General features: G+C 34.7%; 6 protein-coding genes, 1 long non-coding RNA gene and 2 pseudogenes across 9 annotated transcripts; 4 read left to right on the forward strand and 5 right to left on the reverse strand.

Annotated features, from left to right (window-relative positions):
• Positions 1-76,156: 76,156 nt before the first annotated feature.
• On the forward strand, positions 76,157-806,655 carry nompB (intraflagellar transport protein 88-like protein nompB). Its single transcript, XM_089596148.1, has 15 exons — positions 76,157-76,377; positions 76,594-76,647; positions 246,940-247,100; positions 412,627-412,822; positions 540,317-540,546; positions 547,301-547,532; positions 547,605-547,762; positions 621,727-621,913; positions 622,026-622,212; positions 681,144-681,291; positions 709,265-709,376; positions 805,295-805,363; positions 805,443-805,743; positions 805,945-806,112; positions 806,184-806,655. Exons 1-15 carry the CDS (start codon positions 76,228-76,230, stop codon positions 806,297-806,299), a joined length of 2,469 nt encoding a protein of 822 aa, XP_089452274.1. The 5' UTR covers positions 76,157-76,227; the 3' UTR covers positions 806,300-806,655.
• On the forward strand, positions 125,721-128,584 carry LOC149373571 (uncharacterized; annotated as a pseudogene).
• On the reverse strand, positions 558,572-601,978 carry LOC149373572 (uncharacterized; annotated as a pseudogene).
• Positions 806,656-942,429: 135,774 nt separating the features above from the next.
• Xpc (DNA repair protein complementing XP-C cells homolog) lies at positions 942,430-946,619 on the reverse strand. The gene is made up of 5 exons (XM_014356247.2): positions 944,171-946,619; positions 943,885-944,090; positions 943,556-943,820; positions 943,304-943,472; positions 942,430-943,211 (listed from the first exon to the last, which is right to left on the reverse strand). Exons 1-5 carry the CDS (start codon positions 946,445-946,447, stop codon positions 942,775-942,777), a joined length of 3,354 nt encoding a protein of 1,117 aa, XP_014211733.2. The 5' UTR covers positions 946,448-946,619; the 3' UTR covers positions 942,430-942,774.
• Positions 946,620-1,048,106: 101,487 nt separating this feature from the next.
• Hel25E (ATP-dependent RNA helicase 25E) lies at positions 1,048,107-1,053,241 on the reverse strand. 3 transcript variants are annotated; one of them, XM_014360961.3, is made up of 10 exons: positions 1,053,096-1,053,241; positions 1,051,946-1,052,162; positions 1,051,489-1,051,709; positions 1,051,122-1,051,305; positions 1,050,922-1,051,040; positions 1,049,256-1,049,387; positions 1,049,031-1,049,177; positions 1,048,707-1,048,844; positions 1,048,519-1,048,636; positions 1,048,107-1,048,446 (listed from the first exon to the last, which is right to left on the reverse strand). In XM_014360961.3, the coding sequence occupies exons 2-10, from the start codon at positions 1,052,139-1,052,141 to the stop codon at positions 1,048,433-1,048,435; spliced, it is 1,269 nt and encodes a 422-aa protein (XP_014216447.1). In that variant the 5' UTR covers positions 1,052,142-1,052,162; positions 1,053,096-1,053,241; the 3' UTR covers positions 1,048,107-1,048,432. The 3 variants fall into 3 exon arrangements, with proteins under 3 accessions (XP_014216447.1, XP_089453325.1, XP_089453324.1); XM_089597199.1 differs by lacking the exon at positions 1,053,096-1,053,241 and adding an exon at positions 1,052,774-1,052,808; XM_089597198.1 differs by lacking the exon at positions 1,053,096-1,053,241 and adding an exon at positions 1,052,263-1,052,345.
• Positions 1,053,242-1,080,695: 27,454 nt separating this feature from the next.
• On the forward strand, positions 1,080,696-1,093,812 carry LOC106642594 (maternal effect protein oskar). The gene is made up of 8 exons (XM_014357424.2): positions 1,080,696-1,081,005; positions 1,085,264-1,085,369; positions 1,085,482-1,085,684; positions 1,085,940-1,086,128; positions 1,090,688-1,090,793; positions 1,090,887-1,091,017; positions 1,091,199-1,091,470; positions 1,092,016-1,093,812. Exons 1-8 carry the CDS (start codon positions 1,080,931-1,080,933, stop codon positions 1,092,107-1,092,109), a joined length of 1,176 nt encoding a protein of 391 aa, XP_014212910.2. The 5' UTR covers positions 1,080,696-1,080,930; the 3' UTR covers positions 1,092,110-1,093,812.
• Positions 1,093,813-1,105,270: 11,458 nt separating this feature from the next.
• LOC111643107 (uncharacterized) lies at positions 1,105,271-1,105,620 on the reverse strand. The gene is made up of 3 exons (XR_016293387.1): positions 1,105,552-1,105,620; positions 1,105,411-1,105,469; positions 1,105,271-1,105,329 (listed from the first exon to the last, which is right to left on the reverse strand). It is a non-coding gene; the product is annotated as an uncharacterized LOC111643107 (long non-coding RNA).
• Positions 1,105,621-1,127,403: 21,783 nt separating this feature from the next.
• Positions 1,127,404-1,128,737, reverse strand: LOC149373573 (uncharacterized). Its single transcript, XM_089596906.1, has 4 exons — positions 1,128,633-1,128,737; positions 1,128,197-1,128,329; positions 1,127,674-1,128,076; positions 1,127,404-1,127,605 (listed from the first exon to the last, which is right to left on the reverse strand). The coding sequence occupies exons 1-4, from the start codon at positions 1,128,735-1,128,737 to the stop codon at positions 1,127,404-1,127,406; spliced, it is 843 nt and encodes a 280-aa protein (XP_089453032.1).
• A 9,946-nt stretch (positions 1,128,738-1,138,683) lies between these two features.
• Positions 1,138,684-1,145,156, forward strand: Nurf-38 (Inorganic pyrophosphatase Nurf-38). Its single transcript, XM_014357422.3, has 8 exons — positions 1,138,684-1,139,254; positions 1,140,752-1,140,987; positions 1,141,163-1,141,249; positions 1,141,310-1,141,373; positions 1,142,433-1,142,495; positions 1,144,014-1,144,227; positions 1,144,291-1,144,400; positions 1,144,638-1,145,156. The coding sequence occupies exons 1-8, from the start codon at positions 1,138,951-1,138,953 to the stop codon at positions 1,144,667-1,144,669; spliced, it is 1,110 nt and encodes a 369-aa protein (XP_014212908.2). The 5' UTR covers positions 1,138,684-1,138,950; the 3' UTR covers positions 1,144,670-1,145,156.
• Positions 1,145,157-1,153,433: the final 8,277 nt, after the last annotated feature.

Genomic DNA, 1,153,433 nt, shown 5'->3' on the forward strand with positions numbered 1-1,153,433 from the left:
CAAGTAAACATTGAAGGAGGTTTGATACAATCTTATAACGGGGTGATGAAGCAAAATCAAGGATGTGGGAAGCTTACAACACTACTGACAGAACGTAATACAGTTTATTCCTATACTTTTTTATGCGTTGATCTTGTAAACCTAACCGAAGTATTTATTTTTATGTTAAAAATCAGAATTTTCTTTTTAATTAGTATAGATACAAATAAAAACGAGAGGATCATTTCATTCCGCAATATTTAAAGTATCGAAATATTTTTTTTGTCAATTTTTCCACCATTACTAAGGTATGTTATTGTTAGGTTACAAAAATTTTCCCATAACAGCCCGTGTTGGGTTGTTAATTTTTTATTTTCAAATATCTCAATAACTACATGGCTAAAATTACCTAAAAGACGTACATTTATTTTTATAAAACATAAAATGATTCAAAAACTTAGTTAGAGCTCTCAACCATTGTCGATGATATGTATCAAACCTCGTTAAAATCAGGAGACAGTGACTACTAAGGTACCCAACTATGAAGTTACACTTTTAGAGCAGAAAATATAGAAATGTAGATACTTTTTAAAACGATGAAATAAAAATTAAGATTTTTATAAAACGATATTCAAAAAAATCTCAGCCCACTGTGATGTATCGAATGTAGTGGAATTATTCTTGGAACTAGAGTATTCGTAAATAAGGTGTGGTTTTAACAATTATTTTAATTTTAAATAATCAATCAAAAAATGTATCATGTAGATTAGAAAAGTTTGGAATATAGCCATAGTACGACGTTCTGCCAGGTAGGACAATACGAGACTGACAGCCATCATCTAATTTTTCGATGATTTTAAAACAATCTTCTACGCCGATAAAATTTCTAACATCGCGCACGCACCTGTTACATATACTCACATATATTAATTCATAGTTGCGTATTTAATGACTACAATACATATCTAAAAGATGGCTGAGACAAAGCAAGAAAAAGTTTGTAAGGGATGAGATCAAATAAAAATTGAAAAACCTCTCCATAGAATCTCGTATAATTCAACCAATAATGAATAAAAGGATTCCAAACAGAAAGATTACATTGAATAAAAATTGTTTATATATTAACTTTAAAGTTAATAAATTAATAAGAATTAGGAATTTTTTAACGTATGGTAAAACTGCTACCAAAAAATATTGTTTTTAGGTTTTGTAAAATTTGTGATAAAACACATAATTCATTGATGTATGTTATTAATCTAACACTCATAGACAAACTATTCAAATGTTTATAAATAAATATTAAATTTCGAAAATAAGTTACGAACCACAAAATAAATACAGTGAAAGGTGGGCTCCTATTAGAGATCGCTTGTGGCACGAGGGCGTGAGTCGTTATTTATTAATAAGTGTTTAATTTTCTTATTTTCAAGAACTTGAGTAGGAGTTAGTCAAACCTGACTTCTGGGGCTTTTTTGTCTGTCCCCAAACTAAAAAAAAGTAAAAACTCCCTTTCGTCATGTATTTTTTGAGACATAGTATTTCGACTTGATTGATCTTCTTCTGTGCATATACAAGTATAACTTGAACAAATTATGTAAGTATCTCCTTAATTAAGGCTATTGTAAGGTATGATATGCCCTTGCCCGGATATTTTAGCTAAATTTAATAGTTAAGTAACTTTATTCAAAAACTATAGATAAGGCTAGCTTTATCTGATTAAAGCTAGCAAATATTACTTGGTAATAAATTTTTATTTATCTAAATGAATAACAATTAGATACTTATTCTTAAAATATTTCACTTGTTATTTTAAACTGTGTTAAGAAACCTTCATTGACTGCTGAAGAGTTAATGATTTTCAAATGTTAAGAATTTTACTTGTATACTCCCTTAAGAACTTTAACAACTTTTTGCGCATTTTTAGCTTTCAAAACTGTTTATAAGTTGATAAACACTGGAAAAAATCTAAAAATCAGTTAGTAGGAAATTTTATTCTTATATTGCGTCTAATTATAAAATTTGTAAATTGAAATTTTATAATTACGAGAAAAATCATAATAATTATCCTACAACTAATAAAAATGAATAATTTAGAGTAAAACAATATCACTGAGGATACACCATACTATTCCAATAACGAAAAATAAAAAAAATTTTCCATGGAAATCATTGATTTTAATAAAAAATTATTCTACTCTCAAAGACAAAAAAAAATGAATCAACAGCTTGGACTATCATTGTTTTAACGGTGGTTTCATTAATAATACTTGATCATAAAAATTTTTTTCAAATTTTGTGTTTCAACAGTATCAAAATCGTATTATCAGAATTAGAATTAGAATTTAATGAAACTTAGCCATAGGTTATTTGTTGTATAAAAAATCAAAGACATGATTAATTAAGCATGAGTTGTTAATAATTATTCTAACGTACTAGGCTAAATACTACAGCAGTCTGATCATTTTTCGTAAAATGATCTTCGACAAATTTTTGTTTTATCTTTTAATAAAAGTGGAAGAAAATTTGTGAGCAACGTTTTCATTCTTTGTTTTCTTAGAACATGGCATGTAATTAGCCACTTTCTATACATTAGCATTTTTCAGAAATCAGGTGAGTGAACATAAGATTTTCAAATTAATGTTAGTAGAATATTACAAATTTTTGAAGTTAGAAACATTCAACGTACGCATAAAAACTTATGTTATTGAAATGAGAGTAAATTTTTTTTCCATGTAACACAATACCCAATTTTCCACTCTGGCCAATGCAGACAGCCTTGTTCTCTTTGTCTTTACATCTCCACGGTTATGTAGCTATGATTGTTAAAAAAAATTCAAATATAAATAAAACTCTTTTAGCACACTACAAATGAACTGTTTACAGCTTATGCTTCGCTTTCCTGCATCTATCTCTCCATATCATATCCTACAATCTTAAGCCGATCACAGGGCTTAATTAGGAAAAGATTGTTACGTCGTAGCCTTGGGCTGCAACTTCAATGCGCAAAAATTTGAAATTGTTAAGTAACGCGTAGATAGTTAGTATGTTTGTGTAAAGCAAAATCAAGTTAAATATAATGACTAGAAGTAATTTTCTAATACCTTTCCGTATAATAGACAATCCAATATGGACAACTCTCCTACAGTGGTTCCAGGAAGTCGTTTTATTATTACTGTTATTATTGTAATTTTAATCTTACGTCGTCCAAAATGCCCTTAGACACGATAGAAGGGAGTACGAACCCCTACCTTGTATGAGACTTGCAGTCTATTAGAAAATCTTATTTCACATCTGAGTTTCGTAAAGATACAGAATAAATACCCACTAAAGTGACAAAACTTATCTCCTGGGACGCCTGGCTCGAGATACGTTTTTGCATTGAAACTTCAAGCCTGGGCCACGAAGTCAGAGATTAGTAGAATCATTGCTAAAGATTGTTAAGATTCTTTGCATGTGAGTGAGGATGCTGACTGCTCATATTTGTTGAGCTGTGTAGCGAGAAGTCCTTACGCGCCCATAAATAGAATATTAAGAGACTTAGTCATTAGTGTAGCATACTTAACGTTTTCCAAACGTTTTACTTAAAAAAACTGTTAAAAAATTTTGTTCTTGTTAACTTAAAAAATAGTCTCTCTTTTAAGGTAGCTCCTCACTATAAATCCGACAAGAAGAGTAAGCATACTGCAGCACAGCTTTTCATTGGCTCTGAAGGTTCTTGACTAAAAATAAATAGGTACCTCTATAGTCCCTTCAAAAAAAGTTTAGTCACATCTACACCGTTGATATATATCGTACAATACAGTGACCCGAGCAGACGTATGCATGTATACAAATCTGACAACATAACCCTTCTATTAGTCAAAAAAGTACATAAGTCAGCCCAGCATTAAATTATTTCCTTAGTTTAGCGTCTCATTTATTTTTATTATAATTACGATTCCCCACAACTCCTATTCATTTTACGTACAACTTTCTGACCAATTCAAACTACGCGGGCTACCACTCTTCGGTGTAGCAGACGCCCCACACTTTTCATCTGTTCCGTGACTTGCACTTATTACGTTAAAGACCTTTATTCAAGATATCGCTTTTGTAAGGCAAAATCATGCTTGTGTTTTATTTTAAGGCTTGTCGTATACTCCCTTAAAAGCCTCTTCTCTTGCTCTCTTTCCTCCTCCAGGCCCAAAGGCCCCTTGTTACGAGAGGCAAGGAGAGATAGCCTTTTGTGTGTGTGTGTGTGTGTGTGTATGTGTGTGTGTGTAGGTGTGGGTGTGTACTGAATTGAATTTTTTTGTCTTTATTGTTTGTGTAGTTTGATATTTGTGACACTACGAAAGTCACTATACTTTTTACCGTAGATTAGGGGTAATTCTTATCCCAGTAAAGTTTGTCTTGAAAAGATCATAATTTTTTACCGTGAAGCAACTGTAATTTTTACTATTTTTACTCAGCTGTTAAGGTAAAGCTAGGGTTACGTGATGTGAATAATTGCGAATAATTACAGTGTGAATGTTTAATCTAAAAAGAAAAGCAATTTTGTCTGCTCATAAACGTCCTTTGCATCCTGCTTCAGCTATAAAAGCCTTTAAGGTCTTAATAAAGCTTATTTTCAAAAGTAAAAACTAAACTTTGCATCCTGCTCAATAAAAATCAAACCCGCACGCAATTATTCTTATCAGCGTGGTTTGAACTGCCACCAACTCTCGCGTTTTCTTTAATTCCTTTGCTTTCCTGACGTCATTCTGTAATACATTAATGGCAGAGCTCTCCAATGGAGAAGGCACTTGTTCCTGAGAAAAAGAAGTCCCATTTCTTAAATTATTGAGCCTGCCATAAGATAGTCAAGCCTCAAAAAATTTGTTCGTATGTCTTTTCACATTTTGTAAGTTATCACGATCACGAGGGCCTTTTTAATAGTTTTCTCTGAGGGTGTCTCACCAGCTAGTAAGTTGGATTCTAAGTGTTCATAATAATTGATTAACTCAAGTTCCCCGTTTTATAAGAGTGCGTTGATAACGACTGTCATCCTCTTGTCTTTCAATCGTTTGAATTTTCCAAGTTCTCATTAATATTTATTCTATATTTTCCTTCTTTTTTATTTTAAGTTCAGCTTTGAGCTATGAGTGTGGCTTTCTTCTTACAATTAAAGTATATCATCATACACGTATCCTAAATTATCTTTCCTTTCCTTTTTGGAATAGTTATTATAATTTATTTTAGTATTTTTATCGTTATCATCCTTACCATCTTTTTTCTACGCTTCCAATTTAGAATTTTTCTATCCAACATCTGTTTTATTATGGTGGCTCCTATTTTGCATCAGCTTCAGTGTAAATATGAGTCTATTATTTTGTAAGTGTATAGTCGATTCTAATATTGTGCGCTCCATCGTGCCTGTTTTACGTGTGGGGTCATAATAAAACGTTCTTCAAGAATACGGTGGAGCTTCGAAGAATCGAAGGAGAATCGAAGCTTACAGCACGCTCAAACTCAACAACACATTGCTGACTAGCTCTGAAATTTAGAGATTATGTAATTAAATTGTGTTAGACTTAAAAAAAAAGGTAGGTCAACACATTGATTTTCAAGAAAATTAACTGTGAAAATTTGTCATTTCAACACATAACCTTACGTAATCTGAAATTCGATTGATCACCATACAGTAATAAAAAACAAGGTATGGGTCTCAGGACGCACGATAGATGTGAAACATTAAAAAATATTTTATTTAATTTAGTAGTATTTGATTGTACATAATAAAAAAAGTAATTTTCGTCAAATAAGTGCCGTTGTCTTCATATAGGGGCTATTTTGTTGCCCGAGGAACCTGTGACACAGGACCCGAGGGACGTGAGGCAGCCCCGGAGCAATGTCACGTATGTGGTGAATCCTATTTTTTCTACCAAGCGCTCACCAGTCCTTAAAAACGTATGAGATAGGAAAAGTATATACTTTTTTGACCCTAAATAATCTTTATTTCATATTTTTATATTAAAAAGACAGTTTATTTATAAATATGTATTTTTATCAGTGAATATTATAGATTAGGAAAAAATAAATTACGTTTGTACTTTTTTTTATTCATTAATATACAAACAACCAAAACAAAAAAGAACAATAATACACGGCAAAGAGTACACGGAAAGACCTTTTTCGTTGAAAATCCCCAACCATGATTTTTTTACATCAAATAATTAACTAACTACATTGTAAAAAAAGCACATACATAATGTTCTTACCTACAAAAGTATATCAACAAAGCAAGAACGCACATATATATATACTTACACTAATTTAGCACAAGAACTGAAAGACTCTTCTGCGCATGCGCCAATTTGCATTGCTGAAAGAAAATTGGTAGGCGTAAAACACCTACCCGGCACTGACATAATTTTGACTCGTGATCATAGTACGGGTAATATCCTTACCACGTACTGAAAAACTCATAACTGCTTGTGATAGGAGATTTTCAACGAAAAAGATCTTTTCGTGTATATTTATACTACCCATCTACACATAGGTACATACATTAGTTTAGCAAACGATCAGGTGTTCTGCTTTCTCTATCTCTCTTTCTCTTTTTGGATACCTGTTTACTTCGTAGTTCCGCACGTTCGCAAATTTCGTTGGCTTTTTATTGAAAATGGGTTAAAATAGAGTTTGAATAAACACAACTGGAGAACCCCCGGAAAACTTTGCAGTATGGTCAAATATTAATATTTAAAAATAATCCTGTCCACAGAGAAGAAATTTTTATTTAATGATGAAAAAATGATACTATTTCAAATATTAATTTCTCATTTTCTAGATGCGCGAAATACTAAAAAAAAGCCTTGAAAAAGGCTTACCCCTAAGTACAATAGAGCAAGAGAGATTTGATTTGATTTGAAAGCTATTTATTTATGCCAAGGGCATTACACCCGAATGGCAAAAGAGAGAGAGAGAGAGAGAGGGAGAGAGAGCAAGCACGACAGCACACGATCAATGGCTTTCTCTATCTCACTTGCTTTTACAGGTACTGCTAAAATGCCTTTTTCAGTTTATTCTGAACATTTTGCGGTAGTCGAAACAAAATAAAAAGTGCTTGTTGATAGAAAACTTTTCGCCCTACACGCTGGTATTTTTATTTTTTTTGTATATCAAACCGTGCAAAGATGTAAGCAAAATGAACTTTAAAACACAATTTTACATAATTTTGATACTATTAGACCACTCAAGAATAATCACTTCTATTTCTTTAGAAATCGGCAGGCTCAATTATACATAATATAAAAACGCCCTATTATATATATTAATTTTCTGATTCAGAAGTTTCTCGGTTGGTATCTATAAGTAATAAGAACAGACATCAGATCGGCATACTGAGTGGCACAATCAATAAAGTCCCTGGCTACCCATCCACACGATTTGGGTTCAATTCTCGGAGTCCGTAAAATTTGAAAAATTTATTTACACATATATACTCATAATATATGTGTGTATGCATGTATACTACATTTTATATGTACTATACACATATGAAATTTACTTATTATATACTGTTCTATATAGCTATGTATACGGGTAGTACACGTTACAAACGAAAGAGGTGCAGCAGTAAACGCGTGGACGAAGAGATAGAGAGCTGAGCCGAGCCAAGCCGAGCCAAGTTAAGCTGGAGATCGTACCATCACATGGGTCGCTTTATTGCGTCAGCCAAATCCCCAAGCGTGCCAGAAGATGTTTTACATCAAAAAGCTGTAGGCCCACACATTAAGTTGGTACATGTAGCTTAGATTATAGCGAATCTATAATTTCAAAAAAATTATAGGATTAACACGTTAAATTTTGAGAAAGTAAGTAGGAAATCATTGAACGTGAGAATTATTTTGTTCAAGTACTATAAGTAAGCATATAAGTACCAGGAAAGTTGCAAGAAAGTTGCAACAGTGCATCAATAAGACGATGCGCTATTTAAATAGACAACATATGTGAGCGCAAATGATGGTAGATTCTGTATTTTAATTATTAAAAAAAATTTTAATAAACTAAACTTAAAATAATGTACTTATTAAATTATAACTAATTAAATATAATGAACTTTGTTACAAGCATTTATTGGCTGTTCTACAGCCTTTATAAAAAACAACGTATACGCTATATTCTTTTATCCAGCTGATCAAAAATACCTTAGGTAATTCTTTTGTTGATGGTAAATCGTGATTTTTTGTTCACATTTTTCTCTAATAGGGATGTCAAATTGTCTAATCTTCCAGTTTCACTTACTTTGAGAAGCCCCGAGCAGAAATCTATGGAAGCTACTTCCTTAGTTTGTGAGAGCCTCCATCGGCTACCTACATAAGACCTACGAAGGCAGTGTGAGAGGACAAAAAGTAGGTCATACATAGGCATGCTCCTTAACCTAACTATATTTCAGACGTACACATGTCATGTTTTGATTTTGTATGCATGTTTGGATAGTGACGAAAAGCAACGAAGTACAGTTAAAACGTACTGTGCTGAATGACAGAAGAAAATGAGTATGAACCTTGTTACGTATTTAAAAATTTTAGACATAATTATTTATTCTGGTAGACTTAAGATGGTGCGTATTTTGAGATGTATAACACACACTGCGTAAAAATAATAGTATCGACGAAAAAGCTTCAAGTTTCAATAAGAAAAAAAAATTTGACTTTCATGTCATGCATTGCGAATTTACCGAAATTATTTATGTATTCACTGCATATTAGCTGCGATATAAGCATCTTTTTTACGGTATAATGATATAACGTAGTGTTCAATGACAACATGATTCTGTCTATTTCGCTCTCCTACGATGACTTGTCTCAACTATGGTTAAGTACTTACTAATGTACGTTTGATCGAATCGCTTCATTGTTTTGTACGCCTTTTTTTGTCATTCACAAATTGTAACTTATCTTTTGAAATTTCACTATATACTACATTCATCACCTTCAAGCCTTTTTTGAGTCACTCTTTTTATATCAATTATTCTATTATATATTTTATTCTATTACTCACTTATCGGCCCTTTAACTTGAACCTGTATTTGTTGATTCTCACGGGCTGCCGAAGCATCATATAAACTTTACAAAAGAGCAAAATTAACCACATAATCTTCTACCATGTTAAATAAAGATACTAGGAAGTAGTGGATCAATAATATTACACTAAATAGCATTCGAATAATGTTATTCAACAACAGAAATAAAGATTACCCAAGTTGAAAAATTTCTCTCTTTTGATACTCAGAGAGACTTGACGAGATCATGCATGCGTGGCAACGGCCATGTTATGTCTGCTCTATTTGTATCTCTGTTCAAAGTACATATACATATCATTTTGCACTCATAGTATTTATGCCACATAAAAGATATCAATAGTTATACATCTTATAAAAATTAACTTATATTTTAACAAGAATAATCATCAATTGAAAAAATAATAAATGTAACAGTATAATTTGGGTGGCGGTAATATTAACTCCAATTCACTTAGGTACCTCGATAATCCTAAAGTAACCGAGTTATATGAGCCAAGCAAGTTAACTTTAAAATCAATAAGTCTTGAACTCGTAAGTAACCTACTTAATTTGCATATTAAAGTACTTGTACTCTGAGATCAGGTTGTAAATTATTTTTTATTTATTATTTATTTATTTTACTGACATACCCTACTGGGGTTGGTAAGAAAGAACGGGTTGACAAATCAACTACCTGTACTCCTTTTACAATTTTTCTGACTTTTACTTACTCTAATTACTTCTATTTTCAAGTTATTCTATTTTTATTTTAATTTTTGGTTTCGTAGACCATGTTTAACCTTAACCTATCTTTTGACTGTCACTAATCACAAATTGTTCTCTTTACCTATACTTCTACTTTATTTTGCTTTATTTTATCTATTCTCACTTTACTTTACTCAAATCTGGTCTTAACGCCGATACAAAAACTCAGATGTTCTAAAATTAAAAATTGACAAACAAAATTAAAAAAAAAAAAAAAAAAAAAAAAAAAAAAAAAAAAAAAAAAAAAAAAAAGGAATTTCAACAATTCAGAAATTCAGAAAAATGTAAATATAAAAAATACTTAAAATATTAAAATTACTTGATATTTAAAATTAAAGAATTCAAAACTTACAACTAAATTACTGTCAAATTATCACAAAAATTCTAAACTTACATAGCACTTATTAAAATAATCAAAATTTTTTTCTCGGTCCATTATATTCTAACTAAATTCTGTTAACACTTTTTGACTAGCCTCTGCATGACTGACCACTGACTTAAGCACTACTGACTATCACTTTTTTCTCACGCCCTTAGCCACTTCCTACCACTTCAGACTTCACTTTCACTCTCCTCTGTCGTGTATGTCTCTGCTCCCTTTAGGACACCTCTCATCACTGGCCCTATATTGTCCTGTTCAGCCTGTTGCCACTGCCTTCCTTTCTGTTTTCTCTTCTCGCTCCTTGCTTCCCCAGCTCCTCTCTTCTTGGGCGAGCCTCTTCCGTTTGTCTCCCAGTTATGCCTTTGAGCTTTCCTTTTGCACTTCCCGCTTCTTGCTTCTTTACTATCTCCTTGATATCTTTCTCCACATCCTATGCCCAGGTCTTCCAAAATTTCTCTCCCTTTTCGAGCCCTTCTAACCTTTCTTTAATTCCTGATAGATTCTTGTTTATTTCAACTACATCCGTCTCTCTCTTTTTCTTCAATCTCTGCAGCCTTTCCTCGACGATCTTCCTCTTCCTTTCTCTCTCTTTTCCTATGTTCGCAGCAAATGCTTTGACTCGAAGCAGCTCTCTTTCCACCTCTCTCATCCACTCGCCTAGATCGCTTTTCTCATCTTTCTCCAGCATCTTCTTGATCTCCTTCTTTCTCTCTCCCTCCCAGCTTGCTTGCCCGTCCATCCTTTCCTGTCTACTTTACTCTCGTTCTGCACACCTGCTTGACCTCTTACTCTGTGGTTCTCTTAACACGTGCTTATGCTGGTCGGCTCGTGACTTTTTCCCGCTCTCTTCTCCTTTCTATATAGGTCTGTTCCGCTCTGCTTCTTGCTGTACCGAATCACTGCTCATTTCTTTACCCCTGTGGTTGGAATACCCTCCTTACTTTACTCACTGGGCTGAACCTCCCTATTCTGCGTAGTACTTCCTAGCACCTGTCTTCTCCTCCTCTCAATCTCTTTAAGAACCAGAAGTCCTCTTCCCTCCTCATCTAGTGCTTCTTTAGCTGTATAGCCAGACTTGTATTTTTCACAGTACTGTACTACGTGCTGTATTGACTCTGCCTCCTTGTTACATAGCCTGCATTGTTTTTCTCTCTCTCCCCCGAATGCTGTCTGTTTTTTACCGCATTACCACATCTGAACCTTGCAATCATTATTTTATCCTTTGCCTCTAGGTGCAACCTTGCATATTCGAGCATGTCTTTTGATTCCGTTAGTAATTCTTTATAGAATGTATTGTATCTCGGCTACTCTATCTTTTCCCTCCTCTGTATATTTTCTTCAGCTTTGAGATTTTTTTCTACCTGTATGCACAGTCTGCCTTCTCTTCTAAACTCTTTTACATCTTTTTTGCCTCTCAGAGTCCTCTCCAGCGTTTCTCTCCTTAGTTTTGCTCAGTATCCTGCTTGCGTGTGGGACCCTACTCTCTCCTTCTCTTTGATACATTCTTTTACTAGTTGTTTTTCTGAATTTCTCGCTTTCTCTTCGTACCTTACTGCTCTCACTGTTGTTTTGCCTCTGCAGCTCTTTTGTTTGGTCTCCTCCTGTAATATGTAATTGGGCTTATTCCTATCCAACCTTAAAATCCACTTTGCATATTTCCTTCTAGGCCCCTCCATACCGTCTTCCTCTTTGTATCCCCATATCTCTGCTCCAAATAGTTCTATACTCTCCACCAATGAATCATACATTCTGTATCTTCTCCCTCGGTCTTCTCTGAAGATTCTCTCTCCAATGCTCCAGGTCTTTTTCATAGCTACCATTGCCTTTTTCTTTCTCTCTCTCAGATGTTTGACTGCCTTGCCATTCTTTTGTAAGACATAGCCTAAGTATTTAAATTCTCCTACTTCCTCTATCTGTTCATCATTCTACTTCCATATTCTACTCGCTTTTCTCTTGGATTTCTAAAACACCATTATTTTAGTCTTTTCAATGCTTTCTGTTAGGGCCTTAATCTTTGTATTTATTCTGAACTGCTTCAGCATATCTCTCATGTTCTCCTCGTCTTCTGCCAGTAGCACTATGTCATCTGCGTATATTATCGTTGTAACCTTTTTCTTACCTATGACTATACCTCCTACTCTGTTGCTTTCTAAAAACTCTTCTAGGTGTGCTATATATATATATATATATATATATATATATATATATATTTAACAGAGTTGGGATCATTGGGCATCCTTATCTAACACCCTTTACTGTCTAGAACTCTTCTGAGATCTCCTTTCCCACTTTAACTTTGCAGCATGTTTCTTCATATATTTCCAGAACTCTCTTGTTCAGCACCTTGTTGTTGCTTAATCTTTCTAGACTTTCTTTTAATTTGCTCCTGTTTAGGCTATCAAACGCTTCTTTTAAGTCTACAAAGCAGGCGTCCATCTTGCCTCCTTTCTTGCTTAGTCTCACGTCTGCTGCGTGGTTGAGTAAGTAAATCACACCCATGACTCCTCTTCCTTTTCTAAAGCCAAACTGGCTCTCTTGCAGCTTATGATCTACTTCTTTTATCAACCTGTCGTTGAGCAGCCCTGCGTATATTTTTTAGGCTGTGTCTAGCAGCGTGATCCCTCTGTAGTTTTCTACTCTCTCATTCTCTCCTTTATTAAATATCGGGAATATGAGACCTGTCTTCCATCGTGCTGGTATGTTTCCTTCCTTACATATGTTTTGTAACAACTCAAAGAAATCCTCCCCTATTGACACTGGCATCTTGCTCCACACCTCATTTTCTGTTTCGTCTTCCCCTGGTGCCTTTCTATTCTTCAAATTTTTTATCGTCTTAATTACTTCTTCCCTCGTAAAAGGTTTCTCTGTCGCAGGTCCTCCAATTTCTGCTTCTCCCTCATCTGCTAGTTTCTCTGTCGTTATTTTCTCTTTGCCTCCCAACCTTCTGGTGAAGTGCTCCTTCCAAGTATTTAAATCAATCTCTCTGCATACCTCCTGTCTCTTCTGTATTTTTTTACGTACTGCCATGCCTCCTTTTCTGTCTTTATCTGTCTGATCTTGTTCAACTCTTCTGCCTTATATATTTCTTTCTTTTCTGCGCACCAACTTCTATATTTTCTCTTTCTAGTCCTGTATTCTTCTTGGTTCAGCTCACCTTTTCTCAAGTCCCTCAAGGTTTTTCTCAGCATTCTCTTCTGTTGGTCCCACTTTTTTCATGCCATGGTCTCTTCCCTAATGTTACCTGTTTCACCACCTTCTCTACTTTGGGTATGGCTTGTTCAACCCTGTCCAATATTTTTTGGATCCTGTTGTCATTGTTACTTTCTTGTGCCTTCTAGTTTTCACACTTCTTATGATAGGTCTCTGTAAGCTCTTCATTCCATAACCTCTCCTTCACACCCCTACCTGACGTTGAGACCCCTTCCTTTGCCACCTCCTCCATTGGCTGACCTGTCCTTATTTCTGCAACCAGTGGAAGGTGATCAGAGTGAGCTCTTATTCCTACTGTAAACTTCTCAAGTTTCTTTCCCCCATCTGGGTTAGTTATAATGTAGTCAGTAGTGCTGCGGCCACTCTTTCCTATATATGTATGTTTTCCAGTCTCTTCTCCTGTCCCATTCATTATTGCCCATCCTCTCTCTTCCAATTCATTCACCAGGGTCTTTCCCTCACTATTCACTACACTATCTTTTGCTTTCCTGATTATTGTCTCACCTTCTGGATCCAGTGGGCCCTCCAGGCTGTCTATCCTCGCGTTCCAGTTACTTCCGATCAGAAGCTTCCGTCCTGGTTCCCATTTATTCTACTTTTAGTATTCTCATCAATTCTTTCACCCCCTGGCTGTACACTAATACTATTTTCCACTTTTTACTGTCCACTGACCCTGTCCAACTTAGCACTTTACTTCCCACCAGTTTACAGATTTCACTTTTCACCAAACTCATTTTCCTTACCCCGTAAAACATGCCACCGCTCGTTCTCTCTTTCTTATGCTCTCTGACTACTTTTGTATGCCACCATTCAAAGTTCCTGCTTAGCTTGCTCTTCAGTTTGCTCCACTCTTTTGCTTCCGTCCAAGTTTCTGTTAGCCCCACCACGTAAAACTCCTCCATATATCTCCAAAAATCATTGTCTTTATTTGCTAAGCCAGCCACATTTCAGAAACACACCCTGACCCTTCTTCCGTCTCCTCTCTCTCTCCCTAATTCCTATGTTCTCTTCTCTGACTCTCTTTCTTCTGCTCTCAGACAACTGGCTCCTTCATCTCATCTGAACCACTTGTCTCCTAAACAGCACTTTATGTAACCAACCTTTGTCTTAAGACCTTCGTCTCTCTTCTCTCTTGCTACATCTCTTATGTGTTTCTGAATCTCTCTCTCTCTCTCTCTCTCTCTCTCTTTATGTTAGATCATCGTCTATGTATACTCCTTTGTCTAGATTCCTCTTGTTCTTCATGATTTCTATTTTGTCTTCCATGCTGTTCAGTTTCACTAGGACTCTGTCTCCTGTCTTCTGACCTTTTCTACCCCTGAGTATGAACGCTGCTGGTGAACTACCACCTTGCGCCTCGCTGTGCGATCTAAGAAGTCACCCACTTCTTCTGTCAAATTCTTCTCCTCAAACTGCTGTCCCTTAATGATGACATTCAACTTCTTCTTCTTCTCTCTCACTTGTCACTGTCTATCTCCAAAGTCCTGATTCTTTTCACCAATTCCCCTTTTTCTGCCCTCCACTTTTCTTTCTCTTTCTCCCATGCTCCTTCCTTCTCCTTTCATTCTGCTCTGATCCCTTCTAGTGTGTCATCTAGTTTCAGCGTCATCGTCCTTTCTAACTTTTCCAATCTTTCTCCAATGCTCTTCTCTAGTCTCTCCACCCAGCGTGGTTGTGACTCCTCCTCCAGACTTTTCTCATGCTCCTTCTCTTTGTCTTTCTTTGTTTTGCTGAAACCTGCCTCGAGAATCGTCTCTTGCCCCGCTGGTGTTTTAACGATTGTCTTGGTCTTGCTGGGCACGTTGCCTGTACGTGTGTTAGTCGTGCTCCTTATGTTCTTCTTCTCGTCGTCTTTCATATCTGTTGTGGAGAAATCTAACCTCTTTGTTGTAGGTTAACTTGTTCTGTGACTTCAAGTCTCTTTATTCTGATATCTTTCCTGTTGCTGTGCCTCCCACTTCTCTCTTACTCGTATTTTATGTTGGTCCTTTTTCCTTTATGTCCTAGACCTTTTGTTCTGCGGTTCTTTTTACTATCTTCTGTACAATTGCTCCACAGCTTGTACTCACGTGCGCCTCCAACCAGTACTTAATCCAAACTCGATCAGGTTGTAAAGTATATATTCTGAAACATAGATAAATCTAATTAAATAAAACATAAAATAAAGTGTTTGAAAATGAAGCAGAATACAATTTTTAACGGGCCATGGGCTTTCAAATTCTGAACAAATGCGTATTTTGTAAGAAAATTTTTGTTCCGAAAAAAGTTGGGAATAGATGTTAAACTTTAAACTGAAAATGTTTTACTTTACCTGTCAACACACTGCGGTGTTCCATTAACTGAGTCTCGGGCAAAGCTGTGACGGAAATGGGGGACGCTAGTTGATGAAATTTATAATCAATCAAAATTAACTAATAAACAGTAAATAAATATTTACGTTGAAAATAAGTTATAAAGCGTAGCATACCAAGACGTAACTGAATTCTCTATATTGGGTCCACTCATAGCACAGTTAGTAAGGGCTTCAGTTAGTGTAAAAGTGATCGTGTGTTTAAATTTTTTAACAAGAGTTCTTTTTTCTTTTTCTTATCGCTTTTTTTTTTTAATTAATTTATTTATTACTTTTTTTTTAAGAATCAGTAAAACAAAAGGAAATAAATTTAATGAAATCTAAAATATCTGTGCAGTGCTGAGTTGGCGGGGCGTCGTAACCTGTAGCGTGGAGAGGAAAAGGCGGAGGTTGGTATCGCGAGACGAAGGGGGAGTAACATGCAAAGCTCACTTCCGTCACACTTTTTCTCAAGCTTAAGAATCTGAAATCGTTGATTCACTGTCTTGCATAAGGAGCCTATAGAAGTTTAACTTAAAAAATGTACGATTCAATCCTTTGCTAAAGGCAAAAAGATTAACACAAAAACTTTTTTTACATGCTTATATTATACTTCAAAGTAGTCACATACTTTTCGGTAAATAATCAGAAAATTAACTTATAGAATGTTATCAAGGTTTATTAGATAACGTTATGAACAGCGCATTTAAGGTAACATAAAATTTTAATAAAAAAGATAAGGTAAGAAACCTTTTCATTTTACATTTTACTTACATAACTGGACAACGGTATATGTAAGAGCATTACCAAGATGCAATGGAAATTGTGAGGAAATGCGGTACAGCAGACTCATTTATAACTGTTACATGCAATCTGAAATGAAAAGAAAATCAAAAATGTATTTAAAAAAATTTTTTTTTAAACTTTACCAAACGATATTCTAAATAAAACAGAACAATTGTTTCGTATAAATTTACAAACTATTCTTGATGATAAAACGAAAAATAACTTATTTAGTACAATAATATCATACGTATAATACAATATAAAAAATAATATAGTATGTACTATTAAATTTTATAAAACAGGTGTATCACATGCTTATATATCAACAACGTTTAATTCTAATAACAAAATTAAAGTACTTGATGATATTGATAGTATAAAATTTGCAGAAATTTCATTGAATGATGAAAAACTTTAAAAAATTAGATATTAGGACATTATCATACGTTGCATCGTCCTTATAATATTTATAGTCCATGTTTAAATAAAGAAAAAAGAATTTGTGAAAAAAATTTTCCAAAAGTATTTTATAATAATGCTTTTATAAAAAAGAAAATCAGTTATCTAGAACTTAAAAGAAGACATAAAATTTCAGATAAAAACATATGTAGAACTAAAAATAGTGATTAAAAACATTTTAACTCAGAACTTCATTGTTGTACCGTACAATAATAAATGTCATACAAACGTTGAATCCTCTGCATCTATACAAATCATTTGAAATATGTACAATTACTTTTATAGAGGAAATGATGCATTTTATACAATGCAAAAAAACTCCAACGTAGAAAATAAAATGTATGATAAAATTATACAGTACATTGATGCTCGATATTTAAGTCTAATGGAAGCAGCATGGAGATAACAAGAGTGTCCTATATGTGGCTGGAGCCGTTGTGTAGTGAATGTGCCAATACATATTGAAAATAAACAAAAAATAATTTTTAATAAAAATAAGATTTTTAAATTATTCCAGAATTATAAAACAGAACTTTCACAATGGTTTGAATTGAATGAAAGAGATAATTTGGCAAAAAATTTAAAATACTTCAACGTTCCTGAACATTACATTCTTAGTAAATCAGAGAAAAAATGAATCCAATGACAACGTTATAGAAAACATAATATAATAGGTTGATTGAATGTCATCTTCCTAGAAGATGAAGAAAAATTTCTTCTAAAATTATTATTACACAAAAAAAAGTTCTATTTGTTTTGAAGATTTGAAAATCACGAAAAAAAATTGTATAATACTTCTAAAGTTACTGCAATAAGTATGGGTCTTATTGAACATGGTTCACAAATTTTTAATATTTTTGAAGAAGGTAGCACTGTTACGCTAGCAAATCAGTTAGTAAAATTTTTTGCATGGTTTTTACTTGCTGAAAATATTTAAGGTAATGATATATAGAAAAAATATGTGTGAAAGTCTTCTAAAAATTTGTTTGTCCCTAAAAAAGTCAAGTACTTCTACATTTAGAGAATTTATGAATCAAAAAATAAATATTGTACAAACCTTAATTTACCTATGTCAAAAAATATGATATTAAATAAAATAATCAATGATGAAGAAAACGAATACAGTAAAAAACTATTTAATGATTTTTCTGCTAAACTAAATAAATTACAGAAATACATTTTTGAACATATGCGTGATGAAAGTAATAAGATTTTTTCTATAGATAATCTAGGAAGATCTGGAAAACCATTTTTGTATAAATGTTTGTTTATCATCATATTTAAAAATAAAGTAATTATATCAATGGCATGGACAGGCATCATGTCAGTTCTACTTCCGTAGTGTATGACAAGCCATAAAACTTTTATATTACCGTTAGAATTGAATAATATTTTAAGTTTTTTTTTTAAATGTAAATGAAATTTCAAAAGATTAACACAAGTAGATTTAATCGTGTGACAAAGCTTCCACGATTTCAAAAAAAGCATTAGAAATAGTTAATAAATTTTTAAAAGATTTCTAAAACGGTGACATACCTTTTGGAAACCAATTTATTGTTTTGGATCTACGTTTCCATGAAATATTACAAGTCATTTAAAACAGTAATAAAAGTATTATAATCAATAAAATAATAAAATTATCAAATTTATGGAGGTTATCAAAAATTCTTAAATTACTCACTAATATTCAACTAACTGATGACAATTCCTCGAATTTGTTGTTCCATATTGGTAACGGAATAACCAAAACGTTTAATGTTCCTAAAAATTCAATAACAACTAACAATTGTTTAGAAACATTTGAAAAAATTTTAATACAGATGTAAATAAACAAATATTAACCACTTATAATGGGAACACTGTTTTTTTAAATAATAATGTTTTTTCACCATACTGCGCAGGAAGAAGGAACTTTCGTCCCACTTTGTGGAACGAAAATTTCTTCTCCCAGCGCAGAATCGGTAAAAAATCGTGTACAACCCACGGAAGGAAACAAAGAAACCCTCCGATCGCATGCTTATCAATCAATTTCCTGCGATCTGAGACATTCTTTATTTTCCCTCCCTAGGTGCGTAACATACTATTTATTATATGGAACGAAATGCAGGAACTCATTACAGTGTGACAAGGTTACATATAAAGAAGTTGATAAATCTGATGATGATATTTATATAAATGTTCTAATGGAAGTTTTAAACAACATTAGAAAAGCTTTTCATCTACACGAACTAAATTTAAAAGAACGAGCAATCGTTGTTTTCATTAGAAATTAAAATATTAGTGATGGACTTTGTAACATTACATGATTAAAAATAATAAAATTATATAAATTAAACATTAAAGTTTAAACTCTTACTGGTAAAAAATTGAAACTGAAGTTTTCATACCCTAAATTACATTTTCTTTTTTGAATAATTATTCTAAGCTGTTTGATTTACATAGAAATCAGTTTTCCATTGTATAAGTATTTTAATGATCATAAATAAATTTCGAAGATGAAGCTTTGATAAAACTGGTATTTACTGTAGTAAACCGTTATTTTCTCATGGAGAGCTATATGTAGCATTATCTAGATGCCAAAGTCCCAATAATATATTTATTCAATTACAGTCAAATGATAAAACTACTATTAAAAGTTTTGTTTAGAGAAAAATTGTCACAGATGATAACTAATTATTTATTTTATTGAACAGAAAATCTTATTCAAAACAATTAAGTCAATGAAAAAACATTTTTTTTTTTTTTTTTATGTATTAGCAGTAGAAAGAGGAGTAGGTCTCTTTTTCTTGGTATCAATAAGGTAGTATGAACATAGCAAATCTAATTACTTTTGTTATTAGATAACTAAAAATACTTTTAGCTCAAATATTGCTTAAGTTACGATGAAAATACAGGGACCACTATAAAAAAAAAGTTTCTCAATGATTACCTCAAGGTGGAGTAAAAAAATCGTTGAAATGATACATTTTATTCGTGATTTTTTTTGTAAATAAATAAATGAAATTGTCAAAACACTTATCTAAAATTAAAGTTTTTACAGATTACTTGATTTGCTTCTTATATAATATTTAAAAAGAAGTTGCTGCTCAAAATGTCAAAAATTTACAAGTATTTAAATATGGGAGAAAAAGGAAAAAAGAAAGTAAGATTAAAAAAAAATTTTATTGATAAAGAATAAATATAAAATTTAATGTAAAATTAAGAAAAATTTTAATTTAAATAGAAACAGTATAACATCACATACTATAAAAAATAAATTACTGTATTTGCTATGTTAATTTGTTTTGAGGGAATGTGAATGCTTGAGGGGATGACGTATATTTTTCTTTCAAAATGGAAAACAATAAATGATTGTTAATATCTTATTTACACATATAGATCGTCCAGGAAAATAGAATACCAGGGGCGAGTCGCTCTCCTAATTTTTCGCTTTACAGCTAAACTTGTACGTAATCGACAATTTTTATAAAATAAGGAATAGACCTTGATGAAAAAATAGAAATTTCGCGCATGCAAGTTCATTTTATTAAAATTAGTTAACAAAACGTGTAGTACATAGAACGAATATTAAAACTTAAGTTACAATTTGAGAAAAAATGTGTTATGTGTACATAAATAAATAAGTCATACTTGCGTACGCGTCGATGAACGGTGAAGAAAGTAATTGAACAGAATGACACGTCACAAGTAATCTTGCTAGTCTTTGAAGACGATGGATGTCCTATGAGTAGGCTGGCCAAGCCAATCGCGTCCTCATTGGCACTAGTTAAAAGTTATGCTCGTAGTCACGAGCGAAAAAAAGAAGACAACCAAAGTTTAGTTACCATCGTCAATCCAAGAATTATTTTAGCAAGTGAAAGAGACAGCGAGAGTGAGAGCTCAAAAACAAAATGGAACGGTTGTCTGGCTTGGAGGGGAAACAAGTGAGGCCGAAAGCAAACGATGTGCAACCACCCAATAACAAAAATCAATCAAATCGTCGATGGTGGAAAAAATATTGTTAGCCCTTGAAACACAAAAGACTTAAATCTAAGTACGATTAACCTTCTTTGCCTAGATTTTTAAATTAGGTATTAATGAGACCTATTACATACGTAAGGTTCTGGATTGAAAAATATAAAATCCATATTACTGTATTCGATATAATGAATTTTTGCAATAATAGTAATGCTATGAGTGATCATGATATATGTAGTAAAACGAGTAAAAAAACACCTGTATTCTATTCGCCATCTGCTGCGCAAGGGAAGTGTATGAAAGTGTTAAGTCCTGAAGGCACTTTTGTAGTTATAGGAATTATCATGTATAAAATTAAAAGTACTAAATACATCCTCGCCAAATATAACCGTATAAACTCTTTTTTGCTTATTCACAAAATTTACCAATATTGTTAAAAAAAATTATACTTTGACTTGCATTAGGCACCCAATCAAAACTTAGAAAAGTCTTTACGAGAAATGAGGCTCTAGATAAAATGGAATAAACCAGGTGTGGGTCTTGGAACCTACTACAGATGTGAAACATTAAAGAATATATTATTATATATAATTATATATTATTATATATTATTGAACTTGGTAGTATTTGGTTGTCTATGATAAAAACAGTAGTTTTCGCACGATAAGTGCTGTTGTCTTCAGGGCTATTTTGTAGTCCAAGGGACCTACAAAACAGGGCCTGAAAGACGTAAGGCAGTCACAAAGCAATGTCGCGTATGTAGAGAATCCTATTTTTTCTACCGAGCGCACACCTGCCTCTCAAAAACGCGTGAAATAAAAATAGTATCTCCTTTTTTTACTCTAAATAATCTTCCTTTCATATTTTTATATTAAAAAGACAGTTTACTTACAAATGTGTATTTTTATCAGTGAATATTATGAATTAGAAAGCAGCAAATTATGATCGTTTATCTGACGTCTCGTATTTTGCAACGTCGTAAGCAACGTCATATCAACATCAATTTAACGTTAAAAACGACGTTCCTTACGACGTCGCAAATAACGTCATAAATAACGGCGTAGCTCGAAGTAGGGGTAAGACAAAGCATCCTCGGTCCCAACCTAACGCTCTCCACCACCGCTTGTGACGGTAACTACGGTGTATTACCCCCTCCGATCCCTACACCTACGTACCTCTCTCCGGGCCTCTTGGATTTTCAAATCTACCGTGCACTATTCGCATAAGAATTCCTAATTATCTTCAGAGTAAGGGAATACTGACAGTTTACATAAATAGGGCTAGAAAATATATGTCTATAATCCGTCGACGTAACTTTTAAATGTGGGGTATGGAAGGGAATATTTCGGAAATATAAGAGCTAAAATAATACTGGGTCCACAGTTTTATTAATTTGTGACTACAATTACAAAGACTACTTTTTACTTGATCATTAGAGCGTGTGATAATAGAAGTGGTAGGGACAAAAAGAAAGAGAAAAATTTTTTAAAGTACTTTTTTTTAAATATAAATTGGTATAACATTGAGTCTTTACTTTCCTTCATACAACTGTGACTCAGTTTGGTCATTTTTAGTAGTAACATTCAATGTGAGTAGAAAAAATGGTTAAGATAGAAAGGACACGGAGAAACTTGTCATTATTTGTGCTCACTATGACGGATTTTTAGTTTATCAACATGATTCATGTAAACTTACATTGATGCATTATCACATGTACCAATCGATGGGAGAAGGGTACATGTCGTATAAGTGCAAGAGCCGTTATACATCAATATTGTACAAGAAACTTGTTCAAGTCATATACATCTGTTAATGACTTAAATAAAACAAGAATTTTCGATATAAAACTGTACAGCTTCCGTTGGCTATACCCTACTCTAACTCTGGATTTCTAAGTTCAAGAGGTTTTCCTCGCAAAATCAATAACGCAGAAATATTTGGCATTCACAGTCCGATGTGAAATATTCTTCAAAAACTTATATTCATCCACTTCATAATTCTCACACATAGGCGAGTACTATAATACGCTGCAAAAATGTCAATGTGTGCGTGTGTACTTATGCTTTATTTGCATTAGCAAGGAAGAAAGTCTTGGTGTCTAGCAAAAAATTCAAACTTTTTTGCAAATTGCTTTTGCCACATTCGTATGCATAACACATCATGCCTGTTATATACATATAACTATACTACAACGTCACATTTTCACAAAAAAAAGCCAGGCACTTGCATGTTTAAAAAAACATAAAAGAAATGTATACTCCAGTGCGTAGGCTTTGCAAGAGGCAAAAAAGAGTGTGTGAATGCTCATAACCTATTAATATAATATTAATTAAGTGGACAGTACGAAATTTTAAATAATTATTACCTTTCCAAGGGTACAACTCAACACTAAATTTGTGTACACTCGTATTAATATTTTTTAATTGTATTCGTTATCCTGAAAGTAAATTTTTTCATGCGTGAATCTGTAAAAATAGTACGTCAATAAATTATTATTTAAGGTATTTTTTATTTATAAGAGTCCTTAAGACTCGCATACATCCTTTTTATTCCCTAACAATAGAAATATTATCATAAGGCTATTGAATAATTAAATAACCATGCGTATTGTGAGAGAATCTTTCTGTTGACTGACTAACAAGAATACATTATTACACATAGTGAATCATAACTTGAATAAAAGTGTAAGTTACCAAGATTTCAAGATAAAACTAACCACTTTTCATCAATATAATAGTTAAGTTACTGAGCTATTACAGGCTTGCATATTTCAAAACCGGAGAGAAATATATACACAATCACTTAAGCTTTGAAGAAGTCAAAACACATTTGACATATACGTTGTACAGGAGGGTTCAACATTCAGAGTCTAATCTAAGGCATTCAAAAAAAAAAAAATTTGGCTTTGGACTATTTTCGACCATTGATGAGAGTTAAATGTATCTTGCTTATACATAAGTATTCAACATTCAAAGTCCTATACAAATTAAAAATTTTAATTTGTCCTATAAAGCACGCATCACATCTACACGCCGATGGACAATTAGTGAGGCAGATGTTGCAGCTATTGGTGGTAAATGTTTTCACTTATTTTGAAAGAGAAATAATTTTTTAATTTAAAAAAATTAAAATTTCTCAAAAGCGTTTCCAAATAAAACGTTTGGAGAACTGCTAGTGTGATACTCTAATAACTCAGTTTCTTAATCCTTTGGTTACTGGGGCGTAGGGACTGTTCGCTGCACAGCCCGTCAAACAGGAGCAGTCAGTATTCCGACTCACATGGTAAGAAAAATACGATTTTCTAAGTAAAGAAAAAAATATTGAGATTTGTCTTCTTTATATACATATATTTTCTTTTTGCCCTGTATGTCTTGAACTATGAAGTAAATGACAGTGCTGCCTCTTTTCGTTTAACTGAAAACTGAAAAAGGTGTAAGCCAGCACAGTCAACTACTTTCCTGTAACTAAAAATTGTAACGCATTGTATACAACTGTATACAACAGCGTTTCATAAAAGGTGTATGTGCACTGCAAAATCATGGTGGATCATAACGATTGCCACAATTGGAGGCCGAGCACACGAACTCCCAGCCAGCCCCTAAGTCCGACAGCCTGACTGACGCATCACTATCTAGTCTCCTTAGTCGAAGTAAGCTCTAATAATTTAGCCCATAACGTCTTTTTATAAAAGAAATACAAAGCCCCATCAGATGCAGTTACCTTGTATTACCCTGGTCCGATCATCCGGTTCGACCGTTCCACTTAGAGCTCCGTAGTGTGGAGGAAGAATGTATGTGGCTAATGTCAGCAGATAGCCTGTGAATTATTCTTTGTCAGTGTAGTGTAAGTGTAGTTGGTGCTCTGAAGATAATGTTGTGACTATCGCTTACCCTAATACACAACGTGATAGTGTGTATCTTGGTTTAAAACTCTCTCTTTTGTTCTGAGCTGCAAATGTGTGATCTTTGTCAAGGTCTTGCATATCTTAGAGAAAGACTATTAGTATAACTATTAATTGTATCATTGTTATTATGATTATTATTATTATTATTATTATTATTATTATTGTTATTATTATTATTATTATCAGTATAATTATCAGTTTTGATACTATGGTTATTCATATTATTATTATTAATACCATTATTACTATTATCATTATTAGAAATATGATTTGTTAGTATATATCAGTGCCCTCCGGTGAATTTGGAAATTCAAAGTGATCAGTGATCCGTTGGGGGCGAAATGTAAGAAAATAAATAAATACAAGTAAAGTGTATTTAAATTTTCCTGCGTTGATTTATTGATGCGCAACGTTTCGCTGACAATATGCGTCAGCCTCATCAGGCTACAAAATTAAAATTAAAAACACACAATGAGTGATCTGGAAGGCTCAAACACAAAAATACAATAAATTTTTTTGTAAATTGTTACCGCAGGTACGCGAAAATTCGTATGTTTGGTTGACTTACTCGTCACCTGTCGTGCTGTCGACTGACATTAAATTACAACCACAAGCCAGCGCTTATATAGGCGGAGCCGCAAAGGTAGACGGTAAAGGGCGATGAACTCGATCGGGACATTTAAACTTTCGTAGTAAAGGAAGGTATGCTCTATTAAAGGAAAGCACATCCTCCTTTCTATTGATGTTGTGTTTGTCGAGTTTTATATAAAGCATTTCGGAAATAATTCTTTTTTTATAATTGGATTCTTTGTCAAGGATTTTAAAGTTATCCCAATCGAATTCATGGTCAAAATTAATTTGGTGTGCACAAACAACGGAATCGGAGTTTTTACTTTTCATATGTTCACTGATGCGGACCTCCGCCGCTCGCTTTGTTTCACCCACATATGACGCAGGACAATTTTTACAATAAAACTTATATACTACATTTGTCTGTTTATGTTTATTCGTTGTATATTTTCCTAAGCGGACGATATGCTGCAGTTTATTGTTAATAAGAGGGTAAGTGTGAATATTGTAGGGTTTTAACATGGTTGAAATTTTTTCAAAATTATTGTCAATATATGGTATGCCAATTTTGCAGAGAGGGTAGGTGTTTGTAGTGTTTTTGTTATGATTACTATATTTGTGTCTTTTTAATCTGACCTTTATGTTTTTATTAATAAAGTTAAAAGGGTAATTGTTTTTTATCAACAGGTTTTTCACCCTAGCAATATTCACACCGTAAAAACGTGTACTGGCAAGTAAGATCGCCCTATCAACCAAATTAAAAACAATATTTCTCTTATAGCTAACTGGATGACCAGAAAAATAATTTAAGATTCGTCCGGAAGAAGTAGGTTTTTCAAACCAGTCAAAATTAAAATAATTAGAATTTCTTATTATCGTCAAGTCTAAAAAGTTGAGTTTCTTGTCAATCTCCATTTCATATGTGAATTGTAGTTTGGGATGATATGAATTAAAAATATTTAAGATTTGGTCAATATGGTCAACATTAATAAAAAGTAATACATCATCCACGTAACGAAAATAAAAAGATGGAATAATATTATAATTATTTTTTAAGATGGAGAGACAATCATTTTCCAGGTCGTCCATTACAAGGTCAGCAAACAAAGGTGAAATAGGAGAACCCATTGGCGTGCCGAAAATTTGTTGATAAAAAATGTTGTCAAAAGTAAAAAAAGTATTATTGAACAAAAATTCTGTACATTGTCGAATTTCATCAACCGGGATTCGACATTTATTCATTATGGTCACAATACGTCGATCGATGCTCCGTAGTACCAACTCTAGAGGAATATTAGTAAATAGGGAGCTGACATCTAAAGACATTAGTCTATAATTAGTAGTGGGTTTTATATTTTTTAGTTTGTTTTTCAATTCAAAGCCATTATTAATGTGTGATATTGGAACGTTGACTGACTTCTTGAGTTCATCGTAAATTACTTTTGCTAGAAAATATGTAGGGCTATTGATAAGAGAAACGATACGACGTAAAGGGGCATCGACCTTGTGAATTTTCGGCAAGCCATAACATTTAGCTAGAGTTGTATCTGTGAGCGACAAAGCGTTGGGATGGTATGTTCTAGAAAGGAAGCCGTTAGAGTTGAGATTCTTTAAAATGTTAGAGGTTCTCTTTTGTAGAGAGTTTAATGGGTTTTTTGAAATAATTTTATACGTCGATTTATTAGACAGTAAATTATGCATTTTTTCCGTATAGTCACTTTTTTTTTTGAGACAAACCGTAACGTTGCCTTTGTCAGCAGAGGTGAAAAATATATCGGGATTTTTGTTTAGAAAATTTTTTGTTGATTTTAAATTTTTTGAATATTGGCGGTCCTTTCTAGAAATAGCTGGCTTTTGTTTACAAGTATTAACTAAATATTGAGATAATTTGTCACGGATTTCGGTCTTTACTCGATCGTTCGTATCGAGGTGTGAGAGACCAACTTCTAGGTTTTTGATAATACATAAAAAATCGCGTTCACGAAAAGATGTTGGGAGATTGAAATTCGGTCCAAGTGATGCAATTTCGGCGACATCTTTAGGAATGGCTATATTCGTTAAATTGTGTATTGAATCATTATTACTGGTTGTGGTGTTTGTTTCCGGTAAGATTTTTTTAAATTTTTTATGTAACGTATGATTAGATCTTCTGTAGATGGTGTTTTGTTTGATGTTGACAAATTTATAATGTCGTTCACGAATATTGTAGTCTAATTTTAATGACGCGATGTGATCTTTTAAACGGGAAATTGAGTTTTGCAAAAATCTAATATGTGTGTTAATGTCGCTAATTTCGAAGTTCAGAAGTTTCTGACAGAAATGTAAGGTACTTTTGTTGAAATCGGCATGTATCGGTTTGCAACGGAAATTGACACTTAAACACTTATTGTAGAGGTCTTTTATGTGGTTAGGAAGTACTCTCGCGTACCTGCATTTGAGTAAAAATCTTCGTTGTGCCATACTGGTTGATAGTTGTATGTGCAGGTCCTTCCAGCGTTTTAAAGCATTGGAGGTATGAGCCCCAAATCTCCCCGTGATGTTTTGGTAGATGTGTGGGTTGGTGTCCGAGTCTTCCTTTGATCCAAGACTCATGTTAATGATTTGTTAGTATATATCAGTGCCCTCCGGTGAATTTGGAAATTCAAAGTGATCAGTGATCCGTTGGGGGCAAAATGTAAGAAAATAAATAAATACAAGTAAAGTGTATTTAAATTTTCCTGCGTTGATTTATTGATGCGCAACGTTTCGCTGACAAAATGCGTCAGCCTCATCAGGCTACAAAATTAAAATTCACACACTTCCCACCATCCCACACTTCTACCAAAACATCACGGGGAGATTTGGGGCTCATACCTCCAATGCTTTAAAACGCTGGAAGGACCTGCACATACAACTATCAACCAGTATGGCACAACGAAGATTTTTACTCAAATGCAGGTACGCGAGGGTACTTCCTAACCACATAAAAGACCTCTACAATAAGTGTTTAAGTGTCAATTTCCGTTGCAAACCGATACATGCCGATTTCAACAAAAGTACCTTACATTTCTGTCAGAAACTTCTGAACTTCGAAATTAGCGACATTAACACACATATTAGATTTTTGCAAAACTCAATTTCCCGTTTAAAAGATCACATCGCGTCATTAAAATTAGACTACAATATTCGTGAACGACATTATAAATTTGTCAACATCAAACAAAACACCATCTACAGAAGATCTAATCATACGTTACATAAAAAATTTAAAAAAATCTTACCGGAAACAAACACCACAACCAGTAATAATGATTCAATACACAATTTAACGAATATAGCCATTCCTAAAGATGTCGCCGAAATTGCATCACTTGGACCGAATTTCAATCTCCCAACATCTTTTCGTGAACGCGATTTTTTATGTATTATCAAAAACCTAGAAGTTGGTCTCTCACACCTCGATACGAACGATCGAGTAAAGACCGAAATCCGTGACAAATTATCTCAATATTTAGTTAATACTTGTAAACAAAAGCCAGCTATTTCTAGAAAGGACCGCCAATATTCAAAAAATTTAAAATCAACAAAAAATTTTCTAAACAAAAATCCCGATATATTTTTCACCTCTGCTGACAAAGGCAACGTTACGGTTTGTCTCAAAAAAAAAAGTGACTATACGGAAAAAATGCATAATTTACTGTCTAATAAATCGACGTATAAAATTATTTCAAAAAACCCATTAAACTCTCTACAAAAGAGAACCTCTAACATTTTAAAGAATCTCAACTCTAACGGCTTCCTTTCTAGAACATACCATCCCAACGCTTTGTCGCTCACAGATACAACTCTAGCTAAATGTTATGGCTTGCCGAAAATTCACAAGGTCGATGCCCCTTTACGTCCTATCGTTTCTCTTATCAATAGCCCTACATATTTTCTAGCAAAAGTAATTTACGATGAACTCAAGAAGTCAGTCAACGTTCCAATATCACACATTAATAATAGCTTTGAATTGAAAAACAAACTAAAAAATATAAAACCCACTACTAATTATAGACTAATGTCTTTAGATGTCAGCTCCCTATTTACTAATATTCCTCTAGAGTTGGTACTACGGAGCATCGATCGACGTATTGTGACCATAATGAATAAATGTCGAATCCCGGTTGATGAAATTCGACAATGTACAGAATTTTTGTTCAATAATACTTTTTTTACTTTTGACAACATTTTTTGTCAACAAATTTTCGGCACGCCAATGGGTTCTCCTATTTCACCTTTGTTTGCTGACCTTGTAATGGACGACCTGGAAAATGATTGTCTCTCCATCTTAAAAAATAATTATAATATTATTCCATCTTTTTATTTTCGTTACGTGGATAATGTATTACTTTTTATTAATGTTGACCATATTGACCAAATCTTAAATATTTTTAATTCATATCATCCCAAACTACAATTCACATATGAAATGGAGATTGACAAGAAACTCAACTTTTTAGACTTGACGATAATAAGAAATTCTAATTATTTTAATTTTGACTGGTTTGAAAAACCTACTTCTTCCGGACGAATCTTAAATTATTTTTCTGGTCATCCAGTTAGCTATAAGAGAAATATTGTTTTTAATTTGGTTGATAGGGCGATCTTACTTGCCAGTACACGTTTTTACGGTGTGAATATTGCTAGGGTGAAAAACCTGTTGATAAAAAACAATTACCCTTTTAACTTTATTAATAAAAACATAAAGGTCAGATTAAAAAGACACAAATATAGTAATCATAACAAAAACACTACAAACACCTACCCTCTCTGCAAAATTGGCATACCATATATTGACAATAATTTTGAAAAAATTTCAACCATGTTAAAACCCTACAATATTCACACTTACCCTCTTATTAACAATAAACTGCAGCATATCGTCCGCTTAGGAAAATATACAACGAATAAACATAAACAGACAAATGTAGTATATAAGTTTTATTGTAAAAATTGTCCTGCGTCATATGTGGGTGAAACAAAGCGAGCGGCGGAGGTCCGCATCAGTGAACATATGAAAAGTAAAAACTCCGATTCCGTTGTTTGTGCACACCAAATTAATTTTGACCATGAATTCGATTGGGATAACTTTAAAATCCTTGACAAAGAATCCAATTATAAAAAAAGAATTATTTCCGAAATGCTTTATATAAAACTCGACAAACACAACATCAATAGAAAGGAGGATGTGCTTTCCTTTAATAGAGCATACCTTCCTTTACTACGAAAGTTTAAATGTCCCGATCGAGTTCATCGCCCTTTACCGTCTACCTTTGCGGCTCCGCCTATATAAGCGCTGGCTTGTGGTTGTAATTTAATGTCAGTCGACAGCACGACAGGTGACGAGTAAGTCAACCAAACATACGAATTTTCGCGTACCTGCGGTAACAATTTACAAAAAAATTTATTGTATTTTTGTGTTTGAGCCTTCCAGATCACTCATTGTGTGTTTTTAATTTTAATTTTGTAGCCTGATGAGGCTGACGCATATTGTCAGCGAAACGTTGCGCATCAATAAATCAACGCAGGAAAATTTAAATACACTTTACTTGTATTTATTTATTTTCTTACATTTCGCCCCCAACGGATCACTGATCACTTTGAATTTCCATATTATAAATATGATTATATAGTTACGTAGTAACGACGGCGGTTTAAAGATATTGTTCGACAGTAAACAATGGATTCGTTTAATTTTCCAAAATATACTGATACTCTGCCATAAATGCTTTTGTCACTTTCTCAACGATATTTTCATAGTGAACTGTAGGGCTGCTTGGTTTCTAGAGTATTGAAGTATTAAAGATGGCATTTAAGTGAAATGGCAGGAAAAGAGAAAGATAATTACCGTTGGGTTACGATACTAAAGCTAAATTTGTGTGTAGTTCATTTGCAGTAGCAACAAATATCACTTAACTTGGTTTGATGATGCACCGTATTATGTTACTTAAGCTGGCAATTTGCGTTGGTGTTGTCCCCATTACCTTGAAAATAATGGTGCGTTCCCCGCTATTATTAAGGGTTGAATATCTAGCGGGATAAAATTTGCATCGCTTTGGAATTACGTAACGTTCGTAACCTTTTCTTTCTAAAATTGTTCTAAAAGGCTGGCGTCTGTTTAGCCCACTGTGCTGATGAAGGCTCGCTTTTGTTTGCATATCTCGGTCACAGTAGTGGTTGCAAGTGGTTAATGAGCTAAAGGCAACAGTAAATCACCCCATCTACTTAAAAAAGTCGTCTTAACTTTTTACATTATTTTAACGATCATTTTAGAGTATCTTCTTCGTAAATACCTGGTGTTTAAAGTTAGTATTACAGTGCATATATCTATTCATGTAAGACTAGATGAATTAGAAAAAAGATTATGTTTGGGGTTAATGTGCAAATGGAGAATTTAAAAAAAATGTACATGTTTTTGATAAAAGAAAGAAGGTTTTAGTAATAGGGACTGTTACGAGGTACCACTGATGCGGATAAACGAGATGAAAACTTCGTCCTCGACCAGGCCTGTATTCCCCGGATACCCTCGGTGACGCTTCCTACAATATGAATGCGTGGGTCTCGTTCACCAAGACACCACAGAAGCCAAGTATCGCGTTGACATTGGATATCGTTGCCTCTCGCGACGACTTCAATACAACACAAGGGAAAGAAATCGGGCACACAAGAAATAAGCTCTCGCGAGTCTTATTTTAAATGAGTAAACATATTCAAAAATAAGTATTAAATACAATAAAATACGCTCGCAGGTGTATGCGTATGTGTCTATGTTTGATTGCAAATTACTCAACGTGTTCGTGGCGCAAACTTGCGAACCAGGCAGACAATGCGGGCTATTCGAGAGCCACTGCCCTTTACAATCAGCTGCCTGTTGGTAGGTACTTACGGGCACTGCTAAGCTCTTAGGCGATGCCTCTGCTAGGCCGGATCTCGAGTAGCGGTCGAGTAAGAACGCTGAGGCCAGTAGGCATCCCTACTGGCAGCGTTCGAAGGATGAAGTCGTCAAGGTTGACCCTGGTGAGCTTGAGTCCGGCGTCGCCTGATATCTCATTAGGGCCAGGACACTTCTTATCAAGCACTGAACCGGGGGCACTCAAGCGCAACCACAGTTGCAACGATCGTCATGATCGCTAAAAATGGAGAAAATTCCAACCGACGCTTCTCGCGTGAAAACCAATAAATCGCTTCTCGCGTAATAGCCTAGAGAAAATTACTTCTCGAATTCTATTTCCCTATTGGTCCTTGCCTATTGATGATGGCTTGATAGCATCTCACCGTCACGAGACATAGGTCCCGTAAATCGTTGGTGTTATTCACACTAGCATTCTCAAACGTCATAATACGTATGTGCATACTTGTCGTTGAAAAGTTGTAATAATTTTTTTTTTAAAGAAATATTGTCTCTAGAAAGTGCTTATACCGTAACAGAGTTTGTACGCTTTGTTTGTTACAGCCAAATTGTACTGAAATTGTATATTCAGCCAGGCATCAGGAATAAATATTTTTTCCTGAATCGTTGATGAAGTAATTACAAGACACTTTGTGCAGCTTGTCAATATGATTATTGTTGTGTTATTGAAAGTTCAATGATCAACCAGACTATGTTTCCGGAAGCTAGTGTATACATAATTTTTTTTTATTTAAAAAAAGTATAACATACATGTAGCCATATACAAAGTTAGTTTTCAGTTGCCATAGAAAACTTTGATGAGTGCTGCATAGTCAGATTTCTTGACATTTATAGAAGTTGCTATATGTTTTCAGATCGTTTTTAAATTCATCAAGTTCGTTTATTGTCAGAATTACATAGCATCTTCTCTGTAACAATCTACGCAGCAAAGATAGCTTTTTTGTCCAGTTTATGGTAATATATTACTAACTTTTAGGAGAAAACTACTATAAAAGCGGTTCGATTTATAATTTTACCGCCTGCTAATACTTTTATTTTAAATTCTCATTTTTTAGTGTAACGATAAAGAATAACAGAAATTGCTTGACGGATGTAAAACGATCGTCTGTTAAAAGTATTTTGTGTATCATAATAGACGTACAGAGGAGCTGGGTTGCCTGAAAAGTTAGATAAGTAAGTATAGCTTTTTACAATTTTCTTTATTTGTAATACACTAGCCTGTGAGGGATTATTCTTTCAATTACTTCTTCTGCAATTTATTCTTTTGATAGTTTTGCAATGAATATTTGATAGAATGAATTGATTTATTGATTACAATTTTTAAAGTGCTAAATATTATTAGGATCTTAGAATAAACGCGCAATTAATCATTCGGTTGAGTCGAAAACGAGTAAAACGTACAGGCTGCCACGCGAGTGGTGGAGAAGAAAGCTTTGCAGCACGGACATGTATCGTAGCATGTCAAGCGCGCAGTCAAGAATATGGTTTCGTGCTCGTTTTCCTTAGTGTTTAGGCGGTATTGTTTTACACCATTGTCCTGTACCATCGCGCTACTTGGTGGACTTTACCCGAGAGACGCAAGGTAAATCGAGGGTAGAGGGATTTGGAGCCGACAGTCAAGACAAGAAAAATTGAGAAGAGGTGGCTGGGGCAAGTACATTTTAAGGCTACAGTTGCTATAGAGCGGTCCATAGTTTTCACTGTGATCTCAAGTAGTTACTGGTTTGATCGGATCTTCTTTGTTTCATCATGCAAAGTGAGTCTTTACATAATTTGCAAATGGGTCTCACGTGTTTAGTACGACGCGCTCAAATCCTTTATTCATTACTGTCGGTATCCGTTTTATTCTTATCAACGTGCTGCGAGTGAGCACGTTGAAAATCTGCGTCAGCTTAACCGTGTCACGGTGATCGAGAGCGGAAACAGTGCGAACGCACACTTCACACCTACTTCATACACACAGCCTTGTTCACACTAAAGTAAAACAGCCATTACTGGGACACTTAAGAAATTATAGCCAAATCTGGGACAGTTATAGAAATATTATATTTTTATAAATTAAATGCAATTAATGTTACAATATAAAAATTCTTAAGTATTCTTAACCTTCTTCTTTGAATAGTAGTATAAAATGTTTTTTTATTAAATTTGTTTTGATTTAACTAAAAAATGTTTAATCTTGGCTTTCAAGACTGTAATGTAAATGTATCATTTGGATGAAGTCACCTGTATTGAAACGTAAATTTGTCTGACGTACCGTAACAAAAATAATAAATGAAATCAAAAAATTCTTTTTCCCAACGATTGGTGTGTTTGTTATAAGTAAATTTTCAGCTTCTTATAACATAAAAATAAATATTCATTTTATTATTACGTGTCTCACATTTGGACTTTATTTTTCATGCTAGTCCTAAAGCGGGACTAGACGAAATACGCACGTCTCAGTATAAGACCACGTCTTATATTCCTTGCTAGTAGTGGGACAAGAGGTTGCATTGTGTTTCATTCTTTGTTAAAAATTCTAGTTTAAACAAAATAAGCGTTTATGGCAACACACGTTGTCTTAGTTTTGTGAAAGTTATAAATTATCCACATTTTAAACATAAATGGTTACATTTAACCATCAAGTTATACTGTTTGAAAAATTTTAACCTATCTTCACTTTAAAAAGGTAAACAACACCAAACATATCACATAGACATAATGTTTTTATTGACTTTTTTTTTTATTTTTTTTTACAAATTAAATTAAAATTGTTTTAGTGAAACAAAAATGTCGAAAGAAAAGAAAAAAAAATTAAACACTAATAAGAATGAAGTTGTCAACAAGAAAATCAAAGATAAGTCAACTGTTCATAAGAAATCTAAAAATATAAGAAAGAAAAACGTTGAAAAAGTGCATGACGTTGAAAATATCAGAAAAGCTTTGGATTTTATTGGAAATGGGAATACACTACGTCATGCTGCTGTAACTTTTGGAGTACCTAAAAGTACTTTATGGAGAAAAATCACAGGTAAAACACCAATTGATAGCAGGAAAGGAGCTCATTCAGTACTATCAACTGAAAATGAAAAAGAGATCGTCTCTTGGATTATATATAGAGCAGAACATGGCTTTCCAGTCAATAAAAAAGAACTCCTGGACACAGTACAAAAATACATGGTTGAAATCGGTACCAAGAATGTATTTAAAGACAATCGTCCAGGTGAAAAATGGTACAAACTATTTATGAAACGACATAAACATCTTAGTATAAGAACAGCCCAAAATTTAACTACTACCAGAGCACAAGTGTGTGAAGAAGATCTGAAGGATTGGTTTCATCAATTGCAAAATTATCTGGAACAAAAAGAGCTTATTAATATAGATCCATCACGTGTATTTAATCTTGATGAGTCTGCTTTCATTATGGTTCCTCCAAATACAAACACCGTTCTTGCAAAAAAAGGTTCAAAATCGGTTTATAAAATTGTAAGTAGTGGTGATAAAACTTGTCTTACTGTACTTTTTACTGCTAATGCAGCTGGTTACTTATTACCACCAATGGTATTATTTGACGTTAAGACAATTCCAAGAAAAGAAGTCTTGGAAAAGATGCCAAAAGATTGGGCAGTAGGAAATACAGATAGTGGCTGGATGACAGCTGAGAGTTTTTTTAAATATATTAAACATGTGTTTTATAACTGGTTAATTGAAAATAACTATACGTTTCCTGTTATTCTCTATGTTGACAATCATTCTTCTCATCTTACAATGCCACTCGTACAGTTCTGCAAAGAAAAACAAATAGAAATAATTGGTTTGTATCCCAATTCCACACACATTTGTCAACCTCTTGATGTTTCATTGTTTCACGTTTTAAAAGAAAAGTATAAAATTGCCAATGAACAATACAGAGCTGATAATAAACTTATCAACATAAAAAAGTGCATGTTTTCTGAAATTTTAAAATTGGCATTGGACTCTCATGATTATGCACCTTGTCTTATAAATGGTTTTAAGGGGGCTCCAGCGAGCACTGGTACCAACCCGAAAATAATTGGGTTAGTTGGTATTACTGCTGTAAATATATATGTATGCGAGCAGGCGAGCACCATAATCTATATATATGTGTGTAACTGTATGGTAAACAAACAGCAGCTGCTGTCACGTACAGAACGTATTATTTAGAATTAGTTTTTTTTGTTATAACAAATGAAAGAAAGTGCCAATGAAAATGAAAAAACGTGGAGGAATACTTCTCGAATTTCGATTGGGCTTCGCAAAGGCCAGTTTAAGAAGGAATCCATCGCAAAAAAAAAACAGAGAGGTTAAAAAAAGACTATGCGAGGTATATACTTTTATTAATTAGTCTAAAAAAGAAAAAGAGAAAAATGATTTTTATATAAGTGCTTTACATTGTTTATTATAGGAAAAGGGTAGAGAGAGAGACAAGAATGATTTTTTGACTGGAAGAGAGTTGCACGAGCCGAGTGTTTTAGCTGATGAAATGTGGTGTCCAGATTGTTGTATTCCTCTGTCTTTTCAATTCACAAAAATGAAAAAACAGCAAGGCTTGGGCTTCATTTACGACATTCAGTGCTGCAAGTGCCCAAGAATTATGACTGTTAGAACTGGTAAACTTTTCCGACAACAGAACAAAGGTTTAACCTTTGCAATGAATGCAAAAGCAGCTGTTGGTAAATATTGAAAGCAGTGAATTAGTCTTAACAAAAATGCATTAATTAATAATGATAAATGAATATATTTCATAGGTATTATTGACTCTGGCATAGGTGAAACTCAGTTCAATATCTTGTTATTAGCAATGAATGTCCCTCCAGTTTCAGACACTTTGCTGAAACGTAATGAAAGGACAGTAGGAGCTCTGATTGAAGAAGTTGCGATGGAATCCTGTAGTAGCAGTTTGGAAGAGGAAAAACGTTTGACCCTGCAGGCTAATGACATAATACCGGATGAGTACGTTGTAGGAGGATCTTTGTAACTATTGGCTTTTATTATACAGCTTCCCTCCTTGTATTTACTATACGTATGATACGTATTAGTAACAAATATGTACCACGTCATTCGACAAATTATCAGGAAAAGACGGATGAAAAATTCTCCCTTTTTTTATACAAATATATTTTTATAGAGTTGATCATATGAGTTGCATACACATGGTGGTCGCTATTTACAATTTTTACTTAATTTTTTTTTTTACTAAATTTTTTATACTCTTTTGAGTTGATGTATTGTGTGTTGTCGAAATGAACCCTCTACATTCATCAATCGATATTTAGGACAAGTACTTTTTTTTACATACCAGTAATTTATAATGAAGTTTAATTTTTTATTTATACACCAAAATATTATTTTTAAATCCAAATCATCAATTTATTTCTTTGTAGCATTGCAAATAATTTCTCAATCTGTACCTAATGACGTTTGTAAGCTTTGTACTTCTTCGCAAAGTTTTAATAACAATAATATTGAAGAGTGGCATAGAATTATTGACAGACTGTATGTGTATGTAAAAAGTATCATTAATAAAGATTGTATCACAGATAAATTATTGTCGATCTATTTATTACCCACTGCAGTGTAAATCTAAATGTGTATTTACAGATTGGGACAAGGCAAAGATGGACTGACCTTCAGTTTTGACGTCGGGTGGCAAAAACGAGGAACGGGTAGAGCGTATAACAGTTTGTCAGGTAATAATGAGTGATAAAAATGTTAGAGTCTAGGCATTAATTATTTTCAACTAATAAAAGAACTGTACTGCCCGTGGGTTCACAGTGATGTCAAAATGCAAAGGGCTTGCCGCACTGTGCGCCCTTGCCTAAAAAAATTTCTTTACAAATACTAACAACATGGATCATGACTATTCCCATTTGTTATTGTTGTTTGTATAGGGCATGGGGTTTTGATGGGCCATTATTCCAAAAAAATCTATTCTTATGGAATTCGATGCAAGAGCTGTCGAAAATGTATGTCTGGCGACGGTAAAACTCTCCATGATTGCAGATTAAACTACGAAGGCTCTGCAAAGGGGATGGAAGCTGACATAGCAATTGAGTTGTACACCAAAAATAAGTTGTTTGACGAGCAAAATGTTTTTGGCGCTAGATTGATAATGGACAACGATTCTAGTACCATTGCAGGATTGCGTCGAGTGTCTCCACGTAGCATTCAATTATGGGCTGACAAAAATCACTCCATCAAAGCATTTTCTAATGCACTGTATGGATTATCTTTACCGAAAGCTACTATCGAGTATTTCACAAGTACTCTTAGTAGCGTTATTGCTGAAAGTAAAGGTCAACCCACTGTTTTGAAAGCAAAGATGGAAGAAATAATCCCCCATGCTTTTGGGGATCATAGTCTTTGTACTTTTCACGATGACAAAGAGAATTACGTGTACACAAGAATACCGGGTAAAAAACCGCTAGAAAATCAAAGTCTTATAATACCTTTGAAAGAAATTATGGGTCGTTATTTGAATAACGTCGAAAAAATAGCTCCAGCAGCCTCTACACAAGCAAATGAATCGTTCAACCACGTCGTTGCCTTGAAATGCCCTAAATCTAAGCACTTGTCTGGATCAGAATCTCTATGTTATCGCGTTGCAGCAGCAGTTAGTCAAAAAAACATAGGGCATAATTACATACAAAAGGTTTATAAGAAAATAGATTTAAGTCCAGTTACAGTGGGATCTCGATTCCGAGAAGTAAAACATGAGAAGATGTTGAAAAAAAAATTATTTGCTACTAGTCATGCAGGAAAAATTCGTAAAAAAAAGCTAAAAATGGCTCGGTCTTCTAAAACAAACAACATTCAAAGGAGAGAGGGAGTAACTTATGCTAGTGACATAGGTCTTAGCGGAATCTTGGATATTCCAATTAATTGTGTTGAACCTTTGAGTATTCCATCGGTAGTGAGTAACACAAGTACAAGTAAGCCTACTAGCGTCAAAATTATATTCGTAGATACAGAAACCACAGGCTTCAGTATTGAGAACGATCAAATATGCCAGGTACAATCACATTTACTCACCCGAATCAGTTTTTTGTTCAAATTTATAATTTTCCTGACTAGATTGCAGCTTTCGACGGAGAAACTTTTTTCAACGCTCATATAGTTCCAACGGTTCCAATAAAACCAGCAGCATCAATGATAACTGGGTTGACCGTGAAAAAAGGCGAATTATTTCATAGGGGAAAAAAATTAGTAACAGTATCGAGAGAATCAGCGATATTAGGTTTTGTGGAATATATCGAAAATTATTCGAAACAAAATGTGACTAATGTAGTTTTAGTGGGACATAATGTTATAAAGTAATTAATGTTTAATTTAATAACTCATGCGCACGTGTACGTACATATGTAGATACAACTTAATCCATTTTTTTTTCTTGTAGATTCGACGCTGTGCGGATAAAAAAATTGACTAATCAATTTCAGTTGCATGATAGATTTATGAAATCAGTCTTTGGGTATTCAGACACGTTAGCAATTTTCAAGAAAAAATTACCAGAGAGGGTGACAGCTAAGCTGTCTTTTTCTGCAGAAGCTTTAGCCAAAGATTATTTACATGCAGAAAGCGCAGAAAATTTACACGATGCTTTGCAAGATGTAAAAACTTTGAAAGCTCTAGTCGATGTCTTACGCGTCTCTGAAGAAGAAATCATACATCACTGCAAGAGTCACCAAGACTTGCAGGATGCTGACATGATTTTACAACAACAAAAAAAAAATAAAAAAATAATTAATGATAACAAACAAAAATTAAGTGTATTAAAAGGTGTTATTAATGATAAGATAATTTATAAAATGGCCAAAGAATCGATATCAACAGAAGTATTAGTAGATGCATATAAAAAAGATCCTACAAATGGTATCAACTTATTATTGTCAATGAGTGTAAATAATAAAGTTAGAGTTACTTCGAATGTTAAAATTATTGACGCAATTTGTGATAAAATAAAAAATAATTGCAGTTAATATTTTTCAATCTTTTCTTTTATTTCCCAAAAAATCAAGTGCAAGTAATCCATATGAAAACACGATTAAAAAAAAGTTACAGATAACATACGATTCCTATGTAAGTACTTGCAGTGTTACTCTGAAATATTCAAAAGCGCGCGCCTTACGTCTCTACAAAACAAAAATGGCGTCTCGCCATGACCCTGCTAAAACAATGACTTGATCAATACTTTTCGAAATATCTCAACTGTTTCCACGGTTACACATATTTTTTAAGGTGCCATCTGAAAGCTGCGATTATTGTCTATAAAATGCTTACTGTCCCGATTCTTAACTCCTCGGTTACGGTTAGAAATTGGCGATGTTTTCACGTGACTCCATAAGAGGTTGTGTATAATGTGCGAACTTTGAGAGCAAATATCTCCAAATTTTCCACGGTTAGAGGGGTAAATGAGGACACCGTTGGAATCAGCGGGTTTTAATTTATCAAAAAAATTACTTATGACCTCTGAACTCCTCCCGCTGGAGCCCCCTTAAAGCATGTGGATTAGTACCATTTAACCCAGAGGCTGTGAATTATAATGTACTTAATAAAAAAAAAAAGAAAATTACAAACAATCAGATTTGTGACCCAGTCTCTGTAACACCAACATTATCAGTAAAAGATAATTTATTATTTTTTGAAGAAAATATTATGTCAAATGAAGTACTGGCTTTGTTCAGAGAAAAAGAGACGGATGTTAATTGGACTGGAGATGTTAAATATGAAGCACTATTTGAAGCTTGGAAGAAATTAAAAAAAAATTGTAATTATTACAATTTTTTATCTTTTTTGATATTAAAATAATAAATATGATCAGCATTTTTTTTAAACAGCTCAAGAATCACCGATTCAAGAGAAAGCGTCAATAGATTTTCCAGTTAATGAGTCATTCACAGGTGAGTCAGCAGCTGGCCCAATTGAAGAATCGCTCATAAGTGAACTAACAGCTTCTCCAATTGAAGAATCGCTTATAAGTGAACTAACAGCCTCTCCAATCGAAGAATCACCAACAAATGAGCAATTAGCTTTTGTAGTTCAAGCGTCAAATATGGATGAGTCAGTTGATACACCAGATGAAGAGTTCATGGAGCAACAACTGACAGTTTCCTCGATCGAAGAATTCATCACGAATGAGTCCACAATGGAACATACTTTTCCTGATACTCCAGTAGTTATAGAAATCGTAGATAATATTTCTACTTTGATTGATGATGAGGAATCTGTTGTCAAACTCACTGACTTATCTTTGTCGAACACAATTGTACATGAAAATTGTATACAGTCCATATCATGTAACGTAACTGGTAAATTACACTCACTACCAGACAGTGTATCAAGTAATTTACAACTAATAACTCCTAGAACAGTAATTTATCATTTCAAGATATTCAGGATAGAAATAAGTCATGGGGCTGTCAGAATTTTGCTTCTACTAGTACGTCTTGTCTCCAAGGTACAGATTTTTCTAATTTAATTTAATACTTTTAAATATCAGTATTCACCTTATAATTTTGTATTTTGTAAGATCATGCACTTGATTTATCTACGTTATCTACTGAATCTGAAAAAGAAAGTACCCACCCACCTTTTATAACTGTTGAAAATTCCATTCAAAAAATTAATAGTGAAATTTGTACAACTGGTATTTCTGGTAGTTCATTAAAAGAGAATGAACGTTTCACAGTTCAAAATTCTGCAATTAATATCGGTTTGTATATTCTGATTGAGCTACTGAATAATATATCAACGTATGTAATACAATAAATTTACTGTAGGACAACAGCCCAACGATGTGAAAAATAATTTTGAAATGTTCAAATCAAAGCTTAAAATACCAGAATTTAAAAAAAAAACAAAAAAGCAAGAAGTTGTCGTTAACACTGTAGATCATGTATTAAAAGTCCTTAGCAATAAGGAAATAGAAAAGGTTGAAAGAGAAAAAGAGATACTACTGAATAAAAAAAAGAAAGAAGAAAACAAAATAAAAAAAGAAAAAGAAGCACTCATCAATCGATCTTATCAAGAAAAAAAGAAACAAATTAAAGCAAAAAAAATGAAATTAACTCTAATGTTCATTATCTTAAAAAGAAAATCAAAGATGAAAATAATGCTGATAATAAAAACTCACTTATCATAGAAGTAACAAAAAAAATACAAGAGTTGAAAGATCTCGATCAAGAACTCACAAACATTGAAGTTGAAAATCTTCAAAAGAAAATTAAAATCAAACAAGAAAAAATGAAATAAAATACTCAACTTCTCTAAATAACTATAAGTGACGTAACTAAGTATTAATAATTGTACTGTGATAAAAACATTGAAAAGTCTGAATAAGAGTTAAGTGTATCCAATACATTATAATATGTAAGCTTTACGTCTATTTAATTGACTACTTTGCTACGAATAAATTAATTTTGTTTATTTGATTTATGTTTCCTTACCTATATTTTTACTTTTTGTTTATAAAAATCTTCATTCAATTCTGTTCATACAGTTATTTATTTAAAATAAGAGTTATTGTTATTTGTCCCACTATTAGCATATGTTGTCCCACTTAAAGAACAACTCATAAAAATCTTGTCCCACTTCGGGTCCATTGACTTCCTCTAAATAAACATTATTTTTAATTATTTGGGAAGAGTTATTAAATAAATTGTTTATTTTATTAAAAAAAATAACCTTCGGCTAACGTTATCATACAATAATTATTTCAAAAACATGCACTTTTCAATTATAATAAGGATCTTGGTAGTAAGGTTTCTGTAAGTGTCCCAGTAATGGCTGTTTTACCTTAGGAAATTGTTTGTTCCTCAAATTTAACATTCTTTCTTGTATCGGTTATTTGTTATTGCCAGGGGTTTTCTCTTCAGAGTTCTTTCTTTGAATCACAAATATATCTTTGTTGTAGCTCATAAACAACGTCTTCTGTATTTCACCTGATACTATCCCTTCCTTCATCATACGTTGAAGTCAGTAAGTTGTACAAATTTCAAGTTCAGTCAATTTAGTAATTCTTTTTTAAAACCCACGTGAGAATAAGGTTTTTCTTAGTGTTTAAACAGTTCATTTCTAAATCTGTGTATTGGTCCTAGTTAAAGTTAATTTTTGGTTTTAACGTAACATCTTGGTTTTTATTAAGTTGCTCATTTTTATCCTGGTTTCCCATTTATTTAATAAAAAAACAAGTTGGCAGAGGGCTGTAGTCTGCTAAGCACATTCACACATGGAACACAGTTTTTGCATAACTACGCACAGATAATGTAACATTTTTATACACACATGCATTCTAAAAACGAGGCTGACCGCGTTATACGTCAGTATGTTTTTAGGTTATAAAAGACACACCTAAGAGCTTATACACGCCCACACACAAATATAAATATGGGTCATTGTAAAAAAACTTGGGCGATTAAAAAGTTATTTTTACCCCAGACAAAGTGAGTCTTATCATCACTTATTCTCGCTCTATTATAATTTGTTAAGTAAAAACTAAGAGAAACAAGTAGTGGCACCTCCTACATACGTAAGCATCTCTGAATACGTACAAATCTTAGATTTTTGCTGGTTACGGGAATAACGCACTTTTTTAGAATTACGATAAGTTTAATGTTTTTGACAATTTTCTTTAAGTGTATCAAGCTATTTGTCTACTTTTTCTCTATTTTCAGGTTATTTTACATTTTTTTCTGTAAAACATTTTTTTATTTTTTCTATCAATTGAATGTTTCACTATTTTCATTTTTCATTTTCTTTCTTCATTAACTTTGAAATTTTTGAATGTTGAAGAACTTTACATTATTTTTTCTCAAAACTGGGGCCATTCTCAATACTTAAATCTGCTACCTACGCGAAAAAATATATCTGTTTAAATAAATAACAGTAAAATTTATTTTTTGGGGTTGTGGAAATGGCAGTTACGGTAATGACAAATCGTCTTAAAAAATGGATTACTAAACTAAATAATTATTTTAAAATATTTTCCGCATATTTATAACTTGTATTTACCATCTCATTCAAGTTCTCACCACTTAAAATATGTACATACACCTTGACAATAAGATGCAGCCAGTTACGGTAATGACCGGTTTCATTATTTTTCAAGTGCAGGAGAAGAAAGACTGACACAAAAAAGAGTTTTTCAATTTCTCAACCACCTTGTGGGTTTGCCACAACTTGCCAGAGTTTGTCGCAATCAATTCTAAGACCTCAACCTCAAGATTAGTAGCCAGCATGAATCTCATGACCCACACTAACTCCTGCTGTACGAGATCTCCTCTCGATGCAGCAATTTACATACTGTTTACAGCTTCCACAGCGTATATCATCTTTCGACAAAACATTTGGTAGCAGAGCGTACGGAGCTTTCTTGCTGAGCAAAATTCTCGAGGCATTTGGTCAGCCATTTTGTTTTTTGCAATAGGATTGCGGTTGGTGACGTCACAGCTTCTTCAGACTCAGCTTACAGCAGCTACCACCAAGGTTCCTGGTGTCGTCCCACTCTAGTCGTCGCCCACCGTCTCCTTCGCTACTCGAGATAGCTAACATTTATCGACAGCGCTCAAGTCCAGCGAGTGGAGGAGGAGTAAGGAAATTACCACGGCGTAAAGCAGGTTGTACCGTATGCCATTCCTTCTTTCTCTCTCTACCTCATTAAACTTACATCGCCTATTTCGTGCTCGGAGTCTTCGTAGCTCTTCCACACACCTGTAAGTGTTAAATCATTCAGCTATAGGCCATTTCCAGCGTTTTTTACGTGCACCCTTTGTGAATACAAATTCTCGTTGTAGTACGAGCCTGTTCGCTCTCTCGCTCGCTTGCTTATAACGGTTCATACAATTTAGATAGCCTCAAAATTTCTAACAAAAAATTTCGTTAAAAAAAAAAAATTGTAATATCTCTTGTTTCTGGTAAGAATAGAGAAACTTCAGGAACTCTTAAGCACTCAAAAGGCGCTCGCCTCAGTTATCCAAAAGTTTAAAACGACGATGCTCAAAACTCCCTTAGATAAGAGGTCAAATAGTTGGTTTAAGACTCAACACGAATTACTACAAGGATATTGGAAGTGTTTTTTTGACACACATTTGCAGCTCGTTGCAAACCAGGAGTCAATCGGGGACGATGAGTATTTCAAAGAAGAGATGTTCGACAATATATCCAATTATTTCTCTCAAATCAAGACCCTTATTTTAAACTCTCTCAATCCTGGTCAAAGTGAAACATCCATCGCAGCTAATACTGACTTTCTTGATGTCCAGTCTGACTTTCCTCATTATCGAAACCCATTGCTGCCTATAGATCTTTCGCAATTCTCAGGCAAGCAGCTTAAATGGAAGACGTATAAAGGAATGTCTTTAGCTCTCGTACATGATGCTCCCACTATTCCACCAAGTTTAAATTTACAATATTTAATTCGTTCATTAACTGGTGAAGCAGCTAATCATTTGAAAAATCTGCAGGTTACTGCTGATAACTATATGAGTGCGTGGTAATCGATACAGGAAAGATATGATAGCAAAAATGTCTTGCTTTCGACTCACATGACGAATGTTATAGCTTGCATCGTCAATTGCACCACAACTCTTAGATGTCGTAGGTGCAAGAATTCGCATCATTCCCTACTTCATTTTGATATACCACCTAGTGATAAAGACAAAGCCCCCAAGTCTAGTGTTCAGTCTTCAGAACGACAAGGCTCATTGATGGGTGTCCCCCCATTCGTTGGTACTACACAATCGTCAATGATGCACAAACAATCGGATAAGAAAGTCACCCTTTTATGCACCGCTAGAATTTTGCAGTCTGACTCTAATGGTAAAACGATATCAGTTCGTGCTTTAATTGATCCAGGAGCTGAAGTTTCGTTCGTCTCCACTCGGGATGTTTAACAGCTCAACGCTATTACCAAGCGCTACTTAGGAAGGTGATAGGCTTGGGTGCAAAGGAGTCAGCAAAATCACATGGCACGGCTCATCTAGTGCTCTTACCACCTCGAGACAAAGATTTTCGAACCGAGTTTTCAGTTCTAATCCTCGATGAGCTTACTCGACCTCTGCCTAGTAGACAAATTCACATGCAGGACTGGCCTCACCTTCGTAACCTTGAACTCGCTGATCCCTTCTACTTTCAGCTGGATACGGTTGACTGCGTGCTGCGTATGGATACTTTCCCACTTATTGTTAAGCATGGCATACGCAAAGGATCTACCGGTACCCCTATAGGACAGTCGTCAGTCTTCGGATGGCTGATTTCAGGCAAACTTTTGCCTCAGCCTGATACTGTTGATACCCAAGTCCAAACTTTTCATGCGTATGCTGAAAAGTCATTGTCGGATACAATCCAACTTTTTTGGGAGTCGGAGGAGGTCCCCTCGCAGGAGTTACTAACTCCAAAAGAAAAATTTTGTGAAGAACTCTTCGAAACTACTTACACTCGAGACTCTACAGGTCGCTTTGAAGTTCGTTTACCACTATCGTCTACACCCAAATTCTCAAACTCTCGTGAAATAGCAAAAGCGTGCCTACTGCGCTCAGAGCGTTGCTTAAAATTGAATGCTACTCATCCTCAAGCATACTCTGAATTTATGCTTGAGTATGTAAAACTCAAACACATGGATCCAGTGCCTTCGAAAATACTATCTCGTGATAGTTATTACTTATCTCATCACTCGGTAATTCGTTTCGATAAAATACAAGTAGTTTTCAATGCGTCTCAAAAAGACGCTACTGGACAGTCCTTGAATGACTACTCGTTACCTGGTCCCAAGCTGCAGTCTGATATAACATTGATTACAACTAATTGGAGATTTTTCAAGTGTGTTTTCACATCAGATGTAGTTAAAATGTTTCGTCATATATCGGTGCACCCTGAAGATCGAGATTGGCAGAGGATCCTCTGGCGTCCAAACGACACCTAGCCAGTTTAAGAGTACAGAGAGTACAAGAACTACTGGTATGGAACATCATCATCCATATATCTATGCGTATATCACCTTTTGACAAAACAGACATATTATGTGAATTTCACAACTAAATTTTGTTTGTGCTTGTAATACAATTCGTCTGTATTAACTTCGAGATTGTAACACCCCCCATCTTAGATCGCTGCCAACCTCAGCAACTATACTTTGAACGAGAATTTATGTTAGGTAACTAGGCGAATGAATACGGTATTAATTCTTATAAAATTTTTTAACTGATAACGTTTGGATACATATTGTATTGTGGTTGAAAAACTTTTTTTTTGTTAATATTGAGAAAAAAATAAATCCATGATTTCTTACTCCTGTTTTCACCCTAAATCAGAATAGTTGAGAAATAATATATAGCTATGCAGCTGCTTAGTAAGAATACGTGCATTAGGTATTAATGATGTTATATGTTTTGCTCTATTAGTTTTTTTTATTTATTTTTTTTAAGTTTTCAGCTCATAGTGCAACTAGAATCTCAATGGTGGCATGCAGTAAATAAAGCGGTGATGACTTTTGTTGATACTTCAAAATTGTAGTTTATGTACTACTAAAGAACTGGTGAAGAAAGAATAGAATTAATGCGAATAGGTTTTTATCTGCATAAAGAGAAAGAAAAAGAAGAGATAAATGAGAATATTAGAAATGAATCTAACTTTATCGATGGGTAAGTATTAATGCGAGTGAATAAATTTATGGACATTTTTCATCTATTACGAGATTTCCAAGGCAACTCCATTTTTTCAGTTAAAATTACGATTTGAAGAAAAATTTTCATACGTATAAATTAAAAAAAAGTACCACCTTAACCAGAATTTGAACCTGGAACTCATTTCTTGCCAGAAAAGTGTGTTATCAATTCACCATCGAGGTCTTAGCGACTCCTCTTCTCAATTGCTACATTTTTTCTACAAATCATAGTTTTAATTGAAAAAAATCTAAAAAATTAATTACTCGCACTAATACTAACCTATTAAAATTAGATTAATTTCTAATATTCTTATATACCATATGAGCAGGCATGGACTGAACAAGCGCTAAAAATGTAAAATGTAGCAATTGAGAAGAGGAGTCGCCAAGACCTCAATAGCGAAATTGGTAGCGCGTTTCCCTGGCAAGAAAGCAGTTCCAGGTTCAAATCCTGGTCAAGGTGGCACTTTTTTTCAATTGCTACGTACGACAATTTTTTGACAAATCGTAGTTTTAACTGAAAAAATCGAGTTGAATTGACAATCTCGTAATGGATGGGAAATGTTGATAAATTCAAGTACCCGCAAAAAAAAGATATGTTGAAGATTATTGTCGATCTCCTTGTAGAATATTCTGGCAGTAAATCAAACATGTAAGACCGTCTTGAAAAGTGAATGTAACACTTACAATATAAATTTTCTGAATCTAAAAGTGATTTTTATCTGCAGCACAAATAAATTTTTAGTTACGTTATTTTTTTAGCTTGAGTTGAACGTGAAGTAACTTTTAATTATATCAGTACGAGAGGCCCCTCCCCGTCATGGCTTTGCCCGAGACTTACTAAATGGAGCACCGTAGTGTATGGATATGTAATGTGAAATGTTTTCAGTAAAAATTTTGACGTATATTTCTGACACTTCTTAAAGCATAAATCTTCTCATTAAAAATATATGTGCTCCGAATCCATACAGTTAATTTGGTTATGTAAAAAGCTGTAAAAAGTAAAAAAATATGTATTTATGCTAAAAAGTACCGTGCATTTCTTATGCCATAAGATAATCGGTGACCCTAAAAAGCCGTTCATTTGCAGTTTCTCCCGTATAACCTATAAACAGGTGTATTTTTTTAAGATGTACCCATTTAAAACTTACAAAAAATAAATATAATTAAGAAAAAATGTTTTCTCTTATCTTATAACTGTATTACCACAGCAACAAAATCTTGGAGTTTAATATCAACATTTTTTTATCGCCACAAAAGTACAAATACGTATTCTACCTATTAAAAAATGGGGAAGATTCGAGAAATCACTATTAGAGTTATAATGAAAAGCTGATCTCTCATTTAATAAATTCTTTATTTATCGATTTTTATGTTGCTTTCATCTCCATAAATGTTCAGCGTGATTTTCTTGATGCCTAAAGTGTATTCATTAGATGCATTTAAAGATTTCATTTAAATTCGCCCTCGTACAACTTTTGGCATGGTTAGGACTTTTGTGACCCCTAAAGACTGTTTTTTGTCAACTTTGGTATGTTCTAAAATATTTGTTAGCAAGACAGTTCAACGTCTGATGGCCCTAAAAAGGACCAGTGAACTTCTTAAGTAAACTCTTTTTTGACTGAAGTTTCCAGCAAACGTAATTGCCTCTATACCTCAGGGTAATTATCTCTGATTGGTTATCGTAGCACTACACTGATCAAGAGGTAGACATCAACGTTTGAAGTTTTCGAACTAGTTGTGAAATTCCTTTCCAACGTCTCCTGGTGTAACGTTGAAAACGTTGGTGTCTAAAGCACTTTTTTTTGTGGACTCAGTTGTTTTAGTGATCTAAGGTGAAAATATTGGCTTATGATGCTTGCCCGTTGGAGACTATCCCATTGGCTCAAGTTTATTTATTCTTTATAGCTGTTAGGTTTTCCCAGCGCAGACCTCAAAGAGGATGGGTAATTCCTGGTTGAATAGAATCGAGAGGGTAATATAGCGTCATCAGTCACCGGAGTCTCCAGCCTTGCAACGAACAACTCCACTCGTAACGTCTGCCACTGAATGACTGACTTGGTTTAATAGTGGCCGACTTTACATGGTCTTTCAGTCAACGAATCGTTTTCAGAAATGGTTGTAAAAGTGCATTTCTTGGCAAGGTAGCTTAAACTTAGGTGGCCCTTAAAAGAACCGATGAGATTGATGGTTAAGTAGGGAACGTAAATACTTATAATGGCCCTGAAAAGGGCCAGTGGTGAAATTTCGAGTTATTCCTTATTATTATTCTTGATTATAGAGAGCCAGCTACGGGTAGCTTGACTCTTATCCTTGGAGTCTCTTTATATGGAGTCCGTACATGAGGGAGGTATGCCGCTTACCAAAGAATATCTCGTCTGCAGGTCGTTCCCCAGATAACCAACCGTTCATCGTTAGTCGGGAAAGTGGGCCTAGAAAATACCTTCTCTGTAGGTATGCTGTTGGGACGACGAGTAATAAGGAAGCTGTTGTGGCTGCCCATACTCTTAAGGGCTGTCTTCCCTGGCTTGCATTTGAAGTAGAAAATTCTCTGATGGCACCAGGCTGGATGGATGAACGGCCACAAAACTCTGAGATCTTGAAGCAGGTTTTGCTCAGTTTATGAATATCTGGAGACCCACGAACAACATTTTAATGAAACGGTTAAGACCATACTCTAAAAAAGTCTGAGAGTAACATAAGTTAAACTGAATAATCTCTGAGGTCAAGAAAAAACACATGGAAACAAAAATAATATTTTTAGATTGTATTTAAAATTATTGAATTTACAGCATAACGTCTTATTGGAAAACGACTGAACCACTTGTTCCCTTAAACCTTCTTCGTTACACTTTGTTTATTTTTAAATAAATAGTTGTTGTCAAAGTAATCATGTTTGTTTCTGAAGTAAAAGGAAAGAAACCTTTTTCTCTTGCTCGCCTCTCTAACTCTGCTTTGCGTGTGACTACCGTCGTTTTTCGTGTGAAAATGCCTTTCCACTCATTTCTGCGATAGAAAAAGACCTTCTACCTCTTTTTTCCGTTATCCCTGTGCTTTCGATATAAGAGCCGCACTTTAAGTCAACACACAACTTGAGTGATACGTCCTCTTTTTAACACCAACTTATGAGCACCAGCACAACTATAGATCTACAACCTGTTGTGTTCGAAGGCTTCCATGCATCTTATTCTTTTAGGCATATTTTAAGGAGTTTAAATAAGAAAAGAACCTGTTATCGTTGAGATAATCCTCCCCACCGTTGAAATCTTCCATAATTAGTACTTTCAAAATACATATGAGTTTTCTCGTTGGCCTAAAAAAAAGTTCACTAGATAATCGCACTTCTGCTACTCGAACCTGCTTATCATTATCAGGTAATTCACGAGTAGTAACAGCCTTTTTCATTGACTTTGTTTCAAACCATTCTCAGGAATCAAATCGATATCTTTTTTTTTCAAAGAACTTTGTTCTTGAAAACATTTTTTTTGCAGAATTTTAATTGGTAAATACTCGCGTAGCTACCTGTGCCAAAAGAAATCAGCAAAATGTTGCGCTATTCGCCAATTTTTGTGCGTACATAGCGATCGGTTTTCACATTTTTCGAAACTAATTTTACTTGATTATTTACTAATCAAAAAGTAATTGAAAGTGAGCATCCCGTGGGTCAACAGATACACGTATAAGTGCACGCTAATTAGTACAATGCTCAATTTCGACTGGAGGGGTTATAAGTACCTCCTCTTCAGAAGACTGGCATTTAAATATAATGTTTAATGCTGTTTTAACTAAATAAATGAGGCTCTCCCAAGAGCCTTCTGTATGCGATGCACCTGGAAAATTTAATTTCTATGTAATCTTCTTTTGGTAAAAAAATTTAGTGACTTTATTAAATTCTATTTCTTTAATCGCATGTTTTAATTTCATATTAATGCCTTCAAAATTTGTTTCAGTATCGCTGTAAATGATCGATGACTTTCCTCTTCGTGCCATAAATTTTTTGACAGCCATAATGGTAAAAACTTTTTTAATAGAATAAAACAGTTTGCTATTTATATACGAGTACTTCTAGTAAAACCTTTGTTATACTTGTGTATATGATCATGACGTATATAAGTCACTAGTTGTATGAGCGAATCTAGCACTCCAAGGAAATACAAGTACGTATCGGAACGAGTTTATAAGCTACACTTGCCATATGAGCTTGCGTACATACACATTATGGTCTTGTGTGTATATGATGAATGAAATTTGCGTGTTCTTATAGTACGATTCGTAAGTATTAGCTTGGGATGTATCTTTAAAATCCAAGTCAAGCCTAATCGGTAGTGAACTTTTGACGGTAGTTGATGTACAGGTCTTGGTAGATACATACATATATTTTTATAACTTGATGGATACCAAGATTATTAGGTTGTTATGTTCAAAACAAAATATGAATAAAATTTAAGGTTAAACCTTTCATAATTTTCTTAGTAACATTTTGTGTTTTTTATAATCATACATCCATAAGTAAACTTAAAAAATACTATTTGAAACAATTTTTTTTTTTTTTGAGGATTATTTTAAGTAGATCTTAAAATTGACAGTACTTTTCTCAAATACTTTTTATAGAACATTTACTTTGTATCATATAAAAAAAATTTTATTAGGTACTTTTTATTAAATGTTTTTCCTTAAAATGTAGAAAAGAATGAAACTTTGAAGATAATACAACATTTGGCAAATTAAACAAAGTGTTTCCTTAATACTAAAAGAACTTTTTTATACAATTATAACATAAATAACATTCAGCAACATTAGTCGAATATTTTTATACTTATAACAATAATTAATTATTATAAAATATTCAAAGGTACTATAGTTGCTGTGGTTGTAATGGATCATGATACTTAAATCAATAAAATTTTTTTAAAACTGTACAATGGTGCTTGTTTACTGATTACGAAGATTCTTCGAAAGGTTTTTAGTTTTGGAAAACATGCACAGTATTAAAAAATGAAAATTATGTAACAATCATTACACAGGAAATTTCTTTTTGTGTAAAAATGCAAAAAAAGGCTTCCAAGTCTAAAATACTGTCTCTGACGCAACGTACATACAGAGAGCACTATTAACATGCTTCTCTAAATTATATTGATAGGAGAAGAAGGGAACGCCAATGAACAATCAGCTAGGCAACAGGAGTACAGCAGCATATGCGGGAAAGTACTAAAGTATATAAAGGGGACTACCTGCATATCCATTGGTTGCATAAGATTGAAGGGAAGGGCTTGCCCCACTAGTCACTGACACATTGTGTCTTATGGGCTGCGGAGGTCGATTCACGAATGACGGCTACTTGAATTATTTTTGTTTCGTAAGACTTAGCATGGGTTTCGGGGGTGAAATGAGGGCAGCACCGGTCATGCACCTGGCCTATACACAGTAGCAGTTATGTCAAGTATAACTGTAACAGGGAACATGTAGTAACAATGGGAGTGGTGGCCATTGCTAAAAGCTAGAGCTTGCCTTAAGGAGTTAGTCTTGAACTGGACGCCAAAGTGTTAACAGCGAGAATATTGGTTACCTTTGCAATTGCTTTGCAGCAAGTAGTAGAAAAGATAGAGTTGAGAGAGTTTCCAAGACGGTGTGGAGAGTGTTAAGAGAGAGACAAAAAGAGACAAGTGTCGTACCAGTCTGCCAGGTGCTGTGTTCTCCTACGACGACGATTTCCCTGGGTCAAATGTACCTGAGTCAGTTAGATTTTGCTGAGAAATCGTGAATCCCCGAGCCTTAGTACTTGGACAGAAACGTTTATTGGCCCAATACCCAAGCTGGTCACACAAAGCATCCGTATCTCGCCGCTGGACTGTGAGACTGTAATAAGATCGAAAATGAATGGAGATGCTCAAGTGGTACATCGCTTAGTCAAAGAATGTTTTAAAACTGGATCCCAAAAACGAGAACATACCATACACTTGGACGACCTTATCAGCTCTATGTAGCAGATTGTTAATGCTGAGACGGAATAGAATTTTAAGTATAAAGTATTTGGACATATCAAAGGAATGGATCAATCAGTTTAAACATGTAGAGTACGTTAGTTTTTATATGTTGCAATTCTGCACCTGTCTCTATAATACATTGGAATATAACGACGTCTAACAAAGCTGAGCGTATCAGGAGGTGAGGCAGCAATGCAAGACTGTTTACTCTTGCAGTGTGTTGTTGAATTTCAGGGCCATAATGACAACACTCTTTTCCACCCTATAGTCCCTATCAGCTTACCTCTTTAAGACATAAGTGATAAATACAGGGATCAGGAGAAACAGATAATTGATGTACGAGTGGACATCTTAACAAGGACAGAGATAAAGGCTAGCCTTACAAAGAATAGGAAATGTTCTGAAGAGCTCACTAATATTTACTTGCCGCTAAGAGAAGTCACCTCAGAAACAATGACGTTAACAACAGGAAAGGGACAGAAAAGAAGTGATAGCAAGAAAGACAGCGTGAAGACAGTACCTCAGTTTCACTTGATGCCAGAAAGGCTGTCTTAGTTGATAAAAACTCTAAGAATCTTAAGACTTACATTACGAAACAAACACTTCCCACAAGAAATTTCTTACTACAAGACCATGGAAAATTTTTTGATAGAAATGATGAGGCAGTAAAATCATGACGACAGGAAATATGGAACTGTAAGCTACCAATAGCCCGTTTTAACTACACAAACGAAATTTTGGACAAAAGGACAGAAATCTCACTTAAGCTGAGAGCAAATGTTGATAGTAGTCCTCCTATAACTGGTACAGTACCGAAAAGTACCGAGAACAGACCATTAGATAAGTCACTTGTAATACCCAAGAAACCAATTAACTCATATGTCTATATACCGTGCCATAAGTGTGGATTTAAACAATACTATTCACATAAATATGAATCAAGGTAGCAAGACCCGACGAAACAAGCAAAGAAGAACTCGTCGTTTATGTTGACGCAGGCACAAACACAAGAAAAAAAACAGAGTGTAAGCAGGAAAATAATTAACGGGACGATACGTCAGAAGCCACTGGTATAAACTAGTCTTTTTCTGAATCAGAAGTTTATTATTCTGGAGATAATGGTACGCTCGTATCAAGAATACTAAATTTTTCTAACTGAAAACAGTGGACAGTGGAAGCTTGGGTATCCAAGTGAGAAATTGAACTTCTATGAAATTAAATGTCAAAACAATATAATTATGAGTATAAAAGTACCTTCTATAAAACAATATTGTATGCAAAGGTGCTGTAATTACCAAGGAAATGAGTATATGTACGTTAATCGGCTATGACTTCAATTATTATTTAAAAAGTTAATGATTATAAACAGTACTTGACAGCACAATACAATAAAAATAAGTATATGTATTCTGGCCAGTACAAGAGCTTTCATCGAATCTTTCGATGGTTTCAAAGCAACTTTCTACTGCCTATACGCTGATTACATCTGTAACGTCACGCTTATATTTATTACATATGCTTTCACACTTATTCCTAGTCCATATTCAATACTCAAAATGTAATTCTATCTAGAAAATTAAGAAAAATCTTCCTGTAGTATCGCTTTCTTCAATAGAGTAGTAGTAGTAGTAGTAGTAGTAGTAGTAGTAGTAGTACATGCTAATGAATATCCCTTTAGGACGTTCATTACACATGGGTTTTTTTGACACATATTATTTAAATATCAAATGTATATGGAAATAACATTAAAAAATACCTACAAAAATTGCAGCTAGTTTGAGTGTACCATTATTTTGTACACGTTTTATTTTTTAAAAATCGATGTTTAATATGTAACCTTACTTAAAAATTACGTCAAATGGTAATTGTATGATTTGTAGAAATCTCCTAATTTTTTGGGTACAAAAGATTACTTTCTGATAAAAGTATCAAACTTTTAAATAGATCCAAAATTGTTGTTCAAATGAATTTAGAAAGAAGGGATAAAGTGTGTGTAAATGCATGTATGTGGGTATATCCACATAAAAAAAACAATTGCTAGCTTTACTGTACACATTAGCGTTCCTCTCACTTCTCTGAAATTTTCTCCCATTAACTATGTGAAAAATGTTCTTAAGTCAAAAAATCACTTTAATTGTGAATGAATAAATTGTAAATGAATAAAACACCATAAAAATTAATTATTGTATTTGTACAGCACAAAACATTTTTTTCTTAATTTTTAAAAACTTTGAAAAAATATAAAAAATTGTATAAACGTTTACTTATTGCAAGAGTAACAAATTAATTATAAAGAAATAAATATTTATCATTACATTAAGAAGCTGCTGAGCTAAAATACACTAATTTCCAAGCTTCTGAAAAAACGTTTTAAAAAAAAGGTGTTTTATTAAATAAATTATTTATTTATTTAATTTATAACTATACCAAATAAATAAGGTTATATTAAATAAAAATTTACACCAAAAATAAGTTACAAACTACACTAAAACATGCAGTAATCGAATTTCTAATATTGGGACCGTTCGTAGCTGAGTGAGTTAGGACCTTAGTCAGTGTGTAGGAGGTCAGGGATTTAAACATATTCAGAAACGTTTCTTTTTTTTTCTTTTCTTTTTTTTTTTATTGGTTAATAGAAAAAGGAAAAAAAATTTTAAATGTGTGCTGTTGTGTGATGCTGTAACGTTGTGCGGTGTGGTGTGATGGCATGCAATGTCCCCTGAGTACTGCGCACGTTAAAATTATCCGTAGGCTTATCTGTCACCTAAAATTTAAAAGAGCAGTACATTCAAGGCGTCATTTATTTTACTAACATATAAAGCAAAGTCGCTAAAACCGTTGTAATCGCTAACCATGAGACCTACTGAACCGATTTTGCTGAAATTTTGGATACCGATTCTTGACATTTCCTAAATGGTTATAGTACATTTTTTATCGTGAAAAATTTAATAACAATAGCAATAAATAAGCTCGGAATTGCAAAAATACGCCAGCTTTTTACTTTAGTTCAGTAAAATCTGATAGGTGGCGTCGACATAAAATCAAGGCTACCGGCAACAGAATTAAATAAGTGTGGTTATAATACGCCAAAGCGTCTCAACAATTTTTGTAGTCGTCTGTCGGCAGCTCATCAAGCTGCATCGAGGATGTAGATAATAGTCATGCAGCTAGGTATCCCAGTTACCGACGACACTCTTTTCCAATGGGCTGGTAACCTAGGTCCACATCTACCCTGAATTTTCAGGGTTGACCAGTCCCACCAATAAACAATTATTCGAACCGATAACGTCTTCGCAGGCATACCAGAAGACTTATCTAGCTGGAGCACAACCTGCTTAAACACTTCACAGTTGAGTGGCCGTTCCATTATCTCACCTGGTGCCGTCAAAGAATTTTTGGCTACAAAAGTAAGCCAGAAAAAACAGCCCTGAGGGGCACGGGCAGCCACAATGGCTTCCTTCTCAGTGGTCATGTCCCCAACGACATACCTTCATTTTTTCTGACTAACAATGAGCGGTTAGTTATCTGGGAAACGACCCGAAGACGATATATTCTTTGGTCAGCGGCGTACCTCCCTCCATCACGATAGTCTCCGTAATAGAGAATTCAAGGGTAAGAGTCAAGCTACCCGCAGCCAGCTCTTTATCATCAAGAATAATATTAAGGAATAGCTAGAAGTTTTACTACTGGCCCTTTTCAGGGCCATTAAAAGTATTTACTTTCCCTACTTAACCATCAATCTCATCGGTTTTTTTAAGGGCTACCTAAGTTTAGACTACCTTGCCAACAAATACATTTTTAATGCAATTTTCGGAAGCGATTCGTTGACTAAAAGATTATGACTAAAGACGGCCACTACTAAACCAAGTCAGTCATTCACTGGCAATCGTTACGAGCGGAGTTGTCCTACGTAAGGCTGGAAACCTCAGTGAACGACGACCCTATATAACCCTTTTGACTCTAAGCACTTAACCAGGAATCACCGATCCTCTCCAAGGGCTGCGCTGAGCGAGCCTAATAGCTATGAAGGGAAAAAAACCTGAGCCAACGGGACAGTCTCCAACGAGCAAGCATCACAAACTAATCTCCCTACCTTAGTCACCAAAACAACTGAGTCTGCAAAAAAAAAAGGTGCTTTAGACACCAACGTCTTTGACGTTATACCAGGAGACGTTGGCAAAGATCCCTACATCTAGCTCCAAAGTTTCGGACTTTGTAATTTTTCTTCCGATCAGCCTGGTGCTTCAACAGCAGACCAGAGAAGATCTCCCTGAGATATCCAGGCAGTCACGTTTGCTGGAAACTTTAGTCAAAAAAGAGTCTACTTAAAAAACTCACCGGTCTTTTTTAGGGCCATCAGATGTCGAACAACTTTGCCAACAAATATATTAGAACTTAACAAAGTTCACAGAAATTTAGGGGTCACAAAAGTCTTAAGCATGCCAAAAGTCACAACAGGGTGGTTTGAAAAAAGTACTTTAAATGTATATAATAAATACAATCTTAGGCGTCAAGAAACTGACGCAGAAAATTTATCGAGTTTGAAACAGCAGCGTCAAAATCGACAAATTAAGAATCCATTTTGTAAGAGATCAGCTTTTAATTGTATTCTCACAGTAGTCGATTAAATTGTTCAGTTTCTTAAACAAGTAGAAAATGTATTTGTATTTTTGTGGCAATAAAAAATGTAGAGATTAAGCTCTAGCTCTGGTAATAAAGTTGTAAGATAAAAGAAAAAAAAATTTTTTTTTAGTGTATATTTTTTAGGTATTTGAAATCTTAACAGCTTCAAAAAATAGCCCTTTTTGTAAATTATACGAAAGAAACTGCAAATTAATGGTCCCTTATGGCCAACGATTAATTTATGGAATAAAGAAATTTTTATTTTTTTATTTTTACAGCTTTTTATTTGACGGAACCGATGCAGTTATTTCAGCTGAATTTCTTCTGGTAATACAAAACTTACAAAATTAGTGATAAAACATATGCTTTATGGACCGTATACAGAACAAAGTCTTTCTATGATTAATAAAAAATGTAAAAAAAATTTTCCGAAATCTTTTACAAACGTTACTTCCTTTAAAACAAATGATGACCCTGAATATAGAATTATTAATAATATTTTCGAACAAGATTTTTATGAACTTTGGAGAAAAAAAGAAATTTTAGTAGAGAATACAATGGTTTTACCGTTGAATGAATTTTCGTTTATAAAATATAAATAACACATCAACGTCGAATTTTGGCCATCTATTTAAAGCATAAAATATTTTTTCACTACATACATAAAGGTAATGACACAGAATACATCAAAATTCACAATTTAAAAGACCAAGACGAAGAAACATCTATTGAAATTAACAGTTACCTTGATGCTAGATATGTAGGTCCAATGGAAGCAGCTTGGAGATTGCAAGAATTTTCAATTTATGGTAGAAGCCATACAGCTATAAATTTAGCTGTTCATCTTTAAAACAAATAAAAACTTGTATTCGAAGAAAATAATGCTGCAAGTGTTATAAAAAAACTGTGATGCACAGTTAATGGCTTGGTTTGAACTAAATAAGCAGGATAACTTTGTAAAATATGTAAAGTATGTGACCATTCCAAAAAACTACATTTTTTATACCAAATTAAAAGTATAAGAAAGGAAAAAAAATGTAATAAAGAATGCTACAACAGATAGATTAAACGTTGTATCTTAAAAAAATTATGAAAGATTTTCATTCAAACTTGTATTAAATAATGTAACTGGTTCGATATCTTCCAAAGATGTTAGAACATATAAAAAAATGACACATGGAACTTTTAAAGATACTGCAATCGCAGTGAGTTTAATAGACAATAATGAAAAAAAGGATAACATTTATAAAGACGCTATTGCTGTTATCTTTCTACATCAAATAATAAAATTTTTTGCTTGGTTTTTAAATTCAAACAATATTCAAGGTGTTGAAATATAGATTTAATACAAATAATTTTTTACGGAGGATTTGCCTGGAAAAATAGATAATTTAGATCTTTTATATATTAAGCACATTTTAGAATTAGAAGATAAATCATATAAATGCTGTAACTTACCTCCATTAACATCAGATGCATCTAATATAGCTATTAAGGCAGTATCAATCAGGAGAAGCAAGAAAAGACTGCCTGATTGCGTATATATCAAAAATTCTTAATAAAGCTGAAAGAAATCATTCTTCAACGGAAAAAGAGTGCTTAGCAGTAGTTGTAGCAGTCCAATATTTTCGACATTACTTATACGGCAAAAAAATTTACGGTTTACAGAGATCATAAACCACTATCCTGGATCGAGTCTATCAAAGATCCTATGAGTAGGCTAAATAGATGGAGAGCAAGACTTTGAGTTTATAGCTATACTTATCAGTACAAATCTGGTAAAATAAATACAAACGCAGACGCCTCATCAAGAAATCCAATAGAATGAAATGAAGACGAAAGTGACAGATAATTCTTTGGACGAAGAAATATTAAAAGCTTGTTTGTTACCTATAAAACCTAAACAAACTAAAAATTCGATAGCTCGCCAAAATATGTCAAAAACCGATCAATCTTATTCTGATACTATTGAAAGCATACAATTAGCACCTAAAGTAAGAAAAAATAAACCTACAGATATACTATTAAAAGTACCTCGGGGTATGAAAGGCGGACAAGGTGAATTAAATGCACCTACAATAGTGGGAAGATTAAAAGTGAGACAAAGAAAAGTAACACCAAGAGCTGAAATAAAAGACTCGTCATCTGAACCTGACACCGCATCTACTTCACAGTTTAGTGACCCATAATCCAACGCACCAATACTTTTACAAGAACAATTATATATGCCAAGCTTAATAAGTGCTCTTGCAGAAGAGACTCCTCAGAATATAATGGAAAACTCAAGTGACGAAAATTTGGAAATTAATGATATTGAAGAAATAATAGAAAAATATGTAAGTTTTTCACCAAGACGAACTAATATTCCAATTAAACCCAGTACATCCCGAGCCAATGACGTTAATCAAAAATATGTTATATTTTAACAAGATAAGGCCTCTTCTTTTTCCGATGAAGAAACATTAAATTTAACTAAAATAAAACCAAAATTTCAATCTACTTTTCGACTCTCTGTACAAGATCAGGTAAACTATAAAAATAAAAGTAACGAGCAGTTATCCGATTAAAAAAATAATACTTATAGTTATAAAGATTGTGACAAAGAAATATTTATTGAAGAATGGAATCAAAACTTATTATGGTGGGATAGTAACGATAAGAAAAATGAAATACCAAGTAACACCGTTCTTGGAAAAATAAAATCTTTACTTACATCTCCTATCGAAGGTCATTACGGCGGTAACTTAAATCAAGAACAAATAAATTTACTTTCATCGTCATCTTAAAATTTAATCTCTTATACTATAGTAAATGAATAGATCGATGAAACAATGAACGAATTTATTGCAAATGGAAATCCCATAAGAGCAAAGTCTCTAATCAAATCACACAGAAATGGTACCATAAAAAATTAATTACAAAACTCTAATGACGAACTATACAGAACAGTTTTATTCCCTATAGAACAAAATAGTAATAAGGAAAGAGACGACAACCCTTTTCAATCGGAAGACATAGAAAATAAAATTGATAGTGATACCAAGAAAACTTCCAATCAAAATATTTTACTGCAAGCAAGTCATACAGCAGTGTTAGAACCCATACAGCAAAATTGGAACTTGGCTCGTAGCGAAAAACTAACAAGAAATATAAGTCCCGTGGGAAATCCATCTAATACAACTTATAAAACAAATAAATTAACTATTTTAAGTACTCGTGAAAATTTAACTTACACCAAGGATAATTACATCCATTTTATTTTTTGGAACTATAGATTTAAAATTAATAAACAATAAACTACTATTAAATATATGAGTTATATCAAAAGAAGAATTATTCGATGTTCAACCAAAATTAGGAGACGTTGTTACTACGAAAAACTGAAATGGCTACATATGTTCACTAGTCGTGAACAAAAACTTTACTGATAAAATAAAACCTAGCATTTTACATACGTGCTTTAAGAATCTTGCACATGCAATATCAGTAAAGGAAGTTAACACTGCTCGTACGTCTAGGAAACTTAAACTCACCGATAATTTTCCTAGAGGAGGAATGCCATAAATTTTATACGAAGAATTAAGTCACCTTCCCCTTACAGTAAAAATTTGTTTTGGCACATGTTCTTATCCAACCCTAGAAGATAGAAAGGAAAAATTAGTTAAATGTCATATTACATACTAGCTTATTTCGAGGTCATAGAGGAATATTAAAAACTTAAAGACGTATAAAAGAAGATTATTATTGGAAAGAAATGCGCAATGACATTGCTGAATACATCAAAAAATGTAAAATTTGCCAGGAACAAAAATTAGTCTACACAAAAACCAGAAACCTATGGTAATTACAGACACACCATCAGAAGTATTTTACAAAGGTGCCATGGGAACAGTAGGCCCTTTTCCACAAAGTACATCTGGAAATAAGGACATTTAAACAAAGCAATGCTTACTTACACAATTTTTTATTGCAGCTCCTGTCTCTAAAATACAGGCATTAACTATTGCCGATGTTTTGTCAAGATATTTTTTTTCAACTTTCTTCATTCCTAGAATTATTCTTAGTAAAGGATCTAAAAATTCCATTAATCAAGTATTGACAGAAGTATCAAACATTTATGGATTTATTTATGGTTTAGCTCTCACTAGTACGTATTATCCACAATCAAATGGCTCGTTAAAAAGAAGTCACGCTGTATTATACGATTTTTTGAGAACTAATGCTAAAAACAAAAATGACTGGGATAAAATGGTTTCCTTTACAATGCATGAGTCCAACACTTCAGTTCATTGAGCAGAAGGTCTTACACCTTTCGAACTTGTCTTTAGTAGAAAGGCACGTTCTCCCAATCTGATTCCAGATGAGTTCCAACTAGAAACATACAGCTCATAAACTGGTGACCTTATCCGCTGTTTACGTACACTTCAAGAAGTAGCTCGTGATAGACTTAAAATATCAAAGCAAAATACAAAATCACATCGAAGTCATTTACGAAGTCAGACTAATTCGTACCGAATGGTACGTTACTATTACGTTATATTTCCGTAGCATTGAAGACTAAACTGAACTATACCATGAACAGCCAGATACTGTAATTGAACAGTGTACTAGAGTACTTAAAAATTAAGAATGCAAAAATTTAATACCTAGATACACGTTAAATACTATGATTTGCTTAACAAAATCAACATGCGAATATTTAAAACTATTTGTTGCACCTGAAATACAAATACATAGTAAAGAAACGAACTCCAACAACATAGTAAAAGTTATCCCTAGCCACATTATGATGAGACGAGCACCACTAGAATTCGTGGGGTGGATTTCAAAAAAATTATTTGGATCCATGGTTGTGGATGATTGAGATAAAATAAATACGAACATAAATAGTCTTTAATTATACACAAACAATATTAAATTTAGAAGCAAAACAGACTCATATTGCACGCTCAAATCTCGAAAAAATGTATATAGAATTAGAAAAAAATGTAAGACATAATGAAAAAGTTACAAAAAATTTGGAAAGTCACCCGAAGAAGCATCCCGATTAGATAATGATGATAGAAAAATTGAGTATAAAATAGAAGTATTAGAATGGACTCTCTCTTTCGAAAAATCCCTATTTTGTATTCTATATTCTTACAAAACGCTTATCAGTGCAGTGGAAAGTACGTCACAAGGACACTTACATCCGCTTATGATATAAAATGAACAACTATCAAAAATTTTTAATGAAATTAATTCATACAAAAAAGAGCATACGCTACCATGGGACGATTCAACCGTAACACTTGAACGCCTGCACGCACTGTCCACAACCAACGCAGTAATAATAGAAGATAGATTAGCAGTTAAACTTATTTCCCGCTGATAGGTAAAGAAAAATTCAGTAATCATGCCATGCTCTCGGTTCCAGTTCCAAGAAATTTACACTCAGATTTAAAAGGATATGTCAGCATTGAGTCCCAACATAGTAACCTGATCGTAAGCAATAATCTTCAAAATTAATTCCTTACTGATGAAAAATTTTTAAACGATTGCATAAAAGATAAGAAGATTTCATATTACCGACCAGATATGCATTTTTATGAAGATAACATCAATAATCCTTGCGAATTTTCTTTATTTATAAACCTATTAACAGAAGCATTAAGAACTTGTCAAATAGCATTATATAAGTCAACCGAAATTTATTGGATAAGACTAAAAACCACTCAACAATGGTATTATTTTGCACAAAATACTACTACAACACAAGTATAGCGTGGAAATAATCCCTAACAACTGAAATGAAAATACAAGGTACAGGAATACAAACGATCAGCAGTTACTGTATTGCTCATGCTCCCGGCTACATCCTGTACAGAGTCACAACAGTAGAACTGACAGAGACTTACTACTGTACATCAGAGCTTCCTTACAGTTTATCAAATTTATTGAATCTCCCTGAATATACAAATACAGCTATAATTTTTGGAAGCCTACTAGTAAATTTAATTGTTACAATAGTCATTGCTTTAACTTCATTAAGATGCATTTTAAAATTCAAAATGAAATCTACTAATTTACCACAATTTGTAAACAAAGCTCAACCAAGTAGATAAAATGAGCCTCAAATTTTTTTAACACATTGTAATACTCCAAAAAGAGTAAAAAAAATTATGAAAAATCTAGCATCACCGATTCCCGACGGACTTGTATGACTTGTACCCTCGAACTTGTATTTGGCGTTCTTTTATTGCTGATGCGAGCTTTCATCATCACTGACCCAAAAAACTCAATCGCACTTGTCAAAAAAATGCGATTGGTACTGTTGTATTGTTATTTCCTAATATATGAAATCATAACATGTAACATCATCGTGCAAACCTACTTTTTTGCTATCAACGCAATCTGCAAGAGCATCGCTCATTGGTTGACCTAATTCAACCAAAGGCTTCTTTTACTCGCTCTTACGCTATAAAAACTCACCATCAAGAGAAAAATTGATCTTTTTATGTCTGCCACCTGTCCTCTAAAGTTTTAGTCTACTTTTAACTCCTGCAACTCGCGACTACCTTATACACGTAAGGCATAACGTATTTGCTGAGGCAACTCGGGTGCAGTTTGAGAGTATCAATAATATCAGACTATGCTAAGGAGCGAGGTACAACGAAAGAGGCCCACCGAAAATGGTTTCATCGATAGCAGAGAAAACAGAAACCGCAACCCATTACAGGCCACGAACTCATTCGTGTAGTATAAGTAATCACTGGGAATTACTGCACGAAGCATTAGGGAACTTGGAAGTTGCAGTAACAATAGTAAGTGATAGATGGAAGTTTTTTATCAGTAATATAATAAATATCAAAATCTGTGAAGTGATCTGAATGGACTGTATCTAAAAGAATACCTGTTTTAAATTATTTTCATAAAAAAATTAAAAATTAAATATTGATTAAAATCATCCATATTATTTAAATAATTATTTTTACATGATTCAAACGAACGAATAAAGCTCAGGAGTTGAATTCTAAGAGACCCACGAATAACATTAAAATAAAACGGTTAAGGCCATACTTTAAACAAGTCCGGTCATAACACCTGTGCTGGTTAGCTGGCTCTCTTTGTCTCTCTCTCTCTCTCTCTGTGTCGCCACTACTGCTCTTTCTCCCCACCACCCCTAAGAGTGCACGCTTTTTTCTGACATTTTCTGGCTAATGGGTCCCTGTTTCTAACCGTTCTTATACACAAGAAATACACTGGGAGCATATGTCCTATCGTAACCCACAAACAAAAATTTCGGTCTAAAAACAAATCTAATTTGACTGGAAGTCATTCAAGTACCTTCGATACAAAATTTAGGTATATCTATCAACATACATCTCATCTGCAACTCCTCTATATCTACTGAAGAGTGCCAAGTATCCATAAATATGCTGGTCTTCAAAATTTGGCAGAGGACTTGCAGCATTGATATCCTTACAAATATATACGTATATCGCCCCCTCCCGTCTTGAATGGAACACCGTAGTGTGTTGACGTGTAATGTGAAACGTTTTCAGTTAGAAATTCAACATCGATTCCTGACATTTCTCAGAATAAAAATCTTCTTATTAAAAACACATTTGTTTGAAATACATACAGTTTATTTGGTCAAATAATAGGCTGTAAAAATTAAAAAAATACAATAATGATGAAAAGTACCGTGCGATCCTTATACCATAAAATAATCGTTGGACATAAGGGGCCGTTAATTTGCAGTTTCTCCAGTATGATTTACGAAAAGGGCTATTTTTTTGAGCTTTTAAGATTTAAAACTTCCAAAAAATATGTATTCAAAAAAAATTCGTTCTCTTATCTCAGCTTTATGACCAGAGCAAAAAAGTCCTAAAGCTTAATCTCAACATTTTCCATCGCCACAAAAATACAAATACATTTTATACTTATTTAAAGTCTGAAAGATTTAAGAGATTACTGTCAGGATACAATAAAAAGCTGATCTCTCACGTATTGGATTCTTGATTTGTCGACTTTGACGCTGCTGTTCTAAACTTGATAAATTTTCTGCATTAGTTTCTTGACGCCTAAAATTATATTTATAAGATACATTTAAAGTTTTTTTTCCAATTCACCCTCTTTCGGTTTTTGGCATGCTTAAAACTTTTATGACTCCTGAACACTGTTTTCTGTCAACTTCGTTTGATTGTTATATATTTGATGGCAACGTAGTTTGACGTCCAATGGCCCTAAAAAAAAACGGTGAGCTTCTTAAGTAAACTCTTTCTTTACTGAAGTTTAAAGCAATTGTAACTATCTAGATACCTCAGGGTGATGTTCTCTGGCCTGCTGTTGAAGCCCCAGACTGATCGGGAGAAAAATTACAAGGTCAGAAGCTACGAAACTAGTTGTACAGATCTTTTCCAACATCTCCTGGTATAACGTCAAAGACGTTGGTGTTTAAAGCACCTTTTTTTGCAGACTCAGATGTTTTGGTGATCTAAGATGAGAAGATTGGTTCATGATGCTTGCCCGTTGGAGACTGTCTCGTTGGCTTAAGTTTTTTTTTCCTTCATAGCTGTTAGGTTTGCCTATTGCAGACCTTAGAGAGGATTGGTGATTCCTGGTTAGAGTCCTAAATGCTTATAGTTAAAGAGGTTATAACGGGTCGTCGGTCACTGGGGTTCCCAGCCTTGCGAAGAATAACTCCGCTTGTGACGACTGCCAATGAATGACTGACTTGGTTTAGTAGTGGCCGTCTTTAATTAAACATAGTGTTTTAGTCGACGAATCACTTCCGGAAATGGCAGTAAAAATCGTTGGAAAGGTAGTTTAAACGTAGGTGGCCCTTAAAGGAACTGATGAGATTGATGGTTTAGTAGGGAACGTAAATACTTATAATGGCCCTGAAAAAAGGCTTATGGTGAAATTTCTTGTCATTCCTTGTTATCATCCTTGATTATGGAGAGCCAGCTGCGGGTTGCTTGACTCTTATCCTTAGAGTCTCTGTGTATAGATACCGTACAGGAGGAAGGAACACTGCTGACCAAAGAATATCTCGTCTTCAGGTCGTTTCCCGGATAACCAACCGCTCATCTTTAGTAGAGAAAGTGGGTATGCTGTTGAAACGACCACTGAGAAGAAGGCCGTTGGGGCCGCCCGTGCTCCTCAGGGCTGCCTGCCCTGGCTTACATTGATAGTAAAAAATTCTCTGACAGCACCAGGCTGGATGATGGAACAGCCACATAATTTTTAGCGTTGGAGCAGGGACTTAATCGGTTTGAATAATTTTTTATTGGTAGCACTCGTCAATTCTGGAGGATCAGGGTAGAAGTAGATCTAGGTAACTTGCCCATTGGAGAAGAGTGTCGTCGGTAACCAGGATACCCAGCTGCACGACTATTATCTATATTTTCGATGCAGCTCGATGAACTGCCTGTAGACATCTGCAGAAATTCTCTTTTTTTTTTTTTTTTTTTTTTTTTTTTTTTTTTTTTTTTCTAGAGTTGATAAAGAAAATCTTACATAGACACTCTAAAGAGAGAGGGTAGTGCCGAATTTTTACTGGCTAAAAACTTCATCAGGGGACCAATCCGAAGATTTTGCACCCAAGAAAAAAGAAGAAATTTAGAAGCAGAAAAAAAGATGAAAGATTTGATGGTTACACTGTGGAAAGAAAAGACTGGTCTGGGACCTACAGGAGTGGTATTCTTTAATTTCGAGTTTCTTAAAATTTACACTTCTCGCATTCCAGGTCACTATAATCAAGCTGTTTAGTTCAGGTATGTTACCGAAGAGAGGCTAGGACTTCAAGGATGATTCTGATGATGACAGGAGTGAGAGCTGCTTCAGATGGAAGAGTAGTTGCGAGAGGTATCTGTGGACCTTTAACGACTCTGGTGACGTTAAGGTTTGTGCTTGACTTGAAGGCATCTTTAGCAGAATATTTCGGCAGTGGCGAGATGGACGCACCGTTTGCATCCAGGGGCTCCCTTAGAACAGATGACTTGGATGGCGATTCAGGACAGCCTCTGAAACTGGCTGTGTGGTCTTTTCCGCAGTTAGTGCAAGTGAGTTTTTTTTTGTTTTTTTGTTTTTTGCAGTGCAGGTGGCGCGTGGCGGTGGCGTTGTTTTCAGCACAGAAAGCACAGACCCAGACAGTGTGACAGTAGTTGGAGGTGTGGTTAAATTTTTGACAGCGCTTACACTGGGGAACGACTTTTGACGTTCTTTTTACTTCTAGCCAGATGCTTAGTCCACCCACTGAAGAAATCTTGAAGATGTTTTTGGCTTCAGGAACAGAAGAATCAAGGTGCACCACTACCAAGGGCCAAACCTTGTCGTTTTTGCGAATACGATGCACACGTCGTACTGCTGAAACTTTAGATTTAAGTTCTTCTAAAACTTCGGCGTTAGTGAGATTCTCCAGGACCCGTCTTATGACTACTATTAGTTCACGATCCTGTTTTAATTGATGAGTGGAGTATTCGATTTTATTTTTGTCGAGTTCTGCAGTGATAAAACGAAAGTCGTCAACTGTGCTGGTGAAAACCTTTATTTCGTCAGAGACGTTGACGGCTTTGTGGACTTCAATGTTTTCAGATGCCAGCGCTGTGTTAATCTTGCGTTAACTTTCTGGTTCTCTAAGGAGAATCGGGGGTGGTGTTGGACCAGCTTTGGGCTCAGTGTCTGATTCAGGCTTCTCAGAGGAGTCAGAGTACTGTTCAGAGGCGGATTCGTCAAAGAGTCCTGTCTCAACCGGGCATTTTAGCTGTTTAGTAGCCTTACGTTTGTTGTTGCGCTGTTCGGTAATAGTATGGCTTTTTGATTGCAGTGGGTTTATAGAGGTTGCACTGCCAGCGAGACTTGCGTTTGGAGCACTGATGGTTTCACAGAGCTCGGCTATGATGGAATATGATTGTTGTTGCTGCTCTTGAAGTGAAGCAATAGTGGCACAAAGTTCAGCTATGAAGGCTAGGAGTTAAGAGCTGCTTGAAGTTTTGCCTTCTTCCATTGAAGAGGTTGTACGATCGTTTTGAAATAAGGTAGACATTGAATCTTCGATGTGCTTTTTCTGCTTATATCAGTACCCACAGATTACTCTGGGGATCGGCTTGAATTTTGGTGTTTTGCTAGGCAGGTCCAATTTGGTGCCCGATTTGGGCCCTGAATTATACAGGAGCTGATCGGAAGTCACAATTTTAGGAAGCTCGAACAGGGTCGGCGGGTCAGATTGGCCCTGAAAAGGGCCGTTTGATAACTTATCTTGTCGACGTTTGACCGTATTCCACAGAATGACAAGGAGCCTTTTAGCAGCTAGCAGTGCTAGCAAGTTGTTAAAGAAGAGCCCTGAAAAGGGCTTGTAGATACTGATGCGCACGCGCGTCGGATCTCTGGTAGAGAGGGGCGAGCTAGCACGTCCGTCTAACTCCAACGCTCGAACAGGAATGCAGAAATTCTCGAGAAATTCTCGAGACGCTCTGGCATATTATAACCACAAATATTTAATCATGTTGCAGGTAGCTTTGATTTTATGTTAACGCCACCTAGCGTATCCTACTGAACTAACGTGAAATGCTGGAATATTTTAAAGAAACTTTGAGCTTATTTATTGCTATTGTTATTTAATTTTTCATGATAAAAACTATACTAAAATCATCTAAGAATTGGTCTGCAAAATTTCAGCAAAATCGGTTCAGTAGTTTTCGCGGTTAGTGATTACAACGGTTTTAGCGACTTTGTTTTGCATATTAGTAAGACTGCTAGAGCTTGTATGGTCTAATCTTCGGCACTCTATTCTTCTTTAACATCATTTTCAAAGTTATCGTTTTTGTCATAATACAATAGTCGGTCGATTGGATCTTTTTTTTTTCTTTCCTTGAATGAGACACTTTTTTTCATAATTAATATATTAGTTTTGCCACTGTAATTGATTAATATACTTTTTCCATTATAGCTGACCACAAAAACTTTCACACGCAATATGCATATTTGCTTACAGTAGTGAGCTTCAATAAAGCTCACTAGTATACATCTGACGCCGTCTTGGCTGTAGTGAGCTTTAAGAGAATGAGCGGACAAAGCCATTATATATATATATATATATATATATATATATATATATATATATATATATATCTACACTAGTGGGGCTAACGCCCCCTGCGCGCTCCGTGCGCCAACTTCCCACTAACAGATTGAGTAGACAAAATAACGATATTACTTAATGCAGGCTGATAATTAGTTCACAACAGCAGAATACGTGACTCACAAAGGAGTTGATAAGACATATGATAACATAAGTACTAATTTTTCAATAGAATTTTTTAATAATATCAGAGAAGGTCTTCCACCACATGAATTAAAATTTTAAAAAATGCTATAGTAGTGTTAATAAGAACTTTAAGTAAATCAGACGGTCTCTGTAGAGGCACAAGATTTGAAATAACAAGATTATTTACGAATCATATAGAAGCAAAAATGAAAACGGAAGAAAAAAAAGAAAGAAAAGTTTATATTCCTTGAATAACATTGAAAACTGGCACCTCATCATCATTACCTTTTGTCTTCTTTAGAAAACAATTTCTATGTTTATTAACAAATCAGAAAAACAGAGTTTTGATTCCTTAGGATTGTATATTAAAAAACCTTTATTCTCTTCCGGACAATTATACGTTGCTTTATTAAGATGTAAGAATCTAAAATGAATTTTTATTCAGATTGAATCCGAGAATAAATTAGAAATAAAAAATATTGTTTGGCAAGAAATTTTTTAGTAATTCAAAAGTATGTAATTTTGAAGATCGTCACTTTTAAACAGACGTATGTTAATTTATGAAAACCATGAAAAATAAATATGTTAAAATTGTGGTAAGGGTTTTAAAAGAACAGATGAGTTAAAACGACAAATAAAATGTCACAACATTAAGCTAACAGAATGAATTATTGTTTCAAAAGCTTAATTGTGTTTGTACATTTAATTATACCTTTTCCTGAATTCTGTCTTTTTGTTAATAAAGTCCTCAGGTAATCAAGAATTTTATATTTGGGTAAAGTAAACATGGACCAGAAAAAGATTTGAAATGTAAAAGTTCAATCAAGTTAAACCAATAATGGTACTTCAGAGACATATAGTGAGTGAGGGGGAGCTAACAGACAGAGGGAGACCTATGATCAGTGACTTAAAAATTTTAAAAACGAGCTATGACTTGGGTACTAAATTACGTATATTTTTTAACATTTATGATGGTAAAACATTCTATAAATAAGTATTTTTGGGGGGAGATGGAGGGGGAGCGGGGGGAGCTTACTCAAATATAATTTGATCAAAAATGATGTAAGAACAACCAAATAACTACGTTTATTGTGGGGGAGCTGAGGGAGAGTTGAAGGGGAGCGGGGGGAGCGGGAGGCTGAGAGTCACTTTCGTCAATACAACTATATAATATAGGGAGATATATATATCTCAAGTAGTCACAAATGGTGAATGAAAGTCTGTGTTGATCTTATGGGATGAGGCAACCAATCAGCAGCAGTCCCATCGGTGTCTTCTCATTTCCTTAAAACTCAGTACTTGGCTGTAGTAAGCTTCGAGGAAGTGAGGAGACAATGTCCGCCATTTGAGGCTCATAGGGAAAGACGTGAGCTTGAAAACGCAGCATTTAGCATATATATACGTCACTATATACTTATATATATATGGATATATACATACGTATGAGTATAACACTAAAGTCTCCGTGAGCCTTAAATGGCAGCTGACCAATTGCAGCAGTCCCATCGGTGTCTTCTCACTCCCTCGAAGCTCACTACTTGGCTGTGATTACCAGCGCCTCTACAGGCCAAAGCTCGTCTGCGATACTACTTCAAAATTTTTAACTGCTTTGGCTTATGCGTTTGTTTTGTTATGATGTGAAACTAGAAAAGTGATCATTATTCGCTTTGTGCAAGCCTCTGGAGGGGGTAAAAAACAGCGATCACAGAGCCCATGATGAGAGAACTGTGCAAAATTTTAGGACTCTTGAGGACTCATACTATTGTTGATTGCGTGTCATTGAGTTTTTCAATATTTTGAATCACCGAAAGTAAATATAATTATTTACATGATAAACTCATGGTTCACAACTTTTGTATTTAAAAGATATTGAATGTAATCTCCAATCATGCGAATGGTAACTAATAAAACAAAGCAGGTGGAGATGTCACTTACTGTAGTTTACATCATACCTGCGTTACTTTACGGTCGAGATGAGTTTGTTCTGCTTCGATACTACAATTTGAGGTTATGTTACTGGTTTAGGTGGTTTTTTTGTTTCAATAATTTAAATGTCAGTCTAACTTTTAGTTTTTACATTGTACATAACAGACAACTAGGATATTTAGAATTGTTGAAATTGTTGTTACTTTCACGTTTGCTGTCGTAAAAAATGTGTGAACTTGTAATTTTTGCTATTTATAATATACTGGATCCTCTTAAATCCTAAAATTACACACCGTTTCACCATTGGATGGTGCTAATACACTTGCACACAGCGAATTCGGTGTCACGGAATGCAATAGTGTGGTTTTCAAAGTGATATCTGCTGTAACCGACATTTCAGTTCATATCGTGGGACATTTAGGCTCTGTTCAAAAATGATGCGTTGGTTAAGTATGAAGTTGGTACCCACTCCCACCCTGGCTTAACTAACCGACCGTGTGTTTGCACATGTAAACAATAGTTAATCAGCTGATCACGTTTTGGCGCACTTTGAGCGCTTTCAAGTCCTCTCTTTAACCACAAAAGCGCTCAAAATACGCCAAAATGTGATCAGCTGATTAACTATTGTTTACATGTGCAAACACACGGTCGGTTAGTTAAGCCAGGGTGGGAGTGGGTACCAACTTCATACTTAACCAACGCATTATTTTCGAACAGAGCCTTAGTATTTAGTTAAAATTCTTGCTTGCAGATTAAAAGTTAATGTTATTATGGCATTAATGTAACATTCGACGTATATACTTGACAATGTATGTACAAGTATATGTCAGAAGAGCTTATTTTTTTCCAAGTAGGATGAGCTTTTACGTGTGAAATTACGATTGGGACAGGATACGGTTATGTGACATTTCGACTATATTTTCTTAACTATCTTATAGAGGAATCAATACATCAGCTTGAAAGTTTTTTTCTAAAAAAAAATAAACATTTTCAACATTACTTTACGCAGTTTGAACATTTAATTTTAGTTTTGTATAGTAGCATGAGCTCTGCCAGTATATCAATAAACTTCAGTTTTTGAGAAAACTCTAATAGTGGGAGATTATTTTAGGTAATTTCAGTATCCTTTTTCTCACTCTTGAAATTTAAAAAACACATTTGTTATGACTGAAGCACTTTGATTTTTAAATTAATCTCAACACATCTTTCTTTTAACTTTTAACATAACTAATTTTTCACACAAATAGAAAAGTACTTGACAATTAATACAACAATCATTCATAGTAAATGATATATGTTCTGTTTTTCTTTCAAGACCCTTAAAATCATGTACAATCATATACAAAAAACAGGAGAACCAAAGCGCTCTGCCCTGTATCGTGATCTGAAGTCCTGCGACAAAAAATAACAAAGTAAAGGTCGCCTGGCAACGGCGTAACGATGCAACTACTTGTTATATTTTCAAATGGCAAAACGCCCATAATGACTGTCATTATGTCGTGGCTCTTCATAGTGTTTCAAATCACCGAAGAGAGGTAAAACGGCCCCAAATACGGCATCCGTATTCGTGCACGTAGCCTAGGTCTCGAGGTCCTGTATACCCTTTGACCAGTGAAAATAGAACACTAGCAATTAAAAGGCAAAATAAATACGTTTTAATATTGAAAAACGAACAGTGCAGAGTTAACAAAGAAAAAAGGTAATATTGACAAATATACGTTGGTAACACTAAAAGTATATAATATAAAAATACAATAGTCATAAATAATGTAGAGATATTAGACTTTTCTCTAAATTTAATTTCTAGTAGCATTGTTATAGCATTAATTTGTGGATAAAAATTCACTCTTTTATTAAAACCCTAATTCAAACTACACTGCTTTACAGGTTATATAAAGAAGTAAAATGAAATGTGAATGTAACCTTTTAAGTACCTGACTATTGTGGGCCAAAAGTAGAACGGCCATTACGTGAAATTAAAAAAGAAAGCTAATTAACTGTGTTTAATTGCAATCGATGCTGTAGTATTTTTTAATAAACACTGAATGGAAATTGAGTGATGATTATCGACATAGCTCATGCCATAGTATCTTCTATGGCTTTATATAAGCTGTGTCGATAAACGTTGGCAAATTTACGTAAATTGTTAACTATGAGAAACTACAGTACAGATTTCGATCAAACCAAGCTCGTTAGCTTCTTTTTTAATTTTGCGTAATGCCTGACCTTTTTGGCCCACAAGAGAGCTACTTCAAAGGTTACGTATTTTTTCATCCTATTTCATAGTTGGGTTCTATTAAAAGAGAAAATTTTCATCCACAAGGGTATGAAACATGGTGCTGCTAAAAAGCACCTTTTGCTACAGCAGCAAGGCAAGAAAAAAAAATTTTAAAAAATCGGACAACCACATCTGTTACAAACATCAGCCTCTGACTGAAAGTGTGTCATAAAATCTTTACGTTCACTAAACCACCATCAATCGCATCGGTCCTTTTGAAGGACATCCAACGTTAAATTACCTTGCCATGAAATATTTTTTCGCAACTATTTCTGACAAATATTTGAAAGTAAATTCTGACAACAATTAGTTCATTAATCGACTATTATAATATAAAGCTGGCCACTTTTAAACTAAGTCAGTCATTTCCGTTATTGTGTTACAATTGTATGAAAATATGTTTTATTTTAACTTTTGTAGAGAGGTTTGAATCAAAAAGAACACATTTTTAAAAATTTCGAGAATTATTATGTAAAAGTTGTAGGGAACCGATCCCAATTAGTTTTTTGTTCCAACTGTACCAAAGAACTCAAAAATATTTTTTGTAGATCAAAAATAAAAATTTGACTAATTAGTTAAAAAACAATTTGCTTAAACAATACCTGACTACATTTTTGCCTGACGAAGTGTATACTATTTCATACAGTAGCACACATTAAACTGGATGGTATAAAACATTTCAGGGGAACTAATTTTCCCGGCCTATTGTCAATTGCGCCGTACCTAATCTATAAAAAGGTACTATTAAGAACCATGCAAAGTCAGAAGTGTAATACCCTTCACTTGTTTAATGTTGGGAAGGCGTTATAACTCTAGATCAATGCGCAAGCGCTTTTCACGCGTAACCATGAAAACGGCATTCACAACAGAGCAAAAAGTATCTAATTTATAGCTTACAAAGTTTCTCTTCTCAACAAGAGGAATTACTGGATATATTGTAAGAGAGATTATACCGGTTCTATGCACACTTATAGATTTTAGAAGCAGAGTTATATAACGGATCAAGGATAACGAGGATAGAAAAAGGATACAGTAAGTGTTTATGTACATAATACGATACTTTTTATCGGTGCAAGCAGTAAGTGGTTGTTTATAGTATTTTTTTTTGTTTCGTTAAAACCAGTACTCAATTAAGCGCACTAAGAGAGAACAAGAAAATACAAACCATTTCACTGTGCTATCAAAATACCAGTAGTAACATCATGACGATGGCAAATAGTAACAGCATACATTCAGGTCACAGCAAGCTAAATCGAGCTGGATCATTTTCTATAGCTGATTTGGATCAAGAAGAATATTTCCGTGAAACTTTAAAGTCAAGCTACGGGAGCAGCTGTGGTAGCACGGTTATCGTAAGATTCACCTTAATATTCTTTAATTGTGTTTTCAGTTTATTAATCATAAGCAAACAATAGTTAAAAGAAACATATTAATGAGTACCTTTTCCATTGAATTATGAATTAAAATCACAGTGTTACAGTTTATTTACATTTGTCTTTGCAATACACATTTTAAATTTTATATACATATTGATAAATATAAATCTTAGCCATTTTTTAATTCAACAGGTAACTCCAAAATTTCTTTCCGCAACGGGTACGCGTCTTAGCACATCATCAGGGGTAAGTGCTCTCATAAATCTTAATGTATTAATATTGCATCAAAAGTAAAGTTGATGCCAGTTTGAGGTTATTGTTTGTATACATAAATTATATGTCAGTCTAATCGCATCAAATATTTTTAAATTGAAAATAATGTCTGCATCATTTTTCAACTAATTTTATTATGAATACTCAATAACCATATTTCCTCAATCTATTTACATCACATTAGAGCATCACAAATAAGTGAGATCAATAGTTACTATTTATATTAAAAAGTTAAACAAAATTTATTGTGTAATTATATAAATAGGTTGAATACTATAAAAAAAGTTTTTAATAACAAGATCAAAAAAGACTAAAAGTAGGTACATACATACAATATAATTGTAAATTTACAATCAACATTATTTATACATAAACAACTCAAACAATTTTTACTCTTCCAAAATTGTAATATGAATAAAAAGTGTTCGAATTTTTTAAAAGTTTATCTACTATGAATCCAAACTAAGTATAGAAAAACTAATTTTTACGGAAATACAGAGTTTGGCAAAGGTATCCATTATTAGACCACATATCACGTAGGTAAATGTTTTATTTTTAATTTAGTAATGTCTATATAAACTAAAGCGTTAAAGGTCTATTGAATAAAATACATAATTCATGACAAACGTTTTTTAGCTAATATTTAAATAAAAGAATACAATATTAAACTAAGTAAGACGTATCACATAACTTGCCGGGCCTACTTTCAAGTTTTTTTTTAATCACAAAAAAATCTTCCCAAGAAACTAGGACACACAAATCACATGATCGAATACTTCTGCTAATCAACGTTTTAGCTGCAATAATAGCACCTTAAATAGGAACTTGTCAATCTAAGTATAATATCAAGCTATCGCTTAAGTGCGCTCCCAAGTTATGTGATACGTCTTATATAATTCAATTTCAGAATCTTAAATTATAACGTGATTAAAAAACATTTAACATCAATTGTATATACTATTCAATGAACTTGTAATGCTTTATTTAACGTGGATATAAGTCAAGTTGGACTAATAATAAATACCTTTGCTAAACTCCACATGTTCTTAAAAAGTGGTTTTCTGATACTTCGCATGGATTCTCAGAGCATAAATAAATTAATATTAATACTTTCATTTATCTCATAATTTAAAAAAAAATGAGAATTAGTTAAGTAGTTTGTGTATAAATAATAACTTTCTTTCCAAGCAAAAAAGTTTCATGAGTTTAATGTGTTTGATATCTATATATCCAAAAAAAAATTAAGACTTCAAAATTAATAAGCTAATACAGTGGTGTATGACACAATAGTCATTTCAATAGCAAATACTATGATCATGTCAAGTCTTTTTTAAGATGCAAAATTATGAGAAAGTATTCAACAAAATGGAAGATTTCTAAAGTAATGAGATCAACAAAAAATAGCCCAGTATGTTGCTACATTAAAGAGTTCTTACTCATTAAAAACAATTTAATACTGAAAAAAAAAGACTTAATCGGGATATCTGAGAATAAAAAATTTTCCAATACGAAATGGAGTATTTACAAAGTAATGAGATCAACAAAAAACATTCAAATTTTTACATTATCTTGAATCTTGATTACAATTATTGCAATACTCGAACGGGGTATATCAAGTATCATGGGAGCTTGACCAAGTAAATTTCAGAAAGCAGACGAAGCCTCGACGATCGTGCTACTTTTTACTTCAGATTTGCATACTTGAGTTTTCAAATACCGGAAAAATAAGTATTTTTGCCGGTATGCCTAATGTATTTTCGTTTAATTCAGTCTTTTCACTCCTATTTCACAGTTTTAACAATAAATATAGGCCAGAAATTTATTAAAATAACGAAAATGAGGCACGTGTATCTTAAAATGTTTAAAACAAGATTTTTTCAAGGCTCATGCAGTGTTCGAGAAATGTTCCTATGATTAAGTTAGCTGCAAGCCAAATTTTACCTGTGTATGATTGGAATAGGCGTGTTCTTAAAATCAAGCAGAGCTGTCAACAGTGTGATGTCCGCTACAGATACTTTCTAATTTCACAGTAGATAGCACGCAGCATTGGGAGTCTCAGTGGCTAAGATGGTAGAGAACTTTCTTCCCACCTACGGAAGGCTTGGGTACGAGACTCCGTTCCATCACTTTCTCCCGCGCAATTAGGTGGTGTTTTTTATATGACCTAATCACTAAGATATCATGTATAAAGTATACAACTGGAATAATGCTTTTTACTGTAGCATTCAAATTTGCTGATGGTAGTAAGGAACAACTATGCCTGAGAAGAAGGGGGTGGGAGTGGATGACTCTTTCACAGTAAAACCGTCTCATAATTAATCAATAATACAAATAATTTTTAATATATTAGGCGAATGAAAATCACATTTGTATTTATATGAGGAAATCCACAAAAATATCCTGTTTTTGTCCCCCAGTTCCATTAAAAAAAAATTTTTTGAGGCACACCCTTGAAACCAGGCTTATTTTACTCGTACACTGAGAAAAGTTGTGTTAAAAAAAGTATTATAAGTATACTAAAAATTACTATATTTTTCAGGAAATAATTATCATACTCACCTGATGACGTAAATTATTACGTTTAAAATAATTTTTATTATGTTTTGAACAATTTTTATTATGTAGTAGCTCTACAAAAATTATTCCACAGTATAATAAAAATTACTAGGCCTAACATAGAAAAATTGTGATAGTATAATTTTTGCTATAAAACATTGTAAATTTTATTTTAATCGTTTTAAAATGTCCCGCATTCAGAAGTAGAATTTGTTACGTGACATAGTAAAATTTCTCATTCCATTGAATTGCTATTCAGTATCGTAAAAATTACTATGTTCGAAAGTAATGTTGTATGATGTCTATAGGTATACACACCTATTGAGTGGTTCAAATTTGAGGTTATACGAGTGAAAATATTTAGAAAATCAAATTTTTTGATTTATAAGGTTAAAAAATTGATACGTGCAGACAATCAATATAGAATCGACAAATTATCCGTTGTCAACACTGTGGTCCACAGGCAACCTTTTAATTTTTAACTTTATTGTGTGTATGATAAACAGTACACGTTCCCACATGTACTTTTTCTAATACCACTTTTCTCAGTGTAGTGTGATGTACTATGAGGAAAAAATTTTGAACACGAGGTTTAGTGAGGGTAACACCCTTTTTTCGCAATTTACATGTTAAAACTATATCTATATATGTGATAGCTATAGATATATTTTTAATATGTAAATCGCAGAGAAAGGGTGTTACCCTCACTAAAACTCTTGTTCAAAAATTTTTTCTCACAGTACATAGCATTACGAGTAAAATGAGCCCAGTTTGAAGGGTGTGCCTCAAAAACATTTTTATTAATAATATGGGGGACAAAAACGAGATATTTTTCATGGATTTTCTCATTCTGACTCATGAATCAATTTCATATCTTTCCATAAAATGTAATACATATTTTTATCATGTTTCATAATTAATATTTGGAATTTACGTTCATTTATAAATCTTGCAACAACCCATATTTGTATTAATTTTTGTTAACAATCTTATTAAAAATGATCAAAGTACACATAAAATTTAGTTTTTATTCAATAAAATTTTATTAGAAGTAAAAAAAAATAATAATTTTAATCTGCGTGTCAAATTTTATGTAAGCATATAAGGGTAAGTGTACCTATCTCCGTGGCACGTACTGAAAATTCCAACTTAAATGCACCATAAAAAATGGTATACTAAAATTTTTTGGAATATTTTTTTTTTTAAATCTTACATAATCTCTTACGGAATATTAAAAAAAATTTTATAAAGCTAAAACTGCAGTAGAATACTTTTAAAGCGAATAAAAACGGTATGCTGGTATTACCGTGGTTGTGTACCTATTACCGTGTACGTATTACCGCAGATGTCCCAATCACCGTGTCCGTATTACCGTGGGTGACGAAAGTTGTATTTGCGGAATATAAAAAAAAATGCAAATTTCACCTACATTTTCTACATGACTTATTTATTGTTTTAAAAAAATATTACTTTTTTTTGTACTTGCTTATTCATTTAGTAGGAATCTTATACATTTTTGAGCACTCAGCAATAGATTTTCCAGAATAGATACTTTTCAAAGCTAATTTTAATGTCTCTGGACAGTAACACTTTTTGTTTTTCTTTATTTCGATCGATTTCTTGCCTTTCTTGCCTTTTTTAGTTTTCTTCATCTTGGTTACGTTAGATCGACGTGCTTACCTGCTAATTGTTTATGCGTTAACTGTCGTGCGTTCTGTAAGTATAGGGTTATGTTTACGTACGCTCACCGCGGAAATACGTACAAAATCAGTTAATGAGCGCGTTGTACCGAATACCGTGGAAAATAATTATTTACTCAAAATATACACAAATATTTCTGTTTGAATTGCATCTACATTAACGTCATTTTAGATTATTAAAATTGAAAAATTATTTTATATGAAACATTTCTTATTTTGAGCAAGTAATCATCAGTTTTTCAAAATCCACGGTAACAGGGCAGAGCACGGAGATACGTACACTTACCCCTATTAAATATTTAGTAAAATGACAAGAATTTTTTTATGATCATTACCAGAAAATTATCCTTCTGTAAGCAAGTTTTATTTAATTTTCTGGAATTTAAGTCATGTTTTCATCACTTACACAATAGATAATTGCAATAAATTTTATGCAAATTGGATGAAAAGTGTATTAAATATTTTATAATTCCTCTCAGTATACGCTTTTAATGCTATATAAAATAATACAATTTATTTACTAAGACTAAATTTTATTTCAATTAATAGCTTCTGAAAAAAATTTAATGCATTTCATGTAATTAGAATTCAATTTGATTCGTAACAAAATATTACAGAAATATTAAAAAATTTCCTTGTTAATACATTGAAAATAATATAAACGTTAGTAGAATCACGATAAAGAGAACACAAAATATTATGTTTGACATCTAGTTTTATAAATCAAGGATACGTATATAAAAATTATACTTACAGTATCTTAAATAAATAAAAAATCAAACCACGAAGTACGTGTTTCATATGTGCATTGAATGAATAGCATACCACTTCATGGCATCAAAATAAATTTAATGTAAGAAATCGGGAAATACTGATCACATCAAATATTGAATTCATAAAAAATAAAATTGTATCTGCACATGGCAAACATGTCATATAAGTGTTATTTAAATTCTTTCGCTTTTTAAAAATTAACACTAAAGTCAATATGTTTTGTAACCTTTATTTGTAACCAGAATGGGCCCATTTTAGCTAAAGTACTGGATAATGAGATCACGTGATACGTACACACACAACTATATTGGCTAACTGGCTGCCTTACAAATAATATATATATATATATATATATATATATATATTCTTGCATGCACAATTAATGTATGAAACCATGACTTAAGTTATAAATTAACCATTAAAAATGTCACCCCGTTAACGCACTACAGTTGACACTGTTCATGTTAAGTATCGTCGGAAAGTCTAAACAATAAAAATCCTGTGATTGTTAATAAAAGTAATAAGGTTATGTTACCTGGCAAGTTGAGTAAAAATAGCAAAAACCAAGCTGGCTGTATGTATTCAATGATTGAAGTTTTGGAGTGTACAAAATTAACTATTTGTTTAACCAGGATTTACTGTCTATAAAATTTGATTAGTACTGAAAATAACATTGACAAGTCGATAATTGAAAGCAAATTTTTTTTTAATACAGATATTCTTATATTAACTTTTAAATATGTAAAGAGTAAAATAATTTATTATTTATTTGTTTATATTAATCCGTTCAATAAGTTCTATTTTTACGTACAGTTTCAAATTACAATGATTGTCAATTAGTTATTTTATGACATAATTTCTACAATATGAACGACAAAATTAGTTATTCTACGATATAAATGACAATACTTTTTTTCACAATAAATAACACGCTGAATAATACAGCATCTGGATCAAGGCTTGATCCATTTTTTATCAATTATCTGTAAGTCCAGCTGCCTAGATCCATTATTGATCTAAAACTGCGAACACAATTGATTTAGCCTTCATCCATTTAATGGATCCAAAGCTACAGTAGATGGATCCAGACTGGATCCAAACTGTAGGTTAATTTTTACTCGGGCAATAGCACAACACGGTAAGGGCCTTGGGTATATTGCACTACAAAAAAAAGTTCCGAATATGATACCATGGATTTTTTATACAGGCATCGAAACGATTCAATGAGAAGTTATAAAACTTGTTTCCGGTATGCATTAAATTTCATGTAAAATTTAATAGAAAATCATAGTGTGTGATATTCATCTTTATGAAATTTAGTACATAAAAAAAGATTTTAGTCCACAAGCATAAAAAAAATTTAATTTACGATTATAAAAGTTGTTTCCAGTGCATTTTTTTAAAATTTAATGTAAATATTTTTATTAGTGCAAGAATTCGTCCACATTAAATTGATTATTTTGCATTAAATATTAATGAGGTATGCATTGAATAAATTTAATGTGCGTTCCTGAAAGATGTTTCTAGTACATTTACATGATATTTCTTGTGAAAAATTTTTACAGTGGTAATCAATTTTTGAAGTAGTAGTAAAATAAGACATTGTTTCATAAAACCAATTGTTCACGTAACTTGTACATCACTTTTACGATTTTCGTACATATTATCATAATAAATAATTTATTGTGAGAGCTACTTAATTATTATAAATAACTGAAACTGGGAATAATTTAACTGTATCAATACATAAAGAAGACACAACAATGATAAAAGCTAGTTGAATAAATAACAAATTTAAGATTATTGATGCGTATAACTACTAAGTATTTCATCGACAAATTTCGTTGGGAAGAGTAATTTAAATTGTGTAATTAACGTGAAGAAAAACTAAAAGAAAAAATTGGTGAGAGTTATATCTTAAAGTAATTGAATATAAGAAAGAGAAAGAAAAAGCATCATAGAAAAAAATGTTGAAATTGTATTTCTTAACAAAATTTATTTCGTTGAGTAAATTTAAAACTATTTGTACGAATTAACCTCTGAACATATTCATATATTCAATACATCTTTATATAAGCAACTTTATGTAGAAATTTAGTAAGACCATTGCAGATCACCGTAGCTATGTTGTTTAGGCTTCGTTTCTATCCAGTATTTTCTTATATGAGCCGTATCTAATGCAAGTTAAGTTTTTTGTAATATAAATTTAGAAAATGATATTTTTCTGAAGAACTATGATATCCTTATGAAAAAAACATTTCAACAAAATTAAAACGTCAATTAAGTTTGATGTGTTGAATTCATACTCTGTAAGAAATTTCTGAGGCCTTTATACACTGGCAATGAATATAGTTTTCTTTCTAATAAACCTGCAGACTTGAAAAGTTCTGAAATCAAAATGTAAAAAAACTAAAAACGGTAGTTTTTTTTGTGCAATATACTTTTTGTATGACGCTCGTAGTATAATACTGTTTAGTACTCGTACTGTAACAAAATCAAACTAAGTAATATTGACCTTAGCCCTAACATTTTTATATACTTTTTATATAGCAAATCATTCATTTATTTCATGCGAGGTTTACATGAAGTACCAGTCAAAAGTCAATATTACTTAGTTTGATTTTGTTACAGTACGAGTACTGTAAAGATTTTGTTAAATTGTAAGTACTAAATTAAAGAATACCATTCATTGGCAGAGTGTACAAAAGGCTTCAGAAAGTCCTTACAAAATATAAACTTAACTCATCAAACTTACCTAACCCTCTAGTTTTGTGGAAACCTATTTTTATGGGATATTTTATTACAGAGAAAAAAAAGTCAGTATTTTGCAAAATTATCAAATCTGTGTAACTTGCCGAGTTAGTTTTGTACTGTTTTTAACGTGTAGTACAAATTGTGAACAATTCCGTAGACTTTCTGAGAAATTTTATAAATTGTTTAACTGTACAAGCTGAAATGTTTAAAATGTTTGCATTGTGAAAAAATAACACTTGCATCAGCTACAATATATGTCATAATTTTAATTTTGTAGGTTAGTTATAAGCGTTGAAGTTTGAAACAACTTGTTTTAATAATCTGTAGTGACAATTGTATGTATTTATAAAATAACTGTTGATGATAATGATAATAATGATAATGATAATTATAGTAATTGTAGAGGCAGATGATTATACTGTCAAACTTTTTATTTGTTGAACAACGTTTTGGCCCAAACAGAATGAGTTCAAGGCCTTATAAAGTTCAAGCTATGTTATTACAATACAACATTTATGAAAGAAAAGCTTTTTACAAAGAACAATAGCATTAGAAACACCTTTTATTAACAACTGGTCTTACAACAGGTGACGCTGGCACCACCTAAGATATTTAATCAGTGACTAAAAATATAACGTTTTCGAATCACGCTTTTATAGTATTGAATACTCAAGTATTGGTGCGTGAGTATGCAGTATGCACCAGTGCTCTCGACAGTGGCACCCAAAGAAGCGCGAAGTTCAAATTAGCTATATAGAGCAAGACGTGAAAACCGAGATATCACGACAGTATTTCATACACAAAAAATTAATAAATAAACCCTAAGCTATTTAACCCAATTACCCAGTGAGCCTACTGGTCGCTTTGTTCATAAATAAATTTAATAACACAAGCGCCAATCCCCACACAACCCGGGGCGCTTACAGGACGCTTTGTTATCAGAAAAATTAATTTAATAACACAAGCGCAAATCCCTAAACAAGCCGGGGCGATTACTGGTCACTTTGTTCATAAATAAATTTAATAACACAAGCGCCAATCACCACACAACCCGGGGCACTTACTAGTCGCTTTGTTAATAAATGAATTTAATAACACAATCGCCAATCACCACACAACCCGGGGCGCTTACTGGTCGCTTTGTTATCAAATAAATTAATTAAATAACACAAGCGCCAATCACCACACAACCCGGGGCGCTTACTGGTCGCTTTGTTATCAAATAAATTAATTTAATAACACAAGCGCAAATCCCTAAACAAGCCGGGGCGATTACTGGTCGCTTTGTTCATAAATAAATTTAATAACACAAGCGCCAATCCCCACACAACCCGGGGCGCTTACAGGACGCTTTGTTATCAGAAAAATTAATTTAATAACACAAGCGCAAATCCCTAAACAAGCCGGGGCGATTACTGGTCACTTTGTTCATAAATAAATTTAATGACACAAGCGCCAATCACCACACAACCCGGGGCGCTTACTGGTCGCTTTGTTATCAAATAAATTAATTTAATAACACAAGCGCAAATCCCTAAACAAGCCGGGGCGATTACTGGTCGCTTTGTTATCAGAAAAATTAATTTAATAACACAAGCGCAAATCCCTAAACAAGCCGGGGCGATTACTGGTCGCTTTGTTCATAAATAAATTTAATAACACAAGCGCCAATCCCGACACAACCCGGGGCGCTTACAGGACGCTTTGTTATCAGAAAAATTAATTTAATAACACAAGCGCAAATCCCTAAACAAGCCGGGGCGATTACTGGTCACTTTGTTCATAAATAAATTTAATAACACAAGCGCCAATCACCACACAACCCGGGGCGCTTACTAGTCGCTTTGTTAATAAATGAATTTAATAACACAATCGCCAATCACCACACAACCCGGGGCGCTCACTGGTCGCTTTGTTATCAAATAAATTAATTAAATAACACAAGCGCCAATCACCACACAACCCGGGGCGCTTACTGGTCGCTTTGTTATCAAATAAATTAATTTAATAACACAAGCGCAAATCCCTAAACAAGCCGGGGCGATTACTGGTCGCTTTGTTCATAAATAAATTTAATAACACAAGCGCCAATCCCCACACAACCCGGGGCGCTTACAGGACGCTTTGTTATCAGAAAAATTAATTTAATAACACAAGCGCAAATCCCTAAACAAGCCGGGGCGATTACTGGTCACTTTGTTCATAAATAAATTTAATGACACAAGCGCCAATCACCACACAACCCGGGGCACTTACTAGTCGCTTTGTTAATAAATGAATTTAATAACACAATCGCCAATCACCACACAACCCGGGGCGCTTACTGGTCGCTTTGTTATCAAATAAATTAATTAAATAACACAAGCGCCAATCACCACACAACCCGGGGCGCTTACTGGTCGCTTTGTTATCAAATAAATGAATTTAATAACACAAGCGCCAATCACCACACAACCCGGGGCGCTTACTGGTCGCTTTGTTAGCAGAAAAATTAATTTAATAACACAAGCGCAAATCCCTAAACAAGCCGGGGCGATTACTGGTCACTTTGTTCATAAACAAATTTAATAACACAAGCGCCAATCACCACACAACCCGGGGCGCTTACAGGACGCTTTGTTATCAGAAAAATTAATTTAATAACACAAGCGCAAATCCCTAAACAAGCCGGGGCGATAACTGGTCGCTTTATTATTAAATCAATTAATTTAATAACACAAGCGCCAATCACCACACAACCCGGGGCGCTTACTGGTCGCTTTATTAGTAAATAAATAAATTTAATAACACAAGCACGAATCACCACACAATCTGGGGCGCTTACTGGTCGCTTTGTTATTAAATAAATAAATTTAATAACACAAGCGCCAATCCCCACACAACCCGGAGCGCTTACTGGTTGACTTATTAATAAATAAATTAATTTAATAACACAAACGCCAATCCCCACACGTCCTGGGGCGTTTACTGGTCGCTTTGTTATTAAATAAATTTCATAACACAAGCACCAATCACCACACAATCTGGGGCGCTTACTGGTCGCTTTATTAATAAGTAAATTAATTTAATACCACAAGCGCAAATCCCCAAACAGGCCAGGGTGATGACTGGTCACTATCGTAATTATTAAAGCTATAAATAACAGTGAAAACAGTAATGTTTACATGGTAATAGAACTTGCATCATTGACTGGCGCTCTTGTTATTAAATTTATTTATTCAATAATAAAGCGACCAGTAATCGCCCCGGCTTGTTTAGTGATTTGCGCTTGTGTTATTAAATTAATTTATTTGATAACAAAGCGACCTGTCAGCGCCCCGGGTTGTGTGGTGATTAGCGCTTGTGTTGTTAAATTCATTTATTAACAAAGCGACTAGTAAGTGCCCCGGGTTGTGTGGTGATTGGCGCTTGTGTTATTAAATTTATTTATGAACAAAGTGACCAGTAATCGCCCCGGCTTGTTTAGGGATTTGCGCGTGTGTTATTAAATTAATTTATTTGATAACAAAGCGTCCTGTAAGCGCCCCGGGTTGTGTGGTGTTTGGCGCTTGTGTTATTAAATTCATTTAATGACAAAGCGACCAGTAAGCGCCCCGGGTTGTGTGGTGATTGGCGCTTGTGTTATTAAATTTATTTATTTGATAACAAAGCGACCGGTAAGCGCCCCAGGTTGTGTGGTGATTGGCGATTGTGTTATTAAATTCATTTATTAACAAAGCGACTAGTAAGTGCCCCGGGTTGTGTGGTGATTGGCGCTTGTGTTATTAAATTTATTTATGAACAAAGTGACCAGTAATCGCCCCGGCTTGTTTAGGGATTTGCGCGTTTGTTATTAAATTAATTTATTTGATAACAAAGCGTCCTGTAAGCGCCCCGGGTTGTGTGGTGATTGGCGCTTGTGTTATTAAATTAATTTTTCTGATAACAAAGCGTCCTGTAAGTGCCCCGGGTTGTGTGGGGATTGGCGCTTGTGTTATTAAATTTATTTATGAACAAAGCGACCAGTAATCGCCCCGGCTTGTTTAGGGATTTGCGCGTGTGTTATTAAATTAATTTATTTGATAACAAAGCGTCCTGTAAGCGCCCCGGGTTGTGTGGTGATTGGCGCTTGTGTTATTAAATTAATTTTTCTGATAACAAAGCGTCCTGTAAGTGCCCCGGGTTGTGTGGGGATTGGCGCTTGTGTTATTAAATTTATTTATGAACAAAGCGACCAGTAGGCTCACTGGGTAATTGGGTTAAATAGCTTAGGGTTTATTTATTAATTTTTTGTGTATGAAATACTGTCGTGATATCTGGGTTTTCACGTCTTGCTCCATATAGCTAATTTGAACTTCGCGCTTCTTTGGGTGCCACTGTCGAGAGCACTGGTATGCACTCCAACGAGTAACACACACGACTGTCTAAAAGTAGGAGTCAATGACCTTACAGCAAGTTAGAAGAAAACACTGTATCCTTTGCCCAAAAGAGTATATTAGCAATTTGGAGTTATTGTAAATCTACAATTTATAACAATTTAGAAGAAATAGTCTCTTGAACTTATTATTCTCTACGTCCAAAATTCTCATTTTGACAAAGTCAAAGGTTTGTACGAATATTGTTTATGTACTACACTAATGAGGCTCTTTTACAGTCAAGCTTAAATCAGATGGCGCCAGGGTACGTAGTGGCTGTCATGGCCGTCTCACTCACACAATATTACTTTTCAGTATTGTATGTATACAGGAAATTAAAGAGTAGTGGTAAAGCGCAATATTTAAAATTTTGAAATGAATAAGTAAGACAAGAAAGAATATTATGGGAGATTAAAAGTTTCAGAATTGAGAAAGCTTTTAAAAGGGAAAGGAGCAAGAGTCAATGGAAGAAAAGCAGAACTCGTGAACAGGTAAGTGTACATTTTAGGTTATATTTATAAGGCTATTTATGTATTTGTTTACGAATGATTGGTCTCCCAATTGCTTCGAGCCACTTTTTTTTATCACACTATCAGAAGAAAATTTAAATTTCACTTTCTTATCGCAGGATATTACACTGCACTTCATTTTTCCTACTATCTTTAAACGTAAATGCAAACAAAAATTGTCTGCAAACAACAGCAATCATTTACAAAGGTTATGTCTTCTGCTTTGCTTATCACACAGATAGGGTCACGGACACAATACGAAACTGTAAATTTGACGGTGTGTAAGTGCGATGGCAATGACAGCCACGACGTGCCCTAGCGCCATCTGATTCAAGCTTGACTGTAAAAGAGCCTCATACTGACTTATCTCTTTTAAGGTATTTTCACTTGTGACGTCATTCCAAGATGGCGCGATCACTGGGTTTTTTTTCAAATTTGCAGCAAATGAGCAAAACCAGCTGTGAAATTCACGAGGACGTCCCAACTAATGATAATTCGTTTAAAAACTTTAGGTTTTAATAAGCTATCGAATGAACACTAAATTTTTTACATCTTCACTTGCTAAGCAATGCAAAAAAATGAATGAAATTATCGTGGGCATAACGTTGATAAGAAAAACATTTTATTTTTTGTGCTTACCATGATCTAGTTAAAACGAATTTGAAATATAGTCAATAGCGATTCCCGATGCATTAGAGGAAATTTTTCGTTTGTTTGCCAAAAGTGTAGTTTTAATGAAAATCAGTACAGAAAAAAAAGTACTGCAATCAGGTGGATTGTACCCGTCTACTATACATATATATATATAAATGGTTGCAAGCTTCCTCGCCTCCACGATCATAACAAAGTCCCATAACCTCTGACGAGCTGTCAAAATTGAAGCAGTGTGTGGCAAAAACATGAATAAAAGTTGTGATATAAGTGGTTGTCACGATGAATCTGCGAAATCTTTTTTTTGTATTCCATCTGTGATTTCTCCGGAAAATAAAAAATACAAAAGTATCAGTGCAGAGGAACGAAATGAAATTATTTCTTTATCTATAAAAAGACAACAACATTTCGCAGATTTATCTTGACAACCACTTATACAACAACTTTTATTCATGTTTTTGCCACACACTGCTTCAATTTTGACAGCTCGTCAGAGTTTATGGGACTTTGTTATGATCGCGGACAGAGATTAGTAGAGAGATTGCTGACTGCCATGCTACGGAGTGTGCCCACTTTTTTCTAGTGATTCGAGCGCTCCGCCGTGGCCAAGCGGCCGAACCAGGCGCACATTTTTTTTTTATTTGAGAAGCATGGTAGGGGTGTGTGCGTACGAGGAGAGGAGTGGATTCGCGTGGAAATGGGCATATAGGCGCACATTTTGGAGACGCATGGAAGGGGCTGAAGGGGTATACCGAATGTGCGCATACGAGGAGAGAAGTAAGGTGGATAATATGTCGACTATAGCTACAGCTGAGCGTATAGCGAAGCGAAAGCAAGCGACGACCCAAGAATCTTTTCCGCTCAACCTTCTCTGTAGGTATTTAGAAATGGATGCTGGATTAATTATTCTCCAGATTTTGTGTACTTGTAAGTACTCGTCATACGACCCGAGCAGGAAATGAACTAGGGATCTGATCAGTCCCTGATCACGCTATCCTTTTTAGTGATTAGGTCCTGATCACGCTTGTAACGCTTATCTGACCAGGTACTGGTCAGACAGCATGAATTTATCCTTACTTATTCTGACCGCACATGCGCATTGCTTGATCTATGAATCTTTGTCATCTAAGTTATAACCATCTAATGTGAATATATGATTTTTATTTTCTTATTTTTATTATAAATATAAGTATTTGTAGCAAAAAATTTAATTATAAGTATTAGTTTTTAGCAAAAAATTAATTTCTGTTATAAACTGATCTAAATACTTTTCTACTGAAAATGGTTTCCCTTTCCCACGATAAGTTGCAATATTAAAAGGTTTATAAATGTTTGATTCACACTGAACTCTGCATAAAATTGGCCAAAACTCAACTGAACTAGACTTGTACAAAGGAAGACCATCGACATTAAATTGCAGCATCAGAACTTTCTCTTTATGTAAGTCTACGTTTATAATTTTTTTCAGTTGGTTTTCTATCGCGAAGTATACAAATTCAGATTTGTCACGTTCATTTTCCTCATTAAATTTTTCAATATTATAAAAAGAAGCACCAGCAGTTTGCAGCAATGTTTTTGAAGTTTTAGGTAAGCCAGTCAACCAGTCAGCATAATTTTATCTGGTTTGTTTGTTTTGATGTTATTTTCAAAATTATCACTGTCGCTGCTATCACTACAAGAACCAACTTTTTGATTTAACCTATACTTACGGACTCTATATTTGGTAAGCAAAGCCTTTTTTTTTTTGCTGTCCATTTTTTAGTAATTGTAGTCAACTTAATAATCCTTTTTTTATTTATATTATAGTTATCTTAGTTTGCTTTTACTCATATATTTATAAAAATTTGACTTATTTTGGAGCAGTACCTTGGCTTTCTGCTAGACATATGTGAGTATGCATATATATATATATATATATATATATATATATATATATATATATACCAGACGCTCTAAGGATGAAATGATGCTGGCTGACCAGTACCTGATTAGATAAGCGTTACAAGCGTGACCAGGACCTGATCACGATGACTGATCAGGCCCTGATTTGAAATAAGGATGTCCTCATTTCATTTCTGCTCGGGGAGTTATCAGCAGCTGTAGGTTAAGCTCCGAAGGTCTCCGATGAACATATGTTACCTTCATGTCAAGTAGGGGTATGCTCGTAGTAGCCGAGTGGGCTAACGCTCATCTCATGACTTTTGTTTTGGAAGTTGTAGGTTCGAACCAGCATTTTGATTTTTTTTTTTTTTTTCTTCAATAAAAGTTTTTTGATTTCTAAGCCAATATTATTTGATTTGATAATCAATTTCATTTTTTTGTTATTGTCGAATAAAATATTTTTGTTATTATTCCTATTGCAAGAATTTTGCAGTTAATTTTATTTTCGTTGTTACTTCTGTTGTTATTATTAGTACTGTTCCTGTTTTAACTATTATAACGTTATTAATATTGTTATTCTTATTATAATTATTGTTATTAATATTAGTACTCAAAACTGATTGAGCTGCTGAAAAAAAAAAATTACAACATCATGACACTGCCAATAAGTTGATTATAATTTGTAATAAACGATGTTATATTCAGTAATTGAATAATTCCCAAAAGCTAATACAATAATTGCGCCACGGCGTTTGCTCAGCTTCTGCGACAGGTTAGGTCGTCTGCTGCATACCGGTGACAGCTACAGCCTATCGTTTGCTGAAAGCGAATGAAGACATATATTTTTAGCCTAGTTAATTCCCGCGTTGAGATCACTTGTTTCAGTGAAACCTTTTGCTGATGTGACTGCTCTTTGAGTGAATTAACAGTCTTTTATCGAGAAAATATTTGGATTTTTCACAAATTTGCATTGCTTTTAGATAATGTGATTTATCTAGTGTAGCCAGTTTACATGTTCTGTGACTTTTTTTGTGTAGTTTAATGTTTCTATATGCACACATGATGTAAGTGTTAATTAGTGGTGCAGTTGAAATATTACACAGTGAACTACCAAGGGAAACAACGAAGTCAGGCCATTTGTGGTAAGAGGATATTTATTGACAATTATCTCAACTTGGCAGGTTTTAAAATAAATGGACATAATCGCGTAAGAATGAAAACAATCTCATCTTCCAATAACAAAGTATGTTACATCATTATCACTTGCTCCTTCGAAATTTCTTTGTAATTATACATATTAATGTCTATTTTTAACCTAGAGGGAACATTCTATAGTTCATTGCATTACTTATAATACAAGTTCATACACACACACATACACACATGCATATATAAGCTTGAAACGGACCGGGTGGCCGGCTGACAACTTATTTCTTTCCTTTTTAACATTTCGTTACCTTGGTAATTAAAGAAATGAAATTGATTTGTGTCATAGATTAAAATACTGATTTCTTTCTTAGTAAAAAAAATTTCACTAATGACTACACTGAGAATAGTAGTGTTAAAAAAATTATTGCTATATTTTTAGGAAAGCTGTGGCATACTCACCTGATGATGCAAATAATTTAATTTTTATTATATTTTTAATAATTTTTATTATGCTGTAGCCCTACAAAGATTTTTACACCACATAATAAAAATTACCATGTCTACCATAGAAACAGTTGTGATAATATAATTTTTGCTATACAAGATAGTAAATTTCATTGTAATCGTTTTAAAATGTCCCACATTCGAAAGTAGAATTTGCTATGTAACATAGTAAAATTTATTATTCCAGTGATTTGCTATTCAGTATAGTGAAAATTACTAAGTATGTTCGAAAGTAATTTTAGACGATGTCTACAGGTATACACGCTTATTGAGTTTTAAATTTGAAGTTATACTAATGTGATCATGGCGAAAAACATATTTTTTGATTTATCAGGGTTAAAAATTGATACGTGCTGACAATTAATTTTGAATTGACTAATTCTCCGTTCTTAACACGGTGGTCTACAGGAAATCCTTTGATTTTCAACTTGATTGTGTGTATGATAAACAGTACACGTTCCCATATATACTTTATCCATACTTGTACGGACATTATGTCCCGTGGTCTAGTGGTCACGGAGCTTGATTAGGAAGCCGAAGGATGGAGGTTCAAATCCCAGTCGCTGTAGATCTTTTTTAAAATAATGTTTTGAATACATAAATATATACATCGACGTGTGCGACGAAGACCATCCCAGCGTGAAGTCAGACCATGTTATATCAAATGGGGTAACGTCACGCTGGGATAGTATCCGTCACACATGACTATATGTGTACGTATATATACACTATATCAAAAAATATCTGTGTACATTCAAATCTATATGTATTAATCATCTGTTTAAGACATATATTTTCTGGCCAATATAAAATATAATATATTTTTCTCCTCTTACTTTAATATAAAAATTATTTCTGAGTAAAGTACAAATTACTTTGTCGAATAGCAAGTTTTAATATGATCTGGGCTTACTATGTAACACATTAATTTTTATAATAGTTGTAACACTTTTTCTAACACCACTTTTCTCAGTGTAATCTTGTTTATTTATTTAATTACATTTACGGGGAACGATTCTTTATACATGAACTTCAAAAATAATTTAAAGTGTAAAAAAATATAAAAACAAACTAATAAACTTAATTATTAGATAAGTTTTTGTATAGATCTCGCTTTAAAGAATGTAATGGTTCTAAATTATTAGAAATATTAGTTGCATTAGATAATGAATAAAATTATTTAAAATTATTCCATGTATTAAAGCTTAATAAACAAAAAACCTTCTGTAAAAGATTCGACACCATCTGTAAACAATTTTGTCTACAATTAAAAAAAAAAAAAATTTAGTTTTATATTGTGTAAGGAAAAGTATATCATTCAAGTGGACTATCAGTAGTATCGAAACATCGTTTATTAAATTGTCTTACAATTTGTTTTTATTATTATGGTAGCTTGGGCAGTAACTACCGTATCTAGGGTAGGGTGCCATAAAGGCCCTTAACATTTTTCAATAAATATAGTTATTTCAATCAAACCAAAGTGAAAGATAAAGAAATTGCCATAAATGTACCGTGAAATTATAATTGTGAAAATGTTGTGAGGCAAGCCAGATTAATATTTCATACTTTTTTTCCGATTTTCTTTTAAGTTAAGTCGTTGACTCTATATTTTTAAGACTAATAGATTCTTTATAAAAAAAAATACTTAAGGACTATGATAAATTTTTGAGGTTAATCTAAGTTTTCCAAACATATATTCAATTTTGTTACCACTGTCCATGAGAGTAAGTGTTGAATTGGTGAATTTTCAAGAGCAATTTGTGAAAAAATTAAGTCGTTGACCTTAGTATTTTCTTCTCGCAAATGAATTTGGCATACTTTATTTACACAATTCCAGAATGTCAGAGGTTTTGATCAAGACAATAAAAATCGCCCAAGCCACCTCAATAATATGTGAAGCATGTGCAAGTAGTTACCTAGTTTCAGGCACCTTTGTTCATATCTATTCCTTTTTTTATGTATCACAAGGCAAGTAATGACCCTGAGTTACAGTGAAAGGTGCTTAAGTTACTAATTATAGCTCTATTTATAAAAAAATTAGTAAATTACAACGTTGAATTTTTTCATAATCAATAAATTCGAAAGTAAGTGAAATGTTACTTGGTAAAAAATGCATGTGTTATTATTTAATAATTTACTTATTATCGAGGTTACATGAAAACTTACGTAGTTGTATAGTTACAAGATTGTTTTAAAAAAAATAATAGTGTGTTAAGAAAATATCGTGGTTATTTAAATAATTATTGTGATTATTAATGATTTGTACTGGGTGATTTGCATTAAAAAAAAAAAAAAATGGTCTGAACGAAGTCAATTGAGATCGTATTCGTCGAAACCTGGCAAGTTGGGCTTGTTTTCGTTAGGATTGCCAAATTTCACTGTCCAATATACTATGCGTGTATTAAATTTTCGTATGCCTATAAATAGAAATGGTGGTGACTAGAACTTATGATTTCTGTCAATACCGAGGCTGTACAGAGTCAAAGCTGTCTGGTGCTCAGCTTTTCCGATTTCCGAATAGAAACACACAAAAATAATGTCATGATGTATGGATCACACGCTCAGGTAGGTTGCAAACATTTAATTATGAAGTTGTAGGGTGAGTGGAGAAATGTGAAAATTAAATTTAAAAAATTTCATGGTCACTTTACAGTAACTAAAAGGAAAAATGTTGTGAACGAAGTATAATAAAATTTTTTTTGGACTATCTTAAAAAAACAGTGTACTGTATTTTGTCTGTTTCGCCATTAATTATAATAGTGGAGAATACGAGTATACATTCTTATTGATTTTTAAAATCTCAACACTTAGTACGTTCCATTACAATACTGAAGAATGTCTTCTTCAGTAATCGTATTTTCACTAAATAATGTAAAGCATCGAATAATATAAATTTTTTGCATACCATTCGTTCTTTAAAAATAAAGTTATTAAACAATGGTTTTGTGTGTAGGCAATATCAATCTTCGACTATGGACGGTATCTTCTATACGAACTGCTGGTCTTTGTGCAAAACATTTTGTCATGGGTGACATACTAAAATCAACGAATGGAAAATTGCGCTTAAAGACCAACGCCGTGCCAATTGATTGGCGAGCAATTGAACCTGAAGCTGCATAACAAGCACCTCCGGAAATCCCTCAACTTTGCGAAGGTCATGTAGCAGACCATCAACTACAGTCAGACCAAAATCAAGAAAGGTTGCGTGAAGCAGATGTGCCTAAAGAACATATGGAAATCAATGGTGAAGAACAGCAAGAAATTCCAGGTAGTAGTATACCATTATTAATGCATATAAAACAAAATGTTAGCGAAAACGATAATACGCTTAATGTTATAAAAGGCTTCAATGACTCATTATATCCTTCTGGAAAAAAATGTTTTTCGATATTGATGAAGTTGAAACCAATGAAGTTTACTTAGATTATCAAATAGATCAGAATCAAAATAACATGAGAGATATAATGACCAATGAAGTTGGGCAAACAAAAGTGTATGCATGCAATTCTAGTAATAATGCGCAAGTGCCCAAAAAAGACATTTCGAATAGGAAATTTTGTTCAGTCCCGTGTGAACAGTATACGAGATCTTTGGAGCGTCGGATAAAATTACTGCAAAAAAAGTTAGAATCATTCAAAAAAACTAGAAAAAATTTCAAACAGCAAAATTTTAGATTGAAACAACGTAATGATTCCAAAAAACTCAAGTTAACAGAAACGATTACATATTTAATGAAAGATACGGATTTCAGTGAATCGCGAAAAACTTTAATATTAATGCAATTCAAACCAAAGAATCGACAAAAGTTCACACTCGTAGAGCAAAATTTATGTAAAATTATGTATTATCATTCGGCTGCGGGGTACAATCAATTGGTAAAATTAGGGGTTAGACTAGCTGGGGAATCTACTGTTAGAAGTTGGATAGCCCAATTAGATGTTAAGCCAGGGTTAAATCAAAATGTTCTTGAAAAAATCAGACAAAATGTAAGTAAATTGTCTATGAATGAGCGTATATGTGCACTGAAATTTGATGAGATGAGTATCAAAAGCATGGAAGAATACTCTACAAAATATGATGAAATTGAAGGTCTTGAAGATATGGGTATTAGTTTTAGAAATTCTAATATTGCAAAACATGCTCTTTTATTTTGTGTAGATAGCATTAATGCCAAAAATCCCTGGCGTCAACTTCTTTGTTTTGGATTTAAAGAAAATGGAGCTAGTGCAGGACAATTGCACCAAATTTTACGTGAAATATTAACTGCTTTATTTAATATAGGGGCAATGGTTAAAATTATTGTTTGTGACCAAGGATCTAATAATCAGACGTTATTTAATAAATTTTTGAAAGTTAGCATTGACAGTCCATTTTTTGAGCATGAAGGTAAAAAAATTTTTGCCGCGTTTGATTGGCCTCATCTCATCAAACGATTGCTTTATCAGTTGAGAATGCATAGATATATTTTTATACACAACAAAGTTATAATGTCTTACGGTGACTTATTACAAACCTATCAAGTCGATAATACTAATCATGCATCAAATTTATTAACGTTTTTAAGCGATACTCACTTTAATCCGAATAACTTTGAATGTATCAAAGTAAGTTTAGCTTTACAACTTTTGAAACAGTGAATGGCTGCGGCTATTGAAATGGCTGGCGAAGCTGCTAAAAAAGGAGATGAAAATGGTTTGATATCTGATATGTGGGAGCAATCAGCTGAGTTTGTTTGAAAAATGGACACAATAATTGATGCTTGTAATTCATACAGACTACATCATGTTAAAAAACAAAAGCGACCACTATCACGATGCAATCGAAAAATTCGAGAATGCATGGAAAGTTTTGTGGAATGGTCCAGAAAATAGATTGTTTGTTACAACTATTTGCTGACATAAAAAACGATTTAAATGATCCGGATTTTGAATTAGCCACTGGTCTTTGCAACCAAGACAGTGTCGAGCATACTAATTCGAGATGTCGAGAAAGGGGTGGCTTCAATCCAAATCCAACTTGTCGAATGTACCGTCTTACTTTCAGACACATTATTTCTACTGATTTTATTGATACGCGTCAACGAGGTAACGTTAAAATAGAAGAAGCCCATTCCTTAGTCAATTCAAATAAGAATGCCTCACATAATGAAAATGCGGATTCATTGGCTGACACTGCAAACAATTTACCTGATGCATTTCAATCAGCGAAAATGCAAGAAATAGAAAAGCTTTTACAGGCAGCTGAAATGATGGAAACATTTTCACCTATAGATTCAGCGGAAATAGTAGACTTTGAAAGAAAAGGCTTATATGAGAGAAATGCTATAACCTACTTAAGTGGTTACACAGCTAAAAATTTTGTTGAGATTAAAAGTATTTAAAACTACTAGAGATAATAATCAAAAACGCAGAGCAGAAGCTAAGAAAAATATTAAAACTAATAACCGTAAAATGCTTATCGTGAAAAACGTTTGAATTTTTTATTAGTATAAAAGATTCGGTACTTCGATTGTTTTTGTAATAATAATTTGAATATTAATTTTCGTTCGAAATCGTGTAGCACAAATGTAGTAAGCATAAAATATAATTCCGTAAAAATCTGATCATTTGATAAACATCTAATTTTGTAACATCATAGTATGTTTGTAAAAGCTTTTTCATTTCAGTTTTCCATATAGCAATTAAAACTGTTGTATGTATTGTGATACGTTATAGTTGTATGTAAATGCGAACATTTTGTACACTACAGTCAATATTGTAAAACTTTTGAGATGACAGTGTGCATCTAATGAATGCATTACTCTTTAAAAATGATCCCTTATAATTTTTACACCTTAATATCAATTAACCTGAGAATTTGTACATGTTTCTACTGCCTAAGTATTATATTTACTACTTTCAGAAACGTAAAATCTAAATTTCGCTATTTTAACAAAATTAGTGTTAACGAATTAAACTTTAAATAAATGCATTGCTTGTGATTTCTTTTTTTCCAAAAACACTAAAAGTGAAATTGTATTTTTTAAAGTGGTGCCAAAGAAGCTACACTTTGTAAAAAAAAATTTGTTTTTTCTTTGACAATGTGTAAAATATACAATGCACGTTTGCCAAAAAAATATGAATATAACCTTTTCATTACATTTTATTATTATAATTTTTTTTTTCTGTGAGTGCTCCATCTTCGAATAAGTCAAGTGCTCAACGCACTTTTGTAAAAATACATTGGCATACATTAGTTTCTACTACAACAGCTTATAATTTTTTATATGAACAATAATCTGATTTTTATCACAGATGTCCCAAGTGTAAATGTAAAACATTTTTCACTTTATCAAAGAAAATACCGAAAATATTTTTTTGCAAAGTGTAGTTTCTTTATTGTCATCACTTTAAAAAAGTAAATTTAATTTTTAGTGTTTTGGGGAAAAAGGACAATAAGCAATGCATTTATTAATAGTTTAATTCGTCAACTTTACTTATGTCAAAAAAGTGAAATTTGGTTTTTACATTACTGACAGTAGTAAATATTCTACTTTAGCAGTAGTGAAATAAAAAAATTCTCAAATTTATTAATATGAGCGGGTACAAATCATAAGTGATTATTTTGGAAGAAGTAAATCATTAAGTAGATAAGCACTGTTTTCTCCTAATTCTTATAATTTTAACTTGAGAGTGAAATCATCTCCTCTTTGTATGCGAAACCTAGCAGCTTAATATTGTTGAATAAAAAAAAAGGTTTTTAACATTGTATTGATTATAATAATGTAAATATTAGTATTATAACATCTAAATTACGACTTAATAAGTATATGGGTATGTATATAAATATAAAAATGTGTAAATAATAATGTTAATATGTAAATTATATTTGTGTATTATAGTTGTGAAATATTATTTTAATAAAGTGAGTTTTTTTGCCTTTGGCTTTTTTCTAACGTAATTTTTGGTGGCTTTATTTCTTTCCACATTTCATTCAGCCCAAAAAACTTTTCAATTTTTTATGACGACTACATAGTAGAAGATACACGAACTGCCATTTTTCTTTTTATTATTGTTAAGAAATAATTGCCAAGATGAACCATTTTTACAAGACATGAGAAATGCATCCTAATAGAATATTATACACAGTAAGCAAATACGTAAATGTATGTATAAAGTGAAAATAATTAGACAGTGTCATAATGTTGTAATTTTTTTTTCAGCTGCTCAATCAATTTTGAATACTAATATTAATAACAATAATTATAATAAGAATAACAATATTAATAACGTTATAATAGTTACAACAGTAACAATAGTAATAATAACAGCAGAAATAAGAATGAAAATAAATGTAACTGCAAAATTCTTGCAATAGGAATAATAACAATAATATTTTATTCGACAATAACAAAAAAATGAAATTGATTATCAAATCAAATAACATTGGCTTAAAAATCAAAAAACTTTTATTGAAGAAAAAAAAAAAAAAAACAAAATGCTGGTTCAAACCTACAACTTAAACAAAAGTCATGAGATGAGCGTTAGCCCACTTGGCTACTACGAGCATACCCCTACTTGACATGAAGGTAAATTAGTTCATCGGAGCCCTTCGGAGCTTAATCTACAGCTGCTGATAACTCGTATGACGAGTACTTACAAGTACACAAAATCTGGAGAATAATTAATCCAGCATCCATTTCTGAATACCTACAGAAAAGGTTGAGCAGAAAAGATTCTTGGGTCGTCGCTTGCTTTCGCTTCGCTATACGCTCAGCTGTAGCTATAGTCGACATATTATCCACCTCACTTCTCTCCTCGTAGGCGCACATTCGGTATACCCCTTCGGCCCCTTCCACGCGTCTCCAAAATGTGCGCCTATGTGCCCATTTCCACGCGAATCCACTCCTCTCCTCGTACGCACACACCCCTACCATGCTTCTCAAATGAAAAAAAAAATGTGCCCCTGGTTCGGCCGCTTAACCGCGGCGGGGCGCTCGAACTACTGGAAAAAAGTGGGCACACTCCGTAGCATGGCAGTCAGCAATCTCTCTACTAATCTCTGTCCGCGATCATAACAAAGTTTCATAAACTCTGACAAACTGTCAAAATTGAAGCAGTGTGTGGCAAAAACATGAATAAAAGTTGTTGTATAAGTGGTTGTCAAGATAAATCTGCGAAATGTTGTTGTCTTTTTATAGATAAAGAAATAATTTCATTTCGTTCCTCTGCACTGATACTTTTGTATTTTTTATTGTCCGGAGAAATCACAGATGGAATACAAAAAAAAGATTTCGCAGATTCATCGTGACAACCACTTATATCACAACTTTTATTCATGTTTTTGCCACACACTGCTTCAATTTTGACAGCTCGTCAGAGGTTATGGAACTTTGTTATGATCGCGGAGGCGAGGAAGCTTGCAACCATATATATATATGTATAGTAAACGGGTACAATCTGCCTGATTGCAGTACTTTTTTTATGTACTGATTTTCATTAACACTACACTTTTGGCAAACAAACGAAAAATTTTCTTTAATGCATCGGGAATCGCTATTGACTATATTTCAAATTCGTTATAACTGGATCATGGTAAGCACAAAAAATAAAATGTTTTTCTAATCAACTTTATGCCCGCGATAATTTCATTCATTTTTCCGCATTGCTTACCAAGTGAAGATGTAAAAAATTTAGTGTTCATTCGATAGCTTATTAAAACCTAAAGTTTTTAAACGAATTATCATTAGTTGGGACGTCCTCGTGAATTTCACAGCTGGTTTTGCTCATTTGCTGCAAATTTGAAAAAAAACCCAGTGATCGCGCCATCTTGGAATGACGTCACAAGTGAAAATACCTTAAAAGAGATAAGTCAGTATGAGGCTCTTTTACAGTCAAGCTTGAATCAGATGGCGCTAGGGCACGTCGTGGCTGTCATGGCCATCGCACTTACACACCGTCAAATTTACAGTTTCGTATTGTGTCCGTGACCCTATCTGTGTGATAAGCAAAGCAGAAGACATAACCTTTGTAAATGATTGCTGTTGTTTGCAGACAATTTTTGTTTGCATTTACGTTTAAAGATAGTAGGAAAAATGAAGTGCAGTGTAATATCCTGCGATAAGAAAGTGAAATTTAAATTTTCTTCTGATAGTGTGATAAAAAAAAGTGGCTCGAAGCAATTGGGAGACCAATCATTCGTAAACAAATACATAAATAGCCTTGTAAATATAACCTAAAATGTACACTTACCTGTTCACGAGTTCTGCTTTTCTTCCATTGACTCTTGCTTCTTTCCCTTTTAAAAGCTTTCTCAATTCTGAAACTTTTAAGCTCCCATAATATTCTTTCTTGTCTTACTTATTCATTTTAAAATTTTAAATATTGCGCTTTACCACTACTCTTTAATTTCCTGTATACATACAATACTGAAAAGTAATGTTGTATTCATTAATTCTTGTTCTCAGACTCCTAGGAAACTGTCCTATGTAACAAGCTTTGTTATCTTTAGAACTTATTTTGTAAACTATTTTATTTTCTTATTATCATTTAATGGGACATTTCGTTATTTCATGAATTTTGACAATTAGTTCAAACCTTCAAAAACAACAACCAGTTTGTTATAGAAAAATAATTTTAATAACTGGAACATTTACCACAATTTTATAGTTAACTCAGAAATATTGATACAGATGATTCTTTTAGTATTGAATCATGTTTGATGAGTAAGAACTCTTTGATGTAGCTATGATCTCATTACTTTTAAATCTTTCATTTCGCTTAAATACTTTAAAGTAAGTAACATTAGAAATATTACACATCTTTAAGAAGACCCTTTATATAATTATGGTTTCTGCTATTAAAATGACTACGTACTGTATCATATATTACAGTATTACACTCTTATTGAGGTTTTTTTTTTTTTTTGTTTCATGAATACCAAATGCATTAAACTTGCAAAACATTCATGTTGAAAAAAAATAGCTTTTTTGTAAAGATTTAACGTATTTTTCGAAAACTTCTTAAATTAATTTGTTGTTATTGATAAAAGTTAACCATAAATGGTTACTCATAAATTGTTGTCTTATTTTTAAAAAATATTCAGCTTATAATAGGATATGTTTAAGTCAATTTTTTTTGTTGAACTCCTTCAAATACTTTTAATTTGCTTTAAAATTAAAATATAAAAGTTTTTAGCGCCTTATGGCTATGGTTTTTTTGACGATATCCTTGTACATTGACATGAAACCACTGTTTCCGTAGACGTAAAATGTTTGTATGATGACATTTTGCTATAGTACGTTACTAATGTTCCTACGATATTATTTAAAATTTTTTGTTAAAAAAATGAGTGTATTCATTGTGAGATGTTAATGTAGCTTTACTTATAAAAGAATCATCATCATTATTAAAAATTTTAGAACATACATCTTTTGTTTTCCATGTCTGAGGAATTATAAAAGTTTTAATTTTGCCTTCTCGAATATCCAGTAGCAATGAAGAAAATTTTTTATCAATTGAACGTATATTATTTTGTAAATAAAAAATATTAAATAAAGGCCAAAAATTGGAAAATTTTATGGTTTCTTGAACAATAGTAATTTTGCTTCCGTTTTTTACTACTGGTAGAATTTGATGAAAGTCTCCACCTAAAATTGTTATTTTATTTCCAAAAGGTTTATTACTACTAGATAAATCTTTTAAAGTCCTATCAACGATTTCTAACGCTTTTTTTGGTATCATAGAAGCTTCATACCAAATAATTACTTCTACATTATGTTATTTTTGCTTATCTGGCTCAAACTGGAAAAAAGCACTTTCTATAGTGCTTAAGTCTAAAGGAAGTCTGAAAGTTCTGTCAGTGGTCATTACCTTTGAGAGCAGAATAGAAGTAATACCTGTCCAAGCCATTGTAAGAATTTTTTTTCAATTGATACAAAATAATAAATTAATGTTTTGTATAGAAAAGTTTTTCCTGATCCACCAGGACCAATAATGAAAAAAATTTTTTTTTCAAATTTTATTATTTTTTGAAAAATTCAACGTTGATCATGACTGAGTTGTGAAAACATTTCATGGAATTTATGTTTACAAAATATTCTTTCATCATTGTCAGTATCGATATTTTTTTTTATCGTTTCTGTTGGTTCTGGTAAACTGAAATCTTTACAAGACATATTTTTAGAATCCAAAATTTCGCTTGAATGTAAAAGAGCTTTATTTTGATCATCTTTACAATCTTCAATAAAAATTTTTTTGTATTTGTTCCAAATAATATTACCAAAAAAATTTTCAGACATAATAAACCATGCGATAAATTTTCGTAGTTGAAAAGGCAGCATAACGTTACATGCTTCTTCAAAAATTATATCGTTTTGAAAATCGTGTTCTACTAATCCCATAGAAATAGCTGTTTCCTTATACGTACTGTAAGAGATATCATTAACAGTTCTTAAATCTATAGAAGTTTTTCCTGCTACTTTATTCAATATCAATTTTAAATAAAATCTTTCCTGATCTTTTGGAAAAACTACATTTAATCTGCCGATTGTAATATTTTTTTTAACACGTTTCCGTTTATTTCATTGTTTTGTTTCATTGTTGAATGTATAACATTCAGGAATATTTACGTATTTTATTGATTTTGCACTTTCATCAATGTTATTCAGTTCAAACCATGCTATTAGAGGGGTTTTCCAATTCTTAAGTGATTCTAAAAGTGAGTCTTAAGTGATTTGAAAAAAAATATGAATGATAACAGCAGGATAGTAGTAGTAGTAATAGTAGTAGTCATAGTATTAATAGTATTAATAATAGTAATAATAGTAGAAAGTAGTAGTAGTAGTTTATAATTTTTTTACACAGATCCATCTCCAACTTTAAATTTAGACTTCAAGTTCTCTGTAGATGTTAAAGGAAGAATTTTTTTTTTTCATTGCAATTTGAGAATCTAATTCGCTGTGAAATTTTCGTTTAGACATTTCATAACTTTTCAAAACGAATTTACGAAGTAAAAGTAAGCGAAGAAAAAAATACCAATGGGCCAAAATTTTGGTTGTAAAAATTTACCAATGGGCCAAAATTTTGGTTATAAAAAATTAATAGAAAAAAAACAATCAACTAACGATACTGTTAAAACAAAATCAATTTGTGCTTCTAACAATATCGTTATTTTGTAATTTTTGACGATATTTGAAATCTTTCAATACGTTGTCGTTTTAAATATATAAAAATTAGGCATTAGTCAGGGAAAATAAAAAGTGATTGTTAAAAATTTATGTAATTAATTATGATCAATATACATTTATTACATATATAAATTTTAAGTAACAATTAATATACTTCGGTTTTTTTTCCATACTTCGTAAATCTAGTTTGCAATTATGGGGGTTGGTGCGCAGAGCGCGCAGGGGGCATATATAGTTTTAAAAACTTAGAAATATCTATTGACACATACATGATGGACAGCTCATTTAAAAAAGGGAGCCACTAGATGAAATAATAAAGCTCACCAACAAAAAGTCAAGGGCACATCTCTCTGTCTATATAAACCTTATCACTTTTATTTGAAATTAGCAGCTTGTTCTTCATATTTCCTTAAAAGCAGACCAGTAATCATTCCCCAGCGTAGAAAATTTATTCCCAAGTTTTTTCAAAAAATGCCATAGTCTTTCAAATTCTGTAAAATATACTTCAACATATTTTTATACTAACAATTAATTTTATCATTTTTTAAGGCTTTAAAAAATATTAATACAAACCTTATTTTGGAAAAATTACACTTATAACACAATAAAAGGGAGGGTTGGCGCACGGAGCGCGCAGGGGGGCGGAGCATGTATATATATATATATATATATATATATATATATATATATATATATATATATATATATATTGAAGTATAGTCAGCCAACTCGCAGCAATTTGCTAGATATCGAAAGACCTGGATTAGACCCCAGATAGGCAAGAAAACAAAAAATTAGTACTTAAAGTAATGCGTTGGTGACTGGCGTTACTGCGCAATGTTTTATTTTTCGTCGGCTGTTTATAGACATACCAATAGCATTTTGTTGAAACTTTTCATTTAAGTATTTCTCAAACCGTGACAGCAAGCTTTTTTCAATTTGTAACTGTTATTCAAATTGTTATTTACAATAAGATACCAATTTTTTAGAAAGATTTTTAAAAATATTTTCCAAATTATTGGTGAAAATGTAAGTTTCGCGACGACGTTCTCATAAGAGCCTGTGTATAAGATTCCAAGTTTGCTATTTTTTCTTTAAAAAACTGTGATACTATGGCTTGTGAAATTTTAATATGATGTTAATATAATGAAAACAAGCAGATTATAATTTTTAGAAGAGTGCCGTAAGAAATTTGTTTTTCGCTCTACCCCCTTTAACTGCACCGTAGTAGCAATTCAGAAACCTTAGTTACTCACTCCTATTACAAGGGCTGTCATTTTTTTTGAATATGCATATCTACTTTTCCCAGTTTTCAATACATGTTTTTAATCATATAACATTTTGATAGATAATACTTTTCACTATACTATATCCTACTTATGTTGACAGTGGTGACAAAACCTCCTTTTGGTAACACGTATATTTCTTAGGCCTGTTTATTATTCATTTATTGTTAAATAACATTTTATTATTACTTTGGTAAAACAAACAATTTTTAAATAATAGTTACTCAAATAAATAGCGCACTTTATGAAAGGCTCCTCTAGTAGCTTGGTACGTTGTTGTCAAGGGTACATATTGCGAGAGTTCCAATCCTAATAATAACTGACTATTCATTGTACGCAAGCTGTTGAAGGGGGTTTAAGGAAGTTGGGTTGCAATTCACTTAACGATAAAAATGTTGCAAAAAAATTATATGTTGTAAAAAAACATTGCATGGATATTGTCACCACATTTAAATACAATCGCATCTACAGATTTTAAGAAAAAAATTCATGAAGTTTTCCTACTGCGTTATCTTTAACACGGGCTCAACTGTAAGTTATTTAAAAAGTTGTAGAAAAATACACTTAACATAGCGATGAGAATGTTTTGAAAAACTGATTTATTATTTATGACAACTTCATTGATTCACGTGCAAAGTTTCAATAAAATTGCGTCTCCAGTTATGGAAATATTTTCAAAAACATAAACAAATTTGTTTTCAGCTCGTATGCTACATTTATGCGTGAAACAAAGACGCACTGAGTATACTGTCTGCTGTCAGCTTGACTTTTGACGTGGCATGATGTCTTTTCACAAAATCACTTCTAGAAGCCGTTCTACTCAAAATTATGATCTAAAACTTGGTATAGGCCTTAATGAGACTTCGTACTCCAATGCTACATCATTCAAATCTCTAATTTTAAAAATTTATATCACATTTTTATCAAAAGACGATCATATTAACTATACCGTTTACTTCTTATTTTTTATCTTCCATACAAAAAGTATTTAGGCTATTTGATTAATACTATAAGAAACAAGATACCTTAAAGAATATTCTGTAATTTTTTAAAAGTATATTATTTAGACATTAACGAGTACTGGTGAATTGAACACAAATGCATTTTTCGTAATCAAGAGAGTCGATATTTGTAGGCTAGGTTAGTACAGCAGACTTTATCACGGCGCTTTATGCACATACACGTGCTCGCTTTCACCTCCCCGCAGGAGCGACCCAATTCCCATCGTGATATTTCATTTTTTATAGAATTTTCTCAAAAACAAAAGAAACCCTTATCTAATCATTACATGCAATATCTATTAAGATTTCAGAAGAACTAGCTTCGTAAGTTTTGACAGAAAAAATCCCGAAATTTTTCTGTTATACACGGGTTTTTATGGAGAGACCGTTACGAACTCACCACCAAAGATACATATTCGCATGTAACTTGTTAAATTTTTTTTAGATATTCGTAAAAAACTAGTATGTTGAAGCTGACTACATCAAGAAGCACTGTCCCACATTTTCTAAGGCCTAGCTTGATAGTTTATGAGATGTTATAATGTTAAATAGTATGTTTTACTAAAAATTTAACGAAAACGAAGCAAACAGATGACTGGATCTAAACTGCGTATGCGCGAGTACGGTCAGTGATGAAAATACATCGTTACGGGAGGAGTGGGACGTACAGTCAAATTGCATCTTGGTGGACAAAACTTTTAATGCGTATTATAGAGGAGGGGAGGGCAGATGTGGCACCCTAACTTTAGTTGCACATTTCATTAAGAGTCTGTAAATATGCAACTATTAAGAAATAGAAATGAACAGAAGCAACTGTTTAAAATTAGTAGACGTAGAAAAAATTTTTATTTTATTTATTATTAACGACAAAAAATTTCTCAAAATAAGTTTAAAAATTGCTCCACTTACCCCACCGGAGGGCATGAGGTGGCATAGGGTAGGGCATGCGTAGCACGGTGGTTACGAAGTGCTAAATGTATACTAGTTTAGTTGTAAGTATTTTCATGATAAAACTATTGGTTTTTTTAACAAAATAAAACAACTGAAAATTTTCCGATTAGGCAACTTTACATTTTTCTGTTAGTGAACCATTCCACAGAATAAAGTTCACATACATTTTCTTAATTTTTACGCACAAACAAATATAATGACGTCATGTATTGAATGTATGTATACGAAATGCTATTAAATAATTATAAAACGAATTTTTATATATATATATATATATATATTTATATATATATGCACACATACATACATATATACATTAAACACAACAATGGTGTGAAAAATAAAACAAGGTATGTAAATATGTATGTATGTATGTATGTATGTATGTATGTATGTATGTATATATTCATGTATGTATATATATTATAAAACTGTCATGTATTAACATATTATAATTTTTATAGTCACACTTGATACAATTAACCAAATGTAATCAACTACGTAAATCACTTAACATTGCAAGGCACGCAAAGCATCTTGTATTATTTACATACGGATGAGGTTAGGTATAAAATCAGCAGACGATCTACGCAGCTAACTTACGAGCTTTATGGCTGTTCACCGTGCTACGCCTGCCCTACCCAAGGTGCCACGCCTGCCCCATTATAATACAATTGTATATTGTTTATTTTTAAAATCTTATTTTTAAAATACATGAATATTATTAATATTGAGGTGCCACGCATTGCAGCTGCGCTCAACGTGCCCTCCCCTACCACGACAATCCTTTAAAAAAAAAAAAGAACGACAACAGAGCACATGGTGAGAGTAAATTTCAGACTTGCCGAATACTTGAGGACTCAATGCACTATTGCGATCATGCATTATTCAGCTTTTTAACTACTTTAAGCTGTCAAACATAGAGATAATGCTAACTATTACAAACGTAAACTTTACTCTATGATCGATGATTACGTATAATCTTAAATACGCTTGCGTTGTTTGATTGCAGTAAACAAAATCTTTCAACTCTTTGTCTATTGTGAAAAGAAACTGTAATGATGACTTTTTTCTTGTTATCACAAAAATGCAATTAAAAAAAATTGAGTTTATCACATGTGACACACCGTAGAAGTAAGAACTTCGAATATTATTGAAATATTTGCAAATTAACAAAAAAATGAGACTTTGTAAATGAAAAAGGAAAAGTTTGAAGGTTATGGGTATTTATAAACATGTTAATTAATTTATGTTTCAAAAAATGTATAGTATTTCAACTGTAGCCATTAAGGTGCAGTATTGTTCAGTGCAGTGACACAATTATTATTATAAATAAAATTACTTATTTAAATTGCAGACATGTTAGTTCACATAAAAGTTTTTATTTTTAATCCATCTATTAACTTTTCCGTTAGCGATTTTGCATTTTTTGAATAATTTTAAAAGCAAGGTTTGGGCAGAAGAACAAAGAATATCATTTAAATGCTTGTAATGATTCGACGGCTCCGAAGAAAAAAAGCATTAAATAAATTTCAGCGAAAACTAATAGTGAAGACTTCTGACTAAAACTATCAACAATCACTTAGCTTCGACGAATACTAACGTTCACTGCTCCTTTTTGACCAAGACTATCAATATGCACAGGTTTTTGAGAAAGACTAACAAAACTCGAGGCTTTTGATCAAAACTATTAATACTCGCTGCACTTCGACAAAGAGTAGCAAGAGTAGCGAGTCCTCCAAGCAAGACTATCAAAACTCACTGCTTTTTCAAGAAGATCAACAACAATAGCTGCACCTCGATAAAGAATAGCAAAAGTCCTAAATCCTACGAGCAAGACCATAAGAACTCGTTACTTTTTCAAAAAGATCAACAATACTCGCTGAGTTCAACTAACAAGAGCCGCGAGTCTTCCGATCAAAGCTATCATTACTCTTCGATTAAGATCATCAATAATTATTTTTCCAGGAAAGTAAGTAGCATAAATAATATTTGTCAGATCCACAAATATTAGCTACACTACTTGTGCTTTAATTGAAATACTGATAACAGCTCAAAAGTCAAATAAACTTTTTAAAAATATCATGTGTTTGTTGTTTAATTCAGAAAAGTAAATTATAATTTAAAAACTTATTAATGACAAACAAGCAATTTTTTACACACACACACAGAGAGAGAGAGAGAGAGAAAGGCAGACATTTAAAAAAAATAATACCTTATTTCTTATTTCATATAAAATATTTCTATCCTTAATTTACGATATATTTATTTTTTGCTGATACAAAACTTTCTCTCTTTAAATGCAAAAAAAAGCATAAAATTATTCGTATGATTCTTGTCTCATTACTATTTTATAAAACTACAATAACGTAAGTGCACAGTTTTTATAAGAATATTTATTTATAAGAAAAAAAAGTGTTTCTTCAGATTTGCATTTTTGTAGTGTGATACAAAAAAACACAATAACATAACTAAAGAATTTTTACAAAAATATTTGCTTATAATATTTATATTATTAGGTCATCAAAACTTGTACACTTACGTATTTAAAATTGAATTAAAATCTGCAAAGACTCATGTGGTACAAGACCTTTTTTCACCATGCTCTGTAGGTCTTTTTTCTTTTTATCTCCGAGTGGAATTCTTTTGGTGTACGCTTGATTAATGGGACACTCAATCAATAATTCCTAAAGTATTACTTTTCAAAATATTAACTTTCCGTGGTTGCTCGAAATGATTATATTTAACAAATACCGCAGTACTTTTTGGTATCACTCTGATCTCACAAATGCTCGCTATTTTTAGAATTCTCCAACTGCATTTATCTGCCGCAGTGTCGAATTCAAAAATCTCGTTTTGCTCTATTTGCATCACGCTGTACGGTTTTCCATCTTTTTTACAAGATGAAATGTGAGTTGCCCATTCATTTTGCGTAAAAATAGTTTTTTTTCCAAGCGACTTTTCGATCAGGGCATGCATGCTGTCACCTTCTGCTTGAGTATGCCCGACTTCCATACACCTATTAAACACAAAAGATTTATCGCAAATGACAAATAATTAACACTGAATATCAATGCTTACGACAAAAGAAATTAATAACCGATTGTTGAAATAATTATACGGGCTTACAATGAACGTTGCAATTTTCAATAATATTTTAGTATTTTGCTCGTAAACAAGAGACACAAGAGGCATATCAGTGAGGCGAAGTTAGCTGCTAGGGCTAATAGCCGCTATGCTGTAAGGAAGGGTCCGTAAAAAGCCGTTTTCAAGATTGAATTTAAGAGGCTTCCGCACGCATTAGACCTTTCCATTAGTACTTATGTCGAACTATTAAACAAGTTATTAGATTGCATCACAGTAGTTACCGAAGACTAATTTATAAGAAAATGTGCGTGCAATGTATTTATTTAAATAAAGCCTCTAAATAATAATTAAAAGGTCCTAAAAAGATAATTTTTTTTGAGGCCTAACATTACGAAACTATTTTTTTTTGAGGCACAAAAATTATTAACAATGCTCTGTTTATAGTAAAGCTGCTGCAATTATGAGAAAGTAAGACTCTCAAAAAAACTTTAGAAAAAATCTACAAGTATATATTAGTGACGAGTAAATACAACCGTGTCCTAACTTTATCGTGATATATTCTATTAATTTTATCTATTAGTCAAAAAAGTACATAAGTCAGCCCCGCATTAAATTATTTTCTTAGTTCAGCGTCTCATTTATTTTTATTATAATTACGATTCCCCACAACTCCTATTCATTTTACGTACAACTTTCTGACCAATTCAAACTACGCGGGCTACCGCTCTTCGATGTAGCAGACGCCCCACACTTTTCATATGTTCCGTGACTTGCACAGTTATCTACTATTTTCACAAAATATCCTATAAAACCCATGGTAATGTCCAAGTACCTGAATGTCGTTGGAAAGATTCTGATTTCTTCTATCTGCTACATAGTTTTCTATTAAGAATCACAGTATCTTTGCTGAGATATCATACAACCTGCGCCACCAATTTGACGACCCTCCGTAAGAGGCTATGTTACAGAGTCTATTTTCCAGTTAGTTTTTTTTAACAATTTTGGTGGTGACAAGGTCTAAAATTTTGGGAAAAGACTCCTTGCACCTTTAAGAATCATCCTTTAAAATATCATTTAATACTCCAGTGTTTTGATTTAGTGAGGAGCCACCTTAAGGCATGACAGGTAAGAACAATGTTTCGTTTTTAATAAAGCTAGTTCAATGACGAGAAACTAACATTTATTCGAAGAAAATCACTTTTACGAAGCCTCAAAATGACAATGAGCTCTTAACTATTTTTTTTTTAAACACAAAAATTATAAATAAAGACATGTTTGCAATAAAGCTGCTTAAATCACGCGAAACTTAAAATTTCTTGAAGAAAATTATTTTTACAAAGCCTCAAAATAATAATTAAGAGGCTTTACGGGGCTTCATGTTCCTCTTTTATAATGGTTGATGATGTCTTATTATTTTATTCAAAACACGAAACTCATAAACAATGTTTTGGTCATGTTATTAACAAAGCATTGTTCATCTTAGAAAATTTTAGTTTCTTGTTATTGTAGAAGCTGTATTATAAACAAAGCATTGTTTATAAATTATGGACATATAGGACATCTTAATTATTTTGGGCTTCACAAAAATATCTTGCTACCAAAAATCTCTTTTCTTTGACTATGTATCAGCTTTCTTATGAACATAGCATTGTTTACATTTTTTGTGCCAAAAAACAATTTTTTTTTTTACAACGTGGTGCATTAAAAAAAAAATGTCTTAGGCCCTTTTATTTATTTTCTTGAGGCTCTGTAAAAATGATTTTCTCGATATAATCTTAGTTTCTCATCACTGCAGCAGCTTTATTATAATTTTAAGACTTAAAAATATAAAGATATAGTATTATACAATAAAAGAAATAAGCCAGTAGGCTTAAAAAAACATTTCAATTATTTTTTCGTGGCTTTGTAAAATTAATTTGTTTTGGAAAATCTCAGTTTCTCGTCATAGCAGTAACTATATTATCAACAAAGCATTGTTCATAATATTTGTGCCTTAAATAAAATAACTGAATAATGGTGTGCATTAAAATTAAAAAAAAATTAGCACTCTAGGACCCCCTAATTATTATCTTAGGCTTTGTAAAAATGATTTTCTACGAGAAAATTTTAGTTTCTCGTCATTGCATATTAATGGAAAGGCCTGAAGCGTTTTAAAGTCCCTTAAATTTAATCTTGAAAACGGCTTTTTATAGACCCTTTCATGTAGCACAATGGCTAGCTTCAGCTTCATAAGGCATCATAATAATTTAAAAGGGAAAACGATGCTTTATTCGTGATACTTCATGAATTTCATCTACGTTTGATGTCAGATTGGAAATCCTTATCCTCTACATCATAAAAAACTCATTTCTATAAATTTAAAAATTGCCATAACAACCTTAATGAGATATAAAAGTTAAATTTTTTCCACATCGCGGTAAGAAACACGAAATTATAATTTAAAGCCGTATATTATTAGACCGACAGCTTTTGAGGTGTGACGTGTAACTCAAACACAAGCGCACACACACATACACACTGAAATTTAAACAACTGAAGATCATTTCTTTTTACTATAAATGAATTATGTATTTGGTTTGTGTATAAATAGTTATTAATATTTGATTTACCTGTGTATTATTTAAATGTCGAGCTCGTTAGCTATTTTTAAATACATAGTATAGATGTTTCTATTTCGGTTCTGTCCCGCGCAATTATCTGTGTAGAAAACGAATTCTTTTCTTCCTGTTTCTGCCTTTTTTCGAATGAAGTAGTAAACAAAAGAAGCAATCTCCTTCGACCCTCGTTTACCGATCGTCTCATTCCAGAGAAACGAGTTGCCAATGCCTGCTCCCATTTCAAAAATTGTAAAATTCCACACGCATAACTTGGTCATGCAGTACATTGTTGACACTTGTGAGCATGGAGTTGTTAAAATTTTTTGCAAGTCATAGTGACAGCAGCACAAACTTTCGTCGGTGGTAGCTCGCTGTTTATCCGCAATCATAAGTTTTCTCACTTTAGTTTTAGCTCGTATGTGGTGATTATGATTTTTTTCTTGCTTCATCTGCTCTTCTTTCGGCAATTTTTAAAAAATATCATAGCTTTCACACCTAATAAATAGTTTTGTATTGTAATTAAGATATTTTAGTTTCCTTTGGTGTTATACCTGTTCTCAATTTCAAGAACGTATACTCTCTCCTCCCTCTTTTTGCTATAGCTCCCAATTTAAATAGATACACTGATAATTAAAAAAATTTTAGAGCTTACACGTGCTGCCACGTGCTAATTCATTTTAAGGCTTCTAAGGCAAAAATCCAAATGAAGTATGTTAATATGTACTTTTGTTGTATTATTAATGTGCACTGTATTACTTTTCAAAAAAATCTTAGTATTCTGCTTTTAAAACTGAAATTTTATAAGATATTACGGTGATTTGCAATAGAAATAAGATTTTATTAATGCCTCATAAGCAAAATCTACTGATAAAATAGCATTGGAATTGCAATGTTCTCCAAATTGCAGAAATATTGTTTTTAAAATGCGAAAATCGGTATAATAACCGTGGATCATTAAAATTGGTCGATGGATTTTTTATTTATAACTGATCACACACACACATACACACACGCACACACACATGCACGCACGCGCGCGAAAGATACTATAAAAAAAAAAAAGTAAATTACTTACTGATCTTTCTTTGGTTGGAAAAATCCAATGTTGAACTCATTATTAAAAATTGCATAGTACATTGACTCGTGAGCTATTGTACTTGAATCTTCTGATTCCTTTTCGACTTTCTCTGCTTTATAGAGCCTGTACATTTCAGGAATAGTTAGTCCCTCTTCTAAGTATACTCTTTCTTTGTGTTTTCACGACAGTAACGGCTTTCAACCGTCGGAAACTTTTTGATGTGGTCCCTTACTTCATTTTTTAACTCCTCAGGATACTTATATGGGCGATTTTGATGGGTCCCTCTTAGATCTTTGGTTATAACCCCAGTGACACCTGCATTTCTTTTTTTTTCTTGGGCTGTTCTGACCACTTCATATGATATATCTACGTCATGCAAAAATTTATTATGTATACTATTCTGTATTTTTGTAACTCTTCAATTTCTGAGCTACTTACTAATTTATTAAAAAACGTGATGAATACATGGATTAAAATCATGATTAATCAAATGACATTATTTTTTGACATAAATAAATATATTTATAATGATATTAACTTATCAAAATAACGTAATGGTCAAATTTTTACCAAAAAATCAATTGTTTTTTAAAGTTACTCGCGATACTGATAAATATTAAGAGCGGTCCAAATATACTTTAAATTTTCTATCTTATCACGACTCAACTTTATTTTATAAATAAAAATTTTTTAGACAAAAGTTTGTGGCCTTTTTACGTGAACTATTGAGAGGTACGAAATACGCATTCTCTTAAAGTGTAAATGTTGGGGCTAACAGTCGTGAATGTGCGTGTGTGTGTGTGTAGAAAATAACTAGTATTGCAGTAACTGATCTTTTAAGCTCAAAATGTATGATACGTCCATATCTTTTTGATCCAACTTAATAATCAGACTAGATATTTTTAACTCTTTAGGGCAATGGAACTTCATCAAACTGTTTTTCAAGCATTGTTGCATAAGCTGGAATTACATAAAACTGTGTGGTACGAAAGGGACATTACAATTAATTGTTGAAACTATTATCTAATTACACTCGATAAATATCTCAAGAGAATTTATGCGTGCGACAATGATGAACCCAAGTTTTTTTGTTAAATCTAAGTAAGTGAGTATTAGGATGTAGCACAGACAGTCCACTGTGTCACTACAAATGACTTTAAAGCCATGGCATTACTTCAAAATTAGAAATTTTTTGCTAATGATAGTGCCCAAACTATAAACGCCCGTACCTCTGCAAACAAAGGAGATATTACGAAATAAGCAATAATTTTGAGCCATTAAAATTCAAAGAAATATTTTTTTTCAATTCACGTAGATAAGGGCTTGGCCATTGTTTTAGAAATCATTTTAACAACCAAAATAAAAATAGTGTAAAATAATAGTTATAAAAAAAAGCTGAAATATAGCAGATTTACGTATTTTTAAATTTGTGTCAAATATAACTTACACAAACCGTGTGTAGCCTGTTCAAATTTAAACAGAACTTTTTTGTTTAAAATTAAACAGATTTTGAAAAGAAAGCTATTTCAGTCGTAGAAAAGGTTTTAAAAGTCTTGGCTAGGGCTTCGTATACGCAATAAAATAGATATTTAAAAAAAAATTTTTATGTAAATCTATAGCTTATTTTGCAATGTCTTCATTATTTACGGAGATACGGGCGTTTAAAGCTTGGACTAATTTTATAATTAAAAATTTTGAATTTTAAGTGATGCAATGGCTTTGTAGTGGATCGTAGTAATACAGTGGACTTCCTAGAAGGTAATTGAAGTTGTTAAAATGATTTTAGCGTCGGCTAGGGCCTCGTATACGCAAATTTAATAAAATTATTTTTCGAATTTTAATGATTTAAAATTATCGCTAATTTTGCAACATCTCCATTATTTACGAAGATTTGGGTTTTCATTGTTTTTCTTTTTCTTTAACTGAAAATTCCGAAATTTAGGTGTTGCCATGGCTTCGAAGTTGCTCGAAGTGATGGGATAAAAAATGAGACACGTGTCTCAATGTTTGGTCCAATTGGATCTTTTTGGCGAGGTATATGCGCAAATAAAAGATAAAACGAAATTTTGTAGATAATCCAGATTTGTTAAATTTTTAGCCATCAATCAATAGTCTCATTTATTAGTTATTTTTTTCACTCTTCTTAAAACATCTGTAACTTTCAATACACAAACTCCGACACAAACAATGGCACTTTCAAGAAAAAAGTAAAAGACGAGAATTTTTTTCGCGTTCTATGTTGCTGATGCTGAGGTTGGTGGGCTTCTGCTTTTCCTGTAGATAATTACACACATGTGAGATATTTTACTATCCGTGAGACAGAGACAAGGAGGGGGATGCGTTATTACTAGTGGTTGAGTTGGCGGTAACCAGTGAGTACCAACTACAGAATACAAATTTAATAGATAATTGCTTTAAGTACCTTAAATGCCTATTCTATTTGGTTTCAAAAAAAATTAAAAAAAAAAAAAAAAATTTATTTGTGAAGTGCTTTATTAAACATATTACTCTAAATTGATATAAATTTTATTTGGAACTTCAGAATTTTTGATATTTCGAAACAAGATAAACCACAGTCCACCAAGGTGCAAGAACTGAACGTAATCAGCAGATGATGTTTAGTGGTACGAATACTATCATAACTTTTTACGAAAAATTGACGGTTAGTAAGTATTATTTATTAATAGCAAAAAATTTATTTAATACCAAAAATCGATTATTATTAAAGAACTGGGTTAAAATTAAAAAAAAAATTTTTCCATAGCATTAAAGTTCTTTGTATTGTTGACAAAATGCCGTTAGAATTTTAGGTCTGACTATTTTTGTCGCTTTGAGTGAGCAAATAAATTTTCAAATTTCAAAAAGGTACTTGTAATAGATACTTTTAATATGTCCTTAATCTCAATTTGAAATTTTTTTTTAATAATAAATGAAGAAACTAGAATTTCTAGAACTAGAACTTATATTTTTACGTAACTCAACACCTCTCTACTTGCGCACTGCAATATTACAGTTTCCTCTGAGTAAGCCGTAAAAGCTCTTCTTAAAACATCTGTAACTTTCAATAAGGAGCATGTACTTAATGAAGCAAAAATTTTATCGATTTATGGCTCTATTTAAGTAGCTTAGTTACACATGCCAGTAACAGACGTACTTTTTCGGAAAATAATTTAAAACTTAATTTTATACAATGTTTATATTTCTAGTTCAATCACTTCGAATATTTCTTATCAATACGTTATAATGAAGAAATAATTTTTTTTAACCAACATTTCTAGAAACCATTTTTAAAGCCGTTTTGAGTCAGTTACGGTGGCATTAACCAAGTAAGACCGAAATGTGAGTTACTTATAAATAAATCGGAAAGTTAGTAACAACGCATTTCACGTTACTTACCTAACGTTTCAAGAAACATCTTCTGACAGACTGGAGTAAGTCCAGTTGTGGAAGGAAGCATAAATTGACTGTATTCTTTTCTAATATTTCTATCAAACAGTTCTGCTATCTCTATTGACACTTCGTCCGATTTGGTAGGTCTTACTGTCATCCAATTATTTATGCAGTCCCACTGTTTGACTTTGTCCTTTCACTCCCAATAACTGTTAAAGGCTTTCTCCCTGTCCTCGGTCGATATCTTCTCACTACACTTGGATCTGAATTTGACATCATCTTCACTACATCCTGATTTCATAAGTCTTGCAATAATTGCACATTTATTACGGCCAACGCCTTCTTTTCCTTCATTACGAGCTTTTTTTGGATTTTACATCAAGCCATTCAGATGATTTTGACTTTCTTTTCCTAGTTGCCGATTTCGTAGCACTCCTAGATGGCAACCACAAATCATAGAGAATTCTTTATGAATTCACCAAGAAACTTGTTTTTGTATTCGCAAAGTGTTCCTGAAGTATTCTTAGAGTATTCCTATAATATTCAACTTATTTCACCTCTTTTGAATTCCTTACAAGTTCGCCAAGAGTTCTTTTTTTTTCAATCTTAATCCATTAAGAGTTCTTAAAGTATTCATTTTGATCCCACGGTACTTAAAAATTAAACTTGAATAAAAAATTATTTCGTTAACAAGTCGGTTTTCTTCTGTACACACTTACTCACTCCGGCTTCGGATATACATTAATATCCGAAAAAAAGTCTGCAGACAAGTGGAATTGAACCCAGGTAGCTCGAGCCCGCGTGTGACACTAACACGCTTCACCACTCGGCTATCGAGAATTCGGAAATTCCCTAACATTAAACGCCTACATTAACTATTTACAAAAGCTGTGATTCTTTGTTATTTTAATTCCCTCTTATAATTAAAAATTGTGTGAAAAATCTCTCTGCTCTTCTCGCATATGGACAACGCCATCTTATAACTTTTTATTACACGCGCACTTATCTCTACATATTATAGCAACGTCGCACGATCTGGATTATGTATTATTGTAAGTACATGATCTTATAATGCAAATTATAAAATAAAGTCTTCGGACGTGAAATAAAAATTATTTTCAACACAAATAAATACCAAATTGAGATTGCAAAATAAATCGCATAATCATAGCGAGCTTCCATATTTAGGACAAGCTTCGGAGCTTCACCATAAACATGATTAACTTTCGACCTTAAGACTCCCAGTGCTTTCGTAGCACAGGTGGCTCGCACGCGTGTCAATCGTTTCGTTTTTGTATTCTCGGGTTCGAATCTCAGTATGGAAGATGACTTTTTTTTTGTTTCAGTGGTCTTACTGGTTATTCTGTATTTTTTACTTAACAAACTCTTTTATTATTAATACTTATGCAGACATTTTAATTTAAATTAAATAATAAATACCTTAAATAATTTTATTTTCATTGTCCAATAAGCTTCAGATTGTATTTTTGTATCTTATACATATTTCTTCATTTAATTTTTATTCAATCCATATAAATAAGTTTTTTGCTATTTTGAGAAAGAAATAATAAATAGGATGTCGTATAAAAATTTTTCTTATAACTTAATAATAATTCTTCAGATTTATTTTGAATTTTAGCGATAGCTTATTTCGTGTCGTTTTAGTTGTTAAAAAGTATAGCAGTGTTGAAAAACAATAAAAAATTCATGCACAAACAAAAAAAGTCTCAAAATGATATTTAATTTAAGTTTAATTTATTTTTTGTAGCAACAGGCAAAAATCAATTAAGTAGTGCACCATAATAAACTCTTACTATCTTATTAAATATTTAATTTTTACTCACGTGTTTACCTAATTAATAGTAATAGAAGACTTCAAGTAAAAAAAGTTAATAAATAATTAATAAGGCCTTCAAAGTGATTAAAAAAAAAAACAGATCACATGGACGAAGAGTCGAGTCCAAGAATACAAAAACGAAACGACGAACTTGCACGCGAGCCATCTGCGTTAAGGGGAAGCTGTGTAAGCTACAGTCAAAAGTCACATGTATTTATAACAAAGCTGCAGAGCTTGTCCTAAACATCGCTGGGGCTCGCTGAAATTATTATATTTATTTTGCAATATCAACTTATTGGTATGTGTTCGTATTGATAATAATTGCGATTACACGTGCAAAAACTTTAAATAATAATTTTTATCGTCACAAGAAAACTCTGTGAAATTACATCACCGTTACTGCAACCTTTCTCCAGTACACACCTTAAATTTTTTTCTACCCTGACAGGAACTAATTAAATTATATATCACAGATCAGTGGAAAGATTTATTAATTTTACTCATCATAAGCTGTAGGCCAAGCTCCGGAGGTTGTCGATAAACATATGTGACTTCCAAACTATCATGACACAATGTCTCGATAGCTTAGACGGTTAAGGCTTATACCTATGGAGAGATTATTTTGCAATGCTGGGTTCGATCCTCATTGTCACCATCATTTTTTTTTTTTTTTTTTTAATGTGATGGATTATTCTGTTTCAATTTTTTAGTATAACTTTTATTTAAATTCATGTACGTTGTCAACTCTTTGTGTCGAATACATCAAAATAAATAATTTTTCAATGCTGTGTTACGTGAGATTGAGAAGCTGGTAAGGAGGTGCGTCACAAAAAGAACTTAACTTGTTGGTCAATTATTTATTAGCTTCTTGAAGGCAAAGGCATGTGTGTGTCTCGCGCGACGTTCCGTACTTATCTACTGTTTAAATCACTACACCATATTTAAAAATTCTAAAAGTCGAGCTACTTGCTGTAAAGCTACTCGAGCGTCTTTTAGGCAAGAGGCCGGGCGATAAGTAGGGAATGAGCATTACGTACGATTAATATCAATGTCAATAAATTATAACAACTAAAAAATTCGTTGTCATTTTTTTATTATTTGCTTTGACAACATCCCTAAAAAAGTTGGATAAGCACAAAAACAATTAATTTGCTTAACTCTAACATCAATAATTCACATTTAAAAATATTTATTGTTTCAAAGCTAAAAACTAATTTTTAAATTTTTTAAAAATAATTTTGTTTACTATCTCAATAACTTTATCATTAAAAATTGTATTAAAATCCTTTATAACGTCACGCACTATTCGGTGCACTAGGTCACCAAATTCTAAACATTTGAACAACGCGCACCTTTACGGCCAATCGCGATTACAAAGTACGGTATCGGCTAGCGCCGTATATGTGCCGCTCAGACCCGACACGTAAACGTAAACATGCATCTAACCTATAAAGTAGATTTTTTTTTCGAATTTAATGTGAAAGCGCTATAAGTGGGAATTTTTTTAGTTTTAAAAAAATAAGAATTATGATACGATACGGGCTTACATGCCAAATAAACACATAAGAGTGCCAACTTATGAAATATAAGACTATACAATACTTTTATGTTCGATTGCAACGTTTTTTACGAAAAATTTACTCGCAGATTCCATGCCCATGAAATAAAAGAACGAGAAAAAGTTTATTCAAATTTCAATATTCGTATCACTTAGCTGCACATCTGACGAACGTGTGGTAACACAGATTTTTGAGAATGCACACTACACAAAAAATACTATAAAATTTTTTTTGTTTTACATAGTCGGCAATTATATACGAATTTACTCTACACGAGTATTAAATTTATGAACGATACAATGAATGAACGAGCTAATCCTTGAGAGTAATTATATGAAACTGTTTAGGTACCACTATAATCAAAACATGTTATGTACTTACCATATTGCCCGTTTTTATCCATCGTGATTCTCGGAATCCAATAAAGTTAAAAATTAATATATTATACTCTACACAAACTCCGACACAAACAATGGCACTTTCAAGAAAAAAGTAAAAGACGAGAATTTTTTTCGCGTTCTATGTTGCTGATGCTGAGGTTGGTGGGCTTCTGCTTTTCCTGTAGATAATTACACACATGTGAGATATTTTACTATCCGTGAGACAGAGACAAGGAGGGGGATGCGTTATTACTAGTGGTTGAGTTGGCGGTAACCAGTGAGTACCAACTACAGAATACAAATTTAATAGATAATTGCTTTAAGTACCTTAAATGCCTATTCTATTTGGTTTCAAAAAAAATCAAAAAAAAAAAAAATTTATTTGTGAAGTGCTTTATTAAACATATTACTCTAAATTGATATAAATTTTATTTGGAACTTCAGAATTTTTGATATTTCGAAACAAGATAAACCACAGTCCACCAAGGTGCAAGAACTGAACGTAATCAGCAGATGATGTTTAGTGGTACGAATACTATCATAACTTTCTACGAAAAATTGACGGTTAGTAAGTATTATTTATTAATAGCAAAAAATTTATTTAATACCAAAAATCGATTATTATTAAAAAACTGGGTTAAAATTAAGAAAAAAATTTTTCCATAGCATTAAAGTTCTTTGTATTGTTGACAAAATGCCGTTAGAATTTTAGGTCTGACTATTTTTGTCGCTTTGAGTGAGCAAATAAATTTTCAAATTTCAAAAAGGTACTTGTAATAGATACTTTTAATATGTCCTTAATCTCAATTTGAAATTTTTTTTTAATAATAAATGAAGAAACTAGAATTTCTAGAACTAGAACTTATATTTTTACGTAACTCAACACCTCTCTACTTGCGCACTGCAATATTACAGTTTCCTCTGAGTAAGCCGTAAAACTCATTGTTTCTGGTCTATCTTGCTTCCTTCTAAAAATATAGCGTATTTTCTTTATATTTGGAAGTTATGTGATGCATGCATGACCACAGAAAATAACTTTTGCTTAGTTGGTAAAAATTAAGGTTATTTTTAACATTACTTAACAATTGTCTATTTCTGTGTTGTAATGCTATATTTTTCTTCAGGAAAAACCTAGAAATCCGTAAAAATTGTTACTTTTGGTCTATCTTTCTTACTTTTTAAGATATTGTGTACTTTTTAATATGTAAAGGTTACGTCACATTATAAAAACCCGTCAAATTTTAATATCGGCCATCTGTCTCAATCAATCTGACATGCGTGTAAAATCAGAGAACATAGAATGTATCTCATTTTTAACTAGTGTATATGTATTATATACATACCTACTAGACCAACCGAGAAACTTCTGAATTAGAAAGTTGTTGGAGAAGTAGGCGTTTTTGATATTTTATGTAATTTGACCTGCTGATTACGATAAACATAAATATAAATTTTTCGAGTGGTGGATCAATGTTAGAATCCCATTTAAAATTTTATTTAGCTCATATCTCAGTAACGGTAAGAGCTATAGTAAAAATATAAATAACAGCGTATGAAGCGGAAAATTTTCTATCGATTTGGTCTGTTTGAGTTATTTAGACAAGCGGGAAATTTCGGGAAAAAAAAATTGTAAAGAAGATTTTGTACTTAACTTGTAAGAGTAAGTGAGACAGAGAGAGAGCGACCGAGTCCCCTCAGTCCCCTGCACCCAGCAGTGTCCCCCACTATTCCACCGACAGTAGCAGCGAAGGAGAGAAAGAACCAGAGATAATGTAAGTGTTTGTAAGTATGGCTGCTGCACACGTACACGCACGACAACACGGCTTATCTAACGGTGAAGCACCAACTCAGTCAATCCACTGAAATATCGTTTGAAGCTTCTTGTATGCTTATACAGATTTTTTAGACGACCGGCTCAGACGTTTTTAAAGTAGCCACAAAAAATTTATAATAGAAACTGTTTTTTTCCTTTACATATGGATTTTTTTCACGATTTTGATAATTTCCTGTCGATTAAGCATAAGCTTAGTATGAAATTTTTTTAATGAAAATCCGTTTTTTTCATCATTTACTATTTTTAGTGACCACATATTATTTCGAAAATTGTACATAAGATAAAGTTTGAATGGACAATAGTATCTTTTTATGAAATAAACTCATGAAAAGTAACTGAAAATCAAAATAATTTTAAACAGGTAAAATTGGAATATTTATATAGAATTTTAAAAGATGCACAGCTTGATGTATTTCGGAATTTTGAATACTCTATGCTCAACATTATATAAAAATGCAACGATACAATAAATTATAACGCGTACAACAACTATTATTTTGTTTTTCAACAATCAAAACTTGAGATTTCAGCATAATCCAGGTTAAATTGTGTATATTTATGGAACCATTATGAATAAACAGTATTTTTTCCCTTGCTCTGCCCTGTCAATAATTTCTGCTCGTCGTTGGCTGGCTGCACGGGTGCGATTTTGAAAACGGCAAGACTTGATGCTTTTAAATATCCTGTAGACAAAAAAAAAAAAGATTCTTACTCGTCCGTATTATTTTGTAGAATTGTACATTTTCGGTTAAGAAAATGGAAAAACGTTTCAACGAATGCTCAAATATTGATTATTTATACATAAGTGTACTGGCTAATAAACTACAATTCTTAATTATTTTTAAAATGCATGGCATGTCTAAATTCTAAATTGTGTAAACGAAGAATTAAATGTTGACTTAAATGATAAAAAGATTGGTTACGTAACCAATAATGCATGTTTAAAACAACAATTTAATAATAACTTTAAGACTGCATGATAAAGAAGGTTTTCTTAATTTTTTCCGAATGACGCCAAAAGTATTTGATAATCTTTTGTCTATAGTAGGCCCTAAGATATCAAAAAAAATTGTTGTTCGGAATCCAATATCTGCTACAATCCATTTACAATTGACTTTGCGACATCTTGCAACGGGTGATAACTTAAAGACTTTGTCTTTGATGTTCAGAGTTCATCCAATTGAAGGGCCGGATCGAAGAATGGAATGTGCGCGTGAACTCTCGTGTACTAGCCCCTAAAGTATGCAACCAGATACACTTCCTCACTGATGCCGATTTTTCAACTTTGCAATAAAAAAAAATACATAAAACGCCTCATCTCAGAATACTTTCAGCGAGAAAGTTTCTTCTATGTAAAAAAAGAATACATTCCCGCAAGCAGATTAATGTTTTTTTTTTTCAATCAAAAGTTATGGCGAGTTGAAAGAAGCTCGATCGAGTTTACACTATACGCTGCACTACTAGCTATATATAGATGCAGAGCAGACGCCGCGCAATGGTATATAGATAATATCCTTTTTAGAGTGTGTTAATATTTTGCAGTAACGTCTTTTTCTTGCTAATCATTGTTACGATTTAACGTATAATAAATTACCGTAAACGTATAATACAGTAGCAGAAAGTATTCGATAGTGTGAAAAAATATACATTGTTCAGTACATCGTAAACAGCTTTTGTAGGTATTAATCTATATGTACTTACTTCGTATGTATTAAAAAATATCAATATCCTAACCTAAGTGTACGATAGGTATGGCTGGACTTGAATCAAAAAAAGGACGGAAGTGGTTAAGAAATGAACACCGTTGGCAATCAAATGTTGCAAAGGCTGCTCGTATCAGTGTAAATAATATTTTCACGTAACTAACGAATTTTAGTATGATTTAAAAAATCTCTGCTTCTGTTTTTTTCGTGATGTTATTTATTTAGTTACTTCGTGATACATACATACTTTTCCATCTCTGTTAATGTTTATTAGCATTTCTTTGAATAAATAGTTAAAAAAATTTTTAATAACATTATATGATGAAATAAGGCAAAGCGTACACATCATCGTCTCAAAACGACAAGACAAGCTCCTAAAAAGACAGTAAAAAAAAAACAAATAAAATAAAAACGTAACAGTGAATAATATGGTTTCGTAAATATTATAATAATGCATTCAATATTTCTTCTCGTCGTGTAAATGTTGAATAAAACTTATTTCTATTCTGTTTCAATTATCTTTGTTACTTTTTTGTAAATTCTTATTTACTTATAAGTTCACTATTACCAAATACATCTTTCAAGCATACTAAACAACAGAAATTTATAAATATATTGATTACATTTAGTATCAATGCATGTATAGTGCGTTTGGTATCTTATTAAATTATGGTAATTAATAATAACGTTATACTTGTCTTATTAATTTATAATATAATATAATACTTATTCACATAAACAAAAGAAGTTGTCGCTACCCAATACATTATAATAATAATTTTTGTTATATTTATCAATTTCATTATTATTGCCACTAATGTAATTTCTATTATTATTATACAGCCAGATGGAATAACTACGTACCGACAGAATTAGACGTACAACACTGCGCGGCGTCTGCTCTGCATCTATATATAGCTAGTAGTGCAGCGTATAGTGTAAACTCAATCGAGCTTCTTTCAACTCGCCATAACTTTTGATTGAAAAAAAAAAACAATAATCTGCTTGCGGGAATGTATTCGTTTTTTACATAGAAGAAACTTTCTCGCTGAAAGTATTCTGAGATTTGGCGTTTTATGTATTTTTTTTTAATGCAAAGTTGAAAAATCGGCATCAAATAGGAAGTGTATCTGGTTGCATACTTTAGGGGCTAGTACACGAGAGTTCACGCGCACATCCCATTCTTCGATCCGGCCCTTCAATTACATCGTCTAAAATTGTAGAAGAAACTTGCCGAGAACTGTGGAATACTTTGAAACCCATTGTTTTTGTAAGTAATTTTACCAAAAATGTGTGGAGAAACATTACAGCAGGATTCGAGGCAGAGTGGAACTTTCCCAACTGCTTAGGCTGCGTGGACAGTAAACTGATTACAATGCAGGTAAATATATAACTTGGTGGTTAAATAAATAAAATTTATCTATCAGTATAGAAATGTATTGAAAAATAAACATTTTATTGTGTTTTTTTTGGGCTCCTCCAAACAGTTGTTCTTCCTTTTATGATTACAAGGGGCATCACAGTGTTTACCTCCAAGCCTACGTAGATGCGTACAAAAAGTTTATTTTTGTTGAAATTAGAGCTGCTGGGCGTCAAAGTGATGGAGGAGTTTTTCATAATAGTAAGATAGATAACATGATCAAAAACGCCCAATTAAATATTCCACCACCAAGATCTTTGGTACCAGGAGGTATGAAGCTACCGCATGTGTTCTTAGGAGATGAAGCTTTTGGCTTGAGCAAATTTATGTTGACTCCTTATCCCAGAAGTTCAAATTTAAGTTTGGAAAAAAAAGTGTTTAACTACCGACAGTCTAGAGCAAGACGTATAGTATAGTGTAGTTTTGGAGAGCTAACAAGTACGTGGCGACTCTTTAGAAATAGTGTTAAAATTTCGTTACCAAGCTTATTAGAAGCAGTAAAAGCTTGTGTTTGCTTGCAAAACTTTTTATTAATGCAGAGACCGGAACATTCTGATTATTCTGATTCATTTGGAAACATGCAAGTAAATGAAGAATATCAGAGTTTGCAAAACATTAATGAGGAATCGGGCAGTGAGAGGGCTAGACGAATTTTAGCAGTAAATATAAGAAATGAGTTTGCAAATTTTTTTGTCAACGAGGGAGCAGGGCCGTTTCAGTGCAACAAAGCTTTTAATAATGATTTTTGAGAAATAGTATACACAAACAATCATAATTAATTGTATGCAAACAACTTTTAAAAAACCATGGGCATGTATGACGAGAAATATTATTAAAAAAGAATCATTAAATTATTGAAAATAGTTTTTATTCATTTATTTATGTACTACGTTTATTATTTTGCAAACACTCAATTATTTTTTAAATTCATAATAAGTACAGAATGCAATCTATGTACAGCTGTTCTTGTAAGATATTCACAACCTTTTTTGATGTTTTGTGATCACAATGGGAATCTTACATTTAGTCTTCCTACATTTAAAATATACTATATGATCCTTCTTAATACATTTATATCATTGTAACGTGACAGGTACTTAAGTATTTTTAGTATTTTTATACTTAATAATAATAGTACGTACAATCTCTATAACGCAGTCTTCTATGTATTTAATCACAATCTTCTTTGATTTTTTATAATTATCTGTAATGCACACAACTTTAAGAAAAAATAAATTATGAACTTAACTCTTTTTTTTCGTTTAAAAACACTAAAACTTCAATCTGCAATTGCAGCCTTGATTCTTCGGGTACCTGGCGAATAATTTCTCCGACTTGAATTAAGAAATCATCAACACCGTCTAAAGTTGTATTGTCTTTAAGACATGACAAAATTTGGGTATCGAAATCATTAACCTTAGCCATTTGACCTGCAATGATTTTAGTAAGCCATAAAAATACCTTTTCGAGGTATTGTTAAGGTATTTTAATTATATACTAGTACGTACGTTTTCTAGACTTTTTTTTGTAAAAATCTGGAATGATTGGTTCTTCAGGACCAGCTTCTTCATTATCAGTTAAGTCAAACATCATTGTGTTTGCTGTTGAATCGATTGATGAAATCGTACTATATTCAAGACAAATATTTTATAGACTAATATGCCTCTTATGTATCATTATGTACATAATAGTTATTACTTACGGAACAGGATCTGTAGAATCATTCAAAAACTGTATAAGTGCATAAAACTGAAATGTTTCGGATGGGTGCTTTTTGCCCGAAGCAGCTGCTCCACTTGGCTTACATGAGAGTACTACTTTTCTTGTCTTCATATATTTGCCTCTTAAGTACTCTCATCGTTTCTTAGCATGTTCCACATTTGTTGTTGAGATCATTTTGCAAACTGCTAGCCAATGTATGTTTTTCTTTAAATGGGTTCTTTCCTCTGGAGGAATATTTTTGTGATCCCACAGGGGTCGTCTTTTTTGAGCTGCTACAATCAATGACTCATCAAATGAGTCTTGATTATTTTGGCTGATTTTATCACTTCCTTTGTTACTTGAATCATTATTTACAGGAGAGTCCGATAACTCGTCTGTTTTATTGGTCTCAGCATCTTCAGCAGCTTTCAGATTTGACGTTAAGGCTTAAATCGTTATAAAACATATACTTCAAGAAGTAGCATAAGTAGTCCTTTAATTGTTTTAATATACTACAACTTACTTGGAAAAACTTCATTTTCATCATTTGATACCAAGACATATTCACTTGATGATAATTTCTTGAAACACCTGTGATTCCAATTATTGTTTGCAATGTTTAGAGATTCATTGCAGTATTTACAGGTTAGTGACTAAAATAAAACATTAATATTTTCAATTTACAATAAATAACTTAAAAAACTTTTTGATGGAAAGGTTATGTTGTTATGACTTTATATTTAACATAATTTTAGTTAATTCAATTGACTTAACTACATTACTGTACTTACTGTTATGATACTATTGCTCATTTTTATTCAAGGTGTGTAACACAATAATTTTACTTAAACTGTTATTGCGCTTCAAACTTATTACAAGAAACTTTTTACAAGGAACAGCTCGTTATGTATACAATCAGGGAATGAGATCAAAGAGGCACCTTATACTTTTTACATTTTACCGCCAACGTGATTTCTCGAGCTTTAGTCTGTCAGTCTCGGGACTTCGGGACTCCCATGTATTACGCACCCTTAGATAAGCCGTGTTACCAAGTGTGCACGTGTGCAGCAGCCACACTTACAAACATTCACATTGTCTCTGGTTCTTTCTCTCCTTCGCTGCTACTGTCGGTGGAATAGTAGGGGACACTGCTGGGTACAGGGGACTCGGTCGCTCTCTCTCTGTCTCACTTACTCTTACAAGTTAAGTACAAAATCTTCTTTAAAATTTTTTTTCTTGAAATTTTGTGCTTGTCTAAATAATTTGAATAGACCAAATCGATAGAAAATTTTCCGCTCTATACGCTGTTATTTATATTTTTACTATAGCTCTTACCGTTACTGAGATATAAGCAAAATAAAATTTTAAATGCGATTTTAACATTGATCTACCTTTCGAAAAATTTATATTTATTTTTATCGTGATCAGCAGGTCAAATTACATAAAATATTAAAAACGCCTTCTTTTCCAACAACTTTCTAATTCAGAAGTTTCTCGGTTGGTCTACTACTGCACAATACAGTCTGTCTGTACTCTGTACCCACAATATGGTTGCGTGAGTTCACAGAATAACATTGACTGACTGCAGCTTTGGCATTCACACAAGTCATACGACATACAACCTAGTCTCGAGAGGACCATACTTTTGATGAGTATTGCTGGTGCCATCAAATCATCAGCGGAACTTTTTTACCAACTTTTGGGGAGTCTAGGAGACTGTTTATGTTAAATCAATATAAAGAATGAATCTAGAAGGTACTCAGGGCCATGAAACCCACAACTTTACTTTTCGGGGATAGTATAAAGACCGTCATAGAAAATTCTAGAGCCATGGACAGGGTGGCGAAGGAACTGCAGCCTAGCCCCAAACCACCGTTAAGGCAAGCAGATCAGAACCAACAAAGTCCTGGAAGATTTCATGCCAGGGGAGAGTCAAGAAAGGAGCTTTCTGACCATAGCCGGCTGAAAATCGATAATGTCACGTTAATTATTACGTGATGAATAGCGTGATTTCTGCATATCACGTGATTATTTGCGTGATTTATAACGTGATTTGTTACAATTCGATAACGTCACGTAATAAATAACGTGATTTTTTTTGGCCGGAAGAGGTATAAGAATACAGAGGAAAAACGCTATACTAGCTAAGACAGCATAATTAAGTGTAACGGGGCATCTATCTTTGTTGCCAAAGCCACGCTGTTGGCTACTTCTTCGTCCTGAATCCTACAGTTGATTCAATCTCATGTAGAACTCGACCAATAACACAACTGCCAGACAAAGACAGATGCCCCGTTATGTAGCAAATTCTGCTGTCTCATATCACGCCCCCTTTTCTCCTCTATTCTTATACCTCTATGCTTTTGACACAAGGACAAGGAGCTCGTTCAGACCAGGCTCACGCAGTTCAAGTCCCAGATACAGACCGTATCCAGCGAAAGATCACTACCATCAGTCGCAGTCTCATAGATACAGGAGACAGAGAGCAAGCGCCAGAGTTATATTTAAATGTATTTAAATTAATTTTTATCTTTATTCCTTTATTTAGGTTTACTAACCTCAATGATTAGGAAATACCAGAATATACATTAATGTGTATCTATTGGTGGTAGCTAGTTTTAAGTTTCTCTTATGATTATGTCATGATCATGCAAATAGGTGTTACGGGAACCATACTCTCCGGTATGGAAAAAAAAAAAAAAAAAAAAAATTAATACGTTGCCTTCCTTCAGAAACTCTGAAACGAGCTTAAGTGAAGTTCAATCATAATTATACAAATGAACTTGTTCAAGGATTTTAAATTCCCACCCTAAAATATTGTTTTTAATATTCCCCACCCTCCTACTTTGACCAGTTTATTCTCTCTAAACTACATGAAGCATATCGATAAGGAGGTTGGCGGCAGAGCTCGCTCCTTGTCCTTTGTCGCTCTTTCTTTTTTGAAATCTATGAACTGTGGCCTCATCTGGGGGGCAAAATGGGGTACTAGATACAATGAATATTCTCGAACAAGTTCATTCGTATAATTACGATTGAACTTCACTAAAGCTCGTTTAATCATAAATAATCCATGGGTAGCATACACTCTAGATGGAATAATCGTCAAGGGAAGACTTACTGTAGGTATTCTTGAAATAAAATGCCCTTTTATTAAAAAAACTGAGGGAAAACAATACATGCTTGAGCAACAGGTTGGCAAATGCTTGGAGAAAAATGTAAAAAATTTTAATTTAAAAACAAAATATCCATACTATGGACAAGTTCAATTAGTAATGTCTGTAATCAATTTCCCAATGACAAAATTTTTTTATATCCTAACCATGATACAGATATATACACTTTATCAGTTGACTTTTTGATATTCACTTTGCTCAAGTTATGCTTACTTTTTTAAAACAATTAGTCTTTTTTGACAATTAAGATATTGCACTTTCTTTGTCTAAAAAATAAAAATGGTATTAATGAAAGTGACACAAATGATATTGAACCTTGAAAGATTTTAACAAATTGAGTAAATTATTTAACGGAAATTTAATCTGAAAATAAGAATTTATTAAAAGTTTATTCGTACATAAATTAAAAAAGAAAAATTGTATTAATGTATAAAAAGTAAAATGACTGTGATTTCATATTTTGAAGTTAATTGTGATATTATAAATAAAAATCACTGCAAATTTACATGAATCCTCGTACATTACACACAAACGTATAAATTACTAATCCTTCTCGTAACAAAATTTCTGCGTGATATCGTGCAACATATCCTGCACGATATCTTACAAGATATCCTACACGAAATGTTATAGCATATCGTGTAAGACTGCTTGCACGATAGTCTACATGATATATCCTTCACGATATTAAGCAAGATTTTCGGCAGCAAAAAAATAAAAAAGTATAAACTGTAACCCATGTAATTTTAAATTTTTTCGCTCAAAAGCTGATAAAAAAGCTAATGTAAGTAGTAAAAAAATAAGCATCTGTTTGCTACAGTTAGGGGATTTAAACCTGGTCCGCAGATATCGTAGTCGAGTGTCTTACCCACTTGGCCAGAGTGGATGAGATACTCGGAAAAAAATTTACTTTCGAATGAGGTACATATAAAACTTATGTTTATTATTTCATCATTTCGTGAATAATATTTACCCCCTTGGTTATCTAATTGATACTTAACACCTTACAAATGTAATTTTATACTGTTTCGTGTCTTTTAACACGTTCGTCAACACTAAATCTAGTAATTGATCTTACAACTACTTTTCGTTCACGGAATTTACTTATACTTTTCATATACTTTCCATTCCAAGGGAAAATTAGTTAATATTTAAAAGTGTAATAAATTTATTGTTACTGTCACAACAAATTAGTAGATTACCTTTCCCTCTTTAATACTTTTATCTGGGTATCGAATACCATCAGAATAAGCAATTTTTCACTTATTTATACAGTATTCAGATAAATTATATTAATTTTTATAACATACGATGATACGTAAATAAAGTATTCTTAAAAAATATTAGATTTCAACAAAAATTAGGAAAATTGTTTCTCAACTAGAATGAGAGACTGTAAAAAAGCAATATCCTTAACACATAATAACATTATTAAATTGTTGGTCAAGCTTACAATTTTCATCTTACAATTTATTAACAACCATCTAACACACTAATGAATATAAATATAGTATACTTGTGACATCCCATGCCATATACTTAACATGTATTACTTCAGAACACAGAGTTTCGTTTTTAAATTATAAAAAGCAAAAGCTCAGTGATCTCGAACCATCGAGCGGTATACCTGCTTACGCAATCGCGTGACATATAACTTACTTTTTTTGAAACAAGCTACCGTCGCAAAACTCCAACTACGCGTGCAATCTTAAACAATCTTACAGAACGCTTATCTTACATCATCAATTCGTAGTGGTACATCTAAGAATGTGAATACTTAATAATTTCAATATTCTTTGCTGCGTAGGTCCACAAGAAACATCATACACAATTTCGACAGCAACTTGTACTTAATGTAAAATCTGAGGGATCAGCAGTTTTAACCATTAATTGCTGTAAAATTATTGCACCGCGACTGCTCATGCCAGTCGAGGGTAATTAGGTGAAGCTCTAATTGGTCGTTCGGATCCCCAACCTGACGCGTCCTCCTTAAACGCAAGAGGATAAAAACTCCCCGCACATAACAATATTCACTTTTTCTCTTTTATTAAGTGTTCCAAAGTAACTATAAAAGTTGGAGAGTCAGTTCTGTTGCGTCTTTTAAGCGGATGTCAGACTTAGTTCGGTGATTAAGCTACATGTTAAAAGCGTTCATTTCAAGTAAATGTAGGACTAAGTTCGGTGACTAATCTGTGTGAGAAAAGCTCGAGCAAACCAGGCCACTGTAAATTCGCCTAAAAAGTGAATCAACCAGAAACAAGAAAGAAAAGACAGTCGACATGGGTTTCGACGTTTAAAGCAAAATCCTAATTATTGTCATCGCCACGAGTGCTCTCGTGTAGGATTAGGAACATCCTTGCGGTCAACCTTGTAAGATCTTGCGACTGCCTGCGCGTAGACGCAGAAGCTAACCAACGATCATAGAAGTAAGTTAAGTTAAGGAAACTATAAGTTGTATAACATTATAAATGCGAGTCTGAAACTTTATTATTTACACTATTCGTAAAATTAACTATTTCTGGCTTTTCTAAATTTATTACATCGTCAGATGAGACATAACTTGGTTGTTGATTAAATTTATTTTCTTAATTCAAGAACATTCCGATTACTGAATCATTTGGAACATTTCAATGTCTAATAACTGTAATTGATAGACACATAATTCTTAGCTTTAAGAAAAAATTGAATATCGAAGAAAAAACACCACAACGCCAAGTCAACGATTTCAAAGAAAAGTATACTGTTAGCAAAAGCAAATAAGGCCTTCAGGCCGATGGCTGGTTCCTGATAAACAAAAATTAAATTTATTTGTTTGTAGAACGAATCTACAAGTTCCGCCCTTCACTTATAGAAGTTTGGACGCAACACACTGCTCATCATTAGCCTATCTTTGGCCTATTGTTCTTTCTTTTACCAATATCAGAAAATATATAGTGTATGTCTATTCTATATATATTCTCTGCCAATATACGAAGCATTAAAGGAGCAATTAATAGAATTAAAAAACAACAAAATTTCTTAAAATTTTTAACATTTAAGACCTTGTCGATCGTTTATTAACTTTAAAAGTTCTAGAGAACCCAGCGTTGCCAGAGTAAAAATATAAGGCTTCAAAGTTGTACTACTATACATGAAAAAATAAAAATTTTATTCAATTGGAAAATAATCATACAATAAAGTTATTTTAAATATTTTGTATGGCTATAAAAATATAATATTGAAAAAAAAAATCACCCGTGCCTATAAAAAATATTGCAATCCTTTATACAAAACGAAAGTGCGAGTTCTTATCATTTTCCGTTTTTGAACATCAAAATTTCGTGAAATATTAAGCGTTGTATCAAATATCTCATTTTCACAGCGTTGGCTGCGATAGTCAAAAGTGAACTGCCGACCGCAACCTTTCGAGCGCTTCTTTATCAGCGCCATCGCTGGCCAAGCTGTGGACTATCGCTAATGAATACATATGTATATACATATAATGTATATACATTTAAAAAATTTTTTTTTTAAGATTCTGACCTCAAGAGAGGCATGAACACAACTTTTATTCAACAAATTTACATTACACAGAATATTACATACTCTAAGAAACGTAGAAAATACATTACTGAACATAGAATACAGAATGACAGGACAATGCGCCAATACAAAACGCGCTATTACAATTTTGGATAGAAATATGAGAAAAGGCACTCAACATAAACACGTCGATTCCAAGTAATAGAATGGATACACTTACAAAACCATACCTTCAACGATCCTACAAACCAGACACATATACCAACACTGCTTATTTTATACATATATATACACATATATTTAAATATATTTTTTTTTTCCCAACAATACACACAGATGTTTCATACGTTAAGAAACTCAGTAATAAGGCACGCAGGAATATTTGGTTCCGCTATGAGACTTTCTACATTGAGCGGAGGACGGATGTTGATCACTTTAAGGTCTCTTATCATATATAGTCTTTAGTTAGAATATAGATCACAGTTCCATAAAACATGGTTAAGGGATTGTTCCTTATAACCGTACTTACACCTAGGATCACTGATAATACATTTACGAAATAGACTCTCAGCTAGGCTATGATGAATTGATCGCATTCTATTGATCTATTAATAGTTATGCACTATCGTGGCAAACCTTTACCGTGGAACCATGGCTTTTTCCAGGGAGAGTGATAAAACTTAAAATATGGTTTACCCTTGTGCCGGCTCTCGTAAATGTTATTGTTTGTGGAAATGTTTTAACAGGACTGTTCAAAGTGATGGAATAAGTCCGTGTAGTTTATAAGTAATATTGCAGGAGAAATTACAGAGGTTGCAGATTTGGCTAAGGAATCTACAAATTCATTGTTTGAAATGCGTGAGTGGGAGGGAATCTATACAAGTTTTACAAAACTGTTAGAATATTTAGTTGTACATTACAGATATTAACATTTAATGTTAAAAATATTATAATTGGTCGAGATGTTATAAGATGGAAAAAAAAGGCTACAAATTGCACTAAGGGAATCGCTAAAGATGACAAAGTTACGATAAGAAAATGATAATATTAGATCAAAGGCTGCTGAAATAGCCACAATTTCTGCCGAAAAAATGGAAGCATAATGAGGTAGGCTTGTTGAAAATTGGCACTTCAAGGTAGGGCAGAATACAGCTGAGCCTACAGCGGTGGCCCCAGAGATCTTGCTGCCATCGGTGAAAATTGGGATAGCATCTAGCTCATTGGTCAAGTCGGAGATTAAAAGATCTGGGGAATTACAGGAGTAAAGACGTTTACTAAAGTAAATATCTGCAGGTATACTGGAATGAATATATTGGAAATCATAATTATATATACTGAAGTGCTGTTGCGAATAGATAGGATAATTATGAGTGGAAAAGGAGTTGATGCGAGATATAAAAAGTCTCTTAGAACGAAAATTACTGTAATTGGTACCATAATGCACAAGCAGAGTAAACTTTTGAAGAAGAGTTGCTAGAGATCTTCGCTAGATAGCATTTACATAGAAATTCAGTGCGAGATTTAAGAGACATTATCTTGGATTCTTCAAGAAGAATATTTGTAGGGGTACTAGCTCGAAATCCTAAGGCAAGTCTAATTGCCGAATATTGGATTTTGTCCAACTTATTTCTTAGGTTAATATTATTAGGATAATAAATAAAGCATGCGTATTCTATAATAGAACGGATAAAGCTTTTATAAATAATAATTAGCGTTTCGGGGTTGGCACCCCACCAGACACCGCGAAGAAACCGGATGATGTTTAGCGCGGCGCAACATCTCCCTTGAACCTGAGGAATATGCTTCTTGAAAAGAAATTGGTAATCCAAAATGATGCCTAAAAATTTAACATTGTAACAAGAGGAGATGTCGAGATTGTTAAGCCAGATAGACGTGGAACCTGGTTTAACATTTCTTTTGTTTGTATGCAAGAATTTAGTTTTAGGAAGAGATAAATTGAGACCAATTTGAAGAGCGTTGTAATCAATGGTTATCAGAGCATCTTGGAGAAGAGTTAAATTATTATTGTTTCTAGACGACTTGACATAAAAAGCGACGTCATCAGCAAAAATAGAAATTTTTATTTGAGGGGGTATGCTCGTTAACAAGACGCAAGAATATAACGAGTACAGCAAGGGACTAAAGACGGAACCTTGAGGTACACCTTTGTGAGCAATAAGAAAGGAGTCACAAAGGTCTGTGAAAATTAAGCGTTCAAAGGTAATAAATGTAACAAAATGAAGAACCTGTAGGAAACATCCCAGATGCGCCAGTTTATCTAATAGAATATTCACGTTGAGGTTGTCAAAAGCGTCCTCAAGACGCTTTTCTTGGTATTCTTTTAAAGAAGAGCGACATTGAGTTCTGCAAAAGAGACATGTGCGTCAAGGAACTCGTTAGCGTGACAAGGAGGAAAAACAGCTGGGTCAGTAGGAGCCCAAGGTGGGCAGATTTTTTTAAGGGCTGTCAAATCTGAGCCATTGAAGCACGGGTTCTCAGGAACATACAAGGGTTTGGGTTTCACCCACGCATTTTTAAAAATACGGCACTTATTCCAAACATATGAAATACTAGAGCGAAAGTTGAGAGATTCTGCAAAATTAATAAAAGAAGCTTTCTTTTTGCCTCTTAATAACTTTTTAGCTTCAGCGCAGCGTTTTTTATAAAGAATCATATCATTGGGGTCGCAAGAAAAAAAAAAATTTTTTGTAAGCTGCAGTACGTACGTAATCTTCTCACCTGGTCACAGTCTTGGTCCCACCATGGAACGGAGTTGGAATGATTATGTTCAGAGATCCTTTTCCCAGATGGGGTACACCGTTTAATAGTACTTGAGAAAAATTCATTAAAAAAAACGAATTTATCAACTGGGGACATACTATAAAAACTGTCTGCATAGAACTGGAGAATTTCATTCTCCATAGAGATTCCAACCTGATTTCAATCTGTACGAACATAATTGATCTTAAATGATCTTTTTACATGGACGTATTTAGCCGTTTTAACTTCGAAGCAAACAGGAAAGTGGTCAGATCCAAACTTATCCTCACTAACTTGATAACTAATAGAAGATCTCAAGTTCTTTGATGATAATATAAGGTCTGAATTAGAAAAATAGTCTCTACTTTCATCAGTATAAGTTTAAGTATCAAAATTGTGCAAAACAAGATCATGAGATTTGGAGGCATTTTCAAAATATATACCATTGCTATCTGTATCCTCACAGTTCTAAAAAACATTGTGTGTGTTAAAATCGCTGACTAAGATAGAATGATGAGAGGAATCAATATTTTGCTCAATTTTATCCCAAAAAATCTGTAGGAGAGTGTTTCCCAGAGCTCTATAACAAAAGAAAATATCAAGTGGTGGAAATAGATTAGTTACATTGATACCACACAGTTCAACAGTATCCTCTGTAGAGAAAGTAATTATTTCTTTGTATTTAATACTGCTGAGAATAAAGACAACAATGCCTTCACCCGCAGATTGAGTACGGTCGCATCTGTATGTACAATATCCTGGAAGGTGAAAGACATTGTTATCCTTAAGAAAAGATTCCACAAAGATGATAATGTCAAATCCATTAGAGATTTTTTTGAACTCTAATAATTTAGTTAAAAGACTTCTGATGTTCCAATGTAATATTTTAATATTTTTAAAGAGTATTCTGTAGAATGCGGATTATTAATCGCGGTATTATCCATAATGAGCTTGAATAGTATAAATAAAGTTATCGAGATAATAGACTTTTTTTTTTTTTTTTGTTTACATTTACAAGAACTAAAATTTATAAAAACCAGAATTTACGACTTCATCTTCATCTTCACTGGGGCTAGCCTGAATATGAGAGAGATCCAAGTAATTGACAGTATTGAACCTTGATGCAAGTAACTTAGCCACATGTATGTCATAGCTGGAGTTGTAATCTTCGGGAGCATGTGCCTGGTGTCCTGATGAAGGCTGAAAGTAGGATGTACTAGTAGAGCTGTTACGCTGAGGGCTATACTGCAAGTTATAACTAGGCAGATTGCGATGATTAGTAAACGAGGCTGATAAGTTATCGTTAAACGACCCAGAACGATGATTGAAACTCTTGTTATTAGGCACCAATGAGCCTTTCACGCGAGCGTCTGCAGCTCTAGTTTTGAATTGAGCGTTTGTTGCATAGTCCCTACCTTGGGCCATAAAATTATTGTATGAAGACTGGCGATTATTCTGTTGACTAAGGTGATTGTAGGACGCTATGGTTTAAGTAATGCCTGAGAAAAAGAATAGGGGGCCTCGTCGGAGTCCACGAAATTGCTTTTGAACCAGTGGTTGAAAACGGTTCTGTAAAGAGAAAGGCTGTTCTTTATTTAGACTATGAAAAGCTTTTTTAGAGGTAATAACATTGTTAGACCGATTAATTCCAAAAACTATCTTCCTCGCGTCCTTACGAGGTTTATTTTTTAGAGCCATAACCCTGACAATGGCACGTTTTTTTATCATGGTTGGACATGATGCGTCCAAGGTACGATGAGGGCCACCACAAGTAGCACATTTAAACACTTTAAGTTTACACACGTCGTCATGCTTATTTTCACCACCTTTTTCACACATCGGTGAGGATTTATAAAATTTAGACATATGCCCAGGCAAAAAACAGGAGTAACATGTTCTAGGTGTAGAGATGAATAGTTGAACCTCATGAGCAATATGGTACATGAACACATATTGAGGAAGCTCTTGCCCATGAAATGACACAATTATGGACTTCGTTGGAATATACTTAGAAAGAGTAGGGTCACTGTCAGCTTTAGGTTTTTTTTTTTTGTTACTCTTCTGACACTATGTATTTTAATACTAAACTTTAAGTCTTGTAATATGTCTTTTTCTTCAACATCCAGCTCGACACCTCTAATAATGCCCTTCCTTACAAGCCGATGAAATGGAATAAATATAACACAGTCCTTATCCAGAATTTCCTGATCCGTAAGTACATTGTTAGCGTCTTCCTAAGAGTTGAAAATAACCTCGATTTTACAAGAGGACTTAAGAAAAATCTGATTGACACTAAACTTTTTCGAAATAGATTTACTGATAGAGTACCTGTTCAAACTTTTGAAGACACGTTGACCTTGAAATTTCTTGCTCTGGATAATGACTCCAAATGGACCTTTATCATCAGAAGCGTAGGTTGAGATGACTGCTGAACGAGCATGTTTGTTAAAGTTCACTTCCCGAGCTTCTTGAGATGTCACTAAATTAACTTGCTCAACAGTTTGATAATTGTTGCTCAAGTTATTTAGCAGATCGGCACGAGATGATTTGGGTTGTTCTCGGCATCACGAGCATCATCCATACTAGAGACTGACAGAATTCTCTTCCTGTCTTTCTTGTTTTGCACTGGCTGATTAATAAGATCATTTGTTTCCATTGGGACTACCTCTAATACATTAGAGGCCATAGTTATTAACAAGTGCTACCCAGATAACCGGGAGAACGTGAAGAACGAACAACACCAATCAAACTGACACCACGGCACCGTTAACCTAAACATGCTGCGGTACACGAGAACAAACGAGAAGCAGCGAAAAACGACCAGTGGGTAACACTTTCAGTACGAAGGACTTCAAATTGCTACAAGACTAATCTTGGAGGCCTATGACTCAAATAAATATGAGTTTTTGCACCTAAAACAATTTGATAAATTGAAGAGAAAAAAGAGCAAGCGTGCGCTACTTGAGAGAGTCAGCCATCTTTTTCTCAATGTATATACATTATAAGATCCTGACCATCAGCAAACTCAGCATAAATGGCGTACTATAGCTAAGAGTAAAATTTCGTCACTGACACACTGTTACTATACGTGACGACAGTATATGGTAATGTGGACTTACTTATGAGACAGCATATCCGTTATGCTGATGTCAGAAGATCATGGATAGTAAATTTTTGTCAATGAAACGCTTTTTTTCTCTTAGCTACAGAGCGCCATCTATGCTGAATTTGCGAACCGTAGGGGCCTCGTACAAGTGCATAACACGTCATGACCTGGGGGGCTTACTGGCCACTCTATTAGTAAAAATGTTCATAATTAATAACACAAGCGCCTATCACCCAATGATTCGGGGTGCTTACTGGTCACATTCTAAAATAGTGAAATGTTAACTCATAACACAAGCGCCTCTATCACCCGATGACCCGTGGCGCTTACTGGCCACTCAATAGATTAATAAAATGTTAATTAATAACACTTGCATTTATCACCCATTGAATTGACCCAGCGCATTTGCTGTCCACGCTATTAATTAATAGATAGTTAATTAATAACACAAGTGTCTATAACCTAATGACCCGAGGCAATGACTGGCCACTCTATTAATAAATAGATCGTTAATTAATAACACAAGTGCCAATTGACCAGTGACTAGGAGTGCTTACTGGCCACTCTATTAATGAATAGATTGTTAACTATTAACATGAGCATCTATCACCTGATGACCCAGAGTGCTGACTGGCCACTCTATTAATTAATGGATTGTTAATTAATAACACAAGCATCACCTATTACCCGATGACCCATGGCACTTCCTGGCTATTTTATAAATCGATAAAATGTTAACTCATGACACTAGTTCCTATTACCTGATGACACAGGGCGCCTACTGCCCACTCTATAAATTAATAAAATGTTAATTAATAATGCTAATGTCTGTCACCTGATGACCTTGGGCGCCTACTGCCCACTCTATAAACTAATAAAATGTTAATTAATAACACTAGTGCCTATCACCCGATGATCTGGAGTGCTTACTAGTCACTCTATTGATTATTAGGTTGTTATTTAACAATACAAGCACCTATTGGAAAGAGTAACTCTTTCGGAACTTCCACTTGCTCGTTCCACAAGTACCTATTGTCTGATAACCCGGGGTGCTTACTGGCCACTCTATGAATTAATATAATGTTTTTAATAACACTAGTGTCTATTACCTGATGACCCAAGGCACTGACTAGCCACTCTATTAATTAATAGATTGTAAATTCATAACACTAGTGCGTATCACCTGATAACCTAGGGAGCTTATAAGCCACTCTATAAGTGGGCACTCTATCAATTATAAGATTGTTAATTAATAAACTAGGGCCATTTATACCCAATGACACAGGGTGATCACTGGCCACACTATTAGGGGAGACCGGGGAATGACAAGCTTACTAGGGAACTCTAGCACCTGAGTTTCTCCCAAATGATAAAATATTTTCAATTTAAACCTTGTAAATAACAATTCCTAATGCGATTACTTTTTCCCTCTCCAAGTAAAATACTAAACAATGCAGCATAAGTTTAACAAAAAAGATGTAAAATTTTATCTAATAGAGTGCCTGGTCTCGCACTATTGATCGCACACACTCGATACAAACGAACCAGTTTTAAACTATCTTATGATGTCTAGTTTTTGGATTAAACCTTGAGCTTCAACATGCTTTTTTAAATTTACTCTAGGAAGCATGCAAAAAAAAGTTATTTAAAAAATAATAACGTATTCTATATAGGGAATGACTGGCACCTTAGGGCGGGGCGCTACTAGCACGGAAGTTCTCTATATTATCGGTGAGCTCCAACTGTAAACAGATTTCCTATCCTTACCCAGACATGTAAATATTGTGATACACAGTGATACAAAAAGCAATTAAGTTTTTAAGATTTTTATTGTTTACGTAAATTTTACAAATGGTGCGTCACTACAAAAAACAACTAACCGAGGGAACTGGGATGAGAACCAAATGTCACTAAAAAATCAAAACTATAATTCCAAAGGAACAACTTCAATGTAATTTAAAATATTTATAATATGTATAAATAAATACGTGCTCTCGTCATTTTTTTATTTTAATTTTATGTGCACTCAATAAAAAAAAAAACTTCTTTTTCATAATTCATTTTACGAGCTACCCTAACAAATCATCGTGATTTATCAGACTAGTGGTACATCACCCCCTGCTAGAAGTACCTCACTATGAGGCACTACTAGCAGTTTTCAGAGGTTTGATTTGTGCTGTTCTTAAACAAAAAGTTTTATTGTTTTTATAAAATTTTCTTGTATTGTGATAACTACATTCTCTTTTCTTTAAAAATCGATTTTTTTAGTTAACCGTAGTTTTTTAAAATTAAAGCTGTAATTAGCTGTTGAAGAAAAGGTGTTCGTCATTCCTTGGTCTCCCTTACATAATAAAATGTTAATATATAAACCAAGCACCCACCACTTGATGACCTGCGGCTATATATACTAATTATAAGAAAAATGATTTTAGGAGTTAGGAGAGTATGTATTTAAATAAATTAAATGATAAACTGTAAATCAACATGAAAGCTCTTATTAATTCACTCTATAGAGCGACACTAGTAATGGTAATAGTCAATTTATTAGTAATATTAATAATTAGAAACGCAATGACTGATGATGCAAGGTGTACTTACACGAAAGAAGCCTTAAAAAGATTCTTAAACTGGTCTTTTCGATTCTTGACCAGGTCACTGGTCAATAGGAGCTTGTGTTATTAATTAACAATATATTAATTAATAGAGTGGCCAGTAAGCACTACAGGTCCTTAGGTAATAGGAGCTTGTGTTATTATTTAACATTTTATTTATTCACAAAGTGGCCAGTAAGCGCCACGGCTTATTGGGTGATAGGTGCTTGTATTATTAGTTAACATTTTATTACTTCGTAATGTGGCTAGGAAGCATCCCGGAAGGCACTAGTATTATTACTTAACAATCTTATAATTAATAGAGTGGACAGTAAGTGCCCTAGGTCATTGGATGAGAAGTGCTTGTGTTGTTAATTAACAACCTATTAATCAGTAGTGCCAGTAAGGGCCCCAGGTCACTGGTCAATAGGCGTTTGTGTTATTAATTAATGATCTGTTAATTAATAGCGTGGCCAGTAAGCGCCCTGGGTCATTAGGTGATAGGCGCTTGTGTTATCAATTAATGATCTAATAATTGATATCTTGATCACTAATTGATAGGCACTAATGTTGTTATTTAACATTTTATTAATTTGTAGAGTGGCCATTAAGCGCCACGGGTCATTGGGTGATAGGCGCTTGTATTGTGTGTTAACATTTCGCATCGTTAGTGAATAGAAAGTAGATGGGATGATTGGCTGTTGAAGTTGATGGGTGGGAATGGTGTGTATCAGTGTGTATATAGATTCTTTTGACCCATAGTACACGAATGGCACTTTTGTAGGAATATCATTACGCAAGTATATCTTTTTTTTCATATTATAGTGTACTGCAGATTTACTGTAAGTACGTACACTTTATATTGATATATATAATAAATATATTGTATTATCATTTAATTCGCACATCTAATCTTTCTTTTTTTTCCAGTCACGCACAATTGGTTATCGAGAATTTATCACAAATTAGTATTTGTTTCAATCGCTGTATAAATTTTTCATATTAAATTTTAAGTTTTGCCCTAAATTGGTTTCACGAATTTAGTACACGGCCAGCACTATCAGAAAAAATCTGAGTGTCCTGACTCAGAATTGAGCCCACGACTCCTTGAGCTGTGTGGTTTTAATGGCTAGGACGCTAACTGACTAAGCCAACGACGAGTTCTGGAAGCGTTTCTATCATAGACTTTATTAAATCTCTGTAATATCTAAAGCAATGGCACACACTGAAAAAATGTGAATCTTTACGTGTGCTTTTTTACTGCACAATTTTTCTCGTAAGGGTGCGCTCTTTTCAAAGTAAAATTGCCTAATTATCTCCCTTACTCTGTCTTCAACGGATAGACTCCCATCTCTTTCCTTCATGTATTACAAGTTCTCAGTGCCCAGAGTAGTGCCCATATATATATATGTATATATATATGAATTAAAAGAAAACTATAGCGATAAAGCATATTATAAGATATTGTATATCGAATAATCTAATTTATCTTGCAACTCTCTATATAAAATAACACATTTATATAGAAATACAGGAACATTGTACGTAGATGAGTGGGGTGTTCAAACGTGAAGTCGTTTTATCGATTTATAAAAGTACTTTATTCCTTTAATTTGTTTTATGAAATTATGTTGTAACATCTTTGAAGACCTTTAAATTTTGTAAAAAAAATTTTTTTCGATAGAAAGTTAACAAATTAAACAAAGTGTTGAGGGTCTCTATTCAATTATAATTGTTTGTATATCTAAAGATTTTTTTTATCGACTTTGATTTATCATTTTATTTTTGTATCAGAAAATTACCTACCACTTCTTAAAAAAAAAGTCTTTTATTTAGATTATTCGATTTATTAAGAAAACTATATTTACAAATTCTATTCGTTTACAATATAAAATGTTAAGAAACGTGGAAAATGTTAAACTTATAGTTTGAATAAAAATAAATAACAGTATGTTAATAAGTGTGAGTGCATGAGTAGTGGAAGGTTTTGTTCAAAACTTCGAATATTATTTATGGCTTAAAAAAATTTAATTATTAAAACAAAGAAAAATCATAATTGAAGATTTAACACTAATAATTTTGTAAAAAATTTTCTTCAAATAAATACAATGATGAAAATGATGTTGTCAAAATTTAAAGGCTCAAGAGTGCCTAGGAGCCAAGTAATTAATACTAATTCTCAGCCAATTTTTATAAGTAGGTTTATGAGCTGTCATCTTTTTAAGCCATTTTCTTGTGTTTAACTTGTACTAACAATTAACTCTTTATAAAAAAACTTTACCGACAAAAAAATACATCATCGTATTCAACTGTATACTTAGTATCTTGAGGGTACTGTAACGAGAAGAAATGATTCAATAAATAAAATAAAACCCATATCTATAAGCTCCTTTTACTTGCTCCTTTGTCACCCAATTAAAATTTAGACTTAAACTTGGCAATGTTAAGCATGACTACTAATTAATAATTTATTTACACCAACCAATATTTCGCTCCCTTGCTGACAGCCTCTTAAAGATTAAAAATCATGTACTTACTTATTAAAATAGTATTACAAGTTTAAAAAAAAAACACAGCCTTGGAAAACGAAAAGTTGGGTTGGAAAAACGTAAACAGTCGACACTATAGTCGCCACTTGTCGGTGATGTCCACCCCGCCCCCTTCATCTAACTTTTTAATTTCAACATAACTTTTATTCTGCATGTAGTACGATAATAATTCGAGTAGCTGATAAAAGTTCTTGATTCACACTTTTTACTGCAACAAATTTTAAAACCATTAATTACTCAATTTCACTCTAAATAATGCTTACAAATTTTCGATGGCACGTGTATTTCAAGTTCAAATTTGTTAATAGTTGTAATTGAATAATCATTAGTTCTCCAGTCAAAAAAGTTTTTCAGGATAAAAGCTATACTATTAATTAATAAGAAAAAAAAAATCTACAGACTGAAAGTTATTTCTTTAATTCTAATACAGGGTGACAAATTCACCCATCAAACCTGCTCTGCCCTCCTTTCTCTTATGTGTATATATATATATATATAAATATAAATGCAATAGTTTTTGAATTTAATTAGATTTTTAATCGTAAAATATTAATACTAAAAATAATTACTTCTGCTTATTCTTTGCTGCACAGCTTCCTCATTCATATAGTTAATTATTTTTATTTTCTCATGATACGTGTAGGTACATGATACACTAAAATTTTTTTAACTAAAAATTAAAAGAGAGAATAATTTTCTTTAAGAAGGTTCTATCCCTCGCTATAGTCGATGCAATACTCTCCATATATATAGTTTCGTATGTCAAGCATGTCTCTCACTCTCCAGGGGCTCTATCACGACTTTCGATATCTCGCAAAAGTCAGTATTTTTTTTTGATAAATCTTATACTGCGCATGCGCACAACCATAATTTTATGTAAATTATCCAAAAAAATACTGACTTTTGCGAGATATCAAAGGTCGTGATAGAGCCCCTGATATATAAAGCAAAGTCGCTTACCGTTGTAATCGCTAGCAGCGAAAACCACTGAACTGATTTTGCTGAGATTTTGCATACTGATTCTTGATGATTCCAAGATGGTTTTCGCATAATTTTTTTCTTGAAAAAGTTAATATCAATAGTGATAAATAAGCTTAAAGTTTTACTAAAATAAGCTTGCTTTGCGCTTTCGTTCAGTTATAGGATCCGCTAAGTAGAGTCGAGGTAAAATTAAAGCCACTCGCAATCAAAAATAGTAAAAAGTGGTTATAAGATGCCCCATCAAGTTATCGATTATCGTAGTCGTTCATTGGCACTACACTAAGAACAGAGTTGTTAGTCGTGCAGCTGAGTATCCCCGCTACAAATAACACTCTTTTTTCATGAGCAAGCGAAATAAATCAGTTTTTACGCCAGATCGCCAAGTTAACCAAGTGCCACGGAAAAATAGGCGTTAGGAACGTCAACGTCTCCAGTGGAATACCAGGAGACGTGTCTAGCCAGAGCACAACCTGCTCCAACACTTTGGCCATTTTGTGGCCATTCATCCATCTGACCTGGTGCTGTCAGAGAATTTTCTACTTCAAATGCAAGCCATGGAAGACAGTCTTGAAGAGTACGGGCAGCCACAACGACCTCCTTCTTAGTAGTCGTCCCAACGGCATACCTACAGAGAAGGCATTCTCCAGGCTCACTTTCCCAACTAGTGATTAGCGGTTGGCTATCCGGGGAACGATCTAAAAACGAGATATTCTTCGGTCAGCAGAGTACTTCTCTCCTGTATGGTCTCCGTACATAAAGACTCCAAGGATAAGAGTCAAGCAACCCACAGCTGGCTCTCTATCATCAAGAATAGTCATAAGGAATAACTGGACATTGTACCACTGGCCCTTTTCAAGGCCATTGTGGCTAGGCGTTTTCTGGCTCTTCGGCGTGGAGGCATATAGTACAGAGCCGTCCTAATCACCTTGCACAAAGAAAATGACACGTACACTATCCATCTACTTGCTACCTTGGTGCTACTTAACACAGCTCGGCTCTACTGTCCCTACACCTGAAATTCACATGCAAAAGGGGGTTCCGTCGCAAGCACCAACCAGCCGCTCCTGGGGAAAGGAGAAAAATTGCGAAATAATATTTCAACACACACAAATTTCTCAGTACAACGTATGGTTTATTCCGTGAACACAATACTGGTAAATACACTGGAGACTGCTGGGCCCCATCAGATGCTACGCACGCTTGATTCTCCAGCCCCCGCACAAGTCGAAAGCTTACGAAATTCCCAGCCCTGGTGAATTTCTCCCCTTGAAAAAGAAATAAATCCTCGTGGACTACGCAGCTCTCTCACTCCTTCTATACAGGGAAATCCTTACACAAACACTCTCTTTCTCTCTCTCTCTCTCATTGACTTCCTCGCTACGGCGCGGCGCTATAATAAACTACTGGATACCTTTCCCACGAATCACTCAAATATTTTCTCTCTCTAGGCTTCGGCCTCGCGGTTCACTCTCTTTCACTCTTTCTCTCGCTCTCTTACACAACTTAGGGCGCTACTTACGTCATGCTACACGCTTCGCGATTTTCTTCTCAGAGCAATTCTTCTTGGAGTTTGTTATTTTTTCATTTCAAACAATTTCTAATCGCTTAATCTATACGTTTGAAATAATTTTTTTTTTAATTTTTCAACCATATATTCATCAGGATTTCGAAAATTTTCGAAAACGAAAAAAACGTCATCTCTTAATCAGTTTTGTTATAGTTACGGGGATTTTGTCAAATCTATTGCAACTACCGCTTTACAGATATTATCTGGAGCTGTTTTGTTCCTACAATAAAATCTGTGACGTCATTAGTGGTTGGTACAATATGGCAAACGAGCTTCTTCTTCACGCACTCTCGAATAATATGTGTTAAATAAATGGGTTTAATATATATTATGTTTTATAAAGATAATAAGCAAAATGCCGATTTCCATTCAATGTGGTGGTCAATACGAAATGGCAAATTACATATGTTTTTGCAGCTTCCATGATATGGGTGTCAAATAATAGGGCTTAAAAAATAGAGTACACATAACTAAGTTGCTCTACGCTAACTACAGTATTGCGAAACTAAGAAATGGCGAATATATTCAGATAGTTGCGTTCACTGTAGATCATGAAAGACATTTAGAAGTAATGTTGTGCAATAAAGTACATACAAAAAATTTCAATAACTTGTATGAAGATATGAAATAAGTACAACAAATTGAAGAAACAGATGCAATAGTTCTTTTAGAAAACATTGACAAGATCTGCGTACTCATTAAAGTGTTAGATGTTATGTATTTATGTCTCGTACCAAACATTTAAAATTATTGATTATCAAAAAAACTGTATAAATCAAACAAACCATGTGATCTTACCTCATAAGCCAAGTGGTTTTGACTTACATTACCGCACGATTCTTCAAAACATACCATTATAGTTAAATCACGTGGTTTTTATAAGGTATTTTATTGCACAACAAAGATGTAAAAAACTATCTTATAACTTACGACAAATCCTTACACTTTAAGAGATACAACTACTTTTTTTCACTCAGCTTGTAACACTAACGAAATCAGTATTAGTGTTATGATACATCATAAGTAATACACAATATGTGAAAAAATTAGGGTACGGAACATAATGACCGTTCGTTATTATTTATTTGAGAACAAAGTAATAAATTTATTTATGAGTTATATGTAATATCAAACCGTATTTGCAAGCTCCTCTTTCAACGTTCCAGAAAAATTTTTTTTATGTGATTAAGGTGGCTTAGGCTATTTTATCGGCTTGATCAAAACCTCTGAAATTCTGGAATTATGTAAGCAAAGTATGCCAAATTCATTTGCGATAAAAAAATACTGGGGTCAACAATTTCATTTTTCCGCTAATCGCTTCCAATTTGACATGCAGTCTTATGGGAATTGTCACTAAAACGGCTATAACTCTAGAAGTACTTGATTAACCTCAAAACTTTAAAATAGTTCTCGTGTATTTTTTTTTTACAAAGAATCTATTAAATTTTTGAAAATATAGGGTCAACGACTTAACTTAAGAGAAAATCAGAAAAAAAATGTGAAATGTTCATATAGCTTGCCTCTGACATTTCCCAATTTTTACAGTTATAATTTCACGGTACTTTTCTGGCAATCACTTGATCTTATACCTTAGTTTTATTGAAATAACTATATTTTTTGAAAATTTTAATGTCAAAAAGTGTTGATTTCTTAGGGGCCCTTATAGCACCCTACTCTAGATACGGTACTAACCGCCCAAGCCGCCTTAAACGTATATTTAAGGTAAAAGCCCTATTTCTGAATAAGCATTAATAACAGTCATCAAGTCCTGAACACAGTATCCTAAAAATACAAGTAATGTGACGACTGAGTCTCACTGATTCTTCCTATACTTCCTATTTGATTTAAGACGATTAAAAAATTAATCATACGGCAACGCTCTCTTGATCCTTTAATCATGCATTGACTAATAAAATCTTGATTAATATTTATTTACTATGGTAATATTTAAAACTAGTCGCGTGGTGTTATATTTCTGTTGTGGCCGCCATACTGTAGTTAGCGTAGAGCAACTTAGTTATGTGTACTCCATTTTTTAAGCCCTATTATTTGACACCCATATCATGGGAGCTGCAAAAACATATGTCATTCGCCATTTCGTATTGACCACCACATTGAACGGGAATCGGCGTTTCGCTTATTTGAGATCTCACCTGATCATTGAAGACAGGTCTTGGGTCCTGAAAAGTACTCTGGAAAGGTGGAAGATGAGACGAAGCCTGATGAAGACGTTGGCCTGGAGAAGACAACTCCCACTCTCTCTGAAAATCGCGTATCTCAAAACACGCGCGTATGTACTACTCTTTCCTGCTCGGGAACCAGTGAAAAAGTGACCCACTGCAGGAATACTGGCTCGCGTAGATTTTCGTTAACTGCCTTGGTCTCACTCACTCTCATTTACACCTTTATACATTGCCCTCGTACATTCTGACGCTTACAATTTAATGCTGGTTACATTGGCACCTTTCCTTCAACGCTAAACACAATACAATGTTATTATTCCTAATTAACGTCGGTGGTTACTAACTTCACTCGTTACACTTTTCGCGTTTTGTATCATGTATTCACATGTATAAATATAGGTTTATTTAGAGACTATAAGTCGTTGCGCCTCTTCGCATGTCCTTATTTTATACGATTTTCTTTCCTGTTTCTCGGTAACCGGCGTCCTCTGCTGCTTAGTCGCTGTCTCCTTTCCTCTCGAGTAAAGCCAAAAATTTAATCAAACACACACAACGACAATAGAAAAAATCGTTATCACTTATTTTAATTGACTCGAGTTCTGGTGCTTAAAGCTCTGAGGAGAAAAAGTGACTCCGTCACACCATTATAAGTATTTCCGTTCCCTATTAAACCATCACTCTCATCGGTTCTTTTAAGGGCCGCCTAAGTTTAAACTACCTTGCCAACAAATACATTTTTACTACCATTTTTGGAAACGATTCGTGGACGAAAAGACTATACAATGCCTGCTACTATTAAACCAAGTCAGTCATTCACTGGCAGATGTCACGAGCGGAGTTTCCAAAGGACTGCGAGCATCACGAACCAATCTTTTCACCTTAGTTCACCAAAAAACTGAGTCTAAAAAAAGAAGATGCTTTAGACAAAAATATCTTCAACGTTATACCAGGGGACATGGGGAAAGAGCTCTACAACTAGCTCTAAAGCTTTAAACGTTGTAGTTTTCCTCCTGATCAGTGTGGTGCTATAATTACAGGCCAGAAAAGATCACCCTCAGGTATAGGGCTAATTACGTTTGCTGGAAACTTCAGTCAAGAAAGAGTTTACTTAAGCTCACCAGTCCTCTTCGGATCATTGGACGTCGAACTGCCTTGCCAACAAATATATTACAACCTAATAAAGTTGAAAAAAATAGCCTCAAGGACTCACAAATGTCTTAACTATGCCAAAAGTCGCAAAAAGTCGAATTAGAAGGAAAACTTTGAATGCATCTAATGAATACAATTTTAGGGGTAAAAACATTAATAATACAGATGTGCGCAAAGAAATTTAAAGTGTTTTCATGACACCATTACCACATAAAATAAGAAAAATCGTCATATCTCAACGGAGAAAAAAAATACGCCAAAAATTTCAATTTCTTACGGGTATCCTAAAGGGGAAATAAAATATTGAGACGCACAAATTGAGGTGTCATTTTTTATGATTACATAACCTCAAATTCGTATTTGCGGTCTATTTTTATGAAATTGGAGTTATAAATTACGAAAAAATTGTAGTATTCTTTAAACATTAATGCAGATGTGTGCGAAGAAATTTAAAGTGTTTTCATTACAACATGACCTCAAAAAATTAGAAAAAACACTCTATCTTGAAGGAGAAGCAACATCAGTCGAAAATACCAATTTTTATGGGTTTACTAAAGGGGAAAAAACAATCGAAGCATACAATTCGGTTTGATGAAAACATAGTTTTCAGCCATTTTAAATACGAAATTTTATTTACTTGTTTAATGTTATTGAAATTAATTGACTTATTTAACTCGTAGCAATAACACATATGATTGCTTCTCATATAATTTTCTGTATAAAATGAGTTCAATATTTGATACTTGAAGTTTCACTTCTATTGTGGGTCCCACGACCCATTTTTTTTATCTTATGACAGTTTTTTAAATTATATAATTATCTTGTCTTTGTCTTCTCTCTCGCTGAGCCAACTTATTTAGTTTTTTCATCCTCTTGTCTCTGATGTAAACAGAGAGGTATTTGGTTGAGTTTTTTAACATAATTCTTTTTTTCTCTGTTGTTTTCTTTTTATGGTACCTATTTGTATTCAAATATTTTTTATATAAACCTGAAAAAGATGATAATTATAAGTTTTGCTTACAGTAGATTTTCTACATTTCTTCGATGTTAGTGATCGCTTGAATAATTATAAAAGAATTCATGATTTCATATAATACTGACATAAAAATTGATTGAGTCTTAGAAAACAGCACATTTTTTTTTGTCACCAACATCTTTTCTTTTTAATTCGTTAAGGTCAAGGAAAACATATGGAAGCTCTCTTTTCCAGATGTAGTATGATACTTCTCTTAGAAACTTACAACTGCTTTTTTTAAGAAATGAATTCCAAGATATTTGGCCCACAAAAATTTTTTTACCCAAGTATACTTACGATTAGAATTATTATGCAAATCATAAGATGAACTTCCAAAGATAAACCATAAATACATGAATCACCATAGATTGCCATACCTTACCTCGAACGAGTGCATAAAGTATGTGTTTATCTGGCTTCTCTGAAAGAAAATAACAAGCTTATAACCTACAAAATTATTTACTTTATTTTGTAATTTAATGTAGTTAACCAACAAATGTACTTTTGTATATTAATGTACATATTTTATATTATTTATGTATTCTAACTATATTTTTTAATACACATTAAGTTATAAATACTAATTATTTTTTATCAGCTCAATGCAAGGTATTCCAAAAATTTGCAAAATCTTACATATCCCATGAACAATAAAATTTATTAGTATCTTTATTATTATTCCAAAAAATTTACAGATAATAAACTGTTTGAAGAAAAAAATCTGAAATTTTTCATTATTTGATTATAAATGATTCAATTTAAAAAATGAGAAAGAAAACTTAATAGCTTTAGTATTTAACAAAAACGTAAAGTTTACTCAACATAAGATCAACATTGTAATTTACACCAAATTTTTATGTTGTTATTCTTTGAGACAATCATTCTTTTCATTCAGCGTGAAATTAGAGCTGATTTAAAATGTCCTCAGCGCAGAAATTGGCGTTGATTCCTAATTAAAAAATTAAAAACAGTCATCACAAATTATTAAAATTAATAGTCGGTATTATATACTACCTGGAATAACGAGCAGTCCCGCTTTTTTATATTTCTTATATAATTTTGGTTTGTATTTTTGTAGAAACTCACAGTAATTGTGATATATAAATCGAGATTTCACCTGATGCTCAAAAGCAGGGACTATATATACGGTTCGCAAGATAAGTTAAGGTAGGTTATGTAGGCTGCCTAATGAATACCTCACGCATGCCCCCTGACGCATCTACGAGTACCCTTAGTGTACCAATGGCTGCCTAAGTAGGGCCTCACGAACTAGAGAGGCAACCAACTTTTATTTTTGCTCAGGTGCATATATATAAGTATATAACGAAGTCATATGTAAAGTCAACAAGAGATCAGAGGCCTACAAGATTGCAAAATTCTACCACTTCCGAGCTCGTACGATCGACTCTGAATACAGTAGCAGCGCAGCAGCAGCCGCCCAGCAGATATATATGTATTCACACGTTCTGCTGCTGCGGTAACTGAGTGGAGTGGGGGAAGCATGTCAAACTGTCGATTGTTACCAGTTCACTTTCGGCTTAAAAGCAGCATGAGGAAAACTTCGTTAAAAAAAGAAAGCTGGAAGAAGTGACCCAAGAACTTTGGGTTTGAAAGCTAAATACATAAATTTAATTACTCCATCCAACAAAATTTCCAGATAAAATACTTAGTAATGATACGCATCAAAAATCTTAAATTTTTTATTTATTCAAAAAGCTTTTATCATTATGTCTTTTGTATGTATTGATAATACCGAAAAAATTCTAACAATAAATAATTATTTATTACGATTATATGTACGAAAATCGTAAAAACGATGTACAAGTTAATAAAATAATTGTTTTTATAAAATGATTTCTCATTTAACTACTACTAAAAAAATTTATTATTAATGTATGACTATTAAGTACCCAAATCACCGAGTTAAACGAGGCTTAGGTTTACAGCTTGTTCTTCAGGGCACTTCAGGAAATAGTTAGAGTTTTCCATCGAATCTGTCAGATTATGTTGATACTGTTACAACTGTGTTACGTGGAAAATTTTAAATAGCTAATGAAAGTGTACCAAAAAAAGTAATAAAATTTATTGCTCGGTATTGATTAATTTATTATAAATTTTAATTTCGATACAAACATTAAGGTGTTTACATTTAAGGCACACGAAATTTAGGGTTAGAATAATAAGATATTAAAGTATTCTAGACATTAAAATTTTTATTCATATTTAAAATTTGCCGCCGAGTAGGTTCCAACCTTAGCAACACTACGTCTTACCTGTCGTTGTTTGGATGGCTAGGTACATCTTACATGCCTTTAAGCTAGTGCGTACATACACATTCGACTTCGATTTACCACATATATTTCATTGTTTGTATTATTAATCATTTAGGGGACGATTTTACAATGAGAGAGTCATATCTACCACCCTCCTTTTTTGAGGCGTCGTTGTTTCTTGTTATTAACGACATATCTGCTTGCCATGGCAAAATGCTATGTCCTAGTAGCCTATTTATATGATATCTTAGTGGTTAGGTCATATTAAAAACACCACCTAGGTACCCAGTAGGAAGTGACGGAAAAAAGGCTTAAACCCAAGCCCTCCAGGTGGGAAACAAGCACTCGACCATCTTAGCTACTGAGAACTCTCAACGCTAGATGCTGTCTACTGTCAAATTAGAAAGTACCTGTAGCCAATATCACACTGTTGGCAGTTCTGCTTGATCTTAAGAAAACGCCTATCTTAATTATACACAGAAAAAATTTGGCTTGCAGCTTACTTACCGATAAAACTATTACTCGGAGACTAGGCCTAAGAAAATTTTGTCTTGAGCATTTTGAGATACACATGTTTTCGTTGTTCTAACGACTTTTTGACCTATATTTCTTTGTAAAGCTGTGAAGTAGGATCAAATAGACTGAATCAAATTAAAGTGCACAAGGCATACCAGCGAAAAAACTTATTTTTCGGTATTTGAGAATTCGAGTATGCAAATCTGAAGTAAATAGTAGCACAGTTGTTGAAGCTTCGTCTGCTTTCTGTAACTTACCTCATCGCGCTTTTACGCGACTTGATTATGATGTGTAATAATTTTTGTTGGGCTGCTACATAATAATAATTAGTTAAAATATAATAAAATTATGGTAAACGTGACAATTTGCGTCATTAGGTAAGTACATCGCAGCTTTTTTAAGAATTAAAGTCATTTTTAATATAGTAACAATAATTTTTTTAACACCACTTTTCTCAATGTGAAGTCAAAACTTTTTAATACAGTAACCCTATAAACTGAAAACTTTGATCCAGTAACCCTGTACTTATCTTTGCACATGTTGGTAATAGATAATAACAAAATTATATTCAACCACACTCAGTCAAATATATAAAGCCATCATTATAGTTGTAACAAAAAGCTGTAATCATAACAGCGATCATAACGCATGTAAAACGGCCGTGCATCAGATGCCACGCACAAGAGGCTGTGCATGAGCGGCCGAGCGCGCCCGAGTGAGTCTGACAAAAATTCGTGATTTACTAGAATTCCTGCTTCAAAAAATTTTTTAATAGCTAATTTTGTTCCTTTTGTCATGCTCTATAAAATGTTAAGTCCCTTGCCTGCGTTTATAAATGCTATATATCTATGTAAAAAATGTCAACATCCAAATTACTAATAAAATTTCAGTTGTTCCTAAATATTTTCGCGAATTTTCAATGAGATCAAATAATTTTAAACGAAAGTTAAATATAACAAAAAGTATCATTATTGTAAATTTTTTAAAAGTTTTTAGTGCTAAATGAGAATAATAAGCTGCTGACTATCACGATTTTCCGAACAAAAGACGTTCTTTTCGAAATATCCCAGCAAATTTTTAATAAATGATAATAGTTCTTGATGGAGGTTGACGATAGTATCAAGTAAAATCACTGTAAATTTTAAAAAAAATTTTTGGAACCAATTTCTTATTTTGAACTGCTGATTATATAGTTTTATCGAAGAAAAGACGTTTTTTCGAGATAATATAGCCAATTTAATGTTATTCTAGTCTAAGCTTGATCTCAATAACTCGGGATTCGCACTGGGCGCGTAGGTGGGACGTGGGGCGAGTAGTTAGTAAAGTCGCTTGACAAAGTATTCGAAAAGGGGGAGCACAACTGTCTTCAACGATTCGAAGCTGTTGTCATGCAGTATCCCGATGCAGTCATTTACGACGCGCCTTTAGTATTTTAATGTTACCTAGAGTGACGTATCAAATGGTGTCGTGTTCGTGATCTAGAGGTTACCAGTACCGTAAAAAGTAAAGGTAGGTGGTCTAGAGGTTATGCAAAGGGTAAGTTACAGCTTATTTTCGCGACCGGTTAAGGAGACGTTGGAGAAGACGTCGGCTCTTGGTGCCCTTGGAATTTAAAAACTCCGTTACTTAACTTAAAGCGGCCGTACAGACTCTCTTTCAATATATCTGATTCAGAAAGACAGTAATCAGCTATTGTTGATGATTGACTTGACTTTCCCGTTTTTTTTACGTATAAAACGAGTAGCAACATTTGTCATGATTATAAAAACTAGGCTATTGTGGGTAATATAAAAATTTCTTATAGAGCATAGCAAAAGGAACAAAATAAGCTACGAAACGATTTTTTCAAGCTTCATTTCCAGTGAAGAACAAGTTTTTTTACTTTTTTCTTTATTTGACAACACTGTGCGATGTGTGGACGATTTGCACGTGTTTGCAAGTTGTTTTTGACGAATAAGTACACGATTCGTACTTATATTCGTGAACTCGAAAATCCAACGCTAATCGAGTTAAGTCGTTAAGGGCCACTGCACGCTCAAAGAAATAAGAGGGGTGGCTAGGTTACGAACGTGGAACGGAAATCCTCTTTGCCGACCTCGCATCACCGTTGCAAGGTAAGTATCACTATTTAATTGTGCTGTGGATTCTATACATTACAAAGTCTTACTATACATTACAAGGTTGGCAAGGCAAAGGTAGCAGACGAGCAGTTGTCATATAGTGCAGTCGCAAATAAATTTTGTTTACGTTTTAGTTGATGGTGCCAAGCTTGAGTAATGCATAAAAACACGAAACGTTAATTAGCATGGTAAATAATATTTTATATGAGCTGTTACAATAACGTTTCTGTAAATTTTTTCTTTTGTAGCTCGTTCTCTATTATTATCTACATCTTGTTTTGTTCGTCAGCTGTGGTTGTGGATAAGCAGTGGTAATAATGCATTTTTTTATAACTTGTCATATTTCTTCAAATGCAATTAAATCTTTCTCGTTTCGGATGCTTATAAGTTCTCGAATAATTTCATTGTGACGTGCAAATTTATATACATTAAAAGTTAGGATAACAATGTATTAAATAACGTTAAAAGTTTTTCTGAGATTTGATATTCTCGTTCACATCATTTGGACAGTCATTTTTGTATATTTTTCATTTAACACCTCAGTGAATTTTGTCTTTTGTGGTGGTATATTTGCACATCTACAAGTCTCCTTAAGAACTCAATAGATCTAGCAAGGAGGTTTGTCTTATTTTAAATATTTATCTAATTGACGGCTCCGGTGAAGCCTTGTTCACTATTTGTGTAATTTTTTGCAGGCATACGCTCACCAGCCCACGAGTACTCTTTAAGCCACGATAGATTTGTTCAAGCAACGTGATCAGATTCTGTTAGAGAGACCTGGAGACATATGCGTAGGTGTAATCTGGTTAAATCTCCATAAACAAAGTGTATCCATGTGTAAAACTCCAAGTCTCTCCCAAAGATTCTAAATACGTCCCTTAAACAAAACTAACAGATCCATTGGGGTGGTTTTTCTTATTTTAAATATTTTTTTAATTGACTGCTCCAGCAAAGCCTCGTTTAATATTTGTGTAACTTTTTGCAAGCATACGCTCACCAGCCTAAGAGTACTCTTGAAAATACAATGACCGATCTTGAAGTATCCTTCAGCGACATACTTCTAATTGTTCAGGAACAAATGGGGATGAAGACCTTCCTTGCGTATCGACTACGAACATTTAGGTTTACATTGTAAAATGGCGATACTGAATATTTATAGGAATGGGACGATCATCGAAACAAATTTCACTGCAAGTTTTACCTTAATACTTATGCTTTACACCAGTGTTGAATGTACTGAAACTTTCTCGACAATATACATTTGCATCTAGGTTACTGTTCCTGGTGTTGTAATAGTATATTAATAATTAATATTTATTGTATCTTTTTTTTATTTTATTATAAGAATAATAAAATATGTTGAGTTTATGTACAGATACATGCATGATAATAGAAATTCCTCACTTTTTTTAGCAATATAAAAAATACACGTAGTTAATTACATTTAGATTTTCTTTGCACGATTATTTACTTGTCTTAGAACTTGGCATTAAGATGAGCGGAATAATTTTACCTTAATAGCTTGTATGTTCACCATTGTTCTGTATAACTTGACGCCAACGTGTTGGCATAGAAATGTTTAAATTTTTAAAGTAGTTAGGCACATTTATTAAATTAAGCCAAGAGTTTCTTATTCTCTCGTATTTGATATGTATATACACTGATGTAGCATGAAGAGAAGAATGTGTCCTATATCGTTCCACCACTTACTTTGATGGAAGTGGCTAGCGATAATTTAATACTACCTCACGGACATTTACTTAGTATAACATGATTATGAAGAGTCACAAACTTAGCTGGAGTAAGATAATTATTATTAAATTACGTTTTTCATTACCCACGGACTGTTGGACCAGATCCCTTGGTGCAAAACATGATTGCGTAAGAAATCCATTATCTGAATAATAAGTTGATGCCTACGTAGAAGAGTTTGACGTTGCCATGCCCCGCTTCGCAGTTTCCTCTGAATTAATCCATAAATCTATCTCAACTATTCATACATATCTTTAACTGCTTTTCAAGTAGCTGCGACAAATACCTGAAAAGCTTAGTATATATCTTTTTTTATATCGTTTTGTATGATAAATAAATCTCACAACTTACTTCTATTAGGATTCAGGAAAAGTAGAGATTAAAGCACAACAGCCCTGATTTCCATTCATGCCTGTCTTGAGTCACGACAACGATAGATAGGGTGATTCGCGTTAAATAAAAAGCTTCTAACGCTTACTTCCAGGGAAATAATATGTTCAATGGCATTTATTTTTGATTGATAATTAAACAACTCACAAAAATTATTAAAGCATTCAACAAAATAAATTCTTCTGACTTGTGACAGCAGTATCTTCTATCTACGTACCTGCCAACTATACAAAACCATGCTGCGCAATAATCACAAGTTGAAACAAGCTTACACAAATGTATAGTCCAAGTGAGTCTAAAAAAAATAGTTCAAGCTTCTTTTGCCTTACGATCAACTAATAACTTTCACGAAATTTATAGAAAATATCTTACAAATCGTACTTTTTGCAAAATGCCTTTTCCGCCAACAACGAAAAATCTTGCCAAGCTCAAAGCTTTAATAGATGCACGTCTGCCGACAGAAAGAATTTTTGACCAATTCGGTATCCCCAATTAAAAACGACTTACAAAATCTTGTAAGACCCTATTAAATATAAGCTTATTAAATCAGCCAAAAAAAATGATTAATAAGGTTGAACACGTAAATCCGATTCCTTAATTTATTTAATAAGTTTGTGATTAAAAATACTAGTTACTTTTACAAGGAACTTATTTAATGAGTATTTTACAAGGCAATGACATCACGGCTTTTTATGTATTAAATGTGTTTTGAATTAATTAAGATTAATATTGTAATGTCTGATAATTTATGAAAAATCATTTAATTAGGTTTAATCTTTGGTGTTCAATGTTGATTCTTATTTTCGCTTTATTGAATTATATGTGGTAATCTCACATACTTTAAGATATTTTGATACAATTTTTTTAATGGAATGGCTAGTTCAATGGTAACTTGTATCAATATGAATAACTATAAACATAAACGCTTACGAACTCTTTTTGGATATTCAAATAATTAAGATAAATAGTTTTGTTTATGGATTTTTGGGAGCAAATGCGCACTATTATGCAAGTTTATTAACTCGTTATTCCACTAAAAATAACCAACATACATTAGTGTACTTTATAAGGTAATACGTATTAAATATTTCCGTTAAATTCTACATCTAACCTAATGTTATTAATTTAATTGAAATAGTCAATTACTAAGGGCACTTTTTATACTCATAATCAAACACTCATTTTTAAATAAAACATGTATATTACAGAATTTTTTAAATTTAATACTTAAAATATTTCAATCGATTATAACATGTATATGTATTTCCACATTGATGTAAATTAAACTTACTGTCAGTGTTGTCCGTTAATGACAGTATTGACAAGGCATAAGGTTCGGACCGTCATCCAACTCATAAAATGCTACTGCGCAGTGTGGTCAGTGTTGACTCTGATATCGAAGCCCTGGAGGGCTAGCGCACCATTGTGCTATTTTGCCTGTGGCTTTCGCACAACTCACATCTCGAGGCTCGATTCATTGGTATTTGACAAATAGTAACAGAAGCAAAAAACCGCTATTTCAAATATCTAATAGACCTTTACGTATAAACTACTGTTACATTCTATGTGATACTTCAGGTGCCATTTTCGATTATAATCTTATAAAAAGGGCTTGTTAATGAAATTTAACATATATTTCAACACTTGTTTATCAATATCAATAAATTAAAAAAATAATTACTCATAAATCCTTACGTATTCTATTTTATTGTGATTTTTCCTGGAGATAGGAGAAATTGGTCTTGAGAAGTTTACATATTAAAGTTGTGAATTAACACGAACAACATTGAAACAGACATTTTTTAAAATCATGAAAGTTACAGGAAGTTACTTGTATTGCTTCACCCTAATACAACTTTATTAATATTTGTGGGATGTAATTCCTCAAATAATCTTATAAAATTTTTGATATTATTTTTCCTAATAAAAACGCATAGCGTAACGTACATTTTCTTTTTAACGTGTCAGTCGCTAAAGAATCTTAATAAACTTACTTTGTATAAGGTTGTTTATGGGACTATTTATTAGAATTCAAGTATTTTGTAGGTTTTTTTCTGTAAACCATTAATATGTTGATATGCGGACATTCGGGAGCAAATGTACATTATAAACCTTATTAAATTTTTTTTTTTATAAGATCTTGTAAGTCATTTTTAATCGGGTCAAGAAAGGGACAAAGGGGCACTGTATGAATGAAAAATTGGTTTGCTGCTAAAAATATTGGTGGAGAAAAGGATTGCGATAAAAAGCAGTTCAATTCGTGCCCGTACGCGATCTCAAATAATGACTTAGACCAAGTAGTTGGGTTATTGCGAGACAATCCGTTTTGAAGTGCTCGTCAACTACTAAATGTGCTCGATCTCAATGTTCATGAAAAAAAAACTTGTTTTTCATAAAAGAAACAAACGTAATTGCGATTCAGAAAAGCTGTACGAGAGCCCGCAATAAATAACATTCGCATGCAAGCAAGACTACAGCATGCCAGGAATTTCGTCAATAGGCCAGTCGAAGAGTGGAGTTGGACTGTTTTCATGGATGAAAAAGTATTTTTAACTGCCAAAGATAAAAAATGTATTAAAATGTAATACGAAGTGTCTATTGTAAAGTGTACAAAAAGAACACGTCTTTTCATGCATTTAATTTTATAATATTCATTCACAACAGGAAGGAGTGTGCTTTGGCAAGAATTCAAAACCAGGTATAATATTGGAAAAGTAATCGCAACAACCAGCAGCGGCTGACGACCAACTTCTTTATTCAGGTGGGTGTCAGCTCAAGGGCCAGATGATCTGGTGAAAATCGATAGAAGACTAAATGCTGAATAATGTGTTGCCATTTTGCAAGACCACTTTCTTCTATCCGTCACAAAAAGATTCCCCAATGGTCCGATTTTTCTTGTGGAAGACAGTCGTGCGTTACATACTGCAAGGAAGGTCCGAAACTGGTATCAACAGCAGCCACGTCTGGCAATATTGCCTCACCCACATAAAACACCAGACCTTAACTACATCGAGAATGTATGGGTAAGAATCACGCAGAAGTGGCAGCCATCGCGAATTCACAATAACAATAAATTCATCGAGAGAATAAGAAACTCTTAGCTTAATTTAATGAATGTGCCTAACTACTTCACAAATTTTAACATTTCTATGCCAACACGTTTGCGTCAAATTATACAGAACAATGGTGAACATACAAGCTATTAAGGTAAAATTATTCCGCTCATCTTAATGCCAAGTTCTAAGACAAGTAAATAATCGTGCAAAGAAAATCTAAATGTAATTAACTACGTGTATTTTTTATATTGCTAAAAAAAGTGAGGAATTTCTATTATCATGCATGTATCTGTACATAAACTCAACATATTTTATTATTTTTGTATTAAAATAAAAAAGAAATACAATAATTATTAATTAATAATATACGATTACAACACCAGAAACAGTAACCTAAATGCAAATGTATATTGTCGAGAAAGTTTCAGTACATTCAACACTGGTGTAAAGCATAAGTAGTAATGTAAAACTTGCAGTGAAATTTGTTCCGATGATCGTCCCATTCCTATAAATATTCAGTATCGCCATTTTACAATGTAAACCTAAATGTTCGTAGTCGATACGCAAGGAAGGTCTTCATCCCCATTTGTTCCTGAACAATTAGAAGTATGTCGCTGAAGGATATTTCAAGATCGGTCATTGTATTTTCAAGAGTACTCTTAGGCTGGTGAGCGTATGCTTGCAAAAAGTTACACAAATATTAATCGAGGCTTTGCTGGAGCAGTCAATTAAAAAAATATTTAAAATAAGAAAAACCACCCCAATGGATCTGTTAGTTTTGTTTAAGGGACGTATTTAGAATCTTTGGGAGAGACTTGGAGTTTTACACATGGATACACTTTGTTTATGGAGATTTAACCAGATTACACCTACGCATATGTCTCCAGGTCTCTCTAACAGAATCTGATCACGTTGCTTGAACAAATCTATCGTGGCTTAAAGAGTACTCGTGGGCTGGTGAGCGTATGCCTGCAAAAAATTACACAAATAGTGAACAAGGCTTCACCGGAGCCATCAATTAGATAAATATTTAAAATAAGACAAACCTCCTTGCTAGATCTATTGAGTTCTTAAGGAGACTTGTAGATGTGCAAATATACCACCACAAAAGACAAAATTCACTGAGGTGTTAAATGAAAAATATACAAAAATGACTGTCCAAATGATGTGAACGAGAATATCAAATCTCAGAAAAACTTTTAACGTTATTTAATACATTGTTATCCTAACTTTTAATGTATATAAATTTGCACGTCACAATGAAATTATTCGAGAACTTATAAGCATCCGAAACGAGAAAGATTTAATTGCATTTGAAGAAATATGACAAGTTATAAAAAAATGCATTATTACCACTGCTTATCCACAACCACAGCTGACGAACAAAACAAGATGTAGATAATAATAGAGAACGAGCTACAAAAGAAAAAATTTACAGAAACGTTATTGTAACAGCTCATATAAAATATTATTTACCATGCTAATTAACGTTTCGTGTTTTTATGCATTACTCAAGCTTGGCACCATCAACTAAAACGTAAACAAAATTTATTTGCAACTGCACTATATGACAACTGCTTGTCTGCTACCTTTGCCTTGCCAACCTTGTAATGTATAGTAAGACTTTGTAATGTATAGAATTCACAGCACAATTAAATAGTGATACTTACCTTGCAACGGTCATGCGAGGTCGGCAAAGAGGATTTCCGTTCCACGTTCGTAACCTAGCCACCCCTCTTATTTCTTTGAGCGTGCAGTGGCCCTTAACGACTTAACTCGATTAGCGTTGGATTTTCGAGTTCATGAATATCAGTTCGCATATTTATATGCATAGTGTACATGCGCTACGGTATCAAATGTGAATTTTTTTTAAGTTAGCTTCGAATGAATAAGTCAGCGTTATTTACATCTCACAAAAGGTTGTGTCAACAAACACCTTTTTTAATTTGTGTCAATTTGAATTTTCAATAAACAGTGATTTGTGTACAACTAAAATTAGTCTATTTTCAGTGTACCTTTATTGACTTAATTTACAAAATAAAAAATGTTAAGTGCGGGATGACTTCATGTTATGGAATTCTCAACCAAACAGTATAGCTGTAAGGACCTACAAATGTCAGCTATTATGTATAAAATACGTACTTATGGCTATTATCGTAACTGTAAAGAGCACGACTTATAGGGTGCCTACTAAGTCACTTCATTACTTATAAGAGCATTAACTGGTATTGCTATGGTAGATTTAGCGCACTCACTAGCCACCTACGTTAAATTAAAATAAGTCGAACGTATCATAGGACAGGGGTTCCAACTAAGTCCTTTTCATACGTAGGATTGTAATAGTTCATCTTCAACGTGTCTGACTCTGCTTCTCTCTACCCATTTCTATTTTTAATGATGTAACGTCAACCAAGACCTATTTTTTGTTTACCTTGACGACCTTGCTTCTATTTGTAAACTCGTAAAAATTGTTAACTTTGGTATATCTTGCTTTCCCTCAGAGGTGGTGAATGAGGTCGTTGGCCTATGTGAAATTTTTCAGAGTTGAGATAGGGGAGGGTGGTTCATAATTTGTCTGTCCATAACAAAAAAAAAAAAAAGAAAAAAGGAAAACGTTCCAATTTCAGATGAAACCCCAAGCTCTCTGAACTTACATAAACTAAGTTGTCTCTAATTCTGAAATCGTGGAATTGAAATTCCCATGTATTTCAGTAGATAAACTAGGCCAGTACCAGCACAAGCTGAATACAGCATACGTCCACCTCCTGCTTACAGTGGCGACCGTTCACAGAAAGCCATGACTACACGAAGCGCTATGGGTTGTGACAGCTTCCTTCTCTCCGATGAGCTTGTAGGAACGAGTGTTGTTTTGTATGTATGGATGAGAATCTTAACCATATGCTCATATCTGTGAGGTATGACGAATAAGTGTTACTTTTCCAAAGTAATATATGCTCATATCTACATGCTAATCTACATATTACGTACGATGCGCGTATGTATTTATTTTTTTCAGTCTTTAAATTAGAGATAAAAGAGTTTAAGATAAAGGCTTCAACTATACGCTCTTACAAATTAGGTACAATAGTTATTAATTAATTATTGATCACTTTTGCAAAATATTAAATCATATGTTTAAACAGATTTTCTATAAAATTTCTTAATAACATAAGGAGTGGCTTTTTTTTAGAAAAATAGTAAATCTTAAAACTTTTTTCTTCTTATTATTCTCAAAATATTTACTCAAAACTAAAATTTGAAAATCATATTTAAAACGTACGGGTTTCATTACTTGTAGATTATTTATACATTATTCATAAATTGATATGCGTGTAGCTCCTTATTATTATCACTATCATCTTTCTATCCCGTATGTTAGTAGAAATTTTTCGTGCGTTTGACATTATGAAGAGCGCCCATGAATTTGTAAGTATCATTATGATAAGGCAAATGCATGGTAATCTGTCTTGAGAGCTCAAATGAAGGATAGCCCGTCATATCAGTGACTTTAAATCCAAATCTTTCAAGACACTTTTGTTTTACATCTTCATTTACAAAAACTTTGGCAGAATATTTCCAATCTCAGTACACTTTATATTTCCTGAATTCCAGGCTAGTCCATGATAGCTAAGTTTAAGATACAAGTTTTGATGTTTATACTTCTGTGATAATTAATACCAAGCAAAGGGTGCTTTGAAAAGATGTATTTGTGCTTCAGCATGGTTTGGATGAATCGAAAGAATAGCTGATTCCTTAATCACGTAATCTTTGCCAGCGTTTTAAAAGCCTTGCATATTTGCCACGTATTTCATTAGTAGTAAATTTGATAATCATAGGCTTATAAGACATGTTGATTAATAAATATCTTTTTTAGCAAGTTGATTCTTTTAGTTTAGAGGACTTCACAATATTTATGATGTTTTGTACTGTACTGTACAATATTACCGTCTAAAATTAAGCAGTTAGCTGATGTATCATCAGAAAAATTGTCGTAAGATTTAAATTCTAATCACACATCTACGGGAGCATTCTTTAACAACTCGTTTTGTTTGGAGCAGTCAAGGACAATCAAAGGTACAGCATGATGGAATTGATATTTGCTTAACAAAGGTGCACGATATTTATTATAATATGAATTCTGAAAGTTTGCTTACATGTAATATGACAATACAAAATGATTGTTTCTTATATTAATATTGAGATCTCCATAAGGATAATATTGTGAATTTAAATACAGTTTAACATTTCTTATACTGCAGTGATCAAACTGACTAGCATTTACACCTCTCTGATTTTTAGAATTCATCTGATAGGCTAATAAAACATAGCACGGTTTTTCCAACTGATAAGACGTCTTAACCATCCAAATACATTTTGATATAGTAGGTCAAAGTGTACATTTATAAGGTTTCTAATTTCGATAGTTCATAGATACAAGTTTATCTTTCTGCAAATAATTAAGTAGACAAATTTTATGCGTATCTGACATTACAACGTAGGGCATGAGCCATTCTAGTTTTAATATTAATACCTTGAAGTCTTCCCAAGTTATCAGTATATTAGGTTCTGTAGTAGGAATTTAGGTTTGTAAAACTGCATTCAAATAATTTCTAGATCTTGTGAGTATAAGTTCATGCTTTAAATAAACAACTATTTTACGTTACGATAGTCCTTAGCAAAACCAAAAATCATACTGAAAGGAATCAAGAGATCAAAGTAGCCATTATTATTTATTAGATTAAGTTTATTTAAAGTACTTAGCCAACCAGCTTGTTGAGTTAATACGTCTTGATCAGAATTGAGAGTCAGTCAGTTTTAAATAAGAGTTGTCAAACCTTAATTTTCACACTTATCTATCTCCATAGCGTTTATCTTGCATCTTATTATTTTGAATAAAGGAAGGATAGCATGGTTTACTAATTCAGTATTTGCAACTTTTGCATTATCATCTGCGTTGACTCATATTCCATAAATATGTAAATAAGTGCGGAATGGTAGCAGGCATAGGTCTTGATGTTGAATTGATACACGAATTTCATCACTATCATTATACTTTGATGATGCACATGGTTAATGAGCATGAATGTCATAGTGCGTGATAGACGTAACAAATGTTGTGGGATACCGAATGCTTAAAATGTCATCCATCTTTTAGGTAAAAAATTTAAACGTTAGTTCACACTTTTTATTTTCAAGCCAAGACTTTTAAATAACTGTATATTTTGATTTGTCAATTTTTGACTCTTCCGTTGTCCTTTCTGACGTCTCAACGATTTGAAAGTTTGCCGCTGACTGAGCGCATAAGTACATGATAAGCTGTTTATATGCTTTTTCTGATTATAAATGATATCCATTACGATGAAGGTTTAATGTGTTATTTTATCGTTATGACTTTTCCACAAAAATTAATTTAATTACTATTTTGATCAACTACGCGTATTTGTAAGTGATCTATGACTCTTCCAATGACAGGTAAGTAGATTACCGTAGAGTAGTTAAATTAGAAGTGATGGAACTTCAATAATTTTATACCCTGGTGGTACCGCAGGAAAAAATTTATGAATTGTATGAACTTTTTTTCCATTTATATAAACTCCACTAGTGATACTGCACTTAACTCGTAATACATTAATCTTGAGAATGGATACAAATAAGTCAGAATCATGAGTCAAATTATCTTGCAGTACTTGTTCAATAAAACCCAGCCGTTGCCGTATAGAATTTTTTGATCTGAAATTAATAGTATGACCACACCTAACAACATTATGAAACGTAGTATTATTTGGCTTGATACTGCTACTTATATCTTTGGGTGGTAAATTATTGACTAAAAATGACTCAGTATCTTGAATTTTCTAACAGCCAGCTGTAATAACTACCACTTGATCACCTACGTAAAATTTATTATTATTTATGTCAGTATTAGAAGTTGAATTGAACATTAGGAGTTCTACTAAGCCAAGAACATATTTGTGTTTTGGTGATAATTCAAAAGGTGGAAAATATTGTGTCTCTAGGGTAGAAGGAGTACCAGACAAGCTAAGTGTTAAAGCTTCTTCCGTGACTGTCAATGTAAAACTGAGCTTTTTTAATTATTTTTAATGCTTATATATGTTTTGACAAAAACTTTAAGTACAAATGATTACAGTTGCACGAGTTCAATTTTTTATATTATTTGTAATAATACTGAACTGTATTAACACCCGAATATAACGTTAAGTCAAAAGATGACTGTAAATCTCCAAAACTGTCATAATAAACAACATTCTAGCCATATTTTTGATATGTCATCTAATGAGTTTAAGGTCCATTCTTATCGTTAAGATTTACTATTGCAGTTTCATGATACCATGGCTCATCACTTGGTAAATCATTTTGCACAAATACTCCGCGAAAAAAATTTTTTTTTTTAAATCTTAGAAAATTTTATTAAATCTACATTTGTTAGGGCTCATTGAGGTAATTCTATTTTATTAGACATTTTTTTTGAGACTCCCATAGTATTATTGTGTTTTTGATTTTCTTCTAGTTGTTTTTTCACAGACTTAGCCGCGTTAACGCTTTTGTATTCTATTATAATTCCTGTAATACTGTTTACCAAAGCGCCAGTTGCATTCAAGCTGAGAAATACAGCAATTAGAGGTAAAGCTTCACAAATTCGAGCAGGAAGGCGTAAAATACGAGAAATTTTAGTACTCTTTTTACCACTTCACTTTTCAACTGCATTGCGATCCCCTTTTAAAGCACTATACTGGTCACTTAACGAGCATTTTTGCTTTTAGTACTCATTTGATGCGAGGCAACCTTAATAACTGCGTTCATAGTAGTTCTTAGTTTCTTATTTATACTGTTCATCATTTTTTAACCTTTTTTCTTTTTCTGTTTTAAAGCAATACCTAATTTACTTTTAAGCCTAATTGTACCTGTTATCAGAATAGCAGCTGTTTTTTTACCAGTACTTAAATTTGAAACCTTAACTTTTTGTCAAGCTCTCTCAGCTAAAATTTTGTCTGCTTTATTTCTAGTCTCAAGATCGTATTGATTTCTCGAGTAAGTAACATTATGCTTTTTTTACATTACATCCAGAGGACTAACTCCAAGATCACCTCTAGTAAGGCGTTTCATAAGTTTAGTACCTAGATCACCTCTAGTGAGGCGTTTCATAAGTTTAGTACCTAGATCACAGGCTTAGATGAGACTTTGCAAGCAGATCTTGTTGCGATAAAACCTTACGCTAGTAAAAATGAAGGTTATAGGTACATACTTACTCTAATAGATATTTTTGGAACTGCAAAAAATAAAAAATCCTGATATTTACCTATTGGAAAAATTTTTTAAAGACGTGGACAGCAAGTTTTTGTCAAGCGGTTAGGTTTTAATGACACTCGCAACAGTTGGATTGATAAGAGTTAATTATAAAAGAATTTTTTTCAATTTTTTTATAATAATTAAAAAATATCTTCTTATGTGATGCATCAAATAAGCTATTGGAATAAAACTTCTTTCAATGAAAAAAAAATGAGTTAACGATGATTTTTTAATGTAGTGTATTCAATTGAATATTATGTTTAAAAAAAAAAACCTTACTAAATATAATAGGAACTGTATTCGAGAAGTAAATGCTTCAAATTTAAAATTTTATTTACTTGTTCTCAGTCATAAGAAATACTATATGTTTTTCATTGTTCATTAAAAATAATCTTAACTTATTAACAGCATCCAACAATTCGTTATAAAAGTCATCATTATCATACATAGCTACGCATATTTTATACAGTAAAAATATTCAAAAATCATCAGTCAATTCAGCTACTACCTTTTACGCAAATCTAGTGTTGATATTTAGTTTAGTCACTATATATTTTTTATACGGAATTATATCAGAAATTACGTAATAACTGTATAGCCACCAACTGCTCGTAGAATATGCCACAGCTGTAGAAATTTGGTCAAGTGATATAACTCTTGGTACCGTAAAGCCCTTCACATTTATTAATAAGTTTGACATCTATATGTTTACGCTCATTCTCCATCATTTTCCCATTTACAGCATTATAAAATAACTAACACAACATTTTCTTAAAGTAATTTTTTGTGTTTATACGCTTTTCACTGTTAAAGTCTATAAATTCCTTTAACCATGGACTTTAATTAAACTGTAATTAAAACACACAAGAAGAAACTTCAGAAATTGAAAATCAAGAAATTTATTTAATAAAACTGATTACTTAAATTAAATAGACAAACGATACTGTTGTTTCAAAGTACAATAGCGAAGTTGAGCTTGCTTCTTTCTTCATCAGGTTTTTATAAAGCAAGCTGTTTATAACAAAAAATGAATAATGGCATGGCAACGTATTTGAATCCAAACATTTGAACGTCTCACGATTTCCGTCCGTGAGAGAGAAGATCACTCCCCTCTCACCCCGTAAGTTCTCCTCAATCTTTGTATAGACGAGAGACAAGCGGCCTCGAACGATACCTCCTTCACTAATCGTCGAGCTCGAACAATCTACTCAGTGATTTTAAGTATCACCGAGCTTGAGACGCTCTTACATCCTTACTCAAAATATAAGAAGGAAGCAAATTTACATTTTTATTTACAATTCATTGATTTAATCGGGAACATTCTCCCCTTTGTACAAAACGTCCGAGTTTTGTACGCTTGCAAACCGTATTAGCTTTCTAGTTGGCCTTAGGTATAAACCATGTGCTGTTCGAACTTCCACTACTCTCACCTGTCCGTCTGTGCCCGGTAAAACACGAGTAATTATGCCTTTCCGCCATTGATTTCGCTCAAGATTATTATCAATAACTAAAACAATATCACCTTCTTTCATCGCTTTGTCATTTTCAAGCCACTTTTTTCGAGGAGTTAGAGTAGGTAAATACTCGCACATCCATCGTTTCCAAAATTTATCGGCTAATTGTTGTGCTATACACCATTGTTTTCTAGTACATAAGGTTTGTTTTAAATACGCACCGAATCTGATTCTTCCTGATGAACAGCTGATAAGAAAGTGATTAGGCGTGATCTTGTGGATCTACAGAAACATGTGTTACATCGGCGCAACGCACTGTTCGAGCCTAAGCTTTCGCTTAATAGCTTGGGACTCACACTGGGCGTGTAGGTGGGACGCGGGGTTAAAGGGGTAGTTCAACTTAACGACACGGTACTCGAAAAATGGCTACGACTGCTTTCACGCGACCAAGACCGACTACTGTGCAATATTCCGATGCACTTGCTCGCGGCTCTCTTTAACGAGGGGCGGTGTATATCTCGTTCGCGATCTAAAAACTGTTAACATCGTCACGAGTAAGGGTATCGTACGTAAAAGAGGCGTGTTTACTCGCAATCTGACTTTGACACACTAATATCGTGGTGAGTATTTGCTTTAATCCGATCGGTCCTTGTTATTCTGATGGTATTACTACCGTGGAGAGCAATGGTCTGTGCGTGGCTAATTTGATATTCCCGGTGACCGATGGGTGCCAATACTATGGCGAGTAATGGCGTTCGCAAAAAACACTTTATATGTCCCGGTGATCCACGGGTTCCAATACTAGACGAGTAATGGCGTTCGCACAAAAAAAAACGCTTTATATTTCCCGGGGATCCACGGGTACCAATACTATGGCGAGTAATAGCATTCACGCAAAAACACTTGATTTTTCCCGGTGTCCACGGGTTCTAATATTATAGCGAGTAATGACGTTTGCGCCAAAAAACCACTTTATATTTCCCAGTGATCCATGGGTACTAATATTATAGCGAGTAATAGCGTTCGCGCAGACAAAAACACTTTATATTTCCCGGTGATTCACGGGTACTAATATTATTGCGAGTAATAGCGTTCGCACAGACAAAAACACTTTATATTTCCTGGTGATTCACGGGTACTAATATTATAGCGAGTAATGGCGTTCGCGCAAACAAAAATACTTTATATTTCCCGGTGATCCACGGGTACCAATACTATGGCGAGTAATGGCGTTTGCGCAAGAAGAAACACTTGATAGGAAGAAAGAATCTTTAGAAATCTGATACCTTGTCACTTACTTTTATTTAAAAGGGGAACTTGATACAGGCGTTGAACCAGCGTAGACAGAAACCGCGCTCGAAGAAGATCAAGTGGCAGTAGAGGCGGACTCTGGTTACCAGTTGATCATTCGAGCGTGACAACGAGATTCGACTGTGTCCTCGCTTCGCAGTAGACTGGGTTGTAGCAGAGGCGAACTCTTACTACTCAGTTCACTTTGAAGGGCTATCATCGAGCCGAGTCGAGTTGAGTTGGACTCTAAAGTGAACTGTGACTGTACCTCGCTTCGCAGTAGACTGGGTTGTAGCAGAGGTGGACTCTTACTACTCAGTCCACTTTAAAGGGCTATCGTCGAGCCGAGTCGAGTCGAGTTGAACTCTGAACTGAATTGATTTTTCTCTGGGCCTACAAGCCTTTTTATTGCGAGAAGTGGACCTCGGTCACGCGCTGGCTCGAAAAACGCAGAAAAACTTGCCGGGGGAAAATTTTGAAAAAAAGACAATAGCCGAAGATCTAATTGGCTAGAACTGCTCTAGTTTAGCCATTCAGAAATTGGCACATCCCACATCCGGCTTGTTCTCCTCCATGCGTCAAGAGAAGGGAAGGTGATTCACTTACTCATGCCCTTCCTTTCCCTTTGACATCAAAATTTACAAGATTTTATCATAAATTAAAATTAATGTTAAGATGTAGTATTATTAAGTATTAACAAATAGTAACCGTTGTTGACCCATTCAATCGAACCCAATGCAAAAAGAGCGGGGAGAATCGCTTAATATTCAGGTTTGATTGAATAAGTGTTCGGTACTTTATGGTATTAATAATAGTCTTAGTAGTAGTAAATAACTGTAAAAATTGCTAGCTTTTCCGCTGTACACGTGAGCATTGATCGGACTGATAAATTATCATGAATGATTATTTAACAACAGCGGTTTCTTTGGTTGAAAAACGTACATGTATAGAAACAGTAGTGGGGGCTCGTCGCGAACTATTATATTGTTAACTTACTTAGATTTACCGATAGTTTTTATTCATTGTTAGTTGTAAATGTATTTCAAAATGTTAGCAGCATTTGGTCAACTATGGATTTTTCTGCTTGTCGTAGGAGAGGAAGTCAGCTCGGGGTGCCCTGGGGAATCGGAAATTCCGTTACCCGTGTTGGGGCAAGAGTGCGGACTCTCTCTCGACATCTCTGCGTCAGGAAAAGGGGGAAGTGCCTTTACTTTCCCGTTTTCCTTTACATTTGAAACCATGACAGTTTTTTAACAAGATTACAATTTAGGCTATTGCAGTATGTTTATGAAATTGTTAACGCGATACAAAAGGGTTATACAGTAAACTATGAGCCTGCGAACATGAATGGTCAAAATCAAATACTTCTTTGATAGTCAACAAGATTGCTTTCGTAGGTTTATATATTATTGTTGCTGGCTAATGGTGTGCAGATGTAATGGTGTAGCGTGTACAGGTTGTATTAGCAATATGTAATAATTTTAACTTTTGCTACTATTCTTTCTTAGCCTATGGGTCTTAACTCTAAGTTATTCTAGTTTTTAACATTAAACTCGATTTATATATACTCATATCTAATATTAAACCTCAGCGGAGCTGTTCCCCGTTAACCTTTTGCATCTGTTAGTTCCTTAAAGTTACTTTATTATTTTACGCTTTGAAAAGTATTTCGTTTGATTACTTTTCCAGTTAGCATGGGCCAGCGTGCATGTATGTGAGTCATGCATGGTCGTAATACCTTAGCTACGAGCAATCTTGTAGGTGATTCACTTCTTTGCAGATGCACATTGGCCCCTGCGTTTTGTATTCTAAAATCGGCACGGAAAGTTTTGAAGCAAGAAAAAAAACATTAATGTGGATACACCGATGTTACACATGAACTAACGGTCGTGAATTTAAGCAATGCTGAATTTCAGCCAGAGCTGTGTCTAAGCTTTCTTTTTTCATAACATGACCCCTAAAAATCGTATTAAGCGCAGATCTTACTGAACGAATCAATTGCTCCCATGCACCGCCCATGTGAGATGCGCTCGGAGGGTTAAAGTGCCAAGAGATTTCTTCTTTCATAGCAAAAACATTTACTTTCTTAAAATCTTTTTCTTTTATTAGTCAACTTAGTTCGTTACTCATTCCGCAAAAGTTAGTCCCATCATCACAGTAAATATTTTCTGGACGTCCTCTACAGTCAAGAAACCTTTTTAAACACATGATAGCCGAGTCAGTAGATAAGCTGTAAGACATTTCAAGATGAGCCGCCTGAGTCGACATACAGGTAAACATAACCCCGTACCTTTTCTCTCGCCGTCTTTTAATCATTACCTCAATCAGACCAAAGTAATCAAGGCCGCAATGAGTGAATGGTCGTAGTCAGTATCCTAATCTTGCTGACGGGAGATCTGCCATCTTTGGGTTTGCAGGCTTTGCACGATGCAACCGACATATTGTAGAATTATTTGCTACCCGACGCAAATATTGTCTTAGACCAATTATCCAATACTTTTGCCTAATTTCATTAATTACGCTTTCGTGATTTGCGTGATAGAACTTCTCATGGTAATATTTTGCTAATAATCGGGTTAAATAGTCTTTTGTTTTTAAAATAATTGATTAAGTTAAGTGATCACTTTCGGTGAAATTTTGTAAACGACCTTGGGCTCGGAAAATACTGGACTTATCTATGTAGGGACTTAGACTTAAGATATGACTATTTTTGGGATATTTTTGACCTCTTTTAAAGCACCGATTTCTTCGAAAAAAAAATTATTTTGACTTATCTTGATACAATACATTTTTGCCCTGTTATGAAGCTCTAAGGGCGTATTATTTTACTTTTTTAAACAATTTATAAAATAAAAAATGTGCATCACTGTTAAGATAAACTTATTCCAAGAAGAAAATCTTAGAAATCGACAACCAGCTCAAAACTTATAGTAAACGCAACAACTTTTTTAATTTCGGACGTGTTAATTTCGTTATTCTTAAGATTACAATTGATAACGGTCTTTGACCATTGCGATTCGCTTTCGCGTACAAATTCCGGCCTGATATACTACCGACTTTTATTTTCCAAAGCATCAAATTTTTAATTAGACCTGCTAGTTAGATTTTAAATGAATTTAGAAAGAGAGGATGAAGTGTGCGTAAAAGCATGTGTGTTAATACATCTGCACGAGTAAAACTATTGCTAGCTTTACTGCATACATTAGCGTTCCTCTCACTTCTCTGAACTTTTTCCCCTGTAACTATGGAAAGAACGTCCTGATCAAGAATGGATGAATTGTAAAAGAATAAAACACAATGAAAATCAATTATTGTATAAGTACAGTACAAAAAATTTTTTCTAATTTTTGAAAATTTTGAAAAATATGAGGTTGTACAACAATTACTTATTTACTGTAAAAGTAACAAGTTAAATATGTAGGAATAAATGTTTATTAATACACTGGAAAGGTGCTCTGCTAAAATGTACTTTTTTTTAAGTTTTTTGAAAAAACATTTGAAAAAAAAGATTATTCTATTAAGTAAATTATTCATTAATTTAGAAGTTAATACAACCAATAGTATACAAGCAAATGTTGATACATCTACACCATTGTATCAAGAGGCGCATCTGCATAGATGGTTTTCAATGCAAGTACTCTATATCCTTTATGCACGCCCTTTTCTCAATATCCAATATATTTAAGACTCATAATACTAACTACATAGTTTTCTTTTTTAAGAAAATTTCTTAAGAAATAAATAAGAATGAGAAAAATATCCTCCCCGGGTGCGGATCGAACACACAACCTCCTGTTTACTAGACAGTTGCTCCACCACTTGAGCTATTGAGGAGCTGTTTATTCACTCGCACCGTAAGTTAAGATAAGTTTCTCATTCTTAATTTTTAGAGCTGTCTTTCACCTAAGCTCGATACAGTAAAAATGTTTCTCTCATGGTTGTCAGTAAATTAGAAATTAATACGACCACTAGTATACAAGCGAATGTTGATACACCTTAATCATTTTATCAAGAGTAGCATATGCATAGATGGCGGCACTTTCAATACAAGCACCCCGATTAGAAAAAGTCTACGGCCTGCCGGAGACTACCATACGGCCTGTTGATGGTACGGCGGACATATTACTCGTGGCCCATGTAACGCATGTGATCAGGTACGAGTACGGACAGTACACGGGAGCCGAAAGAGACAGTACACAAAATGTTAACTTCAATTCTTTTTATATCTTTTTAAATTCTTCCCAGAATACCTGGTCCCATTATCAGCCGGGTTTTGTTTGGAAGGAACTCATTGCCTTTTAAATTTTCTTGAATATTCATGTATTATCCCACTCGATGTGCCACGAATACTTTGAATTCATACGCCTCTTTGCGAATCCAATGTAAAACTATATCCGAATCAGTCCAAAATACACGACGGGATACTATGAAATTATGCTCTTCACAAATTACTTTTGCCATCTTAGTTTCTAAAACTCCTCCTTGTAATTCAAGCTTTGGAACTAGCGTCAGAAAATATATGGAGCTCAGCCGTGTCTCGTTGAAAATCTTTAAATTGATAACCACGATCGATTCTTACTGATTTTATTTTTACTAAGTCTTGCAGCCATTTTTTCCAAAGAACAAACTCAGTTTCGCGTAACTCTTCGTCCCAACTGATATTACTTTTCCACATTTCTTGTAATAAAATCCGGGAATAAATTGTGAAAGGCGTGAGAAAACCTAACGGATCGAAGATTGACATAATTACCCTTAAAAATAAACGCTTTATAGAAATTTTCTTACCTTCAATTATTTTAGAAGAAATTTTGTTATTGTTAATTTTAAAAGTCAATTTGTCTGATAGATTTAACCACTGAAACCCTAAAATATTTTCAATCGCATCTTCTTTTTCCAAATTGATCAATTTTGTCGGAGTTTCCGTTGACAGAATTTTAGTCAAAACCTCAGGATAGTTGCTTGCCCAGTTGTGAGTTTTCCAATTCACGTATGCATTTATTTCTTTAACCTGCGAAACTCTATTTACTGCTTCTGTTATCGACTTACTAAATAATCATCCATGTAACAATTTTTGATGATACTATTAGTGGCTTCAAGATAAGGTGATAGAAATAAGCTAGTATTCTTATTTTTAATGTACAAGGCAGTGCATGGAGAAGACTTTGCACCAAACAACATCGATGAGATTCTAAATTCGCTATATTGGGCCGATCTTTCCTTTTTTCTCCAAAGAAAACGTTGGGTATCTCCGTCCTCTTTTCTAATTTTGTTTTTTAGAAACATGTCCTTTGAATCGGCCTTTATCGGGTAATCGAACTGTCTGAATTACATCAGTACCCCGAGTAAAGATTTTAATAGATCCGGTCCTGATAATAACAAATCATTAAAACTAATCTTTTTTGTTTTTGTGGCCACGTCATAAGCTAATCGTACTTTTCCGGGCTTATTAATATTTTGCACACTGAAATGAGGTGAATACCAAAGTTTTTCATTGATTGAATTTTCGAGGACTTCTTCTGCGTAATTATTTTCGAATAATCAATCCATTTCTCTGTAATACTGTAATATTTACTCGTATTTTCCAAAATTTTAATCGCGCGTCCATCCTCCTTCGTAACTTTTACAAAATTTCTCTCCCACTAAGGATCTAAATCGAAGTAATCTCTTACTTCTTTGTCCATATTTTCAAACTTTTTTTCCCATTTTAATTTTTTTGTATTTTCAAAATTTCGAGTGGTTAATGTGTTCACCTGTATATCTGTACTCGAGTCGACCATTCCATGTATTGCCCATCCCAAAGTACGTCGCGAAACCCCTAAATTGCGTTCATTTAGAATAAAAAATTGACGTGTGATAATCAAATCGATATTATTTTGGCCTATTATTGTATCTGGTTTACCTCGGAAAGGACGAACAAAAATACTAGTTTTATCTTTACAAAATTCCGATAATTCCAAGCTTAGGTATCCAATGGGCAGCATAAGATTTTTAACAATTTAAATGTTCTTAAGGGTATATGTTTCACAATCAACCTCTATTCCCAAATCAGTTTTTCTATTTGATACAATTAGAGCATCGCTTTCTCCTATTCCTTTTAAAAATATATCCGTCTTTGAACAATGAATATTTAATTTATCTTTAATACGATCGTTAATAACAGTGACAGTAGAGCTCTCATCAAAAACTGCATATATATTTTTAGATAATTTTGAGTTATGTAACACTGCTTCTTGACCTGAAACGAAAAGAGGCACCAACGTAGCGTTAGCAAATCTCGATTGCTTTCTTCACCGTTGTCCTTCTCACCTCTTGGGTTTCTGCTCCTGAAAAAGGGGGATTGGTGCGGGAGTTCTCCCGTTCTATGGGAAGAACTATTAATTTACACACAACAAATACCTTTCACTATTTCTTTTATTAAACACTTAATACTAATACACAGTCTCCCTCTCTTTACAATACACGACACAATGCTTCACCTCGTCTTCTGGACGGCGCTACAGCGACTCCGCCTCGTATCCCACGAGCCGCGAGCGCTCGTCCACCACGTCCAGCTGGTCCGAGACCAGAAGGGGCTCCTGCTCGTCCTTGACCCACACTACTACGCACACTCTCACACTTTGTCTCCAATCTCTCACACTGCAATACACTCTCTCCCTCTCTCTCTCTCTCTCTAATCGACTACACACCCTCTCTCTCTCTCTCTCAATATGTCTCTCTCTTTCTCTCTCTAGTCTCACCTCCTGGTCCAACGTCCGCGAGTCCAACCTGGCGTGATGTCGTCCGGCGTCCTCGAGCGGGTCGTTCGTCCTGTGGCTTCACCCTTTCTCTTCTCTCTCTCTCTCTCAACTCTTCTCTCTCTGCTTCTTCTCTCAGTGGCTGTAGTCCTCGACCTGGAGACCTCGTCGTCCTGGGAGAATACAGCAGCTTCTCGTCTCGCACGCACACTCCTATTTCTTCTCTCAACACTCATGCACCTTCTTGAAAACTGTCTCACTCAACTCTCGCCACGACAATCCCGCAAACCACCGAAGCTCTTGCTGCTCGCGCTTAAGCGTGCAGCTCGAGGCTCGACTCCAGACTGCCTCACGATCTCTTGCTCGAGCAATGGCCGCCGCCACTGTTGCCGCCACGTATCTCCTCTCGCAGTCACTCTCATACTTAGCAGCTGCTGTGTCTCGGTAGTCGCATTCGCACTTTCCTTGTCCTTTTCTGCTGGCACTGCTGTGTCCCTGCATCTCAACTGTTTGTCTGTTGGCGTCCTCATTTCCTCCTCTCAGCGTGTATACAGCTCCCGAAAAACAAACAGTTTGGAGAAGCGTCAAATTAATGCTCTTTGTGTACACGTTGAATCAGCGATAGCATTTTGAAATATAGAGGCTATTTTGCCTTGTTACAATCCCCACAAAGAATGCCATTTTGTCACACTGCCTTTGTACCTGGAAATAAAAAGGGGGGGGTATGCAGGAAGTGGATGCCTCATCTCGTACGTCCTCCGGGTCCCTCGTCCTCTTGGATTCTGCTCCTGAAAAGGGGAGTTGTACGAGATTTCTCCTCTCGTTCTACCGAGAGAAAATAATTTTGGGAAGTGCTACTGCGTCAAATAAGGAAATCATTTATTGCACTCTCCACACTGATCTACACAACTCCTCAACGGCGCTACAGCAGTTCCGTCTCGCCACGCGAACCACGAGCGCAAGTTCGGAGGGGCCACTGCCCTAACGCTCCTAGCCACGTCACGCACGCACACATACGCGCACCCTCACTTGCAACCTCTCGTCCCTGTCCTTTTCCCGACCAGCTACACACCTGCTCTCTGCTATCGCGCCCTTTTCTTCTCGTCCCGTGTTAACCTTTCTCACCCTGCCTATCTCTCTCTCTTTTGTTTTACATTTTATTTTTGTTTTGTTTTTACTTTTATTTGTCTTAATATTATATCATTTATTTTATTTTATTGACTCCAGTTGTCGTGCCGTCCCCTATACACATGTACATATACATTTGTCTATTTATTTGCATTCGTCCCTACTTTATTGTTGTAATCACGACGAGAAAATTGTGCATATGCGCGTACCTCTGAGTGTCAAATGAGTCCAGGCTCCGTGTATTGCTATGATTTTGTTTTATTTATTTATTTTTTTTTTTTGTACTTATCTTTACTTCCTTGACTTTACTATTCAATTTTTATTGTATTTTATAACTTGACTGATAGATAAGTCTAGCGCACAAGTATTATATTATTATTATCATTATTATTATCATTATCTTTGTATTAAAACATACGCCGTTGCATTGCGAGATATCACTATAGACTGCATACCGCACCAGTATTCCATGTAATTAGAATTAAGTTGACACGCTGTGATAAGCGAAGGAATCTGACTGTGATATTTCACCAGATAAATTTGTGACCATTTGTACTGTGTTGCGTTTAAATTATTGTATTGTTATATATTATATTGTTGTTACACTTGCCACGCAAAACAAGCGTGGTAATTATCTTTTGTACATGAGTATAAATAAAGGCATCTATCTTTCTATCTATCTATCTCTCTCTCACACTATCACTGTCTCTCGATAACCTGCTCTTTATCCCCTCTAGTCCATAGTCGCGGTCCTCTCTCTCTCTCTCTCTCTCTCTTCCTACACACCTGGAGCGAAAATGCGCAAACACCCCCAAGATTTGGCACTCCCGAGCATGCCTCCACAACTTCCGGTAACCTGGTTCTTTTTCTCTCTGTCTCGCACTCTCTCTGTCTCTCTCTCTCTCTCTCTCTCTCTCTCTCCGTTCTCTGTATACTCCGGGACTTCGTCTCGGAGATCTACCAGCGCTCACGAGCCCTAGCACGACGCACAAAAAAAAACGGAGGGAAAACACGCTACCTCTCGGCTCTCTGACTCGTGGCAATGGCGTATGGCGTCCTGCTGGGCCTTGGGCTGCTGGTGAGTCCGTGGAGCTGACGGCGGTGGTCCTACTCTCTCTCTCTCGTCCTGCGGTCGCTCTCCTTCTCGTCCTGGGTCTCCTCCTCGCGGTGATGGTCTCCGACGACGGGGACACAGCAGCTTTCTTCTCTCTCTCTCTCTTTCTCGTGTTCGGCCAACAACTTTCTCTCGCACTTTCTCTCTCTTGCTCACAAATCTCTGACTACTACGCGCACGAAGGCTCTTGACTTAAGACTAACTCAGCCCGTCTCGCTGCAACCACAGCGCGTACCTCTCGACTTTCACTTCTTCTCCCTCTCTCTCTCTCTCTTTCTCTCTCTTTCATACCTGAGGGCCGCCACCGCGACCCGAACAGTGGTGCACGCGCTCATGCGTATATTTTCGCCGCTGTTGCTGCTGTGTCCCGCGTCGCGTCGTCCTCTTTCCCCTTTTTCCGGGAGCCAAAACAAAGATAATCCCGGGAAGGTAAGCCTATGCCGGTGTCGTCATACGCGTTGCGTCAGCGAGAGCGACATGAGCCGGGAGGCTCAATTTTCCTTGTTACAGTTAATTAACGTTATCGGAACAATTTTCAAAATTGCACTTGACATCAGTCAACTGGACGTGTTTACATTTTTGATAGGAGTTGCTTTTTGAAAATTGTTGCCTTTATTGAGATGCAGCAGCGTATGATGATGCCCCTTATAAATTTTACATTTATCTCCTTTGCATTTTTCTCGACGATGACCTTCTTTAAGGCAATTATAACATAGAAGCAGTTTTCGAATGACTCTCCAACGCTGGAAAGAAAGAAATTTTGCTAGGTCTTTACAATCTTGGATCGGATGATTATCACGACCACAGTAAGCGCAAGATTTGTTTGAATCATCCTCTTTAATCGGACCTAAATTATTTTCAGCATTAACGATGTTTGTTGTAAGAACAGAGTTTTTTCGCGTGGATTGTTCCATTGTTTTCCACCATGGGCCACTCGAAAGCACATCTATTACACCCACTTCTAAATTCATTTTAGCTTCTTTACACAAAAATATAGATAATTTTTCTAAATCAGACATCTCCGCACTTTGATTAGTAGCGAATCGTACATAATTACTGATTGTAGACCCAGAAAGCGTTCTCATTACATCTCTTGATAAATCAGCGCTAAAAAGATAACTTTTGTCATTAAGTTTTTTCATTGCTTCAACTGAATTTCTCAGATTACTCGCAAATTTAATAAAATTGGGCCTGTAAAGTTCAATACGTGGTAATTCTTTAATTTGGCTGATAATTTTTTGCAATATACTCCGCAAAGCTCCAAAACGCATTTCTAAAGTATCCATTATCTCTTTAGCACTGCTACCACTTGCAAATAAACTTTTTACCACCCTGCGAGCTTTTCCGTTTAAGCAATCATAAAGTCGTGTTACATTCTCACGATTGCTGAAATCACTAAGTTTGGTTGAATGCTTGAAAGCTTCTTTGAATCGAATTAATCAAGAGGACCTCTTGAAAATGATGGTAAATGCTTTATATAAGACATACAATTCAACAGTCCAGCTTCGGTTGAATTCATAGAATTATTTTTAATTACGGACAAAGTATTTTCCATGATATTTAAAAATCTCGTTGCAGGATCCTCGCTTGACTGAATAGTTGTACGGTTCTCATTTTCACCTTCATGGTTTTTGAAAGTGTTCGTACCTTGTAACAAATTTGGGTCGTTGTTTGATAAATTTCGATGTAAATTATTCAAGGCATTAGGTACCCTAACGCGTGATTGAGATGCTTCCTGGGATTGATAAGACTGTGGTACTTCACCAGAATTTGTCGCAAAATGATGAGATGATGAATGAGGAGGCACAAACGTCCTCAGAAACGGCGGTAACGTGTCATCAGATCCATTTGCGATAACGTCAGGAGCGAAAGTAGCAGATCGTCAAAAAAATTCAGGGTGCAGCAGGAGTACGATCTGATAGATAATGAAACAGACGAGGATATGTCAGCACTGGAGCGGGTCGTGCGAGTGCTGGGACTGGCCGTGGTGGTAGTGGCGGCTCGACGTCAGAGCCGTCCGTAAAGACAAGAACAGGAGCCGCTGTTGGATGGCATGGCACAAAAGCTGCTGGACGGCGCTGCGCACGGGGTCGTATGGGCGCTGGAACTGGCACTGGTGGTAGCGGCGGCTCATCTTCAGAGCCATCTGCTAGGACAGGAACAAGAACCACTGCTGGATGTCGCGGTGCACGGGGTCGTACGGGCGCTGGGACTGGCGGTGGAGGTAGCGGTGGCTCAGCGTCAGAGCCATCCACTAGGACAGGAACAGGAGCCGCTGCTGGACGGCGTGCAGCATGAGCTGCTGGACGGTTCTGCTCACGGGGTTGTGCGGGCACTGGGTCTGGCAGAGGTGGTAGCGATGGCTCGTCATCAGAGCCGTCCGTGAGGTTAGATGCAGGAGCTGCTGCTGGACGGCGCTGCGCACGGGGTCGTGTGGGCGCTGGAACTGGCACTGGTGGTAGCGGCGGCTCATCTTCAGAGCCATCTGCTAGGATAGGAACAGGAGCCGCTGCTGGACGGTGCGGAGCACGAGCTGCTGGACAGCGCTGCGCACGGAGTCTTATGGACGCTGGTCCTCAAACTCTACGACGTTTTGCTAGAGGCCTGCTTGTGCTGACCGGTCCTTCTTTCTCCATGGTTTCTTCTCGCACGAGTTATCCAAAAAACGTTTAAATTCCCGGGTTTTGGCACTCAAATGTTAAAACGCACAAGAAGAAACTTTAGAAATTCGAAATCAAAAAATTTATTGCTTAAATTAAATAGACAAATGATGCTGTTGTCTCAAAGTACAATAGCGAAGTTGAGATTGCTTCTTTCTTCATCAGGTTTTTATAAAGCAAGCTGTTTATGACAAAAAATGAATAATGGCATGGCAACGTATTTAAATCCAAACATTTAAGCGTCTTATGACTTCCGTCCGTGAGAGAGAAGATCACTCCCCTCTCACCCCGTAAGTTCTCTTCAACCTTTGTATAGACGAGAGGCAAGCAGCCTCGAACGATACCTCCTTCACTAATCGTCGAGCTCGAACAATCTACTCAGTGATTTTAAGTATCACCAAATTGAGATGCTCTTACCTCCTTACTCAAAATATAAGAAGGAAGCAAGTTCTAATTTTCATTTACAATTCATTGATTTAATCGGGAACATGAACATGAAAACTCTATAAACTTTTTTTTTTTGAAGACCATGGCCAACAGCTTGGTTGAGTACACGACAGTGGATCCCATATCGTTGTTTATCATATAGTGTAGTCACTATGCTTGGACGCTAGAGGTGCATTGGGCTCAGCAGAGAAAGGTGAAGCCTTATGGTCGTTATAAAAAGTCTTAGGATAGTCAAGATCTACTTTAAGTATGTAACCTATTTTTGCATCATCTGCTACGTTCAAAATACCAACTGACCAATTTCTTGAGTCCATTTAAAGCCTGCATAAGGCAATAGTTTGACAATAGCCTATCCATATAAATTGCAAACATCCAATTACATACAATGTTTGTCACTTTTATCAGCTTTATAATTTTAATTTTAATTCTGAAAATATGTCTTGTAAAGATTTCAGTTTACCAGAACCAACAGAAAAGATGAAAAAAAATATTGATACTGATAATGATGGAAGAATATTTTGTAAGCATAAATTTCATGAAATGTTTTCACAACTCAGTCATGATTAACGTCGAATTTTTCAAGAAATAATAAAATTTAAAAAAAAATGTTTTTCATCGATGGTCCTCGTGGATCAGGAGAAACCTTTCTATACAAAAGATTAATTTATAATTTTATATTAATTAAAAAAAAATTCTTACGATGGCTTGGACAAGTATTGCTTCTATTCTGCTTGCAAAGGAAATGACCACTTACAGAACTTTCAGACTTCCTTTAGACTTAAGCACTATAGAAAGTGCATTCTTTCAGTTTGAGCCAGATAAACAAAAATTACGTAATGTACAAGTAATTATTTGGGATGAAGCTTCTATGGTACCGAAAAAAGCGTTAGAAATCATTGATAGGACTTTAAAAGATTTATCTTGTAGTGATAAACTTTTTGGAAATAAAATAATAATTTTAGGTGGAGACTTTCGTCAAATTCTTGCTGTAGTAAAAAACGGAAGCAAAATTACTATTGTTCAAGAAACCATAAAATTTTCTAATTTTTGGCCTTGATTTAATATTTTTTATTTAAAAAATAATAAATGTTCAATTAATAAAAAATTTTCTTCATTGCTACTGGATATAGGAGAAGGCAAAATTAAAACTCTTATAACTCCTCAGACATGGAAAACAAATGATACATGTTCTTAAATTTTAAATAATGATGATGTTTCTTTTATAAGTAAAGCTATATTAACATCTCACAATGAATACACTCACTTTTTTAACAAAAAAATTTTTAATAATATGGTAGGAACATTAGTAACGTACTATTGTATTGATAAAGCAACTCACAAAGAAGTAGATGAATTAGACGATGATATTTATACTAATTTCTCTACAGAATATTTAAATAGTAGTGAAGAAGGTCTTTTCTCACACGAATTAGATTTAAACATCAACGCTATTGCTATGTTAATACGAAACTTAAACATATGTAAAGGACTTTGCAATGATACTAGATTACGAATTACAAAATTGTTTGAGTACAACATCGAAGCTAGAATAATCTCAGGTAAAAAAAAGGAAAAAAAGTCTTTAGTGTAAGAATAACACTCAACATAAACAATTCTTCTTTACTACCATTTATATCGTACAGAAAACGATTTCCATTTATCTTAACTCTTTCTATGGCTATCAATAAATCTTAAGGTCAAAGTTTTGATGCCTTAGGGTTATACTTAAAAAAACCATTATTTTCTAATGGGCAATTATATGTTGCACTGTGTAGATGTTAAAACCAAAAAAAAATTTGTATCCCAATTGATTTAGAAAACAAATATGAAATTAAAAATTTTGTTTGGAATAAAATTTTAGAGTAACAAAAAAACTATTCTATAGTTCATTACTATTTTTATACTTTCTTGCAAACTTCATCTTTCATCAAAAAAGTAAATTTCAGTACCGTCTAGTACCCAGATTTCTACAATCATAAACAATCCGTTTTTTGTAATATGTTTTCAGATACACCATCATGGATGCAAAATTTTATCAGTGTGACAAATGTAACTCAAAATTTTCAAATGAAGAGTGTCTATCATCGCACAAAAAAATTCACAAAAAAAATTTTTGTATGTGATCTGTGTAGCATTATAATATTAGACAAGAAAAACTATTTGCGTCACACAAAGGAATTTTAAAACATTGAAAAAATTTTTAAGTGTATTCAATGCGAAAAAAGTTTAAAAAGAAATTATCACTTACAGAGACATTTGAAAAGTCATGAAAAAAACGTTCAAAAAAATATTTGTCAAAATTGTATAAAGGTTATGCAAGAGCAGAGCACCTAAAAAGACATTTTAGAGTATGGAATCGAAATAAACATCGTAAGTAAGATAATTGTAACAAAATTTCTTGTTATGGTCAAATAAAATTATATGTGAAGATTAGACCACTTGTAACAGTTAATATATATAAGGCTTTACGAATACATTTACATTATGTATGAGGAAGCTGGGGGGGAGCTGGTGGGTGTCAGGAGGAGAGCTGGGGGAGCGGGAGGGGGAGCAAGGGGAGCTAGCAAAAAAGTAGGATTACTCGAAAAATGCAAGAAAATGAAAGAATAACTACCTGATTTGGGGGGAAGCTGAGGGGATGCTGGGGGGGTGGTGGGGGGGGGGAGCAAAACCTTGCTCTTACTCTTACGACTATATAATATTAGAAGATATATGCAATCTTGCACACATGTATGGGATTGTCATTATTATTTTGGCTCAATATGTTAATTGTTCTTTGCGAGTGGAAACCAATTATTATACGCAACAGGAAAGTGACTGCAAGTGCCAACTGCACTTATCATTATATCTTGTTAGATTCGTATCAATGTATTGAACTTTATATTGTGTTGTGGTGGATGGACTGAAATCCTAACCTCTTGAACTTTTAAAGCTACGTATGTATATATACTGACATTCTGAATGCTCCCACTGGCCGACTAACTTTCTGTACTGGTACATGAAAAACCCGTACCACGTATCGAATTTTGACGTACTAAGTATAAGGTTTATCTATACTTAATAAGGTACTTCACAGCATACTACCGTACCAAACATACCTGTACCAGTACACATTTTTCTTGTACAGAGTATTGAAAATACTTGTACTAACATATAGAACCTGTTTTTCTGGTTACAACAATTTTCCGTGTGTAGCATATTTAAAAAGTGTATTTACTTCTCAGTGAGATGACAATGAGTTCTAACTTTTATACCATCTTAGTTGAATGGATGGTTACATATGTAACACAGAGAAGCTTTGTTGTATTAAAATTATTTCTAAAGGGTCAAATTTACTATTTTTATAGGATTTTCGTACAATTCTTCTAGTTTTAGAGCAGAAAGTAAAGGTTACAAACAAACCATTAAGCAGATGTTTCTTCATTATTTTAGTTACTTCTCCTATAACTTTTATATTCTGGTTTGCTATCATTGTAAGAGCACTTAACAAAATAACCGATACTGAATGCTCTGTGACTTTGATAGGTATGATTGCTCTTCGTAGGTTCTAGCAAACACTCAATATAACGAAAGGTATTCTATTTTCATACTTAAAACTTTTTAATTGTAGTATATCATCTTTCTGATTTCTATTGGACAATGATCACATATATGTACTGCATATCCATGTTTCGATAATCGTTTACATAGAAAGCGAGATAAATTTTTTATCCAAACGTAATGATATTTGTATCCTTCGTTTAGATGATTATTACTTTCATTTGTATTATCATCCTCTTCATAATCTACATAGAAGTTTTCAAGAAGTAGAAAATTCACGTGGACTTTTTTTTTTATTAATTGTCGCGTGACTGGGAAAAACATTGTGCACATAATTTCTCTTCTTTAAGAAATATTAATTCATTGATACTTCGTTTTAGTTTTTAAATTTTTCAATTTACTTTGGGTTAACAGGAATAGAACTGCCTCGCATAGTATTTGGTTTACTAATATTTACAACTAAATTTGAAATTGAGTGCAAAGACCAGCCTGATTCTTTGTCATTAAAATCATTCATATTTTTTTCTATTGGCTGTTGTATATTCACTTTAAACCACTTATTTAAGTCTTTTGTCTGGAAATCAGCTTGTAATTTTGTATAAAAGTATTTTAAATCTATATTTTCAACATTATCTTCAAGTATAATACATTTTGCTGCCAACACTGTATTTACTTTTAATGCTTCATATTCATTCAGAGACTGATGAATCCGTTTTAGAAACTGATTAGCGTCTTTAAAAAATTTTTTTACAAATAGAGGCTTTAAATTACGATCAAAGCTGTTTTAATGCACTATTAACGTCATCTGAATGAACCAATTTATCACTCAGAGTAACTTGAGCTCCAATCACTTTTGTTTAGTCTTGAACACTTGTTGCATGGCTCACTTCTGTCAAACCTTTACCTTGAACGCTTATTGCGAGGCCTGGTTTTCGCTTAGTTTCTGATGTAAAAATTGTTGGTTCATCTTCGAATATCTTTACTGCTGCTGTTACTTCTTGATAACTGTCTGAGACAAAAACTTGAGGTTCATTCATAAATATTTTTGCTGCCTCTACTATTTCCAAATGATCATAAAGAAATTGTTTGGTAGTTTTGAGTAGAGCCCACAATTTTTGAATTTTGGCAGCATTCACTTTACTTTTAACAACTTGTTGGTATCATTGCCATAAGCAGGTCACTAAATCCTTGAAATACCCTACAGTAGCCATGACTTACAGGAGGAAGAAGCTGAGTAATCAAATAAGTCGGTTAAAATGAGCTACTTTATCGACGTAAACTCCCTTACATATCGTCAGAACGCATAAAAAGAGCACACTTAAATAGTGAAGGGGATGAACGTGTGAGCGCGCGCTAATGGGATGTTTGCGTGTAAAAGAGAGTGACTTGAATATTTATCTTGTTGGAAAATGTAAGCTTAGTAATAGCTTGGGCGTATTTTGGCAGCCGAGGTAACCTACCTTGGTCCAAGCTCGGTTTTTGTTAGTATACGACCCTTGAAATAATCAACAGAATATTAGCACAGGCAAAACGGCGAGACTCGAACGGTTACTCATCCAAGTACTAACCGCACCAGATGTTGCTTAATCTTGGAGATGGAGGGTAGTGTGTCAGCGTGACCAGTGATATAATTATATTTGGTACAATTATAATCGTACGTATGTAAACATATTCCAACCAACCGTCCACCCTGGCCAAATCTTGCTAGCTTGGTAGCCATGATTGAGTTCCGATCAGGATGAGACGCATCGATAAAGAGAAACCATGCTCACGTCAATGTATATGTGTATGTGCGTGTGTGTGGAGAAGGGGAATAAAAGTTTTTTCTTGCAAAGATATAAGTTATACGTTGTGTCAAAGTATAAGATCTGGGGTTATAAAAATAAAAAATATTTATTACATTGCCTAATAGGCACATTCTTACCGTATATTTGCACTTTACTTACAAAATGAAAATACTTATGCACATTAACAATTTACCTTTTTTTTTTTTTTTAATTTTTTAAATAATTTTTAATCAGGCGTTTGTCATTTTAACAATTTTGCCGGCTCTTATTCTCTGGATTCTTGTTCATTTTTATCTTCTTTTGGCCATTCCTCGATCCTTTTAGGCAATGGTCAAATAAAAAAAAGTGGCTGCTGTTGCTGTGATGATAAGGCTAAATCTACTTATAATGTTGGTGATAATAATTCCTTTTTTCTTAATAGTGATGACAGTGTTGGGACTGGTGGTAATAATGGTAATGGCACTATTACGGGTAGTTGTAATAATGGTGGTGTTAACGATAGAGGAGGTGGTAGTAATTGCTTAAATAGCTCCATCCACTTGCAAACACTATCTCAGTGGATTTTTGATCTGATTGAATTGGATTCTGGTGAGTTGCTTCATCTTTCTCTTCATGTTTTTTTTCATCGAAGATCTACCATAAAGAACCGTCTGATTCAAACGGTGATACTGGTCACGGTACTGGGATAATATTCTTGCAGACATAGTCAAAGACATTCAAATAAACCTGCCATCTGCTCTGTAAAAAAACTTTTGAGTTCAAAATTGATTTTACATCATGAGCCAATTAAATTGGAAAAACTGAAAAATATCAAAAAATACCTTCTTCTAACAGCGATACTGGTCACGGTACTGAAATAAAATTCTTTCAGGCTTGGTCGAAGACATCTTTGAATAAACTTGGTATCTGCTCTGTAAAAAAAGTTTTGAGTTAAAAATTGATTTCACGTCATGAGCCAATTAAATTGGAAAAACTAAAAAATATCAAGAAACACCTTTTTCTAACGGTGATACTGATCGCGGTACTGGGTGTCACGTACAGTATAGAATATACTACGTGGGGTGGGCTTCATATAAGCATTAGGAAGGAGCACAAGTGAGGGAAGAGAGAGCATAAAAAGGCTCGCAGCAGTGGCTACAGGGCTCTTGAACGTCGGGTCTAGAAGGAGGATAGTCGCAATAAGTCACCCAGAACCGCAAAGCTCCTTCCCTCAAGGAATATAGCAATAAAGTGATTGATTGAGTTTAACTGCCACGTTGTTATTAAGCACCCCAAACCTTTAAAATCCTACGTAACAGTTTTGGTGCAAAGTGTGGGGTAGGTTTAGTCACGAAATAAAAATTTTTTTTTACGCGTGATATTTTGGTATTTTCGGGCAACAATCGGGAAGCACACATAGTGCAGTGCAACAACAGGCGCAGAAAATTCAAGGCAGTCACCTGCAGCTGCTATAGAGTAAGAAAGAACAAGAGTCAACATCCAGTTTCAAAAGAAACCATCGTAAAGAGGATGACTTGGACTATATTGGTGCTCATCGTCTAGTGCCTTCTGTCAAAGTAAGTAATAATTCTTTTTATCCTTCCAAATATATATACTTATTGTCCCTTAGGGTTGTTTAGCTAAAAAAACGACATACAAAATATAATACTTAACCTGAATACGGCTAGTTCAGCTCGTTTTACATGCCAGTAAAATAGAAATACAAAATCAGAAATAAAATAGGAATCCTTTTTTCTCTATTATTTCTTCGTGCGTGGACTGGAATTAACTAATATAATTAAGCTCACATCACTCTATTATAAAAAAAATAGGGGGATAGAAATAATAATGTCCGACTACGGGAAAGAGATTGATAACGGTAGGGATGGTTTAAACAAAACTTTTTCCATGACACAGGAAGATTCAGATACAATAACGGTTATGCTTAAAAACGACCCCGAATCGTATGCACTCTATGAGAAGATGGATAAGAAAAATCAAGTTCTTATGTTAAAGAGATTTCAAATTATTAAACCAAAAATTTCATTTAAGAAAAATCCTAATACAAAATTAGCAGAACCAACGAATGAAACAGCAGAAATAGAGATGTTGGAAATTGCACCAAAAAAATCAGAATTAAATGAGAATGCGATTAAGGAGAACATAGGGGTGGACAGGGAACGTAATCAATTAGGCGTGAAAGGGCTAGGCAAAACGAGTTAACAGGAAAAGTATACCAAACGGCGGGAACAAGAAAATACAAACAGTAAACAACCTTTTATACCATTCTGCGATTGGCCACCTGTGCATTCAAATGACAAAAATTATAACTACTATACATCAAACAATAGGACAGATAGGCTGAGGTTTGGATACGAAGAAAATCATAATGACGTGTATACAAATACAGAATACCCTTTCCCTGCATGTGACCGACCAACCGAGCTGCCGATAAATAATCAGGCAGAATATTTTCAAAGGACACAAAGTAACATACTCGATAACCATCAGCATCAAACCATACAAATTTTCCCTAGTAATAGGCAACAAACAGGGGTACTGTTAGCCTTAGGCTTGAATCTTAATATATTCGGCTACCTAAACGACGCAGTAAATGGTATACCACTGTATAATGGAGACCCCGTGCAGTTCCCCTTATTTAAGCAAATGGTAAGGATGATAAAGGGGACAATACCTGCCCAGTATGAAAAATATTTCATAGGACTTTTGGGAAATAAATTGCGAGGCAAAGTGGACGATCAATTCTGCACGTGATTATCGTTACTTAATTTAATAAACAAGCTTCTGGCAGCTCTATCACGAAGATTCAATAAAATAGGAGGAATAGAGACACTTGCAGCGAAGCTTTAAACTGTCACGCAATGGAATAACGAATTAATTATGGAATATTGCAGGCAAGTCCAGCGACTACACAATGGGATCATGATGGCACATGAGGCGAACCCATACTTGACGCGGGCCGAGGTAGACGCGTCGAAAAAAAAATTAGACGGTGAAGCAGTGAGGCAGTTTCTGTACGGATTGAAGGCACCGTATAACTGGAACGTTGCAGGGTTCCAACCAAAAACCCTAGAGGAGGCTATTTAAGCTGCCATTACTGTAGATAATGAATTAAGCCTCCGCCGCTCAATGATAGTGCAAAAGAGCAGATTCAGAGCAAATAACGCTGAGAGACGGTATGACGCCATGGTGGGCCTTATCGGTAGCAACGCACCCGTGGGGAAGTCAGATACAGATGAGTGGGACGGTGTGGCTGATGTAAGGTACTGTTCGTATTGTCGAGAGCACGGCGCCCATTCTACAAGTGGATGTGAAAAATTGTGGCAAGATGCAAAAAAAGCAATAATAAAAAATCCTTACGTTGATGAAGAACCAATAAAAGAAACAATAAAAGAAGAAGGATGGTATGATAGGAAGGTGGCGTATAATGATTATCACCGTCGGTATGGAAACGAAAGTATTTTTGATAAACAACAAGAGAATAATGGTAAAAGGCCTAACAACCAAGGAAATCGCTACCAGGGAAGAAAATATAATTATCATAGTATTAATTACTATAACAATAATAGTAACAGTAATAATTATGACGGAAATAGTTACAATGACAGAAAAGTAGGTCATAATTATAATAGATATGACCACAGGAAGGACGATTATTGGGACAGGCAAAATAACCAATACTCCAATCAGGATAATTGCAGGGATGATTATAGGAGAGATAATCTTAATAGTCAAAGTGCGAGGGTAAACAGCTCGAAAACCGGGCATTTAGACTCGCAGGATGTTCGACGCGATCCCCAATCGTCGGGTATGACAAAGCAATCAATGAAGGAATTTATGAGAGGAAGTTAGGAGTGTTAGAGGAGGGTATGGATAATGACAAGCATAAGGTATCGGAGACTTATGCCACGACGCGTGAAGATCATAAGGCTGAAGGAAAAGATGAGCAGCAGCTATCTCGCACAGTGAAAATAAATTTATCGAAAATAGGATACACACCACCCACAGTAATTCTAAAAAGCCCTTATATAAACAAAGGTACAAGATTTTATGCTGATACAGGCGCGAAAATTTCAATGATTAAAGAGAAGTGTCTCAATATTGGAGTAGCGGTAAATGGTAGGACAAGATAATAAATAAAAGGCGTAACGCACGGAGCTTGCCAAACTTTGGGATCTATAAGATTACCCCTGGAAAACTTTATGTGTACCTTACACGTAGTCCCCCATGACTTTTCCGTAGAGGTGGACGAAATTATAGGATTAGATATTTTTAAGTTGTATAACGGTCAGATAAATGCCGGAAACAACACATATAAGTTGAATAGAAGAAAAATTCCGCTACGAGAATCAGAAAGTTTAGAAATTGTGCCAAAAACGAGGCAAGTTATGTATGCGTATATAAAAAAGTCACACAGGAAAATTGAAGTGGGCTGGGTCCCACTACAAAAGCTTACAGAGGGTATTTTGATCAGTAATTTAATTGCAACGAACAATAATGGTAGGGTGTATGCCGAATGTCTAAATATATCAAATGTAATAATAAATGTACCAGTCCCAGTGGTGGACCTTTTAGAGTGTGAGACGACGAAAAAAGCTGACTCATCGGACGTCAATGGGGATGACGTAGAAGCATTAGAAAGAGCCTTCGTACGGATGTTTAGAAAAACTGAAAACCCTGAAGAGAATGAAAAACTAGGCAATGAGATAAGAAACGACGCCAGCTGCACATGTTCGAAGAAAAATATCGTGGAAAACGTGGGTTGTGATAAGGACGTCCGTGACAACAAAAATACTCAAATACTTAAGGAAAACATTAAAACAGACATCCTAAGTTGCAGAAAAGAGCGAGTCAACAAAATAATGGAGTAAGTCGACATATTAGGGTGCAACGAAGAAGAGAAAAAATATGTGTGACGGCTTATAGAGATTGACCCGTGCATTTTTATACTCGACGGGGAAAAACTGAAAGCGACAAATCTTTTAAAACATTAAATAAACACGACTACGGATAAGCTGATAGTAATGAAACGGTATAGATATCCGCCAGCAGTGAAAGAGCAAATGGAAGTTGCAATTGAGAAATTACTCGAACAAGGTACAATAGAGCCTTCAGAGTCACCGTACAGCTCAAAAATTTGTATCGTACCGAAAAACGCAGGACCCGATGGCAAAAAGCGCTGGCGGGTGGTAACGGATTTCAGGCAACTTAACGAGATAACAATGGGCAGTTGTCATCCACTTCCCTTCTAGAGCGATGTACTGGAACATCTGGCGACAGCACGCTATATTACAGTGGTAGACTTGAAGCAGGGATTTTTTTATGTCGAAATAAATGAAGACGATGCTCATAAAACAGTGTTTTCGGGACCAGATGGGCATAACCAGTACAAAAGAATGCCAATGCCCATTTCATTATCTAGATAACCTAGTATTCGGGACTATAACAGAAGGCGTGCCTGATACGAAAACAATAGACGCCCTATATGAGCGCGGATACATAGATCCAATAGCCCTAAATAATGAAAAAAAGACGGTTGGTGACGTCATGAGAGCGAATGTGAAAAAGGTCGCGGTAATGCGAATGTATATTAAATCGCATTTTGAAGATACGGCGCTAAAATTGGACATCAAGAAATGCATTACGTCACTCGAGAAACTAGTAATGATAAATAAAATGAAGTCTATAGGCGTGGTACGTGACTTGGCAATACTCAACATGAGCCAATGGATCTACTTCGGGGAACAATTTAAGGAAACTTTCAAGAACCTCAAGGTCACAGCGACCTTTTACATGAACACCTTAGTTATACCACCAGTGGATCAAAGATATAAGGTCATTAAGGAGTATCACGAATTTATGCGATTATTTAAAATTAAAAAACTTGGGAGCACGGCATTTCATCCTCAGATTAACGGGGTAATTGAACGGATGCACCACGTTCTTACAGAATACTTAAAAGCCTACATTAGCGAGACCGAAAAATAAGACGAACTATTGCCGTTGTCTATGCTTGCTTACAATATGTCGAAACACAAGAGTACAGGCTACACACCCTACGAGCTTATATTTGGTTGACAGGTAAAACTCCCGTCAAGCTTCAAGAGGCCAGAGGTGGGTCAAACATATACAGAGTTACTGCTGCAAATAACAGGGACATTCGCGCAATTACGATCATTGGCAGCAATGACCCAAACACAGAACAAATACAGATCAAAGTACTATTGTGATTGGGCGCTGAACACGAATTTTTTTATGGAAGGTGAGATGGTGTATGTACTAAAAGAGCCATCTAAAGGAAAATTTGATGACCAATACGAGGGCCCTTACGAAATAGTCGGCATAGATTACAGGAACCGTAATGTAAAGTTACAGAGAAATAAAGAAATACGGGTCTCACATGTGGACAAAATAAAAAAAGCTTGTGTATTGAAATCTCCGTGTCCGAGAGATGAGATAATAAGAAGAGGAGGAGAAAAAAAGTGAAAGGGACCAAGCGGCAACTTGCTCCCCACCCCAATAGTTACTTCCGAATAATAGCATTATAGACGAATAGGGGGTAGAAATAGACGTGAAAATAAATACCACTTTTCTCGGAAACTCCTTTTTTTTTCGCGGCCCCCAGACGCGCCGCGAAGATTCATTAAATACAGGCATACAGGAGAAGACACGTAACGAAGGAAAATATATTACGTTCAAAATTAGCACAGACTGAGGAATGAAAGAGAAGAGAGAAACATGCAATATAAGAATAATAATAACAATCATAATAATCAGAGAGAATAAATAAATAACGTGTATAATAAAGTGATATTCTATTTTTATTTTCTTTGTTACTCTTAACATGAACGATGTATGAGAGGTGGGTAAAAAGTGCGCGTGGCTCTATCTAACGAGCGTTAAAACCATGTTAATACAATTAACACAGAAGTGTACACTTAGAACACATACGCAGAACACGAAAGACACGAAAATTGAACGGCATTAGATAAAGCTCAGCGAGGGAAAGTCTTACCCGAACATATGCATGAGCAAACGTAGTAGCATGTATATATACGTACTGATATATTGCAAGGGGGCACTTCTATCACCTAGAATTTATAATACATGCTTTACATTTATATTTATATTCTTCCATTTATTATATATTCTTGTAATAAAAAATCCGTCTACTAGATACTTCAACAGTACACATTTTTTTATACATATATTTCATTTCTTTTTGAAACAGAAAAATTCAAATTTGAACGCCGCGCCCGGGAAATGTGCATCTAGTACGTTAAGGAAACGCTAGAGCACGTTCACCCAAAGAAGGGAAAACCTGCTACTCAAAAGGAAAAAACGTAAGCATAAAAGGCACCAGCGCGCAATGTAAAAGTTAAGTCCTCTTCCAGCGAGCCTGGGACGCGTAAACTCCGTTGCTCACCTAGACCTGGGATTTTCCCGTGCACCGGTATAATACCGCGACGAGCACCAAGAGAGAAAAAGAGACAAAGTACGAAGGCTGATATCTGAAAAGTAAGTTGGTACACCACCAACAGGTAACATTTCCACTAACCGATATCTACTTGGACTTTCAGTGCTCGACCGCTTTAAGCGTGGAGACGACGCATCCCCAAGTAGTCGAGGCACTAGGGTTGGCGACCACGTTCTTAGGCAAAGTTCCTGGGTCGACGACTGGAGCAGTGCTCAAGACACCCAAGGGTCCTGAGAACGACCTAACCTTACGTGACTTGGTAGGATAGGTAGTTACCTAACACTATCTTTCCGTGGTTGTAAAAAAATTTGTATTAGTCTAACCTAACGTGTTTAAGCAGAGATATTCAGGAGAGAGAATTCAAATTGTCATTTGTGTAAAATTCTCTATTAAAAAGGCAGATAAATTTGAAGTAAATTATCGAGTATATTATATATTTCCTTTTTTTATTCTTAACGTAAATAATCGCGATTACTCAAATATAATTAATACATGTAAAAATTGAAGATACAATTTCCTTAGAATTATATAATTGAATAAATATAAGATAATTATAAATAAATTGATTGTTTTCATTTAAGCAAACCACCTCCTCCATGTATGATTGCGAGTTCCTTTTATAGTTTAAGATAAAAACTAGAAAAATAGCTGTCAAGATTTAGAATCGTTTATATAAACTGAGAATATTATCTGTACCCCAAAAAGGGGCAGGAATAAATTAAAAAAAAGATATTAAATTAGAAAAATATTAAATAAGTTAAAAAAGATATTAAATTAACAAATTATTTAAATTAAGGGAATATTCAGGATAATTAAATAAGGTAATAATCAATAAACAATTGCTGTATATTGTGCAGGAATTAATTGATTATTCAACAGATAAATTTTAAAACTTGATAATAATTATTTTAAATATTTTATATAATCGGCAATCTGAGCAATTTTGCCCTTTTACACAGGGCAACGAGCCCACCCTTCGACATATAAACACTAACATTGTTTGTATGTCGGTTCCTAATCTTAGAGTTTCCTCGGTACAGATAATATTTTTAGCCGATTGTTACCACCACCAATTAACCGGAGTTATACTTAAAGAAAGGAAAGTCGTAATATAAATTAAGTTAACATTTCAGAGTGCATAGGGAAATCCACATGTAAAGGGAAATACAAAACTCTAACGACAACGGGAGAGTTACGCGTGTTGTTTTCTCTCAAAGCGCGTTATATATATATATATATGTGTGTGTATATGTGTGTATTTACATATATATATTTGGATGCGTGTGTACGCGATGCAAAAAAATCACAATTGTGGAATATGGAAGGGAAATAATAAAAGGATGAAAACACTGTATTTGAAAAATTATATTTTCTTATTTTTCCTCATTTAAACTAATTAGAGCCACAGCCCTCACAACAACAACACGAGTGGCTCACCCGCTCCTTTTTTCGCCGCCGGCCACAACCCAAACCACTTTTTCGAAAAGTCCCGTTAGAACCCTCCCCCAGCTGCAGCGTTTGCAACCACTAAAGGCAGTCGGCGACGCTGGGCTGAGAATCAGTGGTAGCAGCGATCAGCTCGGAAAAGACGAAGCATCCGCTGGCAGAAAGTTGCACCTTATAGCAAAAAAAAGAAGAAAAAAAAGAATTAAATAAAGAAATAAATAAACAAATCGAAATAAGAAACAAGAAATAAAAAAATAAAAAATTATCTGGATATTTGGTCAGTGATCGAGAGAATAGTTGGCAGCGCTTTCCAGGAGGACGTCCACCACTAGCATCAGGATGGTACCGTGACAGCTACAGCTGACGGCCAGAGAGTAGGAAGCCCCCCCTACCAAGGTGGAGCAGTGCAGCCACAACTTCTTCCTAGTAAAATAGGGGACGGGCGCCTTCTCCTCCTCCCGCATAACTACGAAAAATGGAGACCCCGAAGGGCATCGCACCTCGCAGGACCCTACCCCTTCTTGATAGGGATAACGCAAGGTTGGCAGTGGCAACGCGCTGGAAGGCCACCCTAGTAACAGTAACGGAACCGGGACACCAAAGAAGGCGTAGGGATCGACTATCAGTCGCACCTCAAGCTAAATAAAAAAAAAAAAAAAAAAGAGAATTGCTTTAGGAAAAATAAAGAAGCCATCAGAATAAAAAATATGACGAAGGCCAAGAGCACTTACTGAACCATGCTGCCCACAATATATTGGTGCTAGCGCGGTGGTCCCACTGAGCACAATAATTCTTTGCCCAGGGGGCGGTCCTACAGCGGGGACATCCCGGCACGCATACAGTCGCGTAACATACAACCCAATAAATAAGACACTTAAAAAAAAAAAAAGAAATAAAAAAAAAGAAAAAAACTTCGCTTTCATACTTACGCTTTGGCAATCTAGCACGGTGCACGCGGCTTTCTCGTGGAGAACAGCCCCCAACAGTAACCCATACGCACCGCCACTGGCAACAACGAAGCGCGTGGATCGCGTGGAGGCGTGTCACACCTGCCGGAAGCAGCGCTAGATGTGATAGCAGAAGCAGAAATATTAGCAGAACAATTTAGACCGGACCTTAGATTTCCGGGAGAAAGAAACACGATGGGGGAAGAAATAGCAGAAATATCAAAGATAGCAACGATAGCGCTTGATAGAAAAATTATCTATTATATCGAAATACCGCTGGTAACAAGAGAGAGTCTAGACCTTCTAAGAATATCACCGTTGCCAGTAAAACAGGAGGGATTAAATATGACGAACGTCGTCACTTATTTCCAACCAATATATGAGTACATTGCGGGTAGCACGAGCAAAAAAAGATCTGCACCAGTAGCGCGGGAGACAGTGGAACAATGCAAGAAGTTGAAAAAGGTAAGTGTGTGTACACGAATGGAGCCGACACAGGAAGTAGAGGAGGACCACCCTTGTGAGATACGGCTGATTCTAGAAGAAACTGTGAAGAATCCAGAAGAGTGCCCGATAGTACTAGCAAAATTAAAGGGCACATATTGGACACGTCTTCACGCAAAGAATCAACATGCGTTCAGCACCATGGAAGAGAAAAAGATACACGTACAATGCGATCGCACCAAGCACAAGACATTTAAAGTAATGAAGGCAGGAGTAATAGACCTAGCGAAAGATTGCATAGCCCAAACATCGGAGACGAGATTGGACCCGAGTCAGGAGGAGGGTGAGAACCAGATAATTAAGTTTAAGAGCTCAAATTTGAATCTGAAAGAAATAGCGCGGAAAATCAAAGGGGTAAAAGTAGATGAGATATTGGAACAAATAAAGATGGTAGTAGAGAGGGATGGGTTACAGGAGCTCGGTAAGCAAGAACATGGACTGGAGGATAGGTTGAGGACAGGTACTAAACTGATAGACGTAGTACAACGTACACATGAATTAGTACAGGCAAAAGAGGAATTTTTTAACTGGAAGGAATACGCATGGTTAGCAGCTGAAATAGCGTTGGGGGCGGCTGCAGGATCGGTTAGGATTTTAAAATGGAGGGCCCCACTTATACTAAACTTACCTAGAATGTTTGCAGGAACAAGAACCAGAAACAACGTTGCAGGAAATGAAAATCCGGGGAATTCTATGGCACTACAGCCAATACTTATCCAAGTACGGGGTGAGCGGCGACAAGAAGACCAACCGACGGGCAGTAACAAACAGTTACCATAAGAAACAAACAAACTTTAGCTAAGTTAAAAGTAGAGCCTTAATACCTAAGCATTGACGATGTCTAGTAAAAAAAAAAAAAAAAAAAAAAAAAAGAATACGTATGTAATAATGATGATAATAAAATAAAAAAATAAAAAGATTTTTGTCATGTTGTGTGAAAGACGCTGCGTGAAATGTAATGAATATAGTATAACACAAAAAAAATGTAAATAAAAAAAAAAGAAAATGAATACACAAAACAAAAGTTGTAAGTAAAACGAAACTAAAAGAAGGAAAACAATAATCATAATGAGGAAAATGAATATGTATGAAACAACTCAGAAAAAAAAAATATGTAAGTACATAAGTAAATATTAAATTAAATAATAAGCAATAAATGGTAATTGAATAATCATCAATGAAAGTAAGACCCACAAGGGCATATTTATCAAATTATTATGTAAGAGGGAAGAGCGCAAACACGAACAATATGTGTAATAACACAATTAAAAACTTGCGGAAAACTAATCAAAGCCTGTAAAAGAAAAATTAACGAGTATATTCATAGAAACACCTCATTAATTTTTCTTATCTGCTGCTTTCTTTTGTCAGACTTGTTAGTTTCTTGAATGCTATTGTAGAAGTGAGCAAATTTATTTTGCCACTCGAAGAAATTCAAGGACATGACTAACTTGCGTACATACATATATATGTATTAGGTGGGGGTATTTTGGATGTGATGTGCGATTTCTCCTATTTATGAATTTCCACACAAGGATGGCCCAATGGATAAAAAATGCAGTTTTCTCCTTCTCATAAATTTTTACATCTGTAATAATATTTGCATTTAAAGAAAAGAGATAGTAGCAGTCATAATTTAATCCTTTTCTCATACTACGATTTTTTAGCCTAGCTGTTTAACTGCCTATCTATACGAGGTGCCAGTTCTTCAGAAATTTGTTTATCTATACATTGCCATGGATTTACGCCAAGTACCTCTTACGTTAATTGAGATATTAGAAATGGAAGCCTGCAAGCAGCTCTTCGAATTTTCACAAACCACCAATTCTCAGGATGCAGGACAATTCGTCGCTGACCATCTATTATCATCATCACAAGATAACTCTAAGAATATGGAACCACTAATCTCTGACTGACGTTTACCATCCCTACCAATGGTAGAAGTGTTGGATGAAATCGTAAAATATTTACGAGGTGATGACAATAACGACGATAATTTGTTTTGGGAGAAATTAGCCTCTCAACCTATATCACCGTTGTTATGGGGTAGACCTTTTCCAGCAACAACAAGTCCTACTCTTTGGTTTACGGAAGAGTTTAACCAGCAGCATAAAATAGCTCAATGATAGCCATCACCGTTACCCACAGCATCACAACCCATAATTAACCTCACGTTATAAAGCTTCAAGTTAAAAATTTAAAGCTAAGTAATATATTTTCTTGACGTAGGATGAGGCTTTTCAAATGGTAGGGTTCTATTACTGGGTTTATTTTTACTACTGTTGACTTTCTTCTGTAAGTAAAAGTTGGCCTTGTTTCTAAAGTCCGTAGACATCGTTGTCTTTTGCATGTAGTGGCACGCCTTCAATATGTCATTAACTCAACTAGTGGTTTACAAAAATAATGAGTTAATTTTGTGTTTAGTTTGTATTTTGTGCCCCTTTTAATGGGTTTAGGATATTTCGTGTGATATTTTGGTTTATCGTTCTGCAATGCTACAATACCATTTTCAGGATCCATACTTCTTGTATATTCTTGGGATAGTCTTCTTTGATTATCTCTAACGGCATAATAATACTCTAGGGTTCTTAATCAAGAGAAATAATTGAAGAAGTCTCCTTCCCTTTCTTTTTCTTTTATACTGCATGGTAAAAAACATGAGACTCTTCACACCAATATTCGGTATATTATTCTTTTCACTTTTTTGTGATGGTATTGAAGAAATCTTCACTGCTTGATCAACGATTGATTTTACCTTAAAAGTAGAGGGTGTCTGAATTTCTTTTACCTCATTTAGTGCTTCGTCAGGTTCTTTAATACATGAGGTTATACATATAGTTTAATACATATAGTTGGTTGTGTATAACTGCGTGAATTAGAAAGTATGTTTATTTTGTTAATGTTTCTTTTGTTTTCTAATGGTTTAATAACTTTATGCAAACGGTAATCTCCACTAATTTGGTCTTTATTGTTATTTTTATGTCACAGTTAAAGTTTATTATAAAGCCTATAAGATAATATTATCAAATTACTTTTAACCTAAACGTCTATTCCAACTTTTGTGGTGTATGGCGTGGAAGTTTCAAACTCAGTGATGTCATTACAGATCAAATTTTGTATGATTTATATTAGTTAGGTTTCCCCGCAATTTTGACATTAAGTTTATTGGTTCATGTTTTTTTAGTTCTTGTTTTATAGTTACTCGGGGTTCTGAGTTCAGTGAATTGACAGTATGTTTTATAAATTTTTCCGAGACACTACGTTTCGTAGTCTTCTTATAACAACTTCTAACTTTGGTAATCAATAATTATTTTTATTATTATTATAATGATAATAGTTGTAATGAAATAATATATTAAAGTAAAAAGAGAAGCTGGTTTTTATTTAATTTGTGAGTTCGTCTTTTCTTTATTTCGTTTACTTGTATTATGTCTTGTAAATATATTTTTTTTATGCTTGTTCATCACAATTTAGTTCTCGAATCAATTTATCAGTGTCCTGAAAAGCACTAGTATCCTTGAAGGGCTTATGTCATACTGTAAACTTCAAGTTCTCTTCTAATTGTTAGGTAAATTGCGTCTACGTGATGATTGTATGTTCACTGGTTAAAGTTAATTTATGTGTTTTTGCGTGCACTCATCGTACATTTTTAAAAGACCTATGCCTTTTACTATTTCTTGTGCCAATCCATTTTATTAGGACAGATAATGCTTAATTTATCTTTATTAGGTGTCGAGAATAACATAAATCATCAGCTGATGAGAAAATCTATGGAATTTCCATTTTCGGTGTAAATATAATACCAAAGTGTTTTTATACTTCTGATTGAGGTCTTAATAGCATAAGAGATTCACATTTGTTTACAGAATAAGGTTTTTTTTATGGTTCCATAGCTGATCCTATATTATCATATACCGTTTTATCACAGTAATCAAACTTAACTTTATTTGATCTTAAATATGAATAAATAATGGTCTGCTGTTACTGCTAAGAAAGGGTACGATCCCTAGATATTGAGTTCATGTTTTGTAAGGAATTTCTGAAGTCTTTATACACTAGCAATGAATAGTATTCTTCCAAATGAATCCATAGCCTTGAAAAGTTCTGGAATCAAAATGTAAAAACGGGAAATTTTTTTTTTCGTTTGGTCAACATACATTTTATATGATACTTGTAGTATAATACTGTTTATTATTTGTGCTTTAATAGAATCAAACTAAGTAATATTGACTTTTGACTGGATCTTTATGCAAACCCCCTATCAAATATATTAATGCCCTACTATCTTGAAAGTTTATAAAAATGCTTGGGCAAAAGTCAATATGACTTAGTTTGATTTTGTTAAAGTACGAGTACTAAACAATATTACAATACAAGTGTCATACAAAATGTTTGTTGCAGAAAAAAAAATGCTGTTTCTACATTTTAATTTTAGAACTTTTCAAGGCTATGGATTCATTAGAAAGAATACTATTCACTGCCATTGTATAAGAGCTTCAGAAATTGCTTACAAAATATTTACTTAACACATCCAACTAATGTACCCTTTTTGCTTTCTTGTGAGGTATTTTTATGGGGATATCATAACTTTTCAGAAAATACCATTTTAAAAATGTTTATTTCACAAATCTTATTACATTAGATATCTTGTGTCGTTTATTCAACTAGCTTTCACTCTTACATCTTTTTACATATGATGGAATCCAAATATTCTAAATTACATTTTTTCACTGAGAAATTCTCACAATCAATTAATATTATGAAAATATTTACGAAAACCGTAAAAGCAATAAACAAGTAACTTAAAAATTTGTGTTTATTAAATGATTTCTCATTTCACTACTGTTTTAAGCATTTATTAGTGATGTATGATAACTAACTACCCAAATTGCTGCGTTAAATTAGGCTTAGGTTTACAGCTTGTTATTCACGGCACTATAAGAAAAAATTAGAGTTTCCTGTCTCATTGATCAGATTATGTTAATACTATTACAGCTGTGTTACGCGATTTATTGTAAGCAGCCATTTCATTGAACAATGCGTAAATAGGTTAATTTCTTACTTGCCTTTTTGACTTATGGCACACGGTTAAAATCAATGAAAAATAAATTTATATTTTTATTGTCAATCGTTTTATTTTTTCCAAGAGCTTCACATTATGTCGCTGAGTGTGGGCTTTATTAATTACAAGAAACGGTAAAGTTAAGGGACAATACTCCTTTTTTCAGTAAAACAGTTGTTTTTTAAATAAATTAAATTAATTAACTACACGCATAAAAGTTACTAAATAATAAAATAGAGAATTTCAATTTTTTTTCTATCATGCGTTATTTATCATTCATAACTTATATTTATCGTTATCAATCAACTCTTTGTAAAGTTAATGCGTGCTTACAAATTATGAAAACCGGAGGTACGGTACGAGTAATAACTTATCACTATTACTAAAACATTATTTAGTTTATTGCTGACAATGTATTAATTACAAGTTTCTTTTTAGATACTAAAATTAGGGTATTAACATCGAAGGCGCACGAAATGCAGCGTCAGGATACTAGAACATTAACGTATGCGAGATATTAAAATTTTTATGCATTATTCAAAATTTGCCGACAAGTAAATATAATACTTTAACAATGCCACGACTTGTCAGACTTTGTAAATAGCTTTGGATACACACATACATTTACACGACTTTGATTTGCCACGCGTATTTTATTATTTGTATTTTTTATCATTTATGGGACGATTTAACGATGAGAGAGTCATTCACCTGCCACCTGGAAAGCAAGCGTGCTACCACTTCAGATACTGAGAACTCCTAACGCTACATAGTATCTACAGTAGCATTATAGAAAATACCTGTAGCCAATATCACACTGTAAGTTGCTTTGCTTAATTTTAATAACATGCCTATCCCTATTATATACATAAAAAGTTTGGCTTATATTAACTTAACGATAAGATCACTTTTGGTAAAAGCAGAGCTTGGAAAAATTTGGAAACTGAATTTAAGCTATTTATGATAAACGAAATCTCAAGCAGCCAATCCCCAATGACCCAGTGCGCTTATTTGTCAACACTTTCGTTTATTCATATAATAAACGAAATCCCAAGTAGCCAATTCCCAATGACTCAGTAAGCTTACGTTTACTTATATAATAAATTAAATCTTAAGTGGCCAATCCCCAATGACTTAGTGCGCTAACTAGTCCGCACTTTCGCTTACTTCTATGATAAATTAAATCTCAAGCAGCCAATCCCCAATGACCCAGTGTGCTTACTTGTCCACACTTTCGTTTATTTATATAATAAACGAAATCCCAAGTGGCCAATCCCCAATGACTCAGTGCGCTTACTTGTCCGCACTTTCGTTTACTTATGAAATAAATTAAATCTCAAGGGGGCAATCCCCAATGACCCACAGCGCTTACTTGTCTTGACTTTCGTTTATTTATATAATAATAGAAATCCCAAGCGTAAAATCCTCAATGACCCAGAGCACTTACTTGTTCGCATTTTCGTTCATTTATATAATAAAGGAAATCCCAAGCAGCCAGTTCGCAATGACCCAGTTAATAAAATGAAAAAACAAAAGCATACTTATGTAAAAGTTAAGCTATGGTACATACTATGAGCGTATGTAAGTTTTTTGTGGTTTACATCGTTAAGTATGCTAGGTCAGTTGGGAGCAATAATTGTTTTGGATCCAGAAATCATGAGTTTGAGACTCAAAGACGTATTTTTTTTTATTTATTGTTGTTTTTTTATTTGTTATGATATCTTCTTTTTAGAACGAAGTTCTTTATGTCGCGTTACTCGGGGGGCTGGAATTTTAAAACCGACAGATTTTTTTTTTTTGAAACGAAAGTGGTTTCCTTTTCCTCTCAAGTTTCCCCCCCTTACCCCGTCCCCCTCACCAACTATTTTCTATACACTTCCCCTCTCCCCACTATATATGTATATCGGCCAACCGTGCCGTGTTACTCTTCTACACACCTTTGCCCACCATTCTCCCTTACACTCCCAATTTTATAATAATTTTTATTTCACTTTGAATTTCTTTCTTTTACAATTCTAAAAAAAAAAAAAAAAAAAAAAAAACATTTTCCAATAAAGAGTTTTGAACCCTCGACCTTCTCCATGTGAGTCCAGTACCTTACCCACTCTGCTACGAGCGCTGCCGTTTATAGAAACTTGATTTCTTGTACTTATGGTGTGGTTCGTAACTGAAATATTCCATTTTTACATGCATTCACTGATAATACATTCAATTTATGATAAATTGTTTTTGTATTTGTTTTCTAAATACTTGGAATAGAGTTAAAGAATGTATCAATGGTTTTTAGAGGCGCTTATTTCGAATTCGATAAACAAATTATGTTACATTATCACATAATTTTATAAATAAAGTAATTCAAAGTAAATCAATTATAAATGAATTATGTAAGATCATTATATAAATATAATTCGAGTTTCATATCATTTTAATGGTTTTTAAGGGTACTTATTTTAAATTTGATAAACAAATAATGGCACAATGTCATTGAGTAATTATATGAAAATAAAATAAAAATTACATTAATAAGCTATAAAATCGCAAAAAAAAAAGTGGAAAAAAAAATTTAAAAAAAAATTAATGAAATGAAATATGAAAATAAAATGAAATAAAATTACAAAAGACATGAATAAATACAACGGAATAAAAAAAAATAAAATAAAAAAGGGAATGAAAAAAAAAGATTAAATATAAAAATAAAAAAAGGAATTAAATAAAGGAAATACAAAAAAATAAAAAAAATGTATTAAAATGAAATATCAAAAAAAAATAAAACAAGAAATAAAAAAAAAAAATTAAAACAAGAAACAAAAAAAAAATAATACAAGAAATTAAAAACAAACCAGGGGGTATAAATGGGTCATGGGACCCACGGTAAGAACGAAGTTCTTTAAACATGACATGAGTATAAAAACACAATTTCTCAGGTAACAAGGGGGTCGCCAGACCCGTAGAAAGAACGAAGCTCTATAAACGTTAGTACTGCATTCATGTAGTTCACTAAACAAAAACTTAAAAAACAAATTAAAGAAAAAATTTAAAAAAATAGTTCAGTACTCACGATGGTTAAACTTCGTGAGTACTGTATTTATGCACGCCGTTCTCACGAAGTTTAACCATCGTGAGTACTGAACTATTTTTTTAAATTTTTTCTTTAATTTGTTTTTTAAGTTTTTGTTTAGTGAACTACATGAATGCAGTACTAACGTTTATAGAGCTTCGTTCTTTCTACGGGTCTGGCGACCCCCTTGTTACCTGAGAAATTGTGTTTTTATACTCATGTCATGTTTAAAGAACTTCGTTCTTACCGTGGGTCCCATGACCCATTTATACCCCCTGGTTTGTTTTTAATTTCTTGTATTATTTTTTTTTTGTTTCTTGTTTTAATTTTTTTTTTTTATTTCTTGTTTTATTTTTTTTTGATATTTCATTTTAATACATTTTTTTTATTTTTTTGTATTTCCTTTATTTAATTCCTTTTTTTATTTTTATATTTAATTTTTTTTTTTCATTCCCTTTTTTTTTTATTTTTTTTTATTCCGTTGTATTTATTCATGTCTTTTGTAATTTTATTTCATTTTATTTTCATATTTCATTTCATTAATTTTTTTTAAAATTTTTTTTTCCACTTTTTTTTTTTAAATACATGTATATATTTATTACTTACAAACATTACTTACGAATTATTAACGACAGGGGGGGGTTCGCGAATAAAAAGCCAACTCCAGTAATCTAATAACTTCTGTCCACACATTATTAAAAATATTATTTTCTATAAATTAGAAGTAATTTGATTATGGCGGGCTACCCAATACATCTACTGCCTGTTTTTTTACGTGAATTTTTGTGTGCTGCGCATATAAGTTACGATAGTTCTTGTACTCAACCTTAATTGTTTGTTGTTGTTAGCAGAAAGACTATCACTATGAATCTCTTGATAATTCAATTTTTTTCTTTTTTTACAGTTGTACTTATCATCGGGATTTTTTGTAGTGCTTTTGTTTCTAATCTTAATGACATCACTAACAACAACAAGCGTTAAAAAAATAGCGCAAGTGGAACAACAAAAAAATATGGTTGGCTATTTCGTTTCAGGAAGACTGGTGACGCGATCCGGTATTAAAAGATTGGCTAGTAAAACATGGGACTGACAGGCAAAAGGCTTACTGTAAAGCTTGTTAAAAAGATTTGAAGTTTTTTAGCAAAAAAGACTTGATTGCTCATAGTACAACTTCTACTCACGTAGATAATTTAAACGCCACGATCGATTCAGGTACTATCGTAACAGTTGATAATGAAGACTATCATTTCAAGATAGAATCCGTGCCGTGGAAATGCGCGTATCAATGTTTATTGCACAAAACCTCGTCAGTGGTCGAATAGTTAATAATTAGATTCCATTTATTAAAAATCTTGTAGAGGATTTTCAAGCCGTAAAAAATATTCGTATGAAGAAAGATAAATGTGCAAAAGTCATCAATAACGTTTTGTATGAAAATGAATATAAAAATTTGAAAAATATCTTGAATAATTCGTATAACTTGGTTCTTATTGACGAAAACACTGACATAAGTAATAAAAAATTGCTTTGCGTTTGTGTTCAATACTTTTCTTCGCAAAAAAATTCTGTAGCTCAACAACTTTCGCAGTCAATTGAAATTAACGCTCAGAAAGGTAGTGCACAAGAGTTTTTTCGCGTATTTAAAAAATTCTCTGACGATAATTCAATTAATATTAAAAATGTAGTTGCTGTCTCGTGTGATAACGCTAGTGTTATGGTCTGTAAACAAAAAAGTTTTCAAAAATATCTTCGTGAATGTAGTCCTCATTTAATTGTCTGGAATTGTATCTGTCACTCGGCCGCAATTATGGCTAAAAATTGTTGTTATATACTTCCTAAAGAAATACAAGAACTTTTTTGTTTGATGTACTCTTATTTATCTTGTAGTCTAAAGCACACCGCATGATTGTCTAAAAATTTAGAATATTTTAATTAGCCGGATAACAAAGCTCTCTAATTTTCGGGAACTGGATGGCTTGAAGCTTATCAATGTTACTATCGTCTTTTTTCAATGTGGCCAGCCTTCATTGCTTTTTTTTGGTAGAAGTTTTTGAAAAATCATGCCTGTTGCGTACCAAAAATCAACCTGAATCAAACAAAGAGAAAATATTTAATTTACTGCAAAATAGTACTGTTAAAACCTACATTACTTTTTAACACCTTAACTTAAATTTTTTTAATTCTTTTAATGCAGCTTTTCAATCTAAGGCTTATAAAACACATCAGATTTATGAATCCATAAAAAAATTATTAACGCAACTTGCAAAGAATTTCATAAATTCAAACGTAGTAGATGTCTTTTTACCAAATTTTGATCTGACGGCAAATCTGGTATCCTTGAAAAATATGTATTTAGGACCCTTGTACTCAGAAATAGATGAAAAATTAACGAAAGAGGAGGTTGAAAATTGATGGAGTATCTGCTAAAATTCTTACATGCATGGCTTCAACGAGATAAAAAGGCGTTCTCTTCAAAACAATGATATTTTCAAATATTCAGATTTTCTTAACCCACAAGTAGTGTTAAATGAAACGGAACGATAACGATATCAAAATTTATATATTATTTTAACGTATTTATAATTAGCAATCAGAGTTTAATATAACTCTTCGTTATTGAATCTATTCTAACCGTAGGTATAAAAATCTGTTTTAAATATTAGCTCTATAATAAATAATGATATAACTGTATATAACATAATGTAATATAATAAAGTATGCGACGTTTAATGTATAATATTATTACATTTATTTTGGGTAGTGCAAAAGGAAATGGAGTATAACAAAAAGGCAAATGTCGATGTGATACATGATATGTAAGGTGAATTTAAAATGTAAGTAATAATAATCATATGTTTATCCTATGCGTTGATTCAAGAGGAATTAGGTTTTAAGGGTGGTGGTTAGTTCCACACTCGAATCTCATGTTCCACATCAAGCAATGTCAAATCTATTGTTGTTTTTTGAACTATGGTAATTGATGATGTCCATTTAAATACACCTTTGTTGGTGTTTATCATATTTTGTCATTGGAATGTGACCACTGCATTTTTTACAAGTGATCAAGGTTTTACGTTGTATGTTACAAAGTGTACTAGATTTTTGTAAATCACTTTTGTAAATTTTATTGCCACATTTATCATGTATTATCATATTGCTTTTTATTTGTGTTGGAGTGGCAGAGTTATGGGTGTATCTCACACCATATTGTTGTAATCCTTCTAAAGTTCTTCGTGTTGACGGCTCATTGCAGTGTGCGTGAAACGTCATATACATGATTTTATTATCTGCCCTTTGTATTTGTAGACTTATATAAATTATGTCGTGTAGAGAGCCAAAGTTCATTAGACATTCGTTCCATTCATCTATTGTTTTGCTCACTGACATTTTTGACATCAATCGTGGTTGTAAAGCACGATCGACATTCTCTTTGGTTTTTTAACAACACGTGTATTGTCTTACCATCACGGTTAACTCTGATGAACTGTGGTGAAAAGGTGTCTGAGTCTTTCTTGGTAGTTTCGTTACTGGGGTGGCTGGGTTTTATAAATGATGGCATTCCTACAATTTCACGCATGGAAGTCGATAGGTCTTTCAAAGGCGTGTATTCACTTTTATGGGCTATTTCCACTGATTTAAGGGCCGTAGCTGCTGCTTAGGTTATCGGTACCATATTGGAGTCCTCAATTATTTTATTTGGATTCTTTGCATAGATGGTCATGTCACGTTCCGGCCTTGGTAATAATGGTCGGTTACCCCCTTCTGTTTCTATGATTGAGGTTTCATTTAGGGTCGCTGCTGCAACTGCAGAATCACACAGTTGGTGATACACGACCTTATACCCAGTATAGGATGTAATATATGGCTGTTCTTTCAAAAATTCCAAAGGCCCAAAATTATTTAGGATTGTCTCTAATTGGTGTGTAGTTATGGGTCCTTCGATCATTATATCCATTCGTCTTCCATTTTCCGAAATATCATGTACTCGGGTTATTTTGATGTTTGTCAGATAAATGGCTGCCGTTGCAGCCTCTGAAAGTTGATAGTATATGGCTTCATAGCTTGTGTATGGAACAACACAGGGTTGCTCTTGTAAGGCTTGAGCTGTGCCATGTTGTTGTAATAACTGTTTTAGTTCTAGCTTGGTTACAGGGCTCTTGATCATAAGGCTCAGGCAACGTCCTCTGATGATGGTATTAATTATCTTTGGCATTTTATATAATCTGTAAGCGTAAATATGATGGGTGTTATGGGGATTATTGGTTAATACTGTAGATGTATGAGTGCTGTTATAAGTTGTAAGGATTTTGAGGTTGTATGTGCAATGTAAGTGTGAAAATAAGATTAGGCTTATAAAACTATTAAATAATGGGTAGGGAATACATGGATAGATACAATCATTACTTGTCATGCTATGCCGAAATATTTGTGGATTTACAATGCAATGGAGGAAGTAGTTTTAATACATGCTTAAGCTTAATATTAGAGGGAGAAAAAATTTTACAATAGAGTAACATGCAACTGTGATAAAATACAGCATGCTCTTTCTTAAATTTTAAGCCTAGTAATAATTATTTTTATTATTATTATACTTAGTTATTTGTACTTTCCTTTTTTTTCTTATATATGTATACATATTTTTTTTTTTTTAATATGCCAAAAATAAAAACAAACGTACTTCATACAAAACTTAAAGATAAAACTAAGCAATAAAGTACAATAAGAAAAAGGATTACGTGATATCTGTGCTTAGTAATATAGTTTGCATATGAGATGGTAATAATTATCTGAATGTAATTCGCTCATTGATTTTACAAAGCTTAACATTAAAATCTAAAAACTAAGTGATGTGTTTTTTGACGTCTAATGTAGCTCGTTGAAGGATAGGGTTCAATTATTGGGTTCATTTTCTGCTACTTTTGATCCTTTCTCGTAGATCGCTGATTTTGGCACGAGTTGACTTTGTTTCTGAAGTTTGTGTACAGCGTTGTCTTCTGCATGTAATTACATGCCTTTGGTAAGTCATTAACTCAACTTGTTGTTGACATGATAAGTGAGTCAATTTTTTGATCATTTTGTATTTTTCTCTCTTTTTAATTGGTTCAGCGTATTTCGTTTAATACTAAGGTTCATCGTTCTGCAATGCTAAAATAGCGCTTTCAGGATCCATGTATTTTACATATCCTTGGGATAATCTTCCTCGCTGATCTCTAACGGCATAACAATATTCTAGGGTACCAAATTGAGAGAAACGGTTAAAGAAATCTTTTTTCCTTTTCGTTCCTCCTATATCCCATGTCATTCCTCTTATATTTTTAGTGTTTCATCGGACTTTTTGCTCATGGCGTTTCGTAGTATTTTATAGTTGTTTTAATGCAGCCTCTAAAATATGGCTATTTTGTTCGTAACATAATATCGTTTTTTGTGACTAAGCCGAAAAATCCTTTAGAAACACTTCCAATAATTCCAAAAGGTATCAGTCTTTTTGTTCGTATGCTGAGTGGTAGAATAATATTATCTTCCATATGAGTTCCCACAGTATTAATTATGTTTAATAATGTTGCTTTCAGATTTGTCAGTCGCTTTATCTTTATATTTAACAGGTTCATTTCCATATTATTGGTACAATTAGGATAACCAAACTGTGCAATACAATATTGAAAGGTTTCATTTAATCCTTGAGTAGGTGTGTGCTCCAATATCAATTTATTGATTTCAAGCCATATCACTATCTTCCAATCAGCTCTTTTAATTTTTGTAATATCAATCCATTCATAGTATATTCCAGGGTTCGTTTCAAGTGGTTCTATGCTATAGTTACCATGGCTAGCACAGTTTAGATCTGCACAACCTTCAAGCTTTATTGCCATTAAGATGGCCAATAGAGTCCGCATAGCTGTGTTCTTTTCTTTCTAGAAGACATGTAGAATATACTTCTCACAAGAATACTGTTATTGGGGAACTAGTTTCAATTTATCTGTATGTTTTCGTATAATTTCACCATTGGTTTTTTCAAATAACACATTATTTCTATCTAAAACTGTTTTAACCTTTAGGGCTTCATTACAATAGCGATAGAATTTATGGGAACGTATTTCTTTCTTTACCCAAACGTAATCTCTTGGTTTAACATTGAGAGGCTTTAACTTCTTATCATATCTTGTTTTTGCTTGTAATTTCATCTTTATTTGTTGATTTCCTGCCGCAATTTGCATTTCTTAAAGTCGCCTTATAAGATCTTGTAAATATAATGGGTATGTTTGTAATCTTTTATGTTTAGGTATCTTCAAGGGCAACCTTGCTACTCTCCCAAATATTAATTCATAGGGAGTAAAATTTGTTGTTGCATGTACCCTCGTGTTGTACGTGAAGGTTGCAAATTTGGCTAAACTTTCCCAGTCTCTATAAGTTTCAGAGTAAGTACTTATAAAGTCAGCTAGGGCAGCATGACTTCGCTCTAGTGATCCGTTTGTTTAAGGATGATATGCTGATGTAGTTAGATGATTGATTAGGGTTCTCATGAGTTGTTTGAATAAATGAGACATAAATGTAGCATGTTTGTCTGATAGAGTTGCTCTAGGCGCACCGTAAACTAATATTAGATTTTGTACGAGTGCATCGGCAAGCGTGCTTGATCTTAAGTCTGGTACAGGGACTTATGTGATGTTTTTAGTCAAATTACACTGTATAGTTAGCAAATGGCAGTTACCATTTGGTATTATTCTTTATTTACCAACAGTATCAGTGTTAACTTAATTAAAAGCTTTAATAGGTGTATCTGTAAGCAGCAAGGGTTCTCTTGTTTTTATTTGCTCAACTTTTTTCTCTTAACATTTGCTGTATTTACGGACATAATTGAGAGTATCATTTCTCATTTCAGGCCAATATAATCATTCTCTTATTTTCCGTTAAGTTTGGTTTATTCCCTTATTTCCTCTAACAGGGCTGTCATGTAGGGTTTGTATTATTTTATTACGTTTTTGAATTTTCGGAGGATCAACTTTACCGTAACAGACAGTAATATGTATAAGTGTTTTATTAAAAGTTGTTAATAACATTTCTGTTATCAATCCAGGTTCTAATTTGTCTGTAAGATCTCCCCTTCTTAAAATTTGAAACGTTTCAAGATTTCGTCTTGAAAATATTTTTTTAAGTGATTTAAAAGCTTTTGTAAGACTTTTTGAAGTAACTGAATCGGTAGATGTTTCATTGATAACGATTGACAGTATATTATGTCCATCATTAAGTGTTACTAATATTTGGCCAACTTTTGGATTCATCGATTCTAAATAGATAAAGTCTAGTGCACCTATCGATCTCAACAGTTTTAAGACAGATGTGACTGGTTGACAATCTTTGCTAATAAAATAAACTATATCGTCCCTTTTGTATGTAAAACAATACCTGGTAGTCGTAACGTTGTTTATTAGCTTGGCTCTATTCATGTTCTTATAGTTGTCAGTACTACTGCTATTATCACTCAGACTTACATACATCTTTCCGTACTATTGTTTGTATCGATTGACTGGTGAGAAAGGGTATAAATCCGATAGTAGCATGAAATAAGGTGCAATACTTCAGTTTATTGATTGTTTGTATTGCAGTTTATTTGTTTGTTGTTTTTATTTAAATTATCTGGGGTTTCTTCTGTTATTCGTTCCACGTCCAGTGCTTTAAACTGTCTGTTCTGTGCAATAATAGAAGTACTTGTGTGCGTCGGTGTGCTGGATCTAAAGGGTGTATTTTCTTGAATACGAGAAGTGATTGATAGTTGTCATATATTTTCTTAAAATTTCATCTTCATATAATAGGGGTTCAAAGTCCACAGTACGTCTGTACAGATCTGCAATTTTTTAATTTAATACAAAATCATCAAAATAAGTGAAATAATAGGTGTCTATTTCGATTAATATGTCCTGAATTTTAGGATCCGGCTTATCTCCATCAGAAAATCTAGTAACTGATAAAAAAATCCGTATTAGCTTGCTCGGGTTCATCATTGTTATTAGACTTGTCTAAGTATTTTTGAAGACTTTTGTTAACTTTTGTATTTCTTGATGGGTAACCTCATTAATATTACAAGTCATAGTTTTAGATTGGTATTCAAAGCTGTCGTCATTTGAACCTTCACTGAGTGAAATGGGTGTAACGGAGATTTCAGTGTTTGTTGCATCTGAGTCTGAGTCAGTATCTATATTTAAGTCTGCTTCCGTTTCAGTTAACTCTTGCCGTAATACACTTCGTCTAGGGTTATATACTGGTGGTTGTGTATCTTACTCTGACGATTCTTTAGTGTCACTTGGATCGTTCTTGGAAAACATGCTTGTCCTTGACGATGCACGAAATTTAACTATATCTCTGACTGGTAACTGTAGCATTTCCTCATCTGTAGAACTACTAGAATTTATTCCTGTGATTTCTGTATTCGTATTACTAGCATGTGATGTTGAGGCTATGAATTTCAAAAAACTCACTTTTAATGAACTAGAATCTTTTAGTGTATTTTTAGTGACATTTCTTAATATACTTGGTCGACATGCAAATGATTTATGTGGTTGTGGTTTCGTTCGGGTCCTTTGAGTAATCACACTATGATCTAATTTTGGCCGTTCCTTGCTTGATTTTGAACCAAGAGGTCGTCAAGGACCTCTGGCCAAATTAGGTACATCTGTTTCTAATTTCGTCACTCTCCCAGGTTTGGTCATTTCCACTGTCTCTTATAAGGTTGTTGGTAGTATTTTAGGTTTGATAGTCGTTAAATTGAATGTTCTTACTATTCCTTTCCTCTGATTTTGTAATTCTGTTTTCTTTTTTCCTCTATTTTCTTTCGACCTATCATCATAACTTTTAGTCATGGTAATCCATTGTTTACATTATTTTCCGCATGAAGAAATGGTCCTACTGAGTTTCTAGATAGTGCAGCAGCATTGGTATTGAGTTTTACTGGCTTGTATTTGGAAGTATATTCAGATTCGGTAAATTTAAACACCCAGCACATCAAACGATGACTCAGATTTTTCTTGTATGTATCTAATTTAAGGGCTCATGATCAGCCACAAAAAGGAATCTTTTTCCTAATAAATACGAACAAAAATTATGCATTGCGTATAGTGCAGCTAAGCATTCCTTTTCAGTCGTAGAATAATTTATTTCAGCTTTATTCATAGTTCTTGAAAGATAGGTGATAGGATGGTCAAACCCATCTTTCTCTTGACTTAATACCGCTTCAATAGCGTAGTTAAATTCATCTGTTGTCAACTTAAATGATTTACTAAAGTCGGAAAATTGTAAAATAGGCTCTTGACATAGATGGTCTTTTAGTATTTGAAAACTCTTTTCTTTCACTTTAGTCCATTCAAACTTTCCTCCTTTTTCTATTAAATTCAATAATGGCTTAGCTATTTCTAAAAAAACTTTAATGAAACATCTATAGTATCCTGATAGTCCTAAAAATTGTGTAATATTTTTCATAGTTTTTGGTTGGGGAAATTCTCTAACAGCCTGTATTTTTTAGGGTCTGGTTCAATTCCTCCTTGAATTACTATATGCCCAAGAAATATTACTTCTTTCCGTAAAAACTCAACTTTATCTGGCTAAAGTATCATATTCACTGATCTTAAACGGTTGACAAGTAACCTTATTTTACGATCATGATCTACTAAATCTTTTGTGTGAATAATATCATCTTAATACACTAACATTTCAACGTTTAATAAATCTCTCAATATGAGATCCATTAGTCGTTGGAACGTGGCAGGTGCATTTTTCAAACCTTTGGGCGTCCGTCTGCATTGGAAATGTCCATGAGGTGTCGTAAACACTGTTTTATACTTATCATGTTCAGCCATAGGAATTTGTTGAAATTCACTTGCTAAATCAAAAACTGAAAAATATACGGATCCTCCGAACTGGTCCATAATATCTGCGATATTGGGCAATGGATATGCATCACCAATGGTCATTTTATTAAGTTCTCGGAAATCAATCACTACCCTCCATCTTGGATTTTCATGGCTATCAGGTTTTTTTGAAACAATCCAGAGGGATGAATTATACGTTGATGACGATATTGTTTAGTGTTAATAGGAATATTATTTCCCGTCAGGATTTCATGTGCAACAAAATTAGTACAGGGTAATAGATCTCCTGGTAACAAAAAAATTTCTAAAAATTCAGAAATTAGTCGATAAATTCGGTATTGTTCTTCCAAGTTTAAATAACGGGTATGCACAAGTTTTTTTATATTTTTTATTCTGTCTTGTTTATTTTTGATAAGTGGTCTCTCATATTCGCTACTAACTTTGGGATTAAATTCAGGTGCAATATATTTGAAGGGTAGAATTTCTCTTGGATCTATTTCAATCGTAATGTCATCTTTATAAGTTTTTATTACCCTAATATTACATTGACCGTTTTCATTTTTTACTATTCTTTCTCCTAAATATACGTCATCACGCCCTACGTTGACTCGTGGTAAGTATCCTTCAGTTTAATTAGTTTTAGTTAAATAAATCCTTACTACTTGACGTGTTCGAGCCTTGATCGTATATTTAGTTGATTTATTAGTGATTTTTTCTCCCTCATTGAGGCAATGTTGTTCTATACTAGGTGCATTTTTACTCTGTTTAATGGCATGGGATTTGTATCTTGGTAATTTAATTCGTTATTTTTACTTTGTATCTCACTCTCATCACTTTGATTATTAGTGGGCTTAATAAAATTATCACAAATTTCTGATAAAATAAATTTATGAAATTCATCTTGAAAATGAAAATCAGCTTTTATGTCTCCAAATTTTTCGTATTTAGGTATACTTGACCTTTTGGGTGGACCTACGATATATTCATCATAGAATTTTGGTTAGTCAATTTTATCCCTAAGGCTCTTTGTCTCTTTGTTGGTAGTAAGAGTGGTAGCTAGAATTTGATTTTCCTGTGCTTGTTTCTTAAGTTTTAACGCTTTTTGTTCTTTTCCATCCCTTTCTCATCACTCTATTTCTTCAAGAGTTTTAAAAAAAAGAATGAGGCTCATTACATCATCATTTAATACTGTAACATTGCGATAATACGATAATGTGGCTCGTAGTTCTTTACAAAAGTTTCGACCCAATAAACCACCATCTTTGATCGGAAAATCGTTAGGGATCACATAGAAAATTATAGATTTTCCTTGTATAGTCATATACGTTGTTCCTTTAGTTAAAACTAGGTGGGGTGTAACTCTGGTAAGGTGAATAATTTCACTAGCCTCTACACGTGAATATGGGTTTAACTGATATAATTTAATCAGATTTGTGGCAACACCATTATCGAGCATAAGTGTGATAAAGTGATTTTTCCCTTCTGGGATTGACAACCTTATGCTTGTAGGCTCGTCGTCTACGCAAAGTCTCTGGCATGTACTGATGTGGATGGTTTCGATTTGATTACTATGTTAATTACTTGTGCTGAAACATTCGGTGTAGGGGTTGAATTCTGTCTTTGGGGGTTCACCTTCAAACGACGATCGGAGTGACCAGCCTGGAAGTTTAAATGATGCGGCAAACGGTCATCTCCTGATTGGTACTGATTTTTAAAATTCTGATTCTTATTATTAGGATTAAAACTTCGTTGGTTATAACCATTATAATTACTATTCTGGGGGTGTCTGTTATAACTCTGACCTCTGCCTCGGTATCCTTGATTATTCCTAGGATAAAAATTAGCATTTCATTGAGCGTAATAATCGTTAGGATTTTCGTTACTATATTGTCTAAAATTATTCTGATAACAATTAGAGTTTCTCAGCTGATTTTAAAAATTCTGATCTCTCCCCTGATTCTGATAGTTTCCACGGTAATTTTGTCCATTACTTCATTGTTTATATTGTCTATTTTCATTTTGATAATTATTATACTGCCTATTAGCGTGATGATTCTGATTGTCGATCTGTTGTTCATTAACTTGTGTTAGTTGATGTAATTTTTTTTTCTTTGTCTTTTTATTTATTTTTATCCTATATTCTATCGGAAAAGCCGAGTTGGGTCCCAGCCGATAAGATCCCTTAATCTTGTAACCGAGTTGGGTCACGGTCATTAAATGTCGGTACCGAGTTGGGTCCCGGTCATTAAATGTTGGTACCAAGTTGGGTCTCGATCATTAAATATCGGTACCGAGTTGGGTCCCAACACTTGTGGATAGTGATTTTTGCCTAGTTACTTGTTTATTTTTCCGATAACAGCAATTATACAGTATGCTATCAAACAAAATCTATTTTCTTACATATTGAACAGTGTTAGTCACTATCATGGCAACAACAAACCAACACTACCTTACATAGTAAACACTACAATTATACTACGATTATCAGCTGAATGCCGTTAGTCGTCAACGTTGCTTTAAAGTATTACTTTAATCAAATGATGGTCTCAGTGCACATTATAAAGACGTACAATCTGAAATAGGCAAGTTTTTGAAAACTTTGTTTGGTTTGCCTTTTCTTGAGCCAAATGATGTAAGTGACTGTTTCACCGACAATTTGATAGCTCTTATGCCAGAAAATAGTAAAGTGGAAAAATTCTGTGACTATGTGCTTGATAACTACATCAAACCTGATGCTCCGTCGAACAACTAAAGGTTGTGAGGCATTCCATTCAAGATTTAATAGTATGTTTTACACTCCAAGGCCAAATATATACATCTTTGTAGAAGCACTACAATCAGTTCAAGCTGAAGCTTATGTTAAAATGCGAAGTGCTAAAACTAAATCAACAGTGACTCATGACAAAGAAATTTTTTTATATAAGAAGATGCAACAGTTTCAAAGTGGATCTATAACTCGACTACAATTTCTTCAGGACGTTTCTATGAAGTTTTTACCTATCTAGTACACCATGACTATACTATACTTGGCATTTTTATTCATGACAAGGAGTCTCCGCATACAGACAAATTTAAGTAAGCCAGTATATGCATATTTAAGAACACAAACACATTTTTAAACACGCTAGTGTATATATATATATAAGTCACCATTAATCAAGATATATATATATGCTGCCAGTCCAAAGCCTGGATTAAGTGTGACGGAAAAAAAAGCGTTTGTTTGAAATTAAGATTAAATATGGAATTAAAAAAAGGAATTAAATAAAAGAAATACAAAAAAATGAAAAAATGTAATAAAATGAAATATGAAAAAAAACAAAAAAAAAAACGAAAAAAAAAGAATACAACAAGAAATAAAGAAAAAAATTAAACAAGAAATTAAAAGAAAAAAAAACAAATAAAAAAATTATAAAGAAAATTAAAACAACAAACCAGGGGGTATAAATGGGTCATGGGACCCACGGTAAGAACGAAGTTTTCTAAACATGAGATGGGTATCGACACAATTTCTCAGGTAACAAGGGGGTCACCAGACCCACAGGAAGAACGAAGCTCTGTAAACGTTAGTACTGCATTCATGTTGTTTACTAAAACAAAAACTTGAAAAACGAACGAAAAAAAAAAAAGAAAATAAGTAGTTTAGTACCCCCTGGTTTGTTGTTTTAATTTTTTTTATAATTTTTTCATTTGTTTTTTTTTCTTTTAATTTCTTGTTGTATTTTTCACTTTAGTTCTTGTTGTATATTTTTTCTTTTTCTACTGTTATTAAAAACACAATATTATTATTTTATTTTATAACAATAACATTTTTTTGTTTATTTTACCATTAATTCATTAATGTATTATTATTTATAATTTTTTTTGTTCACTTCTGTTTTTTAAAATATAACCAAATATTGCATGTACCCAGCTCTCTGCACAGGCATAGCATATACGCGTCCGCGCATACCTCACTATATGGGGTGTTACACATCATTCAATAACATGCTTCTTTGAATGGTGTTTATTGTTTCTTAAAAAATAACACTAAGTGAACTTGCAATAAACAAAGATAGCTAAAGACCATTCAACCTCGCTCTGCTACCATTTTTGTTAAGTGATAATTAATATCATTTAATTTTGCCTTTGGTTTAAAACCAACGATTGAGGACTACAGTCTCACGCTGCTTCACAGGCTGCGGGATAGCAGAAAGTCCAACTATTGTTCGTTTGTACATTGGGAAAAGGAAAAGCAGAAAATATAAATAAAGAGAGAGAGAGCATTAAGTTTCGTACAATTTAAATGTCCACATGCCTTTTCTTGTTTGTTTTATTCAATTTTATATGATTCCTCAGTTCTGCTTCTTTTGAGATTATTAACTTTATGGAATTTCAACAAATAAAATATTCCGCACAGTCAGGTTAGCTTTTTCTTTTAATTTTATTTACCTTTACAATAAATTACGACAGTAACTATGAATTTGTCAAGCAATATAACTATGAGTTTATTGAGCAATATAACAAGTTGGATTGAAATATTGAACTAATATTTAGGAACCACACTCGATGAGCGGTGGAAAGCTAATAACTAAAACACAGCGAAAAGAAATGCACCTTGCACAAAGTTTTAGTTTAAATATCTTTGTTTTACTTGCTATTGGGCCGGCACTTGCTGACCTCATGTATTTAGGCTTAGTGGTTTGCTTCGGTTGTTACTTGACACTTCCGAGAGCCACGAAGTACACAGTCAGCTTTGTTAAGCGACGACTTTCGTGACGTGCGACTCTTTTAAGAGTCTTAAAGTTTTATCATGGCAAAAAATATAATATGAAACGGAATAAAAATATAAAATTTATTTATATACACAAGTCATCACTTAACTTAAATTTTTAATTTCATTCACTTATTAAAAATTTTATTTTATTTTCTGTAACTAATTGTAAAAGAAAGTAAAAAAAAATAGTTTCTGAATAGATTTGGACCTTTGACCTGTACACTAGTGGAAACTTCTTATTATGGAGTGTTTTATAACTTATTTTTAATGTAAACATTGTTTTTATTTTTTATTAATTAATTTGGTTGTATTATCAATTACACAAATTATCTAATAAGCGATTTTTTAAATAAAATATTTTTATTTGAAAGCTGAGAAATAAGTTTATTTAAGCAGAGCAGCTTTACTATAAAATAATAAATCTTATACTGAAAATACTTAAAATTAACGCATAAAATAAAAGCATATATACACATTTACACACATACACTAATATAAAAGATGAATACAAGATACATAAGCAAACGTGTGCATATGGAACGTCACGATCAGATCAGTAAGATAAGATCAGTTCAAGCTTGCCAGATATTGTTTTACAGCTTGCTTTAATCATACCAGGCTAGAGGGGTTTCAAATCTCAAGAGGAAGAGAGTCCCAGAATCTGGCCCCAGCAACACCAAACGATCCCCGTCCCTGCTCTGTCCTTGCAAACGGGACGTTCAGCTCCCGTCTCCTCTTACCTCTTACAGATCTTCGATAGGTATGGTTTTTGAAGAGACTCACGAGGTAGCCTGGGTTGTTCAGACGCAAAATTTTGTAAATAATCAAACTCATGAAGTAGTCTATGCGCGTGTCAACCCAGAGCCAGCCCAGCTCTCTCCTGTGAGTGGTGATTTGCTCATTCTTCCCAGCACCCACAACGTATCTAACACATGCGTCTTCAGTCTCTTCCTCTGCTTCAAAAAGGTGTCAAGACACACGGCCACAGAATAGTCAAGGAGAGGAAAGATCAAAACAGAAGCGAGCCTCTCACGCAGTACTCTAGTGGTGTACTGCCAAAAAAACTGGAGGGTGTAAAGTGTATGGTTAACCATTTAAGTCATGGCAGTGGCATATGGCTGCCACGTGAGTATCGAGTCAAGAATGACACCAAGGATCGTAACGATCTCTGAAAGAGGGACAGACACCCCTCCCCCTCCAAGACCAATACTGGGAAGACCCTGAGCTGTAACCTCCTTGATGTTACGATTACTGCCAAATAAAATAGCTTAGGTCTTCCTAGCATTGTGTAGAAAAAATACCCACGCCACTCACTCAAGCCTCCACACTCCTTCCTCCAGTGCCTCCCTGGGTACTGCGGTGTAAGCCTACAGGTCGTTGGCGTACATTATGTAATCGACGACAATCGGAAAAAGTACGTCTCGTATGTTGTTGACGTAAAGGCAGAATAATAAGGGATCCAGAACTGAGCACTATGAGACACTAAGATTCGTGTCGATCTACGAAGAGCTTCCCTGGCCCACCCGAGACTGACATCTTCCTGATCGCGCCGTCACCAGAGTAAAAGCATGCGTTACGCCATCATACTAAATATTAGGTGTCACCACGCTTAGCACCACATGAGTAGCCTCGCGAAGATCAACGTTATCGATGGCATTGTAATTCATGAAACCTGATATAATAACTTCATGACTGCCAGCACCGGCGCGCTCCATCGCGGAGCGCTCCACAGGATTTGACTCCAGTACAAGATCTCACGCAGGAGGCCTTACCTTCCGTACTGAGTGCGCAGATGTTGGCTAATCTGCATCACGCGCACCGAGCCCGAAAGCATCAGCGATCACCCGTCTCAATTTCACGTTTTCTTCTGTTAGCGCCATGGTGCTAAATAATTGCTTATCGAGAAGCAAACGGACTTGCATCGACTGACTCTCGAGAAACGTGAATTTATTATTAAGACACGATTAGCTTTTAAGATTACGTCAAGCTTGTCTAGCTCTTGGGTAATGAGATCGAGCTTAATACCGATGTCAATCGCGGGGCCCATCAGCAATTTAGATCTTCTACGCATAATATTTTCGCGGTCTGACTCACCAATCACTCCGTCCACGCTCGCACCATCATCGGCACGCAGAGACGATGCTGTACGCTTGTAGACAGGCGATAATAATGCCTGTGTATGTGTATTATTATTACTGTTTCCATATTTGTTATAGACCTGTAATATAGCTAAAAGACAGTTGGGCTAAAGATTAGCTGTCACGCAGTTGTAGCAGACAACATACCTGTCGCAAATAGCGCACACGGCTGCCAATTCCAGGAAACAAAGTGCGGTAACTTAATGCCTTCAGCAGCCAGACTTACACCGCCAAGCAGCAGCTGATAGGTCCTAATTTGCTGGTTAGATTCGAGAGCAAAGAAAATTATGCCGTAAGTCAGAAGTATGCAACTTCCACCGGAGATAACACTCACAGAGGTAGTTGCGTAGTAGAGCAAATAACTTGACTGCAAGGAAAAGTGCAAGCAGAGATCGGCAGAAATGTGCCACAAAACAGAGTGACAGTAAAAGCGTGTGATCATTAATTACGCGCAAACAGCTGCAGTACATGTGTAGGTGTGTACACCACGCAAGATAATGAGCGTGATCGAAGGCTTGTAAGTTTGTTCAAGAAAAACGTATTGCAGTTCTTTTTTGTTTTACGGATTGATCTCGCGTGCTTCAAGCTGGACTATAGAGTACAGTCCACTCATGAAAAAAGAGTCAACTACATGGTGGAACTGCGTCTGACTGAAGAATCTTTTTTTTTTTCACTGTTAAAAAAACATTAAGAATCAACGTGCTTTATGTGCTTTCTTCTAAAGCATTTTGCCTGCAGTCTTACTTTTCGTCAAGCGAGTATGATAAATAAACTTCTTCTTTTTTTTATACGTACAACAAAATATTTTATCAGTTATGCGACTCTGATGCTTGTTGGTAAACTAGAAACTAATACGACCAATAGTATAAATGCGAATGTTGATACATCTTTAATTATTGTATCATGAGGCGCATTTGCATAGATGGCGGCGTTTTCAATACAAGCACTCTATATTCTCTGTACATGCCCTTTTTTCAATATCCAATATACTTAAGACTCATGATATTAAGCCACATAGTTTCTTTTTTCAGAAAATTTTTTAAGAAATAAATAAAAATGAGAAAAATATCCTCCCTGGGTGTGAATCTAAAACACAACCTCCTGTTTACTAGACAGTTGCTTTACCACTTGAGCTACCGAGGAGCTGTATATTCACTCGCACCGTTAGTTTAGATAAGTTTCTCATTCTTAATTTTGTGGAGCTGTGTTTTACCTAAGCTCGATATAGTAGTTTTGTGACTCTAATACTTGTCAGTAAATTAGAAATTAATACGACCAATAGTATACAAGCAAATGTTGATACATCTAAATCTTTTTCTTGAAATTTTCTTGAAAAAGAAACTATGTGGTTTAGTATTAAGAGTCTCAAGTATATTGGACATTGAGAAAAGGGCATGTACAGAGGATATAGAGTGCTTGTATTAAAAGTGCCGCTATCTATGCATATGCACCTCTCGATACAATGATTAAGATGTATTAACATTTGCTTGTATGCTATTGGTCGTAATAATTTTTAATATATTTCATTCTTGTTTTGATCGAGTCTAAAAAAAATGTGATTATTTTTGTGAGGATAAAGCAAGGGTGCATTAAGTTGGGCTACCTTATGCCATTCATCAGATAAAAAATTGCTGAATGCATGGCCATTCAGCGTTCTTCCAAAGAAATATTTCTTGTTATGTTTTTAAAACATCATCAAAGTTCGATCGAGATTCTATTTTTTTTTTAACACATTTTTTTGGTCTCATAAGTATCTAGTTAGAACCACCTTTGGAATTTTTTTTTGTTTTCCTTTTTTTTTTCTTTTTTTTAAGCCATTTTAATGACATAGAAGTCGTGACTCCGTTATGCAAACTATCATTTTAATCTTTTGTGTGCAGCTCTTTTCGCTGCTATGACATAGGTAGGTATGTTTGCCACGCAAGATTATGAGCAATCGAAGGCTTATAAGTTTGTTAAAGAAAAACATATCACAGTTTTTTTTTTATTTTACGGATTGATCTCGCACGTTTTATGCTGGACTACAGAGTGCAGTCAACTCGTGAAAAAAAAGTCGACTACATGGCGGAATTGCGTCTGATCGGAGAATCTTTTTTGTTCCGATGTTAAAAAAACAATAAGAATTAACGTGCTTTATGTGCTTTCTTCTGAAGAATTTTGCCTGCATTCTTACTTTTCATCAAGCGAGTACGATAAATGAACTTCCCTTTTTTTTATCCTTACAACAATATATTTTATTGTTGTTTTGTTCGAGTCTAAAAAAATGTTTTTATGTTGTTATCTTCTTCGCTTCGTTGTTTTTACTGTTTGCTTAGCTGCTGCTTCAGGTACATACACGACCCACCATCATGCGCACGATCAATGAATCCTCATTTCGTTCGTGAATAACAGAATTTTTTCTTTGCGGATCAAGGACGCGAGCATTAAGCAAGGTAGCTTAAACTTGGAAAAATAGCATTGGACCATAGGATCTTTTTTTTTTATTAAAAAAAAAAAAAAATGAAGATTCGAGGCACTTTCTTGCATTTAGACCAAAATTTCTTTCAAGTATTGAGTGATTATGGCAAAATAAGCTCTTTTTTTGGAAAAGTAAAATAAAAATACGTGAGTACGAGACGACTGCGTGACTAAAGCTCATTGGTTTGGCGTGAGCTTTTGAGTCCCATGAACGCTGAACTCTATTTTGATAAACTATTTTGAGAGAATAAAACATTTCTATTAAGCAGCTTGAGCTTTAAGGGCTTTCTCTAAACATATGTGAAATCTGAACCACTACATAACACTGATGTGATAACGCAGTGGACTTTTAACTGTAGTCTTTTGATTCCATAGGTACCAAGTTCGGACTACCGTAGGAAATGTTTTTTAATTATAAAAAAAATTTTTTTTATTCAAAATCCATTCTAATTACATAGAATATAATACCTATTCAAGCGGGTGAACTGTCATTTTATTTTCTTGTTTGCTACTTTTTTCGCTACTACAGCATGGGTATGTACGTCACACGTGATAATGAGCGTGATCTAAGGCTTTTAAGTTTAAAAAAAAAAACATACTGTAGCTCTTTTTTGTGTTACGGATTGATTGCGCGCGTATTCAGCTGAACTACAGAATAAAGTCAACTTGTGGCAAAAGACTTTTCTACACAGCGCGGGCGGAACGGCGTCCAACCCCAACATTTAATTGTTGTTTTCAACGTTAAAAAATATCTTTATTTTTTATCAAGCGAGTATAATAAATAAACGTCCCTCTTTTTTTATTCTTACAAATTAACAATATCTGAAAGTTAAGGCAGACACTTGATTCGATTCCTTTGATGAATGTTTTACTGCTACTCGAAGTAGGTATGTACGCGCGCATGCAGTAGAGCTACTAAGTGACAATTTACAGTGGCAAAATAAAAAATACGTGCTAGAATATCATTCACTTAGAGGATTAATTTTTTTTTTTTTCTGAATCTACTGAAAACGTTGAGATTTGATACGCTCTTGCATTTTTTTTTCTTATAATCTTTGATTTTTATGCGATTAAACGCACGATCACTACATTTATATTTAGTTAAAAAAAATCATTATCACATTTTTTTGCGGTTCGAGCACACGCACATGAAGCTGGGTTACTAAGTAGTAAATAATCGTAACGAAGGAAGAAATACTTGGTGAATTAACATTCGCTTAAAGGATTTAATTCTTTTTTAAATTGACAAGAAACATTGAGATTCAATGTGTTCTTGACTTTTTTTTAGAAGCTTCGATTTTTATTATTCTAGAATTGTGAGTGGAGCAGTTCTTACTGCTTATACTTTAGTTAAAAGAAATAAAAACAAAAAAGTATCGAAGCTGACAGTATCTTTATTATTTTCCCAATGCATATTTTGCTAATGCTGGGGAGTCAGATATATGACGTGTGGTTGACGATCAGATTTATTCTTGATGGATTTATAAATCAATCCATGCTATTTTTACTGGCGCTTACTGAATTAGAATAAGTATGTAGATGAATAACTTTTGAGTATGTTATAACTTATTGTAGCTCAATTGGAAGTAACTAATTTTTTGATACTGTGGTTACTCAGTTCAACCCATCCTGTGAGCTTCCTTTCGATGCTTGTGCTCAATTCCATGAGTGGTTGCAACATTACCGAATACTACTCTTTTCGGCAGTTCTGAAGCTAGAACTTGTCATGGCTCGATTAATCTTTGTTTTTCATGAGTGTCAAAATCACATATTTCAACGTTTTCTTCCTTACGAGTGATTAGATCTACTCACAGACTCAGGCTTTACGTCATGACGTGCACAATAAATCGCGTTCAAGCTCGCATGCAATACAGTGTGGAAGAGTACACGCAGATGATCCATTCTTTTTTTATTGGCAACGGGAATTTGCAAGCAGCTTCGCGCTTCTGATCCAGACACTATCAGACGAGTTCACCAAAGATTTATAAAGACGGGTAGTGTTTTAACAGTTCAAGCAGAATGCAGGACGCCCACGCGATGTTTTGGTTCCCGAAATGGAGGAGAAAATTAAAAATATGTTTGAGGATGATCTGACCACCTTGATTCGTGAGGTTGCACGACAAATTGGCGTTTTCGTTGGCTGCGTCAAACAGTGATCTGAGAAACGGGTAAACACCCGTATCACTACTGTTGCGTCCAGGAGTTGTTATTTTGTGATTGACAGCGGCAAGTAAACTTTTGTGGTGGTTTGTTAGCGCAAATGCGCACTGATCCCAATTTCATGAATACCATTCTGTGGTTGGACGAGCGTTTGTTTACGAAAAATCGAATGCTCAACCAGCATGACCACCACTATTCAGATCATAAAAATCCTCATTTGATACGCTCAATATCGCTTGAACGTCAACGTTTAGACTGGAATTATTGGCGATTTGATTGTAAGAAACTTGATTTTTTATGTAATAGCAGTAGTTTATGTTCAAAATGTGCATCTTCCTATTGTGGTCCGTGGGCGTGAGAGCAGTTGTAAAGCCATGCCTGAGAGACTATTGAGTCAACCCTGGTCCGGTACGCATTTTTGGAAAATCCTTTTTTTCCTATCAAGGGCAAACCATCACTTTCAAAAACCTGAGGTAGAGAAAATAATTAATTATCCATGACACAGAAATAATGGCTATTTTTCAAATTTTTTTACTGTTTATTCTGGATTTTTTAAATCACTCGCCTCAATAAGTAATTTAATTTCGCATGTGGTAGTCAACAAAATCTTACATTTCTAGTCCAAAGCGCTTATTTTAGACATTTATCACGTCAAATTAAGATAAAATTCAAAATTGTAAAATAAAATTTGATTTTCGATCGGCTTTTATGTGTAAGAAAATCATTGTTTTCGCGTGGTCAATTATACATCACGTTATCAAAATACAAAAATGAGAATTTATATTTAAACAAAAGGAGATAATCATTTGGAAATAAAAAACATTATTTTAAAAGAAAGTTTTGATGTTAATTATTGTAGGTAGTGTTACGTACGATATGCTAGGCATATATCATACTAACTCCCCCTGGTGACCACGAAGCTACCTTATCAAGAGGGTACCGACGCGAGGGGAACGAGGTAATATAAGGCCCGGCAAGCTTCAAAATCGAGAGAACGAAGAGAAGACTTGGACAGACAGGCAGATCGAAGAGAAGTCTCGGACAGACAGAAAGAACAGAGAGAAAAAGCGGATTAGACAGACACTCGAGTCAGAGATCGGGCAATTAGTCGGGAACACACACGCGTCTTTGCCTTATAAATAAGTATCTTAAATAAAAGTCTTTAAGGTTCCAAGTTTTTGATCGTTCTCGCGAAGCACCTCCTTACCTTTCGGTTTTCCCACGTAACAGTTTTGGTGCTAAGTGTGGGGTTTGGTAAGAGTCAAAATTTTTTTCTGCACGCCGAAAAGCACACATAGTGCAGTGCCGCGAAAATACAACGATTAAAAATCGAGGAGCCGAGAAGCCGATCAAAAAGGACAGGAGCAGTCATATTCTGCAAGCGACGGTGACATCAACCTGCAGGAAAACAGGACTAGGACACCAACTGCCGATAATCACAGGATCAAGGATCAAGGAGACAAGCGGCGAACGCTGAAAAGAGATGATTTTCAAAATCTTATTTCTACTGGTGTGCATATCAACGAGAACGTAAGTCCATTTATAATAAAATCAATTTTATACCTTACTTCCAAGGCAAAAGAGGGAAGGCACTTATTAGGCGGAAGAAGGTCGTAGAAAAATTTTTTCTGGATTCATATTTATTATTACGTCCACTCCCCGTGTTTGGCGTTTTTTTTACTCTTAGAACCCGAAGAGGAATCGTGCGAGACAACAGACTTAAATAAACAGCAGATTAGGAAAATTTGGGCATATCAAACATAAAACAAAGGGAATTTATAAGTAGGCTTCCACAGATATAGGAAATATTCAAAAATAAAAATATACTAATAATAACCCGCACCCATATATACCACTAATTTCATTATTATAATTCTTATTAACAAAAACAGACTACAGATATTCCCAAAATAATATTTCTCCCTATTTATTACTAAACAAAGATAGGGCACAAAATTAAAGAGAGCTAGTGAAAGACGAACGCTGCTATTTTATCTTCTTATCTCGCCTGTCACTACTCTTTCCACCCGATTATTGTCAAGCTGCGACACAGGTAATTAAATGCAGCCCCGTTGCTAGGAGAATAAATACACCTTATCAGAACCAAAAAGGAGGATACGACACTTAGAAATACATATATAAAAGAGGAAAAAAAAAAAATAAAATAAAAGGGAAAAAATAATTCATCTACGCGACATTATCCATGAGTCAGAGAGTGATAGCGAAGGCCCAAGTAATAATATGACGGCAGACTTGTACAGACCCAATAGTAAACAATAAAAGGAAAATATGACGGAACGAATGTTGGAATTGGAGCTGGAACCCGAGGAGTGCGAAAAACTAGACGCTCTGGACGAAAAAACAAAAGCCCAAGTAATAATATGACGGCAGACTTGTACAGGCCCAATAGTAAACAATAAAAGGAAAATATGACGAAACGAATGTTGGAATTGGAGCTGGAACCCAAGGAGTGCGAAAAACTAGACGCCCTGGACGAGAAAACAAAAGCGATAGTCATGAGTTTATTTTCAAAGATAAAAGCAAAACTAAAAAGAGCAGAGGAAGTGAACGCGCCACATGAGGCAAACACAGAGACCAGCCGAAATCCGTCACTGACAATAAGGGATCAAAGGGATATATTTTGTAACACAAACGAAAACACAGGACGTATAAATAAAGAAATGGACCCACTCTCTGGCGAACGAGTCATCGAGCGAAGCTTGAGAAAAACTGAAGAAATACGTGGAACTCGAAAAAACAAAACAAATATGTTATCAACACAATGGAGCATGCCAGAGAAACAAGAGCGGCCGATTCACGTTACACCCCGTTACGAATATCAAGGCACAAGAAACTCCGGGACGAGAGACTTACATGCTCAACAGCTGTGGGATGGATTAAGAGATATGAACAAAGAACCTGGAAAAATAAAGGAATTCGCGTCTATGGTAGCAGAACCACCGTTGACTAATAATTACACAAACTGGACTGATTTTAATGAACATACGGATAGGAACAATATAGCACCAACCATGGGCTTATATACAGAAAATATGCAAGCTACAGGTAATCATAACCATCCACGCAGACCACAGAATTCTGCCCACGCTCAGCCACATGGCAAATAGCATCCCGTTCTTCGACGGCGACCCAATCAATCTGCCGCTATTCGAAAGAATGGTAAGAATGACTGCTCAAATGATCGGTCCAGAATATGATTTATTTTTTTTTGGAACCATTGCAAGCAGACTAAAGGGAAAAGCAGCTGAGCATTTCGCGCCTAGGTTGGCTCTATTTGGCACAGTTCAGGAATTTCTTCGGGAACTTTCGAACAGATATGGGAGTATAAATAATTCGGATACTTTAATGGCACAATTGAAGATAATCAGACAGCAAAATCATGAATCGATAGAAGATTACGGCGGAAGGGTTCAACGATTATATAACAGGCTCACGATGCTGCACGATTCGAATCCAAGCTTACTGCCGATTCAAAAGCAGGTCCTAAAGGAAAGCGTGGAGGCAGAAGCAGTCAAACATTTTACATATGGGTTGCACCTAACATACAGGTGAAAAATCACAAGCTTAAATCCGAGGACTCTCTGTGAAGCAATCATAGAGGCATTAAAAATAGAGAGTGACCTTAATCTACGGCACGCAATACCAGTAAGTGCACTGCCTGCATACAATAAGGCAACAACCAAGCGAGGGCCACTAGTAAACCTAGCAAGTAAAAAAGATAACACAACAGAAACCACTAACGGGGCACAAGGGACGGCAACAAACGTAAAAAGCTGTATATATTGCGACGGCCAAACCGGGCATTCAGTCGAGGAATACCGAAAATTACTAGCAGTAATCAATGACAGAAAAACTTCGCGAGACAACGGAAGAGAGTTTAAAGGAAATTGCAATTATTGTCAGAGTGACATTTTAGAGAATCTAGCATCAGCACGTTACATCACGGTAGTAGACCTCAAATCAGGATTTTTTCAGGTAGAAATACACGAAGATGATGCACATAAAACTGCATTTTCGGGCCCAGACGCGCACTACCAATACAAAAGGATGCCTATGGAGTGCAAGGACTCACCAAACATATTTCTAAGGGATATCGCACTAGCACTTATCTCGACGACATAATGGTATTTGCCCCTGACCTTGAGGAACATGGGAAACGATTTACAAAACTGTTGAAACGGCTAGCAGCTGCAAATCTCACGATCGAACCAAAAAAATGTAAATTCTTGAAAAAAGAAGCGAAAGTGCTCGGTCACATCATAGGCAACGGACAGATAATGACTGACCCAAAGAAACTTGAGGCAGCTAGAAACTACCCTCAACCAACAAATGCAAAAAAAGATAAAACAATTTCTAGGATTCGTAGGCTATTACAGACGATTCATCAAAAATTATGCACGAATTGCTCAACCCCTATCAAATCTCTTAAAAACGGGCACGAAATTCGAATGGGGCGATCAGCAGGAGCAGGCATTTAAAACTCTTGTGGATACATTTTTTCAGCGGACCTGTACTCATCGCCCCGGATTTAGAAAAACCTTTTATTGTTACGACGGATGCATCAGATTACGCAATCGGAGCGATCCTTAGTCAGGGAGAAATCAGAAAACATAGACCGTGCGAGTACGCATCCCGCTGCCTTAAAGGGAGCGAACTACGCTACCCGACATACGATAAGGAATTATTGGCGATCGTATTTGCAAAAGAGCAATTCAGACCATATCTATATGGACGCAAGTTTACGGTGGTCACAGACCACGAGCCGCATAAACACTTTCACTCGTCTAAGAAACCAAACATTCGTTTCAACAGGCTCAAAGCGGAACTGAGAGGATATGAGTTTGAAGTTATATACCGTCTGGGCATAAATAACAGACCACCCGACGCATTATCGCGTAACCCAATACTACAGGAGGGAGAAGAGAATCCTGAACGGCCACGCCAAGAGCTATATCAACTGGCAGACGAACAAGAGAAAGGACTGGCTGATAGCGATGGGCCTCCGGCGCGCATCTTTAAGACACGGGCGACCCGTAATAGGCGCATTCAAGGGAACACAAAAAAAGGAAAAATTACCTATCCGGATTTAGAAGATTCAGATGAAAAAGTACAGAAAAAGAAACAAAATTTCGGTGGATGGGATAGAAATATGCGCAATATAAGAACAGACGGCCAAGCCGACGGCAACGGAGACTCCGAGTCTAAGGGAAAAGTAGAAATAAGCGAAAAATTAAGCAAGATGAGGAAAACCGTGAAAAAACGAGGTCGCCCAAGAAAGAACATTATATTTAGCGATTTAAAAACGGAAACAGACATGGAAGGAACATACGAAATTATTTTGCAAGGGCCGATAAACGACAAATTAGCCCATATGCGAAGGGAGAACCGAATGCAACAAGGAATAAAATCGACGAGCACACCAGCAATCGAGAAAAACGAAATTGGACCAAAAAAACGGAAAACTCGTAAGCGTCAATTAGACACACTTACGAGGAAGCAAGCACCATTCTCTATTACAGAACACAACGAAAGTCCGTCAGGAGATATTATAATTGCAAACTGTGGGACACTAATAATAACAAATGATGATTCAGAAAACCATAGTCCAAAACTTGATGATTGGGGTCGACAGCTGATACAAGCAAGCCTAGCAGCCGAAACGGCGGAGAAAAAAAGAGCCAAAGAAGATGCAAGCGATATCCGAAAGCTGACGGAAACAGACGAAACAGCAGAAAAGACCGAGATCACGGAGAAAGGCGTTTTTGAAAGCAGGGAGGTTGAAGTGATGGAGAGAGCCGACCAAGCACGAAGCGAACCAAAGGAAAAAGAGAGCAAAGAGGAGCTAGCACGGGACGAGCATACGATGAATAGGCCACTCACCGACGCGACGGCACCAACATATATAATAATACTGAACGAGTAAACAGCGCGATCCGACATGACACACACCTTTACGACCTAATAGACAGCCTTGGTGACGGATTTCGGGCAAAAGTCCTAATTGACGTTAAAAAACAAGCGGTTAAAGGTAAACAAGGATTAAGAATAGACCTATGGAAAGATGAAAATGACAGAGTAGAAAAATTAGAAAGTTTAATGGACAGTAAGAACCAAAAAGGAAATGAGAACACGAAAATTAGGGGTGATTCGCCACCAGCAAATGAGTTAAGGGAAAATTATGCAACATCGGTCGAAATGAGCGAAGGAGAAGATACGGAGACTCGTGAATGTGGAGATTCTTGCGCAGAGCCAAATAAGAGGCTCACGTTAGTTGATGTACCCCGGGACAGAAGCTGTCTCTTTCATTACCTCATACTTTTATACGGATTGGAAATATCACAGGACAAACTGAGAAAAACGCTCCTTAGCTCGGAATGGATAAATAAATGTAAAGACCCAGAGGGCACAAAAAATATCTTAAAGGAGAGCCACGCGTTTGGGGACGGAGAATGCGCCTTTGTATTTTCTCAATTACATAAAGTAAACATATGCATCCACTTTCAATTATCAAGAGAAAGAACAATCTTTCAACATTTTATAGGGAAAAAAGGGGAAACATTTAAACACATACGCCTCAAGAATGATCATTATCAGGCTTTGATAGAATACGATGGAGGCAGCCATCTGACAACAGACCATGAAGAAAATAGTGAAAAGGGCTCAGCTGGTGGGAAAGATTTGAACGATGCTAGAGTCAGCACTAGTGAGCAGGGCAATAGCGAAGAAGGGCACGAAACAGGAGATAGTGATGTAAGACATATGAGCAATGGGGAGAGCTCCAGTGATGAGTCAGGAAAAGGAGAGAGACAGAAGAGCAGTGAAAATTTCGCACAAAAAGAGGGAGAGAGCGCAACAGAGAAGGTGCACGAGGACAGGGATACACCACCACCCGACCCTCCACCACCACCTGATTCCGATATCACATCGACAATAGCCTTGGGAAACGAAGAAGAGAGCAGGGGACTTAACCAAGCTCAAGTCGAAGAAAGCGAAAGCGATCAAAAGGAGGGGAGTGATCTCAAGAACTTCAGCGCGCTAGATAAATATAGGGTATGCAGAACCCGACTACCACGTGATAAGCCACCATGGGTCCCAGGCGATGGATCAAACCCCTCTCCATTTCAAAAAGTAAAGAAAGTAGAAGATCACCCCTTCAGATACCTAGACAATCTAGCCTTCTGTACAGTGGTGGAAAACGTCCTGGATACAGAGACAATTGACGCGCTCTACGAGCGGGGATACATTGATCCAATAATAATGAATCACGAAGTAAGGGTGGTCGAAAATGCCATGCTTTTTAGAAAAAGGAAAGTATCGGTCATGCGTATGTACGTGAAAAAACACTTCGATGACAGGGCGTTACGGACAGACATCAAGATATGCTTAAAATCACTCCAGGGATTAGTGAAAAGCAATAGTTTAAAAAACTTTGGAATAATAAGGGACCTCGTGATTCTAGACATAAACCAATGGATGTATTTGATCAAGCAGCTAGAGGAAATTTTCAAGGAAATGAATATTATAATTAATTTGTACACAAACACGCTTGTTGTGCCACCGGTAGATCAACGATTCAAAGTTATTAAAGAGTACCATGAGTCAACGGTGGGAGGACAAAGAGGGATCAACAAAACTTATAATAGGATAGCAAAGGATTTTTACTGGAGAAACATGAGACCCGAAGTTAGGCAATTTGTGGTGGGATGTGAATCGTGCCAAACAAAAAAACTGGTAAGAGTAAAACCAAATAGGTGATGCTTATTACTGACACACCGAGCAGACCATTTGACAAAATTTGAATAGATTTTTATGGACCAATAAATAAGCCTTCAGACCATGGTAATACGCATACATTGTCAATCCAGGACTGGCTGACAAAATACATAGTATTAGCGCCGGTACAGCTAGCAACGGCGCAAGAGATGGTAAAAGCTCTATTAAACTACTTTATGGCATATTTTGGAGCCCCAGAAAAATTATTATCAGGCAGGGGGACACACTTTATGAACAGAACAATGGAAGAGTTCGCAAGATTGTTCAAAATCAATAAAATCGGCAGCACAGCATTCCACTCACTGAGTAATGGAGCAATAGAAAGGATGCACCATGTGCTATGCGAGTATCTCAAGGCATACGTCGACAAAAACGAAAAATGGGATGAATTAATACCTTTATGCATGCTCACATATAATACATCCGAGCATGAGAGCACGGGGTACACTCCGTACGAGTTACTCTTCAGACAGAGAGCACGTATCCCCTCGAGCTTTAAATGGGTGGAAACAAATCAAACGTATAGCAAATACTTTGAGCAAATCACAGATACCCTCACACAAATGCGAACAATAGCAGCGCTGAAACAGGTACAAAGCAAATATAGATCCAAATATTACTACGACAGGAAACTTAACACCAAATTTTTTATGGAAGGAGAAATGGCGTACATATCAAAAGAGCCGTGGAAAGGGAAATATGATTGCCAGTACAAAGGCCCATACGAAATAACAGGGATTAAGTATAAGAGTCATGATGTAAAGTTGCAGAATGACGAAGTAAGAGTGGTGCATGTCGACAAAATCAAGAAAGCATGCGTCTTAAAAATTCAACACGAAGACAATAAGGAGAGAGTCTGAATCGGAGAGATATGGTGCGAGAAAAGAAGGAAGCAAAGAAAACCAAGCCGACTCAACAGTAAGCGTGACTCACGCAGTCGCCGAAGCCCATACGCATGTTTAACACAGGAAAATAGCTTCAGGGTCAGGACTCAAGCGATGCAGGCTCAAATGGGTACCTACAGGCAAATACACAATTTTAGGGTTAGGACATCAGCATGTATAAAATAGTTAGTGGAAATCAACAGTCAAAATAATTAGGGTTCGCCAAAATTTTCGCAGCCCCCGGACGCGCCACAAACTAGATATTCACATACGATAGACTTAGATTTGAAAAAAAAAAAAAAACTTTAATGGAAAGGTACACATGAACAAAGCATTAATAATATTAATTAATTGTAATTTGATGTAACGTGAATGAAAAAAAGCAAAGCGAATGAGGGGCGCGTGTGGCACTCTCTAGTGAGTAGACGTACTCAATAGGAGTAGAATTAACTCACAGGCCAAATGTAAAAATTATGGATGGTAAAGACAAATAAAGAGGACAAAACAGACCTATAAGCTAACATATACTTGTAAATTAAAATAATTTTATTTTTGATTACCCGATTGACTTCGTTATTGTAAAAAAAAAAGAATATAAATAAAAAAATAAAAATTGTAGCAATCATTGTTAGGTAGAGAAAAGCATGGAGGAATGATGAAAAATAAATAAAACAATTTCAGGAAAAATAAAACTACATTTTGAAAAGGCCCACGAGCCCACGTCGAGTATGAGAGATTAAACCTCCTCTTCTTACTTCCTGCTATCGTTCTCCATTAGAAACAATCCCACTCCTACCATCATGATATACTGATAACCACAACACCTGAAACGCCACACATAATCGTCACGGGATATAGAATTGACTACCATGTCTAAATTATTGAATAACCCGTTCGTCAAACTGTCCACCTCAAAGTTAGCATAATTTTGCAAAAACTACATGGACCAGTACTTAATCGTTCATATAAGGGAGACTAAAAATAATGCACCCAGATCACCGCTCGACGATCGAGAGGAATAATCGACCACACCCAGTGTGCGGCAGTGTTTCTGAGAACTTGGCCATCGAAGGACAACGTTACTAGGCCACCCTTATTCAAACAGGGTCGTCGATATTAAAGAGAAGGCATACGAATCTACAACCGACATGCTTAACAGAAAAAAAATAAAAGACGCTTGCAACCACATAAGCTGTCACTTACATAACGACATTGCGAAGCAGTGTACACGAGCTGCTCCTGCTTTTGCAAGAAAGAAAAAAATTAACTTGCATCCATAAGGACCACACACGGAGATTCTACTGGCACAAAAGAATAAAAAAAAAAAATCACGCTGTGACGCAAGTAGAGTTGAAGCTCAGCTTTGAGAACTTAGTCGCCACGCAAACATCTTAAAAAGTACACTTTCTCTAGACATTAGAGAGAAAAAATGAAAGCTTTGTTGTTGTAAGAAAAAAAAAAAAAAAAAAAAAAAAAATATCGAAAAAGCAGCGAACTTACTCAGCAAATACGTCTACGGCGTCAAGAGTGGTTGTTGACAAAAAAAAAATACCCTTATAAATCCTTTTATAAATCTGACCACACAAGAAAAGAGATTAAAGGAGTATGAGGGAAACATTATATAAAAAAAATGTATGGGTGAAAAGTATTAGAAATATGTACGATATGGGTCAAAACTTCACTGCCAGAAAATAATTTTTTTTTAATTCATACCTCCAAGCTTGTCTCGACCAAAAAAAAATACTAGTGAAATGTAAGGCAACCAATTGTCAAACTATTTGACTCTACAGTGTTCTTGAATATGTTATATGATCCCTCAGGCAAAATGGAGCGCACAATATTATATCCGACTATTCGCAAACTCAATAAGCGACTTATATGCGTACGTAGAGCCGATGCAAAATAAAAGATAACGTAATAAAACATATTTACGATGGAAAATTTTTTTAAACTAAGAGAAAAATATCCACATTGACAAAGACACTAAAATCAATTACAATAATTATACAAAAAAAAATAATGAAAGAGAATTAAAAGATATACGTTTATTATTATATACTGTATACGTGAGAAGAGAGCCACACTCGCAGCTCAACGCTAACCAAATAAAGGGGAAACATAAGAAAAAGGGTAAGGTACATACGGTAAAACATTTAAATAAATACCTATCGATGAAGTATAAGTAGTGTTAGGACAAGTATTTACCACAGAAATTAGGGTTGGTAACTAATAGCTAACAGCTTTATGTATTACAGGATTAATGAATTCGGCATGGGGCTTCTTTTTCTTATGTATAAGTGCCTTCTCCATCGGGGGGGCCCTACATCTGATATGTTATAGAATGTTCACAGGAAAACAAAAGGTTCAAGAAGAAGCACGAGAATTGGCAGTAATTCAAACCACACCGACAATAAAACTCAGAGCAGGAAGGCTACAGCAATCCTCTAGACGGATACTAGAATTGTCGGTGACCGTGATACAAAATTATAATTCGTGAGCCTCGGGGATGAGCGCCGGGAGTTGCTCGATTGCATCGGGGGGTGCAGTCCGAAGGATGAGACTAAGAAAGAATTTTCTTTTCTTTAAAATATGTAATAACAAGAAAGATGTATTAAGTTCAATTATGTATGAAAAAAAAAAAAAAAATTTTGTCGTTGATCATAATCTACAGTAATTGAAAGAATAATAATTATGATAATCATGATAAGAATAATAATAACAATCATAATAATAAGAGAACGAGAATGAGCGCCGGTAGGCGCTCGGCTATACCGAGGGGCGCAGTCCGTAGGACAATAAAATTTTTGTCTCTTGATGATAAGGTTGTATGGAATTTTTTTTCTCTCTTTTCTGATAAATAAGCGCAAGTGAAAGTATGAAAAAAAAAAAAAAAAAAAAAAAAAAAAAAAAAAAACACATTGTAAAACCACACTTAATGTAAAGTAGCCGTAAACAGAAGCCCGCTTCGCGGCAATTTCATATATAATTGTAATGTAAGGCAAAGCGCATACAAAAACAATATTTTTATACACTCAGCACATGATGAGAGGAGACTGATTGATTGTGAGAGCAAAAATATTAATATAAAAGAAACAGCGGTTCTCTAAAAAAATGGAAGAATGAGTGTAGGATACTAAACTACATAAACAACACAAACAACAGAATACAATACAGCACACACACGCACACTCACAACAAATCCACAGGCTCAGTACCGTAAACATCACAAAGCCAGCGTCGTCGAGGGCGACGACGTCGCGGCCTTGGACGTATTACGTACGTTCTGCTCGGCATATCATACTAACTCCCCCTGGTGACCACGAAGCTACCTTATCAAGAGGGTACTGATGGGAGGGAAACGAGGTAATATAAGGCGCGGCAAGCTTCAAAATCGAGAGAACGAAGAGAAGACTCGGACAGACAGGCAGATCGAAGAGAAGACTTGGACAGACAGAATGAACGGAGAGAAGAAGCGGATTAGAGAGATACTCGAGTCAGAGATCGGGTAGTTAATCGGGAACACACACGCGTCTTTTCCTTATAAATAAGTATCTTAAATAAAAGTCTTTAAGGTTCCAAGTTTTTGATCGTTCTCGTGAAGCACCTCCTTACCTTTTGGTTTTTCCACGTAACAGTAGATAAAAATATTTTATCTTCATACATTTGCAAAAGTATAAAATTCCATGTTAAACTATTGCACAGTACATTTAAGCTATAAATGAGTAAATAAAATTCATATAATTACTATTTAAATATTGTTTTATCACGTTACAAGGTAAATTGTAATAATAATCTTATACTACGTACTTTCTTAAAAAAAAAAAAAAAAAAAAAAAAAAAACTGTATTTGGATAATATTTTTACGTTTACTTTTTTGTTTTATAATATATCTCCATTAAAAAAAAAATTTCTCTTGAATGACTAACTTATTTTTTAAAATTTAATTTGTAACATGTAATCATTGAATTGGAAGATTAATGCATATGTATTACAATAATATGTCCATCAAGTTGTCAAATAACATGGAGTCCTTGTTGCACATACATTTTTTCTATTAAGTTTTGTGGATTATCTGGGTTGTCTTATGCTTTTCTATACACATTCAATAATGCAACTGTTAAACGTATTGAGATTTAAAGAAAAAAGTACCATTGTGGTATATTACTACGTGAAGGGTGGTATGGAAATGAGTTAACAAGTTATACAGATAAAACAATTATTAAGAGAGTACTAAAAAATATCTAAAGAGAGTTAAAACAAACATTGGAGCATTTCTCAGACCATGCTATTATTTAATTATAATTCTTAACATAGGCTTTGAAGTAACAAGTAAATGGTTTTACTTAAAACTCAATACTCTATCTTAAAACAATATTTGTGTGATTTAACAGAACAACTTCATTTTTAGTCCTAAATTATGAGTAACTTGATTTTATACTTAAAAAAGATATAACTAATTTTATATTGTATGAACGGAGGAGAATCTTTTGAAATATTAAGACCAGTTAACGAAATAACTTATAGCACATTTAGAGATGCTGTTTTTGCTTAAGACTAAGTTGAGCACAGTTTTTAAATTCATAGTATTTTTGAAGAAGCATGTAACGTTACGTTGCCATGTTAATTAAGAAATATTTTTGCATGGTTCCTAATGTCTAAAGATATTTAAGGCAAAAAATTTTTGCGAAAATTTCAATCAAGTTTTATTAAAAATTACATGATAACCGACATACTTTTACCTCGTTAAGAGACGCAGCTAAAGGTTGACTGGAGGAAGATCTTTAAAATAGTAAGAAAAGCTTTTCGGGTTATTGGGTTATAAGGTTATATAATATATTTTGTATATTATACCCCATAGCAAGGGGGGTGAGAGGGGTTGGCGATAGGGTGAGGGTAGGGATGAGGTAAAAACTAATAGAAGTTAACCTAATTTAGAGGAGAGCCAAGGGGGGCCAAGGGTGGTGGGGAGTTATGTTTAATTAACCATTAAAATCACTGTATAAAGACAAGTAGGGCCCCAATTTCCTGCGCGCTGCACACGACTTTCCCCTATTACTCTAACTTGAACATAAAGTTTTCCCATTCAATAAATGACATAGAAACATTTGTGAAATTGAAATTTAGGATTTTTGAAATTTACGATTTTAGATAGATAACCTTAAGATAATGTGTAACTAACGCTGATTTTTCATTTTATTCTTTTAACCCCACCATGCTACACCACACCACCATAGCTCATATGTAGAAAAACTTTATTCCATACCTATACTCCAAATTAAGAAAAATAGAAAATGCATTTTTCAAGAAGTGAACTAGTAATCTTCTGAACACTAACAGGTTACCCGAACCACTCAGCTATGAGTGATCCCTACAATAGATTAACATCTTTCTCCTTGTTTTAGTATGGCTTGTAACTAATCTTTCATTTTGATAACTATTCACTAATCATTAATTCCGGAGATCTGATTATACATTATATTGATTAAAAAATTACTCATTTGATTGAATACTTTTGTTAATATTATTAAATACATTTTTTCAAAACTCAGAAATAAATATTTTCTACGGTACTTGATAATTCGACGTATAAATGTTGTAAATTAATTATGGATGAATAAATTCATGGTAAAATCAAATTTAGTTTTATACTATTCGAATTTTTTACACTTTAAATTTTGAAACAATATAATAACATGATAAAATTGGTATATTATAATTTTTTATAAATAATTTTTTTTATAACATGAATACAAAGTTATGAGATTGCAGATATTCTATAATAGTTTGAAAAAACTTTTATATGCAGCCAAATCAAAAAGCTTAAAAGGGCTTCATGATGGGTCTACATTGGTTACCCAGTTATCTACGTAAGTCCAACCAGGGCAATTACAAAGATGTAGATGGGACAGGATGAGAAAAATGAAGAGAGATTTAAAAATAACATTTAATAATTTAGGATGAAAATATTTTATAAAATTACATAATTTAATGTTGACTTTTCACAACAAAATACTTGATACAAATAGTTTAATAAATAATTCATATTGATTAAGTGGCTGCTCTCATAAAGTTTTCTAAACTCTTTTCAAACGTAGTAACAATACACGCTCTACTTTTTACCCACAATAATTTATTTAGATAATTTAACTTGAGTAATACTTCGTATATGATAATTTATATAAACAGTAATTACTCCTACAATTTCTTAACGAACACATGCAATCTGCCATATACGGAGCTGCTTCCAAATATATATACCTCTCCACTCTCCCGATGCGTACTGTGCATACAAGGAAAAGCTAGGTAGACAATAACTTTCTTAGCCCCAGTTAGCGCCCACTCAGAGCCCCATTACAATCATAGCTTGGTACCATCGAGGCAACTCACATAGGCCCCAGCTAACTAGCTTGGGAGCCCTGCTAACTTTCCGATCAGGAGGGTATCTAGGGGCGCTAGTAGTAGGTCTCTTCCTCCAATCAACCATCAATCGTAAAATCAATAGGTAATACTGTTAAATGAGTTTCTATTTTCCAAATTTATACATTTTCAAGCATTAGGTTCTCCATTAAGTAAGGTCTTCCTATTTTTCTTTTTATAGAAAATTTATTATTATACTTGATTTGAGGTCAAACAAAAAAAAAAACTTACTGTATTTCCCAAAGAAAGCTTGCATAAAGATAAAAATGAAAAAACAGTTTTACAGGGGTGGTACTACGGCAGGAAGACCTGGCACAGAAGCCCTCAGACCCATGACAGCTGTGCGTGGTGCTGGTTACACAAGTGCTCGTTCGTTTGACCCCCTCAACATTGGAAGTGCCAAGAGAAATCTCACTGGAGAGGCTGACAAAGATGAAACGTAAGTAACGTGACCATAAAGTACTTTTAATAGTATCCATCGTATAGTATTGTTATATATAAAAATGCATATACTTATCCCTCCCTTTATTGTATATTTTTTTTGTGGGTCAGGTCAAAATCTCCTTACCCACCCCTGTACATAATAGCCACTTTACAAAATAATAAAAATTTTGATTTATTTCTCTGATGTTTCAACTTAACACTTTTTCAGTGTGATCCACACTCCTCCCTCCTCCACATAACTTTAAAAAAAAATATAAACAGATCACCTACATAAAATCTTGCCCTATATCTGTGCTACGTCGTGGCTCTTTGACGTAACTGTAGGCGTGAGTATTTGAATGCATCGTGTGGTGCATAGACAGCAAATGCGTTTGTGTTCAGCAGCGTTTTCAAGGTGATTAAAATATTAAAAGTAATTTACCAGTACCTTTATGACTAATGGACGATTAGCAGCTGACAGCTCTTCTGCTTATCTGGTGAAGTAGATTGCATGTTAAGCCGATAATATATTAGAAGAAATGAGAAGCTCAATTGAATAGTTAGCAAAAGTTGATTTATTGATTCACAAATATTATAACGACAGTTTAAACAATCAGATGGACGTTTGATAATACAACTCGCCTTAGTCAATACTGGCTACTTGCATGTTGATCAGCGGTATCTCCAGGAAAGAGGACGAGCTCGCAAGGCATGGTTCTATTTAAACCCTTAATCGGATCGATGATAGGGGGTATGACCGGTGGAGAGTCAAGGAGTGGAGGTAAATATGATTGACATATTCTTGAAAAAAAAGTGCAGCTGCAGGCGTAAGCCTAATGTTGAATTTGACAGGGGTGGAGTTAGGGAGCAGGAATGGTTGGTGAGAACGCGATTGACTGAGCATACGTTGATATCGCTTTGTGGGTGCGACTGCCGGGTGACAAACACAATATGGTATTTGTTACCGACTGTGGGTGGACATCACTAGATGTGACAGGCCCCCCCTAATTTCTTACTCGCCAAGCAAGTTCGTGCCTGGTAAAGTTGTCTCGCGTTTTACAGATATATGTTTTACATAATTTGAATATACCTTGGGTGACATTCGCATAAAAAGTTGTCTTTACATATTTGTATTTTATATTACAATGTAAGTTAATAGCTAACAATTATCTTATTTTATAAGGATACAGTAAGTAATGTGCGGTGTTTTTTATAAATTGTTTTATATATTTAATTATTTATTATTGTTATTATTATTATTATTATTAATATTATTATTATTATTATCATGTACTAGCTACAACTGTATTTAAAACTAACATCCAAGCAATCAATTTTGTTAGTTATTGGGAGGGCGCTTAGCTCCTGTTCTCGGTACTATTTTTAAAAATATTTTTACAGTAGATTACGATGGTATTAGGTTAATGGAGTAAAAAGGCAGTAATGATGATATTGAGACGGAAAAGTAGGGGGAAAGAAAGGTGATTATTACTGGACCACAATGTTAAGTTGAATTAGTTCAAATTGGACTCACAGTAACGGCAAACATTACTATGTGTGTTCCGGTGGTGTCCTGGGTTGGGGCACTCGAGCTGGCACCTTGCAAAGGTGTCGTCTCCATTACCTTAGAAATAATACGTGGTGCATGCACAGCAATCTTTCCAGGGTTTAATGTCTAGGAGACAAATTTTGCATCGCTGAGGGGTTACATGCGGCTTGTCATCCTTTCCTCTTAATAAAAACCACTCTCAAAGACCAGCGTATGTTATACCAGCTGTACTGATCGCGGCTTGCTCTCGTTCACGGGTTTCAACTCGATCCCATTCAGGGTGTTCTATAAACTTCGTTACTTTATGATACTGAAGTCCGTTATTTAATTTTCTAATGGCTACCTTAGATGCTCGCGTTGCTTAGTGTTGTATAGTAATTTCGGAAATTAATTCGGAATTGTCTAGTAATATCTTTATTACCATATCTTCGATGAAGCTATCCAAGTGTCGTTTGCAAGTGTTGTCCAAAGAACGTATTTGTCTCACATCATAGATGTAGAGAGCTGCTTCAAATGAGATTTTTTCTGCTTGTAGCTTTTGTGCAACGGTCGGTTTCCATCTTGCATGTGTGCGAGGCTGTCTGCGTATGGATTGGTATGCGACGAGTAAAAATGAGTCATCCCTTGTAGTTGGAAAAGTCGTCCCGACTTTTCTCATTTTATTAGCGATGGTTTTCGCGTATCTTCCCAACAGAAATCCAGCGCTTAGTATTAGTATCATATTCCATGGGTCCATTGATGGGATACTAAGTGAATTAAAAAAGAATAAATTAGGAGTTTATGTGTGGATGGTGGGATTTGGAAGTGGTGTACATATTATTACGAAGCAGGAAAGGTTTCAGTGATTGGGGAATGGGCTGCATACATTATTATGCATATATTATAATCCTTGTGTGCTTAACTTGTAATATATGTATGTGCAAATTGTCGTCGAAAAGTGATAATAGTGCTACATTATGTCTGTTTTTTTTTGTTAATAGTGTTCTGTGTTTTCTGTGTGTCACTTAAAGTTTTTATTGTTTTCGTGTTTTTTTTTTTTTTTTTTAAGGCAAATCGTCTATCTTTTCGTTTTTTTTTGTTTTTTTCTTTTTATTAAGTCAAACTGATTATCTTTGCGTTTCGTTTGTTTTTTTTTTTTTTTTTTTTTTTTTGCGTTTTTTCAATTTCCCTTTTTTATGTGTGTTTAATGTTGAAGATTTGTGAATTTTGATGTTTGTGTTTTTTTTTTTTTTATGTATTTGCGTTATTTTTTTTTGTTTGGTTACTCTGTGTTTTTTTAATGTGATGGTTTTGATCTTTTTTTGTATGTACTTTTTGTTAGTGTTGGTTTTTTGTGTTTGTGATTGTTTTTTTTAATAATGTGTATTCATTGATTTATTTGTTTATTTTTCTTTATACACACTTTTATATATACATACATATAAACGTACGTATAAATACACTCATAAAAAAAGCAACACCAATAAAAAACACACAGAAAATAATGAAAACCATAGCACAAAAAAAACACAGAATAAACAAACAAATCATTTATCTAGATCTTCTAATTCGGGTATACCAATGACAGCTGCTTAGCTCTGGGGGTCCTCCACAGCTCAAACAATATTGTTGGTTCGCCAGTTCCCTTACGTGATCTTCTTTGATGCATTCAAAGATGCAACTTGTTTGAATATCTTCAAACCTGTAATTGATGTGGTGGTGGTAGCACTGATTACACGATCGCTAGACTGACGATCTGGTTTCACAATCTTGGCAATTGCCAAAATTAGGTAAATTGGCTACGCTGGCTTTTCCTCCAAGATTCGTCATTTCGAGAAGTCCAGCGTAAGTAATTCTACGATCGTCAGTGGCCGCTTGTTGTTGGCAAAGGAGCTTGTAAGCATCATTCCTCGGGTGTCTGGATAGCGGTAATATCTCACGATGCATGAGCCTGAAGTTCAGTCTGTGCCGCATTTCATTGGCTTATGCGAGGTCTCGGCTAATTTTCTTGATGATGTCACAGAAAAACTCTCTTTTCCACAGGATTTTGTTCATGCTAAGATGAATTTTGTTTTTAAAGCTTTCCTGCAGCAGCTTTTGTTGTTTGCGATGATAGTTGGTCAAACCGTATTTTAGTGCCCACAAGATCTCTTCACCCTGATGTTTTTCCTTCCTCGATTTTTTTGAATGAACGTGTTTTGTTTTTGTTGCACGAACTTTCTTGAGCTGGTTGAGATTGATATTCTTGGTTCTTGATTGCGTCAAGCGGGTGACTATCCAATAGGCTATCAGCCCCAGGCAGATTAATACCATGACTCCTGGAGTCGCAGTAAATTTTCCATGTTCAGTTGGCGCCATTTTTGTACCGTTCTTTTCTCGGGGGTAGTTAGGATGAAAATATTAGTGGAGAGGCTCGAGAATAAAGTAAATAAAATTCGCTGTGCTTGAGCTTATTAACTGTTTCTAACACCCATCTTTAAGTGCGGCACGCATAAACCGGGCGTGACTATCTATGCTTTCTTTACTTTGATTAGAGCTGAGAAAAGGAAAACAGTCTTGAGTACGGAAAATTCGCGACCAATTGCTAGATGGACCAATAGCCAAAATCCAACTGATAGTGGGTGATATTTATTTTCTCCGCAGAGAACGGTTATGTTGTGTTTATTTTCTGGTAAAAAGAGCTACTAAGACGGGTCGTATGTTCTAATAATAAGAGATAGCCTGGCATTAAATACTTGTATACTGCACCTGTAGAGGTCGATATTCTTAGGATGACGGAATATTACTATTTCGCAAGAGTTCAGTTTTATGTCACGTAATAGTAATTGGCATAAGTACACGTTGATGAAAAGACATTTCCTTAGTTCTGACTGTTTAACAAAATAGTATTCACAGTGTCTATCTGTTAGCGCTAAATAATCCGCTGTGGGTATCATGCGAGCCGCTATTGCGGCTATTTGTTTTTTGAAATACTGGCCATAATATGCATTTGTTTAGTTTAAAAGTTATTATTTATACGAGTGAAAATATTGATTGTATAATGATTTTGTTGTCGATTACCTGAAATCAAAGTTGACTGTATTTATACAAAGATTTAGTATTTATTGCTTTAACTGTAATCAGCATTTATTGTTGAGAAATGATATTTGTGAAATAACTATCATACTCTATTAGATTGACTAATAATATCAACTTATTTTGCTGCATTAAGTTGGTAATTTTTTCTATGAGATTTTCGAAGATGACAAAGATGTGATAGGTTCCAAGTAACAAAATATCTTTTTGCGCTTCTGGCTTAGTGGGTGTGCTCGTGCTGTTTTTAAATTTAGTAAGGTTCACCTTATAATAGATTTATTTTTTTCTTGATCCATGTTAACGGGGTTTTCAAACTTGTGTTTCTGCGTTTTTAGTATGGATGGCTAGAGATGAAATTTAGGATTCGTGTATTACAGGATGTAAGTGTGTGTCAGTTTTTGGAGGTACGGTGGTTGTAATGGAGTCTATAAACATTGTTTCAGTGAGTTGTTTCACTAGTATTGGCTGGTTACTTGTTGGGTTTTATGCAGTAGGATTTTCTCCGTTTCCTGAGTTTTTACCGTTAGGCGGCGATCTGGCCAGATGCAGCAGCAGGTTCGTGAGTGATTTCCAGATTGCTCCTAGAATGTGAATTGACTATTTATAAATGCTGTGTAGAGCGCAACCGTAAATAATTGTGTCTAGAGTAAATTTAATGGTTCGACAAAGTATTATTACAGTGATAAAAGCAGCAGTTATTAAGCCGAAAGACATGAATTTTTGCCACATTTTATTCCAGGTATTTTTCGCGAATGTTTGTAAAGTGTTTTCGTCAAAGATGTGTAAGAGTGAAAATTGTTGTGCAAGTTTTGTTTTTTCTGTTATACTTGCTGCTACTTAATTAAGTACTGCTGAGCGTTCGGAAGGAAATATAGTGTAGTTTTTTAATTTTTTTATGTCATTGTAAGAATAAATACCACTATTTGCTAAGTCGAGGAGACTGGAGTATTTTCAAGTTTGTTTAGTGTCTGGCCTTAGTAACTGTGCATCATCTTGGGTTGTAACTTGTGGTGATATTATGTACTATCGTCATTCAAAGTTAAACATTACAGGGAATACTGTATCGCATCCTGTTTTCGTACCATATTCTTTAAGTATGTGAGTGCGTGGCACCAAAAAATACGGTTTTCCGTTCCAGAAAACTGGCACTTCTTGGTAGCATGCGTCAGTTTCTCTTGTGCGCACTTCTACTTGTACACACTTAACACTATGCGCTACCTTCCTGGCCCAAAAGCTGATGTGACCTAGGCCAGACATAAGTTGATAAGCGAAATTATCTGGTAAAATGGTGGCACTATTAAGTGCGTTTTCGATTACTTTTCTCTTCAATTCATATTGTTTCAACAGTACGTCTCTGTAAAGTTCCTTCATTTGTTTTCTCAAGTTTTTTTATATAAAGATAATTTTAAAAATTGACGTATGGAAACATATCCATCTTGTTTATATCTACATTTTTTTCTTTCTGCTGGAAAATTCTGCTTTCCGAAATCTGTCAGTACAAATATTTTTGGGTGCTCTGCTTTAATGAGCGAGTAAAAGCATGTGTTTACAGTACCCATGTGGTTAAGTGCGTACCACACATGATCTGATTCGACTACATACAGCGATTTGAACTCATTTTCTCTTTCACGTACCCTGTTTACGTATTCTGTAAAAAGATTTGTGTAGTAATTATGGTTGCATGAGTCAATAGAGATGACGTTCCAAAATGCATATTCGTGAACACTGTCAATTCAGTGATCGTCTGCAAAGATAAATGACGTTCCAGATTCAAGTCATATTTTATTATTATTCTAATTTATGGCATTATAACGCTCTTCTAAAGTGATAGTGGCATAACCCTGTACAAATACTGTTTTATAATTCCCGTATATGTCTTTGTATAATTCTGCGTTTTCACAGGCACCGTTAGGGACTATGGAGCCTGCGTATTGTACGAAAAAGTTTATCGTATTGTCGATGAGAATGTCTAGTATTATGTTGTCGTACAGACTTATACTTCTGTGTTAATGCATTTTATTGAATTTACCTCGTGTTATTTTTGAAGGTGTTCTATTTCCCTGTTTTTTATTACTGAATCAAGCGACCACATACCGCAATGTTGTATTGTCCTCTTAAGTTTGATTTTGCAATAAATGACATGTGTGGAAGTGTAGTTGTTGATTGGACGAACGACACGTGTACTCTAGTTGAATTTATGACCGATTCAGGAATGTCACGTATTCTTATATTGACTAGAGAGAAAGTTGTAAAATTAGCGAAAGATTTTTTGCCGTCATGTCCAATGATTGCTGTGGCTTAATTGACGATTTGGTAAAAGATGAATAGCGAGAGGGTTCTCTTCATTTGTAAAATGAGTAATTTTTAATTTGTTTTTCGTGATCAACATGATTGACTCATGCTTTAGCATGGTCTTTACAGCACAACGAACAAAAATGGTAAAGACAATACAGACAAGCGTTTTAGTGTGCAAAATGGGTATACTTGTCTGCCAAGAGCGCATGCGTAAAAAAGTATGTGTGCATGTTTTTCAAAAATTTATTTATATTTTTATTTGTTTAGGGGTTCTGAGAGATGTATGAGTGGCGTAAGTGGTTGCTGCGTACTATTTTGCTGTGTGCTTCGTTGATCTTAATTATTACGTTTCCGTTTTCCCATGTGTCGCGCACTAAGTAAGGTCCTGAATACTGATCATTGAATTTATGACCTTTGGGCTCCTGTAGGAGCCATAAATTGACTTCTATTTTGATTAATTTATAATTTAATTTTATATCGTACGTCTATTCTGCTCTGCTTTTAGCCATCATTAATTTTTGTTGAGCAATCTCATGTAGGGTGTTTAGTTGAGTGACTAGATTTGTCACGTATTGTGAGTATGTAGGTAATGAATTATCTGCTTCGAGTTTGCTACTAAATAGCCGTGCTATTTTTCCAAAAACTTATTCGAAAGGTGTGTGCTGTGTAATTTTGTGTTTATGACTATTGAAATTGAAAACCGCCAATTCTACCCATTCTCACTGTGGTTCTCTTATAATAAATATTTTAAGATGTTCAGCGAGGGTCTGATGTGATCATTTAAGGGAACTGTTTGATTGGGGGTGGAACGCTGTTGTTTTAAATTGCTTGATTTTAAATCGACTAGCTACCCTCATAATTAATTTACTTAAAAAGTTAGTGCCTTGATCCGTTAGTATAACAGATGGAGCTCCATAAATTTCTTATCAAAAGCGTCTGCTATTGATACAGCAATTTTATCTTTTAATGTTACTGCTATAGCGTATTCTGAGAATAAACATTGCACTGTTAGAATTTACTCATTATTTTGCTGACTTTATGGTAACGGACCCACTATGTCTAGAGTAAGTTTAGCAAAAGGTTTGGTAAGTGTGTTCGAGATAATTGATTTTTGTTTAGTTTTTACAGGTACTAATTTTCTGGTGTCTGCGTTAACGTTCTAGAAGTCGAGTTTATGTATTATATTAAATTGGAAATCAGCGAGTTTAAGTCACCAGCGTGTGACTTGAGAGCATGCATCTTTCATTGAATTGAGCCATACAAGGGTCCGATGGTTGGTCACTAATGTAAATTTTCTTCCGTTCAAGTATACTCTGAATTGCTCTATGCAATAAATTAGAGCTAGGGCTTCTTTGAAGAACGTACAGTAGTTGCTTTCACTTTTAAACCTTTTTCTAAAGTCAGGGTTGATTAAAATTGGAGGAGACCATATTTTATCTTTCAGGATTTTAAATGCTGTTTGAGTGTCTTCGTTTCAAGAGAACTCCTGATCCTTGTTCAGTAGCGTGTTTAATGGTTTTACTATTTTGGCAAAGTAACCAGCTTTCTAATCAAAGACTGTAAAATATTTAGACGCACCTATTTCGCTTAGAATATCTGCTATGTCAGGTACGGGATGATTGTAGTCGGATATTATGTCATTGAGCTTTCTAAAGTCTATTGCGACCCTGTATCTTTTTTGTCCTTTAGGTCCCGGATTTTTTGGCACGCAGAAAACAGGCACCGCGGAAGGGCTGATAGAGGGCTCAAGGACTTCGTTCTCAAGCATTTTTTTGATTTGTCTGTTTATTTCTTCCCGTAAGACGGAAGGTTGCCGGTAAGACTTAATTTTAATGGGGGTATTAGTTTTTTTTTTTTTTTTTATACCGGGTTACCACGACAGCCTACTTGGCCTTATCGCGGGGGCCACCCACTCATTACCTATGTGTGGGGGTGTATTGCCACACCCATCTCTAAACCTTTTTCCTTGCCTCCTACCTGAATCAATGGGCACAGTGTGAGTATCTCCGGTGGAACACCTTGCCAGTTAAACTGACACTCTCTGCACCAATGGTGCATTGGGTCCACTCACCACTGTGTAGCCTTTCCCCGGAGGAGACTCCATTATTCCAGGACGTCCACTCCTCACCGGTTAAGCCGGCGCTCTCTGCCGAAGCATCGGATCCAGGCTAATTAGCATCCCCGGAGAAGCCCCGTGTTTCAGGGAACACTCCTCGCCGGTAAGGCCGGCGATCCCTGCCCGACGCCTGACATCGGGTCCGCTAATCCCTACCTATAGCCCTAACACTGTTTCACATTCGCCCAGGCCCGAAAACCTGTGGAGTAAGGAAAAAACCCTGGAATTACTCTGAAGAAAAATTCCACGGAAAAACCCGCCCCGAAACAGCCGGGGTTACATAGGAACTTTTCCCGATGAAAACAGTTTTTGAAAAAAATCTGCAGTCACTGGGAATCGAGCCCACGACCCCTAGAACTGCGTTGTATTAGTAACAAGCACACTTACCACTGAGCCAACGCCGCTCCCTAATGGGGGTATTAGTTATTGTTAGGATGTTTAACTCCATGAGGTCTGTAGCAGGTAAACTTTCACCTTAGAGGTACAATCTGCTCACATAGTCTCCTATTATTTTTTTATGGTCGTTATCTTGTTGTGTTCGATGTGCTCGAGACGTAATAAATTTGGAATCTTTTACTCGTGTGTAGTTACGCTCGAGTTTAATGATATGTTCAAGTTTTTTTATTTATAACATTTGGAGCATAATTTCCTTTTATTTGTAATTTAAGACTTTTGATGTAATTATGGGTGCGTTTTTTCACTTGTATGATTTTCTAGGGGTTTTGTTCTTTTAAATATGTGCCTGTATGTTTTTGCAATGTTTGTAATCTTTTTTAACATTTAGTGCTAAGATATTTTCGAGGTAGGTTAGAATATTACGTGAGGTCGTAGCCTTTATTTTCTTACATAAGTAATTTTCCGAAGCCTTTGAGGCTTTCAAGAAGTTCTCTTTCCATGTCACTTTCATTCGTATCTCGAAATTGTGCGTATAGATTGTCGTTATGATTCTCAACTTCGATGCTTCTGCAATTATCGGCAGTTATCGGTAATATTTTTGATTGTTGTTGAGTTCAAAGTTTTGGATTTTTGTGTCGTGGTTGTTGGTGATTTGATTTTTTGGATTTCGGATTTCAAAGCTTATTACAGAAGTTTTTGTATCTTGATTTCGGACTTCGGCTTTTGGAGTATCGTTTTTTATTTCATAATTTTGAATTTCGGCTTTTAGAATCTCGTTCTTTATTTCATAATTTTGAATTTCAAAGACTTTTGATAATTTAGAATTTCTGGTTTTTTAATTACTAGTGAGTTTGGATTGTGCGGTTTTTTAAGGTTGTCACTAAGAGTGCTCCGTTTCTTTAGTGCGTAAGAAGTTGTACGGAATACTTGTGCATGTGATGGAATTTTCTCGCTGTTTTTGGGATTGTTTTGTGATATTTGTTCTGGTTTCGATAGGTATTACAGAATTTCTTATTTTTAAGTAATTTCCATAGTAATAAATTTGTACTTGATAAGTGCAAAATATCTCGTTTCCTATTAGGCTGTATGCTTTAATGGGGTAATCATCTATTATAATGTAAAATTCGAAGAAGCATTCATGAAAGCTTAGGATAAAGTACCCTTGGGTTTTGATTTATCCGTTCAATATGGTTTTTAGGTGCAGAATGGTATCTTGAAAAATTATGATGTTAAGTGGAATGACGGATTCTTTAATGAGTGATGCTTCCGCACTGGTGTCGAGAATAAACGAAATGGATCGAGAATAAAGAACAAAGGTATTTAGTAAGACGGTTTTGTTAACTATTGTTTGTTTTAAAAAGATGTTAGTGTTACATTGCTGGTTTCTTTCACCTTGCCTTCTGGAAGGAAGCTGAGTCGTTTTCCGATGCTTTTTGCTTAATTTTATCGTTGTAGGCCTTTTTTTCTTCATTTGCTTTTCCAGTGACCTGATTTTTTACAATAGTTGCAAGTTTTTTGATTGCTTTGATGATGATCAATTGAGTTTAAAGTTTGTTACTACGTGTATTGGTTTGGTACATAATTGTTAGATTGATATGTAGGTACAAGATTATTATGTGATGAATGACTCCATGACACACCCGTTTTCACGGATTGAGTGTATAACGGTATAGGGGAGTAGCTAGAATGACGTTGAGTGGTGAATGGTGTAGTAGTGTACAACGGCGTGGCTTCGTGAGTGACGACTTTGCTAGCAATGAATCTATTCCAGCAATAGCCTTCTGTGTGCCCTCGTCTTTCATAAATTTGGCATTTTTTTGGAGTTCTAATTAGGTTTGCTTGTGCATCTTAAATTTGTATATTAGTTTTGATTTTTACTGTTTCCTGTAGAGGTTTGGGTTCATAACACGCGAAGTCTCTTTTGACTACTATAGCTTGTGGCAGTTTCGAGATTGTTCATGTGGTTCATACGTGCTTTTACATCCCAGTGTAGGCCTCTTATGAAATATTTAACTTCATCATGTTCTAGTTGTGTATAGAATTTCTGATGTATTATATCCGTCGCGGAGAGTTGCTTCAATTAATTCTTGGGTAATGCCTTTAACTCAATTAGAAAAAGAGATAATGCTCTTTTCCTTTTTTTGTTTTAACGCCGCTAGTTCGTCCATTATTTGAGGTCATGTTTTTGTGGATCTAGAAATGTTTATAAAAAATATTGCTATTTCTTCGATGGTGTCAACAATTTTACTTTTCGTGGAGAGTAATGTTTCCCCCGAAAGTCATATTTTAACTAATTTTTCTAGGTTGGGTTCATTTATTTTTGGAATTATCTGCCATGCTTCTCTGCAACCATCTAAAAAAGGTTGAGAGTGGGATGTTTAACCCGTTATATATAGGTGTCATTTCAATTGTATCTTTTATAGAAAGATTTCAAATTGGTGCCAGAGTTGAATTACTTATATTACACAAGATGTTTATAGTTTAAAAAGGGTTGCTGGATGTAGGCTTTTTAAAAAAACTAGAGGGGTTATTGTGAGTAAGACTGTTGGAGTTATGATTTTTAGGTGTTTCAATCATTTTTGGGAGTGTGCCGGTGCTTTACGTGTTAGTGATTTTGTTTTCAGTTAATTTGGTTGTAATATTGTTTAGTGAAAATTGAGATTTATAATTTGCTCTATTAGAGTTGGTGAACTGTGATGCTCTTATGTATGGATTAAGTGGGGTGTTTAGATCTAATTTCGAAAAATCTTTAGTAATTTCTATGTTATTGGTGAACAATTTACTAATTTCCTGGTTAAAGTCAGCGATGGCTTTTTTTTGCTGTATGGTAATTATTAGTTCAAAGGGACTTATGTTTTGAGTAAGCAAATCTTTTAAGATATCAATCATTAATTTGTCTTGACAGACGCTTGTGACGATTTGTGTGTCTATTATTCCCTATAAGGATGCCACTAACTTCTTGATTTTGGGAGCGTTTGCGAGATTTATACTGTTAGGTAAGTCTTTTTCTCTCATTTGTAAATAAATTGAATAATCTGATAGAGTCAGTTGTGTTTTTGCTGTAAAAGTGGGTTTAATATTCCCTTACTAAACATGTTTCGTATTTTTGTCTAAATGATCAGTAACTTGATTATAAGTGTCATTTATTTACGTCCACGTTTTGCGTTGACAAAATCGTTCATTGACTCAAAAATTTTTTTATTAACTAATAAATAAAATATGTTAAGTATATAAGTACTTGTTTCAAGAATACAATATTTAGACAAAAATAAACTGTATTGGAAATTGTTAATTGTTCCATCACCAAAAGATAGAAAAAATTTAGGAAAGTCAACTTCATTTTGCAAAACTTATGCTAGGAGTAAGATCATATTTAGTAAAATGTTTTTATACCCTACTGTATTTTATAAAAAAATTAAAGTTTCTGACCTCGTTACGTTAACTTTACTTAAAAGATCATGTTGAAAGTCACCACCTGAAACAACCAAGCGTGAGGAATCTCGGGACCCCTGACAGAAGTGAAGCTGCCTCATATATGTGGCAGCGAAATATTATCCGACATTAATTGTACCAATAATGTCTGTAGATACACACATACATATACATGCCAAATATACATGCCAAACAATGCATACGCGAGCGTCCTCACACTAACTCACCTACACACTCCTACACACATATATTTCTGGGACAAATATATAACAATTTAATGTTAAATATGTAAGAATATATTGTTTACTTAAAGAAAATAAATAATTTTAAAATAGAAAATTAATAATATTGAAAAAATTAAACAAAATGAATATAGGTCGGAAAATTGTATTTATTCGGGCAGAGTATAGCAGTTTATATAAATCATAGACACAATTGGTATGAACATATATTGTAACATCAACTGGTAAATATCACGATGCGTAAATTCTAGTTTTGTAAGAAAAGTATACCTATAAAGTATTAGTTTAGTATAATAATTTAATCAGAACTGGCCAGCTGCTCTGTACACATACACGCACTTGTAAAAAATATACATGGTATACGCAGCTGCATAAGTATATATATACAGTATGACGTAGTCCTACGAATATGAAGTCAGTGAGAGATCACAGAAGGCCTTTGAGACGGCAAAACTTGACCACTTCCGAGCTCGAACGACCAACTCTGAATACTACAGCAGCAGCAGCAGCAGCAGCAGTAGCATCCATATATATATATATATCTATACACACGTCTCACTATTGTGGTACTAAGTGGAGTGGGGGAAGCATGCCGGTCGTTTAAAATCAGTTACTTTTTGCTAGCTCACTCACAGCCGCAGAACGCCCTATAAGAAACTTCGCTTAAAAAATTTTACCACCATAACGTAAATCGTTATTTATAATATATCGTAAGATTTTGTTCGTCATTTCTTAAGTATATTTAGAAGCCATTAGATCTCCCTCCCAAATAAATAGTTTGGTATATTTAAGTAAAGACCCTCTTTAGATTGTATTTAAATATCTGATACTGAATCACGGAAATTGGAACTGGAAAGCCAAATGATTTGAAATCTCCGAGGGCCATTTATATACACATACATACATACATTTCTATATTATATAGTTATAAGAAAGGGGCCTCCTACACTAAGCCCCCCACAGCCCCCCCGCACAATTTTCAAAGCCCCTCTACGACCCTCCCGTAGTCCCCCCTGAAAAATAAGGAAAAATTCCGTTTATTTCACCTTAATTTTGACCCACTAAAAATCTCCTTTAGTTTTCTCTAAGCCCCCCGCGCCCCTCCACACGATTTTAAGAGCCCCTCGCCACTCCTCCACAGCCCCCCACTATATGTTATGTAAGCTGTAGCTAGCAATCTCAAGCTGTAACTCATACAACTTACGGTAAATGATCTCTAAGCTATACATAGTTATCTATTTTTTTCACACCACCCAGGAGGCAAATAGATCAATTTTGTACTTATCACTAACAATTTTAAAAAACACCAAGTGTAAGCTGTAGCTAGCAATCACAAGCTGCAGCTCCTACAACTTACGGTAAATGATTTCTTAGCTATGTATAGTTATCTATTTTTTCCACACCACCTAGGAGGCAAATAGATCGATTTTGCACTTATTACTAGCAAGTTTAAAAAACTCCAAGTGTAGTTATTACTTTATATTAATATTGATAAGTATAAAACCTGAGGCCCGTTGATTTTTTTTGTTAGTATTATTTCTTTCTTACGTTGAGTTTTAAATAAATACGTGTAATCATATGACATGATATGATCACACATATTCAGTCGAACTCGAGTAGTAAAAAAATAACAAAAACCGTGGTAGTCATCGCCAGTAGCCTTATGAAACCATGAAGAGACAGAACTTCCCGATGCCAGATTTAAAGAAAAAATAATAACCATTAATAGATATAGTAATTAAATAAAAATTTTTTCGCATTTCTATACATATGCTTGTAATTTTTTTTCTTTAAAAACCCGTCTGTCTTAAACCTATTCTTTTTTAAGTACACGAATCAAAAAACAACTGTATAATATGTAAAAGTTATTATTTTAGACATAATTCTAATTTTCGTAAGATAAGATTTTTAGTACTGAATCTTAAAATTTGATTCTTTCAAATTATTGTTTTTTAATATGTATACGAAGTAATCGCAACAATAAACCAATTTTGCTATAGAAAATCGAAAGAATAATCTTATTTACGAAAATTTTATAAATATTCTGATCAGAAAGTAATAAAATAAATAAATTAAAAAATAACTTCATGAATTATTTAACTTCAATGATTTTTAACAAAATCGTAACATTATTAAATATTAACGTATTATTTCATATGCTGTTAGTAAATAATGTTCTTTAATTTATGTGATAACTTTTGATTCGTTAATTTTTTTTTCTTTTTAAAAAGTGTATTACCTTTAATCAAAAACTTTTTCCCAAATAACATTTTCGAATTCCAAACTATTTTCGCGCTCAATTTGCATAAATATTCCTTTTTTAGTTTTCCATCTTGATAACGATACGTATAGTTGTCCATGAGAAAATAAAGGCTTTTTTAAGTATATACCGATTTTATCGAAACTTTGCCCTTGAGATTTGTTGATTGTCATAGCGAATGCCAAAACCAAAGGAAATTGCTTTCTGTAAAGTACGAAAGGTAACGACGAGACATTACCTGTATTTAAGGTGGATTTTGGTATAAACACTATATTTTCAAGTTTCTCTCCTGTTATAATTTCAGCTTCAATATTATACTTATATAACTTTCTAATTTTTAATCGTGTGCCGTTGTACAAACCGTCTGCTATAAACAAATTTCTTAGTAACATAACTATTGCTCCAACTTTTAAATTTAGCTCATGCAGTGGCAAACCTTCACAAGTATTATTTAATATCTCAATAGGGAAATTTATGTAAATGTTATAATCTGATTTATTGACGCCTTTGTATGAGGCATGATCTATACTATAATAAGTTCTTGAATTTCCTTTCATCAGATTTAAAATTTCGTCATTTAGAAAAATAGTGTATTCATTACGCAAATTCAGAATAACACTATTTAATAAGGATTTGTTATTTTTACTAAATATTTTCAAGCATACATCATTGACCTTCCATTTTCCAGGAATGATCAGTGATTTTATTTTTTCGTTTTCAATGTCTAAGCGTAGTTTATAAAAATTCTTATTGACCGAGCGAATGTTTGTATTTAATTTCAAAGTATACAAAGAACTCAAAAGAAATGATGACTTAATGGTTTTAGATATAACCTTACTTCTATAGCCATTTTTTATAACAGAAAGTGTTTGACGGAAATCTCCTCCAAAAATTATCAATTTATTTCCAAAATGCATATATGTATTTCATATATCACGCAAAGTTCTGTCAACTATCTCTAAAGCTTTTTTCGAAATCATAGAAGCCTCATCCCAAATTATCATATCAATTTCACGTAGTTAAGTTTTTTCAGATTGGAATTTAAAAAATGCAGCTTCAATATTGTTTAAATCCAAAGGTAAGCGAGAAGTTCTATGACTGGTTATAGCTTATAGTAGTAGTACTGATGCAATGCCAGTTTATGCCATTGATAAAACTTTTTTTCTTTATGATATGAAGTAACAAATTAATGTTATGTGTAAAAAGGTTTTTCTTGATCCTTCAGGATCATTTATAAAAAAAATCTTCCTAACGTCGTTACATCTAATTTTAAAAATATTTTTTTGCTCATTATTTAGCTAATCATACATCGAATCAAACAAATGTTTACAGAATGCAACTTTCACTGCGTCATCCTTGTTTTGTAAGTCAATTTTAATCGGTGCAGGTAAATTAAATGATTTACAAGATTTGTCTTCAAATTCAAAAATTTCGTTGATGTGCAGAAGATCACAATTTTCTTTATTACGATTGAAATCTTCACAAAAACAGTTTTTATACTTATTCAAAATTCTATCACCTTGTATATTCTGTGATATTAAAAACCTTGCAAAAAATTTTCTGAATTGAGAAGTATAGCATAACAGCATTAGCTTCTTGGAAAAAATCACCAATCTGTAAATCATACTCGTTTGAACCCATGGCAATTGTTGTATATTAAAATGTTTTATTTTATATATTTTTGTTTTTAAATCTTCAAATGAAGTTGCTCCATTTTTTTTTTTTTTTAATTAATTTTCAAAAAAATCTGTCATGGTCTTTTAGTGATACTGTGTTCAATCTACCTATTGCAGTATTCTACATTTTTCTTGTTCTTTTCACCCAAATTTCTAGTTGATTCTTAAAAATATAGTTTTTTGGGATATTAACATACTTAAAAGATCTTACAAAATTATCAGTTTTGTTTAACTCGAACCAATCTATTAGGTGCGTCTGCCATTTCTTTATGATCTTTTCAATTTTATTTTCGTTGAAAATTAATTTTTGTTTATTTTCAAGGTGTACGGCAAGACTTACAACTTTGTGACTCCTACCGCAAATTGGATATTCTTGTAATTTCCATGCTGCTTCCAAAATATCTACCATCGACATAGTTTTTTATTTCATCTAGAATTTCATCATCAGAATTACTTAATTTTTTAATTCCAATAAAAGCTCTATCACCATGCATCTTTATAAATGTAGTCGTATGTGTATTTTATATTTTATGCTTTGAATAGATGCACAATATTCAACATTTATGTGGCATTTATATTTCATTAATAAGGTCTTATTATATGGTACAACCATTGAATTGTCAACTGTAATTTTATGCTTATTTTTAGTCTTACATACACGATTTTCCAAAATATTATTTTTTCTGATATATTCGGGATAACCATTTTTGTTGAACGATGTTATTTCAGAAAATGGTTTAGGAAAATTTTTGATACAGTTTTGTTTGATAGTTAGGTTAAATTAAACTAAATTAAAGTACTTTGATTAACCTCTGAATAAATAAGTGGCAACACAAGCACTTCTTACTAAGCAATTTACTGCTAATGAGGGGTTGGTGCGCAGAGCGCCCAGTAGGATGGAAACCCCACTACTATACATGTACATGTATGTGTGTGCGAGTGGGGGGTGTGGGTGTGTGTGTGTACGTGTGCATGCGTGTGAGTGTGTATTTGGTATCAAAATTGTCTGATCAAGAGCTTGCGCTGAAGTAAACGTCACCATGCTAAGATTAGTGGAGATGGGTGCTGGAGAAAAAAAATAGAGCTAGTGCCTTTGTTTGTGCCTTCGATAGCATATGCCAGGTGGCGTTAATAAAGCTTATTTCTTATGAGCGCTAAGCTATATTTCTGACACTACCCATTCCCTTAAGGCTTAACAGAATTGCATCGTTGGAAAGCATAGTCTGATCCAAAAGTTTTTTTTAATAATTAATTAATTCTAAGTTTATTATTAAGTTATGTCCACATGTTCTCTACCAGCGCCTGTTTGGTTTGACGTATCTGAAAGAAAAGAATTAAAAAAGTATTAATTTTGTCTCCCAAATAAGTACAACTATTTAGTGACGGAAGTTAAGCCAATATGTTTGCTTCATTCTTTGACATAGTTATCCATTTGACATCTACTTCACAATCCATTACACATGATTTTATATAATTTTTATACGTGCAGACGGTGTGGCTTATAGTACCGGTTTTCTCTTTTTCTATTAGCTGTTTGTGAATTGTCTAAATACTGTTTTTGAAGTTACTTAATTTGTTGTTGCCATCTATCTGACAATACTTAACAAATAATTTATTATTTATTACACCAGATAGTTTCAGGATACATACATGGAGCGAAAAAGTCCTCAGTGTTCAGATATATACATATGCACTGTTTAAATCTTCCACGATTTCATGCTACAATCTCATGAAATGATCTTCTATTTCAATACTCACCTTGCATTAGATTTATCTATAATTGTTAAGCTATAAAATTTCAAATTAAATAAAAAAAATGTAACGTAAGCAGGTATGTTCATGAATATCAATTTTTTAATTTCCAAGTTTCTCGTCCCACAAAAATGTACAATACTGTGCTTACTGTTCATTGTTAATATTTACCATTTTAGTATGTTTATCTTGACAGCTTGAGGTATAAAACTACCACTTAGTTCAGCTGATGTTGGGTACACTTAAGTGAAATGTATGGGCTTTGTAGTAAAGGACAGTTATGAAAACCTCTGCTTCCAGAGTGGCCGCGCGCTTGCCGACACGGAGCTACTTCTTCTCGTAAGAACGTATAATGGGAGGCCTCAGAAATGCTTCTAAAACGTTTTACAAGCTAAAATGTATGTAACTCACTATTAAATCAATTATAAAACATTTAAAAAAGATGTGATAAGCGTTTCACAACCCTACTTTACTGTATGCCATGTATCTGACAAGGAACCCACTGGATCACGAAAATTATAATGTTGACGATCATAAACATTTATTGAAAGAGTATTGTGTAGCTATTTACTTTTAGTATGGAAGTTATACTTTTACTGTATAATTAACGTGAGCTAACTATAAAAAGTGATACTACAGTGTGTAGTTGGTGAAGTATCTTTCTATGATTATCTTCTGCATTTTAGAAGAACGTGATTTTCTCTCACTACTACTAACTCTCCAAAAAAGACGGCTCATTATCTTGTAAAAAAATTATTAAAATATGAGTTTAAATCTTCTAATTGAATTTTTATACACGGTGTTAATTAATTACCTCCCGTTTTTAATTTTTCATTGTGCTTTTTATGTTGTGTCTTAATCCATACTCTAAAATTCTGCAATTTTTAGAAGTTAATGTGTGCTGTGGGACACGCTTTAAATTTTTATTAAAATTACTATTAATATATAAATTAAGTGATAAAACACGTGACAAGACGAGCTAGGTCGTACTAAAAAGTTAAGCCAATAAAATCCAGTTATCAGACTGGTATTCTATCGCACTATAATTTTTTTCACAGATTTTAAGTATCTACATGGTTCTTACACGTGGAAAATTAAGTTGGAAATCATAAAGATTTCATTGAATCATCATTAAAGATTGTTTTATATCTCTATTTGGACATAATAAAACCATGTGGGGATAATTTTTATTATGAGTTTTTTATTGATTTCCCATGTGAAGAAACCGTGTGGTTTTTTAAAAGTAGATGCAAGTATCATACAGAAAATGCTACAATAACCTTACAAACTATGTCTAGTCATGGAGTTATATTAAGCCAACAAAATAAATTTCTAGTACAATAAAAAACTATTAATCTTACTTTGTACCAAAATCCAGAATTTTAATTTAAAATGTTTTTGAAATAAGTGTAGTATTACTTCATTTAAAGGATACAATGTTGCAATTGTATTGTAAAAGATTTAAGAAATTGTTAATTTCAATATGAATACAACTTTAAAAAATGAAACTGTCATAATACTTATTTTTTCTTATGTTTGAATCATGTTTATCACAAACTTAATTATTTGTACTTTGTTATTGGATTAGTAGTTCTATTGTTCTTTGCTAAATTTTATTATTATAATAGCCAATAAGGTCATTGGATTGTGGGAGTGTTTTCTGAGTGTTTATTACATTCATCGCGAAAAAACGATTGAAGTGTGGTCCAACGCTTGGGTACTAACTCAATTTTACTATAGGGCGTTTCACTTCTACTCATGTCTATATTATTTGGTTAAAATATGGAAATATTTAGTATGATATCCTATATTAATGGAAAGTTTATATAGTAAGTTTAAAACTTGGACAAGTTTTTTAAGGCTAATACAACAGAAAATAAGTTTCCAATATTTACTTAAATAAGGTTTTTCTGAACCTGAACACTTTTTTCGTGACTACAATCAACAAATGTGAAAGACAATGAAGCTCTATAAGTTTTAAAATTTATAAATCAACAGAACGTACACTAAAAGTTATTCCCTTTTCAGACATTTTCTGGCATCACTGCACTTATTTCTGATGACGTAGTTGAACACGCTTTTCCAATTTATTTGTTTTTTGCTAAGCAATTCTCGGCACATATCTGAAAAAAAAGTACAATTAAATAATACATAAAAAGCTATATTACTTTTTATTGTTATCTATATCTTAATATGACGTTAGTGTGGTTTAATACTTAATCAACCAGTATTAAGAAAGGAGTTTAATTTTAAACATGGTGGAAAAAATAGTTACAAAAAGTATTAAAAATGTAATATTAGGAAAATAATCTTATAGAAAAATTTCAAAAAGAAAAAGCACTTGAAGAAAAAAAAAACACTGTAATTGCAAAAAAAATGCATAAGATTTTAGAAAATGGATATTTAAAAATAGTTAAAAAATAAGAACGTAATTGTTCGTATCAGTAATGTTCAGAGGAGTCTGGAGAAAGTAAAAGTGTTCTACTTTACTGATAAGATGATTTGATTTTATAGTTTTACAACATTGCTAAGTTGTAGCTTAAATTACTGTGATATACGACCAGAATGCCTTACATCTCTTTTTAGGTTATAATGCATAGTGGTTAAGAAAGCAATGTTACAAAGTTATGTATTCAAATCCACGTTGTCCAAAAGTTAGAAAACTTTAATTTTTGCTGACTGGCCTTAAAATAGTACGACAAATGTATACTTTTTCTCACTTGATTCTGGGGGTATGTAAGTGTGGCAACATTGCATTTTGATTATTTTGAATTTTCGTTAAGCAGACGGAATAAGTACAAGAGGTTGGAGTACAGTGTGGTCAAAAATGTTATTTGTGTTATTTCTTTTTGAACAATGTCCAACAGCAGTTCAACAGACGAAAGATTGTTTCCAAAGGGCAAGAGAGTGACAGAAAATGTGTATCAAAATCGTCTGAAACAACTTTAAGTTGCAAGAGACGTGAAAGAAAATTATAGAGAATTCAAGTGAACTTACCCTAAAATTAATGTAAACATCATCAAGAATACAAAGAAATCAAGATGCCAAGTTCTGTGGGTGATAGTGATTGCTTGAACCTCGATGGACGTCGAATTATTCATATGAAAACTTTAGGTGAACAATTGTTTTGCAAAAAATTCCAGTCTACACTATCCTTAGTTGATACACAAAATAAAGAATGCATGGAATTGGGTTCAATATTCATTATTGGATGCACGAAATACAGAACAATAATTAGAGTAAAATTCTGATAAACAACATGAAGGTCCAAAAAAGACGTTGTACATTCATTACAATACAAAGGCTGTGTTAGATAGGTACATTGTAATTTCATATGGAGTTGAACTGCTGTTAATATGTTATTTATGAGTCGAAAATTAATAGAATTATACTTTTCAGGTTGTTCAAATAGTGGAATAGGTGACACAAATTTGAACAATCTACTTTCATCGATAAATGTACCAGAACTACACTTACATACTTATTATAAAACTTATGAGACAGAAGAAGGACAAAACGTAAAAAAATATTTCTAGATAGTTGCATTGCTGCTGCTCTAGAGGAGAGAAGATTGACTATTGAAAATTATACAAAATTAAAGGACTTGTTGTTGGTAAACTAGTATTGTTTAATAATCGTAAAAAAATTCTCCCTATTTGAAAAAAAACTGTTTGCAAAACGCAGATTTTCAACTTATTAAATTGTTTAGTTTTTTTTTATACTGTGTAAGCTTATTATGTACTTTCTGTAATATCAAATTGAATACTTGTACACACTTTGTTTCATATTTTCATGGTTTATAAATTTTTTTGCATTGTAACTATGTACATAGTTGATAACTATTTTTTTCATTCGAACAAACAATTTATTAATATTTTACTTATCCAACTATGATTTATATTTGATTTTATACAGATGTATTTTTAAAGATATGCAATATAAAACTCGGAAGTATTTTAAAATTTCTGTTAAGATCATGATTCGTGCAAATTTACATCGAATCGTTTTATGCTATTTTATGTTTAATTTAGATCGAAGCAACTTTTTTTAAACCAATTATTTTTTCCCTTTCAAGGCCTCCAAACCTCTCAAATGCTTTCTTATTTCCCAATACGTGTGCGAAAAATCTAAAAAAAAACATATCTGATAATAAGATTTTACGCATAGCAATTTCCTTTGACATGGGCTGGTTTCACAAAAAAACAGGAAGAACGTATGATAGTCTGTTGGGAACAGCAGCTGTGGTTGGATTTTTTACCAAAAAAGGTATTAGCTATATTACCTTGAATAGAAAGTATGCCAAATGTGACCGTGAACATTTGCTTGAAGATCACAATTGCCGGTTAAATTTTGTGGAAAGTGTGAAATCTATGTAGCCGCATGTCGCAGTGGTTCTTATTAAACACAACAGTATTCTAAAAGCCTGTAATCTTGAAGTTGGTATGTTCGTTGCAGACAATGATAGTAGCCCTATTTATGCCGTAAGAGAAGAAAATAATCATAAAGTGGTGAAGCAATCCGACAAGAATCATACTTCTAAGGGTGTTACTAATAAGTTATAATAAAAACAAAATAAGTAAGAGTTGTAAAAAAAATTGAATGAACTAGCAATTTCGTATCTTAAAAAGATGTGGGCTTTCTAAATTCTTTGCATATAAATATTGCCATGATAAAAGTAAATGCAGCTGAAGCACCAGTTACTGTGTTGTTTGATTTGGAAATTAGAAGTTTCTCTATAACATTGGACGTTTCACAGATAGCAGCTAAATGTGATGATAACTAATTTTCTGTACAAGTAAAGCTGACATAAAAAATATCAGAAGAAGCCAGTAATGTCCATGGTTTGCAGTACGTTTACGGAGAGCTTCTATTTTATGATAAACTGGTTGCAATTATTACGTTACAAGAAGCTTTAAAAAAAATCTACGATTTACGATAAACTTTTAATAAGAAGTGTATTGTTATTGCTCGCAACTGCTCTTTTGATTACCCTTGATTGATACGTGATTTTCAGAAAGTATTTTTGATGGTACATTTTCATGCTGTAGTTAGTGGATTTTACAATTCACTTTCGATTATCAAAAAGTACGGGAAAAAAGGCAAATTTGATAGCAAACATGAAAATGTTACAAAAAAATTAGGAATTGATATTATGCGAGCTCAGAAAGCTCTTCATGATGTCGTAATATTAGATTTAGTACTCCAAAAACTAAGAATTTCTAGTAAGCAACTACAAAATTCTTACTTAAAATGGAAGAACGCCCAAAACAAAATAATTTTTACTACAATTTACAAAGTAAAATGAAAAAATTCAAGGCTCTAGACACTTGTATGTCACAAAGTATAAGAACAAAATTAATTGCCAACAATATTAGCTTTAATAAAAATAAATGTATAAGAATTTAAAGTTTAAAAAAAATTAATTTAAGTTAAAATTTTGTTGTTTGATCGACAATTGAACTCTATGATTATATGTACTTACTACGATATACAAATATAGATTTTCATGTTTACAAGTACATATTAATGGCCGGGTGATCTGGAATAGCATTATTTTTTAAACGACATTCTCTAACTTCTTTCATTAGATGTACCTAATCACAACTTTTAAGTTTGAACTGTTCTCTAGGTATTTAACTGCTATCGCTCACATTTTTGTTTTAATACAAACGGCAATTTTTAATTAATTTGAATTACAGCACAGCAGAAACGTCATTTTCCATAAGTCTTCATGTTAAACGCCGTAACATAAAAACAATACTTAACATACTTCTAGTTTAACTTAGATCAGCAAAAGTGTAACTACATTTCTTTAATGCTATAACATACTAGTTTATAGAGTTTCATATATTTTGAAACTGTATTGAAGTGACCGATAGTAGTATCTTTAGCATAGCACTATTTGGATCGGAAAATCATGGTTGAGAAAAACGTTAAAGGCTAGAATATGTTTAAAAAACATTAATAAAATAAAAACTAGAAAACGACAAGCTAAATCATAGAATAAAAAAAAATGTAAATTAGAAAAATCAATAACTACAGCAGAAGACTAAACAAGATATAAAAGAAAAATATAATGACAAGAGAATGTAATAGAACTAATATTTTGAAGTATAGAAAGAAAAAAAAAATGCAAAAAAGAAAATAAACAAAAGTGTAACAATATTTAAAAATAGAAAAGAAAACTTGAACTTGGATCCTTGAAAAAGTAAATGCCACTAAACTGCAGAAAATTATTTATTAAATTTAGAAGTCGAATTAAGTTAAAAAAAAAGAATATAATAATATAATAAAGAGATAGAAAAACATATAAGATTATGCAAAGAAGTTGCATATTACAAGCCATATTGATAGTATCAATACATAACGCAAAATGTGAAAGCAGTAGGAGAAATTTGGGATGAGGACGCTAAGGAATTAAAAATATTAGGAAGCATGATTGCAATAAAAAAGACGACTAAAGTATGCTGTAATGGTAGAGGAGTACGACCAAATTAGAAAAAAAATGTAATAGAAGAATATTATGATATAAGAGTAAAAAGGTAATAAAAGCAACCAACATTAAATAAAAATTAACTAAACAATAGAATAAAAATGAAGTGAATGTAATAATATATACGTCTCAATGAGCTATGTGTTGATAAACTTGAGTGCTTTAATTATTTTGTAATAAAGAATAATTTAGTAGTGAGAGTTTTATGTAGATTAACATAAAGTTATAGTATTGCATGGCTTAAATTGCTTATAAGTAAATTGTTTGAGTTAGTTAAGTAAAGAATATTATTTTTTGCCTATCTCAAAAATCAAAGAGCAAGAAATAAATAAGTAGTATTACGTCTAACTTTATCTCATAAAAAGTGTATATTTTCTAGAATGTAACTGACCTTTAGCTGCATTATATCTAGCAGAATCTAAAGCTGGCCTTGACTTTTAGCCATTAGCATTGCAAGACTGTCCAGTAGGGCTGCATTTTGCTAGCTCTTCTTTAGTAAACAGAGCATCAGTAATACTTTTTACAAACTCGTTTATGTTTTTTTTTATTGGCATTTTGCAGGTATTCAGCTGTTGTAACGAATTTCAGTACATTCTCTGTCATTTTATTTTCTTTTACCACCTTAAAAAGTTATGATGAGTTAATTTTTTTGAGTAAAATGTATTTTAATTAAAGGTGTTAAGGGTAGTCAAGATATTATTTAAGCAATGTAATGTACCCGTCGTATTTTTTTAACTTTTTTTACTTTGTAACAGTATTACTACAAAAAATAGCAGTTTTTTATCAATAAAATTGAGTTAACTTAAATTCCTAATTTCTTAAGAATAAATCAAACCCAAATTAGGGTTAATTGATTGAAAATTTTCAGAGAAAAACAGGAAATACGATTGTAAATGATTAACGCTGAATATGAGTTCTGATTTTTCTCTGTGAGTTTTTAATTAATCTCATCCAATTTGGACTTTATATATCATCTAATATTCAAGCTAATAAATCTACACCAACGGGTCTGTTTCTGAGAAATAACTATTTTTCAAATTACATATGTTAGAACACAACACAAGTCAAGACAATGTGATCGGTAAAAAAGCGAACGTTAATGACATCCATACTGCTCATAACTCATTTCTCTATGGTACATTAGATGTTATTTGTTTTTAATTTTTTTGACATATGATGAGTATGTATAAACATCTAATTTTTAATTAAAAAATGCTGTGTATTTTGAAACTGTTACATCTAGTAATTTTTCAATATAACAGTTGTTTTCACTACAAAAATGAGATGCTTACGCATACTTGTACAATGGTAAATGCTGTAAAATCAAACTATTGTCATTTAATTTATTAATCGAAAAATAAATTAGCAACTACACTTTGTCAAAATTAGTTGCTTACTGGAATATTATTCTTTTTCAAATGAAGATCATGAATAGTATGTACTTAGATTAGAGGTTCCGATATGATAAGGATGTTAGTAACTAACTACGCTTTTTCCAAATATTTAAAAATTTATTTTTAAACTTTGTATATGTTTGAAGAAATTTTTTCATGTATATATATATATATATATATATATATATATATTAAAAATTCACCTTTGTCACATCAAGCTTATGTAGTGGATCAGTCACTGTTAAGTTACTGTCATAATCTTGTGATAGTAATGGACTATAACTCTGAAAAGTATTTTTTATTAATAAATCAAACTTGTACAATATTTATGTGAGAAAGCGTCAGTTCAATACACCATATATTTCTTACATCTAACTACTGTAAGTATGTAAAGTGTGTAGAACTTGCTCGTATAAGACTACTCTTCTTTTTATTCCGTTTAAGTTAATACAGTAAATCATAAATTGTATCAAAATATCTACTGTGCAAATCATTTTTATTAAGTAAAATAATAAAAGATAATTAGTATTAAAGCAATACTAGCTAATTACATAACTACATTCAACTGCCAACAACAATATTGTTCAATCAGTGAAAGTGCGATATATCGAGTGAATATCTTTTTATACATACCAGCGTAAGGTAAGGGTGGAGGTTTTTTACCCATGCCACCCCACAGTGCCCCCATGGCCCCCCTACATAGTAAAGGGATATTGTCTGAATTATTTTAAGTTTTAAGTGATAGCTGATCAAAAATTTTTAAATAATGGCTTTGGTGGTAATGCTACCAATTATTTATTAAAATAAATAACTGTCAACATTTTGGCCCATATAGTTATACAGATAAAAATGCCCTCATCAGGTACAAAATTAAATCGTCACACTAGTGACAATGCGTAGCACGCACGATGGTAGAGTAGCAAATATTGTTCGAATTTTTAAAATATCCCCAGGACACCCTGCGCTTTTCCGTGTCATCTAACATTTTTTAAGTTTGCCCCCACATACCGCCCCAAGACCCCTCCCCGCAGATTATAGCCATTTTTCTTCATTTTTTTTTGTCATTTACAATTTGTGTATTTTTATGGAGAACCCCACACAGTCGCTCCACATTATACATATCTACATATACCCACGGCCGCTCCAAATTGTAGATACCTGCGTGTACTCCACGCTGCCCCATACCGCCCCATACTTTGTGGGGTATTCCCTTACACATGACCCCAAGACCGTTTCCACCAATTATGGTGGTTTTTCTTTAGGCGGTTTCTGAGGTACCCCCACACCCACCCTACAATTTTTACATCAATATACATTTATATATATATATATATGAAATTTCAAAAAACCGTCTTTACGCCACCCTATATTTTTCATGTACCTCATATGTTGCTCCACATTCTGCCTCACATTTTATCTAACTTTTGACAAGCTTCTGATATTCACGCTACCCTGGGGGTACAATCAGGGTACATTGGATTTCTACTTTTTTGTTAAAATCCTCGCAAATCTTCACGAAAATTTTGTAGAATAAAGTATAGTGAAGTTTCATGTACTGTAAAGTAAAACATGTAATGTCATGTGAAAACAGGTAGAAATGTCACAAACTTGTTAATATTCAAATTTCTCAAAATGCGGAGTGACTTGATAATTTCCATAAAGATTACTCTCAAAACCATGTTAAAAAGCAAGTGGATAAAAAAGTTATGGATACTATCAAATAAAGTTATTGGAGATGAAAAATGAAAATCTTATTGAAATAAATTGACACGGGTGTTACGTACGATATGCTAAGCATATCATACTGACTTACCCTAGTAACGACAAGCCTACGCTAGTAAAGGACACCAATAGGGGGAACGAGCTTATATAAGGCCCTGCGAGACACGAATCGGGGCACTCGAGCGTCTTTTAGGCAAGAGACCGAACGATAAGTAGAAAACACCGCTCGATACACACACATGCCTCTGCCTTCAAGAAGCTAATAAATAATTTACCAACGAGTTGAGTTCTTTTCGTGACGCACCTTCTTACCAGCTTCTTAATCCTACTTAACACGGGCAATAGAAGTAATGAAAGATTTTTACAAACAAATTTTAATTTTTTTCATATTTTTTTAAATTTTCAGATAAATACTCCTTGCCAATATTTTTTTGTATCCAAGCTATTTTCTGATTCTATTTGAACAAAAATTTTTTTGTTGGGTTGTTACATCCTGATAGTGCCACATTTAATTGACTGTAAGAAAACAAAGGTTTTCTAAGTATGAGCCAACAGATTCGAAAATTTGCCTTTGTGATTTATTTATGGTCATTCAAAAAGCTTAAACCAAAGAAAAGAGTTCCCTGTAGAGAATGAAAGGGAGGAAGAAAGTATTTTTAGTATTTATAGTGATTCTAGGTATAAAAACTTTATTTTATTTCTTCTTGCCAGTGATAACTTCTGCTTTAATATTAAATTTAAATAGCTGTAAGATTTTAATCGTGCACCGTCGCAGAAGCCATCAGCCATACTTATATTTCTGAATAACATGACTATTGCTCTTACTTTTAAATTTAATTCATATGGTGGTAGACTTTAACGAATATTCTTTTATATTTTAATTGGAAAATTTATGTATACATTGTTACTACTTTTGTCAACTTCTTTGTAAGTAGCAGTATCAATGCTATCATATGTTTGCACGTCTTCTGTTATTTTTTTTTTTAATTATATTGTTTAAAAAAAATATAAATTTATCATGAAAAGTCAATATTGCACTATTTATGGATGAGCCAATAATAGTCTTAAAAACTAAAGAACATAGATCATCAGTTTTTCATGAGTCCAGGGGTCTAATTGGGCTCTTCGATAGCTGAATAAGAATTGAGTTTGACCGTCATGAAACCCGCGGGAAATTCAATAAAGAATGTAAATGTATATACCGATTGTCGAGACGTGTACATTATATATGCAAGATAACACAAAAGAGTGCGTAAGAAGACATTTATTCAGTAAGCATTTAGAAAGTTTCAGTCAAGTATTGCAGGCAGAACGTATTATGAAACAGGGACACGTTACCGGGAAATGATTATAAATTTGCCTTCAATAATTGCGTTTCTGGCATTATCGGCTGCCTTACCGCAAATTTTTTTTGTTGATACAATTACGACCTACGTCTCGACGATTGGTACATACACATACAATCATAATTGAATTTCCCGCGGGTTTCATGACGGTAAGAGCTATCAAAGAGCTCGATTAGACCCTAGAATTTAAAAACGAATTTCATTTTTCTTCAACTTTTCATAATAAATCAAAAAAAATTTTATTTATAGAACGAAAATGGGTGCATAAGCATGAAACTTAAAAAAATTGCAAAAGATAAGAATTTGAAATTGTTTCTCAAATAATACTTGTTATATTACTATTTTTTATTACAGATAAAATTCAGCAAAAATCTCCACCTGAAGTAATCAATGTATTTTCAAATAATACATTAGTATCAAACCATTAAATCAATTTCTCTTAATTAATTTTTCATCAGATTAGAATTAAAAAATGCAATTTTAACGTTTTATAAATTAATCTACATGTTCGATCATATCTTTTGAAAGTAGTATGGAAGCAATACCTATCCATGCCATTGACAGTATTTTTGTTAAATAGAAAAAAAATAATAAATCAATGTCTTATATAAAAAAGTATTTCCTGATTCTCAGGGTCCATCTCTGAAGTAGACTGTATTGTATAATGACATATGGTTTTAAATTTCGGCCGTACTATGATTTTCTTGTTAATCAATGTATTTTGGTTTTGGTAAATTGAAATGTTCAGATGTTTTTCTTTTAACTTAATCATCTTATTTAAATCATTAAGTCCATGATTTTCTGTATTAGTCAAAAAATCTTCAGATAATTGATTCGTATGTTTTGCCCAAATTTTTCATCTTTGATTATTTTCAGATATTAAAAACCAAGCAAAAAAGTCTCTGATTCGATAAGGAAGCATAATAATAGAAACTTATTAAAAAATCTTCTCAATTTGAAAATCGTGTTCAATCAAATCTATCGTGATAGCTGAATCCCTAAAATTATTGTAAGACGCATTATTAGTTTTCATTGAAAATATGTAGCACCTTTTTCTTTATTCAATATTCCTATGCTTAATAGTTTATCTTCCGATTTTATATAGTTCTTTTGAAGAGGCTCTCTACATCCCTACGATTCGTTTTTTTGGTCCCCCACCGCTTTCCCACAAAATATGGAAACATTCTTTCTATTCGATTCGGCTGAGGTTGGTATTGGGTCGCGTCGCACGACTCTAGTTTGCCATATTACAATTATTACAATAAGCGATATGGTGGATTGGTAAGTAGCCAGCTTGTGCTCAGAGCGTCAATATCTGCAGAAACGTATTTATAAGTGTATGGTATGCTTTGAAGGAAGATAGTAGAATCTGATGAACCAGAGATGTTAGATAAGTAAGTCGCATTTTAGCATGGATTCTTAAATTAGTTTGAAAGGAGTGTCTGTGGGTCTTTTGAGTATATTAACTAAGTCCAAAGTTAAGGGTTGTTTTTTTATTATGATGGCAAGTAAGTTTATTGATATGAGAGGGTCTATACTGTTGGTAGATTGGGCAATACCATATGATATGTTGTACATTCTGAATGATTTGGACACATGGACAGGTAGGGAACAGAGTTTTATTTTTTTCTGTGCAGACTATTGTCTAGATAATATTGATTAGACCGGAGTCTATTAATGGTGACAATGATTTTTCTTCGGAATTTAAAATTGTAGTACCAAGGCTTAGTGTGTGGGTAGTTACAGAAATTCGTAAAATAATCAGTGCTTTTATACTATGATTGAAAGATTAGTTGTTCATAGGCTAGTTGTTTTATATTGTTGTCGATAGATTCTTTGAAATCAGAAAGAGGAAGGAAGGTGATGCAAAGAGTACCGTTATCGATGACATCTTTGTCAAGAGAATCAGCTTGTTTATTTCCAGGAGTTTGGGAGTGCGATAGTATCCATACTAGATTGATGGTTTTGCCTCTATTGGCGCAGTCGTACAGTGAAAAGTAGATTTGTAAAATGGTATGTGGGGTATGCTTGTTTTTGATAGGTGAATAGTATTTTACAGCCTCGTTTTTTACTAGCACACTTTTGGAGTCGTAGAAAATATAGCTGGTGTAATGTGAGGTGTGGCTGATGTGATCGATAGCTATGAAGATTGCCAATGCTTCAGCTGTTAATATTGAAGCCTTGGATGTTATTTTAAATTGTTGTTTATGTGGGGTTTAAAGGATGATAAAGGCAAGGCCTATAAATTTGGTCTTAGGTTTTTAGAGGCATCAGTGAAAATGCAGAGGTTGCTATTGAGAGCTGAGTGGTAGAGGAAGCTGAAAGCAGTAGCGGGGACTGGGGATTTTTGGATGATAACCAGTTGTGGTGTCTACGTTTGGACGAAAAATGGTGGAGTGGAAGGAGAAATTATAGGGAAGTGGAATTTCTTCGGGTTGGATGCAGGTATGCCTGAAGGACTGTATGACCTGATTGAGCCGATGGGTTCTGTAGATTAGGAATGTCATTTAGTTCTCCGAGTTTTTGGAAAATTGGGATGCGTTGATTGGAAAAGAGTTTTAAGATAAAACGGTCAGAGAGCTGTTTAAGCCTATATTCTAGGAATACTGTGTTGGATTCTACATGGATGCCGTATAGAGGAATGGAGTTTCTGTATCCTAAAGCTATTCTGAGGCATTGGTTTTGTATTTTTCAAGTTTTTTTTCGTAGCTTGTTTGAGAATTGAGTAGGGAATGGAGAATATTTAAGGATATATCTGATAAGAAAAATGTATATGTTAAGCAGAATTTGTGGGTGGCCACCCTACCAGGTGCCACACAGAGATTTTAGTATGTTCATTAGCTTCAATGTTTTTCTAATGTTGTCTTATGTGTGAGCATCCCATTGAAGTTTTGAGTCAAGAGTAAGACCAAGTATTTTAGTGTTTGGGAGGCTGGGATGGCTGTATCGTTGATGGTTAAGCTAGGATTGGAGCTGTATATTTTTGGATCATCAGTAAGTATGATAAATTTCGTCTTTTCAGGTGAGATGTGTACATTGATGGGAGGAAAGAAAACGTTTTAATTTTTTCAGAACAGTTCCTAGCTTTCTAGAGGCTGTGTGTGTATGAGAGCCGCCTGTGTAAATGATTGTGCCATCTGCGTATTGGATGAGGGAAATGTCTGGTCAGGTGACGATTTTGCTTATTTCTGACATATATATGTTGTATTGGAGGAAACTGAGAATACAGCCTTGCGGGACACCCACGCTTTTACTATGGGGGCCATCGAGGTTGTTAGCTATTTTAAAATATAGTCTTCTGTCGTCGATAAGGTTGTAAATGAATTTCCTGGTTTATGGAGGGATACTGAGTTTTTTTAAGATGTTCAGAATAACCGAATGGACATCATCAAAAGCGGGCTTAATATCTATGAGGCAGCAGAATAGGTATTGTTTATTAATTATTACTCTGTAAGCGTCTATTATGAGAGGAACCAGGGCATGTTGGCAAGATTTGGTGCGCCGAAATCCGTTTTGGGCATCAGGAATGAGTTTTTTTTGTTCAAAAAAATGAATAAGCCAGTAGTTTATCATCATTTCCAGGAGTTTGAGCAAATATGAAGTACGTGAGACTGACCGAAATTTATTAGCTGTTTTTGGTATGAGAATAACTGGAAAGTCCTTCCAGCTGTCGTGAAGTAGGCCATTTTGGGAAAAGAAGTTGAGAGATTGTAGAAGTAGTAAATAAAATGATTGGGGGTGTTTTTTAGCATTCTATAATCAATTCAGTCGAGGCCTCGAGACGAGTTTACTTTCATTGACTCTGAAGCATTGTTAAGCTCGTCAGTTAAAAAAGGGTCGTCAGGATGTGAAAACGTATTGGTTTGGTTGAGATTAAAAGTAGGTGGACTATGTGAGAGAAAAATGCAAATTGGACTGCAATTTATAATTGTTCATAGAGTTTTTGAAGCGATTTATGGTACTCTGTATCGTTTTGATGTCCGAGTCATGGGAACAAGCTACCAGTGGTTTAGTATTAAAGCGTTTGCCTGTCACCTGGATGGCTAGGGTTCAATCTCCGCTCTGTGCACTCGCCGTATCTCTGTGGGGTTTTTTCTTCACATGTTGTATTATCACTGTGATAGCTCCTGGCTCTTCAGTGTAAGACCATTCCGTCGTAGTTAGTAATAAAACGGTGCCAAATTAAGCACTCAAAAAAAATTAAAATCATGTATGGTGGCAAAACGGAGTCCAATGAGGTACCCAAAGCCCAAATAAATAACAAGACGAGGTGAGTCATGGGAGAGAGAAGTTTCGACATAATTTCTGAATTTCGATATCTTTGTTTGTCTGAGTCTGGTTTTAGTTTATTTTTCAACGCTTATAAGGTGTGAGAGATTGGCATATAAGGGAGCACGTAAATGCTCTCTTGCTGCGTGTGCTCTACTTTTGGCTAGACCAAAGCAATCATAGTCCCACCAAGGAACTTTTTGTGGTAGTAGGATAAACTTTTTGTGTAGTGAGATAGTTTTGGTGGTTTTCAGTGAGTCTAAGTCGTAGGGTGCATGATATGGAGCTTGAGAGAGGTTGTTTGTATTTTTGGAGAGGTATTTAATAATGTATGTTATGAGGTTTGATAAGAAGTTGTATTTTTGAAAGTGGTAAAGGCTCGTAGTAAAGCTTATATTATCTTGTAGAGAACGATCGGTATATACTAAAAATAGCTTCCAGTTGATTTATAGTCTACAAGTGAGTGCAAAAAGGATGGTGCGGGGTTTGAGTGTAAGTAAGCAAAAGATGGGGTAGAGGTTGCAGCCCATTCTATCTGGGTAAACGAGTCACTGAGAAAGGTGTGAAAGGTTTGAGGAAACAATAGTTAGGTCAAGAGGGGCAGAATAGACATTGTGAGATTGCATAGATGGGGCAGTACAGATAGGGTTGCTGACTACAGATAGTCTCATGCTGGGAGGTGTGAATTAAAATTACCTCCTATCAATGGGTATTTGAATAGTTAGAGATAGAAAGAAATTGATTTCAGTGCGATGTAGAAACTGTTGTATTTGGAGGATGGTGGATGGAAGCAATTAATAGTTGATCATGGTTGTTGACGATGAGGGTGATGGGTATTGAAATTGCAAGAGATTTGATGAAGTTGTCTGAGTGGAGAATTTGTGATCCTTTTTTGTACAGAATGTTTTTTTTAATCAAAGTAGCGAGGTCCCTATGGTAGTTTACTGGTCTATCTTTGCGTAGTACATGGAAGTTAAAAAGGCTGAGGAAGAATGGCTGGTAGAGCCATGTTTCACCCAAGATAATTAGGTCAAACTGGTCTGAGCTGTACTTTAGAGAGTCAATTTTGTATACAATTTTTGACTGAGCAGGTGCAAAGAGTCCTGCAAAGGAATTTATTGGGAATGTTTGAAGGAGAGGAAAATGGTGTGTGGTTTTTTGAGATGTGGATTCTAGGAGCTGAGTAGGACTGGTAACTTTGAAAGGAAGGGTTTGGCCATTAGGAGAGATGAGGGCGTTTTTGTATTTAGTGGAGAACCTGCCCTTCTTGTTATTCTTGGGAGGATGGATGGCATTAACACACCGAGTCTTGGGAGATTTACTGATTTGGATGGCTTGAGAAAAAGTAGGAAAACTTAGAGGAAACTAAGAAAAAATTTTTTTGGGAATCGCAACTAGGGGTATAGGAGATGAATTAGGGAGGGGCTGAAATTCTGACAAACAGGGTCTCTTGAAAGCTCTGTCATTCAATTCTTTACGAACATCAGAGATTGTCATATTATTGTCAGTTGCCAGGATTAGTATTTCTTGTTCTTCAGTGTGCGTGTCGTATGAACGATCATTGGAAAAATGGTTTTTGCTACAGTTGATGCAGATAGGCTTTGATTTCCTCTACTGGGTGTTTTTGGGGTGATCTGATGAACCACAGTAAAAGTACCTTCGTTTAGATTTGCAGAATAATTTAGAGTGTCCATGTCTATAGCACCGTGTGCATAGACGGATGTTGGGAATGTGATGGGATGTAGGATACATGACACGATATAGTAGAGCGTGTTGAGATTAAACATTTCCTTGCTTTGTTAGAAGTATAGTGCCAGTGATAACATTCATAGGGATGTCTGAAGTCTGGACAAGGTTTGCGTTTTCATTAGGGGTCGCTTTTCTAAAGAACCACCTTACGTTTATCACTTTCAATTTAGCAACTGGGAAAGATAGTTCAACATGCTTGTAAGTTTCTTCGTTGGTGATGTCAGTAGGGACTTTGCAAAAAATAGTTTTCTTGTAGATTATTTAGGAGGGCATGAAGGCCTCTAGGTTGTTTTTTTAAGCACAGGGTGGCGCATTAGTCTATTAGCAACGTCTCTTCTATGAACAAATGCGCAGACTTTGTCAGATCCCGATTGTTTAAATAATTTAATTGAGTTGTCCGGTAATAGTGGAATGAGTTTGCACAAGACATCGATGGAAAATTATCTTTTGAGAGGTTGGGATGGCTCTGTAGGGAGCAAGGATTTTATGATTATTTTTTATGATATTGAAAAACCTTCTGGGTATTCAGAGACGTGCAGCAATCGGGCTTGCTGGGATGCTTGTTCCTGATGATGAGATTTTTGGGGGAGAGGGATTTGTGTGAGTGTGTTTGAGTACTCAGAGGCTTGGGTAGGATTATTTTATGTGGTGGTGTGGAAGGAATGGTAGAGCTTTTTTTCCTGGACGGTTGTAGCAGGTCGGAAGCACTATCATCTCTCTTTAGCGATTGGAGAGCCTGTGCAGCTATTATAGCTTCAGATATTTCAGCGTCATTGTCAAAGCCTTGGGAGGTATGAGTTGCCTCGTCCATCGTGATGATTGATGGGGAGGCCGCGTGGTCTCCCTTTCCGTCTGACAGGACCTTAGGTTATGTGTGTGGAACACTTTAAATAGTGGAAGCTAAAAGGAATGGTGGTTCAAAAACGAAAGTGGACAGAACAAAAGTAGTTTGAAAAGCACACTTTACCAATCTGCAGTATTATTTCATGTTTCTTGAGTCAAAACTTATTGAATCAGCGGGAGGGTCAGGAACAGTGTGTGTGGCGCGTTAAACAGTCAGCTATCTTTTTCGAAACATTCTTTCGCTTTCATCCTTATTTCTATAGAGTTTATTTGTTTGGAGCTCTACCAATCCCCCCAACCAAATTTTGAGACCTTTCATACATCCTTATACCTAATCACAATATAAAATAGTAAGATATACATGTAAAAGTTGTATGATAAACATATCAATATATGTAAATAAAATAAATACGCATACACATGTCTTATGTAGAGTGTTATAATTACAAATGATGTAAGTATTTTTACATTTTGATAAAATAATATACGTTGTAGAAATAGTAGTAGTCCTATAAAATCATTAAGAAATGGGACTCCTCTGTACATAACTAATAATAGAATAATAAAAATACAAACAATACGTGATTTTTGTTGTTAATGTTATTCAACAATTTAGATATTTAACATGAGTCAGCAAATAAATATTTTTTATTGATTTTTTTTTTAAATATTTCCTTCTACACAAAAGTTTCTAATTTATATGTAATATTAACCTTAATTCACTAAGATACACCATTTTTTGTTTCAGGTGGTAATAATGTTATATAAATTTTTCGTGGCCGAATAAAAGTTTTTTTCAATATGAACCAACATTGTCAAAACTTTGTCCTTGTGATTTATAAATTTTCATAGCAAATGCTAAGATGAAAAAAATGGCTTTATTTACGGTATCAAATAGAATAAAATTTAAGAATGATAAATAGCCTGTGTTAAAAGTTACTTTTGGTATAAGACTGTATTTTCCAGTTTTTATTTAGTTATCATTTCGGCTTTCACATTATGTTAAAATAACTTTGTTATTTGCAATCGTGTAACGTTGCGCAAGCCATCAGATATTCTATATTTCTTATTAATATAACTATTGCTCCAACTTTTGAATAAAATTACTAGAGTAAGAGACCTTTAACAATACTATCTAAGACTAAAGTGGAAAAATTTACATAAATATTACTGTCAGTAATGTCATTATTTTTGTAAGTTCCACAATATTAACTGTATTCAATTGGTATATTTATGTTTAGTTGATATAACATTTTGCTATTTAGAAAATAAATAAATGTTTTATGAGAAGTCGGTATGACCTTAATAATGGTGAAATATTATTATAAGTTATTCAACGTCGAAGAATTTTAGATCATTTGATTATATTTTTCTTATCTCTAATAGCAATTTAGATAAATTTATACCAATAGAGCGGAAATTCATAGTTAGTATTAAAGTGTTTTAAAATGTTCCATAAAATAATGATTGCATAGGTTTAGCTATAACCATACATTTGTTATTTTTTTTTACGACGGACGGCATTTGGCAAAAATCTCTTTCTGGCACAAATAATTTGTCTTTTAAATATATGTTTCAATAACACTGATTATGCAAACTTCTGCATTACGTTTCTTTAGCTTTTTTTTAGAATCTTAGAGGCTTTATTCAAAATTATTGAATTAACTCCGTGGAAGCTTTTTTTCTAGATTCTACGTCTAAAACATCCTTTCCATATTGTCTAAGTCCCAAGGTAAATAAAAAGTTCTACGACTGTTCATTTCATTTAAAAGCAATATTAATACAATGCTAGTTCAAGCCAATGATGAAATCGTCTGTTCTTAGAGAAATAATAGGAGTTTTCGTCAGGTAAGCGCCATCGTCTCTGGGGCTGTTTTGCGGCCCGAGGGACGTAAGGTAGCCACGGAGCGATGACACTTATGTGGCGAATCCTATTTTTCCTACCGAGGGCACACCCGACCCACAAAAACGCCCAAGGTTGGAGAAGTAATTAATTAATGTTTTGTACAAAAAAGTTTTTTCTGGTCGTCTTGATAATTATTTAAGTGAAGATACATTAAATTAGTTATGTGTTTACAGAATGCAAATTATGTTTTGTTTTTTTTGGGATTGGTGACATAAACAATAAGCATGATTTATCTCCAGATTTACAAAATCTTATTGACGTCTAGAAAATCACGATTATTTCTTTCAAACACAAAAAAATTTTGTGAAATAAGTTTTTTCATTATTTATCATCGCACACATAAGCTCTTGAATTAGAAACAACGCAAAAAATTGTCTCTATCGCATAAGAAGCATAATTGTGCAATTATTTCTATCACACTTAATACAGGGTATAAATATAGAATCAAATAAATTCATTTGTACAAAATATTAATACTTTTTTATGTAAATCTATTCTCAGGGGATGCTAGAAATTTGAGTCTTCCGATTAGTTATTAGTCATTAATAAAAAGTAAAAAAAACTCTGATATGTGTTGTACAGCAATACTTCTCTACTAAAGTATTTTGTGAACTTTCTAGACTAAATATTAAGATTTCAAACTTTATTCACGCATTTTTAGGATACAGATTTACAATGAAATTTTAAGAATTCTTTGGTTTTCTAAATACATTTAGCATAATAAACATAATACTTACATCTAGTATTCGGCAGAATAACCGTACTGCGCTGCTCTGGTAGCTAAAAATGCAAACTATTATTCGAATATCGTTTTGAAATTCTTGTGGGCTTCATGGTAACTGCAGTGTATTCTGTATTTTGTGCTGCGTACATAATAAATTATTCAATTTGATTTATTCATTCATTTATTGTGTTTGCGCATTAAAAAAATACAAATAATATCCAAAACAGGCTGAACTTAAGTTATTACGAAGCCTACTGATATTTAAAAACAATTAGAATGTAATAGGTTATAGTTACATTTTTAAACACCAGAGCAGTGCTTATTATGTTGATTAGTAAATGATCGTTTAAACAACTATGACAGGTTCTTTTTTATTTATAAAACGATTTTTTTTTTCATTAAATGTGCTTACTTACATAGTTGGATGCATAGAAATTAAAATAAATATATACCTGAGTAATCGAAGACATACAAGAAACAGGACGATGGATGAGCCTTAAGCGACGCTTCACTTCGTTCAGCAGTTTTAGGGCAAAATGTTTTTTCTACTCTTGGAAAACCATTTTTCACAGATACTTTTTATTTCTTGAAGCTCTGTTGAGAAATAAAATTATTACTGATTTCACACGGTAATTATTGTCTTGTATGAATAACTTTAAATATATTGTCATTCACAATATTCACATATAGATCTGTAGAATTTGTAAATTTGATATAGGGATGATCCATTTCAGATTTTTTAATGGAAAATCTTTTAAAAAATTCTGCAATAAATTATGCAGAATACCCTGTACACTGTCCTAAAAATAGTGCTGCAGACTTTTTTACGATGCTTTAACAAATTAGATCTCGTGAAAATACAAATAATTAATATTATACTTCTTTTGTCAAAATCAGTAGCGAATCATATGGAAATAGTTACAGCAACTTACGCAGATCAGCAATGAACTATCTGCCTAGATATGACGAAAAACACAGCTATTTTTAGAAAAATATACTTATCTCTATACATTTTATAGTTTGTTGTGGAGGAAATTTCACAAAACCTTAACACCCTCTACCACAGCCCCAGAGAACTCCCTCACAAATTAAGATGAAATTCGATATATTTCTTTGCTATTCAAACCCCATATAATAATAGTCGAATTCTTCCATTGTTCCCCAATAGACTCTCCACTCCCCCTATATTTTTTTTCATCCCTTATGGAATCCCCCCCCCATTTGAATATTAACACCATGTGATGAAAGTAATTATTAAAAAAATTTTTTTAACTATTTTACCACACAACCTAGAATGCAAATAGATGGACTTGAGATGTGTCCAATAATAGAAAATAAATAACTATCATAAGTTACTTATGAATTTGGTAATTTTCATTTTTACAAGTATTTATGCTTCTTTTTAATAAATCTCTTTATTTTATTAGTAATTATTGAGGTCATCGGAGCATAAATCTTTGTTTTTGTTAGTCATATTAAGGAACTATGCAAAAATCAACTTCGTAACATGTATTTTGAAGATATGATATAACTATATGAATGAATTAAAGTCTTGCATAGTTATAAAATAGTATGAACTGTAAAAGTTTTGCCTTGCAAACATGTTTATGAGCCACCTTCAAAAGTTTTAAAAAACCATAAAAAAAAGACTTTTTCTTTTCCTGTTTTAATTAGAAAAATAATATAATTAATGTTACAATTAATGTAAGTCTAATAAACACATGTGTTCATTTATTAATTTATCATTCTGATAAAAAAAACGTGCCTGTCTTATACCAAATACTTTGTTGTATACATGTTATAAAATGATAATTTTTATTGAACCGTAATATAAGGTTACACACTGAGAAAAGTGGTATTAGAAAAAGCATTACAACTACAATAAAAATTACTATATTTTTTTTAGAAGCTGAGACATACTTGCCACATTATAATAATTACTATAGTACATAGTAAAACCAGATTATATTGAAATTTTCTATTCAACACAGTAATTTTTACTTGGTTCAAAAGTAATTTTTATGTTTAAAAAAGAAAAAAATATATATTTATATTATTTATGCGCAGAAAATATGTGTTTAACAGAAGATTGAAATAAGTTTTTATTTATTTATAGAGATATTTATTTTTTCTCAAGATTATAGATATTGAAAGGTTTTCAAAATGTTTTTATTTTAAGGTGGCTCCAGCGCCTAGTGCCGTATCCAAATGGGGAGACTAAAAATTAATCATTATTTTCTTTAAAATATGGTACAAAATTATCGTAGAGACTGTTGTAAGCCACATTCTACATTTTATCTGTTACTTTAGTGAATTAATATAAAAAAACAAAAAAGTTTTATGGTGCCCTAATTGATGAACTGTTACAGTACGCTCCGAAGTTCAAAAGTAGTTATACCTATATATATGTACTCTGCAGAATGCAGACAGCTGAGAGCTGACTTGCACTCGCAACTGTATACTTAGTCTCCGATTATTTGAAGATTTTGTTCGATAACAAGACACTTTTCTCATGTCATCGAAAACTGCGTAATAATAAATACAAAATAGTATGTTTTTTACACCTTACGGGTTATTTATATAAGTGCAGCAGTAGGTTGTATATCGCGTAAGCTTGCATTTCCTATCTAACCCGTCGTAAAACTACGATTTTGTAAGCATGATTTCTTACAATTTTCATCGTCAACCTTAATTTTTTTTTATACGAATAGAAAGATGGGAATTCAAAGAATATAATTCAATTTTATTAACCTCGGTTGGGTTATTTATAATTTTAACATTGACGCCACTGGAGACACCTTAAAAAGACCTATTCTAACCAGGAATTGGACCTCCATCCTTCGGCTTCTAAATCAGGCTCCGTAACTCCTAGACCACGATGTGCTATGTCCACATTAGCATCAATAAAGTACATGTGGGAACGTACACTGTTTATGATACATACAATGAAGTTAAAAATCGTAGAGTTTCCTGTAGACCACGCAAAATTAGTAGATTCAAAATTATTCGTACGTATCAATTTTTAACCTTTACGAATCAAAATTATGTTCTTCGTAATACTTACATTACTATTATTTAAAATTTGAAATTCAACAGGCGTGTTAACCTATAAGTAATTTACCATCTCACCTAATCAACATAAATGTCGTATAAAATAACTTTCGAACATTGCAACTTTTAGTATACTGAATAGTAATGTAGTGACATTAGCGATTTTACTATGTCACAAAGTAAATTCTTCTTTAGAATGTGGGACATTTTAAAATGATGACAAAAAAATTTACTACGTTGTACAATAAAAGTTATAACAATACTATTTTTACTATTTTCAACACAGTAATTTTTATTATGCTGTATAATAGTTTTATTAGGTTTGTTACATAATAATTGTTATTAAAAATATAACAAATATTACTATAAACGTTGTAATTTGCGTTACCAAGTGACTGTGTCTCAGCTTTCCTAAAAAATATTGTAATTTTTATTTCAGAGCACTCTATTTTTACTCAAGGCTACACCCTCTTCCACTGCTCCTTGCTCCCGTCCTAAGCCTCTTTTAAGATAACGTATAATTTTATTTATTTCTCTATTATTTTAATTAGGTTAAATATTTATTCTCCACTCTTTAGCCCCTTTGCAACCCCCTCATTACTTCTGAGTAGCCCCTCAGCCCATCATCTATCCCTCAATATTTGGTGATACTTCTACAGTATACCTATTATTTCGTTCTCAAATTGATTTCCTTCAGTCACAGTATTTTCTATGACTATTAACAAATATTATTTTTGAAATTTTACAAAGATCACACTCTTTTTTTACTGAACTAGTTTTTATATAATTTCAGTACCGTTTTTTGCTGACAAAATTATGTACACTCCACTAAAAATTGAAAAATTGACGAATTTAAGTTAAAATTAATTCATAAGGAACTCATTTCTTATTTACTTTACGTAGCGTAGGCAGAAGGCAGAAGGGTTAATTTTACCTGATGATAATAATTGTTATATTTCAGAAAGATTAAGTGTGCATGTCTATAATTGTTACATTAGAGTGGGATTGAGTGTGTATGTCTTCTCGTATTAAGTAGCGCTACAGGCGAAAATCACGAAGTGATTTTTGAATTAGTTGAGTAGTTGTTTGTTTTACCATTACATTTTTATCATGGCATAAATTGATAATTATTTAATTACATAAATACATCTCTACGGTAGTCTAAAAATTCGCAAAACGATGCATGTACTTAAATAATTATTATGTTTAAAAATTTTTTTTTATTGATGAAAACATACATTTATGATAAAAACATGTAGAGAAAAACAATAAATTTTTTCATCCTCTTCTATCTTATACGTATGTATAACGTAATTCATGAGGAGGTTGTAACGGTTATTGGAAGTAGAATAAACTAAGAAAATCCAAGTCAGTTTAAATAGCAAATAAACTACACGAATTTTCTTTCATTTGGTGGGGGATTGATAACGTAATATATTGTAAGAGGTTTATGGGGGCGTAAGTGGTGACTAGAAAATTTTGCCGAGAGTTGTAAAAGGAGTAATGGAGAGATTCAGAAATTTCAAACTCAGTAAAAACATAGGAGAAATAAAACGATTTTTCTCTCATTCTGTGGAGGAAATCTGGGGGAGGGGGTTAGAAACGTGTGAGGGATTACTGGGGCGATTCATAAAATTTGACCTTATAAGAATATAGGAGTAATTAGAAGAATGTTTACATATTTTTTGGAAGGAGCTAATAGAGTTGTATCAGGGGATTAAAGAAGGGCTTATTACCTAACCAACCCAGATCATCTCGCAAATCACTGTATAATATAGGAAAATATATGTATGCATATGTTTTACTCAAATTTCTAATAATTGGTAATAAGAAGTATGAAGGAGTGAGCTATGTTTAGTTACCAATAACCCAATAACCCTTATTTTTTTTAATAATTCTGTGACATTGCAAAATAGTAAAATATGTAATACATAAATAAAAACAAATAAATGTATCTAATGACTTTGTTTTTAATTTAAACGATATTGACGAAAAGTTAACGGAAAACAAACGAAATTATCTAAATTTAATTTGATTATTGATTTTTCAAGGTTATGCAAAAAAATGATAAGTTTATTTAAGGTATTATTTTAAAAAATATAATAACCTCGTCTGAGACTGATTTTCAATTTCTGAATTATTATTATGTTAACAATAAACGACGAAAAAGCAGAGTATTCAGCTACTCGTCCTTTTTAATATTAATATAATACTTAGCAATAAAATTAAACTGCCCAGTAATGATTCCAACGTTTACCTTTGAAGTATTTAAATGTTTGTTTGCAGAGACTCAGAATTTCATACACGTAAACATTCATGCTTGATCACACAAGTATTATTATTAAATTGCATATTTAATAACTTTTATATTACCATTTATAAAATAAATTTTTTTAATTTTTGAAATGTAGCAATGAATTTTGTAATTGCCATTTAAGTGGTAATTAAAAATTTCTAGTCACACAATGTTTTTTATTTTAAGGACGATGAACTTTAGTTTGTATAATCACATCATTTTTTTAATTTTGCAGGCTTTTTTCATAATCTAAGAGGTAAGAATCGTGAATTATCTGGTTTTAAAATTGTATTTGGGGACAAAAGAGTCTATTTTTTAATTTTTTTCTAGGTATTACTTTTTTTTTAATGATTTACTCAAATAATCTTGTATTTCGTAATTTTTTATCATTGCACAAGCTATTACTTATACTTACATTAATTAAGGTAACTTCAACATCACGATTTTAAGTTATTTTGATAACAAACTAAATACACAACGTAACCCCAAAAGTCAGAGTGTCGAGCTGAATTAAGTAATCGCTATAATGTTCCTATTATCAGTATCACGTTTCAAAGGTCTATTCATCAAAGTACATAAGATTTCAAGAAAAAATAAGGTCAGTGAAGCAGTAACCAAACGTTGAAGAGACTCCCGAAGCACAACTGTGGATGAACTTCGAGGATCTCAAGTTTTAAAAGTGTGCTATGGAAACTGGATCGTTAATATCGAAACGTTAAAAAAAAGGTTTGGGTTGCAACAAAGACATTATTTGCAAAATAATTATGAGTGAAAGTAAAATATGTCATTGCTCCACATTAATGATTGATTTCGTCTCATGCAAAATATGCAGCCAAGAACACACTAGAGAGTTTTATCATGTAAACAAAAGAGTTTCAGCTTATCTGATTTACCAGGCACACATTCATTTGACAACAAACGTTGTTTGTACTAGGTAATTGTTCAATTAACGTGAATGTATTTGTTTGTTTTTTAATACAATGTATGCTGTACAATTATTAAATACAAATAACTATATGATTTGAGGAAAATAAAAATAGTGTTGTAGATTTATTGTGGTGGAGAGGAGCTGCAAGCTAGCTCAAATATAATTGTATTATATATCACATAAAAGTATACAAACAAAGGAAGGGGGGCTTCAACTCATTTGTGTCGGTATATCTATATAAAATCAGGATGTATACATACTAGTGGAATTCAGCCCCCCTTGTAAACTTTGCATGCCGACCCCCATCAGTTAAAATTAAACTAAATTACGTGAATGTTTAAGACTTTTGTAATCCAAATAATTTTACTTCAATTAGAGTTACAATGTTTTTTTTTATCTATGAAAACTATTGGATTTGAATATGTGATTTGGATACTCAATAATCATGACAATGAACAAAGAATATTTTTCATAATCCATAAAAACCTTAAAGGGCCCCTCGCTTAGTACGACACCAAATTACCCAAGCCACTTTAAACAGTTTTTTATAGCGCATTTACATAAAATGGAATAGCTTAGAGAAAGGTGGATTTTTAAAGAAAAAATGAAATAATGATTTATTACGTTTTTAATGCAAATTAACTATTGTAACCTAACAAAATTATACTTCGTAAACTATTTACTTCATTCGTTTATTGTTGTTATTTTTTTTTAATTAAAATCAGGTATCAGGGTGTTCTTCTTCTGTCTCTTCACGATTCCGTAGGGCTACTGGCCATGAAAACCACGGTATATATACTATTTTTTTGTTACTTGATTTTCAATAAATATGTATGATCATATTACCTACCTTAATACTTTTACGAGTTTATATAAAATAATAAATATATTTTTAATAAATTAATAACTATATACAGCTAATAAAGGACAACAGTGGTTCTATGTGTACTATGAAGTATGGAGTAACAATACGTATAAAACAATTTTATTGGGTTAAAGTAACAAGGACTTCTATTGAATTTTCTGTAAAATGCTACAAAAACGGTGGCACAAGTTTCAAATGTAGTGCATAGAAGTAGTATATCTGTGGTGGGGGTATTTAATGATGTTCGGAGAACGGTGCGGGGTAGTCACAAAAAATAATGGAGAGTTTTGTTGGTTTATAATCTTCGAAATTTTCCCTTATTTTTTTTTGGGGGGGGGGGGCTTGCGGATGGCTCTGGAAATAGTACGGTGAGCCTGGGGGGAAAGAGTGTGGCACTCGGTGGGTAGCAAATATTATTTCATTAGGTTAAAATAATACCAATAGCAATGGAATTTTGCATTATTTTTCTGGGATGGAGTGGAAGCAAGGAATATTTTGAAAAGCCCTGCCCTACTAACTGTATAATATAGGAAGATATATTCACTATGTGCCTGTCAATTGACACTACTTGTCACTTTAACCCGTATTGTTAGAATAATGTAGAGAACTTTTGTCGATCGAGGCCACTTTAACTATTTTGCTCTATAAGATTTAATACAGGAAAACAATGATAATGAGGGCAGCACCGTAGAAGCGCATAGCGAATATAAATTATTCAAAACACTTTAAAAAACATTCAAGAAGTTTAATTTCTATAAATTGAATGTAATGAATTATGCAAGTTCTTTAATTGCAAAATTAAATAATTCACAATATAGAAAATAATTTTATAATATAAAAAAATAAACAATAAACTGTATTTTATATCTATCCAGATACTTTTAATAAAATTTAATAAAAGTGATTGGTCGTCCAGTGATAATATTTAAAACAAGTGGCAGTGAAAATTTCACACAATAACTTGAGATTTAACGTTCAAGCAGGATGGATACAGATTAAGAGAATTTTTGTTATAATCCACAGGTATTAATTGGTCATTAAAACTTTTATCAGCTTTTTTTGAATTAAATTAATTTAAAAATTTTGCAAGTAATATCAAATACGTAAATATTACTGCACATTACGTTTTTGTTGACAATATAAGAAGATGAAAAAGACGAGGAGAAAAAGAACATAACAACAGATCAATTAAATGATATTTCTCTACAATACAAGAAACATTTTTGAAAGTTAATATTAAGTACAAATAAAAAGGTGATGTATGTTACACAAGTTTAAAAGCACATCAAAAATTGTTGCGTAAAAACTTCGGAAAACTGCTATTTGCATGACTTTAATAGATCACTCTAATAGACTCTTGAATTGATCATCTATTAGCGAAAGCAGTCACTGTTAAAAGACTATTTTACTAAAAAAAATTTTTTCGTATGTTAAAGTCTGAAAAAGATACACAGTGATACAACTTTGAATAAATATGAAAATTTCTTTTTATAAGATTTTTCAAGTTATAAAATGGTACACTTATTTTATCAACAAGGATCTTTGGTTAAAATAGAAGACATATTAAGCTTTTAGTTTATCTATACATTTACATAATAGTAGAGTAACATATAATGACACGAACGATATAACCCATAGCAAAAGAAAGTTAAATATATTGTATTCTCTACAAAACGATGTATTTTCGATCAAAGTATGTGAATATGCGAAAATGAGATTAATTTAATTGATGGTCCAGGTAGTAAGGGTCAAATTTATCGTATTAAACTTTAATAAATAATCTCATTTTCTTCGAAAAAAAGTTTTGTTTATAGCATCTACTGATATTCTTTTAGTATAACTTTATGGAAACAAGTTATAAAAATTCAAGTTACCGTTAAAATTATTAAGTTAAAATTATTATTCTTTATTATTAATACATTCTTGGAACTACAATCTTTAAAAAAAATGAAGTGAGGTTAGTTATATTATTTGGGATGAATTTATAACGATCCTAAAATAAGCTTTGAAAATAATTCATCAAAATTTGCGAGATTTGTGCAAATTTAATAAGCCTTTAGAAAACGAACAAACTATTTTGGAAAGTGATTTTCTACAAACTCTCTACTCTGTCAAAAAAGGTGCAATAATATTAGAAACATCAATATTTATAATCATCTTTAAAATTTCGTAATTGGAAAAAAATCTTTCTTTAAATGATGGTAAGTCTCAGAAATAATATTCAAAAATAGAAAATGGAAGATCACTTGCCATCCATAGAAAATTTTTAACAAATGATGTATGTTTAAAAATACTTGGCAATGAGTTAGTTGAAATATTAATAGAGCAATTTTTACATCAAGGATTACATTCACAATTCTTATAACTATCTGGGAGGGTCAGAGGGGCCAATAAAAAAGTGTGGAGGGGCTTGAGGGGGGTTTGTTAAATTTTCTTTTTATATGGATGGGGCTTAAAGAAACGTGAAGAATGGTGGGGGTAGTGACCTGCGACTTAGCCCCACGCAATTTTCTATGTAATATAGAAAGAGGTATATGTATATGAATGAGGAAATATATTTTTTTTGCTTCTGTTGCTTGCACAACACTTATTTTCTGAATTAAAAAAAAAAATTACAGCCACACATCGAAGCTTACAGCATTACTTAGTTTTGATAAATCAATCAGTTAATTAATGGTTAATAAAGCTGAAAGTTTTTTTCAACTATACTTGCCACTTACTATTAAAAAATGTAATGGTATGATAATGAGGAACATATAATGATTTAGGTATGCACAATCACGGGCGATAATCTGCAATAGCTCAAAAATTTTTTTACAACAAATTGAAGTTAACCTATAATTTTTTAATGAAAAACAACATTGTTTAATATCTTCTATGTGGATCATTTGTACATTAACACTGTTTTTTGCATGATTTATACTGTATTTGGTATTACTGCCCCCCCCCTTTTTTTTTGCTCTTTTAAAAGGCTAGTCAAAATGCCTGCATAAACTTACAGACTGATTTTTCTTTAAAGTAAGGTCCATGCAATTAGGTACTTAAAAAAAGTGGCAGTAATACATAGGCAGTAATCGGTTCACTGGCAGTAAAGAGGGGGGGGGGTAGCAATACATGCATGATAGCAGTGATGCAAGCATTTTGCTAACTTTAAAATGGTTGTATAATAATAAAACAATATAATCGAAATGAATCGAAAATTTTGTTTAAGTTAGCAAAATGCTTGTCTTACTGCTATTATGCATGTATTACTACCCCCCCCACCCCCATTACTGCCAGTGAATCCATTACTACCTCTGTATTACTGCCACTTATCAATATGTTTACGTCCAAAGTAATTGAAGATTAATTTTTAAAATAATAAACAGCTTAAAAAATCAGTATAGGTATAATAATTAATTTAAATACTAGTTAAATAATTCATATTTAATTCGTGTTACATAAAAAAATTTAGTTAAAGAAACTTTAGTTTCTTATTCAGTCAGAGTATTACTCCACAGCCCTCAGTTATCTTTTGTTACATTAATATTAAAATCTTAAAATATATTTTCATAACATATTACACCTATGCCTAACAATCACTGTTATAATTTAATTCTAGTTGCAACTTTTCTATTTGATGTTCAATACTTTTTTTTTTGTTTTTAATAGTGCTTTTTTTAACCTTATTTTTCTCTTCAACTGATTGTAATTTCTGTTTTTGCCGCATGGGAATTGCTTTTTTTCAATTGGTTTTTGCTTTTTTAAAAAAACCTCCTTTTTTTTTAACTTTCTTTTCTTCTTTCTGAATTTTCAATATTCTTTACTTCTCTAGTCTCGTCTCTTTTTTTTATATACTTTCAAGTTTAATTCTTTATCTGTTTCTTTTGCTATCTTTTCATTTTGCCATTTTTGTCCAGATAGAATTCATGCAGTTTTTAAAGATTTACGTTTATTTTTTGTTTGTTTCGATTTTTTTTATCGTGGCACTATCTTTAGCACGATTTTTTACGTCATTGCCACTTTTTAGTATCTTCTTTGTCATATTTTAACTTTACCAATATCTCACACGTACTATTGTACTTGTTTAAACAAAAAAAATCGTAGACAAAAAGTAAATACAACTTCCAACTTTAATCCCACTCTATAGGGTTTATTTAACCCAACCTACGAAAAGGCTGTCAGTAATTACAGCGTGGTTTGAAATCTATGCATGAGAGACTGCCACTTAAATTTAACATGGAAAAAAAATTTTAAGAAAAAGTTAATGATTTAAGTGAAAAAATCATCTTTATTTCTATTTGAAAACTTAATTTGTTGTGAGACTCATCAATATATATATTGAAATAATGCATTTTCTTTGCTACTGATAAGCCGGAGGAATTGGATCGCGCGGCCTGAATCTTGTCACTGTCAACAAATTTTTACGTTTCGTTTATTTCTAATGGATTTTTATGCAAATATTGAGTCGTATTAGACCTCTAGATACTTTCATAAATTATGGTTTTTTAATCAAGTGCTAATATTATTAAAAAAATTATCAACGACTGTATTTACGTGAAGTGACAGTAATTGCAGCAGTGGGAGTAATACCCGCATTTACCCCTATTTGTTGCATGATTTGTGCAAAACTGTTTAAATGCTATGAAAACTGGGAGTAAGATGATTGTGAGTGAGATTTTGACAATTCTGCTAGTCTATAATTGAAATGTTAATACCAGTATTAACATAGTAATTGTTATGGTTGGTAAAGTGTGTGATAGCTAATAGAAACAGTACATTACACCACTAGTGCGCAAAAATCATCCTTTGCGCCCGAAGGCAAACTTTGTGCCCAGCAACTACTTTGAGCCCGTGGGCAGAAAAGTACTGTGCGCCCTAGAGCCCAAAGTAGTCGAAGGGCGCAAAGTTCGTACAAGGGTGCAAAGGCTTACGCTCGAGTAACGTATATTGTTTTTCTTCTTAAGGGTGCAAAGTGAGGTTTAATTAAAGCATGTGAAGCTTGAAGTATATTATATGACACTTATATGTATAATTTTCTTTTGGTACTTTAATTTAAAAAAAAAACAAAAAGTTGTGATTAACGCGTACTAGTAATCAAAGTTGATGAGAATGAGTGCCAGTCGATCAAATTATTGTCTGACACGAATTTGATCACACGGTACGAGTTACTGACACCAACATCAAGTGCGAGTAAATCACATGAGTACGAGAAAACGTCCGCACGAGTTACGTACAAGATTTAACTTAATATGTGTGACAAACATTGGTATTCATTTTGAAGTAATTATTTATAAGAACGCATTGAAAGCTAGTGCACCTGGTACTATTCACATATATATGAGCTATATTTTGTAAATAATGAATGTAAAGACCAAGGTTTTTTTATTCTTTAAAGTTGCATGTACTCAAATTGAAGAGATGAACGTATGATTCGTAAAAAATGTTGTGCGGGGTCTAGGGGTGGCAGCCCCTGGTGGAGGATAGTGGGAGGTATGGGGGGCAAAGCTCCTGCCGACTACACAACAAATAAAGTAATCGTTGTAAAAAAAAATTTTTTTATTTTTTTCAAGACTATTAACAAACTCAATTTCATCAAAATTAAAAATTTTTTTTTGGAAATTTCTAAGATAGTTTAAATTATGTGATTTAATACAATCATCATATTGCTTTGAATAAAACTGTTATATTTCACTTGAGTGTGTGTGTGTGTTAGCATATCTGCATCTTTAACCATCTGATTACATTACTTACCTTAAAAATAAATAGATTTCCATTTACCACAGTTCAAAAAGTAAAGAGACAGACTCCACAAGTCATTTTTATTACATTCCACATTTCTATATGTGCATTAATGATTTACTAGTTATTGCTTGTTTGAAATTGTTGTAGTCTTAAAAAAAAAAAAAATTCCGGTGAATAATAAATCCTTTGTCTCACACCTAAAAATATTTTTTCACACTTTTCATGAAATTAATGTGGAAAATTTGATGTTCCACACAAAAAAATAGTATGGAAAATACCTACTTGCTAAAAATTGTTAGAAGAAAAACTCTTGACACTCATTATATTTATTTTACTGTTTCAACATCACAAAAAATAAATTTCTGTACTAAAAGAATTGTAATTACTTTGCACCCGGGAAGCAGAAAACTACTCTCCGTCCTAGGGCAAAAAAGTTCGACTTTAGGCCTATGACGCAAGCATGAAAAGTACTTCGGATCCTCACTTTGCGGCCGATAGGAAGAAAATCTTTTAAATTTGTTTAATTTCAGTACGATAAATGAAAAATTGATTTAAAAAATAGAAAATATATTGCTAATGAATTAGACGTTATTACATTTATCATTTTGATATCTCTTATTTTACAGAGAACCAAACAAAATTAAAACTTTTTGTGTTTATTGGAATGTCGGTAATGCGCATGGGATTTTTTTTTTTGTAATGTAACTACTTTCTTAATTACGTACTGAATAAATACCTTGTTCAGCACCATTTTTATCCTCTTCAGTATTTCTTTACAGATATTTTTTAAGTGACTCTATTTTGATTTTCATTTTGTTTTTTTCATCTGTACAGTCCTTCTTATGACAGGGTTCTATGTACAGTCTAAATTTTAGTTCTTTTACTTTATTTTGTAAAGTGCATATTTGTAGACTTTTTCTTCAATTTCTCGATCTTTTGACTCTAACAATTCCACCATCACATCGTCTTCTTCTTCTTCGATTTCTTTTTCTCCTTCATCACTAAAAAGAATTTCTTGTTCTATTCCAGAAACTTTTTCAGCTGGAGCAAAATGATAGTTTTTGTCACTGTTAGCACTTGATTTGTTTAAACACTCTTATCTAGAAAGCAACACTTCCTCTTCACTGTCATATACAACCTACAAGTAACAATTTAATCCTTATTTTATTTACATGTGTGATACACAATTCACTAGAATTTTAAGTTTTTGAAATTGCTTGTTGCATACGAATTTGGTGTCAGATTGTAGATATTCCCAAAAGCGATTTGATATAGCAGACTATCCAGTAAACTAAATAGGACGCTTTAACAAAACTTGACAAATGGAGGATTCTAAGGTCACTGATTTCAAATTTGATTTCTGATTATAAAAACTGAAAATGGCTGAAAAGTGGTTTAAAAAAAAAAAATGAAAAAAGTTTAGTTATTTTTAATAATTGAAATTCAGTATTATAATAGTTATCAGTGACAAAATATTCCACTATTTTCGACTCTCCATTTTTAAGTGTCATAATTAGCAAATGTTAAATATCTTAAGAACACATAAATAAGCTCATATTTGTTATTTTTTGCAGCGTAGCATTCTCCAATAACTAATAACAGAAAATTTAAACTTGATATCGGAATTGTATTTTTTGCATCGGTGTCATTTTCTCTTAAAATGCCATCAAATGAGTTTTCATCCAAAATATGTTGCTAGAGTTTTATAATTGTTATGTAAGATATTTCATCCAGTAATCCATTTTCTTATTGATAACAACAGTCACAACACTCTGCATCATCGTGCATTGTATTTATATAGGTACATGTAATTCACATAGAAAATGCACCCCTGGAAATGAGCATGGGATGCTCTTTGGTTCTGCGAGATCAATGTAACGTGTGGAAATCAGCAGAAAAGTTTGTTGCTGCATTTATTTATTCAAAACGCTAATGTATAAGGCTGCCATAAAAAAAATGCTCATAGTTATCTTGCAAACCGTGGGCTTTAACTTTCTTACCACTTCTGAAATGAAAAAATTTCGTTTTTTCCAATTTTTTCGTAATATCTCCTCTCCAATGCATTAATTAGTACATACCGTACACTGGAAATTTAAAAAGACTAAAATTATCTATGAAAGAAGACGCGTGGTGATATTTTATATAAAATTGTTTACTTACGAATAGCGATTAAAGTTGAAAAAGCGGGTTTTTCAACATTTAATAACTCAAAAATGAAAACCTCTGCAAGCTTAAAATTTATGGTAAATGAATTTTTTATAAATTGTTTATCAAACAAAAGTTTTGTTATTATGATAATCAATAGAGACTGTCTATGCCTGATTAAAAAAAGAGAAATATGCTTAATGAACCACTTTATTACACTGCGAATCAAAGTGTGTAATTTCAACCCACTTATGTGTGTGATTTTTTGTAACACTTTTTACTTGACCACTTGAGTGTGTAATTTTCTGTAACACTTTTTACTTACTTTTCTGTGGGTATACATTTAAAGGGTGTACTCATAATTCACACACTCCAAAAGTATTGCCTTAACACATTTTATGTGTGTAAATGATAAATATACCCTAAAATTACGCACAGAAAAGTGAGTAAAAAGTGTTATAGAAAATTACACAATTACGTAGGTTAAAGTAACACCATTTGACTTCGCAGTGTACATAAGAAAAAATAATAAATGAATACTTGCTACACTATCTTAATGTTAAATCTGTTATTTTCATGTTTAGATCAAAGCACTCGTTTATATAGCCGAATAAGTATTAAAAATATTTATCAATGACAATCTTTTTTATGCTTTTTACAGAATTAAAAATTCATAAATAATATTTATAAAAAATTAACGTTTGACCACTGGACAGCACATATTTTTGAACATATTATTCATATTTGGGAATTATTTATTTGTTTTTGTTTTAACTAATCTTTCATTGCTTTTTTTTACTGCTATTACTTTATTGCTTGATCGCTCCTCACTATTCATAGCACTAGCCCAATTGTTGAAGTAGCATACACTAGCTGAGTTTTTGCTCAATCTTAAATCAAACATAACTGTCAAACAAACGCATCATTCAACAAAATTTAATGTGCAATATACCGAAAAACAAGCTTTTAACAATACACACACATGAAGTTTGAGAGAGAGAGAGTCAAGAGACACACGCAACGCTCTTGAAGCTCGATGGCTTGCCGAAGCTGGAGCAGCCTGCCTGTCAATCTTAAATATGAACAAGTGCTACGTTCAAAAAAGTTTTATTAAACCATTAAGTTATTGCGTACAAAATTCTTGAAGTTTAAATGATGTTATTGAAATTGTTATTGAAAATTGTTATTAAAAAGTAATTGGCAGAGATTTTTGAAAGGAACTTTTGTTTATCGCATTTAGGTGGTCAAAACATCTTGAACAAAAAAATTTCCATGGACCTCGATTAGCCACGGGCACATAGGAGCAAAACCGTACTAGCATATGAAACTATGAAATTCAAATATTATTCAATGATATTGATAGCAAATTCTGTGATCGATATGTTGAAATGCTATTGGTCTCAAAAATACAAAAACTATTTAACTACAACAGCTGGTCAAAATTTTTCAAAAAAAATTAATTACAACGTATTTTATTGCGGTTTTGCTTAAGAACCTTACAACAACTACATACGTTCCGCCTTTTAACAGCTGAACAACTGCTATTTTTCTACAAATTAATTAATACGATTGAGCTGTAATTGATACGTGTCACAGCTAAGATCTTTAAGTTTCAGTAAAAAATTATTTGGAATTAGTTACTAGCCCTTAACTGTCCTTGAAGTAAAATTAATTTAAAGCATTCCGGCTCGGTGAGCTGGAACTGGCCACAGCGCTGGAGTGGGGGGAGTGGCGGACTAGTGCCGTGGCTCGAAGATCGTGCTCCGCAGCTACCGAGTAAGCGACTTCGAAATCAATCGGAGTTGAAAAATTTTTAATATCTCGTCTTCTGCTTTACTTAAAAAAAATCTTATCTACTTAATTTGGAGTCACTCGACGAGATAAAACGATTCATCATAATTATTTTAATGAAAGAAATAATTAACCATTAAATTATGGCGTTAACGTTACTGTCAATTTTTCATACGCTTTTCAACGCTGACTAAATATGTATATCAATAAGACTATCTTGGCTATAATGGCTATGTATAGTGCAAAAAAATTAAATATAAGTCAAAGTAAGTAGCGTAACAACTTTTTTAAGAAATGTAACCTAAAAACTAATTTTTAATTGGATAAACTACCTCCAACAGAATTTACAACAGCCCCACACTATCTTAGAGTTTATCAGTAAGTACAGCTGTGGCTCAGTAACCAATTAAATCCTTTGTTTTGTGGTTGAAAAGGATCAAAGATAGGCCTAGACCTAATTTTTTATGAGTCTAATCTTCTACTTGATAATTTACTAAAGAAAATACGCTGTTCATCCATCAGTAAGGATAAAACAAACTGTGGTTGCGCAAACAGAGCTGAAAATATTCAGAATTTTGTTTGAGCTGTTGTCAAGTCGACTGTTTGAACTGCAACAAAGATCTGCGCAGTGAGATTATAGATGGTTTGATGATTCTTCGATTGAATTATCCATGAAAAAAATCTGAATCTAATTATAAAATTCCATATAAAAAGACTAAAAACATAACAAGTAATTTCACAGAACTTTTAAATTTCATGTTACTGATCAATATCTAAGTACTACTTTCACTTTTGAAATTCATTTATATGGGTAAAGGCATATAATGTAAAATAAAATAGATAATTCATACTTATTTAAGGGCAAAAATCAACTACACAATCTGAGTATAACGGTGAGTATTTGAGTGTGCTGATTCAGAGACTCTGAATGTGTTACTTGGTATTGTTCATTGGGCCTCAATAAAAAAACACGCTGTCACTGGAATAATTGTAAAGTCATGATGACTTGTTTATTTTGAATCGTAGAATCAGAAAATCTTTATTTATTGAAGCGTGCCTGTTCCCGAAGAAATTTATAAATCAATTCATAAGAGTTACCAAAAATTGTGAAATATCACTTATTAAACGTATTTCCAATTAAAAAAAAATCGAAATTAAAATTTTTTAACTTTTCAAAAAGAAAAATGTTCCCTTAATACTAAAGAACAATATGATGATTTGGTTATAAGCGTGCTGCAAAAAATTTTATTTATATATCACTTTGAAGATGAGTATTGAGCGCGTAAATCATCATAAAAATCAGTAAATTTAAGAGGCATTTTTATGGTGTTCATGCAGTTATGTTCCTTTTGACGTACACACCTATTTACACCCTCAGACTTAACATATCAAAAGGCGTCATAAGGAAATTATATGAAATTACAAAACATATGCTTTCAATATCATTGAATAATATTTGAATTTCATAGTTTCATATGCTAGTACGGTTTTGCTCCTATGTGCCCGTGGCTAATCGAGGTCCATGAAAATTTTTTTGTTCAAGATGTTTTGACCACCTAAATGCGATAAACAAAAGTTCCTTTCAAAAATCTCTGCCAATTACTTTTTAATAACAATTTTCAATAACAATTTCAATAACATCATTTAAACTTCAAGAATTTTGTACGCAATAACTTAATGGTTTAATAAAACTTTTTTGAACGTAGCACTTGTTCATATTTAAGATTGACAGGCAGGCTGCTCCAGCTTCGGCAAGCCATCGAGCTTCAAGAGCGTTGCGTGTGTCTCTTGACTCTCTCTCTCTCAAACTTCATGTGTGTGTATTGTTAAAAGCTTGTTTTTCGGTATATTGCACATTAAATTTTGTTGAATGATGCGTTTGTTTGACAGTTATGTTTGATTTAAGATTGAGCAAAAACTCAGCTAGTGTATGCTACTTCAACAATTGGGCTAGTGCTATGAATAGTGAGGAGCGATCAAGCAATAAAGTAATAGCAGTAAAAAAAAGCAATGAAAGATTAGTTAAAACAAAAACAAATAAATAATTCCCAAATATGAATAATATGTTCAAAAATATGTGCTGTCCAGTGGTCAAACGTTAATTTTTTATAAATATTATTTATGAATTTTTAATTCTGTAAAAAGCATAAAAAAGATTGTCATTGATAAATATTTTTAATACTTATTCGGCTATATAAACGAGTGCTTTGATCTAAACATGAAAATAACAGATTTAACATTAAGATAGTGTAGCAAGTATTCATTTATTATTTTTTCTTATGTACACTGCGAAGTCAAATGGTGTTACTTTAACCTACGTAATTGTGTAATTTTCTATAACACTTTTTACTCACTTTTCTGTGCGTAATTTTAGGGTATATTTATCATTTACACACATAAAATGTGTTAAGGCAATACTTTTGGAGTGTGTGAATTATGAGTACACCCTTTAAATGTATACCCACAGAAAAGTAAGTAAAAAGTGTTACAGAAAATTACACACTCAAGTGGTCAAGTAAAAAGTGTTACAAAAAATCACACACATAAGTGGGTTGAAATTACACACTTTGATTCGCAGTGTAATAAAGTGGTTCATTAAGCATATTTCTCTTTTTTTAATCAGGCATAGACAGTCTCTATTGATTATCATAATAACAAAACTTTTGTTTGATAAACAATTTATAAAAAATTCATTTACCATAAATTTTAAGCTTGCAGAGGTTTTCATTTTTGAGTTATTAAATGTTGAAAAACCCGCTTTTTCAACTTTAATCGCTATTCGTAAGTAAACAATTTTATATAAAATATCACCACGCGTCTTCTTTCATAGATAATTTTAGTCTTTTTAAATTTCCAGTGTACGGTATGTACTAATTAATGCATTGGAGAGGAGATATTACGAAAAAATTGGAAAAAACGAAATTTTTTCATTTCAGAAGTGGTAAGAAAGTTAAAGCCCACGGTTTGCAAGATAACTATGAGCATTTTTTTTATGGCAGCCTTATACATTAGCGTTTTGAATAAATAAATGCAGCAACAAACTTTTCTGCTGATTTCCACACGTTACATTGATCTCGCAGAACCAAAGAGCATCCCATGCTCATTTCCAGGGGTGCATTTTCTATGTGAATTACATGTACCTATATAAATGCAATGCACGATGATGCAGAGTGTTGTGACTGTTGTTATCAATAAGAAAATGGATTACTGGATGAAATATCTTACATAACAATTATAAAACTCTAGCAACATATTTTGGATGAAAACTCATTTGATGGCATTTTAAGAGAAAATGACACCGATGCAAAAAATACAATTCCGATATCAAGTTTAAATTTTCTGTTATTAGTTATTGGAGAATGCTACGCTGCAAAAAATAACAAATATGAGCTTATTTATGTGTTCTTAAGATATTTAACATTTGCTAATTATGACACTTAAAAATGGAGAGTCGAAAATAGTGGAATATTTTGTCACTGATAACTATTATAATACTGAATTTCAATTATTAAAAATAACTAAACTTTTTTCATTTTTTTTTTTTAAACCACTTTTCAGCCATTTTCAGTTTTTATAATCAGAAATCAAATTTGAAATCAGTGACCTTAGAATCCTCCATTTGTCAAGTTTTGTTAAAGCGTCCTATTTAGTTTACTGGATAGTCTGCTATATCAAATCGCTTTTGGGAATATCTACAATCTGACACCAAATTCGTATGCAACAAGCAATTTCAAAAACTTAAAATTCTAGTGAATTGTCAACATGTATATCAGACATCCCAAGTCTACTATTTTTAAGGTTATGTAATTTTAAAATTTGCGCAATAGAACATTGTAGGGTAGGCTCTTTTGACAGTCACTTTTTTTTGTAGCAGAGGGCCTGATTTGTGTATGAAAAAATTATTCTTTTCTTAGTATGCAACTATTAAATAATACAAAATTATATTTTTGGTTTTGACTCGTATTTTCATTTCTTATTTTTTTATAATGATTTGATAAATATAGTGACTTAAAGATAACAGTTAAATGTTGAAGATGAATTTCAACTAAAATGTTTGGACACCATACTCGAAGATCTTTTTCTTTAAATCAGCTGATAAATCAGGTGATTTCTCATGCCAAAATATCATATGACTGTTTTTTTTTTTTTAAAGGCATTCAGTATATCATAAGAAGTTCTTACCTCAACAGTTACCTTAATAAAGTATTCTTTTTATTAATCATCAATTTTGTGCTTATTTTAGTGACAAATAATGGAAAAATTACATAAGAAATTACTTTAGATCTTACGTAAGTTATTGGTTGATAAGCAAATGTAAGATTGCGTACAAGTTCCGACATGAGTTCTATTTAAATAACTTATATGAAAACTTACAAAAGAACATATGTAAAAAATTACATAAGAACACTATATAAGAAATTATATAAGAACTTGTGGAAGAATTTATGACAAATTTTTAGCTGGGTAAAGCGCTGTTTCAAGCGGTATAATGACAAATCAAATGTCAGCCAGTGCTCTTGAAGCTTCTTTTACAAGCCATTAAACTTTTAAGATACGATTTGTTTTTCAACCTTGCATGTTCAAATTAAAAATAAAAAACTTTAAAGTTCAAATTTTTTTCAAAAAGCAGAAAATTATAAGTACTTGTAAGAATCATCAAAAATAATAAAAATCTTGACAAATGAGATTTAAAAATTAGAAATCACTTGATTTCAGAACAAAATATTAATCTTAAAGGAACCTTACACTGGCAGCCATTATCTGTACATTACCTTATGTTGTTTCTCTGTATTCTTAGTCTTCTCAATGATTTCTAAATCGTTTTTATGACAAGAGTCTTTCTTTTCCTTTTTGGTTTTGTGCATTTTAGAATATTCATTGCTGTCATTGTCGCTGAAAACTAATCTCTTATTAGGCTTATATGTTTTGGAGGGAGTACTCATATCGCCATTTGTTTCCATATTCTTCTGTTAATTTCTCATCTGGACCTATTCTAAAATTTAAAGAAATGAGAAGAACATTTACAAAAAAATTTCTTTCATAAAGAGAATTTAAGTGTTCCGTAAGTTGCAAGTACGTTTTTTATTCGGTAGGTCAGATTCTCTCCGAGTACTTAGTGTACGTATGGGAGCGTCCAAGCCAAGTGGGCCATTCGGCGCTGGCACTGGCTTTTTTGCATAAAACACGTTCTGTTCGAGTCGCTCACAAGCTTTGGGAAATAGCTAAAAAAACTTTTGAAGCACATCAGTCGATAGATTTTAAGCTGCTCTTTCGAATGGTACTATTCGTTTTTACCAAAGTAATTTTATTTTTTAGTGAAAATTGAGTTTTAATTTGAGGTCCAATTGCCTGAAAAAATGTATTTTAAAAATTTTTTTTCTCCACATCGGTTGAAAGTTTAAAATTTTAAAAACATCTCTGTAAAATTTTAAGTGAGGAAGGGCAATGGTTTGCAAATGACAAGCAAATCAAGACGTCGCTGTGTCGTCTTGCATGGCAGCGCGCCTGCCGCACTGTATTGTAGACGACGCCGCGACGTCGAGTGATGCGATTTTTTTTACCACCCACTTACAACGATCGGAGGCAAATGAACTCTAAATACGATAAACCGTTATACCTGTGATTCTGTAGTTGCTCTTTCTGTTGGTGATATTTAATATCTTTACGTAACAGCTGAAATCAAAATTAAATATGACCAAGTTCTTTTCGCTGTGTATGATTTTTTTCAAATTCTTATTTTTTGTACTTAAAAGAATTATTCAAGACTATATGTACTTGTATTGCCTCAAGTTATAAAAAAAAGTATGAAATACGTTCATTGAGAAAGGTACCAAAAGATCTACCAAGGTTAATGATGTTGATAAGACTAAAAAAGTGAGAAAAACTATTCCAGGAACCAAAGGATCAAAAAAGTTAATAAATAATAAAAAATATGAAAAGAAAAAAAAATAAAGTAAGTCCAAATTATGGTAACATTAGTTATTCTTATAATTGGATTTTATATTAAAAATAGCATCTTTATTATTCGCTTCATGAACTCATACTTCCGTAAATGCACTTCTCACTGTTGTATGTGTGATTAAACAGAAAATTATTAAGTATCATATGAATGTACAACAGTAAAACCAACAGAAAGAGTAACTAAAGAATTACGAGCATGAGGGTTCATCGTATTTTAAGTTCGTTTGCCTCGAATCGTTGTAAGTGGCTGATGAAAAAAATCACATCACTCGACGTCATGGCGTCGCTTGCAATACAGTGCGACAGGCCCACGGCCGCGCAAGACGACACGGCGAAGACTTGATTTGCTTGTCATTTGCAAACCATAGCCCCTCCCGACTTGAAATTTTACAGAGATGTTATTGAAAGGTTAAACTTTCAACTGATGTAAAAAAAAATTTTTTTCAATATTTTGTTTAAGGCACTCTAACCTTAAATTAAAACTCAGCTTTCACTAAAAATAAAATCATTATGTTAAAAACGAATAGCACCATTCAAAATAGTAGCTTAAAATCTATCGAGTTATGTGTTTCAAAATTTTTTTTAGCTACTTCCCAAAGCTTGTGAGCAAGTTGAACAGAACGTCTTTTATGCAAAAAAGTCATTGCCAGCGCCGAGTGGCTCGCTTGGCTTGGACGCTCCCATATATACATATGCCCTTATGGCCCAAATGGTATCCAGACTAAGGTGGCCAACTTCGTAAAAAGTTAATGCGAGATACATGTACATATATATGTATACACATCCTGCATTATTATATTGTTATAAATGCTATCAAAATTCTCAATATTAAAATTAATTGTACATGTATACATACATTTAAAACAATGTGTATATGCATATACAAGCATATATTACGACTTCCCTTTCTTTGAGTGTAACCCCGGTTAATAATTAGTGGTGGTAACAATCGGCTAAGAATATTATCTGTACCAAAAAAACTCTAAGATTAGGAACCGACACACAAACAATAATAGTGTTTATATGTCGGAGGGCGGGTTCGTTGCCCTGTGTAAAAGAGTAAAGTTGCTCGGATTGCTGATTATATAAAATATTTAAAATAATTATTATCAAGTTTCAAAATTTATCTGTTGAATAATCAATTAATTCCTGCACAATATACATCAATTGTTTATTGGTTATTACTTTATTAAATTCTCCAGAATATTCCCTTAATTTAGTTAATTTGATGATTTAAGATCTTTTTTTAACTTATTCAGTATCTTTCTAAATCTAATATCTTTTTTAATTTATTCCTGCCCTTTTTTGGGTACAGACAATATTCTCAGTTCATGTAAATAATTTCATAAATATCTTAACAGCTATTAGTCTAGTTTTTATCTTAAACTATAAGAAGAACTCGCAATCATACGTGGACGAAAACGTTTGCTTAAATAAGTGCATTCAATCTATTTTTAATTTTCTTATATTTATTCAATCATATGATTCTAAGGAAATTGTATCTTTAATTTTTACATGTATTAATTATATTCAAGTAATCGCAATTATTTACGTTAATAAAAAAAAAGAAATGTATAATATACTCGATAGCTGAGAATTTACTTAAAATTTATCCGCCGTTGTTTAATAGAAAATTTTACATAAATGACAATTTGAATTTTCCCTCCTTAATGTCTCTGCTTAAACACATTAGGTTAGACTAGCGCGAATTTTTATTACAACCACGATCACTGAAAGTCCAAGTAGGAACCTCTTAGTGGAAGTGTTACCTGTAGGTGATGTACAAGCTTACTTTTCAGCTCTCGGCCTTTGTACTTGGTCTCTTTCTCTCCCTTTGTGCTCGTCAAGGTAATGGACCGGTGCGCGGGAAATTTCCAGGTCTGGGTGAGCAACGGATTTTCCGCGTCCCAGGCTCGCTGAAAGAGGACTACCATTACATTACGCGCTGGTGCCTTTTATGCTAACGTTGTTTCCTTTTGGGTAGCAGGTTTTCCCTTCTTTGGGTGAGCGCGCTCTAGCATTTTCTTAACGTACCAGACGCACATTCCCCGCGTGTGGCGTTCAAATTTGAATTTTCAATAAGGAATTTTTTATAAATAAAATATATATACATATAAAATAAATGTAAACCCTTGAATTATCTATTGGACGAATTTTTTTATTGCAAGAAAGTATAATAAATAGAAGAATGTAAATGTAAATGTTAAGCGTATATTATAAATGCTAGGTGATAGAAGTGCCCCCTTGCATCTGCCCCCTCTGATTTGTGAAAATAAAAAAATTTTTTTTTTTTTTAACAAATTAGGTTTGAGGAATAAGTTTTGTAAGTTATTATTAACATCATTTCCTTTTAGATGTTTCATTTTTTTAACCAGCAGGAATTTTTTCTTCAGAGGTAATGAGCGCCTTTCCGAGGCATTTTTGCAAAAGAATTTTCTTTCTATGGTTACATAATTGATACAGGATTGTCCCTTCTAGTCTATACCGATTATATTCTTGTCCATTTATTATGTTTTGTTTGGTTATGTGCCATTTTTCGTCGTTTGATCGTACGTTAGATGTCAATTTTGATTGTTCAGGTATATTATCGTTTCGTTTTCTTGCCAATATTTTTAATGTATTGGAATCCTCGGTTCTTTTTCGATTCTTTTTATTGATGTATCAGTTAAGCGAAATGGCTGCCACGGTTTTACTCCTCTTGATTAATGATGTTTTAAAACTGTAATCCAATATGGACGAAGGAAATTGGTGTAATATCGAAACGACTGCTATTACTTTGTCCTCTGTGGTAAAATACTTTTTCTCTGCCCCTTGTATTGATCTATTTGCAACGTATATTTCTCTTTTATTTCCATCGGATGAGATGGCTCTGAGTGCGATTTTACTAGTATTTATTTTTACTTCCACCTCGGATTGTTTCTTAGGTTCAAGAAACATTTTTCCAATAAATCTACATGTTGGGAATTTAATTACCGGAAAAGTCGGGAAAATTTTCCGTGGGTCGTTATATTTCTTATAAATGTATTCGGATAAACTTGGTAATTTACTTCCCGTATCTATTAATGCCTCTCGTCCAACGCCTTTTGTCTCAATATTGATTTCCGGGCATATAAAAGCTTTATTGGTTAACAGATTTTTGCTGTGTGGTTCTTCTAGCAATGTCTATCTTGAATCTTCGAATACTGTATGTATTTCTGGTTTGACTACTAAACAATTTTTTAATTTATTTTTATGGCAAATAGAGTAGGAATGGCATGCATTTGTAACAATATTAGACTTATTCTCATCAGTCACTTTTTTTTCAAGCTGATTATCAAATGAAACCAAAACTGTATATGCACGGGGTATTACACATTCTTGAGTCTTGATCAGTGGATTCCCTTGATTATTGTTAATTTTCGACATTATTCTTAAATTTTTATTTACACATGGTAGCGTGGTAGTATGTAAAGTGTTTATGTTATTTTTTTGTTCGGGCTTAGATTCATAATTTTTTAATATATTGGTCTTTGTAATGCTCCCTCCGATCGTTGTATCACATGAAGTATAGGTTTAATAATCTTTAGGGGTCTGGGATACAACGTCTATTCGTTTTCCTGATTTGAGATCTCTTCAATTATAATTATTTAAGCTCCCTGGGTCCCTCGATTGAATGAGCTACTTTGTGGTCTTTCTACGTATGGTCGATTGGAACTATTATTTATTGTTGTTGTTGGTTTGTTGGCCTGAGTTCGTATTTTGGTTTATGGTGGTGTTACTTGTACTATTACCGCGGTCACGCCAATTGCTATTTGGTGGGTTTGATATTGAAGCTCGGAAGTTGCTATAATTCCGCGTAGGGCTTGAGTTTATTTGTCTCCCGGGATCTATATATTAATTTTCTCGAATCGTAATTAAGCTATTTAACGAGCCTACTGCATCCATAGAATCTAAGAATTTTATGAGATCGTCAATTTTGTTTATTCCCCGAAGAATTATAGACTGTTGTATGACTTAGTCAAAATGATTTGCGAATCTCTCAACGGCCTCCGCTTCAGTGGGTAGTGCTGATAACATTTTCACATAACTATACAAATTTAACACGTATTCACTACGGCTCATACTATTTGTGGCTTCGTATGCATTCCATTCGAGCGCTCGCCGAACTTTAGCTTGTACCCTTGTGTTCCAATATTTATTCAAAAATAAAGTTTCAAAATCATTCATGGAATTTATTCTTTCTTTGGTGTGCTCAAACCAATCAAGTCCCGGGCCTTTTAATGCTTGAGATAATACTTATTTAATCATGTCGGTTTCTATGGAAGTTATTTCAAGGTAAGTTTTCAAGGCTTTAAGAAATTTGATTGGTCAATCACTTGCAGCTGCGCTAAAAGTGGGTAAAACTACTTTCAATAAGGAAGCTCCTCTGCCTTGTACGTTATTTGATTTTCGGGTGATGATCGATTCCACGTCTTTTTTGTGTTAGGCAATAGCCTCGTATATGCGATCATCTTGCTGTTCTAAATTTACTATGGCTTTTGTTTGTGCCGTGACTGTTTGATTAAGTTTTTGAATTGTTTGTGTTGCTTTTCCTATGTTAAGTGCAAGTTGATCGAATTGTTTATTTAAGTCATCGAATATTTCTGATTGTCTAATGAGTTCTGCTTGACGTTGTGCGTTTTTAGTACGTATTTAAATTTGTGTTTGTGTGAGTCGTTCTCTATGGTTCTCCAGTGCATCGTACGTATGTGTAAGTTGCATCGACTGTTCTGTCAGTGTGTTTGTTTGTGTGATGACTTTATTTACTTTGTCGATAATTGATTTCAAATTATTCTCGGGGTTGAGAGGTAGAATTTCAGCCATTAGCTGCTTTTGGATCCCTATGAGCTCGAAAATATTTCCATCATTTCTACTCACTGTATTTGACTGAGGTGACTCCTCTAATGGGAAAATTCCACTTAGATTATCTTCGTTTTTCCCGTGAATCTGAGCCGTTACTTGTTGTGTTTCTTTATTATTGCCCCCTCGTCGTGTATTAACCATTTTTAAAAGGAACAAATAATACAAAACGTTTAATAAAATTTAATAATGTGTTTATTTATAATATAATACAAGCCAAAGTGGTACTAAACTATTCTATGACTTTATGATCACTTTTAAAATTCTCTACCGATTCAAATTCGTTTGGAAAATCCCGTAGTGCTCTATAATTCAGGAGTTTTTTATAAATATGTGTAATTTCCGAATTAAGGAAGGTAAAGTATCTGTTAAAATTACAATCAGTTAAATAAAATTTGTTGAGTTCGTTAGTTATTTGGTTTTGCAATATATATATATACGCCGCAAGAAACGAATACTGAAACACAGGATGATTATATCGACATCGAAAATGACATCACGATTGAGGAACTCGAGCGCCTCACAATAAAATAAAGACAGCATGAGGTGAGGGAAAATGTGTTGTCAGTGTCGTCAGTACTTTGAGACAAATATCGACCTTAAAAGCATAAATACATAACTAAGAAACCCTCAATAGATGGGGAAGAATGCAGAAAAGAGGATCAAAAAGAAAATGGAAAAACTTAAAGAAAGGGAAAAACAACTCAAAGCACTATACCATGGGCCACGTGACCAACAAGGACAGGTTGCAATGGCACGGATGGAAAAGAAATAGGAGGAACATCGAAAAAAGATAAAGATTTAGCAAATACGAGTGGAGCAATGGGTCATGGGGCTCCTGCACCCAACAGATACCCAGGCTCCAATTGCAGCACCCTCTCAATCTATCCTCCCTACGATTCCCCTCCTCCCACTCCTAACCCAAACCCCACCACCCCTCACAACTCCTCTTTTTTATAAAACTCCCACATCAACACACATCAAAGAAAATTTTACAGCAAAACCTACCCCACCAACCATAACCCCAAATAATGAAAAAAAATTACGAGACGCTCTCAACACACTTTTCGGTCCCCCACCAAACAAAACAAAAATAACCTGCTCCCGACTCTTTGACTGCGCTCCTGTTAAAATCGAACAGCCCTTCATCCCACCCACACAACCAGAAAATAAATTAAATAATATTTATCCTGACCCATTCCAAATTTAGTAAGCAAAACGTTAAAACAACACAAGAAAACCCAATAAACACACCACCCGAACTCAAATTGTTACCTACAACCACACCCATAATTACACCTACAAAAACCGTCACACAACTCCATCCCTTAATTAAGCCCCGACCACATCACCTCCGTAAAAAGTTCATGCCAGTACAAAACATTGAGGATTACTCAAAACAAAGCACCAATGTAAGTAACAATGAATGAAACTCATTACTTCACAACGAATTTGTTCAAAGTAAAACATTTTTTTATTTTTACAAATTACAGGGGGCAGATGCAAGGGGGCACTTCTATCACCTAGAATTTATAATACACGCTTTACATTTATATTTATATCCTTCTATTTATTATATTTTCTTGTAATAAAAAATCCATCTAATAGACAATTTAACAGTACACATTTTTTTTACATACATTTCATTTCTATTTGAAACACGAAAATTCAAATTTGAACGCCGCGCGCGGGGAATGTGCGGCTAGTACGTTAAGAGAACGCTAGAGTGCGCTTACCCAAAGAAGAAAAAACCTGCTACTCAAAAGGAAACAACGTTCGCATAAAAGGCATCAGCGCGCAATGTAAAGTAAGTCCTCTTCCAGCAAGCCTGGGACGCGGAAAATCCGTTGTTCACCCAGACCTGGAACTTCTCCGTGCACCGGTACGTTACCGCGACGAGCACAAAGGGAGAAAAAGAGAATAAGTACAAAGGCCGAGAGCTGAAAAGTAAGTTTGTACACCACCTACAGGTAACACTTCCACTAAACGGTTCCTACTTGGACTTTCGGTGCTTGTCCGCTTTAAACGTGGAGACGACGCATCCCCAAGTAGTCAAGGCACTAGGGTTAGCGACCACGTTCTTAGGCGAAGTTCCTGGGTCGACGACTTGAGCAGTGCTCAAGACACCCAAGGGCCCTGAGAACGACCTAACCTTACTGAACTTGGTAGGATAGGTAGTTACCTAACATTAACCTTCCGTGGTTGTAATAAAAATCCGTGCTAGTCTCACCTAACGTGTTTAAGCAGAGACATTAAGGAGGGAAAATTCGAATTGTCGTTTATGTAAAATTTTCTATTAAACAACAGCGAATAAATTTTAAGTTAATTCTCAACTATCGAGTATATTATATATTTCCTTTTTTTATTAACGTAAATAATTTCGATTACTCAAATATAATTAATACATGTAAAAATTTAAGATACAATTTCCTTAGAATCATATGATTGAATAAATATAATATAATTAAAAATAAATTGATTGTACTTATTCAAGCAAACCTTCCCCTCTACGTATGACTGTGAGTTTTCTTTATTGTTTAAAATAAAAACTAGACAAAAAGCTGTTAAGTTTTAAAATCGTTTATATTAACTGAGAATATAATATGTACCCAAAAAAGGGGCAGGAATAAATTAAAAAAGATATTAGATTAGAAAAATATTGAATAAGTTAGAAAAGATATTAAATTATTAGGTTAATCAAATTAAGAGAATATTCAGGAGAATTCAATAAAAAAATAATCAATTAACAATTGCTGTATATTGTGCAAGAATTTATTGATTTTTCAACAGATTAATTTTAAAACTTGATAATAATTATTTTACATATTTTAAATAATCGGCAATCCAAGCAATTTCGCTCTTTTACACAGGGCAACGAACCCACCCTCCGACATATAAACACTAACATTGTTTGTGTGTTGGTTCCTCATCTTAGAGTTTCCTCGGTACAGATAATATTCTTAGCCGATTGATACCACCACCAATTACCCGGGGTTATACTCAAAGAAAGGGAAGTCTTAAATGGTTTAACCTTTTGTAAAAGTACCATGTGTAAAAGAGCGAAGTTGCTCAGATTGCCGATAATGTGAAATACTTAAAATAATTATTATCAAGTTTCAAAATTTATCTGTTAAATAATCAATTAATTCCTGCACAATATACAGCAATTGTTTTTTGATTATTACTTTATTAAATTTTCATTGTTCCCAGAATATTCCCTTAAGTTAATTATTTTAATGTCTTTTTTAATTTATTCAATATCTTTCTAAATCTAATATCTTTTTCAAATCATTCCTGCCACTTTTTTGGTACAGACAATATTCTCAGTTTATATGAACAATTTCATAAATATATTAACAGGTATTAGTCTAGTTTTTATCTTAAACTATAAAAAGAACTCGCAATCATACGTGGAGGGGAAGGTTTGCTTAAATAAGTACAATCAATTTATTTTTATTTTCTTATATTTATTCAATCATATGATTCTAAGGAAATTGTATCTTTAATTTCTACATGTATTAATTATATTTGAGTAATCGCGATTATTTACGTTAATAATGAAAAAAGAAAATATATAACATACTCAATAATTTAGAATTTACCTAAAATTTACCCGCCTTTGTTAGATAAAAAATTTTACATAAACGACAATTTGAATTTTTCCTTCTTAATATCTCCGCTTAGACACGTTATGTTAGACTAGCATGAAATTTTTAGTACGACCACGAAAGGTTAATGTTAGGTAACTACCTATCCTACCAAGTCACGTAGGGTTAGGTCATTCTCAGGGCCTTTGGGTGTCTTGAGTACTGCTCAATTTGTCGACCCAGGAACTTTGCCTAAGAACGTAATCGCTCACCCTAGTGCCTTGACTTCTTAGGGATGCGTCGTCTCCACGCTTAAAGCGGTCGAGCACTGAAAGTCCTAGTAGGAACCGGTTAGTGGGAAGGTTACCTATAGGTGGTGTGCAAACTTACTTTTCAGCTCTTGGCCTTCGTACTCAGTCTTCTTCTCTCCCTTTGTGCTTGATGCGGTAATGTACCGGTGCACGAGAGAGTTCCAGGTCCAGGTGACCGCGGATTTTCGAGTCCCAGGTTCGCTGAATTTGCAAAATATACATAGGTATATATATATATATATATATATATATATATATATATACTTTTATAACAACGTTAACATTTTTTTTTGTTCATTGATTAATTTTAAATACTTCTGCTCTCCAGTATGTGTCGAATATGTTAATGACTCATGACACTTTTTATTAGTTATATTTAATTGTGTTATTTGTTTCATTGAAAAAAAATCATACAAGTTTTAGCCTTTTCTAATAAATAAGTTAATTATAGAAGCACATGCGAGTTAATAACTCACATCTACATTTCTGTATCTTTTTTCCCCTTTATAGAATACGGGTGCGTAAATTACTATGTGGGTTTTTTTGGGTAAATGACCTTTGAAATATAATAGTTGTTTTCATACAACGTTTCGTTGACAGGTGTAATGACCTCTTCAGGCTTTTGTTGACAAAAAAACTTGAATGACAATTATCGGTATGAAAGCATCGGGTACACTTAAGAAACAATGTTCAACTTCAGTGTATGACCTTGTGGTTAAACTGTGAAAAAATTTATTGCAGGTATCGAGGCAACAACTCTTACACAATTTGAATTGTCAAAGGCCTCTTCAGAGAATCAAAATATTGTGATTTTATTATTATTGTAACTATTGGACACGATATACAATATTTCAGGACCTAAAGGTTAGTTGTGGTTGGGTTCTTTGTCTGATACTTTTAAATCATCTCATTTGGAAGTGCGTTTATGAGATGTTTGATGCAATACTACCAAGGAATAAGGATCACTACAATTCATATATTATTTTTGTTTCTCCCTTAATGCCTTTTTTGTTGTTAATATTTGGTACAATGCTTTAATGGGTCCAACTTATCTAGTTTTGATAAAATCTTTGATTTCATCATGATTGATAACTCTCTTGTTATTAGATTTAAGAAGTATTACAAAAGCTGCATCATGACCATTAAATATGTATTCGTGCAAATATTGAATAGCCCGAATACTTGATGCGACTCAAAAAGTTCTAATAATGTAGAATTATATGGTACAATCCTGCCATCGTCGGGGTAAACATTTTCGTCTATTCTCGTTTCATTAAGTGAAAGTTTTAGTAATTTTTTAGAACGTTTATGAACTACCAGGCATCAAATGCCACAGAGGCAATATACCATATTTTTTATTAAAATATTATGTGATTAAGGGTTTGTTGCTATATCAAGAATTCCAGCCAATAAAAATTTATCAAAAATTTTAGAAGTGGTGTGTCACGTACAGTATATATGGAACATACTACGTGGGATGAGCCTCAGCTATTTCTATTAGGAAGAAGCACAAATGGGGGAAAAGAGAGCATAAAAAGGCTCGCAGCAGTGGCCACAGGGCTCTTAAACGTCGGGACTAGAAGGAGGAGAGTCACAATAAGTCACCCGGGACCGCAAGGCGCCTTCCCTCAAGGAATATAGCAATAAAGTGATTGATTGAGTTTAACTGCCACGTTGTTATTAAGCACCCCGAACCTTTAGAATCCTACGTAACAGTTTTGGTGCTAAGTGTGGGGTAGGTTTAGTCGCGAAATAAAATTTTTTTTTTACACGTGATATTTCAAAATTTTCGGGCAACAATCGGGAAGCACACATAGTGCAGTGCAACAACAGGCGCAGAAAATTCAAGGCAGTCACCTGCAGCTGCTATCGAGTAAGAAAGGACAAGAGTCAACATCCAGTGTCAAAAGGAACCATCGTAAAGAGGATGACTTGGATTATATTGGCACTCATCGTCTTGTGCCTTCTGTCAAAGTAAGTAATAATTCTTTTTATCCTCCCAAATATATATACTTATTGTCCCTCGAGGTTGTTTAGCTAAGAAAATAACGTAAAAAAAAAAATATTTAACCCGAATACGGCTAGTTCCGCTCGTTTTAGAAGCCAGTATAATAGAAATACAGAATCAGAAATGAATTAGGAATCCTTTTTTCTCTATTATTTCTTCGTGCGTAGACTGAAATCAACTAATATAATTAAGCTCACATCACTCTATTATAAAAAAAAGGGGTAAAGAAATAATAATGTCCGACTACGGGGAAGAGATTGATAACGGTAGAGATGGTTTAAACGAAGCTTTTTCCATGACACAGAAAGATTCAGATACAATTACGTATATGCTTGAACACGACCCCGAATCGTATGCACTCTATAAGAAGATGGATCAGAAAAATCAAGTTCTTATGTTAAAGATATTTAAAAATATAAAACAAAGAATTTCATTTAAGAAAAATCCTAATAGAAAATTAGCAGAGCCAACGAATAAAACAGCAGAAATAGAGATGTTAAAAATTGCACCAGAAAAATCAGAATTAAAAGAGAATGTGATTAAGAAGAACAAAGGGGTAGACAGGAAACGTGATCAATAAGGCGTGGAAGGGCTAGGCAAAACAAGTTGGCTGGAAAAGTATACCAAACGGCAAGAACAAGAAAATACAAACAGTGAAAAACCTTTTATACCATTCTGCGATTGGCCACCTCTGCATTTAAATGACAAAAATTATAACTACTATACATTAAACAATAGGACAGATAGGCTGAGGTTTAGATACAAAGAAAATCATAATGACGTGTATACAAATACAGAATACTTTTTCCCTGCATGTGACCAACCAACCGAGCTGCCGATAAATAATCAGGCAGAATCTTTTCAAAGGACACAAAGTAACAAACACGATAACCCTCAGCATCAAACCATGCAATTTTTTCCTAGTAATAGGCAACAAACAGAAGTACCGTTAGCCTTAGGCTCAAATCTTAATATATTAGGCTACCTAAACAACGCAGTAAATGGTATACCACTGTATAATGGAGACCCTGTGCAGTTTCCCTTATTTAAGCAAATAGTTAGGATAATGAAGGGAACAATACCTGCCCAGTATGAAAAATATTTCATAGGACTTTTGGGAAATAAATTGCAAGGCATAGCGGACGATCAATTCTGCACGAGATTATCGTTATTTAATTCGATTGACGAGCTTCTGTCGGCGCTATCACGAAGATTCAATAAAATAGGAGGAATAAAGACACTTGCAGAGGAGCTTAAAACTGTCACGCAACGGAATAACAAATTAATTATGGAAAATTGCGGGCGAGTCCAGCAACTACACGATGGAATCATGATGGCACATAAGGCGAACCCATACTTGACGCAGGCCAAGAAAGGCGCGTCAAAAAAGAGATCAGACGGTGAAGCAGTGAGGCAGTTTCTCTACGGATTAAAGGCAACGTATAACTAAAACGTCGCAGGGTTCCAACCAAAAACGCTAGAGTAGGCTATTAAAGCTGCCATTACTGGAGATATTAAATTAAGCCTCTGCCGCTCAATGATAGTGCAAACGAGCAGATTGAGAGCAAATAACGCCGAGAGACGGTATGACGCCATGGTGGGCCTTATCGGTAGCGACGCACCCATGGAAAAGTCAGATACGGACGAGTTGGACGGTGTGGCTGATGTAAAGTACTGTTCGTATTGTTGAGAGCACGAAGCCTATTCTACTAGTGGATGTGAATAATTGTGGCAAGATGCAAAAAAAAGGAATAATAAAAAATCCTAACGTTGATGAAGCACCAAAAAAAGAAACTATAGAAGAAGAAGGATGGTATGATAGGAAGGTGGCGTATAATGATTATCACCGTCGGTATGGAAACGATAAGATTTTTGATAGACAACAAGGGAATAATGGTAAAAGGCCTTACAACCAAGGGAATCGCTACCAGGGAAGAAAATATAATTACGATAGTAACAATTATTATAACAATAATAATAACAGTAATAATTATTATGGAAATAGTTACAATGACAGAAAAGTAGGTCATAATTATAATAGATATAACCACAGGAAGAACGATTATCGGGACAGTCGAAATAACCAACACTCTAATCAGATTGATCGCAGGGATGATTATAGAAAAGATAATCTTAATAGTCAAAGTTTAAAAATAAACAGCTTGAAAACCGGGTATTTAAACTCGCAGGATGTTCGACGCGATCCCCAATCGTCGGGCATGACAAAGCAATAAATGAAGGAATTTATAAGAGTAAGTTAGGAGTGTTAGAGGAGGGTATGGAGAATGACAAGCATAAGGTTTTGGAGACTTATGCAACGACGCGTGAAAATTCTAAAGCTGAGGGAAAAGATGAGCAGCAGCTATCTCACACAGTAAAAATAAATTTATCGAAAATAGGATACACACCACCCACAGTAATTCTAAAAAGCCCTTATATAAACGAAGGTGCGACATTTTATGCCAATACGGGCGCGGAAATTTCAATAATTAAAGAAAATTGTCTCGATATTGGAGTAGCAGTGAATAGTAGGGAAAAATTAAAAATAAAAGGCGTAACAAACGGAGCTCGCCAAACTTTGGGATCTATAAGATTACCCCTAGAAAACTTTATGTGTACCCTACACGTAGTCCCCTATGACTTTCCCATAGAGGTGAAAGGAATCATAGGATGGGATATTTTTAAGTTTTATAACGGTGAGATAAATGCCGAAGACAACACACTTAAGTTAAATGGAAGGAGGATTCCGCTACGAGAATCACAAAGTTTTGAAATTGTGCCGAAAACGAGGCAAGTTATATATGCGTATATAAAAGAGTCACACAGGAAAATTAAAGTGGGCTGGGTCCCACTACAAAAGCTTACAGAGGATATTTTGTTCGGTAATTTTATCGCAATGAACAATAATGGAGAGGTGTATGCCGAATATCTAAATATATCAAATAAAATAATAAATGTACCAGTCCCAGTCGTGGACCTTTTAGAGTGAGAGACGACGAAGGAAGCTGACTCATCAGACGTCAATGGGGATGACGTAGAAGCATTAGTAAGAGCCTTTGTACAAATGTTTAGAGAAACTTAAAACCCTGAAGATAATAAAAAACAAGGCAATAAGATAAGAAACGACGCCAGCTGCACATGTTTAAAGAAAAATATCGTGGGAAGCGTGGGTTGTGATAAGGACGGCCATGACAACGAGAATACTCAAATACTTGAGGAAAACATTAAAACAGACGTCTTAAGTTGCAGGAAAGAGCGAGTCGACAAAATAATGGAGTTAGTCAACATATCGGGGTGCAACGAAGAAGAGAAGAAACAAAACATGTGCGAGGGCTTATAGAGATTGACCTGTACGTTTTTGGACTCGACGGGGAAAAACTGAAAGCGACAAATCTTTAAAAACATAAAATGAACACGACTACGGATAAACCGATAGTAACATAACGGTATAAATATTCGCCAGCTGTGAGAGAGCAAATGAAAGTTAAAATTGAAAAATTACTCGAACAAGGTATAATAAAGCCTTCAGAATCACCGTACAGCTCAAAGATGTGGATCGTACCTTAAAATGCAGGACCGGATGGCGAAAAGCGCTGGCGGGTAGTAACGGATTTCAGGCAACTCAACGAGATAACAATGGGCAGTTGTCATCCACTTCCATTCCAGAGTAATATACTGAAACATCTGGCGACAGCACGCTATATTACAGAGGTAGACTGAAAGCAAGGATTTTTTCAAGTCGAAATACATGAAGACGATGCTCATAAAACAGCGTTTTCGGGACCAGATGGGCATTACCAGTACAAAAGAATGCAAATGGGTTGCATGGATTCTCCGAACACGTTTCTAAGAGCAATAACGCTTGCACTGGCAGGGCTGCAAGGCCATGAGGTAGAGGTATATTTAGACGACATAACAGTATTCGTGTCGAATCTTAAAGAACATCGCAAACGCTTTATAAGATTGTTAGAGCAATTGTCGAGGGCAAATCTTACAATTAAGCTAAAGAAGTGCCAATTCCTAAAACGTGAAGCAAAAGTGTTAGGCCATATTGTAGGAAATGGTAAAATAAAAACGGATCCAAAAAAATCGAGGCTGCAAGAAAATGTCCAAGGCCTACAAATGCAAAGAAAATCGAACAATTTCTTGAATTTGTTGCATATTATAGGAGATTTATTAAAGGATACGCTAAAATTGCTCAACCGCTGTCTAAGCTTCTGAAGAAAGGTACAGAGTTTAAATGGGAAGAGCAGCATGAACAAGCATTCAAAACGCTCGTAGATGCACTTTGCAGCGAGCCTGTACTTAAAGCACCCGATCTAGAAAAACCATTTGTGGTGACAACGGATGCATCTGACTATGCCATTGGGGAAATATTGAGTCAGGGAGAAATAGGAAAAGACAATCCGTGCGAGTATGCCTCTAGATGCCTAAAGGGCAGCAAAATTCGATACCCTACGTACGATAAAGAATTGCTCGCAATAGTGTATGCAAAAGAGCAGTTTTGACCCTATCTATTTGGCAGAAAGTTTACAGTGGTTACGGACCATGAGCCTCTTAAACATTTTCACTCATCAAAAAAGCCAGATATAAGATTTGATAGGCTCAAAGCTGGATTAAGGGGCTACGAATTTGACGTTGTTTATAGACCAGGAACAGCTAATAAGGCACCGGACGCACTGTCCCGAAATCCGATCATAGAGGATGGAGAGAAAAATCCTAAACTACCGTGACGAGAGTTATATGAACTTGCTGAAGAGCCGGAGAGAGATGGTCATGGTGACATAAATGCACCACCCGCACGAATATTCAAAATGCAGACAAGAAGAGAGAGAAACATAATAAGAAAGGATAAAAAAAGGCAGATAGAAATATCTGATTCAGACGAGTCGAACAAAAAGGTGGTAAGGAAAAAGCCTCGCAAGACGAATAACTCAGAAGAGTTGACGGTCAATGAACACAGCGACGCTGATTCAGAATCAGAGTGACTGGTGGCGAGTGAAAATAGAGACAGTAAAGGAGCAGAACCACGTAAGAAACAAGGGAAAAGAGGCAGGCCGCGTAAACAGACAGTACAGATCGCAGAAGGGAATAAGGGGAAAAATATTCAAATAGGATCCTTAAACAATGGCGAAGAACAAATCCTATCACAGGGTCCAACGAAGGATAAATTAGCTTACATATGCAAAGAAGAAAATTTAAAAAAAGGAGTGGGAATAACAAGCACACCATATTGAGAACTAGAAATACAACCGAAGATGCAACGAAAGAATCGCAAAAGACAATTGGATACGCTGCATAGGCACCCGCCAAATTTTTCAGTAGCACCGCAAATAGAAACTGTGTCGAAGGAGATTATCATAGCGAACTGTGACTCACCAGTGGCTTTAAAAGGAAAATTCGAGCTGGTCAAACATTGGGGATTCCAACTAGCCGCAGCTAGCCTAGCGAATGAGAAGTTAATCGAAATGAGAGAAAGAATGCTTGACCCTGTAGATACCATAGAGATGATGAGTTCGGGTGCAGGTATGTCAAGCAGGAATGCGAATAAAGGAGAAAAGGAGAATGACCGATGGGCCCAAGCTCACGCGCAAAGTGTGCTTCAAGAGAATTACAAGCAGCAACAGAAAATACTGAATACGGTCGAAGGGGACCGACCGACGCCGAAGGAAGGGGTACAAAGCAGACCGTCTAGTGAGAGTGTAAGCGAGAAGCAAATAAATGAATCACGACGGGGTACACAGACGAAAGAAAGTCCAGAAAAAGAGACGAAAGTAAACAAGAAGATCGGAGCGTTACTTAATGACTCAATAGATAACTTCCAAGTGAAAGTTAGACTAGATGTTAAGCGCCGAGACATTAAAGGCAAGCCGGGAATCAGAATAGACGCTTGGGAATCCGATACTATTACCGATCGACTTCTAAGCGATCCGACGGTAAGTGCAGATAATGATACAAACATATCTCAACAGCCCTTGAAGGAGAGAACGGGCTCAGGGGATAGAGAGAAATTCTTTAGCGAGGAAGATACTCCGTGTGAATCACTACAGATAAATGAAAACCCATCAGACAATAAAAGAATAAGAGGGGTAACGGACGATTATACCGATGAAGGTAATGAGCTTGAAAGTAAAACAGGAGGCGGAAATGTAGCCAAACGGAATTTAAAACAAATTTGCATGGAGTCAAATAGAAATTTAAAACTCATCGAAGAACTTCCGGTAGAAATACCAGGTAATTGCTTATTCGACTCTCTTATTTTTTCCTGTGACTTGCAATTGACGGCGCGAGAACTCCGGGATGTTCTAGAATGTTCGAAGTGGAAAAAAATATGTGTTGACCCGGAGGAGGTAGAAAGAATTCTGCAGTCTAATACAGAATATGGTAATGATGATTGCATATTGTTGTTCGCACAAGAGTTCAGGAAGAATATTTGTATACATCTACAGGGCACTAAAAGGGGAAAAAAGTGTAAAGTTTTCGAAAGTTTCACGATTAATGCCAATAAGGAATATGTACACTTGCATCTCCTTAACAACCACTTCAGACCACTCGTTGCCGCAACCAGGCATAGCGAGGAGGAACAAAGCCCGGTGGAAAGGGAATCGCGGGTAAGTGACGAATCGGGCGCCAATATAAATTGGAAAAGTGAAGTAAGCGAATCATGGAAAGGAAAAGAGAAAGGAGTTAAAGAAATAGAGCGTAATTAAAGTGACTCCATAAATGAGGACGTTTATAAAGATGGGGACACGCCCCCACCTGATCCACCACCACCTCCAGACTCTTCAAGTAGTTCAGACTTACTAAACAATGAGAGTGATGAGGAGGCTGGTTTAAACAAGGCCAGACTGGAGTCGGAATGCGAACCAGAGGAAGCAGACCTTCAAAAAAAAGTATTATCAAACCTCCCACAGCTAAAAAAGTACAGAGTATGCAGGACACGGTTACCACATTAAAAACCACCGTGGGTACTAGGAAAAAAAACAGACAACCATTCCAAAGAATGCATCGGACAAAGGATCACTTATTTCATTATCTCGATAACCTAGTCTTCGCGACGATAACAGAAAGCGTGCCTGATACGAAAACAATAGACGCCCTATATGAGCGCAGATACATAGATCTAATAGCCCTAAATAATGAAAAAAAGATGGTTGGTGACGTCATGAGAGCGAATGTGAAAAAGGTCGTGGTAATGCGAATGAATATTAAATCGCATTTTGAAGATACGGCTCTAAAATTGGACATCAAGAAATGCATAACGTCACTCAAGGGACTAGTAATGATAAATAAAATGAAGTCTATAGGCGTAATACGTGACTTGGCAATACTTAACACGAGCCAATGGATCTACTTAGGGGAACAATTTAAGAAAACTTTCAAGAACCTTAAGGTCACAGCGACTTTTTACATGAACACCTCAGTTATACCACAATGGATCAAACATATAAGGTCATTAAGGAGTATTACGAATTAACGCGATTATTCAAAATTGAAAAACTTGGAAGCACAGCATTTCATTCTCAGAGCAATGGGGCAATTGAACGCATGCACCACGTTCTTACAGAATACCTAAAAGCCTACATTAGCGAGACCGAAAAATGGGACGAACTATTGCCGTTGTCTATGCTTGCTTACAATATGTCGGAACACGAGAGTACAGGCTACACACCCTACGAGCTTATATTTGGTCGACAGGCAAAACTCCCGTCAAGCTTTAAGAGGCCAGAGGTGGGTTAAGCATATACAGAGTTACTGCTGCAAATAACGGGGACACTCGCGCAATTACGATCGTTAGCAGCAATGACCCAAACACAGAACTAATACAGATCAAAGTTCTATTATGATAGGGCGCTGAACACGAATTTTTTAATGGAAGATGAGATGGTGTATGTACTAAAAGAGCCATCTAAAGGGAAATTTGATGACCAATACGAGGGCTCTCACGAAATAGTCAGCATAGATTACAGGAACCATAATGTGAAGTTACAGAGAAATGAAGAAATACGGGTCCCACATGTGGACAAAATAAGAAAAGCTTGTGTATTGAAATCTCCGCGTCCAAGGGAAGATGATAAGAAGAGGAAAAGAAGAAAAGTGAAAGGGACCAAGCGGCAGCTTGCTCCCCACCCCAATAGTTACTTACGAATAATAGCATTATAGACGAATAGGGGGTAGAAATAGACGTGAATATAAATACCACTTCTCTCGGGAACTCCTTTTCTTTCGCGGCCCCTGGACGCGCCGCGAAGATTCATGAAATACAGGCATACGGGAGAAGACACGTAACGAAGGGAAATATATTACTTTCAAAATTAGCACAGACTAAGGAATTGAGGAGAAGAGAGAAACATGCTATATAAGAATAATAATAACAATCATAATAATTAGAGGGAATGAATAAATAACTTGTATAATAAAGTGATATTCTATTTTTATTTTCTTTGTTACTCTTTACATGAATGATGATTGAGGTGGGTTAAAAGTGCGTGTGGCTCTATCTAACAAGCGTTAAAACCATGTCCATACAATTATCACATAAGTGTACACTTAGAAGACATATGCAGAATATAGGCATATATATATGTATAAAAAAAAAACCTTTTTGAGTTACATAATTGTACGGCCGGAAGGAGCACGGAGGAACGGTAAATGAAAATAATGGGGGGTAACCGCAAAAAAAAAAATTTTTCATCACACTTTTATCGTGGGCCACGAAATCGCGAACTAGGACAGATCTTCCTCTTCCCTCTTCCTCCCTTCTTCTTTCGCCCACTGTCAGGGACTATCCTGCCCCCGCCATAGTCACTCCTGGATGACCACCATGAAGGCCCGGTAGCAAGTACACCCGACAACAATAGTACAAGTCACCCCGGACTCAAGACTTCGACATTATTTCTTCAGCACGTGGCCGTCGGATGACGTGCGCGCCACCGCTTCCTCGTGGTCCTGGAAAACAAGGAGAAACGGTACCCCTAAGGGGCACCGAACCTCAAAAGTTCCAACACCTCCACAATATGGGTACCGCCGCAAGGGCAAAGGGGCCACGTTGTAAGACCACCCTTGCTCACACAGAGGCCTCGGTACACCTAAATAAGCGTACGGATCAACAACGAGCCGTGTACCCAACTAAAACAAATTTTTTCTTAAACTTCAGAGACTCGGGCAACCGCACGAAAATATCAAAAATCGCACTTGCACCAGTTATGGTAAAATTTTTTTTGCGTTGTGTGGAAACAACAAGGAAGAGTACCGGACAAAATCAGTGAGTACACAGCCGGGAGAGCAGCAATGAGAAAAGGAAAACCCAACAGAATCCCTTTGACATTTTCTCCTTGAATTCTGTCACATAAAAAAAAAAAAAAAAGGACGAAAGGAGATAAGGGATAGTTAAGGGGAAATGAGTGAAGTATTGGTCCTGACGTGAAATACTGCTCACTACGGAAAGGCGTGATCACAAAATCATCTACTCCTCCAAGCTTATCCCAACCAAAATAGGGACAAACTGTAATACAACGCGGTACCTTCCAAAGGCACAATAAACGAAGACATACACAAATGTCACGAGAATCGGCGGAAACAACGCTGTAAACATACAGACACGCATGTACCTAACCGGCGACGTGAGAAATAAAACAGAATTTTGAGCAAAGTAAGAAATTCCTAAGGAATAAGACTATTATGTACCTTATGTTTATAGCATACACATACATAGTGTAACAAATATAGATGTCCATAAATATAACATTAATATTATATGCAACGATATACCCTGAATGTAAAGACGGAGCCACACTCGCTACTTACCGTAATAACCAGTCAAGCCCTAATACTAGATTGCATTTAATGATTATTAGGAATATATGTATAATGAATTGTATGGCATGGGCATTTGTATTTACACAGAACGTTAAAACAAAATAAAAATAAAGAAATAAAAACAAAATAAGAAGGAAGGTAAAATTTTTCTCTCTCTCTCGTAGTTGTTTTCTCTTTTCTTAATCAAGGGTAACCTAGGAACCTAGGAGATTACGATAAATGGGATTGAGAACGGGAAAAAAGGATAACTATTTCATGTTTTAGGGGTGAAATAGCGTTGGGGGCAGCTGCAGGATCGGTCGATGTTTTGAAATGGGGGGCCCCACTTATACTAAATTTATATAGAATGTTTGCAGAAAGAAGAACCAGAAACAACGTCGCAAGAAATGAAAATCCGGGGAATTCTATGGCACTACAGCAAATACTTATCCAAGTACGGGGTGAGCGGCGACAAGAAGATCAACCGACGGGCAGTGACAAACAGTTACCATAAGAAACAAACAAACTTTAGCTAAGTTAAAAGTAAAGCCTTAATACCTTAGCATTAATGATGTCTAGTAAAAAAAAAAAAATACGCATGTAATAATGATGATAATAAAATAAAAAAATAAAAAGATTTTTGTCATGCTGTGTGGAAGACGCTGCGTGAAATGGAATGAATATAGTATAACACGAAAAAAAAGGAAAAAAAAGAAAAAGAAAATAAATACACAAAACAAAAGTTGTAAGTAAAATAAAACCGAAAGAAGGAAAACAACAATCATAATGAGGAAAATGAATATGTATGAAACAACTCAGGAAAAAAAATATGTAAGTAAATAAGTAAATATTAAATTAGGTAATAAGCAATAAATGGTAATTGAATTATTATCAATGAAAGTAAGACCCACAAGGGCATATTTATCAATTCATTATGTAAGAAGGAAGAGCGCAAACACGAACAATATATGTAATAACACAATTATAAACTTGCGGAAAACTAATCAAAGCCTGTAAAAGAGAAATTAACGAGGATATTCATAGGAACACCTTATTAATTTTTCTTATATGATTAGTATACATTACAACACGAACAACATGATACAGACACTAATTAAACAATCGTTCCCGAGGTTGTACAGAAAAGAACGTTGTCGAGGGCGAAAACTAAGCGGCCTCAGACGTGTCACGTACAGTATATATGGAACATACTACGTGGGATGGGCCTTAGCTATTACTATTAGGAAGAAGCACAAGTGGGGGAAGAGAGAGCATAAAAAGGCTTGCAGCAGTGGCCACAGGGCTCTTAAACGTCGGGACTAGAAGGAGGAGAGTCGCAATAAGTCACCCGGGACCGCAAGGCGCCTTCCCTCAAGGAATATAGCAATAAAGTGAGTGATTGAGTTTAACTGCCACGTTGTTATTAAGCACCCCGAACCTTTAGAATCCTACGTAACAGGTGATTTTATAAGTATGTTTCATAGTAATCAGCAAATATACGTGTGGCAATTTTTTTTTAAAGCTTATAATATAAATATAGCTTGGAACTTCTGCGAAAAAGTAGGGGACAGTGGGTGCCTGGGTACCCAGGTAAGAAGTTATACTTCTATAAAATCATATGGCAGATAGTATAATATAAATATAAATATGGTGCGAGCGTGCGGTGGCTCAGTCAGCTGGGTCGTGGATTGGCACGCGGGAGACCGTGGCTCGATTCCCGGCCATAGTGCGACTTTTTCGGGCAAGTACCTGTGTGATTTTTCACATGTGCTTTTTCACCACGCAATGCTTCTCGAGGAGAGTTTAAGTGACCTTCTCGCAGCATAACTGCCTAATTTCCCTCTACCCTTCTCCCAGTAATGGGAGGCATCCCATCCTTCTTTCCTTCCTTCTCTCAAGTGTTAAGTGCCCTTAGTAGTGCCCTTTATAGGGGCCGGAAGTAAAGCACTATAATATAAAAAAAAAAAGAATAAATAAACAAATATGGTACCTATGAAACGATATTGTGTACAAAGGTGGTGCAGTCATCGTTGAAATAAGTATACCTTCGTCATTTAGGTGTAGTTTCAATAAGTATTTTAATATTCAATTACAGAACCATTCTAAATAATGTATTATGGCACAATACAAAATAAACAATATGGAGGCTGGCCAGTATAAGACCGTGCACTTTCATTGAATCTTTCGATGGTTTACAAACCACTTTCTAAGAAAATAAAAAATACCCTTAAAAAATGGCAGATCGTTTAACTGTACCCTTTTTCACACGTTTGATTTAAAAAATTTGTAATTTCACATGTAACCTTATGAAAAAATCACTGAAAATTGCATGTACAAGATGTGTATAAGCCTCCCAATTTTTGTTTGTATGAAAGACTACTATTTAATAAACCTGCTTCATTTTCAAATGGATCTTTAGTTTTTTTTTTTTATTTTTGAATAAAAATCGAAGTTATTGCACCGGGAACGCTCATAGCAGAGTGGGTAAGGGTCTCAGCCAGTATGAAAGAGATTGCGGGTTCAAACTTTTTTTAGAAATTGGTGGAAAGAAAAAATAAGTAAAATTCAAATTGTATAGTGGGATAATGCTGAGTGAGGTAGTGTAGGGGAAATACGTTATTGCGTAGTGTGGTGCGATGATTTTGTGTGGTGTAAGGGGACTGGAAGTACGTCAAGAGAGGTGTAGCGAAGGGGGAGAATCCAGCAAAATCGACTTCCGTTACACTTTTTCTCAAGGTCTCCAATCTGAAATCGTTGATTTACTCTGTAGGGCAGAATGCGCCTATAGAAGTATAACTTGAAAAATATTTTTTTTTAACTAATTTGATTAATTCATTTTTTTAGGTAAAATACTATAGCTTCAAGATCAGGCCTATTGCAAGCTTCTTGCTCAGACATTAAATTTTCTGAACATTAAATGACAAATCATAGTTAAAGAAATATTTCATTTTCTTTTTTCATTTACAATAGCCATAGTATCTTGATAAAATTGTTGCATATGCCAAGGGGAACCAATTAAAATAGATGGCAGTATTCTTTTCGTGCAAGGAGTTGGTGCAGGAAACATTGAAGGGCAATTGAAGAGCGTATGGTGAGACAAAAAAACGTAATTTCAAAACTTAAGCTCGAACAACGCATGCTCAGCAACGTTAAATAAAATAATGTGAGTAACATGATCACATGATTCGATAAAACCGTCAAAATTAGTCATAAAAGTCATAATCGCGTCACTTTACAAATAAATTGAGCCCTTTCTACTTGAACCTTACGCAAACAACGTTATGTTACTAGCTTTGAAGCTATGTTAACTTTGACATTATGTATAATAATGTAATGTTTTGCTTCATAATTTTGTAGCATTAACCAGTACGATGTTTACGGTTGTTATGATCCGACTTGTTTAGAGTATGGTTTTAACCGTTATGTTTTAGTGTCATTTGTGAGTTTCTTAAATATTCAGCTCGTAAGCCTTATTCCTTCTTTTTAGTTAGGTAAAAGTCTTTTTTTTAAATCATTTAGATAATTTCAATTAATTTAACTGAAATGAATGCCCTATGTATATATATATATATATATATATATATATATATGTATATATTTATACACATATATACTGGTGGGCTTCTCCCCCTGCGCGCTATGCATGCCAACTCCCTCATGACTTTGAATCATGTTGGAAATTACATCAAATAATCATTATTTGAAAACTTTTTATAAACATAATCGTTTGAATTATTATAGAAATAACTAAAAATCTGTAAAAATTAAATGTTATTCAAGTTTGTTAGATGCTGTAAGTAAAAGCGCCTTTAATATTTTAAAAAATTACGAAAATACAGAAAAAATTGAATTTTTTTCATATATTACCAATTAACATACATCGAAAGTCCTAGATATATACAGCAGCACTATCAAGATGAAATGGCCAGTATGAGCAAATGTGGTAAACCAGATTTATCTATTACAGTATCGTGTAATCCAAAATGGAGAGAGTTGAAATTATTTTTGACAAAATTTCCAAAAATACTACTCCAAATGACATACCAAATATAACAGTTAAATAATTTCACACAAAATAACAATCAATCTTAGATGACAACTTGAAAGAACACTTTTGATAAAGTTTCAGCTTATGTTCATACAATAGAATTCCAAAAACGTGGTTTACCACACACACGTAACATTAAGTCCTGATAACAAAAATAATAACACCTGAAAATATTGATGAAATCGTTTCTGCTGAGATAACTTCAAACAATAAGGAACCATCAAAATCAGTTATTAAGCATATGCTACAGGGCCCTTATAATCAACAAAGTCCATGTTTAAATAATTATGGTCATAAATGTTTCAAATATTTTCCAATATTTTTTTGTAAATTTACAACTTTGCAGGAAAATGGTTATCCACCATACAAGAAAAAAAATAATATATGTGATAATCGTGTGTACAAGACTAAGAATCAAGATGAGATTTTGGTAGATAATTCTACGGTTCTGCCACAGCTATGCATAGTGAACTGCGTTTTCACTTATTATATGGTTTGTCTGTATCAACTGGAGATGCAACACAGTTATTGTGGTTTTTATAGTTTTTATGTTTATTATCCTAAAGAATCAGCAAGCTTGTATTATTTAACATTTGTTGTGCGTTAAGTTCTTAAAAGTTCTGAGGTTATGAACCTTTTTTGCACTAAATGGCACCAATACACTTGCACGAATCTATTAAAATAGGTTCTTCAATATCATTAGCTGAATTCTGTAAGTAATCTTGTTAGCCTTGATAAGTATTTCTTTTAGCACCTTTTAATTAAGTGTTTCATTTATCAAACACTTAAAACAAATCAATTATTGAAGCTATTATCCACTAAAAATTAAAATTAATTTTCAAGGACATTAGTAATAAATTAAAAATAAAACAAATTATGAATAAAACTTTAAATTAGTAAAAATTAAAGTAACTGTAAACTTAAACAATATTTAATTAAAAATTAGTGTTACCTGTTAATTAAACCAGTGATTATTTTACTATTCAATGTATTCATAAGTGAAATTTGTTGTTAGTTATTAATTAAAATTAATAAACAATTAAACTTTGGGTCGATTAAAAACTACAAAAAAAAACAGAGTTGTTAGCACGACTAGATGCACGCAGCTGGGCATCTTGGTTACCGATGACACTCTTCTTACATGGGCAAGTGAAATAAATCGGTTTTTACCCTGGATTGCCAAGATAATCGAGTGCCACGGAAAAATGGAAGCTCGAATGTCAATGTCTCCGGTAGAAAAGCAGGAGACGTGTCAAGCCAGAACATAATCTGCTCCAACACTTCAGAGTTCTGTGGCCGTTCAATCATCCGGCCTGGTGCCGTCAGAGAATTTTCTACTTTAAATGCAAGCCAGGGAAGACAGCCCTGAAGAGTACGGGCAGCCACAACAGCGTTCTTTTAAGTGGTCGTCGCAACGGCATACCCACAGAAAAGGTATTCTCTAGGCCCACTTTCCCGACTAACGATGAACGGTTGGTAATCCGGGAAACGATATGAAGACGAGATATTCTTTGGTCAGTGGCGTACTTGCCCTCATGTACGTTCTTCGTACACAGAGACTCCAAGGATAAGAGTCAAGCTACCCGCAGCTGGTTCTCCATTATCAAGAATAATAATAAAGAATAACTGGAAATTTTACCACTGGCCCTTTTCAGGGCCATTATAAGTATTAACGATTTCTACTTAACCATCAATCTCATCGGTTCTTTTAACGGTCACCTAAGTTTAAACTACCTTGTTAACGAATACATCTTTACTTCTATTTTCGGAAACGCTATTCGTGGACTAAAAGATCGTGTAACGCTGGCCATAATTCAACTAAGTCAGTCATTCACTAGCAGACGTCACGAGCGGAGTTGTTTGTCACAAGGCTAGAAACCCCGAAAATGCTATATTACTCTCTTGACTCTAAGCATTCAACCAAGAATCATCAATCTTCAACAAGATCTGCGCTGGGAGAACCTAACAGCTATAAAGGAAAAATAAACTTGAGCCAACGGGACAGTCTCCAATAGGCACGCATCACGAACTAATCTCTTCACCTTAGATCACCAAAACAACTGAGTCTGCAAAAAAATAAGTGCTTTAGACACCAATGTCTTTGACGTTGTACCAGGAGACATTGGGAAAGAGCTCTACAACTAGCTCCAAAGCATCAAACGTTCTAGTTTTCCTCCCAATTAGTGTGGTGCTGCAATAACAGGCCAGAGAAGATCACCCTAAGGTATAGAGGTAATTACGTTTGCTGGAAACATCAGTAAAGGAAAAGTTTATTTGAGAAGCTCACCGGTCTTATCCAGGGTCATTGAATGTCAAACGACGTTGCAAAAAAATACATTACAACCTTGTATAGTTGAAAAATAGTCTTTAGGGCTCTTAAAAGTCTTGGAAAACTTCAAATGCATCTAATAAGTACAATTCCAGGCGTCAAGAAATTGACGCTGAACATTTATCAATATTATATATTCTTTGTGGGTTTTAAATCTTTACAACTTTACAAATCAGCCCTGTTCATAGATGATATGAGAGAAACTGCAAATAAACGGCTCTTTAGGACCAAAGGTTATTTTATGGCATAAGGAACGCATGGTACTTTTCAGCATAATCTTATTTTTTTCATTCTTTTACAGCTTATCATTTGACTTAATAAGTTGTATGGATTCCGAACAAATATGTTTTCAATACAAAGATTTTTGTTTTGAAAAGTGTTAGAAATAGATGTAAGATTTTAAAGTGATAAAGTTTCACATTACATGTCAACACACTGCGGTGTTCTATTTAGTGAGTCTCGGGCAAAACCGAGACGGGGGGGGGCGCTAGTATATATATATCAACTTTAGTACTATTACCCACCGTAACTTTTATTGGTTTTCACTACCCTTGAATATAAAGTCATGTTATTGATATGTGTATCTACAATAAATTTTATTCAGTTTTATATTATAACATATTTTAAAGAAAATATAGATTTTTCCCTATATAAACTAATGATTAATTGATTCTACACTACTAACTTATATTGTTCAAATCAAGTTTACAATTAAAGCAAATAGTGATTCAATTATGAAATATATAGTGGCCGTACACTTAATATTGTAGGAGAAAAACAGATAGAAGAAATCGTTCAATCAGTAAATTAAACAACCGACTCCCGTATAATTCAACCAGTCATATCAGCTTAAAGAATACTTACGTCACCTATTCTGTTAGTTTTGCAAGAAAGAAATGGCGAATTCAGACCAATTGTAAAATGTAATTTATTTAAAGCCGAGAATGTGCTTGTCATGGCTCCAAAGTCTGGTTAGTTAACTAAAAAACATTTAAAAATTTGGCCCAGAAATTAATATTTTAAAAAAACGCTTGTGACAAGCGTATCACTGATAGATTTATAGAGAGGTTACTGCCAAGATAAAATTCATTTTAAAAAACAATAATAAAATACTTGCACACTTTTACAAATTTCTGAATGTACAACAGTGTTATGACCGGACTTGTTTCGAGTAAGATCTTAACCATTTTATTTTAGTGTCATTCGTGGGTCTCTTAGAATACAGCTCGCGAGCTTGATTTGTTCTTTTTGCTATATTTAGCAAAGCACCCCGATCAGTGCCAAAAAGTCGTCTCACGTTGTAGCATTGGCGTTAGCAATCTCTCAACTCATCTCTGACGTCTTGTATAAATTCGATGGATGCATTGCATTTTTACTTATAATATGACTTCTCTGTATTAAATCTGGATGTAACAACAGGTCAACTCCAACCACTTTATTTGTATGGCTTCCATATGTGGACAAATTTCATACCTACTTTTCTAGATACTGTCCTGCTTTTTAACGAAGATGTTAATTTACATGATAGAAGAAGCATAATCAAAATTCAATCATTGACATATAACCATCTGTCAAGTCAGATTCAAAAATTCATTCTTGTATACTTGGCATGTGGCAGGTTACATTAAAGATCGTCCAGAGAAAGGACTGAGCCTGGAACAATTTTGCATAATCTTTGATTGTGTAAAATGCGAGATGTGTGGTAAAAGAGCTATAATAACGTGCTTGAGGTGCAAAAAAAAATATGTTGAACTTATTTCTTTAATATTCATTACTATTGTAAATAATATAATAAGTAATTTTCTCATAATGGGTAAAAGTTTTTAAATAATATAACATACGCATTATGTATAAGAATTACTTTAAGTACAAACAAATCAACAAAAACAATAAATACAGGTTATGATGTATTTTTTTTTTCAATTTTCTTATTATTTACAAAATCATCGCAGACTCATTAAGCATAATAAAAGTATAAATTTTGTCTATTTTTATATTGCAATAATGATAACTGTTTATTGAGTGTCAAAATAAATAAATATTTTGATTCATACAATTTGTATGATTATCTAAATGTATTGTGGTCAGTTCTTAAGAAAAGTTTATCACATTACGGACTAGCAGCCCCCCCACCTCGACTTGCACGAGACTGACGGGACGGAACACCACAGTATGTTGACAAGTAATGAAATAAAATATTATTTAACATATATTATCGTTTCTTCTCGGAACAAAAACTTCTCATTAAAAACATTTTTGTTTGGAATCCATGCAGTTTACTGAGTCTAACTAATAAGCTGTAAAAAGTAGAAAAAATATAATTATGCTGACAAGTACCGTGCGTTCCTTACTCCATAAAATGATCGCTGACTCTTTAGGATTGTTAATATTTACTTTTTCACGTTATAATAAATGAAAAGAGCTATTTATTCAAACTCTAAAGATTTAAAGATAACAAAAATATATAATGACGAAACTGTTTTTTTTCATCTCAGAACTTTATTATCCGAGCAACAGAGTTTTGGAGCTTAATGTCTAAAGTTTTTCTCACCACAATGGACTTAAATACAAATTATATTACGTGTTTAAGAATCTGGAAGATTCAAGTGATTACTATCCAGGTTATAATGAAAAACTGATAACTCGCTTCATGAATTCTTCGTTTGTCGATATTGACGCTGCTGTTTTAATTTCAGTAAAATTTTTGCGTCAGTTTCTTGACGCCTAAGCTTGTTTACATTTGAATCATTTAAAGTTTTCTTTCTTATTTACCTTATTACAATTATAAGCATGGTTGAATCTCCTCTGAGCCCTAAAGTCTGCTTTTTGTCAACTTTTTAAGGTTGTAATATATTTTTTGGCAGAGTACTTTAACGTCCGATGCAACTAAAAAGGACCAGTGAGCTCAACTTTTCCTTGACTGAAATTTCTTGCAAACGTGACTGCCTGGATACCTCTGGGTTATCTTCTCTTACTTGTTGTTATAGCACCAAACTCATCAAGAGGAAAACTACCAATGACTGAAACGTTATAACTAGTTGTAGAGCTCTTTTCTAACGTCTCCTAGTGTTACACTAGAGACGTTGATGTCTAAAGTAACTTTTTTTTGCAGAGCTCAGATGTTTTGGAAATTTAAGGTAGGAGATTACTTTATGATGCTTGTCTGTTGGAGGCTGTCCCATTTGTTCAAGTTTATTTTTTATTTATAGCTTCACTGATAGGTCTGCCTAGCGCAGATCTCGTATAGGATTGCTATTGAATGCTTGTAGTCAAGAGGGTAACGTAGGGTCGTTGGTGGCCAGGGTTTCTAGCCTTACGACGAACAACCTCACTTGTGATGTCTACCAGTGAATGATTGACTTGGTTGAATAGTAGTTGGCTTCAGATAGTAATAGATGAATTTTTTCTGGAAATGGTTTTAAAAATGTATTTGACGGCAAGGTAGTTTAACGTTAGATAGCCCTAAAAAGAACCGATGAGATTGATGGATGATTAGGAAGCGTTAATACTTATAATGACCCTGAAAATGGCCAGGGGTGATACTTTCAGTCTTTCCTTATTTTAATTCTCGATGATACAGAGCCAGCTTCAAGTAGCTTGATTTATCCTCGGAGTCTCTGTGTACGGATACCGTGCTGGAGGGAAGTACGCCGCTGGCCAAAAAATATATCGTCTTCCGGTCGTTCCCTGGATAAGCAACCGTTTACCGTTCCTGAGAAAAGTGGGCCTGGAGGGTTTTTTTTAAGACAAGAACTATACGAAAACTATCCAGGAATTGACAAGAATCAGTACAAAAAATTTTGTCAAGATCAGTTAAGTAGTTTTCGCGGTTAGCGATCACAACGGTTTTTGGAATTTCACTCTATATATTAGTAAGAAAAGAAAAATAAAAAAATCTGGAGGAACATTTAAAAGCAATCAATACGTCGAATAAGTTTAATGAAATAAAGGATTCGTAAGATTAAATCTTAGTAAAACAAAAATTAATACAATGTAAAATGTGTCACATAAACGATTCTTCATTTAGCAATTACTTTTGTTTGTTGTTTACGTAGCAATGTCGTAAGTAAAAGTTCCATCATTTGAAGATAGTTTTAAACAATTTTTAATAGGTTCTGTTTAAAGATCATAAATTGTATATGTATGGAATCATTGCTATCTGCAATTATACGCACTTATAAATAATTTTAGAATTCTTTTTTAGTACATTAATCGTTAAGAAAGTTGGCTTATCGTTTTTTTCAGGTATTGATACTGATCCCAAGGGAACTACAAATCAATTGTAGTCCAGCCCAGATATTTGATCTTGAACTATAATTGTTAAAATAAATTATTTAATTATTGCCATAGCTAAAGAAAAAATACATTGTTAAGAAAAACGAGAATTTATTTTTAAAACAATACAGAAATAAATTAATCGACGACTACAAAAAAATGTCTAGATATCGGATCGTCAGCCTTACCTCCTAAGCTCTATATGCTCGTAAATAAATGAAAGGTCAATAATATTGCATTGCAGTGCAAGAAAACTTTTTTTAAAGTATAAAAATCGATTATAAAATCTGTCAGTTATTCGGGAAAAATTTGCAAAGTCAATGATAATAGTGTTCAAAATTAGTGTTGACATGAACACACGATTAAATGTATACAAATAGATTGATACTTAAAGATGTTTATTACAGTCGGAGAGGAAATGTACAGAGTGCATTGAAGGGGGAGCAAGCATTAGGCAGCGATGGCAACTGTTTTGCATACATCAACATTCTTATATAGTTACACGATTGGCACTATTGTTTTTATTTTATTGTTAAAAAGCCAGTGAATTTCCGTAAAAATTTAATATAATTGTTTTTGTGGTATCATGTAAAAAAACGTTAAATATTGTAGACCATTTTGTCGTAAAGTCAATTTTTGTGTAACGCCTCCATACGTTCACATGTTTAACTGACCGTTTTTGACATTTAAAAAAATTTAATATTGAAAAAATATAGTGGAAAAATGATAAAAAATTTTGCATGAGTCTTAAGTCATTACCTATGCGTTTTAATATTTTAAGTCATGTTCCGTCTCAAACCAATATAGTAATACGCTAGTCTCTCTCGGTCGTGCACACTCCGTTCGGCTCACATCAGAGAAATCCTGCACACGTGCGCGGGCGTGTCTATTACACATCGTTTGCTAATTGGTGTGCTTTCGGACCGGGGGGAGAGAGAAAAGGATAATGCGGGAGAGCTTCAGGAAAGTGCCACGCTCATTCGTTCACTCTGTTCTCGCTCCTCGCTGACGACAGTCCTCTGCTGATGCCATTTGGTGAGATCAGTATCTTTTCTTGTTTGTATTATCGATTCTATTTTTGGGTTAATATCAAACATTCAATCCATGAACAACATTTTCGATCACGAATAATAGTTTTGTCGTGTACGCGGAACACGCGTAAAGTGCTCGCAAGCGCGGGCTCGCCACGTGCCACGGATTGCGCCACACACGTGTGTCCAGCGACTTCACTTCGCCGCGGTTACCACTGACCGGGCACGTCATCATCGTCGCCCTTAATTGTGCGACCGCGCTTGGCCAGACGGTCCATAGAGTGTGAGAGCTTCTCTCCATTTTTACCTACCTCCTTAGACGTCCACCAGCTCAAGTGATACACGGAATCAACGTTCCCGTCTTCCCGGTCTCTCAGACTCAGCACCACGTGCCGACCTATTCGTACTCTACTTCTACTGACCGTCTTTCTAATCTTTCTACACACGCATACATGTGCTGCTTACACCTCCATTATTTTTTGCTTTACTTACATTACAGTTTATTTAATTTGTCCGCTTTTTTCTAATAAATTAGATTTTTTATGCTTCTCAGCTTTTTCCCACAATTCTGTTTACTTATTTAGTATTTACCCGACCAGATCTATTCTGTCCTTTATTATATTTAATGTAGATATTTTAGTACGTTTGAGAAAATTCAAATAATTCAGTTCGCTTATTATTATTGAGTTAACGTAAATTTCCTTGTTGAACACGAGGCCTCTTCAACTGTGAAGAGACCCTCACATATACGTACAAGTCAGATTTATGAGAAAATTTCACTTACAATGAACGTCCTCAAATATTTCATAGGACAACGTTTTCTTTAGAAGTATATTGCTAATGAGCTGAGATTAGTGACGATCTGTTAAACATAATTAATTGTTAAGAAATCGCTTTACGCTTCATACGTAATAAAATTGTTTGTAGTTGCAAGAGCTTGGTCAACATATGCCTTTATTCATACTAAACATGAACGCATGACGTTCCAACAGAAGGCGATACAGACTAATATATCTGCTCCTATCTCCACCTTTACGAGGTCTTATTTTAGTAATATGAAGGAAAGTTTACGTTATTTTCTTCTGCTAGCTCAATACACAATTCCCTAATAATTCTGTGCGCTTAACAAAACCAGTATTTGTGAGTGCATTTATATATGCGTGTTTTTGCGTATGTGCATATTTTTCTGTGCGTGTAGATTTGCGTTCATTTTTATTTTTGTACGCATATAACTGTGTGAATTATTTTATTTATGCATGGACGTGTGTGTGTTTTGGTGCTTACGCATGCGTGTATATGTTGCATTATACGTTTCCATGCGTGTATTTGCGCATGTGTGTGTGCGGTAAACTTGTTATCGTTTGAAAGTATTCGCGTGCGTGTTTGTGCGTTATAGACGTGTTTTTGTACATGTAGGTAGGTATGTTTCTTATGTTTGCATGCGTGTGCGTGTTTTTGTATAAACAGATACGTGTACGTATATTTTAGTGTGTAGGCTGTGGTATTTTTCTTATATTTTCATTATATGTGTGTGTGCTTATGTTTATATGTGTTAGCTTGCTTGTACTTCAGTGTGCTTAAGTGTAGAAAAAACAGTTTGCTTATGCTTACATCTATTTATTATTCTCTACCTTTATAAAGAAGTTTATTGAAATGAATCTAGAATTATAAATTTGACTATGCTAGCCTACACTGTGTATCCTAATACGGGGAAGGGAGCATACTGACGTCAGAACTTTGTCCATAGTACGAGACTTCGAGATCCTATCACTTAAATTCCTAGTTACTTATGTATTGTTCACTTTTTATTTTATATTAATGTGATTGAGGTTTAACATAAAATGTTAAATAAAATAAAAAATTATTAAAATGAAGGTTTCACTTCGTTTTGATAAAAAATGAGTACAAGGTGTAAATATTGGATACATATATTTCTAAATAAGTTTAATAATACTTTTATATAGGTTTCGTAGATAGTTTCAAGACTACGACAATAAATAATGTTTTCAATTTCTCAAGAACAATATAATATCATAAATTAAATAATCAAGGGCTATGCTGTTTATATATTTATTAATATGTAGGTGATGACATTTCGACTATACGATAGGTAGTCCTTATCAAGTCTTAACTTGCTAAGAGTAACGTCAAAGGAGTAACGTCAAGTCATTAATATGACTTTACTTGAAGCAATGTTGGCAATGAACTTAAAAATTTTCATGACTGTGGAGAACTTCTCAGAGTCATTCTTGATAATTGAAAGCTGCTAGAAGGCATTTACAATCGTTGAAAACTGCTTAGACGATTTGTAGATCGTTGAAAACTGCTTGGAGATATTTCCGCTTACTGAGAGCTACTCTAAGGCGTTTACGGTCGTTGAGAATTGCTTGGAGGAATTTTTAATCATTGAAAACTACTCTGACACAAACGCGTTAGTCAAAAACTGCTTGGAGGCTTTTCCGTCCGATGAAAACTGCTTAAAGGCTATCTTGATCATTAGGAACTGATCGGAGGCATACTGATCTACTATGTTTAATAGATCGTAAGGATGTTGCATAACTTCGATCAGAGCCACAGCAGCTTAAAATTTTTGTTAATCAATTATTGTTAAATGTTGACGTTTGCAACAAATATCTTGATTTTTGATAACTGCATAGCAAAAACTGAATACCTTATTTGTGTATGTAATATCACCCTAACTTCTCATAACTTGCTGATATGATTTATATATGATAATTGCCTCGTGTTCAAGAAATGAGCAGTAAAAATAATTCTTTTTTTTAATAGATAAGTCCAATTCTCTTTAATAATTTAAAAAAAACTGTCTGGCTTATGCTACCAAGCGGCTTTAATACTGACTCATATCAGACTAGTGAATTTTCAAACTCAGCAGAGGATAAAAGAGAGATAGAAAAACCTCTAGTCAATAGGAGTAATCATAGTAAGAACATCTATATACATGCTAAATACAAATGCTATTTACTGCTTATGTCTACTATCACATACTATATACGGTAAACTCTCATTAACTAACGCCTCTTTCTTTTACGCGTTTTAAACTGAGCTTGCCAATACTCTAAGGCATAAAAAGTTTTAGTCACAACGTCAACAGTAGTAACAGAGGGGAGAGGAGGGTATATTGGTAATTTATAAATACACCCTTCTCGACTGAATCTTTAATAACACTATGTATTTACACTGCAAATTATTTATTTACACGGTTACATTATATTTTTTAAAGTTACTCTTGAACATCAAATCTGATCAGATTTTATTCCTAATATGTTTCATTATAAAAAGATAAAACGTAACATTTTAGTTTTTTTTAGTAGTTGGAGAAATGACCACTGAAGCATTGTACTCTATGTCACAATGGCTTATACATACTCACAAACAAATAGTTTAGTCAGTAACGTGATGGCCGCTTTTGTCCTTGAATACATACTTTATATAAAGATTTAAGCGAAAACTTAAAAAACGACTCTGATATAAAAGAACATTTACATTGTTATGAGCATTAAAATACATAGAGAGATCAAATTGAGGTTTCTGCACGAATAAAAAGAGATTGTTTAATGTAAAATCAGAAAATAACTGCTGATACTAAAGACAAAAAAACTATAGTCTACGTTTAAGGCTATCAAATTAATAAAAATAGCTTCATTTTCGAAGAGGTAGTGATTTTGGACGCAAATACCAAAGCAAAACCATTGGTACCTCTTTTTAAACCTCTTTGTTCATGGATATTTTTATCTAGGACAAACATGTATCAAGAATCATCGTTGAAAACTAACTTTTATGGAATACTTTGGAGATCAGGAAAAATATCTTATCATAAGTTGCAGCATACAATACAATCAGTCTTTAACATGAGTGATAGGGCATATGTTAAAAGATGAGAAAAAATAAGTAGCTTGCTAGAATTTTGCCTAAATAGTAAGTTTCAAAGTTCTTAAACTGGCAAAAAAATATTATATTAATCAAATTGGTTTCCAGCTTAATCTATAATCTCGAAGATTTTGGGCGCCCAGCGCTCAACACTTAACGTAATATATCAATACTTTGTGCTAATCATGAAGCACGATTTTATACGCTAGCCCAGTGTGCCTTATGTAATACGTATGCACTTAAAAAATAGATGCAAAATTAAAAATTTAGTCATAAATAAGTCAAGATTGACTTTTGGAAAAAGTATTATGGATAATGAATAAATGTTATTTATTCCAATTAATTGCTTACTATTTAAATAGTTGTACTTTTTAGTTTTAATAAATAAGTATTTAGATCATAAAAAAAATCTGTCTATTTTTTATAAATTTGACCAGTAGAACATATTTTGTTGGTTTAAAGTTTGATTTACAAGATTTAAATCATACGGTTGATCTTCAAAGTATAAGCTAATTATTTTGACTATAGGTGTTAAAAAGATTCTTATAAGGGACTTTCATCTTAACGATGTATTTATACCAATTGAGGGTCCAAATAGTCTTAAATGTTATTTATTTTAAATAATAAAAAGTGTGTACGAGGAGAAATCATTGAGCCAAAATACTTTAAAAATATTTTTTTATTAGTTAAATAAAGGTCAAAGGTATAAGAAATGTATTTTTCCACATATTTAGAATAATTTTGGGCAAAATGATGACGACAACGTTGATAACTATGACAACGACGACGACGACATCGACGATAATGACGATGATGATGATGATGGTAATGAAGAGGTGTGAGTAAAGGAGGTGCGCGAAATAATAAAAACGAGTATTACAAGTTAAACAAAAAGTTTATTTAATAAAAACTGCCGACCGACGTAGAACACAACAGATACAATTCACAGACTTTACAGACTTACAACCGACTTATCAGACAAAGACAATGAAGCTAGAAACGACGAGAGGTGTGGAAGGCACGGTGGCTTACACTGTACTAACCACAAGGCCCGCAAGTATCACCTTGCCTGTGGCGCTGTCTTACACACTATATATACAGCCTATTAAAAAGTCGTACATGCCAACACTTCCTCCTGACTTAAGATAGCTAAGTATATTAGACAAAAATTATAATTTAAAATAGATAAATAGATAAATAAATGTGTGTTCTTGACTCGGCTCCACGGCTCTGGGAATGCACCCAAGCAGTCCATGAGTCGGTCCATGGCTCCTTTATCGCCTATCTGAAACAGAAACAACTTATTAGTTACCAGTCAGAGTCGCAAAAGCTGTTCGCGATTCTGCTAGCAAATTTTTCACGAAGCTCGATCGGTAGAGGTTTTGTGAATACATCGGCCATCTGTTCTTTAGTATTCAGCCATCTGACGTTTACTCTACCATAATTTACACATTCTTTAACATAATGCTCATGAATTTCTGTCATATGTCTTAATTTACCACTGCCTATAATTTTAGCATTTTGCTCAGCTGCCTTATTGTCGCACCATAGATCTGCCGGACACAAAGTATTATTCAGTATGATTTTAATCGAATTATCAACTGCCATCAGTTCTCTACATGCTTCACTCAGTGACACATAATCTGCCTGACATGTTGACAAAGACACATACGTTTGTTTGTGAGTTCTCCATGCCACTGAGTCTCCAAAGATTTTAATTACGTAACCACTTGTGGTCAGAGACCCTTTACAGTCGCCAAAACTGGCATCGGAGAATGCTTCCAGCCCTTGCTGCCTTCCACAATATCTTAGACCATAAGATTTGGTCCCTGCCAGATACCGAAACACTCTTTTAACCATATTCCAGTCTTCGTTAGTCGGACTTATTTGATGCCTACTCAGCACATTCACTGCATAGCTTATATCCGGACGTACAGTATTGGCAGCATATAATAAGCTCCCAACAGCCTCCCGGTAGGGAACGCTTTCAGTCGATCTGGACTCATTCAAGTCAATCTGCCTTTCTGATTACTCTCTTTGTTTTCTTTGTTGATTTAACACGTGACCTTTGACCATAGGAGTTTTCACTGGCTTAGAATCATCAAACCCAAACTTTTTAAGTATCTTATTTATGTAATTGGTCTGGGTTAAAGTTAGAACTTGGTTTTCTCTGTCTCTTCTGACTTCAATGCCTAAAAACGATTTAACTTCTCCTAGGTCAGTCATTTCAAACTCACTTTGCAGTTTTTCCTTCACAGACTTCAATTTGCCAGAATCATTACTTGCTATAAGCATGTCATTAACATAGAGAACCAATATCAGGATTTTATCTGCCTCATGCCAAGTAAACAGGCAAGGTTCCAAGATATAAGATCTCAGACCTATTTTCGTTGCTGCCTCAGAGAATCTTTCATGCCATTTTTTCGGACTGACTTTAAGGCCGTAGAGGGCTCTCTGAAGCTTGCATACCTTGCTTTGTTTTTCCAGATCGGAACAGACCAAACCTTCTGGTAACTCCATATATATCTCGTCGTCAAGAGTACCATTTAAAAATGCCGTTTTAACGTCAAGCTGATATGTATTTAAATTCAATTTATTGATTACAGCCAAAGCAGTCCTTATTAAAGTCAGTCTTGACACCGGGGCGTAAGTCTCTGTAAGATCATACTCATTTTTATCTTTAAAACCCCGTATTACCAGCCGTGCATTGTGTTTCTCACATCCTTGAGCATCTACCTTTTTCTTAAGAACCCATCGAGAATCGATGATATTCGGACGTTTACCATTTACCAGTCCTGCAGGTCTGTTCACCAACTTCCAGATTTGATTCTTTGCCATTGAGTCAAGTTCTTCTTGGATGGCTTGATTCTAGCCTCCTTTATCCACAGCCTTCATTGCTTCTTTATATGAAGCTGGATCTTTATTTATTTCTGCCAGCAAAGAGTGGTAAACTAGATCTTCCGCATAAATGGCATTATTTCCTGACGTTTCAGTATCACCGTTCTTAAAAATTAGGTCTTTTGTTAATTCTTCCCCGAGAGCTAAGCCCGCAAAGCGGACGTCCTTTACATGACTTTCTTGGACCAAGTTGGCCTCCATTGTTTCTATCAGCCTTTTCGGCCTTCCTCTTTTCCGTTGTACCACTGGGGGCGCTTCCTCCGATGACACTGTCTCTTGTGTTTCCTTTTCGAATTTTAAAAACCACTCGTCTAATTTAATATCTACAGTCACATTTTCCCAGTTTTTAATTAAATTTTTACCAAAAACGTCTCCATACACAAAACGCTCGTTAAATCTGACGTCCCGACTTTCATAAAACTTTCCTTCGTCCGGACAAAGCAGACGATACCCTGTCGGCGTGTATCCTACCATAACTGCTCGTTTCCCTTTTGCATGGAATTTAGTTTCAGTGTTTCTCTGAACTCTCAAATACGCGATGCAGCCGAATCTTTTCATTTGAATTGTTTTGTTTAGCCTTTCTGACGTGCCATTATGTTCAGGGGTATCCGGACAACTCAGTTGGAGTTCAGCTCCAAAGTCATTTAATATTTTTCGCACGGAGCCTCCCGTGTACTCGGTACCCTAATCAGACCTCAGATAACACACTTTAGCTTCAAACCCAAGAAGATTTCTACAGCCTTTAACAAAATTATCTAAACATTCACCCGTATCACTTTTGTTTTTTATCGGGTAAGCAATTGCAAATTTGGAATAATCATCAATAAATACTGAAATAAATCTGTATCTTTTTGGGTAAGAGGGTGGACTAATAATTCCCATTGTATCTGAATGAATTATTTGTAGAGGTTGGGATGCTCGTTCGCGTACCGATGGGAAAGGCAGTTTTTGGGATTTTGTTCTTAAACACACATCACAAGTCTTAATTACATCATCAAATACGGCTTCTTTCAGACTTTTTACTTCCAGATAGTTTTTCTGCAGTTTCCTTAGATACCCCAACGAAGCATGGCCCAGTCTGACATGCCACAGCATGGCCCCGTTGTTATCTTTGAATTTTTTATAATTTTCGCTAAACGGACTTTTAATGTCTTTTATTTCTTCGGTTAGGACTTTTCCGACTTCATGAAATTTTCTGTCATTTATTAAAAATACATCTTCAAAACTGTCATTATTTAACTTACCGACCGAACTCTCTGAATTTTCCGACTTATTATTTAGTTTTATATCTGCAGTTGAATTTTCAGGAATAGTGTGTGCTTTTGACTCAGCCGTCAAGACTTTCATTTTTTTGTTGTCCGACTTAACAAATTCAACCATCCAATAGGGTTTTTCATATATTCCCGATCAAGTCGCAAGCACACACCACTCCCTTCAACTTAACGTCGTTATTGCAATTTTTAAGCAGCAAATTTCCCACTCCCTCCGTTTCCAAGTCTGCGGATGAGTCTGAGTTTGCACATTTTATTTTACCAATTTTGTTTCTGTCAATATTTGTAAATAATTTTTCTGACCTTGCAAAATGATCAGTAGCTCCCGAATCAGCGACAAATTTAATTTTATGTTCTCTATCCGATTCTGAATTATTTACCCAACCTGCAGAGTTTGAAAACAGAGTATTGGGGGGGCTCGATCAAGGTCAGAGACTCACCTTTATTTGACCCTGAAGCATCTCGTTTTCCCTTCGTCTCCCGGCCCTGGTCAGAAACTTTCTGCCTTTTGGGATTTTTTTCGTCCCTGACGTTGCTAGAGTCCCTTTTCTGCCCAAAGTTTCGGGAATTGGAGCGGCCTCGGCCACTGCCACGGCCACCGCCGCGGCCACCTCGATTCCCTCAACTTCTACGGCCCTGCCTTTTAAAATCCCATGAATCAGACTTATTTTGCTCACCACATCTCGGGCTGCTCCTCTTGTGAGCTGGGATGTCATAAACGAACGTGCCATACGTGTAACACTTCTTGAGTCCGGTACCTGCCTTCGGACACTTGTCAGCCATGTGGTCCCAGTCATCACAGTTGAAGCAACGGAGACGGTCCTGGGGCCAAGAGGCAGTCAAAGCTGCCCTCGTGGGGCGACCTCCAGTGGCTTCTGCTAGGCTTTCTGACTTGACCTTTAACATGTACGACATGAGGTTTTCATATGTCATACCCTTTCCATCTCTGCTTTGCATTTTAAGCGTGAAGTCTGTCACCTGCACGCTAGGTACCGCTCCGATTACGGCAGTATAAAAGGCATCTCTTTCTTCTTCAGAAAAGGGACCAGACGTACTTATAGTCTCATAATTTCTGACCAGTTCCTCAAATTTTTCTATTAATTTAACAACCGATTCTTTCCCTTTTGTAAAATTTAATTTCATGCAATTTTTTTTTTTTTTTTTTTTTTTTTTACGAATCGCGGCCGTTGTAAGAGGCGTCTCCCTCTTCTTAAGTTCTTTAAATCTCCTGCCTTTCTTCCTCTGCCTTCCTTGCCCATTCTTCCTCTGCCTTCCTTGCCTCATTGTTTGCTTTCTCCTGCTTTTCGATCATCTGACTAATCGCGGCCATCATCGAGTTGAACCTAGCCAGGATGATGTTTTCTGAAAAATTTTCATTTTTCTGTTTATCTGCCATATGCAACTTCGTTTTGCTGACGTTTATCCATTTATATTTGTTTTCAATAGTTTGCACTTTCTTTACTTTAAGTTGGGTATTTTCCGGTGTGCGCGACGGGAAAGAGGGGGCTGCTTCGCGTACAGACTCATTTCCGCCTAATTTCTGCCAAAGATTTTCACTATCTACATTTATCTCATCAAAGTTAGGGACTTCTGACATTTCGGACTTTTTCTCATCTGACGTTTTAAACACATCGACCGACTTTTCAAATAACCCGGGTTTATCACGAGCAGGTTCCTCGCTTTCCCCGTCTTCCCTGAATAGATTTCCTGGCAACGTCACTTTGCCTTCCTTTTTACAAATAAATTCAATGATGTATTTGTAATTGTCACCGATCAGGTAATCTAAAACAAAAGACGGACATTGTTTTCAGGGAGTCAACTAGAAATCGACCGAACGCAAGCCGAATCTAGTCAACGTGGCCCGAAGCGTGTTCTCGTGCTCAAACACAAAGCACGATTGCACGCTGGGCACTCACACAGCCGCGCGCGACCGAACACAAGTCTAACGTGACTGTGCGAGTCACACGGAAAATAATTTCGTCTACACACCTTTGGCGGGAATATCCTTTTGCCCGACACATGCCATTATTCCCCTTTTATCCACCAACAAGATGGCATCTTGTATGCCAACAGGTAATGATGGTAATGATGATTCTAATAATGATATTGACGTTAATTACTAAAATTATGATGGATATATTCAAATACTTAAATGCAAAGGCCGTATAACCATCATGTATATAATATAGTTGTCAGAGAAAAGCTTTCCATACTACCTTCCGTGCCCCCTGCAGACCCTCCACCACCCCCATAACCCCCCCGCAAAATAAGGGAAAATTCGATTACTAACAATAATATCTTAACCCAACAATGTAATAGCCAAAAACACACTGAGTCCCCTTAGCCCCCTGCACAATTTTCAAAGCTCCCCATGACCCGCCCACAGCCCCCCACAAAATAAGAGAAAATCCCGCTAATTTCACCGTTATTTTGACCCATTGAAAATCTCTTTCATTTTTTTAAGCCCTCCCTCACCCCTGGCTACCGTTCGCACATTAAGTGCCTCCCTCACGTGGCCCCTCACCACATGTTATCGATCCAGCATCCTTTGCAATATGAGGGAGAATTCTACAGATTTATAGCAGCTCAGTTTATAGTACATCAAAAAGCTATTGTATACACAAACTGTACATGAGCTGAAACTAGCTGTAGTCATAAATCACAACCTGCAGTTCCTACATCTTACGATAAACGAGCTTTTAGCTATGTATAGTTATCTATTTTTTAAGACTCAAGTAGTATAAAAATAATAGAAACTGTCGTAGTCATCGCCAGTAGCCTTATAAAACCACAAAGAGTCAGAACTCCCCGATGTTTAACTTAAAAGAAAAAAATAAACATTAATAGATATAGCTTAAGATTCTTTTTTTCTTTCAAAATCTGTCTATTTTAAATCTACTGCTTTTCATGTACATGAATTAAAAAATAATTATATAATACGTGAAAGTTATTATTTTATAAAAAACTCTAATTTTTATAAAATACGATTTTTAGTACAGAATCTTAAAATTTAATTTTTTAAAATTATTGTTTTACAATACGTACACGAAGTAATCACAAAAATAAGCCACTTTTGGCAAAGAACATTGAAACAAGGATCTCATGTTGGAAAATAATATAAATAGTTATCCTACATTAAAATTCAAACTTCAATGATTTCTAACAAAATTGTGATACAATAATATGTAAACATATCATATCATAGGATACTACTGAATAGTGTTGTTTTAATTCATAAGAAAACTTTAAATTCGTGAATTTTTTTTCTTTTCAAAAAGTGTACTTTCTCTGAGTTGAAAATTTTTTTTCAAACAACGTTTTCTGATTTCTAATTATTTTTACGTTTGATTTATACAAATAAATGTCTCTTTTTTATAACTATCGTTAAGGAAAATTATTGATACATTTTCTGTAGGATGTATTTAAACATGGGCTTTTTTTAGTGTCAAGACCATAAAGCATGTGCTTAACAACCAATTTGGCAAGTTTCTTATTATTTAAAGGTATTTTAGCTGATATAATTTTATTAATATGTTCTTGTATAATTATTTTATTTTTAGGTTGTAGTGTTGCAAGAAAATGTGGATGTAGTGAGCCACGTTTTCAAAATTCTATAGTATTAATGTAGGTTATTGCTTTCCCAAAGAAAAAAATTATCTTAAATCCCCCATAGATATTTTAATAAAGATGTAAATATATTCAGCTCTCAATATTCGTGTATCACTCTAAAATTTCAGCGTATGAAAGGTGAGCGCATTAAATACAATATTTTACTACTTCACTATGATCTGGTAATGGAGAGTCAGCGCACTAAGTGCGCAAGAGGGTGAAACAAGTATATATATGTATGATTTTAAATCTACTAAGCTCACCCTATGTAAGTTTTTTTCCTACGTATTTAACTTAAACAAATTGAAATAGGTTGATTAACCTCTAAATAAATAAGTGGCAACACAAGCACCTCTAAATAAGCAACTTACTGCTGATACTATATTATTACTCTGTTAACGGGGGGATGACACGCAATGTGCGCAAGGATACTAGTATATATATGTATCAAAAGATCCACTGTACTAATCTGATAAACCATTAACTGAAATTAGAAATACACGATCAGTATTACACCATCATTCACACTTTATCTTACTGCTGATAAACTAGCAACTAAAACAAGAGATTCACGTTCATTTTTTTTATTCGCATTGTATTCATCACCATCATGATGGCCATCATTGTTTTTACTTTTTTTGTTTAAAACTTTATTCATGTCGTTGTTACCATTACTACGAATAACACTACTGTTGATTACAATCCTTTTTTCAAAAAAAGCTCATGATCCAATGTGAAGTATCTATATTTCAAAGGTAGAGCAATTTTTGTTAAGCCACCAACTGAAATTGAAGATTTGGCTATTTTCTCTTTTTATATTTGTATCCTTACTATCATCATCATCATCATCATAATCGTTTTTATTTACTTTTTTTTAATGTTATTAGTATCATTGTCACCTTTGAGATGATTATTACTCACAACTATTTATTTTCTTTTCTTCTCATAATCTTATTCAAGATTCTTATATTTAAGCGGTGAATAAATTTTTGGTTTCCCGTTAATTGATCATACTCGTGGTTTGCTGGGTGCATAACCAACATACGTATCCGATACGAATACTTTTGATTTGGCCACAGGTACTTAACAAGGAATTTGAAGTATAGTTATTTAGAAATTTAAAAAAAATTGTAAACATAAATCTTTTTGATAGCTCACTTACGTTATTTTTGAGATTTGCGACATCTAAAAGTAGCAAATTATCTGCATCTTTAAAGGAATCACACTACTTATATTTTTTTTTATGTCTTTATTTTAAATGTTCGTTTGAATTTTTAGGGGCTTATAAGAGCTGCATAGGAGTTTATTTTTTCATGTGTATAGGTTACATGTACCATGAAGATGAGTAGTGTAGAAGATAGTCATTGAATATATTTAATGTATGATGAAGAATACTTTATCTATACCTTTATTTTTGGTACATCATTAGATTTTGAGGATAAATAAGAGCCACATAATGTAGAGGTCTGTTTTTTTCTATATGTGTCACTTACATGTAGCATGAAAAAAAACTGAATTGTTGATTTCCTCAATTTTAGAGCTCTTGTTGATTTTTTATGGCTTGATATTTTCTCCAGCAGTGTCATAAACAAATCGATTCTTATTTTACAGCTCATCCGTATAGGAATCGTGGAACAAGATGTACTGGAAAGAGCACGTTTATTCTTAATTTTTGATCCCTTTCGAGTAGTATAAGCACTCGTGCAATCAACAACTTCCGTCAATAACAGTGTGTATAAATTAGCAACTATGTAAATCACGTCAACATCAGTGAGATCAGAAGTACGATATCACATTACACATGATATCGGTGCTTGTGGCCCAATATTTTCTCCAGTAGTGTTAAACGTAAATATAGCCTTATTATGCAGCTTATCTACATAAGCGTTGTGGAACAAGACGCATCGAGTTTTACGCGTTAATTCCTCATCGTTTATACCTTCCAAGTATTATTAAGGAACTTCCGTCAATGCTAGTGAGTAAAAGCTGGCAGCTGAGCTAATCTTTACCATATTATTTAAAATGCATAGAAAAACAAATAGACCCACTAATATGCGTTGCTTGCCCAGCTATACTTGAATGCATATTCAATATGCTTTCAAGCAGATATCAGTTTTTATTGTATACTGCAAAACGATAAGATAACCCCGTGACCCGGGAGACCCTATACCCCCCTAGCTATACTACTGACTTGGATGGTGTTGAAGTTGTAGTGCCAAAGTTTAACATATTAAACATTTTTACGAAAAGAGCTCTGACTAATGTCCGCAATTTAATTTAGGCATTTTAACTTGGACATTTTGTTTTTTACGGGTGCTGATGATGATGCAGAAATTTTTTCTGATTTGTTCAAAGCAATTAACCACTGCTACAGGCCTGTTCATTTGTGAGTTTGACCTCCCTGAAACAAAAATCAAGAGCGTATAATGCTGCTATTTTTATAAATAAAATAAACAAGTCGTAAGAAACTTTATCGTGCAGATCCAGCAAGGCCAAAAAAGATTTTAGCCTGTTTTTTTCAAGGACAACACTAAGACATCTTATAACAATTAAAAATTGTTTTTAAGGAATTCTGCATTTCAGCCCTTAAATCATGCAGGTTAGCGTAGAATGACACGTCCGTTTCTTTGACTAATTACATAGAAAAAGTATATTTTTCACTTAAGGCAGAAAGTACGACTTGCGTGCCTAAAGGGCGCGATTGTTGTATGTTTGTGCGCGAGGTGAGAACGACATTTTTGTATTGAAGGTGGAAAGTGCAACTTGAACAATCGAAATAGAAATAATAATAATTATCAACTTATTTTATCATCATTGCTTATTCCCCACTTACACAATCATATTAAAGATTATTATGAAAAGCTTCATATTGGTCTTGCTTACAGTTTAAATAATAAGTTAAATTCGATCTTTTTTCGAAGAAAGGATATAACTGAGCCACTCGATAAAATTAAAGACGAAAATAAAAAAGAAATTAAATAAAGGAAATACAAAAAAATGAAAAAAATGTTATAAAATGAAATATGAAAATAAATAAAACAAGAAATGAAAAAAAAAAATTACAACAAGAAATAAAGAAAAAAATAAAACAAGAAATTAAAAGAAAAAAAAAATACAACAAGAAATAAAGAAAATAATAAAACAAGAAATTGAAAGAAAAAAAAAAATTAAAAAATTATAAAGGAAATTAAAACAACAAACCAGGGGGTGTTAATGGGTCATGGGACCCACGGTAAGAACGAAGTTCTTTAAATACGAGATGGGTATAGACACAATTTCTCAGGTAACAAGGGGGTCGCTAGACCCACAGGAAGAACGAAGCTCTGTAAACGTTAGTACTGCATTCATGTTGTTTACTAAAACAAAAACTTGAAAAAAAAAAAAAAAATAAAAAAATAATAAGTAGTTTAGTACTCACGATGGTTGAACTTCGTGAGTACTGTATTGATGCACGAGGTTCTCACGAAGTTCAACCATCGTGAGTACTAAACTACTTATTGTTTTTTTTTATTTTATTCATTTTTTAAGTTTTTGTTTTAGTAAACAACATAAATGCAGTACTAACATTTACAGAGCTTCGTTTTTCCTGTGGATCGAGCGACCCCCTTGTTACCTGAGAAATTGTGTCTATACTCATCTCATGTTTAAAGAACTTCGTTCTTCCCGTGGGTCCCATGACCCATTAATACCCCCTGGTTTGTTGTTTTAATTTCCTTTATAATTTTTTCATTTTTTTTTTTTTCTTTTAATTTCTTGTTTTATTTTTTTCTTTATTTCTTGTTGTATTTTTTTTTTCTTTCAGTTTCTTGTTTCAATTTTTTCTTTATTTCTCGTTGTATTCTTTTTTTTTTTTTTCTTGTTCTATTTTTTTTTCATATTTCATGTTATAACATTTCGTTTTATTTTTTTGTATTTCCTTTATTTAATTTCTTTTTTATTTTTATATTTTATCTTTTTTTTTTCATTCCCTTTTTTATTTCATTTTTTTTTTCATTCCATTGTATTTATTTATGTCTTTTGTAATCTTATTTCATGTTATATTTATACTTTACTTCATCAATTTAAAAAAAAATTTTTTTTCACTTATTTTGTTTTGATTTTATAGCCCATCAATACAATTTTTGTTTCATTTTTATATGATTACTCAATGACATTGTGCCACTATTTAATTATCAAATTAAAAATAAGTGCCCATAAAAACCATAAAAATGATATGAAACTCGAAATGTATTTATATAATCATCTTACATAATTAATTTATAATTTATTTAATAAATTACTCTATTTATGTAATTATGTGATAATGTAACATAATTCATTTGTCGAACTCGAAATAAGTGCCTTTAAAAACCATTGATACGTTCTTTAATTAATACGTTCTTCAACTCTATTCTACATGTTTATTTTAATTTTTATTTTTATTTTATTTTATTTTATTTTATTTTTTATTTTTTTTTTTTACATGTATTATTTTGAAAACAAATACATAATTTGTAAAACAAATACATAATTGAATGTATTATCAGTGAATATATTTAAAAATGGAATGTTATAGTTACGAACCACACCATAAGTACCAGAAACCGAGTTTCTACAGTTGGCTGCGCTCGTAGCAGAGTGGGTACGGTACTGGAATCATTTGCAGGAGGTCAAGGGTTTAAATCTTCTGATTGAGAAGTGTTGTTTTTTTTTTTTTTTTTTTAAATTGTACAAGAAAAAATTCAAAGTCAAATAAAAATTATTGTGGGAAAAATAAAATTGCTTGGGAGTGTGAGGGAGAATGGTGGATAAAGGTGTGGCAGATATACATACATAGTGGGGAGAGGGGAAGTGTATAGAGAACAGTAGGTGAGGGGAACGGGGTAAGGGGGGAAACTTGAGAGGAAGAGACTCTGGGGAAACCACTTTCATTTCAAAGAAAAAAAAATCTGTCGGTTTTAAAATTCCAGCCCCCCGAGTAACGCGACATAAAGAACTTCGTTCTAAAAATAGTCGTTTATCACATACCATGGGTGAATTACAATTACTGTTATGTCGGTCAAACATCGAGAGCTCTACAATTAAAAATGGCAGAATACAAAAAAGACATAAAAAACAAAAAGGATAGATCTATGCCATCACAGCATAGCATCAAGTTTGCATATAACTTCAATTTTGATAAGATAAGAATTTGGGACATAGAAAAAAATGACAGAAAACGCCTTCTTTCTAAAATTTTGTATGTTTACTACTTTAATAATAATATCAATAGACAACAGGATACAGAGAAATTAAAAGATTGTTAAATGTTCCTCAATAAATCAATTTAAAAAGAAGCATACTTGATGTACATGACTTAACAGGTCTCTTTTATTTAAAGTATTAGAAACACATATAGTGTTTGTATGCTCCTTACTAGGAACTGCTTGCGATTCAAATTTAATTATATTGCGTACGTGTACTTATATCATTTGTGTTTGTGCAGAGTGTAAAAGCAGCTAAACGTGAGACTCTAACCACTATACGATTTCACATTCCTTTCGTAAGAGTCAGAGGTATATTATATACTTAACATAACTCGAGCTTATTGTATATTATCGAAATTTGTATTGTGAATAATATTTTTCATTACTCATAGCTTTTTGTACCTGATGAGGGCTGGTACATTGTCTAAACGGCTAAAACATTGTTTTTGTTTTTTAATAAACACAAAAATATGAGAGTACAACCATTGAATGTTGTTTTAAATTAATTACTAACTATCATCGGACGTCTTGTTTGATTCTTCAAATAAAGTTTATGTTTGCTATTACTTGAAAATCTTGATAATCCCTGACAAGTGGGTTTTACGATGATCTATCTCATCATGACTTGATGTATTAAAGTTATTTACTATTAATATAGATTATTACTATTAAATAAAAAAGTCATATATTGCTTATTTTACTGTTTATATTTTCAGGTACAAAAAAAAAGAAAAAAATAATCAATTAATAACGCATGGGGCAGGATAGTTTTCTATTTAGATTTTTAGTTATGTACATCGCTTAATATAAAATTTTTAAATAGTTAAAATTTTATGATATGGCGAACGATACGATTCATGTTACTGTTAGTTGTAATACTTAAATATGTGTATAAATACGTATAAACTACGTAATGGTACATTATTTTCCTAATCTAAAGTTGAATGCAAGAGTTAGTAAAAAAATATTATTCACTAATGACCGATTAAAAACATTACTTATTATTGATATACTTGTTACTGTGAAATTAAAAATTATACCTACTTTTTTTAAATAGGAAATGTTTGTGTAAGATATTGATGAAAACCATAAACAACATTTTTTTAAATTTATTAAAGTATTTACAGACTATGTATTAACCCCAAGCATATTTATTACCTACATCAAAATTAAAATTTTATTTTACATTACATTACTAGGGCGTAAAGTACAGATAACGTCATTGTTTTCCTGACACCACTTAGCGAAGAATGGTTCTCGATGACCACTGAAGAATTTGCGGCTTAATATGGTCATTATTGTTCTCAGCATCTAAAACAATAACGAGTGGCAGTGGGGAACAGTTTATCATTGTTTTTTAAAGCTCGAGGGCTTTAACTGGAGATAGCACGTTTTTGTCCTCCTCTGAGGCTAGAGCAGAGCAACCTGGTAACAGTGAGAACTCGACAGGTTCAGCTGATAATGGCGTGTCATTGTCTCTCCATGAATCCAGCGCAAAACAACCTAGTAAATGTAAGGGATCGATGGCTTGAGCTGATAGTGGCGTATTTTCATCCCCTTATGAGACCAGTGAATAGCAACTTGATAACGATAAGCTCGATAACTTGAGCTGATGGTGACGTGTCTTTGACTTCCTGTGAGACGAGCGCAAAGGCAACTGAAAGAAAGGCGGGCTCCAGTGATTCAGCTATCGTATTCTTTTCTAGATAAACCAACATTGAGTAACCAGGGATAGCAGGAGGCGTAATGGCTTGAGCTAGTGGTAGTTCATTTTTGTCTTCTGGTAAAATCAGTGTAAGGTAAAAGCACCAGTACGAGAACACTTTTTCCATAAAGTCTTTGTTTTCTCATTTTTATTAAATTTCTGATTTGCCTAACAACAAAACAGTCATTGCGCCAGTAAGTTTATATTTTTTCCTTTAAAAAAAAACAAAAAAATTTTTCTAGGTCATGTGTACAATTAATAAATTAGTTTTAAAGTTTTTTTATCAATGACCCAGTAGATGAACAGCGTGTTCAGGTATTGGTATCAATACGTATTTTTGACCGAGTACTTAAACATTCCATGTTAATTAAATGGAAGAGAGGTTATGTTACCTGTCTTCTACTGATTTCTATTCTATTATGTATTGCAAATAACCAAATCATAAAATTTCTTTCTAATTTTATTAGTAACATATTATGAAAACTATAACGACTGGCTTGACATACTATTATTATTGATTAACAGTGATTTCAATCGTTTTTATGTGTTCGAGTCCTAGGCATAGGTAAAACCTAACGGTACCAGTACCTGAACAGTCTCACAAGCTACCTCATACAAGTTGCACGAATAAATAATTTTCTTCTCGTTGAGTATAAAGACTTACTGAAATGTAAATTTTGTTTTATCTAAAGAACGATCAAAGGATATCAGAAAATTTTTTTTTTTATCCACTTAAATTGGAAATAGTTTATTTAAGCTGTTCAATCTACTGGTGCAATTTTAGGGAGTGTTCACGTACTGGTGCTTTTACTTCAGAGAAAACTGGTAAGAGTCTGCACTCGTTGGCTTAAGCTGGTTATGACTCATTTTTATCTTTCTGTGAGACAAGAGTCAAGAAACTAGAAAAAGCTATGAGTTGGTAGAAACTACAAAAAGGTATGGTGAGTGTAGTGACTGTAGCATGTTCTCATCTTTCTGTAGAGCCAGAATGAAGAACCCAGAAAGAGGTAACGATAAAAAACTTTAGTAGCTGGTAGCGCATTTTCTTCATCAAATTTTAATCCATCTATTTTCTTTAGCTTTCATTTTTTTTATGTTGTTAGAGGACATCGACTGTTGACTACAAAAAGTAAAATGGAAAACAGTATAAAATGAAAAGTGATAACTATCTTTTATAAATTCAGTAATAATTGTTCCACTACTGTTTTGTATAATGCTGCACAATTAAAGTGTATAAGCGTATATAAATTCCTAGACTCTAACCAAAAAAGCAGCTCTGTTCCAATTTAGTTCTGCTGTATTTGGTGCTTAATCAAATTAATTATCATAGTAGTTTTTAGAATGTAGTGTGTGTTTTGTAGCCAAACAAATTTGTTTTGAAACTTCAGTTTCTTCTCTGTGGTTATAAATTTTTCTGCAAATTTCTTTTCCGTAATTGGCTGATAAAGCTGGAATAAAATATCATATCGTAATAACAATACTCCACAAGAAACTTTTTAGGCATTTAGCAGTTGCTTTCAATTGATGTCACAAGAGCACATCATGTAATACAACATTTTACTGTCATAGTGGAGTGATAGAAAATTTATTTAGGAAAAAGCTAGTACCATAAGATGTTTATTTTTTTCATATAAAAAAATTCACTATATTTCAAATACACGTAAACTCACAAAGTAATAAAAATAGCTACAGCTTTGTGACCGGGAATCATTTTTAAAGATTCTGTCCGAAAATAATTAACTCCTTAGAAGCTTGTGTGTATTTTAGGCTGCAATATAAGTATATGTCAGTAAGCTGAGTTGTAAGAACATAACTCAATATAAATTTAAATTAAGGTGGTTCTTCACCTAACCCATTTACTTAAACTTACAGGGAAACTTGAAGGGATTGTTATTAAAGTTATAAGGCATCTTCTCTTAAAATTTTAAGTCCCTTTATCAGGCAAATTTTTGAAAACAAGTCAGTCAAAAAATGCACTTTTAACATGTATTCTTATGTAGGTTACTTTTCCATACTACGATATCATGTAATATCTCGTAAAGTAGACTTAAGATCGTAATAGAAAAAGTTTGTAGTGAAAGAAGAACTTTTCAGCTTTCTAATAATATAACAAAAGTTTGGGCTGATCAGGGAATTATTATACGATATTTAATCGTAAACGAAATGTCTGCCGTGTAAACTGTGGCAACGTCTGCTTGAGTAGGAGCGTACATGCCATTTTCAGAACCTTGCATCAAAAAAAAATTTTTTTATAACTCTTACTCTGACTTTATTAGCTTGTTTATTTGTACGTAAATGCAATGATATTATAGTCAAGTGCCAGTAAAACATATTTTATGTTGCAAATAATGAGCTAATCGAAAATTAGAAAACCACAGGGTCCCGTGTCGCTTTGATACGGCACCATCGTGAAGAACCACCTTAAAGAAGAATTTCCATCGCAACAAGCAATGTTAATTTGATCCAACAGTTAAACAAAATGAAAATAAAAATAAAAAACGAAACTTCTATTATAACTTGCAGGATTGTAATATTAAACGTGGACACTTATTAGTACAAAAAAGGTAATACAGATTTATCGAAAAAATGCTGACAAAATATTTGACACATAAAAATCATAATTAGAATGTAAGAATTTACAAGTAAAAGGTACTACTCAAAGAATACTCAATTGAGATGCCAATTCAATTGGTTGCAAAAGTTTTGATTTTTGACGATTAAAAAAGGTTTTTCAACTACATAAGTAAGGTAACTTTAGCTGATTTGTGGCCTAAAAACATACAACTGTGGACTTTGACTTCAAATTTATTTTTGTAGATAAGAACGATACTAACAGCACATAAAGTTTAAAAGCCAATCCCAGTAGAGCTAGGTAGTTCAAAAAATGGCAAAAATTGTCAAAATTACTTTTTGTGATTTACGGAAAAACAATGTATTTGAAAAATAAATTGTAAGGAATTAAGAAATATGCAACAAAAATTCGAATAAAATAAGTTTTTTTGAACTCTGATTAGCCCAGTGCTATTTTAGTAAATTGCAAAAAATGACTTTTTGGGCCATTTTTTTCCAACTCTATAACTTCCGTTCTGTTAAATAAAAATACTTGAACCTTCAACCAAATAGGTATGTTATAAACCTTAATATGCATACTAAATTTGAGCAAAATCAATGTTATACTTCTTGAGAAACTTCAAAAAACTGAAAAAAGGTCCTTTCCAAAAGTGTCTATGAAAAAAATTTGGGCCAACGTAAGCCAATCTTTCAAACTTACTTTTGTTATTTTAAAAGTTGTTCTACAATATCTTGCAATGTCCTACAATTCTGGTGAAAGTGTGAAACAAATTGATCTTAAGAAAGGGAGCTTCCACGGTTCAGTGGTAAGGGTACGCTAAACTCTAAATATTGCTGTAGGGAAAATTGTGCAAAATTTTAACTGAAAAATGCTGATCAACCGCTCAGATTAGGTGTTTTACGCTTGGATTTAAACAACGTTAAGTCTACAAAAGCTTACTCTAATATCTACCAAAAATAAATTGTCATGTAGAAAAGACTTTATGAATGTCACTATCCCAGTCTTGAATGTCTAGGTTGATTGGGATAGCCGCTATAGTTAAAAAAGTGAAACTCTCGTATCTCAGCTGGTGTTAATCGTTGGATACATTTTTTTTAATTCATAAAAAATGCGGGCAATTAAATGCACTTCATTTAAAATCTCTAACTTAGTAATTTATTAGGTTATGAGACTTTTAAATGTGTTTTTTGTTACTAGCAAATTATTTGTTATTGTAAAAATGTGAAAATAAGTACGTTAAATGATACGGTAAATGCCTATCAATATTATTCGGTTGCAATGTGATATTTGTGCGATAACAAAACTGAAGCGCTCCAAAGTTCTACATTAATAACATTAATAATTTTATAAAAAGTTGCAATTTTGTTTTTGGGCAGCCGGACTGAGTGCATTTTGTTAACAGTTCTAATATCTATGTTATATCCAAATTTTAGTATTTTGAAAAAAATTTAATTTAACTTTTTTCTCTAAAACGCTTAGTTTTCGAGTTATTGCTAGTTTCGTCGTATTCCGTCACGGTGACATACCATGAAACCCTCTGACACCCAGACTAGATGAAAAAAATTCCATAAAATTTTCTCGCCAAAAAATACCTCTGAATCTCTTTAACAGTAGTAAAAGCCTCCGAGCAGTTCTCAACCATCAGAGTAGCTCTTGAGAAGTTCTCAATGACCAAAAATGATCATCGAAGTCGTTTTTAACACTCGGGAAAGTCTTCAAGCAGCTCTCAACCATAAGAATTTCTTTGAAACAGATTTCAACAGTCAATAGAGCCTCTAAGCAGTTCTTAAGAAAACCTTTAAATAGTTTTCAATGACTGGAAAACACCAAAGCAGTTTTCGACAAACAAGATTTCTTCCCAGCACTTATTAGCAGTCAGTTAGACATTCAAAAAGATTTCAATGATCGAGAATGCCTTCGAGCAGTTCTGAAAAATTAAGAAAATGTCCAAATTCATATCAACGACTGGTTAAGTATTCAAGCAGTTTTCAACGGTAAAGAATGCCTCGAAGCAGTTCTTAACAATCATTAGTGTCTTAACCATATTCAGCATAACTAACTAATATTCCTAACTTGACTTTATCGTTCTATTTATTTTTAGAACAAAGTTCTTTGTGTCGCGTACTCGGGGGGCTGGAATTTTAAAACCAACTGATTTTTTTTTTTGAAACGAAAATGGTTTACCCAAAGTCTCTTCCTCTCAAGTTTCCCCCCTTACCCTGTCCCCCTCACCAACTGTTCTCTACACACTTCCCCTTCCCCAACTATATATGTACATCTGCCAACCGTGCCGTGTTATTCTTCTGCACACCTTGCACACCTTTGCCCATCATTCCCCCTCACACTCCCAACACTTTTCAATAAAGATATTTGGACCCCTAGACCTCATGCATATGAGGTGGGCACCTTACCCACTCTGCTACGAGTACTGCCGACTATAGAAACTCGGTTTCTTGTACTTATCGTGTGGTTCGTAACTGAAATATTCAATTATCATATGCAATCACTGATAATACATTCAATTCATGATAAATTATGTATTTGTTTTCTTAATAATACATCTAAAAAAAAAAAAAAAAAAAAAAAACGTAGAATAGAGTTGAAGAACGTATCAATGGTTTTTAAAGGCGCTTATTTTGAATTTGATATACAAAGTATGTCACAATATCACATAATCACATGAATAAAGTAATTCATTAAATCATAAATTCATTAATTCATAAATAAATGAATTACGTAAGATCATTATATAAATATATTTCGAGTTTCATATCATGTTAATGGTTTTTAAGGAAACTTATTTTCAATTTGATAAACAAATAATGGCACAATGTTAATGAGTAATTGTATAGAAATGAAACAAAAATTGTATTAATGGGCTATAAAATCGCAAAAAAATAAGTGAAAAAAATTTTTTTTACAAAATTAATGAAATAAAATATAAAAATAAAATGAAATAAAATGACAAAAGACATGAATAAATGCAATGAAATGATAAAAAATGAAATATAAAAGGGAATGAAAAAAAAGATTAAATATGAAAATAAAAAAAGAAATTAAATAAACGAAATACAAAAAAATGAAAAAAAATGTAATAAAATAAAATATGAATATGAAAATTAAAAAATAAATAAACCAAGAAATAAAGAAAAAAGTAGAACAACAAATTAAAAAAAAAAAAAAAACAAATGAAAAAATTATAAAGGAAATTAAAACAACAAACCAGGGGGTATTAATGGGTCATAGGACCCACGGTAAGAACGAAGCTCTGTAAACTTTAGTACGGCATTTATGTTGCTTACTTAAATAAAAACTTGAAAAACGAATAAAATAAAAAAAACAATAGTTTAGTACTCACGATGGTTGAACTTCGTGAGTACTGTATTTATGCACGACGTTCTCACGAAATTTAACCATTGTGAGTACTAAACTATTTTTTTTTAATTTTATTTTTATTACCACTTTTGGTTTACGTTCAAACGCCTTACATTCATAAATTTTTGCGTTTGATTCTAGACTGAATACAAAAAAAATTTTAATATAGTGTTTCACTTCAAATTGTGTTTTTGCTATTATTAGATTTTTTCTGGACTTCAGGCAAAAATTTTAAACTTATATTTGGTTCTTTTATCAATCATCTACCAATATCCATTACCGATTTCTTGTATCTTTCCAAGGTACCATTTTGCTTACGTAATAAGGTGGGCATAACAATAGTTTGACACCTTAAAGTTGAAAAAAGTTAAAATTTTCTTTGTTTGAGTACTATTTTCTTCTGTAACATTCTATCTTTTAAACCATTATATTAAATGTATATTCTACAAAGTTCACATGATCATTGAGGCATCCTGATACTTCTGACTTATTTTTCAAACAAAAGATTTCGTTCAAATTCAAATACATTGCCAATCCATTATATCTTTAAAATACACATATGGTGGATATGGTACTAATTATATGCTTTTGTATCTTGTGTGATTATAAGTTCCTTTACTTACATATCTTTTTCCAGTATCACATTAGACTATTTTTAAAGTTTTACAAAATTTATTTTTAACATTTATATAATCAATACAATAATCAATAGCGTCTGATTTTGGCTTAATACAATACATTATTGTACATTCATTGTATTCATCTGTAAAAGTTAAATATCAAGTCCATTTTAATCAGTGTGAATAAATTTAAATATTTTTCAGCCTTCCTCCTATCATTTTGAAATAGAATATTTATTAATTTACTTTAAAAACAATTGGCACATTTTATTTCGATCTTTTTTAGTTTATCTGGGATACCATTTAAATTTTATTTGTAACTAAGTTATTTTAATACTAAAAATTCTTGTGGCCGAATCCTCTATGATATTTTTCTTTAATATCTTTTCACTCTTATAATCAGCATATGATGTGTCAAAGTTATTTGACATTCGTCACGAGGAATGCTGAATAAAAAAAATTATTAACACTATTCATAAACTTTCCACTCTTATCGTTTTTTTTTAGAAAGATTTTTATGTAACATGAATCTCCTTTTACTTTAGCCGTTACTATTAATTTCAAATTAGTTATCTTATATATTTACGTCACTGGTGCTCCGTAAGTGAAAATTGTCGCCCACTACGTGGGCAGGATTTTTTACTTTCCGAGCTCCAGGAGATATAAAATCGTATACGCACCACTTTCGGAGGTTAAGAAATGCTCTAGATTTCACATTAACCGCTCTTGGCTTCGCCTCGGGCCTTAATGCATATGAAATCTGCGACATTCTTAATCTCGCTCACTAGGTGCGTAATGTACTATTTCGCAGAATTATTTACTGCTACTGAACTACTTTTTCTGGTTATTGTTAAGAAAATCAGTACATTGTTTGGTTTTACTTTAGATTTATTCTAATTTAAAAAAAAAATACAAATTTAATTTTACTAATTTTAAAGCTTTTAATTTATGAGCATTAGGTAGACTTAAATAAAGGCTTTGGGTATACTATATTACTAGGTTTTTAGAAATGATAAATTTTTCCAAGTGTCTATCTATATAATATGATCCATACAAATACTACCTAACAGCTAAATTGACGTATTTTCTATGTTACAATTATTTATTTCGTTGACCTTATTTTCTTTACATTGTGACACATTAGCTGGGAATTACAACAGCAGCAACTCGTAGTAGCATATAGCTATTGAAATTGAATTTCTTTTTTTCATTAACAACACTCATCAAGTCACTACGTTACTGCAACTGTAGTTAGCGCTACTCAGGGTGATTAAAGAGAACAACACAACGTTGTATCAATATGAGGTATATTTACTTTCGTAAGCGACTAGGTTACAAATAAAACAGGGGCACACTACGAAGGCGATGATCCCTATTGTTGAAGCTTGCTGTCGTGAATGCAGATCGTTGTAAAATAGGTAATCCTTATGAAGTAACTCACAGTAGGGGACTTTGGGTACACTCTATTACATTCAGGTACATAGGTAGGACTCTATTACATTTAGGTAAATAGAAACGACTACTTATGCAGGACATAATACGCAGTATTAACACGAGATATTTACAACTACTGGGATTTTTCCAGTGAAGCTTTCTGTTAGCTTCCTCAAATATGCTGTCCGTGTTTGGAGCACTAAGAGTCGATGTGGCCCTGTATAGACATGTTAGTGTTCATACAGCTGTGAACTCAGTCGGGGTGGCACACAGTTTTCCATCTGGTGAGACTCTGCTGATGCCACGCCCACAGTGCTGTTTGCAGCACATCACTTTGGATTGGCCACCATTGTTGTTCTACCTCTCGGTACTTCGACACAGTAGGAGCTGCAGTTTACTATAATTACTTAAGTTTATGGTGAATAATACTGGTTTCTATCCTTAACTTTATAGTCCATTGTCCGGAGACAAAAAAAAAACGATTTAATCTTACGTTTTTTAGTAAAGAAAAATATATCATTCTCCTACAGAATTTCCCCAGGAATACAAAAAAAATGATATTGTTCCAATCGAAAGTTAGCTTTATTTATTTAATAATTTATAAAAGAATGACAGTTTTTAACTTAGCTTTTTGCTGATATCATCCCTTCGATTGCTCTTAGAAAAATTTTTCGACCAACACTCTCTTCGCCACCAAATTTTCTATTAAATTGCCTTTTTTTAAATATATTTTAAATTTTTGATAACATGTTAACAGCAAAAAAATGCGAAAAAAAATTTTTGATTTCTTAAAACTTTGAATCGACGTAAAAAAAAACTATTATGTAAATTTTAACATAACCATAAAGAAATATAGATATAAAGTTGTATTATAAATAGCTGCTTGTAAAATTGCATAATAATTAATAGTTCTTGATTCATAAGTTTTTGTAGAAGAAACTTGGAAGTGATGTTACAAACTTTACGGTTGGTTTATCAACACTTTACTTTGTTAAAAATATTGTATTTAGTGTTAGTAATGAAAAAAAATTTTAAAAATGCTTTTTGCAAATTCTGACGTTTTGCTACCCAAAATTGTATCTTTCAACTCAAACAATTGCAAATATCTAAAAAAATTCTGCATACTTTTTTTCCAAACAAAAATCATTGTATTTGTCTTGAAAAAAAAAAACATGCTTCAGCTCATACAGAAGCCAAGATGTAAGAAACCGGTATTTTATGCAATAACGGTCTGATTGAAATCTTTATTGCAAAAAAAATTTGTGAATCGTCATAATATATTCCTGCACCACACTGCCAAAGCACTTTACTAGTTTTATTGAATCGGATGCTAAAAAAATCAAAAAAGTCACAATGTAACAGCCCGATTAGCAAATTTGGAAATAGTTTAGGCCCAACCTTCCTGATGTGGAAAATTAATAGAATATAGATATAAGAACGTTGTGACTACACTAGACAGAACTCACAACGTGCAAAAATTTGAAACTACTAAATTAATACCACAAGCGCCTATCACCTAATTAACCAGGGCGCTTATTGGCCACTCTAATAAATAATAATTTGTTTATAAATAACCCAAGCGCCTATCACGTGATGATCTGGGGTGCTTACTGACCACTCTACTAAATAATACATTTTGTTTAATAACAATCCAAGCACCTATCACCCAATGACCCAGAGCATTTAATGGCTACTTTAATAAATAACAATTTGTTTAGTAATAACCCAAGCACCTATCACCTGATGATCCAGGGCGCTTACTGGCCACACTAATAAATAATACGTTTTATTCAATAAAACCCAAACGCCTATTACCTGACGACCCGGGGCGCTTATTGGCTACTTTCATAAATAATAATTTGTTTATCAATAACCCAAGCGTCTATCACCCGATGACCAGGGGCACTTACTAGCCACTCTAATGAATAATACATTTTGTTTAAGAATAACCCAAGCACCTTTCACCCAATGACCTAGGGCATTTACTAGCCAATGGGGTGATAGGTGCTTGGGTTATTAATGAACAAATCCTTATTTGTTAGAGAGTCCATGCGTCCAATAACCCATGCGCCTATCAGCGGATATCATCGGGTGAAAGGTGCTTGGGATATTATTAAACAAAATGTATTATTTATTAGAGTGGCTAGTGAGCACTCCAGATGATCAGGTGATAGGCGCTTGGGTTATCCATTAAACAATATTAATTTATCGTAGTAGCCAGTAAGCACTTCGGGCCATCGGGTAACAGGTGCTTGGGTTATTACTAAACTAATTATTATTTATTAGAGTAACCAGTAAGCACCCTGAATCATTGGATGATAGACTCTTGGGTTATTATTAAACCAAATGTTTTATTTATAAGAGTGGCCAGTAAGTGCCCTGGGTCATCGGGTAATAGGCGCTTGTGTTGTTATTCAACAAAGTGTATTATTTATTTAAGTGTCCAGTGAGTGTCCTGGCTCATCGGGCCATAGACGCTTTGGCTATTAATAAACAAATAACTATTTGTAAGACTGGCTAGTAAGCACCCCAGATCATTAGACGATAGGCGTTTGGGTATTTAATTACCAAATATTCATCCGTATTAGTGGCCAGTAAGCGCTTTGGTTCATCAGGTAGTAGGCACTTGGATTATTATTAAACAAAATGTATTATTGATTAAAATGACCGGTAAGTTCCCCGGATTATGAGGTGATAGGTACCTTCATTATTAATAAACAAATTATGATTTATTGGAGTGGCCAGTAAGCGCCCTGGTTAATCGGGTGATAGGTACTTGTGGTATTAATTTAGTAGTTTCAAATTTTGTGCATTGCGGGTACTGTGTAGTGTAATCACAACCTTTTTAGGTCTAGATTCTAGCGATTTTCCACATCAGGAAGGTTGATTCGAGGGAATTCCTAAATGTGGAATGAACTATATCCCAACAGTGTGGATCAGTTCAACTTTCCGATATGTACCCCTCTGTTGCGACTAAGGGACCGACCAGTTGCAGTGCAGATTTGTCAAAATACGGGCTGCGGCTGGCATTTGAATTTCAATCATTTTTTTTACATAATCATGCAGTAACAAACGCAGTGTCAAACATTTAATATGCTTAATAAACAAGCTAAATTGTAGCTTCTATTAATACATTTAAATTTTGTTTTTCTTATGATGAACTTTCGTAACAACTATCGTCTGTCTACAAATTTTTGCGTTACATGGGTATTAGTTTTGTCGTCCATTCTATTTAGTAGTGGGGCGAAGTTAAAGGTATTTTTAATAAATTGTCGTATGTGCAGTCCTCTTCATCTATCGAAACTTCAATGGGCTTGATATTAAAGAAATTCTTTCCTAAACAGTATTTACACATTTTTGTACAAGTTAAACTACTTGGGGCTTCATTGAATTGTAATAAAAAGGTTTTTTTTTAAATATACGAAAAAAAATTATTTTTACTTTTAAGTGCCCACTACAATAAAAGAACAAAAATTTTCATTTTAGCGTATCAATTTTTTTTCTGTAATACAATGATGATGTACTTAGTGACGATTTGTTAATTAAGCATGTTTAATGTTGAACAGTACGTTTGTTACTGTAATATTCTGTAAAACAACTTATTAAAATTAAAACGCCTGCTGTAGCCAGTGCTTTGACTCATGTGCACTACAACCGGTTGGCCACTTAGTCGTAAGAGAGGGGTACGGATGGGAGCGCTGAGCTTCTCCGTCTGTTACACTGTGACTTTTAAGTTTTTTTTTTATTTTCTCTTTCAATGAAGTGGATAAAATGCTCTGGCAGTATGACGCAGAAATATATAGAGATGACATACATATTTTTTCGCAATAAGAAGTTTTTTGGGCCGATGAATCAACTTCACTCGCCCTTGTGTCTTTTCAAAAGTTGGTTTATTCAATTCGGTACAAATAGAGTATCAAGTGAAAGAACACTGTGTAGACGAGACAAAACGTAGAAGAGAAAAAACCGGTGATGCCGTGTTGACTCGTCAAAGATGACTGACTCCAGACGCGCCCACCGCTCGGAGGGCGCCACACACCCAGCTCCCGCTAGAGACCTCTCCAAATGCAGGACGGGCGATTGGTTACTGAGACCGGGTAATTCAAATACCGGCCAAGATAGTGGTCCGGACGGGGGTCAAACATCCCGCCCGCCTTGTTCCTGGAACAAAAAAGTAGTCCCGCCCGCCGTACGCGTGTCATCTGGAGCACTGTGGACGGGTGATGAAGGACGCCCACTCGTGATCTCGACCGGCAGGAGTGCGAGCTTGGTGACTGGCTGGAGGTACTCGCCAGTGGAGGTTCTGATGATGGCGGCTCGAACTAGCTCGTCGTGGCCCAGGTGCACATGGAGGATCCATCCAAGAGGCCAGCGGCTGACCACGGAAAGGAGGGTAGGATCGAGGACAGCTACGACGTCTCCAACGGCGAAATTTCAGCGTGGCGTGACCCACTTAGGGCGCTGCTGGAGGGTGTTAAGGTATTCCCGGCTCCAGCGCGTCCAAAACTCAGCTCGAAGGCTGCGCACAAGCTCCCAATGGGCAAGCCTGTTGGGGCACTGCTCTGCAGGAGGGGCCTCGATGATAGAGTTTAGAGGGGCTCCGGTAATTAAATGGCCGGGCGTGAGCACTTCGAGGTCATTGGCTTCTCCAGGGAGTGGGGCCAAGGGTTGACTATTGAGCACCATTTTGATGGTAACTAACACGGTTGAGAGCTCCTCGTAAGTGAGTTGTCGGCTGCCAATGACACGTTGGAGGTGTCCCTTGATGGACTTAACGCCGGCCTCCCAGAGATCGCCAAAGTGAGGAGCTCCAGGCGGAATGAAGCGCCAATCGATACCTTGGTTAGCCAAGGTCTCAGCAATGAGCTCGCCCTCCAGCTCGACCTGCTGCAGTGCTTCCCGGAGTTCGTGGTCAGCTCGATAAAAACAGGTAGCGTTGTCGCTCCATAGCTCGGACGGACGGCCTCGGTGACCAAAGAAGCGCATGAGAGCAGCCAAGAACGAGGCAGCAGAGAGATCATCAACCAGCTCGAGGTGCACGGCTTTCGTGGTCAAGCACATAAAGAGGGCGATGTACCCCTTTGAAGTGCGGATCCCTCGTCCTCTCGTGGCAAGTATGGCAAAGGGGCCTGCATAGTCGACCCCAGTACGACCGAAGGCGCGAAAGGGTGTGACCCTGGACCAAGGAAGGGGGGCCATCTGTTGAGACGCAGGCCGTGCTCGCAAGCGAGCGCAAAGGAGACAATACCGCAAAAAAGTCTTGAGTCAACGGGTACCGCCAATGATCCAGGTGCGTCTTGCAACGTAAGCGCTGGAGACCCTGAAATCTCCATGCAACGCTCAAGAATGCGCCCAGGACAAGACGAGGCGAGATAGGACGCAGGAGCCGTGGATGATCGGAGAATGTTGCTCGTCGTAGATCAGCGCAGAGTGCTGAACCTGCCCACCAACCCGGAGGACTCTATCAGTGTGGATAAACGCAGCAACGGAAGCTAGTGGACGATTTTTCGGTAAAGGACGCCCGAGTCGAAGGAGCAAAAGCTCCCTTGCGAAGGCGCGCTCTTGACTTAGACGAACACAGGCGAGGAAAGCATTTCTCAGCTCCATCGAAGGGCGTCACTGGTTGGTCACGTGTCCGACCGAGGCGAGCACGAACCTATTGGCGCAAACGGGCAAGAACCCGGAGCAAAGTGCCAAGGTCGGAGAATCGATCGAGCAGATGGGCTTCGGGCCGCTGGACGACGCAGCAGGTTACAGGCGTCGATGGCCGTGTGATACAATCCTCGTGTGGCCAACACTCCGGGCCATTCGACAGCCAGGCTGGACCATGCCACCGCGAGCTCTGTAGATGAAGTTGGCCAGCATCAGCGCCGCGGGACGCGACATCAGCTGGATTTAATGAGGTTGGCACGTAGCGCCAGATGTTAGACGGTAGTAGTTCCTGGATGTGTGCAACATAGTTGTCGACCAAGGCATTTCCTGTGGGCTCCACGGAACGAAACCACCGCAGGACAATTTGGGAGTCAGTCCACGCACGGCAGTTTTCGATAGGGACACCAAGCTCCGTTGATGTCAATTGAAGCAGCTTGGCTGCGAGTAGTGTGGCTCAGAGCTCAAGACGAGGTATCTTCATCCGAGGCTGGGGCGAAGAAGCTGGCTTTAGAGTTCAGATTGGAACGAGCTTGGTTTTAGCCAAAAGAATGTGGCAGCGCACTAAGCCTGTAGAGTCGGTAAGTCGAAAAAAAGTTACAGCTGCCATGGCGCGGCGGCTTGCATCGGAGAAGGCGTGGAGCTGCAGATCTAAATCGGGTGACTATCCAATCCAGCGTGGGATAGCAAATCCATGGATCGCCTGAAGCTTGGAGGCGAAAGCTGAACACCGGCTGACCATTGACGGTGGCACGACCTTATCCCACTCGAGTCCAGCGCGCCATAAATCCTGGAGCAGAAACTTGGCGTTCAGGATGGTAGCGGCCAGCCAGCCACACGGATCAAAAAGCCGTGCCAGAGCGGCGAAAAATTTTTCGCTTCGTGTCTTGAGCCTGAACTCGGGGAGGAGTAAGACGGAAATGGTCTGAGGCTGGATCCCAGCTAACACCGAGTTCATTTACAAAACCATCAGTGACTAGCTCTTGCCAAGTGGAGTGAAGGCGCTCTTCTTCTGGGAGGTCGTCTAAAAGCTCAGGCACGTTTGCTACCCATTTGCTCAACGGAAACCCTCCAGCTTGCAACAGGCAGATAAGCTGGTTTCGGAGTTCACGTGCGGCATCGAGGTTGTCAGGGCCGGATAGGATGTCATCTGCATAGCGATCACGCATGGCAGCAGTTGCAGCTCCAGGCTACCTGTGGCCTTCATCCTTGCACAACTGCTAGATGACCCGCAGTGACAAGTAAGGCGAGCAAGAAACGCCGTAAGTGACTGTGAGCAGCTGATAGTGTGTAGGCGGAATGCTTCGGTCTGGGCTCTACACGATGCGTTGCAGGTCAACGTCCTGAGGGTTAACTTGAATTTGGTGAAACATCATCCAGGCGTCGGTGCAGAACGCGAAGCGATGTCGACGCCAGCGTAGCAGAACCATTAGTAAGGCTGCCTGGAGCCTCGGCCTGGTGTGCAGGACATTGTTGAGACTGTAGCCACTCGAGGTCATGTGCAAGGCATTAAAGACGACGCGCAGCTTTGATCCTCGATCCCCACGCTGCCAGATGCCATGGTGCGGGATGTAGGACACGGGACGAGTCGGCGTGGAGACCAGAGCATCGGACAATGGCCTCATATGGCCCAGCGCGACGTACTCATCCATGAATCGAGAGTACTCGATGGCCATATCTGGGTTCCGATGAAGGCGAGCTTGCAGGAATCTCAAGGATGCTCGGGCTCTCTGTAGACTGTCGCCGAGGAGATGGAGGGCGTCCTGCTTCAAGGGAAGCCTTACTATGTAGCGACCATCTTCGTCGCAACGATGGTCGGAGAAAATCCGCTCGCATTCGATGTCAGCGGGCGCCTGACGGCGTGCCTGTGGGAGGTCTTCGAGCTCCCAAAAGCATTGTAGTAGGGAGACAAGTTCTTGATGCCAGGCTGGGGCAGCTTCATCTCATAGGGTTGAGCAGGAGAGAACGGAGCTTGATGAGCGTCCGGGTGCCCGGCCTGTGAGAACCCAGCCCACAACTGTGCGCTGACCAAAGATCTCACCATGCTGCATCAACTCGGGTTTCAGCAGACGAGGATAGACGTTAGCGCTAAGGAGAAGTTTAACCTTGCTCGGCTGATCGGAGGTGGGATCTGCGAGGTCAATGGATTCCCAAAGCTGCCGGACTGATGGATCAAAAGATATTTCAGGGGTGTAGAGCCCAAGGCGTTTCAGACACAGGGCTGACAGCGTGATCAAAGTAGTGTGGTCTCGTGGCACGAGGTTGAGCTGCATTCTCGCCGTTGACTGGACAATAGGATGACCCCGAGTCCGGAGAGGCTGATGGTAGACGCCTCCATTAGCGCCTCGAGTCAGCGGGACACTCACGCTGACACTACGATGACCTCAAACACGGATCAAGGAGCGCTCTGACACTTACTGTGCATCCGGTGTGGCCACTGAGCTGAACAAGGGTGGTTGAGAGCACCGGTAGTCATTGTTGGGGCTTCGGGTTGCCATCGCCAGCTTCGGAGCGAGCCTTGTCCTCGCGCTTGGCGTGCTTTGCTGGGGTAGTATCGTTCTGGCGCTCCGTGTAACGCTTCTGCCCCGTCATGCAGAAAGCTGTTGTGGGTGGCGCGGCAGTGTTGGCAGGATTTGGACGGACAATCTTTTATGGAATGCCCCCGCTTTAAGCAATTGAAATAGAGCCTTTCGCGGAATACGACGTTCTTCTTGGCTGTCGCGTTTAAGCCCTGGAATTCGCTGCAGTGGCCTAGATGATGAGCACCATAACAGGTAGGGCAGGTAAGCGAGCTTTCTTGAGTTGCAAGCGTGCGGAAGCTCCGGGCGGCTAAAGAGGGTGCCGTAGTACGTGAGCTGGAGGGTATAGGAGCGCGTGTTACGAGAGAAGCTTCAACAGAGTGGAGAGCGCGACACTCGCAACGAAGGAAAGACGCCAAGACAGTAAACGTGGCTATGTTAACTTCTAGCTCCGGGCTGGATGCCATAAGCTTCTTCAACTGTGGTCCACAGGGTGACCTAAAGCACGGAGTTGGTCTCGATGGCGCTCGAGGGTATCCAGCAGTGTCTGTAGACCTTTAGCGGATTCTTCTCGTATGGGTTTGATGCTGCGCAACGCCGAGAGATGATCGTGCACAAGCAACCAACGGTGCTCATACCGCGTCTCGAGCAGGCACCATGCAGTGCTGTAGTTGATGCCAACAGTCTGAACGGTGTCGAGAGCAGCCTTGGCGTCCCCTTGAACGAGCAACTTTAAATAGTAGCGGCGCTTGACGTCAGTCAGTTGAGGTCGTTGTGGACCAGGGCTTTGAACAGGTCGCAGAAGGACTCCCAGTCCTCCTGCTGACCAGAAAACTGAGGGATGCTGATGAACGGCAGTATTGGTCCACGACGCTGAGTGAGATCGGTTGAAAGAGCCAGGAAATCAGGCGGCTTCAGCTGTAGGCAGGTGCGGTGGTCGTAGATGCGGAACCGTCCAGCAATATAGTCGGTCTCAGCTGAGGCGTACACGTTACCCGCAGCATCTACCGTGGCGGTTGTGGCCGCTTCCAGCAGGGCTATATGGTTAGCCTGGAAGTCACTCCAATACTCGTCGAGAAGCTCGAGCCGACCTTCGACAAGACCCAGGATCCACTGATTATCCTAGGTGTCAATGGCAGTCTGTGAGAATCGGGCGATGACGTTTCCGAGTGATCGCTGCGTCGCGAGCAAAGACGTAGTGCGGTCGTCCCTGTAAACGACAGAGAGTTCGATATATACTCTGTTTAACGTATGTGGCGTGTACCAATACAGAGTGGCATGCGGCGCGAGCATGTGGTGGCCGCGGCAGTTCATAACCTACACAGCGTGCCTTGACGCGAGCCTGGTATGCGATGCGGGCTCATGGCGGCCGCGGCATTCCCTAACCAACATACACGGTTCTCTGCATGAGGCGTGGACATACGGTGACCACGGCCACTACATTGAGAGGACTCTCTCGAATTGATGGGTGATACGACCTCGATGAGATCACAACCCAGCAGCACCTGGCACACGCCGCTTCCCGAGCAATCATCAATCTCGTGGCATCACTTGCTGCCAAGAGCTTATTGCTCCCGAGGCAATAGTGGAGAGGTGCGCACTAATGCTAATGCATGTATGTACTTACATGATAACGATCAGCGTTGCACCCAGACGATCCTCACACTGCTGTGACGCGCGATCCGGCTCGAAGGACCAGATGTTGGGCGGATGAATCAACTTCACTCGCCCTTGTGTCTTTTCAAAAGTCGGTTTATTCAATCCGGTACAAGTAAAGTATCAAGTGAAAGAACACTGTGTAGACGAGACAAGACGTAGAAGAGAAAAAACCGGTGATGCCATGTTGACTCGTCAAAGACGACTGACTCCAGACGCGCCCACCGCCCGGAGAGCGCCACACATCCTGCTCCCGCTAGAGACCTCTCCAAATGCAGGACGAGCGATTGGTTGGTGAGACCGGGCAATTTAAATACCGACCAAGACAGTGGTCCGGACGGGGGTCAAACAAAGTTCAATCATCAGTCTGTTATTGCAAAAAAAACACCAATTTCTTGTACCTTGTCTTCAGAGTGCGCTAGAGCATTCTTTTCTTATACAAATTCGTGATTTTTATGACAAATGCAATGACGTTTGTTTAGAAAAAAAGTATGCAAAATCGGCTGAGATATTTGCAATTGTCAAGTTGCAAAATGCAATTTTTAGTGGAAAAACGTCATAACTTATAAAAAAATTTTTTTTTCCATTTGTTATTATTACGAACATTAAATACAATGTCTTCATTAAAGTAAAATGTTGCCAAACTGACCATGAAGCTTGTAATATCAACTCAAAGTTTAACTTAAAAAAATTAATTATCTAAGAACTCACAATTATTTCGCAATTTTACAAATAGCTATTTCTTAAGCAACTTAATATCTATGTTCCTTACGGTTTTCTACAAATTAACATGATATTTTTTATTATTTTACGTCAATCTACAGTTATTCTGAATAAAAATTTTTTACCCTACATTTTTGCCATTAATATGTTATTAACTCTTAATAATAGATTTACAAAAGTAGCTTTTGAATAGGAAACTACATGACAAAGAGACTGGTGGTAAAAAAAATTCCTCTAAAAGCAATAGAAGTAGAGACATAAGCAATGTAACTTAATAAGAATTAGCGTTTTTTTCATAAATTTTTAATTAAATAAATAAAGCTGACTTTTGATTAGACGAAACTATTTTTTACATTTTCCAAGGAAAGTTTTGCAGGAGAATGACCAATTAATTTTTTACTGGAAAACATAAGACACATAAGACCGAAATATTCCTTGGGCCATGGATTCATAGTTTCTCACACCTACTAGTTTGTGTTTCCCACTCGTTACGAATAATTGCTTTGAAATCTTTCCACTTACACATACTGAGAGATGTCGTAGCAAATATTTTTTTTTAATAATTTGTAGAGACAAAATATTCACTGTACTACACCATTTGAAAAATGGGTGGAGAAGTATTTCTTCAAAATTAAATAATTAATAACGTTCTGGGTCTTACTTTTTTGTATACAATACATACAAGCATTTATCATTTTAAACTATACTTACCGAAAAAAAAACTTTCTTGATAAGTTTTAAAAATATTTCTATGTTTGATTAAACGACTGTATTTTTACTAAAGTTCATTACTTTTTTCAATGTCTTAACAACAAATTTTCATCCAGTACAAAAGTGTTAATGAAATAACGTAGTTTTTACCAACTAAGTTATGAAACGGATGATCGTCGACAGGTTGATTTCCCGTGGAATGACTATTTGTCCAGTGCTCAAGGCAAATATTTAATCAACTTTTCCGAAAATTTTGGACCACGTTAAAAATTTACACATCTCTTAAGAAATTTTTTAGGCACCCGAAAAACATAATCTCGGTGCGCCACAAGTGTCAGCTACATTAATAATTATTAATTTATTAAGAAACTCGTATTGTTATTCAGTATGTTGCTTGTATCTCATACTCTGTTACGCGTGCAAAAATCTTAGGACAAGCAAAATTGTTCGTAAGATGATTTATTAAGATACAGTTTTTTTCGATAGTGAGTTCTTTGTTAATAACGTTAAAATTACAAAAAGTTATGGAAAATTTAGTTTCAGCTTGATATAATTTATTTACTGTAAAATCAATTGTAGGTAGCTAATCTTTACAAAAGTATACAAATTAGTAGTTGTTCCGTAGACACATAAAATGCTTTTTGTCACATTGAAAAATCACGGAATTGCTTAAAATCATGGAAAATCTTATTTTAAGCTTTATGTTAACCAATTACTGTAAAACAAATTGTAAGTAGATAATCTGGACCAAACTGTAAAAAATAGTTGTTTTTTAGTAAGCAAATAAAATGCTTTCTGTCGCATTGTAAAGTATTACTTGGTCCTTGCTTTAATAACCTTTGAAATTAAAAACATCAAGTGGCACTATTGCAAAAGAAAAAATTTTCACATTGAGTCTAAGACACGCCATTTTGTATACTATTGAAACATAATACAACGAATAAAAAAAAGTGATTTTTTAAATTTTCAATTGCAAAAAAGCTTTGTAATTAAACAAATGCAAACATTCCGCCTGTTTTCTTAAGTAGTTGAGTAAAATAAAACGCACTACTTTTTGTATTTAAAAAGAAACACAAATTTTTAAATAACAATCGCTTAAAAACATGTGGCGAAGATAGTGAAGTTGAATCATCTCAAGTCTAAAAAATGCCAAGTTTTGCCATCTAGCGTTAAAGTCAGACACTATTTACTTGTGCGCATTAACCACTTGCTCTAGGTCACTTTAACGCCAACAGCCTTACCAGGTACATTACTATCAACGTGTGTTTGATAATTCTTTATTAAATTAATATCGATGAGTATCACTTAAGTAAAAAGTTGCGTCATTTTTCCCGGAACTTGCAATCCCATTCATATCTATTCGTGCGACTCTGAGAGGTTGTGGGCAACCAGCACTGTGACTCTTTGAGCGTTTGCAACTGTTGCTGGGAGAGATTTCAGAGAAGGACAAGTGTGAGTGTTTAATATTCATTCAGAGGTTCTTTGTTTGAAGTGTATTATTTTTTTTGTTTTTTTACGTATGTGCCTACGTATATGCCTCAAAGCTGTAATTGTGTAAATGTGGCCAGGCTGAGTATTTCATTATTAGTTACATACTGTTGATTGTCAACTTTTTGTAGTTCTTTTGTTTTACTAAGGAAAACACGCGTATGGCAACATGTAAGCCCGAGCAAAATACCATCAGCCTACCGTAGAACTTACAGCAGACACTGGGACATACAGACATATAACTTACTAGCTGTACAGTAAGTTATAATAATTTCTTGACAGTATGTTTAATAAGAGAGGCAACTAGCTCACTGCGAGGCCTTAGGTCTGCATCTGTGTGTACATCTTCCTTCCATGCCAGTGGGTTGCACGCAGTATGGCAATACAATTTGGGAAGAAGCACGGGGATTTAGGGTTAGTGAGTCTGAGACACCAGGTGTTTGCCCTAGCTAAACGAACAGTACCATCCAGCTTTGGGGTTAGACCTGTTAATTTCGTCATGAATAGAGCTCTGGAATTTTTCATGAACAAAAACACATTGACTTTTTTGATTATGCAGTACCTATTATCGCCAAACAGTACAAGAAAGTATAGTATACGTACCTTTTCAAGTGAACTTAGGGACCACTCGAGGGGAAGGCTGAAACTGACCAAAGTATTTATACACATAAAAAGCGAGAAATAATTTTTTAACCTATCTTAGAGATTTGAATTTTTAGCCGCATTGGCCAGTGCACTTTTCATGTGCCAGTACATGATTTCAGAAGTGACTGTGAGAGGACGTTGCTGAACTAAATGACGCGCTTTTTAAATCTATTTCTATGCTTACCGTGATATTCATATAAATCAAGGGACAAAATAATACATTATATGTTCTCACTTAATTTCTAAAAAATTATGAAATTTTAGCATAAATAATAACAATAGTCAGTTAAGTTTATAATGGTGGTGCACAAATTCTGAAAAAAAGCTTTAATTTGGTCAACACAAGTCTTTTATATGAAAAGTTAAGTCTTAGAGAGAAGTTGGACCTGACATTTTGACCTTATTTTTGCGATTAAAAAAAAAAGTTACATCTGTGGTAAGTCCAGAATTCTTAGAATTTATTATGTCTTTGGACACTACAAGCATAATTAATTTCATTTTCGAGAGGTCGTACGAGCTCTGGACACCATTTGAGACAAATACGATAGAACCATCCTTATATAGACTCAAATATACACACACACAACCACATATATTTATATATCGGACATTCCATGTCAACCGGGACACCTGAATGGCAAAAATTCAACGCAATCTTGAAAATTCGTTTTGGGCTTAAATTGTTCGTATTATCATAGGCTTCGAAAGTTATCTGGTCTTTTAAAAAATTCAAAATGGCGGATGCAGTATGGCGGCCTGATTCCGAAAAATTAGAGGATTTTATTTAAAAAAAATACTATTATATACTAATAACAATTTTTAGCAAGAATTATCTCTTGTGAATTTCTATTTGATTTCTTCATTTTCAAGAAAAAAATAATGAATATTTACAAATACGTCTAACTTGATAAGAACGCATGTTTTGGTCCTATATAGAAATAGATAGCCTAACTGGAGAAGTTTGCAAAATACGTTGGTGTTTAAGGTCGCTGACTACGAATCCAAGGTCAGGTGTACATAAATTTAAAATGGTGGATCCTAAATGGCGTTGAAAAGGATAGGAAACTCCTAATAATTAACTTATGGTATTAGTTAATAGTCATGTTTATTATTTAATGCTCAATAAATTTTAACATTATTTAATACAATAATAAAAATGTATTTCAAAGTTTCTGTGACTTAAACTCAAATAGCAGTTTTTACTATAATTAGTTTTGTATCTAAGATCTTATTTAAAATATTATTTTGTTTTAACGACTTCTAATTTTACAAAATCCTTATTGGATCCTGAGCTGTTGAAGATCTCATAATTTTTTATTTTTTATTAGGAATCACAATAAATGCATGAGCTGTAGATATTCTGATACAGCAGGAGCTTTAGAAAATTTTTTAGTCAGACGTTTTAGCGTCTTTTCATGATGCTGTGGGCTTTAGAAAATCTTCTAGTCAGATGTTTTAGCATCTTTTCGTGATGTGGGCTGTAGTAAAAAAACTGTATGTTCTTAAACTTTTCTGTTGCCTAATCGAGTAGGCTTTTTGGTGTCAACATTGCTTTAGCCCAATCAGCTTGGAGACTAGCATGGGACGCTTCTCGTTTAAAGACAGCTCCTACGCCGTCACACGCGCCCTTACCGTGTGCAGTAGCGTAACAATGCCATTCAGCTATTACACCAAAATCCTCCTCATGGATGATGAGGTTGCTTATTTGATACTTATTTTTGTAGTGCTTCTTAGTCCCGTCGCTGACATATATTATTTTATTGACTTGTGTGCAAAATTCTTTAATTTCTGGAATTACCGGTTACTGCATTATGTACACTGCAGTAGTGTCATGTGTTAAGCAGTCAGATAATAAAATAAAACTTTTATGCTGTACCACTCCTTTTTCTTTATAATATACAACAGTGGGATGTACAGTGCATTGTGCATTATTGTAACAAAATCCATGTGCTGCATCTTGGGCAACATATGCTTAATTTTCTGAAACGTCCGCGTGTACTAAGACTTCCTCCTCTTTCAAATTATTTTTAAGTCTGATATAAATTGAGACTGCGCTTTAGAAATAAAATGATGGGGTCAAAAAGTTTTTAGTCTTGTAGATAAATCATCAACGAAATCATCGACTGGAAGATATTCTTTCTTAAGAGTGCAACGGTCAGTTGTTTGCCAAGTTGAAAAAATAACCTCCAAGATGCCATTTTCCCTCAAAATATCATAAATAAAATCCAAAAACTTTTGAATATCTGGGCAGTTTTTACAATCACCTAAATAATAAGATGCTAATGGATTGTCACACAGAAAAATCTTGAACGAGTCTCTAAAAGATGTTACTTTATTCTCATGATTCAGAGTTAATTTAGGTTAATTTGAAGCATCGATCATTAACTTAAAGTTTTGGTGTAGTACACAAACATATACACTATGTGTACCACTGACACCAGCCAATACACACCATTGCGGTCGGAGATCTGCAAATTTACTTAAGCCAATGGAAAATCTAGGATTTTGTTGTTTGAATTGACTATAAAGGACCTTTATATTACATAACAATAGTCTTTTCGGCATTTTAATCTTAGCATCATTAATTGTAACAGAAACATAGCCTTTTTTAATCGGCATTATTTAATTGTTCAAATCATTTTCATAAAACTCTACAACTCTTTTTACAATATTATCAGGTAAGGATTTTCCAATTTTCATCTGAGGAAATGCTAGCACACCGTTAAGTTTTCTCAGCTCTAGTGCTTTAACAACACTTCTCCGAGAGTTACAAAACTCTCCCGCAGTGTCACGTATACTCTAGCAACTTGGTGCTATAGTCAAAATTATTATCCGCAGAGGATCGTTTGCAGATACACTTAAAAACTAGTCTTTAAGATTTTGCAACATATTTTCTAGAGCAGCCTCTCTTGACATACGTATTTTTTTTTAGTGAAAGCGTCTCATCATCTGAATCTTCCGATACTAAACACGAAGAATCGGGTTCTGGATCAGCTGAACTAACTAATTCATCAGTCTCATTCACTGAATGTTGACTTACCAAGAACAACTGTCTACAATTTTTACATACTGTAGATGTAGGAGGGATACTTGGGAATGCTGCTTGCATACTTTTAGAAGTACATCTTAGCTCTTTGCCTACGGGACCTGGGTTATGATAAGGATTAACACATCTGTCAGTATACATCTTTTTCTAAAATGTAGACATACTGATAACAATATATTACATGTTATGAGCACGACAGTAATAAAAATAGCAAAAATATTATCAACTTGACAAGCAGCTCTTAAAAACAGCACAAAAAAATTTTCTACTAGATTTTCACAAAGATGGAACAAAAGATGTTGTCTTGTTAATATATAAAATCACGTATTACTGTATTTTGCTCTTAAGCTACTTAAAATTTTAATTTACCCGTCAATAAATTAATTTAATTTAGTTTCTCAAAATTCATTATTATCCTAATAATGAACGAAACATATTTTTAAGGATGTATTCTCTAATTAAATTAATTTTCGTATTCTTCCGTGTATGACTATTTTTGTACGATAGATATTGCATGCATCATATGTGCAGTTTCAATCTAATTGGTCAGCCCGAGACTTTGAGTTACACGATTATACGTATTAGCATGGTATCAGGTTAGGTAAATGGTTGATTAAAAAAATATTATTTTATTAAATATTAAAAAGAGTAACTTATGTAATAAAAAAAGTTCTGATTCCGGTAACCCATTTAAAGTAGGAATGTTCTCTTGATACTTTTTTGTAAAATGCCTAGTATTACAACAGATTTACCAGACTTATCAGATCCAAGTCTGATAAGTCTATCAAAACTTCGGTATTTTTAAAATCCACGGAACGCACGCGTCTGCACGCTCTTATATAGGAGCGGCCTACTGAAGGAGACTAAGCAAGGTTGTTAAAAATATCTCAATGGATTTAATTGGATCGTCTTAAAAGTCTTATCTTTCTAAGATACGATTGCCCTATAGCTTGGGATATTAAATGACCTGACCTTTTTATTTTACTTTAAAACTCAACCGATCTTTAAGATTAGATATTTTTTTCGTTTATAAATCTGACCTCTTTACCAGCTATGATACAGAGGTTGGACTCTTGAACAAAAAAATACTTCTGACCGTAAAGGTAAGTTAATTATCACGATCAGATATAAAGGTCAGATCATTTAGAAGAGCTTACAATATTTTCTAAGGAAATAACGTTAAGGGCTTTATCTTCATCATACGTTTATCCCAGCTATGGGTATATAATAAGGGCAAGGATATGTTCGTAACTGAAACCATAGATTTGACACTACTTCAAATGTAAACCTCGTTGAAAAATCTATCATAAAATAATACAAGTGAAATTTTCGTTGATTCCCTGTATACTTCACTTGGAATCTGAACAGCACATTTACAGTGTGGACATTATGATACCTATACATGCGCTACAATATAAAAATACGTCAAATTCTATTACATGGTGCTGAAATTTGTTACATACATCTATTAAGTAAAAAAATGGCGGCTTACTGATAACCTTATTTAAATATTAGGAGTTTCCAATTGTCACGTACAGTATGGAACATACTACGTGGGATGGGCCTCAGCTATAAGTATTAGGAAGAAGCACAAGTGGGGGAAGAAATAGCATAAAAAGTTCCACAGCAGTGGCCACAGGGCTCTTGACCGTCGGGACTAGAAGGAGGATAGTCGCAATGAGTAACTTGGGACCGCAAAACGCCTTCCCTCAAGGAATATAGCAATAAAGTGACTGATTAAGTTTAACTGCCATGTTGTTATTAGGCACCCCGAACCTTTAGAATCCGACGTAACAGTTTTGGTGCTAAGTATGGGGTAGGTTTTGTCGCGAAATAAAAATTTTTTTTTCACACGTGATATTTCGGAATTTTCGGGCAACAATCAGGAAGCACACAGTGCAGTGCAACAACAGGCGCAGAAAATTCAAGGCAGTCACCTGCAGCTACTATCAAGTAAGAAAGGACTATAGTCAACATCCAGTTTAAAAAGGAACCATCGTAAAGAGGATGACTTGGAGTATATTGGCGCTCATCGTTTTGTGCCTTCTGTCAGAGTAGGTAACAATTCTTTTTATCCTTCCAAATATATATACTTATTGTTTCTCGGGGTTGTTTAGCTAGGGAAACGACATACAAAAAAATAATACTTATTCTAAATACAGCTAGTTCAGCTCGTTTTACATGCCAGTAAAATAAAAATACAGAATCGGAAATAAAATGGGAATCCTTTTTTCTATTATCGTTATTTCTTCGTGCGTGGACTAAAATTAACTAATATAATTAAGCGCACATCACTCTAATATAAAAAAAAAGGGAAAAAAATAATGATGTCCGACGACGAGGAAGAGATTGATAACGGTAGGGATGGTTTAAACAAAACTTTTTCCATGACACAGGAAAATTTAAGTACAATAATAGTTATGCTTGAACACGACCCCGAATCGTATGCACTCTATGAAAAGATGGATAAGAAAAATCAAGTTATTATGTTAAAGATATTTAGAAATATCAAACCAAAAATTTTATTTAAGAAAAATCCTGATACAAAATTAGCAGAGCCAACGAATAAAATAGCAGGAATAAAGATGTTGGAAATTGTACCGGAAAAATCAGAATTATAAGAGAATGCGATTAGGGAGAACATAGGGGTGGACAGGAAATGTAATCAATTAGGCGTGGAAGGGCTAGGCAAAACAAGTTCGCAGGAAAAGTATACCAAACGGCGAGAACAAGAAAATACAAACAGTGAACAATCTTTTATACCATTCTGCGATTGGCCACCTCTGCATTTAAATGACAAAAATTATAACTACTATACATCAAACAATAGGACAGATAGGCTGAGGTTTGGATACGAAGAAAATCATAATGACGTGTATACAAATACAGAATACCTTTTGCCTGCCTTTGACCGATCAGCTGAGCTGCCAATTAATAATCAATCAGAATTTTTTCATAGGACACAAAGTAACATACGGGATAACTCTCAGCATCAAACCAGGCAATTTTCTCCTAGTAATAGGCAACAAACAGGGGGACAGTTAGCCTTAGGCTCGAATCTCAATATATAGGGCTACCTCAACAACGCAGTAAACGGTATACCACTGTATAATGGAGACCCCGTGCAGTTTCCCTTATTTAAGCAAATGGTTTGGATAATGAAAACAACAATACCTGCCCAGTATGAAAAATATTTCATAGGACTTTTGGAAAATAAATTGCGAGGCATAGCGGACGATCAATTATGCACGCGATTATCGTTATTTAATTTAATTGATGAGCTTCTGTCGGCTCTATCACGAAGATTTAATAAAACGGGGTGAATAGAGACACTTGCAGCGAAGCTTTAAACTGTCACGCAATGGAATAACGAATTAATTATGGAATATTGTGGGCGAGTTCAGCGATTACACAATGGGATCATGATGGCACATGAGGCAAACCCCTACTTGACGCGGGCCAAGAAAGACGCGTCGAAAAAGAGATCAGACGGTGGAGCAGTGAGGAAGTTTCTTTACGGATTAAAGGCAACGTATAACTGGAGCGTCGCAGGGTTCTAACCAAAGACGCAAGAGGAGGCTATTGAAGCCGCCATTACTGTAGATGATAAATTAAGTCTCCACCGCTCAATGATAGTGCAAAAGAATAGGTTTAGAGCAAATAACGCCGAGGGACGGTGAAGACGCCATGATGGGCCTTATTGGTAGTGACGCACCCGTGGGGAAGTCAGATACGAACGAGTGGGACAGTGTGGCTAATGTAAAGTACTGTTTGTATTGTTGAGAGCACGGCGCCCATTCTACTAGTGGATGTGAAAAATTGTGGCTAGATGCAAAAAAAAGAATAATAAAAAATCCTAACGTTAATGAAGAACAAAAAAAAGAAACAATAGAAGAAGAAGGATGGTATGATAGGAAAGTGGTTTATAATGATGATCACCGTCAGTATGAAAACGATACGAATTTTAATCGACAACAAGGGAATAATGGTAAAAGGCCTTGCAACTAAGGGAATCGCTACCAGGGAAAAAGATAAAACTACGATGGTAATAATTATTATAACAATAATAATAACAGTAACAATTATGATGGAAATAGTTACAATGACAGAAAAGTAGGTCATAATTATGATAAATATGACCACAGAAAGAACAATTATCGGGACAGGCGAAATAACCAATACTCCAATCAGGATAATCAGGATGACTGAGATGATTATAGGAGAGGTAAACTTAATTGACAAAGTGCGAGGGTAAACAGCTCAAAAACAGGGCATTTAAACTTGCAGAATGTTCGACGTTATCCGCAATCGTTGGGCATAACAAAGCAATAAATAAAGGAATTTATGAGAGGAAGATAGGAGTGTTAGAGGAGGGTATGGATAATAACAAGCATAAGGTATCGGAGACTTATGCCACGACGCGTGAAAGTTCTAAGGCTTAAGAAAAAAATGAGCAGCAGCTATCTCGCACAGTGGAAACAAATTTATTAAAAATATGATACACACCACCTATAGTAATTCTTAAAAGCCCTTATATAAACGAAGGTGCGAGAAGGTGCGAAGGTGCAAGTTATTTACGCTGATATGGGCACGGAAATTTCAATAATTAAAGAGAAGTGTCTCGATATTGAAGTAGTGGTAAATGGTAGGAAAACATAATAAATAAAAGGCGTAATGCACGGAGCTTGCTAAACTTTAAAATCTATAAGATTACCCCTAGAAAACTTTATGTGTATCCTACACGTAGTCCCCCATAACTTTTCCGTAGAGGTGGACGTAATCATAGGATGGGAAATTTTTAAGTTGTATAATGGTCAGATAAATGCCAAAAACAACACACTAAAGTTGAATGGAAGAAAAATTCCGCTACGAGAATCAGAAAGTCTTGAAATTTTGCCGAAAACGAGGCAAGTTATATATGCGTATATAAAAGAGTCACACAGGAAAATTAAAGTGGGCTCGGTCCCACTACAAAATCTTACAGAGGGTATTTTGTTCGGTAATTTAATTGCATCGAACAATAATGGTAAGGTGTATGTCAAATGTCTAAATATATCAAATGAAATAATAAATGTACCAGTCCCAGTGGTGGACCTTTTAGAGTGTGAGACGACAAAGAAAGCTGACTCATTGGACGTCAATGGGGATGACGTAGAAGCATTAGAAAGAGCCTTAGTACAGATGTTTCGAGGAACTAAAAACCCTGAAGAAAATGGAAAGCTAGGCAATGAGATAAGAAACGACGCCAGCTGCACATGTTCGAAGAAAAATATCGTGGGAAACGTGGGTTGTGACAAGGACGGCCGTGACACCGAGAAAACTCGAATACTTAAGGAAAAGATTAAAACTGACGTCCCAAGTTGCAGGAAAGCGCGAATCGACAAAATAATGGAGTTAGTCAACATATCAGTTTGCACCAAGTATGAGATAAAACATGTGCGGGGGCTTATAGAGGTTGACTCGTACGTTTTTGGACTCGACGGGGAAAAACTGAAAGCGACAAATCTTTTAAAACATAAAATAAACACGACTACGGACAAACCGATAGTAACGAAGTGGTATAGATATCCGCCAGCTGTGAAAGAGCAAATAAAAGTTGAAATTAAGAAATTACTCGAACAAAACATAATAGAGCCTTCAGAGTCACCGTACAGCTCAAACATGTGGATCGTACCTAAAAATTCAGGACCAGATAGCAAAAAGCGCTGGTGGGTAGTGACGGATTTTAGGCAACTCAACGTGATAACAGTAGGCAGTTGTCATCTACTTCCCTTTCAGAGTAGAACATCCGGTGACAGCACGCTATATTACAGTGGTAGAGGATTTATTTAATTTAAAAAAACATAAAGATGATGCTTATAAAACAGCGCTTTTGGGACCGGATGGGCATTACTAGTACAAAAGAATGCTTATGGGTAACACGAATTCTCCGATCATGTTTCTAAGAGCAATAACGCTTGCACTGGCAGGGCAGCAGGGCCATGAGGTAGAGGTATATTACGACGATATAATAGTGTTCGCGTTGAATCTTAAAGAACATCGCAAGCGCTTTATAAGATTGTTACGGCGATTGTCGAGGGCAAATTCTACAATTGAGCCAAAGAAGAGCCAATTCCTAAAACGTAAAGCAAAAGTGTTATGCCATATTGTAGGAAATGGTAAAATAAAAACGGATATAAAGAAAATCGAGGCTGCAAGAAAATATCCAAGGCCTACAAATACAAAAAAAATTACAAAATTCCTTGAATTTGTTGAATATTATAGGAGATTTATTAAAGAATACGCTAAAATTGCTCAACCGCTGTCGAAGCTTCTGAAGAAAGGTACAGAGTTTAAATAGGAAGAGCAGCATGAACAAGCATTCAAAACACTCGTAGATGCACTTTGCAGCGAGCCTGTACTTAAAGCACCCGATCTAGAAAAACCATTTGTGGTGACAACGGATGCATCTGACTATGTCATTGGGGCAATATTGAGTCAGGGAGAAATAGGAAAAGACAATTCGTGCGAGTATGCCTCTAGATGCCTAAAGGGCAGTGAAATTCGATACCCTACGTATGATAAAAAATTGCTCGCAATAGTATATGCAGAAGAGCAGTTTTAACCCTATCTGTTTGGCAAAAAGTTTACAGTGGTTACGGACCATGAGCCTCTTAAACATTTTCACTCATCAAAGAAGCCACACATAAGATTTAGTAGGCTTAAAGCTGAATTAAGGGGCTATGAATTTGACGTTATTTATAGACCAGGAATAGCCAAGAAGGCACCGGACGCACTGACCCAAAATCTGATTATAGAGGATGAAGAGAAAAGTCCTGAACTATCGTGATGAGAGTGATATGAACTTGCTGAAGAGCAGGAGAGAGATGGTCATGGTGACATTAATGCGCCACCCACACGAATATTCAAAATGCGAACAAGAAGAAAAAGAAACATTATAAGAAAAGATAAGAATTGGCAGATAGAAATATCTGATTTAGACGAGTCGAACAAAATGGCAGAATGAAATAAGCCTTGCAAGACGAATAACTCAGATAAGTTAACGGTCAATGAACACAGCGACGCAGATTCAGAAACAGAGTGGCCGGTGACGAGTGAAAATATAGAGAGTAAAGAAGCAGAACCACGTAAGAAACAAGGAAAAAGAGGCAGGCCGCGTAAACAGATAGTACAGGTCGCAAAAGAGAATAAGGGGAAAAATATTTAAATAGGATCCTTAAACAATGGTGAAGAACAAATCCTATCACAGGGTCCAACTGAGGATAAATTAGCTCACAAGTGCAAAGGATAAAATTTAAAAAAAGGGGTGGAAATAACAATCACACCGTATTTTGAACTAGAAATACAACTGAAGATGCAACGAAAAAATCGCAAAAGACAACTGAATACGCTGCATAGGCACCTGCCAAATTTTTCAGTAACACCGCAAATAGAAACTGTGTCGAAGAAGATTATCATAACGAACTGTGACTCACCAGTGGCTTAAAGAGGAAAATTTAAGCCGGTAAAAGATTAGGGATTCCTACTAGCCGCAGCTAGCCTAGTGAATAAGAAAGGTAAAGAGGAAGAAAAAACTGTAGGTACGGAGATCATAGTCATAAATGCGAATAATCATAAGCACCGGGGACACCAGCAGGCGCAGGAAGGCCTAGTTACAGAGTTGATCGGAAAGGGAGAAAGAATGCTTGACCCTCTAGATACCATAGAGGTGATTAGATTAGACGCAGGTATGTCAAGCAGAAATGCGAATAAAGGAGAGAAGGAGAATGACCGATGGGCCCAAGCCCCCGTGCAAAGTGTGCTCCAAGAGAGTAACAAGCAGCAACAGAAAATACCGAGTACGGTCGAAGACGACCGACCGACGCCGAAGGAAGGGGCACAAAGCAGACCATCTAGTGGCAGTGTAAGCAAGAAGCAAATAAATGAATCACGACGGGCCACACAGACAAAAGGAAGTTTAGAAAAAGGGACGAAAGTAAAGAAAAAGATTGGAGCGTTACTTAATGACTCAATTGATAACTTCCAAGCGCAAGTTAGACTAGATGTTTAGCGCTGAGACTTTAAAGACAAGCCGGAAATCAGAATAGATGCTTGGGAATCCGATACTATCACCGATCGACTTCTTAGCGATTCGACGGAAAGTACAGATAATGATACAAATATATTGAAACAGCCCTCGAAGAAAAAAACAGGCTCAGGGAATAGAGAAAAATTCCTTAGCGAGGAAGATACCTTGCGTGGATCACCACGGATAAATGTAAGCCCATCGGGAAATGAAAGAATAAGAGGGGTAATGGACGATTATACCGATGAAGGTAATAAGCTTGAAAGTAAAATAGGAGGCGGAAATGTCGCCAAACGGAATTTAAAACAAAACTGCATGGAGTTAAATAAGAATTTAAAACTTATCAAAGAACTTCCGGTAGAAAAACCAGGTAATTGCTTATTTGACTCTCTTATTTTTTCCTGTGACTTGCAATTGACGGCGCGAGAACTCCGGGATGTACTACAATGTTTGAAGTGGAAAAATACAAGTGTTGACCTGGTAGAGGTAGAAAAAATCCTGCAGTCTAATACAGAATATGGTAATGATGATTGCATATTTTTGTTCGCATAAGAGTTCAAGAAGAATATTTGTATACATCTACAGGGCACTAAGAGGGGAAAAAAGTGTGAAATTATCGAAAATTTTACGATTAATGCCAATGAGGAATATGTATACTTGCATCTCCTCAACAATCACTTCAGGCCACTCGTTGCCGCAACCCGGCATAGTGAGGAGGAACAAAGACTAGTGAAAAGGAAATCACGGGTAAGTGACGAATTGGGTGCCAATATAAATTGAAAAAGTGAAGTAAACGAATCATGGAAAGAAAAAGAGAAAGGATTTAAAGAAATAGAGCGTAATAAAAGTGACTCCATGAATGAGGACGTTTATGAAGATGGAGACACGCCCCCACCTGATCCACCAACACCCCCCGACTCTTCAAGTAGCTCAAACTTACTAAACAATGAGAGTGAAGATGGGGCTGGTTTAAACAAGACCAGACTAGAGTTGGAAAGCGAACTAGAGAAAGCAGACCTTAAAAAAAAAGTATTATCAAACCTCCCACAGCTAAAAAAGTACAGAGTATGCAGGACACGGTTACCACAGGAAAAACCATCGTGGCTACCGGGAAAAGATACAGACATACAGCCATTCCAAAGAATGCATCGGGCAAAGGATCACCCATTTCATTATCTAGATAACCTAGTATTCGCGACGATAACAGAAAGCGTGCCTGATACGAAAACAATAGACGCCCTATATGAGCGCGGATACATAGATCCAATAGCCCTAAATAATGAAAAAAAGATGGTTGGTGACGTCATGAGAGCGAATGTGAAAAAGGTCGTAGTGATGCGAATGAATATTAAATCGCATTTTAAAGATACGGCGATAACATCGGACATCAAGAAATGCATTACGTCACTCAAGGCACTAGTAATGATAAATAAAATAAAGTCTATAGGCGTGATACGTGACTTGGCAGTACTCAACATGAGCCAATGGATCTACTTCGTGGAACAATTTGAGGAAACTTTTAAGAATCTCAAGGTCACAGCGACCTTTTACATGAACACCTTAGTTATACCACCAGTGGATCAAAGATAGAAGGTTATTAAGGAGTATTACGAATCAACAATCGGGGGTCATAAAGAAATAAATAAAACCTACAATAAGATAGCAAGGGACTATTATTGGAGGCACATGAGGGCCGATGTAAGGCAATTTATACTTGGATGCAGATCATGTCAGACTAAGAAACTAGTTCGCGTAAAAACAAAGCAAGCTATGCTCGTTACAGATACGCCCAGCAGACCGTTTGAAAAAATTTGATTGACTATTATAGACCAATTAATAAGCCTTCAACAAACGGCTTTGCACACATCCTGTCAATACAGGATTGGCTAACCAAGTTTATTGTATTAATACCGGTACAAAGAGCAACAGCTGAAAAAACGGTAAGAGCCTTAACGAATTAATTTTTAGCATACTTTGGAGCGCAAAAAAAATTATTATCAGACCAAGGAACGCATTTTATGAACAAAACGATGGACGAGTTTACGCGATTATTTAAAATTGAAAAACTTGGGAGCACGGCATTTCATCTTCAGAGCAATTGGGCAATTGAACGCATGCACCACGTTCTAACAGAATACTTAATAGCCTACATTAGCGAGACCAAAAAATGGGACGAACTTTTGCCATTGTGTATTCTCGCTTACAATACGTCAGAACACGAGAGTATAGGCTACACACCCTACGAGCTTATATTTGGTAAACAGGTAAAATTCCCATCAAGCTTCATGAAGCCAGAGGTGGGTCAAACATATACAGAGTTACTGCTGCAAATAACGCGGACACTCGCGTAATTACGATTATTGGCAGCAATGACCCAAACACAGAACAAATACAGATCAAAGTACTATTATGATAGGCCGCTGAACACGAATTTTTTAATGGTGGTGAGATGGTGTATGTACTAAAAGAGCCATCTAAAGGAAAATTTGATGACCAATACGAGGGCCCTTACGAATTAGTCGGCATAGATTACAGGAACCGTAATGTGAAGTTACAGAGAAATGAAGAAATACTGGTCTCACATGAGAACAAAACAAAAAAAGCTTGTGTATTGAAATTTCCGTGTCCGAGGGATGAGATTATAAGAAGAGGAGAAGAAAAAAAGTGAATGGGACCAAGAGGCAACTTGCTCCCCATTCTAATAGTAACTTACGAATAATAGCATTATAGACGAATAGGGGGTAGAAATAGATGTGAAAATAAATACCACTTCTCTCGGGAACTCCTTTTCTTTCGCGGTTCTTGGATGTGCCGCGAAGATTTATTAAATACAGGCATACGGGAGGAGACATTTAACGAAAGGGAATATATTACGTTCTAAATTAGCACAGACTGAGAAATTAAAGGGAAGAGAGAAACATGCAATATAAAAATAATAATAACAATCATAATATCATAATAATACGATAAAACGAATAAATAAAGTGTATTATAAAGTGATATTCTATTTTTGTTTTTCTTTGTTACTCTTTACATGATCGAAGTATGAGAGGTGGGTAAAAAGTGCGTGTGGCTCTATCTAACTATCGTGAAAATCATGTCAATAAAATTATCATATAAGTGTACACTTAGAAGACATACGCAGAACATAGGCATATATATGTATATGTAAAAAAAAGGAAAAAACCTTTATTAAGTTACATATTTGTACGGCCGAGAGAAGTATGGAGAAACGGTAAATAAAAATTATAAGGGGTTACCGCAGAAGAAAATTTCTATAACACTTTTATCGTGGGCCACGAGTTTGCGAAATAGGACAGATCTTTCTCTTCCCTCTCCTTCTTCCGCCCACCATCAGGGACTATCCTGCCCCCACCATGGTCACTCCCGGATAATAACAGCGCCCATAAATGGCGCAAGCAGTCGTCATGAGACAACACTGGATCGGCGGTCACGTTCTTGGCGACGAACAGACCGTCCACTGGACCGTCCACCTAAGGTAATTTTTCTTTACAAAAGCAGATAACTGGCAACTATGACGAGAAGTAAATCAACTGATAGCGCACCTGGATTATCAGTTGGCTGTCGAGAGGATAGGAAGCAGCGTCGAACTGCACGTCGACTACCACCACCATGAAGGCCCGGTGACAAGTACACCCGATAACAATAGTATAAGTCGCCCCGGTCTCAAGACTTCGACATTATTTCTTCAGCACGTGGCCGTCGGATGACGTGCGCGCCACCGCTTCCTCGTGGTCCTGGAAAACAAGGAGAAACGATGTCCCTAAGGGGCACCGAACCTCACAGGTTCCAACACCTCCACAATATGGGTACCGCCGCAAGGGCAAAGGGGCCACGTTGTGAGACAACCTTTGCTCATACAGAGGCCTCGGTACGCCGAAATAAGCGTACAGATCAACAACGAGCCGTGTACCCAACTAAAACAAATTTTTTCTTAAACTTCAGGACCACTATATCCAATAATCTTATAGCCTTACCATACCGTATAAGGGACAGTAGACGGCTACGAGGGCTGTGGGACCCTCGACCACAATAACGGTGGCGGAAGAAGGTCGCCCGGTGGTGGGCACCTGCCGACACACGTAGAGGCGTGTAACCTGTAACGGAAATAAAATAATAAATAAATAAAATAAAAAAGAGAAACGAAGAATGCCTAGGCGACAAGCCAATAGAAAGTGAAGCGTGCTGGTAATTACGTAAACCACTACTTACGTGACAACATTGGGACACGTTGCACGTGAGATCCTCCAGCTGGATGGAGTTTAAGAAAATTGCACAAGGCGATCCTCCAGGTGAAAGAAAATTTACCGGCTCACTAAGATGAGTAAGAAGCCTAACTTCAGAAACTCGGGCAACCGCATGAAAATATCAAAAATCGCACTTGCACCAGTCATAGTGAAATTTTTTTTTTGCGTTGTGAGGGAACAACAAGGAAGAGTACCGGATAAAATCAGCGAGTACACTAAAGGAAAACCCAACAGAATCCCTTTGACTTTCCCTTCTTGAATTCTTTTACATTAGAAAAGGAAAAGATGAGGTATATATATACACATAAAGTAATAAAAAAATAGACGGAAGGAGATAAGGTATGAGTAAGGGAAATGAGTGAAGTATTAGTCCCGACGGGACATACTGCTCACTACGGAAAGGCGCGATCATAAAATCATCTACTCCTCCAATTTCATCCCAACTAAAATATGGACAAACTGTAATACAACGCGGTACCTTCCAAAGGTACAATAAACAAATACATACAAAAATGTCGCGAGAATCGGCGAAAACAACGCTGTAAACATACAGACACGCATGTACCTAACACGCGACGTGGGAAAGAAAACAGAATTTTAAGCGAAAAACGATACTCCTTAGAATAAGACTATTATGTACCTTATGTTTATAGTACACACATACATGATGTAACAAATATAGATGTACACAAGTACAACATTAATATTATATGCAACGATGTACCCTAAATGTAAAGACGGAGCCACACTCGCTAATTACCGTAATAACCAGTCAAGCCCTAATACAAGATTGCATTTAATGATTATTATGAAAATATCTGTAATGAATTGTATAGCATGGGCATTTGTATTTACACAGAACGTTAAAACAATATAAAAATAAAGAAATAATAATAAAATAAGAAGAAAGGTAGAATTTTTCTCTCTCTCTCGTAGCTGTTCTCTCCTTCCTTAATCAAGGGTAACCTAGGGACCTAGGAGCTTACGATAAATGGGAGTGAGAAGGGGAAGAAGAGATAAATATTTTATGTTTAAGGGGTGAACCACACTAATAGGAGAACAGCCGGGGAAAATAAAGCAAATCGAAAGAAATCCGGGGATACTAGTAGAGAATCTGGGCCCTATTCAATCAGTCGCGTCGACATGAAAGATAATATGGTATGTAGATTGGAATCAAATGGCCCAACAGACAGAAGCATTTCTACAAGCAAGTCAACAAACAAAATGTAAATGTAGGGTAACTATAAGGAAGAGGGATTATTGTGAAGAGCAGGTAGAACGGGCTACTAGAAGAGTCCCAAGAGTCTTACAAAAAATGGAAACGGCGTACAGGGCAGTAGTAGGCCAAAAAGTCGATGACAACCAGATCGAAACGGTACAGACACTCCAGGGACAAGTAGCAGAGGTAGATAAGAAAAAAATACAGGTGCTAGTGAAGTCAAACCTGACGCACATGACTGACAATACAAGATACTTGAAAGAACAAATGAGGATTTCAACATTCGGTACTCACGAGCAGGTTCTCCAAGCTATAAAGAGATTTGAAGACCGAGCAGGAAAGATAACAGAAGAAGGATTGAAAATATTCACGGAACTTATTGACAGATACGACAGACTATCAGGAATGGTAGAAAGATTCGAAAAATTGACCGAAGAACTCGTAACTAAATTTGAGACCGCGACGGATATTATATATTTAGCGAGTCAAGGCATGTCACACCTGCCGGAAGCAGCGCTAGAGGTGATAACAGAAGCAGAAATATTAGCAGAACAATTTAGACCGGAACTTAGATTTCTGGAAGAAAAAAACACGACGGGGGAAGAAATAGCAGAAATATTAAAGATAGCAACGATAGCGCTTGATAGAAAAATTATCTATTATATCGAAATACCGCTGGTAACAAGAGAGAGTCTAGACCTTCTCAGAATATTGTCATTACCGGTAGAACAGAAGGGATTAAATATGACAAACGTCGTCGCTTATCTCCAACCGACACATGAGTACATTACGGGTAGCACGAGCGAAAAAAGATTTGCACCAGTAGCGCGGGAGACAGTGGAACAATGCAAGAAGTTGAAAAAGGTAAGTGTGTGTACACGAATGGAGCCGACACAGGAAGTGGAGGAGGACCACCCTTGTAAGATACGGCTGATATTAGAAGAGATTGTAAAGAATCCGGAAGAGTGCCCGGTAGTACTAGCAAAATTAAAGGGCACATATTGGACACGTCTCCATGCGAAGAATCAACATGCGTTCAGCACCACGGATTAGGAAAAGATACACGTACAATGCGATCACACCAAGCACAAACATTCAAAGTAATGAAGGTAGGAGTAATAAACCTCGTGAAAGATGGCACAGCCCAAACATCGGAGACGAGATTGGACCCGAATCAGGAGGAGGGCGAGAACCAGATAATTAAGTTTAAGAGCTCAAATTTGAATCTGAAAGAAATAGCGCGTAAAATAAAAGGGGTAAAATGGGTACATGAGATATTGGAACAAATAAAGATGGTAGTAAAGAGGGATGGGTTACAGGAGCTTGGTAAGCATGAACATGGACCGGAGAATAGGTTGACGACAGGTACTAGACTGATAGACATAGTACAACGTATACATGAATTAGTACAGACAAAAGAGGAATTTTTTAACCGGAAGGAATATGCATGGTTAGCAGCTGAAATAGCTTTGGGGGCGGCTGCAGGATCGGTCAGGATTTTAAAATGGAGGGCCCCACTTATACTTAACTTATCTAGAATGTTTGCAGGAAGAAGAACCAGAATCAACGTCGCAAGAAATAAAAATCCGGGAAATTCTATGGCACTACAGCTAATACTTATCCAAGTGCGGGGTGAGCGGCGACAATAAGATCAACCAACGGGCAGTAACAAACAGTTACCATAAAAAACAAACAAACTTTAGCTAAGTTAAGGGTAGAGCTTTAATACCTCAGCATTGACGATGTCTAGTAAAAAAAAAATAAAAAACATATATATATATATATATATATATATATATATATATATATAGGTAAGAAAAAATATAAGTAAATAAAGAGACAAAGAAAATAGTAAGGTGATACGTAAATAAGAACGGTTGATAAACCTTTTAGTTTAATGATGCGTTAAATTGATAAATACAAAAAAAAAAAAAAAAAACGTATGTAATGATGATAATAGTAAAATAAAAAAATTAAAAAAGGATTTTTGTCATGTTGTGTGGAAGACGCTGCGTTAAATGTAAGAAATGTAGTATAAAACAAAAAGGCAAATAAAAAAAAAAGGAAATAAATATACAAAACAAAAGTTGTAAGTAAAATAAAACCGCAAAAAGAAAAATAATAATCATTATGATGAAAATAAAAATGTATGAAACAACTTAAAAAAAAAAAATGTAAGTAAATAAATAAATATTAAATTAGGTAATGAGCAATAAATGGTAATTGAATAATCACTAATTAAAATAAGACCCACAAGGGCATATTTATCAATTTATTATGTAAGAGGGAAGAGCGTAAACACGAACAATATGTGTAATAACACAATTATAAACTTGCGGAAAACTAATCAAAGCCTGTAAAAGGAAAAGAAACGAGAATGTTTATAGGAACACCTTATTAATTTTTCTCATATGATTAGTATACATAACAACACAAATAACAGAATACAGACACTGATTAAACAATCATTCTCGAGGTAGTACAGAAAAGGACGTTGTCGAGGGCGAAAACGAAGCAGCCTCGAACGTGTCACGTACAGTATGGAACATTCTACGTGGGATGGGCCTCAGCTATTAGTATTAGGAAGGATCACAAGTGGGGGAAAAAAGAGCATAAAAAGGCCCGCAGCAGTGGCCACAGGGCTCTTGAACGTCAGGACTAGAAGAAGGATAGTCGCAATAAGTAACTCGGGAACGCAAAGCGCCTTCCCTCAAGGAATATAGCAATAAAGTGACTAATTAAGTTTAACTGCCGCGTTGTTATTAGGCACCCTGCCATTTAGGATCTAACATTTTAAATTTATGTGCACCTGACCTTAGATTCGTAGTCGGTGACCTTAAACACCAACATATTTTGCAAACTTCTCCAGTTAGGCTATCTTTTTCTATACAGAACCAATACATGCGTTTTTATTAAGTTGGACATATTTGTAAATATTCATAATTTTTTTCTCGAAAATGAAGAAATCAAATAGAAATTAGCAAAAGACAATTTTTGCTAAAAATTGTTATTAGTATATAATAGTATTTTTTTAAACAAAATCCTCTAATTTTTCGGAATCAGGCTGATATATTGCATCCACCTTTTTGAATTTTTTAAAAGACCAGATAATTTTTGAAAGCCTAGAACAATACAAAGAATTCAAGACCAAAACGAATTTTTAAGATTGCGTTGAATTATTGCCATTCAGATGTCCTGGGAGACATGAAATGTCCAATATATCTTACTAATATATAAAGCAAAGTCGCTAAAACCGTTCTAATCGCTAACTGCAAAAACTACCAAACCTATTTTGCTGAAATTTTGCACACTGATTCATGTTACTTCCTAGATGGTTTAAGTATAGTTTTCATTTTGAAAAATTTAATAACAATAGCAATTAATGAGCTAGAAGTTTTGAAAAAATACGCCAGCTTTTCAGTAAAATTTCACTTTAGTTCAGTAAAATCCGCTAGATGGCGTCAACATAAAATCGAGGCTACCTGCAACAGAATTAAATAAGTGTGGTTATAATTCGCTGGAGCGTCTTGATATCTGATGCAGTCGTGCTTCTGCAGTAAAACGAACTGCATTGGCAATGGAAATTATAGTCCTGCAGCTGGATATCCCTGTTACGAACGACACTCTTCTCTAAGGGGAAAGGGACCTACATTACCATTCACACTGAATCTCGACGAGTGCGATCAGAAAAAAATTCATTCCAACTGATGACGTCTGTGGCATAAACACCAGGAGACATATCTATCCAGAGCACGATCTGCACCAACTATTCAAAGTTGTGTGGCAGTCCCACCATCCCACCTGGTGCAGTCAGAGAATTTTTGGGTACAAATGTAAGCCAGGGAAAACAGCTCTGAGGTGCACGGGCAGCCACAACGGCTACCTTCTTAGTCGTCGCGTCCCCAATGCGCTTATCCATATGTTCCCGTCGAACGATGAGCGGTTGGTTATCCGGAGAACGACCCAAAGATGAGATATTCCCAGTATAAGATAACGAGACTCTCAGGGTAAGAATCAAGCTACCCGTACTCAGCTCTTCATTATCAGGAATAATAATAAAGAATAGCCTGGAAGTTTTACCACTGGCGCTTTTTAGGGCCATTATAAGTATTTACGTTCCCTACTTGACCATCAATTTCATCGGTTCTTTTTAGGGGTCACCTAAGTGTAAACTACTTTGCCAACAAATAAATTCTTACTACCATTTTCAGAAGCGATTCATCGACTAAAAGACTGTATTAACTAAAGACGGGCACTATTAAACCAAGTCAGCCATTCACTAGTAGACGTCAGCTGCGGAGTTGTTCTTCGCAAGGCTGGAAAACGCGGTGACCGACGACCCTATATATTACCCTCTCGACTCTAACCAGGCATTTAACCAGGAATCACTGATCCTCTCCAAGGTTTGCGCTGGGAAAACCTATAACAGCTATGAAGAAAAAAAAACTTGAGCCAACGGGACAGCCTCCACTGAACAAGTATCACTAACCAATCTCCTCATCTAAGATCTCCAAAACAACTGAATCTGCAAATAAAAAAGATGCTTTAGACACCAACGTCTTCAACGTTATACCAGGAGACGTTGGGAATGAGTACTACAACTAGCCCCAAAGCATCGGACTTTGTAATTTTTCTCCCGATCAGTCTGGGTCTTCAACAGCAGGCCAGAGAAGATCACCCTGAGGTATCCAGGCAGTCCCTGTTAACTGAAGTCAAGAAAGAGTTTACTTAACAAGCTCACCGATCTTTTTTAGGGCCATCGGACGTCGAACTACCTTGCCAACAAATATATAAGAACTTAACAAAGTTGACAGAAATCAGCTTTTAGGGGTCAAAAAAATTTTAAACATGCCAACAGTCACAAGAGGGTGAATTTGAAGATAAACTTCAAATGTATCCAATAAATACAATTTTACTTAAGCGTCAAGAAACTGATGCAGAAAATTTATCGAGATTGAAACAGCAGCGTCAAATTGACAAATAAAGATCTCGTTACGTGAGAGATCAGCTTTTCATTGTACCCTCACAGCAATCTCTAAAATCCTTAAAGATCCTACTTCAGATTTTGAAATAAGTAGAAAATGTATTTTTGTTTCTGTGGCAATAAAAATGTAGTGTTTAAGGTCCAGAAGTTTGCTGCTCTGATAATAAAGCTGAGACGAGGGGCTGCTATTATACATATATACACACGTATGTGTCACGTATAATATATTGTAACGTACGAACATATAGGTAAGACTCTAGGCTCCCCCTCCTTAAATCTCGTAATAAGTGGCCTTACGACCGAGAAAAGGGAATGAAAGAGCAATGATAACACATGCATGACTTTATCTTATGAATGCGGTATCTTGAATAAAAGTCTAACGTAATAAGTGTTGGTCATTCTCTCGACACATTTCCTTACCAATCTCTTTTCCCACGTAATAGATATAGTACTAAGTGTGGGATATGGTAAGAGTCCGATCTTTTTTTTTTCTTTTATTTTACTCATTTAAAAAATTCCGCTGAGAAGCACACATAGTACAGTGTTACGAGAATATGGCGATAACAAATTGAGAGTCCGAGGATCTAATCAAATACAATAGTACCGGTCGTAGTCTACAAGCAGTGGTGATAGTAGGACAGAAGCTAACAGGACTGAAGAGAACTGGTAACTAAAATTTTTTTTCCTACTGGTGTGCATATCGACTAGCACGTGACTACATATGTCATAAAATTAATTGTATGCCTTACTCCTGATGCAAAGTAGGAGAGGCACTTATTAGGTAAAGATACGGTTGTGGAAATTTTTCATTTTGGATGAATATATGTACTTATTATTTCGTTCCCTCCCCCTTTTTGTAATTTTTTTTTTTAACCCAAAACAAGAATCACGCGAGATAACAGACGTACGTGTAAATACGCAGTGGACTAGAAGAACTTTTCTTGGAAAAACAATTTATGTGATAGAAAAATTCTGGAGTCCAAACAAAAAAAGTGAGTCTTAGCTCGAGAATTCCATGAGTTGGTTAAAAATAGAAAGTAGCAGATACCTGAGGGGAAAGAGAACAGCGTTTTTAATAAACACGATCAGTCTCATAAATCAGAGCGAGCACCGAAAGCAGGTAAACTCTCTCTACCCTTTGTTTTCTCTTAGCTGTCGCAGCTAGGTGAAAGGGATCTAATAACAGGATTCAAACATAACATATAACGTAGTGATTGCTGGTAAGAGAAACCCGAAGAGTTTTTTTTTTTTGATACAGTAAGCCCATGCGCTTATACTAGACTACACTAACTTGGGACCAGCTGAAGGACAGAATAAAAGATACAAGTAATGACCTTAAAAAAATGAAAGAAGCAACGTTTTTGGTATCGATACCACCACCACCAACTAATAACTACACAAACTGGCCCAATTCTGATCCTAATAGGAATAGGCGACGGAATATAGCACTGACCTTGGTCCCATATATGGAAAATACACAATCTTCACGCAACCATGACCACCTACGTAGATCGCAGATTGCGCAACAAAACATTCTGCCCACGCTTAGCCATATGACGAGTAACATCCTGTTCTTTGACGGGATCCAATCAATATTTCCAATCCAATATCCAATATTTACAACTCGTATGCTACTACAGGCAGTTTTTCAAAATCTGTGCATAAATTACCCAACCTCTATCAAGACTCTTAAAAGCGGGCACTGCATTTTAATGGGGTGACCTAAAAGAGTAAGCGTTCAAAATCTTCGTGGATACACTGTGCAGTGGAACAGTACTCATCGTACCAGACTTAGAAAACTTCGTCAAAGTGAAGACAGATGCATCCGACTATGGGGACTAGGTGCAATCCTCCGTAAGGATGAAATAGGAAAGGACAGACCATGCGAATACGCATCATGTTGTTTAAAAAACAAAAGGCTTCGTTATCCTCAGCATGACAAGGAGCTGTTGGCAATTAAATTTGCTAAGGAGCAATTCAAATCTTATTTATACGAACACAAATTTATGGTGATCGCGGATCATGAATTTCTAGAATCTTTTTACTCATAAAGAAAATCAGATATATCGTTCAATAGACTTGAAACGAAACCTTTAGGTTATAAATTTGGAGTTATATATCATCCGGGCATGACAAATAAGGTTACTTGACGTGCTCGAGAAAAATCCTATTATACAGAAAGGTTAAATGAAGCCAAAGCGTCCTAGACTAAAATTGCATAATCTAGCCAATCCATAGAAAAATACTGAGTAAGGTGACAGTGATGGACCCCTGGCTAGAGATTTTAAGGTTTGAGCAACAAAAAAAAATATAAGAAATACTAAAAAATGTCAGAATTGAGTGCACAAGCCTGAAAGCATCTCATAACGATGAGAAGGGAAAATAAAAACGAGCAGGAAATAACCAGGATAGTATGCATGAGTACGTAGTCATAAAGGGGGATGCTAATTTAGAATCAGAGGAGCCAGATGGTGAAAACTGACAGAGTTGAGAGGTATAAAGAGATGAAAATAGCGTAACGGTATTAACCATTACAAGAAAAGGAAAGCCCATTTCACAAAGGCCAACAAATGGAAAGTTGGGCTACTTAACAAAAAAACTAGGATTTTAAAAGGAGATGAAAGCTACTAGTATACTGGCAATACTGGAGAGACGATTTAAACTATGAAAAGCACGTAAACGACAACTAGATACACTACGCAGATAGAGACCATATTTTTCAGTCTCAATACAAATAATTGAACCGTTTAACAAAATAATAATAGCCAATTGTGACACAACACATAAGGCAAATACAAGAACATATTCAGAAATGATAACCGAAAAACAATAAACCGGTGGGGAAAGAAAAGAATATACGGACCAGAATACTATTTCTTCAATGGACATGAAAGCAGAAAGGGAGCAAGATATACATAATCTATTCGAAGGTAAATCCGATGAACTTCAGTCCCGAATAATGATCGATATTGAAAGATGCGATGTAGGAGACAGGCCAGAAATAAAAATTGATGTATGAGAGCCTAACGAGACTAAACCTGGAGAGAACGTAGCACTACAGATGAAAAGAGAGGCGAATGACATTTCACGAAGCCAAAATGAAAAGACCAAGTAAAATAAGTATAAGAACCAAGCAAAAAATGCTAAAGAAAACTTGTAAATTGCTCAGCCAAGTAGGAATCTACTTAAATAGTTTACAGTATAACTGATATCTGGTCTTGTTCCTGAGCTTATGTATACATAAAAGTGCTCCAATCAAATTTTTGTAGTTTTTAAATTCAGATGCTGATTGTGCAGGCTCACATTTTAAGTTCTGCTCCATTGGAGTTTAATATAATTTTGCGTTTATTACATCAGACTTTTCTACTAAAAATTCTATACATCTTTCCTGATCTAATGTTATTATACCACTTTCACGATCGTAATCAATATTTATACCAAGATATGTATTAATATCACCTATGTTGTTCAACATCAAACTAGTATGACATACATTAACTATATAGAATTTATATATTCGCGTACTAGCAACTAACTAATAGGCCCTCAGAGTAACTCAGCACCCACAATCCAATAAAGGTTGTAGGTCCTCAGAGTACCTCAGTACTCTCCAGGCACGATCTAAGTGGCTTACACCCCAAAGATCCATGCAGATAGATGATTTAGTCCTTATTAAAAATGAGTTGAGTCCACCTGGCAAGTGGCCTCTGGGTCGTATAATTGAAATTTTTAAAGATCAGAGGTCCCTAGTCAGGGTCGTAAAGGTCAAAGCATCCAGTACTGTTCTGACGAGACCGATCCATAAATTAATATTGTTAAGGACAAACTCTAAAATTTATTAACTTGGATTAAACGTTTAAATGTCTTATTAGTTGCACTTGGATAATCTAGTTAAGAACAGTTACCATACTTTCAGTTAGTTTGCTGTTGTAAGTAGACAAGTGGTCTACATTAATATTTTCAAATTTCAATTCATACGTTATACTTTGTTTATTTTATTTATTTTTCTCTTTCTTTGATGTACATTCGTACTGACTGCTGTCCATCAACCTGGGTAGTATGTTCAACATCAAATTAGAACTACAAACATTAACTATATAGAATTTATATATTCGCGCGCTAGCAACTAACATTAGTATTTTGTAATCAATAGCGTGCGTACGATGGTCCTTCGTGACCACCAATCATAGTGCTCCGCGTTTAAGTTACTTCGGCTGCTCACGACTGCTCGCCTGTGAGCATTTAGTCAGTCCACGCCGATCGCTTGTCTAGTGAACCACAGTGTGGTCACTGTGTACACCAACCAAGCAGACATTTTCTCGAGTAAATTATTTTAAATAGAAAGAGAAAATGTCTTCTGTAATTTACTCGCGTGACTCAAACAACATCATTTTCAGTTTAATTATATTAGTAAAATAACTGTTCTTCAACTTCGTTCAATATCCTTAAACTAGCGCACATAAAACGTCATTTTGTTATTTACCACAGTTTTTCAATTTTTTTTCATCAAGTGTTGTGATTTCTGCTGTTAATATACTTTATTATTATAAATATGTTTATTATTTTGTTATGTATAAAATTTTTTTATATATATATTATAGTGCTCTACGTCCGGCTCCTTTAATAAGGGCACTACTATGGGCACTTCGCACTTAGCAGAAGGAAGGGATGAGGTATGGAAGGCCTCCCATTACTGGGGGGGGCAGGGGAAAATTGGGCAATTTGTACTGCGAGAAGGTCGCCTAAACCCTCCTCGAGGAGCATTGCGTGGTGAAAAAGCACATGTAAAAAATCACAGAGGTACTTGCCCATAAAGTCGCACTGGCCGGGAATTGAACCACGGTCTCCCACGTGCCAATCCACGACCTAGCCGACTGAGCCACCGTGCGCTCAATGTGTTATATATAAAAAGGTGTGAGTGTCAATCTTTCAATAAACCCATGCAATTAGCTCCCACTCTTTTCCCTCGCAACCGGTAAATCAAATCATACAGTCCACAATCATTGAGTTTTTAATCCCAAACATATGTCTTTCATCTTAAATTTATTTGTTAATACCCTTTTAGTTTCGTTAAATTTATTTCGACTTTTACTATATATTAATTAATTATCCACTAAGATAATTACATACATTAAATTATATCCATCATGTATATAATACAAACAATAATCATTCTTGCTTCTTTTGAAATTGAAACTTTTTCAATATGTATCCAGACACTCATGCCACGCTCTAGGGCTCTCTCTCAAACCATATAATGCTTTTTTGACTCTGCATACTCTGCCTGATTCATCATTATAACCTTCTGGTTGCTTAACATACACTTCAGATTTTACATTCCCATTAAAAAAAGCTGATTCCACATCCATTTAATTAATAATAAGATAATTTTGTACACAATAAGCCAATAAAATTTTGAAAGTTCGAGTTTTTGCTACAGGTGAATATATGTCGTCAATTTTTTTTTTTTGTTGAAAAACCTCTTACAACTAATCTAGCTTTATATTTATTGTCTGATTTCTTGGTACACACTCATTTTAAATCAACAATTTTCTTATTTTCTGGAATTATTATCGCTACTATTATAATTATCATTTTCTTCATTGTAAAAATTTTTATTTTCTTTGTACCCATTACTGATCGATTGTATCTTTCTGCAGTTCCATTCAACTCATGTACATATGGAGGGCATGGATCTATTATAATACCTTTATGCTTTGCAAATTCATAAATAGTTTAGGAATTCGTTCCCATTATCACTTCTGAACCTTTTTACTCTTTTCCCTGTCAAGTTTTCTAACTTATCCATATAATCTACTAAACAGTCATAAGTTTCATTCTCAAACTTCATTATGTATACTTAAGCAATTGTACTGTGATCGTCAACAATAATTAAAAAATACTTATCTCCATTATAACTATCTCTGAGGCCCATCCAAATCCACATGTAAGATTTCTAATAAATCATTTACTCTACGTCTATCATTATGAAATTTAATATTAGGGGTAAGTGTACCTATCTCCGTGCTCTGCCCTATTACCGTGGATTTGAAAAAACTGATGATTACTTGCTCAAAATAAGAAATGTTTTATATAAAATAATTTTTTAATTTTAATAATTTAAAATGACGTTAATGTGGACGCAATTCAAACAGAAATATTTGTGTATATTTTGAGTAAATAAATATTTTCCACGGTATTCGGTACAACGCACTCATTAACTGATTGTGTACGTATTTCCACGGTGAGCGTACGTAATCATAACCCTACACTTACAGAATGCACGACAGTTAACATGTAAACAATCAGTAGGTAAGTACGTCAATCTAACGTAACCAAGATGAAGAAAACTAAAAAAGGCAAAAAAGGCAAGAAAGGCAAGAAAGGCAAGAAATCGATCGAAATAAAGAAAACAAAAAGTGTTACTCTCCAGAGATATTAAAATTAGCTTTGAAAAGTATCTATTCTGGAAAATCTATTGCTGAGTGCTCAAAAATGTATAAGATTCCTACTAAATGAATAAGCAAGTACAAAAAAAAGTAATATTTTTTTAAAACAATAAATAAGTCATAAAGAAAATGTAGGTGAAATTTTCATTTTTTTTTATATTCCGCAAATACAACTTTCTCCACCCACGGTAATACGGACACGGTGATTGGGACATCCGCGGTAATACGTACACGGTAATAGGTACACAACCACGGTAATACCAGCATACCGTTTTTATTCGTTTTAAAAGTATTCTACTGCAGTTTTAGCTTCATAAAATTTTTTTAAATATTCCGTAAGAGATTATGTAAGATTAAAAAAAAAAAGTATTCCAAAAAATTTTAGTATACCATTTTTTATGGTGCATTTAAGTTAAAATTTTCAGTACGTGCCACGGAGATAGGTACACTTACCCCTATGCATTTTATTTTAAATACAAGTGCCACATTTTGAATAAGCATTCTGTAAATTATTAGGTAGACCTTTAACTAACTTTTCTTTACATGAAATATTTAAATAATAAATATTAACATGGCCTAGCGTTCTATTATGTTTTTTTTTGACTTATATTACGTGTTACATCGTATGCCAGTTTTTTATCTACTATGCTGAAAATATTGTATACATCATTTATTTTGTATGCTGTTGTAAGCAATTCATTCTTTTTATTAAATATTTTTGCAGTTTTATTTTCCATAATGATTTTATTATAATTTGTTACTTTACCAAGACTCATTTGATTCTTTTACAATTTTTCAACATAGTAAACGTTTTTCATGTAGACTTCTTTAATTTCATCATTTATTTTGAATAATAGATTTATATTCCCTATTTTTGTTGTTTTTAAAGTTTTTCCATCACCAACTTCAACATTGACTAGATTTTGTAGATTTACACATTCGGAAAAATAATTTGAGTTATTAATAAGATCAGTACAACCGCTATCCAAAATCCATTCAACTTTATTACTACAATTATTTGCTTTACGTTCGGCTAAATTTTGATTTCTATTAATACGTTAATAGTTATCTGAAATTGTGCAAAATAAGTCTTTATTAGTACTTTGATTATCACTATCGCTTCTAACATAATTAGCACTATTATCTTGATAATATTGTTGCCAATGTTGATTCTGCCACTGTTGATATTTACCACGTTCACGCTGTGCTCTGCCATGGCCTCTGTTATTGTTGTAAAAGTTTTGCTGCTGTTGGTTACCGAACTGACCTTATCTGCCTCCTCGCTATTGACTACTTCTTCCTCTGTTTATATTTGAAACACCAGTCCACGATCCTCTTGATGCGTTTTGTCGTTGATTATAGTTTTTTTATAACATTGATTTTGAAAATGTCCTGGCTTATCACACTTATAACAGTTTTTTTCCACTTTGAAGACACTTGAATTTCGACTATTATATTTATTTTTTTGTGTTTGATTTTTTATCTCGTACATTTTAATTATTTTTTCAACATATTCAACTGTTTGTTCCTTTTCTTTCAAAACGTCTATTAAATCAGTAATATGTTCCAATGCAGGAGATAATGTTCTTAGTAAATAATTAACTTTTTCCTTTTTATTAACCGTTGCTCCAGCATTTTTTAATTCAATTTTTATCTTTTCAAATTCACTAAAAAAATCACTAGATTTTTCAAAATCACTCAACTTGATTTCATCCAATTCATTTTTCTCACTTATTTGCATTGTTGTTGATTCTCTGAAGTATAACTTATTTGATTTTTTAAGAATCTTATACGAGTTTGTTTCCTTATGTATCAATTCAAATTAATCTACAGTGAATGCACTACATGTGTAATTTATCGCCTTTAAATTTTTTTCTTCCCAAGCTGATTCTGATCCGTTTTGATTTCTTGTTTCTTGTTTAATTACATCTTTACATTTTTTCAACCTTCAATTCATCGATATTCTCTTTTTCCACAAACTATAATTACTACCATCAAAAATTGGTAATATAAATTTAATATTATCTGCCATCTTGTCTTCTTCTTTTTCTCTTTCGACTACTTTTTATATACACAGCACGTTTTTCAAAACTTTCAAAAACTCCTTCTCACGCAGTCTTTGTCTTCCTTTTTTAACTCAAAATTTGCACTGTTTATCTCTTTTAAGATTTTCTCGTTGTCAACCTGCTCAGTTCTTTCTTTTCCTTGTATATTTTCCATTTACTTATATCTGAACATCGCTTTTACATTTCTTTCCACTAAGCACGTGCTGAACTTCCTCTCTGATGAAACTTTTTAATCCTTTGCATCTCAATAAATTTTCCACTCAAACACATGTGAAATATATCACTGCACACGTCATATACTTTTTAATACCCCACATATTTTTCATCCATTTTTGATTTTACACTGTCACTTTCAAGTGATTGTCACGTGCCTCCGAAGAGACACGTGAAAAATCAAAAAAACAAGAACGAAACAGGCAACTCAAACCACGGACCTCTGCTGCCATGTTAAAAATAAATGAGAGTGAGAAAATAAATACTTTACATCTTTTATAATAGACTTGAATTCATTAATATTAATACTTCATATATTATAAAAGACATCTTTCCTCAGCAACGGTTATCTATACACTTAATATACGTATCGTCATCAAACATGTATAAATCACGCGAATCGAGAGCTTCTACGCATGTACAATGCCTTAGCATCTTAGCATCACGCGCGTAATTTAAAATTTATTTACATTCTAACAACAGCATTCAGCCAAGATGGCATTGTAAATAAAATAAAAATTTTACTGTAGTTAGAACACTTTTCACATAATAATTTTATTATAATTTTATATTTTTGGATAATCAACTATGATTTATTTTAAAATGAAGTGCCGCGTTATTTGGGGGTGGCAGCATCAGTGCCGCCTATGTAGAACGGGTGGAGTTATTTTACATTTACGTCATTACCGTTCAACAGCTGATTTAATGCTTATAAAACTGGCGTTCAACATTTTTTATACATCACTACTAAATCAGCTTTCTAACAGTGTTTAAATAACTGAACACACAATTTAATCCATTTCATGGTGGGAATAGTGTTGCTGCCAACTTTTCCTGATTTGAGTACTCATTTTCAGACTGGACTTATAAATTACACTTTTCGATGCCATCTTGGCTAAAGAGAAATGCTGCAAAGGTCAAGTTATATAGGAACAATCTGTATACCTATGAGGCAGACTACAAGTTCATATATTGATTTTTATAACTATTTTATTTTCAGGCCCGAAGAAAAAATCAAGCAGACTGAGCGGAGAATAATGACAATGATAGAAGAATCAATAAAGGCAGCCTGTGACAAAAATATGAAAGTTGCCCTAGAAAGAGCGAGAGATGCCTCGTCGAGGGAACGAGCTTTAATTAGGATACAAGAACAAGCCAGCCTTAGTGATAGCCATAATATTGACCTCACCTTCGCTGTACGTATATATTTTATTATACTTACACTCTATGATATAAATATGATGCTACGAAAAATGGATTTAAGTCAGTTAACGTCGATTCAAAACGATAAAGATTGCTTCCAAAGACAATTAATTTAATGCTACTTGAAATTGTAATTTAAATCGATATCAGTCATGTTTGTTATTTAAGTCAATTTGTTAATGAATTACATTGGATGTACAGAAAATGTTGTTGAGAAACGATAAAAATTAAAAATATGCTAAAAATACCGCTACAGTAAAAAACAATTTAACTATTCTGTATACGTATAAGTAAATCAGATTTCCATAACAATGACTTCAGAAAAAAAATATGTAAGTCACTTTTGATCTGTTATATGGTTTAAAACTCTTTCTTCACACTTTATACTTCAAAACAAAATTTCTGCTTTGCAAAGAAATGTAGATAAAATTTAAAAATGATTAAGTTTTACGTTTTTTCGGCAATAAACTATGTGTATTAGAGTCACAAACTCATTTTATTACACATAATATTATTTTTTAACACTTAGTCTTTTAGAAATCCAAGTATCAATTAACATAAGCTTTTATAATACCAACCTTTTAATAGCTTAATTCATTATATTTCAACTTGAAAAATCTTTGGATTCAGCACATACAGTAATAACTAACCATCATTATATATTTATGATGATCTCTCAATTCAACTCCTGTAAAATAATGTTGATACCCATTGAATCATGATATTCTTTACTTTAACTTCATTTTTCCTAAAATTCAATTTTCGAGGAACTTGCCATTTTCAGTATTACGAATTTTATATACGATTATCTAATTTCCTAAAAGAATACGTCTAAGAAACTGAATATTGAAAACTATCCATAAATTACGGAATCTTTTGAAGAAGAAAAGGAGTGTTAATCAGGTGTGGGTTTCGGGACCCCTGGTAGAAGTGAAATTTCCAACTCGAATATTATTAAACTTGGTATAATCGAAACAGAGAAAATTAGAGTACACTTAATTTCAATAGATCTTTAAGAATCTCAGATTGAAATAGTGAGAATTTTAATATTATTACGTATTCGAGCACGCGCGTGCGTAGAATACGCATACCTTAACATACGACTTATGTTATGATTTACGCATTCTGAGTACTTTCATATTTGTTTTGATACATGTAATATATGTAAGAATTTTTGGTCATGTAATGCACAATAAAATTAAAATTTTCACCATACTGCACTGAAAAAAGATACTTTTGTCTAATTACGTGGGACAAAACTTCCTTTTATTTACAATTAATATTCGTGCATTAGACATTACATCACATGTGTACAATAAATTCTTGTTGGAATCCTTGTATGTGACGAAAAAAATTTTTTTTTAATATTGACTACCATGAAAAAGAAATAATTCACTGTATCTTATTGAGATTAAGGAAAACAATTAACATATAGCTATATTTTATTGTAAAATTGTAATTTTTCATTCCATTCATTTCCTATAATAACTTACAATTTAATATTAAAATTCACCCGTGGTTAACCAATTTCTACTGATCTCGAAACGAATAAAAAGAATATAGGCCACGTGACAATTTTTCTTGTACTACATTATAGAGAAAAAAAAAAAAATCAATTTATAAGTAGGATATGTAGGATATAGCTCTACCTTCTAGATATGACTTCAATTTTTTTCAGAATTATTACGATTATTTGTATGAATCTATGTAACATATTCTTGCTTATGAATAATTATTTTCTATACGTGAAATTATTTTTGGCCTATCTGGCTTCCTTTTTGAGATATGACTAATTTAAAAATGTTATGTTGTAACTAAAATCTTTCGAAGATTTTGTCAATATCCGTAATAATTTTCCAAACATGACATACCATGTAAGTATTTTTTTTTAACTTGTTCTTTTTAAGATGGAGTCAAAAAATGAAAAACTTTGGGTTATGTTTGTGCATAGTCCAACCCCTCTATATTGGTGCACTTTAATCATGTAGATCCATTACAGGAAACCCATAGAAATTTTTATTTTCAGCCAATTTTGCTACCCTTTCGAAATACAGCGTTTTTTATTGTTTTCAAAAGTTAAGCTGTCGTATTATACATAGTTAATGTTTTACATACGTTTTTTAACATAAATTTATACGTATGAAAACATAAATAGGAAAAAAAGAACGATTTAAATATGTTTTTTCGAAGACCTTAAAGAAATCAAGCGATGTTTTGTGTCAGACATTATTTACCTGACAGTACCTTAGTACCTGACAGTTAAGCCCGTATTACAGCTACATTACGATTTCCACTATGCAGCAGTAGGTATACCTACTCTATATATAGAGTATATAAAGTACTATAAAGAGAAGCTATATCATACATACATAGATGGAGTAACTGTGGCGCACTATCGTGCGTATGTGAGAGGGAGGGAGAGAGAGGAAGGGAAACAGACAAACAGATCCCCTGCCTGCAGCGCAGGTGAGTAAGAAATCAGCTAATTATTGGAGGCACAGGAGAAAATAAAAATAGTACATCGGTGTATTATTTATTTAAGTTTTTATTCAGCAACGTTTCACTGGTTAGATTTTCCAGTCTCATCAAGCGTAATGTTTCGCTTTGTTGAAAATATGTAAATATAAACGTTAATACTTATAACCTGACAGATCAGTGATTTCTTACTCTTTTATTTTTTTGGCTCTCTACTGATTTGCTCTGTTATTTTCAGGATTGGCAGATATTTTCTGTAACTATTATGATGTAAAACTTTTATTAGACTCTCTCGTAAGATTACACATTTATGTGGTTTATTATGTTTAAAAATATGTTGTGCAATGTAATGTAATAACCATGTAAATGCAAAGCCTCAGCTAAAACATTTTTTTTAAATGTGTTATTTGAAATTGGTGATTTTATTTTTTTTATTTTTTCTCGTAGTAATGAAGTTTTAATGATTTTTAAAAATAATTTTTTTTTTCAATCAACTCATGACGTTATTTGATCATAAAAAAGTTGTTAGTTTTAACGTAGTGAATTTAATACTATCAACGTAGCAATTGTAGTGTGGCTACATACAGGAATTCATATAAAGCATTTTTGAAACGGTATGAAAGGGAGCTGACAAAAAAAAATATTCAAATTCAGTGTAACACACATTGGAGGGATTTAGAGAAGGTTAACGAAACAAAAAAAATCGTAATTTCGTTGAGAAGATCTTAGAAGTAAAGGCTAGAAAAAAATAGAACACTGTAAAATTTACTTCAATTTTTACTGAACACGGACAATAATCAAGTCAATGCTAATCGTATGCCATCCAATTGATGAAATGAAGTGTTCTAATTAGCTAAGTTTAAGTTTAAAATAAATAAATTAGACTTCGCTTATCCTAGACATATTCTTCACGCTAAGCTTAGTTCTCAAAATTCTCGAATGAAACAGGGTTCCGTCCACGTGGAGACTGTCTCAGATCGCCTCTCAAAACCTACCTATGATTGACATAAAAAGCATCCTACTGGAATATTATGCCGTGTCATCTCAAGCAGTTTAGAATCGTTTGCCCCAATATTGGAACTAAAGCAGTTTGCCTATCTATCTCAAGACGATAAGGCACAACTGTCAATATATATTATTCATTACTGCTGTAAAAGAGCAGCAGTCCCTTTTTATGTAAATTTAACATAAATTAAAGATTCTAGACCCTAATTTTATTGTAAGAGGAAAACAAAAGCTTTGAGTTTGGGCTGGAATTCGTATCAAACAGTAAAGGAGATACTAATGATGTTTCTTGTTGTAGGTTAACATTTATTACAGTTTGAAGTGAAATGGCATTCGTTTAACAATAAAAAAGTTTTAATTGTAGTGCAATGTTAGAGTCAACAAATACTCCAAGACTTCGTACTTTTAAGTGTTCACAGTAGAACGACACCATTAAGCAACAGCTAACAGGAGTCTTATTCTACCACACAACACTTATGTGATATATTGAGATGCACCAGAAAAAGCATTTTATCCAGAGCTTGAGATGAAAAATTTTCAATCTACTGGTAAAGCCTTGGTTAATCTAAGGAGTGAATAAGTAATTAATATATTCTCTGTAACCACGCGTTAATGCAACATGGTAATTCAGGCGTGTCATGTAGTCATAGTATTGTTTGCAAGTTAAAAAATGATGTTTAAAATTGACTCAGTATTTTGAATAAAGCTGGAACATAAACTTTAAGACGAATTCCAATTATTCACAGGTTGAGAAATGCAATAGTGCTGTTATGAAAACTAAAGAATGCGATCATTATTATTAATATTATATAACAATATATTTATACAAGAATTTTGTATTATTATAATATAACAACTTATCCTTAAAAATGAATTTCTCTCACCACTGGTACGATTCCTTCCGGATTTAGATACAGGACAGTTGCGTTGTCTTAAAACGTTAAAAAATATACAGGTCACCCGTTTTTTAAGTTATACTTCTATAGGCACGTTATTCACCAGAGTAAATCAATAATTTCGGATTGGTAACCTTTAAGAAATGTGTGATAAAAGTAGATTTTGCATGTACCGTTACTCCCCATCTCTCCACTCCCTTACAATACCATCTGCGCCTTTTGCTCTCCACATCACACGATGCCACGCATTTTATTAAATTTTTTTTTTCCTTCAAATAGTTCATTCTAAATACAACCAGATGTGAGTCTCGTAACCCCCGGTAGAAGTAAATCTTCTAAATCTAATGTTATTAAACTTGGTATAACAGACACTGAAAAAATTAATGTACACCTTATTTTAATAGGTCTTTAAGAATCTAATATTAATATAGTGAAATCTCTATCTGTGCCAGGAGAACTGGAGATTAGAAACCAACACACAATCAATATAGGTAATCATATGTTGGAGGGCGGGTTTGTTGCCCAGTGTAAAAGAGCGAAATCGCTTGGGTTGCCAATTTCATCAAAAAAACATCTTAAAATAGCTTTCATCTTGAGTTTAAATTAAGTGTTAAATAATCTATAAATCCCTGCAATGTATATCACGATTATCTTTGATTATTGATTTATTGATTTTTACTTTGGTAAATTATTCTTATTCTAAGTAAATTTATTTATACTTCTTTGGGCACGGATAAAGTTCTTAAACGTTAAGACTTATTTTTATTTTACATAACTCAATTTCTTATCTACTCGTGAGCTCGGCAATAGATAAAACAATAAAATTCTCAATTAATTAAATTGTAAACTAAATAACAAAATCACTTATAATTAAATTCTCAAGCGAACTTTAAGTAATATAAAGACTAGCAATCTTCTATTGAGGGGTAGATTTAAATAAATAAGTACGATTGATTATTCTCTTTCTTAAATTTATTCACCTTTATTTTAATAAGGTAATTATGCTTTTAATTTCTAGGTTTTTCACTTATTTTGATTTTATTAATCATAGCAATTTTTAAATTAACAACCGAAAAGTTTCTTGTTTATTTCAAAGGCTATGAATCATTTCGAGATAAGTTGAATTTCACGCTTGAATCCAAACTGGATTAAATTTTTTACTTAAAATTTTTCCAAAATGTATTTTAAAAGATTTTTAAATTTTCCCGCATAAATTCTTTTTCACGTTGGAGGTTCCACTGAGAGTAGTACAGCCTCGGAGTGTTAGTCTTGGGCTCTATGCCTATCCTGAAAGAGTCACGTAGAGTTAGGTTGTCTTCGGGATGTTAAGTACCTAGAGCAAAGCTCTAGTAATCTATTCAAGTATTTCATTTAAGAAGCGCCGTCGCTATCTCTAGTATCTCAACTGCGTGGTCTCTCTCTCTCTCAGCTCGTGCTCGTTGCGGTTAGTACCAGTGCACAGAGGAGTTCCAGGTCTAGGTAGGCAGCAGATCTTCTCGTCCCAGGTTCGCTGGAAGAAGACAATTTTGCTTGCGCGTCAGCGCCTTTTACAGCTGACTTTGAGATGATTCGCCACCGCGATTTACGTTATCTCTCAGCGCACAATCAATTCTCTGTATTCGCGGATGATTCCTGCGCATATCTAATCTAGCTTCCTGCGCGCAGTCGACAGCACGGATTATGTTCTTCGCGCCGATTTTTTAAATTGTCTATTTGACAGATTTCATGTATTTTATTAATTGTTAAAAAAAAATATAACAAATAAAGGAATATAAATATAAATAAAAAGTATATATTATAAATTTCTAGGTTATAAAATTGACCCCTTGCATGTGATTGTACATATATGATGTCATATCAAATGCACGAACAGTAATTTTAAATAAAAGTAATTTTTGTTCCTCGTACCTAGACAAAAGTACCTTTTTTTGGGCACTATGGTGATAATTTTTTTTTCGTTCTGTATTACATAACCAAAAATTCGTACATGTATTAATACATATATCATAGCAAACATGAAAGTACTGAGAATGTATGAATTACGTGTACATAAGTAGTACGTATAAGTATGTATATTTCATGCATGCGCGTGCTCGAATACGTAATAATAATAAAATTCTTACTATTTCAATACCAGATTTTTAAATACCAATTGAAATTAGATTTAATCTTATTTTCTCAGTTTCTGTTATACTGAGTTCTTAAATATTCAAATTGGAAGTTTCACTTCTGCCAGCATCCTGGGACTCACACCTGGTTTTTTAAAACTTGTTCTGTTCAAGATACAGTCGAAAAACGAGAAACATGAGGTTATATTTGTGCATAGTCCAACTCTTCTCTATTTGTGCGCGTCGATCATGTAGTTCCTCTTTAGAGAAACCGCAAAAATAGTTACTTGTGGTTAATCTAGCTTCCTTTTTAAGATATGACTGTTTTTCTAGTTTTTACAGGTAATATTGTGAAAAAAAATTTTTCAACAGTTTTGTAAATGTCCACATTGATTTTCCAAACATGGCATACAAAAAAAAATTTTTTTTTACTCGTTTATTTTAATGTACAGTCAACAAAAAAGATAATTGAGGTTATGTTTGTGTATATTCAACCCTTCTCTATTTGTGCACCTTGATCATGTAGATCTGCTTTGGGAGACCCGTAGAAATTGTTATTCTTAGACAATTTTGCTTCCCTTTCGAGTCATAGCGTTTTTTCTAGCTTTCAACAGTTAAGTTGTCATATTATACATGTTTACTATTTTACATATGTTTTCTTACATACATATATACATAAAAAAAATAGGATAAATAGGAAAGAAAAATGATTCTTACCATGTTTTTTTGAAGACTTCGAAGAGATCAAGCGACGTTTTGTATCAGACATTATTTACCTGATACTACCTTAGCTGCAACAGAGGCACAGCTTAGCCCATATTACAGCTACGTTATGATTTTCACCATGCAACAGTTGGTATAAAGTAATATAGAGGGAGGCTTTATTGTATATCCATACATAAAATAAATAGATAGAGTGATTGCGGTGCACCATTGTGCGCATGTGAGAGAGAGAAAAAGAGATTCAAACAGATCTTCTGTGCTGCCATCAGTGCTGGCTAGTACGTATAGATAATATCTATATATATATATACAGCAGTGTTTGTACGCTCACTTGTTTATTTCACGGGTTAGCTACCCATGTAAGGCACGCCTAAAGAAGTTTTACTTTTCAAGCAGATTTTAAACTCCAACTTCTAAACTCAAACCGAGTCCCTTACCCACTTTCCTGTAAGCGCTCCCCACATTAGGAATGATATAACATCTTGTAATGGTATGGTTTGGATCTCACTTTTAATAATAACATTTATTTACTATTTATTATTATATTTAGTTTGATAAGAAGTTGCATTAATACATGTATGATTCATTTGATTAACTGTTTTTTTTGTTAAATAAATTTTTTAAACTAAAAAATCAGTACATTTAAACAGAGAAGCTTTTCTATGCATTGTTTAATATTTATTTATTCATTATTTATTTGTTACTTTTATAATAAATCAGCAACCCCCCGTCTCGGCTTCACCCGAAACTTATTGAATGGAACACCGTAGTGTGTTGACATGTAATGTGAAACGTTTTCAGTTAGAAATTTTACATCTATTCCTGACACTTCTCAGAATAAACATCTTCTTATTAAAAACAAATTAGTTTGAAATCCATACAGTTTATTTGGTTAAATAATAAGCTGTAAAAATTAAAAAAATAATATTATCATGCAGAAAAGTACCGTGCGTTCTTTATGCCATGAAATACTTGTTGGCCATAATGGGGCCATAAATTTGCAGTTACTCCCGTACAACTTACAAAAAGGACTATTTTTTAAAGCTGTTAACATTTAAATTTCCTTAAAAATAAATATAAAAAAAAATTTTTTTTCTTACTTCACAACTTTATTACCAGAGCAAAAAAGTCCTAGAGCTTAATCTCAACTTTTTTTGTAGCCAAAAAACTACAAATACATTTTCTACTAATTTAACAATCTAGAAAATTTTATAGATTACTGTGAGGGTACCGATTAATAAGCTGATCTCTCATGTAATGGATTCTTTATTAGTCGATTTTGACGCAGCTGTTTCAATCTCGACAAATATTCTGCGTCAGTTCTTGACGCCTCAAATTGCATTCATTAGATAATTTTAAAGTTTTCCATTCAATTCACTCTCTTGTGACTTTTCACATTCTTAAGACTTTTGTGACCCCTAAAGGCTGTTTTTTATCAACTTTGTTTGGTTCTAATATATTTGTTGGTAAGGTAGTTTGACGTCCAATGCCCAAAAAAAAAACTGGTGAGCTTCTTAAGTAAACTGAAGTTAACAGCAATTGTGACTGCCTGGACACCTCAGGCTGATCTTCTCTGGCCTGCTGTTGAAGCCCTAGACTGATCAAGAGAAAAATTACAAGTCCGGAGCTTTGGAGCTAGTTGTAGAGATCTTTTCCAACGTATCCTAGTATAACGTTGAAGACGTTGGTGTCTAAAATACCTTTTTTTTGCAGTCTTAGTTATTTTGGTGATCTAAAATGGGGAGATTGGTTCGTGATGCTTGCCCGTTGGAGACTGTCCCGTTGGCTCAAGTTTTTTTTCTCTTCATAGCTGTTAGGCTCGCCCAGCACAGACCTTAGAGAGGATCGGTGATTCCTGGTTGAATGCTTAGAGTCAAAAAGGTAAGATAGGGTCGTTGGTCACTGGGGTTCCCGGCCTCGTGAAGAACAACTCCACTTGGGACGACTGCCAGTGAATGACTGACTTGGTTGAATAGTGGCCGTCTTTAGTTAACATAGTCTTTTAGTCGATGAATCGCTTCCAGAAATGGTAGTGAAAATGTATTCATTGGCAAAGTAGTTTAAATTTAGGTGGCCCTTAAAAGAACTGATGAAATTGATAGTTAAGTAGGGAACAGAAATACTTACAATGGCTTTGAAAAGAGCCAATGGTAAAATTTCCAGTTATTCCTTATTATTATTCTTGATGATGGAGAGACAGCTGTGGATTACTTGACTCTTATTCTTAGAGTCTCTGTATATGGAGAATGTACAGGAGGGAAGTACGCTGCTGACCGAAGAATATCTCGTCTTTAGGTCGTTCCCCGGATAACCAACCACTCACCGTTAGTCAAGAAAGTGGGCCTTAAGAATACCTTCTTTGTGGGTATGTCGTTGGAATGACTACTGAGAAGGAAGCCATTAGGGCTGTTCGTGCTCCTCAGGGCTGCCGTCCCTGGCTTACAGTTGTTGTATAAATTCTCTGACGGCACCAGGCCGGATCGTGGAACGGCTTCATAACTCTAAAGTGCTGGAGCAGGTTGTGCTTAGGCTAGACACGTCTCCTGGTATTCCGTCGGAGACGTAATCGGTTTGAATATTTTTTTATTGGTGGCACTCATCCATTGTGGAGGATAAATGTCGAAATAGACCTAAGTCACTTGCCCATTGGAGAAAAGTGTCGTCAGTAACCGGGATACCCAGCTGCACGACTATCATCTATATATATTTGATGCAGCTGGATGAACTGACGGTAGATGACTGCAGAAATTCTTGAGACGCTCTGGCGTAATACAACCACACTTATTTAATTATGTTGCAGGTAGCTTCGACTTTATGTCAATGCCATCTAGCGGATTCTACTAAACTAAAGTGAAAAGTTAGCATATATTTATAAAACTTGAAGCTTATTTGTTGCTGTTGTTATTAAATTTTTTAAGATAAGATCTAAACTAAAACCATCTAGGAAGTGTCAAGAATCGGTATGCAAAATTTCAGCAAAATTGGTTGAGTAGTTTTTGCGGTTAGTGATAACAACGGTTTTAGCGACTTTGCTTTATATATTAGTAAGATTAATTCATAATTATGTGTACAATTTATTTATCTTTTCTCGAAATTTTTGAAAATTTTTCAAACTTTTTTTTGTATTCTGCTAATATATTAATTGATTTTTTGCATTTTATTTTTTCTAAATTTTTTCACTCGTGCCTGCTGTAGTTTTTTGGCTTAAGGACACTCATCACAGTTGGCAGGGAAAAAGTTTAGAGAAGTGAGAGAAGCGCAAATGTATGCAACAATGCTGGCAACTATTTTTCTCATATGGATGTACTTACATTGACGCTTTTACGCATGCAGAACTCTTTCTTTCGTGTGCTATTATTAAAAACAACTTGAGGATCCATTTAAAATTTTAATAAGCTTACCTAAAAATAATCTCTCATACCAGAATAATTGAGAGATTTTTTCAGATAGTAGAAATAAAATTTTACGTGATTTTTTTATGATGTTACATGTTAAATCGAGATTTAAAAAAAAGTTTAAAAAAAGGTATATTAAACGAGCTGTTATTTTTTGTGGGTACTGTTATGTTATTACGGATATACGTTAATTATTTAAGATATTCTTCCCAAATTAACCTATGTGTGATAAGTGTCCTGAAAATTTCGCTGGCATGTAATACTACTGTATTTATGAAAGTGGTACTACAGGATGGTTCTTCTTCACCTTTTGTATACAATTATTTTTTTGGTATTAAATATGGAGCAGGAATAAGTTTATTTGATATTATCGGAAGATTTAATGATAGTGCATAGTCTCGTACTGGCCAGTCCACATATTGGTTTTATTGTTATGTGTCATAATATTTTGTTCATAATCGTTCATGTACTAAATATGACAATATTTATTAAAACTCTATTTAATTAACGAAGGTTTACTTAATCCAATGATAGCTGCACCACTTTCGTACACGATATCTTTTTATAAGAGATATAATCATATTTGTCTGCTATATGTTTTTGTAGAAGTGTAAATTAATAGTTGGGTACTCAAGCACCCACTGTCCTCTGGTTTAATTTTTTCGTTCTTTTAGGATATGGCTGTTCTGACACTAAATCCTATTTTTTTGGCACCCTACCATATTATTTCGCTTGTTCTTCAGTACCAAGTGACTTGGAATCTATAACCTGCAAGGTGTATTTAGGTAGACGTATTGCTTGTCCTTGTACACAGCTGCAGGTCATTTCTATCATGCTGTACATGAAGACCATCTGCAGTGTCATTTGATCAAATGCTCTGTTGAAAATAGCCATAGATATTCCCGATTAATTACAACAAGAATAGCAGAGTGTGGTAAAAAAAGCTGTACCACACAATTCATAATCCAGCTAGAGAAGAAGACATTGAATGGCTAAAGGAAGATAAAACACTGAAGAATGTGCCACAAAAAGTACAATCTTCTGCTCTTTGATTATCAGCTGCCTCTCTAATATGAAAAAATATTGTTAGTTTTTGTTGTAAAGCATAAAACTAAGACCAACCAGTGAGTATTGATTTACTCTGCACGTTACAATGGCAACTAGGATAGGAAGGTGTCGGGTGATCATGGGAATCTAGCTTGTTATTTAGTACTCATTGTATCAAGGCTTTGAGATGGTAACAAGAGACTTTGTGTCATGTTGGAGTATTACGCGTACATTTAAATAAAGGTCATGACGATTTAGTGCAAAATCAAACCGTATGGAGCAAGTAATGAAAAGGTCATAGAGTTGGTTGACAAGTTTTAAGTACTCAGTGAAAAAGTTATAAAGAACGATACTACCATTATGGAATATTTTTAAAAAAGCTAGAAAAAGCTCACTTATTAGGAGAAGCAGTTTTATTTAGAAGCATGATTGGATCAATTGAAGCGTTCAATGAGGATAAAGAGTAGACTTGGAGGCAAAATAGGCTGGAGTATTTTTCGGCAAATGATGTGAGTGCAAGAAAAAAAATACCTTTGTTATTAAACGTAAATAAGAAATAAAAAAATTGTGAGTGAGCATTGATTTACCCCTTACATAGCACTAACCGTACCTCTGGCGTTTTACTTATTATTTTTTTTACCATTATTTTCATACTTTTGTTTTTTTTGTCAGCAGACAATATTGCTACTTTTAAGATTCCTACCCTTGTTCACTGTTTTTATCATTAAAGAAAACTGTTTTCATAATTTATCGATGTATGTTAAGATTAAATTTATTTACCATAACCAAAGCGCATCTTACTGGGGCTATGAGTGGTTCTAAGGCCTAAATCTATTTAAGATTAAGTTGGTTCTTGTACTTACAGCCTTGAAGAAGCTTTTTGTGTATTATTTAATAATTATTTAATTTTAAATTTATTTATTTTTAAATGAATAAATAAAAAACTAGTAATACATTTTTCTTTTTTTTTGAATTTAAGAAATTTTCCCGCAATTTTACATTTATTCCATCTATTTTCCATTGATCTGTTTGATGATGTTTATTTATACAAAGTTCTCCAAATATATTTATTGTCTTTCATTGCATCTTATTCTTTCACAAATTGTTTATTTGTAACAAGGTGTTTTTTAAGTTCAAGACATTCATTTCAGCGAGTGGTAGGAAAGTTCAGAGAGGTAAGAGAAACGCAAATATGTAGGAATAATGGCAATTCTTTAGCTCATAAGTATTTTTTATGCTATAACAAGTATGCGTTCGATGTTTCCATAATATTTATCAAAAAATTTATGAGTGACAAACGTCATGAAGCAACGTTGAGTAACATATAATACTGCTTTATTAAAGATGAAGTGGCACTACAAAATGTTTTATGTTAGCCTTTTAGATATTTAAATACGTGACTTAAAATGCCTGTACTATCGTATATGACAGTTGCAAGCATGATATTGGAGAAATAATCATCGTAAGTGATAGGAAGTTGTATTGAAATCATTGGAAGATTCAATTAAAGCATACAGTCTTATGGCTAGCTTGGCAGCACGTTATGCCTGTTCGATCAATTTTATATTTATCGATACGTATATGTATGCATACCGTGAAGGCAAAAAATAATAAGAAAGCCAAAAAAAAGGCGTATGCGTTGATAAGGTGGCCATACATGCATCTAATGTAAAAAAGCGTTTTGCAAATATTGCTCTTACACACACATACACACTGTAGGTGCGTTATTGTTTTAGCACTCTTCCGACGTAAGCGCTCGACTAGCGTGGGGGGGAGCAAATCAGTCTGCACAACGCTTCGAGAGGCGTCACAACCTTCTCGTGGCAAAAAATCCTTGATTATAGTTTTAACAAAAACACGTGCACGTGCCTAACCTTGAAGATTCCAAGATGTGGATTTTCCTGGTGGCCGTTTGGTTCAGGTCCATTTTACTGTTGTCTTGTTGGCCAGCCTGTGTGGAATTATACCTTTAATTTTAGAACCGGATAATATCAATAATAATTCTTGATTTTGAATCGCCTAAGTAAAATGTGTGTGCCAATTTTTCCCTTTAATTCTTTTGTTTTGTTAACATTATATTCATCTTGTTTTTGTCCTTATTTGATCTTTGTAAAGCGATTTGTATTCGCATATGAACAAAAGTGATTTTATTTATATTTAAAAAACTAAACACAGCGTAGAATTTGATTTTATCAAATAAGCGACTTCAAAAAGGCCAAATCAAGAGACTCAACCAGAGAAAGAGATGTTTTCGACAAAACATTTTGGGGCCGTGACCAGGATCATCGGGTCGTTATTGCCTGCAGCTTGGTCAACGCTACATCTTAGACAGCTGCCTGAACCATGAATCAAGTTCATAACGCAAAAGCGCAGAAGCGGATATCGTGGAAAAGAAAAAAACCGTATATCAAGGACGTTTTCGTGGGCGAAGACTTAGATCTCCCGCGTGCAGGAAATCCTGAAGCCAACTAAACTCGCATTAAAAGCCTGAAAGAATTGTTTTCCGCGTACCAAGAGGTACACGACGAGCTTTGTATACACGGCAAGGAAAAGGATGTATTCAAACTATTATTTCGATTCCGATATTAACACGACCATGAGCCATACCGTTATTCACAATAAGCCTCGTGGCGCTAAATTGCCTACCGTGGATTTGTTCAAATTAGGCGGTGACTTACTTAACTGGCTTACTTTCAAAAATGCGTTTGAGGCGTTGGGTGATAAAGCCAATATCAATAATTGACGAAAATTTATGCATCTTCGATACTGCTGAACGAGGGATGCGTTTAAAAAAATTTCTTTCATCAAGCTCTCCGAGGAGCATGAGTAGGTAAACAGAGCAGGGACTGGACCACCCCTCTCAAATAGTGCTCGTATCCAAGATGGCCCAGCTCTGAGATAACAGAGCAGGGACTGGGCCACTCCATCCATACAGGTACTAGGCCACCCCAGCCATACAGGTATTAGGCCACCCCTGGCCTCGCTCTGAGCCCACCTCACCCATAAACCCCCCCCCCGCCAGGCCTCATTCCAGCGTCGGAATTAAGCTATCCTAAAATAAATTTAAAAGTAAAAAATTTTCCCCTCACTCGGATTTGATCCTCAGTCTCTGGGTTGATTGTCAGGTATGCTATGGACTGTGCTCTCAAAGAGTTAGAATGTACCTGTACTAATACTGTTATGTTTAGAAGATGGTACTGCAAGGTCTTATTGACATATTGAATATATTTTGAAGATGACCTTAGGAATATCTGAAATTGCGTTAAAAATGACTTCAAGATGACTAAAAAATAACTTTAAAGATAACTTAAAAGTGACTAAAAATAACTGAAACATGTCTCTTATACTTAAAAAAGTTTAACATTATAATGTTTATTTTGTGGAAAGCTTGATAAGAGCCCCAACCAAACGCTTTTATCTGTAAAGAACAATCGTCGAATCTTACCTCTTCAACACAATCGTAGGCAAACATTTTAGTTTGTCTATTGACTGTTAGAGGGTGTTCATAAAGTAAAGAACTATTAAATAGAATGATTGAAAAGCAATGTTCATACCCATTCCATTGACTCAGGCAAATCTAGGAGAAAAATTTTTACAGTCTAACGTTATGATGTGTACAGTTTGACGTGTACGCCCCGTTATGATGAAGGCAAACAGTGGCCAGTTTTAGTAGATCGGTTGGAGGATAGCCCATATCTGTAAAATCGTTAACTTTCAATTTAAATCTCTCCAACCATTATTTTCGCAATGATCCAAACACATGCACTTTCCTTGCATTGTGCAATTGTTCTGGCAGAATTTTTCCTACAGTATTGTGCGGGAAATTTCCTGAGTCCCACGGTATACCGTGAAAACAGCGTTCCAACCACAAGTTTTCTCTTCTGTATTTATCTGAGAGTCGTTGCCATGGAAATAGCTCTTTGAAGAGAAGTATTATGGGCTCACCATCAGAATGGATTGGGAATATAGCTAATTCCTTGAGAACTAGATCGTTGATAGAATGTTTAAATCCTTGCATATCAACTATGTAATCCATCAATTGCTTGTAACTTTATCACTGTCTTATTTTTGGATAGTTTCCTTCTTAATGGATCACTTTTTTCGGATACTTTTTTCTTCTATTCAGTCCACTTGACATACCTATCAATAAACTTTTCACACTCTTTGTATTTTCTATCGTATTCTTCCTTCTCTGCGCTCTGACCTTGTCCCATCACGATTGATAGATGAATGACGTCAGCAGAGTTATGCATCAGCCTTTATAGCTGTATATCTACCACCATGATATGTAATCCCTTATTTACAATTCCTTATAACCTTCACGTTGAGAAAATGATGATGTATTTGTTGAAAACTTTTCTATTAAATTTTTCAACCAAAATTTGTTTTCATCATTGGTAAAAAGATTTTGATACTTCACGTCACTAGTGAAATTGCTGACGGTTGGCTTGTAGGACAAGTCTTCCTGTTTCACAACAGCGTCAAAGTTTGGAACTTGCAATTTCATAGTTTGCTTTTTGAACTGCATGTCTGTACAGTATGATGGCTGGATAACGACTGATGTGATAATTGAATGCGCAGTGATTTTATAACCTATAAATACTGTGCTTTCAGATCTTGGTGCTCAGTCATATCTAAACCATCAAAGAGTGATGATCATTCATTGCACAAGAAGACGTGGTCTTTTGAATAGGGTTATAAATACTTTACCTGTAGAACCACACATAACAGGCTACCAGTATTGCGGTCGTGGCATTAAACTTTTCAAACGTCTGGCTGGAGATAATCAAGGAATAAATCCACTGGACGCAGCGTGCAAGGAACACAATATAGCCTATTCTCAGAATCGAGAAAACATCGAGGCTAGAAATGTAGCAGATAGAGTTTTAGCCGAAAAAGCATGGCAAAGAGTCATGATCGGAGATTCAAGCATTGGGGAAAAAGCAGCTGCTCTAGCTATTGCGAGTACTATAAAGCTTGAAAGTAAATTTGGTATTGGTGTAAAAAGTAAGAAAAGACCGCGCACTGGTTTAATTGAGTACAGTCATTAAGGCTGCATTGCGGAAAATAAATAACAAAGATGCACACAAGGTTATTGCTTCGGCTTTGAAAAGAGCATGTTGAGCAGTTAAGAAAGTAGGCAGTAAGATAAATGTGAAAATATCACGTATCTTACATCTCTCTACTCAATTTGGTGGTGCCCTGCCTCTAATACCCTCATTTGCTGGCTTGAGTGCAACAGGTGCACTAGCAAACGATGTAGCTGAAATATTGAAAATGATTACTGCAAGTAAGGGTGCTACGATATAGAAATGCGGTACGTAGTAATTCGTCACTGCTTTAACATGCGTAAATTAAAATCTTCTTAAATCAATATTTAACAAATAATAAAAATGCACAAACATTTACGGAAAGTACACGGTGTAAATGTTATATCACAGTCAGAATAATGTCAAATTTTTATTGACAGTGCTGTGATCTTGATTATAATAAGATTTTTTATCAGCTCGTATTAGTTTTGTTTTTTTAACTAAAATAAGAATGTTATTGTAAAAATTTTTTTTATTCAAATCTAGCATGGCCCAAAAAGTTTTAGTTTATTTCGATCATGGACAATTTAAAAACTATATTTTAGCAATTCAAAACCTATTTTAAGCCTTTGTGATTCTGGCCCTTAAAATGTGCTTATTAAATATAAGGTGTTTGAAAATAAGTAAATTAGAACTGACAAACTGCACTGTATACTGCTTCATAATAGCCTGCGCATAAGTTAAGATCACAACCACACTAAACAGCTAACATTTTACTTGAAATTAACGGCTTGTAGATCCTCTACTTACATAGCCAGATACATTTAAAAATAGTAAAATTTGTAGTATTAGGTTAATAATAAATAAAAAACAAAAAATAGAAAGTAAAAATTATTAGTTTGGCAAAGTTAATTATAAATATAGTGTCAAGTAAGATTCTCTTAGTGGCTAAAACTTTGGAACAGTATTAAAGTGACTAGTGTATTTTACAATTTACGTAAGTATGTGTGTTATTGCTAAGAGTTTCAGCAGTAGTCTTCTTTCTTAATGATTTGGAAAAGCCTACTTTTAGTCCAAATGAGGGGGGAGGCAGAGCAAGTGCAAGGAGGTCAATTGTTTTATTCTCTTGTGGTTACAACAGTAAACAAGTTTCTGCAGACGTGAAGGTGCACGTGAGACACCAGCAGCTTGATAGCACCAGTGTTGCTGAGACTGTTATTAAACGCAAAGAGCTTAGATAGGTAGCCTGGAGCACCAGTCTTCAGTATGCACTCTATGAAACATAACATTATGTACTGTCTTCTTTTAGTAAACGTTATTGCACCGATTTTTTCTTAAGTCATCTACAAAGGGCACTGCGGCATTCATGCAACTGTTTCTCTTGGTCTCCATTACTTTTAAGAGGTCATGTGATAAAGACACACAGTAGTACAGATAAGAAAATACCAGGGAGTAGACGAGTAGAAAACGCGTTTCTCTGGTAATTCCATTCCTTATTCGTTGGAGCCAGGCTAGTGCAGCGTGGCGTATTACTTCTATGATACTAATTCATAGTGTAACCTCCAAGTCAGTGTACTATCCAGCAGAACTCTAAGCAACTTAATAGTGTTACTGGTTTCCACTGTAACGCCATTTAAGATAATTTGAGGTAGAGTACAGATGCTTTGTATTCTGTTGTCTCCTCCCTTTGTTTTGAACCAAATCATTTGAGTCTTGCTTTCATTTACAGTAAGACCATTAAGTTTAGCTCACCTATAAATATGTTTAAGGACCTTGTTAGCCCTTTCAGTGTCTTCGTTTGATTTCTTCCAGGTATGAGCTAGCTCTTGGAGCAGCTACGCTTTGAGCAGCATATGCACATACACTTCGCGCTCAGTGCTATGCGTGCCAATGCCGAGAAGACTTTGATTTACTTTAAAAATTACATTAAATTATTTAATGTTTTAAAACTTCTCTTGAACATTTAATAATAATTTTAATAACTTTTGATAAATATATTATTATAATCATCATTACTTTTGTTACTATTATAATTGTTATTATTATTATTATTATTATTATTATTATTGCTATTACTATTATTTTATACATAAGAAGATAAACAGACACGTCACATAAAAAAAAATTTTTTTTTAAAAGCGTTTTAAATGGTTTTTCAATAGTTTCATTATATCCTAGTGGAAAAATGCTAGCAAATCAATTTTCAAAATCAAAACCTTTTTTATGCTGCAATATTGTTTATGGAGTACTTTAAATTTATATATTTCATTATAAATGCCATATTTAATAAAAGGCATAATTCTATGGTTCCGCAAGAAGACTAATTAGTGATGATCTCCATGGTTATTATTATCTTACGATAATATAAAATTTTAAAATTACGCGTACTTTTATCATGTTGTACATACATTGACATAACAACAACAAAAAAAAATTAACGTGCCTGTCTAGTTGCCTCATTGAAAGTGTGGAAATAATAAGGGCTAACAAAACGATCAAGCTTTATTAAATTAATTTTACCTTGAAATAAAACACTTTCGCCTTGTTTTGAGGGGGGAGGGCAAGGGGGGATACCAAGAGCCAAAAAAAGGATAAAAAGGAATGAAGAGGGGCAAGGAGCGGTGATCAGGCGCAAGATCGAATTGAGAAACAGTGAGGATGTCTGTGGGAAGGTTAATCAAGAATTTTATGAAGTTAATTTCATATTGCAAAAAAAAAGTTTTTGTCTTGTTTTAAGGGGGGCTAAGGAGTGCCTAAAGGGGAAAGAAGTATGAGAAGGGGCTGATAGGGAGTTAAATTATAACATGGAGAAGCTCTATTAGGTTAATTTTTCATTTAAATAAAAACATTTATCCCTTGTTTTTAGGAGGTGCTGAGGGAAGGTTTGAATTTGGGTAAGGGCTGCCAAGGAGAAAAGGTATAGATAGCCCTGCCAAAATCACTAATTAGAAGAAGAAGATATATAAATGTATACCAGTGTGCTTTGCCCCCTGCGCGTTATGCGAGCTAACCCCCAGACGATCTTGTTTTAATTTGAAAGTTACATCAAATTATTGAACGTTTAAAAACACTTTATTACCATTTATTAATAAACAGTATCCATCGCTAATTCATTTTTTTAAAGAAGTCTGTTATGACTCATTAAATTACCACCTCTAAAACAAGTCTTCTCACAATTGGTACGAATAATTTGTTTTTGTTTTTTTTTTTCTTTAGGAGTAAAAACGTTTGAGATCTCTGAAAAATGGAGAACAAAAAATACATGTTCGAAAATATTTAAACCAATAAGTAGTTTTTCAATTAAATGTGTTATACTTCATTTTCATTGTAAATATACACATTCTTTGTATGATAAAGTCTTAAATGTGATAAAGACAGACTATAGTATTGATAAAGGGACACTTTAAGGAATTAATTAATCTGACGATAATATATATATATATATATATATATATATATATCAATTTTGCGATGAAAATACTGAATAATATTAGTTAGGATGTACTAGCACATGTACTTAATTTAAAATTTTTTCTTATGTATTCTGGCCTGACATTATAATTAAATCGATAAATTATACTTAACACATCTTATTTTATATTTATTTAATTTTAAAATATAGTAACAAACTTACGTCTATCCAGAACTTAGATTAAAAGAAAAACATTGTTTTTTTTAATTAAAAACAATCTAAATATAAAATATACTTTTGATTATATCCTTAAAGAAGGAGAAAGAGGATTATGTAAGATAACGGAAACAGATACAAAAGACAAGGAAGAAGATACAGAAATCTGTAATGAAATATCGGAGTATGTAGATGGTCGCTGTTTAAGCCCTTTGGAAGGAGCATGGCAATTGCAAGAGTTTTATCCCTATGGAGACAGTCATTCTGTATTTAAGTAATCAGTACATATGAAAAATAAAAAAAAAATTTTTTGAGAAAATAAAATGTTCAAAGCTTTAGAAAATTTAAAAACAGCATTAACGGCTTGGTTTAAATAAATTAAAATAAATAATTTGGCGAAAAAAATTAAATCCTCTAATACTCCAGAATATCACTGTTTTAATTCGACGCTGAATAATTAGGTGAGAAGAAAAAGAGTTAGACGTAATTTAACAATAGAGCAACAAAGTGTAGTATCACTTTAGGACTCTCAGCAATTTTTTTTTTTTTTTAAATTATTTTAAAATAGGGTGAGGATAACTAAATCTTTTAAAAGCTTAAAAACAGCTGATAACATGCATTACAGTACGTTCAGAGAAATTGCTATTGCATTAGGTTAAGTTGAACATGACTTTCAAGTATATAAAATATTTTGGAAAGCTTGTAATGTTTTGCTACCAGAGATAAATTTATAATAAACATCTAACAACAGACTATTTTACGTATGACCCCTTAATTTCTAAGATGTTGAATCATAAGATTAAAGCAAGTCAGTCGAATAGCATATTATACTTACAGGTATAGCTAAATTGCAGGTAGTGAAAAAGACTCGTGGCAGTCGTCGTCACTTGCTTTTTTTCCACGCTCAGCTATATAACTATAGACCATATTTTCCCTTCTCTCTTCGAAGGCGCACATTCGATATACCCCTTACGCGCATCTCAAAAATGTGTGCCTATAAACACACTTTTATGCGAATCCACTCTTTTTCCTGTACCCCCAACTATGCTTCTCAAAAAAAAAAAAAAAAAAAAAAAACGTGCACATGGTTCGGCAGCTTGGCCACAAAAGGGTGCTCAAACCGATGAAAAAAAGTGGACACACTCCGTATCATTGCAGTCAACAATTTCCCAACTGATTTTTGATGCTGCTACATCAACTGAGAAAACTTTTTGCATGGTTTTCAATTTCTGCAGACATTTGTGGTAGGACTATTTGGAAATCATTCTGAAAATTTTTTATTGAAGATTTAGAAAACGGTAAGCAAAGTTACGCTTTATAACAATTCAATAAGATCAATTTATTTAAAAAAAAAATCATGTAAAGATTATACAAAGATTTGACTAGATTCAAATGAAACAATCACATCTAAAGATATTGAGAACAATGAAACTGGTCATAACTCATTTATTAAACTGAATGGTGCTCAAAAGAAGATTTATATTTACATTAATAATAGTGATACTAAATTATATTTTGTTGGTGGTTTAAGTTCTGGAAAAACAGATTTGTGTAAAATATCAATTTTTTTTTTTGTTTAAAAAGAAAAAGGTTATATCTATGGCTCAAACGGGAATTGCTTCAATTTTATTACCTAAAGAAATGACAAGTCATAGAACATTTCGATTACCATTAAGTAATGGAAGTTAATGAAATTCTTTTAGATGAAGCTTCAATGATCCCTAAAAAACTATGGAAATAGTGTATTAAACTTTAAAGGACTTGTGATATTAATATTATATTTGGCCGAAAATTGTTCATTTGACAGGCGATCTTAGACAAATACTTTCAGTGATAAGGCATTGGTGTAAAAGTCTTAAAATTAGTAGAACTATAAAGTATTCATTGCTATAGAAACACTTAAAAGTTACATAATTGAGAAATAATATGTGGTGGACAGATTTACAATTTCCATTATTGTTAAAGAACATTTAAAATGGAACCAGAAAGTCTTTAGAAATTTCACAGGGTTGGAAAACTGATAACGTTTATAAATAAATTCATGTGGATGGTTTAAACAGCTGCCTCAACAAAGTAATTCCAACAACTTATAACGATTTTTTGTATATTTTAAATAATAAAATTTCTAATGGTATTAAAGGAAAAAAACATACGTGTTAGAGCATAGATTATGAAAAATGTAAAGGTAGGGATAGCACTGATGAATATATAAACATTAATTTTTTTATAGAAACTCTAAATAGTATATATAAAGGATTACTACCCCATGTTTTGAATTTAAAAGCAGATGCTATTGTTATGTTGACAAGAAACTTGAGTTTATTTTATGGCTTATGCAATGACAAAATACTACGTATAAAAAAATTATTGAAATTTAATTTAGAAGCATAAATAATAACTGGTCAAAATCTGGTATAAAAGTTTTTATTTCAAGAATCAAGTTGAATAGCAGTAATAATTCGTCCTTACAGTTCGTTACATACAAAAAACTATATTCATTAGTTTGTTAAAAGTGGCCGTTGGGGTTGGGCGACTTTGAGTGGGGAAGTGTGGCTGGAAGAGATCAGAGTCACTCTCGAGTAACTCGAACCGTCCTTTTAAGTCGAACAACGATGGTGGCACTGCTTCCGATGTTGTTGGCGTTGTGGCTCCATTTGATTCATCAGAATCCAGCTCATCGGGGAGGTGCGGCGATTGAGTGGTAATTCGTAGACCTCGACAAGCGACGAGTTGGTCGCCAGGTTGACTAGTGGGTGTCTAGTTTTTTTTTTTTTTATAATAATATTACATATTACAATATTACAATATACCATCTCTTCTACCCTCGCCGGGGTCTCTTGCACTCGCCTCGGTGATCTTCTCTATGTCAAGGGGTCTCGGGATCATGGAGAGGGGGTAATACCAGGACTACACTCCGGATGAGTGGCTTGGGAGCCTCCAACACCTCAAGGCTCGTAGCAGGAGAAGGTGTAGTAGGTGGAGGTGGCCGTCGGGGAACAAAGATACTTGGTTTTAAAGGGGTGGTCCGTACCCTCTGAGTGGGATCACCTCTAATGTGACCGGTGGAAGGTTGGGTTACACCTTCAAAAAAATCGTCAGGGAATTGGATAGCCACGTCCCGAGTAGCCTTCCTTGGTAAGAATTCTATGGAGGTGACTAGCGCATATCCCTGGGTGATACAATCGTCTATCTGTTGGCCTGGGGTCAACTGTCTCCACTCCTGAGTTAAAGGGGGGGAGGTCATGAGCACCCAGATCCAAAGATAGGACTGAAGAAAAGGCTTGAGGGAAAAGAAGGTATATACAAGTGTCTTATATTGGTACAGTGATGTTTATTGAATATGTACTTAATCAATTGAGTGGCTAGGAGTTATGCATTACACGTATTTGCATATCTCGGATCAATATCAATCAGTCGTCACACAGTCCGTCTTATATACTTTACGTCGCTTTCTTACTTGCGATTTTCGCTGAAGACTAGTGGTCTTCACCTGGCGAGCGATAGGTGGTACTATCAAGTACTAAGTTGGAAGTTGGAGCTGCGCGTGAAATTTCAAAATTCAAATTTATGTAGAAACGATCTTATTTAAGAAAAATGATTATTTTAATATACAAGAATTATTAAAGTAATGCCCCGGATGGTAACAAGTTCTAGGTTTTCCCATAAAAATAAATTAATCGGAAGGTCAAAGTTTTGATAAATTAGGATTTTACTACAAAAGACGTTTGTTTTCTGATGGGTAACAATACGTATTGGTATTAAGAGATAAAAATCCTAAAAATATCATCATACAGAGTGATTCGGGGAATCAAGCTAAAATTGAAAATCTTAAAAACCATAGAACATATCGTTTACCAGTAGACTTTACCAATGTAAAAAGTTCGTTCATGGAATTTAAATCTAAAAAAAAATTGAAACAAGTTAATCATACAGGACAAAGCTTCTATGATCTTAAGAAAGCATTAGAAATAGTTGAAAGACTTTTACGTAATTCATATAATGCAAATATCTATTGTCGTAATAAATTAATTATTTTCGCTAAAGATTTTAGTCAGGTTCCTCTAGTTCTGAAAAATAGTAATACAAGCATGATTGTACAGAAAGTATTGAATCTTAATATCAGGGGTGGCTTAAGACATTCTGGTACCCTGGGAAACTGACCAGTTTGGCGCCCTACATAGCCGTACAAATTTTAAAGATGGTTAGAACTTCATGAGTAAATTATTTAATAATTTTGTCTAATTTTTTGACAAACATCTTCACCGTCCGTGACGGTTACAAATTTCGAATTTTTTAATCTGACCGCGCTGGTAAAAGTGGTGTTAAAAAGGATAATAACTGTACTAAAAATTTATATATTTTTTGAAAAAGCTAAGACATACTCACTTTATGACGCCAATGGTAACGTTTAAAATAATTTTTATTATATTTAAAGTCATTATTTTTGTGTAGCAGCCGTACAGAAATAATTACACGGTATAATTAAAATTACTATGTCTAAAATAATGAAAATTGTGATAGTACAATTTTTGCTGTACAATATTGTAAATTTTATTCTAATCGTTTTCAAATTTTTCACATTTAATAGAAGAATTTGCTCTGTGACATAGTAAAATTTCTCATTCCACTGCATTGCCATTCAGTAGAGTAAAAATTACTATGATCGAAAGTAAGTTTGTACAACATCTATAGGTATGCACGCCTATTGATTGTTAAATTTAAGTATAAATTGATGTAATCATGACAAGAAACATATTTTTAATTTATAATGGTTAAAAATGGATACCTGCAGACAATCAATTTGAAATCGACTGATCATTCGTTGTTAACAGTGTTGTCTACAGAAAATCTACAAAAAACGGTTTAATAACCAGTCACTGCAGATCTCTTTTTAAAATAAAAAATTTTTTTAAAATACTTTAGTAGGTATCTGTCTTCCAAAAGAAAAGGAATATCTATACACAAAAAATCTATTAATCCTTACATTTTATTTGTTACATATACATTTCGTGTACAACATATATGTGTATGCATATACTTTTTATTTTACTTTAATATAAAAATTATTTCTGCACAAAGTAAAAATTACTATGTCAAATAACAAATTTCAATATAATCTGGTTTTACTGTGTAGCATGGTTATTTTTATAATATGGCGAGTATATCTTAGCTGTCCTATACAGCATTGTAATTTTTACTATAGTTTTAATTCTTTTCCTAACACAAATTTTCTCAGTGTGCAAATTGTATAATACAATAAAATTATTTAAAATTTGTAGGTTGGGTTATTAGCATATTACAGCTACTTTATATAGACAATAGTGTATTTCTCACCTAGGGCAGAAAGTAGCACTTGCACGCTTAAAGAGTACAATTGTTGTATGTTTGTGCCCGAGGTGAGAGCGACATTTTTTGTATCAAGGGTGGAAAGTGCAACTTTGCGCTCATGGGCAGACTTGCTTCCCGCTAATTACCCTAGGGCGGGACAGAGGACAGACAGGTAGAGCTTTCAAGTTCAGACTCAAGGAACACGAAAATGACTACGGAAAACAACTAGATACTTCTAGTTATGCCAATCACATTCTTAAATTTAATCATATTTACAATAACAATTTCAAGATCTTACACACATGTAACAAAGGATTAAAATTAGATGCATTAGAAACACTAGAAATTAATAAATTAAGAGACTCTAATATCTTATTAAATGACATGTTGAATTTGAATAATTCCCCTCTACTTAATGTAGCTTCGAAATGACAGTATTATTGACTATATACGAACTGTATGCATTTATGTGTGTGCGTATGAATGTGTGAATTTATGTATGTGTATAGCCCCTGTTATCTGATTGTCAACCACGGCGCAGCGTGTATGTTCTTGAGAGAGCGCTGTATATTATTAAGTCTTGTTATACATCTGTTTGACGAAGGTACTGCGATACCGAAAAAGATGTAACACGTGTTTAACGAATAAAGTGAAGATCGACAGTACATAATAAGTCTACTTTTTCATTTAATCTGATATGGATCTCCATCAGGTGACGACCGATAATATAGAATACCTACATATATATATATATATATATATATATATATATATTTAAATGAGTATAGAGGGATAGTACACAAGGGAACGCACGCTGTATATAAGGTATGCACATAATATTTATTAGTACAAATGAAGTTTGCTTAATTAAATCACAAATTAATTGTGAGATTACTACGAGAGAGTAAGTGGTGCGTGCTCAACGTACGTAGTTGGGCGTAAATCTGCTGGTCGTAAGGTTGGGCTGGATCGACGCGAGCCAGTTGCGTAGCTTTAATTCTGCTTGTGGCGGTGCTGCCGCGTAGCATTGTCAAGTGGTAGCGTTCAAGTACCCACAGGTACTCCCTCCGTAGAGACCTTCATGAGGCACGAAGAGAACAAAATCCATTTTCGCAAGATTGCTGGCACTGCTTTGGACGACGGTCGGTCCCCTTGTCTTGCTGCAGTAGGTATTGGTACGAGAGACTGAGTCTTTTTGAGGATTGACTTAGGCTTCAGAATCGAGGTTTGCTGGTGGGCCAGTTGCGGGTCGGTTTACTGTACTGGTGGCAGGGTGGCTTGCTATGCTGGTGGTAGGTTGTCCCTCTCCCTCTGTGCTGGCGGTGGTGTGGCCGAGGTTTTTGGGATGTCCTCTTCGTCTTGAAAGGCTCGTTTGAGATCGTCCGTTGACACAGTTTTTTCAACGCCATTTACTAGAATGAGGAAAACCTTATTGTTAAATCGTTTGACAAACTTATCGGGACCTGTGTATGGATGCTGCAGTGGTTTGTGGACACTATCGACTTTGAGGTAGATGTGTGTGCAAGTATCTAGCGTCTTGTGGTGGAAGACGCGGTACTTGGCGTGATGCGAGGCTGGTACTGCTCGGAGGATCCTCATGAGATCTGTCAGCTGGTTGAGAAACTTGTGTGGCTCTGCCTGGACGCTGTTGGAAACGAAGAACTCACCAGTCAAGCGTAGCGTGGTGCCAAACACCATCTCTGCTGGTGATGCTTGGAGGTCTTGTTTGATACAAGCTCTCAGCCCTAGAAGCGTTATTGGGAGGCGTTCTTGCCAAGGTATGCTAAACTCGCACATGAAAGCTGCCTTGAAGGTGCGATGCATATCATGCGAGCTAAGGCTGCAAAGAGTAATGACTCAAATTGTTAGCCCTGATCCGTAGTTATAGTCAGAGAACAACCAAAATTGGCGATCCATTCCTTTGTAAATGCTGCAGCAATCGTTTCAGCTGTGATGTTGGCCAAAGGAACGGCCACTGGCCATCTGTTGAACCTGTCCACCATAGTGAGGTAATAGCGTAAGTTTCCTACCTGTGGTAGGGTGATGATGTCCAGGTAGACGTGCTCAAACCTGTTGTCCGGGAGGTCGAAGGATTGCAAAGCAGCTCGGTTGTGTCTGCTGACCTTTGAGCGTTGGCAGCCTCTGCAAGTGCGGCTCCACCGGTTGGTATTTGTTTTAATACCAGGCCAGACAAACTTCTACGTCATCAGCCTGACCATGGCACGAGTAGTTATGTGAGGAGGTGAGTGTGAGGCGTCGAAGGTTTGACGTCCCAAAGTTGTTGGCAGAAAAGGCCTGACGGTTCCGTCCTTGACGTTGCCGGCTCGTTCGGTCTCCTCGATGCGTAACCACTGTAGGTCTAAAATGTCGTTTTCCAGCAGATTTATTAGCTCCTGGTCGTCCTTTTGGGCTGCTTCAATATGGTGTGCTCGTAGTCCAGAGGGCATCTCAATGGCGCAGGTTCTGGAGAGAGCGTCTGCGACAGGATTGTCCTCACCTCTGATGTGTCGAAAATTTACATTGAGTTGAAGCAGGTAATCCAGGCGCCGCTGTTGACGAGGAGACGCCTTATTGGATAACTATTCGCCAGCATAAATGAGTGGCTTATAGTCAGTTCTTAGGATGAAACTGCGACCGTCTATAAAATGGCTGAAATGCTTGACTGCCGTGTCGGCCGCAAGGAGCTCTTTATCGTAGGTGCAGTAATTGGTTTCAGCTGGCGTGAGCTTTCTTGAGTAAAAAGGCACTGGGCGCCATTCAGAGTCGACGCCAACGTGCTGTTCGAGACTCCAATGGTCGCGTCTGAGGCATCAGTGGATAGAGCCAGTGGTGCATATTAAGACAGGTAAATAGAGACAGATGCATCTCGCGGAGCCTTTTTGCAGTTTTCGAATGCTTGATCAGCCTATTTGCTCCAACACAATTTTGCCTTTTTGTTCTTGGGGGCTCCAACAAGCATGTTATTGAGCAGAGCTTGTAGGATGACTGCGTTGGGTACGTAGTGGTGATAATAATCCGCCATACCTAGAAACCTGTGAAGCTCTTGAATAGTGGTTGGCATGGGGAAATGGTCAATGACATCCACCGTGTGCTCTGGTGGCTTGAAGCCCTCGGGTGTCAGCAAGAAACCCAGGTAGTGAACTTGTGTTTTTCCCAGATTGCACTTCTCCAGTTTTACTTTGAGCCTTGCAGCTCGCAGAATTTCAAAGAGCTCTCTCAAGTACTGTAGGTGCTCTTCATGGCTCTTGAATGCGATAGTAATATCATCTACGTAGGCATGAGCAAAAGGGAGGTATCGCAGCAGCGAGTCCATGAAACGTTGGTAGGTTTAAGTGATATTTTTGAGGCCCATGGACATGCTCAAAAATTCATATAACCCAAAGGGCGTTGACACCGCTGTTTTGCAGATATCTTCCTCTGCCATAAGCACTTGATAGAAGGCCTTCTGCAGGTCCACCGTGGAAAAGATTTTGGCGCCGTGGCACCGGTGCATGAGATCTCCTATGAGTGATAGGGGGTAGCGATCCAGCTGTGTGCACGCATTCAAATGCTGGTAGTTGCCTGTGACTTGAAACGCTTCTTCTGGCCGGGGCACGAGGTACAGTGGGCTGGATCATTGACTAGAAGACTGGCGCACGACTCCTCGGTCCAGCAGGTCGTTTAATATGCACTTGGCTGCTCTCAGACGCTCAACATGCAGACCTTATGGGCGTTCGGAGACTGGAGGTCCTGTTGTGTGTGTGCTATGAGTTACGCTATACTTTGACAGCGTAACACGGTGTATGCTAGGCTTGGTGATGTCTGAAAAATCTGACAGCAATCGATCGTACTATCCCCTGAGGTTCGGGCCATCCTCGTCGTGGCTGCCAAAGGGGCGACACTGAGTGGACTTGTGCTGTGCAGGCTGGGGCCGGGATGCTGAGAGAAGCGGCTGAGTCCAGTAGCTGACGTCGCTGCGTGTCGACCAGGAGACCTGCATGCGCCAAGAAGTCCGCACCGATGATTACTCCTTTGATGTCAGCAATGATGAAAGTCGAGGTGTATGCCCTCCAGAGCCCGAGGTTGAGTGTGACCATGCGGCGTCCGTGGGTTGCTATGGGTAACATATTAGCAGCTGAAAGTTTTAGAGGTTGATCAAAGAGCTTTTGACGCATGGCTGAGCGCGCTAAAAGAGAAATGGCAGATCCTGAGTCAACGAGGAAACTCCGTTTAGAGTTTCTGTCAAAGACATGTAGGCGGTTCTCTTGGGGTGAACAGCTGCCATGGGCTGCCTGTACTGATGGCAGTTTGACTAGTTTCCCTGCCCGGGAAGAGATTTCCAGGCACGAGGCTGCTCGCACTTTTTTGCGTCCATGCCAAAGCAGTGGTGATAGGGATCAGTAGCCATCCTGCGAGGGAGTGGACGAGCGGGACCTGTTGCCGTGACTGTTGCTGCGATTTCGTTGCCATTCCGAGTGTTGGCCTCCTTCAGATGTAGCCGATAGCTTTTGTACCATTGTCAGGAGTTGAGTCATGGTGGTGTGCAAGGCAGCTATCTCCGCAGTCTGTGCTGAAAAGGCGGCTTCAAAACCCGGTGACGATGAAGCACGATGTGGTGAGGGAGACCGTTGATGCCCATGTGTTCGGATGGCATTTACCGATGCAGGCGTGTCTGCCATGTGATCAGCGGCCTCTGCCAGCTCGTCGAGCGTGATGTTACGAAGGATGCACAGTATCTTTTGTGTAGGTGCTGGTAGGAGGTTTAGCCGCTTGACCTTGAGCACTTCGTCGTTGACCTTCGTGCCTGCGAGGGAGCGCATGTGACGCAATAGCTGCAACGGAGTGCGATTGTTAACGTGCAGCTGAATGAAAAGCGTTCGAAGGAGCTTCTCCTCGGTATCGGCAAAGCTAGTGAGCACATGCTTTTTTAAGTACTCGTACTTTTCTGTGCTTGGTACTGCACGCAAAACGTCGAGAAGCTCTTGCGCGATCTCGCAGTTTAGAGCTGCCACGATAGGTTAAAACGCATAGAGTTTGAACGTACTTGATTGCAGCTGATAGCTGACTCAATTTGAAAAAACCATGTCTCCGATGATGCTCTCCAAAAGGGTGGCAGCTTGCAGTTATGCATCGTCTCGACTACTGCATGAGGATTTACGTTACCATTGTCGTTGTCATTGCCTTCGTTATTGTCGCCTCCGTTGTTGCCTTCACCTTCGGACGAGATGTTGTTGCCACTGGTTCCGACCACGGTTTTAGTGCTGCATTGTATGGGGCTAGCTGTCCGTCTGAGGCGAGAAAGAAGGAAAAAGAAAGTTGGCTTCGAAGAGGTAAGGGTAAACACGAGAGCACGATCAACATGGTATGTCACTTTCACTGGGCCATGTGGCCTTGCACTAATCTGTCTAGATCACGTCGGGGTCACCACTTTGGAGTTTAGGGTAAAAGTACACAAGGAAACGCAAGCTGTATAGAAGGTGTGCACATAATATTTATTAATACAAGTGAAGTTTTCCTAATTAAATCACAGATTAATTGTAAGATTACTGCGAGAGAGTAAGTGGCACGTGCTCAACGTACGTAGTTGGGCACAAATCTGCTGGTCGTCAGGTTGGGCTGGATCGACACGAGCCAGTTGCGTGGCTCTAATTTCTGTTTGCGGCGGTGCTGCAGCGTAGCATTGTCAAGTGGTAGCATCAAAGTACCCACATGTATATTGTACTAACCCCAAGAATATTTAAAATTTGAAAATTTAATAACAACATATGATTTGAACTTAATATCCACAAAATAATGCACTTGTTAAATGAATAATCAATTGTTACTCGGTTTTTTCACTTTTCTTAATGATGTTCCTTATATTTCAGTATAATAAAAGTATACGTACAACATGAAGTTTGGTATCACAATATTTTATTATATAGTATATACAACTTATACTTGCAGTTTAAGTATTCAGAGATAAAAATTTCATCAGGAAAGCTTTTTTGTAAAAGAAAAGTTTACATATGTGTATCATCGCATAGATTGAAATATTTTTCAATTAATATTCATTATTATTAGAAAATGGCAGTGAAATAGTATTTGGCACAAAATATGAAAGTGTAAAATTTTCATAATTATGATATCAGCGATTGAAGATATACGACGATTTTTGTCGTTATAGAACTTCTAGTACGAAATTAAAGGCTGTCTTGTTCTTCAATCTCGTAAGATTAATTCTTGACTAAAATTAAAAAATTTTTAAGGTAAGCTTCAAAGTAATAATAGACATGAAAAAATTTGTAATGTGAGCATTCTTTTTTTTTTTTAATGTAAGAATTTAAAAATACAGTATCTTAGTACATCATTTTTTTCTGCTGTCACTTGTTAAAATTCTAATTTTTAAGATGCATTCTATATATTTAAAAAACTCAATTTCGAAGAGAAAAATAGAAAATTGTAAGGAATAAACTTTGACAAACAAATAATAAAATTGTTAACGATCAACAATTTTTTGCAATCCACTGTTTTCAATGTTTGCTTGGTTCTCTAAATCATTTTATATGAATAAATTCTCAGGACTTTTACATTTTGATACCATTACGTATAGTTGACCATGAGAAACTAAGGTCTTTTATAGTAAAATTCTAATTTATTGCAACTTTGGCCTTTCAATTTATTGATTGTCATAAAAGAAGCTAGAACTATTGGAAATTGTCTTCTGTGTATAATAAACGGTAAAGAATTAGAACTGATATTGACCGTAAATCTTAGAATAAAAACTTTATCACTAGATATTTCACCAGTTATTATCTCTGTTTCTAAGTTATATTTGAATAATTTTGTTATACGTTATCTAGTGAAATTGCACAATCCATCAAATATACTCGAGTTTCTTTCCAGCTGTAAATTTGTCATAAGGTCTTACATAAGTTCTTGCGTAATTTCTTATGTAATTTCTTTTGTAATATCTTATATAAGTTCTCATATGAGTTCGTTTATTAGAACTTGTGTCAGAATTTGCACACGAACTTGCATTTGCTTATCAATCAAGAACTTACATATGATTTTATGTAATTTCTGATGTAAGTTCTTATATAAGTTCGTGTATCAGTCGTTTCAACGTATTTAATTACTATCTATCTAGATCGATACATACTGAATTTAAAAGTTTTTTCTGCATAAAAGCTGTTAGAATTGCTAACATAAATTAGTAAATACAGAAAAAAGCATCTCTTACCTCCACTAAGGGGATTTGAACCTGGTCCAGAGACTCTCTAATCAAGTGTCTTACCCACTTGACCAGAGTAAACTTGATACATTGGAAAGAATTGACATCCTCATATGCTACATCTGATACCAACATCGATGTTATTAAGTCCTCAAGTTATTGATTTTAACAATCTCTGGTACTAGTTAAAAAACGTTATTACACTTTTTATTTAAATAAAATACTTAAATATTTTTTTAAAAATCTTTTTTTCATGTTCAAACTTAAATTTTAAGAACTGATATAGCTTTTTGAGTAATGAATAGATAAGAGAGCAATTATTTTTGCTGCTGGTTTTCGTTACCAACATTAAAGTATTGAACAGAAAAATTCAACTCTCAACTTTGTTGTAGCAATTACAATAAATTTATTACACTTTTAAAAATAGACTATTTTTCCCTTAGAATAAAAAGTATCAGCAAAGTTCAAATAAAATCCTTGAACAAAATGTAGTTGTGAAATCAATGACTAGATTTGTTGTCGAGAAACGCAATATCGGACTCAAAACAATTTTATATGTACATTTATAAAATGTTTATTAACCAATGAGGTAACCAAGGTGGTAAGTGGTATGTAGATAGTAATTAAATACATTTAAACGACTGGTTCACGAACTCTTATAAGAACTTACATAAGATCTTATGTAAGTTCTTGGTTGATAATCAAATGTAAGATCGTGTACAAGTTCTGACATAAGTTCTATTTAAAGAACTTATATGAGAACTTACATAAGAATATATGTAAGAAATTACGTAAGAAACTACATCAGAACTTATGTAAGAACTTATGACAAATTTTTAGCTGGGTTATCAACATAACAATAGCATCTACTTTAAAATTTAAAACATGTGGCTGTAATCCTTCATGTATATTGTTTATAGTTTTCATAGAAAAACTTATGTTTGTATTTTCATCAGTGCAACCACTACCTTTATATTTTGCATAATCTATGTCACAATAAGTATGTTCTTTTCCTTCAATAAAACTTAGAATTTTATGTTTTAAATGTAAAAAAGTTCGTTATAAGTTGTTAGAATTACTTTGTATACGCAGCCATTTATACCTTCTCTATAAATTTTTTTAGAAATATCATTAGTTTTCTATTCTTGTAGTATTTCAAAAGACTTTAGTATTCGATTTGCAATGTCCATTAACAATAATAAAGAATTTTAAACCTGTATACCGCATATTACTTTTTAATTTTATAATTTTACAGTGTTTCCATAGAAATAAATACCTTATCGTTTCACTTACTATAAAACTTTCACACTCATGCTTTATCACTGGAAGTATTTGTATAAAATTGCCTTCTCAGATTAATAATTTTCCACCAAATAAAACATCATTATCACATAAAAATGTTTCAAAGTTTTATTTACTATTTCCAAAGCTTTTTTGGGCTTATGTAAGCTTCGTCCAAAATAATGACATTAACTTCTCGTTACTTTTTATAATCAGCGTTGTATTCTAAGTAAAAAGTTTTAATGTTATTGACATCTATTGGTAAACAAAACGTCTTATGACTTGTCATTTTTTCAGCTTATAAAAGTAAAGCAATTCCTGTCTAAGCCATAGATATAACCTTTTTTTTTTCAAACAAAAAAAAAAAAATGTTTTGTATGAAATTGTTCTTCCAGAATTTCCTGGACCATGAATAAAATGTATGTTTGTATCACTGTTAATATTTTTATTAAAAATTATTTTTTGATCACTGTTTGGAGTAGCAAATAAATCCTTAAAATTTTTTTCTAAATCAATAACAGTTTTATTCTCCTCAATATTTTCAGATTCTACTGTTTCATTTGGTTCTGGTAATCTTAGTCTTTACATGATTTTTCTTCAAATTTGAAGATCTTATTTAAATGTTATAAAGTATTATTTTATTTATCATCTTTTGAATCTCGAACAAAAAATTTTTTGAGTGATTCCCAAATAGTCTTTCCACAAACTTCTTCAGATATTAAAAACCATGCGAAAAATTTTCTCAGTTAATATGGCATCATAACGTTACAAGCTTCTTTAAAAATTTTACATATTTTAGAGTCGTGTTTAACGCAACCGTAAGCAATAGCAGTATATCTTAACGTACTGTAATGTATGTTATCAACTGTTTTTAAAATTTTAAAAGATTTAGCTCCACTCACCCAATTTCAAATTTATAAAAAAAAAAACGCTTCAAATCCTATCGTTAAATTACATCTAACTCTTTCTTCTCTAACGCAAGTTTTTACTGTTGAATTGAAACAGTAAAATTCTAAAATATTCACGTGTCTAACTTTTTTGTGAAACTATCTATTTGATTCAATTTAAACCAAGCCGTTAATGCCATTTGAGAGTTTTCTATTGCTTGAAACATTATTTTCTTGAAAAACTATTTTTGTTTATTTTTAATATGTAGTGGTAAATTAAATACAAAATTTTTTAATTACTATTTTTGATTTCGTGTATGTGATTATCACATCTATTGTCACTTGTTTTGTAATTAAGGTATCCATTTTTTTGTAAAAAAAAGTACGATTAGTAAACTTTTTTGAAAACTTTTTTGTACAAATTTTTGGATGACTGGTAAGACATGGACTATCTTTACCATGAGGTCCATGAATTATGTGTTTAATAATTGAACTTTATATTTGTGAATCAAGCGGAATTTCGATGAATGATATTTATCTATGTCTGTAGTAGTAAATATTTTATTGTTTAGGTGCAATGTTACAATAATACGAAAATGAGGTAATTCTCTTTTTTTTAATTCAATGGTAAACATAAGCAATGACTTTCCAAAAATGATGTGTTTAGTTATCTTACCTAAAATTAATTTTAATTTTGTATGAAATAATCTAACACTTATATTTGGTATATGATTTGGAGTGGTACCTTGAGAAAAGTTTTTCAAAATTTGCTTTATTTATTTTCATTCAGGGTTAAATGTTACGGTGATAAAAAAATCAGATCGTCTAAGCTTTCGCATTATTGCCATTGCATCTTGATAATGTTTCTGCATATACTTAGTATGTTGAAGGTAAAATGAGCATATTTCTAACTTAGTTGTTTTCAAAATTTTGAGAGTTATTTAAGGCACTACGCATTACATGATCTATGAAACCTTGATAACATTGAATTCTTCGAATTTTTTGGTTATTGCGAAAGAAGCTTATTCTATTGCTTTCCATCATAATGTATGCATGCAAAAAAATTGTAGAGTTAATCTTCCAACAAGGGTATGGGACTAAAAATTTTACTATTTGGTCTATAAGAAGTTCGATAAAAGTAATATTGAAGTAACGTAAGATATTCTGTTCTCGTTAAAAATCTTTGTCTCTTGCATGTACTCCATCCTACATCTAATAAAGGAAATACCATAAGATCGACATACTGTATTCGACATACAGCATCGATAATGCAACCTAGAAAGGCGTTAATTAATAAAATGATAATTTTCGTATAAATTCTGCTGTAGAAATGTTGAACAATATTTGAGATGGCTTACCACCTCATAAACTTAAATTTGAAATAAGCACAATAGTAGCGTGAATTCGAAATTTTTGTATATCAGACGGCTTATGTAACGGTACACGACTGTGAAGTAGTAACTGTTGGAGTATAAGGTAGACGGCAAAATAGTTATGGAAGGAAAAATTAGTAATAAAATTTTCTATTGCAAAAATTACATTGAATATGAAAAATACTTCATCATTACCCTTTATTTTATACAGAAAACAATTCTCATTAGTTGTAGTATTTTCTATGACTATAAACTAGTCTCGCACAGTTAACTACATTATATAGCAATTAACTTTATAATTTAATGTAACATAATAATTACGCTTTTCGCAACGACATTAAAAATAATAGATTATACCATATACGACACATACACGTCTGTATACACATAAACGAGAAAGACTGTATGATCCCTGTCAGGTTTTCCAAAAGTAGTGTGGGGGGTGGTGGGGGTTATGAAAAGATGCGTGGGGGTCTGTGGGAGGTAGGAGGGGGGCTGCGGGGGGTTGTAGGAGGTTTTGGAAAAAAACTTCGATGTGTTAAAATAAGCAAGAAAATGATGGGTTTTTACCTTATTTTTCATTTTTTTTATACAATCTTTTATCGAAAAGTAACCCAATTCAAAATATCAGCACTTTAAATTTCAGGATAAAATATTAAAATATAGCAGTTTTTATAGTTTAGAAATTAGTCAGATCATCAAAAACATAAAAAAAATTAGCAACACTTTTGATAAACTATTTACTTATTGTAAGCTGGTCTTTGTGCCCTATTCGCATTTTTGCCATTAACAGAGATTTGAATGAAGAAACTTGAAAAATTTTTATTGTTTTTTTTTTCATGAGTTTTTAGTGCGCCTTTTCAAAAAACAAGTAGCAGTGTTTGCACTTGAAAAGAAATAAAAAGATAAAAGAAGTTTCTGTTTATAAGACATAATTAATTTTAGATGAGTATACTTTGAAGTGGCTCATCACTCTTTTGATGTTAAGCCAATGCATTCATATTGAAATGCATGGTAAAAAAAAACTCAAAAAATCAACAGTTTAAATTGTCTTTCTAATCATTTGGAAAAAGTACAAAATTTTGTAGGGAAAAAAAGATCTTACATGTTATAAGTCAAAAACGAAAGTTAATCTTGCTACCTTAGAAAGTGGATGTATATCTAAAGGTATTATCATCGAACTTGCTAATCGATATTGTTAGGTGTGATAGTCTTATGCCGCACAAACACATAGTCCAGGGTTAATGGAGGCTGATAATAAAATTTCAGAAAACATGAAAGGAGAAAAAACTTATTGTAGCGTAGACGATACTACTCATAAAGAAGTTGATAAAACAGACGATAATATTTACATAAACTTTCCAATACAATTTCTAAATAACATTCAAAAAGGACTTTCTCCACATAAATTGAATTTAAAAATGAATTATTTAGTTATGGTAATAAAATCTCATGTATTTCCGATGGCTTTTATAATGGTACAAGATTTAAAATAACAAAATTATTTAAATATAACATAGAAATAGACATAATTATAGGTGAAAAAAAAGGATGTAAGGTTGTCTTACAAAAAATAATATTTAGTACAAGTAGTTTATCATCACTTCCTTTTATTTTGTACACAAAACTATTTCCCGTTGCGTTAGCTTTTTCGATTACTATTAACAAATCTTAAGGTCAAAAATTTGATTCCGTAGAATTATATGTTAAAAAACCTTTATTTACTCACGGACAATTATATTTTCCCCTTTTGGGATGTAAGAATCCTTGTAATATCTTTATTCAAACTGAAGCTGAAAATAAATTTGAAGTACAAAATATTGTTTGGTCCAAAATTTTTCAATAATTCAAGAAAATTTAGATACTAATCCATCTACCACATTGAGAAATGTGTAAAAAATATTAAGGGTGAGAAATTTTTGATTTATTTACGAATATTCTATATTTTGTAATGTTATCCGTAATTTGTAAATTTTGTTTTAAAAAATAAAAAATTTGGAAAAAAAGTTAACATCTGCTTCGTGTGTATACACAAATATTTGTCAGATTCTTTGGAAACGTAAGAAAAATTGATGCAAAAAAATTATAATGATTTGACATTATCAACGAAAAATTAAATTTCTCACTTATCTTAGATCACACATCGCAGTTAAGGTAAAAATATGTCGTTGAGCTCACACAAATAATTAAATACAACTTGTAATAAGGAATTATGTTCTAGTTTGAAAGTTTTATTTATGTGCAATGTATGAAAAATAAAATTTATGAACCCTGAAAAGTAAATAGAACATAAGAAGACATATCAAAAATCATTATTGGCTCGTGATACTTGTAAAATTGTATTTACTGTAAAACAAAATTATGTTAGACATCAAAAGGAACACAGTTTATGAAAAAAAATTATGCGCATTTATTGTAATAAAACACTCAAGGGATGAGCACATTTAAATAGACATATAAAATTTGACACTAAATGTGAAATTAAACAAATTTGTACAAAATGTGGAAAAGGATTTTCACGGTTAGAAAACTTTAAAAGACATCAATGTTTACAAATCATAAATTTGTAGTGTACAATATTTTCAAAATAAATTGTTATTGTAATACACGAATAAAATATTTTTTTTCGTTATTACAAGATATTGTTATAAAAAATTTTACTATCATACAAGTTTAAGACTTCTCAAAAATTAATTGAAGTCCCCTGTACAACTCTCGAATTAGTTGACGCAATCAAAACAACTACCCAACAAAACGAAATCATTTTCATAACTGTTAAGGTTGTTTAAAAGTTAGGTGGGGATGGAGGGGGATGGAGAGGGGTTAGAGAGGGATGCGTGGGGGATGGAGGGAGATGGAGGGGGATGTAATTAAATAGACAAAATAGTAAGAGAATAAACGAATAATAAGATATTTTGAGGGGGGTGGGTGGTGGATAGAGAGGGGTTAGGGGCTGAATCCACTTGAAATAACTGTATATTATAGGAATATGTATATGTGCGCATGCGCGTGCGTGTGTGTGTGATTAGGTGAGGACATAGGTTTTAGTCAGATGGTGCTTTGTGTAAGCTTAAGGTAGTAGTCGAGCACTCAACAGTGCGTGCCATAATGCGCTGTAGCGTCCGCGTATACTATATATATCGCTTCGACAACTATCTCGAAAAATGACGTTGTAGGAGCGAATTTCACTGAATTTATCAACTTTGCAAAGCTCGAACAACAAAACTATACCACTGAGCCCTTTTAAATTGGAACCACAGTTGCTTTATAATATAAATTATATCATACTATTTTTTACGAATTATTGTAAGAAGCGTTTTAGAGATATAAGCAATTTCGTTCACAAATCGACCCCCAATCCGGCGCTTTCCTATACCTCCTGTGTTAAAAGTTCAACATTAAAACTTTAATATCTTCAAAACTATACCGCTAAGCCTCTTCAAATTTTGGCTCATGATAAATAATAGCAATCTTAAGGCACACACAAAATTTTAGAAAAATCGTAAGAAAAGTGTTTTTGATCGACTACTACCTTAAATCTCAATACTTCCTCCAGTTACACAGAACACTGATATTTGAATGTCTTTTTAACATGTCATGCGTGGGGACTTGATTACAAGCCATCTGTTGTAGCTCTAATGACCACTATTTATACATGCTACTCACAGCTTGTGATGCGCACTTGTCCGAGTGCATGTGTACGTTGAGGTCTTTGGAGAGCCATATTAGATAGCTCTAAATCTCGTTTTCCGCAAACGCTGTGTTGAAAACTTGTATACACTACACGTGTAAGAGGTTATGTGACTGACACGTGCGTGTCAATCGCCTTTCCCGTGCAGTAGTATCGTAATGTACTTGTAATATTTTTTCCACAAATTTGCAAAATGTTTTGGGACACATATATATGTATAAAAATTGATCACGTTTGTAAAATACTAATCTGAATGTTTCTAACAAAACGATGGGGTCACGAATTCTGTAAGATGATCTGATTATATCTTAATGAAACCAGTTTTCATATAACAGTGCTGCAATACGTCTGTATAAGATTTTAACCATTCCAGAGAAACGTCCCAGTTGAAGCGATCAGGGAAGAACAGAAATTTGAATTAAAGGGTTTGTCAACAACACAACAGGATGATGTATTAAACTGACATGAAAAGGTTTTGGGAAAACTCCACCCTCATTTATCCCCACTTCAATACTTACGAGGTACTTTACCATGCATAAGAGATGATGTCGCACGTCCTTGATTATCGTGGTCAAAAACAGGTATAGAGATAATTAGGTCATAAAAAAAACATGCTTGAAACACCAATGTAATGTTGAACCAAAACTAAATTACATTTTTCTCATATGGCCTACCCACAAGTTGAGCAATATGAAAATTGATGAAATAAAAAAAACACAAAACCAGTAAATATTTATATAATACAATGTGATGGATCACGTTCTTTCATTTTTGGAACAAAAATTTTACGCGAAACGAGTAACAATAGAGATATATAATAATAATGAAAAGATTTTTCACTTAACTCAAAATTAATATCAAAATTAATATTTATCGAATTTTATCGACAAGAGAGGAAACATGTGTCAACAAAAGTAAAACAATGAAGCTATTTTAATGAATATATATTCTTCACGATACTTATTAATTCAAAATCATTAAAAATGAATAAACGAAAAATATAGAAGTCCACGTGAAGATTGACAAATTGGGCTAGTGCACAAGCGTTCCAAAAGGCTGAGTCGTTGCACTTGTCAGGCAGAAGGGTCGGAGCAAAAAGCCACTGAGCTCTGGTCACTGATCAGCATTAGGCTTCGGAAAAATTTGTTAGTTCGAGCAGTGGCGTTCCCACTCTTTAAATCCCAGAACTTTCCACGTGCGAGTGACAAAGACAGCAACCAACAAGTTTCTCTGCCATGTTGTGAGATCATATGGTATAATTCCTGATGTCATAGGCTGATTGGAACGCTAAGGTGGAGATCTTACTTCGGTAGTATGACTAAGAAGCGCCTAAATAAAAAATGTAAGATTAAAAAAACTTAATACTATTTGGAGAAGTATTATTGTAGTTAATTAAATCTATGTGTTTGTTATTTACATTACATCTCCTCTTTTTTATTTACCGTATTTTTATTACTATTTTTTTTTTGTTTTTTTCAAAAAAAAAAAGCCATTTTTATTCAATAGTAACCTAGTGGTTACATAATATTGGCTGATTACCTGAGGAGTCGTTTATACTGTTTTTTCAGTTATAATATAAGTAATAAAAATTATTTACTAAATTCATAGAGATTCACGGTGTTTATAAAAAAAAAAAAAAAAAAAAAAAACATGTCAGGCTTTTGTCTACTGTCTTTCAAGGCTCATTCATAATATAATGGTTACCTGGAACAAATTTAAATAATAAAGATTTAATCCGACTGCAATATTTACTATCCTAAAATGTTAGCAGTCATTTAGTAATTTTGCAGCCATTTTCTTATGTTATTTAATTGGAAAAGCTTTAGTTATAACGTCGGCAATCTGATCTTTAGACGTGATCGGTTTGATTTCTACGAAACCGTTGATGACATATGCCTGAGTTTAGTTACACCATAAGACTTTGCGCTTGCTTTGGCTGCTTGATTATAATCAATAATTATAATCATTATCATTCCTTACGGTCACAGAATGAGACATGATATTTAACACAACTATCAGAGTCTTTCTCAGAGCCATGAGATAATCTTGACATGCGTGGCTAATAGCGATAGATTTAGCCTGGCAAGTAGACAACAAAATGTATGTTCGCTTGTGCGTTCTCCAAGATACTGAATTTAAATGTCGGTTCTTTCTTTCAAGTACCATAAAAATAGTGGTCAACTCTCTTGACCATTTGTCTGTCTTTTTTTCTAGTATTATTCTGATATTTTTTAAATATATTTACGGCATGAAAGATGTTAGATCAAATAGTGTTTGCTAGTTATAGCAGACTTCCAACTGCTCTCCAATATGGAAAATTTTCTGACTTACCCATACTTCAGTCTCCTTCGTTTCCAGATTTTTCTCTGTCTCTTTGCTGTGAACTTATAAATTTTTTTAGTATTTTACTTGTGGGGTTTTCCTGTGTCAGATTTACTATATCTTTATTAGTTTGTATTCCCAGTATGTCTTTCACTTCTCCTTGGTCAATTATTCTAAATTTGGTTTTGAGTTTATCACTCACTTCTATAAGTTTTCTGACATTATTGCTTGCCATCAGCATATCATCTACATATAGGATGAAGATTAAGAGCTTGTCATTGCATCTTCATAGCAAAAAGGTAGGGTTCACTGGGATGTTCCAGCAGTCCCATTTTTATAGCTGGTTCAGACAACCTTTTATACCAACGTTTAGAACTAATTTTAAGCCTGTACGCAGATCTTTCCAACATGCAAAGTTTGATCTTTCTTAATTCTTAAACACTAGGAATACTGTCTGGTATTTCCATATCTATCTTGTCATTTAGTGTACCGTTAAGTCTTCGCATTAAACTATCGTGCTTTTAAATTATATTTATTTATTACTGCCAATAAGACTCGAATGACACCTAGTCGAGAGACTGGAACATAGGTTTCCAACAGATCATATTAATTTCGTCCTTTGAATCCATGAATTTTCAACCTGGCTTTGTATTCAGTTCTTCAGAGTTATTTCCGTTCTTTTTTAGAATGTATCGAGAATCGATTATACTTGGTTTTTTTGCCTATAATATCAATTATCGGTTCATCCACATTCTTCCAGACATTGTTTATTAAATCTTATATTTTTGCTTTTATAAAATTATGCGTCTTCGGGTTTTATCATGATAAATCCTGTGACATTGTATTCTACAGTAACAATTCGTGGAGTGAACAAACTGAATTTTGCACCCATATTCCTTTGTATTTTTATGTAGCCTCAGCATCCAAAGCGTTTTAGCTGGTTGATGTTAAGGTTCTTATGTGGTGTAATTTTTACCAACGGGATTCCCATTTTATTCAACGTATAAAGTGTTTGGTTGTAGACATAAATTGCTATGTTCAGAGCCAAGTCCCACAAGTCCTCTCGACGACCAGAATCAAACATATAAACTCGTCTTCTTTGGAATCGTTGGATTAAACTGTTCAGCTGTTCCGTTGTACTTTGGCATATATAGGCTAGCTAACTAGCTGGAGTTTAGCCCCAGTCCTTTCAACACTTCTCAGGTGTGACCACCAGTGAACTATGTGCCTTGGTTGAACCTAAGGTATCAAGCCTTAGGGCCATAACCTTAAATGTTTCTGGAGCTCTGACCAATTTTGTTTCAGTAATTTCCCGTATTACTTTTAGCTTTCACTGGATATGTAAGTAATCGTCCGTAAACAAAGACAATTACCTGTAGCTTTAGGGATGCACAATTGGGCTTATTGAAGCCGTGATATCCGAATGAATAATCTGAAGAAAAGCAGTAGCTGTTACTAAGATTGTCGAAGCTCTTTTTATAAGTCTGCTATTGAAGATACTTTAAAATTAGATACACTGTCATCAAATAATGTCCTTGAAATATTTTTTATGGGAAGATTTCTTCTAAAACGCCTTAAGATAAACGGGTGAAGCATGTCTTAATAACGTGCCATTAGATGAATTTGTCTGAAAGGTCTTTATTTTCAAGAACTGCTGAATTTCAAAATCAGTGACATTAATACACACATAAAGTTCTAACAAAATTCTATCATCCAGTTGAAATTCCATATCACATATACAGAGCTTGACCATCACACTAGCCTAAGTTATAATAAATTCATTAAAAACAAAAAATTTATCATCTACAAAAGATTGAATACTATGTTACATAAGAAACTTAACAAAATTCTACCATCGTAGAACACTGTATTGAACTATAACAATTCAATATGCAATCTAACAAATCTAGTCATTCCTAAAAGTGTCTCAGAAATTCTATTTCTTGGACCAAAATTTAATATACCCTCAAGTTTTTATAAACGTGATTTATTATGTGTCGTTAAAAATCTTGAAGTTGGTCTCTCTTATTTCGAAGCCAATAAACGAGAAAAACGACAATTCGAGAAAAAGTATACTATATTTTCTTGATGTAGTAAAATACAAACTAGTCCGTTCTAGTAAGAACTGAGAATATGCAGAGAAACTAAAAATTAAAAAAAGTTTTTAACGTAAGAATCCAGATATTTTTTCACTTCTGCTAATACGGGTAATGTAACTGTATGCCTTAATAAGTGTTTATTCTGAAAAAATGCATGAATTCTTGTCTGACATGCCTACCTATAATATTATTCCAAAAAATCCCTTAGATTTCCGACCAAAATAAACCTCATCTATTTTAAATAAACTGAATAATTATGATTTCCTTTCTAAAGCTCATCATCCTAATGCTTTATCTCTCACTGATACTACTCTAGCTAAATATTGTGGTCTACCGAAGATTCACAAGGTTGTTGCCCCTTTGTATCCTATTGTATCTCGAGTCAACTGTCCCACATTTTTCCTGGTGAAAACAATTCACAACGAACTCCAAAATTCAATTAATGTACCAAAATCACACATTAACATCAGTTTTGAGTTAAAAAAATAAAATAAAAGTTATGCAACCTTGCCCTAATTACATATTAATTTTGTCAGACGTTAGCTCCCTGTTCACTAGTATTCCGTTAGACTAAGTATTAAGGAGCATCGGCCAGCGTCCATCGAATACGATGAATAAATTTCGAGTTCCTCTTGGCAAAATTTGACAGGGCATATAATTTTTATTTAATAAAACTTACTTTATGTTTGACAATAAATTTTTCAACAAATTTTCGGTACGCTAATGGGATCTCCCATTTTACCACTGTTCGCAGGTCTTGTAATGAATGATCTGAAAAATGATTGTCTGTCTAAGTGAAACAATAATCATAATATTAACCCAGTCTTTTGTTTTTATTACATCAACGATATTTTGCTTTATATTAATAAAGACTACGTTGGCCAAATTTTAAATATTTATAATTCATATCATTCTAACCTATAATTTACACATAAAATCGAAATTGATTATCAACTTAATTTGTTAGATTTGACTATAATCAGAGATCTTAAAAATTTTATTTTTACCCACGACAGATGTGAAACATTAAAAAACATGTTATCGAGCTTGGTAGTATTTAATTATCTATGATGAAAACAGTAGTTTTCGTTAGATAAGTGCCATCGTCTCCAGCTATTTTGAGGCTCAAGGGACCTGCGAAACAAGGCCCGAGGCACGTACGGCAGCCATGGAGCAATGGCGCTTATGTGGTGAGTCCTATTTTTTCTACTGAGCGCTTGCCAGCCTCTCAAAAACGCGCAAAGTATGTCTGTCTGTCTCTTTTCAGATTCGGATACCTGTTTACTGTGCGTAGTTGCGCACGTGTGCGAATTTCGTTGGGTTGTCTCTTTACTAAAGACATATTAAGATGGAGTTTGAATAAACACAATTGATAGAACTCGGGAAAATTTTGCGTCATAGTCAAATATTGATATTTTAAAATAATCCTGTTAACAGAAAACAAATATTTTAAAAATGATGAAAAAATGATACTAATTCTAATATTAATTTATCATATTCTACAAGCACAAAATATTTAAAAAAATAATGAAAACGGCCTATCTATATGAGTACAATAGAGAGAGAGAGAAAGAGAGAGAGAGAGAGAGAGAGATAATTGAATTGCATTTGAATTGAATTTTAATAAAATGGTCCAAGGACTCGTAGTTCTACATGGTCCGGCTGTCACCGTTTACAGGTTTTTCATTCTAGTAATAACATTTCGTATAAAACTTTAAAACTTATTAGTAGTGTTAACGACGGACATTGCCACTTTAAAATTTAATAAAAGAAATACAATAAAATGAAATAAATAGATAACAATAACATACAAACACGAGAATATAAATATAAATATCAAGCCGAATCAAGCTGTACAATGAAGCATAAACAGGTCAAGTATGTAAATAAAATTCGGCAGTTTGTATACAGGCAAAAACTATACATGGTTCAACACAAAAACACACAGGTACACACGACACACCACAATACATGGCTCGTTGGAGTTCCTTGAAATCATAAATCGTCGACAATCCCATGCAATGCCTACCGTTCAAAGTATTGGCATTGAAAGTGCTCCCTCAAGAGATGTTTGAAGCGCGGACGAGACACCAGTGCTCGTAGATCAGAGGGCAATCCATTCCACAGTCACGCCACATGCACTCGGAAGGAGAATCTATAAAAGTCCGTCCTTGCTCACGGAATGCAGAGATCATTCTCTCGGCGCTTCTTGTCAAGCCGGTATCACTGCTCGAGCGAAATTTGAATTTCTCAAGCAGATAGCGGGGCTGCTGCCGGCACAGAACTGCACCTAACAGGCAGATGCAGACAAAGTTGCAGTGAACTTCGTATGGCAAGATGTTCAGCCTGTCGCATGTTGGTGTTATATGGTCCCTTTTCTTTAAGCCCACAGCATATCGTATAGCAGCGTTTTTGTCTCGTCGAAGCTTCAGTACCAACTCGGCGGACAGTCCCAGAAAGATACTCGCACAGTCCTCGTAGTACGGGAAAACTAGTGCCCTGACCAGCAACAGGCGCAAGCGAATGAAATCGCCGCACTTGCGTAGACGCGCCAGGGCCGCAAAACTCTTGCGTGATGTCTGCACTGTCTGTGGAGCAAACGTCAGTGTGCTGTCCAGAAAGATGCCCAGAATTTTTATGCTGTCGCAGTACTCGAGATGTTGATTCTCAATCCTGACTTTCGGTAGATCCATAGAGTTTAGTCGATTAATGAAGTTGCGTGTGCCGAACCACGCGATCGTCGTCTTATCCGCGTTGATCCTCAGCCCATTCTCAAGCGCCCAGCGAGAAACGTGCATTAGATTTTCTTCAATGATCCTGATCATTTGTTCTGCCTCCTGAAAGTTGCCATGGACGTAGTACGTAGTATCGTCAGCGTAATAGAGGTGCTTGCAGTAGCGAAGCACAGATGATGAGTCATTGGCATACAGTGTGAAGAGCAGTGGTCCCAAAATACTGGCTTGTGGGACTCTAGCACGCCACGTAGCGAAGGAAGAACGCACGCCATCGTCGCTCACAATGATCTGCTGTCGTTCGCTGAGGTATGAGTGCATCCATGTACATGCGGAGTCTGACAGTCCGAGTCTCTTTAGCTTCTCAGTGGCCAGGCCAATGTTTACCAAGTCAAAATCTTGCGAGTAGTCTATGGTAACCAGCAGCGTAATCTGATGCCTATTATCGGCCTCTCGGATGTCATCTACGACTCTCGCTAGCGTGGTGTCACGGGATTGGGGGACTGCAACGATGTATGAAATATATACATGAGCTCCAGCAGAATCTCTGGCATGCAATCCTTAAGATATCCGAGAGGGATATCATCTGATCCACGAGCATTCGATCGGGCAGAGTGGAAGGCAGCAAGCACGTCTTGAACTGAGATGTGTCGAAAATGAAACCTGTCGTCCAGGGCCACCTTGGTCCAGAGTGGGTGTGCATTGCACCAGCGGTCAACGCGTAGTTCGAGCATTTAAGAATATTTTTTTCAGTACACCTGTTGCTGGCATGATGCCCCGCACAGTAGCGGCAGCAGGTTTCATTCTTGCACTCGGCCGCAATGTGGCCAAACTTTGCACAATTAAAGCATTGCAATATGTTTACATGATCGTCAATACGGCACACATTCCAGCCCATATTTATCTTTTGTTTACGCAACAGGTGAAACTTCTACCACACATGAGCGGGTTCTCTTTTTCGCAACTGGATAAGCATAAACCACCTTAACGTCTTGGACAGTAGCATCTCGTAAGTTCTGATTGGCTCTGCTGTCAGCGATGATATCCTCATTCAGATTAACCAGCAAATCGTGCACTATTAAGTGTGATTTCATTTTTTCTACAGGTCTTATCTCCAGTCCTGCTTCTGCAAAAGCTTAGCAATAGCTAAGTACGCTCGAGTCAAGCCCTTCGATGACCACAAAATTTTTGGCTCCATACCTGATCTTACTGTAGCTTAACTTCAATTTTGTAGCATCCACAGAGCTCAAGAGAGCCCTCCTAGTGTCGGCCGATGATCCGAGCCTCTCCTTCGCCACTTCCGTGGGGCCAATAATAACTTGTGCTTCACTTCTCGCGATCGGAAAGCCTTTGGCTGTGTTCAACAGGAATTTACGAGTGGGCTGCTCCTGTGACCGTAGGCCGATAGCGGCTTTCGAAGCATACGTGTCTCGTGCCTCGTCGATACACTCAGTCGTGGTCGATGTTAGTCTAGCCGTGATTTCACTCAAAGAGCGACAGACATCGCTAAGTGTATGATGTGGTGCCTGGCTGCTTCATCAACAGCCAGCTTACAAAAATACGCGTTTGAGAGCAAACGGAACAAGTTTTCTATACCCCCAATAACTTCTTGAAGCCGAAAGTATCGCTCCGACTGCTTTTCAGTACGAAATACTTCACGCAGGGTATCACGATAGCCGGTGATCTTCTCCCCAAACTTATTAACGTCATCGTCAGAAAGGAGCGGCGCTGGTCTTGATTCTAGTTCGGGTGTGTTTTCTCACCGCCGTTTCGCGGCCGTTGTGTAACCCGGCCAAGGCCGTAGCCTGGCCGGGCAAGGAGTCTATTTACTTTCGATTGATAGCAACGAAGCAAACGTGCACCAACACAAACCTACAATAGCACAGAGCCTGTATCGACACCAATAGTCCCAATATGGCGTTGGCTGAAATCAGCAGTGATAAGTCAAAAACATCAACCACGCACTCGTTCAGTGCCCAAACAGTACACTAACTCAGACAGCGATACCAGGTGGTAAGATGCTCGTGATGATAAGTAGTGAAGTTTTAATAACATTTTTAAAGTATATAGATGTCTCTTTCTTCACGCGCTTACTGCCACTTCTCTCTCATTTGTAATGTGTACTACCCGTATTACTATAGCTATATAGAAAAGTATATAATAATTTAATATCATACATGTTTTGTATAGCATATACATATATGTACGCATATATATGTATATATATAATATTTAATGTATTTTTATATAAAATATGTATATATAATATATAATATATATAATATATTACATATTATGTATGTGTAAACAAAATTTTCAAATTATAACGGCTCCGAGAATCGAACTAAATCCTTAGGATTGATAGTTGGGGACCTTATTAATTGTGCTCTGCAGCACGCCAATCAAATCTTTGTTCTTATTATTTATGAACACAAACCGAGAAACTTCTAAATTAATAAATCGATATATAATTGGGAATTTTTTATATTATATATAATTGAGCTCGCCAATTATAAAAGAAATAGTTATGATTATGTTTGAGTGGTCTATTAATGTCAGAATTGTGTAAAATTGTGTTTAAAAGTTTGTTTTGCTTATATATTTTAACGGGTTACTGTACTGAAAAAGTCAAAATACCAGCGCATAGGGCAAAAATGTTCTATCAAAAAGCACTTTAAATTTTGTTTCGACAAGCGCAAAATATTAAGAAAAAATTAAAAAAGGCATTTTGGCAGTTACCTGTAAAAATGAGTGAGATACAGAGAGCCATTAATCGTTTGCTATTGCACTCGATCTCTCTCTTCCCCCTTCTCTTTCTCTTTCTCTCTCTCGCTCTCTTCGTGACGGACGGACGAGGAAAAGTTGCGCTTATGGTCGCTCTATCTCGTTTTGATAAAGGAAAAATTAAAATTGAAAACATCTGCCTTAGAAATCGATCAACCCACCTCTTTAGTAGTAAAAAAGATGATGTATCGTCACTCAAAAAGACTGGAAATGGACAACACTGTCTTCTACAAGCACGTTCTTTGCTTATAAATATCTGCCAACATCTGGAACATCTTTTAATTTTCTGCTCTTTGCCTCTTCTCCAGTCAAACTGTTTAGCACCACATACTTGCCTGCTCCTTCTCGCCTGCATTTTTTTAAGCAAAAGATTTATTTTTATCTGTTGTATGTCTGAAGTAGCTATAAGTAGCTAAAATAACTATAATATAAGTCTGAAGTTCTGCTTGTAAAATAAGTCTATCTTTTCCCCTGTCATATTTAAAGACAACTTTCTCATCTTTTATAATTTTTGGTTTTTTTAGAATAACTGGACTCGCTGTTTAAACCTTCTAAATCCTCTCATCATAATAATCAAAATGTATTTGGCCAGTAATCTCATCTTTTGTACTTTTATTAGTAAAAATTATTAGTCTTCTTTACTTCTGTTCGAAACTCTGTCGTTTTTTACTCTGACATAGCTGCAATCAATTCTCTCTTATTTTAGTTCGCCTCTAAAAATATCCACAACAAGTCGAAAAAGCCGCATATACGCATTGATCATATCCTCATTTAGAATAAGATCATCGTTACATGGGTATCCGTTCCTGCTTACAAAAAAAGGAGGGAAACATACACGTGTGTGCAAACAACGACACACAATTTTCTACGCACTATGTGTATATAACAAACACGCTTGCAAACATCAGACAGGTTGAGCCTCCCCTCCCCCATGCACTGATTGAGACCACAGACCACATTCTATTTGATGTGTCAGAACACGTAAGGATAGAGAAAGAATGGCATATGAGTTGTGTATGCATACATGCTTATATGCGAACACAACAGACGCGTCCACACACCGGTACTATAAAGATTAAAAGTAAGAAAGCTTATAATAAGAAGCACGTCACAGCGACGACATCGTATTTCACAGGCAATACAAGGCGTCCCAGATCTCAACTTGGCATCCCCTATGGCCCACGACAGTAACTGTGGCATAGCACCCCACTAACCTTTAAAAAGAACATAAGACTAAAAATAAGACGAAATAAGAGAAGGACGACACATATATGGAAAATATTTCCACCCCAATCGCAACGAAAAAAAAAGTGACTTACGGTTAGCCTGACTTTTCACGTCTTTCACAGACCTGTCATTGTTCACCTGTGGCCATTTTTTTTCGTTAACTTCCGTCACTCATTCTCGTAATGACGCCCCTTACGACTTCTGGCTGTGATCAATTATCGTCCATGATTCCAATGAGGACACCTTGCTGTCCTCAACAGCCCCCTCAGAGTCAGGATCACCTTTCACAGCTTAACTCATAGATAAAAAAAAAGACAAACAAAAGAAGAATACGTCACACGCTGTCAAAGCTAAGGAGGAGAGAGAAAGGGATAAGAAAAACGAAATTCTGGGAACGAGATCCCTTGCCTTCAAGAGTTAGCACAGTAGAACGAGGCTACGCTCATAACCTGCTATAATAATAGCTTCCACCTCGCAAGACTCTTGAGATTTAGGAGACTGCCAGCATATATAAGCAATACATATACCACTTTACCTATAGAAAGATATAAACAGCTTTTTTGCGTAAAACACTGGAACTGTCGTATCCAAAGACTCGCTATAGTTAATACAGTTGTGTGTATAAAAGAAAAGAAAGCTGCTTATGCACCTACTGCTAGTACTTAACAAAGCTGGTTACTTAATTCTATGAAATATTAAAAGATTCAAAATTCTAATATAAAAAGATGAATAACATACGCTACTATTGTATTACATAAGATATAAATTCAAACAGTAGGTCAACGCTTACTCATGTATAACATACTAACACTACTGCACACGTACCATTCAGTGAGCCTCATACCACAACACCGCATGAACGATTTAGAAAAAAAAATAGTGTAAGTAAAAGCAGACAAGGTCTTTGGGCTGATGGCTGGTTCCTGATGAACAAAACTTAAATTGATTTATTTGTAGATCGAATCTACGAGTTCCACCCTTCACTCATAGAAGTTTGAACAAAATATATATACATATTTTCCTATATTATATAGTTATCTCAGTGGGGCATTCAACATTATTATTTCAACCGTTATTAAGTTCTAGCGTCTGCAAACTCATGTCACTGGAGATGCTGCTGATCTGATAACGGCCCGGAGCTCGGTTTTAAGATGAACTAGAGCCTTAAAGACGTCATGGAAGCTCTTCCAACTCTCAAAGTCACTACAAAATGTCGGAATATTGACAGAGAGAAAAGAGGACAAGCTATGCAAGGCAATGGCAGAAGCAGAGCCAGGGTTAGTGGTCGTCAGATCAGGTCCTAGTCGGAACGCATAGTCTTAAAAATCACCCGCGACCGCGCAGTAAGCTTCCTCAATTACGTCCATATAATTTTTCTTAATGTAGTCATGTTGACCAACACCTTCATTGAGACCCAGAATTTGATTGTAAATCGTCAAGGCCTGATCCTACGAATCCTTAACTACTCTGCTTTGAGTCATGCATTGACCCATGGTCATTTTCGCTTCGCCTAGTTTTTTAAAATTGTCGTAGGCATTCTTTATTTTTCGATAAAGTGCTAGCTGCTGATCGTAAAGGGTTTTCTTAGTGGCTATTGTTTAAAGATGAAATGGAACAAACTTGTAGCACGAGATTGAATCAGGGGGCATGCACAAAGTTAAGAGCGATAAGTTTCGGTACATAAATCACGCGAGTGTATTAACGCATATGCACCTTGTAATGAAAAATCGTAGCACCAGCAACCGAAGCCAGCCTTAGTGGTCCGACTAATAGGGTATAGGGTTCAAGGGTAATAAGTATATTGTATGCTAATAAAACACAAACACAAACGCAAACACTGTAAATAACCTGAATGTCGATCTCTTGTGTACTTGTGGAGCAGAAGCGCAGATTTTGGAGAGGACCCGCAGCGTCAGTGATCAGCAGGCGTACGGCCCGCATTGGCAGCCAGTGATGATGCTCAAAGCGTAGCTAGTGGGTGACCCACTGAAAGACAGGGACAGCAACAGCAACTCTAGCAAGAAAGACATGCGCGCGCGACGGCGCAACAGCAGCAACGTAGAAGCAGCGCGTCGACGGACGACGATGCTCTATAGCAGGCCGATCACCTGCGAACAGACAAAATGACCGTCTACAAGCTGAGAACTTGCAAGGCTCGCCATGCTCTGGTGGCTGTAAATGACGGTGAAGCCAAATGCGCGCTGTGGCTTGGCACCCTTGGCGGGATAATGGCTCGCGGAGGAGCGCAGCAGCAACGGCGTGCGCGGTGAAAACGACCCGCAGCACCGTGTAAAGGGCGGGCACGGCGACGACGTCCACAGCACCGACGTAGATGACTCGTGGAGAAGCGCATCGGCAACGGCGTGAGCGGTGACAACGACCCGCAGCTCCGTGTAAAAGGCGGGCGCGGCGACGACGTCCGCAGCACCGACCTAGGATGGTCAAAGGCGAGTAGAAAGTTCGGCAACCTTGGCGTGTGGTGGCCACGTGCACCAGGAGCGCTGATGAAAACGGCTGACAGCACAACAAGACGACACAATTTTTTCTTTACCTTATATCTAGCTCGAAGGATCTTGTGCGCTATCAATGCCTCCGGAACGGCGTTGATGCGGAGATGATGCACTGGACGTTGAGAGGAGAAGGGCGGGTATCGTTGTGCACAAAACAAGACACTCAAAATGCAGCAAGGTAGATTCGGATCGACTCTATTTTTTTTCTTGCATGCAGTCTTGTTACAAGAGTGATGGAAAAGCTCAGCGTGACAACATCTGGCTCTCGCGCTTGGTATTCAGCGCTGACTGGCCGCAACGACGCGAGGCTTGGAGCACAGTCCACCCTCTCTCTAGCGCGAGGCATGCACTTCAGGCATACTGCATGCGCGTAGCACTCAGCTCGGGTAGCCACCGATACACTCACACATACGTGGCATCAAGTGCTTGATATTATACAATAATAGTGACGCTTCTCGCAATAACCCCCTATACATCAATTATGACTTTAGATGTCTTCTTGACGATAAAATAAATCATGTTGATAAGACAGTTGTACACATCTGTATATACATCAAGGTCCGAGAATGACGGTATGATCCCTGTCAGGTTCCCCAAAAGTAGTGTGGAGGGTGGTGAGGGTTTACAAAAAAATGCGTGGGAGGGCGGTGGAGGGGCTGTGGGGGGTTTTGGGCAAAACTACGATGTATCAAAATAAGGGAGAAAATGACGGGGTTTTACCTTATTTTGTGGGGGTCAGTGGGAGGGGGTGAATGGGGGTCTGTGGGAGGCTGTGAGGGATTGTGTTGAATGCCCCACTGAGATAACTATATAATATAGGAAAATATGTATATATATTTCGTTCAAACTTCTATGAGTGAAGGGTGGAACTCGTAGATTCGATCTACAAATAAATCAATTTAAGTTTTGTTCATCAGGAACCAGCCATCAGCCCAAAGACCTTGTCTGCTTTTTCTTACACTATTTTTTTTTCTAAATCGTTCATGCGGTGTTGTGGTATGAGGCTCACTGAATGGTACGTGTGCAGTAGTGTTAGTATGTTATACATGAGTAAGCGTTGACCTACTATTTGAATTTATATCTTATGTAATACAATAGTAGCGTATGTTTTTCATCTTTTTATATTAGAATTTTGAATCTTTCAATATTTCATATAATTGACTGTCACTGAGGAAGTTTATGGAAAAGTGCTAGATCATTTACTTTGATAAAGAAATGGTAGTTTTCGTTGGATAAGTGCCAATGTCTCCAGGGCTATTTTGCGGCCAGAGTGACGTAAGGTAGCCTTTCAAAAACGCCCGAGGTAAGAAATAACAGATATCTTTGACTCAGCATCAAATTAAATACTTTGGTTAGGATTATATAAATCCCCATACTTTACTGTACAGTAAAAAAAAAAAAAATATATTAATGAAGGTATCCGGTAAGAAATAAGCATACGGACAATGAAACAAACATAATTCTCTAAACAAAACTAAATGTACTACGCTTTTAACATTTCAATCTAATGGCACTCTGTATGACAGAAAAAAAATGACTTAAAAGACTTAAAAAAGTAAGACATTGAATTAAAATCCAATACTATAAATATAAATTAACTTAAGTATGATATTGAAGCAATGATGAAGCAGTTGACACGTTTTATTGGGACATGTCTCCTTCAGACATTTAAAGGAATTTCGAAAAAAAGTATTTCATGATTGAAGATTTGCAAGATACTATATTCAATGAGTTAATTTTGAAATGTAAGTTTGCATTGTTTTAAAGTTTATTACACTACGTTTCAAACAATTTAAATACAGAGCAATCAAACTACTCCAAATAATTCACGCTGATACAATGGGTTCCATAAGTCCATTAGGCCATTTAAAGAAGTATAGGTTTATCTCAATGTTCTTCGATAATTTTTCACGTGTAGGTATTGCTTATCTAATGGAAAGTAAAACTGAAACGGGTCTCTACTTTAGGTCGTTTGTAAAAAACGTAAGAAACCCAGATACATAATAAGTAGGAAAAAGAAAAATGCTAATTTAGATGTGATCAGTGTGCAGAGTTAATAAGGAAATATACGCAAAGAGTTTTAGAAAAACTAAAAGCAGAACTACAGCTAGGTAGTCTTAACACACCAGAACACCATGAGGTAGCTGGAAGGTGGAATAAGAGTATTAAAAAAAAAATTAGATCACTGCTATATGACATCAAATTGGCGGAAACTATATGGAATCTCGCGCCGAGTGCGGCAGTGTACTTATGCAATAGAACACCACGTAGTTGGAAGGACATGGCATACCTTTTATCGAAAACCAAACAGAGTAAAAATATATTATCGATAGAATACAAACGCTTTTGTTGTCTAACCTGTAGAAAAATTTAAAGGAGAATCAGACCTCAATTCAACCCCATAGGAAAACGCATCATATTAGTACGACACGGATCGACAAGTTATCTGTGATACAAACAAGATGAAGCAAAATTTTACAAAAGCGGGGATGTACGATTCAACGAAAAGCTAGTCTATGAAGACAAATAAAAAATGCTTATAATAATGATTAGACAAATCCATTGGATGACACTGACAAGAAGTCATGGTTTGTCAATTTTGAAAAAAAAAGTTACAACTTGACTATGGATACGAAGGAAGAAAAATCCAAAAGAAATCGACCGAAGAAGCTAGATACTAACTTACAAACAAGTGAAGGTACTGATCAGATAGATAAGATTCTGTTTATAATTAAAAATAAAACCGTACTACTAACAGAAATATATGTAGATCCACAAACGTATAAATAAGCTATGTTATTTGAAAGTATACGAGAGTAAGTACAGGCAGAGAAAGCCAAGCTAGAATCGATAAAAAAAAGATGAAAAAGGTAGATGGATTATAAGCTACAAAAAAACATAGATTAAATGTAATTGATTATAAATGGGTGTTCAAAAGATAAAGCTGGATGATAACACCAAATATAAAGCCCAACCAGTTATTAGAGGTTCAAAGATGAAAATTCTTGTCTTACGCATGCAGATCATCAGATTTGCACTAGACTTTATCAATAAGTTTGTAAAAATAGCATTTTTTAATGAAAAAATAGACTATAAGATTACCATAAAAATACCTGGAGGGTATAAAGTTTCTGCAGAATCCAAGTTCGAAAAGTAAGAAAGATACAACGAGGTTTGTACGGTCTGAAGATGAGCCAAAAACAAAAAATTCTGACACAAAGTAGTGACACTTGGCTAAAAAATCCATAAGCTAAGACCACGTCCGTTCAACTGGAGAGAAAAGGACAGAATTCTGATGGTAAATTTATACGTGGATGACATATTGATTTCTAGTAACATTATTGGAAAGCTAAAAGAAATAAAGGACAAGTTTAAGTCCAAGTTTGACATGACTGACATGGAAGAGATAAAAATATTCTTAGGAATGAATATAAAGCGAAACCGATGCAATTATACCATAGTATTTATTTTAAAAGAGTACATTAATAAGATGTTAAAGCACTTTGGTTGTAGTGAGATGCATCCCCAGAAAAGGCCTATGGTCACCAACCAAGAAGTAAATAAAGAAAGGCGAGGCAGAGGAATGCTGAAAAATAAGTCATAAAATTCAAATAAACAGAAAACCATAGTTTTATAATGTCAAACAAAATAAATCATACAGAGAGTCAGTGGGATCTCTCATATATTTGGAAAATACGATTCACCTAGACAAAGCATACGCTGCAAATGTCTGAAGTAGACATCAAGTCATTCCCACCGAGAATAAGTTTAAAATAAAAAAATGAGTCTGCGCGTATCTCAAACAAATATAAGAATTGAAAATCATGTTTTAAGAAAAACTGGATGATCTGCAGGGCTTTTCAGACACCAGCTTTACAGACTGCAAAGGCTTACTGATGACAAGCGACTTTGCAATTACACAGTTTGTTAACGCAGTTGATTGAAGGACTACAAAACAATGGTATGTAGCTTTGTCCACATGACAGACTTAGTCCGTAGCTATGAGTGACACATTCAATAGATGGTATCCTCTCAGAACTCACTGTCACAGTTTTTACCTGCTTACTCCCGCCTGTAAAACTGTATTGCAATATTAGAGCTGCTAAAACCAATAGTCAAATTAGTAATAGGAACAAGTTAAGACACAGGACAGACTTAGAAGATCATTATATTTTTAAAATGTGTAGTTAGAAATCTAGTTAAAGTTAGATGGATCGTGTCCCAAAAGTAGATCGCTGACGTTACGACAAAGCCTCTGCCCTATGAAACTCATGTTTAACTAACAAATATGATTGTAAGTAATTTTTATTCTTTATACAGAACGCAATACTTATAAAAAATTATTAACTTATATAAGAATTAATAATACTTATATAAGAATTAAGACAGGATACCAAGGAAGGAATTGCTAAGTTTGACTTGATGCGCCAGTCTGTTAGCTCTCAGTAGCAGAACGGCGTCCACCTAAACTAAGACTGCGTGTGAACAGCAAAAAAAAGCGCAACGATGCTATCTGCTTCTCCTTCAACTTTTGTTTTCTCTCTTAGCCGGTTTAGTTATATATATTTGAATCTGCTTTTGTACATACATTTGAGCTTACTTCACGACTTAATGTTCTTTCATTCTTTTTTTTTTTTTTTAATAAATTTACAAAGATTGCTTTGTAAGAAGTCTTGATTGAAAAGCTAGAAAACAAATTTAGACATACTCTGAAATCTGATGCTGTTTTTTAACCAGAATAAACTAATTTTTTGTACTGTTCTCTTTTGTTACCCAAAATTTCTCCTGTGTGGGGGGGAGTATGAGTTTTCTGTAAAGTGTATAACGTTGAAACACGAGTCGCAAAAGTTAAAAAAGCCGACAAAAAAAAGCTCACGATCGATCAACAACAAACGTTGGAGAATAAAGTATCAGTGCTTATAGAAAGTAAAAAAATTATAAGCTTTTAACACGTGGCTAAACTAATGTACTGCATTACATGCAATCTAGAGTTGTTCATCCAAGATATTGAAAAAGAGACCAAAAAAGATTATTGTTTGTCTTATGTATCAAGTACAGGCAGTGTTTATACATAATTTCAGTCACTACTGAAGCTTCAAATATGAGTCGAAGTACCTTCAAGAAATATAGTTATTTGAATGATCAAGTAGAGCTTGGTAAGAAATCAGTTACTTTTTTACTGTACAATCATATACTTATACAGTTTGAGCTTAGCCAACTGTTTAATGATTTCTAGGTCTTATGCATGCCGTTTTTGATGCTACGCATCGGAAAAAGTTCTTGCGCAAAAGGTACATGCGCAAACTTTATTTTTTGCTGCGACACATTTCTATCACCCTATATTTTTAAGGAAAACGCAACTAAACCTTGTCTATCTGCAACGGTTTATGTTAAATGACCTATTTTCAATATTGTTTTATCTAAATTTTTTCTAGAGAAACTCATAAATAATTTATAAGCACTATTGAGGTACTAAGAAACAACATTTTTTCTTTAGCAAGGTTCGATATTTTGAAACTTGCTTTCAAACCGCCTTAATTGTTAAAATATTTTTTTTGTATTGCCCGTAACCAAAAATGCTAAAACTTTTTCATCCTTGCTGGATCAGTAGAGAAAAATGTTAATAATGGCTTTCTTATTTTATTTAGGAACAATCATTATAACAAACTCTTATTAAATGATATTTCAACCGAGTTCTAATAATACTCTACTTTCAGACTTTGCTCTCAATAAATATTTGACTTTGTTCTTACCTTTTTATCATAAACTTCCAATAAAATTTGTACAACTGTTTACTCCAATCGGTAGCCCAATATTATTATTATATTATAAAATTATTATATTATAAAATTGAGATTATGACTTACCAAATGGAGATTAAACTTTGCCGTTATACTTATATTCTGTATAAAAGAGGTAAATTTTAATCCATCACCTTCCAAGCTGATAATCCAATATCTTGCAAAGACATTATTTAGAGTTACGGGCTCTTATACGGAGATAACTGAATTTACAAATTCGTAAGCCTGTAGCTCAGATTGATAAAAACTGAAAAATTCTAAAAAATTTCTGAAATTGCCATAACTTTTTTACAATATGAAACATCTTAAATGAATTGCCTTATTTGTGAGAATAATTTCTGATGAAATGTTACATTTGTCAGATTTCGGTCCCACAATTTAAACACCACCTTACTCTTGGATGAAACTTTTTTTCTCCAGAATGCGTCAAATAGTTTTTTAATGTTGATAACTTTAAGATCCCATGCTGTAGACCAAATAAAAAATCAACCGTTTGCTTCCAAACGTCGTCAAAACTATGAATTTTTGAGTGAAATACGAGTCTGTGACATTTATTTAATCTTTTTTTTTATCTTAAACTAAAAAAATTTAGCAGAAAAACCACCTTGATTTTTCTTTATAATTTAAAAAAGTTTTCAGATTGACATCTCTTTACACGACGTTGTAATCGATTAGGACATAAATGTGTGTAGATAATAACATAAACTGTATACTACCTTTCTAGTTATAATATTATGTTGCCGTATATATAACTCTATCCAAATTATTGATTAATTTTTAATAATCATAATCTCCTCCTGAATTTTACTTGTACTTAGAAATTGTGTAAATTCAATGCTACTTTAAATATATGAGACAATTTTTTTTCAATGTAAGATCATAACTTTTTGAAATTTCAATTACCAAAGATAATTGGTTATATTCGTATACTATCTTAATTTTTTTTAAAGTTATAAAACGTCTAAAATTTAAAAAAAAATAATGGGAAAATTGTTATCTATCTACACTAACAAAAGTTTATGTAAGAAAAAATGATAAACATCACAATTTGTTCTTTTAGATCGATAAATAGATCTTATTATAGTTCTTTAGGTAAATAGATCTTATTATATTGAATGAGACTTCTAAGATCAAAAAAAATGCTTAGAAATAATTAAAAAAATAACGCGTGATTTATGTGATACAAATATTTATTTTGTTAACAGATAAGTTTTTTTAAAAGAAGATGTTAGACAGATTTTTCCACCTTTGAAAAATAGAAATAAAATGATTATACAAGAAAGTATGAAATTATTATATCTTTGGTCATTGTTTCACATTCTTAAACTAAATATCAATATCCGTTTAGTTAATAAAAAATTTTGAAAATTATTACAAGAAATTAGAGAGGGAAACATTGAATTAGTCAAGTGCTAAATAAATGTTAAACAACTGATGTTTGCTCCTAAATTTTTGGTAAGGATATGAACTTTTTAATAAATAAAGTTATGCTTACTCCTTATAACAAATGTACTTTTTTTTAATAATAAAATTTTAAATTATCTAAAAGGAGAAGTAAAAACGTATAACAGGATTTATTATGTTACTTACAAGGGTGTTAATGAGTCTGATAGTGATATTTATGTAAATTTTTAAACTAAAATGATGAACAATATTTGCAAAGTCTCACCTCTGCATGAGTTTTACTTAAACATTGGGAAAATTGTTCTGCTGATTCAAAATTTTAGTATAACTGATGGCTCCTGTAACGGTACGAACTTACAAATTACTAAATTAGTTTAATAGACAATATTAAAGCAAAGATCATGACTAAAAAAACAATTAATAATAGTGTTTTTCTACCGAAAATAACTTTGCATACTGGAAACTTATTGTCCTTTCAGCATGATCTAGGTTGGAGACAGAAGGGTATATTTTTTTTAAATTTTCAAAATATTTCATTGAAAAGAGAGAGACAATAATTTTTTGTGTTTTTTTTGTCAAAGAATAAAAATATTATTAATTCATTAATTTATATATTTGACAAATTTTAATATTGCAGATAGGGAAAGAGAATTTTTGTCTTATTGACAGAAATAGGGTGACGAGCTAGCTTTATGATTTAAATATTCTTTAAGATTTTTCATTGTTTTTGATTAAGTACCAAAATATCATGTTATCTTTTGACACATATTCATTAACCCAATTAATAATCTTATTGAAAACTGAGGAGGAATATACTAGCATGCCATAACAAGACCTTAATGGTGTTGTGGCAATGCGATAAAAAATAGTACAGATAAAATAATAATCACATTAAACTAAGAAATTATTACATGGAGATAAGAAATATTAAGAATAACTAAAAGAAAGGTCTAGACCAAATATTTAACGTTTTAAAAAAAACATAAAAATTAAAACAATTGAAACATGTACAAGGAGTGGCAAGTATAGTACTGAGAATGGCTAAGATAAGAAAGGGTTGAAGGGTTGCTAAGGAAATGTTTTTGGAAATGTTAAAGGGACTAAGGGAGATTTCTGAAAAAGTGTAAGGAGATCTGTGGGGAAGTACATATCGAAATTTAACAAAAAAAAGACATGAAAACCAGTAGAATTTTGCCATATTTAGAGGGGGCCTTTAAAATTCTGAGGGGGTCATCATTCTGAGGAGTAATCTAGTGGGTGGGCGAGGGGTCAAATAAAAATTTTACCTAATAAACATAACATAAAAGCTGATAAAATAATACCTTATTTAGTTGGTGGATTGAGAGGGATAAGTGGGGTGAAGAAGAGATAGAGGCTGGTAGGAAATTGTGTGAGAAATCCTCCAAAATGGCTATAGAATATAGAAAGATATAGATGTGTGTGTTTCTAGTTTTTAGTTACTCTATTACCTGCTTTTTTTAACTTATTTACTGTGTTTTTTAAATTATTTATAAACAATTCTTGCATGTTGTCCTTTCAAATTTATTTTTTCTAGTTTATTTTGTCATATAATCTTCATAACTATCAATTTTTTCATATACATTTTATTGTTACGTAGGTTTCTGGATTGACGAGTAAACAAAGGCGTGAATTCTGAACGAACTTACTTAGTTAGAATTTTTATCCGTAGAGAAAGTAGCGCGTGTCTTTCTGTCTTGCAGGCCTGATTCTTTTTTGGCAGTGTAACTACAACGTAAGATAAAGGTACTGCGGGCCACTTACTAACTACCTTTTTGATTTTATGATCATCGTAAAATAATAATACATTTTCTTTTAATACCTTCAATACCTACTTGAAGCGCTAGACTTTTTCAATGTGTACCAATAGTAAAGATTATGATAAAGGTGTTTAAAAAAATTAAAGTTAAGAAAATATCAATATTTTTGTTTGTACATATTACGAGCTTCTGATGATAAGAATTCATTTGATTTGAAAATTTGTTACATGTTTTTTCATTTCTCAAAACGTTTAGGTAAATAGTTGCTTTTAAGAAATATATATTTGAATTTATTTTGTATGATTTGATATGGGTTACTTCTGTATTTACTTCTGTTTGATTTGAAATAAGCTGACGGTTAACAACAGTTTAGTTTTATCGTTGTTTTGGGTTAACTTGTTAGAGCTCTAAATTTACCAACTGACTTGGCCCATAATGTAGGTAACTAAGAATGTTATGTAAATCTACAAGTTTCAATCTGTCTTCGATGCTACCAAAAAATTTCTCGTAATTAAAATACATTTTGATGAACGTGATCAAGATCTTGTATTTCACTTACTGTCTTAGATTACCTACCAGGTGGCTCTAACGAAATTAAGTGTTTTTTATAATGAAAAAATTTTCAAAAATGTTTTGTTATAATTTGACTTAGTCAGTTAACGAAAAACTGATACTTATGTAGTGGAGATTCATTATATTGTTTAAGTACTAGTGAGGTGGCCATGAGCAGAGTCACAGCAACTTTACTACTGTCTCTCATGTCCCAGGCATTAACACTAACTACGTGTTAACTAATTCAACTCTTTCCGTTACTCATACATGTGTCCATGAATACATTCATTGTAAACATAGATACATTTTAGTCATAACACGCCCCCCTCAATGAATAATGTGCATATAGTTTGAATGCAGTAATATTCATACAGTATACCTTTAAGTTAGTCAAAGATTTACCAACGTGCTTAACTTTGAAGCTTGTTATTTTCTTTAACCATCCAAATATACACTAAAGTGTATTGCAGTATTTTACAGTGTATGAATTACTAAATTTACTTATAAAATTTACCGCACAAGCAATTTCAGGTCAAGTACACTGACTTATATAGGGTAAACAACTGATTACACTTAACACGGATATATAATGTATTCTTTTTTCATCACTTAGTGATGCAAAATTTGGTAAATTCATGAGAACATCTGCAGTTAGCCTTGGAGGTAAAAATGAAGTAGTAGTTTGCAAAATCTGGCAAATTACTAATCTGCCATGTTAAATTTAAATAAAATAAAGTTTATACAATCTTTCTAATCTAATTCAATAACTTCATCCGAATGATTATCATATGCGTTCATGCCTAGGGACCTTTACATTCGTCCAAGATGTTTTATTGGGAATTATTTTTTCATGTTTGATTGAAACGAACTTGATAAATGGGAAACGTTTATAAAAATTGGGATATTATGGAAGAAAATAAACAAGATACTAAAATAAGAGTCCCTTTCAAAATTGTACGCTCATGGATCATTAACAGACTGGACAAATCCCGTATCTTAAAATACATTGTAGAGTTTAATTGCAACCCATGTATTGCATTGTGTAGTCTAAAAAACTTGTTCAGATGATCTTGATTTTGGAAGCTCTTTGGCTGCATGAGATAGATTTTCTCATTGATCCTTCATGGAGGAACTCTATCTCTATATCCAAGTGGTGAATAAGCATAGATTATGATTTTGACAACACTGCAAGTAGCTTAGAAATAATTAAAAATCTTATAATTAGAGATTAAGTTCTCTCCAAAGAGGTCTCCAAAGAGAGCAAACTTTCAATGCGACCACCTACACCCTTGCCGGGTGATTAAGGGTTATCCCGGAAGATGTGGGAGTCTCTCGCAAAAAATCCTTCTAGGTCGACATCAGAGAATGTGGCACCTTTAGGGGCTCCACAGGGACAACAGAGGGTCAGTCAAGCAGTGGCAGGGAATAATCAGGGTCCAATAGGGGGTGATAGGGGGCCTGGAGAAGCAAATCCGGCAACCATAACAAATAATGAGTCTCCCTTTAAGGAGAATAGGAGAGTCCCAAAAATTAAACTAATTGCTCAACAGTCAATTATGAAGAAGTCCGCAGGGGATTTTTCTTTACCTAACAAATTTAATCGAAGCGAATATTTTACCCCCAGACAGGTAGTAAACGTGGTTGATTTAAATTTGGAGAAGGACGGTTACGATAACGATGAGAGGGCCAGCGAACAGAGCCGATTAGAAGAAGAATAGTGCAGGTTAGAGTGTGTGAGGATTAGAAGAGAGTTAGAGGAGAAATATAGAGAACAAGATTTGAGGAGAGATTTTCTAGATAAGCGTCGGTATATTACGACAAATGAGAGTCAGGGAGAGAAACCGATAAGTCTAGAGTCGGATACTAAAGAAACAGTTCAGAGGATTTCCGTTTACCCAAAGGAGGCCGGTGTATAGGAAAATAAGGGGGGGGATCCAACGACTTAAGAGCGGTAAGGAATTTGGTCAAGGACACAGATCGGGATGTCTCGGGAGAGAACTGGCATAGCTTGAGGAAGCCATCCCCTCTAACTCAGGACAGGGTGGTACAGCCAAAGAACCACAAGGAGCCGAGCCGGCAGAACAGGCGTTCAGATATGCCCTCCAGCGGTAACCTTCCCCTCAGGAGGAATGGATACCACGACTACCGAGAGGCAAGATATTGGCCGGAACTACAGCCCTATCAGAGGAGACAAGTAAGCTACCCCGATGAGAGGCACGATGATCGGCACAAATCCGGAGGAAATGAGCGGCGCACTGAATATCGCGGACACCGCAGGCCAGGCCTCAGGGCTGAGAAGATCCCGAGCGAGCAAAGTAGCCCCACGGAAGGCCACAGAACAAACGGTCCCCAGTCTCAGACCATCAAACTTCTGAAAGGTTGGGGGGTAAAGTTTTCGGTAAAGTCAACGAAGATAGAGGTGGGGATGCTGAAGAGCTTTTGGAGTAGTAAAAGGACTGTCAAAAAAGTGCAGAATTGAGCGACCACGAGCTCCTGAGCGCACTACCGTGCGTATTATCGAAAGGGGCGAGCCGTTGGTTTCGTACGGTTAAAAAAGAGTTGAGAAATTGGGATGCGTTAAAAGTGTCGTTCAAGAGGTAATACATTGGAGAGTACGATGAGGAGAATTTGTGGGATGACTTGTGCCAGGGTACGTAAGCCAAGATCGAGAAAATCACTATGTATTTGTCAAAATTCAAATACATCGTTTCAATGTGGAAGCTATCCCCTCTCTCTCTCTCGTCGCAGTCTGGCGTCTTACGCTGAACCGCAAGTCAGTTGCGTTTTGTCTCTCTGCCTAGATTGATCTCCAGTGTCTTAGTAGACACCACACTGTGCGCCTAAATAAAAAGTTTTTCTTTCATATTAAACAGGACTTATCTCTCAACCTCCCTTTCTCGAAGAGACACGCTAACGGCAGAAGTGGGACTGCCAAAACGACCTAGACAACCGGATCTTGCCCCTCGGGCACTCATCCCCACATCAAGATTTACGGTGCCACCCTCTATGAGATCGGTGGTAGAACTGGTATGACGAAAATTGCTGCCAAAGTATCACCGGTCAATGTCAGACAAGCTGGTCATGAGCCTTGAGGACATCGAGACTTATGGTCTGTGGTGGGAAAGATAAAAGGATCTAGATAGCCGCCATGTCCCGCCACCACCAGTGGACGAAATTCATGTGCCCGGGGCAGGATACTTCGGCGCTGCAGCCGTCAAGCAAGTAAGGGGGAAGAGTCAAAGGAAGAGAAGGAGTTGAACAAGAAGACAAGAAACAAGAGGAGGAAGAACGACAAGGGAGCGAGCAAACAGAGTAACGGGAATAGTGAGGGTAAAGATGAGACAGGGAGCAAGGATAGGAACGGGTCTCCGTTCTTGCAACCCCCGCATTCCATCCAAGGCTAGAGTTAGAGGAAAGTAGAGTCGAAACAAAACCAAGAGACAAGATTGAAAGGGAGTTCAAAGATTCGGTTGCATTAAAGGAAAGTAAAGGGCAGAGAACGAGTAGCAAGAAAACGTGGATCCTTGGAGTAGATGGCCAACTGGTTTTGGTCCCGAGGAAGACTCTCTAGGAGCCACGGAGTAAGAGCAAGGGTAAATTGTCAGATGCACCACCAGAGGAGAAGTGGGGGCAACTGGCTAATAACGTTCAAGACGCGACTGAATTCTCTTGGAAAATTCTTGACAGACTGAGGAAGGAGGGTTTTTAATCAAGCGTCGAAGTCAAACGAAGCCGCAATAAAAGAGAGGCTGACGGGGAAATATGTGGAGATGAGTGAGAGGTTAGAGTTGTGGTCTCCAGATAGGGATAGTGAGCGACAAAAAAAAGCAGAGAGAGTCTCGACTTCTAGAAATAAGGATGAGCTGCATTCAATTGACGTAGAGGACCTTCAATACTTCTTTGACACGTCTTTTGAAGGTAATGATAAGGAAATTTTTCGGAAAATATAATTCGAGTGCGGTTCCCCCAAAAACAAAAGAAGTACCAGACAGCCTTAGGTTAGGAGCTTCTAGTTTGTTCGAGCTAAAAGTGTACAAAATGTACGAGGAAAGGTTCCAAATAGAGAAGATTATATGGAAGAGGACTTCTATGAAAATATATCGAGTGCCAATAGCGAGAATCGACCGTATCCTTCGGTAATGTTATGAAGACAAGAGTACGGGGCACTTATAAATACTGGAGCTCAGTCTTCGATTATTGGACCCAAGTTGGTGGAATGATTCAATGACCAATTAGAGCCAACTAACGCGCTTATTGTTGGAGTCAACAATACTTCGTCAAAAGTATTGGGCACTTTAAAAATCAATTATGAAATCGATGGCTAGAAAAGAGGGATATCGGCTGAAGCTGTTAATGAGATAAATCAAGATATCGTGTTCAGGAGAGATTTTCAAGAGACGTTTGATTTAGATCTACGATGAAGTCGGGGGTTATTTCGAGTCTTTGAGAGAGAGAGTGGCATCCATTAACAGGTATGGGGAATTCGTCAGAAGGTACGTTATTTATCGAAAGCACTAGTACTAAAAATATATTTGCCGATCAAAAATAGGCTAGCTTAACAAAACAAAGTCACCAACGGTCTAGGTTTAAGATAAAGCATGGGAGAAAATAACCAGAATGAGGGTATATGTGTTGTGATGAGTCGTGCCTTGCTCACCTTGCAGTCAGCAGCAAGACACGGCACATATAAAATTATTCTTTATTATGACTCACTATAGGGCTAAGCGGATAGGAGAGATAGCTGGCAATCAGTATACATACATGGGCGAGGTTAACATTCAAGCATTTATTTGCATTTATTAATAACTCAAAACTTATTAGTATTTCTATACAATGTTTACTCTACCCGACTATCCGACTTGGCCTGACTCTATACAGCTTTAGCCCTGCAGGTGTAGGCTCGACAGTTGCTGCTCGGCACAATGCTTGTCTACGGTAGGGATGGGATAAATAGGAAATAGGCCCACCGTTCTTTTGCTACAGCAGGGGTCTCTCTGTAGCACTATCCTTGGGCACCACGAGGTCCAACGAGCAGGGGTTGGCACTCGAACCCAGCAGTCCTTGACAGCGTGTGTGTGAAAGTCGTAGTGGCAGTCCGGGTAGCCAACAGGTAGCCGTTGTTGTGCGTCTCGGGTGGCCGCTCGGTACAGCACACAGTCGTATCTCGCACACACACCCGTAGAACTATATAACGCTGCGAAGCCCTCGGATTATACGTCCTGGCGGGAAGCAGACAAGATGGAGAGTGCCTTTCTTGTCGCCCTGCCGATTCGTGCTTCCTGATACTGTAGCTACCTGCCTGTGTATGCGTCGGTGCGCACACAGACCCGCCGCTACACACAGTCAAGGGCTGGCAGTGCTGCCTATAGTAGGGGTAAGTGAAGGGATAGGTCGTTACAAGGGCCGTGTGTGGGGTAGTGTTGGTGTGCATAGTGCCGCCTCTCCTCTTGTCTGCTACTACGACATACCTTCCTACCGTGACGTCGGTTTACCATGTCACAGTGTCTAATAGGATATTCTAGAAAAAAAAATCTGCTGGTTCCATTTTGTTTTGTTTGCAGGAAAGGGGGAGTCGAACTATATTAATCGATGAGGAAATGGCAACGAGTATGGGATGATAGCCATATAGAAGAGAGAAAGAGAAAATCAACAGAGAAAAAGATGATCAAAAAAGGAAGAGAAAAACAAGAGGAAAGGAGAAGATCCAGAAATATTATGAATTAATCGTAGAGGGGAGAGGATAGTCAAAAGTTGATTGGACCAAAATCCAGGACACATTTCGTTTAAACTAGTGGAAGGCTAAAATGCTAAGCATTGATAGTCAAGTGTATCAACGATATACTTTCTTAAAGCTTAACTTCAACATCATCCTTCGATAGTACATTTCATAGATTACTATCTAGTATTATTTCTCATAAAAAAAAATCTCCTAAATTTTACTATATTGCTAAGTGCATATTACAGGCATATAAATACATCAGGCAAATGGTTAAGGTGTCGCGTCACAACTCGTAGGTAAATCAACAAAGATATTAGATACTAATGATAAATAGATATGTTAAATGAATAAGTTGAATTAAAATAAACAGATCATTGGTACTCGTACAGTGGTATACATTACATTGATTAAACGCTTAAACAACGCATACATTATAATACTTATTCATAAATACATCTCCACATCACCAATCACCATCATTCTATTTTGTAAGAAGATGATTATAAAGCGAGAGGGAGAGAGAGAGAGAGAGAGAGAGAGAGAGAGAGAGAGATAGAGTAAGAGAGAGAGAGAGAGAGAGAAGTAGAGTTAACAGAGGAGAAAATTTCTAAGAGATAGTGGGCCTAAGTGAAGTAGTGAATAACTAGATATTAGGAGCAGCTAGAGGAGAGGAGAGGTATAAAGAGGAAGAAGCCTTGGGCCAGAGCAAGAATTATTTGTTTCAGAAAACCAAGGGATCCCTAGGAGGTGCGATAAGGAACCATCAATGAGGAAACCCCGGGTGAGCGTCTTTTTATTCTCAAATAAGGTCATCGTCGATGATGTACGGCTTTCGACATTCGAGGGAATGTCTAGCCTAGGAGGGGGGTTTTTGATATACCTATATTTTTGGGCAAGTCATCGGCAGCTACTGGGTTCTATAATAATGTATATATTTGCTATACATAAGTATTTATGACAAATTATTTAATGTGTATTCTCGGTGCCATGGACTATGAGCCAAGAGGAGGGAGAAGGACAAAAGGCAATGAGAGAGGTTGAATGTCTGTAAACTATCGTTGAGTGTGTATGTAAGAGAGAAGGGAGGTGGATAAGCTCACTACGCGTTGGAAAACCCAAGAATTAGTTTGTCACGTGGAGGATTTAGTTTTGGAAACCTCCAACGATTTACCAATTTTTAGGAGTGTTAGAGGTTGTGAGACGGAATGGAAAGGGCGTGCGCACCTACGCAGACTTGCTGCATAGCGCAGTCAGTATGGTACGAGGCATCAAAGAGAGCAGAGCGTAGAGATCAAAGTCAAGAATTACAGGGGAGGTGACAGGTGATATATAAGGAAATAGAGAAAGAGGGAGAGAAAAAGAAAGAACCAGAAGAGGAGAATATCCAGCTAAATGAGAGGCTTTGTCGTAGAGGGAATCACTTGAAGCTATCGGTGTGACGGAGCTACCGCAAGAATAGGACGAGCCCCAGGTAGCGCAGCGTGATCGTGTGGATATTTTAAAGGTACTGGGGACAGTCTACTAGAGTCAGGTACGGTGATAGAAGTATCTGGAGGATCCAAGCGAAAGAGTGTATGAGGACATGCGGGGATAGGATAAATGTTAGAGACGCTTGAGTGGTAGTGATGTGCGTGAGGACGATGACCGTTACGAGTTGTGCATGACATGGTGCGTCTGGATATATGCGTGTATATGTGAGATAGGTACGAGCCTCCGACAGCCAAGCCAAGGAGAAATTTGACATTGAGGACGACTGGAACACATATATCGAGTGGCATATTGACCTTGAACGCACTGTGTATCAATGCTCATATTTATAGTGAAGAGAGAGAGAGCAAGTTTGTGATATTGGAGAGTGTGTAGAGGACGAATAAATTGCGTGGGTGTGGTGTAAAAATTAAGAGAAGTGATAGGTGATAGTGTTTCTGTATTGTTAGTGCCCCCTTTCGCCTTTTTAATTTCCTTTTAGAAGTGTTCGGCGTTCCCAAGCCGGACACCTGTAACAGACCTCCTGAAGGAGAGGTATCAAGTGGGTAGGGACAAGGTAAGCAAAGTAAGAGTCGAGATTTTGTGAGAGGACATGGGATGGCTGTTTATCAGCTGAAAAATCCTCGTCACAAGAAAAACAGGAAAACACTTAAGTTTAGCCACCAGCCCTCGGTTATCACGATGACCAGCTTGCTGTAGGGGATGTGGTGAGTCACTTTGTTCCTCTGTCTGTGACTGTCAGGATCCTCTCTCCTACGTGTCACCCTCGTCTCTAGTCTCCTCTCCTCTAGTAAGGTCTGCTTTTCCTGTGCCCTGGTCTGGCCTCCTCTAGCTCTATAACTCCTTTATCCTTGTCAACAGCGGGCTAGCTTCCTTATCAAGATCCTCTACTCTTAGATATCCTTGACATGGAAAGCTCGGTACATGACTTCGTTACGAAGTTCTCGTGGCAAGTCTTGGAGCTATTCCAGGAACGCTCCACTTACTTAAAACATCGGGTTGGCCAACTTCTTACGTGGGTCGCTCGTTGGGATCTCTCCTGCCCCCTCTGCGTCTCGGTTCATGGGCCGCTTACTGACGATGCATCCTGATGATCCAAGCACATATCTGGTGGTTAAGGAAGGTGCGTAGGTCTGGAGTGGACGACATCGCCTTTTGTCTCAATCCGACCACCCAGTCTGGGTACATGTCATTAGCAGCGCGGAAACTCGCTTTCTCTAGCTCTCGGATCTGGGGCTCTAGACGCTTGGTGGTGGGTCGTGATCCCGCTTGCCAATCTCGCGACGCTTTTAGTATTCTTCCTAGCTGATCGCGGGTTTCGGAGTTCCTGTCTCAGGCTCCTCGTCTTTCTAAGTAGAATATATAGGCCTCACTGCACCTCAGAAAATTCTGCACGAACACGTGTAGTCAACCGCAGTTGGAACCATGAGTTATACTACGGGGCTGTAGGCAATATCTTAATTGATTCCCACGTCTCCAACAGTTAAAGCAGGCTCGTGGAGGTTGGTCTAGGCAGGGATGCGTCGTGATGCTTCAGAGTCCCACGAATAGGGTGCCCGTATGCCGTTGGGAAAAATGCCAATCTCGCTCCGATTTATTTTCCGTCCCGTGGTTCTGTAAATTACCCTAATCTTTTTCAGCATGGTGAATCGGTGCTTCAGCCTCGAAATTATCTTCTCAGTTTCCCAAGGTTGGATGACCAGAGACACAGTCGCTCCCCTGAATTTGGCGACGGGGATTGTCTGGGTCAGCTTGCCGATGCTTCTTTCCCCCTTATCTTAGTCGTTAAGCTCTTTTCTTCTCACCTTCTGGCCTATATCCTTGGCCACCTGTGCGAGCTTCTTCACCTATTAAATTAGGCATTGGGCTTGGAGCCCTTACCGTAGCGCCAATTCATTATGGTGCTTTGAACCCTGGCGCTCTTCCTTACCAAGGCGTTGTTCTTCTTACCGCCACTCTACTGCTCGCTAAGCATATGGAGCCACTAGCTCGCCGTTATTTACTGGCTCCATGTAGGTCTCTAGAGACGATCTCTCAGTACGTATCATGGAAGGTGAAGCGGTATCCAGGATCTCTAACTCGTAGATTGGTGCTTTAATATTACTTGGTACTCGGGAGTCTGTCCACGCGATACAGCGAGCTCGATCGCGAGGAAGATCTAACTGGGGCACCTTCGGTACTTCGTAAAGGAGGATGGTATCTATGTTCAGCGGGATAGCTGGCTTACTTAACGTGAGACTAGTCATTTCAGTAACCTCTCTTCAGTCTGACATTGGATCCGCACATAGTGCAGGCTCTTTTCCTGGAGGGTCGGACAATATTCCAGGGTCACCTCTATTAACCATTGCCTCGATCTCTTTTCTTTCGCTGGCTCCAAGGGTAGGCACTTTATCATCATTCTCTGATAGAAATAGTTCATCCACTCTTCGTTGGGTTTCTTGCTCCTGCTTCTCAATCTCTGCCTTCTCCGTCGTCTCGGACGCGTCCTTAAGCAGATTGGCTGCCCCTGGGGATCCTTTACGACTCCTACACCGTCATGAAATGGAGCTTAGCTTCTCTATCATGGTCATCGTTTCCTTAGGGTCCAGGGTGGTGATATAAAGAGTCTTGAACTGCAAACTCGCGCAACTACCTCCGATACGTACACCCCAGTAATGTCCTTTCAGACCCAGTCTCAAATGGTATAACACCAGCGATCTTGGGGCGTCCACTAGCCTCAAGCTTGACCTACTACCTATGGACGTGCTGTAGATGATGAAGCGCTGTCCGGCTTCAATTGCCATGGCTCACAGAGCCTAATCCATCCACTGGCGCTGTCAGGGCATGTTGGTCCAACCTAAACGTACCAGAACGTTCTCTATTTCCACCTTGACACCTGATTTCCGGGCCATGGATCTCAATGCATGCAGCCCGTGCTGTTCATCCAAGGGAACATGTGGGGGTTTGGCTGAATCTCCGGTTGGCTTATATGTAACTTAAAAAAAGGTGTTGGTCTAACGACCAAGTAGAGTGCCTACCTAATCTCGTCCCTCCATCATTTCCTAGGCGGTATGCATCTCTGTTATTCAGATACATGAGCTTTGTTAAGCTTTCTACTTGCCTCTTTTCTGTCACCTTACAGGTAAATGGTTGAAAACTTTATCTTCACAGTCACGTAAGGTCCCTCGTACTTTGGCGCAAACTTTACCAAGAAACTTTTCGAAGCATCGTATAGGGGATGGGCCCGACTGATCAGCCAGATTCTGACTGAAAATTCACGACTGTTTTGCCCTTGTTGCATTATTATGCCTGACTGCTTCTGGCCTCGTTAATGTGCCTTGACACTACATTTTGCACAGCGTCTAAGCGCGTCATACGATTTTTCCAGATTCATGGATCAATCCACTGTACCGGTCGTTCTCCCTCTACGATTCTCCGTAAGTACTTCATCGGCCGCGGATATCGTCCGAAGTTTAGGAAGGCTAGTAAGACTTTGGTGTCTGCTTGTACCACTATATTCATAGCATGTCAAAACTCATTAATATACAGATCCCAATTTCGAAGGTGCACTCCCACGAAGGTGGCTACCATCGTTTTAAACGTCCGATTACTTCTTTCCGCAAGGTCAGCTTGCGGGTAATACGGGGGAGTCATAACATGTTTTACTTCGTATTCAGCCAACGTCTCGTTCAGGAACTTATTTTTGAATTCTCGTCCATTGTTAGTCGGCAAATAGTCTAGAGTCTCTCGGCGGAACAGCATGAATTCTTTAAGCTGTCGGGTTACTCTCTTTACATAAATTTTGCGCGAGGGTTTAATTTCTAGCCAGCAAGTAAATAGATCCTGGAACAGGATCACATATTTAAAACCTTTTTTACTGGGTGGGAGCTCTATACAGCCCGCCGCAACTACTGCACAAGGTCTTTCCACTATTCGAGCTTTCATCAGTCCTTGCGGTCCCATTTGCTGTACCTTGTAACGCTGACAGGTATCACAGCTGAGAACAAAGTCGCTCACATCATAGTTAATGTCCTTCCAGTAGTATTAGCGAGCCATTCGGTCATATGTTTTGGCTACTCCCAGGTATCCCATAGAGAGAGGGCAGTGAGCCTTCCCTATCACTTGTTCGTGGTACTCCATGGGAATCACGAGCCTCCAATCTTCCTCTGTAGAGGTTATAGGACCTAGTAATAGGTCATTCCAAATCATATAGAGTTGCCCATCCTCTATCATCCAGTTTTGATATTTTACTAGAAACTGAGTCACCTCCTCTAGCATTTTTAAATATCATGGGTCCTCGACAGTTGTGAAGATTATGGCAGAAATTTTGTCTGGCTCGTCCTCGTATAACCGAGATAAGGCATCTGACACCTGATTTAACGCGTCTTTCTGGTGAACTATTTTGAACGTCCCCTATTGGAGTTCTATTATCTAACTGCCACGCGTCCAGATGGCTCAGGCATTTTAAATAACTACTTGAGTGCACTGTGGTCCGTAATGACGCTGAACTTTATACCCCTCCAAATATGGTCATGCATCTAAGTGCATCTATCAGCCGTTGGAACGTCATCGGTGCGTAAGTCAACCCAAATAGCATGCGCGTGAACTGCTAAAGTCCAGAACCTGGCATGGCAAAAATGGTATATCGCCAGCTCGAGGCTTTCATGGAAATCAGGCAGTATGTCTGCTTCAAATCGATTTTTGAAAGATACTTGGCTTCTCGTAGTCGATCAAGAATTAAATCTACGTTTAGAAGCGGGGACGCGTCCCATTTCGACAGTTTATTCAGATCTCGGTAATCAATGCAAAACTGGTACGTACCGTGGCGTTTAAGAATCATTACCAAACCGCTGCAGTAATCACTGGCCGATTTTTCGATCACCTCTCTCTCCTCTAGTTGCTTGATTTTAGCCGCCACGATCTCAAGCATCTTCGGGGATATGCGTCGCAAGCGGTGCTTAGTTGGTGTGTCGTCTGTAACTTCGATAACGTGCATGGTCAATGAAGTGTGCCCCACCACCGCCTCCCCTCTGGTTGTGACGCGTATTACTAGCTCCTCAACCTTCGTCTTTTCGTCTGGGCTTAATTCACAAACTCCAGCACACTCCCTGACAATGGGGGTGCCTCTTTCCAAGTCTCCCCTTCAAAGAGGTACTAAGTCCCCTTTTCCAACCTTCAGTCCCCCTTGGCCAGTTTTGTCTCTAATTAAAAAGGCTCAAATGAAATCCATTCCCATTATCAGGTCTCCCTTGATATTGGGTACAATACGAAGATCGGCAGCATCACACCAACAAGCTCGAAATGTACCCTAAGTAGACCAAGGATGGGCGTGATCCCTTCCTTCACATTTTGAGTCACTAAATTGCTAACTAGTAGGCGATCACGAAATCGCTCAGCGAGTGGGGTTCCTCCAAGTGAGAATTGCGCATCACAATCAAACAGGGCTCTAAATTTCTGCCCCTCCAAGGTCACTGTCATATAGTTTCATCGTTCCAGCGGGAACCCTTCCACCTTATCTCTATCCGTCATTGTGGCTATCTCCTCCCAAAGGTCAGCTAAGCTTACTAACGCTCTACCAAACGTGGAATCTTCCACGTCGCGCGTGGTCGGAGATAACGGGTATTTATACCACGAGTCTGATAACGATTTGTCATCATCCCCGTCAAGGTCAGACCACGTTAATGCCCGAAATGCCGGCTCCACAGATACGTTTAGCGTCTCTGGTCTCCCACTGGCCCTTTTCCCAGCTTCTCTCGTAATTCACTGCAGTTCTTGCACGTTTTGAACGTGCAACCTAGTGTGTCACAGTTCTGACAGCAGGGCTGTTCAGATACTGGCCTGGTCAGGCAGTACCTGGCTAAATGTCCTCTACTCCCACAATCGAAGCATTTCGCCATAGCACATTCTACCACCCGGTATTCTATTCCTCGAAACTTAAAACAAGCTCTATAAAAAATACGTTTCGTTCTGGATGCACTTTCTGAGTGGGTTTGGCAGGAGTGGCATTAGTCTGCTGCCTCCAATTCGGTCCATTCATCCCCTCGGTGGCTTCGGTCACATCATTCTTCTCTGATATAGTCGGGAGACACCCGGTTTACCTCTAATAGTTACTACAGCGAGTTGAAAGGCCGGCTCGTCTGCTGCTGGGGTCAGCATCACCGAGGTGGTAGAAGGTTCTAGGGATGGAGTAGATGAGCGTAACTCGTCATACGTGGAACTCCTGTTACCAAGCCGAAGATCTCTCCAGCCCTTATGCTCCTCTCCTTGTCGCTGGGCCAACTTTCGTACTTCAGCGAACCGAATTTGCCCGGGAAAATTCAAGTAAGCCGTACCTAGTACAGGCATGGCGTCAGCCATATGAGGTGGCCTGTAGCATCCATCTAGCGGCTTCTCTGCCACACTCTGTTTTGATTCTCTGTAGGTCTTTTTGGTTCTCCCATCACCTCCCATAGGTCTCTATATCTTCTAGGGAGCAGATCACCTTGTCAGCCATCGCCCGTTGGTATTCTGGCAGGAGGTTCCGAAAGGCCTGATCAGCCAGAGTTCTGTCGGGTTACGGAGCACGGTGTGGGGAACTTGGAGATAATGTTTCAGAAATTGTAAGAAAAATCGAGATGCTCTGGGTCCAGGCATAAAGATCCTGTATCAGGTCCCCCTCTTAATAATCTCTTCAAAGCTGCCTTTTAAAGGCCTGATAGAAGTTCTTCTATGTTACGAAGTCATATTTCATGGTGTGGAACCAGCGCACCGCCCATTGGAGTAGTACTGTTGGCAGGTTGTTGACCGAGCCTTTGATGTGACGGCCCTGTCGAGATCCCCTCAATAGCCATTTGGCTTTCTCAGATCTTCCGGCCATCATAGGCTTTATCTTTTCACAGAGCTTCAGTACAGGCGTTGGCGCTTAACTAAGTACGATCTCACGGTCTACCCTCCCAGTCACGGAGCTTCCAGAGGTGCAGCTGGTTGAAGTGCCCAGGTCTTCTCTGGACTCACGTATACGAGTCTTTCAAAGTGCTACAGCGTAAGCAGCTAATGCCTAAAGCTATGAGCAAAGTTCTAGTTTTGCTGTGTCAGTTCTATTAGCAGCAAAATAATTTGTATTGAAAGTTTTTTTAGTATCATAACCAGTTATATACCTTATTATTTTGGGTTCAGATTAGTTATCATTTCTTTTTTTACTACAATTTTATTTAAACTTGCTAATACGTAAAGCAAAGTCGCTAAAACCGTTGGAATCGCTAACAACGAAAACTACTCAACCGATTTTGCTGAATTTTTGCGTACGGAGTTTTGATACTTGCTTAATGGTGTTAGTATAGTTCTTATCTTAAAAAAATGAATAACAAAAGCAATAAATAGGCTCAAAAATTTGCAAAAGTACGCTAACTTTGTGCTTTAGTCCAGTTACATCGGCTAGGTAGTGTCGAAGTGAAATCGAGACAACCTGCAATGGAACTTAATAAAAGTGGTTACAATAGGCTCAAGAAACATATCTAATACACAGCCGTTCTCTGACAGTACATGAAGCTTAGATCTGGAGGTCGTGCAGCTGGGTATCCTGGCTACCGACGACATTGTTATTTAATGGACAAGCAACTTACATCAAACTGCATTCACCGTGCTTGACAAGTACCACCAGTACAAAGGTGATGTGAACGCAAACGTTTCCAGTGAATTACTGGGAGACGTCTAGCCAGAGTATTATTAGCTCTAGCAAATTGAGGGTTTTATGGCCTATACTCCAACCGATGTAGTGCTGCTACCAGAGCAGATTATACTACAACAGCAAGCCAGGCAGAAAAACCCGGAGTTCAGGCAGCATAACAGCTTCCTTAGTGGCTCGTAGCAATGGCATGTTCATAGAAAAGGTATTCTCCAGATCCATTTTCCTGACTACCGATGAGCTGTTGGTCATCCAGGAAATGACCCGAAGACGAGATATTCTTTGGTCAGTAGCGTGCCTCTCTCCAGCACGGTCTCTGTACGCAGGGACTTCAAGTGTTAGAGTCAAGCTACCCGTACAGCCAGCAAAAATCACCAGTCATCAAGAATAATAATACGTAATGGCTAGAAGTATCATTTCTGATCCTTTTCAGGGCCATTATAAGTATTCATCTTCCTTACGTAACCTTCAATCTCATCGGTTCCTTTTTGGGCTACCTAACGTTAAACTACCTTTCCAATAAACATATGTTTCCAGCAACGATTTTTCGACTAAAAGACTATACAAATCCGGCCATCATTAAACCAAAGCAGTCATTCACTGGCAGACTTCACAAGTGGAGTTGTTCGTCGCCAGGCTGCGAACTGCAGTTTCTGACAATCCTACATTACATTTCTTTCTTTCTAACGTTGCATTTTCAGCCCCAAATCAACGTTTTCACGTCAGACAAGGCCATTTGGATCTGGATGCACGCGAACGATCCTGCCAAGCGGCTAACGTCCGTGGGTTGAGAGCAAAGTAGAATTGATGATTGCAACGGTATCACCGAGCGTGAAGCTGCGTCAAGGCACAGCCCATTTTAGGCATTGTTGTAGCGTATTAAGATACTCTTGACCCAAGCGAGTCCCGAATTCAATGCGAGTCGCCTTTACAAGATTCCAGTGCGAGAGCTGATTCAGGTTCTGATTGAGAGAGGAAGCTTCAACGATCGCATTGAGTGGCCCACTGATGAGAAAGTGGCATGGCGTGAGGACGTAAATGTCGTGAATGTCACCAGAAAGTGGTGTCAGGGGCCTGTTGTTAAGGACCATTTCAATGCTGGCGAGGACTGTGGAGAATTCTTCGTAGGTGAGATGACAAGCGCCCATGACGAGTTAGAGATGGCTCTTTGTGGATTTCATACTGGCCTCCAAGAGACTGCCAAAACGAGGAGCAGCCAGGAGGATACACCACTACAAGATGCCTTGGTTGGCAAAAGCTCCCACTATAACATCCCCTTTAAGCTCGACGGGCTGCAGTGCTTCTTGCAGTTCTAGATTGGCTCAACGAAAGTAGGTTGCGTTGTCACTCCAGAGCTGGATTCGCCGATCACATCAGCTAGTAGATCGGTTGAGCACCGCCAGAAATGACGTCACCAAAAGGTTGCCGACCAAGTCCTGATGCATAGCCTTGGCAGCAAGACAAATGAAAAAAGGTACATAGTCCTTTATAGTCCGGATTCATGATCTCTGAACAGCCAAGATATTAAAAGGGCCAGCGTAGTTGACGCCAGTGCAGCTAAATGCATGGGAAAGTATGACCCGTGATCGTAAGAGAGATGCCATCAGCTGTGTTGTCAATCACGCTTACAAATGTACTTAGAGAAGGCAGTTGCAGAGGAAAGCCTTCGTTTTGCACAAGTCACCAAAAATCCAGGCTTGCTGAGCTGTATACGCACTGATGAATTAAAAACTACTATGGGGAGCTTTAGAGTGAGTCCATGAGATTATCAGCCGGTCAGGGCAAGGGCACAGCTGCCATCGAGGACTGTTGGATGTTGCTCACTGTAGGACAAAGCAGAGTAATGGAGCCACCTACCAACTCGTAAAATCCCATTAAAATTTATGAAGGCAGCAAATAATGTTCGCAGATGACGCGCGGCTAGGGTGTTTCCATTCTAAAGCTGTGTCAACCCCTCAGTAAAAGTTCCCTTCTGGCTCAAGTGGATGCAGGCGAGAAATGAGTCATCCAACTCAGTTGCAGTCAATGGAAAAAGAACGAGTTTAACAGAGCCATTACAGATATGGAGATAAATCCAACGCTGCGAATGAGCAAAAAATCGCAAAAGGATCTGGAGGTCCGGAAATTGCTCAAGCTAGTTAAGCTGTTATGTGGAACAATAGCTCTGGGCCACTGGTTGAGACGGTTCTGGTGCTTTCTGAAGTCACGAGTCTGGGCTGGCTTATAACCAAGGTGGTCCGTGCCACCACGACTGCTGGAGGGAGAGATCTCTCACGTTGGTGCCTCGAGATGCTATATCGGCTGGATTTTAGAGCGTTGACACGTACCACCAGATGCTAGATGGTAGCAGATCTTGTATGTAGACAATTTGGTTGTCAAACAGAGAGTTGTTTATGGGGTTCTCAGAACGGAGCCACCGCAAGACGATTTGAGAATCGTTCCAAGCATGACAACTCTCCACAGGGACGCCTAACTCAGCCAAATTTAGCTTTAAGAGCTTCACAGAGATCAATGCAGCTCTGAGCTCACGGAGAGTTATTGTCATATAGATTAATACTCCACTTATCGCCTAGAGCTGAGCGACAAAACTTTTCCATCGGCAAACCATGGAGATAGGTACGACTTCATCCCATTCCAGACCAGCGTGCCAGAAGTTTTGCATCAGGAGCTCTTTATTCAGGATAACGGGTGTGAGCCAACCACAGGGATTGAATATGCAAGAATTGGCAGACAGTATGGTCCGTTTACTATCCTGGGCCGGGAGGGGGGGGGTGAAACCGAAAACTTTTCGAAGTTGGGTTCCAGCTAAGTCCAAACTCACTCACGAGTCTCTCTGTACTGAGTTAGTGCCAGATTGGGCAAAGGCGAGCCTCTTCAGGAGGATCAGCCAAAAGTTCAGCAGAGTTGGCCATCTATTTCGGAAACATGAAGTCGCCAGCCTGCATGAGTAAGACAAACTGGTCGTAAAGCCGACGCGCTGTGTCAAGATCGTTGGCACCAGATAGGATGTCATCCACGTACCAATCGTTAATGACAGTAGGCATAGCTTTAGCCCATTTCGATCTCTCATTCTTCCATAGTTACTGAATGGTGCGCATTGATATACACGGCAAAGACCATAGCCACTCGAGGTTGGGCGAGATGCAGTAAATACTTCGTGTAGTTTTTGCTTTTGATCGCTGTTCTGACAGATGCCGTGGAGTGGAATGTAGTACACAAGTCCATTCATGGCGACCTCTTGATCAGCGGTCATGAACTTCTTATACTTGGCCACCATGTCTGGATCTCGTTAAAGACGATGCTGCAGATATCACAGTGAAGCCTGGGCACTTGGCAGACTTATGCCAAGGAAATGAAGGGCGTCCTACTTCAGAAGAAGGTGCAGAATATAGTGTTGGCTTCTATCCTACTGGTGGTTTGAGAATATCCGCTCGCACTCAAGGTTGTGAGGGGTGCAGTGACGAATCTGCAGGACGTCCTCATACTTCTAGAACCGCTGCATCAGTGACACCAGCTCATGATGCCAGACTGGAATTGAATCTTCCCAGCGAGTTAAACACGTGAGGACCTTACTAGGAGAGGCTCCAGATGCACGTCCAATGAGGACTCAACCGAGTACAGAATGCTGCCCAAAAACCTCGTAAAGAAGAACAGAGGAGTTGGTGGTATACATCCACTCCAAAAACAAGGTTAACCTTGCGAGGTTAGTTGAACTTAGGATCAGCAAGATCTTTCTGCCTAGTCCAGTTCTGGCGGGTTGTTGGTTTCAGTGGGCCTGCTGAAGTGTAGAGACTAAGGCATTTCAGGCACAGTGCTGGCAAAAAAATCGTGGAGTTATCATCTTGCGCTATCAGGTACACGAGAACCTTAGTCATCTATTGCGTGATGTGGCGACCTTTTAAACCTGAAATGCTTGCACTCAACTCCTCCAGTGGCGTCTCAAGACAGCGAACGAGCCTCATGGACAAATCTATGATTTTTGATCAGGGGTCTAGAAGAGTTCTCACAGCTGCTGAGCAACGAGACCTTGACCTCTACTTCTGCTGCTTTGGTGGGGCATTTTCCTGGGCATCGGTACGCCGCTTTTGGTGATCATGCAGAAGGCTGATGTGATCTGTTAGGCAATGCTGACAGACTGACGTGAAGGGGCAGTCCTTGGCCATGTGCCCTAGTTTCAAGCAGTTAAAGCATAGCTTTGCACGAGATGCAACGTGTTTTTTGGCGACTATAGTCAAATCTTGAGACTCGCTGCAGTGCTCTCAGTAGTGGACACTGTAGTAAGTGGGGCACACCATTGAGGCATCTTGGATAATAAGAGAATTGCGTGTGGCAGCCGATGGAGCAGACATGTGTGAGGCGCTAGCGCTAGCTAGCCGTGCCAGATTGGAAGCCTCCATGGAAGACAAGGCATGGCATTTATTCTAGAGAAAGACTACCAAAGCGGCAAATGTAGCGATGTTGTCATGGGTTCCACTAGCCGTCTCAAACTTTTCAAGCTCATCCTTTAAATCACGTCGTGTATCTTGATTCATACCTGTCGTGGTAAATGAGACAAACCAGAGGTCCCAATGGTCCACCGGGCAACCTAGAGCTCGCAACTGATCGTAGTAGTGCACAGCCATGACGTGATCGTGCATCAGTAAGCGTCAATGCTCAAATGGTGCTTAAAGTAAATTCCAAGCGATGGCATGATTGAAGCCAGCGATCTGCACCCTAGTTGAGCGCTACCTTGGCTACCTGCCCAGACAAAATACTTCATGTAATAGAGATACTCAACATCAGAAATCTGAGGTTGACTATAAAGGCCTCCCAGTTCTCTTTCCACCCTGAGAACCAACCTGAGGTATGCTGATTATTGGTAATCTTGGCCCTCGGCCCTGAGCAGGGTCAGCCTGCAGACTCTTTGCTGGTTGGCTGCGGAGCAAGCCAGCTCCATGCATCGTAGATGCGTGATTTTGCTTTAATACAGTTGGCTTCTGTTGTTGCGTACACATCGGTAGTAACGGTTAAAACTTAAGTCAGAGCCGCTAGTAAATCCTGGTGATTAAATTGGAAAGATTTAGTTTTAAAAAAGGAATAAGATCTTTCATCATCTCAATTTTTTCCTTGAACTCCAAATTATTAGAAATAGTAAGATTATGTGACAATATTTTTTTTAATGAAATAGTTATTTTGTTTAAATAAATTTTATTAATTGGATGAATAACGAAAATAATATAATAATTAATATAACAAGTTAATTCTACTTTGGATTATCTATTACTCATTATCTATAATTCATATTTACTATGAAAATGAAGAGTTTCTACAGTTAATTCTTATTCACTAACTACGAAGACCATAGAAACAGTACGAGTAACGAATCACAACTGTTGTAAAAGGATTATTTAGTATATTGTTAATAATTAATTTATTTCTCGAGAATTTCAACTCTGACCTGAACTAAAGTTAAAGTGTTCTCATTTGAGGCGCACGCAACTCAGAGTGAAGATATTGATGTGTTAGATATACTTAAATTTGTATGCACATTTAAATTTTCCGCCAAGTAAATATCTTACTTTAACAATTCCACGTCAGAGACTGAATTCAACTAAAATACATCAGGCATATTCACGAAAATATTTATTATTTGTTGTTTGAAAATTCAAGTATGCAAGTATGGACCAAATTGTAGGGTTTAGGCCATGAGCCTTTTATTGTTGCATGCACTTTATATTTTGGGGGATATAAACAAAAAAGATATTATTTGGATTTAGTGTGTGTGAAACAATCGGAAAGCTCCGGAAAATTCTGGAGTGATCGCGATTTGAGGTTATGCTGAAAAAGTGAAATATATGTAAAACGTACGCCTTTGCTTTCGAGCTCTAATATGAAGGGTATGAGGGGAACCTCACTGCTGTCTCGTCTAATAACTAGGCATTAGCCTACAAAAATCATTGACATTATGCATGCTACATTCTCAAAATTATGTATAATTGAAAGTAATCGGTTGAACTCTAAATTTTATTATAATCAAACAGTATTTTAAAAAGACGTTGTTTTATTCCAATTATACCTTTACTTTAAATTATTTCTACCATTTCCAGGCCATTTAGGCAACCTTAAGTAAAGAGCTGCAACATTATTTTCAATCCTTCAAATCAGATTAGATTGTCATGTTGTGTAATTCTGATGTAAGTAGTTTAAAATTCGATAATTAACAGTCTAAAATGATATAGTTGCTGTAGAGGTTGCAAGAGACGGACATGTGAAGGTACACAGTCGCTAAATGGGGAAAGTAAAAGGCGTGTGACGCTACAGCCAGCCAAGAGAGAGGAAAAAATCAGCGCATAGCGTAGTGACGTTATCAAATATCAAGGGTGCGAGTGAAGAGTGTTGAATTGGAAAATCGAGGGGGACGAAGAAAGAGAAAAGTCGGTCAAGCCATGGTGGCACGGTGCAGGTGACGTAAGGAAGATAGAGACTAGCTTTTCTCTCTCCTTTTAACACATTCTCTTGGATTTTTATTAAGGCTTAGTTCAGGTGAGTTGTGTTTACATAGGTGATCAAGTTGTTGGAGCAGCAGATACGCTCACTGGAGATGTTGCCTAACTTCGTGTAGAATACGACTAAAGATAAGGCTGGTTAATAGCGTACAATTCAGTTCTATGACAGTTAAGTACGTCTGTTATTTTGATTTCATTATGTACTTTACAGATTTTTTAATGAACAAGACAATCACTTAAAATTCACTTGCGAAGTAGAAAAAAACAATTTCATAAATTCCTTAGACATTACAATTACACATAAGAACTTTAAAATAACCACTAATTGTATGTTAAGCCAATTGAATCCACCAAAATAATTAATTTTAATTCTAACCAACCCCGATAGTCAAAAGTCAATGCTGTATACGGTTTGGTTGATCGAGCCATTCTTTTATCTGATAAATCCTTACACAGGAAGGATATTCTCATGGCTAAAAGAATTTTATGCGATAATGACTATACTGAACTTTTTATACAAAAATAGACAAAAAAGATTAATATCAGAAATGCTACACGTACACTCGACTAAACAAACAATAAATAAAAAAGAGGATACTTCATTTCTCAATAACATATATAAAGTTCTTATAAGTAATCTCTGTTAAATACATACACATCTTATCTTTATTTGCAAGATAAGTACATTTGTTGTTGGTATGTATGTATAAAAATACATACATGTTCGACACTTACGTTATTCGTTTAAGCTGACCAACAGTCTGTAACGATCGTCTTAACGATATAGACTTGAGTATCTATTATTAATATTTATAAATAGTGGCCCTACAATGTAATTTACAAAAATTGTTGTGTTTTTTGTTTTTGTTTTCTTTGTTAATAAAGTTAGCCTGATGAGGTTGGCGTTAAGATCAACGAAACGTTGCTCAAACTAACACCTGATTCTTTGGAGTTTTAATTTGTATTCCCAAAATTAGCTCTTACTGATCGTGTGCTTAGGCACTGACCCTCAAGTCATCATGAAAACAACTGAGAGCAGAACGACATGTTTAACAAATGATATAATCTTTAAGGTCTTTTACATACCTAACCATTTAGTGTTAAAAACTGATTACAGGAGAAAACTTAAAGTGGTATTTAATACATTGCAACCCGATCAGGTGCGAAAGTTGTTGAAATTTCTTTCGTAATTAGGACCCAAGTTGCAGGAAGATACTGTGGTAATTCTTATCCATTGATCCTTTTATCGTATTGTGTTCACTTATGATATAATAAAAACGTTTTATTAATATTTAATAAACTCTTAGGATAAAGACATTCACAGCATTTGGAGAGGCCTCTTTCCCATTTAAGATATTTTACTGGACCACCGTTACTAATGGTACGTCTTGCTCTCCATTTTTAGAGAATGTGGGTTTGATTCAATTAGTAAGGGATAAAGGTCATTGATCTTCGTGGGGAAGGGAGGGTGGTTGGAGTCCTGATAGACTTTAGTATGTGAATGATTTCTTTATTGGAGAGGGGAGCACCGTGGATCAGGTGAGGAATTTACGTACAGAGTTGGTTGGAATTATGTCCTCAGTGAGATTGAGTTTGGATGAATGGGCTACTAACAATTTTAAATTAGCGTCCATCATTTAGTGGGAATCCTTGAATGGCTTTTAGGAGCTTAAGTTATCGGAAAGCGTGTCAACTGTAGGTCTTAAGCAGATCTCAGTGGCAAATGTGTTTTATTTTTAGGAGTCTGAGCTGCGTAGCAACACTGTTATGAAGTGGCAGATATTGTAGAAAATAGCACGGTTATTTGATCTATTTGCTTACGATGCATAGAGCTAAGGTGGTTTTAAGTTTCCTGCTGAGAATGTATTAAATAGTTCGTGGACGAAACTTTATTTTCAAGATTGTAATTATTTTTATCAATTTTTTTTGTTTAACACCGTTTCCGTGGAGCAGTAGGTGGATCCATTGCCTACTGACCGCACTTAACCGGCTCACCCCTTCTCAAAAATAGCCGTGAACTTCGCTAGATCTATGCAGATAAAGACAGTGCCCAGGATAGGTTAAAAGGCTTACAAGGGCTATCTGGCTGTATTTGTTCGTATGGTAACTAAGACTCCCCACATTGAAACAGTTTCAGATTTTACTACCTCAGAATACTTAGCTGCATTTCGTCATTTCATTTTTATAAGAACTTTTCCAAGCGTTGTTTACTTAGATAATGGTACGAACTTTGTTGGTGCAGCTTTAAAGTTAAATATAATTAAATGTAAATAAAGTTAACCTTCAAGGAACTTACTATGGTTGTGTATCAGTTTGGAGCTTATATACCTAAATCTGTGGCCTTTGTCAATTCACTGTTCAAGTTTGTTGCACGTGATTACTCTGACTCCTGATCATTTTCTGATCGCACTTTTGTTGTTTGAGCCAGAGCCGTGAAAAGAGTCTAAGATAGATTGTAGTGTGTTTTCTAGATGGTTATTGGTTTATCATATAATAAACAATTCTGGACTAGATACCATCGAGAGACTCCATCTCCACTACAGCAACGTACTAAACGGCTGGAGCCTGGACATCGTTTGTGTAGTTATCGTTAAGGTACTGTCCTTGCCACCAACTAGATAGCTCCTAGGGCGAGTGATTGCCCTTCCTCCAGAAAACAACGGGTTGAGTAAAATGGTTACGAAAAAAGAGGGCCACCTCTTAGTTTATCAGACTTCTACACAAATTACTTTTGTCACCTTCTAACCAGGGCTTTTTTATGGAGCCATTGATATGTTTCACGGCAGGTGGCAACATAGATGAGCCCGTCCCTGGTTAATTAGTTGTTAGGATTTATTATTATTTTGTGTATTGTATGGATTTATGTGTGTATTTGTATATTAGAAGTAGTTTAAAATGAAGATTCTCCATAGGAACCATTTGTACATATGCGCATTATTAAAAATAAATATAATTGCAAGGTTCATGTGAAGCAGATGCACGAGGCTTAATCTCTGACCTCTACCGAGCCTGTGTTGTCCAGATACCCTTGACGACACCTCCTCGTAATATAAAATATACGTGTATCTTGTACGTCGAGATACCACCAGGACTAAGGATCGCTTACCACTTTCTCACCTCTTGCTACAATTTCACTACAACACAAGAGGGGTAAACAGGGCACACTAAAAAATAAGCCCTCGCGTGTAGTATTTTGTATAAAAACTGTGTAGTAGATCAACAGCAGAAGAATAGTCTGAGATCATCACATTAAATGCTGTGGGAAACAAATTAGTGAAAAATATGACAACAGCAATAACAACTACAAACCGCGGAGAAAACGCTTCACACGTGTTCACAGGCCTAAGCTAATCTGCTGCTCTTGGCTTTTAGATTTTTTCTTCTCATTTGTTTCCCGTCCTCTGTTACCTGAGCCCTATAACCTTTTCCTCTCCTTCCTCTAATTCACTTAGCCTACTTAAATTGGCCAAATGGTGTCTTACCGTTACAATATGCAATAAGACACTAGTTTTTTTATAGTAAATTGCGACAAATTAATCAGTCAGTTGGTATAGTTATAATTTGTTTGCTGCACTTTAAAAATTTGTTTTGTCATTTCTGAGATTAAAAACTTTTGTGTTTGTTCAATATAATGTATTGAACAAACAGTAATGATATGCTTCAACCAAAGTCTGATGAAACAATCATTTTCCCTTTGTTTAAAATTAGTGTATACAAATACCAGAGTGCTGAATGATGTGCTTGACCATGCAGTAATAGTGTGAGCTGTAACTTTTGTAGATTGAATTTGTGTTAAACAAGAAGCTTATTCATTTTCATTGTTATTATTAATTTTATTATATTTTTTGTATGTAGGTAAAGGAAAATATAATTGTATACTATTGGTTTTATTGCGATTATTTAATTGTTGATTACATCTGATTGAATTTCTGTAAGGATATTTTATTTAGTTACTGCGACGCACATTTAATTTGATTGTAGTGGGTGGTATGTTTTGGCCATGAGTCTTCTGTTGTTGTGTACACTTTATACTTTGCAAGAAATATACAGAAGCGACATATAGTTTGAATTTGGTGTATATGTGAGGTTTGGAGAGCTCTGAAAAACTTTTGAGTTTACGAGTTGGTGGTACGTGTGAGGAAGTGGGATATGTATGCGGAACGTACGCCTTTGCTTTTGAGCTCGAATATGAAGGGCATGATAGGAAATTTCACTATCGTCTCATCTCGTGACTAGACATTAACCTTTGAAAACTTATGCATGGCACATTTTTGAAACTGTGTATAATTAAAAGTAATACGTTGAACCCTAAATTTTGCTGTTATCTGACAGCGTAACTTAGAGACATCATTTACGCTCATTTATGCTTTGATTTTAAATTATTTGAACCATCCTTAGACTATTTGGGCAACTTAAGAAAAGGGGCTGCAATAAGTAGCGTGGTTACCAAGGCTTTGTCTGCTTTTTTTTGAATTTACCTTGTAGCGCTTCTACGCTATTGACTTTTTTTCTACTTACCAGATAACGATTATGATTTCTTGCAACAATGTAAATTTTGCTGATAGATATTTATGGGTGTTAGATAAAACTTGGTTGAGCTTACCTTTCTTTAGTTGGTTGATCAATAAATAAAGGCGCAAATTAAAAATGAAGTCAATTCATCAAAACTTTTTATCTGTGAAGGAAGTAGCACGTATCAGTCTTATGCGAGCTCGATCCTCTTCCAGCAGCGTAACTGCAACGTAACTACCTTGCAACTCAACTGCTGTGACCCGTGACTAAATTGTCCATGGAATTCTTAACGCAATGTTCCAGCTACCTGGTTAGAGTATCCCTTCGTAAACTCATTTATTGCTATGCAGTTTTGGTATCTTCATACTCATTTGAAATATGTCACACATATTGTACGTGATACTATAAAACTTATTAATAATTTTGTACTCCATTTTCAAACTCAAAAAAAATTAAATTTCTTATTTAAAATCGCACGGTATGTATAATTCATAGTTCTCAAATCCATTTCAGCCTAATCGTGTTCCTTGTCCGTCGATCTTTTCTCTTTTTCTATGACTATTACGTATTTTTTAAATTTTAAGAACATTGTTATCCTTTTATTTCAGTGGGCATTGTCTTGGCCATAAAATACAGAAACAGAAACTTCTGTCGTTTTAACATAACTTAATTCGTTTCGTTATTTTTTCGAAAATGATCACTGAGTGGCGACCATGTTCATGTGCTATCATTTTCTAAAAGTCGTTTGCTCAGAAAAATGATAAGTCATTGAATAGTTAATATTTTTCGATAAGAGGCAAACAATCAAACACAAAGTTATCTAACGATAGATCTATACACGATATCTAAGATGTATGCTTTATTTAGATGTGAGTACTACGTATCTCAAAAACTATACTTGTACTGTATTCCTAAGGATGGCACCACTGGTCTATCTCACGCTTACCTTTTATAAATGTTATGTACACATGCGTATAGTGTATATCTCTGATGTATGATAATAAAATAAAAGTACACTGAAAGCTATCATGACTAAAGCCTCAAGCACCTCTATGAGCTAAAACTTGTCTGGCGTACTAATTTATTATAAAAAAGAGAGACATCGCGCGCTGAAAGCTATATTGCTAATACTCCTTGAAATTTATTTAAAGCTTGTGCACATTATGTCAAAGTCCAAGTTCAGTAAGTTATCTATTCAGAGGATAAAGCTATTGTAATAACTAAAGTACTACTCTTTAAAACTCTTCACTAATATCTTGAAGGTAAAACAGTAAATATCTTGATGAATTGTACTTTTTAAATCTTGAGACATACAGATAGTAATAAATTAGATGTATACTAGGTGAGAACTTTTTAAGTATTGAACTGTTACTGCACCCTCAGTAGAAAACATAGAGTTCGCACTTGGTGTGCATTGAACCAGCGCAAACACAAGAGATCTCTGGAATCTTCTTACACAGATACCTCGGGCACAGTGCTCGCCCTGGAAATATTTGCCACCAGGTATAAAAACTACTATTTTGCACCTTTGCTATGGCTACTTATAAATTTTATTTTTTATCTAATGGTGCTAATTCAGATTACTACACTTCATCAGTTATAATACACAACAGCTTAAAAATGTTCATCCTATTTCTCTTGTATTAAATACATGTAGGGACATAGCATTTTTCTAAAACGCATATATTTTTGCAGTTATACTTCTATAGGTGTGATGTGAGCGAAAGTAAATCAGCAGTTTCAGGATTCGGACCTTGAGAGAATAAGAACACCACACTACACCACGCCAGGCCACACCATACAGTACAGCACAGCACATATCTTGAATTTTATTGAATTTTATTTCTTATTATTTTACAAATCCTCTCTCTCTCTCAAAAAAAAAAAAAAAAAAAAAACATTTTCCTCTAAGCTGAGACCCATCATCTTCTGAGAAGTTCAGATATTAAAAACTTGAGTACTTCTTGTTACTGTTTATTAATTATATTATTTGATTTATTGTATAAATAAGTTGTACATCTAATGAACTAATTTTTTTGATTAGATGATTTTTTTTCTGAAAAACTTATTTATTAAAGCACAGCTGATTTCCTATATTTTAAAAAATTTTTATTTATTTATTTATGGCTTGATACTTTCATAATAGAAAAATAAACAATTTTTTTTTTCTTAATTTTTAAAACTTTTTGTTGTATTCTGTAAGCACTTTAACTGATTTTTATAGCATTCCATTTTTTCATAATTTCTCCGTTCATAATCAAGGGGACTTTTCAATGTCAAGACATTTATTACAGGCAACGTCGGAAAAGTTCGAAGAGATAAGAGAAGCGCAAATATATGCAAAGTGCTGACAATTATTTTTTTTTTGTAATAATGAACTTTACATGCACGCTTTTAAGCATATTTAACTCTCTTTTTTTTGTGTTGTTAAAAAAAAAAAAAAAAAAAAACAACTAATAAATTCATTTAAAAATTAAATAGGTTAATCCAAAAGTAATCCATCGCACAAGAAAATTAGGAGATTTTTACAGATTATATGAATGCAATTTTTTGAGATTCTTGATAAGGCTAAATGTTTATTTGCAATTTCTTACAATTAAATTTCAGTAAAAGTACAATGAAATAATCTGTAATTTTTTTTTTTATTTTTCAAACTATTTTAAGTATATGTTTGTTATTTGAATATATGTTTAAAAAATTTTGTGATGATCGTCCTCAAGAAAAATATACTGGCCTATAATATTATCCTATTGGAAAGAATGGTATTACAGGCTGGTTCTTCTAAACCTTTTAGATACAATTATATTTTTAGTGTATAAAATAGGTATATATATATATCAGCGAAGGCAAAAGAATAAAACTATCGGACGATACGATAAAAGTGCACAGACCTATAAACATTGTTTATATTGCATTGAATTATTATTTATGACATTAAAAATATTCATTAACTTCACACACAATTTCCGTTAACATTTTAACCATCATTGCACTATATCATTACACAATATTGGTTCATAAAAGGTACATTTATATTTATAATTATATTAACATCCATATGATTTTGCACCTACTGCCCTCTGAATTATTACTTATTTTCTTTTAGTAACTAATGTATACTAATATGTTTGACAATAATTTTTGGATATTTTTCCTATATTACGTAGTTTTTTTAGCAGGGTTTTACAACCTCTCAACTCACCCTATAATTTTTTTGTTAACTTCTAATGGCCCACTACAAAATAAGGGAAAAACATTTCGTTTTCTTCATAATTTTTACAGACGTTATTTATTCCTGAGTCGCACCAACCCACTACAAATTTTTGAGAGTCCCGCCAACCCATGCCACTAATTTTTAGAGCCTTCCTGCATACTCTCCCGGGCCCTTCACTCCTTATGTCATGACAAATCTCGTCACCCTACCATCAAATGTCCCCCTAAATAACTTTCTCAATTGGGACTAAGCTGTTCATATTTTTTTCAAACTCCTTGTTTCTCTTCATGATATTTTGTGCAGAGAACTTGTATGGTTCTAAAAATTAAAATAATCGTATCATAGTTATAATTATATAACTATTAATTTTTTCTATTAAGGTTTTTCTCAGGCCACTATTGAGGCAAATAAGTTGATTTTATACTAATGGATTTGGAACAAACTAACACACATTTTTTTTATTGCAATTATCTATCATTTAAAAAAAATTTGTCTATAATTTAAGACTATAAATAATGTTTTTTGTTATCAAATTTATTTTCTCAAAAAATATTCTTTACATCTGGTTTACATTGTTTACAAAATATAATTTCTTTAGTGACATTGATTAATTTAATTTTTTCTTGGAATGGGTGAATTCAACGATAAACATGATTTATCTTGAGATTGATAAAATTTGATGGACGTGTGAAAATTAAGGTAAAACGCCCAATACTTGGACAGATTTTTCGAAACTAATTTTAACGCTCATATTCCGAAGTTAATGTGCAATACTTCCATATTTTTTAAATAATTACTTGTAATTAGGATGCCTTAGGATTATATAACACACAAAAAATGTTTTAAAATAGCTCTTAAATAATAGTTATCGTACATTTTAAAACATGTCAACTTATCGGAGTAGTTGGACAATCATTCTCGACTGTCGTAGTAGTTGGACAACCTTGAAAACCAAAAGTTGGACAATGCTGCAGTACTTGGACAAGTTGGAAAGCAGTACTTGGACAATACTAACTTAAACGATTTTACAGTTGTATAAATTACGATAAGGCACAAGTACTTATTAAAACTAAAGTATGTATTTAGATAAATACCTTATAACGAAAAAATGTTAACGAAGGGGATAAATAATAACAAATTTATTACGTAAAATTCGTAAGTAAAATTATTAATCTTTTTTCCAAAAATAATTTATTAAATGCAAGATAAATCCCTCAGGGTGCATTTTGATTTTCAACATTTTCAATTGTGAGGAATCGCACTTCTCCTTCTTGATTTGAATTTTCTTTAGAAGGAACTGCATCTCTTCAATAGCAAACGAATTATCCAACTCAATTAAGCTCTCACCTCGGTACTCAGTTTTTTCAATTATTCTATCAGTGAGATAGTGTAAAACCAATTTTACTGTTTTTTTTTTAATTTTGTTATTTAAGATTTATTTTTAATAAGACTATAATTTTTCTTACTTTTCTTTTTTGTTTTTGTTGTATGACCTCCACTTTTGTTCTTTTTCATTATTTTATATTTTTTTAAAAACATTTTTCCTCTTTTCAGAACCCATACTTCATCTGTATTTACAGTGAATTGGAGGTTAACTTTTAAAAATGTTGAAAAAACAATTTTCTTAAAGCGGTGCACCCCTTAACAACAAAACTGATTAGTAAAGTGTTTTTTTTCTACAAAGTACTTCACTTTTTATACACTTTTGTTTAAAAAATTCGCATAAAAGATTAACTACGTTAAAAGGTAAACAACTTTGATTGTATGTCCATGTACTGGCTACGACGTTTTTGTGCCTATGACCTGAAGTTGGACAAGAGCTCCACGTCTGTCCAACTACTACGAAATCGTGAGGTGTACTTGGACAGCTAATTTTACATTATAAAAATTTTTTTTGTCCACGATTACATTAGAAATATTGTTAATTAATGTAAAAGTTGTAAAATAATACCATACAGCATTTATACAAATGCATTGGATTAATTTTAACGAGCATTACCTATTATCAAAATCATAGAAAACGGAGAAAAATTATCGCAGTCTTATGGCGCCTACGGTGAAATTTAGAATCATTCGCATGTATTAAATGTTGCTGAAATTTTTTTAAAAATTCAAGTATATCATCAATAATAATCATAGCAATATTAATCTATTACGTTTTTTAAAATATCTCTTTTTTATTTGCTACAATGACTGATTTTCCACTGTCCAAGTATCGGTCTGAATTTCAGTTTTGTCCAAGTATTGGGCGTTTTACCTTATTTTTTTTTTTTGTATAAACAAAGTTTTTAGTTTTTTGTATAGTAAGTTTTAGTATACAAAAATTTTTCTTCAAACCATCATCGTAAATAATCTTCTAAATGAAAAGTCACATAAAAGTTTATTTTTTCAATTCTTACAATAATGTTGTTTTTCATGTACTTATGCTTGGTATTTATTTATATCTTTTATAAAGATTGCTTATAATCTTAAGGAAATATTGTATGTAATCTGCTATTGATATGTTTTTTTTCCCTTTTTTTTTGTAAATCTTAAGGTCATTATTCAAAACAAGGTTTTTGAAACATGCACGTACTTGAATAATTTTGTATGATCATCAATTATAGGTAATTAAAATGAAGCTGTTAATACTTATAGCCATTTTTTATTTTTTATTCAATTTTTTGAATTATAAGTTTTCGCTTATTTTCAAGATGCAGGGCAAGATTCACTACTTTATGACTTTAACCAAAGTTATGCATAATATATCAGATTGTAAGTGTTCCGTCTCAAACCGATATAGTAATACGCTAGTCTCTCTTGTTCGTGCACACTCCGTTCGGCTCACATCGGAAAAATCCTGCACACGTGAGCAGGTGTGTCTATTACACCTCGTTTGCTAACTGGTGTGCTTTCGGACCAGGGGGAAAGAGAAAAGGATGATGCGGGAGAGCTACCGAATCTTCAGAAAAGTGCCGCACGCATTCGTTCACTGTGTTCTCGCTCCTCGCTGACGACAGTCCTCTGCTGATGCCACTTGGTGAGATCAGTATCTTTTCTTGTTTGTACTATCGATTCCGTTTTTGGGGTTAATATGAAGCATTCAATCCGTGAACAACATTTTTGATCGCGAATAACAGTTTTGTCGTGTACGTGGAACACGCGCAAATTGCTCGCGAGCGCGGGCTCGCCACGTGCCGCGGATTGTACCACACACGTGTGTCCGGCGACTTCATTTCGCCGCGATTACCACCGACCGGGCACGTCATTATCGTCGCCCTTACTTGTGCGACCGCACTTGGCCAGCCAGTCCATAGAGTGTGAGAGTTTCTCTCCATTCTTACTTACCTCCTTGGACGTCTACCAGCACGAGTGACACACGGAATCGACGTCTCCGACTTTTCGATCTCTCAGACTCAGCACCACGTGCCGACCTATTCGTACTCTTCTTCTACTGACCGTCTCTCTGATCTTTCTACACACGCATACACACGCTGCTTACATCTCCATTATTTTTGTTTTACTTACATTACATTTTATTTAATTTGTCCGCTTTTTTCTAATAAATTGGGTTTTTTATGCTTCTCAGCTTTTTCCCACAATTCTGTTTACTTATTTAGTATTTCCCAACCAGATCCATCCTGTTCTTTATTATATTTAATGTAGATACTTAGTACATTTGAGAAAATTTAAATAGTTTAGTTCGTTTATTATTATTGAGTTAACGTAAATTCCCTTTTTGAACACGAGGCCTCTTCAACTGCGAAGAGACCCTCACATACTCGGCCATTGCTCCCGTCAAGGATACCTCGCTCACCAGTAGCTGTAGCTGATCCAGCAGATAAGTACCTGTGTTAATTTTACTCTCCTAGTATATAAGAGTGAATTTTAACCTATTGATCGTGCCACCGCGACGTGTTTGAGCCAGCGAAACGCTTCCGAGTTTTAACGTTAATTTGTATCGAATTATTTCTCTCGCCCTTGCTACTGAGACATCATGGCAGGCATGGCTCAACGTATAGCCAATATCGCGAAAAAGTGCTCGACTCTTAAACGGAAGATTACGACCTTGTCAAAGTTACTCGATCAGCAGAAGCTCGATAAAACTAACGTGAAATTGCGCCTCGCGAACCTAACCACGCTGTTTCATGAGTATGAAGCTTTACACTGCGAACTTGAAGAACTAGATTCCAAAAATACCGAATTGGCGACAATTTTCACTAGTATCGAGGACAATTTTTACAGCGTGTCAAGCACGGTTGAGGACATGCCAGGCTCCACATCACTGGATAACCTGGCTACCCTTCCAGGCGGTCATTCAACGCTGCTCGATAAACCACGTCCACCGAAACTTCCCGTGCCCGAGCTCCCAACGTTCGACGGCAATCACAGCGAAAAGGCTGTTGTATCGTTATACCTTCACCAACATGATTGATTCGCGCACTGATATCGATGACTTCAATTTATGTACCTAAAGAATTCCTTGCGAGGAGCCGCTCTGAGTAAAATCGCGGTTTATGAGACGAGCGCGGAAAACTACAAGCCAGCTTGGAGACTCCTAAATGATTAATACGATAAGAAACGCGTGTTGGTATCGGAACACCTCAACGCCATTATCGATCTGGCAAAGATAACGGCTGCTACTTCCGACGGACTATCAAGGTTGGTCAATGATACGCGCCAACACATTATTCAGCTTGCTTCTCTAGGCGTAAAACCCGATCCTCACCTCACTCTCGCGATTTTTGAGCGTGCGCTCCCTAAGAATATTCTTGACGAGTGAGAAAAAACCGTGAATCTGCAGGCGCTGCCCACGCTTGAGCAATTTAATACGTTTATTGAAAATCTCGCGTATTGACTCGAGCAATCAGAACAAGCGCCCGTGCGCCAGGGGAACGGTTTCGCCAGAAAGCGTTGTGCAGATCAATCAGGTTCGTCAAAAATGCGAAAAAACGAAGCTGGAGCCCATGTGCTCGTAACTAACACGACCACCACTACGATCACTTGCGCGAAGTGCGGAGACAATCACGGGCTCTTTAAATTCCCGGTTTATGACAAATTAACTGTCCAACAGCGTTGGGACTTCGTGAAAACGACAAGCTTATGCCGTAATTGTCTCCGTACGCACCTTGGAAAGTGCCCCTCTATGCACTGCAGACGATGCACTCACCATCATCACACTTCGTTGCATGCTGACCCCGAATCGAAGGGCAACCCCAAATTTGAGCCAGCCCATAAACCAGCCACTTGACTAGGCGTGGATGCTTTAAGCACGACCTCTCGTACGTCACAGCACCAGCTCGTGATGAGCACGGTAGTTGACGTACAGGGTGGGGACGGTACATTTATTGAAGCCCACATGCTACTTGACACCTGTTCGACTGCGCATTTTATTACGGAGAGCTTTGCACGAAAACTTCAACTACCCATGCAGCCGTGTGTAATACCTATCAACGCAATGGACGCTATGCAATCGACGTCAAAGAACAGTCTCAATCTTACCTTTTTTCGCGTACTTGTCAGTTTAAAAGGGCATTAACGTTTCTCACGGTAGAGAGGATTGCCGACCTCGTCCCGAGCGAGCCGTTTCTACGAGGTGAAATCGAAATCCCTGCGAACGTGAGATTAGTCGATCCTTGCTTCCACCTTCCTCGGGCCGTAGATTTATTAATTGGTGCGGGCGCCACCCTCTCGTTGTTTTCGATAGGCCAAATAAATTTGTCACGTGACAACTGCAACTTATTTTTAAAAAAAACGCGATTGGGCTGGACCATTGTTGGGGGTGTAAATAACGACGTAGAAGCGCGCTCGATTTCTTGTAATCTAACCGAATTAGCTGACCAACTAACCAAATTCTGGGCAATAGAGGATGCAACCGATAAATCTACCAGATCGCTCGAAGAAACGCTGTGTGAAAATCACTGCGTCCAACACACGAATTGCGTCTCGAGCGAGAAATATATAGTGCGCCTTCCGTTTCGTACATGTGATCCTTCATTCGGTGATACTCGGTTACACGCGTTACGACGTTTTTTTTCTCTTCAACGTAAATTTAATGCCAACCCGGGATATCAAGCGAATTACACGAAGGTTAGGCAAGAGTACATTGATTTGGGACACATGACGCTGATGGAGCAGGAAACGTCGGGAGGCTATTATATTCCTCATCACGCCGTTTTGAAGCCCTCGAGCGCCACGAGAAAATTGCAAGTAGTTTTTGACGCGTCGGCGAAGGTTAACAAAGGCTGCTCACTAAACGATGCGTTAATGGTTGGACCCACTATACAGCCTAAGCTATTCGAGCACTTGTTAAGGTTTCGTCTACCCGTTTACGCTTTCACCGCCGATATCAAGGCTTTGTACAGGTAGGTTTTGATACATCCGGATGATCGAAAATATCACCGAATCTTGTGGTATACCACTCGTCAAGGGGAGATTCGAGCATATAAGCTCAATACCGTGACGTTCGGTGTATCATCCGCGCCGTTTCTGACCATACGCACCCTCCAACAGCTCGCTGACGATGAGAGCGCTAAGTTTGCCTGGGCTAGTGAAATTCTGAAGCGCGATTTTTACGTGGATGACCTCATGACGGGCACGGATGTGTTCGATGAGTGTTTCAAAATACGCGACGAGCTGATTAAAGTATTACAAAGAGGTGGATTTAATATACGTCAATGGGCCTCCAATAATTTGCGTTTGTCGAATGAATCAGATAATAAAGTAATTGATTTATTCCGGGCGACTAAAGGAAAGCGAAATAAAAAAGACCTTAGGCGTATTTTGGGACACTCAATCCGATAAGCTCCAATACTCTGTGTAACCCATTGATAAATCCGTCAAATTAACAAAGCGCTACATTCTTTCTGAAACTGCGAAAATTTTTGACCCTCTCGGTTTGCTAGGCCCAGTAATTTTATCCACGCGTCTGATTATGCAGGAATGTTGGAAGGCCGAAATTAAGTGGGATAAGTCGGTACCGCAGGCTTTATATACTAAATGGAACTTGTTTGCGAGTCAAATCGGTTGCCTGCGCGAATTGTCCATCGAGCGACGAGTGATAATAAGCAACCCGATGCATATACAAATCCATGGTTTTTTCGACGCGAGTAAGACGGGGTACGGGGCATGTTTATATGTGCGATCAAGCGATAGTAGTGGCTGCGTACTTGTTAGATTAGTTTGTTCAAAATACCAAGTAGCACCTCTCAAAGCTATGACAATTGCGCGCCTCGAGTTATGCAGCGCTTTGACCTTAGCGCGCCTGTACCAGGAATCACATGCGACACTGAATCTGCCGGTAGATCAGGTAGTTTTTTGGTTGGATTCAATGATCGTGCTGCAGTGGCTCAAAAAACCCCCTCAAGCACTTCAAGTATTCAAAGGGAATCGCGTTGCCAAAACTCAAGCCTTCAGTGATAATGTAGAATGGTGACACATAAGCGGAAAGGATAATCCAGCTGATGCGTTATCGAGAGGGCAGTTTCCAGCAGAATTTTTGCGGAACGCCAACTGGTTTTCAGGACCCGTTTAGCTGAGAAGGGCCGTTGACACTTGGCCCGCGAGTAAAGAAATTATGGTCTCTGAACTTCCCAGATTGCGAAAAAATCTTTGCCTTATTTTACAGCCCGTTATTTGCACTTTGTTTAATCGTTTTTCATCTTATTCCACTTTGCACAATTCAATTTCCTATTGTTTACGTTTGCGTCCGTCACGTTTGTGCCTCAGTCGTTATACCGAAAGGGAAATTAGTACGCGTGAAAGAACAGTAACCGAACGAAAAATACTCTCTTTTATTCAGCATGAGCAGTTTAGCCGAAAGTTAAAGCGCATATCGGGGACCGGCGGTGAAAATACTAAATTGGCCACGTTAAATCCGTTTTTAGACGAACATGGTCTAATACGCGTCGGTGGTCGATTGCGCAATGCGAATATTTCCGAAAAACAGAAATACCCTATACTTTTACCGTCATATCATCACGTTTCAAAACTTATTATTACTGAAATCCACCGTGATCATCACCACACCGGCATTCAAACCACTTTATCTAATATACAGCAGCGTTTTTGGTTATTGGACGAAAAATCCAAAGTCCGAAAAATCGTCCGAAACTGCGTCACTTGTATCCGACACAAAACCATTCCACTGCAGGCAAAAATAGGTGATTTACCGAAATCGTGAGTTAACCAAGCGGCGACCTTTGATAATCTTGGTGTGGATTATTTCGGCCCCCTTTATATCAAAGAGAAAAAGTTTCGTAATCGGAATTAAATCAAGGCGTATGGATGTGTGTTTGTCTGCATGACGACGAAGGTGGTACACATAGAAATAGTTAGCGATATTACGACCAACAGGTTTTTGGGCGCATTCAGGCGTTTTTGCGGGAACCGTGGAATTCCCTCTCACGTATACTCTGACAATGGGACTAATTTTTAAGGTGCGAATAATCAGCTACGGGAGCTGTATGATACATTTAATTCTGAAAATTTTCGCGGAGAAATCCACCATCAAGCTGTACGAAAAAATATTCAGTGGCATTTCAGTCCGCCATTATCGCCCCATTTCGGGGGCATATGGGAAGCGGCGGTAAAATCATTCAAGCATCGTTTTAAACGCGTAATCGGTGGAGAACTTTTGACTTTTGAAGCGCTCAACACCTTCGCCATAGAAGTCGAGAGTATTTTAAATTCCAGACCCCTTTGCACTCTTTCGACCGATCCAAACGACCCCCCCCCCGCGCTTACACCTGCTCATTTTTTAATTGGTCGCCCTCTCACGATGCTGCCCGAGAATCATCTCCTTTCTGTTCCAGCAAACCATCTCTCCGTGTGGCGCTTTATCTCGCGAGCGCGTCAAGATTTCTGAAGAAGGTAGCATTTGGAATATCTCAGCGAGCTCCAAGGGCGACAGAAGTAGCTCGAGTCCAAGGGCAAAATAAAAGTCGGCTCAGTTGTCATCCTCATCGACAAGAAGCTGCCGTGTGCTCAGTGGCTGCTTGGAGTAGTCCTCAAGGTTCATCCTGGGAGCAACGGAATCACCCAAGTTGCATCAATCAAAACCGCTCAAGGAGAATACACACGAAATATTACACAACTCTGTCCATTAACAATAGAAACATAGTCACACAAAATTTATTGTTAACCTTACATCACGCTCAAACACATCAGCTCTATCTATCTGTTATTTTGCTCGCGTTTCCTCGCAACGGGGGGAGCGTGTTCCGTCTCAAACCGATATAGTAATACGCTAGTCTGTCTCGGTCGTGCACACTCCGTTCGGCTTAAATCGGAAAAATCCTTCACACGTGCGCGGGCGTGTCTATTACACCTCGTTTGCTAATTGGTGTGCTTTCGGACCAGGGGGAGAGAGAAAAGGATAATGCGGGAGAGCTACCGAATCTTCAGAAAAGTGCCGCGCGCATTCGTTCACTGTGTTCTCGCTCCTCGCTGACGACAGTCCTCTGCCGATGCCACTTGGTGAGATCAGTATCTTTTCTTGTTTGTACTATCGATTCCGTTTTTGGGGTTAATATGAAGCATTCAATCCGTGAACAACATTTTTGATCGCGAATAACAGTTTTGTCGTGTACGTGGAACACGCGCAAATTGCTCGCGAGCGCAGGCTCGCCACGTGCCGCGGATTGTGCCACACACGTGTGTCCGGCGACTTCACTTCGCCGCGATTACCACCGACCGGGCACGTCATTATCGTCGCCCTTACTTGTGCGACTTCACTTGGCCAGCCGGTCCATAGAGTGTGAGAGTTTCTCTCCATTCTTACTTACCTCCTTGGACGTCTACCAGCACGAGTGACACACGTAATCGACGTCTCCGTCTTCTCGATCTCTCAGACTCAGCACCACGTGCCGACCTATTCGTACTCTGCTTCTACTCACCGTCTCTCTGATCTTTCTACACACGCATACACACGCTGCTTACATCTCCATTATTTTTGTTTTACTTACATTACATTTTATTTAATTTGTCCGCTTTTTTCTAATAAATTGGGTTTTTTATGCTTCTCAGCTTTTTCCCACAATTCTGTTTACTTATTTAGTATTTCCCAACCAGATCCATCCTGTTCTTTATTATATTTAATGTAGATATTTAGTACATTTGAAAAAATTTAAATAATTCAGTTCTTTTATTATTATTGAGTTAACGGAAATTTTCTTGTTAAACATGAGGCCTCTCCCACTGCGAAGAGACCCTCACATATACGTACAGTTTTGTATCGTAAAAAATATAGTAAAAATGTGATAAATCTTATTTTAATACAATTTTAGTAATTTGTTATTTATTATTATTATTATTATTATTATTATTATTATTATTATTATTATTATTATTATTATTATTATTATTATTATTATTATAATTATTATCATTATTATTGTTATTATTATTATAATAATAATTATTATTATTATTTTGACTATTATTTTTGTTATTACTATGATTATTATTACTGTTATTTATATTAATATTATTATTTTTACTATTATTATTATTATTATTACTAATTTTTTTTTTTATTATTATTATTATCCTAGGTTGTCCAGAACACATGATAGAAGGGAGTAAGAACACGAATGTGGCACTCGCAGTCAGCCTATTAATGCTTATTTCTCGCTACGATATTCTTAGCGATATTGGCTAAATACCCACTAAACTTGCAAGACTTATTTTTGGGATACCCGGTTTGAAATCGGCTTTCACATAAATACTGTTAGCCAGGACCATCGATTGTTAACTATTGACGTGGCCTTTCATCGGAGTGTCGTCACCGTCGTGATATTGCCTTCTCTTTATTTCATCTGGTCGTATTCTACTTTGCGGGAAGATTAATTCTCGTTGCTTCCCCTTGCTAATGGCTCAGACAAGTTAGTGCAGCTTGGGTCTGCAATGGTCATCTAGCTTCTGTCCTTTTAAACTTTATCTACGTCTTCTAAGCACCTTCCTTTTTGCCTCTGCTAGTGCCATTCTAAATGCTGGGCAGCTGCTGTTACCTGCTCTACGTTTGGCACCTTCTATTCCGTAAGCGAAACATCGGGCCTCCTTATTGCAATTTTTTTTCGATTATTGTGGCTGCCAGATCGGAAGCATAGCTTCGACTGGTCTCCCTTGTTGCAGTTTTGGGCTCTGTAAGTTTGACGTCAGGTTTCTCGGTAATCAGATCCAGATCCCAGATTTCGAGCGTTATTCTTTTCTCATCTATTTTAACGGATCCTAGTCCTTTAACAGTCATAGCTATACCGATAACCAAGGCCTCTATGTCCTTTACTCGTTTAACTTTAAAAAAGGTGTTACTTTTTAGTAGTAGTGATTCTTTTGACTGTGATATCAGCCTCTTCCGGCTTTAAATCAGTCCTTATCTCCTTTAGAACCTTGGCAAAGCTCTTCCCTTCCGTGACCTTAACGAAAAATTTTTCCTCGTTTTTTTGGTATTATCTTGTTTACCACTGTCTTTGCTATCAATTATCATCTTGTGGATACATTCCTTATTTTCCTGAGTCTTTTTTCCTTTTTTAGAAGGAAGGTTAGGGTCTCTTCCGATGCTTTTGGGCTCCTGTTTCGCTTATCTATCAGCACTCATTTCACGAATCTAGATTGGATAAAGCGTGTTATTCTCTTCCTCTTTTCTGATCTGTACGTCTTCCACATTGGATTATCATCGGCTCGTTCTAGGAGCTTTTTTATCTCATTTCTAGTCCCTTTACGGCTATCTTTAAACTTGTGCAAAAGGTTTAACGCCACTTTCATACCTTCTTTTATCGGCATTACTGTTATTGTGTACGTCGTTGTTGCTACTTCTACCATATCTTTAATTTTTTTCTCTAGTTCTATGAATACGGTATCCTCCTTTGTCTGCTCCATAGTAAGTTCTGATCTTAAGTTCTTGGTTTACTCCAGATCCATCTTGGTGTTAATGCTAAAAAAGCTTGCAGCACTGACATCACTCACTCCGCTTCCAGTGTTTAGAAGTCTGTCTCATCCATGGCTGGGCAAGAATGTGAAGCCCTTCTGTAAGTGTTTTTTATCAGAGATTGTCTCCTCGCTGTCATTCTAGACGCATTTGTGGCCCCCCAAAATCCATAGAGCTAAAATCAGTCAACCGGGCTTTGACCAGATTGGAGCTGGTAGCTAATTTTCTCGGAGAGGTTACCGCCTGGGGTACTAAGTTATCAGTAGCATCACCCATTGCAGATTTCATTCGAGAACCTACCCCAAATTATTTTATGAGGTGCTCTTCTCAGCGTTTTAGTTTATGGGAACTATTTTATTTCGTTACAACTACCCACGAGTACAAGCTCCGATCACCGTAGCAACCTAGAGCCATACACCCACGAAAGGTCTCTTTCATCTGCCACCTGGACGAATGCACCCCAAAGGCTGATTGCCTTAGCCCATGGATTATAATTACTATTATTATTGCTTTTATTATTAATTATTATTATTTTTACTATTATTATCATTATTACTATTGTAATTATTATTATTAATTATTATTGTTTTTACTATTATTATCATTATTACTATTGTAACTATTATTACTAATTGTTATTATAATTTTTACTATTATTATTATCATTGTTACTATTATAATTATTACTATTTTTATGATTATTATTATTTTTACTATTATTATCATTATTATCATTATAATCATTTTTTCATTATTATTGTTGTTATCATTATAACTATTTTTATCATTATAAGAACACTAGAACGATAGTAAATATGATTATCCAAGTCCAAAAACAAACATTTCTCGAAAAGTTTAAAACAACTTTTAGTTATAATCAGTATCTGGAGATAAGCTCGCAAAATGTACAGGAGGCAGAGCCATATATGTATGAATCTATAGAAGCGCATGATTAATTAACCCCAACAATTATTTGTTTCTTTATGCTTTTTACGACAAAGAAAATTTATTTACATATAAAATGTGCTTGTGCATTATAAGGCAGTTATCGCTCGGAGTAGGCTAGATAACTCTATTTTTAAGCCTGTTCTAAGTATCGGCGGCCTGAGCTATAATTAAAGATTTAATAATTAAAGGTTAGTAAACACGAATGAACTGTTGTTTTCCTATGAATGTATTGGATAATGTAGCCTAAGAAACTCTCAAAGTTTAAATTATGACACTTTGATGTAATTAATACGTAACAAGTAAGGTTGCATCAATGAACTACAGTTTTCGTGTTAACTCTTACTAAAAATCATGAAAAAATGCTTATTATACTATCTTAAGAAAAACTCACTGCCTTGATCACTTACATCACAAGAATGTAACGAAAATGACACAAAATTTTTTCTACGCGATAGCAACTATTTTTATTTAACTTTCATTCTTTTGTTTTGTATTATCAAAATTGATTATAGGTTACCTACCTCTATTGTTCCCCTAAAATCAATGTCTTTCATTAGCAATACTTAGCAGATGCAACGTTGCAATTTTTAGCCTGGTCGATGTTTTCACGTCAACAAGAAACCGTCCTGATGCAACGCACTAAAACAATTCTGAAGCGATGTACACCACCTACAGCACTACAGTACTTTAACCTCTGCTTGACTCAGCTCTGCTCTTATGATAAAAATTCTCCACGTAGAGGGTAGAGGAGACCCTATTGCGGACTAACCGTTGGAAAGTGGACAGTCTAGAGGGAAATGATTAGCAAATACACATTAGACATGTACGATTAAATACACATAACACAAAATTCACTTTTAGACTGGCTCCTTTATTTATATAAAAAATATATTTAAGAATTTCCACTACTTCTAGTAATCACTCGCAATTTGCAAGGTCATGCATATACGCTCACATCCTTACGTTTTCACCCACCAGGCTGCACACTCCCACACATACACACACCTACAATCGTACATCCTCACCTTTGGAACTACGCCCAGAAAGCGGCCTACTTCAAGGTTACAACGATCCAGCTCGAATATCCGGCAAAAATATCCGGACAGTACGAGCAAACCTGAGCATCAGCTTGACGATGAGAACAAACACTGCGTATTACGCTGCCCAACCTACCAAAACTTGGACAACACTCCGAATGTACCCTTACATTATATCCTACCGCAACGGACAGACGGCCCCTTGCTATCTACTAAGACTCGGACACTTAACGCCTCAATGTAGCAGTACCATAACTTTGATTGGCCCAGATGCTCCGACTCACCTGCAATCTCAGTGGTTACGTCAGAGAAGCTCTTATCCTCAACTCTCTAAATGAGATACTCCCCTGTAGATTACTATGGATCTCCTGTCTTAAAGTTGAGGGACGCACTCGTCATAGGGGATGGCAGCGTAAGGGGAACAGCCTTAGGCTGTCAACGGAGCAGTTGGCTACTGTTATAACACGTCTTGTTTCAGAAGCGTGAACGCGAACTATATCTTCAACTTACGAAGGCTAGCGAGAAAGTGAGGCTGTGGGCCCACTGGCTTGAGTTGATTGTCACTTATTACATCCGCCTCATTCATTCTTATGTATAGGAACTAGTCTTCTTCTCATGTTCCCTTAACCTCAAGCTTATCATATGATTTGTTAATTTATCACACATTCTTCTTACATATTTTTCAATGCTAAGATTCACGCAAGTTACACTGATGCACTTCTTTATAACCAAATAAAAATTAAACAACATGGCACTCCTGTTTCAAAACTACTATCATCGACTACATTCCTCAGTCGTTACACATTTCACTTTTCATATAACAGACATACAATCTTATTTAAGAACTATAATTTGACATGTTTCTTTGACTGTGCATAACATTTCTATACTTCATTCTTGTTTTTTCTCGGACATCAGAATTATTTGGTGCTTCGTTGACGTCCTTTCCGTCTCATAAAAAATAAAAAATCATACTAACAAATATTGCACGAGCTAAAAATAAACCTCAGGCATTAAAGTTTGTATCAAATTACGTTCTGGCGTTTTTATCTCAAAAAGAAAAATAACCCCGTCATACAGCGTATCTAACCACAATTTCTCCTTTCATGAATTTTTGTTAAGATTTATTTTTGATCTTATAAATTGATGTACATATCTAATACTTCAAAGAAAACTTATCAATTTTTATAATCATGCATACAACTTCATGAATGAAAAATTTAGATCAGTAAATATCCAACCCAAACAGGATTGATAATAGAGACATAATTATCAATACATTTACGATTATGTGGCTTTATAATATATCTCAATAAAAAAATTCTCATCGAATCGATAAATAACACTAATCTTCGATTTTTTAACTCAGAAAAATGTACAATTACAGTAAATTAGATAAACTATTGAGTCAAGCCCATCCACTGCCCCCACCATTCCATCACATAATTTTTCTCATCCCTCAACTCGATTTATTTTGTTTTTAGCTGCACATTTACTGTTTGCGTAAGATCTTTTTAAAAATTCCTTTTAACCGGAAATTTATTAGGTAGTTATACTTTTCACCTCTATTACACATATTAGTGCTTGACTTGTATTTCATTTTTTTTCTACAGCTGTTTTCTTTGTCTAAAAAATACTTTTGTTAGTTTTCTCATTCACATGTTATTATAACGTTACTATTTCATCCATGCTTAGGCTTTGGCAACTGTGTTAGTTACACTCACTATTAGGCCCTCTTAGTGTTTCTTTATTTTCTTCTTTTCCGTCTCTTCGCTTCTCGCACCTCAAATATTTATTTCAGATCTTTCTCACTATCTTCGTTATGCATCTTTAAGATACATGCTTTTTTAAAAAATTAAGGGTCCATACGCACTACTCTTACTTCGTCGTTCCCATGATGATGATATAAATACTCTTATAATATATTCCCATTATTGCAAATGGGCCTTGATATTGATAATCATATTTTTCTTTTGACAGCTCTTTCAGTACGCAGACCATGACCTCTTCCATGAAGAATTTGGTATTAAGCTTTCTATTATGGTAGTATTTTAATTTATACTTGTTTTACACTTGTTTCAACGCTGCTATGTTCTTATTTGTATGAGAGTATCTGTAATCTGCTGAAAGTAATTACTATATACTTGGTATGTTTCTATCTGCTTACGGCTCTAAGGAATACGAGCTCTCTGCCCAAAGAGTAACTTATACGGCATGTATTCTGGGCTATCTTGCTCGAATGTATTTCATGCGAGTATGCATAATGGTATTATGTTGTCCCATTTATCATTGTTATCAACATACATCTTTAAATATTCACGCAAAACATGGTCCATTCTCCTGATTTCCCCTGACTCTGTGGGTAAAATGCTGTGCTTCCAATTTTGTTGATTTTAAGTAATCTTTCGAATTCTTTCATCAATTTAATCATTAAGTGTGGCTTCGTATTCAACAGTCATTTTTCCAAAGTATCAAAATATGCGACGAATTTTTTCATTAATGCTCTCACAATCTGCAGGCTTATTTTCAGGTCAATAAAAATCTATAGATATCTCTTCAAATGGCCTGTTTGGTGTATCGGTAATGATCGTCATCTTTTTAGTTTTAATTCGTAAGAGTTTTTTTGTCTGACATGAACCACATCCAAGAAAGATTCTATTGAACGTTTTGTTGATTTCTCTATGGTCTTCCAATGCAGACTCATGAATTTCGTTAATAACTTAAAGCCGTTGGTCTGCCGTTGGTACAACTAGACTGTTCGTGTACAGTGTGCATATAATTTTTAGACCTTTCAAAATTTCTTTAAATTGTTTAATTAGGTGTGTTCATTGATTTAGATTTAAAATTGCGAGGTCACTTACATTCCTATATTGTTACATGGTTACTCATTATCAGCCGTTGGAGAGATTTCAAGCAAGTTCTAACATCTAACCTTAGTGCATTATCCTCGAAGTGCTTTCCTCTTTCCATACGTATCATGGATACTTTTCTTTTTGGAAAGCATGGCATTTCTTACTGCTCTCTTTTCGTTATTCATGATTACTGGGTCAATATAGCCTCTTTCGTGAAGCGTATCAATTGTTTCTGTATCTAGAACATTTTTCAACACTGTATAAAGGACTTAATTATCTTAATATCTGATAGGGTGTTCTTCGACCATTTTCACTTTTTGGAACAGAGGGGAGCCTGAGTTAAACAGTTAAGGTGCAAGAAGCAAAGAGACGAAAAAAAAGAAAATGAAGGAACACTAATAGGGCCCATTATAAGTGACGTGAGAGTCGTTATGATAACATGTAAATGAGAAAACTAACATAAGTATTTTGTAGACAGAGAAATCAGCTGTAGAAAAAAAAAAAAAAAATTTAAGTCAAGCACTAATATGTGTAAGAGTGATGAAAAATATAATTACCTAATAAAAGAAATCCTTTGACATAATAATTCATTGTGCAGATATTTTTACCTTGGTACGCTGGGTCCAAAGATTTGGTACAGTTACACTACGCCACTTCTCTTTCTTCTATACAACGTTTCGCATCAAGGTACCTTATTTAAATGGAGAGGCCCCTTAAGTCTAAACTTGGCTGGAATGTTTACAGGTAGAGGAAGCAAAAACAATATCTTAAGGACCGAAAGTGCAATGGATTTTACGAGGCTGCAGCCAATTGTGATCGCAATGTAAGGCAATCAACTACAAAAAAATCAGTCAGACTACTGTAACTCACAATAGAGATCAGCATAATAAATAGGAATATGCTCGTTAAATTAGATAATAGAAACTTACACTTAGGCATTAGTAATAATTCTGTATAAAAAAAAGTATGTAACGTTTCTAATTACATATATATATACATACACACATAAACAATAAACAAGTGTAATAAATAGTTGGTAAAAGAAAAAGAGGATTTTTTTGTGCCAAAGACTATGTACTGTAGAGTAATTATGTGAAAAAAAATTATAATAATAAATAAATAAAAGAATCTTTGACACTCGTTGTAAAATTAGGAAAAATGATACAAAACTGCACGTTGAAAAAGAAATATTAAAAAATGATAAATAAAATTTTGTTATCGTCATCAGTTTAACAATACATGTATATGCAGAACATAAAATATGAATAAATAAAATAAATAATTATCGAAGAACTGTGTACTGTAAAACAAATACACGAAAAATTGGACGATAACAACTTGGTTTATAATTAATTGTATAACGTCTTTGTATATGTAAAAGATAAAAGAAAAAAAAATTGTAAGAAAAAGAAAATTACATATTTAGAAAAGTAAAAAAAAAAATTAAAATTTGAACAAGGATCACATAAAAGCTGTTTACACAGCGTGTTCACACATACAACACGATTCATATACAACACTATTAAGGAAGAAAAAATGATTGTCGTCGAGAACAACAATGCAGAGTGGGCGGAAAATACAAAAAGTGGCCAAAGTTAAAGATTCACTTGAGTTTTAGACAAAAATGAAATATGTATGTTGGTATGAGTTTTTAACATGATAGTGGGTAATTTTAGTTTCCGCTTTTTTGATTAGATATCTTAAGGTGGTTCTTCACGATGGTGCCGTATCAAAGCGACACGGGACCCTGTGGTTTTCTAATTTTCGATTAGCGTATTATTTGCAACATAAAATATGTTGTACTGGCACTTGACTGTAATATCATTGCATTTACATACAAATAAACATGCTAATAAAGTCAGAGCAAGAGTTATGAAAAAAATTTTTTTTGACGCAAGGTTCTGAAAATGGCATGTACACTCCTACTCAAGCAGACGTTGCCACCGATTTCTGCATGATCGATAACTGATTACATTTACGATTAAATATCGTATACTACTTCCCTGATTAGCCCATACTTTTTTTATATTATTAGAAAGCTGAAAAGTTCTTCTTTCACTACAAACTGTTTCTATTACGATCTTAAGTCTACTTTATGAGATATTACATGATATCATAGTATGGAAAAGTAACCTACATAAGAATACATGTTTAAAGTGCATTTTTTGACTGACTTGTTTTCAAAAATTTGCCTGATAAAGGGACTTAAAATTTTAAGAGAAGATGTCTTATAACTTTAATAACAATCCCTCCAAGTTTCTCTGTAAGTTTAAGTAAATGGGTAAGGTGAAGAACCACCTTAACACTGAATACTTATTTTACTCATATATGTTAAATAAGACAAATACTCGTAAAATATCATTTTTTGTGCGTGTTGAGCCAATTTTGACAAAAATTTGGAGGTTATCAAAGCACTGAAAATATCATGAGGTACCTTACCAAAAAACCAGTAGCTTAATAAACTGCTTTTATTTCAGAATTCTATACTAATTTATAAATAAGATAAATACAATTTAATTAAAGCACAACACGCCTTTTCTCTCGTTTTTGATATTAATAAACTACTTGATCCAAACTCCTTTTAGTTATTTCGTGAGCATCCTAAAGCCACAGAATTCCACGTTAGAACAGAAATACATCGTGATTGATATTTGCTATCTCAATACGTCTAAAAACGAAACTGATAAATAACAGTATTTATTGAAAAAAAAACCTATAAAAACTTCCATATGTAAATCGTATTTCATTTCAATTAACTTAAATGATTATTTTTTAATTACATTTGTTATAAAATTTAGTTTGATATTTACTACATACCAACTAAATATGATTTTTTTATCACAACCGTACCTTAGTTACTGTCAAAAGTAATGAGTGTATCTTGTTGTGTACTGATTATTATAATTCATGTCATTCATAATATTTTATTAAAGAAAAAGTTTAGTTTAATTTCCCGAATTAAGAACTCACTTTTTTGAACCTTCTACCTTAAAGCCTATAATTATGTAAAAAATTATAATTTTCTAGTGGCCCCTTTTAGCTTTGCCCAAAACTTCCTAAGTAAAGCACCGTTGTACGTTGACACGTAATTCTCATTAAAAAAAATTTGGTTTCCAATCCATGCAGTTTTGGTCGAATAATACGCTGTAAGAAAGTTTTAAAAAATGTAATAATGCTGAATCGTGTGAATGTAATAAGCCAAATAAACAAAACAGGCTATTTGCTAAAACTAAATATTTCCAACTTACAAAAATATATAATTGAAAAACTTTTTTTACAATCTCAAAACTTAATTGCCAGAGCAACAAAGTCCTGGAGCCTTATCTTTCAATTCTGAATCGCTAGAGCAAATACAGCTATATATTATTCTACCTATTTAAAAAGCTGAAACATTTAAGTGATAACTGTCAGGGTTGTGATTAAAAGTTAATCTATTACTAAATGGATTCTTTATTTATCGATTTTGAGGCTGCTGTTTTAATCTCAGACAATGTTTGCATTGGTTTCTAGGTGCCTAAAATTATATGTATCTAAAGTTTTCTTTCTTATTTACCCTGTTACAACTATTAGCATTATTAAAACTTTTGTGAGTCCTAAAGGCTGGTTTTTGTCACCTTTCTTAAGTTGTAATATATTCATCTATGGACTCTTTTCACTTGCTCCTTTGTCATCAAATAATATTGAAATGCAAACTTGGTAGTTTGGAGCATGACTATTTATTCGTAATTTATTTTCATCTATCAATATTTCGCTGTTTTGCTGACAGCCTCTCCAGGATTAAAATCTACAATTATAACGAAATAAAACTTAGTGAAAATTTAATAAGAGTAACACTTAATTTCCATGTACAAATATCCATAAATACAATAATATTATACTATGTAGGTGCTAAGATAACACGCATCATGGACACCTATTGTGCCTATAATTCAGTCCATATATTTACAAACTCTAGTTAGCTCAATAGAAATAATTTTCTTAAGAATACAATACTGTCATACACATAAAAATTTTTTTTATTTAAAGAGTGATATTAAGGTGGCACTGACATGTTGAAAGTAAAAGCCTGTTAAGATCGAAACACATAATAAATGTAAATCACGGAGAACAATGAGCATTGATCGAGGCACCATATCGAGGATGTAGAAAAGCTATGTGAAATTGTATATGAACTATTTATTATGAATACAATAATTTTTTATTTTTTTATTGTAAAATAAATAACTATTGACAACTACAATTTAATTTGTATACTATTTGTGATTTAAAATACAAAATTTTTGTAACAAATAACAAACTCCCATGGAAAGTTGTTGTTCACCTTGGTTCGCGGAAATCATACTGAAATCCTTGGAGATTCCAGTACTAAATCGTTGCCATGATTCTGTCTTGCTATATTTGAGGTATGTTGACAATTGCTTCTTAGTAATAAAAACTGATCAAATAAATCATATCCTAAACGTTTTTAACAATTTTAATACTTGCATACAGTTAACAGTCGAATACGAAGTCAGTAATTCAATTCATTTTCTAGATATTTATACTACTCATATTGTAAATTTCATTAGTACAATAAATTTATACAAAAAACCTTCAACTTCCGGTGCACTACAAAATTTTTTTTTACACAACTCACAATGCTAAAAAATTACCATTGTATTCTCTATGATTGACAAAGCCTTGAAACTCACGGACTCCTCGTTTAAATCCAAGAATATTATAGCAGCTTATAGAACTCTTATAAATAATGCGTATCCTCCATCTTTTGTTAACAGATACGTCTAGGCTAGAATCAGTTTTCTTAACAGACAGAAAAAAGTTTATAGGAATCTCACAGTCCAAATCTTTAAGAGTGTTGTACAAGAGTGGATTCTCGGCTTCCGAATCAGTCTGGTTCAAACAGGAATGTGTTCCTTGCCGTTCCTTATTTTCGACCTATGGAGACAACTCTCCATAAGGCCCTGTCCAAATACAACATACAGGTTATCTATACGGGTTCAGGAAGTTGAATTCATATTATCAAATTGGAAAAGGACTCAATAAATAAGTTAGATATGACTGGCATCGTTTATAAGATAGCATGTGCATGCGGAATGTGTTATATTGGCGAAAGTACCGTGCTCTGGCTGGTCATTTCCTGGTGTTACTCTGGGCGTGTTGGTGATAAGAACCCCTTTGTTTTGTGGTACTCAGTCATCTTGGCAGATCAGGGTGGAATTTAACGTAAATCGGTCGTCTTTAAGAATAAGTGTTATCGATAGCTGGGTTACCCAGCTGTACGTCTAAAAATTTTGTGCTTAATGTACTGTGTGACTATGGCAATCGACAATCTGATCAGAGATATTATAACCAGACCCACTTATTCTTATTACTGGTAGTTTTTATCTTTTTTGATTCCACCTAGTGGATTTTACTGAACTGAAGTGAAAAGTTAACGTATTCTTTTAAAACTTTGAACTCATTTACTTCTATTTTTAAGATAAAAACACCAAAACTATCTAGGAAATGTAAAGAATCAGTATGCAAAATTTCAGCAAGATCGGTTGAGTAGTTTTTATGGTTAGCGATTACAACGATCTTTGTGACTTTGCTTTTAATATTAATGATTAACAGGGTGTTGACGCATGAAGTACGCATATAGGTAAATTCAACTACAACGTAATGTAACAAGTTACTGGTTTAAAAACTATTGTAAGTAATCAAGGAACTTTTTCTTCTGAAGGCACAACAGAATTCAAATTATAATTCAATAATTTCATAGTTAATAAAAAGTATTACTTTAGTTTGGATTCTTTAAGGGGATTTGGTTTAACTTATTTTTTCATCATGCTACGTTCATGCTATGTCATTCAGCTTCACCTAAGACTCACTAAATGCAATATCCCAGTGGGTTGACACGTAATATAAAAAATTTTCAGTTAAAAATCTCACATCTATTCTTAACACTTTGCAGAATAAAAAACCTCTTATTAAAAATATTTCTGTTCAAAATCCATGCAGTTTACTTGTCATTACCATTGCTAATTACCAGAGCAACAAAATCATGAGGCTTAATCTTTTTTTTTGTATCGCCACAATGACTATGAATACGTATTATTCTACCTATTTAAAAATTCAGAAGATTTAAGTAACTATTATCAGGGATATAATAGAAAGCTGGTTTCTCGCGTAATATATTCTTTATTTGTCAGTTTTGACGCTGCTTTTTCAATCTCGATCGATGTTCTGCGACAATTTTATGATACCTAAAATTGTATACGTTAAAAGCATTTGAAGTTTTCCTTCCAATCCACCCTCTTGCAACTCTAGGTATGGTTAAGACTTTTGTGAGCCCGAAAGGTTGTTTTTTGCCAACTTTATTCAGTCGTAATGTTTTTGTTGGCCAAATAGTTCAACGATCGATGGCCCTAAAAATAATCAGTGAGCTAAGCTCTTTGTTTAAAACAACGTCCAATGGTAGTAGTATCATATTTTGTATTTGTATTTATTTAAAATAAAAGAATGTTCCAGCCGTTTGGACGAAGTTCCAGCCCTCATCGAGTAAAAAAATAAACATAACGATTTTGTATCTCTTTCGTATGAGTCAGAGATTTTTGTATCCGATGAGGGCCGGGACGTTGTCCAAACGACTGAAATTTTGTTTTGTTTTGAAATAAATACAAAATATCATAGTACTACAATTGGACATTGTTTTTAGTTATTAATCAACTGTAATTAGTTGTCTTATTTAAAGTAACTCTTTCTTAACTGAAGTTTCCAGCAAATGTGACTGCCTCGATACCTCAGGGTAATCATGTCTGACTTTATGTTGTAACACCAGACTTATCACGAGAAAAACTACAAAGTCTGAAGTGTTAGAGTTAGTTGTAAAGTTCTTCGTCAACGTTTCCTGGTGTAATTACGAAGAGGTTAGTGTCCAAAGCACCATCTTATTTTTCAGAGCTCAGTCATTTTAGTGATCTAAGGTAGAGAAATTAGTTCGTAATGCTTGCCTGTTGAAAACTGCCTCGTTCAATCAAGTTTATTTTTTCTTTATAGCTTCACTGTTAGGTTTGTCCAGCACATACCTCGAAGAAGATTGGTGATTCCTGATTAAATGCTAAAAGTTGAGAGGGTAATGTAAGGTCATTGGTGGCAAGGATTCCCAGCCTCGTGACGACCAACTTCAATCCTGACGTCTGTTAGTTAATAACTGACATGCTTTAATAGTCCTACGTTTATGTAGTCATTTAGTTGACGAATCGTTGCCACAGATGGTTGTAAAAATGTTTTTGTTTGCAAGGTAGTTCAGCGTTAGATGGCCCTAAAAAGAACCGATGAGATACATGGTTAATTAGAAAACATAAATACTTATGATGGCCGAGAAAAGGGCAGGTAATTGTACTTCCAGTCATTTATTACTATTATTATTATTTTTGTCATTATTATCATTATCACTATTATTTTTATCATTATTTTGTTAATATTACTAGTATAATTATTATTGTAGTCATCATTATTGTTATTACTAGCAGCCCCCGTCTCGGCTTCGCCCAAGACTTACTAAATGGAACACCGTAGTGTGTTGACGTGTAATGTGAAACGCTTTAAGTAAGAAATTTTACATCTATTCTTGACACTTAAGAACAAAAATCTTCTTATTAAAAATATATTTTGAATCCATATAGTTTATTTGGTCAAACAATAGCCTGTAAAAAGTAAAAAAAATATAAGCATGCTAAGAAGTACCATGTGTTTCTTATGCCATAAAATAGTCGTTGGCTCTATAGAGCGTTGATTTGCAGTTTCTCCTGTAAAATTTACGAAAAGAGCTATTTTTTAAAGCTGTTTAGATTTAATACTCTCAAAGCATAATTATACATTATAATTTTTTTTCTCTTATTTCACAGCTTTATTATACAAGCAACAAAGTCCTGAAGCTTCAGCTCTACATTCTTATCGCCATAAAAATACTAATACATATTCTATCTATTTAAAAATCTGGAAAACAGCCCTAAAGGATGTTTTTTGCCAACTTTGTTGAGTTCTAATTCATTTGTTTGCAAAGTAGTTGAAAGTCCGATTGCCCTAAAAAGGACTGGTGAGCTTCTCAAATACACTGTTTCTTGACTAAAGTTTACAGTAAACGTGACTGCCTGGATACCTCGGAGTGATCTTCTTTGGCGTCCTGTTTAAGCCCCAAACTGATCAACAGAAAAATTACAAAGTCTAAAGCTTTGGAGCTAGCTATAGAAATGTTTCCCAACGCCTCCTGGTATAACGTCGAAGACATTAGTGTCTAAAGCACATTTTTTTTTTGCAGACTCAGACGTTTTGCTAATCTAAGATGGGGAGATTGGTTCGTGATGCTTGCCTGTTGGAGACTGTCCCGTTAGCTTAAGTTTATTTTCCTTCATAGCTGTTAAGTATGCCCAGCGAAGTTCTGGAGATGATCGGTGATTCCTGGTTGAATGGTTATAGTCGAGAGGGTCATATAGGGTCGTCGGTGACTGGGATTCCCAGGCTTGCGACGAACAACTCCGCTCGTGACGACTGCCAGTGAATTATTGACTTGGTTTAATAGAGGCCGTTTTTAGTTAAAATGATCTTTTTGTCAACAAATCGTTTCCAGAAACAGTAGTAAAAATGTATTTGTTGGCCATGTAGTTCAAACTCACGTGGCCTTTAAAAGAACCGTTGAGATCAATGGTCAAGTAGGGAACGTAAGTATTTATAATAGCACTCAAAAGGGACAGTGGTAAAACTTTCAGCTATTCATTATTATTCTTAATGATGTAGAGCTAGCTTCGGGCAGCTTGACTCTTACCCTCAAAGTCTCTGTGTACGGAAACCGTGATAGAGGTAAGTTTACCGCTGACCAAAGAATATATTGTCTTCGAGTCGTTCCCCGGATACCCAACTGCTCATGGTAAGTTGGAAAAGTGGGCCTAGAGAATACCTTCTCTGTGGGTATGCCATTGGGACCACCACTAAGAAGGAGGCCTTTATGATTGCCCGTATTTGTCAGGGCTGTTTTTTCCTAGCATGTGAAGTGAAAAATTATCTGACGGCACCAGGTTGAATGGTGGGACATCCGCACAACTCTGAAGTTTGGAGCAGGTGGTGCTCTGGTTCGCCACGTCTTCTGGTATTTCACTGGAGATATTATCGATGAGATTATTGTGTTAATAGTGGCACTCGTCCAACCTAGAGGTTCAGGCATGAATGTCCATCTAGGTTACTTGCCCATAGGAGGAGAGCGTCGTCAGTAACTGGGATACCCAGCAGCACAACTAACTCCTTCATTCTCGATGCAGTTTAATGTACTGCTCGAAGGCAACTGCAAAAGTTGGGTAGACGCTCTGGCGTATTATAACCACACTTATTCATTTCTACTGCAGATAGCTTCGATTTTTATGTCGACACTACCTAGCGGATATTTCTAAGCCAATGTGAAAAGCTAGCGTATTTTTGCAAAACTTTAAGCTTACTTATTTCCATTGTTATTAACTTTCTCACGATAAAAATCATACTAAAACCATCTAGGAAGTGTCAAGAATCGGTATACAAAATTTCAGTAAGATCGGTTCAGTAGTTTTCGCGGTTAGTGATTACAACGGTTTTAGCGACTTTGCTTTATATATTAGTAAGATTAATATTATAATTAATATTATTATTATTATTATTATTATTATTATAATTAATATTGTTGCCATCATTACTATTTTTAATGGTGGAGAGTCAGCTGTGGGTAGCTTGAATTTTACCCTCAGTGTCTACGCGTACGGAGCTGCTGGCCGAAGAATATCTCGTCTTTGGGTCATTTCCCGTATACCCAACTGCTCACCGTTGGTTAGGAAAATGGAGCTGGTGAAAATCTCTCTGTTGGTATGCCGTTAGAATGAACCACTGAGGAGGAGGCTAATAAAATTTCTAGTTAATGTGGCTGCTCAAACTTCTGAAGGTTGTTTTCCCTGGGTCGCTGTTGTAGCACAATTTGCTATGGTAGCATCGGATCCGTTGGAAGAACAGCCACAAATCTCTAGAAAGTTAGACAATACTCTGACCAGACGTCTCTTGATATAACGCTGGAGACAATGGTGTTCAGAATGCCTTTTATTTTTGGCACTTTTAATCTTGATCGTTTAGGATGAAATTCAATGTGAGTCACTTGTTCAGTAAAGAAAAAAGTTGTCGGTAGCCGGGATACTCTGCTGCATGGTTCATATCTCTTTTTTTGTGCACTGCCAGTAAACGGTTATGGAATTCAAAAATTTGCTTGGAAGTATTATAACCAGACCAACCTACTTCTATTGCAGGTAGCTTTAGTTTTACATCTCTGCCACCCAACAGATCCTACCAAAACATAGTGATAAGCTAGAGTATATTTTCAAATTTTTAAGCTCATTTAATGTTTTTGTTATTAATTTTTTTGAGATAAAAACTATACTATAACTATCTGGAAAGTGTCAAGAATCAGTATGCAAAATTTTAGCCTGATCGGTTGAGTAGTTTTCGTGATTAGCGATTACAACGGTTTTCGTGACTTTGCATTATATATAAGTAACATGTGTTATAATATGTACAGTTCATTTCGTAAGCAACAACACATTTGTCGAACTAATTTACACTGTTTGTGCCAAATTTTATAAATCTTGAAAATTCATGAATTTAAGTAACCCTGTGATTCGACCTTGTTAATATTGAACTGATAAAGTGATAAGGGTATGGCATGACAATCTTTTTTTTTTGTTTTTTTTTTTTTGTTTAGAACATTATCACAATCAACAGCATTATTTACTTGAATAATTTTTACGTACCGTAATCTGCCTCTAGAGGCCTCAAAAATTGCAGTTTTTTTGCCCTTAAACGGTTGACTAAGTAATTTGAGTTCACATCCAACACCTCACGATACTACAGGAGTTTTACTTTATCTTAACGTGAAATACAGTAAGGAGAATATGCTTAAACCACCTTCTGCTAGTTCCACTACACAAGTACCACCCTATAATTCTGAATAAAAGTCAGTTGTTTGAGTAATAGTAGCTTTCTAGCTTTTGCATCTTCGTAATCCTTACGTTGACATAAACTCTAGGGCAGGTACCACTACTCGAGATGGTAGTGGTAGCCTCTAGATCTCAATCTAAAAATATACTATAGTTTTATTCATAAACTCTGGGGCATGCACCAATACTAGAAGTGGTAACCCTACTGAAAATATTCAGGTGACTTGTCATGTTATTTGTCAGATGACATGTCAGGTCAAAAGTCGTGCCAATTTACCATATAGAAGTGTCATGTGGATTTTTATAAGCTAGATTTTCGGTGATTCAAAAACAAAAAAGTAAAACTTGTACTTCTAACTGTTTGAAAGCTGTTAGAATAGCTAATACAAATAGTTAAAACAAAAAAAGCATCTAGTAAAGGGATTTGAACCTGGTCCGGATCATTGGTAGTCGAGTGTCTTTACTACTTGGCCAGAAAGGATTAGACACTTGGGACAGAATTTACGTCCTTATGAAGTACATTTAAAACTAATCTTTATTTCATCATTTCGTGAATAACATTTACCGCCGTAATTACCTAATTGATAATTAATTTTTTGTAAACGTACATTTTATATTGTTTCGTATCTTTTAATACGTTCGTCAACAGTAAATTTAGTAATTGATTTTACAACTACTTTTCGTTCACGGATTTTACTTAAACCTTACAGATACTTTTGATTTCAAAGGAAAATAGTCTATTTATAAAAGTGTGATAAATTTGTTGTAACTGCTACAAAAAAGACGTGGATTACCTGTTCCTTTTTAATACTTTTATGTGCGTATCGAATACAAGCAGAAAAAATAATTTTTCACCCATTCGTACAGTACTTCAATAAATTATATAAATTCCTGCAATGTTAGCTTATACATAAAATAAGGTTTTTTCGAATACTAGTGGATTCAAATAAAAATTTGGAAATTGTTATCTTAACGAAAATTGGAAATTGTAAAAACATTATCTTAAAGACATTTCTGTAGGTATTCGATACGCACATCAAAGTATTAAAGGGGAACAGGTAATATACAACTTTGTTGTAGCAGTTAAAACAAATTCATAACATTTTTTAAAATAGACTTTTTTCCCTTGGAAAGTGAAGTATCTGTAAAGTTTAAGGAAATTCTGTGAACGAAAAGTAGTTATAAAATTAATTACTAGATCTTCTGTTGACGAACGTATTAAGGAACACAAAACAATATGAAATGTACATTTACAAAAAGTTAACTATTAATTAGGTAACTACGGTTGTAAATGTTATTTACAAAATCATAAAATAAACATTAGTTTTAGATGTACCTGAGAAGAACGTAAATTCTGTCCCATGTGTCTAATCCATTGCGGCCAAGTGGTAAAGACACTTGACTACCAACGATCCGAACAAGGTTCAAATCCCCTTACTAGAGCTAAGGGATGCTTTTTTTACTATTTATATTAGCTATTGTAACACATTTAAAGCTGTTAGAAGTACAAGTTTTACTTTTTCATTTTTGAATCGCCGAAAATCTAGCTTATAAAAATCCACATGACACTTTCACATAACAATTCTACATGACACTTCTATATGGTAAATTGGCACAACTTTTGACCTGAAATATCACCTGACAAATAACATGAAAAGTCACCTGAATATTTTCAGTAGAGAGTAGTAAACGGTTCAAAATTCTCACTCTTCTGCTGAAAGGTATTTGTGCTCCTTCACTCCGGTCCATATGGGTAACAACGACGATTTTGAGAAATGAGTTTAAAAATACTTTGCTACTAGCTCTTCACGGTTCCTTAGTCCCTCGACTCACTTACACATCCTGTGTAGATCGAATGTTATTAAGTGCAAGCTTGGCCCCAAATAATACGTTGCACCAGGGTGACACTATGATACGAAAAAAGTTAGAAAATTTTTATAAATTTTTTTTTTACAAATTCAAGTTCACGTCATTCTTCCATAAAATTACATGTTTAATTCAAATTTTTTTTTAAAAAATAAAGCATGTAAAAAAGCGATAAAATTAATTTTATTTATAATTACTATCCATACTGTACGATAGTTTGTAATATATTTTTTTAATAATATGTTGACTATCTATTTTGTATGATTAAACCAACATTTATTTAAAAAAATGGTTTTTCATTATTTTCTGGCCCTTTTTTTGAATATATATTGTGAACATTATGTACATGACTAAGAATGAGTGTACAAGCATACTTGTCAGGTAAATGAGCAACGTTAAAAATATTGTTAGCCAAAAAAAAAATTTAGTGTGTTATTCTTCATAACTTTTTATTTGTTACATATTAAAATACCCATTGGAACCACACCTTATTACGGTGTATCCTAATTCTAAGTATACTTTCTAGAGATAGACGGTGTTTAATAGTGTAGAAATATTCTGCAGTACTTTATTTCAGCTTTAATTCAAGTTAGCCAAATACCTAATGACTATATTTAACTTGAATGTCTTAACAAAGTTCTGTATTTATAAAAAGTAGTTCGAATAAAATACTTAAAGAAATATTTTCTTTTAAATGAAATATTCCAATCATCAAAAATTGTTTAAGAGAAGATTTATTATTTTTATTTAAAATGCAGAATTCAAACTATTTCATTGCGAGTAAGAACATTAAATATGTTTATGTTTTACATGTATTTATACTCAATTACAATAAATATCAAATGCAATATTTTAATTAAAAGAACTTCAAATACTTTATTTGAAATTATTTGTATGAAATACATTTGCATAGTACAGATACTACCGATGCTGCTGTATCTATTTTTTAGTTCTACTAAAAATTCATCTACAGATGAGAACGGCGCAAATATGGGATAAATTTGGCTGCCTTTTCTTTTAATTTTTTTTTTAGTGCACCTTAAAAAAAATTTTTTATGTCAGGGGTTTAGTGTCCACAATACCATTTTTACCATTTGCTCAAAAACAGGTAACTTAACGGGATCACCATCGAATATTGATACGTTTGTTGATAAGTAACTTACTGATAACAATGTCCTTTGCATTGAACGCTCATAATTAAAGTTTTCTGTGTGATGTGGGGGTGATATACTTTGATCTTGGATATTCAAATAATTTTTATTTGCCTAACCTGACTCAAATTCTTCTGAAGAGCGAAGTGGTCTTGTAGTATTTTGTCTATAATTAATATTCCTGTAATTTGTATCGTGAATAACTATAGTGCTCCCAATTATTTGCTCTTCTTGAGCTACTGAAATTCGTGTTTGTGTTTGACGCAGTGTATCTTTACCATGAGTTTGTTGTAACAATATGGGTGTCTTGATTGTAGAAGTGTAGGTGTTTGATTTGTATATTGTTGCACAGCCTGTGTAACTGCTTCTCTTATTATATGGTGCAGATTTGCGTTATGTTCAGTTTGCACTCTGTCATTAAGCTGATTAAAGAAGATTCAATTCATGTTTATTGTTTTGCTTTCATGCTTGGTGAGGGTAGTAAATTTTCCAAGTGAGACAGATCTATGTGTTTTTGTCTGGGTTGGCGCATCAGTTTCGTTATCACTTATGTCTTGCCTATGAGGTAATTGCCTGCATTTTATTTTTGGCATTAATTTTTTTAGCATTTTCACCATAAAAAGTTTCTGTTTTTTGACCACCTTCTTCCATTTAGCTAAGGACTCGATGTCGTGCTCCAGCGTTTTTTATAATCTTTCATTTTCTGCTATGTTATTTGGTGTTTTTTCTTCTCAATCGCTTTGGCTCAACTGCTCTTGCAATTCTTTGCTTTGCGCTCCATTTATATCAAATTCTTTCATTACGTTATTAGTTATGTTGTGAGTAAGATATGTGCTTGTATTATATATAACGTGAAGCTCTAGTTTAAGAAAAAAATCAACGGTTCTTTTTTTCAGTTAAGTTTTACTCACTTTCTGCCTTCAAGCTGACTTGTTTTTTTTTTGTGTCATCGGAGTTATATATTTTTGTCGTTTGAAATTGATGTAAGATTTTACCATTATTACTTAGTATGTGTTACTGTTATTTCTTTTTTTTCTTAGTTACGCTTAGTATTTATAAGGTTGTATTAAACTGCACGTTTTTAGTATTTTGTTACTATTAGTAATTCATAGATTGTAATAGGTAAAAATTCTAACTGTAAATTTTATCTTTATATGATGGGTTTTTCTCTTAATTGACTAAAAAATGGTGTCTAGTGCTTATGATAATTTTTTTTCATTTTGGGATGAACGATACTTTTTTTTTTTTTTTTCACTCACTGACGAAAACTTTTTATTTTATTTTGTTAAATTAAGTATTTTTTGCACACAAAACAAAACGTAAAAAATTTTGTCTGTATCCTTCTTCTGACACCAGCTGTTACGTGGGTTTCTCGATTCGTAAATAAAGCAAGGTGCGGCTTGTTGTTAAGTTACATTATTAACACTTCTGAACTGTGAGGAAAGTTGCGCGTGTTTTCCAGTCTCATGGGCCTAGTCCTTTCGCTTTCATGTCTCAAGCTAATCTCCCCTTCACTCTCTTGCTCCACTGTCCCTTCCCTAACAATTTTCTTGTATATTCCCCTACGTTTTAGGCCTAGTTCAGCTATTTGCTATCGTATGTAACATGACTTTATTTTTATTTTTTAGTTCTATTTAATAAATGAAAAATTTTTCATACCATGGGCCCAAAGTGCAACTGCCGCTTTGCGTCCTCGGGTCACACTTTGCGCCCTTGTAATCACTTTGGGCCCACGGGCAGAAAAGTTTGTTGCACCTTCGAGCTCGGAGTACTTTTCTGCCCTAGGGCCCAAAGTGATTTACTGGGCACAAAGTGTGCCCACGGGCACAAAATTGCACTTTGTGCCCTCGGAAAGAAAAACATTACCCGCAACTTCGGGCGCTCATGTTTGTACTGTGTGCTCTCGTGACGTAATGTACCATTTTTTTCGTAATAAAATAGTATTTTTAAAACGAAGTTCTTTATGTTGCATACTCAAGGGGCTGGAATTTTAAAACCAACAGATTTTTTTTTTTTGAAACGGAAGTGGTTTACCCGAAGTCTCTTCCTCTCAAGTTTCCCCCCATACCCCGTCCCCCTCACCTACTGTTCTCAACACACTTCCCCTCTCCCCACTATGTGTGTATATCTGCCAACCGTGCCGTGTTACTCTTCTGCACACCCTTACCCCCTAACCTACCATTCCCCCTCACACTTCCAAGCAATTAATTTTTAAAAAAATTTTAATTTTATTTTCCCACAACAATTTTTATTTGACTTTGAATTTTTCTTTCTTAAAAAAAAAAAAAAAAAAAAAAAAAAAATACTTTCCAAAAAGAGATTTGAACCCTCGACCTCCTGCATATGAGTCCAGTATCTTACCCACTCTGCTACGAGCGCTGCCAACAATAGAAACTCAGTTTATGTGCTTATCGTGTGGTTCGTAACTATAATATTCCATTTTTATACGCATTCACTGATAATACATTCAATTCATGATAAATTATGTATTTGTTTTCTAAATAATACATCTAAAAAAAAAATGAAATAAAGGAAATACAAAAAAATGAAAATAAATAGAAAAATAAAAAAAATGAAATAAAGGAAATACAAAAGAATGAAAAAAAAAAGTAATGAAATTAAATATGAAAAAAAAAAATGATACATGAAAAAAAAGAAATGGAAAAAAAAGGAAACCAAATGAAATAAAATTAAACAAGAAATGAAAACAACAAATTCAATAAATGAATAAAATATAAAGGGAATTAAACCAACAAACAAGGGGAAATAAATGAGTCATGGGACCCACGGTAAGAACAAAGTTCTTTAAACATGACATAAGTATAAAAACACAATTTCTCAGGTAATAAGGGGGTCGACAGACCCGTAGGAAGAACGAAACTCTATAAACATTAGTACTGCGCTCATGTAGTTCACTTAACAAAAACTTGAAAAACTAATAAAAAAAACATTTTTTTTAAATAGTTTAGTACTCACTTGGTTGAACTTCGTGAGTACTGTATGCACGACGTTCTCACGAAGTTCAACCATCGTGAGTACTGAACTATTTTTTTTAATTTTTTTTTTATTCGTTCTTCAAGTTTTTGTTAAGTAAACTACATGAATGCAGTACTAACGTTTATAAAGCTTCGTTCTTCCTATGGGTCTGGCGACCCCCTTGTTACCTGAGAAATTGTGTTTTTATACTTATGTCATGTTTAAAGAACTTTGTTCTTACCGCGGGTCCCATGACCCATTTATTCCCCCTTGTTTGTTGTTTTAATTCCCTTTACATTTTATTCATTTATTAAATTTGTTGTTTTCATTTCTTGTTTAATTTTATTTCATTTAATTTCCTTTTTTTTATTTCTTTTTTTTTCATACATCATTTCTTTTTGTTTCGTAATTAATTTGATTCCTTTTTTTTTTTTTTTTAAATAATTAATGCAACTTAGCCCAAGTCTAATACTTGCATTATCTTTAATACATCACAGTAGGTTATATAATACATCGTTTTGTAATTGATATATCTATCCACACTTATATAGTATCTGCCATCTATAAATGTTACTGTACAGTAATATATTATCTGCCGGGAACAATAACTTTAAATTTGGGTACCCAAGCACCCACTCGCCATTGATTTTTTTAAAAACTTCTGAAGCCTTCATACGTAAGCAATAAATTTGATTCATTATGACGACTCATCAGCTTAGCAAAGTTATAAAATCCAAATCTTAAAATAGTAAGAAGTTTTTTTTTCATTTCTTAGTAAAGCATACTTTTTAAATGATACTTGTAGTATTGTACTGTTTCGTTTTTTATACACTAACAAATTTAAGCTAAATAACTTTGATTTTTAACTAGTGCAAAATTTAAACCTAAAATTAAATAAATTATTGCCTTATTATGTCAGAAGTATATTAAAATTTAACGACATAATTTCAATCCATTTAATGTAAAATTTACATACAGTACCAGTTGAAAGACAAAAAATCTTAGACTCACTTTATTAATGCATAAATATAGAACCGTATCATACGACGAGTGTCATACAAAAAGTAAGCATGAGTTACTAAAAAAGAAAACATAACTTGACCTTTTATAGATTTTTATTTCAGAATTTTGCTGAGCTGATGGGTTATTAGAATGAATGAAAGTTATTGCTTATGTATGGAGAACTTGAAAATTTCTAAAGAAGTTTTAATTGAACACATCAAACTTACTGGTCCTTATACTTTTCCAAAAATGTAATTTTATGGAGTAATTTAACTTTATATAGTAGTCTTTTTGTATAAAGATAACAACCTATCAAGCTCAGCTGAGATGGTGCCAACAGGGAAAGTAGGGGGAAGAAGGGAAAAATTCTTTAACATTCATAAGTTAAAATATTTTTAATGACCATCATACACAGATAACAGAAAATTTTATTTCAGGTTATTTTTAATCTAGCCAGCCAGTATTTGAATAGCGAACTCTACACGGAGGCAATAGCAACGTATTTGGCCATCATAAAAAACCGAAATTTCAGCAACAGAAATTTCAGTAACACCAGACTTAAGGTCAATATAGGAAATATTTATGCGAAAATTGGCCAGTTATCTCAGGCCATAAAAATGTACAGAATGGCTCTTGATCAAACGACTGTAGCTCAAAAGTATCTAAGGTAGGTATGTGCCTCATGCAGTCATTTCAAATAGCATCTTTCACATAAATAAAAAACATGTTCTCTCATGAACCACCACCTATCACCTATTTTATTCATCATTCAGGTATGTGTAAGACTGATTATAGTTTTTACATTAATGAGTATTGCTTTTAATACAAAAAATACATTTTTCAAGTTGATAAAAAAAAGATTGCTTACGCATTAGTACGAAGCTTCCTGATAAACTTTTATCAATAACTTTTTCTTAATACTACATTAGTTTTTGGTTTATTTAATATTTTAATATGTTTCTAATTGAATAAAAACGTGCTAAGAAAAGAAACGTCCTAAGAAACATCTCTGGACGTATTCCATGAAACATTTGTTTATATATTACCACAAAAATCATTTAACTTCTAATTCTACCAACTAGAAACGAGACGACAACGCCAAACAATTACATTTTTTTTGCAAAACAAGATCGTAAATCATGTCAGTGGTTCTAATTTTATTACATAAAGTATTTTTCCTTTTGTAATTGATCTTTCAACGTTTGAGCAATATTTTGCATCCTTTGCAAGGACCCGAAGAATATCCAGAGACGTCGTTAAGAATATTTTGTGAATCGTGTATGAGGGTGATCTGAGTTGGTCGCATGGTGCATGCATGTACATGTACGTGTAAGTATGTATTTATTTATGTATATGTGTGTGTGCGTGACTATGTCGGTAGCATAGAGTTCTCAATATCTAAGCAGATGGTTTACATTGGAACAGATTTCATAGAAAGGATACGTTTTACCAGAGTTTCATTAACAACCCCCTAAGAATAAAAAAGCAAGGATTTTTAGTACAAAAACTTAACACACACATTTTATACGTTTATGTTCGATATACGTCAAAGTCGTAGATCACAATAAAATCTAATTTTTTCGTATCACACACTTTGCTTTTTTATACAATGGAGATGCTTTGTCATTGAAACTAGATGTATAAACACTGAAAAAATTGTTTGTTGCACGAGAATAAAGAAAAAAAACTATACAAAAGTTGTCAACCTCAATACGTTGTAATCAGATTTCTTATTGTTATTCACTATCATACAATGAATATCACAAAAATCAAGATATACCTTATTAATTTTTTGTAGATTCAATAATGTGAGACAACTCTCGTTTTTTCGCACAATTATTAAAAAAAATTAAGTAAGAGAAATAACACTACCACAAAATTGAGAAATCAGATGTTATGTTATCTGTCTGACATCTAAGCTCTTACTTTCCTTAGAATTCTCAATCTATCTTGTCAAGTTTGGTCTTGATTTCTTCTTTACAATGTAAATAATAGGCTTCTAGGTCTATTTTTTTCAATAAAATAGATAGTTGCTGAAAAAATTATACTAGAATGCCGTATAATAAAGGTAACCTTATCAAAAAGGTAGAAAACTGTAATTATCTTGACTTTACTGAATATTTTAAATCATAAGACCGTTTTAAAAAGGCCAAAAAATTCGTCTTACAGTATCCAACTTTTCTACATTAAATTTATAAATGGAATAGTAAATAAAAAGATTGTAGATCTTATTGACATACATTTTTTTGTAGTACTCATTTTTGTGACTATTGTTATCCTAACAATTAATACAAAAAAGTTGTTAAAAACACCAAAAAATTATTAAACAGAATGTAGCTTTTTTACCTAGCATTAAAGGACCAAATAACGAATATAAATTTATATTGATTTTAGTAAAATACACTTGTTCCTGTCTTCATTTTCATCTATAATGTCATTCTCATATCGACGTGTACATAGAAGACTATCACAGTGTGACGTCACACCGTGTTATTTTAAATGGGGTGACATCACGCTGTGATAGTCTTCCAAGCACACGTCGATATACAGCTCAAATTGTTTCTAAATGGATAACAAACTGTGTTGTGATATGTAATATTATTCAATTATTTGACATTTGATAATATTATATAAAATTTACTTTTTTGTTGTTGTATTGAGCTATTGAATGGTTTCTTACTCAAATCAAATAGTCCAAATAACTTTTTGCTCTGGCAATCTATAGATTGGTCATACCTTGTATTCAAGACGTAAAATTTAATATAAATGTATAATTTTCATCAGATTTTCATACAATTTCTACGTTATTTCTATCCAACTTTCATCTGTCATGCACTGCGTTAAAGTCCACTAATTATTGAGAAGGTATTAAATAAGATCTTAATGTTTGCTATATAAATATCATATTGGTTATACTAAGTATTTTCAGAAAAAGACTTTCTTAATTTTTAATCGATATTTACTTTATTTCCACCCGGTTATCAACTGACACCCACTAAGAAACATCAGGTAATATTAGATAATAATCTGGTAATATCTATGTGAAAACCTAATAAGCCAGGTGAATATCATGCCAAAATGTAAAATGATTATTATCTGACAAACAGCGAAAAAATTGTACGCACATGTATACACACAGAAGTTCTAGTTCAGAGATACACATATCACTTGAAAATTTTTATACATACTAAAATGTAATTTTTATCTTATTACAAATTTTTCTCTTGCATGTTTCTTAACTTTTTTCATAAGAAATATACATGCACATTTTTGTAAAAATATAATTTTTTATCTTTTACAGTACAAAATTTTATGAGTGCACGAAGAGATTTTATCTATCTGTATCGAAAATCACCAGAAAGAATTGCTAAACGCGTTATTATACGTAGGAAGGAAGCCTTATTTTATCCAGGGCTCATTAACTTTACTCTTGAGAGTGGCGTAATACTGTATATGAAAAATTCATGTAGACTTATAAAAAATTATGGAAATTCTAATGAAGTACTTATAATAGTATCTAGATTGTTTGAATCTGTTACTAGTATATTAAATAATTCATTGGATAATATTATCATTAAATTAGCTACTGTGCTCAATTTCGATTAAACCATCTGGTAATTCATTGCATTACCCCATACCATATCATAATGTTAAAACTCTGTACAAATATTTTTTTATGAAAACAGTGACATATGATATACTTAAAATTATAGGAGATCTGACAGTCGTCATGGCACATAAAATATTCCCTGAACTCGACCTCTTAATGGGTAATAACTGTCAGGTTATGACAAGTAGAATATGTTTACTAGCATGATGTTATTTTTAATCAAATATTGTAGCCAACAAAAAACTTTAGACCAACTGTTTTATTAGAACCCTTTAACATGGGTATCAAAGAATCGTAACAAAGGATATTTTTCATGCAAGATCCCAACTAGATGTTAGATGACCTCTTACTTTACGAAAACCCTTATATGTACATGTATACACGAGCGCGTGGTGGCTCAGTCGGCTAGGTCGTGGATTGGGACGCGGAAGACCATGGTTCGATCCCCGGCCAGTGCGATTTTTCGGGCAAGTACCTCTGTGATTTTTCACATGTGCATTTTCACCACGTAATGCTCCTGGAGGAGGGTTTAGGTGACGTTTTCGCAGCAAAAATTGCCTAATTCCCCCTACCCCCCTCCTGTAATGGGAGGCCTCCCATTCCTTTCCTTGTCCCTTTCCCAAGTGCTAAGTGCCCATAGTAGTGCCCTTATTAAAGGAGCAGGACGTAGAGCACTATAATATAAAAAAAACATATACATATCAAATAAAAGGTTATGACGTATACAGAGCATAACGTCATGTTATCATTCAAATTATTACATTTAAAATTATGAATTAGCCTTGCCAGCTATAACTATTAACGTAATAAATTATTTAATATTTAGTTGTTGCGTAGGATTCTATGTACGTGACACAGTATTAAAAATAAAATTTTTTTAACGTGCCCGAAAAAAGAGTGTTGACAATATTTATAAATTAAAATGAAAGTTGCAATAAGAAATTGAAATAAAATACTGAATTACATTAAAAAAAAAAAAAAAACATAATGGCAATCAGAATTGAACCCCAAATCGCAAAAATATGCCGTCAAAGGCATAAGCCCTAGCCATCTCAGCTATTCAAACTTCGGACCTCATACAACCTAAAGTCACATATGTTCATTGATACCCTCTGGAGCTTGGCCTACAGTTCATAGCGATTATGATAAGTAAAAATAATAATTTATATTTAAGGTGCTTATAGCCATACTATCAACCTCAAAAAATATTTCAAACTAAATATTTTTTCAACGTACTTTGATACGCAGTACTAAACGAAAATCCAAAGTATAAGAAGAACTAAAAAATAAATGCCTTGAAAGTCTCAGCTTCCAATTACGTAAAAATTTATTTGTATGATTTAATTTTCAAAAAATAATATGGCTAGCCTCTCTTAAACCTTCATATGTTATAGAGAATTGTAAATTAAAATAGGTTTTTTTATTTTACACATATTAGATGTGAAATCTTTTTTTCTTATCTATTTCCCCTTAATTTTTAAGACCTTATTTAAGAAGTTAGTAAGTATAAGTATAGCGAGAAAGACTCGTCGCTTTCTTTCGCTATGATATACGCGAGTATATAGTTATATAGCTGTAGTCGGCATTTCCATGTACACCACTCCTCTCTCCGTAGGCACATATTCAGTATACCCCTTCCACGCGTCTCAAAAGTATGTGCCTACATGCCCATTTCCACGCGAATCCGTAGGCACACACTCGATATACCCCCTCCACGCTTCTCAAATAAAAAAAAATATGTGTACCTGGTTCGACCGCTTGGCCGCAACGGGGCGCTCGAAACAGCAGCCAAAAGTGAACTCGTGCCGTAGCATTGCAGTCAGCAATCTCTCTACTAATCTCTGTTCACCTCCATTAACCAAGGCATAGGTCGCCTGAATCATGACCTTGAGGCTGTCGCATCCTGGGCCCACCGTAACGGTCTTCAGGTTAAACTGGCAAAGTCCAAGGCCATGATTTTTGGTAGCCTTACCTACACTTCTCCACTCGATCCGACATCACTCATCCCCATACACATCCATGGCATCAAAATTCCCCTCGTCCAAGTCGCGTCAAATTTAGGCGTTATCTTCACTCCCACTCTCCATTGGACCTCTCAAATAAAGAGAATCAACCAGCGAGTACATCACACACTGCGCTCTCTCAGATTCCACAGGCATGCCCTATCGCGTGGTCTGCGTAAATCGCTGGTCGAGACCCTAGTTTTCTCTCACATGGACTATGCCTCGTCGGTCTTCTTTGGACTTGATGCCACTCGCAACTTAAAAATGCAAAGGGCCATCAATGCCTGTGTCCGTTTTGTGATTGATACAATACCTCGCACGGCACACGTCACGCCATGGCGATTGGGCCAGGGCTGGCTCTCAGCTCGGCGTAGATGCGAGTACCATCTGGGGTGTCTCGCGTTCAACATCATCCACCATCAATGCTCTCCCTATCCCGCAAATCGTTTCCGCCTTGTTCCTCCAACAACCTCTAACCAACGTACCCTGCTCCGTCTTCACCCTGACCTCATAGTTCCACCTTCCCGTACCCGAGCACGCGACGATGCCTTTTTCATCCAAGCTTCTGATCTCATAAACTCTCTCACCCCCATCAACCTTGCCGATTACACCTATCAATCCTTCAAATCCATGCTTCATCAAACCCTACTTCAGCGAGACTGGAACGAGTGGAACGAGCGCGCAGAGCGCGAGGGCATAGCACAGCCCAACAATGACGGCCCCATATAGGGCCTCCTAGCATTGCGGGCAGCCCTGTGAGTGTGGGTGGAGTGGGTGGAGTGAGTGGAGTTTGAGAAATCTAATCACTGTTCATTTTATCTTTTAGTCGCCATCACCCCATATCTCTTTACTCTGTAAACTCTGCCAATTGTCCTCCTCTCTCCTCGTTTACCCAGTCATTTCAACTCCACCTCACCAGGCGTCATCGAGCTTTATATTCACCAACAATGTCATGCATCATTTTCATATCCTACTAGCACCTTCTCATTCTCTCTGTATCACACTTTCACTCGTCTTATCCACAGCCTTCTTTACCTCATCTCATCAGCCCTCCTTAGCCATCTCAACTTTACACATAGCCCTCCTTTTCTATTTTCTCTTTTGGTCGTAAATCAGCCCATATATCGCAAACATTTTAGCCATATAGCACTTTACTATAGTTTTTCCATAGCAATAAATTACTGTATCGTACGTAGTTTAAACTACTTTTCCTACTCTAGTTCTTAAGCTATAGTTTTTAAGTTTGCCTTTAACCATGTAACTCAATTTTGGCCAGATGGGGATCTTCCCCAAGGCATAATAAATTCTAAACACTTTAAACACTCTGTATGTATCTCTCTTTCTTCCTCTTTCCCTTCCTCTCTTTCTTTCTCTTTCTTTCTCTTTCTCTATCTCTCTTTCACTTTCTCTCTCTCTCGTTCTCGAATCTCAATTTCTCCCTGTTGATTACCATTTTAGTTACTCTCCTTATTACTTGTTTATTTCGTATGTAACGCCACTACATTTTTCTTTTCATACCATACAATAGAATGCAAATGAACTTTTTACATACTAATTAACAGTCCAAAAATTAATATCAAGATTTTTTTAGAAAACTTTAGCAGAATAATTAATAAATTAATATTATTTTGTGAGTTATCTAATTAAATTCTAAGTAATACATACCATCTAGGCATCGTTGCATGCACTCTTGAATAATTCTTAAAATTGCTTGTAACTTTACAGAGATTTTAGCATTATGTTCTTAGGATTGCGTGAATTTACGTTGATGTCAACAGTAGAACATACATAATTGCAAATTATTTCAGGATAAAGATTATGCACAACATTGGCATCGTATTCGTGCAAATGGGAAGGCTCGAAGAGGCAGCCAACAGCTTCGAATGGGTGATGAGGGAAAAGCCGGATCTGAAGGCTGGCATGCACGCGATCCTCTGCAACTTTGCCCTATCTCGTCAAGATAAAATGAAGAAGTGCTTTCTTGAGTTGCTCGATGTTCCCCTCCCCATCGATCACGACGAAAAATATAGTATTAACACGGTTATTTGCAAACTTTATTTATGAATGTATACATAACGTGACACATTTTTTCTCTGTATTTTCTGATTGCAGGATGACATAACAGCTAACATACTTAACGAGACAGTTAAAAACGACAACCTCTCGAGATTAGAGCGTGAGCTAAAAAGTTACGCCGAGAAAAAGATCCTGAACGCGGCAAATCTGATAGCTCCCGTCATTGAAGAGACGCTCGCTGCGGGGTTTGCATGGTAGGTATAGACTAGAATTTTTTTCATCCATGTTACAGCATCATACATCCTTTTTCCATGCAATTCAGCAGTAAGGAATGGGAAAGATGAAGGATACGATGAGATAAGGGAAAATCGCTGTGTTGCCTTAGTCCCGACCAGATATATACGTATAAATACAAGGACTAACTCCTGCATACATTACATTTATATTGAAGGCAGAAAATAAAAAAACTATTTAATCAGAAAAATCATCAGTGAAAGTAAAATGGCAAGACATAAATGATCACCCACTAAAATGCTAACTGCATTAAATGCTGCTTAATCTCATTGATCTGGGAAGCTGCAACTTAGTTGCTATGCTACCATGATAGTTATTAGAATATAACTATATTTAACATAAGAGAGTAGTGTTAGTTTAGTGATAAGCATTCTTTATACTGATACAATATCGTTTTGAGGTAGTTTTTTACGAGAAATTCTCCTTCAGTGTGGTTCTAGGATTTGTTCCTTTCTCCACAGATCTTTAGGCCTGGGTAAATGCAACATAGTTTGAGCTTTATGTGGGGATTAGCGAATACAATGCCAGGCACTGGGAAGGGAGCACTGGCCTTACCGAGGACGAGTGGTAAATATGGTATTAGTTAGGTGATCGGTAAAAGGGTGTGGAAATACACCCCCATTTATAAGTAGCAAGTAGGTGGCCCTGGTGACTAGACGAGCAGGTTGTTGCGGTAACCTGTTAAAAAAAATAATAAAAAACTACATTTTTAGTGAATTATATACGTACATATATTAATGACGATTTACCCCCTGAGAACTTTATGAGTTATCCTCTGTACTTATAATTAAAAACATAATGTACAATTTCTTTAAACTGTTGATCAATTTTCATTACCTTCTACATGAGTGAAAATCGTGACAGTACTGTATTTGATAAAATTTAGTAAACTATGTCTGACGACTGTTATTCGCTGAGTGCATTAAGCTAGAGGAGAGAATTGACGCCGTGTGATACTTTAACACATAGTTTTATGGGCAAGAGATATCGAGGCACTGGTAACAGTAACTTAAACTAAATCACATCTATAAGATTAAATATGGTCTGGGAAAAATAACTTAACGTGCGTTACGTTATGCACTAGGCGAATAATGTGGCTGTAAAAATTATTGTTTTATGCCTAGAAGCTAAAAATAATCACAATTTGTGTCCATATTGATGTTTGATCTTATGAATGAGTGTGATGTAGTTTCCTTACTTGCCTAACTTTTCACTTTTGTTAAAAATAAATTCTATGGAGGAATCATAACTTTATTGAAAAGTATTTTTTTCTACATTTGTTAGAAAAAAAATAAAATAAACTTTAGTATATGAATAGTTGTGCCATAACTGACTCAAAAAATATTTCCAAATCGTATACGCGTACTGAGATAAAATATATTGGTGCCAAAGTTAATATTTATATAAAGACTTGCTTTCTTTCTGTTCCAATCACAAAAAGTAGAACTTGAAGCCGTTTTGGGGAGTGATATTTACGAAAAAACAGACAGAATGCCCGTTTCGTCCAGTTTAACTTTTCAGTTTTCACTTCTATTTATCCTCTCTTGCCAAACATTGATCTAACACACCTTAACTGCTGTTATAAGTCAATAACTTTAGAGAATTGTCAACTGGCATCTATGTTGCGACTGAATTTTTTCATTAGCAATCCTAGAAGTGCGCATTCACGTTGGTTCTCAAATTCAGTTGAAAAATAGTGCATCGTGTATTGGGCGATGTCATTTTATAACAATGAATTTCTTAACTATAGTACACAAGTAAACAATCAGCAGTACTACATTCTTTTTTTTTTCTTATTTTGCTGTAGTGATCTAACACATATTTTTCACTGTAATTATTATCTAAAACATTTAATTAAAATACATAGTTTGTAAAAAGATAGAGACTTGAATCAGTATATAAACCATGGGGATTCTGACGATGGGGGAGAGGAGAGGCTAAGCGGAAAGTAGGTGGTCAGCAATGGTAGAGAGAGAAGTCAAGCTATACCACAGCCGGGTCGTGGAGAGAGGTTGTGAGTGGGGTGGAATTGGGCCACTTGGTGGTGGGGGAGATTGAGCAATCAGGCGGTGGGTGGTGAGAATCACTCGGGCAGTAACGTTGGAAAGGGGTCTTGTGATCCGAATATTGCTGTAACATTGGACCATACCGACGACTGCCTTCGTTTCCGGCTGCGAATCGACCTCTGGTGTCAGGATAGTTCGAAAGGTGTAGGCTGTTAACAAGCTCAGCGTATAGCAAAAGGAAGCTGATCAGACATGAACAAGTATTTCTTATCAGTGGATGTTTTTTCTACCACTCATGATCATTAAGACGTCTCAGCGAAATATTTTCTTCTTGAGAGTGGGCGTATCAAGTTGTTGGAAAAAAATGTATACTTTTTCAGTAGCTTCAAAAAATACAAACATCTTGGCTAGTCCTAGCAAGGACCCATTATTAATTTTTTTTTTTTTTTTTTTTAGTATAATACATCTATTTTTTTTTTTAGATAAGAGCGAGTATTATGGGAATAATAATTTCCCTCGACTTTTGGTTAAGATGCCTTGACGTGCTTTTGTATGTTTTTATCTTCCTTTTTCTTATTGAGGTTCTCGTATTTTGGTTTGCTAAAGTACAAACCCATGTTTTTTTATATTGACTGCTTAATTTGCACAGAACAACTAAAGCTATACGCAAATTTTTTTTAGCTTATCAGAAGGTACTTATTTCTTTGTACTACGACGCAAGACGTACTTCAATATTTTTTCCCTTAAATTTTATGCTTTCTTTTTTCTTCTTCACCTTCACACAGTCATCGTTTTTGGCATGAACATTATTATCAGATTCAGAATCACTATCATTATTAGCAGTATAAGGTTCATCAACAATGTTTCAGCTGGGAACCGTTTTAGAAATTTTCTTCCTGTAACTATTAAGTGCGTCAATAAAACATTCCGTGCCTGGTTCAATGCTTCTTTTGACTAAAAAGCACAGAAATAACTTAATTTAATCAGCTTTTCTAGGTGCTCATAATTTCTATCTATGTCGACATTTTTGTGCCTCATGAGTACCACACATTAACGCCTTTGTTGAGTATCCCATATTAAGAATGTGACGTGATGGCATCATATACTGCTGAATTATAAGCACAGCACACTCTATGGTAGATTCCAAGTACGTGGCTGCATTATTTTTATAAACGTAGGTTGGGTGTGCATTTTTTGCTACAGCGTACAAGTGAGGCTGTAATTTTCTAATAAAACAATCGCCCTGGAACCAGTGAGGTCGATGCACTTTCTTCGACTGATAATAATCGTTGTTTCGACGAACATTCAACGGTAAAGTAGAAGACTTGCACGTGGGCCGAGTAATCCAATGACTGATTGCTGGAGATACAACAGCCATTTCTTTTAGTAAAAACTGTCAAGAAGCGCTGAGAAAATCTTCAGTCTCTATATTATAATTGATGTATAAATCCATTTTTTTTATTTTGAAGCTTAAAAACATTGTACTAACTATGACACAAATGCGTATCCATCACGTTTGATGCTGCGTGATAAACTAAGCAGCACTTTTGCTGAATTTGTTTATGTGTCCTGTACTGTATAAGTGTGTATGTGTGTGTGTATGTGTGTGTATGTGTGTGTGTGTCTAATAAGGATAAATCATTGGTTTTTAATATTTTAATGTCAAGCTAGTTTTGAGGAAAGGGCTACATAAACAATAACAACAATAACAATCATTTAATACAATACATTTGTTTATGACATAATTTAAAAAATATATTTTTATTCATTTTTTTATTAAACATTTTCCTCAGAATCAACATTTCTCAACCACGTATGTAAGTAAAATTTTTTCATTCGTTTGACATTGTGAGTGGCACACATAGATCTAAACGCACCGCTATGGTGAGGACACGTAGTAGTTAATGTTGGGAGTTCAAACTCTGGATAATCAACTATGTATTAACAAAAAAATTGAACCTTCCGAGCCAGTTTTCTTCAATTCCCCAATTACATAAATCTTATTAGCATCGTTGAGATTTTTCCGAAGAACATAATCAATTTCTGTCTAGTCAATAGCACTAAATTGCTAATCTTATATATTATAGGGTAGCTCAAGCCATAAATTTTTTCGTTTGTATTTACCATTTAGTTTGCACCAAGAAAATGGTGGTTGAAAGAGAAATACTTGAGGTTCATCGTCTCCGTGTAGTGATAGAAACAACTCTATAAGCACATAATAGTTGCAAGGTTTCTTGAAGCTATGCATGTCCACCACATACTCCACGATAATAAAGACTGGTTTCACAGCTAGTATTTTTTAAAATTTCGTATTTGTGCATAAACAAGTTTTTTCACGTTACCACTTATAGAATTGTACTTTACGATGCGATTGTGTGGAATGGGACAATAAGCACATACATTTTCCAAAAAATTATCTCGTGCTTCAAACTCCAAGCGTAAGTATACTGACACGTTTTTCAAAGTCTCATTTTGCTTAGAAAAGTAAATTATAATAAAAGGCATGTATGCGATAAAATCTCTTCGATACAAAAAAGGTTCTGGTGCTTTCCCGTAACGGCTGCTTGAAAATTTTTATATGTATCGTATAACATTAAACACTGATTTTTATTAATACCAAGACTAAGATTTCCACAAGGATAGTAGTGTGATTTCAAGAAAAGCTTTACATCGCTGATACTACAATTATCTAAGAGACTGGTATTAGAAGCAGGCTCATATTTTCGCTTTTTTTAAAGCCAAAAATAACGAAATAAGGCCTGATTAAAAGTTTTGACAGTCCACACATGCCTAGAAGTTTTTGGCAAAAGAGGATACTCATATATTTCCTAATTGTGGATACTCATAGAAATAGGCTTGTATTTTGCAATAACATCGAGCAAATGAACTTTTCGTCTGTCTGATGCAGTCGTGTAAAGTGGAAGTATCAATACGAAATAACAAGAATCTTGTCAGTAGTGTTCCTTGCCACGATGTTTTCTTGACACTGAAAATAAGCTTTATCGTATTGTTTACAAGCCTCATTCAATAGGTTGATACCTGGATCCCCGCGAGCTAATCTGTTGGCTAATTTAGTGCCCGGTCCGCAATATTGATATCCTGGTAGGTGGGGTTCTACAGACTATTTATTGATAAGTTTTCTTTTAAGCCCACAGCCTTTTCGACAATGAACGATTGTTACGTTCCAAGGGCTTAACGGTAAATAAGCTCGAAAATATAAGTAAAGCACTATTTGTAGTTCTATATTTCAGCATACAGTCATCACGAGCTACGAGAACAAAATATTTAACTTCCCGTCATAAATTTCAACAAACTGACACGCTAGATTAAGAAATATAATAAATGTGCTTGAAAAAATAGAGGCATACTATATATAGTAACTCTTATAGTATAGTAGAGTATTTTTAACAAAATAATAATCAAAAAAGTTAGAAAATACAATAAACGATGAGTTTAAAAATATAAAGGCAACCCATTCACAGTATCATGTTTCAGTCTCAGTTGAATCAGTATACCATTAATATGAGCTCCGTAAACCAGAATACAAAACATCCTGTCGTAAATTTCGACAAAATTATTAAGCAGGATAAGAAAATCAAACGCCATGGTGATTTTCTACCCGATACGATAAGAGCTGTCCTTTGTGATCCATCAAACGGTGGATAAACAAACAGCTTGTTGGCTTTAATTACTCACCTTAACGAATGAAGATTTGAGAATGTTTATTTACCTTTGAAGTTGCTGAATCAGCTTAAATAAAAGTTTCTAGAACAACTGTTGAAGCCCATAGATGGAATGAAGTATTTTTTATTTAGCAATCATGAATCAGTCATATATCCGAATAAGGCACTATCCTACTCCATAATGATATTTGATGACGTTGTCGATTTAAAGAGATGTCAATAATGGTAGATATAGAAGAGAATTTGATTCTTTTGCTATAAATATTACTCATACTTTTAAAGTGTGTATTAGTCTCTTGTTGACCATCAAGCATTCAACATGGACGCTTTTCGCAAAGAAAAGAATGTTCGTTGGCAAGTTTAAAAAGCTAGAGAGACTGCTAGACATAAGCATCGGTTGTTAAAGTCAAGAAAAAAATATTTTAAAAAGCAGGCTGGGGAGACTTTCAAGCTCATTACTCATCCACTTTATGAAATTATTGATGTGAACACAAAGAAAGTGAAAACCGTGCCACTTAGCTCTGAATCTTTACCAAAAAAATCCTTGAAGTCTTTTAAGCCAAAAATTAAAAAAATCGGCACATCCATACACCAATCAGCTAGTACTAACAATGATGACGAAGAAGCTGCTTTTTCATCAAATGATTCCATCAAATACTGTGATACTATTGTTGAAGATAGTGAAGATGATGTAAATCTATTTAGCCCATGATATTGACAAAATGTACCTATGAATCCATATTTACAAATACTTAATAGAAATGAGCCAGAACTGCATCAAAAATATGGGACAAGAAAAGAAAAAGATGGACAACATATACTTAGTAATTCATGTATATATTTAAAAAATAATCAAATTAAACAGATTTTTGGTAGCCCTATGGGCTCTCCTGTCTCTCCACTATTCGCTGACTTAGTTTTAGAAGATCTTGAGACGGAAGCCCTACGCGTGTTAAAAGAAAAACATAATTGCGTTCCCTTCATATATAAAAGATACGTCGACGACACTCTCATATGTGTACATAAAGATCAGGCACAATTATTTTTACAGATTTTTAACAAACAGGACAATCACTTAAAATTCACCTGCGAAGTAGAGAAAAACAATTGTATAAATTTCTTAGACATAACAATTACACATAAGAACTTAAAAATAATTACGAATTGGTACGTCAAGCCAATTTCATCGAATAGATTAATTAATTTCAATTCTAACCACCCCCGATCTTTAAAAGTCAATGCAGTGTACAGTTTGGTTGATCGAGCTATTCTTTTGTCTGATAAATTATACCACAGGAAGAATATTCTCATGGCAAAAAGAATTTTACGTGATAATGATTATACTGAACTTTTCATACAAAAATATATCAAGAAAAGACTTCACCAAATAAAAAATACTAATAATGATAATAACAACTTACTAAATGACAATCTACGTGATAAAATAAAAATTTCTATTCCATATAACCCATTATTCTTTGAATTTTGTTCAAAAATTTTGAAAAAATTAAATATACAAATTTACCCTATTATTCAAAATAAATTGGACAGTGTTATCATTCTTGGAAAAGACAAGATTGATAGGCTCGATCTAACCAATGTTGTGTATCATTTTGCATGTGATTCTTGCTCTGCATCATATGTAGGTGAAACAAAGAGAGCATTGAAAAAACGCCTGTATGAACATAAAAGTACCAAGAAAGATGAACTTGTTGTCGCTTCACACATGAAAAAATTCAACCATAATTTTAATTTTTCTCAAACAAAGATTCTAGACCGTGAACCTAATAAACAAAAAAGATTAATATCTGAAATGCTATACATACACTTTACTAAGCACACTATTAATAAGAAAGAAGATACCTTATTTCTCAATAACATATATAAAGATTTTATAAGTAATCTTTCTAAATAATACAATGTAGTGATGTACTGCTGTTATCTACATTCGTAAGAAACGTACATTTACTGTTCATATGTATATGCGTAAATAAATACATGTTTGACATTTACGTTATTCGTTCGAGGCGCCCAACAGTCTGTAACGATCGTCTTAACGATATAGACGTGAGTAATTGTTTAATTTTTTAAAATTATTTACATTACTATTTTATTTGTGACTACTTACTTATAATTAATATTGCATTAATGTAGATATTTGTAAACATTGGCCCTGCAATGTAATTAATGAAATTTGTTGTGTTTTTTCTGTTAATAAAGTGAGCCTGATGAGGTTGGCGTTAAGACCAACGAAACGTTGCTCAAACTAACACCTGACTTTGGAGTTTTTATTCTCACTCCTAAATTAGCTCTTACTGATCGTGTGCTTATGCACAAAACCTCAAGAAATCATGGAAACAATTGGGAGCAGAACGGCACGTTCAACAAACACCGTACCAGATAATATAGTTAAATACCAACAAATCTTGGAAACTCCAAATGTGCATGAAAGAAAATTTAACAAAAATGGGACGATTCGTCTATATAATAGTAATAAATTCAATAATGTTGTTGCATCATTATTTAATCTCACACAAATGAAGAAGAAAGACGGGTCAATACCTTCATTTAAAATTGCGCGAAACACGCAAATGGATTACGATCACTGGGACGACCCTAACGAACTGGTCAATGGGTTAAGATTACTAGTGGCAGAAAATTCAGCCGATATTCCTTGTCACACGAATGAAATAAATTAAACCGTTGAAGAGTTTTGTAAAGCTAATATTATATATTGAGCTTCATTATCAATTTGACGTCAGTATCAAAATAAGCATTGACGTATTCTGATGTGGATCAGCTAAGCCAATTTGACTTAGAAAATAAAAGAGTGTGCAATGTTGCATCAGCTATTCAATCTCACAACGCTCTAAATCTCACTACTTTACAGAAAAATAAAGTTTTATTTTGGATAAACAGGAGAAAATAAATGTAATATTGAGCAACTTAAGTAATGTATTCTCAGAAACAATAATGAATTTTCGGAGAAAAACAAAAACAGTAGAATAGATTGTAGCACACATATCTATTATAACTTTAGAAGATAGTTAGGAAAGATAGAAGCAGTAATGGAAGAGCTTTATAAACCTGCGAGATGCAACTACCTTCGTCGAAAGTTTGATGTTCGGGGCTTGGATGAACTATGGCAAGCTGATTTTTTGGAGATAATACCTTATGCTCGTAAAAATAAAAGTTATAGTTATTTTCTTACAGCTACAGATGTATTCTCTAACTGTGCATAGGCTGTGTCTGAAAAGAACAAAACCGATAAAGATGTAACTGCAACTAAAAAGTCAATATTAACAAAGGGAAGAGTACCAAGTAATTTGCAAATAAATGGTGGCAAGGAGTTTTATAATGGATATTTCCAAGGTCTCATCCAAAAGAACAAAATTAACTTTTACTTGATGTACATTAACCCAATAAATAACCCAATAAACCTTAAAGCATCTATATATGAGCGATTTAATCATACACTAAAGCATATGTGAACAAATTTTAGCTTACGTGACAGATACAAGTGGATTGACATTTTACCTCAGTTACTGACGGCTGATAGTAGTCAAAAACATCGGATTATATTTATGAAAATAATGGCTGTGTCAGCTGTTAATGAAAATAAAATTTTGAAAAAATTTTTATCAAGAATAATAAAGATGAAAAAACAACCAAAATTTAAAGTGGGAGATAAAGCACAAATAAGCGATGCTAAGCAAGTATTTGAAAAAGGATACACACCCAACTAGTCGACTGAGGCATTCGTTATAGCACGAGTAGCTTCAACTAATCCACCAACTTACCATTTGAAAGATTATCACAATCAGCCAATTTCTGGAGGCTTCTATGAGCAGGAACTGCAGGAAACTAAGTATCCTAATACTTATCTTGTTGAAAAAATTCTTCGTCGGCTAGGAAATCGAATATTCGTCAAACGATTGGGTTTTAATAATACCTATAACAGTTAGATTAATAATAACAAAAAATTAAAATGATATGTACTTTAAAGATGATTAAAATTCAGAGGTTGTAAAAAATTTGTATAAAAATTGTTATACTTTTTCAATGTAATCAACTATGTGTGCAAACAAAATTCTTTACTAACAAGATAAGTATTATACAACAAGATAAGTATTATATTTTACATAAGATTCATTCAGATAAATAAAAACTCTAAACATGTAATAGATTGTATTACTTATTTTTCCCACGTTAAACTAGTTTCACAAAAATAACTTTTTTTTTCTTGTACTTATATAACTAAACATTCATGGGTTAAAAAATTCAACACTATCACCATTATAGCGAACTAACAGCCTCTTTCTATCAATGGATTCTAACAAACTATTAAGGAGGCTTGGGCGTTTGGTGTCGTATCTTTTGAGGGGCCCCTATGGGGTACTTGTCATACAAATGATTTTTTGTAACATTTTTTTTATAATCATTTTGATTATACACATGTGTCAACAAAATAGCAATAATACGCGGAAAAGTCATTGGGAAAATCGATATTAAAAAATTTTTTAGTTCTCCCGAGGTACTTTGTGTAAAGATGACGGCCCTGCCACGATAAAGTTGACAACACTGTACTCTCTTGCTCTCATCTGCTATTATATACCTATACTTGTGTTAGACTTAAATTTTCATGCTTGTATGTTTATGAATGTACAGCGCATGCGCACTTACAGTACCTGAACAAAACAATTCTCATGTTCGATGTTTTCCTCGCTATTTTCTCAAAATTTAACGTGTTGATCCTATTATTTTTTTTACATAATAGATTCTTTATACTTTCAAGTACATGTACCAATTTAATGTGTGGGCCCACAGCTTTTTATTGCGGTACAGTAGTCTATTGAATTTTGGGTTCCGTAAGGTTGCGTGTTAAAATGACGAATTTTCACAAGCGATTTTCTCGAAAAGAAATGTGTTGACCTACCTATTTTGTTTTCCTAAAAAAATCTAGCAAACTTTATCTATATAATCTCTGAATTTCAGACCTAGCCAGCATTTAATTCAAAATCGCCCAAGCCTTCTTAAATGATAGTTCATCACTCATAAGATACTCAGGTACTTGATTAGGTCAAAATATCTGGAAGTGGTCTAGTTCAGCGATAGCTTTCGTGCCAAATTTAGAGTCGGATTTTCTCAGCTTCGTCACTACATGACCGTGCCCCTTGAACACTTCGTTGATCTTCTTTGTTGGAAGGAATCTTCCATAGGCCAATCGATTAAGTACTGTTAAATCAGCCATCTAAAACGTAAGAAGATTATATGACTTTTAAAATATTTTAAAATAGTGAAAAACTATATGAAAAACAAAAAACGTCATAAACCTTTATGTCTGAACTTAGCTGTCTTAAACAGATCTGCTTATTTCTGCAGAAATTTTTCAACTCCAAGCCTGTTGTTTTGAGAGCTTGTTGTTGACCAAAGCTGCCTGCATTGAATGATGAAGTAGTCGATACTTTTAGCTCCTTACTACAGTTCTGATAAAGCTCTGCTGGTTAATGCTGCTTAAGATATAGATTATCTCCCACTACTGGAGGAATCTCTCTCTCTCTCTCTACATAAGCTGCTTTTTCATTGATTGCTGGTCTGCTATGATTTTCTTCACACTCTCCAGCTCTTTGTTCTTCTATTATTTAAATTCTATAATGGCTCCAAGGTAGCGTATCTTTAGTATTTAATAAAAGATATCGTTTATCATCTTGGAAACTAAGAGCAATTTTATTTTTTTTCTCAGTGTACAGCTTATGATGACGTGATTTTATATTAATTTGCTCTCAATTTATGTCTATAATTTGGTCACGTAAACACTCGATGTAGTCGCTGAAATCCATAGTTGCTTTTACGACGTTACTCTTAACACCCTTGTCTTTCTTAACCACATTTTCATTTGCAACGAGAATACTATTCATCTTACTTCCGAGGCCAAAAAATTTCAATATAATTTTGCCACTGCACTCATCTTTCATGAGCCCAACGATTTTCTTATTTTTAACTGCATCATATGCTTGTTATTTTCTGAATAAACTGATGTGTGGAATTCATTAATATTTAATTTCATCATTTTATAAATATGATAGTACGTTATCTTATGTATCAGACTGTTTGTATTAGTGTATAAGAGTTTACAATAATTTTTGAGTTTGGCTTGCATATAATTGAAGTAAAAGCGATACACAAGTGTCTTAGATAAGTCTAAGACACTAAGCCCAATGTATGTTGGCTTTTTCATCATTACTTTTGTATGTTATAGCTGTATGGCTAAAAATTCTCATCAAAATTATCACAGCTGTGAAAATTTGGCTTTGCAATGTACGCTGCCGTACCATAGCATTCACCCCTATCATTAGAAAGTTGGACATCGATACGCTTTCTCTCGTTTTTCATCGTTTTCCCAAAAATAGCACTATCGAACAGTTTGAAAAACATTCTTTCAAACTTGTTCTTAGCCATTTTTGTCTCATTGCTATGAAGATCAATATATTCTCGAAGCCATGTACTTTTCCAGAATTTTAAGGCTCGATAAATATTTTTCAGTTGTTATCCATGACGTAGACATGTGCTTGCTTTGGGGCTTCATAATGAAGTACGAATATATGCTTATTATTTAATGTTGTCATTAATTTAGGCTACCTTAAAATGGTAGCTGCAACATGTTTGGAACAAAATGGTAATTCTAAATAAAAATCGTGCAGCTCCTCTGGATACTCCAAATCCCCTTCTAAAATATATCCGTAAGCACTTTCGTTGTTATTATTATAAAAATTATGAGGCTGTTGCTCAACATTTCCAACCCACTGAAATCACCAGAAGGACGTTTTTGAGTCATTGCCCAAGCATACAAATTATCTTCATCACAATATACTTTAAGTTTCATCATTTTTATAATTTCCCATTTAGTGATTATTAGCTTCTGCATATCTGTTACAGCACTGGCTTATTTCATCTTGTACGTCTTTTTGAATGAACATAAATATATCTATATCAGTAATGAGTTGACATCATATTCTTTCACATAAAACTTACTTACGTTTTTTCAACATGGCATTTCAAGTAAAGATTGGAGTAGTAAAATAGTGAGTGAAATCTAATTTATCAATCTTCAAGCAATTATTTCTAAAGGACTCAAATACCTTTGTTAATAATAGTACATCAGTTTTGAGGTACAGATCCGAATACTGTCCAAGAGTTGTAATATCAAAAGTTTTCCATACTGATTGAGCATGTATATAATTTTCATGACTTATATGTACATCATATAATTTACTATAAAAATCATCTTTAGATGAAAGCGTTATTTTTTTGAGCTTTTTGAACGATGTTACATATTTGTACGGAAATTCACCCTTCCTCTTCAGCACATTGATTTGCTCAAAAAAATATCTACTGTCGAGACTAAAAATCTTTTCTACAGTATCGGGCTACTCAAGGTAAGATCCCAACTTATCAAGTGATGATGGCAAAAAACTAAACGAGTCAATGAAGCGTAAATTCATACATGTCCCTTGAACGTATTTCGTGACAGAAATGTATTTTCCTTTCCTTTGAGGTATAACTTGTACTTTTCCGAGAAAGCCAGTTATAAGTTCTTGTATAAATAAGTGGGAATTATAATTGCTGAGATAATGGAAAACTATTGATACTGTTCGTGAGTCTTCATACTAGAGATTACATACATCATGAGCTGGGCCTCAATATCCGAGTTAAAAAAGCGAATTTTAGTTTGAAGAGAAAAATTTTCTCAATTAAAAAAGTAATAAATAAAATACTTACTCTCCAGTAAAATGGCAATAATCATGAGTTTTTTTATCACTATCAATAGACTTCTCACATATCTGACATATACCAGCATCGAAAAAATAAAGGTTCTTTTCTGCAGTTAATGATCTCATTGGCACTGAACTGTTGTACATGCTCTGTAAATCTAAGGTGAGATTTCACATTTCTTTTACAAACTAAGTAGCTGGATTTTAACTGCTTTCAGCTTTTTTTTCTGTAAAAAACGTATCATGATTTCGCATTATTAAAACTGCACTTTACCATAGTATTCAATACTTAATGTTCCATGGTGTTGTATTGTATATTCACAACTATGCACAGAATTTAATAAACACTCAAAAACTGCTTACACTATAAATGGTACACGATTTTTATATACGTGATTCAAATTTTTTAGTTTTATCATCATATCTTGGCAAGCTTGTTTTATACTTATTCACTCTAACGCACTTCGCTGTATGTATTTTTAACTTTTTATCAATTGTAAAGTAATGAAGACAGTGGTCACAAATATATATTTTTTTTCTGTCTTGTTAAAGAACTTCTTACCAGCCTAGATAAGTATTTAATCCTCACGTAGTGGTATTTTATATCATTGCAAACACTATTACTACTATCTTGGCTTTCGTCTAAATATTTTTTTCCATCTTGTTCTACTTTATCTTTATCTACTGCCTCAGCAAAAAAAATCACCATGTTTCTCGTTAAAATTTTTTTTTTGCTTTTTTTGATTTTCCTTTACTATGCGTATCGATATAATAATTTTGTATAAGCAGCAAGTTAATATACTTCTTCCTTTTTTTGATATCAAATGAAGGGGTAAAGTTTTGTAACTATTTTTATTTTTCTCCAAAAAGAGGACGTTAACAGACATATTTTTTTTCAAATTTTGGAACTAGCTTAGGCTGCACTGAAAAAGTGATCTCCTCGAAATCGTAACTGTTTCAGTATTGTGTATAATTTGACACTCGTTGTGCATTTTCATTTATTGGATATACAGCTGACAAAATGGCCCATTTAAAGCATTGCTAACCTGCATTATGCACATTCATGCAAGCTTTTTTTTTCTTGATAGTAGTAGAGAAATCTATGTAAGAACTATTACTTATTGCATGGTACTTATTACATTTACTACTAAATTTAAAATTAAGCGTAGAGTCCACCCAGAATCGCACCTCTGAAATTCTTCTATGTCTACAGAAATTGGCATTTGGACATTTGTTTCAAACCATTTATGTAGGTTTGTTGTATGAAAAATACATGCTAACTTAGTGTTAAAATATTTAACGTTACAGTCTCTGTATTATTTTTTACCACCAAAAACTCTGCTGCCAATGCTGTATTAATTTTTTAAGTATTCTGTTCGTTGATAATCTCTCGCACTTTTAAAATTGATTTTTTTTTTCGCACACTTAAGGAATTTTATAATATCTAAATGCCTACAGTTTGCTATAGCAGCCATTCTTATGCAATTTTTACAAGCACTAGTAAGATCTTTTTATATAACAGACTCATCATCGTCTTGAGCATCTAATTTGTCATTGAGTCCTGACCCTCGCGTTTCTAACATTTTATAAAATGCTACCAAAAACGTTAACAAAAGATACTCAATATTCAAAAACTTTTTTTCTACTGACAATGACAATTTTGCTTACATTTTGTAGCTGCAAATGCTTTTGAGCACTATTTTACTATTATCAATAAAATATTGTATCTCAGTCAAATTATCAGTATGCGACAAGCGGTGGTATTCTATTCGCACTATTTCATAGAAAATGACATAACACTCCACGGCGTCGGCATTAGCAAAGTTTTCGCAGAGTTACTCTATTATGCTTACAGCTTGCTTTAACGTACTCAAATGAATGGCACGCTGCTCAAACTTTTCATATAGACTGATTTGCCTCTGCGAAACTGATAAGAGTGATAACTAGCGGTGACTAGCAGTTATTTATAAAGAGATCACATATCGATAGAGGGGTTAGTTGACTAACAATGGTAACAACGTTAAGATGACGAAATACGTGATTGATGTTCAAGGCTTTAAAACCATGCATAATGAATTTATTTTTAAAGAGGTCACTATTATACCTCTACAAGAAAATGCTACACTGTTAGTTTTTGTCTATGAGCCCCCATATTCTTGGGCACAGCTCTTGCCCAAGAACAAATGTGGAAATCTATGATTGGAGTTGAGTTATCACGGTCTTCCTTGAAACTCAGAAGAAGTTTCCTACGAAGATCTAGCTACAACCTTTCGAACAATTATTAAAAAAGATAATGTTATCTATGTCAAAGGGCTTAAAAAAATCGAATGGTTGCACCATATGATATTTAATAGGTAGATTATTTATAGTATGATTTATACGTTTTATTCAATATTTGCGTTATAAAATTTTTTTTTTATGTATATTAATAAAGTCAAGCAGTGTCCATCTTTAGAAAAAAAATGAGTATGGATGACATCGAATGCACAAATCACTAATTTAACTAAGCTTATTGTACTACACAGAATGCTACAGCTTTAGAAAAATAGATTTTGAAAGAGCAGCAATGGCAAAACGATATTCTTTATAAAATTTACACCTCATACACAATACTTGTAAAATAAATAAGTTTTTTATAAGTCTATGTCGATTTTTTGACTTCATACCTATTTATTATTGCACCCTTAAAAACTACTTTATAGTATTAACTGACTCCATTAGCTGGCAAGGTACTGAGTTAAAGATGAGCTAGCTAACGTTGGGATACGCTCAAGGTAATAAAATGTGTACATGTTTTCTCTGGCAACTCACATCAGTTGATGTGCATGGTCTCGAAAAGAAAAAAAATTATGCTAGTACATTATACGCCTGAGTAAGAAGCGGTGAATCATCGGTCACAGCTAATGCATGCATGTAGATAAAAAGCGATAGCTACAGTCATCGGCAAAGTACTGCGTCAAAAATGAGTAGACAAGCGTTGAGCAATTGAAAAGGATATGCGATTTGCTTTGGTAGTAGACTAGTAATCATGTTCTCTCTGGCAATTTGCATCATTCGATACGCCCACTCTTGAGAATAAAAACTATTACGCTGGTGTATTATACGTTTGAATAAGAAGCGAAAAAGCCATCGATCACGGCTAACGCATTCATGTAGATAAAAAATAAAAGCTCCATCGGTACAGCGTCAAGTGAGCCAACATTGGTCAGTTAAAAGGAGGAATACACGGTCCACTTTTTGTAATGAAAGAGAATAAATTTTTTTTCAACAACTCGATACGCCCACTCTCGAGGAGAACAGATTTTGCTGGAATGCTTAAGTTATGATGAGTGATAGAAAAGATATTCACTGATGAAAAATGCTCGTTTACGCTTAATCATCTTCCTCATACTATACGCTGAGCTTGTTAGTAGCCTACACCTCTTAAATCATTCTAATGCCAGAGGTCAATTTGCAGCTGATGATGGCAGTCGTCAGTATTATCCAACGTCACAACTACCAGCATCCAGATCACAAGGCCCCTTTCCAACATTACTGCCCGAGTGATCCTCACCACCCACAACCCAATTGCTCAATCTTCCCCACCACCAAGTGGCCAAATCTCGCCCCACTCACAGCCTCTCCCCGTGACCTAGTCGTACCTCTCTCGCCATTAGCGCTGGTCACCCACTGCCCGATCAGCCTCTTCCTCCACCACTGCCTCTCTTTCACCCACAGCTAAACTATAGCTAGAGCCTCTTCTCCCTTTTCACTTCAGGAGAAAGCTTGGGGGTGCCAGAATTCCCATAGTCTACTTACTTAAATCCTAATTTAATATTTAAACATAAATTTAGAAAAACTGAAACAAGGAATTATCCAGATTCTCTCAGACGCCAAGAAGCTGCAACTTAACAATTCAATCAAGGTTGCACACTTTTTTCGATTTAAAATGCAATTATCAAAAAATAAAAATAGCTTGTTCAAACCCTTATTATTGTAAGCTTGGTTTTTTGTTAAGTACGATTTGCTACAGTGTACCACTGCGCAAACCATCAAAAATATTTACGTTTCTCATTATTATAACGATAACTCCAACTTTCTAATGAAGTTAATGATGTAAAACATCTTAACAAATACTATCTTAAACTTTAAGTGGAAAATTAACATAAGTATTACTGCCAGTAGTATAATGACCTTTGCATGGCAGCTGTCGGGGGGCCAAAAAAATTTGGCAAGGGGGTGTTGAGAATCCTGCCAAAAGAACTATATAATGTAGGAAAATTCAATGAGAAAAAGCTGGGGGAGTTAGAGAAGAACTTGGCGACGAGGAGAAGCGATGGGGATGAGCAGGGGGTGGTGGGAGTTGACTTTAAATTATCAGTATTCAATTTTAGGGGGAAACAGAACAGGTTTTGTCTTATTTAGCAGAGAGCTGGAAAGAGCCTGAAAGAAGTGGAAGGGAGGTAGTACTTACCCTAAAACCATACAGTTATAAAAAAAAATTATATTTACATATATGGGAACGTAAAAAAAATGTACTAATTAAACACAAGCAAATTATTATCTGAGAATCCTGTATTTTAGATATGCCTAGAGTATATTAAAGTGAAAGAATAAATACGCCGGTCTGAGAAAAAACACCTTTTTCACTACTTACAATGATATATACACATAACCATACGTATATATATACAAGGAGGCCTTACCCCCTGCGCGTCCTGCTTTCAAATCCCCTATAAGGATTTGATTAATTTTGGGAATCATATCAAATTAATCAATTTGATTAAACATTGCCTCTAAAAGATTAAATATTATTTTTCTAAAAGATAACTAACGCTTTTATTTATAGTAAGTATTAAATAACGTTAAAGGTGTAATGTTTTAAAAGTTTTTAATAGTTTCATAATATTCTACCAGCGAAATTCTAACAAATTTCTACCTTTTCTTATGTTGCAATATTTTTCTATGGGGTACTTTCGAATTACACATAATATTATTAACGTCATCTTACTAATATATAAAGCAACGTCGCTAAAACCGTTGTAATCGCTAACCGCGAAAACTACTGAACCAATTTTGCTGAAATTTTGCACACTGATTCATGATACTTCCTACATAGTTTTAGTATAGTTTTTATCTTAAAAAGTTTAACAACAGTAGCAATAAATGAGCTCAAAGTTTTGCAAAAATACGCCAGCTTTTCACTTTAGTTCAGTAAGATCCGCTAGGTGGCGTCGACATGAAATCAAGGCTACCTGCAACAGAATAAAATAAGTGTGGTTACAATACGCCGAAGCGTCTCCATATCTGATGCAGTTGTGCTTCGACAGTTGACTGAGCTGCATAGACAAAGGAGATTATAGTCCTGCAGCTAGATATCCTGCTTACGGACGACACTCTTCTGTAAGGGGGAAGGGACCTAGGTTTCCGTTCACCCTGAATCTCGAAAAGTGTAAAAAAAAAAAAATTTATTCAAACCGATGACGTCTCTGGCATTATACCAGGAGACATATCTAGCCGGAGCACAATCTGCACCAACTCTTCAGATTTGTGTGGCAGTCCCACCATCCCGCCTGGTACAGTCAGAAAAATTTTGGCTACAAATGTAAGCCAGATTTTTTAATGAGTAGAAAATGTATTTGTGTTTTTGTGGTAATAAAAATGTAGGGTTTAAGGTCCAGGACTTTGTTGCTCTGGTAATGAAGTTGTGAGATATGAGAAAAAAAATTTGTTTTTAATATAAATTTTTTGGGGGTTTGAAATCTTAACAGCTTTAAAAAATAACCTTTTTCGTGAATTACACGGGAGAAACTGTAAATCTACGGCTTTTTATGGCCGTCGAATATTTTATGGGGTTTGACCCATATCAGCCTTATTATGTGACCAAATAAACTATATGGATTCAAAAAAAATGTGTTTTTAATAAAAAGATTTTTGTTCTGAGATGTGTCAAGAATATGTGTAAAATTTTTAACTGAAAACGTTTCACATTACATGTCAACATTCTACGGTGCTTTATTTAGTAAGTCACGGGCTAAGCCGAGACGGGGGGCTGCTAGTATTCTATATAAAGCACATTTTCATTGTTCCACAGAAATATTAAATGGTGACGATCGCTACGGTTATTATTATTTTACCGTTATATGAAATTTTATAATCACACGTATAAATATCACGTCATACACACATCTACGTAATAACAGCAAAAAAAGATCAACGCGTCTGTGTGTTTGCATCACGGGCAGTGTGAAAAAACTAGATAACTAAATACCAAATTTCAATAATTTTATGAGGAATCATTGACCAAAACCTATTACATAAATCTTACAAGAAAATTAAGAAAATTTTGACTCCTTATCAGAAAGGGCTAAGAAAGGGACAAGAAAGGCGTGAAAAGACAGTGAGGAGGGGGGGTGGGGGAAAGTAGGCGCAAGAACAAATTAAAGAGTGGTAAAGGGGCAGAAGGGGGTATAATCGTGAATTTGATAAAGGTTAATAAAAACAATTTTTCCTTATTTGTGGGGTGGCGAGGGATGAAAATTTTATAAGGTTTGTTTAACTTTGAAATAAAAACAATTTTTCCTTGTTTAAAAGTAGGCTGCGGGAAGGCTTAAGAGTGGCTAAAGAAGAAAACAATTGTAAGAGGGTCTTACGTTCAAACTTCTATAAATAAAGAGTGGAACTCGTAAATTTGTTATATAAACAAATAAATTTTATTTTTGTTTATCAGGAACCAGCCGTCGGCCCAAAGGCCTTATTTGGTGTAACTTACAGTATACTCTTCTTTGAAATCGCTTACTTGGCATTGTGGTGTTTGGTTTCACCGAGCGATTTGTATGGAGTGGTGTACGCTGTGCTGGTGATAAACTACTGTTAGAGCTTATGTCTTACTAGCGGCCTCGCGTCTTGGCTTCACCCGCGAATTATTAATGGAACACCGCTGTGTGTTAACATGTAATGTGAAACGTTTTCAGTTAAAAATTTTACATGTATTCCTGAAACTTCTCAGAACAAAAATCTTCTTATTAAAAATATTTTTGCTTGAAATCCATACAACTAATTAAGTCAAATAATAAGCTGTAAAAAATAGAAAAAAAATATATTGATGCTGAAAAGAACTGTGCATTCCATATGCCATAAAATAATCGTTGGCCCTAAAGGGCCGTTGATTTGCAGTTTCTTCCGTATAATCTACGAAAAGGGCTATTTTTTAAAGCTGTTAAGATTTGAAACTCCCAAATAATATATATTTAAAAAAAATTTTTTTCTCTTATCTCACAACTTTATTATCATAGCAACAAAGTCCTGGAGCTTCGTCTCGACATTTTTTATCACCACAAAAATACAAATACATAATGTACCTATTTGAAAATCTGAAAGATTTAAGATATTACTGTGAGGGTACTGATTGAAAAGCTGATCTCTCGCGCAACGGATTCTTTATTAGTCAAGTTTACCGTTGCCGTTTCAATCTTGACAAACGTTCTGCGTCAGTTTCTTGACACCTAAAATTGTATTCATTAGATGCATATAACGTTTTTCTTTTAATTCGCCCTCTTGCGACTTTTGGTATAGTTAAGACTTTTGAGAGCCCTAATTTTCTCGCTCATCGTTAGTCGGGAAAGTGGGCTTAGGAAATACTTTTTACACTCAATAAAAAAGGCCAGTATAACTTGGCTGCACGGCTAATGTAGCCTGTCAATCTAAGCAGCTACTTTCAGGCTAGGTTAGCCTAGGAGCCAAGCAGAATCTACTTGGCAGCCGAAGCAAATGTGACCGGTCACTAACTGAGCACTGTGTACTTCGGCACGTTGGCCTCGGCTGTCAAGCAGATTCTGCTTGGCTTACAGGCTAACCTAGCCTGAAAGTACTGAAAGTAGCTGCTTGGATCGACAGGCTACAGTAGCCGTGCAGCCAAATTGTACTGGCCTTTTTTTCAGTTTATGTGGGTATGCCGTTGAGACAAAGACTGAGAAGGAAGCCGTTGTGGCTGCCCATATTCCTCAGGGCTGTCTTTTTTGGCTTGCATTTATAGTTAAAAATTCTCTGACGGCACCAGGCCAGATGGTGGAACGGCCACATAACTCTGGAGCGTTGAAGCAGGTTGTGCTCTGGCTACATACGTCTCCTGGTGTTCCACCAGAGACAGTATCATTAAGAATGTTTTTTTAATGGTGGCACTTGACAATCCTGGAGATTCAGGATAGAAGTGAATCAAGGTCATTTGCCCATTAGAAAAGAGTGTTGTCGGTAACCGGGATGTCCAACTGCACACCTAACACCAACCATCTTGAAGCAGCCCAATGTATAGCCAGTAGTCGACTGCGGAAGTTTCTGGGACGGTCCGGCATATTATATATTACCACACTTATTTGATTATGTTGCAGGTAGCTCCGATTTTATGTCCACGCCAGCTAGCGGATTCTACTGAACTAAGGTGAAAACCTGGCATATTTTTGCAAAACTGTAAGCCGATTTATTGCTATTATTATTAACTTTTTCAAGATAAAAACTATACTAAAATCATCTAGGAAGTGTCAAGAATCAGTGTGCAAAATTTCAGCAAAATCGGTTCAGTAGTTTTTGTGGTTAGCGATTACAACAGTTTTAGCGACTTTGCTTCATGTATTAGTAAGGTATCATACGGTAGTAGCGTATCTTATTCGTCTTTTTATCTCACGTCCTTGTAAAGGTCTTTGCCATACAGTGTCAATTTTGTTTTTCCTCGATATTCATTTTATTCATTAAAGTAAGAATTATGTGTTGATCAATTAGTTTTATTGGATATTGAAATGTTTCATATTATTAAGTAATTGACATGTTTTTTAATTAAGAAAATTAATTTTATCATTAACCAAGTTTTGCCTTGTCTAATGATTTAATAAATTTAGAAAAACCGGAAGTATTTAATTTTACAAATAGTATAAGTAATGAAGTTTTGGATTTGTATTTACAACGTCATACAGTATATAGTTTTGTTAACTTAACTTACTTCTATGATTGTTGGTTAGCCACTGCTTGAGTGAACGCAGTCGCAAAATCTTACAAGGTTGAGAGAAACGATGTTCCTAATCCTACACGAGAGCACTCGTGGCGATGACAATAATTAGGCTTTTGCTTTTAACGTTGGAACCCAAGTCGACGGTCCTTTCTTTCTTGTTTCACCTTGATTCACTTTCTTAGACGAGTTTACAGTGGCCTAGTTTGCTCGAACTTTTTTCACACAGCTTAATCACCGAACTAAGTCTTACGTTTACTTGAAATGCATGCTTTCAACACGTAGCTTAATCACCGAACAAAGTCTTACATCTACTTTAAAGACGCAACAAAACTCACTATCGAACCTTTATACTTATTTTGGAGCACTTAATGAAAGAGAAAAGGCGAATTTTGTTAAGTGCAAGGAGTTTTTATCCTCTTGCGTTTGAAGAGGACGTGTCAAGTTGGGGATCCGAACGACCAATCAGAGCCTAATTTAATTACTCTCGACTGACACGAGCACAGTCGTGGTGCAATAATTTTATAGTAATTCATGGTTAAAACTACTGATCTTTCGGAGCTTACATTAGGTACAAGTTGCTGTCGAAATCGTGTGTGATGTTTCTTGTAGACCTACGCAGTAAAGAACATTGAAATTATTGAGTATTTATATTTTTGGATGTACCACTGCAAATGGATGTTGTAAAATGAGCGTTTTATTAGATTGTTTGAGGTTGCGCGCGTAGTTCGAGTTTTGCGACGGTAGCTTGTTTCAAAAGAAGTAAGTTATATGTCATGCGATTGCAGAAGCAGGTATACCGCTTGATGGTTCTAGATCGCTGAGCTTTTATTTTTTTTTTTTTTTATAATTTAAAACGAAACTCTGTATTTTGAAGAAACAAATATTAAGTATATGACATGGAATGTTACAGAGGGTAAGGGAAGAATTGAATTATGACAACAAGTAGCTAAATCAAAAGCTTGTGTGGTTAATTTCCCTTTAAAATAAAAACAAAATTTTTTTGTTTTAAGGAGGAATTGAGAGGGGTGTTAGACAGCCCCACATAAATTACTATATATTATACTCATATATATGCTACTTACCTTCACACGTCGTCGTCTTACACGCACACACACTTACTTGCTGGTCTTGTCTTGGTCTTGCGTAGGTCATTTTGATCTCGTCTTGAATGGTCTTGACATTTAATAAATACAAATACTGGTAGAGTTTTACATCCTATGTGGTACCTGCTTCGCAGTAAATGAACCCCCAGATGCTAATAAAAATATCTCAAAATATACTTATTTTACAAATATGTAGCAGTCACTAAAACCGTTGTTTTCACCAACCACAAAAACTACTTAATCGATGTGGCTAAGATCTTGCATAGTGTTTCTTGCCACTTCCTAGATGGTTTATGTGTAGTTTTTATCTTTAGAAAATTAGTAATAAAAGCAATAAATAAGCCCAAAGTTTTGAAAATATACGATAGTTTTCCACTTAAGTTCAGTAGGATCCACTAGAAGGTGTCAAAGTAAAATCTAAGCTATCTGAAATAGTAGTGAGTGGGTCTGGTTATAATTTACTTGATATATTGCTGTGATAATAAAGTTGTGAGATTTGAAAAACAGTTTTTTAATCGTACATTTTTTGTTAGTTTCTTATTCTTACAGTTTTAACAAATAGCCGTTTTCATTTATTATAACGTGAGAAATTACAAATCAATGGTCTTTAGGGTATTTAATGGCGTAAGGAACGCACGGTACTTTTCAGCATCATTATATTTTTTTTACTTCTTACAGCTTATCATTTGACTAAATAAACTGCATGAATTACAAACAAAAATATTTTTAATAAGAAGCTTTTTGTTCCAATAAGTGTCTAGAATATATGTAGAATTTTTAAACTGGAAATGTTTTTCAGTACGTACCAGCACATTACGGTGTTCCACTTAGTTAGTGTCGAGCGAAGTCGAGACGGGGGCCGCTAATATACACATCATTCAAAATTCTAGTATAGGTCTCATTGGTCACTTTTAATTTCCTATTAAAAGTTGCAGCATATTTTGTGACACGTGAGACCAAAACTTAAGATACAGAAGTGAAATAATCCACTTCCTAATAGAATATTGAAAGTTGGTGGTTGTTTAGCAAAAAACAAGAAAAAAAGTGTTAAAAGTCTAATCTGCTGGTTACTCGTAGTTAAGAGATAAATAGATAGGAGGCAAATTTTATCTAACTAAGTTTAGTCATCATTGAAGCATTTATAACGTTATAAAGGAAAACAGTTTTATTTTGAACTTCTTTAGACATAAAATTATTTATTAATATAGAGGGCTTTTGAGGAGTGCAAGTTCTTTTATCTTAAATACTTCAGACAATGTATTTTTTTGGTGAAAAATCAGCCTGCTCCTTTTGGCCATGACCATTTTTTTTTTTTTTTTTTGTTAATTAGGAGTAAAATTTCAAGTTTCAACACGCAAGTTGTACTTCTTTGATAAAATACAACATTACCTCAAAAATACTCCAAACAGTAAAATGAGAATTATTGATCACTACAAAATTAATAGAAATATTTTTATGTTTGATGTAGAGTTTCAAGTGATATAAACATATAGGTTTTTTACTTGGAAATGAGAAGGACATGCAGGTAGGATTAACATAACCTAAGAAATTTAGTACTAAGCTTAAATTTGAACATCATTTTGAATTTTGAGCCAATTTTAATGGAATAAATGAGATATATTTATTTAATCAGTTTAACTAGTTTGAAAATTTTTCGGGATCTTACATGTCCATGAGTAACCTTAAAATGACACTTTAGTTTTAGCAAATAATGTAGAGAAATAATAAATGGAGTGAATATAGAAATATTAGAATATGTTGCTATTTTTTTGGCATATGTTGTCAGAAACTCTTATATTTATAAACATATAGTTCCTCTAATACTTTAACAAATGTAGTCTAATAATAGATGCATTAACAAATGTTACTTTAAAAAATGTAATTTTGAATGGTAAGTACAGTTTTTATAAAAACATGAGATCATGAGAGAAGAAAGTGTACATAAACCTTAACTGAGTGTTTTCTTGACATTTATTCAACATATTTTCTTATAGTTGACAATGTAGGTATTGATGTAGGAAATCACCTTAACTCTTTTTTGTTATGAGATATTTATTATTTTTAAATTTATCACAACATTTTAGTTGATAAGCGTCAGATGATAATAAGCTTATGATCACATTTCAGTTTGTTGTTGCATTTTCCTGATTAACAACAGACATTTAAATAATTATTACGTGATTTCCATCTGATTGTTATTTTACGTATTATTAGTAAGTATTGGTTAGCTATCGATGAAATAATTAAATGAACATCTGTGAGTTAATAAATTCATTCAAAAACTCTAAAATGCTTCATATTAAAAATGAGCCATACTAAAGGTTAGTCATGAAATAAAAACAAGGTGGCTAACATAAAAATTTTAAATAAGTACTGTTTTAAAATTAGATTAATAATTGTATTGTTAAATGAATTATTTATTAATGTTATTTAAAATTAAACCCAATATTATAATGTACAGTAAATAAAAATTTACAATAAAAATAAATTTCAAACTGTAAGATAATGTGTAGTAATCAAATTTTTTGTATTGGGACCGCTCATAGTAGAGTGGATAAAGTCATTGGCTGGTATGCAGGAGGTCAGGTGTTCAAATCTGTTTTGGGAACAGCTTTTTTTTTTTTTTTTCTTTTCTAGAACCAGTAACGAGAAAAAGGAATAAAACTTGATAAAATTAAGAATAAGTGGCGTTGTGTGGTATGGAGGGGATCAGAAGTACGTCAATAGAAATGGGGCTAAGGAAGAGTAACATGTAACATTTATTTCTGTCATACTAATTCTCCAGCTCGCCAATCTGAAATCGTTGTTAGACCCTTTGCATAAAGCTCCTACAGAAGTAAAACTTAAAAAAAAAAAAATAAATAAAAATGGAAGGTGGACATAAGACATGTCAAACACAGGTTTCGATAAAACGATCCACGTTTCCCATCGTAACGTTAAACAGCAGATTTTTGGCAAATCCTTAAATTTTTTTCCATTTGCTGTAGGTAAATTAAAGATTTGAGAGTTAGTGAGCATGACGCACTCAAGCGCAATTATTCACGCTCTTATCAAAGTTCAAAGTCTTAACATTATTATGAGCGAGTGGTTATACTATTGTCACAATACCCGTGAGAATACCTATATGTTACCTGGCTGACATAATTAACAAAAAGCCTACCTATCAAGAAAGTTTAAGCTATTTTAATTGAATACTTACAATAGTAAAGTACAATAATTTATCTTTGAAGGTCTCTCATAAGCATATGTAATATCTGCCCAATTTCTGACGAATATAATTTTTCTACAGATAGCTAAAAAACTTGTTTTTGGTGCGAACGTACCGAGTTCAAGCCCAGGCAAAACTTTTTTTTTTTTTGAGAGCATTTTTACTTTTTTAATATTATTCTACATCATTAAATTTATTACAAACAACTTTAACATGCAACTATTCATACTACATGGGATCCCTCAACTTAAGAGCAACTGTCAAGTCAATCATGACATACATTTTAAATCCACAGGATGCTTTAGGCACTGGTGCTCTTAACCGATGAATCGTTTTTCTCCAAATTTTCAGTACATCTCTAAAAAGAAACTATACAGAAAAAAAAAACATTAATTTATGCAAAAAGCAAAAACGTATTCTGGCTAAGCGGAATAAATACTTTACTCAAATTGCCAGTCCATTGAGTACGGAGCGCCAAAAAAATGATGTACACTCACTGGCGACAACTCAGTATATTCTGAAAATTGAGACAAACTGACTAGTTGATTTATTGCACAGCTAAAAACCAAACAAAGTATGGATTGAAACAAACACATAATTATCAAGTGCCAGAGATTGGTTTCATTAATAGGAGCTGTCCATTATGTGACTTATTACTTCCTCGTATACTCACTCGTAAAAAATGAATACGACTCCTCAACTGAGACCCACTAGCCAGTCAATCTACTGCACAATTAAAAACAAAGAAAGTCAGAGTACACGCTAGGTACACGCTAGGTACAAATACAAAAACTTTAAGGGCCACTGTCACTTCTAGTACCAATTTACTGGAAGGCTTTTCACTTGTCTGCACACTCACTGGTGACTATTTCATATATCAGCAGAACTGAAAACTACTTGCCCGTCAGTTTAGTGCACAACTAAAAAAAAAAAAAAAAAAAATTAGATTATATGCTAGATTATAAACAAAAATGACAAAGGTTACAGGTTGCTTCTGGTACCATCAGAAGTATACTTGACACGGGTTCTCTTTATCGACAAATCGGGATATCTCTCTATCTGCAGCACATCTCTAAAAATGACTTATTTAAGTAAAACATAACGCAACATAGCCAGGAAAAACCTTACGTACACAAAATTGTGGATCAGGTATTGTCCAAGTAAAAATACTGAGTTGCATGTACTGCATTATCTGACAAAAAAATCCAGAATGAAGTATGCTTTTCGAACGATTAATGTAAATGTATTTGTATATGCAGTAAACGTTTCTAATGTAGCAAGATTTACGTAAATGATATCTGGTAACATAACACATAACTTCTGATAATAAGCATAAATCGTTACATGCAGGCGCAAGCTGCTGTCACGTTGCGGTTGGTGTCCAGGCAGGTATCAGGCTTTTTCTGAGTCTGAAGTTCAGCAACACAAATATGAACACAAATTTCTAGTTACATATTGCCGCCAACAGTAACAGTCTTCACTTTTGGCTATACAATTTAATTTTGTCCCAGTACGCCTACCGTGCCGATAATTTAGCCTCGCATCTTTATTTACACTTCATAGCGTGTCTTTTGTGACGGTAAAGGAGCAGACGACTAAGAACTGAAAATGTACGTCAACTTATTTAAATTTTGTGAGATGTAAGAAAACATTAATTTAATTGCTGCAATTGCCTTTAGTAACTGCCTGAAATAAAATATGTATCGGCAAACTTAGAGCTCTTTTTTTTTTTTTTTTATTTTTATTTTTATTCTACACGTGGAATACCTGCAGCAATCTCATTTTACTGCAGTATAGTTGAAACTTTATATTATTTATCTTTGAAAAGGGCTTATAGTTTGAGCTAAAGATAATAGCAGTTGCTCGATGTGTCCTTTGTTGGCTCCGTGAACGAGGTGGGCACGACGAATGATCTTGTTCACAACTTGCTACACCATAACATTGAAGGCGTTGTTAATTCTCTCACAGCAGTCTTCTTTTCCGACAGTTTCGATTTTGTACACGATCCCTTTAACGCAACCCCAAAAGAAATAATTGAGTTGGGTTAGATGTGGTGATTATTCCGGCTATTCAATTGGATTGACTCGTTTAATACGTTGGTTGCGATAGAACTAATCCATGAACCTCCTGATGTTGGCGGAAAAGTGCGCTGGAGCTCGGTCATGCTGGTATATTATAGCCAAACGAATGTTCAGCGAGATATCTTCAAGCAAGAGCAGTAGTGTTTCCCTCAGAAAATTAAAATCAACTGCCCCGTTCAGTTTAAGTGGCAAGAATACTGGTCTAATCCGTGCATAAATTAAGGAAGGATTTAATTGGTCCTGCTCTATACTAAGATTTGCAACTATTGACGGGTATACTGTAATTTGATCATCGATACGTTTAAATAACTAGGTATAGGTCTTGGAACCCCTGGCAGAAGTGAGACTTTCGACTCAAACATTATTTTTCTCGGTTGAATGGAAACTGAGAAAATTAGAATACACCTTATTTCAATAGGTCTTTGAGAATCCAATATTCAAATAGTGAAAATTTTAATATTATTACGTATTCAAGCACGCGCCTTCGTAGAATGCATGTACTTTGATATACTACTTACATTACATGTGATTTGCACAATCTAAGTATACTTCCATGTTTGATACGACACATATATTAATACATATACAAACTGTTGGTCATGTAATGCAGAACGAAACAAAAATTTTCAGCATTCTGCACCGTAAAAAAGTACTTTGGTCCCATTACGCTGGACAAGAATTCCTTGTATTTAAAATTACAGTTCATGCGTTTGATTTAACATTTCGTATGTTAAGTCAATTCTTGTTTAAATCCTTGTATTCGACAAATAAAAAATTTTTTTAATTTTGGTTAACATGAAAGTAAAATAATCTACTTGATATAATTGAGATTAAAGAATGTAATAGACATACAACTATTTTTCATTGTAAGGTTGTATTTTTTATTCAATTCGTTTTCCATAATTATTTATAATTTCATATTAAAATTTACCCATGCTTACCTGATCTTTATTCATCTTAAATTTAGTAATAACAATATAAGTTTTAATCACGTGACAATTATTCTTAAAATACATGATAGAAAATGAAAAATTAATTAGTTTATAGGTAGGATATGCAGGATATAGCTTTGCCTTTGAGACATAACTCTTATTATTTGTATAATTATAACGCTTGTCTGTATGGTATGTGTAACATATTTTTTTTTTAACCTTCATGCTTATTTTTTGTGAGGGGGATTATTTTTGGACTATCTGGCTTCCTTTTCGGAATACGACTGTTCTTCTTATCTTGAGATGTTATCTTAAAAAAAAGATTTTTCGAAGATTTTGTCAGCAACCTTATTATTATTTCAAACATGATATAATAAAGAATACAATTTTTTTGACTTGTTGTTTTAAAGATACACTCAAAAAAAGAGAAAATTGAGTTCATGTTTGTGCATAGTTTAACTCATCTGTATTTGTGTGCCTTGATCAGTACTTCCTCTTTAGCAAATCCGTAAAAACTATTTTTAACCAATTTTGTTTCCCTTTCGTGACACAGTGTTTTTTTTGTTTTCAAAGGTTAGGTTACCGTATTATACATAGTTAATACTTCATGTACGTTTTTTCTCATTCACATGTACATATGAATAGATAAATAGGAAAGAAAAACGATTTTTACTATGTTTTCTTGAAGAATTCGAAGAAATCGAGCGACTTTTTGTCAGACATTATTTAATTGTACTGAGAAAGGTTTGGTGCTGCAGTTGTCCTTCTCCCTACAGTAAATATACCAAATCACGATTAGTCTGCTGTCTCTGACTACTGAGATACTGAGATAGCAGGTATCCCAGTCAGAACAGCGTACGTAGGAGCCCGAGTATAGGAGCTTTACCTATAATGTAGTTCGACGTATGTACAATAGGTTAGGTGAACCACATATACAGGTCTTGTGCAGCTCTCGTCTCAACTGATATCGCTAACGCACTAAGCTTCCGAGCTAGCACTGTACTACCGGTGATACTCTGACGGCCCCAAATCTTTCTCAGTGTCATAGTACCTCAACTGTAATAGAGGCCCGTATTTTACAGCCACGTTACAATTTATACTATGCTGCAGTAGTTATAAAGAGAGGCTATATTATATATATATAGATAGAGTAACTGTGGCGCAACATTGTGGGCATAAGAGAGAAGGAAAGAGGGGAAAAGAGAGAGACAAACAGATTATCTGCGCTGCAGTCAGCGCTGGCTGGCACGTATAGATAATATATACACCGTGTATCGAAAATGAGTGTGGAAAACTATACTACACGATAAAGCTCGTCAAGACTGATAGAAAAGCTCTTTACAAAATTTCAATTTGATGCGCATTCTCTGAGGTATCGACAAACTAACATTAATAATTTCGGCCAACCACAGAGCGCTTAGCGTCGGGGGGCGGGCTCTCAGTGCCGCAAAGTGGGCAAAAACGAGCTTTTTTCGTTCCAAAATCGTAGAACTCGCGAACGGAAATAGATAGATTCATAATTCTTATTAGATGTTGTAGTCCACTTAATGCAGAATATAGGAAAATTATAGGAGAGTATAACATACATTGTTCTAACCTCAAAAAAATCCGATTCTTGGTTATTTTCCAGAAAAATCAAGATCAGGCTCAAAAAAAAAATATCAACTGAAAAACATGTAAAAGTAAATACATTGATGCCATTATATCCGAATATTAATTTTTTACTGACTTCATTTCTTAAACTGACTCAACATAACCTCAATACACGCATGAGATGGAAATATGCTACTTTGTTTAAAAAATCATTGTAAATCGTCCTAAAAAATTTAACAGATGAATTATTTTTCCAGATACAAACATAAATCCCAGAACAAACCACTATAGAATCGGAATTTATATTATTTTCCTGTTTTAGAACCTCAAAAATTATTAAAAAACAGGTTTTTGATTATCTAATTATCCAGCGTTTTTATTATATACACATTTTATCATTACTCTCATCACACTCGTTAAATGATTCTTATTCATCGACGTCACTTTCACTACTGTTGTAGATATAGTTCTCTTCTTTGCTGCATAAATAGGTATTGTTCAACACAAATTTTTTTACAGTAAGGCAATATTTTTAAATATAGAAGAAAATTTCCTTTTTTTCCTAATATAAGTTTTAATAATTTTTGAGGTTATTAAACAGGAAAATAATATAAATTCCGATTCTACAGTGGTTTGTTCTAGGATTTATGTTTGTATCTGGAAAAATAATTCATCTGTTAATTTTTTTAGGACGATTTACAATGATTTTTTAAACAAAGTAGCATATTTCCATCTCATGCGCGTATTGAGGTTATGTTTAGTCAGTATAAGAAATAAAATCAGTATAAAATCAATATTTGGGTATAATGGCATCAATGTATTTACTTTTACATGTTTTTCAGTTGTTACTTTTTTTTTTTTAACCTGTTTCTTTATTTTTCTGGAAAATAGCTAAGAATCGGACTTTTTTTGAGGTTAGAACAATGTATGTTATACTCCCCTATAATTTTCCTATATTCTGCATTAAGCGAACTACAACATCCAAAAAGAATTATCAATCTATCTATTTCCGTTCGCAAGTTCTACGATTTTGGAACGAAAAAACCCGTTTTTGCCCACTGTGTGCCGGTAATGTAATCGACTCTTGATGGAGGGTGTGGTGGTGGGAAGGTGCCTAAGAGAAAAGAAGATTGGTACGAAGAGTGTAGCTTTCTCGACTGCAGAGAATCAATGAGTCGTCGAACCAGGGGGTAATGCAAGCATTGCCAAAATGAATGAGGATGTAGCAATAGAAAAAGGGATAATAAAAGAATGCTCTTGGTATTAATAATCTGAATAACTAATTCACTCTTCTCCAAATTTTTAGCACATCTCTGAAAATAAACTCTACAGAAGAAAAAGAAGTCATAAAAGTACGCTGGCAAAGCAAGATGAACACTTTACTGAAGTTGCCAGTCCTTGAGTATGAAAAGCCAAAATAATAATTTCTCACCTTTGAGCACACTCACTGGTGACAGCTCAGTAAACTCCAAAAATTAAGACTAACTGACCAGTTGGCTTATTGCAAATCTGAAAACCAATCAATGTATGGATTGGAGCAAGCGCATTATTTTCAAGTGCCAGATGATGGTTCTACTAAGAGGAGCAGTCCATTTTATTACTTTCCACTTCCTCGCATACTCACTGGTGAACGATAAGTAAGAATACTCAACTGAGACCAACTGATCAGTTAATCCACTACACAACTAAAAACAAAGATAATTAGAGTACACACTAGGGCAAATACAAAAACTTTGAGTGTTACTATAACTTTTAGTACCAATCCACTGGAAGGCTGTTCGAACACTTACTGTTGACTACTCCGTATACTAGCACAACTGAAACCTTCTTGCCAGTCAGTTCAGTGCATAACTAAAAGAAGAAAATCTGATTACAAGCTAGGGCATGAGCAAAAATGACGAGAGTTGCAGGATGCTCTTGGTACCAGCAGAAGTGTACTCGGCGCAGGTGCTCTGCATTGTCAAACTAGAATAGCTCTTCATTTGCAGAACATCTCTCAAAATAAACGCTTCAAAATTAAAAATTTGGAGAAGAGCGCATTAGTTATTCAGATTATTACTACCAAAAGCATTCTTTTATTATCCCTTCTACTATTGCTACATCCTCATTCATTTTGGCAGTGCTTGCATTACCCCCTGGTTCGACGACTCATTGATTCTCTGCAGTTGATAAAGCTACACTCTGCGTACCAACCTTATTTTCTCTTAGGCACCTCCCCACCACCGCACCCTCCATCAAGAGTCGATTACACTACCGGCACTGAGAGCCCGCCCCCCGACGCTAAGCGCTCTGTGATTTGCCGAAATTATTAATGTTAATTTGTCAATACCTCGGAGAAGACGCATCAAATCAAAATTTTGTAGAGAGCTTTTCTATCAGTCTTGACAAGCTTTATCGTGTAGTATAGTTTTCCTTACTCATTTTTTAAACATGTTGTATATATATATATTTGTTTGATTATTTATCATCGCTCGGAGGCTCAGACATGGCTTTCTTTTACACAAGAATAGTGTTAATTAGCCATCGGTGCACCTGAGTTATGACCAGATGTTTATACGTATAAACAAGAGGACCAACACAGTCACACCTATGATCACGTAGACGAAGTGTCAGAGAAACAGTTAATTGACCCACGAGAATCAGCAGCACAGGCGAAATGGCAAGACTTGAATGATCAATCATTCAAGTACTGACCGCGCCAAATGATGCTTAACCTCGGAGATCGATGGAACTGCAACTCAACGTTGCACCACCACGACCACTAATATATATATTTATACACGGCAGCGTTGGCTCGTTTATTCGCTCGTTTTATGGGTTAACTTCTCATATAAGGCGGGCCTAAAGAAGTTTCACTTCAATATTTATATACTTACGACTTGACCACCAAAAATTACAGCCCGAACACTAATATTTCACTGGTATAGGAATATTGTAGGTCATGTAAACCACTGATTTCTTTCAGCCTGATGATAGTAACTATGCTGGTTCATCATAACATTTCATGTAAACGTGCACTCGTCACTCCACAAAATTCTTTTGACAAAACCAGCATTTACGTGTACCTGAGCTAACAAACCCGTACAAAAGTTAACTCGCGGTTGCCGGTCGCGCTCTATCAGTTCCTGCACACAACATTAATAATGAGAATGCTTACCGCTATCAGCCATTACTGTTTAGGCTGATCCATAAAAAACTCCCATATGACGAGGATTTGTACGTATCAATGTGGTTGGGTCATCATCGAAAGCTTGTAGAATCGCCACTTTCATATCAGGGTCTAGAACCTCGCGTAGAGGACCTTGACTAGCATCGTTACAAACAGGTCAAACACTTCCTGTTTCAACGAATCTGCAATGGACAACCCCAATGGTTCAGGGATCCGGATGCCGACAATTCGGCCAACGACCTTGATACAAACGTGCAGCAATTTCTAGGTTTTCCTACGCCAGGTAATAAAACGGGCTGTTTGAAAGCATTTGATGATCTCATAGGTGCTACCATCAGGATGGTAACAACAAAACTGGGGGATACAAAAAGTTTTTTAATTTAGAAATTTTATTCCTTATTTAAGGAAAAAAGACAGTTTTTTCCATTTTTGTAAAAAAAACTAGAACCCTTCGGTTTTAGTGTTACCATTAGCACCTAGTGGACCAATAAATGCTTTTAAACAGCTCTTTGTTAAATTACAACCTATGTAAATGACGTCTTTTGAGACGTCGTAAAATACTTTTTTATTGTAGGCACTCACCGTAGGTACTTGTAAAGTAATTAAATTAACATTCCCTTGCATCTCACAAGACTTACATAAGTAGACGTACATCTACAGTTCTTGGTTGTCTGCTCTTTTACTATCATGAAAGACGCGCTGTTAAGTGTAAGCAAAAACGCGAGGTTAAAATATCCGCACTGTGGGAGCACTGACACCGTATTTAATTGTCTAGTGTAAGGTATAGACTATTTCTGTAGCGGCAAAATGTAAGTATAGAATTAATTGAATGAGAAATTCGTGTTCATATTTGTGTTGCTGAACTTCAGACTCAGAAAAATCCTGATACCTGCCTGGACACCAGCCACACCGTGACAGCAGCTTGCGCCTGCATGTAACGATTTATGCTTATTATCAGAAGTTATGTGTTATGTTACCAGATATCATTTACGTAAATCTTGCTACATTAGAAACGTATACTACATATACAAATATATTTACATTAATCGTTCGAAAAGCATACTTCATTCTGGATTTTTTTGTCAGATAATGCAGTACATGCAACTCAGTATTTTTACTTGGACAATACCTGATCCACAATTTTGTGTACGTAAGGTTTTTCCCGGCTATGTTGCGTTATGTTTTACTTAAATTAGTCCTTTTTAGAGATGTGCTGCAGATAGAGAGATATCCCGATTTGTCGATAAAGAGAACCCGTGTCAAGTATACTTCTGCTGGTACCAGAAGCAACCTGTAACCTTTGTCATTTTTGTTTATAATCTAGCATATAATCTAATTTTCTTTTTTTTTTTTTTAGTTGTGCACTGAACTGACGGGCAAGTAGTTTTCAGTTCTGCTGATATATGAAATAGTCACCAGTGAGTGTGCAGACAAGTAAAAAGCCTTCCAGTGGATTGGTACTAGAAGTGACAGTGGCCCTTAAAGTTTTTGTATGTGTACCTAGCGTGTACCTAGCGTGTACTCTAACTTTCTTTGTTTTTAATTGTGCAGTAGATTGACTGGCTAGTGGGTCTCAGTTGAGGAGTCGTATTCATTTTTTACGAGTGAGTATACGAGGAAGTAATAAGTCACATAATGGACAGCTCCTATTAATGAAACCAATCTCTGGCACTGTTTGGTTTTCAGCTGCGCAATAAATCAACTAGTCAGTTTGTCTCAATTTTTGGAATATACTGAGTTGTCGCCAGTGAGTGTACATCATTTTTTTGGCGCTCCGTACTCAATGGACTGGCAATTTGAGTAAAGTATTTATTCCGCTTAGCCAGAATACGTTTTTGCTTTTTGCATAAATTAATGTTATTTTTTTCTGTATAGTTTCTTTTTAGAGATGTACTGAAAATTTGGAGAAAAACAATTCTTTGGTTGAGAGCACCAGTGCCTAGAGCATTCTGTGGATTTAAAATGTATGTCATGATTGACTTGACAGTTGCTTTTAAGTTAAGGGATCCCATGTAGCTTTTACTAGCAAGTATGTGAGGAAGTGAAAAGTTATAAAATAGACTGCTTGTCATAGTGACACCAGCCTGTGGCACTTGACATTTATGTACTTGCTCCAGTTCATACTGTCTTCTTATGGTCCGCAAATAATTAGCAAAACATCGCTTGGATTTAATAGTTAAATAAGAATCGAAATTCATGTATCTAAAAGTATGATGTAATAAAATAAGTAATGTTTAATTATGGTGAGAAAGTAGAAATTGAAAAAAAAAAAAAAAAAAAAAACGTTATACCGTGGGCTTAAACCCGGTTCGTTCGATCCCGAAACAAGTTCTTCTACAGTCCGTGCTAAAATTACATTGGTCAGGAATGTGGCAGGTATGTTTATGGGAGACCTCCGAATCTCAATTATTGCTCTTTAATATTGTAAATAAGTCTTTAATTCAAATAGCTTGAAGTTGCTCGATAGGTAGGATTTTTGTTAATTATGTCAGCCAGGTAACATATAGGTGTACTCACGGGTATTGTGAAAATAGTATTGGTATAACCACTAGCTCATAATAATGTTGATTCTTTGAACTCTGATAAGAGCGTGAATAATCGTGCTTGAGTGCGTCATACTTGCTAACTCTCAAATCTTTAATTTACCTACAGCTAATGGGAAAAAATTTAGCAATTTGCTAAAAATCTGCTGTTAATTTGTACCATAGGAAACGTGGATCGTTGTGCCAAATCATGGGTTTTACACGATTAACTCCCACACTTCCACACCATCAAAAGTCGATTACACTTTCTGCACCGAGTGCCTAACTCTCAACTCTATGATTGGCTGAAATTATTAATGTTAATCCATCAATATCCCAGAAAATATGCATCAAATAAGAATTTTGTAAAGAGCTTTTTTATTGTCTTGAGGAGCTTTATCGCGTGGTATAATTTTCCTTAATTATTTTCGGTACGCTATTTATAAAGTAATTACGATTAGTTGTTTTCAAAGCAGTACTTGCTTGACTTTTTTATGTCAACCACCTTATTTTTATTTTCTTACTAACCTTTAACGTGGCTCACTCAATATAAAACGTTTTTGAGTTTTTAATCGTGTGAAAATTTAGTTAATATCGGATACAAATCGTACAAAAATATCAGTTGATTATCAGCTTTATCAGATAATCATTATCTCATGCTTATTAAGTGAGATAGTTATTATTACTATACTTTCTTAATTCTTAAGTGGGCACACCTTACTTTCATGAAATTATTAAATATTACCATGCATGAATTATATTATCATGCAATGTAATAGGTGTCGTATACCTTTGCTGAGTGCATGATTATCTTTGCCAATACTGCATGGATCTCGCCTAGTGTTGTGAAATGACCGTCGCTCTGAAAACCAATCAGATCAGTGTAATTTCTGACGATTTACCCACAGTCAGTGACAAAAAGTAGCCTTCTGTTGAAAACTGACAGCTAATTCTTATTTTTGTCATGTCAAGCTGCAGCTGACAAACGATTGGTAGACCGTCAGTTCCCAACTATATGAATGAAGAAGGTCCTTTTATTTAAGAGCAATAATACTTAATGAAGTTTTTAAGTTTTTGTTTCGTGCACAGTAGAAACATCAGAACCTTATACAATAAAAACGAAAATCGTTATATGCAATAGAAAATTTAGATACGCTTAAAAAACTACAAACAAATAATTCTTATACACATCGATGACTTATAAGTTTCACACTTTTTACACTCTATCAATTTAGAAATTTTACTACTTTTTTCATGATTCTAATCACACCAGTCCGAAATTCACTACTAAAGTAGTATGATTTTTTTCTTACACATTCAGAAAACTTTTACTGACTGAAAATAACATTTTTGAGTTACCCAGGTTGATTAGAAGACGACGTTTAAAACTTTTCATTTAAAACCAAATTAACTTTAAGTATAATACTTAATTATTTCTTTATCTCTTCAGCGTATCAGAACTTAAATTCGCATTCTATACTACTCAATACATACATACATACATACATATATTTTATATGGTATATATTATATTACTAGTTAAATTATAGTGTGCTGACACTGCTATAGTGCTATAGTGTATTAACACTGCTAATATATATATATATATATATATATATGTATATACATTTTTGATAAGCTATGTATGTTTTATTTATGTGGTTGCAGAATGTATTTTTATACGATCAATTCACATTTTTATCGATGCAATGAATATTTTTGAAATTCAAGGTGATCAGTGATCCGATGGGGGTGAGATACAAAAAATAATAAATAAATACATACAAGGTTGACTTATTTATTTCTTGTATCTCGCCCCCAACGGATCACCAATCACCCTGGATTTTTAAGATCACTGGAGGTCACTGACTAAATCTAAATAAATCAATGAGTATGTTTATTACAAAGTAAAAACTATCTTACAACAATTAGGAATTCAATTAAATAAAAGAATTTACTAAAATCTTACAATTAGATATTTGTTCTTAACTTTTTTTAATACACATAACAGTAAGAACATAAATTTTATAAATAAAAATATTTAATCATCTACGTGATGATTATTTCGATGTGCTTAAACAACTTATTCTTATACATATCGACGCGTCATAAGTTTAACACTTTTAACACTTTATGAAGGAGGCTTAGGCGATTTTAAATTAAATGGTGGCTAGCTCTGGAATTCAGAAATAATGTAAATAAAGTATGCAAGATTTTTATATGAAAAAAATAGGTAGATCAACATATTTATTTTCGAGAAAATCGCTTGAAAACTCGTCATCTTAACACGTCCGCAGCCGAATCCTCAAAAATTTTAGATTACCAGACATACCCACTCCTCTGCACTGTCCTCTCTCTCTACTACTCCTATCCATCCGCACAAATAGCATCAAAAGGGAAAGGCATTTGACGCTTCTTATTACCTTCAAGAAAAAACCGTTTCAAAGAAAACACACCTGCATGCAGTGCACCTTTATTACTCTAAATAAAATTTTCCGTGAAAACTCAGACGCTAAAAACACGCCAACTTGTGGAAAAATTCTAAGGGGTAATAAACAACAAATATTGTTTTTAGTCAAATAAAACGAAACCACACACCTCGTTGGTACCCTCTTTACTCCCGCACTGTAACAAGCAACCCCATGCCACCACTACTGATTACAACTAAACAGCTTTTTTCCAGTTTGCTTCCCACTCTCAAGAATATTGCCTTTGCTAAAAATATAAATAAACAACATAATAATATAATTATTGACAACACTTATACTTAGGTTACTATTCCTATAACGTTTATTGCTATTATTGTTATTATTATTATTATTATTATTATTATTATTATTATTATTATTATTATTATTATTATGACCATTATTATTTTTATTACTATTTTGCAATTACTACTATTGCCACTGCTGGAACTATTGCTACTATATTTACTATTATTATTTTTATTTTTATTATTACTGCTACTGCTAAACCATTATTATTTTTACTACTCGCTCTTCTAGTAATTAATACTTCTTTAGTAATAACATTTGTTATAAGAAATGCCAGATGTAAGGTGAGATAGGAGAAGGAGGAATATTGTCTCCCCTCTCTCCAGTGCGTTGGACTGGGGGGAAGAGGATTTTCTAAACTCGCAAACCATCACGTTCTCGAACCTGAGTGGCGGCCCCGAATTATGCAAGAACGTAACCTAGAAATCAAGCTTTCCCAATTTGCACTCAGGACCTCTTCCCAATACCCCAACTATGCGTGTACATAAGAACGGCACCCCCAAATCGACCCATGCGAAGCCGTATAAAGGGCCCGAAACCTCCTACACTAACCAGTCTCAATCAATCAATCCTACCATCCTTGACTCTTCTTTGGTCAAGATCCAATCCTCTGCTTGATAGCACAGTGAATTCTGTGAACGACTTGCACCTAATGCCAAACTAAAAATACCTAAAATTGTGGAATTGTTTGCAGGTTTTGCAATTGTATCGCAAAAAATAGCTAGAGTCGTATTTTTTTGTAAAAAAAATAAAATGTCATGGGTGCTGCAAGAATCGTATACAACTATTATTTTGCTCAAACGACAGCATTTTCACCATTAAAACTAACACCAATAATTTGCAATTTTATCCAGTGAATATAGTAAAGTAGTCGAATTAGTTATGTTTCCTTACTACACAATCATATTCATATCCAGGGTAGCCAAGGGGCCCAAGGCAGGTGGTAAGCGGCCCAGGAAATTAAAATAATAGTTATTTATTTATAGCACAAAAAAAAATAAACAAACCCAACGATGAAGTAAAAATAGGTTTCATTACAGCTGCGACTCAAGCAATCACTTGAATAACGTACAACTGTTTATTTTGCTATGATATAATTTTTTTTAATTCACATAATGATTTAGTATATATACATCGTGTGGGTCTGTTTGTTTTACTTTTTTTTTCACTCGCCGATGATTCGATTCGATAGTTCGAGTTGACTTTTTGCGCAATATTCACTATCGAGGTTGGTAAGATTGCCCTAGAGAAAAAATTTAAATGACTATTTTTCTTTGCTTTGTCAAAATGGTGAAATTGATATTATAGGTATATTGATAGTATATTTTGTTAAGCAATTTAATTTATATATGCCTTAAAAATCTCAAGGTAACAGTCAACTGTTTCAAATGCACTTGCAGTATCGAAAGAATTTGTCGTTTAGTTTATAATGACTTTTTGTGTAAAAGTTTGATTACTTTGTTATTTTTTAGTTTTTTGTAGGGATCACTTTAAAGAATATAAAAAAGCAAGGAGACTGCGATGTCATTACATTTGCAAATGCTTATGCTAATATTCTGCAAGTGTGAAGTTATTTGTAGATCAAGTTTTGTGTATGATAGCTGTGGGATGATAAACTTGTACTAAATGATAGACAAATGCAACACCAGATACGTATTAATTCTTTATTTTTTTCTTATTACTTACTGTAAAAAATCCAATATCTTTGGGTGAACTATGTTTTTCAGAGACTATCAGTAAAACTATGAAAAATATAGAGATATTTTATTTAGCAGTCTAAATTTAGATTTGATGGATGCATAAGTGATTTGTAACTACTGAAAGCACAATATTTTTTGCAGCTTTCGTGTACTGACTTTCTTTTAAAAATAGCATGTCCAACAATATCCAGGCATAGTAAAGTATGGTTTGCTAAGCCAAGAGTTAAAAAAGCATGGTAGTGTGGAAATGAAGAGACAGGTGTGGTCTGATAGTGTTGTGTCAATTAAAAAATAAAAGCAGAGTATATTCATTGCATACAAAGATTGTTATCATTGTCATCATCATCGTCATCGCCATCGTCGTCGTCGTCGTCGTCGTCGTCGTCGTCGTCATCATCATCATCATCATGTATAATTGCCAAATACACTAGCTATAATTGGAGGATGGAACTCAACTGAGCGAATCAGCAGATTAGCAGATATAGCTGCAATACAAACGTGATTAAAGAGAGGTGAATGCAGAACGCAATAGCTGACTGCAATACTTGGAGTCCAAGTAATTTGACAAACTCACTGCTGGGAAATGTAGCTGGAGTGACCGACGACCGTGGTGCAATACCCTGTTGATGAAGAGAAAAGGTAACAAGCAGTATGATGAGAGTTAATTGCGTTCGTTATCGATAAGTAAGTAGGACAATAGTTTATAAATCGTATCGGTTTCAACCCAATGAATTTTTTCTTTATGTCATGTGAAGATAAGTCGTTCGCGGAGCAAAACTGCACGTACACTCTTAACTTTGGACAGTAAGAACCTAGAAGTTTAATCTGCTGAAAAATTAAGTCTTTTATTATGCTTTTAATAAAAAACATCATACAGCATTATGAAATTTGAATCATTGTATTGTTACGTAAAATTTGTTTGCAATGTAGATTGTCACTCATACAATTGTTTCAGATCCATCGGAAGAAGAATTCGTATTATAAATTACTGAATGCAAGAAATCATCTGGCCAAGCGGAAGTTGACTAGTGTTGGGAGGTCCTGATCACATTTTTCTTTATATAGAAGAATAAGATAATAAATTAACTGTATGTGCTTCTGCATGCTTGAGGAAATTCGAGAGACACTTCCACATGCAATCTTTAGAACGAGGCTTTAAAATGTAATAGCAATGAAATAAAATTTTTTTAATAGAAATAAAAAAAAATCTTTTTATTGGTCTTTTAAATTTCAGTATTTAAGCGCTACATTGAATTATTTTATATAAATATAATAAAATATATATAGTACATATATATATATATATATATATATATATATATATATATATATATATATATATATGCATAAGTTTCACGTGTGAGTAGAGAATATTTTACGCTTAATGTTCGTTATGAAATTGTTAAGATGAAATTTTTTATTGATATCAAACAGAATATAGCACAAGTAAAATTCTTTTTTTAGGAGTGTAGTTAACTAACTCTATACTTTTACGCATATCATCGTGCAATAGCCATTCGTTGTCTTTGGTCAATGAATAACTATAATAATGGACTAATTAATTTCTTTCTAATCTCTCAGACATACTATCACCTTCGAAGGCTATAATCCCTTGTGAAAAAAGTGTCTTTGATTTTAAGTATAATTTTCGTGTAATAGTATCAAAATTCGTGGTAAATTTTAAATTAGATTTGGCAGACAGACAAAATCGAAAAACAGGCTCATTTTTTTATTTCATGTAAATATTCTACATTAATAGCCAACTAATAGTTAATCTTATAAAGTATATCCATACTACTTTTAGCACATTTCAGACATCGAATGTTTTTTTCACTTAAATTTTTATCTAATACTAGCGGCCTCCCGTCTCGGCTTCGCCCAGGACTTACTAAATGGAACATCGTAGTGTGTTGACATATAATGTGAAACGTTTTCAGTTAGAAATTTCACATCTATCCCTGACACTTCTCAGAACATAAATCTTTTTATTAAAAATATATTTGTTCGGAATCCATACAACTTATTTAGTCAAATAATAAGCTGTAAAAGTTAAAAAAAATTTAACTATGCTGAAAAGTACCGTGTGTTCCTTACGCCATAGAAGAGTCGTTATCTTACAATTATATTACAACAAAAAAGTCCTCGAGCTTCATCTCTACATTTTTTATCGCCACAAAAATATAAATACATTTTCTAGTTATTTAAAAATCTGAAAGATTTATGAGATAACTATAAGGATGGAAAGAAAAGCTGATCTCTCACGTAATGGATTCTTCATTTGTCGATTTTGACACTGCTGTTCCACTCCCAATAAACTTTTTGCGTCAGTTTCTTGACGCCCAAAATAGTATTTATTAGATACATTTAAAGTTTTCCTTCCAATTCACCCTCTTGCGACTTTTGGCATGCTTAAAACTTTTGTGACCCCTAAAAGCTCTTTTCTGTCAACGTTGTGAAGTTCTAATATATTAATTGGCAATGTCGTTCGACGTCCGATGGCCCCGAAAAAAGACCACTGACCCTCTTTCTTAACTGAAGTTTACAGTAATTGTGAATGCCTGGGTACCTCAGGGTAATCTTCTCTGGCCTGCTGTTGAAGTCCCAGACTGATCAGAAGAAAAATTACAAAGTTCGAAGCTTTGGAGCTTGTTGTAGGGATCTTTCCCAACGTCTCCTGATATCAGGCCGAAGATGTTGGTGTCTAAAGCACCTTTTTTTTTGTAAACTCAGTTTTTTTGGTGATTTAAGGTGGAGAGATTGGTTTGTGATATTTGCCCGTTGGAAACAGTCCCGCTGGTTCAAGTTTATTTTTTTTCTTTCATCGCTGATAGGTTCGCCCAGCGCAGACTGAGAAGATCGGTGACTTCTGGTTGAATGCTTAGAGTCGATGGGGTAACATAGGGTCGTTGGTCACCAGGGTTCTCAGCCTTGCAACGAACAACTCCGCTCGTGACGACTGCCAGTGAATGACTGACTTGGTTTAAAAGTGGCCGTAGGGTAGTAAAAATGTATTTGTTAGCAAGGTAGTTTAATCTTAGGTGGCCCTTATAAGAACCGATGAGATTGATGGTTAAATAGGGAACGTAAATATTTATAATAGCCCTGAAAAGGGCCAGCTGTGAAACTTTGAGCTATTCATTATTATTCCTGATAAAATAAAGAGCTGGCTACAGGTAGCTTGACTCTTACCCCTGAAGTCTCTGTGTACGGAGACCGTGATGGAGGGAGGTACGCCGCTGACCAAAGAATATCAGATCTCGTTTTCGGGTCGTTCCCCGGATAACCAACCGCTCATATTTAGTCGGGAAAATGGGCCTAGAGAGTACTTCTGTGGGTATGCCGTTGGGAGCGACCACTGAGAAGGAAGCCATTGTGGCTGCCTGTGGTCCTCAGGGCTATTTTCCCTGGATTACATTTGTGGTTGAAAATTTTCTGACAGCACCAGGCAGGATGGTGGAACGGCCACATTAGTCTGAAGGGTTGAGGCAGGTTGGGCTCTGGCTCGATACGTCTCCTGGTATTTCGGCGGAGTCGTTATCGAGAATAATTTTTTATCGATGGCACTCGTCAATCGTAGAGGTTCAGGGTGGAAGTAGACTTAGGTCACTTACTCAATGGAGAAGAGTGTCATCGGTAACCAGGATACCCAGCTGCACGACTGTCATCTACATTCTCGATGCAACTTTATGAACTGCCGGTAGATGACTTCAAAAATTTCTCGAGACACTCAGGCTTATAACCACACTTATTTAATTCTGTTGCAGGTAGTTTTGATTTTATGTTGACGTCACCTAGCAGATTCTATTGAACTAAAATGAAAAGCAGGCGTATTTTTGCAGACCTTTAAGCTTATTTATTGCTATTGTTATGAGATTTTTCAAGATAAAAACTATACTAAAGCCATCCAGGAAGTGTCAAGAATCGGTAAGCAAAATTTCAGCAAAATTGGTTTAGTAGTTTTCGCAGTTAGCGATTATAACGGTTTTAGCGGCTTTGCTTTATATATTTGGACACTTAGGTTTGTAATTGTCTCCTGATCTCAGGGAAAATTGAAAGTTTTTCTGTCACATGACGATCAGTCGTATTAAGTGCGAGAGATCAAGGATATGAGTGTGCCTAAGGATGTGGACTATACAATATTATGTGTATATGTGTATTTGTATGTTTATATACTGTTTACATATTAAAGTTTGGGTATAGAAGTTGATAATTATTACCACAGGTAGCAGCACTATAGCTCAACTTTTTCAAGGTTTATTGTGACGGTGTGTAAATATTGCGGAAGCCAATAAACATATTTAAAGACCAATGTTTATTGCGTTTGTAACCAGTGGACCTTCTTATGTAAAATACTTATATCCTATCCCATTTCATTAGAAATGGCCAAGTAACTTCATGTTCAAAAGACAATATCAACTTATTCAATTAAATACAATTCAAGGTTTATTGATAGGCATTTACAATAGCTGTATTCAGTAGACTATCATTGTAATTGTTAACCTGATAAAATGAAAAAATAAAAAACAAATGAAAAAATAAAAGATCTAAGTTAGTTAAGAATAAACTTTTGAATCTGACCGATTATATTATATAGGCTCGACATAGTCACAAATTTTATTTATGGATGTATTTAATAAGGTGAAGAATAGTACTATACAATAAAGAATGAATAGAATGTTGTTGAATAGCAAGTACTCTGGACCCGGAAAAAGAAAGACTGTTTCAATTTTAAGTACACTTTACATAGTGAACTAATCATGATATTTGGAAGGTAGCCTTTTTAGACAGGATAATAATAATGTACATGTATATTTTTCTAGCAGCATTTAGTAAGAATGATAAATTAAAAACGTAAGTAGTAGAAACTTATGTTAGGATTCCTATTGCTAATAGCTCATTTTTGTACAGGTCATCTTTTTACTATACTGCCTTTTGATCTCTGCATATTCTTAAATGGCATTTGTTATACAGATTTTTCGATCTATTTTGCATAAGGTGAGGCTATATATGAGTATTACATATCCCTGTAAGACGTGCGGTCTTAATGCTGTATTATATTTCACATAAACTGAAAACATTTTATTTATTATTATACTGCACTGGCCTTGTTGCGAGGTCATGAAAATGACACCAATGATACCTGATTCATTCGATTTAAATTAAACATTAAATAGAATGATCTAATTATTGCAGTATTATACTGCAACTTACTTATTACAATTTCCATATCATAGCTGATTTGTATGAGTCACTAGTGAGCAATCATCTCGTTGATAAATGAGCTTCTTAATACTAAATAAGTGATTTTCTTACTATTTACAATTTAAAAAATAAGGTCTTAATATCAGCAAATCGCCTGTTACTACATGACACTACGTGCCTAATTTAAGCAAAAGATATCAAAAATTCTGGATACCTCTACAAGATATACATCAACTCTAAGCATCTACATAGTAAATATCCTCGAACAAGGCAATGAAGTATAATTTATAATTAAACGAACTTCAGTGTATTAATTTCCCACCCATAAATATGAATCACTTCATCTTCCTATTTGAATTCCTATCCCTGGTGTGTGTGATGTAATAAGGCTCTAAACTAAATGAAGAAATGACTTGTACGGAGCGCAAGGTAGGTATCTTGCGCGGATTTTTTGAACTTTTGCCTTAAAAAGTAATACAAGCTCTTAACTGTGGCGTCATCTAGGGGTGGGGAAAGGCTACAACAGCGTTGGCCACGATGGTCAAAAGTTTGCTGCCAACCGCAACCTTCAGAGCGCTTCTTTATCAGTGCCACCGACGGCCAAGCTGTGAACTATCGCTGTGAACTATATATAGAAATATACAAATGTTAACATCAGCGATAGTTCACAGCTGGGCCGGTAGTGGCGCTGATAAAGAAGTGCTCTGAAGGTTCCGGTTGGCAGAAAACTTTTGACCATCGTGGCCAACGCTGGGCTACTACATAGTAAATATCCTCGAACAAGTTATTCTTATAATTATGATTGAACTTCACCGAAGTTCGTTTAACCATTAGTAAATCATTTCATTAGTAAATCATTATGTGAGTTAAAAAAAAATCATATTATTGGAAAATAAACAGTTATACGTTTTTCAAGTGATTGCTTAAATCGCAGCTGAAATGAAACCTATTTTTACTCCATCGTTGAGTTTGTTCATTTTTTTTAGCGCTATAAATAAAAAAATAGCGTTTGAATTTCCTGGGCCACTCACCACCTGCCTTGGGACCCTGGGTGACTCTCGACATGAAAATAATTGTTTATTAATGAAACATAACTAATTCAACTATTTTATTACATTCACCGGATCTGAAAAAAAAGTTGCAAATGATTGGTGTTAGTTTTAACGGTGGAAATGCTATCGTTTGAGCAAAACAAAAGTTGCATTCGATTTTTGAATTTATTTTTTTTACAAAAAAAATGCGACTCCGGCTATTTTTTGCAATGCAATTGCAAAACCTGCAAACAATTCCACAATTTCAGGTATTTTTTGTTTGGCATTAGGTGCTTGACTCATCTTGGTCAAGTTCCATATTCTGCTGCTCTCAATTGGTGGCACTCTTCCAAATCATCCTAGTTTCCTGCAGTCAAAATATCGGTCGATTCGGGTTGCCTCAAGTATTTGCAATCAATACAAAAGCAGTAAGTAAAATTTCAACACAAACCTATCTTTTTAAATTCCACCCACGCACCCATCCTCACGAGCAGCCTTCTTTAACCCCTCGGTCTGCTTGTCTTTGTGCGAAGGAGCAAGCGAGTTGATCTGCTTACGGCACCTTTGCACCGTCTCGCGAGAGTGGCCGCCGTGGGATTGCACCTCCCTCACGTAGGGGAACCTGGGGCACGACGGGTAATGGTGTAAAACGGGTAATGCTTTAATTTTAAAAGTATAACGTACTACCTGCTCGAAAAAAATAAATATTAAACTTTGAGACATAAATAAGAAACTGTGACGATAAAATTGCGATTTCGTGCAGTAAAAATTATTTTTTCTAAATACTCTATTTTAGCGTACATGAGCGTAAATTTTTTCTCAATTTCAATCCATGGTAATTTTTTGTTTTTTCATATAATCATCTCATAAGTTTGACTGTCTTATTCGCTAAAATTTCACAAACAATTCCCACATTCATTTTTTACTAAAATTTCATTTCATTATTTTATAGTTTAATTTTTTGTCTAACTCCCATGTGGGGCACCACTGGTAAGGCGTGTTGGGGCACGACGGGTAACAGACGGAACAGTTTGCACGGTCAGCTGTTCAGTATAGCTTAGCAATGTGAGGCTACGGTAGCTTAGTCAACTTTTTAGTTTATAAGTATTTATTTATTGTATAAATATGGTAAGAAAATATAAAAAGAAGACTAACAGGCAATCATGGACCCTAGAGAATATGGAAAGGGCCATAAAAAAAATGGAAACTGGTACATCAATGAACAAAGCAGCTAAGGAATTTGAAATTCCTCGTGAAACGTTACGCAAAAAGTTTATTGAAATAAAAAAGGATGCACAAAAAGAAAATCAATTCATCGTTAAAAAAGGTACTAAAATAAACAGTCTTCACATAATTTTTGTAAAAAATAGTATCATCCATGTGGTATTAAATTAAGGTTATGTTGATTGTGAAAATCAGCATAAATTTACTGATTCACATCAAACATTTTCACTAATTGCACATGTTGTTGACTGTTAGTATTACATAATGAATATTAAATAGTCATTAAAAATATTGATGTTTGAATTTAAAGTTTTACATTATTACATTTCCAAATAAAAAAAAACTATTTAAAACTTTTTTTTAACAGCTATTAAAAATATTGATGTTTGAATTTAAAGTTTTATATTATTACATTTACAAATAATTTTTTACTCAATTACACAAGTACAGCTTCTATAAATTATTCAGAGCCTTGCTGTGTTCATAATTATGAAACTGTAGTTGTAAAAAATGTGATCATATAGGTACTGTGATTATTACCTTGTAAACTGTGGTAACTAATTAGCCAATATGTAAACAGAAGTGAATTAATTAAAAAAAAAACATGAAAATGATAAATGTTCAAAGTAAATTTATTTTCTCTATTTGTCAACCTTCTTTTCCTCACAAAACTATAAAAATTATATCAGATACCTCCTCATATGTTAAAACACTGCCCCAACGTGCCCCAAGGCCTGACCTCTTCGTGCCCCACATCTGGGGCGTAACGGGTAAATACGTAACTGTCGTTAACCTTGATATTTTCTAAAAACTGATATAAAATTTTTGGATTTTTTAAATTTGCTTTTCGTTCCTGAAATGCTGCTGAATCGATCTACGTGAGTCCAATTTTATTTCGATGGAATTATATAATTTAAAAAAAAATCAGAAAAATTTGTTACCCGTCATGCCCCACGTTCCCCTACCTTACCGCCTCGCATCGTGGCCTATTTTCGTTTATCTGACCGCCCGAACAGGAGACTTAAGTAAAAGGAATCCTGAGCAATAAGCGAAAGCTTAGCTCAAACCCTGTAAGTTATGCCGACGTAACTACGTAACCTAACGGAACTCAAAACCAAATTGACTACTATACTGCGATAAAAAGTTGTGGGTCCAAAAATCGTATAAGTACATGTACTTTTAATTATAAAGGAATTATTACTTTAAAAAAAAAAGGTCAAGGCGTTAAATTTTGAGAAAACAGTAAGGAAAACAAACGAGAAAATTATTTTGTTCAGGTCTTGTAAGTGCATATGCGCTGTACATGCATAAACATACAAGTATACAGATTTAAGTGTCTGACAATAGATACGACACCAAACGCCCTAGTCTCCTTAACTCCGAAATTTTACTACTTAAGGTGTGATTCCTATATCTCTTATCTGAATTTCAGACTAGCGTTATTGAAATCACGACTAAAGAAGTATAATTTCTTTTCTTACACATTCATAAAACTTTTAATGGTTAAAATTAACATTTTTAAGTGCCCAGATTAATTAACAGACCACATATAAGACTTTGTGTTCAAAAGCAAATTTTCTTTAAATATAACACCTAATTATCTATTATCGTACATTCAGTTTTCAATTCCAGTCATTTTTAATGACAACTGCGAATTTTTGTTTTATTATTATTTGTATCAAAGTTATCTAATTTTGGTAACAGGTGGCCAATCAGAAAAATTCCATCCCGTAGTGCCGTCCGTGGATGGTCGGCATGACAGTCTGAACACCACTTTCTGACCTTGCAACATTGGTCTCGTAACACCCACTATTTGTATTATTATCACGAAGTGATATAGAAGGAGAGGAAACTCTAATGTGACCTTGTGGTAAAATATAGGCATGTTTTCTCGACAGAGATCATACATATATATATGAGGGATCTCACCTAACTAGCATCAGAGCCATCTGGCGTAACAAATGGGAGCTCGAATCCCAGGGTAAACCGCAAACTACCTTACCTTTCAACCCAATCTACCTTACCGCCTTTACTTCAACTCAAGCTACCTTACCCTGTACACAAGTTAAATACAACTTTCACATTATACAATGTATGATGAAAGCGGTAGCCAAGTGGTCTAACACAAGTACATCGCGCAGTGCTGGTTAATCGATTCTCATGTAATTTTTTTTTTCCTTTTTTTTAATGATGAATTTGTGATAGAATTTGCAATTTGGTAAATAGTACAATATAATAGTAATAAATAAAGGTAAAACTGTTAATATTAGGTACTTTATTATAATTATAGAAATAAACCTCAGGAAGTGTACCATTTTTATTAAAATATCATGCAAATATAAATTAATAAAAATACAAGAGTTTTTCATTTCATCGCAGAAAATAATATTTTAGTACTTTTTTTGCTTTTTATTCACATTAAATGAAGCAGAGTCACAGTTTTATCTTTTATTATTATTTCCTCTCTGAACATTGTCATCGTTAATTTTCAGACTCACTGTGCTTATTCCTAGTTTTTTCACTCTTTTATTATTTGTAATAATTTTATCGTTGGAAGTACATAACGCCAATTTTGAGTTTGAAATTGCTTTTTTTTTTTTACTGTTTTCTCATCAAGAATAGGCGTAGTAGTTAACTTTCCTAGCTTTCTATTCTCTATAGTTTTTTCTTTTTCGATATTTTCATTTTTATTTAATTGTTTTGTAATGAAAAACTTTCTCGTGGTCAAGTAAAAAGCGATAGTTCTTTCTGTGAATACATTTTGATGATTTTTACATCTAATTAATGGTAACGATCCAATATTATCTACAACTGTCGTGATTTCAAATAAAGTATTTGCATTAATGTTATTATGACCGATAACACTTAAAGTAGCTTTTTTTAACGTGGTTATTAACTGTCAAAGATGACTAGATGGTTTACAAAGAAAATCCTTGGACTCCAATTCAATTAATTTATTGTTATCTGGGATTTCTTCGTCAATGCCCAAAGTTAAACTTTTACTACAAATATAAAAAAATATATCTTTATGTTTTTCTTTGTATTTGGCAAATCTATTTCTTTTACGAGCAACAAAACCAGCTACGTATGTTGACACGTACTCAGATGTTGTACACTAAAAATAGACATGTTCTTCTAAAATTTTTAAAGCTTCGCTAAGAGTTTCCACTCGATGGCCTTGGTCAAGTATAGTGTCTATTTGTGAATTTCATTGCTCTTTCCTTTCATTTCATTGCGCTATCCTGTATGTCTTTGATATTTAGTAGGACTTGCATTACTTCACCACTTGAAACTTTTGAACCTTTCAGAGGTCTTACTAACGAATAAGTAGACATTAATTTATACATTTGTATAAATAACGCAGAATCAGGATGATCGTTGGACCCACATGCATTTCTCATAATTCCGAAGAATCGCTGAAAGTGACATATTATTACGACACTAAATTTTTATCAAGGAATTCTTTTGCAAGGACAATTTTTATTTTTAATATGCAAGTGTAAGAGCCAGCTTGGGTCTTCGGGACAGCTTGAGCTCAAAAAAACTGAAAATAAACGCTTGAGCCAGCTCGAGCTTTTGAGCTCTTGCATCAGAATCTTATACTCGTATAAAAATTACCAGCATCAACACTCCTTGCACAATACATTTTAATTTCACATAATTTTATGAAAAAAGTTCATACCTCTAAATTATCTTGATTAAATATTGCCGTCATTAAAAATTTAAAATTACATTTGTCAATTAAAAACTGACAAATCTCTAATGCACCTTGGAGTGATACCTTCAAACAGTAACACGTTTGATAAGTTATGAATTCAGACTTATTTGTTTTAGCAGATTTTTCGCATTGCCGTCAACATTTTAAAAACGATTCTATTGCCTATAAAAAAATTTTACTATTATAATTAATTAATTAAAGGAGCTTGTATGATGTAATTGCATGTATAATATACACACCAGCCAGATATCGTTTCGGGGCTTTAAGCTGTCAACAGGCGTTCGGCTATTCATTGCTTTAATAAGAGACTTCACCCTTCGACAAAATTTAATCGACCCCGAAAAATCTTGTAGATCTGTATGTTTCTCTCCTAATAGTTCCAATGCGTCAGTCACTCCAAAAAACTGTATAAAATAAAAATAGTTATTTTCTTCATAAGTTTGTTTGAAAATTATGTTTCTCATGTACGAGCCGAAAGTGAATAAGTACGAAAATCCTTTTCAATACACCTGAATATCAAACATGATTTTTTGGTACATTGTGTGTAAAGCTCTAATCATATAAGTATTTAATTTTACGTATTATTGATTCAAGCATCATAACATTTCATGCAAAGTTTAACGAAAAATTAGTTATTTGATTTTTATAATTTGCAGTTCATTGTTGATTGATAGAAAAAAATAAAAAATGAACAAATAAACAAATAAACAATTTAATTAATAAATTAATAATACAAAATGGAAATATAAAACTAAGTAGAATTTATAATTTTAAGCATTAAATATCTGTTATTACCTAAAAAGCTAAAGCTACGTCCATTTTTTGATAAAATTTTTGTTTTACTTGATCAACCCTTAAATTGTAATTAACTCTTAGTCCGAATGATTTAGGATTTTCTATATCCAGTACCGCGTACCAATGCTTCAGTGAGACATATCCATCGGGTGTCTGAAACAATATTTTACAGTTTATCTCATTTATTTATTAATTACAGCTATACATACCATAAAATTTAATTAATGTTACCCAAATCAGGTCTTTCTTATTATGTTTTGTGAAAAAGTTTCTTAAACATTTCATTAAGTGAGGAAAGTCAAAAAAGAATTACAGACGCCGATTTTCATCCATAATGTGTGTTCAACACTAACATTTTTCTCATTAACACCAAACGAATCCCACATCATTCTATTCCAAAAAGCACCATTATTTGCAATCCCATCAACCTTCAGGCCTGCTTTTTCGCATAAAATTATTGCTTTCGTGACTATTTAATGCATTACCGTTCCAGATGCACTTCCTTTGCTTAAAAAACAGCCAAACGTTTGAACCCATTTCTCTTTACACGGTTGAAACATCAATACAAGTACATCTCCCTTTTTTCCCTTCAGATATTTTGGAGTGTATTTTCTTAGATCGGTAAAATCCTCCACGCGTAGGTTTTGCTTATTAAAAGTGAGCATTGTCGATAACTTCATTTTGTCAAGAAGTAAAATACCTAAAGCGTAAAAAAATTATAAATGTAAAAAAAAAATTTAATTGTATGGTAGTTGAGATTCTTATTTTACAATTGCTCATACCTTTAACGTCAGACATATCTATAGTGCTAGTTTTTTTTTAATCAGCTCAAATGTACTACTTTAAAATCCATACAAACCTTTAATTACTTTCAAGTAATTATTCAAAGTTTTTATAGCTGGTAAAGCAAGAGACCGCAAGTGGTTATATGTTTTTTTACTTTCAATTCGTAAAAGTATGCATTTAGAAATCGACTGATTCATGTATCTCACTCCACGTGTGTCTTTTAGTTTTGCAGATTGATGGCATGCTTGAACTAATAATCGATGTACTTCCGGAAGACTATCGCATCTTTTCTGCAGAGCTTCTTCATTACTTTTAGCACATTCGTTTTTTTATGCAAATTTTTCTCTTTAGTTTAATTATCTATGAAAATTTATTATTTACACAATATTTAATAAAGCGTAAAAATAACAAAAGAAATAAATTTTGGGTAATTGTAAAAAAGTTATATTTACCTTCAGTTTCAATTTTACGTTTTGTCGAGATGTATTGCATTTGCTAGCTACGTACTTTTTACACTTTTTATTAAGTATTCATAGCTTTTGCTGTACATAAATATTTTTTCTGTGTTTTACTTTTGCAGCAGTACATGCTTGACATCTTTGTGATTGTGGGCTTGGTATGCATTCTTGTTTTTTTTAATACGTACCCAATGCAGTCAGTTGATCTAAATATACATATTTACAATAGAAATGGATGTTAACTCATGTAGAAAAATAAAAAAATAGGAATTAACAGCGCAATTATCGAAAATCATTAATTATTATAGTATTATTAATAAATTTAATCAAAATTTAAATGTTGTTTAAATATAATGAAAAAGTTTCTCAGTTTCAGAACGTGCGTAAAGTGGAGATTTTTAAGCGATGTGTCAAACTTTGGTATTTTTTGGTAGTTATTATCTTATTAAATATTAAATATATAAAAATATACTGATTGCTACTTACTTTTTGTTGTCAAATAGTAAACATGATTTTACGTTTGTACTCAAATACTGTAACAACTCATTCACGTCTTTTAATATTGAAATAGTTTTAAATCCTTTGATTTTAACTAATTTTTCTTTATTATAGACAATACATGTCTATAAATTCAAGCATAACGTAAGTAACATGCAAATTTAGTTTTATATTGATTACATTCATTGTATAACATCATGATTGAAGTAAAAAATGAAAAAAGCATAACATTGAATTTATTTAAAACTTACAGTGAGCGTCATGTCTCAAAAAAAAACTACTCTTTTTTCTATCGCGGAGTATTTGTCTTTCCACAATGTCCACATAATACATTTGGAATTGTTCAAAATAACTTGAATAGTAAAGATACTATTTTGCCAGACAGTTTCATAGATATATGTCATACGGCTGGCGCCGAAGGCATGGCCCGGGGTCCTATTTTGGACGGGGTCATGTGACCGGAGTGGCGGAAAATTCAAACCAATAACCCTGGGTAGATAATGGCCCCGGATTTTGCGTGAAATTCGAATATCATTACCGTTACTACTAGGTCAGTAAGAACATTTTTTTTTTTTTTTTTTTCAGAGGGGAAATTTAAGAGGGCGGTCCCAATGGTATTGTGAAGGCGGGAGGAGCAAGTGGTAAGTGATTTTTTAAAATAAAAACAGTTTTAAATATATTTAATATGTATACATATATATATCTTACTAATGTATGAAGCAAATTCGCTAAAACCGTTGTAATCGCTAAACGCGAAAACTACTGAACCGATTTTGCTGAAATTTTGCACACTGATTCATGAAACTTCCTACATGGTTTTAGTATAGTTTTTATCTAAAAAAATTTAATAACAATAGCAATAAATAAGCTCAAAGTTTTGCAAAAATACGCCAGCTTTTCACTTTAGTTCAGTAAAATCCACTAGGTGGCGTCGACATCAAATCGTAGTTATCTGCAACATAATTAAATAAGTGTGGTTATAATAGGCTGGAGCGTCTCAACAGTGATGTAGTCGAGCATCAGCAGTTCAACGGGCTGTATAGAGAATGCTGATGACAGTCTTGCAGCTGGGTATCCCAGTTACGGACGACACTCTTCTCAAAGAGGGAAAGGACCTAGGTGTCCATTCACCCTGAATCTCGACAAATGCGATCAAAAAACAAAAATTACTTCCAACCAATGCCGTCCCTGACACAATACCAGGAGACATAACTAGCCAGAGCACAATCTGCACCAACTCTTCAGAGTTGTGTGGCAGTCCCACCATCCCACCTGGTAGAGAATTTGTGGTTACAAGTATAAGCAAGGAACAACAGCTCTGAGGGGCACGGGTATCCACAACGGCTACCTTCTTGGTCGTCACGTCCCCAACGCGCTTACCCACATGTTCACGTCTAACGATGAGCGGTTGGTTATCCGGGGAACGACCCGAGACGAGATAATCTTTGGTCAACGGTGTACCTCTCTCCATCACAGTCTCCATACATCGAGATTCCCAGGGTAAGAATCAAGCAACCCGTAGCCAGCTCTTCATCATCAGGAAAAATAATAAAGAATAGCCTGGAAGTTTCACCACTGGCGCTTTTTAGGGCCATTATAAGTATTTACGATCCCTATTTAACCATCAATTTCATCGGTTCTTTTTAGGATCCAACTAAGTGTAAACTACCTTGCCAACAAATACATTTTTATTACCATTTTCGGAAGCGATTCGTTGACTAAAAGACTATATTAACTAAAGACGGGCACTATTAAACCAAGTTAGCCATTCACTAGCAGACGCACTACGTCACCTGCGGAGTTGTTCTTCACAGGGCTGGAAAACTCGGTGACCGACGACCCTATACTACCCTCTCGACTCCAAGCATTCAACCGCATTCAACCAGGAATCACTGATCCTCTTCAAGGTCTGCGTTGGGTAAACCTATAACAGCTATGAAGGAAAAAAAACTTGAGCCTACGGGACAGCCTCCACTGGATAAGTATTACTAACCAATCTCCCCATCTAAGATCACCAAAACAACTAAATCTGCAAATAAAAAAGGTGCTTTAGACACCAACGTCGTTGACGTTATACCGGGAGACGTTGGAAAAAAGCACTACAACTAGCCCCAAAGCTTCGGACTTTGTTATTTTTCTCCTAATTAGTCTGGGTCTTCAACAGCAAGCCAGAGAAGATCACCCTGAGGTATTCAGGCAGTCACAATTGCTGTTAACTGCAGTCAAGAAAGAGTTAACTTAAGAAGCTCACTGGTCTTTTTTAGGGCCATCGGACGTCGAACTACCCCCCCAAAATCGACTACTAAAGAGTCCATTACGTGAGAGATTAGCTTTTTATTGTTCTCTCACAGCAATCTCTGAAATCTTTAAAGATCTTACTTCAGATTTTTTAATGAGTAGAAAATGTATTTGTGTTTTCGTGGCAATAAAAATGTAGGGTTTGAGGTCCAGGACTTTGTTGCTCTGGTAATAAAATTGTGAGATATGAGAAAAAAATTTTTTTTCTAGTATAAATTTTTTGGGGGTTTAAAATCTTCACAGCTTTAAGAAATAGCCCTTTTCGTGAATTACACGGGAAAAACTGTAAATCAATGGCTTTTTATGGCCACTGATTATTTTATGGTATAAAGAACGCACGGTACTTTTCAGCATAATTATTTTTTCGAATTTTTACACCTTATTAATTTACCAAATAAACTATATGGATTCCGAAAAAATATGTTTTTAATAAGAAGATTTTTGTTCTGAGATGTATCAGGAATATGTGTAAAATTTCTAACTGAAAATGTTTCACATTACATGTCAACACACTACGGTGTTTTATTTAGAAAGTCTTGGGCGAAGCCGAGACGGGGGCTGCTATTATATATATATATATATATATATATATATATATATATATATATATATATATACCTATATATATAAACATTGTACAAAAATTTTAGAATATAAGAATTAATACAAAATTTTAAGTTTATTCACACAACGTTCTAATCTTATAATATATTATTCATTTTATTTAATTAAAAAATTGTATAGTTAAGAAAAATCTTTAAACAGTATGAAGTTAATTCTAAAAATAGCATGTCAAATATAGAATACTTTAATCACTGAATTAAAACATAACAAGTTCACTAGCTACATTAAACTGACCCTGGCAATCACAACATCTTCTTTCACAGTTTTTCTTCGTACAAATTCACTTCGTGAATACAGCCATCCCAAAGTCGAAGGTGATGACTCGTTTCCTTTAACCTAAGCTCCCATCGTTGATGTCCTATGTCAGATTGCGGTATATTGTATTCGTAAGCATACTGCTTTCTTAGCAATAGCTCAAAAAATGATATCATACCCAAGTGTTCCACAGGTACTCTAGCTCTTTACGCTTTTCCGATGAGGTGGTATGCTGCACATGAAGTACGTCTCATCTCTGTATGCATTGAATACATACCCGTTGGGTTATCTATTAAGTTGGTGCAGTGGCGTCCTTTATGATAAGAAAACACTTTAACCGTACTTATGTATAACTTACAGAACTGAATTTTGTTTTCAACAAAATTATTCCAATTCATTTTCACTTCTAATTTTTCGTCTGACATTTTCAGACGTAAGCCGTAGTCTTTTGCGTCACTATAAATTAGATATTTCTCCAACTTTTCGTTAAAGTAAGTCATCACTTTTATTAGAAAACGCTTAAATTTGTAACGGCACGGATAGGTATCGAAACCTTATGTTTCCTAACTGCATCTCACGATGTTTATTAAGAAGCGTTTCCAGTTATGGTTTATAAAATAGGTATCAAAACCTATTATTTTATAACACCACATCATGATAAAAAAAAAACTATTTAAGTAAAAACGTATGATGTTGGTAAACATTTTGACCGTTTTGACTGTTTGACCGACCACTGGCTGATAGTTTGAAAAATACACTGAAACTAAATGTACAGCAAGCAGGGCTATAGAAACCAAAGAGTAATGGAAAATTTATACATTATGAGCAAACACTTTATTACTCATAAGTCTGCAGGGATTGGGAAGATGTTTCAGCTTAAAGTTGAACGTCGGTTAAAGTTAAGCAGGTGCCGCTAATGTTTGTGTTTCTCATTAACATTTTGCTGAATTTGAGGTGGTGTAAAAAAATTTTTAAGACTTAAAATATAATTTTTGAAGTTATTTTTTCATCAATGTACATCGTAAAAATTATTAGGAATGGATGGTATGCGAGGTTTTAAATTAAAACAATTCAAAATTTATTTAATATATATACTGTATGGAAACACACTATAAGTTTACATTCAAATGTAAATAAATTTTAAAAATGTATTGTCCTACCATTACACTTAGGTTTACTAGTTTGAGTACATATGTTACTTACACCATGATTATTTCTAGAATTCTTACGCCTAGTGATACGATTGAAAACGGTTTCAGCGATTTTTTCGTTGCTGAGAGTATGTGATGAAAAAAACGAACAAAACATGTCTAAAGTATAGTTATTGCACATGAAAAAAAGAAAATCAATACAATAGTTGCCACAAACGCTAGAATTAATATTTTGAAGCTGTTGTACATTCCAATGGTAAGTAACACAATTTCTTTTGAGTCTATCGATATCATGTGATACCATAGGGGGCATACCATAGCTGTCAAAGTACACCCCATGACCTTCAATATCAACATATATAGCTATCCAATGCAAACCTGGTTTTGAACTTTCATCCGTATTAACTATGAGAGCGCACGGTCTCGCCCAAACAAATGGTAACTGATCCGCGGGGAATACACCAGTCATCTCTGCAGGTATATTGCAAAAAGCTCTACACAGTTACAGCGAGTCCATAATAAGAGATACGTAAATTTTCGTGGATTGAAATCTACAACTACTTGAAGATTAGAGTCTATTTCCAATATGTTGTTAAATTCAGCATACAAAACGCAATTTATGGTTTTCGTGAGAGCAGTCTCGAAGCGTACTTCTATTCGTACTGATCTTTTCTTTACTAAATTTCAATGACCTGCAAAATGTGACGAGAGATCAGGCGTAAGATCAAATGCAAACAAACAATACCCATTGGGATAGTCTTTCCTGTAAATACTATTTCCCTTATTCATATAGTAGATCCCGGAGCCCGAAGATAAAGTATGATATGCTTCCATGTACATAGGTTTGCTCCCCATAAAAGTCGGTTGTAGTGGCTTACTAGGGACTTGTACACCGTCAACGTATAACGACAACAAATTTATAGAAAAATTTTGAAAATTGAAAGGATTCATCTTTCGATCCCCATTGAAGGCTGTGTTGTCAACAAAACCTAAAATAATTATTTTCGGAAGTTGTCCAAGGATAACATTATCTAAAGAATCGCCGTTTACACCACTATGTAGGGTAAAAGATTTGACTTCGGCGCGCGTAATTGGATATTTCGCCGTAGTGTTTGCCAGAGTTTTTGCGTACGCGATCAAAACTGTAGAGCTCACTTTCACTCGTCGAACAAGAAGCGTAGCCTCGGTAATGCTGACAGAATAATTTTTCGTTGATGCATCCATGAGACAAAAAGCATCTTTTGAGCATACTAGACGTAAACGAACTTCGTTCGATGCCATTTAGTAATAATTCATCCTGATTAAATACATCACGGGGTAAATGACCCATTAAGTCTATGGTCTTTCCGTCTTTTAAATATTCTTGATGCTTACTAAGAGCTAACTTTTTTTTCGAGCCGGGTAAATCGTCCATTTCACCAGCGACATCTGTTTCCCACAGATTTGTTGACAAATGCAATGATTATTCAGCAGGACTGTAATTTAAAAGAGTTTCAATGTATGCTCTGTATAGGTAAGCATTATTTGGAGGGGTTACGAGTTTTTGATTAAAATAAACGTCAACCTGGTTAAATGTTAAGTGTAAAAAGTTGTTTACTGGAGCTACAAGCGCATCCCCATCCTTGTCGTAAGGTGTCAATTTGACATTCACTCTGAGCATCGTATGGGCCAGGTCGATGTAATCCTCATTTTGAGAACTGATAACAAATTCTATGGGACTCTCGTCGCTTAATGACGGAACAGGTTTGTAATGCACCCATCGATTAGTTTCTAATGCTTTCTGCGTGAGAGGTACAGAAAACAAATCCAACTCGCTCTTCAGGCAAGGGTCCGTATGACTATGTAGGAAAGACATGATTATCCAAAAATATCGACAGGTTTAGATTTTTTATCGTTTATCACCTTTTTTCTTTGTTTTACGACCAACTTTTTTTACTTTTCCATTTGGTTTTTTTTTTTTACTATTTTTCTTACGTGCACCTATTTTTCGTTTAACTACTTTTGATTAAGTTTTTTTTTCTTTTTTTTTTCGCTTTTTTTAACGAGATGTTTACACCACCGCTTTTACGTCAAAACTGTGCTCTTTTTTTAAAGGGTCAAGTATTATATCCTGATCCTTCCATCAGCTTCACAATTGTTTCTGTAGCTTTACGTTTTAAATTTTTACCAGATTCGTTCAATCGATTCTTTAATGCATGCTTTAACGGTGCATTGTTCTCTCCAACATCGTCAATTATATTCACTCCCACTCGTAAAGCTTTTTTTCCAACGGCTTGAGCACCCCTGACTATGTAAGGCATAGCACTCCGAAATAGTCTAGTGAAAAAAGAGCCTAATCCATGTCCTCTCTGTCTATACGACCCTGCAAACACATGCTTGACTCCTCTCCCTACTTCCTGCTGCGTACGATACTCGTCGTAATAATCGATACTCGTCGTTTAAATGATTTTATACATTTTTTTTAATCTCTTTCTTGAATTATATATTTTGTACCTCTTGACGTGTATGGTTCCTCCTCGGTCTGTACGGCGACGCTCGCAACGCCTCTTCCATCTTGATGATCGTGATGAAAAGGGGGATGCTCCTGAGGTTGTTCGATAGGTGCACTCTTAATTCTATCGACTCTGTCTGTAAAATAAAAAATGTAATACATCGTTTTTTTGAGAAGTATAAATATAAATATAAAATTTAATAGTTACCTGCGTTAGTGTCATGTATCATAGTTACACCCGATGGACCTGGCGTCGGTTCGGCTATCTCTTCCAGCGAGCAGTCAGGCTGGTTTTCTACGCAATATTTGAAAATAAATATAATTTGAAAGTTAAAATGAGTGATAGAAATAAGACGTGTACGTAAAGATTTCAATTTACCTAAAGATATTTTTATCTTCTTGAAAGAGAGGCCCACCCCTGACGGTCCAGGCATACCATCATCCAAGGGGTCCTCCTGCTTTCTCTTGAGTGCACTATCAACATTTGAAAGATTTTCGGAATCTTCAAAACATATGTTGGCAACTAAAACAGGATTTCGTTTGATTTTACCGATCATGCAAAATTTTGTAAGTATAAAAACTTTGAAAAAATACAATACAATACATTACTTACCAAGGTACGCCTTATACATTTCCTCTAACGTCCCGATGTTCCTAGCGTTAGACGGTAGACACTCTACCACTGCTTGGATGGCTATGGGACTACGAATTAGATACAGAGGGTACAACGCGACCACGTGCACCCCCACCAGGTAAATGGTAAAAAGCTCCTGTAACACTCCTATTAATTCGTTAACGGAGTATGTAGGTAGCACGTCACTAAACCACTTGTCAGTATACACCTTACGCGCATCTTCCGACACGATGGTTACGTATCGCGCACAAGAGCGAACTACCTCGAACAAAGCCACGATCGTAGATAATTCCATTTTACTTTTTATTTACGTGGAAAAACTAAGAAAAACGATGTACACACTGTTACTGAAGTTAATCAAATTTAAGTAATCGCACAACACACATAAATCGATAAAAATGGCGTAGCTAGAAAAACCTAGTGCAATGCAGCAGTAGAAATACACTGTTACAAGCTTCAAATGTAAATGCAAAAATCTTACTTTATTAAACTTTCAAGTAAATTGAGAAAACCTTCGAACGAGATGTAACACGTAAAGATATTGCAGTGTATCAGCAAGAAAATATGATTCAGCTGAGAGTGTCAGATGAAGACTGATTTTCTTTTACGTTTTCTTTTTTTCCCTACCTATTTCTATACTTCCTCCCTTTCAGCCAAAATTTTAGCCAATGTATGATAAACATTAAAGCTATAAACAGGCAAATCACTCTACTCTTGTCAGTGCATGGAAATTTCTCCAGGAACAGTATGACGTCAAATATTATTACAGGGTGACATCACGCACTTCCACTGCTATTTCTTATAGTTCTCCAGGTTTTGAAAAAGATTAAAAATATTGTACCTGAGGGACAATCAATAAATTGTAGCTGAAGGACAATTGCATACTTCCCAACTGTCGTCACTTACTCTTCTTCATATTTTTAAAAGAATATAGGAAAAACCCTACATTTATCCGCAAATACCTGTCGGGTAACTAAAAGAAATACAAATATAGGTTTGAGCTCGTGTTTAAGCATGTTTTAGTAGGCTTTTTCGTAGGATTGTACGTGATAAAAATAAATGGTGTACTATCTATAGGACATCCTTATGATTCATGTATCGACAAAATTTGAGTGGGAGAGTGCAGCAGAATTGGATATTTTGCCGTTAGGGTATCATTTTTTCATGAGACTACCAGTCAGCCTAACAGCATGGATAACGACGGACGCGTAGATAACGTTCACCTTGCTTGCAAGTGCATATTTCTTTAAATTTTTAAGTGAAGTATTGTTTGATTCAAATTTTGTCGATACATCGATCTGCAAAAATGTATCTATTCATACAGAAACAAAAACATTTTTTAAAAAGTGATGGTGATAAACTAGGATCCGATTTAATTGAAAATACAGCAAGCAGTAAAAGCGTTATCATATCAACTACAAAAGTATTGCTCTATACGTATCCACTCAACAAGACGGCTACGAAAATAATCGTTGTGGGGCTTTGCTACAATACGCATCGTCAGTGTTTCGAGCCTTCCTTATAGTTTTCGAAATGTCAGTTTACAGGAGGTGTAAATATAAATGCGCATGTATGGAACGAACTTAAAGATCATTTTGCTGTTGTACATGATTACTTTAATGATAAAAATATTAGTCAAATCGAACGCATGCAAGTGGGTAATATTGAGTTGATATTTTCATCATCTTATGGAACGAAATCAGTAATCTTTGATAAAAACAAAATCAGTGATGGAGAAGATGGTGGTAGGAAAAGAAAGAAAACATATGGTTCAACAATTGTCATGCAACAGTGCACCTTTTTGGGAGTCACTCAAGCTGGCATATACGTGAATGAAAGACTTCGACACATCGAACGCACCGCAACGTTAGTCAATAGATGTAAGGACTTTATAGTGGACGAGTTAACTGTTTTATGAAAGTATGACTCTAGTGAATAAAATCAATGTGTTGTCTTTGGAAAAGCTGATAGAGGAACACTTCTTTTATCTGCAAACGTCAAAGGAAATCTTTACTCCACAATCGATAATTTCTTTTTAGAAAATAATTTTGACATGATATTTTTAGAATTAATTACATACTGTTTAGAGATTTTTCCAAACGATGTAATTTTTAAATTAAATAAAACTAATAATATATTATAAGATTAAAACGTTATGTAAATAAACTTAGAATTTTGTATTAATTCTTATTTTCTGAAATTTTTGTACAATATATATATATTAAATATATTTAAAACTGTTTTTATTTTAAAAATCCACTCACCACTCGCTCCTACCACCTTCACAATACCATTGGGACCGTCCTCTTGAATTTCCCTCCTCTGAAAAAAAAAAAAACAAAAAAAAAATGTTTTTACCAACCTAGTAGTGTTGGTAATCAAATTTGAATTTCGCACAAATTCCGGCACCATTATCTACCCAGGGTTATTGGTTTGAATTTCCCGCCGCTCTGGTCACGTGACCCAGTCCAAAATTGGAACCTGGGCCATGCCTTCGGTGCCAGCCGTATGACAAATATATGAAACTGTCTGGCAAAATAGTACCCTTACTACTAACTTGAAAGATCCAATTTTCAGACAAATGTAGAAGTTCGTTTGTTCCGTGCATCTTCTTACAAATTTCTGCAAACTGACCATCTTTTACATCTACATTTAATGGTGCATTATGTTCCAACGCAGTGCTGTTTATCAGTGTTTCATCGCATCGATCTGAAAAACGTTTTTTTTTTTTTTTCATTATAAAAAGTATTAATCATGAGTCATTGGTGAAAAAAAAAAAAAATGAGAAATATAATAAAACTTAATTAACCAATTAAATAATTGCAATAAACGTATACATGTCAAAAAATTTCTCGATAACCTTACGAATTGTCAGTAGCCAACGACTTTTTCTATGATGAAAAAATACACTCGAAACATACATTATTTATAAAACATTTTTTTGATAGGGTTAATAAATGGAAAAAATAATAAAATGAAAGAGAAATTATAATTTTGTAAACAAAGCTAATTGAATAACCTTACATAATACGTTATTACTTAAAACGAAAATTTAATTACACTTAAAGTACCCCATTTAAATAAATATTTTTTACGTAGCATTTGTTTATAGATAATATAAGCAATTATTTTTAAGCATTAATACATACTAGACAGATTTTGTGAAAATGTACTATCACTTGCTCTATGTTTTTCCGAAACCGTCGGGAATATGCAAGGTACACCTCCTTTTTTTAATGACGGTCTTTGTTTTAGCATACGATGTTCACTGCCATTGGGCAAAATATGCAGAAAATCTTTTTGAACATCTTCTTGATTTAAGTGCAACTCGTATATTAAATGGAATTTCTTTAATTTATGGCCTTTCGGTGCCAGTTCTTTCCATTTATTAAAAACATCATCCTAAAAAACTTCAACAATAACGCAGATGACATCACACAAAATCACTTACTTATTTTCCTAAATTGCTGTTATATATTACGGAAATTGCTCGCAAGAAAGCTAAAGAATCACTTTTTTGACGTTTTGTCGAGTACCCAAAAATAAAACATGACATTATAAGTAACTTCAGTTATATCGTTTCACACATAAAACAACATCAAAATAAAATAATCTACCGATGACCTGATCTTGACTCATTTCGTTTAGCGTGATCGTGACTCAATTTACTCAGTGTAAAGGAAAAACCAAATGAAAGGTTATTAAGTCATATTCATTAGACAAGTTTCTTCATTATTAACAATTAACTAATGAAGTTAAAAAATTCAAATGATTAAATTACGCATGGGTCTCGTTCTCGTATGTGTCAGCTGCTAAATAAATACATTTGAAAACGCATCGGTTATAAATAATATTAAAATCTACTCGTGGTAGTACTACACAGTAATTCATACAAAAAGGAAATAAAACTGTAACGAGGAAATAGAGAAATACAAAAATGAAGGATTGCAGGACAAAAATGCGAAAAATGTTGAAAATAAAAAGTAAAGATGAAATTTGATTTTTTTTTGTACACTGAGAGTACACATATAGGGGCACCTTGTGTGTGTGTATGCACTAGAGCGTTGGGGGGTGAAATTAGAATGGGACTGCGCGAGAATGGGATTTGTAAGGGACGCGCACCGGGACGGCGGCGCTTGACGGGGTCCGAGAGTAGGGTTTCGCTGGAGAGGAGTTCGAAAAAGAGAGCTCGTGAGGGCAGTTAGATCGGCTCGCCTCCGAGGGGACGACGTTGGCAACAGTACCAGGGGGACCTGTGGAATCCAGTCGAGCGTCTAGTTATCGCTGGGAATCTTTTAGCTACTTTATCATTATTACAGATTGCTGCACAGTAAAAGGAGTAAGTGTTCCCTTTGATTTCCGATATCGTTTTCTCATCAACTCTAGTTGATGAGTTCAGACCAAACAAGGCGGAAATCCCTGGTTGCTTAATTGATCAACCAAGTGGTGGCCTTAGGTCAGCGATCGGATACGAAGGAGATTTTTTTTTGTGCATGTTGAGTCTCCCGGTGAGCGTGATTTAGTTTGGAGGAGTTTTCTCCGGTGTTTCCTTTGCCTTGGAAGCCATAGTTTTCCTTTAACGGAGTGTTTATTGTGTTTGGGGAAGAATCCGATTGGTTTTTTTTTCTTTTAAGCTTGATGACAAGCGTTGATCTCACTTCGTGGGATCATTTAGTTAGTCGGTAGAAATCCCCTGTTGTTCAGTCAACCGAGAGGTGACCTTCTGACCACTTTTTGTGTCATCCTTAAGGGTTTTTATTTATTTTTTATTATAAGTTTTCGATTGAATCGGCGACGCTCTTGTGTAACGATCCGCACAGTAGTATTGATTGTATGTGTGCTCGAATTATGTGCCTTTGGTCAATTCTGTCTCTTGGTTAATTTTGAATTTTTGATTTTTGCATATTACATTCATAAAGAATTTGAGGTATTCAACCGTGGTACGTTTTGATCTTACTCGCGATGCTTTTCTTCTAATATATAGCGATCTTATACATATGCGTCTTACTATTATTGTTCGAACTTTGAAACTCTCCCGTTGAAGAGTCGTATTTTGAGTTATCATAACATAGTTTTCACGCCTAGACTTGAGGTAAACAAATCTGATGTACAAAGGTGAAATATTTGTGACGGGGAGATATAAGGAGAATTCTACAAAAACGAGTCTTCTGCGATAATGTAGTTTTTTTTATGATAGAATCTCGTCGATATTTTGTTATTTAATTTCTCTTAATTTTGTAAAAAATCACGTTCTGTAATTAAGTCAGATTTCGCAGAAACAAAAATAATCATACATAAAATTCCTTTGTTTTTGTTTGTTTTCAATGATAAAAAATGATTTATTGTGTAAGATAATCGATTTCAGTTCTTTAGTTTCTTATGATTTTATTTGATTGATATTAAAGGCCCTTTTTTCTGTCAATTGAGAAATTTGAATAAATACCAAGAATTAAATAAGATTAATTTTTGAGTTCGTTTCTTTTTGGTTGCGTGTCTCCTCAGCTCTTCTGTCTGCCGTTATACCACGATCCACTTTCCTTCACGAATTACCCTTCACAAAGTGGACCGTTTCAACACGTTTATGGATTCACAACACATTCATAAATTAATTGTTATAAATTAATATATTATTTAAATATATATTTATTTCTATAATTTTTATTATTCATACGACATATTATGATTAAAATATTGTATGTAGGTTCGTTTATTACAAATTAATTATTAAAAAAAAAGGAAAAAGAAAAAATTACATGCGTATCGATTGAATAGCACTGCGCGATGTAGTTGTTTTAGATCACTTGGCTACCACGTCCGTCATACATTGTAAAATGTGAAAGTTGTATTTAACTTATATACAGGGTCAGGTAGCTTGAGTTCAAGTAAAGAGGGTAAGGTAGATTGGGTCGAAAGGTAAGGTAGTTTGCGATTTACCGTGGGATTCGAGCTCCCATTTATTACGCTTGATGGCTGTGATACTAGTTACGTGAGATCCCTTATATATATATATATATATATATATATATATATATATATATATATATATATATATATATGTATATGTATATGTATATATATATATATATATATATATATATATATATATATATATATAAACGTATATATGATCTCTGTCGAAAAACTGTCCCCATTTTTAACGCATGGAGTTTTCTCTCCTTCTATATTACTTCGTGATTTATATCAAGAAACTCCCGTTAGATCGTTGTTTTTATTTTGCACTTACAACGTACTATTTCCTTTTTTTAATTTTGCGTAATTTTTGAGCTTATGTAATAATAAATCATTATTTAGAATTAATTAGTAGAAAGTAAAAACATGTTATTAAAGAGCATTGTTTAATGAGTACACATTTTTTAAATAAATAAAAATATAATATGGATAAAATATACAGATAAAATATTTTTCATATTATTTTTAAAAAACTATTAAAATTCATTAGTATAGGTTGGAGAAATATTTTTATAATCAAAACTTTCTTATGGTACAAAAGTTTTAAGGATATGTATTCGGCTTTACAAAGATTTCAATTTGTTTTTCGTGAGGGCTTGTAATTTATACTAATTGAATTTCTCTTTTCTTATAATAAAACTGTACGTACCAGTTAAAAATACATTTAAAAAAATACATTTCATATCATGCGTCTAATATTAGACTTGATCTGTTAAAATATTAGAGGAACTGTAAGTATATAAATATATATGTTTGTGACAATGTATGTAAACAAAATAGCAACATAACGTTGTAGTTCCATAAGAAATGTTGAAATTTTTTGAATTCATTGTCCTAGTTTATAATTAATTTTGCAGATGACAACTCTACTAATGTACTCTAACCGAAATCTCAAATTTGTCCAGAACACAAAATTTATAGCCCGAGTTGTTTGGTTTACTGCTTACTGATAAAGCAAACAGAGTAGGAATTAAAAGTGTCCAATGCTTAAGTTGTGATGCAGCTGCAAGTATTCCTGTAGTAACTATATTTTACCTTTCAAACGCATGTTTTTAAATTGAGTTTTTACTTTTGTTTTGTTGTATAGGTGGGTGCGAGTACGCATTCAGATTTTTATCATGAACCTATCGTTGGAGTCAAGAAAAATCTACTACGAAAACTGTAAGTTATTGGAAGAAATTTAGTTCTATCAGGCATTGGTACTTAACAGTGTTTCTACTATTCTGTAAGATAAAAAATTCTGTATCTGATGAATGTGATTTCATGTTTTCAGATTGTAATATTTTTTTTTTACAAGTTTCATTGAAGAGCTGCAAAAAAATAGGTGGATGTTCATCTTTCTAGATATACAGTTGAATTAAAAAAAAAAAAAAAAAAAAAAAACTGTACAAATTATTTGTCCATTCGTCAAATGCTTTTGTCATTGCCTGTTGAAGAGAGAATCAATGTTACAAGTTTTTTAGAATTAGCATAGAATAAATAAATTAATTATGTATACTAAGAAATAGCAATAAAGACTCAGCAGCTAAGTGATAGTTCATCGTAGTATAAATTTAGATATAAAAGAATAACAGCATCTGTAATTCATGAAACTGCACATTGTGAGACTTCAGAGTTTATTCAAAAGAATAGTAGGTGTTAAAAAAAAAATTAAATTATCTTAAATAATACCATGAAAAAATTTAAAAGATAAGTGTTCTTGGATTTGAGAAAATTTTTGTAGAGCAGCCTGGACTTGGATTGACTTCTTCTATATTTTGTGCATTGCCAGATGGCGTTGGTAAAGATATTATTATTAAAATCAAATGTTCAAACAAGAAAAAAAAAAAAAAAAAAAAAAAAACATCTAATAGAAATGTAGCTAATTTTACATCGCTGACGGTAATTTAAAAAAAAACAAGATTGTGTATTAGTATTGAATAAGTTATAATGCTTTATGTATGTCACATATGACTCATTTTATTAAAAAAGCAAGTAAGTTATGTAAAAGTAATATTTATCTCGTACTGACACATGGCATGTAAACAAATATAATTTAAGAGCAATAAAGAGAATTCATTAAACAATTCTGTAAGATTTAAGTGTACTCAATGCTTACTATACAATACATTTTTTAAATTATATATAATTATGAACCCTGCTATAAAAGGTCGATTCAAGTCGATTCAAAAAATTTCAATCGGTTCCAATGGTGAACCTTAATACCAAAAAGTCCTATTGGAACAGATTAATTATATGAACACCGATCAAGTCAATTGACTTCACTATCACTTTTGCCTATTGGAACCGATTGATCTGCCCAGATCCAAAATCCCGTTTTAAGTCAATTGACTTAAGTATCACTTTTGCCCACTGAAACCGATTGACTTGCCCAGATCTAAAATGCCGATTCAAGTCGATTGACTTCAGTATCACTTTTGCCTATTGAAATCAATTGACTTGCCCAGATCCAGCATGTTGATTCAAGTCGATTGATTTTAATGACACTTTTGACTATTAAAGTCGATTAAAAATGAAAATATCGTAAAGTCTTATTAAAGTTGATTCATTTCAATCGACAAAATAGTGCGAGCCGATTGGACCTGAATTCTTCTTTTATAGCAGGGTACATGAATATTTCTTATTTACAATGTATAAAAATGATTCATATTCTTATTATAGTTACCATCAGTCCACAAGCAACTGTAAATAAACTATGCTGTGTAGTACTGGCATTAAAGACAATTATAAATTGCATGTGTAGATGGAATGTGATATTCCCTTATATGTCTTGTTACTCTTTCTACGTGAATAAGCAAACTTGCTTTTATTTTTCAACAACTTTTTCATAACTTGATTTTTTAGTTTCATACAAGCTTATTTATTAAATACGTTAATTTGTCATTTACTTGATTATAATTAGTAATACACAATAAGCAATATAGTGAAACCACATAAGTTTTATCTGATTATCACTTTTAATATTATAATACACTATGCACGCTTTATGTACTACAACTTATCATGCACATATAGTAGAAAATTTTGAAAAAAGGGGAGAAAATAAAGGAAAGGAATTGAGCTCGTTTCGTTCTCGACTATTATAGGTGAACTCATTAGTACGGGGTGTTAGTGATCTTAGCTGTAAACAAACAAGACTTATACTTACTCGTCATACCTAATGTTACAGACAAATAAAAAGTAAGCACATAAAAAGCAAGTATGTCAGTCGTGTTAGTCTACGGCTAAGATCACTAGCGCACCGCACTAATAATTTCAGCTAGTGGTCGAGAATGAATCAAGTTCAATTCAAACGGCATACAAAATTATTAAGGAAGCTGTCTACATATGGTGGGAGGTTCTATTGGCTTTTTTTAGGTAAGTATTGCGTGCATTTGTTATATACATGGGGACGGTCCCATGTGTTGTACTTGCGAGGAGGCCCCAGCTTTTCGAGCCATCTTTTCTTCAATTCTCCAATTACAAAAATTTTCTTAGCATCTTTGAGATTTTCTCGTAGTACATTCCCAACTTCTATACAGTTTATTTATTTATTTTTTATATATTATAGTGCTCTACATCTGGCTCCTTTTTTAATAAGGGCACTAGTATGGGCACTTAGCACTTTGGAGAAGGAAGGGAAGAGGGGATGGGAGGCCTCCCATTACTGGGAGGGGGAAATTAGGCAATTTTGATGCGAGGAGGTCGCCTAAGCCCTCCTCGAGGAGCATTGCGGGGTGAAAAAGCACATGTGAAAAATCACAGAGGTACTTGTCCGACAAGTCGCACTGGCCGGGAATCGAACCACGGTCTCCCGCGTGCCAATCTAAGCCTAGCCGACTGAACCACCGCGTGCTCTTCTATATAGTTAATATTACAAAATTTCTAATGTAATCCATGATAGTAAAGATCAAGCAATAAATTTTCAAATTTATACTTTTGACTTAACTTACGCCAAGGAAATGGTGGTTTCAAAAGAAACACATGTGGTTCAACGTTCTCACTAAATGAAAGAATTGCTTATTTTTGTAACACATAATCATTGCCAGGCTTTTTAAAGCCTTGCATGTCCATTACATACTCCATGACAGCATAGACTGAGTTAAATGACTATTGTTTTATTTTTTATGAGCAATTTTAGACAAGTTTCCTCACATCCCTACTCACGGGGTTATACTCAACTATGCAATCATGTAGAATCAGACAATAAGCAGCTGTTCCTTGCGAAAAAATATCTCTTGTCTCGAATTCCAAACGCACATCAACTGGTGCACTTTTCAAAGCTTTATTTTGTTTTGAACAGTCAATAACAATGAGTGGCATGTATGTAATAAAATCGTGTTTATTAATCATAGGTTTTCTTTCTTTACCATAACAGACATTATGAAAATTTGTATACATATTGTTAAGTAAAGAAAATTGATTATGATTAATGTTGAGATTGAGATTTCCATAGGGGTAGTACTGAGAGTTATTAATCATCAGGTACTTTTATGTAATTATAAGTATGTATGAATTCTATCTGTTTACCTCCAGAGTGTAATAAAAGAATACATTGACAAATTTTTAATTTAAAACAACTCTTTTTGAATGATAAGAAAGTTTATTTTGAGTAGAAATTTTTTTTTTAAGTACTTACAAATATTTCTCAGAAAAAAGTAGGGCAAAGGCCGTGTTATATAGTCAATTTTTTAAAAAGATTCTACATAAGCAGTGAAAGAGCAGTAAAGGACCAGATAAATAATGTGGGTCAGCGGTGCTGGGCAGAGGGAGTGCTCTCAATATATTTATTAATTTAAAATAACACAGCAACTAGACAGATTTTCTCCTAACTTGTGGTGGGCTTTTTGAATTATTGGGGGTTAGTGAGGGAATATTATCGGAACGAAAGCACAGAACAATATACTGTGCATAGGCGTATAGTAAGCACCCTCAGTCTCTCAAGTTTTTAAAGAGTACTTTGTAATAATATTAACCATTATTGAAAAAAAACACGTACAAGAAATGATAATAATTTAAATTGAGAGGAACCGCAGAAATGGGGGTATTCAACAGGTGGTAGAGTGGTGATGTATTTAGTGGTTTACTAAATCATATCACATAAAATTAAAAAAAAGAAATTTTTATATTATTTAGTAGGTTGCAGTAAGTAGATCAGCGATGATAATAATGACAAAAGTCTGCAGCACTACTTCAATGTTATATAATATTAAAACCTATGTACAAAATGTAACATCATTTTACAAATTCATAACTGAATACAGTGACGTTATTTCTAACATAGGTGTATTGACGCCATCAAGTTGTCGACATACAATCAGCTAGCAACCAATCTAGAGATTGACAAGGCGATGGTCTTCTTACACAATCGCGAGGTAGGAATGGCTATCAATTCCTTAAACGTCTTCGAGAACCAAGATACAAAAATTAATAGCTCTGCATCAACTGTACTATCTTTCATTTATTTTCTTGTAAGTGAATGTGCAAATATTCATAATAACTAATACATTAAGTAGAAGATTTATATCAACATATTTTTATTTCATACGAATGTACAATAACTGTTATGGTTGAATAATTTAGCAGGGTGAGCTAAAGCTGGCAGAAAAGTACGCCGAGTTGGCAAAGAGCAGGGACAATTATAGTGCTGCTGCCTACGTCAATTTATCAGCATGCTCCATTGCAAGGAACGAGCTGGAAAGTGCCAAGGAGTATTTGCTATGTGCCCTGGAGAATGATCCAAACCACGTTCAGGCACTATACAATCTTGGTTGGTAAACACTTAATTTTATCTACATCCTTATTAAATATTTACTGTTTGATAACTAAATCATCCTCAACAATGATCCATACAACAGAACTGTGCAGTGAGCTTGTATTGGAATGTACAAAGAAATGTAACTTACAAAGTTGACTTCACTTTGTCTAAAGATACTAAAGTCTAAGACGTTTTTTACTTTTACTAATAGATAGTTAAATTTACCGTAACATTAATTTCGTGACTTTTAAGGACTCCGTCAATAAAACTAATTTTACTTTAAAGTATAAGGATAGACAACTTTAATATGTTGGATATCTACCAAAAAAAAAAAAAAAAAAAAAAAATAACAAAAATGATAATCTAATACAGTGTTACATGATACAGTAGTTATTTTAGTAGCAGAAACCATAATAATATTTAATGCCTTTTTATATATGTATAGTATTTCTAATGTAACTTATTCAAAAGTATTAAATGAAAGAAAAGATTGCAAAACCCATGAGATCAATGAAAAATAGTTAAATTCTTAAATTCATATTACAACTCTTGCAGTACCTAAGCAAGATTAATATCTTATCCCAAAGAAAAACATGTCAGTATTTGGCAAAGTTATTAAACTTGTATATCTATATACCTTCATGTTTGTGATATTGCGTTATTTAAATAATTTTAAGGGGTATGTTTAAAGAAAAGAATAAAAAATACATTCTACTTCTCTGTAATAATTTTGCAAACATAATGAAATCTTACTAACATAAATAATATAAAAACTTACTTTTAATATAAAAAATATATAAATAAAAAAAAAATAATATATAATATATAAAGCAAAAGCGCTAAAACCGTTGTAATCACTAACCGCGAATACTACTGAACCGATGTTGTTGAAATTTCGCACACTGATTTATAATACTTCCTAGATAGTTTTAGTATAGTTTTTATCTTAAAAAATTTAATAACAATAGCAATAAATGTGCTCAAAGTTTTGCAAAAATACGCCAGCTTTTCACTTTAGTTCAGTGAAATCCGCTTGGTGGCGTCGACATAAAATCGAAGCTACCTGCAACAAAATTAAATAAGTGAAGTTATAATAGGCTGGAGCGTCTTCATAGTGTTGTAGTCGAGCTTCGGCAATTCAACAAGCTGTATAGAGAATGCTGATGATAGTCTTGCAGCTGGGTATCCCGGTTACAGACGACACTCTTCTCTAAGGGGGAAGGGACCTAGGTGTCCATTCACCCTAAATCTCGACGAGTGTGATCAATTAAAAAAAAATTAATTCCAACCGATGCCGTCTCTGCCACAATACCAGGAGACATATCTAGCCAGAGCACAATCTGCTCAAACTCATCAGAGTTGTGTGGTAGTTCCACCATCCCACCTGTGCAGTTAGAGAATTTGTGGCTACAAATTTAAGCAAGGGAAAACAGCTCTGAGGGGCATAGCCACAACGGCTACCTTCTTGATCGTCGCGTCCCCAACGCACTTACCCACATGTTCCCGTCTAACGATGAGCGGTTGGTTATCCGGGGAACGACCCGAGACGAGATATTCTTTGGTCAGCGGCGTACCTCCCTCCATCACAGTCTCCATACATCAAGACTCCCAGGGTAAGAATCAAGCAACCGTAGCCAGCTCTTTATCATCAAGAATAAGAATAGCCTGGAAGTTTCACCACTGGCGCTTTTTAGGGCCATTATAAGTAGTTACGTTCCCTACTTAACCATCAATTTCATCGGTTCTTTTTAGGATCCACCTAAGTGTAAACTACCTTGCCAATAACTACATTTTTATTACCATTTCCAGAAGCGATTCGTTGACTAAAAGAGTACATTAACTAAAAACAGGCACTATTAAACCAAGTCAGCCATTCACTAGCAGACGTCACTGCGGAGTTGTTCTTCGCAAGGCTGGAAAACCCAGTGACCGACGACCCTATACTACCCTCTCGACTCTAAGCATTCAACCGGGAATCACTGATCCTCTCCAAGGTCTGCGTTGGGCAAACCTATAACAGCTATGAAGGAAAAAAAACTTGAGCCAATGGGACAGCCTCCACTGGACAAGTATCACTAACCAATCTCCCCATCTAAGATCACCAAAACAACTGAATCTGCAAATAAAAAAGGTGCTTTAGACACCAACGTCGTTGACGTTATACCGGGAGACGTTGGGAAAGAGCACTACAACTAGCCCCAAAGCTTCGGACTTTGTTATTTTTCTCCTAATCAGTCTGAGTCTTCAACAGCAAGCCAGAGAAAATCACCCTGAGGTATCTAGGCAGTCACAATTGCTGTTAACTGCAGTCAAGAAAGATTAACTTAAGAAGCTTACCGGTCTTTTTTAGGACCATCGGACGTCGAACTACATTGCCAACAAATATATTAGAACTTTACAAAGTTGACAGAAAACGGCCTTTAGGGGTCACACAAATTTTAAGCATGCCAAAAGTCGCAAGAGGGTAAATTGGAAGAAAAACTTCAAGTGTATCTAACAAATACAATTTTACTTAGGTGTCAAGAAACTGACGCAGAAAATTTATCGAGATTAAAACAGCAGCGTCAAAATCGACAACTAAAGAGTCTATTACGTGAGAGATCAGCTTTTCATTGTACCCTCACAGCAATCTCAGAAATCTTTAAAGATCCTACTTCAGATTTTTTAATGAGTAGAAAATGTATTTGTGTTTTTGTGGCAATAAAAATGTAGGGTTTAAGGTCCAGGACTTTGTTGCTCTGGAGCCGTACCATATAATTTTTTTTAGCTTTGCGGGCCTATGTTATAACATAGGCTGATGTACAGAAAAATAGTTATATGGTACGGACCCAGGTAATAAAGTTGTGAGATATGAGAAAAAAAATTTTTTTTTAATATAAATTTTTTGGGGGTTTAAAATCTTAACAGCTTAAAAAAATAGCTGTTTTCGTGAATTATACGGGAGAAACTGTAAATCAACGGCTTTTTATGGACACCGATTATTTTATGGCATAAAAAACGCACGGTACTTTTCAGCATAATTATTTTTTTGAATTTTTACACATTATTTGACCAAATAATTTATATGGATTCCGAAAAAATATGTTTTTAATAAGAAGAGTTTTGTTCTGAGATGTATTAGGAATATGTGTAAAATTTCTAACTTAAAATGTTTCACGTTACATGTCAACACACTATGGTGTTTTATTTACTAAGTCTCGGGCGAAGCCGAGACGGGGGGCTGCTAGTTTCTCCTAAAACTGTTCACCTCAATTTCATAGAGAAATATCCGTAACACAGAACTTTGAGATTATGTTTTCTTATAATAAAACATTTTACTATTTGTATGCTGCATTGTTTATTTACCCCCAAAAAAACCGTAAAAATCATTTTTTTCGGTATATTTTTCTTCCTTTTAAAGATATTGCGTATTTTCGTAATTTTGGGGGTTATATGATATAACAGTATAAAATTATTTTGCATGATTTTGATTCTGTACTAATCACTATACAGTTTTAAAAAAAAATTTTTTAACAGATCTTAATGCTTTTTAATGCATCTTGTTGTTTTTTTTTTAATTTCAGAAAATCTGTACAAATTTTCATTTCTGATTCATCTTCCTTCCATTTTAAGATATAACTTGTTTTTAATTATTTAAAGGTTACGACAAGTTCTAAAAAAATTTCGAATCAATGTTGGCTGTTGGCAATGATTTACCATGCATCCAACTTTTTTTGTGGTAATTTAATTTATTAAAATATTAACTAGCCGATGTGTGAATTATATACACACATACATGCACGCTTCTATACAATAACACAAGTTACACATGTATTCAGATGCGTATGCTCAATTGCTTACGCGCATACACTACGCAAACGGTATACAAAATACTATACACTGGTTATATCTTCCTATATTATATAGTGATTTTAGGGGGCTATTCTGTTCCCCCTCCACTCCTCCTTGGCCCCCATCAGTACCGCCTCAGCCATCCTCTAAAAAGGTAAAGTTCTAACAGTTTTTACGTTATTTTTGTTGGGCTAAGCTTTCAGTTAGCCCCCCTCCACCCCTCCTCAACTCCATCAATCACCCCACTCAATTTCAATGAGCCCTCAACCCCTCCTCCACCCCCTCTCAGCCCTTCTCGAAATAAGGTAAAATTCTATCAGTTTTAACTATATTATTATTGGGTTGAATTTTTGTTTAATTACTTTTTGCACGCCCACTCTCAGCTTTCCTAACACTTTTTAAGAAAACCTCACAGCCTCCTCACAATTTCTTAACAGCTACTTATCACTACTTCTTAGCTCTACGTGATTATTTCTTATTCGTGGAATGTTTATGTAATAATTATTCTAGCTGTATAATTTTTTATCACATTCCTATATGGTCAGTTTTTACATTATTTTTTTTGAGTTGAATTTTGGTTTAGTCTGTTCCACCCTCTCCTCATAACCTTATAACCCAATAACCAGATAATCCAACACAATTTTAAAGAACTTCCTCTAGTTACCCTTTAGCCGTATCTCTAAATGAGGTAAAATTTTCTCAGTTTTATATCATTTCTAGTTACATGACTATTTGCACCTTCTGTCCCAGCTTTCTTTATAGTTTTAAGAAAGCTCCTGGTTTCTAGCACATTAGCACATTTCCACACCACCGTTGAGGTAGTGCTATGGTGCTCTGGTTTTTTCCTAATTTTTTTTAAAGCTTATTAATTGATTATTGAATATGTACAAGGGTATGACATTATATATTTATACTTCATTAATTACGACGAATAAACTTATAAAATGTTGAAACCATAGACCTTGCTCCTAGCCCTATTTACCTCAATAAGATCTAAATTATATTTATTGAAATATGTCAAATAATGTGCATCATCATGAAACAATGTTTAAATAACAATTTCATTGATTTAATACATTTATTTATAGTTTAAATGAACTGGGCTAGAGTGTTTGGTACAATTTCATACTTTTGCTAACGTAAAGAAATTAAATTTTTTGTATCTACTTTAGATTATTTAACATCAAAGATTTCTTTCTAAACAATATTTTCTATTGCTAAATTATAATCACGTTTGATTAGAATATAAACTCCATTTTCATTTTTACATCTTGATAACACGACGTATAATCGACCATGTGAAAACAACGATTTTTGAAGTATAATTCAATATTATTTTTTTTTTTTTATTATTATTATTTTTTTAAGTAAATACCTACTAACGTAGTGTATTTATTCTTTAGGCTTTACTGTAATCAAGTACATTTAACCTTGGTATAGTAAGGCACATTTTACATAATATTAGTAACAATATTACAGTATTGATAACATGTTACGTTATTGGTTACACGTTATGCATTATTGGATACACTTTGATGCTCGTTAATACGGTGATAATGTCACATAAAACACCTCGAGAGCGAAGAATCTATGTCGTAGGCCATTTTGCTGCAAGAAGATCACCCCATATCTTTACAAGGAGCCTTGCGTGGTGAAAAAGCACTTGTGAAATTCACAAAGGCACTTGCTCGGGAGAGGTGCACTGGCCGGGAATCGAACCCGCAAAATCCAATATTATAAAAACTTTGACCTTGAGATTGATTGATAGTCATTAAAAAAAACGCTAAGACTAAAGGAAATTGTTTCCTGTATAAAATAAAATGTAGTATTAATAAATTTTCTGTGTTAGGAGTTACTTTTGGTATAACAAACTTATTAAATTAATTCTAGTTTCAATTTTTGCTTCAATATTGTATTCAAGTAGTTTTTTTAATCAGTAATCTTTTACTGTTACATAAGCCATTGCAAGGAGGCACTTCTATCACCTAGAATTTATAATACACGCTTTACATTTATATTTATATTCTTTTATTTATTCTATTTTCTTGTAATAAAGAATCCGTCTAATAGAAAATTCAATAGTACACATTTTCTTTATACACACATATATTTCATTTTATAAAAGAATTTCTATTTGAAAATTCAAATTTGAACGCCGCACGCGGGAAATGTCCGTCTAGTACGTTAAGAAAACGCTAAAGCGCGTTCCCCCAAAAAAGGGAAAACCTGCTTCTCAAAAGAAAATAACGTTAGCATAAAAGGCACCAGTGCGCAATGCAAAGCAAGTCCTCTTCCAGCGAGCCTGGGACGCGGAAACTCCGTTGCTCATCCAGACCTGGGATTTTCCCGTGCACCGGTACAATACCACGACGAGCACAAAGGAAGAGTAAGAGACGAAGTACGAAGGCTGATAGCTGAAAAGTAAGTTTGTACACCACCAACAGGAAACACTTCAACTAACCGGTATCTACTTGGACTTTCAGTGCTCGACCGTTTAAAGCGTGGAGACGACGCATCTCCAAGTAGTCGAGGCACTAGGGTTAGCGACCACGTTCTTAGGCGAAGTTCCTGGGTCGACGACTTGAGCAGTGCTCAAGATACCCAAGGGCCCTGAGAACGACCTAACCTTACGTGACTTGGTAGGATAGGTAGTTACCCAACACTAACTTTCCGTGGTTAGAATAAAAATTCGTATTAGTCTAACCTAACGTGTTTAAGCAGAGATGGTAAGGAGGGAAAATTCAAATTGTCATTTATGTAAAATTCTCTAATAAAAGGGCGGATAAATTTTAAGTATATTATCGAGTATATTATATATTTCCTTTTTTCATTATTAACGTAAATAATCGCGATAACTCAAATACAATTAATACATGTAAAAACTGAAGATACAATTTCCTTAGAATTATATAACTAAATAAATATAAAATAATTAAAAATAAATTGATCGTACTTATTTAAGCAAACCTTTCCCTCCACGTAAGATTGCGAGTTCCTTTTATAGTTTAAGATAAAAACTAGAAAAATAGCTGTTAAGGTTTAAAATCGTTTATATAAACTGAGAATATTATCTGTACCCCAAAAAGGGACAGGAATAAATGAAAAAAGATATTAGATTAGAAAAATATTGAATAAGTTAAAAAAGATATTAAATTATTAAATTAATTAAATTAAGGGAATATTCAGGAGAATTCAATAAAGTAATAATCAATAAACAATTGCTGTATATGGTGCAGGAATTAATTGATTATTCAAGATATAAATTTTGAAACTTGATAATAATTATTTTTAAGTATTGTATATAATCGGCATTCTGAGCAATTTCGCTCTTTTACACAGGGCAACGAACCCGCCCTCCGACATATAAACACAATCATTGTTTGAGTGTTGGTTCCTAATCTTAGAGTTTCCTCGGTACAGATAATATTCTTAGCCAATTGTTACCACCACCAATTAACCGGGGTTATATTCAAAGAAAGGGAAGTCGTGAATGGTACCCCTGGTGGGACTCGCAATCGTAAGAGGGAGTGTTTAAATGGGTGCAAAAAATTTATATTTGTTTACCCCGCAATATGTTGTAGATGCCAAAATCAAAGGCGAATACTAAGCCAACTGCGTACCCTGGGCTCCATTATCAGGCAATAGTGCAACGAATTGAGGAGCTCGAAAGATAAAACGCTACACAAAAACAACAACTACAAGAACTCGAAGCAAAAATCACACACATATATTCCCTAGAGCCAGTCATAGATACTATTAACAGAAAAATAAATAAATTAAAATTAGTCTAACAAAAAGACCTTACTTAAATGAACAACGAACTCAACAAATTTTATTTAAGTGATTGTAATTTTAACAGATACTTTACCTTTCTTGATTCGGAAATTACACATATTTATAAAAAACTCCCGAATTATCGAGCACTACGGGATTTTCTAAACGAATTTAAATCGGTAAAGAATTTGAAAAGTGATCATAAAATCACAGAAAAGTTTAGTACCACTTTGGCTTGTATTATATTATAAATAAACACATTATTAAATTTCATTAAACATTTTGTATTATTTGTTCTCCTTAAAAATGGTTAAAACAAGACGAGGGGGCAATAATGAAGAAACACAACAAGTAACGGCTCAGATTCACGGGGGAAACGAAGATAATTTAAGTTGAATTTTTCCATTAGAGGAGTCACCTCAGTCAAATACAAAGGGTAGAAATGATGAAAATATTTTCGAGGTCATAGGGGTCCAAAAGCAGCTAATGGCTGAAATTCTACCTCTCAACCCCGAGAATAATTCGGAACAAATTATCGACAAAGTAAATAAAGTCATTACACAAACGAACACACTAAAAGAACAATCGATGCGACTTACACATACGTACGATGCACTGGAGACCTATATAGAACGACTCACACAAACACAAAATCAAATACGTACTAAAAACGCACAACGTCCGGCAGAACTCATTAGACAATCAGAAATACTCGATAAATTAAATAAACAATTCGATCAACTTGCACTAAACATAGGGAAAACAACACAAACATTTTAAAAACCTAATCAAACAGTCACGGCACAAACACAAGCCATAGTAAACTTAGAACAGGAAGATGATCGCATATACGAGGCTATCGCCCAACATAAGAAAGACGTGGAATCGATCATCACCCGAAAATTAAATAACGTACAAGGCAGAGGAGTTTCCCAATTGAAAGTAGATTTACCCACTTTTAGTGCAGCTGCAAGTGATCGACCAATCAAATTCCTTAAAGCCTTAAAAACTTACATTGAGATAACTTCCATCGAAACCGACACGATTAAATTAGTATTATCTCAAGCATTAATAGGCCCGGCACTTGATTGGTTTGAGCACACCGAAGAAAGAATAGATTCCATGAATGATTTTAAAACTTTATTTTTGAATAAATATTGGAGCGCAACGGTACAAGCTAAAGTTCGTCAAGCGCTCGAATGGAATGCATGTGAAGCCACAAATAATATGAGCCGTAGTGAATACGTGTTAAATTTGTATTGTTACGTGAAAATGTTATCAGCACCACCCACTAAAGCGGAGGCCGTTGAAAAATTCGCAAATCATTTTGACGAAGTCATACAACAGTCTATAATTCTTCAGGGAATGAACAAAATTGACGATCTCATAAAACTCTTAGATTCTATGGATGCAGTAGGCGCGTTAAATAGCTCAATTTCGATTCGAGAAAATTTATACATAGATTCCGGGAGACAAATAAACTCAAGCCCTACGCGGAATCATAGCAACTTTCGAGCCTCAACACCAAACCCACCCAATAGCAATTGGCGTGACCACGGTAACAATACAAGTAACACCACCATAAACCGAAATACGAACTCAAGCCAACAAACTAACAACAACAATAATAGTTTCAATTGACCATACGTAGAAAGACCACAAAGTAGCTCATACAATCGAGGGACCCAGGGAACTCAAATAAATGTAATTGAAGAGATCCCAAATCAGGAAAACAAATAGACGTTGTATCCCAGACCCCTAAAGATTATCAAACCTATACTTCATGGGATACAACGATCAGAGGGGGCATTACAAAGACAAGTATATTAAAAATTTATGAATTCAAGCCCGAACAAAAAAATAACACAAACACCTTACATACTACCACGCTACCATATGTTAATAAAAATTTAAAAATAATGTCAAAAATTAACAATAATCAAGGGAATCCACTGATCAAGACTTAAGAATATGTAATACCCCGTACATATAAAGTTTTGGTCCCATTTGATAACCAGCTTGAAAAAAAAGTGACTGATGAGAATAAGTCTAATATTGTTACAAATGCATGCCATTCCTACTCAATTTACCATAAAAATCAAATAAAAATTTGTTCAGTAGTCAAACCTGAAATACATACAGTATTCGAAGATTTAAAACAGACACTGCTAGAAGAACCACACAGCGAAAATCGGCTAACCAATAAGGCTTTTATATGCCCGGAAATCAATATTGAGATAAAAGGCGTTGGACTCGAGGCCTTAATGGGTACGGGGAGTAAACTCACATGTATATCCGAAGACATTAATAAAAAATACAACGATGCATGGAAAATTTTTTCTACTCTTCCGGTAATTGGATTCCAAGCATGCGGTTTTATCGGTGAAAAATCACTTAAAGTTAAAAAACAGTTCAGAGCAGAAGTAAAAATAAAAAATATTCATTTGGAAATTGATTTTCTTATAATGCCAAAACTGATTCGTGGTTGCATACTAGGAATTGAGTTTTTAAAAAAAAATAAAGTAGGAATTCACTTAGACAAAGACGAAATTATTTTTCCTCACGAACACAAACATAAAGTAATACAATTTAATACATATATAAAAGAACTAGACACAATAGAATTTATTCAAAACGAATTAGAGCTTAGTAATTCCAATGGTGAGGTTCTGGTTACAGATTTACAAATATCTGACAACGAGATATCTGAGAAATTACAAAAGCTAAAAAACATTAATAACACACATAAGAACCAACTTGAATGCTTAATAAAACATTATAGACATATTTTTCGTAAAGAACCAGGACAATTTAAGTCATTCACATACAAAGTAAAAGTCACTAATTATGAACCTTACTTTTTATACCCTTACCCTGTATCCACCAAGCTAAAAGAAAAGGTTGATAACGAGATTAAAAGAATGCTTAAACTTAATATAATAGAACACTCAGATAGCGTATACGTAAACTCGCTTACTATAGTTTCAAAATCTGACGGTTCGGTACGAATATGTCTTGATGCACGAAAGTTAAATGAACGACTATTGAGTGATCACAATGGAGCTGAGGAAATGGGCGGAGTGTTAACGAAATGTAGTAATATTGGGGTAATGACAAGCGTTGATCTAACAACAAGCTTTTGGCAGATCCCGTTGCACAAAGAATCACGGAAATACACGGCATTTTCGCATAAAAAACGAACGTACCATTTCAAGGTTGTGCCTTTCGGTTAAAAAATAAGTAGCGCCGCTTTAACTAGAGCATCTGATTTCTTACTCAATGGTATCCGAGATTTTATAATCGATTTTGTAGATGATTATTTATGTGTGTCTAAAACATTTCCTGAACACTTGAACCACCTCAGGATCCTTGTTGAAAGAATTTCAAACGAAAATATAACTATAAATTTTAAAAAAGTTGAATTTTGTCGAGAAGAAATTAAATTTTTATGACATACGCTATCCCTACATGGTATTTAACCCGACCTGGAAATAATAGATAAAATTAAAAACTTTCCAATACCCAGAAACGCCAAAGAAATCAAAGGATTTCTAGGGTTAGTAACCTTTTGTGCCAAATTCTCACATAGTGTTTGGGGACAAATGGAACCATTACTGGAATTGATCCGCAAGGAAAAAACTTGGAACTGGGGAGACAAACATTTACAGGATTTTAACCGGCTAAAGGAATTGTTGCACGATGATTTATTCCTAAATCACCCCGATTTAAACAAACCCTTTGTATTATATACCGATGCAAGCAATATTGCACTTAGAGCTATCCTATGCTAAAAAGATCAAGATGAAAACGAAAGGGTAGTATACATGGCCAGTCGTACGATAAAAGGGGCGGAGAAAAATTACTTTACTACAGAACTTGAATTAATAGCTATTGTTTGGGTATTACACAAATTCCGTTCCTTCATTTTGGGTACCAAGGTTTATATTAAATGTGACCATCGTGCGTTATCATCTTTAATGTCATGCAAATTCTTAAGTGCCCGATTGACGCGATGGATGCTTTCAATTCAGGATTATAATTTTGAAATAACATATATCAAGGGAAGCGAAAACGTTGCGGCCGATTCATTAAGTCGATATGCATATGAAAAGGACCAAAACAGGGTTGAGGAATTTAATATATTTACAATATTAACTAGAAAACCAGATAATAATATATTAAAACAACTTAAAGACATATCAAACTTACAATCAACGGATAAAAGAATACGCGCAATTAAAGAAAAGATAAAGAATGGACATGAATATACCCGATATAAACTGAAAGGAGAAACCCTTTATCAATTATGTAATCATAGTAAGAAAATTCTCCTACCATCATGCCTCGCCAAAGAAATTATGATAGAAGTGCACGAGTTATATGCACACATTTGGGCCAATAAATGTGTAGCAGTGCTCAAAGACGATTTTGCATATCCAAAATTTAAAAAATTTGCAGCACGAACGCTTCGTATTTGCGATACGTGTCAAAGAACAAAAGTATATACTACGGGATCACACTTTGAAACATAACCAATCATCCCCGATGGACCCAAAGATTTAATTTCGATTGATTTCTATAAACCATTGCCCATTTCACGGGGAGGGGTGCGCCACATTTTGGCCGTAATCGATGTTTTTACGAAGTTTGTGGTATTGTATCCGATCAGGCAAGCCGACACGACAACAACAATTAAAAAATTATTCAATCACTACTTTTCAACATATGGTAAACCTAATCGTATATAATCAGATCACGGAACTCAGTTCACCGCGAATAAGGGGCGGAAAACACTCGAAGAAGCCGGGATTAAAATTTGTTTTTCCTCTATACGACACCCACAAAGTAATACAATTAAACAGGTGAATAGGGAGCTGGGACGATTTTTTTGAGTATTAGTCAAAGACAAACACAAAAATTGGGGAAACTACGTAGATTTTATCCAAAATTGTATAAATAAAAGCCACCATGACACAACAGAATGTACCCCTATATAATTACAACTAGACACCTTGCCCATACGATTTTGGCATAAGCATATCGAGACTCCTGATAAAACACCAATACCCTACATTGATAAAGTTAACTTAGCAGCTAATAGGATTGAAAAAAAAGGAAGGAAAAGGGCAGATAAACATAACACACTAAAGAAACACACAGACTATAAGTTAGGAAGTCTAGTCCTAATAAAAACAAACCCAGTATCGCTTTCGGAAAGCGGGATTACTGCTAAATTTTTAGAACTATCTGAAGGCCCTTATACCATCACAAAAATTATAGATCACTCCACCTTTATTTTAATGAACGACCAAAATAAAATAAGGGAAATTTTTCATGGTATTCAATTGCGTCCTTATCTTACACATAATGAGGATAAAGAGACAACAACAACAGCTCAACCGCAAAATAAAGCGGACTAAACAACGCCTAGAGACGTTATTACGGGAATTAAACCAATCACAAATGGACCTTGGTCCATCATAAGGTCCGGTTAACTCATCACAGTCACCTACTAAAAAACCGCTGCGAAAAACGAATACTGAGACACACGATGATTATAGCGACAGCGAAAATGACATCGCGATTAAGGACCTCAAGCGCCTCACAATATAATAAAAACAGCATGAGGTGAGGGAAAATGTGTTGTCAGTGTCGTTAGTAAATTGAGACAAATATCGACCTTATAAGTATAAATACATAATTAAGAAACCCTTAATAGATGAAGGAAAATGCAAAAAGGAGGATCAAAAAAAAAAGGAAAAAACTGAAAGAAAGGGAGAAACAACTCCAAGCACTATACCATGGGCCACGTAACCAACAAGGACAGGTTGCAATGGCACGAATAAAAAAGGAAAAGGAGAAACATCGAGAAATGATGAAGATTCAGCAGATACGAGTGGAGCAATGGGTCATGGGGCTCCCGCACCCAACAGATACTCAGGTTCCAATCGTAGCACCCTCTCAATCTATCCCCCTACGATTTCCCTTCCCCCACTCCTAACCCAAACCCCACCACCCCTCACGACTCATCTTTTTTATAAAACCCCCACATCAACACCCATCAAAGAAAATTTTACAGCAAAACCTACCCCACCAACCATAACCCCAAATAATGAAAAAAAAATTACGAGACGCCCTCAACACACTTTTCGGCTCCCCACTAAACAAAACAAAAATAACCTGCTCCCGACTCTTTGACTGCGCTCCTGTTAAAATCATACAACCCAACATCCCGCCCACACAACCGAAAATAAAATCAATCATAGTTATCCCACCCCATTCCAAATTCAGTCAACAATACGTAAAAACAACACAAGAAAACCCAATAAACACACCACCCGAACTCAAATTGACCACACCCATCATTACACCTACAAAAACCGTCACACAACTCCATCCCTTAATTAAGCCTCGACCACATCGCCTCCATAAAAAGTTCAAGCCAGTACAAAACATAGAGAATTACTTAAAACAAAAACCGATGTAAATAACAATGAATAAAGCTCACCACTTCAAACCTAATTTATTCAAAGAAAAAAATTTTTTTTTATTTTCACAAATTAGAGGGGGCAGATGCAAGGGGGCATTCCTATCACCTAAAATTTATAATACACGCCTTACATTTATATTTATATTCTTTTATTTATTACATTTTCTTGTAATAAAAAATCCGTCTAATAGACAATTCTATAGTTCATATTTTTTTTATACATACACATATTTCATTTTATAAAAAAATTTCTATTTGAAAATTCAAATTTAAACACCGCGCGCGGGGAATGTGCGTCTAGTACGTTAAGAAAACGCTAAAGCGCGTTCCCCCAAAAAAGGGAAAACCTGCTACTCAAAAGAAAATAACGTTAGCATAAAAGGCACCAGTGCGCAATGCAAAGCAAGTCCTCTTCCAGCAAGCCTGGGACGCGGAAACTCCGTTGCTCACCCAGACCTGGGATTTTCCCATGCACCGGTACAATACCACGACGAGCACAAAGGAAGAGAAAGAGACGAAGTACGAAGGCTGATAGCTGAAAAGTAAGTTTGTACACCACCAACAGGTAACACTTCCACTAACTGGTATCTACTTGGACTTTCGGTGCTCGACCGCTTTAAGCGTGGAGACGACGCATCCCCAAGTAGTCGAGGCACTAGGGTTAGCGACGACGTTCTTAGGCGAAGTTCCTGGGTTGACGACTTGAGCAGTGCTCAAGACACCTAAGGGCCCGGAGAACGACCTAACCTTACGTGACTTGGTAGGATAGGTAGTTACCCAATACTTACTTTCCGTGGTTAGAATAAAAATTCGTATTAGTCTCACCTAACGTGTTTGAGCAGAGATATTAAGGAGGGAAAATTCAAATTGTCATTTATGTAAAATTTTCTATTAAAAGGGCGGATAAATTTTAAGTATATTATCGAGTATATTATATATTTCCTTTTTTTATTATTAACGTAAATAATCGCGATAACTCAAATACAATTAATACATGTAAAAATTGAAGATACAATTTCCTTAGAATTATATAACTAAATAAATATAAAATAATTAAAAATAAATTGATCGTACTTATTTAAGCAAACCTTTCCCTCCACGTAAGATTGCGAGTTCCTTTTATAGTTTAAGATAAAAACTAGAAAAATAGCTGTTAAGATTTGAAATCGTTTATATAAACTGAGAATATCATCTGTACCCCAAAAAGGGACAGGAATCAATTAAAAAAGTTATTAGATTAGAAAAATATTGAATAAGTTGAAAAAGATATTAAATCATTAAATTAATTAAATTAAGGGAATATTCAGGAGAATTTAATAAAGTATTAATCAATAATTAATTGCTGTATATGGTGCAGTAATTAATTGATTATTCAACAGATAAATTTTGAAACTTGATAATAATTATTTTTAAATATTGTATATAATCGGCAATCTAAGCATTTCGCTCTTTTACACAGGGCAACGAACCCGCCCTCCGACATATAAACACAATCATTGTTTGTGTGGTGGTTCCTAATCTTAGAGTTTCCTCGGTACAGATAATATTCTTAGCCGATTGTAACCACCACCAATTAACCGGGGTTATACTGAAAGAAAGGGAAGTCATACCATCAACTATACTTAAATTTCGTATCAACATAACACTTGCTTCAATTTTTAAATTAAGCTTATGCTTAAAACTACAAAGTTTTATAACCAATGCTCTAACTCAAACTCTAAAGTATTTATTTTTATGAAAACCATCTGGCCTGACACTATAACTCAATTCATATTATATTTAACAAATCTTATTTTATATTTATTCAGTTACAAAATATAGTTTTTAGTTACTAGCTTAAATCTAGTCGAGATTTTGAATCAAAAAAGAAAATACATTCTTTGTTTGATTCTTAACAATCAAAGTATAAAGTATGTCTCTGATTTTATTCGTTAAGGAGAAGATATAGCATTATGAAATATAACGAAAACGCATACGAGTGGTAGAGAAAACGGTACAGAAATTTTCGATGGTATATCAGAGTATGTAGATGTTCGCTATATAAGCCGTATGGAAGCAGCATGGTGATTGCAAGAGTTTTCTCTGTGTAGATGAAGTCATTTTGTATTTAACTTACCCATTCATATTAAAAAATAACAAAAAATAGTTTTTTCAGTAAATAATATCTCTAAAGCTATAGAAAATTTTAAAACAGCATTAATAGCTTGGTTTAAATAAAATAAAATAGATGATTTCGTGAAAAAAATTAGATGCCTAAAAATTCCAGAGTATTACTGTTTACAATTGACACTAAAAACATAAAAACTTAGGATAAAGGAAAAAAGGTAGACGTAATTTAACAATAGGGTGACTGAATATAGTTTTAGCTAAAGACTATAAGCGTTTTTCTTTTTTCTTTTTTTTTTTTTAATTAATTTTCAATCAGTCGAATGGAGCTGAATCTTTCAAAAGTTCAAAAACAGTTAATAACATACATTACAGTACATTTATAGATACTACTATTGCATAAGGTTTAGTTGAACACGACTCTCAATTATATAAAATATTTGAGGAAGCTCATAATGTTATGCTGCCATATAAACTGAGAAAATTTTTCGTATGGTTCTTAATATCTGAAGACAGTTGTGGTAGGACTATTTGTAAATTATTCTAAAATTTGCCATTGAAAATTTAAAAGATAAAAAGCAAAAGAATGCTTTACTACTTGTAAATAAAATCTTTAAATTTGAAAAAAAATCATGTAAAGATTATGAATTACCACAACCAAATGAAACAATATTATCTAAATATATTGAGAAAAATAAAACGTCATTGATGAGAAACAAATTTGAAGTGTTTTCCTGTTAAACTAAATATTGATCAAAGGAAAATTTTTAATGGAGTTACTAAAAGTGAAACAAAATTTTATTTAGATGATAGTCTAGAAGGTTCTGAAATAAAATTTTTGTACAAAACAATTATTTTTTTATTTTTTGTTAAAAAAAAAAATGGTTTTATCTGTGACTTGGGTAGGAACTGCTTTAATTTTATTACCAAAAGAAATAACAAGTCATAGAATATTTTAGTTACCAATAAATTTAAATAACATGAAAAGTTTTTTTTTGGAATATGAAAATAACAAAAAAAAATTTCTTGAAGTAAATACAATGATTTGGGACAAAGCTTCAATGATCACTAAAAAAACTTAAAAAATAGTGGATGAAAATTAAATGATTTATGTGATAATAATATTTAATTTGGTACAAAGTTATTTATCTTAGAAACCTATTTTAGAAAAAAACTTCCAGCGATAAAGTATAGTTGTAAAAGTTTTTTAATTAGTCAAAATATAAAGTATTTATTTCTACGGAAACACTGAAATACCAAATATCCCGTGGTTTAAACTGAAATGCCGGTGATAGCGGAAATCAGTCTTAAAACTACACTGGTGTATTTCGTAAGACTTTTTAGTGGTCACTTTTCTAATTTTACATAATGACAAGACGAATGCACAAGCCATACTGTCAATAATTTCAATGTCTTCAAATGTTACGTTTTTGAATTTTCAATTTTTAAGATTACAACAATTTTTGTTACCTCTTTCGATCCCTGACACCAGCCTTCTGTTCCTCATACACATAAGTAAAGTTTTTTTCTTGTACCATTTGCTGATGGCAGATGTTTTGTAAGCGGAAAATTATTTATATTAAGTCTACGAACGGCAAAAGTACTCCAAAGCTCGAGATGTCATTTCCGTAATTGTCAATTCAGTACCCCTCAATGGTAAGAGTATCTTTTTTCCTAACTTTTCTGCATCAGAACTTTACGAAATTTTGTTTTGCTGTACTTTTTGGATAAAAAATGAGACACGTATCGCAGCGTTTGCTCTAATTTGCCTTTTTTTGCGAGATACATAGATAAATGTCCATTCCACTTTCAACACTAGTAGCAAAGAAGTGAATTATTTAAGGTGGTCTAAAATAGGCTCAAATGATTAAAACGAAGCTCTATTAATTAAAAAAAATGTATTGAATTTGGTGCCAAGTATTTAAAGTTATCGGGATTTTTTTTTAACTATGAATTTCTGGCAAAAATCTACGCAATTTCATTTTTGGAAATTTTTATCGCTTCTCTTTATACAGTTTTAACTTTTTAAAGGAAAGACACTAAGTAGAAAAAAAACTTTGTTTCAATCGATAGAAAATAATTCCAGCTTTTATTCAATCTTAGTTAAAACACGTATAAAAAGCAGACGTATTTTTTCGAAAATGGACTAAAATTGAGTTATAAAAAATACCGTATATGATTTGACCCAAAAACTTTGTAGTATGAACGCTTAAGATATTTTTTATGGATGATGTTTAAGATAAAGTTATTATGAAGTATAATTTTTTTTAACCATCTTTTTTTGAAACCATTCTTTAAGGTATTTTGAGCAACTTACGGCAAAATTATCCGTATGCATCTTCCTGTATTGTAAAAATGTTTAAATGGAGCATTTCACACTTTCTTTACAGCCCTGTTACGTGGGAAAGAGATTGGTGAAAAGGTATGTCGCGAGAATGGTCAATACTCATTACCTTGAAGCCTTTTATTTAAGATACCACATTTCTAGGGCAAATTTGAGCATATATTCCCTTCAAGGCTCATCGTGTTCTTCCATAATTATCGTCCAATGTCTTGATTTGATAATGCTCGAGTGCCGCGATTTAAGGTTCAATAGGGCTTATATTATCTTGTTCTCCTTCCGTTGGTGCCCTCTTGCTGAAGTATCCTCGCTGTTACCAGGAGCAGTCAGTATGATGTGCCCTGCATATCGTACGTAACACGTCTGAGACCGCAACTTCGTATCCCTTGACGACGCTGACTTTAATTTACACAGTGTGAGCTTGTAGACTTATTTGCTATTGTATGTGTGCTATGCTGTATTCTGTTGTTTGTGTTGTTCATGAAGTTTAGTATTCTATACTCATTCTCCCATTTAATTCTAGAGAACCACTGTTCTTTTTACATTAATATTTTTGCTCTTCTAATCATTCAGTCTCCTCTTATTGTACGCTGAGTGTATAACAGTATTAATTTTGTATGCGTTTTGTCTTGTATTACAATTATGTATAAAATTGCCGCAAATTTGGAATCTGCTCAGGACTACTTTACAAGTGTTGTATCTCATACGAAATAATACATTTGGAATTATAGATTACGTTATTTTTTTTCTTTTTCATAATTTTACATGCACCTATTCATCATTTATTCATTTTACAAAAAAAATTTCCTAAAAAATTTCTTACCATTAGTATTAAAAAGAAAAAAAATTCTTTTTTGGGTTTGTCCTACGGACTGCGCCACCCCAATATAGTCATGTGACTTTCAGTGATCATCTTCATCTGCTCATTATTGTTATTATTGTTATGATCATTCTTATAATTATTACTATTATAGCTAAAATTTTCATGTATTGTATCCAATAATAGGTTTTGCTATTTTTTTTTTTTTTTTTTTTTATTAATCTTCATAAAACTTTCTGGATATTACATATTTTCGATAAAAATTCTTTCTTAGTCTCGTCCTACGGACTGCGCCCCCGATACATGCAAGCGACTCCCGGAGCTCATTCTTGTTTTCTCATTATTGTTATTGCTATTATTATTCTTATGATACTGTCACCGTATCATTTATATTTTTAGGACAAAATAAATGTTATAACATTATTATAATTGCCATTACAATATATTCATCATTTTACTTACATTTCACTTATTATTTCATAATCCTTAGTTTTATTTATTTTTTTTCCAATAAGAAGAATCACTTCATTATGTCACGTATTTTATGTGAACTCACGACCCTTGAAGAATGTTTCCGTGATGATAACTGGAATGTTAATAGGCATCTTGGAGTCCTGTTCTGCATTTCGATGGATGTTGGCTGAGGCGTTGAGGAATTTGCTGCCGTGGTCCCATCTCTTTCTGTGTTGTTTCTGCACTGACCACCTGCGAACATTCTAGCTTAGTTTAGTATGAAGGAGCCCCCTAATTTAGAAAATCCGAACGATCCTGCCACCATACCTAGTGTTATTTCTGCCACCGCTCACGCGTATTCTTTCCAGTCAGACCATTCTCCTTGTGTTTGCAAGATTTTACTCATGCTTTAAACTATATTCATAAACCTTGAGACTATTTTTGATTTTTCTTTAGCCCCATCCTGTCAATTGCCGAGTATAAGCTTCCATAACTTATCCCCTTTTATTTTTTTCATACCCTGTATTATTTTCCTTACATTAAAGTTTAAGTCTTTAAATTAGACTATTTGATTCGTGCCCTCCTCTAATGCCAGACTCAACCTTGTTCCTGACGCTTGAGCTATGCAATTCTCTGATAAATTTATTACTCCTGTTTTAAAAACTTTCTATGTTTTATGCTATGTATGTTCACATTGCATGTGTATTTTTTTCTCCCCCGTGCTAATTTCTTGCATGTAGACGAGTCCAGTAAGTGCCTTTTAATTTGGCTAATACTAACGAGCATTTCTCTGGATTTTTAATTTTGTAACCCAGAATTAATTTTATTTCACAAGAAAGGTCTTTCTCTACCTTATGTACTGGTTCCGTCAGTGTGCAAATGCGTTTTTCTCATATTTTTTTGCATTTTTTAACCGTTTTCTGCAACACTGGTGCAAAACTTTTTGCACTCGTACTGTCTGCCACGTATTTGTATGTTGGCTGTAAATATGTCACGATGTCTGTTGCGTTAAACCCTTTTTGGTCCACTGGTAATGGTGATATTCTAAGGAAATAGAAGTCCTCTCTTGTTACCAAAGGTATCTCTATATAGTTTATACTTTTACCATAAAATGCTACGACCGTAGTCTCTGAAATTCCTTCAATTTATTCTTCTGTAGTTGCACTTTCTTCCCCTGAAAATTTGAGGTCCGATCTTATCGTCCTGCCAAAATTTTGGCTACTTACACAGCTATTAATGCTTTCTCCGGTATATGTGTCACGCCTTGACTCACTAAATACATTACATCAGTTGCTTTCCTGAATTTTGTTTCAAGTTCTTTGGCTATTTGTTTAAACTCTTTTATCATATTTAACACGTTCTTTCCCGTTATCAAATCTACTAACATTGTTAATCCTTCTTCCATTACTTTCCCTGCTTTTTCTTCAAATTTTTTCATATTTTGTAATTCTTTTTCATGATCCCCAAACGTTGTGATTGTTATTCATTCCGTCAGAAATTTGTTGCTCTGTGCCACTACTGCTCTGTATGCCTCTTGCACCTTTTCTTTCGTTTGTAGAACTTTGTCCGTGGCCTGATTTATTTGCTCGCTACATTCGGTTTTCTTTCTCAATGTTACTGCGCACTTCTATCTAGCTTGCCTCTGTGCCTGTAAAAATTGTTATGACTCTTCGATAAGCTGACTCCAACCTACATACAACATTACTCTCCACGTTGATGTGACTGGATTGGGCCCAGGTTTTCTACTATTGTCCCTGGATTTTTCTCGATTAACCATACCTCTCCCATTTGTTTTTTTTCCGTGCGGCATCCACCCTAAAAAAATGGATACTTTTTTTATGATTTTTGTGTTTCCCCTCTTTGTAAATTACTTCTTAAATCATTTAGAGAAAATATCGCGGTGTTTGTGCACTGCTTAAAAACTACATACTGTATGATGAAATATTTATTACATTATTGTACGATTGAAAACAAAGGACAACTTAGTATTTATTGGTTTAGATCATATAAAGCTGATTACATTTGACATTTTTACAAAACTTTTGCGAAAAAAGAAATAAAAATGGAAATTTTTTTTTTTTTTTTTCGTTCGTTAAAGAAAACGTATCGAAAACTGCTTTCTTTTCTCTAAAATATCTGCGGCTTGTAGTAAATACTCAGGATACTAGCCTAGTTCTCATTTTCTTATGTGAACGGTACAACATTACTATAAACATGTTTGAAGAAAGTGTATGCGTGTATTGACATTTATGGGTAACGCGAGAAAATTGTTAGGTCCACTTCATTATGTCGTATCGTACGACGTTACATATCATTTATAACACAAAAGCGTATATAGCGTTGTGGTTTTTCTTTTGGTCGTCTTCCCCTCCTTTCTCTTTTAGTTTCTTTATCAATACTCGCCCTGGCTTTGTCGTGCTAAGTTCTCTGGACTTCTCTCCAGTGCCCCCTGCTTTTTTTGCTTGTAAAGTATTCAGCGTCCGTTGGTTTCAGTTTTTGCTTATTTCGTGCGACAAGCATTTTTTGAACGTTACCCTCTTTTACTATTTTTTTCTTATACATATATATTATGGACGAATAATACATGAACGCCGTTTACGCTCACGTAGACTGAGTAAGGACGAAAGGCTGGAGAGAGAGGGGGCGTCATAATGTGTACGGGGGAGAGAGAGAGAGAAAGAGAGAAGGGAGAGACAAGCGTCTTGCGATGCGTATTAGCGCAGGTCGCTCTGGGCCATTAGACCAGAATAGATTAGGTATAGGTAGGTTACACACGTGTGTCTCTTGCCCGAAAAGCACACCAAGCCACCAAGGGACAGCCTCGCCACCACCTTGTCAGCACCTGCTACATTATGCCTATGAACAAGCGACTTGTCAGCAAGATACCTGGTCGAGAATTCCTGCGGAAAGATCATCTGCTTGGCCAACAAGCGTAAATACGAGGCTACGAAAAGCCAGGTGAGCGCAGTGCGTGCGTGAAAATCGCGATATCCACGTAATCTTTCTTTGTGCCCAGTCAAATTATTGCGTGCCGTCGGCTCCAAGAGGAAAGCCTTCCCCAGCCGTACGTGCCTTGCTGTTAATGCGATTGAGCGAAAACACACACACACACGGACGCTTTTGTACCAGTGCAACTGGTGTAGTTTCCGTTCTTGAAATCCCTTAATATTTGTGTCTTGATTTTCGTGAGCCTTCCCCTGCATGAAGCTTTTCTGGCTATTCTTTATTTACAGATTTTATTGAGAGATCGTGAAATCCAAAAGAGAGTTGTAAGCCAAATATCAGCGTTATCCTGCCACCTCCATGAGCTCGCGCGTAAACAGTGACGCGCAAGCATCTTGAGTTAAGCCAGAGCTGAACTAGCCCCTCAGCAAGCAGATGAGAGCAAGGGAAAGTGGACTCGTTATCCGCATTGTGAAGTGATTGTGTCTCCAAGGGTACCCAGGAAGCACAGTTCCGGTTAGTCAGAGTATTTCTTGCGCTACTTAGTGGCTTTTAAAGCCGTAAGCGAACATAGACACCCCGTTACAATATATATAATGGCATCTTCTTCTGTGAGTGAATCCAATTTTGTGCGCCGGCTACGCGATTTCGTGAGCTTGCCTCACGATAGTACGCGAGTTCTGGAATTCAAAACCACCCATGGCAGCGTCTGCACTGTGCTGAAAGGTGACGTCTTGGGAGAGGCATTAAAGTGTGTTGAATGCTTCCACGTAGATATTTCTTAGCCTTAATTGCATTAATTATTTACTGTATGTAGCTGTATATATATTGCGTATATATATATATTCCTTGCCTTTATCTCTTAGTCTATTGTGCTGTATATTCGTCGGTGGGGGCCATCCGTCGGGCGTACTCGTGGGGCCTAACTCGTGGTCATCGAGGGGCAGACGGTGTTAACTCCTACCGTCTGCTTAACTCACGAAGCGGTAGGTATCTTGCTACTAACTTTTATTTATCACTGTGCATATCAGGGCGATCAATAAGTAGTTTAACAGTGGAATACAGCGTATTGAGCAAATTACCCAAGATTTAACGTTATTTTTCGCATAGTTTTTAATTCAGTAGTTAATAAACAACAGCACTACAATTTAGGGAATTTTACCCACTTTCAAATGCTTTTTATCATGGCGTAGAAAATCATGAGTAACGACGTTACCACGCAGTGAAAAAGCCTACTCGCTAAGCAGACTGATTGCTACTTACTCTTCCACTAGTAGATGTCACGCACGCATTTTTTGTCATGCAGTGGAGCGTCTTCTAGAACTGTTAGAAGGGTGCAGTTTCACGACTTGTAACAAAACGTACAAGATAAAATCATTCCCATAAATCTATATATTTGGTCTATCCTGCTGCTGCATGGACCATCTCCCCGTTCAGCTGCAAATGTTTACTATGACATAACCCATCGATTACAAAATTACTTATTGTCGAGTTTCAACATGGTTATTGGACATTTTAAAAAAGATTTTATAAATTATGTTAAACTCAAAACCTTAAAAAAGCTTTTTTTTCTTTCATGGAAGCTTATACCTTTCTGTCCTGATTATTTTCAACTAAGCTGGTACTTGGCATGCACTTGACGGGCACTTGGCGGGTACTTGCCAGGCACTTGGCGGGCACTTAGAGGTATTTGCCGGGCACTTGGCGAGCACATAATTTATTTTTTTTTTTTTAACTTGTGCGTCGTATGGTCTCCTTGGTTTTTTTTTTTAATTGCAGTTGGGGATGCGGTTAGTTGTGGATCCACACGAATTTTTCAGCTTGTCACTTCCGACGCTTTGTTTCTTCTGGTGCAGTGGTTCAAATATCGTGGGGGTGTCATGTGTTGCGACGTTTACTATTCATCCAGGCAGTTGTTCATAGTCGTTTTACAGGACTATCCTTGGAGTCCATCCTAACCTTCCCCAAGTTGAGTGATTTGAACCTGTTGCAACATCATGGAGTTGGGGACATCCTACACCGTTACTGTGGGCTGTACGTGCTATGGCACCCTCTTAGCCCTGGTAGTAGATATGGTAGTGGATGGTCCCAATAGATTTCCAGAAGAGCAGCCTTGTATACGCGTAAATACTATCTTTTTTTGTACATTGTTAATTCTCTGGCAGCTCAAACTAATTTTCCTGTTTATTTGTGATTTTTCTTTTTATTTGTAGGTCTAGCTAATTCGAGGCGGGCTATTTGCTGTTGCCAGTGAGATGGTGGCGCCCATGTTTTGCGCAGGCTGCCGTGGTGTCCTTGTCGCTCGGCTGATGTTGTCTGAATCAGGCCACGTCCCGTTGATGAAAGGGGTGCAGGGGCCACTGTCGTGCGTCGATCCTGTGGGCAAGCATAGGGACGGGAGAACGTTTAAAAAGATAAATATAAAAAAAAAGAAAAAAAAATGACTGAAGTCATATACGTATGAAAAAAAGCACACCTTTGTTTGAAAAAAATTTACTGAAACCAGTGGCCTTAGAGTTTTAGTGTATTGCTTCTTTGCTCTTCCCTCGCGCTAATATGTTACATATCTTTTCTTTTGGTTTTGAAACAAAAGAATTGAGTTCTATGTTTCTTTTGGCTTATAATAACTCAAACGTTGATTTTAATAATACACGTGCATTAGTTTATTAGCATTTCTTACATCGTACGTATTTATATTGTGATTTTATCTACGTACGATAATCTTATTTTGTCGCCTTTGTGTAGTTTTACATTTCTGTTGATAAAATTAATACCTATTATTTGATACGGGCTCTCGTATTGTGAATAATATTTTTTTTTTTGGCTCTTTCAGCACATAACCCATTTTTCCTGCCACGAAATACCTTATATTCAGTTTGTGGTTATAGTAATACTTCGATCGATATTTCACCTGAACTTAATTCATTGCTGCAATGGTTCTCATGCTTGTCAGGGTCTCGAGTTACTTTTCGAAATAATTGTTTGAAGTTTGGCCCTCACAAGGCAGTTTGATACTAGATAGTATTCTGACTCTTTATCCGAAAACTAGCTCGTGCGGTGAGTATCAAGTACTCTGGTGGTCCGCAATGTTATATGAGTGCATGCACATCAGTAAATGTTCGTTCCACTGATCATTTTGTTCTACGTAGGTTTTGATGTACTTCATGAGAGTATGATGCATAGGTTTAAAGGCGCAGCTTCTTCGTAGGTTGAATACTGTGCTGCCCATTTTGTCTATTTTAAATGGTCTAAGTACTTAAATGGATTACCTTGGATCCTGTTCATTATTTGGCATAGGGATAAGTCTTCTCCCTCTTTTGGTGCCCATGATGGCCTCCCCGTTAGTAGGCTTGCTTTGTACACTCTATATTTTTCCATCGATGATAAGTGCATTACTATGTTGGTCTTATTGTGTCTCTGTGTTTCGTTAAGCGCGTTATTCAACTCATTGGCTTTCTCTCTTTCTTCCTCTGCTGTACTTTCATTGCTGTCGTCATCACTGCTTGCTTACTATCCGTTTCCTTTTCGTTTTTCTGTATGCTTACTTGTATCTACTGCTCTTTCGGAAAAGTCCTGCTTCTTTTCTGAATAACTTTTGTCTTTCTTTCCCCGCTTGCTTCTGTCTACACTTCCATCTAGCTTGGACCCATGTGTATGCTCCCCACTTCTCTCACTACTGCTGCGGTCTCTCCGTGTCGTCTCTAGCCTTGACACATATTTTATATTCATCGTGCTAGAGATTTGTGTAAGAGGCGTATAATGTGCATTTTACCTACTTCTTCTAGATGTGAATGGCCAAATTTACCTTGTGTCGTTGCTATGTAATGAGTGTAAATGTTATTTACATTTGTTGATGCAAAATGTACACAAATGTTTTCCATAAATTCTTGAGAGAACAGATAAGTACAATCACTGTTTCCATACATTGATTGTGACTCCAAAATTTTTTTTTTTTCTTCCAGCTCTCTATGCTTTTGTAATAAATGAGAGTTGCACAAAATTATTCGTAACTCAGTAGTCGAGATATCAAATTCGTACAACCATATAAGGCTGTGAACCAAACAGTTTCCGGGTGGGTTGGATGGTATTTCCGATATTTTGGTCAGGGTGCTACCAGGTTGTGTGCATTCGCAAGTTTCCCTTCGTGTTTTGTCCTTTGAATAGTCTAGCCACTTATCTTGAGGTGCCACTTCTGAGTGCTCATTGCGTTCGTTTCGTGCCGCGTTCTCGTTATCAGTTTCCTGTTCTTCTGTAATTAATTCTTGATTTGTACTTGTCGTGATTTGTAATGGTGTGTCACAATAAGCTATTATTATTTCCTTTGACGAAATCGTCATCAGTTGCGTAGCTGAAAAATGCGGTTTCTGTCTATGCACAGTGTCAAGTAGTCGTTTGCGTACCTTTCGCAGTTTCTCTTTTCGTTCTAATATTGCTGGTGTGCTAGTGGTAGTTATTCCTTTTCAAAAGCCTGGCTCTTTCTTAAAGTAGCCTAATTTACTGTCTGCTGTTTCCTGTAAAATAAATTCACCTTTCTCTGCAAGTTCTCATACTTTCCACTCGTTTTGACCCTTTATTGCTTGTAGCGACGGCGAATTCCTTTCGTAAGGCTCCTCTGATTCAGAGTCCGCATCGCTGTTTTCTTGACCTTCTGTACTCATATCTGAACCTTTTTCACTATTTTCACAGCGATATCGTGTTTTTTTTCGTATTGTATCGTTTGAGTTTTTTAAGTCAGTACCATAGACTTTTATTTTTTTCGGATTGCCTTGAATTCTCTTCCTACGAGTTGCCCGTACTTTAAATAAGTGCGCTAATGGTCCATCGCTATCGGCCGGTTCTTCATTTAAGACAGAGCTCGCTTCCTTTAAGACAGCCAGACGCGTACTTACACATTCTATCTTTTCCGATCTCTCCCTGACTAAGAATTGTTTCAATCGCAAAATCTGATGCGTCCATTGTGACGATAAAGAAATTTCCAAATCTAGGGAGATGTGTGCAGGTCCACTGCGCAGTGTGTTTACGAGGATTTTGAACGCCTGTTTCTCTTGGTCACCTTATTTAAATGCAGTGCTTGCCTACAATGTGGCAGATCACTTATGTTCGTTTTTTAAGAATTGACATTTTTAGGTTCAATCGTGAGATTTGGAGCTGCCAACCGTTGTAACAGGTTCGTGAATCGTCTTCCATGTTCCTCAAGGTTGGAAGCAAATACCATTATGTCATCAAGATACACTCTTATTTTATAGCCTTGTAACCCTACGAGTAATAGCACCATAGCCCTTAGAAATATGTTTGACAAGTCCTTGCATGTCATTGACATTTTTTTGTATTGGTAGTGCTCGTCTGGGCCTGAAAATGCTGTCTTATGTGCATCGTCTTCGTGTACTTCAACCTAGAAAAATCCTGACTTGCAGTTCACTACTCTAATGTGACGTTCTAACACTAGATTCTGTAGGATATTACTATGAAACTGTAGTGGGTATTATGAAAATACTATAACTTCGTTAGCAGTTGAAAATCTGTGACTACTCTCACCCTTTTTTCATTGTTTGGCCCCAGTTGTTTTGCCACTATCCACGTGTTCGAGCTGCATGGGGAGGTGATGGGTTCAATTATCCCTTGTTCGAGTATTTTCTTCATTTTGATTTTTATTTAGTCCTTTATCACCGACGGATATCTGTATTTTTTTGCCATGAGTTTATCTGAAGTCGTTACAGTTCGATGCTTCAACAGGTGTGTTGCCTTGAAAGGTTTCCCGTCAAGGCCAAGTTCGTAAGGATCTGATTCGATTAGTCTTGATAAGTCTTCTCACATGTTATTTTTCTTTATAGTTGCAACTAGCTGTGTCTACAAGTTGCATTATCTTATTCACGGTACACCCGTTTTTATTTCTCTTGCTCTTTTTTGTCTTTTGTAAAATTTTCCGTTCTTTCTTTGTCAAAACTTATTTTTTCATTAAGTAACCTTATTTCTGTTACCCCCAAGCTTTCGACACTGTCTCCTTTAACTTCTTCTGAGTGCTTCCAATAAATGTCTTTGTAATCTACCAGCTCTACTTCCAGAACAGACACGTACTTTATCTCATCACTTACATTAATGTATTTTGCGAATTTTTTTCCGTTAATATGTCTAGCTATTTAGTCTCCAAATAATATTCCTTCATCTGTCTCTTGGAGAGTTATCCAGCCATTTTTGTTTTAATTTTGCTTTCCTTTATTTGCGCATTATTAACTTGTTTCGATCTTGCAGGTATTTTAATACACTTCAGTTTTAACAGTGGTTATGTTATCTAATCTAATTATATTCTCAGCGGTACTTATCTGGCCCTGGTATTGCTTAAAAGTATTTCACTCTATGATTCATTCAATGTCAATTGAGAAGTTATGGGGGACGACATGTCATGTGCACTCCAATCCGTACAACTGAACCTGTAGTATGCCCAATGTTCTGCGTGCTTCGTGAGTCACGCCGATAATAGCTACTCAATACTTTTTGTCTGTTTGCTTGTCTGTACTGAGAAAATTTTCCTTTATAATTGAAATTTCTGTACCTGTATCTGCATAAAAAGTCGCTTTTGGATTCTTTAACTATGGTCTCCGCAACTGGATCAATGGTGGTATAAGCTTTATTCTTGCGAATTTTATAGTTATTTTGGAAGCTGCTCTATTTCTCCGTCACTCTCTGAAAGCTTGAGTTCGTTGTTCTCTACATGTGTGCCCAGTGCCTTCATTCAATTACTTTTTTTGCGGGCCCTCCTGCCATTTTCTTATGCACCCCGCCCCCCTCCACTGTGTAGCAGTGTACTTGTACTGTGATGTAGTATGCTCCATTCTTCACTGCACTGCGTAAGTACTCGGGCTCTTGTTGTGCTCCTCTGCCCCCACTATTTCTTGATCTGTCTTCTGCGGCTTCACCCTTGCCCATTCTTCTTCGCTGGACACGCTTCTCTCTGTTTCTTTCTCTAATCCATGTTCAACGTTTTGGGACCACGCCGAACATCTTGCGAGATTGAAAATGTGGGTGAGTCTCTTCTGCTGTCAAGGGCGTAAACGCCATTTTTTACGTATCCTGTGGCAGCCTGTTCCTTACTCAATCCCTATTATAGCCGTCCCTGCTGCCTTAATTCTTGTAGCCGGTGTCATAATGGTTCAATGTATCCCTGTTGTTATTATTATACGAATCATTGTTGCCACGATTGACAAAATAATTATCACCTATGGAGTTGTAGTTATCATACCTATCATTTTTATTATTATTCCTTTTTTAAGCCTCCGTTGGGCCATTGTTATAGCCCCTGTAATCATTATTGTAACTATTGTTATAAAAATTATCATTCCTGGCCCCATAACTATCAGCGTTTCTATTGGTATAGGTATTGTTTACGGGTTGGTTATGCCCCTCATTTTGCGGTCTCTCCTCTTCCTCCCTGTCTTGCTTGCGTGCTGTCTGTCTCATAGCTGTTATATATGTAACTCTCTTGTCCTAGGTTTCTTGACTCCTTACATTCGTAACAGGATGCAACGGAAATCAGCTACTCTGGTTTCTCTGGTATGCCTCATTAAGTATCGGTAGCATGTTGATTTTGTGTATTTGAGATCCGCGTGCATATGTATTATAGAGTTGTATTGACGAAAGTAAGTCTCAGCCCCCCTGCTCCCCCCAGCTCCCCCTCGATTTACGTAGTTATTTACTTGTTTTAACGTCATTTTTTATCAAATTGTATTTAAGTAAGCTCTCCCCTCTCCCCGCCGTTCCCACTCAGCTCCCGCTCGCTTCCCCTCCACCTCTCTCTCCACTACCCCCAAAAAATACCTATTTTTAGATGTTTTACCATCACAAATGTTAAAAAATATACGTTATTTAGTACCCAAGTAATACCTCGTTTTTAGGGTTTTTCAAGTCACTGATCATAGGTCTCCCTCTGTCAATGAGCTCCCCCTTACTCACTAAATGGCTCTGAAGTACCGTTATTTGTTAAACTTGATTAAACTTTAACATTTCAAATCTCTTTTTAATCCATGTTTACTTTACCTAAATATAAAATTCCTAATTATCTGAGGACTTTATTACAAATAGACAGAAAATACTCTCAAAAACGCACGCAATTGAATGTGGGCATTCCAATAAGGGCGTTTTGTATTCTACAAAGGTCAAGAATGTTACAGAAATTTTTTTGACTTTTTCATTCCAATAAGCCAGTTCTACAGACTTGCGAATTTGAAGATTCTGTCTTCTGAAAATAAAAACTAAGAGTCCGTAGTTTAATTTGCGTTTGGTGCGTTACAATCTTGATTTTTCGACGATTTTATAAGAGTCCATAACGCTCCTTTTTTTGCTTAGACCCCGTAATGCTATTCTGTAACGTTACAAAACGCATTGTATCTTCACTGAGTGTTAACTTATTGACTTCAATAGTGTAGGTCATAATAATATGGGCACAGTAGATCATACAAGTGCAAGGATACAGTTAAATTTTCATTGTGAGTGGTATACTCATGATATGATTTTAAGGTTAGTTTTCGAACCTGTAACGCTACTGTTTTGAACAAATCGAATTTTATCTTTGTGCAGCGTTTCAACATTGACTTGGATAGTGTAGTACTTAATAGTAGAGACTCAGCATTTTGTACAAGTACAAGGATTTAATCAAATTTTAACTGTATAATCATGTATAATGTGAACGGTATAATCATGATCTCAATATGATTTTCTCAACCCGTAACGCTACTATTGAAAATACAATAAAAAAAGTTTTTAAAAATTTTCTTGTGCAGATTCAGCAGAGCCCAAAAAATTTTAGCTTATTTTAATCAGGGACAATACAAAAAAATTTCAAGAAAAATTAAAGTCTCGTATTAAGGTTTTGTCTATTCCAGCCCTTGAAATATGCCATTTTCAGTGGAGTGACCAATAAATGATTTACTCTTAAATGAACATAATGAATTATAATTATTTGTTACAAAAACAGACGAAGGTAGTGCCACTGTAGTTATTGATTGAGAAAAATATAATTGTAAAATTGACGCCATTTTAGCAAATCAGTCTTCAACACTGAACTAAGTGATGTTCAAAGCAAGAAAGTCCCCCCTCAACTTATTAGTTCAGTCAAAAATCTAATTAAGAAATGGGATGACAGAGGTGTTTTCTGTGTTGTAGGGGTCCCTAAACCCAACATCAAAAATTTAGGTGGTTTCCATCTTTTAAGATCTTATGATCTCATTAAGGCACATAAGATTGACTTCCTAGAAAGATTAATCATCTCCTTGGTTGGTTCTCCCACTTACCAAATAGACAAATGGTTTTCCTTGTTTTTAAAAAAATTTATAAACAAATCAAAATATTCTGTTTAAAATTCGTTTGAGGTTAGGGATAAGGTTAAGAACATAGTAGACCCTGATAATTTTTTGTTCGTATCCTTTAATGTTGTCTCATTTTACTCTAACTTTCTTTTTACAATCATAAAAACTTGCATTTCTAAGAAAATTAACAGTCTTATTAATCTCTTAAACATCGACAAGACAGAGTTTCTTAATTGTATTGATTTTTCACTTATTAACTCCAATTATTTTACTTTTAATGGCCATATATATAGACAATCATAGGGAACTCCTATAGACGGTTGTAGTTCTTCATGGTTTGCTGAGATTATTTTATAGTCACTAGAAACTTCAATTTTAAGGAGCTGCAAAGATACGGTTCCTCTCTATTAGCAATATGTGGATAATTGCTTATTGTTAATAAAAAACTAACAAAATAGACTTAATTTTTAATTTTTTCAACAGCTACAACAAGTTCATACAGTTTACAGTTGAAAGAGAATTCCATAAATTTATTCCTTTCTTAGACATTTTAATATCACGTACTCCAAAATTCAGTTAGCACTGTAGATCTTTACAAAAAACATTATGCCAGCTCGAGAGATTCTAGTTAAAAATGCATACCTAGCTTCCTTTATTAACAAATACATACAAGCATAAATAAGCTATCTCCATAGGCAGATGAAGGGTCTTCAAGAGCCACACAATTTGAATGATCAAGATTACGTCAGAAAATCCCATCGAAGAATCAAACTTTCGAGACGATCTTTTTTTAGTCATTCCGTAATTCTGACTGATTGGAAAAACATTACATAGTACCTTGTCTAGATAAAATATAAGAGTTTTTTTTCCAGTTCAAGCAAGTTGACTAAAATCATTAGGTTGGGAAAGGACAGGACTGATAAATTACAAAAGAGTGGCATCGTCTACATGATCTCATATGAATGCGGTGCTTGATATATAAGTCAAAGTAAAAGATATCTGACTGTGCGTCTCTGTGAGCATGAGAATTATATTAGACTTAAGGATGACATGTCTGCATTATATATACATTCTTTACAACGTACGCAGGATTTTGACATTAAGGGTGCGGTGATTCTCGATGAAGAGCAGAACAAGTACAAATGAGAATTCTCTTAAATGATCTTTAATACTCTTACCAATAACAATATTAATAGACAATTACATACAAAAAAATTTAATGATGCTTTTAAAAATTTTTCTATTTCAAAGTAAAAGTAAACTTCAAACTAAAATTAAATAGTACTCTCTTGATTACTTCTACATTTATACTTTGGTTTTTTATACAGCCGTTTCATATTTTAGTATTGTAACTTTTTTTTTCATCCTTGTACTCTGGCCCATTCCGGTAAATCTTAATCCCCCCTTGATGTCTTTTCTGGTTGTGACGTGTACTTTTATTATTGTTCTGTGATTTGCTTGATCTGGTCTCTCCATGACACATGGAGAGGCCTTTTTGCTTATTTTCAATCATTGACTGTTCTGTTTTCTCTTCGTAGTTTTTTTTTGTAATGTTACAAGTCTTTCATAATAATAAATACTAAAAAGGGCATCAGAATAATGGCAAAATATTGATTGTTAAAAAATAAAAATAGCTATGCTCCAAAATTACCGAGTGTATTATAGTATCATATTCATAAAAATTATGTTATACTTATTGATAGATAGGAAAGCAGATACTAGAAAATATTTATTTCTGAGTTTTGGAAGAAATTATTTAATTGTACAGAAAAGAATTGATTGGATGATTAATTTATTCATTGATGTCATGTATGATCAAATCTAATCAATTAATAAATAGTAAATGAATATAGAAAATAAAGATAAGTAACGAACCAGATTATAGCAAGGACATAGTATTTAATCATTAGTAGGGCTCGAGAAAAGTGTTTTTTTTTTTTTTTTTTTTTTTTTTTTTTTTTTTTTTTTTTAAGAAAAATCAGGCATAAAAACAAGAATTAAAATTTTAAAATGTTTTTTGAAATTGTCAGATTTAAAAATCTACAATTCCAATTTTACATGTGTTTCTATAATACTCAATTGAAATATTTTTCTTTTAAGTTGAAGTAGTAGGGGGTTGGCTCATGGAGCATGCAGGGGGTGCATTTATATACTAGAGCCCCACTAGTATTCAAATATATGTATATATATATATCATGATAATCTATTTTTAAACATATTATGAGTCCTTTCACCTTAAAATCGAGAAACTCTAATTGTGTGTTAATGGACATCCAATATCAAATTTTTGAAAGAAATGTTACATCTTTGACCAAAGAAAAAAACTTCTTAATTTACTAATGTTCGAATTTATACTTAAATATTATAATTTTGCCTTTGTAATAGAAAAGGAGTTATTATTTCCAATGAATTAATGTCAAGCCTTAACTTTTTATTCAAATACATAGTACATCAGACAGTCCACCGAGTATTTTTCCTCCACATTATCTTCACCCTGCCGAAGAGTGATCCAAGCCTCGTTTGTAGATGTATAATGAATTTTAGTTTATTGATCAACAAGCCCTGTACCACGAGTCTAGTGTGAGTGCTCAGTTAGCAGTTGTATTATTTTGTAATATTAATTAGAAGCGCTATTAACATCATGTATTCAGTGTGATGTTTCTTTACTACCTAGACGGTGATATCCTAGTGGTAAAAAAATATATGTATATTTTTTTTTATTTCTGTATATACAAGTTAAAGTGCCAGTGATGATCGTTAAGATACTGTTACCGACATTTTGCTGCTACTAGACCGCTCAAATGAACAATTGTGTATACGCATACGCGTACCTACGGCCTAATGCAGCCATCACCCACCCTGCCGTCTGTATATACGTAGCAGTTCCTTCACGCACTCTCTATTAGTACCTTCCTTTCTTCCCTTTTGTACCGCCATTGATGTAATCCCTGACCATGCCATCATAATTTATTATTGTCATAGCTCGTATTATTGTTTTTATTATTATTTTCATCAATGTTATTAGTGTCTTTTTTTATCAATATTATTATTTATTTATTAATATCTTTCCTTTTAATTATCTCACAGATATTGAAAGTTCCCACTTGGCTTTGTTATAATTTTTTTTTTCAGTATTTTTTTTTTACTTTGGAGCACTACTAATTTCCTATACACGTAAGGAAAAAAGTAACAATGTCTCCTTTTATTTCAGGTTTAGCGAAATTTAACTCATAGTCAGTTACTATCGTAATTTTATCAAAGAATTTCAGATAAAAAAAAATTAGGTAATTTATTTAATTAAATTTTACAAAAATATGGTACTATTGTGAAAATACTTTGTGAGATGTAATCGTACTAATTTTTTATTTTTCTCATGCGTGTTTTTTGTGACTGAAAGATGAGAATGGATTTTGCAATTGAAGAACCACAAAATAATATGTTAAAAATTGATAACAACAAATGTTGCAAACGCAAAATTGTGCTTCGCAAATGAAGCCAACAAAACAAACTAAAAGAAATGCTAAATCTTAAACTTTTTCTTCAACTTGTATTTTTATGTCCAACCAAATAAGATTCCATGGGACGAATGCTTTGCAAATCGAAGAGCTAAAAAAAGTCAGCGATGTCAAAATGGGAGCTCAGCAAACTCTAACCAAGGTACACTAGTTGGTGTACCTGAATATGCACTATCAAAAAACGATATTTTAGAAATATCTTAAACTTCTTTTAAAATTTTAATAGACCAAAATAAAATGAAAACATATACACCCAATTATCAAATGAATTAACTCAATTCTCACAAGACTCAAACCGAAATTAGACTTTATCGAATCAAAAATCTCGCGAGTCTTCAAGTTACCATTTAACAGACGAATTTGAACAAGAAAAAATTGAACGTATGGTTATGTCATCTGAAAAAATGGTTACTATAAAAGCATTTTTTTTTTAATGTGGACAAAGACATAATATAATAGATGTACCCCTTTGAGCTCGTCTTCATGTTTTCACAATAAGACGCTTGTACATACCTAATCAAAACTCATGCTATCCCAAAAATACAATAAAAAATCGATTTCACAAAAACCTGATACATACGATGTCTGCTTATTCAACAGAAATTATAATTGAAGTTACGGAAGGTAAAAAACTCATTGAAATACTTTCCAACCAAGTTGATGTAAGACTATATGATAAAATTGGCACTCGTTCTTTGTCAGAAGAACGTGTAAAAGCATTAACTCGTCATTCATGGGATGAAATTCTAAAACTTGAAGATGTATTAACCTTAATGAGACAATCTCATAATAGTAATATTACTTAATCGTTGGTGACAATCTTATTCAAACTTAGATCAGGAAATTTAAATCCATTGATATCTGCAATTTGAGAAATCTCTGAAAATTTTCCCAAAATTTTAATCAGTGTTCTTAATCTTATTCAATCAAATCTTAAAGTATTTTGAAATGGAAGTGGTTTCAAAAAATTTTGGGGTTGCAGCTCATAGCAGAGAGTTTTCTTTTGACAACAGCCACAGCTACAAGAATGTTATATGATATTGATGATACTTTGTCATTATTTGCGATAGCACTTATTTAGGCCATGGGAAAGTTCCAACAATGTTTATCAACGAAAATCGTATTCTGGCCAAAAAAAGGCCAACATTGTGATACAACGTGTATTATTTAGATATGTTTGATATAAACAAAATTCAAATAATTAGTTATCCAATCTTGGTTTTGCTCATGTTACTTAAATATATTCAATGATTTTCTGTGTTGCATAAACAGGAAAGGTTATACGACCGCAGCCATATATCTATACAGGCTGATATGTATCAGCCTGTATAGTATAACGTTTAGGGATAGGCAAAATGTATCGATATATCGGAAACACCGATATTTTTTAATGATAAATCGATATATTAGGCCGATAGTTTTTTTCACTGACTTATCGTATATCTTTGTATTCCTAGTAATATCCAAATAATATCTAAAACGATATATTTTAGTCAATATCAAAATTAATTTGTCCAGATAATTAAAAGCAAGAAAAATTATAGAAAAAACTTACGCACTACAGCTATTGATCAATCAAAATGAAAAATAGTGCTGCAATTTATGTATATGTATCCATGTGTCGATCGATGCCCTGTCTCCGTATGTTTGAATTGTCACTTATAGGTTTGTTGTTTGTGCCTTTAGTCCACTATTATTTAATAAATGCGTTTTATATTAAATTTGTATCCGCTAATATTTAAATATAAACACAATTATTGTATATTATGTGCTCGATATATCGATATAGTTTTTTACCAATATCGATATATTTTCAATGTAGTTTTAAAATATCGATGTACTATATATCGGTATATTTTTTTAATTTGCCCATCCCTAATAACGTCTGCTGCTGCTGCTGCTTCTCCTCACATAATTTATAACTATATATACCTACGCATTTGGTTCTACGCATATCAGGCAGGACTGATATGAGACTTTTTCTAGCTCGAAATCGGGTCAGATGCAACGAACTTTCGGCACAAGTTTACGGAAAATGATTTAAAAGTTTTAATGTTTGCTTTAAAAGGAAAATGGACCCAACTCAGCACAGAGGAATCAGATGAGTCAAGATACGTTACAAAACTGTTTACGCGCGCACCAATATCCGCCACGGTATTGGTAACCGTGGACTCTTAAAAATTGTTAAGTTGTTTTTCGCGCACGCCACTATCCGCCACGGTAGTGGTACTATCGAAGCAAGAACTAACAGAATTAAAGCGAAAATCAGTACTCGTGACGGTATTATTACATCCGAGCCCAGTCGCGAGAAACAAAATCTTTTCCCGTAACGGTGCCGGAATCATCTAGATCACGGACAAGATACCCTTCGGTACACCGCTCTGGATAAAATCGACTAATTTTAGGCGCACCACGTGCAAGTTAAGTGCATCGGGATATTCCTTGCATAATAATCGCTTCAAGTTGTGTTAAAACAGTCGTAGCTCCTTCAAAAATATCGTGTCGTTAGTTGGAACTGTCCCTTCAGCTAATTCTGACGTATGTACTTTTTTATCAAGACACCCCACCGTTTTTCACTGACCTCATACATACTTGAATTTTAAAAGCATCAATGACTTAGCGATTAGCGTGCTAGCCTCTTAGCTGGAAATACTCGAAGGGTCGTGGATTCGAATCTCGTCGAAAATTATCGAGAGTTTCTCGGGCTTTTTCGATGGGATGAGTACCCACTCAGTTAAAAATTTATAGCTGTAATTATACCTATAAATAATAGCTATAATTATAGCTATACCTACCTATAAAACAGCTATAATAATGCATAAAATTCAGCTATAAATATAGCTATAATTTACAGCTGTAATCTTTTCACGAATTTTGAATAAAAATTAGTTTAAAATCAGATTTTTCAACATATATCGATCATTATAGTTAGTATCATCTGTGTGATAACAGTCAAACTGAGGGCCTAAAGTATTTTTAAACAATTTTTAAAATACTTAAAATTGTATATGATTTCTTGTTTTTTTTTTCTACTTATTCAAAAATACTTCAGGCGCCCAGTTTTACTGTTATCATACGGATGATACCATCTGTACTGATCGATATATGTTGAAAAAATCTGATTTTAAACTAATTTTTATTCATTATTTGTGAAAAATTTACAGCTGTAGTTTATAGCTATATTTATAGCTAAATGTTATACATTATTATAGCTGTTTTATAGATAGTTATAGCTATAATTATAGCTATAAATTATCGGCATATTAATAAGTATAAATTTTTGACTGAGCAGGATGCCGAAACACTACTAAGCCAAAAAGTCACTGTTGGTTATAAAAATGCTGGTACAGCGAGTAAGATGGTTTATTGAAAAATATCTTTCTATTAAACTTTGATGATGGCTGGGGTGTGCTTGAGACAATCGCTGCGCCCTGTAAATAGTACCCAGTGGAATGGATGACTGGGTTGCCTGAGGAGAATTTTGCAAAGGGCCTGCACAAAAGACTCGCACACTTGGGAAAATAGGGGATAGTAATTACAAAAAAAAGAACCAGGAAGGTAGAGGTTAAAGATATATAAAATACGTTAAAACCCTGTAAGAATCCTTATACAATACAATCAATTTTAACTTTTAATTATGTATTTTCATGTAGTTTTGCACACCACCTAAAACGCAAATAAGCTGACTTTATACATAAAAATAACTTATAATTAATTAATCTATATAACTAAGCGGTAAGTTTATAAGTATATTTATGTCAATTCTGTTTTAATTTTTTATAAGATTCCTATTATGCAAATTTTTTTTTTTTTTGGTCATACTTGTAATGAATTGTGCAACAACATTAAATTGTTTGTTTATCCATATACGTCATAATACTAATATGTACATAAATTTGAATAACATTTGATTATTCAGTAATACAAACCATGACGGTGTTGTTCTTTTAAGGAAGTCAACTTACATAATTAGTCAAGTAATTTGAATAACATTTATTGTGCTGTTACATGTATACATGTATGTAAAGAAGTTTCGTAATTATTTGTATTTCACGTGTAGTATGATAAAACTAAAATAGCCTCTTCTTTTAGAGTTTAAAAAATTTTTTCTTAATGTACATAAAGCTCGAAGCAGTAAGCTTATTGAAATACAGTTCAATTATACCTATCGGAACTTTATCAAGGAAGAGAAAGTTCTTTATGCCCAGTAAATCATCAAATGTGGGAGAATAATCGGATTGATGAATTCTTCTTATACTATTACAGAAGGAATTTCAGGATCTGAAAAAGTTATAAAAATGTGAGATACATGTAAACAGTTCGTTATTATTGAATAGAAATGTAGATGGACTTATTGTAAACAGTTAAAGAAAAACTTCCAGGCAACTTATATAATATTAAAATCATACTAAAATATTTTATTGTGATTTTAATCAATACTAATAGTTTACCTAATCTACTGAAGTATACATTTTTCTAAGTTGTAAATGATTTCTTGGTTTCATAATATTTTAAAGCCTCGTGTCTACTGCATTTTCGGTCCTTTAGTTGATTCAAATATAAAAATTGTTGTGTAGAAAATTTTGATACAAATAAAAGATTAAATTCAAAGATGAATTTTGTCTTTTATTGAGCGTAGAAACCTCAAAAAAGGTTCCTTTACAGGAAAATAAAAAAGTATAGAAATGACGTTGCATAAATAAATCTTTGATACATTGTTGATTCAAGGAGATGGTAGCTAAAAAGTTATTTTTGAAATTATGTATCTTAGAGAATATATACATGGAGGAAGCATTGTATATGCTCCAACCGCGAGAAGAGATGAGAGAGACAAAAGACAAATAGCAGTACAACCTTTCTCTCTCTTACACGCCTCTGATTTGTTGGCTCCCTTCCGTATATATAGGTATAGTCGTGTCCACGAGTGGCGGTCGTGGGGGAACAGAGCAGATATATGTCACCAATAAGCTTTGATAAAAAAGAACTTATACATTACCAGAGAATATAGAATATATCCTCTTTAAGTATAGAAGGCCAAAGCGGAATTCCGAGCAATACATACTAAAACAATAATCTTCCATTAGAAAATAATTATAAAAACAAAATTTGAATAAAAATTTCCAATTTTAATTAAAGCTCTCATACCTGGTTGAAGACTTCATGTATGGCTAATGACTCAGTTAGAATGTTTGTCTTCGATAGCTAAGCGGTCAAGAATGCTCCATTAGCTTTTGCGCTCTGGACTTGGAATCTGACCTATGCTATTTTTTTTTTTTTTTTTTCTTTTTCAGGTGTATATTTCCATAATACTTATTTTATTACGTTTCGTTTGTTTATAATTTTTTTATATTTTTATAAATATATTTGTTTTTAAGATGTCACACTGAAATAATAAGATTTAAAAAACTACTCTTGGCTATACAAATAAAATACTAATGCAAGAATGTGTAAATACTTTTTGTATATTATTGTTATTACAAGTGTAAATATTATTTATTTAATTATATACTGCATTGATCAGTACGGATTTATTAGGGTTCTAATATCTAATATGCCCTTCATCCTGCATTTATCCTATCATGATGAAAAATACTGCCACCTTCCCATCGGTTTCCATTGAGTAATGCCAATAAAAAATAAATTATACGTATTGTAATAGTATAATATTAAATTTATGCACGCATTAGTATTTTATTGGCATTAGCCAAGAGTAGTTTTTGAAATCTTATTATTTCAGTGTGAAATCTTATAAAACAAATATTTTTTTAAAAATATAAAAAAATTATAGACAAACGAAACGTAGTAAAATGAGTATTATGAAAATATATACCTGAAAAAAAAAAAAAAAAAAAAAATAGCATAGGTCAGATTCCAAGTCCAGAGCACAAAAGCTAATGGAGCATTCTTGACCGCTCAGCTATCGAAGACAAACATTCTAACTGAGTCATTAGCCATGCATAAAGTTTTTAACCAGGTATGAGAGCTTTACTTAAAATTGGAAATTTTTATTTAAATTTTGTTGTTTTAATTATTTTCTAATGAAAGATTACTGTTTTAGTGTGTATTGCTTGGAATTCCGCTTTGGCCTTCTATACTTAAAGAGGATATATTCTATATTCTCTGGTAATGTATAAGTTCTTTTTCATCAGAGCTTGTAGGTTCCATACATCTGCTCTGTTCCCCCACGATCGCCACTCGTGGACACGACTATACCTATATATACGGAAGGAGGCCAACCAATCAGAGGCATGTTAGAGAGAAAAAGGTTGTACTGCTATTTATCTTTTGTCTTTCTCATCTCGTCTCACTGTCAGAGCATACAATGCTTCCTCCATGTATAAATTCTCTAAGTTATGTATCAACAAATAACAAAACTGTAATTTTAGGTGAACCTAGATAATCAGGCAGGTTGTTTTTAACTTAAACCTACAGTAATGGTTTTATTTTTTAATAAAAAAAATGTATCCTTGGCTTGTACTAGTATTTCATTGTTATAACTTTAAAAAAGTATGACCAGAACTAGCAGCCCCCCACCTCGGCTTCGCCCGAGACTTACTTAATAAAACAACGTAGTGTGTTGACATGTAATGCGAAACGTTTTCAGTTAGAAATTTTACAAATATTCCTGACACATCTCAGAACAAAAATCTTCTTCTTAAAAACATATTTTTTTCAGAATCCACATAGTTTATTTGGTCAAATAATAAGGTGTGAAAATTCAAAACAATAATTATGCTGAAAAGTACCGTGAGTTCTTTATGCCATAAAATAATCGGTGGCCATAAGGAGCCGTTGATTTACAGTTTCTCCCGTGTAATTCACGAAAAGGGCTAGTTTTTAAAACTGTTAAGATTTTAAACTCCCAAAAAATTTCTATTAAAAAAAATTTTTTTTTCTCTTATCTCACAACTTTATTACCAGAGCAACAAAGTCCTGGACCTTAAACCCTACATTTTTTATTGACACAAAAACACAAATACATTTTCTACTTATTTAAAAATCTGAAGTAGGATCTTTAAATATTTCAGAGATTGCTGTGAGGGTACAATGAAAAGCTGATCACTCACGTAATGGATTCTTTATTTGTCGATTTTGACGCTGCTGTTTCAATCTCGATAAATTTTCTGCGTCAGTTTCTTGACGCCTAAGTAAAATTGTATTTATGAGATACATTTGAAGTTTTTCTTCCAATTCACCCTCTTGAGACTTTTGGCATGCTTAAAATTTTTGTGACCCCTAAAAGCTGTTTTCTGTCAACTTTGTTAAGTTCTAATATATTTGTTGGCAGGATAGTTCGACGTCCGATGGCCCTAAAAAAGACCAGTGAGCTTCTTAAGTTAACTCTTTCTTGACTGCAGTTAACAGCAATTGTGACTAACTGAATAACTCAGGGTGATCTTCTCTGGCTTGCTGTTGAAGACCCAGACTGATTAGGAGAAAAATTACAAAGTCCGAAGCTTTGGGGCTAGTTGTAGTGCTCTTTCCCAACGTCTTCCGGCATAACGTCGAAGACGTTGGTGTCTAAAGCACCTTTTTTATTTGCAGATTCAGTTGTTTTGGTGATCTTAGATGGGGAGATTGGTTAGTGATACTTGTCCAGTGGAGGCTGTCCCGTTGGCTCAAGTTTTTTTTCCTTCATAGCTGTTATAGGTTTTCCCAGCGCAAACCTTGGAGAGTATCAGTGATTCCTGGTTGAATGCTTAGAGTCGAGAGGGTAATATAGGGTCGTCGGTCACCGGGTTTTCCAGCCTTGCGAAGAACAACTCCGCAGGTGACGTCTGCCAGTGAATGGCTGACTTGGTTTAATAGTGCCTGTCTTTAGTTAATATAGTCTTTTAGTCGACGAATCGCTTCCGGAAATGGAAGTAAAAATGTATTTGTTGGCAAGGTAGTTTACACTTATGTAGCCCTTAAAAAAACCAATGAGATTGATGGTTAAGCAGGAAACGTAGATACTTAGAATGGCCCTGAAAAGGGCCAGTGGTGAAACTTACAGCTATTTCTTATTATTATTCTTAATGATAAAGAGCTGGCTACGGGTAGCTTGATTGTTACCCTGGGAGTCTCTATGTACGGAGACTGTGATGGAGGGAGGTACGCTGCTGTTCAAGGATATCTCATCTTCGGGTCGTTCCCCGAATAACCAACCGCTCATCGTTAGACGGGAACATGTGGGTAAGCGCGTTGGGGACGCGACGACTAAGAAGGTAGACGTTGTGGCTGCCCGAGCTCCTCAGAGCTGTTTCCCCTGGCTTTACGTTTGTAGCCAAAAATTCTCTGACTGTACCAGGCGGGATGGTGGGACTGCCACACAACTCTGAAGAGTTGGTGCAGATTGTGCTCTGGCTAGATATGTCTCCTGGTGTTATGCCGGAGACGTCATCGGTTGGAATGACTTTTTTTTCGATTGCACTCGTCGAGATTCAGGGTGAATGGAAACGTAGGTCGCTTTCTTCTTAGAGAAGAGTGTCGTCCGTAACCGGGATATCCAGCTGCAGGACTATAATCTCCGTTGTCTATGCAGCTTGTCTAACTGCCGAAGCACGACTGCATTAGTTACCGAGACGCTCCGGCCTATTATAACCACACTTATTTAATTCTGTTGCAGGTAGCCTTGATTTTATGTCAACGCCACCTAGCGGATTTTACTGAACTTAAGTGAAAAGCTGGCATATTTTTGCAAAATTTTGAGCTCACTTATTGCTATTGTTATTTAATTTTTTAGGATAAAAACTATACTAAAACTATCTAGGAAGTATCATTAATCAGTGTGCAAAATTTCAGCAAAATTGGTTCAGTAGTTTTCGCGGTTAGCGATTACAACGGTTTTAGCGAATTTGCTTTATATATTAGTTAGATAGGACTGTTTATTATCACTAGTAGCACAGTCTTTGCATTTCTTACGTACTTCTTGCACAAGATTTACATCGACAACAAAATTGTGTAAGTCTGCATCTGGTCTGCTTCCAAGATCTTACATAATTCTGATGCACGGTGGGTGAGCAAGACTCTTGCGTAAAAAGTGCATAAATCTGACGATCAGTCGAGTGCGTCATTTGTCTTGATATGATGCACTCCTAATTGCGGCAGATTTTCGCAAGATTTAGGTGCAGGCGAGTGCGCAACACTCTTGCGTAAGAAGTACCCAAATCTGACGATTAGTCGAGTGCGTTATTTGTCTTGACTCAACGCTTTCCTGATTGCAGCAGATTTGCGCAAGATTTGCGTGCAGGTGAGTGCGCAAGACTCTTGCGTAAACGGTGCACAAATCGTGGGTTTGTACTTGCTTCCCATGAAAGATTTTTAACAGTATTTTTTGACTTCCCACTTGTTTCAGGAATTTGTAGCTTAACACTTATTTGCAATGTCATTATCAAAAATATAATCCACAGGTATATATTATTTTTGTTGATAACAACTTTTCTGATACAAAACATAAGAAATGTTTAGCGACAAACATACTGTAAGTGTTTAGTTAAAAATATACTGTTTATGTTGTTAAATTATTTAAAATTCTAAGCTCTTGTAACTGTCGTTGTATACACGCATATCTGTTTCTTTATTTAATGATACAGTTTTCTTTGCTGGTTATTTCAGCCCTTTTCTGTCACGATATTTTGACCTTTCCAAATACACTGCCAAGTAAAGAATATCTCGCTTGCTTTCTCCAATATGTTTATAGGGTGTATTCGTTGTGAGAAGCACTCATACCCCCACTTCAAATATTTATATTTGCACCTCACACTTCTGCCATGATACCCGCTGAATATTTTATTTTGCAATATATTTGGATCAGTTTGTTAACTAGTGATTTCATTATATTATATATTTTATTTATGTTAACAACCTATCATAGCCTTTTTTTCGCGTCACTTTATTATTTTAATCCTTTTGATCCTAATCATTTTATCAGAGAAAAGTGTAAATACGTTTTTTTTTTTTTTTTTTTTTTTTTTTTCTATCGGGTAACCACGACAGCCTACTGGCCTAGTGGCTACTCACACACCACCTTTGTGTGGGGGGTATTGCCACATCCATTTCCAACCCTTTTTACTGATATCATACCTGAATCCATGGGCACAGTGTGAGTATCTCCGCGAGAACACCTTGCCAGTTAAGCTGACACTCTTTACACTATTGGTGCATCGGGTCCACTTGCCACTATGTAGCCTTTCACCGGAGAGGACGCCATATTCCAGGACGTCCACTCCTCTCCAATTAAGCCAGCGCTCTCTGCCGAAGCATCGGATCCAGGCTAATTAGCATCTCCAGAGAAGCCCCATGATTCAGGGACCACTTCTCGCTGGTAAGGCCAGCGATCCCTGCCCGACTCCTGACATCTGATCTGCAAATCCCTACCTATAGCCCTAACACTGTTTCGCATTCTCCCAGGCCCGAAGACCTGTGGGGCAAGGAAAAAACTCTGGAATTACTCTGAAGGAAAATTCCATGGAAAAACCCGCCCCGAAACAGCCGGGGTTACATAAGGACTTTTCTTGATGAAAACAGTTTTTGAAAAATCTGCATTCACCGGGAATTGAACCCACGACCTCTAAAACCGCGTTCTATCAGTAATAAGTACGCTATCCACTGAGCTAACGCCGCTCCTATGTTTTTTTGTTATCTATAGTTGTTTTCCTGACATATCAACAAATCTTGAAATCCTAGTATTGTACACATTCAAAGTAATAAAAAAAACTTTCAAAAGCATTGATAATATAAAATAGTGTTGATTAATAGATATAAAATTCTATACTCAAGAAATCAAAATAATTTTAAAAGCTAAAAAAAATATTTAGACCCTTACTAAGGTAAAAAACCGTGTCAAAAATTGAAAACAAACAGCATCAACCTTAATAGAGTGCAAACCTAAAAAATTTTTCGAGCCGGTATAAGTTTGCAAAAACAATAAGCTTAAACACGAAATTATTGAAGTCAGACCTCAGGGCTCTGAGACATGACCGATTACATACATACACTCATACATATTCGCCATGCGCCTATGTCAGGTGGCGCCATTGAGTGAGAGAAATTGTCCCTCGCTAAGATTGCCAGAATGCATGGAGTCTTACAGGAAATTTTTTTAATAAATTAAAAAGAAGGTCATTAAAAGTGAATTGACCAAATGAATCAGTGATTTGAGTGTGTCTTATGTTATTGTACAGTAATAAATTTTGTTTGGTGTTGCCATGTGTACTACAAGATTGGAAAAAATGAAAATATGGATTGCGACTATGAAAACACAGTATATTTGAGTGCATATACATGCTTACACACGGAAAATTGTTGTTACCAGAATAAGCTATACCAAAAGTGATGAGCATAGAAAAATAACGTACAGGTCTTGAGATTTCTGCAACCAGTCTCACATTTTGACATACTTATCTGGATTACCGAAAAACCTGTGACTAGTCGGTTTTATAACTATACTAGTACAAGTTTTTCAATAGCTTTGGTACAGAATTTTTCTGTACCATGGGTAGTCTATTAACTTTGTATACTGCGCATGGCTTTCTACTGTACCGTCTACTGCGCATAGTACGTGCGCTTATAATATACAGTGGAGATATGTATGTATATATATATATATATATATATATATATATATACATACTTGCATACATGTATGGGATTGTCATTGTTATTTTGGCTCAATATGTAAATTGTTCTTTGCGAGTGAAAACCAATTATTATACGCAACAGGAAAGTGACTACAAGTAACTACTGCACTTATCATTACACCTTGTTAGATTCGTATCAATGTATTGAACTTTATATTGTGTTGTGGTGGATATACTGAAATCCTAACCTCTTGAACTTTTACTGCTACGTATGTATATATATGTATATATATATATATATATATATATATATATATATATATATATATGTGTGTATGTGTGTGTGTGTGTGTGTGTGTATATATTGACATTCTGAATGCTCCCACTGGCCGACTAACTTTCTGTACTGGTACAGGAAAAACCCGTACCACATATCGGATTTTGACGTACTAAGTATAAGGTTTATCCATACTCACTAAGGTACTTTAAAGTATACTACCGTACCAAATATACCTGTACCAGTACACATTTTTCTTGTACAGAGTATCGAAAATACTTGTACTAACATATAGTACCTGTTTTTCTGGTAACAACAATCTTCCGTGCACTTGTGTGAAGCTAAAAAAACACAAGTAATCCATGGAAACGTAGTATAAATGTGTAAAAGTTAACTTAACCTGTCATTAGTATTAATTTTCATTGAACATTGTGTTGTGAGAAATAGATAAATGTAAGCAGTACGTGTGTTTCTCAAGCTCCATACAAGTGCAAGCATGTGTATACAGATATATAAATATGTTGTGTTAGCACAGTCACAATCCATGTTTTTATTTTTTCCAATCTTGTAGTACATATGACAACACCAACCAAAACTTATTACTGTACATTGACATTATTAAAAAGTTTTTCTATAAGGCTCCATGCATTCTGGCGATTTTAGCGAGGGACAATTTCTCTCACTCGACGGCGCCACCTGACATAGGTGCATAGCGAATACACACATACATTGATACGCATACCTGTACATACATTTTTTAATTATGAACTATTTTTATTTCTAATACCATAAAATACATTAGTAACTGATTTTCAAAAAAAATTGTTTTTTATCCGATACAATGAAGGTTCCTTAATGAGTTAGCAAAACTAGTGTATTTAGAATATTTTCATAATATTTTTTCTTACATAAAGGTAATTTATAATTTTTAGATACCGATTGTACATAAAAAAATGTCAATGCACAAAAATAAATGTCTCCCACAACCATGTTGAAAAATCTCAAAAAAATTTTGATGTTAAAATCTTACTTGAGAAATGTCTTCACAATTTCTGCACGAGCAAAAACGTAACAAACAAGTTATTACAAGCAAAATAAGTCAAAACCGTGGTAAAAACAGCTTGTATTAATTATTGTCCTGCAAATATTCTGCAAAATTCTCCAACAAAAAGGAGTGCATTGAATAAAAATAATAACGCGCACTTGACTGACCGTCAGATTTGTGCACTTCTTACGCAAGAGTCTTGCGCACTCGCCTGCACACAAATCTTGCGCAAATCTACCGCAATCGGGAGTACGTCGAGTTAAGACAAATAACGTACTAGACTGATCGTCAGATTTGTGCACTTCTTACGCAAGGGTCTTGCGATTTGGCCTGCACGCAAATCTGCCGCAAGTGGAAGTTCGTCAAGTCAGAATGATAACGCACTCGACTGATCGTCAGATTTGTGCACTTATTACGCAAGAGTCTTGCGCACTCATCTGCACGCTAATCTTGCGCAAATCTGCCGCAAAGCGTCTTATGCACTTGCCATGCATCAGAATAACATAAGATCCAGGAAGCAGACCAAGTGCAGACTTACGCACTGCCAGTGCGTAAGATTGTGCTACCAGGGAGGCTTCAAATATAATAAATAGTGTACTATAAGGATCAAAAGGATCAGAATAGAAAAAAATAAAAACAAATCGACTTTACGATATGGATGGGGCTTGCATGATCCCACAAAATAGCTTTGAAACATAAGTTAAGACTAAATGATCTATTTAATATCAGAATTTTCTTAAAAAACGACTTAATAGTTAGGGATAGAAATTTCTGTTGAATAACTAACATTTTAAAAAGAAGTTATTAAAACACAATCATGAAAAAAACTTTTTGAAAGCCATTTTGTTGGTTTCATTTGTGGGTTTTAGAATCAAATTTCATCTAATAGAACAAAAGTATTTAAACCATAATTGATTACCATTCAAAAAAAGCATCTTTATTAACAGTTATTTCATACAGAACATAATTTTCTTTGGTCTTGGCGTGAGTTTATTCGTTGCTTTTTGACAAAGTATAATTTCACAATATAACATTATATATTATGTTTCATAGTACAATTGATAAACTAATTAGGAAAAAAAAGAAATCAGCATTCCATAGCAATACATCAGAGTTCGTTTAAAAATTTGCTATGATAAACTATACACAAAATAATGTTGTAATTAATTTTTACACTAAAAATTTTGTTTCAATATTTAAAAAATATGAAAAGGTACTGAGCGTGTTAAACAAAATTAAAAGAGTTATAAGGCTAAGATGTTCTGCGAGGGGGTCAAATTATGTTACAAAATATTTACGTAAATGCTGCCTTATGGTATGCAGTACGTAGGAATAAAATTGAGAAATGTATATCTGTTAATGTACTATTGCTTATTTTTAGGTTGAATAAAACATCTTTAATTTTTATGAATTAAACTGAATAAAGTTTTGATTGTACTGTGAATATATATACACGAACACATCTTGTTCCAAAAGCTTGATTGTTTTTGTTCATTTGATGACACGATTTTTTAAATTCTGTTTAATTTTCAGTAAGTTAAAAGTTTTATCTTTGGAGAGCGAGGATATAGATTAATAAGGTAGAGACTACCCAAATACATTTAAGTTAAGTTACACAACAAGAAATGATTAACTACGTGATTTGAAAAAAATAAAGAGACTATGGGAGAAGTAGAGGGGAAGCTGTGGTCGTATGGTGGGAAATTATAGTTGGATTAAAAATAACGTCAAAAGAAGCAAACAACTTTGTAAATTGAGGGATTGAGGGAGAGCCAATAGGGTGTGGGGAGAATTGCGACTCACTCTTGTCCTTACAACTATATAGAGGGAGGTGTGTGTGTGTGTGTGTGTGTGTGTGTGTGGTAGGGGGCTTTTCCCCTTTTGTCTCCACGCTAACCCCTAATGAATTATCATAAATTTCGGCATATATTTTCTTTTTTTTTTTTTGCTAACTCTTGTTTCAAATAATACTTATCGTCTAGTTACATTTATTTATTAAAAAAAAATAGGATCAACTGTTCAAAACTAATAAGACGGTTATAACCTACTAGACACTTGGCACGTCAGTCATGTACTATCAACAAAACTAAAAAATGGTATTACTTAATATCGTAAAATATAAGCAGCAAGATTAAAAAAACACAACTATAATAAACTATGTGTGGATGAACATACAATTATTTTCTATACTTTATTTACTGCATGCCGTACCCATACTGATAAAATAAATTTTCATAAAAAATGAGAAGTCAAAATTTAGTGTTTTTATATGGTTAACATTTTTATTGGCAAGCAATGGCTTAAGGGACTTCTTTCGCTTAGAAAATTAACGTCAACATATTGATTATACTTTATTGAACAGAGATTAACTAGTGTATGAAAAACCTTCGATTCAAATTTTAAGTCCCTTAATGGCTTATAAAGTGAAATATTGATAATTTCATTATTGAACTTTTAACGTGCAGTTTTATGAGAATTAGTACTGTTCTGATACATAAACTGCAACATCTGGATAATCGACGTCAAGATTTAATTGGAAATTTCTTAGAATATAGCTAAAAACTTAGTGAGTACGTAGCTATAGTCTTATCTTCATTAATGACTTATGAAATAAGCAATAAATTAGTGAAAAAAATAATTCTCCTTCGACAGCTACCGTTATTATGTCACGTTATATCTGTATATATAGTCATGCAGGTTACAATACTGCTGATCTTATGCGTCAAAAAGTTTAGGTACGAAGGAACTCTCTTAAGCTTAGAGAAATTTCGTTGAACGTGTATATTTTGTTAAAAATTAAACAAGAAAAACTAGAATACTGTAAAATTTAAGAGACAAAATGTAGGGACACTTCTAAAGTCAACCATTATTATCTCTGCAAGAAGAGTGCTCAATGGATCACATATAATTTAACCATTTTAACTATAAAAAACGTATTACCAAATTCGAAGCTATTTTGTTACAAACAAATTTTATGAGTAATACTTATCATAGTAAGAGTAAGATTTTAAGAAGGTTCGGGAGTATCATTCAAAGGGGCGAGGAAGGGGGAGTCCCGTCTGCCTGTGCAGCTTGGCCTCCTTTACCACGCACCCCCGCATGCACCACACAAACTCAATATTTTTCTTACGTTTAACGTTTGCATTGTACATTGCTCACCAAATAATTAAACAAGAATTAACTCGTAGGTAAATTTTTTTCAATACATTTGCATTTTTTAAAAAGTTTTGTCCATTTAAGCTAGACAAAGAGGTTACTTTCCACAAGAGCCTATGTTAGTCACATGATTTTCGTTTGTATAATTCTTTTAAAAATGTATCTTACTAATATATAAAGCAAAGTCGCTAAAACCGTTGTAATCGCTAACCGCGAAAACTACTGAACCGATTTTGCTGAAATTTTGCACACTGATTCATGATACTTCCTAGATGGTTTTAGTATAGTTTTTATCTTAAAAAATTTAATAACAATAGCAATAAATGAGCTCAAAGTTTTGCAAAAATACGCCAGCTTTTCACTTTAGTTCAGTAAAATCCGCTAGGTGGCGTCGACATAAAATCGAAGCTACCTGCAACATAATTAAATAAGTGTGGTTATAATAAGCCGGAGCGTATCGATAGTGGTATAGTCGAGCTTCGGCAGCTCAACTAGCTGTTCAGAGAAAGCTGGTGATACTCCTGCAGCTGGATAACCCGGTTACGGACGACACTCTTCTCTTAAGGGACAGGGACCTAAGTGTCCCTTCACCCTGAATCTCGACGAGTGCAATCAAAGAAAAATAAATTACTTCCAACCGATGCCGTCTCTGTCAGAATTACCAGCAGACATATCTAGCCAGAGCATGATCTGCACCAACTCTTTAGAGTTGGGTGGCAGTTCCACCTATCCACATGGTGTAGTTAGAGAATTTGTGGCTACGAATGTAAGCAAGGGAAAACAGCTCTGAGGGGCATGGGAAGCCACACCGGCTACTTTCTTGGTCGTCGCGTTCCCCAACGCGCTTACCCACATGTTCCCGTCTAAAGATGAACAATTGAGCAGTTGGTTATCCGGGGAACGACCTGAGACGAGATATTCTTTGGTCAGCAGCGTACCTCCCTCCATCACAGTCTCCGTACATCGAGACTCCCAGGGAAAGAATCAAGCAACCCGTAGCCAGCTCTTCATCATCAGGAATAATAATAAAGAATAGCCTGGAAGTTTCACCACTGGCGCTTTTTAGGGCCATTATAAGTATTTACGTTCCCTACTTAACCATCAGTTTCATCGGTTCATTTTAGGGGCCACCTAAGTGTAAACTACCTTGCCAACAAATACATTTTTATGACCATTTCCGGAAGCGATTTGTCGACTAAAAGACTATATTAACTAAAGACGGGCACTATTAAACCAAGTCAGCTATTCACTGGTAGACGTCACCTGCGGAGTTGTTCTTCGCAAGGCTGGGAAACCCGGTGACCAAAGACCCTATACTACCCTCTCGACTCTAAGCATTTAACCAGGAATCACTGATCCTCTCCAAGGTCTGCGCTGGGCAAACTTATAACAGCTATAAAGGAAAAAAAACTTGAGCCAACGGGACAGCCTCCTCTGGACAAGTATCACTAACCAATCTCCCCATCTAAGATCACTAAAACAACTGAATCTGCAAATAAAAAAGGTGCTTTAGACATCAACGTCTTCGACGTTATACTGGGAGACGTTGGGAAAGAGCACTACAACTAGCCCCAAAGCTTCGGACTTTGTAATTTTTCTCCTAATCAGTCTGGGTCTTTAACAGTAAGCCAGAGAAGATCACCCTGAGGTATCCAGGCAGTCACAATTGCTGTTAACTGCAGTCAAGAAAGAGTTAACTTAAGAAGCTCACCGGTCTTTTTTAGGGCCATCAAACGTCGAACTATCTTGCCAACAAATGTATTAAAATTAAAAAAGTTGACTAAAAATAGTCTTTAGGGGTTATAAAAGTCGTAACCATACCAATAGTCGCAAAAGGGTATATTGGAAAGAAAACCTCAAGTGTATCTAATGAATACAATTTGAGGCGTCAAGAAACTGACGCAGAAAATTTATCGAGATTGAAACAGCAGCGTCAAAATCGTCAACTAAAGAGTCCATTACGTGAGAGATCAGCTGTACATTGTACCCTCACAGCAATCTCTGAAATCGTTAAAGATCCTACTTCAGATTTTTTAATGAGTAGAAAATGTATTTGTGTTTTTGGTGCAATAAAAATGATGGGTTTAAGGTCCAGGACTTTGTTGCTCTGGTAATAAAATTGTGTGAAATGAGAAAAAACAATTTTTTTTTAATATAAATTTTTTGGGGGTTTAAAATCTTAACAGCTTTAAAAAATAGCCCTTTTCGTGAATTACACAGAAGAAACTAAATCAACAACTTCTTATAGCCATCGATTATTTTATGGCATAAATTTTCAGCATAATTATTTTTTTGAATTTTTACACCTTATTATTTGACCAAATAAACTATATGGATTCCGAAAAAATATGTTTTTAATAAGAAGATTTTTGTTCTGAGATGTATCGGGAATGTGTGTTAAATTTTCTAACTAAAAATGTTTCACATTACATGTCAACACACTACGGTGTTTTATTTAGTAAGTCTCGGGCGAAGCCGAGACGGGGGGCTGCTAGTAACAGATATTGAAAAAATTCATATAAGTTCTACGTATTCTAGACTATCAAGTAAACTCTATATTATTGAGATCTCTGCATTTTATTATTATTCACGAACCTCCTTAAGTATAGTTTTAGCTTGTAATATACCATTGGATATCTAAAATGTATTCTTATTTTCTTGAACTTTCTTATTAACTATTTCAGTGACATTTTTTAGTGACATGTTCAGAAACAAGTTTTTAATTTTAGGAGGTACTAAAATGAAATTCAAAAGCAATTTAATACTTTTGATATTGTTAATAATTTGGATTAAGTTTTGAAATGCTGTGAGTAGAAGAAAATTTTGTATTGGCAGAAATAAGATTTTTTTTAACTGTTTAGACATTTTTTACGATCAAAAGGTTATAAATAAATTAACAGAATAATTTTCTTTGTGCAATTTCATTAAAAAATATCATTTAGGTACTTGAAGATTTATTTGTATTATAGAATAAGTAGGAGTATTATCACGTATTGTACTATTCTTGAAAAGCTTCCTAGCCATCTGGAATTAATCTGTGAGGTTTTCATCCAAGGCTTAAAAGTTATTTAAATAAAAAAGCTTATGTTTTTGTTAAATAATCTCCTCCGTTAAAGCTGTTAAAGTCTCTTAGAAACAGTTAAAACTATTCATGTAAGAAATAGTTTTAAGTTATTTAATTTTCAAAAAGATCTATATAACTCATCTTTACTAAATTTCAAGTAATTGTTCTACGTATAATTTTATATGTATTGATACACCTATATTTTCGAGGTTATATTCCTACCTTTATGTACGTATGCTTATCTAATAACAATACTAATAAGAGAGAATATTGTACTCAGTCACTATATGCGATGCATCTGATAAAGATACAGTATATTGAAACAGCTATAACGAAGTTTATAAATAAAATTTTATTAAAAATAAATAAAAATTTTATGATTAAGCCTCTGGGGGCTGGTCATAAATTTTGACAACGTGACATAATTATTTTAGTAGGATGAGCGTTGAGCAGCCTCCTACAAAAAAGGGTTTAATTCGTTTAATTTTTTTAATGTTTTAACCCAATTAAGTTTTGATCAATCCCTACCATAACCCCCTCAAATACTCGTTCAGCCTCCCAGAATTTTATATTTTTTACATGGTAAATAAGTCAGTGTAGGATGAATTTGTAATTTTATTTCACTTTATCCCTAAAATGAAAAAAGCATTTCCATTCTTATAAATAATAAGAATTAATAATTAATGATGTAATTCATAAGTTATTTGTGTAATTGTATATGTTTAGTTTTGTATGTATCAAGTTAGGTGCGTTGACTATCTTTTCGTTAACTGCTCCTGATATTTTTTTAGCGTTTCTAGCGTATTGCAAGATTAATATGTTTGATGTGAGGTGTCTACATAATTGGCCATGCAGAATTCTTTAAACATATTAAAAAATTAGTTTAATATTCATGCAATATTTTAATTCAAAACAAAGAAGAATAAGATCAAAAGTTTTAAAAAGTTTGGTATAAAATATAATTTTGTCAATTAAAACATAACGTTAACTTTTTTGCATTTTTACGTATTTGTGTTTTACTTCTTTCACTTTTATTAAAAAATATTTGTTTATTAATTAATATGAAAGCTTTTGCTAATCACTTTGCTAATACTTTATAGTCATATTGTTATATTATAATATTATCATGCAATCTTAACATTTAGTAGAGAGATGCCATGCATAATGACCAGATAAGTGTATTTTTACATAGTATTTACAACTTGATTTTCAAACTTAAAACTTTTATAATACAAATATTGTCATTTGTAGTAGTTCCTACTATCTGTCCTTGCTGCCTTATACCAGCTTTGCACAGCTTAAGAATCTGTTGTTGGACTGCAAGAAGGTAGCGATAATCTTAAGTAACTTAATAGATTTTGCTGCGTGCCCTTTTTTTTATTAATAAATTATTTTATATTTTTAGCATCTGATTAACAGTAACCTCGAATAATCTTATGCCTTCATCATTGTTTAATAAAAGTTAGTTAAACAACATCTCAAGCACATCATGTAAATAACAACTATGAAATAATAGAAAAGACATTTAAAATTTATACTGAGATTTATTATTATTTATCACTAGGTTGGTGCGCGAAACGCGTAGACGAGCGAACGCCCAGTAGGACATATTCATGTATTACATTTAATTTTGCTAGAAATGCTGACATGTTAAGCGCTGGTCAATTCCAACACTTTGAATGTATAGCTACTAAAATATGTTGCTAGATCGTACTGTGATGGAACTTATAAGATCATCTTTGTTTAAAATTAACGTGTCCAACGTGCCTAAAAAAGTTTTTACGTCAAAAATCTTATTGGACAGTGAACTTTAGTCTGCTTCAGCAATTTTCCTGGTGCTGGAACTAATAGGGTGAGATTTTTTTGTCCTAATTTTTGCACTCCTAGTTCTCACCAATAGTGGCATTGGTGCTAGTCAGGATAGAACGAATGTGAATAGATATGCGGTGATAATTAATAGTCTACAGAAAGCTCTTAGGATTTAAAGAACTCCTTGTACTTTGCAATAGATAAAACAGCATGCCTAATGTTTTAAAACGAGCGAGGATCCAATATGGAATATTACGAATTATTTTATAGTAAATATTATTATGGTTATATTCTGAGTTGATGCAGCAAGTCTGCAAGCAAGCGATTAGCAAAATTATAATGGTCCTTGTTTAAAAATGTATGTATATACGAATATATGAAATATATGCCTACAGCGACTCAAGCTTATACGCCATGCTTCAATGTATATATGTATATCACAGCACGTGTTTTATATCACCAATCATGTATGTAGCATACTGGAAGTGCAGCAATGTTACTGCTATATCACAATATGCTTATATACACATACGATGAATGTAATTTCCTTTTGTACTTTAATATTACTTTATTAATTCATAGCGAGACTTAAAATTGTGTAAATCATACTGTAAAATCATAGTTTGCTTGTGTCATTATTATTACCGTACATCTAGGTTGACCTAAATCTTCAAGTCATCAAACAAATATCTGGTAATAGTCTTACTCAATGCATAATTGCAAAAAAAAACGTGGGCCATCACCATCCCTACCCATCGTTTCTGCTTTGATTATCGCTTAGTAAGCAGATTGTTGAACATGTTTTACTTCTCGTCGTTATAGCTCATCCTCTCTTTTCTGCTCCAAAAGCCTATAAAAACGCTTGATGAAAAAAGAAAATTACTCAGACACCTGTCCTTCGAATTTTCAGTCAACTCTTGACTCCCACATACTACGAGTACATTGTACGCGAAAGACATCAAAGATATGTTATGTGGCTAAGGGAATTTTGATGTACTTCATGGGCAGCAATAATTTTGGAGTCCACTAAGGAGCGAGTGAGGCTCACCAATAGTGGTCCTGGTGACAGCAACTAAGTAAAAATAGCAACATATTAATTATTTAGCCATGAATTTAAATTATTGTAGTTTAAAAGACCACTGAAAGGACAACACGAAGCATAAGAAAAGTTGAAGCAGCAGTACGATCAGTTGTAGCTGTAAGTTGATAACAGGTTATATAAGTAAATAGTAACAGATATTATAATAAAAAAATAGTTAAAAAAAGAACTGAAAAACACTATTATGTATATACCAGTTTTAGATGTGAAAACTATGTCATATAAAAGAACTAATGCTTTACGTACATATGCAAAACTAAAATATGTAAAATGATTTTGAATAAGCTATTTAGAAGCTAATAATACATTTTTTGCTATTAGTTATAATTAAATTTGTATTATCTCATAAATACTGAGAAACTATTAGTTCAAAAAAAAAACTACATATTTTAATTTATTATTAACAAGTCTAAAAGTTAGTTTATCAGACTCATGAAGGAAGTGTACCTACATCCACACAACTGTCTATGCAGCAAACAATTCTTATGCTTACATAGTAACATGCATGTAATATAAACACAATTCACACAGTTGTCTTACTCCTCGAAATGAAGCATCCCAAAATTTAAACTATGTTTATCCAGAAAATACATTATGACTAAAAATTAAAAACCATCATTGTTTTACCAAAAATATGGCAGGCAATCATCGTGATCATTTAAACTATCAAAAACATTTACAAACAGAAGTTGATGGCTCACATTTTTAACCATTACTTTTACTATAAAAAGAAGAATAATTTACAAATGTATTATATGTATTGTAATTTTTCTTCTCTTCATTAAAATCAATCATTTATAGCACCCTTATTTACTCATTATATATTAATCATTTATAGCACCTTTATATCTTATATCATGCTCAATGAATGCAGCAGTATATGAAGAACACAATTATTGCAGAATACTTCAATCTGGAGAAAAATTCTCACCAACGTATATCTAGCATGTTCTTTATGTATGTTATATTTATCTTAGAATATTTATTTTAACGACGTTTCACACTAGAAAAACAATTAAAGTTATTGATACTCTCGAGTTTTACGCGGCTCAACCTTTATGCAACACGCTCCTGATAAGCCATCTTCAAATTCCAATTCATAAGACGTATTTTACATCTTGTAAAAAAACTTCAGAAAAATTGCCTGAAAATTGTTTGGGAAAAAACTTTTTTTTTAGCTACCTCTCTCTATAATCAATTTTAAAGTAGTTTTTCGGGAACAGTTATGAAGTAACAAGTTATGCATTATTGATAATTTAAATTGTTTCCTTTAAAACTGTTAATATCTTTGTTTTATTAAATTATATTTTTTCCCTATATAATGAATTATCATGTACTGAATGCTTTTTTATTTGATTAGGTTTGGTCTATCAAAAGAAGAGCATGCTGAAAAAAGCCATGAAGTGTTTTTGGAAACTCAAGGATATTGTCAAATACGATCCGTTGACTATCTATCAAATTGGCCATCTGTACCAATTGAGTGATGACATCGAACACGCATCGGAATGGTACTTAGTTACAATCAAATTAAATCTTATACAGTGTAGATAAGTACAGCATTTTTTTTCTTACATAATTATACTTCATGGGAAGAGAACGAGGGTCCATATAAAAAAAATAAAAGATTTAATCAGCCATTTACAAGACTTTAACGAGTTAAGAACACCGTATGCTCTTTTTTGCAGCGTTACGAAAACTAACTAAAAAGCTGCTGATGAACGCCAGCTTAAAACAGTTCGAGTTTCAACTTTTTTTCAAATATAGGGAGATTCGTCTCAACTGCCTCAGCGCCACTGCAAGCGGCCTGCTCGAGTGCTAAACACAACATTTTGGCTGCGTTGTTTCGGCATCAAAACATAAATAAGAAAATATCAACCATATACATTCTAAAACGTCTTTACCTCAGCATTCGAATGGTATTACTAATTTTCACGATTTTTCCTTACATAACCTCGAAAAATGTAAATTAAAATTGAAAACGTGTGTTCGGCATGATCTTCAATTTTCTAATTTTTTTGGACCACACAGATCGAAAGATCAGGTGTTTTTACTTCGATATAGATTATAAAAAAATAGGTGTTTTTCGTTTTTTGTAAATATTTAAATGTGGAGCAAAATGATATTCACATGCCGCGTGCGCCAGCCAGGAGTCTCGACGCCGCTGCACGCGTCGGCTGTCGGTCTTTCTGTCTCACTGAATAACAACAATAATTATAAAATTTGACGGGTTGTAAATAAAATTAGTTTTTTACTAAGATTATGACTTAATCGAAAGATTGTTATTATTAGTTTTGAATAACGATGAAGTAAATTAAATAAGATTATAAATATGAGGCTATACAACGTATTATTCCTTTTTTTCCTTTTTTTATTGTTCATTGATGTATCATTATTTATTTGTTTTTTTTTTTTTCTTCAACTTCGAAAAAATATCAAACGTCTCGCTTAAAGATGTTTTTTTCAAAATTGATCCATTCTCTTCTGTAGGAATAACAGTGTGATACGGAAGAGTTCTCGGAACCATTTTAGCACTCGAAACATGTTCCTTTTTCATAAACTTCGTCATAGTCACTTTTGGAAATGAAGAATACTTGAGTCTCCTTGCAACTCATTTCTTCCCAATGAAAAAGGGCTTCTGCTGTTAAAATGTGCTTATCAGGAGGCAGCTGCACACTCGTTTTCCTGGCTCCACGCTTTAAATTCGCTCCAATACCATCACGCGCTCCTTTTCCATGGCCAGTGGCATAAAAATGTTACTCTGCAGTGATTCCAAAGTTTTTTTTGTAGTTCGCAAGGAGTTGAAAATTAGTTTTGTTTTAAGAATGCTGGGCTGCGCCGTCACTCACGTAATAAATTTTTTTTGGAATGAATTTTTTTTCAGATAATTAATTACGTAATGTCTATTTGCACCAAAACGCACCGTATATTCACGTAATTACGTGGATATATTGGATACGCATGCGCAGTGGGCAACTCTACTGTCCGGTACTTATTGGGTCCAAGTTAATTTTTTTTATGAGCGAACGAAGCGAGCGAGGCGCATGCGTGTACGTGGATATAAGGTGTGAATAGACACAGAGAATTAATTATTATCATTTGATATTGGTAGACTGCTACTGTGTCGTGTGTGAGATTTTCAGATATTACAGCTAAGCTTTTGTGTTTTAAAACATTATTCGCACGATAATAAATAATAACAGCGAAAATTGTAGCCTGGTTATTATTCCAGTGATATGACTGAGCTGCATTTTGAATCACAAACGCATAGTTTTCAGCGAAATCAAAGGAAACTGTGAACTCACCGTCATTCAATTCATTTTTTAATTGTTTAATGTAAACAAAATGGTTTTTTGCGACAAAATGGTGAGTCTTTAGTTTCATCAATTTATCTCCTAATTTATCTAAATATTCATGAATTGGAACAGTATGTGATGCAATTGTACACCGATCTGTTTGTTCCCACGTTTCATACTTCACTTTACGAACTCCATTTGCCATCAACAGTTTCCTTAACAATTCCTTTAAACTTCCTGTGTTAGGGCAATCCAAACAATTATTAAAAAAACATTTTTCCGTAGAGCTTTGGCATACTATTGCTTTGATACAATTTTTGTAATCTTTCATCGGTGTTGCTTGATTTTTGGTGAGCTTTTCTAAATTTATTGGCTGTAGCAATAACTTCACATTTTCATGATGAACGCAAACGCACACGTTATGCGTTCCATTGCTACCTGCTAAATCACAGTGTTTTGGTCGAAGCTGCGTGAATTTTGTGTAACCTATTTTCATGTTTTCATTCTCTTTTTTGAATAAAACATGCCACTTGTTTAAATTTCCCTACAATAATCGCTTTTGAACCCTTTTTTATTTTTTATTTTTATGATCTCCATTGTCATCTTTTACTAAAATGTAATCATTCATACTGGGCATAGCGCGACTTACGTTGTCTTCTTCGTCTTCTCTTACTCTTTGCTCTATATCGTCAGACATCGATTTGCCTTCTTTCTATCAAGCCAAGAAAGAATCCCATGCTTCTGAACAAGATCAACAGCAACTCTAGCTTCACGCTCTGTACACCCATATTCATTCATCATATCTCGTCTATTTCCAAAATCTCGGGGCAAGTGTGAGTAATAGTATTATTTCTCGCTTATCACTGGACGATTTAAATTTTTCAACAATTTGCTCCAAGACAGCTACTTCTGCTTTTGTGTGTTTTTCGTTACATTTTTCGCGTTTTTTCGTAATCGTAAGTTATTCAATTTTACATTGGATACAAATCATCGCATCTTTCAGTATTATTGAAAAAGAATCTTGCAGGAATTGTGAACATTTGACAAGACCTTTGTTTAGAAAGTGATTATCTTTCATCAAAGGGTTTACAGCAGTTGACAATCGTGATTCAATCGAATTAATGTATTAGCTCACTTTAATGACGACACAAAAAAAACTTAAAACAATTCAGATTGTTGGTAATGTGATTAATATTATTATTACCTGCAGGACGTGAAAAAACAACTTAATTAATGATAAATCGGTCTGTACTGTATATCTAAATTTTAAAATCATAAGTTCGCTTTGTGGCATGAACAGTTCAGACAGTAATGGTAACTAATGATATCATCGAGCGAATTTTATCTGACAAGTACAAACACAAAGTGGGGTTATCCACATTGTTTACAATTTGACCATTCGTTTTGCAGAAGACAGAGAGGCCGACAGCCAACGCGTGAGGCGGTGTTGTGACTCCCGACTGACGCGCGTGGCATGCGAATATCGTTTTGCTTCGCATTTAATTATTCGCAAAAAACGAAAAACACCTATTTTTTTATAATCTATGTGGGAGTAAAAACACCTGATCCTTCGATCTGTATGGTCCAAAAAAATTAGAAAATTGAAGATCATGCCAAAAAAACGCTTTCAATTTTAATTTACATTTTTCGAGGTTATGTAAGAAAAAATCGTGAAAATAAATAATACCATTCGAATGCTGAGGTAAAGACGTTTTAGAATGTATATGGTTGATATTTTCTTATTTATGTTTGGATGCCGAAACAACGCAGTCAAAATGTTGTGTTTAGCACTCGAGCGGGCCGCTTGCGGTGACGCTGGGGCAGTTGAGATAAATCTCCCCATATTTGAGAAACAGTTGAAACTCAAACTTTTTTTAAGCTTGCGATCGTCATATAAGCTATGCTTATCTTCCCATATGTACTATGAAGATAGCTTTACAAATTAATATATGTTCTTAATACTCTACGCTGGATAGTTTTTTTTTTTAATTATATGCAATGACTGCAACATTTTTAAACGATTTGATCATACATTCTACTGGGTACAAACAACAGGGTGCAGTGATTATTTTAAGTATTCCTTGGCCGTTATCAAAATTGATGCAAGGATCTCTTCTCTCGAAATGCTTTATTAGTAGTATAATCATTTATCTTATCAAACATCGTACGTATCGGAAACTTGCTACTTAATTAAAATTTTAAAATTTAGTTGGTTAAAAAAAAGAATAAATAAAAATTGCAGTTGAAAATTAGTACTATTGTTATGCATATAAGAAATTACTGTTTTAGAAGAATTATGTGATAGTACAATACTGAAGATAACTAAACCGTTTAAGTATAACATTAAAGCTCAAGTTATCACTTGTAAAAAAAAATGTAAACAACGTTTTTATTTGACAAACAACTTCAAATACTAATTGTCCTAATATTGGTAATGCCTGGGATAAGATCATGGAGAAGAGAACGATGCAATCGCACAGTAATACAAAATGTCAAGCGTTGCTAGAGAGCAAGCACAGCGTGACGAAGCCTGAGACTCCTCGTTTTCTACTGGTGCCGAGCGCACGAGGAGTGACAGTCACAGTCAGGCTATCACGGCTCTATACTACATGTGGTGCAATCTATAATCAGGCTGACGAAACACTAATATTTCATCTTCTTCATTCTTTGTATTATATAGAAAACAATTTCCTTTAGTAGTAGCTTCTTCTATAACTATTAATAAGTTGCAAGGTCAAAGTTTTAGTAAATTAGATTTGTACTTAAAAAATTACTATTTTCACATGGTCAGTTACGTTTTGTACTGCATAGGTGTAAAAATGCCAAAAACATTTTTTTTTACCTCGAGCGCTTTTAAGGGTCAAGTGTGCCCTTCGTAGAAAAAATGAGATTCGCACATAGTGCGCACTAAACCTGGGCAAGCACAAGCCTGGTACTTGCCCTGGTAACATGTGCCACCAAATACGAACACTACCGTTCCGTTTTTCGGGTTGGTGTTTTGCGCTCTTAGGCACACTTTCCACCCACTGATTCCGTTGAAACCACGAGCGAGAATAAATATTCTGGCCCAAATGGACCCAAAATTGATTTACAACTTAAGGCGAAAAGTAAATAGCAAGTGGAAAGTATGTTTTCGGGCTCAAAGGTGCACGTGCGCCTTCGATACAAAAAAATGTCGTTCACACCTTGGGCACAAACATACAACTCTTTGGGTGCACAGATTGTACTTACTGGCCTTAGTAAGAAATATACTATTATGGTATGGTATTCTAATTTTTAGAACTCTTTTCAGCTTTTGCCATCTCAAAGACCTTTTTGCTTTCACTTTTTTTGCCCTAACCATACGGTGTGCAAGTCTTTCGTATGGACCCCTTCCAAAGTTCCCCTCAGACAACTTAGTCATCCATCTTATTGGGTGCTATTAACAGGGCACAGCGATTGTCGTAAGCACACCCCAGCTATTATCAAAGTTTAATGGAAAGATTTTTTTCAATAAACTATCTTACTCGCTTTACCAACCTTTTTACAACCAACAGTATTTTTTATCCAATGAGCTGGCCAGATGTTTGCTTTTTTTTCGATAAGAGAGCCCTTAGAGATCCAGAAACCACCAAAAAAACATGTATTAGTTATAAAAACCGGGTAAGTGGTTTTTCGGCATCTTGGGTACCTATCCCATCGAAAAAGCCCGAGAAAAATATCTCGATAGTTTTCGACAGGATTTGAACCCACGATCCTTTGAGTATCTCGAGATTAGCATGCTGACCACTAGGTCTTTAAAGCTTCCTAAATATACTGTTATACAAAATAAGTTTCTTAATTCTTTAGAAACAAAAAATATTACACATGATAACATCTTTTTGTGTTACAGGATAAGAAAAAAATAGCTTATTGCCTTGTTAAATTTTTTAAGTAACAAAATATTTATCTATTTGTTTTAATGTGATAATAAGCCAATTATGTTAAGTATTACTTACTTTTATTTTTGTTCACCCGATGGTTCTACGTGTAACACTAAAAATACTTAAAATATTATACATTTAAAAACAATAAAAGAGGGGAGCAGAGTTAATTTATTAGTAATTGTGCTCAATACTGATACAATACCCTTCTGGAGGTTACTGGTTTGATTCTCGATAAATGCAGATTTTTCAAAAAGTTCTTTTCAATGGGAAAGACTTCGTCTTTGAACCCTGGCTGCTTCGAAGCGTATATTTTCGTAAAATTTTTCTTCATGTAGTTCTAGGATTTTTCCCTTGCCCCACAAGTCTTTGAGCCTAGGTGAATGTGAGACAGTGTTTAAACATTAAGCATGAATTAGCAAATCCAATGCTAAGCGTCAGAGAGCGGCAGCCTTACTAGTAAAAAGTAGTTTCTAGAACGTGGCATTTCTCAGGGGATGCTAATAAGCCTGGATCCACGGTTCCCACAGAGAATGCTGGCTCAACCACAATGATAGTGAATAACTGGCTCCAGCGACAGTAGGCTTTTGCTGTAACTCAAATGGAAAAAAAAACGAGTAACATTATTCGTATGATGTAACCCGTATTATTTTTTTTTAACGTATATTGCTATAGGTAACACTAAAAAAATTATGTGTTGAATAAATAAAATTATAATAATATAAAGACTCAAACTTGGTAATGTGGAACATGAATATTTATTAATAATTTATTTACATATATCAATAGTTAGCTGTCTTGCTGACAGCCTCTTCAGAAATAAAAATCTACAGTTATAACAAGATAAAACTCAGTAAAAGCTTAATACAAGTAAAAAATTCAATTTATGTATATAAATATTTATAAATGCAGTAATTTTATACCATGTAGGTGCTAAGATATCACGCATCATGGACCCCTATGGTACCTATAGTTTTGTCCACACATTGACAAACTCCACTTGGTTCCAATAAAAGTCATGTACTTAAGAATTCAATTAAATCGTAAACTTAAAAATTTTTCCTTCTTCTAAAAAGTCATATAAAGATGGCGCTGACATTTAAAAAGTAAAAGCTAGTTAAGATCAGAACTCATACTTAACACACGTCATAGAGAACAGTGAGCATTAAAAGAGGCACTAAGGTGACGGTACCAGTCTTGAAACAACTTGAAATTCGTGTTATAGTGATGAAACACTTTATCAAATTATTAAATCAAAGAAAAAAGTGTGATGTAACTTACATCGTAAAATGTACAATTATTTATAAAGAACAAGGCACGATAAGCCAACTATTAAAAAGTTTTTACGACTTAATTATATTATTAAAAAAAATGTTTTAAATGCACTAACAAACTACTTGGTATTTCAAGCCCTTCGTTTCAGAATTTTAACAGTAACTGCACTGTTTAGTTAAAGTGATTTTCACTTCCCAGATTTAATTTAAAATATGAATGATCAACTTTTCAAAAGTTTTTTATTCATGAATGTATTGAAAAAAGCAACTTATAATTTTTTTTTTAATAAATAAACGGTGTTCCGAGTGACATACGTCTAAATTTAAAATTGTTTCAGTATAGGAAACAGTTATCTTCAACGTTCCTTCGTCTCGCCCTCCTGACAAATCTCACCTGAGATCTCATCTGAGATCTCATGCCAAATTCTCATCTGAGATCTCAGGTGAGATTTTGGAAAGAAAAATAAATAAAAAAAATTTTGTGCAACAATTATAATTTATACATCAGTAGAATAATTACCTAAAATATAAACAGTTATAGGAAAAAAAAAAAAATTCGACTATCATGGGACACGTACTCGAGCCTCCAGTTTCACAGGCAAGCATTTTACCGCTTGGCCAGAGTGAATGAGATACCAGTTCGACAATTTACGTCTATAAAAAGTGTAAGTACCATGTGTTATTGTTTTCCTTATTTAAAACTGAATCATACAATTATTAATAGATATAATTTTTTCCAATCTTAATTCTGATAGTTATAACCAACTAGATAATATTCAGGAACATTCTTTTCTTTACAAACAATATTTTTCTCTCTTAAAGTTACTCTTGAGAGGGCTTTATGTCCAAGTAAGGCATACGTTTTTAATAATTGTTGTATATGTTTATTTAAATGTAATTATAAAATAAAACTACAATATAAAACAGGGGGACTTGATGTGTTGTGAATAAATTATTTTTAAAAAATCCAAATTACTTGCGTGTATATTACCTTATTTTGAAAAAACACTTATAAAAATTGGAAATCCTTAAAGCCATTCATGTTATTCCAACTTTTTAAACTTATTATACTCCTTAAAGAATTTCATGTAGAGTAATTACTGTAAATTTTATGATACAATACATGTGTATTATAATGAGTTAGGTTCCATTGGTTATACCAAACTGTAGGTTTTCACTTCCTTTTTGGGTTTTCGGAAAACAATTAAATTTAACTCACTAAACATGAATTGTATCAACAAATTTCCAGTGATGACTTTATCTGTAATTATTCATGGAGTACAATAAGCTTTGAAAAGTTGGAATAACATGAATAGCTTTAAATATTTCCAACTTTTATAAGTGTTTTTTTTAAATAAAATAATATACACGCAAGCAATTTGGATTTTTTTAAATAATTTATTCACAACATATCAAGTCCCCCTGTTTTTTATTGTAGTTTTTCTTTATAATTACATTCAAATAAACATTTATAATTCTTATTAAAAACTTATGCCCTACTTGAATATAAAGCTTCCTTAAGAGTAACTTTAAGAGAGAAAATATTTTTTGTGAAGAAAATAATGTTCCTGAATATTATCTAGTTGGTTAACTATCAGAATTAAGATTGGGAAGAATTATATCTATTAATAATTGTATGATTCAGTTGTAAATGAGAAAAACAATAACACATAGTACTTACACTTTATATAGACGTAAATTGTCATTATGGTATCTCATTCTCTCTGGTCAAGCGGTAAGATGCTTGCCTGTGAAACTGGGAGCTTGAATTCGTGTCTCATATTAGCCAAAAATTTTTTTTTTTTTTCCTATAACTGTTGATGTTTTAGGTAATCATTTTATTGGTGTATTAATTATAATTGTTGCACAAAATTTTTCTATTTATTTTTCTCTCCAAAATCTCACCTGAGATCTCAGATGAGAATTTGGCATGAGATCTCAGGTGAGAAATCACATGAGATATCAGATGAGATCTCAGGTGAGATTTGTCAGGAGGGCGGACAAGCGTTAACCGCGTGTACGTCTCTGAAACGCCAAGAAAATAGTATTGTATCTGTTAAGTTCGAATTTTTTTTAATGATAAAACTTAATGTAAGAGTGTTTTGGTGCGTCATAAGTTAATTAATCACTCAAACTGTAAGTATTTATGTTATATTCATTGTAATTTATTAGGACGAAAAATCTAACCTCAATTTCGTTAATGATATGTACATACACACACTTATTTTTTTTATTTGTTTATTTATTTCAGAAAATGCCTTCGACATCAAGAATCAGAAAGAAAAATAACAAAAAGGCCAAAAAGAAATGTGTAAGGAAAACAAAAAAAATAGTGCAAGAAATATATATTCAAGAAGTGATGTAAACAATGCCATTTCTGCTGTAAAGGAAGGCAAGTCATTCAGAGCTGCAAATTCATTATTTAATGTTTCAGTAACATCTATCTTTAGAGCTGTGAAAAGTGATAATAATTTTGAGACAAAGTTTGGTCCCTCACCAGTTTTAAGTGATGATGTTAAAGCAAGAATTGTAGATTGGATTTTGCATCGCAGCAAAATATGTGATTCAGTAACAAAGCCTGAATTATTAAACAATGTACAGAACTACGTATTACAAGAAAAACTAGAGACTCCATTCATCGATGGCAAACCTTGTCGTCATTGGTTGAATCTTTTATGAAACGCCACCATAACTTGTTGATTCGCAGAGCTCATAATTATTATTAAATATGTAATTATGTTTTAAAATTAAAATTTCTTTGATCTCATAATATTTTCTTCTAAGTTTAATTTATTAATTAACAAAGTAAGATAAAAAAAATTAATTATACGTATTATAAAATTCATTTTCAAATTTTCTACCTTCCTCCACACGTACACACAAGTACCCGGTTTTTTTTTGTACCATAATAAATAGAAAAATACAAATTGATTTGATTACAAAACGAAAATTATTTTTATGCTAGTTTTCTAATAAAATTTCTATATATTTATTTTTGTACATTAATATGGATCTGAGTTGTGTTACCCTAGTATTAAGCAATATTTAAAAAATTCTACGCAGTTCAATAAATATTTGTATTTATTTAATTTTGTTTTGTCCTAAATACGAGAATTCTTCTTCATAAATCAGTGATTCACTTCATAAAAACGGTGTTTCATGACTGGGACATGAAGTATGAAACATACGGACACATACGAAAATAGTGTTTCGTTACTGGGACAATTAAATTTTTTTTTATTGTATTAATTATATTTTTATTAAGCCACATAGATAAACTTTTAGGGTCTCTATTTGTTAAGCATACATTGTTTTTATAAAAAACACAATTAGTTTACGTTTTATGTTTATAATTTTACACCTATACACACATTAATGAGGTGTATCGAAAAAAGCGTTTCAAGACTGGTACCGTTACCTTATAACGAGGATGTAGAAAAGCTATGTGTAATCATATATGAGCCATTTATAATAAATAAGAGAATTTTGAATTTTTTTAATCATAAAAATTTACGATTTAAAACTACAATTTTATTTTTATATTATTTTTGTTTTTAAATAAAAAATGTTTGTAAGAACTGTTAAGTTTTATTGCATCTCATTGTCCATTTGTATTGTTATTAAGTACTATTATAAAAATTATTTCAGAAAATTACTGTTTGTACCTATTAGGCAAAAGTTAAAGACACCTTCGTATACGGTTGCGAGAACACGAACGTTACATAAAAAACAAGGACACGAAAGGTCAGCTCTGTGCTATCACTCTGTAAATTGTCCACAGGGCTTTGATTCAAGAGAGCAGAGATTTTTGATCGAGATCCTAATAAGTACAAACGCGAATTTTCTAAAACAATTTTTATAACATTAGTAAATAACAATACAAATAGACAATTAGATACAATAAAACTTAGCAATTCTCACAAACATTTTTTATTTCAAAACAAAAATAATATAAAAATAAAATTATAGTCTCCAATAGTAAATTTTTGTTTAAAAAAAGGATACAAGATTCTCATATTTATAACAAGTGGTTAATATACAATTCTGCATAGCTTTTCTACATCCTTGGTACAATGCCTCTTTCAATGATAATTCTTCTCCATAACGTATATTAAGTATGTGTTCCGATCTTGACTGGCTTTTACTTTTTAATGTCAGCGCCACCTTCATATGACTTCTTAAAGGAAGGAAAAGTTTTTATATTTATGATATGCACCATAAATACTTTCCCTAAAAAAAGCTACATGCTAGTTAAATAAAAGACGTGGGTTTTGTGGTCCATAAGTACTTAATTGTATAAATATGTACGTATATATATATATATATATGGGGCACTCTTTTTAATATTTGCCCCCCTGGTATCCAAAAATGGAAGCAGCTAAGAAATTATAATAAATCACTATTTTGTAGCTTGAAGCCTGTAGTTTACGATAACGAGTGGCTCTTACCGAAAATAAAAAATGGCGGCTAATGGCATGACTCTGACTATTGATGAAGACCGCAAAAAATGTTAAAATAAGCAAATATCTTGAAATCTTATCATACTGCAAGCCAAAAAAATGTGTAAATATATTTCTTTTTGGTTGTTTTAGTAAAGGTAAGCATATGCGTTTTAGTATAAAGTCATATTTTGGTTCTAACCTCAAAAACAGCTGTAAATCGTATTCTTTTGTTAAAATATTTCATATAGCCATCGAGATAAAATATTAACTCAATACACAGCTTCTAAATATACATTATTTAATCATTCACTGAAAACAATAGGACTTAATTAACAATTTACTTATATTAAGTATTACTACTCTAGAATATATATTATTTTCTAAATGAGAAAAATTATTTTGTATTTACTAACCACGTACCTAAACTGACACCACGCTAAGTACAAACAAGCCAGCTAAATTAAAGAACGCCGATAATCAAGAGCTCACATGTGTTATATTTATTGTTCATCTTTACAAACTTTTCTCAACCAGGATATATTTGCCAGAATTATATATTGTTACAAGTGCTGTTTGTTGTAAGAATATTTTGATTGTACATGTAATCCTACAGGCCCAATTTGAGAAAAATGCGGTAAATCATCCCATCATTATCGCTTAAGTATAGCCGTTTTATATACATACATTGATTTACTCTATAATTACGTAGCAAACACTGTGTAACTTGAAGAGACGCCCGAAGATAAGCTGTCAGCTATTACGCGAATAGTCATTTGGAGTAAAACATACAAGAAAAATATATGTTCTGCATTGGTTACCTTTTTGTTATACCCTAAAATTTTTATTAACTTTGTGGTTATCCTTATATTTACAATTATAATTAGGTATTGCAATAATTAAATTTTGATGAAAACGTCCTCTAAATAGAATCATATACTTGTGTTTTTGATAAGTACAATTTTTTTTTTAATATTTAAATTTTTGATTTGACTTCGATCTGCATCTTATAGATTTGTCGACTGTTTCTAATATTTATTGATGCTAATAAATTTTCTTAAAACTAATTAAAACAATCCACTGGAGGAGAAGAGGGTGATACCTAAAAATTTTTTCCATAGGCGATATTACGATACAGTCTTTCATTTTCTATTAGACCTCCGACAGTTTTTGATACAAAGTAAAAATTCCAGATTTCGACAATGGCAGATAAGATTCATCGTGATCGATGCATAAATCCGTACGCAGATGAAGGAGTACAGCCTACATAAGGGCTCAAACTGAAGAAAAATTTCATTAGATTTATTAAAAAAGAAGCCCAATCTGCTAAACGATAGTCATGTATGTAATAATTGTCGATTGGGGCGTTCATTAAAACGTGCACGTGATAGATCAATTGATACTCTTCGTGCAATGCAGACATAGACAGTGATGATACAACAGAAATCGATCTTAACGATTCTTACGACTATTGTAAAAATGTGGATAATAGTTCAAAGCCTTTTCTTCAAGAAGCAGGAGAAATATTTCAAGAGCTAAAGAATAAATTTGCAGGATTAATAAGTACTGATCCATTGAAAGTTCAAATTCTCACTTTATGTCCAGAGTCCTGGAGTATCAATGTCGGAAATGAGAGCGACCGACACTAGGCCTGGCTTTTGTGTACATTGTGTACACTTGTAGTCTCTGTCAGCTCAACGCTCTGTGCGTGTGCGCTTGGTCGACTTGGCGCGGTGCAGGTGTGTGTGTGCGTATTCACGCGGCAAGCTTTGTATACTGTAAGCGCCAGATTATACTCAGCTCTCGTCGAAGAAAGACTCTCTTAAGTTACGTTGCCAAACTCTAGCATTCAAAGGTGCATACATCACCTTAAATGCTAGTGTGAATCTTCTGATTAACTCTCGCTATACAGTGGACAAAACTCAGCTGTGCAGTGCAGTGCACTTAGTGCTTTGTTTAAGTTGCTCATTGCATAATTTGCAGACCAGCTCAAATAGTTAATCTCATCGAACTACCAGTGATTATCAACAGCAAGACTCAGTGAAACTCTTGTGTATTTCCACAGACAGTAATTGTGCATTTTTAACAGACAGTGGTTTATAGTTAATCAATATTTCAATCAGTTATACTCTATCAGTACTTTCATTTTCACATTTATTTCGTGCAACTTTCAAACTCTCTTGCAAGCTCAAGGCCAGTGCGTGTTTACATATTGTGTTATTCAACTTGACTCTTTTCTTTCTATATTCTTCACCTTTATATATTTCAATAGTTCATCACTTTAAGACTATAGACAGTATTTATTTTCTCCCGTATAATTTTAACCTGTACAATTTTTGTGAATATTAACTGTGTTTTCTTGGCCTTTAAGTGACATTAAAAGTTGTTATTTTATGCTGTTTAATTTTATTGTGTTTTATTGTGTCTTCCCAATCACCCTATCCGAGCCTAGTGTGTGCTAACGCATACGCCTCGTACAATCAACAAAATAGTGAAAGTTTTCGATACAACAAAATATTTAGCAAGAAAAGCTAAAGAACTTAAAAAAAGTGGAGGGATTTTTGGTGAAACAATCACATCAGTACGAAAAGGTATATCAGAAACTAACATGATGACTATAAATAATTTTTTTAATGAGGATTCCATGAGTAGGATTATGCCTGGAATGAAAGATGTTGTATCAGTTAAAATTGATGACAAACGTACTCATTTTCAGAAACGTCTTTTAATGCTTGGCCTAAAAGACTTGTTTAATTTATTTAAAGAGGCACATCCCGATGTTTCAATTAGTTTTAGTGCTTTTGCAAAACTGCGACCCAAACATTACATTTTACCAGGAGCAAGTGGAACTCATTCCGTGTGTGTTTGCACTATACATAAGAATGTAAAGCTTCAATTAGATGCAATAGATATAGTAAACGTGACGAGAAATTTTGAAAAACCGATTGAAAATTACAAGGATCTTTTAAGTTTGATTGTTTGCAAAAATCCAACAAACTCATGTTATTTAAATGATTGTCAAAGTTGTCCAAATATTACACAGTTATCAGGTATGTTGACCGAAGCCTTTAGGAACTTTGGTCTGGAGCAAACACAATATAGTACATGGACAGCAACAGACAGAGCAACATTGCTGACTGTGACATCTGATGTTGGTGAATTTATCGACGATCTGTGTTATAAATTACAAGTTCTCAAGCCGCACTTATTTATTACTAAAATGCAGTCAGAATGTATAAAATATAATAAAAGTAATATTTCTAATTACGAAGTAGTTATTATGTTTGATTTCTCAGAAAATTACTCCTATGTTGTGCAAGATGCTTAACAAGCGTTTCGCTTTAATAATGCACAGTGCACAATTTTTCCCATTATATATTATTTCAAAGAGAGTGACCAAATAAGACACAAAAGTTGTGTTTTTTTATCAGATAGTACAAGACACGACACTGCTGCAGTATACACTGTACAAAAGCAACTAATTCCTGAAATTAAAAAACAAGTGAAAAATATTAAGAGGATAATTTACATTACAGATGGTGCGAAACAATACTTTAAAAACAAATATCAGATTTCAAATCTCGTCAATCATGAGCACGACTTTGGTGTTCAAGCAGAATGGCACTATACTACAACTGCTCACGGGGAAAGTGCGTATGATGGAATTGGAGCCACATTCAAAAGAAAGGCTTATCGAGCTAGAAATATTGTATTTTAGTAAAATTGAACATGATAAGTCCACGAAATGTTTAAAAAAAAAATTTGATGCAGCTGTTCCTATACCAGAAATACTGAAAAATCACTCCTTTAAATTATTGCAAAATGGAAATCTACTTACAAAAAGATTCTCAAATGACATTGGCAGTATTGAATTTTCATTAAAGAAAAAAAAAATGTATGATATAATATTAGATTATACTGAATTAAAATACAACAATGCTTTATTTATCGCAAAATTCGACTTTTCCTTGATTTAGATTTAGAATTACCGATTTGTAGATATCGTAGACGAAAAATAGTTAACAAATTCCCTATGATTTATGAATTATCTTACTATCTTAAGGCATTAAATATATTATCTAAAGTTTCTACCTTACCAACTTTATTAATTTTTAATTGTACAGCTATTTCTTCCTAAAATAATAAAAGAACATTTTGCTGGTAATAAGTTGATACTATGATGAATAAGCCTATGTCAAGTTTATTGAAATTAGTAGCAAATTGAGAGAGAAACGTTGCAACGCGTAATCATGAAATTAATTTAAGTTTAAATTTATACTGTGGATCACATAAAAAACTTATTGTGTAACTTATGTCACTTACTTTAGGGCGATAAATGAGATTAAATAATAAATCACGATGAATAAATTCTAAAGTCGTAATACTTAATATAAATGAATTCTTGATCAAGCCCTATTGTTTTTAGTAAATGATTGAATAATGTATGCTTAGAATCCATGTATTGAGTAAATATTATAGTATCTAATGAGCACAAATAAGTACTTTAATTAAATTGAAATATAGTACTTTGATTTTAATGGCAACATGATCCTATTGGAAATTTAATATTTTTATAAATGGAGTATTGTTTATATCAAGTTACAATTAACCATGTAACCATTTTTGAGTTAAGGAAACTTTACTCTAGTACAAATTCTGAAAAATCCTGTAGAAAAGCTTGAAGGATCTCTAGAGTACGGATGTACAATATTTAATAAGTATTATTTATTAATGTGTCTTGTTAAAATTCTTACTGTTTAAATTTTCACAGTTCATCTCATACGAAATTAATAGTGTAAATCATCTTAGTACGATAATTAAAGTTTATTCTAGCAAAATAGACGTTAATGACTATTTATATAGGTTACGGACAGATTTTATTTTTTCACAGACTGATGACCTTATTAAATTAAGGTTTATTCAAGGTACTTCGCATGAAAGAAATATTTTTGTACTTATCTCGATGGCTACATGGAATATTTTAACAAAAAAATACTATTTACAGCTGTTTTTTGAGGTTAGAACCAAAGTATGACCGTATACTAAAACGCATATGCTTAACTTTACTAAAACAACCAAAAAGAAATATATTTCCACACTTTTTTGGCTTGCAATATGATAAGATTTCAAGATATTTGCTAATGTTAACATTTTTTGCGGTCTTCATCGACAGTCAGAGTCATGCCATCTGCCACCATTTTTTATTTTTCCAAAGAGCCACTCGTTATCGTAAACTACAGGCTTCAAGCAAAAAAATAGTGATTTATTATAATTTCTTAGCTGCTTTTATTTTTGGACAGCAGGAGGAGTAAATATTAAAAAGAATGCCCCATATATATATATATATATATATATATATATATATATATATATCACTATATTACATAGTTGTATTGACAAAAGTGAGTCTCAGCCCCCCGCTCCTTCCTGCTCCCTCTCAGCTCCCCCTTCACCTCCCTCTCCACCTCCCCCCAATAAAATACTTATTTATCTAATGTTTTACTATCATAAATGTTACAAAATATACGCAATTTAGTACCTAAGTCGTACCTCGTTTTTAGAGTTTTTTTAAGTCACTGATCATAGGTCTCTCTCTATCTATTCGCTATCTATCGAAGGTCCTACATAAGAAGCTTCGCTTCAAAAACATCAAAATTGGTCCCATACTTTCTTAGTTACAGTATTTTTTTATAGCACGGCTAATTTGAAGCCACGCAATTACTTTCAAGCACTCGCCCGCCCAGGTCTGGTCAGCGCGGCAGAGAGGCTTACCCCACTATGCGTCTTTTTCACTGCCTCACCACGTTGCCCAAACCAGCAAAATTTTTCTATTTTGCAACACTTTTTTCAAGAGCTTGTCAATATTATGAGTATCAAAAATAATACTCACCTCGCATAGACACATCTACAAAATACAAATTGCTTTGCAAAATAGTACTTAGACCATTATTTGCGATCCCTCCACCATTGCAATAACTTCCGTCAAAACTTACAAAAAATTTGTAACCAAAAGTCTAAATGAGCTAGGTATTATGAAAACCTACGATTGTCTCAAGATCTTTTTTTTCCGTTTTTTGAGAAATATTTGAAACTTTTTTTTTTTTTTTTGAAAAGAAATTTTTTTTCATTTCTAAAGTCGCGTTTCTGTGTTATTTTTGTTTTATTTTAAACGTGTTTTATGGACATTTTTGACGTTTTTTCACATAGGTTCTGTGAATATTTGATTTTAATAAACATACTAAGCCATTTCTGTTATTTTTCGTATAATTACCGAGTCAAATAAATGAACGCAGAACTTTTTTCAACGAATAGGCTATCTCACCTGTACTAGCAGGGGACTGTGGGAAGAGGTAAAGGGCGAGTACTGATAGTAGAAAGCGGTAGAGGTCTAGGAAAATAGAGTGAAGGCAGTATACATGTGGAGAAAACATAAATTTTTTCTTATTTTGTAGGGAATATAAAAATAAAAGCTTAGGTAATACAGGATGTATGTTAGCCAACTATCCACAGCGCATAAGAGTATTTGACAACCCTTACTGCATAGAATACTTTAGAACTTTCTAAATAAAAAATGAATCATCACTAATACATTGATAAACTTAATATAAGTGCTTAACTGTGAACAATTAATAAACTAATTGTTAGTTAGTTTCCATCTAAATATACTCTTTCTATTTTGCTTTCTCTTTTCTTGATAGATCGAAAGGACTACTCTTGTAATGTTGAAGTCCCTCCTTTTCAATATAGTTTTGGGGCCAGAGGGGTTTCTCTGTCGGTAGAGGTCTCCTGTAACATCCAGGTTTTAAGACACATTTTGACCTTCTGAGTCCAAATCTGCAAGAAATTTGGCTGTATCGTGTGTTACCCAACTATTAATAGCAAATTAAGTGCTTGAAAGGCTACTAAAAATCTACAAACACCGTAAGAAGAAAAAAAAAAGCCAAACTGTAATTTATTTATTAATAAGGATGTCAATTTTATAAAAATTGACGAATCCTTTTTAAAAAAGAGTTCTTGTATATTTTGTGGTAAAATCTGTCTATCATGTCTACGATGCTCTTTATTTTCAACATAACTCGGTACAAAATAAATATTTTCAATTACAAAATCTCTTATATTAAGGAGTAAAATATAATTTATAATCAAAAATCATAAAAAGTAATTTCATAAAACTTATTTTGCTTTTAAATGCGCTAAAATACCAAAAATTTTATTTGTTTATAATGAAACAACTTTTATGTCAAATTATTATACATAGTATATTTTTACGTCGCGCTTATTTTTAGAGTGAAAATCGCTGGAGTGCGAAAAACTTTATCAATTAAAAATTACAAAGCAGTGAAAAAAGTTATCTGCTTCGGCCAGCAGGCCGTTTCTATAAAAAATATACATAGTGCAATCTAGATGGAAGAGGTCAATGTATAATAATTTGACATAATACTTACCTATCGATTAATAACATCAATATCTATGAAACAACTTTTATGTATACGACGTGATGAGTATTAAAACTACTTTAATTTATAGAATTTTCTTTTCAAAATAGGACAATTTTTACAGGACTAAAAAGTATAGATTACATAAAAAGTAATTGCAAAATAAGTCGCATGATGCATCGTGCTGCTTCAGAGCACACCACGTCTTAAATGTCGTACTCACTATTTGCATTTCTATTTGGCTTTTGATATATATTATTTTTTTCTACAACCTTCAACATTAAAATATTTCCTTTCTTTATAAAATATAATGTTTTTTGATTGTTACTAATTACTGTTTTTTTGATAAATTGAGACGAAAAATGTCATTCAATAAAAAAATGTCAATGCGCTTCTATGCCCAAAATGTTTTTCATGACGACAAATCATTGAAAATCTTAGACATTCTATTCAAACTACTGAAATAATTAATTTATTACGATTGAACGCAACACCTCCAATCCATTGTTAAAAAGTAGAAAAGTCAAATGTACAGTAAGTGTGCAAAGCCCCTTCTTTTTTGCAGAGCTCTGTCATTTTAGTGATTGAAGGTGGAAGTATCGGTTCATGATGTTTGCCTGTTGGAAGCTATCTCGTTTGCTTAAGTTTATTTTTCCTTTATAGCTTCACTGTTAGGTTCGCCCAGCGCAGACCTCAGAGAGGATCAATGATTTCTGGTTGAATGCTTAGAGTCGAGAGGATAATGCAGGGTCACCGGTGACCAGGGTTCCCAACTTTGTGACGAACAACTCCACTCATGACGTCTGCCAGTAAATGACTGACTAAATTTGATAGTGGCTGGATTTATATAGTCTTTTGGTGGACGGATTGTTGTCAGGATTAGTTGTAAGAATGTATTTGTTGGTAAGGTAGTTTAATATTAAATAGCCCAAAAAGGACCGATGAAATTGACGGTGAAATAGTTAACTTAAAAATGTATGCCAGCCCTGAAAAGATCCTCAGGGTACCATTATCTCACCACTAAATGTCCAGTGGTGATATTTGCAATCATTACTCACTTCCGTGCTTCGCGTCTAGGTACGCCACTGACCGAAGATATCTCGTCTTCAGATCATTCCCCGGTTAACCAACTGCTCACTATTGGTCGAAGAAGTGGGCCTGAAGAATACATTTTCCGTGGGCATTCTTTTGTAACAAACTGCTGAGGAGGAGACTGATGAAATTTTCAGCCAATGTGGCTGCTCAAATTCCTCGAGGTTATTTTGCCTGGCTTGCTATTATAGCAAATATTGCTCTAATAGCACCAAGTTGGTTCGAAGAACAGCCACAAAACGTTAAGAGGTTTGGGAGAAAAGTTTAAAATGCAGAAACGTGCCAAAAAATGTATATTATATTTAAGCATGTTAGAAATGCACATGAATATTTTCAGATTTTTCACCAGGGCGAATTTTTGAGAAAAAAATTATGAAATATTGACAGTGTAATACGGTCTCTTATGAAAAAGCAAGGTTAGTTTTCCCTTTCAATTGAAATTAAGATATATTCCAAATGTGTTAGAATAAAAAAAAAAAAAACGTTTTTATAGATACTTTAGTACAAAAGGAAGATTCTCAACAACAAAAATCATGACTCGCCAGGCATTTTTAAAAAATATAAGCAGTTACAGTCATACAGTTTCAAGTTTGTAGAGTGCAAGAGGAGGTGCGCGGTCAAGGGGGCTAAATGATACTCCTAAACCTCCTTAAACTGTTAGAGTAACTTTTCCAATTAATTATTTAACATTCTTAGAGAAAATGAGATCATTTATTAAGAATGTTAAAATGAAAATGGTGTTATATTTTACGACTACATTAATTTGGCGTGATATTTTAGCCCAGGCTAAGAAAAAGCGCATAGTTTTCGTCCAGACTCGGAAAAAGGGTCTTTGTCTGGACTTGAGAAAAAGTCATAGTATTTATCCAGAACAAAAAAAGAGCAAAGTATTCGTCTGGATTAGAAAAAAAGGCATAGTTTTTGTCTGAGCTCGAGAAAAAGGCATAGTTCATGTCTGAGCTCCAAAAAAGGCATAGTCTTCGCTCGGGACATTAAAAGGGTATAGTTTTCGTCCATGACCAAAAAAGGCAATGTACTCGCACAACGTGGGAGTCAAGAGTTAACTGAAACTTTAGAGGACAAGTGACACACGTAAAAAGAGTTATTTTTCCTTTTAATAAAGCGTTATTATAGCAGTAGAGCAAGTAAAAGAGGCCCATGGTCAAATTAGGTCAACCCATGAGCGATCTTCTGGCAAAACTGCGTTGACAGTAAAACAGAAGGTTAGAACGATGATGCTTGGTTTTAATTTCATGAATAAGGAAATAATAGTAAAACGGTACCAACCGCACTTTTTTAAAAGGTGCGATTAGGACTTCAGATGAATGATGGAGAATTGAGACTCACTAAATAGGTAACCGTAGTGTGCAAACATGTAATGTGAAACGTTTTCAGTTAAAAATTTTACGTCTATTCCTAACACTTCTCAAAACAAACATCTTAAACATCTTATTCAAAACAAATTGTTTTGGAATCCATACAGTTTATTTAGTGGCAAAGATATGATAAGGTTGAAAAGTACTGTGCGTTTCTTATGCCATAAAATAATCGTTGGCCTAACAGGCCATTAAATTACAGTTTCTCCTTTATAATATACGAAAAAGGCAATTTTTTTAAGCTGAAAAGATTTTTTTCACTTATCTCACAACTTTAATACCAGAGCAACAAAGGTCTGGGGCCTAATCTCTACATTTTTTGTCGCCACTAAAATAAAAATACGTGTTATACCTACTTAAAAATCTGAAAAATTCAAAAGATGACTGTGAGGGTTATAATATAAAGCTGATTTCTTACTCAATAAATTCTTTATTTCTGGATTTTGATGCTGCTACGTCAATCTCCATAAACGTTCTGCGTCAGTTTTTTTACGCTTAAGATTATATACATTAGATGTATTTGAAGTTTTCCTTCTAACTTACATGCGTTTTGGCATGGTTAGAACTTTTGTGAGCCCTAAAGGCTATTTTTCGTCAACTTTGTTACGTTCTGATTTATTCATTAGCAAGATAGTTCCATGTCCGATGGCTCTAAAAAACCCGGTAAGCTTCTTAAGCAAACTCTTTCTTGACTAAAGTTTCCAGCAAACGTGACAGCTTCTTTACCTTAGTGTGATCTTCTCTGGCCTGTTATTATAGCCCGAGACAGATTGGAAGGAAAACTGCAACGTCTGAAGCGTTGGTGCTGCGTACTCACTGCGTGTGTACGTCGAAATTTTTAGAGCCACATAAAATGGCTCATAATCTCATTTCCCGCTCAAGATGTGTTGAAAAGTTGTATACACCACACGTGCGAGAGGTAAGGTGATTGACACACGCGTGCATCAATCGCCTTCCTCGCGCACTATTATCGTAATGTACTATTTCTAATGACTCTTGGTGTTACACTGGAGACGTTGATGTCTAAAGCACCTTTTTTTACAGAGCTCATTTGTATTGGTGATCTAAAGTAGGGATATTAGTTTGTGATACTTGCCCAATAGAGACTGTCCCGTCTGCTAAAGTTTATTTTTCTTTTATAGCTGTTAGATTAACCCAGCGCAGACCTCAAAGAGGATTGATAATTTCTGGTTAAATTCTTAGAGTCGAGAGAGTAATGTAATGTAGGGTCGACGGTCGCCAGGGTTTCCAGCCTTGCGACGAACAATTCGGCTCATGACGTCTGTCAGTGAACGACTGACTTGGTTTAACAGTGACCGCCTTTATAAAGTTTTGCAGTGGAGGAATCGTTGCCGGAAATGATAGTAAAAATGTACTTATTGGCAAAGTAGTTTAACGTTAGATGGCCATAAAAAGAACCTATGAGATTGATGGTTCAGGACAGAATGTAAATATTTGTTGGACCTGATAAGGGCCGATGGTGATACTTCTAGCCATTCCTTACTATTATTCGTGATAATAAAAAGCTGGCTGCAGTTAGCTTGACTCTTACCCTCAGAGTCTCTGGCATACAGAAATTATACTGCAGGGAGGTACGCCGCTGACCAAAGAATATCTCGTTTTTGAGTGGTTCTCTGGATAACCATGCCACCGCTCATCGTTAGTCGGGAAAGTGATCCTGGAGAATACCTCCTCTGTGGGTATGCCATTAGGACGACAACTAAAGAGAAGGCCGTTGTGGCTGTCCAAACTTCTCAGGGTTATTTTTCCTGGCTTGCTATAGAAGCAATATTTGTTCTGGTGACCTCAGAACGGTTGGATAAATGAAATTCCAAAATACTAGAGCAGAATTTGCTGTGGTTAAAAACGCCTCCTGATATTTCGCCGAAGACGTTCTTATTTAGAACACCTTTTTATCGGTGACACTCGTCAATTTTGGTGGATCGGGATGGAGTTCGACGTAAGTCGCTTGGTCATTGGAGAACAGTAATGTTAGTAGCTGGGATACTCAACTGCACGACTTCCAGCTCTAGGCTCCATGCACTGCCGATGATTGACTATGTTGTTTGGTACTTTGCTTAGGGATATAATAACAAGACTTTCCTTATTCTATTGCAGGTAGCTTTGATTTTACTCCCACGCCAACTAGTGGATCCTACTGAACTAAAGGGAAAACCTAGCGAATTTTTACAGAACTTTAAGCTTATTTATTGCGATTGCTGTTGTTATTAATTTTTTTCAAAATAAAAACTATACTAAAACCATTTGGGAAGTGTCAAGAATCAATATGCAAAATTTTAGCAAGATCAGTTTAGTAGTTTTCGCGGTTAGCGATTACAATAGTTTAAGCGATTTTGCTTTATGTATTAGTAAGATAGATTGAAACTTATTTCTTTAACTGCAATTAAAAATATTTATGATGATAAAATTAGTTAAATGTTTTAAAAACAACGATATTTTTTTGTAATACGTATACCAAGCTATTATATTTTGTTACAATAAATTTTGATTAAAGAATTAAAGATTATTTTGGTAAATTTAAGACCAGATTATTTTAACCAAAAAGTACTATCATAAAAAAATATATCATGTTATGTATTATTATTGAAAGTTGAAATATTAATAAATGTAACGATTTTTAACTCATTGCCATAAACTTTGTCAATTGATTTCTTAAGTTTATCAAGTAAAGATAATTTATCTTTATCGTTTGTTTGTTTCCAAAATTCACCGCTGAATTTATAACTGTATGCCTTCTACTACAAATTAGAAGTTCTTGCAATCTCCAAGCTGCTTCCATCGGACCAATGTATGTAGCATTAATATCACTATTAATTTTATCAAATATTGTATTGCCTTGGTTTTTTAATTTCTAAATTTCAATGCTTACTCTTTCTCAATTCTTGAATTTTTTTCTCATACTTCAAATAACTTAAATGTGTGACGTCTCCTCCGTAAATGCAAGAGTATAAAAACTTCTGGCACGTACTAATATCTTTCTTTTCTCTTTCATCAAGTGCTCTAAAGTAACTGTAAAGGTTAGGGAGTGAGTTCTGTTGCATCTTTTAAATGAATGTAAGACTTAGTTCAGTGATTAAGCTGCGTGTTAGAAGCGTACATTTGAAGTAAATATAAGACTTAGTTCAGTGTTTAAGCTGCGTAAGAAAAGCTCGAGCAAACTAGGCCACTGTAAACTCACTTAAGAACTGAATCAAAGAGGAACAAAAAAGAAAAGACCTCCGACTTGGATGCAGTTAACCTTGTAAGACCTTGCGACTGCGTGCACCGACGACGAGCGGCTAACCAACGATCATAGAAGTAAGTCAAGTTAAGAAAAATTATACATTATAAAAACACTATAATTGCAAACTTAAGAACTTAATAATTTATATTATTTGTAAGAATCGATTGTTTACAGCTTTTCCAAATTTATTAAATGATTAGATACGATTTAACTTGATTGTTGATTAGATTTATTTTCTTAATTCAAATATTTTAAGATTAAAAAATTGTAGTTGACAGAAACATAGTTTTAGCTTTGATAAATAAATTAAATATACAAACCAAACCTTAAATAGATAATGAATAACAAAATCCTTTACAAGAACGTGAAGTAAAGAGATGAATAAAAGATACAAAGAGACGAAGCCAATTTAATTAATATTGAGTTTGGCTTATGTTTTGTTGCAAGTGATAATCGAATTTAATTATTTAAGAAAATTAGAAGGTAAATTAGTAAATAAGACTCTTACGTATCGGAATACACGGATTTACAGATGCCTCCATGAGATCATATGCAGCAGTTTTGTAAACTCTTGTTGTCACTAAAGATGGTGTTTTTGACACTTGGAGTGGCTGGAACGAAGGTGGCACTCATCAAAACATTAATATTTCTCGCCTCGAGTTGTGTGTTGCTCATCCTCTTGCCAAACTTATAAGCCACTATGTGTCCACTGTAAGTTTTGGTAAAGTAGACATTCATATTCAGACTGATTCGAAGAAAGTCTTACATCGGCTTGATTTCGTGGCCGTTTCGTTGGCAAACATTTATAGGAAATAGATGTTCTGACATCATGACTTTGGTACCCCAAGGAAAGTGGCACCACATTGCTACTTAAAGAAATTCTGCTGACTTTACTTCAAGAGGTGTCACCCTTGCTCAATCACTGAACGAAAAGCAATGGTTTAACAGACCAGAATTCCTGAATTTCTTTAAAATCATCTATTCCCAACTGAAGCTGGACGGAATGACTTTGGCTGAGCCCCAACTTTAAATTTTTCAACTTACAAACTCTCAAACGCCTGCCTATAATCACAAAGCTTGAGATCTTTATCGGGCATACAGTTATTGGTCTAAGTTACTGAGAACCGCTGCTTACTGTATGCGCTTCGTTTATAAATTAATAAATCGATGTGTCATAACTGCTTTTGTATTATTCAACTGAATGACTTAAAACCTCCTGTATAAAAAAGCAAAGACTTGCCTTTTGTCAACCTGTTTGAAACACTTCAACGGTACACTACAATTCTCTAGATGTCTGAATCATCAAGGAAATTAGCCCATTAATTTCTACATTTGGGCACCAATTGACATTTCAACCCACCTTCTGATCCCCATTGTGGAGAACTGTGGGAATCGGTAGTGAAGTCCACCAAATTGTATGTTAAATGAGTCATAAGCGAACAAGTTTTAGCCTTTGTAGAGTTTTTCATCCTTCTTTGTCATATTGAAGCATGTATAAACTCAAGACCCCTGCTAGCTTTATCAGATGATCTTCAAGATTTGTTCTCTTTGACTCCTGCTCACATTATCAATGCAAAGTCTGCTTATTTAACTCCTGAGCCTACAATTAGAGAAAAGGAGTCACGCCTCTTTGGCACTGGAAACTCTTCTCCTTCTCAATGCAGAGTTTTAGGAAACGCTGGGCTGCTAAATGTTTGAGCACGTTACAAGCCAGAAATGGTGTGTTGGCAAAGACCGATGTGAGTCAACGACTTAGTCTTAATAAAATAGGAAAACTATCCTCCTGGTCTTTGGCTCTTCGGTATAATAGTTGAAATACTTAAGGTTCGGATAATCTCATTAGGATAGCTAAAATTTGTACTACTTAACGTATTCTCACCAGACAAATAGTTAAATTAGTACTTTTAATATTTGAGGTAGTGATTGAAATGCCTTCAAGCCAGTAATCAGCTCATGCTGATTTTTTTAATTTTTTCCTTTTTTATGTGTATATAAATGAATCAGTAATGGATTTTAATTTTTTCATTACTATTGACCTCAAGTGTTTCTGCTGAAATTAAAGAAGGACAGCATTCTTTGTTTATATGAATCTTTAAAATAATTAACAATTTATTTTTGTATCGATTACTAAATCCTTTTTTTATGTAAATACAACAAAAAATTTTTTTGTGCGTATCCCTAGCTTGTACGCATCCACCCAGAAGTATATATTAAATTACATATTTATGTGTGAGAAACGTGTGAGTCACGTTGGGATCGTCTCATCACTGTGTGTGCGCACATCGATTATAGTGAACATGCGCGCACCTAATCTAAATTTAACGTATACTGCGCCATCGAGTAGTAGCTAGCTCTTGCTCTTGCCAGTGCGCTGCCACTTATCGTACAAGCTGGTCAAGTCGTTTGCCACTCCTCTGCATTCGCTCTTCTCTCCTATCGAGCTAATTACTCTATCTTTATATTGTATAATTAGTAACTCTAATTCTGTTAACTGTTTTATGTATAATAAAATAGAATCTGATCTAAAGTAAATTTAAGAGAAAAAGAACTCTAATTTACTTGTGTAGGAAGTTACCTATGCTTTGTTCCAAAATTCTCTAAGACCCCAGCGGTTTTTTCCAGAGCTATCGTCCTTAAATTAATTAACCAAACAAATGGATAAAGTCCATCTATTTGCCTCTTGGGCAGTGTAAAAAATAATTATTACAAAGTGAATATTCAGGTATGTAAATAAAGTCGGTAGAAGGCAGTGGGGTAAATGTATGAAAAATGAAATAGTAGTGGCAGAAGGGGTCAATAAAAATTCTGCGGGGGCGGGCTGGTGGGAGGTGTGTGGGTCCCTGGAGGGCTGTGGGAAACTGTGGGGGACGGTTGGAGATCTGGACAGAAAAGAAGCTAACTCGAAATAAGGGAGAAAACGACGAAGTTTTGCATTATTTTGTGTGTATGTATATATATATATATGAGCTTGTCTATGTACATATATATTGTATGAATATAAAGAATAAATCGATGTTCTCATAGTGTGCTTCGTCTGTATCAACTCAGGATGTAACTAAGTGAGACCTACGTGCCAATGTGACGTAGCGTCCAAGTTAATACGTTTTTTCCAATAGTAACAATAATTTTTTATTGATTAAAAAAATAATTTTTAAAATAACATTTAATGTACAGTAAAAACAATTAAAATAAATTTAAATATTCCAACTGTTAATAACAATCATTTATGTGATTAATTATAATCAAAAGTAGTTTTTTAATAATCATTTGTTTTAACCTTAAAAATGAAAGATTTTAAGACTTCAGACCTCATCGTTCTGTAGATCACACAATCAGGGAGTAAAAATTGTTTGACAAGTGGAGTGTAATAACACACTAAATAGCTATTAGGAATTCCTTAATTTTTCAAATTGATTTTTGTTTAGGTTCAATCAGCTGCTTAGTATAACACCATCAGATCCAGGAATACTCCGGAAACTGGGAGAACTGTTTGACAGCGTGGGAGATAAGCAGCAAGCATACCAGTATTATAACGAAGTTTGTATATCACCTTTTCTGCTCATAGACATTGATAAAAAATGATAATAAAGTTTTGATAAGATTTTAATGCTTAATGTTTATCAACTATAGGAGTATTCTTAAAGCGTATAAGAGAATTTGTAAGGAATGTATTCACTACACTAAAATTCATTAAAAAAAATGGTAAAAAAGTAAAAATATTTTTTTTCAGTACACAATACATTTTATTACAGATAAATGAATATGACAATAGCAAGGTTCAGACGGATTTAGACGCTGGTTCCTCTAATCTAAAGTCTGACATCTTATCGAGATCATCTTATTGATAACTAAAATAGACTTAAAAATAAAAATTAATTCGATTATGTATAAAGCAAAGTCAAATTTTAGTCTACTTTCATTACACTTTTAGTATTTTTTCGATTTAAGCAATATTCCATTGACAATTGTTTTATTGCACATTTATTGTGTAATCAGTAAGTGAATTAACTGTAGTAATAACTTCTTAATTTTATTTTAACCTACTACTAAAGTAATTCTCCTTACTTAAACCACATTAAAATTTTTACAATGTCTCTTACCAGATTTTAATAATAATTTTTCTTACTTGGGTTATTTTACGATAACTGGCAACTTTTATGGGCCAGAATCAACTAACACTTGAAAATGGATTTTTATTGTTGAAATATATTTTTTGTATTTCCGTAACCAAAACGAGCTAAAACTGTTGGCTCTGCTGGATCTGCATGAGAAAATTTTTCATGACTTTCTTGTTTTACTAAAAAAATAGGAGCATCACGGGCTTTTGCAAAACCTTATTAAAACCGAGATAACGCCTTTGTTATTACATTTTTATCATGAACTTAGAAATAATGTTTGTACTAGTTCCTATCTGAGCTAACAATCTGACACTAAAAAAAGGAACAAGGCGTTACGAGATACGTGAGGGGCTCTTAGCAAACAAAGTGTTATGGATACTTATAAATTTGTTAAAAAATCTATATTGTAATGTACCAAACTGAAATTTAACTTTGCTATTGTGATTGCATTATATACCAAAGTACTGTTATTTAACCCATCACCTTATAAGTCACTAACAAAACATTTCACTAAAATATACTAGATTCTTTAGCGTTACGGGCTACTGGAAAAAAGGTTATTACGGGCTCTTATGAATGCGTCGAAAAATCGACATTGTTACGCATCAAATGAGAATAAAACTTAGCTTATATAATACTAGCAGCTCCCCCCCCGGCTCAGTTTCACCCGAGACTCAATAAATAAAATACCACAGTGCGTTAAAATGTAACGTATAACGGTTTTAGTTAAAATTTTACATCTATTCCTGACACTTCTCAGAACACAAATCTTTTTATTAGAAAAGTATTTGTTCAGAATCCATGCAGTTTATTTTGTCAACTCATAAGCTGTAAGAATTGAAAAAAATTAATTATGCTGAAAAGTACTATGTGTGCCACATGCCATAAAATAATTGTTGGTCTTAAAGGGCCGTTGATTTGCACTGTCTCACGTTACAACAGATAAAAAGAGCTATTGATTGAAACTGTAAATATTTAAAACTGACCATAAATATGAAGTTAAAAAATCGTTTTTTTCAAATCTGACAACTTTGTTGATGGAGCAAGTAAGTCCTGAAGCTTAATCTTTCTATTTTTTATTGCCACAATAAAAAGCAATACACATATTTCTACTTATTTAAAAATCTGGAAGATTTAAATAATTACAGTCAGGATTATTGATTACTACTATTATTAGTGGAATAACCGTCATAAAACATCTTACCAAATGGACTTTTTATTTGTCAATTTTGACGCTGCTGTTTCAATTTCAATAGATAATCTACGTCAATTTCTTAAGGTCTAAAATTGAATACATTTGAAACATTTGAAGTTTTCCTTCCAATTCACGCTCTTGTGACTATAGGCATGGGTAAAACTTTTGTGAGCCTGACAGGCTATTCTTTGTCAACTTTGTTAAGTTGACATATATTTGTTGGCAAGGTTGTTCGACGTCCAATGGCTCTAAAAAGGACCGGTACACTGAACTCTTTCTTGACTGAGGTTTCCAGCAAACGTGACTGCCTGGATACCTAAGGGTGATCTTCTCTGGCCTGCTGTTATAGCACCAGACTAATTATGAGAAAAACTACAACTTATGAAGCGTTAGAACTAGTTGTAAAGCTCTTTCTCATGTCTCCTGTTATAACGCTAGAGACGTTAGTGTCTAAAGCACCTTCTTTTTTTGCAGAGCTCAGTCTTTTGGTGATCTAAGGTGGGGAGATTTGTTCGTGATGCTTGCCTGTTGGAGACTGTTCCATTTGCTCAAGTTTATTTTTCCTTCATAGCTGTTAGGTGTGCTCAGCACAGACTTTGAAAAAAATCGGTGATACCTGGTTGAGTGCTTAGTCGAGAGAGTTATATAGAGTCGATGGTCACCGGGGTTCCCAACCTTGCGACGGATATCTCCACTCATAACATCTGCCAGTGAATGACTGACTTAGTTTAACAGTCACCGACTTTATATAGTCTTTCAGTCGACGAATCGTTTCCAGAAATAAAAGTTAAAATGTATTTGTTTTCAAGGTAGTTTCACATTTGATGGCCCTAAAAAGAACCTGTGAGGTTGATGGTTAATAAAGGAACGTAAATACTCATGATGGAAAAGGTTCAGTGACAATACTTCTAGCCATTACCTATTATAATTATTATTATTGTTACAATTATTATTATTATTATTATTATTATCTTACTAATACATGAAGCAAAGTTTCTAAAACCGTTGTAATCGCTAACCGTGAAAACTACTGAACCGATTTTGCTGAAACTTTGCACACTAATTCTTTACACTTCCTAGATGGTTTTAGTATAGTTTTTATCTTGAAAAAGTTAATAACAATAGCAACAAATAAGCTCAAAGTTTTGCAAGAATACGCCAACTTTTCACGTTTGTTCAGTAGAATCCGCTAGGTAGCGTGGACATAAAATCGGAGCTACCTGCAACATAATCAAATAAGTGTGGTAATATATAATATGCCGGACCGTCCCAGAAACTTTCGCAGTCAACTACTGGCTATACATTGGGCTGCTTCAAGAAGGTTGGTGTTAGGCGTGCAGTTGGACATCCTGGTTACCAACAACACTCTTTTCTAATGGGCAAGTGATCTTGATTTACTTCTATCCTGAATCTCCAGGATTGTCGAGTGCCACCATTAAAAAAACATTCTAACCGATACCGTCTCTGGTGGAACACCAGGAGACGTATCTAGCCAGAGTACAACCTGCTTCAACACTTCAGAGTTAGCCTGGTGCCGTCAGAAAATTTTCTACTACAAATGCAAGCCAGGGAATACAGCCCCGAGGAGCATGGGCATCCACAACGGCTTCCTTCTCAGTCTTCGTCTCAACAACATACCCACATACACTGAAAAAAAACGGCCGGTATAGCTTGGCTGCTCGGCTACTGTAGCCTGTCGACCCAAGCAGCTACTTTTAGGCTAAGTTAGCTAGGGAGCCAAGCAAAATCTGCTTGGCAGCCGAGTCCAACGTGCCAAAGTACACAGTTCTCAGTTAGGGACCGACCAACCTATCCTGAAAGTAGCTGTATAAATCAGCAGGCCACAGTAACAGTGCAGCCAAGCTATACTGGCCTTTTTTTTCCAATGCAAAAGGTTTTCTCCAAGCCCACTTTCCCGACTAACGATGAGCGGGATAATTAGGGCTCACAAAGTCTTAACCATACTCAAAGTCGCAAGAGGGCGAATTAAAAGAAAAACGTTCTATGTATCTAATGAAAACAATTTTAGGCGTCAAGAAACTGACGCAGAACGTTTTTCAAGATTGAAACAGCAGCGTCAAAATTGACTAATCAAGAATCCATTGCGTGAGAAATCAGCTTTTTAATTAGTACCCTTACAGTAATCTCTTGAGTCTTCCAGATTTTTAAATAGGTACAATATGTATTCGTATTTTTGTGGCGATAAAAAACGTAGAGATGAATCTCCAGGACTTTGTTGCTCTGATAATAAAGTTTTGAGATAAGAGAAAAGAATTTTTTTTTAATGTATATATTTGAGAGTTTTAAATCTTAACAGCTTTAAAAAAAAAGCCCTTTCCATAGATTATATGGGAGGGACTGCAAATAAACGGCCCTTTAGAGCCACGATTATTTTAGGGCATATGGAATGCACAGTCCTTTTCAGCATAATTATTTATTTTTTATTTTTTACATCTTATCATTTGACTAAATAAATTGTATGGATTCCAAACAAACATGTTTTAAATAAGAAGATTTTTGTTCTGAGAAGTGTCAGGAATAGATGTAAAATTCTTAACTGAAAACGCTTAACATTACATGTTAACACACGACGCGACGGTGTTCAATTTAGTAAGTCTCGGGCGAAGCCGAGACGGGGGGCCGCTAGTTTTTTATAATAGAATGCTGGCTGCAGGCAGCTTGACTCTTACTCTCGGAGTTTCTGCGTATGGAGACCGTGCAGGTGGGAGATACACCACTGACCAAAGAATATCTCGTCTTCGGATCGTTATCCGAACAACCAACCGCTCATCGTTAGTCAGAAAATTTGCCCTGGAAAATACCTTCTTTGTAGATATGCTGTTGGGACGAACCACTGAGGAGGCCGCTATGGCTGCTCAAACTACTCTGGGTTTTTCTCCCTGGCTTGCTGCTGTAGAAAAATTTGCTCTGGTAGTACCAGATTGATTGAAAAAATCTTCATGGATCTCCAAATTGCTAGTGCAGACTGTGCTCTGGCTAGACGTTTCCTTGTATTTTTCCGGAAATGGCAGAGTTCCGAATGCTTCTTTATTGGTGGCATTCGTCAAACTTAGTGATTCAAGATAGAGTTTGATGTACGTCTCTTGTTTATTAGAGAATAATGTTATCAGTAGCCGAAATATCCAGCTGCACGATTCCCAGCTTTATGCTTCATGCACTGCCGGTGAACGACTACGGTATTTGGTACATTGCTCGGGGATACTATAGCCAGACTCACTTAATTCTATTGCAGGTTGTTTAGATTTTCCATCTACGCTACTAAGTGGATCCTACTGAACTAAAGCGAAAAGCTAGCATTTTTTTGCAAAACTTTGAGCTTATTTATCGCTAATGTTATCAATTTTTTCAAGACAAAAAACTATACTAAAACCATCTAAGAAGTGTTAAGAACAAAATTTTAGCAAAATCGGTTGAGTAGTTTTTGTGGTAAGCGATTACAACGGTTATTGTGATTTGCTTCATATATTTGTCAGATACAAAACAGCTATATTTTAATCCACCACCTTTCAAGTTAATAACCAAATGCTTCGAAACATTTTTTAACGTTATGGGGTCTTAGGGTCTTAGTTTTGATTTCAGAAAGATCGAATTTACAAAATTACGAGTTTATAGCACTGGCTTATCAGGATAAAAACATCAGAAAAATTTCCGAAGTATTCTGGCCTTCTTAAAAAACAAAATGTCCTTATTAGAACGCCACAATTCTATGACATCTGTTTATGAAAACGTTCAATGAAATATCAAATTTATCAAACTTCGGTCCCACAAATTATACAGCAGCCAAGTTTTGCATCAATGATTTTTCAAGTTTTCTAAAATGAGTAAAAAAGCTATTTGTGTTAAAACCTTCAAGATCTAATGCCATTAGAAAAACCAAGTGTGGGTGTTGGAACCTCGACAGTAGTAAGACTTCTAACTCAAATGTTATTAAACTCGGTACAACAGAAACTAAGAAAATTAGATTACACCTAATTTCAATGGGTCTTTCAGAATCTGATGTTAAAATAGTAAAAATTTTATTATTATTATGTATTCGAGCACGCACGTGCATAAAGTACATATAACTTTTATTATTATTATGTATTCGAGCACGCACGTGCATAAAGTACACATAGTTATGTTACATGTAATTCAGGCATTCTAAGCACTTTTATGTTTGCTGTGATATATGTATTAATATATGTATAAATTGTTGGTTATGTAATGCAGTACGAAACAAAAATTTTTACCATAGTGCCTCAAAAAAAAGTACTTTTGTCCAGTTACGTGGGATAGAAATTCTTTTTGTGCATTTGATATGACATTATTTTAATACAATTAATTCTTGTTTAAATCATTGCATCCGAAAAATAAATTTTTTTTTAATTTTGGCTACCATAAAAGTAAAATAATCCACTCTATTTGATTGCGATTTCGGAGAACAACAGACATATAGATATTTTTTATTTTAAAGTTGTAATTTTTTATTTAATTCGTTTTCTATGATTATTTATAATTCAATATTAAAACTTACCCGCGCTTATGACTCATTTTTCAAAATTTCGAAATTAATAATAATAATAATATATGTTTTGGTCACAAGACAATTTATAGCTAGGATATGTAGGATGTAGTTTTACCTTTGATATATGACTTATTCTTTTTAGAATTATCACGATTTGGCACCTTAATAATTATTTTCTGTACAAGCAATTATTTTTGGCCTATTTAGCTTTCCTTTCGAGATACAACTGTTTTTTGAATTTTGAGAGGTAATGTTGTGACAAAAATTTTTCAAAGATCATGTCAATTTCCATATTAATTTTTTAAATACGGCATGGAAAAGAAAGTTTTCTGTTACCCGTTCTCTTTATAAGGATACAGTCGAAAAAGGAAATTATTAAGGTTTTGTTTGTGGATAGTCCAACCCCTCTATATTTGTGCACCTTGTTCATGTAGTTCCCCTTTACGAAACTCGTCAAAATTGTTATTTTTAGCCAATTGTGCTGTCCTTGGAAAATACAGCGATTTTTGTTAATTTCAAAGGTAAAGTTGTCGTATTATGCATATTTAATACTTTATGCACATTTTTTTACATACATGTATACATATATATATATATATATATATATATATATATATATATATATATATATATATATATATATATATATATATATATATATATATATATATATGAACATATGGAAACGACCTGGACGTGCAATACATTATATGTATACAATATACATACGTATAATTTGCTTTTAGTATAGGTACAGCTGTTGTTTTTCTCTTCATTTCTCCTTTCCCCATACCTATACCTGAGCTTGACCTCAGCTTGAGCAAGCACATCGGCTTAGTATTTAGTCGTAGCGTAGAAAAATACATACTAATATAACTATAATATATGTATATATTTAGGTACAGTCGCAACACGAGGGGAAGGGAGAGCGCGGCGTACATGCAAAAGAGAGACGGAGCGAGAGGAAGTGTGAAAGAGAAGAGATTGAGGAGAGGGCTTGGGCCAAAGGGTTGGTGGCTACGTATTTTCGTAACGCATTTTTCCTCATGCAGCTGTTCATGGCCTAACATAGGAAGTTTCACTTTAAAAAAGAAAAATTCGCATTTTACTTTTAGGTGTCATCAAAATTATATATTTTCGAGGGCAGCACAAGCCCGTGATGCTAGTTTAGCCCTTTTTTGTAGCTGAAACTGAAGCAATACTTTAAATGCTCTCGATTCAGTTGTCCCTTTAGCAGAAAACATTTTTTGATGATTGAAAAAAGGGTTTAAATTGATATCTTCTTATAAGACGGGATAATTGACTGACACGAAGTAGACCATTTTCGATCAACGCTCATGTTATAAGGTATTAAAGTGTGAGATGGTAGACTACATATAAGCACAGACACATTATATATGTATGTGCAAGGGACGTGACGGTGCGGTGTCCTAATAGGCTCGCCTTAAGTAAGGAGACCGAAGTTTTCTAGGTTAAAAAGTAAAATAAAAATTTTTTAAGAGGATCCTGGCTGTTTAAGCGCTCTAATATCTGGATTGACTAAAAATTGTAAGTACCAATTTCTCTCTCAGCAAAGAAACTTTTGATATAGTGAGTCATAAGGATAAGTGGATGTAAACTCTCGGTTGCTTAGTTGATACAACTGACAGGTGCCCCCAAATCCGCCTGATTTGGATAAAGAGATGTGATACTTAGCATGCACCAATCATCTTAGAATTAAATCTGTTAAGTTCCCATGACATTAAGGTTATGAAATTTGAGTGCCAATTATGTAGTCCATCATACTTCATTATTTTTTCTTTCTATCGTGTTATTCGTTTTTATCAAGTCAAAGTTCAAGACAAAACAAGTGGTTTCTTCACGTGGTTACGTGTTCATTTGTTGGTGCTGATGGCGATTATTGCTCATTAATCGTCTTGCGTCTAAAAAGTCAGTGAAACACTGATAGTTGTTTTTTTTTTATTTTTGATAGTAGATATAACGATTCAAATCCAGTAATAATTAGAATCGTTACGGGGTTAGAATTCTTACAGGGATTTTTTGGCCTCACGGCCCAACTGTTGCTGCCTCTTCTACCCTTTTATAGAAGGAGAGCTAGCGACATATTTCAGTGACTCATACTAGTACTAACAGAAACTTTTTTTTCCTATAATATAAACTGTTGTGACATTAAAATCAACAGTCTTGCTTGCTGGCGACATGGCAATGGCGGATAGAAACAAAAACAAAAATGTTTTAAGCCGAGTTTTTCTTTGTACCTTGCAGTAGATATCATCCTCTCCTTCATCATTATCAACCTGCTTATCATCACCCATTGGGTTTATATTTACATCAGCAGCGGTATTATCTGAAAAATAATTTTATACAAATTTTCTTTATACCTTACAAATCAGTCATCTACTACGATGTCACTCACTGTATCTGGCGTTTGTACACCGTCAAACCACCTAACGACGTGCTTGCTCTCCATCTCTTCCCATCCCTACTGCGTCAGCATTTTGTTTGTTCGCTGTTGTAAGTTCACGTGCCTTTAGAGACTTGCAATATATAATGTATGTAGCACATGCTACCTCAGCTCAGATTGGCAAGAGGGAGTGAGAGATCCATCAAATTTTATCAATCTTAAAAATATCAGTCTCATCCTTGAAAGTATAGTTTTTGTAAATGTGGCTGAACAAGCATCATTAACATTGACTAATTTTTTGAAGCCATATAAATGGAAAAAAAATACTTCAACAGTATCACAAACAGCGGACTCTGGAATATTAGTTTGACCTAATTCAATGAAAGTCTTAATAAATTTATTAATTCTTTTTAGTATCTGAAACGGTTTATTTTTACCCTTGCGATAAAACGCTAAATTGTAATCGCATCTACTGATGGCATGCAGGGCGGGCAATACCCAACATGGATCTAGTCCAAGCTTATTACTGAGTTGATTAACATTAGAAGATCTATGCCGATGACCGACTACCGCTTATAGTCAGAACTGATATTCACAGACGAAAGGGAGGAATTACAATATCCTATTGGTCAAAAAGAGTATAAGGAGATAACTTCTCGTTCACCATAATAACGATCAGGCACCAAACGTTTTCAAATTCGAACGTTCACATGGGAAGCCAAACAGAAGACCAACGCATGCTTTTATGGGAGCAAGGCAGTGAACATTCGACGTTCTTAACAACTATGTCGCTACGTAATTATATGTAATGCACACAATTTGTAAATCATATTATTTTCAGAGTATAGAAAAATCATTGTTCATACATCAGAGAATATGACCATATGATTTTTATACGTAATAAAATTAGTTTTGGACAGAAAATAGAAGATGGACCACGCGTGGCTCAGCACTGCAGTGGCTGGCCAGGGGTGCTTTCAACTGCCTGCAAGACTGTGTTTGCCTCACTTGGTAGTAGCGAGACTGCACTTTTCTAACATTATACTATGCACATTACTGTAGAATAAAGTTTCAAGGGTACTAAAATGGGTCACGCGGATACCCACCTGTAATTCGTCAATAACGCAGCGTTTTGCATTTAAGACTAACTTTGCCCTATCAGCGCGGAGGGTAGTAAGACTAATATCTTTTAACAATTTATTATATAATGTAGCATTTAATCAAGCTTTAGCCATTATAAACTGCTTTAAATTTATTTTTGTGATTTGATTTTCGTCAGTCGTTGTCCCGTGCGTAGAGAACAAGTCTGTAATTTTGTCGCCACATAAAGCAAACTACACCGAAAAATACAAAAACTGGCGATACAAAAATTTTCCGAGTTTTTCTGTCATTAACTCTCCTACTATCATCCCTTACAGGTTTAAAAATTAAAAATGAAAATCAAAGTTATTTATCAAAAGCATGATATTTAAAAATGAAAGTAAATTATTTTAGTTTTAATAATTATCGTTTACACCCCTTTCTAATAATCCCATAACCTTGTTTCATGACGGTTAATAGATGAATTATACCAGCAGAGTTACGCATCAGCTTTAGTTGTAAGTTTTTGATATTTCAAGTTAATGGTGAATTTACTAATGATCAGATTATGCGACATATGGAAAGGTTTTTAAAAAAACCACATTTTTTTACCACAATTTTTTTCATACTTACATTTGACCTTAGATTTTTTCTGCGTATTAATTTTTTCTTAATATTTCTATTTGAATTTTTCCAAGACTTGTGCTACGTTATCATTTTCATTATCCACTATCTGCAATTTTATGACTGCAGTTTTAAACCAGTTTTGGAACTCGTAAGTATAAGTTTATATTTCACGTTAACAACATTCTTACGATACTCTTCAGCAAAATTTAAAATCATATTCAGAGAAATCAAGATATCAAAGTTGTCAGTATTGTTAGTTAGGGTTGTTTCGTTAGGTATTTCAAACCACCCTACATTTTCAGTCGTTAGATCCTGATCAGGATTTAGTGAAAGCCAATTTTCCATAAAGGTCGTCAGACCCACATATTTACATTTATCCATCTCTATAGCATCCATCTCATAGCTGATATCTTTGAATGAATGGTAGTTGGCGTTAGTATTTGCAGCTGCCGTATTACCATCTGATTTCACTCATCTCCCACAAAGGTAAAGGGTAAAAACTACATGACAGTAGCAAACGTAGATCATGATGATAAATCGATGTGCGAATTACATCACTATTATTATAAGTTGCAGATATATATGGTTGAAGAGCATGGATCTCATAGAGTGCAATGAACTCGTCAAAAGTGACAGGTGACTAAATACTTAGCATCTGTTCTTGGCTTAATGCAACAAAATAAGAATATACAAGTAAGTTTTCACCAGGAACTTATATTTTTAATCTTACACTTCCTGGAAATTCAATGTTTTAATACGTTAATAGGCTGTAATTAGCTCCAGTAGTAATATTGCACTTAACTCGTAATGCATTTACCTGAAAAATAGCCTCAGATATGTATGAGTTGTGGGTGACGTTATATTTTAAGACTCGTTTAGTGAAACCTAAGAGTCTTTTGATGCAATCTTTTATTCTGCAATCAATAGTATAATTACCCGTTATGAAACTACGGAGTGTATTATTGTTAGATTTTATATCAAAAGCTATATCGTTAGGCTGTAATACGTTCACTAAAAATGACTAGATATCTGGACTTTCGTAGCCGCCTATTAAAAAACCAACCTTGATAACCTACGTTAAATTTATTATCACCTTCGTCCATATTTGAAATCGAATTAAATTTAAGGAGTTCTACCAAACCAAGAACGTCAGTATGGTTTAGGAATAACTCTATAGGCAGAACATACTGTGCTTCGAATACAGAAGTACTAGATAGATTAAATATCAATGTTTCTTTCATGACTGATGAAGAGCGAATGAAGTAACTTTGTATACTTTTCGAAAATTTTCTCGAAAAAAATTGCAAAGTACAAATAACTACAATTTTAAGAATTTAAGTCGTGATATTTTTGATAGTTTACTTAACCTTGTCAACTCTTAAGAACAGCATCAAATATAAAGCTGGCTGCAAATCGTCAAAGCTGTCAAAGTGAATTACATAATTATCACATTTTGATACGCTACTTAATAAAGTCCAGGTCCATCATCCTTATCGTCAAGATTCACAACAGCCATTTTACAATATTGTGACCTATTCGAAGGTAAGTAGTTTCGCATCAACACCCCACAAAAATTGGAAATTCCCAATGTTTTAGCACATTAAAATAAGTCAAGGTTGGCTCATGCTTGATCAGCAATTTTTATATTAGTGATTTTTTTGAAAACTTTTTCTATCCAATTTTAAGTATACGCTTAATCCGGTTTTATATTACTAAAGCTTCAGACTTTTTTTTTAAGCACTAGCATTTATGGTTTTATAATGTCTTTGGCTTTTTTCTAGCTACTGTTTAGTAACCGCACTTTCACTTAAGTATTTTGATATTTCAGATACACCACTAGCTAGTGCACTAGTTGCACGAAAGCCAGTAAATTAGAGTATTAGAGGTAGATTATCAATAGTTAAAGTAGGGAGAGGTAAAATACGTGGTTTTATGATACTTTTCTTCCCACCTGCATTCTTTACTGCACTACATGCCCCCTTCAAAGCCGAAGTAAAAACCTTCTGAACGTCTTTGCTTTTGGTATTCATGTTCGACTAGGCCCCCCCTCCCCCCGCACAGTGAGAAAAAAGCACTTTTATTGTTAAAAAATCTGCCGACACCACAATTTTCGACGTAGTTCTCCCATTTTTTTTTTATACACTCCTTAGATATCAAACTTCAGTATGTTACTGCCACTTTTTCTCAAGACTCCAAACCCTAACCTCAAAAAATCGGGAAACACAGAAAAAACAGATTAAACGAAAAATATTATTGCGAAAATGAGTTTCTAGGGGTTTTTCAGGTCTCTGTTCAAGAATTGTTTGTTTGTACATTCAATTTGAAAATGGCGGAGATAACATGGGCCCAAAAATTAAAAATTTTGCTTTATTTTGCTCTGCTCTATACAAATTAGTACACAATTTCTTCAATTCGAAGAATACTACATCTCAATCAAAGATGCCTTATCATGTTGTGCGTACAAAAATTTTAGGAAAAATTATTCTAAGCTTGAAAAAAATAACTTGATAAATGAGTCATTCTTTGTTTTCTTTCCATCATTATCCAACGAACTACAAAAAATGAACGAAAATATTCCTCTTCGAAATAAAAATTTTTTTTTTTTTGAAAATAATAGAACTCACTTTGTTTTAAACTGTCTAATTTATTTGTACCTATCTATTAAAAAGATGAACTGAATGTGATTAAAGTTTTCACACTTTAAAAATAAAATATTCCATATATAAACTACTTATGAAGACAGTTAACAGTAATATAATTTTTTTGTGTTTTACTTGACTTAAAATGTCTTATGTGACCTAGGTTTTCCTGCTGTATATGATTTTTTTACCAAACATACTATACTGTACTAAATACTTTTCATGCGCTTTTTTATAGTGAACCTCACTGTTTTAAAAAACATTACGAAATTAAAAAAAAACGTGTCTTACTTTTTTTTACATGTGTTAGTCCTTAATTTTGTAGGCATCACAGAAATTCTATTTCAGACATTTCTGGAATTGAGCAGTTTAGTGTTATAATGTTATTTTTGCTAATGAAACAAAAAACAATACGATAATTCGAAAAAATTAGACAATAAAGGTGAAATAGATTTTTTTGAATAGTTGTACACAAAAATAAATTTTCGAATTTTTCGCTACATTTTTTCGAAGTTTTTTAAGGTTAGAAAGGATAAGTTATGTGCTCGATCATAAATAAGCATAGAATTGTGATCAGCGAGAAAAAATACATATTATCAGGCTTTAATTTCAATTTTTAAAGGTCCAAAACTATTTTAAAGGAGGTAAAACTGATATCTCAGAGGAATTTTGACTAACTGCAACCACCATATTGGTCCACCATTTTTAATTTTGGAAAAAAGCAAGACGGCAAAAGAAAGCCTACTAACTAAGCTACAGTTTGTGCCCATAAAACATTGATTACAACCTATAGAATTTTGGACAGATCTTTGTTCCGTTTGACAAAGAACGTCCTATATATAAATTTATATATAGACACATGTAGGTGAGTGAGTACTTGTATCTGCTATTTTTAATTCTGTAATACAAAAGATACCTTTGTAATTTAAATCAAGGGGAATCCGCGTACGTATCACTTTGTATTGCATCTAACATTCTTATTTTCAGGAAACAAAATAAAATTTGTATTACAAAACTCGAAGTAAAAATTGTCCATACAGTGATTACTACATAAAAAATTGAGAGTCCAATCGCCATTTTGTATCGACTATTTTTAAATTTCATAATAAAAGTAATAAGTTCGTAATCAGAGGCGAAAAACATTGTTTGTAGTAATTTATACAAAAAAACTCACAATAAATCAGAATTTTTAGTTTTTAGCCGCAATTTTGTATCCACCCTTTTAAAATTGTATAAACAAATAATCAATTTATGATCAGGGACCTTAAAAACCCCTAAAAACTTACTTTCACAGAAACTTTTTTTTGTATTTCCCGATTTTTTGAGGATAGAGTTTGGACTCTTGAGAAAAAGTGGCAGTGACACACTAACACTTGACATCTAACGAGTTAATAAAAAAAATGGAAGAATTACGTCGAAAATTGTAGTGTCGGCAGATTTTTTAACAAAAAAAGTGCTTTTTTCCCACTGTGCCCCGTCACGGCTTTGCCCAAAACTCACTAAATGTGACACCATAATGTGTTGACACATAATGTAAGAAGTTTTCAGTTGAAAATTTCATATACTTCTTGGAACAAAACAATGATGCTGAAAGTGCTATGCGTTTCTCACGCCATAAAACAACTGTTAGCCGTAAAGGGCCGTTTATTTGCATATTCTCACGTTATAATAAATAAAAAGGTCAACTGGTTGAAGCTGTAAAAATTTAAGACTGACGAAAAATATAATTGAAAAATTGTTTTTTTCAGTCTCAACTTTATTACCAGAGCAAGAAACTCTTGGAGCCTAATGTCTACATTATCATCACTATAATAAATACTCATACATGTTATTTTACCTGTTCAAAATCTGTAAGATTTAAGTGATAACTGTCAGGTATTAAATAAAAAGCTGATCTCTTACTGGGTAGGTTCATTCATGGATTCTTTATTTATGAATTTTAATGCTGCTGTTTCAATCTCGATGTATGTTCTACGTTAGTGTATTGATGACTAAAATTTTATAAATTCAAAGCATTTCAAGTTTTCTTTACAATTCACCCCCTTGCAACTATAAGCATGGTTTAAACATTTGTGAGCTTTAAGGGCTATTTTTCGTCAACTTTATTGTTGTAATATACTTGTTGGTACGGCGGTTCGACTTTCGATGGTCCTAAAAAGAACCAGTAAGCTTCTTAAGTAAACTCTTTTTTGTCTGAAGTTTCCAGCAAACATGACTATCTCTATACCTCAGCGTAATCTTCTCTGGCATGTTATTGTGATACCAGACTAGTTGAGAGAAAACCTTCAATGTCTGAAGCATTAGAGCTAGTTGTAAAGATCTTCCCCAAAGTCTCCTAGTGTTACGCCGAAGATGTTGGTATCTAAAGCACTTTCTTTTTTTTGCAGACGCAGTTGTTTTGGTGATCTAAGGTAGGGAGATTGGTTCGTGATGCTTGCCCGCTTGAGACTATCCCGTTTGCTTAAGTATGTTCTTCCTTCACAGCTTTTAGGTTCTCCCTGCGCAGACCATGGAGACAATAATTTCTGGTTAAATGCTTAAGAGTCCAGAGGGTCATATAGGATCGTCCGTCACCGGGCTTCCCAGCCTTACGACACACGACTCTGCTCGTGACATCTGCTAGTAAATGGCTGTCTTGGTTTAAGAGTGGTCGGATTCATATAATTTTTTAGTCGATGAATCGTAGCCAGAAATGGCAGTAAACATGTATTTGTTGGCAAGGTAGTTTAAACTTGGGTGGCCCTTAAAAGAACCTTTAAATTTAGCTGTAATTCGCTCGGCTAAAATATTATAATAAAATTTATTAATTAAGTTGGAAATCGACAATAAGTATCGACAAAGTCTGAACTTAAATAAAGACAAGCAACATCATAAATTACAGTAACTAAATAATCGCGATTTTTTTATCAAGATATAAAACAAGTCGTACAAAAAAATGTCGCTAGTTGCAAGAAAAAAATACCACGACGCGAGCACAATTCATATTAAAACTAATAAAAAATGAATAAGAGAGCTAAACAAATTTAACTTAAACTAATAAAAGTTCGTTTCAGCCAAGACGACCAGTCGATATGAAACACGACCTCGCCGATTTAAGTAATCAAATAATATACTAATGCAAATATACTGGATACCTGGACTAAGGCTGGCAAACTCGGGCAGAGCATGAAACAATAAATGCGTTAAATTGTTAAACGGACAAGAGCAAGACAACGTTGCTGTGCTACCTCTGGCGTCGAGGGCCTTGCGACGAAAGAGTGCGTGCTGGTTGACTAACAGGTCAAGTGGATTTTCAAGATAAAATATCGAAAAAGTATATGTAACCGTGTAACGTGTAACCAAATAGCGCGAGAGTTTGTACGGTTAAAAAATGTACGCATTTAAATTATTACAAGTGCTAAAGTTGCTGAGACTTCAATAGGAGAAATTAGTTAATGTCAATGTATTTTGCAGAGAGACGAAGAGATAATTATTGTAGCTATTGACATCACACCCAATACATCTATTAACAAAAAGGTTAAGTGTTTTTATGAACAACTATGTATTTGAGGTGGACTCCGTGGCTAAGGTTTAAGTTTCTGCTATAGCTGCATGATGCTTTTTTACATCATAGAATGGCGCTAAATTTTCGCGCTTTTCTTTTAAACACATAAAATGGTTAAGGTTTTTAGTTTCAACTTTCACCACTTCATTTATTTTTGTCCCGGCTCTTCCGCGCCTGTAGGTACAGGTCATTTTGAATAAAGACGAGGGTTCTGCATCACTTTAAAAGATTATAAGATTTCTTTAGTGATAAGCAGAGACTTTAATAATAACTTTTCTCTCGAAGCTGCTGTACCATTAATTCAACTTTTGAAAGAAAAATTCAACTTAAATGTGATTAATAACCCATTGCAACCGACCACTTAATATGAAATAATCATCGATGCCATCTTTGCTTGTTGTTTATTTGAAGTCAAATCATTAATTTATATATAATATTTTCCGGACCACAAGCCCATAGATACTACTGTTGAAGGCCAAAATGAGTTTTCAGTGTCAACAATAGAATGTGATGACGAATGAGGATTAATAAATTTTGTATTTTTCAAGTAAAATAATGTTAATAAACAATTACCAAAAAACTAAAAATTAAAATAATAAGTTTTCTTATAAACTACCTCAACAAAGCTTTGCTTCTTTTATGGGTCTCGTGATGCATAGTTTTTTTAAATACTTTATTACTTGTAAGAATCTTTGAAGATCTATTTCGTGTACACCCTTTTTTAAAAGCTTTTTACGCATTTTATTATTAACTTTATATTTTTGATTTATTTTTAAAGGCTCAGATTAAGAACGAAAACGTTCAAAAAATTCAGCTTTATTCTTCAATTTTCCCTTCTGTAGGTTTCATAGCTGTTGTACGATTATTATAGGCTGTAATTAAATCTGGCAGTAAATCGAGCCATTTATCGTTGCCATTGAAACCTAATTAAGCCCACATTATATTTTTTAATGTGTGGTGAAATCTTCTACATATCTATGCGTGAAGATTATCATAAGTTTTAGAAAAATTGAGTACTTTTTCATAAGATCTTAAAAACTCCTGTTATAACATTCTTTACCTCTATCGGTATGAAAATTTTTAGTGCTCTCTCTTGATTCAGTATAAATTTAGTTGCTGCTGTGACGTCATCCTCTGTTTTTCCTATCCCTAGAATGTCCCATGCATACTTTAAAAGCATGTGAATTACAGTAAGTATGTATCTACAATCTTTGTTTTCTCTAGCATGAGGTATCATTTCAACCAGATCATCTTGCTATGTTTCATCCAATCCTCGTATACCATACTTTCGACGTGGATAGTTACGATGAAATGGTTTGTGGAGCTCCTCTACTACAATTTTCTTTTTATGATCCATCTTGTTGTTGTTGTCTGGTAAGTGAATGCAAAAAAGTTTACAAATACAACCAGTATATCCATCTTCTCTAATTATCTTCTGGAGTAATGGTGGAAATCTAAGATAACATTTCTTTTATAGTATTTATTTTCTACTCTAAATTTCCTATTTTCCAAATAAAAAATCATTTAAATTACTCATCATTGTTTGTAGCTTATCTTGCTCATAAATTAGAACTTTTTAAGAGTCGTTTGGGTTCACAATTGCTATAATATGCACAATTTTCTATTTTTATTCGTACTGACCACCAGAAATGACTTTGTATCTAATACTGGGAGGATCTTGGCTGCTGATTTTAGTCTTACTCAGATTATGACCAAACACGTCAATGCTCAGTGCTATACTGATTTAAATGCGTTTATTTCTAAGTATATATATATATATATCCTCCTTCTCGAAACTTTTAAATAATTAATATTTCATCAAGAGTTCACGTTGACGAAACAAAAGTAAAAGATTAACGTTATCTCTAACAAGGTGATTCAGTACTTGTCCATACTACTAACAAAGATTAAGGCAATAAATATTTTTATGTCTTCCCACGCAGTAGAAAGTTTTCACATTATCCTGTTTTTCATATGCGATATCATTGAAAATAATAATAGAGTTTTGTAGAGCATCATCTAAAGATACTACTGCCTTTTTTTGTTTACTAAAAAGAAAGATTTGCACACCATCTATAATTTTCATATAACTTATAACATAGGATCTTACAACTCTTTATTTTGGTTGCTTAAGTGACGTTAAATACAGATAGATATTTTCAAATCTTAGTCCATTAAGATTATAATGAGCGCTCATAAACTCTTTGTCTCATAAAAATTACATAGATCGCAGAAAACAGCTCAAATACTGTCAGCTAGTAAGTCACCATGTCGATTGGAACGCTTTTTTTGTTTTACGACGGCATTGAAGTTAATACTATTCTCTAATGGACAAGCGACTTACGTCAAAATCCATCCTGATTCACCAAGATTGACAAGTGTCACCAATAAAAAAAATGCTCCAAATGCTAACGTCTCCAGCGAAATACCAGAAGACATGTCTAGACAGAGCACAATCTGCTCTAATAATTTGGAGTTTCAAACCGTTCTTCCAACTGATTTGGTATAACCAGAGCAGATTTTGCTACAATAGCAAACCAGAGAAAACAACCCTGATATGTTAAGGCAGCGAAAACGGCCTTTTTCTCAGTGTCATCCGAAGGGCATATCCACAGAGAATGTATTCTCCAGGGCCACTTTCCCGACTAACGATGAGTGGTTAATTGGTTATCGAGGGCGAGATGTTCTTCGGCCAGCTGCGTACCTTCCTCCATCATGGTCTCCGTACACAGAAACTTGAAGGGTAAGCGTCAAGCTACCCACAGTGAGCGCTCTATCATCTTACTAATATATAAAGCAAATTCACTAAAAACGTTGTAATCGCTAACCGTGAAAGCTACTCAACCGATCTGGCTGAAATTTTGTATACTGATTATTGAAACTTTCTAGATGATTTAAGTATAGTTTTTATCTTGGAAAATTTAATAACAATAGCAATAATCAAGCTCAAAGTTTTGCAAAAATACGTTAGCTTTTCACGTTAGTTCAGTAGGATCCGCTAGGTGGCGTGGACATAAAATCGAAGCTACCTACTATAGAGTTAAATAAGTGTAGTTATAATAGGCTGGAGAGTCTCGATTGCCATAGTCGTCCACTGGAAGTACATCAAAAATAGAGACGTCAGTCGTGTAGCTGGGTATACCGGCTACCGACGACACTCTTCTCCAATGAACAAGAGAACTATGTCTCATTTAACCCTGAACCACCAGGATTGATGAGTGCCACCAATAAAAAAATATTCTAAATGACATCGTCTCCCGGCAGAATACCAGTCGACGTGTCTAGCTCGGGCACAACCTGCATTAATACTTCAGAGTTTTGTACAACCATCGGGTCTGGTACCTTCAAAGAATTTTTTACTACAAATGCAAGCCAAGAAAGACAGCCCTGAGAAGTACGGGCATCCACAACGGCCTCCTTCTCAGTAGTCATCCCAACAACATACCTAAGTATATTATTTATATACTTAAATCGGTGAGGTCGTGTTCCATATCAACTCAGAGTTTTGATTGAAAGGTGAGGTCATTTTTCATATCGACTGATCGTCTTGACTCAAACGAACTTTTATTAGTTCAAGTTGAATTTGTTTAGCTCCCCTTTTTATCTTTAATTATTTCGGATATGAATTGTGCTCGCGTTGTGGTATTTTTTCCTTGCGACTAGTGACGTTTTTTTGTGCAACGGTATTTTTTTTTCTATGTTGATGAATACATTACAATTATTTAGTTATTATGATTTGTGATATAACTCATCTTTATTTAAATCTACCCTTTTTGGATAACAAGTGTCGATTCCTGACTCAATTAATTAATCATAATTACATAAATTTGCACAAATAATTTGAAACATGCTAAAGTCATAATTCTTAAGCCGAGCGAAATACAGCAAAGTTTATATGGTAGCAGAACGTGGTTAGTAGGCGAAAAACAAATTGAATTTTAAATATTTTAAAGTTTTTTCAATTATTGCATCAACGTCACATCAAACATTACATCAAAACGTGGAAAAGAGAGGAGAAGACAGCCAACGTCGGCCAAGTAATTATTGGCCTCTTTGTGGGGGTCTTCGCAGACGGAGCCAACAGCGTCCCTACCACAGCACTCTTTTATCGCCCTGTGGTGTACTCTCACAGCCTTTGTTTTCGGTCTGGACGGTAGAGTCTGTGGGGAGGGGCAGGTAAAAGCTGCTGTTTGATGAGCGCAACGCAATATTTTTTCTTCTTTTTTTTCTCGTTATTCAAGAGTTTTCTTCGAGCTCATCATTAATCAGACGCATCGACATTCAAAATTGTTATTTTTGTATGTTATGTATATAGTATTTTGTGTTTCGGTTAGCATCGCGATTAGACGACTTAATTCTTTCAACTTTTTTCTAGCTTTGATAGTTTAATTAGTCGTTCTAAGATGGATAAAATGTTAAACGCTTAGTTCAAATTATGCACTTATATTCTGAATTTCTATACGAATTAATCAACCAAAGTAGGCATAGATTTTTAAATGTTCTATCGTTTTGAGACGTGATTAGATATTTTAGAGGCTTATTGAAAAACCTTTATTAGTCGTCACGAGGACTTGATTGAGTATGAGGAAGATCTAAAGCAACACGAGTTCTTACGGAAAGATTTATACACTGATATTGAGATTGCATACGGGTTGGAAAAAGTCTCGATTTTAAATAAGATCGCGATGTTGAAAAAAAATGAGCCTACCGCTCCAGTTCCGCATCTGAACGTTAATCCATGAAATGAAGCTCATATCTCCTTACCCTATTTACAGCTTTCCACTTTTTTTAAAAAGCAGGAGTAGTGGAAAAGCTTTAAGCAGCAATTTTTGTCTGTTGATGTGCCTTAAGTGACTGTTACACACTTGTAATCAATAATCGGCTGATCGGTAGTTGGCTGCCATAGAACTCGTTGCCAGTCCACATCGTCCGGATGTACCAAGATCTGTCTGAACATCTGCACAACGTCTGTGGTAAAAACAAAACTAGAAAAGCGCGACTGAGTTATTACTTGAAGAATATCAGCCTGAAGCTTAAGACCAGGCATCAGGTTGTCATTCAAAAAGAGACCGTTTGAAGCCCATTGCGACGCGTTGAAGACAACACGTATTCTGCTCAGGTTCTCAAGTCATACGACAGCATGATGCGGAGATATAAACTCGGGTGATCAAGCTCTTTAGGCGAAACAAACTTCATGTGCTGTAAGTCAATATATTCCACCATGAATTTACAATAAGACTCTGCAAGCTCTGGATTGAAGACACTTCTCAGAGCGTAAAAAGCAAGCCACTGCAATGTCTCGGGAGCTGATAAATTTAGGATTGCTGCAAAGAGGCAATCGAACTACAAAACGACCTTCTTTTGTTCGTGAATACGTTCAAACAAATTGCTCCTCACAGTAGCTTTCGTCCTCCGTCAGCATAGACTTACGGGGCCCTTCCTCGATCTCACAAAACTTCTGAACGTTTCTCAAGATTAGAGGTTCGGCGTGAATACAGAAAGCACGCACTTGTGCTGTGTTACAGCAACAAAATTGGCCTGACGTTGGATCAGCCAGAAGCCAACCGAAGACTAAATTCTGAGCTACTGGTGTATTCTCAGGTCCTTAAATAAGGCCGCTGAGAATTACCGAAGAGTAATCATCAGCACCATGTATACAATCTATATTTTAAGGCTCTGAAATCAGGGTCAGCAAGACTATGGCTGTGAGAGTACACCACAGGGCGATAAAAGAGTGCTGTGGTAGGGACGCTGTTGGCTCCGTCTGCGAAGACCCCCACAAAGAGGCCAATAATTACTTGGCCGACGTTGGCTGTCTTCTCCTCTCTTTTCCACGTTTTGATGTAATGTTTGATGTGACGTTGATGCAATAATTGAAAAAACTTTAAAATATTTAAAATTCAATTTGTTTTTCGCCTACTAACCACGTTCTGCTACCATATAAACTTTGCTGTATTTCGCTCGGCTTAAGAATTATGACTTTAGCATGTTTCAAATTATTTGTGCAAATTTATGTAATTATGATTAATTAATTGAGTCAGGAATCGACACTTGTTATCCAAAAAGGGTAGATTTAAATAAAGATGAGTTATATCACAAATCATAATAACTAAATAATTGTAATGTATTCATCAACATAGAAAAAAAAATACCGTTGCACAAAAAAACGTCACTAGTCGCAAGGAAAAAATACCACAACGCGAGCACAATTCATATCCGAAATAATTAAAGATAAAAAGGGGAGCTAAACAAATTCAACTTGAACTAATAAAAGTTCGTTTGAGTCAAGACGATCAGTCGATATGAAAAATGACCTCACCTTTCAATCAAAACTCTGAGTTGATATGGAACACGACCTCACCGATTTAAGTATATAAATAATATACTTAGGTATGTTGTTGGGATGACTACTGAGAAGGAGGCCGTTGTGGATGCCCGTACTTCTCAGGGCTGTCTTTCTTGGCTTGCATTTGTAGTAAAAAATTCTTTGAAGGTACCAGACCCGATGGTTGTACAAAACTCTGAAGTATTAATGCAGGTTGTGCCCGAGCTAGACACGTCGACTGGTATTCTGCCGGGAGACGATGTCATTTAGAATATTTTTTTATTGGTGGCACTCATCAATCCTGGTGGTTCAGGGTTAAATGAGACATAGTTCTCTTGTTCATTGGAGAAGAGTGTCGTCGGTAGCCGGTATACCCAGCTACACGACTGACGTCTCTATTTTTGATGTACTTCCAGTGGACGACTATGGCAATCGAGACTCTCCAGCCTATTATAACTACACTTATTTAACTCTATAGTAGGTAGCTTCGATTTTATGTCCACGCCACCTAGCGGATCCTACTGAACTAACGTGAAAAGCTAACGTATTTTTGCAAAACTTTGAGCTTGATTATTGCTATTGTTATTAAATTTTCCAAGATAAAAACTATACTTAAATCATCTAGAAAGTTTCAATAATCAGTATACAAAATTTCAGCCAGATCGGTTGAGTAGCTTTCACGGTTAGCGATTACAACGTTTTTAGTGAATTTGCTTTATATATTAGTAAGATGATAGAGCGCTCACTGTGGGTAGCTTGACGCTTACCCTTCAAGTTTCTGTGTACGGAGACCATGATGGAGGAAGGTACGCAGCTGGCCGAAGAACATCTCGCCCTCGATAACCAATTAACCACTCATCGTTAGTCGGGAAAGTGGCCCTGGAGAATACATTCTCTGTGGATATGCCCTTCGGATGACACTGAGAAAAAGGCCGTTTTCGCTGCCTTAACATATCAGGGTTGTTTTCTCTGGTTTGCTATTGTAGCAAAATCTGCTCTGGTTATACCAAATCAGTTGGAAGAACGGTTTGAAACTCCAAATTATTAGAGCAGATTGTGCTCTGTCTAGACATGTCTTCTGGTATTTCGCTGGAGACGTTAGCATTTGGAGCATTTTTTTTATTGGTGACACTTGTCAATCTTGGTGAATCAGGATGGATTTTGACGTAAGTCGCTTGTCCATTAGAGAATAGTATTAACTTCAATGCCGTCGTAAAACAAAAAAAGCGTTCCAATCGACATGGTGACTTACTAGCTGACAGTATTTGAGCTGTTTTCTGCGATCTATGTAATTTTTATGAGACAAAGAGTTTATGAGCGCTCATTATAATCTTAATGGACTAAGATTTGAAAATATCTATCTGTATTTAACGTCACTTAAGCAACCAAAATAAAGAGTTGTAAGATCCTATGTTATAAGTTATATGAAAATTATAGATGGTGTGCAAATCTTTCTTTTTAGTAAACAAAAAAAGGCAGTAGTATCTTTAGATGATGCTCTACAAAACTCTATTATTATTTTCAATGATATCGCATATGAAAAACAGGATAATGTGAAAACTTTCTACTGCGTGGGAAGACATAAAAATATTTATTGCCTTAATCTTTGTTAGTAGTATGGACAAGTACTGAATCACCTTGTTAGAGATAACGTTAATCTTTTACTTTTGTTTCGTCAACGTGAACTCTTGATGAAATATTAATTATTTAAAAGTTTCGAGAAGGAGGATATATATATATATATACTTAGAAATAAACGCATTTAAATCAGTATAGCACTGAGCATTGACGTGTTTGGTCATAATCTGAGTAAGACTAAAATCAGCAGCCAAGATCCTCCCAGTATTAGATACAAAGTCATTTCTGGTGGTCAGTACGAATAAAAATAGAAAATTGTGCATATTATAGCAATTGTGAACCCAAACGACTCTTAAAAAGTTCTAATTTATGAGCAAGATAAGCTACAAACAATGATGAGTAATTTAAATGATTTTTTATTTGGAAAATAGGAAATTTAGAGTAGAAAATAAATACTATAAAAGAAATGTTATCTTAGATTTCCACCATTACTCCAGAAGATAATTAGAGAAGATGGATATACTGGTTGTATTTGTAAACTTTTTTGCATTCACTTACCAGACAACAACAACAAGATGGATCATAAAAAGAAAATTGTAGTAGAGGAGCTCCACAAACCATTTCATCGTAACTATCCACGTCGAAAGTATGGTATACGAGGATTGGATGAAACATAGCAAGATGATCTGGTTGAAATGATACCTCATGCTAGAGAAAACAAAGATTGTAGATACATACTTACTGTAATTCACATGCTTTTAAAGTATGCATGGGACATTCTAGGGATAGGAAAAACAGAGGATGACGTCACAGCAGCAACTAAATTTATACTGAATCAAGAGAGAGCACTAAAAATTTTCATACCGATAGAGGTAAAGAATGTTATAACAGGAGTTTTTAAGATCTTATGAAAAAGTACTCAATTTTTCTAAAACTTATGATAATCTTCACGCATAGATATGTAGAAGATTTCACCACACATTAAAAAATATAATGTGGGCTTAATTAGGTTTCAATGGCAACGATAAATGGCTCGATTTACTGCCAGATTTAATTACAGCCTATAATAATCGTACAACAGCTATGAAACCTACAGAAGGGAAAATTGAAGAATAAAGCTGAATTTTTTGAACGTTTTCGTTCTTAATCTGAGCCTTTAAAAATAAATCAAAAATATAAAGTTAATAATAAAATGCGTAAAAAGCTTTTAAAAAAGGGTGTACACGAAATAGATCTTCAAAGATTCTTACAAGTAATAAAGTATTTAAAAAAACTATGCATCACGAGACCCATAAAAGAAGCAAAGCTTTGTTGAGGTAGTTTATAAGAAAACTTATTATTTTAATTTTTAGTTTTTTGGTAATTGTTTATTAACATTATTTTACTTGAAAAATACAAAATTTATTAATCCTCATTCGTCATCACATTCTATTGTTGACACTGAAAACTCATTTTGGCCTTCAACAGTAGTATCTATGGGCTTGTGGTCCGGAAAATATTATATATAAATTAATGATTTGACTTCAAATAAACAACAAGCAAAGATGGCATCGATGATTATTTCATATTAAGTGGTCGGTTGCAATGGGTTATTAATCACATTTAAGTTGAATTTTTCTTTCAAAAGTTGAATTAATGGTACAGCAGCTTCGAGAGAAAAGTTATTATTAAAGTCTCTGCTTATCACTAAAGAAATCTTATAATCTTTTAAAGTGATGCAGAACCCTCGTCTTTATTCAAAATGACCTGTACCTACAGGCGCGGAAGAGCCGGGACAAAAATAAATGAAGTGGTGAAAGTTGAAACTAAAAACCTTAACCATTTTATGTGTTTAAAAGAAAAGCGCGAAAATTTAGCGCCATTCTATGATGTAAAAAAGCATCATGCAGCTATAGCAGAAACTTAAACCTTAGCCACGGAGTCCACCTCAAATACATAGTTGTTCATAAAAACACTTAACCTTTTTGTTAATAGATGTATTGGGTGTGATGTCAATAGCTACAATAATTATCTCTTCGTCTCTCTGCAAAATACATTGACATTAACTAATTTCTCCTATTGAAGTCTCAGCAACTTTAGCACTTGTAATAATTTAAATGCGTACATTTTTTAACCGTACAAACTCTCGCGCTATTTGGTTACACGTTACACGGTTACATATACTTTTTCGATATTTTATCTTGAAAATCCACTTGACCCATTAGATTTTAAAGTTTTTTGAGTTTAATTTCATTTTCAAACTTTTGGGCTCGTTCAGTGACATCACTCGATTTATAATTGTTTTTTTTACGTTTTATATTATTCATGTATTATCATCTACTAATAACACAGCGCTACAAAAAAAAAAATTGAACTTCTGACCAGACCATGTAAGTCTTATGTTTTTTCAGTCGATGAATTTAAATCTGAGGTCTATTTTATTCCTACATCCTAGGATTTTTCATAACCTAAAAAAATTAGCCTAAAAATCTGGTGATTTCTTCTCAATTCAATCTATTTATTTTTTTATTTAAAAACCATGTGTACTTAATCCCTAATCCCCTTGATCAAAGAAAACTCTTACCATATAACACTTCAATCCAAAAACTTTATAACTATGCAACCCTATAACTCCATAACTACTTAACCCCGTGACTTAACCCCCCGAAAAATAAACAAAAAATTTTTTTGACCATGCCATGGTATTCTTATGTTTTTTGGGTCGCTGAATTCAAATCCAGGGTCTGTTGAAATTTATAGCTTTAGCATTTTTGTAACTTTAAAAATGAACTGAAACATTCAATAACTTTTTCTAACTGAAGTCCGATTTTTCAATACAATAAAACAATAAAACATTCAATCCTCAAACCCCTTGACTCGATAACACCTACAGCTCGATGTCTTAATAAAAGAGCCTAACCTTTAAAAATAAATTTCAAGAGAATCAGAAATATTTTAATGCTCTTCTGATGTTATTGTTGTAGTATCATTGTTCGCATATTTTTTTGAATGCAAAGTAAATTGTTTTATCACTCGCTCACTTTCTTCATGTGTCTGCGCCCAGGGCACCTTCACGTGGTGATGGTGGGCAACGGAGTAAATCCGTGATCTGGCAGAGTCCCTGGGTTGCGGATTTTACGCCGTCATGGCAGGCACACGGAGAAAGTGCGTTACGATGCAGGGAGTCGGAACCTCAGTATCGGCGGCTGGTCAGGGTGGAAAAGCGAGCCCGCAGGCGTCGTCATCATGCAACCATAGCTCAATAATATTGGGTAACTTGGCTAGCGTTGAGTTTAAAACTACAAGAAACTTTTATGGTGTTTAATGTAAAAATGATCCTAACATTTTTTTTATGTTTGTGCTGATTTTTTAGTTAAAAAAAATCGTAGGAAAATAAACGACAAAGTGAAGAGCATGTACGTGGAATGTTTTGAAACTCAAATATCCGATAATATTACAGAATGGACACCAAGCTTAATTTTTTCAGCTTGTGACGCGATGTGTAATCGCTGGCATTCCAATAAGGACAAAAGCAAACTACTTATTTCAGTTCCAGCAAGATGGATCAAGCCCAAATCTAAAAAAGATTGTTACTTCTGTCAAATAAACGTTGAGGGTATCAACCAATCAACACGATGTAAAATTGTGTATCCAAACGTTAGTAACATGTTGAAACCTGAATACACGAAACAACTTTTTAAAAATAAAGATTCAACAACTGATAGTGTTAGTAGACAATGATGACGGAAACATGAATTACACCAGTGAAGACGAAGAGGACGAAGAAGAAGAAAGAGAAGTAGAAGATGGTGATTCTGATGATTATTTTATAAAAGAAAAAAAGAAAGACAACAAAGTTACATAGAAACATACACAAGCTGAACTAAACGATCTTGTCATAAATTTAGGTTTGTCAAAGGAAGCTGCGGAGTTTTTAGCTTCTGGTTTAAAACGAAGAAATCTTACAGTAGACACGAAAGTGACAACATAACGAAACAGAGAACAAAATTTTAGAAAATATTTTTTCCATAATGCTGATTCATCATTATTCTACTGTAGTGATGTGAATGGATTAATGAATGAAATAAAAGAAAACGTATACAGAGTTCAAGAATGGAAAATATTTATTGATTCTTCCAAGAAAAGTCTAAAAGCAGTTTAACTTTATAACACGAACAAATTTGCCGCAGTCCCAGTAGCCCATTCAACTGTCATTAAAGAGGAATACCCTAACATTAGCATTGTCTTAGAAAAATTACAATACTCCAAACACAGGTGGCAAATATGTGGTGATCTGAAGGTTTTATCCATGATTCTTGGCCAACAAAGTGGATTTACTAAATATCCCTGCTATTTGTGTTTGTGGGACAGTAGAGATAGAAAAAATCATTAAAAAAAAAAAATGGCCGAGAAGAACAGCTTTTAATCCTGGATCTGCAAATGTCATCAACGCACCTTTGATTGATTTATCTAAGATTCTTCTTCCTCCACTACATATAAAGCTGGGCCTTATGAAACAGTTTGTTAAGGCTTTGGATAAAAACGGAGATTGTTTTGTATATTTAAAAAGTAAATTCCCAAATGTATCAGATGCCAAATTAAATAAAGGAATCTTTGATGGACTTTAAATCCGCAAAATGTTTTGCAACAGCGAATTCATGAGTAAGATGAGCGCCACAGAAAAATAAGCGTGGGTTAGTTTCAAAAATGTTGCTACAAATTTCTTAGGGAACCATAAAAATGATGATTACAAGAGAATAGTAAATAAAATGGTCAAAAATTTCGGTAATTTAGATTGTAATATGAATTTAAAGCGCATTTTTTACATTCACACCTTAATGAGTTCTCGAAAAATTTAGGTGACTATAGTGAGGAACAAGGTAAACGCTTCCACCAGGATTTGAAAGAAATGGAACGCCGCTATCAAGGAAGATGGGATGAAAATATGTTGGTAGATTTCTGCTGGAATTGAAAGCGAGAAGTAGAGGTTCTCGAAAACAAGCGCAAGAGAAAATCACTACGCAGAAGCTTTGAAGACAAAAGACAAAGGTACAGTCTGGTCAGAAGTTCAATTTTTTTTTTTTTCTTGTGGAGCTGTGATAATTAAGAAACGATGATATTGGTTATACTAAGAAAAAAATTTTGGTATATCGTTCAAGATTTGAATCTGGGACCTTCACACGCCTAGTCCACTGCACCATAGCGCCACTCTGTTCTCGCTGCATATAAATACAGTACATATTCCAACCCTGCCCCTTCAGATACGTATAATTGACAGAAAGAAAGAGAGAGAGAAAAAGAAAGAAAAAGAGAGAGTGTGCAAGGGAGCATTGTGAGCCTAACACCCCATGATTAAAAAATGTACTAACGTTTTGACAAATCGATTGCGCGTAAAAAGATAAACAAAATGAGCCCCGAATGGTCAATGCGCTCATGTGCAGTTGATATCATGGAACTAGCTATGGACTATGCTAGCACAGTCTTGATTAAAACATCCCTGCTAAGTTTTGTTAAAACATCTTTGGAACAATAGAGTATATAAAGGCATCCTAATGAGGTTTCTACTCAAGTCTCGTCATGGAATCTTGACACGCAGTGAGTGTGAAGCTGATACATAACATCAAACAAGTGAAATTTTTTAGTGTAATTTGTTTCATTTATCGTAGGCCATTATCTGATCACACATCAAGGTTACAAGGCTGCACTTTGTAACGGTAAGAGTCATGTAATTTATTGGTTTTTGTGCATTTTCTTTGTCTGAAAGTTTTGATTTCTCATTCTATTTCACTTTTCAAGAGAGTCCAGTGTATAAAGCATCATGGTTGATGTATGATCTTGCTCCTTTTGCATGTCATCGTTGGCTGTAGTAATAAGCATTCTGTGTCATCAAGTGAAAAAAATTTATATTTTAATGAAGCTTCTAAGAGTCAAGATATTGAGGAATGGAAAAATCCTCGTCTGACTATGAGAATAACAATGACATTTCTTTTTGTATTTCTGGCAATTCACATAATAATGACGCAGATACACTTGGATTTAACATTCAACTTACTAATGATGAATTAAATACTATTAAGCCTTGCTCGAAAGTGTACAGAGATGACAGAGTATATAATGTTCTTCAGCAATAATGGACAGACGTAATAAATGAAAAAGTTTGGAAAGCTAAAAAAGTTCAGTGTGCTTATTCATTTAAGAAGCATCAAATTTTTAGAACATGTGGTTTTCCATTCCTGGAATTTTACGGAAAATGCGTGGAATGTGGAATAAAATTCAGCGGATACTGTCAAAATGAGCCCACGGAAAGTGAAACAGAAGTGACTATGCACTTTAAAACCACAGATACATCTAAAATACCACAACAAAAAAAAGATTTTTAGCAAGGGACCGGCGGATGGAGGCAAAGAAGGTCCTGCAACATGTTAAACCCCGGTTAATTAAAGCAAGAGAAGCTGATTATTTAATGGACACATCAGATGTTATTTCTGCTACTGTCAGTAACTCTCCAGTTTATAGAAAAGCTCGTCGAGAAATTATTGATGCAGATCTTGGCATACAAAATTTTCCTGGAAAACCTCTGGAATCACTTATGATTCTGAGTAATTCTGAGTACCCCGAATATTGTTTTCTTGTCAACCATACCTTTCATACTAGTATTTTCGTCAAAAGAGCAGCAAAAATTTTGGAAAGAGGTGAGTGACCTTGACAATGTTGAATTTTCTATAGATGGGTCAGATAGTTTTGTAAAAAAAATTGTTCTTTCAGAAAATTTGATCTCACGCTATATATGCTTATACGTGATAGTCGTAAGATTTCACAATAAAATTTTTCCCGTTGCTCAAATGTTAACAGATTCCTAAAATGTTAATACATTAATGTTGTTCTTAGAATGTTTAATTAATATTAAAGCGCCAATCCCAAAAAGAATTGCATGCGATTGTTCCCTTGCTTTATTAAACGCGATATGTTTAGCGCACAACGACTGCTCAGTCAACTCGTATCTTGACAACTGTTATATACTAATAAAAGGGGGAGCTTATGAAAATTTGCCGGGTTGCCAAGTTAGACGTGATCGAAATCATCTGGTGAAAAACGTCACAAGATCGAATTGTTTTGCGAAAAAAGATTGGCACGTCAAAGATTTTTATACGAGAATTATAGCATTTTGCTTAGAGTTAGAAAGTTTGAAAGTATTCGAGTACGTTTTATCTAGCATTTTTATAATTTGTCAAAGCTATTTAAGTGAATTCAGTTCAGGGTGTCATGCGAGAAAAAATTTCTTGATAAGTAAAATTGAATCTTTCAATCACAACGAAATTAAAGAAATAGAAAGAACTAGTGAGACTGAAGAAGAAATTGATGTTTCAGTATTGGATGACTCAAAAGATATGCCAGTAAATTTATTAGGCTATTTACAACAAGTAAATCGATCAAGTGAATTATTGTGCTCTATTAATTCACATGACAATTTTTCACAACCGAATATTTTGGAATGTCCAGAGCTTGTTCCCGATATATATACACTGTTCAGTCAATTTCCCGTGTGGACTAACTTGATGAATGTTTATGATAAAGAATCAAAAAAGGTGTCGTCCTCGTCAGCTTCTGAATGCTATTTTCGTCTTTTAAAAAATAAATACAATTTGACCCGTCCCATTTCTGTAAACGTTTTCGTTCTAAAATTTATAAAACTTTTAGATGGTGACATGAAAATCGCGAGAGGCTTGATAAAAAATATTCAAAAATTAAAAAATTTCGAAAATGTCGACGATGAAATTCAAAAATCTGACCAAAACCGTACGGAAAACTGTAATTTAACTAACAAATTTGTTAATAAGCAAAAAGTGCGATTAAACGTGTCTGCTGACGTACTACCCAAAACTGATAAGTTACAATATTCGCGCTTATTTGTAAGAAATGGCAATTCGTCACTTCTGGTAGAAGTCGACGGGGTGATATATAAATTACTCAACACGTGTCCGTATGAAAGCAATTTTGAAATTATTTTGTCGTGTTACGAAAATAAATTTGTCAAAAATGCTGTTGATTATTATTTAAGCCATATTGATCTACATACAAACCTCTGTAACATTCATAGTTATGAATTTTTAAGTTTTTTAAGAAGGTTTTGTGCCAACAACTATAGTTCCACATTATTTTATCATGAGAGAGCTCGCATCATGCTGAAATTAGGAAAACTTGATAAAGCACATTAAGATTGCGAAATGAACGCTGTTGCCTTGTTCAACAAATTGATTAAAAGTTGTTCGGATATTGTGGGTAAAATCGCTTGCAAGTGCGGCTTTACAAGAGAAAATCGTTATCAATCAAAAATAGTACGAGGGTTAGGTAACTTGCTAACTAGTTTGAAACAATATTACGTGATAGTCCAATATGAAATAAAAGTATTAGTCCCTTTTATTTTGTAGTATTAATACATTTAATGTTCGCTAGTTAAGTTTCGTCTTTTTTGCTTTCTTTTTACCGTTGTATGAAGTATATCTACAATTTTAAGATATGCATTGTGGTCACATAATTGTGATCTGAATAAAAAATGTTTTTCCTCAATTATATTCTATTATCGATTGACGTCTTTATAATTACATTGTACATTTCAATTACTTCGTAAAATAATTTATATTTTTGAGAAAATAAATTTTTATGCAATCGTAGTCCGATTGATTTGTATTATTCTGGAGTTTTCCGTACTTTACCGAATTCAAATACAACATCCTGAAATTCTTACGCAAATTAATATATGATTTTTTGATGAAATAAAAATAAATTAAATTCGTTTTAGTATTCACGTTGTATTTGTTCCATTAAAACTTTCCTCAAAGTTGTTTAATAATTCATTAAAGATTTCAATTTTTATCGAGCAAAACGCCATAACTTTTACACACGTTTGCAAGCAATGCTCAAAAACGTTTAATGCAAGAATAGCCTGATTTTAAAAAGATTTATAAAATTTTTTTTTCTTGTAGTCCGAAATACACTCAGGACATGGACTAAATGTACATAAGTACATGCATTGGCAGGTATTTAGTTTTAGAGTTGAGGACCTGAAACGGGCCGTTTATTTGTATCATGTACGGGGGCAGTCGAAAGCGTGCATGGAACTTGAAGAGGGGCTACATATTTTAGTAGATGTCGGAAGCTTACTTTATTTACTATAACAAAGTTCACATTAACGATAATTAATAAGTTATACTTTAATCATAAATAAACATTATCTTTGCTGTGTACTATCAATAAGATTTCGAAATATAAATTTACATTATTTTTGAGGAGCCGTGCCGGCGGGATCTTTCCTTGAGGTCCGCGCTCTCTTACATCATAAACTGTTGACGGCCCTTTTCAGGACTCTTCCCCTATAGCAAGCTTCAAAGTTTTTAAATATAATTTATGTGGTTTTCATGGACCTAACTTTTACAGGAAACTGACAACAAGAATAACTTAAAACAAATCGAAATAACAATATTCACCCTAAAAGTACTTAAATAATAATTATAAATCGATAAGCATTGATTTCTTGGAGTAGGTGTCAATTTGTACTATCAATATAATGTTAAAAAGCTCCATTCATTTGTGAACAATTGGTTGGGACTATGTAAACTCGAAATCCAACATAAAAGATCTTAACAAAACAAAACAAAGCTAACTGTAGTAACCCTTAAACAGGACGGTCCAACAGTTTATGGTGTAAAGGAGCGCGGACATCAAGGAGAAATCTCACCAGCACGGAAATAATGGAAATTTAATATTTCGAGATATTTTGATAGTACTCAACAAAAATCATGTATATTTATGATTTAAACATAACTTATAAATTATTGTTAACGTGATTGTTTGTAAAAAAAAAAGTAAATCAATGCATTAGAGGCTTTATAACTGGTATTTTTTGTTACGCAAACTATTTACGTTAAGTCTGATAAGATTGGTGCTGAGGCCAAGGACATAAGACTGTGCTAATTGCACAAAACACATCAATGTATTTATATAAGAGATTTGAGGGAACGTAAATCAAAGGGACATTTGGGACAAGGGGGGATTTTGTACAAATACTGCTCACGATCAAGATCAGTGTTTTATTATATTTATGAATTAATTTAATAAAGATTACATTAGAAAGTGGTAGGTAGTATACAATTATTTACAACATATTGCTTTTTTAAATTTTGGCTTTGTGAGAGAATTCGCTATCTGACTAGCGAAGGCCAAAAGCCGCTGTCACGGTGAGAAATAAGTTATTATCGGAGCATCAACTACTTTTTTATGCTGTTTTCTTAATAATTGCTGTAAAAAAGGATATATTTAAAAAAAATAATAATTATCTCCATGATCAAACCTTATTATAAAGTAGTATACAGCTTATCAATTTGATAAAATAAATTGAATTCCAGTAATCGCTCAAATGATAAGCTGAAATTTTATTCACTGACAACAAAAACCATCAATTTTGTTTTAACAGGTGAGCTGGTCGTCAGTTGCTTTGTGTATTTTTTTAAATTGTCGTGCTCAACCCAGTAATTACTTTCTGATAAAGGTTTGCAGTAAGCAATATACCGTGAATTATTTGTCATAGGGTGCTTCATCAAACCCATGACTCCCACCAAAATTAAATGTTTATCAGCAAAGTTAATTACATTTTTCAAAGAGTGTAAAAAAGTATTATTACTTTTTTCAACTTGAACAAATATAAAAGGTCTAAATTGAATACTTATCTAAAATATTATCGCTGCATTGACAATTTTGACAAACAAAATTATTTTGAAGACGATTGCTTCAATAAATATTTAAATGATGGACACTAAATTCTAATGGTTCGGGATACACGATTATATATTCTATGATTTCTGTAAGGTTTTCACATGTTGTACAAACTATGGTTTGCTTATAAGAATAAACAGAGTGTAATAAATTTATTACAATACTCGCTACGTTTGTATCACACGAAATTTCATTATTCGTTATTATTCCGTACTCTTATAATATAAGAAAACGTGATTGATACAGAGTTTTATAATTTTCTTTTCCATCTTCGAATTTTTGATGACATTAAAAATAAATGTTTTCTCAAATTTTTTATCCACAAATATTTGACATGCATTTTGACAAGACTTGAAATATTTATACCTGAAGATCATAATTTCCGTTAATGAATCGAAAAGCGACGTGTCATTGAATGTATACGTACGTACTATTACCCAATTTTTTTACTCCTAATGTACGATCATTGCGAATGACGGCTTGTTTGGTAATTTTTTTATTAGCTTGTTTGTAAAAAATATTTGCATTAGGAAAGGGACTGCAATATTTACTCAAATTGACAATTTTTTTAGTATTTCCAACCGATTATATATATTTCAATGTAATTATTATTTGAGTATTTGACGAAACTTTATCATCCGATTGATAATCAGCAGGAGTTGAAAGCTTTTTATCCACAGAATTCCCAATGGATACGGAGTTTTCTATTATAGGTGACAAGCAGTAGTCATGCTCTAAACTTATATGAGATTGATCAACGGTGGAGTTAATATCTAAATTTAAATTTATAGTTTTGTTATTCATGCTACTGGATATTGTCTTGAAATCCTGCATATTTTTATGGAAAACTGGTGTCGATGATTTTTGAGCAAACTGCACTGCCTTGGTCTGAGTTGACACCAATCTCTGACAATCTGAAAAATCACTAGAACTATTAATTAACGAAGTACTTTGAGCTACGGCTATTGTGTCTGCAACTACGTCAACATATTCTTTTTCGCAATGTTCTAATATTTCGGTAATTGGTTCTTCTTCTGATGTGCAATTATAACTTGCACTGACTTCTTTTTTTGTAAGAGTATTTCTTTATTTCCCATTTTCTTCATATTAAAGATAATCAGTATTGATATTTTGCTTCACATTTTGACAATAGTTTGTACAATTCTTTATAAAATTATTACCTTTATAGCAAAGGATTTTCGTGATTTTATGATGTTCTATTATAAAATCTAGTGCGCTAGTTGTACTTGTCAAGGATTCTCTTAAGCATGTTATGTGATTTACACTAATTTCATGAGAGGATTTTCTATTTGAATCATGTTTAAGAAGTTTTGTCCACACTGGAAAATTATATAATAATTTCTTTATTTTCTCAGCAATTTGGGAAGAAAAATAACAATTATATTTGCGTCTGTTTTGCTCTGACAACGGATTTTCGCGTGCTTTATTTTGTACATCTTTTATAAATGTGGATATTTTGTGTCCATACATGGCACAATATTCTTCTTTATATAGATTTAAACAAGAATATAAGGCACCACTTATATCTGACTCTATATATTTCAAAAATGCATCGTAAGTGTGTATGATCCAAGCACTATTTACTTTTTCTTGTAACTTTAATCTTGATGCTTCTGTTCTTTTGCAATCATATTTATTGTTGGTTACAGTAAGCAAATCGACTGTTGTTTCTTTGAATACACTGAAATTTTCAAGTGAACTTAAATATAAAATGCAACAGGAAAAGAACTTTTTCGTATAAACATTCTCCAGACATATCCAAGTTCTCATATAGTTCAATAAATTATGTATGTCTACTTTTATTAGTGTAGGGGGTTATTGTTTCGTGCCATTTATCAAAAATCGACAACACGTTTCACTGTATGCCTAAATAGACAATTCATTAAATGATTTAGAAAAAGTATTTAGTAAAAAAGTGAATAGGGTGTAACTATTTCAGATATAATTTTACATTTCTATCGTAAAAATTCCCTACAAAAATGTTTAAAAAAAAAATGTTCTTCTCTTTCTTCTCGAATCAGTTGATAAACAAGAACAGGAACACTTATTAACCTCAATCGCAAAAGCGTATAAATTGATTTTTTGACTGGTAGAATTTCTTACAGTAACATTCTGAATCAAATCAGTCAAAACAATAAAATAGTTTCTAGATAAATTTTTATCACAAAAATTGTTCCACAAATTAATTTGTTCGAACAGTCTACATATTAACTGAAAAGGCTCAATGCATAAATGAGTAATTGAGGTACTCAAAGATACGCTTAATTGAAGTGAATTTAGTTTATCGAACATTGCAAAAGGGTGATGTTGTTCTTCTTGACCTGACCTTATTGGAAATTGGTTTTCTTTTTCTTTCAGGTCATTTGATTCAGATTTATCGTCAATTCCATGAATTCTCCGGAGCTTCGATTGCAACTCATGACAATTGTTAAAAACATACATGTATAAATTATGCTTTTGTATTTTTTTTATATTACTAAAACAATTAATGCTTCAGACCAAACTGGATCTCTCTCATTTTTAAGTACACCATCGTTTTCAAAAATTAGTAGTTGAGATAAAACTTGCAGCATCTGGTCTAGGTCAACTGATGGCTTCGATGGCATTTTGTAATTAACAGGCAATGCCAGTATACACAAGAGACCAAAGCCTGTCAACACGATTTTTGTCATTAAAAATTTGATATTATTTATCAAAAATAACTTATTTTATATACCACCTCCAGTTTCAGCGCAAGCTTCTGTTCTTAACATGACTCTGTCGAAGAGGGGAAAAAATCACTTGACGCATGAGCTTGAAAAAGAAAAAAAAAAAAAAAAAGAAAAAAAAACAAGTTATAAAGCTGAGATTTCTTAATCATTGAATTTCTCAGAACTGAGCTGTATTAGTTGTGTTATTAGTAAATTATTCGTATACTTACAATGGGTTCTGATGAGATGCTCATGCTCAATACGACACATATATGTACTAGAATCCTTGTTTGAGTGAAGAAGTCACCGAAGCTATGAAAAACATGATTAACATGCCAAGGTAAAGTATTTCATTGTCTGAAAAAAAAAAAAAATGTAATCAAATACAATCAAACAAGCCTATGGAAAAAGTAGTAAAAGTTAGTGTAAGGATGAATTACTTACTAGATGTAGTGGCTTCAGTGCTGATGACATAGTAGGCTTATTACTACAGCCAACGATGACATGCAAAAGGAGCAAGATAATACATCAACCATAATGCTTTATACACCAGACTCTCTTGAAAGGTAAAACAGAATAAGAAGTCAAAACTTTCAGACAAATAAAATGCACAAAAACCAATGAATTACATGACCCTTACCGTTACAAAGTTTAACCTTGCAACCTTGATGTGTGATCAGATAATGGTCTACGATAAATGAAACAAATTATACAAAAAAATTTCACTTGTTTGATGTTATGTATCAGCTTCACACTCACTGCGTATCAAGATTCCATGACGAGACTTGAGTAGAAACCTCATTAAGATGCCTTTAAATGCTCTATTGTTTCAAAGATTTTTTAACAAAACTCAGCAGGGATGTTTTAATCAATACTGTGCTAGCATAGTCCATGGCTAGTTCCATGATATCAACTGCACACAAGCTAAAACACTTGTAAAGGCACTCGCTTGTCAATTAAACATTGCAAATATATGCTTCTTGACACTAAATTTTACTTTTACACTTGATTGTGGAAGTATATACTGTAGCATGAAGCAGAAGCAGACCCGTACGAATACGTTTGTTTTGATTCGAGGTTGGGTTAGGTAAGGTTCGAAGCGGTCCACGGGGTATATCAGTTTTTTTTATGATTGCACGCCAAAAAACGATTGTGCGTAAAAAAGACCATCGGGTGCTGATTGCGCGTAAAAAAATCTATCGATTTATGTGTATGTGGTTAGAAAAAAAATCATCATTTGATGTTGTTTGACGCGTGTTTCCAATACAACGGCACCCAAACTGTTTTAATCCATTGTTTCAACAATTTCGTTTGCGCGTTGACCATTCGGGGCTCATTTTGCTCATTTTTTTACTCGCATTCAGTTTGTCAAAACGTTAGTACATTTTTTAATCATGGGGTGTTAGGTTCACAATCCTTGCACGTGCCACTACATGCATTTATTATACGTTATACTGTACTTCTCACTATCGAGAGAGTATGCGGTGATAAGGGAACAAAAAAGAACAAAGGGGGCTAGAAAAAGTGTGACGCTTTCCTATACTTTCGTCTAACAAAGGCCCTACATAAAAAAGCTTCGCTTCAAAAAAATCCAACTACTTACCATTTAAAAAATTAAAAAGATTACCTTGTATCTAGGGCCTTCTGTTAGCAAGAGCTTTTAAAGCTAAGTATTCTGATCTCTATTTTATGGAGTAAGTTTTTAAAAAACGTGGTAATGGAATTTACGTTTAATAATTATATTAAGATTTGATAACTTTCATAATAGTTTGATTATTGAATTTGATAGTTTATAAAGAAAAATGAATAAATAAGAAAGTAAAAGTAAATAAGACCCCAACCAATGCCTTTTCCTGTGGCAAACAGCCTATCTGCCATTAATTTTTACTTCCATGGACATTTTTTTCTTCATTATTTAATATAAATACATTCATTTATATAAATTTAAATCACAAAGATAATTTTACACATCGGGCCCATATGTTTCTGAAAAGAGGTGAATTACCTACAAGATTGCTCGTAGCAAAGGTACTACGACCATGCATAACTCACATACATGCACACTGGCCCATACTAACCGGAGAAGAAATCAAATGAAATACTTTTCAAAGCGCAAAATAATAAAATAACTTTAAAGAACTAACAGATGCAAAAGGTTAGCTAGGAACAGTTCCACCGGTAGATAAGAACTAAGACAAGTAGACTATGATAAAGATAATGTATAGTTGACAAGAAACCACAATATGAGTAATAATGTTAACTACTGTAAACCTAACAAAGCGGCATTATCAGTTTTTGATACATGAGTTGCCAAGCTACCCTCTTACACCATAGAATTTTTATACCATTAGCAAAAACCTCATGTTTGTAATCCGGACAAATGTTGCTACTTTTCAATATGTAAAGGAAAGCGGGGAAGTTGAGCCAACAGTCAACAATAGCCCCTTTCCCTTTTCCTGACTCAGATACATGTCAAGAGAGAGTTTGTACGACCGAGCCAATATAAGTAACGGAATTTTCAAATCCCCAGGGCACCACGTTCCGAAGTCCTCTCCAACGAGTAAGCAAAAGGAAAAATGAGAATTGATCATGCTACTAACATTTCGAAATACATTCATAGCTAACTATAACCTACAAGCTTAGTTAAGTTAACAATCAATGGGTCGCGACAAACACCCGATAAGTGTTTGGACCACATCTACAGCTGCTTCACAGATAAGTAGTTAGACTGCTGTTAACAATTACTCTTTCCGACTATCAACTTGTTCGATTAATGTATCTGGCAACTCTAGCAACTATTATAGTTATTAATGTGTAAAAATTACAATTACTATTACTAACCTTATTATTGATATAGCGACGCAGTGAACGATTATTCAGTTAGCACTTACATGAAATATTCGGCGATTTTCACCGCTCTTGTTACAATAAATTTGATTGAATAAACGACCAATGCTTAGTCTCCACGAGTGCGGTTTTAAATCTTCGATCTCGGACACTTCGCGCTGGTTCGGTTCGCTGTACGTTTTGTACCGAAAATAAAAGTAAGTCAAATTTAAATACTAAAGTGACAAGTCTTTTTTTCCTCTCAGTTTCAACGCGGACGTGTTTTTTTAGAGTTCGAAATTCGGTATCGGTAAAATACCACGCTATGAGATTAAATAAAAGAATTATTCCTCACGTAAAGACTAGGGCAATCACATTTACTCCGGATGGTACTGGTGGATCCTGGACCGGTGGCGAACTTTTTACCGCCTTGCGTAAACTCTAAAGTGCAACTACCTTTGCTCGTTACGGTACATACTGGTAACCTCTGGATCGCGAACGGGATACTATTCGACAGATTGCACCAGGTATTCTCGATAAATCCGAGGCACTCCGCGAACAAGTGCATCGCATTATTGCTCGAAAACCGCTTTGATTTGATCAAAACGGCCGCCCTCGCCCCTTTTCAAATACTCAGACAAGAAATATAACTACCTACGCGCCCAGTGCAAGTCCCGAGTTATTAAGCGAAAGCTTAGACTCGAATAGTACGTTGCACCGACGTAACAACAGCAACATGTATACAACACTGGTCATTGTTGTAGTGAAATTTCTGAGCAGCGTTTTGTGCTACGTATGCGTCATTTTCCAAATAATCTATCTCTTAGAGACCTTTATTTGGTTTTAAGTTTTTTTTCAGATCTTCTATAAATTGTGATTTATTCTTAGAAAGGAAATAGTGTGGTATCAGATTTTCGAGGCTCTGAGATAGTTCCGGTACAAAGTCATATACTATAATTTAGTCATTCTTTTTTAAATTTTTACTTATCAGTTGACTGCTAAACGCTGTAAATAGTGTTCTCTACATCATTACTGAGAAGCACAGACGTTACGAACTTCTGGAAATCTGAGAGTCTTCGGCATTTCTGACATATTTCTAAATAACAATCCAGCTTGGGATTCCTACAAAGGAAAAACTTAATGCAGTCAGCATAATTTTGCAATGGATAATACGATTCTTTTGTTAGTTTAATCAAATGGCACCCATCAAACATAGGCTTAAAATTTTGGTGTATTACACACACTCACACACACACAAACTGTGTGTACCTCCTACTCTAGCTAAAACACACCATTCGACCTTAACTCTGCAAACTTACTGAACTGATTGGAAATTGAGGATGTTTTTCAGTAAAATTCTTGTATCAAATCTTCACATCTAATAAAAACAATCTTTTTGGCATTTGTTCAATCGTATCACCTTCTTTAATTTTTACTACATCCTTTTTATTTGGCATAACGTTACTGTTATGATCACTATCATAGTAGTCTACAACCTTATTAACAGTACTGTCTGGTGATGCCTTACCCTTTTTTCGACCAGGACTTGCTAAAATACCATCTTTATGTTTTAAATCTCGTGCCTTCTTAGCCATTCTCAAAAAAAACATTAAGCTCCTTCAAAAAACCTCGTAATGTCCAACAGTAAGGTAAAATTGTCAGAATAGAGGCTCTCAATGGATCGTTCTCTGACAGAGAAAAATTTTTCTTTTAGTCCATCCATTAATTGCTCCAATTTATCTTCTCTTGATAAACAGATTTTTCTAGCTAACTAAACTCCTTCATTATCCGGTGGTCTAGAGATCCCTTCATCCATCAAATCGTTTAATAAATTTACAGTCTTTGAATAACTCTTCTTTCTACATTTTGAACAAACGAGAGATTTCTTCGAGAGAAATATTAGGATGCTCAGATAAAAATGATTCGAAAACTCGTCGCAGCTTTTTTCCTTGATGCCCTTCCTTACCGAAAGGATTACAACATCTGTCTTGATGAACTGCTAGAAAAAACTGTGACATGGCTGACGGATTAATATTTAAAAAGCAATCTGATTTTGGACTTGAGTATTTAATAAGATATTATTAATTGATTTCTTGCTTGGGCGTTGGTGAAACATTTCCAACTTTTAAGTTTTTACTTATTAATATACATTTTGATTTAATAAGATTCTTTCAGCGTGGTGGTAGTTTAGGTACGTGGTTGTTAGTGAAAAAAATTTTTTCTCTGTAGATTTTATTTTGCATATTGGTATGCCCTGATCTATGTGCATTAAGAAATTAATGAAAAAACAATTCATATGACTTTATTAATATGCATCAAACAAATTAATAGAGAAAAAAAATTTTTTACTAACAAACACGTACCTAAACTACCACCAAGCTAATAGAATCTTATTAAATACCAAAGTCTATAATCAGCATATGCTTGTAACGCAAGAAAGTGCTACTACGTGCTTTGAATTTTTTATAGAACTTATGGCTTATTTGATAAATTAATAATTATATGCTACCCGTTTGATGAGGTGAAAGAATATTAAACAAAAGTAAGGTTTTCCATATTGATCTTATGTATAATAATGTTTCTAAAGCTCATGCTTTCGAGGTCTCATCCAAGAATATCCTGACTGCATTTAGGTACTCGAGTGCAACTAAAGTACTATCAATAACCAAATATTCCTAAGAAAACCAAAAGTGCTGTCAATAGATTTGTAAAAACCATCCTGATATATTTTTATCCTTTTATTTTTTTTTTAAATCATAAACTATTGTTATATTTTTATCATTTCTTCAACATAATGAATATATTTCACTAATAGTACTTCTTTTGTTCTTCAAATAGATATGTACCAGTATATTGGATTTTTTTTTATACGGTACGGATAATAGAACGGTCAAAAATGGTTTAAGACCAAGTAAAATGTCTTAATCAAAAAGTTTTTGAAGGTTAGTGACAAACAGCGATGTTACCTATAAAATATACATATGTGTTATGATTCAGTAGTGAAAATACAAAAATTTGCAATTTGTGCTAAATTGTTTCACATTCTAAACAATCAAAAACAAAGCATAACTGCCCTATTTCGAAGTTTTTTGAGGTTAAGAAGGATTAGTGATGTGCTCGATCAAAAATAAGCATAGACTCGTGATCAACGATGGAAAATACATATTATTAATTTTTAATTCAAATTTTTGAAGTTCCAAAATTATTTTAAATGAGGTAAAACTGCTACCTCAGAGTGATTTTGACTAATTGCAGCTGCCATATTGGTCTGCCATTTTGAATCTTGGAAAAAAGCCAGACGGCAAGAGAAAGCCTACTAACTAAGCTACACATTGCTTACGACTTATAGAATTTTGGGCAGATCTTTGTTCCGTTTGAAAAAGAACGTCCTATATATAATACTCAATCAAAAATGCAAAAAAGTAAAAGTGCCTTGATGATAGCAATACTAAATTGCAGAAATATTGGTCAAATGCAATACTTTCCTATAATAAATAGTCCCGCTCTACCAACTGAATTGATATTTGTTTTTATATTAAACTTTGATAATTTTTAAAATTTATTTTTGTTACGACAACAGATGTTCTCACACTTTTTTCTTTTTTAATTAACTTATTGTCTTGCACACGAACACACTACATTTTACTACAAAGACCAATAAATTCGAGCATACTTTGACCACAACATTGTGCATCCTTCATGAGCTCAATCACTTTCTTATTTCTTTGAGATAAATTGAAACGATTATCGTCTGCATAATCTGATGTATCGAACTTATTGATATTTCTTTATACATAACTTTATTAATATCTTTATTTTGAATTTCGTAGATACTAGTATCCGTGTATAATAACTTGCTCATACCTACAAAATGTTGCTTTAAGTACGAAGAATGAAAATCATGTATTAATTTTTTTTTTTATACATCGAGTACAGTAAGTCCAACTTAGATAGGCTTTATGATTGTGGTATCTGTTTGTGCAAGTTTTATGACCACAAGATTTTCATCGAATATTGTACGACCTTGGAAGTTCGGTTTCGCAATAACACTTTTTCGAAAGAATTTTACAATAAGCTGTAGAGTAAGTATTAAGGAGTATGATTCTGCAAAAAAATTGTATCTAACGTTGTAAACAACTTTTTTTAGGCCATTTTGCCAAAGTACCTTTTTTTTTGCATTTAGCTGCGGTTTGCAAAAACTATCGATCCAATCTTGTTGAAATTTGGTGTGGTTATTGAATACTACTAAAGCTACAACCCTGCCCTAGCTCTTAATGTTTATGCCAAAGAGAGTTATTAATTTTTAAATATTGGCTCAAAAAACGAGGTTTTTTGCATTTCGTCGTGGTCGTCGTCGTCGTCATCGTCATCTTCATCATTATCATCATCATCATCATCACCATCACCATCATTATCATTTACCTGGACTTATTATCGGATCTTCCTGTGATGAAGAGTAGAAATTAATTCTGGAAATATTGGGATAAGTGATTAATTTTTCAGTACTTATATCTGCAAATACTATTTTTTTTACCTAGCTTAGGACTGGAATTTCATTCTAAGCCGGAGCATTTTTTACTCATCATTTTACCGTTATGCGGAAAAAAATCCTAATTTCTGCTAGTACAACGGGTGTTACGGTGATGACAGCTGCCCCAAAAAGAGATGAGTAGAATTATCTACTTTGCAGTTCATTGTAGTATCGAAGCTAGTAAACGCACGATAAAACACGAGCGTTAGGGTGTGAGGATGAAGCCATTGTGTGTCCAACGACGAGTTGACATTGTCCTCATCAAAATCGAAAAGCCCTTATACTTAGATCCAGAGGGGTATGAGACTTATCATCCCTTGAATGATGGACTCATCTGCCCCAGCGGAAATAATTTTATTTGATAAATTGGTAATAATTATTCATAAAAATTAGTAGAAAATAAAAAAAAGTAACGACAGTTCTTAATATCTAGTTAAGTAATAAGACTCATTACTCAAAATTGTCTCTTAAAAATTAGTATTAAAACTGTTCAATCCTTACTATTGGTTATTTTTTTCCGCAAGATCAAACAATAAAACCTTGCCCTTAAAGATTATTATTATTTTTTTTTTTTTTTTTTTTTTATGTGATATTAAATAGAACACTATAAAAATGGTCTATTATTGACAATTTTTAATAACTATAAGTTTTTGATAGATCTTTAAAGCCAAGTATTAATTAGCTAGTGATAATCAACCATAAAAGTTCTTTCTAGTTATGGCTTTTTTCAATGTTTCTATAGTGACATTTACGAAGAAAAAAAATAATAATAAGAAATTATAACTAATAATTTCACACATCAAACTTTATTATAGTCTCAAATCTGGACTCAATAGAATATTGCTGTAAGTTTTTTTTTTCTCTTCGTTACTTAATCATAAAAAAAATTTCTGCTTGGGTGCGATCGGAACAAAAACCCTAACGTGCGGATTCTACATTATTTATGTTACCAATTAAAGATGCATTCCAATATATTTGTGCCAGATTTACGTCAGTTGAAGACCATCGAAATATGCGAGACGATACACGCTCGATTTACAAAGATTGTTTCAGGATCAAGATCAAAGCAAAAAAAACTACGTATCAAGAACTATTAGATATTTATCTGAAAATAAAGATGATAAATAGTACATCACACCTGGGCATAAAAAACAAAACATCCCTGAACCTTACTCACAACAGAAATCAAACAATCTAATTAGAGATCTGGAGTTTTCAAGGGATTGTAATAAATATTTAGCATTTTCATTCTAAAGCAAAAATTTGTTAGCTTAGGGCACAAAGATTTTTGTACATTGAAATAGAGAGAAGAACTTCCTAAAATATTTCTCTCAGAAAAAACAACTAGTACACTGCAACAATGTAGAACTAAACGTTACTTGATAATCAGCTGATGATTACCTGAAATTCGGGCGTGATACTAACGTCTAGAAACCAAGTGAATTACTAAAAGTTTACGAAACAAAGTTACCTAATATTCACATAATATTTACTTAATATTAGGTCAATTTTCACCTGATAATCAGCTGAATACCACTAACTACATGTGAGGTGATAATCAGCTGACAATCAGGCGATGATCATAAAGAAATCAGATGAAAATCATTATCAGGTTATTATCAGCTAATTATTATATTGTCTGATGCTAAGCAATAACCAGGTAAGCTCGTTCACTGCCGCTAAAAGAAAACTACCAAAGAATTCAGAAAGTGATACAGAAGATCAATTACGTTAAACATAAGTGGCAAATCTGTGATGATTAAAAAATACTGTCTATAATATTAGGGCAGCAGTCTAGCTTCACAGAAAATTCATACTTTTTATATTAACGAAATAACAAAGATCGGAAAAACCATTATACAAGTCCATGAGCACACAACATGATCAAAAAACCTTTGGTAGACCCCGATAAAATTGTGCTACCCCCTCTGCATATTAAACAAGGGTTGACAAAGTAGCTGAAGAAATATTTGAATAACGAGGAGAAATGTTTCAATAATTTGTGTAATATGTCAAAAAATTTATGTAATTTTAAAGTAATATAAATGTTTCCAGAATGTACGTTATAGATGACTGACTCGCCCATATCAGTTTTTATCAGTTAACAGACATAATATCTGTTTATAGATATACATATACATATATACTCGTATAGGCACTAGTTGTCTGATCTAGTTACTCGTCGTATATATTACTCTGTTCATCATAATTTGCAATAATAACTTTCTAAGACACTGGATGCTAAGGTAAAGAGAAGATTGTCATTGAAAACTTTTTAAGCAATAACGAAAGTCTGAGTGACAAATCATTTTCAGGAAAATAATTAGTAACTACGGGTAACAAGGTTGTTTCATGAATTTTAAATTACATTTTATACATTTTCATGTGTATTCATTCCTGAAAACATTAGTGCCTACAGTAAATAACAGAAAGAGCGTTTTCATCGAGACCTTTAAAAAATAAAATGTTGGTATCAGGGATGTTGGAACATAAGAATGGAGAGGGAAGCATCCAATAAGAAAATAAAACAAAAGATAAATCCCTTATTTGACGAAAAACCGTTTGTAAGTCTAAAAACTAAGTCCGTTATTGCAAAAAGTGATAGACATCTTAAGAGGTCCCGAAAATTTAGGAGTGTCCTCGGTGAAGTAACATCAGCTTTTAAAAGTATAGAATAGGTTGGTAAAAGAATGTACAGGTACATAAGTTTCAGAGTTATTAGAAGCTTGTTGGCGTTATAAGATTGAAGCCAAAATGTTTTTTGCACAGTTTAAGCTAAAAATTTCGGCTCTACCGGTCCTAGATTTAATTTTTTTGTTTCTGTGGTGGCAATACTTTCAATAGACCTCACGTTAATACGTGTATATTTAAATATAATAAGGCCAGCGGACTGTGTTTATTTGACTTATTGAAATTATTTAAGAAATAGCACACAAAATCTAACTTCTAAATTAGAAAATTGATTCAGCAGCTTATTATACATCGGAAAAGTGTCATCTGGTTTGTCACGCATGCATTTTTTTGTGACGCTGTGTATTTTTTGAACAATACATTTTTTTTTTTTCAAAAGTATCCAATGTTGCAAAATACTGTTACGTAGGGAAAATATTGTTAAGGAAGTGTGTCACGAGAATGGCCAACACTTGTTATTTCGAAGACCTTTATTCAAGTTACCGTGATCTTAGCCAAAGTAGCGCGTGTGTTTTCCTCAAAGGCTAGTCGTGTACTCCCCCGAAAGACTCCGTCTTTGCTTGCTCTTTCCCTCTCTTGGCCCTAGGGCCCCTTGTTACGAGATTTAAGGAGAGGGAGCGTAGAGTTTCACCTATACTATCGTAAGTTACACGTCCAAGGGCGCGACGTCGTTGTCCTCGACGACGCTGACTTTTTACTTTATATAGAGTCTGTGTACTTGTTTGCAATCTTATGTGTGTGTGTGTGTGTGTGTGTGTGTGTGTGTGCTGTTATGTGTTCTATTGTTTATACTGCTTATGAAGTTTAGTATTTACACTCATTCTTCCATTCAATTATAGGGAACCGCCATTCTCTTTACATTATCATTTTTGCTCTTCCAATTATTTAATTTCCTCTCATCGTGTGTCGAGTGTATAACAATATTAATTGTGTATGCGCTTTGCTTTGTATTACAATTATGTACAAAATTGCCGTGAGGTGGGCATTTGCTTAGTTCTACTTTACATTAAGTGTTGTTTTACAATGTAGTTTCCATTTTAACTTTCACATGCGTTTATTTATAAAAAAAAGTTTTGTACTCACTTATTATCATTAGTATTCAAGTAAAAAAAAATCTTTTTGGGTCTCGTCCTATGGACTGTGCCCTCTGATATAATCGAGCGACTGCTAGCGCTCACTTTTGTCTGCTTATTTTTATCATTGATATTATTATAGCTACAATTACCTTTTTTTATTTTACTCTATTTTATTTTATTATAATTATTTTTTTTTTTATTTATTTTTTTTTTACAATAGACCTTAACATAACGGGAAGAGAAAGAAAAATTCTTTCTAAGTCTCGTCCTACGAACTGCGCCCCACAATACAGTCGAGCGACTCCCGGCGCTCATTCTCTTTTCCTTATTACTATTATTATTGTTATTATCATCCTTATCAAAATTATAATTATAGCTTCAATCATCATACATGTGTTTTTTTTATAATATTTTTTTTTTTACATATAAACTTAAAATAAATTTTCCGATGTTACATATTTTAAAAAAAGACAAATTTTTTCTTATTGTCGTCTTACGAACTGCGCCCTACAATACAGTAGAGGGACTCCTGACGCTCATACTCGTCGTCTCGCGAATTTTAATCCTGTGTCACGGCCAACGGTAATTCTAGTATTCGTATTTAGTGTTGCAGTCACCTTTCTGCTCCGAGTTCTGCTGGCAGCGCGGTTTGGATTACTGCCCGATCTCATGATTCTTCTTGAGCTCTTTGTTTACCTGTGAACATTCTATAACATATTAGTAGTAGGGCCCTCCGATGAAGAAGGCACTTATCCATAAGAAAAAGAAATCCTATTCCCGCGATTATCAGTCCTGATGTTAGGTAAACGAGCCATTTAAAACTTGTAATTTTTTTTCGTGACTGTTAACTTTCTGCGAGTCCGTGGGCCTTTTTAATAATCTCTCCTAAGGGTATCCCATCAGCTAGTGGGTTGTTCCTGGAGTGCCCTTGTTTATTAATTAACTTAAGCTTCCCTCGTGCTAATAGCGTGTTAACACCATCTGAAACCCCATTATCTTTTAATGTTCCGTCTAGTTCTTCTAATATTCCGTTGATGTTCATGTTTGCTATCCCAAATTAGGTGGTATTTAGATTTTCCTTTATATTTGACGGAGCTGCTATGCGCACATTCTTGTGAGCAGTACAGCCTGTATTAAGCCGTAGAATGCCCGTGCCTTTGAGTAAAATTGTTCAACGGTTTGAGTCATAGCACTCTATAAACAGTGACTCCTCTTGTACTGCTGTAAAAACCCAACGGTTTGGTGCATGGAATCGGGCCCAGTACGTGTCTTGCAGTTCAACGTTTTTAACTGAAAATTCTCTCCAATCGCTTATGCTGTGCTGTACTATAAGCCGTGCTTCGCACGAATGATGTTGCCTTATCTCTATTATCGGTTCCGTATGGTCGCAGACAAACAACTCGTGCAATTTCTTACAGCTGAAGACTTCGAGAGTCGTTATTGCCATGTATGTATTGATTTTCTTATTTATGGCCATGTATTTGTGTTCTGGCCATATATAGGCATAAGTATTTAAGCTGTTTAGGCCTTCTTGCTTTATTGGTAAGGGTAAAATTCTGTATAAATTGGCGTAGTCTTTATCTAACAGCGGAATGCTTACGTGGTATATTAACTGATTGTTCTGCATTAAAATTGTTAATCTAGATATGTCTGTTATCTTGAGTGGACTTATCTGAGATCCTGCTCCCGGAAGAATTAGCTCAGGTCTGGATAGTTTTGCCTGTATTTGGGAGTTATCAAAAATCGTAGGCCATATAAGCCTTGGATGTACTAGTCCTCTTGCCGCAAAGAGGACTGCGTTTATTATGGAGTCACAGTCTGTCATGTACTGTCATGTAGCTTCACGCTTCCATCCAGTGTATTTATAACTGCAATTGTTAAACTATCTATTTTCTGTAAGTGAATTATGTTTCCCATTTTCTTTATATCTGCTTCTATTTTTTCCATCCTTTCCTTTACACCACTTACTCTGTTAGATATTACTTCTGTCTGTGTGGCTAGAAGTTTTGCCTATATTATGTGTACTGTTTTTATTAAAGTCAAGCGCATCTGTTAGTGCTTCATAATCGTCACTGTCCAACGTTCCAAATAAAAATTTCAGAATCGTTCCTCCCCATGGGATCATTGCTCTTTTACGGCGGTTGTTTATTCCATGTAGCAGGTTTGTCAATCGCTTATAGGACTCCATTGCTTGCGTTATTTCATCTCCTATTGTTTGTAGTCTGGACGTTTGAACGGCTTTAGGCGCTAGTTGTTCACTTTTTTTCCACAATTGTCTGCATATCGCTCTTAATTTGGGTCCCAGTGAGAGGTTGAATGATAAGTCTATTTTTTGTACGATTTTCCGAATTGTGCTGGTTGTAGCCAACGGAGAAATCTTTTCCGCGATTAATCCTCAGTTATTTTTTATTTGTGTTATTGACCATTGTAAATGTTCTGGTACCTCCAATCGTGCCCTGCAATACATAAAGCTATTAACTATAGCTTTCGCACCCTGGTTCCTGCCTACGGGCCCGCGTCTCTGTGGTAAATACTTGTCGTAACACTATTTATATCCCATCGATAGCTATTTATTTAAGTATATTACCGTATCTACCTCATCCTTTCTCTTATGTTTTCCCTTCATTTAGTTAGCGTTGAGCTGCGAGTGTGGCTCTCTCCTGACATATAAAGTATATAATAATGAATATATCTTTTAATTATCTTGCTTTCCTTCTTGTACAAATATTATTGCCTATTTATTGTTTTTATTCATGTAAGTACTTTTAGTACGTTTCAAACTTTTTTATCGCAAATATGTTTTTTTTTTGTTGTCATTACTTATTTCGCATCGGCTCTACGTGTGCGTATGAATCAGTTACTGAGTATGTGAATGTTTAGTTATAATATTGTGCGCCCAATCTTGCCTACGGAGTCATATAACATATTCGAGAAGACTGTATAGTCAGATAATTTGACGATCGGTTATCTTACATTTGACTTGTATTTTGGTAGCAACGAGCTTGGAGGTATGAATTAAAAAAGAATCATTTTATGGCAGTGTATTCCGTATTTATATTTAGACCTTTGTCATATATTTTTCTAGTGTTTTTCATCCTTACATTTTCTGATACTATGTTTTTCTGCTACTCCCTCTCTCTCTTCCCTAACATGATGAGGTTTAGGATAGGGATTATATGGACATTTCTTGTTTGCTTTTACTCTTAACTCCGCACCGTAGACGCATTTGCTGATTTCGTTCGTTGCTCTTTCGCTGTTTTCCCCTCAAAAAAAAAACTTCTATTTTTTCTCTTTTTTTTCTTTTGGTCTCTGAAGAAAGTGCGCTTTCTAAGGTGTTCGCGCCGTTGTCTGAGTTTCCGGAGCTGAGCTTCAACACTGCTTATGTGACAACATGATTTTTCGCACCACGAGAATCTCTGTGTGCTGTCCTCATGGACGCAATTCTGCAAGAGCAGCCCACATGCACTAATGCACAATGTTGTTGTGTAGGTAGTAGCTTTAATAATAACAAGCATTCTTGCTTCTTTTTTTTTGGTTGTTGTAGATCTCTATGCCTTCTTTCCAGTATCGACGCCACTGTTTGAACAAGGGTAGGCTGGTAACGTGGAATTGTTGTCCCGAAGGTATTCCAGGATCCCACAAGGGCTTTCCAGCTGTCCTTCGACGGCCAAGTCTTGAGGAAACACTGCCACTCGCTGGGTGGGATTGATAATTCCTTTTGAGGTGGAAGATCCGACGAACGGGCCGTTCGTTATTTTAGACATGGCCGTCAATTCTATATCTCGTGACGATTATGTGTGACGTTTCCTCCTCCCTACCTAACAATAACTGTAAAATGCTTTTATTTATTTTTTTTTAAACAATAATGAAGTCAATGGGGTACTAAAGAAAATTGTTCGTTCATACTTATTCTCATTTGCTAATTTCACATTAACTTTTCTCTGTGTACTTCTCGCATAAAATTATTTCAATTTACAAGTATATGTCAGCCTATACGTATATTTTTTTTTTTTTATTTGTCTTTACCATCCATAATTTGTACATTTAGCCTGTGAGTTAATTCTACACCTATTGAGTACATCTACTCACTAGAGAGTGCCACACGCTCCCCTCATTTGCTTTGCTGTTTTTTCATTCACGTTATATCAAATTACTATTGATTAATGTTATTAATGCTGTGTTCATGTGTACCTCCCCATTATAGTTGTTTTTTTTTCTTTTTTTTTTTGTTAGCTTGCAAATCTGAGTCTAACGTATGGTAATATCTAGTTCGCGGCGCATCCAGGGGGTTTAAATGTTTAAGGAGGTTCTTTCGTTTGCTTCACCCTGTTTGTTTTCTCTGGTAATGCCCTTACCATACACGCTTTTTTGATCTTATCTACATGGAATACTATTATTTCGTCGTCTCTGTGTAGTTTTACGTTTTTGTTGATACAATCAGTGTCTGTTACTTCATATGGGCCCTCGTATTGAAAATCATATTTACCTTTTGACTCTCTAGTAATAATCCATATCAAAAAACCACCTAAAAAAACCACATAAGATAACAACGTAAAATTATGTGGTTTTACAACTTCGTTTTCGTATGGTTTTTTGTCTTAAATCGCGACATGGTTTTACATTTAAGTCATCGAATCGTCGTAGAAAATGTTTTCTTTGCAAGAATTTTTGGTTTTGTATGACATTTGTTTCAAATAAAAACTTATTTTTAAATGAGCATTAAATTTATTTAGATAACACCGAAAAAGTCTGACATTGTGAACATGTCTACTTTTCACTTACTGCATTTTGGTCGCATGAACCTAAATGCAACTATTACAATAGACAGATATATTTTTTTTACGATGACAAAAAAGATAGACCTAATTATTATTTCAATGTTCTCCACAAATCCATATCTTATGCTGAATACTGGATAACACTTTTTGTGCGTCCTGGTTGCTGAGCATCAGATGATAATCAGCTAATAATCACCTGATATTTTGGCATGATTTTTACCTGATAGTGGTCCGAATTTCACTTGGTTATCACCTGCTTTTCAGCTGTTTATCACGAGATATGAAAATGATGATAATCAGGTGAAAATCAGGTGAATATCATCTGAAAGTCAAGTAAACGTCAGATAAAATTGTAGTGAATTTCAGGTGAAAATCAATCCAAGATATCAGGTGATTATCGGCTGATTACCATCTGACACTCAGTAACCGGAGTATTTTTTAACATATATTAACATAACTATAGATCTCACTCTTTCAATATTCTATACCTTTTTTTTAAATGCAATCAGGAAAATACAATCGTACACTTTGGTAAGAACATAAATTAGGTACTCGACATATATACTGTTGATCTTCAACACATAGATACTTACAAACTCTTTCAATAATGTTAGTTTCAATAACTGCAATCTCATCTGGTACATTTACGATTTTCCTCATACGGGGAATAAATCTCAGTTATATCTCCTGTTATTAGTACATTACAGAGCGTTTATTTTTTATTAGTCAATTTATCATTAATAAATTAAATTATTTGTATATATCTCCCATCGGTTGTGAAAGCGTGGATGTTATCAGAACTTATGTTTCATTTCTTTGATGATGTGTAACAGCAATCATCCTTAACAATTTTTTCGTACATACGGCTAAGACTTGACAATCGTAGATCAGCTATCAACTTCTTGTTAGGTTTTTTATACGAACCAAAATATAATATTTTATTCAATTTGAGTGTTTTTTTGGTAGTTTTTTTTATCCAAGTAGGAGATAAAACTATCAACATTGGAATGGTTTTGTGAAAAAACGCAATTTTTCAATATACCTTCAGATTGCTTCATTGTCAAAATTCTACACAACTGGTGTATAACGCCTTTTGCAGCCTGTATCATGCGTACCAGATGACCAATACTCTCATGAACAAGGCATTCAACGTTGGTAGAACGCAACAAGATGCAGATAAAAATACCAAGAGAGAAAGATTCACTCCTCGTAAGGAGTATGTTCTTCGAAGTAAGTGTAAAGCGAGTCTTTGGTACCCTGGTATAGTTCTATTCATTTATATTAATATTTTATATCCTTCAGAAGAGCAAAATAAATGTGGAAAAATTAGTTAAATATATTTTTATTGTTATTATTATAAGTTGATGTCAAGGTACAAAATAGCTTAACCGAAAACAAAAAAACATTATAGACAAAGTTAACGTCTAAGATCTGCATACATTAAATATCATTACATATCAATTAAAATAAATATCAAATGAAATATCAATTAGTTCTAAGTTGATTAGTGTGAAAATAAAAGAATCTGTAGATCTTAATTTCCCGTCTGTAAATCGTGCGGGAAAATACGGGAAACAAACATAATACCAAAATTGGGGATGGATCCAGGCCTACACGGAATGACTGTATACATAAGCACTATACACTTTATATTAAACCTGTTATAAACAGCCCTTGTCCCTTTTGATTACTGCACCAATATAAATTGTAACATTATATAGTATTAGCTTCTTGTAACTATTGTATTTATCTTTAGAAATGTATTCTACCTACCTTAACAAAAACGAGACGAAAAGTATGAGAATGACACTTAAGTCATCTTGGAAGAAAGATCTAGGCGATTATATAAGCTTTTTACGTAAAAAAGGTAATAGCAATACCACAAAAATTTTTAATAATGAAGCATAATTGGGAGTTTCGACCTCACCGCAAGGTTGTTTATTTTGTGATTCTACGCTCGCAGTATATGGCCATTAGTATGCAATTACTATAGGATTACGGAGCCAGCTCCACAAGTCGCTGATACTCGAGTAAAATCCGCTCGTAGCGCTAGCTTCGTACTCCTATAGTAATTGTATACTAATGGCCACAGACTACAAGCGTAGAATCACATAATAAATAAACCTGCCCTACCGACTCTTACACTTTATTCATTATTAAATCTTTAATTAATAATTTTCTTCGGTGCCGGTTGAGTTCAGTTTAAAGCTGCGCTAGTAAGAGGAGCCTCCCCTGCTAATAAACGGCAGCTGATCTGTCATCTCAGATGTCAGCTGACGGGTCATCTTATATGGCATGTCAAAATTTCATGTGTAACTTACCTTTGAACATTATATATGTAATGACAAACTACCGAAAATTGCAATTTACAGATTTTCATTGTGCCAATTTAGTCTTACCATCCGTATGACACATTGAAAACACATCTATTAAGGCAATTTGACACTTATTCAGAAACTTCAATATTTAAAAAAAAAATATAGATGACATGTCACGTGATGTATCAGCTGACACGTCAGGTGACATATCATCTAGATTTTTTTTTAAATATTGATGTTTGAAGGTACGATCGAGTTGCCTCAATAGATATGTTTTTCGATGTGCCATGCGGAGGTAAGACTCAGATGGCAAAATGAAAAAATTGTGAATAACAATTTTCGGCAGTTTGTTATCGAATTTAATGTTTATAGGTGAATTGTACATGATATTCTGTCATAACATATCAGATGACATGTCAGCTTACATCTCAGATAAAATATCAGCTGACGTTCATTAACAGGGTACAACCAATGAAATTATATAATCTTGATACAGAAAGTGTTTGTGTACATGTAGCGCCATGTTTATACCTGTGTAAAATGTGAAGCTATTCTCTATAGCGCCCTCTGAGCTGAGCTAGTCAACTTGCTAGCCTCAAGCAACTTTCACGTAAATGAATGAAACTAACAAAGCTTGTATGTTAAGGAATTAATAAGGTCGAAAAGAATCTTAGAAATACAAATATTTATTGTAATATAATACCAATAGTAAAAATGTATTGAATTGTAGTCCTCAATATGATAGAAATTCCCGGTGGCATACTACGTACTTTTGACACACACACAAATAATAGATAACAAAATATCTATGTAATAATTTTTCAGACAAAGACTCCAGTAGTGAAAGCAGCGACACAGAAAGTAGGAAATCAGATGTTGCCAAAATGACAGAGGAGGATAGATTTAAAAAAAATTTGTTTTCTTACTTTTAAACTTGAAGCTAAAAGCGCATTAAAAAATTTATATGTGTTTCAAAATAATTGAATGTAAAATAAATATCACTGTACAAAAATCAAAGCAAAAAAAGTATTAAGTGAATTGTTTGTGGAAATAAAGCTGTATTTTTTTATTAAAACTTGTACAGCTGTAGAGTATATGAAAATTGATAAAAGTTAAGTAAACTTTAAAAACACAGCCTTTTGAATTTAGTCTTTACGGATCTTCAATGAAAAAAAATAAAGCTTAAGGAACATTTATTACAATAAAACCACATGATTTTTAGTAACCATGTCGCGATTTAAGACAAAAAATCATACGGAAACGAAGTTGTAAGACCACATAATTTTACGTTGTTTTCTTATGTGGTTTTTTCATGTGGTTTTTTGATATGGTTTTTTCCGAGAGAATATGGCTCTTTCAGCACATAAATGGCTCTTTCATTCCTCCCTCCAAAATATATTTTATATCCAGTTTGCGATCATAGTAATACTTCGATCGGTATTTGGCCTGAACTTGGTTCATTGCTGCGATAGTTTTCACTTCCGTCAGAGTTTCCACTAGCTCTTTAAAATATTATTTGAAGTTTGGCTCTCAGGTAGCAGTTTGATACTAGATGGTGTTTTTGCTCTTTGCTCAAAGACTAGTTCGTGCGCTGAGTATCCCGGACTCTGGTGGTCCGTTGTGTTGTATGAGTGTATACACATCGGTAAATGTTCCTCCCAGTGGTCATTTTGTTCTACGTAGGCCTTGATGAACTCCGTGAGAGTATAATGCATACATTCGATGGTGCCGTTTGTTTGTGGGTGGAATTTTGTACTGCCCATTTTGTCTATTTTAAACAAACTTGCGAGTTCATCCATGCTTTTGTTCATAAAACGAGTGCCTTGGTCCGATAATAAATGTTCCGGACGCCCAAATTACGCTATAAACTTATCTGCTATCATTCTTACCGTTTGTTCGGCTGTCCCTCTTTTGACGGGTGTGAGGACGATAAATTTCATCAGCCAGTCTTGCATAGATAGTATGTGTGTGTACTGATTTTCTGAAGGTTTACTGATAGGGCCGTAAAAGTCTATCAAAATTTTTTCGAACGGTCTACTTGGTTTATCGGTGATGAGTATGGCTTGTTTCGTTTTAATTCGGTCAAGTATTTTTGTTTGGCATGATGCGCATCCCAGAATGACTTGTCTAACATCAGGGCGCATATTCCTCCAGTAGCAGTCTTTGGCGATCCTGTTATAAGTCCTATTCATTCCTCTATGTCCACCTATTGCCACCTCGTAATATTATCTGATACTTTTGAATCTTTGATCTGTTGGTGAGATTACTAGGATATTTGTGTGTAGGTATAACACCGCTGCTAGTCTAATATCTTTGAATATTTTCTCAAAGGTATTGACAAAGTATACCTACTGGGTTAGATTAAAGATCGCTAGGTCCCTAACAATCCCAATCGTTTTTATTTTGTGTTACTATTACCCCTTTAAGTGCTTTAATACACTTTTCAATGTTAGATTAAAGTGCCGTTACTTCAAAATGCTCTATTGCATACATGTCCATAATTTTTATTCTTCTTGCGTTTATCATTTTAGTTTCTCCTACGCATCTCTCTTCGTTGTTTATGCGTATCGGATAAATGTATCCTCTATCATGCAGCGCGTCTATTACCTCTGTGTTGGGTACTGCCTCTGTTATTTTCATATACGCTAGATTGCCTAAGTACTCAAATGGATGGCTCTCAATTCTATTCAATTTTCATAGTAGGGGTGGATCTTCCCCTTCTTTTTGTGCCCATGATGGCCTCCCCGTTAGTAGGCGTGCTTTGTACACTCTATATTTTTCCATCGATGATGAGTGTATTACAATGTTGGTCTTATTATGTCTCTGTGTTTCGTTAAGCGCGTTATTCAACTCGTTAGCTTGCTCTATTTCTTCCTCTACTGTACTTTCGTTGCTGTCGTCATTGCTGCTCGATTATCCATTCTCTCCCCGTTTTTCCGTATGCTTACTTGTGTCCACTGCTCTTCCGGTAGTGCCTTGCTCTTTTTCTAAATGACTTTTGTTCTCCTTCCCCCACTTGCCTCTTTCCACTCTTTCGTATAGCTCGGACTTATGCTTATTCTCCCCACTTCTCTCACTACTGCTATGGTCTTTAGGTGGCTCTGTCCCTGACTTATATTCCGTATTTATCGCGCTGGAGGCCTGTATAAGAGGTGTATAATGTGCATTTTCACCTACACCTTCTAGATGTAAATGGCTAAATTCATCGTCTGTCGTAGCAATATTATGGGTGTAAATATAACTTCCATTGGTTAATGCAAAATGCACACAAATGTTTCTCTAGAATTCTTAAGAGAACAGAAAAGTGCAATCGCTGTTTCCGTACATTGTCTGTGACTCCAAAATTTCTTTTGTTTCTTCCGGCTCTCTGCATTTTTGTAACAAATTAGAGTTGCGCAGAATTGTTCGTCACTTCGCAGTTGAGATGTCGAGTTCGTATAACGATATAAGGCTGTGAAACAAAGAGTTTCCGGGTGGGTCAGATGAAATTTCCGATATTTTTGTCAGGCTGCTCCCAGGTTGTGCGCATTCACAAGTTTCCCTTCGCGTTTTGTCCTTTGAATAGTCTAGCCACTAATCTTGAGGTGCCACTTCTGAGTGCTCATTGCGTTCGTTTCGTGCCGCGTTCTCGTTTTCCTCCGACTAGACCATATTTATCCCGTCATGGGTGTTTTCATTTACGTCCCTCTAACAAATCACATGTGTTCGGGTCTTTTTGTTTATTTGTTCAAAATTCCCTTGCTTGTTTAATGCTTCCATCCTTTCCTTCTGTATCAGTTTCCTGTTCTTCTGTAATTAATTCTTGATTTTTACTTGTCGTGATTTGTAATGGTGTGTCACAATAAGCTATTATTATTTCCTTTGATGGAATCGTCGTCAGTTGCGTAGCTGAAAAATGCGGTTTCTGTCTATGCACAGTGTCAAGTAGTCGTTTGCGTACCTTTCGCAGTTTCTCTTTTCGTTCTAATATTGCTGGTGTGCTAGTGGTAGTTATTCCTTTTCAAAAGCCTGGCTCTTTCTTAAAGTAGCCTAATTTAATGTCTGCTGTTTCCTGTAAAATAAATTCACCTTTCTCTGCAAGTTCTCATACTTTCCACTCGTTTTGACCCTTTATTGCTTGTAGCGACGGCGAATTCCTTTCGTAAGGCTCCTCTGATTCAAAGTCCGCATCGCTGTTTTCTTGACCTTCTGTACTCATATCTGAACCTTTTTCACTATTTTTACAGCGATATCGTGTTTTTTTTCGTATTGTATCGTTTGAGTTTTTTAAGTCAGTACCATAGACTTTTATTTTTTTCGGATTGCCTTGAATTCTCTTCTTACGAGTTGCCCGTACTTTAAATATGCACGCCGGTGGTCCGTCACCATCGGCTGGTTCTTCTTTCTCTTGTTCGTCCACAAGCTGATATAGCTCTTGCTGTGGCTGTTCGGAATTTACTTCCCCCTACTGTAGTACTGGGTTTTGTGATAGTGCGTCGGGTGGTCTGTTGTTTACGCCCGGGCGGTAAATAACTTCCAACTCATACCCTCTCAGTTCCGCTTTGGGTCTGTTAAAATGAATATCAGGTTTTTTAGACGAATAAAAATGCTCAAGTGGCTCATGGTCTGTAACCACCGTAAACTTGCGTCCGTATAAATATGGTCTAAATTGCTCTTTTGCAAATACAATTGCCAACAGTTTCTTGTCGTAGGTCGGGTAGCGGAGTTCGCTTCCTTTAAGACAGTGAGACGCGTATTCGCACGGTCTATCTTTTCCGATTTCTCCCTGACTGAGAATCGCTCCGATCGCGTAATCTGATGCGTCCGTTGTGACGATAAAGGGTTTTTCCAAATCTGGGGCGATGAGTACAGGTCCACTGCACAGAGTGTATCTACGAGAGTTTTAAATGCTTTCTTCTCTTAGTCATCCCATCTAAATGCAGTGCCTGGTTTCAGGAGACTCAATATAGGCTGGGAAATTCATGCATAATTTTTGACAAATCGCCACAGTACTCTGCGAATCCTAAAAATTGTTTAGCTTTCTTTACGTTTGTCGGTTGAGGATAGTTTCTATCCACTTCAAGTTTCTTGAGTTCAGTCATTATTTGTCCATTGCCTGCGATGTGACCGAGCACTTTCGCTTCTTTTTTTAAGAATTGACACTTTTTAGGTTCAATCGTAAGGTTTGCAGCTGCCAGCTGTTTCAACAGTTTCGTTAATTGTCTCTCATGTTCCTCAAGATCAGGGGCAAAGACCATTATGTCATCAAGATACACTTCTATTTCATGGCCTTGTAATCCTGCGAGTGCTAGTGCGATAGCCCTTAGAAATGTGTTGGGGGAGTCTTTGCACCCCATTGGCATTCTTTTATATTAGTAGTGCCTATCTGGGCCTGAAAATTCCATTTTATGTGCATCATCTTCGTGTATTTTTACTTGAAAGAATCCCGATTTGAGATCCACTACTGTGATGTACCGTGCTGATGCTAGATTCTCTAAGATGTCGCTCTGAAACGTTAGCGGGTAACATGAACCCACTGTCAACTTGTTTAGTAGTCGAAAATCTGTGACTACTCTCACCCTTTTTTCATTGTTTGGCCCCGGTTGTTTTGCCACTATCCAGGTATTTGAGCTATACGGGGAGGTGGAGGGTTCAATTATTCATTGTTCGAGCATTTTATTTATGTTTTCATTTTATATCTTATTGTTGGAGGATATTTGAATCTTTTCGCCACGATGGGTTTATCCGAAGTCATTATAATTCGGTGCTTTATCAGGTGTGTTACCTTGAGAGGCTCACCGTCGAAGCTAAATACATAAGGGTTTGACTCGATTAGATTTTTCACATATTGTTCTTCTTCATGGTTACAACCGGCTGTGTCTACGAGTTGCATTATTTTATCCACCCGTTTTTGTTTCTTTAACTCTTCATCGTCTTTTGTAACATTTTTTGTTTTTTCTTCATTATCACCTATTCCTTCGTTAAATAACCCTATTACCGCTTCCCCCAAGCTTTTGACATTATCTCCTTCAACGTCTTTTGAGTGTTTCTGATAAATTTCTTCGTTATCTAGCAGCTCTACTTCCGGAATGGGCACGCATTCTATCTCATCACTCGTGTTAATGCATTCTGCGACTATTTTTCCGTTGATATTTCTGGCTATGAAGTTTCCAAATAATATTTCTTCTTCCCTCCCTTAATGGGGTATCCAGCCATTTTCTGCATTATTTTCACTCTTTTTTACTCACGCATAAATAATTTGTTTCGATCTTGCAGGTATCCTAAAACACTCCGGCTTCAACAGTGGTATCTCTACGTCATTTAATTTAATCATATTCTCGGCAGCGCTATCTGGCCACGGTACCTCTTAAAAGTATCCCACCCTATGATTCCTTCACCGTCAATGGGGAAGTCATGGGGGACTACATGTAATGTGCACTCTGATCCGTGCAACCGGGCCAGTACTGTGCCCAATGTTCTGAGTGCTTCGTGAGTCACGCCGATTATAGCTACTCGATACCTACTGTCTATTAGCATGTCTGTGCTAAGAAAATTTTCCTTTATGATCGAAATCCCTGCGCCTGCATCCGCATATAAAGTCACCTTTCCGTTCTTTAACTGTGGTCCCCCTAATTAAACCGATGATGGCGTGTGCCCTGTTCTCGCAAGTTTTATAGTTATTTTGGGAAGCTGATCTATTTCTTCGTCACTCTCTGAAAGCTTGAGTTCGTCATTCTCTATATATGTGTCCGGCGCGCGCCTTTATTTGATTACTCTTTTTGCGGGCCCTTCTACCTTTTCTTGTGCATTTGCATCTCCGCTGTGTAGGAGTATCTTCGCACTCTAATTTATTATGTTCTACTCTTTCCTGCCCTGAGTCAGTACTCGGACTGTTGTGGTGCATTTTCTTTCCCACTATTCCGCAGTATACACAGCGTTTCACGTTTGCTGCTGCTGCTCCTTTTGCCCTATTGGTGATTTCAGTTGTTTTTTCTCCTATGTTTGCCAGGTTTACTAGTGGCCCCCACTAGGTTGTTGCTTAATCGTGTGCGGGCAGTGTACTTACTGGTATTGCATGGCATGTTTGCTCTAAGTGTAGCTTGGGTTTTCCTAAATGTCTCTCTTTACTCACACGACATACTCGAGCACTATTTAAAGAATTCAGCTCGCCCTGAGTCAGTATATATATATATATATATATATATGTAGTGTGAACGCGTGGGTTTGTTGGATCAGAAGAGATAATGCTGAGGGTCCCTCTACCAGCTCTCGATACGATATATGTTATGTTCAGGTCCTAATATTTGATCCCTTTCACCTAGCTGCAGCAGCTTGAGAGAGAACAGACAGGCGAGAGAGTTTCCCTACTTTCCGTGCTTGATCCAATTTATGGCACTTATCCTCTTCTTAAGACGCTGATCTCTCTCACCTCTGGTATCTGCTGTTACCTGTTTTCGACCAACTTGTTGAGTTTTTGCGTTATGAGTCACTGATTTTTCTTCCTGTTCTAGAATTCTTTCATCACGTGAATCATTTTTCCAACAAAAATTTTACTAAATTAATGCACTTTAATTTTATTTTATCACGTGATTTATGTTTTTCGTTTAAGTAAAAACACTCTAAAAGGAGAAGCAGACGAAATAATAAATTTATTTACATAATTTATATAAATATGGTGTATAAATATTATATATATATATATATATATATATTTGTATATTTATATTAAAAATAAAAATCTAACGCTCTTATCTCTACCTAATTAGTGCCTCTCCTATTTTGCCTTGGGAGTAAGGGATACAATTAATTTTATGAAATATGTACTCACGTGCTAGTCGATCACACCAATAGGAATAAAATTTCTGGGACTATTTCCTTTGCCTCTTGTCTTCTTTATCCTGTGATTATCAGCAATTGTTACCCAAGTCCTACTGGCTTCCGGGCTGCTGTCTTCGCTGCTTGTTAACTGGTTATGTTGCCTCTGATCGGATCCTCGGCTTCCTAATTTCAAATTGTCGTATTCTCGCGGCACTGCACTATGAGTGCTTCTCAGCGGAATTTTTTTTTTGGAACGAGTACAATGAGAGAAAAAAAATTCCGACTCTTATCGAACCTCACATTTAGCACCAAAACTGTTACATAGGGAATATATTGGTTAGGAGGTGCTTTTCGAGAATAATCAACACTTATTATTTCAAGGACCTTTATTTAAAATACCGTAATGATAGGCAAGGTAGCACGTGTGTTTGCTTCAAGGGCTCATCGTGTACTCACCCGATAGACTCTCTCCTTGCTAGCGCTTCCCTTCCCTTGGATCTAGGGCCCCTTGTTACGAGAGTTAAGGAGAAGGAGCGTAGAGTTTCACCTATACTATCGTACGTTACAATACTAAAAAAATTTGAAATAATATTTGTACATAGCAAATAACTCTTCATGAGCAAAAGGAAAATGTAACAACAGATAACTGTTAATAAAAACTTGTCTTTTGAATTAACGTTATTTATTGCCGTACATTAACAACTTCCTTTTCCCAGAATATCTGTTAAAATTAAAAAATTACAAAAATTCTTTGTGAAGTACGTCATAGTCAAAAAAGTAATGCACCAAACAAAAATTTTAAAAATCTTAATATCAAACTCTGCCTCTGACAATCAGGTAAGATCTTATCTGAGGTTTTATACAAAGTGTTTTTACTAAAAAAAAAAATTTAATAAAAAAAAATCAATTTTTTAGCATTCAAAGCTGGCCTGTTTGAGATACCATTTAGATGATACGTCGGAAAACATTTTGCGTGGGGAAAAGGTTGGTGAGGAGGTGTGTCGCGAGAATGATCAACACGTATTACGTTAAAGACCTTTATTCAAGATATCACTTTCATAAGGCCAATTCGTGCGTGGTTCCCTTCAAAGCTCATCATGTACTCTCCGAAAGACTCTTTTCTTGCTTACTCTTCCCTTTTCTTGGCCCTAAATCCCCTTGTTACAAGATGTAAAGAGAGGAAATCTCACCTAAACTTTCTTACTTTACACGTCCGAGGTCACGACGTCGTCGCCCTCGACAACACTGATGCTGTATTCTGTATTCTGTTATTTGTGTTGTTTGTATTGTTCGTGTTGTTTAGTATTACACAATCATTCTTTGATTCCATTCTAGGGAGTCGCCATTCTCTTTACATAAATATTTTTACCTTACTAATCCTTCGGTTTTCTCCCATTATGTGCTCAGTGTATAACAATATTTATTATGCATACGCTTTGCCTTATACTACAACTGTGTATGAAATTGCCGTGAACTGGGTATCTGTTAATACTAGTTTACCTTAGGAGTTTTACATACAACGTGATACATCTGGAATCATACATTACATTATTTTACATGGAGTTTTTACTTTACAGTTTCATGTACGTTTATTTTTTTATTCATTTGTTTATGAAAAAAAATTTTTATACAGATTTTTTGTCGTCGTGTATTAATGGAATGCAGTCAAGTGACTCCCGGGGCTTATTCTTGTTTTCTCATAATTATTATTTTTGTTATTATTTTAATTCTTATTATTACTATTATTATTGTTATTATAATTATTACTATTATTATTATTATTATTATACTTATACTTAGCATTACCGTGTATTATGATCAACAATACCTTTTTTTTTACAATAAAACTTATACCCGCTTTCTCATGAATTTTATTCATGTGCCGTGGCCAACGACAACTCTATTACGTGCCTAAAGGGCTACAGTCACCGCTCTGCTTGGGATTATACGATCACCACGGTCTGAACTGCTGCCAATTTTCGTGTTTCTTCCGGAGTCTTTTGCTTTCCTGTAATTAGTCTGTAACACATCAATAGAAGAGCCCCCGATGAAGAAGGCACTTGTATCTAAGAAAAAGAAGTCCCATGCCTGTAATTACTTACCCTATCAAATATAAAACTGTTAACTATTTGTTGCGAACCCTAGTTCCTGCCTAGGAGCACGCGTTTTAGTCCCTGTGCTAAATACCTGTCCTGACACTATGTAAGTATATTCCATCGATAGCTATATATTTAAATGTTTTATCGTACGTATTGTACACTTTCTTTTATCTTTTCCCCTTTTTAAGTTCAGCGTTGAGCTGTGAGTGTGGCTCTCTCCTTACACATAAAGTATTTAATAATATATGTATCTTTTAATGCTCTTGCTTTCCCTTTTTGTATAACTAGTATTGTTTATTTTTGTATTTTTATCAATATGAGTATTTTATGCTTGTACTCAAAATTCTTTATAGCAAATGTTTCATAATATTATCAACTATTTCGCATCAGCTTTTACGTGCGCATATGAGTCGATTTTTAAATATGTGAATAGTCGGTTCTAAAATTTTGCGCCGCATCTCACCTGTGGGGTCATATAACATATTCGAGCACATTGTAAAATCAAATAGTTTGATGGACAGTTACCTCACATTTCACTATGTTTTGGTCAAGCCAAGTTTGGAGGTATGAATCATTTTACGGCGGTGTATTCCGCATTTGCGTTTTGACGTGCGTTGTTACTTTTTTCTACTATTCTTCAACTTGCATTTTCTAATATAATGTTTTCCTGCTACTTCTTCTCTCTTTTTCCTTATGCGATCAGGTTTACAGAAAAGATTATATGGGTATAACATTTTTGTTTGTTTTCACTCTTAACGCCGTAGACACGTTTGCTGATTTCGTTCGCTGCTTTTTATTGTTTTTCCTTAAAACCACAAATCTTCTATTTTTCTCTATGATGTCTGTAGAAAGTGCACTTTCTAAGGTGTTCGGGCGGCTGACTGAATTTTCGAAGCTGAGCTTCGATACTGCTCGAGTGAGAACACAATTCCTCGCACCAGGACGTGTGCGATCCTCATGGACACAATTTTGCAAGAGTAACTTGCGTGTACTGTAGCGCAACGCCGTTATGGAAGTAATAGCTAATATTATTACAAGCCCCTTTATTTTTTTTACCTGTTTCATGGGCATTTTCCCCTTTAATATTATGTTATGGCTTTTTTTATTTATTTTTCTCCTTTATTTCCATTGCAAATTACGTACTTGTATGTATGCCAGCAGGTGCCTGGAGTTAGATGGCCGCATATTACGACCCTTTTTTTTCCCAATTAAGCATGCGGGTTAATCCGTATACCTACTTTCCAATACCGAGACCCCTGTCTAAACGACGATAGCCCAGTAACGTGGTATCGTTATTCTGGGGGTATATCCATATGATTTTTGTAAGATTACGTAAGCTTTCTTTTAGGTAGACGGTCTGACAAGCGGTCTGTTCGTTGCCCTGGACGTGGCAGTCGATTCGATGTCTCATGAAGACTGAGTGTCGTCTAGTGCGTTGCGGTTGTCGACGGATTATAAAGGCAGGGGTGAGATTGTTTCTGATGGAGGACGACGAAAAGAGGGAAAAAAAGAAGGTTCAAATTCTTACACTTGTTCGTGAGCTTATGGACCTCGTTAAAGCATAAATCTAATTTTTACACGATTACCGTATTTATTTTACATTTTATTTCTCTATGCTCGTCTCTACCCAACAATAATTTTTAAAAAAGATTCTTCTTAAACAATAATGATGTCAATGAATTACAAATATAATTTGCTATTTGTTCATACTCTTTTCATTTGCTAATTTCACATTAACTTTTGTTTATGTACCCCTCACTTAAACTTATTTTAATCTACATGTATTTCTCAGCATATATGTATAAAATTTTCATTTTACATTTGGCATGTAAGTTAATTCTACGCCTATTGGAATATGTTTACTCATTGAAGAGTGCCACACGCATTCCTGATTCGCTTTATTTTATTTTATTTTTTTCGTTCATGTTGTGAAAAATTCTACTATTGATTAATGTTATTGATGCTTTGTTTATATTTACCTCCCCATTACAGTTACTTTGGTGATGCGTTTGGGGGCTGTGAAAATTTCATGTAAATTTAAATGGTTAAGTCTATCCCTCTCCTTGTCTGCATGCTTATTGGTAGATGTTCGTCCCAGTTATCATTTTGTTCAACGTAGGTCTTTATATACTCTGTAAGAATATGATGCATTCGTTCGATGGCATCGTTTGATTGTGGGTAAAGTGCTGTACTGCCGCTACATGAACCTACGAGAATCGCTAGGTCCCTAACGATTTCAATCGTTTTTATCTTATTGGCTACTATTACCTCTTAGGGCTTTTATTCTCTTTTTAGTGTTTGAGTCAAGGGCCATTTCTTCGAAATGCTCCTTTACATACATGTGCATAATTTCTAATCATCTAGCATTTGTCATCTTAGTTTCTCCTATGCTTTCTTCTTCGTTGCTTATACGTGTCAAATTAACATATCCTCTCTTGTACAGGGAATCTATGACCTTATAGTTGAGTACCACCTTTGATATTGTCATAAAAGCTAGATTACTTAAGTACTTAGATGAGTGGCCCTTAATCTTGTTTAGTTTTTATAGCAGGGGTGAATTTTCCTTTTCCCTTGGTGCCCTCGGTGGAATATTGGTTGGTAACCACGTCCTACATCCTTTATACTTACTCATTGATGGTGGATGTGCAACTATCTTGTCCTCCGATCTTTTGTTTTCGCTATCCGTTTAACAGAGCGCTTCATTCAAATTATTGGTCTCTTTCTCGTCTTGTACTTTGACGAGGTCAAATCCGTCTTCGTCCTCTGTTGCTGATTGTATATTTTAATTTGTTAGTTTTCTAACGTGCTCATCTAGGCTCGTTTTTTTCTTCACTTCGTTCCAGCTCCACTCCTAGCTGCTTCTTGAAATTTTTGCCCCATTTACTCCAGTCTATCCTCTTACTTTCTTTCCCGCTTTTCTGGTCTTTCTCGTTGCTGCTTTGGTAATTTTTTACCGGTCTTTTTCCTGGCTTACAATTCAGGTTCAGAGTGTGTGAGATTTTTATAAAAAAAGTATAGTGTGCGTTTTTACCGATGCCTTCTATATGTAAGTGATAAAACTCACTCTCGTCCATTGCGATGTAATGTGCATAAATATAACTCCCGTAAGTTAGTGCCAGGTGAACACAAATGTTTCCCTTGAATTATTGGAAAAATAGATGTATGCAGTCGTCATTTCTATATGCTATTTGTGATTCTAGTATCTTTTCTGCTTCCTTCGGCTATCTAAATTGTTGTAATAAATTCGAATTGCATAGCATTTCCCACAGCTCACTGGTGGAAAGATCTAGATCAAATAAAAATAATTGAGACTGCTGAACAGTGTTCAGGTAGATCGCATATTATTTTTGACATTTTTGCCAGAATGCTCACTGGCTGAGCAATTCACAAGTTTCCTTTAGCGTTTCATCTCTTAGACATTTCAACCATCTATCATGTAGCGGAGCTATCTCTAATGGTGCATTGGGTTCATTTCTTGCTTGGTTTTCATACTTATCTTACTTGGTCCCTTTGTTTCCGCTGCGTGAGATGCCATTCGCCTCCCTTCTCATCTGTAGTACTACGTTCTCTACAGGTTTAGTCTCGTTAGGCTCCCATACATCAATCCTCATTCCTGGCCTGCCTTCTACATCGCATCTTTTAATATCGATCATTAGTTGGGCCCGAAGTTCATCGAATTTGCCTTCCAATAGATCATGTACAACTGGCCTTATTTGTGCTTCCATGTCCATTGAAGGATTAGTGCTATGTTCTGTATGTTCTTTTCTTTCCCCACCAGTTTTTTGTTTTTCGGTGATCATTTCTGAATGTTTTCTTCTATTTGCCTCTTGTAGTGTGTCACAATTTAATATTATTGTTTTTTTGAACGGTTCAATTATTTGTAGTGTGACTAAAAAATACGGTATCTGTGCGCGTAGTGTGCCTAGTTATTGTTTAGGTGCTTTTCGTAATTTAACTTGTCTCTCTAGTATTTCGGGTGAACTAGTAGCTTTTATCTCCCTTTCAAATCCTGGTTCTTTTGTTAAGTAGCCCAACTTTCTATCTGTTCGCACTTGTAAGATGGGCTTTTTTCTTCTTGTAATGGTTGATACCGTTACGCTATTAATATCTCTTGATACTGCTCGACTCTGTGAATTTTCCCCATCCAGCTCCTTTGATTCTGAATAAGCATTCCCCTCTTTGACTACGTAATCATGCATACTATTTTGATTATTTCTTGCTCATTTTTCTTTTCCTTTCTTCTCGTTATGAGATACTTCCATGCTTGAACACTCGACTCTCACCTTTTTTGGTTTTTCTTGTATTCTTCCTTTTTTTATTGCTCAAACTTTGAAAACTCGAGCCAGGGCTCCATCGCTGTTGTCTTCCTCCGTATTTTCCTATTGGTCGGCTAGTTCAAACAGCTTTAGTCTCGGATGCTCTGGGTTTATTTCTCCTTCGTGTATTATAGGCTTTCGTAAAAGCGCGTCAAGTGACCTGTTTATGATGCCTGGGTGATATATAACTTTAAATTCATAACTTCGAGGTTCCACTTTAATTTTATTGAATCAGATGTCTAGTTTCCTGGATGAGTAAAAAGGTTCCACAGGTACATGATCCGTGATCACTGTAAAATTGTATCCATACATATAAGATCTGAATTACTCCTTATCGGAATCAATTACCAATAGCTATTTGTCATGCATAGGATAACGAAGCTCGCTTTCTTTTGAATAACGTAACGCGTATTCACAGGATCTGCCCTTTTCTATTTCACACTGACTGAGGATTGCACCCAGTCCCCATAGCCTGATGCATCTGTCGTCACGATAAAGGGTTTTTCCAAATATGGGACAATGAGTACAGGTCTACTGCACAGTGTGTCCATGAGGATTTGGACCACCTACTCCTCTTGATCACTCTATTAAAATGCAGTACCCGCTTTTAAGAATCTTGATAGAAGTTGGGCAATTAGTACGTAATTTTCGATAAACCATCTATAGTAGCCTACAAATCTTAAAAAACATTTCACTTTCTTTACGTTCGTCGGTCGAGGGTGACTTCTGGTCACTTGAAGTTTCTTTGGGTCAGGTATTATTTTCCTGTTGCCTATGATGTGACTCAGCACTTTCGCTTCTTTTTTCAAAAATTGACATTTTTTGGATTCAGTCAAGAGATTTGCAGCTGCCAGCCGTTTCAACAGTTTCATTAATCATCTCCCATGTTCCTCAAGGTTAAGGGCAGAAACCATTACGTCATCAAGATATACTTCTATTTTATGACCTTGTAACCCTACAAGTGCCAGTGCATTTAACCTAAAAAATGTGTTAGGCGAGTTCTTGCACCCCATTGGTATCCTTTTGTATTGACAATGCCCGTTTAGGCCCAAAAATGCTTTTTGTGTATTTCCTTCTAGAAATGTCCTGATTTGAGGTCCATGTCACTCTAAAACTGTAGTGGGTCTCATGAAGACACTGAAACTTCATTAGCAGTCGAAAATCTGTGTTCACTCTTACCCTTTTTTTTATTATTTGTCCCCGGTTGTTTTGCCACTATCCAGGTGTTCGAACTATATGGGGAGGTGCAGGGTTCAATCATTTCTTGATCGAGCATCCTCATTATTTCGATTTTCATTCGATCCTTTATCACCGGTGGATATACATATCTTTTCACCATAATGGGTTTATCCAACGTTGTTATAACTCGATGTTGTAACAGGTGTGTTGCTTTGAGAGATTTTCCGTCGAGGCCGAATACGTAAGGATTCAATTCAATCAGTATTTTCAGGTGCTAGTTTCTTCATGGTTGTAACCAGTTGTGTCTACGAGTTGCATTATCTTGTCCACCCGTTTTTTTTTCTCCAGCTCTTTTTCAACTTTTATAAAATTTTCCAGTTTTTCTACATCATCACTAATTTCTTCATTAAATAACCTAATCACTGCTTCTCCCAAGCTTTTAACATCATTCCCTTCGACGTCTTTTGAATGTTTCTGATAAATTTATTCGTATTCTAGCTGCTCCACTTACGGAACAGGCATGTATGTTATCTCGTTTTTTTAGGTATAAAGTTTACAAACAATATTTCTTCCTCAATCTCTTGAAGGATATCCAGCCATTTCTATCTTTATTCCTGATTTTCTTTATTTGCGTGCAAAATTATTTGTTTCGGTTTTCCAGGTATTTGAGAACACTCCGGCTTTAGCAGTGGAATCTCTATGTCATCTAATCTAATCATATTGTCGGTGAAGCATATCTGACCCCGGTATCGCTCAAAAGTATTCCACCCTATGATTCCTTCCACGTCAATTGAAAAGTTATGGGGGACTACGTATAGTGTGTACTCCAATCCGTACAGTTAAGCTTTTACTGTGCCCAATTTTTCGCGTGCTCTGTGAGTCATGGCGCAATAGCTACTCGATAACTACTACGTGTAAGCATGTCAGTGTTCAGAAAATTTTTCTTTAAAATCGAAGTCTCTGCACCTGTATTCGCATAAAAAGTCGCCTTTCCATTATTTAACTGTGGGCCCGGTAACTGGACTAATAGTGGCTTATGCCCTGTTCTCGCAAGTTTGATAGTTATTTTTGGAAGCTGCCCAATTTCTTCGCCACACTCTGAAAGCTTGAGTTTGTCATTCTCTACATGTGTGTTTGGCTCCTTTGTCTGATGACTTTTTTGCAGGCTTTTCTGCCTTTCCTTGTGCGTTTGTCATCCTGCTGTGTAGGAGTGTCATCGTACTCTGCTGTAGTACGTTATATTCTTCCCTGCACTGTGTAAGTTCTCAGACTTTTATGGTACGGTTCCACCTCCACTATTTTTAACTTCGTCGTCTGTAGCCCTTCTCTTACACATTCTCCCTCGCCAAATACGCTTCTCTCTGTCTCTTTCTATAGTGAGATAAGATTTATAGATAAAATTAATAACAAACTGTAAAATAATGCAATTTACGGCTCTCTACTGGGTGTATTCAGTTACATCATCCGTACGATACATCGAAAAATATACCTATCGGAGCTGTATAGGGTGAATTTTTATCATTTAATTTTTTTTTTAATTCTAGATGACACATCAAGTGACATGTCAGCCGATGTATCAAGTGCCATGCCATCGGAATTTTTTAAAAGCCTCAATAGGTATGTTTTTCAATGCACCATACAGGTTGTACAACCAGCCAACTAGCTTAAGTAGAAAGCTATAACCTTAATTTAACAGTTTGTTATCAGTTTGATGTTTTCAATTAAGTTACAAATGACATATTGACACGACACATCAGCTGACAGGTCGGATGACATATCAGCTAATATTTATTAAGAGGGACTACAACTAACTCCGACGCTTCAGAGCGGTTGATTTTCCTCCTGACCAGTTTGGTGCTACAACATCAGGCCTCGAAAGATCACCCTGAGGTATCCAAGCTGTCATATTTATTGGAAACCTTAGTAAAAAAAAAAAAAAAAGTTTAGCTTACTGGTCCTTTTTAGGGCCATTCAATGTCGAACTACCTTGCTAATAAATATTTTAAAACTTAAGAAAGTTGGAAAAAAGAGCCTTTGGGGCTCACAAAAGTTTATAACAATGTCTAGAGCTATCGGCTTCGTTACCGCTTACGTCTTGCTTACGAGATAATTACCCACGTTTTATATTTAGCATTAATTTTATTAGCATTTTTATTATCAAATTTTTCTGTTTTTTATCCAATGTCTCCCATTCAGCCAACGACTCTGGGTCGTGCTCCAGCAGTATTTGTGTTTTCTGTGATATTACTTTGTGTGTTTTCTTCCTAATTTCTTTATCGCAATTGTTCTTGCAATTCTGCGCTCTGTGCTTTATTTACATCCAATTGCGTTATTAATAAAATAGGTGCCTGTATAAAATATTACGGAAAGCTTTGGTTGTAAAAGGAAAATAAACGTTTTTTTTTCAGTTAAGTTTTACTCACTCTCTTCACTCTCTGCCTTCAAGCTGACTCGGTTTTTGTTTTGTGAAAACTGAGCTATATATTTTTGTCGTATGAGACTGGTGTAAGATTTTATCATCATTACTTAGTTTGTGTTACTGTTATTTTTATTTATTTATTTATTTTTTCTTAATTACGTTTAGTATTTATATATCAGGTTATATTAAACTGTACGTTTCTAGTATTTTATTAATATGAGTGATTTATAGAATGTAACAGGTAAAAAATCTGACTGTAAATTTTATATTTATTTAATGGGTTTTTGCTCTAAATTGATTAAAAAATGACTCTTCCTTCAACTTTTTCTGGGAGTGGGAGAGTAAAGAAGACCAAATATTTTATCTTTTATCATTCGTACTCACCAAGTCATCCCTGCCAAGATGACTAATCAAGCTGCGCTGATCTACATTTTCATGGATCCCCTATCCTTTATTTTGATTGTGTTCATCGTCCTTTTTTTACGTATTGCCTTAAGTTGAGTGATTGGCAGCTGCCTCTAGCGTCCTTTCATTTCATTCTTATTTCGAGAAAGTTCCAAAAAATAGTGCATCAATCGCCATAATGTTGCAGTGGCCATATTGTAATTATTGTTGTATGGAATACGCTGCATAATATCAACTTAAGAACTAAAGTAGTGTGCAAAGTTTCATCCTGATCCATGTACTTAAGTATAGCAAGCGCGCACACCTACTACATACATATACATCAAACATGCTGAGTTGGAGAGAAGCCACCAGCTCGCTCTTCAGTGCGCTTCCGCCTTTCAGGCTGATAAAACGTCCCTCACTACTTCTCTGCGCTCGCGCCATTTTAAGTGTTTATATTAGAAAAACTATCTATTGTAATCGGACAAATGTCGTTTATTATGGTTTCATCTGTGTAAAGAAAAATCGGTTTATCGTCATTAAAGTTGATCCAAATTTATATAAAACAACAAGGAGAGGTTGTATCTCATTTAAAAGAGTGCGTCCTAAATGACTGCTGAGTTCGTTTGTGCCATCATCTATCCATCTTCTTTCCTACGGTCCCAGCAAGCTTCTACGCGAGATTCATCATTCTCAGTTGAGTGTTATAATTCCAAACAAAAAATGTTTCTGACTGTGAAATTGATAATTTACCAAAATAATTATTACTTATTTTATAATTGATTCAAAATGTATAATGTTTCAAGTTATAAGAACTTTCAAATATTTGAATCGAACAGACTTAGATGAGGGTAAATGAATTGTTAATTAATAAAATTCTTATTCTATATTTCTTCATTTATCAGAAACATTACAAGACGAAAAATAAAGAAGTTTTGACGTGGTCATCAATTTACTACCTACAAAAATGGTTAAGTGTTGAGAAGTCCAAAAAAAATTTTCACATGCGAAACTTCGAAAATTTATCAATTATGTCATTAAGTCCACATGAGATTTTGGCATGAGAAATCAGGTGATTTATCAGGTTATTAATTACCTGATTTTCGAAAGGAGGGTGGTACATAGGTTTGCTAGATTGATTTACGATTACTCCCTCTTATGGTTAATCTGATCTCCTCGCAATATTGAAAATTTTTTTCCCAGATGATTTCTTCCTTTCAGCCTACGCTTTCTCCAGTTTCTTTATATTGTGACGGTTGACATACTAAATTTGGCGTCTGGCACCTCTAACACTTTTTTTGCACTTTGCGATGAGCGGTATTACTTTTTCTTTTTTTTTCTTTTTTTGTGGTGATACTCGCTGGTAATAAAATTTGTACGTCACTGGTGTTCCGTAAGTTAAAATTACCGCCCACTACGCAGACGGTATTTTTCTTTCTTACCGAACACCAAAAGACGTAAAATCTTATACGCTCCACGTTCGGAGGTTAAGAATTACCCTAGATTCCTGATTAATCGCTTTCGGTTTCGCCTCATGCGTTTATTTATGTGAAATCTGAGACATTCTTAACCTCATTTTATTTCGTGAAATTAAGTATTTTCTGCGCTCGAGAGAAACCGTGAAAAAATTTTGTCTGTATCCAACTTCTATCACCAGTACAGTGGTTACGTCGGTTTTTCGGTTCATGAATAAATAAAGGCACGGCTTGTAATTAAGTCACTTTATTAAAACTTCTTATCTGTAAGGAAAGTAGCACATTTCTTTTGGTCTCACGGGTCTCTAGCTAATCTCCCCAACTCACTGTCCCTTGCTTCGCTCTTCCTCTCCTATCACTTCTCTTGTCTATTCTCCTACCTTTTGGAGCCAAGGCTAGAAGGGGCGCACGGACGCATAGCTATAAACTATCGTAACTAACAGCCTCTTACGGTAAATCGTAAAAATGTGTTGTCCGTTATGAAATTCTGATTGACTTAACGGATGAATTTCGATGAAATTGCAACTTTTATGACTACAAAACCTGTTTAAGATGTTTCTAAAAGAAAAATATCTATTGGTTGATTTTTTGAAGAGAAATTAATAAAAACAACAAGATGTTAACAAAGCTCCAACGTTAAAATACACGAAATGAGCGTACACCTCTGACCTAAAAATTTCAAAAAGTCAGATCTCTTACTCGCACACTCGCCTTGATTAACGCAGTCGACGCGGTATCTTCCTAATCGACCGAATTCGTTGAATCGATCAAATCCATTCGATCCGATTCATATGGTTACTCACAATTAATCGACTTAAGGGGGTTAGAGCGGTACAGCCAGTCTCAAAAGTTAATTCAAATTAAAAATTAGTGTATTTTATGACTATTCTTGATAAATCATGCGAGCTATTTCATATCGTACAGCAGAAGATTACTAACAAGTGAGAAAATAAAAAATTAATACTTCAAAGTCGAATTTATGCTCCATGTTTTATTTTTCATCTGCTGTATATAGATATACCAATAGCATTTTCGTAAAATTTTTAATTAAAGTATTGCTTAAACCGTGACGGCTTGCTTCCTCAAATTTGGATATGTTATTTTAATTGTTACTTACAATTACATACTAGTTTTTTGAAAGAATTGTAAGAATATTTTTCAAGTTGTTGGTAAAAATGTACATGTCGCGACGACGTTATATTCTAATAAGATTCTGTGTATAAGATACTAAGTTTGCTATTTTTTTGACTCAAAAACTGTGAAGCTACGGTTACTGAAATTTCAATATGTTGGTAACGTAATGAAAACAAATGCATTATAATTTTTCGAAGATTGTCGTAAGAAATTTGTTTTTCGCTCCAACCCCCTTAAGGTAGTTATTTCATGACTTCAGAGTCAAAGGTGCGACTATCAAGTTGATAATTATAAATACTGCTTAAATTTTAAACAATGATTTGTAAATATTCTGTTGGAGCCAAATTAATTACTAATTTAAAATTTCAGATATCCAATGTAAAAGTTCGATGGAAAAATGATGGATGTCATAAGAGCATGTGTTACAATTTTTCATTATTTTTCTATTAAGAGCAAAAAATTATTTGACAATAAACAGTAAAAAAAATCCACACTAATTTGTTACAGTTCGAATGATTACACCGGTAAATATCTCGTCACTGTTTAGTTAAAAACAAAAATTTCCGCTCTAAATCAAGCTAAAAATCACTCGATAGTAAACAGTACAAAAATTCATCATTTTTAAGTCTTAATAATTACACCCATAGATATTTCGTTTTTATTTATGTCAAAACAAAATTTATTGCTCGAAATACTAAAATTTATGTTAAAAGTACTACGTCTCTATAGTTTTTTTATCAAGCGCGTGTTTATTTATTTAAATTTACATACAAGATCAGAAAAAAAGACAATAAGTTCTAGGAAAGAAAATCATAAAATACAGAAAATATTACAATATCGTTACCTCTATCAAAAATTTTGCAGATTTAATTATGACATAAATCATGCACCTAAGAATTTAACACAAAAAGAAAACCCTTTTTTAATACAAGAATCATCGTATTAAAATTATGCTTATGAGAAAAAAAAATTGAAAGAAAATCAAAAGCCAGACCTCTGGCTAGAGTTAAAAACTTAGCCCACGTAGCTACCGTCGATCATATCTGCAATGTACAAGATCTTATTGTCAAGTTGTGAGAAGTGGTTGGGGCTTAGTTAAAGGTAGCACAGTGAACTGTGCGAACGACTTGCATCCAGCAAAAAAAAAAAAAATACCAAAAATTGCGGAATCGTTTGCAGGTTTTGCAGTTGCCATGCAAAAAATTGTCAGAGTATTATTTTTTTGTAAAAAAAATAAAATGTAGTACGTCCTGCGAGAATCTAATAAAACTATTATTTCGCCTCAACGGTAGAGTTTCTACTATTAAAATTATCACCAGTCATTTGCAATTTAATTTCCAGTGCGTGTGAGGATCGCAAAATAGTCGAATTAGTTATATTTATTGAATAAATAATTATATTTATATACGAGAGTAAGTCGAGTCATCTTACTCCCACCCCAGGCCAGGGCGCATGCGCACTACACTCGAAATACCAGCGATGGGATATAGTTCCGGCCAGATTTGGGAATTCTCTAGGACCCAACCTCTCTGACGTGGGAAATCACTAGATCAAAAAAAAAATAGTACCGAAGGTGACGCGCGAGATTCAAATAAGGTCCAATAACACAAGCATCCATCACCTGATGACCCGGGGCGCTTACTGGCGACTCTGTTAAATAAATAATTATTAATAACACAAGCGCCTATCACCCAATAACCCGGGGCGCTTACTGGCCACTCTGTTAAATAAATAATTATTAATAACACAAGCGCCTATCAGCTGATGACCCAGGGCGCTTACTGGCAACTCTTTTAAATAAATAATTATTAGTAAATAACACAAGCGCCTATCACCTGATGACCTGGGGCGCTTACTGGCAACTCTTTTAAATAAATAATTATTAATAAATAACACAAGGTCATATCACCTGATGACCCAGGGTACTTACTGGCTACTATTGAATACTAAATTATCAAGTAATTACAAGAGCGCCAATTAAAAAGATCTTTGTCGTACTAGATAGGCAATCAAAATTATGATATGTTTAATATGTTATCGATCAACTTTTTATTATTTAATAGTGTTGCAAATAAGTGTCCTGGTACATCAGGAAGAAGGTGCCTGACATATTTATGAATAATTATTTATTAACTAGATTTGCAATTAGCGCCCTAGGTAATACGATGATAGGCGCTTATGTTATTAATAATTATTTATTTAACAGAGTGGCCAGTAAGCGCCCCGGGTTATTGGGTGATAGGCGCTTGAGTTATTGGACCTTATTTGAATCTCGCGCGTCACCTTCGGTACTATTTTTTTTTTGATCTAGTGATTTCCCACGTCAGAGACGTTGGGTCCTAGAGAATTCCCAAATCTGGCCGGAACTATATCCCATCGCTGGTATTTCGAGTGTAGTGCGCATGCGCCCTGGCCTGGGGTGGGAGTAAGATGACTCGACTTACTCTCGTATATAAATATAATTATTTATTCAATAAATATAACTAATTCGACTATTTTGCGATCCTCACACGCACTGGAAATTAAATTGCAAATGACTGGTGATAATTTTAATAGTAGAAACTCTACCGTTGAGGCGAAATAATAGTTTTATTAGATTCTCGCAGGACGTACTACATTTGATTTTTTTTACAAAAAAATAATACTCTGACAATTTTTTGCATGGCAATTGCAAAACCTGCAAACGATTCCGCAATTTTTGGTATTTTTTTTTTTTTTGCTGGATGCAAGTCGTTCGCACAGTTCACTGTGCTGTTAAAGGTCTGGGTAGGGGAACGCTCCCACTCCAGCTTGTTCTGTGAGGATATGCCTCGCTGAGTGTACCAGCCAATCGCGCAAGTCGACAAGACAAGGTCCTCCCATAACTACCCATCCCTAAACGTTTAAATAGAGTCAACCCGAAGCACCCCTACGGAAGTTATTAAAGTATAGCAACACACAGATTAGTAAGCCACATCACACTCAGAGAGCTATTCACAACGGAGATGAGTGATACGCAGTACGCATACAGCAGAGTACTTAAAACCACGTAAGATGGCGTGACGCCAGCTTTTGTATCGTTGCTGCCCCTCTCGTGTGCTGTGATATAGTCTCCCAACGCATAGAGTAGCTGTCCTACCGTATAGCAGTGGAGGCATGTGTTTTTTCAACGGTTCTGTCATTGCTATACGCCGTGACAAGTTATAACTGTGCAGCAAGGTGCTTTGTACTAAGTACTCTAAGTATAATATTTTAACCATCTGCTCTCTCAACGTTGGCGATCCTCTAAAATTACGTGTTCTCAAAGAAAGAAAGCATTGTTATATTATAATTATACTTAATAGTATACATTTAGTCATTATTAAGTAACTTTCGTCACTATTAAATCACTTTTTTTATTATTTGATGGTGTGATTCAAATTTTATAGTCGATAATTTTATTAAAGGGCCATTTCTTTTCATTAATCTGGGATAATGCACTAAAATATGAAATCTTGGTTTTAAATGACCGAAAAACTTAATGAACAACTTGTGATGATCATTAATCAAAATTCCCAATTGTAATATAAAACTTCAACAACACGAGAAAGGACTTACAGTGTGTCAACGTAATGTTTAATTATATAAAAGTATATTACAATGCAACGAATACTGAAGAAATACGTGCGATATACTTAGTACAAAGCACCTTGCTGCACAGTTATAACTTGTCACGGCGTATAGCAGTGACAGAACCGTTGAAAAAACACATGCCTCCACTACTATACGGTAGGACAGCTACTCTATGAGTTGGGAGACTATATCACAGCACACGAGAGGGGCAGCAACGATACAAAAGCTGGCGTCACGCCATCTTACGTGGTTTCGAGTACTCTGCTGTATGCGTACTGCGCATCACTCGTCTCCGTAGTGAATAGCTCTCTGAGTGCATAGGGAGCGTCCTCGTGGTGTGCCAATAGAATCTTATATTTCAGTAATTAGGTGGATTTTAATAAGCACTCAGTTCACAACCAGATGCAAAGTGTTATTTTTAATTGGAAGTGCGCCGTGCTGATTGTAGTGGCAGCAGACTAGTGCCGTTACATAGGTCATAAAAAGCTAGTCCACGATACTTGCTATATTGCCCTACATACAGCTGCAGTCAGCACTGTACACTGCCAGCTGAATCCCAGTCCCTTTCCCCAGTAGAATCTAAATATAATATTATACTTAGTGTTGCTATAAATAACTAAAAAGATTAAGGTCAAAAACCACACACATACGCTAGTCGTAATCCCTGGCTAGCGTATCACAACTTACACACATAAATGTAGTACCAACTTAAAATCGGAGAAATGAAAATTAAAGGCTCTTTCTTATATTCAGTTTGAAAAGGCTCTTTTACGCCTATTACTCTGAGAAGACTCTTTATTATGCTAACGTGATAAATTATTTAGAATCAGGAATTGTGAGAAGTAAAAAAATGTTTTAACTGCAAATTTATATATTAGTAAAAACTGAGTCTGGGTCTATTTCTGCTAGCAAAAACTTCGATTAAGAGTTAAGGGGGATGTTGTGATATTTCATTGTTTTAAAAAATTTCTGAAAAAATTTGTATAGGTATGTTTCAGTATCATAAATAACATATTAAAAATTCAAGAGCCTAGATTCACCGTTTTTGAGAAAGAAAACGGCGAGGTAGGCCACTTATACACATGCTTTTAAAAAGGACTTGTCAGAAAATGCACGTTTTTACTCATAACTCTTGAAATTTTCTTAACTTAACTGGCAGTGCGTAAGTCTGCACCTGGTCTGCTTCCGGGATCTTGTGCAATTCTGATGCATGACAAGTGCATAAGACGATTTGCGGCAGATTTGCGCAAGATTTGCGTGCAGGCAAGTGCGCAAGACTCTTGCGTAAGTGCACAAATCTGACGATCAGTCGAGTGCGTTATCATTCTGACTTGATGCACTTCCACTTACGGCAGATTTGCGTGCACGTAAGTGCGCAAAACTCTTGCGTAAGAAGTGCACAAATCTGACGATTAGTCCAGTGCGTTATCATTCTGACTTGATGTACTTCCACTTACGGCAGATTTGCGTGCAGGCAAGTGCGCAAGACTCTTGCGTAAGAAGTGCACAAATCTGACGGTCAATCGAGTGCGTTATTATTTTTATTCGATGCACTCCTCCTTGTTGCAGAATTTTGCAGAATTCCTGGAAGACAATAATTGACACAAGCCGTTTTAACTATGATTTTGACTTATTTTGCTTGTAATAACATATTTCTTACGTTTTTGCTGGTGCAGAAATTGTGACGAAATTTCTGAAGAGAGATTTTAACATCAAAAATTTCTTGAGATTTTTTAACAGGGTTATGAAAGACATTTATTTTTGTGCACTGACATTTTTGTATGTACAATCGGCAACAAAAGATTACAAATTACCTTTATATAGTAAAAAATTAGAAAAATACTATGAATACACTAGTTTTGAAAACTCATTAAGAAAATTTAATTGTATCGGCAAAAAAAAATGTTCCTGAAATTGAGTTCCCAATGTTTTTTATAGTGTTAAGAATATAAATAGTTCGTAATTCAAAAATGTATGTACATGTATGCTTATGTATGTATGTATATTTGTATGTGATCGGTAGTGTCTTAAAGCCCTGTGGTCAAATTTTAATAATTTCGGGTTTAAACTTATTGTTTTTGCATACTTCTACCGGCTCGAAAAAGAAGTTTTAGTTTCGCACCGTATCAAGGTTGATGCTGTTTATTTTCGATTATTGACACGGTTTCTAAAAACATTTGTTATTGCTTTTAAAATTATTTTTATTTATTGCGTATAGAATAAACACTATTTTATATTTTAAATCCTTTTAAAAGGTTTTTTTTTTACTTCGAATGTACAGAATACTTTAACTTCAAGATTTGTTAATGTGTCAGAAAAACAAGTATAGATAATAAAACAAACGTATTAACACTTTTCTCTGATAAACTTTGGATCAAAAGGATTAAAATAATAAAGTGGCACGAAAAAAATAGATATGTTAGATTGTAAACGTAAATAAAATATATACTATTATGAAATCACTAGTTAACAAATTGATTCAAATTTATTGCAAAATAAAATATTTAGCGGGTATCATGGCAGGAGTGTGAGGTGCAAATATAAATATTTGGCGTGGCGGTATAAGTGCTTCTCATCACGAATACACCCTATAAACTTATTGAGAAAAACAAGCAAATTGTTCCTTGCTTGGCAGTGTGGTTGGAAAGGTCAAGATATCGTGACAGAGGCGGGTTAGTATAACCAGCCAAGAAAACTGTATTATTAAATAAAGAAGCAGACATGCGTGTATACAATGACAGTTACGAGAGCTTAGGATTTTTAATAATTTACCAATACAAACACTACATTTTTCACTAAACACTAACAGTATGTTTTTCGATAACAATTTCTTCTGATTTATATAAGAAAAATTATTATCAATAAAAATTATACCTGTGGATTTTATTTTTTATAATGATATTGCAAATAAGTGTTAAGCTACAAAGTGCAGAAAAAGAATAGGAAGTCGAAAAATACTGCTATATATTTTTTTATAGGAAAGAAGTACAAACCCATGATTTGTGCACTTCATACGCAAGGATCTTGGGTTAAAAAGCCTTGGGTTATAGTTTCAAGCAGTCATTATTCAACATCCTCCTTATTCTTGATAAAAACGACTAGAGTTTTGAATGCAGGTTATCCCCCAGGCTACTGTAACTGTATTTAGGCCCTTTATTTTTCTTGATTCACTAATCACACATTACATCTATAAACTCTACACTGGATTCACATGAATTTAAACTAATTTATATAAATTTAAACTTTTTCATATAAATTTAAACTAATACATGCGACTTGACCCTCACTTTTTTTAATTTGGTTTTAGTTTTTCTGTTTTTTTTTGTTTTTATATAAATTGTATTTAATTCTGTACCTTTATTTTTTATTCAACTTCAATTTTTCATACATTATTTCTATTGATTGATGAATTTTTCTCTTAATTTCAAATGTAAATCTATTTTTGTCAACTAATTTGTAACTTTTGCGCATTTTATATTATACTTTGTAAAATTAAAATTTGAGACCGAACGTGGTTATAACTACATAGTCTTATAAACGTTACTTACTTACTTACTTACTTACTTACTTACTTACTTACTTACTTACTTACTTACTTACTTACTTACTTACTTACTTACTTACTTACTTACTTACTTACTTACTTACTTACTTACTTACTTACTTACTTACTTACTTACTTACTTACTTACTTACTTACTTACTTACTTACTTACTTACTTACTTGTGTACTCACCTGCACGAAAATTTTGAGCAAATCTGCCGCAATCAGGAGTGCGCCGAGTCAAGACAAAAAACGCACTCGACTGATCGTCAGATTTGTGCACTTCTTGCGCAAGGATTTTGTGCACTCGCCTGCACGCTAATCTTACGCAAATCTGCTGCAAGCGGAACTGCCTCAAGTCAGCATGATAACGCACTTGACTGACCATCAGATTTGCGCACTTCTTACGCAAGAGTCTTGCGCACTCGCCTGCACCCAAATCTTGCGCAAATCTGCCACAATCAGAAGTGCGTCAAATCAAGTTAAATAACGCACTCGACTGATCGTCAGATTTGTGCACTTCTTACGCAAGAGTCTTGCTCACCTGTCGTGCATCAGAATTACGTTAGATCTTGGAAGCAGACTAGATGCAGACTTACACAATTTCGCTGTCAATGTAAATCTTGTGCAAGAAGTACGTTAGAATTGCAAAGACTGTGCTACCAGGCTGTTAGCTGGCGGCTAGTAGGCTCGGCTTGCGGGAAGAGGTAAGGAGAGATGAGTGAGGAAGACATGAGAATCTAAATGTGTGCATCGGTGATGGAAGGAGGAGAAGCTAAACCTATATGTATATGCATACAACGGGCTATATATCTATAGCAATATTTGTACACTGCTCAGATAGAAAAGAGCTGCGCATAACACTTTTCTCGCTTTTCCTCCCTGAAAGAAAGATGAGCTTTTTAAATGCAGTTGATCATTCGTTCAACTATAAAAACGAAAACATAATTGTCATGTTGTTAACAATTTTTTTTTTCATATTTAAAAAAACGAGAAGCTCAACGCAATTAACATATTATTTTGCTTTATTAATAAACGAGCGCCTTTATCCCAATAATCCAGTGCGCTCAATTGTTCTTCACTTTTATGATAAGTGAAATTATTGAATAATAAATAAAGGCATTTACCACAACGACACAGTACGCTCAAATATTTTTTGTACTAAGTAATATTATTTACTAATATACTAAACACCTTTACCCAAACGCCCCATCGCGCTGATATCTTTATTTGGTAATTTATATTTTTTCAGTATATTAGTCAATAATATTACTAAGTACAAAAAATATTTGAGCATACTGTGTCGTTGTGGTGAATGCCTTTCTTAATCATTCAATAATTTCACTTATCATAAAAGTGAAGAAAAATTGAACGCACTGGATTATTGGGATAAAGGCACTCGTTTATTAATAAAGTAAAATAATATGTTAATTGCGTTGAGCTCGTCGTTTTTTAAAAAATCAGAAAAAAAATATGTAATAACATGACAGTAATGTTTTTGTTTTTAAAATGCTTATCTTTCTTTCAGAAAGGAAAAGCGAGAAAAGTGTTACGCGCAGCTCTTTTCCGTATGAGCAGTGTACAAATATAGCTATAGATATATGGCCCGTTGTATGCTTATACATATAGGTTTAGCTTCTCCTCTCTCCATCACCGATGCACACATTTGGATTCTCATGTCTCCCTCACTCATCTCTCCTTACCTCTCCCCGCGAGCCGAGCCCAATAGAAAACGTGTGCATACTGCATGGTTCCTCTGCTGGCCAGCATTGGGTTAGGCGGATTCAATATCGGAACTTTTTCCCTAGATCGTATATGTAGCTATACGATCTAGGAAGAATATTCCGTCGAACAGACAGCACAAAGTGAAGGGGCATTGCCATAGACACGCAAGAATTAAAAATTGTAATATTAATAACACAAGTGCCTATCACCCAATGACCCACGGCGCTAACTGGCCTCTCTGTTAAATAATAAAGTATTAATTATTAACACAAGCGCCTATCACCCGATGACCCGGGGTGCTTACTGGCCACTCTGTTAAATAATAAAATATTAATTATTAACACAAACGCCTATCACCTAGTAACCCAGGGCGCTTACTGGCCTCTCTATTGAATAATAAAGTGTTAATTATTCACACAAGCGCCTATCACCCAATGTCCCGGGGTGCTTACTGGTCGCTTTATTAAATAATAAAGTATTAATTAATAGCACAAGCGCCTATCACCCGATGACCCAGGGTGCTTACTGGCCATTCTGTAAAATAATAAAATATTAATTAGTAGCACAAGCACCTATCACCCAATGTCCAAGGGTGCTTACTGGTCGCTTTATTAAATAATAAAGTATTAATTAATAGCACAAGCGCCTATCACTCGATGACCCAGGGTGCTTACTGGCCATTCTGTAAAATAATAAAATATTAATTAGTAGCACAAGCGCCTATTACACAATGACCCGGGGCGCTAACTGACTACTCTTTTATATGATAAAATACAATTTATTAACACAAGCGCCTATCGATGACCTGGGGCGCTCACTGGTCGCTTTATTAAACGATATATATTATTAATTTATAGCACAAGCTTTTGTCACCCAATGACCCAGGGCGCTTACCGGCCTCTCTAATAAATAATAAAATATCAATTAACAGCACAAGCACCTATCACCTGATGACCGTTGGGCTATTAATGAATAATATATATCTTTTAATAAAGCGAGCAGTAAGCGCCTTGGGACATCGGGTGGTAGGCGCTTGTGTTAATAATTAATACTTTATTATTTAACAGAGTGGCCAGTAAGCACCCCGGGTCATCGGGTGATAGGCGCTTGTGTTAATAATTAATACTTTATTATTTAACAGAGAGGCCAGTTAGCGCCGTGGGTCATTGGGTGATAGGCACTTGTGTTATTAATATTACAATGGCTGCGTTCACAGTGGTAGATTTAGTATAAAACTAGTGTCAGGGCTGAGCGTGTAACTTGAGCCATGTCGTAAATATAATTGGCATCGGGTCAAATATTATATTTACGACGTTTCATAAAAAGCAAAATCTTAAATTTGGTGATTTAACGTCACATGTCCCATCGTTGCTATGAAAAGGGTGTGTAGACGTGCAAAAAATACTTCGACACCGGCAAAAGGATTCGACTGGGGCCAATCGGGTGAAATATTAAATATTTGTTCAAAAGTATCTTACCACTAGGCATGCATTATCTTAAAACTCGGGCTGAATTTAAACTTGATTTGATTGTTAAGACACGTAACAGAAAAAAAAAATGTTAAAGTGTGCGATCTATTTCCTACTAGTTTGAGGGCATTCGGTGTAGGTATGCGTCTTACCTTACGGGCTCCACTAGTTAAGTAAATTGTAGCGCGCTCGCCAGGAATCGATATTAATGGCTTTTTGAGAGTTGATCGCGACCGGTGACCGGTCACAATACACTCAGAAACTCAGTAGTTCAATCGGGGAATCCGATAATCGTCGACTTCGACGAGATAAGTCAAAGTAACGTGGCGTCAACTTAACCTTTTATCCCATATTTAAAAAGTAAATGACGTAACAAGACCAATACACTTTCCGATTTATCGAATTCACCGATTGATCCCCTGTTGGGGGATCTGATCGCGATATTTCGATACAGCCTGATACTATTCTATAAATCTCGAAAATAGCGCTCTAATTGGTTAGTTCCAGTGATATTCGATGGAATACTTAGTTCAGAATAACTGACCAATCAAAGAGCTGCATCGAGTGATATCGGGCTGTACCGAAGTATCGCGATCAAAAGCACAGGGACGTAAGAAAAGCATTGGTTGATACGTATGTATGTGGGGAAGTATGAGGCACTACCGGCAGCCCAACTTTATTAATTAATAATGACGAAACTTCTTGGAGTAAAGCTATGAAAAAAATCTCATTTCAAATGCACAGTATTATAATCATGTATACTAAACATTGCCGTGTCAAACTGGTATTTGAAAATTCTTGTACGGCCATTTTTTTCGATTGACAATTGTAACCGCTACTTGTACTAAATTACTGTTATTATTATGTTCGTAATTTAGTTTTCTAGAAGAATCAGCAAAAACCATTCAGGACAATCAATTCAAAATAATTTTTTTTAATTATTCCTTGTTAGTATTAGAGACATACATGGTGACGGAGTGACCTAACCTCCACCGCATGCACCGTTTTCACACTATCTGTGAAAACGTAAGTGCATAGTGCTTGTGTATGCACGTGTATATAGATGTACTAAACAGTGCTATTCTTACGTCTTTGCATATCATGTATATGCCAATTTAAATTTGGAATCGTTATGTTGTGGTAGCCCCATAGATGCAGGGTAGAGCTGCAGGACATAATTTTCTCTATAAGCTGCTATGCTTAGTCTATCCTGGGGCTCTACAATAGTAAACGATGTATCGTCATATTGCAAAATTCCTCTCTAAAATTTCTTTAGTTTTCTCAATTTTCTCAAACCTTTTTTATTCGAAGACTTTCAAGAGAAGTTTGTGATATCGCGATATATCGTTTAAGTTGGTAGAGCCTCTTGTGACAAGTTTCGATATATCGAAAAAAATAGTTTTTTGCGATATTCCATAGACCACGCATGCGGCTTAACATAAAAAAACTAAAATCGCAAGCACAGTCTTAGGGAATATCGCACAATTTTTTAGTTTTTTCGATATATCGAAACGTGTGACAAGGCTCCTTGAGTGGTTTTGGGTATCTTAAATATATGATTTTAGCTCTGGTCTCAACTTCAACACAAAAACCTGACGTCGCGTTAACATTTAGATATCTGTTTGGACGTGACGTCAAGATTCATGGTTGGTGCTGCGACCGCAGCAAAACCCAGATACTTAAGGGTGCGTTCGATTCACATCAGGCGATCGCGTATTGATCTCTCATCGGTTAGTTACTCCCAAGTACAGTATATCTACAAATAATACTGGTACTTGTACATGAATATACCAGACTATATCCGATCAGCAATCGATACGTGACTGATACGCAACCGACTGATGTAAATCGAACGCAATCTTGGGTACCGCAATACCACCGTTACTACAGGATAGACCTTTTGCACAGCAGGATAGACTTCACACGGCAGCTTATGGAGAAATTCCATCCTGCATCACTCTATTGAGCATCATGTGACTGGGTTCGTATTCCGTAACTTGTCCAGCTTACATTTACGCTTACTACAGTAGACTCCAGTTAGCGCAAGTGTCAGCAACTAGCTAGCTATTTCATGAAGTTACCCCCGGGGTGGTATTTTGTAACGTGTCTAGCTTACATTTGCCCTAGCTAGACTAGACACACTAAACTTGACGTCATGTTACAATGCTAAAGTGAATGGTAACGTTCTATCAAAGCTAGCTAGTCTATAGTCTAGCGCTAGGCTAGCTGGTGCACGAAGTTACGGAATGCAGTCTTTGGACTTACACTGGACGTATTAGGTTATGCCACACAAGCTTATCCCCCAGATAGCGCGATCGTGCCTACGAGAATGTGGCGTCTTCAAGTGTAAGCATATATACAATGTCTACATGTATTCGTTTGTATTGGGATCGGGTTATTGAGTTATTTGGAACTCAAAATCCTAATATTGGAGTTTCAAATGTTTACCACAATGTACATGAATAGAAGGAGGCGTGGCGCTGACGTCGGAGAGCCTACTCTCGCGGAGTCTCGCAGATTCAAAAATTCAGCACCTCACGTAAAACAACATTGGTAATTGGCGCTTGAGCTTAGTTTAAATCACTATATATATATATATATATATATATATATATACATGCGCACCCTATATGTATACACGTCTATTTGCGGTACACCGTACTTCCACGTGAGGTGATGCGTCGATGTCGCGCGATGCATTAACATGCGTTTTAAATGGGATTGCTTGACGTGACAATATGGATGGGCAAAATATATATCGATGTACCGGAAGTACTGATATTTTTTCACCGATATATCTACACGTTTTGCCGTTTCATTTTGCCACCGATATATCGTAGATCGATAGATTTTCAACGGTATTAAAATGACATCACGAACAATATATTTTCGTCCATACAAACATTTAACTGTCAAGATTATTAAAAACAAGAAAAACGGTGGAAAAAATTACGCACTGCAAATATACACAGTGCGTTTTTTATCAGTTAATTATTTTTGTATGTGCTAATACTTGAAATTAAACCCAATTTCCGTGTGCATTTATATACACATCTATCGATGTATCGGAATATCGGTGTACTATTCCGATAACATCGATATGCTTCAGATATATCATTAATATATGGATATATTTTTTGAGTTTGCTCAAAGTAACTCATTGTACACTACACTTACACTGCCATCTATGCAACTCAACTAATCTATGTCTTTAAACGAATTTCGATACTTTCGACTGTATATGTGATAGTCTCCCAGTGTCCGGACACCGTTGAGACTATCATTTTTGTCAATACACTGACACTGCCATCTATGAATCTTGGGTGCTCCAACTATCTAAACAAATTTCGATACTATCGACTATATACGCGATACTCTTGCAGTGCCGACCCATCATTGAGACTATTAATTGTGTCGAGTCACTGTTGCGTCGTGTCGCGATACTCTCGCAGTGTCGAGACACTATTGACACTATCGTTTTTGTCGAGTCACTGTTGCGTCGTGTCGCGATACTCTCGCAGTGTCGAGACACTATTGACACTATCGTATTTGTCGAGTCACTGTTGCGTCGTGTCGCGATACTCTTGCAGTGTCGAGACACTATTGACACTATCGTTTTTGTCGCGTAGCTGTTGAGTCGTGTCGCGATACTCTCGCAGTGTCGAGACACTATTGACACTATCGTTTTTGTCGCGTAGCTGTTGAGTCGTGTCGCGACAATTCAACGTCGGTACCTTGGGCTACATGATGGCTCTAATAAAAAAAAAAAAAAAAAAAAAAAAAAAAAAAAAAAAAAAAAAAAAAACTAAGCACCTATATATATGTATACTTAAATACAAAGGTTAATGTTCACTAAATTCTCAAAGACGCTCCTAGCTGTCTAAATCACCAAATGCAGGAATGCCGAGAATTCTTCTGTACCGACGTTGAATTGTCGCGACATGACTCAACAGCTACGCGACAAAAACGATAGTGTCAATAGTGTCTCGACACTGCGAGAGTATCGCGACACGACTCAACAGCTACGCGACAAAAACGATAGTGTCAATAGTGTCTCGACACTGCAAGAGTATCGCGACACGACGCAACAGTGACTCGACAAAAACGATAGTGTCAATAGTGTCTCGACACTGCGAGAGTATCGCGACACGACGCAACAGTGACTCGACAAAAACGATAGTGTCAATAGTGTCTCGACACTGCGAGAGTATCGCGACACGACGCAACAGTGACTCGACACAATTAATAGTCTCAATGATGGGTCGGCACTGCAAGAGTATCGCGTATATAGTCGATAGTATCGAAATTTGTTTAGATAGTTGGAGCACCCAAGATTCATAGATGGCAGTGTCAGTGTATTGACAAAAATGATAGTCTCAACGGTGTCCGGACACTGGGAGACTATCACATATACAGTCGAAAGTATCGAAATTCGTTTAAAGACATAGATTAGTTGAGTTGCATAGATGGCAGTGTAAGTGTAGTGTACAATGAGTTACTTTGAGCAAACTCAAAAAATATATCCATATATTAATGATATATCTGAAGCATATCGATGTTATCGGAATAGTACACCGATATTCCGATACATCGATAGATGTGTATATAAATGCACACGGAAATTGGGTTTAATTTCAAGTATTAGCACATACAAAAATAATTAACTGATAAAAAACGCACTGTGTATATTTGCAGTGCGTAATTTTTTCCACCGTTTTTCTTGTTTTTAATAATCTTGACAGTTAAATGTTTGTATGGACGAAAATATATTGTTCGTGATGTCATTTTAATACCGTTGAAAATCTATCGATCTACGATATATCGGTGGCAAAATGAAACGGCAAAACGTGTAGATATATCGGTGAAAAAATATCAGTACTTCCGGTACATCGATATATATTTTGCCCATCCATATTGTCACGTCAAGCAATCCCATTTAAAACGCATGTTAATGCATCGCGCGACATCGACGCATCACCTCACGTGGAAGTACGGTGTACCGCAAATAGACGTGTATACATATAGGGTGCGCATGTATATATATATATATATATATATATATATAGTGATTTAAACTAAGCTCAAGCGCCAATTACCAATGTTGTTTTACGTGAGGTGCTGAATTTTTGAATCTGCGAGACTCCGCGAGAGTAGGCTCTCCGACGTCAGCGCCACGCCTCCTTCTATTCATGTACATTGTGGTAAACATTTGAAACTCCAATATTAGGATTTTGAGTTCCAAATAACTCAATAACCCGATCCCAATACAAACGAATACATGTAGACATTGTATATATGCTTACACTTGAAGACGCCACATTCTCGTAGGCACGATCGCGCTATCTGGGGGATAAGCTTGTGTGGCATAACCTAATACGTCCAGTGTAAGTCCAAAGACTGCATTCCGTAACTTCGTGCACCAGCTAGCCTAGCGCTAGACTATAGACTAGCTAGCTTTGATAGAACGTTACCATTCACTTTAGCATTGTAACATGACGTCAAGTTTAGTGTGTCTAGTCTAGCTAGGGCAAATGTAAGCTAGACACGTTACAAAATACCACCCCGGGGGTAACTTCATGAAATAGCTAGCTAGTTGCTGACACTTGCGCTAACTGGAGTCTACTGTAGTAAGCGTAAATGTAAGCTGGACAAGTTACGGAATACGAACCCAGTCACATGATGCTCAATAGAGTGATGCAGGATGGAATTTCTCCATAAGCTGCCGTGTGAAGTCTATCCTGCTGTGCAAAAGGTCTATCCTGTAGTAACGGTGGTATTGCGGTACCCAAGATTGCGTTCGATTTACATCAGTCGGTTGCGTATCAGTCACGTATCGATTGCTGATCGGATATAGTCTGGTATATTCATGTACAAGTACCAGTATTATTTGTAGATATACTGTACTTGGGAGTAACTAACCGATGAGAGATCAATACGCGATCGCCTGATGTGAATCGAACGCACCCTTAAGTATCTGGGTTTTGCTGCGGTCGCAGCACCAACCATGAATCTTGACGTCACGTCCAAACAGATATCTAAATGTTAACGCGACGTCAGGTTTTTGTGTTGAAGTTGAGACCAGAGCTAAAATCATATATTTAAGATACCCAAAACCACTCAAGGAGCCTTGTCACACGTTTCGATATATCGAAAAAACTAAAAAATTGTGCGATATTCCCTAAGACTGTGCTTGCGATTTTAGTTTTTTTATGTTAAGCCGCATGCGTGGTCTATGGAATATCGCAAAAAACTATTTTTTTCGATATATCGAAACTTGTCACAAGAGGCTCTACCAACTTAAACGATATATCGCGATATCACAAACTTCTCTTGAAAGTCTTCGAATAAAAAAGGTTTGAGAAAATTGAGAAAACTAAAGAAATTTTAGAGAGGAATTTTGCAATATGACGATACATCGTTTACTATTGTAGAGCCCCAGGATAGACTAAGCATAGCAGCTTATAGAGAAAATTATGTCCTGCAGCTCTACCCTGCATCTATGGGGCTACCACAACATAACGATTCCAAATTTAAATTGGCATATACATGATATGCAAAGACGTAAGAATAGCACTGTTTAGTACATCTATATACACGTGCATACACAAGCACTATGCACTTACGTTTTCACAGATAGTGTGAAAACGGTGCATGCGGTGGAGGTTAGGTCACTCCGTCACCATGTATGTCTCTAATACTAACAAGGAATAATTAAAAAAAATTATTTTGAATTGATTGTCCTGAATGGTTTTTGCTGATTCTTCTAGAAAACTAAATTACGAACATAATAATAACAGTAATTTAGTACAAGTAGCGGTTACAATTGTCAATCGAAAAAAATGGCCGTACAAGAATTTTCAAATACCAGTTTGACACGGCAATGTTTAGTATACATGATTATAATACTGTGCATTTGAAATGAGATTTTTTTCATAGCTTTACTCCAAGAAGTTTCGTCATTATTAATTAATAAAGTTGGGCTGCCGGTAGTGCCTCATACTTCCCCACATACATACGTATCAACCAATGCTTTTCTTACGTCCCTGTGCTTTTGATCGCGATACTTCGGTACAGCCCGATATCACTCGATGCAGCTCTTTGATTGGTCAGTTATTCTGAACTAAGTATTCCATCGAATATCACTGGAACTAACCAATTAGAGCGCTATTTTCGAGATTTATAGAATAGTATCAGGCTGTATCGAAATATCGCGATCAGATCCCCCAACAGGGGATCAATCGGTGAATTCGATAAATCGGAAAGTGTATTGGTCTTGTTACGTCATTTACTTTTTAAATATGGGATAAAAGGTTAAGTTGACGCCACGTTACTTTGACTTATCTCGTCGAAGTCGACGATTATCGGATTCCCCGATTGAACTACTGAGTTTCTGAGTGTATTGTGACCGGTCACCGGTCGCGATCAACTTTAAAAAAGCCATTAATATCGATTCCTGGCGAGCGCGCTACAATTTACTTAACTAGTGGAGCCCGTAAGGTAAGACGCATACCTACACCGAATGCCCTCAAACTAGTAGGAAATAGATCGCACACTTTAACATTTTTTTTTTCTGTTACGTGTCTTAACAATCAAATCAAGTTTAAATTCAGCCCGAGTTTTAAGATAATGCATGCCTAGTGGTAAGGTACTTTTGAACAAATATTTAATATTTCACCCGAATGGCCCCAGTCGAATCCTTTTGCCGGTGTCGAAGTATTTTTTGCACGTCTACACACCCTTTTCACAGCAACGATGGGACATGTGACGTTAAATCACCAAATTTAAGATTTTGCTTTTTATGAAACGTCGTAAATATAATATTTGACCCGATGCCAATTATATTTACGACATGGCTCAAGTTACACGCTCAGCCCTGACACTAGTTTTATACTAAATCTACCACTGTGAACGCAGCCAATTTTTAATTCTTGCGTGTCTATGGCAATGCCCCTTCACTCTGTGCTGTCTGCTCGACGGAACATTCTCCCTAGATCGTATAGCTATACATATGATCTAGGGAAAAAGTTCCGATATTGAATCTGCCTAACCCAACGCTGGCTGGCCACGATGGATTGGCGCTCAAATCAGCGCCGAAACATCGGCACTGGCAATCTCCCTAGCTCCCTACTTATCTCTGCCAGGGTCTGTACCATATAACTTTTCTTCGCTTTGCGGGCCTACTTACTATGTTAAACATAGGCCCGCGGAGCGAAAAGAGTTATATGGTACGGGGTACGGCTCCAGGAGTATTCCGTGATACTCCTCGGAGCGAAAGAGTCGGTGGCATATTTGGATGATTCTCAACTTCTCAAGCAAACTGTCCGTAATACCACTGTAAGAAATGTGAACTTTTTTCTGTTATGTTAACTCTGTGTATATACTATGAAAACACCCAGTATTGGTTTAAAAATTATATAGTATTGTTGCGTGTGCAAGTCATCCTAGAGTTATATTTTGTTTGTTTTCTTCATGTATGGTGGTTTGAATTTTATTGCATAGTTTTTTTAGCATTTTTTAAACACGATTCATGAGTATGTTACGAACATATTAAGTGATTAGTAGAGTTTCTGATGTACTATTACATGACTTATATTTGCGTACATAGTCTTACAGATTTTATCCAGCTACTTTTGAGGTGATCGACTGGCTTGGCTCATACTTTGTGTCAATGCAAGTAAGAATTGAAATGAACCTTGTATACTTAATGGCACACATCACAAACTTCACTTGAAAGATACATTTTTTATCAATAGGTAGCCGAAAAAGCGTTGACCTACTTTCAAGGAGCAGTCGAATTAGCTCCCTATCAGCCGAGATGGCGGCTACTCATGGCTGCGTGCTTGAGGAGGATTGGTCAGTTTCATAAAGCTTTGACTGAGTATGAAGATATACATCAGCACTTTCCAGACAATATTGAGTGTTTAAAGTTTTTAGTCAAGTTATGCTGCGATATGGGACTCAAAGAGGCTCAAGGCTATGCCATTGAGTTACGAAAACTTGAAAAGGCACATGAAAACCGTGAGCGACATGGCTCTGCAGGACTAGGAACAACCAGTGAGACTGTCTCATATTATTTAAACTATTATGTTCTGGTTCACAAATTTAAATACAAACATTTTTCTTTTTTTTTCCTTTTTGTTGAGCTGTAAACACTTACTTCTGTTACAGAGACCTTATGTTAGCCACTTTTCTATGATTTTCTATAGAACATGCTTGTAAACTTGATACTAAAAAAAATAATACTCTTACGTCTAGGTTCAAAAAGTAGTAGAACTTCATTCAGAAGTGGATCAGGCTTAAGTCTTTTGGAACAACAAGAAAGTCCTCTGAAGGAAGACAACTTACACAGTCAAGATATGCATACTAATTATAAAATAGTGAAAGCAGATTCAACTGAATTTGTTATAGATTTTAACTCACAGAGTAAATATAATTACTAATGTCAATATAATAATTAAGCATTTAAAAAATTTGCTTCAACATTTTTCCTACAGAAATAAATTATGCAGATCCTGTTGGTCCACTTCCGATTCGTCCTATGACAGCTACAGGTAAAAGAGATGATGAGTTCGACAATGAAGAGCTTGGAGCAGATCTGTTACCTGAATGAAATCATGCATATCATATTATCTCGTAATTTTTTAAGTTGAGAATCACTAATTTGGACTTTTTTTATGCTAGATTCTCAAAATGTATGATAATTTACAACACTGTAATAAACTTGTGATATAGTTATATTTTTAAAGTTACAGTATTTAAAAATGCGAACTTTGTTAATAACCGTCATTGTTTTCTTTGATAAAACTGTAATGATTCTAAGTTAAAAGATTTACTACGACAAATTCAAGAAAATATTACAATTTACAGTTCCCTATCTAACTTAATGTCATTCTTTATAATGATAAATTTGTAACATTGCTTATGTTACTTTAAAGCTGTAAGAATTAAACAAATAACATATCCTTAGATTATTTTGTTATCTGTGTATATTCGCACCAAATTCACGTAAATATTTGGATATAAGCAGAGCTGTATCCACGTTAACTTGGATGTAGGGCTTATAATATCTAAGTAAATAATGATACTATCCACACACCACTCAAGGTGTTATCTGTAATGTGTAATATCTACATATTTACGTGGATTTGGTACAAATAGACCCAGCGTTTTTTTCACTTAATCTCTTGTCAAAGCTATCAATAATTGTATTAGATTCATATGATTTTCATTTTGACAGCCAAGGCACTGATCCATAAATTTTGCGAGATGACTCCAATCGCTGAAAGGACTGTGTAAAATGATGGTAAGAATATATCTCCATAATAAGGGGTTTGATGTTTGTTGTAAAAAAAACAAGTAAGGAAAAAGCCTCTGTAAGCAAAGCCAATCATGTGTCATGAGACAATAGCGCATCTCTTTCAATGCATATGAGGGTCGAAAAACATCAACCATGGATTGCTTTCTAAGATTTCTAATGATTTTGTGGCACATCTTTGTTGATTTTCTTATGGTCACCCTCTGACACTTTCGAATCTTTTTGTTCTTCTTATTTATGGTTGCACAGTTGAAAAGAGTCATGGTTTTTTTCTAAAATACACAATACTAACAGAACCTTTCGATTTTCGATCTGACACTACAAAACAAAAATACAATGATATACAATACTTACAACACAACTTTTATGGGCAGCGTAAGTGTGTGCGTGTTTACCCAACATTTTAATTTTTAATCCGATAAAGTAACATATAGGATAGGGTTTGCATAGAATCTACCCATGAATAAGGTGGCGTACTTTAGTAGAATATACCGACGAATGACTAGCCACAAATAAGTACAACCATTTAAACCGATAAAGGTTTTTACGAATTTTACGATGCAAGCAGAGAGCATCACAGGCATAGAGATATAAGGATAGAGTGCGCTAACTATACTAATGTACGTAAGGGGGAGCGATACGGTAAAAGAAAGAGATGGTCGCCGAGTGTCCTCTCCATCTCTTTCTAGCTGAGCTCTGTGATTGGCTGAATGGCTGCTGCTCAAGGGGGTATTCTGGCCGTCAGCGGCAGTTACTGACATGGGTTATTGCCTCTTGAGCATCAGCCAATCACAGTGCTCGGGTAGAAAGAGACAGAGAGGACACTCGGCAACCATCTCTTTCTTTTACCGTATCGCTGTATTCAGCCTCTAGCGCACTCTATCCTTATATCTCTATATGATCACAGGGGTCTGAGGTCTGATCGCGGCATCCGATTTCTCGCTTGAGTAAGTATTTCTTTCGATGATCCCCAGCAGGGGCCGTACCATATAACTATTTTTATGTACATCGGCCTATGTTATAACATAGGCCCGCGAAACTAAAAAAAGTTATGGGTGGGTAGGTAGAAAAGTCAATGTCTGAAAGGTTAGTTTCATACGTGTATGAAAGTATGTTTCATACTGTAGAAAACTTTTGACTTTCATACAGTTTACGACATATCCAATATAAGGCTCTTCAGGGTTTCTTGTAAGATATCTTGTAAGCTTCGAATGTTTATTTTAAGACATCGTTATGAAAAAAAAAATTCTTCAGGATGTTTTAAGGTGGCTCCTCACTATAAATCCCACAAGAAGAGTAAGCATACTGCAACACAGCTTTTCATTGGCTGTAGGAGGTTCTTGACTAAAAATGGATAGGTACCTATAGTCCCTTCAAAAAAAGTTTAGTCACATCTACACCGTTGACCTATATCGTACAATACAGTGACCCGAGCAGACGTATGTATACAAATCTGACAACATAACCCTTGTATGTAAATAATAATAAGCTGACGATAAGTACCTAATAATAAGCCACGGGTGACCAAAGACAAAAAAACTTTAGAAAAAATCTACAAGTTATTTATTAGTGACGAGTAAATACAACCGTGTCCTAACTTTATCGTGATATATTCTATTAATTTTATCTATTAGTCAAAAAAGTACATAAGTCAGCCCCGCATTAAATTATTTTCTTAGTTCAGCGTCTCATTTATTTTTATTATAATTACGATTCCCCACAACTCCTATTCATTTTACGTACAACTTTCTGACCAATTCAAACTACGCAGGCTACCGCTCTTCGGTGTAGCAGACGCCCCACACTTTTCATCTGTTCCGTGACTTGCACAGTTATCTACTATTTTCACAAAATATCCTATAAAACCCATGGTAATGTCCAAGTACCTGAATGTCGTTGGAAAGATTCTGATTTCTTCTATCTGCTACATAGTTTTCTATTAAGAACTACAGTATCTTTGCTGAGATATCATACAACCTGCGCCACCAATTTGACGACCCTCCATAAGAGGCTATGTTACAGAGTCTATTTTCCAGTTAGTTTTTTTCAACAATTTTGGTGGTGACGAGGTCTAAAATTTTGGGAAAAGACTCCTTGCACCTTCAAGAATCATCCTTTAAAATATCATTTAATACTCCAGTGTTTTGATTTAGTGAGGAGCCACCTTAAGGTGCGTATGAGATATTTTCAAGACATCTACTAAAAATATCAAAAAATTTTGAGAAATTCTTTTTGTTAGTTTGAATTGTGATGAACTCCTAACTTAACTCTGTCGTTCTCTTTTTTAAAATAGTGATCGTAGCATTGCACACATTTACATTGTTGATTCAACAATGATTCAACGTTGAATAAACACTGATTCAACGTTGAATCAGCGTTGATATAAACATTAATTTAATAATACAAAAACATAATGTGTATTCCGTACAGTTTAACATCAAATAACTGAACCCCCCTGTTTTGGTGTTACCATACGGATAGTACCTCCATAACCGTCAATATATTTACTCCAAATGTTATTATACTACTTTGTAATTTTTTTAAATTTAATTTTAACGTTTTGATCAACGCTGAATCAACGCTGATTCAACGTTGAATCAGTGTAGAATCTACAATGTAAATTACGACTGATTTCAGTGCTCCATGTCATTCATGGAATCATTGTTGAATCAACGTTGATTCAACGTTGGTTTAGCGTTGATTCAACGCTAAACCAGCGTTGATTCAGCATTGATTCAACATTGAAGTTTTTGACAGGGTTATAAAAGTTATAAAAACAAAAGTTGTTTAGAAAGCAATAAATAATGGAACGCACAGGAAGACCGAAAAATGCCTATTGGAAAGAAGGAAAATTTGAGGAAGTCTTCATCGAAGGAAAACTGACAGCTTTTTGCCCGTCTTGTAAAAAAACGCTGTAAAATACGGCTGAATTAAGGTTGAGGGCTCATAGGTTATTTATATTTTTTTTAAAGTTATTTTTACTCCAGAAATTATATATAAATAAGTATTTAATAGAGGTAACTCACAATCAGTGTAGTGTTAATTATTTGTCTTCACTTTATCTATATTTCATACTTTTACACACATTGGCACATAAGTAAGTCTTGTCATGAGTTTTGTACATACGTAAGTTAAAATTATATTTAACATACACAGAAACTACTTCCCATTAAAAAACGAAACTGATTCGTCGTCAGATGAATCTGATATGAAAAATTTAGACAGACAACACAGAAGTCGAAGTGGCATTGGCATTGGCATGTCTGAGAAAAATGATGTCGAAGTACTCGTTACATCAAAAAGGATGAGTTCAATGAAAGTTTCTCAGGTAGAAAGCTATTTTTAATATTTTTAATTTACATTAAAGTCGATGAAACGTATAGTGTGCTATTTTGTGATTTAGATGAGCAATAATTCATCTTTAACTAGTGAAAAAGAAATAGAACCTTTATCTGAGTGCACCTCTGCTAACAAAAAAAACAAATTAAAAAGAGCAAAATCACATCGTTTGTTGATACTATTGACAGTCTCACTTATTCGCAAATTAACAGAAATTTGTTGAAATTTTTAATAAGTCATAACATTGAACTGACTAGTACAGAATCACAATATTTCGTCGATTTTGTCAAACAACTCAGACCGGCATACACACCACCTACTTTAACAGAATTATCTGAAAAAATCCTGAATGATTTATACAAGTTTAGATGTTCGCGAGCTCAAATGTAAAAATAATTGTGTTTTATTAATAAGTGACCGAAAACGATCTAGCTGTTTTGTTATAGCGTTGTAAGAGATCAAACTAACAGTAGTGCTTTTATTCATTGTTGTAAAAATACTGAAAATGAAAGATTTTATTTTTAAATCTCTTAAGGTAGTACATGAAAATTCTAAAGCAAAAATTTTTGCTATTGTATCTAACATTAAAGAGACTGTACCTCATATATTTGAAGGCAAGCCCAGCAGGCATTATTTATTCTAAATGAATTCATTTTAAATTCAGAATATTTAAATAAATTCTACAGGTTGTCATGATATGAGCTAAATGAATTCTTAATGAATTCATAATTTCATCAGGTTATGTCATGTATCTTGAGTTCGCAAAGAATTCTTAAGGAATTCTTTTAAAGAAACTTTTTATTACTTTTGTGGGAAGAGCTGCTGAAAGACCATTAAAAAGAATTCATTTAAAGTTCATTATGAATACATTGATAATTCTTTAGTACATGTAATGAATTCATTTACTGTCCCTAAGAAATTCGTTTAAAACAATTTTGGTACATACTTTTTATCAATTTGCTATACAGTAACAACAGAAAAAATAATTTTTGCATTATTTTTATTTTCTAATATTTTTGTGACATGTAAAAAATGTTAGAATCTCTATGTTTAGAATATAATTATATTATATGACTACTAATAATAGTGGAATTTTAAACAGATCATAAATTTATAAAATAGCACTAATCGTTTTACTTATCAAATATGTTGTAAACATACGTCACATCAATTAGTTACAGCATTGACGGATATTTAAACTACAAACTACTCATCAATAAACCAATAACCACTACTTTCTTATAATGTAGTACGGCAACCACAAATCATAAAGAATTCTTTATGAATTCACCAAGAAACTTGTTTTTGTATTCGCAAAGTGTTCCTGAAGTATTCTTAGAGTATTCCTGTAATATTCAACTTATGTCCCCTCTTTTGAATTCTTTACAAGTTCGCCAAGAGCTCTTTTTTTTAAATCTTAATCCATAAAGAGCTCTTAAAGTATTCATTTTGATCCCACGGTACTTAAAAATTAAACTTGAATAAAAAATTATTTCGTTAACAAGTCGGTTTTCTTTTGTACACACTTACTCACTCCGGCTTCGGATATACATTAATATCCGAAAAAAAAGTCTGCAGACAAGTGGAATCCCCAGCAGGCACGAAAACACATATGAATTGTAATTGAATTCTTTTTTTTTAATTCTTAAAGAATTCATTAGAATAAATTCAATATGTATTTAATATCTAATCATATGTCTTCAAAAGAATTCTTAATGAATTCTTTTTAAATATAATTTTACGTCGTTAAGTACACGTTAAGAATTCATAAATTCATCAACTTATGTCATGTGAGATGGGCCCAACAAGAGTTCTTAAAGAATTCATTAGTCTTCATGTAAAAAATCTTTTTTATCGACTGCCTGAAATTATCGCACATATATATATATATCAGCCTGATATCTTAATTCGTTCCCAGCGAAATTCAAATGATTTATTTATTTAATTACAAACAATAACCTGAAAGTCGAAATAAATTGATGTCACTTTGTTACGAGGTTAATCCTGACACAACTTTCATTTATCTACAACTACGATATGGTTATGATTATTACTCGTATTTTATTATAATTAATAAAAAGAGTTTAAATTTTGCGGGGAACGGGCTAATGTATGTATGTGTGTACATTGGGTGCGTTTTTTTAAGTAGTCGGTCGGTCGGTAAACTTGTTTATGAGTCTATTTAGATGTTTATAATTGAAAACTCTCGGTGCTGATCACCAGGACATCGTCATCAGCACCCTCGTATACCTGGACTCGTTTATGAGTCTATTTAAATATTTATAACTAAAAGCTCTCAGTGCCGATCACCAGGACATCGTCATCGGCACCCCCGTATACCTAGACTCTCGTTAGAGTCTAATTGAATTTTTTTAATTAAAAACTCTAGATGACGATTACCAGAACATCGTCATCAGCACCCTCGTGTACCTAGACTCGTTTCTGACTGTATTTAAGAGTTTATAACTAATGAAAACATTAAATTTTAGATGGAATCCTAAAATCATCAAAAGAGTAAGGTGAATGTCCCTACCACGGAACGAATTTTGGTGCCGATTTACATTTATTACAGATAAAAAATTTTTTTAAATGTTTGATCACAAAATTTCGATTATTAATGGTGGGTCATCTGTTTTTTAACGTAAGTTGCTGTTTTATATCAAAATTTAAGCAGAATTAAAAAATTTATGTGATAAATAAGAAGGTGATCAAAATGTACATTAAACGGAACGTCTGCAGTAGTTAGGCAGCACTGTTCCGCAGTCATTGTCCCTATCACGGAACATGACTTAAAATCAATATACATAGAACTTTCAAATTATTTATGAGTAATTTAAAGGTGATAATAAATGAGAGAGGGTAAGACAAGGTAAAATATATATGATTTACTTTTTATTTTATAAATTTCGTATATATTTCTTTTTATTACTTAAAATTATTGTTTATTCTTATTTCTTTTTTACATTAGTTAAATTTTTTTTTATCAAAATATTTCTAGTTTGAGTACATTTCAATATAAAATCTTAGATTCAAATAAATTATAATAAAGTATCTACGGTTTTTCTTGTTTTATATTTAATAAAATAGCTTTAATTTGCAAGTCTAACTCTTTCTTTGTATCATTCTAAGACTTTTTTTCTTCTTGCAATTTTTTTTCCCATCACCTGTGTTTTGTAATATTTTGATTTCGATCTCCTTGATTTCTATATCTGTTTTTTTTAACAACTAAATCGTTCTTCTTTTCTTGCATCTTTTTTATTCAGCTTCCTTATCTTCCTTTTGTTTATGGATGTTATACCACGGATCAGATTTGCATGCAGCGACAAATTTTACTTTTCCTTTAATTTTTTCCTTTTTTTTTTTGGCAAACACTTTTCAGGCAGTGTAAAAATGTTGTTAAGCATTTCCAAAGATTTATTGCTTTCGTGTATGTTGAATTATTTTGAAGTGTTTAAAACAAAGGAAGAGAAACAGAGAGAAAGATATTTTTTGAAATTCTTGTATGATTATTTAAAATAATTTGTAGGGGTCTAAAATACCAAGTTAAGGTGCAATATTATATTGACGCCTCGCACGAAGATCAGTACAGTTCAGATTTTCCCGTTTAAAATAACATTGCAAAATCTAAACTGTGCTGGTCTTCGTACGAGGCGTCGAAATGCAACTGTATCTCACGAGAGTTTAAATTTAAAGGCTCTGCTTATTTTTTTTTTGTTTTTTTGGCACCCATGTTTGCCATTTTTGTATACTTAAATCTAAAATAAATAAGTGATACTTTATGTTGAATAGAGTTTTAAGGTTAAGTTTTATGTTTTCAAGTTATTGTGATTTAACATTACTTACCAATTAATTTAAGATGAGCAATGACAAATCTGATCTTATTAAACAAACAAATAGTACTTTTAACACTGCAAAATTGTTCAATACGTTATAATAACGACCAGTAAAGTGTGCTTCACGATGGGGACAAGATGTCTTGTTTACGCAGGTAATGAGGAACGCGTTATTTTGGCTGTTCCTTTTAATGTACATTTTGACCGACAATGAACATGGAATGGAACATGCGAAAATTAATAAAAATATTCAGTTTTTCATCAAACTATACATATAAATCGAAAGTATAGCTTCAATACATGCAAAAAAATTTAACTCCGAGCTCATATAATGCTTTATAATTATTACAGCATGGGTAAAGAAATCCTCTCTCTTCATAGTAAGTGTCACTTATCCTCATAAATTTTAGATGCAGAAAGTGCACATTCTTAAATTATTTTTTATTTACTTCTCATATCGGTGAATTCAGATAAAATTTTTAAAAAAGGTTTTAAAGATATTTTAAGCTATTTATTGTGATTTTTGTAAACTTATAAATAAGCAATAAAAATTTTGGTACAAAAAATAAGAAATCGTTCCGCCATAGGGACAATATTCCTTGATAGGGACATTTACCTTATCAGTACGAACACATGCCAAGTTGAGATTGCAAAATAAATATAATAATTCCAACGAGCCCCAGCGATGTTTAGGACAAGCTTTGGAGCTTTGTTATGAATATATGTGACTTTTGACTGTAGCTTACACAGCTTCCCCTTTAACGCAGATGGCTCGCATGCAAGTTCGTCGTTTCGTTTTTGCATTCTTGGACTCGACTCTTCGTCCATGTGATCTGATTTTTTAAAAATTACTTTGAAGGCCTTATTAATTATTTATTAACTTTTTTTACTTGAAGTCTTCTATTACTATCAATTAGGTAGACACGTAAGTAAAAATTAAATATTTAATAAGGTAGTAAAAGTTTATTATGGTGCACTACTTAATTGATTTTCGCCTGTTGCTACAAAAAATAAATGAAACTTAAATGAGATATCATTTTAAGACTTTTTTCGTTTGTGCATGAATTTTTTATTGTTTTTTAACACTGTTTTACTTTTTAACAACTAAAACGACACGAAATAAGCTATCGCTAAAATTCAAAATAAGTCTGAAGAATTATTATTAAGTTTTTAAGAAAAATTTTTATACGACATCCTATTTATTATTTTTTTCTCGAAGTAGCAAAAAACTTATTTATATGAATCGAATAAAAGTTAAATGAAGAAGTATGTATAAGATTATAAGATACAAAAATACAATCTGGAGCTTATTGGACAACGAAAATAAAATTTTTTAAGGTATTTTATATTTAATTTAAATTTAAATATCTGCATAAGTATTAGTGATAAAAAAGTTTGTCGAGTAAAAAATATAGAATAACCAGTAAGACCACTGAAACAAAAAAAAAGTCATCTTCCATACTGAGATTCGAACCCAAGAATACAAAAACGAAACGATTGACACGCGTGCGAGCCACCTGTGCTACGAAAGCACTGGGAGTCTTAAGGAGGCTTGGGCGATTTTGAATTAAATGCTGGCTAGGTCTGAAATTCAGAGATTATATAGATAAAGTTTGCTAGATTTTTTTAGGAAAACAAAATAGGTAGGTCAACACATTTATTTTCGAGAAAATCGCTTGTGAAAATTCGTCATTTTAACACGCAACCTTACGGAACCCGAAATTCAATAGACTACCGTACCGCAATAAAAAGCTGTGGGCCCACACATTAAATTGGTACATGTACTTGAAAGTATAAAAAATCTATTATTTAAAAAAAAGAATAGGATCAACACGTTAAATTTTGAGAAAATAGCGAGGAAAACATCGAGCATGAGAATTGTTTTGTTCAGGTACTGTAAGTGCGCATGCGCTGTACATTCATAAACATACAAGCATGAAAATTTAAGTCTAACACAAGTATAGGTATATAATAGCAGATAAGAGCAAGAGAGTACAGTGTTGTCAGCTTTATCGTGGCAGGGCCGTCATCTTTACACAAGGTACCTTGGGAAAACTAATAAATTTTTTAATATCGATTTTCCGAATGACTTTTCCGCGTTTTATTGTTATTTTGTTCACACATGTGTATAATCAAAATGATTATAAAAAAAATATTACAAAGAATCATTTGTATGACAAGTACCCCACAGGGGCCCCTCAATAGATACGACACCAAACGCCCAAGCCTCCTTAAGGTCGAATGTTAATCATGTTTATGGTGCAGCTCTGAAGCTTGTCCTAAATATGGAAGCTCGCTATGATTATACAATTTTTTTTGCAATCTCAATTTCGTATTTATTTGTGTTAAAAAAAATTTTTGTTACACGTCCGAAGACTTTATTTTATGATCTGCTTTATAAGATCATGTACTTACAATAATACATAATCCAGATCGTACGACGTTGCTATAATATGTAGAGATAAGTGCGCGTGTAATAAAAAGTTATAAGATAGCGTTGTCCATAAGCGAGAAGAGCAGAGGGATTTTTCACACAATTTTTTAATCATAAGTGGGAACTAAAATAACAAAGAATCATAGTTTTTGTAAACAGTTAATGTAGGCGTTTAATGTCAGGGAATTTCCGAATCCTCGATAGCTGAGTGGTAAAGCGTGTTTGTGTCACACACAAGCTTTAGCTACCTGGGTTCGATTCCACTTGTCTGCAGACTTTTTTTCGGATATTAATGTATATCCGAAGCCGGAGTGAGTAAGTGTGTACAGAAGAAAACCGACTTGTTAACGAAATAATTTTGTATTCAAGTTTAATTTTTAAGGACCGTGGGATCAAAATGAATACTTTAAGAGCTCCTTATGGATTAAGATTTTAAAAAAAAGAACTCTTGGAGAACTTGTAAAGAATTCAAAAGAGGGGACATAAGTTGAATATTATAGGAATACTCTAAGAATACTTCAGGAACACTTTGCGAACACAAAAACAAGTTCCTTGGTGAATTTATAGATAATTCTTTATGATTTGTGGTTGCCGTCTGGATATAGAGTATATAAACTTCTGGTAAACGGTTGTTTGTTCGCTTGTACCTAATTCAGTGTGAGATCTAGCAAATTATTGCATACAACAAAAAATTTTTCTAAATGATTATGTAACACATGTTAGTAACAACGCAATCTCTTAAATCAATTAACCCAGTAATAATTTTTAGGGTGTTTAGGTACGTCTCAAGAAAATATGATGGTCTAGGCTCTGACAATAATTACTACAAAAAAGTTGCATCGTATTTTACATACTGATATAAGCATCGACTGACTATTTAAAATAGACTAGCTCCGATCTTTTGTATTGAAACAAGCAGTGACTGACAAAAAGTAATGAATTTATTATTCAAATGTTAAATTTTGAAACTATTTTAATGTAATTCAATTAACATTTTTTAAGTACTTCTTGATCAAGTAAAAAATAATAAATATTATGTTGTTTTTTATAATCATACTCAGTTAAATGTGAGGTTTCAAAAATCTGTATAACAATTTAAAGAACAGATTTGAAATATATGTAAAAAAAATTTGAAATATGTGGCGTCTCACATCTCTCGCGCTTCAGGCTCCACTCGCCAGGTGGCCAAGCCCCTCATAGTTCGCTCCCGTCAAGCGGCGAAATTCCCGCACGATTGGTATATAAGCGCGATCGAGATAGTCTAAGCCCACACCCCTTCTGTGTCTAAGGCAGGGAGCACGTCATCAGCCTTACTGATGAGTCCTGGCGTGCTCTCGGGACGAAACACCTTTTTCTCTCGTATAGACGACCTCTGCGATCTCTATAAATATATGTGTAAAAACGGGTTTCTTTTTAGAACGATATAGTAAAACTTTCAAGTAACTACAATGAAAATACTTTTAGAAAGCATTAAACGTCCAAACAAAGTAATGTTCTCAACTTAAAATAACAGGTTCAGAGCCAGCTCTGCGGTAGTAGTTTTCTTAGTTTTTTGTTTAAGCCTGAAATTCAACGTTTTTATTAGTTATAAACTCTTAAATACAGCCAGAAACGAGTCTAGGTATACGAGGGTGCCGATGACGATGTCCTGGTAATCGGCACCGAGAGCTTTTAGTTATAAATATTTAAATAGACTCATAAACAAGTCCAGGTATACGAGGGTGCTGATGACGATGTCCTGGTGATCGGCACCGAGAGTTTTCAATTATACACATCTAAATAGACTCATAAACAAGTTTACCGACCGACCGACTACTTAAAAAAACGTACCCTATGTACATACATACATACATTATTACCATTATTTTTACCATTATTTAAGAATCTTAAAACAATTAAACTATTAGTAGCAGAAAATCAGTCTTGTTTTGACCAAAGAATAATTAAAGTAGCATTTAATTCTGATTTTGAAAATGAACTGAAGAGCAAGGTAGAGATTTAAAGTTTACTTTTAAGAATTTTAGAAAAAAAATCGTAATTACACTATAACATAGCTGATGCAGCCAATGATAGGATTAACTGAATCATTAAATGTGAAAACAATGATTTCTTGAAATACATTAAAGAAGAATCAAAATTTATTTTTAATGATTTAGTTTTCGTTGCGTACTACTTACACCCAATTTATAAAGGGCAAAACATTAATTTATTTGATAATTCACTTATTCTAAAAATATATGATTTTTTTATCGACACATTTGAAGAGGATGACATGAAGGCTCTGGCTGATTTTGAAGATAGTAAAGGGGTGTTCACTAAATTATTCGAAAAAAATATTCAATTGATTGATATTTTTTGGCGTTATGTAGAAAAAACACACCAAACTTTTGCCAAATTTTGTGACTAGTGTCTGAGGATCCCCGCATTTACACATTTAGAAGATCTTGATTGTAATTTGCAGTGTGAGCCAAGCAATAATGATAAATTTAAAAAATTATATTTTTGTTTAAAAATAAATGAAAGATCACATTAGTACACAGCTACTGTGAGATTATTTCTTTATTATAATAGACTATAAAAAAAATACGTGACCATTTTTTATTTAGATTGTGTGTGTGTGTGTGTGTGTGTGTGTGTGTGTGTGTGTGTGTTATTAAAACACATGCGATGAAAGTATTACGTAACTATTTTTGTATCTACTACTTGATTATTTGTTTATATAAAGTTACTTTTAGGTTTATGATTAACTATGTAATTATCAGTTTAAATAATATCAAATATGAGCACTTAGGTAGAGTTTTTAGGTGATACATATGAATAATATTATTGTAATTTATCTGACTATCGATGTGTTAATTTATAATTTTTTTCCTGCTTAATATTATCATATTATAAAAACGAAAAATTGTACGAATACGTGCTTTTGTGAAATTGATTAAAAATGAAATATGTTATTTATGTAAATCACGCTTCTCACTTTTAATTTATCCAATAAATATCGAATTATTAAATGGGCTAATAAATTCATTTAATTAATAGATGAGAACGTGGACTAATTGAGTGGTATAAAAAATGAATTGAAAAAATTTACGAACTTGCATATTTATGCAGCGAAATAAAATCAAGTAAGAAAACATTTTTATTAATCATCATTATCTTCCTGTTCTTCTAAATCTGCCATGGCGTCTACATATTTCAATCTTAATTTGTAGTACAAGGCTATATCAATTTTTTCGATCTATCTTCTTTTAAGCGATTTCGCAGTTTATTATGAACATATGTCCATTCGCTAAACAACCTTTCCAGATCGCCAGTAGATGATAGTATGCTTTGTAATTTTGTTGCTAAAATGAATAACTCTGGGTAATAATGATGAGCAGCTCTCCAAAAAACTTCCCGAGAGTTGTATTGTCTTGCAAATAATTGTTGGAAAGTTCCAGTTTGGTTGGTATATTCATTCAATCGTGCTAAGCTTTCTCGACTCAAATTCTCCCTAAAAAACTCATTCTTTAGTGCAACGTACTGTGCATTATCAGAAAATCGGCGACCTTTATATAATTTGGGTCAATGTAATTTGCAGCTAACCCATACTTATTTATTACTTTTCTCAGACTTTCACGTAAGACCCTGTCAAACTGCCTATATTGTCTCCTAAAAATGGAAGTTCTAAGCTCAACCTTTTGTCAACTGCATATGAAATGTTGCAGTCACTTTTTTGACATGTGTTGACCAATTCACATACAGGGTCATGGTTTAATAATGCTCTAGTCAATTGCATCCCAAATTGGTCATCTAAAACCGTTTTTATGACCTCATTTCTAAAATTAAACTGATTTTTCAGCTCTCTTAGTTAATTCGTTTCAATAATGTTACGCATGTAGTTTAAGTTTTGAAGGCAACGTCTATTACTATTTCTTTTGCTGCACCAACGAGTTTCTCCAGCTAATATCATTTTTCGACCCCTTAACTTTAATAGCTGAGCCTCTAAACTAGGTGATCTAAAGTCTTTCACGACATCAGATACTTTCTGATCAAATTCATCATCAGTTAGAGACTTGAAAAGTAGATTGCCACTATGGCTATTGCATGTAAGGTGCCATATATTCACATGCTGTCCCATATTTATCATGTTAGATGCATTGTCCGAAATCACTGCATGTATGTTAATATTTAGTTCATTGAGTGCAATGTTAATACACTGATTAACGACAATACTAAGAGCTTCGCCAGTTTCTCTTGAATCGCTGAAATTCCAAGAGTCTAAAAATAAATTTTGTCCTGATGAAGTGCGAACAATAGCTACAACATTTTTCGTATTTGCAACTTTATTTTTCCATCCATCTATCATTAAAATTCCATTTTTTATATCATCTGTTTTTTATACTATCATAGTACTCATTGTGCATATTCTGTTCAAAATGGAAGTCGAAAGAGTTTTTCTTTTTGGAGGAGAATAATCTGCATTGAGCTGTTGTAAAAAATTAATAAAATAATCAGACTCTACATTGACGAATGGAATATTGCAACCGAAGAAAAAAGTTGCCTAAGCTTCATCTATTCGCTTTTTCCTAAACAAATGAATATTTAAATATTTCATAACAAGGAGTATATTTTCCAAATTGCGAAACAAGAATTAAATTTTGAAGTCCTTAGCTTACCTATCAGCATCCATTCTACTTTATTGGCTATTTGAATACGTAAAAGAATATCTCTTTAAATAGTTATATTTTCTTTATTGATAAAGGACTGAATGACATCACAAAGTCTAAAAGATAACCTTACTTAGTGTACTTTTTAATATATGATCTATATATGAGATGGTACACTATCTTTATTCTTTCCCCGCGAAATTCAAAATTACTATTTATTTCCATGCAATTTTGAATTTCACGGGGCAAGAATTAAGATCTTGTACATTTTCTTTACCTACAACCATTACATATTAGTTTCATACATTTTCATACAATTTCTTACGTTTAATACAATTTTATACTCTCACACGGTAGAAAACCTCTGACTACTGCCGTTTACCCACCCCTGCTGAATAGACACCAAGAGCTAAGGCCCGAAGATGGTCAAAATTTCAACCAGCCGCCACTCGCACCAAAATTGATAGTTCGGGCAATGATGCAGAAATTTATCAGCATCTGCGTAATAACCGGATGACACTTGATAAAATTGCAGCAGAAGCGATTTCCAACCTTTCGTTCATTTAAACTAATGCTCCCCATTTATCAAGAACCGAGATATGGGGCGGTAAAAAAAAATTTATTTTTTTGCTTGTTAACTGAACCAAACTACGGTTAACAAAAAGGATACACCTAACGTATATCACACAATTTCTGCCAGCTGAAACGTATGGGTTGATTTAAAACACGGAATCATTTAAAAAAAAAACTTTTTAAATAATTTTTTCAATAGTTTTTCATGTACATTGTGGAACGTATAAGTACATTTTAACTGTGCATCAGCTAAACTCTGCATTCTGTAATTGATAAATCTCATCGCTGTGGTATAGATTACATTAGGTAAGTCGACATATATATGTATACGTATGGATTTTTTAATGTTTTGGTGGTGTACCTAACCAAAAATAAAATTTGCCTTATACACATGCATTCAAGTTATTTAACTGCAAGACTGATGATCTTCATGACCAGAGTATGTACTTTTCTTTCAAACTTATATTTAGTCGGTGTAATAAAAAATATTTTAACACAGTACGTTGTTCTAAATATAAAAGTGTAAAAAAAGTACATATTCTGGTCATACCATGTACTTATACGTCCCACAATGTACACGAAAAACTGATGCACTCACTATCCAAAAAAAAAGGACAAAGGCTGAAAATGATGTATATATATATATGTACTAAATGTATAGCAGGCGCTCGCGCCAATCGTCAGCTGATGCACCAAACGCAAGAGACTCTGCGCGTCAAACCCGTCACGCTCATTGTATTTTCAGCTCAGGTATATAGTCTAGGCGTTTATTGGGATTATGCCTCTACCACGTGACCTCAGTATATATATGACTAATATAGAGGAGAAATAACACAGGTCTTATGGGAGGAATCTTGTTTTTATTTTTTTTCGCACTTAAAAATATATTGAGCTTTAAAAGGTTGTTAATTCCATGTTACTGACATTATAAGAGTTACGTAGTTATTTTTTTCCTTGGGTGAATTCGTTTATGAAGGTTGAAACAGTGTTTTGAACGTATACGGAGTGCCGTTTAACCCTACTTTGAGCTGTTTGTTTATCTCTGAGCATCAGCAGCAGTAGCGCAGCAGCAGCAACAGCTGATACAAACACTCAAAGTAGGGTTAACGGCACTCCGCATACGTTCAAAACGCTGTTTCAACTTTCATGAACGAATTCATCAAAAGAAAAATATAACTACGTAACTCTTATTATGTCTGTAACATGGAATTAACAACCTATTAAGCTCAATATCTTTTTAAGTGCAAAAAAAAATAAAAACAAGATTCCTCCCATAAGACCTGTGTTATTTCTCCTCTATATTAGTCATATATATTCTGAGGTCACGTGGTAGGGGCATAATCCCAATAGGCTACCGTGGCTCATGCCTCGCAGTCGTGTACTCGTTGGTTTGATCGCATGTCATACTTTATGGCCCGAACGCGAGCGCTTGGCGCCTGCTGGCGTTGAGCGCTACGGCCGCTACGGCTTCGTGCTTTCAACGCAAGGGAGACCGCATGCTCTGAAAGCCAGGTAACCTACATGTGTTAAAACGATGGATTCCTTCTCCATGCTCCATTTTCTTTGAGTCTGGACCTCCAGACTGGACTAAGATGTTGACCTTTTCTAGACCCCGGATGAAGTGAAATTCATTTAAACTCACCCTACTTTTGTGTTTGTAATTAGATATATAGTCAAATATATTTATATCGTGGTTAATGCCTACAGTTTTTGTAATATTCACTTTACAAAATCTTTTAAAAAAGCTTATTTTTTTTCAAACACTTATTTAAACTCCAAATACTAAATAAAGCCGCTATAGACCTGCTAAGGATAATGAATACGTGTTGTTTTTTTTATAAAGGCATCCGTAGGTACTTTGATACAAGTATCGCGAAACCTTAATATAAAATGTTGAATCGTTTTCAGGAGCTTCGTTTTCGTGAGCTTTTTCCAGCGTACTAGTAGCTGTTAGCCGCCAAAAGTTTGAATCAGCAAATCTGGAGGAGTTTTATTTATTTATTTTAGGGAAAGTACAACACAAGAGAGGTCAGTATACATAACACTTGAATGTTTTTTAACTTAGTTTTCGTCCAGACACGGGTATAGTTTTAGCCCAGGCTCAGAAAAAATGACATAGTTTTCGTACAGACTAGAAAAAAGGGCACAGTCTTCGTCCGGACGCGAGAAAAGGGTATAGTCTTCGCCCGGAACTAAAAAAGGGTATAGTTTTCGTCCCAACTAAAAAAAAGGGCGTAGTTTTCGTCTGAACTCTGGAAAAGGGCATAGTCTTCGTCCGGGCTCGAAAAAAAAGGTCATAGTCTTCGTCTGGATTAAAAAAAAGGGCATAATAATCTTCACTCGGAAAGTTGAAGGAGCGTAGTTTTCGTCCAGGGCCAATCTTGGCATAGTCTTTGTCCCATAGAGATACAAGGATAGAGTGCGCTAATTATACTAATGTTCGTAAGGGGGAGCGATACGGTAACAAAAAAAGAGATGGTCGCCGAGTGTCCTCTCCATCTCTTTCTAGCTGAGCGCTGTGATTGGCTGAATGGCTGCTGCCTTAGAGAATATATACATGGAGGAAGCATTGTATGCTCCGACCGCGAGACGAAATGAGAGAGACAAAAGAGCAGTACAACCTTTCTCTCTCTTACACGCCTCTGATTGGTTGGCCCCCTTCCGTATATATAGGTATAGTCATATCCACGAGTGGCGGTCGTGGGGGAACAGAGCAGATATATCATACGAATATACCTATATATACGGAAGGGGGCCAACCAATCAGAGGCGTGTAAGAGAGAGAAAGGTTGTACTGCTATTTGTCTTTTGTCTCTCTCATTTCGTCTCGCGGTCGGAGCATACAATGCTTCCTCCATGTATATATTCTCTAAGGCTGCTGCTTAAGGGGGTATTCTGGCCGTCAGCGGCAGTTACTGACATAGGTTATTGCCTCTTGAGCATCAGCCAATCACAGCGCTCGGGTAGAAAGAGACAGAGAGGACACTCGGCAACCATCTTTTTCTTTGACCGTATCGCTGTATTCAGCCACTAGCGCACTCTACATCCTTATATCTCTATGCTTTGTCCAGAGCGTCGAAATAAGCAATATAAGCATAGACTTATATGTAAGAAATATAGACTACCCGTTCTTATTTACACGTCACTGAAGGAAGCACGAGTAGAAAGAAATACAATATCAAGCGTGGGTAAATAGGGTCAAAGAAGGAGAGGTGGATCCGGTTGCCCTGCACTGGTTGGTTCCACCATATTCTGGAATTTCAAAAATTACACACCTGATGCGAGAAAGCAGATGTGCCGCAAAATGTTCACAACGATTTACTGTAGGCAATGGGACCACCTGTATAATATCTAATATCTTACACAGTGGCAAGGCGCTATTAATTTCCTAGTCGCACAGTCCGCGAAACCTTGAATACTAACAGACATTAATATATACGATATTGTAACAGACACCATGAGTACTTTTTAAGCCAAGTATTTAGTAAATAATACATTCATAACGTAATCAGCTTCATACAGTCATTCGCCTATCCAGAAAAATATAAACGATCACAAATTTTTACAACAGCTAATTCTGCTTTCTGCGATTTTGCACTGCATGCCTATCCACCATGTTCTTGATTGTACAAAATGGCACTTGCGCACTAAGAAATCTATTATCTATAGGACACAATATTGTATGGAGTACATACTACATAAGACCACCTTTATATCTTAGTATTTTCTTACACCGTGCCTACGGCGTACCGTAAATTTTGGTGAACATCTTGTGTCATTTCCGCTTTTTCGCACTAATTATCGCATGGGAGTCGAGAAAAAAGCAGAAAAGCGCCTGGAGCTAGTGGCAAATGTATATTTAACGGCATCTTTTGAGAAGTGACTTCAATGCTTGCAACATAACGCAAAAAATTTAAAATTATTAATGGGGTGAACTTGAATATAAATATTCGGTCAGTAATTTTTCTGCCAGTACTGAATAAAACGTTTATTTTTAATACTTTTCGAGTGAGCGAAGCTTGGAAAGAGCTATAATACTGTAGGTATATAAGAGTAAATTTTTACACGTGGAAAAAAAGTTTTCTTTTGATTTGTTATTAACGTTCAAACACTGCTAAAAATAATTAGCTAATTTGTCAGCTGATAAATCAGCTAATTTCTGATGCCAAATCGTCAGCTGATTTTTTGACTGTGCGAAAAATACAAGTCCCATCAATGCGAAAAAATACAAGTCCCGAGGAAAAATTTTTTTTTCGCCATCACCAAAACTATGCATTCTAGGACTTTTACAGTAGAATAAGATAGGTGACGATTGAGTTTAAAAAAATTTTTGATAGCCAAAATTACAAGTTTCGTGCGCTGAAAAAGTATAAGTCCCTAAGTCCCGGGAGAGTGACAATATACAAGTCTCGACAGAAGTTTTTTTTCTTTTGCCATCATCCAAACAATGCGTTTTAGGACATTCACAGTAAAATGAGATGGGTTAAAATTGAGAGGTTTAAAAAATTTTCACCTGTCACATTCTATTGTAAATGTCCCAAAGTATAGACTTTTGATGTTCCTAAATGTATTTTTTTTCTTTGGAACTTGTATTTTTTGGCACCGAAGAGACTTAAACTTTTTTTTGCGCACGAAACTTGTAAATTTTGCTATCGAAAATTTTCCAAACCTCTCAATTTTCACTTATTTCATTTGACTGTAAATGCCCCAAAATGCATTGTTTTGATGGACTAAGAAAAATGTTTCCGTCGAAACTTGTATTTTGTCACACTGATGGGACTTAAGGTAGATATATCCCCTCAGTTAAAAATTTATAGCTATAATTATACCTACAAATTATAGCTATAATCATAGCTATAACTACCTATAAAACAGCTATATAATAATGTATAAAATTCAGCTATAAATATAGCTATAAATTACAGCTATAATCTTTTTACAAATTTTGAATAAAAATTAGTTTAAAATCAGATGTTTCAACATATGTCACTCAGGATAGACGGTATCATGCGCGTGATAACAGTAAAACTGAGGGCCTAAAGTATTTTGAAACAATTTTTAAAAAACTTGAAATTGTATATGATTTCTTGTTTTTTTTTCTACTTATTCAAAAATACTTCAGGCCCCCAGTTTTTCTGTTATTATATGGATGATACCATCTGTACCGATCGATATATGTTGAAAAAATCTGATTTTAAACTAATTTTTATTCATTACTTGTGAAAAATTTACATCTGTAGTTTATAGCTATATTTATAGCTGAATTTTATACATTATTATAGCTGTTTTATAGGTAGTTATAGCTTTAATTATAGCTATAAATTATAGGCATATCAATAGCTATAAATTTTTTGTCAATGCAGCAGATTCTATAGTTTGGTATGTCATCTATCCCTCACACACTTGTGCTAAAACATAACCTTTAGCAGCTTTTTCTGCACTTATTAATTTATTTCTTATCTCACAAACACCCTCGAGATGTTTCATAAAATTAAATAAGATCATTAGCCATATTTTTGAAATACACAAAAAAATATCGTCAAAAGTTTACCATTATTTTATGGGACATACGCAATTAAAGCCCAGAAAAATACATTTCTCCGTAAGGATCCATGTTAAAGTATGAATACAGTGAATATCAAAACTTTGCTTTCTAGGAACCCTAGCCTCACAAAAATTTAACCGAATTCTTAATAGGAAATAATTACTTATATATAACTACCTTAAACTTCTTTCAGCGCACGGAACTTGAAGTTTTACTGAAAATTTTTAAACCTCTCAATTTTTATCTATCTCATTATACTGTAAATGCCCCAGAACGCATAGTTTCGATAATGGCAAAAAAAAAATTTTCACCTGCACTTTTTTTTTTCGCGATGATGAAAGTTAATTTTTTTTAGCGCATCCCCAGCGGAAAATTGAAAACGTAACAAAATGTTAGAAAAAGTGAACATGTGTAATAATATGCCGTAACCCGCAAGAAAATGAAAGGAACTGTAATAGTCTCATGGATTTCGAATGTTTCTTACACTTTGTTATGTTGTGTTACGTTTTTTTACATTTTCTTACGTTTTAATATGATTTACCACATGCTGTTACACTTATACTTTTTCATAATTGTTACTCAAATTTTTTTTTCATTTAAGGCAAATTTTATTCGAAAATGTAAGAAAATGTGTCTAAAAGTTATCAATGATAATAAAATATAAAAAAAGTGTAATAAACTGCAAAAAACTGTAAGCTGTTATAAAACATTACAGATGATAACACTTCCTTACAGTTTATTATAGAGTTTACTACAGTTGCTTTTTCACGAGATTCAAGAGTCTTTTTAAAATTACAATAAAATATAACGAATCGTAAAACAATGTGTTGGGTTGTAGTTGTTGACTATAATCAAACCTAACAAAACGTAACAAACTGTAACTGTGGTCCGAAATCCAACCAAACTGTACATTACATCACAGAAAGTTACGGTTTGCTACGTTTTTCACACTAGTTTTTTCCGCTGGGGATGGAACTTTGCTATCAAAAATTTTTCAAATCTTTTAATTGTCACCTGTCTCATTCTACTCTAAATGTTCTTAAATGCAGATTTTTGATGTTTATAAACTGTTCAGCGTTGGCTAGTAGGTTAAAGAAAAGGGTGGGAGTGAGTTGTGATGCGAGGGAAGTAGGAGAGAGAGACAGAGAGAGCGGTAGGAGAAAGGAGAAGCGAGAAACGGCGCGCGTCTACCGAAAAGAGGCAGTTGCTATACTACTCCAGAGATTAGTGGGGAGATTGCTGACTGCCATGCTACGGAGTGTGCCCACTTTTTTTAAGTGGTTCGAGCGCCCCGCCGCGGCCAAGCGGCCGAACCAGGCGCACATTTTTTTAGAACGAAGTTCTTTATGTCGCGTTACTCGGGGGGCTGGAATTTTAAGACCGACAGATTTTTTTTTTTTTGAATCAGAAATCTCTTCCTCTCAAGTTTTTCCCCTCACCCCGTCCCCCCTCACCAAGTGTTCTCTACACACTTCCCCTCTCCTCACTATACATGTATATCTGTCAACCGTGCCGTGTTACTCTTCTGCACCACACCTTTACCCACCATTCCCCCTCACACTCCCAAGCAATTGATTTTTTAACAAATTTTAATTTTATTTCCCCACAGTAATTTTTCTTTGACTTTGAATTTTTTTTTCTTTTACAATTCTAAAAAAAAAAAAAAAAAAAAAAAAAAAAAAAACATTTTCCAATAAAGAGATTTGAACCCTCGACCTTCTGCATGTAAGTCCTGTACCTTACCCACTCTGCTACGAGCGCTGCCGATTATAGAAGTCGGTTTCTTGTACTTATCGTGTGATTCGTAACTATAACATTTAATTTTTAAATGTATTCACTGATAATACATTCAATTATGAATTTGTTTTATAAATTGTGTATTTGTTTTTTAAATAATACATCTAAAAAAAAAAAAAAAAAAAAAAAAAATTTAATTAGCATAAATATGGTTATGTAAATTAAATATAATGAGGCGCGTTATTACGCATTAAATATTTGTATTTTCATTAAACCTGAGGTTTTTTTGGCATTACAGTAATGCTAATAATTACTGTTATAAATGAAAAAAAGGAATGAAATTAAATATGAAAAAAAAAGAAACGAAATATGAAAAAATGAAATATGAAAAAAAAATAATAATAAAATTAAATGAAATTTAAACAAATAAAATAATATATTAAAAAATAATGAAATGAAATATAAAAAAAGAAATGAAATGAAGGATATACAAAAAAATGAATATAAATAGAAAAATATAAAAAAAAGAAATAAAGGAAATACAAAAGAATGAAAGAAAAGTAATGAAATTAAATATGAAAAAAAAAGAATTATATATGAAGAAAAAAGGAATGAAGAAAAAAAAGATTAAATATGAAAATAAGAAAGAATTTAAATAAAGGAAATACAAAAAAATGAAAAAAATGTAATAAAATGAAATATGAGAAAAAATAAAACAAGAAATAAAAAAAAAATTAATGAAACAAGAAATAAAGAAAAAAAAGAAAAAAATAAAATAAATAAAAAAAAAAAACAACAACAAACCAGGGGGGATAAATGGGTCATGGGACCCACGGTAAGAACAAAGTTCTTTGAACATGACGAGTATAAAAACACAATTTCTCAGGTAACAAGGGGGTCGCCAGACCCATTGAAAGAACGAAGCTCTATAAACGTTAATACTGCATTCATGTGGTTCACTAAACAAAAACTTGAAAAACGAATAAAAAAATAAACTAAAAAAAATAGTTCAGTACTCACGATGGTTGAACTTCGTGAGAACGTCGTGCATAAATACAGTACTCACGAAGTTCAACCATCGTGAGTACTGAACTATTTTTTTTAGTTTATTTTTTTATTCGTTTTTCAAGTTTTTGTTTAGTGAACCACATGAATGCAGTATTAACGTTTATAGAGCTTCGTTCTTTCAATGGGTCTGGCGACCCCCTTGTAACCTGAGAAATTGTGTTTTTATACTTGTCATGTTCAAAGAACTTCGTTCTTACCGTGGGTCCCATGACCCATTTATCCCCCCTGGTTTGTTGTTGTTTTTTTTTTATTTTTTATTTTTTTTTTTTTCTTTATTTCTTGTTATATTTATTTTTTTTTTCATTTCTTATTTTTTTTTTTTTCATATTTCATTTTATTACATTTTTTTCATTTTTTTGTTTTTTATTTGCGAAGCACGGTAGGGGTATGAAAAGAGTGGATTCGCGTGGAAATGTCCATATAGGCGCACATTTTAGAGACGCGTGGAAGGGGTATACCGAATGTGCGCCTACGAGGAGAGGAGTGGAAATGTCGGCTATATAGCTGTATATATCTGAACGCACAGCCAAAGCAAGCGACGATACGAGTTTTTCTTTTTTGAGAGTCTTTTGACTCTGCAACCGAGTACTATGTATATATTTAACTGACTTGCTCTCGCTCTGGCTTCAATATTATCTATAAACCTTATTTAATTAAATCGTGGAACTAAATGCTCATTAATTATATACACAGAATTTTGATTTCAATACATTATTTTTTAACTTTCCCGTACTCTTAAAATTCCCAAATCTATTTATGTTTTCAAAAAATTAACCACTAATTTATTAATTTCACACATCCTAACTGCTGTAAACTGTAGGACAAGCTCCGAAGGATATCCATGAACATATGTGACTTCGAAAGAGGCACCTTCCGTCATTCGGATAGCTAAGATGGTTAAGGCTTATGCCCCTTTGTAGATTGTTTTGCACTTAAGGGTTCAAATCCACTTAATGGGAGATACTTTTTTTTTTTTTTATTCAATGTATCATTTTGTCTTCATTTCTTTTATTTATGTTTCGTTAAAAATATATATCTATATATATGTAGTCAACATTTTTTTTCAGATACATCCAAACAAATTGAATTAATATTGTTACTTTGATACAAGGCAATTCTACAATTTTATAATACTAAAATAACTTTTAAGGATTTTAACATAATTTGTGTATTTTAAAACTCCTAAGAAATTGTGAACATCCTATTTACGACAAAAAAAAGCCACCCGTTTACTGCTATTTACCTACTGTTGAAATTTTAATCAATAATTAAATTTGATGAACACAATACAAAATAGTTTTGTAAATATTTTAAAATTGTTTGCAAATCTTTAATAAGGTGTGGTACTTTTATTTATTTTTAGACAGCCAGAAGAACAATAATGAATAAAACAGTTCGATGAATAAGTAATAAAATTTATTCGGCAAGATTCTGAGACTAAACATTTTTTATAAAAATGCAGTATTTCGTTAAAAACAAAAAAAAATGAAATACCTTTAAGGGTGATGATTGTAATAAACATATTTTTAGGCTGTAGATTATAAAGGAAGTTTAATCATTTATATTGAATGGAGGAAAAGCATCGTAATACTTTTAACAATGAAATCATCGGGTGAGTGCAAGAATGAGTATTTTTAGAGTAAAAGTCAAGAAAGAGCCTTTTTAAATTTTCGGGCAGAATAAAGTCCTCTTAAACTAAAAGAAAAAGCCTTTTTATACAGAGGTACACTCGCACTTAGGTGTCGGCGTCGATTGGTATAATTAAGCCCAACGAAACGTCGCTCAAGATTATTCTTCGACATTTTTGAGTTCTTGTTTGCTCCTTACCCAGCTCTCGGTTGGTCTCGTACCCCTGTACGAATCCACACATTTATTCTATACTGGAGAGCAAAACGAGGAGTTCAACAAAAAGATATCAATGCCTTTTTAATTAATTTGTTTACTTCTATTTTTAGGTAGTAATGTATATATTTTTATAGATCAATTATATATATACACACATAAATGTAGTACCAACTTAAAATCGGAGAAATAAAAATTATAGGCTCTTTCTTATATTCAGTTTGAAAAGGCTCTTTTACGCCTATTACTCTGAGAAGACTCTTTATTATGCTAACGTGATAAATTATTTAGAATTAGGAATTGTGAGAACTAAAAAAATTTTCTAACTACAAATTTCTATATTAGTAAAAACTGAGTCTGGATCTATTTCTGCTAGCAAAAACTTCGATTAAGTTACGGGGGATGTTGTGATATTTCATTGTTTTAAGAAATTTCTGAAAAAATTTGTATAGGTACGTTTCAGTATCATAAATAACATATTAAAATTTCAAAGAGCCTAGATACACCATTTTTGAGAAATAAAATCGCGAAGTTGGCCACTTATACACATGCTTTTAGATGGACTTGTCGGAAAATGCATGTTTTACTCATAACTTTTGAGATTTTCTTAAGAATCTTTTAAAAAATTAAATTGTTAGGGTTTATTATAGTTAAAATAAGTGTAGTAAAATTGGGGAAGCCTAGCTTCACCGTTTTTAAAATATAATAGTTTAAAGTCCAGTTACAACGTTACTAGAATACCTATATAGTGGTACAGTCCGAGGCGAAAGTTAGGTTAATTTGTTGTTTTAACGTTTGTGTTTACTTTCCTGGGCATTTTTCTGTTCCATACACCTAATTTTTAAATTATTTACCTATTTTGTTAAGAATAATCACAATAAAGACATTTCTAACACGAAAATTCAATTTTGAAATTGACTGTACCACGACAACCCCCTCAAAATCTTATCAACATATACATTTGTAGTGCAAGATCTTTAAGAAATCTACAGTTTTCTTAAAAATTGACCAATTATTTATTCTAGTTTTCCAGTTTATTCTTAAAATCGTGCAGTATTCAAACTATTATTGTTTACTGTATTTAAGTGCATACTTCTTTATGATAAACTAATTCAGCTATGATTCTCAAAAATTAATATGTAGAGCTATGAAAAAGGCATTTTAAAGATTTTAACGTTAAGCTACTCGTCGTAAAAGTTCCGCGAACTTTTTAATAAAAGCAACCTATGTCACGTGGTTAAAGATACCAACAATGCGGTTGTTACTATAACTACAAAAAAAAAAAAAAATTAGCTGCCTTGCGTTGTGTGGCAAGAGGTGTTTTTTGATGGTTTATCTTATCAACTACAAATAATCGAATAAATTTATGCGAATCATTGTGTGTTGCGTACGATGTAAAATTAATTGATCGATTGCGATGGTTAAAAGAGCAATTTTTTGAAATTTTAATATTTTGTAAAGTTATTCATCTATAAAAATATATACAGTGCTACCTTCCAAACAGAGGAAAAAAAATTTTTGTTAACTGTATATGATTTACGCACTGTCAAAAATTTTGGTAACTATTTCTGAAAAATTACAATAACAATTGATTATAGGTAAAAAGATTAATTGTTTACACAGAATACAAATTTTGTTTTAAAACCATACTCTGAGTTACAAGTGATTGAAACTAGTATATGTTGAATAAAAAAAGCTTCATTCAGTCTCTGCAAGACTCTTTAATCTAAAATACGCACTATTTATAAAGACTAAAGAATCTACTTTCATGTTTGTACATCTATATGTAGTACGAATTTTGTCAACGCAATAACCACAAGGTATTGATAAGGAATGTAAATATAACCACAAAAATATAATATATGTCCGTAGTTAAATCTTCACGTATAATTGGATGTAAGTTGAACTTTACTGGTAATGATCATATTTGATATAATCGTAGTAAAAGTATGAGTTTTCTTCTGCCTTCGGCTTTTTTTTGTCGTAAATAGGATGTTCACAATTTCTTAGAAGTTTTAGAATACACAAATTATGTTAAAATCCTTAAAAGTTATTTTAGTATTATAAAATTATAGAATTGCCTTGTATCAAAGTAACGATATTAATTTAATTTGTTTTGATGTATCCGAAAAAAAATGTTGACTACATATATATAAAAATATACTTTTAACGAAACATAAATAAAAGAAATGAAGACAAAATGATACATTGAATAAAAAAAAAAAAAAGTATCTCCCATTAAGTGGATTTGAACCCTTAAGTGCAAAACAATCTTCAAAGGGGCATAAGCCTTAACCATCTTAGCTATCCGAATGACGGAAGGTGCCTCTTTCGAAGTCACATATGTTCATGGATATCCTCCGGAGCTTGTCCTACAGTTTACAGCAGTTAGGATGTGTGAAATTAATAAATTAGTGGTTAATTTTTTGAAAACATAAATAGATTTGGGAATTTTAAGAGTACGGGAAAGTTAAAAAATAATGTATTGAAATCAAAATTCTGTGTATATAATTAATGAGCATTTAGTTTCACGATTTAATTAAATAAGGTTTATAGATAATATTGAAGCCAGAGCGAGAGCAAGTCAGTTAAATATATACATAGTACTCGGTTGCAGAGTCAAAAGACTCTCAAAAAAGAAAAACTCGTATCGTCGCTTGCTTTGGCTGTGCGTTCAGATATATACAGCTATATAGCCGACATTTCCACTCCTCTCCTCGTAGGCGCACATTCGGTATACCCCTTCCACGCGTCTCCAAAATGTGCGCCTATATGGACATTTCCACGCGAATCCACTCTTCTCATACCCCTACCATGCTTCGCAAATAAAAAAAAAAATGTGCGCCTGGTTCGGCCGCTTGGCCGCGGCGGGGGCTCGAACCACTGAAAAAAGTGGGCACACTCCGTAGCATGGCAGTCAGCAATCTCCCTACTAATCTCTGACTACTCTAGCTCTGGGTACGTCTCTCCCGCTGATCACGGAGCTGTCCTCTAACCTGAGCGAGAAAAGACCCACTGCATTGCTGCTAACCCTGGAGCTGACCTCCATCTGCATACACCCACTGCACTGCTGCTAGCCTGGGGCTGATCTCCATCTGCCTGGACGGGCTGTTCTCGTCCACACTCACTGGGAGCTTTTCTCTGGTCGACTGCTGAGCTGTTCTCTCGTCGATTCCTGCCGTTCCCCTGTGGAGATCTTCTTCGGAGCCGTCAACCCTCGACGTCGCAGGTATTTGTCGCCGTATGGCCAATTGTATCAAAGCGTGAGTGCATTTGCGAATTTGTTCCGCCTTGATAGCTTCATGAGCGTTATAAGCAAGAAATAACCCTAATACCGCATGTATACAAAATATGATTTTTTCGACTTTCGAGTTTGATCTCTCGGAAAGAAAGTAAATAGGAATTTTAAAATTATTTTTCCTGTATTTCTGGCGTCAACATACATAAGAAAGCACACTCAGATTGCGGCGCCACAGAAATGGGAATCATGCCCAACTACACATTCCGCATACATATGTACAGCTGTAGGACGACTCCTAAGTTCGAAATGTTCCAGGAATAAAAGTAGAAAATTGGAAAAACTTTTTTTTAAGCAGACGATTCTATCATTAAATATCTTAAAACAACATTGGTCAACTCAATAATATAAAATCTCTGGCAATTGACCAACGCTATTTGATGGTATTGAATGAGAAATTAAGCTGCTTTAAAAGTAGTTTTTCCAATTTTCTAATTTTGTTCCTGGAACTTTCGAACTTTTGAGTGATAAAAAAATTATTTAAGATGAACGAACATGCGTTTATAACACCATTTTGCAATATTTACAATTTTCTTTTGCTATAGTTTGTAACATTCACCCGCCAGTGGTATAGTATAAAATAAATACATGAATAAATTGAATACTAGATGATGCAATTCAAGTGTTTATAATGTGCATTTATAATGATTGTATACAAATGTATGATATGAATTATAATAAAATACTGTTTTGGCATTAGCGCTTGTCACTAATATTTTGCAAACGCTTATATATTAAGAAATAACTAATTGATAAGTATTTTTACGATTATTAATTTACATTCATGAGATTCATGAACGACAATATTTAATTGGAAATTATCAGTTTTTTGTCGTGCCCTCAGTGTATTGATTTGTATTAAGTTGGGATAATAGCTTTACGCTGTTAACTTTAAAACCCATCTCGCTAGTATGTGCATAATTATTTTGGAAATCACCAGACAAGTATGCACCGATCTTCAATTTATGTAGGTTCTAATTTTTTTTTTTTTTCATAAAAAGTTGGTGTGTGCATTAGTTTATGTAAACTATGATTATAGCCTTACAGTTTACAAAACAGTGTATTAATTCAATAGACAGATGTGTGTTTTTGAAAATCTATAATTTAATGTGGTAGTGTTTAAATACGTCTCGAAAACACTCAACGTTTCACATTCAACTGTTAAATGCAAAAGATTGTAATGTTCATTGAATCCGTTTATGCAATGAATTCTCTTATACATACATGTCAGCTTAGGCTAGATTGAAAAGAGTTTGATCTCCCTCGTAAAGCGTATTTTATTTAGTCTCCTCTACCTCTACCTCCTCTTCCATCATACAATGGTAAAAGCTTAGAAACATCAGGTTATGGGCGCAGGACACTAGTTGTAGTACCTGCTCAAAAAAGTAAATTCTTTTCACCATCTGGTTATATTGACCCAATCTCAAGGATCCATGTAGATTTCCCCGTGGATATTCCACGTGAACTTCCATATGGATTCGATGTGGATTCTTCATGGATCTATGTGGATTCTACGTGGAAATCTATGTGGATTTTCTACGGGGAGTTGAATGTAAATTGTCCTCATGGAAATCTACATGAATTTTCCACGTAGTAATTTTGACGAACTTTTTGTAAGAAAAGTCAGTGATTCTTATTTGTTTAGTGTTGCACGAATTTTTCACGCAAAAATATACATGTATGTTTTACAAGGCCACCTACATGGATTTTCCATTGGAAATTCCACATGGATTTCTTATGTGGGACTATACATTAATTTTCCACGTTTAATACGCGTGGATTGCTCACCTACATTTATTTCGTTAGAAATCTTTACCTTTTATCTATGTGGGTGTTTTTTTTTTTTTTTTTTTTATACGGGAATTTTAATTAACTTTTTATGACAGTAATGTGCACAATTCTTTGCACATGATAATTTGCAGATTTCTTTCTACATCAAATTTCCAGATAGTAAATGTCTTCAAAGTTTTTTCACGCAGAAATCAACATAGATTTTTTACGTGCAATTGACGTGGAATAATTACAAAGAAATCAATATGAATTTTTCGTGTTATTGTCTACATGGATTTTGTATGTTTAAATTTACAGGGATTTTTAGTGTGGACAACTCAAATAAAAATTCTGCGAGTTCATGCACATTGACTGACTACACGAAGTATAGACAAATGCTTAGACTGGAATTCTGTAAATTCATTTTGATAATTGGAAGCCAGTAAGTGCCCCCGGTTATGTGGTGGTTGGCGTTTGGGTTATTATTTATTAATCTATTAATTAATAGAGTATTCAGTAAGCACCCCGGGTCATCTAGTAATTGGCACTTGGGTTATTATTTATTAATCTATTAATTAATAAGAGGGACATTAAGGGCCCCGGGTCATCTGGTGATTGGCGATTGTGGTATTATTCAATAATTTATTAACTAATAAAGCGGGCAGTAAGTGCCCCGGGTTTTGTGGTGATTGGCGCTTGGGTTCTTATTTATTAATCTATTAATTAATAGTGGCCAGTAAGCGCCCTGGGTCACCTTTTCTCGTCAAAAAAAAGAAATGAAAACTTCAATTTTTAAATAACTACGTGGTTTCATAACTATGTGGAGATTAACTAATCATCAATAAACCAATAACCACTACTTTCTTATAATGTAGTACGGCAATCACAAATCATTAAGAATTCTTTATGAATTCACCAAGGAACTTGTTTTTGTATTCGCAAAGTATTCCTGAAGTGTTCTTAGAGTATTCCAATAATATTCAACTTATGTCCCCTCTTTTGAGTTCTTTACAAGTTCGCCAAGAGTTCTTTTTTTTTAGAACGAAGTTCTTTATGTCGCGTTACTCGGGGGGCTGGAATTTTAAAACCGAAAGATTTTTTTTTTTGGAAACGAAAGTGGTTCCACCCCAAGTCTCTTCCTTTCAAGTTTCCCCCCTTACCCCGTCCCCCTCCCTACTGTTCTCTACACACTTCCCCACTATATATGTATACCTCCCAATCCTGCCGTGTTACTCTTCTGCACACCTTTACCCCACCATTCCCCCTCACACTCCCAAGCAATTAATTTTTTAACAATTTCTAATTTTATTTTCCCACAACAATTTCTCTTTGACTTTGAATTTTTTTCTTTTACAATTCTTAAAAAAAAAAAAAAATTTAATTAGCATAAATATGGTTATGTAGATTAAACATAATAAGTCGCATTATTACGCATTAAATATTTGTATTTTATGCATTTGATGCATAAAATACCGACCGATTTTTATTAAACCTAAGGTTTTTTTGGCATTACAGTAATGCTAATAATTGCTGTTATAAATAAATTATTTTATAAATAAATTATTAAAAAAAAAAAAAAGAGAATAAAAAAAAAAGATTAAATATGAAAATAAGAAAGAAATTAAATAAAGAAAATACAAAGAAATGAAAAAAAATGTAATAAAACGAAATATGAAAAAAAATAAAACAAGAAACGGAAAAAAAAATAAAACAAGAAATAAAGAAAAAAAAAAAAAATAAAATAAAAAAAAACAACAACAAACCAGGGGGGATAAATGGGTCATGGGACCCACGGTAAGAACGAAGTTCTTTAAACATGAGATGAGTATGGACACAATTTCTCAGGTAACAAGAGGGTCGCCAGATCTACAGGAAGAACGAAGCTCTGTAAACGTTAGTACTGCATTCATGTTGTTTACTGAAACAAACACTTGAAAAACGAATAAAAAATAAAAAAATAAAAAAATAGTTCACTACTCACGATGGTTGAACTTCGTGAGTACTGTATTTATGCACGACGTTCTCACGAAGTTCAACCATCGTGAGTAGTAAACTATTTTTTTATTTTTTTATTTTTTATTCGTTTTTCAAGTGTTTGTTTCAGTAAACAATATGAATGCAGTACTAACGTTTACAAAGCTTCGTTCTTCCTGTGGATCTGGCGACCTCCTTGTTACCTGAGAAATTATGTCTATACTCATCTCATGTTTAAAGAACTTCGTTCTTACCGTGGGTCCCATGACCCATTTATCCCCCCTGGTTTGTTGTTTTTTTTTTTTTATTTTATTTTTTTTTTATTTCTTGCTTTTTTTTTAAATCTTAATCCATAAGAAGCTCTTAAAGTATTCATTTTGATCCCACGGTACTTAAAAATTAAACTTGAATAAAAAATTATTTCGTTAACTAGTCGGTTTTTTTCTGTACACACTTACTCACTTCGGCTTTGGATATACATTAATATCCGAAAAAAGGTCTGCAGACAAGTGGAATCAAACCCAGGTAGCTAGAGCCCGCGTGTAACACAAAAACGCTTCACCACTCGGCTATCGAGGATTCGGAAATTCCCCAACATTAAACGCCTACACTAACTATTTACAAAAACTATGATTCTTTGTTATTTTAATTCCCTCTTATGATTAAAAAATTGTGTGAAAAATCTCTTTGCTCTTCTCGCTTATGGATGACGCTATCTTATAACTTTTTATTACACGCGCACTTATCTCTACATATTATAGCAACGTCGTACGATCTGGATTATGTATTATTGTAAGTACATGATCTTATAATGCAAATTATAAAATAAAGTCCTCGGACGTTTAATAAAAATTATTTTTAACACAAATAAATACCCAATTGAGATTGGTTGAGACCAAAAACCATATAAAAGCTGATTAAAATCTTACGGTCAACCATAGACAATCCATATGAAATTATGCGGGTTTTTCATGTGATTTTCTGACACTGTTTTCTTTTTAACAGAGTATTTAGACATGGATAACTCAAAGTAATCTTCCGTGTGGACCATATTCAAAAACGATATTTCAGTCAGCTTTTAGGTTCATATCCATTCCCACCTCTACGTAACTAACAAACTGTGTATTCAAACATGTATACACCGTATAGTTAATCAGCTGATTCGAGAAAGTTTTGTTGCAGTTTTGAGGGTTTCAGGCCTTTACCACGTGCATTAATCAAGGGACTTTCATCCGTTGGAATGTAAAAAAATGTCAAATCAACATAAGTAAATATTTAGTAATACGAGCGGATCCGCGAACTCTCAATTTTCTTAATAGTGCAAACTTATACACAATTTAAATTATACATGTTATTTATATAGGCTAATTGAAAATTTGTTTACGTATACAGGATTCTACGTAAAATTGACATTAATGTACCGCAGAAAATTGACACAATTATCATATGAATTAGTGCTTAACTTAACTGTTCGCATCAAAAATATACGCTTAAAAAATACGTACAGAACGTACATGTCTATTTCTTCGTGAAAAACACTTGCAGATACTAATGAAAAAAACCGTTGTCAAATTTAATATATGAAGAACCTGCAAATTTTGAAGTGCAGAAAACTACGTACAGTTCATCGTAAATAATTAATTGAGGTTTTTAAATGAAAAGTACCTGTAAATGTCCACGTAAAATAATATATGTAGATTTCCAAAAAATGAATTTAGGTAGGTATGATAAAAATCCACACGTATTAAACGTGGTAAATTTATGTAAAGTCCGGCATAAAATATCCATACCGAATTCCAAGTAGAAAATCGATGTAGGTGGCCTAGTCAAATATCCATGTAGATTTCCACGTGGAAAATTCGTGCAATATTAAACGAATAAGAATCACTGACTTTTCTTACAAAAAATTCGTCAAAATTACTACGTGGAAAATCCACGTAGATTTCCATAAGGATAATTCACATTCAACTCTATGTAGAAAATGCACATAGATTTCCACGTAGAATCCATATAGATCCACACGGAGAGAACAAACAAGGTATTATTCTAGGATGACTTGTACACGCAATAATACTACAAAATTTTCAAGCTTATACCGGATGTTTTCATCGTATATTTACAAAGCTAACAGCACTACAAAAAGTTCACATTTCTAACAGTATTATTGCGGATATTTTGGCAACAATTTGCTAGTGAGACATCCAAATATGCAAGGGACTCTTTCGCCTGATACTCCGAGGTGTGTCACGGAATAATTCTGGTTTACTTGACGAACGATTCTGGGTTAGCTATAGGTATATACACATGAGAACAGCATGCATGCTATAGTACGATACATTTGTTTCATGTAAGTGCATATACGCGTGTGTGTTTATATATGTGCCTGATGCATGTGTCCAACTGCCCAAATGTAGACACGAGGTGTGATAAAATAGTATTTATTCATCTAAAACTATGTTATCCCCTTAAAAATAATCCCCCTCAGATACAATGCACTTGTGCCAATGCTTTTTCCAGTCGTCAAAACACTTCTGAAGTGCTATTTTGGGTATTGCTTTGAGCTCCTCCAGCGATGTAGCCTTAATCTCCTCATGGCAAATCTTCGTCCTTTCATGGGCTTTATCAATTTTAGAAAGAGAAAAAAGTCACTGGGGGCCAAGTCTGGTGAATATGGTAGCTGAGGCATGATGGAAGTACTGTTTTTGGCCAAAAAACTACTATCTAATAACGACTTGTGCGCAGGTGCATTATCATGGTGTTCGCGGATACACGTCTCATACCCAAAACATCCGTCAAAATTGATTGGCATGAGCCAAACGATATGTCAAGATCATCAGCTATTTCTCTAATCATGATTCGACGATCTTGTAGCACCATTTCTTTCACTTTCTGAACATTTTCGTCGGTGTTTGACGTACTGGGTCGCCCAGAGCAAGGTTGATCATTAATATTTTCTCGGCCCTCTTGGAATAACTTATACCACTTATAAACATTTTTTTTGCTTATAGTTGACTCGTCACCGTAGGCCACTGTCAACATTTCAAGAGTTTTTGAGCACTTAATATCATTTTTTACACAAAAATTAATACAAACTCTTTGCTCCATTATTTTCAACAAAAAGAAATCACCGAGTACGCAAACACGAGTCTAACCTTTAAGTCTCTCACATAAAAACAACACATGCTATACATTTAAAACTATGAACATATGATCGTGACTCGTGTACCAACATAATAAACAAAAAAATTTTAACTTAGAGTCTAAAGAGCGCGCGCAATTCAAAAAGTCACCTTACTTTTTGATCACACCTCGTATACTACTGCTGCTTCATTAAGTATATTTGCTGCAACACACAGGCACACGCATATATGTTTATATGCATTAACAGAATCCCATACACAATTATACCGCCTCGCGCCTGTACGCCGTACAGTGTACGCTACCAGAATAATTCCGTGATGAGCACGGGATAATCAGGCGAAAGAGAATCACGCAAATATTGTAGCTGCACACTATACCAATTAACAGATGGCGTAACAACATTGGGCTGTAGAGTACTGAGTAAACGGTGCATGTTGGTCATATTATTGCCAAATTACTAACTTTACTGATTTTCGTGTGAATTTCAGACTATTATCGCTTTTGTTTGAGAAAATATAACATAAAAAAGTAATCGAGCAATTATTAGGTTTGAGAACTATAAAATTGTACCTTGTTGGTTCTCTCCGTGCATGAAGAATCCACATCGAATCCACATGGAAGTCCACGTGGAATATCCACGTAGAAATTTACATGAATCCTCGAAATGGGAAAGACTTGATCAGAGGTTTTTCTAAGCGTTGTCACGAGAGAATGAGATTAGCATCGAGTCAAGAAAATTGTGTATGAATGAGTGTTGAGAACAAAGAAGAAATAATGGCCGATCGTTCGATTCAATTTCTACCTATTGAGAAATTAAAGGGACGCGATAATTATCATACATGGGCAGTATCCATGAGAGCCTACCTCGAATTAAATGATTTGTGGGAGACCATCGAGGAAATCGAAGGCGTCACCATCGACACACAAAAAAAAACAAAAGCAAGAGCACAGCTTACATTGGGCATTAATTGATACCACACTTTACACACACATCGAAGGTGCAACATCACCAAAGTAAATTTGGGAAAAGCTGCAGAAAATATTCGCAGGTAATGGATTTACACGTTGAGTAAATTTGCTTACTGAGCTTACGTTGACTAAACTGGAAGCTTGTACCTCCGTGGAAATTTACACAAAACAAAATGGTTACGTGCGCAACGAAGCTTAAAGGAGCGGACATGACTGTACCGGACAAATGGCTCGACATTTTGTTGCTTGCTGGTTTGCCTGCAGAGTACAAGCCAATGATCATGGCCCTCGAGAGCTGCGGACAAGAAATTTCCTCCGATCTCGTAAAGACTAAGTTGCTCCAAGAAGTTAAAGTGAGCGACAGAGCCTCGGAAGGAGACGAGCTGCAGGTATTTTTTTCCCGCGCTCCGCAGAAAAAAGTCCGCCATGACCAACACAACCAGCAGCAACAACAGCAGCAAACACGACGAGCACCACGCAACGTCACTTGCTACAATTGTAAAAAGTGCGGCCATTTTGCCAGCCAGTGCAAAGCCCCAAAAGGACCTGGAGAAAAAGCTTATGCGGCAAGTCAAGAGTATGACTCTGACACCGATGACGGTGATATAAATTTGTGTGCCTATAGCGATAATGCAAACACCAAAGTCAACTGGCTCATAGATTCAGGTGCATCGGAGCATATGTGCAATAATAATAATCTGTGTACGTCCTATACAGTAGTTGAAAATAAAAAGCTTGACACTGCTAATAACAGCAAAATGCCAATACATGGAAAAGGACAAGTTAAGATTACGCGCCAAATACATGATAAACCTGTAAATATTTGTTTAAGTATTGTATTACATGTTTCTAGTGCTGTGCGTAATTTTATCTCCGTAAGTGCCTTATGTGAAAAAGGTTATTCCACGAATTTCAAAGACAATAAATGCTATGTTAAAAATGTGCGAAATGAAATTGTACTAATAGAATCCTTGTGTATGAACGGTGTTTAAAAATTAGATGATAGTAAGTTTACCGAAAACACTTCATGTGACTAAGTGTTCCTCGCGAATTTGGATGGAAATTTGTGGCATAAATGCCTTGGACACCTAAATACAAAATACATGGAATTATTGAGAGATAAAAATGCGCGAGGAATAAACTTTGAATCAAAGACAAATAAAGCACCATGTGTACATTGCATTAAAGACAAGACAATTAAAAATCCTTTTCCTATAAATCCAGTCAGAGCGTCAAAAAAATTAGACTTAATTCATAGTGACTTGTGTGCTGTGCCGGAAGCCTTCATACACGGGTCCAAATATTTTCTGACGTTTCTCGACGATTACTCAAGACTTACATTTGTGTATTTTCTCGAAAGTAAAACAGAAGTGCCCAACGCCGTAAAAAATTTCATAAATTTCGTCGAACGCTAAACTGAGTTACATGTAAAAGTCCTACGTACGGATAACGGCAGGGAATACATCAACACTGAATTGAAAAGTTTTTTATCTAACATGAGAATTAAACACGAGACTTCTATCCCGTACACACCGCAACAATACGGTAGAGCCGAGAGAATTAATATAACGTTTTTGGAAAAAGCATGCTGTATACTTTCCACAGCAAAATTGAGTCAAATTTTTTGGTCCAAAGCAGTGGCAACATCAGCTTATTTAAATAACAGATCTCCAAAGAGGATATTGCAAGGAGCAACACCATACGAGCTCTGGTATGGAGAGAAACCAGATCTCTCGCACCTCAGAGCATTTGGATGTAAAGCGTATAGTCTCGTACCAGATCAACAGCACTCTAAGATTGATCCAAAAACAATTGAATGTATTTTTGTTGGATATCCACCCACTTAAAGGGGGTATCGCTTATGGAATCCAGCAACAAGAAAATTCTTGGTAAGTCGTGATGTGAAATTCATCGAAGAGGAAGAGGCTGGTTCCCAGGAGATAACGTTACTACCAATCTCAATGGATAAAGATGAACAATCTCAAGAAAGTCAGAGACAAAAAAAGAACAACGATAATGCTGTTTTGTCTGATGTATCTGATGAAAACTACCAGCAACCACTACGTCGTACTTCAAGGCTGACAAAGCAGCCATCACACCTAGACGACTACCAGTTGTATGCGGTAATCGAGAGTGAAGACAAATCACGCACCTAAGAGGAAGCGATAACATGTACAGAAAGGAGAAAATGAGTAAAAGTCATGGAAACTGAGTTGGAGTCTATCTTCAAGAACCAAGTTTGGATTCTTAAGGATTTACCAGCAGGCCGAAATGCTGTTGGCACTAAATGGGTCTACTAAAAAAAAGTAAATCAAAACAAGAAAATCATTTACAAAGCCAGGCTTGTGGCCAAGGGTTTAAGTCAAGTTTCTGGACAAGACTACGACAACACATTTGCACCAGTTGTGCGCTTTTCCACCATCAGGCTTTTGCTTGCTTATACAGCGAAGCACCATCTACAAGTTATCCACCTGGATATCCAAACGGCTTTTCTACACGGTGAATTGACTGAAGAAATATACCTACAGCAACCAGAAGGTTTTTTAAACCAAAAACATCCGGATAAGTTCTACAAACTGAAAAAAGCCATATGTTTAGTCGTAAACAACTAAAAACGTACGGGCCACCACGTGAGTGGCGGAGAAGCAAGCCTCGCAGCACGGATGCGTATCGCAACACGTCGAGCACCCGGCAAAAGATTCGTTTTCATGATTGTTTTTGTTCGTGTTTAGTCGGCATTGTCTAATATAGTTGTCTTATTCTACCACGCTAATTGGTGGACGTCATCCGAGAGACTTAAGGTAAATCGAAGGGAGAGGGGTGGAGCCACCGACGGCCGAGACGCGAAAATTAAGAAGATGCGGCGGGGGCGCGGTCATTCCGAAGTTACAGTTTGTACTGAGCGGTCTACAGTTTTCACTGCGATCTCGAATACTAGCTGGTTTTATCGGATTTCCTTGTCTCATCGTGCGGAGGGAGTTTCCTACATCGTTTGCATACCGGGTACACGTGTTTAACATCACGCGTTATATTCTTTTTTCTTCTTGCTATTAGTGTTCGTTGTCTCATATCGACGTGCTGCGAGCAAACACGGCAAAAATCCGCGTCAGCGGAACCGTGTAACGGTGATCGAGAGCGAGAACAGTGTGGACGCGCACTTCACACATACTTCACACATACTTCACACATACGCACATCCACACATTTTTGTTTCCACCAGGAAGTTGTTTATACCTCTTTTCATATTTTTTACTCTTGTATCGGTTGGTCGTTCTTCCAGGGGGTTTTCTCTTCGGAGTTTCCTCCTTTGAGTCACAAATATATCTTCGTTGTGGCTCATACATAGCGTCTCTTTTTATTTTAACCCAACGCCATCCTTCCTCCGTTATAGTTTAAAATTAGTGAGTTGTTCAAATTAGTGTTAAAGGTCGAGTGAATTTAATCATTTGGTTTTGAAGTCCACGCGAAAATTAGCATATTTTTTAGTGTTCCGATAGTTGTTTGTAAATTCGTGTATCAGTTCTAGTTAAAGTGAATTTAATCTCTTAACGTACTTTAAGTTTACCTATATTTGTATCGCGGTTTCCCTATTTATTAAAATTAAGAAATCAGTCGGCGACGTCGCATAGACGCAGCCGATAGGGCGGCAGAGGACTATACTCTGCTAAACACCATATATGGTTTAAAACAAGGGAGCAGAGTATGGAATCAAACGCTCTACAATTTCTTTTTATCATTGGATCTAAAACAATCAACTATTGACGCCTGCGTCTACTATTTTGTTTCAAATGAAGCATTAATTTTTATAGCAATATTCGTTGACGATATTTTGATTTTCAGTAACTGCGAAAAATATATGAACACAGTTGTCCAAGGTTTAAAGAAACATTTTCCAACCAAATGTTTAGGAATTGTGCAAAAGTTTCTTGGAGTCAATGTAACCTTCAACGAAGACCATAGCATAGTGAAACTAGATCAAACCGACTATATACATCGAATTCTGAAGAAATTCAATATGGACCAGTGCTCTCCAGACTCATCTCCGTTACCACCCGGCTTCAAAATTCCAACCAATCGGTGAAACTCAAAAGTTAGAATTAGATAATATTCCACACCAAAATGCTGTTGGCTGTTTGTTGTTCTTAAGCCAAAAGGCACCAGACGCGATATTGCATATGTAGTAAACTTGGTGAGTCGTTTTAATACCAATTTTACAGAGCAGCATTGGGATGTGGTCAATCACATATTTAAATACTTGCAAGGAACGTCTGAACTAAAACTAACTTATTGTGGTGAAATTGACGAATCCTTAAGCGCCTTTAGCGACGCAAGCTGGGCAAATGGACAAACTGACTCTCATTCGACGTCAGGATATGTTTTTATACATCAAGGAGACGCTGTCAGCTGGAATTCGAAAAAACAAGCCACAGTTGCATTATCCAGCACCGAAGCTGAATATCTATCTCTAACCACTGCCGCTCAGGAGGCTCTATGGCTAGGTCGTCTGGCACAAGAATTAAACGTAATTCCAAAAGAGCCCGTCCTTGTCTATTGTGACAACAAGGGAGCAATTAATTTAGCAGAAAATGCAAAGTATAGCCCAAGGACCAAACACGTAGCCATATGACACCATTTCCTAAAAGAGAAGATAGAAGCTAAAGAATTGCAAGTGTCATTCACACCATCACAGAAAATGTTAGCCGACGCTTTGACAAAGATCACACCTGATAGTCAAATCAAAAACTTTTCTACTAATATTGGACTGAAGTGAATTATCTGTGATTTAAAACTAAATGAAAATTATTATATGTTTGGTTCTAAGTTATATATCAAATTATTTATTGTTGTTAAAAAGAAAAAAAATTTTTTTTTTAATTTTATTGTAAAAAGTATATTATATTAAATCATTCATTGAGGGAGCATAATGTTAATCGAATCTATTTATGCAATGAATGCTCTTATACATATATGTCAGCTTAGGCTAGATACGACACCGCTCTCTTTAGGGTCGTGTACACTGTATACCAAGTTAGTATAGGCTAGCACAGTCGTAGTGAGTGAAAGGCTCAAGTCTATACCATTAAAAAGAGTTTTGTCTCCCTCACTAAAGCGTATTTTATTTAGTCTCCTCTACCTCCTCCTCCATCGTACAGTGGTGAAAGCTTAAAAACATCAGATTGTACAGATGATTTATCAAAAGTACGTTGCACCTCAACTGTTATTCTTCAATATTATTTATGAATATTGTAATAGTTCGTCGACCTTTAAATCCAAAAGGTTTATTTTGCATTTAAAACTTGATGAGCTCTTGTATACATACTAAAAACATTAAATAAATTAAAGCTACATTCTAAATGTATGATACATGAGCTTATTGAATTTTGAATGCAACGAATCCTTGGAACTTAAAAGTCATCAAACTATTTTAATAGTCAGAAATAATATTTAAAAATAATGGATGACAGCTTAGGTACATTGTACTTTCGATAAATCATCCGTGCAATCTTTTGTATTTGATACTTGAATATGAAATGTTGGGTAAATGTTTTCGAGAGGTATTTAAATACTACCACACTAAATTAATGATTTTCAAAAACTTTTTACACACTTTTGTCTATTAAATTAATACACCATTTTATAAACAGTAAGGCTATTGTTACGTTGGCGTGACGTACTATTCAAGTTTAAGCTTTCGCTTAAAAACTCGGGATACACGCTGGGCACGTAAATAGGACACGGGGCTAAAGGGGTGGTTCTAATTAACGACACGGTATTTGCAAAGGGGCTACGACTATTTCATCCGACTAGAACCGACTGCTGTGCAATATTCCGATGCACTTGGTCGCGGCTCGTCTAAGGATGGTTGACTTTACCTGGAGCGGCGTACCGAAGGGTATCCTACCCGCGATCTAGATGATACCGGCACCGTTACAGGAAAAAGTATTGTTTCTAGAGGTTACGTGGGGGTAAATGATAATTTGACTCGCGACCTGACTCGGATGTACTTATACCGTAGTGAGTACTGATTTTCGCTTTAATCCGATTAGTTATGGCTCCGATGGAATTGACCACTACCGTGACGGATAATGATGTGCGCGTAAAATAAACTTAGTGATTCCTGGCGATCCATGGGTATAGTACCTATACCGTAGCGGATAATGGTGTGCGCGTAAAACAAACTTATGAATTCCCGATGATCCGTGGGCACCAATACCGTGGCGGATAACGGTGTGCTCGTAAAATAAACGTAGTAATTCCCGATGATCAATGGGTACCAGTACCGTGGTGGATAATGGTGTGCGCGTAAAACAAACTTAGTAATTGACCCAGCCGAAAAAGAGTAAAAATGGGAAAAGAGGGAATACGAAACATTTGTCATGTACACTTAAACACTTATTTTTATTTAAATACAAAACAAAAGTACACGGCGAACCAGTGCGAGCCGAGGCGAGTGAAGTATTTGAAATGTTTCGCGCTCGTGGAGGACTGAGTGATATTAGAGGCGGACTCTAACTATTTAGTCGACCGTTTGAGGGTGAAAAACAAAATTAACTATGTCCTTACCTCATGGTAGACTGGGAGGTAGCAGAGGCGGACTCTTACTGCTCAGTTTACCGTTCGAGGGGCAGTAGTTAAAAGAGTCTCTGAGCCTTTTTATAAGAAGTAGCGGACCTCGATGACGCGCTGGTTTGCGAACGACGCAGGAAAACTTGCCGAGGAAAAATCTTGAAGAAAATTAAATAGCCGAAAATCTTATTGGCTAGAACTGCTCCAGTTCAGCCACTCAGAAATTGGCACTTCCCACATCCGGCTTGCTCTCCTACATGTGTCAAAAGACGAGAAGGTGTTTCATTTACTCTTGCCCTTCCTTTCTCTTTTACATCCAAATTTTACAAGATTTCAATATGAGTTTTAACGTAAACGTTAAAACAGAATATTATTAATATTTACTAATACTAAACACCGGTCACTTGTTCAACTGAACTCGTTGCAAAAAGAGCGGTGAAAATCGCTTAGCAATTTTAATAATGCTTGAGTAAATAAACGATCGGTGTGTTACGATTTATCAATAAATACTACTTCTTAAACGCAAAAACGGTGGCCGCTGCCGTAATAACTTATAATTATAATATTAGTGGTGGTAGTTATAATAATAATAATAATAACAATAATAATAATAATATAAGTAGTAGTAATAGTAATAGTAATAATAATAATAATAATAATAATAATAATAACGGAAGTAATAATAATAATAATAATAATAATAATAATAATAATAATAATAATGATAATCATAATGATAATTATTGTAGCAATAATAATAGGAATAGCAGTTCTTAGAATGATCATGAGAATAATAGTGATTCGCCTGTCGCAAGTTAACATAATTATGTTTACCGGTAGTTTTAAATGCTTATGATGTTGTAAAAATAATGTGGAATTTTGGTAGAATTTAATCAAGATATTTTTCTGCTGCTAGTCGTTGGAGATGGAGTCGTCTCGTGGTACCCTAGGGAATCAGAAACTCCGTTACCCCAATTGGAGGCAGGTGTACAGAATCTCTCTCTCTCTCTCTCTCTTCTCTCTCTCGACATCTCCAAGTCAAGAAAAGGGGAAGGGTTACCTTTCTGTTTTCCTTTACAGTTAGAAAAAAGTGTTAGCAAATAACTAGATTACACATTAGAATATTGCAGTATGTTTATAAAATTATTAATGCGATGCAAAAAGGGTTACTCGGTGAATCATGAGCTTGCAAACTTAAATGGTAAAAATCGGGTAATCCATTAAAAGTTAATAATGTTATTAACCAGGCTTGTCATAGTTAATATGTAGTGTAGTTGTCGCTACTGGTGTAGTGTGTACTGTTTGTTTGTGACACGATTCTTGCTTTTACTAACATTTTCGCTTATTTATATGTATTAATTCTAAGCTATAATAATATTTAACTTTATGTTTTTAATCCTAATCTAAAATAATATTTGCTTTTAATATTTCAGTTTTTATTTAACTGTTCCCAGTTAAACTTTTGTATCTACGGTTGTCGAAAAATATTTTGTTTTTCATTTCCGATCAGCATTCCCTGTTAGCACAGTCTTTGCAATTCTAACGTACTTCTTGCACAAGATTTACATTGACAGCGAAATTGTGTCAGTCTGCATCTAGTCCGTTTCCAAGATCTAACGTAATTCTAATGCACGACAGGTGAGCAAGACTCTTGCGTCAGAAGTGCACAAATCTGACGATCAGTCGAGTGCGTTATCATTCTGACTTGAGGCAGTTCCGCTTGCAGCAGATTTGCGCAAGATTAGCGTGCAGGCGAGTGCACAAAATACTTGCGCAAGAAGTGCACAAATCTAACGATCAGTTAAGTGCGTTTTTTGTCTTGACTCGACGCACTCCTGATTGTGGCAGATTTGCGCAAAATTTTCGTGCAGGTGAATACACAAGTAAGTAAGTAAGTAAGTAACGTTTATAAGACCATGTGGTATAACCACGTTCGGTCTCAAATTTTAATTTCACAGAGTATACTATAAAATGCGCAAAAGTTACAAATTAGTTGACAAAAATAGATTTACATTTGAAATCAAGAGAAAAATTCATTAATCAATAAAAATAATGTATAAAAAATAGAAGTTAAATTAAAAATAAAGGTACAGAATTAAATACAAGTTATTTAAAAACAAAAAAAAACAGAAATACTAAAACAAAATTAAAAAAAGAGATGGTCAAGTCGCATGTATTAGTTTAAATTTATATAAAAAAGTTTAAATTTGTATGAATTAGTTTAAATTTATGTGAATCTAGTGTAGAGTTTATAGATGTAATGTGTGATTAGTTAATCAAGAAAAATAAAGGGCGTAAAAACAGTAACATCAGCCTGGGGGATAACCTGCATTCAGAACTCCAGTCATTTTTATCAAGAATAAGGAGGATGTTGAATACTGACTGCTTGAGACTATAACCCAAGGCTTTTTAACCCAAGATCCTTGCGTAAGAAGTGCACAAATCATGGGTTTGTACTTCTTTCCTGTAAAAAAATGTATAGCAGTATTTTTCGACTTCCTATTCTTTTTCTGCACTTTGTAGCTTAACACTTATTTGCAATATTATTATAAAAAATAAAATCCACAGGTTTAATTTTTATTGATAATAATTTTTCTTATATAAATCAGAAGAAATTGTTAGCGAAAAACATACTGTTAGTGTTTAGTGAAAAATGTACTGTTTGTATTGGTAAATTATTAAAAATCCTAAGCTCTCGTAACTGTCATTGTATACACGCATGTCTTTTTCTTTATTTAATAATACAGTTTTCTTGGCTGGTTATTTCAACCCGCCTCTGTCACGATATCTTGACCTTTCCAACCATACTGCCAAGTAAGGAACAATTTGCTTGTTTTTCTCAATAAGTTTGTAGGGTGTATTCGTTATGAGAAGCACTTATACCGCCACGCCAAATATTTATATTTGCACCTCACACTCCTGCCATGATACCCGCTAAATATTTTATTTTATAATAAATTTGAATCAATTTGTTAACTAGTGATTTCATAATAGTAAATATTTTATTTACCTTTACAATCTAACATATCTATTTTTTTCGTGCCACTTTATAATTTTAATCCTTTTGATCCAAAGTTTATCAGAGAAAAGTGTTAATACGTTTGTTTTGTTATCTATAGTTGTTTTTCTGACACATTAACAAATCTTGAAGTTAAAGTATTCTGTACATTCGAAGTAAAAAAAAAACCTTTTAAAAGGATTTAAAAAATAAAATAGTGTTTATTCTATACGCAATAAATAAAAATAATTTTAAAAGCAAAAACAAATGTTTTTAGAAACCGTGTCAATAATTGAAAATGAACAGCATCAACCTTGATACGGTGCGAAACTAAAACTTCTTTTTCCGCCCTCGGGTGGTTTTGGGAGGCTGGTACTTCCTCGGGCGAAAAAGCAGTTTTCTGGAACTCGTTCGAAAAGTCTCCTTTACAAACCTCGTTACGTCCCTCGCCTTCGGCTCGGGCCGCAAACCTCTCGGTTCGCAAACAGAGACTTTTCAAACTCGTAGGAAAACTACTATTTCTGCCTTTTGGGCGCAAAGTGAGTGCCCAAAGTACTTTCCGTAGCTGTGTCATGGGCTCAAAAAAGAACTTTTCCACTCCCAGTGCGCAAAGTACTTTGGGCACGCGCGGGTGCAAAGTAATTGAAATATCAGTAAATTTCTCATATATTATTAAAGTCATAATTTTTTTCGGACGCAAAGTTCATTCCCGCTCGCTATCAAAATTTTTGTAATTATAGTGTGTTAGCTTTAAATAGCTTATTTTTACTCAATTTATATGTGGGGTAGTTAGAGGGGCGAAACCCTCTGGATTTGGATGTTTTATTGCTCGATCCGATCGTTGTTTGGCGGGGGGAAGAGCTGGTGAGGAGTAAGGGAGACTTTAGTTCTCAGTATACTCTGTTCTTAACACCAGCACTTCACATTTTTCTTTAGCTGCTACGTATACATGAGGGCAGCCTAATGGTTAGTTAATAGAAACATAGTATTTGGAGAAACGCTGAAATTTTTTTAAATGATCGACAGTCTCCGATGCTTGGCAGAGCGGAGGGGCTTCGCCCCCCCGTACCCCCTCAGCGGGGGCTTCGCCCCCTGCACCCCCACCGGGGCTGCCGCCCCTGGACCCCGCACAACCTTTGTTGCGCACCTCCTTCAAACTACAAGAATATAAACGCGTTGATATATAGGATACGTGTATACGCTCACGTATACCTGTACACTTACTCCAAATTGGCATACAGTCCTTGTTCTCGTACACTTAATTGCATATACCTATATAGGTATGATATAGGTGTGCACACAGGTACGTATGGACGATATATTGGGTCATGCAGATTGCAGATGCACTGTACGACTGTCGTGTGCATTATGTATACGCGAATGTGTATATACATATATGTATGTATGTGCGTGTGTGTGTATGTGTGTGTGCTTTATATGTTTTCTCTCTCGCATGCGTATAAGTTACCAAACAGCTGTATAGGTATTGTAGGTAATGTAGACGCACTAGTGTAGCGATGTCGATGCTACAGGGATGGCGATTCACAGCAAGATTCTTTTTTTTCCTTATGAACGTTCTATTCATCAGTTTGTTACTTCGTCTTCTTTTGAAAATTTTGAAATGAAAATTTTCTCGGTCAAGGCTATGTTACTCAAGGCGTTACTCAAGATATCGCTCGGTAGGAAACCGCATCGCAATTCTAACCAAAAAAACTCTATCAACAAAAGGAGCGATAGTAAGTACCTGCATTTTTTTACGTTTCTCGTCCTAGAAATTCAGCAAGAAGTAATACATGACAGTGTTAATTGTGTGTCTCCTTCGATTTTCTTGATTAATGAATAAGTGAATCGTCTGATGAAGAGAGCGTACCGCAGGAGTTACTCGATGCAGCCCAAGCTGCTATTGTTGATACGCTGCCAGAAACTTATAAAGCCAAGTACAAGGCCGTGTATAAGATTTTCACTGAATGGATGGAGGCGAAAAAAACCAACTCTTTTTCGGAACCTGTGCTGCTAGCATACTTTAGTGAACTCAGTAAGTCTGTTTCTCCACCAACGTTGTGGTCAAAGTTTTCCATGCTGAGGACGATGATTCACACCGAAAAAGACATTGACATCAGAAAATACTTCAAGCTCAAAAGTTTTATTAAAAAAGTAAATACTGGATACAACCCGAAAAAAGCAAAACCGTTCACATCTGGAGATTTGAAAAAAATTTTGTTTAAAGCACCGGATAATGACTTTTTAAGCATCAAAGTAAGTACTGATCAATTGTTTTATAACTTCTAAACATTTATTACTGAAAATATGTTAACTCCTTTTAAATCGTTCCAGGTTGCTTTAATCTTAGGAATTACAGGAGCTTGTCGGAGGCAAGAACTCTACAATTTACGGCTCGAGAACATCAAAGATGAAAATACGCATCTTGTTGTCAAACTCCCGAACACTAAGACTCACGTAGATCGTTTATTCACAGTCAACGAACCATTTCGTACATTAATTTTGAAATACATGTCTTCTAGACCCAGTACATCGGAGAGGTCTGTTCCTGACAGCTTATTTCTAAAATACGTTAATGGAAAATGTACCAGGCAAGTTGTGGGAATAAACGGATTGGGAGAATTTACGCATAAAATAGCCAAGTGGTTAAATCTACCCAATCCTGAACTATATACGTCGCACAGTCTTCGAAGAACATCTACTACTCTCTTAGCTGATGCTGGAGCAAATGAGATGGAGTTCAAACGTCACGGCGGCTGGAAATCGACCAAGGTCGTCGAAGAGTACATTGCCGACTCTATTAGTAATAAACGAAAATTATGTAATAAAATTGTTGGAGATATTGTAGAAAAAGATGATATAAATAGTCCTTCGTCATCAAAACAATCAAAATTTGATGACACTGAATCAGTACAATCAAACGTACGTCACAGACGATGCAGAAATTATCAACATTAGTGATAAACCATCAAAACTTTTAAAGATCGATGAAACTTCATGCGATTCTTTTGCAGCTGCATTGATTAAAAACGTGACGATAAACATTCATACATCAAGCTCAAATGCGGATACGCAACCTAAAAAACCATTTAATTTTCATATAACATTTTAAGTATATTTTAAAAAGTTTAAAAACTCATAAGATTGAAATGTAAGAAAAAAACTAATCTAATTAATGTATAAAAATTGTAAAAAAACATGTTACTTTTTTAATAAAAAAATAGTAATTTTTGCATAAGATGTGATAAACCTTTTTTATTTATCAAAATCCCCTCAAAACGCCTGAGGTAAGAATAAAATATAACAAAAAGAACTTGATGATTTAACAATGACCCGATATCATTATTGTATTCATCTCACTTTGCGCCCTTAAGGAGAAAAATAATATACGCGCAGTCCTTTGCATCCTTGGGCGCGCTTTGCACCCTATGACTACTTTGGGCACTAGTGCGCAAAGTAGTCAGCGAGTGCAAAGTACGCCCACGGGTGCAAAGTGCCACTTTGCGCTCTAGTGGCGTAATGTACTATTTCGAGCCGGTAGAAGTATGAAAAAAAAAAAAGTTTGAACCCGAAATTATTAAAATTTGACCACAGGGCTCTGAGACACTACCGATCACATACAAATACACACACATACATAAGCACATATGTACATACATTTTTGAATTATGAACTATTTTCATTCTTAACACTATAAAAAACATTGGGAACTGAATTTCAGGAAAAATTTTTTTTGCCGATACAATAAAATTTTCTTAATGAGTTAGCAAAACTAGTGTATTCGTAGTATTTTCCTAATTTGTTACTATGTAAAGGTAATTTGTGATCTTTTGGTGCCGATTGTACATACAAAAATGTCAGTGCACGAAAATAAATGTCTTCCACAACCCTGTTAAAAAATCTCAAGAAATTTTTGATGTTAAAATCTCTCTTCAGAAATTTCTTCACAATTTCTACACCAGCAAAAACGTAAGAAATATGTTATTACAAGCAAAATAAGTTAAAACCATAGTTAAAACAGCTTGTGTCAATTATTGTCTCCCAAAAATTCTGCAAAATTCTGCAACAAGGAGGAGTGCATCGAATAAAAATAATAACGCACTCGATTGACCGTCAGATTTGTATACTTCTTATGCAAGAGTCTTGCGCACTTGCCTGCACGCAAATCTTGCACAAATTTGCCGTAAATGGAAGTGCATCAAGTCAGAATGATAACGCACTCGACTAATCGTCAGATTTATGCACTTCTTACGCAAGAGTTTTGCGCACTTACGTGCACGCAAATCTTGCGCAAATCTGCTGCAATCAGGAGTGCATCGAGTCAAGACGAATAACGCACTCAACTGACCATCAGATTTGCGCACTTTTTACTCAAGAGTCTTGCGCACTCGCCTGCACGCAAATTTTTTGCAAATCTGCCGCAAAGCGTCTTGTGCACTTGTCATGCATCAGAATTACACAAGATTCCGGAAGCAGACCAGGTGCAGACTTACGCAGTACCAGTGCGTAAGATTGTGCTACTAGGGTAGGCCAGCGTGCATGTAAATAAGTCATCATTGTACTGCAGGTACAAGTATCTTGCAGGCGATTCACCTCTTTTCAGATGCACGTTGGTCCTTGCTCAAGTGCTTTCAAAACAACATTTTTAGGAAATGAGCAGGGTGAAAATTATTGGTAATTTTTAGTTTACCGACGTGAAACTATAATTATTGTTTACAAAAATTAATGCACATACCTACTTTTTATAAGAAAAAAAAAAAATCTGCATGAATTGAAGATCACTGCGTACTTTTCTGGTGATTTCCCAAATAGTTATTTAAATACTAGTGAGATGGATTTAAAAGTTAACAGCGCAAGCTATTATCCCAACTAAGCAAAGTATAACACAGTAAAGCCGTTTTTATATTTATTTTGTTAGCTATACAAAGATGAATTCTCAAAAGAAAAATTATTGTTTTAAAATAAAAAAATATTCTGATAAAAAAATAAATAAAAAAATATCTATGTGTATGTATACATACATATATACATATACATACATATATACATATACATACACATGTACATGTATATAGATATATATACATTCGTAGAAAGTTACAGATACTGTTAGTATTTTTCACTTATTTCGAACAATTTTTAATTTCCTATTTTTAGTAACATAAGTATTGTTTTGTTCATTCCGTTAACCATAATTATGATCACTTGTTTTTCTACAAATTTTGACTAATAATAATTTTTGTAAAGCAAAAACCCTGTGTTTGTAACATTTATGTTTCTTATCGAACCATTAAGAAAATACGTCATTTGTATGTTTTTCAACAATTTCGGTTAAAGATAGTAACAATTTTCTTTGATGCCAAACTTAGCATGATGATCGTTAAAAGCATGTAATTGACAATTAATAATTTGAACAAAGTAATCGCTGGCTCTAGTTAAATAACTTATTGATAGTAAATTTGGATTTAAATGGGGATATTCTTTTTTTTCTAAATATATTTCAGTACTACATGAATTTTCTGTCAGTGGTTTCGACATCATTTTCTCGCAACCACAACACTTATTTTCCATCAACGATGCTTTGCACACGTTATTACTCAGAAAAGCAATTGAATTTTGTTCAAACAGTTGTTTGGCTTTAAAACTAGGCATTTCCAAACAATCGATTGGTACAAATTATTGCATCATTTCAGCCATGTTTAATAGCTCATTAATTTCTTCAACTTCAGAGTCGCTGTATTCAGGTAAAACTAAACTTTCTTTATTCTCTTGAATAACTACTTTTTCAGTCTTTGAATTTTGAGAAATTTCATTTGTACGAATAGAAACTGTTACATCTTTCACCAGAGAATTCTAACTCAAGTTTACCAGAGAGTGTGTTTCATTTATCGTGACGTTACCTCGTTTTCTGGCTCCGATAGCATCTGTTAACAAAACGTGTCCAAAACTTGAACGGTACATTCGACAAGTAGGATTATTATTAAAACTGCAACTCCCTCGCAACCGCAAGTGAGTATGCTCAATGCTGTCTTGATTGCAAAGGCCTGTCAGCAACTCAAAATTTTGAAATTCCTCGTTTAAATTTCCATACAATGAAACTAAAGCTTTTACCGTCCGTGGCAATCCTTTGAAACAAGATGGTCTCTAATTTCTAACAAATCTCCTGCCCTTAGAACTTCTACTTATTACTACAGCGAACCATTCTTCAGACCATTCAACAAATTACTTAACAGCTCAAGAATCTCTGGATTTTGTTTTGATAAGGGGCGTTTCTGTTTATCTGCTGTTCGCAAAGAATAACTATTGTAAGCATAAATTACGGCATATAATTTTTCGATGAATTTAACAGTATCTGCCACATTATGAGATACCAATCCTTGAGAATCTTGCGAAGCTGTATTAACCGCAGATCCCATTCGACGGCTTAAAAGTTGCATTGCTATTTTAACATTTATAACTTCAAAACTACTGGGTGTGAAGTGACTTTCAGTTAAATTACCTAATATGTTTGAAGTGCTGCTGCTCGAGTCAAGTTCCCAAGTTTTCAGTACGTCGAAAAAATTTATTATGATTTTATCATCGACATAAATGTTTCTGTGAGATCTTAATTAGACAAGCAATCGTTTTACAAGATAAGGCCAATCAAAGACTACGTAAATTTTGCGATTTTCTAGGAAAAATTAAGGTTCTTTAACAGTTACATTAAATAATTTGTGATTGTTTGGACCTTGATCACAAACCCTACTAAAAATATTCAGGTGACTTTTCATTTTATTTGTCAGGTGACATGTTAAATAAAAAGTCATGCCAATTTATCATATAGAAGTGTCATGTAGAATTGTCATGTAAAAGTGTCATGTGGATTTTTATAAGCTAGATCTCGGCAATGGAAAAATAAAAAAGTATAACTTGTACTTCTAACTGCTTAAAATCTGTTAGAATACCTAATATAAACAGTAAAAACAAAAAAAAGCATCCCTTAGCTCTAGTAAAGGGACTTGAACCTGGTCCGCAACATGGTAGTCGAGTGTCTTTCCCACTTAGACAGAGTAGATTAGACACTCGGAATATAATTTACGTCTTAATGAGATACATCTAAAACTAATGTTTATTTTTTCATTTCTTTATCTTTACAGATACTTTACGTTCCAAGAGAAAAAAGTCTATGTTTAAAAATGTTATGAATTTATTTTAACTGCTACTCAAAGTTGTGGATTACCTTTTTTTCTTCAATACTTTAATAAGCTTATCGAATACTAGCAGAAATGTCTTTAAAATAATGCTTTTTACAGTCTCCAATGCTAGTTAAGATAACATTTTCCAAATTTTTGTTTGAATCTAATAGTTTTCGAAAAAACCTTATTTTATGTATAAACTTACGTTGTAGGAATTTATATAATTTATCTGAGTACTGTAGAAATAAGTAAAAAATTATTTTGTTTGCTTGTATTCGATACGCGCATCAAAGTATTGAAAAGGGACAGGTTATCCACATCTTCATCGTAGCAATTACAACAAGTTTATTACACTTTCATAAATAGACTATTTTCCTTCGGAATAAATATTATATGTAAAGATTAAGTAAAATCTGTGAACAAAAAGTAATTGTAAAATCAATCACTACATTTACTGTTGACGAACGTATTAAGAGACACGAAAGAATGTAAAATGTACATTAACAAAAAGTTAATTATCAATTAGGTAACTAAGGCGGTAGATGTTATTCACGAAATGATGAAATAAACATTAGTTTTAGATACACTTCATAAGAATGTAAATTCTGTCCCAAGTGTCTAATCCTTTCTGGCCAAGTGGTAAAGACACTCGACAATCAATGTTCCGAACCAGGTTCAAATCCCTTTATTGGAGTTACGGGATGCTTTATTTATTTTAGCTATTTATATTAGCTATTCTAACAGCTTTTTAGCAGTTAAAAGGACAAGTTTTACTTTTTTATTTTTGAATCACCGAAAATCTAGCTGATAAAAATCCACATGACACTTTCACATGAAAATCAACATGACACTTCTATGTGATAAATTGGCACGACTTTTCACCTGACAAATAACATGACAAGTCACCTGAATATTTTCAATAGGGAAACAATTACTTTTACATTTGCTCCAATTTTAAATAAAGCACTTAGGGTTTCTCTGATGATTTCAAAAAGCTCTTCAGGCCATGCACCAGGCTTATTAAAACCAAAAGAAAGACATTGGTGCCAAGGATTTCTTGCATCCATACTATCTAAACATTTTTTAACAAAGCATGACGAGTTAACTTGTCTCCCCTATGATTTTCACCCATATCTGTAAAACCTTCAATAAGATCGTGCGCTTTTGAATATTTTTCGCTTGATTTGATCGACATTTCATCAAATTTCATTGAACATAGGCGTTCTTTTGGTGGCAACGACATCAATTTTTTTCAATCAAGTGCAAAACTACATCGTTCAAACCCAGTAAAACATTATACTCAGCAACCCATCCTCTAACTGTTGATTCCCTTGCTAATCGTACCTTTAAATCTCGCAACTAACTAAAGCAAGATGCAGAATAAAAATACATTATTTTACATAAGTTATTTTCATCCTTGTTATACTAGCTCCTCTCACGTTTGAATTGCATGTTTACCAAAGTAGCAGCAGTTTTAGAAAGACCTTTGCCGTTTACAACGTTATCAATTGAGTGAATCTCGGTTTTAATTAAGTTTTTAATAATAAAATTTTTCTGTTAAACTTGCTGTTTTAACGTTTTAATTTTTCTCCAATTTTTGCTTTAGTTATTTCTAAATCTGTTACTCTTTTTCTAAAATTAATAATAATCTTTCGAGATTTACACAAAACTGATTTTGATTTCAAGCTTGAAGAAGTTTTACTACTAAATTTTAGTTCTGCTTTCGTATCTGTAATATGACTAGTATTTATGCTACCACTGGCATTTACGATTTTGTTTTGTTGTTAAAATCTTTTAAAGCTTAAGTAATCTTCATTTACCTCAACTTCTCCAAAATTAGAAAAAATCTGTTTTCCAGAAGAATACAATCATGACATCACTCGCTTGTTTCATCACTCTCGAGATATCTTCAGATAGCACATTGTCACCATTTTCCACATCATTTTGTCCACAAATCATACCATCAACTCTAGAATCAACAGGCACATTAACTGCTATGAGAGTTGATTCTTGCGGTTGATTTTCAGTTTGTTTGCGCGATAATTTCTCCTTTGGCTGTTTTTCCCGTTCGATTTAATGTTGTGTCATGTAATTTTCATACACGATTTTTGCTTCAGGTGCCTGCTAGTGAACTGGAATTGAATTTCGTAGCAAGCGTATAATTTGGCCTTGATCATTTTTTACGAAATCAGCATCGTTGAAATGTCCATTACATATTCCAGCTGACCGCTTGGATGATGCTGACCAATGTTTGATTTTGTCACCTATTTTTAATTTATAGTAATTGTAGCCTATATGGTTTTTTTAATGTGTAGTAATATGTGTATATATATATGTGTATGTATAAGTATATGCTTATAAATTGTGACTTATGCGGACAATCACATGTATATAAGGGTTACTATGAGGACAAAAGTGGAATTATTTGGACGTCCGCATAATTCTACCATGTTATTAATATATATGTTAGAAGCACGTAAAGTCCGCATAAGTCACTATCTATAAACATTTATATATACATATATTTATATATATGTATGGGTCTGTCGTAACTTTCTCAGATCGACTTAAAAAGTTGGTTAAAAAAAAGTTTTTCATGGTATTTCTACTGTACACAACATCAGTAACAAATATCTAAAGGGATGCAACTATAAGATTAAGTAATCAAAAGTTATACGAAATTTTATAAAAAACAAATTTGTTCGATTTTGTGCCTCCATTCAAAAGTTACAGATGTTTCAATTAGAGCGTAAATATCGCTAATAATGTGATTTTGGCTAAAATTCAGTATTTTTGATAAAATCACTATAACTTTTCATTCGGGGCATAAATTCCAAGATTAGTATTTTAATCAGTGCGACTATGTTTTTTCTTTCATTTAGGCCCAGATAAAGCCACCTAATGGAGTGCACCACTTGGCTACCAACGTTGGAAGTAGCACCACCGTTTTTGCATTTATGTAGCGAAAAGAGGCCAATTGGACGAAACCCCGAGACACGTGTCTCATCTTTTAGCCCAACAGTAATGAAAAAAATGTTCGGCTGGGATTGATTGCTCTAAAACGAAAAAAACGGCTCTTTGAGGTGAGGTACGATCGGAATAGAAAAAATCGGAATTGAATTTTCAAAGTTTGTAGTGCTCGTATGACTCATAGATGTATTACAATGACTTGTCCACTCATACTTAATTTACTAGCCTCAAATGATATAAAAAAATTGTAGTTTGTGTACCTACACACGTACACCAAGTGGTTGTTCCACGGGGGGGTCGGAATGGAAAAAAATGTTTGTACGCACGAAATACGCAAATAGAAGAGCTTGGCTATTCGAGACAGAAGAACTTCTGGTACTACTGTCGTGGGGATTTGTTAATTTTAGCTCTATACTTTGAAAAGTGACCATTGAATAGCATTTCTAATCCAAAAAGTTACTAGTTTGAAGTGATTTTTGTTAGAACCGTAATTATAGTATAAATAAGCGGACAAAATGTATGCAGTGAAAACTCACTCGTCTGTCAATTTTTGGTGAGACTAAGATACAAATCCTGTCCCCAATAGCTTAAGTATATAATGCTTACACACCCAAGTGGCAGATAAGCCTTATTTTTTACTGGTGAAAACGTTTAAGAGTGAAATTGAGTTGTGGACATGGGTTAGAATGGAAAATTCGACCCTAAATGATCGATTATCTTATTGAAGAAATTAAAATATGGGTATTAGACAATATGTCAAGTGAAGTTGACAACATTTCACACAATTTAACGTTTTTAAAGTTTTGAATTTCACCATGGCATGCGAGTGCAAGGACCGGACAAAATCTGAGCAAGTTACGGCAGAAGTACCCATACATATTGACATCCTACTAATGCAAGATGCTTTTACACCAAAAATTTGACGTGACTGTGGTTAAAAAGAGTTTATGAGGTGGTATCTTAGTTAACGGTAGATCTTACAAGGTAATATAATATAAATTGAGTTACAGTGGTGCCTATTGCATTTAAATATGCAAAGGAAAAAAACCAAAAATGACAAAAAAAAGTACGTGCAGTGCTCGAAATTGAATGACCATCGAGTATATTGTACTTTTTGGTATACTGAACACTATGCAGTAAGTCCGATTAAAAAATTTACTACTGGCAACCCATTGAAAAATTATTAATTTGAAATTGGATTTGTTTACAATTTTTGCCTTGCCAAAAATATTACAATGAAACTTAATGGAATCAACAGGTATAGAAAATACTTTCAATAGCTCCTAATCTTACATTTTTAAGATAATAAACAAAAAAGTTGTTAAGAAACTCATTGTTATGCCTCTTATTTTCGTAAAATTTGATACTAGAGTTTTGCAATTAACTGCACGTTGTTGCTTTTATTTTTTAAGGAATTGAAAAAAAAATGTTTTCTGTGGGATAAATAGAAGCCAAGATACGGCATTTTCATTTTTTCGCTGTAGCATTTGCTCTAATTATTATTTTGACTTTGGACCGTACCCATTCCCTTCTTGAATATTATTTTTTTCAAAGAAATTTTTTTCTCGATTTATTTTATCAACTCCTTTGTCTTAAACAAAAGATTAATTGCCACCACCGCCTGCTATAAGCCAAGCGCTCCGAGCGACCCGAAGCTCCCACTCCACTATGTAAATGCTACGCCACTGTGTAAGATTCTTAGTTGTAAAATTAATTGATCATGAATATAACCACTGACGAATGTCTAGAAAAATGTATTTGTAGGTAATTTTTCTTAGCTTTACGGTGGTGCTATTTATTTTGACGTACGTCGTCTCTGAAATGCCGAAAAATACATATTTTCAAAAACATTTACCAAAAATCAAGCTCCCTAGAGATGTTAACAATGGATTAGTTAACAATTACTTTTCTAGACTGTTGTATCAGTTTTAGTCCATTACCAGTAGTGAGCATCAATATAAAAAAATATCAGCATAAAATATATATGTGTACAATGTATAAAAAAAAAAAACTAAAAACGGTGAAGTGCACCCACCTGAAAAAGAAAGACGGAATTCTATGTGTGATTACTTCTGTAATACCTTCAGGAAAGCCATGTAGCATTACATATGGTTTTACGTATGGCATTACATAAGGGGTTTTAGCTTGGTAATGCCATATGTAATTCCATTTGAAAAAACACATAGAATTACAAATTGGAAGAAGGAAAAAAACTTTGTCATCTAGAAATAACTGCAGAATACTGTAATGCGTCATTTACTGTGAACAATTAGTGTTACCATCAGTATGATAACTCGAAAACAAGAGGATTCAAGTTATATTTCAGGAATATAAAAAAAATAATAAAAAAATAAAAATTTTTTCTACAGAAGTAAAATCAGCTAAGCCCCTCGTTTTGGAGTTATCATTCCGATGGTAAGACAAATTACTAACTGCAAATAATTTACTATTGTTACGTAGGATTCTAAAGGTTCGGGGTGCTTAATAACAACGCGGCAGTAAAACTCAATCAATCACTTTATTGCTATATTCCTTGAGGGAAGGCGCTTTGCGGTCCCGGGTGACTTATCGCGACTCACCTCCTTCTAGTCCCGACGTTCAAGAGCCCTGTGTCCACTGCTGCGGGCCTTTTTATGCTCTCTCTCCCCCACTTGTGCTCCTTCCTAATACTTGTAGCTGAAGCCCACCCCACGTAGTATGTTCCATACTGTACGTGACACTATGGTATTTTGCAGTTATTTCTAGATGACAAAATTTTTTCCCTTCTTCCAATTTGTAATTCCATGTGTTTTTCCATATGAAATTACATATGGCATCACCAAGCTAAAACCCTTTATGTAATGCCATATGTAAAACCATGTGTAATGCCATATGGCTTTCCCTAAAGTATTACAGAAGTAATTCTACATAGAATCCCGAAATTTTTTTTCAGTTGCTCTATTTTCGCAGTGGCAAGGAAGCAAACAGTTTGTTCCGCATACTGTGCAAAAATAGAGCAACTTAGCTACACTCTTACCTATCGAAGAAGCTGCCGCCCAGCACTGTTTACGGGTATATTTTCAATGCTAACGACAGTGAAAGCATTGTCCTATGAGTATAAATGGACGTCGACGTACCGAGTTATGATGAAGCTGAGAACACCATGCAAAAAGTCATCAACAGTGTTGAACCAATGATGAGTTATAATACGGAGCTTGACGTCCCTACTCTGATTGTTATAAACCACAGCACGCATAAAAAAACGCCGATTATATGATTAATGTCAAATTTGAAAACTATATTTCTCGTTATTGTAATGCTGTACATAAGACACCTTAAACGTATATGACTACAACGACTTATTTAAACCCAATCCATCAAAAATCATAAATACTAAATATATTATGATATAAGTACAATCAATGTGCAAGAAGCATTAAAAACACAATTTTTGGCGATAACGTCTCCTATAAATTGATGCTTAATACTGGTAAAAGGCTAAAACTAACGCAGCAGTATAGAAAAGTAAGCAAATATTGATAAAATTTGTTTACAATTAGTTAATTTTTCAACTAAGGATCCCACGCAGCGGCGTTCACGTAGCTCAGTGGGTAAAAAACGAAAAACTTCACATATTGATTCTAGGTGTCGTACAAACTGTAAATTTACAAGCGAAAGACGAGTAATGCTATTTAAGCCCTTTTTTTTCATGTTAAACTAAAAAAATAATTTTTAATGGTCAGAATTATACTTTTTCTTTAGCAGCAAACATCCCTCAAATAATTAAAAACGTTTTCAGATTAATATCTCTTTAAACTTTGATTAAAAACAGGTATTTACGTAAGATGCCGTGAGAGTGAGAGAGATAGAGCGCACGGTCAGATTAGACCGCATATGTAGTGGTACGGAGAGAGAGGTAAGAGGAGAGACAACAGCCAAGCTTTTGTTTTTCAGCTTACGGGCAGCGCTCATGATTTTTTTATAAATAAAAAAAACTTATGAAATTTTCGCTCCTTACAGTGAACGATAAAAGATGCAACAACAGTTTTAAATTCACACAATACTAAAATATAGTATTGAAATACTCATTCACAATCATTCATTTTAAACCTACCGTGGGCAACAAACAAACATTCAAAATTTTCTGCAAAGTAAGTAACTAGACACTTTTAAACTTAGTTAATAGTCCATTCAGTTTGTCTTGATTCCCCTGCGGGAAATCGACGAAAAGAGTGTCCGTTGTGTGGTCCATTATTACAGTTTATGTATTGAATTCTCGAATACACATTGTCATTCGCCATGGTTGCGTAGTTAACTTAACATACCAACGAGTAAAGGAAAACCGAAAAAGCAAAATATTGTATTTAACGAACTAACAACACTAAAAAAGTAATCACTACACGCAACACAAGTTAAAAAACTATTAAGAGAACTGTAAGATTTACGGTGTGCAAACACGATATATCAATAGCAGACGTGCATTGACGAATATCGCGTGCTTGACTGGTGCTTGATGCCTGATAGTAGCGCTGCCTCGCGTAGAGACAATCAAAAGAACAACACATCGACGCGCCTATGACGAAAACAAAAGCTGTGTAGCTGGACGGGAACGGCTGTACTAGTTCTTAGTGTACTACATACATTTTAATATGATTATATCTTGATACTTTTGTACCCATAATCGTATTCTCTTCTCAATATATTCTCAAAGTTTTTTTTTATTGCAGTCGTTGATAAAATAATGATGTATATTAGATGCATCAATTACAATTTCATTTTTAGATAAAGGCGATAAACCTGTGAGATTTAAATGACCCATCCAATTTGTATATGTAATAATTTTTCTTTAATAATCAATGCACACAATTACAGCAGCGCTTCATCATAGCTTATGTCGCAAAATACAATGTATCGCTTGCTGGTTAAAAACATCGTTCAGTAAATACTATTTTTAATTATTAAATACCATATCAAAATAAATCTTACACGTGCACAAATGTACGCGCTCGCACGCACGTGTGTAAGTGTGTGTGTGCGTGTGTGTGTGTGACGCATAAATAAGTATTTATACAGATCGTATACATCTAACATAAATAAGTACTATGGTCACAAAAATGACATACTTGTATCATTAAAACATATCGAAAGAAAAAAAATGTGTGTGTGTGTGTGTGCGTATGTGACGCACAAGTATTTAAACGGATCGTATACATCTAACATAAATAAATACTATGGTCACAAGAATGACATACTTGTATTATTGAAACATCTCGAAAGAAAAAAAAAATTATGCTAGAGTAAGATTTGAACCTTCAGAATGTCAAGGCAAAAGAAATCACGCTATGTCGTAGCTAACTATGCTACCGTAGCTCTGACCATCCCAAAATTGAAAGTAAAATGTGTTTATGACGAAGCTTCAGGGCTCAAGAGAAAGTTATACTTGGCTGAATTGAAGTAACGAAGAATAAAAAATTCATTTTGAAAAAGCTAAACTTTTTATTATAATTAGTAAATGTTCATACGTTGGATAATAAAATTGTAGTTGCGGAGTTGCAAGCGATTCTATTTATTTTCACGAATATATGTATCCAAGTGGGAAATATTATTGACCAATTATCAGTTTCTAATATTTTTAATAATTAGCTAATACTTCCATTTGTATTGTTTCATACATACATCGTGACTTAGTTTGTTATTATAACGTTAGGGATAAAAAACTAAGTGCTCTATTACAGATGTATTGTTTTTCTTCATCCCGAACACTAACAAATACATAATAAATTCATGTATTTGATATGCAAGCTACGAGAGCAGAGATGGGCATGGAAATTTTGGGCAATGTTTCTCATAAAAGGAATGCAGGGAAGCACTGCTCTTCATGAGAGCTTGTGCTGCGACACCCGACTTTATCAATTTGTTGATTAAAAAATCTTCCAGAAAATATTTTTGTTGAATGTCTCTGATACTTAATAGTCTAATTAATTATTTAGCAACATTTTATATGGTTGTAAATTATGTTATGAAAGGTGTTACACTCTTTAAAAGTGTTAATCATAACACTTCGTTAAACTGGCATCAAAAAAATTAAAGTTATTTCATTGCCTTTCATTGATTTTTAAATATACCACTAATAGTTGTACATCCATCTTAATAAGGATAAAGTGTTTATAAACATATGTACCCTGTTGATAGCATTATATTGTTACAAAAATTAATTTAAATCTAAGGAAATCCCCCAACTAATGAATTAAATAAGAATATTTTTTACGCAATGTAAACATGAAAACAAAATACAATTATTGAAAAAATTGTATACTTAATAATATAATAATAATAATAATAATAAAAAAAACTCCAAGTGTAAAAAAAAAAAAAAAAAAAACATGCCATATCGGAAATTTGAACCCTAGAGTGATTAGTGCAAAAGTACAGGTAGCGACACTTAGCTGCCTCAACTACCAGCACACTGTCCTTTCACACAATCAAAGTGACATATGTTTATTGTTAATCTCCAAGGTTTAAGTCTAAGTTTTATTTTTTTTCTCTATTAATAATTGAGTTAAAAATTGAGTAGCTCAAAGCAGAACTATTATTGTTCTGAATATTTTAATAATTATTTATTTTTATTGGGAATGTTGCATAAAGGGGCTCACGTTATTATTACTCGATTTATCATTTTAAATGAGGAAAAATTCAGTATTTAACGGTATTTAGCTGTACGAGTATTTGATACTTACATATTTTACAAGTAATATTTGACCGGACATAATAACATTCTTAACTGTCCGACATTCAAACCAAATTTTTTTTGGGGGAACACAGCGCATCGGAAACATATATAGATGTACATGCCTGCAAAAGCTGCGAGCAACAGCGAGAGTCAAGAGCCGAGAGATCCGAGAGCTCAGGCAGGAGGCAACTAAAACACGTATAGCTATACCCATGCATACGCACGTACTCCTTTCTCCACTATGAGGTCCCTATCGTACGCACATTTTGGTCTTTCCCTCCGCTGCTGAAAACGTGCGTATAGCTCAAATAGTGTGCCGCGACGGTGCGCTCAAATCAGTGGATAGGAAGCGACACTCTCTCTATCATAAGCACTGGCAATCTCCCTACTAATCTCTAGCCCCGAGTTTTGTGATAATTAGAGTTTGCGTTATCATTTATTTACTATCGGCACTTGCGTTGTTGTTTTATTTGCTTCTAAATTAAGTAAACGACTAGTAAACGCCCCGAGTTTTGCGGTGATTGGCGCTTGCGTTAATCTAGTGTGAGTTTTAAACGTCGTTACACAACTGCAACCATTATTATCAAGTTTCCACATCTGTATTTGACACTTAGACAGAAGTAAAAACTACGTTTTTAAGTGAAGATCCAGCATGTCATGGTACTCCTGGTGCTGCTTGGCTATGAGTCTAGGCATTTACTGCAATGCATAGCAGGTTAATCTGATCGACTGTACAATAAAATATTTCAGTCCTACAGACCACGGATGCATTTGCCTTTGCCTCTGCATTTGCAAAGTAAAACCTGGTAAAACTGGATCAGCTGAAGCTGCTGGCTGGACTTGTCACTTGTCATGTCAAACAATATGACATATATATGTGCCTGTATGTATCGTACCCTATGTATATTTTTTTTTTTCTATATTATAGTGCTCTACGTCCGGCCCCTTTAATAAGGGCACTACTATGGTCACTTAGCACTTTGGAGAAGGAAGGGAAGAGGGATGGGAGGCCTCCCATTACTGGGAGGGGGGTAGGGGGAAATTAGGCAATTATGCTGCGAGGAGGTCGCCTACACCCTCCTCGAGGAGCATTGCGTGGTGAAAAAGCACATGTTAAAGACACAGAGGTACTTGCCCGAAAGTCGCACTGGCCGGAAATCGAACCACGGTCGCCCGCGTGTCAATCCACGACCTAGCCGACTGAGCCACCGCGCGCTCCATACCCTATATATATGTCGTGCGTTTTGTTAAATGACCGAACACGTTTTAGTATACGGGAATCGCAGAAGAAATAAGTCTTCCCCTACACTCCTGCTGTAGCTCTGTTCTGATTGGCTTCGGAACTTTTCCAACAGAAAGTTCCGATAGCGGTGGGGGTATGCGAAGATCCTCTTCACCCGCAACACTGCCTAACTCGAGCCGAGCCGTGCTCGCTTGAGAAAACCTACAGCCGCGGCGTTCTCCGGGGGCGCTCGCGCCTCCCCAAAAAAACAAAATTCGTGTAGTCTGTCTGTCTGCGTCCATCAAGAGTACATGTACGTTTTCTTCTCGCTATCAACGTGCAGGAAACTTACCATCGTAACGACTTGTGTAACCATAGAAGATTCACTGTGTATCCAAATCAAGCTCTCAATAAAACAACCGGCTACATTTTTTTAAGACCAGAGGATGAAAATTTTATGAGGTTCCGGGTGTAAGATTTCATGAAAGACTTGTATTTGGAAATGTCTGGGAAAATGAAAAAATAGCAAATTGAAATAATCATAAGATGGACATTAAATACGATGAATGGTTCATTAAGTTTCGTAAAGATAGTCTTGAAGTATTATTAGAAACGGAGGGAGAACAAGGAGTCAAGATAAAATAAGGACGTCCGAGGAAGAATAAAGAGCTTGTTCAAGAAAACTTCAGAGCAATCCACGAAGAATTGAAATCGATGCATAAAATCAAGTATGGAAAATTGTAAATAGACCAACTATGAATGTTGAAGGAAGCAAGCCGAACATCATAGATTCCAGACGAGTCCTAAAAAAAAGATAGACGAAGATGGAAACCACGACATTTGAAGTAAGGTTGGTGATTCGTGGGTTTAAAGATAGGAATAAGTACGACTTGCAAGAGACTTATGCTCCTGTATCTGGGTTGGCTCTTGTGAGATCGATGATATCAACTTTTAATAAATTTAATCTAGAAACTTGTCTACTGGATGTCAAGACAGCATTCATGAATGGTTCAATCAAGGAAGAAATATATATATATATATATATATATATATATATATATATATATATATATAGTTTCCTGAAGATCTGCTTGACGAAGATAAACTTAAGAAAAATAAAGTATGTAATTTAGAGAAAGCCCTTTCTAGACTCAAGATCAGCTTGAAGAAATGGAACGAGTGTTTTCGTGTGGCTGCACTGAAACTAGTATCACAAACGCACATCAGTGAAACTTGCCTTTACGCATGGAAAGAAAAAGTTAACCTTTTAATCTTGATTCTATATGTAGATGATATCATGATAGCAAGAAATCGTGTAAGTTAACCAAAAGAAATTAAGATTGGTCTGCAGTCTGACTTTGAGATGTCAGATCTTGGCAAGTTTGGCACTTTCCCAGTTATCACAGTAGAAAGAGATAGAAAACATAATTTAATTTTACTCACACAAACACCATACATCGACAACGTTCTAGAAAGGTTTGGATTTACCGACTCAAAACCACAAAGAACACCAATGGTGACAAATCAAGCCCTGAATCAGCAAAGAAAAGACAGAGAAGAATCGGAAGAAACTGGAGAACTGAACAAAACTAAAACTGAAGGAAATGTACCTTACAGAGAAGCAGTTGGAAGCCTGCTGTATCTGGCTAACACAGTCAGACCAGACATCTCGTACTGTGTGAATGTACTAAGCAGACACCAAATCTGCCCAACTGAAGATGACTGGAGAATAGTCAAACGAGTCTTTCGATATCTGCAACACACCAGAACTCTAAGATTAACCTACAGAGGCCAGAAAAATAGACTGAAAGCCTTTTGAGATGCGAGTTTGGCAGACCGTAAAGGCTCAATTTACGACAGGTGGATACCTTATAAGATTGTATGGCAATACAGTTGCTTGGAAGACGAGAAAACAGAGTTACGTTGCAACCTCAACCTGCGAGGCAGAATACGTGGCGATGTGTGATGCAAGACAGGAGCTGAAAGGATTGGAACACCTAATCAGCTTAATACTGTCATATATTCTGTTGTCTGCGGACCTTTGGTGTGACAACAAAGCCGCTGGAGCCAGTGCTAAGATAGATGGTAGCAAAAGACTGAGACACATGACCGAGATCAAGGCTCACTACGTTAAGGAATGTGTATCCAGAGGAAAAATAATCGTTAAATAGATCCCATCCAAGGAACAACTAGCAGATATTTTTACAAAACCCCTGCCGTTTAAACTGCATGAAAAACTAACAAAAGAAATTTTGAATGTTAGTTAGTGTAAATTGCATGATAATTAAACTTGAACTTCAGATAGTCAAATTGATAAATTGATAATAGATAGATAATGGTAGTAGACATGCCGATTAATGTATCACTCTGTATATGTTTTGGCTCGTCGCAAGCAACCCCAATAAGTAATCAAGAAGCCTACGTGTTCCACATCTTCAACTGATTATTTATTTGTCTATATATGATAACTCAGAGTTAATAATCAAACATGTCTTTCCTTTTTCATTTCATACTGTGTTATTAAATTCAGATACGAACGGGAGGAAGTGTAAGATGTATATTTGGCGCTCGTAACTGAATTTAAACGCATGCGCAATAGCAAGAAGACGAGACGCCGTCCGTAACGCTGCACTTTAGCGTCTAATACCTATAGTTTATTCCTTCTCGCGCGGTCAGTCTGTCGATACGCACTCCCTCCTTTTTGTATTTCCTTATTTGATTTGACCTTGCTTTATTTCAGTTCAGCTTACGATTGTATCCTTGACTGTAAAGACTAAAGATAGCTTACACTCAAGATAGTGAGAATAAACGTGTTCGTGTTTTATAATAAAAGCGATAGTGTTGTACATTTTATTGCCCAATTACATACCCACACATCCATGCTGCTAATAATTTTAGAATAATTTTGTTTTAATTCAGTAACAAAAACTTGGTTGAATCGGGAAAGAGAACGAAATAATATAGCAATAGGTCGACTTAACATAGTGCCCCCTAAGAATCCGAAGCGTATTTTATTAAAACTAATTTTAAATCGCATTAACAGAGCAGAATCTTTTGAAATGTTAAGAACAGTTGATGAAAACTATAGAGTACTACGACCTACCTTTCTTTGAGTAGAACTCCGACTAGTTGGCGGTGGTCAAGGAATGGCTAAGAATTTTATCTGTGCTGGGCAAACTCTAAGATTAGGAACCAACACAAAATCAATATCAGTAATTATGTATTGGAGGGCGGGTTCGTTGCCCAGTGTAAAAGAGCAAAATCGCTTAGGTTGCCAATTCTGTGAAGAAAAACATCCTAAAGTAGCTTTGATCTAAATTTAAATTAAGTGTTAAATAATTTATAAATCCCTGTAATATATACAGCGATGATTTTCAATTATTGCTTTATTGTTTGATTTTTCCTTTGGCAATTCTTTCTTATTCTAAGTAAATTTATTTATATCTCTTTGGGCAAAGATAAAATTCTTATACGTTCGAACTTACTTTTATTTTATATAACTTAATTTTTAATCTACTCGTAAACTTAGCAAAAGATATATCAATGATGATTTCCAATTCCTTAAATCTTAAAATAAATATCAAAATCACTTATAATTAAATTCTCAAATAAACTTCAAGTAATATTAGGCCTCGCAATCACCTATGGAGAAGTAGGTTTAAATAAATAAGTACAATTAATTATTCTCTTTCTTAAATTCATTCACTTTTATTTAAATAAGGAAATGATGTTTTCAATCACTAGGTTTTTCATTTAAATTGATTTTAGTATTGGCGCCATTTTTGAATTAACAACCAAACAGTTTCTATTTTATTTCGAAGGATGTGAATCACTTCGAGATGAGTTGAATTTCGCGCTTGCATACAAAATGAATTATATTTTTAACTTTAAGTTTTGGCAAACTATATTTTAAAGGATTTTTTAATTTTTCGGCACAAATTCTCCGCTACGTACACTTAGTTGGACTAGCACATATGCTTAGTACAGCCACAGAGTGTTAGTCCTGGGCCCTACGCCTATCCTGAAAGAGTTACGTAGGGCTAGGTCGTCCTCGGAGCCTTCGGTACTTGAAGCAAAGCTCTAGTAATATATCCAAGTATTTCGCCCAAGAAGCGCCGTCGCTATCCCTAGTATCTCAACTACGTGGCCGCTCTCTCTCTCTCTCTCTCGGCTCGTGCTCGTCGTGGTTAGTACCAGTGCACGGGAGAGTTTCAGGTCTGGATTCTGGATAGGCAGCGGATCTCCGCGTCCCAGTGTCACTGGAGGAGAAACGTGTTTCCCCGCGCGCATCAGCGCCTATTATATCCAAGGCTGCGTTCACAGTGGTAGACACTAGTATAAAACTAGTGTCAGGGCTGAGCGTGTAACTTGAGCCATGTCGTAAATATAATTGGCATCGGGTCAAATATTATATTTACGACGTTTCATAAAAAGCAAAATCTTAAATTAGGTGATTTTACGCCACATGTCCCATCGTTGCTGTGAAAAGGGTGTGTAGATGTGCAAAAAATACTTCGACACCGGCAAAAGGATTCGACTGGGGCCATTCGGGTGTAATATTAAATATTTGTTCAAAAGTATCTTACCACTAGGCATGCATTATCTTAAAACTCGGGCTGAATTTAAACTTGATTTGATTGTTAAGACACGTAACAGAAAAAAAGAATGTTAAAGTGTGCGATCTATTTCCTACTAGTTTGAGGGCATTCTGTGTAGGTATGCGTCTTACCTTACGGGCTCCACTAGCTTAGTAAATTGTAGCGCGCTCGCCGGGAATCAATATTAATGGCTTTTTGAGAGTTGATCGCGACCGGTGACTGGTCACAATACACTCAGAAACTCAGTGGTTAAATCGGGGAATCCGATAATCGTCGACTTCGACGAGATAAGTCAAAGTAACGTGGCGTCAACTTAACCTTTTATCCCATATTTAAAAAGTAAATAACGTAACAAGACCAATACACTTTCCGATTTATCAAATTCGCCGATTGATCCCCTGTTGGGGGATCTGATCGCGATATTTCGATACAGCCTGATACTGTTCTATAAATCTCGAAAATAGTGCTCTAATTGGTTAGTTCCAGTGATATTCGATGGAATACTTAGTTCAGAATAACTGACCAATCAAAGAGCTGCATCGAGTGATATCGAGCTGTACCAAAGTATCGCGATCAAAAGCACAGGGACGTAAGAAAAGCATTGGTTGATACATATGTATGTGGGGAAGTATGAGGCACTACCGGCAGCCCAACTTTATTAATTAATAATGACGAAACTTCTTGGAGTAAAGCTATCAAAAAAATGTCATTTCAAATGCACAGTATTATAATCATGTATACTAAACATTGCCGTGTTAAACTGGTATTTGAAAATTCTCGTACGGCCATTTTTTTCGATTGACAATTGTAACCGCTACTTGTACTAAATTACTGTTATTATTATGTTCGTAATTTAGTTTTTTAGAAGAATCAGCAAAAAACATTCAGGACAATCAATTCAAAATAATTTTTTTTATTAATTCCTTGTTAGTATTAAAAACATACAGGGTGAAGGAGTGACCTAACACTATCTGTGAAAACGTAAGTGCATAGTGCTTGTGTATGCACGTGTATATAGATGTACTAAACAGTGCTATTCTTACCTCTTTGCATATCATGTATATGCCAATTTAAATTTGGAATCGTTATGTTGTGGTAGCCCCATAGATGCAGGGTAGAGCTGCAGGACAGAATTTTCTCTATAAGCTGCTATGCTGAGTCTATCCTGGGGCTCTACAATAGTAAACGATGTATCGTCATATTGCAAAATTCCTCTCTAAAATTTCTTTAGTTTTCTCAATTTTCTCAAACCTTTTTTATTCGAAGACTTTCAAGAGAAGTTTGTGATATCGCGATATATCGTTTAAGTTGGTAGAGCCTCTTGTGACAAGTTTCGATATATCGAAAAAAATAGTTTTTTGCGATATTCCATGGACCACGCATGCGGCTTAACATAAAAAAACTAAACTCGCAAGCACAGTCTTAGGGAATATCGCACAATTTTTTAGTTTTTTCGATATATCGAAACGTGTGACAAGGCTCCTTGAGTGGTTTTAGGTATCTTAAATATATGATTTTAGCTCTGGTCTCAACTTCAACACAAAAACCTGACGTCGCGTTAACATTTAGATATCTGTTTGGACGTGACGTCAAGATTCATGGTTGGTGCTGTGACCGCAGCAAAACCCAGATACTTAAGGGTGCGTTCGATTCACATCAGGCGATCGCGTATTGATCTCTCATCGGTTAGTTACTCCCAAGTACAGTACATCTACAAATAATACTGGTACTTGTACATGAATATACCAGACTATATCCGATCAGCAATCGATACGTGACTGATACGCAACCGACTGATGTAAATCGAACGCAACCTTAGGTAACGCAATACCACCGTTACTACAGGATAGACCTTTTGCACTGCAGGATAGACTTCACACGGCAGCTTATGGAGAAATTCCATCCTGCATCGCTCTATTGAGCATCATGTGACTGGGTTCGTATTCCGTAACTTGTCCAGCTTACATTTACGCTTACTACAGTAGACTCCAGTTAGCGCAAGTGTCAGCAACTAGCCAGCTATTGCATGAAGTTACCCCCGGGGTGGTATTTTGTAACGTGTCTAGCTTACATTTGCCCTAGCTAGACTAGACAAACTAAACTTGACGTCATGTTACAATGCTAAAGTGAATGGTAACGTTCTGTCAAAGCTAGCTAGTCTATAGTCTAGCGCTAGGCTAGCTGGTGCACGAAGTTACGGAATGCAGTCTTTGGACTTAAACTGGACGTATTAGGTTATGCCACACAAGCTTATCCCCCAGATGGCGCGATCGTGCCTACGAGAATGTGGCGTCTTTAAAAGTAAGCATATATACAATGTCTACATGTATTCGTTTGTATTGGGATCGGGTTATTGAGTTATTTGGAACTCAAAAGCCTAATATTAGAGTTTCAAATTTTTACAACAATGAACATGGATAGAAGGAGGCGTGGCGCTGACGTCGGAGAGCCTACTCTCGCGGAGTCTCGCAGCTTCCAAGATTCAGCACCTCACGTAAAACTACATTGGTAAATGGCGCTTGAGCTTAGTTTCAATCACAATATACATATATATATATATATATATATGATAGTCTCAACGGTGTCCAGACACTGGGAGACTATCACATATACAGTCGAAAGTATCGAAATTCGTTTAAAGACATAGAGTAGTTGAGTTGCATAGATGGCAGTGTAAGTGTAGAGTACAATGAGTTACTTTGAGCCAACTCAAAAAATATATCCATATATTAATGATATATCTGAAGCATATCGATGTTATCGGAATAGTACACCCATATTCCGATACTTCGATAGATGTGTATATAAATGCACACGGAAATTGGGTTTAATTTCAAGTATTAGCACATACAAAAATAATTGACTGATAAAAAACGCACTGTGTATACTAGCAGTGCGTAATTTTTTCCACCGTTTTTCTTGTTTTTAATAATCTTGACTGTTGAATGTTTGTATGGACGAAAATGTATTGTTTGTGATGTCATTTCGATACCGTTGAAAATCTATCGATCTACGATATATCGGTGGAAAAATGTAACGGCAAAACGTGTAGATATATCGGTGAAAAAATATCGGTACTTCCGGTACATCGATATATATTTTGCCTATCCGTATTTAACGTCAAGCAATCCGATTTAAAACGCATGTTAATGCATCGCGCAACATCGACGCGTCACCTCACGTGGAAGTACGGTGTACCGCAAAAAGACGTGTATACATATAGTGTGCGCATGTATATATATAGTTACATTTTTCCACCGATATATCGTAGATCGATAGATTTTCAACGGTATCGAAATGACATCACGAACAATACATTTTCGTCCATACAAACATTCAACAGTCAAGATTATTAAAAACAAGAAAAACGGTGGAAAAAATTACGCACTGCAAGTATACACAGTGCGTTTTTTATCAGTCAATTATTTTTGTATGTGCTAATACTTGAAATTAAACCCAATTTCCGTGTGCATTTATGTACACATCTATCGAAGTATCGGAATATGGGTGTACTATTCCGATAACATCGATATGCTTCAGATATATCATTAATATATGGATATATTTTTTGAGTTGGCTCAAAGTAACTCATTGTACTCTACACTTACACTGCCATCTATGCAACTCAACTACTCTATGTCTTTAAACGAATTTCGATACTTTCGACTGTATATGTGATAGTCTCCCAGTGTCCGGACACCGTTGAGACTATCATATATATATATATATATATATATATATATATATATATATATATATTTGTCAATACACTGACACTGCCATCTATGAATTTTGGGTGCTCCAACTATCTAAACAAATTTCGATACTATCGACTATATACGTGATACGCATGCAGTGCCGACCCATCGTTGAGACTATTAAATTTGTCGAGTCACTGTTGCGTCGTGTCGCGATACTCTCGCAGTGTCGAGACACTATTGACACTATCGTTTTTGTCGCGTAGCTGTTGAGTCATGTCGCGACGATTAAACGTCGGTACAGAAGGATTCTCGGCATTTTTGCATTTAGTGATTTAGACAGCTAGGAGCGTCTTCGAGAATTTAGTGAAAATTAACCGTTGTATTAAGTTATACATATATATAGGTGCTCAGTTGTTTTTTTGTTTTTTTTTTGTTTTTATATTCATCATCGCCCCTGAAGGGCTCAGACATGGCTATTTTGACACTATAAAGTGTATTTAGCCATACGTTTGGTTTAATAACAGTAGGGGAAAACGGTAGATAGATCGGTAGGTTTATTGAAGTACAAATCCCATCCTAAAAAAAACCTCATTCATTGATGAAATTTTTATCCAGAGTTAGATTTGAACCCCGGCTATCATGATCTGTAGGCAGACACGCTACCGACAGAGCCATCATGTGGCCCAAGGTGCTCAGTTGTGTTTATTATCATCGGATCATACTTATTGGTACTTTATTTTATGCTCCTGGGGCAGAAAGAATAAAAGAACGACAATATACACAGTAGGTGTACATACAGGTTTGTGTACCGTGTTTTGATGTTAATACGGGGTTTTATACATTTAAACTCTGTTTACAGACAGGTAGAGGAAAAAAAAGTTGTACGTACGTAGTAGACAGTATACTCTAGATTAGTACAGTAGTAGTGTGCAACGTCGTCGTCGTCGTCGTTAACCGGATGGTACCTACAAATGGCTGTAAAATTTTGATTTTTAAATAATTTTATAAGTCAAGAGAATCCAGATTTACTATAGGTTGCAATTGTGCGTATTATATCTATCTGGTAGATCAATATAATGTATATCTATAAATACGGCATATACATGTAGAAAAAGTTCCGAATGCAAAAATGCCGAGAATCCTTCTGTACCGACGTTTAATCGTCGCGACATGACTCAACAGCTAAGCGACAAAAACGATGGTGTCAATAGTGTCTCGACACTGCGAGAGTATCGCAACACGACGCAACAGTGACTCGACAAATTTAATAGTCTCAACGATGGGTAGGCACTGCATGCGTATCACGTATACAGTCGATAGTATCGAAATTTGTATAGATAGTTGGAGCACCCAAGATTCATAGATGGCAGTGTCAGTGTATTGACAAATATATATATATATATATATATATATATATATATATATATATATATATATATATGTATATTGTGATTGAAACTAAGCTCAAGCGCCAATTACCAATGTAGTTTTACGTGAGGTGCTGAATCTTGGAAGCTGCGAGACTCCGCGAGAGTAGGCTCTCCGACGTCAGCGCCACGCCTCCTTCTATCCATGTTCATTGTTGTAAAAATTTGAAACTCTAATATTAGGCTTTTGAGTTCCAAATAACTCAATAACCCGATCCCAATACAAACGAATACATGTAGACATTGTATATATGCTTACACTTAAAGACGCCACATTCTCGTAGGCACGATCGCGCCATCTGGGGGATAAGCTTGTGTGGCATAACCTAATACGTCCAGTTTAAGTCCAAAGACTGCATTCCGTAACTTCGTGCACCAGCTAGCCTAGCGCTAGACTATAGACTAGCTAGCTTTGACAGAACGTTACCATTCACTTTAGCATTGTAACATGACGTCAAGTTTAGTTTGTCTAGTCTAGCTAGGGCAAATGTAAGCTAGACACGTTACAAAATACCACCCCGGGGGTAACTTCATGCAATAGCTGGCTAGTTGCTGACACTTGCGCTAACTGGAGTCTACTGTAGTAAGCGTAAATGTAAGCTGGACAAGTTACGGAATACGAACCCAGTCACATGATGCTCAATAGAGCGATGCAGGATGGAATTTCTCCATAAGCTGCCGTGTGAAGTCTATCCTGCAGTGCAAAAGGTCTATCCTGTAGTAACGGTGGTATTGCGTTACCTAAGGTTGCGTTCGATTTACATCAGTCGGTTGCGTATCAGTCACGTATCGATTGCTGATCGGATATAGTCTGGTATATTCATGTACAAGTACCAGTATTATTTGTAGATGTACTGTACTTGGGAGTAACTAACCGATGAGAGATCAATACGCGATCGCCCGATGTGAATCGAACGCACCCTTAAGTATCTGGGTTTTGCTGCGGTCGCAGCATCAACCATGAATCTTGACGTCACGTCCAAACAGATATCTAAATGTTAACGCGACGTCAGGTTTTTATGTTGAAGTTGAGACCAGAGCTAAAATCATATATTTAAGATACCCAAAACCACTCAAGGAGCCTTGTCACACGTCTCGATATATCGAAAAAACTAAAAAATTGTGCGATATTCCCTAAAACTGTGCTTGCGATTTTAGTTTTTTTATGTTAAGCCGCATGCGTGGTCTATGGGATATCGCAAAAAACTATTTTTTTCGATATATCGAAACTCGTCACAAGAGGCTGTACCAACTTAAATATATATCACGATATCACAAACTTCTCTTGAAAGTCTTCGAATAAAAAAGGTTTGAGAAAATTGAGAAAACTAAAGAAATTTTACAGAGGAATTTTGCAATATAACGATACATCGTTTATTATTGTAGAGCCCCAGGATAGACTCAGCATAGCAGCTTATAGAGAAAATTCTGTCCTGCAGCTCTACCCTGCATCTATGGGGCTACCACAACATAACGATTCCAAATTTAAATTGGCATATACATGATATGCAAAGAGGTAAGAATAGCACTGTTTAGTACATCTATATACACGTGCATACACAAGCACTATGCACTTACGTTTTCACAGATAGTGTTAGGTCACTCCTTCACCCTGTATGTCTCTAATACTAACAAGGAATTAATAAAAAAAATTATTTTGAATTGATTGTCCTGAATGTTTTTTGCTGATTCTTCTAAAAAACTAAATTACGAACATAATAATAACAGTAATTTAGTACAAGTAGCGGTTACAATTGTCAATCGAAAAAAATGGCCGTACGAGAATTTTCAAATACCAGTTTAACACGGCAATGTTTAGTATACATGATTATAATACTGTGCATTTGAAATGACATTTTTTTGATAGCTTTACTCCAAGAAGTTTCGTCATTATTAATTAATAAAGTTGGGCTGCCGGTAGTGCCTCATACTTCCCCACATACATATGTATCAACCAATGCTTTTCTTACGTCCCTGTGCTTTTGATCGCGATACTTTGGTACAGCTCGATATCACTCGATGCAGCTCTTTGATTGGTCAGTTATTCTGAACTAAGTATTCCATCGAATATCACTGGAACTAACCAATTAGAGCACTATTTTCGAGATTTATAGAACAGTATCAGGCTGTATCGAAATATCGCGATCAGATCCCCCAACAGGGGATCAATCGGCGAATTTGATAAATCGGAAAGTGTATTGGTCTTGTTACGTTATTTACTTTTTAAATATGGGATAAAAGGTTAAGTTGACGCCACGTTACTTTGACTTATCTCGTCGAAGTCGACGATTATCGGATTCCCCGATTTAACCACTGAGTTTCTGAGTGTATTGTGACCAGTCACCGGTCGCGATCAACTCTCAAAAAGCCATTAATATTGATTCCTGGCGAGCGCGCTACAATTTACTAAGCTAGTGGAGCCCGTAAGGTAAGACGCATACCTACACAGAATGCCCTCAAACTAGTAGGAAATAGATCGCACACTTTAACATTCTTTTTTTCTGTTACGTGTCTTAACAATCAAATCAAGTTTAAATTCAGCCCGAGTTTTAAGATAATGCATGCCTAGTGGTAAGATACTTTTGAACAAATATTTAATATTACACCCGAATGGCCCCAGTCGAATCCTTTTACCGGTGTCGAAGTATTTTTTGCACATCTACACACCCTTTTCACAGCAACGATGGGACATGTGGCGTAAAATCACCTAATTTAAGATTTTGCTTTTTATGAAACGTCGTAAATATAATATTTGACCCGATGCCAATTATATTTACGACATGGCTCAAGTTACACGCTCAGCCCTGACACTAGTTTTATACTAGTGTCTACCACTGTGAAGTGTGAACGCAGCCCAACTTCCAGATAGTTTAATACTGCTGCAATCTGCGCTATCTCTCTGCGCACTATTGATTATACATATTCGCCGATAATCCTTGCGCATATCTTATCTAGCTTCTTGCGCGTATGCGCGTACTCGGCAGCGCACATTATATGCTTCTTGCCGACTCTTTAAATTTTAACTTGGTCAATTTAATGTATTTTTATTAACTATTATTTTAAGAAAAAGTAAAACATATAATGGGAATAAAAATTGTATATTATAAATTTCTAGGTGATAAAGAATGCCCCCTTTCAGTACACTTAAAAAAACTGCTATTGCTTGAGGTTTAGTGGAACACAATTTCCCAATTCACAATATTTTTGAAGAAGCATGTAATGTTATGCTGCCATGCCAATTGAAAATTTTTTTGCGTGGTTCTTAATGTCTGAAGTTAATTGAGACAAAAGTTGATGGAAAAAATTAAAATAATTTTTATTAAAGATTTAAAAAAAAAAAGTACAAAATACTGCTGTATTACAGCTAACTTCAATTTTCAAATTTAAGATAACTCCAAAAAATTTTCAAAAAAGCATTTGATTGACAAAACATTTTTAAAATTATTATTAGATATTTGAAAAGAAAAAATTGAACCATTGCAAGTAAAAAATAAATGAAAAACAACTAATGTTTGTTCTGATATTTTTGGTAAAGATATTAACTTTCTAATGAATAACGTTACACTGACTTCTCATAACAAATGTACTCTCTTTTTAAATGATATTTTAAAAGGAGAAATGAGAACATATTACATCGTAGATCATGCTACTTACAAAGGTGATAATAAATCTGATGGTGATAATTATATAAATTTCCGATTGAATTTCTAAAAGATATTGGTGTAGGCTTCTCACTGTATGAATTTTATCTAAAAATTAGAATAATTGTTATGTTCATATGAAACAAAAAAGATAAATCAAACCAGCGTACCATATCTAACGTGACCATACGTCCCGTTTTGACCGGGACTGCCCCTTTTTTTGGGGTACCGTCCCGGTATCTCCGACGAATACCTGGGGACACCGATTTGTCCCGTTTCCTGATAATGTCCCGTCAACGTCCCGTTTTTAAAAAAAATGTGCAACTTCGTATTTCTAGATTTAATTTTTCTTGAAACTAAATTTTTCCTCGAATTCAAACTTTTGATTTATATCAAAACAATCTTAAAATTGTAAATGATTGTTATGAAGGTTACGCGTATCATTGTTTGCTAGTAACACATACCGATATAGGTAAAGTAAAATAAATAAAATATTGTTGTTAAATTGCAAGTGTTTAAATTGCCTGAGATAAACAATTTAAAGTATTCGGGGTGTGCCGTTACAATGCCAAAGCGCAAGTGCACGTTTAACGATAAATTACAAGCAAAGTATCGAGATCTCTTTGTAAAGAAAAAAATCGAACTTTCGGATGTAAGCTGCGAAAAGTGTTATGTAGAATTTAGTGTTTCATCTGGCGGGGCTTGTGATACAGAACAATATTTAAAATCAGAAAAACATAAAAATGCTGATCAGGCAGCTGCTTCAAGTTCGTCTGTCGAGTTTCTTTAAGAATTCAGATGTGCCAACTCGACACGATTTGGATATTGCTGCAGCAAAAGGCGTGTGTGCTTACCATACAATACGAGAGAATCACAGCTTTCGATCTAATGATTGGGCTTCAAAGTTGATTCAAACATGTTTCGAACAAAAATTTAAATGCGCACAAACAAAAACAGAAGCTATCGTCGTTAACGTTTTATCATGTGCAGCGATAGAACAGTTGAAAGCCGATCTTGACAAATCTCAGTGTATAACAATTTCAACCGATGCATCAAATCACAGAGTATTGACAGAAAATAAATTATCTTCAAAAGTTGTGGCATTTTGTGGTAATAACACTAACTGTAATTTTGGAGGCAAAGCTAGACGAGGTGTCAATAACGTGTTTGCTAAATTAAGATCATCCCTTCAAAAGCTTTTAATAGGTATAGGGTGCGGAGTGCATATAATTAAAAATGCTATCAAATCAGCTGCAGATGGTTTACCTGTGGATTTAGAATGTATAATTGTAAAAATTTATTCGTTTTATTATATTTATACAGTTCAAGTTGAGGGGCTGAAGGAATTTTGCTGTGAAGCAGACACTGAATATAAAAAATTACTAGGTTACAGTAACACTAGATGGCTTGCCCTTATGCCTGCCATACGAAAAAATTTTAAAAATGTATGAACCACTGAAAAAAAATTACTTAAGTATTGAATTCAAATGAAGTATAGCATAGGAAAGAAAATGATTTTTTTTTAGTAACTTTACCGAACCCAATTGCGGTATTATGAAAGATTATACCTTATTTACATGTCAAAATTTTTTTCCCTACCGAAACATACGGTTCGGTTCGGAGCAATGAATTAAAAAAAAAATTTTTTTTTGAACTCACTTTACCGCTTCAAAATTTAATGAACTGTTCATTACAATATTTGAAATGTACAAAAAAATTCCCTGCCGTTTCTGCTTGACCATTTCCGAGAAATAAATTTTGCAAAGTGCTGAAAAAATCGATTTTTGAGACCTTTTCGAACAATACCTATAATAATTAGTTAACATTGTTAAAAATGGCAGGGAGTGCATTCATACCTTTATGGAGTCCCAATAAACTATACGTGTCGTTCCCTGCTATTTTTGATAATATTTACCCCCCCTTTGCCCACCCCTAACATATATAAATTATAGGACTGTAGTGGGGTGGCACACAACGTCATTAAACGTATTGTAAATCGTATAATTTCATTAAAAAAAATCATTTTCTTTCCTATGCTATAACTCCGCTAGACTTTATTTGGGGCTATAAGTTTAAATCTACGAAAGGTTAGGAATCGTCCCAGGATCTCAAATACCCGGGCCCTGCCGTTAAAGTGTCTTGGCCTAAAATTACGTGCCGTTGCTCTGAATATACGGACTGCGCCCCCCGATACTGTCAAGTGACTTCCGGCGCTCATCCTCTTTTCCTTATGATTATTGTTATTGTTCTTATCAACCTTATAGTTATTATTGTTGTAGCTAGAATGATCATGTATGTAGTTTTTTTTTCTTCTTTTTTTATAAACTTAAAACCCCTATATTACATATTTTGAAAAAGAAAAATTCTTTCTTAGTATCGTCCTACGGACTGCGCCCTCCGATACAGTCGAGCAACTCCCGGCGCTCATACTCGTTGTCTCGCGAATTTTAATTTGTGTCACGGCCAACGGCAATTCTAATATTCGTATAGAGGGTTGCAGTCGCCTTTCTGCTCCGAGTTCTACTGTCGGCGTGGTTTGGATTACTGCTAGTTCTCGTGCTTCTTCTTGAGCTCTTTGTTTACCCGTGAACATTCTTTAACATATTAGTAGTAGATCCCTCCGATAGAGAAGGCACTTATACATAAGAAGAAGGGCGAACATGCCAAATTTATTAACCCTGTAATATATAAAGCTGTTAGCTATTAGTTGCCAACCCTGGTTCCTGCCTATGAGCCCGCGCTTTAAACCTGTGGTAAATACTTGTCCTAACACTATTTATATCCCATCGATAGCTATTTATTTTAGTGCATTACCGTATGTACCTTACCACTTCTCTTATATTTCCCCTTTATTCGGTTAGTGTTGAGCTGCGAGTGTGGCTCTCTTCTCACGTATAAAGTATGTAATAATGAACGTATCTTTTAATTATCTTGCTTTCCTTCTTGTACAAATATTTTTGCCTATTTATTATTTTTATTCATGTAAGTACTTTTTGTACGTTTCAAAATTTTCTATCGCAAATATTTTTTTTTCGTCATCATTACTTATTTCACATCGGCTCTACGTGTGCGTATGCGTCAGTTACTAACTATGTGAATGGTCAGTTATAATATTGTGCGCCCCATCTTGCCTACGGAGTCATGTGACATATTCGAGAAGACTGTATAGTCAGATAATTTGACGATCGGTTATCTTACATTTGACTTGTATTTTGGTAGCAACGAGCTTGGAGGTATGAATTAAAAAAGAATCATTTTATGGCAGTGTATTCCGTATTTATATTTAGACCTTTGTCATATATTTTTCTAGTGTTTTCCATCCTTCCATTTTCTGATACTATGTTTTTCTGCTACTCCCTCTCTCTCTTCCCTAACATGATGAGGTTTAGGATAGGGATTATATGGACATTTCTTGTTTGCTTTTACTCTTAACGCTGCGCCGTAGACGCATTTGCTGATTTCGTTCGTTGCTCTTTCGCTGTTTTCCCCTCAAAAACAAAACTTCTATTTTTTCTCTTTTTTATCTTTTGGTCTCTGAAGAAAGTGCGCTTTCTAAGGTGTTCGCGCCGTTGTCTGAGTTTCTGGAGCTAAGCTTCGACACTGCTCATGTGACAACATGATTTTTCGCACCACGAGAATCTCTGTCTGCTGTCCTCATGCACGCAATTCTGCAGGAGCAGCCCACGTGCACTAATGCACAATGTCGTTGGGTAGGTAGTAGCTTTAATAATTACAAGCGTTCTAGCTTTTTTTTTTGGTTGTTGTAGATCTGTATGCCTTCTTTCCAGTATCGACGCCACTGTTTGAACGAGGGTGGACTAGTAACGTGGTATTGTTGTCCCGGAGGTGTTCCAGGATCCCACGACAGCTTTTCAGCTATCCTTCGACGACCAAGTCCTGAGGAAACACTGCCACACGCTGGGTGGGGTTGATTATTCCTTTTAAGGTGGACGGTCCGACGAACGGGCTGTTCGTTATTTTACACATGGCAGTCCATTCTATATCTCGTGATGATTATGTGTGACGTTTCAGGTGTTGTGGTTATTAGCATATCATGATGGTAGGAGTGGGATTATTTCTTATGGAGAACGACAGAAGGAAGGAAGAAGAGCAGGTTCAATCTCTCATACTCGACGTGGGCTTGTGGGCCTTTTCAAAAAATAGTTTAACTTTCCCTGCAATTGCTTTATTTACTTCTCATCATTCCTCCATGCTCTTCTCTACCTAACAATAATTGCTAAATTGTTTTTTTTACAATAATAAAGTCATCGGGTGTTAAAGAAAGTTGTTATTTTTTCACTCTTATTTTCGTTTGCTAATTTCATATTAAATTTTCTTTGTGTACTTCTCGCATAAAATTATCTTAATTTACAAGTATATGTCAGCCTATACGTATATTTTTTTGTTTTTATTTGTCTCTACCATCCATAATTTGTATATTTGGCCTGTGGGTTGGTTCTACATTTATTGAGTACGTCTACTTACTGGAGAGTGCCACACGCGCCCCTCATTCGCTTTGCTTTTTTTTCATTCACGTTACATCAAATTACTATTGATTAATGTTATTAATGCTTTGTTCATGCATACCTCTCCATTATAGTTGTTTTTTTTTTTGCTTGCAAATCAAAGTCTAACTTATATGAATATTATCTAGTTCGTGGTGCGTCTGGGGGCCGCGAAAAAAAGTTTTATCGTGAACCTAATTAATCCCTCTCTTCTAGTCGTATTTTCGCGCTGCGTCCAGGGGCCGCGAAAATTTTAGAAAACTGAATTTTTGTACGTATTTTATCAATAGTTTTTCTCTACAGGGGGGTGGGTTAATTGTCAGAATATCTGTTGGTTGCGCAGTAATCACTTATTTCATATTTTCTTTTCGTATGATTTGTTGCTCACTCGCGGCTCGTCCGAGGGCCGCGAATGAATGAAAACTAACGCTTTTTTTTATATATTATACACGTATGTTTTTGTTTATCCTGTCTTTTTATATAATGTACTATGTCGGTATACTAGCTTTATTTTTCTTATATTCTGTATTTGTTCTGTCATTATTATTATTATTATTTTTATTATTATTATTATTATTATTATTATTATTGTTATCAATATTACTATTATTATTATTAATATTACTAATATTGTTATAACTATCGTCGTTGTACTCTCTTCAGTCAACAGCTTACCGTTGCTTTAAGGGTGTGGTGAGGGTGGTGGATCAGGTGGGGGCCTTATGCGCTTTTCGTTGGGCTCCCACACGTCAATCCTCATTCCCAGCCTTACCTCTACATCTCGCTTTTTAATGTCAATCATTACTAGAGCCCGCAATTCATCAGACCTTCCCTCTAATAAATCATGTATGTTCAGCTCTTCTTGTTTATTTATTGAAAATTCCCTTGCTTTTTTGATGCTTCCATCCTTTCTTTGTGTTTCAGCTTCCTGTTCTTCTGTAATTAATTCTTGATTCTCACTTGAAGTGATATGTAATGGTGTGTCACAATCAGCTATTATTATTTCCTTTGACGGATTCGTCGTCAGTTGCATATCTGAAAAACGCGGTTTCTGTCTATGCTAAGTGTCAAGTAATCGTTTGCGTGCCTTTCGTAATTTCTCTTTTTGTTTAATATTGCTGGTGTGCTTATGGTAGTTATCCCCTTTCGAGCTAAGCCTGGCTCTTTCTTAATGTAGCCTAATTTTTTGTCTGCTGTTCCCTGTGAAATTAATTCTCCTTTCTCTGCAACTTCTCGCACTTCCTTCTCGTTTCAATACTTGATTGCTTGTAGCAACGGCAAATTCTTTTCGTAAGGCTCCTCTGATTCAGAGTCTGCATCGCCGTTTTCTTGACCTTCTGTACTCATATTTGAACCTTTTTCACTATTTTCACCGCACTATCGTGTTTTTTTCCGTATTATACCGTTCGAGTTTTTCGAGTCGGTGCTCTAGATTTTTATTTTTTTCGGATTGCTTTAAATTCTCTTCTCACAAGTTGCTCATACTTTAAACATATGCGCGCAGGTGCTAGATTTTCTAAAATATCACTTTGAAACGGTAATGGATAGCACGATCCCACCGTGACTTCGTTTAGCAGACAAAAATCTGTGATGACACTTACTCTTTTCTCGTTGTTTGGCCCTGGTTGTTTTGCTACTATCCAAGTGTTTGAGCTGTACGGGGAGGTAGATGGTTCCACTATCCCCTGTTCTAGCATTTTCTCTAGTTCTGTCTTGATTTGGTCTCTGATCGACGGTGGGTATCTATACCTCTTTGCAACTATTGGTTTATCTGTTGTCGTCTTTATTCGGTGTTTGACAAGATGTGTTGCTTTGAGAGGTTCTCCGTCAAGGTCGAATATGTAAGGGTTTGACTCGATTAGCCTTCTCACATGTTCTATTTCTTCGTGGTAGCAACCGGTTGTATTTATAAGTTGCATTATCTTGTCCACTCAATTTTGTTTTTCTAGCTCCTCTTTTTTTTTCGCAAAATTTTCAGTTTTTTCATTATCATAATTTTTTTTCTCATTAAATAATCTCATCACTGCTTCCCCCAAGCTTTCGACATTGTCCCTTTCAACGTCTGAGTGCTTCCGAAAAATTTCTTCGTAATCTAGCAGCCCTACTTCCGGAACAGGCACGTATTTTATCTTGTCACTCATATTAATACATCACGCGACTATTTTTCCATTAATTTTTTTTTTGGCTATAAAATTTCTGAACAACATTCCTTCCTCCGTTTTTTGAAGGGGTATCCAGCCACTTTCTACTTTCTTTATGCTTTCCTTTATCCGTGCGTAAATTATTTGTCTCGATTTTGCAGGTATTTTAAAACACTGGCTTCATCAGCGGTATCTCTACGTTATCTAATTTAATCATATTCTCGGCGGCGCTTATTTGGCCCCGGTGTCGCTTAAAAATATCCCATGGTATGATTCCTTCCGTGTCAATTGGGAAGTAATGGGGGGCGACATGTAATGTGCACTATAATCCGTGCAACTGAGCCTGTACGGTGCCCAATGTTTTACGTGCTCCGTGAGTCACGCCGATAATAGCCACTCGATATCTACTGTCTATTAGCATGTCAGTGCTTAGAAAATTGACCTTTATAATTGAAATCTCTGCGTCAGTATCTGCATAAAAAGTCGCCTTTCCATTCTTTAGCTGTGGTCCTTGTAACTGAACCGATGGTGGCATATGCCCTGTTCTGACGAGTTTTATAATCATTTTAGGAAGCTGCTCTATTTCTTCGTCGTGTTCTGAAAGCTTGGGTTCATCATTATTTACATGTGCGTCCGATGCCCTTGTCCGATTATTTTTTTTGCGGGCTCCCCTATCTCAAGTTGTGACGTCAATCATGACGTCATTAGTGACATCGAAAAATACGTTATTTATGACGTCGTGGATGACATCACATTGACGTCAAAATGACGTCATTTACGACGTCGCAAAAGACGTACTTCACGACGTCTTAAAAGACGTTATTTACATAGGTTGTTGTTTAACAAAGGGCTGTCTGAAAGCATTTGATGGCCTTAAAGAGTCTACCGTTAGGATGGTAACACCAAAACAGAGGAATTGGAAAAGTTTTTGAATTTAGAAAGTTATTTCCGTATTTGAGCAAAATTTTTTTTACTATAAAAAATACTTGAACCCCCAAGTTTTAGTGTTACCATCCTGATGGTAGCATCTACCAGGCCATCAAATGCTTTCAAACAGCCCTTTGTTACAGAACGATATATGTAAGTAACGTCTTTTGATACGTCGTGAAGTACGTCTTTTGCGACATCATAAGTTACGTCACATTAACGTCAATGAGATGTCATTCACGATGTCATGAATGACGTAATTTTTGATGTCACAAATGACGTCATGATTGTTGTCATAACTTGAGATAGGGTCTCCTCCTTCTTCTTGTGCGTTTGCCCCCCCCCCGTTGTCTAGAAGTATTTTCGCACTCTACTCTATTACTTTCTATTTTTTCCTGCACTGCGTTAGTATTCGGACTGTTGTGCGTCTCCGCTTCCACTACTTCTTGCTCCGCCTTTTGCGGCTTCTCTCTCGCACCTTCTTCTTCGCCGTATACGCTTTTCTCCGTCTCTCTCTCTCTCTCTCTCTCTCTCTCTGTCTAGTTCATGCTCGGCGTTTGGGGACCACGCCGAACATCCTGCTAGTTTAAAGCCACCGATCCGTCTCTCCTATTATCAGGGCCGTGTTCACCGTTTCTTTGCTGCAGTGGGCTCCTATCTTGTGGTGGCCCAGGTCTTGTAAAGTTTCTATTATAGCCGTCCCTACTGTCCTGATTTTTATAGCCATTTCCATAGCAGTTGGATGAGTCCCTGCTGTAGTTATTGCATGAGACCCTATTGCCCCGATTGCCGTTGTAATTATTGTTTCTGGGATTGTAATTATCATACCTATCATTGTTATAACCCCTGTAATAATTATTGTAATTATTATCATTAAAGTTATCATTCCTGTCATTGTAGTTGTTATTTCTATTATTATAATTGTTATTTCTGTTATTGTAATCGTTATTCCTGCTGTAGTATTATTATTTCTGTTACAAGACTCCATTGGGCCATTTTTGTAGCCCTTGTTATGATTATTGTAATTAGTATTGTGAGAATTATCATTTCCGTTTCCGTAGTTATGGGCATTTCTGTTTGTATTGGTGTTGTCCATGGGTTGGTTATGCCCCCTGTTTTGCTCTCTCTCCTCTTCGTCCCTGCCTTGCTTGCGTGAGCGGCAGTCTCTCGCATTATGTCCTGGTCTCTGACAGTAATTGCAATTTCCCTCTGGTTCCCTCCCGTTATCTCTTGAAGTTTTTTTCTCGTTTATTACCGCAAGCAGTTTTCGGCATTCCTCAACTGAATGCCCGGTTCGGCCGTTGCAATATATACAACGTTTCTCGTTTGCCACTGCGGCGCCTTGTACCCCATTAGTGGTTTCTGCTGTGTTTTCTTCTTTTCTTGCCAGATTTACTAGTGGCCCCCACTCAGTTGTTGTCTTATTGTATGTGGGCAGTGCACATACTGGTACTGCGTGCCGTAAACTAAGGTCGCTCTCAATTTTCAGTGCCTCTATGATTGCTTCACAGAGGGTCCTCGGGCTTAGACTAGTAATTTTACATCTGAATGTTGGGTGTAGACCATAAGTGGATTGTTTCACTGCCTCTGCTTCCACGCTTTCCTTCAGCATTTGTTTTTGGATAGGCAATAGGTTTGGGTTGGAATCGTGTAGCATATTGTACAAATGTTGCACTCTCCCGCCATAATCTTCTATCGACTCGTTGTTTTGCTGCTAGATTATTTTTAGCCTTGCCATTAGCCTTGGCTGCATTACCTTTCAGTCTGCTGGTGAGGGTGCCAAAAAAAAAAATTCGTTCTTCGGCCCTATTTGCCATGCAACCATTCGCACCATTCTCCCGAACAGCGGTAGGTTAATTGGGTCCCCGTCGAAGAACGGGATGTTGCTCGTCATGTGGCAGAGTGTCGGCAGAATATTTTTTAGTGGTCTTCGTGTGCCGTTTTCGTCGCACCCCATATAGGCTCTCTCCTCACCTGGTTGTGAGTGTAGAAATATATCATCTTCCTGCCTTTGTTTAAGTTATTGCGGGACAGTTCAAGTGGGTTGGTCTCTATACGTGGGGCGAGCCGCCAATGCAAAAGCCGCCTTTTTCATCCATTCTAGTTTTTCGCTGATCTTTCTGATTCTGCTCTCCAGGTGACGTCTTCCATCGTTTTCTATTAATGTGCTCTTCATGCCCCTCCAGTCATCATGTATGGCCAGTGAGGTAGGCCACCCAAAAATATCTGTATCTTCTGGTGTTCTTCGTGGGCCCATTTCTTTCGCCTGGGTCGCAAAAATTTCTGTAATTCCCCAATTTCGATATGTCCAATCCGTTTCATACTGCTTTATCTCTCTGTCTCTATCTAGTTTACCCCTCTCGTATCATTCAATTCATCCCCTTTGTTTTTGTTTGCCGTTGACCCGGTTTCATTTATTGTTCTAGTTGCTTTGCCTGTTGGGTGGGCTATTCCTTTTCTCTGATTTTTCTTTACTTTCGCCTTCATTGAGGCAAAGATCCCCATCACCACTGCTCTAGTTTCCTCGTCCAGCGCATCTAATTTTTCGCACCCGCTTGGTTCTAATTCTAATTCTAGCATTTGCTGTTCTGTGTCTTCTCTTTGTTCTTTTCTATTAAATATATTATATATCTCCACCCTATCGTTTTGTACTCCGTCCCTGTTATCCGCAACGTCATAGTTCGTAACTCCTGAAAGAGACATGTTTGCTGTGTCTGTGGTTTTGGTTTTTTTAAGTGTATCTGTTTTGCTCACACAACACACCCTGTTTTTGTTTGAAAAATTCGGCTCGCTCTAAGTCAGTGTAGTAGGCTCCGAGTGAGTGTAGACGCGTGTGATTACTGTATCTATGGATATAACGCTTCGGGATCCCCTTATTACAGTTCCCTGCGCTAGATGTTAATTTTCGGGTTTTCGATATATGGTCCATTTCGCCTATATGCGGTCGCTAAGAGATAACAGAGGGTAGAGGATTTACCTGTTTCCGGTGACTACCCTGATTTATCATACTTATCCTCTCTTTATGACGCTGTTCTCTCTCACCTCTGGTCTCTGCTGTTTTCTGTTTTCAACCGTCTCGTCGAGTTTTTGCGTTATGAGTCACTGATTTTTCTCCCTGTTCTTGAATTCTTTTATCACGTGAATTGTTTTTCCAACAAAAATTTTACTAAATTAATGCGCTTTAAGTCTATTTTATCGCGTGATTTATGTTTTTCGTTTAAGTAAAAACACTCTAAAAGGAGAAGCAGACGAAATAATGAATTTATTTATATAATATATATAAATACGGTGGATAAATGATATATATATCAAAAATAAGAAAATAAAAATCCAACGCTCTTATCTCTATCTAATTAGTGCCTCTCCTATTTTGCCTTGGGAGTAAGGGATACAATTAATTTTATTAAATATGTACTCACGTGCTAGTCGATCTGCACACCAATAGGAATAAAATTTCTGAGACCATTTCCCTTGCCTTTTGTCTTCTTGATCCTGTGATTATCAGCAATTGTTACCCTAGTCCTACTGGCTTTCGGGCTGCTGTCTTCGCTGCTTGTTAACTGGTTCTGTTGCCTCTGATCGGATCCTCGGCTTCCTAATTTCAAATTGTCGTATTTTCGCGGCACTGCACTATGAGTGCTTCTCAGTGGAATTTTTTTTTTTGGAACGAGTACAATGAGAGAAAAAAAATTCCGACTCTTATCGTACCTCACATTTAGCACCAAAACTGTTACATAGGGAAGATATTGGTTAGGAGGTGCTTTGCGAGAATAATCAACACTTATTATTTCAAGGGCCTTTATTCAAAATACCGTAATGATAGGCAAGGTAGCACGTGTGTTTCCTTCGAAGGCTCATCGTGTACTCACCCGATAGACTCTCTCCTTGCTAGCGCTTCCCTTCCCTTGGATCTAGGCCCCTTGTTACGAGATTTGAGGAGAGGGAGCGTAGAGTCTCACCTATACTATCGTACGTTACAGTCAATTAAAATAGACTGAAAAATCTGTTAAAAAAGCCAATTGAATGGCTCCCGTCCAAAATGCCGATTCAAGTCGATAGACTTCAATGCCACTTTTGCTTACTAAAGCCGATTGACTTGGTCAGATCCAAAATGCCAATTCAAGTCGATTAACTTTAATGCCACTTTTGCCTATTGAAGCCGATTGACTTGGCCAGATCCAAAATGACGATTCAAGTCGATTGACTTTAATGCCACTGTTGATTATGACATTGGATTCATTTACAAACCACATAGTAGAACATATTTGGTCGATTGAAATGAATCGACTTTAATGGGACTTTGAGATATTTTCATTTGATATCGACATTAATAGTCAATATAGCATTGAAGTCAATCGACTTGAATCGGCATTTCAGATCTGGGAAAGTGAATTGGTTTTAATAGGCAAAAGTGATACTAAAGTCAATTGACTTGAATCGGCATTTTGGAGCAATTTTCCTACTTTTATTTCGTTGACATGAATTAAAAAATTTCAATGCACTAATTATTTTAATCGGCTCTAGTAGCAACTTTCACTAATTAAACTCTGTTACCCAATTTTTTTACATTAAATTTTTAGTAATTTTGTGCATTTTATCATTAAATTTTTTATTTTGTTTGTATTTCGATTTGGTTAAATAACGTTTGTTAACTTAAATATAGTCTACTAACGAGGTTTAATCTAGTTCGTCAGAAAATAAAGAAAAACGGAAAAAAATAAAATCAATAACAAAGATTACTAACTTAAAATTATTAAAAGTCACACATAAAGTCGATTATAATTAATAGACTGAAAAATCTGTTATTAAAGCCAATTAAATGGCTCCCGTCCAAAATGCCGATTCAAGTCGATTGACTTGAATGCTACTTTTGCATATTGAAGCCGATTCACTTGGTCAGATCCAAAATAACGATTCAAGCCGATTGACTTCAATGCCAATTTTGCCTATTGAAGCCGATTGACTTGGCCAGATCCACAATGCCGATTCAAGTCGATTGACTTTAATGTCACTGTTGACTATTACAGTCGATTCATTTACAAACCACATAGTGGTACGTATTAAAAAGAAATTTTCTTTCCTAAATATAAATAAAGAGTGAATTAAATACCGTTGTTATTAATAAAAATCAACTTAAATTTTATGAATGTCAATTGAAATTTAACTAAAGTATATATACGATAAAATGACATTATTTGTCAAAGTCTCTTTTAGCTCAGTCGACTGAGAGTTAGCCTCCCAACCCAAAGGATCTGGGTTCATATCTCCGCCATTGTAACATTGAAACATATATAGTAAATTTATGATAACTAATTTAGTATTTCAAACAATTAATATGTGTCCAAAATAGTAGTACAATCATTCGGAGATAGAAAATTTTTTTTTAACTATTTCATTTTAGCGTTCCCTCGAATCGGGTTAAATCGACTTGCATTAACACATTCAAATCGACTTGAATCGGCGTTCATATAATTTATCGGTTCCAATGGGATTTTTTGGTATTAAGATTTACGATTGGAACCGATTGAGATTTTTTGAATCGACTTAAATCGACCTTTTATAGCAGGGTATAGTCATGACCATAGCCATATGTATTATTACTTCCACTGCAGAGCGCAGAACAAAAGCTTTGACTGCTCCATGAATTGGTTGATGTTTATGTAGATATAACATTTAATTGTACATAAAGATAGTTAATATCAGTTGCTAAACAATGTTCACGTAATGTCTATCATAAGTTAATAAATACATTAAATAAAAGTTAACGTATTACGCATAACTATTTATATTTTAAATCATATGGTTTTTTTATCAAACTGCACTACTTTGTTCCGAAGTAAAGAATTAAGTATATGTATTTAATTCATTTAGAAATAAATTTTTGAATATATTTCTGCTTGGCGCATTTTTTGCAGATGACATTCTAACCACTCGTAACAAAATTTTCGCGCGATATCTTACAAGATATCCTTCACGAAATGTTATAGGATATCGTGTAAGACTTTTTGCACGATGGTCTACATAATATCCTACATAATATTAAGCAAGATTTTCGGCAACGAAAAAATAAAAAAGTATAAATTGTAACCCATCTAATTAAAATTTTTTTTTGCTTAAAAGCTGTTAGAAAAGCCAATATAGGTGGTAAAAACAAAAAAGCATCTCTTTACTTCAGTTAGGGGATTTAAACCTGGTCAGGAGGACTCGTAGTCCAGTGTCTTACCCACTTGGCCAGAGTGGATTAGACACTTGAAAAAGAATTTACGTCCTTATAAGGTACATCTGAAACTTATATTTATTATTTTATTATTTCGTGAATAATATTTACCACCTTGGTTACCTAATTAATAATTAACATCTTATAAACGGACATTTTATATTGTTTCGTGTCTCTTAACACGTCCGTCAACAATAAATCTATAGTAATTGATTTTACAACTGCTTTTCGTTCACGGATTTTACTTTTACTTTACATATACTTTTCATTCCAAGGGAAAGTTAGTCGATATTTAAAAGTGTAATAAGTTTACTGTAATTGTCACAACAAAGTTGTAGATTACCTTCTCCTTTTTAATACTTTAATCTGGATATCGAATACCAGCAGGAAAAACAATTTTTTACTTATTCATTTAGTACTCAAATAAATTGTATTAATTCTTACAACATAAGATTATTCGCTACGTGCACAAGCTGAAAAAGCGATCGCAGCAATACCTGTGGCAATATGTGAAACTAAACGATTTGTTTGTCTTCTGCTAGCAGACTGCTAAGAGCATTACTATCATCAGAAAGTTATGTGTTTATACATCGACAACCATTCTAAGGGTTAAATTTTTAATAATATTATGAGTAGTGTGTACATATTTTTCTCATGCATGTTCATTTTAAAAACGCAATGAAATACATTGGATACTGTGTATTTCTTAGAGTTTTTAGCTGGGGCCTGATCCTCTAAGCGCATCGTATGAACGTGTGTACATACTGTGTGAACACGCTGGTATAGGGCTAATGGAGCTCTCTGATTGGTCAGAGGAGGACAGGAGGTCTGTGTTGACTACATTGCAAACTAATAAAACGTATCACGTATCACACGGTACACGGACTTGTGTTGAAGTAATACTCAAGCGCTTATAGTGCTTGTAGTACAAATTTTGTCTTTAGTTATTCACGTAGGATTGTACCACTTGAGACATTGTATTAATTCGTGGTATAATAAACACAGAACCTTCCGTGTATCTATCGAGGTGCTGTGTTCCTATATAGGTATCAAGCACATATCGCGAGTACATAGCCTTCTGCTGTGCCCGACCAATAGTTCTCGTTTTTCCCTCTGTGGCGCTGCTTCAAAATTGTGCACGTAGCGAATACATAAGATAAGGTATTCTTAAAAACTATTAGATCCGAACAAAAATTAGGAAAATTTTTTCTCCAGTAGAACTAGAGACTGTAAAAAAGCAATATCCTTCAGACATAATAATATTGTTAAATGTTTTTTTCTATAGTTTTGTTAAATGTATTAAAATTTTATTTAAAAAACTGTTCGATTTACACAAGAAAATTAATATTTTAGTAACTGTTCTCAAAGCCTGTCAAAATCATTTCGTGAAAAAATAGAAACTTCATTAAACTTTGTTTCATATAAAACTCAATTTAAATAATTTCATTTTTCGTCAATTTAATCATAATAATTCTGTTTATATGATTTAGTAAAAATAAATTATTAAAATTGTGAAGAAAGATTATATTCATTTTGTTTTTCATTTTTAATAATAAATATTAAGTTTTAACTTCATAACAAAAAGTTTTTTAAATAATTATGACAGTTTATTTAGTGCTAAGTTTTGCTGTACTGCAAAAAGCAAAAAATTCACAGCCTTAGTCCTTAAGATTAAATTTCAATACGTTTAAGTAATGTGTGTCAAACAAAAGTGTTAATTTTACCCATAATATATGATACTATTAACTATAAAAGTTAAATAATCAACCTCAAATAATTAAATAATATAACAAGTTTACAGAACTTTTTATGCTACCGTGATAAGATCACAAGTCTAGCACAGTCAGCTAGACTATTAGTTTTAGACCCAGATTTATTGGGCTTTAGACACAGATATTTCCATAATCTTTTTTACTAATTAACTGACTTATTCAGTTGTTAGTTTCTATTTCTTGGAACATTTTATACATCTATAATAGACTGAAAATTTTTTGTTTAATGTATGATGGCTTAAAAAGGTTTACATAAGGTCTAAATATCATAACTCTGCTTTTTCAAGGAAAACTTGTGAATGTGAGATTATTTAAAATAAAATAGGAGTACCATTTTCTTTAAGAATCTAAAAATATATGTGACAAAAAATTTTGATTTTTGTTCTTAGTACAAGTAGTGTTATCAACATTCTTAAGGCAGAATAGTGATGCGCAAACTATCTTCAATAAATATGTTATGCATCACACAACTTTTACCGCTTGCGCTTCCTACGAATATTCACTGTTTCCATTATTAAAATCAATTTTTATTATTATACATATAGGTATATTTAGGGAGAGTGGTAAAGCAGGTACCCATAATGTTTTTAGTAAAAACAATTTAAAAATTTGACTCTGAGAACAAAAATACAGTATTTGATCGATGCTTCTCGAAAACTATTATTTTTGCTGTCATGAGTCTTGTATCTTTATGAACAGTACCTTTAAAATTGTTAAATATGTCTATAAATATGTATGTATTTACTCTGTGTAGTAGTATAAAAAAGATCTCGATCCCATTACATTTGAGCATACTAAAGTGAGACAACTTACACAATTTTTAAATAATATAAATAATTGAGAAGCATTACTTTTTGACGGTTTTTTTGTTGTTAAAACAAGTTTTGTGTTTTCAAAAGTATAGAACTAAATAAACTTTACATGAATATTTTAAAAACTTCTTTGTTTTGCTATTTTCATTCAACATGCATTAATAAGAATGCAAAGTAAACCCTATATAATACTTCTTTACCATATTTCACAATTTTTTTCTTCAAAAAAACAATGAAAAAAGAATTATTATTATTATTAGTAAAATTATTAAAAGCACAATGAATTAAACAAAACTATATAGAATAACATATGATGATGTTATTATGTCTTTGAGATAATGCTTTTTTACATTCTCTTATTCGAGTTGAGAAAAAATTTTCCTAATTTTTGTTTGAATATAATAGCTTTTAAAAAAACTTCATTTTATGTATGAACTTATCTTGTAAAAATTTATGTAATTTATCTGAGTACTGTATAAATAAGTGAAAAATATTATCTTTCCTGCTGGTATTCGATAACTAGATTAATGTGTTAAAGAAGAAAATGTTATTTACAACTTTGTTGTTATAATAACAATTAATTCATTAGATCCTAGCAGGAATTTGCAATCGTAACAAAATGGAAGAAAAAGTAAACATGTGTGATAATATGCCGTAATCCATAAGAAAATGTAAGAAGACATAAGGAACTATTATTCTCATATAATTTAGACGATTCTTACATTTTATTATGTTGTGTTACGTTTTCTTACATTTTTGTTACGTTTTGATATGATTTAACACATACTTTTACACTAACAATTTTTCATAATAATGACTCAACTTTTTTTCGTTAAAAGTAATTTTTGTTTAAAAATGTAAGAAAATGTGTCTAAGGGTTATTAATTATAACAAAATATCAAACAGTGTAATAAACTGACCAAAACTGTAAGCTTTTATAAAATATTACACATGACAACATTTCTTTACGTTTTAATAGAGTTTATTACAGTTGCTTTTTCACAAGATTCGAGTGCCTTTTTAGAATCATAATAGTAAACGTATAACGAGTCATAAGGTAATATTATATTGAGTTGTAATCGACTGTAAGTAAATGTAACAAGACGTAACAAACTGTAACTGTGGTACAAAATCTAACCAAACCTTACATAACATCACAAAAAGTTACGGTTTGTTAGGTTTTTTTACATTATTTTTTTCCGTTGGAGCACTTTTAAATATGGAATAATTTTTTCCTTGGAATAAAAAGTATATGTGACGTACAAGTAAAATCCGTGAACGAAAAGTAGTTGTAAAATCAATTACTAGATTTATTGTTGACGAACGTGTTAAGAGACACGAAATAATATAAAATGTACATTTATAAGATGTTAATTATTAATTAGGTAACTAAGGTGGTAAATATTCTTCACGAAATGATAAAGTAATAAATAAAGGTTTCAGATGTACCTCATAAGGACGTAAATTCTTTTTCGAGTGGGAGTGTCTAAAATCCACTCTGGCCAAGTGGGTATGACACTGGACTACGAGTCCTCCTGACCAGGTTTAAATCCCCTAACTGAAGTAAAGAGATGCTTTTTTTTTTTACTACTTATATTAGCTTTTCTAACAGCTTTTAAGCAAAAAAAAAATTTTAATTAGATGGGTTACAATTTATACTTTTAAATTTTTTTCGTTGCCGAAAATCTTGATTAATATCGTGTAGGATATCATGTAGACTATCGTGCAAGAAGTCTTACACGATATGCTGCAAGATTTCGTGTAGGATATCTTGTAAGATATCTTACACGATATCGCGTAGAAATTTTGTTACGGGTAACATTTTTCTAATCGTGTCTATTAGTGTACTTCAGAAGGAAATATCTCTATAAACTCTGCAGCAACCTATATATCCTTGTAATTAATTAAAAGAGTGATATTTCAACTACACGTCTCTAGTTTTTTGTTCATGTAGGAAGTGATTTGAGAGAGTTATGATGAGATCTCCGGTGAAAAAAGTGCCGTCTCCATAAGATGCTTTGTATAAGACGCTCTCTTGTCAAGCGTTTCACATAAAATTTTCTGGAGCAACCTATGCTGAAATTTTGCACAAAGGTAAAAAACACTCATTGACCGTCAATTTAAATTTCATCCATTTCACAAGTACTTTGATGGGTGTGTTGAGCCTCCTCGTAGATTGATGGTGACGTGTTGGTCTTCTTCACCATTTCTAAAACCAATGACTGATTCTCTTTTTTGTTCATCGACGCATCGTATGGATTTTCATCATCATCCTTTTCGAAGCTTGTAGAGTTATTGCTGGTATATATCTACGTTTTTACGAAAACTCTTCATTTTTTCGTCTAAAAAAAAAAATTAGTTTACTTTTTGTTAAGTTGTATGGTGGAACTGATGCACTAAAATTATATATAAGTTGTTGTAAGTAAAGTAGTTATTTGATAAAATTTAGTAGTGGGGCTTATTGATGAGGAAATAATTTAACGTGGTGTGAAGAACACTTAGTCTGAATTTGTTTTTTTTTTTTTTTTTTTGGCCAATGTTATATTTTAAAACAATTGTGTGATGATGTATTACCATACTCTTGATCAGTAAAAAAGAACACTTCCGCTAAAACTTTCTTGACATTCCGTTCCTTTTTTTCAATCCCTTTCCATCCTATTCCTTAATTTCGTTATGAATGTGTTATTTACTCAATATTGAGCTTAAAAAGAACTAATGAAATCAGTTACAATTTCGTATATTAATGTACATACGTTAGCATTGAAGTTTCCGCGGACTGTACTACCAGGAACGTGGCGCCTGATAGACATTTTTTAGCATTGAGTGAAGCAACTGTGTAAACTATGGCTAAGACCAGGGTCTTGCCAGGCAAGCCTTACATCGATGCCACTCAGTCAAAAATTATTAGCTATTATTTTAACTATAAATTATAGCTGTATTTACAGCTATAATCAGCTACAATAATAGCTATAATTTAATACAAAGTAGCTATCATCATGTACAAATAACAACTTTAAAAAGTAGCTGTTTACAGCTATAAATTTCTAGCGAACTTTAATTAACAGAATTTATTCAATAATCTTTTTTTTTGTTAGGTATATCACCCGTCTTAGATGATATTATCCGTATAATAACACTAAAAGTGGGGGGTTCAAGTATTTTTGAACAATAAACGAAAAAAATTTTAACAGTAACATTTTTTTGTTTCTTCGTTTAATGTTTAAAAATACTTGAACCCCCCACTTTTAGTGTTATTGTACGGATAATATCACCTCATATGGCTGATATTCTTTACAAAAAAAAAGATTATTGAATAAATTCTTTTAATTAAAATTTGCTAGAAATTTATAGCTGTAAACAGCTACTTCATATAGTTGTTATTTGTACATTATAGCTACAATGTAGTAAATACAGCTATAATTTATAGTTAAAATAATAGCTAATAACTTTTGACTGAGCAGGGCCTGCACCCGGGGATGGACTTGAATTTTTGCCGCCCCAACGCCATCAAGCTTGCCGCCCCTTGTATGGGAGTAAAGTTTAAGTTTGAAAAAATGAATACAAAAAATCTGTTTGACTTGACTGAATTAATTCCTTTTCTGCAATTCAGCTCTAAAGTGAACTATTGTACAATTTGCTTATAGTTGACCTTTTTTTTTTAACTACACAACCTTTTTGTCAACAAATCAATCCAAAATTTTCGTTTTTGTATTACATTAATTTCTAATTCTGCAAAGTTACGACTTATATCGCTATTTACGATGAAAACAAACTTTTTTTAGGCTTATCAGTTTAAAATGAATCACTCGCCAGAGGGCCGGAGGTTTTACCGAACTTGCGGTTTGTCCATGGGTGCATTCCACATGTATTTTAAGGCAATTCCACGCCACTCGACATGTAGGACCTCCATATACACGCTCCCTTAATCGCGAACGCAACCTTAAAAACACTTGCGAAATTTAGTTCGTGTAAATGCGCCTTTGTTACTTATGTATCAGTTGAAACAGCTGACAACCGTAGAACAGCAGAAGAAGCTATTAGATTTATACATAGTATATGGTTCAGGTTGTTTTTGTTTATCGAACGGTTTATATCAATTTTTTTGTGACTGTAGCATTGCTAAATAAACATTTTAAAGTTTTTTTTTCTTCAAAGCTTTTTTCGTGATAGTAAGTGACTGTGTGAATTTGCTAAAGTATTTAGTTGTTTTAATCACGAAGAGCTAATCTGAGTTGTATAGAAAGGGTAACCTCAATCTTTATTAACTTTTGTGACTTTTTTTTCTATATTGTAAACACCCAACAAATCTTTCGTAATTGAAATTTACTCTCAGTTCTATATTACTTGTTAGCTATGAGTCAACCGGAAAAATTGAGCGGTGCTCAATACAAAAAAGTTGCAAAAAAAAAAGCTTAGCCTTAAAGAAAAAGTCATTTCTAAGACTCCTAAATTAGACAATTTTTTCCTAAAAAAGATGAGTCTTTAATTCGACCTACTGTTGATGATAGTAAGTATAACAAACAAATCTTTGATGACAATCCTAGAACTGTGCACATTCGTGCATGAGCCAAATTCGCTGAGTAGATATGATTCGATTAACATCGTTCGTTTGTTTATCATTCGCTAATCGTTCGGTCTTCCCTGTGTTTGATTACACATATAGAAATATTCAGGGTGAAAGATTAGGTAAACGCAAGTCATCCGCGGCGACTCAGAGTCGTCCGGATTCGCCCCCAAAAAAAGTGTTCTCAGTTAAGTTCAGGTGAATTCGAGCCACCGCAGGTCGCCCGCGTTTGTCCGCGTTGGTCCTGATCATACCTTATAATATGCACTCTATATTTAAGCCACAAATGTACTTTAACTTTTGATTAAGAGTGGTCCAATACACAAATAATAAAATAATCCGCGAACGAATGACGCCAATAAAACGCTCCTGCGCAAGCATATATACATACATAAAACGTCTCTTTGTCGAGTTTAATGGGATCAATGTATATTTACTTTTATTTTGATGATGCATAAGACTTTTTCGGGATTCCGAGATTGTAGGCAAACGCGGACGACCCACGGTGGCCCGAAACCGCCTACTTAGGCGGTTTTAGGCCACTGCGGGTCGCCCGCGTTTTCCCAATCTCGGGATCCCGAACATATCTATGAACTTTTTGAATAAAATTTATAATTTTTAAATCTGTAAGAAATCTAAAAAAAAACGAATTAGTGTTTGATGTATCCTAATTAACTAAAATACATCGTTCCAGATGATCTCACTGCAAATGAAAAAGATAGTAGAAATCTAAATACTATTGATGAATCAACATTACACAATAGTGAAGCAGTTTGCCAAGAAAGTATCACGCCAATATTAAATTTTGCAGTATTGAATTCAATTAAAGATAAGGACAACAAACCAACTGAAAGTTCAAATAGCGTATTAGTTGCAAGTATACCTTCTCGAGAGCCTAATAAACTTATCAACGATGATCTGGCTTATTGGACGATAAACGAAGAAACGATAACTGAAATATGTCGTCATGGTTTTAACCAAAATAAAAATATTCATTTTTCTGTGTCCAAGCGGCTTATCTACTATCGTAATATCGATTTGAGTAATTCAATTTTTTCAAGATCCATGATTAACGGTCAAGTGCAACAGCGTTCGTGGGTAATTTATTCATTAAGCGCCAATGCTATTTTTTGTGGCCCATGCAAGTTATTTGGTGAATCACAGGCTATTCTGACTGGAGTAATGTGCATCAACGTGTTAAAGAGCACGAAGAATCTCGCGCACATAAAACAAAAGTGATTACATTTTTAGATAGAAGTAAAGTAACAAATACAGTAAATAATTTTTTGAAAATCTTAATTGAAACCGAGATAAATTATTGGCGTAATGTTTTACGGCACGTTATTGCTGTGATAAAATCATTGGCATCGAGAGGCTTAGCTTTTAGAGGAAAACATGAATTATTTGGATCTCTCGATAACGGCAATTATATGATGCTTTTAGAGCTTATAGCTGAGTTTGATCCTTTTCTTAAGAATCATATAGAGTCACGTGGTAATCCAGGGAGTGGAAAAATTTCTTATCTATCATCAACTATTTGTGAAGAAATAATAATTTTGATGGCTAAACATTTGTTAAAAAAAATAGTTGATGAGGTAAAGAAAGCAAAATATTTTTTAATAAGCGTTGATTCCACACCTGACATCTCACACACTGATCAACTCACATTCATTTTACGATACGTTGATACAACAGGCCCACCAAAAGAAAGATTTATCAAATTTATATCAGACTACGGGCATAAATCTAAGTACTTGGTGGAAACTGTTTTAAATACCATACGAGAACTCGATTTGGATATTCAAAATTGTAGAAGTCAATCGTACGACAACTCAAGTAATATGTCAGGTGCTTATTCAGGGTTACAATCTCGCATTAAAAAAGTCAACCTATTGGCTGAATATATTCCGTGTGCAGCGCACTCTTTAAATTTAGTTGGTTCATGTGTCGTCGAATCTTGCTCTATGGCAGCACAATTTTTTTCTGTTGTGCAACATCTATATACATTTTTTTCTGCTTCCACGCATAGATGGAAAGTTTTAATGTCACAAATAAAAGTTACAGTGAAAAATCTCTCTTTAACAAGATGATCGGCTAGACACGATGCTTGCAAAGCTTTAAATAATTCTTGGACAGATATTTTAAAAGTACTATCTGAATTATCCGTGAGCGAGAATGAAAACGTCGACACGCGAAGCGAAGCATCTCGAATTTACACTTTACTCAAATCTTTAGAATATTGTTTTCTATCTCTTGTTTGGAGTGACATTTTAAATAGATTCAATGCTGTGAGTAAACAATTACAATCACCGACTACATCATTATCGTCAGCTGTATTATTATACCAATCATTGATTGAATTTGTTGTCAAAATGAGGTCAAACGAGATTTTTAAAATATATGAACATAAAGCTATAGACGACTGCGGAATGGACCAGTATAAATCTGAGAAAGGAAGAGCACGAAAACGTAAAGTTCCATTTGACGAGAAAAAAGAAGGCGATACTCTCTTTTCTTCAAGCGATGATATGCGCATTAGTGTGTATTTCGTGATTTTAGACGCATTAAAAATTAATTTAGAAGAACGCCTTGCAGCCTACATAAAAATAAATGAGCGCTTTAATTTTTAACTCAATTGCATGTCTTAAATGCCAATGAAATAGAACTCAAGGCCACTAATCCTTTAAATATTTATCCACAAGACTTGGAATCATCACTAAGTGTGGAATGTATTCATTTTGGATCATATTTGAAAACATTTGAAAAGAAGGATTTCTGTCCTCTTGAACTGTGTAAAATAATATATGATAATAATTTAATTGATATCTATCCTAACGTGTTCATTGCACTATGTACGTATTTATGCATGATGATTAGCAATTGTTCAGGTGAAAGATCGTTTTCAGTACTCCATAGAATAAAAAGCTATTGAAGAGCTAGTCAAAATGACGAAAGACTGAATGCTCTAGCTTTGCTATGTATTGAAGCCGAATTAAATAATGAACAAGATTACGATAGCTTGATCGATGATTTCGCCGTAATAAAATCTAGAAACGTCTTGCTATAAAAAATTCTATGGTTAGAAAAAAATATACTAAACTTGTTTTGTAAAATCTTTCATGCTTAATTTTATTGCGAGATAACCTTATATATACATATATATATGAATAAAATTTAATGAAAATAAATATGATATTTATTTACAAATAGTGTAGTTCTAAATACATAGTTATTTTCATAAAACATATATTAAAGTGATAAAAAAAAAAAAATTCACGCGACTGCCGCCCCTACGCCATTGCGTTGTTGGCGTAGGCCAAAGTCCGCCTCTGCCTGCACCCAGCTTAAAATTTGTCATGAGTTCTTACACAAGTTCTTATGTAATTTCTTATGTAATTTTTTACATATGTTTTTATGCAAGTTCTCATGTAAGTTCTTTAAATAGAACTTATGTCAAAACTTATACACGATCTTACATTTGCTTATTAACCAAGAATTTACATAAGATCTTATGTAACTTCTTATGTAAGTTCTTATTTAAGTTCTTATAAGAGTTCGTGTATCAGTCGTTTAAACGTATTTAATTACTATCTACATACATACACGGTGAATTTTAAAATTTTTTCTGCATAAAAGCTGTTAGAATAGCTAATATAAATTAGTAAATACAAAAAAAAGCATTTCTTACCTCCACTAAGGGGATTTGAACCTGATCCAGGAACTCTAGTCAAGTGTCTTACCCACTTGGCCAGAGTGTATTCGATCAATAGAAATGAATAGACGTCCTCATAAGATACATCTGATATTAACATCGATGTTATTAAGTCCTCGAGTTATAGCTTTTTACAATCTCTGATACTAGTTAAGAAACGTTCTTCTACTTTTTATTTAAATCGAATACTTTTTAAAAAACTTTATTTTATGTATAAACTTATATTTAAAGAGTTTATATAATTTTTTGAGTAATGTGTAAATAAGAGAGAAATCATTTTTGCTGCTGGTTTTCCTTACCGACATTAAGGTATTAAAGCGAAAAAGCTAATTCTCAACTTTGTTGTAGCAATTACAATAAATTTATTACCCCTTTTCAAATAGATTATTTTTTTCTTGGAATAAAAAGTATAAGTAAAGTTCAAATAAAATCCGTGAACGAAAAGTAGTTGTGAAATCAATTACTAGATTTATTGTCGAGAAACGCATTATCAGACTCAAAACAATGTTATATGTACATTTATAAAATGTTTATTAATAAATGAGGTAACCAAGGTCGTAAATGTTATCCACAAAATAAAAAAATAAACATTAATTTTAGAAGTACCTTATGAGGACGTCAATTCTTTCCCATGTATCGAACCCACTCTGACCAAGTGGGTGAGACACTTGACTAGAAATTTTTCGGACCAGGTTCAAATACCTTTAGTGGAGGTAAAAGATGCTTTTTTTGGTATTTACTAATTCATATTAGCTATTATAACAATTTTTATGCAGAAAACATTCATAAAATTTACCGTGTATGTATGTAGACAGTAATTAAATACATTTAAACGACTGATACACGAACTCTTATAAGAACTTAAATAAGAACTTACATAAGCAATTACATAAGATCTTATGTAAGTTCTTGGTTGATAAGCAAATGTTAGATCGTGTACAAGTTCTGACGTTATAAGTTCTATTTAAAGAACTTATATGAGAACTTACATAAGAACATATGTAAGAAATTACATAAGAACTTGATTAAGATTCAATTCCATATTAAAATCAAATGAAAAATGAGTTTATAAGTAAATCTTCACAATTTATTGTCATATCTTAGTGTTACAATTGTTTCGGTACACTGTACCTTCCTCAGACACAGAGGTTTATAAACTAAACTCTATTCGGTTCTACAACATATTATATTCATACACATCAGTACAACGTCACCTATCAAAGCTATTTACGAACGTTATTATTCTTATAAATTTAATAAAGGTGAGTCATTTAAATCTAGCTGACAATTAAGTAAGCGGTCAGTGTTTTTCAAATTATTAATCTCGGCTGTTTCTAAAGAATCCAATAATATACCTTTAGAGGCTACATGCAAAACTTTAAAATTATATGATCAAACGAACTTACTTGTAAGTGAAGTTCTATCATAATTGTACGAGGCTTCTCTTCCGAAATGATCAAGTGTAGTACTCTCATCTACTGTCGGTAAATCCACTAAATTTTCCAAGTCTAAAAGTGAAAAGTGGGGATCCCGCGCTTTGTGTGCTCCCGAATCCCAGTGCTTCATTTTTTAAAGTTAGAGAAGAAGTCCGTAACATTGAAGCGAAGGGGTTTAGAGTCAACACCTAAACGGAGGGAAGAAATTGTGGAGGGACTGATCATTTCGGAAGAGGAGCTTCGTACAATTATGATAGAACTTCACTTACAAGTAAGTTCGTTTAATCTATAATTGTACTGCGCACCTCTTCCGAAATGATCAAGTGTAGTTGTTCAAAGACTGTGTTACGGTGATTTTCTGTAGATAGTTTTTGACTTGTAGAAAACTAATTGCAGTGCAATGAAATTTTTTTTTTTTTTTTTTATTTGAAGAAAAAAGGAAAATTGTTCTTACATACAGTTAACGATGGGATTACAGCTTTAGCGAAAGTATCGCCTTTGGTGTTTAACCTTAAATTGCAAAATTTCACAAATGTGTTGGAGCTTTTTGTCCAACCCGCCGTTTTTCGCAATGTGTCGATGTCGACACCCTTTCTTCTTGCGTCCGAAGTCGATGCGTGACGCGTAGAGTGGGCTGTGAATGTGTTGGTATCTATGCCGCAAAGATCTAAACATTCTTTTACCCAATGCGATAATGATTGCGCGGTAACAGCCTTAAACGGTTTTTTACAGGATATAAAAAGGTTTTTTGTTTCGTTTCTCGCTGTTTTAGTGATCTCCAAGAAATGTTTTAAGGTAGTTGCAGCGCAGACTTTGCTATCTTTTTTAAGAAAGGGTAAAATAAGGGCTGGCTATTGCCTATTCCGCCCTGTTGTTTTTATTCGATCTGGAATTTTTATTTCTGTAGCATCTTTTCTATGTTCTATGGTTTCGATATTTATGAGAGCAAATGTCTGCATTCGGTGACCTGTGGTTAGAGCCAGCAGTGTGATTAACTTTTGTGACAATTCCTTGACGTTTAGATTTTTGTTTTCCTCTTGGGATCTGAAGACAATCTTCGGGTCCCAGGTTGAATCATATTTTGGTTTCGCTGGTCTAATGTGAGACACCCCTTTGAAGAACCGTTTTATTCGATCGTCTTGTCCCACTTGTGGCCCAATCAGTAGGCTTATCGCAGATTTGTACACTCCTACAGTGCTAGAAGCAGCTCCGTCTTTAAAGATTTTCGTTAGGAATTCCAAAACTCGTGGTATCGGTGCGACAAATAAATTTATGTCGTTTGTCGAGCAAAACGTCCATCACTTCTTGAAGCATGTATCATACTGTTTCAACGATGAAATCGTCAGCGAAGATGTAAAAATTTCTAACGAGTCCAGAGGTACCTGCTTCAATTCAAATGCTGTGCGGATAAGACTGCGGCTACCAGGGTATTTTTCTCCCATATTAAAATTGTTTGGTTGCTGTAAATGATAAGATTATTTTTAGTTTCTAGCTTTACGATACGAGAGTCTAGCATCGAGTGGAAAACAGGATACCAAGGTTGGGCTGGCCAGTCCGGTACCACTACGGTGCCCCGAGCATAGTCGTTTTTTATTTTTTGCAAGGTTTTCAAAATCACAGCGCATGGCGGGAATGCATAAAAGAAGTAATGATTCCATGGAATGGTAAAAGCGTCTATGGCGTAGGACTCAGGGTCTGCTTTCCAAGAAACGTATTTTTTGCACTTGGTGTTTTCGCGGCTGGCGAAGAGATCTATATCTGGTTTACCCAAGGAGCGGCATACACTCTCGAAAGCCTTATTGTTTAATTCGATTTCGGTGTTATTTTTTAATCTGCGTGACGCTGCGTCTGTTTCTTTATTATCCTTTGACGCGATATATGTGGCAAAAATCCAAACGTTTTGTTTTTTACACCATTGCCAAATATCCCTCGCCAAATTGTTAAGTTTTGTGAATTGGATTCCCCCCATACGGCTAATATAAGAAATGGCAGTAGTGCTGTCAACGTGAAGCAAAATCTGGTAATTTCTTTTATTACTGGCGAAAGATTTTAATCCAAATAAAACCGCTAATAACTCTAATCAGTTAATGGAAAAAAGTTTTTCTTCTTTTTTCCAGTGGCCATGAATTTTTACTCCCTCAGAGTAAGCTCCCCAACCGGTTAATGACGCGTCTGTATAGATTTCTAAGTCGTATACGGGTTGTCTAATTGGGTTTGGAGAATTTTTATTTATATTTTTCCACCATCAAAGCTCTTCTAAGATCAGAGAATTTATAGCAATTTTTGCACTATAATTGCCATCGTTGGCCTGTAGAGCTAAGAATTTTTCTCTTTCACAGTGTTTTGTGTAAAGGAAACTGTAGTTTACCGCTAAACAGCATGAAACCAAAAACCCTAAGATTTTTGCAAATGACGAGTCTGCGTCCACATCTATCATTAGGGGTGAAGGTGATAATTCTATCACTGGAATCGGTGGACGGTTGAGTGCTGCTGGCGACTGTACCAAATCAATGATTGGAGTTGGAAGTTCCAACTCCAAATCAATAATTCGTAATGAGTCAGACACATCTACTGGCGGTGAGTGTATGACGGCCGATGGTGTTGTTGATAAGTCAATAACTTCTATTGACTCAGATACTTCTGCTGTTGTAAGTACCTCCAATTCATTCATACATGAAAAAATTGGAGACATCGCAGTTGTATCTTCGACCGACACGGCCACTGCAGGGCAAAATGGTCCTGGAGGCAGACATTCAAGATCTCCTTCGAGGTCTGTTGAAAATAGAAAAAATTTTTTAAATATTATTTAAGTAAAAACATTCAAGATCTCTTTCGAGGTCTATTGAAAATAGAAAAAAATTTTTTAATATTATTGAAGTAGAAAAAGATTCAAGATCTTTTTCAAGGTCTGTTAAAAATAGAAAAAAAATTTTTGAAGACAGAAAAAAATATAAAAAAATAGAAAAAAAATACTATTGAAGTAGAAAAAGAAAAATTATAAAAACTCACCAATGCAAGGATAGTAGTCGACTTCAACTACTTCTGCTACTTGTGGTTCTACTTCCCAATCTGCTACTTATGGTTCTACTTCACCACCCTCAGAGCAAAATTGTCCTGGAAACAAAGTTAACAGATCTCCTTCAAAATCTGTGAAAGAAATGTAACATGTTATTATAAAATTTACATTTTAAGAATAATATTTAGTCTCAATATATATTATGTACTCACCAACAAATGGATACCACTGTTCTTCATGGCAAACTTCTGATGCCGCTGCTTCTGCTTCTGTTGGAAATGACCCGCTGGGAGCCATAACAAGTTGCGCTTCCTCAAGCATCTGTTCAAACTCATCTATCCAGGAGTTTGTTGGAGATGATGGTGAAAATATCAGCGATGGAGCCGGACTCAGAGAGCGAACCGTCAGATGCACCATCTCTTCTTCTTCTTCTTCTTCCAATGACCAATGATTAATGTCTTCAACCTCTTCCAATTGTAACAGATCCATGTCACAGAAGTGTGGTACAGATCTTGTTCTGGTCATGCTTGCGATGATTTTCAAACTGAATTTTCACAGTCCAAGATCTCTCTTATATTCACTTTAGAAGAGTCACTCCGAAAAAGGTAAAAAATTACCCCCATCATATGTCCATGAGATGAGACACATATGCATATGCACTGCGACGGTGAAAATTTGCAATATCCAATCAGACAACTTGTTCCTGAGTAAGAGGGGGAAAAGACAGCCCTCCTGAATATTTTCTCTACGTGAGAAATATGAATTTTTTGGTGATGTGAAGAAAGATTAGAAAGAGAAAGTTATATTTACAGTCTCACATGGTCCTATTATTTTCCGAACTTTGAAATAGAAAATTTTCATTGGATGAAAAATATTAGGAAAGAATAAACTATATTTCACCCCACACTTTGTACCAAGGAAATGTGAAAGAGGTCAGTTAATTTTAGTTAAGTGACCTGGTTACTTTACTATTTAGTGTTAGCGAAGCAGTTCAAAGGTTATGAAGTTCAGAGCAAAGGTGCATACAAGTGAAAGGGAATACGTGTGCAGCAATTGAAGAACATATAAGTAATTAACATTTATAAGGTAAGTATAATTTTCAATTAATTTATTTTATTTTACTCTTGATGTTGAAACTATACTGAGAGTTTTGCATGTTTTACTTTCGGCATATAAATGATGTCGAGAGTCTTTACCTTTTTTCTTACTCTCAGCGCAGAAATAATGTCGAGAGTCTTTACCTTTTTTCTTACTCTCAGCGCAGAAATGATGTCGAGAGTCTTTACCTTTTTTCTTACTCTCAGCGCAGAAATGATGTTGAGAGTCTTTTTAAATATATTTTTTCTTCACTCGGTGCCGAAATGATTCCGAGTTCTTTTACTACTCTACTACTCTCAGCGCAGAAATCATGTTGAGAGTCTCTTTAAATATATTTTTCCTCGCTCGGCGCAGAAATGATTCCGAGTTCTTTTACAATACTTTTCTACTCTTAGCACAGAAATGATGCTAAAAGACTATTTTAATCTGTATTTCTTCTTTGCTCGACGTAGAATTAATGTCGAGCTCTTTAAAGTCTATATTTTTTGCGCTGCATAGTTTAATTTAGATTCAAATTTTTTAACTTTAATAATTCTTGCATTACATTTTTCAAATGATTAAGAAGACAAAAGCTTCTAACATCAGGAGGTATCACGAACGACTCCTGCGACGAGCTCTAGCAGTTCATGCTAGAGATTTTGACGATATGGCTGAGGTAGTAGCACAAGTTTCGCCCCAGGAAATACCAGCACTAGAGCTGACAGTTAAGGAACCATCAGCATTAGAAAACGCAACTTCCCAAGATACTCCAGCAGCAGCAGCAGCAGAAAACGCAAGTTCTTTGGATACTGCAGCTGAAGAAAATTTTGAAGCCATGATGTCAGCAGCAGAAAATGGTAAAAATATAATTTTACTATTACATTATTCTAAATGTCTTTTCTAATAATTTTTTCGTTTACAGAAAATGGAGAATCCATGCAGGTAACGCAGCCTGATTGGCTAGATTGCCTCATAGATTTCCAGCCACCATTGTCACAATCAGCTTCGTGGTGGCTGGATAAAAACTGGGATTTTAAAGAATTGTTGCCAACACCTTCGGAGGAGGAGAGCGTTTTATCGATGCCGAGCACAACGAGAGCAGTGGAAGATGCACCTGCCACATATTCAACACCTCAACCATCATCATCATCAGCTCAACAGTCTTCTTGTTCTTCTCCTTTGTCTTTGATGGTACCACTATCAGATAATTTAGAAGAAAAAGAAGAAGAATAGACTGAAGACGATTCTAAAATTTTGATGACAAGAGTTGAATTAGCACTTAAAAATGCTACAAAAAAAATTATTATACGAGAAAAAAAAATAGTTAAAGAGAAAATAAAATTAAAAGAAAAAATATTAAAACAAGAAGCTGCAAAAAAAAGAAAAGTATTAAAAGCAGAGGAAAAAAAAGTCAACACTTAAAAACTATCAAGGAAATGAAAAAATAAATATTGAAGAGGTAGCTGGCGAAAGTTTGAAGGTTTGAAGTGAATGTGCACCAACCTATAGAAAAAAATTTAGACGATTTTCAAGATAAAGAATCCGGCTGGTCTCTGCGATCGATTTTAAATTCAGTTGTTAACATTAATAAACTAAATCCTATGCGAGGCAGTTCTTTTATAGACTTACCCGATTATATTAAAAAAAAGCATACTTGTGTAAATATAATGAATGTAGATAATCAATGCTTTAAATGGGCTATTCTGTCAGTTTTACACCCAGTAAAAAAAAATCCAAATCGTGTCTCTCATTATACTCAATATGAAAAAGAGTTAAATTTCAATGACATTGAGTTTCCTGTTAACCCTAAGAAAATTAATAAATTTGAAAAGCAAAATAATATTTCAGTTAATTTATATTTTTTTAAAAAAAAGGTAGCACTTATGACGTATTTCCTAGTCACTTGACAGCTAACAAACAAGTAAATAACGTCAATCTTTTACTTGTCGAAAATTTTTATCTAGATAGTGATGAAGAAGATAACACAAATAGACTAATTAACAATGATGATATTGAGTACAAATATCATTACGTATGGATAAAAAATTTATCTCGTTTAGTGCGTAAGCAGTTATCTGGACGTGAACATGTAGCAAATATATGTGATCGCTGCCTTCTCTATTTTTGGTCCAAACAAAAGTTGGAAGCACACCAAATTGATTGTAAAAATTTAAACAAAAGTAAAATTACATTACCTAACAGAAATAATAATGAGCACATACTTGAGTTTAAAAATTTTACACACAAGAACCGTGTACCTTTTGTTGTATATGCAGACTTTGAATGTCTATAGGAACCTGTAGAAAGTATTCGAGCCTATCAATGTCACAAAGCATTTAGCATTGGTTATTTTATCAAGTGCTCGTATGACGATAGTAAATTAGAATATAAAAGCTATAGACAAAGTAAAGAAGACGAAGAGACACCTGCTCAGTGGTTTGTTCGAGCTCTTTATTTTCTTGCTCTGCAACTAGAAGAATCATATAAAAATCCCCTGAAAATGATTGATTTGACTCTTGAAGAAAAAACTAAGTATGACAAAGCATCTTCGTGTCATATATGCGAACAATCCTCTAATTTGGATGATATAAAAGTTCGAGATCATTGTCATTTTACTGGAAAGTAAGTGTAATTTATTATGATAATAATAATTTTTAGCTGGTCATATATGATTTTTTTGTTTTCAGATATTGCGGCCCCGCTCACAACAAGTGTAATATTAGTTATCAAGACTCAAGAATGATACCAGTAATTTTTCATCAATTGAGTGGCTACGATTCACATTTATTTATAAAAGAACTAGCCAAGTGTTTCCCCGGAAGGGTTCAGCTTTTACCGCAGACAAAAGAAAAATATATTTCGTTTACAAAATACGTAGAGGGTACTGATATTAATCTTCGGTTTATTGATTCCTTCAAATTTATGGCCTCGTCTCTTGACAAATTGTCATCATATTTAGACGAACTAAAAATACTAGAAAAAGTATTTTCTAAAGATGATCAGTATACAATAGCGCAGATAAACTTATTGAAAAGAAAAGGAGTATACCCGTATGATTATACTTCTTCTCTTGAAAAGCTGAAAGAAAATGAACTTCCATTAAAACAAGACTTTTACAGCAGCTTATACGAAACACATATATCTGACGAAGAGTATGAACATGCTAAAAATATCTGGAATACTTTTAACATTCATACTCTCGGGCAGTACTCTGATTTATATTTAAAGACTGACGTACTGCTTCTTGCTGAAATATTCGAAAATTTTCGTAGTAATTGTATTGAGACGTATCAATTAGACCCGGCGCATTACTACAAAACACCTGGCTTAACTTGGGACGCTATGCTAAAATATAAAAAGGTTAGTAATCGATACTTTTTGTTAGTCATGACGTATTTCATCATCATTATAAGTTTATTTTCAATAGTAACATTTGAATTATTTGTTAAATTATCATATTATTTTAATTATATAGGTTAAACTAGAATTGTTGACGGACATAGACAAAGTTTTATTTATAGAGCGAGGTATACGAGGTGGAATAAGCCAATGCTGTAATCGATATGCCAAAGCTAATAACCCCTATATGAAGAAAGGCTACCAAGCGAATAGGGATGAAAAATATTTAATGTATTATGATGTTAATAATTTATATGGATGGGCCATGACTCAACCATTACCTTTCGCAGGTTTTAAATGGGTCGAAAATGTTAACCCATTAGGTATTTTAAATGTGGCAGATAATGCTGACATCGGCTATATCCTCGAAGTTGATCTTGAATATCCGAAAACTCTTTACAATACTCATAAGGACTTACCATTCTGTGCTGAACATATGTCACCTCCAGGTTCCAAACAAAAAAAATTAATGACTACGCTGTATGATGAAAAACGTTATCTGATTCATCATCGTGCACTTAAGCAAGCTGTAAGTCATGGGCTCCGTATAACAAGAATCCATAGAACAATACAGTTTAATCAAAGTTTATGGTTGAAAAAATACATAGATTTAAACAGTGAAAAGCGTAGGAATGCTAAAAATGAGTTTGAGAAGATGCTATATAAGTTATTCAACAATGCTGTGTATGGAAAACGGACGCAAACGCATTGATGTTAAACTTGTGAATAAGTGGAATGGTAGATATGGTGCTGAGGCTTACATTGCACGACCGAATTTTCATAGTTGTGACATATTTGACGAAGAGCTTGTAGCTATCCAATTGTTGCGCACTGATATATGTATTAAAAAACCGATATATGTGGGATTAAGTGTGTTGGATCTCTCCAAGACACTTGTATATAAATTTCATTATGATTTTATGAGGAGTAAAATGAATGATGATTGTAAACTCTTGTACAAAGACACTGATAGTCTTGTGTATGAAATAACTAACCAAAATATTCATAATATAATGCGCGAAAATATTGGGGAATTCGATACTTCGGACTATCATTCAGAAAATAAATTTAATATACCACTCATTAATAAAAAAATTGTTGGCTTAATGAAGGATAAATGTAATGGAAAAGTCATGTTGGAATTTGTAGGATTAAGGAGCAAAATGTATGGTATAAAGATACAAGATCAAAATCCAGTGAAAAAAGCCAAAGGCGTTAAAAATTCTGTTGTGAAAGCTACGATAACTTTTGATGATTATATTACATGCTTGTGCGAAAACACTAGTATGACGCGTCAGCAAAAAAATATTAGATCGCGTCATCATAAACTTTTAACGGAGAGAGAAACAAAAATCGCGTTAAGTGCGCATGATGACAAACGATATTTACAGCCCAGTGTTACAGATACCCTACCGTGGGGTCATTTTAGCATATTGGACGTGGAAGCAACCAATGAGAGGAAAGGACTGCTAGAAGAGGAATCCAATCAGATAGAAGAAGTCATAGTTCAGCCAACAATTGTAGAGGGGATAGCCCATTATAAGGAGCTGTCAAAACCAGACAAGCTCATTCTACCCGCAAGCAGAGGTTCAAATAGGATTGAACTTAGTAAATGGAAGCTGACATCACCATCATCTTCAAGCGAATCCTTGAGTAAAAAACCACGATATATCCAAGGTTAGTAAACAGACGCGCTCATGAAAAAAAAAACTTGCATAATTGTCTAAGCTAATCATTTTTTCTTTTTCATAAATATGTTACAGATGGATCTCGCAGCATTGAATAAGGTGGCCAGCAATAATTTTCTTCCAACGAGGAAAGTTACTGATATGGTTCCAGATAAAAATCACATGGTGACTAAGCTCAAAAAAGTGAAAACTAAGTATGGATTGAAGATAGTCGCTGAGCTGGCGGACGAATTTCAAATGTTCCTACCCAACAAGATATGTACTGCTTTGTTGGAAAATGAAGAGTTTTTTAATGAGTTATTAGAAGCAGTGAATAAGTTTAAATTGTTTGTAATGTATAATGGCGATCATAATATATTTTCGTATGCATAAATTTGTAAATATTATGAAAAAATAAATAACTATATATTTTACAATTTAAAGTGTTTATTCATTCAAAGTACATATCTTCTTATAAAGTTGAACAAGAAAAATTTTTTCTCTACTTGAATATTTTCATAATTTATTTTTATCAATCCAACTGTTATGACTGGAGTCAAAACCCAACCATTTTACAAAAACTTGATTTCTACGTTTTCGAAGAACCTTTTCTACCAGGTAAACATCGGGATGTTTTGTTTTCTGCAGCTCCTGCTCGTAGAAACCTTCAGAAATAGGTTGATCTTGGTAATCTTTGAGATGATACGTTGTTGGATTTGTTGCTGCTACTCGTGTGGTTGTAAATATTTCCGTCGACCAATTTGGCGTATACCCTTTTTCAAATGCTTGCTTAGTTTTGCTCACTTGCACTTTATCACCAATTTTTAATTTAGGCTTAGACTTACTGCTATTTTCACTTTTTCTTTTCATTTTCATTTTCTCCAAAATTTGAACTTCATTTTCAGCTACAACATCTTTTGGTTTCAAACCAATTGTTCGATGTTTTCTATTGTTATAAAATTTAATTAACGTTTGTAACAAATTCAGCCATTTATAATTTCCTTGCAAACTAAATTTTTTCCACATCAAATCTTTTAAAGTACGATTGAATCGCTCGCATATAGAGGCTTTTAGATTGCTGTGCGTTGAGTATAAATTTATTTTATATTTCTGCATGAGATTTTGAAAGTTTGCATTGTAAAATTCTTTACCACGATCAGTTTGCATGTTTACGGGCACCCGTCCTTTTTTCAATATGGAATGCATTGCTGCAGTTACTTCTTCACCAGTTTTTTTCTTAATAGGTATAGCCCATGCGTACTTGGAGAAAACATCTATAACAGTAAGCATATACCGATAACCTTTGTTTTCACAAGCATAAGGCTGCATCTCTACAAGGTCTGCTTGCCAAGTCTCGTCTAAGCCACGTATGTTGAATTTTCGGCGAGGATAGTTACGCCTGGCTGCCTTATGGAGTTCCTCAACGATTTTCTCCATGTATTAATTGTCTAGGTTTAAGTTTTTTGAATCAGCTTGAATAAATTGGAATTTTTTTTGCAAGTTGTGTACATAAAAATTCGAAAGCTATCTATTTCTTTTTCAAGTCTTTTAACTATTTCAATCAAGTAAGCATAATTTACTGCATCTTGAGGATGTTTTGGTGTTCCAACATTGCACAGTCTTTTATTATCTAAGTCATACTGTCCATCTACGGTAAGTCTGTATCCAATACCAGGAGGACCTCGGCTGCCGCCTCCGGTCCTACCCAATTTTCGACCGAATACATCGACACTCATTTTGATACTGAAGCAATAATTATATACATCAATATAAAATTTTTTTTTTTTTATATTACAGTGTACTAACCTCTGAGAGGTATGTACACTATCATCAATATATATATCCTCCCTCACGAAGCTCTTCGATAAGTGATATAATTTCATTGTCATGACTTGTATTTCCTGCCGACTTTTTAGCTATTATTAAGCGTAAACGGTCTCCTAATTCATTTGGATCATCCCAGTGTATATAATCTACTTGTTGCATTATTTGAGCAGTTTTATAATGAGGTAGCAACGATCCGCCTTTTTTACGAACCATAAGATCAAACGTTGGAGCAATAATTTTATTAAACTTATTGCTATTATGGGTTCGTATAGCTCCGTTTTTTTTAAACCCTTTTCTGTGAACATTTGAAATTTTTAATAATACATAGTATTTTTCAAAATCCTCCTGCGTCAACAGAGATTCATTAGGATGCTTTTTGATGAGTAGCTCCATTAATCCCAGAGTCATTGGATACTTTAAATTATCTATTTTGATATGATTATTTTCAAATTCTATTCGCGAATCGCCAAGTTTGTACAACTCATTTTCTTTTCGCACTCCATACTTTAAATCTAATAAATCTTTCTGATTCTGATCAAGTATTTATAAATAAAAATTATTTGATAAATTTTTACTGACTTGAACAGAATCATGAGATTGTTGTTGAATAGTGTTATTTAAATCAGTATCATCATTATCATCATCACTTTCACTAACGGCAGACTCGAATGTTAAATTATGATCACTGAATTTTTCTCTGTTTTTTTTTTTTTTTTTTGTTGATTCACTATATCAACTTTATTACTTTCTTCATCATTTTTTTTATAAAAATAATTGTGAGTAACAGAATTATTACTATTATTCTTATGTTTTTTTGTTTCGGCAACAATTTCCATTAAAGGATCTGTTATTGGTTTGAAAGTTTCACTAAGTACTTTTTCGGCCTCATTTTTCCCAAACTCCAACAGTCTGTACTTTTCTTTAACCGCCTCTCGCGCCTTCACTAACTGGCTTAGAACGTCTTTCTCTTGTTGATACATGATGATGATGATCCAATGACTTGCAACAGACTGTAACGATTACGCTAGGTATGTCCTAAATGTACGGCAAAATTATCAAAACCTTTTCTGTAGCGACCATTATTTATTTGTCTATCCTTGTTTATAACGACGAATCCATGTTTATCATCATTCCAGCAATTAGAGCATACATTTTTAAATTGAATGTATGACATGCCTATCATCATACACATGCTTCAAATTAACTTCATCTTGACGAAATAAGACTAGAAAATTGACATTATCTCTTACAAGATGCTTTGGTACTTGAGCATATGACTGGCAAAGATAGAAACAGTCTACACTTTTGTGTCCACCCATGCAGAAAAAAGCCTTTACATTATCTTGTTTTTCACAAGCTACGAGGGTGGATTGATAAGTTTCCGGCCTGACCAAGAGATGGTGCCACTAGGCCTACCTTTGTAGAGTTTCGAGCCAGGATCCTAAGCCTCCGGAGTCTATACACCAGGTTGGAACCTCTCTGTGGAAGGACGAGCGGGATTATTAAATATGAAGGCAGATTCTTTCCAAAGTAAACATAAGGCTTTATTATAACGGTCGAGTTACAATGGCTCTATTGGCTTTTACACTTTGCCAGGCCGTTCGACTCGGTACTACTGTTCGCTCTCGTCGGATACTCGCTGACTTACTTGCGACCCGTGCTCTCTAGAATTCCCCTCTCTTACATTCGCGTGAGAGGGGCACATCATATCGCATTATATATATATATCTATGCTCGTCTCTACACCTTGAGGTGGCGTTTTATAGTCCCATCCTTAGATAGCTTGTAGCTATAGTTTCAGTCCGATCTCCATGTTAGTTTAGGTTTGAAAGCATGCTAAACAAGACGCCTCTGTGTTTTTCGTAAAAATGGAAAAGCTGGAAAATCGTGCTGTCATCAAATACTTTTATTTGATCAACCGTTGCGATGGCTAAAATCAACGATCTGAAGTTTGAATTGATGCCGCACCCTCCCTACTTTCCAGACCTAGCCCCGAGTGACTATTATCTGTTTCCTAACCTCAAAAAATGGCTTGGTGGTAAGAGATTTGCGGACAATGAAGAAGTAATCGAAGCTGTAAATGGGTATTTTGAGGAGCTTGACGAATCAGTCTATAGAGATGGCATTACTAGACTAGAACACCGCTATAAGAAATGTATCAGCCTTGGAGGAGATTATGTTGAGAAATGAAAAAAAAAAATCTTAAAAACGTTGTTTTTCTTGGCCAGGCCGGAAACTTATCAATCCACCCTCGTATATCATCAAAAATCATTATAGAATTTGGTAAAGCATCATCTGGTGAGACTACGGTTTCGTGCTCGCTGAAAGGTAAGTATTTCACACCTTCTATAGGCTCCAGTAGTTCTTTTAAAAACTTGTATTTTGATTGATGTAGAGATTTTGAATACACGTACACATTTTCGAACTTAACTCCATTAGGATGCACAATTAAAGCTAATAAGCTATTAGTTTTACCACAATTAGATAAACCGCAAAATACCACACGAATACTGTCAGGGAGCAGTTCACCATGTCGATTCGAACGCTTTTCTTGTTTTACTATAGCGTCAAAATTAGGAACTTGTAATTTTATGGATTGCTCTTTAAACTCCATGTCTATGGTGCATGAATAATCAGTTACAACTAATCTTTTAGTAAAATAGTACAACGGTTATATAGTTTAAGCTCTTTATTTGTCAACGAATTTTTTCTACTATAAATACATTATTTATTTTCTCGAACACTTAGTCATGATCCAACCTCTGAAGACTAATCAGCATCATCATGCATCGTAAGAGAGGGCCTGGTCTCGTAAATAAAATCATAGATTCTTTACCAGTAGAGCTTCGTTTGCCAGGATATCAGTACTGTGGTCCAGGTACTAAGCTTGCTAAGCGTCTTGCTAGAGGGGACCCCGGAGTAAATCCGCTGGAAGCGGCGTGCAAAGAGCATGATATAGCGTACTTAGAAAATCAGCAAGATTTAAAAGCTAGACACGAAGTAGATAAAATTTAAGCTGAGAAGGCGTGGCAAAGAGTAAAGGCTTTAGATTCTAGTATTGGCGAAAGAGCCGCAGCTGCCCTAGTGACCGGCGCTATGAAGGTTAAAAGTAAATTTGGTATGGGGTTGAAGCAGGAGAAGAAACAGGGTATTAACAAAAGGAAAAGAAGGAGGGGTAGGTCAAGAAAAAACAATGCAGTGCTTTAAGTGCAGTTATTAAGGCAGCCTCGCAAGACATGAATACTATAAGTAAAAGGGCTCGAGATGTCATTAGTAGTGTTTGAAAGGTGCTCGTAGTGCAGTTAAAAAATTGGGAGGTAAAAAGTATGTTACGATTCCGCGCATCTTACGCCTTCCTACTCAAATTGGTGGAGCTTTACCTTTGATTCCCTTGTTTGCTGGTTTGAGTGCAACCGGTGCTATAGCCAATGAAATAGCCGGAATTATAAAAAGCATTATTGCTGCTAAGTCAGCCAAAAAGCAGCTAGCAGAAAGTCAGAGACATAATCAAACCATGGAAGCTATCGCCCTTGAAAAAGGTCTCTATCTCAAGCCACATAAAACTAAATTAGGAGTCTATTTGAAGCCTCACGCTGGAATGGTTTTAAAAAAAAAAAAAAGCCCTCCAAAAAAAAGTTCAAAGAAATAAAATTACCTGATCGAGCTCTTACCAACATAGATTTGATAAAATATTCTAAAATCTTCAAAATTCCCCATTTTCGTGGAGTATTCATGAGAAACAATTTACCTGTTGACGGTCCATGGGTTTGTGAAACAGCTATAGTAAATCTTAATGATAAGAATGGACCTGGAACTCACTGGGTAGCTTATCGAAAAAGTGGTAATACTGTTGTGTACTTTGACAGTTTTAGAGATCTGCAGCCACCGACTGACTTAATGTTATATCTAAAAGTTAGTAAGGTGAAATATAATCATGAGCGATATCAAAAATTCAACTCTTACAACTGTGGTCATTTGTGCTTAAAGTTTCTTTTAAAACAAATATAACTTTCTTACATGGGAAGAAACAGCTTAGTTACACTCTGACAACCATGAAAGAAACATTAACACTCAGCCTTTCTGGTACTTCTTCTATTTTAGAAGCTCAGTATTTTTCACCGATAGAGTAATCACCAAACCACAGCTACGTTCTTGGCCTAGTAGAACTTTTGTCGTTCTACTCAATCCCAAATATTGATGAAAATTGTAATAAATTTTATGTTGGCAATAAAGCAGTGCCGGATTATAGGGTAGGCAAAGTAGGCACTGCCTATGGGCCCCCACCAATAAAAGGCCAACACCAACCGCCACCAACGACAAAAGAAAAAAATTTTTTTAATAAAATAAATAAAATATATGACCATGAGTAAGCGACTCAACCCCAACAGTAACAACTAGTAGAAACCACAGGCGAGCGACGGAACCCCACCAATTAGTTAGAGAATCTTAAAGTACAAGCGAGTATTTTGTCCAAAGCTTTGTTCTGTGTGTACTTTATTTAATTTATAAAATTAATAAATTAAGTTTTTGTAAATTATTTTTATAAATTAAATAAATCAATTTAATTTATAAAAATAATAAATACAAGTGATGTATTATTAAAATTTTTTTTAGTAATTCACAGAAAACAGTACTACAAAAATTTAACGACTCAATTATATTATTTTATAAATAAATTATTTATCTAAAATACTTAATAATGTAGATAAAATAATGTATAAACGTAAAATGCGCTCTTCTGATTTTTTTACATGGTTTTTGTGAATGCATAACATAAATGTGACAAGATAATAATAATACTTTATATTGTCTGATTTATCTGATTGAAAGCGACAAGTATTTCAAACAAGATTGAACTTGTAGGTATCATAGTTAGATACATTTTTGGTTTTAAGATATATTTTCCGCGGGCATTTAAAGGAGTGGCATCACTACCTTACCGATCTTAGGTAACGTATCGATAGAATTAGATCTTCTTGTTGTAGTGAAGCATTGAAAAGTGATCCCTGCAGAAGTTTTCTCTAGTACTTTCTCTCAGAGATTCTTTTTCTCACGTTGTACTTACCTACAGTTTTTATTTCTGTACAAGTTTCGTTTTTGTCCCTTGTCCGTACAAGTTACAAGTTCTGTTACTAGAAAAACTGTAAAAAGTATATAATTTTACGTAAAAAAATTTAACAATAATGTAATTTGTTTTGTAAACAAAATAACCTCGAAATTATAATTGCCAATAATAAATTACTTTTAAAAAGCACGTAATATTTAATTTTCTAAGACGTAAGTTTTTCATTAAAAGTTTTTTTCGTTTGATACATCATATCATATTTAGTAATCAAGTGTTTCAAATTAAAATTCAGCCTAAACATAGAAGAATCATGTGTGATAGATCAATCGATCGTCATAAATCAAAGCGTATTTACAAATCTGGTCACGAAAAGTTGAAAGAGAAACAAGAAAAACAAAAAAAACAAGACGATGTCATATCACGAACACCCAAAATGACAAGTTTTTTTTCCACTCAAGAAAGAAGCATATAACTCGATGAAGTACAAGTGGGTTCTTCAAGAACCAGTAAAGAGGTAAATAGAAGAAAAAAAACAAATATATAGGGAATTTGTAACAAGGTGTCTTAACTTTTTTGAAAAAATCAATTTACTTCATGAAAACATCGGCCTAAGCTTAAGCCGTAGCTCAGTCTGATTTTTCGTTCTTGTAAAAGATGTGTTGGGGGACTGCTTTAGGGTGAACTAACAAGCATTTTTTGTATCGACTTCAAGAAAATCCGAGCAATTTGACTTAATTCTAGTTAAATCTAGTCGAGTCAGCTGATCATTATCTTTTTTTTTTCACGGGTATTTTAAAGTTTATTTTTAGACGAAGATGATTCATCAAAATCTTGCATTTACCATTTCATTGCAATTAATTAAAATGAAATGAAAATAATGAAAAAGCTTTTTCTAACCGACGTATTGTTTCTACCTGTTATTAGCTCAACATAAAAAAACGACCAGCTGACTCAACTAAAATTAATTGGAATCGCTCAGAACTGCTTGGAGTTGCGACTTAAAGAACGCGCGATATTGCGCGGCAAGAGCTGTTTCGAGCTGTTCGGGTTCGGCTCAAAATGGTCTCCGAACAACCTAATGATTGTGTCATTTCATTGTCAACTCGTCCAGCTTAATTCATTATGATTCAATAACGATTTTTTTTTATTCATTACAAAACTTGATGAACTTTTACCAAGTGACTCAACTTATTTAACCTATCACCCCTATACAGCACAATAGCACATATTTTTAATACCTTACTCGAAAATATTAAAAGTTGTAACGTTTGTCATTTAACCTGACAATATTATCCTTAGTACAAAATTCACATCCAATTTTTAATTTTTTGGGCTCATTGTCTTCCTTTAATGAATTCATTAGGAGTCACCAGGGGAAGTTTTTGCAACATTTTCCCTGGTGACTCCCCATGAATTTATTAAAGGAAGATGAGGCCAAAAAATTGAAAATTAAATGTGAATTAAAAAAATTTCAGGTAATTTGTTGAATTTTTCCTGAAGTTTATCAGAAAAATTGAACAATAAAATCTTATCCACAAAATCGCATAATTTTCAGTACCAATCATATCATTGTCAGGTGAAATTAAGGTTTTTATAATTTTTAATACAAATTTAATTTTCTAGTAAAATATTGAAAATATGTACGTATAATAAAATGTAAATAAAAATATATGGGAATGATAGACTGCCTTAAAAAATGTCACGCTGACACGCTAGATCTTTTCAGACTTTTATTCATCGATCGTTTTCCTGAAACTGTTATATTCTAGTTTTGCCATGAATTTCCGAAAAAAATTAAATATTTAAACAATACCCTCTAGTAGTTTTTTAATTTAATTATTGATTATAATTACTTTATAAATATACTTTTAAGGTCCAACAAGAAGTGATAGAAAACGATCGAACAGAGAAAGAACAAGAGGAAACAAATCTGTTTGATAGTGAGAACAATGAGTTCAGTGGAAATAAGAGAGAAAGAAACAGTCGTCAACAACCATCGAAAGTTACACCAAATAGCTTTGAAGTGCTTCAAAATTATGAGAATATAGTTAAAGCCGACCGCGACGCTACAATCGATTTATCAAAGTTTAATTTATATATCTCTGAGTGGCATGAACACAATATAAGTGAATTGATTGATTATTGGATGAAAAAAGGAAGCTCCGAAATTCAATACAACAACTCAGACTTATTGAATCGTAAATCATTTATACAAAAAGACATACATAGTTCTAGAAAATGCACTTCGTCAATGTTTGAGAGAAATATTAAGAATGGAGACTCAATTAAAAGGACATGGTTATGTTTCTCTCCTTTAACCGGAAAATTATATTGTTTCCACTGCATACTTTTTAATTTAACGCAATCATAGTTTACTCGTGAAGGGTATTGTGATTCGAAAAATGCCCACCATCGCCTACATGAGCATGAAAAATCACAAGCTCATTTAGATGCAGTTTATGCATTTACAATGGGAGCTTCTTCTCTTGATTTGATACGTGACGATTTAAAAAAACAGATAGAAAATGAAAAAAATTATTGGCGTCGAGTTTTAAAAATAGTTATTGACGTAATTATTTTTTTAGCCGAGCGAAATCTTCTTTTTCAAGGAGAAAGTAAAGTTATAGGTATGCCTAATAACGGAAACTTTTTAGGTATTATTGAACTACTAGCTAAATATAACGATTTCTTATCAGCTCATTTACAAAAGTTTGCCAACTGCGGGAAAGGAAAGGTAAATTATTTGTCTTCGACGATTTGTAACGAGTTGATAGAAATTATTAATAAAAAATTAATGAAAGAAATTGTTACTAGTATAAAAAAATCGAAATACTTTTCGATTTCAGTTGATTCAACAACAGACGTAGGTCATACTGACCAATTAACTTTAACTATTCGTTACATTGAAAACGACGAACCAGTGGAAAGGTTCCTAATATTTTTGCAAAATAAGGGCCACAAAGCTATAAATACGTTCGATGCTATCAAGACATTTTTAAACTCTCATAATTTAGATTTACAAAGTTGTCGTGGACAGTCGTACGACAACGCATCTGTTATGAGCGGACAGTATAATGGTTTACAAGCGTTGGTAAGTCGTGAAAATCAATTAGCTTTGTGGATACCTTGTTTTACTCATTCTTTGAATTTAATCGGTACAGCTGCTGCAAGTACGTGTTGTTTAGAGGCAACAAAATTTTTTAATATTTTGGAAAGTATTTATACTTTTTATACGGACTTTTCCGACCGCTATCATATTTTATCTGAAAAATTAAAAAAAAGTTCAAAAGGTAAAGATCGAGTGCTAATTCCTAAAAGAGTAAGTACGACAAGATGGGAATCTCGAGCTGAAGCAGTACGATCGCTTTCTAAGGATTTTGATGAATACAGGACTATTTTACAAGAACTCTCACAGCATAACAATGAAGCGAAAGGATTGTATAAATATCTTACGAGATTAGAAACTAGCATATATATCTTTTTTTGGAATGATTTTCTGGAGCAAGTTCAAGCGACTAATCTCAAGTTACAAAGCTGTGATACAGATTTAAACACGTCCATAGCTCTTTTAGAATCTCTGAAATCTTTTATAGAATCCTCAAGAGACAATTTCGATAATTACGAAGAATTGGAAAAAAAAATGTCAAAACAAGATATATTTTGAATAAAGTATACACATTAGGAAAAATGTCTATCAAATTTTTTTCAGCGATTAATTTAAACAATTTAAGTTTATAACTGATTTTGTCTTTACTATTTTCGTCGGAATCATTAATAAAATCTTTAGCAAATTCTTTGAATTGTACTAGTTCATTCTCGCTAAGTTACTATCTAAGTCATTTTCATAGAACTCTACTAATTCCATAGCATGCTCTTGGATTTTTTCAGTAGAAAGATTTTGAAGCCTTCTTAAGAAACCGAACTTGTTGTCAACATCTTTATAAGAATCAATTCTTTGATTTAATGATGCAAGTATTTGATCAATAACAGGAATGTAAGACTCAACTCTAAATTGTTTTGAACCACTTAACTGAATGCCTTCAGATCTTCCGTAATTAAGAGGACTTTTTCTTACGTTTTGTTTGCGTATTTTTTTTTGTTTTGACTCATACTCATTATTTTCAGACATTTTTTTTCCCAATTCTTCGTAATTATCGAAATTGTCTCTTGAGGATTCTATAAAAGATTTCAGAGATTCTAAAAGAGCTATGGACGTGTTTAAATCTGTATCACAGCTTTGTAACTTGAGATTAGTCACTTGAACTTGCTCCAGAAAATCATTCCAAAAAAAGATATATATGCTAGTTTCTAATCTCGTAAGATATTTATACAATCCTTTCGCTTCATTGTTATGCTGTGAGAGTTCTTGTAAAATAGTCCTGTATTCATCAAAATCCTTAGAAAGCGATCGTACTGCTTCAGCTCGAGATTCCCATCTTGTCGTACTTACTCTTTTAGGAATTAGCACTCGATCTTTACCTTTTGAACTTTTTTTTAATTTTTCAGATAAAATATGATAGCGGTCGGAAAAGTCCGTATAAAAAGTATAAATACTTTCCAAAATATTAAAAAATTTTGTTGCCTCTAAACAACACGTACTTGCAGCAGCTGTACCGATTAAATTCAAAGAATGAGTAAAACAAGGTATCCACAAAGCTAATTGATTTTCACGACTTACCAACGCTTGTAAACCATTATACTGTCCGCTCATAACAGATGCGTTGTCGTACAACTGTCCACGACAACTTTGTAAATCTAAATTATGAGAGTTTAAAAATGTCTTGATAGCATCGAACGTATTTATAGCTTTGTGGCCCTTATTTTGCAAAAATATTAGGAACCTTTCCACTGGTTCGTCGTTTTCAATGTAACGAATAGTTAAAGTTAATTGGTCAGTATGACCTACGTCTGTTGTTGAATCAACTGAAATCGAAAAGTATTTCGATTTTTTTATACTAGTAACAATTTCTTTCATTAATTTTTTATTAATAATTTCTATCAACTCGTTACAAATCGTCGAAGACAAATAATTTACCTTTCCTTTCCCGCAGTTGGCAAACTTTTGTAAATGAGCTGATAAGAAATCGTTATATTTAGCTAGTAGTTCAATAATACCTAAAAAGTTTCCGTTATTAGGCATACCTATAACTTTACTTTCTCCTTGAAAAAGAAGATTTCGCTCGGCTAAAAAAATAATTACGTCAATAACTATTTTTAAAACTCGACGCCAATAATTTTTTTCATTTTCTATCTGTTTTTTTAAATCGTCACGTATCAAATCAAGAGAAGAAGCTCCCATTGTAAATGCATAAACTGCATCTAAATGAGCTTGTGATTTTTCATGCTCATGTAGGCGATGGTGGGCATTTTTCGAAACACAATACCCTACACGAGTAAACTATGATTGCGTTAAATTAAAAAGTATGCAGTGGAAACAATATAATTTTCCGGTTAAAGGAGAGAAACATAACCATGTCCTTTTAATTGAGTCTCCATTCTTAATATTTCTCTCAAACATTGACGAAGTGCATTTTCTAGAACTATGTATGTCTTTTTGTATAAATGATTTACGATTCAATAAGTCTGAGTTGTTGTATTGAATTTCGGAGCTTCCTTTTTTCATCCAATAATCAATCAATTCACTTATATTGTGTTCATGCCACTCAGAGATATATAAATTAAACTTTGATAAATCGATTGTAGCGTCGCGGTCGGCTTTAACTATATTCTCATAATTTTGAAGCACTTCAAAGCTATTTGGTGTAACTTTCGATGGTTGTTGACGACTGTTTCTTTCTCTCTTATTTCCACTGAACTCATTGTTCTCACTATCAAACAGATTTGTTTCCTCTTGTTCTTTCTCTGTTCGATCGTTTTCTATCACTTCTTGTTGGACCTTAAAAGTATATTTATAAAGTAATTATAATCAATAATTAAATTAAAAAACTACTAGAGGGTATTGTTTAAATATTTAATTTTTTTCGGAAATTCATGGCAAAACTAGAATATAACAGTTTCAGGAAAACGATCGATGAATAAAAGTCTGAAAAGATCTAGCGTGTCAGCGTGACATTTTTTAAGGCAGTCTATCATTCCCATATATTTTTATTTACATTTTATTATACGTACATATTTTCAATATTTTACTAGAAAATTAAATTTGTATTAAAAATTATAAAAACCTTAATTTCACCTGACAATGATATGATTGGTACTGAAAATTATGCGATTTTGTGGATAAGATTTTATTGTTCAATTTTTCTGATAAACTTCAGGAAAAATTCAACAAATTACCTGAAATTTTTTTAATTCACATTTAATTTTCAATTTTTTGGCCTCATCTTCCTTTAATAAATTCATGGGGAGTCACCAGGGAAAATGTTGCAAAAACTTCCCCTGGTGACTCCTAATGAATTCATTAAAGGAAGACAATGAGCCCAAAAAATTAAAAATTGGATGTGAATTTTGTACTAAGGATAATATTGTCAGGTTAAATGACAAACGTTACAACTTTTAATATTTTCGAGTAAGGTATTAAAAATATGTGCTATTGTGCTGTATAGGGGTGATAGGTTAAATAAGTTGAGTCACTTGGTAAAAGTTCATCAAGTTTTGTAATGAATAAAAAAAAATCGTTATTGAATCATAATGAATTAAGCTGGACGAGTTGACAATGAAATGACACAATCATTAGGTTGTTCGGAGACCATTTTGAGCCGAACCCGAACAGCTCGAAACAGCTCTTGCCGCGCAATATCGCGCGTTCTTTAAGTCGCAACTCCAAGCAGTTCTGAGCGATTCCAATTAATTTTAGTTGAGTCAGCTGGTCGTTTTTTTATGTTGAGCTAATAACAGGTAGAAACAATACGTCGGTTAGAAAAAGCTTTTTCATTATTTTCATTTCATTTTAATTAATTGCAATGAAATGGTAAATGCAAGATTTTGATGAATCATCTTCGTCTAAAAATAAACTTTAAAATACCCGTGAAAAAAAAAAGATAATGATCAGCTGACTCGACTAGATTTAACTAGAATTAAGTCAAATTGCTCGGATTTTCTTGAAGTCGATACAAAAAATGCTTGTTAGTTCACCCTAAAGCAGTCCCCCAACACATCTTTTACAAGAACGAAAAATCAGACTGAGCTACGGCTTAAGCTTAGGCCGATGTTTTCATGAAGTAAATTGATTTTTTCAAAAAAGTTAAGACACCTTGTTACAAATTCCCTATATATTTGTTTTTTTTCTTCTATTTACCTCTTTACTGGTTCTTGAAGAACCCACTTGTACTTCATCGAGTTATATGCTTCTTTCTTGAGTGGAAAAAAAACTTGTCATTTTGGGTGTTCGTGATATGACATCGTCTTGTTTTTTTTGTTTTTCTTGTTTCTCTTTCAACTTTTCGTGACCAGATTTGTAAATACGCTTTGATTTATGACGATCGATTGATCTATCACACATGATTCTTCTATGTTTAGGCTGAATTTTAATTTGAAACACTTGATTACTAAATATGATATGATGTATCAAACGAAAAAAACTTTTAATGAAAAACTTACGTCTTAGAAAATTAAATATTACGTGCTTTTTAAAAGTAATTTATTATTGGCAATTATAATTTCGAGGTTATTTTGTTTACAAAACAAATTACATTATTGTTAAATTTTTTTACGTAAAATTATATACTTTTTACAGTTTTTCTAGTAACAGAACTTGTAACTTGTACGGACAAGGGACAAAAACGAAACTTGTACAGAAATAAAAACTGTAGGTAAGTACAACGTGAGAAAAAGAATCTCTGAGAGAAAGTACTAGAGAAAACTTCTGCAGGGATCACTTTTCAATGCTTCACTACAACAAGAAGATCTAATTCTATCGATACGTTACCTAAGATCGGTAAGGTAGTGATGCCACTCCTTTAAATGCCCGCGGAAAATATATCTTAAAACCAAAAATGTATCTAACTATGATACCTACAAGTTCAATCTTGTTTGAAATACTTGTCGCTTTCAATCAGATAAATCAGACAATATAAAGTATTATTATTATCTTGTCACATTTATGTTATGCATTCACAAAAACCATGTAAAAAAATCAGAAGAGCGCATTTTACGTTTATACATTATTTTATCTACATTATTAAGTATTTTAGATAAATAATTTATTTATAAAATAATATAATTGAGTCGTTAAATTTTTGTAGTACTGTTTTCTGTGAATTACTAAAAAAAATTTTAATAATACATCACTTGTATTTATTATTTTTATAAATTAAATTGATTTATTTAATTTATAAAAATAATTTACAAAAACTTAATTTATTAATTTTATAAATTAAATAAAGTACACACAGAACAAAGCTTTGGACAAAATACTCGCTTGTACTTTAAGATTCTCTAACTAATTGGTGGGGTTCCGTCGCTCGCCTGTGGTTTCTACTAGTTGTTACTGTTGGGGTTGAGTCGCTTACTCATGGTCATATATTTTATTTATTTTATTAAAAAAATTTTTTTCTTTTGTCGTTGGTGGCGGTTGGTGTTGGCCTTTTATTGGTGGGGGCCCATAGGCAGTGCCTACTTTGCCTACCCTATAATCCGGCACTGCTTTATTGCCAACATAAAATTTATTACAATTTTCATCAATATTTGGGATTGAGTAGAACGACAAAAGTTCTACTAGGCCAAGAACGTAGCTGTGGTTTGGTGATTACTCTATCGGTGAAAAATACTGAGCTTCTAAAATAGAAGAAGTACCAGAAAGGCTGAGTGTTAATGTTTCTTTCATGGTTGTCAGAGTGTAACTAAGCTGTTTCTTCCCATGTAAGAAAGTTATATTTGTTTTAAAAGAAACTTTAAGCACAAATGACCACAGTTGTAAGAGTTGAATTTTTGATATCGCTCATGATTATATTTCACCTTACTAACTTTTAGATATAACATTAAGTCAGTCGGTGGCTGCAGATCTCTAAAACTGTCAAAGTACACAACAGTATTACCACTTTTTCGATAAGCTACCCAGTGAGTTCCAGGTCCATTCTTATCATTAAGATTTACTATAGCTGTTTCACAAAAATTTGATAGATGGAATTATTAACAAAGTAAAGTATAAAATCTCAATTAAAAATGTTGATCCAGTAGTAAATAAAGATAAAGACTTTTTTCATGTTTGTACGTTTTTTGGAGAAGTATCTAATTTTTTAAAAAAGGAACTAAAATTTTATGGAGTACATATTGCTTTTAGAACACAGAAAAGCTTACAAAAATTAATAAAAAATAATAAAAGTGAAACACTAAAGTCTCAGAAGTCAGGTGTGTATGGTTTGCAATGTGGGTCTTGCGATAAAGTGTACATAGGACAAACTGGCAGGTCTTTTGGTAAACATTTGAAAGAACATAGGAAGGCTTTTGTCAGTGGTATCAAATTGTGCATCTTATCTGCTAGAATTTAATCATGAGTTTAATCATGATTTGAAAGTTTTGCATGTAGCCTCTAAAGGTATATTATTGGATTCTTTAGAAACAGCCGAGATTAATAATTTGAAAAACACTGACCACTTACTTAATTGTCAGCTATAGATTTAAATGACTCACCTTTATTCAATTTATAAGAATAATAACGTTCGTAAATAGCTTCGATAGGTGACGTTGTACTGATGTGTATGAATATAATATGTTGTAGAACCGAATAGAGTTTAGTTTATAATCCTCTGTGTCTGAGGAAGGTACAGTATACCGAAACAATTGTAACACTAATATATGACAATAAATTGTGAAGATTTATTTATAAACTCATTTTTCATTTGATTTTAATATCAAGATGATTATAACCGAAACACAAATGAGAATTGGCTTGAACGAAGCCAAGTGCATGAAATTAACGTAAATACTGAAACAGAACAGTCGGAAAACTAAGTGGCGTTTTGTCCTTGGTATCTCCACCCAACACAACGCCAATGCGCGGAGATGACATATCAGCACCCATGATTTTAAAAGATCATCAATATTTAGTGAACTCATTTTCTGTATCTCCGGCAGAGGAACTGCTTGATGAGCGGAATTTTTCACAACCCGATAAGAAAGCATTCGAAGCACCACCGACTTGTTCTGAAATTTATGTTAAAATCGAGAAACTGAAGACGTCAGTGTTAGTTGACACGGGGAGTAAAATTACATGCTTATTAGACAAATTTTATCTACAAAATTAGAGTATTTTTAAAACACTTGAATCCTTTACAGTAGTTGGTATTGAAGCGACTGGGTTTACCGGAGAAAAGTCCGCAAAGATCAAACGACAAGTTTGTGCCAAAATCGAATTTGGACGAATAAAGAAACGGATTAATTTTTCTATCATACCTAAATTAGTTCGGGAATGTATCTTAGGGGTAGACCTCCAAAAGAAATTGAACGTCGTCATCAATTCCGGAAAAGATCTTGTACAGATAACGTCAGTTGACTATGTGAACTCGGAGATTTCAGATCAGGAAATTAATGCTTCCCTTGACGAAGTCCATCATATTGTTAAGTCGGCGTAACGTATTATTCAAGTCTAAGCTTTTGCTAAATAACTCGTGACTCGCACTGGGCGCGTAGGTGGGACGCGGGGCCAAAATGTAGTTATATTTCTTGTCTGAGTATTCGAAAGGGGGCGAGGACGGCCGTTTTGATTAAATTGACGCGGTTGTCGAGCAATAGTGCGATGCACTCGTTCGCTGCGCGCCTCGGATTTATCGAGAGTACATGGTTCGATGTGTCAAATAGTATCCCGTTCGCGATCTAGAGCTTACCAGTACCGTAACGAGCAAAGGTAGTTACACTATAGAGGTTACGCAAGGGGGTAATAGTACATTACGCACCTGGTGTGCAAGATTAAGAATGTTGCAGATTTCACATCAATAAACGTGGTTAATGTGAAATCTAGGGCATTTATTAACCTCCGAACGTGGTGCATATACGATTTTACGTCTCCTGGTGCTCGGTAAGTAAAAAATCCCGCCTACGTAGCGGGCGGTCATTTTCACTTATGGAGCACCAGTGACGTAAAATGATTTAAGTTCGCGACCGGTCTAGGATCCACCAGTACCATCCAGAGTGAATGTGATGGCCCTAGACTTTACGTGAGGAATAATTCCTTTATTTAATCTCGTAGTGTGGTATTTTACCGACAACGTATATTGAATTCTAAAAAAACACATCCACGTTGAAACTGAGAGGAAAAAAAAAGACTTGTCACTTTAGTATTTATATAAACTTGACTAACTTTTATTTTTGGTATAGAACGTACACGTGCCGAACCAGCGTGAAGTGTCCGAAATCGAAGATTTAAAACCGCACTCGTGGAGGACCGTGGGATAGCAGAGGCGGACTCTAACAAACTAGTCAACCGTTCGAGGGTGAAATTGAACTGTAACTTTCCTCACTGTGCCTCCAGGCTCTTTTTATAAGAAGTAGTGGACCTTGACCACGGGCTGGCTGGAAAACGACGCAGGAAAGCTTGCCACCGAAAATTTTGGGGGAAAAGACAATAGCCGAAGATCTAATTGGCTGGAGTTGCTCTAGTTTAGCCACTCAAAGTTGGCACTTCCCTCCTCTGTCTAGCTTTCCTACATGCATCGAGAGAGGGAAAGGTGATTCACTCATTTGCACCTTTCCTTTCTCTTTTACATTAAGATTTTACAGATTTTCCATATTATTTAATATTAACCTTAGGATGACATATTGCTAAAATTTACTTAGACTAAGCATTGTTCGTTTATTTAATCAAATTTATTGTAACAAGAGCGGTGAAAATCGCCCAATATTTCATGTAGGTGTTGACTGAATAATCGTTCACTGCGTTGCTATATTAATAATAAGGTTAGTAATAGTAATAGTATTTTTTACACATTAATAACTATAATAGTTGCTAGATACATTAATCGAATTAGCTGATAGTCGGAAAGAATGATTGTTAACAGCGGTCCAACCATTCATCTCTGAAGCAGCTGTAGTTACAGTCCAAACACTTATCGGGTGTTTGTCGCGACCCATTGATTGTCAACTTAACTAAGCTTGTCGGTTATTGTTAGCTATGGATGCATTTCGAAATGTTAGTAGCATGATCAATTCTCATTTTTTCTTTTGCTTACTCGTTGGAGAGGACGTCGGCACGTGGTGCCCTAGGGATTTAAAAATTCCGTTACTTTTATTGGCTCGGTCGTACAAACTCTCTCTCTCTCTCTCGACATATATCTAAGTCAGGAAAAGGGGAAGGAGCTATTGTTGACTGTTGGCTCAACTTTTCCGCTTTCCTTTACATATTGAAAAGTAGCAACATTTGTCCGGATTACAAACATGAGGTTTTTGCTAATGGTATAAAAATTCTATGGTGTAGGAGGGTAGCTTGGCAACTCATGTATCAAAAACGAGCGAAAAACTGATAATGCCGCTCTGTTAGGTTTACAGTAGTTAACATTATTACTCATATTGTGGTTGCTTGTCAACTATACTCTATATTAACTCTATCATAGTCTACTTGTCTTAGTTCTTATCTACCGGCGCAACTGTTCCTAGCTAATCTTTAGCATCTGTTAGTTCTTTAAAGTTATTTAATTAATTTATGCTTTGAGAAGTATTTCGTTTGATTTTTTTTTCCGGTCAGCATGGGCCAGCGTGCATGTATTGTATGTGAGTCATGTATGGTCGTAGTACCTTAGCTACGAGCAATCTTGTAGTTAATTCACCTCTTTTCAGACACACGTTGGCCCCTGCGTTTAATGTTCTAAAATCGGCACGGACAATTTTGAAAAAAGGGGAAAAAAATTAATATGGATACACCGATTTTACAATATCAATACGTCCCAACGGAAGAAATTGAAAAGCCTTAGCCCGTCGCATCGCGGAATCTTTAGCGATCAACTCGGCTGTTTTCGTCGTTTCCAGTACCCGTTAATTTTGCAAAATAACAATCCATTTGGCATACTAAATTATCCTGTACCCATGCAGTTTCGTGAAAAGGTCCACGAAGAAATAGAGCGGATGCTAAAACTTGGGATCATCGAACCTTCGCGTAGCCCATATATTAACCCCTCGCGACCTGTGGTAAAATCCAACGGGACCATTCGTTTGAGTCTTGAAACGATCATGAAGGGTCCCTCGATGTTAATGATTTATTCCGGCACTTTAAAAATGCTGACAAGTACAAAAAAATTTAATGTTGTTTACTTTTTAATAGGACTCTTAAATATTATTTGGCTGTTGTACGTTATTTTTTATAATATTTTCTTAAATAAGTGCTTTTGAAATACAACTCCTGTTTTTATTTTTATAACATCCATGTGAATCGTTTTTTCGATTGATGGCCTGGAGGTGTATTTGTGGCGTCTCACATCTCTCGCGCTTCAGGCTCTACTCGCTAGGTGGCCAAGCCCCTAATAATTCTCTCCCGTCAAGCGGCGAAATTCCCGCACGGTTACTATATATATAAGCGCGATCGAGTCAATCTAAGCCCACACCTCTCCGATGTCTAAGGCAAGGAGTACGTCATCAGCCTTACTGATGAGATGAGTCCTGGCGTGCTCTCAGGACGAAACTCACGAAACACCTTTTTCTCTCTCTAGTATATGACAACGATCCCTACATAGACGAATAGAGAATCCCCTGAAATAAAAAGTTGACGCTCGAAGGGTCGTTTTTGATATTATACGTAATTCAATGCGTAGATTACGATAAAAACACTTAGAACATTGAAAACTCTCTTGGGAGCCGTAAAAACAGCGTTTAAAACTTATTTTGCTAATATCTCGTAAACGGTGGAAGATCGAACGAAAATAAAAATACCAGCGTGTAGAGCGGAAAATTTCCTACCGATTTGGTATTTTACTTTTGTTCGGTCTCGCTTAAAATTTCGAGGTAAAAATTATTGAAGGTATTTTTTCCTCAATGCCATAGGAGAAAGTGAGACAGGAGATACACTGTGAGTCGAAGCCGATCAGCCGGAGAGTCGTGGAGAAGGGGGAGAGGATCAGAGCTATATAGCTATAGCTATATATGTGTGCTTGAGGCGTTTTTAGATCGACTGACGGCCGAAATTTGATTTTTGGCTTTTTAGTCAGAAAATTTCTCAGTCCTACGATTGCATTGATAACGGAAAAAAAATTGTTCCCCCCAAATTTTTTTTTTTTACGTTTTCAACGATTCTGTATCAAATGAACATTCAATTATTTTTTATTTTTATTTTTTTTAAATTATATTTGCTTATCGCTATGAATTAATTATTTAAAAAATTACCCTGAAATTGTTGCGTGCACGTGTAGAAAATCTGTTAAGGACATCTTTTATTACAGTTTTGTAAGCTATAGTACACGCTATAGAAAAGCCAAAAATCAAATTCCGGCCGTCAGTCGATCTAAAAACGCCTCAAGCATACATATATAGCTATAGCTTTTTTTTTTTTTATTATATATAGCTATAGCTATATAGCTCTGATGCTCTCCCCCTTCTCCACGACTCTCCGGCTGATCGGCTTCGACTCACAGTGTATCTCCTGTCTCACTTTCTCCTATAGCATTGAGGAAAAAATACCTTCAATAATTTTGACCTCGAAATTTTAAGCGAGACCGAACAAAAGTAAAATACCAAATCGGTTGGAAATTTTCCGCTCTACACGCTGGTATTTTTATTTTCGTTCGATCTTCCACCGTTTACGAGATATTAGCAAAATAAGTTTTAAACGCTGTTTTTACGGCTCCCAAGAGAATTTTCAATGTTCTAAGTGTTTTTATCGTAATCTACGCATTGAATTACGTATAATATCAAAAACGACCCATCGAGCGTTAACTTTTTATTTCAGGGGATTCTCTATTCGTCTATACATATTTTTTTATCAAAATATACAGACTGTGGTGCACTATACATGCTCATTACAATAAATTAACAATAAATATTATAAATGCGTATACTAGTTTTTTCCAAATGTCTTCTAAAAAAAGGTCTATGATGAAGACTATCTCAATTTAGATCAGGTTTTTACTAAAAAAAATTGTCACGTCAGGTATGATATTAATTAAGAGTTTGGAAATGGATGCAACAATAAACCTCCTAGATAGGTGGTGACTAGGCTAATAGTCTATCACGGTAACCCGATAAAAAAATGAATAAAATGTACTACGATTCTCTCAATTGCAAACCAATGGCAGTTAGTTCAATAAGTGTTATTATCAATTTTTATGATAAAAATTTAAAAAATCAATCAAAAAAAAGCTTTTTTTTTTTGGTGCTTGAACTTCAAAATTAAAAATAAAAAATGTTTTCTTGTAAAAAAATTCCATGATAGTAGAGGTCTAAACGAACTGATAAAGCTTTGAAAAATCGTTCAACGATAATTTCTATATCAAAAGGAAAAGTTATGTGACGCAAATAACATTACCTAACAGATTCAGGCACAAGATGTTCTCTTATTTTGCAATAATCAATTGATTATGAATATTGACGTGTCAGAAAAACAGAAGACACACATTTCTGAATCTACAAGGGGTAAATATTGCTTAATTATAGCGAGATTCGTTAAAATATGAAGAAAAGTGAAAAATTGGATTACACGTTATCAATCACACATCTGATTTTTCACTTTTTGCCTTCAATTTTCAATTAATTTTACCAAGTTAGGGCTTGATTCATTCTTTGAAGTGTCAAGTATGCGCGGCTACTCTTTTTTTTTGCTATAAAATAGCTCGTTAAATAATATTATTAAGCTACACAATTACAGTAGTTTTATAGATAGGGTATGAAAATTCAACTATCTTCAGACTGTCCTTGAAAGTTATTTCTGATTTGTAAACATTACGGTGTTCAAGTTAAAAATTGTCTTAAAAATCTTTCACATCATTAATGTAAATGTAAAGATTGGATTGGTAAAACAAAAGGATAGTGTGGACGTTGTTTCGGACGAAAAATGACTGAAAAGAAAATTTGATTTTTTCCAATTGGTCAGATGTACTTATAGGATTATAAAATAAATTGAGTAAAAATAATGTTAACCAATTGTAAACGCAGTAAATAACAACGTAGATCTTGCGAAGCCCACTGAATGCAACTTGTATATTAAAATAATGAATGGTGTATAAAAGAAACGTAGTTGTCACTAAGTTACTTATTATATTTTCAAAAATTTACACAATATATTCTAGAGTAATGTAGATTATAACGAGGGTACAAAAACATCCAATTGTAGTGACGCTGATGGTGGAATGCAATTTGTCTTGTTCTCACTTGACATTAAATTTTATATATAAAGTGCTGTACAATCTAAATATAACAAACAAGAATACACTTAAACAATTTTTTCTTTTCTCTGTGATAAATTTTGTGTAAAAAAATATCTTTTTTGCCTAAAGTTCCATGAAAAACTGTAGTACGTTCTTTAGTGTCATAATATTAATAGAAAAAATAAGAAAACTGTATTGCAAATCTTCCATAAAACTTATTCGTTGCGTTTTTTTTTTTGATTGCTGAACTTCTGCCTAGATGGGTCGGTCTTCTTTGTATTATTTGCACTTGCCAAAAGTGCAATATTTTTTTTTCCTTTAGCAAACATTTTCTTCTGTTCTTCTTCATCTTCTTCTGCGTTTTCCTCTTCGTCTCTAAATCTGTACTTGGTATCAAGTTTTTCTCTTATCAGCAAACCCTTAATAAGCTTTTTCCAATTGCCGTAAATTTTTTTTTCACGTTTTTCCCGAGCTCGCATCTGAGCTAAGACTTGTTCTTCTTCCCAGGCCTCACGTATCGTATCCTCGTATTCTTGGCAAACGACGAAGCCCTGGAATGCGGGTAATGCACCTCTGCATCCAAAGTTAAAGCCGATACATGCAGGTGCACAATCGATATTTAATTTTCGAGCAACTCGATTTAATGCTGGAACTATAAAATTTTTTAAAGGTTTTTCTATTATTTTTAAGACCTCATTAGAAATTTTATTTTTACAGATTTAAGGAATCGAATAAAATACTTACGATCTATATATACACAGCCTTTTGGAAGCATGCATATTTTGAACAGATCAACATTTCCGTATTCATTTCGAGGTACTTTACCATCCTTTGCTTCTGATGGTTCATAAGGAGTAGTCTGCCACTTGCCAAATAATTCCAAAGGTTGATCCTTTATTTTCTGTCCAGAGAGCTGGAATGGATGAAAATAAAATTATTATAAACTTACTTAAAAACTCATTGCAAGAATAATCATAAAATTATTCGTAACATTACCTTATCATACTTGGGCATAGATTTAACTATTTTGTAAGCTTCTTGTGCTGACTTAACGACTCTAGCTTTTCTGACCCAAGTTTCTCTAGAATACAAAGTGTGAACACAATGTCTAGAATATATAGCTTCTCCAGTTCTTAAATGTCCTAAAGGTACAACATCAGGTGGATACAGAGCTTCAAACTTTAACAAATGCCTTTGTAATACATACAGTGGATGACCTTTACACTCTGAAACCGTTTTTGGAAGAGGCTGTTCCAGTTCTCTATAAAAACATAAAAAAGTTAAATTATGATGCACAAGCTGGAAGAGAAATTATTTACAAATACTTTTGTAGAAGCTGCTCGTCTTCTGCACTAGAAATCGCTGTATTTTTTTCTTTCCAACTCGACAGCGTGTCTTTCCACCATTTTTCATCAATTCGTTTTTTTCGAGTGTCTGTCAACCAGTGTGGACAGTATCTACGTGTTACATCTTTCAGTGTTCCTGTTGAATTCCATGCAATTATGTACAGTACAGGTTGGCTTGCTTTTTTCTAAAAAAAAAAAAGAAAAGTTTTTTAATGTACAATACTAACTCTTCACTAATCAAAATGTTTTCATATCTAGTACTCACAAAAAGTTGTGAGACACAGTGTATTTTTTTGTCTAATACACTGACACTAATCCAACTTTCCTCTGATTCAAGGTAAACTTCTACCCAAACGTTGTATCCTTTTTTGTCTGTTCCTGAAGATTCATCATCAGAAGATATTAGCTTTCGTTTGTTCTTTGACTCAAATGCAAATTTAGATATAATGGATTTTTCTAATGTTTTGTTGTTTGTTGGTGTTGACAATTTTCTTTGAACCACAGTTGATAGCTTCCTTCTTTTAGGCTTCGTCTCTTCAAATTCACTATCAGTTGAATATATTTCCTCAGAGGAAAATTTTTCTTGGTCAGACAATTCAGAAGAATCAAGTTCTTCTTCAAAATCAGATATTTCATCATTGGACGAGTGGCATGTTGTTTCATTTTTTTTGACAGCTTTAATTTTTCTTGAAACTGAACTTTTATTTATCAAAGCACTAACATTTTTTGTTTTTTTATTAACCTCCAGACCCAGCGTTCTTACCATGGGCATATTTTGTTCATTCTTTACTTCCTCATTTTCTATATTATCACTATTATCTTTAGTGTTTTCTACAATTTTACTTCGAACATTTCTACAAGCTCTTTGCTTACTTTGAATTAAAAAGTTTCCTGTTGTTGCTTTCGTGACATCATTTTCTTCAATATTTTTGTTTTTGTCTTTACAACTAAGTTTTCCTTTCAAATTGATGTTACATACGCTTTTCTGAACTCTAGTATTTTTATTGCATAAGCGGTTTTTTCTACCAACTTGTTTACTTATTTTATCACTATTTTCATCACCTTTATCTTTTTCCGTGCTGTTTTCCTGTACATTCAAATTCATATTTTTGTTATGTGTTTTACTATCTTTTCTACTCGTAAATTGAATACTTTTATAATCACTGATATTGCTATTTTTTTCTGGAGTTGTTATACTAGTACTTTGAGCATCATAACTAAAACTAATACTTTCAAAAACATTTTTACGATTGCCCAGTCGAGTAGCACCATGCTCTTGTAATAAAGCAACTGCTCTAGCTCTTGCTTCTTCACTAGCAAGTTTTAAACCCTCAGGACTATTTCTAGGTACCATTTTTATTGGGGAAACTGACCGTCTATTGGACTGCTTTTTATTTTCTGAGGTTTTGGCAGTTTTCTTTGCAATCGTCTTGACTGGTTTCAGATCAATTTCACTCTCAACCTTCTTTATATTTTTAACAAAATCTTGACCAGATAACTTTTGTGTAACGTCTTCAATTTCTATATTGTCCTTAGGTTTTGCTATTTTTATTTTTTTGGTATCATTTTCACATCCAACTGAAACCTTAAGCAACTCATCTTGCTTTGGTTTTAATCGAGGTGGCCCTAAAGAAACAACTAATCGGCAATGGATTCCCATTCCTCGAACAACTGCTATGTACAGCAAAATAAGTTCCACGTAATTGTATATTTTTTTATCTACAATCCTTTGTAGTAGTGAATCTTTGCCAAAAACGATGTCTTTATACTCGTCACACACTTTGAAAAGTCCACCAAACCACTGAGTGAAATTTTCTAGATACTCCAAGTCTAGTTTACCTTTGGGGTAGTTTTGAGAAGACACTAAGGACAATGCTACCCTAAGTACATCAGGATTATTTGCTAGTTTGTTCAAGTGAAACCCGTGTGCTAACCAGCAGAGTAGGCCCACCTTGTGAATAAACATTTGAGTCTTCCTGATCTTCAAATTAAACTTATTCTGCAGCATTTTCGGTAGATCCTGCTGCTTTTTTTTTTTTTTATTGGACATAAAGCTTTCACTAGGCAAGTGTATTTGCACTCCTTTTTCAGGAATCTGCCAATGTGGTGTGTTTTGTTCTTGCTTGACCTCTTTTACCTTAACATTGCGATTGGAAGAACCAAGTTCGCTCTCTCCCATTATGAGCAGGTCATCAATCTCCTTGGACAGGTCATTTTTAGCCTGAGGTGTTGACAAGGAGCAGACGGTGGTAGGCAGCTCGCGCTCAGTACCTTGCACACATCGGCTCTTACTTTGCTCGAGATTCTTTAGGACCTGGGTTAAAAGCTCTGCAGAGCTTACTTGGTTATCTTCAAAGTCACTGTCTGAGTCATCAGAGCTTTTGAAGTAAGATACTAGCGGTCGCTTTTTTTGTTTCGGGTTAGAAATGTTTGTACACTTGGGCTGGACCTGAAAAAAAGCCGAACTGAGGTCAAGTTTGTCAGCTGGTACAAGAAACTCGTTGCTGCTGTCCGAACTACTGCTTTCATCATTGTCAGACATGTTTATTATTTTCGTTACTGTTATTAATCCTAGTTGATAAACTACGTCACTGCATTAGCATAAGCTTTATACAAATATACACTATAAGAAGCGTGATATTAAGTTGAGGAAATTAAGGACCGTAACACAAAATAACCAACGAACATATTCCATAGACATATAAAATAGAAGATTCGTTCACCTTACAATCCAGGGACGGTCGGGGACAGTGTGGGCGAGTCGGAGACGAAAGTGAACAAGTGCTCTTCTCCGATCGTCCCCGATCGTCCCTGACCATACGCGATGCGCAGTTGTACACGTTAGGTTAGGTTAATGCAAAAAGTAAACAAACTTTTTTGTAGATTCGTTCACCTTACAATCCAGGGACGGTCAGGGACAGTGTGGGCGAGTCGGAGACGAAAGTGAACAAGTGCTCTTCTCCGATCGTCCGCGATCGTCCCTGACCGTACGCGATGCGCAGTTGTACACGTTAGGTTAGGTTAATGCTGTATGTAAACAATAGTTTGTAAATAAAGAAGTGCAAATACAAACAAGTTTGTTTACTTTTTGCATTAACCTAACCTAATGTGTACAACTGCGCATCCCGTACGGTCAGGGACGATCGTGGACGATCGGAGAAGAGCACTTGTTCACTTTCATCTCCGACTCGCCCGCACTGTCCCCGACCGTCCCTGGATTGTAAGGTGAACGAATCTATAGACAGCTCGTCATTACGATTGCGTTTACGTACATACAGGTTTGTTCAAGCCAATTCTCGGTGAGACTCTGGAACTCTCAGAGAATGGAATGAACAAGTGTTCTTCTCCGAGTGTCTCCGAGGGACTCCGAGTCTCCGAGTGTCTCCGAGTGACTCCGAGTCTCCGAGTGACTCCGAGTCTCCAAGAGACTCCCCGAATAGAAATACAGGAGCTGTTTACATAGACAGTTTTTGCTTAATTCAATGTGAACGTTCATATTGAAAAGGGGGTTCCACTGTTCCGCTAAACTCAAATTGAGTGAACAGACTGAACAGACCTATGCTGTGTTCTCTGTCAGTCAACGTAGTTGCGACCATAGAGATATAAGGATCGCTGTATTCAGCCTCTAGCGCACTCTATCCTTATATCTCTATGGTTGAGACCATATATAGGCTTTGTTGCCTGATGGAAAAAGAGGTATAGGTCTGTTCAGTCTGTTCACTCAATTTGGATTTAGCGGAACAGTGGAACACCCTTTTCAATATGAACGTTCACATTGAATTAGGCAAAAAATGTCTATGTGAACAGATCCACAGATTCCGGCAGGTAGCAGGACCAGCTCCGGTGCCTTAAGCTTGGTCTCCGGACCTCTTCTAGCAGTCTTTCCTGGGGCCGTACCATATAACTATTTTTCTGTACACATCGGCCTATGTTATAACATAGGCCCGCGAAGCTAAAAAAAGTTATATGGTACGGCTCCGGGCAGTACACAAACTGTTACCAGGTGCATTTCCGGGCAGGTTCAGGCTTCCTTAGGTTCCGGTTGCTAGGAATAGACCGTGGAGTGCCCTTAAGATACCAAGTACAAATTTAACAAATAATAAATTCAACAAACGTCTGGGGACATGAAAATAGCGTAGCTAATTAAAATAAAACAATGCAAAAATAATTTAAGGTGAATAAAAAAAATTTTATTTCCAAATATAATAAATTAAAAATTATCATGTTTAGTGTGACATGGGTAAAGCAGGATCATACTTTTTTAACTCCGTCAATAAAAAATTGATGTATCCATTAGCTGGCTTGCACACCCTTGCATAGTCTATCAGGACGTTTGCAATAAATGATTGTTCGGATTTTTTCCCGTCGCTATCTTCATTCACATATTCACTGGCACAGCTGCTGTAACATTTTCAATCATCATTATCATTATCATCACTGCTATCATCACTATCATCATCATCATCATCATCATCATCATTATCATTAGCAGGAGCAAACACTGCTAAAAAAAATAAGCTGATTTGTCAGCTGAGAAATCAGCTGATTTCTGATGCCAAATCGTCAGCTGATATTTTGACTGTGCGAAAACATACAAGTCCCATCATTGTGAAAAAATGCAAGTCCCAAGAAAAATTTTTTTTTGCCATCATTAAAACTATGCATTCTGGGACTTATACAGTAGAATGAGATAGGTGACACCTGTGAGTTTGAAAAATTTTTCGATAGCCAAAATTACAAGTTCCGTACGCTGAAAAAGTGTAAGTCCCGTCAGTACCACGAAATACAAGTCCCGGCGAAAAAAATTTTTCTTTTGCCATTATCCAAACAATACGTTTTGGGATATTCACAGTAAAATGAGATAGGTGAAAATTAAGAGGTTTGGAAAATTTTCGATGGCACAAATATACGACATTTACAGTAGAATGAGACAGGTAACAATTAAGAGATTAAAAAAATTTTCGGTAACAAAAATTACAAGTTCGGTCGATACAATATAAGTCCTATCAGTGCGAAAAATGCAAGTGTAGACGGAAAAATTTTTTTTTCTCCATTATCGACACTATGCGGTCTGAGATATTTACAGCACAATAAGAGAGGTGAAAATTAAGAGGTTTGAAAAGTTTTCGATGGCAAAAATTACATGTTCCGTGCGCTGAAAGAAGTTTAAGGTAGTTATATCCCAAACAAAAATAATGATGAAATCTTCTTGAACTTTACCTAAGTAATTATTTCCTATTAAGAATTCGGTTAAATTATCGTGAGGCTAGGGTTCCTAGAAAGCAAAGTTTTGATATTCACTGTTTTAATACTTTAACATGAATCCTTACGGAGAAATATATTTTTCTCGGCTTTAATTGCGTATATCCCACAAAATAATGGTAAACTTTTGACGAAATTTTTTTGTGTATTTCAAAAATATGGCTAATGATCTTATTTAATTTTATGAAACATCTCAAGGGTGTTTGTGAGATAAGAAATAAATTAATAAGTGCAGAAAAAGCTGCTAAAGGTTATGTTTTAGCACAAGTGTGAGAGGGATAGATGACATACCAAACTATAGAATCTGGTGCATTGACAATATCGTGGGATACAACTACCTTAAGTCCCATCAGTGTGACAAAATACAAGTTTCGACGGAAACATTTTTTTTAGTCCATCAAAACAATGCGTTTTGGGGCATTTACAGTCAAATGAAATAAGTGAAAATTAAGAGGTTTGGAAGATTTTCGATAGCAAAATTTACAAGTTCCGTGCGCTAAAAGAAGTTTAAGTCTCTTCGGTGCCAAAAAATACAAGTTCCAAAGAAAAAAAAATACATTTAGGAACATCAAAAGTCTGTACTTTGGGGCATTTACAATAGAATGTGACAGGTGAAAATTTTTTAAACCTCTCAATTTTCACCCATCTCATTTTACTGTGAATGTCTCAAAAGCCATTGTTTGGATGAAGCAAAAGAAAAAAAACTTCCGTTGGGACTTGTCTTTTGTCACACTGACGGGACTTATACTTTTTCACCGCACGGAACTTGTAATTTTGGCTATCAAACATTTTTTTAAACTCACAATCGTCACCTGTCTCATTTTAGTGTAAAAGTCCCAGAATGCATAGTTTTGATGATCTCCAAAAAAAAATTTTTCCTCGGGACTTGTATTATTTCGCACTGATAGTACTTGTATTTTTTTGCACCGTCAAAAAATCAGCTGACGATTTGACATCAGAAATCAGCTGATTTACCAGCTGACAAATCAGCTGATTATTTTTAGCAGTGAAGCGATACTTGTTAGCAAACATTTCCCGTTCCCTCTCAACACTTTCACTCAACTCTGATTCATCAATGAATAAATCATAATTTATATGATTAAAGCAGTGTATTTCATTGGAATAATTATTTATGTCAATACCTTTTTCATATTAAATAACCAAATTCTGAATGTGTATTGCATCTCTCACATTGATGGTTTTCGGAATTTTTTTGTTTTTGTCGAGTTCTCCAGCTTTCCGTTTTCTTGTACATCGCATTTAAACTTTCTTACAGTACAAACGAGATTCGAACTTTTTATCGATAGTACACGTTTATTTATTACTTTAAAAGTACTTATTTGTATACAACGATAATTTAGAGTAATTGGAGCAGAACCTCTAAGTTGAAGATGGATCTTCAGGGCCGAGCATGGTCAGTATATGGTTACCGTACCTTCAGGTCACCTAAACTCGCCCGGACACGCACCTGGTAACGCCACCTACGGGGGCCATAGAAATTAGTGTCTGGTAGCGCGAGATGGCCCAGAAGGAGCCTTAAGGTAAACGGAATCTATTTCTATTCGGGTCATGACTGTTCTCATCAATGTATATCACACGTTAGGTTAAATAAATTAAAATCCTATGTAGAACTAACGCTCAGATACTCTGTTTACCCGATCAGAAATCTAACTAGAGGTTATATAGGTATAATATTACCTTAAGGTGGCTACCGAACGAGTTCTGTACAGGCAATCGAAGGTGGGCCACCAGTGGCAGCGTGAGGGGGCAACACGGAGGTATCATATCTCTATGGGGGGCAAACGGTAGGGCTAAACGGGGATATTATTGCGGTTTTTTGCGTTCAGTGGTTAGCTTTAAACGATTGTCTAAGAAGTTATAAAGGGCGTCAAATCGTTGTGATTTTTTATTATTATTAATGTTGGACTCAAAAACTATTGAATTCCACTTTTATAAATGTATAAACTCATGAATATCGATTTGAAAAGAGGTTTTAAAATTCAGTTGTCAATGCTGGTATTATTGCGGGCCTGTATGCATTATTGTAGTTAATTTCAATGCTAAATCAATCGGGTATCCACAACAATACCATCATAGTGAAAAAGGTTATGTGTGCACCAGTTATTGCGGACGTGATTTTTTGTCATACAATTGTAAAGTTTTTAAAGCTATTTTGGAACTGAAGTTCAATGAATTAGGTACTCTATAACTTGATTTAATGATTTCTAGTGTTCACTTATAGCCATAAGTCGTCAGTTCAAGTAAAATATACGCATTATTCGAGAGTACTACTGCAATAATTGGTCCGAGGTAGGCTGCCGAAATAACCGAGGTAGCCTAGCATTATCCTGTAAAAAAGTATCACATTTTTAATATATATACATATGTATATCCATAATGTGCGCAGTTGTGCATAGACACTTCTAGCATTTGTATAAGTACTCCGTTAAAGTGAAACATAAGCAAAGATTCCATGGAGTTATTTGAAAATGAATGCAAAAGTTAAAAAGTATCGTTTATTAAATCAACAAAGCAGCAAAAAAGTATAGGGTTTTAACAAAGCTAAACTTGAGAACCTATAAAATAATGAATTCGGACTTTTTAAAGATGTTTTTGTACACACGCCATATGGTATGTACATCCTCTGTCTCGAAGTGTAATGAAACACTGTTTCTGACTGCTATTAGAATAGTTTTTAAAAATTCTAAGGACTGAAGAAAGAAGGCAGCAATCATTAATATGAAGAGAACGAATAAGGATGATGCTTTCATTAAAAATAAAATATTCTCAATCAATATATTTATAGCTATGTTAATAAATGTAATTTTTTTTATTACCTCGAAGTTCAAACAGTTATTTCTTTTATTTAAAAATGTATTTCAATCGGTTCCAATAATCCCATGGTAAATTTTAATACCACAAAATCCCATTGCAACCGATTAATTATATAAACGCCGATTCAAGTCGATTGGAATGTGTTAATGTAAGTCGATTTAACCCGATTCGAGGGAATGCTAAAATAAAATATTTAAAAAAAATTTTTTTATCTCCGAATGATTGTACTACTACTTTAGACACATATAAATTGTTTAAAATACTAAATTAGTTATTATGAATTTACCATGTATGTTTAAATGTTACAATGGCGGAGATATGAACCCAGATGCTTTGGGTCGGGAGGCTAACATTCAGTCGACTGAGCTAAAAGAGACTTTGACAAATAATGTAATTTTATCGTATACATCCTTCAGTTAAATTTCAATTGATATTCATAGAATTTAAGTTGATTTTTATTAATCACAACTGTATTTAATTCACTCTTTATTTAAATTTAGGAAAGAAAATTTTTTTTTTCAATGCGTACCACTATGTGGTTTGTAAATGAATCGACTGTAATAGTCAACAGTGACATTAAAGTCAATCGACTTGAATCGGCTGTAATATAGTTAACAGTGGCATTAAAGTCAATCGACTTGAATCGGCATTGTGGATCTGGCCAAGTCAATCGGCTTGAATAGGCCAAAGTAGCATTGAAGTCAATCGACTTGAATCGGTGTTCTGGATTTGACCAAGTGAATCGGCTTTAATAGGCTAAAGTGGCATTGAAGTCAATCGACTTGAATCGGTATTTTGGATCTGACCAAGGAGGCTTGGGCGTTTGGTGTCGTATCTATTGAGGGGCCCCTGTGGGGTACTTGTCATACAAATGATTCTTTGTAATATTTTTTTTATAATCACTTTGATTATACACATGTGTGAATAAAATAGCAATAATACGCGGAAAAGTCATTGGGAAAATCGATATTAAAAAATTTATTGGTTTTCCCGAGGTACCTTGTGTAAAAATGACGGCCCTGCCACGATAAAGCTGACAACACTGTACTCTCTTGCTCTCATCTGCTATTATATACCTATACTTGTGTTTGACTTCAATTTTCATGCTTGTATGTTTATGAATGTACAGCGCATGCGCACTTATAGTACCTGAACAAAACAATTCTCATGTTCGATGTTTTCCTTGCTATTTTCTCGAAATTTAACGTGTTGATCCTATTTTTTTTTTTAAATAATAGATTCTTTATACTTTCAAGTACATGTACCAATTTAATAAGTGGGCCCACAGCTTTTTATTGCGGTAAGGTAGTCTATTGAATTTCGGGTTCCGTAAGGTTGCGTGTTAAAATGACGAATTTTCACAAGCGATTTTCTCGAAAATAAATGTGTTGACCTACCTATTTTGTTTTCCTAAAAAAATCTAGCAAACTTTATCTATATAATCTCTGAATTTCAGACCTAGCCAGCATTTAATTCAAAATCGCCCAAGCCTCCTTTTTTCAGTCTATTAATTATAATCGACTTCATGTGTGACTTTTAATAATTTTAAGTTAGTAATCTTTGTTATTGATTTTATTTTTTTCCGTTTTTCTTTATTTTCTGACGAACTAGATTAAAACTCGTTAGTAGACTATATTTAAGTTAACAAACGTTATTTAACTATATCAAAATACAAACAATGAAAAATTTAATGATAAAATGAAGAAAATCACTAAAAATTTAATGTAAAAAAATGGGGTAACAGACTTTAATTAGTGAAAATTGCTACTAGAGCCGATTAAAATAATTAGTGCATTAAAAATTTTTAATTCATGTCAACGGAATAAAAGTAGGAAAATTGCTCCAAAATGCCGATTCAAGTCAATTGACTTTAGTATCACTTTTGCCTATTAAAACCAATTGACTTGCCTAGATCTAAAATGCCGATTCAAGTCGATTGACTTCAATGCCATATTGACTATTGAAGTCGATTACAAATGAAAATATCCCAAAGTCCCACTAAAGGCGATTCTTTTCAATCGACCAAATAGTGTGAGCCGATTGGACCTATTCAAGTCGAGTCAAGCCGATGAACCTTGAATCCGTCTTTTATAGCGGGTATATATGCCATCATAAGAGGCTTCGTGTTTGGTTAGCTCTTCACTATTTCGGCAGCCAACCTCGGACCTACCGTTAGCCCCTGCACATTGCTACCCGTAACAAAATTTCTGCGCGATATCTTACCAGATATCCTACACGAAATCTTATCGGATATCGTGTAAGACTTTTTGCACGATGGTCTACACAATATCCTACACGATATTAAGCAAGATTTTCGGCAACGAAAGAATAAAAAAGTATAAATCGTAATCCATGTAATTTGAAATTTTTTCTGCTTAAAAGCTTTTAGAAAAGCTAATATAAGTAGTAAAAAAAAAGCATCTCTTTGCTTCAGTTGGGGATTTATACCTGGTCCGGAGGATTCGTAGTAGAGTGTCGTACCCACTTGGCCAAAGTGGATTAGACACTTAGATAAGACTTTACGTCCTTATGAGGTACTTCTGAAACTTATGTTGATTATTTTATCATTTCGTGAATAATATTTACCACCTTGGTTACCTAATTAATAATTAACATCTTATAAAAGTATATTTCATATTGTTTCGTGTCTCTTAACGTTCGTCAACAATAAATCTAGTAATTGATTTTACAACTGCTTTTCGTTCACGGATTTAACGTTTACTTTACATATACTTTTCATTCCAAGGGAAAATGAGTCGATATTTAAAAGTGTAATAAGTTTGTTGTAATTGTCAGAACAAAGTTGTAGATTACTTTTTCCTTTTTAATACTTTAACCTGGGTATCGAATACCAGCAGGAAAAACAATTTTTTACTTATTTATTCAGTGCTCAGATAAATTATATTAATTCTTACAACATAAGATTATACATAAGATAAAGTATTCTTGAAAACTATTAGATCTGAACAAAAATTAGGAAAATTTTTTCTCAAGTAGAACTAGAGACTGTTAAAAAGCAATGTCCTTAAGACATAATGACATTAATAAATGTTTTTTTCTACAGTTTTGTTAAATATATTAAAAATTTATTTAAAAAACTGTTCGATTTACACAAGAAAATTGATATTTTTGTAACTTTTCTCAAAGCCTGTCAAAATCATTTTGTAAGAACATAGAGACTTTATTAAATGTTGTTTCATGTAAAACTCAATTTAAGTAATTTTATTTTTCGTAAATTTAATCATAATAATTCTGTTTACATGGTTTAGTAAAAATGAATTATCAAAATTGTAAAGAAAGATCATATTCATTTTGCTTTACATTTTAAATAATATAGATTAAGTTTTAACAGCATAACAAAAAGTTTTTAAATAATTATGGGATTTTATTCAGTGCTACAGTTTTGCTGTGCTACAAAAAGCAAATAATTCACAGCTTTAGTACTAAGGATTAAATTTTAATACGTTAAGTAATGTGTGTCAAACAAAAGTGTTAATTTTATACATAATAAATGATACTATTGACTATAGAAGTAAAATAATCAACCTCAAATAATTAAATAATATAACAAGTTTACAGAACTTTTTATGCTACCGCGATAAGATCACAAGTCTAGCACAGTCAGCTAGGCTATTAGTTTTAGATCCAGATTTATCAGGCCTTAAACACAGATATTTCCATAATCTTTTTTTTTAAATTAACTGACTTATTCAGTTGGCAGTTTCTTTTTCTCGGAACGTTTTATACATCTACAATATACTGAAAATTTTTTGTTCAATGTATGATGGCTTGAGAAGGTTTACATAAGGTCTGAATATCATTTCTCTGCTTTTTCAAGGAAAACTTGTGAATGTGAGATTAAAATAAAACAGTGTCACGTTCAGTATGGAACATACTACGTGGAATGGGCCTCAGCTATTAGTAGTAGGAAGAAGCACAAGTGGGGGAAAAAAGAGCATAAAAAGGCCCGCAGCAGTGGCCACAGGGCTCTAGAACGTCGGGACTAGAAGGAGGATAGTCGCAATAAGTAACTATGGAACGCAAAGCGCCTTCCCTCAAGGAATATAGCAATAAAGTGATTGATTGAGTTTAACTGCCACTTGATATTAAGCACCCCGAACCTTTAGAATCCTACGTAACAGTTTTTGTGCTAAGTGTGGGGTAGGTTTTGTCGCGAAATAAAAATTTTTTAGAACGAAGTTCTTTATGTCGCGTTACTCGGGGGGCTGGAATTTTAAAACCGACAGATTTTTTTTTTTTTGAATCAGAAATCTTTTCCTCTCAAGTTTTTCCCCTCACCCCGTCCCCCCTCACCAAGTGTTCTCTACACACTTCCCCTCTCCTCATTATATATCTATATCTGTCAACCGTGCCGTGTTACTCTTCTGCACACCTTTACCCACCATTCCCCCTCACACTCCCAAGCAATTAATTTTTTAACAAATTTTAATTTTATTTCCCCACCGTAATTTTTCTTTCACTTTGAATTTTTTCTTCTTTTACAATTCTAAAAAAAAAAAAAAAAAAAAAAAAAAAAAAAAAAAAAAAAAAAAAACATTTTCCAATAAAGAGATTTGAACCCTCGACCTTCTGCATGTGAGTCCTGTACCTTCCTCACTCTGCTACGAGCGCTGCCGACTATGGAAATTCGGTTTCTTGTACTTATCGTGTGGTTCGTAACTATAACATTCCACTTTTAAATGTATTCACTGACAATACATTCAATTATGAATTTGTTTTATAAATTGTGTATTTGTTTTTTAAATAATACATCTAAAAAAAAAAAAAAAAAAAAAAAAAATTTAATTAGCATAAATATGGTTATGTAAATTAAATATAATGAGGCGCGTTATTACGCATTAAATATTTGTATTTTCATTAAACCTGAGGTTTTTTTGGCATAACAGTAATGCTAATAATTACTGTTATAAATGAAAAAAAGTAATGAAATTAAATATGAAAAAAAAAGAATGATATATGAAAAAAAAGGGAATGAAAAAAAAAAGATTAAATATGAAAATAAGAAAGAAATTAAATAAAGGAAATACAAAAAAATGAATAAAATGTAATAAAATGAAATATGAAAAAAAATAAAGCAAGAAATAAAAAAAAAATTAATAAAACAAGAAATAAAGAAGAAAAAAAAAATAAATAAATGAAAATAAAATGAAATATGAAAAAAAATAAAACAAGAAATGAAAAAAAAAATAAATAAAACAAGAAATTAAAAAAAAAAATAATAATAAGAAAAAAAAAAAAAAACAACAACAAACCAGGGGGGATAAATGGGTCATGGGACCCACGGTAAGAACGAAGTTCTTTAAACATGACGAGTATATAAACACAATTTCTCAGGTAACAAGGGGGTCGCCAGACCCATTGGAAGAACGAAGCTCTATAAACGTTAATACTGCATTCATGTAGTTCACTAAACAAAAACTTGAAAAACGAATAAAAAAAAAAATAAAAAAAATAGTTCAGTACTCACGATGGTTGAACTTCGTGAGTACTGTATTTATGCACGACGTTCTCACGAAGTTCAACCATCGTGAGTACTGAACTATTTTTTTTATTTTTTTTTTTTTATTCGTTTTTCAAGTTTTTGTTTAGTGAACTACATGAATGCAGTATTAACGTTTATAGAGCTTCGTTCTTTCAATGGGTCTGGCGACCCCCTTGTTACCTGAGAAATTGTGTTTTTATACTCGTCATGTTCAAAGAACTTCGTTCTTACCGTGGGTCCCATGACCCATTTATCCCCCCTGGTTTGTTGTTGTTTTTTTTTTTTTTTCTTATTATTTTTTTTTTTTTTTAATTTCTTGTTTTATTTATTTTTTTTTTTCATTTCTTGTTTTATTTTTTTTCATATTTCATTTTATTTTTATTTATTTATTTTTTTTTTTTCTTTATTTCTTGTTTTATTTATTTTTTTACACGTGATATTCCGGAATTTTCGGGCAACAATCGGGAAGCACACATAGTGCAGTGCAACAACAGGCGCAGAAAATTCAAGGCAGTCACCCGCAGCTACTATCGAGTAAGGAAGGACTAGAGTCAACATCCAGTTTCAAAAGAACCCATCGTAAAGAGGATGACTTGGAGTATATTGGCGCTCATCGTTTCGTGCCTTCTGTCAGAGAAAGTAATAATTCTTTTTATCCTTCCAAATATATATACTTATTGTCCCTCGGGGTTGTTTAGCTAAGGAAATGTCGTACAAAATAAAATAATACTTAACCCGAATACGGCTAGTTCCGCTCGTTTTAGAAGCCAGTAAAATAGAAATACAGAATCGGAAATAAAATAGAAAAAGTATACCAAACGGCGAGAACAAGAAAATACAAACACTGAACAACCTTTTATACCATTCTGCGATTGGCCACCTCTGCATTCAAATGACAAAAATTATAACTACTATACATCAAACAATAGGACAGATAGGCTGAGGTTTAGATACAAAGAAAATCACAATGACGTGTATACAAATACAGAATACCTTTTACCTGCATTTGACCGACCAACCGAGCTGCCGATAAATAATCAGTCAGAATTTTTTTAAAGGACACAAAGTAACATACGAAATAACCCTCAGCATCAAGCCATGCAATTTTCTCCTAGTAATAGGCAACAAACAGGGGTACCGTTAGCCTTAGGCTCGAATCTTAATATATTAGGCTACCTAAACAACACAGCAAATGGTATACCACTGTATAATGAAGACCCCGTGCAGTTTCCCTTATTTGAGCAAATGGTTAGGATGATAAAGGGAACAATACCTGCCCAGTAGGAAAAATATTTCATAGGACTTTTGGGAAATAAATTGTGGGTCAAAGCAGACGATCAGTTTTACACGCGATTATCGTTATTTAATTTAATTGACGAGTTTCTGTCGGCTCTATCATAAAGATTCAATAAAATAGGAGGAGTAGAGACACTTGCAGCGGAGCTTAAAACTGTCATGCAATGGAATAATTAATTAATTATGGAATATTGCGGGCGAGTCCAGCGATTACACAATGGGATCATGATGGCCCATGAGACGAACCCATACTTGACGCGGGCCGAGAAAGACGCGTCGAAAAAGAGATCAGTCGGTGAAGCAGTGAGGCAGTTTCTGTACGGATTAAAGGCACCGTATAACTGGAACGTCGCAGAGTTCCAACCAAAAACGCTAGAGAAGGCTATCGAAGCCGCCATTGCTGTAGATAATGAATTAAGCCTCCGCCGCTCAATGATAGTGCAAAAGAGCAGATTGAGAGCAAATAACGCCGAGAGACGATATGACGCCATGGAAGGCCTTATCGGTAGCGACGCACCCGTGGGGAAGTCAGATACGGACGAGTGAGACGGTGTGGCTGATGTAAAGTACTGTTCTAGTTGTCGGGAGCACGGCGCCCATTCTACTAGCGGATGTGAAAAATTGTGGCAAGATGCAAAAAAAGGAATAATAAAAAATCCTATCGTTGATGAAGAACCAAAAAAAGAAACAATAGAAGAAGAAGGATGGTATGATAGGAAAGTGGCGTATAATGATTATCACCGTCGGTATGGAAACGATAGAATTTTTGATCGACAACAAGGGAATAATGGTAAAAGGCCTTACAACCAAGGGAATCGCTACCAGGGAAGAAAATATAACTACAATAGTCATAATTATTATAACAATAATAGTAACAGTAATAATTATGATGGAAATAGTTACAATGACAAAAAAGTAGGTCATAATTATGATAGATATGACCACAGGAAGGACGATTATCGGGACAGGCGAAATAATCAATACTCCAATCAGGATAATCAGGATAATCAGGATTATCATAGGAGAGATAATCTTAATAGACAGAGTGCGAGGGTAAACAGCTCGAAAACCGGGCATTTAAACTCGCAGGATATTCGACGCGATCCCCAATCGTCGGGCATAACAAAGCAATAAATAAAGAAATTTACGAGAGAAAGTTAGAAGTGTTAGAGGAGGGTATGGATAATGACAAGCATAAGGTATCGGAGACTTATGCCACGACGCGTGAAAATTCTAAGGCTGAAGAAAAAGATGAGCAGCAGCTATCTCGCACAGTGAAAATAAATTTATCGAAAGTAGAATATACACCACCTACAGTAATTCTAAAAAGCCCTTATATAAATTATATAAACAAAGGTGCGACATTTTATGCCGATACGGGCGCGGAAATTTCAATAATTAAAGAGAATTGTCTCGATGTTGGAGTAGCGGTAAATGGTAGGGAAAAATTAAAAATAAAAGGCATAACGCACGGAGCTCGCCAAACTTTGGGATCTATAAGATTACCCCTAGAAAACTTTATGTGTACCCTACACGTAGTCCCCCATGACTTTCCTATAGAGGTGGAAGGAATCATAGGATGGGATATTTTTAAGTTTTATAACGGTCAGATAAATGCCGAAGACAACACACTTAAGTTGAATGGAAGGAGGATTCCGCTACGAGAATCAGAAAGTTTTGAAATTGTGCCGAAAACGAGACAAGTTATATATGCGTATATAAAAGAGTCGCACAGGAAAATTAAAGTGGGCTGGGTCCCACTACAAAAGCTTACAGAGGGTATTTTGTTCGGTAATTTTATCGCAACGAACAATAATGGTAGGGTGTATGCCGAATGTCTAGTCTAAATATATCAAATGAATTAATGAATGTACCAGTCCCAGTGGTAGACCTTTTAGAGTGTAAGACGACGAAGAAAGCTGACTCATCGGACGTCAATGGGGATGACGTAGAAGCATTAGAAAGAGCCTTTGTACGGATGTTTAGAGAAACTGAAAACCCTAAAGAGAATGAAAAACTAGGCAATGAGATAAGAAACGACGCCAGCTGCACATGTTCGAAGAAAAATATCGTGGGAAACGAGGGTTGTGACAAGGACGACCGTGACAACGAGAATACTCAAATACTTAAGGAAAACATTAAAACAGACGTCCTAAGTTGCAGGAAAGTGCGAGTCGACAAAATAATGGAGTTAGTCAACATATCGGGGTGCAACGAAGAAGAGAAAAAACATGTGCAAGGGCTTATAGAGGTTGACCCGTACGTTTTTGGACTCGACGGGGAACAACTGAAAGCGACAAATCTTTTAAAATATAAAATAAACACGACTACGGATAGACCGATAGTAACGAAGCGGTATAGATATCCACCAGCTGTAAGAGAGCAAATGAAAGTTGAAACTAAGAAATTACTCGAACAAGGCATAATAGAGCCTTCAGGGTCACCGTACAGCTCAAACATGTGGATCGTACCAAAAAACGCAGGACCAGATGACGAAAAGCGCTGGCGGGTAGTAACGGATTTCAGGCAACTCAACGAGATAACAGTGGGCAGTTGTCACCCACTTCCCTTCCAGAGTGATATACTGGAACATCTGGCGACGGCACGCTATATTACAGTGGTAGACTTGAAGCAGGGATTTTTTCAAGTCGAAATACATGAAAACGATGCTCATAAAACAGCGTTTTCGGGACCGGATGGGCATTACCAGTACAAAAGAATGCCAATGGGTTGCACGGATTCTCCGAACACGTTTCTAAGAGCAATAACGCTTGCACTGGCAGGGCTGCAGGGCCATGAGGTAGAGGTATATTTAGACGATGTAATGGTGTTCGCGTCGAATCTTAAAGAACATCGCAAACGCTTTATAAGATTGTTAGAGCGATTGCCGAGGGCAAATCTTACAATTAAGCCAAAGAAGTGCCAATTCCTAAAACGTGAAGCAAAAGTGTTAGGCCATATTGTAGGAAATAGTGAAATAAAAACGGATCCAAAAAAAATCGAGGCTGCAAGAAAATATCCAAGGCCTACAAATGCAAAGAAAATCGAACAATTTCTTGGATTTGTTGGATATTATAGGAGATTTATTAAAGGATACGCTAAAATTGGTCAACCGCTGTCGAAGCTTCTGAAGAAAGGTACAGAGTTTAAATGGGAAGAGCAGCATGAACAAGCATTCAAAACGCTCGTAGATGCACTTTGCAGCGAGCCTGTACTTAAAGCACCCGATCTAGAAAAACCATTTGTGGTGACAACGGATGCATCTGACTATGCCATTGGGGTAATATTGAGTCAGGGAGAAATAGGAAAAGACAACCCGTGCGAGTATGCCTCTAGATGCCTAAAGAGCAACGAAATTCGATACCCTTATACGTACGATAAAGAATTTCTTGCAATAGTATATGCAAAAGAGCAGTTTCGACCCTATCTATTTGGCAGAAAGTTTACAGTGGTTACGGAACATGAGCCTCTTAAACATTTTCACTCATCAAAGAAGCCAGATATAAGATTTAATAGGCTTAAAGCTGAATTAAGGGGCTATGAATTTGACGTTGTTTATAGACCAGGAATAGCCAATAAGGCACCGGACGCACTGTCCCGAAATCCGATTATAGAGGATGGAGAGAAAAATCCTGAACTACCGCGACGAGAGTTGTATGAACTTGCTGGAGAGCAGGAGAGGGATGGTCATGGTAACTTGGTGACATAAATGCGCTACCCCAACGAATATTCAAAATGCGGAAAAAAAGAGAGAAAAACATAAGAAAGGATAAAAAATGGCAGATAGAAATATCCGATCCAGACGAGTCGAACAAAAAGGAAGAAAGGAAAAAGCTTCGCAAGATGAATTACTTAGATAAGTTGATGGTCAATGATCACAGCGACGTAGATTCAGAATCAGAGTGGCCGGTGGAAATACAGAGAGTAAAGGAGCAGAACCACGTAAGAAACAAGGGAGAAGAGGTAGGCTGCGTAAACAGATAGTACAGATCGAAGAAGAGAATAAGGGGAAGAATATTCAAATAAGATCCTTAAACAATGGTGAAGAGCAAATCCTATCACAGGGTCCGACTGAGGATAAATTAGCTTACATGTGCAAAAAGAAGAAAATTTGAAAAAAGGAGTGGAAATAACAAGCACACCGTATTTAGAACTAGAAATACAACCGAAGATGCAAAGAAAAAATCGCAAAAGACAACTGGATACGCTGCATAGGCACCCGCCAAATTTTTCAGTAACACCGCAAATAGAAGTACAACAAAAACGCAACTTATTTAGACAAGATTATCGTTATAGCATAATCTGTGAGTCTGGGATTGGAGCGCGGAGCGCGCAGGGTGCGGAGCCCCACTAGAATATGTGTGCGTGCATACGTGTAGGTGTGTGTCTGTGTGTATGTATATTTGAATATATATTAGTCAAACATATTAATATATTGATTTCATGCTAAGTCTCAAAACATTAAGATATGGCGCTATTTGAAAGTTCTATACGTAACCATAATAACGAATCGTTTTAGGTAAGACTTAATAGGAATGAACGGCATAGTTGTTAATTTCCCGATAGTGATCGACCACCATATGTATTTTCAAATGACGCATGTATATTATATAGATATACAAATTACACAGGGGGTCAATCACTCTAATGGTGTCAATAGCCGTATCGTTTACCTCTACATATATATGTTTTTTTTCGGATACAAAAAAATCAGCGATTAATTGCGAGGGGCTACTTAGTCAGTGGACATGATGTCAACAGTTACAAATTGGTAATATGCAGTTGGTAGATAGTGTGGACTTTTTAATGAACAGATTGTGTCCAATGATCAATTTGGCGTGATAATGTGGGAATTAGTCAAGGTATTGGATGCAGTAACTGAGGCTTGATATAAGATGTGTGAGATCAAGTTTATTCAAAGTATCGTACTTAGTTACAGTTCCGCACTCTTCGAGCGGCTAGAGAAGTCTGGCTCACTCTGACCACGCAGGGCCATACATTCGTGTGCCACTAGCGAAGCGATGTGGAGGGGGAGCTGCTGATGTTACAAACCTATACGTATATATATATATAAGCTCCCCACACACTCCCCCTCTAGAAAACGTTACTAACGTAAGATATACTTAATTCTAATATAAAGGAGTTGTGAGACGCACATTTGCATGTTTTTTTTTTTTTTTTTTTTTTTTTTTTTTTTTTTTTTTTTTTTTACTTAAAATAAAAATAAAACTAATACAGGTGAAATCATACATACTTTGATCAGATACAAATACACAAAATAAATAACCATATACAGGTTTACAAAGTCGTTGTATGAGTATTATGTTGACTTAGAATTATCAGTCTGACTAAACCTTACTCTAAGATCTTTATTCTTTCGCTCGTAAGTCTTAAGGATAGGGATTGGGGTGGGAGGCTGGTTACAAGAACGACCCAAGTCAATCAGAGGTGTTTCCAAATTTTCAGGCACGAAGTGTGCCGGCTTGAGTAGTTCGGTAGAAACAACGCGCGGGGCTCCATTCACGTCAATTTTAAAGTCGAGATCGGAAATGCGCTCGATCACTTTGTGTGGGCCGGTGTATGGACGCTCGAGGGGTTTTTTGAGGTGTTTCACTCGAAGGAAGACGTGCGAACAGGACTTCAAGTCCTTAAAAAAGAAAGAGCGAGGTTTGTGTCGGTGCTCCACCGGTACTGGTCTAAGCTCGCGCATGTGTTCGCGGTAGTCTTCGATGAAGATCTGAGGATCCGCAAGGAAATCATCGGGTACGAAAAACTCTCCTGGTATGCGAAGGGTGGTGCCGTAAAGAAATTCGGCCGGGGATGCTCCGGTGTCGTTACGCACGGCAGTGCGCAAGCCCAAAAGAACGATTGAAAGCTGTTTCACCCAGTTAGGGTTGTCGTGGCACATCAGAGCGGCTTTCATGCTTCGGTGCCAGCGTTCTCTGATGCCGTTAGCAGCGGGGTGATAGGCTACAGTCCTTTTCCTCTGACAGCCGATGAAACTTAAGTAGGCATTAAACAGTTTCGACTCGAATTGGGAACCCTGATCTGTGGTTAGATAGCAGGGGCTCCCAAAACGCGCGACCCAGTGGTCTTGAAAGGCCCTGAGAACGGTTTCGGCACTAATGTCATGGAGAGGGATCGCCTCGGCCCAACGGGAGAAACGGTCAATTACTGTCAGCAAGTACGAATAACCTTCGCAAGTTTTCAGTGGGCCAACTATGTCCATGTGCACGTGCCTGAACCTATCATCTGGCGCGATGAACTGGGATGGCTCGTTCTTGACATGCCGGGATATTTTGGACTTCTGACAGTCTAGACAGCTGACGCACCAATTTTTCACGTCTCGGTGAAGGTTAGGCCAAACGTACTTTTGTCTGATCAGTTGGTCAGTGACTTTGGGGCCTGGGTGAGATGATGAATGGATCCGGTCGAAAACCTGTCTGCGTAATGACTTGGGAATAAAAGGGCGAAGCAATTTACCCGTGACGTCGCAGATTACTCTGGTCTGGTTGTGGCCTAGTTCGATCGGTTTGAGGATCAGCGAGTGGTTTGAAGATTTGAGAAGCTCAGAGAGCTCTGGGTCGTTAGCTTGTTGCTTGGCTACTTCAATGAGGTCTGGGTCGGAAGGAAGACGAATGATGTTTACTCGTGAAAGGGTGTCTGCAACCACGTTCTCGGAGCCGGGTAGATGTTTGATGCGCGTGGTAAACTGAGAAAGAAAGCTGAGTTGACGAAGCTGGCGAGGGGATGCTTTTTCGGCTTTTTGTTGGAAAGCAAAAATTAACGGTTTGTGGTCAGTGACGAGTGTGAAATTTCGGCCTTCGAGGAAATACTTAAAATACTTGACGGCTTCGTACATAGCCGTAAGCTCTCGATCGTAGGCGCTATAGTTGCGTTGCGCAGCGCTGAACTTCGAGGAAAAAAACCCGAGAGGTTTCCAGGAGCCGTTGATGAGCTGTTCGAGCGCGGCGCCCATGGCGAAATCGGAGGCATCGGTCACGACGCGAGTTTGAGCATCAGCGGACGGATGGCTTAGTGACGCAACCTGAGCAAGAGTTGTCTTAGTAATGGTGAAAGCTTGCTCTGCTTCAGGGGTCCAAATGATGGTGGTCTTGTCGTTTTTTTTTGTATTGCGAATATACGCGTAGAGAGGCGACTGAATGGCGGCCGCGTGGGACAAATACCGACGGTAAAAGTTTACCATGCCAAGAAACGTGTGAAGCTCAGCCACGGTGGTCGGTTTGGGGTAGTTCCAAATGGCATCGACTTTGCCTGTACAAGGCTTGGAACCAGATTGACTAATTTGGTGGCCTAGGAACACGATATTTTCAAGACCTAATTCGCATTTAGGCACGTTGATGCGTAACCCGAACTTTTTAAGGCGTGTAAGAACGATGCGAAGATGTTCTTCGTGTTCCTCTGGCGACCGAGAGAATACGAGTATGTCGTCAAGATAAACAAAAATGAAATCAAGATCTCCTATTACTTGATTTATAAACCGTTGGAATGACTGCGCGGCGTTTCGAAGACCAAAAGGCATGAATATATATTCATACAGCCCAAAGGGGGTAGTTACCGCGGTCTTAATAACATCCGTTGGAGCAACTGGTATCTGGTAATACGCTCTATAAAGGTCGAGCTTGGAAAAAATTTTGCTGCCTTCAAGACGGGCTGAAAAATCATGTAAATAGGGTATCGGGTATTTGTCTGGCACTGTACGGGAGTTGAGTTTACGGTAGTCTCCGCAGACCCTCCAAGAGCCGTCTTTTTTCCTGACTAAGTGTATAGGGCTCGCCCAGGGACTTTTTGAGTGTCTGCACACACCCCGTTTCACTAGTTCCTCGAATTCGGCCTGGGCTACTTATAACTTTTCAGGGCTAAGCCTTCTCGTGCGCTCGCCGACTGGGGGACCGTGGATCTCTATATGGTGAAAGATATCAGCGGCGGTTATGTGTTTGGTAGGCTTGGCACCGATGACTTCTGGGAAATCTGCAAGGATTTTCGAGAACCGAGATACGGGGCTAAGCGGACTGGCTGTAAGCTTCTCTGCAAGCCTGAAGCAGCCGATTGAAAAAGTATTAGAGAAAGGGTCGATTAGTCTGCGTCTGAGAACGTCGACGATAAGCCCTGTATAATTAAGGAAGTCGGCACCGAGAATTGGGCTGGGGACGTCGGCCACGTGAAACTTCCAGGTAAAGCAGCGTTTGAGGCGCAGATCGAGGACGAGATCTTTTTCGCCAAACGTGTTAATGATGGAATTATTGGCCGCAAACAGCTTAAAATTACACGGTTTTGCTTCCACTTTTCCTTTAGGTAGCAGGGAAATATCGGCTCCGGTGTCGACGAGGAAGACCAGGCCCGACCTTACGTCGCGAATATGGAAGCGTTTTTGAACAAAGGGCCTCCCGCTCGTTGCTTCGACGCGAACGGGGGAAGCTAGTTTTTTGACGTGGTTGCGTCCCAGTCGCAATTTCCCCGGCAACTGTATGCTTTGTCGCCATATCTGCGGTGCGGAAAACAATATCTTTTACCGTCTGACGGGCTGCTGTCACGACTGCGTGAAGGACTACGGTTGCGAGAGTTTGAACGAGCGCGACGGCGAGAATTAACTTGACTGAGCTCAATACGATCGATCTTGTCTGACAGTCGCTTTAGTTCTGCCTTCCACTCTTGTATAAGAGCGGAAGTCTCTATACTACTGGCCGCGATCTGGGGGGTGTCGGAAGCGAGAGACTCTGTATATTTATCTGCCGCGGCGGCCAATTTATCGAGATCGGTAATATCTGAGATTGCGAGAGCAGCCCGACAGTTGGGGGTCATTTGTTCTAAGAAGATCGACTTGAGTACCTCATTTCCGCAACCAGTCTCTAGTGCACGCATGCGATTTAGGATAAGTGTAGGTTTACCCTCGTTTGATACTTGGCTGCGAAGAAGTTGACGCAAGCGTTCTCCCGCAGATCCACTGGATGTAGCTAAAATACGACTCTTGATTTGTTCGTAAAGATCGTTGGGTCTCGGTGTTAGATTTAGAAGTTCGAGCACACACATCAGTGCATCCACGTCCAACTTTTCCGCGACGAAATCTGCCTTAGTAGGCGAAACGGTAATACCGGCGTTGCGCATGGTGATCTCGGCTTGTGCAAACCACGCGATAGGGTTTGAACGCGTGAATGCTGGGATTTTTGGTTGACGGTACGCGGATACTTGGGCACTGTCTTCAGTGCCATTAGTGTTGGCCGTGAGTTGAGCTTTTAATTCGTTGAGTTCGGCGCGCAAACGCGAGATTTCGTCGTCGTTGTTAGGCATGATAGCGCGAATCACTAACGTGCCAATAGGGGCAAATAAGTACAAACAGGGTTCAGATTTGACAATGACGCGCCACACTTCGCTGATTTCGAAAAAATTGCGCCCGCGAACGTTAAAAGAAAAAAAAATAAAAACACAATTCGCAGTATTGTTTGTACACTTAATTCGTTTCAGACACGCCGCATTGTACACGCATACCTGTTAGTTTGACGCAGAAGGATGCTTGGTGGAAATATTGCTAGGTGTTGTGTCGATGGAAGAGTTCTGGCGTTGCTGGCGCAGCAAAATTGGCGGGTGCGTACTCGTTGAGTCCTGCTACCACGTGGCCTGCTGGATACGGATGCAATGTTGGCGCCAACGAGCACGTGTCCGTGATTAAAATGATGAAACCGTCTTGGCGTCTTCCCACTGTTGCTTAGCTTCTGTGCTGTAGTATTCGTAGGCGGGGTCACCAGTGTGGAAATTAGTCAAGGTATTGGATGCAGTAACTGAGGCTTGATATAAGATGTGTGAGATCAAGTTTATTCAAAGTATCGTACTTAGTTACAGTTCCGCACTCTTCGAGCGGCTAGAGAAGTCTGGCTCACTCTGACCACGCAGGGCCATACATTCGTGTGCCACTAGCGAAGCGATGTGGAGGAGGAGCTGCTGATGTTACAAACCTATACGTATATATATATATATATATATAAGCTCCCCACAATAACTGTACTACCAGCGCTGCCCTATTGGTTGGAAATACAGCTATAACCTGTAACATTTACAGCGTTTTGAAATTGTTGCAGGCTTCATGGTAATTGCAGTCTAGTCTGTACTTTGTGCTGTCTAGATAATAAATTATTTACTTTTATTAATTAATTAATTTATAGTTCTTGCACAATTGAAAAGTACAGATAACACCTAATACAATCTGAACTTAAATTATTACGGAGCCCGCTGAAACTTCAAAACAATGAGAATGTAATAGGTTATAGTTGCATTTTCAACCACCAGGGCAGTGCTGGTAGTACGGTTATATGCCGAATAACGAGAGTACCTTTAACCTGATGACTCAGCATTATTAATTAACGAAACGACTTTCAACCAGATGACCATGCACACTCACTTGCCACTTTATTTACTGATAGAGCAATAATTTATAACAAAAGCACCTTTAACCAGATGACCCAGTGTGCTTGCTTGTCATTTTATTAAATATATCATAGGACAATGATTAATAACAAAGGCATCTTTTACCACATGACCCATCACGTATACTTGCCACTTGATGTACGATTTAGTCAAACGTGCTTTTATTATTTATTACTGCTTTGTTAATTTTTAAAGTTATAAGTAAGCACGCTATGTCCTTTGGTGTTTAAGCTGTTTTTGTTATATATTATAGATGTATCAGTTGATACAGAGGCATGTAAGCGTGCTTGATAACATTTTGAAGGGCTTCTGTTATTAATTATTGATCTCACAATTAATAAAGTGGAAAGAAAGCGTGTTGTGTTATTTGATAAGAAATGCTTCTGTTAGTTATCGTTTTTTTAATTAATAAATTGTCAAGTGTCAGCGCAGGGTTATTTGTTTAAATGTGCCTGTTGGATAATTCATAGTATTATCTATAAGAAACGGAAGCCCCAGACCTTAGCAGCGAGTTGGGATCATTTTTTCTGAGCGCGATGAGGCAGGCTTGTTTTCATCTGAACGCTTAGATTGAGTTTGTTTTCGTTTAATTATGGCGAATTGGGCGTTTTTTATCCGAGATTATAATCTGGCCTTTTTTCTTCTGATCTGTCGATTATATACATAAAAGTAGCATAATTATTCGCGGTAGAAGGTAGAATGTCGTTGGAGGGGATAAGAAAATTGACCGAAGTGTTCATGGTGGAGCATAGGTGCACTTTTTGAGTTAAATGAATATATTGTTCACCTTAGAATATAATTTTTAAAATATTGCCGTAGGTACATAAGTATATAGTATAAATGACATCTCAAAACGCTAAATACGTCCGCTTTCTGAAGGAGCCATTAGCCATACTTATAGCGAATGGTATACTATTAGCAAAAGATTAGGTGCGAAAAAAAGTCGAGCGAAACGGTATTGTTGTTCTCTCTATAGCTACTCATGATTGATTGGACAGAGAACAATATCTTTCCTCTCAACTCTGCTTTTCGTAATTTGCTTTGCTTTCGAAAATATTAAGCACTTGGAGTTTTTTTACTATTTTGTGTTGCCAAAAACTTGTTGACTAAATGTTTTGCAAGGTATATCCATTGTTTAATGTTATTTTTTTGTATAATTTGAAACATTTGCTCATTTTAGGTTACAATATTCACTCGAATATAATTATCTCCAGATTATAATACTGTTCAGACACTATTGCAGTTTTCTTGTATTATTTATTTATTTTGTATTACTGACAATGTTCAAGAAAAAATATTTCATCTGTTTTATCGTTACATGACAGACAATTGGAAGCATTATATCGTATAGATTTACGGATACTTACTAAATTTACTTACAAATACAGTATAAAAAACATATAATTATGTCCCTTACATAATAATAATTAAAACACTTTCACTTTCTATTTAAAAATGTTTATATTAGTTAACATTTTTGATGCTTTTTAGGCTAGTATGCAAGGAATTGTCTAGCACATCCACTGATGATTCGTTCGTTTTAATCAACGTAAGAATATTCATATCGTTGACAGTAATTTATCTCAATTACAATATTTTGTTATATTAAAAACGCACCTCTTTTTCAGGATCGCACCAAAGAGTCGGCCAATAACGATGCAGATGACGTTGGTAGTATTAAATTTTGCATCGACAAAAAATTGGCTACATTTTTTTACGCTTGTGGTGTCTCGTTTCGAACAGTCGAAAATCCGTATTTCCTTGATTTCGTATCTGCTCTTCAAGGTATTAATTTTAAATACTCTCCACCTTGTAGAAAAACGTTAGCAACTTAATTATGTGCTGTTAAGCATGAATAAGGACATAACCGATAAAAAGAAGAGCTTACTGAATAATACTAACAGTATTTTATTGGCAGACAAGTGGCGTAACAAAGTTGCAAACCAGAAACTTCTGGTGTTTACTTTAAAAAATATTAACGTATCACAGTGCTTCCTATCCGTCATTGATGTTTCCACCGAAAGAGGATATTCCGAAATATTGGCTGATCACATTAATTCTGCCATTCAATTGGCCGAAGAGCAGTATGAAACCAAAGTCATTGCCTTTATCAGTGATAATGACAGCAAAATAGTTTTTGCTGGTAGGCTTATTGAAGAGAAGTTTAAAAGGCCACTTATACAAACTACGTGTGCTAGTCATTCCGGAAATCTTCTAATCAAAAGTTTAGTTTCACGAGAATTTTGCAATCTTCTTAGAGATATTGTCAATACATTTAGAAATCCTAAACATGAATCTCTTTTAATTCGAGCTGGTGGATCTAAGTTGAAAAACTATCCTCACACACTTTTCTGTTATATTAGAGAAACGTGTGAAACAATTTACAAAAATTTAGACTATATGAGAGATGTCACTCTTTTACCAGATATCAACCACGACCTCGGCGCCTGCCCCTGAATCGCCGATCTCCTACGATGTCCGCGAGTTCAATATCATTATATTTATCATCTTCTTCGGCCGGTATCTGCAAAGCGGCCCTTAAGTTGTCCTGAGCGTTCGGACGTTGCCTTCCTCTATTTTCGAACTCGCCACCTAAGCATTATTTATAACATTTAGCTTTCAGTGGCAGAAAAGTTATGACTTGTAGTCGATCTAGTTTGAAAATATAAACTACGTTTACAAACTTCGAGAAGTCTCATGTACGCCACTATTATTAATGCTAAACAAGAGAACAAAAATTAAATCAAATCCTTTCTTTTTGCCTTAATTTTAACAATGGAAAAAAGTTAAAAAAAATTTTTTTTTACGATTAAATTTTTAAAGGCCAAATATCTAACCGGCCCCGGGATCTCGTACGTAGACGCGCTGCATTTCCTGCACCAATTGGGGAGCTTCCGCACCTTCCGCTTGATTGTTAAGGTGCTGAAAAGCGAGGCGCTGCGCTTCAAATGGTACTACGAAAAAATAGAAAGTTAGACTTCAATTCTTTTTTTTATTTTTTATTAAACGTCATCACACGTCAAATTTACGTACAACGTGGACCATACTGGAGCCTGCGTTGTGCAACGGCAAAATCCATAAATTCAGAAACGCTGATTCTAAACAAAACCAAAAATAAATAAATAAAAAGTCGCCACATAGTTGTGATTCAATAGTAATAATCGAAGGAAATCGGCACTAGATCCAAAATATTATATAATATAAAATAATTCAAAATATACCGTCCGTTTTCGACTTGATCCTGTTGACGGAGCAATACGACGTCCTTTTGTATTTCTTCGGCACTTCGAATGGAGCGTAGGACCTGCCCATTTTCAATACGTCCCAAGTTCAATTCATAGTTGGTCATCGTCTCGAGCATACGAGCTGGAACAATTATTCGTTTGTACATTCTTTCTTACTTTCTGTATATCTACGAGGTACATTTCCCTATTGGCTATTGCATTAAAAAAGACGCGCTGACTTTTTTAATACTTATTTTTAATAATTTCGCAACTAAAAATTTTTTAACTGATTGTCAACGTTAATGCATTTATGGAAAAAAGACATAACGTAGGTCGAGCCAGGAAACCACAGCGTAAATTCATTATTTGACGTTCGTTAGTAGAGAAAGTCTTCCCTGTTGTTGCGGTCCAATAAAAACCAATAAAAAATTCATTGATTTTACAATGGGATTTTTCTATTAGTTTCTTATCGGTATTTGCACCCGTAAATCCAAATAATATCCGAAATGGTCAAAAATAGATTTTCTATATCATTTATTATAACTAGGACATGATTGAACAAAAATAAATGGACAAATTTATGTCCTACCACCCGGATGGCAACACCAAAACGGGGGGACTAAAGTATATTTTACAAAATTCTAATAAAAATTAATAACTAACTTTTCTTTCAATTCACATATAAAATACTCTAATCCTCCCGTTTTGATGTTACCATCCGGATGGTATGACATAAATTTGTCCATTTATTTTTGTTCAATCATGTCCTAGTTATAATAAATGATGTAGAAAATCTATTTTTGACCATTTCGGATTTTATTTGGATTTATGGGTGCAAATACCGATAAGAAACTAATAGAAAAATCCCATTGTAAAATTTTATTGGTTTTTATTGGACCGCAACAACAGGGTTCGTGAATACGATCATCGGCGTTGCTTAAAATAAAAACCGATAGTACTTATAAATTGGTATGCTGGAGGATGGTTATGGAATATCCTAAGCGCATGCCGATGAAAGTTCTCGCACAAATCCGTTGTGCGAACTGCAACACCAAATACAGATATTACATCGGCTAGGGGCAGCCACACATACCTTATATATCGAACGAAATGTTCGACACGTTCGATGTCGGCATCATCCCCCAAATCGTCGACCATGGCTGTAAGTCGATCGACTCCGTTATTGATGAGCTCAGGCGGTAAATACGGTAGAGCCATAGCAGCTTCTAAAATATTGACATGCGTGTCGGGGGGCATGCGGACGACGTCACACCAATATCGAATAAGTGCCTATATTCAAAGACAAATACGTTACATTATTACGATACTACATAAGAATTTTGCATGGGGAGAAATCCTTAAAAATTGAAGGGGTGGTAAGATATAACTATTTTTCAGTACTTCAGTCTACTCTATAACTTGGACCAACAAGGTCAAAACCACGTACGTAAAAACGATTTTAACGCTACTATGCAATTGTACTTCCTTTCATTTATACATAAAAACTAAAAACATTGACTAACTTGCTTTAGATGAAAGGTACACCCCGACAATCTAGCATCCGGAAACTCTGTCCTCGCGGCATTAACGGACGCTGACTCAAAGTCAAGCATGATTGCTTGAATTAATCTTAATTCCGGCACGATGCGCAATATTCCTTGCCAAATTGCCCTGTACATGGCGATTGTTTTGTGAGTACAAAAGACCCATATAGCGGGGAAGCCCTACAAAAAATAACTTGATTTATATGATTAGAAAAAAAAAAAAAATAACCAAAATTTAATTTGTTTCACTTCAATACACATACAGAGTCGAGTCGTCTTATGTGCACCGTGAACAATTGTTGTATATCGGCAGGGTAACTAGGTACGATCTGTAAACAATTAAGGTTTAATGTATTAATATGAAATTATCTGAAACGAGCGATTGTTTGTAACATTGGTAAAGATACTACCTTGAACGTTGCATCCGCATATAACTGAGTGCAGTTTTTTAAAGGCTCGATCATAGAGGGATGTATAAAAATGACAGAACACCCTCCGTCGTTTGAAGTTCCCGTATCGCGGTAAATATTTTGAAGTTCTGGTTGGTAAGCTAATGATTCACCCCATTCTTCAAACGTCGGGGGGATGGGTGGGTTGTAGCGCCTTCTTGCTCAACGCATCTCACTTAAGAGACTGTCGAGGGTCACGTGCACGGCGGCGTTTCTGAACTGTTCCCATCAATTTCATTTGTTTTATATATTTTTTCCTTTCGACTTACGGTAAATAATGATGAATCACTGGTGCACGTAAAAAATGTTTCATAATAAAAACGACTGCTAAAATAAAATCTTGTACTTCCGGATAAAAATTTTTCATGAAATTATCCACGATTTTTCTGGACTATTATTTATGATCTTGACAAATCATATCAATTCAATCATAGTACAGATAAAATAGTATTTTTGATTATTAAAAAAACAAGTTAAAGAATAAGTAAAAATTAGAAAAAAAAAAAAAAAAAAAAAAAAAAAAAAAAATAGAAAAGAATTTAAAAAAACCAAATAATATAATTTCTTTATTGTAATTCTCCATTTCAAGTAACAAGTATACCCATGTACGCGAGTTTCTGGTGTATATGTATGTATTTTTTTTAAACTGATTAATTTAAATAAATTTACTTCCAATCGATTTCTCATATTTTAAATTTCTTAAAACAAACAGTTTTTTTTCTTACCAATACGAAAAATAAATAATAATAAAATAAAAAGAATAATTATCACATCAATAGGCAGATAAAGTTGCTAAGCTTAAAAACTTATCACATTCCAGTATTCAGATAGCATAAACCAAACAAAAAGTGACCTGTATATTGCAATAATTATCGCGTTTGACTAAGTATCGTATACACGCACAAAAAAAAAATTTAGTCAAATGTATTTTTAATTAGGCTCAAGATACTAAGTACAATATTTAACAAGTAATAATGAAACTATAGAATTACAAAACGAAGGTTTTTTTTACAACTATTCCATTACAAGATGTTAGTTATGAAGTGCACGCCAGTGCACGCGCTCACCGCAAAGTCTTGTCCATTTTTTTCCACGTTAAACACATACCTATACAATCATGCACTCGTACATACGTTTACAACTTAACTCATCTTGGTTCAGATCTGTATAGCTATACTTTTTCCCGCAAAACACACACGTGTATAAGGCAACACGTGGTTTCGTTTGGTTCTGCTCGGTTCTGCCATACAGAGATAGGTTTGTAGAAAAAAGTATAGATATACAGTGCACAATCGGGACCGAACCAAAGGCGGGTTTAAACGAAACTGTCTTTTTCTCTCTTCCTCTTGCATGCGTTTGCGATGAAAACTGCTATACAACGAGCCAGCAGCTCTGTTGCGTTCGTTCTGATTGTACTTGGTTGAGTTGGGCCGTACATGTTTCATACCGACGAGTCAAGACTAAGACTCATGTTTCACGAGGGGCGAGACTGTATGTTTACTTTAGACGTAAAAACTTTCAACTGATGCTGTAATGAACGTGCCTATACTACTTCATTTTTTCGTGGATAGAATTGCGCAAAATTTTTAAGTACGAATAATGAAAAATATTAAAACACACACAAAATAAACAGAATTTTTTTACCTTTCCCTAACTTTTGTTTAAATATTTATTATAATAAGAAATCTAATATTTTATCCACATAATCACTTTACTACCTAATACTCAATCAGTAAATAAAAATAAATAATCACCATACAATTTTCGATTGCGTGAAAATTGATATGTACGTTAAGTACCATTATAGTATTTTTTCTTTATACTGCATACAAAAAATTTTATTTTAACTTGGGCACATAATCACTTTACTACCTAATACTCAATCAGTAAATAAAAATAAATAATCACCATACAATTTTCAATTGCGTGAAAATTGATATGTACGATACGTACCATTATAGTATTTTTTCTTTATACTGCATACAAAAAATTTAATTTTAACTTGGGCAAAAAATTACGTAGCTGAATCTTAAAAATAAAAATACGCTATAATTGCATTACCATTACGCTGGATTAATTTATATACAAATAAAGAAGAAACATCCGTTTTTTTTTTTAAGAAAGAAAAATATTTCATGTGAAAACTTCAGTTATTCGATTTAATGGAGAAACTCTGCCTTATTAAAAAAAAAAAAAAAAAAAAAAAGCCGGGTCACATGTAAGGACCAATGAGCTGAATTACCTAAAGATATTATTACTTACACGCGACTCAAAGAATGAAAAATTTCAGCGAAGTTTTCATTGGTGGTCTCGCAATGTCGTATCACGGCTGCTCGGAATAGAATCTTCTCCGCTAACAGGTCATCTCGAACATGCCCCACGTGCTCTTCCCGATCGCGAATAGCAGTCTCGTCATCCGTCAAATAGACAGCACCCGGATATTGGAGTGAAGCTCTCGATGCGCAGCGATATATCAGCCGGTTCCTCGAGTCCATGTGGACACGTGGTAAAGGAAACCACCCTCAAAGTACCGAAAGGTGTTAGGCCTTTGGCCCGGTAACTCTTGAAACGGGATGTTCTCTCCCATTCAGAGAACGATGATGCACTCCCACAAAGTTGTTACGCGGCAAGGTTGGCTCTGCCGAGAGAATCTGGGAAACAAAACATTACGAAAGATGTATTTTTTTGTACAACACATCGACATGCGGTTATTATCACACCCGTTGACGAAAATAAAAACAATACACTTAGATCCGAAAAAAAACACAGCAAGGTAGGCAAATGCGAGCATCTCCTACGGCGGCGCAAGGCCGGCTCTGTCGAGAGCAACATTATAATACAACACTAAAACACGCGCGGTCTTCGCACAACGTATCGACAATATTTTCTAAGCGAGAATATTACAGCACGGAATGTCGACGGCCATTGAAACAACAACAATACACTCGAGCTCGGGGACAACGCTGCTAGATAGTCTCTACTGAGAACAGAAGGCACGTTGTTGGCTAAGACACTCTAGGCCACATTCAAAAACGATAAAACAAACACACGAGGGTTAATTCGATACTATCTGAGACTATTGGCACCGATGATCAGCACGGACGCGCACAACCGCACTATTTGAGTTGGTGATGAAGAAACAATCGAAATTGAAAACCGTCTTTAGCCGGTACTGGTTCGTGCCTGTTCGATGAAAAAGATGCAAGCGCACGAGTGACTAAAGAGCGCACGCTTCACGACTCACCACGGAGCTAGAATCGGGCACACATAAAACACGTTGCGTGAAATGAATCTTGAAAATCTTATTGTTAGTATACACATTCGATACATATTTTCTCGTACAAATGACTAAAAGAAAAATTGTGAATATTCGGATGGCGCTTGGGTATCTATGTGTGAGGTGTCACACAATTGCTAGAATGTTTCTCAATTTTATATGAATTATCTGCCGCAAAGGTGTGCCATATGCACAATGCATGCACATGCAGGTTGTCGAGCGGTTATGGCGAAAGCATGTAAACAATTACAGTACCTTTTGATATGTTGGTAGTTAATCCGTAGGCAAACGCGGCCTTAAGAAGCTGGTGGATCACTTCACAACTGAATGTCAGCGAACTGATGATGTCGTCCTTGAAAGGCTCGTGAAACAAATCTGAACTTGTTGCTTTTATCGCAGCCGCACGAATGCCAATGTGCTTTCGGTATATTTAAGATGCAACTTTGCAGAAGCTGTAGGCAGCCCGCGCGTTCTCTACGCAGCCACACGAATGTCAACACGCAGCCACATGAGGGCGCCCCGCTATTCTCCCTCACTAACCTACAGACAGGTAGACTATACCTACAGGTACATCAGGCAATAGTGGGACGCCCTCTGTTGATAAAATTTTTAATACCCCCCGCCCCCTGACATTCGTTTGATACGGACGAGTAGTTGTAAACCATTTCGAGGTCCAATTATTTTCAGTAAAAGCATTAACTACATTAAGTTTTTTGCATAAGTTTATGTATTCTACAAATTTAGTAAATAATGTTCTAGTTTGTAACATTATATATTCAGAAGATCGCGCGATAGGATCAATAAACATGACAGTTTTTTTATCTACATCGATCAGAAAAATCTCCCAGTGGTTGTGTCGAATCACAGGCATACCGATTTTCCCACTTCTAGGAAAATTTGTAGTGAGCATCACCCAATTACGACTTACCGTTTCTATTGTTACTACTTGATTAAAAATTATGTTTGTTTGATGAGTTGAGACAAAAATTGTGTTATTCCAATGTCTTTCATTTAGCATACAGCAAGCATTAATTACTTCGCCCTCTACATAGTTCGTAAATTGCAATTTTCTAAATTCCGCTAAATATAAAAGTATTGTAAATGTATTTGATCTGGAGTACGTTCCTATTGTGTGATACTTTTCTGTTTCTTGATTTTCAACATTTAAAAACTGCAGTTTAACAAAGTAATATGCTTCTTTACAGATCAACCCATTGCTGAACAATGAATCAATTTCGTAACAATTTTCAATCGATGGCATTGTGTTACTCACAATTAGCGATTTTGTATGAATATTGTTTTCATCATTTGTTACATTATTTCGTTCACTTGGTGAACCAATACTGCTTATATTTAATTCACTTAGTGTGACATACTCTTCGTCTGTGTTTCCTACATTTGTATAATAATTTTTGATTTTCTTCTCCAAGCGTTTACAAATTAGGTCTTCGTCAATACAATTCATCAACCCTTCATCGGTTATTTCAGTACTTTTGTACCTCGTGAGATCATCAATGTGCCTTTTCTTTGTCATTTTTGTGTTACGGTTACGTATCATACGGTGCAACATAGCATCTGTTGGATTAAAGCACATAATCCCTCCAGTATCTATAATGTACTGATTAGTCAATAATATTGCTTTAACATTTTCAAAATCTGGACGTGATCTTTTCGGCGTTTCATTACCTGTATACACGCTCCGTACCCTCTCTCAGATGCTGCATTCGAATTAGGCACTATCAATACTCTTAAAGCAAATTTTGCAATATGTTTAAATGGGTAGCTATTATTTGAGTCCATAATATTCCAAACTTTAAACCAAAATGTATCGAAATTTTTTTCATTCATTACATCTGTGGCATATCATACGATGAAATATTGATCCACTCTTGGTTTAATTTTTTCATGTATTCTACATCATTCATTTGCGTCTGTCGTGGAAGATGTTCACATAAGTTATCAAGTGTTTTGTATTTATTATAAAATTCTGGGTTTAAAACATTTTTTTTTTTTAGGCACTCTAAATATGTTGTGTAATCAACTTTGAAACGATGCCTGTCGCCAAATCTTTGGCAAATTTCTATCAAAAAATTACGACATTTGTGTATGAACTGTTTCTGAAGATTCAAATCTGATACTACGGTTAATGCGTCATATACTACTCTATCAACTCGTATTTCCTCAACATCTATCCAATGAGTACTATCATTTGGATTTATTACTTCGATACCTGTCCTGTCTACATATTCAGAATCCGTGTACATTTTTAATAAATCTTTGTAAATAGCAATGGTTACATTGTCTAGTATGATTGGTTTTCCCTTTGCAGTTTCTTCATTACTGCCTGTAATTTACAAAACACTGATATAATAAACAAATGATATGCTTTGTTTATTTTGCTTTGAAAATAATTAACTATGTCTGGTAATGTGGTATCTGCCTTTTTTTTCCTGACGCTTTACTTCTTCTTCAAAGAAGAAAATAAGACATGACCACAACTGAAATAACCGTAACATACATTCGAGGTAAGTTAGCCATCTTATAGCGCATGGCTTTTTTACACTCACTTCCTTTACGCAAAACTTAATTTTACAAGCCCTAAAACGATTTATTCGAGCTGCACCACGAATATAATTATAAACAAGGTTTGGGATGTTTTCAAAAATTTTATCAAGCTGCATGATACTGTTTTGTGCACATAAATGTTGAATGTGACAACCGCATTTGACAATTATGATACCGGGAATGAGTTCCCTTAACCTTTGTGCCACAGAATTATGAATTCCCACCATAACGCTAGCTGTATCTGAGCAGCAGGCATCAATATTTGAAATAGATATATCTTTTGAGGTTAGAGATAGTAACAGTTTTTCAGTCAAAGTTTCAGCATCTGCTTTTACATTTTCATCTCCATCAAAAATGGGAACTATGTCTCACAAACTATCTCGTATACAGCCAATCCTTTCATCCAGGTACCTTACAACCACACAAAGTGATTTAATCTGAGTAATGTCCGTACTTTCGTCAATAATTATGCTAAAAGGACCTGAATCAAATATATCACATAATCTTTCTTGTTGGCTAGGAGCTATCACATTTCGTATAATATTAACCATTTCTCTCCTATCAAAATTCTTAAGTTTTTGTAATTTTGGGGAATCGTCAGAAACAGCCTGCAGGAAAGGCAGCATACTATTATTGAGCAAAAACGGCAACCTTTTATGTGCATAATAAACACTCCAATGAATTTTTAATCTTGCTTTGTCAAGATCAAAATCTTTATCAGATGTATTAGTCGTGGCGTTGTATATATGCTGGCATTTTATTTTTGTGGGTATCGTTTTGTACAACATGTCTTTTTAAACCACTCAGGTCAGGTGACAAAACGATTTTACACACTCTGCAATACGCTTGTGTACTATTACGGTCTTTACATACAATACCCGCTAGTACTGGGTTTGTATCCCACTTAGGAGTATAAACTTTATTCTTCATTTTTAGATGATTTTATTTATTCAGTTCAACGAAACTTTTATCATCCATTTCCTATAAGTCAAATGATGCTATGCATCTGTTAGAGTAAACTTTGAAACATCGTTCATTTAAAAAAATGATCACATATTGAAGTAAAATTAGAAGCCGTTTATTATGGCTTTGTGGATTACCTTATTTTTACAGTGTATATACTACGCAATAAAATAAAAGTTAATTAATCTGTTACATATACCATATCAGAATACTTCAGTCTCGTTTATAGGAGCATGAAAATCGAAAATAATTGAAACAAAAAGATATTTGTTACATGAATACCGTAATTTTATTTTAAAAAAAATAATGAAATATGTTTTAAAATTCTATGAAACATTTGATTTTTTTACTATATTCACAACACTTTGAATTCTTGTATTGGACAAGTAGCTTTAAGGAAATCTGTATAATTAATTTTGATTATTACAACCGTTACATTAGACAAATACAGTTTATATAAATTTTGCGTGTAACATTAGTATGAGTATAACAAATGTTACAGCAACATAACGTACAATTAGGGCTAGGGATTAATTCTAATGCTGAGCAAGGTCTAATTATCAGCTAAAGGTGACAAGTTGTTTCGACGTTGTGGAAAAATAAACGTTTAATAATTATTAAAGAAATTTTTACTTCAAAAAAATAAAAAGCCACAGTTTTATAATAATGATATGATTTAAAGCATAGTATAATAGTGAATAACGTGTGTTTGACTTACCAAAATCAATAAATCTCCTGTTTTATTCCGTCATTTTTACCATACTTTGTCATGTATGTAATAAACAAGTTTAAAAATATTACTACACTATGGAGTTGCTTTTGGGTAGGTGCTACTTAGCCACCCAGAATCACTTTACACTACCCTGTACAATTGTTGGTTCAAAGAATAGTACTATTTAGGTTATCGGTAAAGATGTACTCGTATAACCAATATCTTAATCAGGTGCATCAGCGCCGAAAAGAGTAGCAGATATGTATAAATACATAATTCACTGATCGGTGCAATACACAGTGTATTATGATTTCCAATCGGTAATATTGACTTTTACTGTTGATCTTGAAACTCATGCGATTAATAAAGAGTAGTGGAATGAAATTTTGAACATTTTGAAAAATTTTCTTACCTAAACTGTTTCTAAGAAATTAAATGTTAAAATCACTTTTTTAAGGGTATCGAATGTACAATTATTCTTAATACTACATTTAATATTATAGAGTTCCACACCACTCATGAGGTACTACTTTTGCGCAATAAGACTTCGTAATGTAACAATTCGTCACCCTTTACTGCATTTTATTCTAGATGATATTCTCAACATAAAATTTATCAGTCTGTCAAATATTTTTATGTATAATAAATAAATAAAAATCAAATGTGTAATACAGTTGGGATACTTACTATTATATTACCATGGTGGAAGATATAAGCCCCTCCAAGCATAATAAAATGAACAAAAAGAAAAAAAAGATTTTTAATAACTCAAAATGATTACTAATAACTATTGTGAGAATAAATAAAATTGTTGTATTTATATACGAAGAAGTAAGTTCTTCAAGAAGTCCACAAGCAACAAAATTTCTCAAAGTTTTCTCAAGAACACTAAGTTACTCGAGAAAATTAAGAGGATAATGTAATCCTCAAGTCAATGAATAAAAATCCCACAAGAACAAATTTCTATATTCATCGCAGACAATGTTTAAGAAGTTTTGTGTAGAAAATATGGTGTTTTAATAATTAAAGACATTCGATCAGAAGTCACGGTGAAAATGTACGCTTCAAGATGTGGTCTGCTTAACAAATCGTATTTGTAGTATACTTTGGGTACTCTGATCGAATATTGAGGTGTATCTGTATCATATATCATATCAATCATGGAATCTGGAAGGTCCGTTTCTGAAAGTATGGCTCTTTATGTAAAAAGAAAACTGAGATGGATTGAAGCTTCTGGATATTGTATTTAGGACGTAGGTAAATTTGGGCATTTGACCCGTTTTCTTTAATACATAAGAAGCCATACACTTGAAAGCTACGAGGTAAATACACTGTTCCGAACTTCTTTCTACTTAAAAAGCTAAAAATATTGGAGCGGACCTCCTTCATACGATCTTTGAGGTGTAGATTCATCTTGACATTCACTTTAGCCTTCTTAATATTTAAAAAGCTATAATTGTGAGAGTAGACATACTTTGACATCTGGTCCAGCATTTTTAATTTTAAAAACACCATTAACCCTTGAACAGCGTCTGCGAGAAATACAAGATTTTTTTGTAGCTGAACGTTATTGATTAAAAATTGTATTGTCCTCTTATATTTGAGAGTATAAACTTGGTTACCTTACAGAGACTTAGAAAAATTCTTCTTAAAAGTATATAAATTTACTAACTAATGATTGCACCTAATATAATGTATTAAAGTTCATGGACAGATAAAGTGAAAAAAATGTACTATAATGGGAAAAATAGAAATAAATGAAATCAAAATGTTTATGACATAAATTAAATAATTAGAATTTCTTAGTAAATTTTAGTAATTAATTGAGATTATTTTAAATTCTGAAATGTTATGTTTTAATTTATTATACATTTTTTCTTTTATTTAATACAGAGGAATTTATATCGTCTATCCATACAATATCGCTTAAATGATTATGGGGCCAGATAGAATTGCTTAAAAAATAGAGATTTTTAAGAAATCGTTAAATAACATTGATTTTTTAGGGGGAGGAAGAAGATCGGATGATAACAGTGCCGTGCGGGGCAAGGTGTGGCAGCTGGAAGGCGACGGTCCAAAATCAACTTCGTAAATTAAAACAGTTTTGTGGTTATTTTTGTTGTAAATGACAGTGCTGATATATGATACAGTTTTTCAGTAGAGACTTTAAAAGTATAATGACATACAACGATCTTGTGCCGCAGCTAAGTATCAATTTTTCAGCATGAAAGCATCGGATCTTACGGACACGTATAATTGTACAATACACTTAACCACTGCATAATGAGACTATTATACACATAAAGTACATTTACCATGGTTCAATTCTTAGTAAGAAGCTATAAAAGGTTTGGTAGAAAGTTTAATATTTAATGTATACTTGAAGAGGAAGTTTGAAAAATGTTCTGAAAAAATTTATTAAAACTCTTTTTAACGCGTATACTATAATAACGTTACGGACACTAAGTACATCAGCGGAAGTTTGTATATTACTAGCAGCTTTAACTCATTATTAATTTTTAATAATTGATTCATAAATAATTGTACAGATAATTTCATGCAGAATAAAGTGAATAGATACAAAACTGATGCTTTAAGGGATTATTCTAGCACAAAGTTATTATAGTCCATTGAAAATCGAAGCAGAAAAGTTGGAATGTGTGATTGTCAAAGTAACATCATCATAGGCCGTAAACACCTTTGTATTCTTTTACGATTACGCGTTGTAACTTTTCAGCTTGAATTCTCAATTGATTATGATAAATGTAGGCTTGAATGATTCCTCAAAGTACTAGTTTTGTGACTCTTCTCACCATTTTGCGTCGAATAAGCTATAAAATTATTAATTAAGGAAGATGTATTAATGGAAATTGTCGATAAGGTAGAAACTTACGCCAATCTACTCAATGCCCCAAAAAAGATTTTGTAAATTTATATATATATATATATATATACTATTTGTAGCATAGAGTATTATGATAACCCTCACAAAACCATCTTGAAGAAAATGCTGCTGGAACCCGGTATGCGATCCTGTAGTAATCTGCAAAGTTATTGCGCCTAATTCCTGGAGGATCTCCTGCAGAGTGGGCTGTCTTAAATTTTCAAAAAAAAAAAAAAAATAGTGTCCAGATCTAATTTATGGAAGGTTTATCATCCGCATGACAACACCAAAACTAGGGAGTTAAAGTGTTTTTTAACAGTTTATGAAAAACTGCAAATTAGGAAAAAATTTGTTTCTAAAGAATTGTTCAAAAACACTTTAACTCCCCAGTGTTGGTGTTATTATTTTGATGATAACGTCTGATAGGGCTGATATACCTTCAATAAACCAGAGTTAGACATAATATAACTTTTCTTCTTGAAAATTTGAGACAGCCAACTTTGCAGGAGTTCCTGCAGATTAAGCTGCAGAGAATCCTACAGGAAATAGGCGCAATAACTTCGCAGGGATTACGGCAGGGCCATCCACATATACATCAAGATAAACTTCTTTATATCTTCTATACAAATACAATTTTCTACACTCACTTATACTCAATTTCGCCAATTGTAATGTAAGTAAGTTAGTTTATAGTTAATATAATTCAGTTTTTTATAAGGAGACTGCAAAACGACAGTTAGTTAGTGGTGAAAAAAAACTTATAACAAAAAAATTTAACAGAAACGGATTGGAATCAATTAATCAGTACACTCACTGTATTCACACAGTCGTTAATGGATGCCAGAATCAGTTACATTGATCCAAACGTTTAGAAAAATATGTAGTATGTTATATCGTTAGTAAATTTTGTCGTCAATGGAGATCTCAACATCGTCACAAGTTTTAAAAACTATATTTATATTGCTAATTTAAAAAGTTATAAAGGTGAGTGCTTAAAACTATCTTTACTTCAATATTTTTATAATCAAATGTATCTGGGCGCAAAATTTAATAGAAAAACAAAAAGTGGAATAAATATTGTAATATAATGTAGGTACATCGGAATTGTCACTCATACGCACTTTATTTTCTAATAAGTAGCTTCCAAAACATGCACGTTATTGATTTTATCACACAGATTATTTTGTGTTTAAAAAAAGTGTTTTTTAACTAAGAAATTTTGGAGAAAAAGCATTCTAAAAGAACTTTACATTACGTACATAGGGTGCAAGTAAGGTAATTAATGTGTAAATACACACCCTTATAATTTATTATACTGCAATGTAATAAAAAGTCCATAGTATCTGAAGCAGAAATAATTTTATTCGATTGATTGGTAATTACCATGTAAAAGAATAAGTTAATCATAAAAATAAATTATAATAATTTATAAAGTCTATCTTTGAGACAAGGAAACTTGTTTAAGGTAAAATAGGGTATAGTGGGACACTTTTTTAAGCAAAAAATATTTATTCCTTATTTTTGAAGTTCCACCAATGCTAATTCACCTAAATTTTTACTTTAAATTGAAAATATAGGTTTTTACTTAAGGAAACAATATTTATTGACTGTGCTTATCATTATCCGTTTAATTAAATAATTTTTTCAAATAAGTTGTGAAATCTGCAGTAGTGAGACATAGTCTTTTAGGATTATGGCAGTAGTTTTTTTTTTTTTTTTTTTTTTTTTTTTTTTCAAAGGTCTGCCCTTCGGCCATCTTCACTACTACTGTTGTTGTCGCATCCACTTTTTTCTTCTGGCTTGTTTTTTCGTTTGGGAGAATTTCTTCTCGTTTGCCACTGCCTGTTTTCTTTTTCTTTGGAGGCATGGTTTGCTGGCGTTTCTCAGGGCTGTCCGATGGGCTCCTGTTTCTTTTACTTCGTTCTATTTCCTTTAGGGTAGTGTTCAGGGTTATTTTCTGTACCTGCCGTAGGAACTTATCTCGCCTTTGTTCATTACACTGCAGGGATTCGAATGACGACTTCCAAGCGTTTGCATACACTTCTTCTTCATAAATAAAGCCTTTTCTTAGCACCTCTGTCTCTTGAAGGTGTTCAAGCGCGGCTTTTAGCCCATTCTTAAAAGCATTCGCTGTATTGCCGTCCTTATCGTTGATTAATTGTAGCGTATCTGTAATATCTTTCGTTGCTGATTGGACTTTATCAACCAATTGCTGTCACTTAACTCTGAGCTTAGCGCCATCTTTTTCTAGATAAGTAGGCAAGCTCTTCCTGGGTCTGGTGGCTAAATACCGACACGTTGCTGTCCTCGGTGTCGTTAGTGCCTATGCTCGACAGGCTTCCTCTTCATCCTTTGTCCGTTAGAAAGGGCCATGAAACATTAAGCAGTCCCTGATGGCCATGAGACACGTCTTTGTGCCCCCCCCCCCAGAATCCGTGGGGCCTGCGACAATCACCCGGGCGTTCACCGGATCGGAACTGCCGGCGGATTCCCTCAGAGAGGTTACCACCTGAGGTACTAGTTTTGCATCGACGTTTTTTATTTCGGCATCTTTTTAGTGTCGTACTGACCCGCGAAGGCCAGCACTACCCTTTTTTTCTAGAAATAAGTATTTGGAAAGGATTAAAACCAGGGCAGCAGCCTTCTCTGTTACCAGAGAAAACCGCTACTTGCTCGGGCCGGCCGGGAGTCGCCACTCTCCCTCAGTCCCACCCGCGGAGACTGCCCTGGCGTTGAATAACAAGTGTAAAAATAGTGTTCGTGTGTAATGTATGTATTTGTTGGTACACAACGGTCATCCCAGCGAGACGAGCGGCAGGTGTACAGTCCCACGACCGCGCAGACAACCCAACAAAACGGGCTGGCGTAAGGCACTAAGGTGCCGCCATTTAGCGTCCTCAGTGGTGGTAAGCCTAAATTAGTCGGCCCACCACGTCTTTTTTGTTTATGAGGCGTACAGCCATATCAGATGTGGTTACCCAGACTTACCTGGGCCTCATCATCCGGCTTCACCCACCGCCAGGCCTCCAACGCAAGCCCGGAAAAGGACCCGCCACACGCAACCTGGAACAATCCGTAAGTGTCCCTGTGTTTGTTTAGTGAGAGTATGTGATGCATGTATCTGAGAAGAATGTTTTAGCCGCCGCCTACTTCTATACACGACGGGTGCTAGTTTTTGTTGGCCCGCATCAAGCAATGGAGTGCCACCCACGGAAGCAGCAAAAAGCGAAGAACAAGGATCACAAGCAGAGCCGGACTAAGCATCCACACCGATGGAGACATGGGGCACTAGTGCCCCGTCCACATCGCCGCAGATACACACGCCAACGCCACACACGCCTCCTGATCCACGCCCCCGACCACCACCACAGAGAGCCACCCCTGCTGCCCATCGTCACCTCATATTTTAAGAGGATGCCCCTATCCGCCACCTAGGGAAGCGTCCGGTATGGAGAAACTAGCAAAACCCCACCCGGGCAGTAGTAGGACACTGTATGTGGTAGTAGTGGGACAGTATATGATAATGTAATATGCATATGTGAGAACAAAATTTTTTATTTATAAGAGGTGAATGACACTTTTAAGAGTATATAAACATTTAAAATAGTAGAATAATAGGGATTTCTCTTTTATATTAATTTTTTTCAATGATATCACAAAATCCCTACTTACTATGTCCGTTAATAATAAAGGAAAAAATATTGTCTAATACAACATAAACTAATTAATATAATTATTAATAATACAAACTACGAAAATAATAATAGTGAACACAAGTTTAAAATAAATATTAATTTATAAGGTCTTAAAATTTTTTTTTCTTTTGATACTGCTCTGCAATAAATGAACTTCACCCACACTTAATGCTTTTTCATTGTCTTCTAGTTGAGATAAACATTTTTTTGTTTCCTGTACTATTGAGTCATTATTCGCATTCCGGTTTTCTTATTTAAAAATTTTTTTTTTAATTTTTAAATTTCAAGTTAATTTCTTTTTTTGTTCCTAACAGTTTTTTTACTCTCTTGAAACTTCTTGTTGAAATTTTTTTCGTACTCTTTAGCGTTTTTATTTCTTTTTTTTCTTGTATATTAAGTAAAACCAACTGCTTTTTCAATGTTTCCTTTTTTTTTTTTTTTTTTAAGTGATGTATTAAATTATTAACAATCACCAGGGGTCGGTTTTCCTTAGCTGCTTCCTTCTTGATCCTAAAATTAAGATTGGTTACAGAAAATATATTTTTTAAAGGAGAATTATTTGATTCTTCTGTGGAGATAAGAAGCAAGTTTTAAAGGCTGAAATACCAAATGAAAATATAATGTGAGTAAAGTAATACCTGTATTTTTCTGTTGACAATTTTCAGAGGTATTGATTTCGTTCAGTATTTTTTTCAATATTAGTATGATGAAAATTAATTATTGGAATTATATATCATTTTCTGCAAAGTTGATTTTTTTACATTGGGGAGGATGGATTAATACAGATTGCATTGAGGTTAGGTTTCAGATAATGTCTATTTACCAGGTAACAATGCTCTCATTCACGTAACTACTAATCCTACAAGTATATTTGAGTTTAATTTTACTATTAATGATCAGACTGATGACACTCGCACGATTACTATAGTAATAGCACGAAATCACAGTCATTAAAAATATAATTTGGTCTTGTCAAGTACTTGTCCCACTACTACTTAGTTTTTAAAAAAAAGGATGCAGTAGTGGGACAGCAATGATAAGCCTCGTCCCACTTCTTCATGGTGTTTGCAGAAAATAAGGGTATACTAGGACAGGCTACATTTTATGACGAAGTAATTATTTTTGAGATCTAATTAATAAAACTTGTTCTTTAGTGTCATATTATTACGTATAAATAGTGTAAACGTACGAAAAATTTTATTTTCGGTACATCATCTTGATAGTCAACTTTATTGTCCCATCTAAAATGGGCGAAATGCCTCGTTTAAGACGTATGCATCAAACGAGTGCTTCGACAGCTTGATAAAATATTTTTTTCGTTCTCCCTTGAACTTTTACCACAATCAATTTTGGGAGTCTTGTCTAGCTAAGAGATAAAGAAATAGTAGGAAATTTTTTTAAGGATATTTTTTGACAAATGAATTTACCAGTTATGATTTTCTCCTGTCCCACTGTACCCTGCAATTTCTACGTTGTCCCACTATACCCTATTTAACCTTATTTATTAATCAATTCTCTGTCATATAAATCAATTATCTGTCACAAGATGTCATTAAAACATCTTAATACTTATTACTAGTTGCAACTTTTTTTGTTCGTGATATCGATTGGTGTAACAAGAGCTCGCAAAAATTATTGTTACAATTCTTGATTTATTTTTTATTTTTTTCATCTTATATATAACTAGCAGCCCCCCGTCTCGGCTTCGCCCGAGACTTACTAAATAAAAGACCATAGTGTGTTGACATGTAATGTGAAACGTTTTCAGTTAAAAATTTTACACATATTCCTGACACATCTCAGAACAAAAATATTCTTATTAAGAACATATTTTTTTGGAATCCCTACAGTTTGTTTGGTCTAATAATGTGTAAAAATTCAAAAAAAAAATAATGCTGAAAAGTACCGTGCGTTCTTTGTGCCATAAAATAATCGGTGGCCATAAGGAGACGTTCATTTGCAGTTTCTCCCGTGTAATTCACAAAAAGGGCTATTTTTTAAAGCTGTTAAGATTTTAAACTCCCAAAAAATTTATATTAAAAAAAATTTTTTTTTCTCATATCTCACAACTTTATTACCAGAGCAACAAAGTCCTGGACCTTAAACCCTACATTTTTATTGCCACAAAAACACAAATACATTTTCTACTTATTTAAAAATCTGAAGTAGGATCTTTAAAGATTTCAGAGATTGCTGTGAGGGTACAACGAAAAGCTGATCTCTCACGTAATGGATTCTTTATTTGTCGATTTTGACGCTGCTGTTCCAATCTCGATAAATTTTCTGCGTCAGTTTCTTGACGCCTAAGTGAAATTGTAATTATTTGATACATTTGAAGTTTTTCTTCCAATTCATCCTCTTGCGACTTTTGGCATGCTTGAAATTTTTGTGACCCCTATGTTTTCTGTCAACTTTGTTAAGTTCTAATATATTTGTTGGCAAGGTAGTTCAATGTCCGATGGCCCTAAAAATGACCGGTGAGCTTCTTAAGTAAACTCTTTCTTGACTTCAGTTAACAGCAATTGTGACTGCCTGGATACCTCAGGGTGATCTTCTCTGGCCTGCTGTTGAAGACCCAGACTGATCAGAAGAAAAATTACAAAGTCTGAAGCTTTGGGGCTAGTTGTAGTGCTCTTTCCCAACGTCTCCCGGTATAACGTCGAAGACGTTGGTGTCTAAAGCACCTTTTTTATTTGCAGATTCAGTTGTTTTGGTGATCTTAAATGGGGAGATTGGTTAGTGATACTTGTCCAGTGGAGGCTGTCCCGTTGGCTCAAGTTTTTTTTCCTTCATAGCTGTTATAGGTTTGCCCAGCGCAGACCTTGAAGAGGATCAGTGATTCCTGGTTGAATGCTTAGAGTCGAGAGGGTAATATAGCGTCGTCGGTCACCGGGTTTTCCAGCCTTGCGAAGAACAACTCCGCAGATGACGTCTGCCAGTGAATGGCTGACTTGGTTTAATAGTGCCCGTCTTTAGTTAATATAGTCTTTTAGTCGACGAATCGCTTCCGGAAATGGTACTTAAAATGTATTTGTTGGCAAGGTAGTTTATACTTAGGTGGCCCCTCAAAAGAACCGATGAGATTGATGGTTAAGTAGGGAACGTAAATACTTATAATGGCCCTAAAAAGCGCCAGTGGTGAGACTTCCAGCTATTCTTTATCATTATTCCTGATGATGAAGAGAGCTGGCTACGGGTTGCTTGATTCTCACCCTGAGAGTCTCTATGTACGGAGACTGCGATGGAGGGAGTAGGTACACCGATGACCCAAGAATACGTTGTCTTCGGGTGGTTCCCTGGATAATCAACCGCTCATCGTTAGTCGGGAAAATGTGGGTATGTCGGGGACATGACCACTGAGAAGGAAGCCGTTGTGGCTGCCCGTGCCTCTCAGGGCTGCCTTTCCTGGCTTACGTTTGTAGCCAAAAATTCTCTGACTGCACCAGGCGGGATGGTGGGACTGCCACATAACTCTGAAGAGTTGGTGCAGATTGTGCGCTGGCTAGATATGTCTCTGGTATTATGCCAGAGACGTCATCGGTTAGAATGACTTTGTTTTTATCGCACTCGTCGAGATTCAGGGTGAATGGAAACCTAGGTCCCTTACCCCTTAGAGAAAAGTGTTGTCCGTAACCAGGATAACCAGCTGCAAGACTATTATCTACATTCTCTGTGCAGCTCGTTAAACTGCCGAAGAACGACTGCATCAGTCATCGAGACGCTCCGGCGTATTATAACCACACTTAGTTAATTCTGTTGCAGGTAGCCTCGATTTTATGTCGACGCCACCTAGCGGATTTTACTGAACTAAAGTAAAAAGCTGGCGTATTTTTGCAAAACTTTGAGCTCATTTATTGCTATTGTTATTAAATTTTTTAAGATAAAAACTATACTAAAACCTTCGAGGAAGTATCATGAATCAGTGTGCAAAATTTCAGCAAAATCGGTTCAGTAGTTTCAGCGGTTAGCGATTACAACGGTTTTAGCGACTTTGCTTTATATATTATTAAGATACAACACAATAAAAATAATCTGTAATTAATAATTATTAGTAATTATCAGTTTTCAATACATTAAAAAACTTAAGTGTTAGATAATAATTATTTACAATAAAAGATCTTTTCATTTACTATACTTCTGTTCGATTCTAGAGTGACATTTAAACCGAAAAAAAGCAACTGCTAATAAAAAAATAACATTAAAAAAGTGGTGTTGGCTCTGTTGTAAGTGTGATTGTTACTGATACAACACCGTTCTAGGGCTCATGGGTGCGATTTCCTGTGAGTGCAGATTTTTTCAAAAACTGTTGTCACCAAAAAAAGTTCCTATGAAACCCCGGCTGCTTCAAAGCAGGTTTTTCCGTGGAATTGTCCTTCAGAATGATTCCAGGGTTTTTTCCTTGCCCCATAGGTCTTCAGACTTGGGTGAATGCGGAACAGTGTTAGGGCTATAGGTACACGGGAAGCAAGTTCAGGTGAATTTTTACCCTGATTGTCAGGGTAATTCTGGGACAATCCGACGATACAGTAAATTTTATCCTTTGTGAACTATAATTTTTACCCTGAGTCACGGTAAAAATTCAGGGGATAGTAAAATTTTTAGTCAGTCCTTATAATTTGTACAGCAGGGTCTGTAATTTTTATCCTCAGTCAGCGTAAAAATTCCCCTCACTCTCTCTATAGCAGCGCCGCGGCGCACCGCCAGAGGGGAACTTGGACTAGCTGTCTGCTTTGATCACATAACCTGCTGTCCGTGAACACGATCAACGTGGTATCCATACCCTTGTGATAATCAGCTAGAGCTTCCCCTTGAATTGAAAAAACTTCTACGTGAACGAGTGTCTTGCGCGGTTAAAGTTAAGGCCAACTAGGCTCTGGCCTTGATTAAACTGCAATTACGATCGCTTCATGTCTTTTGTGTCAAGAAAAGTCCAGCCAACTTGAGACGGTTAGTCTTGGTATTTTTATTCTCCAACCTCCACTCCATGAATGCGTAAACACCATACGGCCCGTACTTTTCTTTTAGCCTAGATTCGATGTTTTGGCAGAGATCGCCGGCTTAACCGGCAAGGAGGGGAAGTCCTGAAATAATGTCCCTACCAGTGATGTCAGACGAGACGGTTTTCCCCTCAAAGTAGAGTTCAGCACTCTAGAGGCTCGCAAGCTATAGGCTGGCGCAAGTATAGTACAGCTCGAAAGAGTCTCTACCCCAGTTCCCCTACTTCTACTTTCTCTCTGCCTGTGGTATATATATATGGTTATCCCAAGCCTGCTTCACAGCTTATGTATGACATTTATACCTCCTCCGCCGTTAAGCGTGGTAGCCATAGAGATATTAGAATAGAGTGCGCTAATGCCTGAAAACTGCGTCAGACGGTGCGAGAGAGACAGATGCGAGAATTTCCCTCCGTCTCTCTCTGTTTTCCAGCCATTCAGCGCTTGGAGAGGGAGTAGAGCCAATCACAGCGATCGGCTAGAGAGAGACGGAGAGAGATTCTCGCATTTGTCTCTCTCGCACTGTCTGATGGGCAAACTTACTGGCAGCAGTATATCTTGTGCACTCTATTCTAATATATCTATGGTGGTAGCCGAGTGGGCTACATGAGTTTATGATTTGGCTGGTGCATGAGCAGAAAATGGGCTGACGGGCGAAAAATATCACTTTACGCCCTCTGTAAAAAAAATACACGACTAAAAAATCAGAAGACAATACACGTTAATGCAGCAGACTGCCAAACGTAAATAGCTATATTTCTATTGTGTAAAACATAAATTCATGGCATGTCAAATCATTCTGTTCTGTTCTGTTCTTTGTGGAAGGCCTTGGTTCTCATTCTCTCAGATGCCGATATGCCATATTAAAGCTTTTTTCTCGAGTAAAAATTTTCATTTAGGTGACTGCGGTTTGGTGATGAATTAATTTGGTGGGGCAATAACAGGGTAACTGTTGTTCATGAAAGTTAATTGTAGAGAGAAAGAGTAAAGTTTGTGCTTAGTTAGGAGATGTGTTATCACTAGCCGATCAAGGAGAGATTTTGTGGCTAAAGTAGTTTGCAGGTAATGTACGCGTAATGAGTCTTAAATGTAAGCAATTACAGGGGGTAGTTTTGTTTGCTTTTAGAATGTTACAGATTGCGATGTTAGGGGTTAGAGTTTATAAGCAAGATTGTAAGTTGTATTAGGGGGTGTTAAACTGAGAGGTTACACTTAGAATTGGCCTTTGTGTTTAGATGTTTGAGTAAGACATTGTGAAAGATAGATAGGTTTTGTTTGTTGACATGTTGTTGAAAGTCAGAGTGATAAAGATGCGTAATGATCATTGTACCGTTATTAGTGGCTTCTTTTGCTAGTTTGTCAGCTGTTTCGTTGTGGGGGATGTTTTTGTAAGAAGGAATCCAAACCAGTGAAATATTTCTATTATTCATAGTGTTGAGGTAAATTAGATTTTTTATTTCAAGGATGAGGTGTGATGTGTGTTTGTTTTTGATTGGGGAGTAATTTTTTATAGCTTTTAGTACACTAAGTGAGTCTCAAAAGATGATGATATTATTGATCGATCAAACGAACTTACCATGTAAGTGATGTTCGATCGTAATTATATTGAAGAGACTCGTTCGAAGACATACCAAATGCATTTTCCTTTCTTCCTTGCTATATATCATGGTTTTTAGAGTTAGTACTTAATTTTTTCACTAGAGGCCCCAGTGCCCTGCACTGATGGGTCGCTTGTGGCATACGTCATTTCTTTTAGAGGTAATTAAATTTTTTTTTTTTTTTTTTTTTTTTTTAATTTGCCCAATTCTTTAGGTTGTGGGTAATGATCTTCCATAATACTTATGGGTGGGATTGGTATGTCTTCGAATGAGTCTCTTTAATATAATTACGATTGAACATCACTTACATGGTAAGTTTGTTTGATCGATCAATTATATTTCATTCGTCTCGTTCGAAGACATACCAAATGCAGATGTTTAGAGGCAAGGTAAATTTAAACTATGATGAGAAATATATGTCTATATTGATAATTTATTTGTTACATTTGACAAAATATATAATTCTTATCCAACTAAGAGATCAGTATTGACTGTGCAAAGTTTTGATTGCTTGTTGCAATAGGCTTATTATAGAATTTTGCAAAAGTTGTTGAGTCTTTCGTCCAGCCTGCAGTTTTCCTAATAATAGATAAATCTAATCCTTTTTGATATGCTGCTGATGTCGCTGCATGCCTCGTAGAATAACCTGAGAATATTGTGGTATCGATGCTACTTCTTTTCAAGATGTTTTTGACCCATCTTCCTAGCGTTTGGGAAACTACCGCTTTATGAGGCTTTTTTGTTGCAATAAATAAGCTTGTGTTATCCTTCCTCAGAGGACCTGATATCCTCATGTATTCTTGAATTGTTGTATAGGCACAGACATTTAAATTATTCCTGAATTCTGGAATTACCAGCATGGGCTGAAACCTATTTGGGCCCGACGTTTTTACTAGATCTGGGATTTTTATCTCTATTCTCCCTTCTCTAGAAACTATATTCTCTAATTTAATACTTGCGAATGTTTGCAACCTGTGAGCTGTGCTCAACGCTAGGAGTGTAATAGTTTTTTCCGAGAGTTCTTGAAGGGTTAATTTATGTAAGGGATACATCGACTTAAGGTGGTTCTTCACGATGGTGCCGTATCAAAGCGACACGGGACCCTGTGGTTTTCTAATTTTCGATTAGCGTATTATTTGCAACATAAAATATGTTGTACTGGCACTTGACTGTAATATCATTGCATTTACATACAAATAAACATGCTAATAAAGTCAGAGTAAGAGTTATGAAAAAAATTTTTTTTGACGCAAGGTTCTGAAAATGTCATGTACGCTCCTACTCAAGCAGACGTTGCCGCCGATTTCTGCATGATCGATAACTGATTACGTTTACAATTAAATATCGTATACTATTTCCCTGATTAGCCCATACTTTTGTTATATTATTAGAAAGCTGAAAAGTTCTTCTTTCACTACAAACTTTTTCTATTGTGATCTTAAGTCTACTTTACGAGATATTACATGATATCATAGTATGGAAAAGTAACCTACATAAGAATACATGTTAAAAGTGCATTTTTTGACTGACTTGTTTTCAAAGATTTGCCTGATAAAGGGACTTGAAATTTTAAGAGAAGATGTCTTATAACTTTAATAACAATCCTTCCAAGTTTCTCTGTAAGTTTAAGTAAATGGGTTAGGTGAAGAACCACCTTAAGGTAATTAATTACCACTGAGACGTCCCATGTTGTATCGTACCTTGGTCGAGAAGGCTTTAGCCTGAATGCTCCCTTTAAAAAACGTTTGACCATCTGATCTTCGCCAATCCCATTGGTTGATATCAGTGCCACTGCACTGCGGATGTTGTTTAGAGTACCATAAGAAGCTCCTTTGTTGAGATTCTGAGACAAAAATTTTAGGAAATTGCTTCTTGATGGGGTGTAGAATTCCTCTGAGTTCCCTTTGCAGAAAATCCACCAGGTTTTGAGACCTGAGGTATACTGTTTCTCGGTGCTTTTGGCCAGTGATGCTTGGATAACGTTCAATGCCTCGCTTGGTACCTCTTTTCTTGCGAAGGTCTCCCGCATACAAGCCCTGCCATTAAAGTCAGGTGTTGCGTCTGAGGGTGAATTTTTTGCCTACAATCAGATAATAATAACCTGTCATGAGGATCAAAACCTAAAGGTTCTGTTATCAGTAGTTCTAAAAAGAGTGGGTACCATGGTTGGCCTGTCCATTTCGGAACTACTATTATGCCTCTCGCCTGTTCTCTTTTTATCTTGTTTAAACATTTTAGGATTAGACTAAATGGCGGGAGGGCATAAAATTTTATGTTTGCCCAATTAATGGTAAATGCGTCCACCTGAATAGCCCCAGGATCCTGTCTCCATGAGAGGTATCTGGCGCATTTCTTGTTTTGGTTGTTCGCAAACAAGTCTACTTCTGGTTCCCCAAAAGTGTCACAGATTTTTTGAAAGCATATAGGGTTTAATTGCCATTCTGCATCGTCGTTTTTTAAACGAGATAGATAGTCCGCTTTAACATTTTCTTTGGATGGGATGTATGACGCGACAATGAAAATTCCTCTCATTTCAGCCCAGTGCCAAATCTGCTTAGCCAAGCTATGATGTGACATGTATCTCACTCCCCCCATCCTATTGATATAAGCTATAGCGGTAGTATTATCTACTCTTAGTAGAATTTCGCAATTTCTCAGATGTGTTGTGAGTGATTCTAATGCGTATTTGACTGCAAGTAACTCCTTGTAGTTAATATGTAATGGTTTCTGCTCGTCGTTCCAAAATCCGAATGTTTCGTTCGTCCCGTCTGTCGCGCCCCATCCGGTGTCCGAAGCGTCGGTATGTAACTCTACGGCAAAATTATTGGTTTTTATTGATTTGCGCGTGTCTGGTAAGACTTTAAGCCACCAGTCCACATCCGAGTTTATTGAACTTGAAACAATCATTTCGGCATCCCAATTACTTTTGTTTAATGCGAAGATTTTCTCTCTTTCGAGGGATCTAGTGTGAATGAGCCCGTATTCTACAGCTGGGCAAGCTGCTATTAATTTCCCAATAAGTTCCGCGAAGTATCTAATCCGGATAACGTTCTTGTTTGATAGTGCCCTTAAGCTCTTTAAAAGGCTCTGTCTTTTCTCCTTCGTTAATTCAATTGTATACTGATTCGTGTCTATAATCATGCCGAGAAATTTACAGCGTGTACTTGGAAATAGTACACTCTTCCTTTCACTAATAATAAAACCTAGGTCTTTAAGTAAGGTTACTGTTGTGTCTATATTCCCTAGACATTCCTCATAACTGTCCGCAATAATGAGTATATCATCAATAAAAATGACTGATCTGAGACCCTTTGACCTTAAAATATTCATTACAACTTTAAGGAGCTTGGTATACACGTATGGACTGACATTCAAACCAAACGGTAGACAAGTAAATTCATAGACTGTGTTACAAAATTCGAATCGAAGATATTTTCGACTCTCCGTATGGACAGGGATTAGAAAATACGCATCCTCCAGATCAATTGTGGCCATGTAAGAACCTGGGAAAACTAATTTCTCAGCTGACCTGAGGTCTTCTATCTTGAAATGTTGTGTGTTAATAAATTTATTTAATTTTTTTAAATCTAGGATAAACCTAAAGGACCCGTCCGGTTTGGGAGTTAAAAAATAATTAGAAATGAATTGATTTCTTTTGAGTCTGCATGGTACTACTGCCCCTTTTTGAATTAGCAATGAAATTGCTTGTCTTGTGTTTTCTGTCTCTTGATAAGAATTGAATTTCTTTACAGGCGCGAAGTCCTGAGTGACTTGGTCGCTAAAGTGAATCTTATAGCCTGTCACACAGTTTACCGCGAAACGATTCTTTGTTATTTTCTCCCACTGTTCTGCGTATTGAGCTAACCTTCCTGCGATCCTACGTACCGTTAATTCTGTTCGTATTGATTCCTCTGGTTCGGCGGGTAGGTGTAAAACGGGCGTTGTGTTGATTGACCTCGTGTCTGGCCTCGTTTCCCTCCTCTTGTCCGGATCCCTCCTCTGTATGGGTTGGTCGGGAAAGTGCGGTCCAGGGTGAGGCCTGCTTGGTGCGTAGGTTGCCTGGTATTTCTGCGCGGGCTTAAAGAGTTTAAAGGCTGCCTCGCGTTCTTTGATCCGGAGGTGTTCTTTAGGGTTACGTTAAATAGGTTGCTGCAACTCTTTGATTCTTTTACTTTTTCTACCAAGTTATCTCCAAACAAATACTTTCCTGGTTTTTGAGCTTTCAAAACCTCCCTGATATGTTTTGGGATGTTGGTTAGGAGAAAACCAGCCCTCGAGCCATTTTGCGAGTGCATCAAGTCAGCAGTGAGAGTGCCTGCATCCACTAGCAGTTTGAATACTGCTTTGCGATCCAGATTCTCTTTTTGTTTTATTATCATGTCTGTGGCCAGGCCTATTGCTGAGAGGGCTGTACTAGCCAGCTGTTGTCTGTGCTTCATGTAAGCATCTCTTGTTTTGGCCTCCTTTGATACAGTTGCTAAGAACTCGGGATTAACGAGCGGTGCTTGCATGTGAGTCAGAGCGCCGTATTTTTCCAGTAACTCAGCTCGATCGGTTCGTTTCAGACCGACATCGTACCAGTGCTTCCAGCGGTTATGCACTGAGGAGTGTAGGTTAGTTTCCCGGTTTTTCGTTGAAGTGGGATCAATACCTAAAATTTCTGCCAGTTCCTTCTCTAATGGTGGTTCTGGATTAGGGTTGGCATCGTCTTGCTGAGTGCTCTGTTTGCCACCTGAAAAGAGGTGAGGCATGGTTATGTACCCAGAAAAGAGCCCCTGTTATATCTGAATGCATAAATATGTCTGCATATATATATATATATATATATATATATATATATATATGTCTAAATAAGGTTAATGTACCTTCATGCCTGCTATGTCGTCATGCTTGCCCAGTGCATTGGCGATGAGGCTGCAACATAGTAGGGTGCTTGTTTTGTGATTTCATTTTAAAATCACATGGTTCGTTTCACGTCGTGAAAAGGTCAGCGAGCGTGATTTGGTAGGGGTCAACTTGCCCTTCAAACCGTGGAGCGGCACGTCGTGATATACAGCGAGCATGCGCTAAGTCACATTATGCCCCCTTTTAATCATCTGATCCGAAGCACTGTGAAGGTAAATCTGCACATGTGTTGCGGTCTCTGACCCGGAGCGATTACGGTCGTTTTCTTTTTGTTCATATCTAGCTATACCTGTCTTTTCCGGGCTCCTGTCTTCCTCTGACGATGCTGACGGGTACTCTGGTTCAGACAGCTCGTCCTCACTGATGTCGTCATCGCTCGGACGATCCTCCTCCGACTCCGCATCCGGGGGAACCCCACCAGCAGTATCAGTGCCCGATGCATCTGCCTCTTCCTCCAGACGCCGTCTCTTAGGTTGGCGATGCATGTTGGATTTCTAAGGAGTTTGAAATTCAAGGTCTAAGACACGTGTTGACTCTGTAGCACGAAAAAAAGGAATGACGTATGCCACAAGCGACCCATCAGTGCAGGGCACTGGGGCCTCTAGTGAAAAAATTAAGTACTAACTCTAAAAACCGTGATATATAGCAAGGAAGAAAGGAAAATGCATTTGGTATGTCTTCGAACGAGACGAATGAAATATAATTTATGGGTAGGTTTTGGATGTGATTAATGACAAGAAGTATTGCAAGTGCTTCTGCTGTGAAGATAGACGCTTTTGAGGTGAGTTTAAATTTGTCGGTGGTAGATGTGCTTGGAATAAAAAAGGAAAGGCCAAGAAAATCAATTTGGGGGGACAAACCTCTACCTCTCACCTTTATTAAATTTATAATAATAATAACGTTTGTAAATAGCTTTAATAGATGACGTTGTACTGATGTGTATGAATATAATATGTTGTAGAACCGAATAGAGTTTAGCTTATAAACCTCTGTGACTGAGGAAGGTACAGTGTACCGAAATAATTGTAACACTTATATATGACAATAAATCGTGAAGATTTATTTATAAAATCATTTTTCATTTGATTTTAATATTTACTGATGATGTTTTTGAGATGTGAATTCCAAGAAAGTTTATGATCGAATGTGAGGCCAAGGTATTTGATGGATTTAACTGCGGGTATGTTTGTGTTGTTAAGAGTGAGGGATAGGTTAGAGTCATATATAGCGTCGTCTTGACAAAATATGGTAAAGCGAGTTTTTTGGTCGGAGATGAGTAGGTTAAGAGTGTTATAGAAATCGTTAAGTTTGTTGAGAGAGGAGTTTAGTTTGGTAGTGGCTGATGGTATGTTGTTGTCGGTAGTGTATATTACTGTGTCGTCCGCATATTGGAGGATTTGGAGGGCAGGGTCAAGGGAGATCTTATCAATTTGAGAAATGTAAAAGTTGTACAGTAATGGGCTGAGTACACAGCCTTGGGGAACACCAGTGCTTTTGTAGTTAGGTCCTTCCAGGTTGTTGGCAATTTTGAAATAAAGCTCTCTGTGGCGGGTCATTAAGTTGAAAATGAATTTTCTTGTTTTGACTGTTATTTTAAGGTCTGAGAGGATGTTGTTAAGGATAGATGAGTGGACTTCGTCAAAGGCTGATTTAATGTCTATGAAACAGCAGCAAGTATATTGATTGTTTGAGATTGCACGTTGAATGTCGATAATTAGGGAAGTCAGGGCATGCTGGCATGATTTATTTTTACGGAATCCTATTTGCGAGTTTGGAAGGAAAAAATTTTGGCCAGTGAAGTGGTATAGGCGTGTGTTGATCATTCTTTCTGTAAGTTTTAAGGTGCAAGAAGCCAGGGAGATCGGGCAGAATTGGTGGTTAGAGTTTTTGAGGATGAGAGCAATAAGAAATTTTTTCCATGATTCATGGAACTGGCCATTCTGGAAGAAGTGATTGATGGATTCGAGAAGAATAGTATGAAAGGAGGGTGGGGAGTTTGGAAGTATTTTAGACGTGTTTCCAAAAAAAAAATTTCCTAATTCCTGTAAACTTTACCTCGAACTTTTCTCATTTTTGTATAATCATTTATATTTGTGTACTTGCAACTGGAGTTTGGGAAAAAAAGTATCTACGTTACAAGTAAATCCGTATTTTACATACGTGACATTTGTTAAAAATAATTATACAGTATTGAATGCAAAACGTTTCAAGGCATTTTAAAAATTTTGGTGCACTAATTACTAAAACAACATTACTCGAGATTGCGTGTAAGTCGTATGTTTTTTTTACAGAAGGCGTAAAGTGATATTTTTTGCCCGTGAGACTATTTTCTGCCTCTGCACAAAGTTGTTTCAAGTATGCAAAGTGGCAATTGCATTTTGTAGCTATGGTAATAAATTAATTTTTTACCTTATAGAAGTGTTTTATTTTATGATAATTTGTGATAATTATTGTAAAATGTTTATATTCGTGCTTTATAAAATGTAAACACCATTAAACGCTGCACTCGATTTTTTTTTTTTTTTTTCTTGATTTACGTAAAAAAAATTGTTATCTTACCTGCAATAAATAAAATCCTTTTAAAAAAAGATGCATCATAAATTATCCAAGGTAGTTACGAAAAACAGGTTAAATAATACTAGATTGCATAATAATTATATATTTTAGATTCACTTTGACAGATTTTAATAATCAAGGGCTTGAAATGTTTTTTATTTCTAATTTATAGCGACCCTTATGCTTCAGGAAGCTTTGTAGTAATTTGTAGGCAGTAACTATGGCTAAAATTTGTAAAACGTAAATATAAATTGATACGTTCAAAATTAATTATCAACGCAGTTTTTGTAACCATCAATTTATTGTAATAAATATTTTAATGTGGTAGCCGTGAAGAAAAAAAAAAAAAAAAAAAAAAAAAAAGATAAAGAAAAAAAAAATTATCGCACTTGCGATTCGAAGGTATGACCAGCTAAAACATAAACTATATAGCCCACTCGGCTACCGCGCTTTACGGTGGAGGAGGTATAGATGTTATATATAAGCTGTGAAGCAGGCTTGGGTTGACCATATATATACCACAGGAAGAGGGAAAGTAGAAGTAGGGGAACTGGAGTAGAGACTCTTTCGAGCTGTACTATACTTGCACCAGCCTGTAGCTTGTGAGCCTCTAGAGTGCTGAACTCTACTTTGAGGGGAATACCGTCCCGTCTGGCATCACTGGTCCGTACGGTCAGCAAACTCAGCTTAGACGGCGTACTGTATCTAAGATAAAAATCATGTCACTGACACACTTTAACTGTAACTACTATAAGTGACGACAATATATGGTAATGTGGACGTACTTTTGTGACAACACCCGATATGCTATTGTTGCAGAATGTGCCAGCTTAACTAGTAAGGTATTTCACCAGAGATATTCCCACTGTTCCCATGGTATGGTAGGTCAATTAAAATAAGTATCAATTAAGGGACAGGTAATTGAGTGCGGCAATACACCCCTCACATAAGTGGTAAGTGTGTGGACCCGATAACTAGGCCAATGAGCGATTGCGCTACACTTCAAAAAAAAAGTTAAATGTATTAAATTTTTTTAAAACATCATTACTTATTAAATTTTCTTACTTATTTCAAATCTGGACTTTTATAATTCTTATCATCAGTTATTACATTTTATTTGTTAATGGTAGTTTTCGTATGTGGTAGTGCATGTCGCCAGGGCAAGCACTAGACCCGAGGGACTCCTTGTGCTTGCCCTGGTTGGATGCGCACCAGGTACAAAAACTATACTACTCGCTTGGGATATTAAAACAAAATTTCTGAATTATAAGGGATACACTCACTTAAAGGAAAGAATATTCATGTACTGATAAAAATTTTAAGCAAACCAATGCCGAGTATACTTGTAGTTCCAAAATACAAAATTCTACATTACAGTATAGGCTCCTCTGTAGGCACTCATAAGTGCTACTAAATATAATATAGCAGGCAAAGACAACTAGGTAAGTAAGGCTTCTGGAAAATCAGTTTACTTCAGCATCCCTAAATCTAAAAAAAATCATTCCAAGTGTTTAAAGCGTACTCGTACAATTTTCGTTACATAACTTTTGGTGTAAATTAATACTGTCTATGACAAAATTTCGAAAATACACGAAATTATGGATTATCGTTTTATGTCGGTCTATTCTTACTATCTCTTACACGCCCGGAATACAAGATTTTGTAAGGGACTGAAATGGTTCGTATTACCAACATTTATATACAATAAATTTTGCATAAAAAAATTATATTCAATCTTGTGTACTTTTATCTCAAAATTATCATAAATTATCCAATAACTGTAGTGTATATATGTTCAATGTTCAATTTTTAAAAAAAAGCCTAAACTCTTTCAGCTTGGGAAATAACCTACGTGTGGCGCTCGTGTCTGACATCAAATTCCAATAATAGCAGGTATAACCAAAACATACTTATAATGGACCACTCGCCATACTTCTGAATTAGAAATTTAACGTGCAAGGTGGCTTTTTTGATATTTTATATACTTAAGTACAGTGATTACGGGAAAAATATATAAAAATCTTTTTTCATCTGTGGGTCAATGTTGAAGTTGTATTTAAAAGTTAATTTTACTAACATCTCGTAAACGGTAGCAGATAGCACAAAAATATTAGCGTGTAGGGTGAAAAATTTCCTAACAATCAGGTCTTTTACTTACCTTTCGACACGCATAAAACTTTGTGAAAAAAATTAACAAAGGCATTTTTAGCGTTTACTGTAAGAGTAAGTGAGAAGGAGAGAGCGGTGCATGGCCTCAAAGCGAAGCCATACCCCCTCCATGCTCTAGCACATGCATGCAGTGATGCAGTACAGGTAGCGTAGCCAGAGTATATGTAGTGGTGCGGGGAGAGAGACAAGAGGAGAGGCAATAGCCGAGCAAATACTGCTGGATCGGATTGTGATGTTTTTCAGCTTACGGGCAGCGCTCAAGATTTTTTCACTAAATCCCAAAAAAACTTTTAAAGGTAAAAAAAAGTCTCCGAGTGTTCAATATTGAGGTCCTAAGATTTAAGTTTACGCGCTTGATTAAATCTACCAATCAGTCTCTAGTACGCCGAGTTTCAATCGCAATGCGCCGCGTCTCTTTAGTTAGCCAATAGCTTTGTAAAGTAAGCAGCGGCTTGCTCTTTAAGATGTAGCTGCGCGATGTAATAGCCAGTTTGTACTCTGTCGTTGAGCAAGGTGCACGCACCTTCGCACGAGCACACACATACGCCTCTTTTCAAAGTTTTACACGCGCACTTTAACGATCAATTTACTGCCGTTCTTTATAACTCGATTACTCCTATTACTTCTCGTTTCGATTGTTCCGAATCTTTACCTCAGAAAAGTAAAGTGTTTGTATCAAAAATATAAATTTGGTGCTTCTATTCAATAAATACATTTAAGAGTGTTAAATACAAAATCAGTCTAATTTACTTCACATAGAAGCACACTCCTGCTCTGATACTCGACACCGAGGGACAAGGTTTTTTTTCGTTTAGCAGGATTTCCTATCGATTGGGAATAGTCTGCGGTAAGGAATTTTTTTTTTTTTACTGAAATCGGTCGAATGAGTTGGCTTTCATGCCTCATAGTGAACTTAAAAAAATGAAACAATACAGTTTTCGATCTGCACAATACTAAAATATAGTTTTGAGATACTAGTACACAATTAATCATTATAAATGTATGACGGAAAACTAAAAAAACTCTAGAATTTTCTGCAAAGTGAGTATATTTTGTGTGAATCAGTAGTATGATTTAACCATCTACATTATGAACAACAATATAATAATCAGGATGTTCTGTCGGAATGATAATAAATATAATTGAAACAATAGCGTCTGTACAACCTTTCGATTCTTTATCAATCAAGATGATGTTTAGTGTACCTTCACGTAATAATTTATTTATCTAGATTACTCAAAATTATACTGATTTTACTTACTTAACAATATGCAATTTAGTCTGATAGTATAATTGCTCAGACACAAATTTTTTGGTGGATTTTTTTCCAAAACAGCTGTGAGCGTCGTATAATTGACTATAGAAAAATATTTTTAAATCCATTTCATTTTTTATGTGAATACTCCAAAAAGATAAGACAAATATTTCGTTTTTGTAAGTTCACTATGAGGCATGAAAGCCAACTTATTCGACTGATTTCAGTAAAAAAAAAAAAAAAAATTCCTCACTGCAGACTATGCCCAATCGATAGGAAATCCTGCAAAACGAAAAAAAACCTTGTCCCTCGGAGACTTTTTTTTTACCTTCTCAGTAAAAAACTTATAGCTATTAATATGCCTATAATTTATAGCTATAATTATAGCTATAACTACCTATAAAACAGCTATAATAATGTATAAAATTCAGCTATAAATATAGCTATAAACTACAGCTGTAAATTTTTCACAAATAATGAATAAAAATTAGTTTAAAATCAGATTTTTTCAACATATATCGATCAGTACAGAAGGTATCATCCGTATGATAACAGTAAAACTGGGGGCCTGAAGTATTTTTGAATAAGTAGAAAAAAAAAAACAAGAAATAGTACACAATTTCAAGTTTTTTAAAAATTGTTTAAAAATACTTCAGGCCCTCAGTTTTACTGTTATCACACGAATGATACCGTCTATACTGAACGATATATTATGTTGAAAAAATCTGATTTTAAACTATTTTTTATTCAAAATTTTGAAAAGATTACAGCTGTAATTTATAGCTATATTTATAGCTGAATTTTATACATTATTATAGCTGTTTTATAGGTAGTTATAGCTATAATTTATAGGTATAATTATAGCTATAAATTTTTAACTGAGTTTAAAAGTTTTTTTGGGACTTAGTGAAAAAATCTTGAGCGCTGCCCGTAAGCTAAAAAATATCACAATCTAATCCAGTAGTACCTGCTCGGCTATTGCCTCTCCTCTTGCCTCTCTCCCCACACCACTACATACACTCTGGCTACGCTACCTGCACTGCATCACTGCATGCATGTGCTAGATAGTCCGGGTCGTAATCTGGAATTCGTGGGAGAAATTGTTTGGATAGGATTTTTTTGCATGATCTTCCGCAAAATGATCACCTAAAAACGAATTTGCATGTTGCCAGGCTTCAAAGTTGTAGGAAAAATGTTTAAACAAAATTTTTTAAACAAATTAAAAATATTGTTTATTTTGCCCTGGAAAAAATTTTTTTAGCTTTTTTGGACAATTTTAAACAAAAAAAGATGTCTTGCAAATTTTCTCTAAAATCAATACTTTTCGAGATATTAATTGTACAAAGTTTAAAAAACCGTGAAAATCGCCACTTTCAAGTATGCAAAACAACAATAAAAATTAATAATTTTGATGTTGCCAAAGTTCTCAAATATTCTTCAAACATCCCTTGAAAAAATCCCAAGGCGTTTCCGAATGTTATTTTATTGCAAACCCTTCATTTTTAATTTACAATCAAGCGTGTGCATCGTTACGATCGGCCGCTGCTGGCCGCGGCTCTCATGCTCCGTCTCTTTCCCACTCACGAGGAGTACAAGGAATTTACTGGCGCTCATATTTGATTTTAATGGTAAGTACATTATTCTTCTATAGTGATTGTGGGAATAAAAATCCAGTATAAAAAAGCCACCTTGCACGTTAAATATCTAATTCAGAAGTATGGCGAGTGGTGTACTAGTTAGGTTTTGCAGATAAGTGCCCGTGAAAGAGTCCACAGAATTACTTGTCAGGTAAATACGACGTATCAGCTATATATTACATCTGATGAGCTGACTAACCTTGCCTGGCAAGTATGGAACTAATTTTGAGTTTGTAATAAAGATAAGATAATCATAGCACCCCAATATAATTTATAGTCGATGAGGTATATGACAATGACTTGTAAAAAGTGCCGGTTGTATAAATTATCAAATGAAAAAAAAAAACGTTAATCAATTAAAAATATAATTATTCCCATAAAACCTTATGTTTCAATGCTGGTAAATTTAGTACTGAGCTCTGGCATTATCGGCGTCAATGCCAATATGTCAATAGTTGAAAACCGCCGTTTTGATTTCTGGTGTGCTGCCATTACCATACAAGAGTTATGTACTTACGTTAATTTATTTTTAAGAGTATCGTTCATGTAGAAATAATGTTTGTTACTTTTTTTTATACTAACGTACACATAAAACTCTTAATAAAGGTAAGAGAATAAATATTTACGTTTTACTTGGTATTTATATACATAAAGGTATCATCACAGAAGCCTGCCCCCCGCCTAAATTTTATACCAAATCTTAAATCGTTTATTAGCCGGATACAGGATCCAAGCCCAAAGTAGAAGGATATATATATATATATATGTATATGTATATGATAAAAAACCAAATAAGTTGTGTCAATCACTTACATTATGTTCAATCATCTCGTTTCAATACGTAACTGAAAATACTCGGACATGTATGTGGAATCCATGGTCCATTTGGAGACCAACCGTTGCTAAAAACCTACGTTTTTTACTGCTCCAATACCTACCTAGTTCCACTTGTCTGAAAAGATTTGTTATATGTCTGAAAATGGGTCCTTATTAAAAACAAAAGCGCAATTTTTACATGGTTGTGTCATGCATGTCTTTTTTTCACCATCTGTAACAATATAAGTAATGCGTCCTATTGAATATTGAATATTGAAAAATTTTCTCGACTGATGGCGCTATCAGCGGTAGTTGACTTTCCCCCTTTTCTTTCATATCCTTTGCTGCATTCACATACTCGACCACTTATTTTCTAATCATCTCCATCGAATCTTCAGAAACTGTGGCTTGTGTTCATCGTAATATCGTAAAGAAAGCAGAGATGAGTAGAGAGATTGCTAACGCCAATGCTACGGCGTGAGGCAACTTTTTTCCACTGATCGGGGCGACCCGCCGCGGCCAGCCGTCGAACCAAGGGGCACATTTTTCGAGAGTGCGAGACTCGTATCGAACAGCGTCAGAGATGAGTAGAGGAGTGGATTCGTGTGGAAATGAGCATATAGGCGCACGTTTTGGAGACACGTAGAAGGGGTATACCGAATGTGTGCCTACGAGGAGAGGAGTAGATTCGCGTGGAAATGAGCATGTAGGCGCACATTTTGGAGATCCGTGGAAGGGGAGTATACTGAATATGTGCGCCTATACGATACGTATACTCTCGTATATACGAGGATGAGAGGAGTGGTAATGACTATATAGCTATATAGCTGAGCGCACAGCCAACGCAAGCGACGACACGAGTCTTTCTCTCTATATACTTATGTACTATAACCAAAAATACATATATGCTATTCAATTGACTCTTGTTTCAATGCTATCTATATCAATCTCATTTGATTAAACTGTAGAAGTTAAATGCTCAAAATTATATACAATATCTCTGGATTTCAAGACATCTCTTTTTCATTGGATTTCGTACTTTCATAGTTTCATACTTATTCGGAAAATTCACTAATATTTTTAAAAAATATTCAGCTTAAACTATTTTTGAAGGATGTTAGTTCAACTGTAATCTCAAGCTCCGGAGGTTATCCATAAACATGTATGAATTCTACATTACAGGCGTCCAAACGTTGGATAGCTAAGGGGTTTAAGGTTTAAGCTGCGGATTGAGTTGTTTTGCGATCTTGGTTTCAATTCCACCTACATGCTTTTTTTTTTTTTTTTTTTTTCAATGCGGTTCATCATTCTGTTTCATTTTTTTATTTATTTTTATTTATGTGTCTTTTCAATTTATATGTTATGTCGACAACACTTTTTTCCGATTCGTCGAAACAAAACCGAAGACACAATAAAACTCTCTGGATGATTTCATTACTGTTGCTTATGCTACTAATGCAATACAAATAATTTGCATTACATTTTGAAGGTTTATTTGCAACTTTATGATTACAATTAATTTTTTTATTTATAAACTGAACATATATGTAAAATATTATTAAGTTCAATATGTTTGGAGTATCGGTCGTAAGCAGTGTAGTTGTGTAGTATACAATTATATATGCATATGTAGAAGTACGATTACATACACATACATACCAGGATGCATACAAACAACTACATATAAAGTAAGTAAATTTACTATTTATTCCCGCGCTTGGACGTCTTCTTTACGAATACGACCAATCAGCCGTACCGCTGCTGCCATGCCGCCGCGAACCGCCACACGTGTGATGTGTTGACAGCTCGCTGTCGAAAAAAAGTACAATTAGGTATTTCCGTGTTCTTTGAGATTCCGAATCAATAAGTATTTGGTTGATACTTCGAATTGGAATTTTTTAGTTATTCTTTGCCGTTGCACAGACATTGTTATTTCTTTACGCTTATTGTAACTACAGTGTGTGTAAGTGGAAATAATAGTGCAACGATATAAATAGTGCAGTTTAGTGAAGTTGTTGTCAGAGGTTAAAATGGCTATGAGAATCTACGATGTTTGTCAGTACCAAGGCTGTCAGAAATCGAAGCAGTCTGCAAAGATGTTCAGGTTTCCCAATGCTATAACGCAAAAGGATCGTCAAAATCAATGGATCATGCACTCTGGTGAGTTTTTATATCAAGCAAATAATGGTCAAGATATGCTTAGAACAATGTTCTTTATCGTGCTCGCGCACAAAAGTTACGTTAATTTTTACCGTAAAATCAACGGTAAAGTGAGGACGCCATCCCAGGCACTTTAATTTTATAAACGTGCAAAGAAAATTTTACTGCTATTCGGAAATGTATGGGAAGTATATATCCTATCATAACCCACACGCACATAAGAGTTACATTAATTTTTACCGTAAAAGCAACGGTAAAGTTAGGACGCTATCCCAGGCACCTTATTTTTTATGTACATGCAAAATAAATTTTACTGCCATTTATGGTAATTTTGTTAGTGTACATAGAATGTATCGGGATTCATCTATAAATTTAACTGTAGGCTACGGTAATTTTTTCCCTGATGGAAAAAAGTAACATATATCAGAGGTTGGTATAGTAGGGTTGTGGCCTATTATACCAACCTTCGATGTCAGTTACATTTTCTCATTAGGGAAAATATTACCGTAGCCTACAGTAAAATTTATAGATGAATCCCGATAAATTCTATATATACTGAAAAAATTACCGTAAATGGCAGTAAAATTTACTTTGCATGTACATAAAAAATAAGGTGCCTGGGAAAGCGTCCTAACTTTACCGTTGCTTTTACGGTAAAAATTAATGTAACTCTTATGTGCGTGTGGGTTATGATAGGATATATACTTCCCATACATTTCCGAATTTTCTGCCCACAAGGACGATTGGGAACGGGGAACCCCCAGGAAGTGTAAGAAAAAAGCGCGCAGTTCTGTTTTCGCTGAAGGAAAAAAAAAAAATTTATTCAACATGCATGCACACGACTTTCATAAGTATATTTATAATATTCATAAATAAATAATAAATATTAATATTTATTTATAATACACTTACATATATATATATATATATATTTGGAATAAATCGACAAGGCGCGTAATTTTCCATCGAGTTTTCATTATACGCGTACATAAGAAATGACCAAGTTCCGACTTCCGGCGCTCGTAAGAGAAAAACCAGAACGAATGCCCTGCTGAAAATGATCGCGGAAAAACAATATTACCATGTTCGAAATTCTGGCTCTTATAAATTGAAATCCATAGCGAATGCCTTGTTGAAAATGATACACAAAGCAGGGATAAGGAGACCGTAAATTATTTCGGGGTCGATAGCATAAATGCGGCACATTTTCTTTCTAATGAGAGTGTAGTAAACGTCTTTAAATCTCAAAAAACGCTTCGAAGTAGGTCATAGTGTATATTGCGAAGAGATTACGTTTTTTTGGGCTCCGTGACACATATACGTGTTCACACGCACACACACACACACACACACACGTATGATTTTTTTTCGTACCAAGTTAGCTTTTTTCATCTTGGTTAATATTACTTACATTATTTTATATTAGGTTATAATTACTTACAAATCGAAATAAAATTTTGAAAATTAATGTACAATATTATTGTATCATTTAACTTTGAACAATGATACTGTTATTGTGTGAACGTCACTGGAGGGGGTAACAAAGCTTATCGTAAGATAGAAGTGTAGAGTTGCAGAAGTTATTGCAAAGTTAATACATTATTGACAGTATATTATTTAGTTTCATAACTACTTCAGTTGTTTGGTATATACAAACATGAGAGGAATCGTAACAAGCGCATGCTCCACAGTTCTGTCATTGACAAGAAATTTAAGGTAGCTTGGGCGATTTTTATCGGCTTGATCAAAACTTCTGAAATTCTGGAATTATGTTAATAAAGTATGCCAAATTCATTTGCGATAAAAAAATACTGGGGTCAACGACTAAATTTTTTCGCAAATCGATACTGAAAATTTACCGATGAAGCATGCAGTCTTATGGGAATTGTCACTAAAACGGCTGTTACTCTAAAAGTACTCGATTAACCTCAAAAACTTAAAATAGTTCTCGTGTTTTTTTTTTTTTTTTTTTTTTTTTGCAAAAAAACTATGAAATTCTTGAAAAAATACGGTACTTTTCTGGCCATTACTTGATCTTATACTTTAGTTTTATCGAAATAACTATATTTATTGAAAAGTTTACCGTCGAAAAGTGTTGATTTTTTTGGGGCCCTTATGGTACCGTACTCTAGGTACGGTACTAACCGCCCAAGCCACCTTAAGTTAACAAATTAATGATGTCATTGTAGTAAAGAAAATAAAATAAGTGGCATGTAATCGTAAGCATGCAGTTCTGTCATTGCAGTCACTCATGTCTCATCCACGTCACTTTACAGACTATCTCAGTTCCTACTTCAACACGATGATATTAAGATTATATTATTGATTTTGTTAGTGACTTTATTTCACAATTCCGAATGTTTCCTTATGAATTATATACAGTAAACAATCACAAGGAACAGTCTTTGTTATTCTTTTGTTGTTCTTTTAATATATACGTTCGGCATTTTAATAATTCACAATAATATATTATTATTTCAATTTGACAATGAATGAAGTCTTCAAAAAATTCTGCAAATTGGCACAAGTCTGGTATTAGATGGCGCCAATGTACTCGCAAACAGCAAATAATGGAGATTTTTAACTTGACAAAACATTTTTTTTTACTTATTATTGATAGTAACGTTGCGTTCATTATTTTGTCGATAAATAGAGTAGGTTATTCAATAAACATATATTTTCAATAGATAGGTAAATTGGTGAAATATTTTTCTACACAGGCAACAACGATCTTCTTACTTGGTCAGCATCTTCTATACGATCAGCAGGCCTGTGCAGTGATCATTTTGCGGAGGATGATGTGATACAGAATAAAGACGGTACTTTATGTGGGCCAAAGCAGTGCCCATTGATTGGCGAGTGGATAAAGGTCAGATTATGGAGGAAGAATCTGAGCCAGAAACTGCTGAATCTGGACAAATGGCGCAACTGTGTTGTATGGACCATAACGCAAGTGATGTACAAAAGGGACGAATGGACATTGATGTGAGTAATCAGCGAGAAAGTGTAGGTAATAGTGAAGCGTTTTCAATCCCTGCGTACCAAAATAGCGTAGTTAGTTGCAGCGTCGAAAATAACGGTGAATCGTTTGTCGTAACGAAACACATGAATGATTCATCATACCCTTCGAAAAACAACATTTTTTCAAACGTTGATGAAAGTGAATCCAACGAAGTTTATTTGAGTCATGAAGTTGATCATGATAGTAATAATATCGCGACGGATGTGATGATTGATGAAGTGGAAACTCAGAAGCATGTAAATCAGCGTATTCAAAGAAATAGATTTCTGAAGAAAAAAGCTACTATCAGAAAATTTTGTTCAGTCAAGTGTGAACAGAAAACGCGGTTTATTGAGCGTCGGATAAAGTTTCTTGAACAAAAAGTGAAGCATTTAACTACCGTATACAGAAATGTCAAACAAAATAATTCTCGATTAAAACAACGTGTAGACCTTGAAAAGGCCAAACGAATGACACATAAAAATGATTTTATGACTGACCTTGAGTGTAGTGAGTCTTGTAAAACCTTAGTAGCAATGCAATTCAAACCGAAAAACAGACAAAAGTTCACACTTGCTGAACAAAATTTGTGTAAAATAATGTATTATCATTCTGCAGCTGGCTATTCTCAGTTAATCAAATTAGGGATAAGGTTAGCCGCGGAATCAACTGTTAGGAGTTGGATAGCGCAGTTGGATGTAAAGCCGGGATTAAATGACAATGTTTTGAGAAAATTCGAACAGAAGTTAAGTTTGTTACCTACTGAGGAGCGTATATGTGCTTTAAAGTTTGACGAGATGAGCCTTAAAAAAATGGAGGAATATTCTCCAAAATACGATGAGATAGAAGGTTTAGAGGATATGGGTGGTAATATGAGGAATGCAAAAGTTGCAAGATATGCCCTTTTATTTTGTTTGGATAGCATCAATGCTAAAAATCCTTGGCGCCAGCTGTTTTGTTACGTTTTTAATGAAAATGGTGCATCTGCTGAACAGTTGCATACTCTTTTACGTCAAATGTTATCAGCACTGTTTAAAATTGGAGCTCTCGTTAAAATTATTGTATGCGACCAAGGTTCAAACAACCAATCACTGTTTAAAAAATATTTAAAAGTAGACGTAGAACAACCATACTTTGAGCATGAAGGAAAGAAAATTTTTGCAGCTTTTGATTGGCCTCATCTTATCAAACGTTTGATATATCAGTTGAGAACGCATAAGTATATTTTCGTACACGACAAAGTTATTATGTCTTGGAAAGATGTATTAGACACGTACGAGGTAGATAAAATGAATTCTTCATCTAATTTACTCGCATTTTTGAGCGATAGGCACTTCAACCCTAATAACTTTGAGAGTATGAAAGTAAAATTAGCTTTCCAACTTCTTAGCAGACGAATGGCAGCTGCTATGGTAACTGCTGGTGAAGCTGGTAAAAGAGGTGATAAAAACGGGTTGGTATCAGACACGTGGGAGCAGTCAGCTGAGTTTGTTAAACGTTTAGATACTATAATTGATGCATGTAATTCTTATAGATTGCGTAACGTAGAAAAACAAAAGCGCCCACTGTCCCATCTCAACCCGGAAATCCAAAAGCGTCTTGAAGAGTTTGTGGAATGGTCTAAAAAGTGGACGACACATCCGGTACGCTCGGATAAACGCGGAAAATTTGAGACAGTTGGTAGACCACCATGTTTTATTGGCTTATCTTTAACTGCAAATTGTTTATTACAGTTATTTGAACATCTTAAAGTAGAGTTGAACAATCCAGAGTTTGAATAAGCAACTGGTCTCTGTAACCAAGATAGCGTTGAACATTGTAATTCTAAATGTCGAGGTAGAGGTGGCTTTAATCCTAATCCAACTTGCCGGATGTACCGTCTAACTTTCAGACACATCATGTCAACTGACTTTATCGACACTCGTCAGCACGGAAATGTTCAAACAACAGAATCAAATTCACTGATAAATACGAAAAATACTGAATGTGGCGATGAAAATGTGGACTCGTTAGCAGCTGTTGCAAACAATTTACCTGATTTAGAATTTGCCGAAATACAAGAACTTTTGCATGCAGCCGAAATGATGGAAACATTTTTACCCGTAGACTCATCGAAAAAAGTAGATTTTGCAACCAAAGGCATGTATGAGAGAAACGCTGTTACTTACTTGAGTGGTTACACTGCTAAAAATGCTTTAAAAAATAGTAAATGTCCTGATTGTAAAAAAGTATTTGTTAAAACTGTGGAAGAAGTAGTTACCGTTGACGAACATTACACTAAATGTAGAGAATACACTCATACTAACGAGTCACTATCAGAAGTTGCGTATTTAACTAGACCCACAGATGTTTTTTCTAAAATTATTTTTTGTCAGTTAGATGCTTATGAACAACATCATGCAAGTCTTTGGCCTCAAAGGAAACTCATTGAGTGTCTAATCGATGTAGTAGAAAAAATTACTAATGATGAATTTCCTGAATGGTTTGAGAAAAGTAATCCGTGCTACCAACACCGAATCGATGCGTTGAAATTTTTATTAAAAGTTAAAATATTTAATACTACTCGGCAAAATAATGAAAAACGCAGAGCAGAAGCAAAACTAGTGATTAAAACAAGTAGTCGTAAAATGAAAATATTAAAAAATGCTTAATTTAATTAATATCAGTATTCAAATAACAATTTAAGATTTTATTAACGTTCTCTTTAAAAAAAGTTATTGCCCACATAAAGCACTACATTAAATAAAATATATTTATAAATATGTATTCATTGCCAGAAATTAATAGTTTTTTAAGTGATTAACTACTAGTTTAAATAAGTAAAATTTTGTCTTATGTTTAATGTCGATTGACACTTTTTTAGAAATCATAAATTTATCTTTTTATTCAAACATATAACTTATGTGCTCTTTTCATTTTGGATTTTTATCATTGGTAGTTTTTAAAACACACAAATTAAAGTGCAAATATGTTGGTTGTTAAACATGTAGTTCTGCTCTCAGTTGGTTCCATAATGACTTGAGGGGCAGTGCATAAGCACACGATCAGTTAAGAGCTCATCAAGTAGCAAAAAAGAAATCGAAAATGTTGGATGTTTGTTTGAGCAACGCTTCGTCAGTCTTAAGGCCAATATCATCAGGCTCACTTTATTAACACAGAAACCACAAAAAATTTTGTAAATTACAGTGTAGGGCGTCTACTTAGGAATATCTTAACTATATATATATATAATAACGTAATTAATTGTAAGGAATAGAAATTTTGTATTGTAGCACGTACATTGCAAATGAGTAAATTGTAATTTTTATTGGGAGTATTTTTTATTTTTTTATTCGTTACAGCTTACCAACATTGTGTTACAATCTTCATAACGAAATAGATGTGATAAACTATTTAATTTTATAATATTTATATGTATATTCCATATTCGACTACTTGCATACAATAATTTTTTGGATATGTTTATGGTTATAGTAGTTTTAGTACTTGGTGGCGCACCTGGTGCAAACCCTATTTTTCTTACTACGGGCACACCACACTCTCTAAAATGCCCGAAGTAGGAATAGTATATTTCTTACCTAGGGTGAAGAGTATAACTTGCGCGCCCGAAGGGCGCGGTTTTTGTATATTTCTGCCCAAGGTGTAAATAACATTTTTTGTATCAAGGGCGGAAAGTGCAACTTTTCGCCTGTGTGTACACTTTCCGCCCGCCAATTATTTTTCACTCACGGGTGGGAAGAGACATTTTGGTCCTACCGGACCCAAAGTTTGTTCCCTCCCTAGGGTGAAAAATAATTGGCGGGCGGAAAGTGTACCCACAGGCGAAAAGTTGCACTTTCCGCCCTTGATACAAAAAATGTCATTCACACCTTGGGCAGAAATATAAAACAACAGCGCCCTCCGGGCGCGCAAGTTGTACTTTCCGCCCTAGGTAAGAAATATACTATTGTAAGTACTCACTCAACAATGTTAATTACCAATATTTTTGTGTTTTTTTGTTAATAAAGTGAAACTGATGAAGTTGGCGTTAAGACCAACAAAACGTTGCTCAAAGAAACTTCCGGCATTTTTGAGTTTTTATTCCCACTCCTTGATTAGCTCTTAAAAGATCGTGTAATTATCCACTGCCACTCAAGTCATTATTCAAATGTCAATATATGTCTAAATGAATACGTATGAATAAGTATGTATGTACAAACGTATGGCTGTGAATATGTATATAAATGTATATATGGAGATATGTAAATCTGTGTTATTTCTTTATGGTCATGTAAATATGTATAATATGTATAAATATTTATTGCTTATGTAAATATGTATTATATCTGTGAATATGTAATTATGTATCAATGTATGTATATAGATCCTTTTTTATCACTGTATATAATAAAGGTGAGTTTTTTTGTGCCTCTGGCTTTTTTCTCACATAAAAAATGTGTTATTCTTGAAGTGATACCTCATATTTTAACCTTTACAGTAAATAGCTTCAGATACTGCATAGCACTGTTGGACATAATTTAGATAGTTGATATCTAATGTATCATATTATAATATGGTAGTGTATGATATTTTTCTTTTCCAAAAATACGTCTAAATTTAGAATTTGCTTTATGACTATATAATTATATAACAATGCATGTGTCATTAAGGGAAACACAAATATTAAATGTATGTGTGTGTGTGTCAGTTTATAAATAAAAAAATTAATTATAATCATAAAGTTGCAAATAAACCTTCAAAATGTAATGCAAATTATTTGTATTGCATTAATAGCATAAGCAACAGTAATGAAATCATCCAGAGAGCTTTACAGCCAATTCATGTAATAATGAAATTCTAATAAATAACTGTAGCGCCTGTGAGTAGGTAACCTGGGGTAAAATTAGTAGCCAGTTTATCGATTATTAAAACATGAAATAATAACGCAAGCCCTTATCACTGAATAACCCGTAGCGCTTACAAGCCATTTTATAAATCAAATAAATAAAAATCTAAAGCGCCTATCATCAGATGACCAGGGACATTGCTGGTAATAATCATGTTTGCTACTATTGAAACAAAGGTAAGTTTTATTGTGTCTTCGGTTTTGTTTCGACGAATCGGAAAAAAGTGTTGTCGACATAACATATAAATTGAAAAGACACATAAATAAAAATAAATAAAAAAATGAAACAGAATGATGAACCGCATTGAAAAAAAAAAAAAAAAAAAAGCATGTAGTTGGAATTGAAACCAAGATCGCAAAACAACTCAATCCGCAGCTTAAACCTTAAACCCCTTAGCTATCCAACGTTTGGACGCCTGTAATGTAGAATTCATACATGTTTATGGATAACCTCCGGAGCTTGAGATTACAGTTGAACTAACATCCTTCAAAAATAGTTTAAGCTGAATATTTTTTAAAAATATTAGTGAATTTTCCGAATAAGTATGAAACTATGAAAGTACGAAATCCAATGAAAAAGAGATGTCTTGAAATCCAGAGATATTGTATATAATTTTGAGCATTTAACTTCTACAGTTTAATCAAATGAGATTGATATAGATAGCATTGAAACAAGAGTCAATTGAATAGCATATATGTATTTTTGGTTATAGTACATAAGTATATAGAGAGAAAGACTCGTGTCGTCGCTTGCGTTGGCTGTGCGCTCAGCTATATAGCTATATAGTCATTACCACTCCTCTCATCCTCGTATATACGAGAGTATACGTATCGTATAGGCGCACATATTCAGTATACTCCCCTTCCACGGATCTCCAAAATGTGCGCCTACATGCTCATTTCCACGCGAATCTACTCCTCTCCTCGTAGGCACACATTCGGTATACCCCTTCTACGTGTCTCCAAAACGTGCGCCTATATGCTCATTTCCACACGAATCCACTCCTCTACTCATCTCTGACGCTGTTCGATACGAGTCTCGCACTCTCGAAAAATGTGCCCCTTGGTTCGACGGCTGGCCGCGGCGGGTCGCCCCGATCAGTGGAAAAAAGTTGCCTCACGCCGTAGCATTGGCGTTAGCAATCTCTCTACTCATCTCTGAAAGAAAGTTTTCTTCTCATATAAGAAAAGCCTTCCAACGAGTACAGGTAAAAAATGGTTATTATGCTAATCGTGAATATGCAATGTGCATCCTGAGAAGATGTAAATGTTGCTTAACACTCGTGTACGAATTGTGTTGTTACTTAACGAGTAAATATGTGACACGAGGCACGCAACCAACGTAACTGAATACAATAGTGTGTAGAAAATGGTAGTAATATAAGGTCATGTACGTAACTACGTACTGGTGTCATGCACGGTACACCGTGTAGAAATACGTGTCCAGTCACTTTTTTTTTTTTTGTAAAAAAGTTTGGTTGTAATTGAATATGTTTACCTACTAGCCCTGGTTTGGGTTTTTTTAGAAATATTTTTATTTTTAAATTAAATATATTTTTTCTGAAATCTCAGCTGAGACGTCAGGTGAGTCATAATTATTTGGGCCCAAATAATTTTATTTACTTTTATGAACTTTTATAAGCATTTATAACCTTGTTATATAGGTTTTTTAATGTTTGTCAAAAGTATCTATGTCCTCGATTGAAACTTTTATAAACTTTCATTAACTTTTTATAGCGTTTTGTATGTTGTGAAAAGGCGGATTTGATATATTTGAGATATGATATAATAATTGGGGAATGTTACATAGGTACCAACTTCGAATCCTATGTGGTGATTAGACTATTTATTAGTCTTTAGATAATGCTTAGCGAATACTTGCAATAGCACTAGGCTTACAGATATCTTTATTATTCAAATACCTATAATACTTAATACAAAACTGCTTTTAAAAAGTGGTGTAGCACAACTACTATTACAAAAGAAAACATATTAGTTTGGTTATAACAAATAATTGTTTAATTAAAAATATCTACAGAATAATATTTTTGATATTTTTTTAGAGAAGAGTTGATAAGTAAAGTTAATATTAACATAAAGTGCATAAGCATAATAGCATAAGCAACAATGCAAAATGAATATGCTAGAACAAGTTTACAATGAGTAACATTATTGGATATTATTTTAAGGAGTCTCTAAGTACCTTATAACTCGATTCGTAAAATTTAGGCAACTTTAATACATATCAACAACATCAATCTAAATTATATTGCATCTGTTAATATGTTCCTGATAACAATGCATTTAAGAGATATCAACACTTAAAATTATGATAAACCTGATAATACCATGGTAATAAACGTTTAAACAATACACTTAAACCCAATAACACCTATTTTCTTTGAAGAAAGTGTTTGTATCTAAACTAACAATTTTTATATTTTAAAAGATATAATTTGGCATTAACCGATTAATGCGAAAGTGGTAATGTAATAAGTTCTTCTGCAATTGGAAAATTTTTATCTAAGTAGATATTATTGACCAATTGACTAAATTATTTTCGAATCCAATTATATACAATAGTTTAGATGAAAGGTTCAATCGAGAAAAAAAGAAGCCAGGCAACTTGGAGGACATTTCTGATGGCGCACACTAAAGGTGTCATTAATCGTTGTATTAACTAAAAAAAAGCTGTTGCTAGAAAATCGTATGTTTTATCGTTGACTTTTCATCTCTTTCAAAGTTTGATAATAAAAAAATTGTATCAATTTTCTAAAAGTATTAAAATTATTTTTTAAATTACTGCATCTTATGTAAAAAATGTAATAATAAGTTGATGCATAATACTCATGTATATTTATTTTCAAGCAAACAAATAAAAATTAACAGATATGTATGTGTACATTATTAAAACATTTATTTACCATATAAACAAATAAATAGAAGTTCACAAAAACTAGTAAAATTGTATATAAGTTGATAAAATTTCCAATTAGAAGCCTACATTTCACATATGAAAATTAAAAAAAAGTTACACAACCTTTATAAAAGCTATAAAAACTTAGTAAAAGTTTATAAAAGTTTTTAAAAATAAGTAAAAGTTTTTAAAAGTTTTGAAGTATTAGATTCGTTCACCTTACAATCTAGGGACGGTCAGGGACAGTGTGGGCGAGTCGGAGACGAAAGTGAACAAGTGCTCTTCTCCGATCGTCCCCGATCGTCCCTGACCGTATGCGATGCGCAGTTGTACACGTTAGGTTAGGTTAATGCAAAAAGTAAACAAACTTGTTTGTATTTGCACTTCTTTATTTAAAAACTATTGTTTACATACAGCATCAACCTAACCTAACGTGTACAACTGCGCATCGCGTACGGTCAGGGACGATCGCGGACGATCGGAGAAGAGCACTTGTTTACTTTCGTCTCCGACTCGCCCACACTGTCCCCGACCGTCCCTGGATTGTAAGGTGAACGAATCTATTATACATCTACTTTTGACTAACATAAAATAAAGCTATAAAGAGTTTATAAAAGTTTATAAAAATTGAAAACTTTTATAAACTTTTCATACAGTCTCAAATCCGTCTTTTCACAAAAATTTATAAAAGTTGACAAAAGTTTGTAAAATTTTTTAACTTTTAATATCTTTTATAAACTTTTAGTACCTTTCATTTGTGTAAAAAAATTTCCGCTTGGGTGTGTATAATAAAAAAAAACAGTGACAAATCTCACAGAAGTTAGGAAACGGCATGGTTCGTAAAAATCCTATGTATTTTTGTGATATCTAGAGGAATACATGTACCCAGATATATGATACTATAATATAAAAAAAAAGTTGTACTTCAGCCACCTCATTCGCTCATTCTCGATATCCTGTATAATAAACAATGTAGTCCCCCTCGTATAAAGCTGGAAAAAATTTGTGAATGGTATGAACTTTTTCTCCGTTTCTATAGGCTCCAGTAGTGATATTACACTCAACTTTCAGCGCGTTAATTTTGAGAATATCTACAGGTACATCTGAACTGTGGGTTGTGCTATATTCAAGAACACGTTCAGTGAAACCTAAAGGATGGCCTATAGAATCTTTCGATCTAAAATCAATTGTATGACTACAAGTGATTGAAGTGATGACGCCACGAAGTGTATTATTGTTACTAAGCCAAGAACGTAGTTATGCTTCGATGATAACTCGATAGGTGGAAAATATTGTGCTTCCAATACAGAAGAAGTTCCAGACAAACTTAGTGTCAATGGTTTTTCCATGACTGCTCAAAAGTGAATGAATAATTTTTCGCTATGATATTATCTTATATACTTTTTGAGAAAAATTTTAAGCATAAATGACCACAATTGTGAGAATCGTAATCTTGATATTTTACGTGGTTATACTTGATATTGGCAACTCCCAAGTATAGCATAAAATCGAGAGGTGGTTGTAGATCACCAAAACTGTCAAAATAGACAACATCACTATCACGCTTTTGATACGCCACCCAATGTGTTCCAGGACCATATTTACCGTCGAGATTAACTATACCAGTTTCACGATAACAGGATCCATCAACTGGTAAGTCATTTCGCATGAATACTCCTCGGAAATTGGGATTTTTAACTTTTAACCATATGTTAATAAAGGAACATTCGTCAAAGCTCTAGCGGATGGTCTTACTTAAAGATTTTTTTTTTTTTTTTTTCAACCTTTTCCAGTATTTGGCTTCAAGTCGACACCTAATCCAATTTTATACGGTTGAAGTTTTAGACCGTTTCCAAGAGCAATAGCCTCCATACTTTTATTGTGTCTTTGGCTTTCTTGTAGCTGCTACTTAGCACCCTTATTTGTAGTAATACTTTTCAATATTCCAGCTACCCCGTTTGTTAGTGCACTGGTTGCACTTAAGCCAGCAAATAAGGGTATTAGAGGTAGAGCACCACCAGATTGAGCGGGGAGAGGTAAGATACGTGGTATTTTCACATTTTTCTTAATACCTGCTTTCTTAACTGCTCAACGTACTCTCTTTAAAGCCGAAGCAATAACCTTGAGTGCATCTTTGCTATTTATTTTCCGTGATGCAGCTTCAATGACTGTACTCAATTAAAGCAGTGCACGGTCTTTTCTTACTTTTCACACCCATACCCAATTTACTTTTAAGCTTTATAGTACTCGCAATAGCTAGAGCAGCTGCTTTTTTTCAATACTCAAATCTCCGGCCTTGACTCTTTGCCATGCTTTTCGGCTAAAACTCTATCTGCTCAATTTCTAGTTTCGATGTTTCCTCGGTTCTGAGAATAGGCTAAATCATGTTCCTTGCACGCTGTGTCCAGTGGATTTATTCCTTGATCATCTCTAGCCAGACGTTTGACAAGTTTAGTGCCAGGACCGTAATACTGGTAACCTGGTATGTGTAGTTCTACAGGTAAAGTATTTATAATCCTAGTCAAAAGACCACGTCCTCTTGTGCGATAAATGATCATCACGCTTTGGTGGTTCAGACACGACTGAGCGCAGAGGTCTGAAAGCACTGTATTAATAGGTTATAAAAGCACTGAGCATTCAATTATCACATTAGTCGTTATCCAGCCATCATACTGTACAGACATGCAGTTCAAAAAGCAAACTATAAAATTATAAGTTCCAAACTTTAACGCTGTTGTGAAATAGGCAAAAGTTATACTGAAGTCAATCGATTTGAATCGGCATTTTGGATCTGGACAAGTCCATCGGTTTCAATAGGCAAAAGTAATACTTACTGAAGTCGACTGACTTTAATCGGCATTTTGGAGCAATTTTCCTACTTTTACTCCGTTGACATGAATAAAAAATTTTAAATGCACAATTTATTATAATCGACTTTAGTAGCAATTTTCACTTATTAAAGTCTGTTACCCAATTTTTTCAAATTAAATTTTTAGGAACTTTGTGCATTTTATCATTAAATTTTTTATTGTGTTTGTATTTCGATTTGGTCAAAAAACGTCTGTTAACTTAAATATAACCTACTAGCGAGTTTTATTCTAGTTCGTTAGAAAATAAAGAAAAACGGGAAAAATAAAATGAACAACAAAGATTCTTAACTTAAGATTATTTAAAGTCACATATAAAGTCGACTCAAATAGACTAAAAAATTTGTTAACAAAGCCAAAATAACGATTCAAGCCGATTGACTTCAATGCCACTTCAGCCTGTTGAAGCCGATTGACTTGGCCAGATCCAAAATGCCGATTCAAGTCGATTGACTTCAATGCCACTTTTGCCTATTGGAGCCGGTTGACTTGGCCAGATCCAAAATGCCGATTCAAGTCAATTGACTTTAATGCCACTTTTGACTATCAAAGTCGATTTATTTACAAACCACATAGTGGTACATATTGTCAATGAATTTATGTTTTCCTCAATACAAATAAAAATTAAGTTAAATACAGTTCTGATTAATATAAATCAACTTAAATTCTATGAATATCAATTGAAATTCAACTAAAGTATATATACGATAAAATTACATTATTTGTCAAAGTCTCTTTTAGCTCAGTCGACTTAGTGTTAGCCTCCCGACCCAAAGAATCCGGGTTCAAATCCCTGCCACCGTAACATTGAGACTTATATAGTAAATTCATAATAAGAAATTCAGGATATTAACAATTTTTATATATTTAAAATAGTTGTTCAATCATTCGAAGATAAAAAAATTTTTTTTCAATATTTTTTTTTAGCAATTTTACAGTCTGTAACGATCGTCTTAACGATATAGACTGAGCCTGATGAGGTTGGCGTTAAGACCAACGAAACGTTGCTCAAACTAACACCTGACTTTGGAGTTTTTATTCTCACTCCTAAATTAGCTCTTACTGATCGTGTGCTTATGCACAAAACCTCAAGAAATCATTTTTTTTAGCATTCCCTCGAATCGGGTTGAATCAACTTGAATTAACACATTCTAATCGACTCAAATCGGTGTTCAAATTATCAATCGGTTCCAATGGGATTTGGTGGTATTAAGATTCACCATTGGAACTGATTAAAATTTTTTGAATCGACTTGAATCGACCTTTTATAGCAGGGAGGGTATATATGTATATGTAAGTGTCACGACACGTCTTGAGTCTCGATTCGACACTTTCGAAGGTCGAAAGTTACATAGTATACCTATTTGCTGTGTGCAAGTCCTTGGAGGAGGTAAAAATAGGCGATCTAAGAGCCCATGGTGAGAGAAATGTGGAAAATTTTAGGACTCTTAAGGACTCATAACATTATTAATTGCGTGTTATTAAGTTTTCTAATATTTTGAATCACCGAAGGTAAATACAATTACTATCATAATAAAGTCATGGTTCACAGCTTTTTTATCGACAAAATATTGAATATAATCTTCAAATATACGAATGGTAATTAGTAAAGCAAAGCTAGTGGAGATGTCACTTACTGTCATGTCGTACCCTACGACTTCCCTTTCTTTGAGTATAACCCCGGTTAATTGGTGGTGGTAACAATCGGCTAAGAATATTATCTGTACCGAGGAAACTCTAAGATTAGGAACCAACACACAAACAATGATTGTGTTTATATGTCGGAGGGCGGGTTTGTTGCCCTGTGTAAAAGAGCGAAATTGCTCAGATTGCCGATTATATACAATACTTAAAAATAATTATTATCAAGTTTCAAAATTTATCTGTTGAATAATCAATTAATTCCTGCACCATATACAGCAATTGTTTATTGATTATTACTTTATTGAATTCTCCTGAATATTCCCTTAATTTAATTAATTTAATAATTTAATATCTTTTTTAACTTATTCAATATTTTGCTAATCTAACATCGTTTTTTATTTATTCCTGTCCCTTTTTGGGGTACAGATAATATTCTCAGTTTATATAAACGATTTTAAATCTTAACAGCTATTTTTCTAGCTTTTATCTTGAACTATAAAAGGAACTCGCAATCTTACGTGGAGGGGAAGGTTTGCTTAAATAAGTACAATCAATTTATTTTTAATTATTTCATATTTATTCAATGATATAATTCTAAGAAAATCGTATCTTCAATTTCTACATGTATTAATTGTATTTGAGCAATCGCGATTATTTACGTTAATAATGAAAAAAGGAAATATATAATATACTCGATAATATACTTAAAATTTATCCGCCCTTTTAATAGAGAATTTTACATAAATGACAATTTGAATTTTCCCTCCTGAATATCTCTGCTTAAACACGTTAGGTTAGACTAATACGAATTTTTATTGTAACCACGGAAAGTTAGTGTTGGGTAACTACCTATCCTACCATGTCACGTAAGGTTAGGTCGTTCTCAGGGCCCTTGGGTGTCTTGAGCACTGCTCAAGTCGTCGACCCAGGAACTTCGCCTAAGAACGTCGTCGCTAACCCTAGTGCCTCGACTATTTGGGGATGCGTATCGTCTCCACGCTTAAAGCGGTCGAGCACCGAAAGTCCAAGTAGATACCGGTTAGTGGAAGTGTTACCTGTTGGTGGTGTACAAAATTACTTTTCAGCTATCAGCCTTCGTACTTCGTCTCTTTCTCTCCCTTTGTGCTCGTCGCGGTATTGTACCGGTGCACGGGAAAATTTCAGGTCTGGGTGAGCAACGGAGTTTCCGCGTCCCAGGCTCGCTGGAAGAGGACTTCCTTTGTATTGCGCACTGGTGCCTTTTATGCTAACGTTATTTTCTTTTGAGTAGCAGGTTTTCCCTTCTTTGGGGGAACGCGCTCTAGCGTTTTCTTAACGTACTAGACGCACATTCCCCGCGCACGGTGTTCAAATTTGAATGTTCAAATAGAAATTTTTTTATAAAATGAAATATATGTATGTATAAAAAAAATGTGTACTATTGAATTGTCTATTAGACGGATTTTTTATTACAAGAAAATATAATAAATAGAAGAATATAAATATAAATGTAAAGCGTGTATTATAAGTTCTAGGTGATAGAAGTGCCCCCTTGCAACCCACGTAACTTTACGGTCGAGGTGAATCTGTTCTGCTTCGATACTACAATTTAAGGTTATGTTACTGGCTTTAGTGACGTTTTTAATTTAATAATTCAGATGTCAGTGTAACTTTTTACTCTAACATTGTACATAGCAGACAACTAGGATGTTCACAATTGTTAAAATTATGGTTGCTTTCACGTTTGCTGTCGTGATAAGTCTGTAAACTTGTGATATTTGCTATTTATAATGTTTTGGATCCTCTAAAATCCTAAAATTATGCACTGTTTCACCATCACAGAGTGCTAATATACTTGCATACAGCGAATAAACGTATTCATTCATCAGGGTCTGGCCATATACCTTTTCGATAACTTCATTACAATACTGGCCAGAGCTTGTTGTTCAGCTACAGCCGTCTAGTGGTCATTACTTGTTGGGAGGGTGATCTAAAATTTAGGCTACGCTTACAAGGTGTCTTATGTTTTTCAAAACCATGTCTTAAACTTTTGAGATTTGTGTCTTAGGCCGCGGTTACAAGGAAGGTTAGGTATACGCCAGTCTGTGGTAACGAAAATCGTAAAACCCGAAGTTCTCAGCCCTATATGTGTCACATAAAAAGTTTTCAAGTATTTGTAATTGCCCACATACTTGTTTCTTTTTTTTTTTTTTATTTGAGAGCCGTAAATGCATTTTATACAGCTTAATAACACGTCTCACTTTTTCTTTGCGATATTGATTCATTGCATAGGCATAGGTCGTATAGACTTTCCACACTTTGCCCACAGTTCTTACGATTTGGTTTTTTATCTAAGTTGAAAATCCAAATAATTATACTATTGACACTTTACTTGCTATTGATTACATTTAGCTGCTAACTATATTCACAGGTTGCGTTCTTTATGTACGCTTTACGAAAAAAAATTCGTCATCTAGCACATGGGAGTAGAAATACGCTCGTAACTTTATTTTTTCCATGAGTGCAAGCGAGACAGCATGTGAAAAGCCAACGATATACTGGCTGTGATTGGTTTAAAAATACTGAAGCGCGTATTTTTTACTCCCATGTGCACGATGACGAATTTTTTCGCGTAGAGCGTACCTTACCTAACTTTCCCTGATCCTATAACTTTACGCGATGCGTGATGCGGTTTACGCTTTACGCGGTTCCATGTGCCCGAGCCCTTACGTGTATGATAAGTTTTATCGTCTTAGAACTGTCAGATATATTCCACGCGATTTGATTTGACTGATGATTTATCACCGCGATGATTGTGATGAAGCAAAGCTCTCTGTTTAAGTCGGACTTTTAATTCAAATTTACTTATAAGTGGATCTCTTATTTAATAATTTACCTAAAAGTGTTGAGCAAATTGTTGTTCAGTAGGCGATACTATTAATAAAGTGATAATCAGAAGATATTAATGACGTCCTTTACAAACGAGATAGTAAATTTTTACAACCTATAAATAAAATATCATTTGACTCTATGATGAGACAAAAATGATATTTACGTAACATATTTGAATTTTCAGAATACATTTACATGTAACATTACGACTGTGAAAATCATGTGGATATTAATAATTGTTGGCATGTGAGTTGATAGTTTTATTAGATAACTAAAGTTCATCCTCACAAGGTATTACTTGTTTTGCACTATTGCACGGAGTTGTGTTTATAATTACAAATCGCTTTGGATGTCAGGGTCCGTACCATGTAACTTTTTTTTGCTTTGCAGGCCCATGTTATAACATACGCCCGCGAAGCTAAAAAAAGTTATAGGATACGGCTCCTGACAGTTTCAAGACGATGAAACTTATATACGTGAGACACGAATCTGAAAGATTTAAGACATGGTTCTGAAAAACACAAGACACCATATTAACGCACCTTTAACCAGCCGCCACTCTTATCAGAATTGAGAAAACTTATGATTTGTGGAGATCCGAAATATTTTGCTCATATTTTATTCTGGTGAAGAGTTTTATCGGTATTCAAGAAATGCTATATGATCTATTCTATAAACCAGCCGCAACTTAAACTAATGGATAGGAAATGACACGTTGTCCTGTGAATGTGTCATTTGCGGCAAGATTAAAATGCATCTTGGACTCGAAAATCGACCTTCACAAAATTGACATTGTAATCTTATCTATAATTGTATCTACAATGCTTCCTCTATTTATCTTAGATGCATATTATAGATAAGATGAGCGTTAGATGATCGGTATGGGAAGGTCATTTTCTCAACTTTTTAGAATCCGAAAATCGCCGGAGCTTCGATTTTGAAAATAAATTATTGTAAAAAAAATTAACTAGCAAAGTTGTAACTTGGTTTTGATTTTTTGTAGGGGTCATATTTTCTTATGGTCGATTTTTGTGTACAAGATGCATGTTAATATTGCCGCAAATGCCATTGATAATAGACAACTTTTTGTTTTTAATTCATCAGTTAAAGTTGCGGCTGGTTTATAAAATAGACCATATGGCATTTTTTGAATACCAATAACACTCTTTACCAGAATGAAATACGACAAAAAAAAAATTTCGATTCTCAACGTATCATGGGGTTCCTCAATTCTGGTGAGAGTGGCGGCTGGTTAAAATTTTGACCACCCTCTGGTCTCAGCTCTTGGTCTATCACAGAAGTTCATAATCACCAAATAAAAGTTATTTGGTACGGCCCCAGGAACGGATCGTCGTTCTTTCTCCATAGCCTAATCATGCAAAAGCAGCGCTTAGCAGCCACATGGTATGAAGCTTTCATTAACCTGTAAGAACGTTTGTAAAATATCTGATACAGAATGCGCAGCTTTTTCATTTTATAATAAAATCAACTGTATTTACTCTTGAATTAAAAAAAAATATTTGTGTGTACACTAGACAATAATACACTATCTTTATTGATGACTAAAAAGTTCTTGAGATAAGAATGACGATGATCTTTTCTTGACCTCTGACATTAAAGAAAAATTTTAAATCACATCAGTATGATCAATAATTACATTAAAAGTTCTAGCTATCTTCTTGGCCATTTATGACTAACTAACTTTAACGAGGGTTACATACTATCTTAGAGGATTAGAAACAATAACAGAATTACACGTTTTGAATCCAACCAATCATCTTATTTAATCTTTGAAACAAAAACATTCCTAATTAAAGCAGCAAGCTTTAAAATTTTATTAATCTGGGTCTCAGCCCATATATAGACATATATCCCACAAACTGATAACGCGGCAGACAAACTAGCAAAAGATGCCATTCTCATTGGCACATACATATCTAAATACCAACTTCTCTTTTTGAGACTTTACTGAAGCTATGAGAAACAATAAAAAATCTTCTACACAATTACTATCTGATCAATCACACCATATCTGAAAGCACTTCTCCTTTCACAATGACTAACAAATAACCATGGTTCTCTAAATCTAACTATCCAAGATTTGACGCTGCATCTCTTAATCGGAAAAACTACATCCCTTTATTTTTTTGTCGATCGCGCCATCAAACTCAAGACCACTATGCTGAAGACATTGATCATATATTATCCGGATAATATAGGTAGGCCTACAGCACTGTCCATACTACTCATGTTACTCATAACATAAAAATCTACTGAAAATGTCTCAATTTCCAAAAACCAACGAAACCAACACGACCAAAACTCGGAAATTTGATTGAAATATATTACTTCACCAGAGATGAGTAGAGAGATTGCTAACGCCAATGCTACGGCGTGAGACAACTTTTTTCCTGTAGGGGCTTACCCCCACTCTATACTAGTCGTGCGGTGTAACCGCTTACTGACGACTTTAGTCCTTGCTGAGCTCGAGTCCGAGCCACACATGTAATAACAGTAAATAAAGCACACACTCATATACAAGGTCTCTCTGATCATTCCAGCACCGTCTCCCACGACGACATATATATATACCAGGGACTAAAACCCTACATTGTGACCCCGACCCCCCGACGTGATTTTGTAGATCGTCTTCGTCGTCGTCGACTTGGCACTGGCATTGGTCGCTCGACATGCTAATCCTCGTCAACCTGGAGATTTCTTTGCTGGGGCATTTATTGTGGAAGTGTCAGCCATGGTGAGCCTTTTCCTTTGTTGCTACCGTTTTATCAGCTAAGCCCGAGCTTATTTCGCCCCCACGTGGTTCATATTGGCGCTTAATACGACGTCGTCGCCTGAGGCGATGCCTCGTTGCCTGACCTGGCGGGTGCTCGTGGTGCTGTTTCTCCTTCCTTCATCGCCAAGATCTGCATTGTTGACCATATGATGTGTGTTGCTGTTGTGTGCGCGCCCATTTTTGAGCCTGTACATCGGCCATATGCTCCACCTTCATCATCCTACAGGTGTGACTTTACCAGGTGCAATTCCGCTGCGCTCGTCTTCGAGGTTTTTGTCTTCGCCCTTCTGCACATGTTAGGCAATGTCGTTGACACCTCGGCAGCCGTTTGGCCTCATTTTGTGCTTGGGCTCGTGCTGCGTGCCAAAGGGTTGGCCATATTTTTTTTTTTTTTTTTTTTTTTTGGAGCCACGTCCTAGTCGTCGCAACATTGGCCATTTTGGAAGCCACGTGCTGTGTGAAGTAACATCGACCATGTTGCCGCTATGCCTCCTTGCCGCCCTCGCATGTTCAAGACCAGCGAGTGTATATTGCGTTACGTAGGTGCATTTAATTGAGTGGCGTCACAAGGACCATAGTTTAATTATCAGTATTATTTTGAACTTTAATTGTGTCTTGTCTTGAATTTTCTTTAAATGGTTCGGAGTGCTGTGTCATTTTTAAGATAATTTGTTGACATCTGATAAGTTAGTTTTTAATTTTTTGCATAATTTTTAGCCAAATTAATGTGATAGCTTTATTTCTAGTCCAATTTTTGTATTGTATAAAAGACTGATGTCCGTATAACCCAATTATAACAGCTCTTATTGTTATGGCTAAGCGATTCCCTTTTATGGCTTTGGTTATACGATAAAATATTGACACGCGCGTAAACCGATGGCAAGCTTATACTTTAAGCCAGATTACTTAAAGCATTGTTACAAAAGCTCGTTATATTACCTCTATAAGGGAGGCGCTGTTGCTCATTATTTTGTTTTTTTCCTAATGTTTGTATGTATTTTTGCAAAAAATAGTAGCAGCGCTCAATAATTTTTGTTTTATTAAATTAACATTGTTTTGTTACTGAAGTGTGTGCCGCAGCGTAAGCTGACTTTAAAAGTGTTCTGTTAATGTGTTAATACGAAACTGTTTGTTTTAAAAATGATCTGAAGAGTTGTAAGACCGATCAGATATATTATTAAAATCCATTTGTCTGCGACATACAATGTATTTTCCCTCGTAAAATTTTTTTTGTACACGTTTAAAAATTGTAAATATTTTGGTACAAGACCGTTTGTAAGTTTTAACTACGTTCAAACTTGAGAGGAGTACTGTAGAGGCTTACCCCCACTCTATACTAGTCGTGCGGTGTAACCGCTTACTGACGACTTCAGTCCTTGCTGAGCTCGGGCTTTATTTTAAGAAAGTTAAAAGGTGCATTTTTCACTGTTCGCGCATGTGCAGAAACCAATATTTAACTTCTGCACATGTGCAGATGACCAAAATACGTTTAAAAGTGGACGCTTGACTTCTCCAAGATAAAGCCCCTCGAGTCCGCGCTCCGAGCGACACATGTAATAACAGTAAATAAAACACACACTCATATACAAGGTCTCTCTGCTCATTCCAGCACCTTCTCCCACGACGACATATATATAGATACCAGGGACTAAAACCCTACATTCCACTGATCGGGGCATGCGCCTACAAGAAGAGAAGTGGATTCGCGTGGAAATGAGCATATAGGCGCACATTTTGGCGACACGTAGAAGGGGTATACCGAATGTGTGCCTACGAGCAGTGTTGGTCTTCAGTCCTTAGATTTTGGCCCCGAGCGCTTGCCAGCGCCACCCCCGGGGCCAACTAGAAGTAATCAATCAGACTCATCATGCGTGCCTAGTTTTTTCAGTAGAGTAAGGCCTAGTTTGATCAGACATGCCCAAGCCCGAGGTCGCGGAAAAGTCCCTACCGTTTCAGCAGACGAGTGCATTCAAATAGATTGCAGAGATTGCTATTGACGTAGCAGGTGCGTATTTTGAGTATGTTTCTATTTTAAAGTAATTTAGCTTAGTGATTTAAAGACACTTGCAATATTACATCCAAATGTTTAGAAAAGCTTTGTTAAATTATAATACGAATTGTTGCTTTACGTTGCAGATGCCTCCTTGAAAATCATTTTGAATAATGCATTTACTCTGGTTTGGGTTAATTTTCCAACCCACGTTGATTTGATGCACATGTCAAAAGTGCCCTAGGCATTAGGATGGATGCTGGTTCACTGCCAGAAGGTGTTCATTACACAAGGTAAGAACGTCGATATTGTTAAAACAATTAAAGTTGAAGCAATTGTTGGAAATTGATTATCTTCTTTCATTTACAGTATTCGAGCTTGCGATGAAACAAATGTAGATAAGGGATCTTTTTATCACATACTTATCACTGCAGTACAGCCAGCAACAGTTCCTAATAATTTATCCCTTCCAGATCTCATCTTTAAAAATTCCTAATTCAAACCAAACACTGTCCAGCATCAGCAGTGGTTATTGTGGTAGCAAGTTCGACATGAGAGAAGTTTGAGCGATGGCAGACCTGAGCTGCCTGACGTATTGACTGTCATAAGAAGGCAGAGAAGTCAACTGGAGAGTGCTGCTACGGACTGTAAGTCTTGAAGACTGTATTTGCCTGACAAAAGTGACACTCCTAGTTATATACCTAGTTTGCAGAGGTTCAGCCAGCATACTATCCAGCCACTTGAGGCATGTGTATTGGCTTCTCCAAGTGAAAAAACCTAAGGTAGCGAGTGAATCTAAGCATTGTGCATCACCGATACCAGCCATCATTCTGGAAGAAGGAGGACACGCCAGTTCAGAAGAAGCTGTCACTGCCACGTTTACCAAGCTCAATATAACTAAAAGTTTAGCATCCGAGATTCCCAGCACGAGTAATCAGCTAACGTTGCCAAAAGACAAGACAAAACATCAGAGGACATTCTCAACATCGCGCGATGGAGATTATAAGTCGTGTTCAGAATATGAAACCAATACGGATCATTTGCGCATCTGTCTTGTTTGTTTTCGCCATCAAGATTTAACAAAATAATTTGGGGAGCTGGCGGAACGAATCCAGCTGGCATTATTGTGAGTTGCTATGATTGTGGAAAAATAATGATTCACTTTGCTGACAAGATGTTTGAGAACGACAGCAACTGTTTGATTAGCAGTCCCGACAAACACAAAGGTCCTTTGAGAGCACTGGACTTTAATCCATTTCAGTCTCATTTTCTAGCTACTGGTGCGACAGATAGTGACATGAATACTTTGTATATTAATTGGACAAATGAGCCTATGTCTCCTAGTCCCAAAAAAATTTACCACCTGAGGATGTACTGGATAAATCATGGAATACACGAGATACGTTACTTGGCAACATTTTTTTAAACATTCATAATTGACATTAGAGCATTTTGTTGTTTACAGTGCAACACATTCTTGCTTCAACATTTTCACAGCGTTGTGTCATTCAAAGAAGAATTAAGCCATGGTAATACTCACCGATGCCAATTCAAGAGCCTTTATAAGCATTATCATTAGAAATTTTAACATAACAATTCTTCATCTTTATTGAAATGTAAGTGAGATGAAAATCAGTACACTGACATCTTGATATATAGTCACACAGCTGTCTCTTGCTTCAGAAGAGGATTAAACTCCAATTATTGAACTGTGGGATTTGAGATTTGCGACCACACCGTAAAAACATTCCAAAACCATCGAAGAAAAGTAATATCAATTGCCTGGAATCCTTATAATTCTGATCTTCTCAGTTATGCAAAAGACAATAGAATTCTCTCTTGGAATCCTAATTTCAATATTCCAGTACGTAGCAGTTAAATTTTTTTCGCAACTCTGTTTTTTATTGTGTGATGCTTATTTTTTATTACAAATCTTATTTTAGGGTGGTGATACTGTTGGCTAATTGGCTCAAACAAATCATGGAAACTTAAATGTGTCTTAGTGTCCTAGATGAGCTTGATTGGTTGTGAGTACTACTTCATATGGCCAGGCAATAGCATACTCTCTGTAAGGTGGAGCTGACCATTGATCTGCTGAAACGTTGAATAAAATGTTGATTCATTTCATGGCATGAACCCATTCCCACAAGTCTCACAGATGATGCAAACAGAAGTATATTATGAAAGTAATGGTATGAGAGTCCCCAGTCTCTGGTTTAATGGTAGCTAACTATGCGAATAATATCATACTTGAAGTTATACTTTTTATTTCACTAACAATGAGAGTTGGAAACAAAAATAAATTAGTACCCGAACCAAATAATATACCAATTAAGTCAGACTATACAGCTGAAATTGATGATCAAACTGCTCAATTCCAATAATTGTAATTAAAACGCTTTTAACTAGTGTTCTCGTAATTTATGTAGCTCCACAAGCTTCCAAAGTAATATTTTGTAGCTTGCTATACATGCCAGTATATTTAAAGTTCAAGCAATCAATACAGTTATTGCGCTAAAATTGTTTAAAGAGCTGCTACTTTTACAAATTTAAGTATTAGTTACATTTCAACATTTTTACAAATTAAAGCTACTTTTTTTTAGAAATAACAAACATTTTATTACACCTGGATCTGTCCTTACTCTTTTCTTCCATTATCCTTTTTCACGATATTCTCTATTGGGATTAAATTTTTCTTTGAGCTCATCAATAAATGAAACATTAATTATACACAACTTTATATATCAAAAGAAAATTGCTAGATCTACACCTATAGAAATGATGTTAAGACAAAGACAAGACTATTTAAAGAGTAAATAAAAAATAGAGAGGTAAACATAGAGACAAATAAGAGGGTAAGTCGAGTTATTAAATTGTATATTCGTTTATTCACCATAAATCAGTTATTAAAAATTTTTTTTTTTTTTTTTCTATTTAATGATTTTAATTTAGTAAACGATTTTTTTTTCGTCACATTTTTTACAGTAAATCTTTCTCTGTTAAGATTGCACCTGATAATGAATATGCAAAAGTTGGACCCAACAATAGCTTAACAAAAAATCAGGTAACTGTTAAATGAACATTATGTAAACACTGGGTAAGATTTGCTCAAGATTAACATGAATATATTAATCTAAAATTACAAGAACATTCTGAATAATAATTAAACTAATTACTGGGAAATAAAGTGCCAGTCTAAAAAGCCTTGCTGTTTCGGAGATTTTAACAGTAAGTAGAATAATTCTTATGTAAGCAAGCGGTGGTGATAACTAGACCAGTCATTTATTAATTCATTTAATGAATAAATGATTCCTTCGGCGAGCAAGTGACGGCGATAAGTAGCTCTACCATTTATTAATTTACTTAATAAGTATATTATTTCATTGACAAGCAAGCAGTACCAAAAATAAATTTGGCGATTTATTAGTTTATTTGATGGATAATTTTTTTCTTTGACAAGCAAGCGACAACAACAAGTAGCTTAGCTTTTTGATGGATTATTGAGTTAATAAATTTATTCCTTGATGCGCAAGTAGTGGCAATAAGTAAATTAGCTGTTAATTAGTTTATTTTATAAATTTATAACTTCTTTGGCGAGCAAGCGATGGCAGTTCATAGCTCAGCTATTTATCAGTTCAGTTAAGAAATAAATTATTCAGTTGGGGAGCAAGAAATGCTATTTAATAATTTGTTTAATAAATATATAATTTCTTTAGCAAGCAAGTGATGGCAATAAGAAGCTTAGCTATTTATTAGTTTCATAATCTAATTAACTTTTTAGTGAGCAAGCGACAGCAAGGAGTAGTTCAGCTATTTATTAGTTTTTTAAATGAATTAATTCTTTCTTCGGCGAGTAAGCGACGGCGATGAGTAGCTTTACTATTTATCAATTTACTTGATAAATATATTATTTCTTTGGCAAGCAAACAACGGCTGTAAGAAATTCTGCAATTTATTAGTTTATGTGATGGATAAACTATTACTTTGGCGAGCTAGCAATGGCAATCAATAGCTCAGCAATTCATTCGTTAGGAAAAATCCGGTTTCACCTGGTGCGTATTCGACCAGAGAATCACGAGTCAGCCAATAACACTACGCTTATGATGCTTTTACTGCTAGCCTAAGTTACTATTTTATCTATAAATGATGTATCAAAACTGTAATGTTGCTTAGCAGCAATGTTTGATTGCCTACTGACACTTTGTTTTTTACAATACTGAGAATGGATTAGATAATGCTTGCTGATACTTGCTTGCCAAAGATATAATTAATTTTTCTTTCTTTTATGTTTTACCAGGTTAAGTACCGTGACAGTCTAAGCATCGGATCCAGGCTAATCTCTACCTGTATCACTCATACTGTTTCGCATTCACCCAGGCTCGAAGACCTGTTCAACAAGGAGAAAACTCAACAAGAAAATTATTTTGACATCTAACTTAACGGAAAAACCTTTTCTGAAACAGACCGAAATTTATAGAATCTTTTTCCAGTAAAAAAAGCTATTTAAAAAATCTGTACTCTTAGGGAATTGAACCCAATAAGACCCCTAGAATAGCATTAAATCTATAACGAGCACGATGACCACTGAGCCAAGGAAAAACAATTAATTTTTTTAAATAGAATGAAAGGTGGGTGATTGACTTAATGCCAACGCATGCTCAAAAACAAATAACTTATTTAATTAATGAACAAATAAAAAAGTGAGGTAATGTTTGCTGTCACTTAGTCATCATAAAAACAACTTCTTTATTAAATAAACTGATTAGTAAGGAACTAAAGAAATGATTCATTTCTCAAATAAACTTATAAATAGCTAGGTTATTCATTGCCATCGCTCGGTCGCCAAAAGAAAAATTTACTTAATAAACAAATAATTAAATAGCTGAGCTACTCCTTGCTGTCATTTGCTCACTAAAGAGTTAATTAGTTTATTAAACAAATAATCAGCTGAGCATATTATTGGCACCTCTTGCGCCCTAAATAAATTATTTATTTATTTATTTACTGAACTGGTTAATAGATAAGCTACATTTTGATGCCACTTGCTCACCAGAGAATCATATTTACTTATTAAACTAATAAATAGCTAATTTACTTATTGCCACCGCTTTTGCTTGCCAAAAAAATTATTTATTTATCAAATAAAATAATAAATAGCTCAGCAACGCGTTGCCACCACTTGCTCGCAGTAGAAATTATTTAAGTATTGAATGAACTGAAAAAAAGCGAAACTGGTCCTTGCTGTCAATTTCTCGCCAAGAAAATATCTTATTCATCGAACAAACTAATAAAGAGCTGAGTTACTTTTTGCAACCGCTTGATCGCCCATGTTGAATAAACTTATAAATAGCTAAGCTTCTTATTACCGGCACTTTGTGGCCAAAAAAATATTTTACATATTAAATAAATTAATTATAGGATTCGCTTATTGCCACGGCTTGCCCGCAAAAAACATAATAAGAGCATCAAATAAACTAAAGAAAAATTCAGCTATTCATTGCCACCACTTGCTCCCTAAAAAAAAAATCTCACTATTTAACAACCTGAAAATAAAGCTAAGCTATTCCTTGCCATCAGTTTCTCGCCAAAAAAGTATCTTCTTAATCAAACATTTTAGTCAAGGGCGAAAATACTTATTTCCGTCGCTTGCTTACCAAAACAATATTTTATTTATTAAGTAAACTTATAATTTGCTAATTTACTTGTTAAATTCGCTTACTGGCTAAAAAAGAAATAAACATAGCAGAAAAGTAACTAACAGCTAATCAAATGATTGCCATTTCATGGTGGCACCAAAGAGTAGTATATTTATTAAATAAATCAATCGATAGCAGATGACCTTACGGCTTCTTTTGCTCTCGCTACTAAAATAGATCATTTATCAAGTAAACTAAGAGATAGTGAAGCTATTTATTAGTGCCACTTGCTCACCATAAAAATAATTTATTTGACAAATAAACTATTATATAAATAATTTCATGTAAGGCCATCGCTCGCTTGTCAAACAAATGTATTACTCGTTAAATAAAATAATAAATAGCTAAACTTCTTATTTCCGGTACTTGCTCGCTGAAGAAATTATGTATCTACTTGATAAATCTGAGATATAGATAAGTTACTTCTTGCCGTCGGTTGGTCACAAAAAAAATTTTTTTATTTATCAATTTAACTAATACAAAAGCTAAGCTACTAAGTTTTACCGCTTGCTCGTTGATCAGATAATTTATCTATCCAATAAACTAATGATTACCTAAACTACAACCTTCTGCCACTTGCTCATTCATAAAAAAATAATTTAATCATCAAATAAACTTAAGAATAGCTAATGTACTTATTGCTGTGACTAACTCACCAAAAAATGTATTTATTGTCAAATAAACAAACAAATAGCCAAGCTGCTCATTGTCGCCACTTGCTCACAAAAAAAATAATTTATCCATTCAACAAACGAAAACTAAGGTAAGCTACTACTTGCTGACAGTTGCTCATCAAATAAATAATCCATTAAAATCTGAGCTACTTACTGCTACCACTTACTCGCCGAAGAATGAATTTATTTACTGAATAATCTAATAAAAAGCTGATCTACCCGTTGCCGTAACGTGCTCACCAAAAAATTAATTTAATTATGAAATGAACTAATAAATAGATAAGTTACTCATTGCCATCACTTTCTTGCCAAAAATCAAAAATCAAAAAGCTGAGCTACTCGTTGTCGTCGCTTGCTTGTCACAGAAATAGTTTATTTATAGGCTAGCAGTAAAGAAGCATCATAAGCTTATCGTTATTGGCTGACTCGTGATACCCTGATCGAATACGCACCAGGTGAAACCCGATTTTTCCTAACAAATAAATTGCTGAAATTCTCGTTACCGACACTTGCTTGCCATAAAAATAATTCATTTGACGAATAAACTATTATACAGCTAATTTACTTATTGCCACCGCTTTTACCCGCCTAAGAAATAATTTATTTATTGCATGAATTAATAAAAAGCTGGGCTATTTACCACTGACGATTGCTTGCCAAAGGAAAGGTTTAACAATAAAAGGAATTCATAAAAAGCTGAGCTATTTATTGCTACCACTTGCTCGCCAAAAAATATTTCGTTTATTAAATAATGTATTAAAAAGCTGAGTAACTTTTTGCCGTTGCTTCCTTGCAAAAAAATGCTTGATTTAATAAATAAATTTATAAATAGCTAATCAACTAGTTGTCGTCACTCACTCACCGAAGAAAAAATGTGGTTCCCAAATAAAATAATAATAAGCTCAGCTTTTTATTTGCCGCTGCTTGCTTGATAGAAAAATAATTTATTTAATAAATAAATTAATAAATAGCTGAGCTTCTCATTACCGTCAAATTCCCACTATATTAATATATCTATTTTTAGATTTTGTTTTCTCTATTTAATAAATTAATAAGTAGCTACGCTACTTTTTGCCGTCTCTTGCTGATCAAATAAATATTTTATCTATTCAATAAACTTTCAAAATGCTAAGCTTTTTCTTGCCATCGCTTGCCTGCCAAAGGATCATCTGAGTTATTGCATAAGCTAATAAATAGCTGAGCTATTAATTGCCATTGCTAGCTCGCCAAAGTAATAGTTTATCCATCACATAAACTAATAAATTGCAGAATTTCTTACAGCCGTTGTTTGCTTGCCAAAGAAATAATATATTTATCAAGTAAATTGATAAATAGTAAAGCTACTCATCGCCGTCGCTTACTCGCCGAAGAAAGAATTAATTCATTTAAAAAACTAATAAATAGCTGAACTACTCCTTGCTGTCGCTTGCTCACTAAAAAGTTAATTAGATTATGAAACTAATAAATAGCTAAGCTTCTTATTGCCATCACTTGCTTGCTAAAGAAATTATATATTTATTAAACAAATTATTAAATAGCATTTCTTGCTCCCCAACTGAATAATTTATTTCTTAACTGAACTGATAAATAGCTGAGCTATGAACTGCCATCGCTTGCTCGCCAAAGAAGTTATAAATTTATAAAATAAACTAATTAACAGCTAATTTACTTATTGCCACTACTTGCGCATCAAGGAATAAATTTATTAACTCAATAATCCATCAAAAAGCTAAGCTACTTGTTGTTGTCGCTTGCTTGTCAAAGAAAAAAATTATCCATCAAATAAACTAATAAATCGCCAAATTTATTTTTGGTACTGCTTGCTTGTCAATGAAATAATATACTTATTAAGTAAATTAATAAATGGTAGAGCTACTTATCGCCGTCACTTGCTCGCCGAAGGAATCATTTATTCATTAAATGAATTAATAAATGACTGGTCTAGTTATCACCACCGCTTGCTTACATAAGAATTATTCTACTTACTGTTAAAATCTCCGAAACAGCAAGGCTTTTTAGACTGGCACTTTATTTCCCAGTAATTAGTTTAATTATTATTCAGAATGTTCTTGTAATTTTAGATTAATATATTCATGTTAATCTTGAGCAAATCTTACCCAGTGTTTACATAATGTTCATTTAACAGTTACCTGATTTTTTGTTAAGCTATTGTTGGGTCCAACTTTTGCATATTCATTATCAGGTGCAATCTTAACAGAGAAAGATTTACTGTAAAAAATGTGACGAAAAAAAAATCGTTTACTAAATTAAAATCATTAAATAGAAAAAAAAAAAAAAAAATTTTTAATAACTGATTTATGGTGAATAAACGAATATACAATTTAATAACTCGACTTACCCTCTTATTTGTCTCTATGTTTACCTCTCTATTTTTTATTTACTCTTTAAATAGTCTTGTCTTTGTCTTAACATCATTTCTATAGGTGTAGATCTAGCAATTTTCTTTTGATATATAAAGTTGTGTATAATTAATGTTTCATTTATTGATGAGCTCAAAGAAAAATTTAATCCCAATAGAGAATATCGTGAAAAAGGATAATGGAAGAAAAGAGTAAGGACAGATCCAGGTGTAATAAAATGTTTGTTATTTCTAAAAAAAAGTAGCTTTAATTTGTAAAAATGTTGAAATGTAACTAATACTTAAATTTGTAAAAGTAGCAGCTCTTTAAACAATTTTAGCGCAATAACTGTATTGATTGCTTGAACTTTAAATATACTGGCATGTATAGCAAGCTACAAAATATTACTTTGGAAGCTTGTGGAGCTACATAAATTACGAGAACACTAGTTAAAAGCGTTTTAATTACAATTATTGGAATTGAGCAGTTTGATCATCAATTTCAGCTGTATAGTCTGACTTAATTGGTATATTATTTGGTTCGGGTACTAATTTATTTTTGTTTCCAACTCTCATTGTTAGTGAAATAAAAAGTATAACTTCAAGTATGATATTATTCGCATAGTTAGCTACCATTAAACCAGAGACTGGGGACTCTCATACCATTACTTTCATAATATACTTCTGTTTGCATCATCTGTGAGACTTGTGGGAATGGGTTCATGCCATGAAATGAATCAACATTTTATTCAACGTTTCAGCAGATCAATGGTCAGCTCCACCTTACAGAGAGTATGCTATTGCCTGGCCATATGAAGTAGTACTCACAACCAATCAAGCTCATCTAGGACACTAAGACACATTTAAGTTTCCATGATTTGTTTGAGCCAATTAGCCAACAGTATCACCACCCTAAAATAAGATTTGTAATAAAAAATAAGCATCACACAATAAAAAACAGAGTTGCGAAAAAAATTTAACTGCTACGTACTGGAATATTGAAATTAGGATTCCAAGAGAGAATTCTATTGTCTTTTGCATAACTGAGAAGATCAGAATTATAAGGATTCCAGGCAATTGATATTACTTTTCTTCGATGGTTTTGGAATGTTTTTACGGTGTGGTCGCAAATCTCAAATCCCACAGTTCAATAATTGGAGTTTAATCCTCTTCTGAAGCAAGAGACAGCTGTGTGACTATATATCAAGATGTCAGTGTACTGATTTTCATCTCACTTACATTTCAATAAAGATGAAGAATTGTTATGTTAAAATTTCTAATGATAATGCTTATAAAGGCTCTTGAATTGGCATCGGTGAGTATTACCATGGCTTAATTCTTCTTTGAATGACACAACGCTGTGAAAATGTTGAAGCAAGAATGTGTTGCACTGTAAACAACAAAATGCTCTAATGTCAATTATGAATGTTTAAAAAAATGTTGCCAAGTAACGTATCTCGTGTATTCCATGATTTATCCAGTACATCCTCAGGTGGTAAATTTTTTTGGGACTAGGAGACATAGGCTCATTTGTCCAATTAATATACAAAGTATTCATGTCACTATCTGTCGCACCAGTAGCTAGAAAATGAGACTGAAATGGATTAAAGTCCAGTGCTCTCAAAGGACCTTTGTGTTTGTCGGGACTGCTAATCAAACAGTTGCTGTCGTTCTCAAACATCTTGTCAGCAAAGTGAATCATTATTTTTCCACAATCATAGCAACTCACAATAATGCCAGCTGGATTCGTTCCGCCAGCTCCCCAAATTATTTTGTTAAATCTTGATGGCGAAAACAAACAAGACAGATGCGCAAATGATCCGTATTGGTTTCATATTCTGAACACGACTTATAATCTCCATCGCGCGATGTTGAGAATGTCCTCTGATGTTTTGTCTTGTCTTTTGGCAACGTTAGCTGATTACTCGTGCTGGGAATCTCGGATGCTAAACTTTTAGTTATATTGAGCTTGGTAAACGTGGCAGTGACAGCTTCTTCTGAACTGGCGTGTCCTCCTTCTTCCAGAATGATGGCTGGTATCGGTGATGCACAATGCTTAGATTCACTCGCTACCTTAGGTTTTTTCACTTGGAGAAGCCAATACACATGCCTCAAGTGGCTGGATAGTATGCTGGCTGAACCTCTGCAAACTAGGTATATAACTAGGAGTGTCACTTTTGTCAGGCAAATACAGTCTTCAAGACTTACAGTCCGTAGCAGCACTCTCCAGTTGACTTCTCTGCCTTCTTATGACAGTCAATACGTCAGGCAGCTCAGGTCTGCCATCGCTCAAACTTCTCTCATGTCGAACTTGCTACCACAATAACCACTGCTGATGCTGGACAGTGTTTGGTTTGAATTAGGAATTTTTAAAGATGAGATCTGGAAGGGATAAATTATTAGGAACTGTTGCTGGCTGTACTGCAGTGATAAGTATGTGATAAACAGATCCCTTATCTACATTTGTTTCATCGCAAGCTCGAATACTGTAAATGAAAGAAGATAATCAATTTCCAACAATTGCTTCAACTTTAATTGTTTTAACAATATCGACGTTCTTACCTTGTGTAATGAACACCTTCTGGCAGTGAACCAGCATCCATCCTAATGCCTAGGGCACTTTTGACATGTGCATCAAATCAACGTGGGTTGGAAAATTAACCCAAACCAGAGTAAATGCATTATTCAAAATGATTTTCAAGGAGGCATCTGCAACGTAAAGCAACAATTCGTATTATAATTTAACAAAGCTTTTCTAAACATTTGGATGTAATATTGCAAGTGTCTTTAAATCACTAAGCTAAATTACTTTAAAATAGAAACATACTCAAAATACGCACCTGCTACGTCAATAGCAATCTCTGCAATCTATTTGAATGCACTCGTCTGCTGAAACGGTAGGGACTTTTCCGCGACCTCGGGCTTGGGCATGTCTGATCAAACTAGGCCTTACTCTACTGAAAAAACTAGGCACGCATGATGAGTCTGATTGATTACTTCTAGTTGGCCCCGGGGGTGGCGCTGGCAAGCGCTCGGGGCCAAAATCTAAGGACTGAAGACCAACACTGCTCGTAGGCACACATTCGGTATACCCCTTCTACGTGTCGCCAAAATGTGCGCCTATATGCTCATTTCCACGCGAATCCACTTCTCTTCTTGTAGGCGCACGCTCTTTGATACGAGTCTCACACTCTCGAAAAATGTGCGCCTTGGTTCGACGGCTGGCCGCGGCAGGTCGCCCCAATCAGTGGAAAAAAGTTGTCTCACGCCGTAGCATTGGCATTAGCAATCTCTCTACTCATCTCTGTACTTCACTAATTAAAAACGCCTTCTGTTATGACCTGGTTCTTGGTTCTTGGGCCGCTTGGCTTGGGCCTTGGGCGTAGAGGAGGTAGAGCACGAAGTTGTTGGTGGCCGGTGGCGTTCTTCGTCCAACAGATGGCGTTGTTCGGGTGGGTTCGTTACCCGGTGAGGCACATTCTCTAAGGGCACGAAAGTGCCAGGCCACGATCAGGAAGGTCTCTACTGCTCTGGAAGCTGGAAGTTGGTCTCTAGGTGCTTGTAGGCTCCTGGTACTTGGGCTGTTGTTGGGTCTTTTGATGGGAAGCCCTTCTCCAAGAACTCGTGGAGATGATGTCTAGGTCATCATATCAACCTGGGCCTAAAAAACAGTTTTTGACTTCCGGACTACCCTGGCTAAGCGTAGAAAGTATACAGAGGCGTGCGTGCTTTTTTGTTCGTAGGGGAGCGCCAAATTGAGCATCGTAAGCTCTACAGCAGTCTAGCCTCAAAATTCGAGTAGATAGTTTATAATTAGGTATGGCAGATGCCTGCCTCCTGGTGTCCGTCCCTTTTATACGCTTCTCCGGATCCGGTGATGTGGGTCTCGTGTGTTGGCTCTGCAGATCGTATGGGTTCTGGGGACTATGCATCTGCTTGCAAGCGTGCGTGATTGCTTTGAGGTATGGGCTGCACCTTGTTGACCTGGGTAGGCTGGGTGCAAAGCTAAGTCAACCTGCATGCAGGTTCTAGAGATATGGGTATGGTGGAGGAAATGCGAATGAGTCAGTTTGTGCGAGGGCTTGCGGCCTTTTGGAAGGAATGTGTAGCTATGTGACGAAGTCAAAGCTGGTATGAGGGTTTCTAGGAAAGTACAGTAGAGGCCGTTTAATTCGTTGAGCGGGAAGTATAAAATTGACCAATGAAAGAGGTTATGTGATTGAATCAGCCAATGGGAATTAAATGTTTTAATTTCCCGCTCAACGAATTGAAAGACCTCCACTACACGTGCAGAAATACGAATGAGTCAGAGCTCGCATGAGGGTTTATGGCTTTGGAAAGGTACGTGCATGAGTCAAAGCTTGTGTGAGGGTTTTATGGCTTCGTGCAAGAATGCGAATGAGTCCTGAAACAAATAATTCAAAATATTGTCTCCGAAAGATCCAAAAAAATTGTTATTATAGGGGAGCTTTCGTATAGCCTTTTGTATCAATTGATATTTTCTCAAGTTATTGTTATTCTGTAATAAAACAGCATTTTAATTTTGGTGCACATTGCTCGACTCTTGGTCCTGAGTCCTGAAATTATCGTGAGAAGCCCATATATGTCGGAACAATGCACCCTTGGATCCATAGACATACAAGAAATAGACTGCTCGTTCTTATGTACGGCGCTGAAGCACAAGTAGGAGACACAGGAGCTGTTCACATAGACATTTTTTGCTTAATTTAATGTGAACGTTCATATTGAAAAGGGGGTTCCACTGTCCCGCTAAACTCAAATTGAGTGAACAGACTGAACAGACCTATACCTCTTTTTCCATCAGGCAACAAAGCCTAATGGTCGCAACTATGATGACTGACAGGAGCCGTACCATATAACTTTTTTTAGCTTCGCGGGCCTATGTTATAACATAAGCCGATGTACAGAAAAATAGTTATATGGTACGGCCCCAGAGAACACAGTATAGGTCTGCTTAGTCTGTTCACTCAATTTGAGTTTAGCGGAACAGTGGAACTCCCTTTTCAATATAAACGTTCACATTGAATTAAGCAAAAAATGTCTATGTGAACAGCTCCACAACATCGAACGTGTAATTTGTCTCCCTCGCGTATTGCCAAAGGTGGGAACATGCGGGAGAGACAGATGTCCCCGTTCGATATTGTGTCTCTTTCTACTTGTGCTTCAGCGCTGTACATAAGAACGAGCAGTCTATTTCTTATATGTCTATGGTATCCCCTTTATTTACCAGACGCGCAGTAGAAGACTATATATAGTACCGGTATAATTTTCAATGCGATGTATACATGTATGTATGAATTTTAACCTAGTTTTTTGTTTTTTTCATTTAGTAGTAACTTTACTTTCACTGAACGGTTATTTAAATAACACTAATATGATCCTTATTCATATTCTTTTTATGAAACAATGACCTCAATCTTTACGTTATTTATTGAGATACTAACAGATGAAGAGGTAAAACCCCATTACATGCCAAGTTGAATTTAAAGATACATTCTCGTTAATAACTCGCTTCCAAAGCTGTGAACAGTCTTGAAATTTTGACTGGAGCTTTGTCTTGTAATTATTTACCTACATTTCGAATATTATATAAATCTTAAAGTTATTATACATAAGGGGAACATTCCTGTAAGTAATACAATAAACCATCGAATCACTTTACCAGATAGTGCTAAGAATAAATTTCAAGGAATAACGAATACAAAAATTTAATTATAATGGAAAAATAATTTACTTCACAAGATTATAAGTACCTTCATTTTTATTGCAAATAAAAGTTCATTTATATACAAATTCTTCTACAATTTAAAAAATAATGCAATTAAAAAAATTTGATGAATGATTTAACATATATCTTAAAAATCACGTCTACTATTACAAAATTTGGTCAATGATTTCTAAATTGCAAGGTAATTATATTATAAGCATAAAAAAATTGGTGATTAATTACTTATGCAACTACTGCGTTGAATTGAAAGATTACAGTAAGTATATGTATTTGTCTTTATCATGAAAAATTTCACTGATAAAATGTAGTGAAACAAGTCATTGGGATTGCATGAATTAAAATTATCGTCCTTCAACTGAAAAAAAAAAAAAAAAAGGATTAATTCATGAGTTTCAATTTGAACTGGTATTTAGAAATGTTGACTCACTATAAGTTGACAAGTCTATCTCGTCTGGTAGCTCGGTAATATTAACGTCAAATCTTTCTTGGACGTCATTTAAAATTTTAGCATCACTCTCATCGCTCACAAATGTTATAGCCAAACCCTGTAAATTAAAACAAAATCAGCAAGCATATATAAAAGCACAGTTAATATGTTGAATAATTAAGTCTTACCTTAGTACCGAAACGACCAGCTCGAGCTACTCGGTGAAGGTATGTGTCAGAATTCTCTGGCATGTCATAATTGAAGACAATGTTCACTCGCTCAATATCCATACCACGACCAAAGAGGTTCGTAGCCACCAGGATACGCTAAAAATAAATTATTTTAATGCCATTATAATGTATCGATAGCATAAAATAAATACAACTATTGATAAATATATATGCTCAGTGAGAGAGTTCAAGGATATCACGATGTGATCATTAACTAAGAATTTTCATCATAGCATATAATAGGTGGAGAGAATAGTTTAATAAGTTTGAAAAACAACCTACCTGTTGGAAATCTTTGAAAGATTGATATCTCGACAATCTCTCCTCTTGCGTCATTCCTTTATGAATACCAATGGCGGGGAAATTTTGTTCCGTAAGGAGTTGAGCTAATGCCATACATCTTTGAACTGATTTTACGAAAATGACAACCTACGAACACCATGTGTTGAAAAAGTAATGCCCATGAAATACGAATTTTTGTCAGTTTCTGTAAAATAAGTAACTCACTTGATTAAATTCAAGAACGTCCAAAAGTTCGAAAAGCTTCTTATTTTTTTCATTTTCCTTAAGCTTGACATAATGCTGTTGTAACCCATGGAGAGTGAGTTTGGCTTCATCATCAACATAGACTTCCATAGGCTGTTTAAACAAGCAAACAAAAAAATTGTATGTTAAGACAACTGCAATAATGTACCTCGTACGTGCGAATCTTGGGCCTTGTACTGGAACTGCTGAATGCTTAGAGATCCTTTTTGCACAAGGCACGTGAAGCGCGTGTTACAATATTCATCGAAGTGTTTCTCGGATCGCCAGATGTTTTACAGATCACAAGATACTTCATTAACATTTAACAATCTTTCAAATTTGAGAAAGACTCAAATTAAAATTAAACACATGTAATTCAATGAAACTTAAAAATTGTACAAGCCTGAATTTGTAGATTTCGAAGTTATAAGTCTTATTGCTTAGCACATAAAAACAATACATAATCATCATTAATATTGTATTAAAATCAAAATAATGTATCATCATTTTTAATGTATTGTTTTTAACGATTTTTAATCGCGTTCTATGTCATTGCCCACCTAGTACTGTGTCAATGACAAAAATCCTGCAATCATTTTCACACACCTACAAATGTTACGTTAGTCAGTGGCAATCATAATAACTTCGCTCACTTCGAGTACTTTATTAATCGTTCATCATGAATACGTGGGAGTAGTTAGGAGTTGTACAATGGTGTCGAAAGGGTTTAACAATTTTTGTTCGTTTTTTTTAAACTTGGGAATTACGGTCTCTGTTGCTTACAGCACAAAATAACTATACTTTAATCAATTGGATAAGACTTTGTGGCCTCGTAAAAATATAATGGACGCTATAAAAAGCATGCTTTGATGCTTTGCAATTCTAGGGATATTTATTATATCGGAAGTAATTATTACTATTTAACTAGTCCCTGACAATGGAATTTGTTTAAATTTGATTGCCATAACTATGATTAATCTATTCCCAAATAGATCCTCTTGAATCTTCTTTCTTGAGATCTTCTTTCTTCAGGATGTGTTGATTACTCTTGATCCACCCACCCCATGTTTGGTTTTCTGATTCCAACTAATAATTTTACCTATGAGCAATGTTTTCTTGTTTCTACCAGAGATAACGCTAAATTTATTTCCTGGCTTTGGATAGAAGCAAGTTTTAATTTGTGGTTTTGATTTTTTAACTTAACAAATTAAAACTAAAATTCCTAGCTATTCGATTATAAATTACCGGGACCGAAATATTGAGAAATAATCTGTAACTCCCAAGGTACGAAGGATGTCATGAGGCTGGCTTTAGAGCAAGTTTGTCAACTCTGATGACATTCACGGAAGATGAATGCCTGACGACAGCTATCCGGGTATATTGTATTATTATGTCCACGATGACATTCACGGACGTTGAATGCCTGACGATTTTTTCCATTAACTGTACAACATATTCGACGACATTCGCGAAAGATGAATCTCTGACGGGCTTTCTGATAATATTGAATAGATAAGCTTTGGAGAATAGTGCTTTTACGATGTGTTGTTTTATGTGTCTACCCCACCCCCCCGATGCATCCTACGAGGTTTTTTTTATAGGCGAGGATGGTATTGTAGATCAAAGTGAAGAAGTCACCACATCTTACATCTTGCATGAATTTTTTGCAGACTGGACGAATTTCCTTAGATAATGTGGCGCTGAACATCATAACTTGTTTGCCATGAGGAGTGCTTCGGAAAATTTCTTGTACATCTTTACGCATGTCTGAGTCATGTAAAAGAAGTCGATATTAATATAATTTATAAGTCAAAACTTGATATGTAGCACCTATGTAGTTGTTCTCACCTAACTGCTCCAGCATTTTGTCACACTCATCAAGGACAAAATGCTTAAGGTGCTTCAGATTCAGCTTTTTATTTTTGATAAGAGCTAAGATTCGTCCTGGTGTTCCTACAACAATGTGGGGGCAGGTGTTTTTCAAGACTTCTTCATCTTTTTGTATTGGTAAACCGCCGAAAAATACTGATACCTAAGATAAAGATTCCATATCATAGGCAACATTTTAAGATCATTTTTCCAATTATACAGATAAAAGAGAATTTGGTCAGTTGTGGGTAGTGGTAAATGAGTGTCATCATTTGAAGCTAAGAAGCACGTTACATCATAAATAATCCTGCATAAGTGACAAAATGATAGCAAGCATAGTAATTACCTTCACTTGCGGCATGTACTTGCTAAATCTTTCGTATTCCTTGCTTATTTGAAATGCTAGTTCTCTAGTGTGGCACATAACAAGAACATAGACTTGGTTTTCGGTTAGTTCTAACTGCTGCAAGGTTGCTAAGACAAACACTGCTGTCTTTCCCATACCAGATTTAGCCTGGCATAAAATGTCCATGCCGAGTACAGCTTGTGGAATGCATTCGTGTTGAACTGTAAAATAATAAATAAATTTTCTCAACACAAACATTTCAAAATAATATAAGATCGCAATATTGAGCAGTTATCAGGAGTAGATTTAAGCAATCATAAGAAATCAGTTGTCCCTATCTAAATCATCATATAATACGTACATTTGAACTATAATAGATATATAACAATTTACAGGAATTAAATAATCGAAGTAATTACCATAACACTAGACAGAAAAACAAAACAGCAATACTAACCTTCAGAGGGGTGCTCAAAGCCGCAATCGACGATAGCACGCAAAATTTCTGGTTTCAGTAGGAAATCTCGGAAGCCACTGCTGTGAATGGACACGTATGTTCCCTTGACTTCCTTCTTGGCTGGGGATACTTCGCCATTGCTAACTAGAGTCTGCTCAGTCTCATCTTCGTAATCCAAAAGTTCTTCATCTGCCATCGTGTTTGCTTGTTTCTGTTCCTAACCACGTACATATAAAAATTTTTAAATTAAAAAAAAAAAAAAAACAGTTTATTATGCTATACGTGGACGTTAACTTGGCCATGCCAAACGATCATACACTGAGAAATAGAAAATAGGTTGTGGGAAGCTGAGTCGGAATTACAATGGCGGTAGCGTTGCTTGACGATCTCGTAGCAAATTTGTAAAAAACGATCATAATTTACTGAAACCAGGACAAAACTGATAGCACTCACTGCTGAGTTTACGAATTACTGAGAATTAAGTTGTTATTAAGATTAGCTTTTAACAATGCAAGGGTGTGAAATGATATAATGACACGATCGATTTTCAACCCCTACGGTGGCCAACAGTCTCGGCTGTTCTGTACACCTCTTACACTCACGGTATGCAAGCCGCATCGAAAGAACGCTCCGCCATTTTTGTGGGCGCCATGTTTCCCAACGCACTTGACCTCTGATTTTTAATCAACGATAACGAAAAATAAATTATACCATTAAGCAAATACTGCACGACTGAAAGGTACGTGCACAATTTTAAGCACTGAAACAGTCATTTCAAAGTTTTAAAAAGAGTGATTTTCAAACGTGGTTTGAATATAGTATCAGTACCTAGCGTCTAGAAAATGGTGGCCCGCGGGTAAGGCACCTCGTGTTTGATCGTGGCTAAAGATAACCCATGGTACTTCCTGTATGTATGCGCGAAAAAAGCATTCTGTATTTTGTTACAAAATAAATTAATGACTTGAAACTACAGTATTTACAAAATATCAAGCATTCGAGCGTCTAAAGCTTTTTTTGGACGAGCACATGAAATACATGCAAGAGACGAAAAATGTGCAAACGGTGTCCACACCAATCATTAAAATTTTGAGACTACTATGACGAACGGTATGTACGTAGTGTACCTACGAAGCGTATGTATATTTCTCACCTAATTCTGCGATACCCAAGATTGAAACAAAGACTGCTTTATAGGCTCGCACGTTCACCGTAACAGCTTCACTCAAGCCTAGAACTAAGCTGTACAGGCGAGTGACGACTTGGCCCTGGCGACTGATACTCTAGTAAAAGGAGGAAAGAGTACAAGAAGTCTAACTATACTAGCCAAGCGGCATTGAATTAGATGGTAGAGATTACTGAAAACCAGGGATGGGTAAATCTGTAAGAAATTATTTTCGACACGTCATGTTTCGTTTGTGTCATTTATGTCATTTATGTAATACGTGATACAATCACGAGAGTGACTTTACGCTCTGTCTTCAAGGCCGTCCAGGGGCCGTACGATATGACCGACCCAGAACCCCAGGAGCCGTACCATATAACTTTTTTTAGCTTCGCGGGCCTATGTTATAACATAGCCGATGTAAAGAAAAGTAGTTATATGGTACGGCCCCAGAGCTGAGGCCGAAGAGTGGTCAAAATTTTAACCAGCCGCCACTTTCACCAGAATTGAGGGACCTCATTATTCGTAGAGATCCGAAAAATTTTCGTCAAATTTAATTTTGGTGAAGAGTTTTGTTGGTATTTAAGAAGGGCCACATGATTTTTTTTATAAACCAGCCGCAACATAGATCAATAGATAAATAGTTGAAAGTTATCATCTGTTAGTGCAATTTGCAGCAAGATTAAAATGCATCTTGTACCCGAAAATCAACCTCCAAAAAAATAGACTCCCTACCCAATCTTATCTACAATACTCATCTAAGATAGTAGATGAGGCATTTTATATAACATTATAGATAAGTATACGATATCTATATTTTTGCAGGTTGATTTTCAGGTACAAGATGAATATAAATCTTACCGCAAATGACACTTCTCCGGAACAACCTTTTATTTTCTAATTATTGGTGTGAGCTGCGGCTAGTTAATTGAAAATAACATATGGCAACACAATAATAACCATATAACTCTTCACTAGAATAAAATATGACCGAAATATTTCGGATTTCAACAAATCGTCAGGTACCTCAATTCTGGTGCGAGTAGTGGCTAGTTAAAATTTTGACCACTATTCGGCCTCAGAGATGAGTAGAGAGATTGCTAACGCCAATGCTACGGCGTGAATGGTGGGTAGGTAATTTACCTTAGGTAACCTACTTAGTTTCTTACACGTGAAATACCTGTCAATTACCTAGGACAGTTTCTGACAGTGAATGTCGTTTTGTAAGCACAAGCACCTATCACCCGCTGACCCAGGAAGCTTACTGACCTCACTATTAAACAACAAATTGTTTGATAACAACACAAGCGAATATCACCTGATGACCCAGGGCGCTTACTGGCCACTGTTAAATAATAAATTATTAATAAACAACAAGAGCACTTATTACCCGATGATCCAGGGCGCTTGTATAATTTATTAATAATTTATTATTTAACAGAGTGGCCAGTAAGCGCCCTGGGTCATCGGGTGATAGGCGCTTGTGTTGTTTGACCTTATTTGAATTTCGTGTTTACGTTTGGTGCTACCCTTGGGCCTTGGGCACTGGTTGTGATAAGTTAAACAAGTAGTTGGGGTGCCAGAGGTTCAAAAATAGGTTATTTCGTTGTTGGACGGAATTTGATGAAACCTGGCAGGAAGGAAAGGTCATTGCCCGTACAGTGACCCATTAAAAAAGTGAGAATGTCGGAAAGGTACTTTGTTATTGCAAAATAACTTTGATAACCCTTTTTTTTCAGTTTTCTTGGAATAACTCGAAAACAAAGCGTTTCAGCGAAAAATTTTGCATACAAAAGTTGTTTAGCTGATGATTTTACGTAGGAATATGGTTTATTGATTAATTAAAAAATTGTTTTTCCGACCGAAAACCAGCAAAAAAGTAACAAAACATGCAAAAACAATAAGCATTAAAAAATAATAAAAAAAAACGATTTCCATCGTTGATATTTGGGTTATTGATAGGTATTGGTATTATTAACCAAATGCACCCGGTCCGGTTTTTCAAAAACAATATGGCGACCTATTGCAAAATTGTTAAGTTAAAACTTTGGAACGCTGTTAATTCTGACTGAACAAACGGATCTTGATGAAACGAATTAAAATCGCTAGGTATCAGCGGCATCTTTGAGTGTGCCAAATTTCAAAATTTTTCAACAATTAGTTTTTTTGTTATTAACCAAAACCCATTTTATGTGCTTCGTAATTTCGTCAATTTACAACATTAAGCTTTGCAACAAAATGCATTTGATCACTCGTAATTTTTAATGAATTTACAAAAAAAAAAATTTTTATTGTAGGATGTCTACAGGCCGAGATACGATACTTTTACATTTTTGCTTGTACTACCCGATCTACTGAACGTAGGCAATTCAAACTTGGATATGTACTTTTCAAAACATAAATGGATTTGGGAATTTTGAGAGTACGGGAAAGTTAAAAAATAATGTATTGAAATCAAAATTCTGTGTATATAATTAATGAGCATTTCGTTCCACGATTTAATTAAATAAGATTTATAGATAACATTGAAGCCAGAACGAGACCATTACCCTCTTCTTTCGAACCTTCAGAGCGCGAAAGCTTATTAAAATGTGACGTTGAAGATTTCTGGAAAAAAATATTTACAATTAAAAACGGCGATGTCATAAGCTTCCCATCATTAAAATCACTAGTGACAGCAGTTTTTTCTCTTCCACATTCCAATGCGGAAGCAGAAAGAGTTTTTTCTGACGTTACTGAGCTTAAAGATGAGAAAGCTAATAAGACTGGTATAAAATTACTTAATGCACGGTGTTTTTTGCGATCAATTTGTAAAGCGCAACATATCACAAACCTAGATTTTGAACCAAAGGAACAACACTTTAATCTTTTTAATTCGGCAAATTTGTATTAGGACTAGTCAAAATGTATTTATTCATTGATCTCATTAGTTTTATTTCACGCGCATAATGCATGGCTTTAATTCGTACTAATTAAACTAACAAATATGGTTATAATATGGCTATTGGCGAAGGTACCAACATTACACGTATATCAAGAATAAATAAAGGAAACTGTAGTCTTGTAATAATTGCGAAATTTTTTTACGCTTAAGCGTAATATGTCAGTATTAAAGTAAAACACTGATGTTCGTGTAATCGAAACAACCTAACGCACTACAGGCAGTACCTCAAGGGTAGTGTGGAAACTGCCCAATTTGACGCATGATTACTTATTAAATTTTTTTATCGAGGTACTTCGTTGCATTAATTTATTTATTTTCTAAAATAAGTATATAAAAGTACATCTTGCGTATAAAACATGAAAAATAACTATTTCTAAATTTCGTACTTAATTCATGAAAAAAAAAAAATTAATACTTTCAGTCAGTACAATAAACTGAAAATATAAATTTCACCTGATTAATAATCACTTTATCATATTAATCAGGAGAGTTATATTTTTTTAAATTATTATATATCATGTACGTATTTGAATTTAATGCGTGGATTAAAAGAAAAAAAAAACAAATAAAAAAAAAAAAATTGCGCAGCTGCGATTCGAAGATTAAGTGAGCAAAATCATCATGTGCGCTAGCCCACTAAGCTACCGATAACTTTCTCTTACCTGATACTGAAGCAGTATATAAAGTGTTAGGGAAGGCTTGGGTTAACCATCTGGGGGGAAGCTAGAGAGAGAGCTCAGGCGGGGCCTACTTTAAGCAGCGCGCTGCTGTCAGCTGTACTGGCAAATGAGCATTAAGCTCTTCTGCGCATGTGCGACTTTGCAGTACCGTCTGGCATCACCACATCACTGCTCCGTAGCATGGCAGTCAGCTATCTCCTGACTCGGAGAAGAACACTTGTTCATTCCATTCTCGGAGGCACTCCAGAGTCTCTCCGAGTCTCACCGAGAATTGGTTTGAACAAACCTATTGTGGGGCGTACACTTGAAGATTGTGAAGTTGACTGTGCGTTGTTGCATTTGGTAGCGCCAACAATTTCATAAAAATAGTAGATTCGTTCACCTTACAATCCAGGGACGGTCGGGGACAGTGTGCATGGGCGAGTCAGAGACGAAAGTGAACAAGTGCTCTTCTCCGATCGTCCGCGATCGTCCCTGACCGTACGCGATGCGCAGTTGTACACGTCAGGTTAGGTTAATGCTGTATGTAAACAATAGTTTGTAAATAAAGAAGTGCAAATACAAACAAGTTTGTTTACTTTTTGCATTAACCTAACCTAACGTGTACAACTGCGCATCGCATACGGTCAGGGACGATCGGGGACGATCGGAGAAGAGCACTTGTTCACTTTCGTCTCCGACTCGCCCACACTGTCCCTGACCGTCCCTGGATTGTAAGGTGAACGAATCTAGTATGTTACAAAACGTTATACTAAGTAGACTATAACTCAGTTGTCATAAGAGCCCATAATATGTAGGGAGTTTATTTTTCATTTGTAATTTCTTACCAAAAACTTTGAGGGATATTGAATCGAGTATATTCTTACTCGATGGACAATTTCTCATACTTTCAACTGATTCTCTTAATAATCATTTCACGAGAAAACGACCTGAAAGATGGTCGTCGTTTTGTCGGGTGGTGTGAAAAATGCCCTTGCTGTTGAAATAATAATAACGTGCTTTCAGAGATAACAAACGAGAACAAGAACAAGAACGGCGACGGCGAGGAGAGGGTCTTGTCCTACGAAGCCGTCCAGCGAGTTACCATCCCTGTTGTTGCGGTCCAATAAAAACCAATAAAATTTTACAATGGGATTTTTCTATTAGTTTCTTATCGGTATTTGCACCCGTAAATCCAAATAAAATCCGAAATGGTTAAAAATAGATTTTCTATATCATTTATTATAACTAACTTTATTATAAATTGACAAATTTATGTCATACCATCCGGATGGTAACATCAAAACGGGGGGATTAGAGTATTTTATATGTAAATTGAAAGAAAAGTTAGTTATTAATTTTTATTAGAATTTTGTAAAAAATACTTTAGTTAGGGTTGCCAGACAGGCCAAGCAAGAAACCAGGACACACACACACACACACATATATATATATATATATATATATATATATATGATATATATATAATTTTCTCACCGAAGTCCTAAAAAAAAAAAAAAAAGGTCATAAATAAACATATTTTTTAAAGAACAGATTTCTGTAATACATTTGCATAATAATAATAATAATAGGAATTTCTCTTTAATCTATATATATATATATATTTATGAAAAAATTCTGGTTAAATTGTGATATCACGTGGAGGAAAAAAGTAGGAAATATCAAAAAACATTAAATATTTATTTAATAAGTATATAGATATAAGTATACACGACAGTTTAGCATAGAACAAAAATAATTTAATAAGTCCCAGTGAAAGCCATACACAGGCGAATCGTAGTCAAGCTAACAATATTTGTTTGAGTCACTAATTTGACGCAATAATTTAGAATTTTCCGGTTTTAGTAAATACTCATAAAACTGTTTACAATTTAAGTCATTAAAATTAAATTTGATTGACACGAGGTCACGCACAGTTGTTACCGAAAGTCGGTTTCGTTCATCGGTCCATTGAGATTCAACTAACGAAAAAATTCTCTCGCAGTTGGCGCTATGACCAGGAATCGAAAAAAAAAATTCTGCAATTTTTAGAATTTCGGAATAAGCATCGACATTGTTACTTGCAAGAAAGAATTGACATATTTTAAAGTTGCAACATTCTTTGAAAAAAAGTATATCTCCCTCCTGTTTCTTTTCAATGAATCTTACTAGATTCATTGTCTGATCAAAAAGTTTTGATTCATCAAAAATGACTCCTTTTTCTTGTAAATATACAACCGATTTTTCGATGCAATCGTAGGTAAATGGCACGTTGTATTGAAAGTCAAGCCATTGAAAAATCTGAAAAGCATATTAAATATTTTGAATTTATGTTTTATGGAAATGCCCGAATTATTTTGCCCGAAATTTATATACCCTAAATTCAGAGAGAGAAGATGTCCATTCTTGCAGATATTCTAGTGTTTCCGTATAAACTGTCAGAGCTTGCTGAACAAAAGTATCGCACTCTTTGTCCTTGCCTTCAGATCGCAGTCTTGAAAGAGTTGACTTCAAGGTTGGTGGTAAAAATTTTGAGGTGATTCTGTCTCTTAAAGCTTGAGACACAGTATCAACAATGTTTAAAATTTCTACAATACTATTCTTTTCTTTTTCCAATTTTTTAACGTTATCGTGGAAAACCGACATCAGTGAATGAACAAAAAGAAGAAAGCACTCACTCAAATCGTGCTCATAAAATTTATGTAAAATAAGTGGAGGTTTTTCTAAAGAGGCGAAGAAGGACTTTAAGGCTGGGAACATTTGCAGAAGACGATGCACTACTGGCATCAAACTCAGCCAACGTGTCTTACTATGATATAGTAGTTCTCTAAAAGAGATGTCTACAAAATCACAAAAATCTTTTAAGCTCTCCGTGCGAACAGTATAGATAGAAAAATACTGGTATGTTTTGAAGGCTAGTGTGTCAACGTCAAACAAATCGAATCGGCTGAGTCCGTGCTGGACACTGTTATGAAGAATATGTGCAGAGCATCCAATTCCCAGTACTTTAGAACTTATGTTTTCCTTTAAGAGAGCATGTATATTGTTGGTTCCTTTACGCTTAAGACCTCCGAAATTTGAGTTGGTATTATCAGCTGCAAAAGCTGTCAATTTTTTTTTTATTCCATATTCATCAAGGACTGTTTCAAGACAGGTCGAAATAGTTACAGCTTTTTCATCTTTTGTTTCATGCAAATCGAGCATTTTAACTTGAATTCCGTTTTTAGTGTGATCAAAGTACTGAGCAACGACGGGGAATAATTTTTGATGGCCGTGATTACTGCCGTCGGTGCTGATGCTAACAAAAGAAGCTTTTTGTAGATCATGGTAAATAATATTTTTCACGTGTGGTGATATGACGTTGCAAATGATTGCATGAGCTTTCGTTCTCGCACATGATATTTTTGTTGCTATTTGCCAGTCAGGAAAAATTTCTCGTAACAATGCTGCAGTGCAATCTTGAGAAAGAAAACTTAGGTGATGCTTTACGACATGAAATGCGAGGGCTCCCTCGGCGGCACATATTTTATTGTCCAATGGAGTAAATTTTTGTATAACAAAATCTCTCATCGACTTTGATGTAGAGTTTACTTGGACGGCTTTACGATGCTTCTCAGTGTCAATATGATTTTCTAAGTCTAATGACTCTGTAAAAATTAGCACTCATGTGCGCGTGTTTATCATTAAAAATAAAAATGCAAGTGCCCAAAATAACCTATACTTAATACATTTTTCACCAAAAATTTACTATTTAGTTAGTACAAAATGTAATATAAATCAAACCCATGCCTACATTCAAAGATAGTTAAAGATAGTTAAATCTTATAATATTATATATTTAACAATCAATGAGAAAAGGGCAGTGAAAGAATTAGCGTGCAGATACAGACCACCATTAGCAACAGAAATACTTGAGCCACACAAATTACAACGTGCTTGCGTTGAATCTTCTTGAACTTTACCAAAACATGGGAACTTCTTGGCAAGCTCCTCGGTGAACGTACATTTTCGTTTAGGCATGATGTCAAGAAAACTTAATGGACTTAGCTATACACTAATTATTCTTGAATAACAAAATTGAAGAATATTACCAAACCAAGCAAGAAAAAACACCGCGGACTCGAATCGACAGATATATATTTAAATACTAGGTCAATAGACTATGTTACTATGTAAGTTGTTTACATACTTCGAACAGTATAATACGCGAGCTAATCGCGACACTTTGAAACAGCCCGATACCAGCTCTCTCATTGGTCAGGTTGTTTGAACAAACTAGAGAATCACTTATAGGACAAACCAATTAGAGCGCAATTTCGCAATATATCGAAGGCACGTACTCAATCGATCATCTCCTTAGGCTGATTCTACATAACTATTCCTCTGTAATTAGTCGTCTGCTCGTGTGTGCTGTGAATCCACCTTGTAGACCGCGACAGCATAACAATAGAATGTATGCAGCAACGTTTGTGGCCCATATTTTAACGATATACAACTTCCATTAAAAAAAAAAAACAAAAAAAATTTTGTATAAAATGTCGGTTTTGTTAACTTGACCAAAACCAGGACATTTTGAGTTATTTAAAAAAAAACCCAGGACACCAGGACAGGAAGGCAAAACCAGGACATGTCCTGGGAAACCAGGACGTCTGGTAACCCTACTTTAGTCCCCCCGTTTTGGTGTTACCATCCGGATGGTATGACATAAATTTGTCAATTTATTTTTGTTCAATCATGTCCTAGTTATAATAAATGATATAGAATATCTATTTTTGACCATTTCGGATTTTATTTGGATTTACGGGTGCAAATACCGATAACAAACCAATAGAAAAATCCTATGGTAAAATCAATGAATTTTTGATTGGTTTTTATTGGACCACAACAATAGGGATACAGTGCTGTTGGCGGCTTTTGTGAGAGGCTTACCGATTTTTGCAGTTTCTGCACCGTTTATCTGTTTGAACAAGTAAATCGGAATCGTTTGGGACACGTGTCTTTAGCTACATAATATTGCTAACAATTCTGGTCATTTGTAAGTACGTTTTGTCAAAATGTTACGTTGTAAGCAAATAGTAAATATTTTCACCAGAATTAATTTGACTACGTCAACCTTTGTGTATTGTTTTGGAGCTGATACCTACCCGCGGCTTCATTACGATGGCCACGTGCACCATTCGTTGATTCTGTGTTGAGGGTGTACCGTGCGTTTGTGTATAAATAGTTAGCCATTTTGTATCTAGTCCCATGAGTCTTTCTACTTGAAAAGTGTTACGCCCACTTAACTGTATTGCACGTATTTTTCATAGTTTATCATGAATGTTCAATTAAAGTTGAATATGAAACAAGAAAAATTTTCCGTATACAAAAAATCATGTAACATAATTTTATGAAAAAATTGAATAATTTTTAGCATTAGCTACATCACGCATTCCTAAATAACATATATAAATTACTTGCTCGATAGTGGGCACACCTTCCTAATTGAAACTGCGCATAACTGGTGAAACATATAATTGTACTGTATGTTTACAGGGATTGCTTGTTGCACAATGGCGGATGTTCCACAAGATGACAATGTGTGCCTCTTCTGCGAAGAACCTCTCAATTCCGACGACAATCTCATCACTGAAAAAAGGCTAAAAACGTTAAAAAATGCATGCCACGAACGAAATGACGTATTGTCGCGAAAAGCTCGGGTTGACGAGTCCGTGCACAGAGCCTGCTATAACTCTTACACGCATTCCGACAACGTTGCTGCAGCCAAAAAATTGGAGAAGTCAAAGCCGTCTACCCGTGCACACTCTTCAACGTTTGATGCACGCCAATTGTGTATTTTTTGCGACGAGGACGCGTCGGATGCATTTGTGGCCAAAGAACGGCGGAAACCAAAACCAAAACGAAATACTGTCATCGAAGTAACGGACGCCTCTAGACTAGAATTTTTAAAACAACAAGTGTCATCACGCGAAGATGCATTAGCGTTAAAAAAGCGTCTCGATGGCATAACTTTGCCCAATGATGTCGTGCGATATCATAGTCAGTGTCATCGATCTTTTCTTCGCCATTACGTTCAAAAACCGCGTGATACTCCAACATCTTATCCCATGGTTCAGTTTGTAATTGATTACTTAAGAAATAATAGAGAAGAATGTCAGTTTTCTCTGGATGCTATACTCAGGCAGTATGATGGGCCATTAGTCGATACGCGTTACGTCATCAACAATTTGGAAAAGTCGTTTGGCCACGAAGTTATAATATCAAAGAGGCATGGTAAAAGACACCATTATTTCGTTCAAAGATGCCGGATTAAATATTATCATGGAACATTGGTACTCAAAACGCGAGGAGAATGTTGATGTCAAACGAAAACGGATCGTTAAAGCGGCGATTGCCATTATGAACGAGGATATTCGAACGACGGTATATGACCTACACTCCTATCCAACACCGCACCAATTTCTTGAAGACACCGAGCGAGACATCCCAGAATCTCTAAAAATGCTTACTGATGGCATAATTCTGGAACATAAAAAAAGTAGTCTTGAGAAATGGCGGACAAAATCGACAGCCATAGCACATTGTTTGTTAAAAGGAATTTTACGTGTCGTTAGCGGAGGCTGTGTTTATTTGCAAGTAGGTACAATTATAAGTATATACCCACATAATATTTTAACATTATAGGTATTTAATATAATTTTTGTTCTCACTACGGTCTAGTTTAGCATCACACATTCATATGTCAAACAAATAGTAAAATTATTGTGCATATAAAACTCAAAAGAGAAATCGTTTGAATTTCAAAGTAACATTTGCTACTCTACTTATGTACACAGCAACGAAACACCCGCTGCAGTTCAACTCTATACAACGCTCACGAAGAGATGACGTCGTGTAGGAATCGCACTCGCACTTCAACTACTTCAAGCCCAGCAAGTACCGGGATCATAAAGAGTTTAGCCACCGGTTCGTAAAAACTAATCGAAGTTGCGTAGCCTTTCGATGACTGCAAAGTCGCAAGTCATTCCAGAGCTTTAAGTATAATATGATTGCCGCAAGGTTGAAAGCAGAAGCCGCAGCCGATTGTTTCACCCTGGAGACCGTGCATCTCGCAGCCACTCGTGCTTCAACTCACAACAGTCATAAGTCCTTGTATTTCAGGGAACGCAACTTCCATTGGTCACACTTCAGAGTATCGTGTCATCATTTTCACATTGGCAATAGAGACAATTAACCTCTGTCCTGGCCGATGCATTGGGGTCTTTGGCCTTTCGATTAACACAACACAGCAGCAGCCTCTACCTCATCTTCTCCAAGTAAGGACCCGTCGAAAGTGTGGTTGTGATCAACAATGCCAAGGTATGATGAAATATGTGTAAACTTATGATTCATACTAATACTAGTAATGTTACGTCAGTTCTGTATAACATACTTATTTGTTTACAAGGTTTTGAATCAAGTTACATCGGATGGCAGAGAAAAGTTTGCAAGTTTCAAACGCCTAGAAAAAAAAAAATGATAGAAAGATAAATATAATGAAGATCTTGACTATTTCATCAATGAATATTCTTCTGATGATTTTTGCGTGCTTCTATGAGGCTCTTTTACAGTCAAGCTTGAATCAGATGGCGCTAGGGCACGTCGTGGCTGTCATGGCCGTCGCACTTACACACCGTCAAATTTACAGTTGTGTATTGTGTCCGTGAGCCTATCTGTGTGATGAGCAAAGCAGAAGACATAACCTTTGTAAATGATTGCTGTTGTTTGCAGACAATTTTTGTTTGCATTTACGTTTAAAGATAGTAGGAAAAATTAAGTGCAGTGTAATATCCTGCGATAAGAAAGTGAAATTTAAATTTCCTTCTGATAGTGTGATAAAAAAAAAGTGGTTCGAAGCAATTGGGAGACCAACATTTTTGCCGCTCCCAAGTCATGGCTTATGCCTCGACCACTTTGCCTCCACGAGTTCTGCTTTTCTTCCACTGACTCTTGCTCCTTTCCCTTTTAAAAGCTTTTTCAATTCTGAAACTTTTAAGCTCCCATAATATTCTTTCTTGTCTTCCTTATTCATTTCAAAATTTCAAATATTGCGCTTTACCACTACACTTTAATTTCCTATATACATACATTACTGAAAAGTAATGTTGTGTGAGTGAGACGGCCATGACAGCCGCGACGTGCCCTGGCGCCATCTGATTCAAGCTTGACTGTAAAAGAGCCTCATAGTATGTGACAAAGAATATAATCACTCCAGTCAACAAAGAAACTCTGATTTCGAAGTCTTTGAATTTCCACAAGCTTCAATATTAAGTCAAGATTCCAATTAAAAAGGGCTTGACTGAACTTGATTTCAAGTGTAGGTGTGGGAAATTAACTAAATCATTCATAGTACAATGATAGATACTGCAATTTGCAGATCTTTCACTTGTTTTATAGATATGTAGTGAGTATATGTTCTGTAAGATTAAGTGTAATTAAATAAAATTAGGTAATTTATACCGTTTATTTCGTACTTCAGATATTAATATAATTTTTTAACGTAACTAATAAATTTTTATTTGTGTGCTAGGAAACAACGATACGATTCAAAAGATTAAGACGTTCCTTTATATTCAGGAAATTACATTGGTTTTGTCGGTTAAAATAGTTATCGTATTGTATGGCTATTTAAGTACAATTTACTGACAATATTCTTTTTTCACTAAGAACTTAAATAACCATTGCAAGTAGTATAATACATTTTTATGAAATTATAAAGGTAAATGTAAGTGTATACCCGTTGTATCTGCAGTACAAAATTTAGAAAGTGGTTTATATATATATATATATATATATATATATATATATATATACATATGAATACAAGAGGAGAAGTAGTACAGGCCTTATGGGAGAAATTAAGTTTTTATTTTTTTTTATGGTGAAACAGGTGATAAACACAAAAAGCTATTGGAGTACATATTTTTAACATTATGAGAGTCAGATTGTCATTTTTTTGTATGATGAAATTGGTTATTAAGGCTGAAAAAAGCTTTTTTAAAGTACGAAGTACAATTCAACCTCACAAAACGCTGTTTGTTTTTACTTTTTAGCAGACGCAGCAGCAGCAGCAGCAGAAACAAGTAGCTCAATGTAGGGTTAACTGTTCTTCGTACCTTTAAAAAGAAGTTTTCGGTCTTAATAAATAAGAACCTAAAATAACAACGTAACTCATGATGTTAAAAATTTTATTTCCAATAACTTTTTTTGTTCAAAAGTTTTTCCACCACGAAAAAAATAAAAATTCAATTTCTCCCATAAAGCCTGTACTACTTTTCCTTTAGAAGTCATATATATATATGTAATTCTGCCGTAACTACCTCAGATTCAGTGTAAAAATTTTGGGTTTTTTGAGTTGAGCTTTATAAATATCTTATACCCGATTATTGCTTGTCAGTAAATAAAAAACAATTATTCATAATGAATTCGCTACAAACTATTAGCGTCAAAATTTAGACAGCTTTTATGATTCTTAATGGGGGTTGGAACTGCCCTGTTTGTAAAAAATACTTAAAATTCCTTTTTTAACTGTAAAAGTCTTGAAAAAAATTTGTATGGTTATAACTTAACATGTTTATACCAATAAAATAATTTTTGAATGGTTCATTATTTTATTTACAATTAAAACTTAATATTTTAAGGTTCTAAATTCAAATATAGACTGCAACTACACACGAAATATTTAATTTTTATTAGGGCACAATGCAGTATAAATAATGTTTCTTCTGAAAATTCATCACACATAGGTTTTTTTGACAGATATTATTAAAGCATCAAAAGTATACTAAAAATACCATAAGAAATACCCCCAAAAATGCAGATTATTCAAGTGTATACCCTCTTTCACATGTTTAATTTTAAAAATTTGCAATTTAACATGTAACCTTATGGAAAAATCACTTGAAATTGCTCTTATAAGATATTTATAAGCCTCCTAATTTTTGTTTGTATGAAAGATTATTTTTAGCTAAACCTGTTTTAATCCAAATGGATCTACTTTTTTTTCAAAAAAAAACCACTTCCGTTACACTTTTTTTCAAGGTCACCAGTCTGGAATCGTTGATGTACTCCGTAGGGCAGAACGCGCCTATAGAAGTATAACTTCAAAAATTTCTCCACAATAACTTATTATAAAGAAATAGTTTTCTTTATCATAAATTCTAGTAATAGTTAACGTTTCATATAAATATTAATAATATTATAACATTGCAACACATTATTTTTCATCAACTATTAATTTATTTATGTACTCAATTATAATTATTTGACTTAAAAGTACAGTTTGCTAAGACTTTTGGTGAAAAAGACTTATTTACTCAATAAATATAGTCAGCTTCGATTTTAGTGGCTTTGGGTACTCTGCTACTCCACCTCAAATTCATTGCATTCAAATCACTGACCGTTTTACTGCAATTTTTCAATGTATCATCATACTGATTTTTTGGTTCTTCTCTGAACACTGTTACCGAGACACATACAAAAAAAGTCTCGAAACTACTTGAAGAATTAATATTCAATCATGAGAAGTTGAATTTCCAATTCCAACTCAAAACCTAGAAATGTATAGAAACTTAACTATAATTGATTGTCAATTTCAGGGGGTCGGAACTGACCGGGTCGGAACTGACATTTCGAGCTTTAAAGCTCTCGGAATGTCCACGAACGAAATACACTGACTTTTCCGCTTATACAGTATCTGTAATGACACTGGCCAAGTAGTATAGGAAAGTACAGTTTACATACCTGTTAAAGTAAACCTAGTGGCTGCTTTAGGGGAGGGTCGGAACTGACCAAAGTATTTGTACACACGAAAAACGAGAAATGATTCACTCGCCAGTCAACACCTTTCGTAACACCTTTTAGTGGTCACTTTTTTAATCTCGCGTTATGACAAGATAAATGCACAAGCCAAAGCGGTTAAAAATCCAAATCTTACTATTTGACACGTATTTCAATATTAAATTTCGTGTTACAAAAATTTTGGTCGCTTTTGTCTCCCTTGGCTCCACTACTCTGTAACTCATACAGGTAAGGAAAAAAATTTTTCTGGTACTATTTCTTGGGGAAAGATGTTTTGCGAGCGGAAAACCGTTTGTACGTATTCGCTTTGAGCACAATTCCGAAATCGCGCCCCCACTGGACACTTTGAGAACGATTGGTCGTGATTAGAAAAGGGTAGTACTCAAATTGATTTTCACATGCTTGTAGAAAAGCGATATTTAAGGGTTCGCCACCTGTTGAATGGAGCTGGAAGCTCGATTTCATAATAAGGATGACAACCAATCGTTCTCGAAGTCTCCAGTGGGGGCGCCACTTTGGAATTGCGCTCAAAGCGAATACCAGCGCTGACTGCACCGCAGGCTTGTCTGTCTCCCTTTCTGTCTCTCTTTCTTCCTCCCTCTTGCATGCTCACAATAGTACACCGCAATTACTATATATATATACTAGTGGGGCTAACGCCCCCCTGCGCGCACTGCGCGCCAACCCCCCAACTTCCGAATATTTTATAAGAAATACATTTTTACAATTTTTGTGTATTTATTCTTATTTATTCTTAACTTTTTCAGTTACACAGTAAAGTAATTGTTGGAAAATGATATATATTGGAATACGATAAATTTGACGTCACCATTAATTAATGATATTAAACATACATTAAAATAGGAAAATCAAACGAACTAGATGAAGTAATAGTAGATGAAATTAGTAGCTATGTAGATGCTAGATATGTAAGTCCAATGGAAGCAGCTTGAAGACTTCAAGAATATCCAATTTGTGGTAGAAGTCATACAGTTGTAAATCTAGCTGTTCATCTTGAAAATGAACAAAAACTCATATTTGAAGAAAATAATATCAAAAATGTAATAAAAAATTATATAACACCACTTACAGCTTGGTTTTAATTAAATGAAGTAGATGATTTTGCAAAATCACTAAAATATGTTAACATTCCAGAACATTACATTTTTGACAATAAACTTGAAATTTAGAAAAAAAGGAAAGTTACACTGAAAAATATTGCTATAGGTAAATTAAACATAGTATCTCCAAAAAATCGTGAACGCTTTTTTTTGAAACTCATTTTAAATAAATTACATGGGGCTACATCGTTTGAAGACGTTAAAAAACATAATGGAATAACATATAAAAATTTCAGGGATACTGCAATTGCAATGAGTTTAATAGAAAATGATTCTGAAATTGACAATATTTTTAAAGAAGCCATAACAATTATGTTTCCATACCAGTTAAGACAATTTTTTGCTTGGTTTTTGATTTCAGAAAACATTCAAGGAGATAAAATATGGAATGAATATAAAAAATATTTTACGGAAGACTTCGATAATGATAATAATAATTGTGCTCTTCTACATATTAATCAAATTTTGGTATCGGAAGGTAAATCATGTGAGTCTTTTAGTTTACCGACACCAACCATTAGCAACTATATAAATAATTGCAATATTGAGGAAATATCTTTCAGTAAAAAAATGTTCGATGTAATGTACGCAAATTTAAATGAAGATCAAAAAAAAATTTTTAAAACTATTTGTAAACAAGATGAAAAAGTATATTTCATAGATGGTCCTGGTGGATCCGGAAAAACCTACTTATATAAGACACTCATTTATTACTTTATTTCTAGAGGTAAAAATATTTTGTCAATGGCTTGGACAGAAATTGTATCTGTATTACTACCAGAAGGTATGACCAGTCATAGAACTTTTCGTTTACCTCTAGACTTAGATAATATTGAAAGTGTATTTTTAGAATTTAAAACTGAAAAAAAAAAAAATTAAGGGAAGTTGATTTAATAATATGGGACGAGGCTTCTATGATTCCGAAAAAAGCTTTAGAAATCGTTGATAGAACGTTGAGAGACTTGTGTAATACAAAACTTTGCTTTGATGATAAATTAATAGTATTAGGAGGAGATTTTCGACAAATCCTTCCAGTTATAAAAAACGGTAATAGAACTATAATAATAGAAGAAACTATTAAATCATCATTTTTATGGAACTTCTTCAAAATTTTATGATTACAAAATAATATCTGTTCTAGTAATAACGAATTTTCAAAATTATTGTTAAGAATTGGAGAAGGGGACATAGAACCATTTAACATTCCTAAATCCTGGATAACAGATGATGTCTGTACCAAAATATTTGGTAATTACAGCAACTGTTTTGACAATAACGTGATACTAACTTTACATAATGAATATACTTTTTTTTTAAACAATAAGATTTTAAGTAAATTACATGGGGAAACTAAAACTTATTACAGCATCGATACTACAACATATAAAGGTGTTGATAAATCAGATGATAATATTTATATAAATTTTTCCGTAGAAATGTTAAACAACATTCGTGAAGGCTTGCCACCTCATGAACTTAAATTAAAAATAGGTACAATGGTAATGTTAATTCGAAATTTGAGTATATCAGACGGATTATGTAACGGTACACGATTGCGAATTACTAAATTACTGAAGTATAACGTAGAAGGCGAAATAGTAACGGGAGAAAAAATTGGTAATAAAGTTTTCATTCCCAGAATTACATTAAATACTGGAAATACTTCATCATTACCTTTTATTTAATATAGAAAACAATTCCCATTAGTTGTAGCATTTGCTATGACCATAAATAAGTCTCAAGGTCAAAATTTTGATAATGTGGGATTATACTTAAGGTGGCTCCAGCGCCTAGTGCCGTATCAAAATGGGGAGACTAAAAATTAATTATTATTTCCTTTAAAATATGGTATAAAATTATCGTAGAGACTGTTGTAAGCCATATTCTACATTTTATCTGTTACTTTAGTGAGTTAATATAAAAAAACAAAAAAGTTTTATGGTGCTCTAATTGATGAACTGTACGGTACGCTCCTAAGTTCAAGAGTAGTTATACCTATATATATGTACTCTGCAGAATGCAGACAGCTGAGAGCTGACTTGCACTCGCAACTGTATACTTAGTCTCCGATTATTTAAAGATTTTGTTCGATAACAAGACACTTTTCTCATGTCATCGAAAACTGCGTAATAATATATACAAGATAGTATGTTTTTTACACCGTACGGGTTATTTATATAAGTGCAGCAGTAGGTTGTATATCGCGTAAGCTTGCATTTCCTATCTAACCCGTCTTAAAACTACGATTTTGTAAGCATGATTTCTTACAATTTTCATCGTCAACCTTCATTTTTTTTTATACGAATAGACAGATGGAAATTCAAAGAATATAATTCAATTTCATTAACCTCGGTGAGGTTATTTATAATTTTAACATTGAGGCCACTGGAGCCACCTTAACAAAACCTTTATTTTCTCATGGTCAATTATACGTGGCTTTATCAAGATGCAAAAATAAAAATGGAATTTTTGTTCAAGTCGATAGAGAAAACAGTTTAGAGATTGAAAATATAGTTTGGAAAGAAATTATTGGGTTGCTGTGGAATGCCCCACTGGGTTAACTATATAATATAGGAAGATATATATCGCCATGTCACATGGTACAGGCATAATATAGCTTGTTAAGAAATATCGCATGACTTATGGTATCAGAAGCTTTTGCCAAATCAATAAAAGTTATCGCAATTGGCCTCCTTTTAACTAAGTTATATTATATTTTAGTTATATATTAATAACTAGCGACCCCCTCCATCTTGGCTTCGCTCGAGACTCACTAAATGAAACAGCGTGGTGTGTTGACATGTAATGTGAAACGTTTTCAGTCAAAAATTTTACGTCTATTTCTGAAACTTCTCAAAACAAAAATTTATTCATTAAATTCATATTTTTTCGGCATCCATACAGTTTATTTTGTCAAATAATAAACTGTAAAAAAATGAAAAAAATGTAATTATGCTAAGCAGTACCACGCGTTCTTTATGCTATAAAATAATCGTTGGCCCTAAGAGGCCGTTGATTTGCAGTTTCTTCTGTATAATCTATGAACAGAGCTATTTTTTAAAGCTGTAAAGATTTGGAACTTATAAAAAAACTTTTGGAACTTAAAATTAAAAAAAACTCTTTTCTCTTATCTCACAACTCTACATTTTTATCGCCACAAAAATACAAATACATATGCTACCTATTTAAAAATTAGGAAGATTCAAGAGATTACTATGAGGGTTATAGTGAAAAGCTGATTTCTCACTTAATAAATTCTTTATTTATCGGTTTTGATATTGCTTTAATGTCGATAAATGTTTTGCCTCAGTTTCTTGACACCTAAAATTGTATACGTTAGATGCATTTGAAAATTCCCTTCCAATTCTCCCACTTGTGACTTTTGGCATCGTTGAGACTTTTGTAAGCCCTAAAGGCTATTTTTTGTCAACTTTGTTAAGTTCTAATATATTTGTTGGAAAGGTAATTCCATGTCTGATGACTCTAAAAAGGACCAGTGAGCTGCTTAAGTAAACTCTTTCTTGACTGAAGTTTCCAGCAAATGTGATTGCCTCTATACCTCAGGGTGATCTTCTCTAGCCTGTTATTATAGCATTACACTAATCGGGAGAAAAGCTACAACGTTTGAAGCTTCGGAGCTAGTTGTAGAGCTCTTTCCCAACGTCTTTCGGTATAACTTCGAAGACGTTTGTGTCTAAAGCACTTTTTTTTTACAGACTCAGTTGTTTTGGTGATCCAAGGTGGAGAGATTGGTTCGTAATGCTTGCCCGTTGGAGACTGTCCCGTTGGCTCAAGTTTATTATTCCTTCATAGTTGTTAGGTTCTCCCAGCGCAAACCTTGGAGAGGATCGGTGATTCCTGGTTGAATGCTTAAAGTCGAGAGAGTAATGTAGGGTCGTCGGTCACCGGGGTTCCCAGCCTTGCGACGAACAACTCTGCTCATGATGTCTGCCAGTGAATGATTGACTTAGTTTAATAGTAGATGGCTTTACATAGATTTTTAGTCGACGAATCGTTTTCGAAAATGGTAATAACAATGTATTTATTGGCAAGGTAGTTTGCACTTAGGGGCTCTTAAAAGAACCGATGAGATTTATGGTTAAGTAGGGAACGTAAATACTTATAATGGCTCTGAAAAGGGCCAGTGGTGAAATTTCCAGTTATTTCGTATTTCTATTGTTGATGATGGGGAGCCAGCTGCGGGTAAATTGACTCTTATCCTTGGAGTCTCTGTGTAAGGAGACCGTATAGGCTAGACGGTAGGGAGTTTTGAGTGTATTTTTCGGGCACAGGCAAGATTATTGTTGAAATCGCTTTGTTTTAGGGTGCAGTTGAACCCCCTAAGTATGCGCCAAAATTTTTGGTGTGCTTCATTTTATAATTAACAATTAGTGACGAAAAAAGTGTTTTTTTCTCTATTTCCTTTAATATCTCCGTTCCTCTTAACTTTTAGTATAGCATATGCAATTAGAAAGTTGTTCCTTATAAAATTTGCTAAAAAATGAGCACTGATAGAGGTCGCTAAGTGCCATTGGTAACCTGCAAATAGCCTCAAAAGTTCAAAAAACGCCTTTTTTTCACTAATTTTTTAATAAAAAATGACTGCACGTAGACGACTGAAAATTTTCTAAAATGATGTCTGTATTGATCCAAACATGCATAAATTTTTTTAGCGTTATTGGTCAATTACTCTTAGAGTTATTAACGATCAATTTTTTTTTATTTCCTTAATTGCAAATTACACCATTTTTTTCACAACAGTTTTAACTGATCGGACCAAACCAAAAAAATCATAAAACCTTTTAACTTTAGTATCCCGTTGAAATTTCTGAAAAAAGTTAATTCTAACCGATTTTATCACGATTTCTTTAAAGGTGCTAGTTTTAGACACACGTATAAAACTATGTAACTTTAATAATAATCAATATTGGTTATTATCGATAACACAGCTGTAAAGCTGGTATTTTTTTAAAAATTTAAAAAAAAAAAAAGGTTGCCTTAGCACGCACAGGAGCCGAGATATATTTTTTTTTTATAAAAATTCCTGACAGCGTAATATACGTCGCACGGCGTACAGGTTTATAGACGTTGCTGTTCAATACTTTTACTTTCAATAAAAAAATACCCCAGGCATTTATTCCATGTAATAGTATAAACAAACAATCGTCAAAGTTGAGCGTGCGAAAGCTGAGCGCGCCAGACCGTCTGTGGCGGCGGAGTGGGGGGAGAGACCAGCTGCCACTACTGAACTGCATTCGAGCGCTTCAAATCGTGCGCGCTTGCAAAACCGGCAATATCTCGGCTTCTACATTACTCACAAAAATTCTTTTGTAATGGATTTGTGGTAGCTCGACGAGACGAGTATAAATATCGTGTTTATTTATTTTCAATTATTTAAATAATGCCTCTACTGTACATACTAACGGCAAGCATTTTACGAACCTGAAGAAGGAAGTGAGTACGCTGGGCAAAATATCATATAAATAATTGTACGTGAAGTAAAAAAATTTTTATTTCATTGCAGTAATACAAAATAAATAAAAAAGTACATAGTATATATAAACTATTCAAATCTAGGTTTTCCCCATGTCACAACGCATTGATCTGGTTCCCACAAACATTCTGTATTATTTATTTAGAATTGTTTTTTTTTAGCCAAAAAAATATTTTTGCTACAAAATTGAAAAGCAACGTGTTCCGATTTATTGGACATTTAAAAAAAAAGTTAGTATTAGCAACTCATAATGATATAAGAATTAGTCCATGATATAGGGCATTATATATGGCATACGGTGTTCTGAATTTTGTGTAAATTGTTATGGGCAAAATTGTTCCAATAGCGAGCAACGCACAGTTTCTTATGTCGATGACAATAATGATACTGAAATTGAGAAGGAACAAGGCTCAGATATACCTGATGATATACAGTATGAAAGTGACAACTCCGACATCGAAGACGAAAGGGAACCAGATGAATGCGTTGTGACATTAAAAAAACCTAGATTTGAATATTTTATATATACTATGTACTTTTTTATTTACTTTGTATTACTGCAATAAAGTAAAAATTTTTTTACTTCACGTACAATTATTTATATGATATTTTGCCCAGCGTACTCACTTCCTACTTCAGGTTCGTAAAATGCTTGCCGTTATTATGTACAGTAGAGGCATTATTTAAATAATTGAAAATAAATAAACACGATATTCATACTCGTCTCGTCGAGCTACCACAAATCCATTACAAAAGAATTTTTGTGAGTAATGTAGAAGCCGAGATATTGCCGGTTTTGCAAGCGCGCACGATTTGAAGCGCTCGAATGCAGTTCAGTAGTGGCAGCTGGTCTCTCCCCCCACTCCGCCGCCACAGACGGTCTGGCGCGCTCAGCTTTCGCACGCTCAACTTTGACGATTGTTTGTTCATACTATTACATGGAATGAATGCCTGGGGTATTTTTTTATTGAAAGAAAAAGTATTGAACAGCAACGTCTATAAACCTGTACGCCGTGCGACGTATATTACGCTGTCAGGAATTTTTATTAAAAAAAAATATATCTCGGCTCCTGTGCGTGCTAGGGCAACCTTTTTTTTTTTTTTAAATTTTTAAAAAAATACCAGCCTTACAGCTGTGTTATCGATAATAACTAATATTGATTATTATTAAAGTTACATAGTTTTATACGTGTGTCTAAAACTAGCACCTTTAAAGAAATCGTGATAAAATCGGTTAGAATTAACTTTTTTCAAAAATTTCAACGGGATACTAAAGTTAAAAGGTTTTATGATTTTTTTGGTTTGGTCCGATCAGTTAAAACTGTTGTGAAAAAAATGGTGTAATTTGCAATTAAGGATAAAAAAAAATTGATCGTTAATAACTCTAAGAGTAATTGACCAGTAACGCTAAAAAAATTTATGCATGTTTGGATCAATACAGACATCATTTTAGAAAATTTTCAGTTGTCTACGTGCAGTCATTTTTTATTAAAAAATTAGTGAAAAAAAGGCGTTTTTTGAACTTTTGAGGCTATTTGCAGGTTACCAATGGCACTTAGCGACCTCTATCAGTGCTCATTTTTTAGCAAATTTTATAAGGAACAACTTTCTAATTGCATATGCTATACTAAAAGTTAAGAGGAACGGAGATATTAAAGGAAATAGAGAAAAAAAACACTTTTTTCGTCACTAATTGTTAATTATAAAATGAAGCACACCAAAAATTTTGGCGCAAACTTAGGGGGTTTAACTGCACCCTAAAACGAAGCGATTTCAACAATAATCTCGCCTGTGCCCGAAAAATACACTTTTTAATGTTTTTACCTCCTCGCCGTTTAGCCTAGTACTGGAGGAAGGTACGTCGCTGACCAAAGAATATCTCTTCTTCAGGTCGTTCCCTGGATAACCAACCACTCATTGTTAGTTGGAAAAGTGAGCCTGGAGAGTACCTTCTCTGTAGGTATGCCATTGGGATGACCACTAAGATGAAGGTCGTTGTGGCTGCCTAGGGCTGTCTATCCTAGTTTGCATTTGAGGTAGAAAACATCTGACGACACCAGGCCGGATAGTTGAACGGCCACAAAACTCTGAAGTGTTGAAGTAGATTGTGCTCTAGCTAGACACGTCTCCTGTTATTCCGCCAGAGACGTTGACGTTCCGAACGCCTATTTTTCCATAATAATCGGTTACCTTGGCGATCTGGGGTAAAAACCTGTTGATTTTGCTGGCCTATGAAAGAAGAGTGTCGTCGATAGCCAGGATATCCAGCTGCATAACTAACAACTCTGTTCTTTCTGTACTGCCGATGAACAACTACAGTCAAAGTAAAATCGAAGTGTGAGACTTCAAACTTTCTGGCAGCAAACACATTCAATGGCATCGAGGTGTTGTACTACAACGTATGATAACGTCTCGTTCAATATTAGAAACGTAGTCGTTCAATGATGTTGGTGGTGCTTCGCTTCCAAGTTAAAAAATAAGTATGATCAACTTGGAGCGCCCAGTGCTCAAACGCTATGAGCTCCACGGTGAGAGCGTAGAAGCTCGATGTTGGACTTCAAGAGTTCAACTACTTTGCACGCCATGTAGCTTCGTATTTAAACTATATATATTAGTCCTACTTTGAACTTGCAAGAGTTAAGATATAAAAATCATGTTTTGTATTAATTATTTTATTTTATAATATAACACTGTGTAATTCTATTACTTTATAAAAAAAATTTTGTAGCTGTTAATTAACTGTCAGTATACTTGAAAAATATATTTTTGGCTTATAGTCTTTTTTAACTATTTTAACAGCTGAGAGCTACGAAAGAACAGAACTGCTGCACTTCCCACCACATCGGCCTTCTACACCACTTGCATGGCAAGCGGCCCCGTCCAGAAAATAAACAATATTTTAGATGCTTTTTCTAGAACTATGTTGTATTGTTATTTTTAAAAATTGAAGTAAAAAAGCTTTTGCATGCGTTCCATTAACAAAGATAAATTTGGGGTTTTTGGATATATATACATAAGTAATAATTATAATATGCCTAATAACCTATACCTAAAACTAATAATCTTTTTATACAATTAAATATTACATTACTTGTCTTAAGTCTAACATGAAACTACTATATACAGCTTAAATACTGCAGTAGTGCAGTATATCTCATATGAGCTACACGGCGTGCAAAGTAGTAGAACTCTTAAAGCTCGATGTTGGGAGCTGAGAGCGCCCAACATCGAGCTTCTGCGCTCCCACCGTGGAGCTCATAGCGTTCAATATTGTTTGAGCACTGGGTGCTCCAAGTTGGTCATAACCTAACTTCTAACTTGGAGGCGAAGCACCACCAACATCATTGAACGACTACGTTTTTAATATTGAACAGGATACAGTCAAATGTGGTAGTGAGCGAGTTAAATAGTTATCGTAAGATGAGAGTACCACAAGTTTGAAGTCTGACACTTCCATTTTTCTTTAAGTTTACGATAACCGACAACTCGATGGGACATCTTATAACCACCTCAATCAAAAATTATTAGCTATTATTTTAACTATAAATTTTAGCTGTATTGACAGCTTTACAATCAGCTACAATAATAGCTATAATTGACTACAATGTAGCTATAACCCGCGAGCCATAGCCCGTGTTTTGATCCATGCGTACTGCAACCCGTTATTCACTTAGTCACAAGAGATGGGCACAAATGGGAGCGCCAGGCTGTCCTGGCTATCACAATGCGACTTTTTTGATTTCTTTTTTTTTCAGTTTTCTTCTCAATGAAACTACTAAAGTGCTTCAGCAGTGTTATGCAGAAATACATAAAGATGATAACCAATTTTTTCACAATAAAAAATTCTATTACCAGTCCATTATAGCAAAAAAAGACCATTTCTTGTATCTTGGGTTCAAAGTGAGCTAGAGCATTTTTTTTCTTCTATATATTCGTGTTTTTTTATGACAAATGCAATGATGTTTGTTGGAAAAAAAGTATACTTGATTGACTAAAATGTATTTGCAATTGTAAAAATTTGCAATATCTCTGTACAATATTTATATTTTCTTACAGTTGTATTGAAATTAACATGATAGCTTTTTCTTTACGTCGATCAAAAGTTTTTCAGTAAAAAAAATTTTTTTCACACTTTCTTACCATTAACATGTTATTAACAATCAATAATGGATTTGCAGAAGTATCTGCTTCATAGGAAATTTAATGATGGAGAGATTGGGGCTTGAAAGGTTTTTGTAAGAACAATAAAAGCAGTCAAAAATTATTAGCTATTATTTTAATTATAAATTATAGCTATATTTACAGCTATTATCAGCTACAATAATAGATATAATTGACTACAAAGTAGCTATTATCATGTACAAATAACAACTATAAGAAGTGGCTGTTTGCAGCAATAAATTTCTAGCGAATTTTAATTAACAGAATTTATTCAATAATTTTTATTTTTGTAAGGTATATCAGCCAAATAAGGTAATATTTTCCGTATAATAACACTAAAAGTAGGGGGTTCAAGTATTTTTAAACAATAAATGAAGAAACAAAAAAATGTCACTGTTAAAATTTTTTTCGTTTATTGTTCAAAAATACTAGTTAAAATAATATCTAATAATTTTTTACTGAGACTCTTCACTATCTTTGATTGTGGGTGGCTTTCATTTTACCTCGATCGACGCCACCTAATGGATCCTACTGAACTAAAGCGCAAAACTAGCTTATTTTAGTAAAACTAATTTATCACAATTGTTATTAACTTTTTCAAGAAAAAAAATATGCGAAAACCATCTTGGCATTATCAAGAATCAGTTTGTAAAATTTCAGCAAAAATGGTTCAGTAGTTTTCGCGGTTAGCAATTACAAGGGTTTTAGCGACTTAGCTTTATATATTAGTAAGATTTAGCGCATCCTTAGATTCTCTTCCTTTTATTATACCGTATTGATTTTCAGCAATAATATTATTGTTAGATAAAAAATTTATAAGCCTGTTGTAAATTATTTTTTTAAATATTTTTGTTAGTTAGATATAAGTGATATAGGACGGTAGTTTGACATTTCTTGTTTGTTGTCCGTGTTATGTACGTATAACATCAGCAATTTTTTGTGCATCAGGCCATATTGATTCATCGATGCACACGTTAAAAATGTGCGCCAGTACATCCCTAATATTTTTAGATAATAACTTAACAACTTTTGTATTTATTCTGTCAATCCCACCATTTTTATTTTTTAATTCCTTTATGACTTTTTGGACTTCAAAAGTATTTGTAGAAGTTAAATAAATCGAGTTTATGCTGCTGTTCGGTATTTTCAAACTATGTGTTACTGGTTTTACTATATTTTTACTTAAGTTTACACCTAGTTTACTGAAATTTTTGTTAAAACAATAAGCGTTTTGAATTTTCTTATTTACTATGTATCGTTTTTTCCATTTCAAATAAGTTTTATATTTTTATATTTTGAGTTTATAACGTTCCAAAGCTTCCTACAATTTTTACTATTTGTTTGGATAATTTTTTTATCATATCTTATTTTGTCCATTTTTGTGACTTTGTCTGATACCTTAACATCATTCTTGTATTTAATCTTTAGTTGATTATTTTTGTTATCATTTTTCATTTTTTTTATAAAAACTTTCTTTATTTCTACAAGATTTTATGATTGAATAAGTCATCCAACTTTTCTGAGGGAAGTTACTATTTTTTTTCTATTTGTATTTAATTTTTTTTTTAAATTTTTTCAGCACTTTACTGCATTATGTCAATAAGTTTGTTTACAGCTGTATTCGGTTTATATATTGATTTCATGTCCTTCCAGTCCAAGATATTAGCTATTATTTTAAGTTTATTGTAGTTAAAGTGAAATTTCTGTCTATCTTATTTACAAATTAAGTGCTGTAATAATTTATTTACTACACTCAATTCTTTGATGCAATCCAATCCATAGCCTTTGACTGCACGGATGGGATTGAGAGAGATGGTGGAGTAACCTTCGTTGGCATAATCCTCAATATACAGTACTGTATCTAGAATACGCGTGTGATAGTGGCCTGATCCGGGTTGTATAATACATAGGCTCTAGCGCGCTCATCTCTTATATTTCCATAGATAGTCAAACCCTTATTCAAACTGATACATGATTAAATGACTATAACGTCTAGTCTTCTAAACAGTAAAAGATTTGTTGCCTTACAATTGTGTGACGTATATTGTTTAATCAGGATGTCACTTTACTATATTCAAATACGGTTTATCTATAATCTAAAGCAGATCACACGCTTGGTTTTAATGTTTTACACTTGTACGAATAGAAAAGATCCTAGCAAATTCAGAAGTTCCAACCTTATACTACTTAATACTGGTTTTAAAATTACGTTGTATTTAAAGTAATTGTTATAGACGATAACATCAATCTTTGAGCATATCAACGATATCAACAACACAACATCTATTTCTTCTTCTCTCATTCTTGGCTGTTCGTCCTTCCCGATTCTTGAATCTCAATTTCCCTTTCTTCGAAAATAATTATTAGCAAAGAGGGGGTCGGATTCACAAGTGCGAGCTTTGAACTCTGAATAGTAGTTGCTACCACACCCATAGCAGCCTGTAATATTCCAAGTTTTATCGGGGCAACATCATACTTGCAATATTCAAATTCTAATATTGCGGATCAGTTAGCTAAAGTGATTCTCATAGCTGCAAACAACTCTAAGTTCTAAGCGACCTTCCTTAGAGTAGCTATAAGTATTTGACTTCGTTTGTTTCTGTGGATGCTCTCTGTGGTGCTCTCTAACACGATGAAGTACATTGACCCCCAATCCAACAACATGGTTAATATACCACCCGTAAGTGATTATTTGTATTTTAATATAGATATGTTCTTCAGTTGTGTTGTTTATAAAAGATAAGTATTTTGTATTTGTAAATTTAAGAATCTTAACTTTCTCTTTTGCCAAGTCAGAAGGCGAGAGCTGCGTCACGTTAGAGTATGAGAGCTTTTTTCTTTTTCTTTAACAAACTGGTGATGGAAGACAGTAAAAAAAATATCTGTAAGACTAAGGTCGTTACATAGTTTTATTTGTATTCGTGGATTACGTTTAAAGACATAATTGTTCAATTATTGTGATGCAAACTTTACAAATGAAAATATGCACAAATATCAGGAATCATTGATAAAATGTATATTTCTTGTAACTCAAAGCTGATAGACAGTTGACTAGTCAGTGCACTAGATGCTGGGTGATAGATGTGTCAAAGATCTGATTTCATATAGCTATCTACTTAAAGATTTCATATAGCTATCTACATATACGCCCAAGAATTTTTGTATAACGAAATCATAATAATTGGTATACTCTCAAGGGTACTCTTCATATGAAAACTAAATGTGTTGTGCATGTATACTTACTTATTTACAGTGAATGTACTTATATGTTTATTCGAAGAATAAAAGTATTCGCTCCAGATGTTTGCGTTTAACGAACGACGATCGTAGTTCGATTCTTACTGTTCATTTTAGCCAAGAATTTTTATTTTATATATTTTCGAATATTTAACAAAAAAATCTTTAAAAAAGTTTTTTTAAGTTGCATAGTTTCTGAGAAATAGAGTATTTCTAGTGCGAAAAAATGGCCATTCTCATTTCTGAAAAGCAATATCAGGTGTCAACAATTTAAATGCTGTGTCAAAGTTTCAACGTATTCTTTAAACATCTCTTAACAACGTTTCAAATTATAAAGCATTTTGGACTATCATGTTATTGCAACTTCGTTAATCCTACACCAGTCACACTCAAGCTACTAAAATGTATGTTAACATATCGATTGCTCTCATTTAGATGTATAAACATACATTTCAGTGGCCTAATAGTACATGAAAAATAAGTTTAAAAAACTAAAGGGTGAGATAGTATCCCATCTCGTCCCCATCTTTTTGAGAGATGATAACGGAAACATTAAAAATTACTGGTTTTTTGTTTGTTTTGTTTTTCATGATTTAAAATGATCATTTTCGCATTTTTTGGAACTTTAACGTTCAGACTTAAGTTATTGCACATATGTTTTAACCATTTTACATAAGAACTATGCTGATATGCACTAAGGCTCTTGAGTCTGTATAATGTCGTTAAGTAACGAAATTCCAAAACTCTTTAACCATACAGTGAGTAACGTTATCTCACGTTTCTTCAAAATCCAATTAAATACATATCTACAAAAATTCTACCCATCAGAAGCTTCTTCTAGCATTCTGTCGGACAACTTGATTCGAAAAATGACCGTTGATTCGATAAATTATTTAATAGATTGAAAAATTCTCGTCAATTTGTCTGTTTTAGAAGTATGATTTTATAGGCGCGTTCTGCACTACAGAGTAAATAAACGATTTCCGATCGGTGACCTTGAGAAAAAGTGTAACGGAAGTGAATGTTGTTTGATTCTCCCCCCTTCGCCCAACCCTTCTTGACGTACTTCCGGTCCTCTCTTACACAACTCTACCACACCACACATTTTGAATTTTATTTTATTTTTTTAAATCAATTCTTTAAAAAAACCAGTTTGCAAAGAGATTTGAACTCCCGACCTCCTGCACATGAGCCGAGTACTTTACTTACTCTGCCATAAGCGGTCTCAATAAAAGAATCTCGATTACTTTTTCTTATGATGATTATAAATTATTTTTAGTGTTAATTTTAATTGTTTTTCTTCTCCCACAAGTTTTCCTTTATGATTGAGGTGATTTTTTGACTTCAGGACGTTTATCACATATAGTTAGTAGGGAAAAAGTTCAGCTCAAAGTTTAGAGAGGTGCAGGGAAGAGCGCAAATATATACAGCAACGCTGAAAATTATTTTTCTCTAATTGATGTACTTATATACACGTTTTTATGCATGATTGATCCCTTATTTCTTGTGTTATTACGTAATGCCTTCGTTCTGTCCTACGGAGTACATCAACGATTCCAGACTGGTGACCTTGAAAAAAAGTGTAACGGAAGTGGATTTTTTTTGAAAAAAAAGTAGATCTATTTGGATTAAAACAGGTTTAGCTAAAAATAATCTTTTATACAAGCAAAAATTGGGAGGTTTATAAAAATCTTATAAATGCAGTTTTAAGTAATTTTTCCATAAGGTTACATGTCGAATTGTAATTTTTTAAAATCAAATATGTGAAAAAGGGCACAGTTAAACGATCTGCAATTTTTTTTAGGTATTTCTTATAGTATTTGAAGTATACTTTTGATGCTTGAATAATATCTGGCAAAAAAACATGTGTGATAAACATCCTGAAGGGACATTCATTGTACTAGCATGTACCTACTACTATGCTATCGAAGAAAGCGGTACTACAAGATAGTTTGTCTTAATTTTTGAGATATAATTATATTTTGGGTATTGAGTATGGAGTAGCAATAAGTGTGTGAACTTGACGTTAGAGGTGTAATCAGCGTAGGGTGTTGGAAGTTCTTTTTAAAGGGGTAAGGTAAAAGCATCAGTACATGAACACTTCCTAAAATTGCACCAGTAGATTGAACAGCTTGAATAAACTATTTTCAATTTAAGTGGATAAAAAAAAAATTTTCTGATATCCTTTGATCGTTCTTTAGATAAAACAAAATTTACATTTCAGTAAGTCTTTATACTCAACGAGAAAAAAATTATTTATTCGTGCAACTTGTATGAGGTGGCTTGTGAGACTGTTCAGGTACTGGTACCATTAGGTTTTACCTATACCCAGTACTCGAACACATAAAAATGATTGAAATCACTGTTAATCAATAATAATAGTATGTCAAGCCAGTCGTTATAGTTTTCATATGTTACCAATGAAATTAGAAAGAAATTTTTCGATTTGGTTATTTGCAATACATAATAAAAATAGAAATCAGTAGAAGGCAGCTAACATAACCTCTCTCCCATTTAATTAACATGGGATGTTCAAGTACTCGGTCAAAAATACGTATCGGTACCAATACCTGAACACGCTGTTCATCTACTGGGTCATTGGTAAAAAAACTTTAAAATTAATTTATTAATTGTACACATGACCTAGAAAAACTTATTTGTTTTTTTTTTTTTAAAGGAAAAAATATAAACTTACTGGCGCAATGACTGTTTTGTTGTTATGCAAATCAGAAATTCAATAAAAATGAGAAAACAAAGACTTTATGGAAAAAGTGTTCACGTACTGGTGCTTTTACCTTAGTGTCACAAAATTCAAAAATTTAGGAACGCCTTGAAAAAATTTGTATAAGCCAACAATTATATGAATAATAAAATGTTAAAATTTCAGACACCCTACCTTCACTGTTTTCAAGAAATAAATTATCTATTCAACACGTACTCTTATCGGAAAAAGAGTATTTTACTGATTGCAATTTAAAATAATTTCAGGCTTTGCTGAAATTGAAGTATAATGTAAAATAGTATATTTTAATCATGATTCAAGAATAGCACCCATAGCTTCACCGTTGTTTAGTTATAACAAATTAAAAGTGTGTATTTAAAGATCCGTGAAGACGTTGCAACGGAGATTTTATCATCAACTCAATGTTGACGTATACCATAACCTCTGAACGTATCTATACTTATACAAATAGATATACAGAGGGTTTTCGCCTCATACAGCGTTGCCACATTTATTTTCACTTGTTTGTTTCGGAACACATAATGTATTTCAGAACACGTATTGACTATACATTGGGACATTACCGCCTTAAATCATCGGAAGATTCGATGAAACTGTATAGTCTTAAACTGGCTGCCCTACATATTGTTAATATTATATTGTGCCATCATAATATAATGTTTATAGTTTTTCAGTTATAAAATATTAAAAGACTTATCACATTCAACTAACGTGGGTATACTCATTCCAACGATAATTGCACCACCTTTGTACACAATATCGTTTCATAGCAGGTATATTTATAACTATACTATCTCCTATATAGTTTTATAGAAGTATAACTTCTTATTTGGGTACCTAAGCACCCACCCACTGTCCACTGATTTCTTTCTTTCTTTTTTTTTTTTTTTTTTTTATCGTACTCAAAATGATTTTTGTTTTACTCAACTGAATGATGATTGATCCTGATCTTATGTAGAAGCCAGTCAGTTTGGAAGAAAATGCGAAGCGAGAGGACGTCAAGAGTGCGATCAGAGCCTGCATCCTCACCCGCAAGAATGGCATGCCTATCAGCGAAATCAGGGGTAAGCAGATCAAATCTTTCATGGAAAGACAGTTATATTTAATGTATTGTACCATGTATTTGTTAGTAGTATGATGTGATACAAAAGTACTAAATGATTTTTCCGATTGCAGATGAGTACAGAAAGATCATTGGTGAGGAAATACCTTATTTGAGAATTGGCTATAACAGCATATTTCACCTGATGCGGGACATACCAGAGGTCAAATCCATTAAAAATGACACTGGCGCGCACGTACTCATCGTTGAGCCCAACAAAAAGACGGAACACTTACACCGACTAATCGCTAAGCAGAAGGACCCGAGAACCTACACGGTAAGACGTAGAATAATATCGTTATCATTGCTGAAACAATAATAGTCACTTTTTTAATACTAACGAATTTTAATAAAATAACCATTACTATTATTATTGTGATGATGACTACTACGATTGTTATTATTTTAGTTGTTGTTGTTACTTTTATTATTATTATTATAATGATCTCATTCAGTAAAAGTCGTAAATGTTATCCCCGGTTATTTTCGACTCGTATCTCCCTGCAAAAACCAAATGTTTCTGCTCCTACAGACGATCAACAACAAAGCCATGCAGAGAAAAGAAAGATCTTACCGGGAAAAACTCAGCCGACAGGTAGTGCATGACAAAAGAAGGCTTGTACTTTCGTCATTCGGCAGTAGTACCACGGAGAAGACTAAACAGCCTCCACTTGATGAAATGCCGCGACCCTCAATCATCACTACGCCCAATATCGATCACGTAAGATATTTTTTTTTTTCATCTTAGATTAATAGCTATCAATAGCAGTTTTTGTACCTGGAGGTGCATGTCACCAGAGCAAGCACCAGGCTTAAAGGACTTCTTGTGCTTGGCTTGGTGGTGAAATGCGCACTAGGTACGAACTATATTATTCGTACGCAGCACACGTTCAAAGAGAAAAAAAACTGCCCATAGTAGGAATACATTTTTTGAAGTTGTACTTCTATATGCATGTCTTAGGCTAGAGTTAACCAATGATTTCAAAATTGTGGCCTTGGAAAAATATATTACGAAAGTTAACTTTTCATTTTGCTTTCCTCGTCCACCATACCCTTAAACATATATATATATATATATATATATATATATATATATATATATATATATATATATATATATATGTGTATATATATATAGTTATTTCGAGTGGATTCAACCTCTAACCCCCCTCCATCCCCCTCAAAATACCTTGTTATTTGTTTGTTCTCTTGCTGTTTTGTCTTTTTTTTTCATTCTTTTTTTTTATTACCGTGCTTTACGTCTGGCTCCTATTAAGGGCACTACTCTGGGCACTTAGCACTTTGATGCAGGAAGAGAAAAGGGATGGGAGATCTCCCATTACTGGGAGGGGAGTAGGGGGAAATTAGGTAATTATGCTGCAAGGAGGTCGCCTAAACCCTCCTTAAGGAGCATTTCGTGGTGAAAAAGCACATGTGACAATTCACAGAGGTACTTGCCCGAAAAAGTCACACTGGCCGGGAAACGAACCGTGGTCTCCCACGTGCCGACCCACGACCAAGCTGACTGTGCCACCGCGCGCTCAAATTGTGCTGTTTATCTATTTAATTACATCCCCATGCATCCCCCTCAAATACCCTTCCACCCCCACCTTACTTCTAAATAACCTTAACAGTTTAGAAAATGATTGCGTTTTGTTGGACAGTTGTTCTGATTGGGCAAATCAATTCAAGTGTTGTAAAAGAGACTTCGATATATTTTTAAGAAGTCTTGAACTTGTATGACAGTAAAATTTTTTATAATAATATCCTGTAATAATAAAGAAAAATAAACTATTCGTGTACCAAAATAATAATTTATTTCGAAAACATTGTACATTATGAATTTATAAATTTTGAATTTTTATACGTCTTTTAAAGTTTTCTGACCTTGAAAATCCTTCGCTACATATTGTACAAATTTGTTTAACTTCACATTTACTGTGAATTTTCATACGTCTATTTAAATGTGTTGATCTCTTGAATTTTTTATTACAATATATGCATGTAATTGTTTTTTTTTTTTTAACTGTGTTCCTTTTGATGTCTAACATAATTTTGTTTCACAATAAATACAATTTTACAAGTATCACAAACATATAATAATTTTTGATACGTCTTCTTATGTTCTATTAATTTTTCAGGATTCAAAAATTTTGTTTTACATACATTGCAGATGAATAAATCTTTCAAACTGAAACATAATTTTTCATTACAAGTTGTATTTAATCAATTGTGTGAGTTCAATGATAAATCCTCAATTGCATTGTGTGACCTAAAATAAGTAAAAACTTTTAATTTTTCAATTGATAATGTCAAATCATTGTAATTTTTTTTGCATTAATATTTATTACGTTTCCAAAGAACCTGGAAAATATTTGTGTACATATAAAAAACAGATGATTACTTTTTTTCTTAATTTTTTATTTTTTAAAATAAAATTTACAAATTACAAATAACATTATAAAATATAAAACATTCGTAGATGGATCACAAATTTTCTACCCTTAAATTTTTTAAAAACATTTCTCAATGTGGATAATGTGGATGTATGAGTATCTAAATTTTTTTGAATTATTGCGAAATTTCAGACCAAACAATATTTTGTATTTCAAATTTATTTTTAGCTTTAATTTAAATAAAGATATTACTTGGATTTTACATCTCGAAAGGACAACATATAACTGTCCATGAGAAAATAAAGGTTTTTAAACATATACTTAATCCTACAGAATCGAAACTTTGACCTTTAGATTTGTTAATAGTCATCGAAAAAGCTAATGCAAAGAGAAATTGTTTTCTGCACAAAATAAAAGGGAGTGATGATACTTAAGTTTCTTATTAATATAACTAAAGCATTAATTTTTAAATTCAATTCGTGTAGTGGAAGTCTTTCTCGAATATTATTTAAAAATTCTGTTGGAAAGTTTATATAAATATTATCGTCTGTTTTATCAACTCCTTTATGAGTAGCATGGTATGTGCTATGATAAGTTATTTTTTCTTCTTTCATGTTTTGTAAAATCTTATTGTAAGCCTCCATTACTTCTGGACTATGTGTTTGTGCGACATCAGACATCATACCTGAATACATCGATTAGCAACTTCGATGATTTTACCTAAAATTTTTAAGTTACTTCATACAAATCTCTGTGCATGGTAAGAACGCGAATAGGACGCAAAGACCAGCTTATAATAAGTAATTAATTTGTCAAAAGTATTGCTAATTTTTTCATGTTTTTGATTATTTGATTAACTTTTAAATTATAAAAATTATCATATTTTAATATTTTACCTTGAAATTTAATGTGCTAATATTTTTGATAAGGTTAATTTTCGATAAAATATTGTATGGAAAAAAACGAAAAATGAGAAACTTTTTCATTTCATTCATTAGTTTTAAACAGGAAATTGGGGGGGGGGGTTGGCGTGCGGAGTGCGCAGGGGTGTGGAGAGCCCCGCTAGTGTATATATATATATATATATATATATAGAAAGTAAATTTTGAACTTTATTTTTTAAAATGATTCCCCTAAAAAAAAAATTAATTAATTAATCAATGAATAAGAACACTTTTCTCAGGACACGAAGTGGTGATCTAAGTATGAAATATATTTATCTCTCTCTGTTCTAATTTTGTGGTACGTATGGTACGAAGTTCTATGGATAAATTTTTCATTTTTTATCAGTTCTCATTCTTTAAAAATGTTTTTATTCATGAGGAATTTTATTTTTTTCATGAAGCTACATTCACTGGCATGTTATACTACCCGACTTAAAATAAAGCAGTACTACAGAATGTTTTTCCTAAGCCTGCGTATATATGTACTGTGTTTATTACATATACGATCAAGGATGAGTGTGAAAGCGTATGTGATAAGTGCAGCAAGGGCGATATTAAAAATTTTATCAGCGTAGAGTAAGTTGTTTTGAAATAACCAGAAGATTAGCTGACTGTGAGCTCTAATGAAAAATGTGGCGAGTCCTGGCAGCACGTCTCTTATCTATTATTCTGTCTAATTGTTTGTTTGTTAAATTTTAAAATATTTGTTAAAACCACACCCAATTACTAAGCACTAACACTTGTTTTTTTTTTTAATGAAGCTTTCTTTGCGCCATGAGGTCAGAAATGAGCTGAAAAAAAGTGACTGATTCAAAACGACTAACATACCTTCCCCACTCCACTCAGTCACAGCAGCAGCAGAACGTGAGAATAAATATGCATACCTAGCTGTTACTACTATAGTAATTGGAGTCGGTCGTATATAAGCTTGAAAGCGATTGAGTTTTGCCATCTCAAAGGCCTATCACCGACTTCGTATACTTACTAGCTACGACGTCGTATATTATACTTATGCGGCTGGATATTCTATGTACATAGTTTACACCTGTGTCATCCACTAGTTCTGATTAAGGGGGTTAGAGCGGTACAGCCAGTCTCAAAAGTTAATTAAAATTAAAAATTAGTGTATTTTATGACTATTCTTGATAAATCATGCGAGCTATTTCATATCGTACAGCAGAAGATTACTAACAAGTGAGAAAATAAAAAATTAATACTACAAAATCGAATTTATGCTCCATGTTTTATTTTTCATCTGCTGTATATAGATATACCAATAGCATTTTCGTAAAATTTTTAATTAAAGTATTTCTTAAACCGTGACGGCTTGCTTCCTCAAATTTGAATATGTTATTTTAATTGTTACTTACAATTACATACTAGTTTTTCGAAAGAATTGTAAAAATATTTTCCAAGCTGTTGGTAAAAATGTACATGTCGTGACGACTTTCTAAGAAGATTCTGTGTGTAAGATACTAAGTTTGCTATTTTTTTTTCTCAAAAACTGTGACGCTACGGTTCCTGAAATTTCAATATGTTGGTAACGTAATGAAAACAAACGCATTATAATTTTTCGAAGACTGTCGTAAAAAATTTGTTTTTCGCTCTAACCCCCTTAAGTTTCTGTAATACAGTTTTCAGATTGATATCTCCTTACACGGCGTATAGTAATCAACTGGGACATAAAATACACCGTTTTTGGTACAATGACCCCTACATATAAATGTGTGTATGTATGAGTGTGGGTGCTCGTATGCTTTGGCATATGTGTATCTACACACATTACTAGCAAAATTAGTGTTAAATAATTTTTTGTTGCAATATACATAAGGCAGCTTCGCTTCTATCAGAGGTCCCGGGACTCCTTGCGCTTGATTTTTTTTGTAATGTTTGTATCATGTTGCAGAGTTTTGTAGATTGAAATAACGATTTTATTTTAGCCTATATGCACGGAGCCGATCGTTGGGACATCGCAGTTGATGGGTGATGATTACTTCCTTCAACTTTGCATAAAGTACCTACCGGTGAAGTTAGAGCGAATAAATCGTAAGTTGATGATGATAACTGTGATGATGATGCTGGATTATTATTTGAAAAGTTAAGGTACAATATGAAGATCCATGATTATAACTTTTTTAGAAAAATCAGCCCTTACAGTCGGTACTGTCCAATCAGGCATGACCATCAAAAAAGCAGCGGATAGGTTGGACAACATTAAGATCATCACGAATAAGCTTGTCATTAACCTTGGAACTGTAGACATCTACAACGTAAACCATTATTGTTATTATTTCATTTGCTTTGAAAGTTATTTTTAGTCTTACTATTTAGATTTCCAGGTCTTTTTTCTTACCGCTATCTAGAAAATAATATAACATTTAGCTTGCAAATGGTTTTAAGAAACAATTTTTAACCATCCGTTCATGTCTAAATTGTATGATACTCCCACAGAGAAGAACGTGCAACCAAATGATTAAGGAGTATAAAAATTTGCTGGAAAAACTAAGAAGGAATTATGGCCTGTCACCTGCTAAAATTATTCTTTGCACAATCCCTCCACTCGGTAACATCAGCTTTTATGGGCAAATCGAACAGTACATGGCTCTCATGTCCTTCAATAATTGGCTGCGAGACTTTTCCACGCAGGGAAATTATCGGCTGTTGGACTTGTTTGAGAGTTTCACCACCGAAAAAATGACGCTCAACTACGATCTTTTTCAACAGTGAGGGATGAATTGGATGCTTTTATATATACATATATATATATGTGTGTGTGTGTGTGTGTGTGTATAGTTCTACTTGTCAAGCAATTTTTGGGTAAAAGTGTAGTTTACGACTCGTTACGAGAAGTTAGCTTCAGAACTTGCAGTGCTACCAATCTAATACAGCGCGGGAAATTCAAAATCACTAATGCGGTTAATTTTAATGTTAATAACAAATCATAAAATTTTTTTTCTTGTTCGACCATGGTTCACCCACAGTAATAGTTTGGTAATGTCTGTGTTAAAAATAAACAAATCCTATTAAGTACCGACAGAAGAATTACCGACCGCATATTTACATTCAAATTTATTGCCTGAATAATTTAGAATTTCCTGCGTTGTCATGTTGGCAGCATTGCAAGTTCTGCAGTAAATTTCTCGTAAGGAGTCGTAAAGTACACATCTGCCAATTTTTGTAATAATTTACCTTATTATTCACAAGAATGGAATACTTAGAATAATTGTAAAAAAATAATCCAGCCTTTATGTAAAAATATTTGTTGTAGGGACGCCCGAATGGTGTCAGGAACTCCCCATCCACATCTTTTATGGAACTTTTTTGGGAGACAAAAAGCTATGAAACTCCTGTTGAATGTGTAACCATGCATATTCAAATTCAATACTATTAAGTGCAACTACCTTATGTGCAAATATGCATATACAGCATTATGTTATTATTGTTATTCCTATTTTGTTATTATTATTATTTTTACTATTATTATTATTGTCATTAGTATTGTTACATCAATATTACTAGCATACGGTATTAGATAGAATTAAACCTACATTTGAAAAAACACAAAGTGTTTCGTATGTCATGTGTACACAAAATTTTTGGAAAATCTCTTGAGTTTGTGTTAATTGCTGTGTTTTATAAAGTAACTTTCAAATTATCTTGCAGTTGCATACTTTTTATAAATGTCGTCCACAAGTTTTTTATTAACTTCTTTGGATGCTCTGTTTTTGGAAATTTTTCAATTTTTTTGTTGCCATGCAATCAAAAGAATTTAGTTATTCCCTCCGAACGTTACTTGGTAAATATCATTAGTACTTGATACTATAAGCTTTGGAAATTTTTTGTAATAACTTTGTATCTACCGGGCCTCTAATATTTTTGAGGAACATCAATGATATTTAAATATGCATATACCTAAAAGCTTTGATATTTGTATTTATGTAAATAACGTACGGTATTGTTTGTGTAGTGTCATTTAATAAGTGTAGTAATATTTAAACAATTTAAAAAAGTATTTTAACGAAAAACATAAGTTGTATATTTGAAAAAAATAATTACGGGCATTTTTATTTCGTTGTAACTATAAATGATAAAAGAATACAATTTATTGCTTGTGTACATACACATAATATATTCGTAAATATGTAAAAATTTATTGTAGCTCTGTTGCAAATGCGGGGCTGAATAACATTTTATATTTGTAGACTGATTCTAACAATTTTCATCACGATGTTGAACATCTAGATTATTCTTAAAAAATACATTTGAAAGACAATTTTTTTATACAAATTTTGGGTTGGGTTAGTAAGTAGTATACTAACAAATTTGTCTCTTACTGTCCATAATCACTAATCTTTAACAATAACAAAAGTAGCGTATGGCAGTCATAGTATATCCCATATTGCGTTGTGAAGCCATTGTTATGTGTCATTAACACCAGTTATACAGCACTAATTTTTATAAGTGTTAAGTATTATTATATTCTGAATGAAGATTGTACTGTGAAATAAAACGTAACTAATTAAGATGTTAGACTGGCGTATTCTGCTTTAAACGCGTGCAGATGGTGCTAGAACATTATATATTGCTTACCAGCTACATTCGTTAATAGAGAGTTTAAGAAAGTAAGCTTTATAGAATTGTAGTTTCTGTTGAAAAAATTATGGTACTACAATCCAAACAATTGTTAAAATTAGTGCTACGTATATGGTTAATAAGGCGTACCAATTGCTTTCAGACGCAATATGAAATATTATGACTTGTAAGCTATGATTATCATTGTGAAAGATTGGGTTTTGTGAGTAGTAGAAGACAAATTAGATCATTGTTTTCTGTTAACAATATTTATATACGAATAAGTGTCCATCAATAAAAATTATTTTTTGAGAATAATCTAAATCTACATTAATATAATATTGTAATAGAAATTTTCTGAATCAAACAAAAAATTTAAAGGATGTATAGTTCTCCATTCGCCAAACACCCTGTAAATTTAAGTTATGTTTGCAGCACACTTATTTTTAATCAGATGTGTGCATAGTCTACTTTACATAATGAAAATAAAATAAAATAGAATATAATAAGTCATTTTCTCTGCATTAACCAGACCTGCGTTACTTTGATGATTATAATTATTGTTCTATTGAATTTTTAAGATTAAGTATTAGATAAAATTTGCTACTTCTAATTAGCAAGTACTAATTACATGATGATTCCCAGCAAATAATTAAAGTAGCTCATCGCACCTGTAGTACCTATTTACGTAAAATCAGACTATCACATCTACAAACTTTACATATCTTTTTATAAGCAATCATCTCATTGATAAAATATTGTACAATATAGCCTAAAACAAACCTACTTTTTCTTGATATGATTAAAAAGCTCATGATTTATTTATTTATTTTGCAGTTACTTAATTTTATAATGAGAGTCAAGATAGAGTCGGCCACCCAGTCGCAACAGAGTGGTAAAAACAAGGGTAAAAATGGGAGCGCTGAGCTGCCCTAGCTGTGACAATGCGACTTTCTTGATTCTTTTTCAGCTTCCCTTTCAATAAAATTGAGAAAGTGCTCTAGCAGTGTGATGCAAAAATACATGAAGATAGTACACAAAGTTTTTCGCAATAAAAAATTCGATAATCAATCCGTTATGGCAAAAAATACTAATTTCTTGTATCTTGGCTTCAGGATGAGCTAGAGCATTCTTTTTTTTTTTAAATTTATGTTTTTTGATGACAAACCTAATGACGTTTGTTAGGAGAAAGTATGCAAAATTAACTGAGATATTTGCAATTGTTTAAGTTGCAAACTACAACTTTTGCTGGAAAAATGTCAAAACTAATAAAAATCAATTATGTTTTCATTTCTTATCATTACTAATATTAAATACAATGTTTTTATCGTAGCCAAACGCCGATAAACCGATCCCAAAGTATGCAATATCGGCTGATGTCGAGTTGCGGCTCGAGTAAAAGTAAGCGTTTAATCAGTGTCGAGTTGCGGCTGGACGATAAGCTTCGTTTTCTAATTTATGTTGAATTGCGGCTGGCCTTTTCTTATCTACTGTCGAATTTCGGTTACTGTTATTATTTACGTATTTATCTATATTACATCGACATACAATAATATTGTCAGTCAGTTTTGCGTTAACTGAGCCAGCAAGAAGACGCATATATTCACCAGTCATCTAATAATTCTTTCTTTTCATTTAATTGTTGTTTTTTGAAAAATGAAGTTCCGTATCAGTGAGAAAGGAAATTTTTTAAGCAATTATTCATCGACCATGGTCAACAAAATAATGTTTATGTCCCATTAGCCTTTTTTTTACTTCCTGACAAAAGTACTTCTTCGTACGAACAAGTTTTTAATATATTAATTGAATGAAGAATGTAAGAAACTAAAGCTGTCGTTCAAATCGAATACCATTTACGCAGATTTTGAGCCAGCAATTCACAGTGCTGTTAATAACAGTCTGCCAAATACAAACATCTGGGCCTGTAGGTTTCATTTGGGCCAAAGCTGGTGGCGAATAATCCAAAAGCTTGGTCTAAGCAAATTGTATAAAAACCATTCAGAAGAAGAATGTTCAATCAGAAGTGTACGTAAAAATGTGAAGTAGTGGGAAAAATCAAAGACAACGCAAGGAAAGGAAATTTCTCAAGACTTGACATGTTACGATATCAACAAGGAGTAAGCACTCGATTTAATTTTATAAAAACTGTATCCAAAAAATTTTTACCTGTGTGATTGTATATATGCTGAAAAGACCGAGATGACCATGATTCACTTACTTGTTCATATTTTTTAAACACGTCAGTTTTAGAACTGCCAGTCCGAAGCCTGGGTAAAGTGTGACGAAAAAATGTCGTTATATATCAATTAGTAATGGGAACGTTACTCAGCCGCAATTCGACCACAGATAAGAAAATACCTAGCCGCAATTCGACATACATTAGAAAACGAATCTTATCGCTCAGCCGCAACTCCACAACTTTTCTCTTTTCAGCCGCAATTCGACACTTGCGGCAACATCAATTAAAGTTTCATTTCAAATAACCAATCAACAAAAAGCTAACGATTATTTTGCAATTTCACAAATAACTATTTGTTGTGCAACTTAATATCTATATTCTTTTACGGTGATGTTTAAATTAACCCGATAGTTCACGTCGATCGACAGTTTTTCAGTATAAGAATGTGTTTCTTCTGCACTTTCTTGCCATTAACGTATTATTAACAATAAATAATGGATTTAGAAAAGTATCTTTTTTTATAGAAAATTTTATTACGAAGAGATTTGCGGTAAAAAAATCTCTTAGAGCAATAAAAGCGGAGATACAAGTAAAAAACTAAAAAAAATTGACATTTTTTCTTAAATTCTTAAATAAATTAATATAGCCAGCTTTTTATTTGGACAAAACTATTTTTCCCGTATTTCTTGGGCAGTTTTGAAGGAAAATGACAAACTTTGGCTCTACTGGATAACAGAAAATTGAAAAATCCTTCGGTCCATGGACTACTTATAAGTCAAAATAGGGGGTATGGCTAGCGTTTGAATTTCAATAAGTTATCCATTATTATACTGTTACAATGTAGTATTAAACATTAAACATGCTTAATTGACAAATTAAATGCAAATGTGACTGTAGTAAGAAATATGTATTGATTCACATTTTTGTGTACAAAAAATTTTAGCTTTCTTTGATACATTAAAATTTTCCTTTTTTTCGATAAACTACTTTCGCAACAACTATCGTCTGTCTACAAACTTTTGCGATTCATTGGTATCAGTTTCGTCATCCATTCTGTCCGGTATTTTTTCCGGAGTTGAAGGTATTTCCGAAAAATCTTCGTATGCAGTCTTCTTAATCAATCGAAACTCACCACACTCAATATTTTAACTGAACAATACTTACTCATTTCTGTGCAAGTAAAACTATTTGAATCTTTATTTAATTGTTCTTTAAGATTTTTTAAGAAAATGTATTTGAAAAAATGCCAACTCTTGTTTTAAGTGCCCACTGTATTAGAAGAATAACAATCCTCAATTTTAAAGTATCTATTTTTTTCCTGTAATACAGTAAAGATATACTTATTGAAGATTTAATAATTAAGCATGTTCAATGTTTATTACTATATTTGTAACTGTACAATTATAATAAACAACAATTTAAGGACGTTCGGTAGTGATTGAATTTTCCAACGAATTTTTCTGAAATTTTGACCAGACGTTTTTATTGTTGTTACAATAAACCAGTCAAAATTTAAAGAGGTTCCTCTGTTTCGTTTTCGAGATATTGAATTTCAAAGTTAAGGTGGCTCCTCACTAAATCAAAACACTGGAGTATTAAATGATATTTTAAAGGATGATTCTTGAAGGTGCAAGGAGTCTTTTCCCAAAATTTTAGACCTCGTCACCACCAAAATTGTTAAACAAAACTAACTGGAAAATAGACTCTGTAACATAGCCTCTTATGGAGGGTCGTCAAACTGGTGGCGCAGGTTGTATGATATCTCAGCAAAGATACTGTAGTTCTTAATAGAAAACTGTGTAGCAGATATAAGAAATCAGAATCTTTCCAACGACATTCAGGTACTTGGACATTACCATGGGTTTTATAGGATATTTTGTGAAAATAGTAGATAACTGTGCAAGTCACGGAACAGATGAAAAGTGTGGGGCGTCTGCTACACCGAAGAGCGGTAGCCCGCGTAGTTTGAATTGGTCAGAAAGTTGTACGTATAATGAATAGCAGTTGTGGGGAATCGTAATTATAATGAAAATAAATGAGACGCTGAACTAAGAAAATAATTTAATGCGGGGCTGACTTATGTACTTTTTGTATACATACGTCTGCTCGGGTCACTGTATTGTACGATATAGGTCAACCGTGTAGATGTGACTAAACTTTTTTTGAAGGGACTATAGGTACCTATCCATTTTTAGTCAAGAACCTCCACAGCCAATGAAAAGCTGTGTTGCAGTATGCTTACTCTTCTTGTAGGATTTATAGTGAGGAGCCACCTTAAGTCATTTTAACACTGTCGCTTATGGGAGAACTGACTAAATCACAGTTTTAAGCAAATTGGGCCAGTGAATTTGGCCAATTTTTTTATATGTTACAGATAATGTTATTAATTTGATGTATACCAAGTTTTGCGACGATCGTCTGATTCGTTTATAAATAAAAAATTAAATAAAAGCTCGACCGAAACGCAACGGCAACGTCGCAAGTGGCGGGAAATTCAAAATGTTCCAGGATGTTGATCAGTAAATATCTCAATATTATTGTAGATATTTATGCATTCACGCATAAAATACAAGCTTACGTGTGTGCGTGAGTGTATGTACAGAACGCCCACCCCTTCCCATAAAAAACAATAAATGTTAATAACACGCTATTTATTATTTTTTTTTAATTTCAAATTTATTATTTCTTCTTAAGATACAATTTTTTTGCACATTACAAAATCACATGCTCATAGTTTGAATCACTCATCTTAGAAATCATCCTACTTATCTGACATCCCATGCTGTATGAGACTTGTCAAGTCATTTAAAAATTCAAGTATTTTATTTACACTGGTAGCTCTTTTGATTAAAGGGCTTTGCCCATTTATTAGAAACGATCTTAAACCATCATTACCTTCCATAAATTTATTAACAATAATATTAAAATCTACTTTATTTTGACTTAGATTTTTAATCACTGTTTTGGGAATGATAGACGACATGGGGAAAAAAGTTGGCGAATACATTTTTTCATCAGAAATTCTTTGAATTTTCGCAAGAACATCTTTTACGGAAAACACGTTCGTTGAAATATCATCCCATGAAAGATATGTAGCGGTTAATTACTTACAGCTTTATCACAAAAACATTGATACACGAACGCTGTCGTAACCGACGCAGCACGCAGCAGACGAGCAGACAGTGTAGAGTGTGCAGAGACACCTGATGCGTGTACATGAACACTCACACATTTAAGACCCGTACGACGTTGCCAAATCTTCATTCATCGCTGGTTTCCCCTCACCGCGCAAATGTTTCCCCCCACTAACACTACCGAACGTCCTTAATGAATTTCACCCGCCAGCCATAGCCCGTGTTTTGATCCATGCGTACTGCAACCCGTTATTCACTTAGTCACAAGAGATGGGCACAAATGGGAGCGCCAGGCTGTCCTGGCTATCACAATGCGACTTTTTTGATTTCTTTTTTTTTCAGTTTTCTTTTCAATGAAACTAATAAAGTGCTTTAGCAGTGTGATGCAGAAATACATAAAGATGATAACCAATTTTTTCACAATAAAAAATTTTATTACCAGTCCATTATAGCAAAAAAAGCCAATTTCTTGTATCTCGGCTTCAAAGTGAGCTAGAGCATTTTTTTTCTTCTTTATATTCGTGTTTTTTTATGACCTGTTATTTGTACATGATTATAGCTACATTGTAGTCAATTATAGCTATTATTGTAGCTGATTATAGCTGTCAATACAGTTATAATTTACAGTTAAAATAATAGCTAATAATTTTTGACTGAGAGATTTATAAGTAAAAAACTAAGTGAAAAATTGGCTTTTTTTACATAAATTGTTCAATAAATAAAGCCGACTTTTGATTTGGACAAAACTATTCTCCTTGTGTTCCAGGAGAAATTTTATTGAGGAGTGACCAATATTTTCTCTATTGGAAAACCAGATTGAAAAATTCTTCGGGTAATCGACTATTACTGAATAATTAATTTCTTCTCCTTTCAGTACCCTCAAGATGTTTCATAAAATTACTTACGATCATTAGATATTGTTTTGTCATTAGTAAAATTCGTACCTCGAGTACATTGTTAATATGAGATCAATGCAATAAGGGCTAGAAAGGACGACAGCTTATAAGGCTACGTATAAAAGTTGGCTGAATTTTATCATCAATTACTCGGCTCCCAAGCACTTCCAAGCCTTCAAATTTTGATAGCGCTATCGATCTTCATGTCGTTATTTATTTGTAAACAAATCTTTATTAATTCTGATAGTTAAATCTTTAACCTGATCGAACTGCCCTAATCAAAAAAATTTTTTACAATTATGATCATCTTTTTCTTGTTTCCATGATCCTTACTTCTTTTAAGAATGGAAATTATAAACCACAAATAATACTTCAAGTTTTATTGAAACCTTGCATTACTCATGAACTTACACTCATTAACTCACTGTTATTTATTTGTATCTTCATAACAAGAAGTTTATCGTTCTTTCATTTTTATAAATGTGTAATATCATAAAACAAATAGACTCAAACAGCAAGAACTATTCAAAATACATTCATTTCGTATTTAGGTAAACTAAATGAGTTCATTTAATTTCCTTACGGTGAACGGAAGATAAATTTATTGTGAAGTTCTAAATTTAACAAGTTATGTCGTAATGATAGAGTTCTTCTAGAATTCATTAAATATTATTAAGAAAAAGATAGCAGCCACCGAGTGTCCACCTTAAGTCCTCCGGGTAGTATCTTGCAGTCCTACCACCGTAGACGACTCGCTTAAGCTCTGAGTTAGAAATTTGTTGATCAAGAGGGCGTTTTCTGATTTTTAACATTTTTTTTTTACGCTAATTACAGAAAAAATAATTAAAAACTTTTTTAATTGATGGATCAATGTAAAAATCGCATCTAAAGTTTATTTCACGTATATCTGTTTAACGGTAACAGGTGCGACAAAAATAAAAATACCAGAGTGTGAGCTGAAAATTTCCTATCGATCTGATCCATAACATATCTTCGGACAAGCGTGAAATTGTGCTTAAAAAATTAATTAAGCATTTTCTATACTTGCTATAAGAGTGAGTGAGAAGAAGAGAGCGGCAACCACGATGAGCTACAATACCTACGAGCCATGGGGATTGGCAATATGGCGCTCAGGTGATGCCATGATCAGAGAGAAAAGATTGTGTAATGTTTCGTCCCAGGAGCACGTCAGGACTCATCAGTAAGGCTAATGACGTACTCCCTGCCTTAGACTCCTATATCGTTGGGGATACCCTAGTTCACCTTAAACGCCCTTATATATTAACCAACATGAGATCCAGACACTTGCGAGAAGATTAACTTGAATGGTTAGACACCTAGCGGATGGTTGGGGAAGGACGGAGAGCAGTAGTGTTCATATGTGCGTGTGAAGGTCCCCAAAGCAACATAGCGGTCGTGCCATCTGTTGGTGAGTTTGCAAGCAGGTAGCAGCGAGAGAAGGCTTTTTGGCAGGCTCAAAACTCAATCAGTGCTCCCAAGTGTAATTAATTTATTCTTCTTGAATTTTAATTAACTGTTGTGACAGTGTATGTAATGGGTAGATTAATTAGAAGTGTATATGTGATTAGCGCTGTAACATTGTTGACAAAATAAGTGGCTTGCCAATTTTTATTTATCTTAAATTTTGTAATCTTAACATTTGTGGAGTATACACTCAATAGGGACCGTATAGTTAATTTTAAAAAATACTTATATTTTTTAGTGAACGAAAATGTATTTAACAATTTACGAAATATGCAATGAAATAAATATGAATAATATCATTAGTTTTGATAAAACAATTAAATGTAATTTACTTACCTGTTGCAAAAAAACAAAACTGCCAAAATATGCTTGAATTTTTTACTGAATTCAGCCTTGCAAGTACATGTCATGAAGGATTAACCACTCTCATTGATTCCTCCAACAATTTTTAATGGCTCATTTTTCATATTGCGAGACTTGCATATTTCGTAGGTTGTTCAATACATTTTTGTTTACTAAAAAATATGATATGTATTTTTAAAAATTAACTACACAGTCCCTATTGAGTGTATACTGCACAAATGTTAACACTACAAAATTTAAGACAAATAAAAACTGGCAAGCCACTTATTTTCACAACAATGGTACAACGCTAATCACAGATACACTTATGATTAATAGATATTGATGTTATTAATAGATGGGTAAGTATTATGTCAAATTACGTCAAATTATTATATATTTACCTCTTCCATGTAAATTGCGCTATCTATATTTTTTTACTTTATAGAAACGTCGCGCTTATTTTTATAGTGAAAATCGCTGGAGTGCGAAAAACTTTGTCAATTAAAATTACATAGCAGTGTAAAAAGTTATCCGCTTCGGCCAGGAGTCAAATCTGGGCCTCCTTCTTGCCAGGAAGGTGCGTTAATCAACTTTTCCACCGAAGCCTTGGCGGACACCCTTCTACACTGCTCTGTTTAGGTGGGTCTTAGGTCGAACGCTGATATCATAGATATTGATGTTGTTAATCAATGGGTAAGTATAATGTCAAATTATTATATGTTGACCTCTTCTATCTAAATTGCGCTATCTATATTTTTTTACTTCATAGAAACGTCGCGCTCTATAATTGTTCACGAGGGAAGGGGTTTTATGCTGCTCCCAATCCAGTTCAGTCGTGTAGAGGTGGAAGTGGTTAACGGCGGAAAATAAATGTAACGCAAATGCGCAATAAAAATTTATACAATATATTTACAGTGCTTAAATTATGAAAATGTGCTCAAGTGAAGGCAAGCGGAGAGAAGCTTTCTCTGCCGCCGTGGCGCGCTAACTAACTTACTATGCTCGCAGAGCAATATTTATAGAGACAAAAGTTAAAGTAGAAACTTCTAGTACATTGATAAATAAAGGTACAAGAGTAAAGGTGAAACGGTCTCTTGGGCATTGCAAATGTACGCGATGATAAAGGCGTATGATCGGAAAATTACTTCAACTTTAATGTAAAGATAACGAACGTGACGCAATTTAAATTTCGAAAAGGTTTGTCGGCAAATATTCAGGTACAAAACTGAACAATATTTTTATATGTATATGTTTTATCTATATTTTTTACTTTATAGATTCGGTTTGATAGAAAACAAAGCGGATAACTTTTTTTACTGCTTTGTAATTTTAACTGACAAAGTTTTTCACACTCCAACGATTTTCACTATAAAAATAAGCGTGACGTTTCTAAAAAGTAAAAAAATATAGATAGCGCAATTTAGATGGAAGAGGTCAATATATAATAATGTGACATAATACTTACCCATAAATTAACAACATCAATATCTATGATATCAGCGTTCGACCTAAGACACGCCTAAACAGAGCAGTGGAGAAGGGTGTCCGCCAAGGCTATGGTGGCAAAGTTAGTTAACGCACCTTCCCGGCAAGGAGGCCCAGGTTCGACTCCTGGCCAAAGCAGATAACTTTTTTCACTGCTGTATAATTTTAATTGATAAAGTTTTTCGCACTCCAGCGATTTTCACTATAAAAATAAGCGCAACGTTTCTATAAAGTAAAAAAATATAGGTAGCGCAATTTAGATGGAGGAGGTCAATATGTAAAAATTTGACATAATTTATCTTCTAATTAATCTATTACATACACTGTCACAACAATTAATTAATATTCATAAATAATAAACTAATTACACTTGGAAGCACTGATGAAGTTTTGAGCCTGCAAAAAAGGCCTTCTCGCTGCTTGCAAACTGGGATTGGCAACAAAGCGGTCGCGCCATCTGTTGGTGAGTTTGGAAGCAGCGAAAGAAGGCTTTTTGGCAGGCTCAAAACTAAATCACTGCTCCAAAGTGTAACTAATTTATTCCTTATCAATATTAATTAATTGTTGTGACAGTGTATGTAATAAGTAGGTAAATTGAAAGTGTATTTTGAACATCTCTGCAACATTGTTGACAAAGTAACTGACTCACTAATTTTTATTCCTCTTAAATTTTAAAATGTTTACACTGATGTACACACTCAATAGGGACTGTGTAGTTAATTTTTAAGAATCCATATTAAATTATATTATATTGTAAACTTGTTGAAAAATAACAAAGCAGCATGAATGTGCTTGCATTTTTTACTTAATCAGCCTTGCAAGTACATGTGATATGTAAAATTTGACCACATTTATTCATTGCTCCAAGAATTTTGAGTGACTCATCTTTATTATCAACTGTTTTTAAACAAAATTCCATAATTTAAAAAAAGTCTTTCCATCCGATAACTTGTGACATGTTATATGGCCACTATGTAAAGAGGATTCCCCTTTAATAAAATTTCTGCTAGCTGGTATGCAATTTCCAATCTTGCATAATTCGTCGATTGTTAAATACATTTTTGCTAATTGATTAATGTAATTTGTATTTTTTTAAATTAACCACACTGTCCCATTGAGTGTGTATTTGGGGTTTGTTATGAGGTAAAACATTAAGGTGACAATAAGACATCTATACGACATCATCGAACCATCAGCTGATATCTACCGAAGTTATCAAAACTACATCAGTAAGATGTCAAATTGACGCCTAATTATTATCGATAAGACATCGTATTGTTATCAGTTGTCAGCAAACAAACATCAGCTAATGACAACTAATTGATAACGTTTAGACGTCTGCTGTTGTCATACTAAATGTTTTTGATCTCTTATGGATGTCTTTTGAGCAAGAATTAAGGATGTCTTTTAGATATCTGTGGTGCTAAATTCAATGATATCTTACAGATATCTGCTGTGTAAATTAAATGATATCTTGAGGGTATCGTTTAAATAGTATTATATAATAGATTCGTTCACCTTACAATCCAGGGACGGTCGGGGACAGTGTGGGCGAGTCGGAGACGAAAGTGAACAAGTGCTCTTCTCCGATCGTCCCCGATCGTCCCTGACCGTACGTGATGCGCAGTTGTACACGTTAGGTTAGGTTATTGCAAAAAGTAAACAAACTTTTTTGTATTTGCACTTCTTTATTCACCAACTATTGTTTACATACAGCATTAACCTAACCTAACGTGTACAACTGCGCATCGCGTACGGTCAGGGACGATCGCGGACGATCGGAGAAGAGCTCTTGTTCACTTTCGTCTCCGACTCGCCCACACTGTCCCCGACCGTCCCTGGATTGTAATGTGAACGAATCTAATAGAAGTAGAATTTACGCAACTCAAAGAAACATAGATACCTTTAAATTGAATAAATTTATAATTCATTTGAATAATGGCCTTTAAATTATAAATTAATCAATCAATTCATTAAATTCAAAGGTATCTGTAGTTCTTTAAATTGCACGATGCCTTCATTATAATAGATATTTTTAAAAGTGTATTTTTTAGAATTGTTTTTTTACGATTACAAAATACTTTATACTTATGTCATACTTAAGAATCACTGGTTTAAGCACAATTAGAAAATTAATTACAATATAGGCTGTTGATTGACTCCTCTTTTTTTTCCGCCTGTCAGATGTTCTACGCAACCAATCTTTAATGCGTTCTTGTACATCTATTACAGTAGATGCAATTTTTTTTCGTGTAGCACCTATAAAAATGTTGGCGATTAATAAATTTTAAAAATACATAAGTTTTCAGAATCAAAATACATACTTATGATCATCGATGGAAAATGGAGATCCATTACAGCAAGAGTTCCATGAAAACCGTACCAAGTTAAGTAGTTGACAACACAGTTCATGTTATAATAGTAGGCATAATCTTATTTATAGTATTAGATAAACTTATTCCTCCCAGGCTTAAAATTTTTTTTTCCTAAAGAAAAATATTCAATGTTTTTTAGTTATAAATGCTTAAACTAGAACTAGGTAATTTGTAAACAAACCAAATACTTACAAATTGAGATGACAAATTTTGATTTAATAGAAGGTCTCTATCAAAATTTACTAATTCCACTTTTGAGTTGAAAGAAGAAGAGCAGAGAGCACAAAAATTAATAAAAGATTAAGTATAGATTATTGAAACAAATGACACAACCTTTTGATGATGCCTCTGACGAAGAGAGCTGGACAAAAAGCGAACGGGATCCGATGTGGCCTGCTTGACAGCTGATGCAAGAAAGAAGGAGGTTATAATTCACGTAAAATGTATGAGAACCGTGCACCTCCTATATATATATACCGCAACCAATCGCACCGGCGGCACCGGCTTTATCATAGTGATGTCTGAATAAGATAAAAATATTGATATCATTTTTATTTATCGTAAGATATCGTAATGTTATCATTTTCTACATTAAATATGGTAACTCCAAAATTGTTTTTTCGATAACATTTTGACAACACTTAAAAAAGATATCGGTCAAAAAATATAACTCTAAGTTGCCTTCTAAAGTTATCGCGTAGACGTCTGTTAAAAGACAACTATAAGACATCATTTTTCGATAACTGTTCTCTTGATGACTAATTGTTATCTTTTAGATAACTATAGATGTTATCATCAAAACAGACAGTGTCGGTTGTCACCTCAATGTTTTGTGGAAAGCTTACTCCGAGCTCTAGGATACGGAGGTACGAAGCAGGTGAACACAATGATGAGACGTCGAGTACAAAAACCATGAAATAAGGAGAGGAATCTCTAATGTAATCTTCTAGTGAAATCTAGGCACGTTTTCTGGATAGAAATCATACATATATATATGGGAGATCTCACCTAACTAGCATCAGAGCCATCTAACGTAATTGATGAAAGCTCGAGTCGCATGGTAAGTGGCAAACTACCTTACCTTAAAACCCAATCTACTTTACCTCAACCCAAGCTAACTCACCCTGTATTCAACTGAAATACATTTTTCATCAAAGGCAACTACCAGCTCGTAGAGGTGATTAATCAGATCACGAAGATCGGAAATTTTTTTTTTTTTCTTTTTAATGATGAATTTGTAATAAACGAACCTACATATAACATTTTAACTACAATATGTAGCAATAATAAATAAATAAAAAAATAAGATTATATTTAAAAATGAGATGTATTTTTTTAGCAACTCATAAATACGTGACTCATATGTGAATTTATTTATATTTATTTTTGAGTTTTATTTGTTTATTGTCGATAATGAAGAAACACGTTTAATGAATACGACTTGATAGTCCTTCACCTGTTTTTTTTGCACTGAACAAGTCGAGTCAAGATTGCTTTGAGTGAGTCAAGATCGCACCGGGCGGCGTGAGGTGAGTCGGGATCAGGTCATCGGTAGATTACGTTACTGGGATGTGATTGTGATGGTTTATTGTCTACGAAATGATATATATTAAGTTACTTATAATGTCGTGTTTTATTGTTGGCTGCTCAACAAAACGTCAGAAAAGTGATAGTGATTCTTTAGCTTTCTTCCGACCAACCTCCGTAATATATTCCAGCAATTTAGGAAAATAAGTAAGTGTTTGTGAGATGTCATCCGTATCTTGTTTGCGTTTTGTAGGATGATGTTCTTCTTAAATGGAAAGAGTTCGTACCGGAAGGTACTAAGTTAAAGAAATCACATTTAATATGTGAGTTACACTTTAATCAGGAAGATGTTGAAAAAGAATTTCTGCATATTCTATCCGATGGCAGTGTTTATCGCATTCCAAAACAAAAACCGTCATTAAAAAAAGGAGCTGCACCTTGCATATTCCCGACGGTTTCAGACAAACATAGAGCGAGTGAAGATAAATCTTCAAAAAATCAATCAAGTATGTACAAATGTTAAAAAATAATTGCCGATGTTATCTGCGAAAAAGCCTTACGTAAAAAATTTTTCTGTGTATGGGGTGCATTAAAGGTAAATTAATTTTCCTTGCAAGTGATGAAGTATTATTTAAAGATTTTTATTGCATTTTGTTCAGAAAACAATAATTTCCCTCCTTTTATGTATTGCTTTGTCCATTTATTTTTAGTATCCAAAAAATATTTTATAAATAACTTATGTTTGAACTGTATAATTTTCATCGTTGACAAATTCGATGGTTTTTCAAGTTCGTGTGCTTATCGAGACATTTTTCGATATGTATACCTTCATTCCAATTTTATTTATCTGAAATAAATTTCTTAACTTTTTTTTCTATCATTAGTCCTAATTAGTATTTGTTACAACAACAAAAAATTTTTTTAAAGATGAATCTGCAAGTCCGAGTAATAAAATAGTGATAAACAACGCCGCGTTGGAAGACAATTCACCATCAATTGAGGTGTTAAAAGATAATTTGTTTGTTGAAATTTGTAAGAATATGAGCGAAAAAAACGAATTCTTAAATTTCTCTGAAAATTGGATCGCCCAAGTTATTTTGAATGGTTTCAAATGTATTATGTGGACATTGTGGAAAGACAAGTACTCAGCAATAGAGAAAAGAGTGGTTCTTTTTTCAAACATGACTCTCAACGTAAGTTACAAGTAAATTCAATGTTATACTAATTATTTACAACGTCTTTGAATTCACAGATATATATTGAAGAAAAATTAGTTAAAATCGAAGGATTTGAATCCATCGCAAATTTGCAAGATGTACGTGGGTTGTTACAGTATATAAGTAAAAATGTAAAAGCGTGTTTACCAACTGATAATAAAAAGTAAGTAGCAATCAATATATCTTTAAGTATTTAAAATTTTACAAGACAAGATTTATTTAAAAAATACTAAAAGCATTAGAGTAGGTCATAAAAAAGTTAAGAAATAACATAGTAACTTTGACACACCGTCACAAAATCTCTGTTTTACGCATACTCGGAAAAAATACGCATGCAATAATGTCACTGGTTGGGCATCGTATCAAAAAGAACGCTCTTCGTATTTTTTTTCCAAGACTTAAATTTTTGATCACGTTTATTAATTATTATAAAAATTGATTTTATGATTTACCTTTTCATTGCTTTTTTTTGGTTCATAAAATTACATCAATTTCTATTATATTTAGATCAAATGATTGCATTGGATACGTATTACGAAAACAAGAATCTATGCCAGGCCCAAAATCACAAAGATGTAAAGCATGTACGGCTTCAAAAGTGGAAGAAAGAAAAAAGATTCATGAACAACAAAAGGTGCATATGCTTATAAAAAAGTGAAAAAAGTATTTAGCTACCAAACGGAATATGTCTCGACGAAACGTCAGATTGGAATTAAAGGTTAAAATGATTTTTTTATAATTATTTATGATTTATTTCCTACTTTTTATTTACATTTCATGAGATATTGTATAAATAATTAATGTATGCAGATAAATAAATTGAAAAGAAAAATTGTGCAACTAAAGAACGAGTGTGCTAAACGTGACGAAGAAGCTCTGCAGAGAAGATGCGATAGTCTTCCTGAAGCACAACAATTATCAGTCAAAGCATGCTTTCAATCTGCAAAACTAAAAGATACACGCGGAGTGAGATACACGAATCAGTGGATTTACGAATGCATACTTTTACGAATCAAAAGTAAAAAAACGTATAACCACTTGCGGTCTCACAAGATTCTTGCATTACCAGCTATATAAACTTTGAGTAATTACTTGAAAGTGATCAAGGGTTCCTATGGATTTCAAAGCAGTACATTTGACCTGATAAAAACAAAAACAAGCTCAATGGATGCGTCTGACGTTAGAGGTATGTATAATATGTGAGACAACAAATTCAATTACTGTAGAGTCGAGTAGTATTTTCCGTCACAAATGTGCATCTCTCCAGGGCCGTCCCTGGGCCTGTTGGGTCGACCCAGCCCGGATGCTCATGAGTGGCGAACGCTGTTTTTTTTACTGAGGGCACAGCAACTCCTCAAAAACACCTAAAGTAAGAAAATTTTTTTTTAGTTTGTATTTTTTTACGTTCCAGGTATTTTACTTCTTGACGAAATGAAGTTGTCTGCGACGCTCGCTTTTAATAAGCAAAATCTACGCGTCGAAGGATTCACCGATCTGGGAAAATACACTCCGAAACATCTTAAGGGAAAGAAGGGCGATCACGCTCTTGTATTGATGTTTCAACCTTTTAAAGGAAAATGGGTTCAAACTTTGGGCTGTTTTTTAAGCAAAGAAAGTGCCTCTGGAACCGTACTGCACCAAATAGTCACGGAAGCAATAATTTTATGCGAAAAAGCAGGCCTGAAGGTTGATGGGATTGCAAATGATGGTGCTTCTTGGAATAGGACGATGTGGGACTTGTTTGGCGTTAATGAGACCAACGTCAGCGTTGAACACATAATGGATGAAAATCGGCGTTTATGGTTCTTTTCTGATTTTCCGCATTTGATTAAATGTTTGAGAAATTTTTTCACAAAGCAATAAGGAAGATCAGATTTGGGTAGTATTACTTAAATTTTATTGTATATGTATAAGTATAAATAATTTATACATAAGATAAATGTAAGATATTATTCTAGACACCCGATGGATATGTCTCACTCAAGCATTGGTACGCGCTGCTGGATGTAGAAAATCCGAAATCGTTCGGACTACGAGTAAATTGCAATCTAAGAGTCGATCACGAAAAACCAAAATTTTATCAAAAAATGAACGTAGCTTTGGCTTTTCAGTTAATAAAAGATATTTAATGCTTGAAACTATTAACAGAGTTTGATTTAATATTTTCATTGTTTTTAGTAATTAATTAATTAATTTACTTCTTTATTCATTTAATCTTTTGTTTCTATTAATTATAAGTAAGCCACCACTTATTGAAGTCAAATAATTAATTTTTTATTAAACCGTGCGTAAAGTGTAATTGTGCTTGAATCAATAATACATGAAGTTGAATAATTTTATAATTTCAGTTTAACATAAAATTTATAAAAAAATAATGTTTGAAGTTCGGGTGCATTGAAAAGGATTTTCGTACTTGTTTGCCTTTGGCTCGCATATGAAAAAAATAGTTTTTAAACAAACTGGTTAAAAAAAATAACTGTTTTTACTTTATGAAGTTTTTCGGAGTGGCGGACGCATTGGAAATACTTAGAGAAAAGCATGCAGATCTACAAGATTGTTCGGGGTCAATTAAATTTTGTCGAAGGGTGAAGTCTCTGATTAAAGCAATGAACAGCCGAACACCTGTAGATAGCTTAAGACCCGGAAACGATGTGTGACAGGTGTGTATAGTAAATCCAATCTTGTTAAATTAATTAATTCATTTTAATTATTTTTTTTTTTAGGCAATAGAAGCGTTTTTACAATATTTACGGCAATGGGAAGAGTCTGCTAAAAAACCAGACACAAAGTCTGAATTCATTACTTATCAAACATGTTACGGTTTGAAAGTATCACTCCAAGGTGCATTAGAGATTTGTCAGTTTTTAATTGACAAATGTAATTTTAACTTCTTAATGACAGCAAGACTTAATTAAGATAATTTGGAGGTATGAACTTTTGAAATATAATTATGTTTAACTAAATTGTATTATACAAGGAGTGCCGATGACGGTAACTTTAGTAATAGCATAAGAGTTTTTGCGTTGACATGCTACATACGATGATTTTAAATACGCTTTGAAAATACTTGGTTTTAAGCGTTCATATTCTTTTTCAAAAGCAAAAAACTTTCAATTAAAGAAATTGCAATTGCATGCATCTGTAAATAGTTGGCATCTTACTTTGTAGAAGTATACATGTATACAGTATTAATTATGTACTAATCACAACTTAGGCATGTATGATAGCTGTGAAACACAGCTGGAGGAAGGCTCTGGTCAAGCTCGAGCTTTTGCTGAGCCTGAGCTTCCAATTCTGCTGGAGCTTTTTCAGCTCTATTATTTACTTTCAGTTTTTTTAGCTGGCTCAAAAGCTCAGGCTCGGCAAAAGCTCGAGCTCGAGTGTCAAACCCAAGCAGAGCTCAAGCCAGTTTTTATATATGTCAATTAAAAATTGAAATTGTACTTTAAAACAATTAATTGATATACATTCATTATCTTAATGATATACAAATTTTCAGCGATTCTTCGGAATGATGAGAAATGCTTGCGGGTGTAACGATCATCCTGATTCTGCATTATTTATACAAATGTACAAATTAATGACTACATATTCGTTAGTAAAACCACCAAAAGGCTCAAACGTTTCAAGTGACGAAATAATGCAAGTCCTACTCAATATCAAAGATATGGAAGATAGTGAAGAAAGGAAAGAGCAGTGGATTTCACAATTGGACACCATTCTTGATAAAGGCCATAGAGTTGAAACCCTCAGCGAGGTTGCAAAAATTTTGGAAGAGCATAACTATTTCCAGTGTACAACATCTAATTACGTGTTAACCTATGTAGCTGGTTTTGTTGCTCGTAAAGGTAATCGATTTGCCAAATACAAAGAAAAGAGCAAATACATGTTTTGTGATCTGTGTAGTAAAAGCTTAACCTTGGGTATTGACGAGGAAATCACAGATTGCTATAAATTAATTAAATTGAAGTCCAAGGATTTTCTTTGCAAACCGTCTAGTCATCTTTTGCAATTAATAACCGCGTTAGAAACCACGTGAATGTTTTTCATTACGAAAAAATTGAATAAAAATGAAAATATTGAAAAAGAAATAACGAAAGAGAAAAGAAAGCTAGGAAAGTTAAAATCTACGCCTGTTCTTGCCAAGAAAATAGAAAAAAAAGAAAAAATTAAAAAGTCAAAATTTATGTCTTTTACTTCAGTTAATAAAATTAAAAATTATAAAAGAGGAAAAAAAGAAATAACAAATGCAGTGAGTCCAAAAATTAACGATGATAAGGTTAAGAAACAGAATAAAAATAAAAGGAAATATTCAGACTTTACTTCATGTAACATGAATACAAAAATTTAAAAAAATGTGTAATATTATTTTTTGCGATTAAATAAACAACTTTTCGATTTGTATTTCTTGATATGTGCATGATATTTGAATAAAAATGTTACATACCCTAAATTTAATTACTTTATTTACGATACAATACCTGAGATCAAGAGTTTTACATTTAATTACCTATTTACCATACCACATTTTTTTCTTGCTACATATTGTAAATAAAATATTATATGTAGGTTCGTTTATTACAAATTCATCATTAAAAAGAAAAAAAAAAAAAAAAAAATTTCCGATCTTCGTGATCTGATTCATCACCTCTACGAGCTGGTAGTTGCCTTTGACAACTCGGCTATCACATGTATCTCAATTAAGTAAGTGAAAGTTGTACTTCAGTTGAATACAGGGTGAGTTAGCTTGAGTTGAGGTAAAGTAGATTGGGTTACAAGGTAAGGTAGTTTGCCACTTACCATGCGACTCGAGCTTTTATCAATTACGTTAGATGGCTCTGATGCTAATTAGGTGAGATCTTCCATATATATATATGTATGATCTCTGTCTGGAAAATTCACCCACTTTTAATGCATGGAGATTCCTCTCCTTCTATATTACTTCATGACAAAAACTTAGATTTATTGAATACAGAAAATAATGGCTGTTTGAATAGAAAAGAACTTTAAAAAACGATCGTGACTTAGATTGCAGCGGACGGGCGAGTGCCGGAGTCTACGCTGGTCGAGCGAGTCGGCCGTTGGCGTCGGGCCGCGCTCGCCACCTAAAGGTGGGTGCTCTAGAGAGCTTTTCTTGCTGAAGATGATGCGCTCTACCATTGTGCTTGCGGGATGAGCTGTTGTTTCCTGCTCAATTTTTGTTTTACATTTTGGCTAGCAGAAACTGCCAGCTGTATAAGTACTAGTATAAATATTTTAAAATTTAAGAGGAATAAATATTGGTGAGTCAGTTGCTTTGTCAAAAATGTTAAAGCGATGTTCAAGATATACTTTAAATTAACCTACTTATTACATACACTGTCACAGGAGTTAATTAATCTTGATAAGGAATAAATTAGTTACACTTTGGAGCAATAATTGAGTTTTGAGCCTGCCAAAAAGCCTTCTCTCACTGCTTCCCAACTCACCAACAGATGTCATGACCGTTAGGTTACCGATCCCAATATCTATCTGATTTTGAGTTATTAGGGTGTGACTACATGGAGTCTGGCAGTCTCCATCTCACCCTGAAGCTGTTTAGAAATTTCATTGATTGCATTAGCGCAAGCTAAGTGATTTTTGAAATCAATTTTTTAAATCTTAGGTCTAAAATAGTAGCCTCAGCAATCAGTGATATATTTCCTGTGTATTTAAATTTATGTAATAACTGTTGCATTGAAAGGTTTTGTAATTTTAATGAAGTTTGAGTTGTCACTTTTATTTTATCTAAACTAAAGGGCTTCGCTCCCTGCACGCTCTGCGCGCCAAACCCCTGAACTTTTTTGATAAGACATATTTCTAATAATTATTAAATCTAAATCGAATGATTAAATTTTAACTACAAATCTAAGTGTTGAAGTGCACGACTGTATACTAAAGATAGGCTGTAGGCATACGCGAGCGTGTGTGTGCTCGTGTTAGAAGAGAGGTATGTACAGCGCCAGTCAGGTGTGCGCCAGTTCTGATCTGATTTGACCGTAGTCAAGTGTACACGCAACACTTAGCTCTCCTTGAATTTAAAAAGTCTGTATACACGTTCAATTCCGTTATAGTCAGTCATCAGTTAGTTTTGTCAAGTCAGTTGAAGAAATAATTTTGTCAAATTAAATCTGTTCAGTCGTCTCCTCATTTCCTCAACCTGTAACCCTTCACTAAGCTCAAACGAATACAACGACCTCGATTAGCCTGTAGGGTGCTAGATGTAACCAGCGCTTGTCTACTTAATCTTATATGTACATTTAAATGTACCGCCTTTCGTTACTCACGACCAGTCAGATCATGACGGTTTCTACCGACAGTCACGTTGTACGTGCCTCTAGGCTCGGATTGGGTGATTGGGAAAACACAATAAAACACAATAAAATTAAACAGCATAAAAATAACAACTTTCAATGTCACTCACAGGCCAAGAAAACACAGTTAATATACACAAAAATTGTAAAGGTCAAATTTATACCGGAGAAAATAAATACTGTCTATATTCTTAAAGCAACGAACTATTGAAATATATAATGGTGAAGAATGTAGAAAGAAAAGAGTCAAGTTGAATAACACGATATGTAAACACGCACTGGCCTTGAGCTCGCAAGAGATTTTGAAAGTTACTCGAAATGAATGTGAAACTGAAAGCACTGATAGAGTATAACTGATTGAAATATTGAATAACTATAAACCACTGTCTGTAAAAAATGCACAATTACTGTCTGTGAAAATACACAAGAGTTTCACTGAGTCTTGCTATTGATAATCACTGGTAGTTCGATGAGATTAACTATTTGAGCTGGTCTGCAAATTATGCAATGAGCAACTTAAACAAAGCACTAAGTGCACTGCACTGCACAACTGAGTTTTGTCCACTGTATAGCGAGAGTTAATCAGAAGATTTACACTAGCATTTAAGGTGATGTATGCACCTTTGAATGCTAGAGTTTGGCAACGTAACTTAAGAGAGTCTTTCTTCGACGAGAGCTGAGTATAATCTGGCGCTTACAGTATACAAAGCTTGCCGCGTAAGTACGCACAAACACACCTGCAGCGCGCCAAGTCGACCAAGCGCACACGCACAGAGCGTTGAGCCGACAGAGACTACAAGTGTACACAGTGTACACAAAAGCCGGGCCTACTGTCGGTCGCTCTCATTTCCAACACACGTGATACTCATTCCTTTAGAAGAGGATTAGCTGTATATGTTTTTATGACGGGTATGGCTGAACTACCGGTGACGTATTTTTCTCCAGACAATATCATCTTTAATTATTTGCAGTTTGATTCTGGACAACAATAGTGGAGAATCTGGAATTAGAATAAATACAATTTTATCGAACAGCTGGATAAAAATTCCAAACATGCTACAAATTAAACTTAATTTTAATGGTTCTGATTTACTCTCTAATTATATTTCACTGGATTTGTCAACAGGCAATAAAAATATCTCTACGATTTTATTGCTCTGCTTAGATTTTTTTTGGATTAGGCTCATACACATAAAAATTTTGAGAAACCGTCGTTTTTAATTTTGGTTTGAACTATAAAATAAGAAAATACAAAAAATTATTTTTTACTTAGCTTTGTTGTTAGAAATCAGATACTTACTAAACTTTGATCATTTGTTGAATTGTTAGAATAAAGTTTTACGTTTTTTTATTTGAATTGCAGGTGTACTTTTAAATAAGTTGTATTTCCTGCAGTTTTTATGTGATTACAAAATAATTAGTACTTAGCCCATCCAGCGTTTTTTTAAAAAGTGCCAAACAACACTCTTAGGCACTATAAATTTAAACCAATAGCTTTTAAAATCAATCAGTTCAATAATAATAATAATTGAGTGAGAAACATTTTTAGTGAATAAAAGGAAAATAATAAATACGTACTGGTCCTGTAGGCAAACCCGATAAATATTCAAATAGGGTTACTTTATTGTAAAAAAGATATGTGAGAAATACCGGAGTCAACGAAATTTTGTTACGCTTTTTTACATCACACTTGCACTCACAAAAAGTAAGTACACTAAAGCGTTCACGCCAATCGTGAACTTTGAACGTACCATTTTTATTTCTACTTTCTCCTTTCATAACTCACTAAAACTAACCATGTTGTCGTGGTCCAATAAAAACCAATAAAATTTTACAGTAGAATTTTTCTGTTGGTTTCTTATCGGTAGTTGCACCCGTAAATCCAAATAAAACCTGAAATGGTCAAAAATAGATTTTCTATATCATTTATAGTCTATAACTAGGACATAATTGAACAAAAATAAAATGACAAATTATTGTCCTACCATCTGGATGGCAACACCAAAACGGGGGGATTAAAGTATTTTATACGTAAATTGAAAGTAAAGTTAGTTATTAATTTTTATTAGAATTTTGTAAAAAAATACTTCAGTCCCCCCGTTTTGGTGTTGACATCCGGATGGTTGGACATACATTTGTGTGATTATTTTTGTTCAATGACGTCCTGGTTACATTGAAAATCCATTTTTGACCATTACAGACTTTATCTGGATTTACGGGTGCAAACACCGATAACAAACCAAATAGAAAAATCCTATATTGTAAAATCGATAAATTTTTTATTGGTTTTTATTGGACTGCAACAACAGGGAATAGTTCAATTTCCTAGCCTATTGTTACATCAATTTTATAACTTTTACTTTATATTTATACATACTTTTATTTTAAACTTTACACTTTCTTATGATAAATGAGCTCAAACCTCAAGATCGTTTTTCTAATCTCATTACATGTATATCGTGGTTTAATAGAGAGAAACCTAATATGTCAGTTGCTTTAGATATTTTTGTTAAAATGATGGATAAACTATCAGCTCATGATATCAATTGCTGTCTCAAAGGAAACGAGCGAATCGTCAAGGTGTATGCTTTGGTTAGCTGTGTTGACTCCGTAGTTGGATAGAGGCGATAGAGCTCTAATGTAAGGTTTAACACAATTCAACGGTAAATTTGGTTGCAACTGGTGTGAATATCCAACAAAATGGGGAGGAAGTACTAAATATCCTCTTATATAATACTTACCAAAATGTAGAGATGCAAATGAAACAATAAACATCATGATGAATCTTAATTCAGAAACTATAAGAGAACTTTCAGCATCAAAAGAATATCTCCCTTCAATAATTTGCTGTCTTTTAATATTATACATGGATTTGTACCTGACTATATGCATTGCGTCCTAGCGGGAGTTGTAAGACAGATAACAGAATATTTTGTTGTTGGAGACACTGACAATTATTATGAAGAAGAGATTAAGAAGATTCGAGTCCCACATCAAATTTGTCGTTTAACTAGACCGTTTTCTGATAGGAAATACTGGAAAGCTAGAGAGTGGGAGAATTGGTTATTATATTATAGTTTGCCTATATTATTGATAAAATTAGGCAAAAAGTATATTGTTCGTAGAAAGTGTTTATGTTTTATTAAAGGATGATATCACCTATTATTTAGAATTGGATAAGGCTGAAAAAATGTTGTATTAGTTCGTTGGCAACACTGAAAAGTATTTTTCACAAACAGCTATGACATTCAACGTTCATCAACTCTTACATTTAAGTAAAAGTGTTCAAAACTGGGGACCTCTCTAGGCACATTCGGCTTTCGCCTTCGAATCGGGAAATCATCATATATTGCAATCTGTAAAATGTGCTAGAGGCGTTGTTGTGCAAATTCTAAGGTATTTAAACATCTCCAGTTTTACTTTAATTTTGGAAAAAAGAATTTTTCCAACGTCGTGTGAAATAGTGAAAAAATATTGCTCCTAAACTTTTCAACGAGGTATTAAAAACAGTTACAAAATGAATGATATAACGTACTTGGGTAAAAGTAAGGATGTAAGTATGAGCACTGTATAATTACGATGTCTCAGAAGTTGTCAGATAAATGCGAAATGTTACAAAGAATCGTAAAAAATGGTTGTTTATATACATCATTGTCCATATAAATTGATATTCTAATAATTCAATCGCTCAGTTGTGTGATGATAAGTACGTAGTTATTGAAGGATTCGTCGTAGATAAAACAAAAAAAATTGAAGTAACTTCTTGCAAATTTATTAGTGTTACGTCGAATGACATAAGCCCAAGCAGTACGTACAAAAAAAATAGCCTGTCTAGAAAGCATCTCGACACTTATACCTTCTAGAAACATTAAATCTGTATGTATTACCATGAAGGTGGATAAAAAAGAATATATTTGCATTGTCCCTGACTTGTTATACTACTAACCCAATTTTCGGGGAAAGTACGATTTCTAGGCTCCCCGTAGTTGGAGGTGTTTTTAGGGGTAATCGAGGCCGCTGATTACAAGAAAGCCAATGAGAAATATTACTTAACGAAGTGTTTTTTTTTATAAAAGTTGAAGATATTTAGAACTTAATTTTTAGACCGGGTGCCAGGGGGGTTTCTGTAGCCTTTTAAGGTATATGGCTACACCAAAGTTTTTCTAATGCAGTTTTATCTCCTAAATCAGAATATCAAGGGTGGAACCTTGAAAAACCACGCAAAAAAAAGTAACTAACAATTTTTTAAACAAGTTTGAAACGCTCAAAATCTCAACTGCAAAACAGAAAGTTTTTCCTTAATTAATAAGAATCTTTTTAGAGATTCAGAATTAGCATCCCCGGAGAAGCCTCGTGTTTCAGGGACCACTCCTCGCCGGTAAGGCCGACGATCCCTGCCCGACGCCTGGCATCGGGTCCGCTAATCCCTAGCCCTAACACTGTTTCGCATTCACCCAGGCCCGAAAACCTGTGGGGCAAGAAAAAAACCCTGGAATTACTCTGAAGGAAAATTCCACGGAAAAACCCGCCCCGAAACAGCCGGGGTTACATAGGAACTTTTCCCGATGAAAACAGTTTTTTGAAAAAATCTGCATTCACCGAGAATCGAACCCACGACCCCTAGAACTGCGTTGTATCAGTAACAAACACACTTACCACTGAGCCAACGCCGCTCCTCCGTTCATACTTAATTAAAACATGTTCTGTTTGTTATTGACTGCTGTATTGTGTTCATTAATTTAGCCTATTTGCTCCAAGAATGATCACAGTGCCCTCCACTTGTGATCAAAGCTGGCATTCTTAAGGTATGTATATTTTTGTATAATAGTAAACAAAAGTACAACGATACTGAGAAATTATACTATTCGTGATAATATTTGGAGCGGGCCCCGGGCGCACTACATCGAGTTGTGGACCCCGCCTGCCCCGAATTAGTATGCCCGCCTTCTCCGGGAAAAGAAAAGACTGGGAGAGCTTCCGGGATCTCTTTCGAGCGCTAGTGCATAACGATCAATAGCTCACCGATGTCGAGCGACTGTTTTACTTAAAGTCTCTCGTGGAGGGAGATGTCAAAACAGCCCTCGACGCAATCCAGATCGTTGGCGCCAACTACTCGACCGCTTGGGCCGCGCTCGAGGCACGGTTTGAACACCGCCGTCTCCTAGTACACGACCATCTAACGGCGCTACGGAACATCAGGCCTTTAAGGGACGAGTCGGCCAGAGGTCTGCGGAGCCTTCTTGATACGCTGGGTCGCCACCGGGACCAGTTGCAAGCTTTGTGCTGTCCTGTCCTCCAGTAGAATGACTGGCTGATCTCTTGTGCCATGACCGGCATGGACCCAACTACCCGGCGTTCCTGGGAGGACGAGCTCGACCGGCTCGAGGGCGCCGACACAAGGGCTGGGATTGAGACTGCGACTTTCGCCGCCATGACGAACTTCCTTCACCGACAGTGCCGCGCTCTCAGCTCCATTGAGGCATCTCGCCCAGCGCGGCCAGCGAGCACGTCCAGCATCCGTCCACCAGCTTCATCATCTTCTGGGCGGCACTATCGCTCCCTCGCAACCGGCGCAGCTCTGCCTCCGTGCCCGTCCTGCAGCGAAACCCATTACCTGGGGCATTGCGCTCAATTCCAAGACCTCGACGCGCACGCTCGGCGAGACCTGGTCTACCAAGCCCGACTATGTTTTAATTGCCTCCGAACGGGCCACCTGTTGAAGTTCTGCCCCTCTCGATCTGTTTGTCAGCACTGCCGAGAACATCACCACAGCCTGCTTCACGACAGCAGTCGTCGACGGCCATCGGACCCATCTGACGGTCTGCCATCACCAAAACGGGCGAAGGCCGACCCCGTCGGTGCAACCCGTGCCGACGACCTGGGCCCGTCACCCTCTTCCTGACTCGCCGTGCTACCGACCGCTCTCGTTCAGCTGAGTGGGCCGTCCAGACGGCGCGCGACAGTCCGAGCCCTCCTCGATGCGTGCTCCGAGGTCACGATCGTCTCTGCAAACCTGGCGCAACGGCTCAACGCCACGCTGGAGCACACCAATGCGAGCATTTCCCGAGTAGGAGGTGAGTCGGTCGTCCGCTCGAGAACTCGGGCCCATTTGCACATCGACCTGGGCAGAGATGCGTCACCGATCACTTTGGTGGCACTCTGCTTACCTCAGCTCGGGCTTGTATCGCCGTCCGCTCCTCTGCACCCATCCGTGGCCGAGCAGTGGCTTAATCTTCAGCCTCTGGCCGACCCCGCATTCGTTACACCTAGTCGTGTGGACCTGCTCCTCGGTTTCGACGTCTACAGCCGCATATTGAGGGCGGAATCCATCCGGCGGGGCGAAATTATCGGTCAGCACACGATCTTCGGCTGGACCCTCGTCGGCCGTGCTCCTGGCCTGCAGCCGGCAGCTTTTACTGTTGGCTCAACACTGCACGTGGACGGAGCACCGTCTTGGCATCGCGAGCTGGCTGCGCTGCTGCAGCACTTTTGGGAGCTCGAGGAAGTACCGCAAGTCAGCCACCGCGCTCCAGAGGCCATTGAGTGCGAGCGCATCTTCCTCGATCACCATCGTGCTTCGGATGGCCGCTATGTTGTTTGTCTGCCATTAAAGAGCGACAGTGCGCGGCTGCTCGGCAACAGCCTGCAGAGTGTCACGGCCGCCCTTCACTCGTTGCATCGTCGCCTCCAGCGGACCCCAGCGATGGGTGCTGAGTATGTGCAATTTATGGCAGAGTACATCGCTCTGGGCCACATGAGGCCACTGCCTGACGATCTGCGCACGGCATCGCCCCGACCAGTGCACTATATCCAACATCACAGCATCTGGCAGAGCAGCGATAAGGGCCGCAGGCTTCGCGTCGTGTTCAACGCCTCGAAACCGACATCGAGTGGCTACAGCTTAAACGACGTCCTCTTCGCGGGCCCTAGGCTGCAGACCGTGCTCCCTAGCGTGCTCCTACGCTGGCGACGACACCGAATCGCCTTCTGCAGCGACGTCCGCATGATGTTTCGTCAGATCTGGATTGACAAGCGTGACGTCGACCTACAGCGTATCTTATGGAGCCCTGATCCAAACCAAACGCCCACGCACTACCAGCTGTTAACAGTCACCTACGGCGCTTCGTGCTCACCGTACCTCTCCTTGCGCACTGTGCAGCAGCTGTGCGAGTGCGAGGACGAAGGACACCGTTGGCCCAAGGCAGTTCCCGTGGTGATGAACAACCGCTACGTCGACGACATACTCTCCGGTGCCGACGACATCGCCACGGCTCGACATATTCGTGACCAGCTAATCGAACTTCTGCAAGCCGGCGGGTTTCCTCTGCGCAAGTGCGCAAGCGCAAGCCATCTCCGGTCTATCCCTGCCTCGTTGGATCGAAACGGTCACGTCGGCGAACATTCACCTGCACGTATTTTCCGATGCCAGCCGCCGCGCGATGGCTGCTGTCCTGTACTCTAGACTCCAGGCCACAGACGGTTCTGTCCGCTGCCACATCCTCCTCGCTCGCACGAAGCTGACGCCCATCTCTTAAGCCAATGGCCGAGCCCGTGGCCCGGATGACCATTCCTCGCTTGGAGCTCCGCGCCGCCCTGCTGGCTGCTAAGCTTCTGCGCTCGACGGCCGAAGAACTAGCAGTTCCGATTGAGCGCTGTCACGCCTGATGCGACTAGCAAATTGTGCTGCACTGGGTTCGCTCCGATCAGCCAACCAACAACGCCCTCGTCGACAACTACGTGGCCCAGATACAGGACACGTTACCCTCGAGCGCCTGGTGGTACGTGCCGTCGCAGTCCAATCCAGCCGAGGTGGCCACTCGAAGCGCGGACATGTCTGGTCTCAGACAACAACTCCGGTGGGACGGTCCGCCGTGGCTTGCCGACAACGACCGAGCCTGGCCCCAGGAAGCACTTCAAGAGGTGACACCCTTGCCGTTGGCCTGCTACGCCACTCGTCTGGCTGAGCCGAGCATACTTGAACGATATTCTAAGCTTCACACTCTACTCGTCGTTTTCGTGCGCACTCGTCGGTGGGTCCGGCACCAGTTGCGTCGCCCACCTGTCCTGCCGGTGCTCTCACCACTGACCCCCGCCAAGCTTCAAGATGCCTTCCTGGCCTGCGTCCGTTAACGCAGCCAATCGTAAACGCCAATCGTAAACGTTCGGCGAAGAACGCGCGCGTTTGCAGAACGGCGAGCGATTGCCAAAAGGGAACCCTTTGACTTCTCTTACGGCTTTCCTCGACACCAACGGCGTTCTGCGCGTCGGCGGGCGGCTGGGTTTCTCCTCGCTACCTTACGAAAAGCGGCATCCATCGATCCTTAGCGGAGCCTCATCGCTCGCCTCGCTGGTCCTTTCTTGGGCCCATACTCGAGCTCTTCACGGCGGATACAGGGTCACTAGTGCCTACGCGGCCAAGCGTGCATAGATTCTCGGTGGCCCACGCAGAATCAAGGCTCAATTGCGGCGGTGTGTCGTATGCTCCCAACTCCAGGCTCGCTCCACGACCCAGATGATGGCCCCCTTACCAGCTTCACAAGTCATACCTTCCCGCGCTTCTAGCCGCACGGGTGTCGACTACGCCAGGCCTTTTTCATTACTTGCGTCAAAATGACGAGGCATACGCACTATGAAGGGTTACATCGCTGTCTTCGTGTGCATGACGACAAAGGCCCTACACGTCGAGCTCGTCGGTGATCTCTCCACAGCCGCCTTCCTGGGCGCTCTCGCTCGGTTCACCGGTTGTCGCGGTCGACCCTCTGAACTCTGGAGCGACAATGCCACTTGCTTTTTCCGCGCTGATCTGGAGCTGCGCGAGGCGTTCCAAATTGCGGAGATCGACTGGGACCTCGTTGCCAGCTCTCTCGCTTCGCAAGGTATTGCTTGGCACTTCATCCCCCGTGGAGCTCCACATTTCGGCGGACTCTAGGAAGCCGCCGTCAAGTCAGTCAAAGGCCACCTCTAACGCGTAATGGGCTCCCGTCACCTGACCTACGAGGAATTCTCCACCGTACTAATTGGGATTGAGATGGTGCTCAACGGAAGGCCCTTGACACCGCTCTCCGGCGACCCTTCCGACCTCGAGGTACTTACACCAGGCCACTTCCTTATTGAAGCCCCACTCGATTCCATCATCCAGCCCAGGCCTCCCACTGAGAACTTGGATGCTTTCTCGCATCGGGACATTCGGGACCTCGTGAGAGCCATTCGGGCTCAGTTTTGGTCACGCTGGAGCCGAGAGTACCTTAATACACTCCAGAAGATTGGTGCGCGCGGTCACCGTGAAGACAGCGACTGGCGAGTACGTGCGACCGATTGTCAAACTGGCCCTGCTCCCCGTAGCGAACCCCGGTCCACCAACGCCACCCCCTGATTGTCAAGAAGGCCGACCCGCCTTGGCGGGCAGCGACTAATATGTCGCTCCAGGAGCGATGCGGGCGGATTGTTCGGCTCGTTTCCCGCGATCAACGTCCGACAAGATGACGGCAAGCGCGCCCTCCTTCGTTCTGCGCGCATACTGCTCCTGCAGAGCTGCCGAGCAGCGCGCGGGCTGACACACTGACGATCGAGGACCCAAGGAAGAAAGAGCTGAGGAAGATCACATCGACTGAAGTGATATAAAACTGTCTGCAACTCTGTACTAGGCACTAAGTCACATTCAATAAAGATTTTCAAAACTAAAAAATATTCTATGAATAAAAAAGTTTAGTAACTCTCAACATTTTCACACTGTCTCAATTAGTAAGTTCAAGTCCAAAAACGACGTTTTTTTGTCGGCCATACAAGTACGATGCGCGTAGAGCAGACGAGATCCCTGCTTTTGTACTTTTAATATCTATTACTTAATGATAGCTAACAAAGTATCATGATATGGCCAACTTGTATAAATAACTTTCGACTCCCATAATAATTATGTCAACATTTTTCCCTATATAACTACGATTTTTTAAGATTTTTCATGAAACCACGATATGATATTGACTTCGTGATTACGCACATTAATGATCATGGGCACTGGCGTAGATTCTCTTATCTCTTTTAACTTCATTCTCGGAGTGAATCCCAAGTACCTCTCTTTTTTCTTCTAGCGTCCAGCTTTACCATCATAACGTGGTTGCTGCTATATACAGTCCAGTTACGGGTAAGTTCCCTAAAATTAATTAATATTGATGTGAAATAGAGTTTATGTTAAAATGTTTATAATGAACAAGTATTATGTATTTGTATTACTTTTATTTAGATGCTCCGTATTTTTTTTTTTTTTTTTTTTTTCTTCTTAGTATCAAGGTTATTGAAAAAATAAAATTTATACACTTACAGTTTTAAAAAGCTTAGTCATACTATTGTCAAGAATGAAATGTAGATTACCTTAATGATGTAAGAAATAGATGACTTCTGGCATAAGTATACATACCTTTCTTAAAATATTAAGGTAATTCACATCCCATTCAGCTTAGCACTCAAGGTTTTATTTTTATCTTACTTATAAGATGATACGACTGAGCAAAATTGTACCTCTTAAACATGTGTTTCTTTTTAAAGAAATATTAATTTTATATCTCTGACAATAATAAATAATAAATGATTTTAGTAAAACAATTTTGCACCTACCTGTCGGTACGATTTGGGTTTGCTTACATTAATTAAGTCACTTCTTTAGGTGGCCACGAGGGTGGCAGCAGGTGGTTGCACATATTACAATAACGATAGCAGCAATATTTTGTTATCAGTGTAACTATATATATGTATACACTGATAACCAGATATTGCTATGTATATAATATTATATACTGACACAAGTAGTAGTGTGGATAGCCCATAAATTATCTACCTAGACTTCTGAACTGATGTGAGTACTTACGTAAGTATAACGTTAGTACTAACGTAAGTACTTATGTTTGAATTGACTTGATTATATCGTACGTGAGTATCTACGTTAGTACTTACGTAAGTACTTTGGTGTGTACTTTCGTTAGTTCTCACGTTAGTACTAATGTAAGAACTCAAGTGCCAACTTACGAAAGTACTAACGTAAGAACGTACTCAATTTTGTAAGGTGGGAGAGACTAACGATCTTATCTTACCTTCATAATTTAGGGCATCCTTGTTGACCTGTCCTTCTTGTAGCTCCAGGAGTCTACCAACGACCACCTCCATCTTCTCCTGGATCTCTAACCTTCTCCTTGCTAACGCTTGCACGTGAGCCATCCCTCACAACCTGTGTTGTAACCGAATGCCAAAAAAGGAATGAGGGGGCGTGAGAGCACACCCTTGATTAGATTTTTAAAGTTTTTTCGAATTTTTACTCTGAGATGTGGCGTCATCTAGCGGTGAAAGTGGATACTATAGTATTTATCTCCCTAAATTATATAGTTGTATTGACAAAAGTGAGTCTCAGCCCCCCCCGCTCCACCCCGCTCCCCCTCAGCACCCCATCGATTTACGTAGTTATTTGCTTGTTTTAACGTCATTTTTAATCAAATTATAATTGAGTGAGCTACCCTCCACTCTCCCCTCACTCCCCCTCCACCACCCCCCCAATATAATACTTATTTATCTAATGTTTTACCATCATAAATGTTAAAAAATATACGCAGTTTAGTACCTAAGTCATACCTCGTTTTTATGGTTTTTTAAGTCACTGATCATAGGTCTCCCTCTGTCTATTCGCTTCCCCTTACTCACTATATGTCTCTAAAGTACCATTATTCGTTTAACTTGATTGAACTTTTACATTTCAAATCTCTTTCTGGTCCATGTCTACTTTACCCAAATATAAAATTCTTGATTACTTGAGGATTTTCTTAAGTAAAAGACAGAATTCAGGAGGAGGTATTATCAAATAGACAAACACAATTAAGCTTTTAAAACAATAATTCATTCTGTTAGCTTAGTGTTGTGACATTTTATGTGTCATTTTAACCCATCTGTTCTTTTAAAACCCTTTTCACATTTTTCACATATTTGTTTTTCATGGTTTTCATGAATTAACATACGTCTGTTTTAATGTAACGCTCTTTAAAGTTACATATTTTCGAATTACTGAAAAATTTCTAGCTAAACAATATTTTTAATTTCTGATTTATTCTCGGATGCAATTTGAATAAAAATTCTTTTTGGATTCTTACACCTTAATAAAGCAACGTATAATTGTCCGTAAGAGAATAAAGGTTTTTTAATATACAATCCTAAAGAATCAAAACTCTGTTTTTCTGATTTTTTAATAAATATAGAACATGCTAATACAAAGGGAAACTGTTTTCTATAGCAGACAAAAGTTAATGATAATAAGGTGCCAGTATTCAATGTTATTCTAGGAATATAAACTTCGCTTTTATTTCTGCTTCTTTATTATACTTAAATAATAATGTTATTTTCAATCTTGTGCCTCTACAGAGACCGTATGATATACTTAAAGTTCTTATTAACACTATTATAGCGTTAACAGTGCCGAATTGGTAAGCGGAAAGGCCCTAGGCAAATTTTTGGTGGGGGCCTATGTAAGGGGAGCAATTTTCAAACTATTTTATTACATACTACTATATTTTAAAAATTAACAACTCTTTATTTAAATTGTTAAACAAAATTGATATACATTTTTTTTACATAATGGCTATGGGGCTTTTGTGAAGCAAAATTGAAAAACTGGGAATTTTGTATTGAATATATTTTAATATTTACTAAAAGATTTACCATATTTACATTTATTAAAAAAGTAATTTACATTTTTGTTTAAAAATTATGTTTTATTTATAATAATATCTTTCGTGATTTTCTTTCAGCGAATTCTTCTATGATATCATCATAACTTATTGCTTTTAATAAATCAGACTCAACACTCATAAGTGACAGGTTGTTAAGTTGATCTTGATTAATGGATGATCGTAAACGACTCTTAATCAGCTTGAGTTTTGAGAAAGATCTTTCTCCAGTGCAATTCGTTGTCATCAAAACAAGATATATTTTTAATAGAGTATACACATAAGGAAAAATGTCTATCAATTTTTTTTCAGCGATTAATTTGAACAATTTAAGTTCATAACTGATTTTGTCTTTACTATTGTCGTCGGAATCATTAATAAAATCTTTAGCAAATTCTTTGAATTGTACTAGTTCATTCTCGCTAAGTTACTATCTAAGTCATTTTCATAGAACTCTACTAATTCCATAGCATGCTCTTGGATTTTTTCAGTAGAAAGATTTTGAAGCCTTCTTAAGAAACCGAACTTGTTGTCAACATCTTTATAAGAATCAATTCTTTGATTTAATGATGCAAGTATTTGATCAATAACAGGAATGTAAGACTCAACTCTAAATTGTTCTGAACCACTTAACTGAATGCCTTCAGATCTTCCGTAATCAAGAGGACTTTTTCTTACGTTTTGTTTGCGTACTCTTTTTTGTTTTGACTCATACTCATTATTTTCAGATATTTTTTTCCCAATTCTTCGTAATTATCGAAATTGTCTCTTGAGGATTCTATAAAAGATTTCAGAGATTTTAAAAGAGCTATGGACGTGTTTAAATCTGTATCACAGCTTTGTAACTTGAGATTAGTCGCTTGAACTTGCTCCAGAATATCGTTCCAAAAAAAGATATATATGCTAGTTTCTAATCTCGTAAGATATTTATACAATCCTTTCGCTTCAACGTTATCCTGTGAGAGTTCTTGTAAAATAGTCCTGTATGCATCAAAACCCTTAGAAAGCGATCGTACTGCTTCAGCTCGAGATTCCCATCTTGTCGTACTTACTCTTTTAGGAATTAGCACTCGATCTTTACCTATTGAACTTTTTTTTAATTTTTCAGATAAAACATGATAGCGGTCGGAAAAGTCCGTATAAAAAGTATAAATACTTTCCAAAATATTAAAAAATTTTGTTGCCTCTAAACAACACGTACCTGCAGCAGCTGTACCGATTAAATTCGAAGAATGAGTAAAACAAGGTATCCACAAAGCTAATTGATTTTCACGACTTACCAACGCTTGTAAACCATTATACTGTCCGCTCATAACAGATGCGTTGTCGTACGACTGTCCACGACAATTTTGTAAATCTCAATTATGAGAGTTTAAAAATGTCTTGATAGCATCGAACATATTTATAGCTTTGTGGCCCTTATTTTGCAAAAATATTAGGAACCTTTCCACTGGTTCGTCGTTTTCAATGTAACGAATAGTTAAACTTAATTGGTCAGTATGACCTACCTCTGTTGTTGAATCAACTGAAATCGAAAAGTATTTCGATTTTTTTATACTAGTAACAATTTCTTTCATTAATTTTTTATTAATAATTTCTATCAACTCGTTACAAATCGTCGAAGACAAATAATTTACCTTTCCTTTCCCGCAGTTGGCGAACTTTTGTAAATGAGCTGATAAGAAATCGTTATATTTAGCGAGTAGTTCAATAATACTTAAAAAGTTTCCGTTATTAGGCATACCTATAACTTCACTTTCTCCTCGAAAAGGAAGATTTCGCTCGGCTAAAAAAATAATTACGTCAACAACTCTTTTTAAAACTCGACGCCAATAATTTTTTTCATTTTCTATCTGTTTTTTTAAATCGTCACGTATCAAATCAAGAGAAGCAGCTCTCATTGTAAATGCATTAACTGCGTCTAAATAAGCTTGTGATTTTTCAATTTCATGTAGGCGATGGTGGGCATTTTTCCAATCACAATACCCTTCACGAGTAAACTATGATTGCGTTAAATTAAAAAGTATGCAGTGGAAACAATATAATTTTCCGGTTACAGTAGAGAAACATAACCATGTCCTTTTAATTGAGTCTCCATTCTTAATATTTCTCTCAAACATTGACGAAGTGCATTTTCTAGAACTATGTATGTCTTTTTGTATAAATGACTTACGATTCAATAAGGCTGAGTTGTTGTATTAAATTTCGGAGCTCCTTTTTTTCATTCAATAATCAATCAATTCACTTATGTTATGTTCATGCCACTCAGAGATATCAAAATCAAACTTTGATAAATCGATTGTAGCGTCGCCATCGGCTTTAACTATATTCTCATAATTTTGAAGCACTTCAAAGCTATTTGGTGTTCATTTCGATGGTTGTTGACGACTGTTTCTTTCTCTCTTATTTCCACTGAACTCATTGTTCTCACTATCAAACAGATTTGTTTCCTCTTGTTCTTTCTCTGTTCGATCGCTTTCTATCACTTCTAGTTGGACCTTAAAAGTATATTTATAAAGTAATTATAATCAATAATTAAATTAAAAGACTACTAGAGGGTATTGTTTAAATATTTAATTTTTTTCGGAAATTCATGGCAAAACTAGAATATAACAGTTTCAGGAAAACGATGGATGAATAAAAGTCTGAAAAGATCAAGCGTGTCAGCATGACATTTTTTAAGGTAGTCTATCATTCCTATATATTTTTATTTACATTTTATTATACGTACATATTTTCAATATTTTACTAGAAAATTAAATTTGTATTAAAAATTATAAAAACCTTAATTTCACCTGACAATGATATGATTGGTACTGAAAATTATGCAATTTTGTGGATAAGATTTTATTGTTCAATTTTTCTGATAAACTTCAGGAAAAATTCAACAAATTACCTGAAACTTTTTTAATTCACATTTAATTTTCAATTTTTTGGCCTCATCTTCCTTTAATAAATTCATGGGGAGTCACCAGGGAAAATGTTGCAAAAATTTCCCCTGGTGACTCCTAATGAATTCATTAAAGGAAGACAATGAGCCCAAAAAATTAAAAATTGGATGTGAATTTTGTACTAAGGATAATATTGTCAGGTTAAATGACAAACGTTACAACTTTTAATATGTTCGAGTAAGGTATTAAAAATATGTGCTATTGTGCTGTATAGGGGTGATAGGTTAAATAAGTTGAGTCACTTGGTAAAAGTTCATCAAGTTTCGTAATAAATAAAAAAAAATCGTTATTGAATTATAATGAATTAAGCTGGACGAGTTGACAATGAAATGACACAATCATTAGGTTGTTCGGAGACCGTTTTGAGCCGAACCCTAACAGCTCGAAACAGCTCCTGCCGCGCAATATCGCGCGTTCTTTAAGTCGCAACTCCAAGCAGTTCTGAGCGATTCCAATTAATTTTAGTTGAGTCAGCTGGTCGTTTTTTAATGTTGAGCTAATAACAGGTAGAAACAATACGTCGGTTAGAAAATCTTTTTCATTATTTTCATTTTATTTTAATTAATTGCAATGAAATGGTAAATGCAAGATTTTGATGAATCATCTTCGTCTAAAAATAAACTTTAAAATACCCTTGAAAAAAAAAAGATAATGATCGGCTGACTCGACTAGATTTAACTAGAATTAAGTCAAATTGCTCGGATTTTCTTGAAGTCGATACAAAAAATGCTTGTTAGTTCACCCTAAAGCAGTCCCCCAACACATCTTCTACAAGAACGAAAAATCAGACTGAGCTACGGCTTAAGCTTAGGCCGATGTTTTCATGAAGTAAATTGATTTTTTCAAAAAAGTTAAGACACCTTGTTACAAATTCCCTATATATTTGTTTTTTTTTCTTCTATTAACCTCTTTACTGGTGCTTGAAGAACCCACTTGTACTTCATCGAGTTATATCTTTCAACTTTTCGTGACCAGATTTGTAAATACACTTTGATTTATGACGATCGATTGATTTATCACACATGATTCTTCTATGTTTAGGCTGAATTTTAATTTGAAACACTTGATTACTAAATATGATATGATGTATCAAACGAAAAAAACTTTTAATGAAAAACTTACGTCTTAGAAAATTAAATAATACGTGCTTTTTAAAAGTAATTTATTATTGGCAATTATAATTTCGAGGTTATTCTGTTTACAAAACAAATTACATTATTGTTAAATTTTTGTACGTAAAATTATATACTTTTTACAGTTTTTCTAGTAACAGAACTTGTAACTTGTACGGACAAGGGACAAAAACGAAACTTGTACAGAAATAAAAACTGTAGGTGAGTACAACGTGAGAAAAAGAATCTCTGAGAGAAAGTACTAGAGAAAACTTCTGCAGGGATCACTTTTCAATGCTTTACTACAACAAGAAGATCTAATTCTATCGATACGTTACCTAAGATCGGTAAGGTAGTAATGCCACTCCTTTAAATGCCCGCGGAAAATATATCTTAAAACCAAAAATGTATCTAACTATGATACCTACAAGTTCAATCTTGTTTGAAATACTTATCGCTTTCAATCAGATAAATCAGACAATATAAAGTATTATTATTATCTTGTCACATTTATGTTATGCATTAACAAAAACCATGTAAAAAAATCAGAAGAGCGCATTTTACGTTTATACATTATTTTATCTACATTATCAAGTATTTTAGATGAATAATATATTTATAAAATAATATAATTCAGTCGTTAAATTTTTCTAGTACTGTTTTCTGTGAATTATTAAAAAAAAATTTTAATAATACATCACTTGTATTTATTATTTTCATAAATTAAATTGATCTATTTAATTTATAAAAATAATTCAAAAAAACTTAATTCATTAATTTTATAAATTAATTAAAGTACACACAGAACAAAGCTTTGGACAAAATACTTGCTTGTACTTTAAGATTCTCTAACTAATTGGTGGGGTTCCGTCGCTCGCCTGTGGTTTCTACTAGTTGTTACTGTTGGGGTTGAGTTGCTTACTCATGGTCATATATTTTATTTATTTTATTTAAAAAATTTTTTTCTTCTTTCGTTGGTGGCGGTTGGTGGGGGCCTTTTATTGATGGGGGCCCATAGGCAGTGCCTACTTTGCCTACCCTATAATCTGGCACTGAGCATTTATTTTTAATTTTTATTCGTGTAATGAAAGACCCTCTCTAATATTATTTCAAAATACTATTGGAAAATTAATATTTATGTCAATTTAATTATGTTAAGTTAATCATATGTTTTATCAACTCCTTTGTGAGTCACGTATTCTGCTGTTGTGAACTTATTTTCAGCGTGCATTGATAAATGCACGAGTAATGTTGTTATTTTGTCTACCCAATCTGTTAGTGCACGGAAAGACCAAGTTCATTGAAAATCCCGTACTACACTTAGATACGAGTTTTTCATAGCTTGTTACGATTTTTTCCCGTATCACGTCTGCCTAAAACCTACGCTCAAATATGTTTGCCATGTAAAATCTCCTTCTACTGTTAGGTAAGTTTATATGAACACTAGGTACGGTACTATCTCATGTAAATAAAAAAGTAATTGAGTAATTTTACTTACATGAAAAAATATTAGATAGATGTTGCAATTTTCAACTCACTAAAATATTTATATACAAGTTAATTTCGTTGATCTTCTGGGGCAAATAAAAACACTTAGTTTAAGCGACGTTCCGTTGACTGGTGTGTCGACCTCTTCAGGCTTTATTAATAATAATAAATTATTACAATGACTAATATAGACAACAGATACATATAATGTAGAACTGACAAATAAATTACCTTAAATTAAACCGTGAAAGACAATTTATTTAACGTATCGAGCAAATGGCTCACATGCCATTTAGTTATTTTCATTTGCCCCAGAAGATCAACGAAATAAACTTATACATATAATATGGAGGTCGAGAAAGACTCAAGTATCACTAAAATATTTTTAACAAAGTCATCCATGATCCACTTTGAGGTTACTTTTGATATTTATACTAACAGTATTAACAATTCATCCCAGCCCTAGTATCCTAATTAACTGTCACTTATTTTTTAACGCTGGTACATACATTTATTATGATAAAAATAATATTACAATGAATATAGATGATTTTTTATTTTAATTTTTAATGTACTTGCAGGTATATTAAAAATGCATACCGCAAGAAAAAATATACTGCTCTGCGCACTATAGTAAGTCGAAAACACCTACTGGATATATACATCTACTTTTCATAGCTACTGTTGGTAAGGGAAAAAACCGTACCACCGTCACTAAATTATACTTGTAGTGATATCTTAAAATCTATTTACTTAGTACGAAATTTAAGACCACTTAAGGAGGCACTAAAAATTCTTGTGTTAGTAAGCAATAAATATAACGTTGGTTTATTATTTCTTACGATCAAATATTGTAGTAGGGGATTTTCAATGAACTCGGTCCTCCGTGATGGGGGGTTGGCGCGCGGAGCGTGCAGAAGGGGCGTTAGTCCCACTAGTATATATATACTCAAACAAGGCAACAATGTAGAATTACACTTATGCGTTAGGTACTCACTCTTCTACCCTATTAGTAATATCTCTATGTCTGTCGCTGACTACGAATTAGGAGGAATGAATTGCGTTCACTAAGATTTCCAGCAGCGATGGGATATAGTTCCGGCCAGATTTGGGAATTCTCTAGGACCCAACCTCTCTGACGTGGGAAATCACTAGATCAAAAAAAAATTAGTACCAAAGGTGACGCGCGAGATTCAAATAAGGTCCAATAACACAAGCATCCATCACCTGATGACCCGGGGCGCCTACTGGCCACTCTGTTAAATAATCAATTAATAATAACACAAGCGCCTATCACCTGATGACCCGAGGCGCTTACTGGCAACTCTGTTAAATAAATAATTATTAATAACACAAGCGCCTATCACCTAATGACCCGTGGCGCTTACTGGCCACTCTGTTAAATAAATAATTATTAGTAAATAACACAAGCGCCTATCACCTGATGACCCAGGGCGCTTACTGGCCACTCTGTTAAATAAATAATTAATAATAACACAAGCGCTTATCACCTTATGACCCGGGGCGCTAACTGGCCACTCTGTTACATAAATAATTATTAATAACACAAGCGCCTATCACCTAATGACCCGTGGCGCTTACTGGCCACTCTGTTAAATAAATAATTAATAATAACACAAGCGCTTATCACCTAATGACCCGGGGCGCTTACTGGCCACTCTGTTACATAAATAATTATTAATAAATAACACAAGCGCCTATCACCTAATGACCCGTGGCGCTTACTGGCCACTCTGTTAAATAAATAATTAATAATAACACAAGCGCTTATCACCTAATGACCCGGGGCGCTTACTGGCCACTCTGTTACATAAATAATTATTAATAAATAACACAAGCGCCTATCACCTAATGACCCGTGGCGCTTACTGGCCACTCTGTTAAATAAATAATTAATAATAACACAAGCGCTTATCACCTAATGACCCGGGGCGCTTACTGGCCACTCTGTTACATAAATAATTATTAATAAATAACACAAGCGCCTATCACCCAATGACCCGGGGCGCTTACTGGCCACTCTTTTAAATAAATAATTATTTATAACACAAGCGCCTATCACCTAATGACCCGGGGCGCTTACTGGCCACTCTTTTAAATAAATAATTATTAGTAACACAAGCGCTTATCACCTAAATACCCGGGGCGCTTACTGGCCACTCTGTTAAATAATCAATTATTAATAACACAAGCGCTTATCACCTGAATACCCGGGGCGCTTACTGGCCACTCTGTTGAATAAATAATTATTAATAAATAACACAAGCGCCTATCACCGTATTACCTGGAGCGCTAATTGCAAATCTAGTAAATAAATAATTATTCATAAGTATGTCAAGCACCTTCTTCCTGAGGATCCAGGACACTTGTTTGCAACACTATTAAATGATAAAAAGTTGATCGATAACATATTAATTATATCACAATTTTGATTGCCTATCTAGTACGACAAAGATCTTTTTAATTGGCGCTCTTGTAATTACTTGATAATTTATTATTTAATAGTAGCTAGTAAGCGCCCCGGGTCATTAGGTGATAGGCGCTTGTGTTATTATTAATTGATTATTTAACAGAGTGGCCAGTAAGCGCCCCGGGTCATTGGGTTATAGGCGCTTGTGTTATTTATTAATAATTATTTATGTAACAGAGTGGCCAGTAAGCGCCCCGGGTCATTAGGTGATAAGCGCTTGTGTTATTATTAATTATTTATTTAACAGAGTGGCCAGTAAGCGCCACGGGTCATTAGGTGATAGGCGCTTGTGTTATTAATAATTATTTATGTAACAGAGTGGCCATTAAGCGCCCCGGGTCATAAGGTGATAAGCGCTTGTGTTATTATTAATTATTTATTTAACAGAGTGGCCAGTAAGCGCCCTGGGTCATCAGGTGATAGGCGCTTGTGTTATTTACTAATAATTATTTATTTAACAGAGTGGCCAGTAAGCGCCACGGGTCATTAGGTGATAGGCGCTTGTGTTATTATTAATTGATTATTTAACAGAGTGGCCAGTAGGCGCCCCGGGTCATCAGGTGATGGATGCTTGTGTTATTGGACCTTATTTGAATCTCGCGCGTCACCTTTGGTACTAATTTTTTTTTGATCTAGTGATTTCCCACGTCAGAGAGGTTGGGTCCTAGAGAATTCCCAAATCTGGCCGGAACTATATCCCATCGCTGATTTCCAGTGAACGCACTCGTAGAGCCAAGTGACAGCCTAACCTTCACTGAAATCATCGATGTTTGTATTATTATAGCTCACTCACGACTACATTGTTGCGTAGCTATAACGATCAAGGGAGATTACAATTTGTAGCTAGGAAGTAAAATTTTATGTCCTTTCTTATGATGACAGTAACTGTCATACTATTTTGATAGTTGGGATAAGGTAAATAGAATTCGAGTGTAACAATTAAGTTATAAAATTTAAAATTTTTTTCAAGTCCTTGGTCTGAGAGTCCTGCAAAATATCAAAGTAACCAAATACATGTGTTCCATGGGAGTGATCACAATAGCTACATCCAGTGCAGCTACAATTTTGTGCCGGCAAATTGACAAAAAGTTTTAAAGTGTTTTTAACTTGTGGTACCCAGATAAGAGTACACAAAAGGATTTTAGAGCTGCCAACATCGGTTTGTGAGACCACTCACAACCTCCCTCATCACTGTATTAGCCAGTTGTAGGCATCTGAATATTCATATAACACCAAACTGGTTACTGCATTTTCAATTCATGACAATGTAGCTTTTGGACCAGTCAAGTTAATTAAATAGTTGCTGTATTCAGTTTGGTTTTGTATTCTACGGTAAAGATGCTTATATGGTGATTAGTGAGATTGTGGATAGTCCCACAAACCAATTTTGACAGCTCTAGAATCCTTTCGTGCAGTCTTGTCTGGGTACCACAAGTTAATTAAGCACTTAAAAACTTTTTGCCAACTTACCTGCACAATATTTCAGCCATGCTGGCTGTAGTAGTTGTAATCACTCCCATCGAATACCTGTATTTGGTCACTGTGATATTTTGCTCTTAGACCAAGGACTTGAAAAAAATTTAAAATGTTATGACTTTTTACACTCAAGTTCTCTTTGCCTTGTGATAGCAATAATGTAGTTTGTCAAATAAAATATTAAAAATTTTTACAAATACAATTTTTTTACTGTTGACCCAAAATTGTATTTTTAGAATAAGCTTGTAAGATTTGATACAAATGTTGGGTTACAGTACTTGTTTCTTTTACACATTAGGTTAATTTATAAGTAGTATTAAACAGAGCTTATTGTTCTGAAATAATAAATGAATTGGTATTAAGCTAATCCAATCTTTAATAAACTACTTATTATTTAGTACCAGGATTATTTCATTCATTCACATTTTACCCAATAATATTATATTAGTACTCTCTCCATTAGTAGAATAGTAATAATTATTATGTATACGAGATAAAACTTTTTCATAACTAGTATATTATTATTAAGGTAGCTGTTAACCTCAAAATATTTATACCATGCAAGTTAAACATTCTTATATACCCATGTAAATACACACATACCAATTGGCTCTGTTCGGAAATGATACGTTGGTTAAGTATTAAGTTGGTACCTACCCCCACCCTTGCTTAACTAACTGACCGTGGGTGTAATCCGCAATCGCCGCCAGCAGTTACATATGTACGATGTGACAACGTTGCGTGGTTGGGGGCGCTACTGTCGATTTACTGGTGATGTGATCCGCAATCTCACCAGCAGTAAAGCAGACGACGTCCGTCTACTTGCTCTTTTTCGTGACATTTTCCGACATTCTGTCGTCTGCTTTGCTTTGTTTACAATCAGAAAATGTCACGAAAAAGAGCAAGTAGACGGACGTCGTCTGCTTTACTGCTGGTAAGATTGCGGATCACATCACCAGTAAATCGACAGTAGCGCCCCCAACCACGCAACGTTGTCACATCGTACATATGTAACTGCTGGCGGCGATTGCGGATTACACCCCGTGTGTTCGCACATGTAACCAATAGTTAATCAGCTGGTCACGTTTTGGCGCACTTTGAGCGCTTTCAAGTCCTCTCTTTAACCTTAAAAGTAAAAGCGCTTAAAGTGCGCCAAAACGTGACCAGCTGATTTACTATTGTTTACATGTGCGAACGCACGGTCAGTTAGTTAAGCCAGGGTGGGAGTAGGTACCAACCAAAAACTTAACCAACGTATCATTTCCGAACAAAGCCAATTTAATTAAGTACCACTTTGGCTCTATACGAGTGCGTTCACTGGAAATCTTAGTGAACGCAATTCATTCCTCCTACTTCTAGATTAACGCTCGAAGTTCACTCGGCTCTACGAGTGCGTTCACTAGAAAATCCAAGTGAACGTAGTTCCTTCCCCCGAATTTTCAATGAACGCTCGAAGTTCACTCAGCTATAAGCATAGAGATATAAGGATAGAGTGCGCTAACTATACTAAAGTACGTAAGGGGGAGCGATACGGTAAAAGAAATAAGAAATGGTCGCCGAGTGTCCTCTCCATCTCTTTCTAGCTGAGCGCTGTGATTGGCTGAATGGCTGCTGCTTAAGGGGGTATTCTGGCCGTCAGCGGCAGTTACTGACATAGGTTATTGCCTCTTGAGCATCAGCCAATCACAGTGCTCGGGTAGAAAGAGACAGAGAGGACACTCGGCAACCATCTCTTTCTTTTACCGTATCGCTGTATTCAGCCTCTAGCGCACTCTATCCTTATATCTCTATGGCTATAAGCGAGTGATGTCACGCCACCACGCGAGTGAAGGCCGAACGTTGAACGTACACCATGTTTGTAATGTAAAGGGAAAGAATCTCTGTGTGTAGATGGTGCGGGATGGGTCGCGGGTCGCGGGTCGCGGGAGTGCGAGTGTGGAAAGCGAGCGAGCGAGCACATGTAAATAAGAGAATGGAATTAAGATATTATTAAGTAACAATTCCCTTGTACACCCATAGCCGGGATAGCTACTACCTTAAAAAAAAAAAAAAAAAAAATAAGCGAAAGTCAGGCCAAGCTGCGCCCAAGTCAGCGCTGTATTACAAACCCACTGAGGCCAAGTCAGATGCCAAGCTGCGGCCAATGTGGGCGGCGTGGCAGCCAAGCTTGGGCCCAGTTTTCGCCCTTATTTTCAAATTCTACTTGGGAAGCTGTTTTCGCCCACTTTTAGCTTCTACTCGGAAACTTTTCATTTGGAATGTCCTAAATGAAAAAATCGAACGTATTATTCAGAACGTTCCAAATAAAAAATTGCTTGCATACCCGCATACCCGGGTACGCTCGTCAGCGTCAGTGTCAATTGTCAATACACCATTCTTGATTATACTCGGAACGAGTCACATGTAGTGCGCATTATTGCGTACGCATGCAGGGGTCATGTGCTGGGCAACGGTACAGTTGCACGTGCTTACCTGCAGCGCACGCAGTTTTCTGAGGTTTAATTTTGTTACCGCGCGAATCCATCCAGCGGCAGCACTAAGGCTATCCCGAGCGTATTTGGGTATCTTAGGAAGACAGTCGGGAGTGTATCAGTCGACTGAGTCGACACTACTACGGAAGTTCATTGGTAGCGAGTACTCGACGAGTTGTTCCTATATCCGCACTAAGATGTCAGCGTCAGCTAGTTTTTCGTCCGTACAACGTGGTGCTCCCAATTCTCCGGACTATCGCATTTTTTTCCGTTAGTAATTTTAATGTTCCATACTTTATTCATGTTGCCTAAATTTTTTTACAACTAACCTCTAACACGAAAGTCAGCCTTTAGTCAATGTCACACCATCTTCAACTTGCTCGATTATAATTCTTTACAGTGTAATTAGCTATTCAGTAACTTATGATGTATTTTCTGTTGTTGATGTAAGGACTTACTTTTTTTTCACTTTATTATGTTTTGAATTATCATTAGTGACCCCCCAACATTCATTGTTTCAATTTATTTGGAGATTTTTTAAGGAACTTAAACGATTAATTATCTATCTCCAGAAAATTAAATTGAATAGTTATCAATGTGATCTGACTTTGTTTCCAGAAATCATACTGGTTACTATGACTGAGTACTTGGGTGTTTACTCAGTTAAGATCCTTTGACTTTTCTCAATAAATCTGCTCGCAATGCAATTACGAAAAATTCTCTGTAATTGATTGTCTTGGTCATTCAAGGCCGTGCGACGTAATGATCTGCGCATCTATAATTTCCATAACCAATTCATGTTGACCTTTTAGCATTACCTAAAAAACTGCCACTTAATCATACCTTTGTTAATCCGTTTGCTCAAATGTATCTTGGTAGCCTAAGAGTTATTAAATGTCATAATCGCGTAACTCTGTTGAAAGTAAATCATTATAGCTTCTGATAATGGTTGACGGCTCTTACAACCAAAAACTACGTACTCAGTGTGTGTAACCTTGGGTATAAACTCGACACTCACCCCCTACAGTATCCTAGCAACTGCGAGAGCATGGGTGTATATGAAATTCTGAATGTAATACATTTTGTCAAAGTGTGTTTTGCGGAGATACTGAAGTTTGCTCTGTAGTCATAAAATATACAAAAACGCATTTTGTTTCTTAAACATTTCAAGTGTGTTTCAAGTGTGCATAAAAGAGCAATTTGAACTTTCTAACAGTTATGTATAGCTTCAAAGCTTATTTACTGACGTCATTATAAAAGATTTAGTTGAAAACACTATCTTGTTACTCTACAGCTTCAATACCTTTCTTATCTTGTCACACTCACAAGACATTAACAAATAAGCTTCAAAGGGAGGGGGGGGGTACAAGACTGCGCCATGGCGCAAAGCATTGCACTTCATGCCCAAGGTGAAATAAGAAAATGTCCTGATACGAAAACTTGCCTGTTAATCAAGTTCAAAAGCTTTTACTGTAATGACCATTTACTATACTATATAATTTTTCAATATTAATCCCTATATCATGCTGAATATTTTATTAAAACTGGGTGTTTAGCTTTTGTTACTTGTTAACAGATTTTTTTTGGTAATACCCAGCTCAAATGTACTGAAATATTTAATTATCTTTCAACAGGACTTATAATTTTTCTATACTTAATAAACAATTAACAAACGAAATTTTAATGTATTCAAACAAAGTATAAACCAAGCTTGCATAGATACTACTTATCAGTTGTAATAGAATAATGAATAAAATTACATTGTAGAAAATGAATCACATCCAATTTCACCAATGCACGACATACCCTTGTATGCGGATGAAGCTAACAAGATATTCCATATGGTGGTAGAAGTCCCGAGATGGACAAATGCGAAAATGGAGATCAATTTGAAGGAACCACTAAATCCTATTAAACAGGATATCAAAAAAGGCAACCTCAGATTCGTTGCCAATTGTTTTCCACATCACGGATACATATGGAATTATGGTGCCATACCACAGGTGTGAAATTTTTTTAAAGCTTGAGTGTACTATGCAGTTTTTGTTTTTTTCACCTTTATTCATAGTTTTTAAGAATACAATAAACAATAAATTGCATATTTATATTTCCACTCATGTTTGTTTTTAAGTTATTTTATATGACCATAAAAACAAAATTTATTTTATGTTTTTACAGACCTGGGAAAATCCTGAAGTATTAGATGCAGAAACTGGTTTCAAAGGAGATGGTGATCCCATTGATGTTTTAGAAATTGGTTACAAGGTGTTGAAGTAATATTATAACAGTTACGAATAATTATTTGTAAATAAATCATTTTTTTAGGTTGCTAAGAGAGGAGAGGTATTAAAAGTAAAGGTTCTAGGTACGGTAGCTCTCATTGATGAAGGTATTGCCATTATTTCGAAATATTTGAATTTTTTTAGTGCCCTGAGAATAGTGGTCCTAAAAAAAGTATAACTATACTATAAATGACTACATTTTTTAGGAAACCTAAGATATACTCACCTTATAATGCAAATCATTACGTTTACAATAGTTTTTATTTTACTTTAAATTATTAATAATATTATTAGTATTATTATTGGTATAATTGTTATTCTGTAGCAGCCTTACAAAAATTACTATGTTTAACAGTAAAAATCGTGATATTGTAATTTTTGCTGTACAACATAGTAAATTTTAGTGTAATCATTACGAAATGTTCCACATTCTAAAGTAGAATTTACTATGACATTGTAAAATTTTTGATTCCACTGCATTGCCATTCAGTATACTAAAAATAACTGTGTTCGAAAGTAATTTTATGCGATATTTATCGGTATACATGTCTGTAGAGTTTCAAATTTAAAGTTATGTGAATGTACACATTACGAGAAATATATTTTTTGATTTATAAGGGTTAAAAATTGATACGTGCAGACAAATAATTTTAAATCGACTAATTATCCGTTGTTAACACAGTAGTGTACAGGAAAATCTTTGATTTTTAACTTAAATACGTGTATCATAAACAGTACACGTTCCTACATGTACTTTATCGATACTAAGGTTCAAATCCCGGTCACTGCAGAAATTTTAAAAAGAAGTATTCTCTTAATATATCTATATCTATGATCATAAAGAAAAAAAAATCTATATAAACAAAACCTACATCTTAATCTTCTGTTAGTTACATATTTCCTGTGCATAAATAATATGAGTATATATTTAACTCTTTCTTGAATATAAAAATTATTTTTAATAAACTAAGTAAAAGTCACTATTAAATGGCGAATTTAAATTTAATCTGGTTGTACTGTGTAGCATGGTAATGTTTATTGTATGATGAGTATGTCTCAGCTTCCCTAGAAAATGAAGCAATTTTTATTATAGTAATAATACTTTTTTTAACACTACTTTTCTCAGTGTGAGTAACATACTGTAAGTCTCATAAACTATGTTTTAGGTGAAACTGACTGGAAAATTATTGCAATTGATGTTAATGACCCTTTGGCTAGTCTAATCAATGGTAAATATTTCGTAACCTTCAGATTAATGTAGAATTTTATGTTATTATAACCTCGCAAAGTAAGTCGTACCTATGAATGAATATTTACAATTTTTGATTGTCCTTTTGACACGAGTAAAAGTTAATAACTATTGGAAATATGCCTGGACCACGTGACACGGCGATATATATATATAATTACTAGAGGAAAAGTAGTACAGGCCTCATGGGAGAAATTAAGTTTTTATTGTTTTTCGTGGTGGAAATGGTGTTGAATTCAAAAAGTTATCGGATCACATATTTTAAACATTATGAAAGTTAAGTTGTTATTTTTTTTCATACGATGAAATCGTTTATTAAGGCGTACTTAAACAGGCGTAAACGCATTTTGAAGGTACGAAGTAAGTACAGTTAACTCTACATTGAGCTACTCGTTTCTGCTGCTACTGCTGCTGCTATGGCTGTTGCGACTGCTCAGAGGTAGAAAAGCAGCTTGATGTTAGGTTAAACTGTACTTCGTACTTTTAAAAAGATGTTTTTGGCCTTATTAAACGACTTCATCATATGAAAAAAAAAAATAAGAACCTAACTCTTACAATGTTATAAATATGTACTCCGGAAACTTTTTGTGTTTAACACCTTTTCCACCACGAAAAAAAAACAAAAACTTAATGTCTCTCATAAAGCCTGTACTACTTTTCCTCTAGTAGTCATATATATCGCCGTGTCACGTGGTACTGGCATATTCCCAATATACTCAGAAAAGAGCACGAGTACGATGTCTTGGGTGCCATTACTTATTTTTTGATAACATCAAGTGGTACTTACTTAAAATAAGTATTTTTTACTATTGTCACCATATGTCTATCTCTCTTCGTTTGCGAGATAATTCTTATTGAAAATTAAACCAGTATATCTTGGGCGCCCACCTAAAGAGGGATAGGTCCGCTAACACGTCATGTATGTGCGACGCCCATGATATCGTACTCTCCCCAGATAAAATATAACAGTAAAATATTTCCAATCAATGTGTGATTGGTAACAAAATTAAGCTAAAGTTTTCTCCATTTTCACTTTCAATAAAGTAATTTAGGGGCAACGAATAATTTCGTTTATTATTTGACAGTTACTGAAGATTGTAATATTTCTACATTGTAGACATCAGGCATGAATACATATTTTTAAAGAAAATCATGTATACATATGAGAGTCGGATCGTTCATTGCATAATTAGGAATGTATGTAACGATGAACTGACTCTGATACGATACAATTTGGCAGATTTGGTACAAACAATGAATGAACAAACTGCTAAATTAAACGCAACCATTGTACAAGCACAAGTAATTAGATATATCGAATAGTCAGTTTCTTTGCATGGTGCAATAGACATGTTGCATAGTTAGTAAGGAATATTATTCAGAGGAATATTAATCAAATGTTATAAAATTTATAAAACTGTTTGATTAATTCATAAATACTGTTACTTTGTAAAATGTTTAATTTACAATTTTATTTAAAATGAAACTTATTGTTCAGATGTTGGTGATATTGATAAACATTGCCCGGGATTATTGAAGGCTACAATTGAATGGTTTAAATTATACAAAATCCCAGATGGCAAGCCAGAAAATCAATTTGCTTTCAATGGAGAGGCCAAGCCAAGAGATTTCGCTTTAAAAGTCATTAAAGATGTACATAATCATTGGAAAAGTTTAATTAAAAAAGATGTAAGCACGACTAATGTGTTATGGTAAGTTGCAGAATATCGAGTTGAACAGTACTGTTTGTCACATAATTAAGGTCTTTTTTTCAGTGCTAATGTAACTATCCAAGACAGTCCATATCTCATAACGGCAAGTGCAGCTCAAGAAATTGTCGATAAATTCCCAGCATTAGAAGAATCATTGCCCATCGATCCTACAGGTAGGTTGTCATCTATGTTGTATGAAGCTTATGCTAGTAATGCTGTAACAATTTGTTTTTTTTACTTTTTTTTTTTAGTTAATAATGATTTTTATCATATCAATAAATTGTTCAACAAACTATAGTTGAGTCTACTTTTGTTTCAATTTTTTATATATTGTATTAATAAATCTTTACATTTTGCACTGATTACTAATTTCTTATATTTAAATTAACTCAAATCTGTAAAAATTTCAGTTCATAAGTGGCACTACGTACATCTCCAGTGAAGATAGATTATGTAGTATTTGTATAAAATACTGTAAATGGGTGCACAGCTACATAGCGAAACTGTGAGGTTCATATTTGTCATTTATTTTCAAATATTTTTATTCTAAATAACTAATTTTGCAAACTCAAGGTTTTTATAATTACTATTCTTGAAAGTTTTATCATTTACTGTGAATGTAAAATGATGATCTATGCTTAAAAGATTTGTATATGAGGTAATACTATTGATTATAATGTATTCAAGCTGAATGTTACTTCCTTTATCGTAATGCTATTTTTTTCATTAAAGAAACATTAAAGTACTTTTAGATACTTTCTAACTTTGTTTTTATATTAAATCACTTCAAAAAATCCAGTCACTTATAAACTTTAAAAATATTTAAAATAAGTTTAATTAGTTGAAGAGGCTATTGTGACCTGCTATAGCACCTGTTGTGTATTGTAATTGGGTTTGAATAAAGGAGAACAAGGGAATTGTTACTTAATAATATCTTAATTCCATTCTCTTATTTACATGTGCTCGCTCGCTCGCTTTCCACACTCGCACTCCCGCGACCCATCCCGCACCATCTACACACAGATATTCTTTCCCTTTACATTACCAACATCAACATGGTGTACGTTCGGCCTTCACTCGCGTGGTGGCGTGACATCACTCTCTTATAGCCATAGAGATATAAGGATAGAGTGCGCTAGAGGCTGAATCAGCGTTGGGTTAGGCGGATTCAAAATCGGACCTTTTTCCCTAGATCGTATAGCTAAATATAGAAAAAATATTAAGAATGTTCCGTCGAGCAGACAGTACAGCAGTAAAAGGGCATTGCCGAAAACACGCGGAAATTAGAAATTGTAAAATTAATAACACAAGTGCCTATCACCCTATGACCCGGGGTGCTTACTGGCCTCTCTATTAAATAATGAAGTATTAATTATTAACACAAGCACCTATCACCCGATGACTTGGAGCGCTTACTGGTCGCTTTATTAAACGATATATATTACTATTTAATAGCACAAGCGCCTATCACCCGATGACCCAGACCGCTTACTGGTCGCTATATAAAATAGTAAAGTGTTAATTAATAGCAGAAGCGCCTATCACCTGATGACCCCGGGTGCTAACTGGCCACTCTGTTAAATAACAAAGTATTAATGATTAACACAAGCACCTATCACCCGATCACCCAGGGCGCTTACTGGTCGCTATATTTAATAATAAAGTATTGATTAACAGCACAAGCGCCGATCACCCGATAACCCAGGGTGCTAACTGGCCACTCTGTTAAATAACAAAGTATTAATTATTAACACAAGCGCCTATCACCCAATGACCTAGGGCGCTTACTAAACTCTCTATAAAATAGGGCGCTTACTGGTCGCTTTATTAAACGATATATATTCTTAATTAATAGCACAGCGATCATCAGGTAATAGGTGCTTGTGCTGTTAATTAATATTTTATTATTCAATAGGAAGGCCAGTAAGCACCCTGGGTCATCGGGTGACAGGCTCTTATGCTATAAATAGTCGCTTTATTAAATAACAAAGTATTAATTATTAACACAAGTGCGTATCACCCGATGACTCAGGGCGCTTACTGGTCGCTATATTAAATAATAAAGTATTAATTCATAGCACAAGCGCCTATCACCCGATAACCCAGGGTGCTAACTAGCCACTCTGTTAAATAACAAAGTATCAATTATTAACACAAGCGCCTATCACCTAATGACCGAGGGCGCTTACTAACCTCTCTATTAAATAGGGCGCTTACTGGTCGCTTTATTAAACGATATATATTATTAATTAATATCACAGCGATCATTAGGTAATAGGTGCTTGTGCTGTTAATTGATATTTTTTTATTTAATAGAAAGGCCAGTAAGCACCCTAGGTCATCAGGTGACAGGCTTTTGTGCTATAATTGGTCACTTTATTAATAATAAAGTATTAATTAATAGTTTAAGCGCCTAACACCCGATGACCCAGGGCGCTTACTGGCCTCTCTATTTAATAATAAAGTATTGATTAACAGCACAAGCGCCGATCACCCGATAACCCAGGGCGCTTACTGGTTGCTATATTTAATAATAAAGTATCAATTAATAGCGCAAGCGCCTATCAACCGATGACCCGGGGTGCTTACTAACCTCTCTATTGAATAATAAAGTATAAATTATTAACGCAAGCGCCTATCACCCAATGACCTAGGGCGCTTACTGGTCGCTTTATTAAACGATATATATTATTAATTAATAGCACAGCGGTAATGAGGTGATAGAAGCTTGTGCTGTTAATTAATATTTTATTATTCAATAGAAAGGCCAGTAAGCATCCTGGGTCATCGGGTGACAGGCTCTTATGCTATAAATAGTCGCTTTATTAAATAACAAAGTATTAATTATTAACACAAGTGCGTATCACCCGATGACTCAGGGCGCTTACTGGTCGCTATATTAAATAATAAAGTATTAATTCATAGCACAAGCGCCTATCACCCGATAACCCAGGGTGCTAACTAGCCACTCTGTTAAATAACAAAGTATCAATTATTAACACAAGCGCCTATCACCTAATGACCGAGGGCGCTTACTAACCTCTCTATTAAATAGGGCGCTTACTGGTCGCTTTATTAAACGATATATATTATTAATTAATATCACAGCGATCATTAGGTAATAGGTGCTTGTGCTGTTAATTGATATTTTTTTATTTAATAGAAAGGCCAGTAAGCACCCTAGGTCATCAGGTGACAGGCTTTTGTGCTATAATTGGTCACTTTATTAATAATAAAGTATTAATTAATAGTTTAAGCGCCTAACACCCGATGACCCAGGGCGCTTACTGGCCTCTCTATTTAATAATAAAGTATTGATTAACAGCACAAGCGCCGATCACCCGATAACCCAGGGCGCTTACTGGTTGCTATATTTAATAATAAAGTATCAATTAATAGCACAAGCGCCTATCAACCGATGACCCGGGGTGCTTACTAACCTCTCTATTGAATAATAAAGTATAAATTATTAACGCAAGCGCCTATCACCCAATGACCTAGGGCGCTTACTGGTCGCTTTATTAAACGATATATATTATTAATTAATAGCACAGCGGTAATGAGGTGATAGAAGCTTGTGCTGTTAATTAATATTTTATTATTCAATAGAAAGGCCAGTAAGCATCCTGGGTCATCGGGTGACAGGCTCTAGTGCTATAAATAGTCGCTTTATTAAATAACAAAGTATTAATTATTAACACAAGTGCGTATCACCCGATGACTCAGGGCGCTAACTGGTCGCTATATTTAATAATAAAGTATTGATTAACAGCACAAGCGCCGATCACCCGATAACCCAAGGCGCTTACTAGTCGCTATATTAAATAATAAAGTATTAACTAATAGCACAAGCGCCTATCACCCAATGACCAGGGGCGCTTACTGGTCGCTTTATTGAACGATATATATTCTTAATTAATAGCACAGCGATCATCAGGTAATAGGTGCTTGTGCTGTTTATGAATATTTTATTATTTAATAGAAAGGCCAGTAAGCACCTTAGGTCATCAGGTGACAGGCTCTTGTGCTATAATTGGTCACATTATTAAATAATAAAGTATTAACTAATAGTACAAGCGCCTAACACCCGATGACCCAGGGTGCTAACTGGCCACTCTGTTAAATAACAAAGTAATATATATTAACACAAGCACCTATCACCCGATGACCCAGGGCGCTTACTGGTCGCTATATTTAAAAATAAAGTATTAATTAACAGCACAAGCGCCGATCACCCGATAACCCAAGGCGCTTACTTGTCGCTATATTAAATAATGAAGTATTAACTAATAGCACAAGCGCCTATCACCCAATGACCCAGGGTGCTAACTGGCCACTCTGTTAAATAACAAAGTAATATATATTAACACAAGCACCTATCACCCGATGACCCAGGGCGCTTACTGGTCGCTATATTAAATAATAAAGTATTAACTAATAGCACAAGCGCCTATCACCCAATGACCCGGGGCGCTTACTGGTCGCTTTATTAAACGATATATATTATTAATTAATAGCACAGCGGTCATGAGGTGATATAAGCTTGTGCTGTTAATAAATATTTTATTATTCAATAGAAAGGCCAGTAAGCACCCTGGGTCATCGGGTGACAGGCTCTGATGCTATAAATAGTCGCTTTATTAAATAACAAAGTATTAATTATTAACACAAGTGCGTATGACCCGATGACTTAGAGCGCTTACTGGTCGCTATATTAAATAATAAAGTATTAATTCATAACACAAGCGCCTATCACCCGATAACCAAGGGTGCTAACTAGCCACTCTGTTAAATAAGAAAGTATTAATTATTAACACAAGCGCCTATCACCCAATGACCGAGGGCGCTTACTAACCTCTCTATTAAATAGGGCGCTTACTGGTCGCTTTATTAAACGATATATATTATTAATTAATATCACAGCGATCATTAGGTAATAGGTGCTTGTGCTGTTAATTGATATTTTTTTATTTAACAGAAAGGCCAGTAAGCACCCTAGGTCATCAGGTGACAGGCTTTTGTGCTATAATTGGTCACTTTATTAATAATGAAGTGTTAATTAATAGTTTAAGCGCCTAACACCCGATGACCCAGGGCGCTTACTGGCCTCTCTATTTAATAATAAAGTATTGATAAACAGCACAAGCGCCGATCACCCGATAACCCAGGGCGCTTACTGGTTGCTATATTTAATAATAAAGTATCAATTAATAGCACAAGCGCCTATCAACCGATGACCCGGGGTGCTTACTAACCTCTCTATTGAATAAAAAAGTATAAATTATGAACGCAAGCGCCTATCACCCAATGACCTAGGGCGCTTACTGGTCGCTTTATTAAACGATATATATTATTAATTAATAGCACAGCGGTAATGAGGTGATAGAAGCTTGTGCTGTTAATTAATATTTTATTATTCAATAGAAAGGCCAGTAAGCACCCTGGGTCATCGGGTGACAGGCTCTTATGCTATAAATAGTCGCTTTATTAAATAACAAAGTATTAATTATTAACACAAGTGCGTATCACCCGATGACTCAGGGCGCTTACTGGTCGCTATATTAAATAATAAAGTATTAATTCATAGCACAAGCGCCTATCACCCGATAACCCAGGGTGCTAACTAGCCACTCTGTTAAATAACAAAGTATCAATTATTAACACAAGCGCCTATCACCTAATGACCGAGGGCGCTTACTAACCTCTCTATTAAATAGGGCGCTTACTGGTCGCTTTATTAAACGATATATATTATTAATTAATATCACAGCGATCATTAGGTAATAGGTGCTTGTGCTGTTAATTGATATTTTTTTATTTAATAGAAAGGCCAGTAAGCACCCTAGGTCATCAGGTGACAGGCTTTTGTGCTATAATTGGTCACTTTATTAATAATAAAGTATTAATTAATAGTTTAAGCGCCTAACACCCGATGACCCAGGGCGCTTACTGGCCTCTCTATTTAATAATAAAGTATCAATTAATAGCACAAGCGCCTATCAACCGATGACCCGGGGTGCTTACTAACCTCTCTATTGAATAATAAAGTATAAATTATTAACGCAAGCGCCTATCACCCAATGACCTAGGGCGCTTACTGGTCGCTTTATTAAACGATATATATTATTAATTAATAGCACAGCGGTAATGAGGTGATAGAAGCTTGTGCTGTTAATTAATATTTTATTATTCAATAGAAAGGCCAGTAAGCACCCTGGGTCATCGGGTGACAGGCTCTAGTGCTATAAATAGTCGCTTTATTAAATAACAAAGTATTAATTATTAACACAAGTGCGTATCACCCGATGACTCAGGGCGCTAACTGGTCGCTATATTTAATAATAAAGTATTGATTAACAGCACAAGCGCCGATCACCCGATAACCCAAGGCGCTTACTGGTCGCTATATTAAATAATAAAGTATTAACTAATAGCACAAGCGCCTATCACCCAATGACCAGGGGCGCTTACTGGTCGCTTTATTAAACGATATATATTCTTAATTAATAGCACAGCGATCATCAGGTAATAGGTGCTTGTGCTGTTTATGAATATTTTATTATTTAATAGAAAGGCCAGTAAGCACCTTAGGTCATTAGGTGACAGGCTCTTGTGCTATAATTGGTCACATTATTAAATAATAAAGTATTAACTAATAGTACAAGCGCCTAACACCCGATGACCCAGGGTGCTAACTGGCCACTCTGTTAAATAACAAAGTAATATATATTAACACAAGCACCTATCACCCGATGACCCAGGGCGCTTACTGGTCACTATATTTAAAAATAAAGTATTAATTAACAGCACAAGCGCCGATCACCCGATAACCCAAGGCGCTTACTTGTCGGTATATTAAATAATGAAGTATTAACTAATAGCACAAGCGCCTATCACCCAATGACCCAGGGTGCTAACTGGCCACTCTGTTAAATAACAAAGTAATATATATTAACACAAGCACCTATCACCCGATGACCCAGGGCGCTTACTGGTCGCTATATTAAATAATAAAGTATTAACTAATAGCACAAGCGCCTATCACCCAATGACCCGGGGCGCTTACTGGTCGCTTTATTAAACGATATATATTATTAATTAATAGCACAGCGGTCATGAGGTGATATAAGCTTGTGCTGTTAATAAATATTTTATTATTCAATAGAAAGGCCAGTAAGCACCCTGGGTCATCGGGTGACAGGCTCTGATGCTATAAATAGTCGCTTTATTAAATAACAAAGTATTAATTATTAACACAAGTGCGTATGACCCGATGACTTAGAGCGCTTACTGGTCGCTATATTAAATAATAAAGTATTAATTCATAGCACAAGCGCCTATTACCCGATAACCAAGGGTGCTAACTAGCCACTCTGTTAAATAAGAAAGTATTAATTATTAACACAAGCGCCTATCACCCAATGACCGAGGGCGCTTACTAACCTCTCTAATAAATAGGGCGCTTACTGGTCGCTTTATTAAACGATATATATTATTAATTAATATCACAGCGATCATTAGGTAATAGGTGCTTGTGCTGTTAATTAATATTTTTTTATTTAACAGAAAGGCCAGTAAGCACCCTAGGTCATCAGGTGACAGGCTTTTGTGCTATAATTGGTCACTTTATTAATAATGAAGTGTTAATTAATAGTTTAAGCGCCTAACACCCGATGACCCAGGGCGCTTACTGGCCTCTCTATTTAATAATAAAGTATTGATTAACAGCACAAGCGCCGATCACCCGATAACCCAGGGCGCTTACTGGTTGCTATATTTAATAATAAAGTATCAATTAATAGCACAAGCGCCTATCAACCGATGACCCGGGGTGCTTACTAACCTCTCTATTGAATAATAAAGTATAAATTATGAACGCAAGCGCCTATCACCCAATGACCTAGGGCGCTTACTGGTCGCTTTATTAAACGATATATATTATTAATTAATAGCACAGCGGTAATGAGGTGATAGAAGCTTGTGCTGTTAATTAATATTTTATTATTCAATAGAAAGGCCAGTAAGCACCCTGGGTCATCGGGTGACAGGCTCTTATGCTATAAATAGTCGCTTTATTAAATAACAAAGTATTAATTATTAACACAAGTGCGTATGACCCGATGACTCAGAGCGCTTACTGGTCGCTATATTAAATAATAAAGTATTAATTCATAGCACAAGCGCCTATCACCCGATAACCAAGGGTGCTAACTAGCCACTCTGTTAAATAAGAAAGTATTAATTATTAACACAAGCGCCTATCACCCAATGACCGAGGGCGCTTACTAACCTCTCTATTGAATAGGGCGCTTACTGGTCGCTTTATTAAACGATATATATTATTAATTAATATCACAGCGATCATTAGGTAAAAGGTGTTGTGCTGTTAATTGATATTTTTTTATTTAATAGAAAGGCCAGTTAGCACCCTGGGTCATCGGGTGATCGGCGCTTCTGCTATGAAATAATACTTTACTATTAAATATAGCGACCGGTAAGCGGTCTGGGTCATCGGCTGATAGGCGTTTGTGCTATTAATTGATACTTTGTTATTTTATAAAGCGACCATTTATGGCACAAGAGCCTGTTACCCGATGACCCAGGGTGCTTACTGGCCTTAGTATTAAATAATAAAATATTATTTAACAGCACAAGCTGTTTTAACGTTATGACTGCTGTGCTATTAATTAATTATACATCTTGTTTAATGAAGCGACCAGTGAGCGCCCCAGGTCATTGGGTGATAAGCGCTTGCGTTAAGAATTTATACTCTATTATTCAATATAGAGGTTAGTAAGCGACCTAGGTCATTGGATGATAGGTGCTTGTGTTAATAATTAATACTTTGTTATTTAACATAGCGGCCAGTTAGCACCCTGGGTCATCGAGTGATAGGCGCTTGCGCTATAAGTTAGTACATTATTATTTAATATATACAGTGACCAGTAAGCACCCTGGGTCGTCGGGTAATAGGCTTTTGTGTTAATAATTAATACTTTATCATTTAATAAAGCGACCAGTAAGCACTCCAGGTCATTGGGTGATAGGAGCTTGCGTTTATAATTAATACTTTATTATTGAATAGAGAGGCCAGTAAGTGCCCTGGGTCATCGGGTGATAGGTGCTTGTGTTAATAATTATTACTTTAATATTTAACAGAGTGGCCAGTTAGCACCCTGGGTCATCGGGTGTTAGGCGCTTGTACT

Source organism: Copidosoma floridanum, unplaced genomic scaffold (genome assembly GCF_036245765.1).
Source record: "Copidosoma floridanum isolate Cflo_tuat_1 unplaced genomic scaffold, Cflo_Japanese_pri ptg000030l, whole genome shotgun sequence".
NCBI classification, from domain to species: domain Eukaryota; kingdom Metazoa; phylum Arthropoda; class Insecta; order Hymenoptera; family Encyrtidae; genus Copidosoma; species Copidosoma floridanum.

Excerpts from the sequence above, each read along its gene's own strand:
- nompB (XM_089596148.1), top strand. The coding sequence starts at position 76,228 with ATGACGATGGCAAATAGTAACAGCATACATTCAGGTCACAGCAAGCTA. Across the intron at positions 412,823-540,316 it reads ATATTGACCTCACCTTCGCT|GTTATTTTTAATCTAGCCAG; the intron begins GTACGTATATAT and ends ATTTTATTTCAG. Across the intron at positions 805,744-805,944 it reads TGCAGGACTAGGAACAACCA|GTTCAAAAAGTAGTAGAACT; the intron begins GTGAGACTGTCT and ends TCTTACGTCTAG.
- Xpc (XM_014356247.2), bottom strand. The coding sequence starts at position 946,447 with ATGTCTGACAATGATGAAAGCAGTAGTTCGGACAGCAGCAACGAGTTT. Across the intron at positions 943,821-943,884 it reads GACGAGCAGCTTCTACAAAA|AGAACTGGAACAGCCTCTTC; the intron begins GTATTTGTAAAT and ends ATGTTTTTATAG. Across the intron at positions 943,212-943,303 it reads AGGCTGTGTATATATAGATC|TTCCAGCATTAAATCGAGTT; the intron begins GTAAGTATTTTA and ends AAAATTTTATAG.
- Hel25E (XM_014360961.3), bottom strand. The coding sequence starts at position 1,052,141 with ATGGCAGATGAAGAACTTTTGGATTACGAAGATGAGACTGAGCAGACT. Across the intron at positions 1,051,710-1,051,945 it reads CTTTGAGCACCCCTCTGAAG|TTCAACACGAATGCATTCCA; the intron begins GTTAGTATTGCT and ends ATTATTTTACAG. Across the intron at positions 1,048,845-1,049,030 it reads CTTTCAAAGATTTCCAACAG|CGTATCCTGGTGGCTACGAA; the intron begins GTAGGTTGTTTT and ends ATTTATTTTTAG.
- LOC106642594 (XM_014357424.2), top strand. The coding sequence starts at position 1,080,931 with ATGCTCTCTGTGGTGCTCTCTAACACGATGAAGTACATTGACCCCCAA. Across the intron at positions 1,085,685-1,085,939 it reads AGGACCCGAGAACCTACACG|ACGATCAACAACAAAGCCAT; the intron begins GTAAGACGTAGA and ends CTGCTCCTACAG. Across the intron at positions 1,091,018-1,091,198 it reads GAACTGTAGACATCTACAAC|AGAAGAACGTGCAACCAAAT; the intron begins GTAAACCATTAT and ends ATACTCCCACAG.
- LOC149373573 (XM_089596906.1), bottom strand. The coding sequence starts at position 1,128,737 with ATGCCTAATAACGGAAACTTTTTAAGTATTATTGAACTACTCGCTAAA. Across the intron at positions 1,128,330-1,128,632 it reads CCAACTGCGGGAAAGGAAAG|TCGTACGACAACGCATCTGT; the intron begins GTAAATTATTTG and ends TGTCGTGGACAG. Across the intron at positions 1,128,077-1,128,196 it reads AATCGGTACAGCTGCTGCAG|GTAAAGATCGAGTGCTAATT; the intron begins GTACGTGTTGTT and ends AAAGTTCAATAG.
- Nurf-38 (XM_014357422.3), top strand. The coding sequence starts at position 1,138,951 with ATGTGCTGGGCAACGGTACAGTTGCACGTGCTTACCTGCAGCGCACGC. Across the intron at positions 1,142,496-1,144,013 it reads TTTGGCTAGTCTAATCAATG|ATGTTGGTGATATTGATAAA; the intron begins GTAAATATTTCG and ends CTTATTGTTCAG. Across the intron at positions 1,144,401-1,144,637 it reads ATTGCCCATCGATCCTACAG|TTCATAAGTGGCACTACGTA; the intron begins GTAGGTTGTCAT and ends TAAAAATTTCAG.